At 46.0% G+C, this 1,094,668-nt stretch overlaps 324 protein-coding genes and 8 non-coding genes across 332 annotated transcripts, besides 1 other annotated feature; 169 read left to right on the top strand and 163 right to left on the bottom strand.

Moving 5' to 3' along the window:
• Positions 1-4,852: 4,852 nt before the first annotated feature.
• CLUP02_12128 (uncharacterized protein) lies at positions 4,853-5,211 on the bottom strand (the record flags this gene model as incomplete). The annotated part of the gene is made up of 2 exons (XM_049291092.1): positions 4,853-4,935; positions 4,989-5,211. The coding sequence occupies 2 exons, from the start codon at positions 5,209-5,211 to the stop codon at positions 4,853-4,855; spliced, it is 306 nt and encodes a 101-aa protein (XP_049148237.1).
• A 1,462-nt stretch (positions 5,212-6,673) lies between these two features.
• On the bottom strand, positions 6,674-7,111 carry CLUP02_12127 (uncharacterized protein; the record flags this gene model as incomplete). Its single annotated transcript, XM_049291091.1, has 3 exons — positions 6,674-6,712; positions 6,769-6,857; positions 6,931-7,111. The coding sequence occupies 3 exons, from the start codon at positions 7,109-7,111 to the stop codon at positions 6,674-6,676; spliced, it is 309 nt and encodes a 102-aa protein (XP_049148236.1).
• A 1,561-nt stretch (positions 7,112-8,672) lies between these two features.
• Positions 8,673-10,192, top strand: CLUP02_12126 (uncharacterized protein; the record flags this gene model as incomplete). Its single annotated transcript, XM_049291090.1, has 6 exons — positions 8,673-8,758; positions 8,820-9,141; positions 9,202-9,269; positions 9,336-9,512; positions 9,570-10,076; positions 10,147-10,192. The coding sequence occupies 6 exons, from the start codon at positions 8,673-8,675 to the stop codon at positions 10,190-10,192; spliced, it is 1,206 nt and encodes a 401-aa protein (XP_049148235.1).
• Positions 10,193-10,566: 374 nt separating this feature from the next.
• CLUP02_12125 (uncharacterized protein) lies at positions 10,567-11,442 on the bottom strand (the record flags this gene model as incomplete). The annotated part of the gene is made up of 1 exon (XM_049291089.1): positions 10,567-11,442. The coding sequence occupies one exon, from the start codon at positions 11,440-11,442 to the stop codon at positions 10,567-10,569; it is 876 nt and encodes a 291-aa protein (XP_049148234.1).
• A 3,544-nt stretch (positions 11,443-14,986) lies between these two features.
• On the top strand, positions 14,987-16,123 carry CLUP02_12124 (uncharacterized protein; the record flags this gene model as incomplete). The annotated part of the gene is made up of 2 exons (XM_049291088.1): positions 14,987-15,007; positions 15,068-16,123. The coding sequence occupies 2 exons, from the start codon at positions 14,987-14,989 to the stop codon at positions 16,121-16,123; spliced, it is 1,077 nt and encodes a 358-aa protein (XP_049148233.1).
• A 32-nt stretch (positions 16,124-16,155) lies between these two features.
• CLUP02_12123 (uncharacterized protein) lies at positions 16,156-17,541 on the bottom strand (the record flags this gene model as incomplete). The annotated part of the gene is made up of 1 exon (XM_049291087.1): positions 16,156-17,541. The coding sequence occupies one exon, from the start codon at positions 17,539-17,541 to the stop codon at positions 16,156-16,158; it is 1,386 nt and encodes a 461-aa protein (XP_049148232.1).
• A 1,340-nt stretch (positions 17,542-18,881) lies between these two features.
• CLUP02_12122 (PdmS protein) lies at positions 18,882-20,198 on the top strand (the record flags this gene model as incomplete). The annotated part of the gene is made up of 1 exon (XM_049291086.1): positions 18,882-20,198. One exon carries the CDS (start codon positions 18,882-18,884, stop codon positions 20,196-20,198), a length of 1,317 nt encoding a protein of 438 aa, XP_049148231.1.
• A 432-nt stretch (positions 20,199-20,630) lies between these two features.
• Positions 20,631-22,283, bottom strand: CLUP02_12121 (acetyl-CoA hydrolase; the record flags this gene model as incomplete). Its single annotated transcript, XM_049291085.1, has 2 exons — positions 20,631-22,020; positions 22,090-22,283. The coding sequence occupies 2 exons, from the start codon at positions 22,281-22,283 to the stop codon at positions 20,631-20,633; spliced, it is 1,584 nt and encodes a 527-aa protein (XP_049148230.1).
• Positions 22,284-22,329: 46 nt separating this feature from the next.
• On the bottom strand, positions 22,330-23,315 carry CLUP02_12120 (uncharacterized protein; the record flags this gene model as incomplete). The annotated part of the gene is made up of 5 exons (XM_049291084.1): positions 22,330-22,528; positions 22,586-22,624; positions 22,771-22,854; positions 22,906-22,987; positions 23,114-23,315. 5 exons carry the CDS (start codon positions 23,313-23,315, stop codon positions 22,330-22,332), a joined length of 606 nt encoding a protein of 201 aa, XP_049148229.1.
• Positions 23,316-23,540: 225 nt separating this feature from the next.
• Positions 23,541-25,824, bottom strand: CLUP02_12119 (dibenzothiophene desulfurization enzyme A; the record flags this gene model as incomplete). The annotated part of the gene is made up of 8 exons (XM_049291083.1): positions 23,541-23,765; positions 23,823-24,557; positions 24,609-24,668; positions 24,719-24,731; positions 24,783-24,987; positions 25,046-25,186; positions 25,245-25,405; positions 25,583-25,824. The coding sequence occupies 8 exons, from the start codon at positions 25,822-25,824 to the stop codon at positions 23,541-23,543; spliced, it is 1,782 nt and encodes a 593-aa protein (XP_049148228.1).
• A 603-nt stretch (positions 25,825-26,427) lies between these two features.
• Positions 26,428-28,168, bottom strand: CLUP02_12118 (major facilitator superfamily transporter; the record flags this gene model as incomplete). The annotated part of the gene is made up of 6 exons (XM_049291082.1): positions 26,428-26,722; positions 26,797-27,017; positions 27,079-27,158; positions 27,215-27,726; positions 27,811-28,039; positions 28,105-28,168. The coding sequence occupies 6 exons, from the start codon at positions 28,166-28,168 to the stop codon at positions 26,428-26,430; spliced, it is 1,401 nt and encodes a 466-aa protein (XP_049148227.1).
• Positions 28,169-29,208: 1,040 nt separating this feature from the next.
• Positions 29,209-31,111, bottom strand: CLUP02_12117 (4-hydroxyacetophenone monooxygenase; the record flags this gene model as incomplete). The annotated part of the gene is made up of 2 exons (XM_049291081.1): positions 29,209-30,738; positions 30,803-31,111. 2 exons carry the CDS (start codon positions 31,109-31,111, stop codon positions 29,209-29,211), a joined length of 1,839 nt encoding a protein of 612 aa, XP_049148226.1.
• A 360-nt stretch (positions 31,112-31,471) lies between these two features.
• CLUP02_12116 (major facilitator superfamily transporter) lies at positions 31,472-34,464 on the top strand (the record flags this gene model as incomplete). The annotated part of the gene is made up of 5 exons (XM_049291080.1): positions 31,472-31,516; positions 32,240-32,732; positions 32,786-33,692; positions 33,755-33,842; positions 34,288-34,464. The coding sequence occupies 5 exons, from the start codon at positions 31,472-31,474 to the stop codon at positions 34,462-34,464; spliced, it is 1,710 nt and encodes a 569-aa protein (XP_049148225.1).
• Positions 34,465-34,884: 420 nt separating this feature from the next.
• CLUP02_12115 (HK97 family phage prohead protease) lies at positions 34,885-36,560 on the top strand (the record flags this gene model as incomplete). The annotated part of the gene is made up of 4 exons (XM_049291079.1): positions 34,885-35,010; positions 35,070-35,258; positions 35,314-35,561; positions 35,642-36,560. The coding sequence occupies 4 exons, from the start codon at positions 34,885-34,887 to the stop codon at positions 36,558-36,560; spliced, it is 1,482 nt and encodes a 493-aa protein (XP_049148224.1).
• A 1,459-nt stretch (positions 36,561-38,019) lies between these two features.
• CLUP02_tRNA210 lies at positions 38,020-38,108 on the bottom strand. Its single transcript has one exon. It is a non-coding gene; the product is annotated as a tRNA-Val (tRNA).
• A 2,127-nt stretch (positions 38,109-40,235) lies between these two features.
• CLUP02_12114 (xyloglucan-specific endo-beta-1,4-glucanase A) lies at positions 40,236-41,095 on the top strand (the record flags this gene model as incomplete). The annotated part of the gene is made up of 3 exons (XM_049291078.1): positions 40,236-40,582; positions 40,641-40,828; positions 40,884-41,095. 3 exons carry the CDS (start codon positions 40,236-40,238, stop codon positions 41,093-41,095), a joined length of 747 nt encoding a protein of 248 aa, XP_049148223.1.
• Positions 41,096-41,491: 396 nt separating this feature from the next.
• CLUP02_12113 (uncharacterized protein) lies at positions 41,492-46,081 on the bottom strand (the record flags this gene model as incomplete). Its single annotated transcript, XM_049291077.1, has 11 exons — positions 41,492-42,703; positions 42,774-43,232; positions 43,286-43,313; positions 43,419-43,874; positions 43,971-44,102; positions 44,274-44,305; positions 44,402-45,016; positions 45,072-45,736; positions 45,803-45,947; positions 45,978-45,993; positions 46,056-46,081. The coding sequence occupies 11 exons, from the start codon at positions 46,079-46,081 to the stop codon at positions 41,492-41,494; spliced, it is 3,786 nt and encodes a 1,261-aa protein (XP_049148222.1).
• A 5,986-nt stretch (positions 46,082-52,067) lies between these two features.
• Positions 52,068-53,443, top strand: CLUP02_12112 (uncharacterized protein; the record flags this gene model as incomplete). Its single annotated transcript, XM_049291076.1, has 3 exons — positions 52,068-52,075; positions 52,442-52,451; positions 52,784-53,443. 3 exons carry the CDS (start codon positions 52,068-52,070, stop codon positions 53,441-53,443), a joined length of 678 nt encoding a protein of 225 aa, XP_049148221.1.
• A 4,526-nt stretch (positions 53,444-57,969) lies between these two features.
• Positions 57,970-59,200, top strand: CLUP02_12111 (uncharacterized protein; the record flags this gene model as incomplete). Its single annotated transcript, XM_049291075.1, has 2 exons — positions 57,970-59,097; positions 59,156-59,200. 2 exons carry the CDS (start codon positions 57,970-57,972, stop codon positions 59,198-59,200), a joined length of 1,173 nt encoding a protein of 390 aa, XP_049148220.1.
• An 8,757-nt stretch (positions 59,201-67,957) lies between these two features.
• CLUP02_12110 (uncharacterized protein) lies at positions 67,958-68,875 on the bottom strand (the record flags this gene model as incomplete). The annotated part of the gene is made up of 4 exons (XM_049291074.1): positions 67,958-67,961; positions 68,036-68,160; positions 68,229-68,611; positions 68,674-68,875. The coding sequence occupies 4 exons, from the start codon at positions 68,873-68,875 to the stop codon at positions 67,958-67,960; spliced, it is 714 nt and encodes a 237-aa protein (XP_049148219.1).
• Positions 68,876-68,928: 53 nt separating this feature from the next.
• On the bottom strand, positions 68,929-69,526 carry CLUP02_12109 (uncharacterized protein; the record flags this gene model as incomplete). The annotated part of the gene is made up of 3 exons (XM_049291073.1): positions 68,929-68,977; positions 69,052-69,151; positions 69,436-69,526. 3 exons carry the CDS (start codon positions 69,524-69,526, stop codon positions 68,929-68,931), a joined length of 240 nt encoding a protein of 79 aa, XP_049148218.1.
• Positions 69,527-70,645: 1,119 nt separating this feature from the next.
• Positions 70,646-72,037, bottom strand: CLUP02_12108 (endoglucanase; the record flags this gene model as incomplete). Its single annotated transcript, XM_049291072.1, has 1 exon — positions 70,646-72,037. The coding sequence occupies one exon, from the start codon at positions 72,035-72,037 to the stop codon at positions 70,646-70,648; it is 1,392 nt and encodes a 463-aa protein (XP_049148217.1).
• A 1,396-nt stretch (positions 72,038-73,433) lies between these two features.
• On the top strand, positions 73,434-75,446 carry CLUP02_12107 (uncharacterized protein; the record flags this gene model as incomplete). The annotated part of the gene is made up of 1 exon (XM_049291071.1): positions 73,434-75,446. One exon carries the CDS (start codon positions 73,434-73,436, stop codon positions 75,444-75,446), a length of 2,013 nt encoding a protein of 670 aa, XP_049148216.1.
• A 2,587-nt stretch (positions 75,447-78,033) lies between these two features.
• CLUP02_12106 (allergen) lies at positions 78,034-79,664 on the top strand (the record flags this gene model as incomplete). Its single annotated transcript, XM_049291070.1, has 3 exons — positions 78,034-78,239; positions 78,297-79,440; positions 79,497-79,664. The coding sequence occupies 3 exons, from the start codon at positions 78,034-78,036 to the stop codon at positions 79,662-79,664; spliced, it is 1,518 nt and encodes a 505-aa protein (XP_049148215.1).
• A 113-nt stretch (positions 79,665-79,777) lies between these two features.
• CLUP02_12105 (uncharacterized protein) lies at positions 79,778-81,042 on the bottom strand (the record flags this gene model as incomplete). Its single annotated transcript, XM_049291069.1, has 4 exons — positions 79,778-80,079; positions 80,116-80,229; positions 80,302-80,945; positions 81,029-81,042. The coding sequence occupies 4 exons, from the start codon at positions 81,040-81,042 to the stop codon at positions 79,778-79,780; spliced, it is 1,074 nt and encodes a 357-aa protein (XP_049148214.1).
• Positions 81,043-81,359: 317 nt separating this feature from the next.
• Positions 81,360-81,991, top strand: CLUP02_12104 (uncharacterized protein; the record flags this gene model as incomplete). Its single annotated transcript, XM_049291068.1, has 4 exons — positions 81,360-81,439; positions 81,559-81,584; positions 81,676-81,794; positions 81,860-81,991. 4 exons carry the CDS (start codon positions 81,360-81,362, stop codon positions 81,989-81,991), a joined length of 357 nt encoding a protein of 118 aa, XP_049148213.1.
• A 92-nt stretch (positions 81,992-82,083) lies between these two features.
• Positions 82,084-82,615, bottom strand: CLUP02_12103 (uncharacterized protein; the record flags this gene model as incomplete). The annotated part of the gene is made up of 4 exons (XM_049291067.1): positions 82,084-82,095; positions 82,152-82,356; positions 82,422-82,450; positions 82,520-82,615. 4 exons carry the CDS (start codon positions 82,613-82,615, stop codon positions 82,084-82,086), a joined length of 342 nt encoding a protein of 113 aa, XP_049148212.1.
• Positions 82,616-83,107: 492 nt separating this feature from the next.
• Positions 83,108-86,268, top strand: CLUP02_12102 (alcohol dehydrogenase GroES-like domain-containing protein; the record flags this gene model as incomplete). The annotated part of the gene is made up of 4 exons (XM_049291066.1): positions 83,108-83,268; positions 83,378-84,768; positions 84,984-85,084; positions 85,282-86,268. The coding sequence occupies 4 exons, from the start codon at positions 83,108-83,110 to the stop codon at positions 86,266-86,268; spliced, it is 2,640 nt and encodes an 879-aa protein (XP_049148211.1).
• A 3,255-nt stretch (positions 86,269-89,523) lies between these two features.
• On the top strand, positions 89,524-91,422 carry CLUP02_12101 (ubiquitin carboxyl-terminal hydrolase; the record flags this gene model as incomplete). The annotated part of the gene is made up of 1 exon (XM_049291065.1): positions 89,524-91,422. The coding sequence occupies one exon, from the start codon at positions 89,524-89,526 to the stop codon at positions 91,420-91,422; it is 1,899 nt and encodes a 632-aa protein (XP_049148210.1).
• Positions 91,423-92,397: 975 nt separating this feature from the next.
• CLUP02_12100 (oxysterol-binding protein) lies at positions 92,398-93,997 on the bottom strand (the record flags this gene model as incomplete). The annotated part of the gene is made up of 3 exons (XM_049291064.1): positions 92,398-93,274; positions 93,370-93,689; positions 93,800-93,997. Coding segments are annotated over 3 exons (1,395 nt in total), but the record flags the coding sequence as incomplete, so codon positions are not given.
• A 1,440-nt stretch (positions 93,998-95,437) lies between these two features.
• On the bottom strand, positions 95,438-96,858 carry CLUP02_12099 (glycosyltransferase family 31; the record flags this gene model as incomplete). Its single annotated transcript, XM_049291063.1, has 2 exons — positions 95,438-96,241; positions 96,316-96,858. 2 exons carry the CDS (start codon positions 96,856-96,858, stop codon positions 95,438-95,440), a joined length of 1,347 nt encoding a protein of 448 aa, XP_049148208.1.
• Positions 96,859-98,897: 2,039 nt separating this feature from the next.
• On the bottom strand, positions 98,898-99,582 carry CLUP02_12098 (major facilitator superfamily transporter; the record flags this gene model as incomplete). The annotated part of the gene is made up of 5 exons (XM_049291062.1): positions 98,898-99,069; positions 99,192-99,316; positions 99,370-99,382; positions 99,432-99,498; positions 99,549-99,582. The coding sequence occupies 5 exons, from the start codon at positions 99,580-99,582 to the stop codon at positions 98,898-98,900; spliced, it is 411 nt and encodes a 136-aa protein (XP_049148207.1).
• Positions 99,583-99,670: 88 nt separating this feature from the next.
• Positions 99,671-101,449, top strand: CLUP02_12097 (uncharacterized protein; the record flags this gene model as incomplete). The annotated part of the gene is made up of 2 exons (XM_049291061.1): positions 99,671-99,720; positions 99,823-101,449. The coding sequence occupies 2 exons, from the start codon at positions 99,671-99,673 to the stop codon at positions 101,447-101,449; spliced, it is 1,677 nt and encodes a 558-aa protein (XP_049148206.1).
• A 246-nt stretch (positions 101,450-101,695) lies between these two features.
• CLUP02_12096 (uncharacterized protein) lies at positions 101,696-102,101 on the top strand (the record flags this gene model as incomplete). The annotated part of the gene is made up of 3 exons (XM_049291060.1): positions 101,696-101,767; positions 101,810-101,878; positions 101,928-102,101. The coding sequence occupies 3 exons, from the start codon at positions 101,696-101,698 to the stop codon at positions 102,099-102,101; spliced, it is 315 nt and encodes a 104-aa protein (XP_049148205.1).
• Positions 102,102-102,152: 51 nt separating this feature from the next.
• On the top strand, positions 102,153-103,154 carry CLUP02_12095 (uncharacterized protein; the record flags this gene model as incomplete). The annotated part of the gene is made up of 1 exon (XM_049291059.1): positions 102,153-103,154. One exon carries the CDS (start codon positions 102,153-102,155, stop codon positions 103,152-103,154), a length of 1,002 nt encoding a protein of 333 aa, XP_049148204.1.
• Positions 103,155-103,389: 235 nt separating this feature from the next.
• Positions 103,390-104,446, bottom strand: CLUP02_12094 (uncharacterized protein; the record flags this gene model as incomplete). Its single annotated transcript, XM_049291058.1, has 6 exons — positions 103,390-103,569; positions 103,688-103,854; positions 103,946-104,083; positions 104,175-104,203; positions 104,262-104,366; positions 104,418-104,446. The coding sequence occupies 6 exons, from the start codon at positions 104,444-104,446 to the stop codon at positions 103,390-103,392; spliced, it is 648 nt and encodes a 215-aa protein (XP_049148203.1).
• A 677-nt stretch (positions 104,447-105,123) lies between these two features.
• CLUP02_12093 (uncharacterized protein) lies at positions 105,124-106,746 on the bottom strand (the record flags this gene model as incomplete). Its single annotated transcript, XM_049291057.1, has 1 exon — positions 105,124-106,746. One exon carries the CDS (start codon positions 106,744-106,746, stop codon positions 105,124-105,126), a length of 1,623 nt encoding a protein of 540 aa, XP_049148202.1.
• A 355-nt stretch (positions 106,747-107,101) lies between these two features.
• Positions 107,102-108,775, bottom strand: CLUP02_12092 (uncharacterized protein; the record flags this gene model as incomplete). Its single annotated transcript, XM_049291056.1, has 2 exons — positions 107,102-107,721; positions 107,779-108,775. The coding sequence occupies 2 exons, from the start codon at positions 108,773-108,775 to the stop codon at positions 107,102-107,104; spliced, it is 1,617 nt and encodes a 538-aa protein (XP_049148201.1).
• Positions 108,776-108,924: 149 nt separating this feature from the next.
• Positions 108,925-110,805, top strand: CLUP02_12091 (uncharacterized protein; the record flags this gene model as incomplete). The annotated part of the gene is made up of 12 exons (XM_049291055.1): positions 108,925-108,971; positions 109,030-109,186; positions 109,242-109,368; positions 109,406-109,419; positions 109,449-109,539; positions 109,626-109,694; positions 109,781-109,833; positions 109,895-109,960; positions 110,015-110,097; positions 110,203-110,448; positions 110,504-110,530; positions 110,649-110,805. 12 exons carry the CDS (start codon positions 108,925-108,927, stop codon positions 110,803-110,805), a joined length of 1,137 nt encoding a protein of 378 aa, XP_049148200.1.
• Positions 110,806-111,006: 201 nt separating this feature from the next.
• On the top strand, positions 111,007-112,743 carry CLUP02_12090 (uncharacterized protein; the record flags this gene model as incomplete). The annotated part of the gene is made up of 1 exon (XM_049291054.1): positions 111,007-112,743. The coding sequence occupies one exon, from the start codon at positions 111,007-111,009 to the stop codon at positions 112,741-112,743; it is 1,737 nt and encodes a 578-aa protein (XP_049148199.1).
• A 216-nt stretch (positions 112,744-112,959) lies between these two features.
• CLUP02_12089 (uncharacterized protein) lies at positions 112,960-113,748 on the bottom strand (the record flags this gene model as incomplete). The annotated part of the gene is made up of 2 exons (XM_049291053.1): positions 112,960-113,238; positions 113,302-113,748. The coding sequence occupies 2 exons, from the start codon at positions 113,746-113,748 to the stop codon at positions 112,960-112,962; spliced, it is 726 nt and encodes a 241-aa protein (XP_049148198.1).
• A 12,593-nt stretch (positions 113,749-126,341) lies between these two features.
• On the bottom strand, positions 126,342-126,632 carry CLUP02_12088 (uncharacterized protein; the record flags this gene model as incomplete). The annotated part of the gene is made up of 1 exon (XM_049291052.1): positions 126,342-126,632. The coding sequence occupies one exon, from the start codon at positions 126,630-126,632 to the stop codon at positions 126,342-126,344; it is 291 nt and encodes a 96-aa protein (XP_049148197.1).
• A 2,701-nt stretch (positions 126,633-129,333) lies between these two features.
• CLUP02_12087 (uncharacterized protein) lies at positions 129,334-130,251 on the bottom strand (the record flags this gene model as incomplete). The annotated part of the gene is made up of 4 exons (XM_049291051.1): positions 129,334-129,409; positions 129,472-129,934; positions 130,001-130,063; positions 130,122-130,251. 4 exons carry the CDS (start codon positions 130,249-130,251, stop codon positions 129,334-129,336), a joined length of 732 nt encoding a protein of 243 aa, XP_049148196.1.
• A 2,152-nt stretch (positions 130,252-132,403) lies between these two features.
• Positions 132,404-134,609, top strand: CLUP02_12086 (uncharacterized protein; the record flags this gene model as incomplete). The annotated part of the gene is made up of 4 exons (XM_049291050.1): positions 132,404-132,497; positions 132,599-132,989; positions 133,042-133,453; positions 133,509-134,609. The coding sequence occupies 4 exons, from the start codon at positions 132,404-132,406 to the stop codon at positions 134,607-134,609; spliced, it is 1,998 nt and encodes a 665-aa protein (XP_049148195.1).
• A 303-nt stretch (positions 134,610-134,912) lies between these two features.
• CLUP02_12085 (major facilitator superfamily transporter) lies at positions 134,913-136,966 on the bottom strand (the record flags this gene model as incomplete). Its single annotated transcript, XM_049291049.1, has 4 exons — positions 134,913-135,483; positions 135,535-135,622; positions 136,037-136,650; positions 136,743-136,966. 4 exons carry the CDS (start codon positions 136,964-136,966, stop codon positions 134,913-134,915), a joined length of 1,497 nt encoding a protein of 498 aa, XP_049148194.1.
• A 1,936-nt stretch (positions 136,967-138,902) lies between these two features.
• Positions 138,903-139,892, bottom strand: CLUP02_12084 (fungal specific transcription factor domain-containing protein; the record flags this gene model as incomplete). Its single annotated transcript, XM_049291048.1, has 3 exons — positions 138,903-139,595; positions 139,659-139,715; positions 139,800-139,892. The coding sequence occupies 3 exons, from the start codon at positions 139,890-139,892 to the stop codon at positions 138,903-138,905; spliced, it is 843 nt and encodes a 280-aa protein (XP_049148193.1).
• Positions 139,893-141,017: 1,125 nt separating this feature from the next.
• Positions 141,018-142,324, top strand: CLUP02_12083 (uncharacterized protein; the record flags this gene model as incomplete). Its single annotated transcript, XM_049291047.1, has 5 exons — positions 141,018-141,036; positions 141,098-141,214; positions 141,285-141,577; positions 141,649-141,984; positions 142,055-142,324. 5 exons carry the CDS (start codon positions 141,018-141,020, stop codon positions 142,322-142,324), a joined length of 1,035 nt encoding a protein of 344 aa, XP_049148192.1.
• Positions 142,325-154,612: 12,288 nt separating this feature from the next.
• Positions 154,613-155,830, top strand: CLUP02_12082 (uncharacterized protein; the record flags this gene model as incomplete). The annotated part of the gene is made up of 2 exons (XM_049291046.1): positions 154,613-155,459; positions 155,730-155,830. The coding sequence occupies 2 exons, from the start codon at positions 154,613-154,615 to the stop codon at positions 155,828-155,830; spliced, it is 948 nt and encodes a 315-aa protein (XP_049148191.1).
• A 29,620-nt stretch (positions 155,831-185,450) lies between these two features.
• On the top strand, positions 185,451-185,624 carry CLUP02_12081 (uncharacterized protein; the record flags this gene model as incomplete). The annotated part of the gene is made up of 1 exon (XM_049291045.1): positions 185,451-185,624. A coding segment is annotated over one exon (174 nt), but the record flags the coding sequence as incomplete, so codon positions are not given.
• Positions 185,625-185,689: 65 nt separating this feature from the next.
• On the top strand, positions 185,690-186,617 carry CLUP02_12080 (uncharacterized protein; the record flags this gene model as incomplete). Its single annotated transcript, XM_049291044.1, has 3 exons — positions 185,690-185,693; positions 185,800-186,162; positions 186,367-186,617. 3 exons carry the CDS (start codon positions 185,690-185,692, stop codon positions 186,615-186,617), a joined length of 618 nt encoding a protein of 205 aa, XP_049148189.1.
• A 329-nt stretch (positions 186,618-186,946) lies between these two features.
• CLUP02_12079 (uncharacterized protein) lies at positions 186,947-187,585 on the bottom strand (the record flags this gene model as incomplete). The annotated part of the gene is made up of 3 exons (XM_049291043.1): positions 186,947-187,013; positions 187,082-187,233; positions 187,304-187,585. The coding sequence occupies 3 exons, from the start codon at positions 187,583-187,585 to the stop codon at positions 186,947-186,949; spliced, it is 501 nt and encodes a 166-aa protein (XP_049148188.1).
• A 970-nt stretch (positions 187,586-188,555) lies between these two features.
• Positions 188,556-192,367, bottom strand: CLUP02_12078 (complex I intermediate-associated protein 30; the record flags this gene model as incomplete). Its single annotated transcript, XM_049291042.1, has 7 exons — positions 188,556-188,713; positions 188,998-189,065; positions 189,120-189,782; positions 190,398-190,451; positions 190,563-190,654; positions 191,132-192,215; positions 192,267-192,367. The coding sequence occupies 7 exons, from the start codon at positions 192,365-192,367 to the stop codon at positions 188,556-188,558; spliced, it is 2,220 nt and encodes a 739-aa protein (XP_049148187.1).
• Positions 192,368-194,016: 1,649 nt separating this feature from the next.
• Positions 194,017-195,477, top strand: CLUP02_12077 (uncharacterized protein; the record flags this gene model as incomplete). Its single annotated transcript, XM_049291041.1, has 1 exon — positions 194,017-195,477. One exon carries the CDS (start codon positions 194,017-194,019, stop codon positions 195,475-195,477), a length of 1,461 nt encoding a protein of 486 aa, XP_049148186.1.
• Positions 195,478-196,065: 588 nt separating this feature from the next.
• On the top strand, positions 196,066-196,705 carry CLUP02_12076 (uncharacterized protein; the record flags this gene model as incomplete). The annotated part of the gene is made up of 3 exons (XM_049291040.1): positions 196,066-196,231; positions 196,292-196,365; positions 196,436-196,705. 3 exons carry the CDS (start codon positions 196,066-196,068, stop codon positions 196,703-196,705), a joined length of 510 nt encoding a protein of 169 aa, XP_049148185.1.
• Positions 196,706-196,978: 273 nt separating this feature from the next.
• CLUP02_12075 (uncharacterized protein) lies at positions 196,979-197,359 on the top strand (the record flags this gene model as incomplete). The annotated part of the gene is made up of 1 exon (XM_049291039.1): positions 196,979-197,359. The coding sequence occupies one exon, from the start codon at positions 196,979-196,981 to the stop codon at positions 197,357-197,359; it is 381 nt and encodes a 126-aa protein (XP_049148184.1).
• Positions 197,360-198,540: 1,181 nt separating this feature from the next.
• On the top strand, positions 198,541-198,610 carry CLUP02_tRNA234. The gene has a single exon. It is a non-coding gene; the product is annotated as a tRNA-OTHER (tRNA).
• Positions 198,611-199,095: 485 nt separating this feature from the next.
• CLUP02_12074 (uncharacterized protein) lies at positions 199,096-199,499 on the top strand (the record flags this gene model as incomplete). Its single annotated transcript, XM_049291038.1, has 2 exons — positions 199,096-199,118; positions 199,205-199,499. The coding sequence occupies 2 exons, from the start codon at positions 199,096-199,098 to the stop codon at positions 199,497-199,499; spliced, it is 318 nt and encodes a 105-aa protein (XP_049148183.1).
• Positions 199,500-200,479: 980 nt separating this feature from the next.
• On the top strand, positions 200,480-201,172 carry CLUP02_12073 (uncharacterized protein; the record flags this gene model as incomplete). The annotated part of the gene is made up of 1 exon (XM_049291037.1): positions 200,480-201,172. The coding sequence occupies one exon, from the start codon at positions 200,480-200,482 to the stop codon at positions 201,170-201,172; it is 693 nt and encodes a 230-aa protein (XP_049148182.1).
• Positions 201,173-203,640: 2,468 nt separating this feature from the next.
• CLUP02_12072 (ABC transporter) lies at positions 203,641-207,516 on the top strand (the record flags this gene model as incomplete). The annotated part of the gene is made up of 4 exons (XM_049291036.1): positions 203,641-204,396; positions 204,466-205,877; positions 205,927-206,506; positions 206,560-207,516. The coding sequence occupies 4 exons, from the start codon at positions 203,641-203,643 to the stop codon at positions 207,514-207,516; spliced, it is 3,705 nt and encodes a 1,234-aa protein (XP_049148181.1).
• A 584-nt stretch (positions 207,517-208,100) lies between these two features.
• CLUP02_12071 (tetratricopeptide) lies at positions 208,101-209,370 on the bottom strand (the record flags this gene model as incomplete). The annotated part of the gene is made up of 3 exons (XM_049291035.1): positions 208,101-208,191; positions 208,245-209,278; positions 209,368-209,370. 3 exons carry the CDS (start codon positions 209,368-209,370, stop codon positions 208,101-208,103), a joined length of 1,128 nt encoding a protein of 375 aa, XP_049148180.1.
• A 683-nt stretch (positions 209,371-210,053) lies between these two features.
• Positions 210,054-211,891, bottom strand: CLUP02_12070 (uncharacterized protein; the record flags this gene model as incomplete). Its single annotated transcript, XM_049291034.1, has 4 exons — positions 210,054-210,944; positions 211,000-211,568; positions 211,662-211,804; positions 211,848-211,891. The coding sequence occupies 4 exons, from the start codon at positions 211,889-211,891 to the stop codon at positions 210,054-210,056; spliced, it is 1,647 nt and encodes a 548-aa protein (XP_049148179.1).
• Positions 211,892-215,807: 3,916 nt separating this feature from the next.
• CLUP02_12069 (glycosyl hydrolase family 16) lies at positions 215,808-217,050 on the top strand (the record flags this gene model as incomplete). The annotated part of the gene is made up of 2 exons (XM_049291033.1): positions 215,808-215,901; positions 216,014-217,050. The coding sequence occupies 2 exons, from the start codon at positions 215,808-215,810 to the stop codon at positions 217,048-217,050; spliced, it is 1,131 nt and encodes a 376-aa protein (XP_049148178.1).
• Positions 217,051-219,268: 2,218 nt separating this feature from the next.
• Positions 219,269-219,686, top strand: CLUP02_12068 (uncharacterized protein; the record flags this gene model as incomplete). The annotated part of the gene is made up of 3 exons (XM_049291032.1): positions 219,269-219,349; positions 219,437-219,577; positions 219,651-219,686. The coding sequence occupies 3 exons, from the start codon at positions 219,269-219,271 to the stop codon at positions 219,684-219,686; spliced, it is 258 nt and encodes an 85-aa protein (XP_049148177.1).
• Positions 219,687-220,653: 967 nt separating this feature from the next.
• On the top strand, positions 220,654-221,710 carry CLUP02_12067 (uncharacterized protein; the record flags this gene model as incomplete). The annotated part of the gene is made up of 2 exons (XM_049291031.1): positions 220,654-220,689; positions 220,739-221,710. The coding sequence occupies 2 exons, from the start codon at positions 220,654-220,656 to the stop codon at positions 221,708-221,710; spliced, it is 1,008 nt and encodes a 335-aa protein (XP_049148176.1).
• A 186-nt stretch (positions 221,711-221,896) lies between these two features.
• Positions 221,897-223,450, bottom strand: CLUP02_12066 (uncharacterized protein; the record flags this gene model as incomplete). The annotated part of the gene is made up of 4 exons (XM_049291030.1): positions 221,897-222,713; positions 222,769-223,079; positions 223,132-223,141; positions 223,185-223,450. 4 exons carry the CDS (start codon positions 223,448-223,450, stop codon positions 221,897-221,899), a joined length of 1,404 nt encoding a protein of 467 aa, XP_049148175.1.
• A 1,453-nt stretch (positions 223,451-224,903) lies between these two features.
• On the bottom strand, positions 224,904-226,432 carry CLUP02_12065 (FAD dependent oxidoreductase; the record flags this gene model as incomplete). Its single annotated transcript, XM_049291029.1, has 2 exons — positions 224,904-226,142; positions 226,232-226,432. 2 exons carry the CDS (start codon positions 226,430-226,432, stop codon positions 224,904-224,906), a joined length of 1,440 nt encoding a protein of 479 aa, XP_049148174.1.
• A 6,645-nt stretch (positions 226,433-233,077) lies between these two features.
• On the top strand, positions 233,078-234,695 carry CLUP02_12064 (uncharacterized protein; the record flags this gene model as incomplete). Its single annotated transcript, XM_049291028.1, has 5 exons — positions 233,078-233,248; positions 233,324-233,771; positions 233,826-233,943; positions 234,011-234,106; positions 234,200-234,695. 5 exons carry the CDS (start codon positions 233,078-233,080, stop codon positions 234,693-234,695), a joined length of 1,329 nt encoding a protein of 442 aa, XP_049148173.1.
• Positions 234,696-236,696: 2,001 nt separating this feature from the next.
• On the top strand, positions 236,697-236,834 carry CLUP02_12063 (uncharacterized protein; the record flags this gene model as incomplete). The annotated part of the gene is made up of 1 exon (XM_049291027.1): positions 236,697-236,834. The coding sequence occupies one exon, from the start codon at positions 236,697-236,699 to the stop codon at positions 236,832-236,834; it is 138 nt and encodes a 45-aa protein (XP_049148172.1).
• Positions 236,835-237,147: 313 nt separating this feature from the next.
• CLUP02_12062 (uncharacterized protein) lies at positions 237,148-238,249 on the bottom strand (the record flags this gene model as incomplete). Its single annotated transcript, XM_049291026.1, has 3 exons — positions 237,148-237,601; positions 237,666-237,958; positions 238,214-238,249. 3 exons carry the CDS (start codon positions 238,247-238,249, stop codon positions 237,148-237,150), a joined length of 783 nt encoding a protein of 260 aa, XP_049148171.1.
• Positions 238,250-239,182: 933 nt separating this feature from the next.
• Positions 239,183-239,902, bottom strand: CLUP02_12061 (uncharacterized protein; the record flags this gene model as incomplete). Its single annotated transcript, XM_049291025.1, has 1 exon — positions 239,183-239,902. One exon carries the CDS (start codon positions 239,900-239,902, stop codon positions 239,183-239,185), a length of 720 nt encoding a protein of 239 aa, XP_049148170.1.
• Positions 239,903-240,375: 473 nt separating this feature from the next.
• CLUP02_12060 (uncharacterized protein) lies at positions 240,376-242,343 on the bottom strand (the record flags this gene model as incomplete). The annotated part of the gene is made up of 1 exon (XM_049291024.1): positions 240,376-242,343. One exon carries the CDS (start codon positions 242,341-242,343, stop codon positions 240,376-240,378), a length of 1,968 nt encoding a protein of 655 aa, XP_049148169.1.
• Positions 242,344-243,649: 1,306 nt separating this feature from the next.
• CLUP02_12059 (uncharacterized protein) lies at positions 243,650-244,082 on the top strand (the record flags this gene model as incomplete). The annotated part of the gene is made up of 3 exons (XM_049291023.1): positions 243,650-243,681; positions 243,755-243,920; positions 243,981-244,082. The coding sequence occupies 3 exons, from the start codon at positions 243,650-243,652 to the stop codon at positions 244,080-244,082; spliced, it is 300 nt and encodes a 99-aa protein (XP_049148168.1).
• A 9,997-nt stretch (positions 244,083-254,079) lies between these two features.
• On the bottom strand, positions 254,080-254,244 carry CLUP02_12058 (uncharacterized protein; the record flags this gene model as incomplete). The annotated part of the gene is made up of 1 exon (XM_049291022.1): positions 254,080-254,244. A coding segment is annotated over one exon (165 nt), but the record flags the coding sequence as incomplete, so codon positions are not given.
• Positions 254,245-257,758: 3,514 nt separating this feature from the next.
• CLUP02_12057 (uncharacterized protein) lies at positions 257,759-258,071 on the top strand (the record flags this gene model as incomplete). Its single annotated transcript, XM_049291021.1, has 2 exons — positions 257,759-257,932; positions 258,006-258,071. The coding sequence occupies 2 exons, from the start codon at positions 257,759-257,761 to the stop codon at positions 258,069-258,071; spliced, it is 240 nt and encodes a 79-aa protein (XP_049148166.1).
• Positions 258,072-258,587: 516 nt separating this feature from the next.
• Positions 258,588-260,215, bottom strand: CLUP02_12056 (eukaryotic aspartyl protease; the record flags this gene model as incomplete). Its single annotated transcript, XM_049291020.1, has 4 exons — positions 258,588-258,901; positions 258,974-259,196; positions 259,271-259,708; positions 259,799-260,215. The coding sequence occupies 4 exons, from the start codon at positions 260,213-260,215 to the stop codon at positions 258,588-258,590; spliced, it is 1,392 nt and encodes a 463-aa protein (XP_049148165.1).
• Positions 260,216-262,481: 2,266 nt separating this feature from the next.
• Positions 262,482-262,640, top strand: CLUP02_12055 (uncharacterized protein; the record flags this gene model as incomplete). Its single annotated transcript, XM_049291019.1, has 1 exon — positions 262,482-262,640. The coding sequence occupies one exon, from the start codon at positions 262,482-262,484 to the stop codon at positions 262,638-262,640; it is 159 nt and encodes a 52-aa protein (XP_049148164.1).
• Positions 262,641-262,895: 255 nt separating this feature from the next.
• On the bottom strand, positions 262,896-264,774 carry CLUP02_12054 (galactokinase; the record flags this gene model as incomplete). Its single annotated transcript, XM_049291018.1, has 3 exons — positions 262,896-262,925; positions 263,189-264,077; positions 264,140-264,774. The coding sequence occupies 3 exons, from the start codon at positions 264,772-264,774 to the stop codon at positions 262,896-262,898; spliced, it is 1,554 nt and encodes a 517-aa protein (XP_049148163.1).
• A 1,498-nt stretch (positions 264,775-266,272) lies between these two features.
• CLUP02_tRNA235 lies at positions 266,273-266,346 on the top strand. The gene has a single exon. It is a non-coding gene; the product is annotated as a tRNA-Val (tRNA).
• Positions 266,347-267,027: 681 nt separating this feature from the next.
• Positions 267,028-268,117, bottom strand: CLUP02_12053 (uncharacterized protein; the record flags this gene model as incomplete). The annotated part of the gene is made up of 2 exons (XM_049291017.1): positions 267,028-267,522; positions 267,578-268,117. The coding sequence occupies 2 exons, from the start codon at positions 268,115-268,117 to the stop codon at positions 267,028-267,030; spliced, it is 1,035 nt and encodes a 344-aa protein (XP_049148162.1).
• Positions 268,118-268,764: 647 nt separating this feature from the next.
• Positions 268,765-271,080, bottom strand: CLUP02_12052 (uncharacterized protein; the record flags this gene model as incomplete). Its single annotated transcript, XM_049291016.1, has 4 exons — positions 268,765-269,719; positions 269,919-270,713; positions 270,780-270,831; positions 271,074-271,080. 4 exons carry the CDS (start codon positions 271,078-271,080, stop codon positions 268,765-268,767), a joined length of 1,809 nt encoding a protein of 602 aa, XP_049148161.1.
• Positions 271,081-271,647: 567 nt separating this feature from the next.
• Positions 271,648-273,453, top strand: CLUP02_12051 (uncharacterized protein; the record flags this gene model as incomplete). Its single annotated transcript, XM_049291015.1, has 1 exon — positions 271,648-273,453. The coding sequence occupies one exon, from the start codon at positions 271,648-271,650 to the stop codon at positions 273,451-273,453; it is 1,806 nt and encodes a 601-aa protein (XP_049148160.1).
• Positions 273,454-273,686: 233 nt separating this feature from the next.
• On the bottom strand, positions 273,687-274,772 carry CLUP02_12050 (metallo-beta-lactamase superfamily protein; the record flags this gene model as incomplete). Its single annotated transcript, XM_049291014.1, has 1 exon — positions 273,687-274,772. The coding sequence occupies one exon, from the start codon at positions 274,770-274,772 to the stop codon at positions 273,687-273,689; it is 1,086 nt and encodes a 361-aa protein (XP_049148159.1).
• Positions 274,773-275,084: 312 nt separating this feature from the next.
• CLUP02_12049 (benzoate 4-monooxygenase cytochrome P450) lies at positions 275,085-277,799 on the top strand (the record flags this gene model as incomplete). Its single annotated transcript, XM_049291013.1, has 8 exons — positions 275,085-275,241; positions 275,328-275,395; positions 275,454-275,534; positions 275,832-275,984; positions 276,042-276,065; positions 276,901-276,970; positions 277,040-277,613; positions 277,685-277,799. 8 exons carry the CDS (start codon positions 275,085-275,087, stop codon positions 277,797-277,799), a joined length of 1,242 nt encoding a protein of 413 aa, XP_049148158.1.
• Positions 277,800-282,093: 4,294 nt separating this feature from the next.
• Positions 282,094-282,873, top strand: CLUP02_12048 (benzoate 4-monooxygenase cytochrome P450; the record flags this gene model as incomplete). The annotated part of the gene is made up of 4 exons (XM_049291012.1): positions 282,094-282,099; positions 282,223-282,432; positions 282,491-282,651; positions 282,711-282,873. 4 exons carry the CDS (start codon positions 282,094-282,096, stop codon positions 282,871-282,873), a joined length of 540 nt encoding a protein of 179 aa, XP_049148157.1.
• A 312-nt stretch (positions 282,874-283,185) lies between these two features.
• CLUP02_12047 (BCL4p) lies at positions 283,186-285,001 on the bottom strand (the record flags this gene model as incomplete). Its single annotated transcript, XM_049291011.1, has 8 exons — positions 283,186-283,345; positions 283,422-283,582; positions 283,638-283,902; positions 283,967-284,077; positions 284,148-284,316; positions 284,410-284,776; positions 284,864-284,933; positions 284,988-285,001. 8 exons carry the CDS (start codon positions 284,999-285,001, stop codon positions 283,186-283,188), a joined length of 1,317 nt encoding a protein of 438 aa, XP_049148156.1.
• A 1,552-nt stretch (positions 285,002-286,553) lies between these two features.
• CLUP02_12046 (uncharacterized protein) lies at positions 286,554-287,408 on the top strand (the record flags this gene model as incomplete). Its single annotated transcript, XM_049291010.1, has 1 exon — positions 286,554-287,408. One exon carries the CDS (start codon positions 286,554-286,556, stop codon positions 287,406-287,408), a length of 855 nt encoding a protein of 284 aa, XP_049148155.1.
• A 48-nt stretch (positions 287,409-287,456) lies between these two features.
• On the top strand, positions 287,457-287,834 carry CLUP02_12045 (uncharacterized protein; the record flags this gene model as incomplete). Its single annotated transcript, XM_049291009.1, has 1 exon — positions 287,457-287,834. The coding sequence occupies one exon, from the start codon at positions 287,457-287,459 to the stop codon at positions 287,832-287,834; it is 378 nt and encodes a 125-aa protein (XP_049148154.1).
• Positions 287,835-288,129: 295 nt separating this feature from the next.
• CLUP02_tRNA209 lies at positions 288,130-288,194 on the bottom strand. Its single transcript has one exon. It is a non-coding gene; the product is annotated as a tRNA-Lys (tRNA).
• Positions 288,195-288,994: 800 nt separating this feature from the next.
• On the bottom strand, positions 288,995-292,600 carry CLUP02_12044 (stress response protein NST1; the record flags this gene model as incomplete). The annotated part of the gene is made up of 1 exon (XM_049291008.1): positions 288,995-292,600. One exon carries the CDS (start codon positions 292,598-292,600, stop codon positions 288,995-288,997), a length of 3,606 nt encoding a protein of 1,201 aa, XP_049148153.1.
• A 24,893-nt stretch (positions 292,601-317,493) lies between these two features.
• On the bottom strand, positions 317,494-317,660 carry CLUP02_12043 (uncharacterized protein; the record flags this gene model as incomplete). The annotated part of the gene is made up of 2 exons (XM_049291007.1): positions 317,494-317,545; positions 317,602-317,660. The coding sequence occupies 2 exons, from the start codon at positions 317,658-317,660 to the stop codon at positions 317,494-317,496; spliced, it is 111 nt and encodes a 36-aa protein (XP_049148152.1).
• A 2,348-nt stretch (positions 317,661-320,008) lies between these two features.
• CLUP02_12042 (GTP-binding protein rho2) lies at positions 320,009-321,020 on the top strand (the record flags this gene model as incomplete). The annotated part of the gene is made up of 5 exons (XM_049291006.1): positions 320,009-320,043; positions 320,241-320,319; positions 320,398-320,403; positions 320,473-320,664; positions 320,730-321,020. The coding sequence occupies 5 exons, from the start codon at positions 320,009-320,011 to the stop codon at positions 321,018-321,020; spliced, it is 603 nt and encodes a 200-aa protein (XP_049148151.1).
• Positions 321,021-321,898: 878 nt separating this feature from the next.
• CLUP02_12041 (uncharacterized protein) lies at positions 321,899-322,417 on the bottom strand (the record flags this gene model as incomplete). The annotated part of the gene is made up of 1 exon (XM_049291005.1): positions 321,899-322,417. The coding sequence occupies one exon, from the start codon at positions 322,415-322,417 to the stop codon at positions 321,899-321,901; it is 519 nt and encodes a 172-aa protein (XP_049148150.1).
• Positions 322,418-322,474: 57 nt separating this feature from the next.
• CLUP02_12040 (uncharacterized protein) lies at positions 322,475-324,562 on the bottom strand (the record flags this gene model as incomplete). The annotated part of the gene is made up of 2 exons (XM_049291004.1): positions 322,475-322,897; positions 323,228-324,562. The coding sequence occupies 2 exons, from the start codon at positions 324,560-324,562 to the stop codon at positions 322,475-322,477; spliced, it is 1,758 nt and encodes a 585-aa protein (XP_049148149.1).
• Positions 324,563-325,576: 1,014 nt separating this feature from the next.
• Positions 325,577-326,924, top strand: CLUP02_12039 (uncharacterized protein; the record flags this gene model as incomplete). The annotated part of the gene is made up of 4 exons (XM_049291003.1): positions 325,577-325,696; positions 325,790-326,182; positions 326,236-326,299; positions 326,377-326,924. The coding sequence occupies 4 exons, from the start codon at positions 325,577-325,579 to the stop codon at positions 326,922-326,924; spliced, it is 1,125 nt and encodes a 374-aa protein (XP_049148148.1).
• A 1,116-nt stretch (positions 326,925-328,040) lies between these two features.
• Positions 328,041-328,979, top strand: CLUP02_12038 (uncharacterized protein; the record flags this gene model as incomplete). Its single annotated transcript, XM_049291002.1, has 1 exon — positions 328,041-328,979. One exon carries the CDS (start codon positions 328,041-328,043, stop codon positions 328,977-328,979), a length of 939 nt encoding a protein of 312 aa, XP_049148147.1.
• An 882-nt stretch (positions 328,980-329,861) lies between these two features.
• On the top strand, positions 329,862-331,475 carry CLUP02_12037 (uncharacterized protein; the record flags this gene model as incomplete). The annotated part of the gene is made up of 6 exons (XM_049291001.1): positions 329,862-330,034; positions 330,119-330,144; positions 330,200-330,779; positions 330,862-331,096; positions 331,157-331,249; positions 331,353-331,475. The coding sequence occupies 6 exons, from the start codon at positions 329,862-329,864 to the stop codon at positions 331,473-331,475; spliced, it is 1,230 nt and encodes a 409-aa protein (XP_049148146.1).
• A 1,967-nt stretch (positions 331,476-333,442) lies between these two features.
• Positions 333,443-335,023, top strand: CLUP02_12036 (uncharacterized protein; the record flags this gene model as incomplete). Its single annotated transcript, XM_049291000.1, has 6 exons — positions 333,443-333,947; positions 334,025-334,321; positions 334,388-334,422; positions 334,495-334,574; positions 334,636-334,831; positions 334,892-335,023. The coding sequence occupies 6 exons, from the start codon at positions 333,443-333,445 to the stop codon at positions 335,021-335,023; spliced, it is 1,245 nt and encodes a 414-aa protein (XP_049148145.1).
• Positions 335,024-335,763: 740 nt separating this feature from the next.
• Positions 335,764-336,066, bottom strand: CLUP02_12035 (uncharacterized protein; the record flags this gene model as incomplete). The annotated part of the gene is made up of 1 exon (XM_049290999.1): positions 335,764-336,066. One exon carries the CDS (start codon positions 336,064-336,066, stop codon positions 335,764-335,766), a length of 303 nt encoding a protein of 100 aa, XP_049148144.1.
• Positions 336,067-336,760: 694 nt separating this feature from the next.
• On the top strand, positions 336,761-339,037 carry CLUP02_12034 (uncharacterized protein; the record flags this gene model as incomplete). Its single annotated transcript, XM_049290998.1, has 5 exons — positions 336,761-336,920; positions 336,977-338,147; positions 338,211-338,464; positions 338,520-338,625; positions 338,890-339,037. 5 exons carry the CDS (start codon positions 336,761-336,763, stop codon positions 339,035-339,037), a joined length of 1,839 nt encoding a protein of 612 aa, XP_049148143.1.
• A 15,570-nt stretch (positions 339,038-354,607) lies between these two features.
• Positions 354,608-356,498, top strand: CLUP02_12033 (uncharacterized protein; the record flags this gene model as incomplete). Its single annotated transcript, XM_049290997.1, has 2 exons — positions 354,608-355,255; positions 355,302-356,498. The coding sequence occupies 2 exons, from the start codon at positions 354,608-354,610 to the stop codon at positions 356,496-356,498; spliced, it is 1,845 nt and encodes a 614-aa protein (XP_049148142.1).
• A 100-nt stretch (positions 356,499-356,598) lies between these two features.
• CLUP02_12032 (uncharacterized protein) lies at positions 356,599-356,823 on the top strand (the record flags this gene model as incomplete). Its single annotated transcript, XM_049290996.1, has 1 exon — positions 356,599-356,823. The coding sequence occupies one exon, from the start codon at positions 356,599-356,601 to the stop codon at positions 356,821-356,823; it is 225 nt and encodes a 74-aa protein (XP_049148141.1).
• A 379-nt stretch (positions 356,824-357,202) lies between these two features.
• On the top strand, positions 357,203-357,633 carry CLUP02_12031 (uncharacterized protein; the record flags this gene model as incomplete). The annotated part of the gene is made up of 4 exons (XM_049290995.1): positions 357,203-357,233; positions 357,281-357,409; positions 357,467-357,520; positions 357,581-357,633. The coding sequence occupies 4 exons, from the start codon at positions 357,203-357,205 to the stop codon at positions 357,631-357,633; spliced, it is 267 nt and encodes an 88-aa protein (XP_049148140.1).
• A 210-nt stretch (positions 357,634-357,843) lies between these two features.
• On the top strand, positions 357,844-359,784 carry CLUP02_12030 (uncharacterized protein; the record flags this gene model as incomplete). The annotated part of the gene is made up of 4 exons (XM_049290994.1): positions 357,844-357,906; positions 357,961-358,438; positions 358,499-359,026; positions 359,195-359,784. The coding sequence occupies 4 exons, from the start codon at positions 357,844-357,846 to the stop codon at positions 359,782-359,784; spliced, it is 1,659 nt and encodes a 552-aa protein (XP_049148139.1).
• A 7,134-nt stretch (positions 359,785-366,918) lies between these two features.
• On the bottom strand, positions 366,919-375,506 carry CLUP02_12029 (uncharacterized protein; the record flags this gene model as incomplete). The annotated part of the gene is made up of 3 exons (XM_049290993.1): positions 366,919-366,936; positions 375,293-375,415; positions 375,474-375,506. The coding sequence occupies 3 exons, from the start codon at positions 375,504-375,506 to the stop codon at positions 366,919-366,921; spliced, it is 174 nt and encodes a 57-aa protein (XP_049148138.1).
• Positions 375,507-375,988: 482 nt separating this feature from the next.
• On the bottom strand, positions 375,989-378,380 carry CLUP02_12028 (acetolactate synthase; the record flags this gene model as incomplete). The annotated part of the gene is made up of 5 exons (XM_049290992.1): positions 375,989-376,047; positions 376,102-377,793; positions 377,860-377,927; positions 378,012-378,104; positions 378,217-378,380. 5 exons carry the CDS (start codon positions 378,378-378,380, stop codon positions 375,989-375,991), a joined length of 2,076 nt encoding a protein of 691 aa, XP_049148137.1.
• Positions 378,381-380,351: 1,971 nt separating this feature from the next.
• CLUP02_12027 (uncharacterized protein) lies at positions 380,352-381,215 on the bottom strand (the record flags this gene model as incomplete). The annotated part of the gene is made up of 1 exon (XM_049290991.1): positions 380,352-381,215. The coding sequence occupies one exon, from the start codon at positions 381,213-381,215 to the stop codon at positions 380,352-380,354; it is 864 nt and encodes a 287-aa protein (XP_049148136.1).
• A 2,055-nt stretch (positions 381,216-383,270) lies between these two features.
• CLUP02_12026 (aspartyl-tRNA synthetase) lies at positions 383,271-388,946 on the top strand (the record flags this gene model as incomplete). The annotated part of the gene is made up of 16 exons (XM_049290990.1): positions 383,271-383,362; positions 383,452-383,625; positions 383,671-383,769; positions 383,829-384,117; positions 384,336-384,422; positions 384,605-384,739; positions 384,802-384,934; positions 385,189-385,390; positions 385,476-386,020; positions 386,200-386,364; positions 386,431-386,514; positions 386,560-386,721; positions 386,759-386,831; positions 386,900-387,845; positions 387,902-388,268; positions 388,351-388,946. The coding sequence occupies 16 exons, from the start codon at positions 383,271-383,273 to the stop codon at positions 388,944-388,946; spliced, it is 4,149 nt and encodes a 1,382-aa protein (XP_049148135.1).
• Positions 388,947-389,241: 295 nt separating this feature from the next.
• On the bottom strand, positions 389,242-389,520 carry CLUP02_12025 (uncharacterized protein; the record flags this gene model as incomplete). The annotated part of the gene is made up of 2 exons (XM_049290989.1): positions 389,242-389,262; positions 389,323-389,520. 2 exons carry the CDS (start codon positions 389,518-389,520, stop codon positions 389,242-389,244), a joined length of 219 nt encoding a protein of 72 aa, XP_049148134.1.
• Positions 389,521-391,049: 1,529 nt separating this feature from the next.
• On the top strand, positions 391,050-392,258 carry CLUP02_12023 (uncharacterized protein; the record flags this gene model as incomplete). Its single annotated transcript, XM_049290988.1, has 1 exon — positions 391,050-392,258. One exon carries the CDS (start codon positions 391,050-391,052, stop codon positions 392,256-392,258), a length of 1,209 nt encoding a protein of 402 aa, XP_049148133.1.
• A 7,393-nt stretch (positions 392,259-399,651) lies between these two features.
• Positions 399,652-399,999, top strand: CLUP02_12022 (uncharacterized protein; the record flags this gene model as incomplete). Its single annotated transcript, XM_049290987.1, has 1 exon — positions 399,652-399,999. The coding sequence occupies one exon, from the start codon at positions 399,652-399,654 to the stop codon at positions 399,997-399,999; it is 348 nt and encodes a 115-aa protein (XP_049148132.1).
• A 1,990-nt stretch (positions 400,000-401,989) lies between these two features.
• Positions 401,990-403,288, top strand: CLUP02_12021 (uncharacterized protein; the record flags this gene model as incomplete). The annotated part of the gene is made up of 1 exon (XM_049290986.1): positions 401,990-403,288. One exon carries the CDS (start codon positions 401,990-401,992, stop codon positions 403,286-403,288), a length of 1,299 nt encoding a protein of 432 aa, XP_049148131.1.
• Positions 403,289-404,062: 774 nt separating this feature from the next.
• CLUP02_12020 (class II aldolase/adducin domain-containing protein) lies at positions 404,063-405,030 on the top strand (the record flags this gene model as incomplete). Its single annotated transcript, XM_049290985.1, has 3 exons — positions 404,063-404,289; positions 404,351-404,882; positions 404,941-405,030. The coding sequence occupies 3 exons, from the start codon at positions 404,063-404,065 to the stop codon at positions 405,028-405,030; spliced, it is 849 nt and encodes a 282-aa protein (XP_049148130.1).
• A 57-nt stretch (positions 405,031-405,087) lies between these two features.
• CLUP02_12019 (uncharacterized protein) lies at positions 405,088-407,489 on the bottom strand (the record flags this gene model as incomplete). Its single annotated transcript, XM_049290984.1, has 6 exons — positions 405,088-405,156; positions 405,198-406,103; positions 406,154-406,779; positions 406,871-407,058; positions 407,128-407,188; positions 407,465-407,489. The coding sequence occupies 6 exons, from the start codon at positions 407,487-407,489 to the stop codon at positions 405,088-405,090; spliced, it is 1,875 nt and encodes a 624-aa protein (XP_049148129.1).
• A 13,946-nt stretch (positions 407,490-421,435) lies between these two features.
• Positions 421,436-421,669, top strand: CLUP02_12018 (uncharacterized protein; the record flags this gene model as incomplete). Its single annotated transcript, XM_049290983.1, has 1 exon — positions 421,436-421,669. A coding segment is annotated over one exon (234 nt), but the record flags the coding sequence as incomplete, so codon positions are not given.
• Positions 421,670-425,890: 4,221 nt separating this feature from the next.
• On the top strand, positions 425,891-427,089 carry CLUP02_12017 (uncharacterized protein; the record flags this gene model as incomplete). Its single annotated transcript, XM_049290982.1, has 3 exons — positions 425,891-425,957; positions 426,013-426,285; positions 426,584-427,089. The coding sequence occupies 3 exons, from the start codon at positions 425,891-425,893 to the stop codon at positions 427,087-427,089; spliced, it is 846 nt and encodes a 281-aa protein (XP_049148127.1).
• Positions 427,090-429,306: 2,217 nt separating this feature from the next.
• Positions 429,307-430,624, top strand: CLUP02_12016 (pectate lyase; the record flags this gene model as incomplete). Its single annotated transcript, XM_049290981.1, has 6 exons — positions 429,307-429,712; positions 429,771-429,900; positions 430,012-430,050; positions 430,107-430,229; positions 430,284-430,461; positions 430,529-430,624. 6 exons carry the CDS (start codon positions 429,307-429,309, stop codon positions 430,622-430,624), a joined length of 972 nt encoding a protein of 323 aa, XP_049148126.1.
• An 892-nt stretch (positions 430,625-431,516) lies between these two features.
• Positions 431,517-431,768, top strand: CLUP02_12015 (uncharacterized protein; the record flags this gene model as incomplete). Its single annotated transcript, XM_049290980.1, has 1 exon — positions 431,517-431,768. The coding sequence occupies one exon, from the start codon at positions 431,517-431,519 to the stop codon at positions 431,766-431,768; it is 252 nt and encodes an 83-aa protein (XP_049148125.1).
• A 573-nt stretch (positions 431,769-432,341) lies between these two features.
• CLUP02_12014 (fungal specific transcription factor domain-containing protein) lies at positions 432,342-434,603 on the top strand (the record flags this gene model as incomplete). Its single annotated transcript, XM_049290979.1, has 5 exons — positions 432,342-432,373; positions 432,463-433,097; positions 433,192-433,707; positions 433,880-434,175; positions 434,250-434,603. The coding sequence occupies 5 exons, from the start codon at positions 432,342-432,344 to the stop codon at positions 434,601-434,603; spliced, it is 1,833 nt and encodes a 610-aa protein (XP_049148124.1).
• Positions 434,604-434,746: 143 nt separating this feature from the next.
• CLUP02_12013 (aminotransferase class-III) lies at positions 434,747-436,165 on the bottom strand (the record flags this gene model as incomplete). The annotated part of the gene is made up of 1 exon (XM_049290978.1): positions 434,747-436,165. One exon carries the CDS (start codon positions 436,163-436,165, stop codon positions 434,747-434,749), a length of 1,419 nt encoding a protein of 472 aa, XP_049148123.1.
• A 506-nt stretch (positions 436,166-436,671) lies between these two features.
• CLUP02_12012 (major facilitator superfamily transporter) lies at positions 436,672-438,613 on the top strand (the record flags this gene model as incomplete). Its single annotated transcript, XM_049290977.1, has 6 exons — positions 436,672-437,145; positions 437,226-437,473; positions 437,523-437,964; positions 438,015-438,109; positions 438,186-438,235; positions 438,309-438,613. The coding sequence occupies 6 exons, from the start codon at positions 436,672-436,674 to the stop codon at positions 438,611-438,613; spliced, it is 1,614 nt and encodes a 537-aa protein (XP_049148122.1).
• Positions 438,614-439,208: 595 nt separating this feature from the next.
• On the top strand, positions 439,209-440,226 carry CLUP02_12011 (pectate lyase Pel-34K; the record flags this gene model as incomplete). Its single annotated transcript, XM_049290976.1, has 2 exons — positions 439,209-439,524; positions 439,583-440,226. The coding sequence occupies 2 exons, from the start codon at positions 439,209-439,211 to the stop codon at positions 440,224-440,226; spliced, it is 960 nt and encodes a 319-aa protein (XP_049148121.1).
• A 289-nt stretch (positions 440,227-440,515) lies between these two features.
• CLUP02_12010 (acetyltransferase) lies at positions 440,516-441,166 on the bottom strand (the record flags this gene model as incomplete). The annotated part of the gene is made up of 1 exon (XM_049290975.1): positions 440,516-441,166. The coding sequence occupies one exon, from the start codon at positions 441,164-441,166 to the stop codon at positions 440,516-440,518; it is 651 nt and encodes a 216-aa protein (XP_049148120.1).
• A 125-nt stretch (positions 441,167-441,291) lies between these two features.
• On the top strand, positions 441,292-441,513 carry CLUP02_12009 (uncharacterized protein; the record flags this gene model as incomplete). The annotated part of the gene is made up of 2 exons (XM_049290974.1): positions 441,292-441,335; positions 441,426-441,513. 2 exons carry the CDS (start codon positions 441,292-441,294, stop codon positions 441,511-441,513), a joined length of 132 nt encoding a protein of 43 aa, XP_049148119.1.
• A 33-nt stretch (positions 441,514-441,546) lies between these two features.
• CLUP02_12008 (uncharacterized protein) lies at positions 441,547-442,867 on the top strand (the record flags this gene model as incomplete). Its single annotated transcript, XM_049290973.1, has 6 exons — positions 441,547-441,663; positions 441,721-441,766; positions 441,862-442,053; positions 442,111-442,232; positions 442,290-442,656; positions 442,782-442,867. 6 exons carry the CDS (start codon positions 441,547-441,549, stop codon positions 442,865-442,867), a joined length of 930 nt encoding a protein of 309 aa, XP_049148118.1.
• A 1,298-nt stretch (positions 442,868-444,165) lies between these two features.
• CLUP02_12007 (pectinesterase) lies at positions 444,166-445,227 on the top strand (the record flags this gene model as incomplete). Its single annotated transcript, XM_049290972.1, has 2 exons — positions 444,166-444,288; positions 444,382-445,227. The coding sequence occupies 2 exons, from the start codon at positions 444,166-444,168 to the stop codon at positions 445,225-445,227; spliced, it is 969 nt and encodes a 322-aa protein (XP_049148117.1).
• A 2,003-nt stretch (positions 445,228-447,230) lies between these two features.
• CLUP02_12006 (uncharacterized protein) lies at positions 447,231-448,801 on the bottom strand (the record flags this gene model as incomplete). The annotated part of the gene is made up of 7 exons (XM_049290971.1): positions 447,231-447,286; positions 447,345-447,632; positions 447,718-447,885; positions 447,955-448,062; positions 448,125-448,378; positions 448,495-448,649; positions 448,727-448,801. 7 exons carry the CDS (start codon positions 448,799-448,801, stop codon positions 447,231-447,233), a joined length of 1,104 nt encoding a protein of 367 aa, XP_049148116.1.
• A 2,981-nt stretch (positions 448,802-451,782) lies between these two features.
• CLUP02_12005 (ATP synthase F1) lies at positions 451,783-454,363 on the top strand (the record flags this gene model as incomplete). The annotated part of the gene is made up of 3 exons (XM_049290970.1): positions 451,783-451,993; positions 452,071-452,509; positions 452,812-454,363. 3 exons carry the CDS (start codon positions 451,783-451,785, stop codon positions 454,361-454,363), a joined length of 2,202 nt encoding a protein of 733 aa, XP_049148115.1.
• Positions 454,364-454,818: 455 nt separating this feature from the next.
• CLUP02_12004 (phosphatase DCR2) lies at positions 454,819-456,465 on the bottom strand (the record flags this gene model as incomplete). Its single annotated transcript, XM_049290969.1, has 2 exons — positions 454,819-455,546; positions 455,649-456,465. 2 exons carry the CDS (start codon positions 456,463-456,465, stop codon positions 454,819-454,821), a joined length of 1,545 nt encoding a protein of 514 aa, XP_049148114.1.
• A 1,239-nt stretch (positions 456,466-457,704) lies between these two features.
• On the top strand, positions 457,705-460,496 carry CLUP02_12003 (B-cell lymphoma 3-encoded protein; the record flags this gene model as incomplete). The annotated part of the gene is made up of 6 exons (XM_049290968.1): positions 457,705-457,852; positions 457,915-458,047; positions 458,114-458,278; positions 458,345-459,044; positions 459,129-459,893; positions 460,017-460,496. 6 exons carry the CDS (start codon positions 457,705-457,707, stop codon positions 460,494-460,496), a joined length of 2,391 nt encoding a protein of 796 aa, XP_049148113.1.
• A 418-nt stretch (positions 460,497-460,914) lies between these two features.
• On the bottom strand, positions 460,915-462,542 carry CLUP02_12002 (CFEM domain-containing protein; the record flags this gene model as incomplete). The annotated part of the gene is made up of 4 exons (XM_049290967.1): positions 460,915-461,350; positions 461,451-462,126; positions 462,194-462,329; positions 462,432-462,542. The coding sequence occupies 4 exons, from the start codon at positions 462,540-462,542 to the stop codon at positions 460,915-460,917; spliced, it is 1,359 nt and encodes a 452-aa protein (XP_049148112.1).
• A 7,578-nt stretch (positions 462,543-470,120) lies between these two features.
• CLUP02_12001 (FAD binding domain-containing protein) lies at positions 470,121-474,367 on the top strand (the record flags this gene model as incomplete). The annotated part of the gene is made up of 8 exons (XM_049290966.1): positions 470,121-470,182; positions 470,227-470,432; positions 470,509-470,770; positions 470,851-471,051; positions 471,115-472,350; positions 472,589-472,721; positions 472,772-472,812; positions 472,891-474,367. The coding sequence occupies 8 exons, from the start codon at positions 470,121-470,123 to the stop codon at positions 474,365-474,367; spliced, it is 3,618 nt and encodes a 1,205-aa protein (XP_049148111.1).
• A 50-nt stretch (positions 474,368-474,417) lies between these two features.
• CLUP02_12000 (uncharacterized protein) lies at positions 474,418-475,255 on the bottom strand (the record flags this gene model as incomplete). The annotated part of the gene is made up of 3 exons (XM_049290965.1): positions 474,418-474,562; positions 474,675-474,745; positions 474,857-475,255. The coding sequence occupies 3 exons, from the start codon at positions 475,253-475,255 to the stop codon at positions 474,418-474,420; spliced, it is 615 nt and encodes a 204-aa protein (XP_049148110.1).
• Positions 475,256-477,551: 2,296 nt separating this feature from the next.
• Positions 477,552-479,591, bottom strand: CLUP02_11999 (uncharacterized protein; the record flags this gene model as incomplete). Its single annotated transcript, XM_049290964.1, has 7 exons — positions 477,552-477,721; positions 477,819-477,842; positions 477,929-477,979; positions 478,097-478,180; positions 478,282-478,577; positions 478,615-478,834; positions 478,904-479,591. 7 exons carry the CDS (start codon positions 479,589-479,591, stop codon positions 477,552-477,554), a joined length of 1,533 nt encoding a protein of 510 aa, XP_049148109.1.
• A 9,411-nt stretch (positions 479,592-489,002) lies between these two features.
• Positions 489,003-492,384, bottom strand: CLUP02_11998 (amino acid permease; the record flags this gene model as incomplete). The annotated part of the gene is made up of 5 exons (XM_049290963.1): positions 489,003-490,013; positions 490,068-490,569; positions 491,018-491,078; positions 491,473-491,786; positions 491,870-492,384. The coding sequence occupies 5 exons, from the start codon at positions 492,382-492,384 to the stop codon at positions 489,003-489,005; spliced, it is 2,403 nt and encodes an 800-aa protein (XP_049148108.1).
• A 1,136-nt stretch (positions 492,385-493,520) lies between these two features.
• Positions 493,521-494,986, bottom strand: CLUP02_11997 (uncharacterized protein; the record flags this gene model as incomplete). Its single annotated transcript, XM_049290962.1, has 4 exons — positions 493,521-493,877; positions 493,935-494,025; positions 494,085-494,893; positions 494,951-494,986. 4 exons carry the CDS (start codon positions 494,984-494,986, stop codon positions 493,521-493,523), a joined length of 1,293 nt encoding a protein of 430 aa, XP_049148107.1.
• A 2,410-nt stretch (positions 494,987-497,396) lies between these two features.
• Positions 497,397-499,468, bottom strand: CLUP02_11996 (aldehyde dehydrogenase; the record flags this gene model as incomplete). The annotated part of the gene is made up of 9 exons (XM_049290961.1): positions 497,397-497,683; positions 497,836-498,145; positions 498,225-498,257; positions 498,310-498,370; positions 498,459-498,674; positions 498,745-498,802; positions 498,862-498,876; positions 498,935-499,094; positions 499,163-499,468. 9 exons carry the CDS (start codon positions 499,466-499,468, stop codon positions 497,397-497,399), a joined length of 1,446 nt encoding a protein of 481 aa, XP_049148106.1.
• Positions 499,469-499,502: 34 nt separating this feature from the next.
• On the bottom strand, positions 499,503-499,945 carry CLUP02_11995 (uncharacterized protein; the record flags this gene model as incomplete). The annotated part of the gene is made up of 2 exons (XM_049290960.1): positions 499,503-499,608; positions 499,677-499,945. The coding sequence occupies 2 exons, from the start codon at positions 499,943-499,945 to the stop codon at positions 499,503-499,505; spliced, it is 375 nt and encodes a 124-aa protein (XP_049148105.1).
• A 504-nt stretch (positions 499,946-500,449) lies between these two features.
• CLUP02_11994 (uncharacterized protein) lies at positions 500,450-500,710 on the top strand (the record flags this gene model as incomplete). The annotated part of the gene is made up of 1 exon (XM_049290959.1): positions 500,450-500,710. One exon carries the CDS (start codon positions 500,450-500,452, stop codon positions 500,708-500,710), a length of 261 nt encoding a protein of 86 aa, XP_049148104.1.
• A 583-nt stretch (positions 500,711-501,293) lies between these two features.
• Positions 501,294-502,780, top strand: CLUP02_11993 (alcohol dehydrogenase; the record flags this gene model as incomplete). The annotated part of the gene is made up of 6 exons (XM_049290958.1): positions 501,294-501,424; positions 501,490-501,569; positions 501,634-501,834; positions 501,887-502,468; positions 502,551-502,657; positions 502,721-502,780. The coding sequence occupies 6 exons, from the start codon at positions 501,294-501,296 to the stop codon at positions 502,778-502,780; spliced, it is 1,161 nt and encodes a 386-aa protein (XP_049148103.1).
• Positions 502,781-504,089: 1,309 nt separating this feature from the next.
• Positions 504,090-509,285, top strand: CLUP02_11992 (cytochrome P450; the record flags this gene model as incomplete). Its single annotated transcript, XM_049290957.1, has 11 exons — positions 504,090-504,510; positions 504,571-504,753; positions 504,812-505,146; positions 505,207-505,331; positions 505,413-505,915; positions 506,002-506,177; positions 506,633-507,084; positions 507,164-507,229; positions 507,307-508,512; positions 508,571-508,660; positions 508,685-509,285. 11 exons carry the CDS (start codon positions 504,090-504,092, stop codon positions 509,283-509,285), a joined length of 4,158 nt encoding a protein of 1,385 aa, XP_049148102.1.
• Positions 509,286-510,069: 784 nt separating this feature from the next.
• On the bottom strand, positions 510,070-511,137 carry CLUP02_11991 (uncharacterized protein; the record flags this gene model as incomplete). The annotated part of the gene is made up of 3 exons (XM_049290956.1): positions 510,070-510,494; positions 510,583-510,956; positions 511,109-511,137. 3 exons carry the CDS (start codon positions 511,135-511,137, stop codon positions 510,070-510,072), a joined length of 828 nt encoding a protein of 275 aa, XP_049148101.1.
• A 1,342-nt stretch (positions 511,138-512,479) lies between these two features.
• Positions 512,480-514,536, bottom strand: CLUP02_11990 (FAD binding domain-containing protein; the record flags this gene model as incomplete). Its single annotated transcript, XM_049290955.1, has 5 exons — positions 512,480-512,650; positions 512,719-512,846; positions 512,926-513,562; positions 513,619-514,043; positions 514,131-514,536. 5 exons carry the CDS (start codon positions 514,534-514,536, stop codon positions 512,480-512,482), a joined length of 1,767 nt encoding a protein of 588 aa, XP_049148100.1.
• An 852-nt stretch (positions 514,537-515,388) lies between these two features.
• CLUP02_11989 (major facilitator superfamily transporter) lies at positions 515,389-517,380 on the top strand (the record flags this gene model as incomplete). Its single annotated transcript, XM_049290954.1, has 5 exons — positions 515,389-515,566; positions 515,626-515,787; positions 515,858-516,025; positions 516,164-516,494; positions 516,570-517,380. 5 exons carry the CDS (start codon positions 515,389-515,391, stop codon positions 517,378-517,380), a joined length of 1,650 nt encoding a protein of 549 aa, XP_049148099.1.
• Positions 517,381-517,904: 524 nt separating this feature from the next.
• On the bottom strand, positions 517,905-527,686 carry CLUP02_11988 (beta-ketoacyl synthase domain-containing protein; the record flags this gene model as incomplete). The annotated part of the gene is made up of 10 exons (XM_049290953.1): positions 517,905-518,007; positions 518,072-518,787; positions 518,853-519,083; positions 519,158-520,768; positions 520,827-525,965; positions 526,049-526,180; positions 526,234-526,463; positions 526,565-526,860; positions 526,926-527,192; positions 527,289-527,686. The coding sequence occupies 10 exons, from the start codon at positions 527,684-527,686 to the stop codon at positions 517,905-517,907; spliced, it is 9,123 nt and encodes a 3,040-aa protein (XP_049148098.1).
• Positions 527,687-529,466: 1,780 nt separating this feature from the next.
• CLUP02_11987 (RTA1 like protein) lies at positions 529,467-530,090 on the top strand (the record flags this gene model as incomplete). The annotated part of the gene is made up of 3 exons (XM_049290952.1): positions 529,467-529,469; positions 529,558-529,732; positions 529,810-530,090. 3 exons carry the CDS (start codon positions 529,467-529,469, stop codon positions 530,088-530,090), a joined length of 459 nt encoding a protein of 152 aa, XP_049148097.1.
• Positions 530,091-537,251: 7,161 nt separating this feature from the next.
• Positions 537,252-538,373, bottom strand: CLUP02_11986 (oxidoreductase family protein; the record flags this gene model as incomplete). Its single annotated transcript, XM_049290951.1, has 1 exon — positions 537,252-538,373. One exon carries the CDS (start codon positions 538,371-538,373, stop codon positions 537,252-537,254), a length of 1,122 nt encoding a protein of 373 aa, XP_049148096.1.
• A 612-nt stretch (positions 538,374-538,985) lies between these two features.
• CLUP02_11985 (oxidoreductase family protein) lies at positions 538,986-540,545 on the top strand (the record flags this gene model as incomplete). Its single annotated transcript, XM_049290950.1, has 5 exons — positions 538,986-539,068; positions 539,170-539,305; positions 539,362-539,776; positions 539,835-540,024; positions 540,101-540,545. 5 exons carry the CDS (start codon positions 538,986-538,988, stop codon positions 540,543-540,545), a joined length of 1,269 nt encoding a protein of 422 aa, XP_049148095.1.
• An 8,576-nt stretch (positions 540,546-549,121) lies between these two features.
• On the top strand, positions 549,122-552,308 carry CLUP02_11984 (fungal specific transcription factor domain-containing protein; the record flags this gene model as incomplete). Its single annotated transcript, XM_049290949.1, has 5 exons — positions 549,122-549,241; positions 549,310-549,423; positions 549,741-549,921; positions 550,161-551,594; positions 551,647-552,308. 5 exons carry the CDS (start codon positions 549,122-549,124, stop codon positions 552,306-552,308), a joined length of 2,511 nt encoding a protein of 836 aa, XP_049148094.1.
• A 634-nt stretch (positions 552,309-552,942) lies between these two features.
• On the top strand, positions 552,943-553,835 carry CLUP02_11983 (uncharacterized protein; the record flags this gene model as incomplete). The annotated part of the gene is made up of 3 exons (XM_049290948.1): positions 552,943-553,125; positions 553,212-553,251; positions 553,312-553,835. The coding sequence occupies 3 exons, from the start codon at positions 552,943-552,945 to the stop codon at positions 553,833-553,835; spliced, it is 747 nt and encodes a 248-aa protein (XP_049148093.1).
• A 2,123-nt stretch (positions 553,836-555,958) lies between these two features.
• CLUP02_11982 (uncharacterized protein) lies at positions 555,959-556,961 on the top strand (the record flags this gene model as incomplete). Its single annotated transcript, XM_049290947.1, has 6 exons — positions 555,959-556,110; positions 556,169-556,224; positions 556,279-556,400; positions 556,460-556,607; positions 556,667-556,853; positions 556,931-556,961. 6 exons carry the CDS (start codon positions 555,959-555,961, stop codon positions 556,959-556,961), a joined length of 696 nt encoding a protein of 231 aa, XP_049148092.1.
• A 69-nt stretch (positions 556,962-557,030) lies between these two features.
• Positions 557,031-559,058, bottom strand: CLUP02_11981 (uncharacterized protein; the record flags this gene model as incomplete). The annotated part of the gene is made up of 11 exons (XM_049290946.1): positions 557,031-557,306; positions 557,341-557,446; positions 557,498-557,513; positions 557,613-557,685; positions 557,750-557,860; positions 557,909-557,974; positions 558,036-558,363; positions 558,393-558,468; positions 558,506-558,559; positions 558,635-558,808; positions 558,833-559,058. 11 exons carry the CDS (start codon positions 559,056-559,058, stop codon positions 557,031-557,033), a joined length of 1,506 nt encoding a protein of 501 aa, XP_049148091.1.
• A 140-nt stretch (positions 559,059-559,198) lies between these two features.
• On the top strand, positions 559,199-561,563 carry CLUP02_11980 (uncharacterized protein; the record flags this gene model as incomplete). Its single annotated transcript, XM_049290945.1, has 12 exons — positions 559,199-559,231; positions 559,304-559,458; positions 559,606-559,657; positions 559,718-559,826; positions 559,942-559,977; positions 560,055-560,132; positions 560,197-560,319; positions 560,398-560,486; positions 560,579-560,671; positions 560,730-560,881; positions 560,958-561,280; positions 561,355-561,563. 12 exons carry the CDS (start codon positions 559,199-559,201, stop codon positions 561,561-561,563), a joined length of 1,452 nt encoding a protein of 483 aa, XP_049148090.1.
• A 1,826-nt stretch (positions 561,564-563,389) lies between these two features.
• On the top strand, positions 563,390-564,481 carry CLUP02_11979 (uncharacterized protein; the record flags this gene model as incomplete). The annotated part of the gene is made up of 4 exons (XM_049290944.1): positions 563,390-563,530; positions 563,583-563,746; positions 563,814-563,907; positions 564,227-564,481. 4 exons carry the CDS (start codon positions 563,390-563,392, stop codon positions 564,479-564,481), a joined length of 654 nt encoding a protein of 217 aa, XP_049148089.1.
• Positions 564,482-566,255: 1,774 nt separating this feature from the next.
• On the bottom strand, positions 566,256-567,872 carry CLUP02_11978 (uncharacterized protein; the record flags this gene model as incomplete). The annotated part of the gene is made up of 2 exons (XM_049290943.1): positions 566,256-567,103; positions 567,188-567,872. The coding sequence occupies 2 exons, from the start codon at positions 567,870-567,872 to the stop codon at positions 566,256-566,258; spliced, it is 1,533 nt and encodes a 510-aa protein (XP_049148088.1).
• A 163-nt stretch (positions 567,873-568,035) lies between these two features.
• Positions 568,036-568,533, bottom strand: CLUP02_11977 (uncharacterized protein; the record flags this gene model as incomplete). Its single annotated transcript, XM_049290942.1, has 1 exon — positions 568,036-568,533. The coding sequence occupies one exon, from the start codon at positions 568,531-568,533 to the stop codon at positions 568,036-568,038; it is 498 nt and encodes a 165-aa protein (XP_049148087.1).
• Positions 568,534-569,017: 484 nt separating this feature from the next.
• CLUP02_11976 (uncharacterized protein) lies at positions 569,018-569,866 on the bottom strand (the record flags this gene model as incomplete). Its single annotated transcript, XM_049290941.1, has 2 exons — positions 569,018-569,455; positions 569,654-569,866. 2 exons carry the CDS (start codon positions 569,864-569,866, stop codon positions 569,018-569,020), a joined length of 651 nt encoding a protein of 216 aa, XP_049148086.1.
• Positions 569,867-570,635: 769 nt separating this feature from the next.
• CLUP02_11975 (uncharacterized protein) lies at positions 570,636-571,133 on the bottom strand (the record flags this gene model as incomplete). The annotated part of the gene is made up of 1 exon (XM_049290940.1): positions 570,636-571,133. One exon carries the CDS (start codon positions 571,131-571,133, stop codon positions 570,636-570,638), a length of 498 nt encoding a protein of 165 aa, XP_049148085.1.
• Positions 571,134-571,625: 492 nt separating this feature from the next.
• Positions 571,626-571,763, bottom strand: CLUP02_11974 (uncharacterized protein; the record flags this gene model as incomplete). The annotated part of the gene is made up of 1 exon (XM_049290939.1): positions 571,626-571,763. One exon carries the CDS (start codon positions 571,761-571,763, stop codon positions 571,626-571,628), a length of 138 nt encoding a protein of 45 aa, XP_049148084.1.
• Positions 571,764-577,059: 5,296 nt separating this feature from the next.
• On the top strand, positions 577,060-580,888 carry CLUP02_11973 (uncharacterized protein; the record flags this gene model as incomplete). Its single annotated transcript, XM_049290938.1, has 18 exons — positions 577,060-577,282; positions 577,356-577,400; positions 577,463-577,627; positions 577,719-577,961; positions 578,074-578,185; positions 578,276-578,305; positions 578,369-578,431; positions 578,510-578,647; positions 578,706-578,762; positions 578,837-578,983; positions 579,069-579,153; positions 579,238-579,348; positions 579,420-579,513; positions 579,567-579,730; positions 579,829-579,943; positions 580,048-580,456; positions 580,496-580,558; positions 580,627-580,888. The coding sequence occupies 18 exons, from the start codon at positions 577,060-577,062 to the stop codon at positions 580,886-580,888; spliced, it is 2,526 nt and encodes an 841-aa protein (XP_049148083.1).
• A 2,920-nt stretch (positions 580,889-583,808) lies between these two features.
• CLUP02_11972 (uncharacterized protein) lies at positions 583,809-587,219 on the bottom strand (the record flags this gene model as incomplete). Its single annotated transcript, XM_049290937.1, has 5 exons — positions 583,809-584,033; positions 584,218-584,576; positions 584,631-584,688; positions 584,823-585,191; positions 585,246-587,219. The coding sequence occupies 5 exons, from the start codon at positions 587,217-587,219 to the stop codon at positions 583,809-583,811; spliced, it is 2,985 nt and encodes a 994-aa protein (XP_049148082.1).
• A 320-nt stretch (positions 587,220-587,539) lies between these two features.
• CLUP02_11971 (uncharacterized protein) lies at positions 587,540-588,403 on the top strand (the record flags this gene model as incomplete). Its single annotated transcript, XM_049290936.1, has 4 exons — positions 587,540-587,735; positions 587,832-588,035; positions 588,127-588,216; positions 588,309-588,403. 4 exons carry the CDS (start codon positions 587,540-587,542, stop codon positions 588,401-588,403), a joined length of 585 nt encoding a protein of 194 aa, XP_049148081.1.
• A 184-nt stretch (positions 588,404-588,587) lies between these two features.
• On the top strand, positions 588,588-588,923 carry CLUP02_11970 (uncharacterized protein; the record flags this gene model as incomplete). The annotated part of the gene is made up of 1 exon (XM_049290935.1): positions 588,588-588,923. The coding sequence occupies one exon, from the start codon at positions 588,588-588,590 to the stop codon at positions 588,921-588,923; it is 336 nt and encodes a 111-aa protein (XP_049148080.1).
• A 564-nt stretch (positions 588,924-589,487) lies between these two features.
• Positions 589,488-590,564, top strand: CLUP02_11969 (hemolysin III family channel protein; the record flags this gene model as incomplete). The annotated part of the gene is made up of 2 exons (XM_049290934.1): positions 589,488-590,075; positions 590,172-590,564. The coding sequence occupies 2 exons, from the start codon at positions 589,488-589,490 to the stop codon at positions 590,562-590,564; spliced, it is 981 nt and encodes a 326-aa protein (XP_049148079.1).
• Positions 590,565-590,723: 159 nt separating this feature from the next.
• Positions 590,724-593,028, bottom strand: CLUP02_11968 (uncharacterized protein; the record flags this gene model as incomplete). Its single annotated transcript, XM_049290933.1, has 2 exons — positions 590,724-591,787; positions 591,843-593,028. 2 exons carry the CDS (start codon positions 593,026-593,028, stop codon positions 590,724-590,726), a joined length of 2,250 nt encoding a protein of 749 aa, XP_049148078.1.
• A 391-nt stretch (positions 593,029-593,419) lies between these two features.
• CLUP02_11967 (uncharacterized protein) lies at positions 593,420-595,209 on the top strand (the record flags this gene model as incomplete). The annotated part of the gene is made up of 7 exons (XM_049290932.1): positions 593,420-593,494; positions 593,795-594,045; positions 594,079-594,325; positions 594,448-594,461; positions 594,538-594,823; positions 594,887-594,945; positions 595,005-595,209. The coding sequence occupies 7 exons, from the start codon at positions 593,420-593,422 to the stop codon at positions 595,207-595,209; spliced, it is 1,137 nt and encodes a 378-aa protein (XP_049148077.1).
• Positions 595,210-595,714: 505 nt separating this feature from the next.
• On the top strand, positions 595,715-599,801 carry CLUP02_11966 (uncharacterized protein; the record flags this gene model as incomplete). Its single annotated transcript, XM_049290931.1, has 7 exons — positions 595,715-597,419; positions 597,489-598,040; positions 598,199-598,488; positions 598,552-598,888; positions 598,953-599,254; positions 599,314-599,655; positions 599,772-599,801. The coding sequence occupies 7 exons, from the start codon at positions 595,715-595,717 to the stop codon at positions 599,799-599,801; spliced, it is 3,558 nt and encodes a 1,185-aa protein (XP_049148076.1).
• Positions 599,802-601,445: 1,644 nt separating this feature from the next.
• CLUP02_11965 (serine endopeptidase) lies at positions 601,446-604,393 on the top strand (the record flags this gene model as incomplete). Its single annotated transcript, XM_049290930.1, has 3 exons — positions 601,446-601,580; positions 601,627-602,392; positions 602,484-604,393. 3 exons carry the CDS (start codon positions 601,446-601,448, stop codon positions 604,391-604,393), a joined length of 2,811 nt encoding a protein of 936 aa, XP_049148075.1.
• Positions 604,394-604,544: 151 nt separating this feature from the next.
• Positions 604,545-609,909, bottom strand: CLUP02_11964 (uncharacterized protein; the record flags this gene model as incomplete). The annotated part of the gene is made up of 13 exons (XM_049290929.1): positions 604,545-604,608; positions 604,661-605,776; positions 605,822-605,950; positions 606,062-606,268; positions 606,379-606,566; positions 606,694-607,717; positions 607,770-607,853; positions 607,994-608,069; positions 608,098-608,189; positions 608,318-608,327; positions 608,438-608,984; positions 609,191-609,748; positions 609,835-609,909. 13 exons carry the CDS (start codon positions 609,907-609,909, stop codon positions 604,545-604,547), a joined length of 4,170 nt encoding a protein of 1,389 aa, XP_049148074.1.
• Positions 609,910-611,094: 1,185 nt separating this feature from the next.
• On the top strand, positions 611,095-611,929 carry CLUP02_11963 (uncharacterized protein; the record flags this gene model as incomplete). The annotated part of the gene is made up of 2 exons (XM_049290928.1): positions 611,095-611,199; positions 611,273-611,929. The coding sequence occupies 2 exons, from the start codon at positions 611,095-611,097 to the stop codon at positions 611,927-611,929; spliced, it is 762 nt and encodes a 253-aa protein (XP_049148073.1).
• A 244-nt stretch (positions 611,930-612,173) lies between these two features.
• On the bottom strand, positions 612,174-612,893 carry CLUP02_11962 (uncharacterized protein; the record flags this gene model as incomplete). The annotated part of the gene is made up of 1 exon (XM_049290927.1): positions 612,174-612,893. The coding sequence occupies one exon, from the start codon at positions 612,891-612,893 to the stop codon at positions 612,174-612,176; it is 720 nt and encodes a 239-aa protein (XP_049148072.1).
• A 440-nt stretch (positions 612,894-613,333) lies between these two features.
• CLUP02_11961 (Tim44-like domain-containing protein) lies at positions 613,334-615,035 on the top strand (the record flags this gene model as incomplete). The annotated part of the gene is made up of 2 exons (XM_049290926.1): positions 613,334-614,298; positions 614,360-615,035. The coding sequence occupies 2 exons, from the start codon at positions 613,334-613,336 to the stop codon at positions 615,033-615,035; spliced, it is 1,641 nt and encodes a 546-aa protein (XP_049148071.1).
• A 406-nt stretch (positions 615,036-615,441) lies between these two features.
• CLUP02_11960 (oxidoreductase family protein) lies at positions 615,442-618,860 on the bottom strand (the record flags this gene model as incomplete). Its single annotated transcript, XM_049290925.1, has 4 exons — positions 615,442-616,204; positions 616,550-617,090; positions 617,152-617,979; positions 618,494-618,860. The coding sequence occupies 4 exons, from the start codon at positions 618,858-618,860 to the stop codon at positions 615,442-615,444; spliced, it is 2,499 nt and encodes an 832-aa protein (XP_049148070.1).
• Positions 618,861-619,797: 937 nt separating this feature from the next.
• CLUP02_11959 (uncharacterized protein) lies at positions 619,798-620,547 on the bottom strand (the record flags this gene model as incomplete). The annotated part of the gene is made up of 1 exon (XM_049290924.1): positions 619,798-620,547. The coding sequence occupies one exon, from the start codon at positions 620,545-620,547 to the stop codon at positions 619,798-619,800; it is 750 nt and encodes a 249-aa protein (XP_049148069.1).
• A 362-nt stretch (positions 620,548-620,909) lies between these two features.
• CLUP02_11958 (uncharacterized protein) lies at positions 620,910-625,046 on the bottom strand (the record flags this gene model as incomplete). The annotated part of the gene is made up of 1 exon (XM_049290923.1): positions 620,910-625,046. The coding sequence occupies one exon, from the start codon at positions 625,044-625,046 to the stop codon at positions 620,910-620,912; it is 4,137 nt and encodes a 1,378-aa protein (XP_049148068.1).
• A 747-nt stretch (positions 625,047-625,793) lies between these two features.
• On the top strand, positions 625,794-627,685 carry CLUP02_11957 (uncharacterized protein; the record flags this gene model as incomplete). Its single annotated transcript, XM_049290922.1, has 3 exons — positions 625,794-625,971; positions 626,064-626,124; positions 626,191-627,685. The coding sequence occupies 3 exons, from the start codon at positions 625,794-625,796 to the stop codon at positions 627,683-627,685; spliced, it is 1,734 nt and encodes a 577-aa protein (XP_049148067.1).
• Positions 627,686-627,966: 281 nt separating this feature from the next.
• On the bottom strand, positions 627,967-632,295 carry CLUP02_11956 (uncharacterized protein; the record flags this gene model as incomplete). Its single annotated transcript, XM_049290921.1, has 10 exons — positions 627,967-628,129; positions 628,223-628,261; positions 628,357-630,686; positions 630,742-631,290; positions 631,356-631,460; positions 631,523-631,564; positions 631,603-631,699; positions 631,740-631,789; positions 631,848-631,994; positions 632,086-632,295. The coding sequence occupies 10 exons, from the start codon at positions 632,293-632,295 to the stop codon at positions 627,967-627,969; spliced, it is 3,732 nt and encodes a 1,243-aa protein (XP_049148066.1).
• A 421-nt stretch (positions 632,296-632,716) lies between these two features.
• On the top strand, positions 632,717-633,598 carry CLUP02_11955 (uncharacterized protein; the record flags this gene model as incomplete). Its single annotated transcript, XM_049290920.1, has 2 exons — positions 632,717-632,785; positions 632,837-633,598. The coding sequence occupies 2 exons, from the start codon at positions 632,717-632,719 to the stop codon at positions 633,596-633,598; spliced, it is 831 nt and encodes a 276-aa protein (XP_049148065.1).
• Positions 633,599-636,751: 3,153 nt separating this feature from the next.
• Positions 636,752-637,849, bottom strand: CLUP02_11954 (uncharacterized protein; the record flags this gene model as incomplete). Its single annotated transcript, XM_049290919.1, has 2 exons — positions 636,752-637,614; positions 637,795-637,849. The coding sequence occupies 2 exons, from the start codon at positions 637,847-637,849 to the stop codon at positions 636,752-636,754; spliced, it is 918 nt and encodes a 305-aa protein (XP_049148064.1).
• Positions 637,850-640,161: 2,312 nt separating this feature from the next.
• Positions 640,162-640,973, top strand: CLUP02_11953 (dolichol-phosphate mannosyltransferase; the record flags this gene model as incomplete). The annotated part of the gene is made up of 2 exons (XM_049290918.1): positions 640,162-640,259; positions 640,355-640,973. 2 exons carry the CDS (start codon positions 640,162-640,164, stop codon positions 640,971-640,973), a joined length of 717 nt encoding a protein of 238 aa, XP_049148063.1.
• Positions 640,974-641,234: 261 nt separating this feature from the next.
• Positions 641,235-642,589, bottom strand: CLUP02_11952 (short-chain dehydrogenase; the record flags this gene model as incomplete). The annotated part of the gene is made up of 4 exons (XM_049290917.1): positions 641,235-641,941; positions 641,997-642,193; positions 642,306-642,446; positions 642,516-642,589. The coding sequence occupies 4 exons, from the start codon at positions 642,587-642,589 to the stop codon at positions 641,235-641,237; spliced, it is 1,119 nt and encodes a 372-aa protein (XP_049148062.1).
• A 198-nt stretch (positions 642,590-642,787) lies between these two features.
• On the top strand, positions 642,788-643,891 carry CLUP02_11951 (uncharacterized protein; the record flags this gene model as incomplete). The annotated part of the gene is made up of 2 exons (XM_049290916.1): positions 642,788-643,056; positions 643,120-643,891. 2 exons carry the CDS (start codon positions 642,788-642,790, stop codon positions 643,889-643,891), a joined length of 1,041 nt encoding a protein of 346 aa, XP_049148061.1.
• Positions 643,892-644,437: 546 nt separating this feature from the next.
• CLUP02_11950 (uncharacterized protein) lies at positions 644,438-645,139 on the bottom strand (the record flags this gene model as incomplete). The annotated part of the gene is made up of 4 exons (XM_049290915.1): positions 644,438-644,525; positions 644,585-644,732; positions 644,894-644,948; positions 644,999-645,139. The coding sequence occupies 4 exons, from the start codon at positions 645,137-645,139 to the stop codon at positions 644,438-644,440; spliced, it is 432 nt and encodes a 143-aa protein (XP_049148060.1).
• Positions 645,140-645,281: 142 nt separating this feature from the next.
• CLUP02_11949 (uncharacterized protein) lies at positions 645,282-646,110 on the top strand (the record flags this gene model as incomplete). Its single annotated transcript, XM_049290914.1, has 2 exons — positions 645,282-645,316; positions 645,372-646,110. 2 exons carry the CDS (start codon positions 645,282-645,284, stop codon positions 646,108-646,110), a joined length of 774 nt encoding a protein of 257 aa, XP_049148059.1.
• Positions 646,111-648,083: 1,973 nt separating this feature from the next.
• CLUP02_11948 (uncharacterized protein) lies at positions 648,084-648,416 on the top strand (the record flags this gene model as incomplete). Its single annotated transcript, XM_049290913.1, has 2 exons — positions 648,084-648,200; positions 648,261-648,416. The coding sequence occupies 2 exons, from the start codon at positions 648,084-648,086 to the stop codon at positions 648,414-648,416; spliced, it is 273 nt and encodes a 90-aa protein (XP_049148058.1).
• Positions 648,417-651,117: 2,701 nt separating this feature from the next.
• Positions 651,118-651,508, top strand: CLUP02_11947 (uncharacterized protein; the record flags this gene model as incomplete). Its single annotated transcript, XM_049290912.1, has 2 exons — positions 651,118-651,246; positions 651,326-651,508. The coding sequence occupies 2 exons, from the start codon at positions 651,118-651,120 to the stop codon at positions 651,506-651,508; spliced, it is 312 nt and encodes a 103-aa protein (XP_049148057.1).
• A 166-nt stretch (positions 651,509-651,674) lies between these two features.
• Positions 651,675-652,870, bottom strand: CLUP02_11946 (cytochrome P450; the record flags this gene model as incomplete). Its single annotated transcript, XM_049290911.1, has 2 exons — positions 651,675-652,536; positions 652,626-652,870. The coding sequence occupies 2 exons, from the start codon at positions 652,868-652,870 to the stop codon at positions 651,675-651,677; spliced, it is 1,107 nt and encodes a 368-aa protein (XP_049148056.1).
• Positions 652,871-655,863: 2,993 nt separating this feature from the next.
• Positions 655,864-656,715, bottom strand: CLUP02_11945 (cytochrome P450; the record flags this gene model as incomplete). Its single annotated transcript, XM_049290910.1, has 4 exons — positions 655,864-655,873; positions 656,114-656,229; positions 656,295-656,454; positions 656,531-656,715. 4 exons carry the CDS (start codon positions 656,713-656,715, stop codon positions 655,864-655,866), a joined length of 471 nt encoding a protein of 156 aa, XP_049148055.1.
• Positions 656,716-660,604: 3,889 nt separating this feature from the next.
• On the bottom strand, positions 660,605-660,832 carry CLUP02_11944 (uncharacterized protein; the record flags this gene model as incomplete). The annotated part of the gene is made up of 1 exon (XM_049290909.1): positions 660,605-660,832. A coding segment is annotated over one exon (228 nt), but the record flags the coding sequence as incomplete, so codon positions are not given.
• Positions 660,833-664,359: 3,527 nt separating this feature from the next.
• On the bottom strand, positions 664,360-668,256 carry CLUP02_11943 (fungal specific transcription factor; the record flags this gene model as incomplete). Its single annotated transcript, XM_049290908.1, has 8 exons — positions 664,360-664,415; positions 664,959-665,557; positions 665,636-665,693; positions 665,756-665,784; positions 666,255-666,587; positions 666,644-667,939; positions 668,004-668,134; positions 668,218-668,256. The coding sequence occupies 8 exons, from the start codon at positions 668,254-668,256 to the stop codon at positions 664,360-664,362; spliced, it is 2,541 nt and encodes an 846-aa protein (XP_049148053.1).
• A 422-nt stretch (positions 668,257-668,678) lies between these two features.
• Positions 668,679-668,760, bottom strand: CLUP02_tRNA208. Its single transcript has one exon. It is a non-coding gene; the product is annotated as a tRNA-Ser (tRNA).
• Positions 668,761-669,248: 488 nt separating this feature from the next.
• On the bottom strand, positions 669,249-670,477 carry CLUP02_11942 (uncharacterized protein; the record flags this gene model as incomplete). The annotated part of the gene is made up of 4 exons (XM_049290907.1): positions 669,249-669,782; positions 669,815-670,014; positions 670,163-670,271; positions 670,316-670,477. The coding sequence occupies 4 exons, from the start codon at positions 670,475-670,477 to the stop codon at positions 669,249-669,251; spliced, it is 1,005 nt and encodes a 334-aa protein (XP_049148052.1).
• Positions 670,478-670,838: 361 nt separating this feature from the next.
• CLUP02_tRNA207 lies at positions 670,839-670,910 on the bottom strand. Its single transcript has one exon. It is a non-coding gene; the product is annotated as a tRNA-Met (tRNA).
• Positions 670,911-671,709: 799 nt separating this feature from the next.
• On the top strand, positions 671,710-672,788 carry CLUP02_11941 (fumarylacetoacetate hydrolase; the record flags this gene model as incomplete). The annotated part of the gene is made up of 3 exons (XM_049290906.1): positions 671,710-671,721; positions 671,780-671,861; positions 671,917-672,788. The coding sequence occupies 3 exons, from the start codon at positions 671,710-671,712 to the stop codon at positions 672,786-672,788; spliced, it is 966 nt and encodes a 321-aa protein (XP_049148051.1).
• A 17,707-nt stretch (positions 672,789-690,495) lies between these two features.
• On the top strand, positions 690,496-690,927 carry CLUP02_11940 (uncharacterized protein; the record flags this gene model as incomplete). Its single annotated transcript, XM_049290905.1, has 3 exons — positions 690,496-690,660; positions 690,782-690,841; positions 690,901-690,927. 3 exons carry the CDS (start codon positions 690,496-690,498, stop codon positions 690,925-690,927), a joined length of 252 nt encoding a protein of 83 aa, XP_049148050.1.
• Positions 690,928-691,358: 431 nt separating this feature from the next.
• CLUP02_11939 (fungal specific transcription factor domain-containing protein) lies at positions 691,359-693,893 on the bottom strand (the record flags this gene model as incomplete). Its single annotated transcript, XM_049290904.1, has 3 exons — positions 691,359-693,346; positions 693,413-693,534; positions 693,655-693,893. Coding segments are annotated over 3 exons (2,349 nt in total), but the record flags the coding sequence as incomplete, so codon positions are not given.
• A 373-nt stretch (positions 693,894-694,266) lies between these two features.
• Positions 694,267-695,861, top strand: CLUP02_11938 (major facilitator superfamily transporter; the record flags this gene model as incomplete). The annotated part of the gene is made up of 3 exons (XM_049290903.1): positions 694,267-694,453; positions 694,523-694,603; positions 694,660-695,861. The coding sequence occupies 3 exons, from the start codon at positions 694,267-694,269 to the stop codon at positions 695,859-695,861; spliced, it is 1,470 nt and encodes a 489-aa protein (XP_049148048.1).
• Positions 695,862-696,089: 228 nt separating this feature from the next.
• Positions 696,090-698,044, bottom strand: CLUP02_11937 (uncharacterized protein; the record flags this gene model as incomplete). The annotated part of the gene is made up of 6 exons (XM_049290902.1): positions 696,090-696,267; positions 696,329-697,193; positions 697,268-697,331; positions 697,400-697,544; positions 697,626-697,714; positions 697,769-698,044. 6 exons carry the CDS (start codon positions 698,042-698,044, stop codon positions 696,090-696,092), a joined length of 1,617 nt encoding a protein of 538 aa, XP_049148047.1.
• Positions 698,045-698,500: 456 nt separating this feature from the next.
• CLUP02_11936 (uncharacterized protein) lies at positions 698,501-699,621 on the bottom strand (the record flags this gene model as incomplete). Its single annotated transcript, XM_049290901.1, has 2 exons — positions 698,501-698,940; positions 698,994-699,621. Coding segments are annotated over 2 exons (1,068 nt in total), but the record flags the coding sequence as incomplete, so codon positions are not given.
• A 3,568-nt stretch (positions 699,622-703,189) lies between these two features.
• Positions 703,190-703,429, top strand: CLUP02_11935 (uncharacterized protein; the record flags this gene model as incomplete). The annotated part of the gene is made up of 1 exon (XM_049290900.1): positions 703,190-703,429. A coding segment is annotated over one exon (240 nt), but the record flags the coding sequence as incomplete, so codon positions are not given.
• Positions 703,430-706,822: 3,393 nt separating this feature from the next.
• Positions 706,823-709,729, top strand: CLUP02_11934 (uncharacterized protein; the record flags this gene model as incomplete). The annotated part of the gene is made up of 8 exons (XM_049290899.1): positions 706,823-706,899; positions 706,973-707,023; positions 707,090-707,122; positions 707,153-707,189; positions 707,252-707,793; positions 707,856-707,974; positions 708,075-708,465; positions 708,532-709,729. 8 exons carry the CDS (start codon positions 706,823-706,825, stop codon positions 709,727-709,729), a joined length of 2,448 nt encoding a protein of 815 aa, XP_049148044.1.
• A 547-nt stretch (positions 709,730-710,276) lies between these two features.
• CLUP02_11933 (uncharacterized protein) lies at positions 710,277-711,534 on the bottom strand (the record flags this gene model as incomplete). Its single annotated transcript, XM_049290898.1, has 2 exons — positions 710,277-710,381; positions 710,470-711,534. 2 exons carry the CDS (start codon positions 711,532-711,534, stop codon positions 710,277-710,279), a joined length of 1,170 nt encoding a protein of 389 aa, XP_049148043.1.
• A 286-nt stretch (positions 711,535-711,820) lies between these two features.
• CLUP02_11932 (uncharacterized protein) lies at positions 711,821-713,514 on the top strand (the record flags this gene model as incomplete). Its single annotated transcript, XM_049290897.1, has 11 exons — positions 711,821-711,907; positions 711,996-712,068; positions 712,157-712,248; positions 712,281-712,335; positions 712,414-712,459; positions 712,542-712,725; positions 712,765-712,850; positions 712,927-713,058; positions 713,165-713,207; positions 713,272-713,373; positions 713,437-713,514. 11 exons carry the CDS (start codon positions 711,821-711,823, stop codon positions 713,512-713,514), a joined length of 978 nt encoding a protein of 325 aa, XP_049148042.1.
• A 156-nt stretch (positions 713,515-713,670) lies between these two features.
• Positions 713,671-715,835, top strand: CLUP02_11931 (uncharacterized protein; the record flags this gene model as incomplete). Its single annotated transcript, XM_049290896.1, has 2 exons — positions 713,671-715,619; positions 715,706-715,835. The coding sequence occupies 2 exons, from the start codon at positions 713,671-713,673 to the stop codon at positions 715,833-715,835; spliced, it is 2,079 nt and encodes a 692-aa protein (XP_049148041.1).
• A 1,949-nt stretch (positions 715,836-717,784) lies between these two features.
• Positions 717,785-719,281, top strand: CLUP02_11930 (uncharacterized protein; the record flags this gene model as incomplete). Its single annotated transcript, XM_049290895.1, has 1 exon — positions 717,785-719,281. One exon carries the CDS (start codon positions 717,785-717,787, stop codon positions 719,279-719,281), a length of 1,497 nt encoding a protein of 498 aa, XP_049148040.1.
• A 1,671-nt stretch (positions 719,282-720,952) lies between these two features.
• On the top strand, positions 720,953-721,996 carry CLUP02_11929 (zinc-binding dehydrogenase; the record flags this gene model as incomplete). The annotated part of the gene is made up of 1 exon (XM_049290894.1): positions 720,953-721,996. The coding sequence occupies one exon, from the start codon at positions 720,953-720,955 to the stop codon at positions 721,994-721,996; it is 1,044 nt and encodes a 347-aa protein (XP_049148039.1).
• A 692-nt stretch (positions 721,997-722,688) lies between these two features.
• Positions 722,689-724,075, bottom strand: CLUP02_11928 (uncharacterized protein; the record flags this gene model as incomplete). The annotated part of the gene is made up of 3 exons (XM_049290893.1): positions 722,689-722,769; positions 722,829-722,862; positions 722,916-724,075. 3 exons carry the CDS (start codon positions 724,073-724,075, stop codon positions 722,689-722,691), a joined length of 1,275 nt encoding a protein of 424 aa, XP_049148038.1.
• A 665-nt stretch (positions 724,076-724,740) lies between these two features.
• On the bottom strand, positions 724,741-725,151 carry CLUP02_11927 (uncharacterized protein; the record flags this gene model as incomplete). The annotated part of the gene is made up of 1 exon (XM_049290892.1): positions 724,741-725,151. The coding sequence occupies one exon, from the start codon at positions 725,149-725,151 to the stop codon at positions 724,741-724,743; it is 411 nt and encodes a 136-aa protein (XP_049148037.1).
• Positions 725,152-726,593: 1,442 nt separating this feature from the next.
• Positions 726,594-729,734, top strand: CLUP02_11926 (rnapii degradation factor def1; the record flags this gene model as incomplete). Its single annotated transcript, XM_049290891.1, has 3 exons — positions 726,594-726,898; positions 727,154-728,382; positions 728,449-729,734. 3 exons carry the CDS (start codon positions 726,594-726,596, stop codon positions 729,732-729,734), a joined length of 2,820 nt encoding a protein of 939 aa, XP_049148036.1.
• Positions 729,735-730,992: 1,258 nt separating this feature from the next.
• On the top strand, positions 730,993-733,667 carry CLUP02_11925 (low-affinity potassium transport protein; the record flags this gene model as incomplete). Its single annotated transcript, XM_049290890.1, has 8 exons — positions 730,993-731,029; positions 731,166-731,286; positions 731,357-731,493; positions 731,548-731,841; positions 731,893-731,937; positions 732,004-732,333; positions 732,393-733,222; positions 733,335-733,667. 8 exons carry the CDS (start codon positions 730,993-730,995, stop codon positions 733,665-733,667), a joined length of 2,127 nt encoding a protein of 708 aa, XP_049148035.1.
• Positions 733,668-737,337: 3,670 nt separating this feature from the next.
• CLUP02_11924 (uncharacterized protein) lies at positions 737,338-737,568 on the top strand (the record flags this gene model as incomplete). Its single annotated transcript, XM_049290889.1, has 1 exon — positions 737,338-737,568. One exon carries the CDS (start codon positions 737,338-737,340, stop codon positions 737,566-737,568), a length of 231 nt encoding a protein of 76 aa, XP_049148034.1.
• Positions 737,569-741,883: 4,315 nt separating this feature from the next.
• On the top strand, positions 741,884-742,117 carry CLUP02_11923 (uncharacterized protein; the record flags this gene model as incomplete). The annotated part of the gene is made up of 1 exon (XM_049290888.1): positions 741,884-742,117. A coding segment is annotated over one exon (234 nt), but the record flags the coding sequence as incomplete, so codon positions are not given.
• Positions 742,118-747,742: 5,625 nt separating this feature from the next.
• CLUP02_11922 (high-affinity nicotinic acid transporter) lies at positions 747,743-749,832 on the bottom strand (the record flags this gene model as incomplete). The annotated part of the gene is made up of 11 exons (XM_049290887.1): positions 747,743-747,961; positions 748,025-748,051; positions 748,117-748,175; positions 748,217-748,308; positions 748,361-748,512; positions 748,579-748,853; positions 748,925-748,991; positions 749,048-749,100; positions 749,160-749,211; positions 749,325-749,423; positions 749,491-749,832. The coding sequence occupies 11 exons, from the start codon at positions 749,830-749,832 to the stop codon at positions 747,743-747,745; spliced, it is 1,437 nt and encodes a 478-aa protein (XP_049148032.1).
• A 1,066-nt stretch (positions 749,833-750,898) lies between these two features.
• On the top strand, positions 750,899-752,190 carry CLUP02_11921 (2OG-Fe(II)oxygenase superfamily protein; the record flags this gene model as incomplete). Its single annotated transcript, XM_049290886.1, has 4 exons — positions 750,899-750,950; positions 751,108-751,238; positions 751,299-751,442; positions 751,534-752,190. The coding sequence occupies 4 exons, from the start codon at positions 750,899-750,901 to the stop codon at positions 752,188-752,190; spliced, it is 984 nt and encodes a 327-aa protein (XP_049148031.1).
• Positions 752,191-752,315: 125 nt separating this feature from the next.
• CLUP02_11920 (uncharacterized protein) lies at positions 752,316-753,971 on the bottom strand (the record flags this gene model as incomplete). The annotated part of the gene is made up of 4 exons (XM_049290885.1): positions 752,316-753,029; positions 753,096-753,346; positions 753,408-753,642; positions 753,966-753,971. 4 exons carry the CDS (start codon positions 753,969-753,971, stop codon positions 752,316-752,318), a joined length of 1,206 nt encoding a protein of 401 aa, XP_049148030.1.
• A 1,724-nt stretch (positions 753,972-755,695) lies between these two features.
• CLUP02_11919 (kelch domain-containing protein) lies at positions 755,696-758,535 on the bottom strand (the record flags this gene model as incomplete). The annotated part of the gene is made up of 4 exons (XM_049290884.1): positions 755,696-756,775; positions 756,831-757,654; positions 757,713-757,790; positions 757,839-758,535. 4 exons carry the CDS (start codon positions 758,533-758,535, stop codon positions 755,696-755,698), a joined length of 2,679 nt encoding a protein of 892 aa, XP_049148029.1.
• Positions 758,536-760,779: 2,244 nt separating this feature from the next.
• Positions 760,780-762,208, bottom strand: CLUP02_11918 (transmembrane amino acid transporter; the record flags this gene model as incomplete). Its single annotated transcript, XM_049290883.1, has 2 exons — positions 760,780-762,018; positions 762,089-762,208. 2 exons carry the CDS (start codon positions 762,206-762,208, stop codon positions 760,780-760,782), a joined length of 1,359 nt encoding a protein of 452 aa, XP_049148028.1.
• A 3,818-nt stretch (positions 762,209-766,026) lies between these two features.
• On the top strand, positions 766,027-768,190 carry CLUP02_11917 (glycosyl hydrolase family 2; the record flags this gene model as incomplete). Its single annotated transcript, XM_049290882.1, has 5 exons — positions 766,027-766,598; positions 766,660-766,844; positions 766,904-767,310; positions 767,371-767,831; positions 767,890-768,190. 5 exons carry the CDS (start codon positions 766,027-766,029, stop codon positions 768,188-768,190), a joined length of 1,926 nt encoding a protein of 641 aa, XP_049148027.1.
• A 1,318-nt stretch (positions 768,191-769,508) lies between these two features.
• Positions 769,509-770,459, top strand: CLUP02_11916 (crisp-1; the record flags this gene model as incomplete). The annotated part of the gene is made up of 1 exon (XM_049290881.1): positions 769,509-770,459. The coding sequence occupies one exon, from the start codon at positions 769,509-769,511 to the stop codon at positions 770,457-770,459; it is 951 nt and encodes a 316-aa protein (XP_049148026.1).
• A 1,381-nt stretch (positions 770,460-771,840) lies between these two features.
• On the top strand, positions 771,841-774,673 carry CLUP02_11915 (CocE/NonD family Hydrolase; the record flags this gene model as incomplete). The annotated part of the gene is made up of 6 exons (XM_049290880.1): positions 771,841-771,907; positions 771,991-772,380; positions 772,456-772,580; positions 772,641-772,726; positions 772,803-773,042; positions 773,107-774,673. The coding sequence occupies 6 exons, from the start codon at positions 771,841-771,843 to the stop codon at positions 774,671-774,673; spliced, it is 2,475 nt and encodes an 824-aa protein (XP_049148025.1).
• Positions 774,674-774,881: 208 nt separating this feature from the next.
• CLUP02_11914 (uncharacterized protein) lies at positions 774,882-778,027 on the bottom strand (the record flags this gene model as incomplete). Its single annotated transcript, XM_049290879.1, has 9 exons — positions 774,882-775,536; positions 775,566-775,618; positions 775,678-775,815; positions 775,889-776,155; positions 776,217-777,182; positions 777,308-777,565; positions 777,625-777,672; positions 777,759-777,811; positions 777,898-778,027. 9 exons carry the CDS (start codon positions 778,025-778,027, stop codon positions 774,882-774,884), a joined length of 2,568 nt encoding a protein of 855 aa, XP_049148024.1.
• A 672-nt stretch (positions 778,028-778,699) lies between these two features.
• On the top strand, positions 778,700-780,328 carry CLUP02_11913 (uncharacterized protein; the record flags this gene model as incomplete). Its single annotated transcript, XM_049290878.1, has 1 exon — positions 778,700-780,328. The coding sequence occupies one exon, from the start codon at positions 778,700-778,702 to the stop codon at positions 780,326-780,328; it is 1,629 nt and encodes a 542-aa protein (XP_049148023.1).
• Positions 780,329-780,613: 285 nt separating this feature from the next.
• CLUP02_11912 (short-chain dehydrogenase) lies at positions 780,614-781,688 on the bottom strand (the record flags this gene model as incomplete). The annotated part of the gene is made up of 5 exons (XM_049290877.1): positions 780,614-781,014; positions 781,071-781,139; positions 781,203-781,286; positions 781,345-781,421; positions 781,489-781,688. 5 exons carry the CDS (start codon positions 781,686-781,688, stop codon positions 780,614-780,616), a joined length of 831 nt encoding a protein of 276 aa, XP_049148022.1.
• A 95-nt stretch (positions 781,689-781,783) lies between these two features.
• CLUP02_11911 (uncharacterized protein) lies at positions 781,784-782,190 on the bottom strand (the record flags this gene model as incomplete). The annotated part of the gene is made up of 2 exons (XM_049290876.1): positions 781,784-781,981; positions 782,062-782,190. 2 exons carry the CDS (start codon positions 782,188-782,190, stop codon positions 781,784-781,786), a joined length of 327 nt encoding a protein of 108 aa, XP_049148021.1.
• A 524-nt stretch (positions 782,191-782,714) lies between these two features.
• CLUP02_11910 (uncharacterized protein) lies at positions 782,715-783,412 on the top strand (the record flags this gene model as incomplete). The annotated part of the gene is made up of 2 exons (XM_049290875.1): positions 782,715-782,899; positions 782,968-783,412. The coding sequence occupies 2 exons, from the start codon at positions 782,715-782,717 to the stop codon at positions 783,410-783,412; spliced, it is 630 nt and encodes a 209-aa protein (XP_049148020.1).
• Positions 783,413-790,768: 7,356 nt separating this feature from the next.
• On the top strand, positions 790,769-791,143 carry CLUP02_11909 (uncharacterized protein; the record flags this gene model as incomplete). Its single annotated transcript, XM_049290874.1, has 1 exon — positions 790,769-791,143. One exon carries the CDS (start codon positions 790,769-790,771, stop codon positions 791,141-791,143), a length of 375 nt encoding a protein of 124 aa, XP_049148019.1.
• Positions 791,144-791,193: 50 nt separating this feature from the next.
• On the bottom strand, positions 791,194-794,046 carry CLUP02_11908 (heterokaryon incompatibility protein; the record flags this gene model as incomplete). The annotated part of the gene is made up of 3 exons (XM_049290873.1): positions 791,194-791,215; positions 791,273-791,377; positions 791,441-794,046. The coding sequence occupies 3 exons, from the start codon at positions 794,044-794,046 to the stop codon at positions 791,194-791,196; spliced, it is 2,733 nt and encodes a 910-aa protein (XP_049148018.1).
• An 896-nt stretch (positions 794,047-794,942) lies between these two features.
• Positions 794,943-797,115, bottom strand: CLUP02_11907 (alpha-L-arabinofuranosidase; the record flags this gene model as incomplete). The annotated part of the gene is made up of 4 exons (XM_049290872.1): positions 794,943-796,229; positions 796,292-796,408; positions 796,467-796,928; positions 796,990-797,115. 4 exons carry the CDS (start codon positions 797,113-797,115, stop codon positions 794,943-794,945), a joined length of 1,992 nt encoding a protein of 663 aa, XP_049148017.1.
• Positions 797,116-798,882: 1,767 nt separating this feature from the next.
• Positions 798,883-799,818, bottom strand: CLUP02_11906 (SnoaL-like polyketide cyclase; the record flags this gene model as incomplete). The annotated part of the gene is made up of 1 exon (XM_049290871.1): positions 798,883-799,818. One exon carries the CDS (start codon positions 799,816-799,818, stop codon positions 798,883-798,885), a length of 936 nt encoding a protein of 311 aa, XP_049148016.1.
• Positions 799,819-800,307: 489 nt separating this feature from the next.
• On the bottom strand, positions 800,308-801,201 carry CLUP02_11905 (uncharacterized protein; the record flags this gene model as incomplete). Its single annotated transcript, XM_049290870.1, has 1 exon — positions 800,308-801,201. One exon carries the CDS (start codon positions 801,199-801,201, stop codon positions 800,308-800,310), a length of 894 nt encoding a protein of 297 aa, XP_049148015.1.
• A 51-nt stretch (positions 801,202-801,252) lies between these two features.
• Positions 801,253-802,910, bottom strand: CLUP02_11904 (uncharacterized protein; the record flags this gene model as incomplete). Its single annotated transcript, XM_049290869.1, has 8 exons — positions 801,253-801,356; positions 801,489-801,881; positions 801,951-802,233; positions 802,271-802,319; positions 802,392-802,463; positions 802,536-802,692; positions 802,760-802,791; positions 802,852-802,910. The coding sequence occupies 8 exons, from the start codon at positions 802,908-802,910 to the stop codon at positions 801,253-801,255; spliced, it is 1,149 nt and encodes a 382-aa protein (XP_049148014.1).
• Positions 802,911-803,042: 132 nt separating this feature from the next.
• CLUP02_11903 (fasciclin domain-containing protein) lies at positions 803,043-804,676 on the top strand (the record flags this gene model as incomplete). Its single annotated transcript, XM_049290868.1, has 3 exons — positions 803,043-803,177; positions 803,397-803,441; positions 803,618-804,676. The coding sequence occupies 3 exons, from the start codon at positions 803,043-803,045 to the stop codon at positions 804,674-804,676; spliced, it is 1,239 nt and encodes a 412-aa protein (XP_049148013.1).
• Positions 804,677-806,961: 2,285 nt separating this feature from the next.
• Positions 806,962-809,574, top strand: CLUP02_11902 (peptidase S41 family protein; the record flags this gene model as incomplete). The annotated part of the gene is made up of 4 exons (XM_049290867.1): positions 806,962-807,169; positions 807,342-807,737; positions 807,800-808,506; positions 808,558-809,574. The coding sequence occupies 4 exons, from the start codon at positions 806,962-806,964 to the stop codon at positions 809,572-809,574; spliced, it is 2,328 nt and encodes a 775-aa protein (XP_049148012.1).
• A 730-nt stretch (positions 809,575-810,304) lies between these two features.
• On the bottom strand, positions 810,305-810,807 carry CLUP02_11901 (uncharacterized protein; the record flags this gene model as incomplete). The annotated part of the gene is made up of 3 exons (XM_049290866.1): positions 810,305-810,506; positions 810,655-810,734; positions 810,793-810,807. The coding sequence occupies 3 exons, from the start codon at positions 810,805-810,807 to the stop codon at positions 810,305-810,307; spliced, it is 297 nt and encodes a 98-aa protein (XP_049148011.1).
• Positions 810,808-810,895: 88 nt separating this feature from the next.
• On the bottom strand, positions 810,896-811,533 carry CLUP02_11900 (uncharacterized protein; the record flags this gene model as incomplete). The annotated part of the gene is made up of 2 exons (XM_049290865.1): positions 810,896-811,234; positions 811,318-811,533. The coding sequence occupies 2 exons, from the start codon at positions 811,531-811,533 to the stop codon at positions 810,896-810,898; spliced, it is 555 nt and encodes a 184-aa protein (XP_049148010.1).
• Positions 811,534-811,983: 450 nt separating this feature from the next.
• Positions 811,984-817,927, bottom strand: CLUP02_11899 (uncharacterized protein; the record flags this gene model as incomplete). Its single annotated transcript, XM_049290864.1, has 27 exons — positions 811,984-812,096; positions 812,161-812,200; positions 812,309-812,329; positions 812,770-813,196; positions 813,257-813,306; positions 813,365-813,482; positions 813,544-813,970; positions 814,074-814,244; positions 814,301-814,436; positions 814,504-814,597; positions 814,649-814,775; positions 814,862-815,078; positions 815,166-815,229; positions 815,306-815,449; positions 815,487-815,582; positions 815,633-816,104; positions 816,145-816,331; positions 816,418-816,440; positions 816,497-816,609; positions 816,666-816,816; positions 816,904-816,999; positions 817,054-817,085; positions 817,150-817,189; positions 817,265-817,345; positions 817,405-817,674; positions 817,771-817,795; positions 817,883-817,927. 27 exons carry the CDS (start codon positions 817,925-817,927, stop codon positions 811,984-811,986), a joined length of 3,780 nt encoding a protein of 1,259 aa, XP_049148009.1.
• A 98-nt stretch (positions 817,928-818,025) lies between these two features.
• On the top strand, positions 818,026-819,045 carry CLUP02_11898 (uncharacterized protein; the record flags this gene model as incomplete). Its single annotated transcript, XM_049290863.1, has 1 exon — positions 818,026-819,045. The coding sequence occupies one exon, from the start codon at positions 818,026-818,028 to the stop codon at positions 819,043-819,045; it is 1,020 nt and encodes a 339-aa protein (XP_049148008.1).
• A 63-nt stretch (positions 819,046-819,108) lies between these two features.
• On the bottom strand, positions 819,109-821,958 carry CLUP02_11897 (uncharacterized protein; the record flags this gene model as incomplete). The annotated part of the gene is made up of 3 exons (XM_049290862.1): positions 819,109-819,168; positions 819,274-820,893; positions 820,960-821,958. The coding sequence occupies 3 exons, from the start codon at positions 821,956-821,958 to the stop codon at positions 819,109-819,111; spliced, it is 2,679 nt and encodes an 892-aa protein (XP_049148007.1).
• Positions 821,959-822,479: 521 nt separating this feature from the next.
• Positions 822,480-824,015, top strand: CLUP02_11896 (uncharacterized protein; the record flags this gene model as incomplete). The annotated part of the gene is made up of 1 exon (XM_049290861.1): positions 822,480-824,015. One exon carries the CDS (start codon positions 822,480-822,482, stop codon positions 824,013-824,015), a length of 1,536 nt encoding a protein of 511 aa, XP_049148006.1.
• Positions 824,016-824,305: 290 nt separating this feature from the next.
• CLUP02_tRNA206 lies at positions 824,306-824,406 on the bottom strand. The gene has a single exon. It is a non-coding gene; the product is annotated as a tRNA-Ser (tRNA).
• Positions 824,407-824,771: 365 nt separating this feature from the next.
• On the bottom strand, positions 824,772-825,796 carry CLUP02_11895 (DnaJ domain-containing protein; the record flags this gene model as incomplete). Its single annotated transcript, XM_049290860.1, has 4 exons — positions 824,772-824,938; positions 825,029-825,588; positions 825,644-825,704; positions 825,766-825,796. The coding sequence occupies 4 exons, from the start codon at positions 825,794-825,796 to the stop codon at positions 824,772-824,774; spliced, it is 819 nt and encodes a 272-aa protein (XP_049148005.1).
• A 2,300-nt stretch (positions 825,797-828,096) lies between these two features.
• CLUP02_11894 (peptidase family M13) lies at positions 828,097-833,479 on the top strand (the record flags this gene model as incomplete). Its single annotated transcript, XM_049290859.1, has 8 exons — positions 828,097-828,232; positions 828,414-828,859; positions 828,919-829,152; positions 829,197-830,562; positions 830,801-830,847; positions 830,965-831,178; positions 831,300-831,363; positions 831,694-833,479. The coding sequence occupies 8 exons, from the start codon at positions 828,097-828,099 to the stop codon at positions 833,477-833,479; spliced, it is 4,293 nt and encodes a 1,430-aa protein (XP_049148004.1).
• A 52-nt stretch (positions 833,480-833,531) lies between these two features.
• Positions 833,532-833,887, top strand: CLUP02_11893 (uncharacterized protein; the record flags this gene model as incomplete). The annotated part of the gene is made up of 3 exons (XM_049290858.1): positions 833,532-833,613; positions 833,725-833,796; positions 833,856-833,887. The coding sequence occupies 3 exons, from the start codon at positions 833,532-833,534 to the stop codon at positions 833,885-833,887; spliced, it is 186 nt and encodes a 61-aa protein (XP_049148003.1).
• A 343-nt stretch (positions 833,888-834,230) lies between these two features.
• On the bottom strand, positions 834,231-834,974 carry CLUP02_11892 (uncharacterized protein; the record flags this gene model as incomplete). The annotated part of the gene is made up of 1 exon (XM_049290857.1): positions 834,231-834,974. The coding sequence occupies one exon, from the start codon at positions 834,972-834,974 to the stop codon at positions 834,231-834,233; it is 744 nt and encodes a 247-aa protein (XP_049148002.1).
• A 651-nt stretch (positions 834,975-835,625) lies between these two features.
• On the top strand, positions 835,626-836,777 carry CLUP02_11891 (uncharacterized protein; the record flags this gene model as incomplete). The annotated part of the gene is made up of 6 exons (XM_049290856.1): positions 835,626-835,729; positions 835,825-835,921; positions 835,993-836,118; positions 836,175-836,377; positions 836,467-836,533; positions 836,589-836,777. The coding sequence occupies 6 exons, from the start codon at positions 835,626-835,628 to the stop codon at positions 836,775-836,777; spliced, it is 786 nt and encodes a 261-aa protein (XP_049148001.1).
• Positions 836,778-837,033: 256 nt separating this feature from the next.
• On the top strand, positions 837,034-839,046 carry CLUP02_11890 (uncharacterized protein; the record flags this gene model as incomplete). Its single annotated transcript, XM_049290855.1, has 1 exon — positions 837,034-839,046. The coding sequence occupies one exon, from the start codon at positions 837,034-837,036 to the stop codon at positions 839,044-839,046; it is 2,013 nt and encodes a 670-aa protein (XP_049148000.1).
• Positions 839,047-839,104: 58 nt separating this feature from the next.
• On the top strand, positions 839,105-842,450 carry CLUP02_11889 (uncharacterized protein; the record flags this gene model as incomplete). The annotated part of the gene is made up of 19 exons (XM_049290854.1): positions 839,105-839,135; positions 839,193-839,292; positions 839,435-839,514; positions 839,576-839,647; positions 839,704-839,803; positions 839,839-840,130; positions 840,205-840,524; positions 840,581-840,641; positions 840,721-840,898; positions 841,031-841,170; positions 841,233-841,255; positions 841,319-841,344; positions 841,374-841,417; positions 841,475-841,608; positions 841,666-841,839; positions 841,915-841,949; positions 842,041-842,092; positions 842,205-842,306; positions 842,414-842,450. The coding sequence occupies 19 exons, from the start codon at positions 839,105-839,107 to the stop codon at positions 842,448-842,450; spliced, it is 2,001 nt and encodes a 666-aa protein (XP_049147999.1).
• Positions 842,451-842,705: 255 nt separating this feature from the next.
• Positions 842,706-844,331, bottom strand: CLUP02_11888 (uncharacterized protein; the record flags this gene model as incomplete). Its single annotated transcript, XM_049290853.1, has 1 exon — positions 842,706-844,331. The coding sequence occupies one exon, from the start codon at positions 844,329-844,331 to the stop codon at positions 842,706-842,708; it is 1,626 nt and encodes a 541-aa protein (XP_049147998.1).
• Positions 844,332-846,954: 2,623 nt separating this feature from the next.
• Positions 846,955-847,265, top strand: CLUP02_11887 (uncharacterized protein; the record flags this gene model as incomplete). Its single annotated transcript, XM_049290852.1, has 2 exons — positions 846,955-847,052; positions 847,118-847,265. 2 exons carry the CDS (start codon positions 846,955-846,957, stop codon positions 847,263-847,265), a joined length of 246 nt encoding a protein of 81 aa, XP_049147997.1.
• A 43-nt stretch (positions 847,266-847,308) lies between these two features.
• Positions 847,309-849,799, top strand: CLUP02_11886 (uncharacterized protein; the record flags this gene model as incomplete). Its single annotated transcript, XM_049290851.1, has 16 exons — positions 847,309-847,368; positions 847,426-847,550; positions 847,576-847,710; positions 847,751-847,831; positions 847,890-847,927; positions 847,995-848,004; positions 848,066-848,161; positions 848,201-848,321; positions 848,400-848,469; positions 848,529-848,743; positions 848,819-848,912; positions 848,978-849,047; positions 849,119-849,244; positions 849,364-849,466; positions 849,531-849,578; positions 849,623-849,799. The coding sequence occupies 16 exons, from the start codon at positions 847,309-847,311 to the stop codon at positions 849,797-849,799; spliced, it is 1,569 nt and encodes a 522-aa protein (XP_049147996.1).
• Positions 849,800-851,563: 1,764 nt separating this feature from the next.
• Positions 851,564-851,887, top strand: CLUP02_11885 (uncharacterized protein; the record flags this gene model as incomplete). The annotated part of the gene is made up of 1 exon (XM_049290850.1): positions 851,564-851,887. One exon carries the CDS (start codon positions 851,564-851,566, stop codon positions 851,885-851,887), a length of 324 nt encoding a protein of 107 aa, XP_049147995.1.
• Positions 851,888-853,374: 1,487 nt separating this feature from the next.
• CLUP02_11883 (uncharacterized protein) lies at positions 853,375-854,290 on the top strand (the record flags this gene model as incomplete). Its single annotated transcript, XM_049290849.1, has 4 exons — positions 853,375-853,509; positions 853,638-853,798; positions 853,885-854,071; positions 854,165-854,290. The coding sequence occupies 4 exons, from the start codon at positions 853,375-853,377 to the stop codon at positions 854,288-854,290; spliced, it is 609 nt and encodes a 202-aa protein (XP_049147994.1).
• Positions 854,291-854,334: 44 nt separating this feature from the next.
• Positions 854,335-855,006, bottom strand: CLUP02_11882 (uncharacterized protein; the record flags this gene model as incomplete). Its single annotated transcript, XM_049290848.1, has 3 exons — positions 854,335-854,412; positions 854,468-854,555; positions 854,609-855,006. 3 exons carry the CDS (start codon positions 855,004-855,006, stop codon positions 854,335-854,337), a joined length of 564 nt encoding a protein of 187 aa, XP_049147993.1.
• Positions 855,007-856,694: 1,688 nt separating this feature from the next.
• Positions 856,695-857,643, bottom strand: CLUP02_11881 (LSM domain-containing protein; the record flags this gene model as incomplete). Its single annotated transcript, XM_049290847.1, has 6 exons — positions 856,695-856,825; positions 856,877-856,958; positions 857,014-857,325; positions 857,386-857,457; positions 857,536-857,544; positions 857,620-857,643. The coding sequence occupies 6 exons, from the start codon at positions 857,641-857,643 to the stop codon at positions 856,695-856,697; spliced, it is 630 nt and encodes a 209-aa protein (XP_049147992.1).
• Positions 857,644-858,110: 467 nt separating this feature from the next.
• Positions 858,111-858,756, top strand: CLUP02_11880 (ribosomal L5P family protein; the record flags this gene model as incomplete). Its single annotated transcript, XM_049290846.1, has 3 exons — positions 858,111-858,255; positions 858,314-858,396; positions 858,463-858,756. 3 exons carry the CDS (start codon positions 858,111-858,113, stop codon positions 858,754-858,756), a joined length of 522 nt encoding a protein of 173 aa, XP_049147991.1.
• A 183-nt stretch (positions 858,757-858,939) lies between these two features.
• CLUP02_11879 (uncharacterized protein) lies at positions 858,940-859,501 on the bottom strand (the record flags this gene model as incomplete). The annotated part of the gene is made up of 4 exons (XM_049290845.1): positions 858,940-859,017; positions 859,065-859,151; positions 859,242-859,398; positions 859,464-859,501. The coding sequence occupies 4 exons, from the start codon at positions 859,499-859,501 to the stop codon at positions 858,940-858,942; spliced, it is 360 nt and encodes a 119-aa protein (XP_049147990.1).
• Positions 859,502-860,095: 594 nt separating this feature from the next.
• CLUP02_11878 (ATP synthase subunit alpha) lies at positions 860,096-862,374 on the top strand (the record flags this gene model as incomplete). The annotated part of the gene is made up of 7 exons (XM_049290844.1): positions 860,096-860,167; positions 860,413-860,570; positions 860,709-860,765; positions 860,827-860,947; positions 861,002-861,470; positions 861,536-862,053; positions 862,111-862,374. The coding sequence occupies 7 exons, from the start codon at positions 860,096-860,098 to the stop codon at positions 862,372-862,374; spliced, it is 1,659 nt and encodes a 552-aa protein (XP_049147989.1).
• Positions 862,375-863,034: 660 nt separating this feature from the next.
• CLUP02_11877 (carbohydrate kinase) lies at positions 863,035-864,291 on the top strand (the record flags this gene model as incomplete). Its single annotated transcript, XM_049290843.1, has 4 exons — positions 863,035-863,110; positions 863,181-863,278; positions 863,379-864,098; positions 864,160-864,291. The coding sequence occupies 4 exons, from the start codon at positions 863,035-863,037 to the stop codon at positions 864,289-864,291; spliced, it is 1,026 nt and encodes a 341-aa protein (XP_049147988.1).
• A 1,528-nt stretch (positions 864,292-865,819) lies between these two features.
• Positions 865,820-867,244, top strand: CLUP02_11876 (uncharacterized protein; the record flags this gene model as incomplete). The annotated part of the gene is made up of 6 exons (XM_049290842.1): positions 865,820-865,831; positions 865,901-866,006; positions 866,219-866,281; positions 866,591-867,000; positions 867,063-867,152; positions 867,224-867,244. 6 exons carry the CDS (start codon positions 865,820-865,822, stop codon positions 867,242-867,244), a joined length of 702 nt encoding a protein of 233 aa, XP_049147987.1.
• A 49-nt stretch (positions 867,245-867,293) lies between these two features.
• CLUP02_11875 (uncharacterized protein) lies at positions 867,294-868,403 on the top strand (the record flags this gene model as incomplete). Its single annotated transcript, XM_049290841.1, has 4 exons — positions 867,294-867,351; positions 867,768-867,943; positions 867,993-868,145; positions 868,203-868,403. 4 exons carry the CDS (start codon positions 867,294-867,296, stop codon positions 868,401-868,403), a joined length of 588 nt encoding a protein of 195 aa, XP_049147986.1.
• A 32-nt stretch (positions 868,404-868,435) lies between these two features.
• CLUP02_11874 (uncharacterized protein) lies at positions 868,436-869,249 on the top strand (the record flags this gene model as incomplete). The annotated part of the gene is made up of 3 exons (XM_049290840.1): positions 868,436-868,508; positions 868,821-868,893; positions 868,976-869,249. The coding sequence occupies 3 exons, from the start codon at positions 868,436-868,438 to the stop codon at positions 869,247-869,249; spliced, it is 420 nt and encodes a 139-aa protein (XP_049147985.1).
• A 3,904-nt stretch (positions 869,250-873,153) lies between these two features.
• On the bottom strand, positions 873,154-873,342 carry CLUP02_11873 (uncharacterized protein; the record flags this gene model as incomplete). Its single annotated transcript, XM_049290839.1, has 1 exon — positions 873,154-873,342. The coding sequence occupies one exon, from the start codon at positions 873,340-873,342 to the stop codon at positions 873,154-873,156; it is 189 nt and encodes a 62-aa protein (XP_049147984.1).
• Positions 873,343-874,093: 751 nt separating this feature from the next.
• CLUP02_11872 (uncharacterized protein) lies at positions 874,094-874,708 on the top strand (the record flags this gene model as incomplete). The annotated part of the gene is made up of 2 exons (XM_049290838.1): positions 874,094-874,149; positions 874,264-874,708. The coding sequence occupies 2 exons, from the start codon at positions 874,094-874,096 to the stop codon at positions 874,706-874,708; spliced, it is 501 nt and encodes a 166-aa protein (XP_049147983.1).
• Positions 874,709-875,269: 561 nt separating this feature from the next.
• CLUP02_11871 (pyruvate carboxylase) lies at positions 875,270-879,522 on the top strand (the record flags this gene model as incomplete). The annotated part of the gene is made up of 10 exons (XM_049290837.1): positions 875,270-875,399; positions 875,511-875,531; positions 875,593-875,600; positions 875,755-875,792; positions 875,847-875,878; positions 875,940-876,059; positions 876,118-876,179; positions 876,247-877,996; positions 878,055-879,355; positions 879,415-879,522. The coding sequence occupies 10 exons, from the start codon at positions 875,270-875,272 to the stop codon at positions 879,520-879,522; spliced, it is 3,570 nt and encodes a 1,189-aa protein (XP_049147982.1).
• Positions 879,523-880,056: 534 nt separating this feature from the next.
• On the bottom strand, positions 880,057-881,624 carry CLUP02_11870 (uncharacterized protein; the record flags this gene model as incomplete). The annotated part of the gene is made up of 7 exons (XM_049290836.1): positions 880,057-880,097; positions 880,157-880,361; positions 880,404-880,492; positions 880,608-880,765; positions 880,880-881,036; positions 881,212-881,405; positions 881,500-881,624. 7 exons carry the CDS (start codon positions 881,622-881,624, stop codon positions 880,057-880,059), a joined length of 969 nt encoding a protein of 322 aa, XP_049147981.1.
• Positions 881,625-881,658: 34 nt separating this feature from the next.
• CLUP02_11869 (proteasome A-type and B-type) lies at positions 881,659-884,141 on the bottom strand (the record flags this gene model as incomplete). The annotated part of the gene is made up of 9 exons (XM_049290835.1): positions 881,659-882,312; positions 882,465-882,679; positions 882,731-882,971; positions 883,052-883,193; positions 883,282-883,297; positions 883,360-883,499; positions 883,559-883,784; positions 883,906-884,028; positions 884,120-884,141. 9 exons carry the CDS (start codon positions 884,139-884,141, stop codon positions 881,659-881,661), a joined length of 1,779 nt encoding a protein of 592 aa, XP_049147980.1.
• Positions 884,142-885,482: 1,341 nt separating this feature from the next.
• Positions 885,483-886,364, top strand: CLUP02_11868 (uncharacterized protein; the record flags this gene model as incomplete). The annotated part of the gene is made up of 1 exon (XM_049290834.1): positions 885,483-886,364. One exon carries the CDS (start codon positions 885,483-885,485, stop codon positions 886,362-886,364), a length of 882 nt encoding a protein of 293 aa, XP_049147979.1.
• A 280-nt stretch (positions 886,365-886,644) lies between these two features.
• Positions 886,645-889,636, bottom strand: CLUP02_11867 (uncharacterized protein; the record flags this gene model as incomplete). Its single annotated transcript, XM_049290833.1, has 7 exons — positions 886,645-886,953; positions 887,089-887,266; positions 887,393-887,976; positions 888,044-888,964; positions 889,038-889,142; positions 889,206-889,335; positions 889,413-889,636. The coding sequence occupies 7 exons, from the start codon at positions 889,634-889,636 to the stop codon at positions 886,645-886,647; spliced, it is 2,451 nt and encodes an 816-aa protein (XP_049147978.1).
• A 1,544-nt stretch (positions 889,637-891,180) lies between these two features.
• Positions 891,181-892,710, bottom strand: CLUP02_11866 (DnaJ domain-containing protein; the record flags this gene model as incomplete). The annotated part of the gene is made up of 3 exons (XM_049290832.1): positions 891,181-891,471; positions 891,550-892,472; positions 892,539-892,710. Coding segments are annotated over 3 exons (1,386 nt in total), but the record flags the coding sequence as incomplete, so codon positions are not given.
• A 1,235-nt stretch (positions 892,711-893,945) lies between these two features.
• Positions 893,946-895,435, top strand: CLUP02_11865 (uncharacterized protein; the record flags this gene model as incomplete). The annotated part of the gene is made up of 3 exons (XM_049290831.1): positions 893,946-894,145; positions 894,343-894,508; positions 895,007-895,435. 3 exons carry the CDS (start codon positions 893,946-893,948, stop codon positions 895,433-895,435), a joined length of 795 nt encoding a protein of 264 aa, XP_049147976.1.
• A 780-nt stretch (positions 895,436-896,215) lies between these two features.
• CLUP02_11864 (uncharacterized protein) lies at positions 896,216-897,742 on the top strand (the record flags this gene model as incomplete). Its single annotated transcript, XM_049290830.1, has 1 exon — positions 896,216-897,742. The coding sequence occupies one exon, from the start codon at positions 896,216-896,218 to the stop codon at positions 897,740-897,742; it is 1,527 nt and encodes a 508-aa protein (XP_049147975.1).
• A 994-nt stretch (positions 897,743-898,736) lies between these two features.
• Positions 898,737-899,169, bottom strand: CLUP02_11863 (uncharacterized protein; the record flags this gene model as incomplete). The annotated part of the gene is made up of 3 exons (XM_049290829.1): positions 898,737-898,837; positions 898,930-898,954; positions 899,032-899,169. The coding sequence occupies 3 exons, from the start codon at positions 899,167-899,169 to the stop codon at positions 898,737-898,739; spliced, it is 264 nt and encodes an 87-aa protein (XP_049147974.1).
• A 134-nt stretch (positions 899,170-899,303) lies between these two features.
• CLUP02_11862 (uncharacterized protein) lies at positions 899,304-901,155 on the top strand (the record flags this gene model as incomplete). The annotated part of the gene is made up of 5 exons (XM_049290828.1): positions 899,304-899,336; positions 899,439-899,582; positions 899,647-899,686; positions 900,161-900,287; positions 900,324-901,155. 5 exons carry the CDS (start codon positions 899,304-899,306, stop codon positions 901,153-901,155), a joined length of 1,176 nt encoding a protein of 391 aa, XP_049147973.1.
• Positions 901,156-901,597: 442 nt separating this feature from the next.
• On the bottom strand, positions 901,598-904,858 carry CLUP02_11861 (DNA polymerase phi; the record flags this gene model as incomplete). The annotated part of the gene is made up of 3 exons (XM_049290827.1): positions 901,598-903,194; positions 903,253-903,652; positions 903,709-904,858. The coding sequence occupies 3 exons, from the start codon at positions 904,856-904,858 to the stop codon at positions 901,598-901,600; spliced, it is 3,147 nt and encodes a 1,048-aa protein (XP_049147972.1).
• Positions 904,859-908,840: 3,982 nt separating this feature from the next.
• CLUP02_11860 (uncharacterized protein) lies at positions 908,841-909,898 on the bottom strand (the record flags this gene model as incomplete). Its single annotated transcript, XM_049290826.1, has 3 exons — positions 908,841-908,846; positions 909,219-909,650; positions 909,749-909,898. 3 exons carry the CDS (start codon positions 909,896-909,898, stop codon positions 908,841-908,843), a joined length of 588 nt encoding a protein of 195 aa, XP_049147971.1.
• Positions 909,897-909,977: a sequence feature (Short protein (CLUP02_11859, UQC86359.1) was converted to a misc_feature.).
• An 815-nt stretch (positions 909,978-910,792) lies between these two features.
• Positions 910,793-911,461, bottom strand: CLUP02_11858 (uncharacterized protein; the record flags this gene model as incomplete). The annotated part of the gene is made up of 1 exon (XM_049290825.1): positions 910,793-911,461. One exon carries the CDS (start codon positions 911,459-911,461, stop codon positions 910,793-910,795), a length of 669 nt encoding a protein of 222 aa, XP_049147970.1.
• A 4,518-nt stretch (positions 911,462-915,979) lies between these two features.
• On the bottom strand, positions 915,980-917,595 carry CLUP02_11857 (uncharacterized protein; the record flags this gene model as incomplete). The annotated part of the gene is made up of 4 exons (XM_049290824.1): positions 915,980-916,102; positions 916,531-916,868; positions 917,001-917,162; positions 917,469-917,595. The coding sequence occupies 4 exons, from the start codon at positions 917,593-917,595 to the stop codon at positions 915,980-915,982; spliced, it is 750 nt and encodes a 249-aa protein (XP_049147969.1).
• A 6,689-nt stretch (positions 917,596-924,284) lies between these two features.
• On the top strand, positions 924,285-926,956 carry CLUP02_11856 (rhodanese-like domain-containing protein; the record flags this gene model as incomplete). Its single annotated transcript, XM_049290823.1, has 8 exons — positions 924,285-924,523; positions 924,588-924,655; positions 924,724-924,943; positions 925,003-926,151; positions 926,212-926,218; positions 926,318-926,473; positions 926,536-926,660; positions 926,713-926,956. The coding sequence occupies 8 exons, from the start codon at positions 924,285-924,287 to the stop codon at positions 926,954-926,956; spliced, it is 2,208 nt and encodes a 735-aa protein (XP_049147968.1).
• Positions 926,957-927,043: 87 nt separating this feature from the next.
• Positions 927,044-927,370, bottom strand: CLUP02_11855 (uncharacterized protein; the record flags this gene model as incomplete). Its single annotated transcript, XM_049290822.1, has 1 exon — positions 927,044-927,370. The coding sequence occupies one exon, from the start codon at positions 927,368-927,370 to the stop codon at positions 927,044-927,046; it is 327 nt and encodes a 108-aa protein (XP_049147967.1).
• A 133-nt stretch (positions 927,371-927,503) lies between these two features.
• On the bottom strand, positions 927,504-930,130 carry CLUP02_11854 (uncharacterized protein; the record flags this gene model as incomplete). The annotated part of the gene is made up of 12 exons (XM_049290821.1): positions 927,504-927,646; positions 927,746-927,784; positions 927,901-928,077; positions 928,232-928,367; positions 928,823-928,942; positions 929,011-929,196; positions 929,255-929,301; positions 929,367-929,437; positions 929,499-929,636; positions 929,691-929,739; positions 929,809-929,898; positions 929,989-930,130. 12 exons carry the CDS (start codon positions 930,128-930,130, stop codon positions 927,504-927,506), a joined length of 1,338 nt encoding a protein of 445 aa, XP_049147966.1.
• An 855-nt stretch (positions 930,131-930,985) lies between these two features.
• Positions 930,986-932,691, bottom strand: CLUP02_11853 (uncharacterized protein; the record flags this gene model as incomplete). Its single annotated transcript, XM_049290820.1, has 2 exons — positions 930,986-932,612; positions 932,675-932,691. The coding sequence occupies 2 exons, from the start codon at positions 932,689-932,691 to the stop codon at positions 930,986-930,988; spliced, it is 1,644 nt and encodes a 547-aa protein (XP_049147965.1).
• A 341-nt stretch (positions 932,692-933,032) lies between these two features.
• CLUP02_11852 (down-regulated in metastasis) lies at positions 933,033-940,986 on the top strand (the record flags this gene model as incomplete). Its single annotated transcript, XM_049290819.1, has 2 exons — positions 933,033-934,411; positions 934,464-940,986. 2 exons carry the CDS (start codon positions 933,033-933,035, stop codon positions 940,984-940,986), a joined length of 7,902 nt encoding a protein of 2,633 aa, XP_049147964.1.
• Positions 940,987-941,290: 304 nt separating this feature from the next.
• CLUP02_11851 (DNL zinc finger) lies at positions 941,291-941,851 on the bottom strand (the record flags this gene model as incomplete). The annotated part of the gene is made up of 1 exon (XM_049290818.1): positions 941,291-941,851. The coding sequence occupies one exon, from the start codon at positions 941,849-941,851 to the stop codon at positions 941,291-941,293; it is 561 nt and encodes a 186-aa protein (XP_049147963.1).
• A 788-nt stretch (positions 941,852-942,639) lies between these two features.
• On the top strand, positions 942,640-945,477 carry CLUP02_11850 (Cullin family protein; the record flags this gene model as incomplete). Its single annotated transcript, XM_049290817.1, has 3 exons — positions 942,640-942,714; positions 942,978-945,247; positions 945,303-945,477. The coding sequence occupies 3 exons, from the start codon at positions 942,640-942,642 to the stop codon at positions 945,475-945,477; spliced, it is 2,520 nt and encodes an 839-aa protein (XP_049147962.1).
• A 1,520-nt stretch (positions 945,478-946,997) lies between these two features.
• CLUP02_11849 (uncharacterized protein) lies at positions 946,998-947,292 on the top strand (the record flags this gene model as incomplete). Its single annotated transcript, XM_049290816.1, has 2 exons — positions 946,998-947,058; positions 947,126-947,292. 2 exons carry the CDS (start codon positions 946,998-947,000, stop codon positions 947,290-947,292), a joined length of 228 nt encoding a protein of 75 aa, XP_049147961.1.
• A 632-nt stretch (positions 947,293-947,924) lies between these two features.
• Positions 947,925-949,411, bottom strand: CLUP02_11848 (uncharacterized protein; the record flags this gene model as incomplete). The annotated part of the gene is made up of 4 exons (XM_049290815.1): positions 947,925-948,026; positions 948,224-948,331; positions 948,383-949,142; positions 949,332-949,411. 4 exons carry the CDS (start codon positions 949,409-949,411, stop codon positions 947,925-947,927), a joined length of 1,050 nt encoding a protein of 349 aa, XP_049147960.1.
• Positions 949,412-950,482: 1,071 nt separating this feature from the next.
• Positions 950,483-954,688, bottom strand: CLUP02_11847 (uncharacterized protein; the record flags this gene model as incomplete). The annotated part of the gene is made up of 16 exons (XM_049290814.1): positions 950,483-950,676; positions 950,738-950,877; positions 950,949-951,097; positions 951,366-951,707; positions 951,766-951,853; positions 951,940-952,136; positions 952,222-952,412; positions 952,521-952,704; positions 952,958-953,078; positions 953,145-953,318; positions 953,447-953,549; positions 953,626-953,713; positions 953,778-953,966; positions 954,028-954,339; positions 954,388-954,615; positions 954,677-954,688. 16 exons carry the CDS (start codon positions 954,686-954,688, stop codon positions 950,483-950,485), a joined length of 2,712 nt encoding a protein of 903 aa, XP_049147959.1.
• Positions 954,689-954,808: 120 nt separating this feature from the next.
• Positions 954,809-955,637, top strand: CLUP02_11846 (uncharacterized protein; the record flags this gene model as incomplete). Its single annotated transcript, XM_049290813.1, has 4 exons — positions 954,809-954,850; positions 954,919-955,061; positions 955,235-955,466; positions 955,530-955,637. 4 exons carry the CDS (start codon positions 954,809-954,811, stop codon positions 955,635-955,637), a joined length of 525 nt encoding a protein of 174 aa, XP_049147958.1.
• A 145-nt stretch (positions 955,638-955,782) lies between these two features.
• CLUP02_11845 (prenylated Rab acceptor 1) lies at positions 955,783-957,629 on the top strand (the record flags this gene model as incomplete). Its single annotated transcript, XM_049290812.1, has 2 exons — positions 955,783-956,244; positions 956,349-957,629. 2 exons carry the CDS (start codon positions 955,783-955,785, stop codon positions 957,627-957,629), a joined length of 1,743 nt encoding a protein of 580 aa, XP_049147957.1.
• Positions 957,630-958,055: 426 nt separating this feature from the next.
• CLUP02_11844 (uncharacterized protein) lies at positions 958,056-958,902 on the bottom strand (the record flags this gene model as incomplete). The annotated part of the gene is made up of 2 exons (XM_049290811.1): positions 958,056-958,510; positions 958,632-958,902. The coding sequence occupies 2 exons, from the start codon at positions 958,900-958,902 to the stop codon at positions 958,056-958,058; spliced, it is 726 nt and encodes a 241-aa protein (XP_049147956.1).
• A 1,955-nt stretch (positions 958,903-960,857) lies between these two features.
• Positions 960,858-961,905, top strand: CLUP02_11843 (uncharacterized protein; the record flags this gene model as incomplete). The annotated part of the gene is made up of 7 exons (XM_049290810.1): positions 960,858-960,949; positions 961,001-961,033; positions 961,093-961,161; positions 961,223-961,389; positions 961,492-961,600; positions 961,644-961,659; positions 961,723-961,905. 7 exons carry the CDS (start codon positions 960,858-960,860, stop codon positions 961,903-961,905), a joined length of 669 nt encoding a protein of 222 aa, XP_049147955.1.
• Positions 961,906-961,996: 91 nt separating this feature from the next.
• Positions 961,997-964,852, bottom strand: CLUP02_11842 (uncharacterized protein; the record flags this gene model as incomplete). The annotated part of the gene is made up of 4 exons (XM_049290809.1): positions 961,997-962,961; positions 963,018-963,153; positions 963,208-964,597; positions 964,665-964,852. The coding sequence occupies 4 exons, from the start codon at positions 964,850-964,852 to the stop codon at positions 961,997-961,999; spliced, it is 2,679 nt and encodes an 892-aa protein (XP_049147954.1).
• A 1,852-nt stretch (positions 964,853-966,704) lies between these two features.
• On the top strand, positions 966,705-967,688 carry CLUP02_11841 (TTL domain-containing protein; the record flags this gene model as incomplete). The annotated part of the gene is made up of 2 exons (XM_049290808.1): positions 966,705-966,740; positions 966,801-967,688. The coding sequence occupies 2 exons, from the start codon at positions 966,705-966,707 to the stop codon at positions 967,686-967,688; spliced, it is 924 nt and encodes a 307-aa protein (XP_049147953.1).
• Positions 967,689-967,912: 224 nt separating this feature from the next.
• CLUP02_11840 (uncharacterized protein) lies at positions 967,913-969,036 on the bottom strand (the record flags this gene model as incomplete). Its single annotated transcript, XM_049290807.1, has 3 exons — positions 967,913-968,141; positions 968,255-968,448; positions 968,554-969,036. The coding sequence occupies 3 exons, from the start codon at positions 969,034-969,036 to the stop codon at positions 967,913-967,915; spliced, it is 906 nt and encodes a 301-aa protein (XP_049147952.1).
• Positions 969,037-970,202: 1,166 nt separating this feature from the next.
• Positions 970,203-970,757, top strand: CLUP02_11839 (YjfJ protein; the record flags this gene model as incomplete). Its single annotated transcript, XM_049290806.1, has 2 exons — positions 970,203-970,314; positions 970,408-970,757. The coding sequence occupies 2 exons, from the start codon at positions 970,203-970,205 to the stop codon at positions 970,755-970,757; spliced, it is 462 nt and encodes a 153-aa protein (XP_049147951.1).
• CLUP02_11838 (uncharacterized protein) lies at positions 970,463-970,873 on the bottom strand (the record flags this gene model as incomplete). Its single annotated transcript, XM_049290805.1, has 1 exon — positions 970,463-970,873. A coding segment is annotated over one exon (411 nt), but the record flags the coding sequence as incomplete, so codon positions are not given.
• A 386-nt stretch (positions 970,874-971,259) lies between these two features.
• Positions 971,260-971,923, top strand: CLUP02_11837 (uncharacterized protein; the record flags this gene model as incomplete). Its single annotated transcript, XM_049290804.1, has 2 exons — positions 971,260-971,329; positions 971,445-971,923. 2 exons carry the CDS (start codon positions 971,260-971,262, stop codon positions 971,921-971,923), a joined length of 549 nt encoding a protein of 182 aa, XP_049147949.1.
• Positions 971,924-972,089: 166 nt separating this feature from the next.
• CLUP02_11836 (uncharacterized protein) lies at positions 972,090-974,981 on the top strand (the record flags this gene model as incomplete). Its single annotated transcript, XM_049290803.1, has 2 exons — positions 972,090-974,760; positions 974,848-974,981. The coding sequence occupies 2 exons, from the start codon at positions 972,090-972,092 to the stop codon at positions 974,979-974,981; spliced, it is 2,805 nt and encodes a 934-aa protein (XP_049147948.1).
• An 88-nt stretch (positions 974,982-975,069) lies between these two features.
• On the bottom strand, positions 975,070-975,576 carry CLUP02_11835 (uncharacterized protein; the record flags this gene model as incomplete). The annotated part of the gene is made up of 3 exons (XM_049290802.1): positions 975,070-975,204; positions 975,351-975,411; positions 975,479-975,576. 3 exons carry the CDS (start codon positions 975,574-975,576, stop codon positions 975,070-975,072), a joined length of 294 nt encoding a protein of 97 aa, XP_049147947.1.
• A 148-nt stretch (positions 975,577-975,724) lies between these two features.
• CLUP02_11834 (uncharacterized protein) lies at positions 975,725-980,955 on the bottom strand (the record flags this gene model as incomplete). The annotated part of the gene is made up of 4 exons (XM_049290801.1): positions 975,725-976,078; positions 976,131-980,363; positions 980,429-980,800; positions 980,869-980,955. 4 exons carry the CDS (start codon positions 980,953-980,955, stop codon positions 975,725-975,727), a joined length of 5,046 nt encoding a protein of 1,681 aa, XP_049147946.1.
• An 8-nt stretch (positions 980,956-980,963) lies between these two features.
• Positions 980,964-981,329, bottom strand: CLUP02_11833 (uncharacterized protein; the record flags this gene model as incomplete). Its single annotated transcript, XM_049290800.1, has 2 exons — positions 980,964-981,144; positions 981,208-981,329. Coding segments are annotated over 2 exons (303 nt in total), but the record flags the coding sequence as incomplete, so codon positions are not given.
• A 1,453-nt stretch (positions 981,330-982,782) lies between these two features.
• Positions 982,783-984,816, bottom strand: CLUP02_11832 (uncharacterized protein; the record flags this gene model as incomplete). The annotated part of the gene is made up of 4 exons (XM_049290799.1): positions 982,783-982,961; positions 983,250-983,422; positions 983,961-984,382; positions 984,445-984,816. 4 exons carry the CDS (start codon positions 984,814-984,816, stop codon positions 982,783-982,785), a joined length of 1,146 nt encoding a protein of 381 aa, XP_049147944.1.
• Positions 984,817-985,878: 1,062 nt separating this feature from the next.
• On the top strand, positions 985,879-986,142 carry CLUP02_11831 (uncharacterized protein; the record flags this gene model as incomplete). The annotated part of the gene is made up of 1 exon (XM_049290798.1): positions 985,879-986,142. The coding sequence occupies one exon, from the start codon at positions 985,879-985,881 to the stop codon at positions 986,140-986,142; it is 264 nt and encodes an 87-aa protein (XP_049147943.1).
• Positions 986,143-986,238: 96 nt separating this feature from the next.
• CLUP02_11830 (uncharacterized protein) lies at positions 986,239-986,655 on the bottom strand (the record flags this gene model as incomplete). The annotated part of the gene is made up of 1 exon (XM_049290797.1): positions 986,239-986,655. The coding sequence occupies one exon, from the start codon at positions 986,653-986,655 to the stop codon at positions 986,239-986,241; it is 417 nt and encodes a 138-aa protein (XP_049147942.1).
• A 3,411-nt stretch (positions 986,656-990,066) lies between these two features.
• On the top strand, positions 990,067-993,243 carry CLUP02_11829 (major facilitator superfamily transporter; the record flags this gene model as incomplete). Its single annotated transcript, XM_049290796.1, has 10 exons — positions 990,067-990,121; positions 990,183-990,220; positions 990,274-990,365; positions 990,432-990,480; positions 990,553-990,759; positions 990,842-990,951; positions 991,064-991,307; positions 991,359-991,698; positions 991,804-993,007; positions 993,069-993,243. The coding sequence occupies 10 exons, from the start codon at positions 990,067-990,069 to the stop codon at positions 993,241-993,243; spliced, it is 2,514 nt and encodes an 837-aa protein (XP_049147941.1).
• A 1,746-nt stretch (positions 993,244-994,989) lies between these two features.
• CLUP02_11828 (uncharacterized protein) lies at positions 994,990-995,556 on the bottom strand (the record flags this gene model as incomplete). Its single annotated transcript, XM_049290795.1, has 1 exon — positions 994,990-995,556. One exon carries the CDS (start codon positions 995,554-995,556, stop codon positions 994,990-994,992), a length of 567 nt encoding a protein of 188 aa, XP_049147940.1.
• Positions 995,557-999,197: 3,641 nt separating this feature from the next.
• Positions 999,198-999,431, top strand: CLUP02_11827 (uncharacterized protein; the record flags this gene model as incomplete). The annotated part of the gene is made up of 1 exon (XM_049290794.1): positions 999,198-999,431. The coding sequence occupies one exon, from the start codon at positions 999,198-999,200 to the stop codon at positions 999,429-999,431; it is 234 nt and encodes a 77-aa protein (XP_049147939.1).
• A 5,202-nt stretch (positions 999,432-1,004,633) lies between these two features.
• Positions 1,004,634-1,006,566, top strand: CLUP02_11826 (FAD binding domain-containing protein; the record flags this gene model as incomplete). The annotated part of the gene is made up of 2 exons (XM_049290793.1): positions 1,004,634-1,004,926; positions 1,005,117-1,006,566. 2 exons carry the CDS (start codon positions 1,004,634-1,004,636, stop codon positions 1,006,564-1,006,566), a joined length of 1,743 nt encoding a protein of 580 aa, XP_049147938.1.
• A 995-nt stretch (positions 1,006,567-1,007,561) lies between these two features.
• On the bottom strand, positions 1,007,562-1,008,473 carry CLUP02_11825 (uncharacterized protein; the record flags this gene model as incomplete). The annotated part of the gene is made up of 1 exon (XM_049290792.1): positions 1,007,562-1,008,473. The coding sequence occupies one exon, from the start codon at positions 1,008,471-1,008,473 to the stop codon at positions 1,007,562-1,007,564; it is 912 nt and encodes a 303-aa protein (XP_049147937.1).
• An 800-nt stretch (positions 1,008,474-1,009,273) lies between these two features.
• CLUP02_11824 (uncharacterized protein) lies at positions 1,009,274-1,011,720 on the bottom strand (the record flags this gene model as incomplete). The annotated part of the gene is made up of 2 exons (XM_049290791.1): positions 1,009,274-1,010,017; positions 1,010,071-1,011,720. 2 exons carry the CDS (start codon positions 1,011,718-1,011,720, stop codon positions 1,009,274-1,009,276), a joined length of 2,394 nt encoding a protein of 797 aa, XP_049147936.1.
• A 5,020-nt stretch (positions 1,011,721-1,016,740) lies between these two features.
• Positions 1,016,741-1,022,267, top strand: CLUP02_11823 (WSC domain-containing protein; the record flags this gene model as incomplete). Its single annotated transcript, XM_049290790.1, has 3 exons — positions 1,016,741-1,016,825; positions 1,017,137-1,017,258; positions 1,017,387-1,022,267. The coding sequence occupies 3 exons, from the start codon at positions 1,016,741-1,016,743 to the stop codon at positions 1,022,265-1,022,267; spliced, it is 5,088 nt and encodes a 1,695-aa protein (XP_049147935.1).
• A 301-nt stretch (positions 1,022,268-1,022,568) lies between these two features.
• On the bottom strand, positions 1,022,569-1,024,545 carry CLUP02_11822 (peptidase family M20/M25/M40; the record flags this gene model as incomplete). Its single annotated transcript, XM_049290789.1, has 3 exons — positions 1,022,569-1,022,723; positions 1,022,777-1,024,065; positions 1,024,166-1,024,545. 3 exons carry the CDS (start codon positions 1,024,543-1,024,545, stop codon positions 1,022,569-1,022,571), a joined length of 1,824 nt encoding a protein of 607 aa, XP_049147934.1.
• Positions 1,024,546-1,024,763: 218 nt separating this feature from the next.
• Positions 1,024,764-1,026,477, bottom strand: CLUP02_11821 (uncharacterized protein; the record flags this gene model as incomplete). Its single annotated transcript, XM_049290788.1, has 10 exons — positions 1,024,764-1,024,806; positions 1,024,878-1,025,122; positions 1,025,182-1,025,274; positions 1,025,467-1,025,525; positions 1,025,550-1,025,613; positions 1,025,672-1,025,758; positions 1,025,833-1,025,967; positions 1,026,032-1,026,091; positions 1,026,136-1,026,228; positions 1,026,316-1,026,477. 10 exons carry the CDS (start codon positions 1,026,475-1,026,477, stop codon positions 1,024,764-1,024,766), a joined length of 1,041 nt encoding a protein of 346 aa, XP_049147933.1.
• A 1,512-nt stretch (positions 1,026,478-1,027,989) lies between these two features.
• CLUP02_11820 (uncharacterized protein) lies at positions 1,027,990-1,028,911 on the bottom strand (the record flags this gene model as incomplete). The annotated part of the gene is made up of 2 exons (XM_049290787.1): positions 1,027,990-1,028,037; positions 1,028,153-1,028,911. The coding sequence occupies 2 exons, from the start codon at positions 1,028,909-1,028,911 to the stop codon at positions 1,027,990-1,027,992; spliced, it is 807 nt and encodes a 268-aa protein (XP_049147932.1).
• A 151-nt stretch (positions 1,028,912-1,029,062) lies between these two features.
• CLUP02_11819 (uncharacterized protein) lies at positions 1,029,063-1,032,301 on the top strand (the record flags this gene model as incomplete). Its single annotated transcript, XM_049290786.1, has 16 exons — positions 1,029,063-1,029,205; positions 1,029,231-1,029,399; positions 1,029,452-1,029,612; positions 1,029,669-1,029,722; positions 1,029,869-1,029,927; positions 1,029,984-1,030,081; positions 1,030,154-1,030,319; positions 1,030,466-1,030,687; positions 1,030,743-1,031,005; positions 1,031,038-1,031,130; positions 1,031,193-1,031,409; positions 1,031,491-1,031,634; positions 1,031,715-1,031,723; positions 1,031,784-1,031,820; positions 1,031,902-1,031,988; positions 1,032,070-1,032,301. 16 exons carry the CDS (start codon positions 1,029,063-1,029,065, stop codon positions 1,032,299-1,032,301), a joined length of 2,154 nt encoding a protein of 717 aa, XP_049147931.1.
• Positions 1,032,302-1,032,454: 153 nt separating this feature from the next.
• On the bottom strand, positions 1,032,455-1,033,372 carry CLUP02_11818 (dihydrodipicolinate synthase; the record flags this gene model as incomplete). The annotated part of the gene is made up of 1 exon (XM_049290785.1): positions 1,032,455-1,033,372. One exon carries the CDS (start codon positions 1,033,370-1,033,372, stop codon positions 1,032,455-1,032,457), a length of 918 nt encoding a protein of 305 aa, XP_049147930.1.
• A 1,076-nt stretch (positions 1,033,373-1,034,448) lies between these two features.
• On the top strand, positions 1,034,449-1,034,530 carry CLUP02_tRNA236. The gene has a single exon. It is a non-coding gene; the product is annotated as a tRNA-Ser (tRNA).
• Positions 1,034,531-1,038,761: 4,231 nt separating this feature from the next.
• On the bottom strand, positions 1,038,762-1,038,992 carry CLUP02_11817 (uncharacterized protein; the record flags this gene model as incomplete). Its single annotated transcript, XM_049290784.1, has 1 exon — positions 1,038,762-1,038,992. One exon carries the CDS (start codon positions 1,038,990-1,038,992, stop codon positions 1,038,762-1,038,764), a length of 231 nt encoding a protein of 76 aa, XP_049147929.1.
• Positions 1,038,993-1,042,544: 3,552 nt separating this feature from the next.
• Positions 1,042,545-1,042,897, bottom strand: CLUP02_11816 (uncharacterized protein; the record flags this gene model as incomplete). The annotated part of the gene is made up of 2 exons (XM_049290783.1): positions 1,042,545-1,042,684; positions 1,042,795-1,042,897. The coding sequence occupies 2 exons, from the start codon at positions 1,042,895-1,042,897 to the stop codon at positions 1,042,545-1,042,547; spliced, it is 243 nt and encodes an 80-aa protein (XP_049147928.1).
• Positions 1,042,898-1,044,962: 2,065 nt separating this feature from the next.
• On the top strand, positions 1,044,963-1,046,343 carry CLUP02_11815 (uncharacterized protein; the record flags this gene model as incomplete). Its single annotated transcript, XM_049290782.1, has 2 exons — positions 1,044,963-1,045,187; positions 1,045,252-1,046,343. 2 exons carry the CDS (start codon positions 1,044,963-1,044,965, stop codon positions 1,046,341-1,046,343), a joined length of 1,317 nt encoding a protein of 438 aa, XP_049147927.1.
• Positions 1,046,344-1,047,549: 1,206 nt separating this feature from the next.
• Positions 1,047,550-1,048,122, top strand: CLUP02_11814 (uncharacterized protein; the record flags this gene model as incomplete). Its single annotated transcript, XM_049290781.1, has 1 exon — positions 1,047,550-1,048,122. One exon carries the CDS (start codon positions 1,047,550-1,047,552, stop codon positions 1,048,120-1,048,122), a length of 573 nt encoding a protein of 190 aa, XP_049147926.1.
• Positions 1,048,123-1,048,468: 346 nt separating this feature from the next.
• CLUP02_11813 (uncharacterized protein) lies at positions 1,048,469-1,049,498 on the bottom strand (the record flags this gene model as incomplete). Its single annotated transcript, XM_049290780.1, has 2 exons — positions 1,048,469-1,048,752; positions 1,048,820-1,049,498. The coding sequence occupies 2 exons, from the start codon at positions 1,049,496-1,049,498 to the stop codon at positions 1,048,469-1,048,471; spliced, it is 963 nt and encodes a 320-aa protein (XP_049147925.1).
• Positions 1,049,499-1,050,950: 1,452 nt separating this feature from the next.
• Positions 1,050,951-1,051,301, bottom strand: CLUP02_11812 (uncharacterized protein; the record flags this gene model as incomplete). The annotated part of the gene is made up of 1 exon (XM_049290779.1): positions 1,050,951-1,051,301. The coding sequence occupies one exon, from the start codon at positions 1,051,299-1,051,301 to the stop codon at positions 1,050,951-1,050,953; it is 351 nt and encodes a 116-aa protein (XP_049147924.1).
• Positions 1,051,302-1,052,341: 1,040 nt separating this feature from the next.
• CLUP02_11811 (uncharacterized protein) lies at positions 1,052,342-1,054,951 on the top strand (the record flags this gene model as incomplete). Its single annotated transcript, XM_049290778.1, has 1 exon — positions 1,052,342-1,054,951. The coding sequence occupies one exon, from the start codon at positions 1,052,342-1,052,344 to the stop codon at positions 1,054,949-1,054,951; it is 2,610 nt and encodes an 869-aa protein (XP_049147923.1).
• Positions 1,054,952-1,055,106: 155 nt separating this feature from the next.
• Positions 1,055,107-1,056,212, bottom strand: CLUP02_11810 (1-aminocyclopropane-1-carboxylate deaminase; the record flags this gene model as incomplete). The annotated part of the gene is made up of 2 exons (XM_049290777.1): positions 1,055,107-1,055,832; positions 1,055,910-1,056,212. The coding sequence occupies 2 exons, from the start codon at positions 1,056,210-1,056,212 to the stop codon at positions 1,055,107-1,055,109; spliced, it is 1,029 nt and encodes a 342-aa protein (XP_049147922.1).
• Positions 1,056,213-1,056,990: 778 nt separating this feature from the next.
• Positions 1,056,991-1,057,618, top strand: CLUP02_11809 (uncharacterized protein; the record flags this gene model as incomplete). Its single annotated transcript, XM_049290776.1, has 2 exons — positions 1,056,991-1,057,542; positions 1,057,598-1,057,618. 2 exons carry the CDS (start codon positions 1,056,991-1,056,993, stop codon positions 1,057,616-1,057,618), a joined length of 573 nt encoding a protein of 190 aa, XP_049147921.1.
• A 525-nt stretch (positions 1,057,619-1,058,143) lies between these two features.
• Positions 1,058,144-1,059,022, bottom strand: CLUP02_11808 (uncharacterized protein; the record flags this gene model as incomplete). Its single annotated transcript, XM_049290775.1, has 3 exons — positions 1,058,144-1,058,275; positions 1,058,358-1,058,668; positions 1,058,734-1,059,022. 3 exons carry the CDS (start codon positions 1,059,020-1,059,022, stop codon positions 1,058,144-1,058,146), a joined length of 732 nt encoding a protein of 243 aa, XP_049147920.1.
• A 19,921-nt stretch (positions 1,059,023-1,078,943) lies between these two features.
• Positions 1,078,944-1,079,939, bottom strand: CLUP02_11807 (alcohol dehydrogenase; the record flags this gene model as incomplete). The annotated part of the gene is made up of 4 exons (XM_049290774.1): positions 1,078,944-1,078,984; positions 1,079,036-1,079,439; positions 1,079,501-1,079,826; positions 1,079,880-1,079,939. 4 exons carry the CDS (start codon positions 1,079,937-1,079,939, stop codon positions 1,078,944-1,078,946), a joined length of 831 nt encoding a protein of 276 aa, XP_049147919.1.
• Positions 1,079,940-1,080,349: 410 nt separating this feature from the next.
• Positions 1,080,350-1,082,580, top strand: CLUP02_11806 (uncharacterized protein; the record flags this gene model as incomplete). Its single annotated transcript, XM_049290773.1, has 8 exons — positions 1,080,350-1,080,378; positions 1,080,447-1,080,488; positions 1,080,559-1,080,597; positions 1,080,642-1,081,348; positions 1,081,411-1,081,627; positions 1,081,687-1,081,989; positions 1,082,076-1,082,396; positions 1,082,544-1,082,580. 8 exons carry the CDS (start codon positions 1,080,350-1,080,352, stop codon positions 1,082,578-1,082,580), a joined length of 1,695 nt encoding a protein of 564 aa, XP_049147918.1.
• An 80-nt stretch (positions 1,082,581-1,082,660) lies between these two features.
• CLUP02_11805 (cysteine desulfurase) lies at positions 1,082,661-1,083,929 on the bottom strand (the record flags this gene model as incomplete). The annotated part of the gene is made up of 1 exon (XM_049290772.1): positions 1,082,661-1,083,929. One exon carries the CDS (start codon positions 1,083,927-1,083,929, stop codon positions 1,082,661-1,082,663), a length of 1,269 nt encoding a protein of 422 aa, XP_049147917.1.
• Positions 1,083,930-1,084,849: 920 nt separating this feature from the next.
• On the top strand, positions 1,084,850-1,086,707 carry CLUP02_11804 (dicarboxylic amino acid permease; the record flags this gene model as incomplete). The annotated part of the gene is made up of 4 exons (XM_049290771.1): positions 1,084,850-1,085,238; positions 1,085,307-1,085,457; positions 1,085,512-1,086,409; positions 1,086,478-1,086,707. 4 exons carry the CDS (start codon positions 1,084,850-1,084,852, stop codon positions 1,086,705-1,086,707), a joined length of 1,668 nt encoding a protein of 555 aa, XP_049147916.1.
• Positions 1,086,708-1,086,913: 206 nt separating this feature from the next.
• CLUP02_11803 (major facilitator superfamily transporter) lies at positions 1,086,914-1,088,894 on the bottom strand (the record flags this gene model as incomplete). The annotated part of the gene is made up of 7 exons (XM_049290770.1): positions 1,086,914-1,087,212; positions 1,087,278-1,087,698; positions 1,087,793-1,088,034; positions 1,088,090-1,088,105; positions 1,088,164-1,088,289; positions 1,088,409-1,088,678; positions 1,088,739-1,088,894. The coding sequence occupies 7 exons, from the start codon at positions 1,088,892-1,088,894 to the stop codon at positions 1,086,914-1,086,916; spliced, it is 1,530 nt and encodes a 509-aa protein (XP_049147915.1).
• Positions 1,088,895-1,091,479: 2,585 nt separating this feature from the next.
• On the top strand, positions 1,091,480-1,092,218 carry CLUP02_11802 (uncharacterized protein; the record flags this gene model as incomplete). The annotated part of the gene is made up of 3 exons (XM_049290769.1): positions 1,091,480-1,091,590; positions 1,091,743-1,091,788; positions 1,091,857-1,092,218. 3 exons carry the CDS (start codon positions 1,091,480-1,091,482, stop codon positions 1,092,216-1,092,218), a joined length of 519 nt encoding a protein of 172 aa, XP_049147914.1.
• Positions 1,092,219-1,094,668: the final 2,450 nt, after the last annotated feature.

Here is a 1,094,668-nt window from a genome sequence, read left to right as displayed (position 1 = left end):
TAATAAATACGAGGCAATTTATAGACCTTAAAAAGATCTTCCCAAAAGAGAAATTATACTCTAAGGGGAAGTATAAGGTCTTATAAAAAACCCTAACGATGTTTTACGATTATTATAAAAAAGTCGGAATTAGGGAACACTAGTACTATTTAGTAATTAATATCGTACTTATAAGCAAAGCCTCTAATTACTATTACGAAGCGGTACGTAATCTCGATCGAAACGACTTTTTTAGTATAATTAATATAATCTAAAGCCGCTTCGAGACCTATAATAAGAACCTAGAGCTCCTATTTAAGCTATAAGCGATTTCTTTTATATCTATAGCTAGGATAATAGAGGGCAAATCGTAAATAAAGATCCTTAAAAAGCTTATTAATTAAATCGATAAGCTAGCGAAAACCTAGCTAAATAAGGGGATAAACGAGCAAAAAGTCGGATATTTTTATACCGTAGTTTAGTATATACTAGAGGTAAAAATCACCTTATACTAGGTACCCGAAAACTACGAGACGCTCTATTCGAGGCTAAGATCTAGCTTTAATATTAAAATAAGAATACTATACTAAACCTATTTCTAAGCATACGACGGCCCTTATTAATAATATTAAATCGATTAAACGTATAATAAAAAAGGAAAAGAGGCTAAATACGGTAATCGCTAGTAAAGAGGCCTAGATTCGTTAAATAAGTAGAGATTTAACTTACGGGCAGGGTAATAGAAGAGGTAATATTATATTTATAAAAAGGATAGATATTAGTTAAGTAACTACTCTAAAGAAGAGCGTGCTAAATCGTACGAATAATATAAAAAGTCGAGGGTAATAAACGGTAAAACTAGCCCTCGTTAGTTTAACTAATTCCTCGTTATATATAAGAGTAAATCCGGGGGTATAGAACTTAATAATAGTAGCTAAAGTAGCGGCCTAAAGTATATACCCCCTATAGGAGATTTAGAAAATAAGGAAGATCTTACCCCCTATACTAACGAATTAAATTATAACGAAATTAATAATATTAACTACTCTTTTTTTACCCCGTTAGCCTCCGGAGGCTATACGAGGCTAAACGAATAGAGGGTAGCAAAAGCTCTTAATAAGTAAGCTTTTATTTATAAATAGTAAGGGAAGGTCCCTTAGATAACGAATATAGAGGCGGCTAAAAGGGCGAATTTAATAAGGCCAAAGCCTATTTTTTTAATAATTAAAGAGAAGACGCTATCTCTCTCGATATTTAAAAAAAAGGAATATAGTACTAAGTAAATTTAGGGATAGCTAGAGGGGTCCTTTTTATATTACTTAGATCCCTCGAATACTAAGCTCGTATAAGTATTCTACGCGAGTAAAAAGTATAGCCTAGACGATTTCTATAAGATTATCCTAGATACTAGGGCATTATAATAGTTAACTAAAGGAAAAGAGCAATTCTAAGCGCTATAGAAAATCGTACTAATAATGCTTAATACGTTAATAGCGGGTATTATAAGGATTAGTTTCGGCCTAAGTAAGGAAATCGTCGCCCTAAGTATAATAAAAATAAAGACATACTTCGGAACAATAACTTTCTATATTTTACTTATTAATACCCTATTTCTCTTATATTTAAAAGATATAGATTAACTAAGTATTATATTCGATAATACGAGGAATAGAATCTCTAGTAGTAAGTACTTCGAAATAGTTAAACGACGATAGGGGCATACGTTTATAAAGCTTACTAATAATACAAAATCGATTAATTACTTAATAAAAAGTGAGCTCAGAAGACTATACTAGAGATTCGGGTACCTATTGGTTACGAGGCTATATAACCTCTTAAAGTAATTAAGTAATAATAATATTAAAATAGGGGCGCTAGAGTAGTTAACGAAAGTATATTATTAATACTAAATAAATACGTAGAGCCCACGCAGATTTAAGTTTAAATTACGTAATAAGCTTAACTTTAACTAAGAAATAGTCGTCGATATCTTCTATTTAAATAGTCGGCTAGTACTATATATAATCGACGTAGCTATATCTTTCTAAGCAGGGCAATTCCTTTAGGATCTATAAATAAAAATAGTATAAGCAGCCCTACGAAAAAGCTAGATCGATATATACTAGGGACCGCTAGATAGCATTAGAACTAATGCTAATACTAGCTTTAAGTCGGTAGAATTTAGGGATAATGCGACGGCCTATAATATATAGCTAAAAGTCGTACCCGTTAAAGCGTACTATAGTATTAAAAAGGTAAAAAGGGCATATTAATAATTAAAAAGGGCGTTTAGAATTATTAAAGAGGAAAATCCGGATTCTACCGACGACGAATGCCTCTAGATAGCACTTAAATACTATAATAATACTATAGGGCCTAACGGACTTATACTAACGCTATTAATATTTAGAGCATATTTAAGAACGACCTTAGCCTCGCTACCGTCGCTAAGTATAAGCTAACGAGCCCGAGTAATTAAAAAAGTAATACGGGTACTACGCAAAGTAAGCGTAAAAAAGTAAGTTAACGAGGTAATTATTGCGCATAATAAGCCCAATATAGGGGATAATCTAAATATACCGCTAAATTCGGATATACGAGTATAGCGCAAAATCACTTAATAATAAGCTAGGCTATATAAGTTAATTTCCGTTAACGAGCGCTCTTATATAGTCGTAAGAGATCGTAACTAGCTACTCGAAGTATTAATTACGGTAGTTAAACTATACTATATAGATCTTAACGAGGTAATTTCCAACTTATAAAAAAAAGAAGAGCTAGGGGAAACTATATAACCCGCAATAAAAATATAGGAAATTATTTTTAATAAAATCGTCGTAGTAGTACTAATAGACGACGAAGAAGAGGATATTACCGAAAGGGTACTAATACTACTAGCGAGACGTCGCAGAAGACTATAATAGCAAGCCCTAACGCGGCAATTTATTACTAGCGACGAGGTAATTAATACTTTTTATATAATAAAAAAGAAAGCCGATTTTAAGCTAGCGGTTAAACTACGTAAAAAAGGCGTAATTATAATTACTAAAAAGCTATATAAGGGATTAGATCTTATCGAAATAGACACTCTTTATAATTAAGGGGTCTATTGATTTATCTTATATAACTTAGAAAAATATATAAACCTCCGTATATTTAAATTACGAATAGTTCGTAAGATTAAAGGGAAAAGAACACCCTAGCCGTACGAGAAGTCTAGATACGTAATTTAGAGGTACGGCGACGTTAAAAAAGCGACGCTACTTATATAATCGCCCACTATATAGTACTATAGCTAACGATTAATAATAGTATTAATAATATCGCTACGGAAGAAGGGATACGAGATTTAGAGCCGTAATATTACCTAGGCCTATACTTAATCGGCTATAGGGCTTATAAGGAAAATCCTAGCCTATTTACCGAAGGAAATAGCTAGTAAGTACTTAGAAGGTACGATTATTAAAGTACTTAAGCTACTATATAAGCTCGTAGAATCGGGTACCTATTAGTAAGCTACTTATTACGATTTTTATATTAATTAACTATTAATAGTTATTTCTACGTACGACCCGTACTTACTAGTCGCGGAGTATGAAGGCGACTAATTTAGGATCGTTAGAATATAAACTAATAATATATTAGGCCTATTTAATATTAACTTTATAAAAAAAGAGGATAAGGAGCTTTAGAAAGCGGGCTTCGTAGTAAAGCTAAAAGAGGTCCTTATAATAAACACCCCCTTAGTATTTAACGGCGGGATTTTTATAATTAAAAAGGAAACTATCGTTTTTTAATAAAAGGAGTAGGGTAAGAAGATTAACCTCGTCGATCTAAATATAACTAACGTTAAAAAGCGGTATAAAGCTAAGCTCGTACGAGGGGTATATATTACGAATATTTATTAGCCCGAGGTAACTTTTAACTACGCTAAGGTAGCATAAACTATAGATCTAACTAAACGAGACGTCGAAGTACTTAATAAGCGGCTTAAATAGTAATAAATAAATCTCGATCGAGGTCTTATTTATTACCTAATCGACCTTATAATTAGTAAGCTCTACGTCTTTATTAATAGGTTATTTATAAATAATAACGACCTTACTTCGTAATTAGGATATATTATTATCCTAGCTAACGAGAGTATAAGCGAGAGCGAATTTATTATATATAGTAATATAATTTACTACTTATTAACTAAAAATAAGTAGGTAACGAGAAGTATATTAGTATTAGAGGTTTATAGTATAGTTAACGGCGTTAACCTCTCCCACGCGATTTTAATAACGCTAAGGAAGATTATTAATCGAATTAGCCTTCTACCTATTCTAACGGTTATTTATATAGATTCCTACTTACTATATAAATACCTCGTTAAATTAAGAACGACGAAGGAAAAGAGGCTTATAATCGATATTATAGCCCTTAGGTAATTATATAAAAGGCGCGAGATACTTAAGATCTATTAAATTAATAATAAAAATAACCTCGCAGACGTTTTTACGAAAGTAGTACTAAATAAGGGATTAGAGTAATTCGTAAATAATAGAAAAGTTATTATATAAATAGAGGGATAGGTTATATAAAAAGAGTAGAGAAAAAGGGGAAAAAGAGACGACTTAGTAAACGGGCCTAAGGTCGAATTATACTTCTAACCGTAGCGGTTAAATTGATAAAAGAAAGAGAAAGTTAGTATCGGATTAGAAGTCTAATTTAACTACGGTATATAGCTAACTACGTAGGGGCTAATTAGGGGCCCTATTTACGATTATCGTAGCTAGCCTAACCTACGGTTAGAACCTCCTTTTTATACCTACTACGCAGATATTTATATAGTTTAATTAATCTCTTCGTCAACTACGGTTCGAACTAACTACCCTGTAATAGGGATACCAACAGTGAGTGAGTTGGAGCCATTGACGAGATAAGGCTCTTGCTGGCCACCAGCGCCGGTACCTTGAGGTTTTGATTAGTCTGTGATTTCTCTCAGGTCTAGGGATATCGCATACTGTTGAGGGCATTCCAAATACCAGGTTGAGTGAAGGAGATCAGGCCTACAAGGATGACGTTGAACAAAGGCGAGCGGTACCAGCGAGTAAATCGCGACACGGGCTTCGTAGGTTGAACATCCTGGACCTCCTCATCGACCTCATGTGGTTGCTTTGCTTGATCGATTGACGACATTGCAGCTGATGTTGCTTTTCCGATCCCGACGCAATGGATATAGGTCATGCAAGTGCGGGAGGAAATGGGGTCCGTTCGATGTCGAGCTTTTAAGAAATTGCCGATTTCTTCGGTCTCTGCATCGCTCTACCCTTGTTGTCCTGAGGGATATTCATTCCTCCCTCTACATAGAGAACTCCCCAAGCGGGCAACCTCCGTGATGTAGCACCAGTCTGATTTTTTTCTTGAAATCTGCTTCTTCGAACCTCCCACCCCGGTTTCTGGGCTCTGCAGCCCGTCAGATACCGAGTCCAATCCAGATTGGTTGGGGCCGGCTGCCAATGGGCTGGAATAAGCTTGGTTCGCGTGGCGTTATTGTAAATCGTAATGAGGCAATCCTGGGCAGCGCTCATCGTCGGACGACCTATCCCTGATGCAGGCCGCCGGCGCGGGCGCGGTTCGTCGGCGCACATGCGAAGAAAAAACGTGGATTGGATGGAGCCTTTGACCATGGATGGGGTCGGTATTGTGTCCGACATCGCGTCGTGCTTACATGGGTGCGATGGCGACATCTCAAGCGGGTTCCGGAACCCCACAGCTCGCCATCCGCCGGGATAAGAGCGGACGACGACTCGGCAGCGATGAACTAGACGTTGAGATTGAGAAACAAAGAAACCCTTTCAGATCGGCATTATATGAGAAAACAGTCTATTCCAACGTCCAGCTTTGGGCTGCATCTCTTCGGCGAGTAGTAAATTGACCAGAATGGCATTAAACACCGGGACGTCCGACTATAACTGCCCGGCCCCGCTCTGGATCTTCCGGCTCCGTGTCCGGGTATCACCGAGTCTCCCTCTAGATCGGCGCCTCGCTCATTTGGGTCAAACATCTCGTGGTCAGGAGTGAAGAGCAACCCAGTAAATACAGGTCCCATTTCTGATCATTAGTCGAGCTAGCATGAGGCGGTGAGCCTCCAGGAACTTTTAACCCAGCCCGAGCATTCTAGATGAATTATGTGTACCTCTGAGAATTTGGCTGTAACCTGCTCTCGTCTCGGCAAAGATGATGTTACATGTGCAATCGAAAAAAAAAAAAAAAAAAAAAAAAACTGTACTGAACAAGCACCGATAGAAACCAGTACACGGTGAATTCTATTCGCCAACCAAAGGTCGATATATGTACTAACTGGTCATGGTCCATCCATAGAATGATACTGGAAAGTATTTACACTGGAGACACTTCTGGATACGGTATCTCCAGCGTCACAGAGCCCCGAATTCCAATGCAAACCAATATTCAAGGACTTAATTAGGACTGGATCTCTTAACATCGCAGACAGCCAATAATTGTGAAGCATCATGATACCACATATGATGTTGCGCGCATGGGATACGATGCAACAAGGCTCGGAAACCCTGGATGGAAATGACAAGTATTAATTATTAAAGATTCTAAGTAATAATGGAATCATTTGTCGGAGCACGATGTTCTCGGAAATGTCAAAGACGTGGCAAGATAATCAGAGAGCTCCTTAGGTGCCAGGCGCCTTGCAGAGGACTGCCAAACCGATCTAGTGTTTGGAGGTTAGCCACAGCACAGAGTCAGGGCCACTATTAGGACACTTACAACGCTGAGAGAGCAGCATCGGGCAATGCGATTCCCATCGAGCAGGCAGGCAGCTTGAAATCCGAGTGTGGTGATTGGAGGCGTGACAGCTGTGCTCATTGGTCAGCTTGAAAAGACTCACGCTGGGCTCCTGTAAACCAAGGATCGATTTGGATATCTTACGTGCTACGCAGTTTGAAGACACCACGCCGCTGATGACATCAGCCGAGCAGCATACTGGAGTTCCTTGACAGACCGGGGCAAGAATGGAGAGTCTTTCAACAAGATTGGAGTCCGCGGGTGTAGTTGGAGCGGCAATGACGAGGGAGGAGAAGAACCCGAGGATAACAGTTGATGCCTTCATATTGGGGGAAAAGGATGTTTCTTCCCGTCGAAGGATTAAAGGCACTGAGGAATGGAAATGGAGCTGCTAAGTCGGCTGAGCTTACTGTGATGATTTTAGGAGTTGGTCAGTCAACTTAGGAGAAGAGAAAAGGGTTCTTATAGATTTACAAGATGCCAAGTATCTTCCCAATGACTGTTATGGAGTATTCTGAAGTGTTGAGTGCAGAAGCAGGAGGTCCGAATTCACGTCACCTCGGACAATGGAGAGGTACGCTTTCGTCTCCGCCAAGGGGTCTTCAGTATCCAGAGAGCCAAATACACGGGCGCCTCATACCGCATATTGTGATAGTGGACCAGCTGATCACTGCGGGGAGTCGCCGGTTGGGGAATCTTTTGCCTTTGAGCCCCGTTGGCGGGCCGCATCCGGGAGGCTGAACGATGTCTTGGCTCCACCACCGTCATCCCAACGGCTCTAGACTCGCAGCCAGCTCCCTGGACACGGGTTTGGATCCTATGTCATCCCACTAAGGTTGTATCTGAGGATCCAACTTGCCGAACATTTTTCGAAATCAAACAAGATATTTATTCAATGAATTATTATACGAAATGGCTAGAGATGTAGGACTCGATGGAATGTGATAGGGGGCTTCGTGTCGGGCCAGATATTGGTACGAGATCAAGTGCGGGTCATTTCCGTGATGTGTATACAGGCAACTCTCAACCTTAAAGCATCATTCTCGGGTTGCGGACGGTCCCAGTTTCTTTCAAGGTCCTTCCGATAGTCGTAGTGGCTTCCTCTCGGTCTTTTCATCCGGAGCTCGACTATTCGGGAGGTGGCTTTTGACTTAGATCGGATACCCCACCCAGTTGTCTCGGCGTTCTGACCCATAGCAGTAATCCAGTCTCCAGCCAAAGTAACGGCCGCAATTGTCTACTTATTTCTACCAACCATAGCGGAGTATTAGATGCGTCGCGGAAATTCATATCAATAACCTAGAGAACTTCATGCTGTTGCCGGAGTTGGGGCGACCTTGATAAAGCAAGGCTTCTATTGGCCGAACTCTTAGGATAAGTGGGCTACTTACTGGATAGGAAAAGTCTATTTCATCTCTCCTGTGCAGTGGGCCCCTTTCCTCAGCCTCCTTTTATCGGCATTCCACTTCTGGTGATAGTCAGAGAAAGAGCATGACGCAGTATTCGTTCAAGGTTTCCATCTCGACGCTTGCAACTTCACCCCCCAAGTCTCAGAAACCCACTCGAATCAGGTGTTCGATATCTTTTCGACACTAGCTACGCCGTCACGTGCTTTGAGTGTGTGTCAGCTGACCATGGAGAGTGAAAAACGACCTCGTCTGAGTAATTCTTGTCTTCGGCCCCCTTCGTGTGTCGATCCCCTCGCAATCATGAATCCATCCTAATGTCCGATTTCCTCTATATAGACATGTGTTCTAAGTGCAGTGTACTGATAGTTACAAGCCTCAATTGTAATTATGTGCCGTGGAGCTCTCAAAACCATGAATTTGACGTCTACGGTTGTTGTTTGGTATTCTGACATCGCACTCAAAGTTAGCCTTGCTTAGATGTGCTTCCATCCCATAAGACATGAATCAGTCAAACATGATGAGGCAGAAGACCTCCGGCATGAGTCCAGAGGCACGAGTCTTTCGTCCGTCATTTTTGCCTTAAACTTCGGAGGTGATCCCCTCCGAGAAGCATCATTCTCCCAGAATTTCCACCAAAGCAATCAAGAACGATGCGAGACAAGACATCCACAGAAATTTCGCTGCAGAGGCACCTTTCAAGAGGGAAACGCAGAGACCCAAGAATCCGTTCTGGGAGACAGATGTCGACGGCATTGCGAAACGCGTCGAGAGCAGCTCGAAGAAAAAGGCTGAATGGCTGTATGTTGCAGCTTTAAGCATTTTGGCGCTGTTTCCAATCAACTCATTGAGTCTATTGAAGGGCCAATGGCCTCAGCTGTCAGTGACTTCTCTGTGGTGTGCTCATAAAATTGGTCAAACGCCTTTGACCCGACGATCTTTGTACCTGGTAAGCAACTCTCTTGTTGAGTCTGACCAGACTTCTAAACTAATCATGCAAACAAATTAGGCGCAGCTGCCTAATACAAGAAAGAAGCCTTTGCTTCCTATCAGACTGGAGCACGACCACGAAATCCAGTAGAACGACCACAACGTATACAGGAACCTTGTGGTGCCATTCGAGCCAATGATGAGAGCTGCCAGCATCATGAATCCGTCAGCCAACTTTGGTGATGCGGACATCGTCATCAGCCGGGGTGGGTTGCAAGACCTTTTTGATTTTGCCAGAGGCAAAAGCCAAAAGTCCTTTAGGGTCGAGTTTGACTTGGTCAACACCACGCTCTTCATCGCTTGGCGCAAGGAGAACAATTCCTTCAGAATGTCTCCAAAACCTGGAGAATAGAGTTGGGGACATGCATTTGAAGAAGCATTCACCAGGTACGACGCGGGTCTGGAGAGTTCCGTCTCACATCAGAGAGTTATCCAGTACAATATCGGCGAGATGAAGTGCCTAGTGCGTCATGAGGTCGATGGTGCTCACTATGGGCCGGAGGAGAATGCAACAGAAAATGATGCCGACGTTGAAGCACCACCCAGCGTCATACAAAGTACCCCCCAGAAGAACACTCTTAACGGGAAAGCCGGGATCAGCAGCGAAAGACGAGCTACTCACAGGGGCCAAGAAACTTCCCCCTCCGTGATAATGGAGCTCAAGGCCCGGCCAAGAATGGAAGCATGGGACACAATGAACCAGATGTACTTTGGAAGAACGCCCCACCTCGTCATAGGCCAACACGAAAAGGGGGAGTTTACCGGCGTTCGGATGGAAGACTGCGAGCCGCTGATGGAGAAATGGGAATGGGAGAACCACGTAGCCCTGACAAAGCTGGCTTCCCTCCTCGGGCTGTTGCGTGAGAACACAAAGAGGTCCAGAGCACAAGGCAGGTGAGCGCGTGCGATCTATAACTCCAAGTGGGAAAACGCGGTGTTGGAGATTTGGACCACATTTTCTAAGCAACCGCCTATCCTCCGGAGTTCGAGAAGATATTTTGGACCCCTGAGTCGGAGTCATCCGCTATCAGGCAATCTCGCTCGATCCACGGCCAGACGCGTCAACATTCCTCTCAAAAAAATAAGCCATGGAAGTAACGAAAAGTCGTTTAGCAGGGGTGTCATCCGGTGTAATTATCAGCGATACGAAGGATCCTTGGGCGGCGTGATGTGTTTGCTATTTTCTTCTTGTTGCTATACTCAAGTGCTCTATACTTCAGTGGAAAGTCTTGGCCAAGGTCATATCAGCGAGCTTTGGTGGCTGCATGTACTCTCGGTCTTCTCTTCAATGAACAGATACGCTTAGACAACTAGATACGGTCAAGGAGTTTCACAGATGCTTCCGTGCAGGCCTTATAGTAGGCATGACCAGCCTCCACATGATCTAGTACCAGCCCTGCAACCCGATCGTAAACCGACTCTGATCCTTCTCAAGATTCTCCTTCAGCGCCACCAGCTCCTCGACATCCCAGTTCGCGTGAACAAATCGCCCATTCAAGAACTTGGCTTCCTCGCTGAGAGCCCACACGACAAAATCCCCGGGCAGCGCAATATCGTCGTACGTGAGCCCAAACTCCTCCACGGTCGGCGCAAACTTCTCCGACATGGCCGTGCCGCCAATGAGGCCTGGGTGCACCTGAAGCACGAAGAAACCCGGGTTTTCATCGCGGAAGTACTCGAACAATTTCGTCGCACCGCTCTTGGAGGCGCGGTAGGAGGAGAAGCCAAACATGTAGGGGAGATGGATGGCGGCCGTGGAGATGTGGATCACCGCGGCATCGGTTTTCGCGACGGGCTGAAATGCGCGGAGGAGGTTGAAGTTGCCGCGGACAGAGATTTCGAAAGCACGCCACCAGTCGTCGGGTTCGGAGTCGGCGATGGTCTTGAGGTCGGACATGTAAGCTGCGTTGGCAACGAGGATGTCAATCTTGCCTCCATTGACAGAGCTGGCAAAGGAGGCGACTGCGTTGGTGGTTGCCTCGGCGTCTGTGACGTCGACAGTGTAGAGAAACACCTTTGCTTCTGGGTTCAGGGTTTCGACGGCCGTCTTTGTCTCCTCGAGGGACTTGACTGTGCGTCCTAGTAGGCCGAGGCTTGCGATGCCCGACTTTGCGAGAGATTTGGCGATGGAGGCGCCGATACCTGCGCCACCGCCCGAGATAAAGGCGCTTTTCCCTTTGGTTGAGAGTTCTGGGCGAGACGGGGAGATTGCGGCATATGGCTGCGTACGGTAAATTTTGGTGGGAGCAGGGAAAGACATTGTGGTGACTTTTTCGGGTCTTGGAATGGTCTCTTGAGTTTCTGATTCCTGAAGTCTTGAAATGAGAGTGTAGCCTAGAGGTGGGGGAAAAACCCAATATCTAGCCGGTCCTTCGGTTCCTTCATTTATGTATTCAGATATCAAAGAGCGGTGATGTTGATGTCGATATTCAACACATCATGTCTCCTGCTTGGGAGTAAGCATATTGCTTGGCTAAGCTCTTCTTAGCGCCGCCTAGATTGGCTGATACTACGGGCAGCGAGGCTAAGGCATCATCGCCTTGCCATGTCAGCCAGTATTTGAAATCTCTGCTATTGAGCTCAGGAAAGAAGGATTGTTACTTCTAGACGATACTTAGAACCGTCAACGTTGGAGGTTCGGACTCGGACCAAAGTTGCCAAAGATTCACATCATTGGAGCTGGGCCGGGCGCTGGGCCGAGTCGGATAGATAACGTTATGGACCGGCGGCGGCCGGAGTGGGCCCCACGCCATACGCTGACACGATGCGCCCTGTCCCAGTTCTCGCTGATTAAGGGCGAGGATATTCTGCCACCAAGTGTGGCTGCGGCAGGCCCTACCTCCGACCACGGAGCCCAGCTGCCTATACCTACCCACTTACCTACTTACCTACTTACCTACCTACCTATAACCACTACTTTGTTAACCTCGCTACCGCTACCGCTACTACTAATTAAAACTATTCCTAATATTAATATACTATAAAAAGAGAATAATTACGAAGTTAACGATCCTTTTATTTATTAATATACCGTTAATTATAATAATTACGGTTACGTAGAGTATAACTACTTATTTTATAATTAGCACTTTTTTAGCCTATTTAAAACAAAAATAATACTTAATAAGGCTATTTATAAAGCTAGCTTCGTAGTCCGAATTATTTAATATAAGCCCTTTATTAAAGTATTAATTACTATTACTTATTATTATACTTATAGCCCGTGTTATAATTAAAAATAATAATATTTTATAAAATTAACTTACCTAAATAAGTATTATAAATCCTTAACTTTATTTATAAACTATTATTAATAAATTATTACTAGCTTTTTAAATAGTAATTAGCTTTTTCATCCCGTTATTAATAATTTCCGTAATTATTATAACTACTTATTTAGTAATATTAACGTTTTTATATATTATTATTACGTACTATTACGTAATAAAAAGGACTAAATCGTTAATTAATAAAATAAGGGTATTTGACTTATTTAAATCCTTTTGAGCTTATAATTAAAAAGTAGTAATTATAGTAATATCGTCGTCCGTAATATATTTAATATATTAATTACTTATTATTATGACGAATTAAATAGTAGGACCCTTATTAAGTAATTATTTAACTAATTACGTAATTTAATAAAGTACTAATACTACTTTTAACGTAACGACGTAAGCTATATTACGAGCTTATTTATCGTACTTATTATTATAATTTCCCTATTTTAATAATATCCGGATGTTCTATTAATAGATTCTATATATAAAACTAACTAATTTAATATACTATTATTTAATATTTATAAAGTAATTAATAATAATTATACTTTCTAAGTCGCGAGCTACTTTTTATTTAGTAAAAGAAAAGCTAACTATAATTAAGTTATTAACTGGTTATTAGTATTACTCCGGGCCTACGAAATTCCCTTTTTATAAGTTACGTATACGGATCGTAAGATTACTCTACTTAATACCCTTAATAATAATACTTAATTTAAAATAGTACTATACGTACTTTATTATTAATATATTAATTTTAATATACTAACCCGGACCTAGTATTACTTTAGCCCGGCTACGAGGGACGAGATTAATATAATTATATATAACCCTTATTTTTAATAATTCCTTATAAATTAGGGTAATCTCCTCTATAGCTAATTAATAGTTATATACTATAACTAATTATTCGAATTTTAAATTACTAAGTACCTTATAATAATAGTCGATTATATTATTAATACTTAGCTTAAGCCGTAATATAAAAAACTCGTACTTATTTAAGTTAACTAAATTAAGTACTTCGGTTACTTAATTATATTAATTATTAAATCCTTATATACGAGTATTAAAGTACGAGTTTACTATTATATAAGCAACTTTAAAACCGTATTTAATAAATTAGTTATTTTTTAAATAAGTTAAGCGGCTATAATTAGCGTTTATTAAACCCGTTACTAAGCTAAGGTATTAAGTACTATTACGGGATTATTTTAAAAAAAAGTACGTTTATATATATATTATAATACTTTTAAATAACTTTTATAAAAACTTAGTACGCTAAGTAAATAGCTAAATTTAGGTTTATGAAAAAGGCCTTAAAAAAGTACGTATATTACTTAATTCGAACTATTTATAAACTACCTTATTATTACGTCCTTTAGTAATATATTAAGGACGGTACTTTAATATTACTAAAAGAGATCTACTTATATTAGTTTTAATAACGCTTAGAGCTTATTATTAATAATAATACTTTTATTCCCCTACTTAATCCCTTATAAATCTAAAATAAGGGTTACTTATAGGGCTCTATAGCGGGTATTATAGTAATTATAGTAAGTAAGTTAAAAAAGCTAATTATTAATTAAAATACCTTTTTTAAATAAGAGCTCTTTATATTTAAATATAAAAAAGTTACTAAATACGCAAAAATAATACCTATATTAGCACTACTATTATTAATAATACTTTCAACGCTAAGTAGGGCTACTTCTACTTAATAAAGCCTTAAGATTATATACGATTTTAATACGTACGAGCTTAATATAAAAATTTAATAGAAGTACTAGCGGGTTATTATTAACAAAGTAATTAATATAATTAATAATAATATAATTAATTTTATAGGGGCTCCTTAGTTACTAACGCTTATAAAGTTACGATTTTAATTAATTAGTAATTTTACGTAATTAAATATATTATAAAATTTAGCTAATAAGGATTATACTTATAATATTAATTTTATAATAAAAAATAAAATAAATAGACTTATTAATAAGTACGAGGCTAAAATAGAATACGAGGCTAAAGTAAAAGAAGTTACTAAATTACGGGCTATAAGCTATATAAAGTAATCAATAATTAATTAAGTAATTAATTAAGTAGTTAATTAAGTAGTTAATTAAGCTACTTCGTTAATTATATTAAATTAGGCTAATTCGTTAATTATCGTATTTTTTACTAAAATAATTTAATTAACTATAAGTTAATTAACGGCCTCTAATTAGTCTAATTTATTTAAATACTAACTGTACAGAGCCTAGCTTACGTATATACCTAAGACCGGCGGTCGTGTAGCGGCCGTAGCTATACTTAGTGGTAGAATAGCGGGAGCTGCTGGCAGAATATCCTCGCCCCTGATTAATCCTTCCTCGACGCCAACAAAGACAAAACCACCTACGACATTTCTCATCCGAGATAACGTTGACTCGGCCCATGGTTGAGCCCGGTCACTTGCTTTAACGACTGACACCCATAACGAGACCGTACCAAAAAAGAAAAAAAGAAGAAAAAAAAGGAATGAGTCCAGCCGACGCCGAGGTAATGTAACCCATAAGCTATCCGCCCAGGCTATGGACATGATTCGCTAACTCGACCCAGGTCCGGCGTCGTGAGCGCGGTGTCATTGCTCAGCGCGAGTACCGCAAGCGACATGCTTCCAAGGTTCAGAAGCTCGAAGAGGAGAATAGAAATCTCAAGGATGTCATAGCCGAGATCAGTAGTGCTCTCAAGGGACAGCCCACATCAAATGATCTGAGAGCCGCACTCCGTCGCGCACGAGAACTCGCCAATGTCACTGAAGATGATGCCATGAATGACGTCGACGATCACGATGTTGAAGAATTAGGACCATCACAATCACCACCCGATAATCTGTCCCGGACAACACCACCGCCGCCACCAGCAACAGCCCAGTCCTCAATAGTGCCGAAAGACCCATCATCGACATCAGAACGGCGCCTCCGTGCCAGCGGCAGATCGAGCCCCCGTCTAGACTACGGCCTCTGGGTAGACACAGACCGCCTCATCCGCATCCTCGAACCACCGCTCGACATCGTCCCCTACCTCGGCCCGGGCATGCACACCCTCGCCGGCTGCATCTTCTGGTCCGCCATGAACTACACCGTCGACCTCTGGGACGCCCGCCCCTCGCCTCCCGCAATCAAAGCCCTGGACCGCGTGTTCAGCCACTCCAAGCATCTCACCGACCGCAAGTATCTCCTATCGCTCGCCCAGGCGAGGATGGACTACAAGAACAAGGGGTACATGTTCCGCAAGCTCTCGGACCAGTTCGCCGAGCGTACCTGCACGCAGGTCTACCAGCTCGCAGGCGATGAGTGCGAGAAGAAGGGGAGGCCGAGCAGGTACTGGAAGACGCCGCAGGAGGTTGCGGGGAACATTCTCAGCCAGATTACGACTGATCAGGCTGTGAGGATGCAGGATGTTGCGGAGGGAAAGGGGACGTCCTCTGATGGGGAGATGATGCAGGGGCTTGTGGGCTGGCTGTCTCAGAACTTTGTGTGCTTCGGTGACGGGCCTAGATGGAGTACCGTCTGCGTCTCCGTCGGCATCGGAAGTTGGGTCAGAGAGCTCATGGACAGGGACGCTCGCGCGGAGGGAGAGGCAACATCTGGATCACACGAAACACCGTCTTGATTATTCCGCTTTATCTCCAAGAGTCCTCCACTTCAAAGCTCCATCCGCATGGCTCGCCGAGCCAAATCGCTTTGCCAACCCGGAGCATCCCATCCGTCTTCATCATACCCAGAGGAACTACGCCTCGTAGGAACATCCGCTATCATCCCCACACACCCTCCATTATATCTTTTCGGCGGGTTGTCCGAAGCCTCACACCAGAAGAACGATCTCCTACCCTCGAGCCATTCGTTCTCAGCCATCGGCCCATCCCACGGCCTCTCCCAGTCACCCGCATAGAAAACGACCTTCTTCAGCAAATCCCCAACCTTCTTCTCCCGCAACTGTCCCCACAGCTGCTTGGCCTGTTCAATCTCCAGCGGCGGCTGGGCCATGGACTCTATCCCGCTACCGCAATCCGACGCCTCACCCATCTTCCATTGCTCGTAGCCATAGATCCCCTCCGTGGAGGCACCAAGCTGTCGCCGGCACTCGCTCGCAAACTCCAAGAAGATTGTAATGTTGGTCAGTTTTGGGAAGTTGGTCACCAGCGCGTCAAAGTGCTCCATCGGCCATGTCCCATTGCGGTTGATGTCGAGGGTAATGCTCTCCAAGTTCGGCGCCATGCGGCCGAGTTCTACGATTTCTTCCGCCGTCATCACCCGCCGCTGCCGAGTCCCGCTTTCCGCCTCGCGCCATTCGAGGCTTGTTAGAGACTGCGCATGGTGTCGTATGATGGGCAACGCGGAAGCGCCGGTCTCGTGGCTGAATATCCACGACAGATGTGTCAACGAGTTCTCAGGTACCCCCAAGATGAGGTCTTTTGCCCAGGCGCCATAAACCTTCAACGACTGAAGTGATTTCAAGTGTGGGACCAGCTTCGCAACGTAGGGATACTCGTCGATCCTGGGCCTCAGGGTAAGATTCTTGATGCTCCCGAAATCCATGGCATCCAGCCACAAGTCCAGATTCGTCTTGATCTTTTGCTCCGCGGATAACGGGAGATACCTCAACCACTTCCAGACTCTACCGGAGCCAATCCACTCCATCCTATCCCAAAACTTGGAACCTGTTCGAAACGGCGGCTCCTGGATCTCGTCCCATATCCGATCGCCAAAATGATAGCCCTCTAGGTCTAGTGACTCCAGCTCTGAGGGGTATGTGGACCCAGACGCTAGGTCGAGTGGGAAGTTCCAGCGGTCAGGATGTTCAGAGCACCCTAGGCTGGTGACGCGGAGTTTGAGACTTTTGATGGAGTCGCAGTCTGAGAGGGTTTTGTGGACGTCGTGCATGGTTGCCAGGATGGGGTCGCCGGGCTCGCGATTGCCATAGCGACGGGTTTGCCCTGACGGAACTACGGTGTCGATGTATGTTGGGCATTTGGCAGCAGCGAGTACGAGGAGGGAGAAGAAGAGTAAACCGCGGGAAAATGGTTGCATTGTTTCAAGGCGGGCTGATAAAGTTGATTAATCATTGGCTTTGCATCCAGTCTGCAAACATGGCTCGGACAAGATTCGAGAATTGTGAGATTATGGCACGAGAAAGTGCCGCGTTATATACCGTTCCAGTCCACGAAAGGCCACGATTCTGTAGTGCTCGGACTGGCGATGTTGTCGACAGATAGAAAGATCTGTCCTGGAATGTCGAATCCTTCCCGGTTTCTGTGACCACGTCAATCTAGGCAGCTAACGCCGATCGGTCATAGCGGACTCTTTGCCCTGTAAGCAGCTAACTGCACGATTCTACAAGCTTGATCCGATTTTGGGGAAACAGAAGGTACATTTGATAATGGCCATGGTGCCTAGGAACTGGGGCACGGCTTTTTGGCAAGAATGCATATGCCAGCGGTTGATTAACGCTTGGAGAAGATGCAAGACCATTTTGGTATGAGGACTGGTGACATTCTCGATCTACACAATTGGTTGAAACTGGAGTGGGTCCATATTCTGCAGTGATCATGACGGCTGTACAGATATGTTTCTGAGTTCCTTTGACATGAACTGTATAGCGAAAAAGATTTGTTGAATACCTAGGGCAGTAACATTACTCACGACGTGGAATATGGGCGCCGATCGTCCTTCGCGCCCGCGAACTTAAGAACAATGAGAAGGCTTGTATAGCCTTTGGAGAAAATTTGGAACAGAGGTACAGCTGCTGATGAAGCCTATTGGCAGATCAGGACTCTGTAAATGTTGAACTTATCACTTTCTCCCAGCCTCGAATATTCGATGTCTTACTGGCTTTGACAGGGTATTCAAGCAGCGGGAGTCAACGCGGTGTTTCTCCACGTCAAGATCTGAGGGAAGTCTCGCCCAAAGCCCCGCATAACTTCGGTCGGAGCAGTGAACTTTGGTCACTTCGGTGACAGAGTCATGGATATCAGGATTTTTTGAACTTCCAAGACTACGAGACTCAACCACAGCTAGACAGATATTTTATCTCAATCGAACTCTTTGGGAGAAGATGTTTCGTTTGAATCGCTATACTGAGAGGGTAAGAGACGTCCATCACAACGTCTCATTTAACCTTAATTGACATGCGACCCTACACTAACCGACCGGGGCATCCGCGCCCAGGTGAGATTACATAGTGCGGCAAGGGAGGGGCATCACGCTCACATCATCGCATCTCACTTCAGAGCACCCAGTGGATAGCGATACAAGATATGCCCATCGGTTACAAAATCATCACTCTTTCCATCTAGGACGCCTTCAACCAACGATCCTACCCGCACCGAGCACAAACTCTCTCCGAATAACCTCCGGCAACTCAAACTAAGATGAAGGTCCTCATCGCAACGATGCCCTTCGCAGGCCACATCCACCCAATGCAACCCATCGCCCTCGCCCTCGCCCGCAGAGGCCACACCGTAGCCTGGCTCACATCCGCCTCCCACGCCCACATGATCCCACAAACCGGCGCACTCTTCATCCCCTCCCCGCCCCCGCTCGCCGCGCACGACGAGACCGCCCTCGCACCGGACCCGGAGACCTCTGACCTTGCCGCCGTAGCCTCCACCCTCCGGAAGCTGTTTCTCGACAGGGTACCAGACCAAGTCGCAGCCTACCGCGCCGTCCTCGACGGCTCCGACGGAACGTCGGCGTTCAAGGCGGATATCCTACTTGTAGACCTCTGCGCCTACGGCGCACACTGCCTCCGTGACCTCACGGGCTTGCCGTACGCGACGCTGGGTATCAACCCGCTTGTCACTCTCGACCCGGAGGTCCCGCCGTGGGGTACCGGCTGGGCGCCCCCGGCGACCCTCTTCGGCCGGTGGCTCAACGCCCTCGCGCACGCGGCCGCGAGCTGGCTTCTCTACCCGAAACTCACGGCCGCGCTCAACGCCCACCGGGAAGAGCTCGGCCTTCCGCCCTTGCCGGCGTCGGGGTTCTACGATTCCACGAGGTCGGATGTTCTACACATCATGCCCACGACGCCAACCTTCGAATTCCCGCGCAAGAACCTCCACCCAGCCGTCAAATTCGTCGGACCGCTCCTCCCGCTCTTCAACGAAGACGAGCTCGAGCCTCCGCCTAAATGGTGGGATGAGATGCTCGCTCACCCGCGGGAAAAGGTAATCCACGTAACACAAGGCACCTACGCAACAAACGCCGCAAACCTCATCACACCAACCCTCGCCGCCCTCGCCCACCGTCCAGACCTCCTCGTCATCGCCACAACCCCAAACGCAGAGACTCACCTCCCAGCGTCCTCCCCCTCCCTCCCGTCAAACGCCCGCGTAGCCACCTTCATCCCCCACGCCCGCCTCCTCCCGCACGTGGGCGTAATGGTCACCAACGCAGGCTACAACGGCGTTCTCGCGGCGCTGCGCTTCGGCGTACCGTTAGTCTGCGCGGGTCGGAGCGAGGATAAGGCCGACGTGAGCTCGCGGGTGGCGTGGAGCGGCGCCGGGATCGATCTCGCGACCGACGCGCCAAGTGAAAATGTGTTGAGGCGCGCGGTGGAGCGGGTCATCGACGATGAAAAGTTCCGGAGTGCGGCCGAGAGGGTGAGCGTGGATTTTGGCGGGCATGGGGATGGGCCTGGGGAGGCGGTTGATGCGTTGGAGGAGGTTGTTGAGCGTAGTCGGAGATGAAGGGGCCGGGGGTTGAAGATTTCAGCTTCGAGTTGGAAGTTTGTACGGGCCGAGACTATCGGGGTTCCGGGTCGGCGGTCGGGCGGCCGAGGTTTGTTCCCGCCGAGTGATATCTCCGGCGCGCCGGCGCTGTGTGGTATCTTATGTAGGTCGAGATTGATCTTCACCTTTGACAGCATGCGGTATCCACTGCCAATGCTTGGCAAATAATGTAAATGCTCCATTATCCAGCGAGGTATCATTTCTCTATCAACAAAAAAGAAGAAGGGACTAAGTATTCTATCAATGCTCCGAAATCGCAGGCCTGCCCTGCGAATGCACTAATACACCAATGCAAGCAAATCCAACAATGCCTTCTCAGGTGGCTTTAAACGCTTTTACCTTGTTTGAAGCTCTCATCCTTGACTGTGGCGTCGGCGGATGCTGGCCTGTTCATTTGAAGCTCTTGACCTTCTGCATACTACCCTCCTCAACCAGTGCCTTGTGGAGATCAAAGGAGTTGAAGAGCAGATGAGGCTCGTGGCCCATGCCCTTGCGCAAGCACTCAAACTCGGCCTTCTCGAAGTAGTCGAGGAGGATGGGCTGGTAGACCGGGTGGGCGCACTTCTTAATGATGACGCGCGCACGCTCGCGGGGACTCAGCCCACGAACGTCAGCGAGGCCTTGCTCAGTGACAATGACGTCAATGTCCGCCTCGGTCTGGTCAATGTGCGTGCACATTGGGACGATACAGCTGACTCCGTGGGGGTCTGTTTTGGAAGGGCGCGTCGAGGGAGTGTGCATGATGCTGTACTTTGCGTTGCGGAGGAAATCGCCGCTACCGCCCATACCGTTGAGCATGCGGGAGCCCATGACACACGTGCTGTTGGCGTGGGCGTAAATGTCAACCTCGACAGGGGTGTTCATGCCAATGACGCCGAGGCGGCGAATGATCTCGGGGGAGTTGGAGACCTGCTGGTTGCGGAGGAGGAGCTTGTTGTGGTAGCTCTCCCAGTTGTCGTAGAAGCGCTTGAAGCCGTCGGGGGAAAAGCGCACCGAGGTGGCTGTCGCAAATTCGAGCTTGCCCGAGTCAAAGAGGTCGAGGAAGGTATCCTGGATGACCTCGGTCCACACCTTGAGGTTTTCAAAGTTGCTGTCCTTGAGGCCTCCAACGACGGCGTTGGCAATGTTGCCGATACCGGACTGCAGCGGGAGCAGGCTCTTGGGAAGACGGTCGTGCTTAACCTCGTGCTCGAAGTATTCGATCAGATGTCTGGCGATGGCTCTGGAGCCGTCGTCTTCGGGGGCGTTGGGGCCGGTCTGATCCATGTAGTCGGACTCGATGATGCCAACGACCTTCTCGGGGTCAATGGGGATAGAGTTCGTTCCGATGCGATCCTCGACGCTGGTGATGAGGTAGGGCTTGCGGCGCGGGGGCACGTCGGTCATGGTGATGTCGTGGAGACCGTCAAAGTTGGGCAGCGCGGTGTTGACCTCGATGATGATCTTGTCGGCCATCTGCACGAGCTCAGGGGTCGCTCCGACAGACGCACCAGGAACGATGCTGCCATCCTCCTTGATCTCTGTGGCCTCGACTACGACAACGTCAAGGTTCTTGTTTGGGCGGTCCTTGGTATAGAAGCCGTATACGAGGTCGACGGGGAACTGCGACAGGTGCTTGTCGAAGAAGTGAATCCTGCCCTCGTTGATGCCCTTGGAGATGGCTTTGCCGACCTGATGGGGGGCTCGGCGATTGATCATATCCAAGCTGGCCCAGCGGTTCTCGGTCTCGGCGCCGGAGGAGGCACCGACAAACAGGCTGTACTTGAGCTGGCCCTGAAGACTATTCGACGGGAACGATACATATTAGCTTATTGGAACCAGATCTAGTAGCACCTCTAGAGGTCCTTACGAGTTCTGCTCGACGTGGTCCGCCAAGTAGGTGGGCATCTTCTTGGGGTACCCGACGCCAGTGAAGCCGGACCAGCCGATGTAGGCGCCATTGGGAAAGTGCTGCAGGAGATCTTGGGGCTTGGTGAGCTTCTTGAGCATCGAGGGACGCTTGACGCGAGCCCGCAGAGCGGCGGAAGCAATAGGAGACGCCATGATCGCGAGAGGTGATCACGCAAATGAAAGTGAGGAGTGGAGAGGTTCACAGAGGGTCAATGCCCGTGGAAAGGAGGGGAGAGAGGAGAGGACGGAGATTCGAAGCCTGGCCTACGACGACAACAAGGAGAGGAAGGTACGGAGAACGGGGTGGCTCTGGGGCAGAAAGTGGGCGCCGGCGAGACTTTATACTGTCAGTTTTGTTTGGTTCCGATGGAAAGAGCGCGTCTCCATTCAGTTCTGGACTCAGGAGAGAAGACCAAGAGTCAAGAGTCAAGGTATGGGAAAAAAGATCAGGTCACTCCTTGAGCCCCTCGGTGGGGAATGACGCAGCACCAACCCTTGGAGACCAGGGAGCTCCAAGATAGCTCCAAGCTTTCTTAGAGGTAGAGAGTGCCCCTTGGAGTATTATGTCATCAAGTTGGAGAGTATGATTGGTTCATTAAGGGTTTGCGGCTCGGTAACAGTCGGTAACATCCTTAAGGACGCAGCCGCATGCCCGCCGCTAGAGCGAGAAACCTTCTTGTCTCTTTCGCCTGTCGCCAGGTACTTTGTAAGGCTCGCAATGTGCCTGAGTAGTCTGCTGTTGGCAGCCTGTAGGGCTTAATTTCAGGTACCTCACCGCGTATCCTTTCGGTTTGAGCCGAGAGTCAACAGCCATTGACCAATCAAGTCTCGTGGATTCCGCTGTTTTCCAAGCAAATCTGGGCTGAGGTTCAGTCAGGAGATTTTCCACTATTTTTGTATTGTCTGTTGATGCGCGCAATGTTTGCATTGTCTAGTGGTCTTTCATAGATGTTTTGAACTTCATGTCCCTAAGCTTCGAGTACCTAGATGGACCAAAGCCCCCACCGTCAAGGCGGTTCCCGAGATGCCAGCGACAAAAATAAACTGGAGTATTTTCTTAAACTTCCGTAGATGCGAGCTCAACCTTCGGCACAGCTCGGCCGGACGAATCTCGGCCTTAAGACTGCGCTGCGTCGTCTCATTCGTTGAGGCAGATCCACGTCTTCCCGGTCGATCTGGCTCCATTTCGTGCTACGTACCTACCTTACGTAAGGTGTGTCTGGCTCCAGGAATTGCCCTTCCCACGCTCTCGCATCTTCAAGACTCAAAGAGGAAGGAGACCCGTCATTTGCAAGGTCTCGAAAGTTGGGAATAGCTTCGTTTCGTCTCTTTTTACTTTTCTTGCCCATCCTTGACGAGTTTCGGCAAAGCCTAGGTACATGCATCCACATCACGACGTATCCTGTCCATTTATTCCGGAATCTTGGCCTCTTCAGCCGAAACTCCCGCCTTCCACCTGTATGACGCCGCGACGTGCTCGTCCAGCGGTCCCGACTGGCCCTGCTTGCGGTAAAAGTTCTCTCTGTACGTTCCCCCGGGAACCGCGTAGTCGTCCCAGAAGAGACCGCGACGACGCAGCTCCGGCAGCAGAAGATCGATAATGTCCTTGAAGGACTGTGGGAAGAGGGCGTACGCCTAGCATCAATAGTCAGCATCATCATCTCCCACCAACAAAACGGCATGGGCACTTACAAAGTTGAATCCATCAACATCCGCCTCCTCAATCCACGTCTCAAGCCCATCAGCAACCTGCGAAGCCGTACCGACAAAAATGGGCCCGTTGCCACCAATGCTGACGTGCTCGGCAATAGTATGCTTCGTCCACTTTGACGTACCCGGCGAGAACCGCGCGTACCCCTCAACAGTCGACTTGACAGCGTTGCTCTCCACCTGCCGCAGCTCCTCCTCGTCACCATACTTGCTCAAATCGATGCCCGTCCAGCCACCGAACAGCGCCAGCGCGCCCTCGTGCGAGGCGTACTTGCGGTAATCCGCCAGCTTCGCCTGCGCCTCCTCCTCCGTAGCGCCCAGGATAGGCGTCACGAGCGCGAGCACCTTGATATCCTTACCGTCGCGGCCGTACTGCGTCCGCGCGAGCTCCCGGATCTCGGCAATGTTCTTTGCGCACACGGCGGGCGCGTGCGCCGAAACGAAGATGGCTTCGGCGTGCTGCGCCGCGAATTGTTTGCCGGCCTTGGAGGTTCCCGCTTGCAGGAGGAGAGGGGTGCGTTGCGGACTGGGTTGGACGATGTGCGGGCCGGGGACGGTGAAGAAGCGCCCGTTGTGATCGATCTTGCGGACGAGGTCAGGCTGGGTGTAGATGCCTGACTTGCGGTCGAGCTTGACGGCGTCGTCTCTCCATGAGGACTCGAAGAGCTTGTACATGACCTTGATGTACTCCTCGGCTTGCGCGTATCGGTCGTCGTGCTGCCCCTGTCAGCAGTGCCCGGATCGTGGGATGGCTTCGCGTTATCTTACCTGGGGCTGCTGGGTGAGACCCATGTTCTTTGCTGCGGAATCTAGGTAGCTCGTCACGATCTGTGCTGGTCAGTCTGCGCTTCCTCAAAAGATTCTGCCTGGAGACTGACATTCCAACCAAGACTATGATACTATTAGCAAGGGACCTTCGTGACCGGTCCTAGGGCTACTTACCGACCGCCCGTGAGATGATCAAGAGTCGACAAACGCCTTGCGAGGTGGTACGGCTGCTCATATGTCGTCGATACCGTCACGCCGAAGCCAATGTTCTTCGTTACCGCAGCCATGGCAGCCACAGGGGCCAATGGCTCGTTGACGGGCCATTGGGCACCGGAAACCTTTGCGGGGTCGAGGGACTGCGAGTAGACATCGTAGCCGCCTGCTTCGTGTTAGCTGATCTTCCGATTTCGATATCCTGAACGACAAGTCAAACTCACCAAGAACATCGGCGATGAAAATGCCGTGGAACTTGGCCTCCTCGAGCAGCTTAGCCAACTCAACCCAATGGCTGATTTCGTTGAAGCGCCACGACTCGTCTTCGGGATGCCTCCAGAGTCCGGGGGACTGGTGTCCACTGCCTACATGGGAACTGTCAGCTTCAATGTGAGAGTCTGCGGCGAAACCTGGATGCCATACACATCTCAACGAAGGCATTGAGCACGAGGCTCTTCTTCGGCTTTGCGCTTCCCGTCGTGTCGGCCATGTTTTCTTCGTCTTTCTTACTTCTGGAGTACGAGTCTCTAAGTTCGCGAGAATCGATCGTGCTTATGAGAAAGGTTCCAAAAGGGAAGAAGTTTCTGGCTTTTTGCGACAACGAAATACAACGAAACTTTTTCCAGACTATTACTACAATCATTTAGCGAAACCTCGGCCACCGCGGGGTAACATGGAGGGGTTCGCGTCGAACGACGTGACGTCCCCTTTGGAGACACACCCCCCGGCGATGGTCTTACACAGAACATGTCGAAGTTTACCCCAAATTGCCCCTCCCGATACTCGGCGTGGGTCCGGCACCGTGGAGCCGGGGCGATGATGCCACCGGACGGCTCGGTGGCGCAAGACGCACGACGACGCACAAACGGGCCATGGGCGGACCCCACGCCAATGCCGACGACCCCTGCACTCCGCCTTCCTGATTGTTTCCAGGGAAGCTCCTGTTCGATAGCTCGCCTGGGCCTCCGAATGATGGCTCCTGAAAAGCTCCGTGTAAAGGCATTTAGCTGTTTAGGCTGCAAAAGGCGGGTAAGCTGTAATTCGCGGGGCCAAGATGCCCTTGGCTGAAGAGGAGATACAGCGGCTCCCGCCGGCAACCGCAGGTCGTGGGGTTCAAGGTTTCCAACATGAGGTTATCACGTCATGTTAGCTCCGATGACATGGCCCAACCAGAGAGTTGCAGATTACCGCGCGACAGATTGGCGGATGGTTAATATCCGCAAATTTTGGCAGCAGTGATACAGTACTGCAGACCACTCTATGAGGGGCAGTTCGAAGCGCGGGATTGATTGTCTCTGTAGAGCTTTCATTCGCCAATTGACCTGAGTATCGGTCTCACGATGATTTCGGCTTCGTGATCACCTCATTGGCAGTACATCAACACATTACACAGATGTTCGGAAAGATCATTTAATTAAGGTTCATACAGAGATTATGTGGCGCGGAGAAACAGGTAATCAATAATCTCTATAGCAATATCGCAACCCCAGTCTCGACGATCGGCATCAAGCTGAGAGGAGTTATCCACCCCAGCTGGCAACGCGTCCCAGCAATTCGGGTATCACCAACGCAGACTCGCACTCTATCCCACCGTTTAAGGTACTGTCTAGTGCTTCACGTCCGATTCGCCATCCTCGCTAGACACCACGCCGCTCACCTCGCGCACCTCCTCCACGTGCGCCGACAGCCCGGAGCCAAAGTGTCTCAGGACCAGCCACGCGGGCCCGATGGCCACGGCCCACAGCGCAAAGTTGAGGTAGATTGCGCCGACCTCGCCAAAGAGGGTGATTGATGTGAGGCCGTAGCTGACGGCCTGCCACGCCGACTCGACTCCGCGGAGCAGGGCGGCGTAGCGGATGACTTCCTCTTCGCCTTCGGCCAGGTTTGTGACGATGAAGTACCTGTTTGTCTATGTCAAATCCAAAAGTCTCGGCAAGCACGACGCGAGATTGTCTCCACGAAGGATTTGACGTACAAGAAGAGATAGTTGATCTGGAATCCGATCGTGAGGAAGATGTAGACCGCAAAGGCGGCTCCGAAGCCAGGGCTGGCCCAGTCGTGGACAGGGCGGGTCTGGCGGAACCGCGTCGCGAGGACGGTCGCCCAGAGCCACCACGCGCCCTGAGTGACGACGAGAGTCCAGAAGGTCGACCTCGTGCGGAGCTTGAGTGACACCTTTGCGCGATCAAGCCAGTGCTGCCAGCATCGTCAGTGACCGTCTCTTATTTCTAGCTACGAGCTTGCGAGAGCTACTTACTCCGAGAAGATTACCGGAAATCACGGCCACGATGCCGGAAAGGAAGGATCCGAGAGCTCGAGATCGAACAGAGAACCATGCTGCGGTACAACGTTAGCTTCAAGTCTCCCAGAGGAGAGCTTTTGGAAAGACTTACAGGCAAGATACGTGAAGAACACAGCCTCCGCAAACACAGCCTGGCCAATCCAAAGAACAATCAAAAGGAACTTCGGCTTCAACAAGTTCCTCGTCGTAGCCTTGATCTCATACCACGAATTCTCCAAAATCGCCAAGCTAACCTTTTTGCCATCCTGCCTCTCCACCTGCTCCGGCTTATTCAAGAAGAAGCCGACAAACGGGCCCGCAGCCTGGATGGCAATAAAGATAATGAAGACGGTGTACGAGACCTTGCCGGCCTGGTCGTTGTCCGCGTTGAGGCCGAGGTTGATGGCGCCGCCGAGGATCTGGCCGCAGAGGCGGTAGGTGAGCCAGTAGCCCAGCGCCTTGCCGCGGTTCCATGGCTCCGGGTAGGCGATGGCGATGGCGGCCTCGGCCATCCAGAAGACGCCGGCGGAGATGCCGCAGAGGGCGGCGCCGAGGAGCATGAGCCATTCGACGCCGTAGCGGTTGTTTGTGTAGAGGCCTGCTGCGAAGGGGGCGTAGCCGATGCTGTTGGATTTGGCTATGTCAGCTTGTGCTTTTCCCGACACGTTCTTCCACATTCGTGGCGTTGGGAAGGTAGGCTGAACCTACGTTCCAAAGATGAGGGCGCCCTTGATGCCTATGTAGTGGACGATGACGGAGGAGAAGTAGCAGGACACCACCATGAGGCAGAATGTGAGGGCGTTGGCGGCGTTGACGACCTTTGGCGAGGCGGCGCCGCCTGCGCCGAGGGAGTTCATGGCGCCCCAGATACCTGGGGCCGCGAGGTTGCAGAGGCCGAGGATGGTCATGTTGTAGAACGTCGAGCGGTACCATTTCACTGTTGAATTTTGATGTCAGTCTTCTAGTGGTACTGCAAGCATTATCTTGGCACCGTTGACGAACCTGGATGACGCTCCGACTTGGGAGGGATGACATCGCCCTTTGCTGGGTCGGCGATTTCTGCCATTGTGAAGGTCTTCCGATTAAGATCGAAGGAAACACAAGGCTGGACTGATGAATGAAAGAAGAGAAAGACTATGTCTGGATATCTTCGAAAGCCAAGACCTGAAATGCCGAGTCCTCTATCGCAGGTGGAATCGCAACAGAAACGGGAATCCTTCGTCTTATGGACCAGATCAGAAGAGACAAGAACATGCAGGGATTGTCCAGCTGGATGTCATAGTCAGGCCAACTTCACTGCTCGCCTCTGCTGTCAGAGCCCAATTCCTCAATTCTCCCAAAGTAACATGGTTGCCATTGACACATGCCGGGCCCAGACTGCAGGGTCCAGACAAACTTTTTTTTCCTTTCCTCCCATCCTTTGCCTAATACCAAGAGACCCCCGGCAGCATCTGCCAGGCTTACTCCAATTCTCCAATAGCTTAGCGTTTGAAGTGAGTACTCGCTAAGACGACTTTGTGGAAATCTCCGGCGAATTTGGGTTGCGAAATCAACCGGGTACAGCACGCCATTCCGCTGCCGGCGCACGGGTTCCGGAGTACCACCCTCGACGCTCTTGTCAATCAACGCAATAGAGTCGATAGTCAATACCACCACCACGGTACTGTGTCGAATTTCCCACGCTAGGAGTAAAAGCACGACATTTTGATTCCGAGTCTTTGGGAACGTTTGGCATGTCAAATCGCGCATCCACGTGGGTTGAAGACCTGGTGGCTTCAGATGGGCCGTTTGGCTTATCCTGTTTCTCGGGTTCGTAGTTCGGCATGGCGCCATTGACATTGATGGCTTGGCATTTGATTTCAATCGAATGGTTCGAGACCTTTTCGGTGGTTTGGGACAAAGCACTGTACGATGTCCAAGTAACACAGATTCTTCTGCCAGAGACTACCTAAGCTCTATTATCAAGCAAGCAAGCAGCGACGAGTCTACCCAGGACATCCCCATGGCGCAGACCATGCACTCGAGATATCTCTTTCAAGTGATCATGATGGTATTGATTTTGTTGCATTCATCGTAGCGCATGTATCTATGAGCTCCTGCGCAAATCTAAGGAACACTATGCCAACTCTCATGGACATCTTTGACATCCACACCTCCAGCCTTAAGGTAAGGAGTCACGTCGGATTCCGGGTCCAGCTCCCTCTTCGTGCATCCAAGTCCAAAATACCATAAGAACGGATTCTCCGAGTCGCCAACATATTCATACTCAAAGTCCTCCCACCGCGGCTCCCGCTGCACGATCGTCGCCAGCGTAGCAGACCCAGGCCACAACCCGTGTATCCTAGAACCGGCTTTGCCGCTGTTATACCAAGAGCTGCAGTTCTCCGACAACACTGTCGTCGCGAAGAAGGCATCAGAGTACTGTGTAAAATTATCCGCCGCCCTCTTGGTGGGCTGAATCGTCTTGATGCCCTCGCGGCTCGCCTTACGGAGGATGCGTGCGAAATACGTAATCTGATTCTCGACGTTGTGCGGGACCGTGCCGGAGCGTCCCGACCCGTTGGGGCCGTGGATGAAGAGCAGGTTCGGGAACCCGGGCGTTGCGGAGCCGAAGTATGTATACGGTCCATCGGGGCGCCAGACCTCGCGGAGGTCCTGGCCCTTGGCCGTGATGGGGAATGGAGGCGCCATATCGACATTCGCGCCTGTAGCGCAAAAGATTGCGTCGACTTCGCGGTACTTGCCGTCTTCCGTCTCGATGCCCGTCTCCGTGATCCGCTTGATACGCGTCTGGATGTACTCCGTCTTGTCGGAAGAAATGGCCTCGAAGTAGCCCGGCCCGGGTGTTAGACGCCGGCAGTGTGGCGAGAAGTCTGGGATGAGTGCGTCGATGAGCTCGGGTTTCTTGGTGAGCCTGTCGTTCATGAACTTGCGGAACTTTTCTCGCGCCTCGTCGTTCTCGCTCGAGCCCTTCAGCCAGCCGGTGAAGTGACGGAAGTATTTGCTCTCCAGCTCCTTGCGGTACAGGAGGTACGCCTCTGGATCCTTGCGGAAGGTCTCTCTGAGGTTCTCGGGGATGACGATGGGCTCGATGGAGGTCTCGTCGCCCGCAAACGAAGCTGTGACCCACGTCTTATTCCGCGCGTAGTGATCCAGCCGCGAGACAACCTTGTGCAGATTTGATGTGAGCTGAATACCGCTGGCGCCGTTGCCAATCACCGCGACCTTCTTTTCTCTCGGGTCGAAGCTGGGGTCCCAGTTCGAGGCGTGTCTGAGGACTCCCTTGAAGTCCTTGATACCAGGGTAGTCTGGTAGCTTCCAGGCGTTGAAGCGGCCTATGGCTGTGAGGACGAACTCGGCCTCCTCTGTGCGAATTGCGTCTGTCGCGAGGTCGCGAATGGTGATTTGCCAGATTGAGCGTGATTCTACCCAGTTCAGGCCTTCAACTCGTTGTGCGAGATGGAGGTGCTTGTAAACGTCGTATTTCCGCGCCAGGCCCTGCCAGTAGTCGCGGATCTCGGCGCCTTGGGCAAATTCCTCCGTCCATTGTGTGTTGGGGTCAAATGTTGACTGATATACGTGGGCTGGTACGTCGCAACGAACGCCTGGATAGATGTTCTCGAACCATGTGCCGCCCTAGAAATATCGGTATTGGTCGGGGGTTCCTCTATAACTTTCTCAAGATTGATTGGAAACGTACCACGTCGGCGTTCTTCTCGTAAATCGAGAGCTTGATGCCGGGCACCTTTGCTGGTAAGAGGATGCCAGCAAGGACACCCGATAGACCTGCTCCGATCACAGCAACCCTCAGCTCCCGCGGCTCGTCTATGTATCTTTCGATGAGTTTGATCGGGTAATCATCATAAATGGACTTTGGTGGCGTGAGGAGTGAGTCGACGGTGCGGTCAATGAGAGTCTGTTTGTCGGACCCGTTCTTCAAAGGTGTCTCAATCGGAGCCTCCTTCTGTTCCACGACTTGTGAGGGCGTTGTGTCAATGTGGTCACCCATGATTACAGCTGTGAATACTCTGGTGATAATTCAAGTTGAAGATGTGAGTTACAGTACTCTATGATAGACTCCGCTCACATCTCACAGCAGATAAGATGGGAAAGCCACATTTTGTTAGCCGGCGACTCTGCCCCTCGTCGATCCGGACATCGGAATCACGTCAGACTCGTGCTCGAACGCGTTACACGCACTTGGAGGGAAGACGCTCCGTGGTCTTGAGTATGGTCCAACTCAGGGACCACCTCGCCGTCCTATCAGAGAAGAGCCATTGTTATCTCGCAGCATCAAAGCGAAAGCTTCACAAAAGAAACAGATCTCCACCCCACCATAGATGCTGGAGCTTCATAACCCCGCTATCCAATGTTGCGGGCGAGTATCCGCACGGCGGATGTTGCTGGAGATGAGGTGCGCGGAGTATGGGGAGCACGCCATCTCCCCACTTTCTTGGGGAATCACAACGAGCACGCCCCCCCCCCTTCTCATTCCCTCCTCAGATCGGAGCCTCCAACGAAATGCCCTTCATAGGTCCCTTTATCCCGCGATGGAGTCCAACTTGTCGGATCCGCCCTTGGCTCCAGTCTTGAAGGTTGCGAAGACTCGTCTCCAATTCTGCAAGTTGATGGGGTGGAGCATGGTTGATGCCGGCCGGTGATGGGGGCATAGTCGACAGGGGTTCGAGTGGTCTATCGAAATCAGGGAGGACGCCTCGCCTTTCCTCTTCGTCTCTTTCACATCTGTCTCACTGTCACATCAATAAGCCCTGAGATGGTGCAATGTTTATCCTAAGCATTTCTGCAACCCGCCAACCTCTTGTCGCATTCTTTCCGCTCTCTGGTCGGGTGGTATGCGGTGCTATTACGCAGTAGTCTCCGAATTCTCGCGTTGGTAAAACGCCATCGCCAAGTTTCGCTTCTTTGGTTTGTGCTTGCGCAAGAGACATGACTGGCCCCTTGTTTTACGGCTGGAAGAGACGGCGCGGTGCGTGGGTGGTTAGACATGGGATTGGAAAAATTGTGATGGCAGTAGATAGCTGGGATAATGATATGATAGGTACTAAAAGCAAGAGAAATCCTTGAAGTCCACTTCCTGCAGCTGTCATATGGGATTACTGCGTCTCGATATATCCAGATCTTTGTTCTCCCAGCATTCGCACAACAAGGCGACGACGAGATTATCACCATGGTCGTCCAAGCTCGTCGCAAGTGGTGGCACATCCAATGGTACTCCGACACCGATACACCGGAGGAACGCAGATTGATCAACAGACTTGACCTTCTCATTGTTCCGTACGCGGTTCTGAGCTACTGGGTCAAGTACATTGATCAATCGAACCTGAACAATGCCTACGTTGCCGGCCTGAAGGAAGACCTCGGATTCAAGGGCAATGAACTCGTCCAACTGCAGACGTTTTACATCATCGGAGCTGTCACTGGGCAGCTGCCGATGATGTTTGTCCTGACATACATCCCGATCCATTGGCTCATTCCCTTTTTGGACATTGCCTGGGGCGTCTTTACACTCCTCCAGTTCCGCGTTACTGGATTTGCTGAGTTGGCTGCATACCGCTTCCTAGTCGGCTGGTTTGAGGCTGCCTTCTTCCCGGTTATGCACTATCTCTTTGGTGAGTCTCTTCGTTTTCTTCCATTTGAAAGCTTACTAATGAAACTCTTGAAGGCTCCTGGTATCGTGGAGATGAGATCGCGAGACGTGGCGGCATCTTCTATGTCGGTCTTTCACTTGGCACACTCACTGCGGGTCTGATCCAAGCTGGCGCCTCTGCACGACTCGACGGAGTGCATGGACTCGCTGGCTGGAGATGGATGTACATCATCTGCTCTCTCATCACCATTCCCATCGGCATCTTGGGCTACTTCGTCATCCCGGGCACCCCTGAACAGCCCAACCGACTCGTTCTCAAGAGAGAAAACATCGAATTGAGCGTGGAGAGACTGAAGCGCGCAGGTCACTCATCTCACGGGAAATTCAAGTTCAGCAACTTGAAGAAAGTCTTTTTCTCGTGGCAATTCTGGGGAATCATTGTTGTGGACGTTCTCTTCTGGAATGCAGGTATTCACACCTCGTCGGGTAGCTTCTTGCTCTGGATCAAGAGTCTCGGTCGTTATTCGGCAGCCAAGGTGAACGAACTCGGCACGATTGCGCCTGCTCTCGGCATCTTCTACACTTTGTTCGTCTGTTTCGCATCGGATCTCGTCATGGGACCGGCCTGGGCAATCACGATGTCAAGTGCTTGGAACGCCCTGGGGCTTCTCATCTTGACCATTTGGAACGTCCCGGAGCCTGCCAAATGGTTCGCATTCTCCACCATCTACTCCTCAGTTGCACTGTCGAGTGTGTTTCATGGGTGGGTGAATACACAATTGCGGTCTTCACCAGCAGAAAGATCCTTCACACTCGTCCTCATCAACGCTATCTCTCAGTCGTCTACGGCATGGACCCCGCTCTTGGTCTTTCCCACAGTCGAGGCACCTCGGTACCCCAAGGGCTTTGCGTTTACCCTGGCCTGTGCCATTCTTCTCATCGTCGCAACTCACATCTTGCGTATGTACGTCAAACGCAGAGAGTAAGTAAATCCAATCCTTCACAAGCAGTCAGGATCATTCGCGCTGACTCCCTACCTAATAGTCCTCAACTCGAGAATTCTAGCGGGTTTCCTGAAAGTGATCATGAAGACATCCCAACCATTGAAAACGGCAAGCAACCACCAGTTGCAGTGAGTGGAAGAGATGACAGAAGCGACTGAAGGGAGATTTTGGAATTTGGCCGGATGATCATAGGTGCCCACACAAAGTCGATCGTTCCGCTGAAAAAACTAGACACATCGTTAGTGTAGTAGTGATTTATTGAGACTCTTCAAACTTCAAGCTCATGAGGTACATAGTAATAATCAAAGACTCCCTCATATCCATTAGATTATCATCTAAGTTAGTATCGTGAATCATGGTCTTCTTAGAAAAGCCCCGCCTCGCACATTGCTCCATTGAAGCAATGCAATATGACCCAAGTAGATAATGACTTTCCACGATTGAGATGAGCGATTGAGATATCGAGGACAGACTGTATACCATCCTCAACTTTCACCTTAAGATCGAGACATGTTGAATCTGACATGCTTAGCATATTTCCTCAAACACCCATGTGGTCCTAGTCGTGTATAGCGGAGCCCGACCGTGAAAGCCCCTAGTAGAACACTTTCTGGCGTTCAAGAACGGAAATCTGAAATTTTCATTAGCAAGTATGGCGTGGTTATCACGGCCTTGTTCAACATCGTAGCATCGGGATTAGTTGCGACCCGCTGCGGAGATGCGCCTCCTGAACTACCGGCAATACCATGAGTGAGGCAATCGTCGGCTCAACAACCAGTTATCATAAGTCGTTTTTTGCCGACCCGACGCCACCTGAGTCCAAAGGGTCCAGACGGCCGGCGTTGGTCTCCGAAACGTAATCAAGTCTTCGGACTCAAGAGACGGGTGATGGCACCATCCGCACCCGCGATCACGCCAGCGTTTCTGCCCTGCACCGGCGGCGTTGAATTGGGGTCAACGTGCAGATAACATCCCGCGCCAGTCCCACGCGACGGGCGACAACGGCGATGACGACATGGGGAATGGACAACTTCCTTGCATCACGATACTGCGCCAAGTTGAAGAGATTCGTGATGAATATGGGTTGATAAACAGAGGCAAGCCCGCGGGCTGTTTTGGAGCTGCAAGTGAAAGCCCGAGCTTGAGCATACTCTTCACCAAAAATTCGAAATGACTTCGGTACCGATCCACACAACCAATGGCGAAAATGGCGTCAGACCAGAGGGGAAGAAGCAGATTTTGCTCAATGCATTTGACATGTCTACTGTCGGGCACTTGTCTCCTGGACAATGGAAGGTCAGTATCCTCTATAAGATCTTATCGTGTGGACGATTTGCTGAGTCTCGCTGTTTCAGAACCCCGCCGACAAGTCAGCAACTAAACGCGACCTTAACTACTGGATCGACCTCGCGAAGCTCTTAGAACGAGGCGGCATCAACGCCCTCTTCCTTGCCGACACCTATGGAGGTTACGATACCTACGAAGGAAGCCTTGACAACTGCATTCGCCGAGCGGCTCAATGGCCAATGACAGATCCTACTATTGTAAGAGCACGCTCTAAGCACAAGAGTTAAACGGCCGCTTACAACGGGAACATAGCCGATCAGTGCCATGGCCGCTGTCACGAAGAACCTCACATTCGCCATCACCGCATCCACATCATTTGAGCCGCCCTTCCTTCTCGCCAAGCGGTTTTCCACACTCGACCATTTTACAAGGGGCCGCATTGGATGGAACATTGTCACTTCTTGGAAGAAAGCAGCATTCAAGGCGATTGGCTTAGACAGCCCAATTCCCCATGACGAGCGGTATGCTCAGGCAGACGAGTATCTGCGGGTTCTTTACAAGTAAGCCTTTGTCGAAGAATACTTCGAAACACCGTTCTCAAACAGCATGCATATACATGTAGATACTAATGATTCAAAAGGCTTTGGGAAGGCTCATGGGCAGATGACGCGATTACCCCTGATCCCGAGAACGACAGCTATGCCGACCCCGATAAGATCCGGACGATTCACCACCACGGAAAGTTCTTCGACCTCGATACACGCCACATCGTCGATCCTTCACCCCAAAGAACCCCCTTCCTTTTCCAAGCAGGCACATCAGCGGCTGGATCAGAATTCGCGGCAACACATGCCGAGGGTATCTTCGTCTCCTCGCATTCCCCAAAGCTTCTACGCCCAAAGGTCAAAGAGATCAGAGAAAAGGCTGCAGCCCTAGGTAGAGACCCTCAGTCTGTCAAGTTCTTTGCAACTTTCACTCCGATTGTGGGACGGACCGACGAAGAGGCCCAGGCTAAGCACGAGGAGCTGAAGAAGTATGCTTCCGTCATTGGAGGATTGGTCCTCGTCAGCGGCTGGACGGGCATCGATCTGTCCAAAATCCCTGTCGACCAGGAGGTTACTGCCGCGGACTCTCTAGAGGCGCACAAGGTGCGCAGTATTCTCGATGCTTTCACGACGACCAGTGAGCATGTCCCCAAGTGGACACCTCGTGTCATTGCCGAACGAGCGGCGATTGGCGGGCTCGGACCGGTGTCTGTTGGAAGCCCTCAAAAGGTAGCGGATGACTTGGAGTACTGGATTCGTGAAGGTGACTTGGATGGTTTCAACTTGGGATATGTCACGACGCCAGGCACGTTCGAGGATGTCGTCGATCTTCTTATCCCAGAGCTTCGAAGGCGTGGAATCTATCCAGAGGCACCTGCCGACGACGTTGCTTTTACGGCCAGAGAGAAGGTCTACGGGCAGGGGCAGAAGGGATTGAGGGCTGATCACCCTGGCTCGTCTTACAAGTATGATGTATACAAGGAGGAAGGCGCAAGTTCGAAGCTTGCAGACTAAGATACACGTATAATTGAGAACCGATTCCATTCATTACCTCAATCAGATGTGGAATCTCTCTTAAGGACCATCGTACGGCGAGATGAGCTGTCAGAGTATGTTGTTCCTCGAGACAAAGGCGGCTTTTCTCGAAAACCAGTTGTTCACCATATACCTAAAGTCCGATCTCAATCAAGCCACTGCTTTCCCAAACATCGCAATTTGCGATATATGTGACGACTGGCATGCATCGTGAACATGTTATCGAGATACAGAGCCGGCACGAAGAGCTGCTCCTGCACCTAATCACCACTCCGTCTTGATCATTAGACACGTATCATCGAGCTACATCCCTTCGCCGATGCCTATTTACCTCTTCATCGTGATAGTCACTACGTCGGCATCAATGGTTTAGGCTCGAACTAAGCTGTTTTCTACAATTAGTTTCAATACCCGCGTAAACTGTACTTCCAGGTTGTGAACCAACCCATGGGGTGTGCCAGCAGCTGCCGCGCCGAAGCAGTTGTAATCATCCGCACCATACGGAATGGGGCACGACGGTTATTAGTATAGCGTAAGGATGTCCCGCAATGCTGCGTGATCTATCAGAAATACTGAAGGCTTAAGGTGGGTAATTAGAAGGCTGGGCCGCAGTAAGTCCTGAACACACTCTTTAGAGTGCGCCGGCTGGTCAAAGCTAGCGTCTTTTTAACACGATTTCCACGCACGGGCCGATTCATTCGGCACTTTGCGATGATTTTGATCCGACAATGGGGCCCTCAGTTTAGCTGCCAGAGAGTTGGTTGAAACCAATATTGATCATCAAACATCACGTCTACACACCTCAATTGTTCGCAAGTTAAACGAGGGCTGCATGATGGTCTCGAAATGCCGGTCTCATGATTGACTCGAAGAAGGCTTTCAGAAACTGTGATCTACATTGTGTTTGTTTCAGCACAGGTTGATGTCAATGATCTGTTGGGTCGGCCTCCAAGAGAACGTGCTAGGATCCTGTTGGCCCCTCGAGATAAACGTTTGAACTCAAGTGCGATGCAAGACAATCAGACTACAAAACCTGTCTAGCCGGCGGAACAAATCTTTCGACGTGACTGATCAGGCATTGCTCAAGAGAGTCTTTGGCGATAGAAGGAAGGACGTGGTGTCATTGCCTGAACCCTGCGTCTTGTTGTTCCAAAAGCTTCAAGATGGAGTAGTGTAATTCCTTCTTAGTGGACAATTCAATAGTTCTATGAGTGTCAACAGCGGACAAGTCAAATATTTACTGGACTTCAATTACTTTAGTCCATTCGTAGCCAGACAGACTGCTTCGATCTTTTATGTGGGGACTGAGGTTTTTCAAGAACGAATCACGCCCTAAAGTCAAAAGATGTAAATCCCTCTTTCCAAGTGCATCTCAAGGAGATATTTTCTCCGCCTCTCTACCGAGAGGGGAGTGCTGGACACTCAAAAAGACTTGCTATGACCGCGGCAGGGTTCGAACCTGCGACCTTCTCGGATCAGGCTCACTTTGTTGTGAACGAGAAATCATGACCACTAGAACACACAGCCGGTGTTGTTGAGCTCCGGAGCGTTTGCGCTTGGCCAAGTTGACTGCATCGTGGTGCTGCCAGTGCGGAGGAGTTTAAGCGAAATGAGTATGGGGTTGTCGGCACTTTGATGTGACATGCTAGTCCCAATGGCTAGAACAGCAACGAAGTCTTCAATTGTCCGAAATTCGTGTTCCTGTCCGCGGCCACCGCGTCATTCCTCACACACATGATCGATCTGAGAGATATGCAAAGATGCTAGTGCGTTGTATGCCGAGAGGGGAGTTGACATTGAGTTGAACCGCTTAATACTTGCCGTTTCTATTATTCGCATCTCAGGGGAACATTGACAAGAATCTCGGCGCAGCGGACGGGACGGCACTTTAGCGCCACCCACCCGCCAGCCCTTCGCTAAACCCCTTTATTTCTCCAGTTAAAGACTCTAGTTCTTTTGGTGCCGAGGCGGCTCACGGAATTCCCACCAGTTAACTCTGCCTTGCTACGAGCCGGGAGCTTCTGCGGATTTGGTGTGTCACATCGACAAGCGGCATTCTCGGATACGAAAACACGAATGCCCAGCATGGCCCGATAGTGGTGATGGGTATCTCGAAGGTGGCCAGTGTTGCCCTTGTCTTGTTCTGTGGATGCGCTCATGTCGGCAGCTGGGCCCCTTTGCCGTTTATGGCTGCCCTGAACCGGGAGGTTGCTGCCCGCTGCGTGCCACCCTTGGCGAGCGATCTGAATCCTGGGAATCTGGGGAGAGCACCGTTGAGTCGGGCTCGGCCTGATCTTGGGTCGAATGCCTCTTGGCGCTGCGCTTTTTGGAGCATTCGGGTGTTCATGACACATGACCGTGCATGTTCATTTGCATATGAAAAGTTTACCTGTGATTGATAGCGATTTGCGAGAGAGCCATTGTGGTACGAGACTCCTCTACTGAGCTGGACTTTTTCGAGTCCGCAGGGAGAGTACGGGAACAAGCCTTTCGAGGCGTTTGTGCGCCCCATCAGAAACAATCTGTCAAATGTGTCACTCTGACGCAACCTTTCTTGTCAATCATCAAAATAGGGCCTCGAATACCGCGAGACAAAAGCAATGCATGCGCCGCATTTTACATAAAGTGATACTGCAGGTGGCAATGTCTATCCAGCACACGGGGGCGGCTTCACATATATACTATGGTGGAGTTGTTGGTCATGGAAGACGGCTATAACGGCTGTATTTTATGCTTAGGAAGCACGGATACGATTGAGGAACAGCGCCCATGTGGTGAAAAGAACCGTAAATGACGGCAGCAATCAACTATTGACGAGGCCGAGCCTCGGAATGGCCCGAGGGAGCCACGGAGGCCACTGCGTTGTCAATATTTCCAAATGCCCCTGGGAGTGGGAATCAATGGATTTCGGCTTTCCAATATGCTCATTGGGGCCATGATCAATGGTGAACCTAAACCGGCGAACACGAGTCAAAACTTCATTTCCAACGCTTGCTGGCCTTCTGCTTTGGGGATACGGATAGTGAGCCAGGGATAAGGGGGCTTTCACAAGTTCTCCTTTTAGCCTCTCCAGGCCACACCTCCCTGAACCATACAATCTATTTACCTGAAGGCAAAAGGTGACGAGCAGATTAAACCTGCCCACATGGCCCATTGGTGGAGTCACTTTTTGGAGCACCTCGTGGCCACAGCGTTTACGCGCTTGGTTGCTTCGGTAGACAAAGTGATCAAGTTGAAACCGCCCCTGATTGTCCACCGTAACCATCCCCCTCCGGTGGACACCCACTTGGCCGCAACAAGCTTTCCGTCCGATGCTTAGCTCCGGCATCCCGGTCGTGTAGCCACGGCCGCGGGCGAAGAACCTCACCCGATGTGCTGTGTTCTGGGCCGCACACTAATGTTCCATTCGGCATTCTACGCCGTAATTGGAGGGACTTGTTTGTTTTCTGGAAAAGAAAAAAGTCTCTCCAGCGGTTGACGTAGTATCATGTAGTAGGTATATCAAAGGGCAACCCGCCCGCCTGGGAACCTATTCTTGGCAGCCCTACTGTTCATCCCAACAACTTACATTCTCTTCTTGTCCATTACCTTTGCAGTAACCATTCGTTCATTCCAGTCATTCTTTCAAAGCTGAAGCTAGTCCAAATTCCCACCATGCAGTTCACCTCCTACCTCGTCTCGGCCATGCTGGCCGTCACGGCCGTGGCCTCCCCCACGCCCGTCAGCATCGACAAGCGTGCCACCAAGATGTGCGACGCCTTCGGCTCCGTCGCCACCGGCGGCTTCACCATCTACCACAACAACTGGGGTGCGGCCCAGGCTACCTCCGGCAGCCAGTGCACCACCTTCGAGTCCCTCAAGTCCGGCTCCGTCGCTTGGTCGACCTCCTGGACCTGGGCTGGTGGTCAGGGACAGGTTAAGTCCTACTCCAACGTTGCCCTTGAGAAGGTCAACAAGCAGCTCTCTGCTGTCAAGTCCATCCCCTCCAAGTGGACCTGGAGGTTAGTCAATACCGGTTGAAAGACGAGTCAGTCTGGCATTTGCTAACTCTACCAATAGCTACACCGGCTCCAACATCGTTGCCGATGTCGCCTACGACCTCTGGCTCGCCCCCTCCGTTGGTGCCAACAACAAGTACGAAATTATGATCTGGCTTGGCGCCCTCGGCGGTGCTGGCCCCATCTCAAGCACTGGCAAGACCATCGACACTCCCACCATTGCCGGCACCAAGTGGTCCCTCTACTCTGGTGAGTAATTAAAGCATTACACCACAAATGACAACCCTCTAACGTGACTTCTCAGGCCCCAACGGTGACACCACTGTCTACTCTTTCGTCGCCCCCAGCCAGATCAAGAGCTTCAACGGCGACTTGAACCTCTTCTTCACCTACCTCACCTCCAAGCAGGGCGTTGCCAAGACCAACGTCATCACCAGCCTCCAGGCCGGCACCGAGCCCTTCTCCGGCACCAACGCCGTCTTCAAGACCTCCGCCTACACCCTCACCGTCCAGTAAATGCTTGTTACAGCCATGCTGAACAACGCTGTGCGGACCCAATACCCAATCTGAACTGTGTTCAGGTTCACATTTCGACACGTATATATTGTCGCACTTTGTACATACACGTAATTACGTTCAAGAATACCAAAGATGGGTTCATGACGGAGCTATTGTTATCGCCTTCATCGCCTATGAACAAGTGACACGCCGTATCCTGGTGCATACTCGCAATGAGTGTTTTAAGTTGAGTTGAATTATTTATGCACGCTTGCTTGCGCATTCATCTATGGGAAATTGAGCGGTGAAGCCATCTGTAAACGCTGTCAACCATGGTGGTACAGTAACCGTGCTCTTCGTCGAACCCAACGTCCACGGCTTTGTCTTGGTACATGTAGATTCAATCCCTCATCGTCATGTCGCTTGCCCATTTTGCCCCAAGTCCAATGAGTCCCAGTTGAACTGATCGATGTTGATACTTCGCATGTCCGGCACGATAATATTTGTGTATAGACCATTGTCTGTTGGCGAATAGGTACCCTGATCGTAAGTGAGACTCTGGCTAACGATATCCATCGGAAAAGGTGCACTAAAGTCATAGGGGTTCATATTCATCGCTTCAGCCTTGGGCCCGGTATCGGAAGACTGTGGACTCAGAGCCGGTGTCACTTCCGACAGCTTTTCCTGTACTTTGGCCACAATTCTCGGCGGGACCACCGGCTGCCCTGAGTTCCTGAGTGCCGCTGCGACCACTTCCCAGGTGCGTACAATGACCTCAGTGAAAGGGACAAAGACAGGATTATACCCCGGCTCAAGTTGTTCGAACCGAGCCTCAAAGTGATCACTCATGGCGTTCCAGATATACTCGCCTTTCGGATCCAGAGGGTTCAGTTTGAGAAACTGTGTGATGCGGATGTAGGCAGGGAAAGGGTAGTAGATCTGGAGAAACCACCTGAATCTCTGGATCAGCGGCGAGGCCGCCAGCTTCGCATCGCACTGAAGCCACCTTAAGGCACTTGATAACGTGATTCTGTGCTTCTCCTCAACCGGACCCTCGTAGAAGCTGTGAGATGTCTCCATGAGGCGAAATTTCGAGAGGGATGCGCGTGACATCCACAAGGCCATGAAATGAGTCGGGTTCTCGAGATCACAGTACCGGAAGTACTTGTCTTCTACCGACTTCTCCAACCAATCCACCTTGCCGCCACCTGGAAGTTCCTTGGCGATGGGCTTGAGAATCGGATTCGTCATGTCGAGGTAGAACGCAGTGTGCCGGGTGAAATCGGCGAGCTCAGCCGTCACCACCGAGAAAAGTGCCTCGCTGACTTTCATCTCCGCCCTCGGTGGTTCTTTCATTTCTGCTCGTAGGTCAGAGTCACTAACGTTCAGCGGCACGGCGCAGTCCCATGTCGGGGTCAAGTTGGTCGCCTTGTGCTCGGTCAGACCGCTCATGCGGGCGTCGAACAGCACCAAGGACCACCAGAGCCTCCGACGCATCTCGGCTTCTAGGACGGTGCACCTGGTGTTGGCGGATTCGTGCTGGAGACCGATACGCTGGCCGATGCGGATCGCAACGCCGAGGAGAGATGATATTGATCGGATGTGAGCACTAGGGCGGCTCGCATGCTATCAAAAGTTAGGCAATGTGATCCTCTTGATCTCATACTGTAGGCCCTTAGCCAGTTAGGGTACGTACTAGATAAAGAAATAACGCAGTCAGGCAGTCAATGTCATTTGTTCTCAAGAACTGACTGTTTGAGAGAGCTTGCTGGCAACCAAATTGGTATTTGGTCAAGAGCAGGGCTCTCGGCTGCTTGAAAGTTTCGTAACATGCATCCTCGGAAAGACTCAAGATGGCCATAGAGTATATGCTGAACATGAGAGCCTCCAATGCGGGACTCATGTTTTCGACGCTGCTCACGGCTTCAATGATGCGCGCTTGAAAACTGGGGGCGTGAGTCACTCGAAGCAGCGCATTCACATTGTCGAGGTAAATCTGCCATAATCGAAAGATGTGGACGGGCTCAGGATGGAGCGTTGAAAGGTCGACGGATGATCGGTCTGGGGATCCGAAGAGAATATGGTCATCGCTATCGCAGGCTTGATCCCACGTTTGCCTGATAGTCTCTCGCAAGCCAGCATGCGAGTCGTCGAGCTATGCGATGTCAGTCACGGAGATTGAGGGTGAGTTGAGTACAGAAACTGTACCTCTGGGCTCACCAAATGCCAAAAGTTCCTGCACAAAGTTAGCGACACTGGTATCTTACGTCCGACTACGCCAAATAGACAGTAAAAGCGCGTGCGGGAAACCCTCGATCGGTTTCGCAGAGTGGTGACTCACTTAGGCTCATATGATGTTTCAGATTTCACAGTGACTGATGGTGAAGGCATTCCCACACCTTCGGATCGGTGCTCATCGTCCGACCCGCCACTGTCATCGACAGACTTCCCATACCTGGCCCCTAGGTCACCGTGGAGTGGCTCAAAATCAACCTTATTCTGTCGTAGTAGGCCCTCATACTTTCTCAAGCGATCGAGAAGCTCCCTCTCCGGGAATCGCCGTCTCCGTGGCCGGTTCTGTGTCGCAGGCACGCACTGCAGCTGATGTTTTGTGCAATGCGAACAGGGGAACTTGCGGTCGCACTTGATCTTGCGCTGCTGGCAGAGGACACAGGCGAGGACGCGCTGGGGTTTTGCTCGAGGAGCGGTGTCCGATTTGCTGCTTGCTATCCCGGGAGCCGACATGGTTGCAATGTCGGACGGTGTCGTGCCAAGGCCGATGCCGTGAAGAGGGGAGCTGAGTAGGTTTCGGACAGTTGTGACGACCGGGGACCGATGATGTCGGGCGGAGGTGGGCAAGGTGGGCTCTGCCCCAGGCACGGGTCAAGCTGACGACGGGATCTCAAGCGTGGCTTTTTGGTGCTCCGCACCACGGCGTAATCCGGACTTTAGAATGGGCCGACTAACAATTTCGGGGAGAGTAAGCCCAGGCAGAATCAATGGCGTAGTCAAGCGTGAGACACTGCTGGAAGAGAGAGGCCAGGCAACAGGCGCCTTATTTTCATGGATACAAGTAAGATTTTTATTATTGACGTTTCTATGTCCTCAAGGCAACTCCAAGTCTATTGTTGGAAGGTCACGGACAGTAAACGTTGGCATCTAATATTATCGCCAGAACAAAACAAAAAGGGTCTACATAATAGGCGAATGAGACATCGGGAAGTCGGACTTGATGTGTTCGTGCAAATCTGTGCCTCACAACTCACTTCTTTCCCTGGTATCCCGCTGTGCGATTTAGAAGTCGTTCTCTTGGAAAGCCTTCACTAAAGCGGCCGGTCCAGTCTCATGCGACATCAGATTCCCAAGCTGTATGCCGTCTTCGATGTGAGCTTTGCCCCGCACCAAGAGGTCCTTCTCATATTCGCGAACCGCATCATCCAGCTTGTCGAGGCCATAGGCCTCAATGCTTTTAGCCAGTTCCATCGCATCCCACATAGCACAGTTGACACCTTCACCGTTGGGGAGTGCCAAGTGAGCTGCATCCCCAGCCAGGGCCAGACCTGGCACCGTCGCCCATTTCTGACTTTCAACAGGGAGGTGATACAACGGCCAACTGCGAAAGTGGTCGGCTCGTCGGATGTAGTCTTTCGGTTCCTCCGCCCAGTCGCTGTAGAAGTCGGATAGCAGTGAGTTTCGCAAGGCATCAACGCTTGCTGAGTCGAGCTCTCTGCCAACGTAGTGCTCGGGAGCTTGTATCCCGAAGTACACCCTGTACCATCCGTTTCCCTGCCGCTGTACGATCATTTGGCTTGCTCCCGCCAGTAAAGATGCAGTTCCATGCCCAAACTTGTCCAAGACTGACTTGAACAGCGGGTTTTCTTCCGTGATTTGGGCTTCCACGTATGTTCTGCCGGAGTACTCAGGCTTCGCTTGTGTAATCTAGATCATCGTCAGTTACCGAGCATCAATTGAGAGTGAGATCATTGTGCCATACCATCGAGCGAACCTTGCTCCAAGCACCGTCAGTGCCAACCACAAGCTTGAACCCTTCCGCAGTGGCACCGGAGGTGAACTCGAGGGCCGGCGAGCCAGCCTTATGCATTTTAACAGCTTTTAAGGTGCTTCCCCATCGGATCTTCTCTTGCGGTACGGAGTCCAGAAGGATTTGTCGCAACGCTTTGCGATCTATCTCTGGCCGTCCCGCTTCATCAACTCCGCCATTGCTTTTGATGTCGAGATGTTGCTTTCCAAATTTGTCGTATACCGTGAATCTGTCGTCTTCCCATCTGGCTTCTTTGCGAAACGCATCCCACAGACCCGCCTTCCGAAGCGCCGCTTGACCAGTCGCCTCGTGGATATCCAACGAGCCACCGGCGTTGGCTGATGCAGCGCTCTTATCTCGTTCGTAGATTACGTAGTCGACCTTTTGACGCTCGAGTAGTCGGGCTAGTGTGAGGCCGCATGGTCCAGCACCAATGATGGCGATTGGGGCTGTCTTGGTTGACATTGAAGCTTTGAAAACTTTGCTTGCCATATTGCTCGATTGGAGCGTTGTGTGATTGGAGTGCAGTTCTTGGGCATTGAAGGCTGCTACACTCAATGATGTTGATTTCGTCTCTTGGTCCTTTTGTACTTGATTGTGCGATGGGAATGGCGAGTCTTTCACCACAAGGTACGGAAGCGGTACGCCAGCGGCACGGGTTTTAGCAGCTTATGTAGATGTACTAGGCTGGTTCCGGGGACACCCAACCCCCGAATCGTGGTTTTCGCGGAGAGTACTAGACACCGTCCTTTTAGTCCGTGACGATTGTAGCGGCATATGGAAATAACCACAATTGAAGTGACCGTTGATGCCGGCGCGGTCAGGCCGCTGTCATGAATCAATAAAATATCGACTCACTCTCGAATGACCTCCACTAGTTGTCATGCACAGGCGCACGTATGGTCTGGAAGCTGCAGACTAGTTAATAAGTGTCACGAGTTATGGCACGCAACAATGGGCATACGGAGTATAATAAAAGTAGCTTAACTATTAAAGTAGAAATAGACAAAAGGAAAAGGTCTATATATACGATATTTAAAATAGATACGTAATTTAATATATAATAAGTACTTTATAAAATATAATTACTATCCTTATTATATAATATACCCCCTAATTACTATTATTAAAGAGCTATTATATTTAAAATAAAATCTTTAAATACCCTTATAAAGGCCTAATTTAGTTAAATATAAATAAATAAAAATAAGTATAAGGGATATACGTTTTTTAAACTACGTTTATTATAAATATATCCTTTTATTTAAAATAAATAGAATCTTAACTTAAAATAGTACGTATTTTACTATTTTTAATATATAAATTACTAAGGGCGAGGCTACTTAACTACTTTATATATATTTAAATTCTTATAGCGTCGCTTAGCTATTATTTTTCTTTTTCTTTTTAACTTTTTATAATTATTATAAGTTGTTACGAAGGTAACTTTGTTTACCTTATTATTCGCCTTATTATCAATATGACGTAAGCAAACTATATACCATATTAATCTACGATTTCTGTAGATTATTATAGGTATTGATTATGTAAGCAATACTGCTTATATAAGCTTACGTGAGCAGTGGAAAGTACTGGAAGGTAACTGAATAATCTGGAATTTACTCGAGGCGGAATTACGTACTACGATTACGCATTCACTTACGTATACGCTTATTAATTATATCATAATTAATAAGCAATGGAATATTCTAGTAAGAGGTTTTTATGCCTATATGTAGGCGTGTATTTGCCTACCTAGACCTTTCGTTAAGCAAGCAACTTCTCATATAGTAATTCAACTATATTACTCTCTTTACTACAAAAACCTCTTTTATATACGCTTATATCCCCTATATTCATATATTCCTGCTTCTATATGAATATTTACTTTTTATATTCTTTATAAGAATATCCCGCATTACCTCGTTAAAGCTATACGTGCTAGATAAGTACCCCCGTCTATTGCGCGCGCGCGCCTATACTATCGAATCGTTTACTAATTTTATTTTAAATATAAATATTTAATATATTTAAAAATAATAGTAAGTTTTACGTAATTTTTATAATACCCTTTATATATAGAAATATTCGAACTTAGCTTATAAAAGGTTTTTAGTAAGTTTATTTATTAATATATTTTTTATTAATATATAAGTAACCTCTAAGCTACTTTTAATATACTCTTATCTTAGCTATATATTTTATATATTAATATAATAAAGTTAAGTAGCTATTCTTTTTCTTTTCCTTACCACGAGTCGTATTATTTATTAATTATCGTAATTAATTAATTATACTTTTCTTAAGTTAAGGGTAATATTCTTAAAAAGGTACTTTATAGTTATAGTTTTTTTTATAGTTTTTTTAAAATAAAAAAGCTTAATTTTAATAATTAACGTCGTAACTATTACTTAGTATACTAATTTCTATTAAATTAGGCTATTAAAAAAGAATATTATATATCCCTAAGATAATTATCGTATTATTTTATTATTTATAAAGCTAGTATTCGTAATTAAAAATAATAATTATATACTTATTATATTATTATAATAGAGCATAAAATATTTTATTATATAAAGATATTAAATATAATAATTAATTACTTTAATATAGGTTATACTTAGGTTAGTTAAGAACTATAATAATTATAAATAAATAAAAATAATATTTAATCTAATTATAATAGCTATATAAAGTATATTCCTAACCTTTTTTTAATAGCTTTTTATTTCCTTTTTTATTACCTACCCCTCGTTTAGTTTAAACTTTTTTTAAGAAAGAGGAGTAGCTAAATATAATAAATTTATAAAATCGAAGCGCTTAGTAACTTACTTAATATATACGTTATAAATAAAATAAACTTTATAAATAGTACGGTTTTATAAAATCCGTACTCTAAAGAAGTAATTAATTAGTCTATTCTTTTTAAAATTAATATAATTTTTTATATTATTAACGATCCCCTAAGCCGCTTTTTAATTATTTTAATAATATAAAATAATAAAATTATTAATATTAAATATTAGTATTATTTTTTTATTTATAGTTTAGTAAATATAAATTTCCTCGTAGTTATATATTATATTTATATTATAAAGTATAGAAATAAAGGTTTAGAACTAGAAAATTAATAAGTTTCGGAGGCTATATAGAGCGTATTAAAGCTTACTTACTTTATTAATAACCTTATATCTTTTTAAGAGTTTAATAATTACTAGCTTTTTATTTTTAAAAAGCGCGTTAAAGAATATATTAATAATATTATATTAGTTTATTTTAAAGTTAAATTAGGTAGTTATTATTATTATAAGCCTAAAGGCTTTTATAATAAGTATTAAAATGTACGTATTTTATAAAAAGTTAAGTAGTTATATATCCCCCTTTATATATATACGTACTTTTACTTTATTAACCTCGTTACTAACATTATACTTATAAATATATACTTATTTTAATAAAAATAAAATCCCTTATTTAGAATTATAATTAACCTCTTTTTATATACTGATATCTTTTAGCTTTTTTATTTTTTTATTTATAATATTCCTAAGTAGTTTTTATAATTATAATAAGAGATATTTAATATTATTAAACTTTTCTAATAAGCTCTAAAAGTTAACTTTAGTAAGTCGTAGTTTTTAAACTCCTCTAGAGCGCTTTAAATAAGTCTTATAAACTACTCTTTTTACTACTTAATAAAGTATTATATATCCTATACTACTTTTTTTTATAACTTTTTATTAATTAAGTATAAAAATGATAAAAAAAGTAGTTTTAAAAACAGTTAAAATAATTACTATTTTCTATATTTAAATATAAAAACGTTATAAAAATACTATTATTAAAGTATTATAAAAATTTATAGGCCCGGTTTAAACGTCTAAAACCTAATAAAGCTTTATTTAGTATTTAATAAAGTAGTTTTTATAAACTCTATTCTTATATAATAATAAAAATTTATTATAAAGATTCTTTATTAATATCGACTTTAGTATTAAGAATTACTTCCTTATAATTAATACTTCGTTTACTATATATTTTAATATTTTATTAAGAACTATTAAGAATTAAAAACTTAAAAACTTTTATAATATATATAAGCGCTTATAAAAAAAACTATAAACTACGTAAAGCTATTTATAACTTAATTATTATATCCCCTTTTTTACTCTTACCCCTAAGCTTATATAAAGGGGTTATTTTAAAAATTAATAATAATAATAAAACTATATTAACCTTTTTAGCCTTATTTATTATATCCTAAAATACGTTTATTAATTACTTAGCGTCTTAAATAATTAAAAATTTAATAATAATACTATTTTTAATTATAGAGTTATTTTAAATATTGGTATTTTTAAAATCTAAATCTACTTCCCTAAATACTTAAACTAACTTATTATTAATATTAAAAAGTTCTTATATTTCTTAAATTATTAAATTTACTTACTTACTTATAATAGCTTACTCCTTATATACGGGATTATAAAAAACTTCTTTATTAAACTTAATATTTTTTATAATAAATACCTACTTAAGCGCGAGTACTTAGACTTTATATAAATTATATATTTTTAATATATATCTAACTAAGTATCCTATATACTTATAAAAAAGCACTTTAAACTCTTTTTAATATATACCCCTCTTATAATCCCTAAAAAAAGGGTATATTTAGTAACTATATATATAAAAACTATTAAGATATAAAATAATTAATTTAAAATCCTATACTTAATAACCTATTTATTACTAATATTAATACTACTTTTATTAATTAATTTTTATTATAATAAGTAAATCCCCTTTATTAGCCTCCCGTAAAGTCATATTATAAATAAAAATTACTACTAGCACTATTTCGTCCTATAAATTTATAAAAAAGTTTATAAAAAGGTATATCTTATAAGCTTTAGTAATTATAAATTAACTTACTCTTTTAGTATTACCTATAAGTTCCTTTATATATAAAAATAAAAGTTCTATTCTAATTCCTAGCTCGCTATATTATATTTTATATATATATTTAATATTTATAATTAAAAGAGCGGTCTTATTATTATTTTTAAAAAAATAAATTAAAATCCCTTTTTAATAACGAATTACTATTTCGAGGCTCTATAATCTAAAAAGCACTTCTTTTTCTATTTTAATCCTTAAAAAGAACCTCTTAAACTACTTACTATATTCGTTAAAAACTATAAGTATATATTATTATTTACTAAAAAATAGTTTAAAATAAAAAAGATCTTAGTATATATAGTACTAAAGCTATAAAGCTCTTCTTAGGAGTAGTCCTCTTAAGACTATTATCTTAGCTTTAGATAATATATATATTTTATATTTAATTTATAATAAAGGTTTAATATATATACCTCGAGTCTTATATAGTAATTAATAAAAAGTATTAAATCCGAGATAACCTATTTTAAAATACTAAAAGAGCACGCTATTAAACCTCTTATAAATATATTAATATAAATAACGGAATTTTTTATAACTAACTAATAATATAATACTAACTAAGCTCTATAAGATATACTTAAAGTTTATAAAAAAAGGATAGGATTAAAGGAGCTTATATTTAAAAAAAACTAAATTATTTTTTTAAATAAGCTACTTTTTAATAATATTCTTATAAAACGTTCCCTATTATAAAATATAATCTAAGCCGCAATATTAAAATACGTTTTTATTTAATAAAGTTTTTAGAATTATATTAATATAAAATCCCTTAATATAAGTAACGTTTTAAAACTTTAAATTATAAGTTCCCTTTTTTTTAAGTCTATTTAAAACGCCCTTTATAATATAAGTACTACGTATAGTAATAAGTAATATCATAATTCCTAATTTAATATAATCTTTATTACTTAATAGTATATAACTCTTAGGTTTAAATAAGCTCTTATTATTTACTAAATATATTATTTTATAACTATTTATTATTATATTTTAAAAAAAGGGGTAAGTACTACCTATAAAAGTATTAAAGATTACGTTTAGTTTTAAATTTTAACCTTTTATAAATATAATAACTACATAGCCCTCGTCTTAATTTATTAATAAGCTCGTTATAAATTAATTAAAGGATCTTTTTAAAAGCTTAGGTTTCTTAAGGGTTCTATTATTCCTTAGCTAACTAGCTTTCCTAAGCCTATTATAAAATAATTTCTACTTACTTAATTTAATAATAATAAAAACTTTCTTTATATAGCTCCTTAGTACTCGTATTAATAGCTTACTAGCGTTTTAGCTTATAAATACTTATTTTAATTTTTAATACGCTATAAAATACTATAAATATACGTAATTATAAGGGTATATAACGTTACCCTTATTATTTACGTTATTAACTAAATTAGAGTATTTAGTAAAAATGAAATAAGCCCCTCTTTAACTTAAAAGTCGTTTAGTATATATATCCTAAATTACTAAACTAAATATATACGTAATTTCCTTAAAGGTCCTCATATACGTTCTAAAAACTATTAATTTACTAAAAATCTTATATATACGTTAGCCTTATATAAAATTAAATCTAAACTTAATTATAACTAAAAAATCGAGTATAGCGATCTCTTTACTAATTTCTAAAATATTATACGTTTTAGTTTAGAAATAAATAAACTACTACTCCTTATATTAATATTAAGGGTTAATTTTAGTCCTCGGTTTGTTAAAAACTTATTAATATTCTTTTTAAACCGCATTCCTTATTATTAGTTTAGGGGGCATAAATTCCTATTTTAAATATCTTATAATTCGCTATATATTAAACTTAGTACCGTTCTTAATAATTTTTTAAAATACGTATTTATATAATATAATATTAATTAATTTTATTAATTACTAAACGAGGATTTTAATATATATATTAATAATATTACGTTTATAAGCTATAAGTTATTTATATTTAGTATTAAGCTCTTATTATTTTTAAATATGTTTAAGTATATAAATCCTTTTTATAAATATAATATAGGAATAGATTTATCTATATAAAATAAGTAATATAACTAGCTTTATAAAAAAAAACCTAGCTTAATTTTATAAATTACTTATACTTAAAGAAGTTAAAAAGTTCGTACTAAGAGTTATATTTAAAAACTATTAATAAAAGATTTCTTAGTTTTTTTAGTTATTTTTAAATACTTTATAATAAGCTTAATAAGCTTATAGTTCTTTTTTATTACGGGTTATAACTAATTATCTAAATTTTAAAAATAAAATAAGTACTATAGAGGGGTTAAAAAATACGTTAAAATCTAAAATATCTAAGTGAATATACTTCTAAACCCCGACGCCCTTATTTATAGTATAAAATACGTTAAACTATTTAATTTAACTATTATAATTAGTTAATTTAACTTAAGCTAAAATAAGTATAAATAAGTTAATTATTTTAAAAAAAATTATAAAAATCGTATTAATAAGTACGTTATTGTAATATAAGGTCTTAATTAAAAGCTAAGTTTATAATTATTACGAGTTATAATACGTAGTAATAAGTATACAGAGTATAATAAAAATAGCTTAATTATTAAAATAGAAAAGAAAAAAAAAGGGTCTATATATATAATATTTAAAATAGATACGTAATTCAGTACGTGACGGGTACTTCGTGAGATGTGATTACTATCCCTGTTACGTGACACAAGCAAGCTACTGGTGCCCTTGAGAATACCCTCCGCATCGCCACCGGCGGCGGCACCAGCCAGGCGGAGTACGACTCGCTCCCGGCCCCCAAGTGGGATACCTACCAGAGCAAGATCACAAAGTTCTATAATGGCGGCTGGTTCCTCGTCGACGACGACGAGCAGGCCGTCACTGTCGCCCTCCAGTCCATCAGTAACAACATCAAGCCCAAGGTCGCTAACGACGTCATGAGCGCCGCCAAGCTCTACCTCGTCGCTGACAAGCGCGATGACGTCAAGTCTCGCGAGACCTGCGGATATGCCACAGGTCGGCAGTGGATGGCGCTGCGGGATGGCGAGGAGTACTGCTTCTACATCATGCGCAACAACCCCAACCCGGGCCCTGACAACGACTGGGCCGAGGTTGAGTCCGATATCTACGACAAGATGGCCTCGTACGGACTCGGCAACCGTGAACCGTACTACCGCGCCATCATTGACTGCGCGCTCAACGGTGGAGATGACAAGGATAAGGTTGACTTGAGCAACTTGGCTTGGGGCAAGGTCCCTACGTGCTACTTCAACCTGCCAGCGATGTTCATCGACAAGGATACCAAGACTGGCTGCGGTAGCCCGTTTGATAACGCGGATTGCAACTACATCGCTGCCACCCCGATCTCTTAAATGGTCGTGGCAATAGGTCTTGTCAGTCTCCTTCCCAGGTACCAGGTTTTCTCTTATCGTGTACTAGCCTTCAAACTCTGTATATACCTGTAATTTATTAGCTTAGTTCAGAATTGCCTAATAACAAAGTTCAAGCCTCGAGTGGACCCTCTTAACATCCTGAAGTCCCCCTCATCTTCCTCATTCTTTCGATATCTCCACATCGGACTCTTGATATCAATTCGACTTATCTATAGAATTCACATCATTGCTTCACTTCATAAAGGAGAGCCTGACTACTTCAGCACCTCTTGAGATTTATGATAGTAGCAGTCTACGCCGAGGAACCTATAGTTGACCATGTAGACGAGGTTAAAGCTTTTGTACAATACACACTAGAAGAAAAAGAAGTCACTGGTCAACATACCTGTTAGGGTCCAAGTCGAGTGAATTTGCCTTTAGCACAAATATTAGCTCTCCCAGAAGGAAGTTAAAATATACTCATGCTCATTTTATAGTAACTCTAAGTCTTTATTTCTTTAAGCAGCGCTTATACCCATATAAATAAATTAAATATAAGGTTCGTATTTAATTATTTAGCTCATTTCTCGCGCCATATTTAATTATTTAACAATTAATTAATAAATTTAACTAATTTCCTAATCGGGAATTAAATAAAGCTATTACGAAAGTCCTTATAGTACTAACTTATAGACTTTATTTTAATTAGCTTTTCTAATTAAAAAATTAACTTCTTACTTCTATAGTACTACTATAAAGCTAGTTTTTAAAATATTAAACCTCTTTTAGTATAGAAAATCTTATTAATAATCGCTATAAAATTAAAATTAACTTCGCAAAGCTAAATATCCTCTTATAATTTATTACTATCGTAAGGATCGTAAAAATATTAAATATAAGCTTATTTAATATTAAATAGGTTAGCTAATAGTTAATTTACTATTAAATTAAGTTAAGGACCGGCTAAGGGATAATCTATAAGTAATATTAATTAAGCTTAAGTACGTAGTTAATTATTATATTTATTATTTAAAATATTAACTATTATTAATATTATAAGTCTTTTATAATACTTTCTAAAATCATAAGAGTATTAAAAATAACTTATAACTATCGTAATAAAAAAAGAGGACTTAAATAATAAAAAAGAAGAGGACTTACTATTTCGTTTATATACTATTTTTATTAATAATCGTAAAGTCCTTTTTTTATATTAAATAGTTAGTAGCTTTATTTAAGTATATCCTACCTCTTCTCTAACTATTTTAATCCTTACTTAAAATAAAAAATAATTACTATAGTATAGAGTAGAGAGTTACCTAACTTAGTATAATACTTATTAAGGACTTACTAAGTATTAATAATTAATAATTAGAAGTATCCTCGCGAGTTAAAATCACTATTCAAAAGTAGCTCTACCCGCTCCTTAAGTATATATTTAAACTAAATATAATAAGGGATATTATTTAAAATTAGAGGTTAAAAAAGAAGTTAGGATATAAATTAATAACGAGCTAATTACTAACGAAGTAGTATTATTTACGTTAATTACGATTATAATACTACGATTTAAAAAGCTATAAAATCTATCTCTTCTTTAAAAAGTTTATTATATAACTTCTTTTACTCTTGAAAATAGTTAATAAAGTACTCGAGACTTATTATTATTTTTTATAAATAGCTATAACCGTCTCCTTTACCCCAGCCCTAATATCTTATTATTTAAAAATAAAATAGCTTAAGTACTACCTTTAGCTTAGTTAGTAACTACTAATTATTATTATTAAAAACGTCCTTGATAGGGATCTATTACTTTAGATCTTTATAAGCTCGACTAGTTATTAAGAAAGTATAGATCTACTTTCTTTTTTATAAAAAGCGCTATATTATAAAATATATCGAATTCTATTTTATATTATTATTAAGCATTAGTATAAGCTCTTATAATAACTCTTTAAAAAAAGTAAATATATCGTTCTCGTCGGTCTTATTACTAACCTCGAAAAAGGCTTTATATCGTTAAGGTAATAAGTAAATAAATTTAATAACGTTCTAAAGCTTACTAATAGGGCCCCTTATATACTAGAAGTTAAGATCTTTTTAAAATTACTTAGTATTAATTAATATATTTAATTCTTATTTAAATACCTCTTTATTATTACCAAATAAAAAGGCCCTATTAACGAGGTTAAGAATATAACTATAATACCTTATCTTTTAGTTAAGAATATCTTTTTAAATATAGGTATAAAATAATATAAAATATAAATAACTTAAATAAGTATTATTATTTAAAGTATTATTATAAATAACTACTCCGACTTAGTTACCTAATTCCTAGTCGTTTATTATTAATTTTATAATCTAAGTAATGTTAGCCCTATTATAGGTACTATACTATCGCCGTAAAGTCATAAGGTATTATATTTATTACTTAATATAGTTTAGAAAATAAGTAAAAATAATAATAATAATATTTTACGTTAATAAGGTTTATAAATTAAATAATAAGTAGACTTTTATTATTAACCTCTAGATCTCTACTTTAATTATATCTTTTTTCTTAGTAAAGATCCTACTTAGCTCCTTTTTTATATTTCTATATAATAATAAGAGTTCGTTAGTAATATTATAATCTAACTAATAAAGGAGGGCCCGGAGGTAAGGATTATAAAAGGTTATAAATAGGCTATTATTATTAATAATATACCTAATTACTAATTCCTTAATTCTCGTTACTTAGCCCTTTATAATAGTATTAAAAATAAGTTTCTATTTTTTTAATATAAAGTCGTACTTAGAGGATTTTAATAAATATAATAACTTACTAAAGCTTAGATCTATTACTTAGTATTTTAATTTTAAATAAGCCGTTACTAAGCTCGTAGCTACTATTTTAAAATAAATAATAATCCCTATTTTATCGTAGCGATAATAAAATTAAAAAACTTTATTTCGAATATTTTTATTATAAATCTCTTAAGTAAAGACCCCCTCTAAGCGGATCTACGACTTCTTTAGCTTTATACCTTTTTATAATATTAAATTATTATTAATAAAAGTCCTCCCTTTTTAAATTACTTTTAAAAGGGCGAGGAGGCTATTATAATTATTAAGATCGGTTAATAATATAAGGCTAGCGTTAGTTAAGGTTTATAACTATAAAGTAATCCGAAATAATAACTACGTACTAAAAATCGTATAACTTATTACTAATTAATTAATTATAATATAGTAAATCGATTAATATATAATTTAATGAATATTAACGATAATTATAATAATTATAAAGGATTAGAAATAGTAATACGTAACTTCGTTAGTTTTATTAATATTAAAAAAAGGGGGTATTAAAGGTTTTTTAGATTTTTAAATATAATAAGATACTAAATTCAGGGCTTTATAATACTTAGGCCCTTTTTTTTTTATAGTAATTACTAATAATCTATTTAGTTAAGTAGTATAATACCGAACTTATAATCGTAAGTAAAGAGTCGCAGGTTCGAATCCCGCTCTAAGTATTTATATTCTTAATTATAAACTTCTATAGGGTATAGTTAGGAATATCGATTTTTAATTAGCCCGGCCCCGGATTTTCTTTTTTCTAAGCGACCTTATATTTAATTAAATATATTAAATATAGGGCCTTATAATATTTAATTATTTAACTTGCTAAAATTCTTAAATTTAACTGTTTATTTGACTTATTTGTTTAATTAATTTGAATGGGTATAAGCGCTGTCTTTAAGGACCAGATCGCCTTTCAGGAAATATATCTAGTAGCTCAGAAGGTCAAAAGCCAACAGGTAATTCATATTCATAGATGTGCAACCCCAATTACAAATCCCGCAAATCATATGAGCTGTGACCAAAGCCTAGTTCTCAATTCTTTTCGAGGATATTTCCTCCTCAGTCGAATTCTTGGCTGAAAGTTCCCTGAATCAGTAGAGCTTAGTCATATGCCCAGACTTCGTCATTCTCCGCACGATGAGTCTCAACATGAAGTGCGGAAGAAGCTCTGGCCTCAATCCAGAACAAGGCCAAGCCCAGACGGACCATCCCGCCTGACCTCCGGAGCCCGGGTCCTTCCCCGCGAAACAGCTCTGATCAACGTGGAGGAGAGACCAAATTGACTCTGTCAACCTTGCTTTTGGTTGCTTTTGGTTGTTTCCATGTACGAGATGCCAAGCATCGCTAACCTATCAGCTCAGTCTGTTCGTTGCTGAGCGTGTATCATTACGTAAAACTGGCACTTCCGTGCGTTTCCCTTCCCCTCAGCTGCCTCTCCATTGTCTGCGCTTCAACAGAGTTTAACGGAACCACAAAACTCTACCATGTAACGCGACATGACATCCCAAGATGCCCCGTGACCTCCGTGCTGAGGTTGGCCCGGTGGGCGGTGCTGCACTGGGCTTGGACGACATCACCGCGCGTCTCGCCTAGGTACTAATATTGTTCACTAACATTCTCTACTCTTCTCAACGGGATTCATCTCTCTTCCTCACAATCGAACAAAACTGTGAAGCATGGAGTTCAAGAACTTGGCTCTTCGATCAGCTACTGCGGTAGACGCATATGACAGTGATATGGACAGCGAATGGGTTCAAACACCGCCAGAAGACGCATTCACAGACGAAGACGAGATTCAAATAGACTCGACGGGAGATCTACTGCTGCACGTCGGCTCCGATTCTTCTACCGGCACCACCAAATCATTTCGCGTATGTTCAAACACATTACGACGAGCCTCACCATTCTGGAGGCGCACACTCATTGAGACAACGTCAAAAGCTCAGCCGGGCGACGAGGAGTGGTGCGGATGGACTCCATCGTTGTACGCTTGCCAGCACGACAAGTCGGACGGATTGATGATCCTGCTCAACATCATCCATGCAAAATTCTCACTCGTACCGAAGGATCCTAGTCTCACGGAAATTTACCACACTCTTTGTCTGGCAAGCTTGTATGAGATGGAACATGTCTTTCAACCGTGGATTGCGCAGTGGTACGGTATGATGAAGACCTCTGAGAGCACCAGAGACGGCCGGGATCTGGCGATGCTGTCTTGCATTGCTTGGGCATTGGGCGATGAGAGACTGTTTGCAAGGACCATCATCAAGATCAGCCTTACCTGCATCATAGATGATCAAGGTCACATGGCCACTCCGGACGGGATACGCCTAGAAGAATATTTCTATGACTCTCTGGGCTCGCCGACCATACCTGGTAAACGCCCTCACGTTCCGCGTTCGCTCAAGCCCCATGCTAAGAATATCTCAGAAACCATCCGTACCTTACGCAGTCAACTCGCCGCAGAGCTACCTTCACACCTCAATGGGGTTATCGGTAGATTGGTAGATGGGAAATGGCTCTGCGCTGGCATTTCCGGAATTCCCGTAACTCGGAATAAAAAATGCGACTATGTCGTGCTCGGAAGTGTATTGGCTGGCCTCATCTATGTTCGAGGATCGAGAGCGACGGAAGTAACAATCAGAGCCGACGAGAGCATCATGGACTTACTCAAGTCTCTTAAGAGGGTGTTGTCATACGCTACTTGCTATGAGAAGCACCCGGAATGCAACCCAGCAGAGCGAATTTCGGAAGCCATGAAGAAAACAATCAACGAAATGGAAATACCTTTGAGTTCAGATTGCGTCCAACGGATGAAAGAACAACGTCAAAAGACTGGGTGGCAAAATTGAACGCTCATAGTTGACAGCAGCATTGGAAAGTCGCATGGAGATCTGGCGTTTGTAGAAGCTGCGGTTTTGATATACTCGCGAGGATGGGAGCATATGCAAGCGGAGAGCACACACTCTCCAATGGCATCAAAAGTTTAGTATCTATTGTAAGATGAATATTTCAGGGGAAGGACCTTACCAAGTATCTCAAAGGAGCTATTCAAAATTCACTCTATCTTATTATTACGTAATAGGGATAGTAATCGCATCTCACGAAGTGCCCGTTACGTATTAAATTACGTATTTATTTTAAATATTATATATATAGACCTTTTCTTTTTATCTATTTCTATTTTAATAATTAAGCTACTTTTATTATACTTTATATACTTATTATTACATACTATAACTTATAATAATTATAAACCTAGTTATTAATTAAAACCTTATATTATAATAACGTATTTATTAATACGATTCTTATAGTTTTTTTTAAAATAATTAACTTATTTATACTTATTTTAGCCAAAGCTAAAGTAATTAGTTATAATTATTAAATTAAATAGTTTAGCGTACTTTATATTATAAATAAGGGCGTTAGGGTTTAGAAATATATTAACTTAAACGCTTTAGATTTTAGCATATTCCTTAACCCCTTTATAATACTTATTTTACTTTTTAAATTTAAATAATTAGTTATAACTTACAATAAAAAAGAATTATAAGTTTATTAAGCCCGTTATAAAGCGTTTAAAAACGATTAAAAAAATTAAAAAATCCTCTATTAATAGCTTTTAAATATAACTCTTAATACGAACTTTTTAACTTTTTTAAGTATAAGTAATTTATAGGACTAAGCTAGGGTTTTTTTTATAAAACTAGCTATATTACTTACTTTATATAAATAAATCTATTTTTATACTATACTTATAAAAAAAATATATATACTTAAGAATATTTAAAAATAATAAGAGCTCGATATTAAATACGAGTAATTTATAGCTTATAAACGTAATATTATTAATATATATATTAAAGTCCTTACTTAGTAATTAATAAAATTAATTAATATTATATTATATAAATACGTATTTTAAAAAGTTACTAAGAACGGCGCTAAGTTTAGTATATAGCAAATTATTAAATATTTAAAATAAGAATTTGCGCCCTTTAAATTAATAATAAGGAACACGGTTCGAGAAGAATATTAATAAGCCCTTAATAAAATAAGAACTAAAATTAACCCTTAATATTAATATAAAAAGTAATAGTTTACTTATTTCTAAACTAAAATATATAATATTTTAAAAATTAATAAAGAGATTATTATACTTAACTTTTTAGTTATAATTAAGTCCAAACTTAACTTTATATAAAACTAATATATATATAAAACTTTTAGTAAATTAATAGTTTTTAAAACGTATACGAGGACCCTCGAGGAGATTATGTATATATATAGCTTAGTAACCTAGGATATATATACTAAATAATTTTTAAATTAAAGAGGGGCTTGTTTTATTTCTATTAAACGCTCTAACTTAGTTAATAATATAAATAATAAACGTAACGTTATATATAATAGTTTTTTTCCGGCTGTATAAGTATAAAAAATCGACCTTAACGGGATTACGCTTTTAAAGGAAATTATACGATACGATATACTTTTTAACTATATAATACGCATAATATGCCCTAAGTACGTACTTAACGTAATATAATAATTTCGATACGAAAACCGTTATATAATTCGGGATAAATAAGCTACCCTCTTCGTTACATAGCGGTACTAATTAAAAAGGTTAATAGTAGAAGTTGGCTATAATAATTAGTTATAATAATTAGTTATAATAGTTAAAAGTAGCCCTTAACTATAGAGGTTCTAAACTTTAATAGTAATGTAAAAGTTTCTAAAAAAAGGGCTAAATAAGCTAATATTTATTACTTAGAGCTCGTAAAGACTTTTTTATCCTTATCGCTTCTAATATTACCTAAAACTACTTTCTATTTAAACTAAACAAATTTATTAAATAGATTTATTAAATAAACTTATTAATGTATAAACTACTACTCTCTTAGTATATAGTTAGTAATTAGTAGGCTAAAAATACTTATTAATAAGTCTACCCCTCTCGGGCTAAGCACCCTTAGCTAGCTCGATATTATAACTATTATAACTAATATAAGTACGCTTAAGGATTAGTAAAATACCTTTTAATAATATAAAATTCGGCTAAGTAATAGTACGAACGCCGTAAATAGCCGGGTTAGTATAGACGTTAAGATTTAATATATTAATATTAATTTAAAAATTATATTTTATAAAATTAAAAATCCTTTTAATACGGGCTATATTATACATATAAGGGAATATATAAGGGGCTCCTTAACCCTTAATAAAAAGGAGTATATAATATAAAATCTAATTATTTATATAAGCTAGTACTAAGAGGTCTTATATATATTAAAATAAGTATAGCTTACCCTCTAAATAACTAGAAGCGGGGGAAGGTCGGGAGCTATTTTAATTAGTAGTTAGGTATAGAGCATAATATACCTAGTTTTTTTTAAATACGTAATATATAGTACGGCCCCGGCAAATTATTCTATCGGGGGGAAAAGTAACGTTATATATTTTTATAATTATATATATTTATAGCGCCCTATAGCGTATTAAAAATTAAAATAAGTACTTATAAATTAAAACGTTGATAAGTTATTAATATAAATACTAAGGAGCTATATAAAAAAAGTCCTTATTATTATTAAATTAAGTAAGTAGAAATTATTTTATAATAAGCTTAAAAAAGCTAGTTAATTAAAAAATAATAAAACTTTTAAAAAACCTAGGTTTTAAAAAAATCCTTTAACTAATTTATAGCGAGCTTATTAATAAACTAAAACGAGGGCTACGTAGTTATTATATTTATAAAAAGTTAAAATTTAGAAATAAATATAATTTTTAATACTCCTATAAATAGTACTTACCCCCTTTTTTAAAATATAGTAATAAATAGCTATAGAGTAATATATTTAATTAATAATAAGAGCCTATTTAAACCCGAGAGTTACGTATTATTAAATAATAGAAACTATATTAAATTAGGAACTATTATATTACTTATTACTATATATAGTACTTATATTATAAAAAGTATTTTAAATAAACTTAAAAAAAAAGAGAACTTACGATTTAAAGCTTTAAAACGTCGCTTATATTAAGGGATTTTATATTAATATAGTTTTAAAAACTTTACTAAATAGAAACGCACTCTAATACTATAGTCTAGATTATACTTTATAATAAGGAACGCTTTATAAAAATACTATAAAAAAGTAGCTTATTTAAAAAAATAATTTAATTTTTTTTAAATATAAGCTTTTTTAATTCTATTCTTTTTTCGTAAACCTTAAGTATATTTTATAAAGCTTAGTTAATATTATATTATTAATTAGTTATAGGAAGTTCTATTACTTATATTAATATACTTATAAAAGGTTTAATAGCGCGCTTTTTTAATACTTTAAAATAAGTTATTTCGGACTTAATACTCTTTATTAATTACTATATAAAACATAAAGTATACGTATTAAACCTTTATTATAAATTAAATATAAAGTGTATATATTATTTAAAATTAAGATAGTAATTTCAAAAAGACTACCCTTAAAAAGAGCTTTATAACTATAGTACTATATATATTAAAATCTTTTTTATTTCGGACTACTTTTTAATAAATAATAATATATATTTATAGCTTTTAATAAATATAATAAGTAGCTTAGGGGGTTCTTTTTAAAAACTAAAATAGAAAAGAAAGTGCTTTTTATACTATAAAGCCTCGAAGTAGCGATTTATTATTAAAAAAGGACTCTAATTTACTTTTTTAAAAATAATAATAAGACTACTTTTCTAATTATAAATGTTAAATACGTATATAAAACGTAATATAAAGAGCTAAGAATTAGAATAGAATTTCTATTTTTATATATAAATAACCCCGTAAATAACGCTAAAAAAGTAAGTTAACTCGTAATTACTAAAGCTTATAAAATATACTTTTTTATAAACCTCTTTACGAATTTATAAAATAAAATAGTACTAGCGGTAGTTTTTATTTATAATATTACCTTATAAGAAGCTAATAAAAAAGATTCGCTTATTATAATAAAAATTAATTAATAAAAGCGGTATTAATATTAGTAATAAATAGGTTATTAAGTATAGGATTTTAAATTAATTATTTTATATCTTAATAGTTTTTATATATATAGTTACTAAATATACCCTTTTTTTAGGGATTATAAGAGGGGTATATATTAAAAAGAGTTTAAAGTGCTTTTTTATAAGTATATAGGATACTTAGTTAGATATATATTAAAAATATATAATTTATATAAAGTCTAAGTACTCGCGCTTAAGTAGGTATTTATTATAAAAAATATTAAGTTTAATAAAGAAGTTTTTTATAATCCCGTATATAAGGAGTAAGCTATTATAAGTAAGTAAGTAAATTTAATAATTTAAGAAATATAAGAACTTTTTAATATTAATAATAAGTTAGTTTAAGTATTTAGGGAAGTAGATTTAGATTTTAAAAATACCAATATTTAAAATAACTCTATAATTAAAAATAGTATTATTATTAAATTTTTAATTATTTAAGACGCTAAGTAATTAATAAACGTATTTTAGGATATAATAAATAAGGCTAAAAAGGTTAATATAGTTTTATTATTATTATTAATTTTTAAAATAACCCCTTTATATAAGCTTAGGGGTAAGAGTAAAAAAGGGGATATAATAATTAAGTTATAAATAGCTTTACGTAGTTTATAGTTTTTTTTATAAGCGCTTATATATATTATAAAAGTTTTTAAGTTTTTAATTCTTAATAGTTCTTAATAAAATATTAAAATATATAGTAAACGAAGTATTAATTATAAGGAAGTAATTCTTAATACTAAAGTCGATATTAATAAAGAATCTTTATAATAAATTTTTATTATTATATAAGAATAGAGTTTATAAAAACTACTTTATTAAATACTAAATAAAGCTTTATTAGGTTTTAGACGTTTAAACCGGGCCTATAAATTTTTATAATACTTTAATAATAGTATTTTTATAACGTTTTTATATTTAAATATAGAAAATAGTAATTATTTTAACTGTTTTTAAAACTACTTTTTTTATCATTTTTATACTTAATTAATAAAAAGTTATAAAAGAAAGTAGTATAGGATATATAATACTTTATTAAGTAGTAAAAAGAGTAGTTTATAAGACCTATTTAGAGCGCTTTAAAGGAGTTTAAAAACTACGACTTATTAAAATTAATTTCTAGAGCTTATTAAAAAAGTTTAGTAATATTAAATATTTCTTATTATAATTATAAAAGTTACTTAGGGATATTATGAATATAAAAATAAAAAAGCTAAGGGATATTAATATATAAGAAGAGGTTAATTATAATCTTAAATAAGGGATTTTATTTTTATTAAAATAGGTATATATTTATAAGTATAACGTTAATAATAAGGTTAATAAGGTAAAAGTACGTATATATATAAGGGGGGATATATAACTACTTAACCCTTTATAAAATACGTATATTTTAACGCTCGTTATAAAGGCTTTTAGGTTTATAATAGTAATAGCTACTTAACTCGACCATAAGGTAAACTAATATAATATTATTAATATATTTTTTAACGCGCTTTTTAAGAGCGAAAAACTAGTAATTATTAAACTTTTAGAAAAATATAAAGTTATTAGTAAAGTAAATAAACTCTAACGCGCTCTATATAACTTTTAAGATTTATTAATTTTTTAGTTCTAAACTTTTATTTTTATACTCCGTAATATAAATATAATATATAATTATAAAGAGATTTATATTTACTAAATTATAAATAAAAAAGTAATATTAGTATTTTATATTAATAATTTTATTATTTTATATTATTAAGACGACTAAAAGGTAGCTTAGGGGATTATTAATAATGTAAAAGAATATATTAATTTTAAAAAGAATAGACTAATTAATTACTTTTTTAAAGTACGGATTTTATAAAACCGTATTATTTATAAGGTTTATTTTATTTATAATATATATATTAAGTAAGTTACTAAGTGTTTTAATTTTATAGATTTATTATATTTAATTACCCCTTTTTTTAAAAAAGAGTTTAAACTAAACGAGGGGTAAGTAATAAAAAAGGAAATAAAGAGTTATTAAGAAAAGGTTAGGAGTATGCTTTATATAGCTATTATAATTAAATTAGATATTACTTTTACTTATTTATAATTACTATAGTTCTTAACTAACTTAAGCGTAATTTATATTAAAATAATTAACTACTATATCCGATATTTCTATATAACGAGATATTTTATATTTTATTATAATAGTATACTAAGTACGTAATTATTATTTTTAGCTAGAGATATTAGTTTTATAAATAATAAAGTATTATAACGATTATTTTAAGGATATATAATATTCTTTTTCAATAGCTTAATTAAATAAGAATTAACATACTAAATAATAATTATAATATCAATTACTAAAGCTAAGCTTTTTTATTTTAAAAAAACTATAAAAGAGATTATAGTTTTAAAGTACTTTTTTAAAAATATTATTTTTAACTTAAGAAAAGTATAGTTAATTAATTACAATAATTAGTAAATAATTTAACTTATTATAAGGGAAGGAAAGAAAATAGTTATTTAACTTTATTATATCGATATATAAAATATATAGCTAAGATAAGAGTATATTAGAAGTAGTTTTAAGGTTATTTATATATTAATAAAAAATATATTAATAAATAAACTTATTAAAAACTTTTTATAAGCTAAGTTTAAATATTTTTATATACTTCTTAACTTTTACAATATATAAAAAGCTATTATAAATAGCTAAAATAGTTAAAAATAATTAATTTAGGCTATATTTAAAAAAGCTTAATACTTAAAAATAAATAATAAACGGAACTTAGAGTACGGCTTAGAGGTTTAAAATAAATAAAATAAAAACCTCTCTTAGCCCGAAAGCCTAAACTCTTAAAATAACTTTATTTTATAGGGTATATATATATAAAAATAAAACCTAGGTTTATATTTATTATTTAAACTCTTAATTTATAAAGTACGTAATTACTAAGAATATAGCGTTATTAAAAAAGAGGGTTAGTATATATATTAAAAAACGCGTTTTATATATTTTAAAGTTTATAAAACTAAGAATAGCGGGGGTAATAGGGGGTATAAGAGTTACAACGACTATTAAGTTAATAACTTAAAATATAAAAATAAGTAATATAATAAAAAGTTAATTATAAACGATTATAATAAGTATAAAAAAGAACTAAGGGTATATATTAAAGAAGTCCTTTATATAAAAGCTAATATAGTTCTTATATATTTTTTAATTATTATATATTTAGTAAATAATATTATAGAGCTTAGTAATATTTTATTAAAATTATAATTAGAAGTGCGCTTTTTAATAATAAAAAAGGATAATATATTTATAAAAAAAAGAGCGTTATTTATAATAACCTCGGTAAAGGCCTAGGTTATTAATTATAAAATAATTAATATATTAATATACTTTTTAATCAAACGGCTATTAAAATAGCGCGTATATTAGTTATTATTTTTTATAAAATAATAACTACTATCCTTAAGATTAGTATATTAAAAGGCTATTTTAAAATAAAGTAAGTATTAAATCTCCTATTCCTTAAGAGCCTCTTTTTTAAGCTTTTTAAGGATTAAGTATATATTAAATAAGCTTAGAATAGCGAAGAGAATTATATTTATTATAGGGGGTACTTTAGCTTCTTAACGTTCTTTTTTACTTTTTATTACTTTTTTAAAAAGAGCTAGCCTTATGTTTTTTAAATTTTAAAATAATATTAAATATAAATTCTTAAGATAATAAGTATATAATATACTTTTTTTAGAGGGCTTATTATTTAAATTAGTTTTATTTTTATTTTTAAACTCTAAGGGGGGGATAAGTAAAAGCTTATTAAAGCTTTTATTATTACTATTTATTTTATTATTACTTTTATTATAGTTATTAAAAAGAGCTTTAAATTTAATAAAGTCCTTAGTATTTTAATTAATAATTTTAATATTCTCTTAGTTAGGGAGAGAGAGCTTAGTAACTAGGTTTTAATAAATAAATAAGAAATTATAAGGGGGGGTAATAACTTAGAGGGGCTCGTTAGTATTATTACTTATTTAAACTCTTAGTAAACTATATAATACGTATATAAGAAGTATTATAAAAAATATATAAAACTTATTATTATTTTTAAATATATTAGATATTTATATTTAAAATAAAATTAGTAAATAATTTAATAATATAAACGCGCGCGCGTAATAAATAAAAGTATTTATAATAATTATAAAAGGTTAAAAAGAAAAAAAAATTTAATTAAGTAATACTATAAGAATTTAGATATATATAAAGTAGCTAAGTAGCCTCGCTCTTAGTAATTTATATATTAGAAATAATAAAATACGCACTATTTTAAGTTAGGATTTTATTTATTTTAAATAAATAAAAATATTTATAATAAACGCGGTTTAAAAAATATATATCCCTTATACTTATTTTTTATTTATTTATATTTAACTAAATTAGGCTTTTACAAAAGTATTTAAAGATTTTATTTTAAGTATAATAGCTCTTTAATAGTAGTAATTAGGGGGTATATTACGTAATAGGGATAGTAATCGTGTTTTCTAAAGTACCCGTTACGTACTAAATTACGTATCTATTTTAGATATTATATATATAGACCTTTTTTTTTATCTATTTTTATTTTAATAGTTAAGCCACTTTTATTATACTCCGTATGCTTATTGCTGCGTGCTATAACTCGTGACAGCTTGAAAGCGTCAGCTAGGGCGGCTGAAATTGAGCCTTGATCGATATCATCGGCGCTGTTAGAGGCAGCCAGTCCAGAGAAGATGCCGCTGAGCATGCCGAAGCCACCAGCGATGGCAGTTCCCTGTCGCAGCAATGCGTTAGCAAGAGTCCTGAAAACGTCACAGACTCCTCAGAGATTGGCAAACTTACAGCTCCAGGAACCAGACCACCGCTAGCACCACCCATGGAAGCGGCGGCGGAAAGCCAGCCAAGGACGTCGCCAGGGTCGTCCTGGTTTCCTTGGAAGTCGGTCACCATCTGACCAATCTGCAGTCCGCTGATGAGAGTCTCCTTGGTGAGCTGACGATTCAGCTCGTTGAACTTGGCATGCATGCCCTTGACTGCTTGGAAGATCCAGTAGGAGTTCTTGCCGATAGGGGTCTTGCCGTATGCGTCGTATTGGGCATCGCAGGTCATGTCGTTCAACGGCTTGCACTCGTTTCCAAGAGCCGAGCAGCCGGCAGCACCGGACTTGCCAGATGTGCCACCTGAGACTAAGTCTTCGAGGTTCTTCACCCAAGAGTTCTCGTGTTCTGTCCGTAAGACTTTCATTAGAATTGAAGTTCATGGCAAGAAAGACCGTTGAACACTTTACCCCACTGAGACTTGATGAAGAGGTCAAGAGATGCTCCGGCGTAGGTATCTTCCCAGAGCTTGTCCGCGCCCTCGGGAGTTGTGAGATCCCATCCTTTGCACATGGCATCCTTGCTATCAAAGGCATCCCGCTTGACAGAGACACCAAGAGGCGAGGCATTGGAAGCGGCCACAAAGGCCAAAAGAGTGGCAGAAGTCTTCATGATTGGTGTTTAAACCGTGGCGTATCAGGATGATGAAAGAGAGAAAGCAAGGACTATCGTCCTGAGAAAGAGTGTGATGATTTGCTAGAAGCTTGAGGCTGTCTTGGTTTGTGGCAGTTGAGGATGAGGAGTAGCAACATCTTAATATAATTGAAGATCGTTGACGTGAAAGGGACTTTGGTGGTGAGGTCGCGATGGCTGCCGGAGTCTCGAACCAGGTAAGGCTGTTAGCCATAATCGCGATGCCTAGCAAATGGATTTCCGTCGAGATGAATTCTGGGGGCCGGTGTCGATCGCACGTTGAAGGATCGAGCTTCTTTGGCAAAGAATAGGATCTTTGGTAGGATCTTTGGTTCTGTGCCTAGCGAAGGATCCCCAACTTAGATTTTAACCGCCTAGGAAACCCATGTCAAAGTCTAAAATCAAGCCACGGCTACTTTATTGAGGCCGTTGGTAAGGGAGGGCACTGCCTTTGAGAGAGGCCATCAATGCAACCCGTAAGCACCAAGAGGCCCCATAAGCTAATTTCAAAGACGTGAAACATGTCAGCTTTGCTCCACCATCGTGGGGGCTATTCAAGGAACCCTTTAGCTGTGTTCTCAAGGCAGTCAAAACAAGGAACTTTGGGATGTTTGTATTGGGGTTCCTCATTGTTGCCTGCCACTGCCGAGATTTACTCGCAGGGCACAATAGGGTCTGATCGACAGGAACGCTCTCTTGGCGACGGGAGGCGGCAACTGGACAGGCGAGCTTTTATTCCCCGAGCTCCTTGCGGACCTCAGCACGGCCTTTTTTAGTGCTGTTGTCTCCTGACGTCGTGCATGAGGAAGGCTCCGCATTATTAGGCAGCTCAGAAGAGAGTACCCAACAATGATTACCGAGCCAGCCGTGTGAGCGAAATTGATAGGCTCGATATCAAGGACAGTTTGATTCACTTGTACGACGTCTAGCCCCTACTAGCTCTGCGAAGGTGCGGCAGCATGGTAGCCGAAGTCAGTGCGACTTAGACGCGGGCGTCAGATGAGCTAGGGCCAAAATGTTGGCTAGAAGGATCAAAGACGCGCGCCTAACCCTGTCACCACGAATCAAGGAATCGAGTAAGCATAAGGAACTGGGTTGCATGCGAGTTGTCCGCATCAAATCTTTGGGTCGACACTAAAGACGCGAAAGACTGAACCACAAAGATCTATTCCAGTGAGCATCTCTTCACCCTCCCCCAGCCGACTCCTTTCGGGACTGGCCTACCCGGTTGAGGACTGTGATCCAGACGCCAGACAGACGCCCCTCAGATGACTGATAAAGTAAACGACACGCGCTTTTAGACATAAATGCCGCGCTTAGAGCACCTCTTTTGCGCTTTCAAATGGGACTTCAGTTGACAGTCGAATTGCCATCGACCAAGCCTCGTTTCCGGACCAGAACATCGGACTGGCCCCCCTTGCCCGAGCGGCCGCCGGGTCTGTGGAAAGTGGGGCCGATCACAAGTATCGGCGACAGTCTGGCCTGTAATGACAAGAAGGCATCCACATTGACCTGAGTAGAGGGCAACACACCTTAATTATTGATGATCTCATTCCAGCAGTCAAGTATGACCTACATGAAGACGGATTGTATGCACCTTATGTTCCACAGCTGGTCAACACGTTAGGAGAGGGAAGTTCACAAGTGCTAGCAGAGCACACGTGAAATCAACTTCGCTTGCGATAAAATGAGCTAAAAATATGGCACTTGACACCACGATCCATTCTATGCACTATTTAAGACAACCTTCTAATACTCTCCACCAATAGGCGAGATGTCTAGACCTTCACCCTCTCCAGCGGCACACTTGAAGCCAGGGGCAATCGGCTGCGGCGCAGTCAACTCGCCGCCAGTGCAAGTAGCGAAGTGTGTTTCATCCTCCAAGCAGGTTAAGTAGCCTTCAGTGCAAGATTCGGGGTCAGAATCAGAGTCGTCGTCGGAGTCGGGATCAGGTGTGGGTGAATCAGGCGAGGATGTAGGGACGGCGGTGGGCTCAATTACGGGCGCACCGGGAGTGGCCAACGCTCCACAGTCGGTGGCGGTAATTGTGACCGTGATGAAAGAGATAAACGGAGTTGGAACGATGTCGGTAGGGACTGGGGTCTCGATGGGAGAAATCATAGAAGCCGTCGGAGCTGGTTGGATAGAAGATTCGGCCGCAGAAGTTGGTGTAATAGGGGCAGTAGGCTCGACGAGAGCGGTAGTTTCGGCAGGTGTAGGAGCCGGCTCCTGTGTCGAAATGACGGAAGAGGCAATGGCGGAGGAGCCAGTTGCGACCGATGGTGAAAGAGATGAGCCGTCGACAATGCTGGAGGTCGGAACAGACGTAGCAATGCTACCGGCAGGCACATCGCCGCCAGCCGGAGCCTCAACAGGGGCTCCGGCATTAGGGTTACCGTCACAGGGCTGCTTGTAGAGATTGTCGCCCTCGGGTCGATCGAAGTAGAGGCCGCGGTTGGGAAAAGCGATGGGAACCTGGGCGTTGAGAGCCTCTCCGGTGGTGCAGCCGCCAGCGACTTCTCCGATGTTAGCCATGAAGAGCTCCGGAAACTCTTCACGCTTCGCCAGGGACATGCGACGATCAGCAATGGGTCCACGCTTCTTCTTCGTAGCACCACCAGCGCCACCAGTGACGGTGATGGGGGCACAATTCATGTAGTACTCCGGCTGGCCGCCAACTCTGGCGAGCCAGATCCAGGCAAAGACGTAGTCGCCGGGTGCGATGCTGGAGGGGATCTTGAAGGGGTACTTATCTTCGTTGGGACCTTCGAGGTTACCCTTTTGGTTGCGGGCCGGGCAGCCGCCCTCGATAGAGTGGATGACCATCCACTTGGAATTCTTTGTCGGGTTGGCGTCGGCACTGAGGGCGAACTGGCAGCTGCCGCCTCCGTGGACAGCCTGGCCCTTGAAGGTGGCCTCGAAGGTCTCGCCAATGGCAATGACTGTAGGTGCTCCGTCGATGATGTAACTGGCACCAGAGGGGATCTTGCATGGGAAGTCATCACCTGTGCTAGAAATCGGGTTAGTAGGACCGTCAGCAACAAACTTGAAGGGCTTGGGATTCTCGAGGACAACGTGTCCAAACGTCGTCGATGCCAGCATCGAAGCGAGAAGAAAAAATTGGTTCATGTTGGAAAGCATCGTGGGCTTTCTTGTTCGAGGAAAAGGATTGTGAGAGAAAAGATAATGTGCCGAGAAAAGAATGCCTAGGAAGTTGGCTGAAGTCGTAGAAAGAAAAGAAAATCTCGAGGTGTCGAGGGAAACGTTTCGAGCTAGGGTGAATTGGCGAGTTGTGATTCAGGGAAGAATACCCTGGATATATGTATTCGCTGCAATTAGTCCAGTGGCCCTCTGTCAAGTAACAATGTACTAGTAATCAAAGAATTCTAGACGTTGAACAGGCTCCGCCGTTTGTTGCACAACTGCTCAGATCCTTTTTTCTTCAGCTTTGTCCATTCCCGTTTGGAACTTCGGACTTGTGTGCACAGAACATCAGATCTGCCGTAAACGTCGCTATTCTGTAGGGAACAAAGGATGTGGCTTCGTCTAAGAGAAGTTGCTACGTTAACAGCTCTTTAGTCTCAGTTTCAGTCAGGTCAAGTGCATCGATCATGTGACAAAGGTCTGCAGAGTGGTAATCGAATTGCCTTCCAGTTCGGAAGCTCCCTTTTTCGAAGCAACAATAACCACTTAGATAAAGTTGGCAAAAAGCCAAGTGCTTCCTGAAAATCGCTGAAGCTATTCGCACGTTCTTAGAAGTCCGGTGCGACATGAGTTGACTTGGAGGATGAGCCAACTCAGAGGGTTGATTTTCGACGTAGAAGAGCCCCGCGCCGTCGAGATATTCCAAGACGGGTACAGGTAATTGCCGAATCAACATCAGCGGAAACTTCATTGCGTCGTTCACTTTATACGAAGCAAGCCAATACGAACAGTCGTACACACTACTTGCTCTAACTTTTGCACCTGGGGGGTAAGCTCGTCCCTCAGTATCGAAAAGGGACGGGTGACTCGTAGAGACTATCTCACATGATGCCCGAGTATGACCACAACTATCAGATAGAAAACGCAAATTCACAAATTTGACGCGATACTCAAGATGCAAATATTTGATCAGATGCACCCATACTCCTACAGAGTATCCTAACGAACATGTCAGCAGCAAGATAACATATAACACGTTGATCTTGTCTGTCATGTTCGCCAACGACCATTCTCAGCTGCCAAGACTGTGAGACCAACATACGCGATAAGGCAGCCATGTAGCCTTTCCTCATGGGCATGCAGGCAGCCGGGGTGCGTTACAGCCTGTCTTAGATTGCGGACCAGCGATGCTTCCAACATTGCGGCACAGCGTCGCGTCGAACAGCTGAGGAATGATCCGCCCACCAAACAGTTGCTTCTTCCCAAGTCAGCTCTTGCCCAACGTTGTTCCCCCTTTCAACGAGTTTTATTCGAAAGGCTTCTCCTCCGTCAAGTTGGGGCGAACTAAACTTGGAACGCGAATAGGTGTACCATCCGAACAAAGCCGCGCATCATGCCTGATATCTTACACGACTCCAACTTCACCGAAGGAGCCAACTTCGACAGTGACGCCGCGAATGCCGCATCTCCCGCATCGGATGACCCGAATAACGACCCGGCCGAGAGCCTTATTAGCGAAGGCAGCCGCGACAAGAAGGCCGCATCCGCTCCCACAGAGACACATAGCATTAGGAAGAGAGACTCCGCTGGCGCAATCCAGCAGTTTCTTCTCGATGTTCTTCTCATAATCCCGTCCCTATGCTTCATCATTTACGGCATGATGGCTCTCAAACACAACAACTGGCCGATCGACGCGGGAATGGTTCCAACCTTACGTATGGCCGCGACGTACAGCCCGACTGTCTTCCCCATCGTTTTTGCCGCTGTTGCCGCCAATCTGCTCAAGGCTGCGGCCGGTTGGAAGATGGAACGTGGCGTCTCGATTCTCAGTCTCGAGTACCTCCTCAGCTGCCGCACAGTCTCCAGTGCGGTTACAACGCCGCTTTCTCTACGACGTGTGAACATCCTGTCACCACTCCTCATAGCACTCTGGGCTATGTCTCCTCTCGGAGGACAAGCAGCTCTACGTATCATCGATGTGGTACCGTCTCAAGCATCAGAACCGTATGCGTTTGAGAACCTTGAGTTCATGTCCGTGTTTCCACACTCAGGAGCCCAGAGTTCGGCTGGTTTCAGCACAATGCCCTCCATTCAAGGAGCCTTTATCTCGGCCTTGTCTTTCCCCGAGGACATCAAAACAAGACCTCGAGATGCCTTCGGCAACGTCAAAATCCCCATGCTCGAATATTATCCGCCAACAGCGGCAGCCGATGCCTACGGCTGGTACGATGTCAGCCTCGACGGTGCCGATACGACTTGGTCAGCGATTATGGGAATTCCCATTGCGACTCAAGGTGGCTTCTCCCAGGGGCATAACTACTCTTTCACCTTTGAGACGGCCTATATGAATGCAGGCTGTTCAGTTCAGCGTGGAGCATCAATGTCCCTTGTAGGCTGGTTCGCATACAAGAACAAAACACTTGGGCGAGAAGCAGCCTACACTACCGGCAGGACTTTACTCATTAAATCCGACGGATTCCACGGCCTCTTTAGCAAGGAACCTAGAAAGTTGATATTCACTTCCTACTATCCCCAAGACAGCATAACGACTAATGCTACATGTACACTTACAACGACGCATGCCAAAGTCGACGTGGCTTGTACTGGAGATCTCTGTGGCGCCCGTCGTGTTAGACGGATTGAGAAGCCAGACAATATGACAGTTACGACAGTATTGGATGGTGCCATTGCGGAAGGATCCCAGAAAATGGCACCGGCAGGAGTTTTTGACTTATTCATGACAACGTTCATGCGAGTCACCTTGACAACATGGGAGGCGGAGAATGGCGCATGGTACAAACCATACCCTTCACCTTTGGAAACCTACTTCACCCACCCGGCCGCCCCTTTTTCCGCACCGGGCATCGGCTCTTACAATGGAACTGATATTTACGAGGTAGGAGATGCAGTATTTTCACAGCGATTCTCCCAGCTGCTCAACACCTTCTGGCTTGCCTCCGTGGCGTCACGCAACATCACCGGCGACTTCAACTTCCAGGTACATTCCCTCAACCGGGAAATCGAAAACACGATTGTTCAAAATACCACGGGTATGAGAACACCGGATGAGTTAGTAGTGCGTGTCAGCGGACTCTGGATTTCAATTCTATTCATCGCATCGACAGTTATGCTGGCTTCGGGTGTTGCAGCTAGCATCTTCAGTTGTCTCAGACGAGGACCTGACGTACTGGATCGAGCCACGTACTTCTTGAGAGATAGCCCGCACGTGAACATAGCCCAACAGAGCTCACTGGAGGATGGTACCAGTCAGGTCAAAAGGATCAAAGGAGTGCGAGTTTGCATCGGCGATGTCAGACCTTCGGAGGAAACTGGGTATGTCGCATTTGGCACGGTTGGAGAAGCTATGCCCTTGAGGTGGCAGGAAAAGGAAAGGCGTTACGCTTGAGCTTTAGGCGGGGGCTTGAGCTGTTTTGGAATGCTGTGGGATATCAGATGTCTTTCAAATCCAAGGACAACGAACACAGTCACACTGTGTGATTGATCTGTTCCGTTCGTGGTCGTTTGTCTTAATCTGTCGACCGTTTCTGTTCCTAATTCTGGTCCCAGTAAAGCGTCACCCTTAAAACACTCCCCAAGCTCATACACCTTGGGGGCCTTGACGTCTATTCCCTAGTTCAGTAGTCCCGTCTTGTCATCAAGGGAAACTTTTCGAGGATCACGATGGACATCTTTAGGATGGTCGTAAACGGACATGGTATAGGTATTCATTACGAGCACAGCGCTCAAACAATGGACGACCTATGACAAAGGGGCAATTTACTGTCCGGTGTCCCCCGATTGATATGGCCAGAATCTAGTCCTTGACAGCTTCAGTCGGCAGTTTTGAGCAGAGGGTTTACGAGAGAGTACTCGACTAGCTAGTCTAGCCATCGAATAAGATCCCACGAGCCCGATGGAATAATTGAATCTCGCCATGCTAGGGCCACGTGCAATCCAGCCACCACTAGGCCGCTCGGATGCTCCGTGTTAGCTGCATCCCATAAGTTGACATCAAAACGGCTTAACGCATGTAGGTGCTTGCGCGTGATGCACATCGTGCCCTCTCATCCTTGGTGCCCAAAGACGATTACACTTGTTAGAACCTCGTTTCTAGATCTCCAATTTGCTCTGCACTAGCCTCGAGTTTGGCGTTCCTCCCTGTCGTAGACCAACTCAGAACCCCCACCCACCCCCTCGTCGGAGAGATGGGCCCGTCGTCGTTACACCAAGCCTTATTCGGACTTCCGGGCTAAATTGTGATCGAGATCTCGTACGTTTGAATAATGAAGGCTGCTTCCAGGTAAAAGCGTGTGAATAAGAGTAGTTGCGGCCTTCTTGCAGCATACAAGGTATCGAGATCTTCTAGATATTGGCGTCACCTCGGAACTGTGAGCACAAGCTATCAAGAACAGGTCAACGCAGCATGACAATGAACACACAAATACACACATCCTCCTGAGAATTTTCAATGAACGTGAATGTTACTTCAGCCGCCTCGGAAACAAAAATGAAGCCTTTCTTTCGACTAAATAAGCACTGTAACTGCTTAACCTGGAGTGGGTATTAACTCAGAGCGGCCGTCGATCCAACCTCACCTTCAGCCACCGGACCAGCCACAGTTGCAGCACGAGTTTGTGCGCTACATATACGTAGACACCGGCTAGCAACTCTCGAACTTGCCGGCTCAAAAGTAAGGAGATGCAATGATTTCGTCATTTGGGGATTCAATTTCAGAGCCTCCCAGAATGGACTCGTTCTAAGACACTGAGGCTTTCATTCACATGGGTGGAGACTGTTGCGGTCACTGAGACGCAACATAGGTACTTCTCACAACAGCTTCTACAGCAATGTAGCTATTCATTCTTGGGAGACATGATTGGTACGGATCATAGTTTCCAGAGCTTGTGTAGACTATTCAACCCAATGCGTTGTAGTAGTAGACGCCAGTGGTCTGCAAAGAGACACGAGAGGCAAACGCATCGCTGATCTACCCCCGATGCTGCCGAGGGAAATGCTGATGACCAAAGTTTGCTTGCCTTCAACTTGACTTCTAACGGATCCTGCTCCGCTTCTCACTCCTTGCCTAATAGGTATGCAATGCGAATGCTCATCATTGTTCTCGGAGAATTCCCTTACCGCAAAAGCCAATTTGGGAACCTTGACACGCGCAAATGGCCAAAATATTGACAGGTCAACTGCTCTAAGCTTTGCTGACTCTCGATTATTCGCTGTACCCCGCGATCGTTGTGAGGAATTCCCACAGTACTATCCATTTCCGACGACGCGGGCCATAGCCGCATCCATAATGACGCCGTACATCTGGAGCTACCCAAGCCTAGCGCAAGACTAGTCAAGACACACCTGTCTGCGCCACCACGCCGGGATTCCTGAGAACTGAGATCAAGCCTTCTTCCGTCGAACGGGGCCCAACGTATCGCACTAATGAGGCTTAACTCACAGGACTCATTCCTCCGATAACATTGGATGTTATCCACCGCTAGGCGCCATGCCAAGATTGTCCAGCTCAGTCGTTCCTCACCCTCGTCAGTGGCAGAATAGTAGCTCCGAATTCCAGCTTCCCCAGATGGTCCGTTTCAACGTTTAGCTCTTCGGCACAAACCTTGAGGCGTTTGGTTTCGATGAGTCCAGGCTCATCATGATCTCTGAATGACGTGTTGCATCGGATTCCCTAGCTTTGGCCGCTTTGGACGGGAATTCCAGTCGCCGATGGGGAATGAATTCGAGATTCAGCGAATCTCTACGCGGCGTTAGTACTAGGACAGCTGAAGTTCAATGTCTTATGACGTTTTTGTTCCTTTGGTGAGGGACTGTGCAATTTTCAGATGCTTCTTCGATGCCTGAAGGTTAGTGAATATTGGTCAACTTGATGCCTATATATACTGCAACTTCATCATCCCTAAAACCCTCTTGCGATACAATTCAATCACAACAACTCAACCAATAATCACCTAACATAAATAACAACCGCAATCATGGATAGAGCTAAGCAAGCCGTTTCTTCCTTCATCTCCAAGGACGGTCACCACAAGACCAGTGTCGATGAAGATGTCAACAGAGCTGTGACCGAGGAGCAGATCCGTCCCCATCGCCACGAGGAAGTTACCACAGCTGTCGACAAGGAGGTTCACCAAGATCACCACCATACTACCATTCAGCCTGTTAAGCACCAGGAGACTCTGTAAGCAATGCTATCTACATTGTGTAAAGCCTTCCAACTGATTGTCTCAATTCCCAGCCCCGAGAAGCACCACCACAACATCGTTCCGGTTGCACACAAGACTTTCGACCACGGAAACGAGAGAGAAACCAAGGACACTCTCGACCGGGAACACGCAAAGTTCAAGGACACTTCTACTACACACGAGACCACTCACACTTCGACCACTGCCCCCGCGGTCACTGGTGAGAGAGTGCACCACCATATCCATGAGCACATCCAGCCTGTTATTCAGAAGGATACTATCCAGCCTCATATTGTCCACACCACTATTCCCATTCACGAGACACACCACGCCAAGCCTATTCACCACGAGGCTACCACTCTCCCTGTAAAGACTCTCGAAGAGTTCACCAGGGAGAAGGGAAGTCTCACGGACGGCCCTCGTCACCACCGCTACGACGAGTTTGAGGGTTGCCCTGACAAGTACCACAAGGATCTCGGTAACGCTCACCAGTCAGGAATTGGTCATAGCCATGACCACAGCCACGGGGCCGGCAAGGCAGCCGTCGGCACTGCCGCCGCTGGCGGTGCTGCAGTTGCCGCTCACAAGCACCACGAGGACAAGAACGAGCACGAGCGCGGCCTTGACAGCCATCACCACTCTGGCCCCGGCAAGGGCACCACTGCTGCTGGCACCGCTGCCGCAGGAGGAGCTGCATTGGCTGCCCACAAGCACCACAACAATGAGACTGCCACCCACGGCGTGAACGACCGCGGTCTCGGCCACACCGGTCTCGAGAGCCAACGTGTCAACCAGCACAACACTCACTCCGGATCCGGGGCTGCTACCGCTGCTGCCGGCGCTGCCGCCGCTGGTGCTGCCACCCATCACGGCCACAACAACACCACCGGCACTCACAACCCCCTCGGCTCCCACAACACCACTGGTACGCACGGCACCGAAAGCCTTGCTGCAGCTCAGGCTGCTAACACTCGTGCCAACAACACAACCGGAACTGGCAACCTGTCCCATAACCAGACTACTGGCCGCGATAACATCGCCCACAACCAAACTGTAGGTGACAAGTCAATCACCACCGCCCAAGGTATTATGCACGGAACTCACCCTACCGGCACCCAGACTTCTGGTAGCAACTACACCACTTCTGGCAGCCCTACCACTGCAACTCACGGCAGCTCAGGCCTGAATAAATCTGAGGTGAGTCTAGCGTCAAATCATATTATCTACTCACAGTATTCTGACCATATTCTTAGCCCCGCTTCGGCTCAACTGGCACTAGCACCAGCCACAGCGGTGCCGGCAAATCCTCAACCACTGACCATGCCACGCATGACGCGACTGGAAAGAAGATCTCGCTTGTTGACAAGCTGAACCCCTTCAAGGATGCTGATGGTGACGGCCACAAGGGCATTATGAGCTAAATGCATAATAATATCCTGAGCGTTTCTTTAGTTAGTCATATGCATTAATAGGATTGATCATAATATTACAATGAATGTTTGCATCTTATATATGGGCCCAGTGCATTCAAAAATTATGAAATTTCTTCTGGCGTTCTTGCCCTTTCTGGCCCCAATCCGAATTCTTCACGCCTCTGTTCCATCTTTTGAATACTGCTCTTCGTTAGCCTAACAATACGCCCCTTGGTAATCTTCTTCAACATGAATTGAATCTTCGGGCCTGGGTTGCATCGGGTAGTATGCCCATCATGGAAGCATATCTCGTTAGCAATGCTCCGAATGCGATCCATAAAGCTCGCCACAGCTTCCATCCGATCACACTTCACTTCAAACCCAACACCACCACTTGCGTCGCCCATGCCTCTCATCAAGCTGCCTAGGATAATGAAGTTTCAATGCTTCCTGTCCTCACAGGTGGCCCTCTTATCAACACAGCACCCGTCGTTGAACATGAGTTCTCTGATGACGGAGTTAATTTGGAGTGGTAGGGTGTTGATGATGTCTTCTCGCTGTCTGTGAAGAATCTCTACAGACTCCTGTCAGCAATCCCCTCAAGCACGGCAGCAGATCCAAGGGGTAAAGCAGGCATAGATGTTACCAAGTAGACCGGGTGGGCCGATAGGACCAACGTCATCCAACAACACCTTCTGGCTGACCATGCGTTCGTCTTCGCTGAGCGAGGAATACATGATCAATTCCTTGACCATCTGCCTATGCAGCTCAGCCTGCCCCAACTCCCACGCCACATAGGACAATGCTGCCCTCTCTCGGCCTTCAAAGCGATTCGTGCCCTTTTGGCAATTCTCCGCCACATGCAACCAAGAAACAGCCCAAGGTTTCAGAGCCGGAATCATGTCGTATTTGTTCGCCATCTGAAAAATCTCATAAAGCTCAAACAGGTCAGGTGTATTCGGGACCAAGGGGAAGTTCGCGTGGATGATATTGAGGATTATTTCTAAAGCCTCGGGGTCGTCTTCAGGGAGATTCACCACCCATGGCCCAAACGCCGGTTTAGATTCTTTGAATGGACCAAAGAGCATCTTCTTCCAGACCTGCGATGAACGTCGCAAGGCGCTGGCGCAGACGTGGAATAGCCTTTCGGGCTTGTCTGTCTGCTGCCCCGCGCGCAAGGTGAGGTCTCCATCGGGGTCGATTTGGACTTCTATGACACTAGAGAGTCCGCCATTGGTGTCATCCGCAGCCTGTAAGTCGTCCATGGAGGTTTGGAGAATGTGATGCGATCTCAAATGTCATGAGGCTGAAAGTTGCCCGTACATCGATTTTTACGTCATACTTGAAAGGTGGAAGTTGTGACAAGTTCTCACTGAGCCTTAGGCATTATGTCAGGAAAGTTGGCAAAGTTGGAAACTTAAGAAACAAAATATCTTCAAGGGTCCAGGGACCATCCGTGCTTTCAGGGTCGCATCAAGTGGTTACGTAAGCGAGGATTTTCCTGGAATAGCTTCATTTGGCAACCACGAAACTCTCGCAGGGTGTCTGAAGTAATTGATTGAATGTCTCCCTTAATCGGAAGGCTTTTTAAAAGTAGAAAAAGTCATAATCTTAGCGCTTGATATCTTCCTCGCCAGTTGTGTTTTGAATAGTCCGAAGTATCTTGGCGGAATTGGTGGAACACAGCGATTTCTTATCATCACCATGATTTTGCCGCGAAAACTTCATCAAATTCAAAAACTGAGAAACGAAATGGGATATTTGAGTTTTCGGGGCCGAAAATCGTGAAGTCAACATCGATCGGCCTTTTTCAACTTGCCTACCTGGAATTCTCAAATCATCTATACTTTATTTGGGATAAACACAGGTTACTAAATCTGAGGAACTTGGTCACACAACATAGAACAAGTACTTCTATTGTCTTTTCAGGTAGAACAAGTAGTCGATCTAAGCTTATCCCTAATCTGCGTTCCACCAATTACTATGGTAATTAAATATTGCATGATCCATTTCAAAACAGTTCAATTGATAAAAACCCAAGACGCCTCAGAAACAGCACTTTGCAACTTCGAGATAGCCATGCAAGAATTACCCGGATATTACAGCATGGATCTCTTACAATTTCGGTTTGCTCTGCCGGTGAAATTGGCACGTAATCGTACTCTACTGAATGTCCCAAGTCAACTCTAAGACTCATAGACTAGAGAGAAGGAAGCAGGAGTGAAGCTTGCACGACATCAAGTAACAAGCACCCCTTAACAAGATCCATTGGAAACTTGATCAACCACGATACAGCAAACTTGGCTTCAGTAGAGGGCTCTTGCACTCTCAAATAACCATTCAACTCCCAGTCACGTCAACGCAGCATTTCTGCTCCAGCACGCAATCTCACCAAACCCGCAGTATCCCCAAGTCACGAGCATTCGCATTACTCAGCAGCCTATATCGGACAGCCGTGCTCAAAGGCACTATCTATCAATACGTCGGATTGCCAACAATCCTGCGACATGTCGTGACCGGGGGCGGGGCAGTAGTGGAGAGCGCGTGTAGGAGGGGCCGGTCTGTCGTTGGTCCAGCTTCGGCTTCATCGCCATATCGGACCGGGCGGTACCCGCAACTGCGCTTCGACGTATGGACGGATGTAGACGACTCGGTAGTGTCATCGGTACTAACCTCAAGCATGATGCAAGTGTGGAAGGTCCTGCCGCCAGGTGGAATGTCTTCCGCACGCAGGAAGTTTTGAGAAATCGTTGCCAATACTCTGACAACCCAACAAGAAATATCCACGCCTGCTGCTAAAAACGATGTTAATTAACCGTCCATCAATGAGAGTTTGAGCGCCGTAGCCCCGAGTAAACCCATACCACTATCGGGAAACCTTGGTCCTTGTCGGGTTGCTCTTTGATTTGGAGGGGGTTTCGCGGGGGTGTTGATTGAATGGTCAATGGCGATGTAGCCATCTTGGGGAAGAATCACGCAATGCGGGACTACGAGAGCACGTAATACCCCCCCAGCGCACCCAAGGAACGACAATTCCGATCGACAACAAGAAGCGACTCCGAACACCGGGAGGGGTGTAAAATCAAAATGGCTCTTATCTTTTGCTAGAGAAAATGACGAGAGAGGAAATGCAAAGAAAAAAAAGTTTAACAATTCTATTGTGAGATTTGGAGTATCCCTCTCCAAGTCCCTTCTTCCCCCTTTTCTCTCTACCCAAGGGTCTTGCATTCCGAGTTTCTGACTTTTACGACTTTCCTATTCTGCGTCATCTTTTGAGATAGGAACTGTTGCCCAAGACGAGACAGTGTGCAGCAAAACTACGAGACACACACGACGCCCGCAGACAGCCACTTTCCCATCCCATACCTATCAGAAGGGAACAACTCACCCTGAACGATCGTTAGACTTTGGCCAATGATAACGGCGAGACCCTGAAAGAACATCAGATCACCATGGCAGAAATCCCAGCGATGCAGACCGTGCTCATCCTCCACGCGGCGAAGCAGCCGTACGAGACGGCGGAAGGCTACCAGGTTCCCGAGATCCAAAATGAGCAGGAGGTGCTGGTGAAGACGGAGCACATCGGTCTCAACCCAATCGACTGGAAAGCACCGTATGTCTTAACCCCCTCTCCAATACTCTTCTCATCCAGCGTCTCAAGCAGGCCTTTCCGCAAAGAAAGAGAGGAGTAGCCAAAACTGACAAACTGCTCCAAACACTAGCGACTTCAACTTCGCAATCCCAACCCTCCCCTACATCTCAGGCCGCGAACTCGTAGGCCGCGTCGTCCGCCGCCCGCAACCATCATCGACAACAGCAGCAACAACCTCCCAAAAGCAAAGTCAAAGCCGCCTCCGTGAAGGCGACCAGGTCCTCGTCATCTCCACAGACTACCGCGACCTTCGCAAGGCAGCCTACCAGGAATACGTCGTCACCTCAGACTTCAACGCCGCCCGCATCCCGCCCAACGTCTCCCCGCGCGCCGGCGCGACCCTCGGCGTCGCCTTCGTCGCTGCCGCGCTCTCCCTGGCCGTCTGCATGGGCGTAGACTTTTCCCACGTCCTCGACGGGCCGGATCTGTTGACGATCCTGCGCTCCGTTCCGCCGGAAAGTCTGCCGCAGGATATCAGGGCAGAGTGTCTTTCAGGCATCGGCAACCATGAAAGGGCCACGGCGGGCGACTGGGTCGTCATCTGGGGCGGGTCGTCGACCTCTGCGAACTTGGCTGTGCAGCTTGCGCGGCTTGCGGGGTTGAAGGTCGTTACTGTGGTAGATAAGCTGCGTCACGGCCTCCGACTGTCGAACCATACTGTCCTCCGCCCCGATTTACTCGTCGACAGCCACGACCCTGCGCGCGCCATCGACATCATCCGCGCCAACGTCGGAAAAGACCTGCGCTTCGCGCTGGATACTAGCGGTCGGGAGTCCGCCGGCTGGTTGCTCCGCGCGTTGACACCGTCGCAGGACGCCAACGCGCCGCCTAGCCCGCCGGATACGCCTCGCAACTCGGCGCCGACTGTCAAGCACCTCATCGGTCTGACTGGTCTACCCAAGGAGCAGGCACCAGAGGCAGTCGCATACCACACCGTCCCCATCAAGGTCTTCCACGAGGTCCCTGCTGTGGGAGAAGCCCTCGTGACGTGGCTGGAGCGCTTGCTCGAGAGCGGCCTCGTCAGCCCGCCCGAGGTCCTCGGTGTAGAAGAAGGATTCGAGGGCATCAACCGTGGCCTCGACAGAATGAGAAAGGGCGAGATCCGCGGCGGGAGAATGGTCGTCAGTCTCGCGCCAGAGGGGGCCGCGGCCGCACAGGAAGACGTCACGAGAGAGGCGAGCGTGCCGCCCGCGCTGGTTGATTCGCCCATGGCGGACGGCGTCGCGGAAGAAGAGCCTCAGCCCTCGGAAACGTCGCAGGCGTCGAGCCCTGAGTTCACCGCCCAGAAGCTTGCCGACACTGGCCTGCGGAGGGGAAGCGCGACATTATGGCAGGCTGGGCCAGCGGGCGATGCGGTTCCTAGAAGCTTTCCTGACGAGCAGACTGATGACAGGTCGAATGCGGCGCCGAGAAGAAACTCTCTGTGGCAGCCCAAGTCAGCGGAAATTGCGGTCGAAAATGGTTCGTCATGACGAGCGTTGATGGAATAGCATCCGAGTTGATTTAATGATGATACAAACGATGGGGTTTACATAGTGGGAATCTGATCAAGCCAAAATGCTGGATAATTCACCTATCGAGGCAGTCAACAGGCGAAGTAGAATCGGTTAAAAATAGAGATTGCACATGATCATTGCTAATTGGAAGATTCTAAGAGAATAATGTGAATTTCGAAGCCCGACCTTCGGTGAAGCAGACTGATGTGACCCCGGATTGGGCGCTACGGGGAAAAGCGGGGGCTACCCGGGGTCAGCCACTCCTCACCGAGCTTGACCTGGTGCCTGGACCCCGTGCGTGTCTGCTTGCGTCTCCCCTCATTCCTCTCAACATCCGTCTTTGTCGCCAGTGTGTTTCCGTCAATTAAGCTCATCAGATAAGAGTCTCCCGGCCGCTTGTTGCGTTACCGGACCTCAGCCAGATCTGCAAAACCTACGTGCCTTTTTCCCTTGCTTTACGCAAATGTCTTCTTCTCAGGTTCAGCGCCAGCGGTTGCCGCTGGAACTCATCTTGAACATCATCGAGAGTCTTCTCCCACCGAATGAATCGTCAATCTTGCCTGCGTCCCATAGTGCAACGAAAGCCCTGATATCATTCAGTCGCGTCTCCCGCTCAACATATGACTTCAGTACCCGGCTGCTCCGCAAGCGATGCATGCACATCGACTCGACAAGCCGCCTGAGCTTGCTTCTGCTGAGTCTCTTCTCACCGTCGCCTAGAGGTCTCCCGCCGACCCTATCACTTAAATGCATCACTTCCCTCTACCTCAGTCCCTTTGGAAAGTCGCTAGATGATAAACCGACGGCCATGTGGGTGCGCGAGCTCTTTTGCGAGGTTTGCGACACCCTCAAGCGCCTTATCGTTGACATGCCGTTCGGGACCTTGTCTGGATACGATGACCACCTCGATGTCAGGCCGACTCTGACGGACGGGTTCCAGCGGCTATCCAAGCTCGAGGAGCTCATCTGTTTACGAGACTATCCGGCCCTGACTTTCATGCAACAGACCTTCACCGTCAACTGCTGGAGCTTGTGGCCCAACCTGAGGCGCGTCGTGTTATTCAATGCACCCATGTCGAGCCACTGGCTCTGGTATGACATAGCAAACACAGCCCAGCTCGAACAAGTCGTTCTCGCACGACCACTAGTTCCGCCACGGATCAATGTCAAAGACGACTACTACCATATGCTGAACAGCTATGACCACTTGACGCCCCGGAAGATCAAGATTGTGCTTGCCGATGTGGAAAGCGACCTGCCGGAAATAGAGACGACAAGATGGGACGAGTACGACCCCGAGGGAATGCTAGCCATCGAGAAATACGACATCCCAACGTCTTTCTATGGGGATGAGAATGCGACTGACTTGTGCTGCGACTGGGTCAAGATGGCAGCCCTGAACGGGTCAATTTGGGACTGGAAGAGTCACCCAGTGGACAGTCCGCCAGTAAATGCGGTGCAGTAGCAGCTCGATGCGGTGATCGCGAGTGCGAAATGTTCATGATTATCTTTTCGCTTTTCCCCGATTATAGGACGAGTATCTCGGCGATACCCTGAGTAGCCACCACTTCTGATCTCAATGCCATTTTGCCTTGAGATGCGGCCCGACAGCTTGCTGCAAGCTAGATCCAAGCTGCACTGTCCCGCATGTATTGGGAGGGCAGAGCCTGGGGAACCGGGGTCGGAATCTGGGGTTAGCAACATCAATTTCCCTAGAAATTAGGTCATTGGTCTAGGCGGATTGTCTTGGAGTGTACGATAAGGTTGTCTTTTTTTCAACATGGCGTTGCTCTTCTGTAGCTGTGATAGATAGATACCGCGTTAGATAACCTGAAGAATAGTATATGCTCGCTTTCGGGCGGCACATTGGAGACTTGCTGCGCCGCGGGATTACGCAAAGCGAACATGTTGGATGCCACCGACGAATAGGCGTGCGTTCGATGTCCATGGGTGCGTTCGGCTCTTCGCGTCAGCTCTTGTACGTGTTGGTGCTCAACGGCTGGTGGCTGATGATCCTTCGCCTTCGCCTTCGATTCTTGCGGAGTAGACGAGCCGTTGGATGCTGTCTCCCGCTTTTGCTTGTAGCGCTTTAGCAATACCTACCGTCGAATGCCCCCAATTCCCGAGGAAAGGAGTCGGCGGTGTAAGCTGTCCACGAGGGCATTTGATGCGGGGTCCCAAGACAGGTGCTGCCGGTAATCTCAGACATTGGAGAGGACTGAGGGGTAGCGGCAGGTCTCTGACTAGAGTCGGGTTTCTGTCCGCAGCTTCTGACAAGCGATGTCGGGTGCTGGGATCGAGTGCTGCCACTGCTGTATGAATACCTCTGCGTCATAGTGTCAGGATGCTGGGGAACCGTCTGATGGTTCGGACAGATCGGGGATTTCTTCTCTCGATGTGCAGTATGGTTGGTGTCCGGAGTACAGACGGCGGACGAATAAGAGAAGGATCGGAGCGATGGTGGTCAGCGGGCGCGGAAGAGCGGTCCTTTTGGTGAGGAAACTGGAAAGTCGAGTGACGTTGCATTGGAGAGTTTTGCTTCTCCAACCCCCCACGTCGCAGCGACTAAGCTACTGGGAAAGATGGTGGCCTCGGTCTCCAATCAAGTGGCTTTGAGGAGTGCTGATCACATCTTGAATGTGGTTGCCTTGCAGGAACGTATACGATAGAGACGCGAGTCTCTCAGTCTGCGGTTGGGCCAGCGGAACAAGGTAAGGTGCGGCGAGATCAGGGCGGGCAGGGCTTGATGACTAGAGCCATGGCGGCGGGCTTCCAGAAGATGTTGTGGAACATGCAGGTCGGCGTACTGGAGGCGGCAAGACGCGGGGCACACCGATAACGTACCAACGCTGCTGTACCCATCTGTTGGTTGGGAAAGTTGAGTACCAATATTCAACATTGACGGACTAAGTAAGGTAATCGAAGAACAGGCGTTATGACTGCTGACTATGCGGCGGGCCAGTCACATCGGCCGATGACTGACAGGAGGAATGGGAGAGGATCCTACATAGGTCAGACCTGTCCCCATGCCTCAAGGCAATGCATCACTCGAAATGGAAGCTCGGGGTTGACTTGCGTACCGGGCCTGGAAGACAGGGGAGTGATGGAAGTGACATGGCGGGGCCCTGAATCCTCACCACAGTCCGTGTCGGAACAACGGCGGCCGAGCGAGCCGAGCGGGTGGTGCCGGGGCTAAGAAAAAAAAAAAAAAAAAGGCAGTCAGTGGCACTTGCCAATTAAAAAATAAGTTCCCAGGCCGAAAGATGTCATTGGAGGCAGGTTCGCTCTAGAGGAGTTCTTTCCGAGATCATGGCGCGCTTTCTTCAGCAACTGTCCAATCAAAGAAAAAGTTGCAGGAAAGAAAGCGCGGCCCGTCTTTGGGAAGACCCGAAAGGGAAGGCTGGGTTTGCAAAGAAGGAAGCAATATGGGGAACGTACCTTAGGAAAAGGAAAGCGTCGGGGCAACGCGCGGTAACGGTGAGTGCCCTCTTACTGTGTAGATGGGGAGAGTACAGGTACCTAAGGTACTGCCTACCTCGCTGGAATCAATTGACGGGATGCAATGACGGCCGCAGCGGCGCGCATAATGAGGCGGCGGCAGGCGCAGCCAAACACCTTCCATTCTTTCCGTTCCCTTGCCAGATGGGATTTTGCCGAGAGCCATTGGATTCCTGCATTTTACCTCCTTCGTCCCCTTTGCTGTGTGTACCTAGCAGTCGGGCAAGTTGTGTATGCATACTTAGGTATCCTGCACTTTAACTTCTTCCGTTTTCCCGTCTTCTCCATCCCGCCTACTTTGTCTTACCTTGGTACCTTAGCCGCCCCCGCCGACTGCACACCGACTCTCAAACCGCTGCTGGAGGGGCCCTCCTTTGACTGACAGAGCAAACAACAGGAGTAATGCCTGCTCTTCGGCTCTCTTGAACCAACAGCGCACACACGCAGACCAACAAAGCAGACAGACGTTCTGCAGCCCATCTGCTACCATCCTCGTCGCATTCTCATGCTGCTGGCAATACTGGCTGCTGTCGCCGCCGCTCTCGCTTCGCTCCTGGAAACCGACATGCGCCACTGACCGTACTGCGTCCTTTGCCTACGTCCCCCGACCCCCGATCCCCTCGGTCGCTGGTGAACCCCCGTCCACCTACTTGATTTCTCCATTTTACCCCGTTTTTTCACTCTGCCACCCCCCGTCCATCCATTCCAGCAACCTGGTGTGTTCCATCGCAGACCCTCTTTCCCAGTCCACGTCTCCAGTTTCTAGCCTCCTTCTCCAGTTCTCGCCTCATCTCTCTCCTCGTCACTTCTCCTCCTCTTCCCCTTCGCCTTACGCCGAGCTTCTCCCACAGCCTTGCCCTCTGCGGCTCGACATCGTCAACCAAACTCTTTACAAGCCGTCTCCAGCGTTTTGGAGAGACAATGTTGGATCCCTGTATCCCTACTGGCCCGGTCTTCACAGCATTATGAACTTGCGATTCCTCTACCTACAGAAAGCATAGGTAAATTTGGCTTCCGTCCTGCGCCCTCGGGAAGACGGGTGTAACGCACCACGACCACTACCATGGGACTTTTTCGCAATTCTTCGGAGACACCTGTGCTGACTATTATTCTTCCTTCAGGAGCCGCACATCCCCGAGAATCGCGCTCGTCCGCGCATAAATCCGATCTCCTCCACGTTACCTCGACTATCCCGAGCCTCCCGATTTTTCCATTTTCCAATATGCCAGACAAAAACGTGACCACGATTTCCTACGCCGCCGGCGCATCTTTGGCTGCCATTGCCCTTGTCTACGTCTTTGCGCCTACATTTACAATCGACGAGTCCAGTACCTCATCGTCACGTAGGAAAGGCGTCGTCGGCTTGCGCAATGCTGCAAATGATTGCTTCATTAACTCGACCCTGCAGGCCCTCGCGGGTCTCGGCGAGCTGCGCATGTACCTAATTCGCGAGACTCACCGCCGAAATATTGACGATGAAGGCGTATACTCCCAATTGGTTCAGCCGCCCGGCAAGAGCTACCCGGAATGGAAGATTGAGGGCATGCAACGCGGTCTGGTAACACAAGGACTGAAGGATATGCTTGATTCACTCAACGAAAGGCCCATCTACAAGAAATCAATCTCTGCGATTGAATTCGTGAGAGTACTTGAGACGGCATTTAGGCAGCGCATTAGTCGCCAGCAGCAAGATGCCCAGGAATTTCTCCAAATAGTGGCCGAGAGACTTAAGGAAGAGTACCACGCCGGCGAGAGAGCACGTACCCACGCAAGATTGGAAGCCTCACGAGCTACCTCGGTAGGTGCTTCTGTCAATGGCGACGCAGTGCAGGAAAAGCTGGAAAGGCTCAACCTGGCCAACGGCAATGGCGATGAGTCCTCCTCAGCATTGCCTACACCAACAGTACCCAAGATACAGACCAATGGCATACATGCGCCTCTGGACGAAGACGAAGGCTTTCCCATGGAAGGGAAATACGAATCCCAATCCGAATGTCAGACCTGCGGCCACAAGACGAAGCCAAGAGAGGAGTCCTTCTACATGCTGACGTTGAATGTGCCCCAAGTCAGCTCCACCACTCTCAGCTTATGCTTTGACGAAATCTTCAAGACGGAAATGATTGAAGACTTCAAGTGCGAGAGATGCCGACTGATTCATGCCGAAGAATCCCTCAAGAGCGATCTAGCAAACGCACAGAACGAGACTGAGAGGACCGCACTCGAGGAGGCAGTGCGCAAGTTGCGCCATGCAATTGACTTTGATCCGGAACATGTCCCTGAGGATGTGCTCCTCCCGAACATTGCCAATGCGCCCAAGCGTAAAATCGCACGGTCGACGCGCCTCACGTCCTTCCCCCGCATCCTTGCCGTCCATCTTTCGCGGTCCATCTATGACCAAACGTCGACCAAGAACTCGGCCAAAGTTGCCTTTCCAAAGCGATTGCCTCTTGGTGGCTTGCGCGATCGTCGCAACTACAAATTGTTGGGTCTCGTTACCCACAAGGGAAGCCATCATAGTGGACACTACGAATCGTTCAGACGACAGAATACGTATGCTCCGTATTCTAATCAGAATACCTTCCAGCCATCAGGCATCTACAGCAAAACGGCGAGTCCCGCCGCCACCCCACAGCCATCGACACCGCAACTCGATGCCATTGCTCGGGGAGTCAGTCCCGCCGTATCGACACCCGACCTTCTGACGCCGAGCTCCGAGACGGCTTCCTCTACCCGATCACTATCATCATCCGACGCTTCGCCGAAGGACCGAGTAAGGAAGAGAATTAGTCCGACATCTGCTCCACGCGACAGGCAGAGAGAGCCCGATTCGGCTAGCATCCGATCTGTACGGTCACTTACTGCCTCGGCGAAGAGCACCGTTTCAAAGATTTCACAAAAGGTCAATGGAAACAGCACACTGGGAAGCAGTCCGCCTCACTCCACACCAATGGCCGTAGTGCCTCGGCCTCCTGTCCACAAGTCCCGCAAGAAGCAGCCCGCTGATCGCTGGTGGCGCATCAGCGACGAGAAGGTCCGCGAAGCCAAGACGGCCGAGGTCCTCGATCTTCGACGTGAGGTCTACTTGCTATTCTACGAGCTCGAGAGGGATGACAGCCCGTAGAGCGAGGCTGGCAACGTTCCCTCGCAGCTTAGAACGTTGCCTCCCGAGTTCGAGCCGTTCCGGGCCTACACGGCCACCGCCTCGATGAAACTTACAATGCTGCGGTGACCTTGGCCTGCATACATTCTTGAGATTCCAATGTTTTGAACATATCACGCACATGCTCTTATGCGCGCACAAACTCACACAACGATTGCTTGGGGAAGAAAGAAGAAAAATGCATCGGCTGGCGTAATAGTCTTATTGTTTATGCATCTACATGGTGGGCAAAGCCGCGAGGAACCCCGATCAGCATTTGAGGTGGTTGTTAGAAGCATTTTTTTTGCAGAATTGACTTTTTTTTTTTTTGTGTTCTTATCAGAGGGGGAGGTAGAAGAAACCTGGTTGTAAAGAGACGAAGTACATAAATAGTACGAGGGACAAAGACAATCGACTTTGCCAGAGACAAGGTTGGATAAAGCCCAATACAGCGTCGCAAATCATGACCAGAATTCTCCGTCTACCATGCAGAATGCTCTCTCGACGATACCATGCACGCATACCGATTATTCTGGGGACCTTGACATCGATCATCGCATTGCTGGAGGTAACCACCAGGGTACACAGGATAGTGTGGAATCGACGTCGGTCCGAAAGTCCAATGTAGCCTATGAGGAAAGGAAACATAATACGGACTACCACGCGAATGGTACTGAATCAGCATGTTGCGTGCGCAGCAAGGTTAATCTGACTTTATACGATTACTTGTACTCTACTCGGTGCTCATATATGCCGCGAAGTCGGGCTCACGGCCACATGAAGAACATTCCCATGCGCCAGTTCGCCAACTCTAGCAAACGTTTCCATCGAGACTGTCTTCCCATCCCCTCACTGGAGGCGAAGCTCCTCACGCTAGAGACTCCATGCCGGTAAACACTCATTTCTCAAGCCCTTCCTCATTATCAAATTCCTCTCTCTCTCGTCGTACGTCGTAACTCATGATGACTTTTGCTGTCCCAAAATCTCCCCCGCAATCTTGGCCTGGTCCGCCTCGCTCAGCACCGCCTGGCTGCGCACCTTATCCGCCTTCTCGGCATCGTACCGCCACAGACCACCAGTCTTGTCCGCGTCGCCCGTAGCAGGAAGACCAACGGCGCCACCGAGGGATTCGAGCACGGCATCGCCAGCGCCCTGGCGATCAGTAAAGTATCTGCGGTCCCAGGAGCGTCCCTCCGTCTTCTCCTTTGCGCGGAGGTCGCGCTGCGCCTTCTCAATAGCAGACTTTTCGCGGCTGACGAGGTCCATGTCGCCCTTTGCGATGCCGTCGGCGACGCCCTTCCAGGCGCGGCGGGACTCGAGCGGGTGCTGCTTCTCGAGGGGGGCGACGATGAGCTTGGAGGTTGGGTGCTGCGATGCGTCGTAGGTGTCGATCAGGGTCTTGGAGGAGTTGTGCTTTGCGGCGCCCTCGTGGATTTCAAAAGATTTGGTCCAGACGCCCGTGATGTTGTAGGCCACATCCTTTTCCTTGCCTGTCGGGTAGACGGAGGCAATGACGCTGTTCTTTTTGCCCGAGAGCCAGCCCTTGCCTGAGTAGTCGATCTTGGAGGTGTATCCCGTGGAGGAGGTGATGAAGGAGGTGCCCTCGAGCTCGATGAAGGGAGCGCCGAAGATGAGGCCTTCGATGTGGAGGGCGGGGAGGGTGATGAGGTAGGTCTCCTTTTTGCCATCTGGGGTCGGGATGGTCAGGACGGCGTGGCCGATTTGCTTGATGTTGATTGTGCGGCTGAAGGTAGCTTTTTGTGCGTTGTAGCCCTCGAGGTGGACGCCTGTTGGGAGGTTGGTGATGGAGTAGGCTGTCGCGGGCGGGTGGTGGCTGGTTGCGAACGAAGGTCAGTGTCTTGTGCCCAACTTGGGGATTTGGAGCTCTAGAGTCTGTAGTATTTCTTGAGGGAAGAAGGGCTCTCTTACCTAACCTGCTCACTGATGAGCTCCGTCGTTCCAGCATCATCCTCCCACTTTCCGAGGAAGAGTTCGCCGAGGAAGGGGTTGAGGGGCTTCTTCTCGTTGCCGTACTGCTCGCTGCGGGAGGCGTACTGCTGCTTGAGGGTGCTGATGAACCACTTTGTAACGAGCAGGGCGCGCTTGGCCGGGTCTGCCTCCTTTGCGGGGGCGGCGAAGATGGAGGGGTGCTCGCACCAGTAGGAGGAGAATTCGGTCAGGGAGGTGCTGGAGAGGATGAAGGGCGGCGCCGTCAGGGAGGAGAGGTCACCGTTGAAGGAGGCGATGGACTGTGAGAGGGCGGCGAAATGCCATTGTCAGCTGCTACGTTTTTCGTGTCAGGGGTGGGAGGGAAGGTTGGAAGACTTAGTAGCGAAGAGGAAGCAGAGGAAGGGCATACCTTGAGGAAAGCTCCCCAGCTGCCCTGGTTGGCCTGGGCTTGAGCTGATGTTGGGGTCTGGGCCGCCATTGTGGATTCGAGGGGTCGCGGTTGTTGGGTGTGAGATGTTGTGGCAGACTTGAGGCAGCTGTCGTCAGAGTTGCGAATGGCTTCGAGAATATAGGAGAAGAAAGAATAGGGAGTTGGAGGGTGCGTGTGTCTGCGTGTGGATGTATGTTATGTCTAAGTTTCTCCCAAAAGTTACGGCCTGCAGGCGGGGTCTCTTGAAAAAGGACCCGCGTGTGGTGAGCTGTCCTGGACCTGTCTTTATGGGAAAGTGGGATGTCGTAGTGCCGCAGGGGTTAGGCGCCGCTTAGTGACCGCACTCGCAGTGCTGGTTACGGGACCTGCTGCTCAGAACAGCTTTTGGCGGGGCTCCCCAACAGCTGAACAGGGATTTGGGAGCTGCGATTTGCAGTTCTGGTGTCTGGGTTGGTCCACGGTAGGGCCAAACGGGAGGAATGTTTCCACTACCGATGAACGACAGGGAACCTCGAGAAAAGAGTTGGGAAATGAAGTCGATCCGCTCGGTTGGTTGACTAGGCGATGGAGACACAGCTATGAGAGCCGAGAGTGGTCCGTTTCGTGAGGTGCTTCTTGTTCGATTTCTTTATTTCGCTTTGAACAGTGAGGGTGTTTGCCAAGAGGATTGGAAGGAGTCGTGGAAATTAAATCTTAACCGTTAGAAACCAACGGACAGACCCAAAGGAGCTTTGCTGCTGTTTAATTCCATGTCCGAGGGGCAATGCGATGCGATGACGGGCTGGTGGGTGGTGTGGGAAGCTGGTTGATAGAGTTGACGTCAACTGTCTTGTCGACCACCACTACCAAACCAGTTGGCATCCGTGGCTTCTAGACCAACTTGCAGCAATGCGCCGTACCAGGTAATTGCAAGAGGCGAAAATGATGGGATGGAGCGTGGCTTAGCTCGCGTCAGTGACTGTGTGTCCAGTGTCGTGTGCGCGCACATAATGAGACGGAGACGTCATCGTCATTGACGCCTCTCGCACTAAACCTCAAGGGACCTGGGACCCTCCACACCCGACTGGCACACAGTGACTTTCCCCGTCGGAAAGGCCGCTGCTGCAGCAGCACACCATAGGTTCCTAAGGTACTGTCCCTGCACGATGACAGCCAGCCCGATTCGTTTCGTGGGGCCCCGGTGGTCAAGCCACACACGTGCTCATCTGAATCTCATGGCTAAGCCACATGTTAGATGGGGCTGGTCCGGACCTGCCCTATGGAGCTCGGTCCTCGATCGGGCCCGAGTTGCACCCCGCCCGAAACCGAGCTGCCGGTGAAGTTGCTTCCCCCACGGGGGATACGGATGTGCCGTAGCATCAGATATATTCATGTGGAGATTGCTGCCGGAGTCGTCAGTCTCTCAAAATACTTCTGCAATAAGCAAATAGGAACGTCTCGTGGAGAAAGAAACGGATTGATTCTTATTTTCGAAGAAAAATCCTTAGTTACCTGCGCCGTCCCCCAAATACCAACGAAATGTAATCCAATCCTAACCGCCGCTACGCCTATGTGTTCCCTGGGTATCATCACGCTCTCATGTCTACCGTTGCCGTCTATCGCCACCCTTTCACCTTCTTAACAACTTACCTGTAGCTTCTCAACTTCGTCCGTGTTGATCCCCGAATAGTGCCCCTCTATTTCCTCCCCAAGAATCATCCACGGGCTGAGCTTGCACTCCGAAGTGTGCTCGACCCAAGCCCACGCCAAACACTTGCTCCCCATACCCTCACACTCCTTCAAACACGCGTCTGCGCTGGTAACCGCGTGCACCATCTTCGCTCGCTCATCAATCCTCCCAACATAATCACGCCCAGGCCGCACCGGCACCCTCCTAAACTCCTCCACTGACGGCGCGCCATAAATCTCCCATAGCTGTCCCCAGAATACCGGACTCCTCTCGTCCGCAAACGCCCGTCCAACTTTCTTCATCTCGGCTGGGTCCGCCACGCCGTGAAACGACACGAGCGGCGAGCAGAATCGGTCCGCCATCATCTTGCTGATATTCGGCCTTTCGCCATTGAAGAAGTGGCTGTACCGCTCATCGAGGTACACCCCGATCTTCTGGAACGCCGTTGCGACAAGCTTATCACCCCACGTCTCCTCGAGCGAGTGCTCCTGCGCCGCGGCGACAACGTCCCGCCGAGAGAGGAGCTGTTTCGCCGCCTCGTGCGATATCACGACGGCTGATCCGCCGTGCGCAAAGCGGCCCTTGAAGTCGCCGACTGCGTTGCCAATGTACTGCGCCTCGTCCGAGTCCCAATGCGCGAGAAGGAGGCGGAGGGAGGATTTAACGAGGTAGGTGTCGTCGTCGACGATGACGTACCATTTCTTTGGCGGGAGGTTGTCGTAGATGTATTCGAGGCCCCAGATGAACTTGTGCTGCTGTCAGTACGACGCTCTCGTTGCATTGCGTGCGCGAACACGCGGGGAAAAGAAGGAGGGAGAGTATTTACCTTGAGCGCATCCAGATCCCACCCGAAACTCTGGCCAATCTCAGTAGCTTTAGCATCATCCCCTTCTTGCACGGCATCCGTGAGGGCCAGATACTCCTTAAACTTGGGCGCATCATGATGGGCCCTCATCTCCGGCATCGCCATGACGCCGCCAATGGCATCGTGCACCTTCACCCCGGCAATCGTCCCATTCTCCCGCGGCGTCCAGTCGCCCACTACCACAAACGCATCCTTATCCCGCGCCGTGAGGTCAAATGCCTCTAGCTGCGCCGCGAGCCGGTGACGAGTTCCGTAGCCCGTCTTGATGAGCAGGCCGACGTCGGTGCGGTACTCGATGGGGAATTTGGCGGGCTCGTACAGCCAGGCGTCCTTTTCGGTTCCCGGGCCGCGCCACCAGTTTTTGAGGCTGGCGGTGTTGAAGCGGAAGGCGAGGACGAGGGGATTGTCGTAGGGGAGGACGAGGAATAAGAGGGCGTTGCCGACGAGGAAGGCGAGGAAGAGGAGGATGAAGAGGCGTCTTATGCGTGGTGAGGGGAGGAACATGGTTGTTCTTGTTTGGCGACGGATGTGATTGGGCGGTTTTGGGTGTGGTTCGTGGTGAGGGGGTGGTGGTGTGGTGAGGTTGTCATGAGGTGGTGGCCGTCACGCACCGGCGATTGGGTGGCGGTTGTTGGTGATGCAGGTCAGAGTCACATATGCAGAGCCGCGGGAAGGAAGCAGAGCGCAAGAGAGTTGAAGATCCGGCGATGGGAGCCAGGCGTGATGTCGCAGGACACACGGGGTCTTGATCGAGAGGGAGGAATGGCTGCCAAGGGAGCGTTCGAGTGACGTAAGCTATACCTTTGCGTTGTGGTTAAGTGAGAAGCAACCGTCGTCAGCAGAATGAGGCTGATGTGGTGATGAGGTGGGTCGTCGTCGTGATCATTGAAGAAGGTGGAAGATGTCGCTTGAGCTCGTCGAGGCGGATAGAATGAAGCTATCGCGATGGGTGTAGATGCGGCATTGTAAAGTTGAGATGCGACAAAGACTCTAGAGATGTCGTTGAAGGAGTGAGAAACAAGGTCGCCACGCCAGAAACATCATTGGGCTTGGTGGCTGCAGGACAAGGCCGGTTAAAGAATGAGACCAGACGACTGAGACGGCTAAGAAAAAAAAAAGACAACACTCGAAAAGCAAAAAGGCCAAGCGCAAAGCAAACTCATGCGCGCCAAGGTGTTGCACCCCATCCAGTCCCCCTCATCTGGCCTGAATAAGCCGCGCCACCGGCAGACAGCGTTGCGTAATGGTCTATTGGCTGGCAATGGCTGGGTGCCTGGCTGAGCCAAGAAGATACCAAGAGCGCACCGCGATGGATTCACTAGCAAAATAAAATGAGTGCCGTTTTGCCGTGCTGCGCGGTTCTGTCTTGGGATTTCTTGGTGCTCTTGGAGACTGGAGTTGCCGTGGGTGGCCCTGGACGCCCAGCAAACCAAATTCGGCACAGCCCCAGCCGAAGGGATAACACCAAAATGGCAAAGGGTCACACCATGAAGCGGATATCTCTTGAAGGACTTGCGCGTCTCATCTCCATGTCTGGTCGAAACGCGCGAGACCCCTTCCCAGACTATCCTCAGAATTGGAAGAAAAAAATTGATCTGATAGATACAGGCGACGTACGTACTTCGTCTGCGTTCCCCTCCCCCTCATCCCGATGTCGACCAACAGAGATAACCCCTCCACAAATGCCCCTGTTTTTGTTTTACGCCGTCGCGCTTGGTTCGTCATATTGAGCCCTGCTCGATTCATCCTGGTACCTTACGAAATGATGCTCTCAACGGGCTAACACCCAAAAAGTCACAAGTTTGGGTTCGTGGGGGTTCCACATCCAGCCCCCCAAACTCCCGTTTTCAGGTGTACCCAGTTACATCGGCACGATCGGACATTTCCCCGGCTGGAAGACTGCTCCACGCCGCCGATCACCATCTTCGGGCCAGCCCGAGCTGTCACTTTTTCCTCTGCAACGTCAGCAAGTGCTCAGATATGAATATCTGAACCATCAAGTTATGCTTCTTTACATTGACAGCCATATCTCGGTATTTTCTTGACTGTGTCGGAACTGCTCTCGTCCCGAATAACCTTGCCCAATCAAAAGCCCCAGTGAGAACCTGATATACCCGAACATGGCCAGAAATCTGTACTCTGGCGGTGTTCCAACGGGCATGGGATTCTATAAAATACAACGGTCAAGGCTCCTAGGACGCATCTCACTGCTATCGAGACAAATACTATGCCATGCTGCTCAATTCCGGAGCCGTACGCAGTGCTAAATGCGGGTTGCAGCACCAGCTCTTCCGCCTCACGACGGCAGCTCCTATCACTGGGATATTGTTTGTTCGCGGTTGTGGCTGCGTGAGAGAGCGATGCAGACGTCCACCAGCCCTGGACCAGGAAACGGCATTATGATGTACGTGGTCGAAGACAGAGCACTGAGATAGTCAAGCTGCAAGAGATTCAGAGCCCTACGAGAAACCGGGGGGCGCATATTCTAGCGAAGCTGGGGCAGAACCTCACGCCGAGAGTTAAGGGCCCATCCAGACAGAGACTCATGAGATGCGGTGCCGGCCAACGTCCTCCAATGATGGACCGCCAACGACAGGACTCAAGCCGAGGGTGAAGACGCACATTGGTAAAGGCACGATTGCCTGCATCAGGGTCAAGCCAAACTCCTCGAAGAACTGGACACGAGCGGGAATGGAGATAGAGATTTCCAAGCTTCTGTTGGGGTTTCAGTCAATTGGCCTCCCCCTTCTACAATTCGAAAGGGCTGGATGACGTACGCAGTGAAAACAACCAGGGACAACATGATGACTTTTCAGATCTTGAACTTAGGCGCCGACCCCATGTAGTTATGCGTGATCTTGCCACGATCCCATTCTGAGTTATCTTTCTCTTGGGCTTCTATCCAGCTTCTAGTAGCCTCATCGACACTACCTGATGGTGGCCCTTGTTTCTCGGGGTTCTGCTAGGGGTGATTTTGGTCGGATTCTGGCGAAAGTAGTCTGTTTCGTCTCACACTAAGATGCGGCAGCTAGATTCCCGTAGATGCAGCAGCCGCGAAATAATCAGGGCTAACTAACCGAATACCAGATTGGAGTCCGTCTAAGATACCGGCATCATCGAAGAACAATTGGCCGTTGATGGTCCCTATACTGGTTATTTAATGTTCTTTTCCGGTGTCCTGAAAAGAGCTGCACTGCCGGAGGTTGAAGGGATGCAGCTTTTAGGCATCGTGCATCAAAAAGCTTCTGAGAACATCTCTGATTCGAATACAGTGCTTCTAGAGGGGACAGGAAGGTGCAGATCCATAGAGACGTTAATGTCAAAGAACATTGGTGAGAATGTCACCGAGCAGTTGTGGAAAGAGCTGTCCAGTACTTACACAGTACGGAGTACCGGGGCCGCAAGGGTTCTAAGGGCACGTAGCGACAGGGGTAGGCCCCTGAACGCTTGACCGGGGATTTTGCTCAGAGCCTTCCGTGACTTGAGGCAAGCTCCATCATCCCTGCTCAAGCTTCCGGTCCGTCTCAAAAAATCGTCGAACATTTCCACATTCCCAAAGCCCGCACCAACATCGCGCGATGCGAGCCTGGAGCCATCACAACCGTCGTTGATCATGTCCCCGACCGAAATCACAGCTTCGACAGCACCGATTGCATCGCCGGCGGCTGCTATACCGGTGGCAGCTCCGATCGCGGCACCGACAGCAGCGTCGTCCGGCCCAGCCTCGATCTTCAACCTCGATGCCCTCTTCAACAACCCCCTCTTCGCCGGCGGCATCGGCCTCGCGAGCTTAGGCGCAGTCGCAGCCTTCGGTCGCAAAGGCGTTGTCGTCGCAGCCGGAGCTGCTCGCCGCCGCCTCCTCGTCAATGTCGAAATCAGCAAGCAGGATCCAGCGTACCCTTGGATTCTCGCGTGGCTGTCGCAGCCGCGCGAGCAAGCCGGTTTCATTGCCTCGCGCATCACCCGCATCCACAACCTCTCCGTCTCGACGACCACTACCACCCAGCGAGGTGCAAATAGCCCGACAAATGCGCACTTTTTCCTGCAGCCTGGGTACGGGCGACATATCGTCAAGCACAAGAATGCGTTCATCGCAATCAACCGCGAGAAGCACAACACGGCCAACATGAACACGGGCGAGCCGCACGAGATTGTGCAATTGACGACGCTGTGGGCGCACCGTCACGTCTTCGAGGACATATTCGGTGAGGCGCACGCGCTGGCGGCGAAAGCGAACGAGGGCAAGACGGTCGTATACTCTGCAAGAGGCATGGAATGGGCGCCGCTCGGTGATCCTCGGAAGAAGCGACCTCTCGCCTCGGTTATACTGGATGAGGGCGTGAAGGAAGGCATCGTGGACGACGTCAAGGATTTCCTGGGACGACAGCAGTGGTATGTTGACCGCGGTATCCCCTACCGCCGTGGATACCTGCTGTTCGGACCTCCTGGCAGCGGCAAGAGTTCCTTTATTCAGTCTCTTGCTGGTGAGCTGGACTTTAGCGTGGCCATGGTCAACCTCAGCGAGATGGGTATGACGGACGACAAGCTGGCATATCTCTTGACGAAATTGCCCCGCAGGAGTATTCTCTTGCTAGAGGACGCGGATTCAGCGTTCGTCAATCGCCGGCAGCGCGATGCCGATGGCTACAGCGGCGCTAGTGTCACCTTCTCTGGCCTGCTCAATGCTCTTGACGGCTTGGCTGCCGGCGAGGAGCGCATCGCGTTCTTGACCACGAACCATATTGAGCGTCTTGATCCGGCGCTGATTCGACCGGGTCGAGTAGACATGATGATGCGTATCGGCGAGGCGACTAAGTACCAGGCAGGTCTGATGTGGGACCGCTTCTACGGCGACGTGGACACAGACGGTGCTGGTCGGGAACGATTCTTGCAGAGACTGAAAGATCTGGGTCTCTTTGGTAACGGCACCGGGGGGACAGCGAACCGGTTCACGAGTACAGCTGCGATCCAGGGCTTGTTCTTGTTCAACAAGAATGACATGCAGAGCGCGATTGATATGGCTGAAGGTCTTATCCCGCGCAAATTTGAGGCTGAGGAGGCGATTCCTGAGGGAGCCATAAAGACAAAAGCCTAAAGATGCCTATTAAAGATATGAGAGGCACATTGAAGGATGTAAAGTTTTGTAACACCATGTATAAATCATCTAGACAAAATCTGAAATGATACCCATGCCCAACACTCAGCCTCGATACACATAGGAACATAGAAACCACGGAGTGTCCGCGTGAAGAGCCACAAGCGCAATTACACCAATCACCTGTCGCCAGCTCCTTCTCTGTTGCTCTTACCGCTTGTGTCTTGCCTTATCTATTCGCTCTCAATGCGCCTTCCGTTGCAACAGCTTTTGACCAACACGTGCGTCCGAACGGTTGGAGAGAAATTGGCACCACTAGTGAGTCAGCCCGGTCAGCCGGTTCACTTCTAATATCGACAGCAGCTACTGAACATCGACAACCTTATTTCTTTCCAATCCAACATCTCGGATTCTTCTCCACCATTTAACGTCAGCGATTCCCTGAATACATTGCCTCTCTTGGCGATTCATCAATCAGAACGCGCATCCTTGCAAGAATTTCGGCGGCGCAAGAGATCTCCAGGCACTCACAGCACCAAACGTCCGAACCATTAACCCCGCAGCAAGGATCTCGCTTCTAGGCGCATTCCGTCTCGTTCAGGCGCTAGGCATCCATCCCAAGACACCATATCAATCCTTCATCTCAACCTAAAGCTTTTGTCAACTTCAACCGTCAAGCAGCGTCTCAACATCAAACATCACGATGCCGCAGAGAAACCTCTTCGACTTCGCTTTTTCTAGGAACGGCGGCGGAGTACAGAAGAAACCTCGCTCGCCAAATCGACAGTCCCCCACGCAGTCATCATCAGCACCAGGCCCCTCATCCTCGTCAAAACCCGCCCAAAAGCCATCAGACCGCTCAAGTCCATCACTCGCCGCCGTCGCAGCAGAAACCCGCTCCGCGCTTCCCCAGATCCTTCCCCACCTCCCCAACATCAACGCCTCAAAATCAGAAGATCTGCACCTGGACTACCTCCCGCCTCTCAAAACCTCAGCCTGCCCGGGACACACCCCGCGCGCAAAGATCAAGATCGTCAACGAGGACTCTCTGAATGCGGCGATCGAACTCGCTGCGCGCCGACCTGATGGCGGCCGTGTGGCCGTGCTGAATATGGCTTCAGATATCCACGCCGGCGGCGGGTGGTTGAAAGGTGCGATTGCGCAGGAGGAGGCCATGTGTTATCGTTCGTCGCTTTATCTCAGCTTGCATAAGCGGTATTATCCCTTCAAGCGCCGCGGAGGGCTTTACACGCCTGATGTGGTTGTAATTCGGGGCGACATGGCGAGTGGCCACAAGCTTCTTGTTCCGCGAGTCGCGTATGGCGATTTACCCGTTGTTAGTGTGCTCAGCATCGCGGCGATTCGGAGACCGGAAGTGGTGAACCGGAAAATCTCTACGCCTGCGGGAGACGAAGAAGTGTATGAGTTTGCTAAGGAGACAGATCGCACGCTCACGATGAGTAAGATGAGGCTTTGTTTGAGGATGGCGGCGAGCCGGGGTCACAGCTTGCTTGTGCTGGGCGCGTTGGGTTGCGGTGCATTCAGGAACCCTCCTGAGGAGATTGTGAAGTGTTGGCTCGAGGTGCTGGGTGAGGCAGAGTTTGGGGGTGGGTGGTGGAGGGAGGTTTGGTTTGCGGTTTACGATCGGAAGAATGAGGGAAATTTTGAGGTATTTGAAGAAGCATTGGGCGGTCTTCGGGTTTAATGGATTTGGATAGCGCAAGATATCTGAAGTATCGCGATGCTTCCACCAGAGACAAAATAGCGTTCAAGTTTCACTGTGGGTGGGTGACGCCAGTGGTCTACAGGGCATGTTGGCCCAATCAAACATCTCATAGAATGCAGGGTGAATGCGATTAGATTTAAATGCATGTTGCGCCGTTTGATGGGAAGATAGCGACGTGAAGACTGAAAAGTGTTTCTACACTCAAAGATCTTGTCTAACAATATCCAAACGCCTGAAATGCTGTGTTTCTGTGGTCGTAGCGTGCGATGCTAGTTTTGGCTTTTGTCCGAATATTCCGGCCGACCGTCCCGTCCAAGTGGGGTGCGGCGCCGAAGGGCTGTTTCCACTTCCCCAAGGTTGGTATCCGAAGGTACCGCGCCGAGGGCGACCGAGCCTAAATCTAGCGGTGGCATGCAGCTCCTCCTCTCGCATTGTTGGTGATGTACAGGTCAATCTACAAAGGAGACCCTGTAGATTGCCAATGTGCGGGCTTATAGGCCTCGACGGTTCACCGTGACCCTCGTGTACTCCATCATCACGCGCGTTCGTGAGAAAGATTCTGATGCGTTCGTGGTGCTCCGGTCAAATTCGAGGGGTGTAAGTGCGAAAAGCTCGTGGGAGGCATCGGAGTCAGGTATCCATGGTGTTTGGTATTGCGCGAGGGCGGAGACCACTGGTGCTGTTATACGACGAGTCAAAGGTTAACGTCAATTCCTTCGTGTGGAAATAAGTAGTTGATGGAGCTGAAAAGGGGCCCAGGGAGGTTGTACCTGGGAGCTCAGAACGCCGCTGTTCTCGATGCATCCATTGCAAGACTTTGAATATGATAGGGGGAAGAGCGATGAATAGAGCGACAATGGCGATGACGGCCTCTGTGGAAATGCCCATGACTAGGACAGTGATTTTTGCTAGGAATCCTGATTGTTGAGCTTAGACCGTGCCTATACGCTGCAACGCGCGGTCAATATTATAGATACAAGAGCAGGAAAGGGAACGCACATGGAACTTGAGCAAGTTCGTCCGTCTTCCTATCGAAATCCAGATCCAAATTTCAACACCCTCTTAAAGATCTCGCGCGTTGATCACCACTGCGCAACGCGGGGTGTGTGTACAAACTGGAGACATTCCTTTAGTGTTCTTCCAAGTTGGCAGATGGTGTGCGCCCATGCAACAAACGTGTGGGTACATATCCTAGGTACGCATCAGTCTTCCGTGCCCAACATCTATCCGTAGGCAAGGTACTGCATAATTGGTCGGTCATCGCTTGCCATCTTCCCCCACCTACTTTCATGCCGGGTTGCTAGGCATTCGCCTAGGCGTATACCTACATTAGGAAACATGTGTATTGACATGGCACGTGATGGGCATTGAGACACTCATTCAGCGCCTGAGGTGAGTTGGTCAGCATTTCAGCCTCCGTCTTCTAGATTTTTGGTCCTACGAGGGCTACGTCACTCTCATCCATCTAACCACACCTTATAATCTTATGAGTGATCTAGGCTATTCTGCTCTTGGAGAATCCCTGCAAATGTGAGAATAAATCATGTCGATGCGTGACAGGATGCCTAGTAGCGAAGTCACGATTACGCGCCACATAACCCGGAAGCGAGAGGATCAGACTCTACCAGCAGACGTCCTGTTTGAACATAAGAAGTGTTTCATGGTCACAGTATGGGCATCGAAATAGATTGTAGACAACGATTCGCTATTAGAAGGAGGGAATAGGTAAGAGGCTTGCTCCGGAAGTAGGGGGTACAAGCAAGGATCTTGAGGATTTAATAATCGGGATTACGCAACATGCGGTGAGGCCACGGTAGGTTGAAGCCATCACAACAAGAAGTCATGGTCAAACTACCCGATTATGTACCTCTACCATTAGCAGGCTCTGAAACAGGCTTGCTTGAGAATCGGATTGAGATATTGACTGGAATCGCGATTATCGCGTGGTCTATTCAAGAACTTCCTCAATATCAGTAGCCTCCAGATTTACTTCGCCTCGAGTTATCATCCTGTCAACATTCATAAAAAGGCAATCATTTGCCTTGCTATACAATATATCCAAATGCTTATAACTTCCGCCAAGAGTTGTCCCAACTATTCTCACAATCTCCATCAAGATGTCAATCGGGCCGACATGCATAGCAGACCACTGATCCGTGGCTGGACCGAGCGATATCAGATCTGCTAGTGAGCATCCTACATCGAAAACCTTCTCTAGTATGCCGACACCGTTGGCTTCAAATGCCTTAGTAGGCAGCAGCCGCGAAATCAGTACGACGTCGCGGGCCACGGCGGTAGGATAGCTCAGCGACATGCTATCCTCACTATCCGTGATAGATAACAGCGTCTTGGACACGCATAGCTTCCACACAATGACCTTGAGCCATTGCCGTGAGATCAAGAGGTCGGCTTGCTGCATCTCGGAATAGTTTGAGACACTTGGGATCGCGTACTTTAGGACGGTTTGTAGTTTCGAGAGATGTTCTGGGTCTGTTGCTTCCGAAGATGATGTTGTGGATGGCGTAGACGAATTCCAGGTTGCTATGAAGTCGGTATCGAAGTGCCGGAAAAGGGAGATGAGATCAAGGAACCCGGGTAAGATTGCGGCATCTGCGCTCAGAGGGTCAACAATGGGTAGGCCCAAGGTGCTCTGCAGTGTCAGCGGCCTGTGCCTCTGCAGCGCATATGCTCTTTCCGTGATGAACAGAACCCAAAACATGTGTCGAGCATACGTCGCCAGGACCGGATCGTTAATGTCGCTGTACGTGGCTTCTTCATGTAGGCGTAGCGTCTGTAAAATGGTGATTGACTCTCGGAGATAGTACCATGCAGCATTATCGTTGTCCATGCAGAAGAAGGCCGAGAATAGGAAGAAGGAGGTTTGCGCATGAAGTAAGGACTGATGCTCGGCGAGATCGCATTGACGTCTAGCTCGAAGAGTCTCTGAGATGAGAAACTCGGTTGTTGGAAGAATAGGTGCAGGCACTTCGGTCGACGTATTAGAGGGCGGGTCTGGTGGCTGTAGGATCTCGGGCGAGAGGGATATGACGGCTGAGCAAGCTGTCATAAGCCCGTATTTCTCGGGCGAGATTGAGAGATCGCGGATGCATTCTTCGACTTGTTGTCGATGTAAGATGGGTGTAAGTGGGTATTTGTGTCTGAAGAAGGCATCGAGACACCACTGTATGATATCAGTCGATACTAGGGGCGAGGCTTGAAAGCCGGGGTCCCTCGGAGTCGCATTCTGAGTCGGTGATGGTGGCGTGACTACATGTGGTGATCTGCTCGTCTGGGACTCGTATCCGGTTTCTCTTGCATCTGGGTTCACGGCAAAGGATGTAGACTGTTGTGGATTGATCTGTTGCCGTTGGATAAATTTCCGTGCATGACGGGGACCTTTCGGCCCTGTCTTCTTCGGAACCGCCACATAGGTGCACTCCAATATTGTCTCCTGGCAGTTTGCGCAGGGCCAGCGCCCATCGCAGCGGATTTTGCGCGAGTGACATGGATCACAAGCCTGTCGAACCTTGGGTAGCCTCTTAGAGTACCGAGTGTTGGTTTCTTGGGACATGATATGTATTAATAGGAGATAGATCGTGAAGAGGCAAAGATATGAAAAGCGTCATGCAGGATGGATGAAGGTTGTGGTAGGGGGTTACTTCGCGTTGCGGGCAGAAGTTCTCCAGGTTTATGGTAAGACTCCGCACTCTCCGCAACGTCGTTCTGGGGGCAATTTCTGAACTAACCCAAGTAAGGAACTTGCATTACTAGCGTGGTATCTCTTCCCCATCCTTTGTCAAAATTTAGGCTGAATTTTCAAAACTTGAAAACGGATCGCTTTATATGAAGATATGGTTTGGAAACCTAGATAAACAACAGACTCTAGAACCTTCCTGTGCCTATGACAAAGTGTACTCTGCACTGTCTCAAGAGGTGGCCTTCTTGACGGCCACTCCGTCCACCACAACGTATTCGCTGAACTTCCTTGCCGGAATCCCCTGGGAATACATGTGATCGATATCCTGGTAGGTTCTGTTCTTCGTCTCGGGCTGGAAGAAGAAGAGAAGCCCAAGGACGAACACCTCGGCGCCGACAAACAGAAACATGATCTTTCCACCCCAGTTCAGCTGGTCAGGGTTGATGAAGAATGGGAACACTGAGGACAAGAGAAGGGCTGTAAGCTGCTGACACACCAAGCTGAAGGCGATGGTCTTGGGCCTTGTGGCTTGGGAGGCAGTCTCTTGAGCGACGGCCCAGCCGAAGCAGCCCACTGTAGCGGTGTACAACATCGACCATGTGATCATGAATGCGAGAAGAGCCATGTTTGCCGAATAGTTTGCAGTTCCAGCGAGAGATGTGCCACCGATGATGATAGACCAGCAGCACAGCAACGCGCCACCGCCGACCAAAGACTTTCTGCGCGGGAGTACGTCGGAGACTGTGACTGCTACGCAATTCGAGAGGAATTGGAGGGTGGAGGAGATCGCAGTGAGTCCGAAGGGATCAGCCTGGCCGATAAGCTCGAAGTAGTATGTCTGGTAGGTGTCTAGAACCGTTAAGTTAGCAGTCTGTTCGTCGATTTGGATGCGTGACAATTACTCACTTGCAAAGTATCCACCAGAGAAGTTCTGCGACTGTAATCCGAGAACCGCAACAAGCGTACGGAAACGGTGCTCCTTGGAAAAGATGGCTCTCCAGCTGGTCTGCTTAGCCATGTTGGCTTCTCCAGCAGCAAGCTCGAGCTCGGACTTGATGAAGTTGAGTCTCTCCTCAACATCGACATTCTTTCCGTAGAGCTTGAAGATGGCCTTTCGTGCATCTTCGTCTCTGCCCTTCTTGACGTACCACACGGGAGACTCGGGGAGCCACGGCAGGACAATCATGAAGAGGGTCGGGACAAGGAAAGTCATGGCGAACGCCAGGCGGTAGCTCCATTGGCCCTCAATCTTGGAGGATCCCCATGCTGTGATGGAAGACAGGAAGAAACCGAGAACAATGATGACGTTGGTCAGCGAGCTGAGGGAGCTTCGAAGTGCAGGAGGAGCATTTTCGGTAACGTAGAGCGGAGGCGTGACGGTTGACAAGCCGACTGAGAAACCGAGCAGCAGCTTGGAGACGAAGAGTACGGGCAGGCTTGGAGCGAAGACCAGGGCAAATGAGGAAGAAAGGGAGAGAATGACGGCTGTCCAGAGAACGGCTCTGCGGCCAACGGTATCGGCGAATTGACCGGTGAGGAAGGCACCGAAGACCTGACCGATGGTGCTGGCGGCGTTCCAAAGAGATTGCCAGAGGGCGGGGATGACATATTGGTCTCCCACTTGGTAGTAGTCTCCGTAAGCCTTGCGAAACTCGGGAAAGGCAATGGCAGCTCCTGAAAGTCCAGAGTCGTAACCCCATCCGAAGACGAGGGACATGATGTAGAGTGCCCAGAAGACATAACGCTTGTCTTGCTTGAGGTTTGCCCAAAGACGCTGGTACTGCTGCTTGGGAGTCAGGTCTTGGTTCTCAGTTGCCTTTGTAACGGCTTCGTCCGCAATGGCGAGCTTTTCGATATGGTCGTGGTCGACGACGGTAGTCGCCTCTGCTGTTTTGGCGTCCATTGTGGAAGGAAACAAGATGAGAGAATCGAGCCGGGAGAATTATATTAAACCAAATGATTTCAGATGAGCTGGAGGGAAATGTTATTCGGAACCAGGTAGGTGGGCTCTGAAGACTTTATACAAATTGGAATAGGAGGTTTCAGCGAGCCATGTGCTCGGTTCCGAATACTCTATACATCTGCATCGGACGACACCTGTGGGCCGTGGCAGCAGTCCCCACGGGGAACTCGCCATGGGGGACTTTGACGCGCTAGCAAGGAAAACAAGTCCTTGGGTTCGCCATCTGACTGGACCGGTCTGTGTGTCTGCTCATATTCGCATGTCTCGCTCGAAATACTGATTTGGTGGATCATTGATCTTTGTTGGCACCGGTTCGAATGGTTGAATTTCAATTGGTTGTTCAACTTCCTGGTGGAGAACTGGCAACTCACTAACACAACACTCCAGCCACGATCCACGGCAATAGGTCGTGAAGGGTGCTTGCACCCACCGTCTGGTGATGAACATTTTCACGCAAGAAACTGCGATGATCCCATCTTCACGCCACTCATGGTCTATGGAATGGAATATCGAGATCCTGAACTACCAGATTTGTAAGTCAGGGCAAACTCGCTGGAATTGTGACTATAGCTTCACTTACGGAAGTTTGGATACCGATGACTGATGAGCCTAGGGACCAAATTTGTCTCATAATCTATATGTCAAGAGCAAGGACCAGAATCACAGGCCAGAAATGGCTTTGAGACCCTTGGACAAAAAGATTGGTTGAACACCTATTCCCGTAAACGGGAACCTCAGCAAAGCACGATCAACTCGATAACGAGCTAACATGGCCCCTGTCAATCTGTAGGGAAGCACGGCTCTATTTTACGAATTGCAGCATATGCGTATCACGAGACTGCTCAATCTACCCTCCAGTGTCTGTGTAGCTACATGTTAGAGGACTTCTGACTAGTATTATTTCCGAAGTTAATGCAACAAAACTGATTTCGGACCTCGGCCGAGGCATCTTTTGCTCGCCGAAACTTGGGCCAGGCATGGCGGGGCCTACCCACCTGGTCATAAGACTTGATGAAATCAGTCGACAATACCATTCACTCTGAATCCAGTTTCAACTAGCAGCTCCACGTTGGTGTCTTGAGTTATTCGCACCGCAGCTCTGGCGCGGAGTCTACAGCATCGGATGTTGGTTTTGGTTTCTTACTCAAGTACTTAGTATGTGCACCTTAAAAATCACAGAAATGCGACTTTGAAATACGGATCCTCTTAGAAACTGCGCGAAAACCTTCGCCTGGTGGTTGTGTGAATAGATGGATAACAAAGTCAGACAATGTTGACAAGATATGTGATGGACAAAGTTGAATGAATAAGGTAGGCCAATGTGAAGAATTGTACTCAAGGAAAGCAACCTGAGAAATAACATGAAGTGTTCTTGCTGTCAAAGTGCGGCGTGAGGCTTGTTTTCGGCACTGTGACCCAGCGGAGCGCTTTAGCCACCCGCCACTCGTCCGTTTTCGATATCCCGAGAATTTGAGCGTCGTTCAGCCCCATAGTCCCACGTGCAGACTACGGTTTTCTCAGAGCCCGGCAAAATTTGCCTTCCCCGTATTTGTCTTTTTCTCCGCGTCTCTCCGTGGTATCCACAAAGAGGCAGGCAGTTCGGTCAACTCTGTGTCTTGAATTCGAGACCGAAAGAACTCCTCCAACAACGCGCTCACATCTCACCAGTGATATAACCTGGTCCACCGCAGAAATGTGGCAACTTGGACCGATCTGTGTTAGTGTCTAAAGCTTGCAGCCCCACGGAACGATCTTGGGCTGACTCCAGCATCTATCTACACTGCTGTAAGGAATGACTGCTGCCAAGCACTAGCAGCTTCCCCACGCCGGTGCGGACGAATCATAATTCAACCATGGAAATTCAGCCGTCTTCACCACGCCACGCAAGTTATATGGATGAGGCTGCCATTAGTGCGAAGGTTTCTAGCACCAACCCCCAATCATCACTGAGCCTCGATGATCTGGGGTAGGTAGCTGCGGGGGTTAAGTTTCCATGAGCCAACTTCAAAAGCTGGGAGTCTGGAAACTGAACATAAGAAGTGAACAGGCTTGACCTTTGAAAACGCCCATTTGTTGCAAACCTACGACTGTCCTTACTCTTTAATCTACCCACCCCTTATCGTCAAAACACAAGCTCTTCCGACGGTCTTTTCTTTTTCACCATAGCCACTATGGCGACTTCAGGCCCCCCAGACAGACAATGGTGGAAAGAAGCTGTCGTCTACCAGATTTACCCGGCCAGTTTTCTCGATTCCAACAATGACGGACTTGGTGATCTTTCCGGAATTATCTCGAAGCTGGACTATATCAAGTCCGTTGGAGCCACCGCTATTTGGCTGTCTCCCATCTTCAAGAGCCCTCAACATGACATGGGTTACGACATATCCGATTACCGCGACATTCACAAGCCGTATGGTACTGTTGCAGATGCAGAGAGCTTGATCAAAGGGTGCCATGAAAGGGGCATCAAGGTCCTCCTAGATCTCGTCGTCAACCACACCAGCGATGAACACGAGTGGTTTAGAGAGTCTCGCTCGTCAAAGTCATCTTCCAAGAGGGACTGGTATTTCTGGCGAGACCCCAAGATCGACTCGAGTGGCAACCGCCACCCACCCAATAATTGGGCTTCCATATTTGGTGGCAGTGCCTGGACATGGGATGAGCAAACGGGGCAGTACTACCTTTCGCTCTTCCTACCTTCACAACCAGACCTCAACTGGACCAACGAGGACATGCGTCGCGCGACGTATTCTGATATGGAGTTCTGGCTGGATCGCGGTGCCGATGGCTTCAGAATCGACTCGATGAATCTCATGTCAAAACACCCCGACCTGCCTGACGCACCTGTAACGAGGCCCGAATCGGAGTTCCAGCCCGGTGATCTGTACTACGCCAGTGGTCCTCGGATGCACGAGTACATCCGGGAGATGCGCGAGAAGGTCTTCGACAAGTACAGCTGCATGACGGTTGGTGAATTAGGCTTCACCAAGGATGAAAACAGCGTCGCCGAGTATGTTGCCAAGGATAGACACGAACTCAACATGGTCTTCACTGGAGACATTGTGGACATGGATTTTGGCAAGAACCACAAGTATGAGCACGGTGACTACCGCCTCTCGAAACTCAAGACCATTACCAACCTCTGGCAGAAGGCAATGTTGAAGTGTGACGGCTGGAACGCGATCTACTTTGACAACCACGACTCTGGCCGCTCGCTCTCACGATACGCGTCGGACTTGCCGCAGTACAGGAAAGAGGCCGCCAAGATGTTGGCCATCTATCTTGGCACTCTGAGCGGCACATTATTTCTGCTTCAGGGGCAAGAAATCGGAATGGCAAACCTCCCAGAGTCTTGGACGATTGACGACTATGCCGATGTCGAGGGCAAGAACTACTACAATAGCGTGCTTCAGAAGAGGGGCAAAGACGCGGATATGTCGGATGTTTTGGCGGAGATGAGAATCAAGGCGAGAGACAATGGGCGACTGCCCATGCAGTGGAGTGCCGAAGCACACGGAGGCTTCACCAAGGGCTCAAAGCCGTGGATGCGCGTCAACGATGACTATGGCGAGTGGAATGTTGAGCGACAAGAGAAGGATAAGGACAGCGTGCTAGCGTTTTGGAGGCGAGTCTTGAGCCTTCGACAGCAAGAGAAGGACATTTTTGTATACGGCACGTTCTCCGAAGTGAAGGACTATGAGGAAAGCGAGGAACTATTTGCTTTCACCATGGAAAGCTATGAAGGCAGGAAGGCACTGGTTCTCTTGAACTTTTCAGACAAGGAGCAAAACTTACGACTAAAGGATTTTGATGGCTGGAACCAGCTACTTGGCAACAACGCCAAGAGGATTGAAGATGGGAGCCTTGAACTCAAAGCCTATGAAGGTGCTATTTACTCTAGTTGGTAGCTTCCCTCTCAAAACTGAGTTAGTTTGGATTGAGTTTGCCAATCTTTTGGCGAAGAATGCATTGAGTATGTGACGTTTTCATATGAACAGAGGATGCATCGTTAGATGTAGCCGACATTTCTTATTTACACGAAGGTGGCTGCGCGATTAACAGAACAGACCTTGCATCTGCTGTCTCTCTTAACGCCGTGCTGAGCTCTCTGTATGCACGAGACTCTAAACCCACAAGGCAGAAATATTCGCAGCAATGAGTCTGTTCATGGTGGAGTTGATGTTGTTGACAGGTGGTTGCCAACCCAGTCTCAGTGGAAGCCTCTCATGCTCGACCCAATACCGAACCAAAGTCATGTTGGCATTTCCGTAATCCCCAAATGCCGACAGAAGCAAGGCATACTGAAGAAGTGAGCCTGTTCTCGCAAAGGTGGCGTTGAACTCTGGGTTGTTTGCTTCGCCCCATTCGAAGCGGGCTTTGATTTCTCTGGCAGCAGCAGCGAACTACAAGTGGGTTTTCTTAGCTGTGCGAAAGATAGCAACTACAACAAGGGCTGGGAAACGTACGTCGATTATCTCAATATCACCCCAAGAAGCCAATGCGCGGCCCCATGCGGCATGGCTAAAGCTGTTGCTGTCGCCAAAGTACTTGTCGTCACGGGTTATGCTTCCATCGTGCTCAATGACTTGCGGTATGTGCTGATCAACATCGCTGAGGTGAAAACTCGAGTTATTTCCCGTTGTCGATGTCGTCAATGCGGGGATGCCGACTGCCAGCATGGTGTTGTGCTCCATGTTGTAGCCCAGTGCCGTGGCTTCCCCAAGAACCTCCAGGTCAATGTTGCGACCGTCGCGCGGCAGCAATCCGTGATTAGCGAGAGTGTTGATACCGGGACATGGTGAGCGCAAGTCTCCTGGTCCGGGAGGTTGCCAGGGAAATTCTTCCTCCGTCAGAAAGGCTGAGACGCTGGCGGCGACTATGAGCCCAAAGAACGAGACACGATGTCTGGCCATTGTAGTTAACGAATGTGTTTTGGGACGACGGAGTCACTCAGGAAATCTTCAAAGAGAATCAGGAGCCTTCAACGAGAATATTTATCTGAACCAGTAGCTGCCGACGGGATAGCCTTTGCCCGCTGATTAAAGAGGAAAAGGCCCCTTCTGATTGGGCATTAGCGCGAGGCCAGCTTACACCCCCTACAGAACAAATTACAACGTCGTGATTTAATGGTTCCTGTATCCAGCCGTCAGAGTTTATTTACTAATTGGGTTGTAAGAGCCGGGGAAAATGGGGCCGCCACACGGCATTTCATCTCCTGCCTAAGGGGGTAAACCAGGCGGGGTCTTAACACCATTGCTAAGAATGAGGCGATTCAGTCGGCAATCCCGTGCCGCGCGCATTGCATGTAAGATGCAAGGGCCTGGCCGCGATGGAAGGCAGGAATTTTTCCTCTTTGACCATGTCCCCGTGCAAATACCAAGAGCCTGGGATAGCCTGGGGGATAGCATATGGGCGTATCGTACCGTGTCACGGTCATGTGATACAAGCGCGCCTAGATCTCGATCGGAGGATCCCCACATCGTCCCGGTGTGGCGGACGGGACGGGACGGTAACTTGAGCCAAATTGGCACACAAATTCGAAATAGAATATAGTCAGTGAAGTTATTTGACTGCACACATTTGACTACGCGGACAACTCCAAGCCGTTGAATTACTTGACACACGTTCTGACGACGCCATCAAACAGAGTTTCTGGATTACGTCCAACTTACTTGGGATGAACCCAGGATAATTTCCGGATATAATCCCTGCTACGGCAGACTACAAGAGGCACTCCGCTAAAACCGTTCTTTTTAATAGACCTACGGCTACCGTAAATTTAAGGTATTAATAGCGCGACTTTCTTATATATATAAATAAATATTATAATAAATCCTATATATTATTATAAGGAATTATTTAAAACTATAGGTAATAGTAATTATATAAGGGCGGTTATACTACTTAGTAAAAGTAAGGTAGCTAGGGGGTATATCTTCCTTACTAATTTCTATTACTAATTAATTTCCCTTTCCTCTTAACTAACCTAATATTTTTTAAATAAGGTAAGTAATTTACTTATGCTCCTATAGTTACTTATTAGCGACTATATTTTGCCTTATTATACTTTATACCCTTTTTTACTTTATTTTTATTACTATTACCTAATTATATACGTAATTATAAGTATAATATTTACGATTTGCTAATTAGAAATATTAATTAAGTATAATTAGGCAATTTTATACGCAATTATTAATATAATTTTTATTAATTAGTAATTATACTTTTTCTTAGGCTAATATATACGCAATTATAAGTATAATTACGTATATATACTTATTTATAATTTAATTCTTTTTTTTTACTTTTTTTTTTAGTATTAACTATTTACGTATATATATTAATAATTTTATATAGGATACTCCCTTTTTTAATAATCGTATACGCCGTATAATACTTATAATAAATACTTAATATAGCGTTCTAGCCTATATTAAGGGTATATAGTTCTTAACGGTCCCTATATACTAACTTATATAGTACCCTAACGACCTTATGTCTTATAAAATAACCTCTTACCTCTTTATTAATACGTATACTTTTATATAATAGCTTTTTATTATACGGATTCTTATATTATTTATAAGCTCTTTATTTTCTTTTTTAAAAACTTTTTATTAGATCTATAACCTTAGTATTATATAAGTTAGTATATATTACCCTATACTATTTAATATTATTATATTAACCTATATAATCTAGCCCTAGCGTTAAATTAAGCTTAACCTTAAGATTACTAAGAATAGCCGTTATATATTTTTAAATATTATTATAACTCGTACTTAAGCTACCGATATTATTTAAATAATTATATTTAATAACGCTAAGACTAGTACTAAGTTATACGCTCGTTATAAGGCTAGTAAAGGCATTTTTATTAATTACGTTACTTTTATAAATAAGAGCTACTTTAATTATAATTATATATTTATTATATACGAGTATATACTCGTTATACCTCCCGTTATTACTTATATATTACTCTATACTACTTTATATTTATTTATAGTTTATTAATAATTCGTATTAGTTCGTAATATACTTATTAAAGTCGTTAAGCGTAGTTATAATTATAAAAGTTATAATAAAGTCTATATCGGCGCTCTACTTAAGTTTCTAAGTACTATCCCTACTATATACTTTTATATAATAATAAAAGCCCTTAAATAGGTAGCTAAGTAGGCTAAAAATAACGAAGAGGGTATATATAATAGTATATAGGATTATAAGGAGTATTATTAACTTATATAAACTCTAAGTAGAAAGTAATTAATTTAATATTTTTATATAGTATAGTATAGGAGTTTATATAAGTATATATTAAAATATAATACGGTTAGGCTTAATACTTAGGTAATAAGGCCCTTACGGAGTCGTAAAGTACTTATTAATTATAAACTAAAGTATATGCGCTTAGTTTAGCCTATAAAAGGCCGTAACTAACTATATAAAGGCTCCCCCTAAAGTTTAACGTTTTTAATAAAATTATAAAACTTTTATTTATTATATATTATCGTTATATACTTTTCTATTCTTTTTAATATTATAAATCCCTATACGCGTCTATATTTTTATATATATATTTATAAAACTTTATAAGTAAAAAGATACCCTTATATATTATTATAATTATATATAAATATTTACTTCTTATCTAAAATTTCTTTTTTAGTTTCTTATTTTATATATTATTACTTTCTTAAAATAGTACGACTATATATTAATTTTTTATTATATTAAATAGTAATTATTATAAAGTTAGAGAGTAATTAGACTTATAATATAATTATTATATATATCTTTATAGTTTCTAATACTAGAATTATAAAGCGAACTTTTAAACGTTAACTTACGAAATAAGACTTATAACGAGAAGAGCGTACGGTCTTTTTTAAAAATTTATTAATTCGTATTTAAGAATTATTCTTTTAATAATACTTAAATAATAAAGATATCCTTTTTTAATTTTAATTTAAAAGATTTATAATTATAGCTATAGAATGATTAATACTTCGTTAATAAAATTAGTTTTAATAATAATAAATACTAAAATAGCTCGTAATTATATAATAATAATTAAAAAAGTTCTTTTTTAATATACTAGAGGTTATTCGCTATATTAAAGGGTATAATAAAGAGTATTTTTATATATAAGTTCGCTAATAAGCTTATATTATTAACTAAGATAAACTTTACTTTATATATTATAAAACCTTTTTATAATAAGTTTAAGATTAGTTAAGTAAAATAAGGTACTATTATAAAGGGTTTATAACTCCTAAACTAAATTATATTTAGTTTTTAAATACGTATAATAAGCTTTTACTATTTAGATTTAAGATCTATACTAGTATTAATACTTATTTATAGTTTATTATATAGTTTTATATAGGGGTTTTTATTTATATATCTTAGAATATACTTATATAATATTTTACTGTTATTTAATAACGGGGATTTATATTATTACGAGTTCGTTTAAACCGAGAGAAAAAACCCGTTCTTATATTTAGTATTTATTACTACTTTTTATAATACTATTTAATAATAAAAAGTCTAATTATATTCCGTAATTATTAGATCTTTAGTAAAAGTATTTATAACGTTAAGATTAAGAGTTAATAAAATCGTTTTTATTAAAATAAATTAGTATATTAATAAATAAGTAATATATATCTTAATATATATAAATATACTTACGTTTATAAAAATACTTCTAACTACTTAAGTTCTAAGGGCTATTTTATATAAATATACTCTTTAATTAGATTATACTTCTATTTATATATATATTACTAATTCGTTTTAATTTTATTAACTTTATATAAATTTAGAACTCTTATTAAATTCGTTATTAAAAAGGTCGCCCTTATATTATTTCTAATTAGTTATAATAACTATATTATTAACTTACGTTACGAACTATATAAGACTTTATATAGCCGATTAACTAAAACTAAGTTTAATAACTATTAAATACTATTTAAAATAGTAATAATTTAGATATATATCTTCTTTAAGCTAATTTATAAATTTATACCTTAATTATTAAGGGCTCCCTAATTATATTAGCTAAAAGTACGAAGTTTAGCGAGGCTAATTATCTTTATTTTAAAACGTATTAATGTTTTCGTATTTATTTAAAATAGTATATACGTAATAAGCTCTAATTAGAAGTTACTTTATTTAATAAACTATAGGGTAGTATTATATAAGTTTTTTAAACAAAGATTAGAAGACTTTAGAATTAATCTTAGAATATTAAATAGCTTTGTAATTACGAGCGATACTAAGGACGAAGAGGAATTATAAATATAATTATAGTTTATTTTAAACTATTTATTAATAAAAATGCTCGTTTTTATCCTTATAATATACTAAGTTGTTTATTATTATAAACTTTATTTTCTTATCGAATTATTATAATCTCGTCTTTTTTATCGTTTTTATTTTTTTAACCTTTTTCTTAACCTTTACTTCCTTTTTAATAATCTCTTTTTTTTACTTAACTAATAATTCCTTTTTAATTTTTATCGTTAGTTTAATATTAATACTTATTAAAAGCCGTATTTTTAAAATATTTCTCTACGTCGTTTTGCTTAAAGTTTTAGTTATAATTAGCTTTATACGACCTTTTCCCTTTTTTACTAACTAAGGTTTAATAATTAATAACTTAATTCTAGTTTAAGAAATAATAAAAAGTTAGTAATTTTTTTTTTATATAAGATCGTAGCTTTAAAAAGGAATCTTTTTAAACTTATAACTTTATATACTACTTTATAATACTCTAAAATATCGTAAGGATTCTTTATATTAATTAGAAATATTATTTATTTTATTAAAAGAATTTACTAATTTATTATAAAATATAAAATAATAGATCGTATTATATCTTAATATAAAATAAACGTTAAGAAGTAATTAAACTATTACGGCGCTAGGCACTAGGCCCCTTAGCGCCTAGGCCTTAGGTACCTAACGGACCTCCTATAGGTTACGTAACTACTAGACCGCTGGGCCCAAAAGCCTAGCGCCTTAGATTCCGCCTACTAGTCTACTTTTTCCCTCTTTACGTTAAGTTACGTTTATTAAGTTAATATAGTAGCGTTCCGACTTGCCTCGAGTTCCCTTTCGTAATACTACTTAACGTCTATTATAATTCCTTTTCTAAAAATAGAACGATAATATCTTAACCTATTTAATCCGCTATAGTAAATAGCTACCCTTATTAAGAAGAAGTATAACGCCGAGTAATAGCTAACTAATTAACCGCGTAAAGTAATTAATACTCCTTAAATATATACCCCCTTTACTAAATACTATAGTCTAAGATAAGAGCTAAGGAGGGTAAATATCTCTTCGTATTAATAATTTTTAATAAGGTCGCCGCTTATACGAGTAATACTAAAGCGTTATAGGTACTAATAAGAATACTAAACTCCGTATATTTAACCCCGAGGTCGACCTTTTTAATTAGCCCGTAGAGTAACTCCTACCCTCTATTACGTAAGCTAATCGACTTAAGTACCTCTATTACGTTAATAATAAGCTCGCGTCCCCTATTTAGATTCGTAACGAGGGTCTCTTTAGTAATACTAAGTAGCACGACGCTAACCTTAAGTTTATTTAGGACCTATACGATTAGGATAAGGGCGTTACCCTCTAGGCCTAGGTCGAGAGCTAGCTAAAGATACGCACTACCTAGTACTACTTTAAATAGGTACTTATCTCTATAGTTAGCTAGCTAAGTAATAGCACCGAGCGGCTCTATGAAATAACTAAGGAAAATATTAAGGTTATATATACTATTATTATAAAGCTTTAGAATACTAAGAAGTAGTTAGACCGCGCCCTTTGTACTAATACCGCGCTTAGTGAGCGCGTTAAGTAATTAAAAAACAGCTCTATAGCTAGTATTAGTAATAATAAGCATAAAAATAATACCTACCGTATACTAAAGTAGCGCCTTACTAGACTTGAGGTATAGGGTAGCCGCGAGAATATACTAGCCTCGGTATACTAGCCCTCTTATAAATTTAAAATACCTAACGTTCTTATTTTTATAAGTAACGTCGACGATAAGGGGCTAAAGTTCCCTTACTAGCTCTAGTATATTACGAAGCGCCTTAAGAACGCGAACTTTAGTACCGATAGATACTACTTAAAGTACGTTATTAGTAAGGTTAGTAGTACCGCGGCAAAGTTTATTTACCCTATACTAGCCTTTAATAAGATTATTATAATAAACTAGTTACTATATAAGCTTAAATCGGCCTATACTAGCCCTACCGTAATAAACGACGCTAGTTAGAAGCTAGACGCCCTCTCTATTACCCTTAAGGACGTCTATTAGAAGCGCTCTATTTTCGTAAAGCTCGCCCGCGTTAATAAGCTCCCTAAGTCCTAGTAAAAGCGCCGCTTTTATAATAAGCTCCCGATCTACTTCTAAAACTAGGCTATCTCGAAGTACCTAGATAAGGACGTAACCTTCTAAAAGTATACTAAGTACGTTACTTAGCTTACTAATATAATATAGCCCCCGTTAACTAATAATAGGGCCCCTAAGAGCACTATACCTACTTATACCGCCCCTACTAAAAGAGGAGGTAGAGGTAGTAATATTATTAAATAGAATACCCACGGCTAAACTATAGGCTACAAGACTATCCCTAAGGCTCTATATTAAAAGCTTAAAGATAGCGGTACTTATTTTATTTATAGCGAGCCTAGCTACGTCTCCCGGGACTATTTTAAGAAGCTAGATATTATTATAATAGCTATAGATACTACTAATAAATAGTACGTCTCGGACTTAGAAAACTAAGCCCCCTAGTATAAGTAACTTCCTAGTTAGAGGATAAGTATAAAGACGGAAAATTAGTAATTTATTTAGTAAACCTATAGGATCTTATAAGGGGGTAACCTCTCGAGATCGAGCTTATAATAGTATTTAATAAATATAGAATTTACTTAAAAGCCTTATTTAATACGGGAGTTAATAAGTACGGATTTATAAATAACTACGTAACCCTATTACTATAAGAATTCTGCGCAGCCCTATTTAATAAATTACTACGCCCTATCCCTATTACTAAATTTAATAACAAGCGATTAGAAGACGTTAGTATAATATAAATTACTAACTTATATATTAACCGCTAGGTCCTCTTAAAAATACCCCTACTCTAACTTAATATAGGGCGCTACGACCTAATTTTAGGGCGGAAGTGGTTTAAGTACTATAGAGTTAACCTAAATATATACTATAAGCGCCTAGTATAGCCCGAGGATCTACTACTATAAGACACCCCCTCTACTATTATTAAGGATATAGAGGACCTATATACCCCTAAGGTTATCGACGTATAATACTAAATCGATACCGAGCGACGGTAAGAGATATTTAAAATAGACATAGCACGGTACGACAAATAATTATAAAAAAAGCGGGCACTACCTAAACTTACTAAAATACTTTATTAACTATAGGGCTCGCGAGACCGATATATATAGCGGTTTAACGATATTAAAAATACTTAGGAAATAAATTGCGCGCTTACTAATACGCTATTGACCCCTCTAAAAAAAACTAAACCCGCGTAGACCTCTACTTAGTATAAAGGAGCTAATACTACCCTTAATATCGCTTTTATTAGCGCCCTAGCGTTTAAAATTAACTTAAAGCGCGAGGACGTTAAGCTAAGCTTTATATTACTATACGAGCTAAATTATATAATCGAGGATAAGTAGGCAGGACAGGAGGACCCCCTAAAAGGCAATAATTAAGAGACCCGAGACCTCATTATTATAAAGCTTTTAAAGGTACTAAAGCCTTAGACCGACGTTTTTAGTAAAGTAGTAAGTAATACGCTAGCGCTATACTATAGCTATAACTATAAAATAGAGCTCGTAAAGGGAGGCTAAGAAAAGCTTACCTACTACCCCCTTTATAAATAATCGGTACCTAAGCTAAAGGTAACTAGAGCCTACTTTCTAAAGTACTTTTATAAAGGATTTATTAAGCCTAGTAACGCGCCCTTTATATCGCCTATACTATTCGTTAAGAAACACGACGGTAGCCTATAATTCTATATCGACTTTAAGAAGCTAAACGAGATTATAAAAAAGGATCGGTACCCTCTACCTCTAATTAATAAGACGCTAACGCAGCTAAGCCGAGCTAAAGTATTTACTAAACTCAATATTAAATAAGCCTTCTACCGCATCCGCCTCGACCCTACTTTAAAAAACCTTACAACCTTCCGTACTTACTACGGGGTATATAAATATAAAGTACTACCCTTTAGCCTCTATAATAGGCTAGCTACGTACTAGCAATATATAAACGACGTACTAATAAAGTACCTAGACGATTTCTATACTACGTACATAAACGACATCCTAATCTTCTTAGACAACCCCCTATAGCACTACGAGCACGTTACGAGGGTACTAAATTGCCTACGAAAAGCTAAATTATAGGCCGATATTAAAAAGTGCGAATTTAGCATTACTATTACGAAGTACTTAGGTTTCGTTATTAGCACTAATAGTATATAACTTAATAAAAACAAGGTCTCTATTATAAAGAACTAAAAGCCGCTTATATTACTTAAGGGTATCTAATCGTTCCTTAGCTTCTATAATTTCTATAAGAGGTTTATAAAGGACTACGGGCGCCTAGCTAGATTACTAACGAAGCTAATTAGTAAAGGCGTACCCTTTTAATTTAATATTAATTACGATACCGCGTTTAAAGCGCTAAAACTAGCCCTTATAACGGCGCCTATACTCCGTTACTTTAGGCCCGAGCTACTTATATATTTAGAGACTAACGCGTTAGACTCGGTATATACTAGAGCCCTAGTCTAACGGTAAATAAACAATAGCCTATAGTACCCCATAGCGTTCTACTTAAAGACTATAAACGGCGCGGAGCTTAACTACGCTATATATAATAAAAAAATACTAATAATAATAGTTTATTTAGAAGAGTAGCGCGCAAAACTAGTTAGCTATTACTAAAAGTTCGATATTATTATAAACTATTAGCCGCTCCTATTCTTTATAACAAAGCGTCTCCTTAACCTATAACAGGCCCGCTAGGCTAGCGCCCTAGCCGACTTTAACTTTTAAATTTAGTATCGCCTAGGGTAGGAAAATATACTCGCTGACGCTCTATTAAAAAAGAACGAGGATATTAGGACTTAATAGGTACTAAAAGAGGCTAACTAAACCTAGGTCCTACTACCGCTAGAGCTACTATCGCTAAATATTACTACCGAGCTACGAGCGCTATTAGAGAACGTAGTATAGTAGCCCGAGCTCGTAGTTAGGGCCCTTACGCTAGAGGACGAGCTTTAGGGATACCTATTAGTTAAAAAAGTATTAAAGCTTAACCGCGACCTAATAATAATATCGCTTACCCTAATACGAGCACTAGTAGCCAAGGGCCGCGAGCGCTAAAAAATTTAAGATAATAGATTACTTATAATAAATAGTAAGCTCGTTATACCCGAAGAGGATAATTTACGTACTATAGTCATCCGAGAGGTATATAAACAGAGGCTCCTAGCGCACCCGGGGCGTAATAAAGTAGTTAAAATAATTAAGTAACGGTACTACTAACCTAGCCTTATAGTAAATATTTATTTATACGTTAGAAACTACTATATATACCGTCGCTCTTAGAAGCCCCGCGATAGGCCCCCGGGGGAGCTAAGGCCTCTACTTATACTTAACTACCCGTAATAGCACATTTTAATAGACTTTATAACGGTGCCCCCCGACTAGAAGGGCTACGATACGATATATATTATAGTCAATAGATTAGGCAAAAGAGCTATATTAATACCCTATTATAAAACTACTACCGCGCGGGATATAAGTAAGATGTTCTACGAACGAGTATTACTAATCTTCGGGCTACTTAAGACTATTATTTCTAACCACGGTCCTTAGTTTATATTAGACTTCTAGGGGGAGCTATATAGGCTTTATAATATTAAATTATAGTTATTAATAATAAACTACCCGTAGATAGACGGTTAAATAGAGATCTTAAACTAATATATCCTCTAGTAGCTACGACCCTTAGTTAACTACTACTAAAATAACTAAAGCGATATATTACTTATAATAAACTTTGCCTACGCAGCCTAATTTAGTAAAACTACGGGACTATTACCCTACGAGGTCGAATTCGGCCGCTAGCCTCGACTATTTTTTAACTAGGCCGCTAGAACCTAACGCTTTAACTTAACTAAGAAGAAGCTTAATCGCACTAAGGCTTAGAAAATAGCCTAAGGTATCTACGAGGCCTAGGAGATCGCTAGAGGTAATATAGGGGTTACCTAAACGAGATACCAAAAGTACGCTAACTATTACTAACGGCCTAACGACTTAAAAATTAATAATAAGGTATTTATAAACGTATCTTACTAAAAGACCTAAGACGCTAATAAACTACGATAGCCCTAGGCTAGCCCCTAGCTTATTACTAGCGCTAGCCTAGGTAGTATATAGATTATAAAACTACTTATAAAGAGTAAAGCTTACCTAGTCTTTTACTTAAATAAGCTAAGAAAGGCTATAGAGGACCCCCTACTTAGATAATACTAAGACCCCCCGCCGCCGATCCTCTATAGCTCTAACGAGCCCGAGTATAAGGTCTCGTAAGTAATTAAATCGTAAGTATAGTATAATAAGCTATAATACTAAGCCGATTAAAAAGGGTATAATAAGGACCCTACGTAGTACGACGTAAAGAGCTTTTACTATACGCCGGCAGCCCTATAAGCGTTCTATAAGTAATACCTAACGGCTACGGGACTATTAAAGAACCTCGTATTATAAATAGAGGTAGCGGCTAGTAATAGCCTAGCCTTACTACGGGCCGATAATAACGTAGTAGCCGCCCTTATTATGGGCTTACGGGAGGTAATTACGGAGGGTTAGAATAGGGAATTAAGCGCTACGGATAGTACCTTTTGTGCCGGAGGGGGGGGTAATATTACGGCGCTAGGCACTAGGCCCCTTGGCGCCTAGGCCTTAGGTACTTAACGGACCCCCTATAGGTTACGTAACTACTAGACCGCTAGGCCTAAAAGCCTAGCGCCCTAGATTCTACCCACTAGTCTACTTTTTCCCTCTTTACGTTAAGTTACGTCTATTAGGTTAATATAGTAGCGTTCCGACCTGCCTCGAGTTCCCTTTCGTAACAAAACTAAATCTTTTTAATAAACTTCTTAATAACCAAGACGTTAGTATAAGTCGTTATTTAGAAATTATTAAGTTCGTTTTTAAAAAAGGATACGTTATATAATATAATAGAGATATTAATTATTAATAATTACTTTAGCTCCTTTTTTATTTATTAAATACTTCGTTCTTACTTTTTTAAGCTTATAAAAAAAGATTTTATTAATATCGAGGCTTAAACGTTTATACGTTCTTATTATATAAAAAAGGCAGAGCCTATATAAGTATTATTATTAATTAGTCGTTTTAAAATAGTTTTATAAAAAGTATCGTAAGGTTAATTAGTTTAGTAACGTTTTATATAAAGATTAGAAATTATTATAAATTTATATTATAATATTTATAAGCGAGCTATTAGTTTAATAACTTAAATAAAGAGTGATTTTTATTTATAAGAGGGTAAAAAGTAGTAGTTATTTTTATAATAAAATTATAAAAAAAAAAAATTTTTATATTGGGGTACGATATTATATAATTTTATATATTATTATATAGTTTAATATATTACGAAATTAAAATATTTCTTAAGCTATAAATCTTTATAACCCCTATTTATAAGTTATTATATTAGTTTAGACCCTATCTTAGGTAGTGGGGTAACTATAAAATACGATTTCTGCTTTGACATATGAAAAAAGTGTTTTGGCAGAGTGCCTCTTGCAGTCTGCCGTACCTGCTACCATTTGCTCCACTTGGCCCACGCGATCGGGGATGGAAATTCTTACTTGAGGTAAGGCACGTTGAGACTCTCTGGAGCCGCTTAAGTAAGGGGAACTTCAAGGATAGCAAAAACCCCCGAACAGGATTATCATGAGGCCTCGCTCGATACTTGACTTCAGAACAGGTGTGAGGAAGCATTGTATCAGTAACCGTTTTCTGTTTATACATGGAGCCTCAGAGTTCATTACTATGGGTCCGGTCAGCCTCTAGTGATGCCCTTATAGAATGAACCGCATGATGACTAGTCAGGTACACAACAGGTAGCTGGATTTATAGAAACACACTACTTTTGGAAAAATTTTGCATCGAAAATCCACCTTCTTTCCTAACAAGGAATTGTTTCAGTTTGGGTCACGACAAGTAAATGATAAAAAATTGAACATGTAGGAAACCATACATCAAGACACTAAGAGTCGTCATAAAAATAAACCATGAGACCCCTACCTCCCTACAACCCATCAATTTCCTCATGAATGAGTTTCTGCATCTCGCGAGATGCGAATAGAATGATACATTCCAGTGGTTATTGTGCCACACTCCGTGGGTCATCGTCATCGTGTGTGACCTTGAAGTTGGTTGTTCGCATGATACCAGTACCTCTCATCAACTCCTCGTCCGAGTCTCGAGCAAAAGAGCCGCTGAAATGGGCTTCAGTCTTGGTGTACCTGATGTTGATCCCTCTCAGACCGATGTCCCCGTTGGCATTTGAAGACGCGCCTTCGCGGCCATCACCTGTCCTAATCCATCCTTGTTGACCAGTGTGATACTGGTGCTCATAATAACCTTGGTCCTTAGAAGACTTCAGCTGAGGCATCCATCGTCGAATCAGAGGCCAAAGAGCTGGTGCAGATGCTGTAAGGATGGCCAAGTTACACTCAATGGAGGAAACACAGAAACCAAGGGAAAAGTTCGCATCGAGACTCTTGTCGGTGAAGTTTTTGGCAAGGAAGTAGAGACGAATGACGCTCACGGCTTTGTTTGTTTGTTTGTTTATTTGTTTGTTTGTACTATTTTACGCCGTGATGTCCTTAAGTAAGGCAAAAGGCGACTACATCGCGTTAAAATTATAAGACCGTATGCCGTGCCCCGTAGAGCCTATATAATACCCTCTTATAAGATAATATAATATATACTCTAAAATTAACCCTTCTACCTAAGCATGGCCCCCTATAATATCTTATAACCTAGGGTAGATATACCCGGCGAGGTTTAAGTATTACGCTAGTAATATAATAAACTAACTAAGTAGTGTTCTATATATTTATAAGAAAACCGTTATTATACTATAATAAGCATTAATACCCGAGGTAGAGAGTCTAGCTCCTTTAGTAAGTAAAGGGAGAGTAGTATAGTATAAAGTAATAAAGTAAAGGGAGGAAGTAAATAATATATATTATATTATAAGGTAATATAATATGTTATGTAGTGAGGTAAAGTGTTAGTATAATATAGATAAAGAGTAATACTATTATTAGTACTACTATATATAAATATAAGCTTCGCAGGGCCGACGGGGTATATAACCTATTACGTATCCCGGTTAAACGAGCCGTATCGACGTGCTCGCCCTATAAGATTAATGTCCGCTAGGGGAGCTAACGGCCGTATTAGCAAACCTACTACGGCAGGGGGGTTTGGCCTAAAAGGGTCTGCTCTAAATAGTTAGTTAGGATACGAACTATATAGCACGTCCTATCGCGTCGGTCTATTAGTATAAGGGCTAAGGGGGGCACCCCGAGACTTTTATTATAGCCGTACTATTTAGTAATAGATACGGGTCTAGTATTACCGTAGCCACTTCCGCGCGCGCTAACCTAATTCTAATAAATATCGGTTTATTTCGGGTAGATATTAATAAAGAACCGGGAGCTCTGTAGTAGTATAATATAAGTAGACTAGTCTTTATTAAGTTAATACTAAACGAAGTTAGTTTAGGTAAACTATAGCGTGCCCCTATGCGAGACTAGATAGTAGTAATAAATATAGTTAGGTACCTTCTCTTTTTTATATAAGTAGTAGAGGTTAGTATCGTCGTAGTCGTATAAGTAATAATATATAGCGTAGTCCCTATAGCCGGACCTAGCTAAAAGGAGCTAGTAGAGCTAGTGTTACGTAAGCGACTTTAGCTCGGGGCTCGCTATGTTATTAATAAGTAAAGCGAGGGCCCTATAAGAGTCCAGTTAGTAATCCTCTTACTAGCCCCGAAGTATAGTTAGCTATTTCTCCCGGGTACGATACTTAATATAAGTAGTAGTTAAGGGGCGTATAAGTAGGTTAGGGGGACTTATAGTAGTGCCCTTTTTAGCTAACTAGTCCGCTATCTCGTTCCCTATAATGCCCTTATAGCTAGGCGTCTAGTAGGAGGTAACGGGGACCCTAGCGTTCTTAGTAAGCTCCTTAAACTCGAGAATAGTATATTAAGAGGATAAGGGGGGGGTACTATTTAAGTACTTAATAGCGGCCTAGTTATTTAAGTAGACCGTAATAGCTATAGTAGACTTATTCCTAAGCCCTAGCGCCGCGCAAAGACTTATAATAGCCCCTTTTATTTTAGCGTTAAAAACCTCGGCCCGGGGGAGGTAGTAGTACTTAAAATAAATTAGTTACGGTCCTCGGTAAATAATATACCCGAAGCTTATAACCTCTAGAGTTATTTATAACCTATTTATATAGGCTATAATATACGTAGTAAGGAGAGATTTATACTATTTATAATAGCTTTATATCTCCTCTATTTTAGTTACTTCTTAAGTACTATTAGAGTTACTTATAATCGAGAAGTCGCGGGGTAATAAGGCTAGTTATAAGGGACGTTCGACTTAACTAGTTACTTAGGTAAGCGTAGTTAAGTAAGAGGGGTTCTTATGGTTACGTAGTAGCTTATAATTATAAATCCTCTAGGCTAGGGGATAAGAGTAGTTTAATATAAAAAGCCTAACGGCGTAGCGGTCTCTAAGGGAGTCTAAGAGAAGCTTTATTAATAAAGTGCTCGCCTCGCGCAGTAGTACCGTAATTAGTATAGTCTGCTATACTAAGAGAGAGCCCCTTAAGGCGATGTTAATAGGGGTCTAGAGGGTCTTAATAACCGACTTTAGCCCGTATTAGACTTCTAGTTAGGTACGTATCTCGGAGTTAACCCTAACTTTAAAAATAAGTCGGGTCGGGCCGGGGTACTATAGCTTAGTACTATATAAGGCCTTAGGGATAACGATAGTATAGATCGCCTTGCGCATAATAACGGGGGGCGTATTATTAAAAACTTTATTAAGACCTTTAATATAGCTAGCTATAGACCTAGCCTTACTTCGGTAGTTAGTAATATAGCTATAAAAAAGCAGCTTCTTATCAAAGGTAATGCCCAGCTACTTTGTAATACCCTTCTCGTGTAGTCTAATCTCCTTATTACCGTAGTAGATAGGGGGGGGGGCGATATCTCCGGCCCTCGGCGAGGTCCGCCTCGTGAGATAAAGGACTTCGGTCTTCTCGGGATCAAACCGAACAGCATTATCCCTGCCCTAGGTGATAGTGTCGTCCAGAATCTGCTGTGCCCGGGAGGTGGCCTCAGTGAGGTCCCTCCCAAGACGCTCACGGCTGTAACACTGCCAGTAATACACAGTTAGCAAAACGTAATGTACGAGAATGTGGAATGGTACAAGGTTGCAGACATGATTCCGAGCATGAAAACAATCATCAGCCCAATCTTCCTTTTCTTCTGCATCTTCAAGCCCAGGAACATGTAAAATGGGAGACCAACAGAGACAAGATCTGTCAGAATAGTCAAGCATGCAGTAGATATTCCGAACGAGAATTGCTCAATGCAACTCCCTGCCAAGGTTGGTTTCCAGTTCTTCTCAATGGGCGTGCATTGAAAAATGACAGCAACAAAGGTGGCGATCATGAGCGCGAGATTAAATGTAGCTGTTGCCCAGACAACGTATCTCACTACGTCTTTGACACCGGAGAAACGGATCAGGAAGATGAGGACAGACTGTTTAACCAGTGCGAGAATCGGATTGTAGACAGCGCCGACAATGTAGATCCAGATCATTCCTGTCGTCGGGTTCATGAGCAAGGGAACGTCCCAATAGTGACTGCCTATGTAGAGCTCTTTCATACCTGGATAGATGAGCGGATATTAGCTTGTATTTCGGTAACTCTGATTCTTGATGAGTCTAGACTTACATATAATAGATCCGATAGCTAGGGCAATTGAGAGAGCCATCGCGACACATATGCAGGCGTCATCTTAGGGCGTGACGATCAGTTTCATGGGAAAGATAAAGTGTTTACGAGCAGAACATACCCCAGCCGAGGGTCTTCGTATCAATTCTGATGTAGAGTCGCAAACTTATCGCAATGAGTGCCAGAGTTGGGCAAGCGATCTCAATGGCAATGCCAAGGTTCTGTAGCCAACTAGTGGGAGCTTCCGTCATCTTGGGTTTGGAACTACTCCAACTGAGATAAAGAAGCCGTAGAATAAGAAGGTGATGATTCTCCGAACCATGTGGTTGAATATCAGCTGGGGTAGATGAGGTTCATGGTATTCAACGAAGCAAGGTGCACAGTCAATGATTTATGGAATTGCCGGACAGGAAAACATGCCAAAAACTTCATCCAACCAACATTCCATCTTGCAAAAGGTCTTTGGCTCCTCCTTTATCAGTACGATTGCGGCACATGCTATCCCTGTGGCTACAATGCCCTGCTTCAGTATCCTTGGTCCATTCCACTTGCACGACTGAAGAAGAGAGATGAAGAAAGGGCGTTCGAGACTTTGGAGACCGGGATGTTAAGCAGAATATCTCCGGGGCACTTGCGAAGACTGCATCTAGGCGGGCCGGTGACCTGATCCTCTCGTCTGCGCCAGTTGCGAGCTGTTCGGCATCTGGCAAAAGACGAAAGCCATATTTCCGAGGTCCGCATCGACGCAAGCGCACCCGATCTGCTGGGTTCATGACTGTGCCCCGATGATGAGGAACATCCACGGCCACACCTACCCTTCCTGCACTCTTCTTGCAGGACGAGAGTGAGTTCTCCAGGGCATAACAATTTGATGCTGGCCCCTTCAAAATGAACGTCTTAGAGTCCCATCTCCTGAGAAGGACTCAAAATAAAGCATGGGTCAACGGATGGCAATCTCTCAAGACGTCTAGACAGTAGACATCAAGTTGGCAGGATTCGCCGACAATATTCCTAAGACTCGGGAAACCCCTGGTTTATCATTAACGGTATCTCATGATGGAGCAACGCAGAAAACTTCATTACCATGTATTTCAATGATGAATTCCCCGCCAACAACTTCGAATTTGGCTCTGCATTGGTATAGTATACAATTGGTCAGCTTTAAGAGTTGATGAGTGAGTAGTCATCCCTGTAGTCGATGGATATCTTCGTTTTGCAGATAACTTAATGTCGTCTGGGCAGCCTCCCTTGCCTCGTTCCTTCTTGCAACTTCATTTTGTGAGAAACTGCAGGGGTTTCTTCCATCCATCAGACCCCTTCCTTGTTGGTTGTTGAACATCTACTACTGCCCCGGTGCCCCTTGCAATTGTATGGAGAACACCACGCCTTAGCGCCAACAACCGAAGAAAGTGGTGCGCGTCCCCGCCTACTTCAATGTTGCCGCCCGTCGCCGTTGGATGTCCAACATGTGTTAGCCACTGAACCTAGTTAAAAAGCCGGGATAGAAAGCCGTTGGCTCGGACTCCTTGCTGCCGGTGTTGTTTGTACAAAAGTTCTTGTTGGAAAACAGGCCAATATGCAGCCCGGAGGCGTAGTCTAGATAACAATTTCGGTGGTTGCTTCCTTCAGCGGCATTTTTCAGCCCGTGGTACACGTATGATGGTCCGATGTATTGATGGCACATCTCAACAAAGTTTGCGTGGTCGCATAATTGGTATTTTGACAATGGAGCTTTCGAAATTCGCAGTTGCTCAAATTCTAGATGTCAAGGACACAATGGTTCGGAAACAAGAGCCACACGGAAAGCCGTGTCGATTGGGCATGTCATAATCGAGAAGCACAAGCCGGTGATCAGAACATGTGTATTATTTCTTGCATCAGCCATGGCATCCATGATCCCCTTGCCTGAGTTGAGTGATGCGCTGCTTGTGGATACATTCGTGCTCCACCGTCAGCCAGGACCCTGGGTCACTTATGGAGCTGTCTAAAGTTCTAGACGGTGGAACGATTGTGCTTATGGGCTCTCGGGTGGTATCTCACATCCGAGCAGCCCTCTTCTGGACACTTTCCCGACGAGAAGCTAACTTGATCAGATAGTTCATGACCGGCCGTCCAAACAATGCTAGTGGCGGATTCCGATCGAACTCCAAGGCGCACATGACATTGCCATACATGTCTCGAAGACCCCATCCAAATATTGGGTTTGGTGGATTATGCGCCCATAACCCAGTCGATAGCAAAGATTACCGACTCGGGTCAAGCCCGGCGAGTTGAATCCCACCAGGAGGTCGCACGTATAAAAGGGAGTCCGTAGAATGCGCTCAATAGGATTGATCCCTGGTAGCTGTGCTTGTTGGTATCTCTTCGCTCCTTTTGGGTTCTGTCAACCTTCAACTGGGCATTATGTTGCGCCCGTCGGCCTTGGTCATAGCAATATCGTTTGCTGACTTGGCTTTGAGCCAAACAGCCCAAGAAGGTGACGCCAGCGATAACTCCGGTATGCAAACAATTCGTGTCTTTCATCTAGCCTTTTTACACTCATACACATAAATCTGCCAGCACACTACAATCTGGGATTCAGCTGACCATGTTCTCAAGTAGCTATCACAGCCGAGACCATTGCTCCCGCAGTTCAGGCTGTGGCATCTGATGCGGCCCCATCAGGGATCGAGTATTTCGACTTTGAATCTTCTCAACTTACGGCAGACGTAATCGCAAACTTAACAACGTACAATCTTACTGGCACTGCTGCGTTTGACTTTGGCGATGGCAAAGCTGCCGTTAAGAAGCGAACTGCGCGTTCATGCAAGGTATTCCCCGGTGATCGCGCGTGGCCGTCTGACTTAACTTGGTTCTTACTTGACCTTCTCATGGGAGGTGCGCTGCTTGACGGGGTTCCTGCTGCTGCGCCATGCTACACGGACTGGCCTCAATACGATGCGGCCAAGTGCAATGAGATTACGGCAGCGTGGACAACCCCTCAATATCAGTAAGCTAAGTCTATGCAGGGAATTATGGGCGGCTCGCTAACAACATCGAAGAATGTCTGAGCCAACTGGCTTAGACTACCCCATCTTTGAGGGAGTCAGCTGTGTCCCTCCGAGCATCGCTCGAACCGGCGCCAACTGTACTCAGGGGGGGAACCCTTCGTATGTTGTCAAGGTCACGAACGTAGCCCAGATCCAGCTTGCGGTCAACTTCGCTCGCAATCTCAACGTCCGTTTGATCGTTAAGAACAAGGGACATGACTTCAATGCGAAGTCCTCTGGTGGCGGCGCGCTTTCGATATGGACTCATGCTTTGCAAAGTATCCAGTACCTTGGAACTGAATACCATCACCGAATATCTGGATACATTGGTCCAGCATTCAAGATTGGGTCTGGTATCCAGGCCCTGAAGCTCTACGAGGCAGCCGATGAGCTTGATCTCCATATTGTTGGTGGTATTGCCCGCGTAGGTTTCCCGCTGTCATTTCGGTTTCGTTTAACTCTTCTGATGCTTCAGATAGACTGTCGGTATCGGTGGCGGATATACCGCCGGGGGTGGGCATTCCCCATTGATGTCCAAGTATGGTGTCGCTGCCGATCAAGTTCTCTCAATGGAGGTTGTCCTACCGAATGGACGATTTGTTTCTGTAGACGAAAAGAATTATCCGGATCTGTTCTTTGCCCTCCGTGGAGGAGGTGGGAGCACATGGGGCATCGTTACGTCGCTCGTCATCCGAGCCTACCCTAAGACTTCCGTAACTACGCTTACTTACAGCTTCGCAACTAGCAACAACGTCTCCACGGAGACCTTCTGGTCTGGCGTCGACGCTGTGTTTGCCCAATTCCCTGTCTATGCCGATGCTGGCATGTACAGCTACTGGTCCATTATGTGCGCTCCAACAACAACTTGCAGCTTCTCCATGGCGCCTCAATGGGGAAATGGTATGGATACAGCCAAATTGACCGCCGTCTCTGCACCGTTATTCTCCAGTCTCTCTGCTCTGCATATTCCCGTCGCCGATCCCAAGTACACCGAATTCGACGGCGTTCTCAACACTGTCATAAACACTTGGCCTGCAGAATCCGAAGTCGTTGGTGCGTGGAACTTCCACACTGCTTCCCGCCTCTTCCCGCGTTCCAACTGGGAGAATGAAAGCAAGCTAGCTGCGCAGACGAAGGCTTTGCGTCAAAGTGTTGAGGCTGCTGGCATGATGCTTGGATACAACTTCAAGACTGCAGTCAATCCTTCCGTCAACCAAACTAATGCCGTGAACCCGGCCTTCCGCGAGACTTTGATGCACGCGATGCTGGGAACCATATGGAGTCAGGAGGCCACTCCTGCAGAGATCGCTGCTGCGAACAAGAATTTGGTGGAGATGCTGCAGCCATGGCGTGAAGCCAGTCCCGGCGCCGGAGCGTATCTCAACGAGGCAGACATCAACGAGCCGAACTGGCAACAGGCATTCTACGGCAGCAACTACGACTACTTGTATCAGCTGAAGCAGAAGTACGACCCTTGGGGATTACTTTATGCGACAACGGCTGTAGGTTCTGAGGATTGGTACATTACGGATCAGCTTGAGTATTACCCAACTCAGAACGGGCGACTTTGTCCGAAGTAAGGAAGTGTTCTTAGTCTATAATGCCTAATCAAACTTCATTACGGGAAACCCCCTTGTCTAAACATAGGCAAAATCTGGAGTGTATCTGAGAAATGTGATCATTTCATGAAAATTATATGATTTAGATAAGGCGAGAAGGTCAATAATGTGAACATTTGTCAAGAAGATTTTGAAATAACATATTACAGTCTAAGCAGTAATAGGGAAGTCCTACCCTCTCCAAAATTTCCGTTTCAATGGGTTATCTTGGAACATATACAGCGAAACGCAGGCGTTTAGGTATATGAAGAGTGCTAGTACAGATTAGAAAACAGTTCCCTTCGTCTGTTTTCCCTTCTCCTCCTCCACAGTCTTAACGTTGATGTTACGCCAGATAAGCAAGGACAAAAGCACTAGGGGAATGAAGGCGCAACCAGCAATGACCATCTTCCGCTGAACGTCTGCATATGCCGCAATAATCGCCGTGCGAATAGGGCTGCCCATGGGGTACGAGAGCTGCGTTTCGATACTGGCGTAAATGCTTGCAGTAAGGTCCTTGCTGCCTTCGGGGAGCTGGGCATAGATGTTCTTCTTAAGAACATTGTTCCAGATACCACCAGCGATAGCTAAGCCGATGGCAGCACCGATGGAACCGAAGAGCCCGTGCAACGCGAGAGCAATGGCGATCTGCTGGTGAGTGACAGACGACATAATGGCGATTTGGGAGCAGATGCTGAAGATGCCGCTGGCAACGCCATTGAAGATCTGGCACATGACAAGGTAACCAACGGTGGTTGACGGGGTACGGAAGTGAATGAGTAGCGCAGTGCCGAGGACGCATATAGGTACTCCGGAAAGGGCGATGTACTTGAAGCGGCCGGTGTATCGAATCGCACTTGGATTAGGGTTAGTAAAAGGTCTTTGACTAATGTAAAAGTGGACTCACACTCCGATGAAGGGAGAAATGATTGCAGAGGTCAAGCTGAAGGCATTGAGGATGTAGCCAGAGCTCGTAATATCTTGATTGTGCGCGACTTGCAAATAAGATTGGTAATATGAATCCCAGCAGCTAAAGATGGCTGTTAATACAGGATTGGCATGGAGACGCCGTTATATCAGTGTCAACTTACTAGATGGAGGCGAACATGATACCGTATACCAAGCAGGCGCCCAGAATGGTTCTATCCTTCAAGAAGTGGTACGGGAACAGGGAGACTTTGGCGAAGTTTCTCTCCCATAGAGCGAAAAGAGCCAATCCAATGACGCCAAAAACAATCAAGCAGATGATCGTAGGGCTCTTCCACTGATGGGTGGCATTGGAGACAAGAGAAAATGGTAACAGAAGCATGGACCATCCGGCCATCACCAAGATCAAGCCAACAACTAGAATCATTAGCAATTCAAGCTCCGAGGGGTGATTTGTATCTTTGGAAGTAGTTGCTACGTACCGTCAAATTCGATGAAGTAATGCTTGGTAGATTCCCAGGTAGACCGGGTCTTCTGCTTAAGGGGGATCAAACCAGTCTTCTTGGCCTTGATCTCGCTCAAGAAGAAGATAACAGCGACAGGAACACTGAAACCGATCAAGATGATGGCAAAGGCGCCGAATGCCCAGCGGAAGTTGACCTCATCATAAAACAGCTGCGCAATCTCAGGACCGGCAAAAGTCGTGGCTATCGTCGGCGTGCCGTTCAGAGCGATGATAGTCATACGATTTCTCAGGGAAGTCATATCGGAGAGAACGATAGTGATGATGTAGATGAGCCCAAGATGACCAACCCAGAAAATCGTCTGCGCGGCAGCGTACGTCTCAACGTTCTGGCACGTAGCCTTCATGATCATGCCGATGGTGACGAGGAAGACCATGCCGGCGAAGCCTTCCGCACGGCCGCGAATATCGATAATCTTGGCGATCGTGAGCTTGGAGACACCGCCGAGAATCGTGGAGACAATGCTGGTAGTCGCAAGCAATCCATGCTGACCGAATGAGGAGGTCACGTAAGGCGTCAGGTTGCTCTGGACAGATTGTAAGAGGCCGTCGGTGAAGGAAACGAGGTACAAGCTGTGTAAAAACAATTAGGCGTCGATCGAAAGAATTCCATGGCGGTGGTGGAGAGCCTTCGCAGGGGGAATGATAATAACGCAAAGACTTACAGGGCAAAGACAACCCAGAGCATCTTCCAAGACCACACTGAGGTGATGGCCTCCACCTTCTTGACACCATCTTGCTTGTGCTCGGGATCCTCCTCATAGTCGAGCTTCATAGGCTCGGCATGGATATCAACCGAGTTCTGGGCAGTGCTTTTTTCGATGTCGTTTTCGCCGGCAACATGGTTCTCCTCAGACACATGAGGCGTTGTCGAAGCGTTGGCGGCCATATTGGTTTCTACGAGATCAGCGACAGGCGGGTGCTGTAAAGAAGGGAACGCACTTTGGATGCGCAATGGACGTCTGAGCCAACACAATAACGATTGAAAAGAACGGCGCGAAGAACAAGAACTTGACAGATATGCACGGCGAGCAGATGGATTTGAAAAGATTTATATTATCGCGTACCTGCAATGTCTGACCCATCGCTGATCCCATATGCGGACCCACGCTGTTAAGAGATCATCACCAATACACATGCATGCGGATCCAGAGCAACCTCTCATCAACAAGATATGATTCGTCCAAAGGATCTATTGTCCGTGATGGAGTGAAGGACTAGACGAAATACTTGCCCCTAGCGTCGATGTCCGGCGAAGCGGGAATCGCTCCTTAAGCCGGCGAGCCGGCACCGCCACTGCTGACCGACCGCAAAGTGACGTCTGTCGTATCCGGTTCTCAGGTTGCCGCGGAAGTCGAGTCCGCTCACTGGCTCGGCGTCATCGGGGCCCCCATTATTCCTCGGGCGGGCTCTCAATGTCGTTGCGGTTGCTGGACAGTTATCAGATGATCTGACAAGGTATGTGGTGGAGAGTGCGTCCACTAGGGTTCCTCTTTTAGTTGCTGTCGAGTCAGGGGCATCCCAGTTTACGAGGGAAAATTCTCATCGATTCCCTCGCATGCCGAGCTTGCTGTGCCTCGCTGTACGAGAAGAGCGACTGAGTAAGGAATCGGATCTCCATAGTAGAATCCGTCATTCTCAACCGCATGGAATCTTGGTCGGAATCTGGAACATTGTCAGTCACAATTTGGAGCCTGAACTTTGATCAACGCGGGTCCCTAGAAGCCTGCCTGGCCATCATCACCTTTGCCATGTACCCGAGATCGCAAGACTGATGCGCAGGCACCAAAAAGGTCTTGTTACTGCTTAATTGAGCCTCCAGCCCCTGCATCGGGATTGCTGGCAAATGCTTCGCTCCCGCCGCTAAGCCACTCGCTTCAGCCAACTTAATTACCGACTGCAAGTAATCCATTGTCGGTTCCGGATTCCGACGCTAACAATAGCCTCTTCTTGCCTTTTCAGAAAACTGCCATCTCCCCATTCCAGAGGCCGCCATTGGATGACAGACATTGGATCATCGATCAAGGATACTCTTGGAAACTAGCATCGTATCAACGTCTCCGCCACGCTTGAGGTATCCAGAACTATTGTGACATAGTACTGCCATGTTTGGTTCTGCAGATGATTTATCAATGGTGAGTTGTCCATGTCACCATGTGTAGAGGGTGCAAAGCCGAGAAGCCAACACTGTAGCCGAAGTTGGATACGATTTGATCGGAATATCGGGGCAGCAGCCATTTCCTGATAAATTCCCTCACGAAGTTTGTGCTCCACTGAAGGTTGGGTTCTTACTTCCGAGTTCCATTGTGGACTACGCTCAGCTTGCCGCCACATTAGGCTGACAATACATCTGCAAGATGTCTCCAGCAAAGAATGGGGCATTTGACTCGTGGCAACTATTCCCGATCACCCGCGACGACACAGTCCGGTGATTCTTCCAACAAGTGGTCAATGACATGAATAATGGGAATCGTGATTTGTGGCTTTCCAGCCTTTTGTGCCTTATTGTCTTGAATTAGCCCGCATCATCATTCGTTTTGCCTTTCCTCATTCGACATTTGCTATGTACTTGCTCGTGAAGCTACGTCGCATAGAAGCTTGGTTGTGACATAACCCTTGTGGTGGCGGTATCCTGGAAAGCTTCCCTCAAATGAGTTCATCACAGCCCTGATTGACTGACTGTCATGTTGAGCTGCTGATGTATGCCTGTTGTAAGCGACATGGAGAAACAGAGAATCTAGGTTCCATGCGACCAAAGGTAGCAAGTGCCTGAGCAGACAGTCAAAATACCATTTACCGGCGTCAGAACATTGATCAATGGTCACTTACGATCTCTGTAGATCACTCCTGTCAAGAGCATTCAAGACTGCTACCAACTTTCTAGTCGCGGAAGCGCAACTTGAGACAACGAGCGGTGTCTGATTACGGGAGGCTACGTTGTCAAAGAACGAAACATGTGAGAAGATTGATGAGCGAATGCAATTTTCAACCTGGTGAAAAGTGCAGAAGATGGTAGACAGCCATGGCACATGCTTCTTGTCGAGGTCTTTCGGTATCAAAAGTGGCCTGGTGAGTGCCGGCAGATTATGTCTCCACAAATTCAACTCATTTAGAAGCTGATGGCTGATTTCAGCGTGCAATTCTTGTGACATTGACGAGGAGGCAGGTGAGCGCAACTTCTCGTATGCTTTACTTTGAATCTTAGCCAAAAGAAGCTGTTCTTTGAGGCAATTAAACGATGTGCCGTCTTGGAGATAAATACTTCCATAGCCATCATATTGTTCTTGCTTTGGAACATCTCGCACGATGTCTGAAGATAACAGCGGTGGCTTCCCGAGCCATAAGGAGAGGTTCTGGTCAAGTATATAAGCATGCGAGAGCAGTCGATGATTGTGGATTGCTCTTTCGGCCAAGGTGGTGGATATTTTGTGGAACCCGGCGAGAAACATCATTTGAGAGGCAACGCCTAGTACCATGGCTGATGTTGACAACCTTGACGTAGACGAAAGAAATAAGGCCTTTGATTGTTAGTAGTCAGCTAGGAGATGAACAAGAATCTGGATCTGTGATGGCATAGGTACCATAAGAAGTAAGGCGCCAATTGTAACCGAATCTGGCGGCTCTAACATAAGTGATGGCAACATATTCAGCGCCGTGTGTAGACAGCGTTCTGAAGAGTCAACCTCTTCTATGCTATTAGATTGAATAGCGTAAGCGCACACAATGTTGACAGCGGCACAAACCTTTGGCGAAGATGAGGTTCGTCTGTGATCATATTCGCGAAAGATTGCAATAATTTCGCTTGACTGGAACATGCCACATGCGTTAGTTGACTCTGAAACGAAACCTGCGATCTCTTATATTAGCTTCATGTAAATCCGAAAGAGAGACTTCGGGCGAGGCTCTGATAGACACTTGCTTTCAAGGCAAGCCTGTCTTAGATTACGCGGAACAGCTGTCTGTGACAGCGAGATCGTGAAGCGCGGCTCGCCAACTTGCTTCAATGACTCTATGGATGCAGTGCTGAGGCTGTGGTCACCCAACATAAGATCGACGCATTTCGTGTTCAGCAATGAGAAGATCTGACAAGAACCTTCGCTTATTGTGAGCTTGCTGACGAAAGAGCCATGAAATACACAGTTGAGAAATTACCTTGATACGTAAAGTCAATGATCGACTGCGATTGATCGAGCATCGCGCCCGTGCCTCGTCGGACGAGTTGATAAAGAACATCTGGACAAGAAGCTTCAAGGCCAAAAGTTGTACAAGGCCACAGAAACCTTGAAGGACTATTTATATGACGGTATGACGGTGTCGTAGCCAAGGGAGCGACCGAGAGAAAGGTTTCCAATTTGTTCTCGACTCGCTCTAATGACCGTATGAGATCATGGCGAGATCTACGTGGGGGCAAATGTCAGCGTCTATAGTTGATTCTCCATCAGTCTCGCCCTAGCATACTTCCGGCTTGTGGGTGCTCGTTGTCTTGTGTATGCATAATCGCATTCAAAAGTCTTAGACAAGCATTGTGAACATCGTGGCACAGCTGCATCGCACTTGATCTAACAGATGAGGTTGGATTAGCTATCAAGAAGAAGTTCCCTTGCTAAGGGATTACTCTCCTACCTTCCGCTTTCGGCACGGCGTGCAAGCCCATCTAGACCTCTGAGTCATGATGGGGTAGGGTCGTCTTGCTTGTTCCGACGGATATGATTGACCAGAATGTGCCGACGCAGTGCTAAGGAATAGGAAGTTGTCTTTTTGTTCCGTAGTTCAACTCGTAAACACATCATGAGTGATTTCTGGCGATGACGGAGTTCAAGCGGATATTGGAGTCAAACTCCGCAACCAGAGAGTTGTTCCGGTACCCGGGGGCCCGCGCCATGGGAGTGGGGCCGTTGTTCCGATCCCCTAATACCCGACACCACAACTAAAGACGTACAATGCTGAAGGAGAGCCAGAGTACTTAAGGAAAAGCCCTAGCCTGAGATCGACTTCTATGATATCTTGACATTGTTCTCAGACGTTCACCAACGCTCCGATGTATTCCAAGACTCACAAAGTAGCAGTGTTCGGAGCTGTTGGGGAGTCTGGGGGTATTATTGTCAATGGCTTGCTCAAGTCAACATCTCCGTCTTTTGTGAGTTCACAAGTCTCGGTTTCCATTGTTTTCTCAAGCGCATATTCCCATAGAACTTGTGACTGATAAGTCTGTAAGGAAGTCACCGCCATGGCCCGGCCCTCGTCAATCTCAAAGCCAGCGTACGAGGAGCTGAGAAAAAGAGGAGTCAACGCCATTGTCGTCGACCTTGACAAGCCAGAGATCGAGATCGCCAACACCTTGAGAGGATTCGAAATTGTAGTAGCCTCGGTCCATCCTGCCGGCATAGCGTCTCAAATAACACTGGCTAGAGCAGCCAAACTAGCGGGCGTCCAACGCTTTATTCCCAGCGCATTCGCGATGGCTGTCTCGCCAACCGCCAAGTCTTCCGTCCAGAAGACGGTATGTCAGAATCTCACGGATTGGTGGGCTTTACGATATTTATTATGCCGGTTTCTGACGTCCATTTGCAGAAGGAGTTGGTTTACGCTGAACTGAGAGCCATCGACCTACCGTTCACAATCATCGACGTCGGCTGGTGGTACCACGGGTTTATCCCTCAATTGGCTTCTTGGCGAACTGACTATACCGTTGTGTTGCCTGAGTTTCTACGAAATCTAGTTCCCGGCGACGGAAACATGCCGACACACGTTGTGGATTGTGCGGATATTGGAAAACTCATTCCTCGCATCATTGTGGACCCAAGAACCATCAACCAAAAGGTCATGGCCTCCTCAGCAACGATGTCTTTCAACGAGATGTTCGCCATAGCCGAAGAGCTTTCCAAGGAGAAAGTCATGAAGAAAGATGTAAGGCGGCTCCACGAGGCAATCTCTTGCGCTTTGATAAACTCTCACTAACTACCTCATTCTCGCCAAGATTTCCGCGCAGGAATTGCAGTCGATGATCGCAGATTTTGATGCACAGCTACAAGGGAGCCCTCAAAATGCCCTTGCGGCAATTGGAAAGTTCTGTTTGGAGTACTATTATTCATCATTTATAGATGGAGACAACAGTCCAGACGGAGTCAGTCGCCTAGGCTATCTTCTAGCCGCTGATCTCTACCCCGACTTCCAGCCAGCATCTTTCCAAGATTTCTTATTGGAAGTGTTCAAGGGCGACATTTGGATTCCTTATTCAGGAAGATAGGTGTAGAGATCTCAAGTGGCGGCACGTCAACTGAACTGTCCAAGTGCTTTTCACACAATCTAGGACCAAGCCAAAAAAAGCCACTTTTGGAGTTGCTGAGTGATGCCTTAGTTGAGTAAGATGAGTGAGACAGACTTTTGTTATTTCTTGAAGAGCTTTCAGGCACCCGGCAACTCAAAGCCAAATCCTCAAGCCCACTAAGAGTACGAGATTGTGAGAGATATTACATCTTTGCATCAACAGGTTTCGCAGAAGTTGATTTAACTCAAATTATTGTCATTCTTCTTATCAAAGTCTACGTGAAGCAAAGACCGTATATTCAAGGTCCGATGAATTTATCGTGCGACATCTCCATCTAACGCTACGTGTAGTATTGATAATGTCTCCCTCGCCAGAATGCATCATCACTTTAAAAGAGGCTGAAAGATCTAAAGAGACGCTCTTAAAGATCAAGAAAGGGAGACAAGCTTCGAAAGACACCGACTGAAGATAGCTGCAATAGTGTGGATGCACTGGTGAATAGCAAAAGGTATGCCTGAGCAGCAGACTCAGTGCTAATTCCAGTTGACACCGCTGCAGCGTCGCTCCAAGAATGAATGCGCTGGTGGAATTAATATGTTGGGGATCATGACGACAACGAAAAGGCAAACGAAGTATGGAATCCGGAAACGATAATGTATGGGAGCGAACGGCTACTATAGTAAAGCATGGATTATGTAAGAAGGAATGGAAGGAATGGAGGAGGCACAATGTTCTACATAATGATTTTGGACTTCTTAGCATAGCATTTAGAGATAGCTTGTATTCCATCAGGTTTATGCGTTGTTGTTATTGTTGTTGTCGTTGTTACTATTGACGTAGGCTACTACAAGAGTTTATAGGCATAGCTGAATTTCGTGAATTTGCCATCTGTCGTAATAGCTTTAACTATCTATAGCCTTACTGCACGTTACGTAACCTCGGTTATATAATCACTAAGGCCTACTTTACTCATACCCTTTATATTAAAATAAGCTTTATACTTATTTCCTATTTTTAATAAATAACCGTTCTCTTTATATACGTTAATACCCTTATAATAACTTTATAATAATTATAAACTTAGCTTTAATTTAAACTTTTATATTTTTATTAAAAAATTATTTTTTAAGGATTACGGTTTATTATATCTTTTTTTCTAATATTATTTAACCCCTATTATATTTATTAATCTTATTTTTAAACGAACTAATATTTTTTAAAAAGATTATTAATATTCTTAAATAAAAGCTTAATTATTAATAAAACTAGCTTAAGTAGTACTTTATTTTATAAATTAAGGCCTAGTTAAAAAACGTTTAGGACTTACTAAACCTAAATAACCTTATTTCCTTATTAAATCTATTACTCTTTACTAAGTCTATTTTTTTAATTAAAAAGTACGTTAAAATACGAAATACTACTTAAAATTAAGTATATAAGACGGCCTCGATTAAATATTAATAAAAACTCGAGGAGTTTACTTAATAATAAACTAAATAGTTAAAAAGCGAGACTATAATCGAACCCTTTATTAAAAACGCTCGAATTAAATAATTAATTATTTAAATTAAATAACTAATTATTTTAATAAAACTAAAACCCGTAATAGCGAATTGGGTACGTTTTATTAAGGAATATACCTCCTTTATTTAGTAAACCGTATTTAAAACGATCTCTTATTTATAAAAAAAAGGATTATATAAATTAATAAATTACTAAATCTTTTTTATAAGGAATTAATAGGGACGCATAACGAATTAATACGGACGTATAGCTCTTAGGGATATATAACATTCTCTACCTCTAATTAATTTAAAACTTTATTATTAATATACTTAGATTCTATTACTTTTTCTTAAAATACTTATCCCTTTTTATAATCTCTTTTATATAATTATACTTTGAGGGAGCTTTATTATAAAGCTATTATTAACTTAATACGTTTTATATCCTTTTTTTTTTAAAACTATACTAGTTTATATATTATAAAATAGCTTTTTTAATAGCTTACGTATTAAGCTTACGTTACTAAGCTTAATTTAATAGCCTAAATAATTAAAACTATTTTATAAAACGCTAATGCTCTAATAATAATAATATATTATTATTTTTTATTTTAAATAGAAACTATACTAACGTTAGTTAGTTTTATAAAGTTAGCGATTTTTATATATATAATAACTTAATAAATAATATTTTACCTAAGTTATTACGAAAAACGTAAATATTATTTTACTATCCGTACCGATATATTAAAATAGAACTAACCCTCTATTTTAATTAGAAATTCCTTAATAAAACTAATACTCTTTAGCTTTTTATTATTTTTTAATTTTTATTAATACGCAATCCTCCTCTTTTTAATAAAGAGTTTAAATAGCTTATACTCTACTTTATATACTATTTTTTAAAGGGGATATAGACTACTTAGTATATTACCCTCCCCTAAATATTATTAGAGCTTAGTCCTTCTTTCTTTTTAATAAATTTTAATAACCTACTTAGCTTATTATAAAATAGTTTAATAATATTCTTTAGCTTATTATATAAGTTATTAGGACTAATAAAAAGTTAATAACTAGCCTTATTTAATAATGTAAATAAAGCTATTTATAATTAAAAACGTAGGGTTCTTAAATAAACTTATTACCCTATTTACCTCTATAATAAAACCCTTTTTTAAGTCTATTATGTTTTTAAACTATAGCTTTTTATTATACTTAAAGTAATAAATCCTCCTCCCCTCTTTTAAATAAAACCCTAAACTTACTAATTCTTAGCGGCCTAGAGCTAATAACAAATACTCTTTTTAATTAAGTTAATACTTTTATTAAAGCTAATAGCTTTAGTATTATAAAATATTACGGGTATAAGTAAAATAAAAAGAATATTTAGTATATATTTTAATACGACTAATATAAATATCCTAAGCTTAGTTATAATATAAGTCTAAAATAATAAAGATCCCGAAAATATAATTATAAATAAAAGTTAATTACTAAAGCTAAGGTCGAGGGATAGTAATTATTATAATAATATAAAGATCCCTAATATAGCTAATATAACTATAAGCCTAGCTTTAAAGCATTTATATACCCTTTTTATTATAAACTTACTTAGCTAGTTAAAAATATTATTAAGATTATAAACTAACGAGTTAAAATTCGGGTATATAATATACGTATTATCGTTTAAAAGTAGTTCTTAAAGTCCTTATTTTTTTAATAAGATATTTATAACGCTAGGGCTCGTATAAACTAAAAGAAACTAACTAAATACTCGCTAATTATAATATTAATTAAACTATTTAACGAGCGAGATATCCTATATATAATAAAATAGGTAAATAACGAGCCAAACCGCCTTATTAGCCTTATTTAGACCTTTTTTTTATTATTTTTAAATATAAAAGCGATTCCCTAAAGTAATTAGCTTTAATAATACTTATAATATTAATTACTTTAAGCTCCCTCTTTTGTAAGCTACCAAGTAAACCTACTTTAGATATATTTATAATACTACGTTCGGCCTTATTAATAATAAGAAACTAAAGAGTTTCCGGTTTTTTTTAATAAGTATTTACTAACTTATAGACTAATACTTAGTCCATTACCCTATTATTATTATTATAAACTATAATAAATAAATAAAGGCTATATTAAACGAGCAGTTCCTAGATATTTAGTAATAACTTTATATTTATTATATTAACTCTAATATTATACTTAGGGCTAAGTAAAAATAGGTTAAGGATTATGATTATAATAATAATAGTAATAGGTCTAATAATAAGGGATATAGTTACTAATATAAGTAATAGCTACGCTAAGTAATAAGGATAAGGCCTATATTAATACGCTTATTAATAAGCCCCCCCTTTATATATATCGTAAGGTCTTTATAATATAAAAGCTTATTATTTTTATTAAAACTAAGTATACTTTTAAAAAAGCCTAGACTAAGCTTTATAAAATATTTAATAACTAATACCTAATTTTTTAATACCTCTACGTAATATACTTATTTTTAAAAATATAATAAGCCTATTGCTTTATTTAAAAATACTAAAACTTTAGTACTCGTATTACCTTTAGTACTAAGTTAAGTAATAATAATATTAAGGGTTATTTCTTAAATAGTCTTAGTTACTTATATGAGCTTATTAACGTTATATAGGATATAATTAGTAATTAAAAACTATGCTTTTACTAAGCTTATATAAAAACCAAGGTACTTATAAACTAAAAATATATAAATACTCGCTTTAAGTACCTAAATAAACTTTAAATAATACTTTTTTTAAAATATTCTACCTTAATTAGGATATAAGGCCGGCTTATAAAAGAAATAATACTATTTAATAAGAGGCTATTCCTAGACCCCCTTAGATCTTATAATCTAAACTATACTATTTTAATTAAACTAGGTATTTTATATTACTATAAAATCTATTTTAAAATATTAAATTTAGCTACTTTTAGTAAGTAAAAAATATACTTTTAATAATATTTTTAAAAGACGTTTTCCTTAGATCTATATTACTAGATCCTTAACCTTAAGATTATTATATCCCTTTACGAAAAGCTAAAAAATATAATATAGCCTATTTTATTATAACTAACTTTATTTAAAAAAAGCTAGTTAGTTAGTTAAACCCGTACTACTTATAATAACTAAGGCGCTAGTAATAAAAAGCAAAGCTACTTATTTAAAAATAAAAATAAGTTAATATTAGTTAGGTTTATAAAAAAAAAAAATTAGCTAAGTTAAAGCTAAATATTAAGCTTATCTTAATAATAAATAAAGAACTAGTTTAGCGTTCTTAATAAAAAGAGGATAATAGGGAATTATATAAATAAACGGCTAATATAACCTAATATTTAAAAAGAATAAAGCTAATAAAAAATAGTTTATAATAATAATAAATTATTATAACTACGTTAAAAAAGGTAGTTAAGCGGACGTTATTATAATTTACTTTTTATATATTTTAAGTATATAGTATAAAAAAGCCTTACTTATTTAAGATTTATAAAAGCTTAGATTACTAACTTATTTAAAATTTATAAATTTTAAATAGGTAATATAGTAGTTCTAAACGAGTACGGGGGTTATGATAGTATTCTTATTTTTAAAAATCTTAAACTAAAGCTTAAGTTAAAGAGGATAATAAAAATAGCTATATTAATATAGTTACCCTTATTACTTTTATGAAAAGGTACTATTTTTTTAAACCAATTAGAGGTAGAGAATGTTATATATCCCTAAGAGCTATGCGTCCGTATTAATTTGTTATACGTCCTTATTAATTCTTAATAATAAATCGGATATAGCCTAGTTTTAATACTTTAAATCTAAATATTTTACTTTAATAATATTTAAAAAACTCGTTTTAGCTACTCGGGGGGTAAGGATTAAAGGACTAAGCTATTTAGAATATTAATATTATATAACTGCTTATATAAAATAAGTTATTTTACGACGTACTTTAGAATAAAAAGTAATTTAATTTTATTATGAAATCTTATAAGACCTCTTTAACTACTTACTAATTTATAAATAAAATAAGTAACTAATACTAATTAAAAACGAGTATTTAAATAAGATCTTTATTTTTTTATAAGTTACGAAGACTTATAATATAGTATTTAGGGTTTTATACTTTTTTAAATAATAAGTACGTATATAAAAAGGCATAGCTATTTATAAAATTTAATAAGACGTAAAACGTATAATAATCGTAATTAATAATAAAACTCGTTTTTAAATATAAGTATAAGAGCTAAGAATAGACTTAAAAACTATTCTTTTATATATAAAAAGACTAAATAAAAGAAGGGAACGAGTAAGCTAAGAAATTATTAATAAAACGATTAATATAATATTAGTAATTAGTTTATTAAATAAACTCTAAGTAAAAGCTATATTAGCTATAGCTTATTTATATAATATTGACCCTAAGTAACGTACTAACTAGCTATTATTAATTTAAACTAAAGAAGTTTAGTTTACTTATTATTTTAAATAGTAATAACTAATAAATATACCGAAGCTCGCCCGCAATTTACGTCCCTATTAAGAATAAATATACGTATATAATTATAAAGCGTACTTTTTTAGAAAGAACTATAAGAAAGGAATTAATAAAAAACGTTTTAAAATAAAATAGAGGGGATATATTAAGTATTTTATAAGTTATATACTAAATATGTATAACTTATATAAGATCTTAATCCCCTCGTTTTTAAAAGTTATTATTACTTAAAATATAACGTTTAATAAAATAGCTTTTTATTTAAAAGATAATATTAAAACTATAATTCGTTTATTTAAATTAAGGGCCGTAGTAAATAAGATTTAATAGCTATTTATAATAATTAAACCTAAGCTTTAATTATTTAAAATTATAAACGAAGAGGAGGCTATATTAATTAATAACGAAGAATAGTTATTATTATTTATACTCGTTTTATAAAAAGTAAATAAGGTTATAAAAAAGCTTAGTTTATTTTTAAATAAACGAAGTAAGTAATTACTTATTTCTAAACTAACTTTAAACTTTAAAAATCCGGAGTTAAATACGAACTTTATTTAGCTAACTAAAGTTATAAACGAGGTTATAAAAGAAGTCGATCCTCTTATTAAGAGGATTGAAAACGTAATATATATATAAATAAAAATAAAAACTTTTTAGAGCTCTTATAAAAAAGATCTTTTTATTTAACTAAATCCTAATAAACCCCTTTAATAAATAAGCTTATATTAAAAAATAAAAATAATAAATAACTTAGTTAGTAACTCCGATATAACTAATATATATAGTTAAAAAGAGGACGGGTATATTAAATAAAACTAGAGGTTAAAAAACTAACTACTAAAAGTATTTATTTAAAACCCGAATTAACGAGAGTAATTCGGGTAGTATTCTTTTTATATTTAAGTAAAAAGAGATTAAGACTCTTTTTTTAATATATATATACCTAATTAATAAAAAATAATTAACAAGGTAACTTAGGAATATTAGACGCTATATTATTACGTTTATATTATAATTAATAAAATAAAGTACGTTTTACTAACCGTAGTTTAATCCGACCGAATTTATATAAATTAATTAATTACCTCTCTAAGGAAGTAAAAAGATATTTTTAAAATACTAGAACTTTTAAAAAGTTAATTTATAGAGGTAATATAATTAAAAATCTCAAAACTAAAAGAAATAAATACTTAAAAAGTAGTTAATAAAGCGTTAGTTATTTTTAAGCCGATACCCTTTAAATAGGTATTTAATTATAAACTCAATAATAATAATTACTTTAATTATTATAAAATAAGAATTTATATTAAAGAGGACTTTTAAAAACGATACCCCTTAAAAAAGACCTACGTAGCGACGCTAGTTACTAAGACGTTTAAAGTAGTTATAGCTATTACTACTTAATTTAATTTAGAAATTTATTAATATAATATTATAAACGCTTTTTTAAATATAATTAAAAAGCTAAGTAACCCCCCTATTATTTATAAGCTTTTAAACGGCTTTTATAAGCTAAGAATATATATTAAACTCGAGCGGGCCCTATATAGTACTTATAATACTTTATTATTATAATATAAAAAGCTAGCGTTAACTTTTAAAAATCTAGGTCTCTTATTTATAAATAAGGACCCGTATTTTTTTTAAAATTCTATTAAAAAGGTCCTAGTCCTTTTTTATATAAATAATATCCTCGTTTTTTATTATAAAAACTACGTTTACGAGGCCGGTTAGGTAACTAAGGGATTTAAAAAAAAGTATAAAATAAAAAACTAAGGGCTAGTCTCGTAGTATTTTAAAATAAGGGTCGTTTATAATTAATTAAATAAGAAGATTTATTTAATTTATAATTAATATTTTAAAAAAGTAGCTAAAAAGTTCGATTTTATTAACTTTATTACTTTTTTAACCCTTTTACTAACGGTCCTAATTAAAAAGAACTTAAGGATTATATCCCTAAGTAAAATTAAGTCTTCTTAAAAAAAAAGTCGGATCGATATTATATATAATAATTATAATTCGGCCCGACGTCGCTTTTATATATACTTTACTTTTTTAGTTCTTAATAAACCCGTCCTATTAGTATTATTCTATTATAAATCAAATTATATAATACTTTTTTTATATATAATACTTAATAATATACTTTAAAATCTCGGGGAGTAGCTAAGTATTACTAATTATAAGTAACGCTTTATTTATAAATAATAAAAAGACTTAAAGATTTTTATAAGGTTTTATAATCTCCCTTTTTAATAGCCTTATTTAATAAAAAATAGCTTATTAAAATATAATAACTATATTAATTATAAAAGCCGAACTACTAAGCTTAGAATATATAGCTAAAGAAATACTTATTTTTAAATACTTTTTTTAAAAATATCTTATTTAAGCTCGGTAATATATAAAAAGTATACTATAATAATGGTTAAATAATTAAACTTATAATAAAAAAAGGGGAACGTATTTTAACTAACTTATATTATATTAATATTTAAAATATATAACTATAATAAAAGTACTTAAGAGGCTTATTCTAAATAATTTATATATTAATAAATAAAATACCAACTAACGGTTTTATAAAAAACCTTTTTAAAACGAAGTTCAAGTATTTTATATTACTTTTAAATATAAAAAATATATAAGATATAATTATACTAAATAAGGGGACGTTTAAAAGGTAATAAAACGGCCTAAGGGGCCCGGTTTTTAATTAAAAAACGTAGCTTATAACTAAAGAATATAAAGTCGCTTTAATAACCTTACTAAGTTACTTAGAAAGAGGCTATTTATTTAAAAAAGTAAGTATATACTTATTTAAAAAAGACTTTAATACGGGCTATATACTTAGAGAGATATATAAATTAATAAGAATATTAATTCCGATTTAAATACTATTTATTTTCGTAAGTAAAGTAGCTAATATTAATATGTTTTTAATAAGTTTTTTTAATAATACTTTTAGTATAAAAAGAGTATTTATAAACGCTTTTTTTATTAAGGCCTCGTTTATATAAACCCCCTTATTTTTATTTTTATTTGAGAAATTATTATACTTAAGGGCCTTATATAATACTATTATTATATAAGTTAAGGTTTATATATTAAATTATAAATAATAAATAAAACGAGGATATTTTAGAATTTATTTTATAAAATATAAGTAGTTTTATATTAATAGCTATAGCTATTATTAACTTTTTCTTTACTTCTTATTTAAAATATAAGAACTTTATACTTAAGAACCGTATATACCCCTTAGGAATAAGAATATAATCCGACTTTTTATAAGTTTAATAACGTTAGTATTTATTATTAATACGTAAACTTAAAAAATACGTGCTATTTAAATAGTTACTAAGGGCGTTCTTAATATATTTTAAGTATTTATAACTAAATAGGGGAAGTAAAAATACTAACTTATATTAAACTTTAATACTAAAAATAGTACTAAGAGGGTCTATTATTAAGAATTAGTTTTATAAATAATAATAATTAAAAAAGTATTATATATATAGTTAATTACTTTACGCTTTTTAAAAAAAAATAAGAAAGGGGGTTATAAACTTATTTTACTTTTTTAATTTTTTTAAAAAAAGTCTTTTTTTTTTTTTTTTAAAGAAGTAAGAGAAGGGGTTATAAACCCTTTTTATTTATACCGTTTTTTAAAAAAATAAGGACTTTTTTTTAATTTTCAAAAGGGAGTAAGAAAGGGGATTATAAACCCTCCTCGTTTTTATTACTTTTTTAAATAATTTATTTAATTATAAAGCCGCTGTTTATTAAATAAAATAGTTAGATTAATATTAAATAAACGAGGCTATATTATAATTAAAGTATAAAATAAGGGAATATTATTTACTTATTTTAAGCTCGTAAAGGGGGCTAGGGGAGTTATTATTTTTTTTAAAGTTATAACTTTATACTTATATTTCTTAGCCTTTTATATTATAATAATATAAGTACGGTTTCTAATTAATTATTTTAGTAATATTTCAATAAAAATAATATTATTAATAAAAATCCTTTTTTAATAATACGTATATATAAGAACGCGGGTATAAAAATAAAAAATAAGGGTATATACGTATAATAATAATATAAATATAGGTTAAAAAAGGAAGGAAAGTTAGTATTATAAGTAGTAATAAGAAATTTATATATTTACTACCCTTAACCCGTAAATCGATTATTTAGTTAATAAAAAGCCGTTCCTCGGTCGTACTTTTTATTAATAATATACCTTTAAAATTACTTATAATAATAAATATAAAAGTTAATTTATAACTAATTTACCTCTTATTTATAACTCTATATATAGACCGATTTACTTTATAATTCCTTTTATAAATAGATTTTTATATAATCATATTTAGTTTTTTATTTTTAATAAACTTTTTTATAATAATACGGGTAGTTAAGTACGCTTTTTTTAAATATATATTTATTTAGGGGGGTATATTGTAATAGTTTTAACTATTTATAACTTTATTATACGTTACGTAACCTTAGTTATATAATTACTAAGGCCTACTTTATTTATACCCTTTATATTAAAATAAGCTTTATACTTATTTCTTATTTTTAATAAATAACCGTTCTTTTTATATACGTCGATACCCCTATAATAACTCTACGATACTATTATATTAATTACGTAAATAAGTTAAGTTATCGCGAGGTATGGAATCGAAGGCATTTGCTAAAAGATATCCTAACTATAAATATAATTAACTTTAAGCAACGAGTGTGGTGGCTTATCTCAACAATTTTCATGAAATCTATGCCTTACTTTCTTAATGTCGTCTCTTGAATTAAGAAAACGTATGATCGGGGTTTCCTCGTCATAGCTTTGCAAAATGTGGATGATTTCTTAATTTGTCTGAATTAGAAAAACTCATAGGCCTTTTCTAAACGAATCATTGTCGACTAGCTCCCCACCGCTACGTACCTGCACATCGACCTGGGTAATAACTTTGAACGTCTGACGGGACAGTACAACGCCAGTAATCTCTCCATTGCTTCTTAAGATGAGGCGGTCTTGAACATTATTCCTGTCGTTGAGATGCCTTGCCACAAGGTGACTGTGTGTCTTACTAGGGGTTTTACTGTAAATCTCAGATTAGTCGGAAGAATCATAGAACAAAATCATTCACACAACGGGGCGCAAACATACTGGCTCTCGTAGACTGAAGAGCAAGGCATGATTGTAGCTGTTGAAGCAAGTCGCAATACCCCCTCTGGTCGTAACTTGAGGATCTGTGGTCGGTGATTGAGTAGCTCCCGATAACTATGGGGAAACTCAAATTGCATCCGGAGAGAAATAGCCATGACTTTAGACGCAATATAAATACTTGGAAACATCGCAACAAGCTTTTCCTGATCAGCAGCATGGTTTTCAGAATCAAACGCCTGAGATGTTATCTCTCAATTTAATGAATTTCAACTGACAGTCAATTGAAAAAGTTCATACATAGTCTTCGACTGGATTTCGATTTCGTGAGATTCAAACTGACTGAACACAACTGACCAACCAATCGGGCTCTCATGCGTCCTTGCAGCAAATCTACAGGCACCCCCGTGATAACAGTGTAACTGAGTACGTATCAGCCTCATCAGCGAGCAAACTCCATGCGGCTCCAAGTACTCCAGGGTGGTGACCCAAGAAGCATTCCTGTGGATTGAACGAATATTGAGATTCGTCTGAATTTTCAGCCGGGTTTCTCACAAGTACCTTGCAGGCAACCACCGTGCCCAGCTATTCACCGAAAACGCCTTGCCAGGCTGGGAGATTCAGGCAACCGGGTTCATTGGTTGACTCCAACCCAATCAGATGTGTTCATACCAAGTCGACTGTACTGAGATTATGCTAGCCAATAAGACCATCGGCGCTACCGCTGTGCTACGCCCTGTCTCACATTTGGCTGCAAGTCCTGGTTTCCCCGTTGGGTTGCAGCAAATTGTAACTGAATTTCAATCTTTTGAAAATGAAAAATGGCCCAATCTCAGCCCTTGCTACCTCACCCTTGTCATAGCCATTATCTTGATGGCACGTGTCGTCGCGGTAGCTGATCTTTCGATCGGTTCGGGCTCCCCATTTCTTTCCCCCATCTGATTTCCTTGACAACTTGATACGGGTACGGCAGCTTCCTTCCTTCCCTCACTGAAGAGTGAATCCACGGCCCTGCTCACTGTTCTACCTTCTGTTTGCATATTGGTTCGCAATAATGAACGACGAAAACGAGGCAGCAATTGAGGGTGTCACCTCAACCAAGAGCCCACAAGAACATACTATATATCGCGGTAAATCAGTCGAAGTTCCTTCAAAGCTAGCACTTCGCCGACAAAAGACTCACGCCGACGACAACCATTCAGTTGGGACTATTTCGACTTCATATTCCAAGGCCCATTCTGCTACCTTTTCGGCTCCTCACTTCGACTTCCACATGCATTCTCCATCGGCGACGACTCCAACCACATCTCAACCTCAAAGCCCAACAAGGCTGACCTCTGCGCCGGGCCAAGCCATGGAGCTTGGTCTTGTTGGTATCGGGGAGCATGTGAACGCGTTGCCCTCAGGCAAGTTCGCAGATTTGCCGATTCTTTCTCGAGATTCCCGCCTACCAGATTCCCAGCTCCCCTCTGGCGGAGCTAGTACTCCGACTGGTATCTACAGCGCGGCTGAGTCACCGATTAGTGCTCGAGAGTCCGACTCTGGTTCTGATATCTGTCGCTCTGATTTTGATTTAGAGAGTGCTGCCAACATTGCTTTATCCCGTTCTCTTGGGGTGTGTCTTAACCGACTCAGTCACCCTCTTCGTGTCATCGAGGCGTTCTCCAAGTTTAAAGATCAGTGCGTCGAAATTCTGCAGCAAGAGGAAACGTTCTCGACAATTGACTGGGATGATGACGGCTTTTCCTGCTATGACGTCGAAGAGGGAGATGCTAGCGACGGCAACTCGGCATTTGATGAGACATCAAATCGAGCTCAACAATCAGAGTCAGGAACAAAGAAGCGACCGGCTGAAGAGCGAGGCGGAGACGATGAGCACGACGAGATGGACGAGAATGCTGGTCAAGACCAGGGCCCAACAAGAAGAGGACGCAGCAAGAGACGGAAGATCGGGCGTCCAGGGGGTTTCAGCAGTCCCTTTAGAAAACGCAACCCCTGGAGATTCAACGCCCGGGATTTCGATGCTTGTGCCAATAAGCCCTACAAGCAAATGGCAGAATTAAAGTAAGTTCCAATGTTCTTGCAATACTCCCACAGCTGATTCCGAACATTGGATGTTTCCTTCCACGTTGCTATCTTTGGACAAGGCCTGACTCGGCACAATCACATAGGAGACATATTAGCGCTGAGCACGGGGGGTGTACTTACTGTGGGCAACCGCGAACGGCTGGAGGCCACCCGCCTGAAGTTTGTCTTCGCAACCGACGGTTAAATCCTAATTCCGAACCAAGAGATCCCGAAGATGGCGTGGACAGTCTCAAAGACGAGTCTCTCAAAAGTCGTGCTGCCGGCTACAAAATTCAAACTTGGGGGCAATTATAGAATCTGCCAGCGCTTATACCCATACAAACAAATCAAATATAAGGTTCGTATTTAATTGTTTGGCTCATTTCTCGCGCTATATTTAATTATTTAACATATTTAACAAATATTTAATTAATTTAACTAATTACTCATTATACCTTACCGGGGGCGTATAAGGGAATATATTAATTAAGGATATTAATATAGTCGCGCGACTCTATACTACTACTATTAAATAAAATACTATAACTTAATTTATAATAATAGTAATATATATAATAGTTATATTTTTAATAATAATCGCCTAAGAGTAGCTAAGAGTTTTAAAAGTTATAAGTAGGGCATCGGGGACCGTACTAAGGGGTACTCCCGGGGCCCGGGGTATACGGATACTAATATATTTAAATAAATATATTAATATACTACTATTTATATATATTATAATATTGCTATAGATGTGCGGATGTCGCGGCTACTTATACCTCTAAGTAAAATCCCTAAAATTAAACCTCTAAGTCTAATAAACGCTACTACTACTATAAAGTTAGACCCCTAACTCTAATACTACTATCCCTATTAAATTTAGAGAAATAGTCTAGCGGGTAAGATAATATAAATATATAGCCTATATACGGATTTATTAATACGAAAAAAAGAATAAAGCCGCTCGTAATAATTAACTTACCTTATTACTTAGAAATCGTAGTATTAAGGCGCCGCTATTATTATTACTACTATTACTACTACTACCCGTAAAGTTCTTTAATATTAAGTAGGTAAGCTATTTAGCCTCTCGCAATTATAAATAAGTATTAAAAATAAATAGTTTTACCTACCTAATACTCGGATATATAAAGTAGCTTACGATATAAATATATTAGTATATACCCGTCAGAGTAATAGTAATAGGGATATACTTATATAGTATTAAGCATATTATAGCTACTTAACCTATTACTTAACTTAAATACTATAGTTACGGATCTTAACGAAGTATAGCTTCTTAGGCTAGATAATATTAATATTAATAATAGTAAGTTAATCCTTAAGGTAGCGCACCTTATATAAGTCGAGTATATAGTCCTTATTATCTAAAATCTCTATTAGTATAATAATAATAAAGATGCGGCGTAAGTTATATATTTTATAAACAAAATTATAATTAATACGGCCTATTATAAACTACTTATTACTATCTATATACTTAACGTAGTTACTACGAGTAAAGATATTAAAATGGGGTAGGGTAATTAGTCCTAGCGGTCCTTTTTAAAGCTAATTAAGTCTAGGGATTTATAAAAGAGCTAATTAAAAAAAGATATAAAACAAAGGGCCCTAATTAGAAATAGGGGCTTAGTAATACGGATTTTTATTTTAATTATATATATACTTTTTAAGATCGAACTAGAGCCTTTTTAATGATTTATTTTTATATATAATAATATAAAATAATTAAAAAGTTTACTTTGTTAATCTAGTTAATATTATCCTCTTTTTCTTAGTTATAGCTTTGTTAATTAAGACCGTATTAACCCGATCGAAAGAGGTATTTTATATTATTTTTATAAATATTTGTAGTTTTTTTAAAGTACTATACTATAAGAGTCCCTTATACTTTATACATTTTTAATAATCTCCTTTTTTAAAAATCCTTTTCTTATTAAATAAGAAAATAAACAAGAGAAAGCCTAACTTAATTAAAAATATTTTAAATAATTAATTAGGGAAAACGGCATAATAATTGAAACGAATATAAGTAGTAGGATTTTAATTTAAAAAAAGGTAATTAAATAATTAAAACGTAAAAACGAAGACGTATAAAAAAGGGCTTTTTATTTAATAAAACGGGGGATATAATAAACCTTAAGAAGTAAATAAGATAAATAAGTAAAAAAAAACGCGGATATTTAGAACCGGATTAAGCCTAAGTATAAAACGCTATAATAATATAATAAAATAAATAATAAGTTAAGATTAGAACTAATAAAATACTTTAATGGGTATAATTAGTTATTTAACTAGACTTTTCTTTATTAATTAATATAGTCCGGAGACTTAATAATAGACCTATTTAAAAATATAAATACGTCGGGCTAAGGGCGCTTATAAAACTAGTTTTTAACTAGACTTATTAATAATTTTCATTAGTATTACTATAGGCCTAATATAATATCTAATTAAAACTTTAGTTATATATATAATAGGGATTAAAAAGAACGGCCTAAATTACGTTAATTAAGATAACGGCTACGTTTTAATTATTAAAACGGCTCTTTTCTTCTTTTTTTAAACTTTATTTAAAATAAATAAACTAATATAAGATTATTAAAATTATAAATAGAATTAATAAACTATACTTTTAATAACCTCGGACCGTAAATATAAATAATTAATACGTTATTTTTATTATTATTAGCGCCCCTTAGGACGTTTAATTATACGAAGCTAACCCTTTTATTTTAAATAAACTATTTACTAAACTAGCTTTTATAGTTTATTAAGACTTATAAGCTACGGAGTTATTTAATAATAAAAAGGCTACCCTTTTTAATAAATTTACTTATTAATCTAATTAAAAAAAACTAATCGTAACTTGGGTTAGAATAGATCCTTTAATTAATACCTTTTTAAGTACTATTATTACTTAGATCTAAATTACTATACTTTAAACTAAGGTTTTTATAATTCTTTAGCTTAATTTAATAAAAAATATAAGTTTTTATAAAATACTATTCTTTAGTTAAGAAGAGACTATAGTTTTTAAAAACAATAATATTATAGACTTTTTAAAAAAGTTCGAGGATTAGTACGAGATTAATAAAGTCCCGGACCGATTTAAAAATAAGTTTATTATATATATTATAAAAAGAAATTATTAAACTCTAGTTAAAAACGTAATTAAAGAACTACCCTAGGCCTAAGCTAAGGATTTCTTTTTATAAAAGTATAGAAAATAAGATATTAACTACTTTTTAAATAAAAAAGAGTAAATTAAAAAAGTTATTAAGGGGCTACCTATTTCGTTTTCTAACTTAAACTCTACTTAAATACTATTTATTAAGATTAATAATATAATTACCCTTATTAAGTAATAAGACCTCTATATTATAATTAATAAGAGCCTAATTAAGGCCGTATATAAGTAATTTTATATTAATATTATAAAAGAAGTAATAAAAAAAGTTAGGGTTATTTTAAATAGCTTCGTTAGATTAATAAAGTATATAAGGTTTAAAATAAGACTTCTTAACGCGATCGTATATAAAAAGGAATATAGCCTACTTTTTATAAATAATTAAAATTAACCCGAACTCTTATTACGACCCCCTACTCCTTAAATACGTAATAATACTTAATATTAATATTTAAATTATTAATAATATTACTAACTAATAATAGAGGTCTAGGTTACCTAAGTAGCTATTAATAATATTACTAATTCTAACCTAGCTAATAAGATAAATAAGCTAAAGATTTATTAAAATAGTATTTATTTTTAAAGCTTTATTTATATATTTAATATAAGTATTATATATCCTAATTAGCCCCCGATTATAAAACTTAGGGATTACTATTAGTATTACTAAAGTTAATACTACTAAATTATTAAGGATTACGATTAATATACTCTTAATAAAGATACTTATTTTATTATTTTAGCTTAAGGAGCTTAGTACTACGGAAAACGTAACGGGCATAAGCTTATAAATAATATCCCCTTTATTATAATTAAAAACAAAAAAGAATACGTAATTACTAATCGCGTTATTCTTTTTTTTTACGTAGCGAATATATTAACTAAAGAAAATACTAAGCTTTGAGTTAAATAGATTCTAAATTACTAAATTAGACTACTTTAATAAACTATACTTATACTCCCTTTTATTAATCCTATGAGTATAGTTAAATATATTTACGTAATACGACCTAATTTAGGTTATTATAACTAAGTAGATATTTATACTATTTATAAAAAAAGACCCCCTAAGAATCGTATCTTAATAACTAAACTATATTTTAAAAAAATATATAGTATTAATAGCCTAAGTTAGTATTTATAATTTAAAGAAAAAACGGGTGTTTTCTTTAATTAAAAAAAGAAATTATAGAGATTAAAAATAATAACGAGGTTTTCGAAATAATAAAAAACGTAACTCCTAGATCTACCTCTGAGCCCTAGCCTATTAAAGTCCCGATTAGTACTTATAATATTAATATTTAAAGAACCTAAGAGCCTCTTTTTTATAAAATTTAAAAAATAATAACTATAAATTAGCCCCGTAATTTTAATTTTAAAGTTAAGGTTAGAAAGTTAATAAAAAAGAGGCTCGAGGCCCCGATCTCGCTTTTTATAAACTTCTTATAAAAGATTATATTAAAATATATTATAATAATAATAATTTTAATACGTAATTAAAAGTATTTTAATACTAATAGAATTTTATTAAAAGCTCCGAGATCCTTAGCTAACTTAATAAAAAATAAATAATAATAAAAAAATATTAAAGATTTTTTTAAAAAATATAATAAGAACCTCTTCTTAAGGTCGAGCTATATAGCTAAGATTAGTAAAGTTAAAAGTACTAATCCGATTTCTAAGTTTCTAATTTTCATAATTTTAAACGCCTATATACAGTTAGAAATCTAAATATTTAATATAAATTAGAATAATAAGGGTTTAATAATCGTTACGATTTTAAATACTAGGGTATAAGTTAATATCTTTTTAAAATAATACGTTAAAAAAGCTAGTATTTCTTATATAATAATAATACTTTAAATATAAACGTTTAAATATAATCCGGCTAGCTAAATAACTTTTCATAGCTTCTATTTTATAAATAAATAAATTAATAAGTTTAAAATAATTACTTATTTTTTTATTAAAAACGAATAAGAGACCTCCGATTTATTATTATTAGGTCTTCTGTTTATATAAAATACTAAGCTATTTTTTAAATATAATAAGTTAATAGTTACTGCTCTAATTTATATTAAAATACGAGGCTAAGGATCCTTATAAAGATAATTAAAACGAACGATTTTTAAGACGTAAAAGATATCTTACTTTATTTTAAATAGTATATAAAAAAAGTCTTTAAATCGGAAAACTAAATATTAATAATATAACTAAGAATATTACTAATTCCGATAACCCTTATTTATAATCCGAACTAAAAAAAAACGAGCGTATTATAATAATTTTCAACTAAAACTAAGCTAACTAAATTATAATTATAATTACGCTCTATATAATGTAGCCTTAGATTATATAAATTAAAAAAGTAATAATAACCGCTTATACTAAAGCTAAAAATAGGTTAAACGGATTAGCTAATTAAAATAACTTATATTTCTTAATAAAAATACTTATTTTTTAATAAAAAGAATTATATATTAAATAATAGATTAAAAGGCTAGGATAAGAGGTATTAAAGTTATATAAAGTAGCTAAAAAAGCTTTTTATAAGATTCCCTATGCTATTAAAATTAATATAATATATAAAAGAAAAAATTAAAAAGTCTAGTTAGTTAACGACGCGCCCTTTCATAAATCGATACTTAATAATAATTCTTATTAAAAACTCAAAAAGCTTAAAGAGGTTAAGAATAAGCTATAAAACCGATCGGGCCCTTATAAAAATATTATCATACCTAAGTTTTTAAATATAAAACTAAGTTTTAAATTAATAAATAATTAACTCTAAGCTATTTTTAAAAATTACGATTATTTTTTATTTTATAAATAAGAATCTTTTAAATAAATACTCCTTAATTAAAAAAAAGCGTTAGTATAAGACTTTTTTAAATATAGCCGTTTCGACTTTATAATTACGCTATTATAATTAATTAAGATTATATTTTATGGAACTTAGTAAGTAAGAAATATCCTTATTTTAAAAGTTCTATTATTAAAAGCTTTTAAAATAATTTAAAAACGTATTATCCGAGGTATTATTAAAAACAACTATACTACGTATTAAAACCCCTAGTTCTTAATAATAATAAAAGATAGTAATCTTTAATTAATTAACTTAGTAACTAAAGTTAATACCGTTACTTTTCGAAATACTTAATAACTACTTAATACTAATAAGTTCTTAAAAAGGTTTATTATAAATTAGCTTATCTCTTTTTTAAAATTCTTTTTTAGTTACGATTAGATCTCTTTAAATAAAAAGAGCTACGATTTAATAACTTTTTTAATTCTACTTAGGCTATATAGATATTATACCCTCCCATAAGGGGTAACGAATTCGGTAGCTTAGTTTTATTAAATTATAACTTATATTTTTTATAACCTAATTCCGAAATACTATAGCGCTTTTATTAATAATATTATGATTAAAGGCCCGCGATCCCGTAGTAATTCGTTTATAAATACTTCTAAAATATCGATTAGGTCTTAGTTAATATCGAGCTAACTAGCTATATTATTTCCGGAGCGAAGTTATAATAGTACTAGCTATCTATAGTTATTATAAGCTACTTTTATAATATAGAAGGGAGACGGCCTAATTAAACTAAAGTCCTTAAGATCCTTAAATAAATAAAATACTTAAACATTTTAAAAATTAAATCGTTTCTTAGTATTATTACTTTTTATTACTATTAAATTAAGTATTTTTTTTATAACAGCCCCGTTATACTCCCTACTTAATAAGAACTAATGTTTTAAATAGGGAGCGTTATAAATTAAAGTTATAAAAATACTTAAAAAAGTAATTATTATAACCCCTATTTTAATTTTATTAAATTATAATACCGAGGCTAGGTAAATTATTTTTATAACGGACGCTAATATTAAAAAATAAAGTAATATACTTAGTTAAATTATTAATAATAAGCGTATTATTATTTAATATAAGAATAAGATATAGCGCGAGTTAGAACTTAATTATAACTTTAATAAGCTTAAAATACGAGGCGTTTTAATAAGCCTAAAGCGTCTTTATAATTATTTATTTAAAATTAACTTTTTATTAAAAACCAATACCTAGGTCCTAATTATTTAAATTAATAATATAGTAAATAACTTATTATTAATAATAATAACGCACTAGCTCTTTTAGATTAAACTTTTTAACTTTAAAATTAAATATATTAATAAAAAAATACTATAATAAATAGCCTTTTTAAGAAAAACCCTAGCTAATCTAACCTAGTTAAAATAAAGCTTAATAAAGATATTAAGGACTTTATTAATATACGAGTTTTATAAATACGCGTTATAAAAAACTTTTCTTTCGTAGCGCATAGCTATAATAACGCTACTATTAATTAAATATAAGAAATAAATATTCTAGCTAATATATTAGTACTAGACGAATAATAGTTAGATCTTTTAAAATAAATTACTTATTTTCTTTTTATTTTAAAAAAGCTAGCGGGTATACCCTTTAATTAGTTTAGATATTTTAAATAAATAGTAATATAATTTATTATATAAAATAAACTTTTATTTTAATAAGGGACGAAGACTCGTCCCTAACCTATTTAAATAATTAATAATAAGCGCTATTAAGTAGACCTAATTAACGAAATATATAATAAATCCGGGTACCGAGGACGAGAGGCTACTTATTTCCGCCTTATAAAACGATATTATTAACTAGAAATATATATTTAAACCCGGGAGCTAATTACGACTTATAAAGCTTATTAAAAAGCTAAATTATAACGTTTTAATAACTCCTATATATTTATAATTCTAATTTATAAACCCTTTTTTAAGGTTTATTTAAACGTTTAGTATATAAGTAAATAAAAAGTTATTAAAGCGCGTTATAAGTTTATAAAGTATTTAAAAATATAAATTATGGGCGAGGATATTCTATTAGTAGCTCCCGCTATTCTATTACTAAGTATAGCTACGGCAGGCCCTACCTCTAACTACGGAGCCTAGCTGCTTATACCTACCTACTTACCTACTTACCTACCTACTTACCTACCTACCTACCTACCTACTTATAACTACTACTTCGTTAACCTTACTATTACTACCGCCGTTAATTAAAGCTATTCTTAACGTGAATATACTATAAGAAGAGAATAATTACGAAATTAACGATCTTTCTATTTATTAATATACTATCGATTATAATAATTACGGTTACGTAGAGTATAACTACTTATTTTATAATTAATATTTTTTTAGCTTACTTAAGGCTAGAATAGTACTTAACGAGGCTACTTATGAAGTTAGTTTTACGGTCCGAATTATTTAATATAAACCCTTTACTAAAGTACTAATTATTATTACTTATTATTATACTTATAGCCCGCGTTATAATTAAAAACGGTAATACTTTATAAAGTTAACTTATTTAAATAAGTATTATAAATCCTTAACTTTATTTATAAACTATTATTAATAAATCGCTATTAGCTTTTTAAATAGTAATTAGCTCTTTTATCCCGTTATTAATAACTTCCATAACTATTATAACTACTTATTTAATAATATTACCGTTTTTGTATATTACTACCGCGCGCTACTACGTAATAAAAAGAACTAAATTATTAACTAATAAAATAAGGGTATTTAACCTATTTAAATCCTTTTGAGCTTATGGTTAAAAAGTAATAATTATAGCGGCATTATTACCCGTAATATACTTAATATATTAGCTACCTATTACCGTAACGAATTAGGTAGTAAGACCCTTATTAAGTAGTTATTTAATTAATTACGTAATTCGATAAAGTACTAGTACTATTTCTAACGTAATAACGCGGGCTATATTACGAGCTTATTTATTATACTTATTACCGTAATTTCCCTACTTTAAGAATATCCGGATATTTTATTAATAAATTCTATATATAAAACTAACTAATTTAATATACTATTATTTAATATTTACAAAATAACTAATAATAGTTATACTTTTTAAGTCGTGAGCTACTTTTTATTTAATAAGAAAGAAGCTAATTATAATTAGGCTATTAACTAGCTATTAATATTACTCCGGGCCTACGAAATTCCTTTTTTATAAGTTACGTATACGGATTACGAGATTATTCTATTTAATACCCTTAATAATAATACTTAATTTAAAGTAGTACTATACGTACTTTATTATTAATATGTTAACCTTAATATACTAGCCCGGACCCGGTATTACTTTAGCCTAGTTACGAGGGACGAGACTAGTATAGTTATATATAACCCTTATTTCTAATAATTCCTTACGAATTAGAATAATCTCCTCTGTAGCTAATTAATAACTATATACTACGACTAATTATTTAAATTTTAAATTACTAAGTACTTTATAATAATAGTTAATTATATTATTATACTTAGCTTAAGCCGTAATATAAAAAACTTATACTTACTTAGGTTAACTAAATTAAGTACTTTAGTTATTTAACTATATTAATTATTAAATCCTTATATACGAGTATTAAAATACGAGTCTATTATTATATAAGTAACTTTAAAGCTATATTTAATAAATTAGTTATTTTTTAAGTAGGTTAAACGGTTATAATTAGTACTTATTAAACCTGTTATTAAGCTAAAGTATTAAGTATTATTATAGGATTATTTTAAAACAAAGTACGTCTGTATATATATTACGATACTCTTAAACGACTTTTATAAGAACTTAGTATGCTAAGTAGATAGTTAAATATAGGTTTATTAAAGAAGTTATTAAAAGAGTACGTATATTACTTAATTCGAACTACCTATAAGCTACTTTATTATTATATCTTTTAATAATATATTAAGGACGGTATTTTAATATTATTAAAAAGATCTACTTATATTAGTTTTAGTAACGCTTAGAGCCTATTATTAGTAATAATACTTCTATCCCCCTACTTAATCCCCTATAAATCCGAGATAAGGGTCGCTTATAGGGCTCTATAGTAGGTATTATAATAATTATAATAGGTAAATTAAAAAAGCTAGTTATTAATCGAAGTACCTCTTCTAAACGAGAGCCCTTTATATTTAAATATAAAAAAGCTATTAAACGTATAGAAATAATACTTATACTAGCACCGCTATTATTAACGATACTTTTAATACTAAGTAGGGCTACTTTTACTTAACGAGGCCTCAAGGTTATATATAATTCTAATATATACGAGCCTAATATAGAGATATAGCGGAGGTATTAATAAGCTACTATTAATAAAGTAATTAATATAATTAATAATAATATAATTAATTTTATAAGGGCTCCTCGGCCGCTAATACTTATAAAGTCGTAATCTTAATTAATTAATAATCTTATATAATTAGATATATTATAAGATCTAGTTAACGAAGATTACGCTTATAATATGAATTTTATAATAAAAAGCGAGATAAATAGACTTATTAGTAAGTACGAAGCTAAAGTAGAGTACGAGGCTAAAGTAAAAGAAGTTACTAAATTACGGGCTATAGGCTATATAGAGTAATTAATAATTAATTAAGTAGTTAATTAAGTAGTTAATTAAGTAGTTAATTAAGTAGTTAATTAAGTAGTTGATTAAGTAGTTAATTAAGTAGTTAATTAAGTAGTTAATTAGGCTCCTTTATTAATTACGTTAAATTAAGCTAATTTATTAATTACCGTACTTTTTATTAAAATAACTTATTTAACTATAAGTTAATTAATAGCCTCTGATTAGTCTAATCTATTCGAATACAAATTATATAGAGCCTAGTTTATATATATGCCCGAGACCGGCGGTCGTGTAGCGGCCGTAGCTATACTTAGTAATAGAATAGCAGGAGCTACTAATAAAATATCCTCGCCCTAAATTATAACGAACGCTATATAGTAGTTTTTTCCGGCTTTATAAGTATAAAAAATCGACCTTAACGGGATTACGCTTTTAAAAGAAATTATATAATATAGTATACTTTTTAACTATATAATATACGTAATATACCCTAAGTACGCGCTTAATATAATATAATAATTTTAACACGAAAACCGCTATATAATTTAGGATAAGTAAGCTGCCCTACGGCGGCGCTAGTTAAAAAGGTTAATAATAGAGGTCGGCTATAATAATTAGCTATAATAATTAGCTATAATAATTAAAGGCGGCCCTTAACTATAGAGGTTCTAAACTTTAATAACGACGTAGAGGTTTTTAGAAAAAGGGCTAAATAAGCTAATATTTACTATTTTTTAAAGCTTATAAAGATTCTTTTTATCCTTATCGCTTTTAATATCGCCCAAAGCTCTATTTAAACTAAATAAATTTACTAAATAAACTTATTAATATATAAACTACTACTTAGATAGTTAGTTAAATGATTAGTTAAGAGGTTAGCTAGTTAAAATACTACCTCGACGAGAACCTAAAGATATTTATTAATAAGTCTACCCCTCTCGGGCTAAGCGCCCTCGGCTAGCTCGACGCTATAGCTATTATAACTAATATAAATATACTTAAAAATTAGTAAAATACCTTTTAATAATACGGAATTTAGCTAAGTAATAATATAAACGCTATAAATAGCCGGGCTAATATAAACGTTAAGATTTGGTATATTAATATTAGCTTAGAAATTATACTTTACGGAGCTAGAAATCCCTTTAATACGGGCTATATTATAAACGTAAAGGAATATATAAGGGGCCCCTTAACCCTTAATAAGAAGGAATATATAATATAAAATCTAGCTACTTATGCGGGTTAGTATTAGGAGGTTTTATATATATTAGAATAAGTATAGCTTACCCTCTAAATATTTACGCAAGGGAAGGTCGGGAGTTTCAATTAGTAGTTAGGTATAGAGCGTAATATACTTAGTTTTCCCTAATACGTAATATACGGTACGGCCCCGGCAGATTGCTCTATCGGGGGAATAACGAACGCTATATTAAAAAATATTATAAAGTTTATTTAAAAGAATATTATTTATTATTATAAGATTTATAATATTCTAATTATTAATAAGGGACGAGAGAATATAGGCGCTATTACTTAATTTAATTAATAATATAGTACTTAGTAAAAAGTTATATTAGCTTATAACCCTCGTACTAACGGGCTCTTTAAAAAGGGTTACTAACTTATTATATATATACTTCGTATTTAATTAAATTAAGAAAAAGAAAAATTAAACCTATACTCATTATATAAATAAAATAATTATTAAAATATTATTAAGTTATATATTATTCTATTTTATTTATAGTCGTTATATAATAACCTTAATTAAAAAGAGAATAGCGACTTAAAGAGTACTTAATTAAAAGAATATATATATAACGGATTAAGAAGTTTAGGCCCGGTTACGAGCTTTTACTTTTTTAATAAATAATTAAGAAATTATAGTTAATAAAGTTACTTAATATCGAGCCTAAACTTATAATTAATTTAATTCTTTATATTCTTCTTAATTAATAAAGTTATAGCTTAGTAATCTAGTTCTCGTTTTTAATGTTTAATAAAAAATCAATATATTAACTTTTAAAAAGCTTAATTATTATTAATAAGGACCTTTTTATATTTACTTACCTACTCCGAATGGATTATTATATTAATTAAAAACGCTCGTTAATAACTTAATTATAAGGGCTATTTATATTAATAATTAACGTAAAAAGTTCTTAAAGTCTTTAGAAGGCCTTTACTTATTACTCAACGAGTTTAATTTTTATAATAACTTTATTTCTAACTTAACTAACTTTTTATTTTTATAAAATAAAATACTTAAAACCGTAACCCTACTTCTTAATTATAACGATAATATAATAAACTTTAGGGATAAAAGTACTTAACTATTTATTAAATAAACCCGATTATAAATAAAAGCCTTTTAAGAAAGGTAGATTACCCCTTATTACTACCGATCCTTAGTATAAACTACGAGTTTTATTTATTAAATATTTATTTTATAGGGATATTATTAAATCTTATTAATTCTTTAGTTATCTCTTTACTTAAATCCGGAATAAAGATATAAGGGGACGATAAAAGGAAAAGAATTATTTTTTAGTTATTATAATTAAAAACTTAACGACCTTATTTATTAACTATATTATTATATTAAAGAACCTTATCCCTCCTCTTAAGTAGTAAAACCTAGTTCTTTATTTAATCAAGCCCGTTTAGTATTTAGCTTAGCTTATATAACCTCTTACTTTATTTGTTTTATTTTAATACGTTAATAACCTTTATAAATTATAAATATATAGTTTTTAATAAGGTATATTAAAGGGGTATTTTTAAAAACGGAATTATACTTATTCTCTTTAGCTTTAGTATTATTAATATAATTAAAAACTATATAGACCGAAGTCTTAACTCTTTTAATACTAATTAGGATTAGAGACGCTACCTTATTATTACTTATTATATAACGATAATAATAGCTTTATATAAAGTCGGCCCCGGACTATTTAATATCCTACTAATCTTAGCTCTTTTTAAAATAGTATTTTTTACCCTTAGAATATATAGAATTACTATATTAATTATTGAAATAATTTAATAAAGAAACGTATTTAAAATAGGGGACTATCTTTTTAACTAACTTATTAATATTAAAACTAATATATTTTTAAAAAGACCGCGTATAATAGTTATAAAATATAGTATTCCGAACGTAATAAGCCTAGATAAGTAAAGAATTAATAATAGGGGTTCGTTTACTTAATTATTAAAATAGAGGGCTAAAGGGATTAACGTAATTATAATTAATAAAAACTTAACGGCTCTATAAAAATAATCTATTTATAATACCCCGTTTATAAACGTACTTCTTTATAACGTTCTAATTCGTAATTGATTAGTAAAATATTTAAGCTATTTATTTTTTAATATACTTATTAACCTAAGGATTTACGATATAGAATTTAATATAAAGCTCTCTAACTAATTTAAAAAAAAAGTTAATTAATTAGTAATTTTAAAGATTTAAAAAAGAGGAACGTTAAATTAGGACGGGAATTAAAAAAATCTAAATAGAATAGTACTTATTATAATCTACTTTTTACTAACCTTTTAAAACTTATAACCCTAAGTTTTTAAGGAATTAACCTTCTTAAGAATAAAAGAGGAATATTACTAAGGCTAAACGTCGTAATAAGTAGTTTTAGTAATTTAATATACGTTATTAATAACTAAAATATTAAATATAATAAGTAAATAGATTATATTATTAAAAAAAAAGAGAAACTAAGTAAAAAAGAATAATTATAATTAAGAAGCTATTATTAAAAAAAAGAAAAAAAAGGATTAAAGGGATCGGGGGAAGGCTTTTATATACCCCCCCCCCCTTAAATTTAAAATATTAAAAAAAAAGTACTATAAGCCTCTTAGCTAATTAATACTAAATTATAGCTACTATATAAAAAAAGAAGGAGTAAATTATAGGATTAGGGCCTTTTTATTATTTATAATTTAGTACTTTTTTTTTAATTAATAGAGGCTACCTCGTAATTAGTATAAAAAGGTAGCTTTTTACTTAGTTACTTAACTTTCTTTTTTTTCCTTTTTAATTATTATTATTACTATCGAGTAGCTATTTTTAATTTAAATATTTTTTAGCTTTCTCTTATATTTTTAAACCTAAGTTACTACTTTCTTATAACTATTATTAATTAAACCTTTTTTAATTTTTATTTCCTAATTTACTATATAAATATTAACTTAGCTATTTATAATAGCCTCCTTTCTCTCTTTCTCTCTTTTTAAACTAAATAATAAAAAGGATATAATACGAATTTGGGGCCTAATTACGATAAAAAACTTTAAAAATAATACTAAATACTAATTAAAAAAGCAAAATCTAAATAGATATATTACTTTTAATAAGATTAACCCTAGGATTATAACGAATATTAAAAACTCTTAGTTCGTTAATTTTAATACGAATTACTAACATAAAACGTATATTAATTATTATTTAAGCTTAGTACTTAAACGAACTAGTTTCCCCTAAGTAATCCTAACCCCTTATAAATTTAACCTTTTTAATTAGCTTAGTATAAGGGACGTACTTCCTTTTTTTAATTAGTACCCCGAGGCTTTTAAAAATTAAAAAAACGAGAAGATTTAAATAAAATAGAGCTATTATAAAGTAATAAAAATCCTAACTAATTATTATAATTTTTAAAAATACTTATTATATAAAAACTAGATTCGAAAATATAAGATCGGATCTATAATAAAGGTTATAATACGAGACCTCGCTTTAGTACGTAATATAGTTATAATTAAAAAGGGATAAGAAAGTATTTTTAAACTAAATAAAACCCTTACCCTAATCCCTTAAACCTAAAGAATTATATAAAATATTAAGACTTTAGTATACTTTATAATTTTCTTTTTTATATTAATAATCTAGGCTATTTTATAAAAATAATTATTAACTAGCGGGATAATATAGTTTATTAATACGATTTAAAATAAGATTTTAAGTATTTAAAAAAGATATTTATTAATGATATCTAAGCGTTAAAGGCCTTTTATAGTTAGATTAATACGCCTTTTTATATTTAATAACTAATTAATATAAGTACTTATATAGTCCTTATAATATAATAACTAAATAAATAAAAATATAGTTTATACGTATTTAAATAGTTTTATAATATAGTCCGATATAACTAGCTTAACTTAATTTATAATACGTACTAAATAACTTATAAATACTTTAAATTGTTTAATAATAAGCTCCGCATAGCCTAAATTTAATAAATTAGTTACGAGTTTTAATATAACGGTTATTACTTTTTTAATATAATAAGACTTCTCTTGAAAAGGTCTTTTAAAAATATAATATATAATTAAGACTTTAAAAATAGGCCCTATATTAACTTAAATAATTCTAATTACGTTATAACCGATACTTATAAAGTACTAACTCTTTAAAAATCCGGTTCTCGTTTACTTAGCTTTAAATTTACTAAATAGGATCTAAGAATTTATAACTTCCGTAATTACGGCTATTATATTTTTATAAACCTTATATATTTTAAAAGAACTAAGGATATAGCTAAGAGCTTTAATTAAAAGCTTATTACTTTTAAAAAGTTAACCCTACCGTTTTAATCCTTAAAAATACTTAAAAATACTTAAAAATCTATAATAAATAATAACTTTAATTAAACTCTATAAGTAATTAAATTTATAAAGGTTATTAACTAGCGTTTAGATATTATTATTAATAATTAATTTATATACCTAATTAATATCCCTAAGGCTTATTAAGTTACGTAGTCTTTATTAAATATATTATTATTTAAATTATTATTACGCCTTAGCCCGGCTCTTAATAAAGCTAGTCTAAGTAACTAAGGAAATAGTTTTTTAAATACTCTAATTAGGGGTAAGGATAGCCCCGCTATAAAGACTCTAATTAAAATACTAAGGGTTTAGTTAAAATAAAAAGTTATTAAATATACCCTTTTTAACTACGATCGGATTATATAAAAAAATAGTAAACGCTAGTATTAAGGGCTAGTTAAATTTATTAAGACCTTTTATAGTATTATAATATATATATAAATAAAACCGATATTAATAAGAATATAAAAGACTAATAAGTTAATTAATATAATAACTTAATTATAAAAACTATATATATAACTTTAGTTTATACTTTTTAAATACTATTATTAATAAAGAGAACTAAAAAGAATTAGGGTGATAAAAGTTAGGATTAAGAAATTATTAAAAAAGAATAAGATAAGAACTAAATAAAAAAGGTAAAGTAAGTAAAAAAGGCGGAGGAAGTAAAAAAAGCGATTATAAAAAAAAGGGTAAATAAAGGGCTTAATATAATTAATTATATATAATAAATAGGACTAATTTAAAATAATTTCTTTTTATAAAAAATTGAAAGAAATAAAAATTAGGGGATAATTAAAATAGGGTAGGGTAATTAGTCCTAATAATCCTTTTTAAAACTAATTAAGTCTAGGGATTTATAAAAGAGCTAATTAAAAAATAAAATAAAAAGAAAGGCCCCGATTAAAAATAGGGGCTCGGTAGTGCGGATTTTTATTTTAATTATATATATACTTCTTAAAATAAACTAGAGCCTTTTTAATAATTTACTTTCGTACGTAATAATATAAAATAATTAAAAAGTTTACTTTTTTAATCTGGTTAATATTATCCTTTTTCCCTTAGTTATAGCTCCGTTAATTAAAACCGTATTAACTTAATTAAAAGAGGTATTTTATATTATTTTTATAAGTATTAGTAGTTCTTTTAAAGTACTATACTACGAGAGTCCCTTATACCCTATACGTTTTTAATATACTAATAAAAGTTACTAAAATAAAAGAATATTAGTAATTCTTTTTATTATATAGGTAATATAAAACTATTACGAATACTACTTATATAGTTAACGAGGGATAGGGCGGCAATACTATAATAATAGCGGATATCCCGCGAATTTATAAAAAACCCGGGGATATATCGAGAGTACTTTAAAAACTTTAATACTATAACAAAAGTAACCTAAAATCAGGGCCTATATTATAGTAGTGATTTTCCTAGATTTTATACTTCGTATATTTCAATAGCGTATAAATACGTAGTACTTGAAGCTTGTTTTTTTAATTAAGGGCAATACTACGAAATAATATCTAATATTTAATTAATAGAATTACTTAAGTTTATTAACTAAGAAATAAAAAAGTAATTTCGGACCCCTTAGTAAATATTAGTAACCCCTTTTTAGGCCCTAAATATTATTAGCCTTATCTCGCGGGCGTCGCCGGGCCGTTTAAAATACCTCGAATTACTAAGTATAAGACTTAACTAAGTAAATATAGTAAATAAGTAAATATAATAAACAAGTAAATATAGTAAATAAGTAAATATAGTACTTACCTATTTATAAAACTAAAACGGTTCGACTACTAAATAGCCTTATATCCGAAGTTCTAAATCTTATTATAAGCATAGTACTATATATATACTAAGCGCAGGGCTCGCTTAAAAATCTATAATATATTCGTATTTTTAATAAGTAAAAGCTTGCTTTTATTAATTAAGTACTATGCTCTATCGACTTAACTAATAATAATAAAATTATAGTACTCTCCGTCTTCTCTAATAATACTCGCTAGCTCTTTTTCCTTAGTATCCTCTTATTATATATCCTTTTTATTAATACGAGGTAATACCTTATTAAATAATATGAAAGCCTTATTATAAAGCTAGTATATTTAGTAAGTAAGCTTATTATTATTATAATAAAGAATACTTTAAAAGAGGAAGCGCTACGTTATTTATATATTAACTTTTAATAATAAGATCTTTTTAATATTAGTATAGTTCGTTTAGGTTATTATTATTTTAAACTACTTATACGGCTATTAATAATAAATATATTATATAATAATAAATATTAAAATAATAGGATATTACTATACCCCTTATTTAGTTATACTCATTCTTACTTAATAATATATTTATATTTATAAGTATTCTAAACTCCTTAGTAATAGCCTTATAATAAATACTTATATAAATATTTAGCTATACTATATTTAATATATACCCTTTAGCTCTCTTATTAAGTAATATAGGTCCTCGCTTAGCCTTAGGCTTATTTTTTATTATAAGAATAGGTAGTAATTAGGTTAACTATCTTCTTATATACTAAGAAATATTATATAAAACGGGCTTAGTAAATAACTATATATATTCTGATCTTAACCTAACTTATAGTTAATAAAAGGGCTATTATAGTAATATTATCGAGCCCTAGCGACTATTACTAATAATACTCTACGCTTAGGGGTTATTAATAATAGCTTAGCTAGTAATTTAATATAATTATTAATATATTTTACGAGCCTTAACGATAATACTTATTATATTCTTACGATTAGCTTTATTAATATTAGTACTAACTAGAATACTATTCGACTTAACTAACCTCGTATAAGTTTTTATTATAAAATCGACGATATCGTTATTAATAATATTACTAAACTAGTTTTATATAGTATTTATAAATTTAGGGTAAATATAATAAGGAATTAAGAAGCTTCGAAGTAAACCTGAGGTAATAACTAACTAACGAGTATCTATTATTAAGGAGTAACTATAAAAATAATAAAGCGGTAATTATAGGCGCTCCTAACTTAGTAAAAAGGGCTAAATACGTAGTATATAAGTATACTCCTTATACCCTTACGTAGTAAGGATACTATTAAGTAGTATACTATATATTAACTTAGTAAGGCCCTAATATTTAAAATAGGCGGGATCTAGAGGGTATAAAGAAATTAAGTCTAGTATAGGGGTAATAAACGCTAATATAGGCATTTTCTTTATAATACCCTATACTTTCCTATACTACTCATAAAAAGCTACTATTATGAAATTATTTATATCTTTATATATAATTATATATTAATAATAATAGCGCCTATAAGTAATTATATCGAAATTTAGTACTAACTCCGGGTTATTACTATTTTTTTATAAATCGCTAACGAAATAGAAACGATAAAACTTATTCGCTCGAGTACTTTAGAATTTATTATTTTTATTTTACTATAGTATATCCCTAATATAATAAAGAATTAGTACGATTATAATATAGTACTTATTATTAATATATAACTTAATATTACGGTTAAGCTTAGCTAGGGACTAGAATACTTTAATAATATTATTAAAATTCGAACTATATAAACTAAGTATAAAAAGGAAGATATTAGCCTATCGGAGTCGATCTTTTACTTAGAGCTTAGTAATTATTATATATATACTTATAAGAGTATAATAAGAATTGCGGTATATACCGAACTTATTAATAAAGTATATAATAAGATAACTATAGATCTTTATATTAAACTTATCCTAATCTTTAAGTATTTCTTAATTATACGTCTTAAGCTCTAACTTTATATAAATAAAGTACGTATATACTAAGGGAATTAGATTTTTAAATATATAGCGCTATACTCGCTAAACAATAAGTTTATAATTATTTAGTACTAGGCGCTTAATAAACTTCTTAAACTTCTACTTCTATTTAATATCGAAGCTTAAATCGGCTATAGTCTTATTAAAAAAGTAGTTATATACTATATTATTATTAATTATATTAACTATACTCTCCTCGGGGATAAAAGTAACCTCGTTTATAATAATTATTTTATCGTTATTTTAAATATAACCTTTATTATTATAAAAAGGATACTTCGGGATTATCTCCGGGTGTTAATTATTAATATAAAAAAAGATCTTTTAGATTTAAATTATAATATTACCCTTTTTAATAATATAAAAGTCGTCTTGATAATTATAGCTAACGGTATAAACGTAACCGTAATATAGTTTTTTTTTATCTATTTAGTTAACTTTTTAATAAATATAAAAGGGGTTAAGGTACTAGTATATAACGAAGTCTAATAATAAGACTATATTAGTCTCCTTATTCTCGTTATTAATAATATATATAAACTCGTTAAATATAATACACACTAATAATACCTAGCTATATAACTTAAAAAGCTTAATAAGTATATTAATAAAATATACTAATCCTCGATATATATTATTAACTACGTTAAATAATAAGAAGTTAGTAAATATTACTTAAGGATTAATAATAAATAAGTTTAATATAATACCCCTTTTTATAATTTCCTATTTATTTAACTTACGGAATACTCGCGCTATAAAAAGCTTTTTAAATATTAATAATACTTCTACTTTCTATATAAGAATTAAGGGGAATTTTTAAAAAATACGGTTTTTTAAAAATACTAGCTATATAAGGAGCTTTTTAATAGCTTACTTAGTAGCTTTCTTAATATTAAAAAAAAATAGAGAGAAGTTAGTAAAGAGCGGTATATTCTATATAATTATTACTAAAAGTATAAAAAAAAAAGCTAAGCTTAAGCTCGAAGTCTAATAGCTAAATAAACTTATTTTAATAATAAGGGATTAATTTTAAAATATCGTTGTTAGGCTCTTAATACCCTCTTACTATAATACGCTCCCTTAGAAGAGGGTTAGTACGGATAGTAATATAGTCCTTTATAAAAGGGAAGGTATTATCCTCATTATTAGTTTTATTAAAGGGCTAAGTATCTAAGCTATCGATATTATCTTTTTTAAAAATATAATTATTATATACCTTAGTAGTATTAGCTTTTTCTTTATTAAATCTAGCTAGTAAATTACCGTTAGCCCTAGCTTTATTAACTTTATTAAGGTTAATATTATTAAGATTAATCGCGCTACTTAAATAAGTATAATATAATTAGTTATATCCTAATTATCTTTATTAAGGCTCGTAGTTTACTTATAGTATATATAAAATTTATATTAAATACGTTACCCTTATCCTCTATATTATCCTCTATATTATTATTTATCTTAGCGTCTACCTAGTAACTAATATTAGCTTCTATTTCTATATTAATATTACTATCGTTAATTTATAATTAAGAAACCGATTAATTAATATTTAATTAAGATACTTCGCTAGTGCTAAACTAAGGGGCCCTTTAATAATAACCTAGGGCAATATCGTCCGCAAGCGCATCGGTAAGAAGCCTCTTATGTTTACTTATTATCGTAGTAAGTAGAGGCATCTTATACATTATTATTTTTTAATAATAGACTTAACGTAGTTAGATTTATAAGATATTTATAGTAAGTATTAGAAAGGTAGAGGTTAAGAGGTTAGGTAGTTAATTAGTAAAAAGAGGTCGTAAAAGTGGGGTTACGTAACTCCTACCGAGCTAACCGGGCCCTTACTAAGCCGGCATACCTTTATTACTACTACTTATAAGCGTATATTTACATCTCTATTATTAATTTACTTATTTACTACTACCTAGGCCCTTTATTAATTTTTTTTAACTACCTATCTCGCGTATATACGTACTCGCTAAATAAGAATAAAAAATTAACTTATTTAGCCCTCTACCCGCGCTTCTAAACCTTCCCTTTTTTCTTTTTTCTATACTTACTATAAACTAGTTTATTAAATCGATATAAATAGCCTACTTTTTTATTACCTAACCTACTTTACTTATTATGCATTTTTATTTTACTTACTTATAATATACTACTTATTATATTTTTATAATCGATTACTATACCTCCCTATAATTAAGCTAAAAGAGGTAATAAAAATAATAAGCGTAAGAAGAATGCGTATTACTTTACTAGAGCTTAGTCTTAGGCTAAGTATAACGAGTCCCTTTTTATTAAATAGTAGTAGTAGTAGCTATATAATAAAGAGCTTAAGTATAAAGAGCCTAAGTATAAGGAGCTAGAGCCTAAGCCTAAGCCCGAGGTTATATAAATTAACCCTACTCTATTACCTCCTCTAGAGACCCCTTTTATTTGTTAAGTAAATATTATAATTACTCTTTTTATTTATCTTAATATTATCTAACTAATATATTTTATTAAAATACCTTAATTATTAAGGTTATTCATTATAATTAGTATATTATTACCTTAGTTATTAATAACCCCGGCTTCTTCCTCGAGGCCTATTATATTAATAATATTACTCTTAAGAATGCTCTAGACTAGCGCCTTATTATTAATAATAATAATACCCTTACCCTTTCTAATAATAATACCCCCCTTAAAAAAACTAAGAAAAGTAATAAAAAGGCTATTATTAAAAAGGTTAATAACCCTATAGTTATTATTAATATAGTATACGCTCTTATTAATATCCCCGAGGAGACTCGTATTATATTATATAATAAATTAAATTTAGACTATTATTAAAACTAGCTCCTTTTTTATAATAATAAGTTTATTATAAATACTATTTATAAAGTATTTAAGGATTATATTTTATTATTTAAAGAGGTTATCGAGCTTTATAAGCTATATACTACCTAGTACCGGGACTTTTAATATAAGTTCCTTTTTATTTATTTTCTTAATTAGTATAATTACTTTTTTAGTAATTATACTAAGGTCTTTAAGTTATACCCTAAGCTCGATAATCTAAATAATAATACTAACGCTCGCTAAACTATATATAACTTATTACTTAGCTAGCTAAATAAGACTACTTTTATTACTATTTAGCGCTTTATTAAGTCCTTTATTAACTACGAGGTTACTTTCCCTAATTAGTAATCCTTATTTTACTACTTTATTTATATCGTTTTTATTACCTTAGCTCTTATAATATTTAAGTATATTAACTATAAAAAAGAGCTTAATAAAGATCTTTCTAAGGGTAAGAAACGTATTATAAATAAGAACTTCTATACTAAGATTTATAATATTTATAAGGGCTTTATTATTATAAATTACTTTATAAATATTAATAAGGAGCTCTTTATTTAAAAAGAAAAGGACCTTATTACTAACGGTCGTACTTTTAGTATTAAGTATTATACTTATTACTATATATAGGATAATAAGGCTCCCCTACTACCCTTTATCAATTATATTACTTAGGCCCCTATTACTAACTTCTATTTATTTAAACCTACCCCTAGTTCTTTTATTTTAAATATAGCTATTAAAAGTAGCCGTCTCTTTATATCTAACTTTATTAATAATATTACGCAAATTAAGCTATATAATCCTTTTACTAATATTACTAATACTAGTAGTTCCCGTTATAACTTTAAAATAAATAGCGCTTATAATATTTATAATAAGACCCCTTATAAGTCGGTTAATAAGTCTAATATTATTATTATAACTAGTACTTTACTTAGCTCCCTTTTTATATAGCGTAGCGCTTATTACGGTTAATCTGCTTATATATACCTATTTAAGTACTTAGCTATTTCTATCTTTTTTAATATTGTTACGAAGGTAACTTTGTTTACCTTATTATTCGCCTTATTATCAATATCACGTAAGCAAACTATATACCATATTAATCTACGATTTCTGTAGATTATTATAGGTATTGATTATGTAAGCAATACTGCTTATATAAGCTTACGTGAGCAATGGAAAGTACTGGAAGGTAACTGAATAATCTGGAATTTACTCGAGGCGGAATTACGTACTACGATTACGCATTCACTTACGTATACGCTTATTAATTATATCATAATTAATAAGCAATGGAATATTCTAGTAAGAGGTTTTTATGCCTATATGTAGGCGTGTATTTGCCTACCTAGACCTTTCGTTAAGCAAGCAACTTCTCATATAGTAATTCAACTATATTACTCTCTTTACTACAAAAACCTCTTTTATATACGCTTATATCCCCTATATTCATATATTCTTGCTTCTATATGAATATTCACTTTTTATAACCTTTATAAGAATATCCCGCATTACCTCGTTAAAGCTATACGTGCTAGAAATATTAATACGATATTAATAATATTATTCGAGTTTAACCCTCTCGCTTTAGTATAAATTAGTATAGCTTATTATTAGTATAATAGATATATAATAAAAAGATATAGAGGTTATAGGGAGGGAGGGAGAGATAATATATTAAAATATAAACTTAGGCTTAGGCTTAAGGGTTATAAAGTAGACTATTATAAAAGAGGATAAGTAGTATACTATTTAATATATAGTCCCTTACTTAGAGGCGGGTCGGCACTACTTATAGCCCGTTTCTTAGAAACGTATTAAGTATAGGTAACCAATTTAACCTTAATTATATATACACACATATTAATTATAAAAACTAACTATATAATATTTACTTTAGTAATATATAAATTTACTAATATACTAATTATATAATAGCTCTTTTTATCTAGCCGCTTAGTAATCCTCGCTATTTATTTTCTTTTTATAGCTTATACGGCCGTAAATAAGCTTTATATAATACTTTATATAATATTTAATATAGCCCTTTTACCTAGAGCGGTTTTTTAACTTTGGTACCTTAAACGGGTAGGTAAGTACTAAGTTCTATAATAAGTCTCTCTACTATATCTATCTTACTAATTTTATAATATTTATAAGTATATATATATTATATATTATATTAAGAATTAATAGGGACGCATAATAAATTAATACGGACGCATAGCTCTTAGGGACGCATAATATTCTCTATTTCTAATTAGTTTAAAAAAATAGTACTTCTTTATAAAAGTAGTAAAAGTAACTATATTAATATAACTATTTTTATTATCCTCTCTAACTTAAGCTCTAGTTTAAGATTTTTAAAAATAAGAATATTATTATAACCCCTATACTTATTTAGAACCGCTATATTACCTATTTAAGATTTATAAATTTTAAATAAGCTAGTAATCTAAGCTTTTATAAATTTTAAATAAGTAAAGCTTTTTCGTACTATATACTTAAAATATATAAAAAGTCAATTATAATAACGTCTATTTAACTACCTTTTTTAACGTAGTTATAATAATTTATTATTATTATAAACTACTTTTTATTAGCTCCGTTTTTTCTAAATACTAAGCTATATTAGCCGTTTATTTATATAATTCCTTATTATTCTCCCCTTATTGAAAACGCTAAACTAGCTCCTTATTTATTATTAAAATAAGCTTAATATTTAGCTTTAATTTAGCTAATTTATCTTTTTTATAAGCCTAGCTAGTATTAACTTATTTTTATTCTTAAATAAGCGGCCTCGCTTTTTATTATTAGCGCTTTAGTTATTATAAATAGTACGGGCTTAATTAGCTAACCGGCCTTTTTTAAATAAGGCTAGTTATAATAAAATAAGCTATACTATATTTTTTAGCTTATTATAAAAGGATATAATAATCTTAAAATTAAAAATCCGGTAATATAAATTTAAAAAAAACGTCTCTTAAAAACGCTATTAAGGATATACTTCTTACTTATTAAAAATAGCTAAATTTAATATTTTAAAATAGATTTTATAATAATATAAAATACTTAGTTTAATTAAAATAATATAATTTAGATTATAAGATCTGAGGGGGTCTAAGAATAGCCTCTTATTAAATAGTATTACTTTTTTTATAAACCGGCCTTACGTCCTAATTAAAGTAAGATATTTTAAAAAAAGTATTATTTAAAGTTTGCTTAAGTATTTAAAGCGAGTACTTATATACTCCTAGTTTATAAATACTTCGTTTTTTATATAAACTTAATAAAAATATAGCTCCTAATTACTAATTATATTTTATATAATATTAATAAGTTAATATAAGTAACTAAAACTATTTAAAAAAATAACCTTTAATATTATTATTACTTAACTTAGTACTAAAAATAATACGAGTACTAAAGTTCTAGTATTTTTAAATAAAATAACGGGCTTATTATATTCTTGAAAATAGGTATATTATATAGAGATATTAGAAAATTAAGTATTAATTATTAAACTCTTTATAAAGCTTAGTCTAGGCTTTTTTAAAAATATACTTAGTTTTAATAAAAATAATAAACTTCTATATTATAAAAACCCTATAATATATATAAGGGGGGGGCTTATTAATAAGTATATTAATATAAGCCTTATCCTTATTACTTAGCGTAGCTATTACTTATATTAATAACTAATATCCCTCGTTATTAAACCTATTATTATTATTATTATAGCTACGGTCCTTAACTTATTTTTATTTAGCCCTAAGTATAATATTAAAGTTAATATAATAGAATATAAAGTTATTACTAAACGTCCGAGAATTACTCGTTTAGTATAGCCTTTATTTATTTATTATAATTTATAATAATAATAATAAAGTAACGGACTAAGTATTAGTTTATAAGTTAATAAATACTTATTAAAAAAAACTAAAAACCCTCTAATTTCTTGTTATTAATAAGGCTAAACGCGGTATTATAAATAAATCTAAAGTAGGTCTATTTAATAGTTTAAAAAAGAGGAAGCTTAAAGCGATTAGTATTATAAATATTATTAAAACTAATTACCTTAGGGAATCGCTTCTATATTTAAAAATAATAAAAAAAGGTCTAAATAAGGCTAATAAAGTAGTTTAGCTCGTTATTTACCTATTTTACTATATATAGGATATTTCGCTTATTAAATAGCTTAATTAATGCTATAATTAGTAAGTATTTAACTAGTTTTTCTTAGTTTATATAAGCCCTAGCGTTATAAATATTTCGCTAAGTAAATAAAAACTCTAAGAACTATTCTTAAATAATAGTGCGTACGTTATATACCTAAATCCTAACTTATTAGCTTATAATTTTAATAATATCCTTAACTAACTAAGTAAGTTTATAATTAAAAAGGTATATAAATATTTTAAAACTAAGCTTATAGTTATATTAATTATATTAAGGATCTTTATATTATTATAATAACTACTATCCCTTAACCTTAGCTTTAGTAATTAATTTCTATTTATAGCTATATTTTTAAAATCTCCGTTACCTTAGACTTATACTATAGCTAGGCTTAGGATATTTATATTAATTATATTAAAATATATACTAAGTATTCTTCTTATTTTACTTATACTTATAATATTTTATAATACTAAAGCTATTAACCTTAGTAAAAGTATTAACTTAATTAAAAAAAGTATTTATTATTAGCTTTAGGCCGCTAAGAATTAGTAAGTTTAAGGTTTTATTTAAGAGAGGGGAGGAGGATTTATTATTTTAAGTATAATAAAAAGCTATAGTTTAAAAAAATAATAAACTTAAAAAAGGGTTTTATTATAAAAATAAATAAAATAATAAGTTCGTTTAAAACCCCCACGTTTCTTATTATAAATAGCTTTACTTATATTATTAAATAAGGCTAGTTATTAACTTTTTATTAGTCTTAATAACTCGTATAATAAGCTAAAGAATATTATTAAACTATTTTATAATAAGCTAAGTAGGTTATTAAGATTTATTAAAAAAAGGAGAGGGACTAAGCTTTAGTAATATTTAGGGGAGGGTAATATATTAAGTAGTTTATATTCTTTTTAAAAAATAATATATAAAATAAAATATAAGCTATTTAAACTCTTTATTAAAAGGGGGAGGACTGCGCGCTAATAAAAATTAAAAAATAATAAAAAGCTAAAGAGTATTAGTTTTATTAAAGAATTTTTAATTAAAATAAAAAGTTAGTTTTATTTTAATATATCGGTACGGATAGTAAAATAATAATCGCGTTTTTTATAATAACTCGGGTAAGATATTATTTATTAAATTACTATATATATAAGGATCGTTAACTTTATAAAACTAACTAATACTAATATAACTTTTATTTAAAATAAGAAATAATAATATATTATTATTATTAAAGCGTTAGCGTTTTATAAAATAGTTTTAATCATTTAAGTTATTAAACTAAGCTTAGCAACGTAAGCTTAGTACGTAAGTTATTAAAAGAGCTATTTTATAATATATAAACTAATATAGTTTTAAAGAAAAGAGGACGTAAAATATATTAAATTAATAATAGCTTCGTAATAAAGCTCCCTTAAAATATAATCGTATGAAAGAGATTATAAAAAAGGATAAGTATTTTAAAAAAAAGTAATAGAATTTAAGTATATTAATAATAAATTTTTAAACTAATTAAAAATAAAGAAAAATATGCGTCCCTAAGAGCTATGCGTCCGTATTAATTCGTTATATATCCCTATTAATTCCCTATATATTATATATTATATATTATATTAAAAATATATATTATATTAAATATTATATTATTTTCTTTCCTCGCTAAGTATAATACCCTTTTATTAAACTAAATTATAATATATTAATTATACTAATTTCTTCCTATCTAAACTACTTACTTATTTATAATAGCTTTTAATAATAATAATAGCCCAAGCCCCCTATTTGTTATTATTACTAATATTATAATCGAGCGCTACGCCCTTTAAAGTATTAAAGTTAAAAGATCTAGCCCGCGGGCTAATAAGGCTTAAATAATTATTATATAATAATTAGAGGCTAAGGAAGCTAGCCGAGGCCCTACGCTAGAGTTTAGTCCGAGCCCGAGCCTAGAGCTATAGCCCGCTAGTTAAGTAAAGTCTAAAAAAGATAATACTATTATTATAATAATAATAAATATACGTCTTCCTCTAGTTCTTTCTTACTAATAGTAAATAACTAACTAATAATCTCTCTTTTTTTTAGCCCGAGCCCGGTAACGAGGAGTATATTAACTTAATAAGCGCGTAGCTAGAGTAATAGTAGTAGTAATAATAGTAATAATAATAATAATAATAATAGCACTAATAGTACTAATAATACTAATAGCGCGAAGAGACTACCGAAGGCCCTAAAGGGTAATAGTAATATTATAATAGCTACTTACTAATAATACTAATACTATAATAATTCTAAAGAAAATAATATAGGTTATAATAATATAGGGAAGGCGTTTATACTATTCGAATTAATATAATACTTATTATTAATTATATATTTTCGTTTAATATTACCGTTACTTAGATTTATATAAAAAGAATATAACTTATTTATAACTCCTAAAACTCTTAATAACTATCTTATAACGATTATTTAAGTAGTAACTATTGTATATATAGCTACTACCGTCGATAGTACTTCGAGTATTATAGGGGAAGCGACCTGCCCCCTCCTCCCGGTAAGGTAGAATAGAGCCGAAATAAAGGAATATTAGACGTATAAATGGTCTAGTGGATACGGCGCCGTAGGCGCCGGATTTTTTGGGGCGGATCTACTTTAATTCCGGAGGTCCGGTGTTCGAATCCGGGTCCGGGCGGCCCCTTTTTTTCCGTATTTTCTTAGTATATTATTGGTATATTCGGGCCCACCCTTGGATTCTAGATTTGATCAAATATATTAAATATACGGGCTGGAATATTTGATTGTTTGACTTGCTGAAGTTCCTATATTTGACTGTTTGTTTGACTTATTTGTTTGATTGATTTGAATGGGTATGTGCGCTGGAATCTGCTTTTTCCCGATGATGAAGAGATACCTTCGCAAAGTGTGTGGCACTAGCATTATTATGTAGACAGCTGCTGACGACGGTTATTATAGCTTTTGATCCTGTGATAGAACACCACGACATAGCCGCTGAGGGATGTGAGACTTTCGTCCTGAAGACTGCCGAAGACATCTTCGCTTTTATACCACAAGGTTCTGGTCTGTCATTACAGACCATTCAGGAGATCCTACATAGAGGGACGAAAGTTCTTCTCCAAGGCTCCAAGTATGCTGACTATGAGCGTTACAAGATGGCGAGAAACAACAATATGATGCAGATGTCAACACCCATGAAGGGCAAGGCTGCTGTTTCGGTGATTCACAGTCAAGTCGACGACGTTTTCGATGATGGCGAGTCGCCGGGTGTAATTGTCACACTACAATCTTCACCCCAGGGCGCACCTGTGATATACAATAGTACACCAACTGGTTTGAAGTCCTCTTCAGTAGGTTCTTGCACCGGGTTCAGGCTGTGATCCTCATACTTACACAACAATGAAGATTAGCCGCGAACGACTGATTGCACCTAAAGTTGAGCGAGCCCCCACGCCAAATGTTACTCAGATGGTGAGTTTTGCCAAAGGTTATTCTGTAAGTACTAACATGTCCAGACTTGTCCAGCACCTGGCGTGTTGATGCAGAATGGGCCTCCCATCTCCACTGGAGGTCATCAACCCCCCATCGTCTCGGATCTACCAGCTGGGGACGCTTTCGATTGGCCAGGCGTGGACTTTCAGAACTGGGATGGGGGTTACGGGGACGAGTTTGTGTGTATGGAAGGTGCGACCACCGAAGATTTCTGGCCGTCATACATGGTCTCAAAGCCTGGATCAACCTCCCAGACATTCACTAGTTCGGGGAGTCACAGCTAGGCCTAATTATCGTTTCATTTGATCTTTCCCTGGTTGTGTAGGTAGTTATTCATAGTGATTTTATCTAGATGCTTTTTTATTTCAAGCACCTTCATTACGGGCCGTCCATCGAATCTCACACTGTAGACGGACGTGCGACTTAGACTATTATGTGTATACCATTGAACTGGAGGCGGATAGACACTGCTCTCGCAGAACCCTCCACGGTTCCATAACTCTCTCGCGTGATCTTCTCTCTCTATCTCGAGAGCGCATGCCAAAGCCATCTACAAACCGGGCCTTCGGATGTGCACCAGCAGATTGCCGTTGCCCCACGCATACTCTTGGCCCTAGACAGTGTTGTCCGCACGAGTGCAGCTGTCCATAATAAGACCGCCGGCACGGGCAACGTCGTTACTGGGGCAGAGGTATCAGCATTATGTATCTGATGTCACACAATTAAGAGATCAGGGGCCAGTTCTCACCAAGCTGAAGTAGTAGAGGCCGCGTTAGTGCCTCCCTTGACACCGGTGATTTGAGCATTGCCAAGGAGACAGAAGACAGAGACAGACGAAACAACGCATGCCTGGCTGCCCTTACGGGCAAGGTCGTTGATGCAAGATACCGCGTCAGGGACCTGGTTCGGATCTATGTCAGCGGTCTCGATCCTATCAAGCCAGGGTGCTACAAGAGAGAAAGGGACATACGGAGGCTTCAGTGCCGGCAACAGTGTTGCAAGTGACGCGCTTCTGGAGAAGGCTGTTGGTCGAAGTGGTGCCGTCAGACTCGGTGGCGTTGACAGATTCTCTCCAGGCCTCGACAGCTTGGCTGGGAGTCAAGTTGTCTCCTTCGGGGTTGGCAATAATGCCATCGACCCACTTGGCGAAGGAGAAGACTTCCGCGGCATCAGACTGGGTCGCGGTGGGGACGGCTCCAATGAAGGGAGCCGCGGCCAAGACAGCCAGGGTAGAGAGGGCAACGTTGACCATCTTGAAGACTTGAGCGGGCTCTGAGCTTGAGTCTTGATGAGATGAATGCCGGTGCTGAGAGTAGAAATCTAGACATTGGGAATGGCTTTGCTCTTTTATAGCTAATTGTGAGAGCAGACGAATAACTCTTCGGTGAAGCCTTTCTTTTGGGACAAGTCTCGAGACGGGTCTGGGCGGAGCTGCATGCTTGACCAAAGTCCTTTTCAAAAGCCTCAACCGAGATGTATTCTCCACAGAGCTTGAAGTAAGGTTACATGTAAGCTCACTAAAAACAGGGGTCTCGGCCATGTCGGCTCAGCCTTGTAGGTAAACTGCACGACTATTCTTCGCGATGGCCTATCGCAACAGTTCTCGACCATTCGTTCGAGGATAACCAGGCCTTCCAGACAACAACGGCGTTATGTGAGCCTCGCCATCAGCGGACAGGTATGCACAGGCTTAAGTGCACATTTTGCCTCTTCAAATGCATGGAAGACCCGAGATCACGTCGTCACAAGTTCTCCCAGACAATGATGGAGTTGTTACCCTGCGAGGATGTCGAGGCAGCAATCCACTTCAGGATGTATCTTCAGTATAGCCTTCTATCCCCATGAATGTCTGAATGGCAGTGGCTACTCTGTTCCTTCAAAGCTTAGTCTGAGTGAAGAATGCTACATGTCAAGTGCCGTAGAGAGGAATAGGAAGGTCGCGGAACGAAACCTAGCAGGGCAGAAGCTTGAGTCCACTTAGCTTTCGGGAGCACTAACCGAGAAAGATCAGCATGCGGTCGGCGAACTGTCACATGCAGGGAAAGCGGGCCTGGATATATGGAACTTGGAGGAACGACCCATGAAGGATACTAATTATCATGAACCAAAGTCCCTATCTAAAAGCGAGACGATGTGACCTCCAACAATTGGATTTTAAGCGTGTTATTTGGCGGATTCATGAGAGACTTGGTCGGTGCTCTCCTGCGGGCCGTAAGACTGGGTCACATTGTGGAAAATGGAGCATCGGGCGGTCGGGCGGCCGCCTCCAATGCCTCAATTTTTAGTCCAGTTTGGAAAGTGATGCTGACGCTTTTCAAGGTCGCGATACTAAGCAGAATGGGGCTGTTGCGAAGAATGTGAGAGAAGAGGCTGCCTAATTCTTCGCGTATCGGAAAGCCACGAGTTGTGGAGTGCGACTCCGTTCGCTCACAGGGTGCTTGACGCAGCTTATAACGAGATATCAGACGACGAGAGAGCGGGGCCAAAGATTTTGTGAGAGTTATCAGGCGGTGTAACCGATCAAATGGACCTTTCGAGAACCGGTGGCCGGGCCTTTGAGTCTAGACTCTAAGACTCATCACTTCTCAGAGGAGCCTTAAGAATGTTTGCAAAGTTTCGCTTGTGATGGTATTAATCGCTGGTGATGAATTACGATCTACTTACTTCCCTCCTTGGAAGCAATCGCAGACTTGATGTGCAGCTCAAAATCCCCATCCTGTTCAGCAAAGAAGCTATGACAACGTTAGCCCCAACCCACACGTTCTCAATAAACAGACCTCACTAACCTTCGAATCATGAAGTTGACCCTCTTAATGCTCGTCAAATTCAGCGGCGCAGCATCATTCTGAACCCGTCCGCGGAAAGTAGGCACAAACGCGCTAAACGGCATCACCACCTTCTCGACCGCGCCGTCCGTGTGATTCACCGCCGGGATCTGGAAGTCAAACTCCCAGCTGACGCCAGACTGCTCCACGCCATTCACGGGCGGCGGCACCGTATCCTTCAGATTGAACGTGTACTTCTTGCCGTCCGTGAACGGGATCTCGAGGGTGATGGTGTCGTACGCCGAGATGTCGAGGCTCGGCCAGTCGTCGACGGTGCGCTGGGACGCGAAGCCCGCGCCGCCGAGCGTCGCGTAGTCGAGTTTGCCGTGGAAGTTTGCAATTGACTGCGCGAACGGGTTGCCGGCCGCGCCGGCTTCGATGATGTCGAGGGTGGAATGACTCGCGCCGTTGCGGACCGTGTCGTCAGAAGCGATCCATTGGCTCTTATCCCAGGGCGTGAAGAGGGCGGCGGAGGCCAGGGCGCGGAAAGCGACGGGGATGTGCATGGCTGCTGGCGGGTGAACGGGTGAGATGGATGGCTGGTGTGAGGAAACGAGTGACGAAGGTTGGATCAGCAGCGGGATCGCGGGATGGTGTATGAATCCCAAATGGCTGGGCACGTCGCTTATTTAACGCTGGATTGTCGTCATTGTCCGTGTCCACTTGTCATGTTTATTAAACTTTGATTGCCAAGATTCACGCTCCTTTCTTGCGTGCCCGTCGAAGCAATTAAGGGTTCCGGAGCAGTCCATCGTGGGTTCATTTACGTAGTAAACTCTATTCTCGTTGTCAAATCCCAGGCTGGCGGTTCACCCGAATTGTGGAGAGTGTGCAGCAACGAAATGCCATGGATCTGGGATCTTCGCTTTCGTTACTTTTGTCAATAAGATAAACACAGCCGCCAAGCGCGCGCCGGTAGTGCCGAGGAAGTCTGGGCATGTCGATTGAGCCCCCTTTAAAACCCCTATTGATGGGGCGTTCAAGACATCCGCCTGCCATTTGATCCAGCCCTAACCGGTGATATCAGAGGCATTCTTCGGAAGATGAGACGATATTGGCGGGCGGGGAATTAATGTGCAGAAGCCAGAGCAAGTTTCTTGTCAGTGAATGCCTAAAAGCCCGTTCCTCGATGTCTTGGCCCATGACAAGTCATGCCACCGTCATCAGTCACATATTGCGAATGGACATCAATGGTTATAACATGATGTTATGCTATTTGCTGTTCTTTTCCTATCGTACAATACCCAGGCCATGACCTCGAACCGTTCAACCCCCGGATCCTCCTGGATCAGCCTGAATGAATGAAAGTCAGAGCCTCTAGCTCATTCCAAAGAAAACACAAAACTTTTGATTGTCCCGAACCTGGTGAACAAAACCCTGAAACCACAAAACTGCTCATCACACCTCATGTTAGTACTCATGTTTGGAGCTTCTAGCATGAAATGGCTGGGATGAGAACCGAAGATGCCGAGATCTTCGCCCACGACGTACTTAGACTAGATCACCCTTCAAGAGTTATCCTGAGTCTTGTGGGCGCGACGTTCTTTACGGCCATGAGTCTTGGTACGCCCGCCGCCACGACCTTGAGCGTGACGCTGAGCAGGGTCCTGAGCAGTATCTTGAGCATGATCATGAGCATGAACATGACCGCGGTTCTTGCCACGACCACCGCCACGGCCCTGGGCCTGACCTTCAAGGTGAACCTGATCACGGTCCTGAATGTGGTTCTGAGCGTGACCCTGAGCACCGCCGTTGTCTCGACCGCTACCACGACCGCCACCACGACCGCCACCACGACCGCCACCACGACCGCGGCCATTAGTCTGACCACGTCCGCCGCCCTGAGCTCGACCAACACCACCGGCATGGCTGTGAGTATTCTCGCGGGTAGCATCAGCGACATCGTCACCGCGCTGGGCCTGGACACGCTTCGGCTGACGGTTGCCAGCCTTATGATTGCGTTGAATCTTAACCATGTTATCGCGATCACGGCCTCCTCCGCCCAAGCCACTTCCAGCATGATTGGCCTTGTTCTTGCCCTGCTTCTTAGAAGTAGCACGCTGTCCGAGGTCGTTCTGACCAGTGACCGGGTGAATCTTGGCGCCTGGGATGAAGGTGCGGTACTGAGTGGTGTTCTTGTGCTGAACCTGCTCGACGATAGCGCGGAGACGGGCGAGGCGGGTGCGGTTGTCTTCATGCTCCTCAACGAAAGGGAACAGCTTGATGCGGTCAGCAATCGAGCACATGTTGTCGACGCGGCCGTTTCTGATGTCCTTCTGTTGCTTGGTTGAGTTCTCGAAGACGAGCTGATCGGTGATGAAAAGCTTCTTGGCGTGGTCAAATCTGACCCACTCGCGACCGATGATGATCTCCGACTCCGGATCCCAGACAATGTGGCGAGAGACATTCCACTCTGCAATGAACTTGGGGCTCATTATGTTCCAGAAATGCTGGACGAGGGATGGGGTGTGTCTGGTGAACCAGTAGAAGCTCTCCGAGATAGCATCTCTGATGAGGTGCTCATCATCGTGACCGGTAGAGAAGAGGTCGAAGGCAGCCATGTAGTCGAGCATGAAGTCGACGTGGTACTTCATGTTCCAGTCGGAATCCTCGTACTTGAGGGTGTTCCAGTTCTGCTTGGTACGGGCCAGCAAGGTCATAAACATGTGTCTGACAATGCAGAGAAGCGAGCGGTGAAGGAAACGATCGCAGAGAATGCAGACCTGAGCCATGGTATTGAGCTTGATTTTGGGGATCTCCAGGTGAGCTCGCTTGAAGGCCTCAGGGTCATTGGCGTTGACGAGATCATCGAATAGAGAGAAGGGAACGACCTTGCTACCGAAAGACTTTATCTCAAAGTACCAGCCGTGAGTGAGTTGAAGGTAGAGTTTGAGAGCCTCGGAATCAATGTCATCGAAGAAGATCTCCTGGTTGTAGGACTCCTTGAAGAAGCCGAGGAGACAAGCATCGAAGTACAAGGATCCAGCGGTGATGACCTCGCGGAAGACAACGAAGATGATGTCTCCACAGTAGATGTGGACGAACTCATCTTCGGAGCTATCACAGGTATGTCAGAAAGCGCGCAGGCATAGGATTGGGTCAACTTACATGTCAAGGATCTTTTTGCTGTCGCCAGCCGCAACAGCTTTCTTGTTGTGATCCTCGACCATCGCGCGCGAGGTAATGCGGTAGTCGATGACCTTCTCCATTGCGAGCGATAGTTCGAGCGTCTGAACTGTAGTTTGGTGTGAACTAGCTAATTCGGGTATGTAGAGAGATGGCAACCACGGCGCGGATCGGCAGTAGAGATCCGACTCCACAGTAGATGATGCTGAGAAGAGGAAGCAGAGGGAATATTGTGTTGAAACGGATTGTTTCGTGGGATTTCCCTCTACCCTAGGGTGTTGTTTGTGGGAGATGAAAAGAGAAGAAGGTGGATGTTGACGAAACAAGAGTGAGTACCTGCCTTACAATGCCATGTTGAAAGACTACAAGCGACGTAGGCAAGGTCAGAAGCCCTACAAAGGGAAAGAGGTCCAAAAAGAGCGTTGAGGGCGTGGATATGTGAATTGTTTTGATCTTTTCCCTATCTAAGGCACAAGGCGTGAGAGGTGCGAAGTCATAATTAGCCATGGAAAGTGGTTGGACACCATGCCGTAGCCTTCCGGGTTGGCCCCACTTGTCGCCGAAGTGATCTCCGGTAGGCTCCGGACACTCTTAGGAACCGCCTTTGTGTAGTCCTGGGTGAAAAGAAGAATGCGACGGACTGGTCACTATTGAATCACTGGCGATCCTTGAGACAAAAGAAAACACTGCAACACTTCTGAGAGAAGGAGCATAGCTTCAATAAGCCGCTTGCTGCCTGCTGCCTGGGTTGCTGCTTCTCGTAAAACACTCAGGGTCTTACGAGCTGGAGATGTAGAAAATCGCCCAATATTCAACTTAGCAGACGTAACATGGCAGACTGCATCGGGATTCTTCCAGGAATCAAATGGCCCAATATGTGTAGCTCTGCCAATTCATTAGGTCAGATCATTGTCTGTTGAGTAGACTAAAAGACGACTGCTTTGCTTGTTGAGGGTCCGAAAGTGCACTGTCCGCCCGCCAGAATTTTGAATGAGATACAAGGAACCACCCTCCGAAGCAGTTATGGAACTCGGCAGACAGCGCTAGTTCTTCATTGCGCTCCTAAGGGTCTTTCCCTATGCTTCTTTCTTTTCTTTGACTTGTTCTACGAGAGCAGGCAGGAATCACAACGTTGCTCGGGGTACGTACCCGAAGGGATCCGATTTCACAGTGTGTACATCTCGACCATCGCCACTTCACACAGTGAGGGGAGCACGACCCCTCCACATCCTTCCCAGTGCTTGCCTCGATGAAATGGAAGAACAATCACGAAGCGGGGCTATCTCTGCATGTCACTCAACTTATGAAGCCGCGACCGCCCAGTAGCAGACTACCTCTCCTTCTTGGGACTACTTCCGCGTTGACCCTTTGGAAGCCAGGTAGCTCTGTGGACTAGCTGTTGAGTCAGCCGCCTCCGATTGAGTCATCCAAGTCCAAGCACCGTCATTTCCAGTCGCCCGAGTTGCTCGCTGTCTAAAGCATTGGCATCCCCAAGTTATATCAACGCAACTCTGTTCGAGCTTCTTATGGAGTATCGTTCAAGGATTCCAACACCTTAGCCATCCTGTTGTGGTTGTTTTCTGATACTACTTCTCGCGCTCATTGCCCAAAGTTCACCTACAAACAGCGACGCTAGCCAAGGTGTGAGTATCGCGCCTTTCGCCATGAATGGAGGCTAAGTAGTGCAGACTAGATCAAACTTTCTCTGGCCATCTGGCCCGCCATTATCGCAATGGGAGGCTCTGCCTTCGCATCTGGGGATGATCCTCTAGACACCCCACGAATGCCCGCCACAGTGTACAAACGAGCCAAGACCGGATGTTTCGATGCATTGCGGGAGCTGTACCTCTGTGTGGCTAGCCCTATCGAAGGACCCGAGAAGCAAGACTATGGAGACATCGACATCCTAGTCGCCTGGGAGAGAGCACCTTTCGTTGGGAATTGCGGTGAGAAGGGAGCACCAAAGCCAACTCCTAGACGACAAGAAGAACGGGAAGATGACGAAGCGTGGTTCGAGATGGCCAACGACTGTGGCGAGGGACAGGAAAGAACACCGGGCCATTCAATCATGTCTAAAGACGAGGCACGCAAGGCCATCTTTGCCGCCCTCGGTGCCAAGCGCTCCATCTACAATTCCGGGGGCGACAACTATGCCATCCCATGGCCGGTGACAGATAAGGAGATGGATGCAGATGAACCGAAGCGGTTTATCCAAGTCGACATAACCATCTGCAGTTCACTTCAGCAACTACAATGGATTCTATTCAAGCACGCCCACGGCGATCTTTGGAGCATCATGCAGACGATTCTTCAACCACGCGGGTTGACTGTGGACGACTACTCCATGTCACTACGAAACAACGATATTGAAAGATATGAGAGATACAGCAAGAAGTGGCCCAAGGTGCATGTCTCGAGGGACCCTGCCGAGGTACTCGTATTTTTGGGCCTCAATGTGGAAAGGTTCTCGGAGCCCTTCGCGACTCGAGACGAGATGTACGAGTACATTGCATCCTGTCGGTTCTTTTGCATCGAGACCAATTACGGCCGGCACAACAACCCCGACCCAACGAACCCGGAAATGATCATGGAGGCCAAGGAGTCAGACGGCAAGGATAACAACAAGACAGACACTGGCACCGCGGGAGAGCCCGCGACGAAGAAGCTCAAGAGTAAGAACAAACAGCGCTTGATAAAACGGCCCGCCTTCCGCCAGTATTTTGAGGAGTTCCTCCCACGCTGCCGAGCAGAGGGACGGTACGCGGGACGACCCGATCTATACTATTGGGACGTTCACCAACAAGCTTTTGCGATTTGGGGCAACTTTCAGCCCATGATGTCGCGTCAATCCATGCGGCTCATCATAAGCCTCGGGGAGGACAGGGTTCGGGCAAAGATCAAGGAAGTCTGCCAAAGATTGGTCCCCGGGACTGATGCTAAGGACGGCCAGTATCGCGGCTTGCTGAACAAGGCGTTTAAGAAGGTCATCGTTGACGGTGACATGTCATATGGCGTCAAGCCAGAGGAGAACGAGGAATTCAGGGACGGCATGGGTCAGATGATTAAGGACCAGCCCGAGAACTTCATCCTCAAGCATCACGAGGAGGTCGGGAAGGCTGCTGTGGCTGAGCATGAGCGGAAGTTTCAGGAGCACAAGCGCTTGAAGGTGGAGGAGACCAAGAACATTCTCTGAAGTCTGGTATCGATATGACTCTGTATTATGAAGATACCACTAGCATTATTAGGGCCAGAGGCAGAAACTCTGCAATTGAAGCTATTCCCAACACCACCTCTCTCACCTTTCCAAAGTCGTCTTTTCCCGTCTTGTCTTTCAACACAGTTCAAAGCTCTTCTACTGTTCGTTAGCCCGAGTGCCTTGCTCCCGCCTCTGACAGCACAACAGTCTTCACATCGCTGTGGCGATGTGATGCCAACCAAGACCACACACCCGCCTCAGCCGCATCTTCACTCTGCCCTATGTCAAGCCGCAGTAGGGCAAAGGCGATCTGCTCTTGTTCAAGGCCCTAATGAGGCTATCGCAAGGGCCCCACGTCTGGAATATCCTTTCTACCTCCCTTGGTGAGATCCTTCATTTCTCTTTCTCTCCTTCTTCTTTTTCTCTCTCTTTTCTTTCCTTCTCCACCTCCACCATCACTTCTTCTACTACCAGTAAGTTCTTCACACTTATATCACATTCGTCCACGAATACGAGCGAACGAACCGAAGAAGGGAAATACTGACCACTTATTTTACTCTACTCTAGACAACTATAACTATAAAGATGGCCTCCTCCTCCAAGAATCCCACCACCACCACCACCACCAAGACGGCCCCCATCGATATACCTGGGGCCGCGACGGACCGCAGCGCGGCTTTCAAGCGCGCAGAAGCGGCCCGTCGCGCCTCAGGTGGGAGCCAGGGCTCTGACGACGAGCCTTGGGGAGACAGTCTGGCTGGCCGAGAGCCCTAGGAAGGCCCTCGCCGCTGGACTGTCTCCCACCCCGGAGGATTCTCCGCGGCAGAGATGAGCGCCCAGGCGACTCGGTCGCGCCGAGGAATCGGCACCGATCCCTCTTGGATCGTGAGTATTTGTACCCCCCTTCTCGCCAGCCTCTCCTTGGCAAAGGGTATACTAACACATATATGTCCAGGACCCCGCCGGCCGCCTCCGCCAGCTGCCCTACGGCACCCGTCTGCCCTCCCCTGTCCCCCTCACCGAAGAGGAGATCGACCGCGCCCGCAACTCCGGAGCAGGACCCCTCATCCCATACCCGCGCCGCTCGCCCTCACCCGGTTCTCGTCCCGTTTTCGGACCGATTACCTACCAAGAGCATCTTCGGATCGCCTTGGCTCATCACAACACGTACAGCGTGTTCACAGGCTTCCCTGCCGACATTGGCGTCTATGAGCCACCCCGGTAGATCCAGTCACGAGTCGCGAACCATAGCTTTCTTTCACAGAGGGGGGATTGCTGGTTTCTCGGTGGTTTGGTACATACCTTATCTGACTGATACCGCGACGCGAAGCCATTGATGATTCTGACTGTGGTCTGCTTTCGAGGACAAGGTTTTGCCAATTTCGGTCTTCCTGTGGTCTGCGATGGGACTCTTCGCATGGTTACGACAGTGGTTTTCCGGAGGCTGGTTGATTTATTGGGATTGATCGCACCACAACGGACGGGACTATGACGACTGATGGAGAGAGACCATGCTCCGTTACCTACGGCAGCACGTATCCGGTTTCCCTACACCCGTCAACCTTTCACGTTCATCTTCTCTTCGTTTGCATTCAGGACTTTTCGGCTTTTTCTTTTGATTCATGGGATACTCGGTTCGGGAAGGCTTAACTGGAACTTTGGAGTTCGGGAACTGGTCATATCACAACAGACGTCTGGCAAACGACTGACGGGAAAGATCACACCATCGCCATACCTCTACATACGGCACCGCTATCAGGACGTCACTCACCATTCGACCTTTCACGTCCGTCTTCTTTTCGTTTGCATTTTGGACTTTCTCCACGTACTCAGCTTTTTCAGATGGTTCATGGGATTTCGTTACAGGAAGGAGGCTTGAGTGGAACTTTGGGAATGGGAATCGGTCACATCATAACGGACGTCTGGCAAACGACTGATAAGAACGATCATACCCTCATTATACCCCTAAACACGGCACCGCTAGTACGACTTCACATACACTCGTCGACATCTCGTGTCTGGTTTCCCCACTCTTTCGACTTCATCACTTCGACACGGAAAGCCCGAGGAGGAAAAGTTATGCTATGGGCTCTCGGTTTCACATGACCCTCGACAATTCACGTCTCTTACGACTCGGACAGCATATCGCGTTTGGGCAGGAAGGACAAAGGAAATGGTACCAGGACCCAACATACCCCACGTTTGTTTTCGTTTTCATTTTCAAGGGAAGAAAAACCAGGACTCTTCACAATAGATAGATGGCTTTAAAGGCTTTCATCAAGAAGACGTTACCTGGGCACACTTACTTCTCCGCAGCGCGTGGTGCCATGTTGTTCTGCCTAGTCGTGTTTCTGTGCTCTTCGTCCTTTCTTGCAATCAGCGGAGTAAGATCCGGAGAAAGGTGATGCCACTAGACGCCCCTATCTCTAAGGGACTGTAGTCCTTATATCTCGGCGAGCCTCGCTTTGCGGTACCGCCCAGATGGTGATGCTTTTGAATCGGTCTGCAGTCCCACCTGGCACAGCCCAGCCCAGCCTCGGCCTTCCGCTTGGCTTCTCTTGCCGTGCCATCAAGAACACCAAGACACAATTCTTCCAACCCCCTTGGAAAACGGCTTGCGAAAGCAAAACGCTGCAAAGCTAGACCAAGCAAAGGGCAGCCCCTGATGCCACGTTCCCGCAGCGACCACAAGATCCCCAAGGAGCTATCGGGTTTCTAAACTCAAATCACACGATCCTCGTAGAATTTCTCCCACGCCAGTCATCAAACATCCAGCCACACATCACTCTGTGCGACGCTGGCATGTGGTGTCTCAAACATCTGGCTTACCTAGCTCACCTAGCCCACACCCTCAGCCCTAGGAAAAGGAAGTGAGTTAACTGCGGATGGATCCTGCGCACAGGTTCCCGCACATCGTTTCCGACGGAAGGACGCCATCACTGATCAGTGGTCCCCCATCGATCATCGCTGTCGCGAAGATGGGTCGGGGACGACAAATCCACCACGTCGCAACAAGACGAGTCCCGGTCTTCGCCTCGTCCATCAACCATGAAGCCGTTCGCCCGGCTAGCTCAATCGGTAGAGCGTGAGACTCTTAATCTCAAGGTTGTGGGTTCGACCCGTAAGTGCTTGCAAGCTCTCATCGAGGCATGAGCTTCGCAGCTAACACATTCCAGCCACGTCGGGCTCAATTCCCGTCAGCGATTGACATCAAATTCTTTTTTGCCCATCGGCTCTCGGCCTGCTTTTTCGTCAATGTTTGTGTGCCCCACTGGGGACCAGCATTGTCGGCCAGGAGTTGAATAACGGAGCCTAGGATAGGCTTCTAGGAAGCTGTGGCAGTCGCTGAACGTTCGACGGTCGGTACTCATTAGGATTGATGAGTAGGAAGGAAGTTTGCGATTGTCGGCGAAATGAACTTAAGAGAGCAATATCCATCTTCCGGTCAAGTATGGGTTGCGAATGTGTCTATCTGGAAATGTGGTGTTGGCCTGCAAATGTCAAACAACGTTGAATTTCTGCCTCGGCAACTAGGTCTCGGTGGCTAGCTACATTGACGCAGAAAATTGAATGCCCAGTTTAGGAGAATCCAGATTGGGCTCATCAAACCCCAACATGGCGCTGGAGATGGGGCGCTAGTAAGCAAAGGTGCAGCAGGATGCCCATGCAATCCTGCCAGGGGTAATGCGAGATATTGCTGTTCATACCACCAAGAGATCACAAGCGGTGAGACAGCTCAGATCCAATACCCGGGATGGACGGTCGAGAGATGGGTGGCCAGGCCAGGTCTACCGTCCAACGACTGCAAAAAGCATGGCGTCGAGAAACCGCCCGACAAGTTGGTTGCCAGTGCCAGCCACAACGTTTTTGCAACGCGGACGGTTGTTCTGGCGAAGGTTGATATTTGGGGGCCGGGACGTGCTGTCAGCGGGATGGCGGAAGCTATCCGGACGCCAGGCTCAAGCTCCGAAGCACTACGGAATGGTGAGCTCCAACAGCGCGGTACGTACCGTGTGTAAGCATCATGGAGACGATTGGCTGATGGTGGGAAGTGCGCAGTAATTTACCATTCATAGACTCATTTTACATAGTTCACCTTAGCCTGACAAGCGGTGCTAGCGGTCTGGAACCAGTCAAACAAAGTTGCCAACGGTAACACTGGCTGGTTGGCGATCTGAGGTGCATTCCTGATCAGTTGAGGACCTTGAGGCTTGAGGTAGGTATTCCGTCGATGGGGAGTGACAGGCAGTGCCTTGCATATCAACAGGGGGCAGTGGGTCGTGCGCTCAGCGAGCACCGGGGATCCGAGCCGCTCTGCCCCCTGTGCTGTGGCTTTCGATATTGATTACCGACTAGAATCGTGATAGGTTGTTGTCAACACCGAGCTGAGGCGCTACGGCTCTTTCAGGCCTCCGGATAGCCTCTGCATCAGAGGTGGGTAAATGTTTGGCTTGCATTGCCTGGATAGAAATCAGCGGATGACTTGGTGATGGTGCCACCTGCAGGAAAGCATCCGTAGGCAGGCAGAAATGAGGCACCTGCGAGACGTGACCAAATTTGCTGATGCATCTGGATAATGTGCCCCTGGGGAGTGCTGCCATGTCACCGAGACAGGATTCCTAATAGCCGGAGATGCTCACGAGAGCAAGGCTTTGTGCTCGGGACTTAACTATCTGTACAGAGTACCTTGGCCGTGTGCATGCTGCATATGCAGGCTGCACGTCTGGGAGAACCTGGGGATCTTGGTAATCCAGGATTCGGGATTCCCACACCAATCGTCGTTTGGGGTCCTCCGGTGTGATGGTGCACAAGAACATGCAAGGTCTCTATTACGGTTTGCTGAACGCAGAACGACGCATCCATCTCGTCACCAAGTTCGGAACAACCACCCTCACTCAAGCAGCGTCGGCCGAGCCGTAGCCTTGTGAGTCAAAACGAGATACCGCGTTGCATGGAAGAAGAAGCAACTTGTATTCTCGTGACTCTCGTGTGAAAGCCAATGGGCATGGTGACGGATGCCACATCCATCCGTTTGACTGGGAATGCCGTCGGCCAGAGCGAAGTCCGTTGCGTAGTCGGTGGAAAAGCAGACACAACTGGATGGCGACTTTGCCGGAGTTCCTTGCGCCTCATGGCTGTGAATACGATGGCCAGTGATTCGGCGAGCGCCATTGACTGTCAGATACGAAGCGCTCTTGTCAGTACTGGAGCCTTCAGGGCTCGCCGTCGCCTCTTGCTTATGAATCCAGGCACCCGTCCGGTGAGTGAAGATGATGAATTAGGAATGCGGCTTGTGCAACAAATGTGCATGATGTTGGTGGGAGCCTCTCCAGGCATCATGGGCCGAGGCAGGCGGAGCAGTCGACATGGTTTAAAGATCCGCAACTCCCGTCCGCAAGAAATCCCATTTCCTTCGAAATCCCCACGGATCCGCGAATACGCTCGCGCCATCATTCGACGCTGGCTTGCACGAGTGAAGCCGTTTCCAGCGCACTACACCGGTCTCGTTGTTGCTTGGGGCATCACCTGGCCGGCGTTGAGAAACAGACAGACAGGTCGTGACAGGGTGCGTAGGTTGGACAAGCAAACCAGCCGGTTCGTTGGCCTGGGCATCTGGAGCTTGGTGTATCCACCCCTTTCTTGCGTCTCATTCCAGGTGTTTGCAACATCTGGAACCTTGATGGGCATCTGAGTCAAGACAGAGACCTCAACAGTTGATCTAAATATCTACTATCGAGCTGGTCGTACGCAAGGCAAAGCGTCTATGTTCATTCGTTACCTGTTCTCTTTCATTCATTAGACATTGGACAGCATCAAGCCAAACGACATCAGCGACAAACCCATCATCAGCCAGTGAAACAGACATCAACCGGGAGGCTACAGCGATATCGACAGCGTGTAATTGATTGCCGGGTATCTCGCCTGCCACGGACACACGGTGACCGGGGTCTGAGAAGCGTAGCACCGCGCTTGGGTAACACGAACTTCTGCCCTCGAGACCTTCGTTCTCTTATTGTTTCCGTCACTTCTGTGCTTCGTCTTCAGCCAGCGAAAGCTCTACCACCTTCGGCATTCGACTGAATACAGAAGGGTCACAATCCTATATCGCAGCGTACTCGAGCTCGATTGCATAGTTGCCCAAGGTCGTTCTTCGTTGTTCTTGGGGGCGGCTTGTCAAACGGCACAGAGTGAGACGACCAGAGAAGCCTGTGGACAAGACCGTCCGGAGTTCCAGCATAAACTGCCTTAAGTTTGAGGCAACGCAAAATAGACGACAAGAAAGAGGCGAATTGAGACGAGGGAGCGAGACTCAAGGAGAAGTTCCTGCAGAATTGGAGACGCGTCGTCCCTGTCCCTGTCATCCCGGGTTTGGGAGTGTCGTGTCCAGTTTGGTGTTACACGAAAGACTCTGCTCGATTTTCGGCTCCGGCCGCCACACAAGCATCTTGCAAGCTCTCAGCAAGCAACAGCGGCACTGGCAGTGTCAGCAACAGGAACAGCACCTCAGCACCCAGCGCCAACTGTTACCTTAGCTTACTGAGCACCAACGCACGGCGAGCAGCAAACAAACTACGGGAGAGACCTGAGTGTGTTGCTTGGAGATTTGCATCACGCATTTGCCCATTTCCCCCGCCAATTCCCCCCACGCCTGCGCGACTTGGCTGGGCCATTACATCTCGGGAGAGAATTTTCGAGGTACCTACCTGCCTTGCCTGTACAGGTTTCAGGGAGAGGAAGGAGCCGACTGGCTGACGTACAACGACTCTGTGCCTGCCCCTTCAAGTTTCCACAGATACGCTTCCCAGTTCCTGCCCTTTCTGCAAGGTACCTTGACTACACGTTACCTTCCTTTTACCAACAGACCGAAGGTGTAGAGGAAGGTGTGCACCAGACTGCAGAGCCCAAGGCTGTTTCCCTCTTCTGCGAAAGTACCTACCTTGCCTTCTTACCTTCAAACTTCCCGGAGCCCTTCCTCACCAAAACGGTGAACCGGAAAAGGGAAAGAGACGATCTGGTACCTGAACCCTGCAGTTACCAGCCAGTCCCTCCCTCTTTCTGAGACGTTCTCGCCCCAGCTGGAGCAGTTGATTCACGTTCCCTCCGCTTAGACGACAGTGCTCAGCTGCCTTGCATCAACTCGACGCACCCGGCACGCATCTACATTCTCTCACACCAACAGAAGGAACCTGGCACACCTGCACGCCTGGAACTGCAAAGAACAAGAAGAAGGCTCAATCATAGGTATTGCACTTGCACTTTCTTGATCCTAGGTTCCCATAAGGCAAGGGACCTTACCTTACCTTGGTCCACCCCCTTTCTCTTTATCCTGCCGTCCTGTACTTTACGGATAGTCCTACGGTCTTTCCCCTTTCCCACCGAACCTGGCTGGGATCGGGTACCTGCTCCTTCCCAAGCACCTGCAGCAAACACGTCCCCGGAACGCGGTGGTGGCTCTTTAATATCGACATTCGGCACCTACCTCACTTCTTCAAGCTTTCTCTTTTCCACCGTTACCTTTTGAACTGTCTTTCTAGAGACGAAAAAAAGGCAATCTAGATCTTGCTTCGACTTGCATCATTCGGTCTCCTGCCGGCTTGCATCATCCATCCTACCTCTCCATCGCCAACTTAACTTTAGACTTCACCTGGAAGCAACCATCGAAACGCACTTCTGCCCGCACAGGTCCACCCTACGCACGACGACGCACTCCTCTTCCATCGTCACCCCTGTTTCCTGAGCTCACTTCCTCCCGCAAGCAGCAGCCTCTTCGCTGGATAGAAAACTAAAACTTTGGGAAGGAAACGAAACAGAACTCCGTCTGGCAGGCAGCCCTTTCCGTCTTCCCCGTCTTGCACCATCCCTATTGAGGCACGCTCCCCAGAGGTCTGGACATCAGATCACCCACAGCTCCATCCATCCATCCCTGGCCAAAGCTCCCCTGGTATCCCTCTCATCATACACCCGTCACTTGTCTCTCCCCCCAGCATCTCGCAATCTCTTCAACTTTCATTTGTCGGGAACACCAGCTAGCCGCCTCTCGATTTTTGGTGAATCCATCAACTACCTAATCCGTCCACCCCCTCAAGCTCTCTCTAGTCAGTATTCGGTCGTCCTGCGGATCTACGGCTGCTCCACACGTCCTCAACACCATCTGCCGCAATGGCGTCCCTCGAAGAGCTTCTCGATAGCCTCCACTACCTCTATCCGGCATTGGCCTTCACCTATTTTGCAATTGCTTCTGCTGTTGCTGTGTGCACTCTTCAGACTTTGCGGGCAGCCAATAACCCAGGCAAAGAGTTCATCCCTCGGTCATGGATCCTCAACCTTATCGTTGCCTTTGTCCTTACCTACGTCGCCCAGATTGCCGTCATTGCCATTCAGTCCATCATCCTTCAAGAATGGATTGGTCAGGAGCATGAGGTTATTGGCTTGCTGTCCTGCATTCTTGTCTTTGGTACTCAATTGGCCTTCCTTTCCGACACAGAACACCCTGTGTGGACACCGTACTGGGGCTCGTGGCTCATTTCCTTGGTTTTTGAGCCCATGATTGGAGTGCCAGATCTCATTATCAGACGCTCCAGCACTTTCGAGCACTGCCGCATTGCTCACCTTGTCTTTGCTGGTCTTCGCTACTATCTACTTCTTACCATTGTCTCCATCTACGTTGTTCAGCGTATCCGAGCTAGCCAGGAAGAATCGACAGACGAAGAACGGCAGTCTCTTCTCGGCCAAGATGACCCAAAGTCGCGATTGAGCAGCTCAGGAAACGGGAGCCAGAGCTCTACTTCTACGTACGGAACGACAAGTGATCCACCAGAGTCGTACTGGGCAGAACGCCAGCGAAAGGCACAGGAGGAGATGGAGAAGCGCCTTCAGGAAGAGGGTAACTGGCTAACGTACATTAAGGGTTTCGGCGTAAGTTTTGGATTCTTCTCGTCCCTTCAACCACCCCTGATATACGGAACTTGCCTGACACCAGTCTAGATTTTGTTCCCCTATATCTGGCCTGTCGGACAGAAATCCCTGCAATTACGCCTTGTCCTTGTTGGACTCTGTCTGCTCGCCGGCAACGCTCTCAACCTCTTGATCCCGCGTCAATTCGGTATCATCGTCGATGAGCTCAAGGACAAGAACTTCAGCAGCGCTTGGTACGGAGTTGCGATCTACGGTCTGCTCAGAATCGCTGCTTCTGACGCTGGTATTGAGTTTCTGCGAGAATGGCTCTACCTGCCTCTTGAGGTATACGCCGATGGGGCTCTGAGCACAGCAGCTTACCGACATATTTTGAACCTCTCAGCCGACTTCCACGATTCGAAGAGCACATCTGACATCAGCCTGGCCATGTATGGCGGGTCAAGTGTTTCCGATCTCCTGGAGTCTATCTGTTTTCAAGCTCTTCCCATGCTGATCGACCTGGTTGTTGCCATTGTTTACCTCTCGGTTATCTTGGGGCCTTATGAAGGTCTCATCACCCTGGCGACCAGCACACTTTTCTTGTTCATCGCTACGAAGATGATTGCTGTGATGAAGGAACGCAGACGGGCCCACGTGAACGCCCAGTACGCCGAGCACTACGTACGCCAGACTGGAATCACGGGTTGGCATACGGTCGCATCCTTCAATCAGACGACATATGAAGATGTGCGCTACTCTAACGCAATTCACACCCGCATCAACTGGACTAAGCGTGTACGTCTCGGGTGGTTTACTGCGCAAGCATTCCAGTCTTTGGTTCTTCTCTGTGGTCTGTTGGCCGGCGCGATTCTGGCTGTGTACAGGATCAAAAATAGCAAGGCCACCCCTGGTGACTTGACAATGCTCCTGATGTACTGGGCTCAACTCACGTCTCCACTGCGGTTCATGGCCAGCCTCGGGAAGAAGATTGGAAGCGATTTGATTGATGCCGAGCGACTATTGGACATCATGAAGAAGGAGCCAACAATCGTAAACAAGAAGGGGGCCCGTCCCCTGAAGCTTATTGGTGGCAACGTCGATTTCAATGACGTGAGCTTCACCTATGATTCCAAGAAGAAGATCATCAACAACATCTCTCTTTCTGTTCCCGGCGGCCAGACGGTGGCCTTTGTTGGTGCTACTGGTGCCGGCAAGTCCACCATGTTGAAGCTACTCAACCGTTTCTACGACGCCAGCGAGGGATCCATCTTGATTGATGGGCAGGATGTGCGTGACGTTGATTTGCACAGCCTCCGTGACCGCATTGGCTTGGTGCCCCAGAATCCTGTGCTCTTCGACGACACGATCATTAGCAACATTCGGTATGCGAGAATCACCGCTTCTGACGATGAGGTCTTTGAAGCTTGCAAGGCTGCTTGCATTCATGATAAGATCATGACTTTCACCGATGCATACAACACGCGAGTTGGTGAGAGGGGAATGTGAGTAATCCCAGTGTCTGCGAACAGACTAGTAGCTGACCAAAACCAGCAAACTTTCCGGCGGCGAGCTGCAGCGTGTTGCTATTGCCCGGGCAATTCTCAAGCAGCCCGAGATTGTGCTTCTGGACGAAGCGACAAGTTCAGTGGACACCGACACAGAGCAGAAGATCCAGCAATCATTCATGCAGCTCTGCAAGGGACGAACCACATTCATTGTCGCGTATGTATTCCGTTTTCTTCATGCCTCTATTGTTCACATCCTTGCCACGGTGCCACTGAGCTACCGGGTTCATGTGCTAACCAGACACAGTCATCGACTTTCAACCATTATGAACGCCGATCGCATTGTTGTCATCGAGGATGGTGAGGTTGTCGAGCAGGGCAATCATGCCGACCTCGTTACCGCTCAGGGAAGGTACGCAGACTTGTGGTCTAAGCAAACCTTCCTGAAGCCCAAGGATGACGATTCCGCCATCAACAAGAAGTCGTCTGCAAGTGACACCGACGAGTCCACGCTCGATGGCACATCGGAGATAGATGCTTCTGCGTCTGAGGACACCCACACGACACCGACTCAGGCGAGCAAGGGAAACGAGGCTGTTCAGACTCCCGGTAATCACAAGAAAGAGGTAGAGTCAGCTGAAGATTCGTCTTTGGCAGATTCTAACCACTAATTGTGTAGGGATCTCGATTGAACCCCGTTGCACCCGAATTCACGCCCAAGTCGACCCCCATCACCAAAATTTCTTTTCCATCCCCCACTCGCCAGCCCATCACAAATTCCGCGAAGCCACATGTCTCGCCCATTCGACAGACTCCCAAGCGGGTTTTGAATTGGGCGAGCGCGACTTCTTCGGATGACGATTCCTCCCCACGATCCACCGTTGACACCACGACCATTTCTGCCGGCAGCCGCGCTCAAGTAAGCTTTCTTTCTGGTAAGCTTCCCTTCATGGTGTATGATAGCTCCGAGGAAAAGATTCCTGACCGCGATATGGCGTTAGATGCTCGACACGACAGTAGAGTACAAGACTCTGACAACGACTCGGTGGACACTGTCATCAAGCTTGAGCCTCCCCTATTCAGAACCCCTCACCCTACTGCCCGTCGCTACAACGCCATGAGCGATTCCAATGGACAAGCTTGTGGCGATACTGATGCGATGGACCAAAGTGGCGATGATGCTGATGGAGTCATTGCTGTAAGATCCTCACAGCCATCCATAGCCGAGCCAGAAACTAATCGGCTGCAGGAGGTACGCCATGTATCTGCACCGGTCTTGAAGTTGAAGACCGTCACACCGGGCCAGGAGACTCGTGCTTCCCCAATGACCATCATCGTATCCAAAGACTTGATCAACGACAAGCTGCCGACACCCGGCTTGACTAGCACTCCTGTCTGTCGCCACAAGGAGAATGTGCCTGAGGGATCTCACGGTCCGGTTACAACCAAATCAACGACGTCATCATCTCCTCTCAAGGAGGTCACGCAGTCTAACTCAGCTGCATCCTCGCTCGCTCGAGATTCTCAGCAGCCCAACAACAATCGTGGTCAGAGAAAGCGATACAACCGAGGCGGAGGCCGTGGGCGTGGTCGCCATGGCCATGCGAAACCCCCCGATCTGGGCGCTCATCATTAGCTTTCAACAGCTTCTCAATGAGTGATGCGCCGCACATTATCAGATTTCTTTTGTTCGAGTTGGCACTGGTCCAATATACTATTCTTGGCCCAACAAACAGCTTGTTAGGTGCCGCTTTCTACGGTATTGTTTAGAGAATGGCGTCAGCGCAAGCTGGCTTGTCTAAAAAGACACAGAGGGGGCTACATTTTATATCATGAGAGTATTGTGTTTCGCATCAAAAGCAACTCAAAATTGGCGAAGGACCAGCTTCATTAGAATTGGTGGGCAAAAGCTTTAGAACAGACTGGGGGATACTTGAGCTTAGATTAGACTGGATGTATGGATAAGAAGGGTCAATAGCTCGGCCAACATGCTCAGTTACCTAAACAGTACTTTGCCGCCGATCGTTAAAAACGTCCTTCAACCTTGGTCAAGGAGACTCGTCTCATGGGTCCGTTAAATGGTGTTCTATTCATGCACAGGAGTTTTGTGCACGTTATTGTGAGGGTAATTCTAGTAGTAAGTCGGAGTGGTTATCGACTGTGTTTCCTGGTTTCTCCAACGGCAACGTTCTTTCAAGTATGAGTTCTTGAAACGACGCTTTAGGCCGAGCCTCCACGGCCAGCACCAGCACCAGCGCCTCCTCCGGGAGCACCGCCCGGTGCACCTCCACCACCCATCATGTTGCGTGCCCTAGAAAGAGTTAGGACTGACTTCTATGCTATTGTCACAGGTAGACCACTTACATGTCGGCAATGTTGGGATCGGACATGAGAGAGTTCAGGTCAGGCATACCGCCACCGCCACCGAAGCGGTCGGCCATCTCGCGCAGGCGAGGGTTGCTCATGAGGTTGTTCATCATGTCGGGGTTGCTCATCAGGTTCTGGGCCATGCTCGCGAACATGGGGTTGTTCATGATCTGGCTGAAATCGGGCATGCCTCCGGCACCGCCGCCAGCTCCTCCGCCTCCGCCGAGCATGCTCGCCAGACTGCTCAGGTCGGGCATACCGCCCGCGCCACCGCCCATGCCGCCACCGACACCGGGTGACTGGCGGGGCAGGTCGCGCTCCTCGACCGACATCTCCTCGACACGGCGCTTGGCCGTCTCGAAGCCCTTCTTCATGGCCTCGCTGCCGCCGGAACCCTCGAACTCGATGCCCTTTCCGTAGGCTTCCATCGCGCCCTTTGCGTCGCCGAGGGCGAAGCGGGCGAGACCGAGGCGGGACCAGGCTTTCGTGTAGGCCGGGTCGACGGCGACGGCGGCCTCGGCGTCTGCCTTGGCGGATTCGTGGTCCTTTGCGGCGGAGTGGGCGGCCGCGCGGTTAGAGAGGAAGACGGCGTTGCCGGGGTTCAGGGCCAGGGCCTGGGTGTAGAGGGCGATGGCGGAGGGGTAGTCCTTTGAGGCCATTGCGGCGTTGCCCTTTGACTTGAGGGCGTCGGCCTCCTTCTTATCTTCTTCGGTCACCGTCTTGGAGGCCGAGGCGGCGGCGTCGGCCGCGCCTGCTGCTGCTGCGCCGGCGGAGGCGCCCGCTGCCGCGGCGGGGGTGGAGGCGTTCTTGAGCTTCTCGTAGACGGAGTAGACTTGGTAGAGGTTCTGGGCGCCGACGGCCTCTGCGAGGATTTTCTTGTCGGTGGGGTCGACCTTGAAGGAGTCTGCGATGCACTGGATTGCGACGTCGATGGAGTCCTTGTCGTCGGCGGGGAGGGTGCCGTCATTGACCGAGGTGGAGAGGAATTCGCAAATTGCGACGGCGAGGCGCTGTTTGGAGGTTACTGTCGCCTGGAGGAGGGGTAAAATGTTAGCTCATGATCGTAATCTTCTCTTGGCTGTCTGTCCCTGGGCAAGGGGGATCGGGACGGGTTGCTAACCATTTTGACGATGTGTGAACTTGTGGATGTGTATATAATCGAATAGAGGGAGGCCGACACGAGGATGGGGGTATCAAGAGGTGTTGTAAGATGGTGGGGAGCTTGGATGTTGTGTTGTTGGTTTTTTTGGGGGATCGTCCTCCTTTGTTACGATGGCTGGCGGGTTGGGCTTTGCGGCTGCTTGGCTTGCCCGCGTCACTCCCCACGTTCTCTTTTCGCCCGGTCGGTACAGCTGTTTGGCTGGAAGGTTCCAGCGCAGCCGCGGTGAAGGTGGGGGAGGAGGGGGACTGGGCGGGTGGGCGTCAAGCGGCGGCGGCGTTGGAGCCTTGGAGGGGAAGAGCCTGAAGGAACGTACCGGTTACCCCGCTGAATGGGACACACGCATTTCCTCTTGGCTTCAATTTCATGCAATCATGCAGATATACAGTTAAATGCAAATAGTATCTTTGTTCATCACTGTTGACCGCACGATAACAGATCAATACCTTAATCAGATGATTCATTACTGTCAAACAGAGGCCGTAGAGATGAGAAACGTCTCGCCATGCTGAACGACATCTAATCATACAGGAAAGTACTAAAGCAAAAGAGACATGCAATCATCCTATCCTATCCGCCAACGCCGTTTGATATGCAGGTGTGTACTGTCGCTGTTAAACATGTTTGATTTCTCATCTCAACATTCCCTAAGCGGCGGGAGAAATGGAAGAGGTCTGGTTCCTCCGCCTATCCACGTTGCGAATCTTGCGGAGGGGCTTGTTCTTCGCGAGGCGGTACTTGGTGTAGAGCCGAAACACGTCGCGGATTACCACGTACATGCAGCCTCCGACAAGGTTCCGGCCCCATTGCTCCTGGAGAAGACCTGTTCGGATCTTGAACCGACCAAAGGTACCCGCAGGAGATGTCCAGTGCTTTGGTAGCGCCAAACGGATGGCCTCGCCCATGGCGGCGGAGAAGACTGGTAGCAGGAGTGTGCTCACGATTGCGTTTGTGACGTCCTTGAGGCTGGCCTGAATGCCACGCTGGCGTGGAGCTGCAGGCGCCGGCTGGGCTGCTGGTTGCTGCGGTGCCACGATCGGTGCTTGCTGTGGTTCGTTACCTGGCTGAGGCAACTGGGCAGGGAGGGCGGCAGCGATATCCCCGGCGCCGTTATCTTGCTCCGCTGCATGTGCCTCCTCGATCTCCTCGACGAGAATCTCGAGGTTGACCATATCATGGTCCTGTCCCATCTCCACTTCTTCCAGCTCAACCTCCATCTCCACGTCGGGGATGTCCAGCATATCGATAGCCGCATCGATCAACCCCCCCACCAATCCGACGTTTCTAGCAGCTTCGTTGCCGCCCTCGTTGTTCCTACCGCGGCGGCGGCGGTTGCCGTTCTGTATGTTGTTCGCCTGAGGTGCGGGCTCGGGCAGTCCGGCAATTATGCGCTCCCACCTCTTCTCGTACGGGCAGACGAACTCGTGCCATAGGTTATTGTATACAGCTCTAATGTACGGGAAGCACGCTGCCGCGAGTTGAGGGGACGGGGGCCAGGAGAAGAAGTGATCGTCCTTGGCCATGTGAAATACGCCGTACTAGATCATGTCAGTCAGGCCCGCGAGGAATGAGTATAAAGAAAGATATGCTTACCAGCGCGGCGACGGGCATGAAGAAGACATTGCCCAGAATAGGGACCGATGAGCCCAGAACCAGGGCGGGCGCGATAGTCGGCAGGATCGCGACGTGGATCCAGTTGACCATGGGCACGCCTCTGGGGTTCCTGTCATTGAAGAAGAAGCGATACGTCGCCTCGGGGCCCGCAAACACCCGCACCGCAATGTTGCCGTACATGGCCAAGCTGACCCATGTGCCCGCGCCGATCCCGCCGAGGATCAGGCCCGGCGACACCCTGCTGAAGGACTTGTAGATCTGGTTGCTGAGCGCGAGCGCCGGGTCGTAGGGCTCGTCAATGTTTATCTTGGCCTTGCACACCGGGCAGAGGATCTCCTTGCCCTCGCGCTCCAGCTCCGTGACCCACTGGATCATGCAGTCTTGGTGGCCTTCGAGGGTGCAGGGGCACGGGTCGACCCAGGCGGACTCGGAGGCGCCGGACTCGTTCTCGTCCATGAGGCAGATGAAGCAGCGGCGCTCGCCATCTTGAAGCCCGGTCTGAAGCGAAGGTATCGTGTCGGTCATGCTGGGTAACTGGCGCGAAGGTGCTCAAGGTAGAGGTGGTCGGTTTGTTGAGGTTCGGGGGTGGGAGGTGCGGAGGAGAGTGAGGGTATATCGTGTGCGGGAGCTCTTAAGCCCACGGCGCAACAAGGTTTGCAGAAGTGGGAAGGTGTGTGCTTCTATCGCATGGTAAGGATTGCAATGAAAATCTATGGTTTGGTATCGCGAAGGTATAGGGAAGCGATGCTGAAATGTGAAATATCGTGAGGTGGTTGTGAACAGCCTAATTGTCCGTCAGTAACTGGTCAAGCTTAAACGGGTGTGACATCAACCGCCCCAGACGTCCGATTAACCGCCAGTGGAAATCCATGGTGAGCTGAGGCGCAGGGTGGAGCCCTCGGGAGTTAAGGTGCTCGAGGTCATGTGGCTTGACAAGCTATGTCCCTCTAGCTTATGTGCCGGTTCTGTGGCTGTGCAGCTGAGTCAGCATCTCTGTGACGGCACAACTGGGCGGAAGGTATCAGTTATGCGATCTACAACTCGTTGAAGGCGAAACCAAACCTTCCCACCATGAATCTCTTTTATAGGCAGTCACAAGCAGGCCGTCATTGTTTCGCATTCATGCTAACAAAATCGAGCGTCTAAGAGATTTCGTAGTTGCTTGGGTAGGTGTATCGCCGTGACTAACACTTGGGGAAATAATATTTTCTCCTCATACGGACTCAATCAAAATCCGGCCAATAGCACAAAACTGTGATCATTGACGCGCAATACCAACTCCTACGTTTCCTTCCAGACAATTTCATCAAACCTTTTCTCATCCACGTGCTCTTATGATCCTGAAATACATAGTCATCGGTCTACGTCTTTCCCCGCGCCTCTTACCCAAGCTCAGACTTGTCAAGCGAATGTTCGCATCCGGTTCAATGGTGCGTACAACGGTTGTGTTGACTATCTAAGCCATAATACCCAGGGGATCTACGCAGAGTACCATATAAAGCTCCTGTTGAATGCTCCTGGACTCGCGGAAACCACTAGATCATTGGGCTTTTTATGGCCATCGGTAAAGGAAGAGAGGCTTGCCGAATGGCGCTTTCCGTATTTGATCATGATCTTCGGACTGGAGTATCGGTAATGTCTTCCCATAATTCCCCGAGGCGTTCTTGAGTAACTGCCATAAAGTCAGTTGGAATATGAAATCCATAACTAGTCCAGCCTTGGTTTCATCTAGTACATTTGCCTGTAACGTTCCGTATATCTCAGTCAATAGGTATACAGGATGTTATCAGTGTATAGTGAGCCTATGGTCAAAGAAACGTCCACGAAACTCAGAGCTGTTCCCATCTGTGCTCGGTTATAAATTGCTCCTATTTGTCCGTGTTCACTTCGAGTCGAAGATCTTTGTGTCGTATAAGAAAGACAACATGGAGGGGCTGTCCCCCTTCAACTCCGATGATCATTGTGTAGACCTCATCAGCCCATGCCATTGACTCGATCCCAAAATTCAGGCATATGTTTAACATTTGGTATATTTCGTGGCTTCCCTCTTCCTCTCATCTCTCCACACTCCTTGCTCTAGTTTCTTCATCCCACATAGTATTCGAACGCAATCAGTCTCCTTACCTCCTTTCTTCGGCGACGGGCATATCATCAGGAGCGTTTTAAATAGCAGTATTATATACTGCCAATTGCCTGCTCCCCCCCCCCCCACCCCCACCCCCCCCCCCCTCACCCCCCCCCCCTCCCCCCCCCCCCCCCTCCCCCCCTCCTCCCCCCCCCCCCCCCACCCCCCCCCCCCCCCCCCCCCCCCTTCCTCCCTTTCTTGTCCCACGCCTTGCACGAGATCAAGCAGCGGCTGCCCAATTCACGCCTTACTTGGGCTTGATCAGGCTCAATTGATGGTCGAGGCGTACAGGAACAATGCAAAATATAGAGACTAATTGCGCTCTTGCATAAACTAGTCCAGACTCGAGATCATCGAACTGGCACGGGTATTCAAGCAAATCCCCAAACTCGAGGTCGAACAGGAACTGGTACAGGCATTGTACGGTAACCCTGATTCCAGATGCTTTGAGGAGAATGGCGGCGTCGAGCTCCACTCTTGGAAAGAAAAAGAGCGTTGACGATGTCTCCGAAGTAAAAGATGGGTTAGCAGTCATACATGGTGACTTCCGATTTATCGACGAGTTCCTACCGAGATCATGTTCCCATGCCAGACTAAATCTTTCAGACAGGGTGTGCTTGACATCATCGACGCTAATAGGCTGTTCAAATCCATTGCTCGCCTTGCCGAGCCTGCAGTAAGGCCGTATCAACTCCAGAAGTCTGCATGCGCGGCGGGTGAAAGGGAACAAATCTTGTGAGCTTGAATTGGCCTTGGAAAACCATACCTGAGGAAGGATCAGGGTTGGGAAACCACTTCGTGACCAGAAGCTCGCCGAATGCTTTGGGATTCTGTGCGAAGATTTCCCTGACCTCGAGTAAGCTGTGTCGCATACCTTAGTTTTGCCATTCCTTGCGAGTTGTATCGCTTCTAATTGGCGATAGATTCTATCACAATCTTATCAGTGTTATCAACTCATTCAATCGTCCTTGCGCGGCCCTGATTGTCGCAGGAGAATTGGACCGTCGCGACCGCACGGCTGATATGTCGTATTTGCTCTAGTGCCTCGAGCATCGCACACACGCTCACTCTTACATGTAGTTTGCCTGTGGATGCGGGTTATGTCGATGATGACGAATCCAAGACCTGTTCAGATCTGCATGGCGTAATTAATCCCCGGAGATCCAGCTCGCAATGCCAAAACAGTGACTGCATCAGTGGCAGTATCTCGCAGCAGCGTTTGAAGGCCCGATGTTGTTCAGATGGCCATCCCGTCGGCCACCGCAGGTTCGCCGTGCCTTCGGCGAAGGCAGGAGAATATCAAAAAGCCATCCGCGCGCACCGAATGCGATCATGATATATGCTGCGCCAACCCCTTGATTTTCAACGTCATCCAGGGCAGTGCTTCTGCCTCCCCCGAACGTAGATCTGCCGAGCTCACAAAATCCCCGGCGGCTTCCCGGCGGGATACGACGCTCACCGTTCACGGACTGTGGGCGATCGGGCTCCGAAATGACCATGCAGATGTCATTTGCTTGGCCGACTTAGCGCCGCGATAGTGCCAAGGGCCGCATACTCCCCTGTCCGTCCGCAGCCCTGCCTCGAGGGAACGCGGCAACGCGACTTCGCAGGCGACGGCGGACTTGGTTGCACTACTGGCGTGCGGATCCGGATGCAGGTACGCAAAGACTTGGTCTCTGGCCTGTGACTGCGATGAAAATGGGATCCAGTGAGCTTAAAGCATGTTTCGTCTGAAGAGCACAGCCTGAGAAGGCCGCAGCAATCACAGTTCTGGGTTTGAATGTTTAGGTTGGCACGGGTTGCCACCGTGGCTGTTATTCTCCGCGGGACATCAAGGATTCTGTTTGGATCGAGGGGCCTCCCGTGGTGTTGTCGCCAACAAGATGATCGGGAAAAGTGCCAAAGTGTATGGGTTATTCAGCGAAACACCCTCCTCTCCAGTCTCAGCCCCCTTAAAACGCACAGATGGGAAAGATACTGTGTGGGAAAGTTTCGACATGAGCCACTTAGGTTTGAGACTCTACCGTTGGTCATCCCGTCTCACCATTTTAGCCCACATCGAACAGAGAAGAGAAACCCTGGCCGGGACGTCCCATTGGTGCTTCAGCCCAACTTGACAAGCCGCACGGCTTTTAATAGCATGAACGGCCTCCCGGCACGGCACATCGGATGGTGGGCGCTGCCCCGAGCGACCAGCTGCAGGTGTCAGGGAAGAAGAAATGGTACAGCCACCCATGCACACGCGTCCCCCTCAATAGATTTCACCCACTAATGAACCCCACCATGGCAACTCCACTGCCGGGAGGCCGAGTGGCAGGTGTTTGCCGTTGCCAAATGCTCAAACGTACGTCAGCCTCCTTGAGATGGGGTGGAAGTGAGGTGGTTGGCTCCAGCTTGTCCAGCTGGAACTCGCGTGATGGGTTCTCCTAGTAAAGCTCAAACACCAGGTATCCATGTATCCTGTCGATTCTGCCCTTCTTTAATGGAGACGATGACCCGCCATCGAAATAAGGGGGCGGGTTTGGTTTCCATGGTTCTTCACTGAAAGCCTCAGCCATTTCTCTCGTTCTATCTCTTCTCTTTTAAAACTTCTTTCCCTTCCAATATACTATCGTTGAATTGAATTTTAGAGGGTTCTTCCTTCGCCGTAAAATTACTCACAATGGCATTGTCTTTCGTTCGTCAAGCGTCGCTCGTTGCGCTTCTCGCTTCTACAACTTTCGCTCAAACTTTTACCGATTGCGACCCTACTAAGAGTAAGTTAAACTTTGGATCCGCGTTCATTTGAGGATATTTCGACATGTCCTCCACCTCACGGTACTCTATGCTTTGGTGGATGAGTTGTTTTGCTAACACGAGATGACTTAGAAACTTGCCCCGCCAACAAAGGTCTGACAAAGAGCACCTATGAGGTTGACTTCACCAAGGGCGCCGACAACGATGCCTGGACCGTCACCGCCGGCAACATCACCTACGGCACTGATGGCGCCGAGTTCACCCTGAACAAGAAGGGTGATGCCCCCACTATCGAGACATCGTGGTACTTTTTCTTCGGCCGCGCCGAGGTCCTCATGAAGGCTGTCCCCGGAACCGGTATCGTCAGCAGTGTAGTTATCGAGTCCGATGACTTGGACGAGGTCGACTGGGAGTGGCTCGGCGGCAAGGATGCCGAGGTTCAGACCAACTACTTCGGCAAGGGCAACACCACTAGCTACGACCGTGGCGCGTTCCACACCATCGCCGCGACTCAGACCGAGTACCACAACTACACCATCGACTGGACCAAGGAGGCCGTCACCTGGTACATCAACAGCAACCTCGTCCGCACCCTCAACTACGCCGATGCCCTTGGCGGCAAGAATTTCCCCCAGACCCCGGCCCGCCTGAGACTCGGCATCTGGGCCGGCGGCGACCCGGACAACAACGCCGGCACCATCACCTGGGCCGGTGGTGAGACCGACTACACCAAGGCGCCTTTCACCATGACCGTCCAAAAGGTCTCCATCACCAATGCCAACCCCGGTGGCTCTTACACCTACAGCGACATGACTGGTGACTACTCGAGCATCAAGATCGGCGCCGCCACCGACGACAGCACCAACGCCGGTCAGAACGACACCACTTCAGGTAATACAACCTCCGAATCCGCCTCCGGGAGCTCCGACGCGACAGCGACGCCTTCCTCTGGTTTCCCCGTGTCCTCGGGCGCCCCGCTGAGAAACTCCACCACGACAGGAACCACGATCCGTCCGACGGTTGCTCCCTCGGCCACCCAGTCTGGCTCGTCCGCCAGCGCTACTGCCTCCACCGGCGCCAGCGCTGCCGCTGGAAAGCTGTTGACCGGCGCAACTGTTGGCACTGGTCTGTTTGGATTTGCTCTCGTCGCGATGGCTGGCCTGTTTTAGAAGAGATATCCCCCCATTTGTTACAGTAGTGTGTATGTAGTTCTTCCCACAACAGTTAGATAATACAGGACCAGAAGAGTCCTACTTTACAAAGTTAACCCTATATCTGGCCCGCGGGATGCGATGAATTCATGTGATTTTAACCCTTACTTCGATGCAGGAGCATGGGGGGGGGGGGGGAGGGGGTGTGTTTTGGGATGCTTCCAGCACATACGTCGGTGGTAAGTAAATACGACGGTTCAACCCGCCCGCGAGGATGAACCCCGTGTGATATGCAGTCGATTCATGTATGGTTTGCGCCTGAACGCTCAAACATACGCTGAATTTTCGAGGAGGGATTATTGCGTTAAGTCACAAGGAATAAAATTACGAAGCCATAACATTTTCTTATTCCCTTACTTTCCCTTTTTGCTCTCTTCACGATGTCATTTCTTGTGATGATGAGAAGGACGTTGAGAAAAAGTTTTACATGGCACCGCAGCCCTGGAACCACCTTTGCACTCGGGTACCTGCATTTAGTCTTAAGCTGCATCGAGTACACTGTATCCATTGGCTCGTTTGTATACCCGAAGGCCTTCTTGAATTTTTGATACTCACCGCTGCTACCTTTAGAGTCCGATAAGGGGCCCAAACATGAGGGGGCCGTGTCAGGTCCTCGCATTGCACCCTTGCTGTCCCAAACTTCAAGTTCGTCTGATCGAATTCCATGACTCAATGACCTCCTGACTGCTACGTCATTATGCAAAGAAGCGAGCGCAACAGGACGGCTCTTCTACCATTCATCAAACTGGAAAGACCTAAGGAGTTCAGACATTGCAGAGAAGATTATCAGCTACTTAGAGCAGATTGTAGCGAGTTTCTAGTAAGAGAGATTCGCTCTCTGGAGCGAGCCTTTGATAGTTCAGTAATACCCACTTAAGGCTTCGTCTACCCTGATTCTGAGTCGGGGATCCCCGAGACTTCAAGGGCATTCCTCGTAGAGTGCTGCTAATTGATTCATAGGGTCACAATGACACTGGATCACAGGCTCAGAGGCTCTGCAAGATATCTTTCCAGTGATCCCGGGAGTCTCATCATTATGCTTATTAGTGTGCTCTAGATCTGGAGACATGTGGCAAGCCATGATGCCGATTCAGTTCAGCTATTAGACATGGATATTGCAAGACATGCACTGAGTTACTCCTTAAATACTTTCGGTATCGCGTAAACATGATTATTCATTCACAGAAAATGGACTCAGGTTTCGGTATCGGGATAGCTACCTACTTCAAACCTCTGTTACGCATTGCTCCAAATGCTTATGTTCCGTCCGAATTGTATCATCAATCTCTACACTTTATGGTCCTTGGCCTAAGACTGCTCATATTGGCTTCACTCGACACCTGTCGCTGCTTTAACCTAACAGCACGGGATTGATGGTCGCCGTTATCCTCGTCGAATTCAGTTCAGCGCCAGGGCAATATCTTCCATTGATGGTAAATCCTAGGCCGCTGTACCTTCTTATTCACCTGAGCGAGGATGATCCACCGACGGTCCTTGATAACTCACATTTCTGTAAGGACTGGCTGAGGTATTTCCGCAACTCGTTGCCCGCAGAATGCGCGTGGGGAAGTATGGACGATCTCGAAGAATCTAACCTGGTAGCTAGGATGCCCAGGAGCAACTTCATTCTGACTAGCACTTCGTATCTATGTAGTTTTGATGCTCGACAGAAATGAGATCTGCGGGGCAGCGAATGGGTTGGGGGCCACTGCCTGTGTCGCTGTGAACAGCACGACTCGTTCTTCCCCCACTACTCTTTCAGGATCGCAGAACTTAAACATGGTAACCTAAACAATGGAAGCCGAAGTATGTACGAGTCAACTAACCCATGACGATCTACAACTCCAGATCTTCATTCAGCAGTAGAACAATTCTAGCTGTTCGTAACCAATGCTGAATATGGACTCTAGTTTATTAGAGTTCAGAGCTCAACTCATTTATGCCGACAGCCGAATCATGAAGGACACTTTACCTGTCATCTGTGGATAGGTTCCGACGATATACTACTGTGATCACCAGACAATAGGCGTCTCATGATGTTATAAACTCTTTGTTGTTTCCGCGTACTTCAACTGTGCTCTCATTATCAAAAGCCCATCCACACCAAGTCTCTCGTTCAGCAACCTCCGCTCTCCTCTTCAAACATTCATTTGCCGTCGCACCCACAACATTCAAAATGCGTGCTACTACTTTCACCGCTGTTTTCGCTTCCCTTCTCACGGCTGTTGCTGCTGTTCCCCAGGGCTTCAGCTGCAAGGTAAGCACCGAACACTAGCTTCCAAGCCACGCAACACTGGCTACGAGGCCTGACCCGCTGGATCGGCTTGCTAATAAGTCATCAAAGTCCGAGGGCTTCTGCACCTACAGCGACCCCAACTGCAACTTCTGCCTCAACATTGATGCTGCCGCCAAGATCAAAGTCTGCCAGGCCATTGACCCCACCTACAAGAGCGCCCCCGGCGACATCACCCGTGGACCTTCAGGAGTAAGCAAACCCCATCACGAACAGAGTCCTAATTGGCATAGCAACTCAAGCTAACTCACTCTTCACCTTGTAGGCCGACTTCCAGTGCGTGGTTACTTGCTGCCACTAAATGGGGGATGCCATTTAGAGTCCACGATGCATGGCCTAGCTTATCTAGAGCGCATCTAGCTTAAAGCCATAGATAGAGCATACGGATCCAAAGACGAACATGTCTTAAACTCTCCAGGCCCTTAGTTGCCTTCTTCTCCTTGGAAATTGATATCCATTACCAAGCGAGATCTTTCTTTGTCAGGTTTTCCAATAACATTTCGCTGTGCTAAGAATCAAGCTCCAGCAACGAAGATCGCGGCGGGGTTTGTGGTGGCTGTCCGAGAAAGACGGCGTCTACACTCCCCGAAGTAAGCAAGTGGCTGGGGTGTGTGACAGCACCCAAGAGTCTGGTGGCTGTGATGAACGTATGGAAAGGGCTTTTAGCTGTCAAATGTTGATGGCCTGGACAAGTCGGAGACCGATTGTCTAGCTGTAATTGGTCTTAGACCCTTGACGTCCAGAGATAGTATGGAATGTATATGCACATGACATCGGACAACGGATGGCAACGAGGCCCGGGCTGAACAGACATGGCGCTTATTTAGTAGTAAAATCCACATTTTCCCCAAGGATTGTATGGACTGAGCGGCGCTACGGAGGCACAGATGCCGACAAGCTCATTAGGCGCATGCCAGCAACCACGTCAATGTCGGCACGGCCCTTCTACCAACCTCCGATGGCCGGTTGCAGGACGGTGGGAGATATCAAAGCAGTCGGTTCATATAGAAGCTGGGAGAGCAGATATCAAGATGATGGGGGTGCAATTCTTACGACTGTGTCTTCACTCCTGGGCCTGAAATCATATACGTCAAGTTGAAAGCATTCAACCCATTGAAGCTCTGGCTTGACTGGAGGTCTTATCACTTACAACCCCCAACATTCGAAATCTTTTCGCGCATTCGCAACATCGAACGAACTCTAATTCAACTTTACGACCCCTGCCAAGAACCAAACTCAATTCCTTTGCCATCCAATTCTGCCAAGCCATGTCAACTTCAACACCGGCCACGAGTGGCCAGCAGGTAAGTTACCCTGTATTACCGTCATGTTGTCACCGCTGACACCGCATAGACGCCGAAAGGACCTCCTTATGCACCAGTTACAGCTCTTCTGGGCTTGACGCCGACCGTGAATGTCGACGTGCCAATCTGCGCCGTCTTGATCGTTTTCTTCCTCAGCGGATTCGTCCTTAATATCACCATCTTTCGGCGGAATAAAGCTCGCGGGCACAAGTTCCTGCCTTCGGTACTTCTCGCCGGTTTCTGCATGGCCCGCAATATGGCGCTGGTCCTACGCATTGTCTGGTCTACCCGCCACGACAATGCTAGTTTGACAATCGCCGCCAATATCTTCGCGGCCGCGGGTGTCATCATCCTCTTCATTGTCAACCTCATTTTCGCCCAGCGTTTGGTCAGGTCGATACATCCCACCTGCGGATGGGGTCGCATCCCTTCGATCGCCTTCAAGGCTCTTTATGCCTACGTCATCATTTGTCTTATCATGACCATTACGATCACCATCATTTCTTTTTACACCCGCAACCCATCGACCTTGAACACTGCGCGCATCATCCAGTTGTTTTCCGGAACATCTCTTGCTACATTGGCCTTCTTGCCGATTCCGATTGTCATCGCGACCGTACTCATCCCCAGCAAATCCGTCCCAGAGCCCTTTGGCAAGGGTTCGCTCAGGACAAAGATCATCCTGGTTCTCTTCACCTCCACCCTGCTAGCAATGGGTGCCGGCTTCCGCATCGGCGTGAGCTACACTACGCCCCGGCTCGCGTCGAACCCAGCATGGTACCACCACAAGGCGTGCTATTACGTCTTCAACTATATTATCGAGTTGATCGTTGTCTTTACCTACGCACTCAGCCGTTTCGATAGGAGGTTCCACATTCCCAACGGATCCAGTGCACCGGGTCACTACTCTGCAGGTGTTGAAGACGAGAAGCGCTCGAGCAGCACTAGCAACATCAACGACATGGATGCCGAGCGGTCACCAAGTTACAAGGAAAGCTTTCGAATGGAGAACAGCCCATAGAAATAAGATATGACTTATGACAGGGAGAAAGGAGTTTGATAGATTATGATTTAGAAAGTAGAGAGCTATAGCTCTTCCTACAGCAGGAAAACAAGTGAACCTGCAGAGAATGTAAAATATGTTACATGTTAAGTATCTTGAACCATCATGAACGGTTGTGTTGTGCCTTTCCATGCCATAGGGACCTCAGTACGAGAACTCGAAAGCAAAGCCGACGTCTGGGTCATTCTGATAGACGGCAACGGTAACGATGCCATCTCCATAGTTGTAGTTGGTGTAGCCGAGATCGTCAGGTTCGGCGACACGATCAAACCGACCCGGGGCTGTGTTGAACCGGATCGCTTTGATAGGAAGTGATCCGGACTCAGGAAGACCAAGGGCGCTCAGTCCGCCAATCTTGACAAACCAGACGCCAGTGTTCGGACGACATCCAGCCAAGATACGCACGACTCGCTGGTTGGGATCGACGGTAGCGTACGTATCCACAAGCGTGTCCTCGGACATCTCGGTGCGTACACGATACCCCGTCATGCTCTGGGCATAGTAGACGTACACCGGATACTCCCGAGCAGGCCGATAACTAGTGTCATATATGTCATAATTGGCACCGGTCTTGTCCTTCCCGAGAAGATATGCCAGATAGTCGTTGAGTTCCTGACCGCCTAGCCAATTGGCCCGAAGACCTGGCACGTTGTGTCGCTCCAGCTGGCCAATGTTCCATATGAGACCGGACGGAACTTGCTGATCCGGGTGGCCGTACTCCTGGACGTTCCAGATACCCTGGAAGTCGACGCCAGCAGCATTCAGATACTGACGGTAACTATTGAGCGAGGTAGTTAAGTCCCCGTTCCCGTAAAGGAAATGAAGACTGATCTGGTCGGGGATGGAGTTGTTGGACTTAATGAACTCAGCCCAGCGTGAGAAATAGTGTTCGACGCCTTGCGAAAAGTTGGGCAGATGACCGTAGGACGGCCCAATGACCTTGGCATTGGGGAAATCCCTCCTGTAGAATGGTGAGCTGGAAGAGCTCTCGGCCCGGGGTTGGGTGATCAACTTACATGATCTTGTGGTATGCATGACCCCAGTACTCCAGCCATCTGTCTATTCCTCGGTCGAGGAAGTCAACATTGTCAATTTCGTTCCAAAGGTCCCACCAAATGTTGTCGACCATGCCATCTTGTTTCAGCAGCGCAAAAAACGTATCAAGGAAGCTGTCAAAGTCTGCGTAGCTTCCTCCGTCACCCGGCATCGGCGTCTCGGCGAAGTTCGGATACGAATCGGTCCCCCACATATCATGGATCATGATTTGGAAATTTCCCCCGTGGCGGCGTGTGACCTGGTATGCAGACTTGAGGTACTCGTAGCGACCCTTGGGTCATTGTCAGCACAGGTAAGGGGGGTTTCATAGGTTAATTTGGTACTTGCCATGAACTCGTTTAGTCCTCGAGTCCATCCACGGCGGGGCTCAGCCAACTGCGAACCACCAGATCTCATGTTCCAGAACTTGATGTCAGATAGCCAATGGTCAGGGATCTGGTCGGGGTTGCTTGGAATTCCGAGTAAGACACCAGAAGCCATATGTTGCGGAGTACCGGTGTTGTCGTTGAGCCAGACATAGGATGACCCAGAGAGATCACGCTTCTGGATGACAGAATGGGATACCGGTTCTGGAGCGCTCAGGACTGCGCCCAGGGCTGGCAGTGTCAGGCCCAATAGGACGATCAAAGCATTTCGAGCCATGGTTTCTGTAACTTCGGCGCGATGAATGTACTTGAAAGATGGCCTTCGAAAATCCTTTGATGAAGAACGAGTGAAAGAAGGAATGTTCGAGCGGTCAAAGGGAGGTTTATATGGCAGACCTCTTTCTATAACGCACTGGCTTCGCGGGTATCACCATAGTATCTCAGACTACTAGCCAAACAGCATCTCAACTACATTCACGGAAAGAATCTTGCACATAGAAAACTAGGAGGCAGCTCAATAGGCGCCCATCGACGTTTATTTTCCCGGACGCCATCATCGCTTGTCGCATCCGGATAAAGAATGCCAAGTCCGGTGGGGGTATGCCCGGTGGGCGTCCGGTGCACAATGCCGATTGCGCCGTGCCGGTATATGTAATTCAAAAGTGAGAGGAATCGCTATTGGTGTAATTTCTTCGCCGAGCACACTTGATACTACCCAAAAGAGCCGGTGTGATGCCCGGCAGAAACACAAACGGCGGGGGCGGGAGACCAAAGCCTCAAACGAGGGGTGAAGCTGGAAATCAAATAATCGAGACTACCTCTTAGTCACGATAGCTTCTCGTCTCCTCAAAACTATGGATGGAACGAGATAATTACCCCTGAAGCCCCTGCTCTGAGGAGCATGGTCATGACTATGCTGACCCACGTGCATACTTACTTCCATCCTGGCTGTTAGATGTAGCATCTAATCAATCAAACTGATGGATTAGATTACGTCAAAGTCTAAATTTACGGCTTATCAGATGGGGCGATCGTCGCTCTTTGAACCCGACTGGACGCCGATTCAAACAGAATGAAGTTTTTGAGCGAACCAGATATTTCCTTTCTCTAGAGCGGGGCTTATCCAGGTACAGCGCCGAAAGATGCATCCGCGCGGGAACATCGTAGAGCACAGAGTTGAGGGAAAAGGAGTTGAAAGACAACGAGAACTGTTCTCAAGGTGTATATAAAGATGGCGGCCGACTCTTGCCTGCTAACTTGATCCTTCTCATCATCACTCGGAAACACAAAAGAACCCCAGACCAACAAAGGGCCAATCACGGTATCATCTCAACTATGAAGTTCATCCAAGTCTTTGCGATTTTCGGTAAGTTAGTTGACGATTTCAACCGCGGAAGTTCGCTGCAAACTAACGTTTTGGTGCGCAATAGCGTCGATGGCCATCGCGGCCCCCCTCGCTCAAGAAGCACGCACCGAAGCAGCAGCTGGTCTGGAAGCGCGCCAGGGCTGCCAGTGGGACCACACCAAGCCTCTGGGCGGGTACCCATAAGTGCATGATGGTCTCAGCAGCACACACGACAACTCGTTGAGTTTCCTGTATGAGCCAAGTCAGGCGGAGTCAAGTCCTGGTGCTTCTATAGTCTAGACTTTATGCATTCTATCATGGCCATCTTCCTCTGAAGACCGTTATTGAATATCAAATATACACATTAAATCCTCAAACGAGTCATTCACAGCCCCTCAATCAACTTGGGCAAGATGACATTGTTGTACTCCCACACCACAGTCGAGAAGCCTGCAGAGAAGGCTGCTCCCGTGTACCAGGTGGAGCGGCGGCCTTGAAGAGCTGTCTGCTTCTGAATGAATCCTGTACGAAGCTCCCCGCCGGTAACGCGAGGATGCATCTTCCCATGGTTCGCAAAGGCAACAAAGCTGACTGTGCCGTTTGAAGCAGGGACTGTTCCGGCCTCAATTAAGTTGCCAATGGACTCAGCAATGACGGCCTTCATGCTCTCTGAGGTATCCTTATCCGTGCCGACAGCCGTGAACTGGAACAAGTCTTTGGTACCGCCAATGTAGTCGATGCGACCCACCTGAGAGGGGGTAGGGAAGACGGTGTAGTTGGTCGAACCGGGAGCGGGCGACCTGTTGGAGTAGGCGGTGCTGATTTGCAACGACGGGTGACGTAGAATGCCAGCGTAGACGGTGGTGAACTCGATCTTGTCAAACACTTCTGTCTCGGTCTCGTCTGGACGGAAAGGGGCGAGACTTTCGGGGGTCGGCTCGAAAGCGATGAGCAGGCGCTTTGCGTCGATGCAAGTCAAGGTGCCATCAGCGCCGGCAACCTTCACGGAGACACCCTCGTCAGTGCGTTGAGCCGTAGAGACAACAGTGCTGGAGTAGATAACATCATCGCCGAGGAACTTGGCCACGCTCTCGTACAATTCGTAGAGGCGTCCCGAGGCAGGGACCGCGGCAGCGGCGGTTCCCAGTAAAGCTCGCACCATGGGGACGCCGGAAGCCTGCATCACAAACAAGGTCGGCACGTCCATGGTATCGCCAAGGCCCTGTGCCGTGGAGTCCCAGATCTGGGGTACGGCGGCGGCGATGTCGTACTTTTCGACGAACTGGCGGAAGGGCATGACCAGGTCCTCCGGAATGGCGTCCGCATCAGGGAAGTTCTCGAAGCCTGGGAGGATGATGTCCTCGTATTTCTCAAGAACGTCGAGGTACCTCTGAAGCGCGGGATACATGGCGTCTGAAGAAGGCGCATTCCAGCCTGTCACCGGCGAGCCCGTCTTGAAGTCGACGTACTTGTAATCAAGTGTGGTAAACTGCATCGACCCACTGGTTGAGACATTCATGCGCTTCGGGAAGTCAAAGGTGTCTTTGTACTCCATCCATGCCTGGACACCGACGTTGATGGACTTATTCGAAGCCGAGTCATAGTAGAATGCCGTATGGCCACCCTTGAAGATAATGTTAGTTACGACACGTAGTTGCTTCAAGGAGAGGCATCTAAAGAAGGGAGGGTGACGGAAGAGAGGGCGTAACTTACAAGTTGACTAGCTTTTTCTACAACGACGACACTCTGTCCATGGTCTCTCAACCAAACAGCAGCGTGAGAGCCAGCAGCACCACCACCAACGACGATAACATCCCGAGAGATGGTATGGTTGCAACAGCTCAACCCAGCCACGCCCTGCGCCACAAACGTAGCAACGAGACTTGCACCTGCACGCATCGTGCTAGAACGCATGTCGACTTAGAAAGCGTGGATAGTTCAGAGAGTTCTCACCAACACGTGATCTTTTGGAATGCGGCAGTGCTTCTGGTGTGGTAAAGCGATTGATAACGAGACGCACGTCTACGGCGAGTCTGCAGAATCACGGGAGATTTTAAATCGAGTTGTCGAATGCCCGCAAAGTAGCACAACATCAATTCCCGAAGGTTGAAGACTACGTCTGCATAGCCTACGTACTTGACTTTCCCAAATAAGTATGCATATCTCGGTTGGTGGAATCGATCGTCTTGGCCGCCAGCCGTTCTCGCCGACATGGAGTCTTCACCCCGCATTGGACCAACGGCCGCTGCATGCCGGAAATTGCATTGTGACTGATGGATCCTAGACGGGTGAGCTAAATCGTGAAACTTTGTTGGATGTCACGTCGATTTCGTCGAACCAACAAGTTCAACAGCGAGAGAATACAGGCATCTTTCGAAGATGGTGTGATAATACTACACCTTGAGGGACTTTCGAACCAGGATTTTAGGGCACAATGTACGGCAGACTGCAAGAGGCACTCCGCCAAAACACTTTTTTCATATGTCAAAGCAGAAATCGTATTTTACGGTCACCCCACTACCCAGGATAGGGTCTAGACTAGTGTAGTAACCTATAAATAGGGGTTATAGAGATTTATAGCTTAAGAGATACTTTAATTTCGTAATATATTAAACCGTACGGCGGTATATAAAATTGCGCAATATTGTACCCCGACGTAAAAGTTTTTCTTTTCCTTATAACTTTATTATCAAAGTAACTACTACTTTTTACCCTCTTATAAATAAAAATCACTCTTTATTTAAGTTATTAAACTAATAGCTCGCTTATAAATATTATAATATAGATCTATAATAACTTCTAGTCTCTATATAAGACGTTACCGAACTAATCGACTTTATAATACCTCCTCGTAAAGCTATTCCGAAACGACTAATCGATAATAATACTCGTATAGGCTCTGCCCTTTTCGTATAATAAGAACGTATAAACGTATAAGCCTCGATATTAATAAAATCTCTTTTTATAGGCTTAAAGGAGCGGGAACGAAGTATTTAGTAAATAAAAAAGGAGCTAAAGTAATTACTAATAATTAATATCTTTATTATATTATATAACGCATTCTTTTTTAAGAACGAACTTAACGGTTTCTAAGTAACGACTTATACTAACGTCTAAGTTATTAAGAAGTTTATTAGGAAAGTTTAGTTTAATCGCTTCTCGACGTTTATTTTATATTAAGATATAATGCGATCTATTATTTTATATTTTATAATAAACTAGTAAATTCTTTTAATAAAGTAGATAGCATTTCTAATTAATATAAAGAATCCTTGCGATATCTTAGAGTATTATAAAGTAGCGTACGAAGCTATAAGTTTAGAGAGATTCCTCTTTAAAGCTGCGATCTTATACGAAAAAGATAATTATTAACTTTCTATTGTTTTTTAAATTAGAATTAAGTCGCTAGTTATTAAACCTTAGTTAGTAAAGAAGGGAAAAGGTCGTATAAAGCTAATTATAACTAAAACTTTAGGTAAAATAACGTATAAAAATGTTCCGAAAACACGGCTTTTAATAGGTATTAGTATTAAACTAACGATAAAGATTAAGGAAGAATTGTTAGTTAAGTAAGAAAAGAAGATCGTTAAGAAGGAGGTAAAGGCTAAGAAAAAGGTTAAAAAGGATAAAAACGATAGGAAAGACGAGATTATAGTAGTTCGATAAGAAGATAAAGTTTACGATAATAAATAACCTAGTATACTATAAGGATAGAAACGAGCATTCTCGTTAGTAAATAGTTTAAAGTAAACTATAATTATATTTATAATTCCTCTTCGTCCTTAGTATCGCTCGTAATTACAAAGCTATTTAATACTCTAAGATTAATTCTAAAGTCTTCTAATTTCTACTTAACTTATATAATACCGCCCTATGGTTTACTAAGTAAAGTAACTTCTAGTTAGAGCTTATTACGTATATACTACTTTAGACAAATACGAAGATATTAATACGCTTTAAAATAAGGATAATTAGCCTCGCTAAACTTCGTACTTTTAGCTAATATAGTTAGGGAGCCCTTAATAATTAAAGTACAAATCTATAAGGTAGCTTAAGGAAGATATGCGTCTAGATTATTACTATTTTAAATAGCGTTTAATAGTTATTAAACTTAGTCTTAGTTAATTAGCCATATAAAGTCTTATACGGTTCGTAACGTAGGTTAATAGTATAGTTACTATAGCTAACTAGAAATAACGTGAGGGCGACCTTTTTAACGACGAATTCGATAAGAGTTCTAAATTTATACAAAGTTAATAAAATTAGAACGAATTAGTAGTATATACGTAAATAGAAGTGCAATCTGGTTAGAGAGTATATCTATATAGAATAGCCCTTAGAACTCAAGTAGTTAGAAGTATTCTTATGAACGTAAGTATACTTATATATACTAAGATATATATTACTTACCCGCTAATATGCTAATCTACTTTAATAAAGACGATTCTACTAACTCTTAATCTTAACGTTATGGATACTTTTGCTAAAGATCTAGTAATTATGGAATATAATTAGACTTTTTACTATTAAACGGTGTTATAAAAGGTAGTAATAAATACTAAACGTAAGAACGGTTTCTTTCCCTCGGTTTAAACGAATTTGTAATAGCATAAATCCCCGTTATTAAATAATAGTAAGATATTATATAAGTACATTCCGGGACGTATAGGCAGAAACCCCTATATAGAACTATATAATAAACTACGAATAAGTATTAATACTAGTATAGATCTTAAATCTAAATAGTAGAAGCTTATCGTACGTATCTAAAGACTGAATATAATTTAGTCTAGGAGTCGTAAACCCTTTATAACGGTACCTTATCTTACTTAACCGATCTTAAACTTATTATAAAAAGGTTTTGCAATATATAAGGTATAGTTTATCTCGGCTAATAATATGAGCTTATTAGCGAACCTATATATAAAAATACTCTCTACCGTACCCTTTAGTATAGCGAGTAACCTCTAGTATACTAAAAAAGAACTTTTCTAATCGTTATTATATAATTACGAGCTGTTTTAGTATTTATCGTTACTAAAGCTAATTCTGTTAACGAAGTATTAATAATCCTATAGCCGTAATTATAAATCCTTTAGACTAGAGTTAAAAAAGGATATCTTTATTGTTTAAGCATTGTTAGAAGAATAATTCTTAAATACGAATTAATAGATCCTTAGAAAAGACCGTACGCTCTTCTTATCGTAAGTCCTATTTCGCAAGTTAACGTTCGAAAGTTCGCTTTATAATTCTAGTATTAGAAACTATAAAGATATATATAATAATTATATTATAAGTCCAATTACTCTCTAACTTTATAATAATTATCGTTCGATATAATAAAAGATTAATACGCGGTCGTACTATTCTAAGAAAATAGTAATATGTAAAGTAAAAAACTAAGAAAGAAATTTCAAATAAGGGGTAAATATTTATATATAATTATAGCGATATATAGGGGTATCCTTTTGCTTATAAAGTCTTATAAGTATATATATAGAAATATAGACGCTTACGGGGATCTATAACGCTAAAAAGGATAGAAAAGTATATAATAATAATATATAATAAATAAAAGTTCTTATAATTTTATTAGAAACGTTAAACTTTAGGGGGAGCCTTTGTACGGTTAGTTACGGCCTCTTACGGGCTAAACTAAGCGCGTATACTCTAGCTTATAGCTAGTAAGTGCCCTATGACTCTATAGGGGCCTTACTGCCCGGGTATTAAGCCTAACCGTACTATATCCTAATATATACTTATATAAACTCCTATGCTATACCGTATAAAAATATCGAATTAATTACTCCTTACTCGGAGTTTATATAAGTTAATAACGCTCCTTATAATCCTATATACTATTATATATACCCTCTTCGTTATCTTTAGCCTACTTAGCTACTTATTTAAGGGCTTTTGCTATTATATAGAGGTATATAGTAAGGATAGTACTTAAAGACTTAAATAGAGCGCCGATACGGACTTTATTACGGCCCTTATAGTTACGACCGCGCTTAACGACTTTAGTAAGCGTATTACGAGTTAGTACGAACTATTAGTAAACTATAAATAGATATAAGGTAGTATAGGGTAACGTACGAGTAATAACGGGAGGCGTAACGAGCGTATACTTATATATAGTAAATATATAGTTATAACTAGAGCAGCCCTTGCTTATAAAGGTAACGTAATTAGCAAAAATGCCTTTACCGGCCTTATAATAGGCGTACGACTCGGCACTAATCTTAGCGTCGCTATATATAGTTATCTAGATAGTATCAGTAGCCTAAGTACGAGTTACGGCGATATCTAGGGGTACATAACGGCTATTCTTAGTAATCTTAGGGTTAAGCTTAATCTAACGCTAGGGCTAGATTATACGGGTTAGTATAGTAATATTAGATAGTATAAGGTAGTATATACTAACCTATATAATACTAAGGTTACAGATCTAGTAGAAAGTCTTTAAAAGGGAAGATAAAGAGCTTATAAATAACGTAAGAATCTGTATAATAAGGAAGCTATTATATAGAGGTATACGTATTAATAAGGAGGTAAGAGGTTATTTTATAGGACGTAAGGTCGTTAGGGTACTACGTAAGTTAGTATATAGGGACCGTCGGGAGCTATATACCCTCGATACGGGCTAGAACGCTATATTAAGCGCTTATTATAAGTATTATACGGCGTACGCGATTATTAAGAAAAGGAGTGTCCTATACGAAATTATTAGTATATATACGTAAATAGTTAATACTAAAGAAAAAAGTAAATGAAAAGAATTAAATTATAAATAGGTATATACGCGTAATTATACTTACAATTGCGCGTACATTAGCCTAAGAAGAAGTATAATTACTAATTAATAAAAATTACACTAGCAATTGCGCATAAAATTACCTAATTATACCTAATTAATATTTCTAATTAGCAAATCGCGAATATTATACTTATAGTTACGTATATAATTAGGTAATAGTAATAAAAGTAAAGTAGAAAAGGGCATAAAGTGTAATAAGGCGAAATATAATCGCTGATAAGTAACTATAGGGGCGTAGGCAGATTACTTACCTTACTTAAGGAATATTAGGTTAGTTAAGAGGAAAGGGAAATTGATTAGTAATAGAAATTAGTAAGGAGGATATGCTCCCCAGCTGCCCCACTTTCGCTAGGCAGCACAACCGCCCTCACGTGACCACTGCTGCCTACGGTCGCAAGCAATTCCTTACAATAATATATGGGATTTATCATAATATTCATTTATACGTACGAGAAAGTCGCGCTATTGATGCCTAAAATTTACGGTGGCCGTAGGTCTATTGGAAAGAACGGTTTTGGCGGAGTGCCTCTTGCAGTCTGCCGTACAATGCTCCGCTTTAGAGACCGGGGCTCCGAGCCCGGCCGTCCAAATAAGTTGGACCATCAACCAACAGGCTGGGTGGATAGTGGCCGGGGTTGAAATGCAGGGGCGCGGCGCCAGCAGTATCCATAAGTCCCACCCGGGCTGATGGCCTCGATCATCCGAGCAAGCCCATGCATTCGAATTCTGCGCGGTTTTGCGAAATTCCTTGTCAATGTTGACAGACGAAGAACGAAGGCCGGTTGTGGCGTTGCCGGCACGCTTCCGAATCACCACGACTTTGTCTGGAAATAGTAACGGGGAGATTGGCTTGAATGCTGGATATTGAATTGTGGTTCGTTCATTGCTGCTGCGGGAAGCGTGATTCACGTTGAGAAACGACCTGATATCCCACATCTTCCTGTCATATGGGTCTGTTTAGGCCGTGCGTACGGTCCGTGGTAAGATCGGGCTGGGCCGGATCGTCTGTTCCACTTGAAGAACTAAACAGCTGTGCTGTGCTACAAGAGTTCTCGTGTTACGACTCTTGTGTTCGAGGAGTTGACAGTCTGAAATGTCACTCGATGCCCTATACTCTCACCGTTTTATGCTTGTTCTTGGCATATGTAGCCCATGTGGCAACGCGCTGCCCGGAATTCCCGGCATGTTCAACCCCTCTTCTCCCCTGTGCCACACCAATGCAGATTCTTCAAGATTGCACGTTGAGAAGGAGTCACCAACAGGGTAGTGGATCCCTCGGAGGAAGGCATCTACGCATCGAGCAATAGTCTCGCAAGAAATACGACGTCTGTCATTTTGGGCTACTGTGGCATGTGCGGTACGTCTTCAATGTTACCACAAGCTGAGAAATTATCAAATAACGGCTAACTCCTAGTGAGGTTCGAGTTGTGACAAGTTGTGACACGCTGCAAGGTGCAAATTTCTTCTTGCCCCCTTGAGCCTAAAACCAGAAGCGTCGAAGAAGTATGCATGAAGCCAGGACCGGAAAGTCGTGGGGCCAAGCCGAGGCCAAGAGTGCGTGGGTTCCCTAACACTTGTAGCCGTAAGAATAAGCATCAAAGTGTTGATACTCTCCGTAGGATTCTCAGTGATCATGAACCGCGAGAAAAGAGGGTGGCCTTATCCATAAGTCTACGTTGCCCTCATCGTCGCTACTGCTCTCTTTCTACCCTCTCCATATTCACAATCATGAAGTAACGATGGATGGCCTTCCTCCAGAATACGTCAATGCTAACAATGCAGGGCGGATCGTCGGCGTCGTTGGCGCTTTCCACTTCATTGCTCTGGCATTCGTCTCGCTGCGTGTTTATGCTCGCGTGGTAATCCTCAGGGCCTTTGGAGCCGAAGATGCCCTCATAGTGGCTGCCGCCGTAAGTCCGTACTCTTATATCAGTTTGTCCGTTGTTGAAGGTCAAAAAGAGGTTATTGACTTCAGCACGATTTAGATACTCGCCCTTGCCTCTTGGGTCTGCCTAGTCCTTCAAATACCTTATGGTCTCGGTCGTCATGGTTCGACAATCCCGACAAACGACAGAATCGAATTCGAGCAGATATCTTTCTGGAAGACGGTTCTATCAGATGGCGTCGCGATGGGACTGTTGAGGATATCGATGGCAATAAGTCTACTTCGACTAAAGAGGGACCTTCAATGGTACCGATGGTCGCTTTACGCCGTAATTGGTATGTATGAATACGAAGTTGTCGCCTCAGATCCAAGAATTCGATGGCTAAAGTCTGTAGGTTTTGTCATTGCTTACTCGATTCAAGCAATTGCTTGGTTGTTCGTTTACTGCACGCCATATTCGGGCTGGTGGGAGTTTCAGTGGATGAACCCCTTCGATCCAAGGTGTCACGACTTCAATCTGTTTATTAAACTGACGTACTGGAATATCTGTAAGTCAGCCTGCGTGCCGGGCCGTCACGATTTCTGACAAACCTTTTGGTCAGCCTGTAACATATTTACCGACATTTGCTTGGGAGCGCTACCGATTCCCATCATCTGGCATTTGAAGATGAGATTCCGCGTCAGACTTTATGTGATAGGCATCCTTAATCTTGGTTATTTGTAAGTCTTAATCATGTCCTGATATCCTTCTCGATTCGCGAATGCGCTGACATGATTCTCAATCCAGTGCAGTCATCATGGGCATCCTCAAGGCTGTATTCATGTTGACCACAGGTGGCAGTCCAGATGCCATATTCGACTATTGGGTTCATTTCTGGCAAAAGTGAGTCTACTTTCATGCAGTAAACTACTTTCACAATGAAACGTGTAGGCGTTAGTGAAAGTGCACATCCTAATTAGTCTTAATGCGAGCTAGTCTTCAACTCAACATCGGTATCATCGCAGCTTGCGCCTCTTACCTCAAACCTCTATTCGGTCGCCTCTTGAAGATCAACAGCTCAGTCGACTACTATCCTAGCAACGAACGCTACGGCCGAAGTGGTCAGACGCCCCTTGGCGGCGGTGCCTCTCGCAACACCCCCTACGCGAGCGGTAACAGGAGGACCAGCAGGATCCCGCTGGATCGCAGTTTACATGACGAGTTCGAGATGCATACCAAGGACGAGTTCAGTGTAACTGAAAGGTATGTTTCTGGCACAGGTGCCAGAGCTGACGTGGTGCGCTCGCCGATCGCTATGGAAGGCCGATGTTCCGCTGAAGCTATGTATGCTGGTGCTTTGCCTTCCGATACGAACAGCGAGGAGATTATACTACAGAAAGAGCATGGAAGAGGGATTGTCTGCACGAGGGACTTTAGTGTCAAGTACAGCGAGAATGATAGGTTTGGGCCAGTGGGTTCATCGAAGTCATAACAAACATGGCAGGGCACTTCTTCTTTGAGGAATTGGCGTAGGAATCATATATAGTGTTTAACAACATTGAAAAATGTTATGCACAGGAGAGATATTTCCCGATGTCTCCAGTTGATGATTTCTCATTGAGGCCTAGGGACGCATACTTCTTCAATAGCTCCTCTTCATTCCGTTTGGTCGTCATCATAGTCAAGAGAGTTGCATTTTCTCTAGCAAGACTCATCCGCCCGGGAACCACTTTATCCATAAGGTAAATTTTCATCTCCCAACTGCCTGATTGTGTGTAAGATTCCTACCGGGAGCAACTGAGGCCCAGGGAATTCAACGGCACGCAAGCTGCAAACTCTCATTTTGCATGCCATTGTCGTGTGCCTCAGATAGACTAGCGGAGGCGGCACAGGGATGTTCACGATGCGGATGTATACCGATTCCGAGGCCTGGTCATGGATCCTCGTAACAATGGGCATGCCAGACCTGAAAGCCGGCGGAAAACCTCGGCACATGCCAGCCATCTCCTGGATTGGGTACAGGAAATGAAACGCCCAGTTGGGGTACGACGATCTCGGACCCGGCACCGAACCAGCACCAAGACGTCGGGTTCTGATGAGCTGAGATCTGCTAGTCCCGGATGTATGCCCACCGGGATGCGTTATCGAGTCATACGTGGAACCAGTGGAAGAAGTGTCAAAGCGGATTCCGTCGGCGACGAGCCAGCGGTAACGTTGCTGCATTTCAGCGGTTGGAGAAGTTGAGAGAAAGGCACGCGCCGGACTCGTGCGCCAACACGTCTGATGACGCACATGCATGATGCACGGCGCCGTGAACGGTCCCTTGCGATGCCCACTCTCCCGACTCGCTACACATCGGTCCAAGTAGAACAGCTAGAACACATGAGCGGCTATAGATAGCTTGCCAACATGCAACGGCTAGTAGCTAGCCAATGTTCAGAAGTGTGGCTGCGGCGACATCATCTTCCCGATGGACCAGGTCTTTTTCTCGCAGATTCTGCATTCTGATGTCTTCAGTTAGACATTTCTCGCCCACTGGTGAAACGCAAAATTGAATGAGCAAGGTGATCTTGCCAATCAGCGGTTAATTCGTAAATCATAAGGTTATCGATTCCAAGGGAAGACCCTGGTCTTCGGCCCGCGATCGAGGAGAATCATAGTCTCAAAGATGGCCGTCAAGCCATTGTTCCCCTCCCCCGCAGAATGTACTCCGGTATCTTCGTGAACTAAGCCAGCATAAAAGCCGTATGATTGGCCATATGGCGGGTTTGTCCCCAAACTGGCAGCCAGCAGACGGGCCCACGCCGGTCTGAGGGCCCGGGCCCGTTCGTCACTTGTCTCGGTGGGAAAGTGGGGTTTCTTTGCGTAGTCTCGATCCGGGAAGGAGGCACTGAGAACTGCCATTGATTGAGTGGCAGGTTGGGTCTTGCCTTGTGACAAGACCGATCTTAGCTCCTGCTTCAGTACCTTTACCAGCTGCACGTCATTCGCCACTTTCCTCCGAACCACTCAGCCGACGGGTTCTTCGTTCTTTCCCAATCGTTGTTGGGCAGGCACCAGGTAAGAGATACAGAAAGGCAGGAGGCGGGGTGACGGAGGAGCTTCCCTCTACCGCCGGCGTCAAAGCTAGCATTGCTGGCTGGAACTTGCTGCTGACTAGCGACTTCTATGCTCGGGGGAAGAACATGTGGTCTGTTTGACTGGCCCCAGCCGTGAGGAAGGAGCCAGACGGGAGGTGCTCTCGCTCTTGCTTCCCATCTCGCCCGGTTGTTTCCTTTCCATCAATGATGCTCCAGGTCGCCATTAGATAATCATCGCCATTACTTAAACCACCAAATCACTTGCCACCCACAGCCCTTGACTTCTTCCACCTCCATCACCACTTCACTGCACACTCAAACACTCAACGACTTCGGTCCACAATCAAGGCAAACAGAACCACCTTCAAGTCACTTCAAACGACTCCACCAACTATCAACATGTCTGGCTGCGGATGCGCTTCCACCGGCTCCTGCCACTGCGGCAAGGACTGCACCTGTGCCGGTTGCCCCGTAAGTTCCCCTCCTGGACACTGATCGCACCATCAGCCACCAAGATGATGTTACTGACACTCTTGCCACAGAACAAATAAGCATGTTCGAAGCTTTGACTGATCGCCATGCTTCACGGGTGGATCTACGGGTTGTTTGGACGGATTGACCACATGGTCTTCGAATGGTTGCATGCAAACAGATGCAATGGAACTTTCTCCCTCACCCCCTCACTTCAGCCCTATTGTCGATAGTCGTTAGGCAGAGATTCGCAATGCAAAGTTGATATCGATAGTCCTTGCCTTCCTCGTGCGGTGCAATCCCTTGTCGTATAGTTGTGTCACTCGATCCCGTCTGTGCTGACCTGTCGTTAATATGTACGACGCCAGATCCATATCACACCCAGTCATACTGCTACGCATCATCCATGTACAACGCGATCTCGCACTCCTCAGTCCACGGATCGCACTCTGATAGGGATAGCGCCTTGCACCCAGTGCTAAATCCATCTCTTCTTCCTTTCTCGTATAACGACCAGCTCAACGTTCCAACGACCCTCGCGACGTAAAAGAACGCAGCAAAAATAGACCAGGCATATTCCCACTTCGCAATCATACACCAGCCCCGATTCTCTGGCCACGCTTCGTCACAGCTTCGGGTGAGATACCACGGCCTCTCGCTGAAGTGATGAGGATCGCTTAGATCGGGTTCGTTCTGCGCGGCGGCACTGCAGGCCCATAGGACGCCGAGGAAGGCGTCGTACGCGAGGTTCGTCCATCGGGCTTCGTATTGCAGGACCGCCATCGTTAGGCGGGCGAAGAATATCGTCGCTCCGAGGACCGCAGTGGCCATGTCGGAAGTCGTCAACCTGGATGAAGCGATGGATTAGCGTTGAAGCTTCAGCAGAGTGATGGAAGCATGCGGAACCTCACCTTTGGCTCCATATCAAGGGTATCTCGGGTGGCTCTTCATGGTTGGCATAGAAGTATATCCGCATTCTGGGATTCGAACACCATCCTTGCTCACCGCCGTTCCTCCAGAGTCGCGAGCGGAAGCGATCTGGGTACGCCACGCCGAATAGCACGAGAGCGGCGAAGACGACGACAGCTTCGATACACAACAAGACCACACTCAGGTCTGGACGATGGATCGATCCTCTCAGTCTCTGGCTCATGATTAACAAATTCTTAATGACCAAGGTATTGTGAATAAGAAGGTATCGGCTCTTCGGAGAGCAGAACCGAATACGCAGACGCAGATACGAACGCCATGATTTCTAGAAGCGGCATCGTAGCGACGGCCCAGGCTCTCTTATTCGATAAAGGAAGCTCGTTTCGCTGGTGACGACGACAATGACAAGGGAACTGAATGCCTCAAACTTGCTCGATATTGGGGGCGGGGAGGTGGTTCGTCTTTTACATCCCGAGGACGGCGACTTCGGTGCTGGGGCGACTTGACTTTTAGGCGTGGGGAGACTGACTGGTGAGGTGGTGAGGGGTTCGGGAAACTTGCTCATTCTTGCGCAGTTAGGCGGCTTCCACATGCCGCATGACAGACCACCGATCTCTTATTGTCTGCCAAGAGGCTCTGTATATGGAGTATTAAGTAGACTTGCTTTTTCTCCTGCTTCTGCAAGTCATTTTTGGCAAGGTTCACGTACGGGTGAATGCATGCCCACAGTCGTACGGTCCGGCCCGCATCACCTCATTTCGGGCACCTGAGGAGCCGCCGATTCCGCAACGGGCCCGAGAACTCTGCACTCCAGACGTCGAGCCTTCTGGGTACCGATAGAGCTTGTCTTTGCGACTTTCAGATAATTGATGGATTTTTCTCCAGCGTCAAACGACGAGGAGCCGTTCGGCCTTGCTCGACTCCAAGCTTGGCTATTGATTACTTGAAACTGGACCTGGGTCGGAGGAGGGGACTATACGCTGTCTTGTACTTCATCTCATTGGTAGCTTTACTTCTTGAGAAGTGTCAAGAGCTATGTACAAGTAGAATCTCAATGCCATCGAAGACTCGTTGTAAGAAGATGGCAGCTGCCAGTCGCTATCTCCTAACGTAGAGTCTAGTCTCCAGCTGGGCCCTTAATCAAAGATGACCGTATCTTCTTCGGCGTGCTTGCAGCTGCTGGCCGCCATAATAAGGCTTCATCTCCTTCTTTCATTTGGTGTTTTCTCTGAGTCTGAAGCAAGGGTTCGACGTTAGCTACCCGTAGCTCCAAAAATATGATCTATTGAGGAGAGGAGGACACACCAGATCGTGCTTTGCACCACACCGAAGTGAGCAAGCACCCTAGGCAATCGTCCGTGCTTTCACAATCAACTCACTGGTACCAGCAAGAAGTGACAACCCCAAACTCCTCCCTCTGCCTCCTCAACAGCTCATCCCTTGCGTGCCTGATAGCAACAGCATCTTCCTCCTCAAGGAACCCCATTGCTACGCCCAACTAAGACGCAACAATCGGTCTCGGCATCCCCATGCCACCAAACAACAACGCGCCAGGAACCTCGGCGTAGGCGAACGAGAGCAGCTCCGCCGTAAAGCGCGAGATGTCGAATTGGTTGAAGGTATGATCTCGCACGCCTTTAATCTTGAGGAGGTGGCGGCGGGTGCGGTAGTACGCCATCGTAGCCCAGACGTAGCTTCGCTCGGCGACGCGAGCCGACTCGGCGGTCATCCAGTCGAGGTAGCGCGTTAGATGTGGGATGAGTGCAGGCGGCACCGTCAGGACGCGGATGAGGCCTACGAGCTGGGCGTGGGAGCGAACGCGGGTGATCGTGAGCCGGTCGCGGGAGTAGGCTGTCGGGCAGGTTGTGAGGGGGCGAAGGCGATAGAGAATACCGCTTTCATTGTCGATATCAGCGCTTCTGCTGGCGTATTGATTGCCATTTGTGAGAATGAGCTCATCGATGGTTGAGTCGGAGGTGTGCCAGTAGAGGTCCCAGTGAAATTCTTCAGTGGAGAGGCCCTGGGAGACCATGAGCTCGTAAGTGCAGAAGGGGAAGTTCGGGTCGTCCGGAAGACTGGTCGCGTAGATGTGTTTCTTCTTGCCAAAGTAGATGGAGAATGGGATCGAGATCATGATGTAGAGGGATCCGACTTCGAGTCTGTCCATGATGATCGGCGGGTGGGTTGAGGGCGAGTAGGGCGCTGCTGGAGACTCCATTTCGATGACGCTGAAATTTCTCAAGGAAGAGGAACGGTGTTGGAGTGAGGTTGATATGAGAGTCAAAGAGGTGAAAACGAAGTGAGAATGAGGATGAAGGTGGAGGATGGGTTGAGATGAGGTGGGTGGAGTAAACAAGAAAGACATGCCCATATTCAACATGATGATATCGAGGTTAGTAAGAAAAAACGAAAGAAGAAACCTGTTTCAAATTCAGAGATTCATTACCCGAACGATATTCATGTAACATGCAGCTATCAGTACTTCTAGACCAGGCCCCGGCAAAAAACATGAATTTTTCAGCTATCACATCTGAGCCTCTGAGGTACCTGCCTCCTTGGTCGCGCTTCACAAGAACAGCCGATGAACAAAAAGAACACTTATCTTTCCCCTCCTTCCCGTCTTAAAAAAGAGAAAAAAAGAGAAAAGAGAGAAATATATATATATATAAAGGCTTGCAAAGCCCCTAAGTTTCAACTCAAGAGTACCTTGCTAGTTTCTCGGAATTCAACACTATAATAGATATTTTGCCATTGCTCCCAGTCTTTCAGCTCGATGTACCCGCAGCCTACTCTATGAAATATGGATCGGCCATCCAGTAAATGACCTGTCTTCTCAACAAATATACCCAAAACAAAGTCGCAAGACTTAAGGGTGGTCGGATCTCTCCCACTATCAGCCATCAAGGGGCAAAAGGTCACGTGAGCACCCTCAGTGGGATTTTGATAGTCATCCAGGAAAGCCGTGAATTTTCTGGCGCAGTCAATGATTCTGGAATATGCTGTTGGGACGAAGGTATAGACCGTACCGCCGCTCTCATCATGATGCAGCTGCAACTGTCCTTTCATTTCATAGACCTGAAGTTGGAGCAGGGTGGTGGAAATTTGCTGATGACCTTTGCCTGGGCTTTGTATCACGTACCTTTCGAATGAAGCGAGGGGCGAGGTAACCATTGTCCCAAAGACTTCATGCTCAAAAGATATCGGTCCGTCCATAGAGGTCCAACTCCAGGAAGGAAACTTGACCCCGTTGGTCCATCTCCCATCAGAGGCTACTTGAGATCTTCTGGTTGCCCTGACCCTTTTGAGGTTTACGTGTATTCTGCCACTACTCCAATACAAGCTTCTAATCAAGCTCTTGTTGAAGTGGCCCCAGATGCATATATCGTCCATTGCCTGGCCCAAACGTAAGGCCACTGCAGACAACGCCACAAGCTTGTCTGATTCTGGGAACGTGAGGTCACGGTTGGTATATTCCTCCACAACTCGGAACCAGACAGTGGTGAGGGTCCAATTGTCTTTTGCCTCTATCGTTGACGGGACCGACGTCAGTTTCAGACCTTGAAAGAAGTTATCTTCGAGACTCAAACCATCCGGGAACGACTCGCATGCGTGTTTGCATTCGGCACAGCTCCAAAACAACTCTCCGCAACCGAACCCGAGAACACGCGGCGACAGCAATCTTTCTTGCAACGCCCACCCTCGGGAACCCAGTGGTTGGCGATAGAGCGCGTCTTCATAATAGCTGGAAGAGAAGACGACACATGAATGATGAATAGACTCATCTCCATCGAAAATACATCTTGTATCAACTTCAGTGGGTGGCATAAAAGGTGGCACACCCCCTCGGAATGTACTCTCATGCGGATTTGCAGCTCGGTACAGCGCAAGGCAAAGTATGCTGTTTGAGTATACGTCCGCCATTCGTGAGGACTCATGGGCCCAGTCTTCAGTACTTCCGGGCCCACTCTGAATAATACACAGCGAATCGATCCAGATGTACAAGATATCGAGGCATCGTACGGCTTTGAGAGCTTCACAGAAAGCTATCGGAAGCTCATCGTCGGCGATCCCTGCCCGCAGCCTATTTTGGTTCCAAGCGGTGAGACGGAGGAATGAAGGATTCGAGCCCCAACAATAGCTGAGTGCAGCATACGGCCCAGAAATCGGTGTCGTCTCGGGATCGATGAGCCGCAAACCTGATTTGTCTATCTCCAGCAAACGGGTGGGATACGACTTTGGTTGGCCTTTGACGCGACATTCTGCATGTCCTGTCAAGCACGTACTCATCCAATACCGCACCGCCTTCAAGGCTTCCGGTTCAGGTATGATGCCGTTCCTAACAGCGACGCTGGAATTGACGTTTACGGTCGATTTTGGATAAACACGGAAGTGGCGCGAGAATATACCGCCTGTCTGATATAAAATAGTGAAAGTGAGCCGAGCAAAGGACTCGGAGCCTGCTCGATTGAAGGCAGTCCGATACATCCATGGGCCCGTGAAGATATCGAGTGAGTCATGCATGTCCAGTGTTCGAAGAAGCAATTCGCCGCAAATTCGACACCCGCTCGCGGCTGACCTGGAGAGCGAGATGCTATCTTGATGATGAATCTTGTATCCCAAGTCGAACGCGATTCCGTTGAATGTGATACCACGGAACATCGGCATGCATACATTGCAAAGCATACTTCTCCCAGTAAGATACCAATCTAAAAAGTTCGATGTAGTTGGCGCTGGAGTTGAAATTGTCTCCTGATCTGGTACTTAGGTGAAGTTGGGAAGACTTAAGAAGACCACGTCGTGGAGTAGCGAACAAGACTCGTAGTTGAAGACATTGTTGTATCAGAAATGTGATGTTCCTTTTCTATGAAACCGACGAATCACTTCGAATAAGAAGATGATTTCTCACCGAAAATTACCACGTTCTTTCTGCTGATTCGTACATGTGCCATGAGATCTTAACGGACTACTATTGGCTGCCTTAGTCTTGTCGTCACTCCCGACTCTGCGGAACGCCACAAAATTTAACTTCATGTACGCTGGAGGTGACTAGACTCCCTCTTGTTTGAAATATCCTCTAGTCTTACTCTAATAGTGCTGATCAAAGACGATACTCGCAGAGACGGCCATACTGCAGCCTGCAGGCGCCGATAATGATCGGGTTTGAAACCACTTTAGAAGTAGCTGCCCGACCACGGAAGTTGAATGGTTCCTAGATGATAAAACGATAATTTTGATCAGTACAAGGGCTTAGAAGAAACATGATAATAGCAGCATGGCAGAAGGCATGCCAGCCTCTCGTGAGAGTTGAGAATTGTGCATCAACGCTAAAAGGCAAAGACCCATTCTAGCTTTTCTTCAAGGTCCCACTAACCTCTTAATCTATGGCCTCGAAACACTTTTCTGCAATTTCAATCAGCACAATTGCTCGGATTTCGAGATCCAGGGATCATGAAGTGGCATCGACCCGATGTCTCCGACCTACTCGGGTCTCGTGGAGGCGGTGAATGTTGGATGCTGTAATCTCTTTAAGCTTTCTATTTTCTCAACCCGGTGGGATGTAGATTGCATATTGGGCCACAATCTCGTTCTCCTCGAATTATCTCTGAGGTAAGAGAGGCGAAGCTAGAGTATATATGTTGGTATCCCTGTTACAGGGTGGTTGGTTCGAACCGTAGTTGACGAAGAGATCAATTGAACTATATGAATATCTGCGTAGGTGTAAGAAGGAGGTTCCAACCGTAGGTTGGGCTGGCTACGATAATCGTAAATAGGGCCCCCAATTGGCCCCTGCGCAGTCGGCCGTACGCCGCGGTCGAATTGGACTTCCAATCCGACAATATAAGAGCCGCAAGGTTGCAGCTCCGACTGATGTAGTATTTAATACTCATGCGAAAGTACACTCCGTCCATTAAACAATTCGCCAAGCGCTCATCCGATTGACCGTTGCCATCGACTCATCTTCAAAATGCTCTCACAATACATCTTCGTCATCATCGCGTAAGTAACTTAGCTAAGCCTCTATTAATTAACCCCTGCCAATATGAATACACGCTTACCTTGTCACCCACAGCGCATGCGCTGCCGGCTCGTTCGCATCTATCGCGACCTGTAAAGGAAGCTTCTACGCCGGCGCCTGCCAGGACATCTTCGCACCTGGAGCTCGTCACGACGCACTCACACAGAGCTGCTGCCAACCTCCCCATGGCACAACATATCATGATGGCCCCGGAACATTTGTTCGTCCTTCGCTACTTAGTTTGGTTTAACAGAACAATGATAGCTGACATCTAATCTAGTGCTGCACCAATGCTGACTCCTCCGCCATTGCTTACTTGTCTTCATGCTGTTCCAACGGCGGGAAGAGACAGATCAACTTCAACCCCGTGCGGGGCGACTGAGTTCTTGATGTCGCAGGTTCTCTCTAGTGTATCTGAGCGAGGCTATTGGCAATAGAGCTGAACATGAGGAGACAAGAGGCCCTGCGAACAGGATATCTGGGCAAATGTGTCCCGCTATCTTTCTTTTCTTTTCTGGATTACTTGTGTTAATTGTGTTGTAAGTCCGCACTACGGAGTATATTAGTATCGAGGGGCGCGGAGCAAGCTTAACAATGCATTGGCGCGCAGAAGACTGAATATTCCTGCTGACCAGACCTTCCTTTCTGCTCGAAAAGGGGCCGAGAACCCTCAAAAGCCAGTGCAAAGCTTATTTTATACCTAATAGCAAAGCTCGATTGCGCGCACATGTAGTTGTATCTACAAAATTGATGGATCTCAAGTCATCCTTGTTTATCGGTGATGGCTCGTTTCACATTCCACCCAAATCGGGGTGAAATACCCGCCCAGGGCCCCATCGCTTGTCATTCTCGGTCCTTGGCTCCCCACGAATTCTATCACATGGCGCTGAGGGACGTTCCGCCTTCCAAATCAAGCACTCGAGGTGTTCTACTCCGCCCAGATGCTAACACGGGCGAATTATTGCTCCGACTATCATGTTCGCGGACGTTGACTTGAAATATTCAAGACCACTGCGTGTGAAGTTGCAAGCATTTTCATGAATGATGCAATCACACTGGACTGAGTGTCTCATAAAGCTGGCCCTCACTGATGCGACTTCCAGCACGTAGTAGTGGCAGGGCTACATCTTTCCGCCGCATGATTATAAATCTCGAACCAGAGGCTCTGTAATCTACTACAACCTTCAATCAGATGAAGAGATCCAGACTAAGTAGGAGTCATAAGTTTTCGACCTCACGTTGCTCTACGCGCGGGTGGGATGGCCGAGGCCAAGAGTGTCACCTAGACGCTGATCGTTTGTCATTCGTGACCTGTCAGGCTGTGCAAGGATCAACACTTCGCTTAGCCACATCGATACTATCTTGGCTTCTGACAAAGCAATTAAAGTGAGAAGCAACCAGAAAGTTATGTGGGATTTCCTCCTTTGATAGACAACAATAGGAGAGTTGGCAAACTTAAAAAGAACAACTGAATCGAACCGATGTGACCGCGTGAAATGATTCGAGGGGTGTGCGGGCAAGTGGACTACCGCCCACCTTCTCACCTTTACAGTGTTCATCCGGAGTGATCCAACCCCTGGGCCAAGACAACTCGGGCTATGTACCGATTCTCTCATAAGACGAACATATTCCCAGTTTTCTAAATAGCCTTTCTATTAGTATCCCTATTACAGGGTGGTTAGTTCGAACCGTAGTTAACAAAGAGATTAATTAAACTATATAAATATCTGCATAGTAGGTATAAAAAGGAGGTTCTAACCGTAAGTTAGGCTAGCTATAATAATTATAAATAGGGCCCCTAATTAGCCCTTGCGTAGTTAGCTATATACCGCGGTCGAATTAGACTTCTAATCCGATACTAACTTTCTCTTTTTTTTATTAATTTAACTACTATAGTTAGAAGTATAATTCGACCTCGGGCCCGTTTACTAAGTCATCTCTTTTTCCCCCTTTTCTCTACTCTTTTTATATAACCTATCCCTCTATTTATATAGTAACTTTTCCGCTACCTACGAATTACTCTAATTCCTTATTTAGTACTACTTTTATAAAAGCGTTTACGAGGTTATTTTTATTATTAATTTAATAGATCTTAAGTATCTCGCGCCTTTCGTACGATTACTTAAGGGCTATAATATCGATTATAAGCCTCTTTTCCTTCGTCGTTCCTAATTTAACGAGGCATTTATATAGTAAATAGGAATCTATATAAATAACCGTTAGAATAGGTAAAAGGCTAATTCGATTAGTAATTTTCCTTAGTATTATTAAAATTACGTAAGAGAGGTTAACGCCGTTAACTATACTATATATACTAGTAGAGATAGCTTAATATTAAATAATCGCATTAGTACTATGTAGAGCCTAGATTAGAAAAGAAATAAATATCCGATTTTACTTTATATAGATGATAAGCTAGGTATTTCTACGTACTTATAAAGTAATTTTGTCTGTTTCGATCCGAAATTTTCTTTTATAGCGAGCTTATGTTCTAAAGTAAGATATTACTTCTTATACTGGGCTAATTAGGTTCTAGCTAAGTTAGTATCTTTTTAGAGATTACCCTTTAGTATATTAATCCTAGATAAGTATACGCTAAGTAAGTAAGAAGACCTACGTTATAGCGTACCTTTTTTTTTTAATATATTAAGCATTTTATTATTACGTTATAGTAACTAAATAGAATTAGGTCCTAAAATAATATAATATTATCGAATGTTCTAAAGATAATAAAAAGACTTTTTACTTATTACTAGCTTAAACTAATATAGTTTAGCGGGAGATTATAAGTAATTTATACGGAAATGACTTATTAAATACTAAATCCGAAATTAGTTATTAAAAGAATAAGGTACTTTTATTTAATTTATTTAAATAAACTAATTTAAGGGACTAATAATTTATGAATATAGGATAAGAGGATTAGTCTTAGGGTAGTTATTTTTGAATAGTAACCCGGACTTCTTTAGTAATTAGCTAATTAGTAAGTACGTAACGAAAGCTCTAGGTATTTTTAAGTTCTTTAAGCTACTACTAGCCGTTTAATATTTTAGATTTAAAACTATTTTTATTAAGATAGAGTTAAGATTTTAAGGCTAACGAAAGCTAAGGAGTATAAGCCTCTTTTACTAAGGCGGTTCCTTTAGCCGGGGCTGCTTATTATATAAAAAGTATATTTAGGTAATTTAGAAGTATACTATATAGCAAAATATTCTATTAAGTACTAAAGGGCGTTAATACTTATATAAGTACTTTTAGAAAGGGTAAAAATAAATCGCGTAATAATCTAAATCTTTTCCCTTTTAATCGTCTAGATAGCTTTATAATAAAAATAACTAAAAAAAGACTAGAGACGGTTATATTACTAATAATTAGCTCGTAATATAATAATAAGTTTATAACCCTATTTGGGGAAGCTAATTTATAAGTATATAATTATACGAAGGGTCTTAGACGCTTTTATAGCCCTATAATTATATTATAGATATTTATAAATTATCGCTCGCTAGCTATAAGTCTTTACTTAACTAAGGTTTTATAAGTACTTATAGAGCTATTTTATATTACCTCTACCTAGCCTTATAAAAATTATCGCCCTATAAAACTGCCCTGCCGAGGGCTGGGCTCTGCTTATTAAGCTTGGGAAAACCTTATTATAAGTCATTCGTATTATGTTTAAAAGTAACTAGGTAGAAGCTACCGCAGATTAGAAGTTACTTACTATTTAAAGTTTAATTAAAGCTCTTTAAATACCTTATTTTCTACTCGAGTAGCTATGTATATAATAATCCGTACTTAGAATAAGCTTAATAATTATATAGACCTTAGCGGTTAGTAATATTATAAATTATTAAACTAAGCGCTCGTTAATTTAGGGTAATCTACTATTGCGTATATAAATTAGCTAATTCTAATATATAAGAGTCGTAGTAATAGAGATAATAATTAATTCCTCTCGGAAGTAGTTATAAACGGAGAAAATAATATGCCGCTAGTCTAAGTACGAAGAAAATAAAAAATAGTCGTAAGATAGGGTTTCGGGGATAGAGGTATATAAATATATGCTCCCGAGACTTGCGAATAATGGGGGCCCTATTGCTAGTTCGTTTTATTTTTTATAGATTAGTAAAAACTATTAGTTATTAGGAAACTCTCTCCGGAGCTAGTTTGCGGAGGGTCCTAAGGCGTTAATGCTAACGTTAAATAGAGGTACGATTACTATTAAAAGAGAGTAAGTATACTATATAATAGCTTAGAGATTTTGTTTTTAACGGGCAGAAACCTTAGCGTTACTGTTATAATAAGGGTCCACGTTTAATATTTTAAGTACTTATCTATACTAGATAATACTTATAAAAATAATTTAGTCTTAGTATTAGACTTAATGCGGGTCTATGGGGCTATGATAAGTGTCGTTTATAACTCGCGTTTACGATCGTTTTAATTTTTTTTACGGGTATAGTATAGAAGGGGCCGCTAAGGATAGTTAGTAAAGCTTTATTATGCTATGCTATTTATAATAGAGTCCTAAGTAGTAAACCTAGTTAGATTATTATCTTTCTTTTTTATAATATTAAAACTCTAGCTATAAGGAAAAAAGCGCTTTTAAGTAACTGGACGTTATGCTAGTAGAGCTGGGTCGTATAAGAAAAAGTAGCTAGCTAATAGCCTATTATAACTAGCTAATGCAAAGGTTACTAATCGTATTAATTATTATTAACGCCCTATGCCTAGTTAGGGTCTAAGCTATTAACGTTCTAAGAACCTAGTTATAGCGAGTTTAGTAATAAAGAGGATCGTAAGCCGGGTAGGTTTTTTATTGCGCTTAGAGCACTAAGTAATAATAATAATTTAGGCTCGTAAGTAGTTAAAGTTAAATATTAAAAAGTACGGGTAGAGGGAGAATTTCTATTAAAAACTAAGGGAGTCGAAGACTTATATAAATTATATAATTTCTTAGGGATCGCTAGCCCGCTATATACTATTTATCTCGTAATATAGACCTAATTATTAATAGGAACTTAGAAGCGATATAAAGCAAGGCCTATAGATAGCCTAGGAAATTAGATAGCCGAGGTATTTCTACGTTTCTTAGAACGTCTTTTTATATATATTTTCGTAGGTTTTTCGTACGCTACTATGTTTTTAATTAAACGGACGAAGGCTCGTATAATATAATACTACTATATTATTAGTATACTCCGTATTATCGCTTTTAATATAAAACACTTTAGCCTCTTAAAAAAAAGCTTTAAAGATTAGGGGCCTATTACGCGTAGAATTATAAAAAGAGCTTTAAAAAGAGGGGCTAAGTAAAGAGCGCCTATCCTTACTCAATATAGAACTAAAATCGGTTACTCTTTAATACCTTAGCTAACTTACTATAAACGTCTTAAATACTATTTAGCCTAATTTCTCGACCTTTTTTTTTTTTATTTTTATTTTTTATTAGTGGCGTAACCGCTTATTAACTAGTACTATTTTTTACCGTTTATATTAATAAGCGATATAAAAGGACTTATCTAGTCCGTAGTAATATACTACCTTAGTTACCTATATCGATTCGCATTCGGGGTTCGTTCTTCTATAAGATTAAAATATCTATTCGTATTAGTTTAGAATAAAATCCGTTTCTTTTTATATATTATAACGGTAGATATCCTAAGTAACGTTACGATCGTTTGCTTATTAGTTACGAACGAGACCGAGTATCTCTTATTATAGCTAGGGGAAACCTAAGTTAATAGGTACTAGGAACTAGGAACCCGAAGTAACCGAAATACCTATCCTTAGAAACCCCTAATACTGCTAAACCCTAAGACGTAATATATTAAATTACTTAAAGCTAAGTACCTAGTCTAAGCTAAAGTACCCTTCGCTCTAGCTATAATAAAAAATATTTATAGATTTAGATAGCTATAAGGGTAGTATTTAAAAATATAAGTTAGAGTAATAGTAACTTAAATATATAATTTACCGTTCTTTTACTTAATATCTAAAACCGCCCCGATTCTCTCGAGCCTATCTCCTCTAAGTATTATTAGGCCGTTAAAAAAGTTAGTTTATTATTAATGGGGTTTAGTTTTATAGTTTACTAAAGCCGAGAAAGTTCGATTACCGGCTATTATATCTATCGGATTAGAAGTCTAATTTAATTATAATATATAGCCGACTACGCAGGGGCTAATTAGGGGCCCTATTTACGATTATTGTAGCTAGCCCAACCTACGGTTAGAACCTCCTTTTTATACCTACTACGTAGATATTTATATAGTTTAATTAATCTTTTTATTAACTATAGTTCGAACTAATTACCCTATAATAGGGATACTAATATTAATTAGTAATTAAATTCTACTATCGTAAATCGGTAAGGTATTTTACTACGCAAAAGAGACGACCTCTTAATACTATATAAAATAGGAGATTCGTACTAATTAACTTTATAAAAATAAATAAAAAAGGGGGCGATTCTTAAATACTATACGGAATTAAGTAATCGTAGCCCTTTACTACCTACGAGAGGTCGATATTTACTATATTAAACTACGTTAATTAACGGAACTACTTAAGTAATTAGCCTTTTACTATCGCCCTAAGTAGCTTTTTTACTAAACGATTTTTTTGCGGCCGGCCTACGATTAAAAATTAACTAGTTAAATTAGTAAAAGTATAATATAAAAGAGCACCGCGCGATTAAAAAAGGGGATTTCTAAACGTAAATATTTTTACTTAGTAATAAAGGTAACCCTATAAGAGTTATTAAGCTAAGAGATCTATAGTATATAAAAAAGTCTATTATTACGAAGATTTTATAAATACGACCTTAAGCCCGCGATCTAGACGACCTTTTTATAGCTCCCTTAACTACCCCCCGGGTATTACTTAGGAATATAATATAGGGGACGGTTTAATAAGAGAAGAGGGGATTTAGAGGTCCTAATAGTATCGAGCTAAGAGTATTACAAATCTCGGAGATTAATTTAAAAAGAAAGCGGCTATTCTAAAGTAGTCCTACGACCTCTTACTAAAGTTATTATTAGCTTAAGAAAAGGTTAAAAAAACGAGGATCTAAGGGGAAAAGAAAAGAATCCTCTAGAGGGCTACTAAAGGGCTTCTTTTTTATTATTAGTATCCCTATTATAGGGTAGTTAGTTCGAACCGTAGTTAACGAAGAGATTAATTAAACTATATAAATATCTACGTAAGTATAAAAAAGAGGTTCTAATTATAAGTTAGGCTAGCTACGATAATCGTAAATAGGGCCCCTAATTAGCCCTTACGTAGTCAGCTATATGCCGCAGTCGAATTAGACTTCTAATCCGATATTAACTTTCTCTTTTTTTTATCGATTTAACCACTACGGTTAGAGGTATAATTTAACCTTAGGCCCGTTTACTAAGTCGTCTCTTTTTCCCCCTTCTTTTTACTCTTTTTATATAACCTATTTTTCTATTTATATAATAACTTTTTTATTACTTATAAATTACTCTAATCCTTTATTTAGTACTACTTTTATAAAAGCGTTTACGAGGTTATCTTTACTATTAATCTAACGGATCTCGAGTATCTCGCACTTTTCGTACGATTACCTAAGGGCTATAATATTAATTATAAGCCTCTTTTCCTTTATCGTTCCTAATTTAACGAGGTATTTATATAGCGAGTAAGAATCGGTATAAATAACCGTTAAAATAGGTAAAAAGCTAATTCGATCGGTAATTTTCCTTAGCGTTATTAAAAATATATAAAAGAGGTTAACGCCGTTAACTATATTATAGACCTCTAACGCTAGTATATTTCTCGTTACTTGCTTATTTTTAGTTAACGAGTAGTAGATTATATTATTATATATAATAAATTCGCTCTTACTTATACTCTTATTAGCTAAGATAATAATATACCCTAATTACGAAATAAGGTCGTTATTATTCGTAAATAACTTATTAATAAAGACATAGAGCTTACTAGTCGCAAGGTTAATCGGGTAGTAAACGAGACCTCGATCGAGATTTATCTATTACTACTTAAGCTACTTATTAAGTACCTCGACGTCTCGTTTAGTTAGATCTATAGCTTGCGCTACTTTAATATAATTAAAAGTTACCTTAAGCTAATAAATACTTATAATATATACCCCTCGCGCGAGCTTAGCCTTATACTACTTCTTAACGTTAGTTACGTTTAGATTAACGAGGTTAATCTTCTTACCCTACCCTTTTTACTAAAAAACGACGTTTTTTTTTTAATTATAAGAATCCTACTATTAAATACTAGGGGGGTGTTTATTATAAGGACCTCTTTTAGCTTTATTACGAAGCCCGCTTTTTAGAGCTCCTTATCCTCTTTCTTTATAAAATTAATATTAGATAGGCTTAATATATCGTCGGTCTATATTCTAACGATCCTAAATTAGTTACTTTTATACTCTACGATTAGTAAGCATAGGTCGTACGTAAAAGTAATTATTTATAGTTAATTAATATAAAAATTATAGTAGGTAGCCTATTAATAGGTACCCGATTCTACGAGCCTATATAGTAGCTTAAGTACTTTAATAATCGTACCTTCTGGGTATTTATTAACTATTTCCTTCGGTAAATAGGCTAGGATTTTCTTTATAAGCTCTATAGCCGATTAGGTATAGGCCTAGGTAATATTACGGCTTTAAATCTCGTATCCCTTTTTCCGTAGCGATACTATTAGTACTATCATTAATTATTAGCTATAGCGCTATATAATAGGCGATTATATAAGTAGTATCGCTTTTTTAACGTCGCCGTACCCCTAAATTACGTATTTAGACTTCTTATACGGCTAGGGTATTCTTTTCCTTTTAATCTTACGAACTATTCGTAATTTAAATATGTAGAGGTTTATATATTTTTCTAGGTCGTATAAGATAAATCCATAGACCCCTCGATTATGAAAAGTATTTATTTTAATAAGATCTAATCCCTTATACGGCTTTTTAGTAGTTATAATTATGCCTTTTCTATATAGTTTAACTACTAGCTCGAAATCGGCTTTCTTTTTTACTATATAAAAAGTATTAATTACCTCGTCGTTAGTAATAAATTACCGCGTTAGGGCTTGCTATCGTAGTCTTTTACGACGTCTTACCGGTAGTATTAGTACCCTTTTAGTAATTTCCTTTTCCTCGTCATTTATTAATATTATTACGACGATTTTATTAAGGATATTTTTTATGCCTCTATTACGGGTTATATAGTTTCCCCTAGCTCTTTTTCTTTTTATAAATTAGAAATTACCTCGTTAGGATCTATATAGTACGGTCTAACTACTATAATTAATATTTCGAGTGGCTAGTTGCGATCTCTTACGATTATATAAGAGCGCTCGTTAACGGAAATTAACTTATATAGCCTAGCCTATTATTAGGTAATTTTGTACTATACTCGTATATTTAAATTTCGTAATATATTTAGATTATCCCCTATATCGGGCCTATTACGTATAATAATTGCCTCGTTAACTTACCTTTTTACGCTTACTTTGCACAGTACCCGTATTACTTTTTTAATTACTTAGGCTCGTTAGCTTATACTTAGTAACGGTAGCGAGGCTAAGGTCGTTCTTAAATATACTTTAAATACTAATAGCGTTAATATAAGTTTATTAGGCCCCATAGTATCGTTATAATATTTAAGTACTATTTAGAGGCATTCGTCGTTAGTAGAATCCGGATTTTCCTTTTTAATAATTCTAAACGCCCTTTTTAATTACTAATATACCCTTTCTACTTTTCTAATATTATAGTACGCTTTAACGGGTACGACTTTTAGCTATATACCGTAAGCCGTCGTATTATCCTTAAATTTTATTAACTTAAAGCTAGTACTAGCGTCGGTTCTAATACTATCTAGCGGTCCTTAGTATATATTAATCTAGCTTTTTCGTAGGGCTACCTATACTATCTTTATTTATAAATCCCGGAGGAATTGCCCTATTTAAAAAGATATAACTACGTCGATTATATATAGTACTAGCTAACTATTCAAATAGAAAATATCGACGACTATTTCCTAGTTAAAATTAAGCTTATTACGTAATTTAAACTTAAATCTACGTAGGCTCTGCGTATTTATTTAGTATTAATAATATACTTTCGTTAACTACTCTAGCGCCCCTATTTTAATATTATTATTACCTAATTACTTTAAGAGGTTATATAGCCTTATAACTAACGGGTACCTAAATCTCCGGTATAGTCTTCTAAGCTTACTTTTCGTTAGGTAATTAATTAACTTCGTATTATTAGTAAGCTTTATAAACGCATGCCCCTATTATCGTTCGACTATCTCGAAGTGCTTACTGCTAGAGATTCTATTCCTCGTATTATCGAATATAATACCTAGTTAATCTATATTTTTTAGATATAAGAGAAATGGGGTATTAATAAGTAAAATATAGAAAGTTATCGTTCCGAAGTACGTCTCTACTTTTATTATACCTAGGGCGACAATTTCTTTACCTAGGCCAAAATTAATTTTTATAATACCCGCTATCGACGTATTAAGCGTTATTAATACGATCTTTTATAGCGCTTAGAATTGCCCTTTTTCTCTAATTAACTATTATAATGCCCTAGTATCTAGGATAATCCTATAGAAATTATCTAGGCCGTACCTTTTGCTCGTATAGAATACTTATACGAGCTTAGTATTTAAGGGATCTAAGTAATATAAAAAGGACCCCTCTAGCTACCCCTAGATTTGCTTAGTACTATGTTCTTTTTCTTTAGATATCGAGAGAGATAGCGTCTTCTCCTTAATCGTTAAGAAAATAGGCTTTAGCTTTATTAGATTTACCCTTTTAGCTACCTCTATATCCGTTATCTAAAGGACCTTCCCTTACTATCTATAAATAAAAGCCTACTTATTAAGAGCTTTTACTACTTTTTATTCATTTAGCCTCGTATATCCTCTAGAGGCTAAAGGGGTAAAAAAAGAGTAATTAATATTATCGATTTTATTATAATCTAATTCGTTAGTATAAGAAGCCAGATTTTCTTTATTTTCCGAATTTCTTATAGGGGGTATATATTTTAAGCCGCTATTTTAGCTATTATTACTAAGTTTTATACCCCCAGATCTGCCCTTATATATAATAAGGAATTAGTTAAACTAACGAGGGCTAGTTTTACTATTTACTACCCTCAACTTTTTATACTATTTATATAATTTAATACGCTCTTCTTCGGAGTAGTTACTTAACTAATATCTATCCTTCTTATAAATATAGTATTACTTTTTCTATTACCCTACCTATAAGTTAAATCTCTACCTATTTAACGAATCTAGGCCTCCTTACTAGCGATTACTATATCTAGCCTCTTTTCTTTTTTTATTATACGTTCGATCGACCTAATATTATTAATAAGGGCCGTTATATACCTAGAGGTAGGTTTAGCATAGTATTTTTATTTTAATATTAAAGCTAGATCTTAGCCTCGAGTAGAGCGTCTCGTAGTCTTTAAGTACTTAGTATAAAGTAATTTTTACTTTTAGTATACGCTAAATTACGGTATAAAAATATCCGACTTTCCGCTCGTTTATCCCCTTATTTAGCTAGGTTTTTATTAACTTATTAATTCGATTAATAAGCTCTTTAAGGATCTTTACTTGCAATTTACCCTCTATTATCCTAGCTATAGATATAAAAGAAATCGCTCGTAGCTTAAATAGGAGCTCTAGGTTCTTATTATAAGTCTCGAAGCGGCTTTAAATTACGTTAATTATACTAAAAAAGTCGTTTTAATCGAGATTACGTACCGCTTCGTAGTAATAATCGGAGGCTTTACTTACGAGTACGATATTAATTACTAAATAGTACTAATATTCCCTAATTCTAACTTTTTTATAGTAATTATAAAATATCGTTAGGGTTTTTTATAAAACCTTATACTTCCCCCCAGAGTATAATTTCTCTTTTAGGAAGATCTTTTTAAGGTTTATAAATTACTTCGTATTCGCCGCTAGATTTTTAGTATTTATATACGAACCCTGCGTCGCTACGTATTATTAATAACTTTAAGTCGTCTATTTCCTTTCTTATTAACTAATTAGCGCCGAATTTTGCATTAGTAGCGGTAACGAGTTATAAATCGAAATAGGCAGAATTATTAATTATCGTACTTCTAGTACTATATTTTGCCCTGGTATATCCTTTTATGACGATAGATTTCCGTTAGTAATTATAAAAAGGAAATCTAGGTCGTTTACCCTTTTTCTAAATTCGTTAAAATAATTATACGCTCTATCGACCTATATTTAGTTCTATAGTACGAATTCCTTTTCTATAATTATCGCTACTAATATTTCGTATAGCTCTTATAATTATAATTACGCTAGTAATACCCCTCGCCCATAAAGGAATTTATTAACTACTTTTATAATTCCTAAGCTTACGCTCGCGAACTATTTATCTAGCTAGTAGCTAAGGTCGTTTACGATCTTATAAAATAAGGGTTACCCCTATAGCCCCTTTTTCTTATAGACCTTAATTAAATAGATTAATACCGCGTTAATTTACTTATTATTAGGCTAATTTACGATTCTATATATTTACGTCCCCTAATAATCTAGGTTAATATTTACCTACTTATAAGGGATTAGGATTCTATTTAGGATCGGGTTTCGTCCTCTTTTTCTTTACCCTAATTTACTAAGGGTCGTGCTCTAGCTTATACCCGTATTAATAGTTATTAGTATATTTAATCTTAACGGGGATATATTTAATCCGCGCGTAGGTCGTAGTAAATCCGTGCTTTTGCTACTTAACGAATTTATTAGGGTTTAAGAGATTCCCGCTTCCTCTCGCCGTCTCGCTACTACTCTCGATTTTATTATTTTTAATAATTACTACTACCCTTCTAAATCGCTAACTATCGTACTTACTAAGATCCTCCTTTTTATTTAATAAAAAAGGGTAGGTTTTAGTAGTTCTTTTTAATAATAGTAGCGATAGACGTTTATATTACCGTAGGAAGATATAGTAATTAGTCTCGGGATCTTTATTAGTTACTAATTTCTACTATTTTATATACTTCTAGCCTCCTAAGCCTCGTGCTCTTTATAATTTCTAAATAGCTTCTTTCTTTAACCTACCTCTTCTAGGGCAGTATTCCGTAAGAACTATCGAAAGTAGACGCCGGGCGGCTCGTAAAGGAGCTATATAGGCTATTAAGAACTATATAGGCCGTTAAGTATAGTTAATAAAGTTAAGCCCTCTTTCTCGTAAGATCGTATATTTTAAAGAAATTACCGAAAATGCCTACTTATCGCTCGTACGTAGTAGGGTTAGATACTTTAGAAATCTTATTTTTTATAGCCTCTCGGTACCCTATTTTATATCTTTTAAGCAGTCTTTTTCGTAGCTTAATTATAGTTAGGTAATTATTACTTACTAACGATCCCTTCTATTACTTAGTTAATTTCTAATCGTAGGCCGGCCGTAGAAAAGTCGTTTAGTAAAAAAGCTACTCGGGGCGACGGTAAAAGGCTAGTTGCTTAAGTAGTTCCGTTAATTAACGTAGTTTAATATAATAAATATCGACCTCTCGTAAGTAGTAAAGGGCTACGATTACTTAATTCCGTGCGGTATTCGAGAATCGCCTCCTTTTTTATTTACTTTTATAAGGTTAATTAGTACGAATCTCCTATCCTATATAATATTAAGAAGTCGTCTCTTTTACGTAGCGAGATACCTTACCGATCTATAATAATAAAATTTAATTACTAATTAATATTAGTATCCCTATTATAGGGTAGTTAGTTTGAACCGTAGTTAACGAAGAGATTAATTAAATTATATAAATATTTGCGTAGTAGGTATAAAAAGGAGGTTCTAACCGTAGGTTGGGCTGGCTACGATAATCGTAAATAGGGCCCCTAATTGGCCCCTGCGCAGTCGGCTGTATGCCGCGGTCGAATTGGACTTCCAATCCGACACTTTCTCATCATCAACCATTCTATCAACTCACTCAACCCAACCTCAATCACTCTTCAAAGTCCTCTTAAGTTCCAAATCTCAAACATGAAGTTCTCAATCGTCGCCGTTGTGCTTCCCCTCATCGCGGGCACGAGCGCTGCCCCGTCAGTTGTTGAGCGCCAATCCCCTGCATGCGTGGCCTACAGCGGCAAATTCCCCCACGAGCTTGTCTGGGGACAGTGGTTCCTTTGCTGCAACTACAATGGTCCTGATACCACAGTACGTCAATTTTCAGTCTTCAACAACAATGGCTTTCCCAAGTGGCGTTACGTCTTTACTAACGAGGCCATAGACCTACCAGAACTGCTGCGACAGACAGGGTGCGGGAACTGGAAGCGGTTTCCCTGGGTGTGCTTAGACTTAGAGCTTATGCATTCGGTTCTTGTAAATAAAACTCTCGCAATGTTTGCGGGCTTTCACAACAATCAACTCTAATTGCCGCCATAATTTTTTATACTAAATCCTAGCCTTCTTAACGAGAAAGCTAAAATATCATTCGCCATGGAATGGAAGACTCCGCTGAATATTGCAAGTTACTTCACCATATGCTAGTACATTTCTGTAGCGGCAAAATGTTGAACTTGCTTTCGTCAACAATCAGTATCGAGGTGCCATGCTTCCACAAGTATAATGACCACGGAAATAAGGACCATAACAACTACTAGTACATACAAGTCAACACGCACTGCATAGCGCTCTCCGCAGAGCTAAAGTGGCGTACATTGTCGCGCTTATACGCGCGTTCACGGCAGTATTTGCTCACTACAACTATTATACTACACACATTTGCTACATGAAAGCTACAATGAATTTACTCGCGAATCGTAATGGTCGCGGCTCGTCAGGTCATATAACTCGACCTGCTTAAGCCAGCTCATTTACGGCTAGCAAACCGCATCATACCTGCGCCAACGTCGAACACAGTCACGAGGCTGTTCATCATGGTGTCACCCAAGATGTAAGGGCCCTCGCCGCCATCGGTGACACCAAGCAGACAGACAAAGGTGCCGTCACCATTGTCAAGCGGGTCGGTACTCTGGATCAAATCGGCTTTGTCGGCGTAGAAAGTGTGCCCGTTGATCACGATACCAAAGTCTGGTACTGTAGCGTCACAGGGAGCATAATATGCGCCAGAAAAGATGTCGTAGAAGGAGTTGGGAATTCCAGCTGCGAATGCATCGGAGATATCTGGGCAAATACGTAAGCTTGGCGATTCATGCTACTGGCTGAGCATTGTTGAAGGGTTTCAATTCTACTTACCAGAAGGCACATACATCAAAGTCGTGCCACTGTCGACAATCGTCGGAGTTGTACTGTTGTAAAACCCGGCAGGCTTAGAGACCGCGGTATTCCACTTGCTTGCAGCCAGGGTCTGGTTAGTAGTAGGGGCCATGGTCACGTTCTTGATGACATATCCGTCAGGAAGGATGGTGTAGAAAGAGTACTCGGTTTTCGCCTCGGGCCTGTGAGATAAGAGGGCGACCTGACTTCATTTTAGCTTCCCATCATGAAGCGTACGTTTCCGCACTGGCACTTTCCCAGCTTCGAATCACTCACCATTCGGATAGGCGTGCTGATAAGCTTGCCCTTAGTCTCGACAGGAGGCAATCCGCCGAAAGCCAATTGACCGACCTGAGACTTGCTGTCCATGGCCATGCTAAAGAGATCGGGCTTGACGATGCCCTTCTTGGACATGGTGGTAAAGATAGAGTCGTAGTAGATGGACTTGCCGGTCGCATCATTGTACTCGCTGGTGAGCAAGTCATAGGCGAGGCCGAGCAAGCCGCTAGCGACGTTGTCGCCGTTCCAGTACGTTTTGTTAACCAAGGCCACTTCTTGATGCGGCACCTCGAGACCGGCAAGAGTGATGTCCTGGTAACCCATGAGGCCTGTGGCAAATTCCCCGTCACCGTAGGTAATGTTGAAGTGCACGCCAGGAATGGAGCCATGCTGGAACGTACCGTTGTACGTGGGCCCGAAGTTGCACAATGAGGTCTGCTCGCGACGTTTGCAGGTCAGCTCCGCCTAAAGCAAACTCCTCCCCTGTTTAGGGTTCATGTTTAGGGTCCATGTTTCGTTACTCACGTCGTTCAACCTGTTGCCGTCAGAGTCTTGGCAGGTGAAGTCCTTCTGAACAGCCCATGTGTCACTTGATCCGGAGTCAACAATCACTTGGAGAGTCTCATCGCCGAAGAGAATGCTGGCTATGTACTCGTAGCCGTTCAAGTCGGTCAAGTTTGTAACGTGACCTGTCTTGTACATGCCATTCGAGCCAGGCCCGTTCCGAATGGACTGAATCCATGTCTGAGCCGGGGAGGTACCAACGACTCTGTTTAGTTCGAGAACATGAGGGGAAACTTCCAAGGGTTCGCTGTCGACGTTGCGTTTCTGCAGAGACGATAGGTCGACTTCGGTGATGTCGAACTGAAGGGGTGAACGGGATGCGGCCGCAGCAGAGCTAATCAGGCTCGCCGCCGATGCGATAGCGACAATGGACTTCATAATGAGCGTAGGGGGTCAGTGATGATGCAGTGAAGTCGATTGTGTCTATAGTCCCTGCAAAAGTTGCCACAGGCCAGTTCTGGTCGACAACTTGCCGGCTAGACGCCATCCTTTTATGTTCTTCTGCAACGCGCATTCGGTTGCAAAGATTCGTGATCACGGTTCCACCAGATGGATTATTGATTGTTTCACCATATGGACCCCTCATTTGTTGGCCGAACATCCGAAATATCAATCTTTCATCATTCGTGGTATTGATAAGACTTGGGAGTGAAGGGGAGTCTCCTGCCCGAAAAGGAAGGAGGGGGTCCTGGAACATGGGTAGTGTCTGGGGTACGATTCAAGCTTTGGCTAAGCTTCGTTGCCGATCTACCGAGCCATAGAGCTAGTCTAGACGGCTCTTAAAGACGACGACAGGCGCATACGGCAGTTCAATATCGCCGAGTAGATATGATAGATCTTTGTGAACTGAAAATACAGTTGGGCCGACGGTCTTTCATCATCGGATGACAAGTCCAGCTGAAATTGTCTGCTCTTCTGGCGATGAGAAACAGACCGGCAATCCGTTTCAACACTTACAGGCTAGCTTAGACCGAGGGTGTATCGATTCAGTGATCCGCTTTGTCTCCGATGTTACCTTCAGATAGGCGAAAGTCCCCTTGTCGATAGTCTTTGGGTGCCCATAGCCTTGACGGTTCATTTCGATGAGATTGTCAACATTCTTGCAGAGGCATGCTTGAAAAGTCAGAAGTGAAGGACGACCTGGAAGCTTAATCAATGATCGTCAGCGACCATCCTGGATTGAGAGATGTCTGAAATGAGTGTCTTATATTATGTCCTGATTCATTATCTTGGCACACACAGAGATGTCAGAGTTGTTGAGGCCCAGCTGGCAGACGGTGCATCCTCAAAGGCGAGTAATGTGTCATGACTGGATGCAAACGTAGCGGCTGATAAGATAGAGAAGCTGCGGCCCTTTCTTTTTATAGTCGCAGAGGGACTTCTCATAGCTAATACAGCTTCATACCTATGACCCCACTTTCAAACTGACTTGAACGCATACTCCCCGGGAGTCTATGTCTCAAAAGGATGTTCTCAATGCTCCTCCGATACTTTGGTAGATTCCTTGCTTCATGCGCTTCAATGACCCGTCGCAACATGCAAGGGACCCAATCATTGACTTCGCCATGCACACAATGACCTCTGCACTCGATCAACATCCACTGAGGGGTTTAGAGACATAGCCATCGTGTGCGGCTATCTTGACAATTTCGGCGTAAGCACCGACGATCGTGTTCCGTCCCGCCAAGACGAGTGATATGATTCTGTTTCGACCTGTCCTTGATTTCGGCGATATCTCTCAGTGTGAACCTTCTCAGAAGCAAGACAACGATGCGAACCATATCTGTGAGCCCGGGTCAGCATAACCCATGCAAGAAGTAGGATGGATGGATACAGGGCCCACGGTTGAAGCCGAACAAACATATTTCGTCATTGTTGAACATGATATTTTTGCAACAGTATTATCTCTATCAAGTGCCCTTACTGATTATCAAGCTTACTAATGTGCAACGATACGTGGTGAATACCTCTTCAGCCTGCTTTTTGTACCCTTCCTCTATGACGCCGTAATGCTAACTGTTAAAGGTTCCTCTATAGGCGCCGATACTTTGGAATCGTAATGATGATGAGCGTCCTCTATAAGCCAAGCAAACATGTCAGCGGCCACCGTGCCTGTGCAGTTCTATTCCCGCACTCATCCGCGACTATCTCCCTCCTGATCAAGGCGAAGATGCGGAAGACGTCCCTATGATCCCCACTGCCATGGCCTCATGGATATTGCGCAGTGAGTAATTAATTGCTAAGCATAGTATTGGGCCAAACTAGGGAGCACTTATCTTCCCTTCCGTCTTCACCGTACCAAGTCTCATCGACACATCCCATAATCTTCTTTAAATTGGTTGGTTTGGCCATGGCTCTGCTTGTCTCTGGCAAAGCCTTGCACCCTCACAGCACAAGCCCGGCTTTGACAGACGGGAAATTGGCTCGGTCGACCTCTCATCTGTACGCGGAGTAGCTATGCGACTTTATCGACAGAAGACGAACCGTCAGCTTGACCAGCGCTTATACCCATACAAACAAATCAAATATGAACCTCATATTTGATTGTTTGGCTGATTTCTCGCGCTATATTTGATTGTTTGACTTATTTGATGAATATTTGTTTAATTTGCTAGAATTTTCTATAGCCCGTTTAGAGGTGTAAATGGTGCAGTGGATTCTGCGCCGGAGCCGCCGAATTTTTTTCGGCGGGCCCACCTTAATACCGGAGGTCCGGTGTTCGAATCCGGGTCCGGGCGGCCCCTTTTTTACCGTATTTTCTCGGTATATTATTGGTATATTCGGGCCCACCCTTAGATTCTAGATTTGATCAAATATACTAAATATATGGGCTAGAATATTTGATTGTTTGACTTACTGAAATTCCTATATTTGACTGTTTGTTTGACTTATTTGTTTGATTGATTTGAATGGGTATAAGCGCTGAGCTTGACAGGAGGCGCATATGCATGTAAGTCTCGCTGGTAAGTTCCTTCTTTCAGCATTCTTCTGCCTGTCGACGAAATATGGTGTATACTTTACAGGCCGTACGCTGCAAACTCAGAATACCTTGATAAGACTAAAGGTAGGTTGTAAAGTTGGAGAGCGCCTGAGATTTGAAGTATTTGAGGAGATAACACAAAGGCCCATAACCTGCCGCGCTTCTAGGCCCATGTGAAATCCAAGAGGAAGCATATTATAAGTTGGTTTTCATTCAAAATGTTTAGAATTGCTTGAAGTCCATAAAAATATGTACTGCTAAATAGCCTACGGGGTCCTCCTCTTTATTTGTCCTGTACCTGGTGTGGTTACATTTACAACGCCCCCTCCTTGAAGGGGATATGCCGCACTTCCACTTCCCGGCCGACTCACAACAACAGCACCCTCCTTCTGCTCTTCAGTAAGCTCGCGCTTGGAGTAGTATTCCCTCTCCCACGCCTCCTTGACGGCAGCAGCCTTGTCAGCAGGCACCATGTGGACTGTGCAGCCACCCCAGCCAGCACCGGTAAGTCTGCTGCCATAGGATCCGTTTTCGCGCGCAATGCGGCAAAGCTCGTCAATCTCAGGGGCACTGCACTCGTACAAGTCGCGGCACGAGTCTTGTGTGGCGTTAAGCAGGTCGCCGAGGCGCTTGTTGTAGGCCGTGGTGTCAGAGGTATCCTTCGGCGCCTCCTGCTCCAGAACCTTCATGAACTGGAGTACGCGGAGAGCCTCCTCAAAGACGTGCAGGGCGCGCTGGCGGAGCTTGAAGCGGTCGGCGCGGACGGAGAGCTTGGACATGAAGATCTGCTCAAGCTCCGGGACGGAGACGCCCAGAACCTTGGCGATCTCTTCGCGGGTGTAGCCCTCGGTGCTGTCGAGAGCCTTCTTGGTGACATCGATGAGCACGCGGAGCTGTGCCTCTGCGGCCTCCTCTGCTGATGCGCCCTCGCCGTGCGGGAGCTTGTTGTTGGCGAAGTAGGCCTCGTGGAAGCCATGGAGAGAGATGCCGAGAGGAGAGGCGTCGGTGGGGAGCTTTGTGCCGGCCGGGTTAAGGGCTGCGTTGAGGAAAGCGCCTGCCATGCTGCACTCGACGACGCGGAGGTTGTAGTGAATGGGGCCGGTGACCTGCTTGTTGGAGGTGACGAAGGACTGGGCGATGAGGAAGGAGAGTTCCGGGTTGGTTGTCGGGAAGAAGACGGGGCGAGCGGTCAGAGAGGGGCTGAAGGACACGAAGAGAGCAGAACCGCGCTGGGAGAAGACGGAGGCGGACTGGTCCATGCTGGATGGGTTGGTTGTTAGATCGAAGACGGGTTAATGAAGGGGTTAAAAGGGACGACTCACCCGCCAGAGTTGACACCAACGGCACGCTCACTGACGATGGCAAGCTTAGTGAGCTCGGTCTTGTCAACAGTCTTCTCGCCGTTGGCAAGCATGACAGCCAATGCCGAGGCACTAACGAAAGCAGCACTAGAGCTGAGACCACCGCCAACGGGGACGTTGCCGTCCATGAGGATCTTCATACCCTTGGGTCTGAAGTCCTTGCCATGCTTCCGACGCAGCAGCTCCAGGGCGCCACTCAAGCCGCTCTTGAAGTAGTTGGACCACTCGTGGACCTTGGAGTCGATAGGAACATCGGCGCCGATGGGGACTTCAAAGGTGCGGGAGGGGTACTTGTCGGACTGGGCGTTTGCGACGCGGAGGGTGAAGGTGTCGGAGTCAGCGGGAGTGTCGGTGACGGAGAAGGCGAGGATGGCATCGGCGGTGATTGCCATAGGGAGGACGGAGTAGAGGGAGTAGTCGATGTGCTCGCCGATAATGTTCACGCGGCCGGGGGAGCGGGCAACGACAGAGGCCGGGTGGCCGTACTCGGACTCGAACTGTGAGAGCAGAGACGACCAGCGCTTGGTCTGAATGGGGAGGGCATCGTCTGTGTAGATGTCGGCGAGGGCGCTCGCGGTGGGAACGGGACCGGCCATAGCGGGCGAACGTGTGTTTCGCTCGAGATCGAATGCGGATTGGGTATCTTTGCTGCCGAAGAGACGATGTTGAACAAGACGATCCAAACTGGCGAAAGGGTAGAAGAAAAGAAGAGAAGAAAGAAGAGTGTGATGGTGATGGCTTGTGACGTTTTGGGGGCGGATTTCTATTTGGATGGGGAGGTTGGGTGGGACGAGGCCGGTGGTTTGACGATGCGCCGTAATATCCCCGCGATGGAGCTTTGGTGTTTTTGCGGGTGCTCTCTCAACTTTGCTGCGCTGGAAGTGGTGCGCGTGTGCTGCCTCAAGCTGTTACCCCGCAATTGCCCCTCGTTTGGCGATCCCTGACTGAAGAATACTGGAAGAGCTGTGCCTCGAATGTCTTACCAATAATAAAATCAAAAGAGCCCAGCTTGGAGTTTGGCAATCTTGAATTGAGTTCGATCTTCGGTCAGCACTGGACAAGGCGCAAATACAACGATAGTCCCTCGAGTATACATGGCCTTGAAGACTCATGCAATGCAGCAGCTTCATACAGCTTCAGACGCAGTGTCACTCTTCGGGACATTGACACCCCACCTCGGTCGATAATTCCACCGTTATGTAAAATGTCCAACAATTTTTTGCCTCCTTTTCTCGTTGACAAGCCCGACAAGCGCCAGTGTAGCGTAACCCTCTAGGCTGCATAAAGCAGCTCACCTTTCCGAACCATACCAGACCAAGCTGGCTCAGAAAGGTTGCCCGGCCCAGCAACCGAGAAGGACAAGGTGCGCTGATTTCGGCCTCCTGGGTTGTCCGGGGTCTCCAGCTTGAACTGGACAACGGCCCCGTTCCATTGCGGGCCGACAATCGGAAAACCGGCGGAGAACTCGAAAGCTGCCTCGGTTGCGATACAAAGCTAGCGCTAGCATGCGCATCAAGCTTTTTGGACATGCTCTTTAGTTAAGATCAGGTGTAAAGGTGGGATTGATGGAAAACGGTATGAGATAACCCTTCTTCTGAAGCATCATAGCACGAGATACAATTTGACGCCACGAAATCTAGAATGCATGATTTCTCAACCAGCGAACGACAGCCAAGCCGTACCAGTAGAGTGACTGCACGCCATCACTGGCCTGGCGAATCGCCTGACTGGGTTCCAGGATCTTGCGCCATGCGGTGCGCGGGGATGTCGGGGGCGAGAGACTTTTGTTTTTTCTCCCTCTAGCGGGGATCTCGCCTTGTTGATAACCTGAATAGTATTAACGTCTTCTTACATTGCGCAAAATGTGACGCAAGTTCAAATCGCAAAGCAATCTCGAATTGAATCTTTAGACATCATGTTACCTTGGACTGAGGCAAAGAACCGACGCCGACAAGTCAGAAAAGAAAACAAGAGAGAAAAAGGGATGACCTGAAGAAAGAGGGAGACGCGAAAGACAAAGGAGGAGAGCCCCAGCCAGAAAGAACTTAGAGCCCCTCAGGCTCTCTCGTCACTACAGGCGCTTCTGGCCTCCAAGGTTTCGTGGTGTAGTTGGTTATCACGTCAGTCTAACACACTGAAGGTCTCCGGTTCATGTCCGGGCGAAATCATTTTTGCAATTTGATGCAGTCTCTGAGTTGCAAGACCATATTTATACCTCCTATCATTGACCTATATACTAGATGATGGTCCTGGAACAAAATTTGACTTTGCCGCGACCTCTCTGCTGAGGTGGACTTGTGTTTGTTACATATAGACCAGTTGATAATAGCTCCAAAAATGACAGCAAGTTTGACCAGCAAGTGTTTCAAAGACTCTCAGGCCGATGGCAACAGTTATGGTACCCTGATAAATTTATGCCTCAGACTATGGGGCTTGCAATCTTTTCAAGTACTCAAAGGCACCGACTCGTTCCCCTAGATGATCTGCACCACCAATATCACTATGCAGTTTCCGAAGCTCTTTTCGTCCCACTCTTGCGAGCAGAGTCACGACTGAGAAACAAACAAACGAGGCACTGGCAGATATCTGCCGGGTGAAGGTCTGCATGACGCTGAGCGCACCAAGTGTCTGCACATGGACCTTAATGTCCACACTTCCGGTGGCCCATGCCAGTTTAGGTGTTGCATAACATATTGTGAGCCTATAGTTGCTTTACAAAACAATGTCCCATTTGCGCTACAGACAAATGCGCTTGAGACATTATTCAGATAAGAGCTAGCCACGGCTTCATGGTACTGAATAAGGCAAATCAATTTCCTGGATCTTGCGGGAACCCTACCCTGACTTCCTCAAGTCGAGAACCGGCCGGTGACAGCCTTGGCCGTCGGCTTCTTCTCAAACGCACTCCAGTCGTACCGCTTCAGAGACTCCTCAACGCTAAGAAGTTCCTTCTTGTCCTCCTCAGTCAATAGATCCATCCCCTCCACGATGGTGACTCCTTCCCACGTCGGGGGATAGTGATCCTGAATCCATTGAAAGAATTGCCATTGCGAAAGCTGCTCTTGAGCCATGGCGCCCCACAGTTCAACATAGCTTTGGGGAGAAACCTGCACGGCGGCGGTTGAGCCCTCCTCAGGCGCGAGCCCAGTGGCCCGTCCCCAGGCGGCGAGATAAGACTCCATAGTCAAGGTTTCAACGTTGCATCGGACAAAGGATCCTGGAGGAGGAGGGCTCTTCACCAGTCTTCGAACAAAAATGCCTCCATTGGCGACGGGATCTCCAACACATGGGTACGGCGTGTGGGGTGGCACTGGGTACAAGGTGACATACTTTTTGGCGCTCGGCTTCAACCTGGTCAGTATGTCTCTGATTATTGGGGCACTCAAATACTTTACTTACCACGTAAATCGGCTTGAAGATATCATAGAGCAGTGCGTTGTTCGCAAAGACAGTGAACACGGCGAAGGTGGTCTTGGCGGAAAGATCCGGCATCTCTTGTGTAACATACGAGACGATGCGCCCCTTGCCTTCGAGGTGGGGGCAGACAGCTTCCCCGTTGGTGATCTTGCTCGTGTGAGGCCCGGCGCTGAACACAAGTCGTTGAAAGGACTCCGTATTCGCCGCCGCACGGGCAATTCTTTTTCCCTGTTCAAACTCCAACTCCACGGACTTCTCATCGCCGAGTTCGAAGAACGTGTCGTAGTAGTCAGTGAATGCGAAGATCGCCGTGGCCCCGTGGAAGGCTCTCTCGAGGCTCTCTTCATCGTTGAGATTCGCAGAGACAACTTCGACGCCCTTTGCAGTGAGAGCCTTTGCTTTCTCACTCGAGGTGTTTCGAGTGGTGCCTCTGACTTTCCAGTCTGGTTCTTTGAGGAAGGCGTCAACGACGCCTCCGCCCTGACCACCGGCTGCGCCAATGACTACGATCAGGTTCGACATGATTGAAAGTTGCGGTAGGAGTAGGAGCGAAGATAAGATCTTTCGTTTAGAAGTTTATAGAGATACTGGTGTTTGAATTCAAACTATAATTCCATCGTATTCTGTTGTGGAACGATGTTCTCTTTTATAAACAACGGACGTTGTAGTCAAATCGACTGTATCAAGAGAAGAATCTACACTTGCTTGATTAAGTCTAGCAGAATAGCCACCCGCTGCATACCTACCTACGCCAACATACTGCAACGGCTGCATATCATTCCGACGGAGTCTTGTCGATTTGTCATATGGTTCTGTTAATCTAGGGCGGCGTTTGTGCCTGTCTGCAGATGATTAGATTACAGCGTCAATGGCCTCCCACTACAGTCGGCAATCATGTACTTCGGTAGAGGCACATTTAAGCTTCGGCACTCGGCGCTATCCTTACAACCGAGACGGGACATCAGAAATCCCTCTTGTTGGCACAAGAATGAGCATCTTCAAAGCTTTTGGGGTCATTGTCGACAATTCACAACTGAACCCAAGTCGGAGGCATTCTTTACAAAGTTCCTTCACGGGAGTGGCAAAGACCTTCTGCTCATGCTTAGAGCCTATTTCGGAGTACCCCCGATATTTCAAGTGAGTGATCAATGGAAAAAGATGTGATCATATCACACGAAGCTAGTAGTGTTATCGAATGGATCGAAATCCATCTCTAGAATATCCATGAACGAAAACATAGCATTCGACACATCCTCAATAGGTGTGGTAGTTGCAGTGACCACTCGATCATCCGGCAAGCGATCTGTGACAGCTTCTGCTGGGCCCAAGATATTCACGTTTTCATCAAGACTGAGCGGAAATGGGAGTAACTCATGGATGTGCGCGTTAACGCTCATTGCCACCCATGTCGCAGATGACGATGAAGTATCGTTCTGGAGATTATGGAGAGATGTGTCTCTCCGCTCAGCTTGGATTTGCAGTCCCTGAATTCTCTGGAGCACTGATTGTGCGCCGCCATACTTCTTGCTCATAACGCGCAGCACTGAACAGATGCTTTCAATGCCATTCTTGCGAATCGTTTCCTTCTCTAACGTGTTTGGCCGGTGGAATACCAACACAATTGCGGCCACTAGAGCCATGAACCCATTGATGCTCAGCAAGTGAGAAGCATCCTCTCTGTAGTGGATCTCCTCGTACAACTCGGCAACATAGGTCGCCGCTAGAACTGAGGCGTGGGACGTCCGCCACGGAGCATGACGGCTCTTGCTAAGCATCTGCACCATTATGACTGCCGTCGAATAATGGATATGCAACTCTGAAGTATAACGGTGATAAGTCCTCCGAGTACCGTCTGTATAGTAGAGACGTAACACGTCCGGCAGGCTGCTCTTCCATTCGCAAAGCGAGGCAATGACAGTTTCGACCTCGGATTCAACTGGTACGCCTTTTCTGGTGTTCAACTCCGACAACTTACCAATCACGTTCATGAGTCCGGTGAATTGTAAAGAGACCTTTGTGAATACCCCTTGTGTTATGAAGTCCGAAGCTGCAAGTGGCTGAACATCGCAGTCTGCAAGCTTCAGCGAACGAGGCCGGCCCCAGCAGGCGACCATAAGTGTCTCACTATTCTTTGACATGTCAGTGCATGGAACGAGAACACCTAGAGCTAAGTGCAGGGTGGGAACCGAGAAGTGCAGGCGCGTGATGCTTAGACGAAGGCAGCAAAAACGTACTATCAGATGCCAAAATATACGCCGTAAAGACCCGGAGTTATCTTTCTCTCTGTAAGATGATTGCGTGTGGAACCATTTGCACTGCTAACCGCACAGCCATACCAGTCCAATGCCACGGCTCATGAAGCGTGACAATATATGATGAGGCTGGGGCCCAACATGACAAGAGACATAGTGTCTTGAGGAGGAACACGTTGTCTTTTTCGAACTCGACATGTATCAAAGTTTCAATCTTCTCGTAGAGTGAGTAACTCAAAGTCATGCTGCTGGGGTCATGGCGCATAAGACTGCCGACGAGGCACACAGCTTGCTGTAGGAGGATCGACGACTCTCCCCTCGAGAGGTCATCCGCATCAACGACGGGAAAGTAAGGAAAGGCGAATTCAAAGAAGGCGTCCGTCAAAGCCTTGCGCAATGATGGCGCCGGCAAGGTGTCCGCTTGAGTGGCCTTGACCAAGACATCTCGGGCTTGCATAATTCGTGGCGGAAGGCCATCGTAAACTGCCATCGGCTCTATGGCGGAGTCGTACGACAAGACGGAGGCGTGGGAGATGAATCCCTCCGGCTGGTAGTTCCGCGTGTTCAACTCTGAAGACCGAGCTGGAGTCAACATCCGCGGCTCAACTCTCGTTCTATCAGTGCCAAGGTTGGGGGGCGATGGCATGGCCGGCACAGTCGGCGATCTCGGCAGCATGAGCTGTCTTTGCCGAGACGTCATCTTGCGGCTCTTTCGAACGCCATCTCGACGACTGAAGCGGAGATTTATGTCAGAAACTTCGCGGAAAGAGTCATGACGGAACAACAGTGGCTCACATGCACTGAACACCGGCACGGCGACAGTTTGAGCATCCGTGAAGAGGGCTTTCTTGCAGGTCGCACCTAACCTTTTTGTTCGGTAGTCAGATAATGCTTGTATTACAGGCTGGTAGCGTGTCTGTGAATCGACTTACCTTCCTAGAGTGGCACTCAACGCATACGACGTTGGCACGGTCTCGCACTGTCCTAGTATTCATATTCAATGAGGCTCGAGCCGAAGTTTGTGAGACTCAGGCGTCTCCCAGCGTCGGTAGAACTGAAGCTTTCCAGACCAGATTGCCATTTGACTAATCTCTGCCGAACGACACAGCGTGCGGTGTGAGAACCGATGTGGGAGCCGAAATTACGTCAGACCCGGCGCCTGTATCCAGTCAATATGCCCGACGGATCGACCCAAGTCCGATTCCGTTTCCGTTTACATTACAGACCAGGCATGCTTTGTTGAGTTTTGTGACCTCTACGAAATGCTGTCTCTATCTATGAGATCCGTCGCCAACTACAAAGCCTTACGTCTAGTCGGTGGCAAGCAACACGACAGAGTCAGCACCGTTCCAAGATGTTCAACCCCATGTAGAGGGATGTTTCAAGCGACGAATGATTCGAACAAGTTTAAAGTTGTACTTGGTTATTATCGATCTCTGTGCTGTAGCCATGCATCGTACGTGTGCTTTACTGGAAGTGTCGGAATGGTATGGACCCCTCACTCACTACCGTCCATGTAGCAAGTACCTGACTTACGGATGCATAGGACCGAACCTCTTAAAGCTAGCAGGTGAATCCGATTGGCCATTGAGCCGAGACTATCAACTCTTCTTCATCGTTGTCCGAGGACGGGGGAGCAAGCATTTACCTTGGGGCACCTTAAACTTCTTTATTCATGTTTGTCCGGATGTTCATAATATGCGAGGTAACAGCATTGGTTTCTTGGATTAAGTTAATTATCCTATCTTGTGGCCTCTACTTCATCATTGATCGTTCAAGTCTGTTGACCAATTACCGATTATGGCGTCACTTCCTGCCTCAGGAGTACTGGTGGAAGCGGAAGAGTTCCGTGACTTTGGTGGCTGGATCTTGGACTCGCAGTTCGACTCGGAGATGGGATCGCCATATCTCCTCGCTCACGGTAACGGCAAGCCAGTCTCGGATGCAACAACTACCATATCAGCGGAAAAGGGCCGTTACAATGTTTGGGTTCGAGCCAAGGACTGGGTTCCAGCTCATCATCCTGGTCAATTTACCCTGACTATCAACGGAAACACGCTTGACACAGTATTCGGCGTCAATGGCAAAGATTGGCACTGGCAGTATGCTGGCACAGTAGATCTCCTAGGGGATGACGTGCGACTGGTGCTGCACGATCTGACGGGATTTTGCGGCCGTTGCGATGCAATTTTTCTCAGCATGGAGGACACATCGCCGCCCAATGGAATAGACGAAGCATCGCGTGCCTGGCGGAGACGACTACGTGGTATACCTGATCAGCCTCACAATGCAGGGTCATTCGATGTTGTTGTCGTCGGAGGAGGCATACCTGGCTGTACAGCCGCATTAGCAGCTGCACGAATGGGGGATCGTGTTGCCCTTATTCAAGACCGTCCTTACCTCGGCGGCAATGCCAGCGTAGAGATCGGGCTCACTCCACGCGGTATGACCAACTCCATCATCCAAGACCTCTCTCATCGCGACCTCGACGGCGACCTAGTCGCGAAGCAGCTGCTTGATGCAGAACCAAACGCCACAGCGTTCATGGAATACACTGTTTACGATGCAGCCCTCACCGGTTCGCAGATAACATCGGTGAAGGCCCGACATGCCCGCACTGGAAAGGAGATTTGCCTTTCAGCTCCAGTCTTCATTGACTGCTCTGGCAAAGCCATCCTTGGTATCTGCACTGGCGCAGAGACCCTTTTTGGTCAGGAGTCCAAGGCGATGTATGGCGAAAGCCTTGCGCCTGCAGTAGCTGATGAGATGCATCACGGACACACAGTCTTTTTTCGAACTCGGATGAGCGACAAACTTGCCCCCTTTCAGTCTGTTCCATGGGCCACTGAGGTCGCCAAAGACTACTCTGATCTTCGGGGTCAGCTCAGTAAGCCTGGTCTTGAGAATGGCCCGGGACCTCTTGTTGTGCCCCCGAATTTTGTACTCGATCCTACCATGGATATGAAGATGAAGGGACCTCTTACCCACTTCTGGGAGTACGGCCAATGGCTCGATCCATATACTAATGGTGAACATATTCGGGACCATCTCTTGCGCGCCATCTACGGGACTTTCCACAACGTGAAAGAGATGGAGCCCGAGACTTACGCGAATCTGGAATTCGATTGGGTAGCATTTGTTGCTGCTCAGGGAGAGTTCAAGAAGTATAAGGGAGACTACATCCTTACAGAGACCGATATCCGCGATCACAAAGTCTTCCCCGACGCTGTGGTTCAGAATGCAGGCGCCTTTTGTCTACATTACCCAGGCGACAAAAAGTACGACTTCCGTCTGCAGGCCTGGGAATGGGATGAGCGGGATAAAAAGCCTTATGACATCCCTTTCCGGTGTCTCTATTCGTCTAATATCTCGAATTTGATGATGGCGGGGAAACATATCAGCACTACCCACATTGGGGGATCCAACGCCAAGTTCATGGCCAATGGAGGATGCCACGCTCTGGCAACAGCCGCCGCGGCGCACTTGTGCATTAAGCACCAAACCAATCCTCGTGGTATCTATGAGGATCACCTTCAAGAGTTGAAGGCAACTGTCATCCGCCAGGGTCAGGGTATCTGGGACAGTAAATCGGACAACAGACTGTAATTTTCGGGTGGCTATGTGAAGCCCATAGACGTTTTTCATGAGAATCTGTAAACTTCAATCAGGCATCATTCGGGAGGAGCATACTAAACATAGGAGTATAGCTTTCCCGCAGGTATTTCACGCTTCCGAATTGTCCGTCTTTATAGAATGTTGAGGAGCCAATTGAGTTTTGATTTCAAAAATGTTGCTTTTTATCGTAACTGCAGAGCCAGAGATGGTTCTTTGCGACAATGCTACAGCTTCTCGTTATGAACTCCATCAACTGCCTCCTTGAAATCCTCCAAGAACAACCACCTGCCCTGTTCGATCCAACCTCGGGTCAAGAAGTCATTTGCATATTCCGGGAATCCCCGGACGATGTCCTTCAGATGGGTATCGTGAGCAATTACAACAAGGGTATTTCCGCTTCCATCAGCCTCGATAATCCGTTCTACGGTCTCCTCGGCAGCATCCGGGTTGCCAAATAGCATACCAGGACGATGAACGCCATAGAACGGTTTCGTCGTGTCTTCGTCTCGGAGGATGGGTTTGAACAGCGCGCCGGGGCAGGGAGTCACATTGCCCGAATGAAACGGATGTGGCGATATCGAGTCGGGCAGCGGATTGTATGCGGATGGCCTCATCTCGGCGCTATGGTGACAGGTGTCACCGCCCATGAGGATGAAGCTATCCGGGCCGGTCGTCACCCGCGCAATAGCATTAACATGACCAACGGTATGACCTGGCGCGTCCAGAATGTAGAAGCTTCCGTCACCGAAGTAGTCGATGGCAGGAAACGATCCGACTTTAATAGTTGACTTGGCGAAGCTCAATTCACGGAGTTCGCGGCCGGCGAAATCGGAATCAAGGACTGGGGACCCTGGGTTCGTAGGGTAGCCCGGCATGATAATGTCCTTGAAACCCGGGCCGACTATCAGCGAGGTGCTTGTGGGAAATCTGCTCGGATCGCCGATATGATCCCAATGCCAATGGCTCCAGATGATGCTCTCGATTTCACCTGCTTTAACCCCGCCTTCTTCGAGGATCTCTCTCACATCCTTCTCCACGCTGCACGTCGTACCACTCTCTTTCATCCAGTTCTGAATAGGAGGTGAAAGATTTTCGAAGTCTTTGCGCACCCCGAGATCGAAGAGGACTTTGCGGCCAGTGGGTGGGTGCTCGACGAGGAAGACGTATGAAGGACACGAAAGCCACGAATGACCTTTGATGACATGTGAAACCATGCTCTCCATGCTCACCCTAATCTTCGATGTCGAGTCGATGACCCTAACATTGACGGTCGAAGCAGATGGCGGTACGCGAAGTTTTGATAAAGGCATGGTGGCGTATTTCCGGTCCAATGGACAATTTTGGATATACTACGGTCAAGGAAGCCATAAAGTTTTCGTGGTTGTTTATTGATCTTTTTCCTCAGTGATCATGTCGTTCAGGAGCACCTAATACAAGAGTGAGAGAAATCTGGCACTCGGTACTCGGCACACTGTGGTCTTGTGGGCATTAAAGAGCCTGCATTTTCAAACTCCTCAAAGTAGTATCACTTCGTTAGCATAACTGTGGGGATATAAACGGCATGTGGAACATCGAATCTAATCTCAAAGGAGTTACAGTTGGAAATGTTGCTCCATAACACAATGTCTATTCGTACAGCTTTAGTTACGGGATCCGCTAATGGCATCGGCCGAGCTATAGCACTGCGCCTGGCGCAAGATGGTTTCCAAATAGCCATTAACGATCTTGCTAGCCAAGAAGTCAAGTTGAGAGAGCTACAATATCAGCTCGAACTGAAAGGTCAGCTCATGGATATGAGCTTCTCACATATTCCACCCACGTTAGCTGACAATGTGGAGGTGCGCGGGCTGCTGTTCTTACTGCAGACATCAGCAACGAAGACGATGTCGCGAATTTGATTCGAAACACATCAGAGATGCTTGGAGGAATTGATGTAAGTATGAATCAATACGCCGATGTCAAAGTCGGAGCTAAACAGGGTGGGTCCACAGGTGATGGTCGCAAACGCTGGTGTGATTCTCGTCAAACCGATCCCCGAAATCAGTGCCAGTGAATGGGATAAAGTGCAGGCTGTAAGTTTCTAGCCCAAGACTTCTGTATTTCACGTGTTGATATGACATAGATCAATGTTCGGGGAGTCTTTTTGTGCTATAAATATGCAGCTCAGGAGATGATCAAGCAGGGTCGAGGCGGTAAGTTGATCGGAGCTTGTTCTATCTCAGGATACCGACCAGTATGCCACATCAGAACTCTAGTAACGTTCAGAAAGGAAGTTGACGAATCTGCAGTCTCAATTCGCGCCAGCATACTCCGTCAGTAAATGGGCTGTTCGGGGGCTCACCCAAGCTGTTGCTATGGACATGGCACAGCACGGCATTACGGTCAACGCATACTGTCCGGGCATGGTCCGTACTGATATGTGGGAGACCATTGACACTAGCCTTACAACTAGAATGGGACTTCCCAAAGGTGCTGCGTTTGAGAACGGTGTTGCGACCCGCATTGCGTCTAAGAAACCTCAGGTATGTCTTGGCCGGTGACGATTAAGCCTTATGACAGCTGATCAAGGCGAAATGCAGACTCCTGAAGACGTCGCTGGTTTGGTAAGTTTTCTGGCAGGAAAAGACTCGGATCAGATCACTGGGCAGAGTTTGATCGTAGACGGCGGTGTAGTATTCTCTTAGGGAACGTTTCCTTCAGTGGGGTACAATTGGTACGCTTCGAAAGCGGACAGTTGGGCAAAGCAGACACAGGGTTTCATGGAAGTAGCAGGCGCTAGTATGACAACGTTTGACGTGATTCACGGTTACTTGGACTTATCGCCACTCTCACCTTTTGTCCTGTCTTATTGAGAGTTGATCAACAATGTGCTATTGTATTCAGTATGCAGGTTAATGCCTATTGGTTCAAGGTAGATGACTACTTATGCAACAAAAGTTGGTTCTAGTATAGCCACCCTAGTCCTTACCTCCGTGCGCTGACCGGATGAGCACAGTATCTCGCCGTCGCTGAAAGTAGTAAAAGTCCGAGGTGGGGATCCCGGCCGGAGTGAGCCTTCGGGATCTGCCTCAACCAGAAATGCCCGGACTACAAATAGAAAGTTGAGCGTAGCAGTCGATATGTGGGAGGACGGGTAGTTGACTTTTGCGAGCTTAGAGATCATTTCACCACGAGGTTCAAGGGAATTTTAACATGAAGTCTCAGATAGCTGGCCTGGTAAGCTGATTGTGTAGCTCCCATGTCAGTAAACCTTTTCCCTAATCAAAGTGCTCTCACGTAGGCGTTGGTCGCCGTGGTTCTGTACAAAGTTGCAACATGGTGGTTCCATCCTTTACGAAAGTTTCCAGGCCCTAAATCGGCGTCACTTAGCAATGCAAGTTCTAGCACTCCCTCTTATTGTGCTGTGCCGCGTGCAAGTACTCACACATTCTTATGTAGGCTTTATATTCGTGGAACTTCATGAGTGGTCGTCAGCCGTATCGTCAACTTGAGCTACACGAAAAGTACGGTGAGTTGCATGACCCATGTGCAGACACCTACTCCGGGAGTGCTCGCTCTGACTCTTTTATCGTACCAGGTCCCGTCGTTCGCGTAGCACCAAACGAATTAAGCTTCAGTTCGGCATCGTCATGGCAGGATATCTATGGTGTACGCAAGGGTGTTGAGCCTTTCATCAAGAGCGAATTCTATGATGGGGGCAACTTCGCCGTGGAGGCCTTGTCTATCGTTAGCGAGCGTGATCCCAAGAAGCACGCAGAGATGCGTAGATATCTTGGTACCGCATTTTCCGACAGGTCTCTCAAGTCACAAGAACCGATGGTCGCTGAATGTGTCGACCGCCTTATTGAGAAGATTGGAATGGTAGACGTGGGGACTCAAGGAACCGACATGGTCATGTGGTTCAACCTCGCCACCTTCGATATAATTGGAAGCCTGGCTTTTGGCAAGGACTTTGGCGGTGTCGACTCGGGCAAGGAGCACTTCTGGATTTCGATCGTCACCAAAAGCTTGCGTATGGGGGCTCTCGCCGATTGCTTTCGCAGATTTCCAGCCCTCGCCGGCATTGCCCAGACAGTGTTTTCTGGCCTTATTGACAAGCTTCTCAAAGAAAGTCGCACGCATCAAAAGTATACCATGGATTTGGTTCAAAGGTTTGACTGCAAACATCCCATGGGCAAACGCCGTCTTTTTGGGTTGCAATGCTAAGGCCCTTTTCTGGTAGTCGCCTGGCCTCACAGTCGGATCGAGAAGATTTCCTCACGAAAATGATCGAAGCCCGTAATGAGGCGGCAATATCGGACGCCCAGATTGCAGCACATTCTTCTGACTTTGTGTAAGTCGCCCAAGTTATCCCTCCATGAAACGTACTCATAGTCCTTTTCCAGCATTGCCGGCAGCGAGACGACAGCCACTACTCTTTCTTGCATGACGTAAGTCAAAGCACCCACTTTTGGGCACCCCCCCCCTTTTGGGCACCCCCAAAAATCCCTCCCAGCCACCACATTAAAACCCTACCTATTATTTCAATTCAACACAACAATTGCAAAAATCGTCCAAATGCATTCCTTTTTAGCATACTTACTGATTAATAAGTAATAGTATCGTATACCGAAAATGAGCTCTAATAGGTACTTAATACTATTAGAAACGGTCTCTCTATTAAAAGGGCCTCGATTAAGTTCGGGGTTCCTAGGATAACACTTTAGGGTCGAAGGAGAGGCCACTAGACGAGGGCGAGGGCATTCGCAGAGCTTTAGAGGCTTCTTCTATAGCAGGAAGACTAGCTAGCCTAGTGGATTCGTATATAGCATTACCTAGGTATTATACTAACTTATAAACAGGTTAGGGAATTCGCTAAGCGAGTTCTGAGGTCCTAGGGGGATAATAAACTACTTAATAAGAGATAGATTAACGCTTTTATTAAAAGGAATTTATTAATAAGGGTCTAGAGAAGTCGTTTAATCGATTCGCGCCGTGTTAATAGAGCTATTACTAATATAATTAAATAATAGTTTAGATTACTTAATATACTAGAGATTAGCGGTATTAAATAGGCTAATAGGTATAATATAAATAAGACTAATATAATAGAGGGTAAGGGAGCTAATGGGCTAGTTTTAGGCATAGCAGAGGCTATAGTAGTACGAAAAAAAGAGCTTAGTTCGCGTACCTAGGTGACGATTATTAAGTATATCTCTGCTAATAGTAAAGCTATTAAACTACTAGTTATTTATAAGGGAAAGTCGGGTTAATAGTAGTAGTTCCCTCTTTAACTTACTGCTTATAATAGTTAGAAGTTTATAGTAATAAATAATAGCTAGACGACCGACGAGACTGCCCTTTACTAGCTAAAAGAAGTGTTCTTACTATAAACTAAGACCCCCCCTATTAGGGGGCTTAGTAAGCTAAACTAGCCTCGACTATTAGTACTAAATAGGTATAGGAGTTATATAACAATAGAATTTATATAAGAGTGCTATAAAAATAACGTCTATTTATTATTCTTATTACTATACGCTTCCTATATCCTCTAGTTATTAAATATAGCTATCTTTAGGCTTATTAAGTTTATATATAGAAAGGAGCTTAGTAAGGAGGATATAGTAGATAATTCTACTATTATTAAAAAGCGGTACTTCTTAAGCTACTACTAGCTTGCTTATTTAGCTAGTTTAACGTCGTTAAATATACGAAGTAGGTAGAAAGTAACTGGACTATAACTACCTAATATAACTAAGCCACTTCTTAACTTAATAGTCCTACCTATATAAGTTATACTATTTAAAAGGGGTATAGAAGCTGGGCAGACGACTAGTAATACTAGTAAACTACTTAACTAAGTATTAGCGACCTCTATTATTAACTAGTTAACTCCTAGGAAGGCTAGCGAGCTCTGCGATTACTTAAAACTATTTATAGAGCTTAGTCTAGACAATAGTACTTAACGACTACTATTTTAAAAAATAAAAAAAGCTTTTGGGGAGTAGGCTTACTAATTAGCTATATCTCGGTACTAAGTTCGAGTTCTTAAGGCTAGGATTGAGCGCATGAGGCCTAGGAAAAAGAAGACTATATATTTAGACCTAAATACTAAGTTCGTAGATATTTAGAACGTATAGAAAGCTTAGGAGGACTCTAGCGACCGTCTAGTTAGTCCTAATCGACTCGCAGGGGTCGAATTACCTAGGGAGAATTTTGATTATATTGTTATAGTAGTAGAAGGTAGTTAATTAATTAATTGTAGTTGGTGTTGATGTTTAGATGCTATATTTTGTTAGGGTGCCCAAAAGGGGGGGGTGCCCAAAAGTGGGTGCTTTGACTTACTAAGTCGACCCACCCCCTTTTGGCCACCCCCCCCTTTTGGCCACCCTATTAAAACATAGTATCAAAACATCGCCACTAACTATACTTAATTAATTAACTATCTTCTACTCTTATAATAATATAGTTATTATTCTCCCTAGGTAATTCGACCCCTGCGAGTCGACTAGGACTAACTAAATAGTCACTAGAGTCCTCCTAAGCTCTCTATATATCCTAGATATTCGCGAACCTAGTGTTTAGGTCTATTAGTATACTCTTCTTTTTCCGCGGCCTTAATTAGTTAACTTTAGCTTCTAGAACTCGAATATAGTACTAAGATGCTACTAAATAGTAGGCCTGCTTACTAAATACCTTTTTTACCTTTTTAAATAATAGTTATTAAGTATTATAGTCTAGACTAAGCTCTATAAATAACTTTAACTAATCGCAGAGCTCGCTAGCCTTCTTAGGTGTTAACTAGTTAATAATAAACGCTGCTAATATCTAGTTAATAGCTTTTTTAGTATTACTAGTTACTTACTTAGTATCTATGGTCTTTTTAGTTAGTATAACTGGGTTAGGTAGGACTATTAGATTAGTAAGTAGTCTGGCTATATTAGGGGGATATAGTCTAGTTACTTTCTACCTACTTCGTATATTTAACGACGTTAAACTAGCTAAACGAGCTTTTTAATAGTAGCTTAAGAAGTACCGCTTTTTAACGATAATAGAATTATCTACTATATCCTCCTTACTAAGCTCCTTTTTATACTTAGACTTAATAGGTCTAAAGATAGTTATATCTAACGGCTAGAAGATATAAGAAGTATATAGTAATAAGAATAGTAAGTAGACGTTATTTCTATAGCATTCCTATATAAATTCTATTATCGTATAACTCCCATAGCTATTTAGAACTAATAGTCGAGGCTTATTAAGTATACTAAGCCCCCTAAGGGGGGGGGTCTTAGTCTATAGTAAGAATACTGTTTTTAACTACTTAAGGGCAGTCTTATCGGTCGTTTAGCTATTATCTATTACTATAAACTCCTAACTAGTATAAGGGTTAAGTTTAAGTAGAAACTACTGCTACTATACCGACTTTCCCTTATATATAACTCTAGTACGTATAGCTTTAACGAGGTAATGCGGGATATTCTTATAAAGAATATAAAAAGTGAATATTCATATAGAAGCAAGAATATATGAATATAGGGGATATAAGCGTATATAAAAGAGGTTTTTGTAGTAAAGAGAGTAATATAGTTGAATTACTATATGAGAAGTTGCTTGCTTAACGAAAGGTCTAGGTAGGCAAATACACGCCTATATATAGGCATAAAAACCTCCTACTAGAATATTCCATTGCTTATTAATTATGATATAATTAATAAGCGTATACGTAAGTGAATGCGTAATCGTAGTACGTAATTCCGCCTCGAGTAAATTTCAGATTATTCAGTTACCTTCCAGTACTTTCCATTGCTCACGTAAGCTTATATAAGCAGTATTGCTTACATAATCAATACCTATAATAATCTACAGAAGTCGTAGATTAATATGGTATATAGTTTGCTTACGTAATATTGATAATAAGGCGAATAATAAGGTAAACAAAGTTACCTTCGTAATAATAACTAGTAGTTTAATAGCTCGACTATTAGTAGAGATATACTTAATAATCGTTACCTAAGCACGCGAACTAGGCTCTTTTTTTCGTACTACTATAGTCTTTACTTTGCCCAAAACTAAGCTATTAAATCCCTTGCCCTCTAGGATACTAGTCTTATTTATATTATACTTATTAGCTTATTTAATATTACTAATCTCTAGTATATTAAGTAATCTAAACTATAACTTAATTATATTAGTAGTAGCCCTATTTAGATACCTCGAATCGATAGTACGACTTCTTTAAACCTTAATTAATAAGTTCCTCCTTAAAAAAGCGTCTATCTATCTCTTTTTAAGAGGATTTATATCCCCTTAGAATCTTAGAACTCGCTTAGCGAATTTTATAAGCTATTCGTAGGTTAGTATAACGCCTAGATTATACTAAATACGAACCTATTAAGCTAGTTAGTCTTTTTATTATAGAAGAAGCCTCTAGAGGTCTACGAATACTATTACCCTTATTTAGTAGCCTCTCTTATAGTTACGAAGAGTTAACCTTAGAACTCCGAACTTAATCGAGGCCCGATTAACTAAGAGACCTCTTCTAATAGCCTCAAGAGCCCGAATAACTTTATTTTCGGTATATAAGACTATTATATATCGATAAATAAGTATATAAAAAAGAATTGCATTTGGACGATTTTTGTAATTGTTATGGTGGTTTGAAAATCGTGGGTAGGGTTTTAATGCGGTGGCTGGGATGGAGAAATGGGGTGGCCAAAAGGGGGGGGTGGCCAAAAGGGGGGGTGGCCAAAAGGGGGTGGGTCGACTTACCTGCTCAAGAACCCTGCGATTCTGGCGCGCTTACAGGATGAGGTGCGGTCAGCTTTTGTTAGCTACGAGGATATTACTGCGGCGACGGCGACTCCATTGAAGTATCTCAGAGCCGTGGCGCAGGAGGCTATGCGCGTCTATCCTCCGCTTCCTTTTGCCCTTCCCCGTGTAGTACCCAATGGTGGCTGCACGGTTGATGGTCATTTCTTGCCAGGCGGGGTGCGTACTTACATTTCCTTGCCTTGGGAACTCTTAGCTTACATAAGTTCATCTCAAGACCACAGTTTCGACGAGTACCTTTGCGGCAAGTATGTCATCTTCGAACTTTGACGAGCCGTGGGAATTCAGACCTGAGCGGTGGCTCGTGGACAACCCAACGGATGACCTCGATGCAAGTCAGCCGTTTTCATATGGAACGCGATCATGCATGGGACGAAGGTGAGTTCCAAATAATGATATGGTGGTTTGAGGCACGTTCTAATCATCAAACGTCGCAGCCTTGGCTGGATGGAAATTCACACAACTATGGCGAAGCTGGTCTATAGGTACGACTTGGAGCTCGCTGACGAGAGTCTCGACTGGCACCGGGATTCAAGGATGCATACGTTGTGGGAGAAGCCTCGTCTGATGGTGAAACTCAAGCCCCGTGTGTTTCATTAACAAAATGGCAGCTATAAATCAGGCTTCGCAGAGAAGCTTTCGAGTTTTCACACTGTTCAGTGATGCTTAAAGGTCTTCAAGAATTACTAGCCCAAGACCAAAGTCTTGGGCGCCGACCACGCTTTGCTAGGCTAACACTATATTCCTGCAAAGATGGTTGGTCGGTCGTGATGCGAAGCAAATTTGAAACTTAAATGTGCATGAAGATGAAATATTGATCGTGACTTTTCCTCACTCTCGCACCTCTTATAGCCTTTCACAGCCCTGGCGCGGCTGATTCCTACCGGCTGTGAAGGCGCTCGTTGGCTTCTATCAAGATGTTCTATGCGTGAAACGGACCATGAGTGCGGGTTTCCACCACATCACATGTAGTTGGCTTTCCTGTTCCCAGTCTAAATCTTTGTCAACCAGCTCTAGGTCGTACTGCCACAGCATCTTGGCCAAGATGAGATTGATTTCCATGTATGCGAAGCTTAATAGTCGTATTAGCATGGGATCGCTTGTAAAGTAGGGTGCGTTCACAAAGCGTTAAGGGCTGTAAAACTCACTTTTGTCCCAAGCATCCCCGAGGGCCCATGGAGAATGGCTGGCTAGCCTCGCGGACATCTGTGGATCCCGCGTCTAGCCAGCGTTCAGGCTTGAAGCTTTTCGGCTCAGAGAAATACCCTTCGCTATGCGTCAGAGTCCACGCGTGCGTGAAGACCTCAGCCTATAGGCACTCTCATCAGACTCCATTCTTTTGATTGTGCTTCAAGTTTACTTACACCCGCTGGGACGTAGATATCGCCGACATTCATGCCTGGCGATAATCGCGGAAACCCCTGAGAGCCCGGTGCATACAACCTAAGGCCCTCGCTGATGACGGCTTGCAAGTATGGGAGCTGGCGAGCTACAGTGGCATTTATCTCTTCGAATGAAGAGAATTTTGCCGTTATCTCTGTTTGAAGCTTTAGTAGACACACTGGATTTCGGAGCAGATAGTATGTCGCCGCGGCAAGGAATGTCGCAGTCGTCTCGCCACCCGCGATTCTATGAGTACATCGTTAGCAAAACCTCGAGCATTCCCAAATGACCTTGAACTGAGGGGACGCACGTCAAAGTTGACACATGGGCCGTCATCTCTTCCTTGCTGATAGCGCCCACTTCGTAACTCTTGACAACGGTAGACAGAAAGTCATTGCGGTTTGACTTTTTGGATAGACGTCTGCAGTTCCAGGGTTAACAATCAACCATGAGCTACATGCACCCAAGCGTGAGGTTAGTATTTTACGTACTCTTCGACCTTTTTCCGGCTATACTGGGAGTTCTGATTTTGGACAGCAAGAGTTGACGGGAGTAGCACGCGGGCTACTGTAGCCACAAAAGGGAGACGACGAAGGTTGTCAACCAGTGTGATGAAGTATAGATGGCTGACTATGATCTCCGACCAGCTGTGTGGCTTTCCTATAATGCGAAGTGATTAATATTACGATGTTCTGCTTGGCCATCTCCGAGCTAAAGCTTTAGGCTTGAAACTCTCAACTTCTATTTACTTACCAGCTTTGACACTATGAAAGGATTCGCCAAACGCCATTTCGCCCAAGGAGTCAAAGGCTATCATCTCATACCACTTGGTCATGTTGAGACCCTCAGTTCGGAAACGATCTTCCCCAAGCCGATGTACGAAAGCGTCGACTGTCTTGGTAATAATATCTTCCTGGTCCAGCAACATCTTTGTGGAAAAGGCAGCAGAGAGCATTTTGCGCATTTGGCCGTGCTTATGAGGATCACGCTCACTACCGATGCATAATGATTTGAAGCCTGCGCCATAGATATCGTAAAACTCGCTTTTGATCACTGGTGCTGCGCCTGCAGCGCGGTGGCCGTAGATTGCCTTCCACGACTCCACTGAAGCAAAGGAGAGCTCATTGGGAGAAATTCGGACAACGGGTCCTACCGACGTTCAATTGACTAAGTATTTGTCATGGATTGGGGGAGAGAAAAGCCCTACCATGTTTGCGATGCTGCTCTTGGATGGCGTAGTGAAGGCGGCCAGTTTGAGAGTGAAAGATTCGCCAGATCTATGGCGAGAAACTTGAGCATTGCAAGTCCAACGAGATACAGCTAAGGCGTACTCACCAGACTGCATCTTCCTAATAGAGGTCCTGGGAACGCGGCAAGTTTATGGAAATACGCATTATAAGTGCTGGCTGTCAAGAGGTACAAGACGACCTAGGTACGTTAGTCTTGAGTTCCAGTGAAGCTTTGTGTCATTCAGAGTATTTCTTACAAGACACAATGATAGAGCCGCAACGTATGAGACGGTTAGCTGTGCAACTCTTGCTTGCAGAAGGTGCAAGCACTCTTTGTGTGAAATGGCTCGATCAAGCATCGCGTCCCTTGGAACATCAACTGATGCTCTTCAGCATTTACCACTATGCTCGATGTGTTTGCTAGCAATCTAGCCTGTGAAATGTCGCTCTGAATATCACAAGCTTTGTTATTCCTTTTTCTGGTGATCTAGCAAAGGTCTGCGTTGTATCCCTGACGAATCCGTAAGACATATTGGGTGCGCAGCGTAGGTCTTCGTCTCATCGGCCAGTTTCCGTTTTCGGAAGTGAGGTTTCCAATCATCACCGCGCTAAACCTTTCTCAGTAAATCCCGAAAAATGCACCGAACAGCAACACTCCTTGCACCAGTTACAAATAAAGCACCGAGAATGGCCATTAATATACAAGAGTTCAACATCCAACAATTCTTGATAGCGGCAAAAGTCAGCCAGTTTCGACTGAGTGCGGCTGACTTTGAGTCTCATCAGCGCGACAGTTATGCCGTCAGGTGCTATCGAGAGGGAAATTGTCATGATGTGGCATAGTCAACAGGACCAGTTTTCACTCTTCGAGACAGAATTGTCAGTTCTCAAAATCTGTCTGATCAAATCAAACTTTGTAACAATGCGAGGTATGCCTGGATTAATGGTCATCAGTATGGCGTCGGCAGAATGGCTCCAGGGCTGGACCACAAGTGTGCCCTTTCAAAATCCAACGATGCCGCCAACTCTTCGCATTTCGAGGCATTCTTTCACAAAAATAGGTTTATTTTCATCCTTAGATTATGGAGAGACCGGACAAACTTACCTCGTAGGCAAAAAATACACAGCAGTGGCGGAAACCTGTACGAATGAACCGCGCCTCAACACGAGCCTCGTACGCCTCAACACCTCAGCCATGTGGGCGGCCCGTAAACCATTCTATGTTTGGCAGTAAGCTCGTGGTTCACGTCAAGGAGGGCAAAATCCCATCTTTTCCATCTCAACAGTGTCCCTCGGCTATGTCATATGGATGCGGCAATGCACCCGGGGGGGGGGGGGGGGGGGGGTCACTTGATTGGGGGAGCTGTGCATGAACCCGACTTGACGACTTCAGATAAGTTCTCCGAGGGAAGACCATCACGAACGCCACGTCTGTCGCAAGACATCCGCATTGTGGGTAGCTTACCATCTGGCGGGTTCACTGCTACGGACCGTTGTTGAGATGGATTGGCATTCTACCGATCGGCTTCTAGCGAAACCAAAGGTTATATAGACCCCCCTTGAAGTCTGGTTGAAGGTTGGCGTGTTGCCACTTTCTACCAGCAACTCTTTGATTCCAGTTACATCCACCAGAAAACAGTCTGACATATAGCAAGTCGATCACTCATCATGTCACTCAGCGTAATAACCGTACCCGACGAAGTCACCAGCATCTCTCCCATCTCTCACCTCGACAGCAAAGCCCCAGGTATTACCCAGAAAGCCATCCAAAAAATATCTACCTCCAACGATGGGTACTTCCGCTTCAACCCAGTCATCGTCATGCTCATCGGCTACCTCGAACAAGTCAGCCCAGGAGGGCTAGACTCCGCAGTCCGCTCCGCCCGCGACAAGAACCCAGACTTCATGCCCAAACTGGCCATCAAAGACGCACACTCGTTCCTGACCTTCGCAAACGACCTCCTGAAATGGGTGCCCCGCGAGAGCTTCGAAGGCAAAGACATCTACGACATCCTCTGCACATTCTACTTCGTCCTAGACCAACCCCCTCTCCGCAAACTCCAAACTCCAATCCGCCCAGACTCGCAAGGCCTTACCTGGCTATCCTCCTGGATCGTAGTCTACGCGCGACTCGTCGGCCAATTCCTCGACACACCCGCCTCCATCACCCCTTCTTCCCTCCAATCCTTCGCAACCTCACCCCCCTACCGCTTCCATGAAGCAGAAATCCCAAAAGGCGGTTTTCGGACCTTCAACTCCTCCTTCACCCGCCGCCTCAAACCGGGCCTTCGACCAATCGCCTCCCCCGACGACGACAGCGTGATAGTCTACCCAGCAGACTGCACCTATGACAACGCCCTCGCCAACCAAAGCGTCGCCAAAATCACCCCGTACGGCTCCGTCGAGATCAAAAGCGTCCGCTGGCCGATCAGCATGCTGCTCCAGGGCAGCGCTCACGCCGCAGACTTTGACGGCGGGATCTGGATGCACGCGTTCCTGAATACCACAAACTACCACCGCTAACACGCGCCCGTGTCGGGCACGGTGTTGGAAGCCAAGAACATCCAGGGCATGGCGCATCTCGAGGCCGATACCGTCGGCGACGGACAGGTGCGTATGATGGGCGGGGCGGACGCTTCCGAGAACCCGGGATATCAGTTCCTTCAGACAAGGGGGTTGGTGGTGATTGAGAACCCGGTGCTCGGCAAGGTTGCGTTCTTGCCCATCGGGATGGCCATGGTATCGTCTGTGGACTTGTTTGTCGCAGAGGGGGATGTGCTGAGGAAGGGGGACGAGGTTTCGTGTTTCCGGTTTGGAGGGTCGGATGTCATTTGCATCTTCCAGGAAAAGGCCGGGGTGAGGGTTGAAGATTTCATTCCAACGGCTGGTGGGTTTTCAAAGTATGGGAGCATCTTGGCTAGAGCGCCGATGGGAGGTTCTCGCATGTAAGTCAGGCTTTCAGAGAAGTCGTCCAACGTCTAGACATGTTCTTGGATCGTTTCCTTTGAGATCTTGCTCTAGGCTGGCACCTACCTTAAAGAAGATGAATCAAAGCTGCTGAACTTCGCGATATTTGGGACCAGGAGTTTTTCTTTCGAACAAATTACAGCCATGGAATTGAAGACAAAACAAAGACAACATGATCAAAAAGGGAAATTGCGTCAATCGCTGACGGGAATTGAGCCCGACGTGGCTAGTGCTTGTTAGTGACATGTTCTAGAGAACATGAGAGAAATAGGGAAAGTAGCTTACGGGTCGAACCCACAACCTTGAGATTAAGAGTCTCACGCTCTACCGATTGAGCTAGCCGGGCAACCGGCGTATATACTAGGGTTGGATGGGTTCCTCAGGCCCAGGATGGCTTCATGTTCTGGATTTATTTGCTAATTTGTGGTTCTGTGTCCAAGTGGGGAGAAGAGAAAAGATTTTGGGAAATCCCCATTGTGGGTGTAGGGTGGGACACAATAACAAAGCGCGCATCGTGATGTATGTGGGGAGTGGATGTCTTGAAGGTTGGGTTGTGTTCAACATTAGCTTAGATTTGGCGTACTTTGTGTAAGTGAGTGGCTCACTCGCAAGTTGCATGGATCACAGAGCCATTTCTAGTAGTCGAGGCTCATCTCTCCCTTTTTCATCAGTCGGCAATGTTGTCATGGCGTTCACAAACGGCACAGTCATGTTAATCAACAACCACAAGACCACGAACGAGGGCATACTGAAAGAACGCAGATAGTCTCTATTAGCCGCTACGCAGGCACACAAAGCCATGCGGAGGATGCTCGCTTGGAAGGGAATCGCCCTCCATGCGCTAGCTATCCGGGCAACCCCAAAGAAGGGGTTCGATTACTGAGTTTTGAGAAAAAAGAAGAGTCCCATCCTTCACCGACTTAATTGTCCTCCTCAAACAACCATGATCAAGGCCAACTCAAGGCTCGGGTTGGCTTACTAGCCTTCCTATCCTAATCCTAGCGAGAAGTGCCTTTGGTGGCCCTGTTGATGCATCCATTCTGCATGGCGCGGAACATGACACGACGGTGAAGTGCATCGGTCGAGGATGTAGAGCCCTCAGATGAGGCAACGGGCCTGGAACTCTCGCTAAACGGACCACTCTAGTGTCCTCTAGCCAAGAAAGCAGGTGCGCCGCTGCCGATGATGGGGCTCCCGATCTCACCTGGTGCACCTACGGGCCTGTGGGCAGGATACGCCATGTCGTTGAACTCGGGCACCCATCGCATCAAGTGCTGCCCTGGGCCGTTTGCATCCAGCTGGACCTCAAAGGTGCCGCCACCATTCTGCAGGTTACCTTCTGTTTCGGCGAGAGCCAACAGGTCAACTTCAGGAACAGACTCAGTCCTATTGAGCTGGTCAACCTCTGCCTTGACCGCTGCTAGATCAACAAAAGACTCTGAGCTCTCCGGGTTGCGGGCTTGCAGCTCCTTGCAGGCGCGACACATCATGAGCCGAATCGTCACCGAACGAGGGTTTCCCGCCGTACGGATCGGAGGCATAGGCTGCATCATAGTAGGGCTTCCCCAGGTCGAGTTTCCCGCTCCGGGGGCCACGGTGTATGACATTGGTGAGGGTCCCCACAAGCTATTGTTGATGCTAGAAAACCCATTGTCGAATGGCAGTGGAAACGCTGACCGTTGCAACTGGCTACGGTGCCTTGCCGCATTGATTGCTGCGTTCATCGGGTCCGATGCATCATCTACCAGGACGCTGCTGCCAAGATGCTGTTGGTTTGTGAAGTCGTCTGATGCGTCATTTCGGTGTCCCTGAACCACACTACCTGGTCGTCCAATGGGCGCTGGCCTGCCGATAGGCTGTGTTGGAATTGGCGATGAAGCTGGGTCGAAGCTGCCGGAATGTTGTCTCGAATGTGATCCGGGTCCTGGCGCCATGTTTTGCATATGGTCGCCCATGGGCTGTGGGAAGCCAGGAGGTGGGCCGGGCATGAAGCCACGTCCAGCTGGCCCGTTAAGACCTGGCGGAACGGCCATCATGCCTAGAGGGGGAGGAGGTCTGCCAAACCCGGTAATACCAGGCGGACCAAAGATGTTTGGGTCTGGCAGACGATTTCCAAGACCTGGCGGCGGGTTGAAGCCGGGCGGAGGCATGCTCATAGGCATGCCAAAGGGGCCAGGCTGCATCGGGCCTTTCATACTCGAAGGTGATATGGAATTGGGATGGGGTAGCGAGTTTGTGGTCGCCACGCTAGTCTTCCATGAACCAATCGGCCCAGGACTCATGCGGCCGGGTGTCGCAGGGTGTGGCGATGGGTTTTGGCTGGCAGTAGAGCCTGATCGCGAAGCTTGGGATTCAGGCAAGCTGGTGTCCAGTGGCTGAGAGGCATGCTTAGGACGGATTGGTGTCGGAGCTTTGGGAAGAGCCGGTGTTGCAACGGGTATCTTGGGGGACGCATAGGATGCTGGGTTGGATGGATGTGTCGGAATCGGTACTGGGTGTTGCGATAGTCGCCGGCCTGAGGTGGGGATGGGAATAGGAGCAGCAGCAACCGTGGCAGCCTTTTGGGCAGCCTTTTCCTCCTGCTTGATGCGATCCTTGCTTTCCTTCTCAGCCTTGGCCTTGGCCTCCTTGTCGCGTTTGGCCTGTTCCTGCTTCTCTTTGCGCTCACGGAGCTCCTTGTCCTTCTGGTCTCGGATTTCCTGTTCGCGTAATCGTGCTTCTTCCTTGAGCTTCTGAGTCTTCTCGCGGGATTCGCGCGCTTTGCGTTCTTGCTCCGCGCGCTTCTCTTGCTGTTCCTGGAGTCGGCGTTGTCGATCGGTCTCTTTGCGAAGGCGTTCTTCTTCTTCCAGTCGCTTCTGCTCTTCCTTCTTTCGACGTTTCTCCTCCGCTCTCATTCTCTGCTCTTCCACCTTTCGCCGCTGCTCCTCGAGTCGAGCGGCCTCCTCTGCAGCCTTCTCGGCCTCCTTCCGCGCCTTCTCCTCGGCCTGTTGCTGTTTCTTCAGCGCGGCCTTGTCCTTGCGCTTCTGGTTCTCTTTGGCCTTCTTGGCTTTCTTCTGAGCGGTTTGCCTATTTTCCTCCTCGAGTTCCTCGATGAGCTGTTGCTGGCGTTGCTTGGCGACCATGTCTCGATAGGCTGTCAGGACCCGTTGCTCAAACATTCGAGCGGCGAATATTTGGAACATGCGACGACCCTCTTCCATGCGCTGTTCCTCGGTCATCGTGTCCTGATGATGACAACAGTAATGCTCAGTACTCGAGTGTTTATGGTCATATGCGTATTGAGAGGAGCTCACTTCTTCATCCTCGTATTCCTCTTCTTGACTGTCATCATAGTCCTCATCCTCCTCCTCATCTTCGTCGTCATAGTCGTCTTCGGGAGGAGGATGGTCATGATTCGAGTAAGAGCCGTTGGCGGGATGAGTGTAGCCGCGAGAGAAGTGCTCCTTGGCGTCCTCTTCTCGGGCCATGCGGCGTTCGGCGAGCTGCTCCATCATTTCGATGAAACGCTTGCCGTCGTTTTTGAGGAGGTCATCCGCAACGGTGAGTATGCCGCCTAAGTCCATGTTACCATATCTGCAGAGTAGGGAGTCCAGAAGCTGCATACCCTTGACTTGCAGGCTGTTCCCAAACGTCAAGAAGTCGGCAACGTCTCGATCGTGAGGGTGAGTATCTTCGGGGGGTTCATCTTCGTCGCTGTACTCGTCGTCTTCTTCGTCTTCCTCTTCTTCCTCCTCCTCCTCGAGATCCTCATCCTCGTCGCTGTACTCCTCCTCTGGCTCCTCCTCGTCGTCATCGTCGCCTACATGTTCCACTATACGGCCGCGTGACGGTGGTTGGCCTGTGTAGGATGACGGAATGCGTGAAGGTCGCAAGGGAAATTCGCGGTGAGGGGGCAGAATATGCGGTCCTTCTCCGTTGTTCGCAAAGGTCTCGAGCTCCTCATAGTAAGCGTCGTACAGGCCTTCGAGTTCCTCCTCAATGGCGGTGCGCTTCCTGCCACAAACAGTACAGCTGCATGTATGCTTTTGCTGCTCCTTCATCTTTTTCAGGACGGCGTCCTTTTCGACCTTGACTAGCGACTTGCGCTCGTCTTCGCCGAGACCCAACCAGAACTCCTTGATGCGCTCCCGCTCCTCCTGCGAGCTGGTGTTCCAGATCTTATCCTTGGAGATACCAGGGCCACGGGGCGTCAATGGCGAGTGGGAGTGAGAATGAGGAAACGGAACACTGTCGTACTGGCTGTTGGCCAACTGCGGGTTCTTTCCGTTCTTCTTCTTCTTCTTTTTGGACTTTTTGGATTTGGTCGCGGAGAAGCCGTTGGCATGGGGCCGGTCGTCGGTAGAGTGATGGTCTTCGGGCTCGTCGTCGCTGGACTCCTGATCCTCGTCATCTTGGGCAACCTGGGGTTTGGGCGCGGGCGCACCAGGAGCAGGACTCGGGCGACGTCCGTTTGGTGGTTGGACAGCGGCTTGCTCGGCAGCAGCTTTGGCGGCAGCCTTTGCCCGACGCTTCTGCTTCTTTCGATTCACAGTAGGCGCTGAGGGGTCAGCACCGTTGGTATCGAGGGTCTGGACGCTGGGCGCCTTTGCCGACGAGGTCGGAGTAGAGGGTTGCGAGGGTTCGGCGGAGGGAGGGCCTTTCGGGACGGTGATGATCTTGGAGCCATCCTTGTTTGTGTATCTCGCGGTGGACTTTGTATTCGGTGACGCTGGCGTCTGAGCTGCCGGCTGGCGATGGTTGGCCGGCATTTCTAGTCTCTGCTACGAAGCGAGCGACGTCGATGTCATAGAGAGGGATAGATGAAGGGTAGTTTGCGGTTGTGGGTGCGGTGGGGGAGTAAGCGCTGGATTCGGGTTCGGCGAGAGGGATAGAGAGAGAGGTGAAGTCGAGCTCGAATTCGGCGGTCGGTCGGGTTCGAGAATGAGGCGATACTGGGTGAGGTAAAGCTATGTGGAAAGATGCGTAAGCAGAAATAAAACCACCCCTGCCCCTCTTCGCAATGACGCTCGAGGTGTTCGGAGAGATTGTGTGTGATTGAAGTTGGGTGGGCGTTTGTGGGTAGCGGCTCGCGAAAGTGGCAGGCGGGATGTAGCGCGCTGGGCGGGCTTTGGGCGGGCTGAGGGTGGTGGTGATAAGGCAGGACTCACAGGTGGAGGCGAATATTATTCGAGATGGGGCGCCGGGGCAGCCACACTTGTGTCTTGCCAAGGGAACAAACAGTCCGCCGTGAAGGTGCAGCACGAAAGGCCGAAACGGTAAAGGGTATGATTTTTGTTGGGGTTTTCGGCCTTGTTTCCTCTATCGATATTGTTCCTCTTTTTTTTGCCCCTGAAACCACCACCTTGCAGGTTGATAATAGTTCAACTTGAAAGGCACACGAATCGAATCGCAGTGCAGTCGCAAGGCTGGTGGTGGTGTTGGTGGTGGTGGTGGGCTTGATTGGGGCTGATGAGTGTGTGACAAGCAGAGCGCGGGCCGATGATGAGTGCCTCTGTGTGGTTCGTTGGTCGCTAAATTCCAAGGTTGGGTACCTTGGATTGGATCTTTAGGTAAGGCAAGGTGAGGTACCTTGGGAAAGAGCAGTTCGAAATGAGTTAGGTTGGGCAAAAACGACCTCAATATTTCAGCGAAAGGAAAGATGAAGAGCTGAATGGATTGAATTATCCGCTGTTCGAATTCCTTTCCTTTCCATCAATGGGAAACAGAGAATGACACCCATATGGTAGGCGACGATACCAATGTCATGAAAGTAAAAGGATGGAAGTGAGGTACCTCTGGATCTCTGATCCAACGGATGCGTGTCGTTGTTCGTTCCGCTATGGGCGGAGGGAGGGATTGAAGGGAGAGTGGGATTGCATGTCATGCCCAAGTCACTCGTCAGCAGGTTTGCGTAGGAGAAGTACATCACAGGGAGGGGGAAGTGACAGGTGGTGAGGGACCTGAGGCAGGGGCCCTACCCAATTGCCTATCACTCGGGGTGTGCACTTTACCAGGCTCACATCAGGAACTTGGAAACCTGGGTCAGTAAGGTAAGGTACCTAAGGAAGGTACATTTGACTGGTCCCATCAATCAGATTTCAAGGCCAAAAGAGGTAAGAGGTTTGTGCCGTCGTCCACGTGACTGCTTGCCCAGCGGGTCCAATTGCTTTTGCGTTTTGTGGGGACCCAACAGAGCTGGCTGCGCTGAGTGGCTGACAAAGCTGCAACCTCTATGGCCTTTGCCCGTGATTGAGCTTCTTGCCTGAGGCTCTCTCTAGCTGAGTAACCACTGAACCAGGCATCAGGCTTTAGTGGATTAAGTCTACACATAAACTAATAATAACCCCCCCTAGTTAAGGTAAGAGTCCCGTATATAATAATAAATACTTAAATATTAGTAAATCCCGGCTAAATTTAACTAATCGGACTTTGTTTTTTTTTTTTAAAAGTACTCGGGCTAGAAATATTTTAAAAATAAATTATAACTAATTAGGGTATTATTACCTAATTAAGGTCCGCTTTATAAAAAGTAATTCTAACTTATACTTTTCTTTTACCCTAGCTAAGTTATATCCTTTTTTTTAAACTTTTATATCTTTTTTTCTAAACTTCTACCCTTTATTACGACTTTTATTAAAAAGATTTATTACGAAACTTACTATCGTACTTAAAATTTATTAATAATTAATTAGAAATATTTCCGAATTAATTTTATAATGCTTTCTCGCTAGTATAATAGTAATAGCTTTAAATCCTATATTAATAATAAAAAGGGCCGGCCTAAGAATTTCTTTATATTTAAGACTAATAGTATAAGTTTTATCCTTATTATTATAATTAAATACGCGATTTATTTACTTATTTTTATAATCATAAAGTTAAGTAATCTTATTACTAAGAGAACTCTATTATTATTATTTAAAAGCTAATAGCCTTTACTTTAATAACTATTACTAATTATCTCTTAATATATTTAAAAAGTACTTTAAAAAAGGTTATTATATTAACTTTGTAATTTTTTATAAGAAATCCCTCTTTATTACTATTAATCTTAAAATTATTTATAAATTATTTCCTATTTTATATTAATATTTTTAGCCTTATTAATAATTTTTTATAAGATATTATGTTAAAATAATATTATTCATAAAAGGCTAGGATATGCCCCTAAATACCCCCTAAAAGCTTAAGGCTATTATAAATAATAAAGTATTATTTACTATCCCTCTTAAAAAAGATAGTACTATAAATAGAAATATTTCTAAAATATTTCTAATTTATAAAACTAACTATTTTTAATAAGATATTACTTAGATAAAAATAAACGTTAAGCTCGGCCCTAAGGAGAATTATAAAGTTTATAAATTATAAAATATTATTAGTTATAATAAGTATAACTTATTCCTTAATTAACGCTCTTCTTAACTAGATTTTATAACTTACCCTCTCCTTAATATATATAAGCTAACTTACTTAGTATTTTATAAATACTATTACCCTAAACTCGCGCTAAACGAGGATATTTTTAATATATTATTTTATTAATACTTATATATTATTATACTTAATATTAATTATTTTTAAAAAAATTTAAAACCCCTAAGTAAATAGGCTAGAATAGTAAAGTAGTTAAAAATAAGCTAGTTTAGCCTACCCTCGCTAATAATTTGAATAATAATAAAACGGATTCCTAAATAAACCCCGCTACTTTTATTTAGATTTTTATTAAGGATATAGATAGGTAAAAAATATAATTAAAAGTTAAGGGATAATAGGGAATAATTAGTTTAGGAAAGTCTATAAATAAAGAGTTTATTAAAATAGAAGTGTTTTATTTACTTTTTTAAAATAATACTATATAAATTAAAAATACTATAATATTATAAATAAATATTCGTAATAAATATATAAATAGAGGTTAAGGCTATAAATACTAAGTAAATAATATATTACTCGTAAATATTTCCTAAAAATTTCCTAAAAACTTCCTAAAGGTTTCTTAAAAATTTCTTGAAAGTTTCTAAAAAGTTTCTAAAAGATTTCCTAAATATTTCCTTGATATATTTTAAATATTTCCTTAATATATCTTAAATACTTTTGAAATATTTTTATCTTTTTAATTTTTATAATATTGATAAATATAAATTAATTAATAAATAATAAAATAATAAATTATTAACTTATTTTAATAAATTATAAGCTTATTATATAATTATATATTTAATATAACTTACTAGTTATTTAGAATTAAAATATTAATATTATATAATAATATATATATTTATTATTATAATAAATAATATATATATATATATATATATATATAGTCTTATTATATTATTATTATTAATAGTTAATTAATATTATAATTAATAACTATTTAGCTAGTTTCTCTTAATTTATATAAGCCTTAGCGTTATAAATATTTTACTAAGTAAATAAAGGTTTGAAAACTATTTTTAAATAATAATACGTATATTACGAGCTTAAATCCTAACTTATTAACTTATAATTTTAATAATATCCTTAACTACTTTAATAAGTTTATAATATAAAAAGTATATAAAGTTTACTAAGATAGTATAAATATTTACTAATATTATATATTAATATTATATAGTTAATATTAAGAACTACCTAAGTAGTTAATAAAAATAGAATATAAAAATAAATAAAAAGTATATAAAAGCTTTAAAACTAGGGCTATAATTATATTAATTATACTTAAGGTTTAAATAATAACATAATAGCTACTTATTCTCTTTTTAAATTTTAATAATAATTATTATAACTTAATATATATAACTAAAACTAAGACCCGCCTTATAAACTTATAATAGTTATAGTATATTATATATATAAAAATATAAGAATATAAAATAACTCTTTTAAATAAAAGAATTATAAATAAGTTATATATAAATAAAAAGTAGTAATTACGTAATAAAGTAATCATTATAATTACTTTAAGTAATCGCTTATTAGTATTTATTAAGTAATTACTTAATAAATAAAAGTAATTATTAATAAAAAATATATTTATAAGCGGACTTATATATAATATAAACTTAAGCTAGGCTTAAGAATAGACTTTTTATAGCTTTTTTAATAATTAACTTAGTATTAAATCTTATAATTACTTTTAGTTATTCTTATTAAAAACCCCTCTTAATAAGGTTATAATTAATTACTAAAGCTTTATTTATTTTATAATTTATAAATATAATTTTAGAAAAGCTATTTATAATTATAATACTATTTACTTAGTACTCGTAGCCTTAGTTTTTATTAATATACTTATTATAATTAGCTAGTTATAATATTTTAATTACTCTTATTTAATAAGTTAACTTTATAAAACTTACTAAATAATAATAAAAAACGACGATATTTTTTAAAACCTTAAGTACTTTTTTATTTAACTCTAAAAAACTTATTAACTTAATTAATAAACTAGCTAAGGCCGAGGATAATAAAATACTTAACGTTATTTATAACTCTAATAATAATATAGTTTTTAAAAAAGTAAATTATAAAGAAATACGACGTATTATTAAATAAAATAATAAGTAAAATAAAAGACTTGTAAAGCTTTTTAATAATAACTCTACTTAGATAGTTATAATTTTAATTAAAAATAATAAATATATTATTACTTTTTAAAATATAGTTAACAAAGCTATAATTAACTTAAGAATTAAAAAAAGAGAAGTAAACGATTCAAAATAAAAAATTAGAACTTTCTAAGCTATTATTAATATTATTAAAACCTTTATAAATAAATAAAAGAAACTTAAGTTTAATATACTTATTATTTTTAATAAAACTACTAAACATCTTAAAGGATTTTTAATTTAGATTAAAACTTATTAAACGTTTTATATTACTAATTTTTATAATAATATTAAACGAATTATTTACGTAATAACTTTTTTTAAAAAATAAGCCCTAGAGTAGTTCGAACTTTTTTAAAGAAAATTCCTTAATAATAATAGTTATTTATTATATTATAAAAGAAAAACCGTAAATATTTTTATTAATATAATAAGATTTTAAAATACTTTTAAATCTTTATTTTAAAACCTTAATAAAAAACGATAAACTAAAAAAGACCTAGCTAATTTTTAATAAACTAAGTTTATTTTATACTATATTACTAAGTTTAAAAAACTTATGATATAATTCGATTTTATTAAAAGAACCTATATTTTCTCGTTTTATTAAGGATTAAAAAATAAAGTTGAGGACGAACTTAGTAAAGTAAAAATATTAATAGATTTTTTATATTATATTAAGCTTATTATTAAAATTAATATTTAATTATATAAATGACGTAAAAAAGGGGAGAAATACGGCGCTTTTAAATTAATTTTAATAAAAAATACTAAAGTTATAGTAAATTACTAAGTATTTATTAAAATAACCTAAAAGATTAATAATAATAAAATACGTCCTATAAATAATATAGAGGACCTAAAGACCTTAGTATTACTAAATATAAAAAACCTCGTTAAAAAAAGGATTTTAAATACTATAATTATAATAAAATAAGATATATAATTAGAAATTATTAATAACTTAAACGTATTTAATACTAACTTATTTTAAAAAAACGAGCTAATATTATAAATAAAAAAGTCCCTTATAAATAACTTTTATAAATAGTTTATTATAATAATAACTATTTTATTTATTAAAATAATAAAGAATAAATAAGATAGTACTTAAAATAACTTAAAAATAGTAAGTAATCTAAGTATAATATTACTTTATTTCTTATTAAAACCCTAGTAAAAAAAAAAAAGGAAATACTTACTTATTAACTTTGTATTTTTAAAGAGAATAATATTGAATACTTTACTATACTTTCTTAAATTTATAAAAATATAATGAAAAACGGTAAAACGGACCCTATTATAAAAAATATACTTAACTTTTTTAAAAGACGTATTAAATAAAAACTCTTAGTTAATATAATGAAATAGCTCTTTAAGTTTAAAAAAAAAGGATTTAATATAAAAAGAGTTATAAATAATCCCGTTTATATAATAAGAATTAATATATAGGCGTTATAAATTAATATACGGGCGTCGCTCTTATATAAGCGTTATTATTTTATTTTTTAATTAGTTTAAAAAATAGTACTTCCTTATAAAAGTAATAAAAATAATTATATTAATATAATTATCTTTATTATTCTCTCTAACCTAAGCTCTAGTTTAGAATTTTTAAAAATAAGAATACTATTATAACTTACGTACTTATTTAGAACTATTATATTACTTATTTAAAATTTATAAATTTTAAATAAGTTGATAATCTAAGCTTTTATAAGTTTTAAATAAATAAGGCTTCTTTTTATTATATATTTAAAATATATAAAAAGTAAATTATAATAACGTTTATTTAACTACCTCTTTTAACGTAATTATAATAATTTATTATTATTATAAACTATTTTTTATTAGTTTTATTTTTCTAAATACTAGGCTATATTAATTATTTATCTATATAATTTTCATTATCCTCTTTTTATTAAAAACGCTAAATTAGCTTTTTATTTATTATTAAAATAAGCTTAATATTTAGGTTTAATTTAGCTAACTTATTTTTTTTATAAGCTTAGTTAGTATTAACTTATTTTTATTTTTAAATAAACGGCCTCGCTTTTTATTATTAATACCTTAGTTATTATAAATAATATAGGTTTAATTAACTAACTAGCTTTTTTTTAAATAAAACTAGTTATAATAAAATAAGCTATACTATATTCTTTAGCTTATTATAAAGGGATATAATAATTTTAAAGTTAAGGATTTAATAATATAAATTTAAAAAAGACGTTTTTTAAAAACGCTACTAAGGGTATACTTTTTATTTATTAAAAATAGCTAAATTTAATATTTTAAAATAGATTTTATAATAATATAAAATACTTAGCTTAATTAAAATAGTATAATTTAAATTATAAAATCCGAGGGGTTTTAAAAATAGCCTCTTATTAAATAGTATTACTTTTTTTATAAGCCGGCTTTACGTCCTAATTAAAATAAAATATTTTAAAAAAAGTATTATTTAAAGTTTATTTAAGTACTTAAAACGAGTACTTATATACTCCTAGTTTATAAATACCTCGTCCTTTATATAAGCTTAATAAAAGCGTAGTTCTTAATTATTAATTATACTTTATATAACGTTAATAAGCTAATATAAGTAACTAAAACTATTTAAAAAATAACTTTTAATATTATTATTACTTAACTTAGTATTAGAAGTAATATAAGTATTAAAGTTTTAGTATTTTTAAATAAAATAATAGGCCTATTATATTCTTAAAAATAAGTATATTACGTAAAAGTATTAGAAGATTAGGCGTTAATTATTAAACTTTTTATAAAACTTAGTCTAGGCTTTTTTAAAAATATACTTAGTTTTAATAAAAATAATAAGCTTTTATATTATAAAAACCTTATAATATATATAAAGGGGGCTTATTAATAAGTATATTAATAAACCTTATCTTATTACTTAATATAACTATTACTTATATTAATAACTAATATTTTATTATTAAACTTATTACTATTATTACTATAACTACGGTCCTTAACCTACTTCTATTTAGCCCTAAGTATAAATTAAAGTTAATATAATAAATATAAAGTTATTACTAAACGTTTAAAAACTACTTATTTAGTATAGCCTTTATTTTTTATTTAGTTTATAATAATAATAATAAGGTAACGGACTAAGTATTAGTTTATAAATTAGCAATATTTACTAAAAAAACCGGAAACCCTTTAGTTTTTATTATTAATAAAGCTAAACGTAGCGTTATAAATAGATTTAAAGTAGGTCTACTTAGTAACTTAGAAAAAAGGGAGCTTAAAACGATTAGTATTATAAATATTATTGAAACTAATTATTTTAGGGAATCGTTTTTATATTTAGAGATAATAAAAAAAGGTTTAAATAAGGTTAATAAGGCGGTTTAGCTCGTCGTTTACCTATTTTACTATATATAAAATATCTCGCTTATTAAATAGTTTAATTAATATTATAATTAGTAAGTATTTAGCTAGTTTTTTTTAGTTTATACGAGCCCTAGTATTATAAATATTTCGCTAGGTAAATAAGGACTTTAAGAACTATCTTTAAATAATGATACGTATATTACGAGCCTAAATCCTAACTCGTTAGCTTAAAGTTTTAATAATATTTTTAATTACTTTAGTAAATTTATAATATAAAGGGTATATAGAGGCTTTAAAGCTAGGGCTATAATTATATTAATTATACTAAGGGTTTAAATAATAATATAATAACTACTTATTCTTTTCTTAAGCCTTAGTAATAATTTATCATTTATAACCGTATTTACGAAACTTATATTATTAAATACTAGCGCTTTATATAGGCCTAGGCTTATTAAACTAATTGTATTAAAAAGTATATTAAATAATTTAGCCTTAAACTTTATATTTATTTTAGTTTATAATATTAAATTTATTAACTCTTATATAGTAGTTTTTTTCTAACTTTATAAGTATAAAAGATTAATTTTAATAGGATTATGCTTTAAAAAAATTATATAATACGGTATATTTTTAACTATATAATATACGTAATATACCCTAAGTACGCGCTTAACGTAATATAATAATTTTAATACGAAAACTACTATATAATTTAGGATAAGTAAGCTACCCTTTTTAACTACTTATTAATAATAAGCTAAGTAATATATTTATATAATAATACTAATTAAAAAGGTTAATAATAGAAATTAGTTATAATAGTTAATTATAATAATTAGCTATAATAGTTAAAAGCAGCCTTTTTTAATTATAAAAGTTCTAAACTTTAATAATAACGTAGAGGTTTTTAAAAAAAGGGCTAAATAGGCTAATATTTATTATTTTTTAAAGTTTATAAAGATTTTTTTTATCCTTATTATTTTTAATATTACCTAAAGCTACTTTTTATTTAAACTAAATAGATTTACTAAATAATTTTATTAAATAAACTTATTAATATATAAATTATTATTTAAATAGCTAGTTAGATAACTAATTAAGAAGTTAGCTAGTTAAAATATTATTTTAATAAGAATTTCTTAGTATATAGTTAGTAATTAGTAAGTTAAAAATACTTATTAATAAGTCTACTTTTCTTAAACTAGGTACCCTTAGTTAGCTTAATACTATAACTATTATAATTAACATAAGTATATTTAAGAATTAATAAGTACTTTTTAATAATATAAAATTTAGCTAGGTAATAATATAAATACTATAAATAGCTAGGTTAATACGGATATTAAGATTTAGTATATTAATATTAACTTAAAAATTATACTTTATAGAGCTAAAAATCCCTTTAATATAAGCTATATTATAAACATAAGGGAATATATAAAGGGCCCCTTAACCCTTAATAAAAAGGAATATATAATATAGGATTTAATTATTTATATAAGCTAATACTAAGAGGTTTTATATATATTTAAATAAGTATAGCTCGCTTTTTAAATAAATAAAAAAAGGTTAAAAGTTATTAATAAAAAGAAAATAACGGTTAAATTAGTTAATTTTAATTAGTAATTAAGTATAGAGCGTAATATATTTAGTTTTTTTTAATACGTAATATATAGTACGGCCCTAGTAAATTACTTTATTAAAAAAATAATTTCTCTTATTATTAATACTTAAAAAAACCTATAAAACATTCTTATTTATAATTCAATGAAATATTATAAATATTAATTTATATTTTATATTAATATTATAAAAGAAATATTTTAAATTATTTAAATAAAAGTAAAGTTAAAAAAGAAATAAATATAAAAATATTTTAAGAGCTTTTATTTTACTAGCTTATTTCTTACTCTTATTTTCGTTAATTAAGTACTATTTTTGTTTTTATTACCCTATTTAAGCGATCTTATTTTATAATAAACTTATGCTCTTTATAAGCTTAGTTTATTAAAAACTCGTATTCTTTACGTTCTTATTTAAGCTTAAACTCCTATTCTTTTCGTTCTTTATCCTCTTAGATCTTATTAACCCTTATTTATTATTTATTAAATATAAAATAATTTATGCTTATTTACGTTTATAATTAAGTAGCTTATTTTTATAAACTATTATAAAGTACTAAGGAACTCGGGGGGTTTCGATTTCTATTTAATAAAAAAAGTATTTTAGAAAATAAAATACTTATTCCGCGTTAAGACTAAGTATTATTAAAATTATTATAATTATTAAAACTAAAGCTACTAAAGTTCTTACTTTAAGAACTACTTTATTAATTAATAACTAAATCCTTACGAGTTCTTTATTAAATATAAAATAGTTCTTTAGTATTAATTTATAAACTCTTAGCCCGATCTCTTACTTTTCTTTTTAATTTAATAATTAATAAGTATTTATTAAAGTATATTTTAAATATATTTTAATGTTATATTAGATACTAAAGACGGCTTATAATATTAATATTTTAATATAAAGTTATAATATACTTATAATACGTTACGAAATCCCGTAATATTAAATTCTAATCTTAGTTATAAGTACTATTAAAGTTAGTTAATACTTATAATAGCTAATTATTAATACTTACTTATTAATTATAATAAGTAAAGGGAGATACCGGCTAGTTTAAATATATAAAACTAAATAAAGGATCTTAACTATATTTATATTATTAAGTATTAAAAGCTAGTTTTTTAGAAAAACCTTAGTTATTTTATTATAGAACCCGGTTATAATATATAGTTCTCGTTTATACTTTACTTAGTTAGTATACTGCGGAAAGTTTTCTATAAAGTAATAAGTTATTATTAATTAAGCAAAGCATTAATAAGAAATATTTTAGAAATATTTTAGAAACGTTTTCCCCTTTCGAAATATTTCTAAAATATTTTTATTATAAGCTATATATAGTAAGATATAATACTTATAATAAGTTATATTATATAGCTCGTTATAATTAAGTACTATTCAATATTTTAAAAGAGATATTAATATATTATAAATAGAGTTTATATTATAAGAACAATTTTCGCCCAGGAGTTCTTTAATACCTCTTTTAAAATATATATAATATAAGTATATATAGTTTTAGACTTATATAAGCTATATTTATTAAAGGTTAAACCTTTTAATAAGGTATTTACCTAAGCCGTTAATTACTATATCTACTTAATTTAAAATAATTCTAAAAAAGCTAGTTCTATAAACGTATTTCTATTAAACCTAAACTTAATACTTTTATTCTAAAATATTAAACATAGCTCGAAATATATAATAATATATATTTATAGTTTTAGTATTTATATAGACCTATATAAGAGGTAGAGCTTTATAAGTAATATATTAATAATTTTAAAATAAAAGTTAAGAAATATTTCGAAAACATTTCTAATATTATAATATACCTTTTTTACTATTTTAGCTATACTAGCCCTAGATAATTTCTCGCTAATTTATACTTTTTATATATTTATAATTTATATTAACTATAAACGACTTTATATTATCGAACTTCTATTATTTTACTTATTCTTAAAAAAAGTAAATAACTATATAGTTAGTATTAAATTAGTACGTATACTAAATATATTATATACTTATTATAATATTAAAATAACTATTTTCTTATATTTATAAAGAAACTTATATATATTCGCTTATTTATTTCTCTTTGCTACTATAATATAAGAGCTAAGGTCTAACTTCTTTTAAAAAACAAAAGAATATATTATTTATAAATAATATATTATAAAAAGTCTATTTTTATAAAGCTTTAATAAATATTTATAATTATTCGCCCCTTATTCTTAGCTAGGAATTCTTAGAATGAAGGAGATTAAAAAAAGGCGTTTAGACTCGTACTTAGTTTATTAATCCTTTAAAAAACTTAAAAAATACTTTAAATAATAATTTTTAAAGTTTTATTTAGTAATAATAGAGGATAGTTATATTTATTATAAAACGTTAAAATAATAAATAGTATTATCTTAATATCTTTTAAAATAAAGTATTGATATTTAATAAAATACTTTACTATTTTAAGTTTAGGTAATAATTTAAAATAAGTTTTATTTAGTTAGTAATAACTTAGCCTTATCCCTTAATGAAATATTTAATAAGCTTATTATAAATAGGACGTTTTTAATAATTCGATATAAATATATAGCATTTTTAACCCCTTTCCTCTGTAAATTACGTATCCGTTTTATTTATAACTATTTTAATATATTATATATAATATTTCTAATTTAATAAAATTAAATAAAAGTAGTAATTTATAAGTTTTTACGAAGGATACGAATTTTAATATACTAAAATTTATTACTAAAGACTAATAAGCTCTTATTAAGTCTTTTATAAATTATTTATATTATCTTATTAAGTAATCTTATATATATACTATATTATATCTTCTTTAGTTTAAAGAAGTATATCGCTTTCTATTCTTAATATATAACGCCTTTTTTAAATCTAGTATATATAATATAAATAATACTTTATTTAAAAAGAAAACGATTAGAAATATTCTTAAAACGTTTTTAAAACGTTTCTAAAATATTTTTTTAAATAACCGGACTTACTTAATAATCTTTTTTATAATATTAAATATTTTAACTCTATTTCGTAGTATATTATACTTTTTAACGAGGTCTTTTAAAATAATTATATAATAAAAGTCGTTATAAGGTATATATAAATAAGCTTTATTACTTTAATAAGTATAATAATATCGCGTTATAAGTATATTTCTTAGAATAATACTAGTTATTAAAAAACTAATAATACCTCCTTAGGTATTATATTAAATCTACTATTCTTTAATAATTCTTAATATTAAGAAATCAAAAGTTAAATATACTATGTCTTATAGCCGCTCGATTTCTTTTATAAATAAGGCTTTAGTTGAAATAATAAGCGCAACTTTATTATTAATAATTAAAAAAGACTTAAGTATACCGGCTATATATTAAAGCTATTATACTATAATAATACCTCGGTTATTTTAAGTTTTAATACGGATATTTAAGCTATTAAAAATTATAATATAATTATTGGAATTATTATTTATAACCTAAGTATTATATTAATATTTAATATAAAAGTTTAATTTATATAATACTTATTCGTTTAATCGACTTTTTATAAATAGGAGCTCGATATTTATAATATAAGAGATTAGGCTATAAGTACTTAACTAGCGAGGCTATAATATAAGTATAGGTATATTATAAAACTAAAGCTTATAGAGTCTTTTATAAGGGCTCTACTTCTTAAAAAGTTCTTTTATAATAAGATCCGTATACCGGTTACTAAGTTATTAGCGTCCTATTACTAGCTATATCCTAAATCTATTATAATTACTCCCCCTTTATATAACTTTAGTCCCTAAAGTTATTATATAATATATTTTTTTAATATTAATAATAAAGCTATTAACGTCGTTATTCGTAATAGATTCTATAAGGCGTTAATAATATCCTTTTTTACCTAAGAATAAGGCATTACTCTTATCTCCTTATTTAATAAATACCTTATTATTATTATTTAGTAATAGCGCGCTAACTAGTTACTAAGTTAGTAATATATATTCGTAGTAAAGTATTTTAACCGTCGTAATATATAAGAGCCCGCTTAACCTCGTAGTTATTATTATTACTAAGTTATTAAGTATAATAAAAGATTTTTCCCCCGTTATTAGTCGCGTATTTACTTTTTCTTCTTTCTTTCTATTTAATAACCGTTCTACGAATTCTTTTTTATATAATTATACTTTTTTTTTTATAATATTCTAATTCCGTATCGTTTCTTAATTACGACTCTCTCGCTATACTATTACTAAATATTTACCGAAATATTTACTATTTCGCATATCTAGGATATATTTAATATAGAGTATAATTTTAAAAAGGGCTTTCGTAGTCTCCGCAGCGGTGCTCCCTATATATGCTACTTAGCTAGCCTATATCGTAATATTAACGAGCTCGTTTATATTACTAGCGCTTACGTCGCTAAGTATATTATTTATTAAATTAATAAGAAGAAGTGTTCTATTATAAGTTATCGAGTCCTTACTAATTTATTACCGAAATATTAGCTAACGATATTTTTTAGGTTTTTAAGGAGCTATATAGCGCCGCCTAGTTTATTTAAAATACCCTTATAGAGTTCTATAATATTAAGGAATAAGGTAGCTTTAACTTTTATAAGCGCAGCCGCGTTCTTTATATTTTTAATTATATTACTAATATATAAAAGAAAGTCGCTACTTATATTACTAACTTATTAATAAGTAATAAAATAAAAAAGGTTTATTTTAAATAGGCTACTCTTTAAGAGCTCGTTACTAACCGTGAGTATTTAAACTTATTAATCTTAATTATAATAAGTTATTAGTAATTATTTAGCGAATTTTCTTTTTACTAACTTAGATTTCTTTTCTTAAGTTAGTATCTTTAATATTAATAATAAAACTAAGATTGTTTTCTACCTTAGTTACCTCTAGCCGGCTTACTTTTATAATAATAGCTATATAACCGCTTTATAAAATAACTTCGACGCTCTAGTTTAGTACTATAAGGAGACTCCTAAGGGTATTATTATTATATATATTTAGGAGTTTTTTACTTTCCCTACTTTTTATAAATACGTTACTAAGTTCTTAGTAAATAAAGTACCTATTTATATTATTATTATATATAGTACTACCCCTATTTCTTATAGTCCCGAGACTTAGACTCTTATTAAAAAGCGTACTCTTATTATTAACTATATTCCTAATAATAATAACGAGCGGGACGACTTTAAGTTTAAATTTAATAAGTCCTAGTACGAGGATACTAAATCTAAGGAGCTCGGTAATAACTTAAAGAATTCTCTTTTTTAGTATTATAATAAGCGCCGCCGCTTTAATATTAATAACTTACCGACCCCTATTTATAACGCTCTTTTTAATATAAATAAGGGTCCCCTAGCCCTTAGTTATATTATTCTAAATCTTAATAAGGCTAATATTACGCTCCTCCCGCTCTAAGTAAAGGCTTTATAACGGCTTAATAAGGTTATTACTTATACTAAAGTTAAAACTATAGGTTATAATAAGCAATTCGACGTTAATAAGTTCTTTATAAATATTAATATTACTAAGGTCCCTTAGCTTAACTAGGACTACGAGAGTATTGCTTTAAATAACGTCCCCCGTCCCTAACTTATTACTAACGATAATAGCGTTACGGCCCTTACTTTACCTCTTACTCTACCTCCTATTATAGCTCCTATTATACCTCCTATTATAGCTCCTATTATACTTCTTATTATAGCCTCTAATAATAACTAAGTAGCGGACGCTTTATAAACCGCTATTATTAATATATATAATACTCTATATAACTTCGACCGCCTCTCTCTTACTTATTATAATATTAATAAAGTTAACGGCCTTATTCTAAGTAATTAACTAAGTATATATATAAAGCCTCCCTATTTCTTACTTACCGAGCGGATTATTATTACTAACTATTAAGCTTTAAAAATATACGCTAGAGCCGCTATTATTATTACTAATATTACGTAAGTTACTCCCCTTATATAGCTAGATCTTAGTAATCTCTTAGTAACGTATTACTAAGGGTTATAATATTATATTTTTTTCTTAAAGATTGCGCTAGGCTAAATAAAAGGGGTTTTAAAATATATTATTAATTAACTTATCTTCGGTAACCTTTTATTATAAACTTAACGTTTATTATCTTATTTTATATATACCCTTTTTTTATAGCGTTCGAATTTATTAACTACTTCCGCTACCCCTTTAAAATACTTAATAAGCTTTTATATATTATACTTAATAAGTTACTTAGCTTATTTAATAAGATATTATAAGTTTCCTCCCTCGCTTTATATTATAACGATTTTTTTAACTTTTTAAACGTCTTACTCGTCCTCTAACTCTAGGAGATTTATTATTTAGTTAACGACCGTTTAGTAATTTCCCTATAGCTTAAGCTAAGAAACTAAGAAAATATTATATATTCTCTAATATTATTTTAATAAATATACTTAGTAAGCCTATTTCCTTACCCTTTTAACTATTGCTATTTTAATATATCTTAGTATTAGTTTATTATTTTTAAATCGTATATTCTTTATTAATAAGCTAACGACCTCTCCGTAATTAAACTTTTTTAGGGTATATTTTTTATTATAATAAGCTACTTAGCTCTTAGAGGCTTATATTTACGCTTACGTAGCCTAGGCCCTAATCTCCCTAATTTTCTAAACCCTTTCCTAAACCCCCTAGACTATAGCTTTATAATTAAGTATATATTTAATATACCTAGGGTAGTAGCCGTATAGTACTATATACGGGGATATTTTTATAATAGAGTATTAGCTATTATTATATATAAACTTAGCCTCCTCTAGCTACGCTACTTACTTATTTAGCGAGCCCTTAGTATAAATCCTTAGATACTTTTTTAATATTTAATAAGTTCGCTCCGTTTAGCCATCCGTTTATAAATAATATATAGTAAATAATTAGTAACGCATTGCCCGTTCCTTAGTAAACTCTTTTTAAAATGCGCTTATAAAGAGCTTATTTCTATTTATAATAATGCTTTTAAGCGTACTAAACTTATATTCGACCTCTTAATATAGGATATTTACTATTTATACTACGTTAAGTATTTTAATAATAAGTAAAAACTTCGCGAACTTTATTATATAATAAATAATAACTAAGATATTATCGTACTTTATATTATTATTACGAGCGCTTAGTAATAGCCCTATAATAAAATCTATAAATATTTCTTAGAATAAGTATAAGGGTAGTAGTAGTAACTATAGCTACTTATACGGCTTATATCTTAGGGTTATAACTCCTAAATAATACTTATAGTTCTTAACGTATTTTTAGATATTTCGTTAGATATTTTCCTAATAAAACTTTTTCTAGATTAGCTCGAGAGTTTTCGTAGCTCTTATATAACTTACCCTATAGTTATCGTAATATTAATAAAGGATCTCTATCCGAAAAGATTTTATTTAAAAAATAATAAGTCTTTTTTTAAAAAATAGTATACTTTATTCGTTAAGTAAATATACTCTTAGCTCGCTAGCCGTAGTACGAACTCTCGTTAATTATAATATATAAAACTCGTCTTTAGCTTATAGTCTTTTAACGAGCTTTTTAATTTTTAATAAGAAACGGAAAATAAATACCGTTTTGCTCTTTATAAGCTCCTTTATAACGGGGTATAGGATATACTATTTTAATATAATAACCCTAGTTCTATCTAACTCTTTTTTATCCTTACTAAACCGTTAACGAGCGTTTGCTAATAACTCTCTTATTTTCTTATTTTAAGTCGTTATAATAATAACTATTACTATTTTATTAATACGCCCTATAATATATTATTAATATAGGGGAGAGGATTCCCCGTTCCTAAAGCTAGTTAATATTTAGCTAGGATCGTAAAAAGAGGCCTTAACTACTTAAACGTATACTTTAGTAATATTATTTTATCCTTTTAAGCTAATTATCCTTTATTAAACGTCGGGTAGTAGTTCGCTAATAAAACGTAGCTTTTAAGCTAGCGTAAGGAGGTCGTTTTTATAAAGCACTTCTCCCTCTATATAATCTAGCTTTTTAAATAGACCGTCTACTAGGTTCGTTTTTCTTAGCTAGTATTCTAAGTTAAAGTTAAATATTAATAGTTTATATACTTACTTCGCGAGCTTTCCTTAAAGGTCCCGCGCTAGTACGCCGATTATTCCTTTAAGTACTTAGTAGTCTATTAAGACCGTAAACTTTTATAAAAGGCCCTAGAAGTAGTAAGCCTAGTGCTCTAACCCTTTTATTATAGCGAGTAGTTTTTATTAGCCTATAGCTTATTACTACTCCGTATCTATAAGCTTTTATAACTAATAAGTAACGGGTTACTATTTTTTATTAACTTACTACGATAAGATTACTATAATAGCTTTAACTAAAGCGTTAGTTTCTATTTATATAATACGTTATAAGTTCTAGTACGTAAGTACGGTTACCGAGGTAAAAGAGACTTTTAGCTAATTAAACGCTTCGTTTACTTCCTTAGTTTACTAAAAGTCCCTTATTTACCCCTTTTTTATTTTTAATAATACTATTATCGGTATAATAATACCCGAGTATTTAGTAATAAACTTCTAATAAAAGTTATAGAACCCTAGGAACACTTAAATATCCCTAATAAACTCTAGCGCCTTCTAGTTAGCAATCGTTCGCACTTATAACGAGTTAATCTTAATTCCTTTTAATATAATAACATAACTTAAGAACTCGACTCTTTTTTAATAAAACGAGCACTTCGATAGTTTAGTAAAAAGCCTATATAAACGTAAACGTTAAAGGACCTTTTTAATATCCTCTATATACTACTCTTTTATTATTAAGTAGATTATTAAATCGTTTATATATATTATATAATAAGTATTTAGTAAGTTAGCGAGCGCTTAGTAAATATACGCTTAGAACGTCGCGGGTGCGTTCGTTAGCTTAAAAAGTATAATAATATACTCGAAGTAACTATATTAGCTCCGGAACGCTATTTTCTATTAGTCTTCCTTTTTAATTTAGATATAGTAGTAGGTATCCTTAATATCTATTTTTAAAATTTATTTTACTCTGCGAAGCCTATTTAAGAGCTCGCTAATAAGCGGTAGTAAGTATTAATTTTTTATAATTACTTTATTTAGCTTATAGTAGTTTATATAAAGGTATAGCGTACTATCCTTTTTTAATATAAAAAAGATCGGTACCCTAGCCTTATTAACTAAAAGTATAATACGACCGTTCGCTAAGTTCTTAGTAATATACGTATAAAGCTTATCGAGTTATTTCTCGCTTAACAGATAAATAGGACTATATAGTAATTTAGTACCCGGAACTAGGTCGATAGAGTATTTTACCCCGCTATATAACTACGGTCTCTTCGCTAACTACTCGTTAAACGTCTCTATTTCTAATTAAAGTTTTAGTAATAGACCCCTTCGTAATTTAGTCTCCGTTACCTCCGCAATATTTCTTATAATAGTAATATATAATATATATACCCTCTCGCGATTTTTAATAATATTACGAGCTATCGTTTTTAGTTTAGTAACTAAAATAGGCTTATATAACTATATATTCGTCGCTATATTAATACGAATGCCCTCCTAGCTTATTAATAATTACGATAATAAGAGGTTTACTATTCTTTTATTTTTATTAACTATAGTAAATAGTTACTAAATCTTCCTTAGCTACTTATAGTAGTCGATAAAGAAGAGCGTTAATTAATAAGCTTTCCCCTAGCCTACGGCTTTACCCTAGAAGTCCCTTGATAAAAGAGCTATAATAATAGCCGGGGTTAACCCTAAGTAGGTTACGAGCCTAGTATTAATAATATCTATCTCGGAGTATATATCTATATTAACTTTTATTAGCCTTTTAATAATACCTCGTAGAACTATTACCCCACCCTTCGTAATTATTTTTATTAATACCCTCTTAATACTTAGCGTAAATATATTAAGTATATTACCTATATTTACTTATTTTTTAACGAGTCGACTTTTATAACTCTTAGCTTAGTAATAACTCGTTAGATAGTTATTAACGTTAGCTTTAATTAGGGGTACGTTAGCTTATCGTCGCCCCTACTTCTTAACTTATTTTTTTAGTACTTATTAAATATATAGCTTATCTTATTATATATAAAGTACTTAATATCGCTATTATAACGCTTTTATAATAGCTCGGTACGAGTACTTTTATTATATAGCTTCTATAATATTACTCTTAGTAAGTCCCTAGAGCCTAGCCCCTTAGAGCTCTCTTTACTCTTTTTTTTATAAAAGGGGAACATTTAACGCGGTTATTTTAATAATAAATATAGCCTCTTCTTACCGTCTTTTTATAACTAGTCGCCGCCCTTTTACTAATTTAATAACTATAATTTATTAACTTTATAAGCTATATCGTATACTCTCTTAATTAAAACTCTATAACGAATTAAATCGTCTTATAGCTAAGATAGTAGTTTAAAAAAGAACTAATATACTTTTACTTTTAAATTCTTTATATTTTCTATACCTAGGTTATAATAGATCGCTAACTACTTAGTAAGGAACTAAATAGGGGTCTAGCCCTTTTTTAACCTTTTTATCCTTAGCTTTTTATAGTATTCCCGTTCTTAAGTCTCGGGGTCTACGTACTATTAGTAAATAAATACTAAGAAGTTGCCCTAAGAGAGGGGATCCTAGAGACTCTTTTTATAATTATATTATTACGTTTATAGTAATAGGGATATTTTAAATAGGGCCTATTTAATATACTATTTTATAGTACTTTTTATGCGAAGCTTATTACCTATTTTTATAATAATAATTTAGTTTATTACTTAGGTACTCGTAGACTTTTTTCCGATCGGTTTATAATTATAAAAAGGAGGCTTTTCGTATTCTTATCGACTTAAATACGTTACCGGCCGCTTAGTAAGCTATTAAACGAGCTCCTTATATCGACGCTGTTCTTAATTTCGATCTTCGATTATTATTTTTATTATTTTATAAAAATAGGTTATTATTAGGCCTATAGGGTCTACTAAACTAGCTATTTTAATACTACCCGCGCCTTTATATACGCTTTAACCTCGTACGTCTAATAATTAGTTATTAATAAACGCCCCGTTTATAACGAATAGGGTCTTTAGGGTATTAATAAGGTAACTAGCCCGTAAAAGTAATTTACCCCGATTATTTTTTTTATTTAGCTTTTTTATAGACGTTAGTATTTAAGTAGGACTCGCCCTATAATAAGCTCGTTCTCCCGAACGGAATAGGGTCGAGTAGTTAACTCTAAATAGCTATAACTCGTTAATACTAACGGCTTTTTACTAACGGCTAAGTATCGTTTTATTAACGTTCTGTTCGTTTCTATAATCTATTATTACTTATACTAATTACTCTATAAAAATAAAAGCTTTAAAATTATAAGAGATTAGGCTATAAGTACTTAACTAGCGAGGCTATAATATAAGTATAAGTATATTATAAAACTAAAGCTTATAAAATCCTTTATAAAGGCTCTGTTTTTTAAAAAGTTCTTTTATAATAAGATCCGTATATTAGTTACTAAGTTATCGGCGTCCTATTGCCGGCCGCATCCCGAATTTATTATATATAAAAATTAAAATATAAAATAAATATATTATTATAATCTAAATTTTCTTAGATATTTTATAATAAATTAAATTCGCTTTACTAAGGTAAAGGTATTAAAATAATATTATTATTATATATAATAAATAAGTCTTATAAGAATAATTTTATAAAGTTAGTTATAATAAGCGAATTTTAATATAATTAAGAAGAGATATAATTAAAAAATATTTTTAAAATAATTTAGTAAAGCGTAAAGTAATATATTCCCTTATTATATAAAACTTATAATATTTAAATTAGTAATAAAGCGATTATATAATAAAATATTTCTAGCCCTTAATTAGCTAGAAATTTTCTTAAGGATCTATTAATAACTAAGTACTTATTATTATGCACGGGACTCTTACCTTAACTAGGGGGGGTTATTATTAGTTTATCGAATTACTCGGTGGATTCCCATCTTGAGATCTAAAACCCAGCTGACATGACCAGATCCCGATATTCACCCTGGGCCTGGAGCTTACCTAAGGCCCTGTGTCTGTGCCTACCGGAATGAGAACCCGGAAAGTTATTCGATTTCGAGGCCCCTAGCCAGGCACCCAGGTCCGTCCCACGATTCAAGGTCCAAACACCAAACACCAAACACCGCGATGCCTGTCACCTGCGAATCGGTTCAGGATCTGATGTCATCTCAAGACCTACAGCCTCCACATAGCAAGCTGTATGAGTAGCTTTCTCAATTAGCTCTTGTCCCACGCATCCAGAGCACCCGAGAAGCTTGGCCACCGCCATTGACCGCCGAGTGAAGCAGCTCGCCAAAGCGCGGGTCGTGCCATCAACAACATACATCATCTTAGAAGACGATCGTCCTTCTTTCAAGTCTGCCAAAAGCGAATCGTCCAAGTGTTTTCCAGCTGGGTCTTATATACAAGCAAGCACTAGCCAGCTGTCTCGCCCTCAGCAAACTTTGGCAGCTCCCTGCGGTTCCCAAACTTCCCCGCTGTCAAATAAGTTAGTCATCTGTTTGGCAATATTCGTTGTCACAGGCTCCGTGGCAACAAGCTGCTGGCAGCGCAGCTGTTCCACCTATGCTCTCACAAACTCCCTCGTACAACATCTCATACCCCCCAATTCGTCGACGCGATTGGCCTGCTTTCCCATGGACTGTTCAACTCCAGGCACGCCAAGAAGGGAGGACACGCAAACCAATTCAACTTTGGCGGATCAAGAATCAACACTGCCACTAAGAAAAGGGCGGTAGTTGGGCTCTATGACTGTCAAGTGTCAACAGACTCTCGCCCTGCCCATATAACTATTGGATATGCTTAGTTGTGCCCGGGACAGCCGGCGGTTGTTGAGGTCAGGTGCCTCGAGCGATAGCGGCGCTCGGAGGTTGAGGAAGAGAACATCCCACCCGTTCCGAACCATCCCGCATTTTCAGCCTCTAAACCCCGGAACCGCGCGGCCACCGACAGTTGCGGAGACGGCCTATGGAGATCTCAGTCCCGGCGGCTATGCCATACTTTGAGGCTACGGTTATCGGAGAGTCCTATGCTTCCTGGCCGACTCGCTCTGACTCTCTCTCTCAGCATTGGCCTCGATCATGATATCATCAAGATATATCGGGGACGATGAACGCCGGCCAAAGTGTACAGTCATGGGGCAAATGCTGGACGTTGTGGATTCCCGCTCGCCGATCAGGTTCGGCAACGTGCACGCATCAGACAGGTGTGACCGGCAGATCCTGGACGGGAGCGCATCCTAATTTTGCGGGCAGCGATGCCATGGAACACCATACTCCTGGACCTCACGCGAACAGTTAGCCAGGAACGTTCTGCCTCACAGGGAGACCCGTATAATGTATCCCGTCGCCGTGCGACTAGCAGCCTCGGAGGTCGACCAGAGTTCCTCGCAAACGTCCAGTTGTGTAGTATCATTGGCTGCAGGTGACGACTCTGAACGAGAGAGCACCAGGAACGCTCGAATGCCAACACAGCCTCAATCAGCCATGCCATGGTATCCATAAGGCGGGCCAGGCGGGGCACCCACCGCGGAAGTTGGGTCCACAATGCTGTTTGTATGAGTGTTTACGGAATACATGTTGGCTGAGAAGCGACGAAACGAGAGCGAGATGATGGGAAGGAGCATCTCTCCGCCCATTCTGTCAACAGTCTCCCGGACTCCGATGACGAAACGAGCCTGTTGACCCCGAGGTGGACACAAGCTCACCGGTACTTTGGTGTATTCTAAGAATTCTCGCCAAGCAGTGACTGCGCAGCAGCTGTGTCGGACCAGGCCATGAAGAAAGAACCCAGCTCGTTGGCGAAGCTACGTCAAATTTCAAAGATGCCAAAGTGCATACCAAGTCTTTTGCTTGGTTGAGCTTGACACCAATAACCTCGCGCCAGCAACTCTCAATACCGACGCCATTCGGATGGGCTTGCCAAGCGAGTAAGCAAAGTTCCCTGTCCTTTTACGACGCCCTCGATGTGGCGTGCCGGGCACTTGCAGATTGGCCGCGAGTTGTCTAGAAAGTCGGGTGCTATAAGACGGCACGGCTTGGCAACACAGCCTATGGCGATGAGTTGCACAGAGGTACACACGTAGCACAGCGGGACGGTTGGGATGTGTGGGATGGCCGCCGCACAGCAAAGCAAGAAGCAGAAACATGGCACGCGTGTCTTTTGCTACTGGCCAAGAAGGTTCTTGTGGCTTATCTCCCTCAAGCGTTTTCTTCCCAACCGGCACTCCAGGGACTACCTACCCAAGCAAATGGGCTGCAGGCTGGTAGGTGCCTTAATAAGTTCAGGGCTGGCGGATGACGGATTGGGAGCGCGGGATGGGATGGGATGGGACGGGGAATTATGATTCGGAAAACAAGTGCCCGGTGGCGGTTCAATACTAATGACTTGGGAATGAAAGATGATGAGACATACGGCTTGCCGGCGGAATCGGTGCCGTTACGGCCATCCGATGTTTGAATGCTTGATGCTTTAACGTCCTCTTCCCTTCTCCGTCTCTTCTTGACTTCTCAAACGTGGAGGTACGTACGACATGATGTAAGTAGCTGACGATGACTTTGATGACAGATTCTCAACTCAATTCCTAGCCAGGAGGAGTCTCGTGCCGCGTAAATGGGCAACATCAATCTACAATAGGAAATCTAGAACGCTACAAGTCAAGAACCATTCAAAGTCAGCGATCGACGTCTGAAGAAACCTTGGCAACGATTTGTGCTGTATCCCATTGTCTTTCAAGCTACAGTCTTTGCGTCCAGGAACTTGGGATGTCCAGGACAAGGGGCGGACGATTGGGGGGGAAAGCAGATCGGGAGTACCTTATTTTAGAAAACTGGGCGCACGGCGGCGCAAGAAAAAAATGGAGGGGCGCCCGGAGGTCGGGTAGGTTAGCTCAGCCGTCAGCGGTAAAACGTCCGTTCAAAGGGTGTCTTTGGGGACGGAGCCCGTATCTTGGATCGTCATTGCCAAACTGATTTAGCATTTCTCTGAAAGGTAGATACATCATACGTCAAGCGGAATACTGACCATCTCTCTGACAAAATGCGAGTATTCGTGGTCTCGGTCTCGCCTTGCTGGTCTATCATAAGCAGATTAGGAACCTAGAGCAAGTCGCATGACGATCTTGGAATACGTGTACCGTAGTTACGACATGGCCCTTCCATGGCCGAGGCCAATCGAGGCCAATTCAGTGTTGATGGAGAGCTCAGGGTAAGGTAGTATCCGTAGTACCTCACGACCTTGGACTAGACAGAGTTCCGCCTGTCTGCCATCGCTCCGCATAATGGCGTGGGATCACAGACTGGTTCGTGCGAGAGAGCAAGAAAGAGAGAGAGAGAGAGAGAGTTGACAATGACGGTTGAACCAGCACCCAGAGGTTTGGACCTGTTGCCTTCTTCCCCCTCCCCAGCCGCGTCAACAGCAAAGCGTTCTGCATCCAGCAATCTAGGACTATCCTGGACGGGGAGGGCGCCGGCAAGCACAAAAGACGACACTGGGGTGCTAGGACCGGACATTGATGGGCCTGCCGTGGTTTGGGGGCTGGGTAAGGACTCTGAGTGAGGGTCTGGGCCGGACGGGCCTCAACTCCAGAAACGGTACCATCCGTGTGTCATCGTCCCTTTTTTTTTTCCTTTCCTTGATGCTATTGTTCAATGTTCCCTGTGGACAGAAAAGTGCTAAGGTAAGGTATTTGCTGTGCCACAACACGCGCCGCTTGGCGCACCCGCACTTTTGTTAGGTCAACCGCCATGGTCCTGGACACTGGGCAGATAGAGACCAGAACTCAGGTCCAGAGTGACAGAGTCCAAAAAGAATTGAGTTGAGGGAACCCGCACTGCCCTGGTAGAGAGCATCGTCCATTCTCAGGGTAGCTTCCGTGGTGGACTTCCATGTCCCGGTTTTGTGTTTCTTTCTGACTGCAAGGTACGCGATGCGTAGCTACGCAAGCAAACATTTCAGAAGATGAAAAAAAGTACAGACGATTCTTGTTGCTGTACGGATACCTGGCCAAGGTACTTTAGTAGACCTGTTGCTCCTCTGGTTTACAAAAGTCCCTGAGCTGGTGTTTTATTTTCTTCTATTTTCTTACTCGCTCTACTCAAAGCATCTATCTGTCCATTATTACGCCCTCTCTCGGACTAGTTATCAGCATTCTCGAATTGACACTCGAATTGATTGATCAACTCGCCAAGATCCAGAAAGCAGCAAGAAACAAAACAAGCTTGGCAACGAACTGCGAGTAACGGTGGGATACCGCCCGTCACTTTCGCGCTCGCCCGTCTGTGTGCTCCGTCCTCCGTACCCCGGGCCACATTGTCCTTCTCAAGTTCCCCCCTTTGGCCCGTCTGTCTGCCTGTCTGTCTAGTAGTTAGCTCCGGCTCTAGCAGTTAGTTCTTCGGTTTTCCTACACAGGTATTCCTATTTGTAGCTGTACGGAGTACCCGTACGGAGTACGACGGGCAGCATACATACTTGGGTCCTTTCCCTTGCCATTTCTTCAACGCGCGATTACCCCCCGTGGAATTTCTTCAGCTCGTATTCCCAGCCCAGCTGCAACGCCCGGCCTCACCAGTTCCTGTTTACCCCCGAATCAGCCGTTCAGTCACGTCGTCGTTCCAGTTGGCTGCTCCCCGGGAACGAAGGAAAAGAAAGGGAAGAGACGAGAAGTGAGAGAGAAAAAAAAGATACAAGGAACACCACCCCCCCCCCCCCCTTTCGCCGCACCAAAGGTATCTAAGAAGGTATTCGCCCATCGGCCTTTCGTTCCTTCCCATCGGCCTGCACTGACCCTCGGGCCCGTTTCTTTCCAGCTGCATCTTTCTCCTCCACTACGGAGTACCTTACCGTTGTACATTTGCAATCCAATTGCCAACAGCTTTAAGCTCACTGTCGTCGTCCACCACACATCCCACGACCACCACAACTTTCTTCCTTCTCTCCTCTTCCTCATCACCTTTCCATTCTTTCCACTTCCTCCCGACATATCCGCCATTACTCACTCACTCCGCATTCCCTTTTTGAGATCATATCTCCGCTCGGCGCAGAAAAGGAGACGAACGGATTGATCCCGCGGCACCCACCTCCTCAAACACCCAAACATTGTTTACTGGCACAATCCCATTTGTCGCCTTCTCCGCCCCCCGACGCTTGCTACCTGCTCCCACCCCGATACGACCCTGCGACGTACGGATCCCAAAAAGACGAACCCACCGATCGCCACTATCGACGACTTCGTTTAACACCCTCGACTCGCAGCGCCCACGATATTTTCTTGGGCCTCGTCTCGATCTTTTCGACGCCGCAGTGCTCGACGTCGAAAATCGGCTCGGACGAACCGAACCTCGATCCGCCCGTCAATTGACTTCGGGTCGCCTATCCTCTTCCCCCCGACGACCCTCTCGCCCGATTCTCAACCACAACCACAACCGCAGCCATGGCAGCAGCAAATCCCACCAACGTTATTCGGAGGTACGTCGCCTGTTCGATTCCCATCGATCTAGATATTCGTCGGTCTCCGCCGCTGGCCACGCCCTCTTGCTGGCCACGCCCTCTTGCTGGCCACGCGCAAAGCTCTCAACATCTCTGCCTGGTTCTACCGAGCAGGGGCAGCCTGACTTCTGTAACCCATCTTATCTGCTCTTTGCTTGCTGACATGCTGCCTCCAGGAAACTCGTCATTGTAGGGGACGGTGCTTGCGGAAAGACTAGTTTGCTTAGCGTCTTCACACTTGGATATTTCCCTACCGTATGTTCAATTTAATAATCCTCCCCAATGATCTGATCTCGAGTCTCAGCATCTTTGCTAACAATTGGTGTTTTGCAGCACTACGTGAGTACCACTGGCGACTCCTCTCCTCGCCCCAACGACCGATTTCCTAACGAGATTTTGACCCTTTAGATTCCTACCGTCTTCGAGAACTACGTCACAGATTGCAGAGTAGATGGAAAGTCGGTGCAGCTTGCGCTATGGGATACCGCCGGACAGGAGGACTACGAGCGGCTACGTCCCCTCGCCTACTCCAAGGCGCACGTCATCCTGGTCGGCTTCTCCATCGACACGCCCGATTCACTCGACAACGTCAAGCACAAGGTGGGTTTGAAAATGATTGAGGTACTTCAAGATATTAGGGCTGGACAGCTGACAGTAGGCTACAGTGGGTGGAAGAGGTTACTCGACTCTGCGAAGGCGTCCCCATCATCCTCGTCGGACTGAAGAAGGATCTCCGCGAAGACCCCGTAGCGATTGAGGAAATGCGAAAGAAGTCGATGCGCTTTGTCACACACCAAGAGGGCGACGCTGCCGCCAAGGAGATTGGAGCCCGGAAATACCTTGAATGCTCCAGTTTGAGCGGCGAGGGCGTCGACGATGTCTTTGAGGCCGCCACTCGCGCCGCCTTGTTGACCTTTGAGAAGGGCGAGGGAGGCGGCTGCTGCGTCATTCTGTGAAGGAAGCAAAGCCCCATCCATCATTCACTATTCTGCCCTTTCGACCGACAATGAGTGCAGGCACGACGCAAGCGAACTGAGGTAATCCTGAGCGAATTTTTGCTGGAGAAATCAGGCTGGATCACAGAACCATGAGAATGCGGGCTACTTACCGTATGTGAACATCACGCCGGGTCCGACCCAAGAAGCACAGAATCACCTCAGCCAGCTCCCACAAACATTGTTGGGCAGCTGGCTTACCCAAAAAGGGCCCCAAACAGGCCTGGGTGAATGTCACTTGGTCGGTACCGCAAACTCTCAACAAGCTCGCCTGGTTCACACACCTTTTACAGCTATCGCGAAAAAGCATGCGAGTTCAACTTTAATCCTCTCTCTCTCTTTTCTTCCCCTCAAGCGGCGTTACAAACAGCAGGAACAGCGCAAAACACTCAGCGGAAACGTTATTTATGGAAGAATCCAAGGGACTAGCCCTTTTTTTTCTTTCCATTGTCTGTATTAATAGGACAGCAACCCACATAGAACGATTGCACCCAAAAGTTCAAGACTAGGAAGCTGGTTATTTGGGAGCTTTGGAGTATCCACGTTCTGCTCTCTGTCAATGAGAGATGGCAGTCACTTAACGCAATAAAACCGATCAAAAGTTTCAAACCCCCTGATCCAGAGCCTTTCCAAAAACGTTGATTAGTGACATGTGCTTTTTTTCTTCCATTTTGTACACTAGTTCATACAACAGACAGTATGCTACAGCGGAATTGACACTTGGCGTGTCTAGATTTTTGGTACACGGCTGATGAGCAAACCCCTTAAGACCTTGTCCACCCCCCTTTTTTCATTCTTTTATTTTCCCATTCCTGCTCGTCTTCTTGCAACGGCATCATCTACCGCTTCCACTCGTGGTTCCACGCCTGTCGGGCAGGCGTCTCGCTCTGGTAGCGCGCGTACTCAATCGGCACGGCATTAGGTCCGTAGACGCCCTTCTTCTCCTGGGCGACACGGTACAGCCACCCTTCCTCCCTGGTTCCGGGGCCAGCCGTGGTGCGGAGCTGCTCGTTGGCGGTGTACATGCTCTGCTGGATGCGGAGGAGCTCCCTCTCGCGGGCTTCGCGCTGCTGGCGCTGGAGGAGGAGCCAGGCGCGGTGGATGGTCCAGTGGCGGAGATGACGGTTGCGAGCCATGCGCAGCGCCGGGGGCGCCTCAGCGAAGAGCTGCTGACGAATGTTTGCTATACGGGCGACGTATTCTGGGTTGATGACGTTGTCCGACTTGGATTTGCGGGCGGCAAGGGGGGTTGTGGTTGAGAGGGAGCGGGTTGTCGTGGTGGTCATTGTGACGGCGGCGGGTGTGGAGGTGGTGAGGGTTTGGCGGAGGCCGCTGCGGAGAGGTGCGAAGGAGGCCATTGTTGTGATTTTGGGGGAATTGAGTCTTAAGTGACGGCTTGTGACGAGGCTGGGATATCAATCGTTGACGGGATCGGAAGTGGGAGGTGTCGGGCGGTATTTTGGAGGGCGGCCTCGTCGTTTCTTGAGCGGAGGTTCCGGATTTGCGACGCGAGGAGTCTCGTTCTTCTCTATGCGCTGCTGTTGATGACGCTTCTTGCGCTTGGATCCTGCAACGACTATCTCGGCTTGGGTGTGGTCTTCAATCACGACCGGGTGGTCAACTGCAGGAGCGTGTTGGGCTTCGGGCTCTGGATCGTCGAGATACCGTAGTTTGATTCGGTGGTGCGCGGCTACGACCTCGTCGGGGATCGGAACGTTGGCGAACACGTCGTGGTAGTCGTTTTCGAGGGAGAGATGTCGCGGTGCTGTTCGAAGGAAGAGAGCGCCAGCGTCGGGGTGGTGTCTTCCCACGTATTTTGCGTAAAGGGAGTGGATTGACTATCGAGGGGATCGTCGTTAGTAAGGTGAAGGTCTGGCGATGAAGCTCGGTGGGAAATTTTGGAATGGGGAATGGAAGATGGAGCATGATTTATCCGGGCTCTGCAAGCTGGCTTGTGCCTGCAGGCGGGAGTGGATGGGATGGGGGAGTTGAGACCCCTGCAGGGCGTAACATTTCAGCGGACCCTGCTTAGACAACTTGCAGCTGTGCAAGTCATCCGCCATCCACCATCATCTACACTATTTCCATTTGCCATGTAAACCATCCTCGACGACAGGGAAAGAGGAAGAAGCAGGGGCCTGGGGATTAGAAAACCCTTCGCGACTTACCTTGCAGATTGATGCATCATACACCAAAGCAACACTGTACTCCTTCTGCTCAAAAACGAGTTCTCTAGCCTCCATCTCGTCCTCCACTTGGTGTGATCTCGCAAGATTATTCAGCACTGCACCTGGCGACACTGGGACTAGACTTCGATTGAATGACAAGACCATGAAGAGGGGCTTCAAGGTCTTGATCAAACTCTCGATGTTCCGGGTTGTATCTCTGGACCAGAGCCCGTCAGCGTCGTTGTACATGTTCCAGACGAGCCAGGCAAACTCCCGCACGACTGGACTGGAGTCGAGGAAGCGCGCGTATGTCGCCGGGAAGCCTCCACCAAATCTCAACATCCACAAGGTGCAGATTCTCAAGAGGAGCTCATCGGATGGATCGTCGACGCTTTTCAACAGTTCCATGCACTCTGCTGGGAAGTCCAGAGTCAAAGAGGAGGAGGCGGCGGAGAATGCCATGAGGGTCACGAGCTGTGCGAGAACCTTTGGAAGGAGTATCTGCAAGCGCATGACATCCTCCCTGGGATCGCGGGGGACGCGACCACGATAGGCGAAGTTCCGTCCATCGTAGGAGAAGATTGGGTCTCCCGCTGTGTGGCCGATGAAGTACCTCGTGTGTGCCAGCGACCGGGCGACCCTGAGTACCTTACTCTCTTCCACGTCCCCCTCCTCCTCCTCCTCCTCCTGCTTATTCAGACTCGTATCCTCTTCCGAGACGGCGGCGGTCAGAGAGGAGGGTCTCTCGCTAGACAATACAGTCGGTGGATTGGTGCTCATGTCTAGCTCGAGCCACACAGGGTCCCAGTGGGCCTCGTTCTGGCACATATCCATCTGTACCTGGAGGTGTTGTCGCTGCTCCTGAAGCCGCAGCGCCGTGGGTTTGACGAGCTGTTCATCGGCTCTCCACAATAAGTTCGCGTCTGGGTTGAGACAGTCCACCGTGAGGCCCATATGATCCCAGAGATCGAGGATGGAGTCCTCGAGAGCAATCTGCTGGCTCCGTGAGACTTGCAGAGCCAAGAGCGCGGTCTTGCAGAGGTCGTTAATATCGGCACGGGTTGTCTGCCAGATGCTTCGGAGGCCGTGCTTGTCGAGAAAAGCGTTCCAGCTCCGATGGAGGCCAGCGTCTCCTGGGGGCCTATCAAAGGGACCAGGAAGACCTAGGGAGGACATGCTGAGGTATATTAGTTGGTGGTTAGTAGCTTTCCGCGTAGTCACCAATGTAAGTGATGGCGAATACGATGCTGCTGATTGGCGAGGATGACGACGAAGAAGTTGACGATCGAGCTGATCAATGGTCGGCTCTTTCTCTATTGAGTCTACATACTTCATGGGTTAGAGCAGGAACTATCCAGGAGATCATTCCTGGGCGTGTTGTTTCGGAGAAAAGTTATGCTTCGGAGAAAGACCATACTTCCTCTTCTTGCCTTGCTGTGGATGGCCATCAGGGACTTGATGAATATTCAGTGTAGCTGGCATCGGGCACCGAAATGCCTCCGCCCTTTCTATCAGCTCAGAATTCTCATTCATTCGGTATCTTCAAATTGATTGCTACGTAAGGTTATTCTATGGTTTGACTGGTCGATGATGAAGGCTGGATGCTAGTCTCAGCTAGATCAGATCGCTTACGACCACCACGCGAAAGGTCATATTCACCTTCGTCAACAGCAAAACCTTTGACATTCGGCGACCACGTTAGCATTGATATCTAACTATTGTTTACCGGCGTGTTCTCCTGTCTGTGGCTAGATTTTGTATCAATGAAACCCTCAAGGTACGTAGCATATTGCAACAGGACAGAGTAAAAGTCGACCTTTTGAACCTCTTTGACCATCATTTGAGGTTCGTATGAGCAAAAAATTAAGTTTGTGGTTCTTCAGAAAGGCATCCCGTTGTCATAACTAGGACGCATCTCATAGGACTTTCATGTCTACCCTTATCCTTGATCTACACCGTGAAAGCCTTTTGCCAGATCCATGTCTCGAGGTCACTCTGAAAAGACCCGGCACCCGGCTTGACCAGCCTTTGCTTCTCCGATGTATGCAATGCCAACAATGGGGGCTTCATGCTGATGATAGTAACCCTAGTTGAGTTAGTGTCTGATAAAAGCTGCCATCTCATCTACCTAGCGGCTTTCTGATGCCGACAAACGGACGTTCTTCTTTGGTATGTGCGGGCCTCCACAAAGCCGGTTTGCCGGTGCCAGCTGCGTGCCTCCCCGCATAACCCACCGGCGCACCTATTAGTGGGTGCAGCTTCATGGTGATGACCGAGGATGTAGCTCATCAACAACACTCTTCCATGTCGCCATCCATGCAAACATAGAGCTAGGCGTCTTAAAAGTCAATGCTTCCTCTTCCCCAATTTCCATCCGCGGAATTCGAGACCTCATCATTTTCTCCAGAAAAGCTTGGGGCATACATCCCTGACTGGGAGCAGCACATGTCACAGAACCTGCAAGAAGACGTCTAATTGAACTATTGTTTCCCGGAATTCTTCCCGAAGACCCCCACGATCGTGATTCCGCGTCTCCCCGAGCCGGAACCTGAACCATCACAGTTACTTATCAAGTGTTTTCGCTTCGAACCAACCATGGAGCGTGCTCCCAACGATGAAGAATTCCTGGCCGATTTGACGGGAGGAAACATGGCAGTCGTACGTTGGAAGCACACACCAGACGCCTCAGACTTTGACGATGCTGCGGCGTTTGAGGTTATTCGCAGGGCCATCATTTCAGAGATGAACGACCCGCAGAGGCTCCGCAAGGTCGCGGTCGAGATTGCGGTTCTGATACCAGCACATCGGCCCTCTGATGATGTTTTACAGTCTGTGTGGAAGTTATTCGTGGGGTTGGCGCAACAGACACCCTCTGGGAATATTGCAATGCTTGATCTAGTGGTGATTCTCGACCATTTAGCTCTGTCGCCTAGGACGACGGCTACGGTGACGGTAGTGAGTTCCAGCTTGAATTCGGCTGTACATCGCTGGTGCTAATGGCTTTGTAGGATGGCTTCGAGCAATTAAGTCGTCTTCACCATCTTAACCAAGTCATCAGAGACTGCATGACCTGTAAGCCTACTTACACTACCAAGCCTGAAGGCACCTCTCAACAATATCTTTACTAACATGAAGCAAACGCCTAAAAGCACCATACCAGTCCTCCAACAGAACGGAAACCCTCACCCGCTGGATCAATCTCAACGCCTTCGCCTCCCTCCTCTGGTCCTACAACCTCATCGACGGCCGCGACTACGCCATCCAGCAACTTCGCACCGCCTTCGAAGACCGCCGCTCGTCAGATGCCAGTGACCGTGACGGTGCCGACGCACGGCTCATGGCTGCTGCGCAGTGGGCTATTCACTCGTGCCAGCGTCTGTATCATCTCTCCGTGACGTCTGAGGCGACGTCGCCGGCGAAGGATCCGCAGCAGACGACGATGAGTGAGGGGACGGGAGAATCCAACGGGAAGAAGGCGAGAAAGAGCAGCAGCAGCAGCAGCAGCAGTGCTGAGAGATGGAGGTGCGGGTCGCGGTTCAAGGGCCGCGCGGGGTTCTCGTTCAGGAGATGGGAGTTTTGGCAGCAGGCGTTTGAGGAGGCCAAGGAGTTTGGGGATTGTGGGAGCGAGACCAAGGTCGAGGCTGGGGCGGCGGCCGGGATGATGGAGAAGGTTCTGTATGCTGGATTTGAGGTTTAGAAACGCGGCGACCTCTCTGGGCGAGCTTCCTGGTGGTGAATTTTGCCACAGCTGGATGGAATTAGAGATTGGATTTGCGCAGGAGGCTAGACTGTTTCCGCATACATCGTTCTTGGGACTGGGGATTGGGGACTGCAAAGCTCCGGAGAGGGCTCTTCCAAGTAGTCAGAGTTGGGATCGAAAAGTCCCGTTGATATTAGCATCGTCTTGTACTTGAGGAGCTAAGTTCAAGATAGCGAAGAAGAAAAGGGGTGTATGATGATTGTAGTCTTCGCCCAGAGTTAATTACCTTCCAAGCCTGTGACCAGCTCGGCCATATGCATTACTCGTTCGCTTTCTTCGTCATTGAATCATTGAATACAAGCATTTTATGCAGATACGAGGAAAAGTCTTAGGAAGCCATGTAGGATGCGCTTCTTTGCCATTATTCTGTCCCCTTTTGTCTCTACAACCGACTTGTCAAGACGATCCCATCGACAGCTTTGTTTGGTGTCAGTCTACTTACTTCATGTCTTGAAATCTCCCCCCACAGAACGAATACAATTCACAAAGAGCTTCAGTATTTAATCTCTGATGTCTATGTCCGCTGTGCCTGATCAACGTTTCCATCTGCTGACAGAGGTCACGGCCGAGCTGTGGAGATGCAAACGCAGAAACGATATGCTACAACTTGACCAAAGACTCACATCAACTACCGGCGTTTGAAATTTCTACCGTGATCCATTCAGCCTGCAGCAAGCCGCTATTCTTACTTTTTGTCTGAGAGCTCTTCTTTCGCCGCGCACGGCACTTGTCAGACTGGAGCAGGTTCCTTCCTCTTCTCCTTCCTCTTCTCCTTCCTTCTCTTCTGGGCTTCCAGAAAGACACCTTCCTTCTCTTCTTCCTACCTACCTTCAACAACAATTTTCCTGCCGCACTTGCTTCCCAAGTCGGGAACGACTTCTAACATCGTAAGGACGACGTCTTTCTCTGCTGCCAGACTCATCACACATCTCTCGATCTACAATCTCACAGCTGACTTTCCCTACTGATTAGACCAACCTCAGTACATATTCCTGACTGGAATTCCCAAACAACGCCGAGAAAGACTACTGCATCTACATCCATCACGCCGCCATGACGCTCTCCAAAATTGACAAGCAGGCCTACGTCGCCAGCGCCATGTTAGCAGCTGCCAAAGCTCAGCGTCAGGCCCGCGCCAACAGAACCCCAGCCATGGCCCTCCGCGCCCACGTCGCAAGCAACACCATCCCCACCGACATGGACGTCATCGAAGCCTTTCGATTCAAGTGCGTCTTCACAATGGCCGACAGACGCAACCTCCTCATCCTCTACCGCCACCTCGTCCTCGACCACGGCGTCTCCACCGCCGCCATCCAGAGCTGGATCGCTGAGGGCAAGGAGACCATCACCGCCCGCATCGAGGAGCTCTTCCGACCGCATCGCGACAAGGTACCCCCCGTCCGCTCAATCATGGCGGAGAAGTGGTACCGCAAGAATCCCCACGTCTTTGACCATATCGGCGGCAGCCGCACCGCGGAGGAGAGAGAAAAAGACACGGTTCTCCAGGCGATCCTCTGCGGTGCCACGCCCGCGGAGAGAATGGCTGGCGGCTTCGGTGCTACTCGTGAGGTTGAGACGCAGATGCGCCTTGTGGAAGCAGATATCATGGCGCGCGCGGATAAGGGGGAGCATATTGCCTACCTCATCAGCAGGCCACAGATGGTCGACGAGGCGGTTGTCTTCGCCCCTTGCAACAGTACCCACGAGGACAAGCTGCCGGCGGAGATTAAAATTGTTGAGATGACTCCTGATGGCATGTGTACCGGCGTGCTCCACGTGGCCGCGTCTCTTGACGAGGCCAAGGAGTATGCTACGGATGCGTACTACGAGGCGGAAAGAATGAAGCGGGAGGGAAAGCAAGCTGCCGACGGCAAGTGCAAGGGCAAGGCGGGTGAAGAGAAGGCTAACCCTAAGATCGAGGCCAAGGCCAAGCATGAGCTTGATTGTATCGAGGGCATGGTCTCCTCACTCAAGATTGATGATGTTGATTGAATTCTCATCTGGTGAGTAGCTCGTTCGCTCCTAGGCATCCCATGGCACGAATGCTAATGTGTGTTGCAGAGAGAGCACACTGCGAGACATTGCTCAGGTGCAATAGTCGTCACCCATCGTACATGTGTGGAATGGGACATAACGTGGTCGATTTGAGGGATGTTCGGGAGACAGGTGTTAGCTTCTGCGGAGATATTGTTCCGCCTGGATGGATGGTTGATGTGAGGACGTGAAGGAAATGTATCTGAGGATCTTCAACTCCTCTTCAGAAATCATTGGCACATTTCGTCAAGCTATCCAGATAGAATAGCCTGGGGGAGGGGATTCAGTCAGTTGAGCCTAGCTGTCTCTTCCCGCAAGTGTAGTAAATCCCTACACTCGCACGAACCCATTCACTCGAACATGTGCGCTTGTTATGGTTTGTAGCATTGAACTTGAGAGAAAACGCTGGGATTACGAGATCCCAAAGTAGGAGCAAATCCACGACGATGAATGGTGATGATTGTACGTGCGAGGGAGAAGTAGAATGCCTTGGCAACCCTGCCCGAATGTTCCTCGAGTAAAGCAACCCGACGAGATGGATACGAGTGCTCCCTTCAGGAGCGTTGCCCGGGACGGAGCAACGGAGAGCACTTTTTGATATAAGAGCAGCTTTCCCTATCGGGCTGATGTCGCATTGCTTCGCGGGAGGCACTGGTCGGCAATGGCATTGAGTCTCTGTTCATCACTCGAGCAAAACAGCACAATATCAAGGAAAACATCACCCATCATGTAGGCATTTATGCCCTGACGCGTCCTGTATCCATCGTATCATCACGGGACGCTCTACTGCGCTTATGCTAGCAATATTCTACACTTGAGCTTCGAGAGCCACGAAGGACAATGGTCACAAGTACGGAACAATGGTTCTGGCAAAATGGACAAGTTGTCTGTTTGAAGATCGCAGGGCCTCGCAAGAGGCGGTGGCAACGGGTTGTATTCTCAATCACACTGGAGGCGAGTTTACCCGCCGTGTTTCGCCGACTGACCGGCAGCAAAGATGATACGGTAGAGCTGTAGCAAGGGTGAAGCATCAAAGTATGCCGCATAGATGAGGGCCAGGAATATACTTTGTCGTAATCAGATTCGAAAGAGAGAAGCGGGATCAAGTCCGACGGCCGTCAGTGTAAGTGAGTGATGACACGTTCTGTTTTTTTGGTCCCACTGTGAATCAGTTCAAGACCGTCAAAGTGTCGGGCAGTTGTCGAGCGTAGATGAGAAATGCGCCGAATTGAAGAAGCGATTCGAAGAAGGTCCCTTGGCAGAGTCATGCGGCGGGCGATCCCGAGATCTCGACATCAACGGGCTGGGGATCGAATTGTATCACCTCCCAGCTAGTGCAGCCGGCCCTCTGCCGACGCAAACACCAAAGTTGATGACACCAGCAGGCTTGATGGGCATTGCACATTGCCAAGAAGTCTGGCCCAGTAGCCGACAAAAGTATGTGCTAGAAATTGGCAAGTACGGATGCACCGTCAAAAGGATGCCCCAAGCGCGTCTCCAACTTGCAAGCCGGCGCCGAACGCAACGCGACTCGGAGCTGCCGCCGGAGTTTGGCCGAAAGACGGTTATCCGGGGGAAAAGAGGACGAGTAAGATGGTGTTTGGTTCGTGAGCGTTTCATTGTCGCATTGCGTTGGGGGCTGTGCAAGATGAAATTCGACCTCGAAGGGTGGATTCGATGCTCGAAACAAGTCGGAAGTTGGGAAAAGACCGCAATCTGCATATACCGAGTGGCAACAATGAAGGTGCCAGAGACTACGTGAATGGTTCTCAGGTTTGTGCTACTCGTTATTACATAGCCAAGAGCTTCAACCAAAGGAGCATGGCACACATTTGGGGAGTGAGCTGAAAGTTATCGTTGAGAGAAAGCCAACGCTTTACCCAATAATCGAGGTTCATGAGATGACACCGACAGGTCGCTATATCAAGATGCTGACGGCCCCGGGTGAGACCAATGCGGCTGAAGAACAAGCGCATTCAGCCGCTCTCGAGTCGGTGACACGAAATGCGATGCAACTGGGCGAGGTGCGCCTTGGGGGCTGCTCTCTTGCACACTGGGGGCGGAAAGACGACGAGGTGGACCTGATTTCGACTCATAATTTTACTTTGCCGTGTTGATTCAGGACAACTCATGAGTCGGGATCCTTTTTCTTCGTCTGGCATATACGTAGTACAGCGTTAGCCATCGCCGTTGTCAATGAGGTCGTCGTCGTCGTCGTCGTCTCCATGGTCTAAACTCCCCGCGCATGAGTCCTCACGCAGCATGTGCGCAGTAAGCGTGTCGCGGGATGGAGCCCGAGCTTTTTGTCATTCACATGTGTCGTGGGCTGAGAGACGTGGACGATGGCTATCGGGAAGGCCCCACCCTGCCGTCCAATGGTGGAGTCCGCCTGAGAACCCTAGGCCTGAATGGGTTGAACTGCCGTGGGAAGAGAAGGCGGAAAAGAATGTGTAATTGTTCACTGTAAGACCACGACCATGGCCCAGATTGTACGAAGTACTTGGGGGAGAAAAGACGATGGCGACGCCGACACCAAATTAACGCGGGCAGAAAAGGAACTCTGTGTGAGGTTGCGTCATTTGTCTGCCGGATCGAACATTGGTTTTTGTTTCTTCCCGCTTGTTCGAGAACGAAAGCCTAGGGCTGCTGGCTGGCCTGGTCCTGTTCGAAAGCGGATGTGATGTACTGTTCGCCTACCAGGCTTGCTGACCGCGGAAAAGCAAGCCTGCCACGCATCCGCATGGGTTGCAAGCCTCGTGGGATGTAGGAGATGATGGAAGCTGTGCTAGTGTCATTCTCGAAGGATCGAAAGATGAACACTGGTTGAACAAATTGGGTTGATTGGCTTGCGGAATTTGGAAGCCAGACGACGCTGCTCACGGCCAGTCCGCCGAGATGAAGAACACCCTGCAGCCAAGTACGACTTGCGGTACGGATAGTCCTCGAGTGTTTGCTTGCCCATGCACGACAGACGGTGATTTGCTCGAAGTCGTTATCAAAATGAGCCAGAAATGGACGAGGGCTGCAGGGTGTTGCGGCACCACCTAAGCCCCTGCAGCAGGCCGATGTTTCCCACGGGTGTGGTCACTGGTCAGCGGTCACTGTGGGTGGTGCTGTGATGAGGGTTTCGAAGTTGAGTTGGCCGATGAAGGATGAGGGGTGATTTGTCTGCAGCAGGCGTGAAACGAAGTGCTGATCTGACTGTTTGTCTGATGGACGTCTGGATTCCCAACCTTGTAGGAAAGCGGCATAGATCCGAACCTAAAGAGCGAAAGAGAGAGTGATTGACAGGGTCAAGGAGGGATGAGCAGGGGTCTCTGCACCGTTGCAGTGTTGCAGTCTTGGACCTTGGAGACGGAAAGGTGTCGAAGTGTTCGTGGGTGAGCACTGTGGGTGAGAGAAAGTTTCTAGGCGGTAATTTTTGTGTTTCTTGATGGAAATCGGTAACCGGGAGGGACGTCTGATAGCACCCAAGGCTGCATTCGTTTCGCAAGTGCATGTTGTCCGGGGGGCATCGTTGGAGCAGAGATGAAAAAAGGCGCGAAATTTGAGTTTGGGGACGCGCAGAGGCGGTGCTGGATCGCTTGTCGCTAATGTGCTTTTGGGAGGTGAGGCAGCGGGGATCCGAGAGGACGCTCTTCGGATTGAGACGACAGAGGGTGGACGACGTAGAGACGTACATACCAGCGCAGGCTTATCTAAGCGGACCTGGAGACATGAACGTGATGTACACTGTACACCCGCATATCACGTGGAGACACTCATGGGGGCCGCCCACCTCTCATCAAATGTTTGACAGAAAGCAATGTGGGAGCACCGAATGACTTCTCGGTGCATCCCAGTAAATTGTAAGTTGCTGTCGACCATGGTACACGAAATACATAGTAGTGTGAAGTTATTGCCATGGAACCCAGAAGTGGAGGAGAACTGAAATATCTTTGACCGCGGGGTCTGCAGCCCGGGGTTAAGACAGAAATCACGTCATCGCTGTTCAAGTAAAGTGTCGAGTGCGCGGCATGCTGTACCTGGCGCATGTTTCTGGCAGTGTCGAAGTACCTCAAGTGCTACCTACCTACCTTGAGTGAGGGCTCCTGAAAGTTGAAGGTGCTTTCATCCTGTCAGATACACAAATACTTTGTACCGGGCAGGAGTGAGAGCTGAGAAGGAGCGCAGAGGTCAAGAGTACTCCGTACCTACCGACAATGCTCTTAGTGGGTTGGTAGCTGCTGCAGGTTGACGGTTGGCATTGGGGAAAATGTACCCACGTGCTGTACCAAGTTCCTTCCCTCGAATATCGCTGGATATCTGCGCCTGCAAACCAGCAGAGGTACTCGGACCACAGAGGAGGGACATGGAAAGTACGGATGCAAGGGGTCCTTCCTTGCTTTGCAACTGCCAGGCTCCCCCCACGCTCTTCCCCGATGATCAATTCCCTCCACTCATCAAGCTTCGCTCCTACCGTCACTACTCCGTCCAGTGCGTCCACTACGGATACTCTCACTCATTTCCATGACACCGTCGCACAACACGACACGAACTGGAAAAGGAAGCCAACCTTCATCAATCACTACAGTTTACGGATACACGGTGGACGACTGCTACAGCACCGCGAATCGGCAGCAAAGAGCAAATGCCGTGAACCACCATGCGATACCTTACTCCGTAAAGAACAGCAGAAACAAGCAAACACGTACGCAAACACGCAAACATCCCACACCATCTGCCGTCGAACAGCCTCGCACTCTCTGGTCGCACTTTGGCTTCGGAAACTCGAGGCTGGCGCTGATCTTGCACACAAATCATTGACCGCCCTACTCCGTACTCTGCAACGCGCAGCACTCACTCTCTCTCGCGCTCGCCTTCACGTGCCTGTCCTCGTTCCTCCAGCCAGACAGACAGCCACCCACAACCCACTATCCGTATTCCGTACCAATGCGCAGATGGGCTTTGCTTGCTCATTGCTGGGCCGGCTGTTCGGGCTATCCATGCTCCATCCCACTCAGACCAGCCCTGCCAAACTGCTACCCTCAGGGGTCTTCAATCTTGCGCCGATGAACCCTGGCCCCTCAACACGTCCTTGACCCGCACGTCCCGGCCTTCAATTGACTCTGGGTCCTTGGCTGGCACTGGCAAGCTTGGCAAGCTAGGAGCGAATACCACTCGTCTGATTGGCACTCGTTCAGGTACGCGGAGCCTGCTCCTCTTTGCGGCTTGCGATTTGCGGCGTCAGCGTGCTCTTCCTTTTTCTCAATCCCAGTTCGATGCTCGATGCTCGATACTCGATGAAGCGGCCATATCTGGTTCGTCGATCCCGGCTTCAAGGCCCCAAGACAACCCTATCTCGTCTCTGTCTCTCTCTCAGACAGCCAGCAAGGAAGCAACACGCAGCTGTAACTTTCAAGTACCTTGAGCACATCAAATGCCTCTGTCGACCTAGGAACTTTCAACTTGCCCATAATGATTGATCTGGGAGTCTCTGGAGGGCAGCGGACTGGATGCCGACATACGTACCGGCAACCGGCCCTTGAACCGGCGCAACATGATGACAATCAAGTAGTCTATCCGATTTTTGGGCGGATGGAACGAACCGACCAAGAGGGGTGGCCACTTCCAGGGGACCCTCGCATTGCTCCTGCATCGAGTGCCTATCCTCCCCCATCACGGATGCTGGACCGGACGGCGGATACTCACACAACCACCTCTTCCCATGTTCGATGTTCAGGCTCTCACATCTCAAGTCACTCAGTAATCTGGCTTTGGCCAAGCCATCAATGACTATGAACACGCGTCTACCTATGGCTCTGGATCTGGTACACATGCGCAAATTCATACATGTACTGCCCGCAACCACAGACAGACACACTTGCGAGACTGGCCCATTGGCGGCACTGGCCAGCCTGCAGGACTGGCCCTGCAACACCAACTGCCTTAGCCCAAAAGGGGAACCATCCTATTCCTGTTTCCTTTTTGCCTTTATCTCTGGCCCATCCTCGGACGGCTAGAGGTGGCGTCGCCCACTAAACTCGTCTCGTTATCGCACGCCAATGCTACCAAGACGTCGAAACTCGCCGGGCTGCCCGTCTGGGATCCCCTCAGATTGGCCATTTTCCCTCTGGCTGCCCTCTGACTGGATGCGACCTCTGTTGACCCCGGCTCCCAAACCACTTTGTCCACTGCAAAGATGACGGGGATCAGCACCTGAGAGATACAGCGGGCTTTTCCACTTTTCTCCAGCCCAAAAAAGTGAAGGGTACGGGGTCTTCGGGCAGCTCTACGGATACTGCGTAGTATGTGTGGGCGAGGCAGAAAGAACAGAGAGCAGGGAACCAACTGCGGATGCTCTGTAAAGAGCGAGAGGCACACAGGCACACAGGCACACAGGCAAGCCGCAAAAGCGAGCTCGCTGCCCACCTCCGGGATGAGCATGAGCACTGATTCTTTCAAGTTGGCGCAGCCCGTTGCCCATCCCAATCCAAGACCGTCTGAACCCAGGCAAGCCAGGCTGTCAGGGGAGGACAGGCTAACCAGACCGGCCGAGACAGTCAGATTGAGCAGAGAGTGAGAGCCCCTCAGTCAACGGCACACCACACACACCACACACCACACTTTACCTGGCTCTCCTCTCCTTCTGCGGTCTCTTTCTTTTCACTTGCTTCACACTCCTTACTCACTCTCCATTATTCTCTTTCTCTCATCAGCCCTCTCGTCTCGAAACGACAGGGCGATGCCAGCGAGGAGACAATCATAAATCTGAATCGTCAGGGAAACTGGAACACCGAGATCCCGACATCCTGCACTTTAGCAGCCAAATAAACGCGGCCCCGACATAGATCCAACGGCCGACTGCCTTGCACGTTGGCCCTGTCCCTTCTTCATCCCATCCGATTTCTCGGGTCCAACAGACTAGAGAAAGACACACACACACAGAGAGAAAGAGAGAGCCACGAGCTGCTCGTCCTACCGCCATCCAAGAGACCAGCCTCTTGGTACGGACCCGTTGGAGGACACGGACAAATACTCCCGTCCTCGCTCTACGCACAAACATCAGGATACGCCCAACATCAAATTACCCTTTACTCTTGGCTCCTGGCAAGGCTCGATACCAACAGTTCCTGACTTCACGCCCGCACTAGCGAAGATCCCGTGTCGGATCACGTCAACTTGGATGCAGGTCCAGAGAGACAAGCACCGAAGCCACTCTCCCACCGTTGTTGATAGAACCAACCCTGTTCTCACTCACTCACTCTACCATCTACGTTGCCGGATACTCTCTCTACTCTGATCTTTATCCCTACTCGGTCGCCCCCAAGCCCAAGCCAGCCTGGCCTTGTCACTCGGAGGCATTCCATCGCTGCCCCCGATACATAGAAGCGCCAATTCCCTCCCCTCCCACCCTTCCCAGGCTTTGATCATCCTTTCATAACCACCTTACTTTTCTTCGTCGTTCCCGCGTTGTGCCCAGCGCTACATCCTTGGCCACCCGGCCTTTTGGAAGTCTCGCACTCTCCACCCTTCCGCCCTCTTCTACAGTTCTGACTGCGATACACTCCTTTTCCATCTTATTTCTTTCTACTGTTCATTCCATCAAAGGACGAACGACGAGTCGATCCGTTTCGTTCCGTTCCATACCGACAATCGCGCAATACAGCCATCTCTGGTTTGCCGACACTCTTTTTCACACCATATCGACGACCCTTTCAGCGCCTTACGCACGACCGACCGACCGATCGATCGGGGCCATGTCCGCAAATGCCTGGCCCGGGGCCGACAGCTCCTCCCAGCACTCTGGGCAGCTGTCGCAGAAAGATCTCGTCCTCGACCAGCAAATGATTAAGCACCTTCTCAACAGATATGGCCAAGACAAACTGAATCTTCTTATCCAGGAAACCACCGGCCCTCGTGAGTGACATTCGATGCTGACCGCTCCTTCGTTGCCGTGAACTAATTGGATGCAGAGTCGGATGGTGCATCAATTGTGTCGTCGGCGCAGTCATCTATCCTGTCAGATGACCAGTCGAGCATGTGGGATACCCAGAGCATCAGAACATTCTCCGACACCTCGTCAATCACTGGCAGCATCATCTCCAATGTGTCTCGCGGCACATCGAAAATCCTGGGTAGACGGAGTGGAAGCAGTAGCGCCGCGGCTGCGGCCCAAGCCCAAGCGGCGCAACAGGCGGCTCAGACACAGCAGGACTCAGAATCATGGAATGGTATCGACGTGCCCAACTCGTCCAACACAGCATCCGACGCTGCATCAATCTCCACCAGTGCCTCAAAACAAAAGGGGGCTTTCATGTGCGGATTCTGCAAGGAGGAAGATATCACCAAAACGTGCACCCGCAAAAACGATCTCAAGCGCCATATTGAAGACTTCCATAACGTCAATGCGCAATGGTTCTGCCGTCATCGTGGTTGCCAAATGGTATTTGATTGGCAAGGCGCCTACAAGACACATTTGAAGCAGGCGCATGGCGGGTCGAGAATGTCCCTGGACGAGGCCAAGGTCAACCTTTGCCCACAAGTCGTCTTTGCATGCGGCTTCGACAACTGCCTGCAAGTGTTCGAAGCGCAAGGCGACTCGGACGCAAGTGCGACCTTCAAGGAGTACGTGAGCCACGTCGTGAAGCACTTTGACGAAGGATCCAACAGTGGCGATTGGTCATACTCAGCAAGGATACGGAACCTGCTCAGACAAGGCCAGGTACAATCAGCTTGGAACGAATCGATGTGGAACGAGGCGTCACGGACATCTCTGCAATGGAACCCCCAGACGTCTGGCATTTTGAGGAAACGACTCGAGTGTCGCCATGTCGGAGATGTCAAGCTGCTTGTGCAGTACGCCATGATGCTCGGCTCTGATCCTAGCAGCATTGGAAAGTTCCGCGAAGACTTCGTCACCCCTGTTGCCGATACGTGCACCTTGCACATGCCTGGGCACAAATCACGACAACCGACCATTGCCGCTCCTCCTGAGCAACCGGCCGACCCTTTCTCCTTCAAGATATCACGCGGCGCAAACCCTGCCCTCGCCGCTTATATGGCGTCTCAACGTAGAGTCTACGTTCCCAGACAGCAGCGGGTCGTAAGGCCACCGCAATTACATCACCCTCACCAGCAGGTACCGTCATCGAACCCGATGGCCAGTCACTCCCGGTTATCGCAATCATCACATTCATCACACACAAGTAGCCATCACGGCCACCCACAGGTTCATCACGGCCACCCACAGGTTCACCATAACAACCAGAGTCACAGCACTTTGGGACATTTCTTCCAGGCGATGCCCGAATCACAGATGTACGACCCGAACAGCAACGCCCAAGGCTTCGGACCCAGCAGCGGCGCAATGCACCACAATGGAATCATAGCAGACGATATGCAGAGCCTAAGAAGTATGGGCGGAGGCGCACCCGACTCGACAGACGTGGAAATGCAGGACGGTTTGATGCCGGATTTCTCTTCGCCCTACGGACAACATTCAGCAAATCTGACAAGTCCATCCATTAACGGTCATCCAGACGGATTCTTCCCTCCCGGACAAGCTTATTAAGAAGCTATGCCCGAGGCTATTTGCGACGACCCGACAGTACCGACGACACGAGTGAGCGGCTAGCGACCAGTTGCAGGCCTATGTATCAACAACATTAGAAGCACATTATAACTCCAGCCCCATCTCGCACAAGAGATATTTTTCCTAGACTCTTATTTCAATCCAATTTCTTTTGTCGGCGTTTTCTATCAAGATCATATACCCAACATCGGTTGAACGCCATACTGGGTATATTCGCAGTAACTACAGCCTTGGATGACATACGACTGGACGGACGACGGAAGAGCAGGATTGTACATGACAGCTGGTTGCTAGACCGGAGTCGTCCGAAAGTGTCTCGGTACGAACGAGTAGGGCTATCGTGAAGGCGGTTATATTCTTTCAGAGAGATGGGATCAGGAAAGCAAGGACAGACTCGGGAACATGGGACGCGGCCAAGGTGGAACGGCCTGGATTTCCGTAAAGCACTCTCAGGTGAAAGCAACAAGGCTTAGTACCGGGTGCGTTATACCCACCGGCGAAACGGCTGGAATCGACTTCTTAATTTCTACCATTATCATCACTTCTACTTCCTCCTGCTTCCCTTCTGTGCCTCATTGCTCCATGCCCGTTGATGGGATGAAAAACCAGTTGGGACGGCTTGCGAAGCAATTTCTGCCCCGGCAGCCAAAGCCAACCCGCGCTCGTACATTGTCGTGCTCCCTGCGCTTCCTGTGCCGCGCGTCCAGAGCCCTCTGAAGAGACGGATTGACTCGGTCGTGACGTTAGGAATTGACGAGGGGCAGACATTGTTCGAGTAAGGCGCCGAGTCATGTGCGTTGACGTGACGAACAGGCCCTCCCTGACAGCTGCGCATACAACTCTGCGACGGCAAGATCACTGATTAACTACACGTGGCACCCATTGGCCCCCATCTTGAGGATCTACAAGGGCATGAGAGGACGATGTACGATTTGCGAGGGGGGTTTGCTGCCGCTTTTCCGTCGGACTTTTAGATAGAGATGGAGCCATTTTTGTTGCAACTGTCAGCACGCTCTCCCGGCGGATCCCCGTGCTTTCCTTCGGATGTTGGAGGAAAGACTGCACGGGGACGGACGGGTTTGGAACCGGATGATTTGCGGCTTTGCGGTTTTGCCCGCGATTGATGAGGTTTTACGAGGCTTTGCTTGTTCCCCTTTCATATCTTGAGCTTGTTTCACCAGGCTGACGGTCCAGCGACACCGTTGATCTTTCTGGGGTCAGCTGGGGTGTGTTTGCCACAGCTTGGCTTGGGGTTTAGGCCTCTTGAGTTTATCTAGGTTTCTCGAGTCTGGCTGTCTAGGTCCCTTGAGTTTAGGGCCTAGTCTAAGATCGCCAATGGCTGAACGAACGACGAAAGGATATCACGGATGAGGCATAGATAGACAGACAGACTAGGTAGACACATGGCATTTGCCATTGGGATTCTGCATGAATTTGGGGGCGAAAAGGGTGTGGGGTGGTTCTTGTGATGCACCGCATAGCTCCGGTCGGCTACACCCGTTTTCCTTGGGCTGAAAGGAAGGAAAGGCATGTTGATCATGAGACGGGATAGGAAGGGATTGGGGGTCTTGGGACTGGGACTGGGACTGGGACGGCTTATGGGAAAGCTGGCGCTTGTCTCTTCTCCTCCCTTTGTCCCGGCTTTCCGCTGGGTAGATTTAAGCTTTCTCTTTGGTTTTTATCCTTTGTGGGAAGGGCAGGGGGATCCTAAACGGGTCCCTGCCTTGATTGAGCGTCGTGAGGCAGACTGGGTATGCGATGAGAAAGGGTAAGTGAGAAAGGGAAAGTGTCAAGCTATGTAGATCTGGGATATGGGTTGTTTTATCTGATGGTCTTGTTGTTGAGTTGGTGGTGGAGCTACGATTTCGGGTTGACGGCCGGACGGGAGATTGACCGTGGGCTCCTGGGGACCGGGTACGGGGTTAGCGGAACTACGATCGGGGCTTGGTAACTTGGAGACAGATGTCGAGATGTCAGTGCGGTTTGGTGGGGACTCGGTGGTTAAGCGGAGTCTCCGTATCCCCCTTTTGCGGTCATTCCTACGGAGGGAAATGCTTCTTTGGTGGAGATGGGGAGAAGCGGGAGAATGGGTTTTCTTGGCGGTTCCTTGCTGCTGGGATTTCGCTGGGTTGAGGAGGAACAGAGTTAAGGCAATACATAGTTACGGCAGCGGAACCCTTGAGAGATGTAGAGAAACACGGTTCAGTTGGGGGTCTTTGGGGATAGATGATGGACAGAAGGGGGGGGGGGGAAGGGACACGCGGCGTTGTGTTGGACTTGATGTGAAGAAGTTTGGCTGAGTTCGTCTCCGTGTCGGACCGTATGTGATGGTGAGGCGACGGCGAAGGGTTAGAGTTCAGCAAGGTAGTGAGCATTACTTTTGCAAGTACAGTGGGGTGTCAAAAGTTCGTATACACCCCACTATTATCCCCAATTACCTAACCTCTTACATTTTCACCACCATACTTCGACTAGCCGCAGAACTATTAATTTTTTAATTTATATAGCAAAAATATATATAAAAAAAAGCCCTAAGTTCGTTATTTAGTATTATATATACTAACTACGTATATAAATTATTATTATAAGTTAGCGTAATAGGGAGTTAATTAGATTCTAAATCTTTTTTAATAATATAGCTTTTTACGTTATCCTTAATTACTACTTAAACTCTTTTATATTTAACTTATTCTTTTTTAAAATAAATACTTCTAAGTATAATCTACGTAAGTTAGACTTTATTATATACTAATAATACTTAATTAAGTTAAGGTTTAGCGAATATAGGGGCTATTTAAGGTAGGAAATCCTATAGGCTATAAGCTACTCTATTATCCGCTTTATAATATAAATAGGGGCATTATCCTATATAAAATAACGTATATTATTTATATATAATAAATACCCTTTTTTTAGGTAATTTATATAGCTATTTATACTATACTTTTATTATCAAGAGCGGTCGTTATAAATAAAAAAGACTAATTTAGAGCGACTATCCTTTTATATTATTACTTATATTATAATAAATATATTTATTTTAATATAACTAACGAGGTTAATAAATCTCTTTTTTTAGTAGTTTTTTAGTAACCTAAATACTTATTTAGTTAAAATAAAAGTATTATTTTAATAGGACTATAAGAGATTAGGCTATAAATACTTAACTAGCGAGGCTATAATATAAGTATAAGTATATTATGTGGTGGTTTTTTTTTCCGGCTTTATAGGCACAAAAGATCGACCTTAACGGGATCACGCTTTTAAGGGAAATCACACGATATAGTACACTTTTTAACTATATAATACGCGCAATGTATCCTAAGCACGCGCTCAACGCAATATAGTGATTTCAATACGAAAACCGCCATTCAATTCGGGATGGGCAAGCTGCCGGAGCGCAATATACCCAGTTTTCCCCAATACGTAATACACGGTACGGCCCCGGCGGATTGCTCCGTCGGGGGGGTATAAGTATATTATAAAACTAAAGCTTATAAAGTCCTTTATAAGGGCTCTATTTCTTAAAAAGTTCTTTTATAATAAGATCCGTATACCGGTTACTAAGTTATTAGTATCTTATTACCGGCCGTATCCTAAATCTATTATAATTACTCCCCCCTTATATAACTTTAGTTCCTAAAGTTATTATATAATATCTTCTTTTAATACTAATAATAAAGCTATTAACGTCGTTATTTATAATAAATTCCGTAAAGCGTTAATAATATCCTTTTTTATTTAAGAATAAGGTGTTACTCCTATTTCCTTATTTAACGGATACTTTATTATTATTATTTAGTAATAGCGCGCTAATTAGTTACTAAGTTAGTAATATATATTCGTAGTAAAGTATTCCGACTGTTATAATATATAAAAGCCCGCTTTACCTCGTGGTTATTATTATTACTAAGCTATTAAGTATAATAAAAGATTTTTCCCCTATTACTAGTCGCGTGTTTATTTTTTCTTCTCTCTTTTTATTTAGTAACCGTTCTGCGAATTCTTTCTTATATAACTATACTCTCTTTTTTATAATATTCTAATTCCGTATCGTTTTTTAATTATAACTCTTTTATCATACTATTACTAAGTATTTATTAAAATATTTACTATTTTACGTATTTAGGATATACTTAATATAGGGTATAATTTTAAAAAGGGCTTCCGCGGTCTCTATAATAATACTCCCTATATACGCTACTTAGCTAGCCTATATTATAATATCGACGAGCTCGTCTATATCGCTAGCGCTCACGTTACTAAGTATATTATTTATTAAATTAATAAAAAAAAGTATTTTACTATAAGTAGTTAAGTCCTCGCTAATCTATTATTAAAATATTAGCTAATAATATCTTTTAAGTTCTTAAGGAGTTATATAGCGCTATTTAGTTTACTTAAAATACCCTTATAAAGTTCCGTAATACTAAGGAGTAGAGTAGTTTTAATTTTTATAAGCGCGGCCGCGTTCTTTATACTTTTAGCTATATTACTAATATATAAAAAAAAGTTATTACTTATATCGCTAACCCGTTAGTAAATAATAAAATAAAAAAGGTCTACTTTAAATAGGCTACTCTCTAAAAGCTCGCTACTAACCGCGAGTATCTAAACTTATTAATCTTAATTACGGTAAGTCGTTAGCAATCGTTTAGCAAATTTTTTTTTTACTAACTTAGATTTCTCTTTTTAAACTAATATCCTTAATATTAATAATAAGGCTAAGATTATCTCCTACCTTAGTTACCTCTAGCTAGCTTATTTTTATAATAATAGCTATATAACCGCTCTATAAAATAACTTTAACGCTCTAGCTTAATATTATAAAAAAACTCCTAAAGGCGTTATTATTATATATATTTAGGAGTTTCTTACTTTCCCTATTGTTTATAAACGCGTCGCTAAGTTCTTAGTAAATAAAGTACTTACTTATATTATTATTATATATAGCGCTACCCCTATTTCTCGTAGTCCTAAGACTCGGACTTTTATTAAAAAGCGTATTCTTATTACTTATTATATTCTTAATAATAATAACGAGCGGGACGATTTTAAATTTTCTAGCACGTATAGCTTTAACGAGGTAATGTGGGATATTCTTATAAAGAATATAAAAAGTGAATATTCATATAGAAGCAAGAATATATGAATATAGGGGATATAAGCGTATATAAAAGAGGTTTTTATAGTAAAGAGAGTAATATAGTTGAATTACTATATGAGAGGTTGCTTGCTTAACGAAAGGTCTAGGTAGGCAAATACACGCCTACATATAGGCATAAAAACCTCTTACTAGAATATTCTATTGCTTATTAATTATGATATAATTAATAAGCGTATACGTAAGTGAATGCGTAATCGTAGTACGTAATTCCGCCTCGAGTAAATTCCAGATTATTCAGTTACCTTCCAGTACTTTCCATTGCTCACGTAAGCTTATATAAGCAGTATTGCTTACATAATCAATACCTATAATAATCTACAGAAATCGTAGATTAATATGGTATATAGTTTGCTTACGTAATATTGATAATAAGGCGAATAATAAGGTAAACAAAGTTACCTTCGTAACAGTAAGTAATAAGCTTCGTATAAAAAGTACTATAAAATAGTATATTAAATAGGCCCTATTTAAGATATTTTTATTATTATAAACGTAATAGCGTAATTATAAAAAGAGCCTCTAGGATCCCCTCTCCTAGGGCGACTTCTTAGCGTTTATTTATTAATAATATATAAACCCCGAGACTTAGGAACGGGAATATTATAAAGAACTAAGGACGAAGAGGCTAAAAGAGGGCTAGACCCCTATTTAGTTCCTCGCTAAGTAATTAGCGATTTATTATAACTTAAGTATAGAAAATATAGAGAATTCGAAAGTAGAGGTATATTAGTTCTTTTTTAGATTACTATTTTAGCTATAGGACGATCTAATTCGTTATAGGGTCTTAATTAAGAGAGTACGCGATATAGCTTACGAAGTTAATAAACTATAATTATTAAATTAGTAAAAGGGCGGTGATTAGTTATAAAAGGACGGTAAGAAGAGGCTATATTTGTTATTAAAATAACCGTATTAAATATCCCCTTTTTATAAAAAAAAGAGTAGAGAGAGCTCTAAGGGGCTAGGCTTTAGGGACTTACTAAGAATAATATTATAAAAGCTATATAATAAAAATACTCGCGCCGAGCTATTATAAAAGCGTTATAATAGCGATATTAAGTACTTTACGTATAATAAAATAGGCTATATAATTAGTAAGTACTAAAAGAATAAGTCGAGAGGTAGGGGTAATAATAAGCCGACGTACCCCCAATCGAAGCTAACGTTAGTAACTATTTAACGAGTTATTACCGAGCTAAGAGTTATAGAGGTCGACTTATTAAAAAACGAGTAAGTATAGGTAATATATTTAATATACTTATACTAAATATTAAGAGGGTACCGATAGGAAAAACTATAAAGGGTAGGGTAATAGTTCTATAAAGTATTACTAAAAGGCTAGTAAAAGTTAATATAAATACATACTCCGAGATAAATATTATTAATACTAGGCTCGTAACCTACTTAGGGTTAACCCTAGCTACTATTATAGCTCCCTTATTAAAGGACTTTTAAAATAAAGCCGTAAGCTAAGAGAAAGCTTATTAATTAACGCTCTTCCTTATTAATTACTATAAGTAGCTAAAGAAGATTTAGTAACTATTCGCCGTAATTAATAAAGATAAAAAAATAATAGACCTCTTATTATCGTAACTATTAATAAGCTAAGAGGGTATTTATATTAATATAGTAACGAATATATAGTTATACGAGCCTATTTCGGTTACTAAACTAGAGGTAATAGCTCGCGATATTATTAAAAATTGCGAGAGGGCGTATATATTATATATTATTATTATAAGAAGTATTGCGGGGGTAACGGAGACTAAACTACGAGGGGGTCTATTATTAGAACTTTAATTAAAAATAGAGACGTTTAATAAGTAGTTAGCGAAGAGACCGTAGTTATATAGCGGGGTAGAATACTTTATTAACCTAGTTCCGAGTACTAAACTACTATATAGTCCTATTTATTTATGAAGTAAGAAATAACTTAATAAGTTTTATACGTATATTACTAAGAACCTAGCGAACGGTCGTATTATACTTTTAGTTAATAAAGCTAGGGTACCGATCCTTTTTATATTAAAAAAAAATAATACGCTATACCTCTATATAAACTACCGCGGGCTAAATAAAGTAATTATAAAAAATCGATACCTATTACTACTTATTAGCGAGCTCCTAAATAGGCTTCGTAAAGCAAAATAAATCTTAAAAATAGATATTAAGGATACTTATTAACGTATTTAAATTAAAAAAGAAGACCGATAGAAAATAGTATTCCGGAGCTAATATAGTTACTTCGAATATATTATTATACTTTTCGGGCTAACGAACACACCCGCGACGTTCTAAGTATATATTTACCGAGCGCTCGCTAACTTACTAAATACTTACTATATAGTATATATAGATAATCTAATAATTTACTTAATAATAAAAGAGTAGTATATAAAGGATATTAAAAAGGTCCTCCGATATTTATATTTATATAGGCTTTTTATTAAACTATTAAAGTACTCGTTTTATTAAAAGAGGGTTAAGTTCTTAGGTTATATTATTATATTAAAAAGAATCGAAATAGACTCGTTATAAATACGAACGATCGCTAACTAAAAGGCGCTAGAGTTTATTAAGGATATCTAAGTGTTCTTAGGGTTCTATAACTTCTATTAGAAGTTTATTATTAAATACTCGGGTATTATTATATTAATAATAGTATTACTAAAAATAGAAAAGGGGTAAATAAGGGACTTTTAATAAACTAAGGAAATAAACGAGGCGTTTAATTAGCTAAAGGTCGCTTTTACCTCGGCGACCGTACTTACATACTAAAACTTATAATGTATTATATAAGTAAAAACCGACGCTTTAGTTAAAGCTATTATAGTAATCTTATTATAATAAGCTAATAAAGAATAGCGACCCGTTACTTATTAATTATAAAAGTTTATAAATATAGAGTAGTAATAAGCTATAAATTAATAAGAACTACTTATTATAATAAAAGGGCTAGAGCACTAGGCTTATTATTTCTAAGGCCTTTTATAAAAGTTTATAATCTTAACGGATTATTAAGTATTTAAAAAAGTAATCGGCGCACTAGCGCAGGACTTTTAAAAAAGGCTCGCGAAGTAGGTATATAAACTATTAATATTTAACTTTAATTTAAAATACTAGCTAGGGAAAACGAACCCGGCGGACGGTTTATTTAAAAAACTAGATTATATAAAAAGGGAAGTACTTTATAAAGACGTCCTCTTTATACTAGCTTAGAAACTACGTTTTATTAACGAACTACTACCCGATATTTAATAAAGGATAATTAGCTTAAAAGGATAAAATAATATTACTAAGGTATATATTTAAGTAATTAAGGCCTTCCTTTATCATCCTAGTTAGATATTAGCTAGCTCTAGGGACGGGGAATCCTTTTTTTTATATTAATAGCGTATTATAAGGCGTATTAATAAAATAGTAATAGTTATTACTATAACGACTCGAGGTAAGAAAGTAAAAGAGTTATTAATAAACGCTCGTTAACGGTCCGATAAGAATAAAAAGAAGTTAGATAGAGCTAGGGTTATTATATTGAAATAGTATATTTTATGCCCTATTATAATAGAGCTTATAAGGGGCGAAACAGTATTCGCTTCTCGTTTCTTATTAGAAATTAAAGAGCTCGTTAAAGGATTATAAACTAAAAACGAGTTTTATATATTATAATTAATAAAAGTTCGTACTATAGCTAGCGAGCTAAAAGTATATTTACTTAACGAATAGGGTATACTATTTTTTAAAAAAAGAATTATTATTCCTTAAGTAAAGTCTCTTTAGATAGAGATCTTTTATTAATACTACGACGACTATAGGGTAGGTTATATAAGAGCTACGAAAACTCTCGAGCTAATTTAAAAAAAGTTTTATTAAAAAGATATTTAACGAAATATCTAGGAATACGTTAAGAACTATAAGTATTATTTAGGAGTTATAACCCTAAAATATAAGCCGTACGGGTAGCTATAGTTATTATTACTACCTTTATATTTAGTTTAAAAAATATTTATAAACTTTATTATAAAGTTATTACTAAGCGCTCGTAGTAACGGCGTAAAGTATAATAATATCTTAGTTATTATTTATTATATAATAAAGTTCGCAAAGTTCTTACTTATTATTAAGATATTTAACGTAATATAAATAGTAAGTATCTTATATTAAGAGGTTAAATATAAGTTCGGTATGCTTAAAAGTATTATTATAAATAGAAATAAGCTCTTTATAAGCGCATTTTAAGAAGAGTTTACTAAAAAACGGGTAATACGTCGTTAACTATTTACTACGTATTATTTATAAATAAACGGCTAAACGGAGCGAACTTATTAAATATTAAAAAAGTATTTAAAAATCTACGCCGAGGGCTTACTAAATAAGTAGGTAGCGTAGCTAGAGGAAGCCGAGTTTATATATAATAATAGCTAATACTTTATTATAAAAGTATCCCCGTATATAGTACTATATAACTACTACCCTAAGTACGTTAAATATATATTTAATTATAAAGCTATAGTCTAGGGGGTTTAGAAAAAGGTTTAAAAAATTAAGGAGATTAGGGCCTAGGCTACGTAAGTATAGGTATAAGCTTTTAAGAGCTAAGTAGCTTATTATAATAGAAAATATACCCTAAAAGAGTTTAATCATAAAGAGGTCGTCGGCCTATTAATAAAGAATATACGATTTAAAAATAATAAACTAGTCCTAAGATATATTAAAATAGTAATAGTTAAAAGGGTAAGGAAATAGGCTTACTAAGTATATTTATTAGAATAATATTAGATAATATATAATATTTTCTTAGTTTTTTAGCTTAAGCTATAGGGAAATTACTAAATAGTTAGTAACTAAATAGTAAATCTCTTAGAGTTAGAGGATAAGTAAGACGTTTAGGAAGTTAAAGAAATCGTTATAATATAAGGCGAGGGAGGAAACTTATAATATTTTATTAAATAGGCTAAGTAGCTTATTAAGTATAATACGTAAGAGCTTATTAAGTATTTTAAAGGGGTAGTAGAAATAGTTAATAAATTCGAATATTATAAAAAAAGGGTATATATAAAATAGGATAATAAACGTTAAGTTTATAATAAAAGATTACTAAAGATAAGTTAATTAATAATATATTATAGAACCCTTTTTATTTAGCTTAGCGTAATTTTTAAAAAAAAGATATAGTATTATAACCCTTAGTAATACGTTACTAAGAGATTATTAAGATTTAGTTACGTAGGGGGAGTAACTTATATAATATTAGTAATAATAGTAATAGCTCTAGTATATATTTTTAAAACTTAATAATTAGTAATAGTAGTTTACTTAATAAGTAAGAAGCGGAGAGGCTTTGTGCGCGTACTTAGCTAATTACTTAAAATAAGGCCGTTAACCTTATTAATATTATAACGGGTAAGAGGGAGGTAGTTAAAGTTGCGCAGAGTATTATATATATTAATAATAGCGGTTTATAAAACGTTCGCTATTTAGTTATTATTAGAGGCTATAATAAGAGGTATAATAAGAGTTATAATAAGAGGTATAATAAGAGCTATAATAAGAGGTAGAGTAGGAGGCGAAGTAGGGGCCGTAATACTATTATTATTAGTAATAAGTTAGGGACGGGAGGCGTTATCCGAGGTAATACTCTTATAGTCTTAGTTAAGCTAAGGGACCTTAGTAATATTAATATTTATAAAGAACTTATTAATATCGAACTAATTATTATAACCCGTAGTTTTAATTTTAATATAAGTAATAGCCTCGTTAAGCCGTTATAGAGCCTTTGCTTAGAGCGGGAAGAGCGTAATATTAGCCTTATTAAGATCTAAAGTAATATAACTAAGGGTTAGGGTACTTTTATTTATATTAAAAAGAGCGTTATAAGTAGGGGTTAGCGAGTTATTAATATTAAAATAGTAGCGCTTATTATAACGCTAAAAAAAAGAATTCTCTAAGTTATTACTAAGCTCTTTAGATTTAGTATCCTCGCGCTAGGACTTATTAAATTTAAATTTGTTACGAAGGTAACTTTGTTTACCTTATTACTCGCCTTATTATCAATATTACGTAAGCAAACTATATACCATATTAATCTACGATTTCTGTAGATTATTATAGGTATTGATTATGTAAGCAATACTGCTTATATAAGCTTACGTGAGCAATGGAAAGTACTGGAAGGTAACTGAATAATCTGGAATTTACTCGAGGCGGAATTACGTACTACGATTACGCATTCACTTACGTATACGCTTATTAATTATATCATAATTAATAAGCAATAGAATATTCTAGTAAGAGGTTTTTATGCCTATATGTAGGCGTGTATTTGCCTACCTAGACCTTTCGTTAAGCAAGCAACCTCTCATATAGTAATTTAACTATATTACTCTCTCTACTACAAAAACCTCTTTTATATACGCTTATATCCCCTATATTCATATATTCTTGCTTCTATATGAATATTCACTTTTTATATTCTTTATAAGAATATCCCGCATTACCTCGTTAAAGCTATACGTGCTAGACTTACCTCTATAATAATCTAGTTTACTACCTAAGTACTTATAGACTCTTTTTTAATCGGTTTATAGTTATAAAAAAAAAGGCTTTTTATATTTTTATTAACTTAAACGCGTCGCTAGCCGCTTAGTAAGCTATTAAACGAGCTCCTTATATTAACGCCGTTTTTAATTTCGATTTTTAACTATTATTTCTATTATTTTATAAAAATAGGTTATTATTAGGCTTATAAAGTTTACTAAACTAGCTATCTTAGTACTACTTGCGCCTTTATATACGCTTTAACTTCGTACGTCCGGTAATTAATTATTAATAAACGCCCCGTTTATAATAAATAAAGTCTTTAGGGTATTAATAAAGTAATTAGCTCGTAAAGGTAATCTACCCCGATTATCTTCTTTATCTAGCTTTTTTATAAACGCTAATATTTAAATAAGACTCGCCTTATAATAAGCTCGTTCTCCTAGATAGAATAGGGTTAAGTAGTTAATTTTAAATAGTTATAGCTCGTCGGCGCTAACGGCTCTTTATTAATAACTAGGCATCGTTTCGTTAACGTTCCGTTCGTTTTTATAATTTATTATTACCTATACTAATTACTCTATAAAAGTAAAAGTTTTAAAATTATAAAAAATTAGGCTATAAGTACTTAACTAGCGAAGTTATAATATAAGTATAAGTATATTATAAAACTAAAACTTATAAAGTCTTTTATAAGGGCTTTGCTTCTTAAAAAGTTCTTTTATAATAAGATCCGTATATTAGTTACTAAGTTATCGGCATCCTATCGCCGGCCGCATCCCGAATCTATTATAAGGACGACTTATTAAAGAATTAGTACTAAAACTATTAAGAATTAGTAAATAAATCTCTATATAAGGTCTTTATACTAAACTATATATTATTATTAATTTTTTTAAGTTTTAGACCTAGTTTTTCATAAATTCGAGCCTTTTAATTACTACTTTTAGTATTATAAAAGGTCTTTTTATAGTTTTCTATTTATAGCAGCTTATTTTCTTAAGAATATACTTAATAATACTAAAACTAGCCTAGCCCTATTACTTAGTAACTAGCTTAAAGTACGGCTATTAGTAATTAATTTAAGTAGATCTAATTATAAAACGTTTCTTTTTATTAAAAAGATTTTTTAATTTTCTTTCTTAGGGTAGGGACTTAAAGTTATTACTTAAATTAAAACGATAGACTATTTTTTATATAGTTAAATATAATAAGCTAAAGAGTATTATAACTTCGCAGTAGCTCTTTTTAGTTATAATAAGTATAGTAATCGTTACTTATTAAACTTCTATAAGTTTATAATTAGCCCTATAGCTTCTTATTATTCGAGAGTAAAAAGCTTATAAATTAACCTTTATTTACTAAAGATATAGGATATAGAAAGAAAAGTGATATTGAGGAGAAAACGCGTCGGTATGCGTTTTGGTAGGGTGTATACGAACTTTTAACACCCCACTGTAGGTGGAGGCACTCTGCTCTGGTTTCACTTTTCGGAATGTGTCTTGCTAGAAAGGCAACTTTTGACAACTGCTTTTGGTGATCTGCTTTTCGTTAGTGTTGTGCTGGGAGGCAGGGCAATGGGTATGAGCGCAGCGAATGGAATGGGCAAGCTTAGATGGTGATCTGCTCTTCGTTAATGTTTTTGTTGAGAGGGAAGCACGAAAGGTAACGTGAGAGTAGCGGAGGGAGGGCATGGACAAGTTCAGATCGGTGATCTGTTCTGACTGTTCGTGGTAATGCTGCGTAACATTCAATGAGACCCTGCAATCCTACCCTCGAGGACGAGTTGCGTTTGGCCGTCTTGGTTTTTTTTTTTCTTTTCCACTTCCTTCACCTCATCTCAGCGCACCGTGGACGTCGATGTGGGATTGGACGGGGTTCGCCGACGGTGAGGAAGATCACTCCCCTAACCACTTGTCTTGGGTGAACCAATTGTGACTTTAGGGGCAAGCCCATCCCATGTTGTGTCAGGCAACCCAGCGAGCGGGCAGCCTTCTCCTCCTCTCCCTCTTCCACACGCTCTCCATCCGTTGGAATCCCATGGCAGCTCACCAGTCGAATGGGCGAATGACGGCTGAAGCACCGACGGCAGTCGGGCTCTCCGCTGACGCAGGTGGCATCGTCAGTTTTGAACGCCCGCGAAACGGACGGAGGGGAAACTCCTCCTTCAACGGCCGTATGCGGTAGAGCATGTGGCATGTACGATGTGGCTGACTGGATGGCACGGCTGGTTTAAACCATCGTCTTCGAGACGAGTGCCTCACCAAGGTTGCCACATGCCTGACATCTGGAGGGGAATGCAAGCAATCGTTGGCAGTTTCAGCCTCGAAGAAAGTTGAGGCAAGAACGCGATAACAACCATCCAAACCAGTCCATCAAGTTTTGGGATAGCAGATCGTCCCCTCTCTTGATCTCTTGATCCCCCGACTCGAGTCACTTAGGGCTCAGATTCACCACGCGGACTCAACAAAGAAATCTTTCTGGCGGGGAAGTCTTTGGCGTCGTCGGAAGGAGGACAAAGACTCGGATAGATGACCAGTCGAGAGACACCCTTTGAATCGTCCCGGGGCTTCGGTTCCGGAAGACGCGAGACGGTGATGTCGACCACGGACCAGAAGCTGGCCCCATGGCAATGACAACGACGCGACACACCGACACGACGTTCCGGCGACAACGGTTAGGTCCTTCGTTGATGGAATTCAAACCCCATCCAGTCCAAGATATGTCTGTTCATGCTCTCGACTAGGGGGAAACGTCACCCTTGCCGGCCGAATCACCAACCATCTCAGCCCACACCCAGTCTCACCACCACCATCACAGACCAAAAACACAGTCATGCGGATCCTTTGTTCTAGCGCCATTCTAGAAGGCCGCTAACGGTCTTGGCTTTCTACTTTCCTTCGCCCAGCTGGGCGCTACACAGCCCCGCCAGGACTCGAGTGCGTCCTATCAGGCTGTCAGTGGTCAGCGTAACACAGGTTCTTGGTCTCTCTTGACTCTCTCCCTCTTCGCCCCCTGCCTCTGCCTCTAGGTGTCTTTTCTTTATTGCTCCACCTGCACCTGTCATCCGGACATAACGAACAAGGGCGTGGGTTCTTGCTCGAGGCAGGCGGCTCCGTTGTGATTTGGTTCGTCGAGAGAGGTCGTCCCTGGTGGTTGACTGGTTCAAGAGGTACGAAATACTGTGTAGATGACGGTTCGCCGCAAAAGAAAAATGAGGGGGAAGGCGGCATCGAAATGGGTTGAGATCAGCGTCTCTTGTCTCATTCTCTGCGCTGCCACTTACCCCGGTTGGTCCTTGGATCAAGACGCTTGAAGTCGAGCCGTCGTGCATCTCCCTCAATGGGAATCAGGCTCCCGAGGACCCGATTTGTTCTAGAAGGCTTGGTGAAGTTTGACAAGGTTGTGGACCATAGTGACGAGTGTTATTGTAAACAACCAGCTTCCTCTCAAGTACCTACCTGTTCGAGAGCAACTTCTTCGCAGCTAGTGCAGCGAGCGATGGAAACTCAGACATCCTTCCCCCAATTCCAGGCTAGCTTCCTAGAGTCAGGCTGAGGCTGATTGGATTCTCATCCAGGAATGTAACCCGCCATCACCATTACCATTACCATTACCATGATCAAATGGCCCCTCAAGACCCCATGCAGGAGTTACTTCACCGTTGCTCCAAAAACGGCCTCAGTCCTGAGCCCTGCGCCCGCGCTAATGCGAAAGAAGGCGCAAGAGAACAACCACTTACACACACGCACTCCCACATATCCCTACACATACGCACTCGTAGAATTCCACTAGAACGTTCAGCGAACGAACTAGTCGCCACTCGTCAGACAGGGCCATTCCCCTCCTCTATTAGTCTCGTGTTGGCGCTCTCTCAGAGGCTCGCAACCTGACCTAGCCATGCTTGACTTGGCCTCCTCCTCGTGGCCTTCTTTGATGGGGTAACGGGTTGTCTTGACTTGGCAAGACAGAGGGCTGGTATAGAAATGTCGAGTCGCTGCTCTTCCGTGCCTAGCCTTGGCGCATTTCTTTTTTCCCTTTGCCATTCGGATCCTGTCATACATTCCCGCCCGCTAATACGTACTTCACATCGCGATTGAGTCGGCATTAACTACATAACGACCACCCCCCATCTCGCACTTCGCCCACCCTTCTATCAAATTAACGTCGTTCCGTCTACCCATTCCTTCTTAAATTGAGGACGAATACACCAACTACGCCTTTAACAATCTTGGACACGCCGTCAAACGCTTCATGCAAGGATAGATTCCATTATCAGTCTCACAGCGACTGAACCGTGAGCACAACATGTATCCCACCAAGAGCCCGTCAAACATGTCACCAGAAGACGTTCGAACTCTATGCGACCTCGCCGGCCGGTACGGGTCCGGAAGCTTAGAAACAACCCTCCGGAACATTAGCGGCAGCAACTACACATCCCTCCGCCCTCCGCCCCAGCACCACCACCGAAACCCTCACCACATGGACGCCCCGGCGAGGAACTCAGCCCTCTTCACCTCAACCTTTGGCAGCAACAACAGCGCGCCATCCCTCACAAACAGCGCCAGCCCCTGGAGCAGCTCCGACGCGTCCTTGTGCGGCTCAGAGGCTGCCTCCCTATCGGGGAGCTATTTCAGCCAGCAGCCCGGCGGCACTGCGGCAGCCGCCTCCTGGGCCGACGCCGTGGACGCTCCGTTCCTGATGTCGCCCTCCGTGACACCATCCCTCTCCGGCTCCGAGTGGCAGGATCACCACATCAGCGAGCACCTCTCCTCAACTCCATCACGCGAGAAAAAGGCCGCTGCCAGCATGAGGTCCCCGTCCTCGGGTACCGTCGGCGGCCGCAAGCCCATCGAGTGTCCCATGTGCGCCGTCCACGACGTCTACGTCGGCTTCGGCAGGAAAAGCGACTTCAAGAAGCACCTCCAAAACTTCCACAACACCGACTGCATCTGGGTCTGCCCGCAAGACAACTGCCGCATGAGCCTTTGACTTTGAAAAGGCCTACATCGCCCACGTCAAGCTCGACCACCACCAGGGCGAGGCGGCGTACCCTCCCGCCGCGGCCGTGGCGGCAGCAGAACAGGTCAAGGTCGGCCTCTGCACGCAGGTCGTCTTCGCCTGCGGCTTCATCGGCTGCAAAGAGGTCTACGAGGCCGCCGATGACAGCGAGGCGCCCAAGACGGCCGACGCCTACTTTGACCACCTCGCCAGTCACTTCGACAAGCGCAGCAGCACCATCAATAACACCAGTGGTTGCAATAACAACAATCTCGGCGTCTCGTCAGAGTGGACATACTATCATCAGATGCAAAACCTCCTCCGTCAGCGCTCCCTCAAAGACGAGTGGAAGCACACCCTCTGGGACAAGGCCGCACGCAACCAGCTCCGCTGGCAGCCCCGCTCCTCAGGCGACCTCAAGAAGCTCCTCGAATGCCGCCATCTCGCCGACGTGCCGCGCATCCTCCACGCGGCATGGACGCTCGGCCAGACGTGCTTCTCCTCCCCCGAGCACCCGGCCCCCGAGTTCCCAGGCGAAGCAACGCGGCCCGTCCGGTCCCGCTGCCCGCTCGCGGGCGAAGGCAGGAACCACGGCGAGCTCCGCGATGTTGTCTGCGGAGGTCAGCAGCAGCATGAAGAGCAACCGCCGTCGGCGATGACTATGTTTGCCCTCCGCCGCAGCCTCTTCCCCGTCAAGCTCGCCACCGTCTCGCACCCGCCGCCGCGCTCGATTCCCGAGGAGCCGGATTCCCTGGCCTACCCGCACCCGGGCACCCCTCTCGTCATCCCCGAGCGTGACGCCTGGTCTACGGACGTTGTGCTTGGCCCGCCCGAGGACGAGCAGATCTTCGACCCCATGTTCATGCCGGGTAACAGGGCGACGACGAATATGCTGCAGCAGAGCCCCATCTACCCTTGGACCGATACTACTACGTCTCAACAGCAGCAGCAAAGGCGGTCTTTCGGCGACTTTGCGCGCCATCTCACACCCTCGCCGCAACCTACCGAAGACCAAGACAGCAGCCTGGGTCCGTTGCTCCAGGTCCCTCAATCCGTATCTGCCACCACCACCGCCGCGAAACGTCCCCGCTCGTGGGGCATGAGAAGCCTGGAGAACTTGCGCCTCAAGCGTCGTGGCCGTTCGTCGCCTGTCACGTCACCCGTTGAGGAGAAGGCGGCTTTAGCTGGGTGGATCTGAGACAGCCAAACTCCCTTGCCTCTGCCCCATTTCCCCCTCTTCTATCTTCTTTGTTCATACAAACCATTTTAGACCTGTATTACATAACGCTCTACGTGACATGAATGCATGGGTGGTGGCGCAGCTTCATAGACATGTTTCCTTTGCATTTTCTTTGTTGGTTTTGGGGTCGGGGTCGAAAACTATAGACTACAAGATACCCCCAATGAGCCTTCTTCGCTATAGGTACTGGGTTGGATATGTCGGGGTCGCCGAAGACGCTAGGGGGGCGAGGGAAGTGGCTACCCACTGGCATTGCTTTGTTGATATCCGAAGGCGGCTCTGACTGGATGATGATTATGATGACGTCTGGGCGTTCCCTGATGGAAATACCATTTAGACAATTCAAACTGGAGTTATATTTCTTCCTCCTATTTTCCCCTGCTCATATCTTATTTATTGATGTTCCGAGGTGGGTAGCAGCTAGATGCACTTCCTGTTCCCTTCAATGCCCAATCATGGTTGCGTCGCACTTCACATTGTATATGTCAACAAGAGGATAGAAGACATAAGGAGCGCGAAATAATCCCTATTCTCCTATTATCAACGAGTGGCCGCCTTCAACTTCGTTGGATCCACAGGTGCAGATTCCTGAGGAGTTGAGCTAGGTAGACCGTACTTCGAGGTGGCTACTTGCGCCGATAGAGACACCCTTGAAAGGGACTATGGTTCTTGGCAAGCTGTCTCAGGCCGAAGGTAAGGTACGTCGGGTAAGGTCTCGTGACAATAGAATTAACATGCAGGCATATCATATTCACCCTTGCCCATATTTACTTCCGTCAGTTCAAAGCTTGATTCGCTTGAAGATCGGAAAGGAGGAGAGAAAAGAATAGGGAGTGAAACAAACTTGAATGTCATCAATGAAATCACAGGTACGCAACGTAGTCTGGCTCTTCTGTGCAGGTAGTTTCCAACAAGACGAACAACAGACTACCACACGATTAAAGAATCTTTGCCTCGAAACTGTCTTATGCGGACACCATGTCAGTCAGACACACTATTTTGCCAGATGAATAGTGTTCGTTAATTGGTGGCTGGCAAAGGCCACACCATCAGAGCCTACCTAAGCGCCCAAGTGAAGAAGTTCCTACCATAAGGCACTGAGGAGCTTCGGGAGTAATTACTTTGCCCGATTGGTTGGGCGTGAGACGGGCAAGATGTCGGTCGGCTAGGATACGTGACTGCCTCATGGTATAGAATACTGCCGTATGACAGGGCTTTCGCGAACAGACGTACCATTCCCCCCTCTTTCTCAACTTTTGCCAATCTGCGCCTTCAAAATCTCCATATTCTTCATTAATCGATCATGGCCATAGTCAAATTGATCAAAGATTTGGCGTCCGTGATTGCATTCGCATTGGGCTTTCTAGTAAGCCTCTTACGACCACAATCATTTTTAAACCGAATAACTAGGGCTGCAAAGACAGCGGAATCCTACTATACCGATCTCTGGATTCGCTTATACGAGCCTGGCCGGTTTATTGGAATATGGGACGATGTTGGCGCGTCATTCAGCCAGACCGATGCCTGGGAGCCATTCTCCCTCCGGAACACTGTCAAGGCCAACGATGACAACAATGCCCGATTAGAGTCATTAATGAGTGCACTTCCACCCCAGGCGGATGGAGTGGCTCGAGTATTTCTCCAGGAGCTTTTTGACGATGACGTTCGCGACAATGACTCCACATCCGGAACGGACTTCCCGTACAAGTTCCCTCCTCTTAGGGTCGCTACTGTGGGCTTCTTGTCGTTGATTAGCAACCAATATTGGGCCTCACCACTTCGATGGTATAGGATAGAGTCTTGCAATTTCATCGAAAGTAAGCGAGGCAGTCCTCAAGTTCGCTGGGTCAATGTCGTGCGGTATCTACGCTTTCAGGTCATTGACAATCGACTACAAGGTAAGCCTGCTGCAATACGCGAAGCTGGACTGGCTAGATGTGTAACTGACTTTTGATCAGAGTTTATCACGTGCAGAACACTTGTCCGTACAGACTGGACGGGAAACAACCGTCGTTTCCCAGAAGAACAGTTCGGTCTCTACCAAGCAACAGCTACCTTTGCTACACAGCTATGCGAACTCGACGCTATGTATCGCCCTTTCAAAAACACGTCGGACTGGATGAAGGCTTTCAGCCTACAGTTCTGCCATGCCAATCTGCTGTTGTATGCTCGATTTCTATTGGTATATGAAACCGCCTTCGGGAGGCAGCAGGGGTTGTTGGACCCCACCCGTGCAGAGCTCCAAGAGGGCAACGTTGGAAAAGTCACTGCAGACCATCAATTGATTCAGAAATTTTCAGAAATTGGAGATCGAATGCTAGTGGCCATTGAATCACTAGTTGAAATCCTCCAGAGCGCCACAAGAAGTCAAGTTGGATCGTCCACGCCAATATCGAGAACGTCCAATATCCCGATAGCAATGTCAGAGACTCCCCAACTAGCGGCCATAGAACTCGAGATCCGCTTGTATTGCAAACAGTTAAGAGGTAGCCTAACGAGACTCTCTACCGCAATGGAGCATGACCTCAGGTTACTAGAAGTAAGGAGAGAGGTAAAGCAAACCGATAGTGTCCAGCAGCTAAGTATACTTGCCACAATTTTTCTACCTCTTTCTATATCTTCAGGGGTTCTAAGTATGCAGACACGATTCAAAGACCTAGGTGCGCTTCTATATGATTTTTTTGGTGTTGTGACTCTTCTTGGAGCCCTTGCGCTTTGCTTCATCTTGCTCTTAGACTTTGTAAATTTTGTGACCGGGCCTTATCTGGTCCAGTTCGATATGGAGATGAACAGGAATGCGATGTATAGGGAGGAAGTAGCCAAGCGAAAGCAGCAGCTCTCCACATACGTACACTTTCGGATACTTGCGTCTATTCTTTGGTGGCTGGGTCTGGGTCTATTCTGCATTATTCTTGTCGTTTCCTTTCTCATTGGCATGTTTAGAGATATTAGCCTCGGTGCTAAGGTGCTTGGATACGGGCTAGCTGTCGTCTCCTTCCCTGCTGTAATTGCCTTGAGCCTTACTTTTCTTCTATCCTTGATGGGCGAATTGGTACGACGACGGCGAAAGGCAAGGAAAGCGGCACAAGAATCACCTCGAGTCGAAAGGCGTCGGCAAGGTATGGGAGCAGACGAGGAAAATGCCTCCCCAGTCAACCCGCCTGAACCTACGACTAGGATGGCGGAGCTAGCAAGCGCTGCCGCCAACCACGCAGAATCAGAGGACGAGGTGGCCAACGAGTAGAAAGATGTAAAGTATGCGATAGGATACAGGGCTTATACTGAATTGTTATCCCCCCGACGGAGCACTCCGCCGGGGCCGTACTGTGTATTACGTATTGGGGAAAACTAGGTATATTGCGGTCTATACCTAATTACTAACTAAGCTTCCCGACTTTTTACTACGTAAAGTCCTCCTAAGTTCTGGCTATTTATAGGGCGAGCTTTACTTATTCTAATATATATAAGACTTCTTAATACTAGCTTATATAAGTAACTAAGTTTAATATAATCTGTTCTTTTTTATAAGAATTATTATTACTTAGGGGGGCTTATAAGAGCTATTTAAAACGCTAATTTATTATTTTAACTTTATATATTTTTAATTTACTTATTATAATTATTATAATTTAGCTAATATTAATATATTAAATCTTAAAATTTATATTAGCCCGGGTATTTATAATATTTATAATATTACTTAGCTAAATTTTATATTATTAAAAATCACTTTATTATCTTTTAAATATATTTATATTAATTATAATAGTAATAATATTAAGCTAATTAAAAAGGGCGCTTAGCCCGAGAGGGGTAAATTTATTAATAGTTATTTTTAAATTCTTATTAAAGTAATAGTTTATATATTAATAAATTTATTTAACAAATTTATTTAATTTAATTAGAAAGTTATTTTAAATAATAATAAAAATAATAAAAATAAAAAAAGTCTTTACGAGCTATAATATAAATAATAATAAATATTAACTATTATAAAAAGAAACTCGAGGTAGGTTAGAACGTTACTATATTAACCTAATTAACTAAAAACTTAATATAAAAAAAGAAAAAATAGAATAGTAAATAGAAGCTAGCGAGCTAGCTCTTTAGGCCCAGCGGTCTAGCTTATTACGTAACTATTAAAAACTTGGCTTCGTAGTTTAAAGCTAAGCTACGGGGCTTATAAGGGCCCTAATACTTACTCCTATAATATTACCCCCCCCTCTATATTAAAGGGCGCTATTCGTAGTATTAAAAAATAAACCTCCTAATTACCCCTTATTCTAGCGAATTTATAGCCGTAATTATTACTATTATATTATTATCGTCCCTTAGTAATAGCGAATTACTAACTATAGCGGCTTTTATTTATATATTTAAGTTTTATAATAAACCCTTAGTAATTAAGTATTAATAATAAAACGCTTATAATATTACTAATATATACCTAAAGCTCTTTACGTCGTATTATATTAGATCTGTATTATATCTTTTTTAATTTACTTAGTACTATAGCTTTCCTCTATATAAGCATAATTTAATTACTTTAAAAACCTCGTACTTTAGCTCGCTATTATTATTAATAATTAGTAACAGTAGCTCTTAGTTCTACCTAAGTAGTAAGTTATTAGTAGCCTTTTTTAGCTTATTTAAATAGAAAACTAAGTATACCTAGCTACTTATTAGTAATTTTACGACTTATATACCCCCCTATTTAGCGCTAATAATAGGCTATAAGCCGGCCTATAGCTATTATAGTTTATTTATATTAGTAAACTTTTAATACGAGGTATTAATAAAGACTTAGTTTCTTATTTTTAGGTTATTTAGGTGCCGATAGTAATTAGTATATTTTTTATATTATACCTAAGCGACCTTTATATTACTCTTAATAATTTCCTAGGCCTCGTATATCCCCTAAGCTATATACTACGTATTAGTATAATTTAGTTTCTTTTTTATAAAGCTAAATTAATAAGTTTACTTAGATTAATTAAAAAAAAGCCGTAGCTAATAACCGAATTCTATTTCGTATAATAATAGCCTTATAGTCTCGCTAAGCTAATTAATATAAGTAAAGTCGACTATAGGTAGTATATCGCTCTAGTTATCTTAATATCGGTTAATTAGTAATTTTAATTATTATAAAATATATTAGTTTAGTACTTTTATTTAGCCGTTTGTTTATAAATAATTTATTATTAATAATTATAACCTAACTTTATAGATCTTATAGAGCTCCCCTTAGAAGTCGGAGATAAATTAGGGGCCTTAGTTTAACATAATAGTTTTTAATAAGCTAAAGATAGGTAGTACCTACTTATATAATATTTAGCTTATACTTTTTATGATAATAGTTTTATAATAAAGAATAGATATTGCCCTTTTATTTAAGTAGTTTATTATTACTTATATATTATTAAATCCTTTTTAATTAATAAGGATAGTTATAAAGTTAATAAAAATATATTACTACGGGTAGTTAGGTATTAGTAGTAGTCTTAGCTCCCTCGGGGGTTTATTACGTAGCTTTTATAACTAGTAATAAGTATAATAATTCCGTACGTATTAATAAGTATTTATTATTAAGCCCGGTTAATAATATTACTATTTAATTATTTTTATAACCTTATTACGCCCTAAGTAAGTAAGGAGTTTTTACTTATAGACCTTATAAATAATTATAATACGGAGGTTCTCTTTTTTTGGGTATTATGAGCTTCTTATTTATTATTAATAATCCGTTATTTTAAATAAATTAGCGCTCGCGTCCTTTAGCTATTAGCGCTTATATTAGTATAAAAGATATTATAATAAGGTCCTTATTAAGCTTTAGAATCTTCTTTATTAATAAGTACCCTTAGAGCTCGTTTTTAATAAAAATAAGCTAATTATAAACTATAGTTAGCTAATAGTAGTACTTAATAGCGCCTATAGCTCCGCTATAATATTAAGAAATAGTAATCCTAATAATAAGAGGACTTATATCTTATTAACCTCTTTCAATACTTATTAAGTACGGATATTTTTTATTTTTTACGAAAGGGTATTAATTAATACGTTCTTTTTCCTTAAATAGTAATAAATTTAAAAATTAAAATCCGCTAGTATACCGGCTTAGTAAGCTTATTATAAGTTAAGTAAGTACTTAGTTATAAAAAATAGTAATAGCTAATAATTTATAATAATATCGAACTTATATTTATAGTTTACGAGCTCTGCGCGCTATTTTTTTTAAATATAATACTATTTTTAATATCTTTTTATTATAAATAGCGTAATTAAGTTTTATACTACTTATTATTTTTAAGTAGAAGGCTACTAAGTATTATAACCCGTTATTTCTTTATTATTATAATAGTACCCCGGTATATACTAAGTTAGAAGCGTCTATTTCTAGCCGCGTTAATAACTCTAGCTCAAAATAATAAAGGATAGGTATTAATATTAGTATTAATTTTATAATTTTAAAAGCCGTTTTATAATTAGTATTAAAATTAAAAAAAACTCCCTTATTTATTAGCCTTATAAAGAGCCTAGTTAAGCGGCTATAATTCTTTATAAACTTTTTATAACAGTTATAAAACCTAAGGAAAGACTAGATACCCTTAAGTAATATAAGTAGTTTCTAATCTCTAATTATAAAGATTTCTTTTTATTTAGCTATATACTTTTTATTAAAACTATGAAGCCTAGGTACTTTATAAAAATAATACTAAATTCGTACTTCTTAATATCCGCTTATAAGCCTATTTTTTATAAATAGTTTAGTATTTTAATAACGTACTCTTAGTACTAAAAGGGGTTATCAAAAAAGATTAGGATATTATTATATATATTATATAGAAGTCGTCTAAGTACTCTATTAGTATTTTATTTATATATTATTAATACGTAATAGGCCCGTTATAAAGCTTAAAAAGTACTATTTTATATTTATACGCCCCGTAGTAAGTTCTAAACGTTATTAAGTCCTTAGAGGCTAGGTTAAGTTAGATATAATAAAAAGTTTATTTAATATTTAGCTTAGTAAATACTTTTATTTTACTTAGCTATGTAAGGGTCTTATTAATAAATAATAATAAATAGCGGTCTTTTTTTATAACCTTATTAAGCTTATAAAAATTAATATAAAAGCGTAAGTTACTATCGTACTTCTTTATAAATAGTGTTAGTAATATAAAAGGAGTATTACTTAGCTCGATAAATCCTTTTTATAAGTATTTTAATAAATAGGCCCTTATAGCCTCTAGCTCGGGTATTAATTATTCATATAAAGAGTAGTAAGTTAGCTTCTCCTTATTATTATTTAAGAGCTCGATTTTATAGTTATATAGCTTATAAAGTACTAATATATTACTAGCCGCTTTATTAAAAACGTCGGTCTAGGGTTATAAATACTTTAATAAGTTCGTTAGTATAAGGTTATAAGTAACCTAGTCGTCGTTATATAAGGGGTCTACTTCTTTTTTTTTATTTTTTATAATATAATTAAGCTTATAGAGTAATATAGAGCCTATTTTAATATCGTTCTATTTTAAGTTCTTTTTAAAAGCGAGAGCGCTAATAAAAGTAATATTTATTTATATTATTACTAAGTATAATTTCTATTACCTAGCCCTCTCTATAAAAGTAATACTAATATTATTAAGGGTGCGTTCTATTTTCTTTATATTTTTAACCTTATCTAACTACTATATTTAATAAACTATCGTTTTTAGTAAGTATAATAATATCTTAATTAATATACCCTTTACTTATTATTACTAAAGCTTTTAGTTATAATAAGTTATATTTATTTTAAATAGGTCTTATTAATAATTAGTATCGATTTAGTATTATATATTAATAACTTCTAGGGTATATAAGTTCTTAATATCCTTAATAATAATAGAGGGCGTCTTTTATAATAATAAGTCCTTAGGCTACATTAAACGTTAATAATAAATATTAGGGTTTATCTCGTAATATTCGAACTATTTCCGCCCTAAGATTAAGTCGTAGCGGCCTATATTAAGCTAAAAAAAGAGTATTTTTAAAAAGACCCGTTAATTAATATATAAGTTAGCGGTTTATATTACGTTAGTATTATTTAATTACTCTTTATTAAATCCGGTAATAAGGATTAGGTATTATAATTTATAAAATAGGGCCGCGCAAAACTATTATAATAAAAGGGTTATATAATTATTTATAAATCTATATTTATTAGCTGTTATATTAAATAAGGCTCTTAAATAAATTCTATATTTATTAAATACTAATATAAGCTCTATTTTAAAGGGCTAGCCCCTTACGAAATCCTATAAGTTTATTAAATTAATTACTAATTTTCTATCCTTTTTATATATATCCCCTAGCTAGGAGTTTATTTTTACTAGGGGTTTTAGTTTTCTAAACCTAACTCTATTTTAATAGGGCCCTTAGTAATATTAATAGCGGCTATAGTAGTCTTCGGCTTCTTAAGGTAGTTTTGAAAAATATATTTAGTATTATTATAAACGAAATAAGTACTACTATTTTTAAGCTTTTAATATAGGGCTTTAGGGATCGTTTTATAAGTAGAAATATAACCTTAGTTTTATTTAATATTTCTAATACTTCTATTATTTTTACTACTTTTATTATTTCTACTTAAGGTCTAGCGAGTTTAGTTAGAAGCTTTAACTAGGTAGTCCTTTATAAAAGGGGGCTATATTACGTTAACTAACTAAGCGACGTACTTAGTATATTTTTAAAAAATAGCCGTATTATCTAAGTACTTTAATATAGCCTAATTACGAAGATATATAAATAACTTATTATAAAAACGGCGCTTTTATTAAAACTTTAAAAGCTTATTAATATACGCAAGCTTAGTAAATATAGAGCGCTTTTAATAAACGTTTTAAATATAATTATAAGTATATTTAGCTTATAACTAGCGTTATTTATAGTAATCGGGTTAGTATAAGCCGACTTAAGTTCGTAAAGTAGCTACTTAGCTATAATAATCTCGTTAAAAATTAGTATTAAATATATAAACTCCGTAATACTTCTTCTAATCTTATTAATAATATATTTTAAATAGTACTTATTTATATTATAATTAGTATTTTCTAAGCGCTTCGTAATATATTAGAGCTAGTAATTAAACTTAAGGCTAGTATTATTACTTATAAAAATAAGTACCCCCCCGATAGAGCAATCCGCCGGGGCCGTACCGTATATTACGTATTAAAAAAAACTAAATATAATGCGCTCTATACCTAACTACTAACTAAAATAGTAGTTAACTAACTCGACTATTATCTCCTTTTTATTAATAGCTCCTAACTTTCTACTACCCGCTTATAGGGCGAGCTTTATTTATTTTAATACGTATAGGACCTCTTAGTACTAGCCCGTATAAGTAGCTAGGTCTAATATAATTTATTTTTTTATATAAATATTATTATTACCCGGGGGGTCTTATAAAAGCTATTTAAAGCGCCGGCTTATTACCCTAACCCTATATACTTCTAGCCCGTTTATTATAATTATTATAACTAAATTAGCGTTAATATATTAAATCTTAATATCCGTACCGGCCCGGTTATTTACGACGTTTATATTATTATTTAGCTAAATTCCGTATTATTAAAAAGTACTTTACTAATCCTTAGGTATATTTATATTAGTTATAATAATTATAGCGTTAAGCTAGCTAAAGAGGGCGCCTAGCTCGAGAGGGGTAGACTTATTAATAAGTATTTTTAAAGTAAGTTCTCGTTAAAGTAGTATTTTAACTAGCTAACCTCTTAACTAGTTATCTAACTAACTATCTAAGTAGTAGTTTATATATTAATAAGTTTATTTAATAAATTTATTTAGTAAATGTATTTAGTTTAAATAAAGAGCAGCTTTAGGTAATATTAGAAATAATAGGGATAAAAAGAATCTTTATAAGCTTTAAATAGTAAATATTAGCCTATTTAGCCCTTTTTCTAAAAACCTTTACGTCGCTATTAAAGTTTAGAACTTTTATAGTTAAAAAAGGCCGCCTCTAACTATTGCGGCCGACTATTATAGCTAACTATTATAACTAACCTCTATTATTAACCTTTTTAACTAGCGCCGCTGCGTAATAAAAAAGGTAACTTACTTATCCCGAATTAAATAGTAGTTTTTATATCGAAATTACTATATTATATTAAGCGCGTATTTAGGATATATTGCGTATATTATATAGTTAAAAAGTATACTATATCGTATAATTTCCTTTAAAAGCGTAATCCCGTTAAGGTCGATCTTTTATATTTATAAAGCCGGAAAAAAACTACTATATAAAAATAGGTACGTTAAGTATTTTCTAAGAGCCGTAAGTATTACGGTAGTAGGCACTAGGGCCCTGTGGGCCCTATGGCTCAGCCTTAAGCTACGAGGCTAAGCTCTTAGTAGTCACATAACGAGCTAGACCGCTGGGCCCAAAGGGCTAGCCTACTAGCTTCTGCCCACTGTTCTGTTTTTTCTTTCTTTACGTTAAGTCTTTAGTTAATTAGGTTAATATAGTAGCGTTCTAACCTACCTCGAGTTCCCTTTCGTAACACTACTTAACGTTACTTAATTAACTATTCTCTAGAGATAGAACGATAATATCTTAATTAATTAACTACTAGCTACCCCTACTAAGAAAGCGTATAAAAGAGCTAAGCAATAGCTAGTTAAATTAATTACGCATAAGTAGCGTAATTAATACCCCCTAAATATATACCCCTTTTACTAAACGTAATAGTTAGAGGATATAGCTAGGGAGGCTAGGTCTCCTTTTATACTAATAGTTTTTAATAAAGCCGCCGCTTCTACGAGTCTTAATAAAGCGTCGTAGGCCCTAATAAAAGTACTAAGCTCCCGGTTATTAACTTAAAAGTCGCGCTATTTAACTAGCTAGTAGAGCGCTTCTTACCCTTTATTACCTAGGCCGATTGCCTAGCGTACTTTAGTAACGTAGCTAACTAGCTTACTTTACCTATTTATATCCGTAATAATATCCTCTTTAAAAAGAATACTAAGTAGTATATTAACCTCGACTTTATCTAAGAGCTATACTTTAAAGATAATAAAAAGACCTTACTTAAGTAGATCGAATAGTAGCTAAAGATACGTATCGCTTAGTACTAATTAGAGCAGGTCTTAGCGTCTACTATTAACTAGCTAAGTAATAGTACTAAGCGCTTATACGCAATAACCTATAAAAACCTCGACCTTATACGTATTACTATTATAGAGCTTTATATTATAAAAGAAGCCCTTACCTAAGCCTATACTAATAATATAGCTATAGCTAAAAGGCTAGAGTAATTAAAAAACGGCTCTTAGGCTAGCTCTATTTAGAATATTACTACCCTTAGCGCACTAAAGTAGCGGCTAGTATACTTAGAGACGTAGGGTAGCCGTAAGACTACTTTAGCCTCGTCCTATCCCGTTACCTACGGCTCTTAGAAAATACCTAACGTACTTACTTTTATAAGTAATAATACTAGCCTTAAGTTCGACTACTAGCTCTAGCGTATTACAAAGCGCTTAGAGAACGCTAATTATAATATAAATAGGTACTACTTAGAGTATATTATTAGTAAAATTAGAAGTAGCGCTACGGAGTTTATATACTTATTATTAACCTCTAACGAGATTATTACGGCCGAGTAGTTACTCTACGAGCTTAAGTTAGCTTATACTAGCCCGACTACTATAAACAACGCTAGTTATAAGCTAGATATACTTATAATTATACTTAAAGACGTCTATTAAAAGCGCTCTATATTCGCTAAGCTCGCGCGTATTAATAAGCTTCTAAAGTCTTAGTAAAAGCGCCGTTTTTATAATAAGCTACTTATATATCTTCGTAACTAGGCTATATTAAAGTACTTAAATAATACGGCTACTTTTTAAAAGTATACTAAGTACGTCGCCTAGCTAGCTAATATAATATAGCCCCTTTTTATAAAGGACCGCGCGGTTAAGGCTTCTAGCTAAACTCGCTAAACCTTAGGTAGAAGTAATAAAAGTAATAAAAGTAGTAAAAACAATAGAAGTACTAGAGGTACTAAATAGGACTAAGGTCGTACCTCTACCCATAAGACGATCCCTAAAGCCCTATATTAAAAGCTTAAGGATAGTAGTACTTACTTCGTTTATAATAATACTAAATATATTTCTAAGGACTACCTTAAAAAGCTAAAGACTACTATAGCCGCTATTAACGCTACTATAGGCCCTATTAAGACAGAGTCGGGTTTAAAAAACTAGACCCCCTAGTAAAAGTAAACTCCTAGCTAGGGAATACGTATAAAAAGGATAGAAAATTAATAATCAATTTAGTAAACTTATAAGATCTCGTAAGGGGTTAGTCCCTTAAAATAGAGCTTATATTAATATTTAATAAATATAGAATTTACTTAAGAGCCTTATTTAATACGGGAGCTAATAAGTACGGATTTATAAATAACTACGTAACCCCTTTATTATAGCAGTTCTATACGGCCCTATCCCGCAAATTACTACGCCCAATCCCTATTACTAGGTTTAATAGAGAGCGATTAGATAATATTAACGTAATATAAACCGCTAACTTATATATTAATTAATAAGTCCTTTTAAAGGTACCCCTCTTTTAGTTTAATACGGGCCGCTACGACCTAATCCTAGGGTAGAAGTAGTTCGAATATTACGGAGTAAACCCTAATATTCGCCGCTAACGGCTAATATAGCCTAAGGACCTACTACTATAAGAAACGCCCTCTATTATTATTAGGGATATCGACGACCTATATACCCCGGAAGTTATTAATATATAATACTAAATCGACGCTAACTGCTAGTAGGACTTATTTAAAATAGATATAACCTACTATAACTAAAAGCTCTAATAATAGCGGGCAAAGGGCACGCCGATTAGGATATTACTACGCTTATTAAAAACGATAGCCCGTTAAATATAGTAGTTAGATAAGGCTAAGGATATAAGGAAAATAGAACGCGCCCTTAATAGCACTACTATTGCCCCTATAAAGAGGGTTAGATAGTAAAAACTATACTTAGTAGCGTTATAAATAGATATTACTTTTATTAGCGCTCCCGTATTCGAAAAGAACTTAAGGCGGAACGACGTTAAGATAGGCTCTATATTACTTTATAAGCTAGACCGTATTATAGAAAATAAGAAGGAGGAGGCGGACCCCTTATATAATAACGACTAGGTTACTCGTAACCTTATAGTAACTAACTTACTAGAGTACCTACGGCCCTAAACTAACGTTTTTAGTAAAGCGGCTAGTAATATACTTATACCTTATAAGCCGTATAACTATAAAATTAAGCTCCTAAATAGTAGTAGAGAGAAGCTAACCTACTACCCTTTATATAAGTAGTCGGTACTAGAGCTAGAGGCTATAAGAGCCTATTTACTAAAGCACTTATAAAAGGGATTTATCGAGCTAAGTAATACTCCTTTTATAGCGCCGACGCTATTTATAAAAAAGTATAATAATAGTCTACGCTTTTATATTAACTTTTATAAGCTAAATAAAGTTATAAAAAAAGACCGCTACTTATTACCGCTTATTAATAAGACCCTCGCGCGGCTAAGTAGGGTAAAGGTATTTACTAAACTAGATATTAAGCAGGCTTTTTACCGTATTCGCCTCGACCTAGCTTCCGAGGACTTAACGACGTTTAGAACTTATTACGGGGTATATAAGTATAAGGTAGTACCCTTTAGGCTTTATAACGGGCTTACTACGTACTAACGATATATAAACGAGATACTAATAGAGTACTTAGATAACTTCTATATAGCGTATATAAATAATATCCTAATCTTCTTAAATAACCCCCTCTAGTATTAGGAGCACGTTATTAAAGTACTAGACTACTTATAAAAAGTAAGCTTATAAGCGGATATTAAGAAGTATAAATTTAGCGTTACCTCTATAAAGTACCTAAGCTTCGTGGTTTTTATAAAAAGTATATAGCTTAATAAAGAGAAAGTCTTTATAATTAGAGACTAGAAACTACTTATATTACTTAAGGGTATCTAGTCTTTTTTTAGGTTTTATAACTTTTATAGGAGATTTATAAGGGATTACGGCCGCTTAGCTAGGCCCCTTATAAGACTAATGGGTAAGGGAGTTCTTTTTAACTTTAGCGTTAATTACGAAACGGCCTTTAAAGTTATAAAACTAGCGCTAATATCGGCACTAATCCTCTACTATTTTAAGCTAGAGCTATTAACGCGGTTAAAAACTAACGTTTCTAACTTAGTATGCGCTAAAGCGCTATTATAATAATAAGAGAATAACGGGTTATAGTACTTAGTAACCTTCTGCTTAAAAATAATAAATAGCGCAAAGCTTAACTATACTATTTATAATAAAGAAATACTAATAATAGTACTATGCCTAGAGGAATAGCGCGCAGAGCTTATAAGCTATAAGCATAAGTTCGACGTTATTATAGACTATTAGCTACTACTATTTTTTATAACTAAGCGCCTACTTAACTTATAACAAGCCCGCTAGGCCGGTACGCTAATAAACTTTAATTTTTAGATCTATTACTACTTAGGGAAAGAGAACGTACTAGCTAACGCCCTATTAAAAAAAATAAAGGATATCCGCACTTAGTAAGTACTAAAAGAAGCTAATAAGACCTAAGTCCTCTTATTACTAAGACTACTATCCTCTAATATTATAGCGGAGCTATAGGCGCTATTAAGCGCCGTAATTAGTTAATTATAGTTTATAATTAGCTCGCTCTTATTAAAAAACGAGCTCTAGGGGTATTTATTAATAAAAAAGATTTTAAAGTTTAATAAAAACCTTATTACGGCGTCCCTCGTATTAATATAAGCGCTAGTGGCTAAAGGGCGCGAGCGCTAGTTTATTTAAAACAATAGATTATTAATAATAGACGAGAAGCTCGTGGTACCTAAGGAAGAGAACCTTCGTATTATAATTATCTACGAGGTCTACGAGCAGAAGCTCCTCGCCTACTTAGGGCGTAATAAGGTTATAAAGATAATTAAGTAGCGATACTACTAGCCGGGCTTAATAGCGGATACTTATTAGTACGTACGGAACTACTATACTTATTACTAATTATAGAAGCTACGTAATAAGCCCCCGGGGGAGCTAAGGCTACTCCTAGTACCTAACTACCCGTAGTAATACATTTTTACTAACTTTATAACTATCCTTACTAATTAAAAAGGATTCGATAATATTTAAGTAGTAATAGACTACCTAAGTAAGAGGGCGATATCTATTCCTTATTATAAAACTATTATAGTAAAAGATATAAGCTAAATATTTTACGAACGGGTACTACCTATCTTTAGCCTACTAAAAACTATTATATTAAACCGAGGCCCCTAATTTATCTCCAATTTCTAAAAGGAACTCTATAAGATCTGCGGGGTTAAGCTATAGCTATTAATAGCTAACTACCCCTAAATAAACGGCTAAATAGAAGTACTAAACTAGTATATCTTATAGCGGTTAAAACTATTAATTAACTAATACTAAAATAACTAGAGCGATATGCTACCCGCGGTCGACTTTACTTATACTACCTAGCCTAGCGAGACTATAGGGCTATCGCTATATAAAATAGAATTCGGTCGTTAGCTACGGCTCTTTTTTAACTAGTCTAAATAAACTTACTAATTCGGCTCTATAAAGGAAAAGCTAAACCGTACCGACGCGTAGTATATAGCCTAGGGGATATATAAGGCCTAAGAGACCGCTAGGGGTAATATAAAAGTTATTTAAGTACGATATAAGAGGTATACTAACTACCGCCGGCGCCCGGACGACCTAAAGCTAAGAGACTAGGTCTTTATTAATACTTCGTATTAGAAGTCTACTAATATAAATAAACTATAATAGCCGTAGGCCGGGCTATAGCCTATTATTAATACCGGATAGGGGGGTATATAGATTATAAAACTACTAACGAGTAGCTAGGTATACCCGGTTTTCTACTTAAATAAGCTAAGAAAGGTTACTAACGACCTATTACTTAGGCAGAACTAAGACCTACTATTACTAATTACTAACGACGACGGCGAACTAGAGTACGAGGTTTTAGAAATTATTAAATTACGCTTATATAGGGGAAAACTATAGTACTAGGAGGACTAAAAGGGGTACGATACGGATCTAACTTAGTACGACGTAAAGAGCTTTAAATATGCGCCGGTAGCGCTCTAGGCGTTTTATTATTAATACCTAATTACTAAGGGCCCGTTATAAAACCTAAACGTATAAATAAAAGCCGCTACGGCTAGCGATTTACTACTACTAAGGGAGGATAATAATATAATAGTAGTAATTACGGCTATAGATTTATTAAAATAAGGGGTAATTTAGAGGTTTATTTTTTTAGCGCTGCGGATAGTGCCCTCTAGTATAGAGGGGGGGGTAATATTATAGTAATAGGTACTAGGGCCCTGTGGGCCCTGTGGCTTAGCCTTAGGCTGCGAGGCTGAGCTCCTAGTGGTTACGTAACGAGCTAGACCGCTAGGCCCAAAGGGCCAGCCTACTAGCTTCTGCCTACTATTCTATTTTTTCTTTCTTTACGTTAAGTCTTTAGTTAATTAGGTTAATATAGCAGCGTTCTGACCTACCTCGAGTTCCCTTTCGTAACATAAGTAACGGGATAGGACGAGGCTAAAGTAGTTTTATAATTACTTTACGTTTTTAAGTATATTAGCTATTACTTTAGTACGCTAAAGGTAGTAGTATCTTAAATAGAGCTAGCTTAGGAGCTATTCTTTAATTATTTTAATTTTTTAATTATAGCCGTATTATTAATATAAGCTTAGGTAAGGGCTTTTTTTATAATATAAAGCTCTATAATAATAATATATATAAAGTCGAAGTTCTTACGGGTTATTATATATAAATACTTAGTACTATTACTTAGCTAGCTAATAATAAAAGCTAGGACTTATTCTAATTAGTATTAAGTAATACGTATTTTTAGCTATTATTCGATCTATTTAAGTAGGGTCTTTTTATCGTTTTTAAAGTATAGTTTTTAAATAAAGTCGAGGTTAATATACTACTTAGTATTTTTTTTAAAAAGGATATTATTATAAATATAAATAAGTAAAGTAAACTAATTAGCTATATTATTAAAGTATACTAAGTAATTGGCCTAGGTAGTAAAGAGTAAAAAGCGCTTTATTAACTAATTAAATAATACGACCTTAGGGTTAATAACTAAGAGCTTAGCGCTTTTATTAGGGCTTATAACGCTTTATTAAGACTTATAAAAGCAGCGACTTTATTAAAAGCTATTAGTATAAAGGAAGACTTAGCCTCTCTAGCTATATTTTCTAATTATTACGTTTAGTAAAGGGGGTATATATTTAGGGGGTATTAATTATACTACTTATATATAATTAATTCGGTTAGCTATTATTTAGCTCTTTTATACGCTTTTTTAGTAGGGGTAGTTAGTTAGGATAGTAAGTAGTTAATTAATTAAAATATTATCGTTCCGTTTTTAGAAAATAGTTAATTAAGTAACGTTAAGTAATATTACGAAAGGGAACTCGAGGTAAGTGAGAATATTACTATATTAACTTAATTAATTAAAGACTTAATATAAAAAGGGAAAAAATAAAATAGTAAATAGAAGCTAGCGAGCTAGCCCTTTAGGCCTAGCGGTCTAGCTCGTTACGTAATTATTAAGAGCTTAGCCTCGTAGCCTAAGGCTAAGCCACGGGGCCTATAGGGGCCCTAATACCCACTACTATAACATTAGCCTATTTAGCTCTTTTTTAAAAACGCTCTATATTATTATTAAAGTTTAGAATTTTATAACTAAAAAAGGCCGCTTTTAACTATTATGGCTAACTATTATAGCTAATTATTACGACCGACTTTTATTATTAAAATTTTTCTAGTACGTATAGCTTTAATAAGGTAATACGGGATATTCTTATAAAGAATATAGAAAGTGAACATTTATATAGAAATAAAAATATATAAATATAGGGGAAATAAGCGTATATAAAAGAGGTTTTTATAATAAAGAGAGTAATATAGTTAAATTACTATATAAGAAGTTACTTACTTAACAAAAGGTCTAAGTAGGTAAATATACGCCTATATATAGGCATAAAAACCTCCTACTAAAATATTCTATTATTTATTAATTATAATATAATTAATAAGTATATACGTAAGTGAATGCGTAATCGTAGTACGTAATTCTACCTCGAGAGAATTCTAGCTTATTTAGTTACTTTCTAGTACTTTCCATTACTTACGTAAGCTTATGTAAGTAGTATTGCTTATATAATCAATACCTATAATAATCTACAGAAATCGTAGATTAATATAGTATATAGTTTGCTTACGTAATATTAATAATAAGGCGAATAATAAGGTAAACAAAGTTACTTTTATAATAATTTTTAATTAATACTATTATATAAGTATATTACTTAGCTTATTATTTATAAGTAGCCTTACTTATCCCGAATTAAATAGTAGTTTTCGTATTAAAATTATTATATTACGTTAAGCACGTACTTAGGATATATTACGTATATTATATAGTTAAAAAGTATACCGTATTATGTGATTTTTTTTTAAAAAGCGTGATCCCGTTAAGGTCGATCTTTTATGCCTATAAAGCTGGAAAAAAACCACTACATACTAAATTGTCTTTTATGTTCATAGGTAATGATGATTCTTGTGGTATTATGAGTGCTAGATAACGATCGGCCCGAAGGTGATGGCGACATCCGCACCATGGACTCGGTCTGCTGCCCCGGTATGTGCATATATGCTGCCTAGGGGAAGGTCGTTGTCCATCGAATCTGATGGTGACTTGTAGCTATCCTGGTCACCATTCAATACAGTCTACGATCTAGCGCTAGTGTAAAGCAAAAGGATACACGTTTCGTCCGCTCGTTTGGACCTGCAACCCCATATGATCGTGGACTTATAATCTAGCCAACACAGTTTACACATCACGTTATAAGATAGAGGCGATGCAAGGTTGAGATGAGGTGCAAAAAAAAACTTTTCAACATTCAACTCGTGGAGTTTGATATATGTACATTCTCTTGACAAGGTCGAGGTAAACTAACCCAACTCCGTGACGGTCGATTTTTGGTGTGAATGCCCGAAATGAAGCCCCCAGACTACGGAAAATGCTGCGATAAAGCACTTTTTAGATTTTGTTTGATTTTTTGAACTTGTTTTGTTCCGGACGAAACCTGCGATACAGTCGCCCGTAGTAGGAAAAATCCCTGATCCCAATGGAAGGACTTTTCTGCTCAAGATGGAGATCTCGTTATGGCCAAAGAGAACCCAACAAAGCCTAGTGGTATAAGATGAGAGAGCAATATGCATGGACGCCTCCAATGTGGACAGATTAGATAACAAGAAAGAGCTGCGAGTGCTGGCTGTTCAGCCGTGGAGACCACGCGTTCTCTCGCGCATCAGCTCGCGGCGCTTCTTATCCTTTTCTGTCAAGGGGTTAGCATTGAGCTTACAGAAGTCAATAGATGGGGAATACTAACCTCCGTCCCATGTCAGGAACTCGTGGAGAGCTGATCCAGAGGGCACCATCGGCAGGACAGGCACCTTCTTGTCGGTGACGACCTCAAGGAAGGCGGGGCCGTCGGAGTTGATGAGCCACTTGAGAGCGTCGACAACCTCATCAGGCTTGCTCACTCTGCGGTGCTGGACACCCATGGCATCAGCCAGCTTCATGAAGTCGGGGTTCTGCTGGTGGGTGTGGGCGTAACGGTCCTCGTAGAAGAGGTTCTGCCATTGCGTAACCATACCCTGCTCCTCGTTGTTCAGGACAATGACCTTGACGCCAATGTTGAACTGCGCAGCGGTGGAAAGCTCGGTGAGGGTCATGTTGAAGGAGGCGTCGCCGTCAATGTCGATAACGAGAGCGTCGGGCTTGGCGACCTTGGCACCAATGGCGGCGGGGAGACCGTATCCCATGGTACCCAGGCCACCAGAGGTAACCATGGTTCTGGGGTGTCTCCAGCGGAAGTGCTGAGCGGTCCACATCTGGTGCTGACCGACACCGGTAGCGATGATGGTCGTCTCCTTGCGGTCGGCGGTCAGGTTGCTGAGCTCCTCAATGAGAGTCTGGGGCTTGATGAGGCCGGAGCGCTCGGCCTTCTCGTAGTCGGACATGGGCCACTTTGCCTTCCACTCCCTGATCTTGTCGAACCATTCCTTGCGGTCCTCCATGGTCTTGGGCTTCAAGTGGGGGATCAAAGTGCGAAGGTTAGTGGCGACGTCACCCTCGACAGCCTCGGTGGCCTGGACAACCTTGTTGATGTTCTTGGGCATGATCTCGAAGTGGACGATACCACCGCGGCCCTCGGCAGCGGCAGCCTTGGCACCAGGCGCAAACTTGGCGACGTTGAGGGTGACACGGTCGTCGAAACGGGCACCGAGGGCGATGATAAGATCGGCCTGCTGAATAGCCATGTTGGCGTAGGCGGAACCGTGCATACCGAGCATGTGGAGGGACTTCTCGTCAAGCTCGTCGAAGGAGCCGAGGCCGTGAAGGGTGGTGGTGACGGGAATAGAGAACTTGTCGGCAAGCTCCTTGAGGATCTCGGGGCCACCCTCAGACTGGGCAATACCCTGACCGGCGTAGATGATGGGCTTCTTGGCGATGTTGACGAGGTCGGCAACGCGCTTGATGGACTGCTCAAGCTGCTTCTGGAGCAGGGCCATGGCGGCTCTTGAGGCGGCGCTCGGGAGGGAAGGCAGGGAGGTTTCGGTGGGGATAGCTCTCCTCAGGACACCGGCAGTGACGTCCTTGGGAAGGTCGACCAAGACGGGACCGGGGCGACCGCTGGTGGCGATCTCGAAAGCTTCGTTGATACGGCGGGGGAGCTCGGCAATGTTCTTGACCATGACGTTCCACTTTGTGCAGGCACGGGAGATACCAGTGACATCGGCCTCCTGGAAAGCATCACTGCCAATGGCGGAGGTGACGACCTGACCGCAGAAGACAACCATGGGGGTGCCATCGGAAAGGGCATCCTGCATGGGGGTAATGACGTTCGTCGCACCGGGGCCGGAGGTGACGAGGACGACACCGCACTTGCCCGAGGCGCGGGCGTAGCCCTCAGCCATGTGGCCGGCGCCCTGTTCGTGCTTGGGGAGAATGAAGTCGAAGTGTTTTGAGTTGTAGATAGCGTCGAAAACGGGGAGAATGGCACCTCCGGGGTATCCAACTGTGAGTCACGGTCAGCCATATGTCTCTATGATGCCATCCTGATATACGCAGTTGAGTCACGTACAGATGTGCTTCACGCCCTGTCTCAACATCATCTCGTGGAAGATTTCTCCTCCAGTCTTGCCAATGAACCTGTGTCACAACGTAAGCTTTCCCGCGCGCTTCCAACAAGCCGACAGCGGCGGTAGATATAATTGGCCACGAGGGGCTACGTACGACTCGTCCATCTCCGGGCCGGTAGAGCGCTGAAGAGGTTGAACATGGCTCTTGTCGGCGTTGAAGGCGGGTGCGGGCGTGTCTCGAACCTCACTACAATTGGTAAAACAGGGTCGTTAGTCAAATGTTTCGTGAGTCACCAGCTTCGTCTTGTCGACCGGCTGTGCAGTTTCCCCAGTTAATGGAAGCATGGGAAGAAGCTTACGGAGCGGGCGAGGTAGCAGAGGTAGCCTGCGTCCTCACGCCGGAAGGGATCTTCTTGGTGGCCTGAATGGCGGCGACGGCAGAGGAGGTGGTGAGGTTACGGGGAGCGCTCGCTCTTGAGACGGCCTTAAGGGCGCGAGCGGCGTGGCGGGTTCGGAGCATCATGATGAGCGGTGGAGTGGAGATGAACCGGGGAGAAACAAAGTAGAAGGAAGAGGAAGAAGAGGTGTCCTTCGGTGTGATGCTTCGTCAATGTCTCTAAGGAGAGAGCAAAGAGTAACAGACAGCGAGAGGGGAGCGGCTCGTCGAACTGGACGATCGCAGGGGGGATGGAGGTTGCAGAGATCGCGGAGTCAATTGGAGGAGGGAAGGAGGAGAGAAGGAGGAGGGAAGGGAAAGAAAGCCCAGTCACAAGGTTTTGGCAAATTAGAGCAGCAGATGTCAAATTCGAGATTGGGAATTGGGGGCCGGGCACAGACACAACTAGTAGTGTAAGGATAATAGACAGGTAGAAGAGAGGCACGGCGCACACCGGGGTTTAACTTTGCGTAGAGTCACCGCTGTCTCTGTCTCTTTCTCTTTACTTTCGGGTACCTAGTCTCTCTTTCTGTCCCTCTCACACACAGTTTGGCAGCACCAAGAACGCAGAGAAGCAGTGGTGGAGAGGCGCGGCTGCTGTTTCGGAGCCAGGGAAAAAACCAAAAAAAAATTATCGGCCGTCGAGGTGTGGGGTAGCCGGCCGATGACTGGCTGGAAGGGCGCAGGACGGGCCACGACGGGGGCGAGAACGAACAAGCGTTGCCCATCGGGGGAGGGGCACGGGCCTCAGGTCCAATCTGGGGTGGCGATATCGGCCTGACCTTCCCTCCCATTGACTGCTCCTTCCCGCGCTGCTGCAGTTGCTGCATCTTTACCGCCTTCCTCCCATGTTTGCTTCCTTCCTCCGTGCCTTACTGGCAGCTTCCTACCGACAGCTATAAAGATCGGAAAGAACGATAGCAACAACGGAACCGCAGTCGACTGAACGGCCAGCCACCTCTGCTGACTCAACCGCTTTATGACTCATTCTTGATTGGCCACTTACCTCATTCCCCACACTATCCCTCTGTTCCATTCCGGTCTCCCTCGTGCCTCTCCGAATGCCAGACCGAGGAAAGTGGGCGGAGCAAACACCCGACGTCTGCGACCGTTTCCACGCTTTCCCTGCCCCAGAAATGGTTCACCAGTCACCACCCACGCAGTTGCAGTCGTGAACCGTAAAGAGTCACACATGCACACTCTCCCACAATATCCTCCACAAATCTTGAGAAGCCACTCCCGAGGTCCCCTATCTTTTCCTATCGATCCGAGCCAACACCAAGCTAAAGTCGCTACCTTCGGTATTCACCACCGTATGTCTTCTCTTTTACCCAGATACCCAGGGTAAGTAGATTATCATATCATCATCCTGGCATTCAATCCTTAGTGTCGCACTATGCTGCCACGCTGCATTTCATCTCATGTTTGGTCAACACATCCGCAACCCTAACACGCCAAGGTCTACTGCACGTCGCATGCGGTCCAGTCACGGATCCGGGGTTTTGCAGCTGTCAGACAACGGCTCCAACCCCATAGAATCGCGAGACATGGGAGCTGCCGCCACTTAAAACTGCATCACGCGATGCCCGTTTGGCCGAATCCGTCCAGCACGAACTTCCTCCCAAGTCAGCAATTCGTAAAAACGTGGCCGTCAACCGCCGTAGGCTTGACAGTAGTTTGCTGTACGGATATTGAATAGCGGCTGGCCGATTGAGTTCGGATCCCGGTCCCCCCTCATCCGGTCTGTCCCGGTCACATACTAGAGAGCAACTAATTAATCCCCTTTTTATGCAGGGTCAGCTTGACAGCACAGTCAGCCTTTGACGAGGCATCTTAAATGAATTGATAGTGACTTGAATTTTTGTTTACTCGTTGGCGCATGCCTCATCCCATGGACCTCGATGCGCCCTTTAAACACCGAAACCAGAATCGAATACAATAGGTATCTTGAACCATGACTGCTCTTCACGCCTCCGTCCCTGATCACCGCACGCCTATCGGTCGAGGCTTGATCATTCATCCCCCCCTCGAAACCCACAACCCATCCGCATCTCCGCCTTACATCCGGTTTTGGTCACCGAATGGACCGTGCGCTTCATACGCAGCAGCCGGTTGCCCATACGACATGAGAGGCTGGTTGTCCGAATCGTGAACTGGCACAGCTGGCTGTCGCTTGGCCGCCATCTTCGCATCCATAGCCGCCTGCGCCCTTGCCGCGTTGCGCTTCTTCTGCTTCCTCTCTTTGCAGCAAAGGAACGTGATCCACGCAATGGAACCCGTGATGGCCACGGCGAAGAAGAGCGCTACAGCGATGCCGCCAGGGTAGACGGTGTTGTCCAGCACCTTGCACGAAGGGTTGCCCGAGTTATCGTTCTTGCAGAGCAGGCCCGCAGCGCATGTTCCGTACACCACCTGTGTCGGGAAGCAACCTTCCTTGAGAGTTTTGCCTTTCTGCACGCCAGTCGAGACAACGGGGCATTGCGTGGTCGACTTGGTCGTCGACGTAGAGCATGTGAGCTTGGAATAGGTTGCCGTGCCCGAGGTTGTGCTCGTGGCTGTCTCAGCGGTTGCCGCAGTTGCCTCTGTAGTCTGACGCGCGAAGACAGTGACATGACGTTTGCGCAGTTCCGCAGGGGCGCTGCCGCTGTTATCACACCTGTCCAGAGTCCACTGCGACTCAATGACGGCTTCGGCAAAGTCGCAACCAGCATTGATGTAGCATCTCTCCAGATCAGTCTGTGTAAAGTCGTCGGTGAGCATCTCTATGCAGTGAGCCACGGATCCAGGTTCGCCACAGGCTGCCAATCTGGCCAGCTCGAGGTTTCGTGACCGAAGGCAATGCAGTCTCGCCGGCGACAGGGCCGAGGCCGTGGCCACAGAGAGGAGCGCAACGAGCGCCGAGGCGGACTGGGATGAACGCATATTGCCCGGGGTTTTGTGGGGTGTTGCAAATGACTGCCGGGACGGGGGTCCGTGGAAGGTGGGATTGACAGGTTCGGAGTGGGTGCTCAATTGCCGGCCTCAGAGTATCGGGAGACGAAGTGGTGCTGTGTGACGAACTGCTGTTGGGGTTTGGCAGCTTCCTGATTGGGAAGATTGGTTCGGTAACCGGCAGACTCGGTTCCCAGTGCCGTGAACAAGCTACCAAGTATTGAAGGCAACTTCTGATGTGGTAGTGAAGATGGAAGTCGGATAGTCGGGAAGAGACGATCGGTGTCTACCTGGGATGTCACTGCGATGGTGAGGAGCGAATATGTAAGAGCATAGGAGGTAAGAAGCAGGAAGAGGGAGGAAAGCAGGATGACCTACGCCGGACAAGCTGGGAATGAGCTTCAATAAAAAGAAGTGAGGGAGCTGAACGCCTCTCGGCGCCTCGGAGTTGGGTCGAGCCTGGTGGTATCCATTTGGGCTTGTTGCTGTTGTCACCTCACCGTCCTTGTCTAGCTGATTGTCTCTGGCTGTGAGCTGAGGGACGCCAACCACGCCAACGCCAATGCCACGAGAGCAAAATGCACCTCAGCACGGGTAGTCCAGTGCCCGTTGGGATCGGGATTGGTCATGTCTTGGGTCTCCGCTTAGGCTCACTCTTTTCGTTGCTTACCTGCAGCTTAGCAGAACCAGGCTTGGGGGGCTTGTAAGGCTGGGGCCTTCATTCCGCAGCAGCTCAGCTCTTCACGGAAGAGACGGTACTGTGTGCTCTCCTTTGGACTCTGTAGGCTTGAGTTTGTCGGTGGTGCGACCTCATGCTCCCGCAGCATAGCCCTTGTGTTAGCTCGCCCTTTGCTAGCCCACCCAGCGAATGGGATTCGGAGTCGTGGTGGCTGATGGCGCTGACCTCCATAATTAGCTCTGTTGGTCGCATCTGCGTTTGTACGGGCGGTTCACGATGCCTTCACGTAGATTCGCCGTCTGATCTCTTCTCGGTTCTTGCACAGCATATCTCTTTGTTCTCTCGAGAAAATCTCAACTTCGCATCGTTCGAAGCCAAGTACCCAGAGGTCTGAATTTGGTCGCAAGGTCGTTCTGTCGGTACAGCCGAGCCTCCCCACGAGGCTCTCGATTCTCGAGAACCGCAATGGGCCCAGAATCCACATCCTCAAGCTTAAATAGCATATGCTGTTCCCGGCACGCGGCTTGGCCCAAATCGTCTAAGAGGAAGGGCACAGAGCAAACTCTAAGACTTGGAACCCCACGAGGCAAGGGGGAACTTGCACTGGATTTCGGAAGATGGGGCCAATAGCAAGCCGCCGCACTGGGTTCGCATCTGCCTTGTCGTGGTCCAATTCCGCCATGTAGCATGTAGCAGGCTGCAGTGTTTTTCATCCGGCGGGGGTTAGGGAATAGCTTCCCTGATGGCTGAAGGACAGGAAGAAGAGAAGAAATCGCTCGCTTGGTGTTAGTGCTGAGGGCTGTGATGATTGATCCCTGCTGCGGCTCCAACTGGCCGCTGGTTGTTTAGTTTAATTTGCCCGTGGCTGAGACCTGCCACCCTGTAAGCTGAGCCAACCCCTCGTCTCCGTTCCTATTCGGACCACACCATGCACCAGCTGAGATCCAACTGATCACTAGACGTTGGATGCTCCTCGTGGCTGGATGATTGGATTGAGCTTTGCGACGGTTCAGTATGTCGTTTAGTCTGCAGATAGGCAGAAAGAGGCAAGCAAGATGATTTTCCTGGCCTCGTTCCTGCAGGCTTGTATTTGCCCTGTTGGTGCCAGTGCCATTCCTGCGAGAGCGTGGTTAGGAAACGGCGCGGCGATGCGGTCAGACGTTGGGAATAACTCCAGACGGGCATCCACCTGAGACAAGGTCGCCATTCTATTAGCAATCAGAAAAAAGACGAACACGGTCAGCAAGGCCTAAATCTATGACCGTAATCATGGCCTCGTTGAAGACCGTGGAGAATTGGAGCCGTGAGATCGGGGCGGGGCGCTATTTCTATCCTGCTGACAGAGAAACTCGTCTAGAGGTGAAGTCATGGCTAAGAAGCGAAGGTCGAGGGAATCGGCAATATCAGGAGCCACAACACCCGACATTCCAAAGGCGCGGATGGAATGTTTCTTGTCCCCGTGACGTCCATTGTAGCTTTCCTCGGACCGAGTTTTGCCAGGCACAAAAAAAATTGAGCTGACCAGACAACGGCATCTGAATGGGTCAGTGTCTTATTCTTGGTAGAGCAGGAAGCATCAAGATGGCTAGTTCATTCTTTCCGCCCATGCAACAAAGGAACGGAAAGGACCATCTCGAACGATTCTGCCTGGGAGGAAGGAAAGCGCCTAACATCCTCACTACCTAGAAGTGCACAGACCCAGTTGAGGCCCAGTCCAGCCCTGTCCGTGCTTACCTTAATTCTGTGCTTACATTATTGCAGTCCCAGTCAGCTCCACGATAGGCAAGTGGGCTCCGCTCCGTCAGACTCCCAATCTTTTGGACTTGGATTGCTTCAAACGGTGTATTCGTACTTGATTCCCAAGGAGTAACAATTGAAGAGCTATCGACTATGACTGAGGCGACGCAGTCATGTTCTGTGCGCAGTGCAATCTTCGCAGCAAAAGTGGTCAGCTTACCTAATTACTCTCTAGGTAGAGAACTCAGCGTTGGTGGAGACATGGACTCGCCAACTCTCTTCAACCTCCCTAACACGGCACACTGGCTGCTACCTTCCTTATTTGACCTCTCTGAATGGTTTCTTCTTATTCGCGCATTGAATATTCCCAGCACATATTACTTCTGCTCTGAATCGATGGATAGACGTGCCAAGGTATCAATGATGTGTTCAGAACGTCACCCAGCCAGGCCGGCTCTCGCAATATGCATCGCTGCTGTGCAGTAATTTTAGGATGGAGTGTGGTCGTTCGTGAATCACATGCACACATCTGGCTTGGATTTGGACGAGAATTTGTTCTTGAATACCTAAGCCCATCTGACCTAAACGTTATCTGCCAAGTGCTCTAATATCCGAGCAAGATAAGAAACAGGGATCAGCGAGGGCCTACGTACATACTGCCGGGAATTTAGAGGTTGACGTGCTTCGGTTCCAAGATCGTCCCGGCGGCGCTTTGCGTCGGACGAGCAGCAGTCCCTGAGTTCTGCGAGAAACAAAACCCCCGCCCCCACACGATTACCGACGTCATCGGCCGATGCAGCTTCTAGACCTCCAACCTTCCTGTTTTGGACGTCCACGACGCTTCTTTGCTATTAAACCATCACTTACTCCAGTCTTCATCTCCTCACTCAACCTTATCATACACTAGCTTCACGTACCAAAACACATACGCTTTTAAGCATTCAGACATCAACCAACACACCAGAATCTCGGAACCATAACCGCCATCATGCCTCTCGTCGTACCTGGTATCAACAACAACGACTCCGATGACAAGACTCAGCTCTGGACCAACAAGCTGGTCGGAAAGAAGCTCCACGAGGAGGAGTCTAACGAGACGGTAAATTCACCTTCCTCTCTGTGACAGAAGATTTGGTTGTACTAACGGCGATGCTTTCCTAGACCTTCTGCAAGAGGGATCTTCCCGAAGAGTCCCGTGTTATCGAGCCTGGCATGATGGTCACCAAGGACTTCAGACCCAACAGACTCAACGTTCACGTCAAGGAGGACGGAACCGTTTCTCACGTCAACCACGGTTGAGCTTTCGCAACGATGGATTCCCTGCGCCTGTGCTCAGAAGGACTCTGGGCATCGGCAAAACCCCACGCGCGATCATGGGTTACGATAGAGCTTTTTGCATGACAGTATAGTTACGACATTTTGAAGAATTATGATTTTTAATCCCCTAAACTACGAGCTATCGGGATTTTTCGCTTTTCTCTCATCGATAAAAGTGACGTGATGGGATCACGAAGCCCCTCGCGCGTGAAGCGTCTGCCCCTCCATTAGTGCATGATTGGTCCGCCCCGCCCGCCCGACTGCGGGGCAATTTTCGTCGGCGATGCTCGCTCTTGACAACCCCACCATCAACTACCACCACAGACTGCCACAGACGCGATAGGTCTCGACAACGTCCCAAATACACCAGTGATACCCCCTCCTTTTCTATAGCAGACTTCGATTTCAATACCGCCACAATGTTCAAAAAAGAGTACGTCGCCATATGCTCATACACCCAATGACCAAACCACAGAAAAGTCGCAGGGAAAGCTAACAAAATTACCCCGCCCTCACAGCATCACCTCCAAGCCGAAGCAGAAGCTCAAGTCTTCCGTCCAGCGCTCCCTCCGCGACTCGCTGCTCTCGAGCTACCCCCTCCTGAACCCCTATATCGAAGAAGTGATGCCCAAAAAGGCCTCTCTCGAGCAGATGAAGCTGCCCGACCGCTGCTCGCTCTTCTTTTGCGAGCAGCAGCCCCTCTTCTACCAGCAGGACAACGCCACCCTCGTCCCGCACCTCAAGCTCGTCCACCGCTTCCCGCAAGCTTTTCCGACAATCCGCATCGACCGCGGCGCCATCCGCTTCGTGCTCTCGGGCGCCACGCTCATGGCTCCCGGGCTGACGAGCGCCGGTGGGCGGTTGCCTGAGCCTCGGGAGGGCGCCGAGGGCGTCGACGAGGAAGGGAGGTGGAGCCGAGAGCTGGAGAAGGGTGAGCCGGTTGTTATTATGGCGGAGGGCAAGACGGAGGCGTGTGCTGTTGGGTTCTTGGTTGCTGGTACCAAGGAAGTTAAGGATAAGGGCAAGGGGCCTGTGGTGGAGGAGGCGCATTTCCTCGGCGATGGTCTGTGGAGGCTCGGAACGGACTAAATATGGTTTGGGGTGGGGATTGGCGTATGGATGAAGAAACGGTTTTGCACATATGATATGAGGGAGAGAGATCCAGTGACAATGCAATATGGGCATAAGCATGAACAGAACCCAACAAAAGTTTGCCTTTTGATTGCACCATATCTTGCTGAGATGACACATTCGCTTTTGCTTTTGCTTTGGGATTGGTCGAAGGTGTGATTTCCCTGGCCATCGCTGATATGCTGCCAATATTTACCTTTAGTCTATCCGGGGGTAGGAATGATGGCCCAAAATTCACCGACAGCAAGGCTCGCGAGTGGAAAGTCGCCTACCTAGGTACGTCCAGCATCTCTCACCATTGACAGAAAGAGTTATCACGTTTCAGACTCGCTCTTCAGACAGCACATCTAATTAGATACCCCGGAAGCTACACTGAGGGCCTGAACGAAAATAACAGAAGGGAGCATGCCAATGTATTCTCTCCAGGTATGTAGCATTTGACTGGTAATAGCAAACGATGACGACGATGAGGAAAACATGGATTAATTGAGCCTAGTGTCAATTTATCTTGGGCCAGCTTTAAGGTCCTCATTCCGATGCATGAGAGCTTCATGATAACTAGGGAAGAAACCTGGCTATCTTCAACATCAATTTTCACTGTCACACTTGAGAACTTGCTGAGACTCCCAGAATGTTGAGGATCATCGCCAGTATTGATGAGCTCATCTAGTCCCGATCCATTGCTATTGCAGGCTCGACTTCCTTGGACTGGTACCAGCTTCATGCTTAGATGCGGCTGAATAGTGAGTCACCTGCATCTTTGAAGCTCAATGAGCCGTATTTACAATCCAAAATGACTCCGGCAGTCTAGTGCATGGGCAGTCTCTGACCGAAGAAGCTCTCAGAATCCATCTCACCACGTCACGCCGAGCCGTAGTGGTCTGTGCATTACTGGTATAAGAGTCACGTGGTGGTATGACATCCAAATTTTTCCCACGTTGCCCCTCATTGCCCCTCCATTACTCTGTACCTTACCTTACCCCTCAATTTCACGCCTGATCGTGTGTCTAGCTCAACCACCAATAACGACAAATCTCAGCATCATGGCCGACGAAGCAGCACCGACGTCCAAGAAGGGCGCGAAGAAGGCCGAGGCCAAGGCCAAGAAGGAGGCCATGAAGGCTGCGCGTGCGGCAGAGCTCGCCCAGCAAGCCGCCGCAGTCACTCTCGAGGACGACCCCGCCCAGGACAACTACGGCACCAAGCCTGTCTTCAGCAAGGATGCCGAAGAAGTCGAAATCCGCGAGCTGAACGATTCCCATAATGGCAAGACCGTCATCGTCCGTGCATGGCTTCAGAACTCTCGTGTTCAGAGTGCCAAGATGGGCTTCGTCGAGCTTCGCAAGGGAGGCAACTGGAACATCCAGGGTGTTGTCATGGCCTCTGACGAGGAGCCCATTGTCAGTCGCCGCATGGTCAAGTGGATCACCAGCATCAACCCCGAGAGTTATGTGGTTGTTGAGGCCAAGGTGAAGCAGCCTCTTGAGCCCGTCAAGAGTTGCCGGGTTTCTGGTCTGGAGCTCCACATCACCAAGTGCTTCGTCCTCGCACCGGCCCCCGCCATGCTTGGCATGACCATGGGAGCTGCCAGCCAGCCCATCGTCAACTTCAGCGACGAGAAGGCCCCCGTCGCCGACGCTGAAGCCGAGAAGGAGAAAGCTGCCGAGAACACAAGCACGGTGCCCTCCGCGACAATGCTTACCCATCTCGACAACATTGCCATGCACAAGCGCGCTCCCGTCCAGCAGGCCATTGCCGTACGTTTATACTCAAGACCAAGCTTCAAATGTTTTTACTGACGATACCGGCACAGGATATCCGTATCGAAGTGAAGAAGATCTTCCGGTCATACCTCGAGAACCAGAAGTTCAAGGAATTCGAGCCTCCCTGCCTCATCGGCGCTGCCTCCGAAGGTGGCGGTAACGTTTTCCGATTCGCATACTTCGGCGAGGAGGCTTTCCTCGCCCAATCACCCCAGTTCTACAAGCAATTTGAAATTGCAGGTGGCAGAGAGCGTGTGTTCAGCATTGGCCCCGTTTTCAGAGCCGAGAACTCCAACACCCCGAGACATATGACCGAGTTCACCGGTCTTGATGTGGAGATGGAGATCAAGCAGTCTTACACCGAGGTCCTTACCGTCCTGGAGGGCGTCCTGCTGTCCATCTTCCGTGGCATTCAGGGTGAGTTGACAACCATTCCGAACTCCTCAACGTCAAAGATTCGTTCATTTGCAAATGCTAACCATGGTTCTTGTTGCTACAGAGCGCTGCGCCGACGAGATTGAGACCGTCCGATCTGTTTACCACTCCGAGCCCCTCCTCCTTCCCGAGCCCGGCAAGGAGGTCCGCTTGACCTTTGCCGAGGCCCAGAAGCTTCTTCGCGAAGAGGGCCCCGCCGAGTTCGCCAACGTTCGTGACGATGAGGACATGAGCACCCCTCAAGAAAAGGCCCTCGGAGAGGTCGTGCGCAAGAAGTACAACACCGACTTCTACGTCATCGACAAATTCCCCGAGACGGCACGCCCGTTCTATGCCAAGCTTGACGATGCCGGCACCACGACTGGTGAGGGCACTCGCGTAACGAACGCTTTCGATTTCTTCATCCGTGGCCAGGAGGTTCTCTCCGGAGGTCAGCGTATCAACGACCCGGCTGAGCTCGAGGAGCGCATCCGCGCCAAGGGCATCGACCCTGAGAGCGCCGGAATCAAGGAGTACCTCACGGTGTTCCGTCAGGTTGGTGTGCCACCCCACGGTGGTGGTGGCATCGGTCTCGACCGTGTGGTTGCTTGGTTCCTGGCTCTACCCAGTGTCCACCTGGCGGCGTACTACCCTCGTACGCCCAAGAGACTTTTGCCGTAAGGCGTTCCATAAGGGCTTTGAGTCTCTATGGATCAAAAGGAGTGGCGTTCTTCGATATGGATAATGAAATGTGTCACGTTCGGCCATGTTGCGGACGCTGAAGGCGAAAAAGTCAAGATGACTCAAATTCTAGCGCTTATGTCTTATGTAGAAGAATCAACAATTCTGAAGATGCACTCCGAGGCTTCCTACACCCGATGTGAAGCAATTGACAAAATGGTTTGTTCCCGTCGATGCTGACGTCCGAAAGGAGTCTGCCTTCTTCTCGCCTCGACATGCAATCCTCCTGACGCTTTTACCGAGTACAGCAGGTGAACTAATTAAGTGTCAGCAATTCAGATATGACCTAATTTCCCGTGTTAATTTCGTGTCTTACGTCAACAGAACACGGCTTGCCATCATCGCCAAAGTTGTACCCCTTGATCTCCCCGAATCTCTGTCCCCAGGGGCATGATTCTCTAGCGGTGCAGGAGTTGCCTTCCATCATGCCCGGGTTGTTGTATGGTCTGCACGAGGCCGCGATCGCGGGCGAGGCCAGCGCGGCTACGAATGCGAGAAGAGTTGCGAATTGCATGATGATCGAATTAAAGCGAGTGAGTTGGCGATCAGAGCTAAAAACTTTCTTTGGGTCTTTACTGGTTGATCCGGAGAGCTAGTAGGAGGGAACGGATATAGCTGAGAGGTCCCTCCCAACCATTTATACAAACAGGAACGCTCTCCTTACTCGGTATCGTATTTGGTTTTTTTTTCCCCGTATTCTACGCATTGAGGTTTGGACTAGGGCCGCAAATCCGCATCGTCAAATGTCACGTAACAGGGATAGTAATCGCACCTCACAAAGTGCCCGTCACGTGCTGAATCACGTGTCTATCTTAGATATCGTGTATATAGACCTTTTCCTTTTGTCTATTTCCACTTTGATAGTTAAGCCACTTTTACTACACTCCGTATGCCCATTGCTGCGTGCCATAACTCGTGACATCAAACCCCCTGGTGGTTTCGGGGAGAGAAGCTCGGTGATTTTTCATGAGAAGTGGTATTCGAGTCATGTACGGGCCTCCCTTTTGAACTTAATTATATTGATCATAGCCTCACAAGCTGTGGTAGACCACTAGCCAGCGCATATCTTTTCTACATGGTTAAGGCGAATGCGCTGGTCAGCTGGGAGCAACCTGCGCTCTTGCGTTATCGGGAAATAGCCTGGTCATATAAAGTATGGAGAGCTCCGTCCTAATCACAACCACATTGGTGGAACTGGGTTTACATTGAAGCTAGTCAGCGACTCTGCTTATTTCCCTGGATTATTCGGGGCTAGAATTATCTTGTCTACTGGGGGGTCATATGGAATTATTTCCCAGATGACTCTAGATTAATCATGGCCTGATAACCCGCGGGAAATATCGCTGCAGAGCTGCATGCATCGGTAACCAGTCTCCGAGGTCTTCAACCTTGTGAATAGTGTTATCGCTACTACTTTGGAAGTACAAGTATCATTTTCGTAGGATATTCTGAGTGACTGTTGTCGTGATTTGAACTCACAGTTGCATTATGTACACAATTGACCGCCTGGTTCTCTGCCTTATAGCACTTGCTTAGAACCAAGGACTTGGTCGACTAGAAAGTCATGAGTGGCCATGACCACCCGCAGTTAGAAGTGTTCCACCGGACGCACTTTGAACGTCAAAATAGAGCCACTTACACAGGAAACAATCTTGGCATCGAAAGCTTCCACTTGCTCTTATATTGATGACCTCCCCCGATTGATGCATAGATTCTCGTCAATCAGGATAGCATATGGCATTTGGTGAATTCGGAGCCGGGACTTCTGCAGATATGCTGTTTTTGAGTAAAAGTCCATGGTCGAGAAAGTGGAGTCCAGAGTAAATGCCAGCCCACCTATGTTACTGAGAATAACGTGCAGCTTTACTTACCTAAGACAAGCTGCTATTCATCCCTGTAACTTCTGGAGTGCTGCCTAGAATGGCTTACTCCCGCTCTATGCGGAGTACGTTGGCAAGCCTACGCTATTTGTGCCTGTTTCACGGCTTGTTCTGGGTTCACGTTCTATAACGTGTTATCTTTCGCGCTACGCCTTAGGAAATCATGGCTTTAAGAAAATTTCACCGTTTCTTGTCTCTGCCCTTTGAGATTCGGCGAGAAATCTACTGGCTCGCCACCCTGCCACGCATCGTGAACGTTGAGGAAAAGACGATGGTCGACTTTGACGAGTTCAAGGAGATTCTCCGCACAGATCCGGTCCAGCTTCGGATCCACCCTGATATCAAGTTCTTCAGCATCAACTGGGCTGCTGAGATTCAACAGCGTATAAGAGATGGACGTAGCCTCCGCCAAACGACCCTAGAGGAGCACGGCTTCACCGGCAGCAAACCGATCCCACAACCTTGGGCTCCGTCCGCTCGGTGTCCAGAAATACCCCTCGCATGGCTAGCCAACGATGCAAAGGTCGCATGGGAGATCATGAGAGAGGGCTACTTATACAGCAAGGCCCCGATACCACCTCTACTGCACACCTGCGCCGAGTCTCGCGGCGTGCTCATACGGGGCGGCTACCGCTTGGCCCTTGCGACGCGGACAGCCGGACCACGAACGTGGTTCCACTTTGATAGGGATACTCTCTTCCTCTCACAGGCCGCCTACGAGGAAGAGGACCGTCCCGAGTTGTTGAGCGGGGGCCCGTGGGACGTGGGCCAGTTCCCAGCGGCGGACCTGCGACAAGTGCGCAGGCTCGCGCTGGAGGGCTCAGCGCTTGTGCTGAACGGCGCGGATAGGGCGGCGCCATGGCAGAGCGTGCCGGCGACCGCGTCGGTGGCCGACTCTGTTTTGCTGAGGCTGTTGGGGTCTGTAGAAGAGCTTTGGTTTGTGGAGTGGACGCGGCGTGATGTGGAGCGTTGGAGCGTGTTTCACCCCTGTTCCCCGTCGCCGCGGTGGCATTGGGAGGTTCCGCCGGTGGTGGACGGCAGTGCTGTTGATGTGGCGAGAAGAAGTGGTGATTTTGTGGCGGTGGATGTTGAGCTTGTTGATATGACTGGGCCGGGTTGCCTGTGCGACGCAGCGCTTGGGGCCGAGTTTCTTCAGTCCGGGTTCGGGGAGTTGCATTTTGTGAGATTTATGGAGGACCGCCGAGAATCCGGGGCCGGAGCTGGGGCCGAGTCGGACGCGGCATCTTATAGTGGGTATCTGCGACGGCTTCGACAGGTGTTTCTCGAGCATCAGATGGCTGGGATTCTTGCCAAGGAACAGCACCGCGAAGAGGTGCAGAGGACGGACGATGGCATTGACCCGGGGTGTTAGAAGATACCAGTGTTAGTATCCCTATTCCAGGGTAGTTAGTTCGAACCGTAGTTAACGAAGAGATTAATTAAACTATATAAATATTTGCGTAGGTATAAAAAGGAGGTTCTAACCGTAGGTTAGGCTAGTTATAATAATCGTAAATAGGGCCCCTAATTAGCCCCTACGTAGTTAGCTAAATACCGTAGTTAAATTAAACTTCTAATCCGATACTAACTTTCTCTTTTTTTTATCGATTTAACTACTACGGTTAGAGGTATAATTCGACCTCGGGCCCGTTTACTAAGTCGTCTCCTTTTTCTCCTTTTCTTTACTTTTTTTATATAACCTATCCCTCTATTCGTATAATAACTTTTCTATTACTTACGAATTACTTTAATCCCTTATTTAGTACTACTTTTATAAAAGTATTTACGAGGTTATTTTTATTATTAATTTAACGGATTTTGAGTATCTTGCGCTTTTTATATAATTACTTAAGGGCTATAATATTAATTATAAGCCTCTTTTCCTTTGTCATTCCTAATTTAGTAAGGTATTCGTATAGTAAATAAAAATCGGTATAAATAACTATTAGAATAGGTAAAAAGCTAATTCGATTAGTAATCTTCCTTAGCGTTATTAAAATTATATAAGAGAGGTTAACGCTATTAATTATATTATAGACCTCTAATATTAGTATACTTCTTATTACTTACTTACTTTTAATTAACGAGTAATAGATTATATTACCGTATATAATAAATTCGCTCTCGCCTATACTCTTATTAACTAGGATAATAATATACCCTAATTACGAAATAAGGTCGTTATTATTCATAAATAACTTATTAACGAAGACGTAAAGCTTATTAGTTATAAAGTCGATTAAGTAGTAAACGAGACCTCGATCGAGATTCGTTTATTACTACTTAAGCCGCTTATTAAGTACCTCGACGTCTCGTTTAGTTAGATCTATAGCCTATACTACTTTAATATAATTAAAAATCGCCTCGGGCTAATAAATACTTATAATATATACCCCTCGCGCGAGCTTAGCTTTATATTACTTCTTAATATTAGTTATATTTAGATTAATAAGGTTAATCTTCTCGCCCTACCCTTTTTACTAAAAAACGACGGTTTTCTTTTTAATTATAAAAATCCCGTTATTAAATACTAAGGGGGTATTTATTATAAGGACCTCTTTTAGCTTCGCTATAAAGCCCGCTTTTTAGAGCTCCTTATCCTCTTTTTTTATAAAGTTAATATTGGATAGGCCTAATATATCGTCGGTTTATATTCTAACGATCCTAAATTAGTCGCTTTTATACTCCGTAACTAATAAGTACGGGTCGTACGTAGAGGTAACTATTAATAGTTAATTAATATAAAAATCGTAATAAGTAGCTTACTAATAAGTGCCCGATTCTACGAGCCTATATAATAGTTTAAGCACTTTAATAATCGTACTTTCTAAGTACTTACTAGCTATTTCTTTCGGTAAATAGGCTAGGATTTTCCTTATAAGCCCTATGGCCGATTAAATATAGGCCTAAGTAATATTATAGCTCTAAATCCCGTATCCCCTTTTCCGTAGTAATACTATTAGTACTATTATTAATTATTAGCTATAGCGCTATATAGTAAGTAATTATATAAGTAGCGTTGCCTTTTTAACGTCGCCGTACCCCTAAATTACGTATTTAGACTTCTCGTATAGCTAGGGTATTCCTTTCTTTTTAATCTTATAAACTATTCGTAATTTAAATATATAGAGGTTTATATATTTTTTTAGGTCGTATAAAATAAATTAATAAACCCCTCGATCGTAAAGAGTGTTTATTTTAATAAGATCTAATCCCTTATACAGCTTTTTAATAATTATAATTACGCCTTCCTTGCGTAGTTTAACCGCTAGCTTAAAATCGGCTTTTTTTTTTATTATATAAAAAGTATTAATTACCTCGTCGCTAGTAATAAATTACCGCGTTAGGGCTTGCCGTCGTAGTCTTTTATAACGTCTCGCTAGTAGTATTAGTGCCCTTTTAGCAATTTCCTTTTCCTCGTCGTCTATTAGTACTATTACGACGATTTTATTAAGGATAATTTCCTATACCTCTACTGCGGGTTATATAGTTTCCCCTAGCTCTTCTTCTTTTTATAAGTTAGAAATTACCTCGTTAAGATCTATATAGTACGGTCTAACTACCGTAATTAATACTTCGAGTAGCTAGTTACGATCTCTCGTAACTATATAAGAGCGCTCGTTAACGGAAATTAACTTATATAGCTTAGCCTATTATTAGGTAATTTCGCGCTATACTCGTATATTTAAATTTAGCGGTATATTTAGATTATTCCTTATATCGGGCCTATTGCGCGTAGTAATTACTTTATTAACTTACTTTTTTATACTTACCTCGCGTAATACCCGTATTATTTTTTTAACTACTTAGGCTCGTTAGCTTATACTTAGTAACGGTAACAAGGCTAAGGTCGTTTTTAAATATACTCTAAATACTAATAGCGTTAGTATAAGTCCGTTAGGCCCTATAGTGTCGTTATAGTATTTAAGTACTATTTAGAGGCATTCGTCGTTAAGAAAATCCGGATTTTCTTTTTTAATAATTCTAAACGCCCTTTTTAACTATTAGTATGCCCTTTCTATCTTTTTAATATTATAGTACGCTTTAACGGGTACGACTTTTAGCTATATACCGTAAGCCGTCGTATTATCCCTAAATTCTATTAACTTAAAGCTAGTACTAGCGTCGGTTCTAATACTATCTAGCGGTCCCTAGTATATATCGATTTAGCTTTTTCGTAGGGCTATTTATACTATTTTTATTTATAGATCCCAGAGGAATTGCCCTACTTAGAAGGATATAGCTACGTCGATTATATATAGTACTAGCTAACTATTTAAGTAGAAGATATTAACGACGATTTCCTAGTTAAAATTAAGCTTATTACGCAATTTAAACTTAAATATGCGTGGGCTCTGCGTATTTATTTAGTATTAGTAATATACTTTTATTAACTACTCTAACGCCCCTATTTTAATATTATTATTACTTAATTACTTTAAGAGGTTATATAGCCTCGTAACTAACGGGTACCCGAATCTTTAATATAGTTTTCTAAGCTTACTTTCCGTTAGGTAATTAATCGACTTCGTATTATTAATAAGCTTTATAAACGCATACTCCTATTATCGTTCGACTATTTTAAAGTACTTACTACTAGAGATTCTATTCCTCGTATTATTAAATATAATACTTAGTCGATCTATATTTTTTAGATATAAGAGAAATGGGGTATTAACGGGTAAAATATAAAAAGTTATCGTTCCGAAGTGCGTCTCTACTTTTACTATACCTAGGGCGACGATTTCCTTACCTAGGCCGAAACTAATTTTTATAATACCGATTATTAACGTATTAAGTATTATTAGCGCGATCTTCTATAGCGCCTAGAATTACCCTTTTCTTCTAGTTAACTATTATAATACCCTAATATCTAAGATAATCCTATAAAAATCGTCTAGGCCGTATTTTTCGCTCGTATAAAATACTTATACGAGCTTAGTATTCGAGGGATCTAAGTAATATAAAAAGGACCCCTCTAGCTACCCTTAGATTTACTTAGTACTATATTCCTTTTTTTTAAATATTAAGAGAGATAGCGTCTTCTCCTTAATTATTAAGAAAATAGGCTTTAGCCCTATTAGATTTACCCTTTTAGCCGCCTCTATATCCGTCGTTTAAGGGACCTTTTTTTACTATTTATAAATAAAAGCCTACTTATTAAGAGCTTTTACTACCCTCTATTTATTTAGCTTCGTATATCCTCTAGAGGCTAACGGGGTAAAAAAAGAGTAGTTAATATTATTAATTTTATTATAATTTAATTCGTTAGTATAGGGGGTAAGATCTTCCTTATTTTCTAAATCTCTTATAGGGGGTATATACTTTAGGCTGCTACTTTAGCTACCGTCGCTAAGTTCCGTGCCCCCGGATCTGCCCTTATATATAATAAAGAATTAGTTAAACTAACGAGGGCTAGTTTTACTATTTACTACCCTCGACTTTTTATACTATTCGTACGATTTAGTACGCTCTTTTTTAGAGTAGTTACTTAACTAATATTTATCCTTTTTATAAATATAGTATTACCTCTTTTATTACCCTACCCATAAGTTAAATCTCTACCTATTTAACGAATCTGGGCCTCCTTATTAGCGATTACTATATCTAGCCTTTTTTTATTTTTATTATACGTTCGATCGACCTAATATTATTAATAAGGGCTATTATATATTTAAAAATAGGTTTAGCGCGGCATTCTTATCTTAATATTAAAACTAAATCTTAGCCTCGAGTAGAGCGTCTCGTAGTCTTCGGGTACTTAGTATAAGGTTATTTTTATTTTTAATATACGCTAAACTATAGTATAGAGATATCCGACTTTCTGCTTATTTATCCCCTTATTTAGCTAGGTTTTCGCTAGCTTATTAATTCGATTAATAAGCTCTTCGAGGATCTCTACTCGCAATTTACCCTCTATTATCCTAGCTATAAATATAAAAGAAATTGCTTATAGCTTAGATAGGAGCTCTAGGTTCTTATCGTAAGTCTCGAAGCGGCTTCGGATTACGTTAATTATACTAAAAAAGTCGTTTTAATCGAGATTACGCACTGCTTTATAATAATAATTAGAGGCTTTATTTATAAGTATAACATTAATTACTAAATAATACTAGTATTCCCTAATTCTAACTTTTTCGTAATAATTATAAAATATCGTTAGGGTTTTTTATAAGACCTTATACTTCCCCCTAGAGTATAATTTCTCTTTTAGGAAGATCTTTTTAAGGTTTATAAATTACCTCGTATTTATTATTAGATTTTCGGTATCTATATGCGATCCCTATATCGCTACGTACTATTAGTAACTTTAGGTCGTCTACTTCCTTTCTTATTAGCCGATCGGTATTAAATTTCGTATTAGTAGCGGTAACGAGTTATAGATCGAAATAGGTAGAATTATTAATTATCGTACTTCTAGTACTATATTTTGCCCCGGTATATCCTTTTATAATAATAGATTTCCGTTAGTAATTATAGGGAGGAAATCTAGGTCGTTTACCCTTTTTTTAAATTCGTTAAAGCGATTATACGCTCTATCGACCTATACTTAGTTCTATAATACGAATTCCTCTTTTATAATTATTGCTATTAATATTTTATATAGCTCTCGTAATTATAATTACGTTAGTAATACCCCTCGCCTATAAAAGAATTTATTAACTAATTTTATAATTCCTAAGCTTACGCTCGCGAACTATTCGTTTAGCTAGTAACTAAGGTCGTCTATAATCTTATAGAATAGGGGTTACCCCTATAGCCCCTTTTTCTTATAGACCTTAGTTAAATAGATTAATACTACATTAATTTACTTACTATTAGGCTGATCTGCGATTTTATATATCTACGTCCCCTAATAATCCGGGTTAATATTTACCTATTTATAAGGGATTAGGATTCTATTTAAGATCGGGTTTCGTCCTCTTTTTCCTTACCCTAACTTACTAAGGGGCGTGCTCTAGCTTATACCTATATTAGCGGTTATTAACGTATTTAATCTTAATAAGGATATATCTAATCCGCGCGCTAATTATAATAAATCCGTGCTTTTACTACCTAACGAATTTATCGGGGTCTAAGAAATTCCCGCTTCCTCTTACCGTCTTACTATTACTCTCGTTTTTATTATTTTTAGTAATTACTACTACCTTTTTAAATCGCTAGCTATCGTACTTATTAAGATCCTCTTTTTCGTTTAGTATAAAAGGGTAGGTTTTAGTAATTCTTTTTTATAATAGTAGTGGTAGACGTTTATATTATTATAAGAAGATATAGTAATTAGTCTCGGGATCTTTACTAGTTACCGATTTCTACTATCCCGTATATTTCTAGCTTCTTAAGCCTCGTACTCTTTATAATCTCTAAATAGCTTCTTTCCTTAACCTACCTCTTTTAGAGTAGTATTCCGTAAGAATAGTTAAAAATAGACGCCGGGCGGCTCGTAAAAGAGCTATATAAGCTATTAAGAACTATATAGGCCGTTAAGTACGGTTAACGAAGTTAAGCCCTCCTTCTCGTAAAATCGTAGATTCTAAGGACTTACTAAAAATGCTTACTTATTACTCGTACGTAGTGGGGTTAAATACTTTAGAGATCTTATTTTTTATAGCCTCTCGGTACCTTATTTTATATCTTTTAAGTAGTCTTTTTCGTAGCTTAATTATAGTTAGGTAATTATTACTTACTAGCGATCCCTTTTATTACTTAGTTAATTTCTCGAAATTAGTAATCTTGTGCTAAGAGCTAGTATAAAAAAAAGCCCTTAAGCGGCCCTTTAAAAAATTCTTTTCTTTTCCCCTTAGATCCTCGTCTTTTTAGCCTTTTCTTAGGCTAATAGTAACTTTGATAAGAGGTCGCAGGACTACTTTAGAATAGCCGCCTTTTTCTTAAGTTAATTTTTAAAATCCGTAATACTCTTAACTCGATATTATTAAGACCTCTAAATCCCCTCCTCCCTCGTTAAACCGTCCCCTATATTTTATTCCTAAATAATACCTAGGGGGTAGTTAAGGGAACTATGAGGAGGTTATTTAGATCGCGGGCTTAAAGTCGTATTTATAAAATCCTCGTAATAATAGACTTTTCTATATACTATAAATCTCTTAACTTAATAACTCCTATAGGGTTACCTTCGTTACTAAGTAAAAATGTCTATATTTAGAGATCCCCTTTTTTAATCTCGCGGTACTCTTTTATACCGTATTATTAAGCTCGTTCGTTATGCTAATTAATTAAGTAAGTAGTTATTACGTAGGTATTTCTTTTTACTAATTTAACTAGTTAATTTCTAATCGTAGGCCGGCTATAAAAAAGTCGTTTAGTAAAAAAGCTACTTAGGGCGATAATAAAAGGCTAGTCGCTTAAGCAGTTCTATTAATTAACGTATTTTAACGTAGTAAACGTCGACCTCTCGTAAGTAGTAAAGGGCTATAATTACTTAATTCTATACGGTATTTAAGAATCGCCTCCTTTTTCGTTTACTTTTATAAGGTTAATTAGTACGAATCTCCTATCCCGTATAGTATTAAGAGGTTATCCTTTTTATATAATAAGATACCTTACTAATTTATAATAATAAAATTTAATTATTAATTAGTATTAGTATCCCTATTCTAGGGTAGTTAGTTCGAACCGTAGTTAACGAAGAGATTAATTAAACTATATAAATATCTACGTAGGTATAAAAAGGAGGTTCTAACTATAGGTTAGGCTAGCTACGATAATTGTAAATAGGGCCCCTAATTAGCCCCTGCGCAGTCGGCTGGATGCCGCGGTCGAATTGGACTTCTAATCCGATACCAGAGACAAAACTTGTTCACGTCCTGCCGCAAAATTTGGTCCAGTATCTCTACGAGGAGCGCCAAAAGGTCGTGGTGGGGTTGGAAGCATTGCAGACGGAATGGGCTTACTTGACGAAGCAGGAGATTTGCTCGGTGGGCATGGGCGGTGAAGCTCTGCGCGTAAATCCTGCCGTTTCCGAAAGGCAAGCATTCGAGGACAAGCATTGGCCTCTGGATGACTGTCCGCACGAGGAATGTCAAGGAACTTGTTATCTCAGCAGCGTGGCGGATAGAATCAAGAAGTGGTGGGTGCAGCATGGGCCAAGTCTGTGACGCTCCTGGCCAGTTCACTTACGTGAATTCCGTAGTACGTCTAAAAGAAGGCACAAAGAAGGGAAAGTACCTGGAGTGCAACTCTAGAATTGGTGCGTCCAACGGAACTTCCTGAGCTCTTGTCACTCTGACGAAGTCTGCGAGATGCGAAGCGCGTATGTGAAAAAAACTTCTCAGCACAAAATTTAGGTATTGACCAAATCCACCTTCTACAATCAACAACACAGTCAGGGCACGAGTTTGTTAACTCTCAACCCTTCTTGGAGAGGAAAGGTTAGCTTGATACTAGACTCTATGTGGCTCCATGTCCCCGCGTCTAGGTGGTTCGTGACCCAACTGTCGAGCTCGGGACGCTTTGCATATAAGAGTTCAAACAGTCTGGTAATTCTGTTCTGCTGCAGAGCCCCCATTGAGTTTCTTGGCATGCGCTGTGCGGCAGTCTGTGGATTAGAACGGGCGAGGCGGATTTTGCCTTTCTAGCTCTAAGACCCCAACCTTTCGGATCGCGGTGTTGTCCGCCATTGGGGAGAAGTCTGTTACATGACTCAGATCTGCCTTCTATTGGACCAGTAGAGAAGCTGACCAGACCGGAGTTGCGTGCACAGTGAGATGGGTAAATTGGTTGCAGAAGCCGCGCCGAATCATAAGTGTCAAAGCGGCACTCCCAGCTGAAAGTTGGACGGCAAGGCAGTCCATCGATTCAACCGCTCATCAGATGACGGCATTGTTCAACAGCTCCTGCGATCCATTATTTTGGGGAGTCCGGTACGTACTCAATAGCTGCAATTCTTGTTCCTTCTTTTTTTCCTTTTTTCTTTTCTCAAAAACAAGAAGCGTTTTCGAAAGCAAAGAAGGGGACGAAGCCAAGTTGATAATCATTCCAACAAATAGCCAAGGAATATGAGAAAAAACCTAAGGCTGATAAGCAAACCAAGCAACAGGACCCATTTAGAAATTGGCAGACACTCGGCAGAGGCCGTTGTCGTGGAAATAACGGCGTGGCATTCGGGGGGATAGTCTGCACATGGTACGCAAGATGGCATATCCATAATTTATCTGGTGGGTTGAGAGATGGGCAGGGAATCCATGACATCAGCCCTCGCAGGAAGGTTGACTTCGTTGGGGTATGAGGGAGATTCCCCTCTGTCTCGCACCTCAGATCGACCTTGATCTGGCTTCGCCTTCTCACCTGTGCCACCGCACCCAAGGAGCCCTCCGGCTTCGACTAAAGGAGGAAAGACTGAGGTCATCCCGAGGTCTACCGTGCTTCATGTTCCCAGCTAGGACCAGGTTCCGAAAACTTGTGTTCCCACGTGCCGTGTTCGCTTGCGAAATATCAACCCCAAATGCAGCACCTGGGCAGGTTTCTGGAACCGCTATTGGGGATTTGATTGGCTTCCAAGGTATACTTGGCCGACACCCTAGATCGACAGCGCATGGACTCAGGAGACGGCACTCATTTCGGAGGTCCAACTCCTCGACGCAAGTACGCGACAATTTACCGTCGGCAAGGAGACAAAATAGCCATCGCCAAGCTTGGGGCGCATGTTTGTCATGACTTGAGCTGGCCCGGGTTCCGCCTTGTTTATGGGGCTCACCAGAGCAGAGAAAGGTTGTGGGTGCAACCACCTCTGAAAGCTCACCTGTTTCAGCGGCCCAGACGAGCAAGATCTGGGCTGTCATAAACTTGGCTTTGAGGTTGTTTGCTTCCCGAGACGGGGATGGCTAGACGACGTGGCAACCCCTTGGCGGTATGACGGCGGGGAACAGTCGTAGTCGCGTAGCTTATTCGCTTCCTTATCCCTCCCTGGTATTATTGTAAGTCGGCTCACGCAAATGGCATGGATGAGCTACTGGCTTCTGACGGCACTTGGCCGCTTGGCGGCCGTCTTTATTAGGTGGACGGAAGGGGCTGCCGCTAATTTTCCATTCACGAATCTCCCTACAAAGATTCTCACACTCAATCATCACAGCGTATCGACGTTTGTCGATGACAGGTCGCAGTTGGAGCCCCGTTGGGGCTCGTCGGAGGGGACTGAAGTCGTTCACCGCGCGGATGACACTTCGGTTCCTGGTAATTGCTTCCATCGTCGCCATGTATCATTTGTTGGACCTTAATTTCCGCTATCGAGAGGACATGAAAGTCAAGTATCTCCCGACAAAGTTCGCACCCCTTGCGGATCACGACGAGGCAATACTTTCAAGCACCGGATGGGAAGCCAATCCCGATACCACAAGTGCTGCACGTGGCATCTTACTGGACAACCGGCGCCATTGGAAGAAGCTTGGAAAAGGCAGAGAGGGTGAAACATTCACGTTTAACGATACTGTCATCAAAGTCTACAATGAGGAAACCAGTCCTTTTCGAAATTGCATTCAAGGAAAAGACGCGTCTGCGAGAAGATGGCCCACAGAGATCCCTGCGAGTCTGATCATGGGCGGACACGATGACGGCTCGACATTGATGGACGATGAGCGATACAGAGAACACTTCGTCCCTGTCCAAGACTACTTCTTAGCTGCCACGGAACCGTCAGGGGCTCCAAAGTGGCACCTCGTCTCGCCGTTTCTCAAGTCAGGCACCCTTAAAAACCTGGCAAAGAAGTTGCGTAGGTCTGGCGACCGACACTCGTATCGTGAGCTTGATCAAATGTTTAGACCATCTTTCGAGTCTCTTCTCTCAGCACTCGATAGCTTACACATGACGCACGACCTGTGTCACGACGACGTCAAGCTAGACAACATCTTCGTAACATCCGAGCACGATCCTAGAAAGTGGAAATTCGGCGACCTCGGCAACGCCCGCGAGCCCGATCACCCATATCACTACACGCCGCTGTGGACTGCGGACACGCCTCAGCTTCGCGACTGTCGCGCCAACGATGCGCTGCGCCTGACGAAGGTGTACTTCCAATTCCTTCGCGCCTCGAGCGGGAACCCCGACGCGTTTGATGAAGCTTTGATCGGCGGCGTTGATACACTGAGCAGATTCTACTGGGTGGTTGCCCGCTCCCCGATGCCAGTCTCGGCGGCGCAAGTTTGGCAGCTCTCGGCTGTTTACCCACCCCAAATGGTTGGTGAGAAGACGCCGTGGATGACGATGCAGCCTGCGCAAGTTGACTTTTCCCGCGGCTGGGCGCCAACGACCGAGGCCTTCCTTGGTTGGAAGGGGTCCTTGAGAAGTGCCGTGAAAAAGGAGCTGAGGGTTGGAGCCAAGGAGAGCATGGGTAGACTTTTCGGGTTGACCAGATTGTTGGGAATCCCAGTCAAAGCTTGTCAGGCTGCCTAAGACCTCGAAATTGAATCTCATTAACCGTCTAAAGAGTTGAAGTAGGCTTTGCGTCAAAATGGACGCCGGAGTCTAGAGTAGATACCCGTTATCGAAGAGAACAAAGATCGACTGAATGCACAATTCCTTTCCTCCATTGAACCTGAAGCAGCAGAATGCTGTCTACATTCAAGGCTGCCGTGATAGAGTAACACTGTCTCAATTCAGTGCTAGCAAGACACTTGTCAATTTCCGACCAAATGTTGAGGGCCGTCCTCTCAGGCATGCTGATTGGTATACCTCGTTCTAGAAGTGAATGGCCCACCTTTCTTTGTAAAGCTTTGGAAAAAGCTTTGGAAAGGTCGGCCGAAATGACTGAAAACAGTACCATGTTGAACCTGGGCGAATCATCAGTAAACGTAACCTCTCAATCTAATCTACATGCACTCCTAGTGCTTAGTCCCATCAATAGATGTTGGACCCGGGGCCTGGGCCCGTGAAACCTTTCAGTGTAAGTAGACGGATGGATGGGCTCCCTTTCCCCACCTTGCTTTCTGGTTTGGGCGAGCTCGGCCGACGACGACTGAAGTATTCGACGACCCATTTGGTCTCTCTCACGAAGCCGAGTTTCGCAATACTATAAAATGAGCCTCTAATCTTCCAGGAGGACTGAAACTTGCTACTGGAAGCCACGACTTCATGGCTCTCTCAATTTAGATGAGCCACGGTGATCTCGCATAACTTTCGGATACCGTACCAAGCACAGACACGAAGGCACAGCTTGACGACATCACAATGTCTTCCTTAGGCGACCAAAAGAAAACACCGCTCGATGCTATCGTCCAGGGCAGCACCATGCAAGCAATGCCTACGTTCTCCGACGTTTCCGACAAGCGCGCCTTCATGCTGGATCACATGGCACATGCCTTCCACGTATTTGCGCGCAGAGGCTACAGCGAGGGAATGGCCGGGCATATTTCCGTTCGGGATCCAGAGTTCCCCGACAGATTTTGGCTCAATCCGTAAGAAGACTCTTCCACTGGATTATCAAGATATGATTGCAAGGCTGATCTATCTTCATAGCCTCGGCGTTCACTTTGCGTTGCTAACCCCTGGCGACATGGCGTTGGTGAACGAACAGGGAGAAGTCATTGGAGGAAACAAATCGCGTCCAGTGAACGCGGCAGGGTTCCTCATTCACTCTGCGATCCACAGAGCCCGTCCTGATGTTGTTGCCGCGTGCCACTGTCACACTAGGTTCGGAAAAGCTTGGTCGGCATTTGGACGCCCCTTTGAGATGTTAAATGGAGACGCCGCTATGTTTTATGGAGATGCTCAAGCTGTGCTAACCAGCTATGGTGGCCTGGTCTTTGAAGAAAGCTTGAGTGATCCTGTGGCATCGGCATTGGGTCTAAATGGGAGAGGGTTGATCATGCAGAACCACGGCTTGCTCACCGTCGGCCAGAGTGTTGACGAGGCCGCTTATCTCTTCACACTGATGGAACGTTGTTGTGAGATACAGCTACTAGTCGAAGCGGCTGCAAAGGACGGCCTCGAGAAGAAATGCATCGATGATGCAACAGCCAAGCACACTTTCGAGACAAGTAGCGATTCGGTAAGTGATAGTACTCTCCTAGAAAGCCAAATGATTATTTAATGACTCTTTGCACTAGGATTCGCTGTACTGCGAGTTTCAGCCGGAGATCCAGAACGAGACATTATTGCGAAGCCTCAAATCTGGATCAGAGAGTCACGGAAAGTAAATGAATAGATCGAATACTGAGAAGGAAGTATGACATAAGCGCATGGAAACGAAGAGCCTAGGTCTTGAGAATATGTATTACGACAAAATGAGACACGTATTTGATGATCTCATCACTTCTCTCCAGCTTTGATCGAACGTGTCCAACCCCATCCTTGATTTCCACACGCAAGGAAGAAACTCCGATGCAGCTCTAAAGTTACCAGTGCCGCTCTTTCGGGCAATTCGTGAGAGAAATTGAGCTATCTTTTGTCTCGAAGAGGCTCCTTCAGCTTCACATCCAGCGATAAAGGCAGCCCAGCACACCCCCGCTACAGCCAAGTTGCCGCGCTCTTCAGCATCTCTCTCGTAATCGAGAAGATGCCTCAACGCTTTCTCGACAAGATGCTGAACTGAAGTTGGGTTGACATGACGAACTTCTCGATAGAAGTATATCTCCACTGCTGCATAAATTGCTTCTCTCGCATTATCGAAGGCAGCTTCTTGCTGATCTTCGACATCTTGCCTCTGATGTGGGGCATTTGTGGCGTGCCCTTCGAAAGTCCATGCGCAAAGGTCATGCTCTAGTGTTCGAATGGTGTCAACGATTCCAGGAGTCTCAAGTCCGGTCGAAGCATCGCTAAGAACGCGTATCAGATGGGTTGTACGTGATATGAGACTGACAAGAGACTCGGGTAGTCCGAAAATACCCTCAAAGGTTGTGGTCGTACACAGATTTTGTTGAGCCTCCTGAGTGTTTGGAACATTCGTGGTGTACGAATTCAAATGTCTGGGATCGTGGTTCTTCACGAAAACTCTACTTCTTAAAGATGGAAACTTGGCGTCGAAATGTGCATTTGGGGGTTCATCGATATATGAATCTGGTAGCCGTAAACTAGCACTGGTGCAGTGGGCGGGTGTCTTCATCTCTGGGTAAATATGTGTTGTCTCCTCAAAGACTCGGGTATATTGAAGCATGTTGCGGAGAACTTTTGCCTCTCGGCTTTGAAGGGGTTCGACCGCACATGGCTCTTCCATAAGGCGCTCGGCTGCGAGGAGGAATGCCCTGGCTTCGTTGAACTTGCCGCTCATGACCTTGATTACGTTAGTCTCAGCACAAAGGGTAGTGGAAGTTCAAAACACACTGATATTGTGTTCATACTCATCGTCGCCATCACAAACTCGTTCAATTGGCTCGGCCACAAGTCTTCTGCACAAGGCAATCTACCGAGCGATAATTGTGCCCTAGCAGTTTGAGAAAACCCGGCGGCTGCAAGACCCCAGAAACCGGCGACCTCCTCGTTGGTATTAGAGGAGGCCTCTAGGTTGTATGCACAGACCGATAAGATTCCATACAGCAAAGATGTTTTTACGGGATCTGTACTGCCCCAGATGCTTATCTCTGATACAGCCTGCAAGGCGCTGGGCAGGTGCAGAAATTTCCAGGGTGGACAGCGGTTGCGCTTTGGAGTAAAAGAATCCAGCATGTTTGATTTGTAGTGGTCAAGTAAGAAGAACGTCGTTTCCGGTAGGGAGCTGGTAAAAGTCTTTGGACCTGTCAGAATCAAGTCGAAATCATGTACCAAAGGGAAGGCTCCGGCGTTGACTATTGCAGCGACTCCAGGTGAAGGTACGACCGAGCCGGGAAGCAACTCTTGGAGAGAATCATTGGTTTCGGAGTCCAAGACAAGTAACTCGCTCAACTTCTCGGTTGTATCTGACTGTAGCGTAGTGTGGCCAATGTCCTGGCCAGTGACTATAGCTTCTTCCACTGTGACTCTGTAAGCCGGTGATAATCAAGGAAGCCACTAGCGAGGAATAATTCGTGGCTCTTAATGACTACCCCTTATAGGAAGACGCACCATGATCGAGGAGTCTGGCGTCTGAACTCATATTGAAGTCGAAGTCCTTGGGCGTCTGAAACCCATTATTTAACTGAGTATCCTTAGGAACAATAACAGAGAAGGCTCCAATAGAGGACGTCATGGGATTTTCTTCATTGGATATCACTTCGAGTTGATGGCAAATCATATCGACTTCGATCCGATTTCTTGTTTTTTGAATGAGCTCGGATGTGGCAATTAGTTCCTCAACTAATTAATATTAGCTCATTTCTCACGTGGTGACAATAATGACATATGCTGGTAGAGATGGCTTGATATTGAATAATCGCATTGGTACTATGTAGAGCCTGGATTAGAGAAGAAACAAACATCCGATTTTACCTTATATAGATGATGAGCCAGGCATTTCTACGCACCTGTAAAGTAATTTTGTCTGTTTCGATCCGAAATTTTCTCCTATAGCGAGCTTATGTTCTAAGGTGAGATATTACTTCCTACACTGGGCTAATTAGGTTCTAGCTAAGTCAGCATCCTTTTAGAGATCACCCTTTGGTATATTAATCCTAGACGAGTGCACGCTAAGTAAGTAGGAAGACCTGCGTCATAGCGCACCTTTCTTCTCCAATATGTTAAGCATTTTGCTATTACGTTATAATAACCGAACAAAATTAGGTCCTAAAATAACATAACATTATCGAATGTTCCGAAGATAATAGGAAGACTTTCTACCTATTACTAGCTTAAACTAATATAGTTTAGCGGGAGATTGTGGGTAACTCATACGGAAATAACTTATCGGATACTAAATCCGAAATTAGTTATTAAAAGAATAAGGTACCTTTATTCAATTTATTTAAACAAACTAATTCAAGGGACTAATAATTCATAAATATAGGATAAGAGGATTAGTCTTAGGGTAGTTACTTTCGAATAGCAACCCGGACTTCTTTAGTAATTAGCTAATTAGTAAGTACGTAACGAAAGCTCTGGGTATCTTTAAGTTCTTCAAGCTGCCACTAGCCGTTTAATATTTTAGATCTAAAACTACTTTTACTAAGACAGAGTTAAGATTTTAAGGCTAACGAAAGCTAAGGAGCACAAGCCTCCTCTACTAAGGCGGTTCCTTTAGCCAGGGCTGCTTATCGTATAAAAAGTACATTTAGGTAATTTAGAAGTATGCCACATAGTAAAATATTCCATTAAGTACTAGAGGGCGTTAATACTTACATAAGTACTTTTAAAAAGGGTAAAAACAAATCGCGTAATAATCTAAATCTTTTCCCTCCTAATCGTTTAAATAGCTTTATAATAAAAATAACTAGAGAAAGACTAGAGACGGTTATATTACTAGCAATTAGCTCGTGATATAGTAATAAGTTCACAACCCTATCCGGAGAAGCTAACTTATAAGTATATAATCGTACGAAGGGTCTTAGACGCTTTTATAGCCCTATAATTATACTATAGATATCTATAAATTATCGCTCGCTAGCTACAAGTCTTTACTTAACTAAGGTTTTATAAGTACCTATAGAGCTACTTTATATTACCTCTACCTAGCCTTATAAAAATTATCGCCCTATGAAACTACCCTACCGAAGGCTAGGCTCTACTTATTAAGCTCGGGAAAACCTTATCATAAGTCATTCGTATCACGTTTAAAAGCGGCTAGGTAGAAGCTACTACAAATTAGAGGTCACTTACTATTTAAGGTTTAATTAAAGCTCTTTAAATACCTTATTTTCTACTCGAGTAGCTATATATACGATAATCCGTACTTAGAATGGGCTTAATAATCACATAGACCTTAGTAGTTAGTAACATTATAAATCATTAAACTAAGCGCTCGTTAATTTAGGGTAATCTACTATTGCGCATGCAAATTAGCTAATTCTAATACGTAAAAGTCGTGGTAATAAAAATAACAATTAATTCCTCTCAGAAATAGCTATAAACAGAGAAGATAATATACCGCTAGTCTAAGTACAAGGAAGATAAAAAATAGTCGTAAGATAGGGTTTCGGAGATAGAGGTATATAAATATATACTCCCGAGACTTACGAACAATAGGGGCCCTATCGCTAGTTCGTTCTATTCTTTATAAATTAATAAAAACTATTAGTTATTAAAAAACTCTCTCCAGAGCTAGTCTACGGAGGGTCCTAAGGCATTAACGCTAACGTCAAATAGAAGTACGATTACTATTATAAAAAAGTAAGTACACTATATAATAACTTAGAGATTTTACCTCTAACAGGTAAAAACCTTAGCGTTACCGTCATAATAAGGGTCTACGTTTAATATTTTAAGTACTTATTTATACTAAATAATACCTACAGAAATAATTTAGTCTTAGTATTAGACTTAATGCGGGTCTATAGGGCTATAATAAGTATCGTTTATAACTCGCGTTTATAATCGTTTTAATCTTCTTTGCGGGTATAGTATAAAAGGGGCTACTAAGGATAGCTAGTAAAGCTTTACTACGCTACGCTACTTATAATAGAGTCCTAGGTAATAAACCTAGCTAGATTATTATCTTTCTTCCTTATAATATTAAAACTCTAGCTACGAGGAAAGAAGGGCTTTTAAATAACTAGACATTATATTAATAGAGCTAGGTCGTACGAGAAAAAGTAGCTAGCTAATGGCCTATTATAACTAGCTAACGCAAAGGTTACTAATCGTATCGATTACTACTAACGCCCTACGCCTAGTTAGGGTCTAAGCTATTAACGTTCCGGGAACCTAGCTATAGCGAGTCTAATAATAAGGAGGATCGTAAGCTAGGTAGGTTTTTTACTACGCTTAGAGCACTAAGTAATAATAACAATCTAGGCTCGTAAGTAGTTAAGGTTAAATATTAAGAAGCACGGGTAAAGGGAGAATATTTACTAAAAACTAGGGGAGTCGAAGACTTACGCAGATTATATAATTTCTTAGGGATCGCTGGCCCGCTATATACTATCTATCCTATAACACGGACCTAATTATCAATAAGAACTTAGAAGCGATATAAAGCAAGGCCTATAAATAGCCTAGGAAATTAAATAGCCGAGGCATTTCTACGTCTTTTAAAACGTCTCTTCGTATATATTTTTATAAGTTTTTTATATACCGCTATGTTTTCGATTAAACGGACGAAGGCTCGTATAATATAATACCGCCGCATTACTAGCATACTCCGTATTATCGCCTTTAATATAAAACGCTTTAGCTTCCTAAGAAGAAGCTTTAAGGATTAGGGGCCTACTATGCATAGAATTATAAAGAGAGCTTTAGAAAGAGGGGCTAGGCAAAGAGCGCCTATCCTTACTCAATATAGAACTAAAATCGGTTACTCTCTAATACCTTAGCCGACTTACTATAGACGTCTTAAATACTATTTAGCCTAATTTCTCGACCTTTTTTTTTTTGTTTTTTTTTTTTTATTAGCGGCGCAACTACTTATTAACTAGTACTATTTCTTACTGTTTATATTAATAAGCGATATAAAAGGACTTATCTAGTCCGTAATAACATACTACCCTAGCTACCTATATTAATTCGCGTTCGGGGTTCGTTCTCTTATAAGATTAAGGTATCTATTCGTACTAATTTAGAGCAAAATCCGCTTCTTCTTATACACTATAATAGTAGATATCCTAAGTAACGTTATAATCGTCTACTTATTAGCTACGAACGAGACTAAGTATCTCTTATTATAGCTAGGGGAAACCTAAGTTAATAGGCACTAGGAACTAGGAACCCGAAGTAACCGAAATGCCTATCCTTAAAAACCCCTAATGCCGCTAAACCCTAAGACGTAATATATTAGATTACTTAAAACTAAGTACCTAGTCTAAGCTAAGGCACCCTTCGCTCTAGCCGTAGCAGAAGATATCTATAAATTTAGATAGCCACAAGGGTAGTATTTAAAAATACAAGTTAGAGTAATAATAGTTTAAATATATAATTTACCGTTCTTTTACTTAATATCCAAAACCGCCCCGATTCTCTCGAGCCTATCTCCTCTAGGTATTATCAGGCCGTTAAAAAAGTTAGTCTACTATTAATAGGGTCTAGTTTTATAGTTTACTAAAGCCGAGAAAGTTCGACTACCGGCTACTATATCTATCGGATTAGAAGTCTAATTCGACCGCGGTATATAGCCGACTGCGCAGGGGCTAATTAGGGGCCCTATTTACGATTATCGTAGCTAGCCCAACCTACGGTTAGAACCTCCTTTTTATACCTACTACGCAAATATTTATATAGTTTAATTAATCTCTTTATTAACTACGGTTCGAACTAACTACCCTATAATAGGGATACTAATACTAATTAGTAGTTAAATTTTACTATCGTAGATCGGTAAGGTATTTTACTACGCAAAAGAGATAACCTCTTAATACTATATAAAATAGGAGATTCGTACTAATTAACCTTATAAAAATAAATAAAAAAGGGGGCGATTCTTAAATACCGCACGGAATTAAGTAATCGTAGCCCTTTACTACCTACGAGAGGTCGATATTTACTATATTAAACTACGTTAATTAACGGAACCGCTTAAGTAATTAGCCTTTTACTATCGCCCCGAGTAGCTTTTTTACTAAACGATTTTTCCGCGGCCGGCCTACGATTAAAAATTAACTAGTTAAATTAATAAAAATATAGTATAAAAGAGTACCGCGCGATTAAAAAAGGGGATTTCTAAACGTAAATATTCTTACTTAGCGGCGAAGGTAACCCTATAGGAGTTATTAAGCTAAGAGATCTATAGTATATAAGAAAGTCTATTACTACGAGGATCTTATAAGTACGACCTTAAGCCCGCGATCTAAATAACCTCCTTATAGCTCCCTTAACTACCCCCCGGGTATTACTTAGGAATATAATATAGGGGACGGTTTAACGAGAGAAGAGGGGATTTAGAGGTCTTAATAATATTAAGCTAAGAGTATTATAGATCTCGGAGATTAATTTAAAAAGAAAGCGGCTACTCTAAAGTAGTCCTACGACCTCTTACTAAAGTTATTATTAGCCTAAAAAAAGGCTAAAAAGACGAGGATCTAAGGAGAAAAGAAAAGAATCCTCTAGAGGGCCGCTAAAGGGCTTCTTTTTTATTATTAGTATCCTTATTATAGGGTAGTTAGTTCGAACCGTAGTTAACGAAGAGATTAATTAAACTATATAAATATCTGCGTAGGTATAAAAAAGAAGTTCTAACCGTAAGTTAGGCTAGCTACGATAATCGTAAATAGGGCCCCTAATTAGCCCCTGCGTAGTCGGCTATATACCGCGATCGAATTAGACTTCTAATCCGATACTAACTTTCTTTTATTTTTATTAATTTAACCGCTACGGTTAGAAGTATAATTTAACCTCGGGCCCGTTTACTAAGTCGTCTCTTTTTCCCCCTTTTTTTTACTCTTTTTATATAACCTATCCCTCTATTTGTACGGTAACTTTTTTATTACTTATAAATTACTCTAATCCTTTATTTAGTACTGCTTTTATAAAAGCGTTTACGAGGTTATTTTTATTATTAATCTAACGGATCTCGAGTATCTCGCGCTTTTCGTACGATTACCTAAGGGCTATAATATCGATTATAAGCCTCTTTTCCTTCGTCGTTCTTAATTTAACGAGGTATTTATATAGCGAGTAAGAATTAGTATAGATAACTATTAGAATAGGTAAAAGGCTAATTCGATTAGTAATTTTCCTTAGTGTTATTAAAATTATATAAGAGAGGTTAACGCCGTTAACTATATTATAGACCTCTAATACTAATATATTTCTCGTTACTCGCTTATTTTTAAATAACAAGTAGTAGATTATATTACCGTATATAGTAAACTCGCTCTTACTTATACTCTCGTTAGCTAAGATAATAATATACCCTAATTACGAAGTGAGGTCGTTATTATTTATAAATAACTTATTAACGAAGACGTAGAGCTTACTAATTATAAGGTTAATTAGGTAGTAAACGAGACCTCGATCGAGATTTATCTATTACTACTTAAGCTACTTATTAAGTACCTCGACGTCTCGTTTAGTTAGATCTATAGCCTACGCTACCCTAGCGTAGTTAAAAGTTACTTTAGGCTAATAAATACTTATAATATATACCCCTCGCGCGAGCTTAGCCTTATACTATTTCTTAACGTCGGTTACGTTTAGATCGACGAGGTTAATTTTCTTACCCTACCCCTTTTATTAAAAAACGACGTTTTTTTTTTTAATTATAAGAATCCCGCTATTAAATACTAGGGGGGTATTTATTATAAGGACCTCTTTTAGCTTTATTATAAAGCCCGCTTTTTAGAGCTCCTTATCCTTTTTTTTTATAAAGTTAATATCGGATAGGCTTAATATATCGTCGGTCTATATTCTAACGATCCTAAATTAGTTACTTTTATACTTTACGATTAGTAAGCACGGGTCGTACGTAGAAGTAATTATTAATAGTTAATTAATATAAAAATCGTAGTAAGTAGCCTACTAATAGGTACCCGATTCTACGAGCCTATATAGTAGCTTAAGTACTTTAATAATCGTGCCTTTTGGGTATTTACTAGCTATTTCCTTCGGTAGATAGGCTAGGATTTTCTTTATAAGCTCTATGGCCGATTAGGTATAGGCCTAGGTAATATTACGGCTTTAAATCTCGTATCCCTTTTTCCGTAGCGATACTATTAGTACTATTATTAATTATTAGCTATAGCGCTATATAGTAGGCGATTATATAAGTAGTATCGCTTTTTTAACGTCGCCGTACCCCTAAATTACGTATTTAGACTTCTCGTACGGCTAGGGTGTTCTTTTCCCTTTAATCTTACGAACTATTCGTAATTTAAATATGCGGAGGTTTATATATTTTTCTAGGTCGTATAAGATAAATCGATAGACCCCTCGATTACAAAAAGTATTTGTTTTAATAAGATCTAATCCCTTATACGGCTTTTTAGTAATTATAATTATGCCTTTTTTACGTAGTTTAATTACTAGCTCGAAATCGGCTTTCTCTTTTACTATATAAAAAGTCTTAATTACTTCGTTATTAGTAATAAATTGCCGCGTTAGGGCTTGCTATCGTAGTCTTTTACGACGTCTCGCTAGTAGTATTAGTGCCCTTTTAATAATTTCCTTTTCCTCGTCGTTTATTAATATTATTACGACGATTTTGTTAAGGATGATCTTTTATACCTCTACTACGGGTTATATAGTTTCCCCTAGCTCTTTTTCTTTTTATAAGTTAGAAATTACCTCGTTAGGATCTATATAGTACGGTCTAACTACTATAATTAATATTTCGAGTAGCTAGTCGCGATCTCTTACGATTATATAAGAGCGCTCGTTAATAAAAATTAACTTATATAGCCTAGCCTATTATTAAGTAATTTTGTGCTATACTCGTATATCTAAATTTAGTAATATATTTAGATTATCCCCTATATCGGGCCTATTACGTATAGTAATTACCTCGTTAACTTACCTTTTTATACTTATTTTGCGCAGTGCCCGTATTACTTTTTTAATTACTTAGGCTCGTTAGCTTATGCCTAGCGACGGTAACGAGGCTAAGGTCGTTCTTAAATATACTCTAAATATTAATAGCGTTAATATAAGTCCGTTAGGCCCTATAGTATCGTTATAATATTTAAGTACTATCTAGAGGCATTCGTTATCAGTAAAATCCGGATTTTCCTTTTTAATAATTCTAAACGCCCTTTTTAATTACTAATATGCCCTTTTTACTTTTTTAATACTATAGTACGCTTTAACGGGTACGACTTTTAGCTATATACTATAGGCCGTCGTATTATCCCTAAATTTTACTAACTTAAAGCTAGTACTAGCATCGGTTCTAATACCGTCTAGCGGTCCCTAGTATATATTAATCTAGCTTTTTCGTAGGGCTACTTATACTATCTTTACTTATAGATCCCGGAGGAATTGCCCTATTTAAAAAGATATAGCTACGTTAATTATATATAGTACTAGCCGACTATTTAAATAGAAAATATTAACGACTATTTCTTAGTTAAAGTTAAGCTTATTACGCAATTTAAACTTAAATCTGCGTAGGCTCTGCGTATTTATTTAGTATTAATAATATACTTTCGTTAACTACTTTAGCGCCCCTATTTCGATATTATTATTACTTAATTACTTTAAGAGGTTACATAGCCTCGTAACCGACGGGTACCTAAATCTCTAATATAGTTTTCTAAGCTCACTTTCCGTTAAATAATTAATCAACTTCGTATTATTAATAAGCTTTATAAACGCATACCCCCATCGTCGTTTAACTATTTCGAAATGCTTATTACTAGAGATTCTATTCTTTGTATTATCGAATATAATACCTAGTCGATCTATATCTTTTAGATATAGGAGAAATAGGGTATTAACGAGTAAAATATAGAAAGTTATCGTTCCGAAGTATGTCTCTATTTTTATTATACTTAGGGCGACGACTTCCTTACTTAGGCCGAAACTAATCTTCGTAATACCCGCTGTCGACGTATTAAGTATTACTAGCGCGATCTTTTATAGTACTTAGAATTGCCCTTTTTTTCTAGTTAACTATTACGATGCCCTAGTATTTAGGATAATTTTATAAAAATCGTCTGGGCCGTACCCTTCGCTCGTATAAAATACTTATATAAGCTTAGTATTCGAGGGATCTAAGTAATATAAAAAGGACCCCTCTAGCTACCCCTAGATTTGCTTAGTACTATATTCTTTTTCTTTAAATATCGAGAGAGATAGCGTTTTTTCCTTAATTATTAAGAGAATAGGCTTCGGCCCTATTAAATTCGCCCTTTTAGCTACCTCTATATCCGTTATCTAAGGGACCTTCCCTTACTATTTATAGATAAAAGCCTACTTATTAAAAGCTTTTACTACTTTCTATTTATTTAGCTTCGTATATCTTCCGGAGGCTAACGGGGCAAAAAAAGAGTAGTTAATATCGTCAATTTCGTTATAATCTAATTCGTTAGTATAGGGGGTAAGATCTTTTTTATTTTCCGAATCTCTTATAGGGGGTATATGCTTTAGGCCGTTACTTTAACTACTATTACTAAGTCCCGTACCCCCGGATTTACCCTTATATATAACGAGGAATTAGTTAAACCGACGAGGGCTAGTTTTACTATTTATTACCCTCGACTTTTTATACTATTCGTATAATTTAATACGCTCTTCTTTAGAGTAGTTACTTAACTAATATCTATCTTTTTTATAAATATAATATTACTTTTTCTATTACCCTACCCGTAAGTTAAATCTCTACTTATTTAACGAATCTGGGCCTCTTTATTAATAATTACCGTATTTAGCCTCTTTTCCCTTTTTATTATACGTTTAATTAACTTAGTATTATTAATAAGGGCCGTTATATACTTAGAAATAGGTTTAGCGCGGCATTCTCGCTTTAATATTAAAGCTAGATCTTAGCCTCGAGTAAAGCGTCTCGTAGTCTTTAGGTACTTAGTATAAGGTAATTTTTACTTTTAATATACGCTAAACTACGGTATAAAAATATCTAACTTTCCGCTCGTTTATCCTCTTATTTAGCTAGGTTTTCGCTAGCTTATTAATTCGATTAATAAGCTCTTTAAGGATCTCTATTTACGATTTACCTTCTATTATCCTAGTTATAAATATATAAAAAATCGCTCGTAGCTTAGATAGGAGCTCTAAGTTCTTATCGTAAGTCTCGAAGCGGCTTCGGATTGCGTTAATTATACTAAAAAAGTCGTTTTAATTAAAATTATATACCGCTTCGTAGTAGTAATCAGAGGCTTTGCCTATGAGTACGATATTAATTACTAAATAGTATTAATATTCCCTAATTCCGACTTTTTTATAATAATCGTAAAATATCGTTAGGGTTTTTTATAAGACCTTATACTTCCCCCTAGAGTATAATTTCTCTTTTAAAAAGATCTTTTTAAAGTTTATAAATTACTTCGTATTTATTATTAGATTTTCGGTATTTATATACGATCCCTATGTCGCTACGTACTATTAGTAACTTCGGGTCGTTTACCTCCTTTCTTATTAACCGATCGGCGCCGAATTTTATATTAGTAGCGGTAACGAGTTATAGATCGAAATAGGCAGAATTATTAATTATTATATTTTTAGTACTATATTTTGCCCCAGTATATCCTTTTATAACGACAGATTTCCGTTAGTAATTATAGGGAGGAAATCTAGGTCGTTTACCCTTTTTTTAAATTCGTTAAAATAATTATACGCTCTATTAACCTATACTTAGTTCTATAGTACGAATTCCTCCTCTATAATTATCGCTACTAATATTTCGTATAGTTCTTACGATTATAATTGCGCTAGTAATACCCCTCGCCCGTAGAGGAATTTATTAACTACTTTCGTAATTCCTAAGCTTGCGCTTGCGAACTATTTGTCTAGCTAATAGCTAAGGTCGTTTACGATCTTATAAAATAGGGGTTATCCCTATAGCCCCTTTTTTTTTATAAACCTTAGTTAAATAGATTAATACCGCGTCTATTTATTCGCCGTTAAGCTAATCCGCGATTTTATATATTTACGTCCCTTAATAATCCGGGTTAATATTTACTTATTTATAAGGGATTAGGATTCTATTTAGGATCGGGTTTCGTTCTCTTCTTTTTTACCCTAACTCGCTAAGGGTTATACTCTAGCTTATACTCGTATTAGTAATCGCTAGCGTATTTAATCTTAACGGGGATATATCTAATCTGCGCGCTAGTTATAATAAATCCGTGCTTTTACTACTTAACGAATTTATTAAAGTCTAAGAGATTCCTATTTCTTCTCGCCGTTTTACTATTACTCTTATTTTTATTATTTCTAACGATTACTACTACCTTTCTAAGTCGCTAGCTATCGTACTTACTAAGATCCTCTTTTTTATTTAGTATAAAAAAGTAGGTTTTAGTAGTTCCTTTTTATAATAGTAGCGGTAGACGTTTATATTACTATAAGAAAATATAGTAATTAGTCTCGGGATCTTTACTAGTTACTAATTTCCGCTATCCCGTATACTTCTAGCCTCCTAAGCCTCGTGCTCTTTATAATCTCTAAATAGCTTCCTTCCTCGACCTACCTCTTTTAAAGCGGTATTTTATAAGAATAGTTAAAAGTAGACGCTAGGTAGCTCGTAGAGGAGCTATATAGGCTATTAAGAACCGTATAGGCCGTTAAGTACGGTTAACGAAGTTAAGCCCTCTTTTTCGTAAGATCGTATATTTTAAAAACTTACTAAAAATGCCTACTTATTACTCGTACGCAATAGGGTTAGATACCTTAGAGATCTTGTTTTTTATAGCCTCTCGGTACCCTATTTTATATCTTTTAGGTAGTCTTTTTTATAGTTTAATTATAGTTAGGTAATTATTGCTTACTAGCGATCCCTTTTATTACTTAGTTAATTTTTAATTACGGGCCGGCTATAGAAAAGTCGTTTAGTAAAAAAGCTACTCGGGGCAATAGTAAAAGGCTAATTACTTAAGCGGTTTTATTAATTAATATAGTTTAACGTAGTAAACGTCGACCTCTTATAAGTAGTAAAGGGCTACGATTACTCAATTCCGTACAGTATTTGAAAATCGCCTCCTTTTTTATCTACTTCCGTAAGGTTAATTAATACGAATCTCTTATCCCGTGCGGTATTAAGAGGTCGTCTTTTCTACGTAGTAAAATACCTTACCGATCTATAATAATAGAATTTAACTACTAATTAATATTAATATCCCTATTATAAAGTAGTTAGTTCGAACCGTAGTTAACGAAAAGATTAATTAAACTATATAAATATTTACGTAGGTATAAAAAGGAAGTTCTAACCGTAAGTTAGGCTAGCTACGATAATCGTAAATAGGGCCCCTAATTAGCCCCTGCGCAGTCGGCTATATACCGCGGTCGAATTAGACTTCTAATCCGATATTTATTTTAGCTCCCGGCACGAGATTACTAATTTTAAGAAATTAACTAAGGAAGCTATTTAGAGATTATAAAGAGTACGAGGCTTAGGAGGCTAGAAGTATACGGGATAGTAGAAATTAGTAATTAATAAAGATCCCGAGACTAATTATTATATTTTTTTATAGTAATATAAACGTCTACTGCTACTATTATTAAAAAGAACTACTAAAACCTACCCTTTTTTACTAAACGAAAAGGAAGATCTTAATAAGTACAATAGTTAGCGATCTAAAAAGGTAATAGTAATTACTAAAAATAGTAAAAACGAGAGTAGTAATAAAATAGCGAGAGAAAGTGGGAATCTCTTAAACCCCGATAAATTCGTTAAGTAGCGAAAGTACGGATTTATTACGATTAGTACGTAAATTAGATATATCCTCGTTAAGATTAAATATATTAATAATTACTAATATAAGTATAAGCTAAAGCACGACCCTTAGCGAGTTAGGGTAAGGAAAGAGAGGACGAAACCCGATCCTAAATAGAATCCTAATCCCTTATAAATAGGTAAATATTAACCCGGACTATTAGGGGACGTAGATATATAGAATCGTAGATTAGCTTAACGGTAAGTAAATTAATATAGTATTAATTTATTTAACTAAGGTCTATAAGAAAAAGGGGCTATAGGGGTAACCCCTATTTTATAAGATTATAAACGACCTTAGTTACTAGCTAAACGAATAGTTCGCGAGCGCAAGCCTAGGAATTATAAAAATAGTTAATAAATTCTTTTACGGGCGAGGGGTATTACTAGCGTAATTATAATCGTAAGAGCTATATAAAATACTAATAGCGATAATTATAAAAGAGGAATTCGTACTATAGAACTAAGTATAGGTCGATAGAGCGTATAATCGCTTTAACGAATTTAGAAAAAGGGTAAACGACTTAAATTTCCTCCCTATAATTACTAACGGAAATCTATCGTTATAAAAGGATATACTAGGGCAAAATATAGTACTAGAAGTACGATAATCGATAATTCTATTTATTTCGATCTATAACTTATTACCGTTACTAATACGAAATTCGGCGCTAATTAGCTAATAAAAAAGGAAGTAGACGACCCGAAGTTATTAATAATACGTAGCGACGTAGGGATCGTATATAAATACCGAAAATCTAGTAGCGAATACGAGGTAATTTATAGGCCTTAAAAAGATCTTCCTAAAAGAGAAATTATACTCTAAGGGGAAGTATAAGGTCTTATAAAAAACCCTAACGATGTTTTATAATTATTACGAAAAAGTCGGAATTAGGGAATATTAGTACTATTTAGTAATTAATATCGTACTCGTAGGTAAAGCCTCTAATTATTATTATAAAGCGGTACGTAATTTTAATTAAAACGACTTTCTTAGTATAATTAACGTAATCCGAAGCCGCTTCGAGACTTATAATAAGAACCTAGAGCTCCTATTTAAGCTACGAGCGATTTCTTTTATATTTATAGCTAGGATAATAGAGGGTAAATTGCGAGTAAAGATCCTTAAAGAGCTTATCGATCGAATTAATAAGCTAGCGAAAACCTAACTAAATAAGGGGATAAACGAGCGGAAAGTTAGATATTTTTATACTATAGTTTAGCGTATACTAGAGGTAAAAATAACCCTATACTAGGTACTTAAAGACTACGAGACGCTCTATTTAAGGCTAAGATCTAGTTTTAATATTAAAATAAGAATACCGTACTAAACCTATTTCTAAGTATACGACGGCCCTTATTAATAATATTAGGTCGATCGAACGTATAATAAAAAGGAAAAAGAGGCTAAATATAGTAATCGCTAGTAAAGAGGCCTAGATTTATTAAATAGGTAGAGATTTAACTTATGGGTAGGGTAATAGAAGAAGTAATATTATATTCATAAAAAGGATAGATATTAGTTAAGTAACTACTCTAAGGAAGAGCGTATTAAATCGTATAAATAGTATAAAAAGTCGAGGGTAGTAAACGGCAAAACTAGCCCTCGTCGGTTTAACTAATTCTTTATTATATATAAGGGTAGATCCGGGGGTACGGAACCTAGCGACGGTAGCTAAAGTAGTAGCCTAAAGTATATACCCCCTATAGGAGATTCGGAAGATAAGGAAGATCTTACCCCCTATATTAACGAATTAGATTATAATAAAATTAACGATATTAACTACTCTTTTTTCGCCCCGTTAGCTTTTAGAGGATATACGAGGCTAAACGAATAGAGGGTAGTAAAAGCTCTTAATAAGTAGGCTTTTATTTATAAATAGTAAGAAAAGGTCCCTTAGATAATAAATACGGAGGCGGCTAAAAGGGCGAATCTAATAGGGCCAAAGCCTATTTTTTTAATAATTAAAGAGAAGACGCTATTTCTCTTAATATCTAAAGAAAAGGAATATAATACTAAGTAAATCTAGGGGTAGTTAAAGGGGTCCTTTTTATATTACCTAGATCCTTTAAATACTAAGCTCGTATAGGTATTCTATGCGAGCAAAAGGTACGGCCTAAAGGATTTCTATAGGATTATCCTAGATACTAGGGTATTATAATAATTAACTAGAGGAAAAGGGTAATTCTAAGTACTATAAAAGATCGTACTAATAACGCTTAATACGTTAACGGCGGGTATTATAAGGATTAGTTTTAGCCTAAGTAAGGAAATCGTTACCCTAGGTATAGTAAAAATAGAGATATATTTCAGAACAATAACTTTTTATATTTTGCTCGTTAATACCCTATTTCTCTTATATTTAAAAAATATAGATCGACTAAGTATTATATTTAATAATACGAGGAACAGAATCTCTAGCGGTAAGTACTTCGAGATAGTTAAACGACGATAGGGGCATGCGTTTATAAAGCTTATTAATAATACGAAGTTAATTAATTACTTAACGGAAAGTGAGCTTAGAAGACTATACTAGAGATTTAGGTACCCGTCGGTTACGAGGCTATATAACCTCTTAAAGTAATTAAATAATAATAATATTAAAATAGGGGCGTTAAAGTAGTTAACGAAAGTATGTTATTAATACTAAATAAATGCGCAGAGCCCACGTAGATTTAAGTTTAAATTACGTAATAAGCTTAATTTTAACTAGGAAATAGTCGTCGATATTTTCTATTTAAATAGTCAGCTAGTACTATATATAATCGACGTAGTTATATCTCTCTAAGTAAGGCAATTCCTCTAGGATCTATAAGTAAAAATAGTATAAGTAGCCCTATAAAAAAGCTAGATCGATATATACTAAGGACCGCTAGATAGTATTACAACCGACGCTAGTACTAGCTTTAAGTTAATAGAATTTAGGGATAATACGACGGCTTACGGTATATAGCTAAAAGTCGTACCCGTTAAAGCGTACTATAATATTAAAAAAGTAAAAAGGGTATATTAGTAATTAAAAAGGGCGTTTAGAATTATTAAAGAGGAAAATCCGGATTCTACTAACGACGAATGCTTCTAAATAGTACTTAAATATTATAACGATACTATAGGGCCTAACGGACTTATATTAACGCTATTAGTATTTAGAGTATATTTAAGAACGACCTTAGCCTTACTACCGTCGCTAGGTATAAGCTAACGAGCCCGAGTAATTAAAAAAGTAATATAAGTACTATGCGAAGTGAGTATAAGAAGGTAAGTTAATAAGGTAATTATTATATATAATAGGCCCGATATAGGGGATAATCTAAATATACTACTAAATTCGGATATACGAGTATAGCGCGAAATTACTTAATAATAGACTAGGCTATATAAGTTAATTTCCGTCGACGAGCGCTCTTATATAGTTATAAGAGATCGTAACTAGCTACTCGAAGTATTAATTATAGTAGTTAGACCGTACTATATAGATCCTAATAAGGTGACTTTTAACCTATAAGAAGAAGAAGAGCTAGGGGAAACTATATAACCCGCGGTAGAGGCATAGGAAATTATCCTTAACGAAATCGTTATAGTAGTACTAATAGATAACGAGGAAGAGGAAATTGCTAAAAGGGCACTAATACTACCGGCGAGACGTTATAAAAAACTACGACGGCAAGCCCTAACGCGGCAATTTATTACTAGCGACGAGGTAATTAATACCTTTTATATAATAATAAAAAAAGCCAATTTCGAGCTAGCGGTTAAACTACGTAAAGAAGGCATAATTATAACTACTAAAAAGCCGTATAAAGGATTAGATCTTATCGAAGTAAATACTCTTCGCGATCGAGGGGTCTATCGATTTATTTTATATAACTTAGAAAAATATATAAACCTCTATATATTTAAATTACGAATAGTTCGTGAGATTAAAAAGAAAGGAATACCTTAGCCGTACGAGAAGTCTAGATACGTAATTTAGAAATATAGCGACGTTAAAAAGGTAACGCTACTTATATAATCGCCTACTATATAGCGCTATAGCTAACGATTAATAATAGTACTAATAGTATTATTATAGAAGAAGGGATACGAGATTTAGAGCCGTAATATTACCTAGGCCTATACCTAATTAGCTATAGGGCTCATAAGGAAAGTCCTAGCCTATTTACCGAAGGAAATAGCTAATAAGTACTTAGAAGGCACGATTATTAAAGTGCTTAAGCTACTATATAGGCTCGTAGAATCGGGTACTTATTAGTAGGCTACCTACTATAATTTTTATATTAATTAACTATTAATAGGTACCTCTACGTACGACCCGTACTTATTAGTCGCAGAGTACGAAAGTAACTAATTTAGGATCGTCGGAATATAGACTAATAATATATTAAGCCTATTTAATATTAACTTTATAAAAAAGGAGGATAAGGAGCTTTAGAAAGCGGGCTTCGTAGCGAAGCTAAAAGAGGTCCTTATAATAAATACCCCCCTAGTATTTAATAATAGGATTTTTATAATTAAAAGGGAAACCGTCGTTTTTTAATAAAAGGGGTAGGGCGAGAAGATTAACTTTATCGATCTAAATATAATTAATATTAAGAAGTAGTATAAGGCTAAGCTTGCGTAAGGGGTATATATTACGAGTATTTATTAGCTTAAGGCGACTTTTAATTACGCTAAGGTAGCGTAGGCTATAGATCTAACTAAATAAGACGTCGAGGTACTTAATAAGCGGCTTAAGTAGTAATAGACAAATCTCGATTAAGGTTTCGTTTATTACCCGATCGACTTTACGATTAGTAAGCTCTATGTCTTTATTAATAGGTTATTTACGAATAATAACGACCTTATTTCGTAATTAGGGTATATTATTATCCTAACTAATAAGAGTATAAGCGAGAGCGAATTTACTATATATAGTAATATAATCTATTACTCATTAACTAAAAATAAGTAAGTAATAAGAAGTATATTAGTATCGGAGGTCTATAGTATAGTTAACGGCGTTAACCTTTTTTATACGATTTTAATAACGCTAAAGAAGATTACTAATCGAATTAGCTTTCTATTTATTCTAACGGTTATCTATATAGATTCTTACTTGCTATACGAATGCTTTATTAAATTAGGAACGACGAAAGAAAAGAGGCTTATAATTAATATTATAGCCCTTAGGTAATCGTACGAAAGGCGCGAAATACTTAAGATTTATTAAATTAATAATAAAAATAACCTCGCAAACGCTTTTACGAAAGTAGTACTAAATAAGGGATTAAAGTAATTCGTAAGTAGTAAAAAAGTCACTATACGAATAGAGGGATAGGTTATATAAAAAAAGTAGAGAAAAGGGGGAAAAAGAGACGACTTAGTAAACGGGCCCGAGGTCGAATTATACCTCTAACTATAGTAGTTAAATCGATAAAAAAAAGAGAAAGTTAGTATTAGATTAGAAGTCTAATTCGACCGCGGTATATAGCCGACTGCGTAGGGGCTAATTAGGGGCCCTATTTACGATTATTATAGCTAGCCTAACCTACGGTTAGAACCTCCTTTTTATACCTACTACGTAGATATTCATATAGTTCAATTGATCTCTTCGTCAACTACGGTTCGAACCAACTACCCTGTAATAGGGATACCAACAATATCAAACAACTTGTGCCTCGGGTCGCAGCCAAAGGCGAGATGAACGCTCTCAGCACACCACTTTCACCCGCTCTGCCGTCTGGTGCCGCAGCGAAGATTGCCGTTGCCCGGTCCCCTCCTTTGTCCCGCTCCAGCAAGCCGCACTGCCTCGGCGTCCGTCTGGAACACGAAATGGAACAAGCGAAGAAGGGGGTCAGAAATCAGCCACCACCTGTGTAGAGCTGCGAACCAACCGTGTTACCGTGTAGACTAGCTCGATCCCCCAGCGCCATTGGGCCGTTTCCTGTCAGACCATGCCCGGCCTTAGTTAAACCTCCGTGAATTGCTGCAGGTCCCCCGGACGCTAGTCTCGGTGCAGAACCCCCCATTCCGGAAAGGCTTCAGCAACGGCCCTCTTCCTTCTCTTCCGAAAGCTCGCAAAAGCTCTGCCTGCACGCTAGACCTGCAGCCTCTCGCAGCCCGTTCATTACGGCTGGAGCGTGCAGCATCAAGGCGGGATCGAATCGCACGCACCCTGACAAGCCTGACAAGCCTGGCATAGACATTAGTCTCCACGCAATACGCACGCGAGGGAGACCAGTCGAAGCTCGCGTAAATTGTGAGGAGATTGAGATGCCGTCATTTATCCAGCGATCCGTCACGTTTCCCACCCTGGATGCGGCAGCGCGGCTTGTTGTCTGTGCTTGTGCATCATGGCCCCGTCCATCCCTCCAGCGTTGCATGCCGCCTGGGGCCCCTTCAAAAGTCCCACTTCTCATCTCATCTGGTCTTCATGCCTCTCGATGGGGTTTGAAAAGAGAGTTCGCCCTCCTCCTTCCAATCTATCCCACTCGGCTTCGCTCTTAATTCTTAGCCCTATTGTACATGTATGAAGGAAATACTGCCCCCATCCCCTAGTTTGTGCCGCTGCCAGCCCACCATCGAGGATCCACATATAACGAAGGAAGACAAGATTTTATATATCAGCCAAGACAGACAACGCTCTTCGATGAGAACAAGGATCTTGTAGGGGCATGTCCCACTTGAGCATAGCAGTATGGCCTCCGACCAAGTGAGGCAGAATAGCCTCATCATAACAGCATGTTTTTTCACAGCAATTTCAAGTAAGTCGATTGGTTAGCGACTCGGACAACGTGAGAACTGACATAAACGGTGTAGCCATGGTTGTCATTGCCCGGACATTTGTTCGAGCAGTTCTTATCCGAAAGCCTGGCCTCGATGATTATTCAATGATCATTGGAATGGTATTCACTCTCGCCTACCTCGCAGAGATCTTTGTCGGAAAGGCCAATCATATCGGCTTCCCCTCCAAGGATTTGAGCCTCGACAACATGACAAATCTCCTGAAGAATACACTGGCAATTCAAGTTACGTATTATGTTTGCATATCAGCAATCAAGATATCTATCTTGTGCATGTATCTCAGGTTTGGTAGGTCTTTCTATAACATGATGGTGAACGTGTCATATGCTGACTCTACTGGTAGCTGGCACCAGGTCGCTCAACATTCTGTGCATATGCACCATTGTATTCCATCTTTTATTCTTCGTCATCTGTATTGGAGTCACCCTATCTCAGTGTCAACCACTCTACGAAATGTGGGACTTGACCGGGACTGTGAATGGAGTGTGTATCAACACTACCGCTTTTTTCTATTGTGAGTTATCAGCCATCGACAATGATCCACAGATCATCTATGCCTGTCAGACTAGTTTCTAACGGTGGCCAGTTACATCCGGTTTTAACATCGTAACCGACATTTGGATCCTCGTCCTCCCCATCAAAACACTTATGGGCATTCTTCGGCCGCGGCGAGAAAAGATCGCGCTGGGCATCATTTTCGGCGTTGGCGTGTTTGCAACAATAACATCCATCGTCCGGTTACACACGATTTACACATATACCCTCGCCAAGGATCTGTTCCAGGAGAGCATCCTCATCAACATCTGGTCCATGTTGGAGATCAACATCGGAATAATATGCGCCAGTGTTCCTGCACTGAAACCCCTGTTTACTCCTCGTGCTCTACGGGAAGCCGCAAATCGGAACAAGCCAGGCGGTTATCAGTATCATAGTCATGAGAGATCAGGGTCTCATTCGAACAATTCAAAATCGAGAGACAGGACAGAAAACCCCTACAACTTGGATCGAGTGGGTGGGCAGGTAAACTCAAAGACGGTACTACAAAGCACATCACGTATGTCAGGCAGTGAGGATAGTATCCTTGGGGTATGAGTCACGACTATCAAAACGACTGGGATCAAGGCGTTTAAGCGATATGTACTTCAAAGAAGCAATGCTTCCGTCACGTTGGGGGCGTTGGAGCGAAGATATTATGAGAATATGCAATCAGCGTTCAATCACTGTCAGAGTAGATTGCTACGTGCTATTGACGTATTTGTATAGCAATGAATGTTGAATAGGTAAAAAGGTTTTGAACACTTAGCAATTAATCATTGATCTTTTGATGCACAAAGAAATGAGGGTAGGCATGTCACCCCATTGAAACGCCAGCCAGTGCACAATCGGTATGGCGAAACACTTAGTTCAACCGACTGTATCGAAAGGTAGGCTCAATGCCGCCTCAATTCCTGCCTTGTGAGAATATATGTACGTGAACTTCGACTTCAAATGAAACTAACAGCAGAACCTCTAATTAGAGAAATGACGATGGATTACACCCAGTTCCTTCGACCTTTTGGGACAAGTACCTTATCCAGGGTAAGGTACCTCGGATATGGACATGGAAGCAGGTGCGTAAGTGTGCATAAAGCAGGACTGCCTCGCAAGCTCATCGACCTTTATCGTTCATCGACGAGCATCAAGCAATTAAGACGTAGTAACAGGCCGTCACTCATCACAATATAGGGTCCTGGGTAGGATAATGGAGCGACTTGGACATGCAAAGAGCTGAGTTGAACGCGAGTCGCATGATATCGATCAAACAGGAACGTGAGATGATGAAAACTACCCTGCGGCAAGAATCTTTCCAGCTACGGAATTGATAATTCCGAAATACAACAAGAACCGATAAGTTATACGTCTTGCATTTATAAAACGAACAAAGGGACGGGATGGAAGGATATCAACCAACAATTGGAAAACACACACAACCCGTGATTGATCAATATGATGACGAGCCAAGAGCGATAAAACATTTTCGATAATATCTGCATGATACTAAGAAGTGTATATCACGGGTTTTCAAAGCAATTACTTGAGCTGTTGGGAATTCTCAGTATTGCAGAAAGATCGGGTTCAAGACGGCAAGTTAAAATAGCAATGGGTCTTATTACAACATGACCCAACACCCATTCACTACTTACTTACGCCTACCTCGACAGGCCGCAGATCAAGACCACGCGGACAGATCAGACCGCGCAATTAGAACAAGCCCACCGTTACATGTAACCCTACAATCAGTCTTACCTGCTTCGGAAGGCTGGACCCCGCGTCTGTGGTGCTTTGTGATGACTGTGGCTTGGACCCTGGTTGAGTCTGGCGTCATCATTGGTGGCTTTTGTTATGCTTATGTGCCATCGACAAACAAATTCCATCCACAGACTGATCAACCCTTCTAACATCCCACAGCCCGAAACTGACCATGAGGAAGCTGCGGAATGGAAATACGCAGCAAAATCACAACTTTGGTTGCGAATGGGCAAGAATTATGGATTGCCCATCGCGACCTCTAGTGCCTATTTTCCATGTGAAATACGGATTTTGGTGAGCGTCGGACGCGGTCAGTTGAGATACCTCAAGCGACCTTGATTATTATCCCTGGAAGGGCAAACTTATGCCAGACGGTATGCTATGTGTAGGTATGCTGTGTCTACTACATATGTATGCGGAAGGCGAACCTACTTTCAGGGTTGCCTTCGATCATTGTGCCTTTTTCCACAAATGGGCAACTGTTCTTTAATGATGTACACGTGGAAACCGCACACACACACAGATCGAAAAGTACAAGCGATAGCCTGCGTAGGATCTCGACTTAGCGCAGTATCTCCGGGTTTGTGGGGTAGACTCGGATGCGTCCCGGTGATAACCCCCTGCGTCGAGCTAAGCTTACCTTATGCCATATAAGGGTGTTCGGAAAAGGGAAGGCAAGTTATTTGCAGGTAGACCAAGTCCAGAATACTTACTGATTCATCTGAAAACACGTTTATGGTCCGTTACTGGTGGAATCCTGTGCGGGAAAACATTTTCCTTCATACATCAGATATGAGGCTGAAGATAGCGAATGGGCTAGGATATGCTTAGTTGGGTGGTATGTTCGATACTTGGGAGCAACAAGAGAAATTTTGACTATCGAATCATTGCTTTATCAAGACTTTGATAGCTATAAGTACAGCGTTATATCCCTAAGTGAACCAAGATCACATCATCAAGCTTCACCCCTGATCTCCAGAGCCAAGACTTCCTAACGCCCTGCTCCCGGACAACGCCAAGATGCACCAATACTACCTTCTTGCTCTCCTTCCTGCGGCCTTGGGCTGCCTAAACACCGACACAAACGCCTGTGCCAGCTACATCAAGTCCAACGCCGCCGCGTCGACCTTCTGCGCCACCTTCACCAAGAGCACCGTAACTGCCACCACCGCTCTACCCGCCTGGGCTACCAACTGCTCGCAGAAGCCGAGTCTAATCTCCGCTGAGTGTACTTGCGCCTACAGTGGTGCTGGTGGTAGCTCGCCGACTACAACGTTGAAGACTACTACTACCGCAGGAGGCTCTACGCCCACTGGAGTTACTACCACTCTACCCAAGTCCACTGGAGCTACTTCTACGAGCAAGGCCATCACCGTCTCTGCTGGACAGACTTATAATGGCGGCATGAAGAAGTTTGACCGCAGCCGTACGTTGTCAAGACGAGTAAAAGAATGATGGATGATCGAATACTGATTCCAGAGCAGCTAGGGTTTGCGCTGAGCAAGATGAGACAGGTGAAGCTGATGCCATGTTCGTGCTTGAGGCCGGTGCCACCCTCTCGAACGTCATCATTGGGCCCGATCAGGCAGAGGGTGTTCACTGCAAGGGAACTTGGTTTGTCGTTCCTCAATTCTGAAGGGGGTTTCGATGCTGATTGATTATAGCACACTGTATGGAAACCACCAGAAGAGAAGACATGGAGAACAGCAGACTGACAGTATATAGTAACAACGTTTGGTGGGAAGACGTTTGCGAGGATGCTCTGTGAGTCTTGCTATATCAGTTGTGCATTCATTTCTTGTTGATAGCTTTCACTCCAGGACCTTGAAGCAGACCAGCGGAACCTCTTACGTCAACGGCGGTGGTGCCTTCAAGGCCGCGGACAAGATCGTCCAATTCAACGGCTTTGGAACTGTCTCGATTAAGAACTTCTACGCTAATGAGTGAGTCGAACTCATCGTCTTTTGCCGTGATGCAACCTGCTAAAACGTCAACAGCTACGGAAAGGTCGTCCGAAGCTGTGGCAACTGCAGCGGTAATGGAGGTGCACGCAACATTGTCATGAACAACGTGATTGCAAAGGACGGTGGAGTCCTCTGCGGCATCAACACCAACTACGGCGATACCTGCAAGGTCACTAGCTGTTGCCAAGATGACAACAAGATTTGTGATAGGGTATGATGACTCTAAGCCTGACATCTCTTTGCATGTACAAGGAAGATTTACTTACTTTGGACTGTAGTACACCGGAAATAACAGCGGTGCCGAGCCTACGAAGATTGGCAGTGGCCCTGACGGCACTTACTGCGTCGCCACAAGCTTCACCACGGCCTGTTGATCGTCTATAATGATGACGACCAAACGATCTGTATAAGTTGGCTTGGTTCAACCTGTATATTGCTGGTTCGAAGCTGCAGGCTCGTAAGCAAGGGGTGGGAGGTTTGGAAGCTTCTGGCTCGTGGAATGTAGTAGCTTGCACTGTACATAGCTGAATTGTACACTCAAATCCATTTATCTGTATCTTACTTGTCGCTAAAGAAAACAATCAAACGACTGGCGATGCGGCGAACATCTCGTTCGCCCTGGTGCACTTCAATGACTCATTCCATCGCATGCCAACGATAAGTTATTCGGCGATTCGATTCAGGCCGAACACAAAGTTTTCAAGATCTTCCTACGCATCAGTACTCAGATTTGCGCCAGCCGGCAGATCCAAATTGTGTTTCTCGAGGTTTGATCGAGTCGAACAGAATCTCAATACACCTGACATGCTTACTTAGTACTTTGTTAACGTTGGGTGACATGTTTCCCAGAAACATCTATGGTACCTGTGCTCTAGGTGGCAGACATCACTCCTGTCGAAAGCTAGTAAACGGTAGAGTAATATGCACTCAATGTTGAGGTTACATGGCGTATATCCCATCGACTGCTGCAAGGCGACAGTACAATGGTCTCCAGCTTTTTTCCAAATTCTCTGAGATATGAATTTTTTGATTTACGGATATAGTAGAAATAAATCGGAATAACGCCTAATTAGTTCTTCCCCTGCACTCGGATGTACTGTCGCCTTGCAGTAGTCGATGGGATAGCCTCTTGCCAAAACCACCTTGCGACTCTGCTCCATCCCAATCTGCCCCAGTCACCTCGGCCAACTTCTGCGTCTGGGCTTCTTATTTCAAGTCTGGGTTCATCTCTTTGAATCCAGTCCAAATCGATGGCTTCTTATCAAAATGACGAAATGCGGAGCCTGCAAACCAAAGACCTGTGTTCCCGATCATCGCCTACGGGCTCTGCGGGCTACGAGCACTCCCGGGCGTTTAGGAAAAGGTAAGAAGTTCTGCGGCAACTTTACCAAGATGGTCATCGCGACCGTGTCTGCGGTTCCGAGCTATGCTAGGGGGACTTGTGCAACAAAAATCATTTCAAGAGTTGGCTCAGCTTATCCTTGCTTGCCCACGACGACGGAAACCGAGTTTAGATAGCGTAGCTCAAAGTCCTCGTCCTATATTACAGGCAAAAGAACTCGGATGATCCAGTTGAATTGAGGAGAACTGAGTGCGGTGTCCCCAGAGCTGGCGATATCTCATTCTTGTTCCGCAGACTCCATATAGAGTTCAAGATACCTAGGACATCGCGTCCAATCTAAATATCGCCTCACCGAGATAAGTAGGCCTTGAGCAAGGGTCATCCATGCTCAACTCGACGGCTCTCAGTGAGAATCAAGATACAAACAAGCTGATCTAGGGAGCTTTGTCCTGCTTTTGTTCTACTCAAACACTAAACGATGGCGAGAAGTATTACTCATCTCGACAGCAGGTCATTTTTGTCGACTGTTATCGGGGTCTTCGAATTGTTGTAGCGCAAAGTTATCATCTCTTCGGAGAGGACCGGACACTAGAAGCAAGCTTTCAGTCAGGATCCACCGGTTGCAGATCCACAATGACAAAGCCGGTCCCGGCGCCCGTCCAAAAAATTGTACCCGTAATCCGAATCTTTCATTCCCGTTTCTTTCGGTTTTCGAACCAAAACCGACTGAGCAAATAACATCGGAAAACATGCGCTCCAGTCTCTCCTGCGAATTCTGCCGGTATGTCCCCCATTGGTCTCCGGCCTCGCTTCCGGCGATCGATCGGATCCGATGTAACGGCCGCTGACCCAGTTTTTATGACCCCGCAGACGGTCCAAGATCAAGTGCGTCAACAGCGGAAGTCCGCCGTGTACCAAATGCGAGAAGTCGGGAAGATCGGACTGTGTACTGACCAGACCCCACGTCGCGCCGAATGGACGGGCGGCGAAGCGGGCGCGGCGAGCAACGGAAGAGGCTTCATCTGTATCCCATGGTCAGGACATTGAGTCTCAGCGACAACTTCTCTCTGCGCCCCATTCACGGGGCCCGGCGACGCCGTCGTCGGGATTGGAGTATCGAGATGGCAGGCAGGAAATGGACCACCATCTCGAGCAAATCCCCAAAGATGTTGTCTACATCGCTCTCGAGGCCTTCTGGCGCAAGTTCCCTGAGCTTCGCGTTATTCACCCCTCATCTTTCATGAAATCGTTTGGGTCCAATTGCCCTAGAGAAAGTAAGGCGTTGTTGGCCACAGTTCTTGCAATGACCAAGACCCAGAAGCCGGATTCGGATCGTCTGCGATCGCAGATCCTCTTTCCGAGCGAAAGATATGCATCATATGCATGTGATGTCCTAGCAGCATGCATACTCCAGCCACCAGATGTCAAAGTCATCCAGGCCCTCCTTATTCTTACGTTGTATGAATGGGGCACGCGAGATTTTCACAAGGCCTGGATGCATTGTGGTAGGCCAACTTCCAAAGTCTTGCGTCGAATGTGTCTGATATCAAACAGGAATTGCAATTCGGATGATGCAATTACTTCATAGTTCGCGAGTAGCGCCCTTTCCACTTGAGATTCCACAACGCAGCGAGCAAAACAGCCTCACTCCCGCAATCGAGACAAGGACATTCTGGGCATGTTTCATTATGGACTGCATGGTGAGCTCGGGAACATACAACCCACGCGTGCTTCCCAAACAGGAGATGGCAAAGCTGAATGTGCCGCGGCCGCCTACTTCTACCGAGTTTGCTTTAGGACCAGGATCGTCAGCGCAAGCTGAAGGTGCGGGGGAAAATTTCACATCGAGTGGAACCGCAACTTCGGTGTATCTTGATTTGGACCAGAGTTTTGGGGTCATGGCTGATGGGTTCGACATCTACTCTGATGTCATGGCTTTTGTGTTCAACGACGGGCGTAAAGCGCCAGGCATGTGCTTACCCGAGAACTGCCCCTGGGTTCCTACATCACCCGTGGCATGTTGGCGTCGGAGACTTGAGGAATGGAGAACGAAGCAGCACCATCGATTACACTATCCGGCCAACAGTGTTGCTGCATACGCTACACTAGGCTATGGTGAATCCTTCGTCTATCTAAATCTACTTTATTACCAAAGGTTTGCCGAAGCTTCCCCCCATGTGCAGGGAATTCCCTGGGCTAACACGAAATTTCCGTAGTGTTGTCATGCTTCAACGAGAATACTTTCCGTTCCTACCGACTATTGACATGACTCCTCGTGGACCCATAGATCCCCCTACTCTTGAAGCTGAGGCTCCCCCGGGCTGGTGGGAACAAAGTGCAAAAGAGCTATTCGAAGCAGCAGGCCACCTGTCCAGCGTTCTTCGAGAAGCTTCAGAATGTGGCGTTGCAGTCATGACGCCCTTCGCTGGGTTCTGTGCGTTCTCATCTTGCTACATCAATCTATATGGATTCATGTTCCCAAGAATTGGCGTTGGCTATGCTACCAGGGCGGAAGAGTACATGAATTGGAGTATAGAGTATCTCAACAAGTTTCGCGAAGTCTGGGACCTCGGGGACGGATGGGTGAGTCATTGATGCCATTGGAGACGTCGTCCCGGTGGAACACCGCTATTTTACTTATGACTGACGCGTAACAGCTCAAGACCATCCAGAACGGGTCGTTGATGTACCAACGAGCCACGTCTGACGCCCAGAAATATCGTGGACGATCTCGCTTTGACTTCAGTGTCTTACATCAGTCTGTTCATGAATTTCGGGTAGTCGATAGATCTGCTCAACATTTAGAGGAAATCAATAACGCTGAGCGGGGCGCCGTCAGCACCGGCGAGGGCAGCAATGTCTCAGGCGACAAGGCGAATCAGAATATCGGCGGGTTAAACCCACAAGCGTTGATAGACGCTGTTGGCAGTATGGATGATCAAGGGCTTTGGCCGAATTGGTGGTCAATGCTGGAAGATGTCGATGCTTCAGAGATGTTCACGATGGGCTAGCCGCATTGGACAAAGGCTTTGAGTGGTGGGTACTTTTCAAGAATGGGTATTATTGAACTAACTATGTACAAAAGTCCGAAGTCGAACTGCCCTGGCAAATGCGTCATGCTCAGCATCAGCATGTCCCTGGTCATGGCCGCTTTTCAAAGAATTTCCGCTTCAATCTCCTCCAGTGCTTCCCTGAAAACACTGCAAATCTTACGTAGCTCCTCCTCTGTTGTCGTGAACGGGGGAGCAAGTAGGACGTGATCTCCTCTCGAGCCATCCACCGTGCCAGCGCCGGGGTAGAGAGCGACGCCCTTCTCAAAGGCCCGCTCTTGAACTCGTGATCCGAATCGCAGCTTGGGATCGAAGGTATCCTTTGTCTCCCTGTCCTTGACAAATTCGACAGCCCAGAACAAACCTCTTCCCCTGATGTCACCGACTGATTTGCAGTTGATGAGCTCAATGCGCAGTAGCACTTCAAGCTGCTTCCCTAACTGAGCGCAGCGAGCGACGAGGTCGTCCCGCTTCACGATCCTTTGAACAGCCAACGCAGCTGCGCAGGCAATGGGATGGGCTTGGTAAGTGTGTCCGTGGTTGAAGGCGTTGGATCCCTGTCTCAGCATGGACACGACCTTCTCGTGCATCAGAACGCCGGCAATGGGGCCGTAACCTCCGCCAAGACCCTTGGCGACTGTGACGATATCGGGAACAATGCCCTCTTGCTCAAAAGCGAAGTAAGTTCCAGTGCGTCCGGTGCCGCACATGACTTCGTCGAGAATGAGAAGAGCGCCATGCTTGTCGCAAATTCGACGAGCACCAGCGATGTAGCCGACAGGGGGTGCCACGCAGCCTGCGGTAGCGCCCACCATAGTCTCGGCAACAAAGGCAATGACATTGTCTGGGCCAATCCTTTGGAACTCGTCCTCGATCTCGGCAAGTAGCCTAGCCGTTAATTCATCCTCGGTCTCATCTGCTCTCTGGTATTGGTACGGATATGCTGGTGAAACATATGAGACGTGGGGGTAGGAGAAGCCCTCGTATGGGACCTTTCTCGATGCGACTGTCGAAATCGACATAGTCGCCATGGTGTTGCCGTGGTACGCTTGTTTTCTGCCAATAAAGTGCTTCCTCTGCGGCTGACCACTTTCGAAATGGTACTGACGGGCCAATTTCAGCGCCGATTCGACGGCTTCACTTCCGCTGCAGACGAAGAAGGCCTTCTCGAGACCATGCGGGTTGCCATCGAGGATAATATCGGCAAGTTCCTCAGCCGGCTGTGTCGTATAGGCTTGCGTGTGGACGTAGCTCACTTTTCGGGCTTGGTCCGAGATAGCTTGAATGACTTCCTCGTTGGCATGGCCTATCAGGGCTACAGCAGCACCACCGCATGCATCGATGACTCTCTTGCCGTTGGCGAGATTTAGGTAGATACCGCTTGCTGATTCGACCATGGAGGGGTGTTGGATTAAAGAGCGGTGCATGAGACGACCTTCTCCACCCTTGGTTTTGGTATTCTTGACTGTGGGGAGTTCGGCGTTAGCTGTTGTGAACAGCTCGTCGTCTCTTGCGGGAGCCATGGCGAGGGATGTAGACTGTAGACCAACAACTTGAGGTGAGATGAATGTGTAAGTTCTCTGTTCGGTTTTATTCTCTGAAACAAAGTGGGAGAAAAGAGACAACCGGCACTTTAACTCTCCTAAATAGACCTTCGTTCTTCGGCGCTAGTGCTGAAATCCGAGAATTATCGGGATCGACAAGCCAGCGGCTCCGTATTCACGGAGCACAACCGGCCCTTCCAGCGGTGGGCCCGCGTCAAAATCATCGGAGGAATTACAATAGAGAATCCACTTTGGACATCTCATAAAATCTGCAGACTACGATAATCGCATTATCGCGTGAAAAGTTCTGATATCGGTTCTGACGCAAACCCGATAGCCGAAAGCCGACTTACAACATTCGATTTTCTCACTCAGACTCGAGAATATGATAAGCTCGAAACTGCTCAGGGAGGAGGCTGAAACTTTCAGTTCGAAAAGAGTATGCTTCTGACAGCTTCTGACGAATCCATTTGAGTTTTGCTAAGATGGACACCGAAAAAGGCACCTACCCCGAGCGACAAGTCGTTCAAAGTCAAGATGGGCACGATACCGACCACTCAAGCGACGACCAAGCCGCAAGTTCAACTCCCAAAGTGGAGGAGCAGACTTACGATGACCAGAAAGCTTGGGTCACGGTTGCTGCGTCGTCACTTACCATGTTTGTCTACCTCGGAGTGATCTACTCTTGGGGCATCATGCAAGTCAAGCTCGTCGAGACGACGGGTTCTAGTCTAACAACATTGACATTTGTCGGATCAATGGCGACATCTTTCATGATTTGTTTCAGTATTGTTTCCGACAAGATCATCAGCAGGATAGGATATCGGCTGGCTGCGTTGATTGGTGGTTTCTTCATGGGTCTGGGTGAAGTTCTCGCAAGCTTTACTACATACCATGTTGTGGCTTTGTTCTTTCTACATGGTCTCGTCTTCGGCCTTGGTGGTGGCCTTTGTGTCTTTGTGAGTGCAACAAGACTCCTGCTGGGTCTGCAAATGTCCTACTGGCGCCAACCATAACAGCTAATATCATTCCTTACCAGTCTGTCTCGACTGCCCCGATGGGTCTCTTCAAGAAGCATAAAGCATTGGCCATGGGGTTTGTCTTCGGTGGGGGCAGCTTGGGCTCTGCCATCATGAGTGTTGTAGCCAACTACCTTGTCAAAGACCTGGGCGTCTCTTGGACGTTCCGCATTCTGGGTTTCATTCTTTGGGGTGTTTCTATCCCTGCATCCTACTTCTTACCAAGGAGGATGGCTTCGGGAAAGAAAGCCTCCCGTCAGCTACAGTGGTAAGTAGATGAAAATAGTGACAACTTGAACATGACTGACATGTGTAAGGTATCGCTTTAAGGAACCTCGCTTCCTCCTGCTCGTCGGCGGCACTGTACTTTCCTGCTTCCCGCTCTTCATCCCGCCCTACTTCATTCCGATTTTCTCGAGATCAATGGGCTACACCAAGGAAATCGGTATCATTATTCTTGCCTGCTGGAACTTAGCTTCTACCTTGGGCCGTGTTGTCGCTGGATGGGTTGCCGATACTCTTTTGGGACCAGTCGAAAGTCTGGCAATCTGCATGCTTTTCATGGCTCTGAGCTCTCTCATCGTCTGGCCTCTTTCATCATCAATCGGCATTTTTTCCGTCTACATCATATTCAACGGTATCGGATGTGGTGCGTTCTTCAGTCTCACGCCTATCGCAATTAGCGCCACATTTGGAGGAGATAACACCCTCAGCATCATCCCCGTCGTCTGGACGACTTGGTTCTGCGGTTTCTTTTTTGTAAGTCATAATATGCCGTGCACTACTTAAGCGTTTGCTAATCAAGTTAGGGTACTCCCATTGCTTCAGGACTTTACTCCATCTCTGGTGATGTTGATGGTCTTGAGAAGTTTCGCCCTGCCGCATATTATGCCGGAGCAATGGCGTTAGCGGGATTTGCATGTGTTTCGGGGATCAGATTTGCGCGGAGGACGGAGAAAACCGAGAGGTCTTGATGACAGGATTCATCAGATGACCTGGTGGGTAAATGAACAGCACATTTCTGTCGAAAGTGCACCGAATAACGGCCGATTACTAAGTTAGAAGTTGACACTAGCACGTATGATACCACAGATAGATCATAGAGAGTAAACAGGGCATAGAGACTGCTCAGATGGAGGGCTACGAGCACTCAGCATCAGCATTAACATGGATAATGATATCCACTGATACCTCCAGCCTGGATCATCGTCACTTCCCAAAAGTCGCACGCGAAGCACAATGCGAGTCTTTGGTGACCAGACCGGCATGCCTGATCAAACCAACCAAGAGACTGGATCCACGAATGCTCACGATAACTTCGTTGAGAGCCATGCAATGGGCGCCAAAATTAATCGTTCAAATCAGGCACGACGATGGCCATTCAAAAGCGCACCAGAGTCTTTGGTAATTGGGGGAGCATTTATTGGCGGGACTTCGCATATGCGATGATACTACTTAGCGATGCGGGGAAGTAGCTTCGTGTCACTGGTGGGTTTAATCACTGATATTGGATTACTTGGCACAATGTGACACTAAACACCCCTCAAATTCATAATTAAACGACCATCCATGGATTGGGATGATCACCATATGGCATTATCGATGAAGGTTATTTCCATGAACCACGACGTCGCATTTCCTCGTACCCCGCTATGTCTGTGACTTGTGCCTCTAATGTGGAAATGTTCTTACGTCCAAGACCGAGTTTCGGGCTAAAGTAAGAGACTCCGTAGATTCTGATCTGATATGTTGTAGGCGTTTTTAACGTCAGATGAGCTGAATAATCTTCCGGAAGATACCTGGAGTTGATGCTCACGTGTTCAACAAACCGCTTTTCGTGCCTTGGAACGGTAGACATCTAGCTTGTCAATATAAGCTGGATACATGTATCGATTTGAATCTAAATTCAGACCAGTGCATGTCTCAATCGATTCCTGGCACATCAAAGCTACTTCTTTACACAGCAGTATTTCTTCTTCTTTTCGTGGAGCTGAAACAAAATCATGAAACTCTCATCCATAGTGGTGCTTATCCAATGCTTTGTCGCTGCCAGGGGTGCTGTCACTGAGAGACAATCCAGTGGCTGTCTCGCTTCTGCTACTGGATTTGCTTCTCTGAACGGGGGCACAACTGGCGGCGCAGGCGGAACGGAGGTGACAGTAACTACTCAAGCTGATCTCGAGAAGTATGCCAGCGCATCAGGCAAATACGTGATTAAGATCAGCGGTCGTATCACCATCAGCCCTCTCGGCAAGGAAATCAAGATTGCCAGTGATAAGACCGTCATCGGATTGGGCACCACTGGCGAGCTTTATCAAGGTAAACCCTCAACATGTCCTTCCATTTAACACGTTATATACTAAGGCGGCTTCAAAAGGTGGTTTGGGCTTGAACGGGGTCAGGAACATCATCATTCGCAACCTCAAGATAGGTCACACCAACCTTAACGATGGCGTGGAAAACGACCGTGACGGTGTTCAAGCCGACACCGTGAGCAATATCTGGATCGACCACTGCCTTTTCGAAGATGGCGGTGACGGCTTAGTTGATCTTCGGAAGGACACCACCTACTTCACCGTCTCCAACAACATCTTCCGTAACCACGACAAGACTTTCGGTATTGGCTGGACCGAGAATGTCACAGCTCGTGGAACCATCAACCACAACTGGTTTGACAACACGAATCAGAGAAACCCGAGCGCCGACAACTTGGCACAAGCGCATCTCTACAACAACTATCTCTACGGCGTCACTTCATACGGGCACTACGCTCGCGGCAGCACCAACGCACGTGTTGAGAATGTCTTCTTTGAGAATACCAAGAACCCCTTGACCAAGGACTCGGGCGCCGTACTCAATGCCTCTGGTAACACCTACAAGAGCTGCACTGGCACTACGGCTGCAAACTCGGGAACCTCCTTTGACCCCAAGAGTCTCTATTCTTACACATTGACTGCTACAGCGGATGTTCCTGCCTATGTCAAGGCCAATGCTGGTCCGAGAGCTTCTGTCTGCTCCTGAGTTGAGAGGATTACAGTCATAGTAATATATCAAGAATCCTAAGAACATGCCCAGTGTGCTATAAGTTGCAGTCTTATCATCTGAGTTCTCGAGATTAATCTCGTTGTCGTATCACACATACATCCCCATGAACGGCCCAATGTCTCATTTCTCTCAGTCATCGAAGCAGATCAAGTGATCTAGTACCAGGATAAAAATGGTTTAAAAGCGTTCGTGAGCCAAAAGCCTGCTTCCCTTAGCCTTTGAGACTGATGCTCGCCTACGTCTATACCCTCCCCAATCTCTGCGCTCAAACCAGCCACTTTCCATCTCCCTTGAGCTTCATCTTCGACTTTTCCCAGTGACCTGCGTCAAACTTCCACGCCCAAACCTCCTGATTGGCATCGTAGCTAGCTTTGTGGCGTGACTGGAACTGACCGAGGCCGGCAGCACGCATAAGTGATCTCCATGGCTGGTTGTCATCACCCGTTTCAATCCTGAACACCTCACAGCCCAGTTCGGTTCGAGCATGTTCAATCAACGCCTCGAGGATCTCGAGACCATAGCCTTTACGCCAATATCGGTGATCGATGTTGATGCCGAGGTCCGTCATGCGCCTATCTCCCGACGAAAGTGTGGTCTCGCCGGCGAGAAATCTAGTGGGGTCCACGGTCTCGAAGGTGTTGTAACCACCATTGCCGATCAACTCGTTGGTCTCACGGAGGATGATGACAACCCAGCCGTTCTTTCCATCTTTCGTAAAATCGACAAACTTGTCGATGCGGGTGCGAATTCTCTCTATAGTCAGGTTCTGTTCCGACTCTTGGAAAGGAAAGTTGTCGGGCGTCTGGAGAAAATTGAGTAAATTTTCCGCATCTGACTGAACAGCTGTGCGGATGACCATCCGCGGAGTTCCGATCTCGAGGACGGAACCATGTCGTGATGAGTCCTGTAGCGCCATGCTGGAATCGAACTCGTAGATTTCGATGCGACAGCTAGGAATGCAATTCGGTGCTGTGCTGAGATAATCGATCAGACTTAAACAGCCTACAGTATTGATTTTAGTTGGTCACCAATACAGCGACGATGGACCAGCGGCCGGTTGGGAGACTCAGCGCTGCTTTATATCTGTAAGATGGGGTCCAACCGAGGGTCCAACAGATTCAGAACCTAGGAAAAGGACTTGAATCCCTGTGACATTGTTGGCTGACAAAACACAGTGGAATCCCTGCGCTCGACAGCCCAAAAGACCTCGAGGACCTTCCTTTTGAGGAAATCGCAACTCCTGGCTTTCCGCGACAGCCTTAGACTACATCCAGAAAGCGTTCAGGCCCCACAAGCATGATCGCCTCACACGGAGCGCGACTTGCGGCACAGCAAATGAGTTCGAAGTATGCAATTCAGACCATGACGCTATTCACACCTGCCTTACCACTAATGGCAATGCATCACTGCCTGGTCGCATATGACGCGCGCTGAGACGGTCAATCTGTCAAGGTGAGGCTGAAAACATAGCTGGGATGCACGTATAATGCGCGGATCATATCATTCCTACCAGAAAGTGCTTGCTTCGGCCGCCGCCAAATCATGTTGTCGAAATAGCTAGAATGGGGACGCGGCATCGTCTAAAAGGGCGACATGTATCTTGGACACTAGTCGGCCACTCTACCCCTCAAATTTTGATCAAATTCTTCACAAGACACAATACGTGCGGAGGCCACTCCTCTCAGAGTCAAGCACTGCAGTCTTCTGCTGCTGATACTCGGCGTCTTGGGTGCTTGTGTTGCAAGATGACAACGTTGGTCCAGATGGTGAAAAGCGGCATAACTCGTTTCCAGATCCCATTTCGTCAGTAAGTACATGAGCATTGGGCAAAGAGTCGACCGAAGACACTATCGAGACCAGAGAGGATTTGGAAGCATGGGAAAGTCCGTTTTCTCTATAACATCTTCATAATTGCCTTAGCCATCCTTACCAGATATGCTTCTCTACCTTTGCATCAACAAACACTCTACTGGGAAGAACCCGTGAGATCGGAGCTTCACTGTGGGTATATGATTAATATGTCCTTTCCACACATTGAGAGCAACGAGCCCCTGCAAGATCACATCACTGAGGTAAAAGCAGTGAAGAACGAGCCGAGAATATCCGACTTAGACAAAGACTACGCCATGCCGCCTTCTGCTAGTGTCAATAATGCGTGGTCTTCTCTGCTTCCGAAAGAAGGCGGCTTCTTCGAACACCCTGCTATCACATCTAGTGCTAGTTGGTTTTGCTGTGTTCCATCATCTCCACTGCCTCGATGTGTTGCGCCTAGCACTGTACGAGCTTTACCCAGACACCAAAGGCTATCAGCTAATACTTCTCATTTCACGTCCCATCTGAATCACGATGGCGCACATTCCACCATGGATGCCGACTCATCCTATGACATATTCCATGTTGGCCACTGTTCTGACCTATTACGTCAAGCTATCTTGTGCCGCCCCGTGAGTATACCCTAAACCCTTTATTATGTACTTTTAAACCCTTTGAATATTATAGGAGTCCAGGACTGACCCTTCTCCACGTACAAGATTTGATGACCGAAAATTTAGAGCCCAATTCTGGCGGAGGTACCGGCTTGGGACTGAGCACCGATGTGTTAAGTGGCAAGAACTGATGGATGGTGATGAACGAATTACACTGAGATTTTGAACTCAAACAATTGAACGATGGTTCTGGGAAATATCCAGTGTTATACAATTCATATGGCAAGCTTCCTGGAGGACAAGATACGCACCCAGGCATTGAGAGAAAAGTCTGTTTGATGCTGCTTTCTTCCATTCTTGAGGTTAGCTGAAAAAAACGTCCTGATATGGGCAAGACCGGAGTGCTGCGAGTTTAGCTCATTCTAAGCACAAGCTTTGCTTTTCCCGAGCCTGCCTTACAGGTCGATTTTGCTTCCATCCTGGTTGTTGACTTGGAATACTTGACCTCTGTCTCAAAAACAACGGTTAGTAAATGTTTGGAATCAAGGAAGTGTTGTTTGTACTCAGTGACACGTGTATGCATGGTGGTAAATCTAGCGCGCCTGAAACAAATTTTCCTTGATCTTAGGCTAGTGCATCTTCCTGATTGTTAAAACGGCAATTTCTAATGTTCGAGTGACATCACAGAAAACCAGGCAAGTAGTAGAGTGATTTGCACTGCACTGACTGATTTATCTGAAAACACAAGATGAAATTGATGAGGCTTTCCTTTGCGTGTGCTACTGAATCTTTCCAATGAGTTGTACATATTGACAAGGGCCACTATGCTGAATGTGCCAATCGTGAGTTATGTATGCTCCCCTTGCTCATTCACACCGTCACAAGCATCGAGAGGAGAGCATAATGACTCGAGGTAGGGAGCCTGAGAAGGCTCAAAGTGGAACGCAAGATGTAGCACATTACCATCGGCTTAGTTCAGTTTGTCGTCCAGGGTCATTCCCACATAAAGGTTTCCAGTTGACTCTACACCACAGAGACCTTTCTGAGAAACGTTCAATTTAGGTTTAATGAGCCCAGAGCGTACATTGTGGGCGGGAATACTACAGCGCGGCCGGGACTAGCTTCGGAGAAATTGCATGCGGCGGGGAAAGACGAGAGGGATGGTTGCATGCCGGCGGAGAATTTTAGTCCACCTATTTCCGTGTCCCCGAGCCCCGCGAAAGATAGTATGAGACCATTAGTTTAAAGGAGCTTCGACCGCGTGGTCAGTTTGGGAACGATTGGTGGCTATGAGTGACTGGCTTTCATGCAGCCAAGGATTTCATCTTGAGAACTTGTTTAATGATCACGCGCAGTGACGATACTTCCAGCTAGGTTAATAGTAAGGTTTATAAAACATGGAAGCTCCAAAACCTTTGCCACATCTATATGTTCCTGAACGTGAAAACCGCAGAGAATCATAGATTATCGCTGACAGGCTCGCGTCAACATGAAGATTTTGAACGTCCTCTCCACCTTGGCTGTTATAGTAGGCAATGCCTTTGCGGCTTCGCGAACATCGCCGCCATCCGGCGCAATCGTTGTTGCGAAATCGGGTGGCCAATACACCACAGTGAGTAAATTTTGTGCAAAACCACGGCGCTACGGTTCCTAGGGTCTTACATGGGGATCTGATGTGATGTCACTTCGCTAATGTATACCAAAGCTTCAAGCAGCTATCAACTCCATTCCAGCCAGCTCCACCGCAACTACCACAATCTTCATCCAGCCGGGCACTTACTCTGGACAAGTTTCCATTCCCAGCCTGAGTGGAAAGCTCGTCATCTACGCATACACTACCAACGACCAAGACTATACCAAGAACCAAGTCATCTTGACCAATACTCTATCAGCTGCGGATGCTGGAAGTAACGACTTATCCGCAACATTGAGAGTTGCGACTAGCTACTTTAGTCTGTACAACGTCAACCTGATCAATGGCTATGGAAAGGGCTCTCAAGCTCTAGCCATCTCTGCAAATGGACAGTACCAAGCGTACTACGGCTGCAGCTTCGTCGGCTATCAGGACACGATCTATACCAACAAGCCACACCAAGTCTACAAGAACAGCTACATTGAGGGTGCGACCGACTTCATCTTCGGCAACGATGGCAACGCTTGGTTCGAGAAGTGCACGATCGCTATCAACGGTGCCGGATACATCACTGCGAGTGGTCGCGACAGCGCCGATGGCTACTGGTACGTGATCAACAAGGCCACAATCGCAGCAAAGTCAGGTGCTGGTGTGGCCAAGGAGTCTACGGTGCTGGGCAGGCCGTGGAGGGAATACGCGCGCGTTGTCGTCCAAAACTCACAACTCAGCGATGTCGTCAAGCCTGTTGGATGGTCTGCTTGGGGCACTAACCCCACTGCCAACGTTTACTATGCGGAATATGGCAACACTGGAACTGGTGCCAGCGGCACGCGGGTGAGCTGGGCCAAGAAGCTGTCAAGCGCGGTTTCCATTGACACGATTCTTCCGGGCTGGGCTTCTTGGGTTGACACAACTTAAGTCAAAGCACCCACTTTTGGGCACCCCCCCCTTTTGGGCACCCCCAAAAATCCCTCCCAGCCACCACATTAAAACCCTACCTATTATTTCAATTCAACATAACAATTACAAAAATCGTCCAAATGCATTCCTTTTTGGCATACTTACTGATCAATAGGTAATAGTATCGTATACTAAAAATGAGCTCTAATAGGTACTTAATGCTATTAAAAACGGTCTCTCTATTAAAAGGGCCTCGATTAAGTTCGGGGTTCCTAGGACAACACTTTAGGGTCGAAGGAGAGGCCACTAGACGAGGGCGAGGGCATTCGCAGAGCTTTAGAGGCTTCTTCTATAGCAGGAAGACTAGCTAGCCTAGTAGATTTGTATATAGCATTACCTAGGTATTACACTAACTTATAAATAAGTTAGGGAATTCGCTAAGCGAGTTCTAAGGTCCTAGGGGGATAATAAACTACTTAGTAAGAGATAGATTAACGCTTTTATTAAAAGGAATCTATTAGTAAGGGTCTAAAAAAGTCGTCTAATTAATTCGCGCCGTATTAATAAAGCTATTACTAATATAATTAAATAATAGTTTAGATTACTTAACATACTAGAGATTAGCGGTATTAAACAGGCTAATAAGTATAATATAGATAAAACTAGTATAATAGAGAGTAAGGGAGCTAATAGGCTAGTCTTAGGTATAGTAGAGGCTATAATAGTACGAAAAAAAGAGCCTAGTTCGCGTACTTAGGTAACGATTATCGAGTGTATTTCTACTAATAGTAGAGCTATTAAACCACTAGTTATTTATAAAGGAAAGTCGGTTTAATAGTAGTGGTTCCCTCTTTAACTTACCGCTTATAATAGTTAGAAGTTTATAATAATAGATAATAGCTAGACGACCGACGAGACTGCCCTTTACTAGCTAAAAGAAGTGTTCTTACTATAGACTAAGACCCCCCCTATTAGGGGGCTTAGTAAGCTAAACTAGCCTCGACTATTAGTACTAAATAGGCATAGGAGTTATATAATAATAGAATTTATATAGGAGTGCTATAGAAATAACGTCTACTTATTATTCTTATTACTATACGCTTCCCATATCCTCTAGCTATTAGATATAGCTATTTTTAGGCCTATTAAGTCTATATATAAAAAGGAGCTTAGTAAGGAGGATATAGTAAATAATTTTATTATCGTTAGAAAGCGGTACTTCTTAAGCTACTACTAGCTTGCTCGTTTAGCTAGTCTAACGTCGTTAAATATATAAAGTAGGTAGAAAGTAACTAGACTATAGCTACTTAACATAGCTAAGCCACTTCTTAACCCAATAGTCCTATTTACATAAGTTATACTATCTAAAAGGGGCATAGAAGCTAGGTAAACGACTAGCAATACTAATAGACTACTTAACTAAGTATTAGCAACCTCTATTATTAACTGGTTAACTCCTAAGAAGGCTAGCGAGCTCTGCGATTACTTAAAGCTATTTACAGAGCTTAGTCTAGACGATAGTACTCGATAATTACTATTCTAAAAGGTAAAAAAAGCTTTTAGGGAGCAGGCCTACTAATTAGCCATATCTCGGTACTAAGTTCGAGTTCTTAAGGCTAGGATTAAGCGCATAAGGCCTAGGAAAAAAAAGACTATATATCTAGACCTAAATACTAGGTTCGCGGATATTTAGAACGTATAAAAAGCTTAGGAGGACTCTAGCGACCGTTTAGTTAGTCCTAATCGACTCGTAGGGGTCGAATTACCCAGGGAGAATTTTGATTATATTATTATGGCAGTAGAAGGTAGTTAATTAATTAATTATGGTTGGTGTTGATGTTTGGATGCTATGTTTTGTTGGGGTGCCCAAAAGGGGGGGGTGCCCAAAAGTGGGTGCTTTGACTTATTGGAACTCGTCTTGAAATTTGCTTCTTATAGCAGACGTAGCTCGTCAGGGGAAGATCTTCTTCGAGAAATAACCCAGAAAATCGAGACTTCTCCAATAATCCATTTCTTCATTCCTAATGAAACCTTTCGTTTCTGTCTGGTATATCATCATCCTTGGTCCCTTCATTGACTTATGTTTTGTATTAGTCGATGGTTGCTCCGGAGCATTGACGCTGGCGATTTTGGACTTCCTAAAGCTGGCGACTCGACATCGTGATCCGGTCTGGTACCGATTTGTCCTAAATTGTCGTTGATATCATTTATCAAGCCTGCATCGTCGATATCTCGCATTTGTGATGTTAGCTGATCGTTCTGTCGAGAAAGCTCGGAAAGATCAGTGCGATTGCAAGAACTTTTAGGGATTTGAGTTGCTGATCGGAAAGGCCAAATTTTCCAATCATAAGACAAGTACGGCCGCAGAGGCGGTAAACAAGCAATGATCAAACCGACTTGCAAGTCAATAGCACTCCATAACTCTGTCAGGTCAGTGTTAGCAACATGGTCCGTGCAAAGAGGTAAGATGCTGTACTGGACATCAGATTAGAACGAGTTTCGACTCACCAATGAGTGTGAAGGAGCGAAAAGATGTTACAGACACTTGAATGCCTAGAAACCGTGCCAGGCTGACTGCTAAGTTGATGGCTCCCAGAAAGAATGTGCAGTAAACACTGATCTTGACACTTTTCTGAAGTTGCAGTCGGTACAATACTAAAAATGGCAGACAGAAAACTTTGAGATGTGTGAGAAGTCCGGATGCTCTTTTACCTTATGTCATAGACACAGTGATGGGAAACTTACTCATCAGATCTGCGGCAAAGTTCAATGCCCAAGCGATTTGGAATACTTGAGCGAACACTATTGGGGAACATGCGACTGCCGGATCTTGGGACCTTGAAGAGAATTTAGCTGGAGGCAAGGTTTCCATGATCAAACGGATTAGCCTTACCAATTTCCTCGCAGAGGCCTACAAATGAGAAGTAGGATGAGCATGTTGGTACCATACGCACAGCCGCAATACACCATGGTTCCCCAGAGAATCTTGCGCCTAGTTTCCATGAAGATCGGGAAAAATCGAGCATATAGACTCAGGAGTGTTGCCTTGCAGAGATAGAAGGCTGTGAAGAATGGAAACTGGCCACTCCATTGCAACTGCATAGAGTGGTTATTGAACTGACTTGCAATAACAAGACGCCCTTGCATCTCTCCAGAACCGAGAATCTTACTTCTCGGAAGTCAAGGATGCTTACCTTCCACACAAGTTCTAGGTCCTCGGGTGTCCCATCATACCCCTCTAGGGTATAGGCAACGTGGGAACGTAATACCCCCAACTTATGGAACACAACATCGTATGAAGCGGATGCTACAGTAAAGAGCCAGGCGACACAAACAAGAATGTCGCTCGTGATAAGGGGAAGGTTCTGAATGACTAATCGCAGGTATATTCGGGCGCCGATCAGAATAGCTGCGATTCCTATCAATGTGAATTCGGTTCCCTAACTATGTTAGCCTGACTAAGAGTTTGATCTGAAAGACTGCGTAGAAGCTAGTATTCTGCGGGGAAAGATAACACCAAATGAGTTGTGAAGTTTCTGGGGGCATCGTGACGTACAATAACCGCACCTGCGGATGGCCCATTCACGTCCATGATGAAGGAATTCGCGATACTTCCAATTCGAAAAACCAGACGTATCAAGGCCGATCATAGGAGAAGAATTTAGGCCAAATCCCCCGAAATTCCCCACTGACGGAATCTGCGCTTTATTATGTTTAGATGGAAATTGTACTTCAGCTCTCCAGATGGCTTTTGCCTAGCTAAACGCCTGCAAACAGTTAGAGCACCGCCACAAGGGGTCGGGGCACGTCCACATCGACAGCCACATCTAAGCGCGATCGAGCAGTGACCTACCAACAATCTGAAAACGGAAAACTTGGTTCCTTTGTCCGCTTCGGTTTCGCTTCTTAACGTGATTATCTGTCCAACTTTTCGATGAAGCGCCGGGCTCGGCAAGACTACTTGACAGCCAACGATGTCTAGCGGACCCGAGTATTTGGACTTCATCGAGGTTATGACCACCGTTTGAACTCTCATCGTGATCTTGTAGGCCAGTGGTAATACTTTGAATCGCACTTCGGGTGCTTCCGCAGCACTAGGTATCACTCGACCCAACGACCCTCTGAAACTTCAGAAGAGCCTCTTGACTCTTCGTTGGAAGGTATAATCACTGCAGATTCCCATCTCCCAATAGGTAGTGAACTCGTGAGTGGTCTTGGTCAAATCAATACTCATTATACGCAAACAATAGCCTGACAAGTGACGATTGATCTGATATAAGTAAACCTTCCGGCATATTCGATCTCGAAATTCTATGTGATGAAGCTTCTTAGGTGTGGATGAACTGAGATCGATCCTAATGATATACACAGGCCCCATATGAATCCTATGTGTGTAATTGATTAACTTATTTTTAGGATACTCGTCGTGAATTCAATATTGCCACGTGGATGTATCTACAGTGGCCCTTATTTCTTTGAGTCCGATACCATAGTGCAATAGGCCAGATTATACTCAAAGTCAGGACTATCGCCATTCTATAATGAGTGCTACTGCAATACAGGATACTTGAACGCACTACTGTAACCTCACCACACATCGTCTTGCCTTATCCGCGGCGGCGACATAACGCGACAGTTGACCAGACCCGGTCTTTCTCCCTCAGTCTTCGCGTCTCCTCGTCTGTTGACATACTTTCCACATCAGTGCCTGGTACGGTTGCCGCCGAGCTTTGATAATCCTCTTCCTCCACACTTTATTCCACTTGTCAATATTTCTCACTACGTCTGCCACCCTCTTCGCACTGAAGATCGACAATCAAGTCGCCAAATGTCATCTCAACTATTGTGATTCATGTCACGCAAGGCAATTCACATACTTGCGTTTATGAGTGCAACTCATTGAGATATGAGCCTGGCTGAGCTGTATGCTTGACCCATGGATAATGAACCAGACCATGTATGCATCGTCTCTGAATTGCTCTCAACACTTTTTCTCCTAGTTTCTCACTTGAATACCTCTTTCTGCAGTGACCCAGGCCCACAGTCTTCGATCTTCACCACGCGACGATATAATCGTCATCGTGTCTTTCAGTGTTGTGGTTTAGCTGTGCCTTGCCCCTTCATACCAGCGCTTCTCGAATCACACGCCGCGCGGCATCACACTTATTGACTGATTGGTCCCCGCAAATCAGGGTTCTATTGTGCTCTTAGAAAGTGCAGTCGGCTACTGCGAAAGGGTTTAGCAAGTTCCATTTGGTTCAGCTCAGTCGTCGGCGGCTGGCTGAATTCAGCTGAGCTGCAAGGTATGTGAGTGGGGACGGGAAGGGCCAGAACCGCGGGGCCGTGAGCGGGCCGAGAAGCTACCTATTTGAGCTACGCCTCATCCACATATGGTCGTGACCGCAGCTCTACCCCTGCAATGTTAGTGAAATGCCGTCAAATGATGGGCACGAAACCCTCTCTATCACGTTGGTCACTATTTCACTACAGGCAGCCACACGGGTTCCCTCAAGAACGCTTTTCAGACCCTTGACGAATGAGAGTTGGCTGTGGCAGCGGAAAAGCAATGTGGAAGAATTCGGAGCTACGTCTGAGTGTGATCTATGGACTCAGTTTGGGGAAAAGCCGTGATATGCAACCGCCTCAAAAGTTCTGGACTTGCCTGTTCCAGCGAAGATATCCCAAATAAGGCGACGAGCAATGTGCCTTGCATACCCGCTTCTAACCAGCGCTTGGGATGACGCCTCGGATCACATATTCCGAACTGACATTGAGGTCAGCCAGCCTCTTGGGCTTTCCTGGCAGAGGGGGAAATTTTCAGCGCGGATGCCGATGGTATGGCATATGCGTACATGATGATTATACGTTGTATACATGTATCGTGCTGAGGTATTCAGGCAGCAGTAAGTCAGGTCGTTCCTTCAAATTCCAAGTTTGTGTTCACAAGGTGCGCGAGATAGCGCCAAAATGATTGTCGTGGGTTCTAAGTGGCGAAGGTCGCGACAGCTTCCTAAACAATTCGAGGATTCTACACCCGAGGAGGAGTACGAACCACTCAAGCCATTGGATGTCTTTTGAATATCGCCTCAACTGAAGCTGGTATGGATGCCAGTGAGGCGAGGCAAGGGAGGAAAAGCTCATGTGTGCCTCGACTTTACCCCTGGAGAAGTGGAAGTTGTGATTTGTATCGCGAAGAGGCTGGCTGAAACTTCCACCACCATTTATGATCACACAGCTACTCTAGTCACGACACGGGTGCTAAGCTGCGGCTGATAGCTGAGTGGCAAGATGATCAACCGAGTCGTGCGAAATCCAAACTGCTGGCTTCCTCTCAAACTATAAAAGCCTCCATCGAAACCACCCCATCCTGACAACTCTTTCCCGTTATCACCAGCTTCCAATCACTATCAGTTCGCCAAGATTCTCGCAAACAAGCATACTTTCCAACTTTTGTTCTCATATTCACTCTCATTGGTCAATCGACTTTTTGCTCTTCTTTTCGCTCTCAGTAACATCTGCCCAGCAAAACCCAGGAGAAAAGTCATTCACTACGAAGCCATTCCCTACCAAGCAATGTCTTACAACGCCCCTTCCAACACTTCCATCGCCACCAGCGGCGCTCCTCGCGCTGCGGTCTGGAGCTTGAAGTCCTCCAACCCTGATCTCCCTGCCGAGTCTGCCATCTTGCCCGATGATGGCAGCAACGGCACTGAGTCCGTCTTCGACGATGACAAGCGTCGTCGCGTCGAGCCTCAGAGCTTTGCTGATGGTGGCAAGTTCCGATGTAAGCCCTTCAATATCCTACAAAACCCCCATCTGTAATCCCCTGGAATCAGGCAAAGCTGACACAAGGAACTCCAGCTGTCGTTAAGATCCAGGCTTGCTTCAACAAGGGCAACGGCAGCGTCTGGATGATGGGCTCCGGCTGGCTCATCAGCCCGGACACCGTCGTCACCGCCGGTCATGTCGTCTACGACTGGGGTCACCGCCTCCAGAGCGCTACGGAAATCAAGTGCTACATTGGATACTCTGGCCGCGCGTCCATTGGCACCCCCAATGTCCAAGCCCGTTTTGGCGAGCGTATCATCACCACCGCTGAGTGGATCGAGGCTGCCGGCAACCGCAGACACGATGTTGCCTTCATCAAGGTCAACCGTCCCTTCACCGGAAACCTCCGAAACATCCCGTTCAAGGAGACTCCTTTGTTCGCCAAGAACGCCAACATTGGTGTTGTTGGATACCCTGGTGACAAATACCTCGAGGGCCAGAACGGACAGAGCGGAGAGAAGGGTGCCCAGATGTACGAGGAGTTCGCGCCTACCGAGTATGACCTCAAGAAGAGCGAGCGCCACATGATTGAGTACCAGGTCTCGACTTTCGCCGGTAAGTTGACAAAGTGTCTCTTCTGCTCCTATGGTAACATGCTGACAGATACATTGGAACAGGCCAGTCTGGTGCCCCAATCTTCCAGGTTGAGAACAACGCGCTGGTGTCCATTGGCACTCACTGCTACGGTGGTGGTGGCGACGAGAGCAACTCTGGCAACTCCATCGGCGGCCTCTATGGTAACAACTACCATGCTTTCCTCGATCTCTTCAACAGCCCCCAGTTCCCACAAGCACAGCGCCAGGGTATCAAGGTTCTCACTGCCAACGGCAATGCTCGTCCCAGCAGCAACATCAGCGCCTCCAACGGCGCGCCCAGCAACGGGCAGGTCAAGAACGGCAGCGCCCCCTATTCCAACGGTTACGGCAACGGCAACACGTACAACGGTAACGGCAACGGATATTCCAATGGTGCCTCCAACGGACACAGCAACGGCTACAACGGCTTTCGCCAGGAGAACGTGTCTTCTCCCCCGCAGCCGACCCACTACAACTCGGGCACGGGTCTTCAGGAGAGCTCGGATGAGGAGGGCTTTCTCGATATCATCAGGTCGATCGCCAAGGTCGCCGGACCTGTCGTCTCGACTGTCACTCCTTTCCTTGGCCCCATTGGTGGGCCCATCGGTGCCATCGCTGGCGGCATCCTTTCGACTGTCGGAGGTGCCGAAAGCGCTCTCGAGGACGGCAACGCGACTGCCGCGGTCGAGACCGCGATCAACTCGGGCGCCACTGAGCGCGCGGTGCTCGCCGAGGCGTCGCTTCAGGCCCTACTGAAGCTCGAGGATACCCCCGAGACCGCTGAGATTCTCCACACCATCAACTCGAAGTACAACGCCTTCAGACCCAAGTTGGATGCCATCGCCAAGGTTGCTCAGCCCCAGCTCACTGAGGCCGGGCTTCACCTGGCTCATCGCCAGATGGCCAAGATCCAGGAACGAGGAGCCTCTGGATTCCAGGAATCTGATATCGAGCTTCCTCGCGAGCAGCTCAGGGGGCTCCAGTACAACCAGCAGGGTTCGCAAGGAGCCTTTGTTCAGGGCCTTCTGGCACCCACTCGTCCGGTCTCGGGCGAAGAGGGTTTCTTTGACTCCCTCGGCTCCGTCTTGAGCAAGGGCATCAGCTTCGCCAAGCCCTTCATTGCGAGTGCCGCGCAGGGAGCACTCTCCGGCGTCATCGGCCGTCTCGGTGGTGGCGCAGAGTCCTCCTTCGACACCCCCGCCGTCGGCTCTCACGAGTATGCCACACTCCTCGCGTTCAAGCGTGCTGCTGCGGCAGAAGCCGCTCTGCAGACCCTCATGGCTCTGCCCAAGGAGAAGCTCGACCGCCTTCGCGTCAGCGAGCCCCAGAACGGCGAGGAGGGCTTCTTCGACGTTATCAAGGCCGGCGTCCAGAAGATAGCCCCCTCCGTGTTGGACATCGCCAAGACTGCCATGCGCAAGGTCGTCCCCGTCATCGTCGACGCTGCCTCCCAGAAGATCAAGAGCGCCGTCGGACAGGAGAGCGCCAACTCGGCTCCCCGTAACAATGTCACCAGCACTACCAGTGTCATTCGGACCAAGAGGTCCGTCCTAGACTTGCTTACCGCGTCGGATCAGTCCTACAAGGGAGCGAAGGTGAGCAACAGCCCCGATGATTCCGACCATATGAACGCCACCCTCGAGGAGCTCCTCAAGTCCCGTGAGAGTACATGGGTGCCTTCGCTCCACAAGCGCAAGTCCTGGGACTCGAACGACGACGGCCTCTGCATGATGGACGACGAGGATCTTTGATTTGATGCGTGGATAACAATGTGCTAATTCGCTACGACTAACGACAGGTCATTCCCACGTACTGATGATGGATGAGTTGGTCACCCTTCACCGACTGTGGCAGAGGTTCCGGTTGATGATGCCAATGGCGGAGGAGCGTGGGATTCTTGCCATCGATGGCTTTTCGATTCGACTTCGCGAGTTTGGAACATCCACAGTCACACGAGGCTGTATTGTTCCACTAAGCTTGATTGGCTTGGACAATTTTGTGCTTGTACTTGTATCTGGTCTACTATCGTTTGCAGGATTGTGTGGTGTTTGGCCTCGGACTTTGGCTACGCATATCGTACTCAGAGCCTGTGGTTTTTCCATCTCTCAATCCAATAAAATCACTGCCCTTCTAAAATCACATGACCAACACCGTATTGTGTATTATTTCTCCTAAGACGTTTCTGCGGAGCATGGGATCTCGTTCTCTACAGGATTCTGCATGTCTTCTCGGTTTCTAACATTTTTGAGGGAGCTGTGATTCGGCCACCTTCTACAAGTATTACTTCCTCGAATCGGTTACCGGAGTACTCGATGCGCTTCCATGTCTTCAAATCGCCCTTGTTCGCGTCGATCTCCCAGACTCGTGTCCTTCTGTAGTAACGATTTTCATCATAGGAACAGTAACCCCCGAACCCGCTACCTCCATTGTAACAGAGCCACGGGCCATGCTTGACCGATTGATCGTCACGTTCTACCAAATGACCTCGCTGCAACTTCGGCAATAAAGCGCAGAAGTCGTTGACATGATCGTGCCCACAGCCCACCGCAGACACCTCTTCTTGCACTAGAGCATCGTAAAGATGCGTGTTGATGCTGGGGCCTTCGGTTGGTTCTCTCCGCCTGCCACCGCTTATCGACAAATCGTCTCCTGCGTATTCGGGGAAGGGTATGTGCATGAAAGCCAAAGAAAGAAAGGGAGAGCTAGCGTCTCTCTTTGCAATGCGGGTCTTTCTTAGATGCCGTGAAGTGGAGGTGAACCAGTCGATTTGACTCTGCTGGATTGGTTCGTAGTCGGGATTCTTGTCATCACTCGTGATTTGCCCATGAGAGTCGAAAAAGAAGATTGTTGCTAATGGGGCCTGCTTTTCGTCGCTGGAAAAGAGTTGGAGATAGTAGTTGCCCACACCATCTACTGACTCGGGCCCAGCCTGTGCTAGACAAAATGGGAGATCTTGCAGTATTGCCATTTGCTTTCCGCCTACGTCAACAAGTGTCAGCACAGAACATTGAACAGAAAAAGTGCTTCGAGACATACGCGACAGCGCGTAGGTGCCCTCATCGTCATGATTTCCAAAAACCACCGCGAAAGGAATCGATCGACTGATCAAAGGTGACACAACCTTGAACAAAGGGGATTGTGTGTCTGGTATATCATGATGTACTTGGTCCCCGCTGAGAATCACCAAGTCGGGTTTCTCGACGTCCAAAATTTCCCCAATGAACTTAATCGTGTTCGGATCAGCTTCAATACTAGGTAAAGGTTGACCATTTGCGTCGATGGCATCGTTGCAAACTCCAGCACCCGTGACCATGTGCGTGTCGGAAATCTGGACGATCTTGAATTTTCCGTCTTTGTTGACACGTAAAGGGGCATTCGGGTCGTCTGGTCTGGGTATTGGTGGACCAAATCGCGCTGAAAGCCTCGGTGCGGGCACGTCCGGTTGATCCTCAAGTTGGAGGGGTGCGGGTAATAGTGTCCAGCCTGGTCGTGGGTCGACAGCATCCGTTCCGAAGAGAACGTCAATACCTGTCAATAATCTCAAATAGTGGTCAGTGTAGTGACTTCTCAGGATCCAAATGCCGCAGGATCGTTGCTCCCAGCCGTCCTCGCTATCACCGGGGGGCTTCGTGGCGCCAACCCAGATATCCGTGATGACGCGATTGCCATTGGCAACATCGGCCTTATCCCTTTCTTCAAGGTATATCCATGCTGTCTGCTCGCCTGCGTGAAGGTAGAGATCTTTCTCGAGTCGATTCCATGTCCTCTTTTCCAGAGGGCAGGCGACTGGGACGCCAGGTGAGGCACAGGATGTGACGGTTAAATCTGTTATCACGGTGTTAAATTGCTTCATTTCTGAATTGGTTGGATGACGTCAAGCTTCGACCGAACGCCTCGCCGTTGAGCTCAGGATAAACGTGCAAAAGGAACAAAAAGAATGCGGGGCAAGCGAGTGTCATCATAGTGAGGTGGTTGCCTGATTCTAGTATCATGTGACCCAACATGCGCAACTTCCCGCCCTCGAATTGGTGAATTTCTGGAGGCTGGCGGCTACCGGTATCCCATCTCTCACGGAACACCAACCAATGAGACCTAGACGACCATTGTGTAACTACAACCAATCTGACCAAAAGCTCCGGGCGATGTGTTAGGACTCCACCAGCTCGCTCAGTCTGGTTTCGACCGGAGGCGGATCAAAATCTGATGGGCGGCGCCAGGGGGACGTATTGCCAAGCAACATCTTCAGAGGCTGGAAGTGGAAATATTCATATGCTCCAATGATCAATCGTGAGTGACAATACACCTCTCGTGGTGCTGTCCATAGTCGCAAGAGTCGCGAAGCAAGGCGATCATGCTAGGGCTCTTTGTTCTTTTGTTAAATCCGCTTCTAAGAACTTGAAATGTTCGCAGTGAACATGGCATTGAGAAAACGGCCTCATGAGCCAGTCACCAGTCCACAATGTATCCTTTTTCGTAACATCAAGTCCTGAGGCGTGATGCCAACCATATTCGCAAATCCGACACCCTGAAGGTCGACGGATGATCACTTGGAGCGGGTCATAGTGCGAAGAAATTGTCGCCAACGACTTTCCGCCCTGACTTGAACCAGCCACTCCGAGGGTCTTCTGGCATATCACTCGCGCAGGATAACACGTCTTGATCACACTGTTCTTGGTAGGGACCTTGCTCAACTACCAACCACACTGGAGAGGTCAAGTCGAAGGATCCCACTCCCGGTCGCTCTGTTGGTAATTACTCTGTGTAGCTGAACAGCACGGAACGACCTGTACCACGTTCTGTAACGGCCATTGTGTTTGGCCCGCTGCTCCGGCTCCAGCGTTGATAACGACTGCCGACGCTGCCACATGAAATGGGCTGACCACCCTCCACACCATAGCCTGCCTCTGGTGTAATACAAGTAAAGAGGGCTGTAAATTTTCGATCTCTTAGAGAAGCCTGAAGTGGTTCCAAGGCCCGATTGTTGTCCTGGCGGTATGTTTTTCATAGAAGTGCAGAACTTTTCCACTTCAGGTGTGTAAAAGGATTCTCCTCGTAATCTTCAACAGAACGATGCGGACAACATCGCGCCAAAATGGATCCCTTGTCGATCACAACCAGCATTCTCACGATACTTCAACTGACTGGCAAAGGCTCAGGGCTAGCTTTAGGCGCGCTCAAGTCATTATGGGAAGCACCAGAAATATTCAAGCAGCTCATTACCGATGCCGAGATATTACGAGGTGAGTTGAGCTTACCCTGCAGCTTGGTACGTAACAGTTCAGAGGCGCTGATCTAGCCATAGGTTTACTTCTGGATACAGAGGCCTGTCTCCGTAGCCGGCACAGAGATAGTCATGAAGATCCAATACCACCATCCATTGTTCATGTCCTCAAAGCCATCAAAGAGCGCGTGACAGAGTTTGAATTGCTAGTTCAGTGGGTGGTCACAAGTAATCGCGTCGCTATCTCAGCCAGAACTAATGGTCTTTTTGAATGCATCAGCACCCGACTTTCGTGTCGGCAAACCAAGGATGGAAATGTTGTTACCAAAGTCAAGCGAGCAAGGATGCTGCAATTGGAAGCCGATATCCAACGCATCAAGATGAACATTCGAGATTCATGCGATATTTTACGGACTCAACTCGATTTACTTCAACTAGACGACAAGTAAGTGAGCCATTGATCCAACGATTTTCGAAAGCCAAGCTGGCATGCTTACCTACCCCGCAACAGAGAGCTCCTCACAACAACAGTCCTTCAAGTCCAGAGTGTAACAGTCGCAAGCCATAATGCCATTTGTGCCCTACAAGAGCAACATCATAAAACCCAAAAAGACATGCAGATCGGCTTTCAGAGTTTGAACGCTATGCAACATAACCTTCTTCGTTCCATGCAGCCCCTGATTGAGCAGGCCCAGAGCCTGAGTCCAGGACAAATATCGACGAGCGAGCCCGATTTACAAGTGGCCAACAGCGGGGTATCAGCCAACAGTCCAGCTGTTCTCATCTCTGCGAGTGTAAACTCGCATCGATGTCCGCGAGGGTGCCGATGCCGATGTCACACCCGGGCAGCGGTCCGTACACCCCCGTGGCTGAGAAACGTCGTCGGCCAGCTCCACTGGAGTTTCGACTCGTCAATATCAATGCGACCTTGCAACTATGCACCATGTAGGAAGAGCCTGAGTAAACACAACATCACCTGCTACTTCCCACCCTGGCTGGTTTCGAGAGCGATAATGGCTTCCGTTAACCTGGAGAACGTCTTCGATGCTGGGGCGAAGGTTTCAGTCAACGTGCCGCTGATCGTCCCGGAAAAGGACCATATTGTCTGGCCGCTCGTGATGGCCGGAAATCTCGGGCAGTTGCGGGAGTTACTATCGAAAGACCGGAATCTGATGTATGTCAGGAATCAATGGGGCCAATCCATTATGCACGTAAGACTACTCAAACTGCATTCCGACGTACCTTGTGGAATACCTTAGTGCGGAATCGTGCTGATTTACTATCTCGAATGCCAGGTCGCTGCTAAGATTCATCAGCCAGCCGTCTTCAACTTCCTCAAGAATGAAGGCATGGATGAGAATCTCGCAGATGAAAACCAAAAGTCCGCAGCCATCACTGTCCTTACTCGCAGAGGAAGCCAAGAATACAACCTCCCAGTTGATACAGAGGATCTTGCCGATAGGCTAGGCTGGACCAATCTTCACAAAGTCGCCGCTTTGGGAGCGCGACATGGTCAAGAAATAACGGAAGCCCTTCTACGAGAATCCGAGTACTCAGATATCAACACGAAGGACATCCTCGGCCGGACTCCGCTCCACTGGCTAGCTGAGAACGGCAAATCGGACGCTATCCGGCTCATTACTCAGGACCCATGGAGCGCCGCTGTCCAAGCCAGAGACCTTTGTGGGTTCACGGCGCTGCACTGTGCATGCTGGGCGGACGATTTTGATAGCATCGTTGCACTGCTCGACGTAGGGATAGACGTCAACGCCCTTGATAAGCACATGCGAACACCCATGATGCACATGAGTAGTCCGGAGATACTGAAGTACTTGTTGCGCAAGGGGGCTGATGTGCACATCAGCGATGATGAAGCGGCGAATATCATGCATCATGCTTGTGTGTCCGATCAGGAAGACCTCGTCGAGATTCTACTGAGAGAATACAGCCACTTCTTACTTACCAGGAATCATACAGGCGACACGCCGCTCGGGCAAGCCATCGCAAACAACAGCCTTGCAGTATTGAAGGTGATGGCTCCTTACCTTCAGGGCTTCCCGGTGAGTCTTCCGCTTTACTATTTGAGATAAGGTAGTCCGTATGCGGTTCTATCAGGGGTAACTCGAGTCATTTCGTGGGAACCCGGTGATAACCGCGATTCTATCAAATTATCTCTTTGTCAGGAATTGCAGTCTCCGGTGCCTAATGAAAGTTTGATGCAGCCCGAAAGACTGAGCCTCTTGAACAACAATAAGAGGAGCTTGCTCCACCTGACAGCTTTACATGGGAGCACGGAGGCGATGGACATCCTAGCATCCGCCAATCTCTGTGGCGTGGATACGACGATCAGAGACAAAGATGGGCACACTCCCAACGAGTGTTTCGTCAGATGCCGCGACAACCACTGCGCCGTTACCCGTAAGCCATTCGAATCAGAGAAGCTTGCATGGGTCTCATTGATGAACTCTGCACGAGGGCAGGAGTTGCCGTTTCAGGGTCTGACGGGACAAGACGCCGACGATGAATCGACGATAGTTGCATCTGAAGATGAGTGGGGCCATAGGAAAATATCTACGGCCAGCTATGTGTTTATTGATCCGAGTGGCGGTGAGGTATCATCTGACGATGAGTTCGTAGATGCGGAGGACGAGGTCCGGGAGTAAGCAGAAGGCTAAGATGAGACTTGTCACTCGGAGCCGAGGAGTTGCGTTTAGAATGTCGATCTTCGGGACGATACCTAGGCTCGGATAACAACTGGAAACCAGATTACCAGGAAATCGGAGATGTGGAATCAAGGGAAATGCTCTATCAATTCGATAGAGGTCTCTTTCGGTCATCTCGGCAGTGAGTAGCTGGGATCAGCAATACCCACCAGTACGCTCGGAGTCTCATGAGTCCCTTGCAGCCCTGCCAGTGACCCTGGCCTCGTTCATTGTCGAGTCATTAGCACTCTCCAAAATCGCGATCGGCACTGCAGCTCGATCGCATTGATCGTAGTATGATTTTTAGAACACGGATTTTCAAAGTTTCTATAGATTCTCTCTCGCGAACACCCGCTCAAATAGCAGATTCTGGAATCCACTAGCGATGAACTCTTCCCGGCTTCTGGAGATTATTCATCGGCACAAGATCCGCCTCGTCGCTATCACTATAGGATACCGTAAACGTCTTCTGGAACTTGATCTGCCGATCATGCGCATCGTGAACGGAGTTGGACCGGTCAACGGTGACTACACCAACAGTCCGAGCCTGGCTGCGCTGAGCGGCATTCTTGGACCTGACGTCGCTCCCGTACTGCTGATAATATTGACGTCCCTTGCTACGAAGTGTCGAGCCGGACATGGCCGGGAAGATCTTGACCAAGATCATGCGGATGGACGGCAAGCACGCACACATGATGCCTACGCAGATCTCAATCGTGCTCCACACGCTAACGTCGATAAAGTCCATGGTAGCGTTGGATCCCTTTGCAAAGTCGACCAGGGACTGCAATCGGATGATGCTCACGACGGTGACACTGATGCGACGTTAGTTTTTGTTTTTTTCCCGCACGGAAGAAACAGTTCAAGACTCAGTAACCCCAGGTCTTGGTAGTGTGCGCGAGTCAAGAAACTTACAATGTGCCCACGATGAACATTAACGCGACTCCGACCTTCTTCTTCCAGTGCAGTCGCAAAGCTCGCAACTGCCAGAGGGGGATTGCGAGCATCCATAGATCCAGCGCGATGCTGATGGCGGCGTTGGACCAACTGATGGCGTTTGCGTTTGCGCAACTGCCCTCGTGCATGCGATCCCACTTGACCCAGAAATAGTGAATCGGCTTGCACTGAAAAACTGCAGTGATGACGAACGCGAACCCCCAGACAATGATGAAGATTGTCGTCGCCCAGAGAACGCGCTGGACCTCTCGCGCGGGGAAGATGCGCATGTAGAAGAAGATAATGGCGAGCTTGACCAGCGTCACCTGCAAGAAGTACAGCCAGGCCATGATATAGAAGTAAAAGAGGACGTTGGTGATTTGCTCAGGCGTCAGCGTCCAAATGTCTCTTCCCAGACCGTTCGCAGTGGTTCCATGAACAGTGATGACGGCGCTCGGCATGGCTGCGATCAACGTCGCCATGACGAACCAATCATCCCAGCCGACGTCGAGTCCCGCGAGAAAGATCTTGTATCCGAACCGGCTAAGAACGCAGACCGCTGCCAGGATGGCCATGACGTTGGAGAGTACGACATATTCGCCGGATCGATTGCGCACGGGAGCGCCGCAGTTTGTCAAGCTCGCATTCTTCGTGGCTGTAGTGAATTCGAGTAAGTCTTCATGACATTCATCAACGGAAGAAAGGGACAATCAGGGACTTACCGAGTGCTTCTGGTATCGTGCAACTTGCCGAGACACACAGCGTGACGTTTAGTTGGAATTGCTGGTTCGTGCAAATACAAGTCTGGTTTGTGGGAGCACAGTAGCCGCCACCAAAAGCGCTAGCTATGCATTTTGTCTGTGGGAAAATGCCCAGCCGGTTAGCCACTTTTCTCCAACGGTTTTCCCAACGGCGCCCCGAAATGTCAAAATGTTCCAAGGGAGAGAGGAATAAACTCACAGCGCATGCCGGATAAGTGAGTTTGGTGGCAGAAATCGTCGTTTCCTGCGCCCGTACGGCGACGAGGATGCCAAGGAGCAACGCCAACACGAGGCGGAAGAAGGATGCCATTGTTGTTCACGGGCGGGCAAGGGCAGCAGCGGTTCCGTCTTGGAGGATTCCCAGAGATCCGGAAGATCTTCTCTTCATAAATGAAATCGGACGGGCTTCTTGCATAGATTACATTCCTGGTCCTCCATGTGGCAGACCGGCCACCTCCCAGGTTTGGTTCATCGCCAAGTCGCCAACTCTTGTCGAGGAATTCCCAAGGGCGCGCCATAACTGACCACTAGTCCCTTAGTCTACCACTTTACCCGACTCTCCCTTCGCTTCGAGGGGACGATGATACGCTGTTCCTTTGGTCCAACACTTTCTGCGACACGAACCGATGCAGCTACTTCGGAGCTCTTGTCTACGAAGTCCTCCTTCGAGACTAGGGTACGTTAGGGAAAGCTGATACTGCCCCCCTCTTTAGCTGGAACTTTTCCGAACTAGCCGTCCGGTTTTCTGGTTGGTAGGTTCTTGGCTTCCCCCAAACGGGAACCAACCCCGTCGTTCGCGCCCCCGGCCAAGCAGCCCCTGCAGGAAAAAAAGGTGCAGCAATGCATCGAAATCACCGGCGGCACAGCAGCGGCTGACGTCTGGGTCTCGGAAATTAGTCCCGTTACTAGATCGCGGGTGAAGGAATCGTTGGAGAATATTCCTTCAGTGGCGCATTTTTTGACTCAGTATTAGATCTGGTAGCGGTGGCTTTTTCTTCCACACCTCTTGCGGTGGCTTCTATGGTAATTGTGATAAGAAGCGCTTGAAGCCGCCGTCTTGGAGCTAGAATGCAGGAGAAGCTCGTGTTGTCGTTTTAGTCTCTGTTTAATTCAACCTTAATCATTGGGACTTCATTTAGATCTGTGGGCTCCAAGCTGGGGGAGATCAAAAACTAGTCGGCCCCCACGAACAGATTGACACTGGGCTTGTCATTGTCGGGGCCGCTTGGTGTCTCATCCGTTCTCTGTCCCTCACCCCGGTCGACTCACCTTCCTCCTATATACCTTTTCTTGGCACGCACTGTTAGTGCGGGCCACTCTACTATACTAACCTCCTTAATAAGGCCTATTTTACCCCCCCTTTTTCTCTTATACTAACTATAACTAGCTTAGGTAACGGCTACTATACGCCGCTACGGTTACTACCCTTTTTAAATACTTTTAGTACCCTCTCGGGTTTTATTACGATCGTTTAGTCTACGCTACTACGGTCCCCGACTAAAAAACGCCGCATTCTAGATTTTATTAAAGTAATACTTATAACCCCTAAGATTATAAAAGTTCTAACTACGAGACCTAAGCTAGACGCGTCTACTATTACGACTTAGCTTAGATTAATAATAATAACTTAACCCCCCCCTAACTACGGAGTGCGTTCTAATAGGACTATAACTATTAGCGAGATTAGGACCCGTCTATTTAGCCTCTACTTTATAGGGGATATTACCCTCGTAGCTATTTAAGAGTCCTTTTAGTTATTAAAAAACTTTAAATACGCTATTATTATAAGTTATTATATTACTAAGCTCGAGGCTCTTTTTAAAAAACCTTAGCTACTACCCGCTAAAACTTCTTAATATAAGCTAGACTATAGAATTACGATAGGCCTCTCTTTTATTAGAGCACTCTCTTAGAGCTTTAGTTATTATACTTAGCGTCTTATTAATTACTAGCCCTAGGGGCTTATAGCTCAAGCTTTAAGTATAACGAGCGACTTATAAAAGGGAGCTAGAAACGCACTTCTCTCCCCTAATACCCGTATTTTTATTTACCTCGACCCTAAGAATCCCTATTACTAGGTAGAAGCACGGTTTATTTATAAAGAAGTTATTAAAAACTACTCGTTTAAAAGCGAAGATATTAGCCTAGTAACTAAGGTTCTAACTAGTTATATACTTACCCTAAAGACCTTAGGAGTATAATAGGCTATACTTAGTTACTATACTTAGCTACTTAAACTTTTTAATATAACTATTATTAAGGGATCTAAGATTTAGTTTATTTATATTATTAAAGGCATTAAGACTCGGATCCCCGGCCTTAATAAATAACCCCTCGACTCTAATACGTACGTCCGGGACGAGGTTAGAGTAGTAATAAGGATAACCCCCCTCTACTACCGGACCTCTAGCCCGACGAACGGCCCCTATATAACTTATATTATATCTTTCTTAAGACTAGCAAAAAGGCCCTTTAGTATCTTTAGATTAGTAATAGCCTAGCTACTTACTTACTAACCCCTTCTTAAGTAGTACTAAGTTTACTTAGATTAGTATAGCTCTAAGGACTATATTAGAACTTAACGCTACTATTACTATAAAAAGCTAAGATATAACGGTAATTATACTACGATCGTCCCTTAGTACGCAAACTACTAGGGGCTATATATAAGTAATTATATAAGCTACCCTATACGCCCCTAAAAGAAAGATAGTACTATTATTTACTAGACTTTTTAATAAAAGAAACTCCTATATAAGGTAGGTAGAAAACTCTATACGTAGGTTACGAAGCTCGACCTCCCCCTAAGCCCTGCCCTTAGGTTAGACCCTATAGAGTCCCTAGGTACCTAGCTCTGGGATAAGATTATAAGTATCGAGGTAGAGAGACTTATTAAAGATATTATTTAGGGGTTTATAATTATTAATATAGCTACGTATAATACTAAAGACTACTTGAGCGGATGAGAACAAACCTACTTAATTACTATAGAGTTAGATAGTACTATAGATTCTATTTTAAAAGGTAGTAACTACCCCCCCTCTAAGAAATAGGGCTCTAAACTCCCCCCCGAAAATAGCTTAGAATACGAGGAGCCTGCTCTGAAGAGGAAGAGTAAGAGTAAATATAAGAGCGCTTTGCGTAGGCGCTCTATAACTACCTATAGTTAGCGTATTTAATACGTACTAAAATTAAAATACTATAAGCTAACGTATAAAAGAACGGCTATAAGTACGACTACGCCCTTATTACTACCGAATTTAAATAAGCGGACATCTTATTATTATAAGAGCTATAGTATAATATAAATAAACCGTAAAATATTACTAAATCTTACCTTAGCTTCGCCCTATACTCGCTAGTTTAGAGCTAGGCTACGATTATTAATAGACCTTAGGTCTTTATATACGTCTACTAAACCCTCCCGTGCTTAGCGGCGTTTAATATTATAAAGCTCCCTTATTAAGACCTACTTAGAGTACGTATCCTAGGGTATTATATCCTTAACGTTTACCGCGCCCCTAATAAGAAATATATATTAATAATACTTAACTATTAGACCCCCCTATAAAAGCTACTTATTATAGGGGATTTAAACTCCCGTTATACTAACTAATAACCGGGGACCCCCTTATATACCCTTAAGAACTACCTTACTAATTAGATAGATAGCTACTACTTTATTATACTAAACCCTATAGGGGTCCTTACTTATAAAGCGGGTAATATACTTAACTTAGCTATTTCTAACGTCCCCCTAGCCTAGACTTAGATTACTAGCTATGTATATACTAAATCGGATTATAATACCCTTATTATAACTATCCCCTTTCTTACTAGCTTAGGTAATACGTATTAGCTAGGAAAGAAGAAGCGGAGGATTAAACTAAAAAATATACTATAGTTCGCAGAGAGGGTTAGAGAGCTAACCTAGGTAATATATACTATATATAATACTATATAAGACCTCGATCTAGTTATAGAGAGCCTTAACGACGTACTTTAGTATACCTATACTTCCTCTTTTACCCCGTACTATATAAAGAGTAGGGGGACGAAATAATAGGACGAATCGTATACTAAGGCTAATAGACGTTTTAAAGTAGTATACGTAGCTAACCCCTAATCTCTTACTATAGCTATAGCTAATTAGTAACGTAATAGTACTATATAAAGGGCTAAAGCCGCTATATAGGCTAGAATAGTCTCCTCTATTAAAAAGGATTTAGATATATACCGAATTATAAGTTAGAACCGGCCTAGGCCTTAGGTCTAATCCCCTCCTCTATAGGACGATAAGAATATAGTTACTAAACTTACTAAAAAGGCAATGCTCCTTTAGAAAAAGCTCTTAGAGCGTACGACCGTAAAGGATAACGTATATTTCGACCTTATAATACGCCCTCGTTAGCTATTATTTTAAGATCTTACTATTTATTAACGCGAAGTAAATAATATAGTACTTAGCGCGGGAAATATTACCCCTAGCGCGGATAATATTATAGTTTTAATATTATAAGCTTACTAACTATATATTAGTAACTACGTCCGTTACCTCTATTAAGCCTATTTCGTACTTAGGTACTACTCTAAGGCCTAGCGAGATACTAAAATAGTAATAATACCGAAGCCTAACTAGGATATGCGCACTTATAAAAGCTAGTGCCCGATCTTACTCCTAGCGACCTTAGGAAAGGGGCTAGAGCGCCTTATAACTAGGAGGATATTTTATATTACTATTACTTAAGGCGTACTTAACTTATAAGTAGCCGGGGCACTGCTTAAGTAATTAGCTACGGATATAGCTAGGGTAATAGCTTACGATATATAGGCTACTTTTAATAAGAAACTAGTTACTATTATTATTATAATAAATATCAAAAGAGCCTTCGACTTAGTACTATATAACCGGCTATATAATCGGCTCTGGGTATAGGGTTAGCTTAAGAATATTATTACCTAAGTATAGTACTTTAACTAATTACGCCGAGCCTCGGTCCGCTATAAAAAATATTAAACTCTTATATCCCCCCTCTTTTACGGTCTACTATAGGGGTTACCGATTTTACCTATCCTCTTTTTATTATATATTAAGTAGATCTATTAAATTAGCCCAGAGTCCTCTAGATTCGGCTATATTAATAATTATATAATACTAAGCATTAGGAGGGACCTTACTAAGGCTACCTCCCGGGTATAATAGATTTTAAACGATATTATTACCTAGGGTAGGGATAATATTATTTAGTTTAATCTTAAAAAGACCAAAGCCCTTTATTTTACGAGGCAGACCTTACTAAGGGCCGGAGATATCGCCCCCCCCCCCCTATCCGTTACGGTAATAAGGAGATTAGACCTTACGAGAAGGGTATTATAAAGTAGCTAGGTATTACTTTTAATAAGAAGCTACTTTTTTATAGCTATATTACTAACTACTAAAGTAAGGCTAGGTCTATAGCTAGCTATATTAAAGGTCTTAATAAAGTCTTTAATAGTTCGCCCCCCGCTATTATATATAAAGCGATCTATACTATTATTATCCCTAAGGCCCTATACGGCGCTAAGCTATAGTACCCCGGCCCGACCTAACTTATTTTTAAAGTTAGAGTTAACTCTAAGATACGCGCCTAATTAGAAGTTTAATACGGGCTAAAGTCGGTTATTAAGACCCTCTAAACCCTTATTAATATCGCCCTAAAGGGCTCCTTCTTAATATAGCGGACTATATTAGTTACGGCGCTATTACGCGAGGTAAGTACTTTATTAATAGAGCTTTTCTTAAACTCCTTTAGAAACCGCTACGCTATTAGGCTTTTTATATTAAACTACTCTTATTCCTTAGTCTAAAGGATTTATAATTATAAGCTATTACGTAACTACGGGAACCCTTTTTATTTAATTACGCTTATTTAAATAGCTAGTTAAGTCGAACGTCCCCCGCGACTAGCTTTATTACCCCGCAACTTCTCGATTATAAGTAACTTTAGTAGTACTTAAGAAGTAACTAAGATAGAAGAGATATAAAGCTATTACGAATAGTACGAATCTCTCTTTATTACGTATATTATAGCTTATATAAATAGGTTATAAATAACTCTAGAGGCTATAAGCTTTAGGTATACTATTTACTAAGGACCGTAACTAATTTATTTTAAGTACCGCCGCCTCCCCCGGGCCGAGGTCTTTAATATTAAAATAAAAAGGGCTATTGCGGGTCTCCGCGTAGCGCTAAGGCTTAAGAATAAGTCTATTATAGCTATTACGGTCTATTTAAATAACTAGGCCGCTATTAAGTACTTAAATAGTACCCCCCCCTTATCTTCTTAATATACTATTTTTAAGTTTAAAGAGCTTATTAAGAACGCTAAGGTCCCCGTTACCTCCCGCTAAACGCCTAGTTATAAAGGTATTATAAAAAACGAGATAGCGGACCGGTTAGCTAAAAAAGGTACTATTATAAGTCCCCCTAACTTACTTATACGCCCCCTAACTACTATATATATTAAGTATTATACCTAGGAGAGATAGCTAACTATACTTTAGGGCTAGTAAGAGGATTACTAACTAGACTCCTATAGGGCCCTCGTTTTACTTATTAATAGCGCGGCGAGCCCCGAGCTAAAGTTGCTTATATAATACTAGCTTTATTAGCTCTTTTTAATTAGGTTTAGCTATAGGGACTACGCTATATACTACTACTTATATAACTACGACGATACTAACCTCTACTATTTATATAAAAAGGAGAAGGTACCTAACTATATTTATTATTACTATCTAGTCTCGCGTAGGGGTACGCTATAGTTCGCCCGAGCTAACTTCGTCCGGCGTTAACTTAATAAAGACTAGTCTACTTATATTATACTATTATAGAGCTCCCGGTTCTTTATTAATATCTACCTAAAATAAACCGATATTTATTAGAATCGGGTTAGCGCGTACGGAAGTAGTTATAGTAATACTAGACCCGTATTTATTATTAAATAGTACGGCTATAGTAGAGGTCTCGGGGTAGCCCCCTTGGCCCTTATATTAATAAACCGACGTAATAAGACGTATTATATAGTTCGTATTTTAACTAACTATTTAGAATAGACCCTTTTAAGCTAAACCCCCTTACTATAATAAGTTTACTAATACGGCCGTTAGCTCCCTTAGCGGATATTAATCTTATAGAGCGAGTATATTAATACGGCTCGTTCGACTAGGATACGTAATAAGTTATATACCTCGTCGGCCCTGCGAAGCTTACGTTTATATATAGTAGTACTAATAGTAGTATTACTCTTTATTTACGTTATACTAATACTTTACTTTATTATATAATATATTATATTACCTTATAATACGATATATATTATATACCTCCTCCCCTTACCTTACTACTTTATATTATACTACTCTCCCTCTATTTACTAAAGGAGCTAGACTCTTTACCTCGGGCAGTAATACCTACTATAGTACGACGACGGTCTTTTTATAGATATATAAAATACTACTTAGTTAGTCTATTATATTATTAGCGCAATACTTAAACCTCGCTAGGTATATTTACCCTAGGTTATAAGATATTATAGGGGGCCATGCTTAAGTAAAAGGGTTAATCTTAGAGTATATATTATATTATCTTATAAGAGGGTATTATATAGGCTCTATGGGGCACGGCATACGGTCTTATAATTTTAACGTAATATAGTCGCCTTTCGCCTTACTTAAGGACATCACGGCGTAAAATAGTACAAACAAACAAACAAACAATCACCCCGGTCGACTCCGGCCCCACGGTTCCGCAGAAAGAATGCGGGTGCTCGTCGGGTGTCACACGCCTTAATAGGAAGTTCCATTATTCTTATGAAGGGGACCCCGAAAAAGCCCTGTCTCGGCCGACATGGTTTCTTCCCGTCCGCGTACTCCAGACTGTCAGTCGGACCGGTTTGGGGCATTGCAGCCGTGAGTCTATCGATCTGGAGATTACCAACACAGTTCCAACGCAGTTGCCACATACGACTCTGGATAACGCAGTTGCAATGCTGCCATTACAATCCGTATCGAGTTCGAAAGGAGGCGGAGTTTACATCCATCTCGAAAAGCCGAGGCCCTCGTGCTTCCAGGGGTAGAGATGTTGGCATCCCGCATGATGGATGCGAGGGATATATGAGTTCCAGAACCAGTCACACTTTTCGTGGCTTGCACCTAATCTGTCACCCACCCTTCACTCTCTCTCCCTCCACCTCCTCTCCCATCTCTAGGCCTTTTGACTGCTTGCCCAACTCAAGTCATCAACATGAGGCTCTCTTATCTGGCCGTAGCCACCGCCTTGGCTACCATCACAACAGCTGCAGCAACCCCCAAGCAGCAATGTCACTGCCTGCCCGGTGACTCTTGTTGGCCCTCAGTCTCCGCCTGGAACCTGCTCAACGCAACCGTTGGTGGGCGTCTGGTCGCCACCAAGCCCATTGGATCGCCCTGCCATGATCCTACATACGATGCCGCGGCTTGTGCTGCTCTGCAGTCATCCTGGACCAACCCCTTGACACAGTAAGTCCCGTCTATTCCTCGGTTTACCCCCTCAACCAACCTGTTCCAGACGGAGTGTGTTGCTGACACGATTGTTTTAGCATTCCCTCCTCGTCTTCTGTTATGCAATCTTACTTTGCCAACCAGTCCTGCGACCCTTTTACTGACAGAGCTGTCCCCTGCACCCTCGGCAACTATGTTAGCTACGCTGTCGATGTCCGCTGCACCGCAGACGTCAGCCTTGCTCTCACGTTTGCCAAACTCAACAACCTCCGAGTCGTCGTCCGCAACACCGGTCATGAGTGAGTAGCCTGATCTCGACTACAAGCCCCGCTCCACAGTAGCTGACAGCTTCCTCTCTTTAGCTTCCTTGGACGTTCTACCGGTGCCGGGGCCCTTGCGATCTGGACCAACCACTTGAAGACTATTGACTTCTCAACATGGTCTGACAAGTACTACACCGGCCCGGCCGTGAATGTCGGTGCCGGTGTCCTCGGTTACGAGATCCTTGAGGCTGCCCATGCAAAGGGTCTTGCTGTCGTCTCTGGTGAATGCGCCACAGTTGGCCTTGCTGGCGGTTTCACTCAGGGAGGTGGCCACTCTGCCTTGTCAACTCAGTTCGGTCTCGGAGCCGATCAGACCCTCGCCTTCCAAGTAGTCACCGCCGACGGTAAGACTGTCGTCGCCTCTGCGACACAGAACACCGACTTGTACTGGGCCCTCAGCGGTGGCGGCGGCGGCACGTTCGGCGTCGTCACTGGCCTGACCGTCCGTGCCTACCCGGCCCAAACCGTCGGCGGTGCTGCCTTCCAGCTTCTCGCCGCGACGACCACGCCCGAGAAGTTCAACGCCGCTGTCTCCAAGTTCCACGAGCTGCTGCCCGCCATGACAGACCAGGGCGCTTTTGCTGTCTTCCTCCACAACGCCCAGTTCCTCGTCCTTCGTCCCTTGACTGTCTGGAACTCGACTGCTGCCTACGTTCGCGACGTCGTCCTTGCGCCCTTCACCAAGGCCCTCCAGGAGGAACTTGGTATCACTCTGGCCGTTGCTTACAGCGAGCTGTCTTACCGCGACCACTACGACCGCTACATGGGTCCTCTTCCCCAAGGCAACCTTGAGGTGACGCGCTACCAGTTCGGTGGTCGTCTTATCCCCCGCGAAGCGATCGAGAACAACAACGCAGAATACCAAAAGGTCGTCCAGAACCTGACCGCCAACGGCGTCCTCCTCGCCGGTAGCGTCGGACACTACAACAAGCCCGCCGGTGCGCCCGAGAACTCGGTTCACCCGGCGTGGCGCAAGGCCGTCATGCAGCTCCAGCTCATTACTAACTGGGACAATGCTGCGCCGTGGGCCGATATGGAGGCTTCGCAGAAACGCATGACGGAGGAGTTCGTGCCTTGGATTACGGCTGTTACTCCGGGTAGCGCTTCGTACATGAACGAGGCTGACTTCAGGCAGCCGGATTGGCAGAATGCCTTCTTTGGTACCAACTACGCCAAGTTGCTCACGATTAAGAAGAAGTATGATCCTGAATCGCTCTTCTACGTCCTTAAGGGCGTCGGTAGCGAGGCGTGGACTGTTGCAGCCAACGGACAGATGTGCCGGGCTTGAGTAGTATCGCTATAGTTGACATGATCATATTAATACCTACCTGCTACATGGAACTTTTCAATGTGAGGTATCTTGCAATGCGAGCCACGTTAAGTTATGGAAGAGTTCCAGGTGGTTTCGCGTCCGGTGACTCTGAACTAGATCCACGCACTGATGTTGGTATTTATGTAATACCTCCAGGCTATGACAACAATGTGTCTAGCGAATCGACGGACATGGACGTAGGCTATCTCTAGGGTTGAGGATGTTCTCTCCAGTCATTGTACAAATTGCGGTAGCGAGTCTGACCGAATGCCCCCTCCTTTGCGTCACAAAGAAGATCCAATCAGTGCTAGTCTGTGGCAGGATACCCGCTCACGTGCATCACCCTACAGAGCCAGTTTCTGCACCCTTACTAATGTTGTCTAGTTTGCTGAGGTTTCTCACATGATTGCATCAACAAGAACCGCGTTCGCTAGTTCGAGGGCGAGATTCGCAATATCATAGCTGATCTGGGCCGCGTTTATTCAACGGTCCAGTCACACAAGCACTCTGTTACTCTCAGATCACCACGGGGTCCACCGAAATCACAGAACCATGTCTTTGACGGATGAAATCTACCCTACGCTGAGTCGCGAAACAAAATCAACCAGGCTCCTGCAATTTCAGCCCCAGCAGGAAGACGAACCCTTGCAATGCACGCTGACAACACACTCGCTTAACGACGCTCCCCCGTTTATCGCTCTCTCATACGTTTGGGGAGCGCCTGAACCAACCCACGACATAACCATCAACGAAGTTACATTCCGGGTGCGAGAGAATCTATGGCACGCCCTCCAACAACTGGAAAATATCGCCAACAACGACGGAAACTGCATCTCACAGCAGAAGAAGTCCGGCACGATATTACCAAAATACTTCTGGGTTGACGCGATTTGCATCAACCAACATGACAACTCGGAGCGCGGTCATCAAGTCGGCTTGATGAAGGACATTTTTTCCATGGCACACTTTGTGATTTCGTGGATAGGACAGGAAGAAGGCGAAATCGCCGCCATGCTTGAATATCTCAAGGGCCTCAAGCACACTGCCCGAAGGGAGAGGAACCACTACCTTCGCTCACAGAAGCGGAAGTTCTCTTTTAAAGACGTAAAGTGGTTTGTGTCACGACCGTATTGGTCCCGGATATGGATTGTGCAAGAGTTTACTTTGGCTAGAGAGTTATGGGTATTATGCGGATCTGTCGCCATATCATGGACTTCCCTGCAACAGTTTCGACCATTTGGCATATCTGACCAGACAAATCTTGGGTTCAAGCATCTCTCAAAGTCGGAAAGTCATTACAGCATCGAGCCCCGTGTCAACAGCTGTAGAGAGTTATCAAAACTCCGACGGTCGTGGCAAACAGATCCGAAACGCCCTTCCTTCACAGACAAAGACCCCGGCTTTGGAGCGAGACCCAAATTGACCCGCCTTCTCGCCTTTTCGAAAGACTATCATTGTACGGATCCTCGGGACCGGGTGTATGGTCTACTGGGGCTGACAGAGGAGGACGGCATCCAAGACCGATTGCCAGCTGACTACAACATTACGCCGTTCCAACTCTATCACCGAGTGATCAACCATTTGAAGAGTCAAGGGCAGTCTTTTCTCCCTCACCTGTTTCGTGACAGGCTTGCTCAGGGACTCCAAATATGCGATCACGACAGTCTCCCAACGTCTACGTTTCTCTACGAAATAGTGGCGAGCCGATGTGTGAAAAGACTCCTACACACTGGTGCAAATATGTGGAGAGAGCAATTTCTAAAGGAAGTCACGGGGTTTCTAGAGATTGCGGATGGAGATGGTGATGCTCATGCAATGTTCTCCAGGATCATCTGCGGAATGAGCTCCTTTCCTTCCAACGAAGACCCAACCACTTGGGCAGAGTTTGTTGCAGCCCTAAAGAATGCTTTGAGAGTTAATGACAAAGACTTATTGAAGTTCCCGACAATTGAAGTTGATAGTTTTAATGAGAGGTCATGAGCAAAACCGCGTGAGGCCTCAGTCTAGATTTTGAAGCGTGTGTTGATATTTCAGTAAGCCCGTCGAGACATCATGAGATGTTCCAGGGTGAGATTCAAAACAAGTCGAAGAAAGCACTGCGAAAGGGCTTGTGATTGATATGATTCAGAGTTGCTACCATAGTTGAAATGATGTGTTCCATCGCTCGAGAAGCATCTGGGCATCGCGTTTCAGCCATCAACCGGGCTAGTTCTTCGAGGCTGTCATCTCTCTAACATCTTACCTGATCAACGATTCTCATTCAATATGCTTGACAACGACGCGTTACCCAGTCTTCGCAGTGCTCTCCTTCATATGCTCGCTCGTGTTCCTCGACACAGTTTTAGTCAGGTAACGTGGCTTTCATCTCTGTGGATGCAAAATACCATAGTCAACAGCTGCCTCAAACATAGAATTAACATGTGTAACATGGCTTGCAGAAGTAATCCCCAGCCCACCATACAGCCCAACCGCCCATGAGCTCAATATTCGGAGCAGCGCCTTTCCCGGTTCACCTTCCTTATAGCAAACATATCCATCGACAATACCACAGTAAAGACCTGAAGTCAAAAGAACGGTGTCGATAGCCCCGAAGTCGCCTCTGGCATAAAATGTGTAAATCAGCAGCCCAATGACTGATGTGCGTGCCGAAGAAAGGCTGAAGGTAGCATGAGCGGTCGGGGACGAGGCGATTTTATCCGGAAGGCCGAAAGCTCTAATTGAACCAGCGGGGTTGAAGAGCGCGAGTAGTCCGCCAAAAGTGGTGGTCGTTGCGACAAATAGGGGGAAGATGTGGCGGGGACTTATAGAACCCATTGCTAAAAATTGGATAATGAGTCTGAAAGCGGAGTCGGGAAGCCTTGCAGTCATAAGGCAACCCCAGAGAATGAGATGAATAAGTAAGGATGACAAGTCTATTCTCATCTAGAAGGTTGGAGAGGTGATCAAGTCTACCTTAGGCAGCAGCGTAAGCTAACAAGTAAGCTGCTTACATATAAGTCGACCCACCCCCTTTTGGCCACCCCCCCCTTTTGGCCACCCCATTTCTCTATCCCAGCTACCGCATTAAAACCCTACCCACGATTTTCAAACTACTATAATAATTACAAAAATCGTCTAAATATAATTCTTTTTTATATACTTATTTATTAATATATAATAGTCTCGTATACTAAAAATAAAGTTATTCGGGCTCTTAAAACTATTAAAAAAGGTCTCTTAGTTAATCGGGCCTCGATTAAGTTCGGAGTTTTAAAGTTAACTCTTTATAATTATAAAAGAGGCTACTAAACGAGGGTAATAGTATTCGTAAACCTCTAGAGGCTTCTTTTATAATAAAAAGATTAGCTAGCTTAATAGGTTCGTATTTAATATAATTTAAGTATTATACTAACTTATAAATAGCTTATGAAATTCGCTAAGTAAGTTCTAAAATCCTAAGGGGATATAAATCCTCTTAAAAAGAGATAAATAGACGCTTTTTTAAAAAAAAACCTATTAATTAAGGTCTAGAGAAGTTATATTATTAATTCGAGGCGTCTAAATAGGGCTATTATTAATATAATTAAGTTATAGTTTAGATTACCTAATATACTGAAGATTAGTAATATTAAATAGGCTAATAAGTATAATATAAATAAGACTAGTATCTTAGAGGGTAAGGGATTTAATAGCCTAGTTTTAAGTAAAATAAAGATTATAATAATATAAAAAAAAGAGCTTAGTTCGTATACTTAAGTATTTATAATCGAGTATATCTTTACTAAAAGTCGAGCTATTAAACTACTAATTATATATAAAGGAAAGTCGGTATAATAATAGTAGTTTCTATTTAAACTTAACCCTTATACTAGTTAGGAGTTTATAATAATAAATAATAACTAAATAACCGATAAGACTACCCTTAAGTAGTTAAAAATAGTATTCTTATTATAAACTAAGACCCTCCCCCTTAGGGGGCTCAGTATACTTAATAAGCCTCGATTATTAGTTTTAAATAGCTATAGGAGTTATATAATAATAGAATTTATATAGGAATACTATAAAAATAACGTCTACTTACTATTCTTATTACTATATATTTCCTATATCCTCTAGTTATTAAATATAACTATCTTTAGACTTATTAAGTCTAAGTATAAGAAGGAGCTTAGTAAAGAGGACATAATAAACAATTTTACTATTATTAAAAAGCGGTACTTCTTAAGCTATTATTAAAAAGCTCGTTTAACTAGTTTAACGTTATTAAATATACAAAGTAAATAGAAAGTAACTAAACTATATCCCCCTAATATAGCTAGACTACTTACTAATTTAATAATCCTACTTAACTTAGTTATACTAATTAAAAAGACCGTAAATACTAAGTAAGTAATTAGTAATACTAAAAAAGCTATTAACTAAGTATTAGCGGCGTCTATTATTAACTAGTTAATACTTAAGAAGGCTAGCGAGCTCTATAATTAGTTAAAGTTATTTATAGAGCTTAGTCTAGACTATAATACTTAACGACTACTATTTAGAAAAGTAAAAAAGGTATTTAGTAAGTAGGCTTATTATTTAGTAATATCTTAGCACTATATTCGAGTTTTAGAAACTAAAATTAACTAATTAAGGTTATAAAAAAAAAAAGAGTATATTAATAGACCTAAATACTAAGTTTATAAATATTTAAGATATATAAAGAGCTTAGGAGGACTTTAATAACCGTTTAGTTAATCCTAGTCGACTCGTAGGGGTCGAATTACCTAGGGAGAATAATAACTATATTATTATAGTAGTAGAAGATAGTTAATTAATTAAGTGTAGTTAGTGGCGATGTTTTGATACTATGTTTTGATAGGGTAGCCAAAAGGGGGGGGTGGCCAAAAGGGGGTGGGTCGACTTACACTTTGCGCCACAATGTTATTAGTGCACACGTCGATTTTCAGGATGGATTCAAAACAAGTAGACAGATACCTACAATCGCTTTTTCTAATCGTTTTGACTCGTTCTGTCTTGAAAGATGGGTTTGTCGAAAGCCTTGCCTCTTTATCTATATAGACTTCTCGTGAGCAGTAGGACCAAAAACATGCCACTCCCAACTCTCCTCAGATACCCACCTCTGTCACGTTTTCTGGGCATTGATTATTCTCGTAAATTTTATCTCGAGGCTTCAGAAATTTGATTAATTGCTTTCTACTTCGGGCTTTTGAGGTCCACGGAGCTTCGGTCCTGACTCTTGAAGCCCTGGTTCCTCTCTCAATGAACGCAGAGAGCCGAGAGACAGCATCTCAGCCTCGGATCTTGTAGGAGAACCTCTTTCGATCTGCGTTAGCTGTAGTGACAGAAAATGCCCTGGAAAACAACAGGACGAGAGTTAGACTACCCACTGTGTACGGCTGCGACATCCCATAATATCTTCCAAAACTTCGTTTCGCTAGACGAGTGGAACATGCAGGCATACGCTTGAAACTTCCTGGTGTGAAGGTCATTTCAAATCTGTGGTATCGCTCGAAAAGTCGTGGCAATATTGGTAGCACCAGAGGTCATAGAATTAAAGACGGTCGGTGCATATTGAAGATTTCTGCGGGAACTGAAAGGTGACCGGGTGCACTTGAGTGACACAGAGTCACATGGCTAACTTGATGGATTATAGCTAGGCTAAGTACGATGAACCAGCCTTTGACCTGCAGTCACATAGAATACCTCAGGGTTATCCTAGTAGTTGACCGTTAAATGAAGTGATTTTTTGATGTCCTAATTCGCATCTTGGGCGTCCTCGGGGGAATTGAGTATCATAAGACAAAGTGCGTCCTGCAAGGAGAAGTCAGACAAAATCACGGTGCATTGAAAAGGGGTTCTTACTGAACTCAAAGTCTTTTCCTGACTATAAATTCGATGCTTCAAGACAGTACTGGTGTGCTCTGGCTTCATATCCGTTTGCTGTGCCTCCTCGCGAGTTGTATCCTCATCTGTTCCGGCGGTAAAGAAATCGGCAGTAAGGCTTTCGACTTCAACCTTTCCTGGTGCAAATCCAAGGCTTGAAGATTGGTTCGAAACAAAATCCCAATCGGTAGCTTTATTGCCACTCAAAGGGAATAATTCATAACTCGTCCTTCCTGGATGCTTCGATACTCCGCATTTTAATGTGGACTGTCCCTGTCGGCCCTCCCCGCTGTTTCCGTTTTCGCAGTTCTCTTGTATCACTTGCCTAAGTCCTGTTTTGTTCTCGCGTTCGATGCTCGGACTTCTTCTCCGTCTTGATCGATATGAGTGTCTCGCAGGCAGCCGATGGCTGTCTAGATCCGGATGAGAGTTGTGCTCGTCGTAGAATTCGAATTGCGGAAGTTCGGTCCATCTGAAATCCCTCAATCTCCCCACTACCCTTTGCCTCAATTTCAAACTTTTCTCCCGGGTTCGATCCAGGATGTCTGTTTATGCTGCTGTACCTCCTGTCTCCGGTGTCTTCTCAGGCTCCTTTGGCTCTGTCCGTCTGCACGTGACCACTGACAAGAACGCAAACTAGGCCTCTTGGACGGAACAGCTCTTTGTTCGCCTTTTGCAGAATTTCAGTCATTGCGCTGCGTTTTGTTGTATGCTTTCTATAGCTTGACGCCACGCCTATCGCCATTGAAAGCAGCGTGGGACGCGCTATGGTGAAAGCCGTCATGTTAGCGAAGCCGTTGATATCCATGGCATGGTCTGCTGGTGATCCTAATTGCTCGTCTACTCGGTTCAGGTCATCTATACATCTCAAGAACTCCCTCTTCTCGATGCCGCAATTTTGCAAGCCCGGGGGGTAAGTTGGTGTAAATTTTGGCGACAATGTTCTGGATAATCGCTGTTTGATGATGATCGGATACGCTAGTCGGGGCCGACTGAAGGTAATCGTCGGCAGTTCAAGACCGGGGGTTAGATTGTTGTCAGGCAGTCTTGGGATGGCATCTTTTAGGACATCGAGATATTGCTGCAACTCTCTGGATCGGGGTTGATTTCGCGATTCTTGCTGGTTAATGAGGTGCCTTTCGGAGATTCTTTGAATAAGAGCAAGACTTTGATTCCGATCTCCTTCATCTGTGTTCTGTCTTTTTTCGTATTTGCAAAGCCCGAGTGATGTAGAGCCAGTCTCTTGAGTTGACTGTGATTCGCAGCCGTCCAAGAAGCCTATGGGCTGGCCGGGAACCGGTCCAGGTAACGACTCGGTACCGTGTGCATATGTCGCCATCTTCTGAATGACTTCACTACGTCCGAATCCAGCTCAACACCACTGATCTATGAGGCATTCGGATCGATTTCGGCTTTGCATTGCGAGTGTAAAATCGAAAAGAAACCCGGAGATTTTCAATGTCGAATGATGTCTGGGATCCTCCGGACAGGCCGGTGGACATACCTATGTCTACAACACATCCCGACCCTAGATATGCGCGCGGCACGTTGTGGGATGACAAGTGAGACACGCTACTAGTTTAAACTTTCCAGCGGTGTTCTCCGAAAGAGAAGATTACGTGCATAACCGAGTCCGGAGGTCAAGCGCGGCGAGTGCGCAGGCGGGTGCGAATGCGACGAAGAAAAAAGGGGCCCGGGTGCACTCCCAACTCGGACTTCGGCCCTCATCAAAGGTGAAAACCGACTCCGCCTCCAACGGCTCACATAAGTTCGACCAACCCGTCCGCAAATCTAAAACAAGATTACTATACGATAGGGTATTATTATTATCGTAATAGCTTTAACTACCTATAGCCTTACTACACGTTACATAACCTCGGTTATATAATTACTAAGGCCTACTTCGCTTATACCCTTTATATTAAAGCGAGCTTTATACTTATTTCTTATTTTTAATAAATAACCGTTCTCTTTATATATATTAATACTCCTATAATAACTTTATAATAATTATAAACTTAATTCTAATTTAAACCCCTATATTTTTATTAAAAGGTTACTTCTTAAGGATTATAATTTATTATATCCTTTTTTATAATATTATTTAACCCCTATTATATTTATTAATTTTATTCTTAAATAAATTAATATTTTTTAAAAAAACTACTAATATTCCTAAATAAAAGCTTAATTATTAATAAGACTAGCTTAAGTAGTACCTCGCTTTATAAATTAAGGCCTAGTTAAAAAACGTTTAGGACTTATTAAACTTAAATAACTTTATTTCCTTATTAAATCCGTTACTCTTTACTAAGTTTATTTTTTTAATTAAGGAGTATATTAAAATACGAAATACTAGTTAAAATTAAGTATATAAATTAGCCTTAATTAAATATTAATAAAAACTCGAGGAGTTTACTTAATAATAAATTAAATAGTTAAGAAGCGAGGTTATAGTTAAACCTTTTATTATAATTAAACCCTTAAATAAAAACGATCGAATTAAGTAATTAGTTATTTTAACAAAATTAAAGGCCGTAATAGCGAATTAAGTACGTTTTATTAAAAAATACGCCTCTTTTATTCAATAAACCGTATTTAAAACGATTTTTTATTTATAAAAAAAGAAATTATATAAATTAATAAATTACTAAATCTCTTTTATAATTACTTAAGAAATTTTAAAAAATATAAAAGAGGAGCTTATTAATTTTTTAAACTACTCTTTTTATACCGTAATTAAGGTTCTTAAATAAAAGTATATACTAAGTAACTTTAATTTATTTATAATTATAAAAAAAGAATTTAACGTAGTTATAAATAAAGTAAACTCTAGTATTAGCCTATTAACCTAAATTAAAAACTTTTTTTTAGCTTATTATTAAATAACATAATTTAAGCTATTTAAAGTCTAAAGGACCCTCGTTTTAAAAACCTTTTTCTATATAACTATACGTCGTTTTACCCTAAACTAGTTTAACTAAAAGCTTATTAAGATTATTAAACTAAAATAAAAAAGGGAAGCGATCTTTAATATAAAGTATTATATTAAGATTTTTAATAACTTTTTATATAAAGAAGTAGTATATAATAAAAGTTATGAACGAACTTTTATAATATTCGTAATATTAATAAGTTATTTAAATTCCCCTAAATAAAACGAAATAACTCTTAACTCGTTTATTAACTATTTTTATAAGGGGACCTATTATTAAAAACTAATAAATTATATAAAAATAGAGCTTATTTTAATAAGTAAAATAAAATTAAAATATATTTAACTAAGTATTAATAATATTTAAAAAATAATTTTCTATTTAAATTAAAAAAAGTATACTAACTTTTATACTAACCTTATTTAAAAAAGCTAGATTTATATAAAACCCCTTTTTAAATAGAGTAATAATAACCGAGGTCGTTTTAAAAAGACGATTAAAATTAGTAAGTTAAGTAATAAAAAGAACTTTAAAAAAACTTACTCCTTAAATATTATAACTATAATTATTAATATCGGTTTATTTTTTAAGTTAAATACGGAGGGGAATAGGAATAGTAATCCTATTATTTTTTTATCCTTTTTACTAACCTATACCTCTTTTTTAAAAATATAGTTATAAATAACTATAATACCGTTTACCTCGTTAATAACTAATTATTTCTAAAAGCGGATTTTATTTAATATAGCGATAGCTTAGAGAATATAAATTTTAAAACGGCTTTTTATTTTATTATTACTTAAGGAACGAGGATTATATATAATATTTTTATAAAATTAAAGGGGCCTAAGATAAAGTACTTTATTCTTTATAATATTAGTTTTATTAAGAACTTTTATATAAACGTTATATTAAAAACTCTTTTTTAAAAAATTAGTATTTAGTATTCGGGTTTTAATTATACTCTTTAGTTTAGTAATAAATTTAAAAACGTTATTATTAAGTAGTTTAAAAAGAAGGTTAATCTAGTTTTTTTAAAATATAAGCCCTATTTATCCTATTTTTTACTTAGAAGTTAGTTTTTATTTATTAATATAATTCTAATACGTAGTACTTAGTGCCTACGTTCTTTATACTAATTAAAGAATAACTAATTAAATACGGCCTAGCTTTAGTATTTTCAATCTAAATATTTCGTATTAATAATATTTAAAAAGCTCGTTCTAGCTACTCGGGGGGTAAGGATTAAAAGACTAAGCCGTTTAGAATATTAATATTATATAACTATTTATCCCCCCGACGGAGTAATCCGCCGGGGCCGTACTATATATTACGTATTAGGGAAAACCAAGTATAATACGCTCTATACCTAATTACTAACTAAAACTCCTAACTTTTTGCCGCCCGCTTATAAAACGAGCTTTATTTATTTTAACATATATAGGACCTCTTAATACTAGCCTACGTAAGTAACTAGGTTTAGTATAATCTATTTTTTTATATAAGTATTATTATTATCTAGGGGGTCTTATAAGAGCTATTTAAAGTACTAGCTTATTACCCTAACCCTATATACTTCTAGCCCGTTTATTATAATTATTATAACTAAGCTAGCGTTAATATACTAAATTTTAACATCCGTATTAGCCTAGCTATTTACGGTATTCGTATTATTACCTAGCTAAATTCTATACTATTAAAAAGTACTTTATTAATCCTCGGGCGTATTTATATTAATTATAATAGTTATAGCGTCGAGCTAGCTAAAGAGGGCGCCCAGCCCGAGAGGGGTAGACCTATCGACGGGCATTTTTAGAGAGTTCTAGCTTACTAATTATTAATTATATATTAAGAATAGAGTAAGTTCTCGTTAAGGTAGTATTTTAACTAGCTAACCTCTTAACTAGTTATTTAACTAGCTATTTAAATAGTAGTTTATATATTAATAAGTTTATTTAGTAAATTTATTTAGTAGATTTATTTAGTAGATTTATTTAGTAGATTTATTTAGTAAATTTACTTAGTAAATTTATTTAATAGATTTATTTAGTTTAAATAGAGAGTAGCTTTGGGTAATATTAAAAGCAATAAGGATAAAAAAAATCTTTACGAGCTTTAAAAAGTAATAAATATTAGCCTATTTAGCCCTTTTTTTAAAAACCTCTACGTCGCTATTAAAGTTTAGAACTTCTATAGTTAAGGGCCGCCTTTAACTATTACGGCCGACTATTATAACTAACTATTATAGCTAACCTCTATTATTAATCTTTTTAACTAGCGCCGTTATTAAAAAGGGTAGCTTACTTATCCTGAATTAAATAGTAGTTTTCGTATTAAAATTACTATATTACGTTAAGCGCGTACTTAGGATATATTACGCATATTATATAATTAAAAAGTATACTATATTATATAATTTCCTTTAAAAGCGTAATCCCGTTAAGGTTAATCTTTTATACCTATAAAGCCGGAAAAAAACTACTATATATAACTATTTATATAAAATAAGTTATTTTATAACGTACTTTAAAATAAAAAATAACCCGACCCTATTATGGGATTTTATAAGACCTTTTTAACTACTTATTAACTTATAAATAAAATAAGTAGTTAATACTAATTAAAAACGAGTATTTAAATAAGATCTTCGTTTTTTTATAAGTTATAAAGACTTATAATATAGTATTTAGGGTTTTATATTTTTTTAAATAATAAGTACGTATATAAAAGGGTATAACTATTTATAAAATCTAATAAAACGTAAAACGTATAATAATCGTAATTAATAGCAAAACTCGTTTTTAAATATAAGTACGGGAACTAAAAATAGACCTAGAGACTACTTTTTTATATATAAAAAAACCGAACGGAGGAGGGAAACGAGCTAGTTAAGAAATTATTAATAAAGTAATTAATATAATATTAATAACTAGCTTACTAAACGAACTTTATATAAAAACTATATTAGCTATAGCTTATTTATATAATATTAGCCCTAAGTAACATACTAACTAACTATTATTAATTTAAACTAAAAAGGTCTAGTTCGCTTATTATTTTAAATAATAATAATTAATAAATATACTAAAGCTCGCTTATAATTTACGTCCTTATTAAGAATAGAGATATATATATAGCTATAAAGCGTACTTTTTTAAAAGGAATTAATAAGAGACGCTTTAAAATAAAAAAGAAAAGATATATTAAGTACTTCGTAAGTTACGTACCGAATACTTATAATTTATATAAAATCTAAATCCCCTCGCTTTTAAAAGTTATTATTACTTAAAATATAACGTTTAATAAAATAGCTTTTTATTTAAAAAATAATACTAAAACCGTAACTCGTTTACTCGAGTTAAGGGCTATAATAAATAAGATTTAATAACTATTTATAATAATTAAACCTAAGCTCTAATTACTTAGAATTATAAATAAAAAAGAGGCTATATTAATTAATAACGAAAAGTAACTATTACTACTTATATTCGTTTTATAAAAAGTAAATAAAGCTATAAAAAAGCTTAGTTTATTTTTAAATAAACGAAGTAAGTAGTTATTTATTTTTAAACTAACTTTAAATTTTAAAAATCCGGAGTTAAATACGAACCTCGCTTAGCTAATTAAAATTATAAATAAGGTTATAAAAGAAGTTAATCTTTTTATTAAGAGGATCGAAAACGTAATATATATGTAAATAAAAATAAAGATTTCTTAGAGCTTTTATAAAGAGGATCCTTTTATTTAACTAGACTTTAATAAACCCTTTTAATAAATAAGCTTATATTAAGAAATAAAAATAATTAATAACTTAGTTAGTAACTTTAATATAATTAATATATATAATTAAAAAAAGGATAGGTATACTAAATAAAACTAAAAATTAAAAAACTAATTACTAAAGGTATTTATTGAAGACCTAAGTTAACGAGAGAAACTTAGGTAATATTCTTTTTATATTTAAGTAAAAAGAGACTAAGACTCCTTTTTTAATACGTATATACTTAATTAATAAAAAGTAATTAATAAGGTAACCTAGGGGTATTAAACGTTATATTACTACGTTTATATCATAATTAATAAAACGAAGTACGCTTTACTAACTATAGTTTAATTTAACTAAATTTATATAAAAAAGTACTAGAACCTTTAAAAGGTTAATTTATAAAAATAATATAGTTAGAAATTTAAAAACTAAAAGAAATAAATACTTAAAAAGTAGTTAGTAAGGCGTCGGTTATTTCTAAACTAATACTTTTTAAATAAGTATTTAATTATAAACTTAATAATAATAATTATTTTAATCGTTATAAAATAAGAATTTATATTAGGGGGGACTTTTAAAAACGATACTTTTCAAAAAAGACTTACGTAATAACGCTAGTTATTAAAACGTTTAGGGTAGCTATAACTATCGCTACTTAATTTAATTTAAAAGTTTATTAATATAATATTATAAACGCTTTTTTAAATATAATTAAAAAGCTAAGTAACCCCCCTATTATTTATAAACTTTTAAACGGCTTTTATAAACTAAGAATATATATTAAACTTAAGTAAGCCTTATATAACGCTTATAACGCTTTATTATTATAATATAAAAAGTTAGCGTTAATTTTTAAAAGTCTAGGTCTTTTATTTATAAATAAGGACCCGTACTTATTTTAAAATCTTATTAAAAAGGTCCTAGTCCTTTTTTATATAAATAATATTCTCGTTTTTTATTATAAAAACTATATTTACGAAGCTAGTTAAGTAACTAAGGGATTTAAAAAAAAGTATAAAATAAAAAACTAGGGGCTAATTTCGTAATATTTTAAAATAAGGGTCGTTCGTAATTAACTAAATCAAAAAATTTACTTAGTTTATAATTAGTATTTTAAAAAAGTAATTAAGAAGTTCGATCTTATTAACTTTATTACTCTTACGACCCCGTTATTAATAGTCTTAATTAAAAAGAACTTAGGGATTATATCCTTAAATAAGACTAAGTTTTTTTAAAAAAAGGTTGGATTAATATTATATATAGCGATTATAATTCGGCCTAACGTTATTTTTATATATATTTTACTTTTTTAGTTCTTAATAAACCCGTTTTATTAATATTACTTTATTATAAATTAAGTTATATAATACTTTTTTTATATATAATACTTAGTAATATATTTCGGGATTTTAGGGGGTAGCTAAGTATTATTAATCGTAAATAATACTTTATTTATAAATAATAAAAAGACCTAAAGATTTTTATAAGATTTTATAATCTCCTTTTTTAATAACCTCGCTTAATAAAAAGTAGTTTATTAAAATATAATAATTATATTAATTATAGAGGCCAAATTACTAAGCTTAGAATATATAATTAAAAGAATACTTATTTTTAAACGCTTTTTTAAAAATATTTTATTTAAGCTTAGTAATATATAAAAAGTATATTACGATAATTATTAAATAATTAGATTTATAATAGAAGAAGAGGAACGTATTTTAACTTACTTATACTACGTTAATATTTAAAATATATAGCTATAATAAGAGTATTCGAGAGGCTTATTTTAAGTAGTTTATATATTAATAAATAAAATACTAGTTAATAGTCTTATAAAGAACCTTTTTAAAGCGAAGTTTGAGTATTTTATATTATTTTTAAATATAAAAAATATACGAGAGATAATTATATTAAATAAAAGGACGTTTAAAAAATAATAAAACGGCCCAGAGGGCCCGGTTTTTAATCAAAAAACGTAACTTATAACTAAGGAGTATAAAATTACTTTAGTAACCCCGTTAAATTACTTAAAAAGAGGCTATTTATTTAAAAAAGTAAGTACGTATTTATTTAAAAAAAACTTAAATGCGGGCTATATACTTAGAGGGATATATAAACTAATAAGAGTATTAATTCTAATTCGAATACTATTTATTTTTATAAATAAAATAATTAATACTATTACGTCTTTAATAAGTTTTTTTAATAATACTTTTAATATAAAAAGAGCGTTTATAAATACTTCTCTTATTAGGGCCTCGTTTATATAAACCCCCTTATTTTTATTTTTATTTTAAAAACCGTTATACTTAAGGGCCTTATATAACGCTATTACTATATAAGTTAGGGTTTATATATTAAGTTATAAATAATAAATAAAATAAGGATAATTTAGAATATATTTTATAAAGTATAAGTAGTTTTATATTAATAATTATAGCTATTACTAACTTTCTTATTATTTCTTATTTAAAATATAAGAACTTTATATTTAAGAACCGTATATATTCTTTAAAAATAGGGGTATAACCTAACTTTTTATAGGTTTAATAGCGTTAGTATTTATTATTAATATACGAACTTAGGAAGTACGTACTATCTAAACGGCTACTAAGGGCGCTCTTAATATACTTAAAATATTCGTAACTAAATAAAGAAAATAAAAATATTAGCTCGTATTAAACTTTAATACTAAGGATAATATTAAGAGGGTCCGTTATTAAGAATTAATTTTATAAATAATAATAATTAAAAAAGTATTATATATATAATTAACTACTTTATATCTTTTAAAAAAAAGTAAAAAAGGGGGTTATAAACTTATTTTATTTTTTTAATCTTCTTAAAAAAAGTTTTTTTTTTTTTTTAAATAAAAAAGGGGGCTATAAACCCTCCTTATTTATATTATTTTTTTAAAAAACGAAGATATTTTCTTAATTTTTAAAAAGGAGCGAAAAAAGGGGCTTTAAACTTTTTTTATTTTTATTATTTTTTTAAATAACTCGTTTAGTTATAAAGCTATTACTTATTAAATAAAATAATTAAATTAATATTAAATAAATAAAAGCTATATTATAATTAAAATATAAAACGAGGGAATATTATTTATTTATTTTAAGCTTATAAAGGGGGCTAAGGGAGCTATTATTCTTTTTTAAAACTATAGTTTTAAGCTTATACTTCTTAACTTCTTATATTATAATAATATAAGTATAGTTTTTAATTAATAACTTTAGTAATATTTAAAAAAAAAAAATTTATTAATAAAAATCCTTTTTTAATAATACGTATATATAAAGACGTAAATATAAAAGCGAAAAATAAAAGTATATACGTATAATAATAATATATATATAAGTTAAAAAGGGAAAAAAAGTTAATATTATAAGTAGTAATAAGAAGTTTATATATTTACTACCCTTAACCTATAAGTTAATTATTTAATTAATAAAAAACCGTTTTTTAGTTATACTTTTTATTAATAGTATAGCTTTAAGATTATTTATAATAATAAATATAAAAGTTAATTTATAACTAATTTACCCCTCGCCCATAGCTCTATATATAAACTAATTTATTTTTTAATTCTTTTTATAAATAGATTTTTATATAATAATATTTAGTTTTTCGTTTTTAATAAACCTTTTTATAATAATATAAGTAATTAAATACGCTTTTTCTAAACGTATATTTATTTAAGGGGGTATATTATAATAGTTTTAACTATTTATAGCCTTATTATACGTTACGTAACCTTAGTTATATAATTACTAAGGCCTACTTCGCTCGTACCCTCTATATTAGAGCGAGCTTTGTACCTATTTCTTATTTTTAATAAATAACCGGTTTTTTTATATACGTCGATGCCCTTATAATGACTCTACGATAGTTGTCCTTACTGCATCCCTTATCCTACCGGAATTTTAAAATTATTAAAAAGGGCACAGCATTCCTTTTAACGGACAGTGTCTAACTAAATACAGCCATCTTTCCGAAACGCCCATTCTTCGAGTTGATACCGAAGTCCATGATCCATCTGATGGCTTCAAAAGCTCTTGAGCAACTGCCTCCACCAAGGTAGCCTGTCCAAGTCACGTTCTCCAGTCTCAATTTCTCGCGACTCATCCAGATCGCGTCGGCGACCGGACATCAGATCAATCTCGCCCACCCTCCAGAAATGCGTCTTATACCAGAACTTGTATCCAAACCAAATTATGGGAAACAAGGGTAACAAGATGTAAGCATCGACAAATGATCCAGCATCGAATGGTGCAAGGGTGGTCCAACCTTGTACAATAGCCAGAAAAATGTTTGCCGCCAAACCGAAGTAGGCGTTCCACGGATACCATAACGAAACGAATGGCAGTGAACTCTCCGCATGGCCCTGAGCCTTCCACGCTTGTCTGAATCGGATGTGGATGAAAGAGATGGAACCCCAGACGAGGAAAGTCGAGACACCGCTGAGATTAACGATGTACGAGTACGCCTTGCTAGCGCCTGTGCTAATGTTCATCATGGACAGCGCGCCACACAGGTTGGTGAACACGATAGCCGGGATGGGGACACCCCGGCTATCAGTCCTACCTAAGATCTTGGGCGCCTTCTTATCCTGTCCCATGTACAGAAGGGTGCGAGATCCGATGTAGATGGACGAGTTGCACGCTGATAAGCATGTAACAAAGATGAAGGCGTTAATCAAGTGCACGCCCCCTTCCCAGCCGGCGTTCTGGATAGCCACCGTCATGGGACTCTTCACGGCTCGGGAGCCCCCGTTCACGAGCTCGTCGGCATTAGCCGGGCATGTAAGGCCGAAGAAGAAGGCAGAGCCCATGTAGATGAAGATAATGCGCCAGAACACCTGGCGAATCGCGAGTGGCACGGCGACCCGAGGATTCTTGGTCTCGGTGGCGGCGACGGCGACAGACTCAACACCGGCGTAGAATGTGGAGCAGAAGAGAAAGTATGCAACCAAGCCAATTAACTTCAGCAAAGCCAACCAGAACTCAGCCTCTCCGAACGCCTCGACTCCGAGCAGTTGGAAGCCAAGGAAGAGTGTCTGAGTGCATATTAGCGGCGTTGTTCTCCAAGATGTTCATAGAAAAATGCATACCCAGAAGATCAGGAAGTAACCCCACAGCGGCACTTTGTCACTCCAGAAGACGAAAATGCTCGACAGCACGTTGTACTCATTGGCCAAGACACACATCCAGATGATGTAGTAATTCCAACCCAGCGCAACACCGAAAGCCTTGTCGACAAACCGATCAGCCAGCCCAGTGAAAGCACCACCGCTAGGATACAACGTCGTCAACTCGCCCAAGCTCTGCATAATGCTAAACGCAATGACACCAATGACGCCAAATCCGATGAGCAGGGCGGCGGGCCCGCCGTTGGAGAGCGCGCCGCCCGCACCGATCAGGAGACCCGGCCCGATGATGCCCGCCAGAGCCATCATGCTGAGGTGCCGCGTCTTGAGGCCTCGCTTAACGCCGCTGTGCGGGTCAATGGCCGCGAAGTCAGCGTCCGCTGAAGTAGAGTCATCGGTATAGCCTGCGCGGCCGACGCGTGCGTCCTCGATGACAGGAACGTCATCGCTGTCCTTGTCGTAAGCTCTATATCGTGACATTGTGGCGACGGGCTTTGTAGAATGGTGCAATGTGAACGCGAGGGGGCGGAGGATTTGATAAGTCAATGATCCTGCCAAGATCAGACGGTATCAGTGGTCCAGTACGGTCTCAGTCGCTTATCAGTCACCCCTCTCCCGTCTAGAAAGTTGGAGATTCGCAAGTTGAGTGTCCAATGTTGTTTGAGGTTGGGAGAGATATTTCAAACTCATGAAGGATTTCGACCCGGCCCTTTGGATCGGGATTTCGAATGCATTACCGCGAAGTAATGGCCGGGCCACTGCAGTCGAGAAAATCTCGTCATATCAAAACGTGTGCAGAGTGACACCGTGGTGATGGCGGATTTGCGCCGCGGGATCGCGTCATCGCCTGTCCTTGTCTCAAAGTCTCTCCAATTGGGCCATCGAGGGGCTTCAATGGTTCGGGACCCGCTTACATGCCGTTTAGTGCGGGGGGCATCCCGACCTCTTTCACGATCTCTTCCCGTTTAGGAGATTCTATTAGACGTTGGTATTCAGTCACCATGATGGCTGGTTGACTCGTGCAAAAAGGCTAATAGATGTTGACACAGACTTTAGATTGGTGTCTATTGAGGCATGGTCTGTGAGGGCTATTATAGTAATGTCGCAACGGTTTTCGTCCTCGAGACGATAGTCTCAGCTCGAGCGGGTTGACAAAAATAATACAGCCTTCTTCGACACCATGCAAAAATAAAATGAGACGTGGTGAAACGGCACAAGTAAGGTAGTAGAGCGCGAGCTGGTCCATCATCCGAGCATGCCTTGTCGTCCTTCACACAGCCATGTCGAAATACAACTCAGCTCACGCTAGAAGAAGTCAGCCTCATTAGCATTCATAAACTATTCTTTCTAAGATAGGTCTTCTACTTACCACTTGCCATCTGCAAGACAAATTGAGCAGCAGCGTCCGCATCTTCAGCATACGTCAAATGGTCGACAGTGATAAAGCCTCCACTGCAAACAGCATCATTTTCATGGCAGATGATCTTAGTTTTGCCCTCAGCGCCCGTAACGGCGTTCGGGTTGCCAGGATCCCCAAATGTCAAAACAGAGTTGATCTTGGCCATGGTAGCCGCCGGAAGAGTGTTTGCAGTGCTCCGAACAACCAGAGCACCCTGAGAGTAGCCTGACATTACAATTTTGGTATTCGGGCACTTTGTGGCAGCTTCATTGATGAAGTTCGCCCTAAGCAGCCTAGAGTAAGCTTTCGCCTCTTGCGATGCTTGGTCCATCTTCGACCCAAGAAAGATATCTTTTGGAAAACTTACATGCTTGGGACACCCTCGGTGCCATTTTTGTTGAACCCAGCAAAGGTCGCGGGGTACTCGACACCCTGGATCGAAACGGTTTTGGTCCCACGCTGCTGATTGAGAGCATCGAAAAATGGCGGCCCTGTAACGAGTCCGACGTTTCCGGGCTCAGTGGTGCCCCGAGCAAATATGACGGTGATATCGGCGCACGCTGTATTCTCCTCCAAGTCATCCTCCGTTGTGTCGATGCCGACAGAATCCGCGAGGCCCTGTTGGAGAGGGGTTAAGACCAGTCCGACTGCGTCGAGAGCTGCCGCGCCTGCTGGCAGAGTGCTGATTATTCTGAGAAATTGGTTCAGTGGACCAGAAGGAAACTTCGCCAGAACGTCGGGAATATCTTGTCTTTCCTCAAGATCTGGAAAGCCTAGCGTCATTCGTTTCAAGTCGGTCGTGAGCACGTCGGTCTCCGATGCAGGAAGGCCATGAACTAAGGACGCAGTCTGCATGCCAAGGAAGGCGAGGACCAATGCCATTCGGCAGGCTGGAAGTGAGAGCAACATGTCAGATGATTTCTCTTGGTGAAATGTTCGGTTGAACGAATGACTTGAATATAAAAAGCAGATGCGATGCAGACACTCATCTCAAAAAGAGACAGGCCAAAGGTCTAGAATATATGTTCACGGAGATTTTGCAGGTTTCTCAGGGCTCCAAGGTATGGGTCGAGTTGACAGTCCAGGGCAACGCATGCGATTGGCTCACCGAGAGCTGAAGTTGTCATCTGCCATCAACAGGCACGTCTGTTTGCACGCTTCAGGACGGCTTTACACCTTAAACTAGGGCATATACCTGATAATTGAGTCTATAGGGCCTTGAAGTAGGATCACCCCGCATCGATTCCCGAATGAGTTCAGGGGCAACGTTCAATCCAAGGCGCAATGTACAGCCGTTACTAGTTTTGAGAGCTTGCTATGTCGTATTTCAGTATTTACTCTAGAGTTAATGCCAGAGACTAGATGAACCATTGGCGGGTTCTGACGTATGCAGTCGGATGATGCATGTCAAAAAGCTGGAGAAGAACACCGACATCGGTCTTTGAAACACATGGGACGACATCAAAGAGCGTCTCAAGCCGAGGCTTGCAAAGCTCCAGCCTCGAGCACAGGCGCAATAGGTAACTGCCGAAGAAATGCAAGGCCACCAACTTCAGCAGTTGGAGGGTGAGGTAGCATCGAGGCCTGCGCTAGTCGGGCTAGCCATGATTTTGCAGGTGCCTCATTGCAACCATCTGAAGTACTCCACTTTGGCAGCTGTCTGTGCCTCGTGACATATGACGAGAGGGCCTACATCTACTTTGTATCCGAGAATGAAGGAGAGTAGAAAAGATCTAGCGCTTCTCAACGATGGTCAATTGGTGCTCTGAGAAAGATAAACTAACTCCCAATGCCTCGCAGAAAGGGATGTGCCCAAGGTCTTGTCTCGTAGCTTGCAACCTGTCGGTAGCATTGAAACAGATAGAAGCCGACTGTTCAGTGAAGATGTTGATACTAAGATTCTACAGTCTATGGAATGACAAACGCCAAGAGATCAAAGGAAAGGGTAGTTGTGAACATCCAACAGGTGGAAACTCTTCCATCTCTTCGCCTCGTCCGCTTCATGCCTTCAGTCCCCCTCACTGTGCTTTCGCTTTTGACTCGTCGATTCCCAGACGGCCGAGAACAGCGCGAACGCTTTCCCCGTGGTACGAGTACATCCACTTGCAGCCCATGTGAGGACCGACCATCTTGATGTAAGCCCAGATGGTCATCTCCTTGATCCACTGGTGAATGAAAGAGGTGGACGTCTTGCGCAGGTCGCCGTTCTGGGTGGTAAAGTTCACAATCTTGGACACGCGGTCCTTTCGGTGGTCTTCCCACGCTTGGATGACCTGCGGGCGGGCGCTGTCGTTGAAGAGCGGCGCCTTGATGTGAGCGAGGGTGTATGCGAGGGTTTCCGCGTCCTCAAAGGAAGTCGCGCCACCTTGACCGCCCTGTAGGAAAGCTGTCAGCATATTTTCATCCTCTACTGGTGGTGGTGGTTCACTTACAGTTGGGGGCATGCCGTGAGTTGCGTCTCCGATGAGGAGGACTCGGCGGCTCGGGGAGGACCAAGATTCCTTGGCAGAGAGCAAGTAGAAGCTACATATCTTCTCGTTAGTATACTCATAATCATAGCGTTTGACAATCATGTTACTCACGGCCAGAGAGTCAACGACTCAGTCGGGGTCCGGTGGCACAGCGCGCGAACCACCTCCGGCCAGCTCGAATCGATGGGGAACCTCTCCTTAATCATTTTCGCCAGTGTCTCCTTGTCGGCGTCCAGCGCCGCCCAGTCCTCACGCGGCCGCTCCTCAACCTCAAAGGTCGCAAAGAAGCTAACCTCATCGCCGTCCGCCGACGCCGGCATGACGGCGAAGGAGCCGTTGCCGCCGAAAAGCATACAGGGGTAGTGCATATCCGTGTCAACGTCGGGCAAGTCGCTGAGCTTGAAGGTGCCAGAGATACCAGCAAGGCCCTGGAATACGGGCTTGCTGCCGTTAGGGCGCACAAACGACCGCACGCGCGAGTGAATTCCATCAGCGCCGATGACGAACTCGGCCGTCACGGTCTCGCCGTCCTCGAACTCCACGGTCGCCGAGGTATCTGTCTCCTCGCGAACGCCGGCGCACTTCTTCTCGTAGTGGATCGGCACCCCGAGGAGCTCGAGCTGGCGGATCAGCTCGCCGCGGAGGACGGTGCGGCGGATGCGCAGGGCCGGATAGTTGTACTCTTCATAGCTGCCGTTAAGGACCTTGGCCAAGAGGCCGCCACGGCCGTTGAGGAAGGCGACGGACTCAAAGGCGAAACCTTGGGGGCGGAGGGTGTCGTAAACGCCAATGTGGTCGAGGACGCGGAGGGCGTTGGGTGACAGGGCGATGTTGCCGCCTGAGACGAAGTCTTTGGGCCTGGCTTCGTAGACTGCGGAGGAGATGCCACTCTTGTGAAGGTAAAGGGCCAGGGTGAGTCCCTAGGAGAATGGTAAGTCAAGACATGAATAGGTATCAGAGATTAAGATCGTTCATACGGACAGACCGCCTCCAATGATAGCGACTTGAGTCATTGTGAAAGTTGAGGCTAAAGTGTTTGATTAAGTAAGGAAATGGGTATCGTATATGGCGGTCCTGGTGAAAAGTCGGTCTCAAATGCCGATCGCTGCGTATTCTGTATGTATCAAGAGATGTCTGGTGCTGTCAATGTGTTCTGTGATGGACCTGAGCTCTAACTAAACTCGTCTATCTCACCATTCAAGTCGCTTAATCTTATACAAGATTTGCGTGTTCCGTGAATTTGCACCTATCCGCTGCGATGCGGGATCGAGCCAAGCAACGTACGATCGCTTGTCCGATACGGCTGCAGCCATCTCCGTCGTCCGTGGCGATTCTCTGTAGCTGGGGGCTAGCGGAGCCGTCAGCCGGATCGGTCTCCGGTGAAAACGGAGGATGATGGACGGACTTGGTGTGGCGCCGCAGTGATAGGATGCTTCTTACAACTGCTGCTACTGCTGCCTGTCGTAAGCACAATTCCTGCATGTCTTTTGGCGTGAAGATTGGCCGTCAACTTCAGTGTGTATTCTCCGCTGCCAGCTATGTTCCGGGAATAACCCTTATGATGGCAAATGGAGCAAGAAAGAAACGTCAGTCGAGGGGTGTGGCTGAGCACCGCGTTCATCGCCCGCCCGAGCAGACTCCAGTCCCTCTACCGGCTGAATAGATCCCAGCGCACCCAGGCTTATCCCATTCCACTAGCATATTCAGGATAACGAACAAACAGCAATCTCATTGTTTTTTGAAAGTAGAGTCGCGCGTTTCTGGCGCCATCCCTGCATCCTTCGCCAGAGTTGTGCTCCGTATCCGCGCGCGTTGATGTAAGCGCCGTCCCGTCAAGAAGCGGACGCTACACTGCACAGCCACACCCCACACACCAAGATGATTTGGTCTTGGATAGAGTGCCAGTTACATATCGCACTTGAATAAGACCAAGGGCATCTCAGACAACATGAGAATTTGGAGATGCTTATTTCGGCTGTTTCTTTGTTGATTGATCATTATTGTTGCCACGGCTCACTCTTGTAGCCATCTCAAACCTAGTAACCTACCCGTACCTGCGTAAGGGATTGTGGACAATGATCTCATAGCAAATTTTATCTTCGCGTAAATACCTACAATAATTTTGCTATTTGTTCGTTCTTCCGTTGAAACTCGTTTAGTCCCTCTAGTCCGTTAAACAACGAAAGAATGCATGATCGTATGCGCCGAGATCGATGGTGTCAATCTGGAGACCGCAAAGAGAAATCGGCTGGACTTAGAGCTTTATGGTGCAAGTTCTTTTGGTAAACTTACAGATATATAGTTTGACTTGCGATGTCCCAAATGCGGTAACAATAGTATTAATTCCCTTAATTGATATGCTTCATGCCCATGTTTCTGAACAATAGTTCATGAGTGTCATAAATAAGCACAACTACAGGATCATCGAAAAAAAAATATCTCATAACCAAAGACTTCGACCTCATTGAACACGATCTGAGCATCCAACCAGCAGTTGAGACAACCGTCCTTGGTGAGGGTGTCTTTTGCGGAGTAGCTGCTAGAATTATCATCGTAGTGTGGCCCACTCGTGCCTCAGTTGGCAAACTCAGCATGGCTTCGCAACGGTCGAAACTTGGGGAATCATGGGTGGATTGTCTGGAGATATATGTCATGAAGTATATGCGAGAAAACGAGCTGCTTGGCTTTCGTGGCCTCTAGTGTTTCGGAAAGCCCTCCGCTAACGCAACATGTCTTCATGGTTTCAAGGTCGGTGTGGATTGATTCACAAAACTTGGCGAAGGATGCAATTGCCGATTGCCCAGCCTTTCCTGGACCTTTGGTCTTTGCAACTTGTTGAACATTGAGTAATCTGCACTTCGCTGTAGCGTAGACCTGACAGACCCCACTTTGCCAATTGCGGAACTATCGCCGCACTTAGATGGCGAACTTGCGAATATCACAGCGGAGAATCTCCGTCCTTGCGCGTTAGCTTACGTGCATTGCATCAAATATCTTCAAGGGTCCTTGGAGAAATGAGCCCACCCGCAAGGCAGCAGTTATAACTCGCCGGCTCCCGCAACCAACGAACTAAGAGCTCCATAAGAGCTCCATTAAATGTCCGATAATGATTTGCCTACGAAAGATATGCGATTCTGGTCTGGACCGAAGGATTCGCACTCCACGAGGCGCTGCTCATCGGGCGTAAAGAGATGCTTCGAGACAATAACGCCGATCTTCTTCGCAAGTTGCAACAGTAAGCGCGGCGATGAAACCCAAAGATGGTAACAGTGACAGTCGACACATAACTAGCTTACTTAAGAGGCAACTGATAACGTACAAGTTCCACAAAAAGGAGCACCTTAGAGTTTAGACATCTTTATTTCTTGTTACATCGTTTGAACGCATATGCAGGGGGGGTTATCATAAGTTTAAAAAAAGAGATCATGCCTTTGTGATGAACATGGACTGCACGTTGCAGTACGCCTTCAGACCGCCAGCGCCGTACTCGTATCCGATACCGCTCTGCTTATGACCGCCAAATGGCGCATCGTACTGCAGCTCCAAGTGGGTGTTGATCCAGACGTTGCCGGCCTTAAGCTTCTTGGCGACGCTCTGTGCCTTCTCAATGTCCTTCGACCAGACCGAAGCGCCGAGACCCATGAGGGTGTCATTGGCGCGGTGAATAACCTCCTTCTCGTCGCTCCACTTGAGGACGGGGAAGACGGGACCTGGGATACCCCCATGTTAGCCTCGGTGGAGAACAATGTTCTTTCATTTGCAAAAAGGAGGGGCGGCACGATTGAGGGGCAATGACGGGTTGAGCGATTGAGTTCGCCCATGCATTAATTTCACTTTGGGTGGCGGGAGAACATGAACTCACCGAAAGGTTCCTCGACGACAATCCTCGAGTTATCGGGCGGGTTATCAACCATTGTGGGCGTGATGAAGTAGCCCTTGCCGTTGGAAGCGGGCGCGGTGGATCCCGCGGCCACCTTAAGCTTCGTCTCCTCAATGTCTTTGAGAAGCTCCTTGACGCGCTCAAACTGCATCTGGTTTTGAACGGGGCCGAGCATTGTGCCCTCCAGCTGTCCATCACCAACGGGTAGGTTCTTGATAGCGGTGGCAATCTCGGCGACAAGCTCGTCGTAGATGGCCTCGTGGATGTAGATGCGCTTGATGGCGATGCAGACCTATAGTAATTGTGTCATGTCAGCGGCTGTACGACTTTGGCTCTTTTGATGGGACTTTTGTCAATCAACTCCTACGTACCTGGCCAGAGTTGTACAGAGCCAGCATGGCAATCTGTGATACGTCAGCTTGAATTTCCTAAATCTCGTCGCATACATTGACGTACCTTGGGCGCGACAGCCTTGACATCGACATCAGGAAGGACGATAGCAGCATCGTTTCCACCACTGCGATTTCACGAGTCAGCGACTAACTCCACACTGCCATCCGGGGAGAGGCGGGACGCAAAAGATTCATCCCAAATCGTCCACTTACAGCTCCAGAGTGACGCGCTTCAGGGTCTTGCTGCAGCTCTCCATCACACGCTTGCCGGTTGCCGTCGAACCAGTAAAGCTGACCTTGTCCACGCCAGGGTGGGAGGTCAACCAGGGCCCGAGGTTGTCATCACCACTGAGGGCCTGGAAGATGCCGGGCGGGAAGAACTGCTGCGCCAGCTCGACAAGCTTTAGGTCACAGTAGGGTGTGAAAGGACTATTGTGACTCGGTGTCAGTGCCTGGCATTTGTGTATGAGATGACAACAGAAACGGATCTGGAGATTACGAAGGCTTCAGAATAAAGGCATTGCCGGTGACGAGGGCAGGGGCAATCTTGCCGCAAGCTATTGAGTCGTGTTAGTTGGAAACTTGCGCAGGGCGCTTCAGATTGGAGGAGGCATACCGAGGAGGATGGGGACTGGGCGTAATAAATTAGCGGGTTGATCGACTAAGACTACGGGAGTGGTACGACTTACAGTTCCAGGGAACGATGCCGACGGCGACGCCCAAGGGGACGTATCTCGTGAGAACGCGGCGATCGGGGTTGTTGTCGACAACCTCTTCGGGGAAAGGAAGGTTGGTCATTCCCTTGAAGTGCTTGACGGCCTCGCCGATCTCGAACTGTGCGAAAGGAAGCTGTGCGACGCGTGAGATGTCAACACGACTCGTTCCAAGATCATCACGGTCCCACGCCAATGACTTACAGGCTTGCCTTGCTCCTTGGTGAGCATCAGCGCAAACTCATCAGCGTGCGCCTCGAGAGCTTCACCGAGCTTGAGGAGGGCCTGTTGGCGCTCCTCGTACGGTGTCTCGGACCAGGCATCTTGAGCCCTCTTGGCGGCCTGCACGGCTCTATCGACGTCTTCGGGTGTTGAGAGAGGAACCTCGGGGTTGGCCTCGAGGGTAGATGGGTTCGGGCTGTTCCTCGTCTTGCTTGTCGACTCGAGCTTACCGTCGATGATGTTGTAGAACTTGGTCCAGTCCAGCTTGGACGTGCCGTTCGTGGCCATGATGGGCGACAGTGTGGAATGAGATTGTAGAAGACTAGATGAGATTTGGGGCCCTGGTCTGGGTGCGGGAAGTTACGCGGCGGTCTGGTCCGTGGAATGTGATGGGAAGAGAAAAAAGTATCAGGGTCTGATTTTGGAAACTTGACTGGCACAGATGATCGGGTGAAAAGGAAACGCAGGGCGAGAAGAAGTAGAGGGAGGGGGCCACTGGATATGGAACATGCGAAAGCGACTACTTTTTGCCTTCTCGACCTTTCTCTTCCTCCCCCTTCTCCTGATTCTCTCTTCTGGGGGCAAGGAGGGGTCGGTTGGGTTGCTCACAATCGCATTATGAGGAACAACGAACCAGTGGAGGGGCACGAGGAGGGGGACGTGGAGAGACAACCGGGGCACGTTACCGGGATGCCATGTCCTAGACCGAGGGTCGTCGTCTAGAACTCCGTTTTCGATGTCACGATGGCCGTTGTTGATTGACATGGACTACTCGCAGAATTGGAGCGTAGTAAGCGTGGCCCCGCGGGCAAGCCGGGGTTGTATGGGGATAGTCCAGAGCTATTTCAAATTTGGGGTAGCTCACCCGGCCAAGGCTCCCACTATGGGTAGCTTTGCCTCGCTCTGCGTGGCTCTTACAGTATTACTCCTCAGTTCTCCCTGTCGCTGTATCCGTTTTGGAGTCAGAGTAGGATGTTGAAGTGGCGGGAACTGGTTCTGTTCCATTGTGTGTCTCGGTCAGGTTCTCAACTGCCACCCAAACCCGCAACCTGCCGCCCCGCGCCGCACCATTACAATCGACAACTCAGCCAAGCCAAGCCGCGACGGGGCAAGTGTTGAAACGCGGATGAGTTGATCGGCTTAATGGGCACTGGTGCGTACCGTTATGTAGCGTTATGTAAGCCATTTTAGTGTACATATGAAGAGCATTAAGGTATGCGTAGTGTTGACGCATTGCCGTCTTCCGCAGTATGTTTACCGTAGCTGTCAATGCTGACACAGACTCTCTTGCTTCTCGTGCTGCGGGTTGCCCGCAGTAGTCTCTCTAAAGTGACGAAAGGGGGGAAGAAAGTTGGAGACGCAAGACAACAGACGACTTTGGTCGGCAACGTGCCGCTTTCAACCCCTCCTTTTGCGTTTGGCAGCTGGATCCCAAACCGCACCTATTTCCCCGTAGGTAGGCAGAAGTTTGACCTGTGCTTGAACCGATCGTGTTGCTTAGCCGGGTGCATTTGGAGAAAGAGGGTCTGACTCGACCACTATCTGCGCCGTGCTACCGCCGTTTGTCCACCTTAGCTCGCCTCGCGCTGCGTTTGAGGATTCGCCCTCCCTCCTGCAAGGTTGGTCATGCAGACAGACTCAAGGTCGAGTCAAGCTTCCCACAGCTAATGGTTGGCTGGAAATGCTCCCCCCAGGTCTTGGGTCTTCCCTCACAATCGATACATTGACCCGCCGGCTCGGCGCCGGCATGAGATGCATGTGGGGGTATTTCCGCCAGAGTCTGTTACCTCGTGCCACGGCTTCGGCAATTGTTGCAGGCTGTAGCAGGCGAAAAAAGAGCAAACAGAGCTTGTTCCCGATGGTCTGGCTCGCTTTTACGAAGCTAAGGCAAGCCGGCCGGCCAGCGTTCTAGTGTACAAAGTGTGTGAGGGAGGGAGGGGGGAATGGTTCGGTCCAATTGACCCAGAAGGCTCGGGTTCGTTTCTGGTCGCCGGGTGGCCGCGTGCGCGCGCCCGCCCGGCCTCCTTGAAGAATATAACGACATGCATTCCCTCGCAAATCCCATCTGAATTTTAAAGAGTCCAAAGGCACATTGAGATTGTAGAGCAATTTTATGGCGACTATCATGGGCGGCGAAAGCAACCACAACCGCGCGGTTGTATACACGGAGCCCGGCACCACCCAAACGGAGGTCGTAGAACTACCGATCCCGGAGCCTGGCCCCGGGGAGGTTTTGGTTCGGCTGTGAGTTGACGCCTTTATTCAATATCACAAAGTTCAATTACTGATCACGCTATTTACTACTGCAGACAATACTCTGGTGTCTGTCATACCGATTACGGCTTTTGCATGAATGCATTCTCATCGGTCCCATTTCCTACACCAAAAGGTACGTCTCGTCTGATTCGCCTTGTCGACTCATTAAGCAAGGATCTAATCATGAAGTATCATAGGTCAAGTTGGTGGCCATGAGGGTACGTCAAAAACTCCACGTCGACTTTCGAGTCTTCCATCACACCCCCGATTGAGTTCAATTGTCACTAATGTTCTCCCAGGAGTCGGCGAGGTTGTCGCCGTAGGCACAGGCGTCACATCACCTGCAATCGGTGATAGGGTGGGAATCAAATACGCGGCAGATGCATGTCTCAACTGCGGTATGGTCACGATCATCTAACACAACCTACCTCCACTAACACGGCATCTTAGATCGATGTCTTCAAGGCGGCGAATCATCATGCGCACAGGTTAAACTCTCTGGCTACTTCACCCCCGGCACATTCCAACAGTACTGCATATCGACGGCACGATACGTCACTCCCATCCCCGCAGGCCTCGACTCAGCAGAGGCCGCCCCTCTCATGTGCGGCGGCATCAGCGTCTACACAGCCCTCAAGCGCGCAGACGCCCGTCATGGCGACTGGGTTGTCATCGTGGGAGCCGGCGGGGGCCTCGGTCATCTCGCTATCCAGTACGCCCACGTGATTGGGTGCCGCGTCTTGGCCATGGATATCGGCAGCAAGGAGAACTTCTGCCGCGACCTTGGGGCGACGGAATTCGTTGACTTCACGGCCTACCCCAGCGACGAGGACCTCACGGCAGCGATTAAGAAAATTACGGGCGGAGGGGCGAGAATCGTGCTCATGTGCTCGTCTAACAAGAAGGCCTACGTGCAGTCTCCAAAGTGGCTCGGGTTCAGGGGCAAGCTTGTGTGCTTGGGTGTTCCCGAGAACAGCAGCCCGGCGATCGCGGACGTCGAACCCATGCTTGTGGACGAGTTGACTATTTTTGGTATGTTTGACTTCGTTATGACGTCCTTTCGACATGTCATTCGTGTATTGTGGACACGAATGCTTACTTGGATGCTCCGCAGGTGTCAAGACTGGTAACAGACTGGAAGCCAAGGAATGTCTGGAGATCGCAGCACAAGGCAACATCAAAACTCACTTCCAACTGCGACGAATGAGAAGCTTGACGAAGGTAACTTAATCTCTTTCTACACTTCTCAGTTGATGATGTCCATACTGACACAGCAATTCACAGATTTTCAATGAGATGGAATCTGGGGGTATCCAAGGACGTGTCGTGATTGACTTGAAGTAGACGCATACACATTATCATAATTCCTGTACATACTCTCAATTTATGATGACCATGAGACATTGACTGTGCACTTCTCATGTCACTTAGCCTCTCGCTTGAATCTCAGTAGAGACCGAGAATAAAATGCGCGCGGTGTATTGGGAAGATCGATCCGTATAGTGTTGCAAATTAGTACCAAATATTGGGAAGCTCGAAAAATCCCACCCAAGCGCTAGGGATGTGGTCAATAGCTACAGGCTGCCAAAGACTGACAAACCACTCAAGACAAGCCCGATAAGTGCCACGAGAGTGCCACGAGAGAGAGTGCTACAAGTGCCGACTCGGCTCGCGAACAACCGGGGTAAACTCCTGTTAACCACAGTATATGCCGAGATTGCGGGACAGCTTAGACGAGCTAGACGATAGAGTTCAATTAAGCTGTTGGGCTGTGCTGGCAAGCTCGGCTCATGGCGTCGGCAACCCGCGTCGAGGGTCACGCGGCCCCGGACCATCTTTCGCGCCACCCCGTTTTGGTCCCGTCGGGCTAATTAACCCCATTGCGGGGAAACAGCGGGGGGAAACAAGAGGCCCATCGAGATCTTTCCCCAGACTTCCAGCCTCAGAAGCCCGAGATCCATGATGGTGTCGCGGGGAAACGGGGAGACTTCTTTTTCTGACAGCTCTTCCCCAGACTCCACCGACACGCGGACGCGGCCCCGCGCTGGGGAAGATCAGAACCCCGTGGGCACAAGATTCTACCCCGGACTTGTCGAGTCAGAAACCGTTGAAGATGCTGAGTCGACTTCTCGCATGATGGCTGGCGGATAGGCACATTCTGCAACGGGCCACTGAGACCACAAAGGGCCTCTACATGGTGCTTCGGGTTCTGAGGCGTGGGTTAGGGGTAATCAGGCCAGATGAGTTATCAGGCACATGTGAATGGTCAAGTGCTGATCGTGATCCTGCAGCGACCATCCCGAAATGGGGTGGCAGTTTTTCTGACTCGAAGTTTCGTTGAGCTATTGGGTTCCTAATTGGGTTGTTGGTAATTGGTCTTTTCTGACACGTCTTGTTTGCTTCCTGACGCCAAGTCGGGATGTCTTGTTAGATAGCTGCTGTTGCGTTCTGACGCAGTGATTGCCTCATGCGCCTCGCTCGATTTGTCGAAGAGCTGCATTTGAATACATCCAGATAGTATTTACCAAGCCTTTGAGAGCGGCCCCATCCTTATCTGCTTTCTCAAAAGAGAAACTCTCCTCCTCTCTTTCAATTCTTGTGTGGTGAACAACACAGAAGCGGAGCCAGAAATTGGCATGACAGACACAAAAAAATGGCAATTACCAACCTCCAGATCCTTCAGGCCCATGGGCTGTTTTTCATTTTAGGCACTCAGCTCCATGTCTTCGTTTTCCGCAAAGGGGAATGGGATACAGCTACTACCAGACTCTTCAGGAACTTCACACTGGGTATTGGGTTGCTGACGGCGGCCCTTTCCCGGGGAGCTCCTGAGACCTTCCGGACAAATGCGGCTGCGCTCAAGACAGCTGGTTCTCTCACGGCCGCGCTCATTGCTGGAATCTACACAAGTTTACTCGTGTACCGTGCGGCATTCCACCGGCTCAACGGCTTCAAGGGACCGTTCCTAGCGAGGCTCTCGAATCTGTGGATCACCTCACGAGCAGTCAAGGAATTGCACATGTACACCGAGGTTCAACAACTCCATGAACAGTATGGCGACATTGTGAGAATTGGTAAGGAACTCTTACCAATTTTACTATACCGATGAAGAATGCTGATCTCAATGCCTCAAGGCCCGACCGAGTTGTCTATCAACAATCCAAAGGCCGTTCTTCCAATCCACTCGAATCGCTCACCGTGCACCAAAGGCCCATGGTATGGAGTCTTGCATCCCATGTACTCATTGCAGCTCGTCCGAGACAAGCAAGAGCATGCACAAAGGCGCAAGAGTTGGGATCGAGGGTTCAGCTCGAAAGGTAATACAATATTTCTCCCAGAGACGTTTTGGGGCTTCACAACTAACAAGAGGTCTAGCGCTTAGAGACTATGAGTTCCGGGTTGCCGACTACACCAATCAGCTTCTTGCAAGTATTGACAAGAATAAGGGAAAGCCATTCAATATCTCAGATTGGTTCAACTTTTACAGCTTCGATGTCATGGGAGACTTGGCTTTCGGCAAGTCCTTTGGCATGCTCAAGGAAGGCATTAAGCACTACTTTATGACTTCCTTGCATCAAGATATGCAGGCTATTGGCATGTTCAGTCATATGTTATGGCTCTTCCCCATCTTCAAAAATACGCCAATCTTGAACGAAAATAACAAGCGATTCTGGAAATTTGTCACATCTCAGGTGGACGAGAGAATCGCGGTATGACCTGCCGCTGACCCGGGTCGAGGGATCTGCATGCTAATTGTCATCAATTTCAAGAACCCCCCTGACCGCCCAGATGTCTTCTCATGGATCTTGGAGGAATATCAATCCCTCAAGAACCCGACTTGGCAGGACACCCTCAACCTATATGGCGACGCGTATCTTATCATCGTTGCAGGGAGGTAAGTAATGTCTCGCATCCCACCTTGATATCCATGGTGCTGGGTCAATTCAGCTGACGTTGTATTAACGAATTCGTAAAGTGATACGACAGCTGCATCCCTTACTTGTCTCTTCTTCGAGCTAGCCCAAAAGCCGGATGTCTACCAACGCCTAAGGGAGGAGATCGACGACTACTTTGCGCAGAATGCGGAGCCTGAACACTCCGCACTGTCAAAGCTTCCGTATCTGCAGGCTTGCATCGACGAGACGTTGAGGCTTCATCCTCCTGTCCCGTCGGGTGTGCAGCGCATGACCCCGCCCGAGGGCATAGATATTGACGGGACATTTATTCCGGGTGATACAATCATCCAGGTGCCTACGCACACCATGTTCAGAGGCAAGTCTCAAAAAGAAACTGTTTCATCCTCCACCGTTGTCTCGGCTGATGAACTGCGTCTGTCATACAAGACTTTGCTTGCTGACTGTGGCGAAAAACAAATAGACGAGCGCCTGTTCCCGCAGGCGAACGACTTCATTCCCGAGCGGTGGACCTCCCGGCCCGATCTGGCCAAAGACCCTGCCGCATTTGTTCCCTTTGGTACCGGTAAGCACTTAAAATCATTACGTCCTCCACCTTTTTGGGCCGATCGGTGCGACGTGAGAGCTGACGACAAGGATCAATCATGGCAGGCAAGTACTCTTGCGTCGGAAAGCAGCTGGGCTTGATGGAGATCCGTTACTGCGCCAGCCAAATCATCAACCGATATGATGTTGCATTCGCCCCGGGGCAGAAGGCGGAAGCGTTTATTGATGGCAAAAAGGATGGTTTTACATTGTCGCTGCCGCAGTTGGAAGTGATTTTCAAAGTGAGGGAGGCGGGAAAAGTGACAGCTTAGCAAATGAGTGAGAGAGATGTGACGATTGGAGGTAACACAAGACTGCTAAGGCTGGAATGTCTTATAAGCCATGTTTAATATGTGGGCAAGGTATCCGAGGTATCCAGTGACATATCGCAATTCGATAATCGACGTTGCAAAGCCAACAAAAACCCACTTTACGCATTGATAAATCTGGCAGCTCGGAATCGAGTTTCGATAGGGCGCAAGGCGTGGTGTGGCTAAACGAGCTGAAGGGCCTGCAGGGGATGGTAAGGCTTTAGTAGGTTTCTTAGAGAAAAGTAGACTAGAAGTTCCGTCCGGACACGGCATCCGCGGAATGTCAAAGTAGTGCTAATTAGCCCCCGTTGGAGCTTGGCTTGCTTAGGAAATCCATCTCTGAGTGCTAGCACAGTTGTCGACTCTTGCGACTGAGACACTCTAAGACCAATGCGATGAAGTGGAGGGTGCGGGCTAGCATTTCCCACCGTTTCCCAACTGCTGATTTGTCGCTCTGCTGGGCTAAATTGCGTGCGGAGCTATGGAGTCCGAACTCTATCAGAGCCACGCAAAGCCACCGATGGCAGAGTTTAAGCCCAATGTCACATAGGATTCCCAGCTCAGCTAGACCAGGGCAGGCGAGACAAGGCAAGGAGAGAGAGAGAGAGCGAGAGAGAGAGCTGCAGGACAAGCAAGTGTCACTGTACAGCACAGCAAGGGTGGCCGCATTTTACCCCACATTCTTTGGTCTTTCTTCTCAACTTCTCGTCCACCCCTCTTCCCTCCTTGCTACACTACCATATTCTCAGACTGTTGTATCTGTATTCGAATGCCTGTCTAGAGGTGTGGCCGGGATGCCCGTCCAAGCCCTGTCTCTGCTGCCTCTGACTATCTGTCTGTCTCGATACACGATTGGTTAATTAAACCTCAAGGAGTAGGCTTCCTTTTGTCTTTCGGTCCCCTTTTCTCCCCATTAGTATTGATGCCCGCCCGATCCACTTCTGCACATCTACCGTCAACTTTCTTCGACACTATCCGGACCCGTGCCCGGGCTAATAATCGATATTTATCTTCCCGCTGACAAAACCAAGCTTTCCCATCATCCGCTTGGGAAAGATAGGGCCCAAACCAGCGGACCACGCGAGGAGAAAGCACAAACACTTGGACCCTCAAGCGCGGACGCGCTTTTATTCTCGTTGACTCTTTTCTCTCTTTTCTGCCCACAGTCTTCTTTCATAAAGGAAGAAGGGAAAAGAGCTATGGCGTCCAATGGACCAGACGATGATGCCCCCACACCGTCAGCAGCAACAGGAGGAGCAGCTCCGCCAGCCAAGGTCCCCTCCGAAAAGGAGCTCGCCCGCAAAATCCGGAAGCGCGAGCTCGACCGCCGGGCCCAGAGGCAGGCTCGCGAGCGCACCCGTAACCGCATCGCCGAGCTCGAGGCCCAGGTCAAGGAGCTCCGAAAGGATGACTCGACGAGGCTGTCGGCCGCCATGGAGCAGCTGGCCGCCGTCACGCGCGAGCGGGACGGCCTGTTCGACACCTTCAAGTCCATCGAGCAGACGATCCGCGACCATGTGCTGCCGAGCCGCCCAACCCCAGCGACACAGCAACGCTCGCCGCCTCCCACCGTGACAGCGTCAACATCCCTGCCGCGAGCAGGCTCAGCAGCCTCTCGGGATGCGACTATGCTTACGGAGCTCTCGGCGCCAACCTACACCGCACCCATGGGCCTACTGCCCGAAACCCCCGCCGCCCTCGACGTCCACGGTTTCCACGGTAGTGTCAATGGCGCCGTCGTCGGCAGGGTGCCGAACGGGTTCCCGGCATCCAGCGTACACGCGCCCAGCGTCCACGCACCTAGCTCCACGTCGGACAGCCAGGACTTTGTCGACGACGAGGACGACAACGGGGACGATGCCCCAGACGATCCCAATCTCATAGTGCCACCACCCGAGGCGCACTGCGACTGCGTCACTGTCCGGACCCCAGCAGGCCCAGCGTCCCCGAAAGTGAATGTGTGGCGGGCTGTTAACCAGGTCTTGGCGAAGCGGTGTCGCATATCGAAGGAAGCTCACGCGATCGAGGACTCCAACGACGAGGACATTCCCGTGCGGGTACTACTCGAAGGCTGGGATGCCGTCGCGAAGACCCGGCCATTGTCTAAGTTGTGGAGAAAGCTCCGCAGGGTCGACGAGTTGTGCTTCATGACTTGCCCACCGACAGAACGGCTGGCGATCCTTCGAACCATGCACTTGCTGCTGCAGTATCACTCCGATCCCACCCCGGAACGCTATGCCAAGCTGCCCACCTGGTACCTGAAGAGGTTTGTCAAACAACAGTCTGATTGTGCTAATCCTTAGACGTATGCTGATCTATTGCAGACCATCACAGGCGATGCCACATTCTTATGCCATCGACTTCTTTGTCTGGTACGTCAATACACCCCTCTGGTTATCACCATTCATGCTCGAGTGCAGTCTCTAATAACCTCTTAGGCCAGGTGTTCGGGAACGGTTCGTTTTCGGACAACACCACTACTGCAACAACCAGTTCTGGGAGCTCTTCGGCCCCAACTTCCACCTCCTCTGGCCCTTTGAGTTCCGCGACGCGTACAAAAAGAGCGTCGTCACAGGCCAGTACCAAATTTCGCCCATGTTCGAGCAGAGAATATCGGACATCAACGCCTGGACAATGGGTATGGACTTCTTCACCCGCTTCCCCGAGCTCATTGCCGATATTCCGGCATTTCACTCCGTCGCCCAGGCCCTGACGCCCGCCGTCATGTCACCTCCCCCGCTTCACCACCAAGCCCTGCCTCAACAGGCATCTCTTTCGCAGCTAAAGGAGCGTGACGAACGTCTTCTTCTCGAGCAGCAGGCCTCAGCCGCGGCAGAAGAGCAGCAACACCAGCAACACCAGCAGCAGCAGCAACAGCAGGCCAACCAGGACGCCATGGACTGCTCTCAGGCCATGCAGGTGTACCCGGGGAGCCTTTACAGCATGGCACCTCCCGGCTTCATGGACGAATTCATCCCGCAGGGCTATGATGCGCACGGCCCGGCTGGGACGTATGGCTCGATGCCTGGGTACTTTTGAATTGGTGATGAGCAGCAGAAGGATTACCAAACGATCTCATCCGTCGACAAACTGCTCACAACTTCACGCGTGAACGGTCTGGGGCGACGATGAAGCGTTTACCCAATGCGGAAAGGCATGCGGCTGAAGGATGCACAGCATCGAGTGCGCTAGCTGCACGTCATGGTCGCGCTGCGTAGCTGTCAATGTGCCATGACAGGCGTTTCAGGAACGCGACCCGCCGACTTGTCACCCACGATGTCGGCGGCGATCCTGACCTGTCGGCAAGCAGAGTTTCTGGCTGCAGTCAGGGTCCAAGACCACGACTAATCAGCGCCTAAGATCGATCCGAGACCGATGCCCTGCGCCACGATCTCCAAGAGACGCGCCGAGCCGGCTGTTCGCAGGGAATGGCTTGAAATAGCGGCAATTAGACGCGAGGGACGAGAATGCGGGTACTGTGCGACGCAGCCTATCGATGAATTGATCGATGTATATCACGCCCAGCTCGGATCACAGATTGCGTGCGCTTCTAGGACTGTGGCTGCTAAGGCCACGTCTGCGTACCACTGTTGAAGCAAAATTTACGATTTATGACTGAAATATTGGGTGCTGGTAGGCACCCATTGGGAACAGAATGGCAGCCATTTTGACGTTTACAATACGTTCGTCAGGGCAACATGCCGCGTGTATCAAGATGTACCATATCAAAATCTGAAGCGTATGCAATATCTTCATTAGTTCACATGCCGTGACTACTTGCAATGCAATACAATTTGCTCGTATATAGCTAAAACTACCTGACTTAGGAAAAGTATGTCTTTGGCCGCTCTAGAAGTTCACCATCCAGAATAATGTCGACTTTCTCATTGTAAAAGCACAGTAGACCAGCGATCCCCGCGCTTTCCTGCGTGGGAAGCCTGTAATACCAGATCAAGTCGCTATACTCTTTACCGTCCACCACAATACTGTAGTACTCAGCATCGCCCTTGTATGGGCACTTGGTGATGAGCTTGCTTTTTCGCAAAGCTGACTGATCAACTGACGCTAAGGGCAGGTAGTATCGCGTAGGCAGCCCAGTTTCCAACAAATGAACGGCAAAGCTGGTCTTGGCGACGGTCTTTCCGGCGACCTTGACCTCTACAGGCCGCGACGAAGGGAGAATATCGATGCGCTTGTAAGGATCTTTGGGATGGACGTAGATGGGCGTCTCCTCCTCGAGCCACTGGTCTGTGTGTGTTGAAAGGTGGTTTTTTGTCAGTTCCGAAGGTACATGACGGAAATTGCGGAACTTCCGATGGTGGCTGAGACAACATACCCATACTGCCGAACTCGAGCCTTATCAGACCCTTTAGGGCACCGCTGATCTCTCCATTGTCGGAAAATCTCAACGCCCGGTCGGTGGTAAAGTCGTTTTCACCGTCCCGCCCAGGAACGGTCACTTCAACGACTGCCGCCGCGGCTTGGGATGCATCGGCCGTGGACTGGATGTCTTGCTTGTCTTTCCAACGGCAGTTCCGTAGTTCTGCTACGGGTACATAGTACTGCGGATATGCAACGTGTTCCCAAACATGGACTGCTTTGGTGGTATCGACGACGCATGTATTGTTTAAGATGACTCGGACTCTGCGGGCGGTAGGTTGTGTCTTGTGAGGGCCATTCGTGAGAAGATGTCTCGCGAGCTCAGGGAGACTAAGGCGGTTTGGCATTATTTTAGCTTGTAAGAATTATACACATGATTCGTCTGCACTTGGCATATGGTTTCAAGACCTTGGTATGGTGGTTGACGGGAAAACAACGCGATGGAATGAGATGCATCACCGCCGACATGAAGAGTGACTTACTCGGCTCGGAACTGTCCAGGCTTAGACATTTTGCCCACTTATCGGTTGGCTTTTCCGGCACACTAGTTGAATTGAGCTGAGCTACGAAAAAGCAACTGCACATGAATGTTTGCTTTTGAAAGAATGAACTAGATATGAGAATGCCATCTCGTCTTCTTTAGTATACATCAACCCCGCGCTTCTCCCCATTGTGACGTCTGCCACTTTACGTCAGCATTCACGGGCCCGCGTGGTCCGGCCACAGGCCGGCTCGCTCCGTTACTCAAGGCCCCAAATTTCCGGTAATTCGTCTTTTGCTACCAGCAGTCCCGGGGAACTTGATTTAAGTCACTTGATGTTTCTCAATGCGCGTAAGTTGCTCATTCTTCTAATTTGAGATGTCTAGGAGTTCAATCCGTGAATAATGCATATATCTCGGTAGGCCCGACTGCTACAGGTTGAGGTCTCGGCCGTTTGAATTATCGCTGAATACTATTCTCTCAGCAAATTGACGCTGCATGTGACGAGTCGGTAATATGTGCGATCCCATCAATTATGTGAACCCCAACAAGCGGCTCGTTAATCTGGTGAAATCAACAGCCTACTCTAGCCGGGCATTACCGACTTTTCCAAAAGTCTAGAACTTTCTCTGAGACTTGGTGGCTGAGACATACAGCAGATGTGGTTGCAACGGTTGAGATGGCCAGCCTCCAGACAAGTGTGTTTCCGGGCTGACCGCTCCGAGAAGTGGGGGACTGCAGACCAGGGCCATCCGAGACCACCTCGAAGCCACCAATTTGTGTCAAAAGGAAGGTGTTTACCACTGAGCTGGCGCCACAAGCCATTTTCAGCCTTGTTTTTGTGGTTTCATGCATCAATGTCCCCTTTGGCCCCTTTTCACTAAGTCTTTGGCAAATATGACGGAGCTTAACGCAACGTCGCGACTTTGCTGGCTTAGTAACAGTCTCACCGGCTGGCCGGCCTAGTGGGCCTCCGGTATCCGGGGGAAACAGTGGGTCTATGACCGGTCCCTCAACACAAGATCTTGGCCTTTGGTCGACCAAGAGATGTAGCCACATCAGTGGTGAACTCTTCTTTCGACATCCTCACAAGTTATTAATGTAGAACAAAATGATCCCGAAGAGTACTGGATAAAAGTAGTCCAGCCTCAATGGGTTCCTGATGGTTACCAAAGGAGTTCGCGTTCACTCAGGACTGTACATAAAGGCTCTCAAATTTCACAAGACTGAAACTACTGCGATTCAAACCGCGTCAAGCGACCTTGAGATTGACAAATTGTTCTTTTTCTCTAGGGCACACATGCATGGACTCATAGAGCGCCCAAGTTTATAGTAACATAAACAGTCCACAACGGTGTACAATATTGTTGATTTACTGAACCCTGCAGAGGCGGCCGTCGCTTTTTTCCGACCAGCCTTCATTTCCCACACAAGTTTTGCACCACAATACGTCCTTCGGATCAACACTGCGCTTGATCTTGGACAATCTCGGGTAGTTCGAGCCCCAAAATGCCTGCTGCCAGTTCTTCTCGAATGGGAATCCCTGATCAAATCGTTAGCAAAACCCCTGATCTAGCTGGTTTCTCTCCTCGTCAGTTTTGGGAAACTTACTTCATTCATGTACGATCCTCCATCGGGCGTCAGTTGGCGAAGAGGCTCGAACCTAGCGTCCAGAATCTCCCTAGCTTTCTCTCCTGCTGCTGGATCCCATGGTTCGTATCCCCAGCCCTGCCAGGTGACTGCGAATAGTCAGTGACTTCTCCTACATGAATATATGGCCTTCACCTGGCCTTGAGACTGTTCTAGATGGCTACTCACGTGCATGAACATATGCCTTCCGCCAGGCCGGATGGACGGAATTTTCGCCGCCGCGGGGCTTCGCTTCATTCACACCCTTTCCTGCGACCAGATATGTTCCCAGCCAACCATCGTTGAGAAGAATAGGCTCCAGTGCACTCTTCAGTGCGTCCAGGTCAGTGGTCAGGGTCTTCTTGTCTAGGAATCGTGAGATGAGATAGACAGAGCCCCCAGCTTGGCCGTCGTCAAAGTTCTCGGCATACCAGGCCGCGAATGAGTCGTACGGTTGAGTAATGGTCAGCAAGTTGACCTGTCCAGGCCACCGTTCCTGGATGGTTTTGTTGAGTGGTTGAAAGATCTCGTTAATCCTGGCCGTATCTTGGGTATCCAGAATGATTGTCTTGCCCATCAGACCGGCAACTCGCTCTGGGAGACCCGGCAGTGGAATCGGCGGCGTCGAGTTCACGGTAGCCATGAGATAACCTGACAATCCAGAGTCCGAGAGGTAAGGAAGCTGAGAAGCGGCCCAAGTAGCAAGGTCTAGAGTGAAGGGAGCCTCAGGAACAGTAAAGGCCATAAATAAAACCATAGTGAGCTTCTTTTCAGGATGCGTCTTGACTGTGACAGAGGTGAGAACCCCAAATGTTGAACCTCCTCCCTAGCATTACCAAGTTAGTAGATGAACAGCAAAAGCTCCCGCAATCCAAGACTTACACCTCGCATGGCCCAGAACAAGTCGGCGTTTTGATCTTCGTTGACCGTGATAAGATCGCCACCAGGGGTAACGACCTCCATCTGCAGCACATTATCTGCCGCAAGACCGTAATGGGGTGCTAAGATGGAATGGCCACCGCCCGTCACAAAGCCACCCTGCGAAACAGTCTTACCTCCACCGCCTACGACAGCGCGGTTGTGCTGGCTCGCTACAGCGTACACATCAACCATCTTCGCTCCGGATGCGGCGGTGATGGCATCGCCGGGTATAATCTTTCCCGACCCAGCGAGTTTGAATTGCCCCTCGTGATACTGGATCTCATTGAGATGGTGCGTCCAGATGGAAAGGGAGCCTGGCGCGATGGAGCGCCCAAGGTAGTCATGTCCACTGCTCTTGACAACAAGACGGACTTGATTCTTTCGCGCTGTGCATAGAATGTTGTCAGCTGAACTTGGGGTTTTTCTTTTTATTTTTCATTTTTCCTTTGGGCTTGGAAAACGTATATACTCACCAAAGTCGACGGCGGCCTTGACATGCTTCGCCGTGGTCGCGTTGACCACATATGACGGATAGCCTGCTCCGCTGCAAGGGAAGCCATCGAGGGGGACACAGGTGTAGTTGGTCCAATTGTCCCACATCACCGAGACAGGGTCCTCAGCATGGAACTCAAAAGTTCTCCAAGCCGTGAAGAGGTTGGAGCACCGTTCTGCACTGTAGTTCGGCTGCTCCGGGTGACAAATGCCGCCTGGAAGAAGGGGTCTGAAGAGCCGCCCATCGACTGCCTTGTTCAGGCGATACCAATCGTTGCTCGAGGGCCATGATGTGGTGCCTGGAAAGGCCTTGCACTCAGACGATGCAGGAGTTGCCTGCGCCAATGTAATCGCGCAAAGCGCGAGGAGGAACTTTGAGAAAATCATGCTGCGTGTTGAAGAGCCCGCCAACCACCGGTCTTTGGAGGCATAGGTAATCAAATTCGAAAAGCTCTCTATGCATACTTTATCTATCTCTGACGCGGCTATGGGAACTGGTCTGATGTCAATAATGACAAAAACGCCAAGGCATAGTCATTGTATATTCGTGCCCGATCCTTCGGTGTGCAGGGGCGCAGCAAGGCGGCAAACTGCACAGCATCAAATTGCTTTCTGGCTGGCCAGCAAATCACCGCATCCCGTATTATTCTTGTCAAATCAACTAGTAAGCAACAGTTATTGTTCAGCACGAGTGTTGTGCATGGCACGGAACATCGAACCGACGGGCTGATTTCAGGCTATACGCTGTTAGGCAGTCAGCGTGCCCTTCTGGACCGACGGTACCGTTCCCGTTGTTTCCGCAGGATTACTCCTGAAGGATTCTCAAAGTAGCCTTACGCGGGGTGCCCAGGATTTCACGCGCTAGTTCAGGTGTGTATCTTATTACTGAATGCAGTTATCCGCGGAAGAGCTGTAGGAACCAAAGACCCTTTCGGCAAGACGAGGCTCATCAATGTCCCAAATTGGACATCAATTATGTTCATGGGAACTTCGCGTTATGACTGACAACCAGATGGGCCCCGGATAATCTTGCCATGGGATTGCTTATTTCCCTCTGTCTTCGGAATAAGTGAAATTTCCCAAGTCTCGTAACACTTGAGCCGCTGCTGAGTGAGTCCTAGGAGTATGGAGGCTGATACAAAACATACCATGGAGATTTCCATGCCGTCTCAATTGGATAGCGACGGAAAAAAGAGCAATACCCATGAAGCTGTTGTCAACAATGATTTCAAACATAAGATGGAAAATTCTCAGAAGGGATCAGGAAGTCAAGAAAATGATGCAAATGAGATAACGACTGGCGAGGACTCTGACGAGTCGCAGACTCATCAATATGCGACACCGCGAGAGCTGGCTCTTCTATCAACAGTATTCACCATTGCAACCTTCATGATAGCCATAGATGGCAGTATACTTGGTAAGCTTTTGCAACTCCTCGGATTTTTGAGATCTTTAGACTTACGATGTCCTGGCCAGCAACGGCAATCCCCAAGATAACCAGCGATTTCCATCGACTCAACGACGTGCCGTGGTACGGAAGTGCGTACCTCTTCACAGAAATGGCATTCCAGCCTACCTTTGGTCGCTTGTACACCTTATTCAACGCCAGAGTTCTTTATCTGACCTCCGTCATCATTTGTGAGTCAAATTCGTAGCTGCACAATGTACCTCTAATCAAGTTACTGAAGCCATCTGTGGTTTTCTCAAGTCGAGGCAGGCTCGATTCTCTGCGCTGCCTCGCCAAATTCTGCAGCATTGATCACAGGGAGAGTGATATCTGGTATCGGAGCCGCTGGCCTGCTCTGCGGTAGTCTGTCAGTCTACGGAAGGTCAGTTCCTCTGCGAGCTAGACCGTTCGGAATGGCCCTGGTCACGAGTATGTACGGCGTCGCAGGAGTTCTGGGACCAACTCTCGGAGGACTCATTACCGATACGCCTCGTCTCACCTGGAGATTTTGTTTTTGGTACGTTTTACACCGATGATTTGCTCTGACATTATTCTAAGTTTGAACAGGATCAATCTACGTGAGTAATGAGAGACTAGCGACCGACGCGGATCCCCTAACAGTCTGTCTAGCATTTGGTGCCGTGACATTTGGAATCGCGTACAAGATATTGAGAGCGAGGACACCGATACACGGTCGACTCTCGTTGCGTCAAAAGCTGAAGAAACTCGATCTACTTGGCGGGTTTCTTCTCATCGTCGGCTTGATCAGTCTGTTTTTTGCTCTTCAATGGGGCGGGACCAAGTACCCTTGGTCGGACCCTAGGGTTTACGCCTGCCTTGTGGTGTTTGGGATTTTCATCACAGCCTTCATGGTGTTGCAGGCGAGAAAGAAAGAAGAGTAAGTGAAAAACAACAGATAATATCCACACATCTGTCTTCAATATCAGCTGACAGGGTAACTCCGGAAATCAAGGGCTACTATCCCCATGCGGATCCTCTTACAGCGAACCGTGGCCATCAGCTGCGCCTTCAACATGCTGATGTCCATGGCGCACAACACGCACATGTATTACCTCGCTTTCTACTTCCAAGCAGTTCTAGGCACGAATGCAGTGACTTCGGGCGTTCGCTGCCTCGCATACGGAATACCATGCAGCATCGCTATCATCGTCACAGGAGCGTGTGTCAGCTCAAAAGGCTACTACGTCCCCTTCATGTGGTTTGGATCCAGTGTCTTCATCGCCGGATGCGTGCTCCTTCAGAAGCTGGATAGGGAGTCGTCGATGGGGCAGTGGATCGGCTTCCAGATCCTCAGCGGGGCGGGCATTGGGCTCGCGGAACAAGTCCCCTTCATTGCGGTACAGGTTGTCCTTCCCGACAGCGACATGCCGACAGCGTGTGCCATGGTCGTGTTCCACCGCTTGTTAGGTGGTGCGGTGGGACTCAGCATCGCTTCTAACCTCTTCTCCCAGGAGCTCTACCGTCGGCTTGCGGGAGTGCCAGGAGGTGTCAACATCAAAGCGATACAAGATGCTGGTGCATCTGACCTAGCGAAGGCGGTTCCCGCGGCTATTTTGCCGTTTGTGCAAAAGGCGTTCGGCTATGCCATCTCCAGGGCCTTCATATTACCCATTGTTGTGGCGGGTACCTCATTACTACTCAGCTTCGGCATGCAGAGACGATGGATTCCAGACGATCGGGTGCAACCAGGCCAGGAGGCCAACACTGGTGACGAAGTTGCAAGTGCGCCGTTAGATCAGAGAAGGGATGAGAAGACAGTGTAGATATGCGTCTACATCTCAGAGTACGCAGAATTTAGCGCCAGCTTGGATTTGAGGTATCTGAGGGCTGAACTTGCAAATATCGTTGGTAATTTGAAATTGTTCTGCTGGAATCAATGACCGGTTCTCAAGATATCTTGTCAAAGTTGAAATCGTTCTGGGCCAACAATCGTAATGCAAGAGGTCTTCAGTAAGGTAGGCTTCAGCAGGTACAGGGGCTACACTGCACTGAACTCTAGGGCCCTTAGCTAGCTCCAGCATGCTCTCCTCTCAATGTTGTTGCCCACCCTTCACTTTAGACATTCTCATCATGTTCTTGGTACCTGATGTATTTACCTCAAGAAAACCAATATACTATAGATTTGGATTGTGACTCAGAAGCGTACCCGAAAACTGATCACATGGAGTAAGTACATAGTTGTTAAGGAGGATAATTCAATCATAATAACGTGCATCAATCAAGCGGAAATACAACTAATTTGAGTTAAATGAACAAACGAACCGCCAAAATCAGTGCGAAATCCACCTCATGCCGCATCTATCAGCGTCTTCAACACCGAAGAGGCACGTTGTAAACAGTCTGCCCACGCAATCACTTCGTCTTTCCCAGTGACCACAGAGAAATGAGCTCTAAAGACCAAATTGTTAGCTTCATTTGCAAAGCAGAGATTATCTCAGTAAAAATGTCACTTACCCTCCATCAGTAACATAGTACGTCATCCAGAACCTCTTTGGGTTCTGCATGATGAAGCAAGACTCGGGAGACAGCCCATCGGTATTCGAGAACATCTGGTTGGGCTCCACAGTTTGTTCATAGAGCGGATTCTTGAAGAGAGCAGGCAGATCCTCGCCCTCCTCTGCGCAGAGCTCGAGGGCCCTGAGCGTCCGCTGGTAGCATCGACCCATGAACGCGTCCTTGATGATCTGATTACGAGCGTTGGCAGCCGCGACCATCATATCGAAGCGTTTGCGTGCCGGCACGCTTTCGTCGTCTGCAATGGTACAAAAGTCCGCGGTGATCAACGTGTTGACTTGCACAATGTCAGGTCGTCCCTTGTGGTAGTGTGACATGGAGATGGCTTCCCAGGATTGGGCATTGTAGCCATAGTAGTAGTAGTTGGCGAGAAGACCCATAAGGTCGTAGACGCCTTTGATAGGGAGGTGACGGTCAAGGAGAATGTCTTTCCCAAAGTCGGAGAGTACAATGTCTCTGTATCCGAACTTTGAGATGTCGTTTTCGAAACGCTGTCGAACGTGTTGAATACGCGCGTCCAACGCCGCTGTTGTCTTCAAAGTGAACTCTCTGGGCGAGAAAACAACGCCATTGGTATGGCCGTTGAGCTCTCGGGGTGGCTTATAGGTCATGATGCCTTCGACAATGGCCGTTTGCATCGCGAAGAGGGTCATTGCCTAAGTGCAAGTGGTCAGAAAGCCTTACTTCGAAATGGGTCAGGCATCAACGCGATCAAACTTACATCAATCATCGTGTGCTCGACGTATGTGCCAGAAGTTGCGTTCTTGCACACTGTGAATGCGATGGACTTGTCGACCCATCGGTTGAAACCGTTGAGCATCATCATATGGTTGATTCTCTCCTCTGCATGCGCAGGCTCTGTGTCGTCGAGACAAATGAGAAAAGCTGCAGCCTCTACCATGTCTATGGTCTCTTTGTTGGCATCGTCAAGGTCAATTAGGGCTTGTCGGCTCTGTTATTGATGAATCAGTCTCATCATCACTCATAATCTATTATCTGTGGGTAAATAGACTGCAGTGAACTTACCTCCGCCCATGAAGTGCGGTCGTCGGTGCCAAGGATACTCGTCCAGTTGTCATCAAGGTCTTGCTGGGCCAAGAGAGCATTGAAAGTCTTGGTCAATGTTTCGATGGAGACATTATGATCTCCATCTATGAGCTCAACCTTGTAGATATGTCCGCGATGGAGTACCGCCATGTAGTCGTTCCCAGGGAATTTAGCCATCCGATCTAGCGGAACGCCAGGCAGGCGAGCCGTGTTGAAGATGTACTGCCAAAGATCGGTACAGTTTGCCGTGAACATGTATGCCATGGGCTCCCATCGATCGGATTCAAGATTCTGCTTGGCTTGGAAGGCAATACTTGCAATCATGGCTGCTCGCTCGGCTTGAGTATGGCCCATGTTCCCGAGAGGGTGGAATGCCATAAAGTTATTGAATGGCGCGAGCGGCATGCGCCTCTGCAGATACATGCTTTGAAGGAAGTACTTCTCTTGCCAGTTTTCGATCGCGGGATCGTGCGCCTGCTCATGCAGACGGCCATAGAACTTCCGACCAATGCTGTCCGGCTTTCTGAATTCGGCTACATCGTCTTCGATAGTCTTGAAGTCTTCGGCGGAAAAGAACATTCTTGACTTCTCCAGGTAATCGTCAAACATCACGTCAAAGTCAACAAGAGGCATCTTCTGAAGCGTCTTGATTGCTCGGCAACAATGGAAGTTATGGTTGGTATCTGGTGCTGCACTTTCGACGGCCAAGTCGGCGACCTTCACGGCTGCAGGTGTTGCGGTCTCTTCCTTCTCCGCGACAGCCGTCTCAGTGTCTTTGGAGACGAGTTTGGATCTGAGGATGATGACCTTGGCCAAACTCAGGATGTTGACAGCATCGAGAACCTCAGATGTCTGGAGCGTCGCCTGGAAAGTGCGAGAGAGGAAGTTCTTCAATTCGATGGCAACAAGTGAGTCGAGACCAAAACTCTCCATCGAAACGTCGGGACTAATTTCTTCAACGGGCACAGCAGTGAACATGGCAAACCGCTGGCAAATTCCGTTAACCACAATGCTCTTGACTTCCTCGGGCGAGGAGGCTTGTTGAAGCAACTTTCCAACGTCAGTGGCAGCTTCCTTGGTCGGCTCTCCCTCCTTCTCCAGGTACGGAATCTGGCTGAACATGGGATTCGCAAGAGCCATCTCATCGTGAACCGCCTCTATCGATTTTCGATCAAAGCCAAGTATCAGCTGGTGGAGATCATCCTCGTTTGCCTGTGCGCTCATAGCGTAGGTCAAAACGGCGAAGACTTCGTCAAACGACATGAGAACGGAGCCACGTCTCATAGCGTCTTGTTGCGCAGGAGGCAGTGAGGTGATGGCTAAGGATCCGTCGACCGCACCGAGGTTCAACGTGATGTATCTGCAGCTCGATCCCTTTTTGCTTTGAGCAAATGCATCCTGGTAGGCGTTACCGACAGCGTAGTTCGACTGTCCAGATTTTCCGAGGATCGCGGTGATGGATGACAGCATAATGAAGAAGTCGAGGGAGTCGGAAGCGCCAAAGGCGTTGTCGAGATTCTGAGTTCCCTGAACCTTGGGCTTGATTGAAGTCATGTAATCATTGTGAGACATGATCTCAAAAGGATGATCCTAGAAATGACGTGAGCTGCGTTGTGCGAGAAAAATGGGATGCATTACAAAGACTTACCCTCAAGACCATTCCTGCATGGACGACACCTCTCACCGGAGGAAGTTTCTCTGAACATTCGGCAGCGGCTGATTGCACTGACTCTTGATCTGTCACGTCACAGCGAATGATGTGAAGCTCTGCTCCCATGGCGCGCACCTCTTCCTCGAACGCAAGCTGGTCCTCTTCTTCCAGGTTACGACGAGACAATGTTACCACATGTCCCGCACCATGAGCGGCGAGGAACTTGGCGAATCTTCGCCCAAGGTCTCCGAGACCTCCAGAGATGACATATGTGCCATTCCCATCTAACCGGAGAGGTTGTGGACGTGCCAGCGTCAACTTGACTTGCGTCTGGTCGTCACAAACGAGAACAACCTTGCCGGTGTGCTTCCTCGACTGGATCAAACGGAAAGCGTCCTCGATATCGGTCATGGGCATAGCCGTAATGGGAGCCACAGGCTTCAGAGTACCCTCCGCGAACAATGAGAGTACTTTATCGAGAGTTTCTCGCATCTTGGTCGGCTTGAGTCGGGCCAAGACGGTCAAGTCGACAGCAGCAAACGTGACACTGTTGTCGAAAGGAACCATGCTGATTTCGTTCTTCCGATAGATATCAGACTTGCCGATTTCGACAAAGGTTCCTAGTGGTGCAAGAACAGCAAAGGAGTCATGGAGTGATTCGCCTGACAATGAGTTCAAGACGCAGTTGACACCCTTGCCCTGGGTGAGTCGCAGTATCCCCTGCTTGAATGTCCGAAGTCTTGACGAAAAGATATGGTCTGGTGGGATGTTGAACGTGTCAATGAGCAGTTGACGCTTCGCGCTGCTGCCCACAGTGCAGAAGATCTCGGCTCCAATGTTCTGGGCAAGTTGAATAGCTGCTTGACCGACACCGCCAGAAGCGGCGTGGATCAGAATGGTGTCTCCACGCTCGAGACGAGCGACCTCGATCATGCAGTGGTAGGCGGTGCAGAAGATGACAGGGATTGACGCGCCCACAGAGTAGGGCATACTATCCGGAAGATGGCAACTGAAGTTCCCATCGATCCGTGGGTGACTAGAGAAGGGCTCCGCAAAGATTCCGCAGACGCGATCGCCGACGCGGAACTTGTTCTCAATGGCAGAGCCCACCTTGCGAACAATACCGGCACATTCACCGGCCATTGTTACACCAGGTATCATCTGCCCCATCGCGATGAATACATCCTTGAAGTTGACGCCGTACGCCCTAGCCTCAAGCTCTACTTCGAACGGGTTAAGGGGCCTCGACGGCGTCTCGTCGTCGGCGAAACGGAGACTACTGAGGAGCCCCGGCGTCTCAACCTCGAGCTTGAGGGGCCTATCCACCTGTTGGAAAGGTCCGGTCTCCATTCCTTGAGCGTATATTGCCCTCTTGACCCAGTCGTCGAACTTGGCATCCGCATGAACTCGAGGAATGAGGAGTTGGTCGTTACTGAAGGTGTACTCATCCTCATCGGATCGTGAGATGCTGACGGGGGTGGCAAAGGAACTTTTAATAACTTCTGAGACCTTGGATACCAGAACTTCCATTTTCGACAGCACATCGTCTTGTACATCGACAGTGACAAAACGCATAGCCGAGTTCTCTCGTCGCACGACTCTTGCGAGGCCGCTGATCATCCCCTTCGCCGGATCATGGGTTTCGACACCGCTTTCTTGGCAGCTTAGCCACAGCACGCTCTTCGTCTTGGTTACGAGAGCGACAATTTGGGCGAACTTTTCGGCACTTGGTGCAGCAAGGATGGGATCCATCGCATCATCGAGGACAATGTGGATAGTATCAGCATTGACTGGCTCAAATGCCCAACCATCCACAAAACAAGCAAACCCTAGTGCGGTCATGTGTGCCACAAATGCATCTGCAAGAGACGCAACCTGGCCTGACTGCGACTGAGAGATGATGCGAATTGAGGGGAAGTCTTCCTTCGTTGGAGACTGCTCCTCGACGGCTGAGGCAATGATCATGCTTGGTCCTGTAGCAGGGTCTTGTTGGATAGGAGTCACCTCCTGGAAGCTATGATGCTCCAATCTAGTATGCCAATCGGACTCTGACAGGACAGTAGAGTCATCATGTTCACCTTTGACCGGCGATGCGTGAAGGACCAGTCTGCCGCGAGGCTTCAGAAGCTTTCGCCAGTTGCTCAGAGACTCATCAGCAGAGCCGTGCTCCGCCTTGGAAGCAAGAATGAGGTCGTAAGACCCCTCTTGGAAGCCTTGCTGAGTAAAATCCTTTGAACTGTCCAACGTCTTGAATTCGACTTGATCATTCCATCGGCGAAGAGACGCCTTGGCTTGATCCAAGGACTCGACGTGGGGTTCAGCGCTGCAATATGTATATCGGCCAAAAAGCAATCCTTCTGGACGATCAATCGCTTCGAGGAATGGCAGCGCTATGTCTGCTTCAGATCCTGCGCTCAAATCCAGGATCTTCATGCGTGGCTGCTTGAAGGCCAGAAGCTGAAGATACGAGACTAGCTGGTTTGACTTGTCTCCTTGCTGTAGTGGAGCCAGGAGGTCGACGTCAGGTTGCCATTCGAGAGCATAGCTCATCTTGCGGGAGAACGGCAGAGCATTCTCGTCAACTGGAGCTTCGCCGATGCCTCGAAGCGCGCCACCGCGAATGTCCAATACGGGCACCAGTGGTGCACCCTCTGTGACTTCTTCGAAGACCATGATGTCGATGCTAGCAAACCGGAAGCCTTTCTGGCCCATGGTGGAGCACACGGTCCATTTGGTGCCGGGTGTACTGCTGAGTTTGCAGTTGATGATCAGATCATCGATGCTTGTAGGCATCACGGGCCCATTACCAACATCCCTCCGGTACAGTGGAAGTCCCAATTGGAAGACTGTATCGAGCGAGGCTGGGTGGATAACATGCTCCTGCTGATGCTTGCGAGGCATCATGCTCTTCACATCGGGGATCTTGATCTCTGCGATGCCTCCGCGGGAGCCAATCTGCGCCGACTCTATGCCGGCAAAAGCAGGGCCATAGACGTTGCCGTTCTCGGTGAAGTTTTTGTAAAGCTCCTCGCCACTGATCGTGGTGTTGCAAGCATTGATGATTTCCTGAAGATGTTCGAGGCCGCTAGAATTTGCCATCTTCTCTTCGCGGAATCCCTCGACTTCATCTTCCTTAGTCGACCACTCAACCATGATGTGTCCCGCACAGTGCTCATGCCACACATCCTCCGGCGATAGAGCCATAATGCGGAATGTCTCCCATGTACGGTCGGTCAGACTTTTGGCGGGTCGCAACGTCAGGAGAACTTCGACATCAGATGTCAGTCCGTCAGTGCGTCGTTCAGGGATCATGATTGACTTGGTAAACGAGACATATTTCAGGTGAATTTGAGAAATGACACCCTGAATCTTTCTGTCGACGCTGATCTGGCGCACTGCCTCTACAGCCATAGAGAGATATCCAGAAGCAGGGAAAATGGCGAAGCCATCGACAATGTGATCGCTAAGCCACGGAAGGCTTCCCACTCCGAGAAGGTTGCGCCAAGTGGGTTCATGATTGGTGGTGCCCGGGACACGAAGGCCGAGAAGGTCATGTGGCGGGTGCGCGCGGAAGCGATGCTCCTTGCTGAGCTTCGATTCGTAGAGGAAGCTCGTGGAGTGATCCCAAGGATACGGATCAAGATCATCAACCAACATAGCAGATTGATTTTCTCCCAGGGTCGCTTGTAGCGAGACCGGGTACCCGAACTCGAACAGCTTGCCAGCTGTCTCAAGAAGGGTGATCGCAGCATCACGGCCTCGAGACAGGGTGGATAGGTAACTTGACTTGAAGCTAGTCAAATTGAGCCCCTGAATAGTCTGCCGGACTGGACCTGCCAGGGCACCGTGAGGGCCCACCTCGGTGAATAGAGTGAGGGGCGCTGGCTCGAGGTCCGCGAGTTCTGTGCGACAGAGGAGCTCCAAGGCATTTCCAAAGCGGACTGGAGACACCAGGTTGTCAACCCAGTACTGAGCATCGAAACCAGATGTCTTGTGTGCAACGGCAACAGAAGAGTAGAACTTGATGGCAGGGTTCGGAGTGCGCGCTTCGATGTGCGCGATGGACTCGAGATATTCGGCTGCAACCTTCTTCATGTGATGAGAGTGGTAGGCCGTGTCCACCTTCAACTTTCGGTTGAATATGGACTCCTCGTCAAGGATTTGTTTGAGCTCGTCGATGGCAGTCTCGTCTCCAGAAATGGTTGTGCTGACAGGGGAGTTGACACATGCGACGCAGATGAGCCCTGTCTTGGTCTGCTCAATGTATTTCTTGACATCGTCTTCGCCCAAGCCGACAGCCATCATCGCGCCTCTGCTCGAGATGACACGCGCGCATGCCTGCGACATGAATCCGCGCCTGTACGATATCTCGAGCGCAGTTGCGTGGTCTAAGGCCTCGGCAGCATAACCAGCAGCTATTTCACCACTACTATGTCCGAGGACAAGATTGGGGAAGACTTGGTAGCTCTTGAGGAGATCTACCAATGCAATTTGAACCGCTGTGGTAGAGGGCTGGGAGATCTCAGCCTGCCCAGCTCGCGAGTTGTCCTCGTCTTTGGAGAGCTCTTCGATTAGACTCCAGTCAGCCCCAAGATCCGTCAGGATCTTCTCCGAATGGAGCATTGACTTTCTAAAGACCGGATTCTCCCTGGTTAGCTCACGGCCCATGGCATGCCACTGGGCTCCCTGCCCCGTGAAGAGGAACACGGAGCGGAAGTTTGACGCTGCCTTGGTGATGCGAGGCTTCTGTTCGAGAAGGCTGATGAGCTCATCATGGCTGGCCGCTGCGACACTTGATCGAAATTGCAGCTCTGATCTGCGAGTCGACAGAGTATAAGCAAGGTTAGAAAGTGAAGAGGCGTCGTGATGGGAAGAAACCCATCCTCGCAGATTGGCCACCATGGCCTGCAAAGATGTCTCCGATCGAGCTGACAAGACGAAAAGCTTGGGATTGGACAAGGTCCTCCCGTTGGCAGTATCCGAGTCGACCTTCTCGACATGGTCTTTGGTCTTGCCGTTGAGGCCGTTGTGTCCATTAGTCCCTTGGGTTCCGTTGATCCCGTTTGATCCGTTTATGCCATGATCCGGAGACGTGATTTCCTGCACCTCTGTATGTCCGTTTGTGCCGTTTTCTTTCTCGTGGTATGCCCATTAGTGTGCCCATTTGCATGTCCGTTGGTATGCCCATTGGTGCCATTTGACTTCTCTGGAGCCAGTACGCTGTCCGCTTTCTCGTAGCTAGCTGGAGCTTCCAGGATGACGGGGGCATTTGTTCCGCCGTAGCCAAAGGAGTTGACAGACACACGGCGGGGACCAGTTGACTCAGGGAGTGGAACCATTTCAGTAGCAATCTTCGGGTCATGGTCAGCAGCAGTCTAAATGGTCAGGTAGAAGCTTCTTGTACCTTTATCTTGCGCTCTTCTAGATGTAGCGTAGGCTTCGGCTTTATGAAATCAATGTTGGGCGGGATTGCGCCATGCTTCAAGATTAGAATGGCCTTCAGCAATCCGGCGATACCACTTGAAGCTTCAAGATGGCCAATGTTTGACTTGATAGAGCCAACATATAGACCGTTCTCGCGTTGGCCTTCGGGACAGAAGACTTCCGCAATGGACGATATCTCTGCGCTATCACCTACTCCATTGTTAGGGTCCGCCTATGGTAGATACACGTGATGAAAAGCAGAGGGAAGTGGAAGTAGACTGGAGCTAGGACATAGAGTGAGAATCACATACCAGCTTGAGTTCCCGTGCCGTGAGCCTCGACGTATACAGTATCTTCTGGGTTCAGCCCGGCGTTCTTGTACACGAGGCGCATAAGATTCGCCTGGGCAATGGGATTGGGTAGCGTAAGGCCGACTGTCTTGCCGTCCTGGTTTAGCCCAGAGTTCCGGACGAGGGCATGAACCCGATCACCGTCTCTAATAGCATCATCGAGACGCTTGAGAATCAAAGTGACAACACCTTCGCCTCTTGCGTAGCCAGCGCCGCGGCTATCAAAGACGTAGCATTTACCATCTGGATTGGTCATGCTGCGTCCACCTCGTCAGCTCTTGTTCAAATTACAAATCACACATACAAAAGGGATGAGACATACCCGACACTGCTCATGGGGATAATCTGATCAGGGTTAAGAACAAGTTGGGTACCGGCGACGATAGCCATCTTTGATTCCCTTGCTCGGAGCCCATGACATGCCTGATGCAAGGCTACCATACTTCCTGAGCACCCAGTGTCAACTGTGCTTGATGGGCCATTGAGATCAAAGACATAGGATATTCTATTAGAGAGAATTGCGATTCCTGTGCCGATCATATGGGCCTTGGGCGTTCTTGCTGTATCCTTGTAGCCCATGCGTTCAAAGCTATATGAGTGCACACGTTAGACCGAATGTGCTTCCAGCCTGGGCGCATATGTTCCCTGAGAGGCACTCTCGCTCCATCAAGTATAAAGGACTCACTCAGTAGCATAAGCTCCAACGTGTACAGAAGTATCGGATCCCTTGATGCCGGCAATGGTTTGCCCAGCATTTTCGAGAGCCTCATACGTCGTCTCCAATAAGATGCGCTGCTGTGGGTCGAGGCAGTGGGCTTCATGAGGGTGTACGTTGAAGAAACGCGCGTCAAAAGCAGTAATGTCTTGGTCCAAGAAGTAAAGGCCCTTGAAGTTGACAGCTTCTTTTGCTTCGGGGTCAGGGTGATAGAACGCATCTTTGTTCCATCTATCTTCGGGTATCTCACGCCAGCCACTCCGGCCTTCTGAAAGCATATTCCAGAGTTTGGAAGGGTTATCCGAGCCACCAGGCAGACGGCATGCCATGCCAATGATGGCAATTGGACTAGGTGATGACTCCGTCATGTTGTTAAACGAAATAAGAACAGCCTCAAGAGGTATGCTTCAACAAGAATTTCGACGAAGAGATGGCGACAAGCGAGAGTTCGAATGATTCCTCGAGGTATTCGAGCTTCAAAATCTCTTATAATCCAATTATTTGTGCTTGGGGAAACTGGCATTTAATGCGAAATCAATATGTGCCCATCATTTGATCCTACATGGAGGTATCCTCAGTGACACGGAGCACTTGGCATCTCACTTTTCAGGGTGGAATATCAGGAGGCAGTAGGACCATGAGCGCTAATCGGAACAAGGTTTGACAGCCCCTCTACGATGACGAATCCTACAGCCCTGAAGATAAGGCTCGTGTATCACAGAAATCGATGTTCAGGAGTTGAGGATTGTAGCTGACAGCCTACTGTCGAATCGGCAACGCGGCTTTGGACGGCTCGCTGTGCCTCGCATGGCAAGTTCTGAACCAAAGTGCAAATCCGCTTTTGGAAGACTTGCGATCCTTCGCGGCCCAGGCCGTATGATAAGTCCAAGATAGGAATGCCGAACTGTTGCCTAGTGGGGGATGCATGTTTTGAAGGATTCAGGGGATCCTTCGATGTGATAGCAAGTCTTGCCGCCGTGATTTGGTCCCGAAAATTCCGGCATCTGTCATCTCGCGCCTTTTCTGTGCTATTGTGCCAAAGATGGCAGGATGTATGGTCTCAATAAGGTGACGGATGTATGACTTGCGTCTACACAATCTCGATATGGCGTTTACGAAGCCTTCGCCAAGTTGTGTGCGGCTCGGCTAGCTAGACGCCGCAGCCACGCGGCACAGCACAGCTTACTTATATAAAGGTGGTAAGCTTCTCGGCACGAAGATCCGTGGGCTTCTTGGCTGGCCCCCATGGGGATGATTCGATTTAGCCAGAATACCCCGCGCCACCAATCTTACATCCCAATTATCCACAAGGCGTCTCGGGCCGACTTGCATACACCTACTACAGTCTTGGGCTAGAGGTCGGAACCAAGGGAATCTCAGCCGTCATTATTTGTCCCGCATGTCATCCAATCGTTTACCAAAAAAAGTGAAGGGTTGGCCAACAATGGGGTTGAGCCAAGAGACGTGTTGGGCCAATTTACCAATCCGCCGGTATCGCCAGTCCCCTTTCACGGGCCTTTGAACCTTCAACCTTCAACCTGTCGTTAGCTTTAAATACGCCCAGTCGAGGGTTCCTCCACTTTCTCTGCAGGTTGAGATACCCTATCCTCAACAAGGTTTCCAAAGATCCAACATTTCCACAAAGCTCGGTTCACAATGTCGGCCCCCGAAGGCTACATTCCAGGATTCGTCTGCACTCTAGACACATGCTCCGTTGAACAATGGGGCTTCGTCCGCTATCGACCAAGTGTCGCCGGAAATGTTCTCTTTCTGGTGATTATGGCCCTGCTCGCATGCGGTCAGATCTTTCTCGGCATAAAGCACAAAACAAGGGGTTTCATGATAGCTATCTGCCTCGGCTTATTGACGGAGACCGTTGGATACATTGCTAGGGTCCTCTTGAATGGAAACCCTTTCAGCAGAGACTACTTCTTGTGGTATCTCATTACTCTAACAATCGGTCCTGTATTCATCGCGGCAGCCATCTACCTAACTCTCGGGCGCATCGTCGTGATCAATGGGGAAGCGATTAGCCGGATCAAGCCTCGCTCGTACACGACATTTTTCTTGGGATGCGACATTGTCAGTCTTGTTGTTCAGGCAGTTGGGGGAGGAATTGCGGCGTCTACGCCTTTAGACAACCCGCACATGGTACGCATTCAATCTTCACCCGCCTTTGTCATGGCAATATGCCTTCGACTGCTTCTGAACTTTGTTACTGATACTTTGGTACTTCAAGATCGATGTGGGAACAAACATTCTTGTGGCCGGCCTGTCGATACAGGTTGCTTGTCTGTTTGCATTCACTGCCTGCAGCCTCGAATTCCTCTGGCGCGTGAAGAAGAACCCAGAGATGCGGAATCCCGAGTTTACCGATTTGGTCAACAGCAAAAGATACAAACTGTTCCTGTTTGGTATGTTCCCTGGTCGATGTCAACATGAACCAGATCTATGAAGCTAACGATGTTTGAAGCACTGTTTGGTGCAACAGCATTCTTGTTTATACGAACTGTTTTCCGTTCCGTTGAGCTCAGCGAGGGTTTCGGTGGGAAGCTTGCCAACCAAGAGGTTGAGTTCATGATCCTCGACGGAACCATGATTATACTAGCATGCTCGTGCTTGACTATCTTCCACCCAGGTTATGGCTTCGGGAAAAGGTGGAACGAGGCTAAATTCCGATTCCGTGCCTCCAAGGCAAAGGGAAGTCCACAAACCATCACCCCTGGTAGCAGCGAAAAGGCTGCGCCGGAGACATTCGCAGAGAGGTTGTAAGCATGTGGCTCGTTTAACATTTGCAGGAAGACAACAAAGGAGATCCCCATTGAGGTTCAAACATTCCATGCGGAAGATATGGATACTTTTGGGAACACACTGCTGAAGGACTAGTCACATCTCGCTGCTTGTGCATTTTTTTTATCTAACAATACATAAAGCCTCCATGTCAAAACCTCCCTAAGTCATGACGGTGTTTTGCTGTTGGTGCAGGATATTCAATTATGGTCTTGCTGTTTAATCCAGTGATATAAAGTAATTTGCCGCCCGCTGTGTAAGTTAAAGTCCCATGTTCAAAGTCAGATGGTGTCTTTTATTCTTTCCAATGTTGCGCATTTGGGCAAGACGTAATCCAACCATAGATCTCTCAAGTGAGTACTCGCGGTTGTTCGATGTTGCATCAATGGTGTCTCAATCAAATATCTGGCCCCCTGATCTACTTCAATTGGAACCTTCCTCCTACATACTTTTTCTTGGCACGCACTGTTAGTGCGGGCCACTCTACTACACTAACCTCCTTAACAAGGCCTATTCTACCCCCCCCCCCCCCCCCTTTTTTCTCCTATGCTAACTATAACTAGCTTGGGCGACGGCCGCTATACGCTGCTACGGTTACCGCCCTCTTTAGATACTTTTAGTACCCTCTCGGGCTTTATTACGATCGTCTAGTCTATACTATTACGGTCCCTAATTAAAAAACGCCGCATTCCGGACTTTATTAAAATAACGCCTATAACCCCTAAGATTATAAAAGTTCTAACTACGAGACCTAAGCTAAATACGTCTACTACTACGACTTAGCTTAAACTAATAATAATAACTTAACCCCCCCCTAACTACGGAGCGCGTTTTAATAAGACTACGACTATTAATAAGATTAGGACCCGTCTATTTAGCCTTTATTTTATAAAGGATATTACCTTTATAGCTATTTAAGAGTCTTTTTAGTTACTAAAAAACTCTAAATACGCTATTACTATAAGCTACTATACTACCGAGCTCGAGGCTCTTTTTAAAAGACCTTAGCTACTACCTACCGGAACCTCTTAATATAAGCTAAATTATAGAATTACGACGGGCCTCTCTTTTACTAAAGTACTCTTTTAGAGCTCTAGCTACTATACTTAGCGTCTTATTAGTTACTAGCCTAAGGGGCTTATAACTTAAGCTTTAAGTATAATAAATAACTTATAAAAGGGAGCTAGAAACGCACTTCTCTCCCCTAATACCTATATTTTTATTTACTTCGACCCTAAGAATCCCCGCCGCTAGGTAAAGGTATAGTTTATTTATAAAGAAGTTATTAAAAACTGCTCGCTTAAGGGCAAAAATATTAGCTTAGTAACTAGGGTTTTAACCGGTTACGCACTTATCCTAAAAACCCTAAAAGTACGACAGGCTATACTTAGTCGCTATACTTAGCTACTTAAACTCTTTAATATAACTATTATTAAGGGATCCGAGATTTAGTTTACTTATATTATTAGAGGCGTTAAGACTCGGATCCCCGGCCTTAATAAGCAACCCCTCGACTTTAATACGTACGTCTGGGACGAGGTTAGAATAGTAGCGGGGGTAACCCCCCTTTACTACTAGACCTCTAGCCCGACGAATAGCCACCGTATAACTTATATTATATCCTTCCCGAAACTAGCAAAAAGGCCCTTTAGTATTTTTAGATCGGTAGTAGCCTAGCTACTTACTTACTATTAGTATCCCTATTATAGGGTAGTTGGTTCGAACCGTAATTAACGAAGAGATTAATTAAACTATATAAATATCTACGTAGTAAGTATAAAAAGGAGGTTCTAACCGTAAGTTAGGCTAGCTACGATAATCGTAAATAGGGCCCCTAATTAGCCCCTGCGCAGTCGGCTATATACCGCAGTCGAATTAGACTTCTAATCCGACACTTACCGACCCCTTCCTAAGTAGTACTAAGTCTACTTAGATTAGCATAGCTCTAAGGACTATACTAGAACTTAACGCTACTACTACTATAAAAAGCTAAAATATAATAGCGACTATACTACGATCGTCCCTTAGTACGTAAACTACTAAGGGCTATATACGAGCGACTATACGAGCTACCCTATACGCCCCTAAAAAAAAACAGTACTATTATTTACTAAACCTCTTAATAAAAAAAACTCTTACGTAAAGTAAATAGAAAACTCTATACGTAAGCTACGAAGCTCGACCTCTCTCTAAGCCCTGCCCCTAGGTTAGACCCTATAAAGTCCCTAAGTACCTAGCTCTAGGATAAGATTATAAATATTAAAGCGGAGAGACTTACTAAGGATATTATTTAGGGGTCTATAGTTATTAATATAGCTACGTATAATACTAAAAACTACCTAAGCGGACGAGAATAAACTTACTTATTTACTATAAAGTTAAATAGTATTATAAATTCTATTTTAAAAAGCGGCAACTACCCCCCCTCTAAAAAATAGGGCTCTAAACTCCCCCCTAAAAATAGCTTAAAATACGAGGAGCCTGCCCTAAAAAGGAAGAGTAAAGGTAAATATAAAAGCGCCTCGCGTAGGCGCTCTATAACTATTTATAACTAGCGTATTTAATACGTACTAAAATTAAAGTACTATAAGCTAACGTATAAAAAAACGGCCGTAAGTATAACTACGCCCTTATTATTACTAAATTCGAATAGGTAAATATCTTATTATTATAAAAGCTATAATATAGTATAGGTAAACCGTAAAATATTACTAAATCTTACCCTAGCTTCGCCCTATACTCGCTAGTTTAGAGCTAGGCTACGACTATTAATAGACCCCGGGTCTTTATATACGTCCGCTAGACCCTCCCGTACCTAGCGGCGTTCGATATTATAAAGCTCCCTTATTAAGACTTACTTAGAATACGTATCTTAAGGTATTATATCCTTAATATCTACTGCGCCCTTAATAAAAAGTATATATTAATAATACTTAATTACTAAACCCCCCCGCAAAAGCTATTTATTATAGGGGATCTAAACTCTTATTATACTAATTAGTAACTAGGGACCCCCTTATATACCCCTAAGAACTACTTTACTAACTAGATAGACGGCTACTACCTTATTATACTAAACCCCGTAGGGGTCCCTACTTATAAAGCGGGTAACGCACTCGACTTAGCTATCTCTAACGTCCCCCTAGCCCGGACCTAGATTACTAGCTATATATATACTAAATCGGACTATAATACCCTTATTATAACTATCCCCCTTCTTATTAATTTAAGTAATACGTATTAGCTAGAAAAGAAGAAGCGGAGGATTAAACTAAAAAATATACTATAGTTTATAAAGAGAGTTAGAGAGCTAACCTAAGTAATATATACTATATACGATACTATATAAGACCTCGATCTAGTTACGGAGAGCCTTAATAACGTACTTTAGTATACTTATACTTCCTTTTTTACCCTATGTTATATAAAGAGTAGGGGGACGAAGTAATAAGACGAATCGTATATTAAGGCTAATAGACGTTTTAAAGCGGCATACGTAGCCGACCCCTAATCTCTTATTATAGCTATAGCTAATTAGTAATATAATAATACTATATAAAGGGCCAAGGCTATTATATAGGCTAGAATAGTCTCTTTTATTAAGAAGGATTCGGATATATACCGAATTATAAATTAGAACCGGCCTAGGCCTTAGGTCTAATCCCCCCCTCTATAAGACGGTAAGAATATAGTTACCGAACTTACTAAGAAAGCGATGCTCCTTTAAAAAAAGCTCTTAGAGCGTATAACTATAAAGGACGACGTATATCTTAACCTTACGATATACCCTCGTTAGCTATTACCTTAAGATCTTACTATTTATTAGTACGAAGTAGACGATATAGTACTTAGCGTAGGGAATATTACCCTTAGTACGGATAATATTATAGTCTTAATATTACGGGCTTACTAACTATATATTAATAACTACGTCCGTTACTTTTACTAAGCCTATCTCGTACTTAGGTACTACCCTAAGGCCTAGTAAGACGCTAAGGTAGTAATAATACTAAAGCCTAACTAGAATATGCGTACTTATAAGGGCTAGCGCCCGATCTTACTCCTAGCGACCCTAGGAAAGGGGCTAGAGCGCCTTATAGCTAAGAGGATGTTTTATATTATTATTACCTAAGGCGTACTTAACTTATAAATAGCCGGGGTACTACTTAAGCGATCGGCTACGGATATAGCTAAGGTAATAGCCTACGATATATAAGCTATTTTTAATAAGAAGCTAGTTACTATTATTATTACGATAGATATTAAAAAAGCCTTTAACTTAGTACTATATAACTAGCTATATAATCGGCTCTAGGTATAGGGATAGCCTAAGAATATTATTACTTAGGTATAGTACCTTAATTAGTTACGCTAAGCCTCGGTTTATTATAAAGGATATTAAACTCTTATATCCCCCCTTTTTTATAGTCTATTATAGGGGTTACCGATCTTACTTATCCTCTTTTTATTATATACTAAGTAGATCTATTAAATTAGCCCAAAGTCCTTTAGATTCGGCTATACTAATAATTATATAATACTAAGCGTTAAGAGGGACCTTACTAAGGCTACCTCCCGGGTATAGTAGATTCTAGACGATACTATTACCTAGGGTAGGGATAATACTATTCGGTTTAATCTTAAGAAGACTAAAGTCCTTTATCTTACGAAGTAGACCTTACCGAGGGCCGGAGATATCGCCCCCCCCCCCTATTTATTATAGTAATAAAGAGATTAAACTATACGAGAAGGGTATTATAAAGTAGCTAGGTATTACTTTTAATAAAAAGCTGCTTTTTTATAGCTATATTGCTAACTACTAAAGTAAGGCTAGGTCTATAGCTAGCTATATTAAAAGTCTTAATAAAGTTTTTAATAGTACGCCCCCCGCTACTATATATAAAGCGATTTATATTATTATTATCCCTAAGGCCCTATACGGCGCTAAGCTATAGTACCCCGGCCCGACTTAACCTATTTTTAAAGTTAGGGTTAACTCCGAGATACGCGCTTAACTAGAAGTCTAATACGGGCTAAAGTCGGTTATTAAGACCCTTTAGACCCCTATTAATATCGCCTTAAGGGGCTCCTTTTTAATATAGCGGACTATATTAGTTATAACGCTACTACGCGAAGTAAGTACTTTATTAATAAAGCTTTTCTTAAACTCCCTTAGAGACCGCTATGCCGTTAGGCTTTTTATATTAAACTACTCTTATCCCCTAGCCTAAAGGATCTGCAATTATAAGCTACTATATAACCGCGGGAACCCCTCTTACTTAACTACGCTTATCTAAATAGCTAGTTAAGTTAAACGTCCCCTATAACTAGCCTTACTACCCCGTAACTTCTCGATTATAAATAACTTTAATAATACTTAAGAGGTAACTAAAATAGAGGAGATATAAAGCTATTATGAATAGTATAAATCTCTCCTTACTATATATATTATAGCCTATATAAATAGGTTATAGATAACTTTAGAGGCTACGGGCTTTAAGTATATTATTTACTAAGGACCGTAACTAATTTATCTCGGGTACTACTACCTCCTCCGGGCCGAGGTTTTTAATACTAAAATAAAAGGGGCTACTATAGGTCTCCGCGCGGCGCTAGGGCTTAAAAATAAGTCTATTATAGCTATTACGGTCTGCTTAAATAACTAGGCCGCTATTAAGTACTTAAATAGTACCCCCCCCTTATCCTCTTAATATACTATTCTTAAGTTTAAGGAGCTTATTAAAAACGCTAGGGTCCCCGTTACCTCCCGCTAAACGCCTAGTTATAAAGGTATTATAAAGAACGAGATAGCGGACTAATTAGTTAAAAAGGGTACTACTATAAGTCCCCCTAACCTATTTATACGCCCCCTAACTATTATTTATATTAAGCGTCGTACTTAAGAAAAATAGTTAATTATACTTCGGGGCTAGTAAGAGGATTACTAACTAAACTCCTATAGGGCCCTTACCTTACTTATTAATAGCGCGGCGAGCCCCGAGCTAAAGTCGCTTACGTAACGCTAGCTTTATTAGCTCCTCTTAGCTAAGTCCGGCTATAGGGACTATATTATATACTACTACTTATACGACTATAACGATACTAACCTCCGCTACTTATATAAAAAGGAGAAGGTACTTAATTATATTTATTATTACTATTTAGTCTTGCGTAAGGGTACGCTATAGTTCGCCCGAGCTAACTTCGTCCGGTATTAACTTAGTAAAAACTAGTCTACTTATATTATACTATTATAGAGCTCCCGGTTCTTTATTAATATCTACTTAAAATAAACCGATATTTATTAGAATTAGGTTAGTGCGCGCAGAAGTAGCTACGGCAATACTAGACCCGTATTTATTACTAAATAGTATGGCTATAATAGAGGTCTCGGGGTGCCCCTCTTAGCCCTTATATTAATAGACCGACGCAATAGGACGTACTATATAGTTCGTATCCTAACTAACTATTTAAAATAGACCTTTTTAAGCTAAACCCCCCTACTATAATAGGTTTATTAGTACGGCCGTTAGCTCCCCTAGCGGATATTAATCTTATAGGGCGAGTACGTCGATACGGCTCGTTTAACTAGGATACGTAATAAGCTATATACCCCGTCGGCCCTACGAAGCTTACGTTTACGTATAGCGGTACTAATAGTAGTATTACTCTTTATCTACGTTATACTAATACTTTACTTTACTATATAATATATTATATTACTTTATAATACGATATATATTATATACTTCCTCCCCTTACTTTATTATTTTATACTATACTACTCTCCCTCTACTTATTAAAAGAGCTAGACTCTCTACCTCGGGTAGTAATACTTACTATAGCACGACGACGGTCTTTTTATAGATATATAGAACACTACTTAGTTAGTCTATTATATTACTAACGTAATGCTCGAACCTCGCTAAGTATGTTTATCCTAGGTTATAAGATATTATAGGGGGCTATGCTTAGGTAAAAGGGCTAATCTTAGAGTATATATTATATTATTTTATAGGAGGGTATTATATAGGCCCTACGGGGCACGGTATACGGTCTTATAATTTTAACGTAATATAGTCGCCTTTTGCCTTACTTAAGGATATCACGGCGTAAAATGGTATAAACAAACAAACAAACAATCTACTTCAATTGAACATGAACGGGTTTGCCATCGGAGGCACACTGGTAAATAGCTGATACGACACCAAAATTGAACTCGAGCCTGCTCCTGGATAGAGCAACGCTGTCGCGTCCCTCGATTAAATCGACAAAGGACAGTAAGGGGCGTTGATTTGCGTCCTCCCACCCGAAAGCAGGAAACTTCTCTTCCTTAGCCTCGACTTTGCCGTTGTTGTCGATATAGTGCACCAGCTTGAAGCCTTGCTCGAGCTCATCGACTTCGTCCTTGTAGTCAAAAGTCGGGACCCATTCCCATGTCAGACCGCCAGCCGTGCCGTCGATACTCAGAGCGACCTGGGCGTCTCCATGGAAACCGCTTGCTCGCTCCCAGTAGAATGGGATCACAGTGCCGTCCTGAAGCTTCAAAGTCAGAGACGCGCCAGCATGTGTCTCGACAGAAATCACTGTCCCAGACGGGTCAGCACCGGTAGTTGGCGTGGCCAGCCAGGCATGGTTGACCGTGGCAGCAACTGGGCGGAGGACGTCGAAGAACATGGTGACATCGTAGACGCCCCAGTCGAATACGATGCCGCCGCCAGACTTCTCCTTCTCCAAAAACCATCTGCTCGACGGTTGATACTCGATTCCCGCGCGAGCTCTTGGCTGGCGGTTGATAAAGCGGGCATGATAGATAGACCCTATTCCACCCGTCTCGATCAAATGGCGGGCGCGATCCAAAGCTTTATTTCCGAGATATCGAAAGCTGCACTCTCCAAAGACTCTATTGGCTTCAGCACTAGCGGCTAACATCTCATTCATCTCCTTCTCGGATGTTGCCAGCGGCTTTTCGCAGAGAACATGGCGGTTGGATCGGAACGCGCGTAGTGTTGCTGCGTGGTGCAGGAATGGAGGCACGGCTACCACGACTATGTCGCGCTCTTGCCCTGGGGAACTGGCGAGCATTGTCTCTACATCTTCATAGACAGTAACTTTGGGTAATTTGGCGAGCAATGCTTCCCGAGCATCCTTCGAGGGGTCTGCAGCAAAAAGCTGAACATCGTCGCCCAGGCTTTCCGCCGCAACGCCATGTCGCCATGCAATTGAGCCAGCGCCGTACAGGTAAACTCGCCAGGCTTGAGGCATTTCGTTGAATTCAGATATATCGAGAACGTGTATGTTTGGCAAAGAAGAGGTTGTTCGTTGACACTATCGTGAGGTGCTTGGAGAAGGGACATTCTTCGCCAGGCCGTCTGGCCTAATGACCGCGGTCGGTAGCGGAAGAGGAAAGTCGAAGTATCATGCAAACCCCGCCAATCCTTCCGGCTGTATCTTCAGGGTTCATGTAGGCTGATGATTTCGACTTTACCCTTCGCGATCCTTCGCGATCCTTCCCGTTTTCCGGACGGGACGCCTCAGGCTCAGGGGCCGGAGGCGACGGGCCGCCTGCTTCAAGACGGTGGCGCGCCCCTCAGTTGTAGGATTTGACCGGATATGGAAAATTTGCATATTTGAAGGTGCTTAGCTGATGTAAGATGCAACACCTGCCGTTCCAGTAGAAATGCAAAGGGCTCCATGTAAGGTACCACAAAGCTGTATGCGCCGTCACAATGCAGCTTCCAGCGCGCATAAGATGAAAAGATCTTTCGTCCATTACGCCGCTTTGGTCTCATTCGGGACATCTTTGTGATTTCATCAGACGGTCCGCTTGTCCGGAGCCTAAAGTAGGTCTATCTTTCTCAGGTAATCCATCGGATAATGGCGGCCGCGACGCGTAATCCTTTGGAAACTTGGAGCCAGGCTCCAGGTCCTCGAAAGCCTCCAGGAGAGCTGAGCCTTGCGTCTTCAACATCGAGGAAGCACATTTGATTGATTGTGTTGCTTATATGTTGTCGAATGTTGTATGACTTGTCCTTTTGTAGAGGAGACCAAAACAAACCAGCTTCAATCTGGCCGCCTGCAGTAAACCTTTCAGCCTAGCTCTTTCGCCGCCTCTCAAGATGGTCGGAGTAACAAACGGGACCAAGCTCAGCCAGGTTCTCAAAGTCGGAATCATTGGTTTGGGAGAGCTCGCGCAGGTTTGTCTTACATTTGAATCCATTTTTCCGCAGACACTAAAGCTTCACCAATGCAGGTGTCCCATATTCTTGTGCTAAACAGTTTGTCCACTCATTTTGAGATCACTTACATCTCCGATATCTCCCAGCAAGCCCTTGACCTCTGCACGAAAAAGGTCGCTGGCGGGTCACCCAAGACGACATTGAATGCTGAAGAGCTGATTACCTCTCCCGATACGGACGTTGTGGTCATCTGCAACGTCAACGCATTCCATCCTTCACAAGCGATCCTAGCTCTTCAGCACAACAAGTATGTATTCGTAGAGAAGCCTCTCGCATTGAACTATCGCGACCTTGATGCCATCATCGCGGCGGAGCAGACCTCTGAGGCGAAGGTCTTTGTCGGATACCAGAGGCGATATGCCGAATCTTTCCTCGATGCTGTGAAGGAAGTGGGAGGGATGGAAAAGATTGATTACATTCGCGTCAGGGGTATGTTACTGTTCGACATGTTGAAGATTAGAGACCAAGCTGACAATAGATACTGTAGATATCATTGGGCAAAATAGCTCTTTCGTAGACCAATCTGGCACATTTCCCAAGAAATACACCGACTACCCGAAGCAAGATACGGCAGAGATGAAGTCTACCGAAGAAGAGATGGTCAAAACAGCGCTCATCAAAGAAATTGGGGTTGACGCAACGCCAGGGTCAATGACAATGTTCAGGTTGTTCACAGGGTAGGTCACATCTCTCGGCAGAGCCGACCCGAAAGAAGAGTTTCCTTCTCGCTGACCCATCACGTCTATCTGATAGACTTGGAGTACATGACTTCTCTGCGCTGCGCGAGATGGTCGGCATGCCCTCACGAGTTGTGGGTGCCTCTCTTGGGTTGCCAATCTGGAGCGTGTTGTTCCAATACGAAGGCTTCCCCGTCATGTACGAGTCAGGTATCATCGACGTACCCAGATTTGACGCTCACATCGAGATCTACTCGCGAGAAAAGATTGTGCGCGTTGACTACGATACTCCGTACGTTAAGGGGCTTCCTATTACCATGACCATCAGGGAGAAAATCGAGACCGCCAAAGGTGACGGTTACCAAGAGAAAATTGTCAGGAAAACGTATGAGGATCCCTTCACGCTTGAGTTCCTGGATTTTCACTCTTGTGTAACGAAGAAGACTATCCCGAAGACCTCGGCCGTGGATGCTCGGGAAGACCTGGACTTGATAAAGATGATCATGCAGAATGCCTACTAGTGTATCTCACTTTGAAGATTGAGTCCGACCTATCCAAGATTAAGCTTTGCAAAATAACGAATAATTTCGCGACTTGAGTCTTGCTGAAGCTACCTTAGGTACCTATGTGATCGGGTGTTTGATTGACCGGCTTCCTCTTTCCAGCAAAGCAAAAGACCCGAAGAATAACTTCATTGGAGATCGTGTGATTAAAATACTTGAACTCCATAAAGTCGTATCCTTAGTAGTCACAGACGCAAATTTATAAGAGATTATCATTCGGGCCGCACGTTCCGAATTACTTATGCAACGCTACTATTCTTGATATTTGCAGGCAGAGGTCGTGATCATACAGAATGTTGCAGCGCCATTTACGACTCATTCAGTTGATGCCGGTTACCCGGCCACCTCGCCAGGCCAATATGTCGGTCTAGTCTTAATATTCCTCAAATTACTCATCTACATACTACAAGACCTCAAAGTTCTGCCTCCTTTTACCATCTCTTCCGTATATCTATCTATCGGATTAGAAGTCTAATTCGACCGCGGTATATAGCCGACTGCGCAGGGGCTAATTAGGGGCCCTATTTACGATTATTATAGCTAGCCTAACCTACGGTTAGAACCTCCTTTTTATACCTACTACGTAGATATTTATATAGTTTAATTAATCTCTTTATTAACTACGGTTCGAACTAACTACCCTATAATAAGAATACTAATACTAATTAGTAATTAAATTCTATTATTATAGATTAGTAAAATATCTCGCTACGTAAAAGAGACGACTTCTTAATACTATATAGGATAGGAGATTCGTATTAATTAACCTTACGGAAGTAAACGAAAAAGGGGGCGATTTTCGAATGCTATACGGAATTAAGTAATTATAGCCCTTTATTACTTACGAGAGGTCAACGTCTACTACGTTAAACTACGTTAATTAATAGAACTACTTAAGTAACTAGCCTTTTACTATCGCCCCGAGTAGCTTTTTTACTAAACGATTTTTTTATAACCGGCCCGTAATTAGAAATTAACTAGTTAAATTAGTAAAAGTACGGTATAAAAAAGCACCGCGCAATTAAAAAAGGGGATTTCTTAATATAAATATTCTTATTTAGTAATAAAAGTAACCTTATAAGAGTTATTAAGCTAAAAGATCTATAGTATATAGGAAAGTCTATTATTACGAGGACTTTACGAGTACGACTTTAAGCCCGCAATTTAAATAACCTCTTCGTAGCTCCCTTAACTACCCCCCGGGTATTATTTAGGAATATAATATAAGGGACGGTTTAATAAAGGAGGAGGGGATTTAGAGGTCCTAATAGTATCGAGCTAAGAGTATTACGGATCTCGGAGATTAACTTAAAAAGAAGGCGGCTACCCTAAAGTAGTCCTACGACCTCCCGCTAGAGTTATTATTAGCCTAAAAAAAGGCTAAAAAGATAAGGATCTAAGGAGAAAAAAAAAAATCCTCTAGAGGGCTGCTAAAGGGCTTCTTTTTTATATTAGCTCCCGGTACGAGATTACTAATTTCAAAAAATTAACTAAGGAAGCTATTTAGAGATTATAGAGAGCACGAGGCTTAGGAGACTAGAAATATATAAAATAGCGGAAATTAGTAACTAATAAAGATCCCGAGACTAATTACTATATCTTCTTATAGTAATATAAACGTTTACCGCTACTATTATTAAAAAGAACTACTAAAACCTACCCTTTTTTATTAAATAAAAAAGAGGATCTTAGTAAGTATAATAGTTAGCGATTTAGAAGGGTAGTAGTAATTACTAAAAATAATAAAAACGAAAGTAGTAATAAGATAGTAAGAAAAAGCGGGAATCTCTTAGACCTTAATAAATTCGTTAGGTAGCGAAAGTACGGATTTATTATAACTAGCGCGCGGATTAAATATATCCCTATTAAAATTAAATACGCTAGTAACTACTAATATAAGTATAAGCTAGAGCACGACCCTTAGTAAGTTAAGGTAAAAAAAAAGAGAACGAAACCCGATCTTAGATAGAATCCTAATCCCTTATAAATAAGTAAATATTAACCCGGATTATTAAGGGACGTAAATATATAGAATTACGAATTAGCCTAATAGTAAGTAAATAAATATGGTATTAATTTATTTAACTAAGGTCTATAAAAAAAAGGGGCTATAGGGGTAACCCCTATTTTACGAAATCGTAAACGACCTTAGTTACTAACTAGATAAATAGTTCGCGAGCGTAAGCTTAGGAATTGTAAAAGTAGTTAATAAATTCCTTTACGGGCAAGGGGTATTACTAGCGTAATTATAATTATAAGAGCTATATAAAATACTAATAGCGATAATTATAAAAAAGGAATTCGTATTATAAAACTAAGCATAGGTTAATAAAGCGTATAATCGCTTTAATAAATTTAAAAAAAGGGTAAATAACCTAGATTTCCTCCCTATAATTACTAATAAAAATCTATCGTTATAAAAGGATATACCGGGGCAAAATATAGTACTAAAAGTACGATAATTAACAATTCTGCCTATTTCGATCTATAACTCGTTACTATTACTAATACGAAATTCGGCGCCGATTAGCTAATAAAAAAAGAGGTAAACGACCCGAAGTTACTAATAATATACAGCGACGCAGGGTTCGTATATAAATACTAAAAATCTAGTAACAAATACGAGGCAATTTATAAACCTTAAAAAGATCTTCCTAAAAGAGAAATTATACTCTAGAGGGAAGTATAAGGTCTTATAAAAAACCCTAACGATATTTTACGATTATTACGAAAAAGTCGGAATTAGGGAATACTAGTACTATTTAGTAATTAATATTATACTCATAAACAAAGCCTCTAATTATTACTACAAAGCGGTACGTAATCTTAATTAAAACGACTTTCTTAGCATAATTAACATAATCCAAAGCCGCTTCGAGACTTATAATAAGAACCTAGAGCTCCTATCTAAGCTACGAGCGATTTTTTTTATATTTATAGCTAGGATAATAAAAGGTAAATCGTAAATAGAGATCCTTAAAGAGCTTATTAATCGAATCGATAAGCTAGCGAAAACCTAGCTAAATAAAAGGATAAACGAGCGGAAAGTTAGATATTTTTATACTATAGTCTAGCGTATACTAGAGGCAAAAATCACCCTATACTAGGCACTTAAAAACTACGAAACGCTCTACTTAAAGCTAAGATCTAGCTTTAATATTAAAATAAGAATACCGCGCTAAACCTACTTCTAAGCGTATAATAGCCCTTATTAGTAATATTAAGTTAATCGAACGTATAATAAGAAAAGAAAAGAGGCTAAATACGGTAATCGCTAATAAAAAAGCCTAGATTCGTTAAATAAGCAGAGATTTAACTTACGGGCAGGGTAATAAAAAAAGTAATATTATATTTATAAAAAGGATAGATATTAATTAAGTAACTACTCTAAGAAAGAGCGTACTAAATCGTACGAATAGTATAAAAAGTCGAGGGTAGTAGACGGCAAAACTAGCCCTCGTTAATTTAACTAATTCCTCGTTATATATAAGGGCAGATCCGGGGGTACGGAACCTAGTAACGATAGCTAAAGTAGCGGCCTAAAGCATATACCCCCCATAAGAAATTCGGAAAATAAAGAAGATCTTACCCCCTATACTAACGAATTAGATTATAATAAAATCGATAATATTAACTACTCTTTTTTCGCCCCGTTAGCCTTTAGAGGATATACGAGGCTAAACGAATAGAGAGTAGTAAAAGCTCTTAATAAGTAGGCTTTTATTTACGAATAATAAAAGAAAGTCCTTTAAATAATAAATACGGAGGTAGTTAAAAGGGCAAATCTAATAGGGCCGAAGCCTATTCTCTTAACGATTAAGGAAAAGACGCTATCTCTATTAATATTTAAAAAAAAAGGAATATAGTACTAAGTAAATCTAGGGGTAGTTAGAGGGGTCCTTTTTATACTACTTAGATCCCTCGAATACTAAGCTCGTATAAGTATTCTATACGAGCGAAAAGTACGGCCTAGACGATTTCTATAGGATTATCCTAAATACTAAGGTATTATAATAGTTAATTAAAAAAAAAGGGTAATTCTAAGCGCTATAAAAGATCGCGCTAATAATACTTAATACGTTAATAATAGGTATTATAAGGATTAGTTTCGGCCTAGGTAAAGAAATCGTCGCCCTAAGTATAATAAAAATAGAAATATACTTCGGAACGATAACTTTTTATATTTTACTTATTAATACCCCATTTCTCTTATATTTAAAAGACATAGATTAACTAGGTATTATATTCGATAATACGAGGAATAGAATCTCTAGTAATAAGCACTTCGAGATAGTCGAACGACGATAGGGGCATGTATTTATAAAGCTCACTAATAATATAAAGTTAATTAATTACCTAACGGAAAGTGAGCTTAGAAGACTATATTAGAAATTTGGGTACCCGTTAGTTACGAGGCTATATAACTTCCTAAAGTAATTAGGTAATAATAATATTAAAATAGGGGCGCTAGAGTAGTTAATAAAAGTATACTATTAATACTAGATAAATACGCAGAGCCTACGCAAATTTAAGTTTAAATTGTATAATAAGCTTAACTTTAACTAAAAAATAGTCGTCGATATTTTCTATTTAAATAGTCGGCTAGTATTATATATAATTAACGTAGCTATATCTTTCTAAGTAGGGTAATTCCTCCGGGATCTATAAGTAAAGACAGTATGGGCAGCCCTATAAAAAAGCTAAATCGATATATACTAGGGACCGCTAAACGGTATTAGAACCGACGCTAGTACTAGCTTTAAGTTAGTAAAATTTAAAAATAATACGACGGCCTACGGTATATAGCTAAAAGTCGTACCCGTTAAAGCGCACTATAGTATTAAAAAAATAAAAAGGGCACACTAATAGTTAAAAAGGGCGTTTAAAATTATTAAAAAAGAAAATCTGGATTTTACTAACGACAAATACCTCTAAATAGTACTTAAATACTATAACGATACTATAGGGCCTAACGGACTTATATTAACGCTATTAGTATTTAGAGCATATTTAAGAACGACCTTAGCCTTATTACTATCGCTAAGTATAAGCTAACGAGCCCGAGTAGTTAAAAAAGTAATACGGGTACTGCGCGAAGTAAGTATAAAAAAGTAAGTTAATAAAGTAATTACTACGCGCAATAGGCCTAATATAAGGGATAATCTAAATATATTATTAAATTCGGATATACGAGTATAGCGCGAAATTACCTAATAATAAACTAGGCTATATAAGTTAATTTCCGTTAATAAGCGCTCTTATATAGTCATAAGAGATCGCAACTAGCTACTTAAAGTATTAATTATAATAGTTAGACCGTACTATATAGATCCTAACGAAGTAATTTCTAACCTATAAGAAAAAAAAGAGCTAAGGGAAACTATATAACCCGTAGTAAAGACATAGGAAATTATCTTTAATAAAATTGTCGTAGTAGTACTAACAAACGACGAGGAAAAGGAAATTACTAAAAAGGTACTAATACTACCGGCGAGACGTTATAAAAAACCACGATAATAAGCCCCAACGTAGCAATTTATCACTAGTAACGAAGTAATTAATACCTTTTATATAGTAAAAGAAAAAGCTAATTTCGAGCTAGCGGTTAAACTACGTAAAAAAGGCATAATCATAACTATTAAAAAGCCGTATAAGGGATTAGATCTTATCGAAGTAGATACTTTTCGTAATCGAGGGGTCTATTAATTTATCCTATACGACCTAAAAAAATATATAAACCTCCGTATATTTAAATTATAAATAGTTTATAAGATTAAAAAAAAAAGAACACCCTAGCCGTATAAGAAGTCTAGATACGTAATTTAGGGGTACGGTAACGTTAAAAAAGCGACGCTACTTATATAATCGCCTACTATATAGCGCTATAGCTAACGATTAATAATAGTAATAATAATATCGCTATAAAAAAAAGGATACGAGATTTAGAGCCGTAATATTACCTAGGCCTATACCTAATCGGCCATAGGGCTCATAAGGAAAATCCTAGCCTATTTACTAAAAGAAATAGCTAGTAAGTACCTAAAAAGCACGATTATTAAAGTGCTTAAGCTACTATATAGGCTCGTAGAATCGGGCACCTATTAGTAGGCTACTTACTACGATTTTTATATTAATTAATTATTAATAGTTACCTCTACGTACGACCCGTACTTACTAGTCGTAGAGTATAAAAGCGACTAATTTAAGATCATTAGAATATAAACCGACGATATATTAGGCCTATTTAATATTAACTTTATAAAAAAAGAGGATAAGGAGCTCTAAAAAGCGGGCTTCGTAGTAAAGCTAAAAGAGGTCCTTATAATAAATACCCCCCTAGTATTTAACGGCGGGATTCTTATAATTAAAAGGGAAAACGTCGTTTTTTAATAAAAAGGGTAGGGTAAGAAGATTAACCTCGTTAATTTAAATATAACTAATATTAAGAAGCGGTATAAAACTAAGCTCGCGCGAGGGGTATATATTATAAATATTTATTAACTTAAGGTAATTTTTAATTACGCTAGGGTAGCGTAGGCTATAAATCTAACTAAATAAGACGTCGAGGTACTTAATAAGCGGCTTAAGTAATAGTAAATAAATCTTAATCGAGGTCTCGTTTACTACTTAATCGACCTTACGACTAGTAAGCTCTACGTCTTTATTAATAGGTTATTTATAAATAATAACGACCTTATTTCGTAATTAGGGTATATATTATCCTAGCTAACGAGAGTATAAGTAAGAGCGAATTTACTATATATAGTAATATAATCTACTACTTATTAACTAAAAGTAAATAAGTAATAAGAAGTATATTAGCGTCGGAGGTTTATAGTATAGTTAACGGCGTTAACCTCTCTTACGCGATTTTAATAATACTAAAAAAGATTATTAATCGAATTAGCCTTCTACCTATTCTAACGGTTATTTATACCGATTCCTACTCGCTATACGAATACCTTATTAAATTAAGAACGATAAAAGAAAAGAGGTTTATAATCGATATTATAGCCCTTAGGTAATTATATAAAAGGCGCGAGATACTTAAGATCCGTTAGATTAATAATAAAAATAACCTCGTAAACGCTTTTATAAAAGTAGTATTAAATAAAGGATTAGAGCAATTCGTAAGTAGTAAAAAAGTTACTATACGAATAAAGGGATAGGTTATATAAAAAGAATAAAGAAAAGGGAAAAAAGGAGACGACTTAGTAAACGGGCCCGAGGTCGAATTATACCTCTAACCGTAGTAGTTAAATTGATAAAAAAAAGAGAAAGTTAGTATTAAATTAGAAGTCTAATTCGACTGCGGCATATAGCTAACTATATAGGGGCTAATTAGGGGCCCTATTTACGATTATCATAGCTAGCCTAACCTACGGTTAGAACCTCCTTTTTATACTTATTACGCAGATATTCATATAGTTTAATTAATCTCTTCGTCAACTACGGTTCGAACCAACTACCCTGTAATAGGGATACTAATACTATCAATCTCATCAAAGGACATGCCCTTTGTAACGAATCCGGTCAAGTCTGCCCAGCCCCGACAAGAGACAATCAAAGATCAACAAGGCAGCCGTAGCCTATAGGTGAAGGGGAAAGTAAAATAGAGTGTTCTCGGTCATTATGTGGGACCTTTACGGACTCGCCGCTTGCGAAGACCTCATTTCCGCTGGCTTGTGACTTTCACGACAGATCTTTACCGGAAACGAGGGACCAATCACTCACAACCACAGTTTTCAAGTCCTCATAGACGCAGATGATTTCTCCTTATTTGATCGCGAACATAGTACTTGGAATTCCGAGCATGTGATGACGTGGGTTTGGTCAATGGCCTTCTTCCAGATATCGCTCGGTACAGGCTTGATTTCTATACCTAAGACCTCAGGACATTTCTGGTCAGAGTAAGTTAGTATTCACTTCGACTTGGGATGACTGTCAATATGCGTGTGGCGTAGAGTGGACGCCCCCAGAGGCTACCTGACAGGCTGTTGGGGTCAAATTACTGAAATCTCTCCCATGAATAGACGTGTGCTCCTTACGTGATTATATATATCCGACCTGCTCCTTTGTTGCTTGTGTCCCCCTAATTTGCCCTTACGAACCTCCTTCCGGAAGGGCACTGACAACAACAATTTATTTACGTTTGTCAAATCCATCTTGTTTGATCCTTCTCGATCGAGATATGACTCGGTGCAATCCTAGTAAGAGGATACACATAAATTGGGCACGGACAGAGGCGGGACGCTTGTCAGACGCCATGAGTAATGCAGTATACCCCCTCGCGTAGACGAAGAGTAGATCGACAGATGCCTCCCTATCTTACCTGCGCAGCACGAGTAATACTGTAATCATGGCCTGGAAAGTCCATGCGACACACGAAGTCATTACATACGAACTAGTCAACAGCGGGGCGTCTGCAATTCTACCTTATCCTGTGATAAAGTAAAAAGTAAAGTATTTAATTGAAACCAGAAATCTCTGGCCAGCCTCTTCATACCTATTTCCATCATCATCAGTAGCACATCATGAAGTTCACCGCCGTTCTCCTTTCCGCCAGTGCCCTGTTCTTGGGCTCGGCTAATGCCTGGTGGTGTACCGACTATGGAAAACAGGCTAATCATCTGAGCTGCAAAGCGCTTTACCCGGTATGATGGCACCACTGCACATTGTGTGACTGCAAGAGCCCTTACTCATTTTTATCATTATTACTTAGGAGCGAAATACCTTTTGCTGCAGTGCAGCAGAAGGAGGAGACCGACACACTTGGAGAGGAGACTGCATGTTAGCGGAGGATACCCCTTGTGGCGAAGGTGGTTTCGAGGGCTGCGTAAGTACCTTTCAAATTTTCGGGGATGATATAAGATGAGTACTGACATTCCGGTTCAGTGTTTGTAGAGAATCAGCGTTGATAAACTTTTGGGAAATATTTGGCCCATGTTTGCGTGATTCTGGATAGCTTTAGGGGCCTTGAGTAAAATCCGACACATACTCAGCAAACACTTAGCAATATGCTTGCACCATCACAATTCTTTAATTAAGATAAGCTTACCACGATCGGAACATACCAAACATTGCCTAGGAGAGATCTAGACGTAGACGCAATAATTCATGTGTGTGTGATCTTGGAGACGAACTGGTCTTCAGCGGTACGTCATCGGCCTTTCCGTTTTGGGCTGGTCCGATCGCCGTAATGCCGGCAGCCCCGCCAGTCGATGTGTTGTGAACCGCCGCCACACAAACCCAAGCCCGCGAGGTCTTCATCTTCACGCCAACAGAATGCTCAAGCTTAAGTTTGTCAACACCACGAACATTCCCGTTCAAAAGCGTAAAATTGCGTTACATGCGTGATACTTGTCGTAGACGAAAAGTGAGTCAATCATCTTCCCCGTTCCCCTGCAGTTGAAGTCGTAAGAGAGACAGACTTGGACCTTGGTCCTTGCTGGGTGCCATTCGGGATGCCTGATTGGTGACCAATCGGAGTGCGGTCTCGCCGCGATACCTTCCCTTTCTGGTTGAAGAACAGATTATTGACGGATGTATAGAAACGATGTGTTCATCCACTAGGCGAAGGGGAGTCTCCGCCTCCGCACGGCGTTCACTGGAGGAAACGGGGCCATCCATCAGGACCGGCCACTTCCGCCGAGGATGGTTCGCCGGATGATGTGGCCGTAACGCCAATAGATCCGTCTCTTCATCATAGGCCAACTATAGAGACGGACAGTGGTTCGGGTGGAGAGATCGTTGGCGGCGATGATGGCGATGATGGCGATGCCGGCGATGATGATCAGACAGCCGACTCGAATCATGTTGCATACTCGGAGCCTCCTGCCCAGAACTCGACGTTTCCAGTTGAGCAGCCTCGGAGTCGTTCCAGTCACGCACATCCTCGGAGAGGACTCATACGACTCAACAATAACAACGCGGGAACTCCTGCTCATGGCCGAGTACCTTCGGTCGGGACAGCAGTGGTTCCCATTGAGAGCCCAGCAGTTCAAGCGACAGACTCAACGACTCATATCTCAACTCCTGAAGACAAGGCCCAACCAACAGATCCCAACTCGAACCACAATGACGACAGGTTTGTAGGTGACTTGAATCCAGAGGGTGCATTCCTAGCCGATAGTCCAGCAACCAGTCGTGGTCATGCCGAATCCAACGCCGTCGGCGTGTGGTATTCTCGTAGAAACAACGGTGATAGCCTCACACCAGAACTTGCATCGGCAGTCTCGATAGACTATGAAGCACACCAATTTCTCGCTGTGTTGCCGGAAAAGGAGTATTATGAACACCTCGAAAAGATCTACATTCGAGATGTTCACCGGATTCTACCCGTCATGAACCTCGACATACTCCGGGCGCCAACATCAACAATATCCCAGGTTCTCTGCAGACAAGCCATATGCCTAGCTGCCGGCTCAAATCCGAGCGCCAGACCCTACTTGACACTCGGGCAAGGCTCGTCGGCCGTCTTGAGCTACTCAGAATTCGCCCTCCGCCTTTCCTCTGCCATCCGGAAAGCACTCACCCTCGGCCTTATCAAGGACCGAGTCCAAGCCGTCGCCATAATGGTGATTCTCTCCCTGTACACTCACTTCTCGTCAGACCGCCATCTGTCTGCCGAGCTAGCGGCACAGGCCGTAAGTAATGCCCCAACTGTGGGACTTCACCTCCAGAATCCGCCGGCCAGGTCGGAGGATCCGGCCTATTTGACCCGGCTTTTCTGTTGTGTTTGGGCCATGGACCAGCTCAACGCCGCTTTCCATGGGCGGCCGGTGATGATACACGAAAGAGATCTGGGGCGCGACATGGTGGAGTGTATTCGAGAGCAAGATCACTGCTTCCGGCTGTTTCTCGAGATTGTGGTCTTGCTCGGGTGCATCATCGACCTGTATCGCCCGGCAGCAAAGAACACAGGCTGCGTTGTCATGGAGGATTTCCCAAGCTTTGATAGCCTCGTCGAAAAGTCAAAGGCTCTCGGTGTTGAATCTCGTTTGTTGGGTAAGTCTAGTCCAACTTCAAGGTGTCTTGGATGAAGCTGATTGTGTCACAGCTTCCATGGAACTTCTTTATCATGGCATTGGCATACTATCATGCCGGATTCCCGTTGGTTCAACAAGATCTGAGCACCTTTCGCTGGCACTCAACCGACAAGCTCTCTCCGCTATGAAGATCACAACCATCATTGAGGACTTCGGCAACACGGTATCGCACATGACTTTCGTACCATACGCCGTATCTCTATCCCTGCGGGTCGCATATCGAGAAATACGATCATCCAAAGTGCCAATGTTGACAGCGAGATCGCGACGACAGCTCCAGTCAACCTGCAAGACACTACGTGGAATGAGCAGCATGTTCAGGTGTGCCCAGGTCATGGTCGATTTAGCGGAACAAGTGATCCAAGAGATAGACCAAGTCTGCACCAACGCCATGAATGAGCAAAACGGGTCCGGCTCAACAAATGCGCCAAATACTCCTCGGCAGGACCAAACAGTATCACATGACGCGCCTGCTGTAGGCATCAGCAATGTTGATGACGGAAACTGCCCGCCAAATAGTGATACTATGCCCGTCTTTGACCCTTCCCTCTTCGAGGGGCCCGCAGGTTTTGATGTTTTTGAATTCTTTGACCCCGGCGATCTCAACGCCATCGATGCGATCTTGGGAGGCGATGCTCCGCCAGGCATTGGGCCAATGGGCTCCTTTATTTAAGTTGTTCTTACTTTGAATCAGAATGGAGGTTTCTACCAGGCCTCGTGTTTGCCACACATGGCCTCGATGTGTGATGGGAAGCGACTGGTCTTTTCTAATCCTTCTTGATCAAGGAGCTTCACGTCCCTGGCGCATCAAGGATTATTTGAACGTGTATACGAGTCACTGGTGCTGCCAACCTTTGAGGCTTCATCACCCAAATATCCATTATTCAATTGCTCGCGGACATGCGATTCCGTAATCCCAAAGTAATGTCTCTTGATAGCTGATAGCTCAGCCACAATTCAGATATTCAACTTATCCGTGTGATCTGGCAGCAGTTTATAAATTCGGCTAAAATGGCTCAATAGCGTGTATCAGATTCTAAGTGTTTGGATAAATGGCACTTGCAGCTTCACTTTTCCCGCTATGCTCTCTTATTAACTGCCCAATAACATGCATATATTTAGCACATGGGCTAACTTCTTTGACTCCGTTGTGAATCGCAAGGAGACGTTTCTACATTCCTTTTGATGGGGTTTTTTGCCTATAAAACCCCACTATCGCCTGTTTGCTGCTCCTAGCAGAGTACTAAGTAGGTACTTATTGCAATGATATGATAGAACCCATCTGAAAATCCTTATTAGTGCTTATCATGGCGTCTTACGCCATAGTTTTGCTTAGCCTCTTGGCCATGAGCAACGCCGCGCCTCAATTCGCAATAGGAGGTGGCTCTACAATTCTCGTCCCTGGTGGAGGAGCTACCTCACCTAACCCAGTTGGCCCCATCCTGCTTCCTCCTACTGACAGCCCGGAAGTCAAGCCTGGTAAGCGTGATGTAAGAAAAGTCCCTCTCTATGCTTGATCATGCCCACTTTGAGGTGCCCCTGATGTCAGTCTGAATCTTCCTAACTTCCTACACAGCTTGACGGGCCTTTTCTCGAGCGCGAACTGTCTTCGTCAGGTACGTACTACGACCACGGCCGTTTTCGGTGCCTAAGTTGATAACATGAGAATGACCTAGACACTCCTATGAGACTATCGCAAGCTTTGGCTGAGCGCGCGGAAGATCTCAATACCCTCAAAGAAACATACTTCACTCTCTTGAAGCCCATTGTTCATGGGACCAAACCCTCTTTCGGAACTTATATGGTCCTCCTACACATGGCCGACATCCTCGCGAGCAAGGGAGTGGAAGTAGACACCATCACCCTGGGCGAAGCAACGACCATATTCAGCCCAACCACGAATACGAAGCGTCAAATTTTCGAGATTGGCTCTTGCAAGCCATCTGATCTAATTAGTCTCCGCGCAACTCTCACGAGTCTCCTTCTCATCTACAGCAACACCCCGCCCTTTGAGATTTGGAACCTGGACCAAGCAATCATCGCGGCGCTCAAAGGCTGCAACGAGGATGTCATTGTCGGTCCCATCATCCCAGACAAACCCACCCCCGGTGGACCCCTCGTTCCGGACAAGCCGGCCCCAGGCAGGCCCGTGGTGACCCAGTCCCCGGTGCCTGGGGGTCCGATCAAGCCAAGTGATTAGGCGACCGCCTCGTCAAGGGCATGATGCCAAAGTTTTGAACAGACGAGATGGAAGAAGATAAGGTTGTATGGCCGCGCACGGTGGACGTCAAGAACCTGTGCCTGACAATCCGGATCCGAGAAAAGAGGATGTCCGTAGGGAATCAAGGAAACAATTCGAAGGTTTGATGAGGAGGCTTATTCGCAGATGTTACTGCGTGCTTATTCATGGTGCAAGTAATCAGGTTTACCGTGTTATTTCTTTCATGAACACCTCTTCGTCGCTTTTTCCAAGAAATGCTTGATTGACTTAAGCTCATGGTTCTGAAATCGTAATAATAATGGTTTCATGTTTGCTGAAAGATGGTATCAATGCGGCCAGCCCTACGTAAATCGAGCATCCGACATCGCAACTCCCTTTTTGGTCTCTTCTGACACTTCCGACGTCCGCGACGATAGATCGAAAGATGGAATGGTATGTAAATAACGATAACACAAACCCTTTTGGTCCATCTGGTCTGCTTCGTCCAGACCTTGAGTTCATCCTCATCTCAAAACAAATAAGAAATCAATGAGACGGGTAAGAGATTCATCCCATGGCCGCCGGAAGGAGTCGCAAACGAGTATCAGCTATGGCTCCCGTACGTCGCAGAAACACCGAAGCTCCCGACAAACCTCACGAACAAGCCCTGCCTACCTCGAAGACAAATATGTCATTGTAAGAGACAGACCACGACGGGATGTTTCGAACCAGCCTGACCTCCCAGAACCCATTCTCGCAACTCAAAGGCATCTATCCTTGACCTCGCCGGGTCCTGCTACCGGACCCTGTTCTAGAAGAAGTGCATGATAACTCAAAAAGGACCCCCAGCAACCTGTCAATGTCTCAACACTGCGGAAGCTATCTCAAGTGTGGGAAGAGAAAACTCAACCTTATTCCGCGGAGTCCCCATCTTCTGTCTTTCTCTCTCCCGAGATTCTCCTATTTCGGCCTTGTGGGCCGAAGTCTCCCAAAAGCTCATCACGAGGACAGCCAGCCCTGTCTATTGTCCGAGGTCGCTCCTGGACGATGACCTCAAAGTCAAAAGAAGATTCAACAGAGAACGGGAGTCCCTATCCTCGACGGTCACGTTTCACACGAAACTTCCAACCGAACGCCGGCCATCGTGCCGAACGAGCACGGAGCAAGGCCGTAGACCGCGAGCCTTTTGACGTCGGTATGGAGAGCCCCAGTTCCCACTAAAAAGCTTACCCGACTCCGACCGGCCGTAAAAACCTGGATGGCGGTGGAGTTGACGGACGCGGGAGGAGGTTAAGGTCAGCCACCACCACCGCCATAGCAATTTTTCCTTCTCGGATTTCCGAAAACGATGTTTCTCATCTGCCATCTTCCCTACCTACACCCAAACCAGAAAGCCAAACTTTCAGAGTGCGCTTGCTACCACGCTGACAAAGACGCCCGCAGGCTGAGGTTCCATCGTCCATGGTGTAACCTTTTTTCCGACCGCTGCAAACGGATGAAGCGGGTGAAGCGGAAAACTATGCCACGAGGTCTGTTGCGACGCTTCGCAACGCCGTCTCTGGCTGCGCCGCGATCAGGAACCTAGATAGATCTCACGAACCGGCGCCGGGCGAACGAGTCAGTTTCTCACCAAACGAAACGATACCATCGCCGAACCATCGCGGCTCCATCGCGATCGTTTCCTCTCCCTGCAGAATCTCGGGGCCCATAACATGTTCTCAACTTCTCTCACCTTACCTAGACGCCGCTAGTGTTAACATCACGCGTTTATCACGCCGCGAGAAAGCCAGGACGTAACGGATGCGACCGCTCATCAAGGGATCGTGGCCAAAGGGGCAACAGCAACATTAACATACGACCAACATGTCTTTCATAACAAAGTGTAAACTTTCCCGTTGCTTGCGCTCAAGACCATGCCAAGCCAAACACCATCACCCTCCTAAATCTACAAACACGCGACTTCGGCGCCTTCCGCGACGAACGCGTGCTTGCAAGAAAGCAAAAGCATCTGCCACCATCTACAACTCAATCCATCTCATAATTCCATCTCACCATCATTAACTTCGAGCAATGAGAGAACAGAGTTTGGATACCCTCACTCCGTGACACACTAACCGTCGGATATGACCACGCCGTGGCGGCGTGGTCCTAGCGAAGCGCAAGAAGCGCACCATGACGAGACGAGTCATGGTGGCCCAAACTCTTCTCCTCGACGCGTGCACGGGGAAAAGGACCCTGCCATTCAATACATTTTGTGCCAGAGTTCACGTCGAACGTGATGGTTCCTGAAAGTCAATCACGGCCCTTGATGGCAGATGACGACCTGCCGTGAGCACGATTGACCACAATAGGTCGCCGTGCGCTTGCAGGATCCCGCGGTTCACCAACGGTATGGTTCTCGGCCATAATAGTGGAAATACTGCTGCTTGATGACTCAAATGAGGCTCTCAGACTCGTGGCCTCTGCGTCTGGCGTCATGGTATGGGGATTTGTGTGAATATCTGCGGTCCGTGCCAACGCCGCCTCTCCTTAACAGCCCTTACGACATATTGGCAGGGCATAGGGGTCCTCTTCTCAAGCCACATCCAAGCGGATGGGAACGAACGTCGTCATCCTCTCCATAGTTCATGAGACCGGCCACGTACATCAAGGTCTATCCAAGTCCATCCCAAGCTTTGCCCTTCCTCTTGCGTAAAGAGGGGAGGAAAGTCTCCCAGAAGTGTGAAAGTGCACTGCTCACCTCGCGGCTCCAGACACTTACTCCAGCCAACTGTCGCATCATTTTAAGATGGTGTGCCAGAAACGATTTGTCCGCCTCACAGAAACACCAGACGGCACTTACAAAGCAAACTCGGGGTCGATCTTAAGCAACCACGCTGCCTACTATAGTCCCACAGTGGCCTTCTCTAACAGCTTCAACGGCTCATACGAGAGCCAATATGCTATCACCCATCGTGCTATACCACCTTTCGCAGGCATCGAGATACCTTCCAGGCTCCTGCAGATGTTGTTTTCTCCGTGCATCGCTCCGTCCTCCCTCCCATGATGATGGCTCCCCGTCCCCGAACCCATCTTGATGACGCCCGATGCCAAAGCACCTTCATTTCTTGGCGCCGCAGCCAGTGACACACACACGGAACCAAAGCTAGCGTCCCATCCCCCCGCCCATAGCAAGTGATTCTCTGTCTCGTGTGTCTATGAAGGCAGGCCTAGACCTCTGTGGCCTTCACACCTTTTGGCGACTGGTGTGTAGAACAGTACGGTAAGTTCCCGTGTGACCGCAAACGGCTTTGCCTGAGCCACATCATCAACACCATCCCTCATCTCTTCCCAGCCATTTGGGTGTGGCTCCGCCCTCTCCGGCCGCACGGAGTGGGTACCGCGGAGTGGGGAAGAAGCTCCTTCAACGCCGTCTCTCGACGCGGGGGGGCCGCTCGCAACAAAAGCCGCCCGCCAGCCGGCGCGGAAGCGCTTAGATCATTCGACGCCCGCTAGAGAAACCGACTGCTCCCGGTCCCTTTTCCCAAGACGCCCAAGGTGCCAGAGAGGGCGTCCAGTCGTCGTGCCCCCACCCCAAGAAGCCAACAGACAACCGTGCCAACCAGCCTAGTCTAGTGCGATGAGCAAGGCTTGGTACAGACTAAGAGAGGAAGAGGCGGCACCGTGCGCCGTCCTTCGCTTAGTTGGTGTCGAGCCACTTGGACTTGGAAACACAGAGAAAGAGGGGACCCTGTCGGGTTATTTCTTTCGGTGATGGGGCCCTTTCCCGTGATCCACGAATCGTCTTAGCTCGGGGCACGGATACGAGACTATTGACAATGGCAAGCGACGTGGACAGCGGGCGGGCCGGCTTGGGGTGTGTGGCCCTTTCATCATGAGGCTATGCTTGGAAGAGGTTAGATACTCGCCAACACGGGCCTTCTTTTCCAATATGCCGTCTTCAGCGAAATATCGGTAAGGTGGCACTGCTGGGAGGGGCGTTTTGTGGCAGATGATGAACTGCCGTGCTCCCCAATATCAAAAAACTATCAAAACGTGTGTAGCTCTGTGGTTCAAGCCACCGCCCCGTCCACATCCATTGCCTTGAAGCTTTCTGCCCCCAGCCACGCAAGCCACCGCAGTATGATCGTCAAGGCGGCCTTTTCAGCTTCTCATTCCCGGCCGGCTTCAACTTATGGTCAATGCCATACGATACCTTACCCTCGGGATGCCTATCTCTGTGGCTTTCCATTGGTCAGCCCTGGAGGGGTCGCTGCGGGAATGGCTGACACGGGGCTCGGAAGCGGCTCGGGTTCTTGACCTCATGGCGCTGTTGGAAAACATCAGACGGCGGCTGTCAGAGGGGGCTGTGCATAGGCGAGTAGGGTTCAGAAACGCTCGAGGGTTTAGGTAGACGCAGAGAAGGTCTTCAGGTACGGGTATGGTGAGGCTGTCATCGTTCGAACGCTGGAGCTGGTGCTGGATATCCCTTATCGTGTGACGGCAGACGTACGTGTAAGCGTGGGTTGACCCACATGTCTTGGAGCGTCTAGGGAATGAGGCTGGCAGACAGATCACAATATTTTGAGATAACACTCTTCGCTATACGCTCCCAGAGTGAAGCCATCATAGCCCCGTCGGTTCGTTTGCATCTCTGTGGTGCACGTTAATCACTCGGCAATCTTGTGCACCGTTCTGACCTCGCGTGTTCAAGGATCGTAGATCTCGAACCTTGCGGCTAGTGACTGAGACATGGCAGAGACAATGGCACGATATGGCACGATAGGAAGCGCTACTGACGAACGATGGAGCCTATCCACTGATGATTTTCTCGTACCGTAGTTGAGTTTGGCCGACGCCTCCAATAGCTTGCGGTGAGTGTGGCACCTTGAACGTCGCGGGCCCCATTTTCTCCCATCCATCGTCCATAACCTGAACTCTCAAGATCTCGACGTAAGACGGAACGGGCAAAGTGTCTCTCGTTCGCAGACATACTGCTAGTCTCACTTGGAGTCAACCGCGTGCTGATGTCTTTCCGTGGGCCCCTTCTAGTCTCTTTGTGTCTTTCTCTGCCACGCCGAAGATCTTTCCCCGAAACAAGGCCTGTCGTCCAGTTCCTTGGAAAGGCAAAAAGCTAATAAGCTCGCAACACCGGATGCAGAAGCCGGAAGGGATGGGCGGGACTAGGTAAACGTCGTTGCCCTCTTGAGCGCCGGTGATGTCTTTGGAGATCGGGGCGGCCATGTGCAATCGGGACTTTCTGTCATCGAAGAGTCCCCCCTCTCCGAGCTAAGACGGCAGAGTCGCTGGTTGGGTGAGCGATCTGAGGCCTTGATTGGACGGCGAGTCAGCGAACTATAGAATCGCGGAACGAAAACGATGCAATGGGCAATGTGGTCAGTGTCGAGATGGGAAAAGTGAGTGAGAGTTGGAAGTCGAGGGGGGCATTGTTCTTCTAGGGCCCTAGAGTGACAATTGATGCACCAAAGATAGTAGCATCCAGACTTGATGCGGTCCACCACACCTTGAGATCTTATCAAGCGTCTTCCATGTTCAGTACTCGCCACTTGGAGACTTGGAGACAGAGACTCTGTGCCAAGCTGATCGTTTTGTTCGGTAGCGACGGCATAACTCCAAGTTTCTGGTAATTGCTGTGTTCAACCCCTCTCGCTCCCACCCTCTGCCCCTCTATTCCGTCAATAAAGTCCCCGGCCGTGAATCGCCGGCCCCGTCCGTGCGAAGCGACTCTCTACGGCGGGACCCCGGGGCCGTGACGATGGGAACCATCCAGGCATGAGTATTTGCCACCGGCTCTGGCAAGGGCGGCCTTAGCTGTGTCCAATGTGTTTTGAAGATCTCTCGGCGGTAAGGGATGAATAACAACCACGCGGCGATCTACATAGAATCGCGATCGTGACGTTGATGGTGCTGCTTTCTACACCCTAGAGACTAAAGTGTTCCAGTTGAACACGGACTGTTTGGAAGCGCAGCATGTTCAGCCGGACTCAGCAGGTTGCCAATCATAGTTTGAAAAGATGGATTCACTGTTAATATCGCACCATGAGTGTCTCCCGAGACCACATTCTTCGAAATCCTCTAAGTTAGTAGACTTGCGATGTCTCTCTAGCCATCTATCGAACGGTGGGCGTTGCGACAAGGGAACGTGCGCAAACGTGCGAGCTTGGCCCTCCCATGCGGGTCTTCGAGATATCGAGACGGTTGACGTAGTTGATGACTGAGAGTTGCTCAACCACGCTTCCACACTTCGTAACCTCGCGCGTCCACCTCAACGCGGGCTTCAAGACATGATGATTCAAAGTACCTACCTCCTCACCAGCCAAGCTCGTTCTCGCCTAGCCACTCACGAGCTCTCTGATTATAGGCACACTGACACAACAACCCTACCAACCCCTCACCGAGAGACAAGACGACGCCGAGAAGCAACAATTGCCGTGCGCCCTTACTTCCACCATGTCTCTCAGTCTGTCTCCAAAGATTACGCCTAGTATCACGCATTGAGCATCGTACCAACGGCGCGCGGCCTTGGCAAACCAGTCCTGCGACTCTTCAGTGTGCCCACCAGTTCGGTTTCTGCGGCCGCAAAAGGGCACTCGCTCAGTCACTGCCCGCTGCCTCGCCGCCGTGCCGTTCTCCGCATCTCGATCTGCAGTTGTCCATCCCATCCCTTGATCATCTACGGCCCCTAGTGGTCACCTTCCAGGCTTTCTAGAGGAACAAGAATATTGAACGCCCCCACCCGTTAGACGCGCCCTTCTTCATACTTCATCCTGTCCATACTGGGGCAGAAATCCGTCAATATCAAACCCATCATGCGCCATGCGCAGAAGCGGTCTAAGGTACTAGGTGTCATCCTAAGACTATGTGCCAAAGTGGAATAGGGCCCTTCAACTCTAGCCCCCCGGCCACGCCGCGGGAACGTTTCCGAACCACTTCAACAACTACCGGCGCAAGCTGGCGGGGGGCTGGAAAAGCGCAGTTCGCCAGCCCAGTGAGCCCACTAGATGCAAGTGCAAGGGGGAGAGGAACAAAAAAGACCGCAAAGACCAGTGAAGACTTGCCCATGATCCATCATGTTAGTGGCTCCGGCTGTTCGTTGTTCGTTTTGTCTCCATCACAACGAAGAGCTCTGGCTTATCGCCACCATGAATTGCGGGGAGGAGGAGGTGACAACGCTCAGCTCAATGCAGGCAAATGTCGAGAACAGATTCCATCCCACCCAATCACGTTTGGGAAATACACCTTTTCTCTGGCATCTATCAAGCCACGCTGTATCCCGATAGATCTGTCGTTTCCCACCTTGTCCAACTCGAGCTGGGGCCTAGACCTTTTTCCCTCACCGCCCCCTTCGTGCCTCCGTCCGCTTGCGGCCTGCGGCTTGCAGCGAAAACCCGGCATATCGGGTTCCGCATTAACTGACTTGTCACTGCTGCAAGAAACGAAAAATAGTTGCAGGGGTTGTTCGCGAGGGCCTCAAAGCAGAGGACGGTATGGCCAACCCGCTCTTGTCAACCAAATGTAGAAGTCTTCAACCAGTTTTTGATTATGCCAAATCCGACAGTATGCATCCATTGCATTGAGACCGCCCGCGAATTGATTCCTCGATATCCAGAGAAAGACAGAATAACCCTCGTCGGTGCCCACAACGACCGCTACGAGGAACCCAAACCAGCAAACAGGAGCAGGGGCCGGATGAGAAAGCGACTCGCCAACCTATGCCCTTTCCAATGATCGACACCGCAGCAGAGCAGAATTATTGCCTTCTCCCAAACGCCCAAACCCTGTCTCCGTTGCTTTTTTATCCCACCCCATTTTCAAAACGCGGCCAAACTCTATCACAAGTCAAACGCAAAGCTTGGCCGGAGCTGTCAAAAAGATAGATTAAGAAAAGGACGATAAGTTGATAACCCACAGTTTCCGCAGTCCAAAAGGCACGAATAGACGGCCAAGACAATGATAGAGTTCTCGATCGTCTACCGGGGAAGAGCCCGTAGAGATAGCGACCAACCCAACCTATGAAAAAGTGTGGATGGGTGGGAACCATAGACACAGCAAGAGAGACTTCGGACTCTTGAGATTGGCTGACAACAAGTCCAGTAAAGTGCCAACTGATGAATGCGAGCTTCTCGCTTGTCAGGTCTAGAGCGTCGCCAACTGCAGTATCAGCAGATCTTTCAGCCAGGAATGCTATCGTTCTCCATCAAAGACCGAATATGACAGTGCCACACCGCATCAAGCTCCACATCCATCCAACACCATCAACCCCCCCGGCCGGGTGTTCCATTGTCGCCGTGCGCCGCGGCCGCCGTCTTCGTCTCCGTCATTCCAATAACTCCGGTGGATGGCACCACAAACAGGCTGCGATCATGGGACGGTGGGGTCAGCATCCGCTCACTACAGTAATTGCCCCTTCAAGACTTGTCAGTCGGCATCCAATGTCCATACCGCTCATCACCTCATCATGCGAAAAGGTTTGAGAAATCACCCGCAGAGTTGAGAGCCGCCAGCATCTACCTAATCAGTCAGAACTAACCCGTGTCCACGGCATACTTGAGATCCAGTAAGCTAGTCTATAGAACATGCATCTGCTTGCTGTCAAGGCCTAGCGCAAGCGGGAAGTCAAGTGATTCAAGCCACTCACGGCTCAGCGATCGTGGGTAAGGACTCTCGGGCGAAACTGGCAACTAACCCAACCACACCAAATATGTGCTAAACCAAGCCCACCGCCACCGCCCACCAGAGAGTTTTCTGCCAGCTATACTCTTGGCCAACTGATCTACCCCTCTGTCTTTCTCTGTCTGGCTTGTTCAATAAGTGAACTTGGCCCTACCTAGTCTTCCATCGTCATAACCCATAACATTTGGCACATGGCACGCTAACTAATTCCAGTCCTTTCTTTCAAACATCCCTTTTTCATCTATCCCATGATACCGCTTGGCTATCCCTCTCGCGTGGTTTGATGCGTCTTTTGCCTATACCTATTCAAGCCCTTTTTCCTCTTGAGAGCCCCCCACGTCGTCTCGTCCATCCGGTAAGACGCCTCCTTGTGCTCAATGGCGCGGCGGGAAGCACGGAAGTGTAAGCCAGACGACATGTCATCCCAAGACCCCATACACTTCCAACTGTAAGAGGGAAGCACTTTGGCCCCATCCACCCATCAGGCCACACCGAGACATGCTATATACTCAGTTATAACAGCACATTCGCCTCACAAAGTGTCCGTGTAAAGTGCTAAACCTCGCAACCCAATAACGACCAAAGGTGAAGGAATAAAACAGAAACAAAAAGGCTGCCGGCTCCCACCGAAAAAGCACACTTGCATGTTTAGCAATGAAGCTAGCCACCTATACACACACTTACGGAGTACCTAGGTACTCACACATATCTCTCCATATCTGCAAACTCTCACACGCTCCTCCAGACGTCTTCTAGTTGGCTCACACTTCAGTGCCTCGGCCACCCTCATCGCAAACAGGGTTGCCTACATGCATGCCCACCACGATGGGATTCGCTATCGCGTCTTGCCATGCCATGCTGTGCTGTGCCATGCCGTGCCCATGGCCTCCCATCCATCATTCCATAAATGCAAGCCCGGTGCTTTCTTTGCTCCACCCACACGCTTCCATGCCCAAACCACACAACGCCCGAGGCGTCCCTACCTTACAACCCATCCTCCGCCGTGCCGCATGCGTAATAAGGTGACAACGGCGCAAACACGCCCCATGCAAGTCCACCTCACTGTCTCCCAAGTCTCTCTCCCAGTGTGCCAATCTTCGGGGATTCCCTAACGTTGGGAAAGTTGAACAACACGACCCGGTTGGATGCACTAATGAAAGGCTCCGCAACCTTTCTTCCTGGTGCTACTACCTCTGCATACATTGCGATCCTCCCCCTTTCAAGGCTTCCAACCAACCGTATCCGTACAACTAATGTCACTACATGACATCGCGCGCGTCCCATCCCGAACCCTCCTACCCCCAGTCACCGAGGCACGAGCCCGAATCCGACCAAGGCTCAACCTTCTTCTCAGGGGACTCTCTGCTCTGCTCAGACATCTCACTCCCAGCAAAAGCTGGTGACAATCCATGACCCATGCACCAAAGAAAAATGCCCAGGTTGGCACTGGGCAGTGGGAACCGTCACACTTTCGCTCCAAGGAAGGAAACAATACAATCAAAATATCGGCAGGGCCACCAGGGCTATAATCGGTCTCAACCCAAACCCTCTTCGTACACTCTAAACCCAAAGAGGGCATCAACCTCCGCCCTCAAGGCTCACGGTAGGGCCGACCTGCGGTCCTAAGAACAATCAAGAAAAGAAAAGAAAATAACACTACCCATACTACACTACGGCAGTGACTTATAGGGACAGGGGTCATGATTGGAGAGAACTAGGGATACGACAAGACTTGGAAGGGGAGGATGGAACGGACCACCTCGACGCAACTCACCCATACCACCCGCACCACCGAAAACAGGGCGAACGACGACCGTTTCCCACATCTTTCCAGAGTGCTCACCGTCCAATCATGTCTGCAGCACCATCGCGGAAACCAGTACAGCGAAGCGTGCGAGGCCAGCCAGCCCCCCCTTTCGAGAATGGGCACCAGCGCCAGTAGTGACCACCACCAGAAACCACCGATCCATTGAATGCATCCCCCTTCGACAGCCCTGCCTTTCTTAGAACGTGCTTACTACTGCGGGCACAGCCAGAAAGAAGAAAAGCTGGAGTGTGTGTGATCTTCATCCCCCCCCCTCTAGTGTTGGTCTGTTGGAACGTGCTCTTTCTATGGAGCGACGCAGTTGCCGTGCAGTAAGTCGGTTTGCATAGTTGCACAATCCATTCGAAAGCTGCACTTTCTCATGACTACTTTTTTTTTTTTTTTTTTTTTTGGCGAGAGAGCAGCAGCACCCTTCTCCATATTCCGCCTAGCACGCTTACAGAAGTGCGCGCATTGTCTTTCTGCAGAGTAGATAGGCCCATCCCCTAAGGCAACAGGCGTGCAAAAGGCGTGCAAAAAAAAAAAAAATAGGAAAAAAGAGGCTTGTCGAAGAAGGACGTCAGTCCTAGAAAAGTGAACATTTCATCAGGGATACCGCCCGCCTGACACAAACCCGCCTTTTACACAGTAAAGCCGAACAAGACCATGGCTCTCCCCTGCCTGTGAGGAATAGGCTTGGGGGGACACATCCTCAGAAGGGGAGGGGGTTCGCATTCCCTCTCCTCCACCTCACTGCCTCGCGCGTTTGGGCGGTTTTAAACAACAGAATACAAGGTAGACCGTAGATTACTCAAGTAGGGAATAACCATCTCTCAGAGTTGTCAGAGACTCGGAGAATGGGAGGGTTTCCCCTAACCTTTTCTCCCCTCGTAAAACCTGAATGGAATTATTCGAGACGTTCTGGAAGAACCGTAACCGAAGGTGGGAAAAAAAAAAAGAATGTCACCCTTTTTAGGCCATTACGTAGAAGGTTAGAGAACCACAGACTGCCTCATCCCCCCGCTTCCGACCAACACCACCACCTTCGCCTTAGCTAAGCGACATTTTGGCAAGGTCGGTAGTTGGGCTCTTTTCGGATAGAGTAAATCGCTCTCAATAGTGGTAGATATTCACAGGTACACGTGGAAAGGCTTTGTTTTGGGGCGTTTGAATGTTTGTATTCATTGATAGGCGCCAGTTGTTTTCTGGTCGTTATCCCTAGCCTGTACTCGTTTCGAGGGCTTTGGTCCCAATTCGAGTCTCCGTTCAGCGAACATATCCGCTGACGGTTGGGTTCTTGGCCCAGGTATTGTCTAAACCGTCTTTTCCTCAGCTTTGAGGGAACAGAATCCCTCTCTCCCGTAGTGGCCCAAACACATCCCAAAAAAAGAAAAAAAGAAAAGAAAAAAAGGAAGAATCTGGTATCATCCAAACGGTTGCCAGGAAAGTAACCTTGTGAAAGCTCATTTCCCCAAGCCGCTTGCGCATCAATGCGTCAGAATAGAATATTCCGCCCCCAGAAAAATCATGAGAAGAATTCCTGCCTCTTTGTCTTTGTCCCCGTCTGCGCCTCATATGCTTTCCATAGTTTTCGACATCGACACACCATCACTCTTTGCTTTCCAGTTCCCAACTCCGCGCTGAAGACAGAAAGAATAAACAATGAAAGGAAAACCCGCTCCGACAAGTTTACAAGCGCCGTTGCGTAATAGAGAAATTCCGGTCCTTTTTTGCACGACTTTTGGAGATTCCATTCCGGGAAGATAAATCCAAAAGGTAATATGGTCCACGTGTCTCGTAACGAATTAAGTATCCTCGTGGATGGCCCACGAGGATGAACGTTGATTAGTTGTTGTTTTTTTGAGTTGATGTCGCCATGTCCTCCAGGATACGTAGGATTGGGGATGGTCCTGGACATGAATTGGCGTAACAGATAATTGTTCCTAGTAGCAGCCTTGAGGGTGCGACAAGATGGGAACCTGGTGGTGGAAGGGGACGTGAGGATGGATAGCAGGGGCCTGCTGAGCATACTTCAACACATCTCCCCACCAGAACTGGACGAAAGACTTGGATGGACAGCTGGGTGCTTGCAGTTGAGCCTGAAGAGGAGCCGATGTTGGTACAGGCATCTGGACACGGAATGACTCAGGTCCAGCAAGCTGGGATGGTACGGGGCCAGTGTAATGTTGAGGGATGTAGTCCTGTGTGGAGAAGTATGTTGCTCCGGTATCCTCTGGTTCGTATGTTTGGGTATGGCATGCCATAGTCTCCTGCTGTTCCTGAAGGAAGTCCTCATCAAGGTCATCGATGGTCGAGCCACTTGAGGTGAGCGAGCCCTCGTCAGAAGAGCAGGTAGATCCTTCGTCCGAGGATGAGGAAGCAGGCGAGAGGGCATTATCGTAGTCGTCGACAATCGTGTCCTCGCTAGTAACGTATTCGGTAGTATGCTCATGCGGAACCTGGGTAGTCGAAAGCACAGCTGTCGGCGTCGCCGGGATGGTAAACATGGAGCAAGCCTGGATTCTTGCCTTCAACTCGGCAAGAGTAATCCTCTGATCCGGGTTACGGGTGAAGATCCTCCCCAAGATGTCGTTCAGTTCATCCGACACGGGGAGAATGCTCTTCAGAGTTTCCGGGCATCGGGTGTAAGCCCTGTAAGTAGAATCCTCAAAGGATGCTTGCTTCCATGGGTTGCGTCCGCAGGTCAGGTTGACCAAGATGACTCCGAGGCTCCAGACATCATTTGGTGCGCAGAAGTAGAAAGGTCTCCGGGCGGAGTGATCCAGGCATTCTAAGAAAAGGAAAGAAGCGACATGTTAGTGGTGTTCAGGGGGCTTGATAGAAGTAGGAAAATTCCTGGGAGTGGATGGCCTACCTGGACTCATGTAGAATGTTGAGCCGCATCCGTAGTCCTCTGACCGGTCGGATGAGGTTGCGAGGCCAAAATCGGCAAGCTTGACTGTTGATCCTTGGTCCGAAACGAGAATGTTCTCCGGCTTCAAGTCTCTGTGGTAGATTCCGAGGGAATGGCAGTGCTCCACGGCATCCAATACTTGCAGGAAGACTCTCTTGGCGAGGTCATCGTTCCCGACATACTGACCGCACTCGGTGATGTTGAAGAACAAGTCACCTTCCGGGCAATATTCCAAGATAACATAGATGCAGTCCGGGTCATCAACAATCTTGAGCATCGAGACCACGTTAGGGTGGGCCGACGCCAGGTAGTGCAGACGAATCTCTCGGTTCTGGAAGGCAACCTGTCGACGATCCAATGGGGTTCCATCTGGGTTGAATTTGCTGAGGCACTTGACGGCGTAACGGACTCCGGTCTTGACATCCACTGCGGAATACACGACGCCATATGCGCCAGTACCAAGAATGGTTTGCAACTGCAACTTGCCCTCAAGAAACCTTCCGAGTCTCGCCTCTGGTGTTAGCGGGACATATCGTGCCTGGCAGTGAGGTGCTGTCGTGATGGGTTGTTGGATCGAACACTTTGTGTTGTCGTACACCGGCGACGCGGGAGGGGTGGGATAGCCAAATCCTGATACATGCTGCATGTTATGTGATTTTTGCGGGTCCAAATGGGAATCCTTTCTCTGGCGGTTTGTAATGGGTCTCGAGGGCGAGATCCAAAGTGGAAGAGAAGAAGAAAAAAGTAGAAACGGCCTTTGTCCTTTGGGTTGGTATGTCCTGGGCGTCCAAAGTAATAGTCCTGGGTTATTATCCTATGGCCTGAGATGGGTTGGTAGTCCTATGAATGGATCGGTCTGAGGAAGTAGAAAAGGTCGAAGGTGCAAGACGTCGAGTCAACGAGTCAAACACGGTAATTGTCGCCTGGTGCGGGATGGGTAGCGAGCTGAGGTCGGTGAAGGTCGGTGTCTGTTGTGAGGTGGAGGTGGGAGGGCGACTGAGATTCCAGTTTCCCGAAGATCGTGAAGAGATGTGAAGAGGTCGACCGGAAGGAGCGTGGTGGAAAAGTTGATGATTGAAGTCTCGAGACAAGTCGAGCCAGTGGTACGGTGGTGGGATATGGGTGGTTGATAATGACTGCCACCACCCCGATGAGGAACGAGGCGAAATGATGTTAGCGCTACGGCTACGTACCCATGTCAAAGTGCGTTGCGTGGAGCATCCACCATGGCCGGTGGCTCCAAGGACACCCCAGTCGTCTTCGATATTAGCAGAGCAGGGATGAGCGGCTTGCCATGTCTTAGCCATGGATCCACCAATGCACCGTCTATTCTTGAGTTCGACATGAGCAGCGGGCCAGTGGGTTAGAGTTGATAGAAGAGCCTGAGGCCTGAGAGCCTGGCTTGGAGCTACGCAGTACGTAGAGGGCCGAGGGGGCGTGGAGTCAAAGGGGGCGTGGTCGTGCCCAGGCGTGGACAAGTGACCGGCAGAGTTTCTCTACTGGAGCAGCCACCAGGATGCCACTAGCAGTCGTGATTGGCGTCTCTGCGCAATTTACGAGCAGGTATTGTCTGACGCACCAGGTAAAGTGGCCCCGTCCCAAGGGGGTGTGAGGTGTGAGTGGGTGTGAGCTGTGTCACCCCTCACTTCTCGTGTGTTGATTCTTATCCACCACCCCCAGCCGTGCTCCATATACCCCTGCCACCGCTACTGGCTGAGTGTGTCAGACGAAACGGATGGTCGATGGGTGTCGAAGAAACGGGGCGTGCGTGAGTCGTCGCCTCCTAAGCACTCATGGGACGACCCTGGCGGAGGGAACACAGACTGTCCGTTGCTCTACCCTTCCCTTCCCTTCACTTCCCTTCTCAGCTTTCTCGCTGTCAATCAGAGGCCCGGTGCCTTGTTGGTGACTGACTGCTCCGTGCTCTTGCTGCCACCGCTCGCCCTCCCTAAGCGATACTGAGTGAGCCATCGTCATAGGCCTCCTGTGACCTGTGATGTGCAGCTTCTTCCATTCTTCTCTCTCTCCAGCCTGCCCTTGTCTCGCCTGCCGCAGGGCGAACGTCCCCGTTTTCGTAGGATAATGGAGGAAAGCCTCACGCTTGAACAAAACCCCCTTGGGGGAACGTCGGAACCGGGCATGGAATCTCAGTCGAACGATGATCGAATGAGACACGTCTTCCTTCACCGCGACTTGGGAGCATTCGGCCTGGTCTAGCGACGTGGTATGCTATGGCTTGTTGCAGAGCCCCGTACTTTGAGCCACAGCTATCATCAATGCCGCGTGGTTCGAGGTCGAAAAAGACGCTGTTGACACCGGGTAGAGCTGGTAACAGGGTAATCTGTGACTACCGCCAAACACCGACTGAGAGCGGGCGACTTGGGATGCCCAGTCACAATAGTGCCACCCGCGACCTAATTGGCTCACTGTCATGATCTCGTAGCTGACGTCGGAGCCTTTGTGGCGCTTGGCAAGCTGTTTGCATAAAGTCCGGGAGTTGATGAGTGTGGGCTTCGGTGGCCGGTCAGCCTTTCTGTTGCAGATGCTGCCTCGCAGGCTGGTGACTGGATCAATGCTAAGCAGATCTGGCTCTGGCTCACAGGATGCCCGTCGCTTCCCATCCATCCTTCGCGGGAGCATTGATTGGCTTCCGGATTTTTCGCAAGCGGTCATCTTCCACCTGGTGGCCACCTTGTGGCTGCACCAACCACGGAGTACGTACACCACACACATTCTCTCTTAGCAACAGTTGTGAAGTGTAGATCACCTGTAGCGCCATGATTGGTCGACAAGGATAGATACGGCCAATCATCTATTGAGAAGCACTTTAGGATGCTTGCGTCAATACCATGACTGCTAGTAAGGCGAGCCAATGAGTAATGTTCTGCACAAGCGACTATCGAAGTAGTTGGTGCCGAGCTAAGTGCTCTATAGCTACTGTGTATGGTCGAGTCGATACGAATGGCCGGGTAGACTGCATATTTTGCCAAACAGTACGGAGTAACGACGGGGTTTTCACATTTGCGGGTGCACAGTTATGTGCTGGCTGGCTATGTCTGCTGGTCTGGTTGCTGGCAGTCCGCGGCCGACTCGATTAGGAGACCAAGTTCGCTCGACGACGGACGGATCATTGCCATGATATTTTTCTTTTCGAACTGGTTGTGGGCCGTTCTGGCCGGTCAATCCGAGCCCGTCTGAGCCTCTGAGGTCTCATCAGAGCATGACAGTAGACTCGAGACTGAGAGCATGATTAGACGTGTAAGGGCGGGTTCAGGACCGTGGGGTCGGATTTAGCGCCATAGGCATCACTCAGACTCGGTACGAATACGCAGTAGGTAAAGGCTGGCGGAGTCGAGGACACGGTAGCCTCTCTGCAAATGATGAGCTGCGGAGTGTGGTGCCTCGAAATTTACGGCCAAATCTTTCCATGTCGGCCTTGGGTTCGCGTGCCCGTGGCCAGCTTGGCCGGAGACGAAGCAGCGGCAACTCCAGCATCTACGGAGCAGCAAGCGGAACAGCAGGCCTGGACTCGGTGCGTGTGGAGACTCAGGGCGGGCGAAGGAGGATTCGGTTTGCCTCTGGAATGGGCTTTTGATCCCGGCCAGTGACGGCGGCCAACATGGTCATGGGTCGCACATGGGCCTGAGATTGCGAACGACCGTTTGAATGGGCGGGCCAGGATTGAGTTCCATGAAAAGAAAGTGGATAAGCAACCTGAGCGTGCCGGGCGCTGAATGGACAAGCAGATTGATGCTGTGAGGTCTCTCTCTTTTTTTTTCTCTCTCTTTTTTTTCGTTTCTCTGGAATCTGCCGTACACTTGACCCTAGGCACGCCGTGACGCTGCACGCCGCAATCCAGGCTTGATGAACGCCGCAATGCCGCATTGCTTGGATGCGTATGGTGCATAGGTCTTTGCAGTCTGCAGCAATATGCTGCACGTCTGTGTGGCTCGGAGCGGTAAACGGGCAGAACGGGGAGGGACTGGCTGGGGTTGATTCGCTGTCAGGGTTGCTTGAGGTTGAAGCAGTCATGCCTGAGGCCAGGATCGTGTGTCATTCTGGCACAGAGATGCAGGCGAGCCGTGAAAGAGAGAGCTGGTTGTTGAGAGTGAGGGTGAGACTTGAGAGAGAGTCGAACGTCGACAAGACATGGGTGGTATGGTCGTGATGGTGTGGTGTCAAAAAGTATGTGGTCTGTGTGGTGCGCAGTGGCAGCGTCTCTGGAGTCTTGTCACCTTGTGCCGTTCTAGCGTAGTCCATGGGCCATGTGTGCGTGCCACTGGCCAGTCCGGGCGATTCGGGAATGGAAGAAATGCAGAGGCTGCAGGCGAGCGAGAGCAGCCTCGTAACGACTTGATGGGGTCGCTGTACAGGGGTCCCTGGGCGGAGCTATGATGGATCATGATGGATCATGATGGTGAAGGGGCCACGGGGGGCCCATATAATGGTCTGCAGAGGCTGATCTCGCCAGCCCAATAGGCAATTTCGGGCGTCCAGTTGTAGCATAGCGCCCGTGGTTCACGATGCAGTGTAGCATCGTCTGTGTGTGTGTGTGAACTTGTGAAGTCCCAACTCCCCCGCCAGTGTGGCCATCGGCAAGTTTGCAAGCACAGCTGAGCAGAGCAACCAGCGCGCGCCTCCCGGGCTCTGGGTTTTGCTCCAGGCAGAATCTAAGTCTTGATTCCACGGGCGTCTGTCTCTTCGGTCGAACTACTCGTGCCGCCTAGCGGTAGATGGACGGTGAGACGGGATTCCGCTCAGGAAGTTGGTAAAGCAGAGACTCATCATTCATGATGCGCTCCTTCATAGTGGTGTGGCAGGCTATGATGCCACTGCTAAGATAAAGGCCGGTCGATTGGTAGCGAGCTTGATGTGATAATGTCAGACTGGGATTCGATGGAGCCTGCGATGACAGTCCAGGAGGAACATAGTGTATCCGTAGGCCAGTCCCTAGTATCGTGAAAGTGGTTCTCTCGTCGATCACGATGGTTTGCTTGTCTATGCGACACTGTAACCGTAAGCAGACCGAAATATCCGAAGACAGCGGAGTGTAAGAGTAACAGAAACTCTCCGAGCACGGCTACGACGTCCGACCGCAAGCCACTAATTGTGATGGAGAGAATTGCAGCATACCGTACTACCGAGAAGCAAGACGATGTGCAGTCCTGCAAGGGGTGAGGTTGAGGAAGATGACAATGGAGACAGGTAGCTAAGGTAGGTAGTTAGGTCCTTCCTCTGGGTACTCTTCTTGGTGTTCGTTGGAGTTTCTTCCTTCCTTCCTTCCTTACCACCCCGCCCCATCGATTCTCTAACCAATCATGTGCTACTATAGACTATTCCAATAGCCTTCTTGACCAATCAGAAAACAAGGCGCCCTCTCCGGTCTGAAGTCACACTTGCTTGGATTCAAGGAACGGGAAGGGGCAGAGAAACATGGTAACGACCGGTGGCTATCTGGTGGCTGGTGCTGGTGGCTGGTTGCCGCCCTCCCAGCTTCTCGCTGGGTCTTGGATAGAGTACGTATAGATCACGTGATAGATCCACCTCAGCCAGCCCGTGACTGCCTCACTTTCCTGTTCCCTGCCACTCCTGCCGCAGTCCCACCGGATGCTTCCTTCCCCCTTCCCATGCATAGTAGTAGTGTACCAATGACCAGTAGCTGCCTGAATATCGCTCATGCTGCCTCAGGCCATCAATCTGAGAAAAGAAACAAGCGGTCTGCAGGAACTGCATCGATCACGGAAAACGCTTACCGCAGCCGGGCTAGCGCATCTGTCAGATCTCATCGTCCAACTCGTTCCCTCTCTCCATAACTCTTGGTCCGCCCGTCCAACTTCAAGGCTTGCAGCTCGGTCCTTGGCCCTTGTCCGTCGTCGGTCCCTGCCTGGGAATATCATCCCGACTATTCGAATCTCTGCGACGCTATCCTTCGGATACCCCACGCTCTTTCGCTCTCTGCATTACACGTATTACCGACATGGCGACGGCCCCGGTATAACACCACGTTAATAATACGCCGTGCTAAGAGCAGCGGTTCGCTTCTGCGACATTCCCAAACCTTGTTTGTCTCTCGCCCTTCTCATTCCCAGTCAGGGCCAACTTGGCCAACCCGGTTCCAGGCGCCAAGTGTGTCCGCTACTGCAAACGAGAAACAGCCGGGCCAAGCATCGTGGTCAGCATCGCCATCATCAGATGGGCAAGAGACCAGGAGCCAGTAACAGCAACCGTGCCTAAGGAGCAATAGACAACAGCTAGCAGGCCGAGATGGTGGCGGAGGGAGAGACAAATACCTATAAGTGTTCAAACACTGTGACTACCTATCGCCTATAGCGGGAAGCGGACCACACGCATACACTTATCAAAGACGAAGATATACCGATGCGTTATAAACAAACACGAATAGAAGAATGTATCCCAGCAGCCGCCTTCTGCTACCAGACACTGCAAGACAAAAATCGGCTGCGTTTCCTCCGCCGGCAACTCTTGGGAGCAATAACATCTCGGGTTATTTTCCAACCATCCGAATTCCGTCCAACAAGTCACAATGCGAATGGCTTGAGCACGCACGCACGTCCTGCCGCTCGAGACAAGCTCGCAGGCGCTCCAGCCACGGAGTCTAGGGAGGAGTCATCGTGGAACCCACTTGATTGGCGACACAAGCCTCAGCTCCGTCTGTTTGTGTTCCGGTGCAGGGCAAAGGACCGTCAAATGCTCCGTACACAGGGAGCTCTCAAGCGAGACTCGATTGTGAAACGGCAGTCAGCACGCAGGGCCGCACTCCCTCGTCCGCTGCTGATCCTTCAATCTAGATGAGGCAAGATGCCGCTCCGTGTTCAAGAACAAGGCTGCACCGGGCATCCGTATCCGACCTCCGCAATATTGAAGACCTAGATGCTGGTGCGCATACCCAATCTCGGCTTTTCTGGGGGTGCCCTTCCATCTCACTCAAACAAACGTGGAGCTGGGGGTCTTCACCAGGTCAAGGAACGGAAATGATTTCATTGACAGCGATCCCCGAAACCACCAACAATTCTTTTACCTTACCACCGACACCATAATTGCTTTTTCTCGGCATCGTTGGTGTCTAGCACATTCACACTGCAGACGCCCGTCAAGCACTTCTTCTCCCTGCGTCCCGTCCCCCGCAGACCAAGAGCGATCCGTACCAGAACTAATACCGGTATGGCCTCATATCGCGCCATCACTACATCGTCCTGAGCTGACTTACTTGAGTCAGCCAGGCTGTCACAGTGCAGATGGTTTGTGGCGGTCGAAATCCACATGCCCCTGTTGCATGGGCTTGGTGCAAGCCAACCAATCCGACGTGGCTAGGTCGTCAATCTAGGTATGCGCTCGATTTCACGCAGATTAGCGCTCATATTGTCTTGGCCTTTCGGGATTAAGCTCGCTGCCGGAGCCACGCCGTCGTCTGTGCTTTGAGACATAACAGCTTGGGGTCTACTTCTTCGTCTCTGATTCGCTCGACACTATAGATGTGGTTGCTCTCTGAGGGTTTGCATGCCGGCTTCTATCGAGTTCTCGATACTAGCTGACTTGGACCGGCTGTTTACGTCTCCGCTGGACAACGGAGACTTCAGCATCCCCGCGGCTGGACTCTACCAATGGGACTTTTCGCAGGATCGTCTACTGATCTTACTCCTGGCGATACCGCATTATCATAGTCGAGCTCGAGAAGAGACGCCATGCCCATGTTGGAAGGCATCGTGGTTTCCCTCCTAGGAACACCGGCAGTGATCGATACTCACTCACAGCCAGACAATGCGATAGCATCCAACGTCAGACCTTTAGGCGACCGCCGTTGGCGATCCATTCGGGGAATGCGAGCGTTTGACTTGCAATATCGATTTGAGGCATTTAGTCAGAAATGTCCTGTTGTCGAGGGAATTGCATCAAGAAGCCAGCTAACCTACTGGTCTGAACTCACCCAACACGTGAGTCGGCGTGGCAAGCTCTGGCATGCGTTTGGTGATCCTCGGAACACCTAATTACTGTCCCGATGCAGGCATCCTGGAGCAGCTAGACATTTCCCATTGCGGACTGAGGGGATATTCGGAGCGTGTGACTCGGCTCTCCAGCCAACCCCGAAATCAACAGCGGACGCAACCGAGCCAGCATTCCTCGGCAACGTTGTTCGAATGTTCAAGCGTCGAAGGCATTCCTTGCTTGAGCAAACCCACATTCTGCCCCAAAAGACGATAGCTAGTATGGAGACGTGGCTCACGTCGTTCTCCGCTACATGCTTAACCTCCGCGGCTGAGAGATCACGAGAAACACAAGCATGGCTCACGGACCTGAGACTTAGTCTACCACAGACTTGCTGCACCATCAGGTGTCACTGTCTCTGCTGGACCAGGGCGGAGGAGATCCCCCACGTTCTTGCCGTGCAGCGAACTGGGTACCACGCTCCCGTACAAACTCAAACTTTTGCATGAGGCAACTCAACCACATATTCAGCTGCACAGGCGTGGCTTGCTTTGTTAATAAGACAGGGTTTGTGGTGACCACCAAAGCCACCTCAGCAATCCGATCAGGATCCAGCCTTGTCTCTCTTTTTTTTCTCTCCCGGCTTGAGCTTGGACTTTTCCAGTAGTCCGATGTTGTTCGCAACACACCTCAAACATGCAAGACCAGGCCAACCTGTCACTCACGGGGCCAATCTATTCATGCGATGCCCGGCATCCCGGGGCTGCTTTGAAAACGTAAGCAAATCCGCTGGTGTGGTTTCCAATCAGCGCGCTCGCCTGGTTATTCTCTTGTTTGACGATGCCCTTGTCGCTACCCATCCTCGCTACCTTAGGATGGATGGCACCCTGGACTTGTGTATGGTGAACTCTGGAGTCTGAACGAGACCATCACTAAGCCTTGGATACAGTATTACTCCGTACACACTACGCGCAGACGAATATTCTCTGCCAATAAATGACCCGCAGCGCAACCTTGCGAAATAAGCCGATCATATACACTCCATCGGCTACGGAACTTGAACCACGGTCAGGGCCTAGCGCTCATCAAATCATTCTGCGACTTAACTCAATAAGGATAAAACGCTGCGGGACGTTTACCACAGCTTGCAACGTATTGCCTCGTGTTAATGAGGCTCTCCTGAAGTGGTGGGCAAGGGGAGACAAACGCGGCGCTAACGGCCGCCATGAGGCGATAGACTTGAATCGCTTGACAAGGGTTGACCGAAATTCGACGGTCCGCCGGTGAGATGGAACTTTCTTGGAAGCATGTTGCAACCTTTCGCATAACACCCGCCCCCGTCCTGAACTACATAGCAATCTTGTTCTCCAAAAAGCCAAGCATGGCCAGCGAACGCAAGGGAAGAAGAGAACGTTTTTTGTGTTTTTTTTGCTGTGCGACAGAGCAGCCTGCGTTTGCATTTCTCTCAGTGCTCGTCAGATTTCGGCTAGCCAAAGTTCGCAGCGGCAGTCAGTTGTTGCGGTGAAATCGACATCTGCCTCTGATCATTTGGCAACCACGCAAGTCTGCCTGCTTGCTTTTGATTTCCCGAGCAGATCGCAATTTTGCGTTCAGCCGAGCACTCGTAGGCGGACCGAAGAAGCAAAAAGTGCGGATAGTATCCACGACTGTTGAACCGTTGATGGCCGGATTGGCGCTGCAGCCAGGGGCTCCATAGTCACACCGAGGGATCCCGGCAGCTTAGTCTCGGTCGGCCGTTCCTTTTCGTATCGTCTCGGAATCGTTCATGACAGAAACGCCGGAAGTCAAAATCTACCAGGTCAGGTGAACGCGGCTGGTTCTTCCAATAGTGTTCCATTCCATCCCCTGCGCTAGCGAATGCGTCGGGCATGTTACTCAGCACACACGCTGTAGCTAAACTCACGGACCAGACGACACTTGGACTGGATGATTCTCGCGAGAGCAATGTCTCTCTATCCCTGCGGGATTGTGTCATGGTCGATCCGTGCTCGTGGAAGCCCGGTGCGGCGCCAAAGACGTGGAGACACGGCCTTTTCGCTCCCAAAAACCGCAACTTTGAAGGCACATCTGATTTAGGGGTCTTGGGACAAGGTGAGACTCTGACGACGAGGCGCTGCCAAACAAACAAACTAAGGTCAAGGGACTGCGCGCCATGGCGGCCTAGAACTATGCAAATTGAGGCTGTCGAGGCTGACAAATGGCGCTACCCGTAAGGTACGCGTGCTTTCGATCTTTTTGGCCAACTCAACGGGCACGATTGTGACTTTTGAGCCCTTAACGCCTTGGACTCGGGCAAACAGACAAGCGCGGCGTGTCGCGATGTTATCATCACAACTCGACGCACAGAGGAGCTAGCTGCAAAAGTGACTCAACCTCTAACACGGGCATTTGGCTATCTGTGCTACATTGGCACGGCCTGTCTCCGCACCACGGCACGTCAGTGATCACGATCAGGTCGAAGTCCTTCGCCCTCACATCCTACTTTGTCAATGGATGCTGCAAGTCGAGGGCAGTGTGACTGTGTGAGTGGGCTTCACGGAGGCTGCACTCTATCAGGGACAACATCCAACCAACCCTTACGAGCCCACATTCACAGCTACGCACCGGCTAGCCCGGGCGCCTCTGGTCTGGATCATGGATGGATGCAGTCGAATCGACTCGGATTTCAAGAGTCAATCCATGCTTAATACCTCTCTGACTGGTTGTACGGAGTACGGAGTATGCTGTGCATGGAAGCCCAGTCTATTCTGCAGCCTGAGCGGTTTGCAGAGTTGATGGCAAGCCGCGGAGGCTGCAAGGAAACCCTATCTCGATAATAAAGATTCCCTCGAATCATGAATGAACCGCCAGCCAGTAAAACGAAGTGTTCCAAACGAAACAAGTTGTTAATGGCAAACCCAAATCAAAATCCGGCAGCTCTCAAAGTCTTGCAGACGCGCCCCACACAGCATCCAACCTATCCACTGCAATGGGAACTTTGATACAGACCACATAGTGATAATTCAGTGGGGAGTACTCCGTATTCTGGAAGGTAACCCGCACTTTCTCCGGTTCACGATCCACGATTCAAACACACGGGCACAGCCTCGTCAGCTCCATACCGCCCTCGTATAGGTGAAGCACTGCCGCACGAGAGCCAAGATGAAATGCTCCCCAGGACTGTTTGGGATGCACCAGCATTGGATATGGAATGGGAAGAGGATTCTCAATGACCGATGTTAGCGGTGTGGGCAGCCACAGGTCAGTGATCGATCATCAACATGTCATTGACACGGAGTAAATGTCGCATGGCCTGGTAGTTCGCATATCGATTTGCAGATCTCAAAGCCCCCTAGGGTTCGACTTTCGCATTGCTAAACGATCCCCTGATTATGAGGACACCTCCATCGAGATTCTCATTCTCCAACAGCGATTCCGAGCCAACCGTCGCAAAGGACTGAAGAAGGAAGGAGGATTGTGGAGAGGACGTCTTTCTCATTCGCCATACGGTAGAGATCTTCACTGTGTTGTGCAGCTGTGATCTCATGGTCCGCATCACAGGCCCGCGAGAGGGGTCGTCGAATGCCAACCAGTACTGGGGCTTTCTTGGTACCTAGAAGATCGATGGCATAAGCGATCTGCAGCGGTCCTGGGACGGACGACCAGGCGTGCCAGTGTCTCGTCACGGCGCCTTCGGATGGCCGTCAGTACGTTATTGGATCCCGTACTGCAGATCACCAAATCCCACACCGCACCGCCCGTCCATCTCAGCGCGGGTGGTGGTCTCGAGCATCGAGCTAGGTACCACAAGGAGTAAACGAACGCTCAAACCACCGCCATTCACGAGAATAGTCCCAGCTCGATATTCTCAGAGAGCATGAGGTCTGTTGAGCAATAGAAAGCCAGGGAGGGATTGGACCCCTAAAAAGGGCGGCGGCGTGCGCCAGGACCGTTCAATGACCTCACCCCTTGCGTCAAGCGTGGTTCCATGGCGCGTGTATTCTGTCATATCTCCTCTCGTCTCCCGAGGCGAGACAAGCCAAACGACGTGACGGCCATTCCACTAGAAGGGCTCGATGCTTCAGGGTCCAACAACCAATCTAGACGACCGTCCCAACGGTGCGCCGCGGCTCAATAAGCCAAACGGCCGGCGGGCGTCAACCCCTCAGCCCTCTGCCGTCAGCTTTCAGGAGAATGCCGCCCCCCCCCCCTTTGGTGATCGACTCGATCTGCTCAATGCGCGCGAAAGAATGCAGCACCAGCAAGCCTCGGATGGCCGATCTGCGGTACGCACATTCTTTTCTTGGATAACCAGGAGATTTTGACCAACCGTGCCAACGAAGGTATGCCACTAAACAGGTTGGTCCTACACTCCTACTACTGTGGAGGATTTCAGGGTCCATCTCGGAGGGGTCGATCAATCATGCAACGTCCGGGGTGGCATTGAATGTTGTTCTTGTTCTTTCTCTCCGCCGGGCGTCGAACCTAATTCCACCTCGACCAGTTACGTGCCGACACGGCGAGTCGAACGACGACGATGATGAGAGCATGGCCCAGGGGGTAAGCCTGTGAGGCATTCAGGGAATGGAGCAGCAAAGATGGGTGCCCGACACATGTCCAACCAACCAACCAACGCCTGACGACGATCACTGGAAAAGTTATCGAGAGAGTTTTCTTGGCTGGTTGGTCCCAACGGTCCTTGGTTCATGGTTAATCAGCGGGCGATGACAGCCCTAGCGAAGCGGACGTCTTTCGAACGGGAGACCCTGCGACGTCGACGCCGTTGATCAGTGCCTTACGGATATACTCCGTACTCACAGCAGGGTAGGCATACGGATGCACCACTCTGCCACTCACATTATCCCTCACGGATACAGGGCGGCAGGTCACAGCAGGGCTGTCAGTCCCCAAGGAAGGGCCCCCGTCCCCGGCTCTCCCTTTGCTCTACCCCGCCTCGTTGATTGAGGCCCCCGCCATCTCCGTTCGGCACTACCGGGGGGCACCACGGGGGGGGACACGGCCGACGCCGTTACGCACCATCCAGCGTCCACGACTCCACACTACCTACCACCGTCACTGGCAATGCCGCCATCACAACCTCCCGTCCTCTGGTAGGCAGTGCGAGTACCCGCCGGTTGGCCGCATCAAAGCAACAACGTACATCCATGACTTGCCGCTTCCCGGCGCCGTGCAACGACGGCATCGTGATAATCTCTCACTTCTCTCCCCTTCTTCCTCACTCGCCTCACACACCTGCGCCTTTTGGTCCAACCTCTTCGGTACTTGGTAAGGCAGGTCAATCCTGCTGGTGCATGGGGATACCAGCCACCGGGATCCCGCATTCTGCCTCCAGACTACGGGCTTTCCGTCGAACGGGATATGCCCTACGTGACTTTGTTCAGCAACCAAACTCAGCCAAGGCCTCTCGTCTCTCTCCGCACATGAGGAACTTGGAGGGGATCCCGTGTTGCCGTCTCGTGCTATATTCCACTGATGCCCGCTGCGGTCGGCCATCAGCACGCAGCCGCGGTCGCCGCAACATCTGTTGGAAGGTGCCACGCCTCGTCTTCCAAGAAAGTGTATGAATTTTTCTTTCCCAGGCTCCAGCAGCCGTCATTGATGCTGTGCAACCTCGAGACGGCGCTGTGCCAGAAGGATCCCCAACGCCCGTTGTCGCCCGCCCCCGCTGCTGCTGCTGCTCACCTGAGATTCACCTGAAAGGTCAATTTCGAGGGTGCCCGTCAGCTGCTTGCACGACAGGCGAGGGCCGCGAGGTCTAGTGGTTCGGGAGCGATGCGTATGAGACTGTGCCTCCATCCTTTTCTTTGGGCGGCAAACATGCACGTAGCTTAAGATGTAGAGTTATTGCCTCAATGTTATTCTGCTGCCACCAGCAGCGGAAGGATCAATTCGGACGCGTTCAACGAGTGAATGGGTACAAGCCAACGCCAGTAGACGGGTGTCCTACCAGCCTGGCTAGCAAGGCAGCCGCTCGTGACATTTCTGCCGGCGTCTCTTTCGCGCGCGCGTGTGGATTTTGCTTTGCCTTCCGCGTTTCCCACGTTGGCTACTCTGCTTGGATCCATGCCGTGCTGCACATGGTGGCTGGGCGTAGCCTTGCGTTTTGAGGTATGTGGCCTCCAGGCACGGGCGGTTCCCGTACTAAGGCTGCGGGTTGGGGTTAGGTAGCGACGACTTTGTTGGCTCTTTCCTCGCAACGAGCGCTGGATGAGTCAGACTGGATTTAGACGTCTTTCTTACGGTTCGATTTATTAAATCTCATGCAGTCGAGGTTTTTATAGCGTGTGAATTGATGTGAGGGTGCCGATTGTGGTTTACATGGGGCCGCAAGCCTGGATGTTGAGATATCGCGATTGGCAGAGAGCGCGTTACCCGTTCGGTGTGCAGCTGTGTATTCACATAGGGTCCGGCCCGGCCCTGATAAAGTCTGTTCATGTCGTAGAAGACGAGTGATTTTGTTCTCGGGGTGGTTGGTTTGGTGTGTGATGCCGCGCGAGTTGCTGGCTACCGATTTTCTGCCTCGCGACACTTTCCTCATTTCGTCTCTGGAGGAGACTTGGTTACTTGCCCAGTGAGACTGACTACGAATGAGCTGGCTTTCCGTGTTACGAGAGAAACCAAGATTGCTCATTTTTCTAGCGTTTAAAGGTTTTCTCTAGCAGGGTTGAAGGCCAATGAATTATTTTGTGAACTTGGTTATAATGGTCTTTTTCCATATGTTTACTATGGTTGGGTTCATAGCGAATATAGCCTTGTGATGTTTCAGTGTGAAGCGTCATATCACCAACGGTATTTTCTCACTTCATCACGTGGACTTACCCTCGTTGGAACGTTTTCAACGTTTTTCAACGTCGTCGATGTAATTATCATTCCCGCAACTCTCCACAAGCGGTACGAGGCATTTCAGCCTCGCGTCGCGTGTGTGGGCTAGGCCAGTCGCCAGTCACGAAGATGTGATACACCCAAAGAAACAAACCACTTCATTGCCCTGTAGAAGGTAGTAAGAGAAGGCATCTTTGTACACTTATGGTTCTTGACCCCAGGCCATCTAGATATCTATTCCTTAGAAAGTCATCTCATGCGGTCATCATACATGTGGTGACACCTACTGAGATATTGGAAATGCTTCCCGGAGAAATTGAAGTCTGTGTATGACACATCTAGGCTCTGGAATCAAGAACAAGTAGCTACACCATATCTCAAGTTATCGATGGCGAGAGAGAGAGAGGCGCATCGACCTCCGTTAAGCTGGACACTAGACCCTCCAAGGTGTTACTCCTTTTACCCCCTCTGCCTAACTTCCTCACTTGGCCTCGAAAGGAGATCCCATCCAACTCGTTCATCGAAACCCACACGCCATGCTCCTGCTCACACTCGCTCCTACCCACCCGGACTCAAGCTCATATCTCAGTCTCTCAAAGGAATCCCAATCCTCCCTTGTCCTCCCAAGATGTACAGCTCAAGACAATGCGCTATAGCCCAAAACAAAACACAAGGGGAGAACAGCATCACGGGCTCGGAGCTCTCGAACCCCGCCGCGTGATAAACAATCCTTCTGCACGGGGGGAAAAAAGTCCCCATCAAAGATTTGACATGACATGACGTGGCATCTCCATTCCGCACCTCGGGTGGGACACTGACGGCGTATGCCCCGGATACTCGAACCTCACGGACGGAGAGAGTGGTTTACCCAAACGCTGGAGATTAGATGAGAGCCTCTGTGCTATTCATGTCTTTGACATACTTCCTCTAGATACTCGAACCCTTGACCTCCTGAGCCCCTAACCCCTTTTTCCCTTGGAGCCTCTCGACTCCATATCTCGATCCCCGCGAGCCCTTGGATCCTCGCTCCACTATGACAGATCTGCCAACTGGCTCGCATCTTCGACCCTTTTCATCCATTCTCAACAAAGGTTTACCATAGTAAACGGGTCTATTAGGGTCCAGTCTCTTTAGATACCTCAAGCCTTGTTACGAGCACGGATAGACACGGGAACCGAAACATAAAAATCAGGAAAGAATCAGGAATTCAAGCATTCACCCATGAATGCGCTGGTTCTCCCGCTCCATACCTCGCAAGGTCGGTGAGAGAGAGGCATAGGCTAGAGGTACGTGGACATGATGCTCGAATAGGAAGCGGAAGAGCACCAGGCCTCTTGAGCTAGTACTACAGCAACTTCTGTTCTGTCCCGCCACGTTTCCTCGCGATGAGAATGAAGGATGCGCTGTGTGGATATTCAACCGACTCCATGGTGAATATCACCCAAGGTTAGGCACATTGTTGCTAAAGGTACCTGAAGCCGATACCGAGGCTTTTCTGCAAAATGGCACTCTGCGGATCTGATGTGATCATATCATGTCATAACGCAATGTAGTCTCCATTTCATCTAATGCTTTTGTTTGTGTCTAAAGAGGCGCTTCACAGTAAAAGTTGTGCCTCCCTTATCCCCATACAAACATCTACACGCCACACTGCCTAGCTATGGTTGTCGACCAAGGTTGATCAGGGTGCCCCTGGAATCAGAGCAGTGACCTCAAGGGACCACAACACCCCTGTCATCATCCTACAAACACACCCGACGGCGTCTTCCCAACAAGGGACTACTCGCCACGCCCCTCATCTCTTCACAGGCGCCGCGGCCTTCGCAGTAAAGAAGGGATGCTTCAGCGCGTCGGCGGGCTTGATCCTCTTCTCCGGGTTAAGCGTCAAGCAGTGCTCGAGCAGGTCGACAAAATGGTTCAGGTCCCTCGTCTCGGCGTCGTTCATACCCGCTGACGCGGCAAAGAGGCGGGTGCGCAGATCACGCGTTGGTTTGACGACGGGCAGGACCCTGGCGGTTGTCTGTGTGAGGATGTTCGTTAGCGACCAGCTGAACTTTTCTACTACTATTTTCAAACAAAAGGGCCCATCATCGGCCCATCGACAAAACAAGGTAGTGATGCAATGGCGTAGCAGGAGCCTACCGGGATAGGCTTGCTGCGGAGGGACCCTCCGGTCGGGGGAAACATTTCCTATCAACTTTGACAAATCGACCCGACACGTTGGACCCTTTGTGCAGGACACAAGGGGTGGCGGAGAGGCAAAAAAACAGGGGTATGTAGGGGAAACTAGATATGGAGCGAAGTTGAGATGATGCGGCCGTGACAAACAGTCCCTGAGACAGCTCATCCTCCGAAGATGGGAGGATTCGTTCGCGGGCCTTCCATACTGGGATACCATTCCACCCCAGCAAGTCATGCGAGTCCGAACAGTCCGGAGTGTTTGCTTCCAACAGTATCGTGACTGGTCCAATGTCGACGACGACCAGCCCGTCAGCTGGGCGGCATCGCGACGCGAGCGTTCCGGGGCACGCGCTCGGCCTTGACTGACGGACGGCCCGCATAGCTGTGGGAGGGTGGATACGTGCGTACGCATGTGCAGCCGCGCCTCAGCGCTTACAGCCGCACTCCGCCTCCACTAGACCCATCTCGGGACCCCGTCGGCCAAAATAGCAACTCTGAGGGATGATTGGGTCATGGGTTCAAGATTTGAAACGAGGCAGAATGCAGAGGCGTTGAGATATGGGGAAGAGGTGTGAAAGACAGATGCAAGCAAAACAACAAACACCGAGACCACGAACCAATAACGTACCTTTCCAAGCGCCTTGTCCCGCTCCATGCTGACAAAGTTGCCCATTTCATCAAAGTGCATCGCCGAGAGTTGACCCCGTTTGTAGAGCTTTGGCGTGATCTTGCCACGGATCTCCATGATGGCCTTGAGCATCTGATTGTTGCTGTCGCCCGCGAAGAGGATTTTGCCCGTGTACAGCTCGTACAAGGTGGCACCGATGGACCACATGTCGATGGAGTAATCGTAGGGCATACCGAGAATGATCTCTGGTGCTCTGTAGAAGCGACTGACTAGGTACGGGGTGATCTCGTTGTGCGCTGTGGCTGCATCAGACTTGTCGATGCCGGTTCCCAAGTCACAGATTTTGAGCACATTTCGGCTCTCGTTGACCTACGGACGGTTAGTCGAGTTCTTTGTTCAACAGCCAACATTGGCAATACTTACTAAGATATTGTCAGGCTTCAAATCTGCATGGATGACACTGCATTTGCGCATGTGAGCAAGGCCAATGAAGATTTGATGGGCGTATGCTCGCGTAGCACTCAAGTTGATACCGACATTGTTGCCGAATTTCTTGAGCACTTCGCGCAGGTTAAGACTCAGGTTCTCAAACGCCATGCACAGGTGGCCCTTGTGGTCGAAATGCCGTTCAAACTTGACAATGTGCTTGCGATTTTCTGGATCGGCGTCGTTGAGCTTTTGCAGAATGGCAATCTCGGTGAAACCTCCCTTCCTCAGCGCATCGTTGTTTCTCATAATCTTGACAGCGACCAGTTTCTTGTTCGTAATGTCGACGGCCCGCGCAACGCCGGAAAACATACCCTTGCCCAAAGCCGACTGGACCTGATAACGGCCGTTGAGGATCTCGCCAATGCGAAGCTTGTAATAACCGTCCTTGTCGTCGCCCTCGAGAATGGCTCCGTTTGTCGGCGCAAGAGCGGGTGAGGCCTTGGACTCGTCCACCACAGCTACCTTGACAGGGTTAGGTGCGGCGTACTTTTCATCATCGAAGTCTTCAGCAAACATGTCGAAATCGTCATCGTCGTCGTCGTCTTCTGATGACTTCTTCGCGGGGGCTTCCTGAGGTTGATCCTGTGGCTGCGTCTCGTGCTTTGTGTCAGGAGCTTCGCCATGAACGCCCACGTTGCCGTGTCGCAGTTCATCGCGCCTCTCGTCCTCCTTCATGTCGGCCGTGGGATCGTAATCTGCAGCTGAGGGGCCGTCCTCTTCCATTGCGTCGCCACCGCCATGAGTGTTCATGAGGTCACTCTCATTCACAATGTCAATAGCGCCAGGCGAACTCCCGTCTCGGGCTGGTGAGGCAATGTCTGCAAACTTAGCCTCTGTCAAACTCTGGAGGACAAGATTCTTACCTGTGCCTGGGGTACCAATATCCGCTGTTGGAGTGCTTTCCCGGGCTGGTGATGGAATCGCCGACTTGTCAGTCGCATGCAATGCGTGAATAAGCAGTGGAGTAGCTGAACTAGACTTTGCGAGTAGCTCATCACGGCGTCGTCGCCTGCGTTCGATCTCAGCTTCCTCGTCAATGACCATCGGCTCCTCGGGCTCATCGTAGCTATGATCAGGTTCCACCACCTGCGGAGCGCTATCGTCGGGCGTTAGCAGGAACCGAGTCCTCTTGGAGGGAGGAGGGGAGACGGACGCCTGGCCCCGAGAGCGAGAAGCCGCAGAATTTTCACGGTCTGCAGAGTCTTTCACAGGTTTAGCATCTTGTCTGGAAGCGCGCGAATCCATTCCTACAGCGACCCCGTTCGGCGCCGCGCCTCCGTTTCGGGCGTTTCGGTCCCTGTTGTCATCGTACTTTAAGCCGCGGAACGAATCGGTGAGACGATCGCGCCCGCCGTCTCTGGCGTAGTGATCATCGCGACCTCCTCGCTCACCGCGCGGGGGCCGGTAGGGCGACCTGGTACGGTTACGCTGTCTCTTATCCGGGTATCGGTCCCTCTCGCGATCGCGCTCCCTGTCCCTGTCTCTGTATGCGTCTCTCTCGCGGCTGCGGTTCCTGTCGCGACCGTCGTAGCTGGTGTTCGAGCCGCGGGACGGCGGGCGGTCTAGGTCTTCGTACGATACGCGTGAGCGGCGGTAGTCATCCCTTGCGCCGTCTTCGTAATGCACGCGGAAGCGGCGGGTTTCCTGTCGTCCTCCACCAGCGTAGTCACGCTCGTCACGGGCGCGCTTAAAGCCGCGGGGCGGCGGGGGGGAACGGCTGCGTCTCGAAAAGTGGTAGTTGTTTCTGGCGGAACTGTCGTACTCGGGGGAGTTGGAGGCCGAGCGTCTATCTCGAGTTCTGTCTTGACGGTCAACACCGTTTCCTTCAAACTTCTTCGGCAGTGAAGTTGCCTTCAAATCCACGGCGTCATTCTCCATGATCTCGCCCTCGTCGGAACTCGACGCCATGTTTGCAATGCGATAGCAAGTGCGGTGCTCTTGAGCTCTAGTCTCGACCGTGTGCAGACAAGCACGTTCCTTGCGTAAGGTAAGTTTTGCAGCAGTGATCCGCCAGAGGAAGGAATCCCCTAGGTCTTTTTGCGCGCAAAAAGCAGCAGCGACGTGTCAGCAGAGATCACCAGAAGATTGATGTGCGGCAGGAATTGTTTGCGAACCGGATGACTGTGTCGACTCAGCTCATGGGGAGAAAGAAGGAAGCAAAGGCGACACTAGAAAACCAGAGGGCAATTAAAAGAGGAGGGAGAAGGAGGATCAAGTGTCGTAATGCAATGCCAAGGAAGAGCAGTGTTGTTTGTGTCGAGACGACTCGGTGCCTTCCAGCGATCAAGGGTCGACAGGTTGTGGTTTTGGTGGTGACGAGACACTGGCGCCGCGCCGGAGAAATCAAGGTGGCACGGACCACAGCCGACCACACCGACGTCGAGCTTGGAATGTTCCGTGGATGTCCCGGCTCCACCACACTGGGTCACCTGCATATGGTATATAGCTGCATATTACTCTCGGAAAGGAATAAACCATAAGAAATCTTTATAAACGGGGACCCTTGACCGATTCGTCGAGGAGGGGCAATTTTCACCCCACGTCCGCCCGTCTCGCTGCGCCGCGCTTCCTCTTCTCCTTTTGACTTTACGACTGTGCAATATTTGCGACTCCAGATTCTGCCTCTTCGCCTGACTGTCCACCGCTCTTCCTCGCCCAAAGCCGATCTTCAACCCAGTTTCTTCCTCGACAACCTCGCAAAAATGGGTGGTGCAAGCCGTGAAGGTAAGCAATCTGCCGTCGCATAAGATGGGACAACCCAACCTTTTCCGACTCAGTCCTTGCGTTGCTGACAATGATTTTCTCACAACAACAGGTGGCAAGGCCAAGCCTCTTAAGGCCGCGAAGAAGGCCCAGAAGGACATGGACGAGGACGACCTCGCTTTCCTCGAGAAGAAGCGCGCCGGTAGGTCCCGCACATATACTGACGGGACGGATACTACATTCCCTCTCCCGTCTCAAATTTCTTTGCAGATGGAGACTAATGTACGATAACAGAGGAGAAGGCTCGCAAGGAGATGGCCGCCAAGGCCGGCGGAAAGGGACCTCTCAACACCGGTACCCAGGGCATCAAGAAGAGCGGCAAGAAATAAACCGGCTGCTGGATGGGCGGGATTGCGAAATAACCAGAAGTCGACGACCGCGCGCACACCACAAGAACGGTGCCCGACTTACCAAAGGCCGGGACCACGGAGGAGCGCTTTTCCTTTTACATACCTACAACAAGCATGCAATGAAATGATATCAAAAGAGTTCTCGATCTTTGACAAAATCGACATGGATGATGCCGGCTACCTTCACTGTTATTTTCATGCTCTGAGGTCTTTGGAAGTGTCAGACTGCAATTGTGTTGACTCGAGACTCGAAAATCGGACTCACGGTCTTCGTTCTTGCAATTGCAGTGCAACGTCCAAAAACTGGAACAGGCGGGGGGCTTTAAACAGTGGAAATGCGCCCGCGGGTATTCGTCGTCTTTTGCTACTCGTAGCAAAGATTTGCGCTCGAGAGTCACCTCCCACAGAACCCACCGGCCCTCTCTTCCCCATCCAGTGCCCGTTTCACAGTCGATGCTCACGTCTGACTGTCCTGCACATGCTGACCTTGAACTTTTGAGGCACATTTACCTTATGTAAGGCAAATGTTCAAATGTCTCACCTGACGCCCGCTCTCTTCCCGGCGGATGGTCCAGTCTGACCGACGGGCCGACCGTTCAGCGCATTCTTTGCCCGGCTCCAGCTGGCGGCACTTGTGATGACAACGGCCTCGGATCCGTTCGGTGCGGACCGAGAGAAAAACACATGATTTGGTGCCGTCTGCTGTTGCTGCTAAGGAAAATCTTCAAGCATGTGGAAATGCAGATGCCAGCAGAAAAAAAGAGGAAATCCCAACAATTCCCATCCCAATAAATCAGGGCCCTCCCTTTTACGTAGCTACCCCTGGCCTGACCCGCCGCCGCACACCCGGCGCTAGGCGTCAATCCATCATCGCAGTTGCAGCACCTTACCTCATATGCCTTTGTTGAACGTGCGCGCCCGTGATATCTCAACGGCCTTGAAATGCTTAAGAAGGACCACACCACATGCTACTATAGACATCTTTTCTCTCTCTTGATTTCCGACGCATATAGACAAGAACAACACCAGAAGATACCATCAACCTAAACAATAAACCACCAAGATGACAGCTCCAGAAACAGCCGACGGCACAGCCGGCCTCAGAAACCGCCGGCGCTCCTCGTCCTCCCACGACGCCACAACCCTCCTTTCAGCGGTAGAATCCTCCGCCGCCGCCCTCGAACGCAAAGTCGAAAAGGCCCTCCTCGTCCTCTGGGACGACCTGCCCGCCTGGCGCCGCGACAACCAATTCATCATCACCGGCTATCGCCCAGACTCCAACTCGTACCGCGCCTCCTTCCGCTCTTTGGGGTACCTGCACAACGAGTCCGTCAACATCTGGTCCCACCTCCTCGGCGCCGTCGCCTTCGTGATTACCGGCGCGGTCCTGTATGCCGTTATCGCGCCGCGCTACGAGTCGGCGAGCGATGCCGACATGATCGTCTTTGGGTGCTTTTTCGCCGGCGCGGTTGCGTGTTTGGGCATGAGTGCCACGTACCACGCCATGAGCAACCATTCGCCCGAGGTCGCAAAGTGGGGGAATAAGCTGGATTATTCGGGGATTGTGTTTCTTATTGTGGGCAGTTATGTGCCGGCCATGTATTACGGCTTTTATTGCCATCCTGCGTTGCTCAAGTTTTACCTCACAACGGTATGTCTCACTCACTCACTCATCCCTCATCTCTCACTCATCCCTCATGATATAAACCAACCCAGACACCAAATCTCACTAACACGACCTCTTAAGATCTGCCTCCTAGGCCTAGGCTGCGGCGCAGTCTCCTGGATCGAATTCTTCCGCGCCCCGGAATGGCGCACCTTCCGCGCCTGCATGTTCACCGCCCTCGGCACCTCGGGCGTCGTCCCCGTCCTCCACGGCCTGACAATCTACGGCCGCCAGGAGATGGAGGACCGCATGAGCCTCAGCTGGGTCGTCCTGCACGGCCTCATGTACATCTTTGGCGCTTTTCTATATGCGTTCCGCTGGCCGGAGCGCTCGTTCCCGCGCACGTTTGATATTTGGGGCAGCTCGCACCAGATTTTTCACTTTTTCGTGGTGATGGCCGCCGTGACGCATTTATATGGCATGGCTAAGGCTTTTGATTATCATCATACTGTTACAGGGGGCAAGTGTTTCTGATCAGAGGGGTTTGTAGATGGTGGTAGATGGTGTAATGAGGTTCATGAGTCTCGGATACATGATGTTTTTTACTGTATAGAAGGTTGATAATAGAGGGTATCATTCACACTTTTGCCTATTTCGCCTTTGTTGCTCTATGTTTGGGAGGTGTCTCTCTCTCTAGCATTCCAATCCCAAATCAATGACCCTCACCAGGCCAGATGCCATCGCAACAGCCGCCCAGCACGAGTACTCCATGTTCGGATTCCACGCCATCGTCGTGATCCGCGTCAACGGCTCCGAAATCACAGCGCGCTCAGGATCAGCAAAGTGCCCATCAACCTCCTCCTGACCGCCTTGTACATCAGCGTCCTCCTCCTCTCCAGCCTCCGCCGCCGCCGCTGCAGCGCCCTTCTTCCCCTTTGCCTTACCCTTACCCTTAGCCTTGGCTTTACCCTTCTTATCCTTTTGCTTGTTGATCGCAACCTTGGTCTTCCACGTGTCCACCTTAGGATTCACATTCGGCACCGGCCGGAACCCCTGCAATATCCTCGACGCGCCACGACACCGGTCCGTTGTGCTCCCGCCCTCGTGCCCGTTCACCACCTCCGCGTCAAGCCTCTCGCGCGGTATGTGCTGGTGGTCGAGAACCTTCATCTTGTGCCCGAAATGATGCTTCGAAGCAAAGATACGATTCGACGGGTTCGCAGCCCACACCGTTCCGTCGGTATACCCCACCAGCACAAACGGATGCTGCGCGCCGACAGCGAGACACGTCGGCAGCCGGTCCCCGTCCATAACTTTCCGCACCTGCGCGGCGTACCACCGCGCGTGGACGAACCCGACAGAGGCGTTGAGCGGGTTCGCGGACGGCACGGCGGTGAAGAAGCCGCGTAGGTGGTCACTCCATTGCATAAGGTTCGGCTGCGGCGTGATGGCGAAGCAGGGGAAGCTTGTCCGCTCGCACGAGGGGTCGGAGAGGTCTACGAGGGTGGTGTAGCCTGCGATCGGGGTCGAGGCGACGAGGTACGGGTCCGAGGGGTACGCCGTATCGAGGTGCATCACGTAGGTTGAGTGGACGTCGTGGCGGGCGAGGCAGATGCGCGGGGAGATGGACCAGAGGGTCAGGGAGCCGTCTGAGTGGCCTAGAACGATGCGGTTTGTGTTGACCCAGGCGAAGCAACTTGCTGTCACGTTGGTTTCTGAGGAGACGCCGAGGGATACGACAGAGTTTTCGAGTTTAGCTGTGGAATTAGTCAGTGTAAAGAACACAAGAGGCAGGGGAGTACATGGTCTTACCGAATGCGTCCTCTTCTCGGTCGCCGATTTCCTTGACCGAGACGACGTGAACCTGCCCGTCGCCGCAAAGCAGTGCAAGTAAGCCTAAAGAGCCGTCCTCCCTGAAGGGTACAGGGCACCACTTGAGCCGCTTCACCCTACCCCAGTCGACGCACAGCGTCCTGGCAAGTCGCGCAGGGCGTGCGGCAGGTCTTGAGACGCCGTCGCCGTCCTTCTGCCCGCGAAGCTCCCACAGCTGCACGATACCCTTTTTCTCATTGTAAGCGTCCTCGAGGCCCATTTGGTGGTCCGTCGGCGGGACCACGGCGAGGGAGAGAATCTGCGATTCCCCCTCTGCTCTTGGGGCCCATTCCATTCCGATAACCATGCCACCCGCATCGAACATCCATCCAGAAGACTTCTGCTCGTCGCCGGCGTCATTCGTCAGGACTTGCCCCATCTCGCCAAGCACTACGCTATCGTACGGCGGAATCTCGACTTCTTGCTGGTTCTGATAAGGCCCGATCACAGTGACCAAGTGACCGCCCGGGTTCAACCGGTACCCCTCCGCTTCTATCGCCCCCATCTCCCTCTCGGCCTCGACAATCCCCTTGGTGCCTTTTAGCCTCTCGAACCAGCCCTTCGCAGCGCGTTGCTGGTCTTCATTGAACCCTTCCCCGAGCCACGGACTCGGCACCGGGTGAGCAGGCCCATCGGGCAACTTACTCGGCAGCACCGCATACCCAGCCCACCGATTCAGCAACCAACTCGCGACGCCAACAGCCTCCGCCTCGGGCCCGTAAAAGAAGTCCAGCACTTGAATCCGCTGACCACGCTTGAGTTCGCCGGTGTAATAGCGCGTAGGCCGGCCGTCGGCGTGGTAGGTGTCGAGGGCGGTCATATCCGTCGGGCGTTTCTTGATCCCGGCGGAGCTGGTGTAGGCGGGCCGCTCCTCGTCACTGTCATTGCCTCTTCTGCGTGACCCGTCATCAATGGCTAGGTTGGATGGATCTTCTGCCTCGAAATCATCGTCGCCCCCGTCGACGTCCATTCGGTCGTCCTCATCATCGTCTTCCGGGTCCGGCGGCGGCGCCTCGAAATTTTCGTCTTCTGGGTCATCGTGGGCTTCTTCTGGCGGCTCGCCGTCTGAGCCGTAGTCTATGATGGCGACGCGTTTGGTCTTGTTGCGGGGCCTTGTGCGCACCATGACGACGAAACGAGTGTGGTGTTTCCTTTCGTAAGTGAAGTGGTTCAAGTTGAGGCGGAATGAGACGTGAAGTGAAAAAAGAAAGTGAACCAAAGAAAGGTACGAGTCTCGGAAGCCGGCGCACTGTGCCTCATGCGGGGCCGATTTCTGCAGCGGGACTTGCGGCAGGGACGGGGCGGAGAGATCCGCCCAAAACCCTGGGTCTTAGCGTCTCCGGCATGGAAAACACAGTGCCAACTGCCATCTGCTCACCTCACCACTCAACTCATCATCACATCTGGTGATGTGCCCAATCTTTTTCATTTATCAAGTTATCGTCAAGCTATACAAACTGTTCATGAGGCGTATTGAATGACAGCAATCAAGGCGATTATCGAAACTCTGACCCTCAATGAGTATCGGTGTCATCTTTCTAGCCAATAGTTGTCCGAACTCGATGGCAACATGGATGCAGTTCTTGACAGCAGTAAGTCCTCCTACAGGGTGAATTCATCTATGGAGTCGTGATAACGTTTGGTATTGCCAAACCGCCCTAGCACTGTTCCTTAGAACGCTAAAATGTAGTGTGAAGGATAATAGAAACAGCAAAGATGGTACAAACTTGGAGAATATCAAAAGAATCAGAAAGTTAGGGATAGTAAATAGGCAAGTAGGCATCATAGTGTAATGTTGACCAGCATCTTACTTCGTCACCCACTTGGCAACCTCGCTCAAGCCAAAAGTCTCAAACTCGTGATATACCCTTACTGGAAAGTCCTCTGACCAGTACATCGTCTTTCACCGCAGTGTTGAAGGCAAAAGTGGGACCTTCGCACCGACGAGTACAACACCGGCACCAACAGGCGATCTCATTCTCGTCGCCGGCCTATCTAGATATGATAGATGCGTCTATTTCCTCATCCTAATCAATGCCTCTTCCATCTTTGCCTCCAACATACCGATAGCAAAATACAGCCACGATGCTGTGGTGTCAGATCCCCCACGCCTCCCCTTTCCGGACAACGATCCCAAGGCCACGTAAATCATGTGCCGTATACTCCATGGCAATAGTCTGAACGTGGAGATGAGAGAAGCCCCGCCGAAGTTGATCCCGACTATGGCCATTCCAGCCGCAAAACGACTGTACACTCGTCCTTACGGTGGCAGCCGAGTACTGGCTCTCGCCGGAGATCATAGACACCATCGCGCAGTCCGGAGTTGCATACCCAAAGAAGAAGGACCTCCACCTGGCGGCGTACTGATGCAAGCACGAGAGGGCATACGAGGCGGCGTCACTGCGATTGATCGCCGAGATATCGTGGAATTTCGGCTTTCTGGCAGATGAAAAATCGGGGGAGGATGAAGTTGTCGCACTGAGAAGTACTAGTGAGCTTTTCTATACCCCTATTTTCATTCCACATCTCATGCATGGCATTCAAGAGAAATCAGCTATCGTGGAGAGCAAATAGCCGCACTGGAGGTGAACGTAACGAAATCCATCTATCCCTCTACACGTGAATGATGAAGCAGATTCACGCAATGCCCTACTGCCAATGCAACATCCGCAAGCCAGCGGTGGAGGCGGTTCCTCCGCCGTCACGAAAACACAAACCGGGTCACAACTGCCGCAGCATCTTCAGTCCTCCGCAACGTCGACATAGATATCTTACCGAGGGGCACGCCGTACATATCGATCAGCTCCATGATGAGACCAGCTGATGTGAAGATGTCAAAGGCGTTGGAATTCAACCGCGTTGGACAATGTCACGTGCCGGGCCCGCCTCTGGGGCACCACAAGACGTTGATGAAGTGCTCCGTGAGTCAATTTAAGAGGGGCGGGATGCTGAGGGGTCTTTGCTTGGGTTTTCTGCATCCGCAGATGGTGTGCGAGGATTCCGTGCCGCATGGAGAGAACGACAGGGAAAGAGAGTCCGAGGGGTGGGTTCCATGAGGTTCGTGAACAAACAGCTAACGAACCAACGGTTGACGGTAGACAGTATGCACACGTTTCCGAAAACGGGAAGTGCTAAGCAGATTTGCGTCGGAGCTGAAAGCTCCATGCATTCGGACAGGTCATATCTCAAGTTGACCAAGATTGGAACCAGACAAAAAAGTGAAGTGAGGCTAGCAGGTATGTCATGGCTGGCTTTCTCAAACGCCTACAAGAATTTCGACCTTGACCACCGCGTCCACCTGGAGTAGAACCAAGGCATCACAAACATGCAATTGAGCTTGTCTTGTGTCGACGTCTTACCTAGTAAATTTTGCTCGTTCCTTAGAATCACTTACTTTAGGGGGGACGAATAGACATACTCCAGTAGCTGACAAAACTTTGGAGAGTGTAATGAACTACCCATGCGAGGCCCGCATGAATGCTGCAGCAATAATTCAATATCACCTGCTGCGTAACGTCAATCTCAAGTCGAAGTCACGCTGTAGAATAAATAGCTCTTGCATGAAGGCGGCGACTTGATTCGCGCATTATTCTTGAAAGAGTAACGAAAGCGAAAATAGAGAAGCGCACGCCGTAGAAATATGAGAACTCCTTGGTCTCTGGCATTTCAGAGCCTCAACATCTTTTCCTTTGGATACCCCAATTCCAATCTCAGTCTGAGCTTATATGGGAAATCAATTCTCACGAATTCAGTTCTTTATCGATCATTTACCGATAGTCTGCTTCCACCCATCTCGACCATCCCCAACCGCTATGATGTCTGAACTAGACTCTGCTGTCGCCGCTTTGGGTTCAGAGCCTCACGAGATAGCTCATCCGACCGTCGATGAGACTGACAGCATATCACATTCCAGCGACTCAAGTGGTGACCAACCCTCCGACTCCAACAGCAACCCACAGCATGCGAATGATCAACTGCAGTCTCACTTGATGCAACAACTTTTGACAATGGCGAATCATCCGCACCCCGAAGCCGTGGGCGACCCTAAAGCACTCCGCGAATTGATTAAAGAGTACGAATCGGAAGTCAACGTCAAAGATGACATGGGCATGACTCCTCTTCACGTTGCGGCTGAGAAGGGCCTCGTCGGTGCCGTTGAAGAGCTTATCAGGGCTGGCGCCGACCTTGAAACTCAAGATCACAAAGGCTTCACACCTTTGATGACGGCCACTCGGGAGCAGCAGGTGGAAGTCATGAGAAAGCTTCTCAAGCCTCCATCAGAGTACAGCGGCGATGTGATGGTTCAACTAGAGAAACGTAGCCTAACGGGACGGACTCCTATCCTATGGGCAAGCATATACGGATTCTTAGATGGCGTGGTCCTTTTGATCGATGCCGGAGCAGACTGCGATGCTCAGACTGTGCAGTCATTGGCAACACCTCTAATAGCAGCTAGCTTCTGGGGTTCTGAAGATATAGTCAAGGCTCTTCTCAACACGGATAACCCCAGAGGCCGTGCAGACCTCAACTTGTCGGATGTGGACCGGCGTACTGCTTTACATGCAGCGGTGACTGGAGAGCATCTTGAAATTGCCAAATTGCTGCTCGATGTGGAGGCTACATTGACTACCCTGCAGGACGCGTACGATCAGACACCTTTGCACCTGGCAGTCGATCAAGGCAGCGAGAGCTTAGTTAAGTTACTGGCAAGCGCAGATGTCAATGTCTTTGGTGCATCTAGACAGACGGCATTGCATCTAGCAAGTAAAAAAGGCGACAAAAAGGTCGCTTCATGGCTTCTGGAAGCAAAGGCAGACATAAACGCAAAAGACGCGGATGACAATACACCGCTACATGTTGCCTTTCTTACACTCCTCGAAGTTCAGGAAAAGCTGGCCTTGAATTCTTCATCGGCATTTCTTGATCTCTCAATGGGAGATGGGCCGAATACAGAGCTTCGGCTACAACCTGATCGGCTCATAGCCACGATACAGCTTCTGCTCGAAAATGATGCTCAAATCGCAGTCTCCAACTGTAGGGAGGAAACGCCCTTGCGTCTTGCTGCAGCATGTGGTCAGCACTCTATTTTTGAAATCATTTTGAAAAGGATGGAGCAGAGAGACAAGTCCATCAGCAACAACGATATCCAGGCAGTACTCTCTTCCGCTCTTCGTCTTGGAGTACAAAGGCGGGCTGCTGTGATGGCAACCTTGCTTGAATCGGACTTGGTGGAAGTTGCCGACTTCGACCAAGAAGACGCTTGGAAAGATACCCTCAAGTGGGCTGCTAGTGACCCCGAGCTACACCACATTGCGCAACTGCTCATGCGCAAAATGCCGAGAAAGCAAGGAGTTCTACCGCCATGTTCAAAGGCTTGGAGCGCAATCGGATGGGCAGCCCACGAGCAGCTTCCCGAGGTTCTGTTCGCGCTCATTTCCACATGTCCTGAAACTCCTGACACTGAGACGGCACTCAGTTCAACCCTAGAGTCAACCCTGGAGCTGGTCAAGAGAGCAGGTAGCAGAGAAGCAAGTGATCGGCTTCCACTCATATTGTGGCTCCTTATCACTGCTTCCAAACAAACAGACGGGCTCCAGAAGAATTTGGATAAAGCCTTGGGCGAAGTGAGGAAATTGCAAGAGGAGCCGCAAAGCGTAACACCTACAAGTGCCCAGAAGTCACGAGGGGAGGACTACGAGGATATCTCCAGAGCCAAGACAGGTGGTCTTCGGGTCCAAGAACGCGACGGTGGTCAGGGGAGGGGCAACAACGAGGAAGTGGCGGACACCAAGAAGCTGGTGCCGGGATCACATCAGATACCCTTCGAGTCAAAGAACTTGAAGACGCTCAAAGACATACTCCGCGATCCCCCCTTTGCACGAGTCCATAGAGAGCCCATGGCATACGACATACCACGATCCAGGATCGAAAAGTCCCGCGACGACGTCTTGGAAAAGTTCAAGGCTACCATCGTACAATTTTATGGAGCCAAGGGCGTATCTGGGACAATTCAAGCCAAGAGACCCATTCGCGAGGTTATTTACGATGTCGGCCCTAAAGAGATGATGCAAACCTGGACAGCCATGCAAACAGCCGTCGCCAAACTAAGTGAAGAGGTTGATGAGGTTGACCCTGTATGTGACTTTACATGGGTACATTTGCCGGCTACAAACGTGAGTTTGCCTCTACGTAGACTCAATCGATCATCTCTAATGGAAAACAGATGGATTGGATGAATGTAGGTGTCGCTCCCGGCCAAGTCCTCTCATGTTCTCTAGAGGGTTGTCCAACTTGAGATCGTCCAAGCTCACTCACATATCAGGATCTTTTTACCCGAATCATGAAGGACGAGAAATGTGGTCCTCGTCAGTATTACGAGGCCAAGTCTTTTTTTCAGGACAGCTGGCTTGAGGTCCCAGATGAAAAGTCTGACTCGAGAATCGTGAGACCGAAAGCCGTATTAAGACAATCTGACAAGGCGGAAGACCGTAATCAAGAACAATACGGAGAGAAAAACAATCAAGTTACCAAGAAGGGCCGCTCTAGAAAGAGTAGTCCTGATTTGGTGGCTACGTCAGCGATCTACGTAAGCATTTAACTCAGGCATCACATGCTACCACGACACTACCTCTCTGACAAAAGGTTGTAGATGCCCTACTTCTGCTTCTCTGTCAATCTAGGTAATAACCGAGAAGCCGAGAAAGACTATAAGAGCTTGTTAGAAGCCTACGAGGCCCACTCGCCGCAGTCGGTCATCCACAAGTCGCCGACTCTCGACGAGTGGTACTACCACTTCGCAAAGAATCAGAAGTCGGCCGATGATAGAGATCATCGTAATCGGAATCAGGTTGTCACCAAGTATTGGAGAAGGGAAGAAACTAGAGAACAGACTGGGCAGAGCGAGGTGTCTTCCATGGCTTCTGGCTTCACGGGTGAGTTGACGCTACTTCGTGTCAACCAGGTGTGGATTTGGACCATCGGCAACAGTAAGTGAATCTATTTCTGTATTCAAGAAGAGATTTGCTGTTAGCTAATGAATTTGACGGTCAGAATGGCTCCTGACAGCAACTTCTTGCTTGTTCAGTAAATGCCACGGTACACTGGTGGAGGGAATCCTTGACCAGCTCAGCAAGCAAGCAAAATACGGAGGCCGCAAATCCCAGCCAAGTTCAGCAGTGGAGATGGCAAAACTGATAGCCGATTACTGCATTGGTTCATACGAGAGACGCCCCAACAGTGAAATACAACCGCACAAACCTCCTATCGATACTGTTCCTTCTGGGAGTTCAAAGCCTGTGATTGGACAACAACTGTCAATCAGTCAAATTTACTCAAATCACATGAACCAAATTGTAATCTCATTCCCTTCATTAGCAACACACTAGCATGAAACAGCTGACAACATAGTTAGGGGAGGGCTGAAACAGCACTTTACAACTCATTCAAATACCGGGAACGGCTGCAGAACGAGCAGGACGGGCTCGATTCAAGAGTTTCAAAACTGCTTCGAGAATGGGAAGCCGCACGGATCAGTAGCAATATGGAGGTTGCGATCAACAAGGCGGAGAAACTATACAGTGACATCAAAGATGTCCGCGACGAGTTGAACATTCTCAAATCAGTCGCGCAATACCAGCAAAGTGTACAAAGGAAATTGACCCCCAGCCAGGTAAAGAATGCAGATCTCACCGCGGCACAGGTGGTGAGCAATATAATAGAGTTGGACGTTGTTGCGGACAGAATACAGTTGGCGGTAAGTCTGGTGCCAATGTGTCAGTGGTCACGTACCAGTATATTCACTGACCCGGAATGGGCAAAAGGTAAACGCAACGATTTCTCTACAACAGAACGAAATTGCAAACAACCAAGCAAAACTGGCTTGGGACCAAGCAAGGCTAGCTGTCAGACAAGGAGAACTAGCAGGAAAACAATCTAAGGTCCTTGTGGTCTTCACCTTTGCAACTTTGCTCTTCGTAAGTTGTTTATGTCGAGAAGGATTGTTTGCCTGCACACTGACTAGCTCTCCAAGCTTCCTTTATCTTTCCTCTCATCCCTCTTCGCTCTAGACGTTTCTTCCTTTCTCCAGACGCCTACCTGGGCGTATCTTGTGATATGTAAGTCTTATTCGTTTAGCGTAGCTTCCTACATGTGTACTTGATAAGAATTGACATTTGCTACTACAGTCTTAGTATCAAGCGTAGTTTCTCTCATTATAGGGCTAGTCGCATTTTTCTCGGAGACTATTAAGAAATACGGAAAAAAGACATGGAAACATGTGAGGAGACCGAAGACTTATGGTCCCATATGTTAGCGAGCTGAAGTTCCGTCGGGTGTGTCGCAATGGACTATTGTACTCTTGCCGTTTTTTCATGATCGCCTTCCTCATACTTAGAGTTCATGATGTTTCCTAGTTGAGAAGACATACGATACATCAATTCGCCTCAGGGTCTGCCTTGCACTAGGAATTCAAAGCTGCTCAGCCGTACCGTCTATGTTGTCGAGGCAGATCCCTTTCCTGTAGCAGGTCTGTATGGTTTACAGCCTGAGCAGCCCTCTGTAGGCTGCAGCGGCTAGACTACGGCCTGAGCAAGCCGGAGGTACTGCAGGCGACTTTGAAGTTGGTGAGCTAATAGAAGCGATATCTCCGTAGGTATGCAAATCCAAATATAAGAAGGCTTCAGCCGCTTTACTATAGATAGGCGGCATTAAGCTCTTTACTAAGACTAAAGCATTGACAAACCTGACATCTGGCATACTTACAGCGCCCCTTTGACACATTCAATGCTAGTGCTGAATCAATTATTTTGTCCAAACGTAGTCCTGTACGATTTCCCTTCTACGCCAAATTCTATCGAGTTTGGTCCCAAAGTCTAGTCGAGCCAGAGAATGCGCAGTCGATTCATTCTGACAACGATTCCCTCGCTCTCGGAAACAACTTGCACCTACGAAATGCGGTTCGAGGATTGCTATGGCTCGGTCTTTTTCTGATCATTCATCACGCTCTATATGATGCCATTTCCATCGGCCGTGCAACCCCTAGATGCTCTGAAGAATGCTTACACTGGCACAGCCATCTTGACGAGGCAGCAAGCTTTGCCCTGTGGAAGGCGCACGGTACCAAAGCTGAGGTCATGACCTAGTCGCAAAGCTATCGTAAGAATTGTTGAATGGTCTCATGGCGTACCTTTCAACACCCATCGGAAGCGCGGCACGCGTGGCATGCGCGGGTGTAGAGGTCAGCCGGGAAGACCGGCCCACGAAGCTCGGTATCGGATCAAATCCTTACTTACTTTAAAAACATCGCGAGGTGCCAGGCTGTTTTGAGAAGGAGAGCAAGAATCCTGATTATTGTAATCTATCTAGAGTTCGACCTAGCGGTCTGATGTCGGCCGGTTCGGATGGATATGCTACCTTTGCGAAGCCTAAACCCACCTATAAGATCCTTAGTACATAAAACCTCACTAAGCATCTTTATCAGATATGTGTATGGTAGACTGTCGTCAATGTCGAAGTCCTTAATTCTCATACATTCGCTTGCGCATCATGCGCTGCATTCGACATCTCGGACTCATCTTTGCAGGCTTCACCGCTGCACTTGTCCCATTACCTATAGGTGGAAAACCTCGTAGTAGCTATGTCATTGAATATGGCTTTACGACGGAGAGCGTGCGGTACCTTGTCTGTGGGACATTCCATGACTGAAGGCGCTAACATATGGCGATAGTCTGAAGGTATGCCATTGACCATCGAGGATGGACTTGTAGAATATGGATTCTACTGCTCCGTCACTAAGTTTCGCGAGTACAACTCAAACATTCTTCACGGAGCCTCTTTCTCGCTGAAATGCGGCGAAGGAGCGATTCAACTCCACCAACCATCGTTGGATACAATCGCTATCATCACTAATGCCCAAAATGTATGGCGTCTTCCCTCCGAAGGGGGCTTGTTCGAATACCAGAGAACGTCAAAGCAACAGCAACTCCCACCCGGAGAGCCAAAGCATCCAGAAATCAACGAACCTGGCCGCAGAGGCGCTGTGCAAGCCAATGTCGACAGCACCAGGATCGCCTCCAAGGCCGCGCTTCTCCGGGCTTCGCATGAGGACACTGGTGTCTTGCGCTTACACGAGGAGAATGTAACTGGCGCAAACGTCCGCGTTGCCATCATGGATGCCGCGATTGATGTGACCGCACCTGGCCTGGTAGCAACGAACATCGCATATACCACCAACTTGCGGACCGGCGCCAACGACTCTGCCGGGAGCTGTGACCCGCACGGCACCGGGAATCTCGGCATCGCCGGCGGAAAGGGCGATCCGCAATGGGGCTATACCGGTGTCGCACCGGATGCCACCTTTGAAGCGATCGCCAACTCTGACTGCGTCAACCCCATTAACGGAGACGACCAGGTGAATGACTTCCTTCACATGTACGAGCGGCATCTGGACATCATTTCCATTCCTTACAGCTACGAGTTGGAATATCCTGAAGGTAAGTGGTGCTTGTCCTGTATAGACGGGCAACTGATGCGCCTCCATCTGCCTACTGATTGACCGCGTTCACTTGCTGACTATCAGGCTAGCCCCTTGGCCCGCGTTAATAGAGCGTATGTTCGACAACGGCACTCTTGTAACCACTGTTGCCGGTAACACCGGTCCGGGGTTGTATTCGATCAGAGCCCCCACGGCCAGTCGCGGCGGCATGGCTATCGGTACCTACGATACTTCCCTCGTCCCTGTGTATACATGGCAAGGGAACTGGACAGCAGGCGGTGAGACTGGTCCAGTATACTATCACCCGAGTGATCCCACCGATACGCAAATATTCGACATGCCCGCCCAGATCAACCTGACGTTGTGGTGGCCTGGCGCTTTCGATCCTGCGGCTCTGGAGGGACCCCAAGATGTTGTGTCTCCTTGCCGACCTCTTCCAACCGGCGCAAAACCGCCCTCAAATCCGGCAACTACGATTCTTCTCCAGTCTAGATACGAATGTTGGAGTGACCCCGATGACGCGTCTTTGGATATCACCACCAAGTACGGAATACCATATGTCATGGGTTACGCTCCCAATTATACCGTTCACGCACTCAGCATCCCCCGCATGGGTAGTACGAATCTAAACCCTTCTGTACGTGCGGCAGTCAACATCGGTTTCGACGAAGCCTCAAGACTCGTATCGCTGCTCGCGAAACACGGCCGCGTCGATCTCTCCCTGACAGGCGATCCATCGTCAGCCGACATGAACCTCAGCTTCATACCCAACAACCAGACAGGCCTCACGCCATCATCCTGGACAACTTGGGGTCCGGCTTTGGATACACATATGGGCGTTGCCGTTCTCGGACCGTCGCAGTACGTCGCCATGCCGTTCCCTGCACGTCTCGGCGGCCTCGGCGTATGGGCCGGAACTAGCTTCTCAACCCCGTACCTGGGCGGCGTCGCGGCCCTCGTGAAGTCTGCTCATCCCGAGTGGTCGCCGCGCCAGATCCGCAATGCTATCGTGGCCACGGCACGTCCTGTAGACTACAACGATGGTATTCCAAACTTCATGGTTCATGCTATCAAGGCCCCGGTTCAGCAGCAAGGAGGTGGGAGGGTCGATGCCTGGAGTGCTGTGCGGAGCGTCACGACGGTCAGCGTGACGGATCTTGCTTTCAATGACACCGATCACAGACCACCGTTCCTAAGTTTCACCCTCGCCAACACGGGTGTTGAGGAGCTCACTTACCAGCTGGATCATCTACCAGCGGGGTCAGGTTACGTGATCGATCCTGCAGCCCCTTACACCTTCTCTTTGCCCAACATCAGCGATGCCTACACCAACCTATCGATTACTCCCACGACTCTAACGTTGAAGGGCGGTGAATCTGCATCCGTAGCAGTATCGATCCTCTCCGAACCCGACTTGGCTGATGCCGCAGCTCGGCTGTCGTTTTTCGGCGGTTACATATCAGTCCAATCATCAGCTTCTGAGGCTAATCTTCTGACAGTGCCCTATACTGGCTATGGAGGATCTCTGCTCAACTTACCCATCATTGATCGGACTCAGACCAAATTGATTGGAGTCAAGCTGCCGAATGTCGCATTCAATGATGTTGAGCCCGGAAGGATATTCAATGCCACGTATAACGCCAGCGTCGGCATAGATGAGAACCCCATCACCTATCTGGATAGCGTATGTCCAGGATTTGCCTTCCAGCAAGTCGTGAGGAGCAGGCTAGTGAAGTATTCCATGGTGAATACCAAGACTGGCGAAGCACCATTCCACAACGACACCGTCGGAACAGACGCGGAGCCAATGACTGCGGCTTGGTTCTGGGGCGGCTCCGAGAACAACAGGACATTTGTGCCGGCTGGAACCTATGTCTGGGAGGTACTTGCGCTGAGGATGAATGGTGACCGTGAAAACCCAACACATTTCGAATTCTGGAGGTCAGACGAATGGAGTTTGGCTTACAGTCTGAACAGTACCGGCTTGCCTACGGTGTAATGCCTCTGTGGAGCAACGGTTAGACGAGCAGAGCCTTGTGCACATGCTTCTTCTCTCGATAGAAGCCTTAACTTGGAGCCGTCTGAAGCGGGAAGACTGACGGCCAAGTGAGCTTGACGGGACGGAGACGAGACTGAAGTCGGCGTGAAGCTCATAGCCGCAAGGTCTCGCTGAAGGGCGGTAGTTGAAAGCCAAAGATGACAAAGGCCGCTTTGCTATGAACAACAGGCATTGTAGTCTTCATCAAGACAATATGCTCTCACAAACCTGACCTCGGGCATACCCAAAAGCGCCTGCCTTACATACTCATCCTCGACATCTAACGCCGTCGCCTTCGCAATCCGTAACTTCATCTCTGAGGCTCCCTTGTCACTCGTAACTCTCACTCCATCTTCCTCTTGATCACCCCCATCCCCTCTACCGCCGTCATTGGCTAGTATAGACGCCCCAGCCCGAGCCATAACCCACCCCCTCGCAACCTCGCTCGCCCACGTCCCATTCAACCTCCTCATCCACTTCTCATCCCTCACAGCCCGTCCAACCCTCTCCGTCCCGCTCCTCGCCCAAAGCTCCAGATCAAACTCCAAAAACACCGGGTTCCGCCATCCAGAGCCCAGCACGCTCTTCACTCGCGCAATCTCATCCGCGTCCTCCAAGTCCGTAACAACGATCGTAGTCTCAGCCCCGCCTCCGCCAAACATACGTCTCACGGCATCACGACCATGCGTGCTACACCGCACACCCAACACATCAAACTTCAAACTCACGCGCTTCACCAGCGCCGCGCGCTCGAACAGGCGGGCATACCACTCCGCCTCAGCACGACCCACGAGAACATGCCTCGCCCTCTGTACAAGTCCTCTAATGCCCCGCGGCTGGTCCCCCTCGACGTCAACCCAGCTATCCAACTCCAGCACATCGCGATCCCCATCAAACCAGTAACACCGCGTCCTCCCCCCTTTGCCCACCTCGCCCCCCTCGTACGTGAGCCTCGCCAGCGCGCCATGTTTCGTCGCCACGGCCCGCGACTCACGACACGCTCCGGCGATGGCGGGCGGTCGTAACAGCGGCGGCGGAGATCCTGACTTGTGTGACTTCGTCTTCTTCCCATCCCGTGCGTCTAGACGCAGAACCCGTGAGGGAATGGCGACGAGGGACCAGACTCGGAGTCGTAGTTCGGGGGGCAGCTGGCGGAATTGTGGAAAAGATAGGTGTTGCGGCGGCTGCGTGTTGTGGTGGGAGAGCATCGTCTCCATTGTGACTAGGCGCGCTTCTAATGCCGTCTGAGATTCTGCGATTCTCTCTAGCAGGTGAAGAGTTCGCTCCTGAAAGGTTCTGGATTCCATGTTGTTTGAAATGAACTGTGAAATTGAAAACGGGTCTCTTGTTGTGTGAGTCGAACTCTACCTGTTCAGCTGTCGACTTCACAGTTGATTAACAAAGTAGGATATGCGTGGCTCGTGAGAACTTCCACCGGCGACGTCTCTAATAAGAACATTACAAGTCCCAACATCAAAAACGTCACCGCCAGGCGCCGGAAACCGCGGGAAGTCCATCCTTTTTACATCACCTCACCATCTGAACATCTGAACACAAATCAGAACCGTATTCGCATCACTGCCCCCCGCCGCAAAAAGACTTGGCTTCCCTCCAGCGGCCGACCTGCACTTCGTCTGGTGTTGACTGTACGGTTTGTCAGTCTGCAAAAGCATGCAAGTCTCGTAGGTAAGCATCTTGGTAAGCGTTGTAAGCAAGTCCGGTCCCCGACTGTGCATGCCAGTGCGGAGACTTGGTTCATTGAACCGACAGGGGTGTAATCTGCTAGGATGGCTCCAATTGGGCAAGTCCGTTTTCGGGGACCACACGGACATGAGGCTTGCACAGTAATACATGACAATCCTATCCTACCTTCAGGTATGCTCCATAGGCTCATCGGCTCGAAGGATCATCACGAAGCCATACTTTTATTTCCTTTGCGATTTTACAACTTAAAGTCGGCATTGTTCTTCTCCCAACCTCTTGGGGTCTCCTCCAGATCGGCCACCTTATCAACGAGCCTCACCTTCAGGTTCCGATTCCGCTCCGTGCAGAGTTCGTAGGTTGTGCTGAGGTTAAACAAGAGAGTGTGCGATGAGTAGCCGGATCCGACCATGTCCTCAAAAATGGCTCGTGCCTGATGTATGGCTGGTTGTTAGCCGTCTTTGTCATGCTTGAGTTTCCACGAAATGTGTGTCATGAAATGAGACCACAAGTAACAACACGAGAACGAGGGAAAAGGCCCGAGAAGGAAAAGCACTCACCTCTGTCAACTTGCCAGTGTAAAGAAGACACACCGCCATGTTGACACCAATCATCTCATCCGCAACTTCCTCCCTCAGCCCTCTCCAGGTCGCAAGCGCCGCCTCATACTCCCCATCAGCCATCTGACAAAGCGCGCCCACAACCGTCTCAGCATGCTTCCCGTCCTCCCCAGAGCCCTCCCCTGGCACAACGCAGCGCCTCGCCGCGTCCGCATCCCCCAAGTGAAGCCACAACAGGGCCCTCGATAGCGCCATCTTTCCGTTCCCGCGGTCCTTGAGCGTAGCCAAGTGATGCGCCGCGCCGGCGGGGTCATCCATCTCCACCAGCGCGCCCGCGACAGCAACGCCCAGATCCTGCAGCCGCGCCTTCCAGAGCTCCCTCGCTGAGTTATCGTGCCGTGCCGTCGCCTTGCTGATCTGCTCGCGCGCCTCCCGCGCCAGGTCGTGGTAGCTCATGACGGACCTGCGCGGGTCGCTGAACCCGAGAGCCTGTAGCCGTACGTTAAGCACGCGCAGCTCCCAGGGCACCAAGTGCTCGCCCGTGGTCTCGTCAATGTAGACGCCTGCATTCAAATCTTCCAGCGCCCTCACCTCCTGCGCCGCCACCGCCGTCGCGTCGATGAGCGTCAGGCACGCCAGCCGCGTGTACAGCAGGCTAAAGATCCTCTGGTGGTCCGACGGTGCGACCCGCGGCCGGCCTGGGCTGCCCGTGGCCGTCAGCTCCTGGACCGCGGCAATGGCGGCGGCGCGGAAGTGGCCCTTTGCCAGCAGGTCTTCGAGCGGAGCATCGGCCGGCGGCTGCTTGGACGAGTTCCTGAATGCGACCGGGACGTTGACGGGTTGGATGGTGTGGTAGATCTCGGGCCGCAGGAGGAAGCCAAAGTCCTTGGTGACGGTTGTCTTCACGGGCGGAGCGGCGGGAGAGTGAGGCAGCGCTGGAGAGCGTTGTCCTGATATTGGGCGTTGCTGCGTCGTGTCTTCTGTGGCGGCGGCTTTTGGTGACAACGGGTCATTCAGAGGAGTGCTTGAAGCCTGTCAGAGAAGGCCAACATGGCAATATGAGAAGTAAAACTCACTCGTCCAGGTCGAGCGGACCCTTAGTCGAGGACCGTGGACGAACCGCTGTACGAAACGTATTAGTGAAGATTCGGTGACACTCCCTCCCTCATTCTTAGTCTCATTCATGAGCTATAGGCCATAGCTTCTGCCAGGGCCAGGGTGATGAGATGCACCTAGAATGAGAAGAAAGCGGGCTCTAAAGTTGGAGGAGGTTTTAACATGGTGGATGATAAGCACTCACGCCTCGTCACTGATATGTTTCGTCCATGCCCACGATTTATTGGAGGTTGAGACATCGTATTGAAGGTTGAAGGGATCTCAAAGGTGTTGTTGGAGAGAACATACAGCAGCACTTTGAACTTGAATGAAGCTCAGCAGGTATCGAAGCCAACTGGTCTGTGCTGCGGTCGCTCAGAAGCTGGGTCGGGGGAACCCCCCTTTATGCGATTAAGGGACACAGGCAGCCAGGAAACAAGCACATGGCTCTTTTTTCAAGTACTTCATATGTACAACATTTTTCATTGCAGTATTTCACCCTTGATCTCACAAATTTCACACATCTCACATCTGGCAGCCTATGGTGGCAAAGGACCTCTATTAACCGGCAGTGATATCTAAACCGAAAAGGCAGAGCTTTTAACCATTCCCAATATCTCAAGTTTCCATCAGATATTCGTTCTCTAACCCTTGGCAGCACCGGCCTTGATGAGCAAGATGTCTCCATCTTCCACAACGTAGTCCTTGCCCTTCGTCATCACCTTGCCCTTAGCCTTGACCTCGGCTTCAGTGCCGAGCTCCTTCAGCGTGGTGAAGTTGTAGACGAGGACTTGAATAAAGGTCTTTTCAAAGTCGGTATGAATGACACCAGCAGCCTGGGGCGCCTTGGTGCCGTTGCGGAGAGTCCACTGGCGGACTTCGTCCGTGCCGGTGGTGAAGAAGCTGCCAAGGTTGAGGACCTTGCGCATCTGAAGAACGATCTTGGGCAGAGCGGACTCGGCGCCAACGTTCTTCTGCTCCTCCTTGGACTCGGCCTCAGTCTCGTAGCGGGTCAGACGCTCCTCGAAAGAGACGGAGATGGGGATGATGGGGTCGCCTTGGGCGTGCTCCTTAACCCACTCGGCAACCTTGGGAAGGTACTTGTTCTTCTTGCGAATGAAGTCCTTCTCTGAGAGGTTGACCAAGTAGACGACGGGCTTGGCGGTAAGGAGGAACAAGGGGTTGATGACCTCGATCTGTCGTTTTTGTCAGAAATGGTTTTCTCTCACAAGTGTTTTGCAACAAGATTGTATGAGGGAGTTGTGTCAAATCAGAATGGGTTTTTTGTCTCAATATGCCGTAGCATTCGAAGAGCTGGGTTTATAATTCGGATCTTAGATCCTTTGTCATCATGTGACGAGAGGCGTGGGATGAGGAAAAGAAATGTAGTTGTCAGTCTTACCTCCTTGGGGCCCCAGGTACCCTTGCGGACTTCATTGCCGTCCTTCAAGTGCTGAAGGATCTTCTCAATGGTAGCCTGCTCCTCTATAGCCTTCTTGTGCTCGAGGCCCTTGCCACCAGAGCGAGTCTTCTTCTTCTGGTTCTCGAGGGCCTTTTCGGTGAACTCGATATCCTTCAACCGCAGCTCGTCGCTGATGATGTCGAGATCACGGGTAGGGTTGACGTCACCCTCGACGTGGATAATCTCGGCATCGTCGAAGCAACGAACGACCTGGAAGATGGCATCGACGGCGCGAATGTGCGACAAGAAGGCGTTACCAAGACCAGCGCCAGTGGAGGCACCTCTCGTCAGACCAGCGATATCGTACACCGTAAGGTTGGCAGGCACGCGCGACTTGGGATTGTACTTTTCGCAAAGCCAATCATAGCGCTCATCGGGGACGATGACACGTGCCTCCTCAGGGTCGATGGTGGCGTAGGGGAAGTTGGCCGGGTTTCCCAGGTTGCACTTGGTAATGGCCTGGAAGAGGGTGGACTTTCCAACGTTTGCAAGGCCAACCTGAAGAGAAGAGAAGGGGGGTCAGCCTGATCCCGGACAGGTTCTAAGGCCAAGGCGAAAGCGAAGGCTCAAGGCGCAGCACCCACAATTCCACTCTTCAGGTTGTTACCGGGCCTGCCCAGGAGGATCTTCTCCTCGACGACTTGCTTCTTGGGAGGCATTGTGCGTCTTGATTTTGCGTAGTGACGTTTGGTGGTGTAGAGTAAAGTGCAGTGAAGCACTTGAGCTTGGCGAAAGGCAGAGCTAGCTGCGCGGGGTAGCAAAGAGGGAGATTTAGAAGTGAAGGAAGAAGGGAGGAGGATGAAGGACGTCGTTTTGGCGACTCTTGGCTGTGTGACCAGCCCTCAATCACGCGGATTTGCCCGACGACTCAGAGAGCAGAGCGGTAGAGAGAGAAGAGAGTAGAAAGAGGAAGAGAAACCTCGCAGATTGTTTGATCGAGAAGAAAAAGCTTTCGCGACGGAGGTGTTGTGGCCGGCCTTGTTAGATGAATTTTAATGTGCCCCACCAAAAACGGGGCCCAGGTACCTGAAGGGGGCCAACTTCCATCCCGGCGTTTCTATTCCGCCGTCGCGCCGCCACCACCTAAACCTGGAAGGCGCTGACAGCACCACTGAACAGTGGAAGCAAGGCAGGAACGATCCCAGCAACCACGCAACCAAGCTGGGAAGCTCGAAGCCCGAAAGAAGCTGGAGGAAAGCGCGGGGCTGGGAGCCACCTCTGACCTCATTCCTTGCATCCTATTGGATCGCAATTGGCTCAACCCGCTTGCAGTGAAGAGTACTTGTGCATCCCGCATACCACCACCCGATTTCTATGGCCCACGTCTGGCTACCCAAGTACCTGACCTAACCTTCAAGCTCCCATCAACCAGCAACCTCCAGGCTCCTTGAGGTTGTTCAATGCAGTACTTTGCCTTTCTGCTGACGCCCGCTTTCTCAGCGCCGAGCACCGCCCGAGCCAAGCCCAAGGAACCTAAGCTACGAGACCTGCCTTGAGGTTCTTTGCCGGGTGCATTGCGTTTGCTTCCGTCTCCTTCTCGTCGCGAGTTCCGTCAAACGTTTCTGTTCATTCTGCAGCCAGCCTATTTCGTTGTATTTGCGTCCTTCATTCACTGAAACATCCCCCATATCTCGTGTCCTCGAAAGTATTCCCTAAGCGCATTTATTCCCCAGACTGGCCCTCTTCCCCGTTTCGTGCCTCGTCTCATCTTCTCCAACAACGCCGCGCCCCTCCCACCCGACTCGCAGCTGCCCAGGCTCTCACGACGTAACCTGGAATACGTCAAAAAGGCAGCAGCACCCGCAACCTACAAAAACACCTCACCCGACAAATTGCAGAAAAACATGCCTCCACGATCGAGCAATCCCAGGCAGTCTACCGCGTCGCATAGGTCGACATTGTCATTATCCAAAACCGAAGTCACAATCCATGTCTATGATCTGCTACCTGTAAGTTGCTCGGACCCACCGAACCGACAGCTTGGTTCCGTCACCGCCAGCCCAGCTAACAAAGTGACTACAGCCAGGACGCCTATCCTCTGTTCTTTGGACATTTGGCGCTTCACTACTGCACTCGGGTGTTGTGATCAATGGCAGAGAGTACGCCTACGGCGGGCACGAGCGACGAGGTGTGACGGGAGTATACTGGACAAAGCCCAAGACGGAGCCCCCCGGCGGCACTTTCAAGTCCGAGATCCTCCACGGCTTTACCTTTGCAACCCAGGCCGAGATCGACGCGATTCTGGAAGAAGCCTCGAGAGACTTCCTCGGAACCTCCTATAACCTCTTGACGAAAAATTGCAACCACTTCACTTCCTATCTCTGCAGAAAGCTTACCGGCCGTCCCGGTCCCGGCTGGCTGAACCGTGCGGCAAGCATCGGCGTCGCATTACCCTGCGTTGTCCCTAGGGACTGGATCGACCCACCCGAGTACGATACCGCCGACGGCGCACTCCTGGAAGAGGAGGAGGAGGATGATCGTGCTCACGAAGGCTCTAGGATGCTGAAGCAATCGCCGCCGAGGTTCCTCACCGAGAACTCCAAGGGTCAAGCGGAGGACGCCGATTGGGATAGCGAGGAGGAACGACGCCGTGGCGGCAACGGCAAGGGCAAGAAGGCCGTACGGGATACTGCGGGTCGCGACCTACCTGCTGCCGAAAGGGCTCCGGTTCGAAAGTAGAGGTTGTCGTCGTCGATTCTCTACAACAGGGTATGCGGTATATTTGGCGTTACAAAGGTCTGGCGTTTGGGTTTAATGGGCGTACAGCACTTGATACCAGTGGGGTTGGACATCTGCATTTTTGATATAAAACCATGAGAATGCAAGGAAATTTGCTCTTGTGATATGATACAGTTGTACATGTATTGTACAGGCGTTGTTGCGTTGTTCTTCCCCCGCGAACTCCAGACAGCGTACCCCCTTTCTAGACACGTCTTGGGTTCTTGCTCCTTGTTCCACCAAATTTCAATCTCGTTGAGTCCGCCACCCGAATGACCTTGCTTCTCCAGAGCTTACCTTCGGGGGCCATGAGAACCTTAACTGCCGCGTCACGTCCAACGCCGAATCCTCTGAGCACGATCTCGAGCTTGTTGATCTTCTTGTGCCATCCAGCGTAGTTCAACCTCTCGAGGACGTATGCCGTCAATTGGTAGGCGGCGTCGTATCCTTTCCTCTTGGACTTCTTGAAGCCGATGTTGCCGGTCGACAGGGAGATGATGGCGCCACGGTCGGGCTTCGTGACCGTCACGTGCGTGTTGTGCTTGTGGGAGTAGATGTGCATGTGGTACGGCTCCAAGAGGTCCTCCTGTTCGGGGACAAGGTCGTCGAGGCCTGAGCCGCTTGAGGCGAGACCGCCATCTAGCGACTTGCCGGCGGCCTTGTTCAGGGTTTGGAGAAGCATTGTCTGGTTGTGGCTGGGCGAGCTAGTTCCCTGTGTCGGTGCCGGTGTTGAGGCTGTGGAGCGGGAGCCGTACATGGCAGCGAGAAGCTCCTGGCCTCCTTTCTTCGCATCGTCGGCGCGCTGAATCGGGGTCTGAGAGAAGGGTCGGAGGAATGCCGGGGAGCATCGTGCTATCGGGGATGGACGGGCGGCAGTCTGGAAGATGGATCTCGCCAAGAGGCGAGTCGTCGGTGCGGAGCTCATCGCAGGAGTTGTATCAGGCTTCCTGTCGCAATAGGGGGAGAGAGGGCGACCTGTCCGTGACGATGATGGCCCAGCTGCAATGAAGATTTCAGAAATTTGGTAAAGCTCCCGTTAGAACGTCTGGAGACATTGCCGCTATCTGATTGGCTCCCGAGTGGCGCGCCGGGTCGTCTTCGGTTGAACAGGGGCCCAGATTTTTTCCGCGCTCCGCTGTCAACCGAGATCGCTCGCCCAGCACTGCAGCGCCAGAGCTTCTGGAACCCCCGTCGGAACCTGTCGCGAGCCAAAATTTCTTTGCAACTTTACTCGCCCCCAATCGTCATCTGCATCCCCTTTCCGCCCCTCTCCTCCCTCTCTTTTTCCTAAGATCCTCTTTTGCGTTTATCGTCGAGAGGCGGTTGGCTTGGGTTATACTACACACACACACACACACACACAGTATGAACTCTCTCGTGCAATCGGCGAGGAGAAATCCTCAGAATGCGCTCGTAAGAGCTTCCGCGCGGGCGGCGGTCCAAAACCACAGCAGGACACCCGCCTTCAGCCGGCTACTTTCCACAGACATCAGTGGTAACGCTGTGCTGGTCTCATCACGACACACCTTTGCACGACCCACCTCATTGCGATCACAGTTTCTCCCTGAAGATGTCCGCAGCATCTCGAGCTCGATGCAATCCAGGTCTTTCCACCTGACGGCCAGACAGCCCCAGCAGCAGCAGACCGAGAAGCCCAAGGCAACCGAAGACGGTGCAAAGCCTGCCGAGGATACCGCGAAGCCCACCGAGGAAGCCAAGGCCAAGGACGCCGAGTCTGAGGGCAAGGAGGAGTCATCCGAGAAGAAGGAGGGCGAGAAGGCCGAGGGAGAGGAGGGTAAGGAAGGCGAAGAGAAGCAAAAGGAGAAGAAGGAGGACATGCCGCCTCCTCCGCCCCACGGGGACAAGACGCCGTGGGAGGTCTTCAGAGAGACTCTGACGGCCGAGTTTGGCAAGTCCAAGGAGTGGAACGAGTCGACAAAGGCATTGTCTGGCGAGATCCAGGACTTTGCCGAGAGCGAGAGAGTCCGCAAAGCCCGCGAGGCCTATGAGAAGTCTTCTGGCGCCATCTCTTCTGCTGCGACGAGCGCTGTCAAGACCACCGCTGGCGCCATCGGAAAGGGTGCCGCCTGGACCTGGGATACCACCGCCATGAAGGGCGTCCGCAAGGTCGCTAACGTGACGGGAGACGCGCTCGACAAGGCGACCAAGCCCATCCGCGAAACCGAGGCCTACAAGAACGTCAAGGACGTTATCGACGACGGCAGCAGCTCGCGCTACGGTGGCTGGGTTGAGAAGGAGGAGCGTAGGAAGAAGCGCGAGGCTGAGGCCCTTAAGCACGGCAAGCCAGAGATCTTTGAGGAAGACCCCAAGTAAGTTTTCGAAAAAGCGGATTACCTGCAGGTCCGGAACTCCCAACTGACTATGATGAAGCGCCGGCACAAACGTCACGATTCACAAGGACGCCGCCTGGAAGGAAGCGTGGAACGAGTTCAAGGACTCGAATAAATTCGCCCAGGGCTTCTTCAGCGCCGGCAAGGTCTACCGCGAATCCGAAAACCCCCTCATCGAGACCGCGCGACTCGTCACGGACAAGATTGGAGGATGGTTCGCCGAGAACGAGACGGCCCAGGTCATCAAGAAGTTCCGCACAATGGACCCCAGCTTCCGAACGGAGCCCTTCTTGAAGGAGCTCCGCGAATACATCTTGCCCGAGGTTCTCGACGCCTACGTCAAGGGCGACATCGAGACCCTCAAGCTCTGGCTCTCCGAGGCCCAGTACTCCGTGTACGAGGCCCTGACGAAGCAGTACCTTACCGCCGGCCTCAAGTCGGACGGCAAGATCCTCGATATCCGCCACGTCGACATTGTCCGCGCCCGCATGCTGGACCCCGGTGAAATCCCCGTCTTCGTCATCACCTGCAGGACACAAGAGGTGCACGTCTACCGCAACGCAAAGTCTGGCGAGCTCGCGGCCGGCATGGAGGATAAGGTGCAGCTGGTGACGTACGCCATCGGTATCACCCGCGTACCAGAGGATGTCAGCAACCCTGAGACGAGAGGATGGCGTCTCATTGAGATGCAGAAGAGCGGAAAGGACTACTACTAAACCAAAACTACCACCAACAACAACACTACTACTATCGTAACCCACCACTCCCAACTTTTCAAGGGGGCGGTACTTCTCATAAGCGAGGAAGATGTTTGGATGATGAATTAACAACCTACAAAGAAGCCCCCTTCTCGCAAAAAATCTTCAGCCGACAAAAAAGTGTTTTATTACTTGTACAAAATAGATACTCGGGGGCATATGGGACTGGCGAACACTGGACGCGACGTTGCCACAATGTGAAGTGTGGCCAAAGGGGGAGGAAAGACAAAAACCAACACCGCTCTTGAAGGCTATATGTGTACGTGTAGAAGGAAAAATGTGTCTTTCATGTAGACGAGGCGATTACCCATACTTCGCGATGTAATACCAAACGAGAACTGAGAATGTCCTCACCCCATCATTACTATCCCCCTTTAGCCGTGTCATTTGCCGTCTTGACGGATCCTGCATCTTTCTCTCCTCGTCTCGACTTCTTAACAGCCCCTTCGTCTACAACTTGACTCCCTTCCCTTTCTTCAGCGCTCCGCCTCCTCTTCGCTTCAGCCTCGACAACTTCCCTCTTCCTCCCCTTCCTCTCCTCCTCCACCTCTGCCTCCTCTCTCAACACCGTCCGAACCTCCATCAAAATCTTACCCAGCAAATTCAACCCCCACCGTCCCCGATCCGAACCCGGTGCCTTATCCGGCGAGAACCCGATCCCCCAGATCCGATCCATCGGACTCGCCTCCACCAGCTCTCTATCCCCCGTCGCCAGCAACTTCTTCCGCAACGCTGGCGCGGACCGGAACTTCAGGAGATTGCCCTCGCGGACGATGCGCTCTCTGTTGTCGTTCCACAGCGCTTCGTTGAAGTTGCGCACTTTGCGGCCGAGGGCTTTGACTTTGCGCGGGTGGTCTGCTTTGAGGATGGATTGGGCGACGGTGGGGTCGGTGAAGAGGAGGGCTTTGGCGTGCATCATGTAGTGTTCTGCTGTTTTGAATGTTATGGGTGTGGAGGAGGTTGAAGATGAGGATGGGGACGAGGATGAGGATGAAGAGGGAGAGGGAGATTGGGTGAAGGGGTTGGAGGTCCACCATTGGGAGAGGTACCCTTCATGCCCTGTTTCCCGCCAAAAGTAGATTGGCGATGTGTTCATGGTGATTAAGGATGTAAGGTTCGAACCGATTCTTTGAATTTGAAGCTTGTATGCTGTTCGTAAGGGGTGGTAGGTTTGCATAGCTTATATGTGTTGGGTGATGTAGAAGTGAGGCTGACTTTGAAGGCAACTGTCTGCCTAACTGCGTGTTAGTGCCGCCGCCGGATGACTCAACCGAGAGTGAGCGTGAACGCCAAAACATGAAGTGAGTTTAAAAACACAAGACATCTCAAACAGCACAATACTAAACGTTGAATAGTGACTTGAGTGATGAAGAAGCAGATCAGATTTCTCATAATACTTAGATAAACACCTCAGTCGGGTCCCTGCCCTCAAGACCATGAGCCTACACATTAATATGAGCCATCTCACTCACCCAGACTTGTAGAGAATCCCATCAACCTGCTCATGCCGCCTCACAGCATCCTCAAAACTAGGCAAACTCTCACCCTCCGCAAAAGCCTCATAAACCGCCCCGACACATCTCGCCGGCACAGGCAACTCCGCCTGCCACCCCTCCTCCCACGCCCACGGCACACTCTCCACCTCGCCGCTCTCAAAGTCTTGAACCTCAATCTTGACGCCGTCCACGTCCGCAAAGGCCTGCAGCGCGACGCTGTTCTGCGATGTCAGCCGGATCTCGCCCTTTTCGCCGTTGACGGTCCACGAGAGCTGCGGCTCGCCGGCGAAGGGCTGACCCCGTCGGAACCGCGCGAGGAGCGTGGCGCCTTGGGCGGAGACGAGGTTTGAGGGAGGGAGGGTCGCTGTTGCGACGAGGAGGTCGGGCACGTTGCTTGGGACTGTCTCGACGATTTGCTTCGTTGACGGGTCGCGGATCTTGACGTCGGGGCGTTGGATTTGGGTGTGCGAGTGTTGGATGGTCGCCTCGCCTAGGACGTGCTGGATCTGGTCAAACACTGAACGCTCATGTTAGCAATGGGTGAGATTCCCATGTCAAGGGCAAAGAAATGAACTCACAGTGACCAAAACCGATGGTGATCACATTCCCTCCAACCTCACGCTGAGTGAAGTACTTCAACCCAGCCGGCAAAACATTCCGATCCAACGAACCACCCGCCGCCCTCACCTCACTACTCAACACCTTTCCAATCCTCCCCTCCTCCAAGATCTCCTTTACCTTCAACAGCGACGGCGCAAATCTTCCCTGGACACCCACCACCGTCCTTGCCCCGCGCCTCCTCGCCGCATCCGCCAGCTCACCCGCGCGCTTCGCGTCCTGCGCGAGAGGCCACTCGACGTACACACTCTTACCCGCCTCGACGCTGGAAAGAGCCGTGTCGTAGTGCTGATCGACGCGCGTCGAGACGACGACGAGGTCCACGTCCGGGTCCGCGGCCAGGTCGGCGGGGCTGCCGTAGGCTTTTGTGGAGGAGGGGAGGTTATAGGCTTTCACTGCGCGCTGGGCGGCTTCGACGCTCGAGTTGCAGAGGGCTGTGATTGTGTATTTGGAGCGGCCGCGCGGAGAAAGGAGGTAGGGGAGGTGGGCGCTTGAGGCCCAGGCTGTTGTTGCGGTTGAGGAGAGGCCGATGATGCCGATTCTGATGGGTGCCATTATGAGGGTTTGTTTGATGTTGGTGGTGGTTACGGTTGGATGAAAACTTGTCGATTGAGGTCTTGTAGCGAGATGAGAAGGTTCGGGCTGTGAGTTTATAGCGAAGTAACGGTATGGAGGTGAGGTGTGTAAGACTGAAGATGATGTGATGGCCGATTTGTAAGCTGGCGCGTCGCGGTGTAAGTCGATTGGAAGAGGGGTTGCGGCCACCTTGGTAATCAACCGCTCCCTCGCTTTGATACCGAAATCTCAATGAAACTAACGGTGATCTACACCACAGGAACTTTTGGTCTCCGTGGAGAGAAATTCATTGCTCATGATTTGTCACACTTTGAGGGACCCGAGCGGATTCGAATCTCAATCAACAGATACGCAATCCGTATCTGCGAGTCTCTTGAAGTATGTTCCTCTTGATTGGATGATGCGTAAAGTTTCGCGTTTGAAGATCTTTACAATGAGTAGAGACACATGGCACCAAATAAGAATGTGTTCGTCAATTACGATTCCCTCGTTACTGTCATCAATCATCCAAGCTCATATTTCCATAGAGTTGACTGCGGTGGGCCAGCAATGCCATGTTTACACTCAAGAACACCAGGAATCCCTTCACCCTACAACTTTCGGACCCAGCTTCGAACACCATACTGATACAGTCCGGATGACATCTTGATTGTATCAAGAAACCCATATACCAAAAACACAATCAAACCAAACCCATAAACAATGAAGCCACCAAAACAAACATACCAACTCTCACAGTCGTAACACCCGACCCCGCGGGTCCGCTTTCCGCAACGTGCAAGTAGAAAGGATATCCAGACGTCTCATTGTTTTCCGATGGTTCGTTGCTACTCATCTTCTCCTTGTTGGCCAAGCGACGATGACAGGCCATAAACCTAGACAGCGCCGTGTCCTCGTCGGCGTAGGTCGCGGGAAGCTCGCACCACTTGTAGCAGCCCTCGGCGAGCTGGAGTGAATTTGGGTCGCAGCAGGCCGCCATGGGCGTGTCATACGTGTTGTAGCCTGGCGTAACGACATATGTGAGGTTTTCTGGGATAGGAAAGTGGGTGGGTTGTGTTATGAGGTGGGGGTCTGGACATGTTGCGGTAGCCATTGCGGCAGGTGGTTGTTTTGGTTTTCAGAGCCGGGGAGTTGTAGTTGACGATGACGAGAAACACCGGGGCTTGGAGTTCGGGTTGATGGTAATGCTCGTTGTTATCTATGTTAGTCGGATCCGTTCGTGGGAAAGACGAAGTCTCGCTAAGATATCGTGGTACAGCTGTTGTATGTAATCGTATAAATTTGATACATAGAACATCATTCACCCAAGAGATTTCATGATCAATCTAGATTGAAATGCTTGTACAATCCGATATTAGTTCATCAGTGGTTCTCTACCCAGTTGCTCAATGTCAGCTTGGCAGCCGCCCGACTGCAGTCTTGCCAAGCCCTACGGCGCAGCACAGCTGATTCTATACCTATGTACGGACGTCATCCAGCATTTGACGGGTATTTTAACCGGTTCAAAACGAGCCATCGTGGTCAGGGGTAACTGCAAAAATCTGGGGTAGGTTCCTGGTTTGAAAGCACAGAGGCGCAGACGTTGCTGGTTTGTTGGCGATCTTTGGTGTTGGCAATGGCAGCGCTTACCAGTGACGTCGATGGCCGAGCATGGATCATGATGCTTGTTTCAACCGCCATCTCATACAGGCACTTCTACGCCGTTGAACTAAACAATCCAATACTACCTTGATCAGCTTGACAGTACCTTTGAGTGCAAAGTGTTGGTGCTCAAAACAAGTCCCGCCGTGAATTTGGTAAGATACCGCTACTACCACAGCCGTCTACCATGTTTTTGACAGCCGTGCAAAGCTTCGTAATGACTTCAATCTAAGTGATCACTTCCCCCAAGGCATGACTTGATCAGATTCTCCGCGTCGCCGTAATTGAAAATGGAGCCGGCTCAAGACCGCCCTATATCCGAAGGAGAATGCCAATACATCTTCATTCGCCTCGGCGCTGCAATCGTGAATGACTGGCTATCTACCATCTCACGCATCCCCATCCCCAAATAAGCCCTCAAGATCCCTCAAACTCTTCACCTTCATCATCCTCCCCTCCCAAGAAGTCTCCCCCCTCTCATCAAAAAGCACACTCAAAATCCCCTCCCTCATAGCAGGCTCGACATCCCTCACCACACTATCCCCAACAAACACAATCTCCCCCGCCCCGATCCCAAGATGCCGCAGCACCTCCCCAAACAGTCCCTCCGTCTTAGCCACCCCAAAGAAATTCGTCGTCGCCAGAAAATCAATATACCCATCAATTCCAAGCTCCCTCACAGTCCTCTCCTGCGCATCCTGCGGACCCTCCGTAATAACAACAACCTTCTTCCCCATAGTCTTCAACTTCTCAAGTAACGCCTCCGCACCGTCCTTCAGCTGGAGCGATGCGTTCAAAGTCCGCTCATAGATATTCAATAACGAATCCAAAAACGCCGCATCGGCGCTGGGTGACCCGAACCGGTCCAGCACCGAAGAGAAGCGTTCCCGTCGATACTCAAACGACGTCTTACCGTCTGAAAATGCGGCTGCCGTCTTGACGCGGAGGACGTGGCCGTACGTCTCCTTCAACTCGTCAACGGGAGTCCCGTGTTTCCGAGAGATGGCTTCCAGCGTCTTCGTCGTGGCGGCCGAAGAGGCGCGGCGGAATTCGTGGAGTGTGTCGTCGAGGTCGAAGCCGAACCAGGGTTTCTCTACCAAGCTGGCTTTGACTTGTGAGCTAATGTCGGATCCGTCCATTTTGAAATTTGTTAGACGACATTGAAGGCAAGTAAGTGCGTGTAGTTGGTTGTGGGTTAGTAGTACGCAAGTTAGAAGAAGCCATATTTTCACCGGAGCCATGACGGCTGACCCCCCGGAAACCGGCGGAGCCCGCGATCGGCCCGGAATGTCGTGATTTAACTCAGCCAATCCGTCCCCCACGCATGGCTAAATCACGTATAGAGTCCACGGGGCGGACCATGTTGATTTGCAAATATCTTTAATTACCAAAGGAGTTCTGTGCCCCAAAGCGTCTTATCCAGCGTGCTGTCATCCGGCAGCAAGCGCGGCATGTAAAAGACTAGTAGTAATGTACAGCAACCGGGAATAATTACCTCCTCTCACAATATCTCATCGTCTCCAAGGCTCTCATCCGCGTCGCCGATATCATACCCCATTTCTCTCGCGTCTTGCGCCCTCTCGCTGGCCACGCGCGTGGCGTGCCAAGCGTCCCACTTGGCCTTGTCGTTGGCTGACTCGACGGCTGTCCGCTTCGCAAGTCCCTTCTTGCGAAGACGACGACGGAGTTGTCGCTTGTCGTAAAAGTCAAGTGTGTTGATATCAATAGTCGTAATATCGGTCCCTGTCACAAAATCCAACGCATCCGCCCAAAGATCTGATGCCTCCTCGGAGTATTGGTTTGCGAGTTGCCGGCCCAAGCCACCTGTGGCCCACTCATCGAGCTTCACAGGAATAGCAACACCCCAAGTGGGATCCGTCGGTGACCAGACGCAAGGTGTCGATGAACATGAAGTTGGTCGGCAGTAAGCCTCGCACATGGCAGACTCAGCGGCATACCAAAGCGACACAAGGAGGACCATCAGCCCAAGGAATGTAAGGCGGAAGGGGTTGCGACGGTAAAGGCTAGGCACAGGAAGGTGAAGGTACGACACCTCCTTGATGGGAGTCTGGCTCTTGCAGTCTGGGCAATCGCGAGCGTGATCCAGGTTGTGACGGTGATGTGCCCCCTTAGCTTGCGGCTGCTTCTCCGACACTTTCCCAAGTGTAGCAGCATCATCATGTTTGCCGCCCTCGGCGTGAGACACCTGCCCCTCCAAGCGCTCGATGCCCTGCTTGGCACTACGGATGTTGAATAGCCCGTCCTTCAATGTCTTGCTCATCCTGTCGTACTGCTCCAGCTCGTGGTTTCGCTGACTCGTTGGAATGTTCGGCTTGGCTGCGACTTCCTCTTTCTTGACCGCAATGTCATCGAGCATCGACTCAATATCCAGGTCGGGGTCGTTTTGGAGCTTCTGCATGTTAAACAGCTCCTCAAAATCGTCCAAGGTAGAGTCTTCAATCTGATGGATGCGTTGCAGTTCCTTTATATCGTCCTTGACTGTCGGCGGCTTGACTGAGTTGGTCAGAGGTTTGCGCGGCCGAGAGGTCGATCTATTCCGGCGTCGCAGGCTGGTAGTTGTACTCGTTCCGGTCGTCTCCTTCTGATCACTCGTTTCGGAGCCAGACTCGGAGGCCTTGAAGAATGTGCCTGCTCTTGAGGTTGGCCGTGATCCTCTTCTGCTCTGCGGTCTATCGAAAGTCGCATTCGACGAAGGGTCAGGCCTCTTCAATGGGGGTAGGGTACTCTCCTCGATACGCTCAACCTTTAGCGTCGCAGGCGTCTCGACGTAAGCCCCAGTCACTTTAGGTGTAGGGAGAGATAGCGGGTCGACTTTCTTCGGCCGGGGAGTCTCGCCGGCGAGGTCCTTATCCTCATCCTCGGTAGTAGGCTCTGCAGAAGGTGCTCTCGATCCACGCTCAGACTGGTTGTCCGCAGGCGCGAAAAGGTTCCTCTCTTGTTCGATGCGGTCGGTAGGATCACCATCCGACAAGGCCACGCTCTTACGGTTGTCCTTGGCTGAGTCGGTTGACCTCTGACGACGTTCTCGGCGCCTTGCAGCGAAGTCCACACGAGATTGGGGCCTCCCTACCTCCGGCGCTTTCAGCTCGTCCGTGGAACTGGACTTGGAGTCATCTGTTCCGTTCGTCTCAGTAGAAGCTGGCTCGGATACTTTGATAGTTTCTCTGCGGTTTCGTCGTGGTGGACTGGCCTTAGGTTCGGGTTCGGGGGCAGACCGTCTGGGCTCGCTTCTGCGCCGCTGTGTCTCGGCTCTCTGCGAAGTCTCTTTGGATGTTTCTTTCTCGAGCCTTTCCATCTCAAGCTTCAACTTTTCACGCTTCTCCTCCTCAAGCTTCTCTTTCTCAAGTCTTTCCTTTTCGAGCTTCTCCTTTTCGAGCTTCTCCTTTTCGAGTCTCTCTTTCTCGAGTTTCTCCTTAGCGAGCATGTCCATCTCGATCTTCTCTCTCTCCAACCTCTCCTTCTCCAGCTTCTCCCTATCGAGTCTCTCCCTCTCGAGCCTGTCTCTCGTTCGTCTCTCCTTCTCCAATCTCTCTACCTCCTGATTCGCCTTTTCCAGCCTTTCCTTCTCGAGGTCTTCAATGCTTGGCCACTTTTTCTCATCTGTAGCTGCGGGCTGGTTATTGGATTCAGGAGCAGGGCTGCTACTTGCAGCTCTGGCGAGCCTCTGCAACAAGTCTCTCGAGTCCGTTCGCGCATGCGCACCTAGTGGCCTCGCAGACTTGGGACTCGCCCGCTCGTTTCGGTTCGCCGGCGACTCAGACAGCGATTTGTTTCGCTCCCGTACAGGTGAGTTGCGATAGATTGTGACAGGCGTGTTGGCGACATGCTCGCCGTCCTCTGTGGGCCACACTAACTCCCCAGCCGCTTCTCGGACAGGCGTCGACTCTCTCGCAAAGTCCTCGCTTCGCCGAGCTTCCGGCGATATGGATCTCGACATCATTGAGTTTTGTTCCCTAATCTCCTCTAATCGACTAGTGGCGACGGCCTTCTTAGACAACGACTCGGCTTCTCGGGCTCGTATCTCGTCGAGTTTCGTGTTTTTTGGCGGGGCTTGTGTATCGACTTCTTCACGGTCTGGTAAATCATCAGGTGTCGGGTAGTAGGAGCGTCGGGGTAGCTTCGCGAAATGCTCCTCTGCCTCTGCTTCTCTTTCGCGAATCTCCTCCAGCCTTGTATTGTTTCTAGCTCTTGGCAGCGCCTTTCGTGACTCGGCAAGCTCTTCCTTAGCTTTCTCTTCCCGCTGACGAATCTCGTCGATCCGAGTATTAGAGCGCCCAGCACGAGGGGAAGGCCCTAGCGACGACTCCCGCCTGAGATTTCCGTTCAGCCCCAAGAGTTGCTCTTCAGCATAAGCGCTGCCGTATGAGGATCGTCGATCGGAGGCTTCGCTGAAGCCAGCGCCATCGGTTCTTATTCGTGGACTGTCTGAAATCTGCAAGTCTCCCGCCGTGAAATCCGCGTCGAGCTGCCACGCGTAACTCTTGTCCGGGGATCGGTAATCCGGGTTCGTAGAAGCCGGGCGAGAGGTTGGTGGAGTGGGCTCCTGAGGCAGACGGGAGGTCTCTACAGAGGGCAACGGTGTATCGGCTGCATTGTCATCGTCTGGTTTCGGCCTGGCGGATCGCTTAATACCCTTCTCATCCTTCTCCAGGAGCTCCTTGATGTGTCCTTCAGGAACATGACTCTTTGCGAATGCTCCGGGACGCGGACTGGCGCTCAGACTGCCGTAGCTTGTCCTCCTACCCAAGCCCGGGCCTCCATTCAAGCTGCTGTTACTTACCCGCCGGTTCGCACTCTGAGACCCGTTAAGGCTGCTGTTGCTTGTCCTCCTCGCCAGGGTGTGTCCTGTCTCGGCAATCTTTGGTCCCACTCTGGTCTTACCAAAGAATTGTTCCTGATCCCGAGACGCGCTCGGCGACTCTGCCATCTCCCGTTCGTACTGACTCAGTCGACGATCGAAGCTTCCAGAGCTAGAGAGACTGTTCGAGCCTGGACTACCGCCGTACCGTCCCACGTAGCTGTCTCGCAACGAGTCGCTCGACATCCTCGAAAGGGGTCTAGGACGGCTGTAGTCGACCGCATCTTTGCCAAGAGATCGCCGCGATTTTGACTCGTCCGAGACCTGTCGATTGGTATAGGGGCGTGGGGCAGGGCTTGGTGATGCGTCGATGGCTGCGGGGGTAGCTCGCCGCGCCTTCTCGAGGGTTTGGACACGGTTCTCATCCGCCAGCTTCCAGGCCTCGGCGACGGAGACTCCGGAGCCTTTGGCGAAAATGCCAATTGTGGATTTGGGTCTGGGGATGCGAGAGCCGGGAGACACGATCTCGATGGAGTGGTTCGAATTGAGGGAGGGCGTCTGCGAAAGGGAGCTCGAAGGTCGGGGGATCGCGGCGCGAGAGGGGGGTCGGCCGGTCGCACTGGTTTGAGCGTTTGTTGGCGAGTATACGAATCTGTTACTTCCTGCCGCAGCTGGTGAAGGATTCTGAGGCTCGAGGCTCTCTCGGGAGGGTTTGGAGAATAGTGGTTTACGGCCTTCCTCGTCGATAGTCAATTGAGTAGAAGCGCGACGATTCGCTCGAGCGCCGAGGCCGAAGGACGGCGATCGATTGTATTCCATGGCGTTTTGGGGTTGTGGCCACGTTCGTAGGTAGTGGTGGCGACAGTGTAGTGGTGATGGTATGTTGTCAAGCTGCGCGCAGCTGCATTTTCTTGCGATGCGATTTGGCGACTGGTCGCGTCATAACAGTACGAGAACGCAGTAGAAACAGCGACACGAGCTTTTCAGAGCTATGAGGCCGAGATGGTCAACCTAGCCGCGTTTATTCGCATTGTCATCAGGGGAAAGGTGGTCGCGCAATGGGGAAAGACAATATTTTGGGTCGGCGAGCGAGCAAGTGGTGAACCGCGTCTTCCTAGGGAAATTGACCGGGGGCCACCCCTGGTGCTTCTTTCCCATTTGGATCAACCCCCACACTGCCCCTCCTAATCTCGGGGCGGAAAAACAGATAGGAAATGACTAATCGGGACCATCCGGTCCAAAATGGTCCAAGCTCCAAAATTGCGCCGGTCTGGACCCTGAATGGCCGATCCCCGTTCTGGAAACGGCGCGCCGTCACGCGGCTCTCAAAGACGTGTAACGGTATCCCGTAACCACGTTTCTGGGTCTTGTTTCCCAGAATAACAAACGACCTTTGTTCACATGTCTGGCGTGCCTGGCTAATCTTCTTTGATGTCGTGTTCACTATCCGAAGGCCCCCACAGCTCATTCAACTTTCATATCCTAAGCGAACATTATACCGGTACGACTCGTCCTGCCCACCCCCTGTCCAATGGCCCATTCAATGAATGGGCAACTCGGGGAGCTATGCCCCTTCAGGATGAGAACCCCTGGGTGCTCAGGAACGCCTGCAGGGACCAGGTACTCGACGCAACAAAGCGGAGGAATCCAGTATACCCCGTCATCTCCAGGCTCCAGCTCATCCGAGCAGTCATTACGGAGTACATCACGAATGAACGGCATAAGCATACCTCACAAAGTATTGGTTCATCATTAGCAGTCACGACTCACGACTAATCTGCTTAGAAACTTCTTAGTCCCATTGACGAGAATCATCGTCTGCCATCCATACACCAGCTCCAACTAAGGAGCAAGTCATGACCCCACAAACAGAAGTAATCCGGCCATGCGGCAACATGTATGATACATTCAAACTCACTTTCCTGATACCACCCTCGCACGAACCAAACTGACATGAACACAGGGAAACGTACTCAACAGCCCGCCACTCCCTTGGCCTCTACCGCTGCGTCGCCGACACCGGCCGCTACGCGCTCCCACAGGGCATCTCAACCCTCTCCCAAGCCAAGCAACTTCTCCAAGACGCCGTCGCACAGGTCATCGCAGAGCAACCCTTCATGCAGGTCGGCATCGCCGACGAAGACAGACAGACGTCCTCGTTCGTGCGCGTGCCACAAATCAACTTGTCAAACCATATTCAGTGGTTCCCTCCGTCCCACCCCGGCTCCGGCTCCGGCCCCGATTTCAACACCGGTGCCAGCGGCCCGGACGCGACCCTCTGCAAACACCTCTCCCACCAACACGACCAGCTCTGGCCCGAGCTAACCCAACGTCCACCATGGAAGATCTCCATCATCCCAACCCAGCCCTCACAAGGCTGTGAACCACCACCAGAGATCGAAGTACTCTACTTCTTCCACCACGCAATAAGCGACGGCACAAGCGGCTCAATCTTCCACAGACGCCTCCTCAACGCCCTAAACAACCCCTCCCCCTCCACCACCCACCACCTCCAGCCCAACAACATCCTCACCCTCCCAACCCCTCCGACGCTCCCCCTCCCCCAAGAAAACCTCGTCAACGGCCGCATCTCCTGGCCCTACTTCCTCCGCGAACTATGGTCCGCCTTCGGCCCCGCCTGGCTCAAACCGAAGCCGGCCGCGACGCCCTGGACGGGCGAAGCCATACGCCTCGACACGCCCTTCCACACAAACGTCCGCATCGTCGCCGTCCCCGCCCCCGCAGTCTCCAACCTCCTCGCAGCATGCCGCGCGCAAGGCCTGACTCTGACGCCCCTCATCCACGCCCTCGTCGCAGCCTCCCTCGCGCGACATCTCCCCTCAGAGACAGCACCGTCCTTTGAACCGTCGTCCGCCATCAGCATGCGCCGCTTCGCGCAAGACCCAACTCTCGACACCGATAACAAAATGTGCGTCCTGGTAACCTCGACGAGCCATCCCATCTCAGAGTCTCTCACCGCCGCCCTCCGCGACTCTTCCTCCTCCTCGGATCCAACCCTCGAAACCGCAATCTGGACCGTCGCATCCTCCATCAAAACCGACCTCCAAACGCGCCTAACGAGCCTGCCCAACGACGACATCACAGCAATGCTCCGCTACGTAAGCGACTTCCACGACTTCTTCCGAAAAAAAGACGGCAAGCCGAGGGGGAACAGTTGGGAGGTGAGTAACCTGGGCGCCATCGAGGGCAGCAGAAGCAGCGACGGTCAGGCCGAGGCTGAGGGCGAAGACGGGTGGAAATTAACCCGCGCCGTCTTCTCCCAATCGGCCGGCACCGTCGCCCAAGCCTTCTGCGTCAACGTAGCCGGCATCGCCGGCGGCGAGACGACCATCACGGTGACGTGGAACGAGGCCGTTACCAGCCCGGAGGTCGTTGAGGGGTTAGCTGGTGATTTGGAGGTGTGGACGAGAAAGCTCGCCGAGGGCGAGCGCTTGTGAGAAATTGGTAATTGGGGTAACGTTGATGAGATTACGAGAGAAGCTAGTTTCTCCTAGACGATTATACCGTCGAGATGAAGTATCCTCGGACAGAAAACCAAAGTAATGATAATAGAAATGAAAGGTGTTAGGATCAATATGTGGTACGGCTACACTGCCCGGCGACATATGAAAGGATCAACAAGTATCTAACTAGGGAGTCACATCTAAATCAATGGGAACCAAACAAGTCATGAACAAGAAATGCGGAAGGGTTACTCATTAAATCTATAATCTGTTTCCTACCAGCTTCGCGCCAGGGGAAACAATTGCTCGAGGGAGAGCACCGTTATGTACCATCGTCCCACGCAAATCTTCAGTCTATGTCTCGTCTCTTTGATCATTACCATTTTGATGAATGAGGAAAAAAGTACAAACAGGGCCCGGTCGAGATGATGGGGGATCCTGTTGCTCACAGCCCGCAGTCCACCCATGGAAGAACCTCTCTTCGGGCTCCCCCCCTCTCTCAAATCAACGCCGAGAATGCAATGCCATCACATGGAGACCAGATCCCGGACCGCGAGGCAACCCTTCGCTCTACCATTGCTCACAACACAAAAAAAAAGTTGAAAACCAATCATGACACCTTCTCAATCAACTACCATTGGTCGTTTTGGCGCCGCCTTGCTGACCCACGGAAGTAGTCGTATTGGGTCGGGTCCGGGTCGGGCGTCTCGGCGTCAGCCTGAGGAAGTCCACTATATCCCCTCGGTCCGCCGCCCAGGGCGCCGACACTCGGTCCACCCGTGGGTGCGCTCATTGGCATGCCCGCGGCATTTCTCACGAGCGCCGTGTCACTGCCGTTGCTGTTGATGGTGTACAGGGGGCTACGGGACCGCTCGCCCATGGTCGCTTGCTGAGCGAAGCCAGCTTGGGGCGGTCCCATGGTAGGGGACTGACGGCCGCTTCCAGTTGGCGACATGTACCCGGCAGGCGGAGTAGGCCTAGAACCGGACATGTCGCGGCGCTGACCTGTCATGCCGCCCTGCAAAGCAGCATTCGTGGGCGTTCCGGGGCGAGAGCCGAAATCGGACATTGATCCAGGGGTGCCGGGGCGCATGATGTCAGGATCCCTTCCAAAGATGTCGCCTTGGCCATGCTCCTCTGCGAATTCCGCTCTGTTCTTGTAGAATTCGAAATCCAGGTTGGACTCGGAAACGAACTCGAAACCGGGAATACCGGCTGACTTGCCAGGCTTGCCAGACTTCATGGGATCCAACGCATACACATCCGAGTATCCAGAAACACTCATCATGTCAACAGTGTTGACATCTCTTCCGTCCGAAAGGCGACCCTTGTACACGACATGCAAGTAAGGTTGGGCCTTTTGATGCACCATCGGAGTGATGAGAGGCTTGTACAAGGCCGGGTGGCCGAAACGCGAAGCCAAGCGCTCACTGCGAAGGCGAGTTTCCTTCATCACGCCAGCCTCGGGGTGCTTGGCAACGTTGGTGGTCGAGAGGTAATGGATCTTGTCGTCGTACAATCGGGAGCAGACGACCTTAAAGATGATCAAGCAAATGGGCAGAGGGATAATGGCGAAGGCCTGGCTATGGTAGGCCCAGTCGGCTCGCGCCCATGAGCTGAGGAAGAAGACGCAGTTGGATAGGAAGACGGCAAAGAGCATGCGATTGAAGAGCACGCGCCAGAACATGCCTCCGGACTCAGTCTTGGTGACGAAGATGTAGAGCAAGAGGTACTTCTTGAGCCAGTAGTCGATTCCGTAGTACAACGCGGCGGCAGGAAGAACCAAGGGCTGGATGCCAGAGAAACCCAGTGCAACTGTCGCGTAGTAGAGGAAGTAGTTGTAGTAAGAGGCGTACTCAAAGGTGGGAGGTGCCGTAAGCTCAATGAGCTCTCTGGGCGTCGGGCTCGAGAATTTGCGCACGAAGAAGCTGTAGATGAGTTTCCAAAGCTGGGCGAGATCGATGGCAGCACCAAGGTTGCGCTGGAGGAGCCAAGTGACCCAGAAGGGACTGACTGAGCAAAGCGCCGTGAAGATGGTGGTTGCCAAGTTTTGATCGATAATGGCCTGCCAGGCATCGACGCTCTTTTCGCTAGTCTCGCTCACAATAGCCGACACAAGCGACCAAACGGTGCTGAAGAGCGAGAACACGATCAAGTTGTTGAACACGAAGAAAGCGTACAACTTGGCCAAAACGTGCCTCTCACGACCCGTCTTGGTCTGATCTCCAGCTTTCATCGAGAGTCGACGGAAGATCATGGGCAGGACGAGGTAGACCAGCGACATCAAACCAGGAGATGCGATACCTTGGACAATGGACCACCATTCGGGATTGGTTTGAAGTTCCGTCTGGAAGGCGGGCCAGACCTTGCCGAGGTTGTTGAGGTCGATGAGGAAGATGGCGATCATGGCGTTGGGAGCGATCCAGACAATGGTAAGCAACGCGATCCAGAGGTTGTTCACAATACGCTTTGTGCGACGAATCGAGGGCGTCAGGACCAGGTTATCCCACAGAATATCGTTCGGGCGCGGGGCCATGGTGATTGTTGCGCCGTGCGGGTGCTTCTTGCGGCTGGCGTAGGCAATGTTGTGCGCCTCTGCAATATCTGCGTAACTGGCAAAGCCATAGGGCATGGTGCTTCGCTTGTCGACACTCTGTCGAACCTCCTTGATCAACAGTTCGAGCTCCTTGATGCGCTGTGTCAGGTATTCGATAGCGTCGACCTTCTGTCCCTTGGGATACGTCGCGAAAGACGGGTCCTTCTTGGAGGGCTTGCACATCGGTCTGGCAGCCGGGAGTTGGTCGGGTTTCTTCATATACTTTGCCAGTACCACCTCCAACTTGCGAACGGTATGGTCATGTTGCTCAATCAGCTTGGGGAGTTCCCTGACGTTACGGGCGATGGCGGTGCGAGAGAAGGATGAGGCCGGCACAACTTCGTCGATGATGGTCGCGATGCCTTCGTCGGAGCATTTGGCTTTGGGAATATCGTACATCTGCTGGGGTCAGTTTGAAGCTCCCAGTGGTACGTCATCCGAAAATCAATCTTACCATGAGGGTCCGGGCGTGCAAACTGTTTTGGTACTCCTCGCTCTCGAAATACTTGCGTCGGAGGCGCAAGACCTTGCGGTAGTTCCACCACAAGAAGCCCATAACAACAAAGGTGATGATATACGCAACTGCGACTTGTGCCCAGTACGCATTGCCCCATACTGCAATGGGAGTAATCAAGTCGATCCAGGATCTATCCTTGGTCGAACTGCTCTCTGCAGTGCTGAGGTAGGTGGGAATGAGGATTCCAAGGCCAAACACAGAGATGGTCGCGAAGATGTATAAGCACATGCGAACGAAGCGGAGGAATACGGTTGCGTCCATGCCGACGTGGTGCACCAGCTCATCCTCGGTCGTATTCCATAGCGGCGGGATCCAGGACCAGATCTTCTTGCCGATGGGCGGCGGAGCATGTTTCTCGTCGGCATGCTTCAACTTGGGCGCATAAACGGACTGATTGTACGGTCGAAGAAAGGAGAAGGTGACGGCGATACCGACAGTGACACCGAGTGAGGTGCCCAGAGCAGCCCAGACTGAGTTCTTGGCGAGCTATATGGCAGTCAGCATCCAGCACGAATTGTCAAAAGCTCAGTAGTGATGGAGGGTTTACAGACCTGAGAACTGAAGGGGTTCTTCAGCAAGTCCAACAGCTCTTTTCCGGCGTCGGTGCTCATCTTGAAGGTTGAGGCCCCTTGGGGCGAGGGGGGCGAGTCGCGTCTCTAGTTGGCCTCGGCGAGGAAGAGGGCAGCGAGAGATCTGGTTGTTGATGTTATCTTTGCACCAAATCTTCGAAAAATGGTGGTCGAGGGAGAAACTCGGTCGGCTAGTCGGGTGGGTGATTGGGATTCAGGACGATGGCACAGGAGCTTGTTCAACGGGGGCTTCTACTGGTTGTTCGTCGCAAAGAATTGTTTTCGGGTTGGGTCGCCGTGTAATGTTACCGGGCGCACAAAGACCGCTGGGAAGTGAGCAAAGAGGCCTGAAATCAGATGGATGACGTGGTTTGCTGCAGCGAGAGTCGGGGAGAGAAGAGATCGTCAAAAGGGCCCTTGGAAAGGAGCAGCTGGTTCCCAGGCACGCGAGCAACGGGAGGGTTCGATTGGGACAATTAGTGGAGCCACAGATGTCGTCGAAGCGGCGCGAAGAGAGGGAGACGATGGGGAGAATGGAACGACTGGCGGAGGGTCGGCGGGATCGCGGGATTGGGGGGAGGAGGAGGAGGGAAGAGTTGGGAAAAGCGAGGGGAAGTCGGCCTTGAAGCGAGCGTATGTAGGACGAAGTTTAGGTTACGGCACGACACGGAGGGATGGTGAAGAGACAGTGAAGGACTGCTATGTACCTTACGGTAGGAGTAGGGGACGGATGGGATGAAGGAGGGATGGGAAAGGTGGAGAGGCGTGGAGGAGAACAGTGAGAAGGAAAGACCACTGGAGAGGAAGCTTGTTGAGCCTGGAGGATTGCGTATGTCACTCCTGGAACATCCCAGTCGGTGGGTGCGCCGATATCCGGGTCCATCGCTGGAGGAGTGCGGTTGGCAGCCCAGGAAAAACTCATTCACATACATACATACTGCGCAGGGTTACTAGGTACGGATAGGTAGCTGCGGCACCTTACTCCGTACCTTGGAAAGAAAGAAGAAAAAAACAGCATTAAAAAAACATCATAAAAAATGCATACGTAAAAAAACACGGCCAAGGGGATTGGTTCGCCTCAGGTCCTTGCAATTCTTGCGCTAATAGGGTCTCGAGGCTTGGGATCCACTTGACCCGACCCACCACTACCAGGTTGAGGGATGCGGTACGTATCCTTTTGTGTACCTGCTGCTCAAGTCATTCACTCTTCCACTTGACATCGTGGCTATTTGCTTCCTATCTACTCACCTCACGTTGGATGGGATTCTGGGGTTGTTAAGTAAGTCTACTATTGAATGTTGGATTTTCGTATTCTAGAATACATCTCACGATGGCAGTTTTCCATGTACAATGCATGTCTTTACATGTCAGCATCTGCAGGAACATGCAACGCCCAGTTGGAAGAACATGAGGTACGTAGTAGGGTATCCAGCCTCGGTACGTACACAAACCAGCACCTCCAGCCAGGTGTTGTTCCTCAGTCTCGTGGACGGAATCGCATAGAAGACGGAGCATCGGACGACCTCATTGGGCAGAATACCCTAAAAACTGCCATCCAAAATTCTCTCCCTCTGTCAGAGCTCGGGACACCCACCACTACTGTACAAAGTACTCCGTCCACAGCACCAGCGAGATGCCGTGCCGCCGCTTGGCTTCAATGGAAGAGCCCAGAGCAGCATGGACCCCCCCCCCCCCCAGCCAGAAGCACGGGAACGCTTTGCATACCGCGTAGTAGCGCTGTAGCGCATCGGCAGGGCCGCCGCTCGCTGTGGCTGTGGCTATTTTTGACACCTCGAATGTGTGTCCCACTCACCCACATCACACGCCCTGTGGCCCTGCACCCTTTCTGTGTAGTGGCAGACGATCCCCAAGGAATGCTAGGCTCTTCGCGGCAAGAAGGGGATGGGTTGGTGGTCGATGAATACGAGGCCCATTCAACAAAGTCCTTTCATACCTTTCATACGGATACCATTCTTCATCTTATGCAGGTCGGGATATCACGTATCCGGCCGATTGAGGGCTCCTGTTCCCATCGGCGTCCTGTACACGGCCGAAATGCTCAAGCAGTACGGAGGACCGGAAGATCTGTACCTGGAAGAATGCAAATACATATCGAGGAAAAAGGGTCTTTGCTCGCGTGTGGCATCCGAGATGTGCAGCAAGCCTCCTCTGGTCCCGCGCTAGAGGCGAGAAATGCCATCATTCCACATGGGAGAAAAGTTTGATGCCGCAGTTTATCCCGAAAGAGTTCTAGACGTTTACTGCACTGTGCCAAATTCGTTCCGTTTCTTCCTCCGTTTCCAGCATCATGATTCCTCTTGATGAATTTTTTTTTTCTTCTTCTCACAATAACCCTCATCTTTACAGACAACGGCACGGATTACTATCCCGTGCTCGAGCGTACGGATACACCTTGCGCCCCCCGTGTCAGGTTAAGTGAAAAAGGGGGAACAAAGTGTCCCCGCAGGACCCAATGCCGAAAGGGAAGTCGTTTCCAACCTCTTGCTGCGTACAAGTTTATAGTGGTCCTTACGGAGTAGACTACGCAGTAAAGAGGGTTCACATGACAGGCAAGACCCCGGCAGCGACTCGCCGACAGGGCTGTGCATTGAGGGGAGGTCCTTTTGGGGGGCTCTGGGAAGTTGGGGAGGTTTGGTCATTTGTGGAGAGACGGGACAGAAGATGGGGGTTCTGAACATCTGATGAAGAAGATTGAATTCGCTGTCATATTACTACTTCAATAGGCGCGGTGATTAAGCGTCAAGGAATCGACCGGTGAGCAAGGTAAGCGAGGAGCATACACCATGCACCACCACGGAGGGATTGCTATCATAGATGGATAGACTCTAGAATAGCGAGAGGAACTCCCTCAATCGGAGCATTTCTTTACATGCTGCTCAGCCACCCTGCTCCTCGGGGGATGATGCATGACATGAGAAATAAGCATTCCTTATTCTTTCTGCTTCAACCCTTTCACCCTATCAGTCTAATCCACACACACCTTTCACAACATCTGGGTCTTCTGTTCCTGAACAGGATGACACCTTATCTCGTACCATCGCGAGTCTCTAACTGAAGACTCTCAACCTCACAGACGAACCAAACTCCGTCGAGGCTTGACAGTCAAGCTGAAATGAGGTAAGCCGTCCACCCCAATCCCCCTCCATCGCCAAGACCACCGATGTTCCCCTCCCGCGACTCCCGCCGCCTTTTCCAGAACAAATGCAAAAGGAAGCTAAGCTACCTTAAGCCACCGTCCCTCTGCCCGCTCACGAAAACGGAAGAAGCCCAGATCCCATCTACGTCGTTCCCAACCGGCCCGTTTTTTTTTTTTGTTGTTGCACAAGACCCTACCTACCTACGCAGTACTCCGTAAGACCCAGATCGATCCCCTACGTCACAGAGCTTCATCGCCCCCCCAAAGCGACGGCGGCCTCTACCTATCCCATTTGCAACCTTTTCCGTGCGCTTTCCCACCGCCGCCACGACGCCGTACCGTTTGAATTGTAAAACATGTTGAGAGACCTCACCGTCCGCCTCACACTTTCCATACCCAAGGTACGCACGACAAAGGCGCAGAGTCAGGTACCAAAACACAGCACAACGCCACCGCCATCTCTGGCGTTTTCCTCGAAACCGCTTAGCGTCCGTGTCCATGCTCCCTCATTGTTTACTCGTTTCCCCAAATTCGGACTACCGCAAGTAAACATACGCACACACGCACTCGCACGCACGCCTGGGTCTGAGGCTGAAGGCGCACATTCCTCACGGTGTTGGTCCCCTGTCTTGTTGTACCCAGATGGACGTGATGTTTCTCCCAATTCATCTCTTTTCTTCTGACTGCGTAAGAAAGACGTTTGTCGTCACTCATAACCAGACACTCGCGTCCCTCCATCCTCGGCTTGTAAGAGAGACACGCCAAGTACGCCCAGTCCCCATTCCCCATCTCCCGAAGATTCTTAAACATCCTTCATTCCGGCACAGCCTGTTCCTGAGTGATGTGAACCCTCGAAAGGGCTGAAAGTACGCGGACAGAAGGTGATCCAAGCCAGACGGCAACAGACCAAAAAAAAAAAAAAAAAAAAAAAAAAAGAGAAAAGACACATCGCATGTGCTTGCAGCCCCCCCCTAAACCCGCACCCACGTAAGTCGACAACGAATCGATCGACAAACCCTTGACTTTCGGGGTGACGCGGTGGGTGGAGAAACCCACTGCTCCCGTCACGGTCTGGACCGCTTCGAAAGGAGCCTTTTCTCGCCCCGAGTCGAACCCCCGCGTATCCTGTAGACGTCATCCCACCTCATTGCTCCATTGATTCAGTCAAACAGATGATCAGAAGCTATTCCGTATCTGTGACTCGGACAGCGTTTGAGTATCCAAAGACGTTGGCGCAAGTTCCACGAGTTGCTTCCGACTCGGAGCACCGCTGCTAGCAGTCCGATATGTAGGCGATCGAGATGTACAATACCTAACCCTAGGGTGCCTATGCGTGGGTGCGTGAGGTATTTTTTGTAGATATCACGGCTTCCCCCTAAGCTAGAGATACGCGTTGAGAACGCAGCGACCATCATATCAGCTTATCCATGAAACTCACAAGGGCGTTTAGAAAGGGTTGATACATCATTCGAGGCCCCGTCACCTTGCACCATCGACGTTCAAGTGTCAAGTCAAACCATCGAGTTATCAGAATCCATGATATCTTGATTCAAGGCTCCTACCCAGCCATCGGGTAAATTCTTGCCTTCGCCTCTGAGCCTCAAGGCATGGTCTAATCGACAAGTGGGGGTTCAATGGGCTCGCTCACTATTGAAATAGTCAGACTTCCGACTCGGCATTGCACCCTCGTCACTTGGTCTCACATGTCTGCTGTTGACCTGTTGATTGTCACTTGTTGTTCTTGACGACCATCAGAGCGAGGACACGGAAGCAAGTAAACAAAAGTTCTCGGCAAATGCCATGATTGCCTCACAATTCTCGACTGCCCGTGTTTCTGAGTCAAATCGTCCATCGACCTTGCTCTGCCATCACCCGTTGCATAAGAAAGACCACGACGAGACTGGTAGACTGAATGTGCAAGCGTCCTAGTATATACAGTATCCTAGTTTCCTACTACTCAGTCTCGATACGACGACGACCTGAGCTACAATGACAACAAGGTAAAAAAGCAGAAACAAAAACCCGCGCCTCCTTTTTGCCTACCCATCATAAATCCGCGGGGTGAAAAGAGAGACGCCCGCCCGGCTGGTCCAAACCCAAGCCTCGACCATCATGGTCTCGTTGTTGCTAGAGTAGTCTGTGGGACTCTTTGACATCCAAGGAAATCCGAGGCGATACGGATACGTGCCTCAGAAGCATCCGGCTCACTGCGTGGCCTGGTTTAGACGGGTCCTTGAGAGCGAGTCTTGCGCTCAGTTCGACCGGGGGAGTGCAGAACCTTTTTGACCTTGCTGGCGACCTTGTGGCCAAAAGATTCCTTCTCCTTCTTGGGACTCTCCTTGACTGGCTTTGCAGCGCCATTTGAAGGGGGTCGTCCAGGGCCTCTCTTGGCCTTCTTCTCTGCGGGCTTTTCCTCCGGAGCAGCCTCGACAGATTCGACACCGTTAGTACCGTTGGTGCCGTTGGTACCATTGGTCTCGGTTAGCTCGTCCGCCTTGCGCTTGTTGCTCGTCTTGGCCTGCGGCGCGGCCTCGCGCTCTCCAGCACCGGTGGGCTCGGCGTCGTTAAGGGCACCGGTCATCTCGACATCCTTGGTGGCAGCACCATTGGCGGCTTCGGGCTTCTCAATGATTGGTTCCTTGACTGCCTCTTCCTCAACCGCGGGTGCCTTGAGTATCTGTTGCGGGATAGGCTCTTCGACGGATTCCTTGACGGGCTCGGCGACGGGTGCAGAGGTTGCAGTCGTCTTCTCCGCAGGCTGTTCAGCGGGGATGACCTTGGCCTCCTCGGTTCCAGTCGTCGCAACGGGGCCGTCTTTGTCGGGATTCTCCTCGACGGCAGCCGGCTTGGGCGCATCGGCGGTAGCTTCAGCCGCAGCTGGTGCAGCTGGCGCATCGGCTGGTGGGGCCAGTGCAGGAGGGTCCGCAAGTTTGGCGGGCTCGGTAGGCTCACTAGCTACTATCTCTGCGACTGGTGCGACCTCGGCCTTCTTCTCTTCGACTGGCTTCGTCTCCGAAGCTACAGTCTCTGTGGGTTTCTCATCTGCGGCGGTGATGGCGGTGGTGGTTGCAACAGTCTCGGGAGCTGTACAAGGGGAAGAATGTCAGCGCAAGAAGGTCCGAGCGTGAGTATAGGCGCGGCGAGGGGGAAGATGCGATGCGCCGGTACACCGAGAGATGATGAGCCGACACAGGGCGCATACATCAGCACCGCTGTACAGAGGCAACGCGACACCGCTGGAACTTCACGACATCTCTTGCTCACCTTTGTCGATGCCAGCTACGGCTGGGACAGCTCCAGGAACGGGATTGGGGTCCATTGCGATGACGTAACGGGTATCCGGTGGGCGCACAGTGCGCAATCAGAGATGTGGCAGTCGGTGGTGGGAAAGGGCTCAATGGCCGATTTCGAGAATTTATGAGAGTAGTAGATGATGGAAATGGCTGTGGTGATGCCGATTGGAGATGAGAAAGCTGAAGAATAGAGGGTGAAGTTTGTGGCAGGAGGAAAGACGAAAGGAAGAGAGGGAAGAAGAGAAGAGGTGAGGTTGGCGTCGGAGCATGGGACTCGGCAGAGCTCCTGCTCCTCACCGGCTGGGCCTTGCTGCAACCACACAGCAAGTCATCGCACAGAAGAAACATGGGGTTGGGAGGCAGGAGACACTGGGGGGGGGAGGGAACGCTTCTGGTTCCACGGGGGACGGGACGAATCAGCAACGGAAAGGGCGGGCTCGGAACACGCCATTGCTATTGCCTCAGCCATTGCGCTCACAGCTTCCGTGCTGCGAGAGGGAAAGTGTGTGAGTGTGAGAGTGTGCGTGCGCTGTGCTGACCCTTAGCTCTACCTCTACCTCTACCTATTGAACAACAGGGAGCGGACCTCGAGCGACGAGAGTGAAGCTGTGAGCTTGCAAGGAGAAGGCCGGGAGAAGCAAGGTTCCCCTCGCGGCACATTGGGTGGAGAGGAACCTTGGACCGTCATGTCAATCTGACATGACTGCGAGCTCCACGGACGCCGATGGCCAAAACTGGCGATCTTGGGATGTTACAGGGCTGGCGAAGGGGAGCTAAGGCCCGGTTAATCCAAAAGAGGCTTAGTCAATGGGTAGAGCTGGCAAGCTGAGTGTTTTGGGTCGAGTCTGCTGAGGCGAGCAGACGCCGATGAGAGCAGCTGGAGTTTAACGGTCTTCCATGTGTGCTGCCATTGCTACCGTTCAACGGCATCTCATAAGTGGTTTCTCGGATGCTTTGAATGCCATCTTCAAGCACGAAAGAGGCACAGAGCGCTTCGGCGTTGAGAAGACGGTATTGCAGGTCCGTCTCAACGTCTTGTAACGGGAAGAATGGGAGGATGGTCAGTCAAACCAGCCAGACCGTGTACTTCCTCCAGAGACACACTGTAAAGAGGAAGCGCAAGCTCACCTCACTCTACAATTCCCGATGGGATGCGATCGATTCCTGGCTGGCGGGCGACGCTTGCCAGGGCAGAACTGCAGCGTCGCGGTGGTGCAGCAAGGCGGATGCGGGGAAGGACCAATGGCTGGCCGTGAGAGCAGAGCATCATCTCCACCTTTAGCCAACCGATATTATGTCAGCCAATCAGCACCTCGCAAGGAAAGAACCACGTCTGAGCTTTCTGGACATGCTGCACGCCATCTCTGATCGATGATTTTACCCCGGAAACTCATTTGAGGCAGATGTACGGATATGTATAAGTGTAGACGGAAGTCTTGCAGACATTTTCCATTGCATTATCAAGAAAATTTTCGTGCCTGTAGATGTTTGTGATTCCTGCTTTTGATTAATTCAACAAATCGGCACAACTTGTCTCTTCCATCCTCTATAACAGCCTCCACTCCTAACCGCCATGCAATACCGACTTGCGAAGAAGGTATTCACTCATCAGCAAATCCAGGCAGCTTTCACCTTGGCTGATGGAAGAAGTTCAGAGGCTCTTCCAAGTAGCAGCATAAACCAATAGTTCCCTCGGAGCTGCAACAGACACTTTTCAAAGTGGATAGGAAACAGTCAAATTCAAATGTCATCTTCTCCATCATGGACGGCTTTCATATCGATGGCCGCCTCATAGGTACCTTGGTAGGGAAGGTATGTATGTATGCCATGGTTGGTTCCTTCTATGCAAAGGTAGTCAAGATTTGAAGCTTTAGTCCAATTCGGGTAAGAAGCTTGGGCGACAAGCTGTCGAGATATAACGCGAAAGAGAAACGCCCAGATTTTAATCAATCTTTGTGGTTTATTTTTATTTTAATTACTGAGAGTGCTTCGTTTGGTAGGTCCAACAATTGACAGTTTTGTTGGCAATGAAGAAGTGTAAAGGCAACCCGAAGCTGATGTGCAGTGGTGCCAGGTGGTGATGTCTGGTGCTCCAGTGTCCCGCCCTGTGGTCCCCCCTAGATTTCAGGGGCTAAATAGAGCTTAGTCATCAGCCACTCAAGGTGCCAAATGGCATTCCACCGCCAAAGGACAGACAGCATCCATCGCCGTGAAGCTTCAAACGCGCAGCCAACTTCACCACGCTCCTTTCCGCCAAGCCAAGCTCGACTTATTGTGTCTCTATTCTCTTCGATATCCACCCTTTCTTCAATACCGAAACCTTTCTCCGACCGCAACAATGGCAACTAACAAGTACTCGGTCATCCTGCCTACCTACAATGAGCGTCGCAACCTGCCCATCGTCGCCTGGTTGCTGAACCGCACCTTCACCCAGCAGTAAGTGCGATCCCTCCCTTCAACCCAGATTTATATCGTCTCTATAGAAAACCTTGCCTGGAAATAAGTCTACTAACGAACATGCCTCACAACAGCAAGCTCGAATGGGAACTCATCATCGTAGACGACGGCTCTCCCGACGGCACCCAAGAAGTCGCCAACCAGCTCGTCAAAGCCTACGCCCCGCACGTCATCCTCAAAACCCGCACCGGCAAGCTGGGCCTGGGAACCGCCTACGTCCACGGCCTGCAGTTCGTCACCGGCAACTTTGTCATCATCATGGACGCCGACTTCTCACACCACCCCAAGTTCATCCCCCAGATGGTCGCCCGCCAAAAGGAGGGCAACTACGACATCGTTACCGGCACTCGCTACGCCGGCAACGGCGGCGTCTACGGCTGGGACCTCAAGCGCAAGTTCGTCTCCCGCGGCGCCAACCTCTTCGCCGACACCGTTCTGCGCCCCGGCGTCAGCGATCTGACGGGCAGCTTCCGCCTCTACAAGAAGAGCGTGCTCGATAAGGTCATCTCGAGCACCGAGAGCAAGGGATACACGTTCCAGATGGAGATGATGGTGCGCGCCAAGGCTATGGGGTGCTCTGTCGCCGAGGTGCCCATTACCTTTGTCGACCGCGTCTACGGCGACAGCAAGCTTGGTGGTGACGAGATTGTCGAGTACGCCAAGGGTGTGCTTTCGCTGTGGGCCAAGGTCTAAGGGAGGAGTCTTCTGTGGAAGTGGAAGAATGAACATGGAAAAGGGAAGGAAGAGAAAATTAGAAGTGATACGATACCGAGAGTTTTTGTTTGCTGCTGGACACATTTGGCATGAATTGGGCGTTGGGGGACGACGGGAATCCAAAGTACCGATACCTAATTATGAACAAGTCGCATGAAATCTACAATTTTGTTCAGTCATGTGAAGGGGGCCGCCATATGCCCAACAATCGCTAACTACATCCACTCCGAACACAGCTTGTTACATGTTCCGGCCACCAGTCACCATGATCGTCTGGCCGCTCACATAGCTAAACAGCGGACTAACCACAGCAAGCACCGCAGAAGCAGCCTCGGTAGGCGAGCCAGGCCTCCGCAGCGGAATATCAGCATGCGCATCCTGCTCAGCCGCCCCAGCCGCTTTCTGCGCCTGCGGGATTCCCAGCGCAATCTTCTCACCATCCGGCCCGGTGATAAACGCACCCTTCTCCTTGGCATCCGTCAACCGCGTCTTGATGAACCCAAACGCAACAGTATTCGCCCTCACACCAAACGCAGGGCCCCACTCCTTGGCAATCGTCTTGGTCAAGCCCGTAACACCGGCTTTCGCCATGGCGTAGTTTGCCTGGCCCGCGTTGCCGTGGACGCCCGAGGTAGAGCTGATATTGACGACGCAGCGGTTCTCGCCGTCCTTTACGCGGAAATAGGGCGCCGCGGCGCGGACGAGGCGGAACGGGGCCGTGGAGTGCAGCGCGATGATGGTGTCCCACTGCTTGTCCGTCATCTTGTGGATGACGCCGTCCCAGGTGTAGCCGGCGTTGTTGACAATGTGGTGGATCTTGCCGCCGCCGAACTCTGCTGCTTTGGCGACGAGGGTGGTGATGTAGTCTGCCGAGAGCATGTCGCCGGGCACGCTGATGGCTTGGCCGCCTGCGACGGTGATGCTGTCTGCGACTTGCTGTGCCTTTTCTGTTTGAGATTGTCAGTTATGAGGAATTGCTCAGCGAGATTGTGGAAGTCATACTGCCGTCAATGTCAGAAACGACAACCTTTGCGCCCTCGTTGGCAAACAGCCGCGCTGCTTCGGCGCCGATTCCCTGTCCGCTGCCGGTGATGATGGCGACTTGGCCGGCGAGCATACCCTTGGGGTAGTTCAGGTGAGATGCGATTTGCGCTACGCGGTCCGACATGTTGGCGATGGCCTCAAAGTAGTTGACTTGTCTTCAATTGATTGATGTGGTGATTTAGAAGCTTGTCAAGCTCAAGTGACGATATGGTGCTACGCAGTATATTAATTCAAAAGGCAAGAGTGAGATTCGAGAAACAGCTCTACAAGGATTGAAGTGTCATTGGAGCTCCAAGGTGAAGACCCCTGGGCTGCCGAGGTTCCCCGCGGTTCTCATTCCCGGCCCTAGACGAGGTGACGAGGTACCGGTAGTGGGGTAAGAGCCATCGGGTCCGGGTGATGGACTCGCTGGAAGCGTTGGATGACATAGCTCCAACGAGTCAAACTTCAAGGCCATTGGGCTGCAATGAAGTCGACTTCTCGCGGGCTGAATGTTTGAGTAAGTCATTGGAGTAGCAGAACAGGTACAATATGCACATTAGAAAGAGCATTCTGAGTCCTCATATCAATTCGTGGAAGTGACGTTCTAGTGGCACCCCAAGCTCGAGCCTTGGCGCCCCGGTTTGGGGATTAGATAAGATAAGGGGGAAGGTGGGATGTCTCCGTCTCTGTTTTGACGACATGCCTCCTGCGCCAGGCCGTCCCTACATCCCGCCGTGCCAAGCTTCAAAGCCCACCAGTCTACAGCCATGTCAACAAGCGGAGGTCGAGGAGGTCGAGGAGGAGGGGGAGGTTATGCAGGAGGAGGAGGAGATTGGAGAGGAGGTGGTAACAGAGGGTTTCGCGGCGGAAGAGGTGGAGGGAGAGGAGGAGGTATAGTAAGAGGGGCCGGCGGCGGTGGTGCTGCTGCTGGTCCCGGCAGAGGAGGCCGTTCACATTCAGGGCCGTGGGGAAGACTCAAGCCCGTCGACATGGATCCTCTCGACAGTTACGGCCTTCCTTCAAAGGGTGACACAAGGTATGGCCTGCAACTCTCGGCCCCGTTCTCCACGAACCTATGCTAACTTATGCGCCCACCCAGACTCCTAACCTTCAAGACGCAAGAACAATACTACACAAAAATCGTCGAACGTTACATGACATTCTGCTCCGACGCCGGCGAGCGCGACGAACTCCTCCGCCGCTTCGCCTCCCTCGACATCGCAGACTACCCCTCCGTCTCCCCCGCCGCCTCCCCGAGGCTCCTCGACGACCCCTCCAGCACGAAGGCTCTATCGGACGTGATGATGGCCCTCCGCAAGCTCCGCGAGGGCATCGTGGCCTCGAAACGCGTAGACGACTTCGCGATCCAGGCATACCTCTTCAACATCCGCCTCTCGGTCCTCGTCAAGCACCCAGAATCATACCACCCGGCCATCCTCCACGTCCTACGCACGATCCACCCGGCGCGCAACCTCACCAGTGTAGAGCTGCAGGAGGTGCTGTCGTACCTCGTCCTCGACGCGGCGTGTCGGAGGGCAGATTTGGCTGAGGCGTATGCGATTCGGCATAGGTATAAGCTGCGCGATGCAAAGGTGGATGCGGTGCTGGCGGCGCTGGCGCACGATAATTATGTTGCGTTTCGGAGGGTGCAGGGGAGCGTGGACGGGCACCGGGCCAAGTTGCTCGAGTTTGCTGAGGCGGATGTGCGGACACATGTGTTGAAGTGCTTTGGGAGGACGTATTTGGGCGTTGATCGGGAGTGGTTGGAGAAGTGTTCGGGCCAGGGATGGGAGTCGTTGACGAGGGATCACGGTGTTGGGTGGGAGCTTGACGGGGCGAAGGTTGTCATTAGAAAGGTTAGAGCGAAGTGAGGGGGGAGTATTGTTGGGATGGTAGATATGGTGCATTTGATACCCCTGAATACAACAAAAGCGTTTTGAAACTCGGTATGCCTTATGGCCTCCAGCTGCTTGGTAAGACGGTTCGGTCTTCAATCGAGACTACACCGATAACCTCGAGTCCTTGTTCGTTTCCGTACGATTATCGACAGAGTCTCTGCTGTCAGGTAGCAAATCTATGCGAATATGCGGACAAAGATGGGCAAGATGATGGTATTAATCACCAATGGAATTCGTTGGAATGATACTGGTTACTCGGAGATTGAGACTCGTGATCACTTTGATTACACTTAGTCAAACCATGCCTAGACGACGAAATCACTTCTGTATTTCCTCGAATCCCCACTCATGAAGTTTGAACCCTCCGAAAACGGCGTTGCGTTCCATTCCTTCCGACTGGACGACATCTTACAGTCCATCAACCTAACTAGTGTTCACCGTTGCCTTCAAACTCGAGATGCGGCGATCAAAGAGCTATACAGTGGCTCAAAGCCAACTCACAAACATGATTCCACCAGCCTACAATGATATCGAAAACGCATGCTTATTTTCGGGTGATTTCAGAACTTCGTTCAGTGTAAAGGTGTATCCTGGGATAGCGAATGGACTAAATGAGAGGATTAGCAGTATACTAAGGTATGCCATCTTCAACAGGAAATAACTGACACAAGAATTCGGAAAATGGCATTAAGGATATGGTCAATGCAAGTGTAGAATGAATGTGTTTTTTTCAATATCGTTTGGTGGTCCTTTTTCGATATCGGGATCTGTGGATATTTCCATGATGCTGAGGGGGCATGATAGAAGGCTTGATCTGTAAGGAAGAGTATTGCCGAGTAAATACTCTTCTAGTTCGGGAGTACATGTAGTTCAGGTTTAACAAAAGTTGCCAACGAATGAATCCTAGGGAGACTACACACTTAATAGAAACGACACCTGATGTAACCCGTTGAGCTCAAGGAGAAGTCTGCCGACCCATCAAGGGGTATACTGCCTCGTGCGTCAGCGTGACTGCCGCCGCCAGGCTGTACTTCCACCGACGTTAGACCTAGAAGTTGACATCAGGGTGCCCAGCCCCACTTGAGCACGACTATGGTGTCTCGATATCGAGGTCCAGTAGCAGAGGCAGTTATTGGAAATACCCAAGGTAGCTTTCTTTTTTGGAACGCTCCAGCTTCTTTGATCGGAGATGGCAGAAATACACTGGATATGCGCGGCCATCCTCCATCAACTCATTTCTCTCTTATAGATTCTTCCTACTTTCCGCCGCTCTGAGGGATATTAAATGTATTGTTACTCAATCGGGCCGTTCTCAACTTTGAAAACAAAACAATACAGAATACACGATACACGGAAAGCCACAATGGATCAAGACAGAGAGGTTCTTTTCCCCATTAGGTATTGCGCCCTGATCGATCTTTCTGACAAAAGTATCCCTAACAACTGGCAGTAGCGGGGATGACGGCGACCAAGTTCGCATTGTCCTCGAGTGTGCCAACGACAAGTCCTTTGTTGTCCAGAAATCCCTCCTCACTAGGCATTCCGACTTCTTCAGGGCCTGCCTGAGCCACGATTTCCAAGAATCGAAGAGGTCCACCATCCGCATGCTTGATGTTGACGCTGATCTAATGTTCCTGTACCTGGGCTTTGCACGTCGACAATTCAACGAGACACCCGAGCACGGGGGTACGTTTGGCATCATATCGGTTGCCCATTTCCTGCACGTCGCCGACTGGACGCGCCTCGTCAAGCTTTATCAGCTCCTCGACTTTCTCCAAAATAAGGAGCTACTGAGCAGTGCAAGGTCCGTTCTCAGCTTCAATATATTGACTGCACACATCTACCTCCTGGCCCCAGAGGCGGACGGCGCAGAAGTCGAACGCTGCTTCGATGCCTTTGCGAGGGCCTTTGACACGCTCGACGTCGATCATCCAGTCCAGGCCAAATTCCGAGATGAAATGGTCGCACGATTCTGCGAACACTGCCATTGGGATCTCCTTGTCCGTCATCATCACGCTTTGGAGCCCCATCCGGAATTCGTGGCCAAGATGAGCTTGAAGCAGGCTGAGTATGCCGCGTCTATGATGCAGTACCTTTCTGAGAGCCCTCGGGCTCGCGGAAAGATTTCTGGGCTGTGGAGGATTAAGGCTCGCAACTGGGACCATCTCATGCGCCAACGCAAGTCAAAGTAGAGGGTGATTCTTTTCAACTCAAGTGCCGCTCTCATAACGCAAAACAAACTACAGTTTACACATCTTCGCTCTGCTAGAGAAAGACAGTTGCTCGACGATACGCGCTGGTGGTTGCCATCACTATGCCCGCTCTTACCAGTATCCAGTAACATAGACAGATATCCTGTGTGTCTTTCAACTAGCGTTCACCTTACATAGAGACACGGAAAGTTCTGGTGCATGCACGGGCATCACCGCCAGACGTGGTGAGGGCGTCTGCACATGACATCTCGAAAGTTGGCGATTATAAGAGCATTATGGATCAGTTGGAGTATCTCCCAGGGCAGATGCCCGGGGAGATTTACGACTACCATCCGGGGTATACTTAAAAGATAGAATGTATGTACCTTAGCCGAGCTACAGCGACCAAACCCGAGCCCTGAGTATCCTCTTCTCTTCCCTTACAGGAATGTCGCCTTGAGATAAGTTTGCAGGAAGGTCATCAGGCGTCCAAGGAACCTACCTTAGCCAATAAAAGTAGCAATCAAGTCCATTTACGGAGCTCTATCAGTTAAATACCTATTCCCGTGCTTTTCACATCTCCTTGGGTTAGTTTCTCGTGCCGGGTCGCCTGAGAAACCTACAACGACACATTTGTGAGATGCGTTAGAAAGGGAGTAAGTAACACATGTGAGCTCTACAAGGTATACTACTTTGGGAAGTTTAGTCCATCCAACATATCATTCCTGTTGCGCTTTAACGTCATCAGTCATTGGCAACTCGATTGGCAATAGCAGTGCAGTCAACTATCGAAATCGGGAGCCGAAAACTGCCTCTCCGATGAGAACTTTGCAAATACACTTGATAGCTAAGTGCACAATCTGTTGATGGTAAGGAAGATTAGCCATCATTGCGTGTAGCGCTGTTAGATGTAGCGGGTTTGTGGAGAGGGGGGTTGAAGGGTAGAGGTGATTGGTCTAACTTAATAAGTACGTAAAATATGTTATATTGGTAATATGGTTAACTAGATGTAGCAGGTGTTATATAATAACAGAAGAGGGAAGACGTAAGGCCTGCTTTGGTATTCTACCTCATGAGAAAGAGGTCATATAGTTGCTAAAAAGGCGTCTTTAGTCAGGAATGCGTCGGGGTCAGTACTAAAGTAGGGTAGGTAGGTGGCTTGATGAAGAACGAGTAGGTCTATGTAAGGTCATATCCAATCAAAGCCGCCACGCAACCTTGTTGAACTTGGCTAGTTGGGCAAACAGGCATAGAGCGGGGCGGTGGATGTCTTTGGCCTATAGTTGTATACGGTTGCACGTGTCCCGGCGCAGCTTAGCCTAAAACAGACCTCCTCCGCGGTCTTATTTTTACGGAACCTAGTTTTCTAAAAGCACCGCAACTAGCCAACGATCTTGACGCCAGGGTCTGGCCTATACGCTACCGCCTATTTCGTCTAGATAGCCGCTCAAGACGTGCGTCTTTCTACTCATAGCCCTCGTGTTACTGACCGCTACGACTAGGGGCCTATTGGTTTTCTATGAACCGGTCCGCGGTTTCCCCTAGGCTTCTATGCAGGCTAAGTCGCCGGTTAGACTTCTTGGACTATACCCTCCGCTTCCATAATCTACTTCGTTTACGCCCAATAGCCGGTGGCTATGTCCAGCCTCGCCGCGGAAGGCTTCTCGCTGCTCGTCCGATTGCCCTTGTATACTCCCTACTCTGCGCGTGGACGACTTCGCTTGTAACGCTCAATGTGCAGCCCTCGTGGGCCGTGGCGTCCGCATCTTGGGACGACGAAATACTGTAACTGTGTCGTCGGGGAGAAGAAGAGATATAAAGGGGGGCTTCGACGCTCCTAAAGTGCTCTCTGATTCCCTTATCGCTTAGGCCTCGTCTACTCTACTTTATTCCTCCTACCTTTACTCTCCTACCGGTGTTTGCTTCGTACGCCTTGCTTTTGAACTACTCCTCTGATCTCTTACTACGCTACTATGCTGCCCGCTATATTTATTGCCCTCGCCGCTGCTCTCGCCCCGGTGCTCGCTGGGCCCGTCGCGGGGCCCGTTGCCGAGCCCGAAGGCGCCTTACAGCAGCTCGAGGCCCGCAAGGTCTGCGGCGCGGGTTACCTCGCCTGCTACTATAGATTCGGTAACGATGATCCGGATTAGGCGGAGTACACCTGCATGTCGCCGTGGTGTAATATCCTGAAGGACTGTAGCTGCCCGGGAACTGCCTCCTTCAACCAGAAGCCCGCCTTCCTCTCCAATAGCGGCTGCCGTTCGAAGGCTGGCGCCGACAACCACCCCGCCTGTAAGGTTGTCTGATAGAGCGTGGCGAGATGAGGGCTCGCCCGTTCCGCTCGGCCGTTGGGAGGCGTGTTGTAGCTTGCGGTCGTCCTACACCGCAATGGCGAGGCCGGCAGGCTTACCTCCTCTCCCCGGCACCGGACGGCAAGACGATCACGCGTGGGGTCTATGGAAGGGTTGGATCCATGATAGTGCGTGGGTCCTTGGTAGAGACGACACTGGTTCCACTCCCGGCTACCAGGGGCGGGCCGCGACCGGTCGTTTCCGTTGCCCCTCGGCCGGCCTATGATCTACCGAGACAAAAGCGTCTATCTACTATGTGCCCTTTCCCCTGTTCTTCGCTCTTGTTCGGCACATAGACGTGGAATCTCCCAGCTTGTACTCTAGCTTGACTATCAATAACTTTCCACTCTCGTTGCAGAATCGTGGCTGCGCGCTCTGACTCGTGACATTGTTACTGTTGTGTTGGGTTAGCCGTGGAGACTCCACCTCCGGCCGCTGATTCTCGGCCCTTGTCCGTATACCCATGCGATCTACCCCCCGATGCTGCGTGATGAGCACGGCGGCGTCTTCTCCGGGGCAATATGTACCTGGCCTTGACCATAAGAAGATCACGTCGACATCGCAATCATAGCCCAGTACTGACATTCTCGTCGTGGCCGATACTACGACTATTAGCAATACGCTTGTAATGGATACTAATTTACTCTACACACTAGGCCTCGGACCTGGACATATCACATTATTATAACAAGTTTTTTCTAAACTTAACGCTGTCGTCCTTATTGTCAATGTAACTATCACGGTCTCACTGGTTATGATGTTCTGACTAGGATGATCATATAGTATAGGCGGCTAATTTGTATATGTAAAATTGATATCAAGACTCTAAAGTTTGCTTTGGTAGTCGAGTTTGATGGATATTGCATGCCTTGGTCATGTAAGTCTTGTTTGTATTCAAGTTGAGAAGGTTTGTTGGAGTTAGGCCACAAAGGGTGGCAATACAAGTGAGCCTTGCTTTCAAAGTAAGGTAATAAGTAGTCTATCCAGCGTATTATTCTAACCTTGGCAGTAAAAGTGTTGCGCTTAGACATCAGCAGTCATTGGTAACTCGATTGACAGCAGTTGTGCAATTAACTATCCCAATGAACAACCGCAAATTGTCTCTCAGATGGAAACTTCGTAAACGCACAGAAAAGCTGAGTGAACAATCTGCTAATCGCAATTCGGGCAATCCGAAAGCGAGCATTGTGTACTGTAAGTCAAAGCACCTAGTTATGGGCCCCCCCCCTTTTGGGCCCCCTGGTTTCGGTAGGGCTACACCAAAACCTACTACTTTATACTATATATATAACTAGCTGGACTTAGTATATAAAAATATAAATAAAGTTAATTTATATAAATATTTAACTATATTTTTATATTATTATACTTTTAGTAATATATACTAGCTGAGTATTACGTAATTATATTAAGTATATAAATTTTAAAAAACACATAGTTGAGAGGTAATAATTCGAATATAAATTACTTAAGAATGATCTATTTTTAGAAGCTAAGATTATAATATAGTAAAACTATATATAAAAACTATATATAAATAGCTTTTCTATATTTCTATGATTTTTTTTAGCTTAGTAATACTAATTTAAAAGTTTCTCATAGTAAATTTTATATAAGGGAATTGAAAACTAAGTGTATTACGTAATGATATGATAAAAATAGAATATAAAGTATGTATCAAATTAGAAATGAGTATAAATAATATAAATATAGTTCTATTTTTATTTTTAAACTTTAATTATAAAAGTTATTTTAGTTTTTAAATTGTTAGTGTTACTTAGTAATTTATATATAAACACTAACATTGGTAAAACTTTAACTTCAACTTAAGAAAACTACTTATTTAAACAATATTACGTAATATAGTATTTTTTTAATCCAAATATAAGTAAATTTCTATTTGAATATAAAATATTGAAATTTATTATTGAGTAGCCGATTTATTAGATGTATAGTGAAAAGTAGTACTATTGGTGTAAATGGGGGGCCCATAACTGGGTGCTTTGACTTACCTACCTAGAACAAGACGTCTTGTCCCAGTTTATTCTTAGCAGGTAAAAAGTGGGACCGTTTTCTGACTCTGCAGCCACAGCTTCCGGTGATGCACGGAGTCACAACACAAGCCGAGCCAATCAGCAGTCCAGCTTACTAACCGGGCATTTCTCGAACATTCCCCTCCGACCTCACCGAATACCTAGCAGAAGCCGGCGACAACCTCGCCTATCCTATTCACTCTAGTATTGCGCTCCGCCGTGAGGAACCACTATCACTATCAGCATTACTAAGTGCTAGATTCATTCGGAGACTATTGCGCAATTCGTCGTTCTCAAAACATCCATCAGAAGAAAACATGAGCGCGTTGACATCCGCTACGGCGTTCTCGCCATCACTGGAGGCCGTCAGGTTGGCTGCCAGCATGTACAATGCGGCCCGCGAAGGCAACAAGGCTGTCATTGAGGAAGGTATCCTCGATGGGCTGCCGCCGAACCTGACGAATGAGAAGGGAGATACATTGGTGCGTAGCGATGCTCACCTTAGCGGCTGTTTCTCAGCGGGAGGAGGAGGGGGGGGGGGGGGGATGCCGTCTTCAGCGTCTAAACCAGAGACCTTGACGATAGGTGTTGAGTAAGCTTACGGCTAACATCTTATTCAGCTGATGTTGGCTGCGTACTACGGTCATGCGGACGTGGTCAAGCTCCTGATCCAGCATGGAGCTGACCCCAACAGACTGAATGACAAGCGTCAAAGTCCCATCGCGGGCGCTGTCTTCAAGGGCCTGGATGCAGTAATCGAGGCAAGTTTGCACAAGAAATCATGGGGAGGAAGGACTTCTCATGTCACAGTGCTGACGCTGACTCTGGCAGGTCCTCCTGGAGGGTGGTGCTGACCCAGAATATGGCAAGCCATCAGCGATCCAGTGCCTCACAATGTTCAACCAAGAGGGTAAGTGGAAGGACAAGTTCGAGAACGCACCAGGAAGAGGAAAGGCAAAGGCAGTGCCTCAGGATCAGGCGGAGGAGAGGGCCCCCGAGAAGTTCAAAGCATGAGCGAAACTACGAGACTTCGGTGCCTACAAGCAAGGGCGCGGCGATGTTTCCAACTTTAACGAAGACCACAAATTATGAGAGACCATTTTACAGTTCATTCGTTTATCTGAGCTGCCGTAATATTCTTGAACAGATCGTTTGTTCAACCCCAACGTCCACGATAAGGTCATTCCTTGAGATCCAACGAAACCAATGACTCAAAAACCATTCCGCTCGGGATCTCCTTCCACTGCTTACTCTCGTCCAGAAGCGCCTGACTCGCCTCCCACTCCCTTCGGATGACCTGGGCATGAGCATCACTCCTCGGCGTAATCTTCGCAGGGAACGGCTTCGGCTGGACCAGAAACCCGTCAGTAAGGTCATCCGCGTTTGGTGTAATCTCATTTCCCTCAGTATCAATCGCTTTCTCAAGGCTGAAAGCCCACAACAGCCTCGAAATACTCAGGAACAGCGATCGATCAGCGATATGCGTTCCCTGGCAGAGCCGTCGACCAGCACCAAAGACGTAGTGATCGCGCTTCGACGCGTCGCCATTCATCGCTGACTCAAACGAGTTCTGTTCGTCGCCTTCGTAACGAGAAGGGTCAAAAGCGCGGGGATTCTCGAACCGGTTCTCGTCCATGTTGATGGCCCATACATTCAGCATGACGCCTGCGCCCTTGGGAATTTTGTGGCCCATGTACTCGTCGTCCTGTATGACGGCGTGCGGCAGGCCGAGGATCGCAGTCGGCATCCAACGCAGGGACTCCTTAACGCATGCCCGTATGTAGGGCATCGAGTCCCAGTCATCCATGTTCGGGAGTCTCTTGGTACCGCAAATTCGGTCCAGCTCGTCCTGGGCTTGCCTCTGTACCGATGGATGTAGAACCATGGCTTGGACGAAGCCAGTCAGCGTGGATGCGGTGGTGTCCGAACCAGCCTCAAGCGCGGATCCAGAGATGTAGCCGGCCAGGGCGTCGGAGAAACCGAGAGTCTTTTGGCTTTCGACAATGCCTACGCAGAAACAAGGCTGAGCATCGGTAAGTATCCTATACGCGATCTCGAATATGGGGCAATGCTAACTTTCGCTGTGCCCTTAAGAACACGCTCTTTGGCATCCATCCAGTGACCAACGTACAGAGCCCTCTCTTCCTTATGCAGCGCCTCAGCATATCTTTTCCCGGGCGACATGAACCCGAGGTTCCTCAGGGGTGGGTACACATCCAGCATAGCAGCCGCAGAGGAACCCACGACCTCGCTCCATTTCTCAACGCAGTGATAAAGCCTCTTTAGCTTCTCGTTATGTATGCTCGTTGTGCGAAAACTAAATACCATCTGCGTCGTTAGCGAGGTCGTGAAGCGACGGACAGCGCTTATACCCATATAAACAAATCAAATATAAGGTTCGTATTTGATTATTTAGCTCATTTCTCGCGCCATATTTAATTATTTAATAATTAATTAATAGATTTAACTAATTTCTTAATCGGGAATTAAATAAAGTTATTACGAAAGTCCTTATAATACTAACTTATAAACTTTACCTTAATTAGCTCTTTTAATTAAAAAATTAACCTCCTATTTTTATAGTACTATTATAAAGCTAGTTCTTAAGATATTAAACCTCCTTTAGTATAAAAAATCCTATTAATAATTATTATAAGGTTAAAATTAACTTTACGAAGCTAAATATCCTCTTATAATTTATTACTATTATAGGGATTATAAAAATATTAAGTATAAGCTTATTTAATATTAAATAAGTTAATTAATAATTAATTTATTATTAGATTAGGTTAAGGACTAGCTAAGGGATAATCTATAAGTAATATTAATTAAGCTTAGGTATATAGTTAATTATTACGTTTATTATTTAAGATATTAATTATTATTAATATTATAAGTCTTTTATAATACTTTTTAAAATTATAAGGGTAATAAAAATAGCTTATAATTATTATAATAAAAGAGGAGGACTTAAATAACGAGGAAGAGGAGGACTTACTATCTCGTTTATGTACTATTTTTATTAATAATTATAAAGTCCCTTTTTTATGTTAAATAACTAATAGCTTTACTTAGGTATATCCTACCTCTTTTTTAATTATTTTAATCCTTACTTAGGGTAAAAAATAATTATTATAATATAGAATAAAGAGTTACTTAACTTAGTATAATACTTATTAAGGACTTACTAAGTATTAATAATTAATAATTAAAAGTATTCTCGTAAGTTAAAATTATTATTAAAAAGTAGCTCTACTCACTCTTTAAGTATATACTTAAATTAAATATAATAAAGGATACTATTTAAAATTAAAAATTAAAAAAGAGGTTAGGATATAAATTAATAACGAGCTAGTTACTAACGAGGTAATATTATTTATATTAATTATAATTACGATATTATAATTTAAGAAACCGTAAGATTTATTTCTTTTTTAAAAAGTTTATTATATAACTTTTTTTATTCCTTAAGATAGTTAATAAAGTACTCGAGACTTATTATTACTTTTTATAAATAAATATAACTATCTCTTTTACCCTAGCCCTAGTATTTTATTATTTAGAAATAAAGTAGCTTAAGTACTACTTTTAGCTCGGCTAGTAATTACTAATTATTATTATTAAAAACGTCCTTAATAAGGATCCGTTATTTTAGATCTTTATAAGCTCGATTAGTTATTAAAAAAATATAAATCTACTTTTTTTTTTATAAAGAGCGCTATATTATAAAGTATATTAAATTCTATTTTATATTATTATTAAGTATTAATATAAGCTCTTATAACGACTCTTCGAAGAGAGTAAATATATTATTCTTATTAGTCTTATTATTAACCTCGAGGAAGGCCTTATATTATTAAAGCGATAAATAAATAAATTTAATAACGTTCCGAAGCTTATTAATAAGGCCCTTTATATACTAAAAATTAAGATCTTTTTAAAATTACTTAGTATTAATTAATATATTTAATTTTTATTTAAATACCTCTTTATTATTATTAAATAAAAAAGCCCTATTAATAAAGTTAAGAACATAATTATAATACTTTATCCTCTAGTTAAAAATATTTTTTTAAATATAAATATAAAATAATATAAGATATAAGTAACCTAAGTAAGTATCGTTATTTAAAATATTATGATAAATAACTATTCCGACTTAGTTACCTAATTCCTAGTTATTTATTACTAACTTTATAATCTAAGTAATATTGGCCTTATTATAAGTATTATATTATTATCATAAAATAATAAAATATTATATTTATTACTTAGTATAGTTTAAAAAGTAAATAAAGATAATAATAATAATGTTTTATATTAATAAGGTTTATAAATTAAATAATAAGTAAACTTTTATTATTAACCTCCGGATCTCTACTTTAATTATATCTTTTTTTTAATAAAAATCTTACTTAGCTCTTTTTTTATATTTTTATATAATAATAAGAGTTCGTTAGTAATATTATAATTTAATTAGTAAAAGAGGGCCTAGAAGTAAGGATCTTAAAAAGTTATAAATAAGCTATTATTATTAATAATATACTTAATTACTAATCTTTTAATTCTTATTACTTTACTCTTCGTAATAATATTAAAAATAAGTTTTTATTTTTTTTAATATAAAGTCGTACTTAGAGGATTTTAATAAATATAACGACTCGCTAGAGCTTAGATTTATTACTTAGTATTTTAACTTTAAATAAGCCGTTACTAAGCTCGTAATTATTATTTTAAAATAAGTAATAATACTTATTTTATTATAACGATAATAAAACTAAAAGACTTTATTTTAATTATTTTTATTATAAATCTCTTAAATAAAGACCCCCTCTAAGCGGATCTATAACTTCCTTAGCCTTACGTCCTTTTATAATATTAAATTGTTATTAATAAAAATTCTTTTTTTTTAAAATTATTTTTAGAAGGGTATAAAGGTTATTACGATTTTTAAAATTAGTTAATAATATAAAGCTAGCGTTAGTTAGGGTCTATAGTTATAAAGTAATTTAAAATAGTAACTACGTATTAAAAATTATACGACTTATTACTAATTAATTAATTACGATATAATAAATCGATTAATATATAATTTAATTAATTTTAATAATAATTATAATAGTTATAAAGGGTTAAAAATAGTAATACGTAACTTCGTTAGTTTTATTAATATTAAAAAAAGGGGGTATTAAAGGTTTTTTAAATTCTTAGATATAATAAGATACTAAATTTAGGGCTTTATAATACTTAGGCTTTTTTTTTATAATAATTATTAATAATCTATTTAGTTAAGTAATATAATACCGAACTTATAATTATAAATAAAGAGTTATAGGTTCGAATCCCGTTTTAAGTATTTATATTCTTAATTACGAACTTCTATAGGGTATAGTTAGGAATATTAATTTTTAATTAGCCCAGCCCCGGATTTTCTTTTTTCTAAGCGACTTTATATTTAATTAAATATATTAAATATAAGGCCTTATAATATTTAATTATTTAACTTACTAAAATTCCTATATTTGACTGTTTGTTTGACTTATTTGTTTGATTGATTTGAATGGGTATAAGCGCTGGCGACGGATGTGAGCGACAAAGGAGTCGGGCTCTTCCAGGAACCCGGATAGCATCTGCTTGCTTTCGAGGTCTTGGTATGGTACGTAGCCCTTGGCGGCATTGATGTGTAGGACTTGGTGGAATATCTTCCGGATCATGCGCCAGGTTTCGCCGTATTGCTTGTGTTCGTCAGTCCTAAATTCAGAAATTTGTTGATATCCTGGAAATGCGTCGAATAACTGACCATCATGACGACGCGGAGATTGCCGCTGACTACATTTCCGAGGTAGAGATCGGTGCGAGAGGAGTAGATGTTGCTGCGTTTGTCCAAGAGATCCTTGACTGCTCGGTCGGACGAGAGCACAATCATGACCTTGGTGCCGAGAATGAGCGAGTAAACTGGGCTACCCAAGACCCAAAAGTTAGTATATGGTTACCCGTACTTCCCAGCCATGTAGGCGAGCGCTCCGTTGAACATACCCATACTCTTTGGCCCATTTCTTGAACTGGTGATGCGATTGCGTCGGTGGAATCTGGTGCAAATTTCCGATCAGTGGTAACGTGGGAGGTCCCGGAGGATAGTTCTTGGGCCGTCGGCCGACATTCCGCAGCTTGAAGATGGCAATACCTAGAATCGCCAGCGGGATCAGAAAGAGGAAAGCCATGATTCGAATTCGGGCGTGGAAGATTCCCGTGAACGGTCAGCGGTGCAAAGTGGAAAGAGCGATAGGGAAGGATTGAAGTAGAGAAAGACCGAGAGCGCGACAGCGAGTTCCAATTTCAATTGCCAGCCATCATCTGCTCTGCTGACTTCTATGCGGGGAGTCGACGGTAGCTCACATATCATCACCTGGGCTTAGTCGTGCCAAGTGTGCACCCCTCATCGCAACTTCATCCACGTATGCCGAACGGACCACCCAAGCAGCCAATGCTGCGTTCTACGTAAGTCAGCGGGCCCAGAAACATGAGAAAGTTCCACCTTCTTTTGTTGGTACCGTGTTGTATCAGACTGCAACCTGGCTCTCCACAGAGAACACAAAAGAGTAAGCTGCAGGACAGCTTGTTGGCTTCACATGCAAGCAGCCAATGATTTACGTGTGATATTCCAGCTACGGAAATGCAATGTGACGGTCCGACGCATCACTGTCAAGGCTCTTTCAAGCGCCTGCTCCAACGCCAATCGTTAGCGAGAAGAGTAATTGACGGCAAGTACGCAGAACAAAAGCTGATACTCTCGGCACTGAGTGACTTAATAAGTGGAACATTGCAAGAGCTGCAAATTCGTCAAATGCTGCAAGTTCTGTCGGCATTCTTGGAGTAACATATGACGATTGATTATTCTTACTGCTGGGCAGAGAGCGTTAGTGTTAGTATCCCTATTACAGGGTAGTTAGTTCGAACCGTAGTTAACGAAGAGATTAATTAAACTATATAAATATCTGCGTAGTAAGTATAAAAAGGAGGTTCTAACTATAGGTTAGGCTGGCTACGATAATTATAAATAGGGCCCCTAATTAGCCCCTGCGTAGTCGGCTATATACTACGGTCGAATTAGATTTCTAATTTAATACTAACTTTCTCTTTTTTTTATCGATTTAACTGCTATAGTTAGAGGTATAATTCGACCTCAGGCCCGTTTACTAAGTCGTCTCTTTTTCCCCCTTTTCTCTACTCTTTTTATATAACTTATCCCTCTATTTATATAATAACTTTTCCGCTACTTACGAATTACTCTAATCTCTTATTTAATACTATTTTTATAAAAGCGTTTACGAGGTTATCTTTATTATTAATCTAACGGATCTCGAGTATCTCGCGCCTTTTATATAATTACCTAAGGGCTATAATATCGATTTTAAGCCTCTTTTCTTTCGTTATTCTTAATTTAACGAGGTATTCGTATAGTAAGTAAGAATCTATATAAATAACTGTTAGAATAGGTAAAAGGCTAATTCGATTAGTAATCTTTTTTAGCGTTATTAAAATCGTATAAGAGAGGTTAACGTCGTTAACTATACTATAGACCTCTAATATTAGTACACTTCTTATTACCTACTTACTTTTAGTTAACGAGTAGTAAATTATATTATTATATATAGTAAATTCGCTCTTACTTATACTCTCGTTAGCTAGGATAATAATATACCCTAATTATAAAATAAGGTCGTTATTATTTATAAATAACTTATTAATAAAGACGTAAAGCTTACTAGTCGCAAGGTCGATTAGGTAGTAAACGAGACCTCGATCGAGATTCGTTTATTATTACTTAAGCCGCTTATTAAGTACTTTGACGTCTCGTTTAGTTAGATTTATAGCCTGCGCTACCTTAGCGTAGTTAAAAGTCGCCTCGGGCTAATAAATACTTATAATATATACCCCTTATATAAGCTTAGCCTTATACTACTTTTTAACGTTAGTTACGTTTAGATTAACGAGGTTAATCTTCTTACCCTACCCCTTTTATTAAAAAACGACGGTTTCCCCTTCGATTATAAAAATCCCGCTATTAAATACTAAGGGGGTATTTATTATAAGGACCTTTTTTAGTTTCGCTACGAAGCCCGCTTTTTAGAGCTCCTTATCCTCCTTTTTTATAAAGTTAATATTCAATAGGCCTAATATATCGTTAGTTTATATTCTAACGATCCTAAATTAATTACTTTTATGCTCCGCGACTAATAAGTACGGGTCGTACGTAGAGGTAACTATTAATAATTAATTAATATAAAGATCGTAATAAGTAGCCTACTAATAAGTGCCCGATTCTGCGAGCCTATATAGTAGCTTAAGTACTTTAATAATCGTACTTTCTAAGTACTTACTAATTATTTCCTTCGGTAGATAGGCTAGGATTTTCTTTATGAGCCCTATAGCCGATTAAATATAGGCCTAGGTAATATTACGGCTCTAAATCTCGTATCCCTTTTTCCGTAGCGATATTATTAGTACTATTATTAATCGTTAGCTATAGTACTATATAATAAGTAATTATATAAGTAGCGTCGCTTTTTTAACGTTACCGTACCCCTAGATTACGTATTTAGACTTCTTATACGGCTAGGGTATTCCTTTTCCTTTAATCTTACGAACTATTCGTAATTTAAATATATAGAGGTTTATATATTTTTCTAAGTCGTATAGGATAAATTAATAAACCCCTCGATCGTAAAGAGTATTTACTTCGATAAGATCTAATCCCTTATATAGCTTTTTAGTAATTATAATTACGCCTTCCTTACGTAATTTAACTACTAGCTCGAAATCGGCTTTCTTTTTTACTATATAAAAGGTATTAATTACCTCGTTACTAGTAATAAATTGCCGCGTTAGGGCTTGCCGTTATAGTCTTTTATAACGTCTCGCTAGTAGTATTAGTGCCCTTTTAGTAATATCCTCTTCCTCGTCGTTTATTAGTACTACTATAACGATTTTATTAAGGATAATTTCTTATACCTCTACCGCGGGTTATATAGTTTCCCCTAGCTCTTCTTTTTCTTATAGGTTAGAAATTACCTCGTTAGGATCTATATAGTACGGTCTAACTACCGTAATTAATACTTTAAATAGTTAGTCGCAATCTCTCGTAACTATATAAGAGCGCTTATTAATAGAAATTAACTTATATAGCCTAGCCTATTATTAAGTAATTTTATACTATACTTATATATTTAAATTTAGTAATATATCTAGATTATCTCCTATATTAGGCCTATTGCGCGTAGTAATTACCTTATTAACTTACTTTTTTATACTTACTTCGCGCAGTGCTTATATTACTTTTTTAACTACTCGGGCTCGTTAGCTTATGCCTAGCGACAGTAGCGAGGCTAAGGTCGTTCTTAAATATATTCTAAATACTAATAGCGTTAGTATAAGTCTATTAGGCCCCATAGTATCGTTATAGTATTTAAGTACTATTTAGAAGCATTTGTCGTTAGTAAAATCCGGATTTTCCTCTTTAATAATTCTAAACGCCCTTTTTAACTACTAGTGTGCCCTTTTTACTTTTCTAATACTATAGTACGCTTTAACGAGTACGACTTTTAGTTATATACCGTAGGCCGTCGCATTATCCCTAAATTCTACTAATTTAAAGCTAATACTAGCGTCGGTTCTAATACCGTTTAGCGGTCCCTAGTATATATCGATCTAGCTTTTTCATAGGGCTACCTATACTATTTTTACTTATAGATCCCGGAGGAATTACCCTACTTAAAAAGATATAGCTACGTTAATTATATATAGTACTAACCGACTATTTAAGTAGAAAATATCGACGACTATTTCTTAATTAAAGTTAAGCTTATTACGCAATTTAAACTTAAATCTACGTAGGCTCTGCGCATTTATCTAGTATTAGTAATATACTTTCGTTAACTACTCTAGCGCCCTTATCTCGATATTATTATTACTTAATTACTTTAGGAGGTTATATAGCCTCGTAACTAACGGGTACTCAAATCTTTAGTATAGTCTTCTAAGCTTACTTTCCGTTAAGTAATTAATTAACTTCGTATCGTTAGTAAGCTTTATAAACGCATGCCCCTATCGTTATTTAACTATCTCGAAGTACTTACTACTAGAGATTTTGTTCCTCGTATTATCGAATATAATACCTAGTCGATCTATATTTTTTAAATATAGGAAAAATAGGGTATTAACGGGTAAAATATAGAAAGTTATTGTTCTAAAGTATATTTCTATTTCTATTATACTTAGGGCGACGATTTCCTTGCCTAGACCGAAACTAATTTTTATAATACCCGCCGTTAATATATTAAGCGTTATTAGCGCGATTTTTTATAGCGCTTAGAATTACCCTTTTCCTCTAGTTAATTATTACGATACCCTAGTATTTAGGATAACTTTATAAAAATTATTTAGGCCGTACCTTTTGCTCGTATAAAATACCTATACGAGCTTAGTATTTGAGGGATCTAAGTAGTATAAAAAGGACCCCTCTAGCTACCCCTAGATTTGCTTAGTACTATATTCTTTTTTTTTAGATATTAAGAGAGATAGCGTCTTCTCTTTAATCGTTAAGAAAATAAGCTTTAGCCCTATTAGATTCGCCTTTTTAACTACCTCCGTATCCGTTATTTAAGGGACCTTTCCTTACTATTTATAAATAAAAGCTTACTTATTAAGAGCTTTTGCTACTTTCTATTTATTTAGCCTCGTATATCCTCTAGAGGCTAACGGGGCGAAAAAAGAGTAGTTAATATCGTCGATTTCGTTATAATCTAATTCGTTAATATAGGGGGTAAGATCTTCCTTATCTTCCGAATCTTTTATAGGGGGTATATACTTTAAGCCGCTACTTTAACTACCGTCGCTAGGTTCTGTACCCCCGGATCTACTCTTATATATAACGAGGAATTAGTTAAACTAACGAGGGCTAGTTTTGCTATTTATTACCCTCGACTTTTTATATTATTCGTATAATTTAGTACGCTCTTTTTTAGAGTAATTACTTAACTAATATCTATCCTTTTTATAAATATAATATTACTTCTTCTATTACCTTACTTACGAGTTAAATCTCTACTTATTTAACGAATCTAGGCCTCTTTACTAGCGATTACTATATCTAGCCTCTTTTCTTTTTTTATTATACGTTCGATCGACCTAATATTATTAATAAGGGCCGTCGTATACTTAGAAATAGGTTTAGCGCAGTATTTTTATTTTAATATTAAAGCTAGATCTTAGCCTCGAGTAAAGCGTCTCGTAGTTTTTAAGTACTTAGTATAAGGTAATTTTTGTTTTTAATATATACTAGACTATAGTATTAAAATATCCGACTTTCCGCTCGTTTATCCCCTTATTTAGCTAGGTTTTTACTAGCTTATCGATTTAATTAATAAGCTCTTCGAGGATCTTTACTCGCAATTTACCCTTTATTATCCTAGCTATAGATACGAAAGAAATTGCTCGTAGCTTAGATAGGAGCTCTAAGTTCTTATCGTAGGTCTCGAAGCGGCTTTAGATTATATTAATTATACTAAAAAAGTCGTTTTAATTAAAATTACGTACCGCTTCGTAGTAATAATTAGAGGCTTTACTTACGAGTACGATATTAATTACTAAATAGTACTAGTGTTCCCTAATTCCGACTTTTTCGTAGTAATTATAAAACATTGTTAAGGTTTCTTATAAGACCTTATACTTCCCCCTAGAGTATAATTTCTCTTTTGGGAAGATCTTTTTGAGGTTTATAAATTACTTTATATTTACCGCTAGATTTTTAATATTTATATACGATCCCTACGTCGCTACGTACTATTAGTAACTTCGGGTCGTTTACCTCTTTTTTTATTAGCCGATCGGCGCCGAATTTCGTATTAGTAATAATAATAAGTTATAGATCGAAATAGATAGAATTATTAATTATCGTACTTCTAGTACTATATTTTACTCCGGTATATCTTTTTATAACGATAGATTTTTATTAGTAATTATAAGAAAAAAATCTAGGTCGTTTACCCTTTTTCTAAATTCGTTAAAGTAATTATATGCTCTATTAACCTATGCTTAGTTCTATAGTATGAATTCCTTTTTTATAATTATCGTTACTAGTATTTCGTATAGCTCTTATAATTATAATTACGCTAGTAATACCCCTCGCTTATAGAGGAATCTATTAATTACTTTTATAATTCTTAAGCTTATGCTCGCGAACTATTTATCTAGTTAATAACTAAGGTCGTTTATAATTTTATAAAATAGGGGTTGCCCCTATAGCCCCTTTTTTCTTATAGACCTTAGTTAAATAGATTAATATTATATTAATTTACTTATTATTAAGCTAATCTACGATTCTATATATCTACGTCCCCTAATAATCCGGGTTAATATTTACTTATTTATAAGGGATTAGGATTCTATTTAGGATCGGGTTTCGTCCTCTTCTTCTTTACCTTAACTTACTAAGGGGCGTGCTCTAGCTTATGCCCGTATTAGTAGTCGCTAGTATGTTTAATTTTAATAGGGATATATCTAATCCGCGCGCGGGTCGTAGTAAATCCGTGCTTTTGCTACTTAATAAATTTATTAAGGTTTAGGAGATTCCCGCTTCCTCTCGCCGTCTCGCTACTATTCTCGTTTTTATTATTTTTAACGATTATTACTACCTTTCTAAATTACTAGCTATCGTACTTACTAAGATCCTCCTTTTTATTTAATAAAAAAGGGTAGGTTTTAGTAGTTCTTTTTAATAATAATAGCGGTAAACGTTTATATTACTATAAGAAAATATAGTAATTAGTCTTAGGATCTATATTAGTTACCGATTTCTATTATCCTATATACTTCTAGCTTCTTAAGCCTCGTGCTCTTTATAATTTCTAAATAGCTTTTTTAGTTAATTTTTAATCGCAGGCCGGCTACGGAAAAGTCGTTTAGTAAAAAAGCTACTCGGGGTAATAATAAAAGGCTAGTTACTTAAGTAGTTCCGTTAATTAACGTAGTTTAACGTAATAAACGTCGACCTCTCGTAAGTAATAAAGGGCTATAATTACTTAATTCCGTGCGGTATTTAAGAATTACTTCTTTTTTTATTTATTTCTATAAGGTTAATTAATACGAATTTCCTATCCTATGCGGTATTAAGAGGTCGTCTCTTTTACGTAGCGAGATACCTTACTAATTTATAATAATAGAGTTTAATTATTAATTAGTATTAGTATCCTTATTATAGGGTAGTTAGTTTAAACCGTAGTTAACGAAGAGATTAATTAAACTATATGAATATCTGCGTAGTAGGTATAAAAAGGAGGTTCTAACTATAGGTTGGGCTGGCTACGATAATCGTAAATAGGGCCCCCAATTGGCCCCTGCGCAGTCGGCTGTATGCCGCGGTCGAATTGGACTTCCAATCCGACAGTTAGAAAGACATCATGCCACTGCAGAAGAACAAGGATATTCAATGAGTACCCCGGGTACTCAGCATGGCCCAAAACCATCCGAATTATTCTCACCGCCAGTAAATATCGCTTGCAAAAGAACCAAGCGCTCGTGTTTACTTTCAAATGTGACCCAAAACAGTGAGGTTCATCATTTCCAAAGCCCTTTGCTCGTATTGCAAGATCACCGCCGTAGCGACCTGACATGTATCTAGGCCGAGTTTCATCTTCGACGAGAAGCCGAAGTAGTCTGTGTGCGCGAAATGACTGCGCCACAGAGGGAGGAAAGTTAGGCAGAGAGCGGTCGCTGGAAGTCCTCTCTGCTGCTTTTCCAAGACGCATATTTATGCATTAGATACTCACACGAGGCTGTTGGTTTACTTGAACACGTTCCTCAAGTGGCTACCCGGCTCGATTGTTGATGGGCATGGCGACAAAGGCGATGAAGCTCTCAAAAGCTCAGTGAGTGCGTACGTCGAAGCTGTGGACACCAAAGAAGAGGCTGGAGAATAACCCTTGTGTAAGTACCCAGTCGCCTCCATAGTTCCTCACAGTCTTGGCAGTGTTTCACGAGGGGTATGAGAGGAATGTATTTTAAATTCTTGTCCTATTGTGCTGAGTTCAAAAAACGAGTTGATGGCCCAATCATAGAGAACCTGGATCTTTTCCTGCTTCCAACTATTCACTTCCATTCAATGCTCAAGTGATGAGCTGTAGTCCCTGTCCTCAATGATCTCGGCGCACGCCGTCTTCGCCATAATCTCTGTCCTCGTCATCTTCGTTGTCCTCGTCGTCTTCATCGCTCTCGTCATCATCGCCGTCATCATCTATTGAAATAAAATCGCCGTCGTGCATGCGATCATGGTAGTCATAAGAGAAGTATTCCATGAGATCGTTATAATCTCCCATGTATCCATTCTCGATAATCATCTGGTTCTCCGCTTCAAGGCGCTCTATCTTGATGCCGAGAGATCTGGTCTGCTGCAGGAGAGTGGCCATACGTTGAGTCGTGGCCATCAGCACGGCCTCCAGAAAAGCCTCTCCCTCGGTAGTTGTGCGGGCTAAAGCGTAGGTTTTGTCAATGTCGATTTGTTGACAGCAAACCTCCGCAATCTGAGACTGGAGATTGGCCTCATCGGGAATGTTGGGATCCAAGTTGTCATATGCGTTCTTGTATGTGTTGAATAGCCATTTGATACCCTCTGGCGATGATTTGTTTACCGTCGTCACTGCTTCATGCTGCATGTAAGTCAGGATAGACTCGGCCAGTTCAACACGCACAGGCTCGTTCAGCAACCGGTCGGCAAGTCGGTAAACTTCAATCACGGTAACGAAGTCCTGCGCATGTTCCCTACACCACTTGGTCATAGCTATGAACTCATCGAATGGGTTGCCGGTAGTCGTCATATCGACGATGCGTAGGTAAGCCTTGAGAACCTTTGGCTCGATATCGTCGAACTCTATGACGGAAGTCCTGCCCTCGACGAAATTGGAGCTGTTGAGGCATGATCTGAAGTAGTCAGAGTCCTTGACCAGCTTTGACTTGCTGAACGTGAAGACTTTTTCGCCGCATTTGAGGGTGACGCGCTCACCAGAATCACTAGGAGAACAACGGGTCAATGAACAACAACATATAATTTCCACATCAAAGTGCCGTAATATTGAAGATTGAACTTACGGAGTCGATGGTCGTGAGAAGAAGTCCTCATCACCGACATCTGTGGGCAGCGGGATGCCTACAGCGATGTGAAAAGTATCGGAGTCGGCCATCTTCCTCGAGAGCTTGGGGGAAACTAACTGTGGTCGGTAGGAAATGAGAAGAGAGACCTGTTAGTGAGAGGAAAAGGTTTTCAATTTATGAAAACCCAAGAGAACAGAAAATAAGGAAATCTACAGAAAACCACCTGAATTTGGAAGGAGGGAGCGTCAGGTTTTTTGAGAAGGAAGGTACGGAAAAAAAGGCAGGCAGGTACCGGGAGTGCAGGCACCAGAAGGCACCTTCAGTCGGGTGAAAATCGGACAATGAATCACTTAGATGTATGTATCACATTATTCGTTTGGGAGCTTTCATTGTCACACAACACAGCAGGTATTCTTGTATGTAATGCGGACAAACAGATTGTAGGATACACTTTGTTCTGGAGCAACTGCATTTTGGACAATAATACAAGGCTGCTCCCGTTACTGTTCTTCTGCGCCATTCCCAGCCGTAGCCTGCCTTATTTTCTGTTTCTTATGACCCGTACTGACGCCTGTGCCCCCATTCTCTCGAGTGGTCAAATCAACTCGAGGCATACTCGTTCATCGTCCAAAAGTTGTTGTCGACTAGTCCCCACCTTCCGTCATCAAGAGGGTCTTCATCTCCGAATTCAAGCCCGGGAGGATTGAAGTGTGAGAATTCGTCTGATGAACTTGACAACACGGTAATTCGCGCCCTCTCGTTGATGTCTTTGCAAGCACTGTGGATCCTCTTGAGTCTTCCGTCGTCTGTAGCCTTTATGAGACGCTCGAGTAGGAGTAATGCCGATTCGACATTGCTTTGATCCGTCAGTCGACACGGGCTATCTGGACAGGCCAGGTTGTTTACGGTGATGAACATGATACTTGTCAAGTAGCCGCACGACACTAGCCTGCAACGAAACTATTAGCAAGAGCTGCGAGGAGTGAAGGAGGAAACCACAAATACCAAGTGAGAGCAGAGTCATTCTCGGGTGTTGCAGCATAGAGATGCATGCAAGTCCGTGCCTCCGTTACCAGCTTGTCCCAGCAGTTCGGAAGCCGTGCTGCCAGGTCGGACCGCGCTGCCGGAGTGCTCCCCTTGTTACAGCTGAGCAGCCCTTGAAGCCACTCGAGATGGTGCGAGTCGGCGTAGTGCGTTGTCGCGATGAGCTGCAGGTGGGTGTAGTGAAGTAGGCAAATGTACCGAAGGTACTCAGCGGCCACGGTTGCTGCTGCCAGCTCTGGCTGGAACTCGATAGGTATTGAATTTTGCCAATTTTCCAGCATCTCGCGGATGCGAAGCATGTTCTGACTCTTTTGTTGGTCTGGAAGCTTGAGAGCCCGAACGGAGAAACACATGTGATACAGCTTTCCCTGGATGTAGGCGAGCTGAACAGTACTGCGGAAGTAATTGAACTTTTGGCCAGAGAACCCCATGATTATACCTACATCATCCGGAGGATGTAGAGATGGAATCTCTATGTCGATCTCTGACTCCTGATGCATAGGCGGCTGCGTCAATCTCATTGCTAGGTCGCGGTCGAGTATGAAGGCGATCCAAAAGACTCGACTCCTCTGGAGAGCCTCAGCCGGCTCGAATTCCTGCGCCGTAGACTTTGTATGGAGTCTAAGGCTATGGCAAAGCCTAATTGCAGATGCAATCAGTATGGACGCCGGGCCCTGGTCCGCTGAGCCGTGGAATACGAGTACCAGTCCAAGTAAAGTCTGCAAGACCAGCATACTTGGTTCATTGATGACCAATTTGTTCAAGACGGATTGAACATTGTCGATATATCGCTGCATATTCTGCGTCTCTTCGTAACTGGAAGCGTAGGAGTGCCGGTGTGCCAGGGCCAAGACAACGTTGATGGCGGCCCAGACGTCTGATTTACGGTGCGCCGGATACGCGTACCAACTTCGCAGCATCTTAACGAAGCTTTCTCGCTCAAATAGAGGGAGCACCTGATTCGAGGTCTGAAAGTAGTCTTCTATTGAAGGCAGGATCTGACGCAAGGGCGGGAGTGTTTTGCTGGATTCGCGACCCGAGATGCTTGAGCCTGGGTTAGTAGAGGAGCCGGGTGATTCGTTGAGTGTTGAATCAGTATTTGTCGCCCAGAGATGCTGCTCCTCTTCAGAGATACTTGCAGCCGAATCGGGCACCGAAGATGTCAGCAAGAATTCTGGGTTGGGTGCCTTGGGCGAAGGTTGTTTTTGGGCCTCCAGTTGCGCTAGTCTTGCTTCCAGCATCTCGATCTTCTTGGATCTATTTTGAATACTCCGTCAGTTGACCAAAATTCTCTGCAGAGAGTTTAGAAGTGAAGACATACTGATTCGACTTCGCGGCAGTCGCCCTCGTCGGGCCAGTGTAAGTGCACTCTGAGTTGTATAACTTGCAACCGGAACATCGTGGCTCTTTTGCATCACATTTGATCTTCTTATGATAGCACAGATCGCAGGCCTGTACGGTTCAAGTCAATTGTCAGTTTCTTTGAAGGTTGCATTCACCCGGCTAGGTAGGTTTTAGGAGTTGGAGCCACTCACCTTTCTCCTCCTGACTCTTTTGGGCTTGGATGTCTCCATCGTCTCTGTTAGTTGCTAGAACGCGTATCTATGTCCTCGTCCAGGCTCTGTCATTCGACCCGGTATGAGATGGAGTACTCTGATGTTTCAGTAACGACAGTCACGCTGTGATGAGCTCTTCATGACTTCTTAGATGGGGCCAAGTAGTCAAGTAGATTATGGCCGTGGCTTGAAGGCGGGACTGGGGAAGTTGTCTGATGAGACCCTGCTTACAAATGGATAGGCTAATCCCAATAGGGTTAAAGGTCAAAGAACAGGATCCTCTGCACGAAATACTCCAGGCACCTGAATAACAATCACATAAGTTCTTCCTTAAAGCTGCCTGCTGCAATGCCAAAACGCTCTAAACCTTGCAGATTGATGATATAGGCATCTAAAATTAGGACCAAAATCGACGAGCCAGAGGAGACAAAAGCAAAAGACGACGTTGGCCTGATTCGAGCAGACGCTCCCGAAGGAACAAGATTTCTAGTCTTGCGCATTAGACCACTCTGCCACAACGCCGATTGGCTGATCTCTGAAAGGTGGAGATGTATACAATTGCTTGGGCTGTGATTTATATTGAGACTAGTAGTCAAGGACGAACGCGATGTCGTTTGCGCGGCTCCGAATATCGTCTGCTTGGAGTTCGGATGACATCTCTGAAATGTAACTCAAACCTTTACACTTTACCGTTCCTCGGAAACTCTATTTAGGGCATGCACGCACACCCCCCTTCGCCTTGTCTTCAATGACTGTTTAGAGGGAGATGCGGGGCACAGGTTTTTTTACTCATCCATCTTCATACAATGAAACTCGTATCAAATCAGTCACGTTAAGGACGTGACTTCTATATGGAGAAGGTAGTGGCTTCCCGGATCCTACTTACTTAGTATGCTCATGATGTAAATTGCCAAAGGTTTAAACATCTGTGCATTTGGCAAATCTAAGTACGGCTACGGGGCACATCCACAGTTTTTGGAAGTACTATATTGCAGCGCAAGTCTCGCTGTTTAAACGAGCCTGTACATCATGCAAGTCGTGGCGTTGCACTTCGTACAAAAAAAATTCGAATCAAATTCCTCGCAAATGGGACAGTCGGGTGCTGAAAGGCCCTTGTTCGTTGGATACCATCCTTTCCACCCATGAGGCCCTTTGTCTATGCATCCCGACTGTCGCCCAGGAGGGACAAGTCGCGCCTTATTGGGCAGATTGCGCGTTTTCAACTCTCTTGGCTCCACGGCCTCGTCAAAGCTATGCGGGTCCCCATTGTAAAAATCAGTAGTAGCATCCCGATCTCGAACTTGATAGCCCTTCGAAGTTTTGCAACCGTCTTCATAAATCGTCGGGGTCTCCGAACGTTCTTCTGCATGGAATTTGTTCTGAAGCTGGTGAGGTTGAGGCTGTGACATTGCCGGCTGCTTGTAGAAGCTCTTTTCCTGGGGAGTTGCAAGCATTTCAGGCCACCGAGATTTCTGCCGCACTTCTGCCTCTTTCGCCTTGTGCGCCGCTGTCTCCAAAGCAGCTTCAAGTTTCTTCTTGCCTTTCTTTAGCTTTTCTTTCAGCTTTTGTTTGATACTTGCGATCTCCGGAACTCATCGTCGGACGTGCGTCTTTTCCACACTGAAAACTTGCGGAGACGCAAGCTCTTGGCCCTGACTACGGGTTGTCTTGACTTGTCGTATTGCGCGCGCAGAAAAGGGTCACTGAGAACTTTGTAAGCCGTTGTGATTGTCAATAGGTGTGTGACACAGGGAAGAAGCTCATAGAGGCCAACTGCTGTTAGGGTCTAGAAGATGAATTACTGAAATCTGCCCTTCCCTCGAGGTGTACTACCAACGCTCTATATATGCCTGAGCTGCTCCTTTGTTGCTTGGTCCTCCTCCTCATGCCCCCTTAAGCTATCCCTTAACCGGCGAGGCCTGACAGTGATGTGCGTTTGATAGACTGAAAAGTGTCCATGTCGGGTTAACATTCTGTTGGAATCTTGGTTTCTGGACGAACTGGCCAGGTTTGCACTCCGAGGTCTTCCCGCTCTGTCATATGCTTCATGCTGACTATACTGACGAGCTCTTTCCACCAGGCCATGAAACGCGTATTCATCGTGTTCTTGTGTCGCGTCATTCCCGACGCCGAGAATAACACAATGGTCGGTGGGCGTTGGTGAACCCATCTTTTTGATACAAGCAATCAGTGGGAATGTCCATGATACACTGCTACCACCAACGACCACGGAAATCATTGGGAGAGTCCTGACAGAAGGTTATAAGGTGAACAGAATCGAGTTAGGCTCGGCATAAAATGAAAGTTGACCAGAATGTCGTCCTATATCATAAGTACAATGAAGATGATGGAGACGTCCATCAATAACATTTTGGCGTTGAACTCTGGTGAAAGAGAGTGTGCCCACCTCATAACGAACACTTCGCCGAACAATGGAGGCTCGAAGGAGTAGCCAACTGAAGTTCGGCAAAAGTTTCATTGTCCTTTGTGCCCCTTGTAGACGTTCAAGTCCTTGTCACCCTACAAAAGAACAAAAGAAAACACTGCATAGATCAGGACAGGAGCCGCAAAAGGTAACACTCTCAAAAGCAAGGTTTTCGTAGCACAACCTGGTTTCGATCCAGGGACCTCTGGGTTATGAGCCCAGCGCTCTACCCCTGAGCTATTGTGCTTGTTCTGATTGTTGAGGGACGAGGCTCAATTTGAATTTAACAATGCTGTGGGAACGTGGATGAAAGTGTGACCCACTCAAGGGCCGCAAATTTTGCTGGCCCATCAGCTAGTGTGGCAGACAACTTTGGCCTCAGCGGCCTCAGAGGAATAGTCATGCCACAACTTCAACTACCTTAATCAGGCAAAGCTTTCTGACTCTTGTGGTGGACCTGTATGGATAGACGGATCTCTCGAAAGCCAAAAGCTACCAGTCGTGAAAATGGAGATAGGAAGACCAACCCAAGCGTTCGGGCCTCCGAGAAGTCTGACCCACTGGAGATGGGTCCGGCAAAGTGGCCGAATCGGCATCGCGTGGGCGCGTGTCTGGAGAATAGGGACAGAACCACGTTTCTCCCTACGTTGTTCATAGAATTTTACATAATTATCGACCAGTCTTTATCTATCTACCGGAACATCTCTTGTCGACTTAAGGTGGGCTTTGCGGGGTGAGGATCCCGACGTTATCTCGGTGCGGATACTGGCTTTGGTTTTGGAGAAAAGGCCGATCACATTTCCCGAAGCCATCGGGAAAACGCCACGACTACGGAGGATGACCGACGTCACTCGATGCAGTCAGCATCCGGTCAATGGTCGGAGGACTGTCTTCTGGATGCGGGTGTTTATATCCGCCTCATAGGCAATGCCATACCGACTCTTTATCGCAAACAAGCTCATTCGAATTCACCTGAGGCTGTAATCCAACACGATCAACTAATTCAAATCTCTTCGTAAACTGAGCCTCAGAATTAGTCAGTCAAGATGATAACTCCTGTAAGTGGGCTTCAAAGCACCATTATCATCGTAGGTATTTGTAACTGACAATCTTCAGAGATGGAAACGGCTTGTGCGATTCATCGCGGAAGATGATTGGAGGGAATACATCGGCGAACCAGTCGACGAGACTGTCGACGGTATGACCTCTTCTTCCTGGTCAAGTCAAATCATATTCTCTGACACTCTCAAAAGTTGGAGCTGCGCTGGCCGCATCCCTCCCTGTACCGGTGCGGGTTTTCACTGGAATCTCAGCCCTGGACGCCTCAGCAGAGCCAACATCAAGGATCCTCAACGTCCAGAAGCTTCTTCCGCCCCTGACACGCAAAGAAATCGGCATGATCCGCTGCATTGGTCTCAACTACCGCAAGCACGCCAAAGAGATGGACCTCGAACTTCCAGAACATCCAACTCTCTTCTTCAAACCCGCAAGCTGCCTCAACGCGTCAAACGCGCCACTCCTCATCCCTCATCAAGCAACAGACCTTCAAGCGGACTACGAAGCTGAGCTAGCTGTCATCATCGGCCGTGACGCGAGGAATGTCAGCGTGGAGGATGCCATGGACTACGTGCTCGGTTACACGTGCTCCAACGACGTCACGGCGCGAAAGCACCAATTCGCCGGCGCTCAATGGGGTTTCGGAAAGGGATTCGACGGCTTTGCTCCGATGGGTCCGTGTATCGTCAGCGCGAGCGGCCTCCCAGACCCTTCAGTCATTGAGCTGAAGACGGTCCTCAACGGCGAGGTGATGCAAGAGGGTAGAGGGGACGACATGATCTTTCCCATTGCCGAGATCGTGGCGTATTTGTCTCAAGGCACGACACTGGAGGCCGGGACTGTGATCATGACGGGGACTCCTCACGGGATCGGTGTGAGTAGAACTCCGCCTGTTTTCTTGGCTCCTGGGGATGACCTTCGCATCGTGATGAGCCACGGCCTAGGCAGTTTGGTTAATAAGGTGGAATACGAGGAGAAACCCCCGAAGGAAATGAATGGGTCAAATGGAATTAAAGTGGTGAACGGTGTGAATGGAGTGAAAGAAGTCAAGGTCAATGGACTCCATTAAGCTGAGGAAGCACTCATAGACCACTGCAGAATGGACATCACATATTTATCCGTTAGACCTGCCAACTTGGGATCTTTGTTACATCGACATTTCCATCTTTCTGGGATCGCTAGTCAACTTGAGGGGCATTGTGACGTACCTTGCTCAGTCCCGAACTCCGAGAGCCATGCCGCTTAGGTAAGTATACAGAGACCGTTGTATGTCACGAGTTATGGCACGCAGCAATGGGCATACGGAGTGTGGTAAAAGTGGCTTAACTATTAAAGTGGAAATAGATAAAAGGAAAAGGTCTATATATATAATATCTAAGATAGATACGTGATTTAGCACGTAACGGGCACTTTATAAGGTGCGATTACTATCCCTATTACGTAATATACCCCCTAATTATTATTGCTAGGGAGCTATTATACCTAAAATAGAATCTTTAAATACCCTTATAAAGGCCTAATTTAGTTAAATATAAATAAAAGAAAATTAAGCGCAAAGGATACGCGTCTTTTAAACCGCGTTTATTATAAATATATCTTTTTATTTAAAATAAATAGAATCCTAACCCGGAATAGCGCGTATTTTATTATTTTTAGTATATAAATTACTAAAGGCGAGGCTACTTAGCCGCTTTATATATATTTAAATTCTCGCGGCGTTACTTAGCTATTATTTTTTTTCCTCTTTTTAACTTCTTATAGTTACTATAAGTACCCCCGTTTATTACGTGCGCGTACTTACGCTATCGAATCGTTTACTAATTTTATTTTAAATATAAATATTTAATATATTTAAAAATAATAATAAGTTTTACGTAATTTTTATAATACTTTTTATATATATATTATGCGGTTTATTAAAAGTTTAAATAAGTAATAATACTAACGAGCCCCTTTAGGTCGTTACCCCCCCCTATAACCTCTTACTTATTTACTAAGGCCCAGCTACCGAGCTCTCTCTCTCTAACTAAGAGGATATCGAGGCTACTAATTAAAATACCGAGGACTTTATTAAGTTCGAGGCTCTCTTTAGCGGCCGTAATAAAGGTAATAATAAAGTAAATAGTAGTAATAAGAGCTCTAATAGGCTTTTACTTATCCCCCCCTCGGAGTTTAAAAATAAGAATAAGATTAGTTTAGATAATAAGCCTTCTAAAAAGGGTATATTATATACTTATTATTTTAAAAGTTTATATTTAATATTATTCTAAGGTTTAAAAAACGTAAGGCTAGCTCTTTTTAAAAGGGTAGTAAAAAATAAAAAAGAACGCTAAGAGGCTAAGGTACCCCCTATAATAAGTATAGTTCTCTTTACTATTTTAGGCCTATTTAACGTATACTTAGTCCTTAAAAAGCTTAAGGGAGAGGCTCCCGAGGAACGGGAGATTTAGTATTTACCCTATTTTAAAGTAGCCCTCTAGTATACCGATACTAAGGATAGTAGTTATTATTTTATAAAAAGTAATAGCTAATATGCGCGCTATTTTAATAGCCGTTTAGCTAAAGGGTATATTAATATACTAGTCGTTTTATAGCTAATAGCCTAGGCCCTTACCGAGGCTATTATAAGTAGTACTCCCTTTTTTACAAATATATTATCCTTTTTTATTATTAAGAAGCGCACTTCTAACTATAGTTTTAGTAAGATATTACTAAGCTTTATAATATCGTTCGCTAGATATATAATAACTAGAGGATATATAAGAACTATATTAGTTTTTATATAGAGGACTTCTTTAACGCGCGCCCCTAGTTCTTTTTTATACTTATTATAGTTATTTATAACTAACCTTTTATTATACTACCCGCTTCTATACCCTAGGTCGTTAACTTAATAATCGTTCTAGCTCTCGCGCCCCCCGCTACCCTTATTATTCCTAACTTTATAAACTTCGAGGTACGTAAGATATATTTCTTAGCGCGCGTACTAATCCTCTTCTTTAATAACGCTATACTCTTAGTAATTACGTATTTTATAAATTAGGAGTTTAAATAGTAAGCATAAGCCTAGGTCTTATTTTTATATACGTATACCTTACGGGGTAAGGTTATTTTAGGAGTTTAGGCCTTCGGGCTATAAGAGGTTTTTATTTTATTTATTTTAAGCCTCCGGGCCGCACTCTAAGTTCTGTCTATCGTTTGCCTTTAGGTATTAAGTTTTTCTAAGCGTAGCCTAAATTAATTATTTTTGACTATTTTGGCTATTTATAATAGCTTTTTACGTATCGTAAAGGTTAAAAAGTGTATAGAAATATTTAAACTTAGTTCGTAAAAGGTTTTTAATAAGTCTATTTACTAATATATTTTTTATTAATACATAAGCAACCTTAAAGCTACCTCTAGCGTGCTCTTATCTTAGCTATATATTTTATATATTAATATAGTAAAGTTAAGTAGCTATTTTTTCTCCTTCCCTTACGACGAGTCGAATCGTTTATTAATTATCGTAGTTAACTAACTATACTTCTCCTAGGTTAAGGGTAATATCCTTAAAAAGGCGCTTTAGAACTATAGTCTTTTTTATAGTTTCTTTAAAATAAAGAAGCTTAGCTTTAGTAGTTAACGTCGTAATTATTACTTAGCGTGCTAATTTTTATTAAATTGGGCTGCTAAAAAGGAATATTATATATCCCTAAGATAATCGTCGTGTTACCTCGTTATTTACGAAGTTAGTATCTCTAGTTAAAAATAATAATTATATACTCGGTATACTACTATAGTAGAGCGTAAGATATTTCGTTATATAGAGATATTAAATATAGTAATTAATTACTTTAATATAGGTTACGCTTAGGTTAGTTAGGAACCGTAATAATTATAAGTAAGTAAAAGCGACGTCTAGTCTAATTATAATAGCTATATAAAGTATACTCCCGACCTTCTTTTAATAGCTCTTTATTTCCTCTTTTATTACTTACTTCTTATTTAGTTTAAACTCTTTTTAAGGAAGAGGGGTAGCTAGATATAGTAAATTTATAAAGTTAAAGCGCTTAGTAACTCGCTCGATATATACGTTATAAATAAAGTAAACTTTGCGAGTAGTACGGTTTTATAAAATCCGTACTCTAAGGAAGTAATTAATCGGTCTATTCTCTTTAAGGTTAATATATTTTTTTATACCGTCGACGATCCCCTAAGCTGCCTTTTAGTCGTTTTAATAGTATAGAATAATAAAGTTATTGATATAGAATATTAGTATTACCTTCCTATTTACGGTTTAGTAAATATAGATCTCTTTATAACTATATATTATATTTATATTACGGAGTATAGAAGTAAAAGTTTAGAACTAGAGAATTAGCAAGTCTCGGAGGCTATATAGAGCGCGTTAGAGTTTACTTACTTTACTAATAACCTTATATCCCTCTAAGAGTTTAATAATTATTAACTTCTCGCTCTTAAGAGGCGCGTTAAGGAATGCGTTAATAGTATTATACTAGTCTATTTTAAGGTTAAATTAGGTAGTTATTATTATTATAAGCCTAAAGGCTTTTATAGCGAGCGTCGAAGCGTACGTATTTTATAAGGGGTTAAGTAGTTATATATCCCCCTTTATATATATACGTACTTTTACCTCGCTAACCTCGTTATCGACGTCGTATTTATAAGTATATACTTATTTTAATAAAAGTAGGATCCCTTATTTAAGATTACGGTCGACCTCTTCTTATATATTAATATCCCTTAGCTTTTTTATTTTTACGTCTATAGTATCCCTAAGTAACTTCTATAGTTACGGTAGGAGATATTTAATATTATTAAACTTCTTTAGTAAGCTCTAGAAGTTAACTTTAGTAAGTCGTAGTTTTTAAACTCCTCCGGAGCGCTCTAAGTAGGTCCTATGAACTGCTCTTTTTATTAAGTCGACCCACCCCCTTTTAGCCACCCCCCCCTTTTAGCTACCCCATTTCTCTATCCTAGCTACCGCATTAAAACCCTACTTACGATTTTTAAACCACTATAATAATTACAAAAATCGTCTAAATATAATTCTTTTTTATATACTTATTTATTAATATATAATAGTCTCGTATACTAAAAATAAAGTTATTCGGGCTCTTAAGGCTATTAAAAGAGGTCTCTTAGTTAATCGGGCCTCGATTAAGTTCGGAGTTCTAAGGTTAACTCTTCGTAACTGTAAGAGAGGCTACTAAACGAGGGTAATAATATTCGTAGACCTCTAGAGGCTTCCTCTATAATAAGAAGACTAGCTAGCTTAGTAGGTTCGTATTTAGTATAATCTAGGCGTTATACTAACCTATAAATAGCTTATAGAATTCGCTAAGCGAGTTCTAAAATCCTAGGGGGATATAAATCCTCTTAAAAAGAGATAGATAGACGCTTTTTTAAGGAGGAACTTATTAATTAAGGTCTAGAGAAGTTATACTATCGATTCGAGGTATCTAAATAGGGCTATTACTAATATAATTAAGTTATAGTTTAGATTACTTAATATACTAGAAATTAATAATATTAAATAGGCTAATAGGTATAATATAAATAAGACTAGTATCCTAGAGGGTAAGGGATTTAATAGCCTAGTTTTGGGTAAGGTAAAGACTATAGTAGTACGAAAAAAAGAGCTTAGTTCGCGTGCTTAGGTATTTATAATCGAGTATATCTCTACTAATAGTCGAGCTATTAAACTACTAGTTATATATAAGGGAAAGTCGGTATAATAGTAGTAGTTTCCACTTAAACTTAACCCTTATACTAGTTAGGAGTTCATAGTAATAGATAATAGCTAGACGACCGACAAGACTACCTTTAAATAGTTAAAAATAGTATTCTTATTATAGACTAAGACCCCCCCCCTTAGGGGGCTTAGTATACTTAATAAGCCTCGACTATTAGTTCTAAATAGCTATAGGAGTTATATAACGATAGAATTTATATAGGAATACTATAGAAATAACGTCTACTTACTATTCTTACTACTATATACTTCCTATATCCTCTAGCCGTTAGATATAGCTATCTTTAGACCTATTAAGTTTAAGTATAAGAAGGAGCTTAGCAAAGAGGATATAGTAAATAATTTTATTATCGTTAGAAAGCGGTACTTCTTACGCTACTATTAGAAAGCTCGTTTAGTTAGTTTAACGTCGTTAAATATACGAAGTAGGTAGAAAGTAACTAGACTATATCCCCCTAATATAGCTAGACTACTTACTAATTTAATAGTCCTACCTAACCTAGTTATACTAACTAAAAAGACCGTAGATACTAGGTAAGTAACTAGTAATACTAAAAAAGCTATTAACTAGGTATTAGTAGCGTCTATTATTAACTAGTTAATACCTAAAAAGGCTAGCGAGCTCTGCGATTAGTTAAAGTTATTTATAGAGCTTAGTCCAGATTATAACACTTAACGACTACTATTTAAAAAAGTAAAAAAGGTATTTAGCGAGCAGGCCTATTATCTAGTAGCATCTTAGCACTATATTCGAGTTCTAAAAGCTAAAGTTAACTAATTAAAGCCGCGGAAAAAGAAGAGTATACTAATAGACTTAAATACTAGGTTCGCGAATATCTAAGATATATAGAGAGCTTAAGAGGACTTTAGTAACCGTCTAGTTAGTCCTAGTTAACTCGTAGGGGTCGAATTACCTAAGGAGAATAATAACTATATTATTATAGTAATAGAAAATAGTTAATTAATTAAGTATAGTTAGTAGCGATATTTTAATACTATGTTTTAATAGGGTAGCTAAAAGGGGGGGGTGGCTAAAAGGGGGTAAGTCGACTTACTTAATAAAGTATTATATATCCTATACTACTTTCCTTTATAGCTTTTTACTAATTAGGTATAAAGGTAAAGAAAAAGTAGTCCTAGAGACGGTTATAATAATTACTGTTTCCTATATTCGAATATAAGAGCGTTACGAAGATACTACTATTAAAGCGTTATAAAGGTCTATAGGCCCGGTTTAAACGTCTAGGACCTAACAAAGCTTTACTTAGTACTTAATAAGGCGGTTCTTATAAGCTCTATTTTTATATAATAATAGAGGTTTATTATAAGGGTTCCTTATTAATATCGACTTTAGTATTAGAAATTACTTCCTCGTAATTAGTACCTCGTTTACCACGTACTCTAGCGTTTTACTAAGAGCCGTTAAGAATTAAAAACTTAAGAACTTTTATAATATATATAAGCGCTCGTAAAGAGGACTATAAACTGCGCAGAGCCGTTTATAACTTAGTTATTATATCCCCTTCTTTACCCCTACCCCTAAGCTCGTATAAAGGGGTTATCTTAGGGGTTAATAATAATAATAAGACTATATTAGCCTCTTTAGCCTTATTTACTATACCCTAGAGTACGTCTATCGGTTACTTAGCGTCTTAAATAGTTAAAAATTTAATAATAATACTATCCTTAATTATAGAGTTATCTTAAGTACTAGTATTTCCGAAGTCTAGATCTACTTCCCTAAGTACTCGAACTAACTTATCGTTAGTATTAAAGAGTTCTTATATCTCTTAGATTATTAAATTTGCTTACTCGCTTACGATAGTTTATTCTTCGTATACGGGATTATAAAAGACTTTTTTATTAAACCTAATATTCTTTATAATAAATACTTACTCGAGCGCGGGTACTTAGACCCTATATAAGTTATACGTTTTTAGTATATATCTAACTAAGTATTTTATATACCCGCGGGAAAGTATTTTAAACTCTTTTTAACATATACCCCTCTTACGATCCTTATAAAGAGGGTATGCTTAGTAGTTATATACGTAAAGGCTACTAAGATACGGGGTAACCGGTTTAGAATCCTATACTTAGTAACCCGTTTATTATTAACGTTAATACCGCTTTTACTAATTAATTTTTATTATAATAAGTAAATCTCTTTTATTAGCCTCCCGTGGGGTAATATTATAGATAAAGATTACCGCTAGCACTGTTTTATTTTATAAATTCGTAGGGAGGTTCGTAAAAAGGCATATTTTACGAGCTTTAGTAATTACGAGTTAACCTGCTCTTTTAGCGTTACTTATAGGTTTTTTTATATATAGAGGTAGAAGTTCTATTCCGATTCTTAGCTTATTATACTACGTCTTATATACGTATCTAACGTTTATAGTTAAGAGAGCGGTCTTATTATTACTTTTAAAAAAGTAGATTAGAATCCTTTTTTAATAACGAATCGCTACCTAGAGGCTCTATAGTACGAAAAGCACTTCCTCCTCTATTTTTATTTTTAAAGGGAACCCCCTAAGCTGCTTATTATATTCGTTAGAAACTATAAGTGTTAGTATCCCTATTATAGAGTAGTTAGTTCGAACCGTAGTTAACGAAGAGATTAATTAAACTATATGAATATCTGCGTAATAAGTATAAAAAAGAGGTTCTAACCATAAGTTAGGCTAGCTACGATAATCGTAAATAGGGCCTCTAATTAGCCCCTACGTAGTCGGCTATATACCGCGGTCGAATTAGACTTCTAATTTAATACTAACTTTCTCTTTTTTTTATCGATTTAACCGCTATAATTAGAAATATAATTCGACCTCGGGCCCGTTTACTAAGTCGTCTCTTTTTCCCCCTTTTCTCTACTCTTTTTATATAACCCATCCCTCTATTCGTATAATAACTTTTCTATTACTTACGAATTACTCTAATCCCTTATTTAGTACTACTTTTATAAAAGCGTCTACGAGGTTATTTTTATTATTAATCTAACGGATCTCGAGTATTTTGCGCCTTTTATATAATTACCTAAGGGCTATAATATCGATTATAAGCCTCTTTTCTTTCGTCGTTCCTAATTTAACGAGGTATTCGTATAGCGAATAAGAATCTATATAAATAACCGTTAGAATAAGTAGAAGGCTAATTCGATTAGTAATCTTCCTTAGCGTTATTAAAATTATATAAGAGAAGTTAACGCCGTTAACTATACTATAAACCTCCGACGCTGAGATACTTCTTATTACCCGCTTATTTTTAGTTAATAAGTAGTAGATTATATTACTATATATAGTAAATTCGCTCTCGCTTATACTCTCGTTAGCTAGGATAATAATATACTTTAATTACGAAATAAGGTCGTTATTATTTATAAATAACTTATTAACGAAGACGTAGAGCTTGCTAGTTATAAAGCCGATCGGGTAGTAGACGAGACCTTAATTAAGATTCGTCTATTACTACTTAAGCCGCTTATTAAGTACCTCGACGTCTTATTTAGTTAGATCTATAGCCCACGCTACTTTAGTATAGTTAAAAGTTACCTCGGGCTAATAAATACTTATAATATATACCCCTCGCGCGAGCTTAGCTTTATACTACTTTTTAACATTAGTTACGTTCGGATTAATAAGGTTAATCTTCTTACCCTACCCCTTTTATTAGAAAACGACGGTTTCCCCTTCGATTTTAAAAATCCCGCTATTAAATACTAAGGGGGTATTTATTATAAGGACCTCTTTTAGCTTTATTACGAAGCCCGCTTTTTAAAGCTCCTTATTCTCCTTTTTTATAAAGTTAATATTAAATAGGCCTAATATATCGTCGGTCTACATTCTAACGATCCTAAATTAGTTACTTTCGTACTCCGTAATTAGTAAGTACGGGTCGTATATAGAGGTAATTATTAATAGTTAATTAATATAAAAATCGTAGTAAGTGGCCTACTAATAGGTGCCCGATTCTACGAGCCTATATAGTAGCTTAAGTACTTTAATAATCGTACTTTTTAAGTACTTACTAACTATTTCCTTCGGTAGATAGGCTAGGATTTTCCTTATGAGCCCTGTAGCTAATTAGGTATAGGCCTAGGTAATATTATAGCTCTAAATCTTATATCCCTTTTTCCGTAGCGATGCTATTAGTACTATTATTAATCGTTAGCTATAGCGCTATATAGTAAGCGATTATATAAGCAGCGTCGCCTTTTTAACGTTACTATACCCCTAAATTACGTATCTAGACTTTTCGTACGGCTAGGGTGTTCCTTTCCCTTTAATCTTACGAACTATTTATAATTTAAATATACGGAGGTTTATATATTTTTCTAGGTTATATAGGATAAGTCGATAGACCCCTCGATTATAAAGAGTGTTTACTTCGATAAGATCTAATCCCTTATACGGCTTTTTAATAATTATAATTATACCTTCTTTACGTAGTTTAACTACTAGCTCAAAATCGGCTTTCTCTTTACTATATAAAAGGTATTAATTACCTCGTTACTAGTAATAAATTGCCGCGTTAGGGCTTGCCGTTATAGTCTTTTATAACGTCTCGCCGGTAGTATTAGTGCCCTTTTAGTAATTTCCTTTTCTTTATTATCTATTAGTACTGCTATAACGATTTTATTAAGGATAATTTCTTATGCCTCTACTACGGGTTATATAGTTTCCCTTGGCTCTTCTTCTTCTTATAGGTTAGAAATTACCTCGTTAGGATCTATATAGTACGGTTTAACTACTATAATTAATACTTCGAGTAGCTAGTTACGATCTTTTATAACTATATAAGAGCGCTCGTTAACGGAAATTAACTTATATAGCCTAGTCTATCATTAGGTAACTTCGCGCTATACTCGTATATCCGAATTTAGTAATATATTTAGATTATCCTTTATATCGGGCCTATTACGTATAGTAATTACCTCGTTAACTTACTTTTTTATACTTACCTTGCGCAGTGCTTATATTACTTTTTTAACTACTTAGGCTCGTTAGCTTATGCTTAGTAATAATAGCAAGGCTAAGGTCGTTCTTAGATATACTCTAAATACTAATAGCGTTAGTATAAGTCCGTTAGGACCTATAGTATCGTTATAGTATTTAAGTACTATTTAGAAGTATTCGTTATCGGTAGAATCCGGATTTTCCTTTTTAATAATTCTAAACGCCCTTTTTAACTACTAGTGTGCCCTTTTTACCTTTTTAATATTATAGTGCGCTTTAACGGATACGATTTTTAGCTATATACCGTAAGCCGTCGTATTATCCCTAAATTCTACTAATTTAAAGCTAGTATTAGCGTTAGTTTTAATACCGTCTAGAGGTCCTTAGTATATATTAATCTAGCTTTTTTATAGGGCTACCTATACTATCTTTACTTATAAATCCTAGAGGAATTACCCTACTTAGAAAGATATAGTTACGTTAATTATATATAGTACTAGCCGACTATTTAAGTAGAAAATATCGACGACTATTTCCTAGTTAAAATTAAGCTTATTACGCAATTTAAACTTAAATCTGCGTAAGCTCTGCGTATTTATTTAGTATTAGTAATATACTTTCGTTAACTACTCTAGCGCCCCTATTTCGATATTATTATTATCTAATTACTTTAAGAGGTTATATAGCCTCGTAACTAACGGGTACCCAAATCTCTAATATAATCTTCTGAGCTTACTTTTTATTAAGTAATTAATCGACTTCGTATTATTAGTAAGCTTTATAAACGCATACCCCTATTATCGTTCGACTATCTCAAAATACTTACCGCTAAAGATTCTATTCCTCGTATTATCGAATATAATACCTAGTCGATCTATATCTTTTAAATATAAAAGAAATAGGGTATTAACGGGTAAAATATAAAAAGTCATCGTTCCGAAGTATATCTCTATTTTTATTATACCTAGGGCGACGATTTCTTTACCTAGGCCGAAACTAATCTTTATAATACTTACCGTCGACGTATTAAGCGTTATTAGCGCGATTTTCTATAGCGCTTAGAATTACCCTTTTCCTTTAGTTAATTATTATAATACCTTAGTATCTAGGATAATCCTATAAAAATCGTTTAGGCCGTACTTTTTATTTACGTAGAATACCTATACGAGCTTAGTATTTAAAAGATCTAAGTAGTATAAAAAGGACCCCTCTAGCTACCCCTAGATTTACTTAGTACTATATTCCTTTTTTTTAGATATTAAAAGAAATAACGTCTTTTTTTTAATTATTAAGAGAATAGGCTTTGGCCCTATTAGATTTGCCTTTTTAGCCGCCTCTATATCCGTTATCTAAGGGACTTTCCTTTACTATTTATAAATAAAAGCCTACTTATTAAGAACTTCTACTACCCTCTATTCGTTTAGCCTCGTATATCTTCTAGAGGCTAACGGGGCAAAAAAAGAGTAATTAATATTATTAATTTTATTATAATCTAATTCGTTAGTATAGGGGGTAAGATCTTCTTTATTTTCTAAATCTCTTATAGGGGGTATATACTTTAGGCCGCTACTTTAGCTACCGTCGCTAAGTTCCGTACCCCTAAATCTACCCTTATATATAATAAGGAATTAATTAAACTAACGAGGGCTAGTTTTACTATCTATTACCCTCGACGTTTTATACTATTCGTATAATTTAGCACGCTCTTCCTCAGAGTAGTTACTTAACTAATATTTATCCTTTTTATAAATATAATATTATTTCTTTTATTACCCTACCCGTGAGTTAAATCTTTACTTATTTAACGAATCTAGGCCTCTTTATTAGCGATTACCGTATTTAGCCTCTTTTCCCTTCTTATTATACGTTTAATCGACCTAATATTATTAATAAGGGCCGTCGTATACTTAGAAATAGGTTTAGTGCGGTATTCTTATTTTAATATTTAAGCTAGATCTTAGCCTCGAATAGAGTATCTCGTAGTCTTTAGGTGCTTAGTATAGGGTTATTTTTACCTCTAGTATACGCTAGACTACGATATAAAAATATCCGACTTTTTGCTCGTTTATCCCCTTATTTAGCTAGGTTTTTACTGACTTATCGATTCGATCGATAAGCTCTTCGAAGATCTTTATTTATAATTTACCCTCTATTATCCTAGCTATAAATATAAAAAAAATCGCTCATAGCTTAAATAAGAGCTCTAGGTTCTTATTATAGGTCTCGAAGCGGCTTCGGATTACGTTCATTATATTAAAAAAGTCGTTTCGATCGAGATTACGTACCGCTTCGTAATAATAATTAGAGGCTTTACTTACGAGTACGATATTAATTACTAAATAGTACTAATATTCCCTAATTCCGACTTTTTCATAGTAATTATAAAATATCGTTAGGGTTTCTTATAAGACCTTATACTTCCCCCCAGAGTATAATTTCTCTTTTAAAAAGATCTTTTTAAGGTCTATAAATTACCTCGTATTTATTACTAGATTTTTAGTATCTATATATAATCCCTACGTTACTACGTACTATTAATAACTTCGGGTCGTCTACCTCCTTTCTTATTAACCGATCGGCGCCGAATTTCGTATTAATAATAATAACGAGTTATAGATCGAAATAGGTAGAATTATTAATTATCGTACTTCTAGTACTATATTTTACCCCGGTATATCCTTTTATAATAATAGATTTCCGTTAGTAATTATAGGGAGGAAATCTAGGTCGTTTACCCTTTTTTTAAATTCGTTAAAGCGATTATACGCTCTATCGACTTATACTTAGTTCTATAGTACGAATTCCTCTTCTATAATTATTACTATTAGTATTTCGTATAGCTCTTGCGATTATAATTACGTTAGTAATACCCCTTGCCTATAGAGGAATTTATTAACTACTTTTACGATTCCTAAGCTTACGCTCGCGAACTATTTATCTAGCTAATAGCTAAGGTCGTTTGCGATCTCGTAAAATAGGGGTTGCCCCTATAGCCCCTTTTTCTCATAGACCTTAGTTAAATAGATTAATACTACGTTAATTTACTTACTATTAGGCTAATCCGCAATTCTATATATCTACGTCCCTTAATAATCCGGGTTAATATTTACTTACTTATAAGGGATTAGGATTCTATTTAAGATCGGGTTTCGTCCTCTCTTTTCTTACCCTAACTTGCTAAGGGTCGTGCTCTAGCTTATGCTTATATTAGTAGTTACTAGCGTATTTAATTTTAATAAGGATATATCTAATCTGCGCACTAGTTATAATAAATCCGTACTTTTACTACTTAACGAATTTATTAGGGTTTAGGAGATTCCCGCTTCTTCTTACTATCTTATTACTACTCTCGTTTTTACTATTTTTAGCAATTATTACTACTCTTTTAGATCGCTAGCTATTATACTTACTAAGATCCTCCTTTTTATTTAGTAAAAAAGGGTAGGTTTTAGTAGTTCTTTTTAATAATAGTAGCGGTAGACGTTTATATTACTATAAGAAGATATAATAATTAGTCTCGGGATCTTTATTAATTACTAATTTCCGCTATCCCGTATACTTCTAGCCTCCTAAGCCTCGTACTCTTTATAATCTCTAAATAGCTTCTTTAGTTAATTTCTTAAAATTAGTAATCTCGCGCCGGGAGCTAATATAAAAAAAGCCCTTTAGCGGCCCTCTAGAGGATTCTTTTTTCTCCCCTTAGATCCTCGTCTTTTTAGCCTTTTTTTAAACTAATAGTAACTCTAGCGGGAGGTCGTAAGATTACTTTAAAATAGCTTCTTTTTTCCTAAGTTAATCTCTAAGATTTATAATACTCTTAGCTCGATACTATTAAGACCTTTAAATCCCCTCCTCTCTTATTAAACCGTTCCTTATACTATATTCTTAAGTAATACCTAGGGGGTAGTTAAGGGAGCTATAAAGAGGTCGTTTAGATCGCGGGCTTAAGGTCGTACTTATAAAATCCTCGTAATAATAGACTTTCTTATATACTATAAATCTCTTAGCTTAATAACTCCTATAGGGTTACCTTCGCTACTAAGTAAAAATATTTACGTTTAGAGATCCCCTTTTTTAATTACGCAGTGCTCTTTTATATTATACTTTTATTAATTTAACTAGTTAATTTCTAATCGCGGGCCGGCTATAGAAAAGTCGTTTAGTAAAAAAGCTACTCGGGGCGATAATAAAAGGCTAGTTACTTAAGTAGTTCCGTTAATTAACGTAGTTTAATATAATAAACGTTAACCTCTTATAAGTAGTAAAGGGCTACGATTGCTCGATTCTATATAGTATTTAAGAATTGCTCCCTTTTTTATCTACTTCTATAAGGTTAATTAGTACAAATCTCTTATTTTATATAGTATTAAGAGGTCGTCTTTTTTACGTAACGAGATACCTTACTAATTTATAATAATAGAATTTAATTACTAATTAGTATTAGTATCCCTATTATAGGGTAGTTAGTTCGAACCGTAGTTAATAAAGAGATTAATTAAACTATATAAATATTTACGTAGTAAGTATAAAAAAGAGGTTCTAACTATAGGTTAGGCTAGCTACGATAATCGTAAATAGGGCCTCTAATTGGCCCTTGCGCAGTCGGCTATATACTGCGGTCGAATTAGACTTCCAATCCGACAATAAGTATATATTATTATTTATTAAGAGATAGTTCGAAATAGAAGAGATCTTAGTATATATAGTACTATGGCCGTAAGGCTCTTTTTAAGGGTAGTCCTCTTAAGACTATTATCTTAGCTTCGGATAATATATATACTTTATACTTAACTTATAATAGAGGTTTAATATATATACCTCGAGTCTTATATAGTAATTAATAAAGAGTATTAGGTCTAAGATAACTTGTTTTAAGGTACTAGAGGAGCGCGCTATTAAACTTTTTATAAATACGTTAATATAAGCGACGGAATTTTCTATAGCTAATTAGTAGTATAATATTAGCTAGGCTCTATAGGATATGCTTAAGGTTTGCGGAAGAAGGATAGGATTAGAGGAGCTTATATTTAAAGAAAATTAGATTGTTTTTTTAAATAAGCTACTTTTTAATAGTGCTTTTATAAAGCGTTCTTTGTTATAAAGTATAATTTAGACCGTAGTATTAGAGTGCGCTTTTGTTTAGTAAAGTTTTTAAAACTATATTAATATAAAATCCCTTAACGTAAGCGACGTTCTAAAGCTTTAGATCGTAAGTTCCCTTTTCCTTAAGTCCGTTTAGAATGCCCTTTATAATACGAGTACTATATATAGTAATAAGTAGTATAGTAGTTCCTAATTTAACGTAGTTTTTATTACTTAATAATACATAACTCTCGGGTTTAAGTAGGCTCTTATTGTTAATTAAATATATTACTTTATAGCTATCTATTACTATGCTCTAAAAAAGGGGGTAAGCGCTACTTATAGGGGTACTAAAGATTGCGTTTATCTCTAAGTCCTAACTCTTTATAAGTATAGCGACTACGTAGCCCTCGTTCTAATTTATTAATAAGCTCGCTATAAGTTAGTTAGAGGATCCTTTTAAAAACCTAGGTTTTTTAGGGGTTCTATCGTTCCTTAGCTAACTAGCTTTCTTAAGCTTATTATAAAGTAATTTCTACTTACTTAATTTAATAGCGGCGAGGACTTCTTTTATATAGCTCCTTAGTATTCGTATTAGTAACTTACTAGCGTTTCGGCTTATAAGTACCTATTTTAATTTTTAGCACGCCGTAGGGCGCTATAAGTATACGCAATTATAAAAGTATATAACGTTACCCTTATTATTTGCGTTGTTAACTAAGTTAGAGCGTTTAGTAAAAGTAGAGTAAGCCCCTTTTTAACCTAAAGGTCGTTTAGTATATGCGTCCTAGGTTACTAAGCTAAATATATACGTAATCTCCTCGAGGGTCCTCGTATACGTTCCGAAGGCTATTAATTTACTAAAGGTTTTATATATACGTTAGCTTTATATAGGGTTAAGTTTAGACTTAATTATAATTAAGAAGTTAAGTATAGCGATCTCTCTATTAATTTTTAGAATATTATATATTTTAGCTCGGAAGTAAGCGGACTACTACTTTTTATATTAGTATTAGGGGTTAATTCTAGTCCTCGCTTTATTAAGGGCTTATTAGTATTCCTCTCGAACTATATTCCTTATTATTAGTTCGGGGGGCGTAAATTCTTACTTTAGATATCTAATAATTCGCTATATACTAAACTTAGTACCGTTCTTAGTAGCTTTTTAGAATACGTATTCGTATAGTATAACGTTAATTAATTTTACTAATTACTAAATAAGGACTTTAATATATATATTAATAATATTACGTTCGTAAGCTATAAGTTACTTATATTTAGTATCGAGCTCCTATTATTTTTAAATACTCTCGAGTATATAGATCCTTTTTACGGGTATAATATAAGGATAGATTTATTTACGTAAAGTAGGTAGCATAGCTAGCTTCGTAAAAAGAAACCCGGCTTAGTTCTATAAGTTACTTATGCTTAAAGAAGTTAAAAGGTTCGTATTAAGAGTTATGTTTAGAAGCTACGAATAGAGGATTTCTTAGTTTTTTTAGTCGTTCTCGAACGCCTTATAACGGGCTTAGTAAGCTCGTAGTTCTTTTTTATTACGGGTCGTAACTAATTATCTAAATTCTAAGGGCGAAGTAAGCGCTATAGAGGGGTTAAGGAATGCGTTAAAATTTAGAGCGTCTAGGTCGACGTACTTCTAGACCCCGACGCCCTTATTTATAGCACGAAGTATATTAAACTATTTAATTTAACTATTATAACTAGTTAGTTTAGCTTAGGCTAAAGTAGGTATAAATAAGTCGGTTATTTTAAAGAGATCGTAGGAATCGTATTAATAAGTATATTATTATAATATAGGGTCTTAACTAAGAGCTAGGCTTATAACTATTACGAGTTATAGTACGTAGTAATAGGTATATAGAGTATAGTAAAAGTAGCTTAACTATTAAAGTAGAAATAGACAAAAGGAAAAGGTCTATATATATAATATCTAAGATAGACACGTGATTCAGCACGTGACGGGCACTTTGTGAGGTGCGATTACTATCCCTGTTACGTAACATTATAAAACCCTCCGTCCTGCACGACTTAGAGTTTCCAAGTCCCCGGAATTACCACTTAGTTCTCCGCTAATAATGCGAATATGCATAGCCGTAATGCACATGCCTTGCGGGGCGACTCCGACATCCGGGGCTCCTAAGCCTTACAAGGCCAAGAGTCGTCTCGGACGGGCTTCTATGCTGTCCGATGAGATAAGGTTCACTACAGATACCGTCAATGGGTCTCTACGGAAATTGAAGTTCCGTACGCTTAAAGGCGATGAATTGTGCAACGAGTTGTGATGATGTTGCCATCTCCATCTGACTGCATTGGATGCTCAACAAATAGGAAATAGTTGTGTGTCGATCATTTCTCTGATAGAGAAGCTTTCAGCTCGTTAGCTTCAACTTTGGCAGAAATGGAATACGAGTATCTTAGGTTGGCGGGTCGCGCCCTTGGAAAGTGGCCCAAGACTCAATTTGATTATGCTACGTAACCGCGAAATCTTGCCCTGGCTATCCTGGTAGGAAATTGTATCCGTATGGAAAGCTTAAAGGAGCTTTGCTAGCTACGAGTAAGGTACGGACAAAGACAGGTCGGTTTATTGTGCAAGTAATACTTACTGCGCTGACTCGTAACTAACCGAAACCGACACCGATACTTGGACAGAGCGCGTTGTGGACTGCAAAACAAAGTCAAAGTAATTAAACACAGCATCAGTTTTTGAATGAGATTAATTGTCGTTAGCCCCCGGGGTAAGAAGAATTATGCCCACCGCAACGACCGGAGAAGGCAGTGCCGGACGCCGGATGGCAATAATGCCGTATTTTCCCATATCAGAAGTACAAATACCGAGCTAGAATCAGTAATCATGGCAGGTGAAATTCCTCGTCAACAGTCAATCAACCAGTCAAATACTCAATCTTTGCCCAACAAGTCAATCAACCATCCAGTTCTCTCAGCAACTAAACAGCCTAGTCGCCATCATGCAGTTCTCTACCATCACCCAGCTGATCCTCCTCGCCACCGCTCCCCTGGCTATGGCCAGCGTTGCCGCTGAGCGCACTAGCAGCAACAGCGTATTTGACGTCCGTATGGAGTGCATTAAGAGCAACTGCGGTGGTGTTGGAGCCGCTTGCGCCGGTGCCTGGGTAAGTCACACTGCTAATCGCCAACCGAAATGTTCACTGTTCACGAAAGCCACTTCGAGGCCAGGAGTGGTCTTGTAGATGAATTGGTCCGTTTGAGACAAGTTACTAACTGTATCGACAGTGCTGCGTCCGCTACAACAAGGATGGCTGCAAGTGCATTGCGCCGGGTGACATTTCCGAGGTAAGTCTACATGAAGCTTTTTCCAATGAAAACCTTCATATACTAATTGACTACCCCAGAACGGAGACAAGTGCCCCGCTGCGTAAGGAAATTGGGAAAAGTTACTGTACTTATGACAGCGGCAAAAGCGAGTGTAGATACCGAAGTATTTAGAAAGCAAAACCAATTATACTTATGAAACTTCAATATTCTCTTTCTATTGTTCATATTTCGGGCGAACGTTCTAGCAGCCCGACTTGAGCGGTCGTAGAAGATTAGGTGTCTCAACTAGATTTCGTAAAAGTCTGCTCACGACCTTCCGAATTAAGACCGGAAAGCTAGGCTTCATCTGTTATTTCATTTTACTTAGTCTCAACAGCGGATACTTTATACTTAATGGTAAAACATTTGAGATGATGCTATGTTATATCTAGTAATGGAAATGCCTGTCTATAAGTTTTGCACTGGCTTAAATGTAGACCTAAATTCGCGACTTCCTCATAATTTCCAAATTGCCACTCTATAACTCATGCTGAGATCACATGCTTGCATGATCATGCATAAGAGTGTTGATAACATGCTCCCATTGCGATAGGTCTCCGCTCTCGGGAAGAAAGAATCCAGGATCATCCCACGTCATCTGCGCGCTTGTCGTGCTGTAAGGAAGTCCCAGACCAGCCATCAGAGGATCAAAGTCGGGACTTTCAACTGGCAACTGAGGTTGTGTCTCCATTACTGGCGGTTGGCCAACGGGCTGAGAGAAGCGCCTGCTAGGTGAAGCTGAAGCCAGAGCTAGCGGTACTAGGGTGTTGGCTGGTGGCGGGTGAGATTGCCTTGCCTTTTTGACACAGAGCTCAACTATTTTGACTTCAGCGAGGGCAAACTCATTGAGCCAGACGTCATTTCTCTGCATCTCGCAGTATGCAGATAAGTCCTCGAGGATGGCCTGAGAACGTCGAGAGTGAGGGTCGCGGACAGCTATGATGCCCAGGACAAGAGCACTATTGAAGAGGTTATGTGGTCCCAGACTCCACTTCAAGCGGTCGTTCAGAGGTTGATTGAACATTCTGAGACCCATGTCAAGGTCTGCGCAGGCGGAAGCTATACATACGTCGTGACTGTGTCTGTACCGATTTGTGATGGATTGGCGGAGAAGGAACGGTCGATGTAGTGTGACTCTTGTGAAATGGTACATGCTGTGCAGATGTAATCTCTGCCAGGGGAGGAAAGGGAGACGGTCGTCTTTGGAGATGTCCGGGTCCTCCAACTCGAAATATGGTGGTAGCCTGCCTCTCCAGGTATCGATCTCTTTGTCAAGCGTGAGAACAGTCTCATATGAAACTGTGAACAGACCGAAACATCGCTCTTGAATCTTGCCTACGACCACGGCGAGTTCGTGAGCGAGCCGGCTGAAGACGCTCGCGGTTGGCTCAGAAAGGGGTGCTTCTGGGACTGAGGCAGCCTCCTCGTCATCTAGGTCGTCTAGCCAGACATTGGAAGCCTGTTTAACAAGACACTGTTGATCAACAATAGCAAACGGCCGGCCGAGAGCTAGTGCTATGGTTTTATCGAGCATGTAGAGATTACTCCATAGTCGTCGCCTGGTCTCTGTTTCTTTCTTGGGAAGTCTCCACCGTTCACCATCGATATGCATGCCCTGCGCTTGAGCCATCCGCATAGCGAAACTCGTTGTGAGCCACGACTCCGGTACACGACGGGTGTAAATGAGATACCGAGTGACCAGAACACCAGCTCGCACGAGATCCGTTGACTCGCCATAGAAAGTCGGGGCAATCACAATGGCTCTCCGAGCAGCCCAGTAGAACCGCTGTGATGTGTCATAGACCTCACGCTGAACCTCCCTGTTCCGCGGCCTTGGGCAATCCAACAACACCCCATAGGCTAAGACAATAAACAGCAAGGCCAGCCAGCGAAGATCGATCGTGGCAAAGTCATCAAAGCCGAACTTGCGAGACCAAAAGTTTTCGTACTTGGCTTTGAAGGAGGTTGGCTGAACGGCGTCAATCGCCCAGTTGAGCTCGTTAAGAAAGCATTCCGTCAGCCTATCGACTGTGGACTTCTTGCGCGGTAGCAGTCCGAGGAGATCCCAAATCTGAGAGAAGGGGCCATTCTCTTCTCTGAATGAATGAGTTGATCCCGCCTGGGGTTTTGAGCTGAGACCACTTGATAGCTCTGGAGCCGGCGCTTGAATGATTTTTGCGGCGGCTTGAGGGCCGAAATATGAAGAGCCGAAGAAGGATGGCGCATCGCGGCTTTTGAAGAGATTGCCGACGAGGTTTTCTGAGGACTGATCTTGGCTGCCACTCTCGCCTTGCCGCCCTCCGCCGCGACTCGAAGATCTTGATGGGAAGGTCCTGGAATTCGAGGAGCTATCAGGTTGCTCAGCATCTCGTGCAGGGATTGCGTTCGTGGAAGGAGGTGAGACTGGGGTCGCCAAGTTGGCGTTCGGCGAAGTCATGAGAGGATCGCGGTGGCCTTGAGACACTCTCGGGCCATCGTCTTCGACTAAGTGACTATAGGAGCACGACGAACCGACTCCTCGCCTTTCACAATTGAAACATGGTCGCGAACCATTGCACTGATGAGGTGAAGTTAGTGAGATGATAGAATTTGGTTTAGAGTCTGAGGAAGCCCTGCAAGCCGTCGTCAAACTGAGTTCAGCATTGGCGCCGTCAATTATGTTTGCAGCAAGACTACTCAAAATGGAATCTCAGCGTAATGGTGCTTCATGTAGGCTGTCAGGAAATGAAGAGATGGCTTCGATGAGACCATCGTATCGTGCCAAGATGAATTGAGACTGCAAGCTCACTCACTCTCTGCTTGCGCCGATGACACGACTCGCACGCAACCGCATGCCTACCTCTCTTCCTCTTGCGAATAATCGGACTTTTCGGATTAGTCGTCCTGGGCGTTGGGGTATCCATTGAGAAGATGCTCGGACTGTCTGCCGAAGTATTGTCGCGTGCTTGCAAGATCGGTAAATGGGTTTCTTTTGTACGGACCAGAGGGCGATGTCGGGGTATTCGAGTCGCCAAAGAGACTTGGCTATCAGTCTCTCCACATTTTGCCGAAAGGAAAAGCTCGGCGCTTCTAGGCTATTCGCGGACTAAGAGATAAGAATCCTACGTTCCCCGGCTTTGCCCCCGCTAGACCACAAGGATGGTCTTTCGATGCGACGATAAGCTTGCCAATTTCCCGATGGCTAGCCATGTGCGTCGGTCAAAAGCCGACTTTGCTTGATAGGCGAATGCAGTGACCTCACCGTGCCTTTGTGATGCATCTTTCGCATAAGGTAGATATATGCCCTTTGAGGGATACCATGTCTAGTCATATGGACATGTCGTCAGCTCTATACAGAGTCGCAACATAATTGCTTCAATTCGCTTGATCAACTTAGACGTTCAAAAACCGCCGGACATAGAACAATGTCTTCGGAAAAGATGCCAATGGACGCCAAAGATGGTGATATCGAGCCCCATTCGGCAGCCGCGAGCTCCGACCTCACGATCGACCCGGCTGCGGAAAAGCGTCTTCTAAGGAAATTGGACGCATGGCTCTCACCAATGATGATCATTGCTTTCTTAGTCGCTTACCTCGATCGCAGCAATATCGGTACGCAAGTCTCAACTCAAAGGTTTACTCTAATCAACCAAATCTAATTGGGTCCGGATCTACATATAGGCAACGCCGCAATTGCAGGCATGACAGAGGACTTAAGCCTCACGGGCAACAAGCTGAATGTCGCTGTCACCGTGTTCTATGGTAGGATGACACACCCTGTTCTACAAACGAATAACACTAGCTCACACGGACTTCAGTAACTTACATCACCTTCGAAATCCCGGCATCCCTAATTCTCAAGAGAGCACGGCCGAGTCGACTTATCCCATTCTTCATCCTGTCCTGGAGCGCAACAGTTATCGGTTCGGCCTTTGTCACCAACTATGCCGGTCTTCTCGCAACTCGTCTCCTCATTGGTGTCTTTGAGAGTGGTCTTTTCCCGTGCCTGACGCTCTACCTTAGCACATACTACAAGCGCGAGGAGCAAGCTCGAAGAATTTCATACCTTTTCGTTGCGTCTGCGTTGTCTGGTGCCTTTGGCGGTCTTTTGGCCTACGGGCTGACAAGCTTGCACGGTGCGAGCGGCTTGGCTGGATGGAGATGGCTTTTTCTTATTGAAGGTGTCATCTCCGTGGCGGTTGGCTTGGCCTTCATTCTTCTCCTTCCTGACAGCTTCGAGTCGGCCAGATGGCTTACCGAAGATGACAAGGCGCTGATGCGCATCCGTGCTGAGCAGTCCAGGGTCTACCAGGGTGAGTCGGAATCGTTCGACAAACAAGAAGTCAAACTCGCATTCAAAGATCCCAAGGTTTGGCTGTCAGCTGGCTGCCAATTCTGCGCGAACACCTGCTCTTTCGGCTTCGGAACTTTCTTGCCAGTCATCATCCGCGGGTTTGGATACAGCAGCATCAAGACCCAGCTCCTGACTGTGCCGGTCTACATCTGGGCATCGGCAGTCTACCTCACTATTGCTTACATCTCGGACAAGATCAACAAGCGTGCTCTTTTCATGGTTCCTATGGCTTTGATCACCGCCACAGGCTACGCTCTGATGCTTGGTGTAAACATGAAGTCAACTTCGGTCCTCTACTTTGCGACTTTCGTCACGGCAACGGGTATCTACTGTGTTGTCGGCCTCAACGTCACGTGGATTTCGAACAGCAACGCTGGGTACTTCAAGCGTGCCACAGCGATTGGCCTACAACAAACCATCGGAAACAGCGCTGGTATCATGGCTGGACAGATCTACCGCATCACTACTTCGGACGGAAGATACACGATTGGTCATGCGGTCTCTATCTGCACCATTACGATTGCGTCGGTTGGCTACTTTACCATGTGGAATCTGCTGAACAGAATCAACAAGAAGAGGGAGAACATGAGTATCGATGAGAGGTCACGAGAGATTGACCAAGGAAAGAAGGGTGATAGGCATCCCGACTTCCGATACACGCTTTGAGGCATTGGGAATTTTCTCCAGCGGCCAAAAGTCTCATCATGATACTTCCTTATCCCCTTACATAGCTAAATACATGTCTGCATATTTGTAAGCACCTTAGAGTACGTCCTCTGTTGCGGAAAAAGAGCTTGTGTCTCATTCTGCTGCCCTAAATGTGATGCAGTAGCTTGTCCAGCAATATGTAAAGCTAAATGCTGTCAATTTTGACATTATCTCAATGCAAAAACATCAAATGGAATATTTAATGAACAGCACCCAGGCGATGATAATCAGCGAGCAGACCAGACTAATGCCTACTGCCGTGTATACCTTAGATGGCTTACGTCCAACGCAGTCCTCAAGCTTGCCCTCTTTCTCAAGTCCCATCCGCTTCTTGTTATTGATGCTAAGAATTCCCGAAAGATACCTAGGCATGGATATTAGTAAACCAAACGAGTGCATATCATGTTTCAGCAACCTCAACTTACTTTCGGTCCAAGATCCCGTAGAACAGGCCGAGACAAAACTCCAGACCCTTGACAGCCACAAAGAAGGCGATGACACGCTCATATGTGCCTCCAGGGGTTATGTCTTGCAGTCTTCCGGCAATCATGTCCACGATGACGCTTCCAGCATTATTGAAAACCTTCCAGATTCCGAATACGAGTCCAAGTTCGAGCTGGTCAGGGACGATGAGGGGAATCGATGCCAAGAAGGGAAGTGCATTCATTGTCGAAGCCACAGATGCGATGACCATGGAGCCAAGAGCATTCGTCTGGGTGTATCCAATGAGGCAATAAACCAGAATCCAAATGGCAGATGTGACACTGACAAACACCATTCGGTGACCGAAGAAGTCAAAGTAAGAGCCGATCAATGGTGCGCAGATGACAGGGATGACCTGTTGCACTGCGGATGTGTATCCAGCAAGCTGAGCGGTGGAACCTCGAGTCTCAGTAATGATGTCGGCATTGAGACCGTTAAACCCCCCTACCACACCAGCTTGGAGAATTTGTGTGCAGGCAACGAGCCAGAAGAAGCGAGGGACGCGGAGGAGGGAGCTCCAGTCAGGAAGAGCTCGCAATGTGCGGGTACTCTTGCTGGTGTTGGTAGTCGCAACTTCGGTGTTACCAGCCTGCAGACGTTCACGGCGAGTGATCTCCATGGCTCGTTCCTGGCCTGTGGGCATACGAGTCCAGGCTGGACGTGTCCAGACCCACCAGACGTAGAAGATGTTTTGCAAAAGGTTGGCGAAACAAACGATGGCGGGGATCCAGAGCGCCCAGCCCCAGAATGAAGTAGCATCTCGCATAGGGACCGCGGTGGCTTTCGCAATGAGGACGATGAGTTTTCCTAAATCCAGACCAAACATCAGTATCTGTATCTCTGAAGCATCTTGTCGTGTACATGTAATAGCAGAAACGTACCGATCGACAGATCTAAGCCGTACACCAAACCGAGTCCCTTATGCTGGAACCAATGGGCCGAGATCTTCAACCATCGTTAGCCAGGTTGTTGATTGAAGTTTGACAACGTCATAGCGCTCAAGAAAAACCGACCTTAGATGTGCATGTCTCGATAACAGTGCTGCCAAAACCCATGATTACTCGGCCAGCGACTACTAGAGCAAATGAATCCTGATTGGAGCCAGCCGCTGATATCACCGCGCCGATGAAAATTGCTACTGAGCACGCCAAAGAACCCCTATTGATATCATGTTAGCAAATAAAGGCCTTATGCTGTTTGTTTTCCTCTAATAGAATGAAAACTTTGACAAGAGCTTACCATTCGACACCATAGTGGTCGAGCCCGTAACCCCCAAGAATCGGAAGAACGGTGTTCACGAGCGATGTGGCCGAGGAAATAGCTCCGTACTAGAAATAGTCAGTAAAGGTCTTTCTCTGTAAGACCTCACTTCCAAACCTTACCTGAGAGTTGTTGATATTCAGATTCTTGATCAAAGTGCTCTTGAGAGGGCCAAGGGTGTTCTCGGAGAAAGACGAGCCCCAGGAGAGGGCAACACCACAGATGAGAGCGGTAGCCTTCCACGTCCATGGGAAGTCTCTGATTGATTCAGCATCATCAGAAGGATAAGTCGTAGCGTCTGCGATGCCCTTCTCGTCGGTCTCGGATCGTGTTGGGGAGGCGTTGTCATCGCCATTCGCAACGGGCAGAGACCGCTCGATTGGATCCTTAGAGACCATTGCGGAGCGCAGCTACAAGTGGCTTAGGAGATAATAGGGAAAAGACGAGATTTTTGAGCATGAAAAGGGCCAAAGTTTACCGCCGAGGAGGCGCAGGAGGATCAAGTTTTATCAATCTTTGTTCGTACATCAGATAAACCGCCCAGACCGTGGCTCGGCGTCGGTTTGGCTCCACACACCTTGAAATCCTAGCGAAGTGCACTAATGCAAGCGCCCCAACGCGACCCATTTATGATGGGCATGGGCGGCTTTTAGACAAGTGGGCGCATCTTGGGTGGCATCGTGCCGGCTGACAGCAGGGGCTTTGGGTTCCCTGGGACGGATGCCTCATTTACCCCTCGTGAGATTTGCCATGTCACTTTTTTGGCAAGTAATAGCGTCTTGTATGGAAGTAAAAGAAACTTGTAATTTATCGCTCGTGATTTGAGCTCTAGCTTGATATCTCTAGTTCCCCGTCTAAAAGTCTTCAGAGTGTACGTCTATTCGAAGGTCTCGCCTCTTCCGCCAACTTTCCGCCGAATCCCTTACAGCTTCCATCAGCGATTCTGGGCCGCAAGTGGCCATCAAAACTCTTTGGCGACTCTCAACAAACTGCATGGCATCACTGATAACCGACTCTATATCCATCCTTCTAAAATGGAGGTTATAAGCCTGCTCGACTTCATGGCCGTTTGTTCGGGCAAGCAGACTACTTGTATCGTCGGAGCTCGATACGGCTCCATAACCCAGGGTTCTGTTTCCAGAAAGTAGCTGACTTTCGACATCGTGAGCGATATCGTATGGCGGGGCTATTGAGCTTGATGTTGCCTCTTCGTTTGTGACAAAGAGTGATACTCTGACAGCCGGTCCCATCTTCATGAGGTTACTGAGATGCTCGGAGAACCACTTCAGATGATCTATCGCCGCGTTAGGGAAACGCACCGAAAGAAGAGTATGCAATACAACTCACCTGTACGTCTGACAGTCCACACAAACTCGACGGACTGAAGCTTAGGTCTTTCAGACTGTCCAAGGATCCGATTCATGAGGCCAAACGTGAAAGCCGCTCCACTCCCACCAGCGATAAAGATCAATTTGTCGTAGTTGTCCATGTTGGGACATACACCGTAGGGCCCATCGACCGATGCCCACGCCGTAGAACGAGGATGGCATGTAGCAAATTTGCTGACAGCTTTGGTAAAACCCTGGTGAGATTTCATCACAATCTCCAAGCCAGAGGGTCCATTGTTCACGATTGTGAAGGGATGATTCTCATAGATATGGACCCGCGGGATCCACAGGAAGATATGAGTCCCGGGTGAGGCAGCTTGGAGGCCTGGCCTTTTGAGAAGCAGGCGCGTGCCTCCATCCGGGAGCGGATAGAAGGCGACAGAGTTGTTGACGAGATTGTAAAGCATCCTGGAGGCTCTGATTGTACGATCTAGTAGCCAAAGTCCGAACGCAAAGCTCATCAAAGCTGGTATTCTTTTTGCCCAGTTTGGTCGATGCAGCCCCGTTAAGATGACGGCGGCCGCGAAGCCAGCAATGTGACTAATGTTATCGGATTGGAAGTCCAATTCGACCGCGGCATATAGCCGACTGCGCAGGGGCCAATTAGGGGCCCTATTTATAATTATCGTAGCTAGCCTAACCTACGGTTAGAACCTCCTTTTTATACCTACGTAGATATTTATATAGTTTAATTAATCTCTTTATTAACTACGGTTCGAACTAACTACTTTATAATAGGGATACTAATACTAATTAGTAATTAAACTCTATTATTATAGATTAGTAAGGTATCTTGTTACGTAAAAAAGACGACCTCTTAATACTATATAAAATAAGAGATTCGTACTAATTAACCTTATAGAAGTAGACGAAAAAGGAGGTAATTCTCGAATACCGTACAGAATTAAGTAATCGTAGCCCTTTATTACTTATAAAAGGTCGATATTTATTATATTAAACTATGTTAATTAACGGAACCGCTTAAGTAACTAGCCTTTTGCTATCGCCCCGAGTAGCTTTTTTACTAAACGATTTTTCCGTAGCCGGCCTATAATTAGAAATTAACTAGTTAAATTAGTAAAAATACGGTATAAAAAAGCACCGCGCGATTAAAAAAGGGGATTTTTAAATATAAATATTCTTATTTAGCGGTAAAAGTAACCCTATAAGAGTTATTAAGCTAAGAGATCTATAGTATATAGGAAAGTCTATTATTATAAGGACCTTATAGGTACGACCTTAAGCCCGTAATCTAAATAACCTCCTTATAGCTCCCTTAATTACCCCCCGGGTATTACTTAAGAATATAATATAGGGGACGGTTTAACGAAGGAGGAGGGGATTTAAAGGTCCTAATAGTATTAAGCTAAGAGTATTACGGATCTTAAAGATTAATTTAAGAAGAAGGCGGCTACTCTAAAGTAGTCTTACGACCTCTTATTAAAGTTATTATTAGTTTAAAAAAAGGCTAAAAAGATAAGGATTTAAAAAAAAAAAAAAGAATCTTCTAGAGGGCCGCTAAAGGGCTTCTTTTTTATACTAGCTCCCGGTACGAGATTATTAATTTTAAAAGATTAACTAAAAAAGCTATTTAGAGATTATAAAAAGTACGAGGCTTAGGAAGCTAAAAGTATACGGGATAATGAAAATCGGTAACTAGTAAAGATCCCGAGACTAATTACTATATCTTCTTATAATAATATAAACGTCTACCGCTATTATTATTAAAAAGAACTACTAAAACCTACCCTTTTTTACTAAACAAAAAGGAGGATCTTAATAAGTACGATAGCTAGTAATTTAGAAGGGTAGTAGTAATTATTAAAAATAGTAAAAACGAGAGTAGTAGCGAGACGGCGAGAGGAAGTAGGAATCTCCTAGACCCCGATAAATTTATTAAGTAGCGAAAGTACGGATTTATTATAATTAGTACGTAGATTAGATATATCCTTATTAAGATTAAATACGCTAGCGACTATTAATATAAGTATAAGCTAGAGTACGACCCTTAGCGAGTTAGGGTAAGGAAGAAGAGGACGAAACCCGATCCTAAATAGAATCCTAATCCCTTATAAATAAGTAAATATTAACCCGGACTATTAGGGGACGTGGATATATAGAATTTTAGCTTAGCCTAATAGTAAGTAAATTAACGCGGTATTAATCTATTTAACTAAGGTTTATAAGAAAAAGGGGCTATAGGGGTAACCCCTATTTTACGAGATTATAAACGACCTTAGTTACTAACTAAACGAATAGTTCGTAAGCGTAAGCCTAGGAATTACGAAAGTAATTAATAAATTCCTTTACGGGCGAGGGGTATTACTAGCGCAATTATAATCGCAAGAGCTATACGAAATACTAATAATAATAATTATAGAAAAGGAATTCGTATTATAGAACTAAGTATAAGTTATTAAAGCGTATAATCGTTTTAACGAATTTAGAAAAAGGGTAAACGACCTAGATTTCCTCCTTATAATTACTAACGAAAATTTATTATTATAAAAGGATATACTGGGGTAAAATATAGTGCTAGAAGTATAATAATTAATAATTCTACTTATTTCGATCTATAACTCGTTACTATTACTAATACGAAATTCGGCGCCGATTAGTTAATAGGAAAGGAGGTAGACGACCCGAAGTTATTAATAGTACGTAGCGACGCAAGGATCGCATATAAATACCAAAAATCTAGCGATAAATACGAGGTAATTTATAAACTTTAAAAAGATCTTCTTAAAAAAGAAATTATACTCTAAAGAGAAGTATAAGGTCTTATAAGAAACCCTAACGATATTTTACGATTATTACGAAAAAGTCGGAATTAGGGAACACTAGTACTATTCGGTAATTAATATCGTACTTATAAATAAAGCCTCTAATTACTATTATAAAGCGGTACGTAATCTCGATCGAAACGACTTTTTTAGTATAATTAACGTAATCCGAAGCCGCTTTAAGACCTACGATAAGAACCTAGAGCTCTTATTTAAGTTATAAGCGATTTTTTTTATATTTATAACTAGGATAATAAAGGGTAAATTACGAGTAGAGATCCTTAAAGAGCTTATTAATTAAATCGATAAGCTAGCGAAAACCTAGCTAAATAAGGGGATAAACGAGCGGAAAGTCGGATATTTTTATACCGTAATTTAGCGTATATTAAAAGTAAAAATAACCCTATACTAAGTACTTAAAGACTACGAGACGCTCTGCTCGAGGCTAAGATCTAGCTTTAATATTAAAATAAGAATGCCGTACTAAACCTACTTCTAGGCGTACGACGGCCCTTATTAATAATATTAAGTTAATCGAACGTATAATAAAAAGGAAAAAGAGGCTAAATATAGTAATTACTAGTAAAGAGGCCTAGATTTATTAAATAGATAGAGATTTAACTTATAAGTAGGGTAATAAAAAAAGTAATATTATATTTATAAAAAAGATAGATATTAGTTAAGTAACTACTCCGAGGAAGAGCGTACTAAATTATATAAATAGTATAGAAAGTCGAGGGTAATAAATAGTAAAACTAGCCCTCGTCGGTTTAACTAATTCTTTATTATATATAAGGGCAGATCCGGGGGCACAGAACCTATTAACGGTAGCTAAAGTAGCGGCCTAAAGTATATACCCCTTATAAGAGATTCGGAAGATAAGGAAGATCTTACCCCTTATACTAACGAATTAGATTATAACGAAATCGACGATATTAACTACTCTTTTTTTGCCCCGTTAGCTTTTAAAAAATATACGAGGCTAAACGAATAGAGGGTAGTAAAAGCTCTTAATAAGTAGGCTTTTATTTATAAATAGTAAGGGAAGGTCCCTTAGATAACGGATATAGCGGTAGTTAAAAGGGCGAATCTAATAGGGCCGAAGCCTATTCTCTTAACGATTAAAGAGAAGACGCTATCTCTTTTAATATTTAAAAATAAGGAATATAATACTAAGCAAATCTAGGGGTAGTTAGAGGGGTCCTTTTTATACTACTCAGATCTCTCGAATACTAAGCTCGTATAAGTATTCTATACGAGCAAAAGGTATAGCCTAAATAATTTCTATAGGATTATCCTAAATACTAGGGTATTATAATAGTTAACTAGAGGAAAAGGGTAATTCTAAGCGCTATAAAAGATCGCGCTAGTAACGCTTAATATATTAATAGCGGGTATTACGAGGATTAGTTTTAGCCTAGGTAAGGAAATCGTTACCCTAAGTATAATAGAAATAGAAATATACTTCGGAACAATAACTTTCTATATTTTGCCCATTAATACCCCATTTCTCTTATATCTAAAAAACATAGATCGACTAGGTATTATATTTAATAATACGAAGAACAAAATCTTTAGTAATAAGTATTTTAAAATAGTCGAACGACGATAGGGGTATACGTTTATAAAGCTTACTAACGATACGAAGTTAATTAATTACCTAACGAAAAGTGAGCTTAAAAAACTATACTAGAGATTCGGGTACCCGTCGGTTACGAGGCTATATAACCTCCTAAAGTAATTAAGTAATAATAATATCGAGATAAGGGCGCTAGAGTAGTTAATAAAAGTATATTACTAATACTAAATAAATACGTAGAGCCCACGCAAATTTAAGTTTAAATTACGTAATAAGCTTAACTTTAACTAGGAAATAGTCGTCGATATTTTCTATTTAAATAGTTAGCTAGTATTATATATAATCGACGTAGCTATATCTTTCTAAGTAGGGCAATTCCTCTAGGATTTATAAGTAAAGATAGTATAAGTAGCCTTATAGAAAAGCTAGATTAATATATACTAAGGACCGCTAGATAGTATTAGAACTAACGCTAGTACTAGCTTTAAGTTAGTAGAATTTAGGGATAATACGACGGCTTACGGTATATAATTAAAAGTCGTACCCGTTAAAGCGTACTATAATATTAAAAAGGTAAAAAGGGTATACTAGTAGTTAAAAAGGGCGTTTAGAATTATTAAAGAGGAAAATCCGGATTTTACTAACGACGAATGCCTCTAGATAGTACTCAAATGCTATAACGACGCTATGGGGCCTAACGGACTTATACTAATACTATTAGTATTTAGAGCATATTTAAGAACGACCTTAGCCTCGCTACTATTACTAAGCATAAGCTAATGAGCCCGAGTAGTTAAAAAAGTAATACGGGTACTGCGCAAGGTAAGCGTAAAAAAGTAAGTTAACGAGGTAATTACTACGCGTAATAGGCCTAATATAAGGGATAATCTAGATATATTACTAAATTCGGATATACGAGTATAGCGCGAAATTACTTAATAATAAACTAGGCTATATAAGTTAATTTTTATTAACGAGTGCTCTTATATAGTTACGAGAGATCGCGACTAGCTACTCGAAATATTAATTATAGTAGTTAGACCGTACTATATAAATCTTAACGAGGTAATTTCTAACTTATAAAAAGAAAAAGAGCTAGGGGAAACTATATAACCCGTAGTAGAGGTATAAGAAATTATCCTTAACGAAATCGTCGTAGTAGTACTAATAAATAACGAGGAAGAGGAAATTACTAAAAAAGTACTAATACTACTAGTAAGACGTCGTAAAAGACTATAACGGTAAGCCCTAATACGGCAATTTATTACTAGCGACGAGGTAATTAATACTTTTTATATAGTAAAAGAGAAAGCCGATTTCGAGCTAGCGGTTAAACTACGTAAGGAAGGCGTAATTATAATTATTAAAAAGCCGTATAAGGGATTAGATCTTATTAAAATAGATACTCTTCGTAATCGAGGGGTTTATTAATTTATCTTATACGACTTAAAAAAATATATAAACCTCTATATATTTAAATTACAAATAGTTTATAAGATTAAAGGGAAAGGAATACCTTAGCCGTACGAGAAGTCTAGATACGTAATTTAGGGGTACGGTAATATTAAAAAGGCGACGCTACTTATATAATCGCCCACTATATAGCGCTATAGCTAACGATTAATAATAGTACTAATAGCATCGCTATGGAAAAAGGGATACGAGATTTAGAGCCGTGATATTACCTAGGCCTATACCTAATTAGCCATAGGGCTTATAAAGAGAATCCTAGCCTATTTACTAAAGGAAATAATTAATAAGTACCTAAAAGGCACGATTATTAAAGTACTTAAGCTACTATATAGGCTCGTAAAATCGGGCACTTATTAATAGGCTACTTATTACGATTTTTATATAAATTAATTATTAATAATTACTTCTACGTACGACCCGTACTTACTAATCGCGGAGTACGAAAGTAACTAATTTAGGATTATTAAAATATAGACCGACGATATATTAAGCCTATTTAATATTAATTTTATAAAAAAAGAGGATAAAGAGCTTTAAAAAGCGGGCTTCGTAGCGAAGCTAAAAGAGGTCTTTATAATAAATACCCCCCTAGTATTTAATAGCGGGATTCTTATAATTAAAAAGGAAACCGTCGTTTTTTAATAAAAGGGGTAGGGCGAGAAAATTAACCTCGTTAATCTAAACGTAATTAACGTTAAGAAGTAGTATAAGGCTAAGCTCGCGCAAGGGGTATATATTATAAGTATTTATTAGCCCGAGGCGACTTTTAATTATATTAAAGTAGTATAAGCTATAGATCTAACTAAATAAAACGTCGAGGTACTTAATAAGCGGCTTAAGTAGTAATAAACGAATCTTAACCGAGGTCTTATTTATTACCTAATTAACCTTATAATTAGTAAGCTCTACGTCTTTATTAATAGGTTATTTACGAATAATAATAACCTTATTTCGTAATTAGGGTATATTATTATCCTAGCTAACGAGAGTATGGGCGAGAGCGAATTTATTATATACGGTAATATAATTTATTACTCGTTAACTAAAAATAAGCGGGTAACGAGAAGTATATTAGTATTAGAGGTCTATAGTATAGTTAACGGCGTTAACTTCTCCTATGCGATTTTAACGATATTAAAAAAAATTACTAATCGAATTAGCCTTTTACTTATTCTAACGGTTATTTATATAGATTCTTACTCGCTATATAAATGCCTCGTTAAATTAAGAACGACAAAAGAAAAGAGGCTTATAATTAATATTATAACCCTTAGGTAATCGTATAAAAGGCGCGAGATACTTAAGATCTATTAGATTAATAATAAAAATAACCTCGTAAACGCTTTTATAAAAGTAGTACTAAATAAGGGATTAGAGTAATTCATAAGTAGTAAAAAAGTTATTATATAAATAAAAAGATAGGTTATATAAAAAGAGTAGAGAAAAAGGGGAAAAGGAGACGACTTAGTAAACGGGCCCGAGGTCGAATTATACTTCTAACCGTAGTAGTTAAATTAATAAAAAAAAGAGAAAGTTAGTATCGGATTAGAAGTCTAATTCGACCGCGGTATATAATTAACTATATAGGGGCTAATTAAGGGCCCTATTTACGATTATTATAGCTAGCTTAACTTATAATTAGAACCTCCTTTTTATACCTACGTAGATATTTATATAGTTTAATTAATCTCTTTGTTAATTACGGTTCGAACTAACTACCCTGTAATAGGGATACTAATACTAAGCAACCTTAGCGAGACGATCTTAGTCACGATGCTATCTAGCGAAACTGCGAAACCTTTTCCTCGTGTCTCGAACGAGAAATCTGAGCAAGACACTCTAAGTTCTTATTGTATGATTATTCGCAACAGGAACTCGTTGACTCTTGGAACGAGGCAAAGATCATGGTTAAGGCCCTGCTAGTTTCACAGATGTTGAACAATCACGGACAAAATGGTGGGAAGATTCTGCAACGGGGAACAAGTTGGGGAGCGTGCGACCATTACATCGTTGATCATTCAAAAAATTCAGTAGATGATTAGGAAGTTCTAATAGTGAGTATTAGAAAGTCTTGAAGCGGGTTTCCTCCTCACTCGTCCATAGTATTCTCAGCATTCAAGTGCTCCGAAGCAGCATCTCCGAGCCATGCTCCCGGTGCTCGGCGGACTCACGGGATCCGCCATGATCTGATAAGCTGATAAAGAACTAAATGAATCGCAGTCTAACTGTCTCTGTCAGTAAATGTGGACAGAGGTCAAGGGTTAGTTGATTGATAACTCCTAGTGCGGGTCGGTTCTCCGCAAATCCGACCAAAGCCGAGGTGCACGGGTGGAGCTCAAATTCTGCATGAAAGGGGGGGTGCCATTGCCTCTCTCGCACAAGTCGCCATCAAATGCTCCGAGTCGCCGCGCGATGGATAACTCTATATGTCTCTGTAGCTCGATTCGGCTTCTATCCAAGCAATATGACGAAGAACGAGCTAGAGAGTTGATCCCTGCCCTCAACAGCCACCTTGAAGACGTCCGCCGACTCCTGGCAAAGTCAAAGGCACTGTCCCGGGACGTGCAGTATCAAATCACGCCACGCAACCAGCGGACGAACAAGGCCCTGTCCGTGGATTCCATTGACCTCGCGCCCGTCAAGCAGATTTATGAGGTCTTCAGCGAGAACGTCGATGGCTTCTGGGTAGCCTCTGACGATCGTGTCAATGCCGACTTGCGTCGCCGGTTGGCTTGCATAGTAATATTCCTGAGATCCAAGTTGGATCCTGAAGCCTCAGTTCCACCACATATCGCCAAGCCATTTCACGGACAGACAAACTATGCGGATATTCGTAATTCTGGAAGAAAGTATATTCAAATCGCCCGAAAATTGGGTGGTCTGGGATCGATTCTCTGGCTCCCTTTAGACATTCCGCCCTCCACGTAAGACTCAAGAGTGTGCACTACCCATGTAGTTACCTGCAAAACTGACTTATGCCGGGAAGTTATGAGCGATACCTGAACATAGATGATGAGGAAGTCTTCAATCATTTACTATCTCTTGCTCCGCAAGTCACGGATCACGCGGACGTAGTACAACGTCTCATTCTAAGTCAGCTACGTGGTGAGCTGCCTCAGTCTTCCCTCCCTGGGCTTATACTTATCCACGGCCGTAGATCCATCTTTGAAATCATCTTATTATAATCTCTTTGTCGACTATTCAGAGCTTATACCGGCAGCGGATCAGCTGTTGCTCTTACTTCAAGCATTCGGCGCGGTCGAAATCCCTGAGGTCCTTCTTAAAGGTGTGCGAAGACCGCAGCGTCGATGGAATGCCGACGGAGAAATAGACGCTGTCGATGCCCACAAGTTTGGGCTTTCGAACGAGCTTGTCAGACTCATTTCCGACGATGTTGAGTATTCATGTGCCATAGAGAGCCCTAATATCATCAAACGCAGGTTGGATAACGACACCCTGGCTTTGTCACTATGCCCCGAATTTTCTGTTTTCCTGTCCCGCGTCTTACGACCGAGGACTGTAGAAGAGCTAGGGGCAGTCGCTCTGAAGGTGCTTTGCTTTGTTTGTCCACCATGTTATGAGGGCAATACGGACTGGTATGGCCTAATTCTGGACGATGATACCTGACATGGGGACTTCCCTACTAACATTTGATCGTCCAGGTCTGAACCACTCAAATTGGCCGCCTGGCCTATCGTTGAGAAGACGACTAGAGCGTACAAAGTCCCAACACCACTTAGAACACAAGTCCTTGAGGCTATTCTTTTCTTCTGCGAAAGGGATTCAGTTGCCATGCGCCATGTTGCTGTGGACAGGGCTAGATCATTGTTGCGAAAGTCTATGCCTTATTATCTCCACGCTACAGTTGTGCTCTTTCGCAGCGTTCTTTACCGCAATGATGGAGAATTCACAAAGTCAGAGGCCCACATACGCGACTTTGTATGGCGTGGCCCACGACCTGTTACTCGGCGGGACCACTCACTCCATGGACGGCTTCACATATCTCAGATGGAGAACAAGATCAAGTGCACTGACGATGACGTCTCCCTGCTCATCTACGAATGGAAGGCGGAATTACCGCTCTCAACTCTGGATACCGAAGTGACATTCCGACTCCAGAGCACAGCAGCGCGTTTCTTCCAATCCATCGGGAATTTCGCCGCCGCCAGGGCTTCCCTCGAACAGACTCTCTCCCTTGACATGACCAAACCGCTGCGGGGAAACACACGCCGACTATTGGTGAGCAGACTTGCAGACATGTATTGCGAGATGGAAGAATACTCCAAAGCGGCTGAGATTCTCCGGCCAGAGCTGAGTAGCTCGAACAAGCCCGAACTTTCACGTAGGGCCTATCCGCGTCTATTACTTTCATCGGCAGAGTTCAATATCGGACTCGGAAACTTCGACGCAGCGGAACTACTACTCAGAGAGCTCGAGACACAACATGCCACTCCGATTGGTATAGACACGCTCTTTGATCAGCAGCTACACATGCGTGCTGTCCTCGCTGTAGCTCGGATAGCCCACTTCAGGTCGGATAAGAACGTCGCCGTAGCACGATGGAGACACGCCCTGCAAGAGATTCAGCGTATGCACGCTCTCAAAGCAGAAGCCGGCTTCACGGCGGCGACGATACATTTGTCCTTAGCTCACGCGCAGCTTGCCGCCGGCGATGCAGTTGGCGCCTCAGCATCTTGGGCTGCTGGATCGGAGATACTCAAGACTGAGACGTGCGAGTTTTGGCTTCCTATTGTGCCGACCGTTTGGCTTAAGAAGGTCACGCGCGAGGTCTATGAAGTTCAGGGCTGGACGTTTCGCATGATGCTACCAGGTGCCAAACCTGATGCTACAACACCGTGATTTTTTAACATGATGTCGGAAACTCGATTTCAAGCGTTTGGAATGGCTAAATTGGATTTGAAGATTCCTTTTTGCGCGGCGTTATGGTAGACAACTTCTAGAAACTTGCTTCCGACTCGGTACTGCCGTGCTTAGTTATGTACTCGAGAGGGAAGAATGAATAGCCTTCACGAACAGAATGAGATCAATGTAATGACAGCCCTTTCCTCTAGCAATCGTTGTTCAGTCTTTGTTGTCAGTTATTTAAGCTTACGTGGCCTACCTTACCTCATCAATGAAGCAGCTTTGATATGTTGACGGTAACCAGATACATCAATAAGATGAGAGGCGTGATCGGCCATATTCAGCATATAACATACCCAGACTCAGACAATTGATTAATCAAACTGGAAGGAATAATCATGTTGATGGAAAGAAACCTTTGCTCACTGTCTTCAACAGTCTGCATGGCCTTGGAAATTCTTGCTACTCTAGCTGGATGCTGCCATCACCTATTGCCCACAGGGGATGACCTCCTCCACAATTTCCTCGAATTATTAACCTATTCTTAGAATGGCTGTTTCCAGTCCACCTTGAATAGAGCATGGTGTGAACCAACAGGCTTGAGGACCTTTCCTACAGTGTTCGCATGCAGGTGGACGTGGCACAGATTCTATTTCACGTCCAAAACCGTTAGCAAACGTGTACTTCCAAGTTGAACTCTGGCAAGGGTGGGTCTGAAGCCAGAACGGGAGACTTACGAACGCATTAGTCCAACCAATACCCATGCAGTTCGAGACTCCGTTGCACTCAGACTTCAAACAGTCCCACGGTGTACGGTAGACAGCGGTCGAGATTACCTTCTGCCTCGTGTTCGTTGTGGCCACGCCGCACCTTCGCTCATACTCGACGCCTTCGATGGAGAATCTATCCGCGCATTGCCTACTGCCACACATGGCTTGCCACGACGTGGTCTTGCACTCAGCTTCCTGAGGAGACCCTTGCTGGTTGCTCTGACCCTGGCCCTGTTGATTTCGACATTGTTGTAGTTGCTTTTCGATGGCAGACTTCGAGGCATCACACTGCGTTCTAGCGTCGGTGAGCTCTCGAGACTTTTCTGCATCGCATTGCGTTCTAGCATCAGTAAGCTCCCGAGACTTGTCGGCATCACATTGCGCCTTGGCATTGGTAAGCTCTCGCGCCTTATCGGCCTCGCACTGCGTTTTCTCCCGTGCAAGCGTGGCCGCCTTCGTCTCAAGTGCTGTCCTTTCCTGATTGCAACTCTCCTCCGCCTTCCGGACATCATCTTTGCAGCCAGTCTGAAGCTTTTGCTTCTCGCTTTCGCACTGAGATGCCATCTGGCTCCGGATCACGTCTTTTTCGTTCTCGCACTCGGCTGCTTTATCGTGGCCAGTACCGCCTGATGTGGAACCATCGAAAGCCGCGTCTGTCTTAACGAGGAGTATGGAGTCGGTCTTATCGTTAGTGACGGGCTTGAAGGCAGCGTTCGTGCTTATATAACATTTTCCTTTAATCCAGGCTGCTGCAACACACTGAGGATCCTGGGCGCATGCCTGGGCGCAATGAGCAGGCGTACGAGATATGATCGTAGTCTTGTAAGAGTTTGATGGCCAGGATGCACAGGTATATTCGAAGGTGCTACCACCGATAACATCTTTCCCAGAAGATGTTTGTGTGGGGCAACATGACTTGTAGCTTGGGGATGAAAGACAGCTGCCGTTGTCGCCGGTGAGGGGCGCCTGCTCAGCTGCCAAGACCCCGATTATGCTTGGAGCAAGAATAAGTGTGACCAAAGATAGGTGCATAGTGGTGGAACATATAACAGAAGTAGTCGAGAATGAGTAGAGTCGAGTCGGCGACCTAAGGAAGTTCAACCAAAGCAAATAAGACGGATTCTCAGTGCGTGTGAGCAGGTCTCCGATGAGGTTGTACAAGTGGTCGAATTTATTCTTTTGAGGACAATTTCAGAAGTATTCACAGCGACACTCGTGATTCACCTGATAAACACAAAGTCCTCTCCAATCTACAGACACAGTAATACTATTTCGAAGAGATAGATCGGCTTCTCACGTGCCGTGTTCTTGTCCAAAGATGCCGACAAAATGCACGCATCACCTTGTATTACACTACATTGAGTATGGCTTCTTGTCTTACCAATTTCTTAGACCAACGTCGGTGGTAATTGAGGCATCAAACCTCTGATTGGTTATACTGAGATTAGTAGACTGATCTTTTAGTAGGCCGCCACATCAATGGAACAATGAAGGCAGCCAATACGATTAGTCTCACTGGATTCATGACTGTCTCTTCATCGAGGCGGATTCGCAAACGCCACGATAGTTTGCGTTGCGTTACGATCACCATCATAGCATAACTCAAACTCTGAAATGTCCGACTATCCGACCAGCCGGCACACCTGAAGCCTAGTTGTAAGACGTAAGCTTTTAGCTTCACGCGTGAGAGAACCATTATTCGAGAAACTTGAATCCACATCCGGAAGTTCCCAGAGCATCGACATTGTTCAACGCACTCACCATGATGTCACTGGAAGACTGAGATTCTTGATACTGTTGTTTCCGGAATTCCACTAAGAGCTCCTACAAACTGTAGCTCTTGAGCAGGTACGGCTCTCCCCGCCGACCGTACACGCTAATTCGCTGAAAGACAGCCTCACTGTCTCACAGATGGCTTGTCAGGGACCTTAGAGCTGTCCGAGGCGGGCAGTGATTCGTGAGGCATGCGGTTAGTTCAAGTCGATAGCCGGGCAACTGGATCGTCCCGTTCCTTAACATTGTCTCAAAGTACCCCGCAGCTTCATTCCAAACCGGCGATATCATACGCTCTCAGAAACGATCTACTATCTACGCGGCCGTTTGAAAGACATTCTATCAGCTCATCTCCCGAGATCTGTGAACCAAATCCATGGTTTGGAACAACGTACAACAGAAGCAACTGCCAATGAGAATGCTGGATGTCTGCCACGCTCTGCGAACATCGTCAGAGCTCAGACGTTGCGAAATGGTAAACCAAACTAGACCAAGTTCATCATTAATTGTTTGGTCCCAAGAGCTTCAGATACGGCCGTAGGCACAGTTGGACCTCCTCGAAGAACCATGTCTCGGTAGATCCCTTATCGAGATAGATGATCTACCCGATAAAAGTGTCTTGCCCGCACGACCACTGCCACAGTGGAGAAGTCAGTACGCCCATAGCAATTCTTACCATTATCTCAACGAATCGTATTCGACGGAAGGAACTCCGACTTGTATCGGCTTCTCGGAAGCGACGCTGAAGATCGACATGACTATTGAACCAGCCAGGCCTAATCAGTAAGTTATCCCATTGGATTAACGATGTTGAAGCCCAGTCGTGTTTGGTACCGAATGCATTTGTTAATGTTCCACAAAAGCAAATTCTTCCACAACCTCCATGCAGTAAGACTGTGGCTTATTGGTCTCAAACTCTAAGGGCCTTCAATGTTCAGTTCAGCATAGAGGAGACTTAGAAGAGTTGCTTCTTGCCTTTGCACTATGTCTCTCTAGCTCCAAAAACGAAATCTTGACTGGGCGTTGATCTCGATAAGGGTTCAACTCTTGAATATCACTTCCAAGAGAGCCCTTCTGAGTGATAGAAAACCACACAACGTTTGCGGACAATAGGCAAGCCCGGATGAGAAAGATTGCGGATCATGACGTGTACTTTGCAAGAAAAATGCGCCGGTCTACTCCTCCGCTGTTGTAAATGGAATTGAGAACATTGCTATGTCGGCGGCTCGCCGGTCTTAACGGATTCAATCTCCCGTCTTGTCTAAGGCTCTCCACATCATCTCATCCCGCGATATGTAATACAAGAAGAGTATCAGGCAATCAACATCACTCTTTTTGTGTTCTCCAAAAGCATCTATCAAGCTCCAGTTTTGAAATTTTTCAAAATCTATTACAATGGTGGCCTTTCAAGCGGGCCTCGTTTCTTTTCTCTTTGCCCTCCAGGCAGTAGCTGACCAAATACCACTTGGGTCGGCAGTACGCAACAAATGGACTCTGGACGCAATCAAACCTCACACCGATCCAGAGTCCGGCCGCGTCAAGTGTTGCCCGGAAGGAACCTTATTCGATGGCAACTCTTGCGTCCTTGGCGTTCCAAGGTGCCCAGACGGCACTAAGCTGAGAGGTAGTCACTGCATCTCTATCACTGGCCCCATCTGCCGGGATGATGAGACCTTTAATGGGCTTGTCTGCATCACGAGCACCCCACCATCTTGCCCTTCCCCGTCGACCCTGAAAGACAAGGCTTGTATTTTGGAAATTCCACCGAAGTGTCCTTCTGGCACAGAGTTGGCCGATAAAATCTGTATCTCGACCAAGTTGCCCATCTGCGGCAATGGGGATCGGTTTAACGGCAAAGGTTGTGTCAGTTCCACCCCACCAGTGTGCCCTGACGGCACGAATCTTTCCGATGGAGTATGCATCAGTATCGTACCACCCAGTTGTCCCGCCGGCAGCGAATACGACGAAATCAACAATGTTTGTAGCCATCGTCAAACTCCTCAATGTCCAGTAGGGACCTTCCCCAAAGGAGGCAACTGCGTTACCGATGGTGGCCCCGAATGCCCGACCGGAACAAGGTTCAGCGTCAAGAGAAACACCTGCATCATGAAGACACCGCCGTCGTGCCCCCCTGGCGATACCCTAGAAGACACGAAATGTGTCTCCCAAGACAAACCTGTCTGCTCACCTGGGACGGAGTTGTCTACCGACCAGGCTTCAAGCACTTCACGGTGTTGCCCACCTCCCCTAAGGTGGAACGGAGACATGTGTTCATACAAAGTCCCTCCTGAAGGATGTCCGCCAGGAACGAAACAGGTCGGCAACAGATGCACGGCTATCACGGTCTTTCCCCCATCATGCCCCCCCGGATTCAAGCTGGACTGCGCCCGATGCATCTCTATAACACCACCGGGGTGTCCTCCTGGCTCGGCTCGCGATGGGACCACTTGTATCTCCGTAGAGCCACCCATCTGCCCTGATGGCACGACACTATCCAACGGGAACTGCGTCCACAAGGGCGAAGCTGTCTGCCCCGAGGAAACTCACGTCCAGGGTGACGAGTGTATCAGCATTCAGCCACCCTCTTGCCCTTCTGGAACCACCTTTAATGGACGAGACTGCGCTATCAGTGGCCGACCAGAATGTGAGGACGGCAGCCACTTCGACGGTGCTGACTGCACCCGAGTAGGGGGTCCCCCTCCAAGCTGCCCTGAGAACACCATCTACGACGGTTCACGCTGCGTATCAATCACTCCGCCTACATGTCCCAAGGGATCGTCTCTGAGCGACGGAGCATGTGTCACCGGGCAAAGCCCGGTTTGCCCCGAGGATACGACGCTCGTCGGCGGCGAGTGCATCAGAGGCCCGCCTGCCTGTCCAAAAGGCCTCGTCCTGAAAGGTACAACCTGCATCAGCATCGACCCGCCGGACTGCCCACCCGGTCACCAGTGGCGTGGCGGCCGGTGCCAGGATACTGAAGAGAAGACCTGTCCTCCTGGATACATCCTCAGCGGGGAGGAGTGTATTTCCGATGAGACACCAGAATGTGACTTGGGCACTCATTTCAACGGAACTGTCTGTGTCGGTGACACTCCGAGTTGTGAGCCTGGAACAGAGTTTGACGGAGAGCGGTGTGCGGCCACCGTGGAACCTAGTTGCCCTCCGGGTACTCACTTCAATGGCAAGATCTGCGAATCTGAGCAGGAACCCGTCTGTCCCACCAACACTACATGGGATGCTGATTCCAAAGAATGTGTGGGCCAGACCTTGCCGCAATGTCCCGAAGGCCAGAGATTCAACGGGGAGCATTGCACTTTGTCATCGGGAGACTGCATGGAGTTTGAGTACTGCCCTCCGGGAATCAATCGTGGTTTTCTCACGCCTGATTGTGGGAGCTCTTATCCCAGATGCCAGTAGTTTGGCAATGCAGGACTGGGAATGATGGGCTGGTGTACCTCAATAACTTGAAGGCCTTCCTATGGGGAGAAAGCCAAATTATTGCTCCGCCGAAGTCTCGACTGAAGAAAAACTACAGTTCAATGCAAACGCCGGTTTTCTGATAGACTTCCATAAGAAATGCAACATTCATATTACTCTATGTGTCATATCTCAAAATCATTACTCGTTGAATGCACACACTGAGGCAATCGTAACTTTTCATGGTCGTGGTTCTCTTATTTTAGATGATTTAAATAAAAGCTCCAGCAAAGCTAGTTACACGATGGTGGTGCAAAGATCGTAGAACTTCACTTGCTGTAACCTACTAGTACAGGGAGGCCGTTTGTTGAGCTTGGCCGAACTCCATCTTTACGGCAGACAAGTTTCTACCAGCTTACTAAGTCCGTTTCTATTGAGAAAACTAGGGCGAGAAAAAAAGAAAACGATGGCCTTAACAATATGAGGCTACAAGTAATAAGAGTAAGCAGATACCAAGTATGAAGCTACGGGAGAGTTCAAGACACCAGGGAATGAATGCAAGTACACCTCGAATTATAACGAAAACTTTTCTTACGTTAATATCAGCAACTAGACTCATCTAACTGAATTGCTGAGGGAGGATTCACCGCAAAACTGTAGACCTTTCTCAAGGTGGACCGATCAAAGGCTTCGGTGATTTCATCCTGTCATCCTTCCTCTCCTAAGCCTTTTCCCAATTCCACTTTTCAGGCCAGAGAGTAATACGTCTCTCAAAGATATTTCCATCCCGACAACAATAGGGTGTTTGTATCTGGACTCGAGGCTACTTTCTCCAGAGACTACTCAATATCCCGTAAGCTGAGGCCAGTTCATGAACCGTCAACTGCGATCAATTCAGTTGACCTCCACGGTCTTCCCGCAACAAGACTTCAGAGTACGGCATCCATGGGGTCATTCGTCGGTAATTAACTACGAAGGATGGAGCACCCCCTGTCACTGGGATGAAAAGTCATATTGCAAATTGACTCTGATCGAGGTGACTCACACTGCCAAAGCATTCTCTCGCAAATGCCTCAAGATACCTCTCGAGACCGGCATAGTCTTGATCAAACGACCAGTACTTCGCCAGATGATAGTGAAGGTCGAATCAAACGGCCCTGCGGACTAGACTCGTCTTTGTGTTACGGACGCTGCGTCCTGATCAGCGTTCAATTTTCTTCTTTCATTTCTCTCTTTCAGAACAAATGTCGCAACTGCCGCCGGAACTGTTAGGACTCATCATCTGCATTCAGAGCTCTTTCAGTCAAACGATTCACAAGGGGCTGGTATTGCTCCTCTTTGAGTAGCAAGGCCTAAACCCACAATGACATTGAAGCTTTCATTGTCCAATACAACACAGTGCTTTCATGTTGATCTTGGCTCTAGTTCAAGCTGAATCTTCCCTACTATGCTTTTTATCGTGTTTACGGCTCTCGAAATGAGACAATCCAAGTTGATTTTCCAACGAAATGAACAACAGAATACAAAAAATGTTACAGCTGTGTTCAAACATCTACAGGCCTTAGCAGGACTGATTTTGAGGATATGTCCCCTTAAACTTCCTGAAACTCATGCTCCGACTTCATATTTCTCTCGTCAAATTATTTCCTCAACCACGGGCCCCAAGAAGTCAAACTCACCTATGTAGATCAGTGGCTAGGCAGGTTACCTCGCCACAGTGATAGCTTTCTGGTTTTGAAGAACGGCGCCAAAGCATCTGTTAGGAAAGCTGCGAGCACTGTGGGAGCAACCTATCTCCGAGAAAGGGCAGGACTTGTATATCCGCTATTTTACACTTCAAGTTTACCCGGCTTCGCATAACGCGAGAGGTATCTCCATTCCCAGTCGCACAATAGGCGGAGACACCTTCTTCAGATTATAGTTAAAGGCGACCATATCTTAAGGGCAACAACTCGTCTTTTCCTCTCAATAGGCACCTTTACTCGCGTCCACGTTGGTTTCACTCAATTCTCTGCGACGTTCAAAATTTCTCTCACGAGCCTCGTGAGCTTTGGTCTACACCTGCTCCTTGTGTCTCAAACAGCTCACTTACATGTATACCAACAACCCTGCTCAATACTCGTCACCGATATTCACAATGGGTAGCACCACCGTCCTGGATACCATTGAACTCGGTCCCTTGGACCAAATCGCCCCGCGAATCTACGTGCGATCGATCTTCGTCTTCGACCAGGATGAGAAGTACACCGAGGAGACAATTACCCATCTCAAGCTTCGCTTCGAGACTGCTCTTGCCCGCTGGCCCTTCTTGTCAGGCCAAATTGGCCCAGCCAGCAACAGTCGTCGACCAAACGAACTGGAGCTCACCTACGATCTGCTTTATCCCCAGATCAACATGGATCAGCGGCCAGACATCTTTGCATATAGCTCAGTTGAGCACCTTGGAGGTCTCGATTACCAATGTCTCAAGAAGCGTGGCATGCCTCCTTCATTCATGGACAAGGACATCCTGTCCCTCTCTCCTAATCACCCAAAGCCGGGTAAATCCTGCCCTCCTGTTACATTGAAGATTACAGAGGTTTCTGGAGGAGGTCTCTTTGTCTGCGTTTCTACTCATCACGCAATCTTTGACGGCGGTTTCATCAAGGCGTTTCTTGAGTATTTTGGCCAGGGCCATGATGAATACCCTGAGCTTGCCTTTCTTGACGAGGCGATTGAACGTCCGCTCATGTCCCCTTATATCTCCACCAACATCTCAAAGGCCATGTTCCCAGAGTACGACTTCAGCCCCAGCAACACCGTCACCAGCACCCACAGCATTTCAGAGAAGGCCCCCAAAGCAGTCTGTGTACTCTTCAGCATCCCGAATGAGATACTCTCCGAAATCCACAGCGAAGCCCTCGCTCATGTACGTGGGAAGCACGGTGAGAAAGCCTTTGTCTCAAAGGCAGACACCCTCTCCGCCATGATCTGGGTCCACGTCACCAGATCCCGCTTCGCCCACCTCTCGGAGCAGGACCACACCTCCTTCACCACCGCCGCAGATGCTCGCCCCCGTCTATCTCCTCCTTTCTCCCCTGGGGCATGGGGCAACGTATACACACAGACCACCACTGGCCAGATACCAGTAGGGGACTTAATTCGAACCTCTAGCTCCGGCATCCTCTCCTGCGACGCCGTGCCCGCTATCCTCGACGCCTCCTGGCGCGTTCGCCAGGCTGTCAGCAAGGCGAGCACGCCGGGCTACATCCCCGCCAGGATCGCCCTCGCCGCTTCCCATCCTGACCCCACGATGGAAGGCAAGGCCTTCATGAAAGCGCTCCAGCCTGGCCACGCTGGGCTTGGCTGCAGCGTCTGGACGCACATGGGCGCGGATGTGGACTTTGGGATCCCGGGCACGGGGGGTAGGGCTGACTACGTGCGCAAGACGTGGTCTGCCAACGACGGCAGCATGAATATCATGCAGCGTCGTGGTGTTACCAAGGGCGATGCTCCTTGGGAGGTCCTTCTTGCTCTGAGGGAGGATGATATGGAGAGGATCTGTGGGCCCAATGAGCTTGGTCGCTGGGCGTCTACGTGGTGCGCCTAAGTATAAGAGATGTGGAGGCTTCCATTTCAGGGAAGGACAAGGGGGGAAACGAACAATAATGAAGACAAGTGTTTTTCTTGTTGTTTCGGGCGAGGATGCTTTCAACGATAAGTCGAATCGCGGTGTTGATAATCGCGGCAAGTATGAAGTTAATGTGTTACTTTGGCGGAAGCATCGCCTGGGCTTACGATATCGATGAAAGAAGAGTGTTCAAGGCACCCCGGGACATACTGCATGGCTTGCGCCGCGCACTGGATTCCCGTTTGGCGTATTTGGGTTGCTTGACGAGGAAGAATAAGATACCAAGAATTTCATGGCATCGAGATTTAAAGAGGAAAGAATCAGGCGTTATGTCTTTCTATACGAAATGGGAAGCTTGTCTTGTGCTTCTACTTACCTAGGCAAGAGAGCTCGGCTCTAAACTAAACAATGCAAGAAACTGTTGACAGAATGATGTTCTATCTTACCTCAATACAAATGCCATGGCTTAGACTTTCAACCGGCCCGAATAGCCTAGGTATTCATCCTAAACAAGGTCGATTAGGAAGGTGAAGAATTACCCACAATGATCGTGAACACCCATTGACTCTACCCTTTAAGTATTATCAGGAAAGTTTTGGCAGAAAGGTCTAATGAGCTCGCTTCAGTCCTAAGTATCAATCGGAAATAGCTAGCCACTAAATGATGTTCCTGGAACTCATCAAGACTCTTGTCGTTGATAGTGGGGTGACCCGCCACATTTACGCAACCACTCAATGCAGCGTTGCATCCTCGATACTCTGATAGGTCGGAATGGTGGAGTGACTATCTTCATTGACCCTTCAGCTGCAGCCCTTCCTACGTGGACTTTTACCTCAGAATGCTCGATATTCACAAGTCAATAGAGCCTCGGCTGATGTTATTCCCGTATTTTTGAATATCGGAGTCGTTTGCTACAGTAACTGCTCTGCATAAGATAGTAAAGTATGTCGCATCCTTGAGAAATTCCAGGACTGATACTTCATGCCATGCACTGGTTGCCGTAGCTGCCAAAGAAATAACCCACTTTCTTCTAGAAAAATTCGACCGCAGGAATTTTTTTCTGTCGCCCGCTTCTTCCAATCGGCAGCCCCAACGAGGTGGAGCACCTGTTCATATCAACCTTGAAGATTCATGCGGATTGGACTTGACGTCTGAACCAGTCTCCGAGTTCCCGTGGTCTGATCGGGGTCTCCGGGAGAATGATCGGAGCGAACAAGCCGGATCGGGGCAAGCCGAGTCGTGACGCCATTTGACTTATCGGGTGCGGTGTGGCCGTGCTTGTGCTAGGTTGCCATTCCCCCCCGGTGAGAGGGAGGGAAGAGAGTTATGAACGGACTGATGGTTGGCGAGGGGGGACGGTTCCCGCATTCCCCGGCTTGCGCTGCCCGGTTGACTTTTGATTTCGTCAGTGGCCGTCACCCCACCTTGGGAAGCAATGACCGTCTGTGAAAGTTAATATCATGACCGGGGCGCTCCCGCGGGGAGGGAGCTTGAGCTGCCTTATCTAGACCTCCTCTCTCCCACACTCAACCTCGTACTCATACTCACAACTCCACAACCTCATACTTCACCTCACTCCACCCATCTCCATCTCATCAACAGACACCATAAACCTTGATAGTGCATCACAAACCACATAGACCATCCAAAATGACCCAACAACCGCCCACCGAAATGCGCCGCTGGCAAATCCCCGCCCCAGGCGCCTTCATCAAAGATCTCGCCCTAACCACCGTCCCAACCCCGTCCGCCACCACCCTCAAACCAACCCAAGTCCTCGTCCAGGTCGTCGCCGCGGGCATCAACCCAGCAGACTACAAGCTCCCGGACCTAGGCCTCGTCGCAAAAGCAATGGTCTCCTTCCCCCGCTGCCCAGGCATGGACTTCTCCGGCCGCGCCGTCGCCGTCGGCTCCGAAATCACCGACATCGCCCCGGGCGACCTCGTCGTCGGCCGCGTCGATCCCCTGGGAAGCCACGGCTCCCTGAGCGAGTACCTCGTCGCCGAGCGCGACGGGGTAGCCGCCTTCCCCCACGGATCCGGGGCCGCGGAGAGCCTGGAGCAGGCCGGCGCGGTGGGCACGGCGGGCCTGACGGCGTACCAGACCATCGCGCCGTACGTCAAGGCGGGCGACCACGTCTTCATCAACGGCGGCTCGGGCGGCACGGGGACGTTTGGTATCCAGATCGCAAAGGCGCTCGGCTGCACCGTCACAGTCTCGTGCTCCACCGGCAAAGCATCCCTCTGCAAATCCCTCGGCGCCGACGAGATCATCGACTACAAGACCGCCGACGTCGTCTCGACCCTCCGCGCCAAGGGCAAGGTCTTCGCCGTCGTCGTTGACAATGTCGGAAACTCGCCGCCGAACCTGTACAAGGCGTCTGACGATTTCTTGCTCGAGGGCGGCCACTTCAAGTTCGTGGGTGGGGCGGTGTCGTTTGCGCAGGTGAGCAGTCTCGTGCCGAGCATGTTCCTGCCGGGGTTCCTCGGCGGCGCGAAGCACAAGTTTGAGGCGTTCATGACGAAGAATGTGCACGCGGATCTGGCGCAGATTGCGGCGTGGATGGCGGAGGGTAAGGTCAAGACTGTGGTTGATTCAACGTACGAGTTTGAGGATGCTGTCAAGGCGTATGAGAAGCTCAAGGAGGGGTCGGCTGCTGGTAAGATTGTGGTGAAGGTCGCGAAGAAGGCTTGAGGGGCTCTGGATTGAGGAAGGGGAATTCATATCTCTGGAATGAGGTAGGTGAAGAGGGGAACGGAAGGGTAAACAGGAAAATTGTGCAATTCTTCCATACGGCTGATATGGAAAAGGCGGCCGGGTGGGTTGCTTCTCTTCTATGGCGTTCTCGTGGAGTTTCTGTGCAGTCACGCAAAGCAAGGTCTAATTCAGTCATTGAGTTATGGTAAAGATTCGATGTTATTCAATAAGATAGTGAATCGATTGAGTTTCTCGACCAGTAAGCACTAATGTATGCAACCCATCTTAACTTCCATCGGTCTATTGCACGGTGATTGGGCACGAGCCAACAAGCCAGCCTGTTGGTTCATCTCATCCCTCATGTAAGACTCGGCGTGAGGGACCTCCCGTGTCGAAACAGCGCATTCGTGGTTTGCGCATAGACAGGCGGCCGAGTGACGAAGTCATGAGAACTTCATCATCACTAAAGCTACAACTTGAAGAGATTGAAACATGTAATGGGTTGAAATGATTGTTCATTTGCGGGTATCTCATGAGCTATGTTCAAAAAAAGAGGCTGTCGCCAGCAGCCATCAGCCTTCCTATATCCAGTCGTAGGTTGATTACGACACATCTCAGGGACATTTGGTTCGCAATTGCAGGAAATGATGTAGTCTCAAATCCGGACTTAATTTGTCCACCTGATTGTTTCAAGCCATCTGAATAGAGCCAGCAGCGTCGATTCTTTGGTGACCGACGATGGCGCGGCTCTGGATCTTCTCAGGCAGGCCCTGTGTGAGAAGGAAGTGTCAGATCAACGACACCTTGGCGTGTCGCGTGATCCACCTACCAAGGCGACGACGGCAGGCGTGATGCCGAGTGTGCTGGCAGATGTGTTGGTGTGAGCTTGAAAGAAAATGCCTCTCACATGGCTCACACGTTCAGTGGCCCGGGCTGCTGCCACGGGTTGGTCGAAGAGTTATCGTGCAACAGGCGCAAAACCGTATCGGCACTTTCAGCCCGGCCGATCTTTGTGAGATGGGTGACAATATCCATGGCCATTGTCCTCAGTCTTCTAGGTAGACGGCCGTCGCCTTCCAAGGTGCCTCGATCCTCCAGGAACCAACGGAGCACAGCCAAGGCCCCCGTATGATCTGGGTTAGTGGGATGGTGGAGGTCCAAATGTGCGCGGTCGAGTCTGATAGTTTTGATCAGGGGTCGTTGGTAGGTAGCGGTTCTGGCGAAGGATTCGTATAGCGGCGCGGAGGGTAGTGGTCGCTTCCACGCATCGACTGTGGCTTCCCAGGAAAGATGGCGGAAAGGTTGCCAGAGAATCTGAGGAAGTTGGGAATTCGTCTTCCAAGTGGTTTCCGCTCTTAGCATTGTTGAAAATGCCGTATCTAGGCTGCGGTCCTCCAATCTAGACTTCGCCCGCACCAAGTTGGCGACCAAGAATCCCACAATCTGGCTGGAGCCATCTGCAGGTCCTTCGCCGCGAACTAGTCGGTCCGCCCACGTCCACGCAACCTCCTCCAGCCCCTCTGCAACCATGAACGTGAGGAGCTCACGGCTCAAGCCGACATCGGCGAGAAATTCCAGGTTCCGTTCCTGGCCAGAGGACCTCAACCACTGAACTACCCGCAATCCAGCTGCAGATGCCGCCATTGAGTCCTCCACTGACAGGGTACTGGATTGAAGAATCTGCAGTCGTTTCGCTTTCAGGCAGCCTTGTGCCGCACGGTTTGTCATCATGCCTCGCGATACTGCCTCATCGAAGACGTCCATCGGATCTCTAGGACTGGAACTTGCGGAAGGGACGCTGCCGAGTTGAGCGCCAATCTTGAATAGCGGGTTGGATAGAATGGAGCGAAGATGTTGGTCGGTCGGGCGAGACGGAGAGTGTGTTGAAGAAGTAGCCTTGGCCGCGGACAAGTCGGTAGTCTCGGGGGCGAAGCCATGCTCTTTGTCGAGATTTTTGCGGAAGGAAGTCTTCAAGACATTGAGAAGCTTCTTGGACTGCTTCGACGAGAGGGGTAGCGGCTGGTGAATCGAGGGAATGGCATTCTTGATAGAGCTCAGGGGCTTCGTGGCGAACATTGTGAAAGTCGTAGGATTCGAGGTATCGAAATAGCAGGGTCGGCGCAGACGGCCTTTCGTGAAGTTGTTGCAAGATTATGCAGTGGTCGATGGTGTTCGCCGAAAGTGCGGAAGTACGGAGTGGATGTCTCTCCGCTCGGAGTTGGCGGTCCCAGAGAAAGACGATGTGCTAGGGGTGCTTGGAATATCTGGTGGAAGTATAAAGTGGTAAGGCAGGTCAGAACCATCAGACACGCATCATCGTGGTGCCATGGAGTCAGGTTGCCCGCCGAGCCGGGCCTCCGTCATGCCACTGACGGGTCATGTGATATGGATAATGCGGAGATGGTTCCCTTGACACCTCAGGCAGGATGATCAGAGGCCCTCGACATCCACCCCACATCAAAGCTCAGGGCAGAAATGCGGTACGTATCGAAAGCGTGGGCAAAATGCGGGCTCTCGGCTGGCTGTCTGAGTGGCCTGGAGACGTGATGGAGATGCTACCTATTTCCTCTCTGACGAGGATAAGTTCTGTGTAGTTTGTACGCTTGAAAAGATCTAGAGTCTGTGATCCAGGCGCTGGCAGCGAATAGCTTGCTTGGCCGCCCACGGTCAGCCACTGTCGCTCGAGATCTCGCTTGTAGCGGCTACTTGACTGGTTATCCATACATCGAAAGTCACACCAATCACCTCCATTCAAGCTTCAGCTCGCCATTGCACATGGGTGGTTCTGAGTGACGGATACAGCCTCGTGACCGAGAACATATGACACAAGTCGACCAGGGTGCCTTTCTCCTCAACATATGGGCAAAAGCTTGACGGAACCCATTGCGAGAGGCGATACGTAACAACAACAACAACAACGTGACAATGCCATCGTGTTTCGGCAGGTATCTATGTAAACACCACGCCGTGATGTGAAGCTGAAGGATATAACAGTAGAATCCGAAGAATGCACCGACGCACAGAGGATCTCGACCTCGCGATGGGCAGAGCAAACAACTAGGATTGCTGTTTCGTGCGGCGAATTGAGTTGGACGGAATTGACGATGCTTTTTTCTAGAAACAGCTACTTGGAACTTCCCGACTTGCAACATTCCTGGCCTCGGCTGTGGCACTGCCAGGTTTTGCTTTGTTACCTGGTTGTCACTGAACAGCGCTCCTTGAATAAATTAGCAACCTGGGCAGGCGCCTCCGTTGATTGCTTTCATTGTTTACTATACAAATTGCTGCGTTTGTTCAACGTTCAGTTACCGGAAACTCTTGGGATCTGGTGGCCATTCCAAGTGAGCTGAGCTGGAGGAACTATCCCTTCAATCCAAGGTCCAAGACTCGACGTGACTGCTTTACTTTCTTACCTCATCTTCTCCCTCCACGAATGGGAAAAGATACATGAAGACTTGAGCAGGTAAGGCAGCAGCAGCCAAGGGGAAGGTCCCCAAGTCAGGTACCTATACTACCGACAGGAGCATAGAGATACTTAGCTTGGGTACTTTCCTCCAAGATGGCGAAGCTGCTGCAACCGTGTCCATATACTCGAAGGCTCACGTAGTTTCTGCGTCCTGGTAGGTATCGGTACGCAGCCTCAGCTCGACAATTGAGGCAGTGGATCTGCAATGCCCCGCTACAATCACGACGCACTAACCATTTGCGGACGGAAGGGGGCGTCATTCGCTGCAGCCGGTTGCTCAGGCCAAAAACCTTAGCCTGACTGGATCAGAAATGGGGGCAACGCAACGCAGCAAGCAACACCAGCAAGAAGGAAGCAACGCAAGAAAAAAAAGAGTAGAAGCACCAAAATTCGTGGAGGTATTGTCGATACGTACTCCCAGATCTCACCTACCTCCCACCTCTCCTCTCCTCCCCCAACTCTCCCCCTGGCCCAGCCCAGACAGGGCAGCTTGAAAGCTGACGGGGAACCTTGGTACTTAAGGTACCTTACTTCACCTTGGGGTTACCTAAGCTAGTAAGGTATCTTACCCTACCGCGACCGTGCTCCAACTGGGCTTTGCTGCTGCTGCTGCCAACTGTGACTGGACCAGCTGCCACAGCGAATCTGACGGGACCCCAGCTGCCACACACTCGCTACCTACGTACCTCAGGTACCTGAGCAGGTACCTTGCCTAAAGGTCGGCTGCTCCTGCGCTCCCAGGTTGTGTGCTGCTCTGCTGGGCGCCTGGGCAAAAAACCTCCCTTTGAACTTTTCCCCCAGTGCCCCAGTGCAATTGCGTCTGCCTCTGCACAAACATTCCACATCCATCCACCATCCACACCTCGTCTTTCTCCCACCAACATCCACCACCACCCAAACCTCACTTGTCTCGTCTCGTCAGCCACGATCACGACGACGTCGTCTCTCCCACCTTGCGGCACCCTTTTCTTTTCCTACCTCTTTTTTTCTTCCTCTTCACCGGCAAGAGTTACGCAACTGAAGAAACCCCCACCAAAGCTGTCGTGTCGATACGGGACAGTGAATAATTGATTCCCTCCAATTTTCCCATCGTGGAAAACCCCTCCCCTCATACAAACAAACCCAGCAATGTCTGAGGTACAGACTCGGCCTGCCGCCTCGCGCGGCAGAGGCTCTGCACGCGGTGGAAGAGGTGGTTTCGCCAGCCGGGGTGGTCGCACCTCAGGCAGACCCAATGGCGACAAGTTTGACTCCAACGCCGATGATGCGTTTGAGGACCAAGGCGAGCTCGGCGAGCTGAAGAAACAGTACGGATCCAAGGCGCCCCTCATCAAGGAGCTCTTCCCCGATTGGTCTGAGCAGGATATTCTCTATGCTCTTCAAGAGACGGATGGTGATGAGAACCTCACCGTCACCCGCATTGCTGAAGGTATGTGAGCGCACGGCTCCTGCCTCGTCAGGCTGCCAGCCAAACTCTCTCCCGCGCGACGAATCAACAATCCATCAATTTCCCTCCCTCTCTCCCCTCAACCGCTGCTTAACTACATCGCTTGCGTGCTCTCAGCTAACCAAAGATTCTTGCTTCTAGGCACCATCTCCCAATGGGGTGAAGTCACGAAGAAGGCTCCCCGCTCCAAGGCCAAGGACTCCACGACCGCAGCCTCGAACATCGACTCATCCAACGCTAGACCCACTCGTGGCGGACGCAACGTCTCTGAGGCTGGTCGCGGTCGCGGAAGAACTGCTGAGAGAGGAGGTCGCGGTGGCCGGGGCAGGGCCTCAAACACAGTAGCTACTAATGGCTCTCGCCATAACAAGGAGAATGCTCAGCCGCTTTCTGTTCCTACCGAGGAGTCGAACGCATGGGATACACCGAAGCTGGACGTTAAGGACGCACCCGCCGAAGACCCCTGGGCCCCCAAGGAGACGACCGAGAAGCCTGCAGCTCCCGCTCCTACTCCTGCGGCCGCCGCCGGTTCCACCGACGCACCCAAGCCTGCCGCTGCCGCTCCCAAGACGTGGGCTAGCATGCTCCGTCAATCCACCGTGCCCAAGGTTGCCCCGAAGCCGCCCAAGGAGGAGCCCGCGCCCAAGCCCGCCGAACCCATCGAACCTCTCCCTCCTGCCGCCCCTGCCGTCGAACCTACGCCCGAACCTGAGCCCGAACCCGAGGCACAGCCTGAGCCTGCTGCCCCCGTCGAACTCCCTGTGGAACCCGCCCATGAAGAATCAGCTCCTGCAGAAGTACCAACCGTCATCGAACCTGAAGTGGTTTTGCCGCCTTCCAAGGACCAACTTACTGAGACGAATCTTGAACAGGTAGTCGACGAATCGCATCCTCCCGCGACTGCTACCGTCGCAAGCACCGCCGCCGATTCCTGGGATCCTCGCCACAACGCCGCCAGCGCCACCGCGACACCTCTGTCTGCCTCCCAGCAGCAGCACCAGCCCATCCGCCCTGCTGTTCCCACTACTAACAGCGGCTTTGCCGCCTCCGCCATCAAGGCCACCACCGAGAGAGGATCCCGCACCCCGAGCTACCAGCGTCGCGTTCTTGATCAGGAGGAGGCCGTCCGCATGCCTGGCAATCGTGAGGTTGACCGCGCTGCTGTCCAGTTCGGTGCTTTCAGCTTGAACGAGGATGATGACATTGACGGTGATCGCGAAGAGCCCGAGACCCGGACTCAGCCTCCCGCTGATTCTCCAGTCGCTCACCCCCGAACCTCTCTTCCTCCCGCTCCTCAGCAGGCTCCTGTTCCTGAAGCCATCGGTACTCAGAAGCCTGCTCCTGGCCTGCCTCCTCCTGCTGCTGCCACTCCTACCGGTACACTTGCTTCAACTAGCAATGTCACCGACTTTGCTAATGCACCCTTCTCAGGACCCGCAAGCGCTGCTCCCCAGGCTCCCGCCGCTCAGGGTATGTCCCCCTCCATGCCAGAGTCACATATTCATACCTGTTCACAAATACTGACAACCGTTCTAGTCCCTCAACCTGCCGCTGCTGCCGCCCAGCCTTACTCCCGCTTCGGCCAGGCTGGCCCCCAGGAGCCCTCGTCCTTCCCCCAAAAGTCGATCGATCCTTTCACTCAGTCCAATAACCCCGCTGCCTCGCAGACCCAGTTCGACAGCTTCTCCAACCAGCAATCGCAACAGAGCCAGCAACCCGGCGGAGCCTTTAGCTCTGCTCCCAGCGACTACTCCTCCTACTACACGGCGGACCAACAAAACCGTCCCCCTTACAACTACTACAGCCAGCCCTATGGCCAGCAGGGAGCTCAGGGTCACCAGGACAACCTGTCTTCCCAGCAGAGATCTTTCGGTGGTTACAATGCTTCGCAGGCTGATAACTTGAGCCAGTACCCCCAGAGCGGCGGTCTGCAAAACCAGTCTCGTTACGGAGGTGTCACGAACGACGCCCAGAACAGCGGACACAGTACTCCGAACCCCACCGCCCAGAGCCAGCAGGCCGCCAGCCAGGCCTCGCAGCCTCAGTCTCACGGCCAACAAAGCTACCCCTACAACAACCACCCCTACTACAATAACGCTTACTACTCGAGCTACATGGGCTACGGAAACCACTACGGTCAGCAGGGAGGATATGGCGGTGCTCCGTACGGCGGCAACAAGGGATATGGCGGCCACCCCGGATACGGCATGTCGCCTCAGGGCCCCTACGACCACGCGTCTTCCCCTGCTGCTGGCTTCGGCCAGTCATCTCTGCACCGTGCCGATAGCGGTCTGAGCTCAGGACTTGGAGGTGACTTTGGAGGCCGTGCTGGTTCCGCCCAGTCTGGCAACCAGCCCGGCCTGGCCAGCAGCGGCTTCGGCGGTGTTCAGGACACCTTTGGCCGTGGCTCCTCTTCGTTCCAGAGCCCTGCTGGACAAGGATTTAACAGCACCGCCCAGTCGAACGCTGCTTCTGCCAACGATGATTTGAAGCCTTTTGGTGAGAGCAAGCCCGGTGCCGGTCCCTCGCCTTCTCTCGGCGGCGCTCGCCCCGGCTCGGCCACGAACACTCCTTCGGGCCAGACTGGTCTCCCCCCGCCCCAGTCCACCTCTCAGATGGGTGGCTACGGCGGTTACCCCAGCCATCTCCAGGGCCACAACCTGCACGGAAACAGTGCCTACGGCATGGGAGGCGCTTCCGGCGGTCAGCACGGCAGCGCTCCGTTCGGATCCTACGGCCAGCAGGGCGCTTACGGCAGTGGATACTACGGTAGCGGCGGCCAGCAACAGCAGCGCGGCGGTTGGGGCGGAAACTACCACTAGGAAGGTAGTGGTCGTCGGCCATCTCACCCACGCCATTATGGTGGAATGAGAGGTGGCTAAGGCCTCGGTGCCTCCGAACACGTCCTTAACTGTTTACAAGACTCTCTCTCTCTCTCTCTTTGGGCCTGCAGATGGTTATAAGCTGCAGGTGGCAAGGATAATTCATGCGGTCTCTTTCTACGGGAAAACTTTCTTCTCTCTACTCATTACCCAAGTGTATGGTCTTCGAGCGTGTACGATCTATCAACAAAAAAAGAATCAGGGAGGGGAAACACTTTCGGATGGTCACCGGCCGCAACGGAACTGTGTTTTTTGTTTTCTTTTTCGCGATGGGAAGGTCTCATCAGGCTTTTCTAAGAATGATAGCCGGTGGCGTGGTGGTATGCGGCCTTGAAAATTCGATTGAAATGACAGATGGAACGGATCCGGTGGGAGGGTTGGTCGTTGGTCGTTGCCCGATGGAGGGCCAAATACTGAGATTGAACTCCTTGGAAAGGGAGCACGATAGCCAATGAAGACACATGGCATATGACATTTCTGTCTTGCAAGATACTACTTCCAACTGATTGCGTGATGTGTAAGATGCTCTTCCTTTCAGCCACATTCGGCTAGCCTCTTAGATACAGTCTGGAGATGTCCCTTGTGCCTCGGCCGGTATTTGCACCATGGCCTTGCTACGAGTCCTCCAGGCCTTGAAATCTCTGCCAATTGGGGTGTTGTTTAATATCGGATACCTCACGCATGTGGATGTGGATGTAGATGCAATAGTCATCCTATTGAAATGCATAGATGTCGCTTCACACCGGTTATGAAGAGTATGCGCTGCGCCGTCCGTTCCAGCCTCTAAGGTTAGGTGAGATCCGTCTTGCGTGGACTTGTGTAAGTTTATCTCTTGTAGGAAATAGATACAGAGACAACTGAGATATTAAGTATGTAATAACATAACTTAGGAGAAACCTTTCAAGAACTTCTCTACGCAACTCTCCCGGTGTACGCATCCATACCTACGGCGCGGGGTGCTCTTGGCGTAGCTGGCGGCCTCTGGTCTTGGCGAAATTGAGATTACGTCTGTCGGTTGGGGTCATGCGCTATTTACAACGACACTGGCCTCCACCGTGTCTCAACTTGCCTGTTTCCTCCCTCAACTCGGTTTCTACCATATGTTTTGTCGTTGCTACCTTCTTTACTGCATCGATTGGCGTATCCTGCGTCCGAATATACATTCCCCGCCCTCTGAAAGCCCTCCATAGCCGCTGCCATGTGGAAGCCAAAGCTTAATTTCATCTCCCTTCACTGTATGTCGCGCCCTTGCCCTCGGCGAATGCGAGCGAGCTCTTCTCGTGGCTTGCGATTTGTTTTGCCGCATCAGAAGTCGACGTTGTCGGCGTCAATAGGTGAATTAGACTGACTGGATCTTGTTTAAATGTTTAGACATGTGGATTTTGTTCTGTAGCCTACTGTCATGGGTGTTACTATATCCGTACGGCAACTTGGCCGCCGTGGATGCCTTCTTCTTCGGCTGCAGTTCGTCGACAGAGTCTGGATTGAACACGTACGTGGGAGCATGGCCTTCTTCTTATTCCAAGTCGCAGTGGGAAGCTAATAATTTGATGATGTTGCAGCATTGATGTGAAGGACTTGAAGACTTACCAGCAGGTGTACATCTACGTGATTCCTATGATCACCAACTTGATGTTTGTCAACATTGTCGTGGCCGTAGCGCGTCTGTATTGGTTCCGGCAGCGTCTTCGAAGTATTGGTAAAGTTGCAAAGCGTATTACTCATGCTTGTCCGAGCTAACAGGGCCCTGAAGCTCCTAGTTCACTCAGAAGATATGGCGGCGAAGACGTAGAGGCCAACACAGAGTCTGAACGCAAGCTTGGTGAAGAGAGTGAGAAGCCATTGCAGCACGAAGCAGCTCCATTACCAGACCATTCCTTCCAGGCATCGGGAAACGAGGACGCATCCCATGAGATGGACGAACAGCCCAAAACTACATCTAGGCCGACTAACGTCACTTTCGACGACCGCATGCCAGTACCTAGGCCTTTTGGTCGTGCGGATACCACTGTGCTTCACGTACCTGGGCCTATAGATCGCATCAATGGTGTGTGCCGTTCTTTCTTCAGCCTTCGCTAGCTAAATCCCCCTTTTCTAGGCCAGCCGATCACTGAGATATCGGTTGGACGCAGTGAGACTGATGGTAGGCACTTGTGACTCACTTTCCAGCAGACGAGGGTGTGTGTAGTTGAGCTGACATGGCGAAAAGACACTGACGCCATCCGACCTGTTCGAAGGGCATCGACTGGCCTGTCGAGACGGAGACCGCACCACGCTAATGGTCCTGCAATGCGTGCGGCCCTCTCCATCGAGAAGGTTGCTTCTTCGATGCTGGTCTTGGGACAGACAAGACACACCGATACCGAATCACGTCGCTCTGGCACGTTCAGCCGCTCCCGCACCATAGACCTTCCCAGACTATCTCAACAGGTTACCGTCGGTCGCAACTCCCAATTCTTCAACCTCACCGAACAAGACCGCGAGACCCTCGGCGGCATCGAGTACCGGAGCCTGAAGCTCCTGCTCAAGGTCATATATAGTACACGCCTGAATTACCCCCCTTGTCCTCGGAAACAGATTTGGCTGATCCAGCGGTAGTCTACTTCGTCGGGCTCCATCTCTTTGGAGTCGTCTGCCTCGTGCCGTGGATCCACAACGCACCGTCAAAGTACAAGGACGTCCTGGCTCAGAGCGCGCAGGACCGGACCTGGTGGGCCATCTACTCGGCCCAGACCATGGTCGACAACCTAGGCTTCACGCTCACGCCGGACTCGATGGCGAGCTTCAGAGACGCGACCTGGCCTATGCTCGTCATGACGTTCCTCGCTTTTGCGGGAAACACCTGTTACCCCGTCTTCCTCCGCCTCGCCATCTGGGTCATGTCAAAAGTCGTCCCCCGGAATTCGGCCATCAGGGAACAGCTCCAGTTTCTGCTTGACCACCCGAGACGGTGTTACACGCTCTTGTTCCCCAGTAAGCCCACCTGGATTCTTTTCGGGATAGTCTTCGCCCTCAACTTCATCGACGTCCTGCTCATCATCGTCCTGGACCTCGACAACGCGGCCGTCAACGACCTACCCATGGGCCCGCGCATCTTATCCGCGCTCTTCCAGGCTGCTTCGGCGCGTCACACTGGTACCGCCACGCTGAACCTCTCCCTCGTCAACCCGGCTGTGCAATTCAGTCTCTTGTCCATGATGTACATTGCCATCTACCCGATTGCCATCAGCATCCGTGCTTCCAACACATACGAGGAGAAGGCGCTGGGCATCTACAGCGACGACAGCCAGCTCGACGAGAGTAACAGCGCATCATACATCATGTCCCACGTCCGCAACCAACTCAGCTTTGACCTGTGGTACATCTTCCTGGGAACCTTTTGCATCTGCATCGCAGAGTCAGAACGGATCATGGACCTTAACGAGCCGGTTCGTTCTTCCCACTCCCTGTGCTGATCAATCTTACCTCAATCACTGACATGCATTCTTAACTTAGGCCTTCTCCGTGTTCCCAGTCTTCTTTGAAGTCGTCAGCGCATAGCAAGTACCCCGACCCCGCTTACCATCCCACGTCTTTTATCGCTCACTAAACTACAGCGGCAACGTCGGGCTGTCCTTGGGACACCCGTCGGTCATGACCTCCCTCAGCGGCGAGTTCACGACGTTCAGCAAGCTCGTCATCTGCGCCATGATGATCCGCGGCCGCCACCGCGGGCTGCCATACTCGCTCGACCGTGCCATCATGCTTCCCAGCGAAGAGAGCTCCTCGCAGTCCGAGATGGCTAAACGCGCGGCGGCGGAGCGGGAAGAGAGATATTTCATGAACGACAGGCGCCAGAAGTTGCTTTACACCAAGACTAACTATACCCTGTGAAACTAGCTCAAGTGATCAGCCGTCCACTGGCAATGGACTTTTTTTTTATCCTGTGAGGAAGATGAAGTATCAGGTTTGATTCCTTCTCGTTTCTAGAAGAGATGCGACTGGGAACTACATTGGTAACGAGGTAGACTTCCCTCACCTTTATTGCGCCCCTTTATTAGACTAGATTGCGATACCTAGGTACTCGTCCAATATGCTACGAATTCCTCCTAACTTTGCGTTCCTATATGTGTCGGATTGGAAGTCTAATTCGACCGCGGCATACAGCCGACTGCGCAGGGGCCAATTAGGGGCCTTATTTATAATTATCGTAACTAGCCTAACTTACGGTTAGAACCTCCTTTTTATACCTACGTAGATATTTATATAGTTTAATTAATCTCTTTGTTAACTACGGTTCGAACTAACTACCTTATAATAGGGATACTAATATTAATTAGTAGTTAAATTCTACTATTATAGATTAGTAAGGTATCTCGCTACGTAAAAGAGACGACTTTTTAATACCGCACGGGATAAGAGATTCGTACTAATTAACCTTATAAAAGTAAATAAAAAAGGAGGTAATTCTTAAATACCGTACGGAATTAAGTAATTATAGCCCTTTATTACTTACGAGAGGTCGACGTTTACTATATTTAACTACGTTAATTAACAGAACCGCTTAAGTAACTAGCCTTTTACTATCGCCCCGAGTAGCTTTTTTACTAAACGACTTTTCTATAGCCGGCCCGCAATTAGAAATTAATTAAATAATAAAAGGGATCGCTAGTAAGCGATAATTACTTAACTATAATTAAGTTACGAAAAAGACTATTTAAAAGATATAAAATAGGGTACCGAGAGGCCATAAAAGATAAGATTTCTAAGGTATTTAACCTTATTACGTACGAGTAATAAGTAAGCATTTTTAGTAAGTTTTTAAAATATACGACTTTATAAGAAAGAGGGCTTAACTTTATTAACTATACTTAACGGCTTATACGGTTCCTAATAGCCTATATAACTCCTCTACGAGCCGCTTAGTATTTACTTTTAATTATTTTTATAAAATACCGCCTTAAAAGAGGTAGGTTAAAGAAGGAAGCTATTTAGAGATTATAAAGAGCACGAGGCTTAAGAGGCTAGAAGTATACGGGATAGCGGAAATTAGTAACTAGTAAAAATCCTAAGACTAATTACTATATTTTTTTATAGTAATATAAACGTTTACTACTATTATTATTAAAAGGAACTATTAAAACCTACCCTTTTTTATTAAATAAAAAGGAGGATCTTAGTAAGTACGATAGTTAACGATTTAGAAAGGTAATAATAATTATTAAAAATAGTAAAAACGAGAGTAGTAGCGAGATAGTAAGAGAAAGCGGGAATCTCTTAGACTTTAATAAATTCGTTAGGTAGTAAAAGTACGGATTTATTATAACCTACGCGCGGATTAGATATATCCTTATTAAAATTAAATACGCTAATAATTATTAATATAAGCATAAGCTAGAGTACGACCCTTAGTAAGTTAAGGTAAAAAAGGAAAGGACGAAACCCGATCCTAAATAAAATCCTAATCCCTTATAAGTAAGTAAATATTAACCCGGACTATTAGGGGACGTAGATATATAGAATCGTAGATTAGCTTAATAGTAAGTAAATTAACGTAATATTAATCTATTTAACTAAGGTCTATAAGAAAAAGGGGCTATAGGGGTAACCCCTATTTTATAAGATCGTAAACGACCTTAGTTATTAGCTAAACGAATAGTTTATAAGCATAAGCTTAAGAATTATAAAAGTAATTAATAAATTCCTTTATAGGCGAGGGGTATTACTAACGTAATTATAATTATAAGAGCTATATAAAATACTAATAGCGATAATTATAAAAGAGGAATTCGTACTATAGAACTAGGTATAGGTCGATAGAGTATATAATCGCTTTAACGAATTTAAAAAAAAGGTAAACGACCTAGATTTCCTCCCTATAATTACTAACGGAAATCTATCGTCGTAAAAGGATATACCGGGGCAAAATATAGTACTAAAAGTACGATAATCGATAATTCTACCTATTTTAATTTATAACTCGTTACTATTATTAATACGAAATTCGGCGCCGATTAGCTAATAAAAAAAGAAGTAGACGACCCGAAGTTATTAATAATACGTAGTAACGTAGGGATCGTATATAAATACCGAAAATTTAGTAGCGAATACGAGGTAATTTATAGACCTTAAAAAGATCTTCTTAAAAGAGAAATTATATTCTAGAGGGAAGTATAAGGTTTTATAAAAAACCCTAACGATATTTTATAATTATTATAAAAAAGTCGGAATTAGGGAATATTAGTACTATTCGGTAATTAATATCGTACTTATAAGTAAAGCCTCTAATTACTATTACGAAGTAGTACGTAATCTCGATTAAAACGACTTTTTTAGTATAATTAACGTAATCCGAAGCTACTTCGAGACTTATAATAAGAACCTAGAGCTCTTATTTAAGCTACGAGCGATTTCTTTTATATCTATAGCTAGGATAATAGAGGGTAAATTGCGAGTAAAGATCCTTAAAGAGCTTATTAATCGAATTAATAACTTAGTAAAAACCTAGCTAAATAAGGGGATAAACGAATAGAAAGTTAGATATCTTTATACCGTAGTTTAGCGTATACTAGAGGTAAAAATAACCCTATATTAAGTACCCGAAGACTACGAGACGCTCTACTCGAGGCTAAGATCTAGCTTTAATATTAAAGTAAAAATACTATACTAAACTTACCTCTAAGCGTATAACGGCCCTTATTAATAATATTAAGTCGATTAAATATATAATAAGAAGGGAAAAGAGGCTAGATACGGTAATCGTTAGTAAGGAGGCCCAGATTCGTTAAATAGGTAGAGATTTAACTTATAAGTAGGGTAATAGAAAAAGTAATATTATATTTATAAAAAGGATAGATATTAGTTAAGTAACTACTCTAAAGAAGAGCGTATTAAATCGTACGAATAGTATAAAAAGTCGAGAGTAGTAAACGGTAAAACTAGCCCTCGTCGGTTTAACTAATTCCTTATTATATATAAAAGTAGATCCGGGGGTACGGAACCTAGTAATAGTAGTTAAAGTAGTAGCCTAAAGTATATACCCCCTATAGGAGATTTAGAAAATAAGGAAGATCTTACCCCCTATACTAACGAATTAAATTATAATAAAATCGATAATATTAATTACTTTTTTTTTACCCCGTTAGCCTCCAGAGGATATACGAGGCTAAATAAATAGAAAGTAATAAAAGCTCTTAATAAGTAGGCTTTTATTTATAAATAGTAAGGGAAGGTCCCTTAGATAACGGATATAGAGGTAGCCGAAAGGGTAAATTTAATAGGGCCGAAGCCTATTCTCTTAACGATTAAAGAGAAGACGCTATCTCTCTTAATATTTAAAGAAAAGGAATATAGTACTAAGTAAATCTAGGGGTAATTAGAAAGGTCCTTTTTATATTACTTAGATCCCTTAAATACTAAGCTCGTATAAGTATTTTATATAAGTAAAAGGTACGGCTTAGACGATTTCTATAGGATTATCCTAAATACTAAGGTATTATAATAATTAACTAGAGGAAAAGGGTAATTCTAGGCGCTATAAAAGATCGCGCTAGTAACGCTTAATATGTTAATAGTAGGTATTACGAAGATTAGTTTCGGCCTAGGTAAGGAAATCGTCGCCCTAGGTATAATAAAAGTAGAGATATACTTTAAAACGATAACTTTTTATATTTTACTTATCAATACCCCATTTCTCCTATATCTAAAAGATATAGATCGACTAGGTATTATATTCGATAATATAAGGAATAGAATCTCTAGTAGTAAGTACTTTAAAGTAGTTAAACGACGATAGGGGTATGCGTTTATAAAGCTTACTAACGATACGAAGTTAATTAATTACCTAACGGAAAGTAAGCTTAGAAAACTATATTAGAGATTCGGGTACCCGTCGGTTACGAGGCTATATAACCTCTTAAAGTAATTAAGTAATAATAATATTAAAATAGGGGCGCTAGAGTAGTTAATAAAAGTATACTACTAATACTAAATAAATGCGCAGAGCCTACGCAGATTTAAGTTTAAATTACGTAATAAGCTCAACTTTAACTAGGAAATTGTTATTAATATTTTCTATTTAAATAGTTAGCTAGTACTATATATAATCGACGTAGCTATATCCTTCTAAATAGGGTAATTCCTCCGGGATTTATAAGTAAAAATAGTATAAGTAGCTTTACGAAAAAGCTAGATCGATATATACTAAGGACCGCTAGATAGTATTAGAACCGACGCTAGTACTAGCTTTAAGTCGGTAGAATTTAGGGATAATACGACGGCCTATAGTATATAGCTAAAAGTCGTACCCGTTAAAGCGTATTATAATATTAAAAAGGTAGAAAGGGTATATTAGTAGTTAAAAAGGGCGTTTAGAATTATTAAAAAGGAAAATCCGGATTTTATTAATAACGAATACCTTTAGATAGTACTTAAATACTATAACGATACTATAGGGCCTAACGGACTTATATTAACGTTATTAGTATTTAGAGCATATTTAAAAACGACCTTAGCCTCGCTACCGTCGCTAAGTACAAGCTAACGAGCCCGAGTAATTAAAAAAGTAATATAAGTACTGCGCGAGATAAGTATAAGAAGGTAAGTTAACGAGGTAATTACTACGCGCAATAGGCTTAATATAGGGGATAATCTAAATATACTATTAAATTCGGATATATATATCGGATTAGAAATCTAATTCGACCGCGGTATATAGCCGACTGCGCAGGGGCTAATTAGGGGCCTTATTTATAATTATCGTAACTAGCCTAACTTACGGTTAGAACCTCCTTTTTATACCTACGTAAATATTTATATAGTTTAATTAATCTCTTTATTAACTACGGTTCGAACTAACTACTTTATAATAGGGATACTAATACTAATTAGTAGTTAAATTCTACTATTATAAATTAGTAAGGTATCTCGCTACGTAGAAGAGACGACTTTTTAATACTATATGGGATAGGAGATTCGTACTAATTAACTTTATAGAAGTAGATAAAAAAGGAGGCGATTCTTAAATACCGCACGGAATTAAGTAATTATAGCCTTTTATTACTTATGAGAGGTCGACGTTTACTACGTTAAACTACGTTAATTAACGGAACTGCTTAAGTAATTAGCCTTTTACTATTACCCCGAGTAGCTTTTTTACTAAACGACTTTTCTATAGCCGGCCCGTAATTAGAAATTAACTAAGTAATAGAAGGGATCGCTAGTAAGCGATAATTACCTAACCGTAATTAAGCTACGAAAAAGACTACTTAAAAAATATAAAATAGGGTACCGAGAGGCCGTAAAAGATAAGATCTCTAAGGTATTTAACCCTATTACGTATAAGTAATAAGTGGGCATTTTTAATAATTTCTTTAAAATATACGATCTTATAAAAAGGAGGGCTTAACTTCGTTAACTATACTTAACGGCTTATACGGTTCTTAATAGCCTATATAGCTCCTCTACGAGCCGCCCGGCGTCTATTTTTAACTATTTTTATAGAATACCGCCCTAGAGGAGATAGGTTAAAGAAAGAAGCTATTTAGAGATTATAAAGAGCACGAGGCTTAGGAGGCTAGAAATATATAGGATAATAGAAATTAGTAACTAATAAAGATCCTAAGACTAATTATTATATCTTTTTATAATAATATAAACGTCTATCGCTATTATTATAAAAAAGAACTACTAAAACCTACCTTTTTATATTAGATAAAAAGGAGGATCTTAGTAAGTACGATAGCTAGCGATTTAAAAGGGTAGTAGTAATCGCTAAAAATAATAAAAACGAGAGTAATAATAAGATAGCAAGAGGAAGCGGGAATCTTTTAGACCTTAATAAATTCGTTAAGTAGCGAAAGTATAGATTTATTACGACCTGCGCGCGGATTAAATATATCCCTATTAAGATTAAATATATTAATAATTACTAATACGAGTATAAGCTAGAGCACGACCCTTAGTAAGTTAGGGTAAAAAAGGAGAGGACAAAACCCGATCCTAGATAGAATCCTAATCCCTTATAAATAAATAAATATTAACCTAGACTATTAGGGAACGTAAATATATAGAATTATAGATTAGCCTAACGGTAAGTAAATTAACGTAATATTAATCTATTTAACTAAGGTTTATAAAAAAAAGGGGCTATAGGGGTAACCCCTATTCTACGAGATTATAAACGACCTTAGCTACTAACTAAATAAATAATTCGCGAGCGCAAACTTAAGAATTATAAAAGTAGTTAATAGATTCTTTTATAAGCGAGGGGTATTACTAGCGTAATTATAATCATAAGAGCTATACGAAATACTAATAATAATAATTATAAAAGAGGAATTCGTACTATAGAACTAAGTATAGGTCGATAGAGCGTATAATCGCTTTAACGAATTTAAAAAAAAAGTAAACGACCTAGATTTCCTCCCTATAATTACTAACGAAAATCTATTATTATAAAAGGATATACCGGGGTAAAATATAGTACTAGAAGTACGATAATTAATAATTCTACTTATTTCGATTTATAACTCGTTACTATTATTAATACGAAATTCGGTACCGATCGGCTAATAAGAAAGGAGGTAAACGACCTAAAGTTATTAATAATACGTAGCGACGTAGGGATCGTATATAAATACCGAAAATCTAGTAGCGAATACGAAGTAATTTATAAACCTTAAAAAGATCTTTTTAAAAAAGAAATTATACTCTAGGGGGAAGTATAAGGTTTTATAAGAAACCTTAATAATATTTTACGATTATTATAAAAAAGTCGGAATTAGGGAACACTAGTACTATTCGGTAATTAATATCGTACTTATAAGCAAAGCCTCTAATTACTATTACGAAGCGGTACGTAATCTTAATCGAAACGACTTTCTTAGTATAATTAACGTAATCCAAAGCCGCTTTAAGACTTATAATAAGAACCTAGAGCTCTTATTTAAGCTACGAGCGATTTTTTTATATCTATAGCTAGGATAATAGAGAGTAAATTATAAGTAGAAATCTTTAAAAAGCTTATCGATCGAATCGATAAGCTAGCGAAAACCTAGCTAAATAAGGGGATAAATAAGCGGAAAGTCGGATATTTCTATACCGTAATCTAGTATATACTAAAAGTAAAAATTACTTTATACTAAGTACCTAAAAACTACGAGACGCTCTGCTCGAGGCTAAGATCTAGCTTTAATATTAAAATAAGAATGCTATACTAAACCTACCTCTAAGTATACGACGGCCCTTATTAGTAATATTAGGTCGATCGAACGTATAATAAAAAAGGAAAAGAGGCTAGATACGGTAATCGTTAGTAAGGAGGCCTAGATTCGTTAAATAAGTAGAGATTTAACTTATAGGCAGGGTAATAAAAAAAGTAATACTATATTTATAAAAAGGATAGATATTAGTTAAGTAACTATTTTAAAAAAGAGCGTACTAAATCGTACGAATAGTATAAAAAGTCGAGGGTAGTAGACAGTAAAACTAGCCCTCGTTAGTTTAACTAATTCCTCGTTATATATAAGGGTAGATCCGGGGGTATAGAACTTAGTAATAGTAGCTAAAGTAGCGGCTTAAAACATATACTTCCTATAGGAAATTCGGAAAATAAAAAAGATCTTACTCCCTATACTAACGAATTAGATTATAATAAAATTAAAAATATTAACTACTCTTTTTTCGCCCTGTTAGCCTCTAGAGGATATACGAGGCTAAACGAATAGAGGGTAGTAAAAGCTTTTAATAAGTAGGCTTTTATTTATAAATAGTAAGGGAAGGTCCCTTAGATAACGAATATAAAAGTAGCTAAAAGGGCAAATTTAATAGGGCCGAAGTTTATTATCTTAATAATTAAGGAGAAAACGCTATCTCTTTTAATATTTAAAAAAAAGGAACATAGTACTAAGCATATCTAGAGGTAACTAGAGGGGTCCTTTTTATACTACTTAGATCCCTCGAATACTAAGCTCGTATAGGCATTCTATGCGAGCAAAAAGTACGGCCTAGACGATTTCTATAGGATTATCTTAGATACTAAGGTATTATAATAATTAATTAGAGGAAAAGGGCAATTCTAAGTACTATAAAAGATCGCGCTAGTAATACTTAATACGTTAATAGTAGGTATTACGAGGATTAGTTTCGGCCTAGGTAAGGAAATCGTCGCCCTAGGTATAATAAAAATAGAGATATATTTCGGAACGATAACTTTTTATATTTTACCCGTTAATACCCCATTTCTCCTATGTCTAAAAGATATAAATCGACTAAGTATTATATTTAATAATATAAGGAATAAGATCTTTAGTAATAAGCACTTTGAGGTAGTCGAACGACGATAGGGGTATATATTTATAAAGCTTATTAATAATACGAAGTCGATTAATTACTTAACGGAAAGTGAGCTTAGAAGACTATACTAGAGATTCGGGCACCTATTAGTTATAAGGCTATATAACCTCCTAAAGTAATTAGGTAATAATAATATCGAAATAGGGGCGCTAAAGTAGTTAACGAAAGTATATTACTAATACTAAATAAATGCGCAGAGCCTACGTAAATTTAAGTTTAAATTGCGTAATAAGCTCAATTTTAACTAAGAAATCGTCGTCGATATCTTCTATTTAAATAGTCGGCTAGTATTATATATAATCGACGTAGCTATATCTTTTTAAGTAGGGCAATTCCTTTAGGATCTATAAATAAAAATAGTATAGGTAGCCCTGCGAAAAAGCTAGATCGATATATATTAAGGACTACTAAACGGTATTAGAACCGACGCTAGTACTAGCTTTAAGTCGGTAGAATTTAGGGATAATACGACGGCCTATAGTATATAGCTAAAAGTCGTACCTATTAAAGCGTACTATAGTATTAAAAAAATAGAGAGGGTATATTAATAGTTAAAAAGGGCGTTTAGAATTATTAAAGAGGAAAATCTAGATTCTATTAACGACGAATGCCTCTAGATAGTACTTAAATACTATAACGATACTATAGGGCCTAACGGACTTATACTAACGCTATTAGTATTTAGAGTATATTTAAGAACGACCTTAGCCTTGCTACCGTTACTAAGTATAAGCTAACGAGCCCGAGTAATTAAAAAAGTAATACGAGTACTACGCGAGGTAAGTATAAAAAAGTAAGTTAATAAAGTAATTACTATGCGCAATAGGCCTAATATAAGAGATAATCTAAATATATTACTAAATTCGGATATACGAGTATAGCGCGAAATTACTTAATAGTAGGCTAAGCTATATAAGTTAATTTCTATTAACGAGCGCTCTTATATAGTTATAAAAGATCGTAACTAGCTACTCGAAGTATTAATTATAATAGTTAGACCGTATTATATAGATCCTAACGAGGTGATTTTTAACTTATAAAAAGAAGAAGAGCTAGGGGAAACTATATAACTTATAATAGAAGTATAAGAAATTATCCTTAACGAAATCGTCGTAGTAGTACTAATAGATAATAAGGAAGAGGATATTACTAAAAGGGTATTAATACTACTAGCGAGACGTTATAAAAGACTACGATAGTAAGCCCTAACGCGGTAATTTATTATTAGCGACGAGGTAATTAATACTTTTTATATAGTAAAAGAGAAAGCCGATTTCGAGCTAGTAGTTAAACTACGTAAAGAAGGCGTAATTATAACTACTAAAAAGCCGTATAAAAGATTAGATCTTATCGAAGTAGATACTCTTCGTAATCGAGGGGTCTATCGATTTATCCTATACGACCTAGAAAAATATATAAACTTCTATATATTTAAATTACGAATAGTTCGTAAGATTAAAAGGAAAAGAACACCCTAGCCGTACGAGAAGTCTAAATACGTAATTTAGGGGTACGGTAACGTCAAAAAGGCGACGCTACTTATATAATTACTTATTATATAGCGCTATAGCTAACGATTAATAATAGTACTAATAGTATTGCTACGGAAGAAGGGATATAAGATTTAGAGCCGTAATATTACCTAGGCCTATACCTAATCGGCCACAGGGCTTATAAAGAGAATCCTAGCCTATTTACTAAAGGAAATAGCTAGTAAATACTTAGAAAGTACGATTATTAAAGTGCTTAAGCCACTATATAGGCTCGTAGAATCGGGTACTTATTAATAGGCTATTTATTACGATTTTTATATTAATTAACTATTAATAGTTACCTTTACATACGACCCGTGCTTACTAATCGCGGAGTATAAAAGTAACTAATTTAGGATCGTCGGAATATAAACTAACGATATATTAGGCCTATTTAATATTAACTTTATAAAAAAAGAGGATAAGGAGCTTTAGAAAGCGGGCTTTATAATAAAGCTAAAAGAGGTCCTTATAATAAATACCCCCCTAATATTTAACGGCGGGATTCTTATAATTAAAAAAGAAACTATCGTTTTTTAATAAAAGGGGTAGGGCGAGAAGATTAACCTTATTAATCTAAACGTAACTAACGTTAAAAAGTAGTATAAGGCTAAGCTCGCGCGAGGGGTATATATTATAAGTATTTATTAACTTAAGGCGACTTTTAATTATATTAGGGTAGCATAAGCTATAGATCTAACCGAACGAAACGTCGAGGTACTTAATAAGCGGCTTAAGTAATAATAAACGAATCTCGATCGAGGTCTCGTTTACTACTTAATCGACCTTACGACTAATAAGCTCTACGTCTTTATTAATAGGTTATTTACGAATAATAACGACCTTACTTCGTAATTAGGGTATATTATTATCTTAGCTAACAAGAGTATAAGCGAGAGCGAATTTACTATATATAGTAATATAATTTACTATTCGTTAATTAAAAATAAGTAGGTAACGAGAAGTATACTAGCGTTAGAGGTTTACGGTATAATTAACGGCATTAACCTCTCTTACGCAATTTTAATAATACTAAGGAAGATTACCGATCGAATTAGCCTTCTACCTATTCTAATAATTATCTATATAGATTCCTATTTACTATACGAATGCCTCGTTAAATTAGGAATAACGAAAGAAAAGAGGCTTATAATTAATATTATAGCCCTTAAGTAATTATATAAAAGGCGCGAGATACTTAAGATCCGTTAGATTAATAATAAAAATAACCTCGTAAACGCTTTTATAAAAGCAGTACTAAATAAGGGATTAGAGTAATTCATAAGTAGTAAAAAAGTTACCGTACGAATAAAAAGATAGGTTATACGAAAAGAGTAAAGAAAAGGGGGAAAAGGAGACGACTTAGTAAACGGGCCCGAGGTCGAATTATACCTCTAACTATAGTAGTTAAATCGATAAAAGAAAGAGAAAGTTAGTATCGGATTAGAAGTCTAATTTAACCGCGGTATATAGCTAACTATGTAGGGGCTAATTAGGGGCCCTATTTACGATTATCGTAGCTAGCCTAATTTATAATTAGAACCTCCTTTTTATACCTACGTAGATATTTATATAGTTTAATTAATCTCTTCGTTAACTACGGTTCGAACTAACTACCCTGTAATAGGGATACTAATAATATAAGTATAGTGCGAAATTACTTAATAATAGACTAGGCTATATAAGTTAATTTCTATTAACGAGCGCTCTTATATAGTCGCGAGAGATCGCGATTAGCTACTTAAAATATTAATTATAGTAGTTAGACCGTACTATATAGATCCTAACGAAGTAATTTCTAACCTATAAGAAAAAAAAGAGCTAGGGGAAACTATATAACCCGCGGCAGAGGTATAAGAAATTATCTTTAATAAAATCGTCGTAGTAGTATTAATAGACGACGAGGAAGAGGAAATTACTAAAAGGGTACTAATATTACTAATAAGACGTTATAAAAGACTATAACGGTAAGCCCTAACGCGGTAATTTATTACTAATAACGAGGTAATTAATACTTTTTATATAATAAAAAAGAAAGCCGATTTCGAGCTAGCGGTTAAACTACGTAAAGAAGGTATAATTATAATTATTAAAAAGCCGTATAAGGGATTAGATCTTATTAAAGTAAATACTCTTTGCGATCGAGGGGTCTATCGATTTATCTTATACGACTTAGAAAAATATATAAACCTCCGCATATTTAAATTATAAATAGTTCGTAAGATTAAAGGGAAAGGAATACCCTAGCCGTATAAGAAGTCTAGATACGTAATTTAGGGGTACGGCGACGTTAAAAAGGCGACGTTACTTATATAATTACTTATTATATAGCGCTATAGCTAACGATTAATAATAGTACTAATAATATCGCTACGGAAGAAGGGATATGAGATTTAGAGCTATAATATTACCTAGGCCTATACTTAATCGGCTATAAGGCTTATAAAGAAAATCCTAGCCTATTTACTAAAGGAAATAGCTAGTAAGTACTTAGAAAGCACGATTATTAAAGTGCTTAAGCTACTATATAGGCTCGCAAAATCGGGTACTTATTAGTAAGCTACTTACTACGATTTTTATATTAATTAATTATTAATAGTTACTTTTATATACGACCCGTGCTTATTAATCGCAGAGTACGAAGGTAATTAATTTAGGATCGTTAGAATATAAACCGACGATATATTAGGCCTATTTAATATTAACTTTATAAAAAAAGAGGATAAGGAGCTTTAGAAAGCGGGCTTCGTAGCGAAGCTAAAAAAGGTCCTTATAATAAATACCCCCCTAGTATTTAATAATAGGATTCTTATAATCAAAAGGGAAACCGTCGTTTTTTAGTAAAAGGGGTAGGGCGAGAAAATTAATTTTATTAATCTAAACGTAACTAACGTTAAAAAGTAGTATAAGGCTAAGCTCGCGCGAGGGGTATATATTATAAATATTTATTAACCTAAAATAACGTTTAATTATACTAAGGTAGCGCAAGCTATAAATTTAACTAAACGGGACGTTAAGGTACTTAATAAGCGGCTTAAGTAATAATAGACGAATCTCGATCGAGGTCTCGTTTACTACTTAATTAACTTTATAACTAGTAAGCTCTACGTTTTCGTTAATAAGTTATTTATAAATAATAACGACCTTACTTCGTAATTAAGGTATATTATTATCCTAGCTAACGAGAGTATGGGTAAGAGCGAATTTACTATATATAGTAATATAATCTACTACTTATTAATTAAAAATAAGCGGGTAATAAGAGGTATATTAATATTAGAGGTTTATAATATAGTTAACAGTATTAACCTCTCCTATGCGATTTTAACGACGCTAAGGAAGATTACCGATCGAATTAACTTTTTATTTATTTTAATAGTTATCTATACTAATTCTTACTCGCTATATAAATACCTTATTAAATTAGGAACGACGAAGGAAAAGAGGCTTATAATTAATATTATAGCCCTTAAGTAATTATACGAAAGGCGCGAGATACTCGAGATCCGTTAGATTAATAATAAAAATAACCCGTAAACTCTTTTATAAAAGTAGTACTAAATAAAGGATTAGAGCAATTCGTAAGTAGTAAAAAAGTTATTATATAAATAGAGGGATAGGTTATATAAAAAGAGTAAAGAAAAGGGGGAAAAAGAGATAACTTAATAAACGGGCCCGAGGTCGAATTATACCTCTAACCGTAGTAGTTAAATTAATAAAAAAAAGAGAAAGTTAGTATTAGATTAGAAGTCTAATTCGACCGCGGCATATAGCCGACTACGTAGGGGCTAATTAGGGGCCCTATTTACGATTATTATAGCCAGCCTAACCTACGGTTAGAACCTCCTTTTTATACCTACTACGTAGATATTTATATAGTTCAATTAATCTCTTCGTTAACTACGGTTCAAACTAACTACCCTGTCATAGGGATACTAATAGTATGTCAATTCTACCTGGCTTAGAAAGCCTGCAACATCTCAAGGCAAAGGAAACTACCAATCTCGATCCCACATATACTGAAGCTATGGACAGGGAGCTACATATCTTCTCTGGGGTTTCTTAAGATGTAACTGCCAGTAGTTAGGCCTTGCCTTCAACACTGGTTCCTCTCATATGGCCACTATCTTCCGAGTCTTCTTCTGCTTCCACGCGTCCATTGCTTCTTTCCTTCCGATCTTGCCTAGAAACGAAGAACCAGGCCGCGGAAACAGCCAACAGCGTTCCGCAGAGCAGGCCGATGGAGCAGGAGTAGCTGACCCTGTATGTGGGCCCGAATCTCGACTGGTATATCTGGGGACCCTAGTCAAAGTTCGTCAGTTAGCACGCGCAACGAGCGAGATATTGACATGGGATTGCACTTACTACAATGCCCATGAGCTGACATGATGCCTGAAGGTTGATTTTGGATTAGCATCGCTTTGGATTCTGGTAGGTGGGAGCTTTGGCTTTCTCACGTTGGTCACACCGATGGCGAGGCCTGCGCTCGTGGTTCCTTTCGCCGCTCTGATACGCTCTACAGTAGGGTTTTTGTCAGCTGTTTTAGGCCCAAGGCACCTTCGGTAGTGTTTGGTTTGCACCACGTACCCGGCCATATTATAGCAAAGAAACTTTGAGACGCGGCGGTCGCAATCATGACGAAAATGTATCTGGCACAGAGTCAGCCCTGAAATCATTGGGCAGGGGGGTTAAGGTCTCTACTTGGCAATGGGATGCTTGACCGTGATGAGAAGCACGTAGCAAACGATCTGAGCAGCTTCTAGGCCCAGGCCAGCGATCCAGGGACTAAGTCGCTTCGTGTGTACAAAGAAGGCGAGCGTCAACAGTATCACGAAGACCAAGGTAAAGGGGGGCTATTTGAAGATTAGTGTTTCTTTCACACGCTCCACGAGCACAACATGAAAGACCTTGAAACTTACCATGGTCATCACTTGTGAAATAGCAGTGTTCGAAATGCCGAGTTCGTAAATGCCGAGTTCGTAAATGACAGTCGGCAGAACAAAGGATATTCCCCATCCGCCGATGCCGTGGGTAATCCAAATCATCAAGAATGGCATAAAAGTCGGATCGCGGAAAAGATCTTTGACCTGTTGAAGGTTAATGGTTTTGGACTTCATGGTCGGTGCTTGCTCTGGAAGATCGGATAGGATCGCTTCTCTTTCGTAGTCCGTGAGGAAGGTGACTGTCTCGGGGTCTAGAAATGGTTTCATGTGAGTATACCTTGATAACAAGCCGAGACGTAGCTAGGAATGATGTAATACTCACAGTTTGGCAGAAAGAAGAACGTGTAGATGCCGCAAAATATGGCGGGAATTCCTTCCAGAATGAAGAGCTTCGTTGAGTTAGCCAACGTTACTTGCGGTGACTTTTTGAGAAAAGGTGACTTACCCATCTCCAACCAGATAGACCCCCGACGCCATTCATAAACGAAATTGCGTATGCTATCAATCAGTCTCAGTAATTTGTAGCAGTTGAGTACATCCAGTTCTCCACTACTCACCTAGAAGACCGCTGATAGTCCCAGAAAACATCCCGCAGGCGTAAAAGAAGCCCTAGAAAATCATGAGTTGCTGCGTCTTTTCATTCACCCAGCTAGAGCTTCTGAACTTACAATTCATAGCGGAAGTCTATGAGTCGGATACCAGAAGCTGAGATGGTACAAAACACCAGGGTAAAACCCCGCCTCAGCAAGCCCCAAGAAGAACCGACAGGCCAGAATACCAGCATAATTCTGAGTTGCGCCCTGGCACATTGATATGATACCCTTTCATCACAGTTAGCAAACCAAACAGCCACTGCACAGAGCTCAACTGGCATCCCAACATACTTACCCAAGTAATCATAATCCGGCTCATCCACACCGAAGGTGAAAACCTCTTCAAGGCGAGCGTGGCCAGAGGCTCGAAGAACATGTACGGATAATAAAAGACGCTCAGCGCCCACGCCCACTCTGAACTGGAGAGATTGCCGAGCTGCTTCTTGATACCGGTGCCTTGTTCTAGGTTGATGATGGCTGCGTTGCTGATGTTGCTGACGTGGATTCGCATGATGAGGTAGACGAAGGAGTACCATAGCAGGAGCCTCTTATCGACTTTGCGATGAGCTGTTTTGAGAAGATGCTTTTCTTCAGAGGGAGAGAGGGTCCTGCTCTCGGGGCTCTGCTGGGTTCCCATGCTCGATTTGAGGTTCACCGCGGGGGCTCGCGTCTACGAAGGTGATCGAGAACAGCTTGTAGAGAGGAGATATGGCTTCAGATGCGACATCAAGGTACTAACTAGGTGAAGTCCTTAATTCTAGTATCTAAGATGGTTGGTCTTTCACATCTCGCAATCTTTCATTCAAATTGATGCCGATTACGGCAGATACAGAGCCCAAGATATGTCTGCGCGAAGCACGCCCTACTGCGGGGCCATGTGCACAGCAAGTTTGCCCATGTAACGTCCTGAAATTGACGACTGAGGGCATTCTCATTGGCCATAGTCTTGTTCTGCTCGAATCCTTCAGCATCTGGCGGGACGAGGTGCCTGGATTTGTCTTTACAACGTCACATTTCACACGTTCAGGTGGACTTAAGTTACGGAGATTGTCGTTGCAGTGACCTGGCTAACACCCCGAAGAGAACAACAATATTGCTTGCATTCCCTCCCAACATCGAGCAACATTTGACTCCCCGAAGATAACTTTATTGGAATTGACAGGCATATAAGAGGGAGACGAAATTTCGAGACCTTGGCTCGAGACAATCGCGATTATACGCACGCTACATGATCATCGGGACCTGACGTCCCCCAGGTAAACCGAAACATGTTTCGATGTTTATCTGTCAATCATACAAGACGATGGGAAAAAAGAAACATACCGAAGATAAGCCTCGGAAACATACCGAAGATAACGACACACTACAGCGGCAGTTACGCTTAGAGAAGAACAGCTTATACGGTGATTGGACACATGCTGTCAGTACCAACATCAGGATGCGGCTCGTCATCTCGGTCGAGATGGCGTGCTCGAATTCCGGCGATCTCACTCCGACACGGCACAACGGGAGTGGCGCGGGGCGCGCGGGGGGCAAGACATAAACGGCTCGACATCGGATGGAGGGGTATTTATGGAAAGACAATTATGACCTCACACGAATTGACTTCCAGCCTGCGTACTGGAACCAGAAGCCGCCTCAATTCGATATTCATCAATCAAGATGCCTTCAGCCATATTTTCGGGGCCAGTCTCCCTGCCAAAATGGCAGCGGCCGGCAAAGACAAAACACGAATTGCCCTGGGCAGATATCGCTGTGATTGACATTAGCAAGTTTGACCAGCCAGGCGGGAAGAAGCAGCTAGCTGAAGAACTTCGACAAGCTGTAAGGACATTCGAGTCTTGCAATCTCTCAGAGATCTGACAAGTCTATTAGGTACACGAAACTGGCTTCTTTAGTCTCATCAACACAGGCTTCACACCCGAGGAAGTGCAGCGCCAGTATGACATTGGCCAAGGTTTCTTCAACCTCGATGCCGAAGATAAGGCCAGACCGGGTAACACGTGCGACTTCTCCAAGGGGAACTACTTTGGATATAGATCGGTAAGTCTAGCAGTGTCTGAGGATGTGATTATTTAAGAAGAGTGGCTCATATTGCATCAGGCGCATGATAAGAAGATGCAAGGAACGGATGTGCTCAACAATGTCGAGTCGGTTAACATCGCCAAATTCATCCCGAAGTACAAAGATGAGCCATTCCATCCGTTCTTCGAGCCGTTCAGACAAGAAATTGAAGACTTTTCAAGAGTGCGTATACATCTACACAGGCTTCTGTTTGACGACCAAACTGGCTTCTCATTCTCCGAGTCTCACTCACGCAAGTCTGACACACCAATAGCGCTCTCTCGACCTAGCAAGCAAAGTCTTCACTCTCTTCTCCATCATCCTCGAACTCCCAGAAGACTACTTCTCCTCCCGCCACGCTTACGCCTCCCCGAGCGAAGACCACCTCCGCTACATGGGCTACCACCCCCGCCCTCTCGCCGACGACCTCAAAGTCGGCAACACCTGGTCGCGCGCTCACACCGACTTTGGCTCCTTGACCCTCCTCTGGAGCCAGGACGTCGCGGGCCTCCAGATTAAGACCTCTTCTTCGTCAAATCCCAATGGCGCGGGCGAGTGGCGCTATGTCCCACCTGTGGACGGTGGCATTGTCTGCAACGTCGGCGACACGCTTGATTTCTGGTCCGCGGGGTACTTGAAGTCGACGACGCATCGCGTTGTGAGGCCGCCTGAGGACCAGGCTCATTTGTTTCGGCAGGGTCTGTTTTACTTTGTGAGGCCTGGTGACGATGTTGATATTAAGCCTGCGCCGTCGCCGCTGTTGAAGAGGCTTGGGCTGATTGGGGAGAATGCGGAGGAGGCGGCGCCGGTGAGAGGGCTGCAATATGTCAGGGAACGGGTAAAGGATTATCACGATCACAATGATTATGCGGACATGAAGGGCAAGAAGTTTCGGGTCGGCAATCTTGAGATTGAAGGTGAGGCGGAGTGAACACATGAGACAGAATATGTGAATGAAGTCGAAAAATTGTACAATGTCTATTCAGGTATCTTTGGCATCGCTATCGCGAAAAAATCAAAATGCTTTTGGGGAGATGTATGTTCCACATCAATTATCTACTGGTCGTACTCGCCGGCATACAGGATGTCGGTAGGCTGACCGTTCGCAACGTCCCAGATGGAACGCTCCTCGAGGTCCAACTCTCTCCTCAGAGCAGTGACATTGACACCAGTCTCCTTGGCCTGGTCCTCCTTTGCGAGCTTGACGTGCAGGAAGACGGCAGTCCTCTTGCCCGTGTACAGAGCATGGGGGACGTTGGTGCTGTTATCCGAGTTGGCATCGCCAATGGCGTAGATGCCGGCCACGTTGGTCGCGTACCCCTTGCTCACATCAGCAGCCAGACGTCCACCCCAGAGCTGCACGCCGGCCTCGGCGCCGATGGTGCTGCGCTGCTCGTCGGGGTAGCTCAGGAAGAATGCAGCGCGCTCGACGGGCTCGCCCTCGCTGAAGCTGACGGAGAAGAGATCCTCCTCGGGAGCGGTGGGGAGGGAGGGGTCGTGGGGCGGGTTGCCGCCGTCCTTGAGGCGGGTGATGGCCGTGATGGTGCGGTTGTCGATGGTGACGTTGTGGAGGTCGAGGTACTCTTGGAACTTGGGGTTCTTGGCCTCCGTCTCGGCGCGGGCGGCGGGGGTGTCGGTGCCGTTTGCGAAGGCGATGATGTCCGTGTTGAGAGTGAGGATCTCGCGGACGAGCGAGGGGAGGTCGTCAAAGGTTGAGGCGAGGAGGCCGAGGGCTTGGTCTGCGTGCTCGTGGCCGTCGCACCAGGGGCACTAGAATGGGCATGTTAGAATCGAAGTTTGGTGTGAGATGATGGATGGATATTTGTGGTGACGTACCCAGTAGATGCCCTTGCCCCAGTTCTCCCACAGACCCGGGGTCTCGGGGAGGTCGTCTTGCAGACCGGTGGCCAAGATGATCTTGCGCGCGCGGACCGACTTGGTGGAGTTGTCGGCGTAGGTGGCGGAGACGACGAAGCCGGTGGCATCGCTGCCTCCGATCTTGGTGACGGTGCCGTTGGTCAAGGTGACAGTGTCATAGTGGGAGATTTGCTGGCGAGCGGCGTAGCGGTACCATGCGGGAGTGACGCCTGTTTTGTATTAGAAACCATCCACAAGAACATGAAAGCTATCTGAACGAGAATCACTCACCATCGAAGCCGAGAACATCGTGCATGTGTCTGGTAGGTGCGTTGCGGTACTCGCCAGAGTCGATGAGGAGAGTGTTACGACGCACACGGCCGAGGGCACTCGCGGCACTGAGACCAGACGGGCCACCGCCGACGATGATGGCATCGTAGACCTGGGTGTCGTTGATGGGCAGGGCCGCAACGAGGCTCGATGCTGCTGAGAGCACGAGGGAGCTGAGAGTGAACTTCATGGCGGGCTAGACAGAACGAAAGTGGAGGGAGAGAAAGCCTATGAACGAGAGCTAGGCTTTTTGGTATTATCGGCGGGTTCGAGCGAAAACTGTAGTGACGAGACTATCGGGAAAGCCTTGACGAAGGAAGAGGGTTCCCCGCCGCTCATTATAAACAAACATGAACCCCATCCACCCTCCGCTTCTTCGCGGGGTGGGAATGATTGTGAATTCCGTGCCACAGCAGCTGAATGATGCGATGTTCGCGAGACAGCTGGAATGAGGCCTAGCGGCTGTCGATCCTCGTCGAAAACCAAGAGACAGAGAGAGACAGACGCCTTACACCGCACCGGCATGCCCGTCTGGTGTGGGGGAGATGCCCGGCCCGCGACATTAGCGTCAAGTAGAGTGAGTGGTGTGTGTGGGCACTGCGCGGTAGAGAAGTCGTGACGATGTTGCCCAATCAAGCATCGTCGACTTTGACGAATGTGGTAGTTCGTGCAGGAGAACCCGAATGCCCGCGTCGAGGCTCGAGGTACAGAGTCGTATCGATCTCGGTCGGCCGAGAGTGGGACTTTCTCTCTCGCCGTGGACCGTGGACGGGTGGGAATAATGGGGACTGGGCAGTCTGGGCTACGCTTTAGAGTTCATCCCTATGGCACATCGGTATTACCGGGGGTTGCTTTGTTTAGGGTTATCTGGGCTTATTTGGCTGTAATAGGGAACAGGGTCGAGTCAAGACCCTGGGGATACGCGATGACGTGACGGACGTCGTTGTAACCTTTTAAAGGGGAACGGCCATGCCCTTCGATGTCGCGATAAGGACCTTGTCGGATGTTCAGGTGGCTGCGAGTCAAGAGATTGAAAATATGACAGGTCTGTTGAGAGCAGCTTGACCTGAAGAGTCGTCGCCGGTGAAGAAAAGTCCAGACTGGCCGTGGATTCAACCAAAGACAATCAAGAAAAAAAATATCTGTTGATCACGCAAACCAGTGGGCAGAAATAGCATCAAAGATCAAGGTTTGATAGGGAAATGAGCCCACTGAGAAATTGAGAAATCGACGAGTCAATGGACTGCCCATCCCTCTCCACAGGCTTTCTCCATTGTCAAAGATGCTTTGGGGTCTAGCGCGGGCTCCATCGCAAACTTTGAATTCAACATCTCGACCGTGTACTTTATTGTACGGTGTTTTCTCCAGTATCTCGAAGTCACAAGCTCTTAGCTAATTCCCTCACCTGTAGGGCCCCGAATGGACGAGTAAACAAGCGTCAAAGGACCGAATGCCGCTATACCGTGAGCTAGAAGACATCCGGAATGCATCCTCATTTGCTCCGTACCGTGGTTCAATCTGTGGAGAGACACGACTCAAGGCCCGTGGACGAGAGTGATACTTTTACAAAGTCGATCAGCTGGCTCCCGATCCTGCTGTGTTTGGTACGAGTTACGACATGAAGCTCAACCAAGCCGGCCCGTCCCTCTCTGTACTACCTAAGCTACTGTGTGTTTCTGCGATACTATTGAGAAATCTTGTTCGACAGCTCACTATGTCTCGGTCGATCGCAATCATCTCCGCCAATGGTCGTTGTTTTTGTCTCAAATTGGGCCATGCGTTCACTGGCATTCTGTAGTCTGCATCCGTTTTAGCTCTGAACCCCCCATCAACTCAATTCAAAAAGTGGCGGAGAAGCACGTTCCACAGACCCAAGACATACGACGCGGAAAAAGTCAATTGAGAAACATGGGATGACGATCGTTGCGTTTTGTTTCTGGGGAGAGGCGGTCAAGAAGACGACGCTGCCTGCCGACGGCCGACGGCCGAGGGACATACCTTGCTACCTTGATGGAGACGAGTTATGTCAAAGTTTTCCAAGTCTTTGAATGTAAGAGGTTTAGCATGAAAGAAGCGTGTACATAGTAAGAAGGGTATCTAGCTTGAGCGATTGAGGGTTCGATCCTCTCCCCTTGATCGTGTGTGTATATACAGAAAAGGTCGTGTATCCTCGTGTATCTCGTGTTTTACCTATCCTAGCCCCCCGCTCCAGAGTCTGGTCGTAAATTGTTCGTGTATTATTCATTACCTTACTCGGTACTGTTGACAACCCGCAAAGCACGCCTAGGCCCCATGACAACCGAGAAGAAACTCGGCTCCTGCCCATCAAGCAACTGCTCCGTGCTGGAAACACTCTCATTGTCCGTATTGTCGCGTCGACTGGAGCTCGTGCGCGGATCGTTCCCACTCGGCCCGCTCTTAAACGTCCTCGCGTCCTCACTTTTCCTCTTGAACCCGCTGCCAGCGCCGCTCCCACTCGCCGTGCCACCAGATCCAGAGCCCGGTGTAGGATCATCCGTCATCCACTTCGGCTCAACGCCGGTGCCAACCCATGAGAAGGACTCGTCGCTGACGGTGCTCGCGTCTCGGCGGTGTCCGCGCTCTCTCCTCTCCTCGTCACGATTTCCAGCACCAAAGAAGCCCGCCGCACCAAAGTGCATGGAGCTTGCGCCGGAGTACCGGTTCACCTGAGATAGATGCTGCTTGTACGCCGCGACCTGGCGTCGGTAGAGCCACGCGCAGAAACCAAGATACAAGGCCAACGCGCCTAGGACACCGGCGATAACGCCTGCAGCGATGAGGCCGGGGCTCGTCCCGCCTCCGTTATCCTTGGTTGTCGGCGCCTGTCCCGCGGATGTGCTCGTGGGTCCTGCGCCCGTGACTGTAGCTGTCGCGCCACCCTGCGTCACAGTGAACACGGGCGGCGTACCCGTCTTGAACGGACCGCCCGTAGCTGGGCCGGCAGCAGGTGTGGTAGCGATAGCCCCGCCTTCGGAGCTGCCACCGATGACGCTCTGGACTTTGTCGGGGACCTTGTAGCCGTAGGACCCAGCCAGGACGGAGTTCTCGGAGCTGAAGTCTGCTGCGTGGGCTCCGGCTTTGAAGCCCGTGTTCCATTTGAGGTTGCTCGCGTCGAAGACAAAGACACCGGGAGATTCACACCCGGCGTCGGGGCCGAGGTAACCGCCGGCGACGATGATTTGGCCGTCGCGCATGGTGCAGGTGTGGCCGGCGCGAGGGGCGGGTACACCGTCGGTTGCGTCGACTTTGATCCAGGCGAAGGCGGGGATGGAGAGGATGTACATGTCGTTGTACTGTGTCTGGTTGCCCTGCATAAATGTGTCAGTCTATTTCCAGTTTTCCAGAAAACGAGTGTTGGCCTACAAAAGGCTGCAGATTTTGTCCGCCGAAAAAGTAGATCTGGAGGCTCGAGGCATCTGGCGCGCTCGCAATGGCGGCACATGGGTTGACGCGGACGGAGGGCCGGTCACCTGTCGTCCTCTGATGATACCACTCAGACGTAGCGATATCGTAGACATCGAGGGTGCCGAGGTCGTCGACAAATGTCTTGTCGGATCCTCCCGCCATGCCGATCAAGACTCCCCTCGCACCCCACCCGGGCACAAAAACCAAGACACCGTCAGCTCGTTCCGGGAACGCATCCGTTTCCTGCAGCCCGCCCTCAGTCACGTTGCGAAACACTCCGCCATCGGCAGCACCAGCAGCGCGAAGCGCGTCAACACCAGTGTTCAGGTATCCGGGGTGTGTAAACTCTAGCAGGCTCTTGAGATACACCCTCGGAGTCTGGGTCGACCAACCCTCGGTGGTCAGCCAGTCGAGGTGTCCGCCAAAGTACCAACTCAAACCGAGCTCAGGTACCGACAAGCCCGCGCCTTCGGCGGAACGTTGGACAGGGGTATTGGCGGCAGTCGAATAGTTGCCAGCTGACGTGCGCGGGTCTTTGAACTCGAGCCAGGAGTTGTCCTTGACAGAGTATTGCCAGATCGACATGGGAGCAACGGTGGCGTACGTGCCTTCAGCGCCGTCGTTATCAGCAAATTGGCCGCCGTAGAGGTAGAGATAGTCGTAGTCGTGCCACAAGTAGCCGTTGGCGACTGCTGGAGGCCCACTAGGTATCGTCATGCCCTTGAGAGAGGGCGATTTCGTGTCCCATGATTTTGTTAGGTCGAGAGTGAGAAAGTCGTTGTCTGTAAGTAATTGTCAGATTCATTTCCAAGTCTCAGCTACGGGGTTCGCAAGTCATACTCCAGGTGTTGACGGTTTGCGAAGACTCCGTCTTGGATTGACCTCCATACATGTAAAGAGTGCCGTTGAGTAAAGCCGCTGACCACTGTTAGCAGAGTTACCCATGCTACGTTTTCCGAAACTCACCCTGCTGTGCCCATCTTAGACAGACATCCGTTGATGTCGTTGCTCGTGGACGTACGACACCCGCGATTGCACCACTTTCAATCTTCTGGCGGCCATTATTATAGCTGAATGCCGGGATGATGACCGCGATGAGTAGCGCAATCATGCCAATGCGCTGCAGACTTGAGATCGTAGGTGGTGGTGCGCTAGAGACCGTCTTGATCCTCGGTCGTCGATAACCCTGAGAAAGCTTGTTGTACCAAGACACCTTCACAGCCTGACTTGAGCTCTGTTGTCTCGAGTCGTTCGCTGCTTCGCGCTGTTCCGTCGCAGAACGCCTGCTGTCCCCATCTCCGTCGTCCTCTGCGTCGTCTTCCTCATCATTTGATGTGCCGTCCCGTTTCGCTTCCTCCAGCCCAGGTACATCTCCGAATACCTTCTCGCTAGACATCGATTCCTGTCGGCCACAAGACTGTTGGAAAGTCTCCACAACGGGCGAGCCGCAGTCGTCGCTAAAGTCGTCGTCCAGTCCCACCTCCTTGAATACCGATTTCCTGCCCTTTTTGATGTTGCTGACCATTGGATACGCCTTGGGTCGGAGCCCTGAACCTTCTCTTAGACGGTCGGAAGTGTTGTGTGAATTGAATCTAGGCCGGACGTTGGTATCGCTATGGGCCCGATGGTCCAGAGGGGGACGTGAGAGATTGACGAAAGACATCGTGGGAGAAAAGAGGCGTGGCAACTGGCAAAGGCCGTTCCGTCAGGGATGCCAGATAGTGACGGGGAGGCTCTGATGTGCGGACGACGGTTGGATGGTTCGAGGCACACTATGATGTCGCCACCTGCAGTTGGGTGGTAGGGGTTGTCACATCGCCCGCAAGCACAGGAGCGGGATGGCAGGGCTTGTGAAGTCAGTCCTTGCGCAGGCAGAGTGATGGAGGTATTGGAGAGATAGAGGATTATTATTATTATTGGGGCAATGGATGATGACTGAAACGACAGCTTTGGGAGGGTGAAGGCTACGATTTGAGGTTGAGAATATGGAGCTCTTGGCTCTTGACGTGACGTGACAACGAGCCCGTGAGAGGATTGATAGGAGAATTGAGGAATAAGTTTAGACAAGAACAAGAACAAGAACAAGAATAAGAATTAGCATCAGAATCAAAATCCAGGGGAAAAAACTAGACTTAGTGGCACCTCATCTCGGTCTAGAAGTTGGATCCCTGGCTGAGGCGACTTTTGGCCTGGCCCTGAATCCAAGAAATCGAAAACGCGGGGGGGAGCCTTCATCCTCTGACATTCAACCGGTCGATGGAACATTGCAAACGATGGCAGCGGTGCTAATTAGCAGACAGCTGCCGGGCCTAAAGGAGGGAGACAAGAGAGAGGGTGGAGGGTTGTGTGTGGCCGTGATGAGGCGTGGAGCTACCCAGTAGCTCCAGTCTGTGTGCTGATGGTCGTGGACCAACAGGAAGCCATCAACGAAAACGCCACACTATCATACTGTTTCCATCAAATGCCCCTCGCCTCCCGGTGGTGGTAAGAGCCGTCTTGACAAGCGAAGAGGGGGGCGGATCATGGCTAGCACCGGCGCAAGTTCAACGGGGAGAAGAGCGTGAGAAAGCAGGCGAGCCAAAACTTGGAAGGGCTTGGCACGCCAGTCGGTGCTGGATCCAATCCAGGAACCAACCGCGTTGGCGCGCTGGCGGCGATTGGGTGCCCACTTGGGTGCGGTTGGCGGCGATGACTTCACCAGTCATCATCGGCAGGCCATGTTTGCGACCTAGACGCTGTATGAATGCGACGCTGGGCGCCCTCTTCTAGCATCCAGAAAGGGGACTGAGAGTCGGTTCCATCGAGATTCCAAGACAGGAACCAGTGAAACGCCAGGGGATTGAAGCCCTGCACGCCGGCTTCCGGCCTGGATTGAAGCATAATTTGCTGGTTGGCGAGTGTCGCGTGTCTTGTCTGATTCGATGGAAGTTCATGAGAATCAATCAGCGGATGGCACACCGCACACCGACACACCTTTGAAAGCAGCCATGCCTCAGAGAGGATTTCATAGACATTTGAGCTTAGCGATCTCAAGGTAAAGTTTGGTGAGGTAGAAGTCCGGGAGGCCCACATGTAGAGGAGCAGCGGGAGGGAGCGGAGACCGGAACAAATGCGGTCCCCAGCGCCGAGCTTGACGTCATTCAGGAAGATCCTTGTCCCTTTTCTCCGTCCCGGGCTCAAGTACGTACTTCCATCATCAGCTCATATTCTCATTCTATCCGTACTCTATTGGCTTATCCATCTCTCACTAGGTATTATTGTGCTTCACATGCCGCCAGAGACTCCAGTTCAAGTAACGTATCAACGGGCCAACTTTGCCGTTCAGTGGCTGAGCAGGACGTGTCGGATTGGAAGTCCAATTCGACCGCGGCATACAGCCGACTGCGCAGGGGCCAATTGGGGGGCCCTATTTACGATTATCGTAGCCAGCCCAACCTGCGGTTGGAACCTCCTTTTTACACCTACGCAGATATTCATATAGTTCAATTGATCTCTTCATCAACCCACGGTTCGAACCAACTACCCTGTAATAGGGATACCAACAGGACGGGTATGGAGACAAGTCATTACAAGAGATGCTGGTTGCAGCTGTGGCAAGCGCAGCATACTAATCACCTAACGGTTCCCGCCAAATCACAAGATGTATGGCTGTTTTCATTCAATAATTAATTCTATTTTTGTCACTCCTAGACATGTAACATTTTTTGTGTCCTCAATATGTTGCTGATCTACGGTATCAGCCTCACAGTTGGAGACAGAAGGATAACAGGGGTCGAGATATCCAAGACACCGACTGGGGGATACGGAAATGTTGAGCAGACTTAGGAATTCCCCATTAAATTCACTTTCCCATCCTACCGATACCTTGATACCGCAGCTCCTCACCAGGGCGTTACTAACTCCAAGTCTAACAACTGAAAGGCTCCCCAACCGCACCAGACTCATATGCCTCCACGATGCCCTTCACAGTGACATACGTCCCGGCAACACAGATGAAGCCACCAGCAGCAAACGTCAGGACCGCCAGCATGGCTTGGAACCACTTGCGCGCCCACTGCCTCCATCCATCATAATCGTGATAATTATCATGCAGCCAAAATGCACCCGCGATACCATACGTATACCATGCCGCAAACAAGCTCGCCGCTATGCCAATAAGATAATTGAAAATCGGAACGCCCACCGCAAGCACAAACGCCGCGCCGTTCATGAGCACAACCAAAACCGCCCACGTACCCCACCCGACAGCCGTATGACTATGCAAGTGATGGCTCTTTCTGAAAATCCGCACAAAAATCAACTTCGCCGCCGTGTGCGCGTACAGCGAGCCCGCAAGCAAGAAGTTGGGTATCGCGATCCCGTACGCCGCCTTGGCCCACTTTGGCTCCAGGCTGCTGAACGCCGGCGAAGCGACCTCGCTGCCGAGGTAGACGTAGCACACCACCGCGAAGACGGCGTAAAACGTCGTCGCGAAGCCCTGGAGGGTGTACGCCGCCTTCATCGCCTCCTGCGGCCGCCGCATTTCCGACATGAGGATGAAGAACATGAAGTGGCCAGCATACGCGAAGACGGGATTGGTGATGGCGATGAAGGCCGTATAAAAGTCGGAGGGTACGGCCACGTCTACTTGTCGGCCCGGGGCCGGGTGCATGCCCGCCCCGATCATGCCCACGATGCCGGCTACGAGGATCGAGATTACTGAAGGGATGCAGAGCCAGGAGAGCTGGTCCATTGTCCGCGGGAAGCTGAAGAGCAGAGTCGGAACGGCAAAGATACCGGTGTAGAGCATCAGGCACAGCTTGTTGTCGCTCAGTGTTGCAAGCGCGATTTGGCCCGCCAGGAGCTGTCCGCCTGTCGCGAAGACGGCGAAGACGACGGTTCCGAAGGCGAGCAGTTCTCGGCCGGGCCGCCCGAAGAGGATCTGGCCTGCGTCGCCCATGGAGTGGACTTCTGGATGCCGAAGCTTGAACTGGACTAGCAACCAGGACGTGTATGTTGCAAAGATGCCGAGAAAGACGATGAGAATCACTCCAGGGACTATGCCGACGACCGCCAAGGATGATGGCAGAGATAGCATGCCGTTGCTCACGATTTCGGCTATCATGAGCACCGCGACAAGCTTCCATGACATTGTTTTATACTTGATCTGCAGTTTGCGGTCAATCTGATATGATCTCATGATGAACACGAAGAGCTGATCTTATCCCTTCACGAACCTGATGATTTTCTTCATGGCCAAAAGGGTCGAGGTCGTCGTATACCACTGGTCGGCTGGTGTCATTGTAATGTCCAATATCTCCTTCGCGCCTGTCGTATGTGTCCCGATACTGTTTCATTTTGACACGATATACAATTCAAATCTGTCTACGATGAAAATAAAGCGGCTAGCTGTGTTCGTAAGAATCACAGTATCGGTACTTCAACGATGGCTTGTTGATCTCCGTTGCGCTTCAATGACACCGCGGGGTAATACGAGGTGTCGCTTGTGCAGATAAGCCGCATAGAGTGAGCTCTTATCAAAATTGTTGCTTCTATGCACATTGCTTATCTTACGATGTCACTCCGTTTTCTGGCCGCGAAGATCGGCCTAGTTCCATAACAGAAGGTCGCGTGTCTTGGAACCATGTCCCACGCGTCATGGACTTTCTTCACCAATAGTGATTGGCACAGAAAGCAGCATTTTTTGTCAATACCAAAGGACTTGATGTCAATCGAATCATCTTGATCGTCGAGTTTTGGGCAGTTACTTCCTAAATCTCATCGATGATCGATAAAAGGAATTGACGTTGTGTTTTCAGCTGAGAAAACAGTACATGAGTGTTGAAAGGTTGTAACTGTAGGTACATAACCAGTCGCAAGCTATGGTGATTCCGTCTTCGAAATAGTGCTGAAATTTGGCCTCGCCCTTTACATTCTGAAGAGTTGATTGAATTTGGTGAATCCTGCCCACCTTCATCAAGCTGTTAGTAGATAAGATGGGTCGCGATATCATGCCGAGCGCTGAAGAAGACAACGAGAGCCTTTTACAATCAAGTGAACTAAATCTTGAGTGCCTGACCCCAAGTCAAAGGGATTCTAAATCTGGAATGAAGAATTGTGCTGGTTCCCACGTGGCAATTGGCGTAGCCGAATGTTCTTCGAAGCCAGATACGATGCAGATCTGAAAGCATCAACTCTTACTGGCCAGTGTTTCGTTCCTGCATAGGTTAAGAACCCTTAGTATGAGACTAACTCTAGGCTAGGTCCCTTGTTGAGTCCAAGTAATGCTGCAATGCTTTGTGAACATTTCTAGAAGACCAGGCAGCAAATTCCAAGGTAGCAACCACATCGTTCATCCGTCTGCTAACCCCCCCTGAGGACCAATGCCGGTCGATAGACTTGGATGTAGACCCGTGAGACCCTACCTCATGTGATGGTATCTCTCGTAGTAGAGGGTCGACGTGATGCTGTTGCGGATCACGAATACTTTTAGATTCCCGGATAGCTGTCAAGCCATCTCATTATATGCATTCTTTCAAAGTCACGACTCTGGTAGAAGGGAGTATTCATGGCGATGATTTCCTTAGTTTAGACTACCAAAATCGTTCAAGTGTAAGAGACTTTAGAGTTGGTGACAGTTTCATTATGAGACAAGTTGGTCCCCCTCGAGGCCACAAAGTGGCTCATGGGCTCGAATCGTGTTTGATGTTTCGTGAAGTCCTCATCCTAGTTATCCGAAACTTTCAGATCGCGGATTGACTTATGCATCTTGCATCCACGTTTCGGGTAGCTACACGTGTTCAGACGAAGCACACTGATCAGACGGACCAGTCGAGATTGAGAAATTGAGGCGCGCTGCATCTATTCGCAGAACTTGCTGCAGGTTTCCTTCACCTCTCGCACGAGTCAGACTGTACATGGAGTTTTAGGTCATCGCCAAGAGGTTGTGTGTAGAACTTTTTGTTGGTATTTTACATCCCTCTGCTCTATGTGACGTGAGATGTAGGCTCGACTGAAGCCGCAGGCAAGAGATGTATCGCCCACGATTGAGTCCGATACGGCAATCACACCGACATAAATGTCTCGAGCTCAAAAACAATGGGAGCTTGCGCGAACACAACAAGGAAGTCACTGCTAGCTGTAGAAAATCGCGATTGCTCTCAAGGTTGAATTTGTACCAGTGGAGCTTTGGGATCAAAATTGTTTGCGTGATCACTGCAATTTGGTGTTCAATAATCTTCTCAACGTGACCACACATGTTCATCCGTACTGCATCTCCATCGACGGTCAAAAATGACATGAATTCCTGGTTGAGTAACGGCTGAGAAACGTGCGGGGATGTGAGGTTGCAGCGGTGTATGGAGTGAAGATGCATCGCGCAAGGGCATGGTTCCATCACTTCATTTGCGAGAGTTTGCGAGTATCATGCATCTCGGTCGATTTTTCACTGAAGCTCACCATAGGGGCAGAACGGTCATGCCGGGTATTCCACCGGCACCCGAGACACACCACAAGACATGCATCTCACGTGTAGACCACAAGTACGCCGCCGATGGCGATGATCAGTTCCAGTTTCCATGAGACCATTGGATCGCTTGAAGCAAAGAAAGAGGTCACCTGGATGGTTTCTCCTGTCGAGGTAGGTCCCAAGCCATCTGGGCCCAGACCGATAGAGGGAAACTTGAAAACAAGACATTTGCCGTCGATCTCGAGCAGCCATCCCCGCATGCACGGTCCGGGGATTAAACAAGGTTCAGCCCCTCCCGCGACGAGGAGAGAAAGGAGAGCCAGTCGGATATGCCCTGAATCTACCGCTCCCCGCATCAGCGAGAAAGTGGAGGAAAGACAAGAATCTTGGCTGGTGTCGTGCCTGTTGAGGTGCAGATGTCCGATGACTTAGGGTAGCAGTTCGAGATGGATAGATGAGGAGAAGGGAGACAAGGTCTTTTGACCGCCTGTGATCTGGCAAGCGGTGACAGTTCGCCATGACAAAAACCGGACGACTTTTGGCGTTTCTTCTAGTCGAAAGGACCTGTCGATCACTCCTTCGTCCCAAGAACTAAGCTAGCATGATGCTCCAGATTTCTTCTCATCTAGCAGCTGCGCCTCATCAGGATGGGATCTTCTGGGTTAAGGTGGGAGAAGCGCAATGCCCGGTCAGGGTTTACAAACTTTCCATGGTCACACAATATCCGCACCGCTTCTCCTTTTCCGCATCCTCTTTTTTTTCAACGTCGTCGGCCACAGATGCCAGCCTAAAACTAGGGGAAGCTTACGGCCCCTTCTGCTGGACATTCGAGAACAGACAAGATCGACCGTTGAGAGGTCTTGTGGCCAGCCATTTCCCCCTCTCCAGATGACCGCATCATGCAGCTATTTTGTGCCACCCATCGAACGACTCCACGTGCTGCCCAATGGACACAACCACACAGCTCACATCGTGCAAAGACTAGAAGACTTTTGGGGCTTATTTTCGAACAGCTCCTGTTACTCTTACTCACATGCCATCGGACGATCCAACCAACCAACGCGACGTAGTAGCACTAGGGCGAATCCCGCATGTTCTTCCCCTCATGGCCAAGCAGGCCAAGACATGGGAAACTAAACATTCTGTCGCGAACGCCGATTTCTCCAGTGCGGGGGAGCTAGGTCGTCTAGCTCATCGGCGCGCAACATTGCATTGTCTCCTTTTCGAATGGCACGTCACCGCGAAGTGCCCAACCCCGAAGCGCACGCTGCAAGGAACTTTCGAAAAGCTTGCGGTAGTTCCTCCTTCCCGCCGCCAAGTCAGGTCCAAAACCAGACCACTTGACTCAATGCCGAGATGTCCGGGAGTGGTGGAGAATCTGATGTGCGTGCTTTGCCTTGCTTGACAAGCTGTGCGCCGCCGCAGGTCTTAATACGAAGCTTATAAGTCAGTTGAATGTCAACGCTCGTCCCAAGAGCGAAGAAAGTTTAAATCTTACTTTCCCAGGCAGGATAGAAGTATAACAGGAGTAGTCAGTCCCCCCTGAATGCTTTGACCCCTCTTGTTCACGTCTTATCCTTCGTTCTTTGCACCTTCTTCGAAGCTTCGTCGATAGCTTCCAGTCAACTAGCCCTTTCCCCCCTTCAAGGTAGGACTAGGCAGTTTTCTCACTCCTCCTCGGCGCGCGACTCCAGTATTTCTTCCACGATGCGTTTCACGCGCTCATTTCTTTCATCCGCAGCGGCGGTGCTGTCATTCGCCGTCGCCGCCAACGCGCAAAACGCGACGACGACGGCCGGAGGCTCAGCGCCAACGGCCGGGACCGCGGAACCATACCAGCTACAGACCCCGCCTCTCGACACAGACTGGACAGCCAAGGTCGGAACGAAGCCATGGCCGGAACACCCGCGCCCGCAGCTTCGCAGAGAGAATTGGCTCAATCTGAACGGCCTATGGACCTACAGGGCCGCCAGCAGTGACGACGACGTCAACCACCCGCCCACCAGCGCCGTGCTTGATCGCGAGATCCTCATTCCCTCATGCATTGAGAGCGGACTGTCCGGGATTCAGGAGCTCGGCGTCACTCACTTCTGGCTGGCGACAACGTTCCAGGTGCCCAGCGGCTGGGGAAACCAATCGGTGATCCTCAACTTTGAAGCTGTCGACTACGAGGCGACCGTGTTCATCAATGGACAAAAGGTTGGTTTCCACCGTGGAGGATACTTCCGCTACACGGTTGATGCGACACCTCACCTCAATGCTGGAGGAGACAACACTTTGTGAGTGCTTCATTTCATCTTTTGATTCAGTCCCTTTCCAAACTAACTCTGGGGCTTCTAGGCTGGTGTTTGTCTTTGATCCCACCGACGCGGATGGGTACGTCATCCCAATTGGCAAGCAGACGAGGACTCCTTCGCACATCTTCTACCGGTCATGCTCTGGTATCTGGCAGACGGTTTGGCTGGAAAGCACGCCGTCGACCTACATCACCAAGCTAGATCTCTCGGCTGACCACAACGGAAATGGTAAGAGGCAGAGAGCTTCATGGTATGAATGAGTGGATGTCATTGCTAACCTCCCACAGTGAATGCGCTTGTTCACAGCTCCTCCAACACCTCATCGGAGGTTTCCATTGCGATTCTCGACACAGACGGTAACACGGTAGGAACAGGCACCGGCAACTCTGGAACAGCATTCAACTTCACCGTGCCATCCCCGAATGCTTGGTCTCCGACAAACCCCAATCTGTACAACATCACCTTGAAGATGGGTAGCGATGAGGTCTTCAGCTACACTGGCTTCCGCACCATCTCACATGGTATCGTGGACGGCATCAACCGCCCACTGCTGAACGGAGAGTTCATCTTCATGTTTGGAACCCTCGACCAGGGCTACTGGCCTGATGGACTTCACACTCCACCAAGTGTAGAGGCAATGACGTATGACCTGAAGGTTCTCAAGAACATTGGAATGAACATGGTTCGCAAGCACGTACGTCTAAAATTTGTCCTATGCAGCTTCTCTTGACGGTCAGAGACTAACAATCCGTAGATCAAGGTGGAGCCGGATCTGTTCTACCACGCCTGTGACACCCTCGGTCTGCTTGTCATCCAGGATATGCCAAGTCTGACAGCCAACTCGGCTCGTCTCCCCAACGCCGACCAACAAGCCGAGTTTGAGCGTCAGCTTCAGCTCATGATCGAAGAGCACAAGAGCTACACAAGCATTGTCACTTGGACCATCTACAATGAAGGTTGGGGTCAACTTAGAACACCACCCTACCCGGAAGCCAAACTGGTTGACGTCGTTCGCGGGATTGACCCCACGAGGCTCATCAACGCAAACAGCGGCTGGTTTGACCATGGATCTGGTGACTACGCTGATAACCACCACTACGCTAACCCTCAATGTGGTACACCGTTCTACTCTCTCGCGTCGCCTCCCTACGATAACAGGCGCATCGGATTCCAGGGCGAGTTTGGTGGCATCGGACATAACGTCTCGATTGAGCAGTAAGTCTGATATGAAGCTCGATTTCGATCAGGATCAGGCGAAACTAACACGACATAGTCTCTGGAACGTTCAGCAGGCAATCGACTCGATCAATGCCACTTACGAAATCAACGAAAACCTTGAAGCGTACAACTACCGCGGGCGCGTCCTGCTGAGAGAGTTCCGCGAGCAGGTCGAGATGTACGCCTGCAGCGGCGGTGTCTGGACACAGACGACCGATGTGGAGGGCGAAGTCAACGGTCTCGTCACCTACGATCGCCGCGTTCTCCGACCCGATCTCGCGCAATGGCAGGTCGACATCAAGGCTCTCTTTGACGCTGCGAAGGCCCGAAGCGGTCCCGTCAATGGTACAATGTAAGCAGTGACGGCTACACATCGGTTTTTTCTTTCACTTCTCTTCTTCACACACAACTTATTTGCAACAAAGTTTTTGGGAGATCTAGTAATGCTAAGCGTGGGATACCATAATAAATAGTCCGATCAGGGACGAGGGTCAAATAAGATTCGTTCAATCTGATTCCTGAACCGTATAATGGCCGACGATACCACCATTCCATTTTGAGTTCGATTGTACAACAGTGAAGCGCCGTGTCACAATGTTTCGGACGCTAAGCGCGATCTCGACGATCATAAGCAGGAACTTGTGCCGGTAAGCTGTCCATCGGGACAAAGACGCTGGCGTCATATACGGGCGGGAACAGGATACGCCCAGTGCTATCGCCGTGAGCAGTTGCCGTCACGTTGACATGTAAAAGCCGGAAGACGAAGTAGATTCTGCTGGGCGGAATTCATGGTTCGTAGTACTATGGCACATTGCATTTAAGGCCGGTGTTGTAGACTGCATATAGAATAGGCCGGTCTGGCATCGGCGAAGTTGAATGATCATGATGTTAATGTCAGTTGACCTGTCATATTGACGCGGATTTTGTTCTTCTTAACCTTTCGGGCCTTGAAGACTTACCTACCAAATCCTGGGTTGACGCACACTTCTAGCTTTAAATCGCTGGCCGTATGGACACAGTCTTGTAGTCCCCGCACAAACGCCTTAGTGCTGCTGGCTGCGATTGAAAGCCATCGCAGTGGATTCAGTGCATATAAAGTAACTGTAGCCTTCGAATGTGGCCTGTAATACGCTATAGTCTTTGTGCTACTGGGTGATAGATCCGTTGTGGAGGCTGCAATACCGCCTAGAACTTTGTCAATGAACACCGATCTGTCGTCGTCTGACTTAGTGCACAGTCCTCGAAGAGGTGCTTGAAGGTGGATCGGTGAAGCTAATTGAGAAGAAAGCAATTCCCGCTTCGCCGAGACAATTTGCAGAAGAAGAGAGCTTTGCTTTTAGAGAGTTCCAAGCGGAATTATCAATTTGATTGTGTGTTCATCTTGTTCGCCCCACGGGCGCCCTAGTACGAAGGTTAATAAACAACTGCAGCTCAGTTCATCAGCACATTTGTGGGGGCGAAATCAAACCGAGTCGTGATACACTTAAATACGAAAACTTGAAGGCGCCGTAGGCCGGTGACTTGTCGAAACTCAGCAGAAATTAGGTAGGCGAACTGAATGCAGACTGGCCGGTTGGCAAACACATAAATCCTTAGGCGCTCCCATGTTACCCACGGCGGGAAATGTCGTGACTTCACTTGCTTGATCGTCTCGACATACACTCTTTTTCCACAATGGCTCCTCTTTCGCTCTTTTTCTCGTCGCTCCTTTTCTCCGTTGCGCTCGGTGCGCCCGCCGCCTCCAGTAGCTCAAACCTGGGGAGAGATCTTTCTCTCGTTCAATCTTTCAAGCACAAGATAACCGTCGACCCGTCAGGAGTCACCAAGAACTGGACCGGAAACAATGTCTGCAACTTCGACGGCTTCAGCTGTGCCAAGAACCCCAACACCGGAAACAACGCCCTGTCAGGGATCGATCTCAATGGATTCGGACTTGAGGGCAAGGGCCTGGTCCTCGATGGCTTCCTCGACAAGCTGACCGACCTCACCTTCTTCCACGCCAACAGCAACGGCTTCACGGGATCGCTTCCCAAGGACCTTTCGGCTCTCAAGTGGCTGTGGGAAATTGACGTCAGCAACAACAAGCTTTCCGGACCTTTCCCAACTGGTGTCTTCGACCTCAACTTGACTTTCCTCGATCTGCGTTTCAACGAGTTCTCCGGTCCCATCCCGAAGGAGGCTTTCAACCTCGACCTCGATGTCCTTTTCTTGAACGACAACAAGTTCTCGGGCAGCATTCCTAGCAACGTTGGCTCTTCCCCTGTCATCTACTTGACGTTGGCCAACAACAAGCTCAACGGATCCATTCCTAAGAGCATTGGAAACATGAAGAACGTTCAGGAGATTCTTCTGCTGGGCAACGATTTGTCCGGATCGCTTCCTAAAGACTACAACATCAAGAACCTTACCGTCTTTGACGCTAGCGATAACAAGTTGTCCGGATCGGTTCCCGAGGGACTGTGCAAGCTCGACACTCTGGGAGTCTTGAACCTCACCAGCAACAACTTCAGCGGAACTCTGGGACCGGCCTGCACTGCTCTGCTGAAGAACCACGTTCTTGATGTCACCAACAACTGCATTCAGGGTGTTAAGGGCCAGAAGCCCGCCAGCCAGTGCAACCACTAAGGAAATCCGGGAGAGGGATCTGTGGTCTACGGCATGAACGCACGTTACGAGCTCATAGGGGGTTCTACTCTATCATTAGCCACAGATAATATTATTAGGGCGAGGATATCCTGCCAGCAGCTCCCGCTATTCTGCCCCCAAGTGTGGCTGCGGCCGCCACACGACCGCCGGTCTCGGGCACATACGTAAGCTGGGCTCTGCGTAGTCAGCATTCGAATGGTTTAGGCTAATCAGAGGCCGTCAATTGTTTTAGCAAAAAGTACGGCAATCGACGAATTAGCCTAAGTTAACGAGTTGGCCTAAATCGACGATTCCGTCGAATTGGGCTAATTGCCTAGCTACCTAATTAACCAACTGCCTAACTACCTAATTAACTCGCTCGAAAGGCTAGTAGCGATCTACTAGCGGCAATCTATAAACGAGGTCGAGGATTTGCGACGCTTATTCGGGTAAGTTAACTCTGCGAGGCGTTACTATTTTTAATCGTAACTGCCGTCTCGTAAGTAGCCTCGTTAAGTACTACTCTAGCCTCGGGTAGGGTAGCGCTAGCCGTAAAGTAGGTAGCCGTACTCTACGTAGTCGTATTAATAGATAAAAGGATCGTTAACTTCGTAATTATTCTCTTCTTGCGGTATATTTACGTTAGGAATAGCTTTAATTAGCGGTAGCGGTAGCGGTAGCGATAGCGGTAGCGACGGCGAGGTTGACGAAGTAGTAGTTATAGGTAGGTGGGTAGGTAGGTAGGTAAGTGGGTAGGTATGGGTAGCTGGCCTCCGGGCTCGGAGGCAGGGGCTGCCGCAGCCACACTTGGGGGCAGGATATCGGCAGCTGCTGGCAGGATATCCTCGCCCTATTATTACATAATGCCCCTACAAAGTCTCAGCTCCCAACGACAGGAGTATAACAATGAAAGATGACAGACGACCCTACGAGTTCAGGAACCTGTCTCCGTATGATTATCTGAAAATTGAGTAAACTGCCCCCAAACCTGATATGTACTACCGCAAGTTAAGGATCACGATGGCCCATATTCCCCGCGCATCACCGCCCGGAGCCGAGCGCTGCTGCCGAGATGCAAAATATCATCGGCCCCACCAATCGGCGTCGGCCCCGCTACCCCACGATTTCCGATCCCCGCAAATGTTCACTTTGTTCTGGGGTTGTCTAAGATCACATTTGTCATTGGAGTCGGAAACTTCGGTGAAGTCAGAGGGCAAGAGCGAGACCATATGAGCTACAATTGAGGTGTATTAGGTACTTACTGAATACAAGTTGTCATTGATCCTACGGATATTCATCCCACAATTTCATGGACTCTTCCCACTCTTGAACAACTACAATTTTCTATCACTGATCGATAACTAATCAAGACCTCAAAGACATGGCTGATGTTGAACTTCTCAAGGCCGAACTAGCAAAGACCCATAGACTGGGAAAGTTCATCAAAGGTAGGATTTTAGTTACTGTGCCAGAATTTCGCGGAACGATACAAAACGAGGTTTTTTGAAGTACTTGCTGATATCGTCTACAGCCTGGGACCCGCAGGTAATGGGCGTCAAGGATGCCAAACCTCGTACCGTCACAGATGGTCACATCGTCTCCGATATGGATGTTGCCATCCCAGTTAGAGACGGCACAATCCTGCGAGGCAACATTTACCGGTCTCGTCACCTGGAGGGCACGAAACTGCCCGCGATCTTCAACTACAGCGTCTACAGCAAAGACGGCGCCACCGACATTGCAGTTTTCCCACCAAGTGCAGGCCTCGACAAAGCTCGCATCACCAAAGACTACGAGTTCGAAGCGGCGGATCCGGGATGGTGGTGTTCTCGCGGGTACATTGTTGCCAGCATAGATGCCAGGGGTTGTTTTCAGTCGGATGGCGACAAGAGTTACTACTCTCGAGATGTCGGAATCGATGGTAAGTGCCTGTCTTGATATTCTCTAACATTATCATTGGAGGAAGAGCCATTTTTAAGCTGAAATATCCCCGCAGGATACGATCTTGTCGAATGGCTTGCAAAGCAGAGTTGGTCAAATGGCAAGGTTGCCTTGTATGGAGCCAGTGGCTATGCAATGGTGCTTTGGCTCGTAGCAGCTGAACAACCTCCATCCCTTGCGGTATGTGTTCCTATCCCTGCTTCGGATCAATCTGAATTGCTAACCACCAAATGATGAAAGGCAATCATTCCAATTGACGGCATGACTGACATGTATCGCGAAATGGCTTTGAAAGGCGGAATTCCCGAAACCCAGTTCAGTGCCGTGTGAGTCTTCTCCCTCTTTTAGAACATTCTTGAACTGGATCCTTCATGAAGTGGAGCTGACTAGAAATGGTTGAAGCTATCCGTACTTCTTCAACTGGGGAAAGAATTACGTCGAGGATACGACGGATGGGGCCAAGACGCACCCATTCTTCGATGAGTACTGGCAAAGCAAGATCCCAGCTCTCTCTCAAATCACAGCCCCGGCATACATCATTTGCGGGTGGGGAGATCATGCTATACACACACGTGGGACACTCAACGCTTGGGAGAAAATTGCTTCTCAGGCCAAGTATCTTGAGATCCATCAATATCAAAAGTCAGTCTTTCTCCACTATCGCCGCCAAAAGTAGCGTCTCTAACCTTTGTGTGATGAATGATAGATGGGAGTGGTCGGTTACTGAAGAGTCGCTGGCCCGCCAGAAGGCTTTCCTCGATCATTATCTGCTCGGGCTATCGACAGAGATTCAGTACTGGCCCAAAGTTCGTTACACCATGAGGGAGCGCTACTACACTGGGGAGTGGCGATACAGTGACGCATTCCCAATTCCAGAAACCCAGTATACGCAGTACTTCCTGACCCCAAGCTTTGGCTTGAGCAAGGTTTCTCAGCGCGCGGAGAGCCAAACATCACACGATGCGAGAGAGGGTGAAGTTGCCTTCGAGCTTCCTCTTCGAAACTCCCTTGAGTTTGCAGGCCATTCCAAGCTCAAACTCTGGGTCGAAGTGACTGATGGTGGCGACAACCTGGATCTTTTCATAACTTTGCGAAAGAAGGATAAAGATGGAAATGATGTGTACTTCCCATGGATCACAGTTGTCGATACCGGCCCCATTGGTTTCGGTTGGCTTCGAGCCTCTCGACGCGAGTTGGATGAGACAGCCTCGACCCCGTGGAAACCAGTTCATCTCCATCGAAGAGATCTGGAGCCTCTCAAAGCCGGAGATGTGGTGCCTGTGGAGATTGAGATACAGCCCACGAGCTGTCGATTCCGGGCGGGAGAGCGACTTAGCCTCGTAGTCTCTGGACACGACTACGGCAAGTACCCGCCAGGTGCTCCTATCCCCAGGCATAATTCCACAATCAACAAAGGACGCCATGTCATCCATTTTGGCGGGAAATACGACTCGCATCTGTTGTTGCCCATTATACCACCGGTCAAGGAAGCGTATAGCCAAAAGAGGCCCCTCGTCAAGATGACCATTGCATGTAGACGGATCCCCGGTTGGGCGGAAGATAAGTTTCTTGAGGAATACACAAGTGTCCATGCTGCAATGACGAAGCATATCTCTGACGTGGTTCCCATCCTCCGGAACTACACTCAGGCCGTTGCACTCCCTCACTGCAGTATTCCAGGCGTTCCGAACGGGGGTCTAGAACCTTGGGATGCGGTGACGACGCTAGGGTGGACATCATTGAAAGGTCTATGGGGCTCATTCCAAGCTCCCGAGTACAAAGCTTCTGCTGGTAAACACGAATTCGCAGACACTTCAGCACAGACAGGCATCCTCAGTCAAAGTTTTGCGGAGAGTCTGTTTGACCCTATCCTCTTTGAGCAGCGTGGAACCAAAGCAGCATTGCTGCTGGTCTTCCTAGCGAAGTCTCAAGACGCAACCTACATCGAAAACGACCTTACTAGTCGAGCAGCGTCCATCACAGAACTCGGAGCCGGTACATCTTTGATGAGATATGTCCTCAACCGGGAAGTCACCCCCGAGGATACTACCAGTTTTTTCGCCGGAACGCCTTTTGCCACTTCCGACTGGCACACGATGGCTGCCTTCGAGCAGTACTGGTTCCCAGACCGAGCCTCCGCGGCAAAATTCCTAAGCGAGAAGAACAAGCTAGAAACTCTTTTCAAGAAGTTGCCAAATTCTTTTGACGCAGAGAAGTCTTTTGCGGTGATCGGAGATGAGAATATCGTGGTGAAGAAGGATTTGGAGTTCTAGCTTTACTGTAAATACCTCAAGGCACCGCGGGAACTGTAACATGAGTGATCTACGAATTGACTTCAGAATTTGAATTGGTGATATTTGATTGTCTTGGAATAGTATTACACCTTCAATCCAATTGCCTGGTAATACGGGATGTCCCTGATAGCGACAAAGATTCTTCGACAATAGGGTAGCAAATGGAGACCCCAAACAAGAGAGGCTATCATCGTATTCCACGATTCGACCTCCATTGCGCCCTCATGACCATGCTTACAGCCAGACCCAGAGACCAGCCCGACTTCCGAGTCAAAATCCGCACACTCTCTTGGACCAAACGATCGGATGCTCGTTCATCATTTAAATCTCCAATGCCCGCCACGTACAGTCGGAAGTCAGAGTCCCCTGATAGCCATTGAACCAAGGCCTCTTGATGATTTGGTTTATCAAGACGATGAGTTCTGAGAGAGCTCGTCTGATGCCTGTTGAAAAGAGTGTGAATCCACATGGAGAGTGTGGCGTACAGCAAGGCATTATTCTCATGATGTCCACAAGTGGGATGATTCCGAATATACGAGAACAATTTGGCGGCATGATAGATAATCATACGCGCCTTTCCCTTATTCTGGCGGAGCCATAGAGAAAGTCTCCCGTCTGCAGCTTCTCTAACTTGAGGGCTAACGCCCCAGCCAGAGAATGCAGTGAGTACCCGTAAAGGCATATGGAGAAGGAGGCTGAAAGCATGGTTGTGCTGAAGTGTGATCCTCTGAATTTTGCCGGTCGGCGGCTTTATGTCTTCGTCGCCACGCAAAATTTCAAGGTAGTGAATTGCGTCTTGATTGTTCGCGGAGTCTCGATACACGGCAAAAGTAAGGAAGAGCCTATTCAAGCTACTCAAGCCTTCCTTTACCTTCTCGTCACGCCAAAATTGTACAAGTTGTTCTCGAAGAAGGCTGTCATTGGCTAAGTCTTACCGGTTAGTGGTCTTGTTCAATATCTGCGGCGTACAGGGCATTGCTCACTTGGTGATCTGGAGGCTTGATCTGCCCATATTTCTGCAGAATCCGATGCCCAAAGTCCTTCGTCAGACGGCAGCGGGAGTAGTAGGAGATCTGTGGGTATAGTCGGAGGCAAATCAAAGAACAAGCCCAGTTGACCGTCTAATAGCTTGAGATCAATTGCAGTGTCAGCTTTTACGCGCTTACAGACTGGAAAAGGGATTTGGTGAATTACCCATGAGAGATGCACAAGTCTTCTTTTGCTTTCCGCAAAAATCCATCTTTTCCAACTGGCTGGCAGGGGTGCAATATCCTCAGAGAGTGACTGAGATTCGCTGAAGTAGCCTGCTCGTCGGCAAAGTGTCGCGAGTAAAGACATGTTTCTTTGGGCGTGCTCGGCGAAAGACATGCTTCCAGAAAACATCAACCCTATCTGACCCAGTAATACAGCTTGTGTCAAGCACAATTCTGAAGCCGCATCCGGCACAGGGTCAAGATCCAACTTTACAGGTTGTTAGTATAGACTGCCTTCTGTGCACCGGTAGGCTTCGACTTGAACTTACACAAAGGTTGATCGAGCGCCGCAGAAGCTCTTGCAAGAGGAAGACATCACTTAGTGTGCCAAACTTCGAAAACCCGCACCCTGTCGCCGCAACGGCGAGAAGGAGTATCCAATGAACACGGTCTGGGTCGAAAGTTTTTTGATGGAGCAAAGGCCAGATAGGGTGGTAGTGCTCAAAATGAGATTGGATGTATACGTCAACGGCCTCTCGAGATGGAAATGACTTATCTGTGAATGCTTTGCAGTAGTCTGTGTCCGCATTCAGCTTTTCAAACTGTGCTTGGAGAATCGAGTAAGCTTGCGAGCTTAAGCTCGGAACATGGTCGTAGGCTTCGAGATCCCAGTCCTCCTCATTTCCATCGACACCTTCGGGATGGAAGGAAGAACCTGCAATTCGACTGAGGTCTTCGAGGCCATGGGTAACGAAGTGCTTTTTTCGACGGGCCTGGTTCTGTTCAATTTCCGTGGAGTCGTCGTAACATCGACTGAAAGCCGATGAACGCAGAAAAGCATTCGCGAAAGTAGAAGAAAGTTGAGAGTGATTAGTAAAAATTGCCCTTGGGGTATCTTCTGATAAGAGAGAAGTTGGCGTAGGTTCTTGAATAGCTGTTTCTGAGACTGCGCCATCTACTTCTGCACGAACAGAACAATCCTGGGCTTCTTCGCGTCTTTCATTAGATGCATATTCCGAGATAAGCTGAGGCCGCAGGCCATCTTCATCAGCCATAGGAGCAGCCGTGGTATTTTCTTGTGTCGCCAACTCATTGTTCAGGAAATCATCCCAGCTCAGCCATGCATTAGCTGTCGAAAATGGAAAGCACCACTGGCTTGGTGTGCGAAATAGCGGATCCAGCTCCAACTGGAGCCCATCTTGGTTCCAGAGAGCAGCTTGGAAATTGTCTCTGGCATCGGGGCCTGGTTCCTGAGGTGGCTCTTCTTGCGAATTTTCCACCTGAGTCTCTGGCAACTACAAGCTTGCGTAAGTTCAGCCGCAGATTACCGTTCTCCTTATCCATAAAGGGGGTTTCATAAGGGAAGCTACAAGATGGTAGTCACTTACAACTTCGTTACTAATGGTTGTTGCAATCTGACCAGGAAAACCCGATGAACTGAGCCCATCAAAAATTCCCCCGGTCTCAGATACTGGTGCCCGAAAATCCTGGGAAGAATCAGGGTTACGGCGGTCGTCATTTGCATAAAGGCAAGAACGATTCCTGGATTCACATCTGGCGCAAGGATTGGCACCATCACAACGCTGTTTCGAGCGCGCACAATGCTGGCAAGCTTTAGGAACGCAATGCCGGCGGGTTTTCCTCGGAGTATCGGAGCCTGTGGGTGGAGAGTCAACGTCTACATGACTCTGCATGTGACGCTGAAGAGAGTCTCTGCCGGGGTTGAAGATCAGCCACTTGATTCGGGTAGGGCCTCCTCAATGGGGCGATTGTACACCTATCAACCTATGACATGCGAGACTCGTGTTGCTCAGAACATCTTACCTTCGGGCAAAGCTAGCGGTGCACGTCGGGCACGCAAAAGGGCGCACGCCGAGATGACGAAGAAAGTGGCGGTTGAGATGCTCCGTACGGCGGAACTCGGCTTGACAGATGTCACATTTCAGAGCCATGGTCTCGCTTCGACCCCATCGGAAGTAGGAAAAGTAGAACGTAGACGTATTCTGTTACCACTCTGAGTCTCCGACTTGTTATGGAGTTGCCACGGGTGGTTGCTGAGGTAGGCTGGTGTCGTCGGAGGTTGTGGGGTAGTTGCCACAAAGACCTCGAGTGTTTTTCGGAGGCTGCGGGGGACTTTCATAGCTCTATATACCCCTCTCGGAATAGAGAACCGCGGGGACAGAGTTTGTGGGGGCGGCATCTAACGCGGATGCACGAGACGGCCCGGGTCAACTACCGGCGTGTCAGATCACGATTTGGCCGAATTAAAAGATCGGCTTCTATGAACTGTCCGTCGCCGATTTGCGGTGTAGCAACAGAGGCTCATACCAGCGATTCGTGTTGCAGTCGCCCATCCGTAGAGGATGCACCCTGGTCACACCTGTCGAAGCGTCGACCCTCATGTCACTAGTAAGGAAAAGGTCGTCCATTGGTTCTACGCGACCTGTACTGAAAGACAACTCAGGTACAGATTGACCAAGCGCTCCTTAGTCCTATACGAGGTATTCGTATGTCAAAATTGGTGGAGAAATGTGTAAAGCACCATAAGATTGCAACAACTAGGGTGTCAACGTAAAGCATTGGCCCCGGCCCTCCAGGGTGCTGGGACTAATCTGGTGTAAATGTACTGACTATAAAGGCGACTCATGATGCCATACGCTCTCTAAATACTTCATGCTATAACTCCTCTATCTTCACTTTCTTCCTCTGTCACCTTACTTCAACACAAGTCGAATATCAGGATACTTTTAGTGCCATTAGCCGATAGCTCCCCCTCACTTGGAAGACTTACCTACCGCGCTCCTTTTTCACCATGGCCACCGATTTCTCCAAAGTGGGAAGGTTCACCTCTTCGCCAGCCATGACTGAATGGGATATCATTGTCGTGGGATCCGGCCATAATGGCTTGACCGCAGCCGCGTATCTGGCGGTAGCTGGAAAGAAGGTCCTTGTCCTCGAAAAGGCTTCTTACCCCGGAGGTGGGGTGGCCAGCCTGCAGATGGCCGAGCCAGGATTTATCAGCGAACGTCACAGCGCCATTCATCAAATGATTCTCGCAAACCCCATGATCACTCATGATGAACTTGGTCTGCAGTCTCGGTACGGCCTCATTTACAAGCAGCTAGACCCATGCTATGCCATCGTCATGGAAGACAAGGTCCTACCCATCTACAGAGAGCGTCACAGGACCGTCGATGCCATTCGACAGTTCTCGTCGGAAGATGCCGATGCCTACAATGTATTTGTGGACAAATGTCGACAAATCACCGAGCTTTTGATACCCTCTATGTTCGAACCTCCCCGCGACATGTCGGCGGATATTGCCAGCAGTCCATCAGCCGAGGAAATTGTCATGGCATCGACCAGCTCCTCCTTGGAGATCATTGAGAGATACTTCAAAAGCGAGGTTCTACAAGTTGCGTTGCTGCGATTTGTAACTGAGATTCAACTTGCTCATCCAAAATCGACCGGCACGGGCTTAATGGCCTACTTGGCATTTGGACTTCTCGACATATATGGCCTTTGCGTCCCCGAAGGCTCTGGATCTGTATGGACAGAGTCCGTCATTCGTTGTCTCAAAGACCACGGCGGCGACGTCAAGTTGGACACAGAAGTCATCAAAGTCATCACCGAAGGCGGGCGTGCGGTCGGGGTCAGAACTCGTTTTGGAGAACTCAGGGCAAAAGACGCCGTCATCGGGCAAATTCATCCCCACAATCTCGGTCACCTCGTCGACGGAATCGACCCGTCAATCATATCGGCCGCCTCGAACACCCGCACCTCTGATTTCAGTCTTCTCGTCGTTCACGCCGCTCTCGAACGCCCGCTCAAGTTTAAAGCAGGGCCAATCGCCGACAAGGCTGTCATGAACACTTGCTGCCCAGGGAACCTCAAAGACCTTATCCAGAGCTACGACGAAATGAATCAAGGAATCCTCCCAGAAAACATCATGATCGGAGCCTCTTGTATCAGCTCAGGTGACGAGACTCGCTGCCCGCCAGGCAAGTCGCTGCTGCACTGTGTTGTCATGTGCAAGTCACAGCCTGCTGACGGTGGCTGGGCTGCGTGGGATCGCATCAAGGATGACTGGGTGCAGAGAGTCTTCTCGTACTTCTCCAAGTACCTAGAAAACTTTACTCCCGACATAGTTCGCTCCTATCATGTTGTTTCTCCTCCGGACCATCAGTCCGACAGCGCAAGTTTCCAACGGGGCGACATTGCCGGTCTTTCTATGGCGGCAGACCAGATGGGAATCAACCGACCCACACCTGCCCTCGCTCAGTACCGCGTGCCTGGAATCAAGGGTCTGTACCTTGCCGGGCCTTTCATGCACCCAGGCGGAGGTGTCTGGGGAGGTGGTCGTCCGGTAGCTAAGAGAGTGCTCGAGGATCTTGGAATCGACTTCGATAAGAAATTTGTGCACGGCAGCTCGCGTCTGTGAAGGTGTTCAGGTCAAGTATAATAAGATAAAAGCGCTCTGAGGAGGATCTGCGGGCACTTGCACAATGAGAAGGGTGTGAGGGGTGTCTGCGCGTCGAAATAACTAAGTCGATAGCCTGTAGTTCACGGTCAATTATCCATACAATTCTCAATAAGAGCCCACCCATGAACTCATCAATATCATTTCTGTGGTATGAGAAGAGTCATGGATATCGAGCGCATTCTATTATCTCTACCGCTTTTAATCGTAGCCCCTGGACTCCGCGTCTTCTTGACGTATGGCCGCTCAAGGCAAGACATAGCCGCCGTCAATGAGGACATCGCTACCAGTCATGTAAGTAGAAGCATCGCTCGCCAGATACAGGTATAGGCCCTTGATCTCCTTAGTATGGCCTTGTCTGCCCAGAGCTGCCATGCGGTATGCTTCTTGCAGAGCATCTGGACCAGCACCCATCTTGGTGTCGAAAAATCCTGGAGATACAATGTTGACACGGGCAAACTCTCTCCACTCGCGGGCTAGGGACTTTCCAAAGTGCGTGACGTAAGCCTTGGTGGCGTTGTAGACGGGTTGATCAACAGGGACGTTGACGATGTGACCGCTCATGCTCGAAGTGATGATGAGATTGCCGAAGCCTTGGCTCTTGAATACTTCACCAGCATACTTGGAGCAGTACACGATTCCGTCCACTGATAATTGTGTTAGCTTGGAAATTCTCTAAGGCAGCGTGTCTTGGCCGACTTACCGTTTACCGACATCTGTTTCCTGTATTCATCTAGGGTTTGCTCCAGAATGGGCTTTGAAATGGCCATTCCTGCATGAAGTTAGTCACAACTAGGTCAGAACCAAAGCGTGTGGCCAGCACTGCATCACTCACCAGCATTTGCAACGAACACATCAATCTTGCCAAAGTCTTTCAATACCTTGGCAATAGTCTCTTGAACCTGGTTGGAATCGGACACTGAATGGATGTTAGCATTCGTATTCCTACTACTAATTCAACCATCCGGTAAACTAACCATCCACTTTGTAAGCCGAAGTCTTGACGCTGTGTGTGCTTGCTAGATCTTGTGCCTTTTGAATTGCAGCATCATTTCTGTGACGTCATTAGCCATCGAATAGCTCCAAAGACAAGGCGGTATGCCAGAGAGGCCTTTTCTTACGAATTGTACCACAAGGCAACATTGCCGCCGGCCTCTGCCATGGCCTCGGAAACAGCATAGCCAATACCATCAGCAGCACCAGTGACCACGATGACTTTACCCGTCACTTTCAATTGGTCTAGGACGTTGGATGGTGTGTTGGGGAACGGGCGGGGGAAGCCCTCCCGGGACTTTGCGCAATCTTCAGTAGACATCGACATCTTGGAGGTATTGTTTGCTGGTTTGAAGGACTTGGAAATAACAATAACGCCGGATTGAAAACCAGCAATACGTATGAGTTGTCAAGCTGCGATCTTTATTCGAAAGGACCAACACCACAGATCTCCGCATCGGTGCGCTGTCGTCCGAAGGAGGGGACATTTGGTGGGGTCTCTTCGGTCCACTGGCACTGGATCATTGGGGCGGATGTGAGCCGTCGGCCGGTCGAATCCCGGCCAGAGTCTTTATCGCAGCATTTTAACTCTTCTGAAGAGGCGCCAGAAACAGCAATAGACTACTCTGAGATCTAGCAAATGGCTCAAGCCTACAGGAAATTGGCTCTGTGATATGTCGACCATGTTCAATTTTCGACACTAACTTCCATTTATTGACAGCACCGCCGGTGCTCTGCCTGGAATATCGAACCGCTGCCCCCCAATTGGCTCTACTCCTTGCGAAGATCTGAGCAGGATCCATCACACATTCCGCTATCAAGATTGCCATGACTGACGGTTGAGATTCAACGTAATTCCTCCATGAGAAAAACAACTTCACAACTTGGGGCTGTCAATGCAGTAAAGGCATCTACCGCCTGTTGAGCTGTGTTTGCAACAGTTTCATGGCAACCTCGCAGTATCAAGGATGTTACTTGTTAACATAACTGGCTTCCCATGGCTCAATGCAGCATGCCTAACTTCAGGGTAGAGCACAAATCACGAACGAACCTATGCGAGTCGAAACCTTGTTCATCTGTTTGCTGGCTCTCCACCTTACTCGTCCCCATCCCCGGGAGCCACGAATCCGACCTAAAACATCCGTCGATAGTTCAGATGAAACTCTTTGCGAGGAAACCTTCGTGGTAACACTGCCATCACCACTGTTCGTGAGAGAGGAAAAGGTGTTTTGTAGAGCAACTGAATGAATGGATATATGATCTTGGGTCTCCCGTTCTCAATTTCAGGAACCAGGTCCTATCGTTTTATCTAGCCTGCCTCCTAGAGTGACTCGAATTATCAACAGCAGTTACGATGGAGTTGATCTTCCACTTTCAGCGCGCACTGACGCTAGCGCTTGTCCTTCTCCTCAGTGGGGTTCAGTGTCTACCACAACAGACAGGTGGAGAGTCTCCAGCCGACAGAGCGAACAAGATACCTCAAGGTATTATGCCCGCAAAAGATGGTTCGATTATTCTTGATACCACAGAAACAATCAAGTAAGTGAAGCTTGGAAAGAACACCCCCGCTATGCACTCAGCGGAGCAAGCGCTAATTTTTGAGCTAGCAACTTGAAAATTCGCTTCCGCATCAGTGGTCCAGCAGGTGAATTTACAACAGCAAGCAAGGTACCCGGGGGCGGCAAGACAACAGGCGCGAAGGGCAACCTCGGGCTTCACGTCCTGCTACACGGTGACAGCGGCTCATCTTTCTTCGAAATGCCAAATCAAGGCGTCAAAAACAATTTGGCAGGTGTCACAGTACTTTCTCCGGACAGAAACCTCCACTGGGGAGGGGGTTCTGGGTTCAATCGCACAGACGGCGTGGCGCACGCTCAAGCAATCAACGATCTCGTCTTCCAGACCCTGCCAAAGTACATGGCCTTCAATTCCTCTAATGTCTTCTTCTCTGGGATTTCAGGCGGATCCCTTCTGCTTTCTGGATACTTCATGCCGGCGCATATGGGTAACTTCGCCGGGAAAAGGGTGATGCTTATGTTAATAGGTGTGTGACACAGGGAAGAAGCTCACAGAGGCCAACTGCTATTAGGGTCTAAAAAAGGAATTACTAAAATCTACCCTTCCCTCGAGGTATACTACTAGCGCTTTATATATACTTAAGCTACTCCTTTATTACTTAGTCCCCCTCTTTATACCCCCTAAGCTATTTTTTAATTAACGAGGCTTAATTAGTAAAGTTTAATAAAGTACTCCCTCCCCTAGGCTTCGTTTTAAAGCTTATTTATAATTTATATACGTTATATTAATCCTTTATTTAAGAGGTCCTTAGATATATAGTACGAGGGTAAGTATAAGTAGTGCTTATTAGCCTAAGTATAAACCTCTTATTTTAAATAATAGCCCTATAATTCTATACCTAAGTCGCTCTTATTTATAAACCGTCTTTATAATTACTAATACTTAAATAGTCGTCGCCCTACTTTTATTTACTAATATTAACCCCCTTCTAAGCTATTATAATTCCGAATTCCTTTTTTCCTTTTTATTTATAATTATCCTTTTTATATATAGTTTCTTATTTTTATTAACGTTTATATTACTCCCTCGTTACGTAAATATTACGGCTAATAAATATTTTTTAAATCCCTATTCTCGTATACTTCCTATACCTAAGTAAGTTTTTTATAAAGTCGTTCTATATTTATTACTAACTCGTTTTAATATAAACATAGCTCCTAATTATAAAATCGCTATTATTAATAATAAAACGGTCGTTAGTACTATGGGTATACTTAGTAATAATAATAGTAATAGTCCGCTTAAAAAGTCTAATATCCCCTTTACTCGCTCTAGCCTCGTATATATATTATTACTTATATACTACTTATACTAACTATTATAAACTCTTATTAAAAAGAAAAAAAAGGCGAATATTAAAAAGATTAGGGTTAGCTAGGTACGCCCGCTCCCCTACCCTATTTACGTTATATATAAAGCGCTCAATTTAAAAACTAAGTACTATAATTAGCTAAGTTAGTAATTTATAGCCCCTAGTTCGCTCTTTTATTTAATATTTTTTTTAAATTTAGTATACGTTATATTAAATATATTATATAGAACTATTTTTATAAAAATACGGTAAGTGCTTAGCGCGGTTACTACTCCGTTACTTCTCTTACGTATTATATTAATAATATTTTAAATCCCTAAGTTTATAAAATCTATAGTCCGAACCCTATAGAGTACCGCTCTTATTTTGAATAATAACGTCTACGATTTAAAGGTTTATTACTTTATTATCGCTCTATTATCGTTACTACTTAGGTCGCTAATATTACTTTATAGCTCTAATAAACTTATTAAATTACTATTAATAATACGTAAAGGGCGCTTAAGCGCGCTAATAAAAAGGCCCGCTCGACCCCCGTTATTAATAATAATAATAATAATAAGGTAGTTATAAGCTCTTCCTACGCTACGTCTTCGTCCTATAATAATACTATAATCGTACTACTTTATACTATTTATAATAAAATACGCTACTTAAATAATATTTTAGTTAGTATATAGTTACCTCGCCTATGCTCTATATTCGTAGCTAATTATTTATAAATTCGTTAATAATAGGGGGATTATCTTTTTTATAACGACCCCTAGGATAATAACTAGGGTAGCCTTTTTACGTATAAAGGTAGTTTTTTTATAAATAAAAGTAGTTCTCCCGCGCGTTATAAGGATTAAAAAAACGGTTTATAATTAGCGCGTTTATACTACTTAGTTATAACTATATAGCCCCCTTTTTTTTTTATTAATAGCTAGTTCGCTACGTTATTAAGCTTATTAAGAGCTAGGGCGCGCTACTTAATTAAAACTTATATTTTATATATATTAATTATCGCTACGTTTTCGATATACTTAGCTAGTTCTTACGTATCTTCGTTATTACTATATCCCTTCTACTAGATTAAGTATTATCGCCTCTTTTTCGGCCCTCTATATTATATAATATCTTCTATTTTATAAAGTAACTCCTTATTTATATCCTTAATAAATAAGGGCTTCTAAGGGGCTTTTTTATAGTATTAATACGGCTTAAGTAAGGATATATAAAATATATTATATATTTTATATTACGTTAATATATTTAGTTAATAAGTAACCCCTACCGTTCCGACTATTAATTTAACTTTAAATAGGCCTAAATACTTATTAACTAACTTCTAGCTAGGACGCTACTTACTAATATTCTTCTTTAATAATAATACTTAGTTACCTACTTTATATAATATATCTATCCTAGCTTTATTAGCTTATTATTTATATATCTTACGTACTTTTTATATAAAGGGTCGTAAAGCTTTTTAGTTAGCTTATAATCGGGCCGTACGCTCTTTAGCTAAGATATTCTATATACCGTCTCGAGCCCCTATTAAAATCGATATAGAGTACGTAAATAAGAACCCGAGTAGGGCTTTAATAAGCGCTTTATAAATTACTAAATACTAGGCGTTATTATATATAAACTCGGCTAGGTAAAGACGCTATGCCTAATTTAATTAGTCCTAAGTATAAAAATAATAAAAGTACTACTTTAAGTATTAGTTCTATTATTCTATCTAACTATCCGTTTATAAATAAAATATAATATTAAAATACTTCTTTATTACTAAGAAATAGTAAAAATAAGTCTAAAACTTACTTATAAATAACGACCCCCTATTAAAAACGATCCCTCTAGGTATTCTAAACTTAATAAAAATCTTTATAAATAAGAGGTTTACGAATCCTTAGGCTATAAGGGTTATCTTTATAGTAATATAGACGCTATACTTCGTAAATCGGTTTATTATAATAAGTATTACGTCGCAGGGGCGCCTCCCGATTAGCGTAGTTAATATAAATAAGCCCGTAATAAAGTCTAGTAATATCTCTTATTATAGCCTAACTAGGGTAAGTAGGGAGTATAATAAACTATATAACTTATAATAATAAAGCTTTGTTTATTAGTATACTATATAAGTATTAATATAACTTTTTATATCCTTATTTACTCTATTTTAATAATAATAGTGTTTTAGTAGTATTATTATCCGCTTTATGCTATAATATCCTACTATAAATATATCGTAATATACTTTAATAACCTCCCTCCTTAGCCCCTTATATAGTAATATATAAGCATAGTTACTATAATATAATAGCCTTCTTAAGTCGTATACTTAGCTCTATTATTACTTTTTCTTAGCTAAGCGAGGCCGTTAGTTCCTCTTAATTTACTACCTATCCCTTATAAAAGCGTCCTCTTATTAAGTAGCTTATAATTAACTTATTATTAATAACCCCTCCTTACTAATTACTATTTTAAGTACTCTTATTATATTAGAGTTTTATAAAACGAGTAGTTCGTAATTTATAGTTCTAATAATAAACTTAAGTAGCTCTCTAAGTATTATATTATAACTTTAATACCCTAGGCTCGTAGCCCTATTATACCTCTCAAAATACTCCTTAAAGTTCCCTTAAGCCGGAGCTCTTAACCTCTTTTATTTACTTTTTTATATTATTATTAGTTCTATTTTTAAAATACTTATTATCCTTTTTATTTAAAAGCTATTTTTATAGCTCGTTTTTATATACTTAATTATTATAACTTTAAGGGGCTCTTATATATTTTTAGTATTATAAAAGTCTTTTTTTATTTTTAATAATAACTCCTCTACTCCGCTATTATTATTATTTTTTATTATAAGTAAGTTTTTATAATAATCTATTTACTAAGTTTTTTATACCTAGCTTAAACTTAATTTTAATATTAAATATTACGAGTTTATTTAATTAGCGTAGCTATTTTTTATTTAATGTCTTTTTTATATTTAAGAACTATAAGTTAAAATAATTTATAAATATTATGACTTAATCTTAGCTATAAACAAAATAGTATTACTAGTTCCTTAGTACGTCTATAATAACTAATAGCTCCGCATCTCTTATACTATAATAGCTCTTTATATTTATTAATTTCCTTAACTTATAAATAATTAAGTACTAATTACCCTTAAATAATTACGTAATTACTAAGCTAATAGCTCGAGCTAAAGCGTTTATTTATAACCGTATAAATAAGGTAAGGTTAAAATATCGTAGTATTAGCGCGTTAATAAATACTACTAATAGCTTTTTAAATAACTCTACGGTAGGTATTAGTAGCTCTAACTATCTTAGTTTTACTTTCCTTAGTAAGTTTATTAAAAGTATTATTATCTTAGTATAGTTATTAATAAATTTATAATAGAACCTTATAAATCTAAAGAACGTCTATATATTTTTAACGCTCTTTAGAAATAGCTAATTTACTATAGCTTCGGTACGCGCAGGTTCTATCTTTACGCTTTTATTAAATACGATATACCCTAAGAATCCTATATACGATATATAAAACTTATATTTATTACTATTTAAATATAGGTTTTATTACTATAATCTCTATAATATACTACGTATATACTCTTTATATACTACGTAATTATTACTATATATTAAAATATTATCTAAATATATAATATAAACGGTATTAACTAAGCCGTTTAGAATGTTATTAATATATACTTAAAAAGTCGCGGGCGCGTTAGTTAGCTTAAAAAGTATAACTAAGTACTTGAACTACCCGTATTTAATATAAAAAACCATTTTCTACTTATCGCCCTCAGCTATATATATATAATAATACGCGTTCTTAAGGTCTAGCTTTATAAAAACAAAAGTATTAAATAGTCTATTTAATATCTCTCTAATTAATAGTAATAGCGTTCTATTTTTTTATATAATCTTATTAATCGCTCTATAATTAACGTAAAGTCGTAGTTCTCCTCTTTTTTTAAGTATAAAAAAGATAGGTACTCTTACTAGGCTTATAAAGGGGTATATCTAGCCCCTAGCCTTTATTTTTATTAAATAGTCGCATAAGATCTTAAGCTTATAGTTCGATAATAAGTAAATAAATCCCTGGGGGATAAGCGCCGCGTTATTTAGCTTAATATAATAATCGTATAGTACTCTATTTAGTAATAAAATAGCCTTCTTTTTTAAAAATAAGTTATTAAAGTCCTAATAACGTAGCTTCTAGTCCTCGGCTATGCTCGCTAGTACTACGTCGCTATTTATAGCTAAGTTAATTATAATATACGTAAATATTATTAAAACTAAGTCGTTTAATAGCCCCTTCTTTAGGGCGTCTAAGTAGATATATCGTTCGTAAATTAAATACTACTACTTTTTTTATTTCTAACTAATTAATAAGTTAATATCCTCTAGCTAAGGGAAACCGAGGATAAGTATAAGTACTATAATATTAGCTATTATAAAGTAATATAGCTATATTTTTATTACGTAGTCGCTATTAATAATTTAAAGCTATAAATAGTAGCTTCTTAGCGTCTCTATCTATTTACTTTCTATATTTATTAATTATAGTAATAAGTAAATTTATAAATTAGTATTAAAGTTATTAAGTAAACTAATACTAACTACGTTCCCTTTTATTCTTAAATTAATAAGGGCGCTTAGCTTTTCCTATACGTAGTTTAAATATATATAAATTAAGATATTTAAGCGCCGCCCTTATTAATCGCTAGCTATTCTCCTTACTAAGATAGTATTCGAGCTCGTTATTAGTCCGCGCTACTTAACTAAGGTAAGGTCTAATTAATAACTAGTAGCCTTATACCCCTTTTAATTATATTTACGGTATATAACGCTCGGGTAGTTATTAATAAAATACTTAGTTTTATTATAATTATAGTATTATTAATACTACTCTTATAGTTATAAGTAATCCCTTATAATATAACTAATCTTTTTATAATTATAATATATAATATCCTTACTAAGTAAGTTATAGCATATTCTTTACGTATTTAACTTATTAGTACCCCGGTATCTTCTTATTAGCTCGTTCGAATTTAAATTAAAATATTACCTAGGGGACGTTCGTAAGCTCTTTATTAATAACGAGGATTATTTAATACGTCTTATTAATAATATTAGTTATAAATAAGTCCGCAAAAGTTCTATTTATAATACTATTATAAAGCATAGTTCGGGCCGTAACTTACTTATTAATATAAAAATCCTCTATTTTTTTATTAAAATATATTCTAATTCTATCTCAAGCTTATTAATACGGCTAACGAACTTATTAACTTTCTCTTTTTAGCTTTACGAAGTACTATTTAATTATATACTCGCTACTATTTTTTAACTAGCGGGATTAAATAGGTTAATTTATAAAAAGGTCTTTAGTTCTTCTTATATAACCTAATTTATTATAAGCCTAGGGGTCTTTTAGTAATTAAAAATATAGTATATCTAAGAGGTCTTTATGCTATTACTTAGGTAGCTAACTATATATACTACTTTATTACGGTCTATTCTTATTTATTAAGCCTATAAGTTAAAATAATAATAATAATTAAAAAAGAAGCTCTATAAGTCCTATACTGATTTATTAATATATAATAAGTTAAGAAGAGATAGTAATTTAAACGTAAACGTTCTGTTTATAACGCTTACTTAAGTTAAGAAAGAGCTAATAAATAGGGGCTTAAGTAGTACGAACTCGTTACTTTATTATTACTTAAGTAGCGCTTTAAGTATAGCTTTATTTATCGAACTATCCTTAGTCCGGGGGTTTATATTCTTATTTATATTAAAACTAATATCCGAGGCCGCTATAATTAAAACCGTAGTTTTTAGTATAGGGGCCGGGCTATTTAAAGAGCTCTATAGGCGTTCTAAATCTACTTATTTTTTATATAAGCGCTCTTTATATATTATAATAAAGATTTCTTCCTCTAATTATCGTTCTTATTCTTATAATTTTACTAACCTATTACTTACTATTTAGTTTAAGTATTAGTAAATAAGAGTAAGAGGTTTACTATTTTATTTAAAATTCGTTAATACTCTTAATAATACGGTCTTTTTACGTCGCTATTACGTTATTTATCTTATTATGCTTCGTTCTTATATTGTTTATTAAAGAAGAAGTAACTCTAGGGGGTTTAATAAAAAAGAGTCGTCTTTTTATTATTATTATAGTATTAACTATGCTCTCTTATTACGTCTCGTTCTTATTAATATTTTAAGCTTCCGGCCTAATCCCCTTTATAAATAAAGATTTTAAATTATTAATAAGTATATAATATAAAAAAGAAGCTTATAGAGGCTAATTATTATTAGGGTTTAAAAGAGGAATTATTAAAATCTACCCTTCCCTCGAGGTATACTACTAGCACTCTATATATACTTAAGCTGCTCCTTTATTACTTAGTCCCCCTCTTTATACCCCCTGAGCTATCCCTTAACTAACGAGGCCTAACCGGCGAGGCCTGACAGCTTGGCTGCGGTGCCATGGAACCCCGCGTCGAAGTATCGCAGTCCTCTCGCGACGCTCTGATGAGAACTCGGCTTCACTATCAAAGCACCCAGAAGGAGCTTCAGCACTTGCAAGTATCAATCTCCGATACCATGAAGGCGTACGAAAAGGTTGTCAAGGACAAGGGAATGAAGACCGAAGCAATCAACAAGCTTCAGACAGCCAACAACAAGCCAGTGGGAGGCCATTGTCAATTTAATAAGAAGGGATTCGATTCCGGAATCCAGCTCATTGCTGATAACTATGCTGCGATTATGCAAGGAGGAAACGGCGAAGTGCCTGGCATTGGGAATGTACTGAAGGGTGTATCCGGCCAGGAACTGAAGTTTTCGGATGGTGGTGCCCCTTGAGCAAGTTGAGCCAACGTGAATTAGTACTCAAGAAATGAAAAGAGAACGTTTTAGTCTGGCGAACGCCTACGTCTTTGACCAATGTACTCATGTTCACTATCAACCCAATTCATAATAATATGATCTCACGGTTCTTGAAGGACTGCCATCTGTGAGTTCTGAGGGGCAAGATGCATTGTGACGTGGCTGCAAAGCTCTATTTGAATATGACCAAGAAAAGAAAAGTAGCAAACACTGGAGTTCCTCTGATGCTCAAGTATCGATGAATGATCATGATACTATTTTAGCGTAACTTACTGGATCGTAACATTGGTAGGTAGAGTCAAGTTGAACCCGAAAGAGTTCATTTGATAGCGAATCGACATTTGTTGCTCCAGTCCCACAAGCATATCGATTGGTCCATCTCGCCATGATGCTAACCACCGGTCCTGGCCCAAGCGTTCCAGAATTTTCCATCTTTTCTCAAAATTGCTTCCTACCGCTTCCCAGTTCCACAGACAGTTTCTCGTAGAGTATGACCGCACAATTTCGTTTGTTTCAGAATGCAGCCTTTGTTGTACGTGTGTAGAAGAGCAAAGTTGTTCATGTTCTTCCTCCGTGTGAGGGAACAACTTCAAGACATAGACAATAGCCTCCATGGCTCCCATAATACTACTCGGCTGAGGCATCATCCTGTTCTCGAACCTCTTGAAAGCTCTCAGCCAGGCTTTTTGTACTGACACAGATGAACGAATTCCAAAAACGAACTCATATTTGTGTTCAACCGAATGGGCCATAGCAAACAACAGGTCGTTCGTTGTATCGGCCCAATCTTGAAACCCCTTTAGTACCTCTTCGTACGGAAGCGACATCTTTTCCACACCGAATGCTTTATTCATGTGGTGCCTTCTCTTGGGTAACAACGACCAAAGAAGAGTTAATAGAGACTCTGAGGACCTCAGCATAAACCTCTTGGATACAGAGGCATGTGACGACGTACCATCTTGCCAAGTTGCCATTGTGATATGATCCGCCTCAGTTATGCCACGTAATAGTAACTGAATCCCCCGTTCGTCCTCGAGGTAAGGCTTCAACTTGGCTTCGAATTGCTTCCATGTCTTCCAAAGACTGTTTTTTGAATCGCTCTGATGACGGCAGATATATGTTGCAAGTTTCATCAAGAAAGGCTCTGCTTGCGCCCGCAACATTGGTTTCGCATTCTCTCTTCCAATAGTCAAACGCAAATCTTCTATGAGACGTCTCTTTCGTTCATCCAGTTGTGTGTGATCATTGGTACTAAAAGGTCTGAATCTCATGTTTTTTGAGATTTCGCCGGTGTCGAGATTCATGATTGATAGATCACAGGCACACAAAAGACGGTAAGTTGAAGAGATACGGGTTGGTCTTAATACTGCGTATCCATCGATGCCATGAAGCCAGAAAAGAACGTCATCTTGTCGTATGTGGTGGGAGATGTTGATTTGAGTGGCATCTCGATACACACTTCTTCTGGTAATAGGAGATGGCGAATCGGGGATGATCAGCGTAGCCTTCATTTCTGGGCCGTCCTCGCATTCAGGTCGAACGAATGACTTCGCAAATTTGCCGTCCTCAGTAAAGAATCCGCGAAGATCGCAAACCCTGATTGCTGTGACCTCTAGAAATCCGCTTCGAGAATTGATGCGGATATCACAGGGAGAGGACAGTTGTAACGAGAGGGATCCCGTGTCCAACACGACGTTATCGAATATTGACTTCTCATTTTCCTTGATTTTTCCAGATTTGACGAACCTTTCGTAAAGGTTGTTTTCGATTTTCGATGGGCGAAACGGCATTCGTATGTCTGGAATCCAAGATGGTAGAGTGCTCTGTCGAGGTCGGTTCTCACCTGCGAAAAGAAGGACAGCCATCCCAAGGCCACATTTCTGCGTCAAATATGCCGCAACACCAATGCTGACTTCCTCCACTGTAAGCCTGTAGTCTGGAAAGATTGGAAACGTATTCCACCGCGAGACTAAGCCCAGCAGAGCAAATACATTGTCTCGTGGATCCTTGCATAAACAATTGCTGGTGGCGACCATAAGACCGAAAAGATTTTGTAGAGGGCAGATTGTAGCTTTGTCCCGAGTGATAATCCAGGAACAACGGACAAAAGGGGTTAACATTCCCGAGAAAGGCCAAAGAGTTGACTTTGAACCACAGTAAAGCGTTAGGGCTCTGCTAAGCACAACTTCCTGGACCACCCACAACCTCCGAAAGTACGGTCGGCTGAAAAGCTTTATAATAGGCATCCGGCAATCTGCGCAGACTTCACTTTCCTCTCCACTATGACCACAGTTGCGATGAGATATTGAGTGGAATATAGCGTTGAGTGCTCTGTCGCTGTCATCAGCTGCTGGGCCAAGGTATGCCAAAACTCCGATGGCGGCAGCGTATATCTGTGGCATCAGAGCCACTTGTGCGTTCCGCTCCTCTTCGTCGTCCTGGTTGATGCAAAGAGAGTCGACCCAGATAGACCGAGAGCCTCCGCCAACCAATTGAACGCTACGAAGAGCGTCTTCGCAGTTCCGAGTAATAGGGATGATATCCCAGTAGGGTCCAATGAACATTGGCCTACGCCTGATAGAGTCTCCGGAAAGGTCGGCCCAAGTGTATGACAGGGCCTCGTATCTTGCCTTGTTGGAATTCAACTGCACACTTTGAAAGCTTCCGTGGAGAGGGTTATCATTGTCCCCTGCATCCAGTTTCAATATTCGTATCTCTTGGCTGCCCCACAGGATTGGGTAGCATCTTAAAGGGCGATACGAATCTTCGGCGACCGAGGTTTTTCTTCGCTTCGTCTGTGGCTCTTCTGTCGTCGCGAACTCTTTCAAAGGTGCGCCTGGTCCCTTCAAGAGAGATTGTATTCGCTCGGAGCCTGACATTCTTCCAAATGAAAAGTTAGAGCCAAGACTTGAGCTAGTAGACGCACTGGGTGGGATTTCTGGTCGAGAGTCGACGTAATCGACGCATGCAGGCCATTGGAGATTGTATGTAGAGCTGTTCCCAAGGACAGGAGCTTTTCTAATTCTGAGAGAAGTATCGAATTGGAGGTCCTCAATTGATGCTACTCCGTAGCAAAATCGACAACATGGAAGGCCATCGCAGACCACGACATCAGGCCGAGCGCACCCACGTTCATGCCATCGAGACATGGTGAGCTGCAATGAAGTGGAGTTGAAAGTCCAAATCGGTAGCTGTGATGTTTGTCAGAGAGAGAAGAAATACATCTTCGCGTTGCCTCAATTCCATGGGAGAAAGCCACACTTAACATGCAATCAGCCTTGAAGCCTGATTGTCCAACTGATAAGAAGGGGGTGGGCTGAGGATGCATATGTATGCACTCGATTGTGGCTGCGCAACGGCTTAGCCGCGACCGAAATATCTTGCTATTCGTCGCGGTGGTCCTTCAGCTGCATCGTTCTGGCAGTGGCTGACTGGTAAGCCCGCATGAGGTGATACATAGAGCCGCAAGCCCAGTCGCACTGCCTCCTTGAACAGATACACAATCGCTCGCAAATCTACAACTTTATCCACATGAAAGGTAGTTGTAGAAGGCTACTTTGAAGTATCTCCTTTCGGGATGTTTTGCTTACACATAACTTCAGCGTTGAGCACATCAAGGATTGGATCCCTGTCTCTCACTGGCTCATTTATGGCCTTGACCCGCGTGGACTGGAGGTACACTCAAGCACAGCAATGCAAATGTGGATGATCGAAATTCACTAATCTGACAGAGAGGATTACAGAGAAGGTTCCGTTATTCTTTCTGCCCCATCATCTACGCGTTGAAGCGTCTGATAGCACGGGCAGTCTGATTACCCTTGGAACCCTCAGTATCAAGAACAGCAACGCTAAGCTCAGGGAGGCTGAAAGTGAAAACACCATCGGCGTTGGCTACAACAGTAGTAGTGTTGCTAGCGACAGTAGTCTCGCCACCGTTGAGGGGATCGTTGTGCGCAAACGGATCGCCGCTGGGGTTGGTCAGAACAGTCAGGGAGGCAGTAGTGCCAGCAGTGACGCCCTCAAACGCGAGGTTGATGTCAACGTCCGCGCTGTCGGTGGTGTTATACACGGCACCCTTCCAGATCAAGCTGCCCTTGGCCTCGTTCTTGCCAGCAACCCAGTATGCAGGGCCGAACTCGCCGACGGTGGGCAGAGTGTGCGACAGCGGGTGCGCGGCGAAGAGTTCCCAGACGAACCAGCTGGTGGAGCGGGTCGTCAGCGCCGAGTCTGCGGCGAACTGGACAATGGTCACGGCCCATTGCCAGCGGTTCATGTTGCGGAGGACGGGGGCGTAGAAAGTTCCCGGGATGCGGTCGGCGTTGCGCTCGTAGCCGATGAGGGAGACGGCCTCGCCGACGGTGCCGATCCACCAGGGGAAGGGCATCAGGTCGCCGTCCCAGCCGGTGCCGCCGTTGGGGTGCGTGGCAGCGACCTCGCCGACAATGTGGCCAATGTCGTTATCGAAACGGTCAAATTCGTCGACGAGAGCGTCGGGGGTGCGGTAAGGGTGGTAATCACCAATGCCAGGGGCAGGAATCTCGAAACCATCACCGTCGGTGGTGGCGCCGGAGGAGATGACGGTGATGTCGGGGTACTTGGCCTTGATAGCCTCCATGAACATGGGGAAGCGGTACTCCTTGTACGAGGTCCAGCCGCCGGGGTACCCGGCGAGCCAGTCCTCATTGCCAATCTCGACGTACTCGAGCGTGAAAGGCTCCGGGTGGCCGAGCTCAGCACGGCGGGCACCCCACTTGGAGTCGACGGGTCCGCGGATGAACTCGATCTGGTCGAGGGCGTCGTCAATGAAGGGCTGGAGGTCTTCCTTTGCGGTCACATCGCCGTTGAGGGCGAGGCCGGCCCAAACGCCGATGACAACGTCCAGACCCATGTCCAATGCCCACTCGAGGTACTCGACGAGACCGAGGCCGTGGGTTTGCTGGTAGCCCCAGACGCCCTGGAAACCGGGGCGGTTCTTAAGGGGGCCGAGAGTGTCCTTCCAGTCCCAGTAGGTGCCGTTGTTCAAGCCCTCCAGCATGTTGCCACCGGGGAAGCGGAGCAAGCTCTGTCTACCAGTTAGACGCGTGTTCTTGTTGTAAATTTGATAGGATTGGGCAAGATTCTTACGGGGTGTAGTCCGGCCAGAGCCTCGGCGATATCAACACGAAGACCGTTCTTACGGCCCTTGTAGGTGGGAGGGAAGAGGCTGATCAAGTTGAAGTCCAGCGAGCCGTCGGCAGCGCCCTAAAAGCGAGTCGTCAGTATATGTGGCTCAGCTTGGAGATATGTAAGAGGTTCATACCGCAGGATCAAAGGTAATGGCAAACGTGTTGTTGCTGTTGGGAGCGTCCTTCTCAGGAGTGAGCTCAACCTCGTGCTCAACCCACTCGTCGGCCGATGCCTTGGACTCAATCTCAACAGAGCCAAACACGTCCTCGTTGAGAGCGGATTTGAGGCTAGCAGTAAAGACACCGTCATACGAGCCCTTGACCCAAAAAGAGCCAGTGTACTTCTGCACCTTGACGTCCATGCCCCAGTAGCCATCGTTCTCGAGGCCGATAGCGCCGGAGCCATTGCCCCCAGCGACGTTGACGGAGACGGGGAGGGCGGCAGAGAGGGGCTCGGTGAGGTTCTTGAGGGTGAGCTTGGCGCCGTTGATGGCGTGCCAGGCGTCGAGGGAGACGGGGAATCTGGGGCTGAATTGGAAGGCTCGGTTGCGGATCAGCTCGGCATAGATGCCACCATCACCAGAGTTGTTGATGTCCTTGAGATTGCAGATGTTAGTTGGAAGACCTCCGGGCAAGAGACGGCATTGATTCACAAACCTCATGGAGGAATCCGTACTGGTGGCCACTGGTGGCATTGCCACCGGATGCCTTGATGGAGACATCGACAGCAGCAGCCGAAACGGCGTAAGTAGCGGCCAGAATGGCCGACTTGAGCGACACCATGTTTGCTTCCCTATTGCTTGAGATTGAGGTTGCAATGACGCGAGGGTGTCAAACAGAAGGAACCATCAAGTCGGCTACGAAGGGGCATCCTCTTTATAAGGAACCCCAAGCTCCACGGGTACACGATGAGCTGATCCCCAAGGGACTCAATGGACCGGGGAGAATGTTGCCATACTTGCGTAGCATCGCATGCGAACCGGGTGGAGGAAGAACATGTGCTCATTTCGCCCGGATGGACAGGGCCTTTGGAAAAGATCGCCTCGCAATGAACCGGTGTTCCTGATGTGCCTGATCACCCCGCATCCTGCTCAGATAAGGTGGTACCCGGCGTGAACGTCTCTTCGCCCAGACGGCAGAACCCACATCGTGAGCGTCGCTTGTCGGTGGCTTCAGGACCGAGGACGAGCAGTCTTGGCAAGATTTCGCCCCGCGGACTCTACGGATACCAGGGGGGGCTTCTTTGCTTCAGCTCGGTTGATATTTCGCGTCTTCATCTGCGAGCACTGAAAGAGCAAGGATCTATGGTCCGGAGCAGAAGTACGGAGTAACAGCAGCTTGGATTGGGTGTTTGCGCGCAAGTTGTGAAGAGTACCGTTACATCGGCCGCGCACCGGTTGATGTCTGAAGCTTCGCGCGCGAACGCGAAAGTAGGACAACGTTATTTAACCCCCCTTGCAAGCTTCCCCTCCTCCGCTCCTGTGGGGAAATACCTGGAGGACAAGGAGGAGGACATGGTGACAAGGGCAGAACTTTTGACTTCTTGAGATGAAAAGAATGAGGGGAAGTTGGAGAAAGAGGGAGCGGTCCGCGGCCTGGTCTGGGATATCCCCCGGATCCACCCTCGTCATCTACCGGTTTCCGAGCGTGGCGATGGCGTCCTCTCATTCGAGCGCATCAACAACAATATCGGGGCTCTCTTTTTTACCGCCAAAGAGAGTGTGTCTGCCCCATGTGCGCGAGCACATTGTGCCTGGCGCTAGATGAGAGCATGGCACGCATCATGACTTGATCATAGTGTATTCGGGTTTTGTGAATTCCTGAGGCCGGCGGGGCAGCAAGTCATCAACAGTTCAACAGTCATCAAGTCCTTCCCATTACCTTAGCCTTACATACCGTATGCCAACACCCCGCAGTAAAGCCTGGGCTCTTGAGATTGGGTTGGACCGCTTCGATGCAAGATGTAGCATCATCTCTGGGCATTCGCCTGGTAGCTCATCCGCCATTTCTTTTCACTTGCCACGAGCCTCCGCGTGTGTGAAAGGGCAGGTAAGGGTTTCACTCTTTCGATCTCATTGCGCGACCATTCGCTTGTCTGGCATCTTTGGTCAACTCTGCTTCCTTCTCCATTTTCAACTCGGCCTTAAACTCTCTTTCGTATATGATAAGACCGGGTGTTAGCTAATAGCAAAGTGCCTTACCTTAATTAGCATCCTTGGGCGAAGCCAGAGACACGGCTTTGCTAGCATCACCCGCTTGCGCAGGAACATGGAGAACTGTAGTAGGTCAGCTAACAGGATACGTCCAAGCTCAGTCCCAGTGGACATTGATTCAAGCCCCTCATCAAGCACAGCCGACATTGGGTATCATCATGTAAACTAAGGGAAGCCGGTTGCGGAAAGCTTATCCATGAAGTACCATAGCGAAGTGAAGCCAATCGTTATCAAAACGCGACTTTGTGTTCAATGGCTAGTACAATAAGAAGCTGTTTTCTCCGGCACCAATGCGTCGTAAACGATATGTTATGCTCAGATTCGGCAAGAATAGGTGTTATGTACCCCACACTTTGTCTATGTCCACTTCAGAGATCCTCTCACGAGGTTCGCGCAAGTGCTCATCGTACGGGAGTACAGGACCCATGCATTTTCGATAAGCTTCCAAGTCCACGACCGACCATACACTCGAAATCTTCCCATCCTCGAGCTGATAAATGACAAACTCCTCGAAGAAGACGCCTTCGCCATTAGGCTTCGCGCCTCCCCATTCCTTGACGGGGGTCCCCGTGAACTCGATTCTCGCCGCGATCTGCTGCGTCTCTTCAACCGCGATGATGGGGTAGGCACAGAATTCGAGGCCCTCAATCGCATCTTGGCTCTCGCTGATCAGAGGTATGTACTCGGAGATCGAGAGCTTGCGACCATTGTGGAGAAGCTCCGGCTGGCAAAATTGGTCAAAGTCCCGTTCCATTGTCTTTTCATTGATACAGTCAATGTATCTTTTATAGAAGTCCTTCAGCTTCCCCGCCGTCATAGGGGCCACTACCGAGGCTTTTGGTGGAGGTAGCGAAGCAGGGACTGTTGAATTATGGCGATTGGACATTGCGTCCACGTCCCGTAACGACCGCCAACCTTTAACACCGTCATCCCGTATGAAACTAGCAAGGACGAGTTCCTGGAACTCAAAGACCTCGTTGGAGTCCTTGAGCGTCGTTCTGTTGATGAGACGGGCGAAGAAGTCGTTATCGTTACTGAGCAGAAGCATATCGATCTTCACCACATTGGTGCTATTTGGTCCCAAGGGTTCATTCAGGCGCCTTACGAAATTTGCTTTCCAGTCACCACCTCGTGAGCCAGAAGGCATACCTGTCGTGTCGATGAGCCACCCCAAACCGGTCAAGTCTTTGCCGTCATTGCATATTGCGATGACATCACGGAAAGTCTTCTCGCGCGTTTGCTTTTCCGTCAGCCATGGCTCGTGATACTCCATTTCTGAGCAAAGACCTGGGAAGCTGAAGGTTGTGTTTTGGTATCGTGTTGAGGAGAAGTTGCTTCTTATTTCATAAGATCGACAACGCGCCCTTTGACAAACATGGTGATTACCTAAGGAGCGGCTTTCTTACTTGACTGCGGGGTTGATGCCGAAAATGACGGAAAGGACTTCCGTCGGCGGCGCTCGGATGAGCGTCGCCATCAACCCGGGGAAAGCTCTTGATTGCCCCTTCACCTATCCCTTGACAGCCGGTTCTTGTCTTACAACTTCAGATTCTTGTCACTGCTTCGCGGCGGAAGAGTCATATGGCCCATTTCACGGATTCTCAGATTTGAGATGGTTTGCTACAGGCGGTTAATAACTGGATGAACATACGTCATAGATTGAAAACGAAATCCTGGTATTCTAGTAGATAGGGCATGCAATGACGAAGGGTATATGTTGAATGCAAAAGCAGTTCTCTCCCAGCCTCATCCGTCATCAAGATTAAGAACCTTCAGTGCCCTCGATGTGAGTATACCAAGTCCACAACGCAGTCGCGACCGTAACAATCTCCCACCTCTCCCCCAACATCCCCGTCAATCCCGGGCCAGCAAATGAGAACTTTAGCCCCTTTGTCAAACTCTTGTAATTCGTCGCCAGAATAGCAACAATCTCATGCCCATCGCTCGTGTATCCAGCTTCCCTCTCCCGCCTACTCCCTCCGGCGTCCTCGGCGACTTCATTCAACCTAACCAACTTCCACCCATACGTGCCCCCGTGAGCAAGCTCAGAGACCTCCCCGCCACGACTGCCCCTCCACTGAAACCTCTCAGTCCTAGCCTCCGTCCCGGTATCTTTCCCCCCGACGGTCATCGAAAACACGCGGGCGGAACTCTGATCCAAGCCCCACGGCACCCCGGTAATCTCCGTCTCAAACCCGCTCGTCTCGCCGCGTTCTTCCTGGGGCGGGATTACGATGGTCGCAGGCGTCTGAGCCTTTGCGGCCCACCACTTGCCGATCGTCGCGAGGACGGGGTGCTTGTCCGTAGGCCCATCATGGAGGATGATTTCTCGTCTCTTGGTGCGCCAGCCCGCGTGCGGCGAGGCGGCGAAGAGCCTCTCCTCGTTGGAGGGACCGAGGATAAAGGTTCTTGTGAAGGCCCATTGGAAGTAGCAGTTTATCGTGGGCGGGAATTTGTGTGTCGCGGCTGTGAGAGTTGTGGAGGACGAGGGCCCGGCTTCGGCGTGAAGGTTGTCTGATAGGTTGCCATATTCTGGTAGGTCATCTTGGGCGGCGCTCGGCACGGCTTCTTCGTAGGATGGAGGAGGTGCTCCTAGGCTAGTATCTTCGGCGGAAGAGCTCACCGGTTCCTTTTGCTTTTCCGAAGGGTAAGACATTGTTTGATCTGGAACATTGAAATGAGTTCTAGAGAGAGTAACTCGACATGATCATCGATGTGCAGACCAGGATGTCTTTGTAGCCCCATTCTCGTCGTAGGCAGCGAGCACAGCGTGCAGAAACTCTGATACCAAAGTCCCAAATAGCGGATCCTCTGCTCGATTGCATCACCAACCGTGGCTGTGGACATGAGAAGCCTATCATGATCATCACCGACAGCTCCGTAAGCGGCGCATGTCACTACTAAGCCACAAATATACTGTCTCTTTACGGCAAGGGAGCCCACCGAAGCTGACAGCCGGAATCCACACGGCATGGGCAGCGCCGAAGAACCGGGTCGGGTCTGCCGATAATAAAGCGGGGCCGATGATTGTAGAAATCCGAGAGCGTAATAAACTGCCTAGAACTATCGCAAAGGATGGTTGATATCCATAAAACCGGCCACTTTTCGTCGTGAACCCGGTCGTGGCCGATTTCAGTCTCATTTTGTTGCAGCCTGACATACGATCATCAATTAGATGCAGGGTATTGGCTTGGCAGCTGAGCCGTGCCGCCGATTTACGCCCCCTGGTCTTTGAACAGTTTCGAGGCCCCGAAAATACCTCGAACACCATCCAGGGCCTGACGGATAGCCTGGTGATCTGGTTGTGGTTCTTACTCAGAACATCCCGGTTGACAGCTCAAACATCCAGGACATGGCGTCGGGAGTTGACTACTCCTTCACGGTAGTGTCCATCAACCATCCTACTTGAAGGAGACTGAGTAATTGGACTGACGGAGTTCCCTCGTCCATAATCTTCTTTGAACATGAGCTGCCCACATTCCGCCCACATAATGAAGATCTCCCGCGCTGCTCCGAGCCCATCATCCAGGCACAGACTCATAGTCACATCCAACTCGGCTGAATCTTGTCCTGGTTGTGTGCCATTTAACTGGTTCTCATTGGAGTTTTCCAGCGAATGGCCTTTCCTCAGAGAGGCCCTGGGCACCCCAGTTCGTCTACAACACACGCGCGATGCACCCTCTTGGCTCTAGTCCAGGCACAAGAACATGACGCTAAAAGCTGACCAGCGTGGCAGCGCAGCCAAACACCCCAACGAACGCGCCGCCTTTCCCTCTTTGACCATCTCTCAGCCCTTCCAGTTTAATTGCACCTGGCCACGCCGCGTCCTAAGCTTCCTTTCATCACCCTTTCACCACGTTTTCGCACGATCCTGCAAAGTCGCAAAGAGTCGAACGCCACCCCCGGATTGGTTGCTTTCTGATATCTCAGCTCCTTCAAGCCTAATTTCAACCGGGGAAAGAGCTGGGAAGCTTAGAGAGTTGTCAAGACTCAAACGGCGTGTTTGATTGTTCGAAAAATGGTGCCAGGGTCGCGTTGAACGACGCCACGAAATGGTCCGCCAGGAAAGGACCCGCGATCCTATTGCCATGCTGCATTGCGACCCTGTCCCGTTGCTTCAACCCAGGGGTCCAGGCCCGCGTCGCCGCTTCGATGCGGGATGCGGGATTGCGAATTGGGAAGGTCGAAAGGAGGAAGAAGATTTAGCTAGTTACCCTTCAAAATGTCATCTGCATCCTGTCCCACGCTCGGGAGTTTCTGTCAGACCTTCTTTTGATTCTTTCATCTATTGATCCCTTGATTTCACAAACATTCTCGTCCTGGCAACGACGATTGTGTGTGTCGTTTGCCAGTTGTGCCGGGCATGCAGCAGATGATTATAATTGCGCCGCCATCGCCTCTTTGAGAAATACCATTCAGATTCTTAGTCTCTAATCTTGTTCTTGAAGACTCCGGATTTTAATTCCTCTCAAGCAAATACGCGAGCCGTTCCCGACGATGAAGCCATCTACAAACGCCCTGTGGGCTACCGTCGCATTGGTGGTATCAGGCATATCCATAGTCGCAGCCCAGACTTTAGAAGAAGCACTCAGCAAGCAAGCGAATCTGACAACGTTCCGCGAACTGGTCAAGGTAAGAGAAGAGAATAGCGACTCTTGACTACACGCTCAGATCTCCAACGCACCTTCATCCGCGGGCCCGGTCCGAGACATGTGTCTCTTGTGCATTGCATGCACCACAAGCAACTAATGATCGGACCTCGGTGCCTTGGCGAGCTTGCGATGTGGACTCAATACTTGGTTGAACCTCCTCTATATCCAGTGTGATTGTAGCTAACAACTTCCGCTGCAGGATAACGCAGACGTCTTCTCAAATTTGCCCAAATCCGGCGTCACGGTAAGGCTCACCCTATTTTTGCTCCCGTGCCCCATTTTCAGACCAGTCGAGGAAAAGACATTTGATGCATACCATCCGTCTGGATCATAACCCTTCAGCAACAGCCCAGCGCATAGACGTCAAAAAGCCCTGACTATAATGCGTAACGTAGTTACTGACCACGTTACCAACGCTAGATCCTCGCTCCCAGCGACGCAGCATACCTCAAAGGCCAAGGCTGGGACTCAAACAAGGACGCCATCGCCATCGCCCTCCAATACGGCATCCTCGATTCCAAAGTCGCCTTCAACGCCTTCTCACCAGGCGACTCAAGCATCATCTCCACCCTGCTCACCGACGCGCGCTACTCCAACGTGACGGGCGGCCAAACCGTCCTCGTCACAAAACAGCCTAACAACGATGTAGTCATCACATCGGGCGTCGCATCCCGCACCACGGTCCTCGAGACGGACGTCCCCTTTGACGGCGGGCTGATCCAGATCATCGACAGCCTCATGGTCACGCCTGCACGCCTCGAGACCACCGCCCGCGACGCCTACCAGGATCTGACGGCGTTTCTCGGCGCGCTGTACACGGCCGACCTTGTCGCTGAATTCGCTGAGACGCCTAATGTCACCATCTTCGCGCCGAGGAACGCTGCCTTCCAGCAGGTTGCGGGAACGCTCTCCGGTATGAGCAAAGATGCGCTGCGCCGCGTGTTGCAGTACCACTTGGTACCCTCACGGGTAGTGCAGGCGTCTTCCCTAAAGAACGGGACCGAGTTCGCGACCGCCGCTACTGGGAACAAGAGTTTGGACATTACCTTGTTCAACAACGACATCTTTGTCAACTCGGCACGGCTTATTCAGACGAATATCCTGATTGCCAACGGCGTAGTGCAGATGATCGACGCAGTTCTCAACGTCGACGCACCCAACGCCGCCCCGAACGTGACGGCCGTTTCGCAGTCGCCGGTCTTCACGGTCACAGGAACGGTAGAGACGGGCACCGCGGCGCCTACGCCGTTCGTTTCTGCGTTGCCTTGTACGGCGAGCTGTCGCGTCACCGGCGGCGGAGGCGGCAGCGGGGCCGGAGGGACGGCCACGGGAGGGGTAGCGTTACCCAGCTCAAGCACCGGAGGCGTCGCCGCGGCGCGGTGCACTGGTCCAGGACTAGTGGGCGTTGCCGCTGCGGGGGCTGGATTGAGTTTGGCCATGGGGGTATTGGGAATGGAGGCCTTGGGTGTCATCGTCTGAGGCGGATTGGCTATGGAAGAAGAGTGAGGCATGATGGACGCATTGCATGGATGGACAGGGAAGGGATAAGGTACGGCCGACGTCAAAACGGACGGTAAGATAGTTCGGGCGAGGGGGAGTCGGCAGGAGGAGGAGCAGAGAGGAGGAGGGAGTTTACTCGCGTGTTTTACCGTCCGTGGAAGAGACGGCTGGGGCGGTGTTTGGACTTTGGGACTCTGGACAGAGTAGCGGATGCTGAGATACCCGTGCTTGATTTGAGTGAGGGAGCGAGCGGTCGGGCGACTTGCCCAGCTCGTTTGCTTATTATTTGGCTGTTTACCTTTCTCACTAACGAGTTGTTTATCGTTTTCGTACCTAGACATGAGGTGTCGAATTGGCTTTTGATTATCCGCCTTACACGGTTTCCGTACCATCGCGGGGTCATAGGATTTGCGTGAAAACAGTGAAGCTTCGATCGACAAACATCCCGCTTGGCATAGTTGATCGGTTCCCCGGTCGCTAGCTTATCATACGATGCACCTAGAGTTTCGCCAGTTTACCCTTTTTCAATGAAGCTTCGGTCGGGGTGGGAGGGGGCTTGTTGATCAACAAAAAGGAGTCAAGTGAATAAGGCTTTTTCCGCTGTGGCGGGGTAGAAGCGTTCCAAACGAAGCGGAAAATCGTAAAACCATCGTGACCAGATTCGGACTCAAGGGGCATGGCCTTTCGACGAGTGTCTTGTGTAAGAACTGCCCGCTTCAGCTTGACTTGGAGCTCTTATCCGTGCGCGCTGCTACGGCTTCTTCACAGGCTTCTGCGCAGAAGAAGAGAGCCCACGGCGTAAGCGGGTGCACAATGGACCGGACGGGCCATTTCAAATGAGGTCTGGCCGTGGGGGATGATCCCCTGACTCTGTTTTGATCCACGGAGCAAAGGTGAGTTTAAAGGTGTTTAGTTAGGGCTGTTTACTGGCTTGGAGGACCCGTGGGGTTTGACCCGAGCTAGTGCCGGGCGTCACCGAGACAGATGGGTCATGGTCCATGGTTCAGGAGAAGCACGCGAGTCGGGTTCCTTGCCTGTATGCAACACAAGATCTGGCTCTGCCCAGAGTCAGTGGTTTTGTGGGTGGTGTAGTGGTGGGGGTTGAGCGTTACTGGTGCGGAATGCGTTTCCTCCGGCGGGATCTGCTACAGCAGGGTAGGGGCTGCCAAGAATATCGCCAAGGGTGAGGCGACGAGAAGCTTCACGGATGGCGGGGGATGTAAGCGGCTGGATTGGTACGGATGTGATGTGAGTATCTCAGGGCAGTGACAATGAGGCTCTGGCGAGATGAAGGAGGGTGGGATGAGGGGGGGAAACACGGGAAGAATGGAAGAGACGGAGGAAAAGCACGGAAAAGAGGCCACAGCACAAAACACAGTTGATCTACTTAGTCTTTAAGCCTCATACGCCCAGCCCGGTAGATAGCCGGCACAAGTATCACTCATCGATATCTTGTATCGTGTGTGTTGTCGAGGATGGCCTGTCTTCAAACTTCAGACAGAGACTGAATTCTCCCGATTTGCACCGAAACAATAACCCAATCAACCGCCAAGCAACAGAATGAGGCCCTTTCCTTACCCTCTGAAATGTCGCCGCACTCTGCCTGTCTAGCCTCGGGAGGGGGCTGCCCTAAGCCTCTTCTGTGCTTACCTTGGTGCACAGATCTGGCCTATTCCCAAGTAGTAAGAGGGTCGTAGAGGGGGGTGCCCTTGCATGATGTCCGAGTTTAAATCTTGCAGCGTCCGGCACCCAGGATGCGCGGATGCTTATCTGAAGATGTGAGGGTTGTCGTGTTTCATGATGGCTTCATGATTTGGGAGCACAAACTTGGGACGTGTGTGGGCATGGGGGTAACAGCGCGCCGCAAGAGACACAGAACGCCCGCCGCCAAGGGAATAACGAGAGCGAATGAGCGGGACCCGGCCTATTTCGTGAGTTGCCTTTCGACCACAGAAACTGGCCCCAGAGGGCAAAGGAGGGAAGAGGACAATGCAACTCTTAAAACCCCATATGCTCGTCGATCCCGCCGGTCGTGGACGTTCTTGAGTCTCTTTTCTCAGGCTTCGGCGAATTGCTTCCAGCCCCATTATTTCCCTTCCTTTCAGTGCCCGTCTCGGTCTCGAGACTTTGAGCTGGCCTCGCCGATAGCTGTGCTATCTGTTTCTTTTCTATTCTTTGAGGAGGTGTGATAGTTCGAAGGAGACGCGGAAGTTTGCGCAGAGAAGAAAACGGGAAACAAAAGACCTCGCGAGCAGACGATCAAGATGAGATTCACTTGGTGGACATTGGCCTCGGCCGCCGTTGTGTTGGCGGCGCCGGCTCCCCAGGCTCCGGGACAAACGCCAACTCCCACAAGCAGCGGAACGCCGACAACGCCCAGCGCTCCCAACGGAACGGTTCCTGGCGGCAATGCTGAGGCATGTGCTCAGATTCAGCCCAAGGTCCAACAATTTCTCATGGCGAGCCCGAAAGGTACGTTGTTGCAAGAGCATGCCAGCTACCTATGTTGGGGGAGGAAGATTGCAACTATTACGGCGGGGAACGCTAGAGATTCCCCAAGATCCTCTACAAAAGTGTTGGACGTCATGGTGTAAAGCAAACACAAAAAAGCATATCCGCTAACAAAGTTTGCCCCATTCAATAGCAACACCCCAAGTGCCAGCTCAGTTGGCCTTTGACTGCCTCCAGACGGTGCCGAATAAGAAGGGCCCGGCCAAGGACCTGGTCAAGAGTTTGAAAGCCTACGTGCAATGGCAATCCACGCTGTCATGGCTCAAGAACCCGCCGGCGTCGTATATGTTACCGCCTACCGATATCGAGGGCGGCCTGGATGAGATTGAGAAGAAGGCAGAGGCCGGCTCGTACAAGAGCGAATACGAGTTCCAGCTTGCCATTTTCCAGCTGATTGCTTCGGCTCACGACGGTCACTTTGCCTTCCGTGGTGATGTGTTCAAGGGCTTCAGCTTCCGCAACAACCTCGCTGCCGATATTGTGTCGGTCTCGCGCGATGGTGTTGAAGTGCCTAAGCTGTACCATCTTGGTAAGTCCCAACGCTAGCCCTTCGATCAATATGATTGATCAAGCACTGATTTTCCACAATAGCCCAGCTTGATGGCAACTCCACCGCCCCCGCCATCGTCAGGATCAACGGCAGAGATGCTGCCACCATGATCGCAGACCTGAACCTGAAGTTCAGCGGTTACCAGGACCCCGACTCTCAATGGAACGCCAACTTCAAGTCGTACGCGTCGAAGGAAAGCTTCATCGTCGTCGCCGCCTCCCTCGCTTTCCAGGGCCCCAAGGTGACAATCACCTACGACAACGGCGAGGAGCGCTCCGAGGACAGCTTCGCTCTCATCCGCACCGGCGCAAACTTCACTGGCGTCAACAGCGGCGAGGACTACTACAACAAGTTCTGCAACCCCGACTCGCCCGCCAAGCCCCAGCCGTCGCAGCCTGGCATGAAGCCTAACCAGACGACGCCGACCCCGCCAAAGACTTCAGGCCCGCCGCCCCCTCCTAAGCCGACAATTGAGGGATACCCCTTCCCAATTGTCCGTGATAGTGGTGCCAACACCACGTCCGGATACTTCCTCAATGGAACGGGATACGATGACGTTGCCGTACTCGCTGTTTCGTCTTTCGCTCCTCCCGACTCCATTGACGCTACTGAGTACTTGACCAACTTCCAAAGCACCGTCGCCACGTTCTTGAAGAAGAGCAAGGACGCCGGGAAGAAGCGTCTCGTTATTGATGTCGCTGCCAACGGTGGTGGTTTCGTCGTTGCTGGTTACGAGCTCTTCGCTCAGGTAGGTCACACTGTCCCCCTGCCACTTTTCCCACGCTAACCTTTATGATAGCTGTTCCCTGAGGTCAACCGCTTCCAGGCCAACAACTTGCGTCTGTCCGAAGGTCTCACTACTCTTGCTCGTCTTTCCGCCGCCATCCCTGCCAACTTCACGCCTACCACGCCCGAGGAGAAGGATGCCCTTGAAGCTCTAGGCGGCAGCTCCATCGTCAGCAACCTGCTTCCTGGAGGCGTCTACACACCGGATGAAGCCGCCTTCACGACTGTTGACCAGATCTTGGCACCGGTCTCGCTGAACGGTGACACCTTCACTGCGTACCAGCAGGCACCACTCAACCAGACCGACCCCACCTTCAACCTCACCGGCGTCGGCAGCAAAGCCAACCCGCCCCCTCGCGTCTTCGACCCTGAGAATGTGGTCCTCTTCACTGATGGTACCTGCGGCTCAACCTGCACGATCTTCTCCTACCTCATGATCCTTCAAATGGGCATCAAGACCACCGTCATCGGCGGCCGCCCCCAATCTGGTATCATGCAGTCCATCGCTGGTGTCGAAGGCGCCCAGGTCTTCGCCTTCAACGACATGACCACCGACGCCAAGGCCATCATCGCCCTCACCCCCAAGGACAAGAAGGAAGAAATCATGAACGGCGAGCTCGGCGAGCTGGCGAAGGGCTACGCCATCAAGCGCGCGACCACGCCCAAGAGCGCCGGTGCCATCAACGCAAAGAACGCCTACAGTATGTCCGACGCCAGGACGCCGCTGCAATTCCTCTGGGAGCCGGCCAACTGCCGCATCTTCTACAGCCGCGAGATGCTCTTCAAGCCCGATAACGCGTGGAAGCGCGTCGTCGACGCCACATGGAGCAACCCCACGCAATTCTGCGTTGCGGGCTCTCAGGTGCCTGTCACGAAGAATGCTACGATGGATCCCCTGTTCAGACAGAGCCAGAACAACACCGGCTTGCCTGGTGCTGGCAAGAGTGCCGCAGCTGAGAGTATCTCCGGTGCTGGACTCAGACTCGCGGTTCTCATCGCGACGTTCACGGTGGCGGTTTTGGCCATGTAGAATTCTTGACGTTTTCTTTCATATTTCAATCATCGACTGCGATGGCACTCGGATGGCTTAGAGACCTGATAACAGGACCGTTTCAACGGCTGAACTCTCCCCCTTCGGTTCTACGACACTTCCATGACAGAGTTTGGGGGGCCATTATTTGGGACCACAGCAACGGGATTATCCGACATGATGTCGGGTAACCGCATGTTCGGCACCAGGATCCCTGAATTGTCGTAGAGTTGAGACGAGAGGGGGGAAGGTAGAGCCTGCTTCAATAAGCGCTGGGCCTATCTGCTTCTGGAAATGATTCAGTAAAGTCTATTTGGAGTTTGGTTGGGCAGCGGCGCATGGATTGGCCACATAGACTCACATCTTCCGGGATTGGAGGGGGATGATGGCATCGGGGTCGTCAAACAGAAGAAAAATATTCTTTTCAGTCAACAGCTATCTCATCCCGTCTCTGTACGTGAATAACTCATGCAGTCCAACGTTGAATACTTAGTCTTAGTCTCGAATAATAGCCATCAATTGTACACACTCCCAATTATTGCCAAAAGCCTGCTGGCCGGCGAGTCCTAAGTCCCAACAGCTACCAAGACACGAATACATGATACTAGGATAACGATGCTAATGATTGGTGCATACTTCTAATCAAGAACTTCTTCAAATCTAATTGGCAAATAGCAGATTACTGGGATAAAAATCACGGCACAACATGCCGGGGAAACAATTGTCGGATCTACATGGTATCTTCGACCAGCAGTGATCGGCTCATAAAGTGGTCATGTGGAGTTGCCGCCAAACTTTCTACGGAGTCCGGGACTCGGGTTCTCTCCAGAAGCTGGAGCAAAGTTTCTTTCCCCAAAACTTCGTGAGAGACGAAGCACGTGTTCCAGGTCGTATCGGGTCTATAATCCGTGGAAGCTTTCTTGCCATGAGACCTTGAGGTTTCATCACATGCACCTCGTACTTGATAGGCTACGGATTCTTGCTTATTATCAAGCTTAAGTAACCACGATTGGACTACGAATTTGTCATGAACTCATATATTTGACCATGTCAACAGCAGTCGTCAGGGTTCCTTGTCACACTTTTCCGTCTTTGCAAGTCATAGCCGATACTTTAGCCTCATTCTGGTCTTGCGGGCGATATGGCGCGCCCTGGTCAGTCTGTAATTACCAGGTTCATTGTGTTTACTCATATCCAATTTAACATTATATCTGGAACATTAGGCTGAGCCATCGCCAATTATCAACCCTATGACCCATCCGGAAACAACGAAGACAAAAGAAACGCAACGATCAACTAGGTAATTATCCTTAGCATCTCGTCACTCCTCCAAAAGTCCAGCTAACAAAGAAGACGTAAACGCGGCAAGACTCAAAGCCCACGCACATCCGTACATCAAGAAGCGGATCTTGTGCAGCCGATCCCACTTCTCAATCAGCCACCCGACCTTTTTCCTATCCAGCTCCGATAGAGCCACCTTGTCATCCAGGGCGATGAGGCTGTTGTTGGTGGGCATGATGACGACGAGCGTGTACGGCAGGATGCAGATGCTGCAGAGCGCCGACATGACGGCGAGCCTGCGGGATACAGGCGATTCGCTCAGCGCGAAGGCGGCCAGGTGAAGCGTCGCTGTCACGCCGGTGCCGCCGATGATGTATCTCTGGTGCACGGCGTCAGTACTCATCACTCCTCTTTTGACGACGAATATTCATCTCGCCGATGATGAGGAAGGGTCTCACTCACAGAGGCTTCGTCAAAGAAGAGTCTCCATACTTTGATCTTCTGCTTTGAACTCAGAGTGCACGCGCCAAGTTGATCTCTGATGATAGGAAGAGGTCCAGTGAGAGACAGCCCGATGTTTCCAAAGAAGAGTGATGATGTGACGAGGAGTCCGCTGCCGAGGGCGTACGTCGCTGGCGACGCCTTGCCGAAGGCTGCGAGATAAGCTGATACGGACATCTTGCCTCCGTACTGGACTGTAGACTAGTATACAATAGGGTCGACTCTTCGAGTTTGATATTCCGGGGAAGCTCTGCTCGAGTCGTGTTCGCTCGCCGATGGGATGTTGTTTGTTGTTTGAGTGCACAGACTATGAGACCATTACGAGTTGAAGTGAAAGGGAGGCTCTGTGATTGTATTCATTCTTCTCCTCTCCTTCCTCGGATTCCCCCCCTTGGGAGCCGGTAGCTCAATCGCTTGGGGCGGGATTGGCGCTTATCCCGACGTGGGCTAGACGCTGACAGTGTCTTGCAGCCTCAACACAAGTTTAGGCGCACCGCCTAGACGGGCTGGACCTTCTCACTAACTGCGTACGGTCTTAGTCGAGCGCCACAGTGCCTTAGTATGCCAGCTTGGACCATGAGCGTTGGGGAGAAGATTGTCCAAGATGTCCGGAGTGAACGTTTCAGATCAAATGAAATGGTCTTCAAAGACGTGAGCCTTGACTGTGGTGATGAGTCCCGGGCTGTTAAGCTTCAACACCGCATGCTTGGCATCGTGGCTCGTCGACGAGGCGACGTTGCCTACAGGCTCATGAACTTCTGCGCGAATTCAATGGAGCTTGCAGTATGTATCTACTTAACTCACCTACGGACTCGTCCCGTATGCTTAGGCGGCTGTGGACGATCTTGCACGGTTCCAAGGCCCAAAAAACCGAACAATGTCTTAATCCTCAAACCGAGACCCGAATTCGAAGATATAAGCTTCCCAAACTTCATGTTGCAATACTTCTCACCTTCAAATCCAGGATTTCTTTCTCGGCATTTCCCGATGTACATCAGCAGGCGACATCAGCATAATTCGCTGGGTCGCAAGAGAATGCCGAAGCCAGCATGAGAAAGCCTAGGGGCGCAAGAGGGTATCAGAACTCGAGAAACCCAAGATCTAATGATAGAGAAAAAAAGGCGCAGCTCTACTTTATGCCCACATGTACTACAGACTCGATCTAATAATATTACAATATACTAAGGCTATACAACCTCGGAGCTGAGTACTACTTTCGCCTGATTTCGTCACCATGTCCTCAGAGATTTGACGCTCAAACCCTTTCCCTCAATCCCGGTGATTCGAAATTCTGTCATCTAAATAGTCCAGTTCCCGTAACGGAATGCTTTCCTCGTTGCCGATCTTCTTATATCCCTCTTTCCGCGCCCTAGCCCACTTCAAAGAGCGTTTGATCCCAAGGACAATGCACACCAACAACCCAATGAAGGCGATGCCAGAAACCCAGGCTCTCCATCCCCTAAAACAGCATGGATACAGCGACATGTATATGCCAACTCCCCACTGCAAAAGATTCTTTCTTTCAGGATGGTCTGGAAAGAGTCCCTTCCTTACAAGCTGCTTCGTAGTCGGACCCGTCGGGCCGGAGACGTAACGCTTCAGACCAAAGTAGGGTACGATCTTCTGACGTGGATGGTCGTCGGGGTATTGGAAGTCTCCCCATATGCCGGAATAGTACAAGAAGGATGTAAGATTGATAGAGGCTTCCGCCCCGGGTGGAAATATGCTCGTTAAGAGTGACGTTTCGGGATCGAATTTATAGTAATATGCCGAAGATACAGGATCCCAGATTTTACCTGCGTCACAGTAGTCTAGTAAGACCGAGTCGTGAACGTGATCGCTGATCGAATGCTGTCATTACACAATATCGATAGATGGGATAGTATGGCGTATTACTCACCCAGGAGATGCCCAGTTCGCGTGAGAACCCCATGCGCTGTAAACTATAGGCTAAGACAACATTAGCTGCGTGGTTGAGTTTGACCAAAAGATCGGAGGAAGTTCGTACCCGACCATCTTCCACTGATAGGTCATTATCATCCCACTTGTAGGCAGAGCCCGAAGAGTGTTGACTGTAATAGATACCGGTAGGTTTCCCGTCGTGGAACCGAATCATATTGTGCTCCCTGTCCAAACAAAGGTCAGTGAATACAATCTCGTGGGTACGGATCTGAACATGGAGCTGACCAATCACCAACATGATCGCCAAAGTGCATGCCATGCTCAGTGTCTTCTATCAACCCATTCATAGGTGGTAGAACCTGAGTGATGTTTGCCCCTTGATCGTACGAGTAGAAGTAGAAGTAAAAGGCATCTAGATCTCCTGAGCCCTTATCGACGGTGATCACAACGCAAGAGGTGGCATTGTGGAGCTTGCCCGTCTCATCTGGCGTCTCTCCAAAGAGCCAGGTAGGAAGACTGGTGATGTCGCCGTTTGCAGTTAGCGAAACTGGGCCGTTGTTCCAGTAGTCGTTTAGCATAGCCAAATTATCGAGATCGAGTTGTGGCAGTCCTCTGATGGGCTCCATGTGCACCATCGGCGTGGTATGGCGGACATGTTCGAGTATATCTGCCGGGCGGAATGGGTCGTCTGAGTGTAGCCATATCAGTGGCGCTAGTATGATAGTAGGTCAGTATCGGCATGATACCTTAATTTGCCAGGTGCAATCTCTGGGAATCTTTCGAGACAAGTGAGGGTAGTGGAGATGTTCTCTTACCGTGATTAATCACGAAGTCTGGTACTACTCTTCCGACATCGCGATATGTGAATGAGGAGCCGTACTCATTGGCATCTTCTGGGATGGATAATGCAATGGAAAGAGAAACGTTTGATAGTAAAGCCAAGATACTTCGCCAGGGACATGTAAAAGGCCATGGGCGTGCCATGCCTACGGCAGATCTTATGCGCCTTGGAGCGCTGGCCGCACAGAACTTCCAAGTCGACCTTGGATGTGGAAAGAATTTTCGGGTGTGTACTGACGGCGTGAAACACTCGGTCGTCGCTCAACAGTTACCGTTGCAGAGAATGAGAGACTGCAGAGGAAACTTTTCAAATCCAGGAACGAGGCACTCCTTTCCGTCTGAGAGAAAACAAAGACCAGATGGTCGAGTTTCCCTAAGATTCTTCGGCCCGTAGAGGCAGCTCACTGATTTGACAGCCTGATGCTGTGTAACCGCACGCGTAAAGATATTGATTAGGATTCCCTGAAAAGCGAAAGGGTCAATACCGCCCTCCCTCCGTCTTTAGAAGCGCATATTGAAGCACTGTGAACAATGCTCAGCTGCATTCTACCGGAAGGTAACTGATTGGTTCAAGGAGTCAAGCGCAGGGGTGTTGGACAGTTGGTTCGAGTCTGTACAACACTTGGCAGACCTGATGCGCGGGTCGGCGCCGCAGCTTATTGGTAAGGATTGCTCATCTCAGTGACAGACATGTATTCAAGCTCTGTTCATTTCTGGCCTTTGTTGAAGTAAAGCGCGGATATCTGTTAGGGTAAATACGTACTTTTGAAAGAAAAGAAGAGAAGGGGGGTCAAGTCAATGGTCAAATGTGTAGTTGCGTGAGACGAGACCAATGCGTCGCGACGAGAAACGAAGTGTATTCCTTTGTTGGAATTGTCTACTAGATGCAGTCGCATCCACCTCACACCGGTTTCCCAGTACAGAACATGATTGGTAGCCTGCTTCTCACACCCACCTAAACATTCATGTAGCGACCAAGCCTTGGTGTGTTTTGAGTGGCTTCCTCTTCTCGTCCTTCGCCCCCTATTGACTTGGCAGGAAAATGTCATCGCACAGTCCTATCTTACATGTCTGCTATTTGACAGCCAAGCGGTGTCACAGCAGACAATATTCCTCAGCCGCTTCGCTGTCCTACACATCCTCACTGGCACTTATCGGCCCCCCTTTCTCTAGAGCCAGACCGTGGGCAGAATTCACACTGTGACACACAATCAAAGCCATCGCCGCCATCTCGGTTCCGCTTATCCGGCACAGTTCTTGGTATTGGATAGCCTCGTCCCAAAGGTTGTTGCACTGAAGGTCACTCCGTTTTAGATCCGGGCTTCGCCGGATGTCCTCCATGTTGCGCTCGCTCAACAGTGGGAATGGAACCGAACATCGAAGGCCACGCCAAGACGACTTCTTCCTTCTTGCCGTCTCTGCAATAGCGTAGCCAGACGCCGTAAGTCACGTTTATATAGCATGCAATACCGGTGAATAGGTGCCTAAGCCGGCTGTTAGCTTCTTCCTGGCACCGATGTTAGTTAACACTCACCACCATCCATGGCCCTCGAGGAGAACGCCCCAGGGGAGTCCGAGTTCTCGTCTCCAATGTCGAAGATGCGAACAGAAAATGTTGTCAAGGTTCCAAGCCAGAAATCCAATGGCTATGGAAACAAGACCGCAAGTGATCAATGTCCACATTTTCTTGAGGAGTTGCGTGTCGAGAAGCGCAGCCTTGCTCTGAGGTGTAGACTTGGGCCGGAGTATCTTCTCCATGATGTACATGCTTCGAAACACAACAGTGGCTGTGAGTATTCCGAACATGACTTGGTGGAAGACGGGATCTCCGAGGTAGTGGTAGTACACTGTGATGAAAATGGCCAAGCCAGTGATGAAGGTGCCCAGAAGAGCCTGGCCAAACAAGGATTTTCCGTGAGAAAATACCGCATAGAAGAGGATGCATGTGGTGTATATCATTGACAGCTCATCAAATAGCTGCATCCAGTCTTGCTCGAGGGTCAGTACTGTAGCACAGCATGGTCAAGGATTTCAGAGGCAACGAACACTTCAATGAGGTATGGTAGACCACGCTTGCGATACCGATGGTCATGTACCCGACATATGCCACCAGAAATACTCGAGGATGGTTATTTCTAATGCAGCTGGAAATTCCAACTAACGCCAGATAGACGAATATCGCATTTGTGAAAGTGTTGACAAACTCGGCCACGTACGGTGTGACATAGTAGTCCTATCAATAAAGGTCAGAATCAGTGAAGTTCGAGCAGATGGTAGAAGTTTGATAGGTCTTGTTGGTATATTGCGCAATAAGCCTACCTCTTCGCACCAGTTGATGGTTGCTGTGACAGGATTCCAAAACCCGTCCCTAGAGGGTGGGTAGGATATGGATGGCAACGGAAAAGGCATTCCGGCTTGGTATGATCTTGTAGGAACGAAGAGAAGACGGTGAGAAAAGTAAGCTGGACACCGTAGATGTTGGCGTGAGACTTAGATCGTCTTCTCCGAGGCCTACGTGTGAGCACGGCTGTGGCTCAAAGCTGCCCTTTAACCACGCTGTTTCTCACAAATTGTCTGTGTCAAATCGTCTCTGTTGAAAGATTGCACGCCTTGAATATGGAAAATTCATGAACATCCCGGTGGCTTGTATCGAAGCGTGCGAAAGGCGAAGTGAAGGTTGCGGAGGGATTATTGGAAAGTCGCGAATGAGTGAAAAGTCTAAGTGTGTCTGGCTGGTTCCTTAAAAAGCGCGAGCCTGAAGCCACAGTATGGATATCCGGCAAGTTGCAGGGTAGCCGTTCGTACCGAGACCGAGCTGAGTAATCCATTGGATGTTAATCCGTAAAGGTCTCTCGGCAAGTGGAGTGGATGCTTGCCCCAGCTGGATCAAGACAGATTTATCTGCCCAAATGGTCCCGAAAACCCTCCCTTCGGAATGCACAACTTAATCCCAACGGAAGCTAGACAACAGGGCCTCCGTCATAATTCTATGCAGAAATGCACTTGCGATACCAATTGACATGCATATGTTCAATCAAGATGAGCTCTTACGATTTTACTCCACCGAATACAGGACGAGTCAGTTTCGACTCTGCGTTTACATGATTACTTGGTCAACATATCTAACGACCCAGCCTTTGAGCTTGGGACTTTTTGCTATAAATACCTGCAGAGTCCTGATCCCAGTCTCGCTCTCTCGCACACCCTTCCAGCGGCTTACTACCGCCCTCGATGAGTTTTATCGGTTCTAATCACTCCAGTAATTAGTCGGGCTGGATGAGGCTTCAGTTGTGTAGCCTTCGCAACTCAGAGTACATGTCTTGGTACCACTGGATGATGGTAAAATGAGCATGCCCACTGGGAGGAATAGATACGAGAACACCACTTGACTCTCGAGTGTGAGGGTTCTTGCCTCCCGTGGCTGCTTACTTGTCGGAAGAATACCGCTTTCTAACCCGCCTCCTGGGTGCTTCCTAGAAAAGAAGGTGGCTCGAAGGATGTCATTCTCGTTCAGCTCTGTGGCCTCCGTTCTTTGTATGATCCATCCAGAGGCTCTTGCAAACAGAATTTTTCCGCCTGTCCAACATTGGTATTGTTAGGTTTCTCTTCGGAGGCCCAAGGCTGCAATATCTTATGTGATAAGTAAAAGTCCCGGTATGTCCTAGCTTTCACCAGTTTCGAAGCATTTCTTCTGTTGCTATCAGCTTCATGCCATATTTGTACAAGTTCTAGTCAGATATTCCACAATTCCTAATACCTGGCTCCATCGTAATTGCTGCATCACTTCTCTCGATATTGAAGATGCCTCGATTCTTTCTTTCCTTCGCATTTATTACCCTTCTCAACTGGCCATGCCTCGCAGTGTATGTTGCCAAAGACCAATTCAAAAGCTGGTACCCTGAGTTCGGGCCTACCTTCGAAGCTATCATGGAGGGCAACTGCTCCGCCGAGTATGAGAGATATTTGACGATTCCGAGGGAAAATGCCACCATCGACTGGTTTACGGGAGGCGGCAACACGAACAGGCTCGCTCAGCCCGTAGCAAACTGCATTCTGGGCAACACGTCTGAGTATATCATGAGCAACATGGCGGCTGCCGCAGTCGTCCTTGGTCTCATGCCAACAATCCTCGCTACAGTTGGAAACAGCGTAGAAGAGACTTCGACGCTCTGCGTCATCGGACAGAGACCACTCATCGCCCTACTTGTGGCTGCTGGATCACCTGCTATCCATCCCATTCGATCGTTCGAGTACATGAACCCGATGAAGTTGGTCAAGCCCCGGCACTACCGTTTACGCACCGAAAGATCATCCGTACCGCTTAGGACGGTTACTCTCGCTATCGAATTCCTTGCTGCGATTGCGGCCATCATCAACACGTATACACTGTGCAATCAGCTGGGCGTGATGGTTGTCAGTATGCTCGCCCCCCAGCTGACTTATTTGGAGTTCCTTTGGAGTATCATCGGTATCAGTTCTCACGTCTCCGCAGCTGCTAGCTTGTGGGCTCGAACACGGATCACCGAGGGTACTCGACGTGGGTACATCGGGGAAGTACTTTCGCGACAATTCAAACCTCTAGATGAGAAGGATTGGACTAAAGCATTCATTGATGAGGATGAAACATATTGTTCAATGGCCTTGTCGTATTTCACGTCTCTGCTAGGTACATGTCATCTGATTTACGGAAGTATGCTGTTCTCCAGTCTTGTTTTCATCTCCGCAACGGATAGCCTGAAGATCATGGCTCGCTACATGGCATCGGCGATGGTCAGCAGGTTCATCCTCATGTACGAGCTCTTCTGGCTGCGAGATATTCTTGGTCAAAGGAAGGAATTGTTTTCAAGGAATGATGCCATCGAGCTGACGCAGCCAAATGAGATATTGGAACACAGGGGTAAGATTTATCACAGAAGCACAGCTGATTCGGGGATTTTTGAGACTTGACATGATTAAGGTAGTTACTTGATATGATTGGCAGAAAGTTGGTACCTTCTTGCTTTCAAGCAACTAGTCTAGGTCGATCTTGTCATGGTTCACAAATTGTCGTATGATCTCACGCTTCTGATCCTGCCTGAAATGCTCGACCATTTCACTGCTTAGGAGCGGATTTCGTACCAAGTAGCCGTCCATTAATTATCATTATCGCGGTTCCCGTCAATCTCCGATTCTTACGGAACTGAGCCGATCACTCAGTTTTTGTCGCTCGCGATCTCTCTCCTTGTCGGCGTCCGACCTTTCTGGCGCTTCATTTCGAGGTTTCGCTTGTTTGCTCTCTTCATCGCTTTCTGCCTTTCCGCGTCCAGGCTGAGATTCATCACCACCCACATTTCTCGCGATCCCCTTGCCCTTGTGAGAATGAGCAGGAAAGTTAGTTGCCGGAACAAGAGGCGGTATGGATCTTGCGGGGAAGTTCGATCTTCCTTCACTGGCATGCATCTTCTGCAACCTAGGCCGTGGAAACTTGACTGGTTGGGGGCTTGAGATGCCATACAGCGTTTCACTGCTGCCTCTGATTGTTGTATGCTCTGCTTTAGCGCGGTTTTGGTCTTGTCTGGACAGTGGAACACTGCTCCCTAATCTTTCGTGATTGTGTTCGCTTTTCTGATTCCCCTGAGCCTTTCCAGTTGGGCTTTGGTTCTGTATTGGATGAGCGACATCTGACGGCTCTGCCCAGGGATGTGAGAGTGTGGGTGGACCAGCGAGCACGTTTCTTGTAACATCACCTTCGTTGGGTCTTCCATTATTTTCCTGTGTCCCTGTATCCGGATAGCCGGGGATACTTATGGCTTCCCACGCTCTTCCCAGATACAAGTTCTTTTCTAGGTGGCTCGGGTCGCCTGGAGAGAGGGCTCTCAGAATCATGGATCGCGCGTGTGACACTGGCCCTCCCGAAGATACCTCACCAGCAAGGAGGATGTCCCGGCGAATGCTCTCTCTAGTCTCAGGTGTTGAGAGACTTTCCGGGATAAAACAGTACATCCGAGTTTGAATGTAGCCCAGATATGCTCCCTTCGAGCGCCATAAGTCACCTAACTTGTCTAATAGTAGCCGTGGCTGAGGACATTGGTAGATCAAGAGCTGAAGACAAGTTGCCTGCAGAGGTGTATCTCCTAGCTGTTCCGCAACTCCAAGGACCGTTCGTAGAGCATTGTCGTGCCCAGCGGTGGTAGATGGATCGGGGTGCCATTTCGGGTCTTCGTCCCCATATGGCGCGTACAGCACCATCCAGCTCAATGGCAGAGCCACTTCAGGTTGCCAGCTCTTCCCTGGCAGTCGTTTGAGATGGGATGCCAAAGCGAATATTCCAGTTATTTTCGGATCGGTGTATTGCTCTACCAAAACCTTAGCCACGATCCAACGGAGATACGGTCGAGTTTTTGAGTTGATCGGGTTCTCTCGAAGGATGTCTCGGGCGTGACCTTGGGCAATTCGAAAGATTATTTTGACCACGGGGATGCTCGTCTGCCGGCTCATAGAGGCCAGAGTAAGTGTCGTGAAAATTTCCAGCAGAGCAAACGACGAGACCTCGTCTGCCGCACTACCCCAGTCCTCTTCGATCCTTTCGAGCAATTTCGGCAAATGATTTTCGCTGTCGTCCCCGTACTCCTGGAGTAAGGATTGCAGTGTTGTGCAAATAGAAGTTGACTCCATCTGCGAGAGTCTGTCGAGCAGATCTTTGAAATCCCAAATCCTTCCTTCAGCCCTTAGATGTCGATAGACCAGGGCACACGTGCGAGGCCGGAAGTGATTGATACCGCCTTCGATGGAGAAGCTGTCCACCATCACTTGGAGCTGATCCGAGTCAGTCTGAGTTCTGATTTCATGTCTGAATGGACAGATGATTCGGGATATACTTACTTCTGTGGAGTCTAGCTCCGGCCAGTGATTCCGTATTTCAGCAAGAGTTTCCAAGTATTCGGCTATATATGACGAATATTTGTTTTTCGCTTCCTTGGAGAGAATCTCGAGCCCACTGAGGACTTCAGCTTGATTAAACCGCGTCAGGGTATTTGTGCGGTAAATTCCCGGACGAAGTTCCATTGCAAATTCTTTCGCAATTCGAGACAATGCTTGAAAGTCCGACATCGCCAATAGAGCCGAGCAGTAATGATCTACAACGTAGAGGTTATCGATGAAATGCACCAATCGATTGTCGAAATGTCTTCCAGCAGCTCGAAAACGCCCCATTCTCACAAGCCTTGAGTATTCTTCTAGATCTTCCTCCAAATCATCAGTCACATCAAACTCTGTGAGAATTGTGACATCCTGAGGATTTTGGGGGTTGATCTGAAGACAGACACTGTTGTCAGGCATGGCCTCCTTGGTCTGTCTGGTGGCTTGGAGAGAGCCGCTGACTTGCGGTTGAGGCTGCGGCGTCATCGTGGGTAGGATTGGGCCGGAAGCTGAATCACTCGGATGAATACTATCGGATGAGTACAAGGATTCTATCGATGGCGAGCTGGACTCGCCTTCGTATTCAACGTCTTCGACGAAAGCAACGTTACCCTTCGGCCCTTGGGTAATGCGTTTCCCACTTTTCTTTTGGTTCAGCGGCGCTTGCTGGCCAGCATCATCCCGTCTCGCCAGGCTGTCGATATATGAGATCTCGGCGGTGTTAAGTGATGGCTTGGAATGAGAAAGTTGCTTCCAGGAGTCGTGGATATCGTGGGCCGCGGGGTATAGCGGTGGAGGCGATTTGGGATCTTGTCGAGGGCTTTCCTTCACTTGCGGTTGCTTTCGAAGCAATGACGGCTCTCCGGATAGCTGATACAGCTTCTCTTGCTCGAGGTCGTAAAGTGTAGCTCCGCTTAGGAATGTCTGCGAGTTCCTGCCAGACCGAGACTTGGAAGAAGCCATTATTTGGGTAGATTCGGGTCCTGCTACTTATGAACATGGCGGAACACTCGTCTTTCAGAGACAACGTACTTGCCACGAAACAAGAGTCGTGGGTAATTGGATTTCGATGAGTGCAGTCGAGTCGAACAATGTTCTTTCATAAGAACAACTCAATGGCAAGAAAAAGAATGTCAGCTTGTGTGTCAACCCACGCCGTAAACTTGCATGACCTAGCCTGCAGCCCATGACCCAGCCCCCTTGAAAAACCAATGAAAGCTCGTTGACGTGCCGGAACCCACTACCCCTCGATTAATCACTGGACAAGAAGACTATCTCCAACCGATGGTAGGCGCCAACAGCACGGGTATATGCGTCAATTGCAGCCTTTGCGTTGCCACAATACTGAAGGCCTCCTGAAAGTGGGGGGTTCTATTCCTCGGCCAGTCCCATTCACGCCGCCAGAGCCTTACCTGACTTCCCAGAAACATCAACGTTTTGCGTCAGGTGCCTGGTGATGAAAAAGCTTCAGGGACACTCTCAACATGGCTGGTGCGACAATTGAACATCACGCAACCAGGACGCGTCAATCATATCGCCCCGGGCTTCGAGTCCGTCGCTGCGGCCGACAAGATTTCGAACGCTTCAACCAGGAGCTGGCCCGCGGATCACATCTCTGCGTGGGATCAGGAGCAGTCGGCAAGGTCGAAATCGAGTGCAAATACCACTGGAGAAAGGCTCAATGGGGTGTGCTTGGTCCCAACAGGCACCCTGCCGGTATTGTCTATATTGACATGACGATTAACCATGCCCCGGGCCACATTCTCAGCAATGCCAGTGTCCTCATCACTCTAAGCGAGCAAGATGCTTCCGTACTCGAAGCCGGAAGGAGAAGAACACCAAGACACGTGCGAACGTCGCTAGAATCCGATTATGCGGTTCAATTGACGGAGTTCTTTGGACCTCAATCTCTTACAGGGCCAAAAATTGTGACTTCCGAGGTCAAGGAGAAGGCTTTCGAGCCCACGCTTGGGGCTGGAGGCTTCTTCGAGATAGGGGGGATGGGAACTCGTCACAGCGTGACGAGAGAGCTTGTCGACAGCTGGACCTTCAAGGGAACGGTAAAGCGGGCAAAGAACGGAGAAGGGTTCCGGTCTCTCGAATGGGAGCTCAACGAGAGCGAAATAGACAACAATACGTTCCGCAAGCACATCTTTCATACCGGCTTCGCGTTTGAGCACAGCGGTCGGCCAATCACCATGTGCGTTGAAGTCGAGGGACGACTTAAGAGCAAGATGCGACAAAGCAAACACAAGCTTCTGCGCTTCTGTTCAAGATCTGGCGATACGGATAAGTCGACGACAACTGAGATCGACCTATCTTCTGCCATATCTGTATGCAGGAAACAACTAGACAGAATCGCACACGGGCTGAACATGGCGATGCAAAAAGAGAACCACGATACTACCCCGGTAGAGATGCCACCGCCTATGCCAGCGACGTTCGAAGAGGTGACCTCTTCGACAGAGATACTTTCCGACAAATCTGATGAGGTGGATGACTCTGGTGTTGATGTTTTGACGCAGTATCTCCATCAACCTGCCACGGTAGAGATTGAACATGAAGTGTCGCCGGTAGAGAACGAAAGCGAATTCTCCACGGGGGACGAAACGCTAGTCAATGAGGGCGACAATCACAGCGTCTTGGACAAGTCTATCCGGTCACTTGGCATAGTCACTGCTCAGCACGTGTTCAAGGTGTCTGAAGTTGTAGCACTTGCCCTCCTCAATTGGGTCTTGATGATGGCCAAGCTCGTTGGCTCGGGTCAGCAATTACAGCCAAGTACTAAACCAATTTTCACCCAGAAGGTAGGGGTACCGCCGGAGTATCGCCACAAAGCGCCGAGTCAGGAAACTTGGGACGTTGAAATTGATGCGCAGTACACAAAGCCCTCTCAGCATCTCTTGAGTGCAAAACCCGTGGCGTCTATCAGCGATGGGCTCCCGCAGATGATGGTTTCTCTTCTGAATGAGAAGAAGATCCCGGAGCGCATCCAGATGCAGCGAAGGGGAAGTATTTAGGACTTCAACTAGCAACCGAAGATAAGTAACAAAGACATTTCATCATACCATCGAAACCTGACTTGAGGTGATCTTCGGACCGTAACACGTTGGTCTTTCAGAGTGTGCGGGGTAGGGGACGGGCCGGCCCCGGGACACTGCCGCTCAGACATTAGGGGGACAGTGCAGTAGGTATCGAAGGTTATTTGCCTGGTGTTCGCTGTTTCTCTAAACATCCTCAAAAGCAATCAAAAAACACAACATAAACTCTAGCGACGCAAAGACAAATACAAACAGCAAAAGTTTGGGTGCGTCAAGGACAGGATTCGAACCTGCGCGACCGAAGCCACTGCCTAATCTGGAATCAAGGTATGATAGCAGGGCAGCCCATTAACCACTCTGGCACCTTGACTAGTGACTGATTGTTGAGATTTGGGAGCGGGGATCTGCTTATAATGCATCATCACCCCGCTTCACCCCGCTACGCACATCCACAGCTGCGGAGCCGCGGACACCATCTACTGCGTAGGCAATGGCTCGTGTAGACCGGTGGAGTTGTGACTGACGGTGGAATTAGTGAGATGCTAATCAATAATTGCCAAAGTGTCTATTACAGTAGTGTCCCTCCGATCGTAGATCATGTTGATTCAAATGGAGGAAAGGTTCGTCGAGCTATGTTATACAAACGCGTCACACTTATAACGACAGGCAACACTTTTGAAGGGATAAAAGCTATCTAGTGTATTGATGCCAAAGTGCCAAGTTGGCTTGGTGAAGCTACCTATTCATACCGATCTTGACCGAACCCAAAACTCCGAGCTGCCCATGTGATATCATCCTGAACCTATCTGAAATCCCAAAATCCCCTAAGCTCCTACAGTATGGCTGAACACCTTGGCAGCCAACTGGGTAAGCAGCCTCGCGCGATCTGCCTGAGGGAGGTCCTGCATCATGTTAGTACAAATCCCCCTTGCAAGACAATCTGGATAGAGAGGCTGACGGGATCTACCCGGTAGATATCTCCAGATTCGCACTGACCTGGAAAACGGCATAGACACTCTTGCCCTTCGCATCTCGAACAGAGCCAAGCCTGTTTCCAGCGACAGCACCCGCCAGCGCGCCAGGCATGTTTCCGACGATGAAGCCCAGCGCGCCACCACTAAGACCGCCTACCATGCTCCAGAACGAGCTCGTCGGGCGGTTGGTACCCTCCTCGGCCATGCCCTCCTCGCGCAACATCTCCTCGAATACATCGCCGAACTGTGCGTTGTCGGCCTGCGCGCGCTGGCCCTCGTTCTGTTGACCCTGCTTCCCGCCTGTGAAGAAGTTCCATGCCCACGAGTAGGCATTTTGCGGGTTGGGGCCGGCCTGCGGGGGTACTTCCTCTGGGTCGGAGTCGTCGTCGTCGGAAAAGTCGCCGTATGTTGTACCGGCGGATGCGCCAAAGATCTTTCGCTGGGCGTCGTATTCTCGGCGTCTTTGCGTGTCGGACAAGGTGTAGTATGCGTCGTTGACGAGCTGGAACTTGCGGGTGCGCGTTGCTCGCTCGGGTGAGTCGGCGGGGACCCTGTCTGGGTGTGTCTTCAAGGCGGCTCTGGAAAGTAAAGATCAGTTTGAGGAAACTTGGACTCAGTATCTTGATCACTAACTTCTTGTATGCATCGCGAACTTGCTGGGTCGTAGCCGCCTCCGAGATCTCAAGGATCTTGTCTTTAGGCGCAATGTTAGTCGCAGCTTGGTAGCTATAGTGGGGTATTGGAGGGAAGCTTACAGTAGTTTGGAGGGGCACCAGTGTTCGCCATCTTGGTGATCGGTAGGACTAGAGGTACAAGAGGCTGGTTCTAGATGGTATAGTAGCGATAAAAAACCTCACAGTAACGGAGAAGGAGAGGGCTGCAGGCTTGAGGTGATCGAGAGAAAGATTGCGCTTGAGATATCGCCTCCCTGAGGAACCAGGCCCGACTGACATCAACGTCATTGTGGCGCATGAAACCAAAGGGTGAACGTGGCTTGATCAGCTTGCGGGGCATTGCCTCCGGGGGTCTCCCCACTTGTCTTTTTGGATGTGGTCTGTGCTGTTTTGCTGAGGTAAGGTGCGCATAGGCCACCCTAAGGTAGCAAGCACGTGCCCAGCTGCCCCTCCTTCGACATCTTCCACTGCGTCTTCTCAGATTTCACCTACTTTGCCTTACCTCCAAGAGTTTTGTGATACCTATGGCTTGTCAGATTCCATCCAACCGCGTCTGTCCCACGATCTACAGAACTATAGATCGTGGGATATGACAAGTGCCAATATCGTATGAGCAGCAGCGCCAAAATCTTGGACTGGCAGCAGTGGCTGAATGCCTCCAGCCGCATTTAGTGCAGAGCTTCTCATACCAAGTATCGACCCATCTGCCCGGATGAAGGATCTAGGTATCATTGTGCTTCCACGCCAGGAACGGTAATACTAGGTTACTTTGAGGCTCTGCCACCAAGGAACGCCATCGTCTGGCCTTGTGTGCTCTTGACGGCGTGGCAAGCTGCAAATATTCATGCCGCATTCGTTTTCGAAAACGGTCTTCGTCGAAGGTTTTCGTTCGTCCCACTGGATCCTGGAAGAGAATACCTAGCGACCCAACGAATCGCTGCACATTCCAGAGCCCCTGTGAAGCACCCTTCGCGCAAGTTCTAGCCTTCGACGCTAGGTTCATGCTAAAAGGCTATTCTGAGGAAGTCAAAATGCAGGCTTGCCGAGAGTTGGCCGTTGCTTAACAGTCATGCGAAGGCTCTTGGCGCTGCCAACATGATTGCCAAGTGGTATTCTTCCTGCGATTCGCGGTATGAGATCCTGGCGTGGCCTGCTCGCCGACTTTCATCTTTTGAACTCCGTGATTGGGGGTGAACAGCGGTTATGCTAGCCTTCACTGCAGTTGATAGAGTACCAGCTGGCTTCAGAAATAGATCGCGTCGTTCTTTTGACCACCGCGCTAACCAACTTGTCGGCTTTTGGGACACACGTGCGTTCGCATGGCATTACGAAAACAGCTTGGGGTAGTCAGGACGGAAGCTCACTCGCAGCCACATATCAGCCCAATATTCCAGCTGTCCGTTCTAGGCAGGCCAAGCTACCAGTCGAGCCAGTCCATTTGGCAGCCTCAAACCGCGAGCGATACTTGTGCAAAAACGCTCATAGATGATCGACGTCGTGCCACTCAACTTGAGAGAGCAAGCTAAGCTAAGATACGCGGGGGATACGGGACAGGGAGTCAGGATTGGCATCCCGCGGCTGAAATGTCACCTCGGAGGTTACTCTGCGAAAGTCCCCGATCCTTGGCGAGCGGCACTTTTGTGCTGCCTTTCTCCGCAATGCTTGCCTTCGCCGCATGCACATCTGAACATCCGCCGAGTCGACTTCGTCACCACATAGAGTTCCGATGTGTCAACGAACTGGGGTTGGCTTGACTTTGGCAAATGGCAGTCTTGGCAGGAAACAAGGCAGCCTCGCCTGCAGGCTGCGATGTTCCGGCACGTCTAAGGATGGGTTAGGAAGGTCCAAGTAGCTGGACTCTGCCTTGACCAGAGGCAGTGAAGATCGTGAGACAGGTGAAAAGGGCAGGTACTTGGTCTATTGGGGTTACCCTCGGGCTGCGTGAAGAAAACTGGATCAACGCCTCGCTGCCTTTCTTCTTCTGCGACATCGACGACACCACACCACCGCCGCCCTCTAGTCACCGCTTTTGGCATCTTTATACTGTATTCTATGGTTCTCGATGCCCGACATCGTCTAGACCAAAAAGGGTTTGCAGGAAAAGTATATTCTTCTCTCCTTGCAAGCCATTATATATAGGGATCAGTCCATCCCCAAACCCACACTGGATGAACCGGCTCCAACCGATCCTCGCTAGCTTTCTCCTCTCTCTTTAATTTGGGTGTCAGCTTGTCGGTGAAAGGCGCTTCTGGTTCCAGTATCGAGCGTCTCAGCTTCTCTGTCCGGCTAGTCAGGTCGCTTCTTCATCCCAAGGTCTGTCTATCAAGTACTTCAACTGCCCAAGAGTCTTGTCGCTGACTTGTGATGCTAGCTCTGTGAGGACGTTCGAAATACTGCTCGACAGTCGATAGAATGGCCCCCTTCACTGCGGCCGCGGATGGCAGCAGCCTTTGCACCACACCGATCTGTCTCGAGATCGCCTCAAACATTCTCATGAGTCTCGCGCCGAACCATACTGACATCGATCCGTGCACAGACTTTGACAAATGTGCGTCGCAGGACTCCAATTGCCTTTTGTTTCCCCCACTCGCATTGCCTCCAGCTCTAGTTTCCCCGCGCCCAAGCTTCGGATCCTTGTCTCACATCTTTTTCCGTTGTTTTCCTACTCGACACTGCTGCGGATTCTGCACGTTGCATGACTCTGGTTGGCTAATACACTTTCTTGGCAGATGCGTGCTCTGGATGGAAAGCAACCCATGCGCCTGGGGCTGGCCAAGGAAAGGCCTCATCGCTGGGTATTGTCGGGAGTGATGTCTCGATAGTGCTGAAGAACATCGTGGAAGGCACCTACCCCAGTGGACCAGACGCTGGATTTATCACGGCATCACTGTCTCAAGAGCAAATAGGCGTGGATCGGGACAACTTTCAGCTGATCGTGGAGACATACAATGCTTGCCTCAATGACACCGCCGTCAAGGCTGCAGGCTTGGGTCCTCTCATCAATCTCGTCAACCGTGTCGCGGAGGCTTTTCCTGTGGCCAATACTACAGAGGACAAGGAACGCAAGACCTCGAAGAATGATGCCAAAAATATGGGCAAGACACTACTGTTCTTTGGTCAACTCGGCATCTCTACTTTCGAGTCCGTCACTGTTGACTTTGATGACCAGAATACGGTATGTTGATCTGGGACCTGGGAGCCCGCCACTATGGATACATACTGATTTTTAAGCAGAACAAGACACTCATATCCGTCGTCCCCGGAGGCACGCCGTTGCTCACAGGTTCTGTAGCCAGAAATAATGATACCGTTGCGGAGTATGAGCGCATTATGGCAGCACTTCTTCAGGCAGTACACCCGGCGAAACTCGATGTTATGAATGCTCAGAGACTCGCTCTAGCCGTCACTAAGTTTGAGAAAGACGCGGTCGCTTTGCAGGCCACTGATGACAGCAAAGCAAGCCCAACTGTGAGTGATACCCTGACCTTTAAGTCTGACCGATGAACTGATAGCCACCAAAGTCACCAGCAAGGAAGTTCAAGTTGGAAGAGGTCACAAGCGTGGCCCCAGAACTTGGTCATGATTTTGTCATCAACAACTTGATTCCCGCGGACTATACGCCGGATCAACTTGTGTTTTCCCCAGCCTACTTTGGCAACCTATCTCAGCTTCTCGCCAACACCTCTGTCGAAACGGTCCAAGGATTTTTCATCTGGAAAACAGTATCCACCTTCTCCAACTTCGTTGAGACAGATGTCACGGAAAGATTGAACGACTTGAAATCAAAGCTTCGCGCTACAGATCCGGAGTTAGTTGGCAAGCCACCGAGATGGCAGCAATGCGTCGGTCATGTGGATGAGGGTGTCCCATGGAGTGGCTTACCTGCCGGGCTCGGCTGGATTCTGAGCCGATTCTACCTCGATAAGGCATACTCGAACGAAGCTCGTGATCTGGCTATCAACATGATGGGCACGATCCAGCAGGCCTTTATCTCGCGCCTCGGCGAAAAGGACTGGTTAACATCCGAAGTCAAGAAAGAGGCCGAAGTGAAGGTCAATGCCATTTCGAAAAAGATTGGTTATCCAGACGTGTCTCCGGACACCACAAACCCACGCAAGCTTGCAGATTATTACAATGGGCTCAAGGTTACCGACTCCTACTTCGACAATGCCCTTGCGTTTGCCACTTTCTCTAGCAAGTCGCTGTGGGCTCTGCTTGGCAAGCCTGCTGATAAGAACATTTGGCTGCAAACCCCATCAACAACAAATGCTTACTACTCTACAACCTTCAACGATATTGTCATCAATGCTGGTATCCAGCAAAAACCCCTCTATAATGTTGCTTATCCCTCATATGTTAACTATGGCGCACTTGGCACCGTTCTTGGTCATGAGCTCACCCATGGCTTCGACAACAGCGGGCACAATTACGCTGCCAACGGGTCTCTCACAAACTGGTGGGATGAGCAGAGCCTCAAGGCGTTCAGTAATCGTACCAAATGCTTCGCCAACCAGTATCAGCAATTCACGGTCATTGCGCCTAATGGTACGAATGTTCCCGTTCGAGGTAACTTCACGCTCGGTGAAAACATAGCAGATGCCGGAGGTGTGGCGACAAGCTATGCGGCGTGGAAGAAACTACAGTCAGACAAGAAGTCTCAAGATTTCGACTTGCCTGGCCTGCAGAGTTTCTCGCATGACCAGATTTTCTTCTTGAAATGGGCACAAAACTGGTGCGACGTGTCGTCTTCGAAGGTGTACGATGTCTACCTGCTTGGGGCCGACGTGCACTCTCCAGGATTCGCTCGTATCAAAGGGCCCTTGGACAACTCGAAGGACTTCCGCAGCGTTTTCAACTGCCCCCAAAGACAGCCTACATGTGAGCTTTGGTAGACGTCCCGCGGGGCCTTGAGACGCCGATAGCCTCGGTTTCCTGTGAGAGAGGAGTATCGCCGGCGATTGATGCTGCCAGGCTGTATTGCTGGGGACTTGGCCCTCCACTCGCTATCCAAGCCTTTATGCATCATAGATTAAATCAAGAATCATTAACCTCTCACAACCCATATGTCAACGATCTCTCATGATGCAATTCCCGCCCATCTCACATTTCTTCTTAGGTGCCAAATACGGACATCCGTCACCGAAAGGAATCGTGCCACCGAGAGTGAGACTCCACCTCAATTCATACGGGGCACTTGGCATGTGCAGGAAAGGAGACTTGGATCGGTGAGCTTGATCGTTTTAGCAAGTCTCATGCTGCGATGCATTTCCAATATGACAGACGAAGGCTTCGGCGCCTCAACGTGGGCTAAATTTGTTGGATATCATCACCGAACCGGATACCAGGCACAAGATAGAGCTCGTCCCGGAACACGCCTCCGATCTCGTCCGGATCGGCACCGGCTGTGACGGAGGGAAGCCCTTCTTACCCCAGTTCTTGGGGCATATCCGAACAGATGCTACTCTATCATTGCCCGTGGATCACCCTGTCGATCGTCGAGCTCCAACGCGGTCACCAATACACACCAGAAACGTACATTCGCCAAGATGAGAAAGAAATGTCGATAAGTACCTGATTTGCCCCTCCAACTGACAATCAATCTCTAATTATTACAGAATGCCTGCATTGTGACTATACGAGTGGAAAGCGGTTCTCGCGGTCCATGACCGCACTGTGGCGGTGTGTGGCTTTGCCCACACCCCACTTGCAATTTCGTGCAGGAGAAGGGTCCCAGAACATGGGTAAAAATAGGGTACTCATCGGTCTCATCGCAGCTCTCCCCATCGACTTTGACGCTAGATCCATATTCGCATCGCGTTGAGAGGATTTATGATGTCGACTGACGAGCTACCAGCGGAGCTATGGCTGCTTGTCAGCAGCTACGTCTCTCAGTCCGATAGGGCACGCCTGGTACGGGTCAACCACAGATTCCACGACATACTCAATCGCAAACTGTATCTCCAGAGTATACGGGACGACGCGTCGGATTGCGTCACTTACGCCTTGAAGACTGGAAATCTCGATACTCTCAAACGCGCTCATCTCTTCGGCGCGGATATTGCCAAGGCGTATCCCGTGGCACCACTACCATGGGGGGGGTCCCAGGGGCGACGGAAATCTGGACAGGATGACGACCTGGGGCACCCCGCTGTACCAGGCTGCCGCAGGAGGCCGCTATGAGATGGTCAAGTGGCTTCTAGATCAGAATGTCGATGTCGATGGCCCCGGGAGAAGCCTATGCAGTTGTATGCCAATCGGGAAGAGGGCAAGGGGCCGTTCCTTCCACCCCATCTGTCGCCCTGCCCGCACATCCTTACATGTGGCCCTGTGCCAGCGACACAGCTCCGTCGCTCGCCTCCTGCTTTCCGCCGGAGCATCTCTGACAACTCAGTTGCAGGGTAGGTACGCCATGAGAAAGTCCCCTTTCTGGGATTCGGAAGCGGGCGCGGAAACATGCCCATCCCTTCCACCCGCCAGAAAGGCGAAGTTCTGGTTAGCAGATGCCATGCAAAGTTCGAGGCCACATAACGCCCTGCACGATGCGGCTCGTGCTGGGAACTTGGAGGTGATGACCGATCTCGTCAAGAACCGGGGCCTCTCGGTAGACAGTCCTGACAACAGAGACGCCACGCCGATTCAATACGCCTGCGAGTATCGTCCCTCAGAGCGCAATGTACACACGGAGAGAGACGTTGTGTCACATTTGCTCAGCCTCGGGGCCGATGTGGAGATATTTTTCCAACATGGAAACTCATTCATGACGCGGGCACTCGAATTTGCCATCGCTCAGGGTCATATCGAGGCCGCCAAGCAGCTTATGACGGTGGGAGACAGCCTTTGGACCGCTTCTGCAGACAACGGCCCCAAAGAATCACGGCTAAAGCTGTTGTTGCCAGCGATAATTGATACAACCGGGCCCGAATGTAATTCGGTTCTCGACTCGTTCGCTCAAGTCGTCGCGGACTTCATCCGGGAGACCCAACGGACGCATCGGCCGGAATATGCCCCGCTTGTAGGAGAACTTCAGTCGACCTTTCTCTTCGTCTGCGAGGTCTCTTGTGGCGTCGATCGCGACTGTATGGATATCCTTCGCCCTTTCATGGACGTATTGGATTTCGGAGACAAAGTGACTTTGGAGCAGGATTGCCCCTTCTTGAAGTTCATCAGATGGAGCTTTGCGGAGCGGAACGGCTTATGGCGCGCAACTTTTCCCTTGACTATGCCTCCCGACAAAGAGCAGGACCGTTTATCGGGCTCTTCTCTCGGCATGCTCGCTCTCTGTGTTACGATTGGTGTGATGGACTGGGACTATCAGGGGCGGGCCCTGACGACCTTAAACTGGCTGATGACCCAGGGCGCGAACCCGATCGGCATGCGAGACACCGATCCGGACCCGTCTCTCACCCCCTTTGTCTACCTGATGAAGAAGATCACGGTGGGCCATCCGCGAGAATCGGAGCCGCTGACCTTTGTGTTGGGCTCAATCGGCCCTTTTGTCCGTCTTCTGGTGCAAAAGGGAGCGTGGATCCCGTGCGGAGAGGATGATATCGGAGGAGTTGTTCGAGTATACAAGGCGTGGGAGATGTGTGTCCGCGACTTACATGAGAGGCCGGAAACCGCGCCAGAGTGGGCTTTCGCGATTCGCGATGCGTTTGATGACTGGTCTGACAGGCCCAAGGTTGAGGAGGTGCTGAGGCAGCACGGTCTTATTGACGAAGATACTTGTGTCGATTATGAGCAGAGTGAAGTGTGGGATGAAGAAACCGAAGAGGAGACCGAAGAGGAGGCCCTTTAAGGTGGCATGGAGGAGATTGAAGTGGAGGATACAGAGGAGCACAATAACAAGCATGGATTTGAGTCTACGCTCGAGCTTGACACCAGAGTCGAGGGACTGGAGAATGGCGAGCTTGACGCATTGTCGGATTCGGGGTGAGAAAATGGAGACTATTACTAGGATGAGTGAGAGGTTGAAGGAAGGGTGTGGGGGGTGTTGGAGAAGAGGTTATTTAGATTAAGGTGATCATGAATACGGGCCTCGAGGCTCTCAGAGCTCTACGGGCGTGGATCTGAGCTTGAAGGAGGTTGCGGCCACGAGCACCCTATTTCAACGGCGTGAGCCGAGGCAGAGGTGAGATGTACGAATAAGTTGTAGACGATACCCAGGTATACAGGGCTCTGGAAGTTGAATTCCTCGAAAATGTAATGAGATGTAATTTATAGCGAAAGAGAGCAACATGATCCTTATCTTCTACTTTTCACAAAATTGCACACACGGGCAAGTCTCCAAATACGCTCAAAATGACTCAAAATCGCATTCAATAATAGCTAGCAGGTTCATATCAGACTTGTCATGAAATACTCCAAACCCGCTGAAATGCTGTGAATCCCTCGCTCGATCATGACGCCGTATGCTGAACTTGAACCCTGATAAATGCTCAAAATATTACATTCTCTGTCAGGGCATGCCTCGCATCAGCCCGACATCCTTATCGAAATGACCAGCTCAGATGAGACAAAAGTCATCAAAATACCAACCCCATCCCATCTCAAAAAGCAGACGCCTCCTCCATCTCCCTGGTGTACAACACCCCCTCAATCTCAGGCGTCCACTTCATCGCCCTCCTAACCTTTCCAAGCGCCGTCCTCAACTCCCCCCACGTCCAAAACTCATCCATCAACCCATGCGCCTCGGCATATAAACTCGGCAAGCGGTACTCATCCTCCGCAGGACCCAATAACCTCACAATCCCGCCGTTCCCAACCTCCTCCTCCGGCTGCGGAAGCGGCTTGAACTCGATAAAGACGGACAGCCTCCTCATATCGGTGAAACACCGCGAACAAGCCCGCAGAGCCTCCGCGATACGCCGCTCGTCGAGGAGAACGGACCAGTGAATCCCTACATTCTCGATCCCCGGTTTCGTGGTCCAGAGTGAGTCCCACGCGCCGAGCCGCGTGCGGTAGACGAGCGGTGGGAGGTAGATGATATCCGATGAGGGCACGAACTCCAGGGCAGGCGGCGGCGACGGGCGGGAATCCTTTTGGACGTCGTACGGGTGCGGGAAGGGCCGGAGAAGGGCGCGGGTTGCTTTTCGCGATTCGGCGTTTGTGATGAGGGCGGCGGCACGGGGGTGGCGGTACTCGCGGGGCGGCTTGATGAGGTGGGTGTCTTCTCTGTACTCGAAGACGCGGGGTTGCGAGCTGAAGGTTTCCCAGATGAGGAGGCGGAGCTCGAGGGGGAGTGTCATGAAGGGATGACAGCTTTGCGGGGGTGGGAGATGTGGCGGTGTCATTGTTGGTTGTGAAGACGTGAGGATGGCGTTTGTGGTTGACATTATGAGGTTGCTTTCACAGTAGACGTGTATGTAGCTCAAACTATCCGGCCACTGCACCCGTATCAATTTGCGCTTTCTTAATTGCTGGCCTCGTTCAATCGCGTGAGATGGTAGTCTACGATTTGAAAGATGAATGGTGACTTTATAACAGGGTGTTATTTGACGTATGTAACCGCAAAGCGAGATAACATGAGATGAGATGAGATGGGACGGAAGGAAGGTGACAGAACGTCAGCCTTTTCAGCTCTCCGGGCATCGGGCGGCTGAAGTATGTTGGCCGCCCCGTCAACCGATGAACGCGGAATGCCTGCGTCGGCGGCCCTAGCGGCGGGAACGTGGTCTCACTTTGGCAGCCATTAGCCATTTGTTCCTCGGCTTGTGTGAAGAAAAAAGTCTCTCGTGGTAAAATAGATTACTTGTAACCTGGGATGGAGGGATCGCCTGTCATGACGTCGGATGGTGTTTTTTTTTTTTTGGACCAACACTAATGAACCGGCGTGGAACTACTCCGTAGGTTGTGAAAACCTCTCTTACCGCCAGGTGCCATGCACATCCGGGAAAAACGGGTTGAACCCTGTGAGTTTATCCTGCATCATGAAACTTTGAGCGATGGGCATGGTTTCTTATCCGCATGTTATTCCCAGGGTTTTCCAGAGGCTAACATGCGAATGTAGCGTTGCGACTAGAGAATATGTCGTAGTCAAAGGACAAGAGTGACTAAGTGAGCTGCTGGGCTCATCCGGAAGATCCGGTATGCAAGGCGGCACTTGACTCCGACGCCGGGAAAGCTTGAATAGACGAAAAAAAGACCCCTTCGTCAACGTTGCGTGATCGGGCCTGGATTCTCTCGCGACAATCAAGGCGTGTTCTCCACCGGTGCCCGCTCATCCCTTGAGTCGGTCGCAGTCCGTGACTAGTGTCCGGCGGCGTGACCGAAGGGATGCCCCATGTAGCATTGTGCCGTCACTCACCGAAGGTACCTAAGGTACCTCCAAAGTTCCAATATGGCTATCTGACGAGGAATTATCTTGTTGATTGCAGCAATCAAACTTACCCAGTAGCTCATAGCATATTTGATCCTTCGCGTTTACTCATCTCATCGGTGAGGGAAATTTGGGGGCGTTTTTCTTATCTCTTTCGAGCCAGGGTTCAATTGAGTTCACTGGCGCGAAAAATTTCGGGAATAAAACACGAAAGCTTGGGCGGATGGGAGGCATTGGCCGCCGCGGCGGTGCGGCGCCGGTCATCGGCGATGTGGGTATGTTTTCGCCGGGTGGATCACGAACGGCGTACAAGACCGGCATGGTCGGCGTACGAAAGCTTGGAAGGCATCGCCGCCTCCTTCTCTCCCTACAGCGACTGTAAGATCGTCAATTCAAACAGTGAGTCGCTCAGCAGTAGCTCAGAGTTTGGGATAGGTCGAAAGAACGTGCTGTCTCTCACGCACCAGAAAGGTTGCTAGTCTTCATTCTCACGCGAAGAACCTGCAACGATACGCCTATAGCTTCATTCCAGTTGTACGCAATACTTTCAAGCGCAATTTATGAGTCGCCAGTCTGATGAGACACGGAGAATGTACTTTCAGTGGAAGATTTGGCGGCCCGTAGGAGTGGAGTCCGGAAGACGAGAACGGTTCGGTGGGGCCAGTCTTCCGGAAGGAGGCCGGGGCCGAACTTCAACGACGACCCGGAGAGTCCCTTGGGAAACCACTTTCAGAGGTCTTTTCCGGCTGCGCAATATTCTTTGCATCAGAATCCTTGAGATTGTCTGTAAGGAGAGTCAATGGAGAAGGAGAAAGGTTGAGCTATCTCCTCGTTCCTTCCAGGTTCTCCTTGGTGGTTACCCTGATGATTTGCACGGAAGTAAATAATTACCTTGATTTCGCCTCATCTTCGTGTCTTTGAGCTTTTTGAAAGACCTCTTATCATCCTCAGAAATTCAGCTTACGAAAAGCCCTCGAATTGATCGTCTTCCCATACCACCAAACACAGCTCATATCCCTTACTAACGGACCACCATGTCGTCAACTACACCGCGCGCGGAATTTCCTGCCGAAATCTGGATAAAAATCTGCAGCTACCTAGACAGCTGCACCGTCGCCGCGCTCGCCCAAGTCAGCATCAAGCTCAACGTGAATCTTCAGGAAGAAGTATACCTCGCAGCGATACGCGACGGCAATACCGACATCATCACCAGGTGCGCCGCGACAGGGAACCTGGCCACTCTCCAGCGCATAGCGTCCCACGGCGCCGACATGAATAAAGCCTATTCATTCGAAGCTCCTCAGTGCCTCGAAGACTGGGTAAAACTAGAATATCGGAAGGAGTGGGAACGCCGAGAGGTTCTAAGCGATGACGGTATCAAGGTCGCGCTGTCGAAAGCATGCTTCGCGACGCCCTTACACCTCGCCGCAAAGGGTGGGCACTACGATACCGTCCGGTGGCTTCTGGATCAACACTCTGTCGATATGGAAATGCCGGCGAGGTTTCTGTGCCAGTGTATTCCCCCCGGCACCTTTCGGATTCCCGGTCGTGTGATGGGGCAAGCCGTACCGGCCTGGACGCCCCTACACATTGCTATTTGCAACCAAAAAGTCTCCGTCGCCCGCCTACTGCTCTCCCGCGGCGCTTCGTCTCGAATCGTAAGCGTGGGCCATACTTCGCCAAAGTATCCCCTCTTCAACCAGGTCTTCGCCAGTGCCTTTGAGGGGTTGGATCCGACAAAGTCATGGGTTCCAGCGGTGGTGGTTTCCGCACTTCAATCCGCCGCCTTTTCCGGCAATGGGCCCATCATCAAAGAGCTCGTGCAGTGCATGGGCGTGGATGTTGATGAAGTCGTGGTGGAAAGTGGTGCGACGCCGTTGTATTACGCAATAACGGCACATAACGAGCTCTCGGTGGCCCTCCTGCGACGTCTCGGGGCGAACCCGGAGCGGCCCTTCACGCTGGACAGGCTTGATGTTCACTACGATAACGCCTTCGAATATGCTCTGGCCATGGAAAAGACCGATCCGACACTGAGCGTTTTTGAATTATTCTCATATAAAGTGGCACCTGACATCTTCACATTCTCATCAAACCTGGCAAAATCAAACGCGGCACTTCATCTCTTTTCAGAACCGGGAGGCGCCTGGTACTGTCCTTCAGAAACCAAAGGGAAGATCGTCTCCAGGCTGAGACAATCACTCTCAGCGGCGAGGCCCGAATATTGGGGCCAGGTGAATGGCACCCCTCTGGCACAGGGCCTGAACAAGATGATGCCGGATATCTTGTGGCGCACCATTGCGCAACACGAACCACACTTTGCGCCTCTTGATCAAGAGATCCTCGACTGTTTCTTGATTGCATGCCAATGCAATTTTCCAGCACTACAGCCCTCCACCCTTGAAGGGTTCTTACACGCGTCAAAAATCCATCTTCAAAAGGTTGTCGATCTTCATGCTGGATCTAAAGTAATAGAATACGCCGCCGACGCTAACCTCCCCGACACTCGATCCTCGGCTTTTTCAGACATGGACGTAAAAGATGATCGTTCCGAGGCCACGACTTGCACTGTTGGAATGCTTGCGCTGCATGCGACGGTCGCCGCCTTCGATCCTGGGGTCTTTCTAAATGAAGACAGTAATGAAGCCCTAGTTCGTAACGCCAAATGGCTAATCACAAAAGGAGCTTCTCCAACTATAACACCTGGAGTAGATCTGAAATGGAGCCCGCTTCCTCACTTCTTCGACACTATCACGCAGACTTGGGATAGGTATTGTGTGACCGATGCTTTTCAGGGTGGAAGTTTGGCTGAGGTATTAGCCAACATGATCAAAGTCCTTGGGGAGGGTGGTGGATGGTTTCCCTTGGGGGAGGATAATGACGAGGCCATGTTCAGCACTGTACGAGCCTGCCATGCTGCCCTTGGCGCTGTGTTGCCAACGTCGTCAAGTGAACACAGGAGAGAATTTATTGCAGAGGCTCGCAATAAGATTGAGAGTTGTATGCCGCCCAAAGTGTTCAAGGCTTGGAAGAGCTTGGATCAATGACGGACGGGACTCCTTGCAGCACTGGGTAGAGGCGTCGTGATAGTTGATTTCTACGTATATGCCCGATAACACCGAAAAGGTGGTGTATAGTTGATTCTCACCTCCCTTTTCTTTCCTCCATGACATCCTAGCCCGTTGAATTCTAGTATCCATTGAAGACTGTCCCAATATTCAACTGCATCAGACGTACCCTGCTCATCAAGGTCTCTTCCCCTTCCCCTCCATCAGAATTCGATCATCGCCTTAGTTGCGTTTCGCAGTTGAAACCCGGACGTTGATATTCAAACCATCTAAAGTCTAGCGTCGGCCCCGGAAGCTCTAGCCACGCTTCCCCTAGTCCACCAAAGCCTACTAACTTAGCTTCAACTCATTCGAGACGGCCTGCCAGCGCCCGGACGTTGAACGGGCAAAACGCCTCTCCCATACGCCTCGTGGCCTCCTCTTCGTTCCACGCCGGCGCCGGATGTAGTGTCATAAACGTACTTTCGGAGCCGGCTGGGTGTTTCTGACACTTCAGATCATCGTCCAGTTCGTCCAATGGCATCATTACGTCTCAACCTGACGTTGGCCGCCACCGGAGCTGTTCATCGCACCGTCGCCAGTGCTCTTACCCACATCATTCAGATAGAGGGTGCCCCTGAGACTAATGTAGAATAGCTGGTCAAATCAGATCTTCAAATGAACCCCCATTCACTCTGATATTGAATCATCCGCCTCTGACAGACATCATGGCAACCACGCCATCCATCGACGATCAGTCAGAACGCTATCTCGTAGCAATCTCGCGAATAGTCCCCGCAAGACCAATGATGGACTGCAACCCGCGCCATCCTACCTCACCTCGAGAGAGCCGGAAAATCGGTTCCGATCTTGTCAACGTCTGAGCGCCGACTTGGGAGGGCAACACTGCAGCCGTGGCAGTGTCAGGAGCATGTCAAGAAAGCACGCCAGCCACCTTCTCGGACGCCTGAACGCCAACTTGCATCTCGGATTCGGGTTTTTTGATGGGCGATTTGACGAGACTCTGCCGAGACAACGAGAAAAAAGAAACGTCAGCAACGAGAGAAACCCGAACAGATACGTGGTTTGAACCAAACAAGTTCAAAATCAGGTCCAATACCACCGTCCATCACTGTTCAAACGGTCAAACCACATCAGAATTTCGATCTACATCAAGCATCACAAACATTCACTTCCGCCATTGATGATCCAGAACCTGCATTAGCCCTCCCACCCACGATTCACTGCCGGTACCAACACAGCTCACCAGAGAACCACCACTGCAACCCATCTTTCGGCTTCCACCCGCTATCAAAACACCGAGAAACAAAGACTGAATCCTACCTTACGCACTTAATGCAAGGCACGCCGCGGGAAAAAAAAACCATCGAAATACACCGCAGACCGCAGGCGTTCATTTCTTTCCCTTGTGCCCTCCCCCTCCTGCTGCATATCGGTGCCCGCGCCGCAGCCAAGAAGTGGTCGTACCCTCAGATTAGCCCTGCAAAGATGCACCCCAGGCCTGCATGCCCAGCCCTCATCTACTCCTAACCCCCAACGTACGCATGCGCGCCCGCGCCCGCGAGCCGCGAGCCGTAAGCCGCGGAAAAGGGTAGCACTCCTACTCCGTAGTTCCGTACCAAACGCCGTTCATCACTGGTTGACCACCAAAAGCCATCCGCACGGGCGTGGTGGCGGGGGAAACCAGAAGAAAAAATGAAAGCCACAATCGCAAAAGGTAAGCCCAGGGCATCAAGACATGGCACCGGCACACGTCCACCACGTCAACTCGTGCCGTCCTGCCGCCGTCGCATCCACCCAAAAGACGCAAGAACTCTTTTTGCCCTTCTCCGTTGCGCGGGGGGGGGGGAGTCAAAGGTTACAAGTTCGCCCCTCTCATGTCTCTTCTCCCCCGCTGAAGTCGGGTAAAGGCCTGGTAGGAAGTCAATTACTAAACCCGAGAAAACCTGCCGTTTCCTGGTAGTTGCCAAGGATGTAAAAAAGAATGAGGGTAGCCGGCCAAACGTTCGCAATCGCCCTCCCACCACCCGGAAAGCTCGAAAGCTCTCCCCCCCAATCCACTGCAACCCTATCAAAACGGGGTTCGGCGGGTGGGCAGGGGAGGTATGTAGGCAATATGGGTGGTGGGCAAAGTTCACAAGACCCAGGGATGCCATGCCGTGCAGTATCCCGTGCAGTACGTCCGCACGTAGCCGCGTCCCCCCCCCCCCAGAAAAGCCGCATAGAATCATGAACTGTCCCTCCCGGCCAGAGTTTGCGGCTCTCTGTCAGACTGTCGTCAGAACTACAGCTGACATCATGTCAAGCCCCTTCAGACTTTCAGAGTTGGCCCATTGATCCCTCCAACTGGGTGTCCTCATTTTCCTCCATCAGAAACTGTGAATAGTACTGTACCCAGACAGTCAAGGGCGGAGGGTCACACAGAAATGAAAGGATTGAGAAGGAAGATAATACCCTGACGCAACGACAATCAAATCCCATCGGCGCCAAGTTTACCAACGCTCTCAACGGCCACGACTCCATCCCCGAACACACGCCAGCGTACCATCGTCACAACTGAATAAGCCACCTCCCCCTCTAACCACATGGCGAACGGAGACCTCCTCAATGCCTGACCATGCTTTGCCGTCGCGGCGTTGCGTTTTTTGCCTCCCTCCTCCCCATCGCCATTGGAGTATCCATACTGGCCAAAAAAGCCTGGGCCAGACAAGATCCAAAAATGACCCGGATCCTCTATCCCCTCCTCTCTCTCTCCACCCCCACCCAACCAGCGTCGCGGGAAGTTTTGAAACCAGGGGTTCCCCGGCCTCCCAAGCAGTGAATGTACTGCAAATCGCCCGCTGCCAGATGGTGGAATGATGATGCCGGGAATGATGGGACCTGTCAGTGGCCCTACCAGAACCAAAAGAATGGGCGAATTGGCCAGGCCTCCCATGAGCAATTACTATATGCGCCACTGCTGATGGGACTCAGCTCAGCCCCCAAAAATCAAGACCCGACTCATGAGCTTTGCTGATCCGTCCATGTCAGCCAAAGGGGAGAAAATAGCTTTGAGGCATGAGGAAAAAGAGTTCATCAAGACAAAAGATCGGATTGTTGTCGAAAAAAGAAAAAAAAGACGACTCGCGCCGGTAAAGCCGAAGACTGCGTACGCTCGGATTCGTCATGCGGTCATGGGAATATGGCCTCGGCCCAAAGCAGGGACCCGCGAGTGTGGCTGGGGAGAAAACCGGATTGAGGTATCATGAGTTTTTATTTTTCATTATGGATCGAGTCCACTTGCTACGTAAGAGTCCAGGATGGACTAGTTCAGAACCCATCCTCTCCATGCCATGCCTCTGTGAAGTCGCTTCCAACGCTCGATGCTTATGCCTAGCACCTGAACTATCTGGATGTGACTGAAAATGTCCTTTTTTCGAGCTAAATGACGAAGTCCATGTTACGAATAAAGGACGACGCTCTCCATGTGGTATCATATCAAAGACGAATCGCAAAAACGTGTAAATCCAGCCAAAGAAGAATGTGTCAAGGAATGACGGGTCGTAATCATTTAATATCCGTTGCACTGATCGCGTTGGTATAAATCAGAAAACGGTCGTGTCGGCGTGTTTAAAGTGTGGCGCTGGCGTTGGCGTTAATTAAGGCGTGGCGTCCTCATCGACCAAGGTTTGTAGGGTCATGGGATCTCGGAGGCGTCGAGCCTTGTGAATGGCGACGAGGTAATCGACGAGGCCTTCGGCATCTGCGCGCAATGCGTCCAGCTCCTCCTTGGTACATCCGGTTGTTTGTGAGTCCTTGCTTGGATAGCGGTAGGCGGCAAAGACAATGCCGCGATCGTTCTGGGCCACGTCTTGCGGACCCGGACTCCGGGGGCTCGAGTTTGCGGAGCCCCTTCGACCTGTGGCCGTGTGGAAGGCGTGGCCGTAACCCCGTGCAATCTCGCCCGCCTGCGCGTCGTCGCTGCGGTATTCCATCCAGCCCTCCTGCTTCAAGATTCTGGACTGAACTGTGGCCGAAATGCGGAAAGGGCTAGTCAGGTTCGACAAACCGTAGGCGGCGAGCAGACGCCCAGTCATACCAGGAGTTGTGTCCACCGTTGGTCCATCCATGGGCCCAAGAAGAGAGTTTCTCATGCTTGAGGGCCTTGATGAGAAATCCAGAGAAGAGCGGAACGTGGGCGACGACGACTCTGACGCTCCTTCGGGCCACAAGTTGACGATATATACAAGGTCGAACTTGTGTTTGGCCGCGATCTGGGCAACCTGCAGCGCTCCTTCTTTGGCGACGTCTTCAGCATGAATAGAAGATGTCCGTCGCTTGGAACCGACCGATGACACCGTATAGGCAGGGGTCGGCGGTGAGGGTGGTAGCCGCAAAGGTGCCGGCATAAACGGGGTTTCCGGGGTATCCTCCAACTCTGGCTCTTCCAAGATGTCTTCGTCGGAGAGGTTGAAGAAATCCATGACATCTCCACCTTTGAGGATCTGGCTTGATGAAGTGATGGATCTGTGAGGTCTGGACTGGCCCTGGGGCCGACGCAAGGCAGCTGCCTTTTCCTCTCTTCGACGTCTTGTCGCTGCAGCAGCCGCCTTCCTCTTGGCCAAGCTTAACTCTGCAGAATCCCGGGATCTCATGTCGTTGATGGGCCTCATTTCTGGAGATGCGGCAGGTGTTGGCAGGTCTCTGCTGAGTGAAGAAGAAGGCCGGCCCTGGGATCCCTTTATGCTTGAGTCGTCCTCGTGGTCCGAGGTAGGTGGGGTGTCGGCTCTGGGAGGGATGATGACAGAGCTGTGGCGGTGCTCGAGGGAAACTTTATGCGTTGTGGGTAGGGTTCTCGGAGAGAAAGTGGCACTAAAAGGCGAAGCCGGGGATGGGGATGTGGGAGGAAAAGGAAAATCGAATCCACGCAGACTTGCCACCGGCTTACTTTCCCTGCGGTGATTGAGCGACATGGAGCGGGCTGGAAGAGTAAGAGTTGTCGTGCTTGCACTGCTGAGGTGAGAAATGTGTATTGAGATACGCTCGGACTGGTTTTCCGGGAGGCTCTGGGCACGTCTCTCATTTTGTGATGCTACAATGCGCTCCTCTCTAGCCTTCATGCGGGAGACTCGTGGACGGATGAAGGAAGGCTGAGGGAAACTGTGGTCTAAACTTGCAGTCCTGGGACCCGATGACTCCATGGTTGGCGTTGATGGGCTTGTTTGGACGGAGAAGTCTTTTTTCCGGGAGAAGAGCTTCTCCAAGCGGTCGAAGCTGGTAGGCATGGTGAAAGAGGTCGAGTGAAGGCTACTTGTGCGTGTTTGTCTGATCTCCAGAGAGTTTTGTAAGTTCTTTGCGCTCGGATGTGAGATTGGCAGGAGGGCCACTTGGGCAGACAAGAATAAAACATACCAGATATGAGACGTGGTTATAAGTATTATGAGTTAAGTCAACCGCGAGAGGCGGGTGGTTGGTATGACGAGGGGAAGAAATTTTTAGAAATCAATCCTGTGAGAGGGACGTGTGTGGTCGTCGAGACACTGAGGTGTGAGGGAAGGAGCGAGGTAGAGAGTAAAAATGGGAAGAAGAGGCCTCGGCCACAATGTTGAGAGCTGACCAAAGTGAGGTCACAGTGAGACAGAAAGTTCGGGGGCCACGAAAGTAGGCAGGAACACCCGGGCAGAAGTAATGGTAGACCAGGAGAGGCCAACAATTGGAGTGAATCGAGTCTCACTGGATCAGCTAAGTGAATCCAGAACACCCCAAGGTGACGCGAGAGTTGAACCGGTAATCAGGCGAAGGGTCAGACACAGGAATGAAGTGGTCCCTCGTCTGCGCGACGTCGGCTGAACGAACTCGAGAGCAATGAGCCGAAGAATGGGCCACACAGAAACCCTGACTGAGAATGTCGTGGAGAGATTGGCTGGAGGCGGTACTTGTACGATCAAGATTGTACGACTCTTCGGTGAGACAGGTCGTCAAGGTGAGATGGGTCGTGATATATAAATGGCGGGCATCTGGTTTTTTTTTTCCCCTGAGCTTCTAGGTCGTCGTCGACCGAACGAAATGGTTGGGTGGGAATGGGGGGCGTTTTGTAGAATTGTGCTGCCAGAAGGAAAAGGCGAGACACGAAATGGGAATAAGAAAGGTGGAAAAGTGGAAAGAAGTAGTAGGTACCGCAGCCTTCGGTATCAGTCGGATGAAGCTGTAGGCAAGGGGTAAAGGCAAGGAAGGTAGCTCAACCTGGAGGTTGAAGCTGGAGCTAATGGCAAATGTGACTGTGAGGTGAGGGTGAATGCGATAGGACCGAGCAGGGAATTAAGTTATAAGGATGCTTATGATGGAAAATGAAAAGTCGACCGAAGATCAGCACAAGACCGAGGGTGAAGTACGGTACTGAAGGCTAAGTAGGGACACGGGCATGAAGAGAGGGACCGGAGAAGTGAAGGCTTTAAGATATGACAGTCGAGGCTGGTTGAAACGCGGCGACGGGACGGGCCAAAAGACTGAGGTACTTTTTGAGGGTCGAATACTCCTCAAGGCGAGTGTGAGAGGGTGAAGGTGACGGGACTCGGGAGGGTGAGGGTGCGCTCAGATGTAGAGGTAGCGTCGGGGTCAGAGATTCGGGTCGAGGGCCAGATCCAGGTCCATGTCCATGTCGAGCTGCAGCAACGCCGGGGAAGGTAAGTGTGGCTGCTGTCTAAGGTCCTGTGTGGTCTCTGACACTGTCGAGAACCAGTGTCTCTGACGTGAAGTATCCGTATGGAGGAGAGAGAGGTTCTAGCGGGCGTGGGAGCAGGAGTGGACGTGGTGGCCAGTAGGAGTGGGTGAAGGCGAGGGAACGAGAGGACGAGGGCGTATTGTCCCGCTGTATTAGTGCGAAGAAAGGCGAGGACTGTGAGCGAAGTTCGAGATGGATGTCTTAGATTTTGTGGACGAGACATGAAAAGTGCAAAGAGTGAGGGTGAGAGTGAGACGAGAGACGAGAGACTGAGAGTCTGAGAGGCGGCGAGAGACGGGTAGGGAAGAAGCTAGACGGCTGGATGAAGCTAAGAAGATACGTACCGAGGAGTTCACCACAAGCCGGTGCCACATGCGTAGCCATCCCTGGAAAGGCGCAGACCGGGGGTGAGTCCGCGGGCGGGAGAGGCAATTGGAAAGTGGGATGGTGGGGTGGGGCGCACCTTCTGGCTTCGCGCTTTCTGGAGCAAGGGCAGGAGCTCTCTCAGTCGCAATTGCTCAGTCAAAATTTCTTCCTTCTTTCCCTCCCGACCAGTATGGATGTGGGTGGACACGGCAAGAAAGAAACAGGGGTGGTTTCTCATGGCTCAGCAGGGATTGTGCAGGGTTCTCAGACGTTGTGACTGGATATGTTTCTTGAGGGGGTTCATTTGGGGCCTAGCTACGGCTCTGACACAATTCGAGGGAAAGAACAGCCCGAGGTCGACCTCAAGCTACGGATTCTCAGAGGGCAAGAGCAAGCAAGCTGCAACACTAAGGTAATAACTACGGTAGCAAACCCGGAGGCAGGACCGATCGTGAGAGGCAGCGCAAAGCAGAGCACCTGAAATAAGGTGCATATCTTGACTGCCCTACCTTACCTTAATTCTTACTTTACCCCATGCTCAGGACCGAAGAGCCAATTGACGCCCAAAGGGCATTGTCAAAAGGGAAGAGAAGCGCATGAGCCGATGCAAGGGCAGAAGCACCCAGCTCTGCATGGCCCTCTTTTTGCTGGTTTTTTTTTTCCTTGCTGTGCTTGTGTTCGTCAAATGCTCAAGGTATCTTTCCCGGCGGATCCTCCTGCCACTGCACCTACCTGCACCTGCACATTGAAGGTAAACATCGTATGTACTTTCTCACTCGGTTCCTACCTTGCCTGAGGTGGGTGCCTACCTGGTATGAGAAATGAGAGAGACGGCAAGGACGATGGAGGAGGACCAAGAGGGAAAGAGCACCAGTGCACGGAACAAGGGTCCTTCGTTCCTTCCCTGCTGCATCTGCAGGTGACGAACCTTTTTCCTTCGAGGTTCAGTGCCCGAGTGCTGAGGTAATTAACACTGGAAGTAAGGCATCTTTCAGTGCTTTCCTATCACCATCTCGAGTCCTTGACAGTCATCTTCTGTTCCCGTCATTTTCTCGACATTTTTATCATATTCGCCCAGACCTACTGGCTTCTTGCCGCTGCACGCTCTATGCCCTTTTCGCTGCCTCTTTGATCATTTTGTTTCGTTTCGTTTCTTATTTCACTACCGGGCCAATATGATCGATCCCCTCCCAACGACCCTCCGATCCTTCATCGCGCATCGTCGCCCTATCTTCGTCACCTAAACACGAAAACAGGATATACCAACCGTCTTGACAATGCCAGCTCCTCAGTGGTCCCCCAGTCTCTCTCTGGCTCTCGAGCCGTCGTCCATGCTAGACCTTCCGAGGGCCAATCACTCCCGCAGCTTCGAGGCTGAATTCGGACCCTCTTCCGTCAGTCACCAGAGTCTTTTTGTGTAACACAGTGACCTCCCTTGTCAGTATCGAGCAGGTTTGCTTGTCATCTGTCGGCGGGGGAGAGCGACATCCACCAGCCACTCCTGCCATCTATCAAACCCATCACGGCCGTTACGTCTTGTCTCTCGTCGCAAACAGCCTCGACGCCACCCACCAGAGGTCGATCCTGACAAGATGCGAGACGCATGACATGAGATAGCCTCAACTCAAAGAAAGACCTCAGGAGTCTTTGGTACCGATACCTACGTCGCATCATAGCTCTTTTCTACCATGTCGCCAGGTATTGGGCACCGAATAAGCCTTTTCTTAAACGATTACGCACTCTATTCGCCGTGAAGCAACGCCATGCACGACATCTGGCGAGCCTTTCAGAGACGTTGAGAGTTGCACCCCCGGATTCAGGCACACTTCGGGCAGCTTGACCCAGGCATGAATTGTGCCAGTCCGCACCTAGTTTGATATGATGCCGCTGTGATCGGCCTCTTCACCCCGGCTCTCTCCACCATCACGGAAGCTTGGACTTAACGCCGTCAAATATTGACAGCAGCACCCTGTGCAACCTTTCTCGCTTGCATGCAACCGGGCTCGAGCGTCGTCTTCAACACTGGCTGTCACCTTTTCCACTGCCTCGTGCCTGTTGATCCCGCAGACACGACTCGCTTTGTCGTCAGAGCGCAAATTCCTGGCAGATAATTGGCGCATTGCATAGCCAGGGCAACACGACGAACGATTTCGAGGCCGACCTGGCAGCCGCGCTACTTCTGTTACCTGTAAGTTGTAACCCTCTGAGGGCATCACCGAAAAGATCGCCGCCGCTAATGCGAACACGCAAAACTTGTCAACATCAGATGAGTGTCCTCATTGCAGCCACAATGACCCCAGGGTGCTGCATCGAGCCAATAAACCAGCACTATGAGGGTGCAAGCAGGCCAGTTGAAGGAAGCTTTGCATCTTCTTACACAATGCCCTACTTCCAGGCTTTCCTGTATCATTACAAAGTACGGATGTCAAGGCCGAGTGGACGATTCTTTGTTGTCTCCAACATGGCAACCCCAAGTTGACCCAGAGAAAATCCACCGGGATGCCACCCTGGCATCGGAAGCGTCCCATTTCTATCAACGTCCCAACACGCAATTTACCCTCCGGCGCTGCTTTTCCCCGACTGGATTTTAAGAATTGGGCCCTCGGCAGCGTCTCCATATCAAATCTTCCCTTAGCTCCGCTTCCTAGCTGGGACGTTGTCATAAACCTTCATTGCTGAATGCAGTCACGAACTTTCCTCCTAGTTGACAGCCCAGCCACCAATGGCTTGAATTTCTTGACGAGACGAGACTACGGCCGCGAAACGTCCCGGCCCCAGGGTCCAAACTTCAGATCCAAGAGCTTGATCGGCTCGAATGAAAAAAAAAAACGCCCCTTTCTCTAGTCAGAGATCCTTGCTCAGAGGAGTCCCTGGATTTAGTCCTATGTCGGAACGGGCACAGCCAACCGCTCTTGTCACAGAAATCTCTCAGTTTTTTGCTTTTAAACGTCTGTTCGACTAGGCTGGAAGACACCCCACTCGTAGATCGGCCCGTGACACCAGCGACCTTGAGCCACGAAGCCATATTCATGTTGTGAGTGCGGGTCTAGGGAGGACTTCCAAACGCAAGGGGCAGGCCAGCTTGACCAGCGTCTTGCGCAAGGGGGATTCGTCAACAGCAATGGGAAGAAACGCCTAGAATAGGTGTCGCTAAGCAACTTCTGCTCGCAAAGCCCGATTGGAAGACTCTTCAAGAACTCGCAACTCTTTGGCTGACCGGGATTCCGCAGCTTGATGCCAATGCCCGAGCTCGTCTTCAACAGGGACCTGCCTACCTTTGTCGGAGCCGCTCTTCGGTCGCGACTCGACAGCCCGTGCCTACCGCAACCTCATGTGACACAAACAACGTCGTGTCCTTCCTCTACGATACGATCCAGAGCTGACAGATGCTGGCAAGTTGGGTCGTCGCCTCACTCCTACCGTCAAGCCCGCTTTCGAGACTCAAGTCAGTTTACAATGGAAGCGGTCTAGTCACTTTGGTGGTCTCAGGTCATCGTCGACCACACAATGGGCAGTTCTTTTGGCATACCTTCACCCAATCCCGACTCTGACCTCTCATCAATGGACGATTTTCCGATGGATATTCATCAGCAGCTTTACCGTTTCCGGGATTTTCATTCGATCACAGGGCAGACCCGCTCCAGTACGGAAACATCGCACTGGTGACTGAGACAATACCTCCGGACGCCGTACTCACGCTTCCGGATGCAAGTCGACGGTCGCCAAAGTATCTGGGTAGCTCGACCTGAGAGGGGCAAGCTCATCCAATTGACCGTCGTCAGTGAGAAGATACCAGAAATCATGAGGGCTGGTGATTGGCCATGGCGGCGTCAGCCAATACACAAGCACTAGTTATGGCAGTGCCGTCAAGCGAAGGTACGCCACAGTCTCGACTGATTGCTTTTCCGACTTCGGTGTGGACACCGCCTCTGCCACCTCCCTCACAGGTCAAATGATTTAGCCAGTTTGTGAGCCACCCAATGGCGCCGATTTTGGGTGAGCCCTTCGTAAGCTGTCGACAAGAGGCCAAGCAGGTGTAAAAGTGCTGCAAATTACTTCAGGAAAGAGACCCATGGCACACTTTACACAGCGGCTAACAACATGGTGTCCTCTGAGGTATCTCGTGGCGAAAGTCACCGCGGCTGTACTATTGTGCATCCGATAAAGATGGGGTTTCCAATACCTACTGCTAGACTTGAGACCTGCATAGTAGGTGTTGCGCGAGGCAACCAGCATCTAGAGGAAAAAGCAATGACTACGAGGCATGATAACTTGGCCATCGTGTCATGCAACTTTTCGAGCGTGGGCATTACTTACTTCTGTCCGCGACTCGCGAGTTCGAGTTGATATTTCCTGTCCACTGTATCCGCAATGTCAACTGCCAATCACTTGAAACGCGTACTGGCCCTGTCAATATTCTTCCCCATGACAGAAAAGGGAAAAATGACTTCGTAGTAGTCAACGACAGCAAACCAGCTTGGCGGAGGTCGCTAGCCGAGTCTTGCAGCTGTTCATCGCCTTTCTTCCCGCCCAAGGTACTCAAAGAGTGCTTGCTCCTAGACTTGATGCGACGTTGGTCCCGAAGCAGTTGGCATTGCGCTCTACATAACCAGATCATCTGCCGTCAGTCATTGCATATGGTCCACGGATGGATCGACAAGTTTACAAGACTGCGATGCGACTAAGCATCAATGCCATATCACCAAATACGACTGTCTATCCAGGCAAGCCAGGCTCCATAAGCTTCTATCCCGCGTGACAGGCATTACAAATTCTTCAGCTCATCTCCTCTTCAGCTTACACAAATACTACCACGGTTTCGGTCGTCCAAGGTTTTTCGCGTCCTTGCGGGCGGCCGTAACATATAGTAGTCGTACTGTGTGTCCAGAGCACATTGGCTGTTCTCGTATCACGGAGGATGAGCCTAGCAAGTTCTTCCCACACTTTCGTTAATTCGATCTCTTGTCATATCTTGTCGAGTTAACCATGAACGGCTAGATTTCCCCATTCAATCACAGATGTCGCCAGCCGTAATAAGTACATAATCGGGCCATCAGACAGCCACACCCTCCCGAGCAAGCCACACGATCTCATCGCCAATCACTACCGAAGGCACATCACCGTTCTCGGCACCTTTCGACACTCTGTGACGCACGGGTAGCAGCGATCTCGGGCCATCACTTTTGATTTGGATTGGCAATATCGGAAGCAAACCACCTCCAACCTTGAAAGCCACGAGCTCTGCTGTAGCTACCCGCTCTCGTCGATTATCTATCGGCCAAGCCCCCAGAAGAGAGACATCAAACGTGTTTCTTCTAAGCTTATTAGCAGGAAAACGATTCCTCGCAAAAGCAAAAGCCATAGCAGGATGTGTGTGTACCTACCAGCCTTCGAGTCAGAAAGTCGCCTCTCCGTGCCGGATGACGACGAATGCCTATGTCGGTGGCGGCAGGCCTCCATCACCGCGCAGAGCTGGTGATGCAAGGGGTGCAGCAAGCTCTCGCCCACATCGTGCTCACAACGTGGAATCACGACCGGGGTCCGGGAACGTTCCGGTCCAGATACCCTAATGCTCGAGATGTAGCTCCAGCATTGAACACCGGCGAGACCGGCTTCCCCGTCGTGCAGCTTCCGGGAATGCATGACGGCGCGGCCCCTCCCAATGGTGTCCATCTGCTTGCAGACATTTGCAGCAGCAAGACCTTCACACTGTCGGTGCAGGTACGCTGCGGCCGATGTGGCCGGGGATACTGAGCGTCTGCTTCCGACTGCGGTGGGTAGTCGGTCCTGAGGTCTGGGCCCTTTCGCTGTCGACTTAGTGCTCTTCCCGTCGAAGCCTTTCCGGAATCTTTCATCACCTAGCGGAGGTTCACGGACGTACGGCTCTTGGCCACGACGGCCTTACTAACAAGCCACAGGCTATTTCCGTCGCCTAGTCGGAAAGCAACCTGACTAATATCTCTATTCTGGACGGGAGTCTCTATCCGGCATATAAACGGTTGAAGGTAGCCAAGATCTCGAGATCTAGGACGTCGAGTCGAGCCTACGAGGTTGCTGCCGGGGAAAAAGCGATTTCCATTCTTGGTATCACAGAGGTAGACGTGCTCCAAGCGGATCTCGTATCCATGTTCTCTCACTCGTGGAACCGACAAGCTGGGACGGCTAGTAAGCAACGACCTCGAGAAGCTACGACACGCGAACACGCGACATGCGACACCAACTGAACAGAAAAATGTCTTCATCTCCACGCGGGTCCCAGCCCCAGACATACGCAAAACCATTGACCCATCGCTCCCCTCCTACACATGGAGGGAGTGCGTAGTCGACGACCGAAGCGACCCAAGCTGAGACAAAAATGGAAAAGTTTGTGCAGTGGTAACCGTTCCAACGGGCGCGTGCTCTGGGATGGAGTAAGTAAGTCAGTAAGAGAGACAATGTAATCTTGCGCGGATGCTGTGACAGGGAGGCGGGTGAGAGAAAGTTGTGGAAATGAAAGTGACAACGTTTTAATATACCCCCGGTGCCCCGGCGCCGCGGCCGTTGATGGCGAGTTACGCAGGGAGAGAAAGCTTTAGATGACGGGATAGATGCAAAGGGATGATCTATCCGATTTAAATCCTGGAAACCACGTTTGAACGTTTGGGCCTCCTTGTCTTGCCATACAGAAGAAAATCGGTTTGTTTTCCTTTCCCTCTCCCACGTTTTATTGTTGAACTTACAGGAACTATCGAGCGTTGTGCTGTGCTCGGCAGGGACTCGGGAAAGGGAGTGGGAGGGATGGGGAAGAGGGAGTCACCTGTCTCTCATATCTTTAAGCGATACCGACCATGGATTTCACCATTTGCTAGTCTGGTCTTGTTCGATAACCGACGTTTCGTTTCATCCTGGAAGCTATTAGTTTAGGCGTGCCAGGTAAAGCATTCTGGTGTCTGACTGACGCCCGAGGCGAGCGGACTTTGCATCACTAAGATTACAAGTTGACCTACGCAGCTTTGACGGCATGTTTCGATCTTGGGCTTACCAGACCTTTGAGAATGTGACGAACGTTAAACTACGTACGTCGACTGCTGACTTAACGAGCGAGATGTAAAGTCGTGTTGAGTACTCCATATTGGAGTGGTGTATGAGCATCGTGTCATTTGTGCTCGGGGTACTTGCTCGATTATAGAGCTTCCGTCATCCATGTGAATCGATGATACGTGTGTGATTGGTAGTAACCTTGCCGATGCCGGGATGAGTATATGCGTCTAAGGCCGGTTCTCCAGGTGGGCGTACTCTACCTCGTTGCTGTTCCCTTCGTCCTCACATTGTACTTTGGGGTTGGGTGCGATGGAGAAGTGACTCGAGTTGCTTTCCTGAAGATTTTCTACCTGATGGTAGAGGGATTGAATCAAAGAGGTGCTATGATTTCTTTGCCCTTTTCCGTGTGAAGCCTCTTCTTTGACCAATTGGCCGTTTATCAACCTGTGTAAATCAACAACCATCTTCAACCTTGGCAATATAGTCCTCAACGCAAGATGTTATACGTGTAGACTCTTCGAGACAGCAATGTGGTAATTCACTCACAGATCTCGGCGTAGACATCAAGCTGCTGTTGCTGGGCATTCTGTTCTATTGCATCCGCGTTCCACGAGCCGCAGGCCTAGAGCAAGGAAAATCGCCAATGTCTTTGGGGCGATGAACCGAGGTCATTAGTTCGTTGGGTGTTCCACGTGGAACTCGAGCATTTGAGCTTAGTGACCGGTTCTTAGTGGCATAAGGGATGATCTAGAGCAACTATGGGATATTTCTCCTGTCATTAGAGTCTCGGGAATCATCATTGAAGACTTTCCATTGCTATCTGACTATCTTTCCGTACCCCCACTCCGAAGAACTACACAGAAGCCCTCGGCCACTTCGGAACAAAAGCTTGAGCAAACAACTACGAGACGGGTCAATGTACGTTGGTTTGGTTGTGTTTGGTTGTAACCGTATCATTTGGATCTTCTCCTGTCTGCCTAACACATCTGACGATTGCAGTCCAGCACCTAGACCAAAGTTGTCCGAGAAAGATGCGTTTACTTCCATATCTTCTTTCGCGTCTCACACCAACCCAATGCCGGCGACTCATGCTACCCACCCGAATGGCTAACCGCGAGGAAAGATCAAGCTGTATGATATTGCCAAAGTGGTGGAGGCTGGTGTCTTTTCATCACCAGGTCCTAGACGTTGGCAAGAACCTTCTCCCAAATTGCCTTGCACGAAGTCTTGTGGATCTTGCGATGGGTCCTTCGACAGTCCTTTGGAAATTTCAGCTTCACTTTTCCAAGAACCCCATCGAGCTTGAGTACTTACGATGCCGCAGTACCAGGCAGCCTGGCAGTGACCGCACTCCTTCAGGTTCATACCGTGGTCTGCGTGAATCTTGCCGCAATGGAAGCAGCTAAGCCCAAGCCGTTAGTCGATGCCTCGTATGGACAATCCGGCTAGACTTACCTTGGCTCGTCAAAGTCTCGAGGCGTTCCCGGCTGATAGTTGTCGAGTGCAGCAAGGAATTGCGCTTTTCCGGGGTCACGGAAACCAAAGTCCATCATCGGCAAGGCAAAGCGATATTGGCAAGGCATCTTGGGAACGAGGTCGCGTAGACGCTGCATGTCGTCTGCCTTGATCTTGGCTCCACCACGCATCATCAAGGCGCCGACCACAATGGTTCGGTACTGGCCTTGATGCTCGTGTTCGAGGGCTCGATACTTCTTGAAGAGTTCGTCGCCGACTCCGGAGTCAAGCCGTCCTCGGATTTCTGTGACGAAACCGCGGAGGAATTGTGCATGTTCCTCAGCTTTGTAGAACTCTCTCGTCTGCACAGGAGCAACCATGTCGGTCTTATTGATCATGAGAGATCAAGCTTTTCAGGACCATCGCCGAAAGCTTTTCTGATGGCGGCGACGATGTCAAGATCCTTGTCGCCCTCGAAAAGCCCTGATGTATCATTGTTCAGCAGAGAATAAGAGAGGGGAGGGCAGGACAGTATACGAAATCCCCAACGACCCATGTCTAGGTTAGAAGGTCTTTCTGGAAGGACGAATAGACCAACGATTTGAGATCCTGAGGGTGACCAGACCGTAGGATGTGATGATTCAGGTGCGAGAAGGTCCCCGCAAACAAGGAATCACATGGTAGGAGCGAAAGGAAATGGAGTGAAGTCGGCAAAGTCTGAGACGACGTGGAAGAGTTGAAGTAGGCAGGTAGAGATGTACCTCATGTAGACGACGGGATCACGCACCTGCCGTTTGCAAGACAGGCAAGGGCAACGACCGCTCCTTCACCAAACATCTAGCTAGGAAGGGGCAAACGTTACTCTGAGGCAGTCGCATGAGGTAAGCGTCAACACGTAGAGAAGACCAAAAAAGAGTTCACCCCCCCGGTGCTGGACTGGGGGCTACATCTCTTGGTGCTCATGCTGGGATTCGAACTCGGGTACTCTCGTATGCGCTGAGCCTGTCGTCGAGTAGGCTGGTTGGTGTAGAATTCAATTGTTGACCATTAACCACTCCACCACCCAGCCAGTTTGACCTGACACGTCGACCTAGACGGGCGCCTCCTGGCTGGTGACAGGAATGGACTTGGAGGGGTATATATGGGCTTCCTGGGTATTCAGGTGGAAGGCACAGTCAACACTCACCCGCTCCTTCCAACCCGGACTACCTACTTTGCCTACCTTACCCGAACTAAGGTAGATAGACGCCATGGTCCTCTCGCAAAGGTTGCGTCACGGGGAATATCTCGCAGCATGTGTAGGAATGAGAATGCAAATCATTGACTTTCAAGGCTTGCCGAGAGCAAACGTAGTCTCATTCATGTGTAAGTTTCCAATTGGTGATGGGCGGTATTTGATCTCTGCACACGGATCTGCATGAGTTTGAGGAGCCATCAAACAAACTGATGCTTCGGGAAGGGAAGCCCATCTACAGTGTGCCGATGAACATGCCGTGCCCGTAAGGTAGATTCCGATCCTGCTTTCAAGTGCCCCCAGGTTTCCATCTATTTTCTTTCAAGTCTGTTCAAATATGCTCAACGCCATCCCCGACAGTTGTGCCAGATGGGAGCTGTTGATAGGCTGTTTATGTTCAGCCAGCAATTGACTAAGTATCTGACCGTCTAAGAAGCTCAGCAATCACCAAGACACCATTCTGCAGTCAGGAATCACATCAAAATCAACATGAAGAACCGAATTAGTGGTTGGGGGGATGGCAGTGAGGTGGTACGTTGTGGTGAATATTGTGCTGCCTAGGTATTGATATAACAGCAATCGCCGGTTACCTATGCTCCTCCTCGAGGTGACTTGGAGAACTGTCGAATGAATCCATGCTGCCCATTTCTTTCCGCAAATCCAACGAGTATAGGTTGGCAAGTTGACCTATGACTTGTTCAGGGGTAGAGAGGAGGCCGATTAACAACGTGCCTGTTCTGCCCGATTTCTTTTTTGTTCGTAATCTTGACATTCATCCCCAAACGCCAATGGTATCCGTGAACCATCCTCCAACTACAAAGCATGCGAGGTATCGATATCTTTATCCGTAGCCTATCTTCGCGGGGGAGGGTTGAAGCCCGGGGCTCCGCCAGGAGGGCCAGGGTTGAAACCAGGAGGAGGGAAGGGGGCGTTTTGAGGGAAGCCCGGGGGCGGGAACGCACCGGGGAAGCCCGGAGGAGGAGCTGTAAAGTGTGAGAAGCGCATTCGCGGGTCAGAGGTGTATGTGTACTCACCACCACGTCCACCAAAGGGCGGGGCACCAGGGAAACCAGGGAATCCGGGAGGAGCACCACCCCCAACGCCAGCAGCAGGGCCCTACGTCAAAAGTCAGCGTCCGAAGCTCATGAACAGAGAATAGTGGGGTACTAACGGCCAGTGATGGGGGAGCCGGGGCGGCGCCGCGGCCGGCGGGTCGCGCAACACCAGGACCAGCGGTGAGACCGGCCGAAATTCCGCCAGGCGCGCTCTTTCCAAGCCGTGCACTGGGGTCCGCGGGCGGCTCTGATTCCACTGACAGGGAGACAATGTGTGCGCCGCGGACAATCGTCAGGCCGAGGGTTCGCTTCTCCTCCTTCTCGATCGTTTGGCCGGAGCTGGAGCTAGCGCCAGGGGCGGCAGGCTTGTTCTGTCTGATCTTGACGCGTCTGAACTCTTCGGTATCGGCGAGGACGAGGTTCATGTGCTGTACAGATTGTCAGCATGATTGTAGAGACGCGATTGAGGGTGAAATTGGGTTGCGCACCTTGTCGAATGCAAGCATCTGTCCGGTCATCTGGCGGCCATCGTTCAAGGTAACCCTCATGCGGTAGTTGATCTATTAAGTCGCGTCAGTCTGTACCCTGCGCAGGAGCCTGAATCGATCGTCGGGTAGTTCTCGAGGAAAATTACGTACGTAACCAGCCTAGAAATGAAGAACTTCGTGTCAGCCTGTATTGTCAACCTTGAAACTTTGAGAGAAAGGTCAGGAGTTGCTCACCATCTTGCCCTGTTTGTTCGACATCTTGGGTGATGTTTGTATGAGGAGCTACTTTCGTAGCTGCTCTAAGTCTTCAAAAAATTGATGTTATGCTTGTTGCGAAGCCTGAGAGACTTCAGCGCGACTGTTGATGCTTGCGATAGGCAGAGCTTCAGCAGTCAGAGGATATGGAGACAAATTTCGGGAGGCTGAGGGAACCTTGGAAGGCTGAGGCCAAACGACGGGTCCCTCCATGCTTGCAATCGGTACGTAGCTTGATGTGGCTGATGGAAGCATCTGCTTGGGCTTCTGTGGCTCGTGGTTGTGGCTAAGAACACGGGTGAGTGCACCACTTCCAAGTGGGTCGTCACCCACCTTCCTTGCAAGGGCTCGCAAACCCCCCAAAACACAAAGTCTTTTTTTGCCAATTGGCGCCGAACTTTTTCCCACTCTGACAATCGACAATCGACACCAAACGCCCAGCCAGCCGTACCGCAGTACTAACCGCCAAAATGTCGTCCGAGAAGACCCAGAACCCCATGCGCGAGCTTCACATTCAGAAGCTCGTTCTCAACATCTCCGTCGGCGAGTCTGGTGACAGACTGACCCGTGCCGCCAAGGTGTTGGAGCAGCTGTCCGGTCAAACCCCCGTCTACAGTACGGCATCACCAAAAATTCCCACGACAAGAAACGATGAACTAACAGTACCCGACAGGCAAGGCCCGCTACACCGTCCGTACCTTCGGTATCCGCCGTAACGAAAAGATTGCTGTCCACGTCACCGTCCGTGGCCCCAAGGTACGACAATTTTGGCGAAATTCGAAACTGCGCAGGAAGGATGGTGGGCTGACTTGATGATTACAGGCTGAGGAGATTCTCGAGCGTGGCCTCAAGGTCAAGGAGTACGAGCTCCGCAAGCGCAACTTCTCCGAGACCGGCAACTTCGGATTCGGTATCTCTGAGCACATTGATCTCGGCATCAAGTACGACCCCTCCATCGGTATCTACGGCATGGACTTCTACGTCTGCATGACCCGCAAGGGCGAGCGCGTCGGCACCCGCCGCCGCTGCAAGGGCCGCATCGGCTCTGGCCACCGCATCAAGCGTGACGAGACCGTCAAGTGGTTCAAGTCTCGCTTCGATGGCATTGTCCGATAAATGCTTTCATTTCCTGCGACGAACGAAAAAAGACACTGGGACGGCTTGGGTTAACGGTTGGCGAAAAATGGGAAACTGGCTTATAAGGCATGTACTTTCCAGCAGTTGTTCATACAACACGCTTGACTTGAGCAAAAATTCAGTCAAGCCGCGGCCTCAGAGACCGACCGGCGTCATGCCGGCTTACAACACAAGTTCCTTCTTACCGTGATGCTGCTCATGATTCTGTTTGGTGACGATGGCCCGCGATATGGAAGCGGCCTAGGCGTTGGTGGTTTAGCTAGTCTATTTTAGTCCAAATAAGCTACAATACTGTACTCACGGCCTAAGTCTCCCATCTCGCGTGAAGTGGTAAGCCAATTTTCCTTGCCAAGATTTGACCTCACCTCTTGAGGCTGCACGTGACCAATGTTGCATTGAGATTCGATTTTGGCCCCAAGGCTCAACGGCGGGTAAGACTACGAGGCTGACGGCAGAAATGCGACTCGGATTTCACATTGCTCCGAGGCGGTCAGGCTCGGTGTTCCCGGCCGGATGGAGGCACCAAAGTCCCACAGCTTCAGTACGCCTTCCGTATACGTGCACTGTGTCCTGTGCCTCTGGGCTCTCAATGAGTGCTTGAAGTCGGAGAGGTTAGCATTCCTCAAGAGAGTGGAATTGCACAGTGGAGAGCTTTGCACCAAAAATGCCGGGGAAGGGGGGGGGACAACACTGGGAAGCTACCTGGACTAAGAGAACAGCGCATGCATGCAGATATGAGAATAGGTAAGGTCAAGGGATAATTGAAGCTATCATAATACCTAGACAATTACCGGGGCGATGGCTGAAAAGTCCCGGTATCGCAATGGATGGCGACAGCTATTTTATCGCAAACTCAATGGGTGCGGCGGAAAGCCAGACTGGCACCAATTTTTATGTTTTTTTTTGTTTTTTTCACTCGGGCCCAGTTCCCCTTCCTTTCGGTTGAGATTAGATCGTCCTTCCCAGCGCGTTAAAGACCTGTCAATGCCAGAGCGTCTTTTCCCCCTGTCTTATGTAAGTCAGGCATTTCACGGGGTTACGGGGCCACGACGGGCACGTATGCGGTGGTCGGAAATTGTTAGGGAGATCTCGGGTTGGACTGAGGCAAAACTCGACGGCCCACCGTGATTGGCCGGCCAGCACAGCTTCGGCTCCACTGCTTCCTCACTCTCTTTTCCCTCCACTGGGCTTCTTCCAAAAAAGACTCGATTTGCACTCCTTCAAAGGCACCTTCATCAACCCCAATCTCCCCTCCACTCAATTGCATCTATTGCAATTGATTCTCCTTCGATCTAGACAGTGTCCAAGATCTTCTAATATGTTCCGCAACGCCCTCCGCCAGTCGACGCGCGCCGTCGGCGCCGTCTCTGCTGCCGGCAGAGTCGCCGCCGTAAGTCCACACCTTCCGTCAACCTCCCCATCCCCGAACCGACGTCAATTCCATCCAAAAACATCAGCAATCGATTCCGCGATATCCAATTAGGTCCCTCCGAGCTTTTTTGACCTCGCGGGAGTCGCGTTGCTGGCGTGGAAGAGCTTTTCATCGAGCTCCCTTGGGGGATGCGTTGCTGTTTTGGGGCGGGAGCCGCCCATAACATTTTCGGCCGTTCGGCTAACCTGTTTTTTCACCCTCAGGCCCGAAATGCCGCACCCGCCGTCTTCAACATGCAGACTCGCACATACGCCGAGGCCAAGGCTTCCCCGACCGAGGTTTCTTCCATCCTCGAGCAGAGAATTCGTGGTGTCCAGGAGGAGGCTGGTCTCGCCGAGACCGGCCGCGTCCTGTCCGTCGGGTACGTTTAAGCGGCATCTCTCGGCATCGCGAGCCACCATCGGAAAAGCTTCAATGCATCATCGGACTGCACGAGGAGCTCGCATGTCAACTCATCGGCACCAAGAAAAAGTTTTTGCTAACGGCGAGGGAACAACAGTGATGGTATCGCCCGTGTTCACGGCATGGCCAACGTCCAGGCTGAGGAGCTTGTCGAGTACGTTAAGCGCCCTTTACTTACTTCGGAGATGCATCGCGTCTAACTCTTTCACCTATAGGTTCGCCTCCGGCGTCAAGGGCATGTGCATGAACCTCGAGGCCGGCCAGGTCGGTGTTGTGCTTTTCGGTTCTGACCGTTTGGTCAAGGAGGGCGAGACTGTCAAGCGTACCGGAGAGATTGTAGGTTCAACATGCTTACTCGACTACGGCCAATGTTTATTAACAACACTATAGGTCGATGTTCCCGTCGGTCCCGAGCTTCTCGGCCGTGTCATCGACGCTCTCGGTAACCCCATTGACGGCAAGGGTCCCCTTAACGCCAAGGAGAAGCGCCGTGCTCAGCTCAAGGCTCCCGGCATTCTGCCTCGCAAGTCCGTCAACCAGCCGGTCCAGACTGGTCTTAAGTCCATCGACGCCATGGTTCCCATTGGCCGTGGTCAGCGTGAGTTGATCATTGGTGACCGTCAGACCGGAAAGACTGCCGTCGCCCTCGACGCCATCCTTAACCAGAAGCGTTGGAACAACTCCAACGACGAGACCAAGAAGCTTTACTGCGTCTACGTCGCCGTCGGTCAGAAGCGTTCCACCGTCGCCCAGCTCGTCAAGACCCTTGAGGAGAACGATGCCATGAAGTACTCCATCGTCGTCGCTGCCACCGCCTCCGAGGCCGCTCCCCTTCAGTACATCGCTCCCTTCACCGGTGGTAAGTAAACACTCGTGCAGTTTAGTCAAACTTTCAGAAGACAGGAAACTAACATATCTCTCCAGCCTCCGTCGCTGAGTGGTTCCGTGACAACGGCAAGCACTCCCTCATCATCTACGACGATCTGTCTAAGCAGGCCGTTGCCTACCGTCAGATGTCCCTGCTGCTTCGTCGTCCCCCCGGACGTGAGGCCTACCCCGGTGACGTTTTCTACCTCCACTCTCGTCTTCTCGAGCGTGCCGCCAAGATGAACGACAAGCTTGGTGGTGGTTCCATGACTGCCCTTCCCGTCATTGAGACCCAGGGTGGTGATGTGTCTGCCTACATTCCCACCAACGTCATTTCCATTACCGACGGCCAGATCTTCTTGGAGTCCGAGCTCTTCTACAAGGGTATCCGTCCCGCCATTAACGTCGGTCTTTCCGTCTCTCGTGTCGGTTCCGCCGCCCAGCTTAAGGCCATGAAGCAAGTCGCTGGTTCCCTGAAGCTTTTCTTGGCTCAGTACCGTGAGGTCGCTGCCTTCGCCCAGTTCGGTTCCGATTTGGATGCCTCCACCAAGCAGACCCTCAGCAGAGGTGAACGCGTAAGTTGACAATACATCGGTACCCCCTTTCGTGACAAGTACTGACCAATTCTATAGTTGACCGAGCTTCTCAAGCAGAAGCAGTACTCCCCCATGGCCGTCAACGAGATGGTTCCCCTCATCTTCGCTGGTGTCAACGGTCACCTTGACGCGGTCCCCGTCGCCAAGATCCTCCAGTGGGAGGCTGACTTCCTGTCCCACCTCCGCACCAACGAGTCCGACCTGATTGCCACCATCGACAAGGAGGGTGCCCTCAGCAAGGACCTTGAGGCCCGCCTCAAGGACGTCATCACCACCTTCACCAAGAGCTTCCTGGGCTAAATTTTTAAGTCTCACCTGACATAATAAATGGTCCGACTGGGAGCGCTCGGGGTTGATGTAGCTGTCTATACCGAAGTTTTTGTTTGCCTAGAGGCGTGAGGAAATCTCGAGGGTTTTGCGCCGGTCCGAGGGAAGCACCAGGGGACGCGATATTTGGGGAAGGATCTCCAGTCGAACCACTTGTAAAATAGAGCTCAAGACTCAATTAACGCCCTCGATTCCTTTTGTCCTTTCATCAACTTGTTCCTAGTAATTTGTTTCGCCGTGATATGTTGTAGTCTGGAAATTCGTACAGCAAAGCAGACGAGGCTCGGCTGCGAATTGTGAAATTTCAGTCGCTGTACTGTACTAACGGCAAGCTACCGCGTCGTTGAAGTAGTCAGCTGCCGCTCACAAATCATCTTGCCGGACTCCCAATAGCATCCCGGAACGCGCGAGGAGGACGGCGGGCCCTTAAGAGCGCGCCGGATTCTGAGGACGGCCTCGGCCGCCTAGCGGGTCAACTCACAAATAGTACGGGATGTCGGCAGGTGACATCATCTGGCTGTCAGAGCTCCCAACGTCAACTTAACTTATTGCCCCTCGCGCAACTACCCAAGTTCAACCGTACTCTGTGAATAATACAACCTCATAATGTCATCTGACTCTAGTACTCCGGAAATGTCTGCGGCAACGAAAGATGTTCTCAGCCGGGTGCAGCGGATGATTCCGCCCATGTTGGAGAAGTTCCATAAAGGTGATTGCATGGTTCAAAGTCCCGATGTGATGGTTGAAGCTCTTCTCTCTTACTTACTCTTTACGACCAGGACAATTGGGCCGCGTCGCTGTTCTCGGTGGCAGTGTCGATTACACGGGCGCGCCGTACTTTTCAGCCATGGCGAGTGCCAGGCTAGGATGCGATATGGTGAGTCCAGTCTTGTCCGGCCCCGGTCTCTCACGTCCCGGCTTCATCAGGGCAACGCGGGATGCCTCATGATGTGCTGAGCTGAGAACTGGAACCACAGTCCCACGTAATCTGCACCCCCGGCGCGGCTTCAGTGATCAAAACATACTCGCCAAACCTGATGGTCCACCCCCTCATGCGCCAAACCCCATCAGACGCGGCGGAAGCCGCAGCAACGGACTCGGAGAAGATATCGGGTCCCATCATCGACATGCTCGCCCGCCTACACGTTCTCGTCATCGGGCCCGGACTCGGCCGCGACCCGCTGATGCAGGAGACCGTCGCGCGCGTCATCCGCGCCGCCCGCGAGCGCTCGATCCCGCTGGTCCTCGACGCCGACGCGCTGCTCGTCGTGCAGAAGGATCCCGGGCTGGTAAAGGGCTACGAGCTGGCCGTGTTGACGCCCAACGTTGTCGAGTTCTCGCGGCTTTGTAAGGCGCTCGAGGTCGATGAGGGGAAGGTGAAAGAGCAGGCGGGTGGTGGTGGGGAGGAGAAGGAGACGGCCAAGGTCGAGGCGCTGGCGAGGGCGTTGGAGGGGGTGACTATTGTGCAGAAGGGGGCCAAGGACTTTATTTCGAATGGGAGGGATACGTTGGTTGTTGATCTGCAGGGCGGGTTGAAGAGGAGTGGCGGGCAGGGAGATACGCTTACGGGGTCGATAGCGACGTTTTTGGGGTGGAGGCATGCGTATCTTGAGGGGTTGTGGGATAGGGGCGGCGAAACGATCAAGCAGGATGAGTTGGTTAGGCTTGCTGCTTTTGGAGGAAGCGCTATCACGAGGGTAAGTTGGGTGTTCGTTGCTGAGATGATGGATGAATTAGTGGCTGACTGATTGCTTATAGGAATGCTCCAGGCGTGCTTTCCTGAAGAAGGGCCGCAGCTTGCAGGCGAGCGACTTGACTGACGAGGTCCACGGTGCCTTCATGACGCTGTTTGGTGAGGTGGATGGCAATGCTGGCGCTACCAAGCTGTGATGGAAGAGGATGCCTACGGAATCGTGTAGTCGTAGTACAGTAGACGAAGATAATGCCATGCGGTGAACAACATTGATCGTCAGCTTCTTTCCTTGAACAGCTGCTCCCAATATCGTCAAAAGGATGCTCGACCCCGGTCAGGTAATTTCCGGGTCAATTAGAAGCTGCCTAGTCAGTTGCATTCGCGGAATGGGAGACATCAAAATGGGCAAGAGGGTAGAAAAAGCAAAAGCTCGGGTGCGCAGTTCGTAAATCGAACTGCGCCCCTACGAAATCCTCCATCCGTTGACTTCTCGAGATTTCATACCAAGTTCTTTACTAACGGACCAGGGCGTTATACCGCTCGACCATGGGGATCGATTGGGCTTGGTTGATGATTGACGACCTGGACCTGAATATAAGCCAACTTCCTGCCTGGGTTTGACGCGAGGGGTGCTGGGGAGGGAAGGAGCGAAGGGGGGATGAGGCTGTCGACGTGTGTGGGCCTTCTCGAAATCTGGCAGCCACTGCCGATGGCGGGCCTAGGCTGCGAGAACGCTGCGAGAACGATTTCCTTAGTGTATGAGGTATCCTTAGAACACTAGAGATAAGATGAATGCTCTTCTGCTAACAATAGAAACAAAGGTCTACATAGCTTCTGAGCTATAACTTCAGACAAAGTCACTAAGTTCTTTCTACATATCTTTCCTCCTTATTCTACTCATCTTTCCCCTAGATATTCTTCGGTATTAATACTTTAAATAACAAAAGCAATAACATATAATAAACCTCATAGTCGTTAGTCTCGAAGTCTTATCAAGGCAAGATAGCATAAACCCAAGACCCCTATCCCAAGGACCTACTCAAGAAAGACTATCACGCTCACAGGCTAACGTTCGGCCTCTCCTCTCAATTATCGAGTATTACCACGTGATGCCGCGAACAGCGCTCAAAGGCATGGTTCACTGCCGGATTCATTCACGGCATACTAGACCTATGTATGAATGAAACCCTTTCCTACTAGCCATATTTAAGGAATCTAACAGAATGGTCAGTCTTGATCGCATTCCTGCGACCGTCATGGCAAGAGCATGATGCTTCGACAGCATCCTCTTAGGAAGAAGAATTCTAGCACTACTCCTTAACCAGGTTTGCTTTATATTCGTAGAACAGATAAGTGCGGACGCAAACGGAACAATTTTAAGTGTTGACATGGTGGTTCCATTCTGCCAAAGAGAAAGTGACACATTGACGGAAAGTCATAGAAAACATTTTTTCCCAACGCCTTCCCTAGTATAACCATGTGCTGACAACTTCGACTTCACACGGGGCTGGCGTACATTTGTGAAGGCGTATTTATTGGCAACGACCTTTATACTAAGTACCTCAAGGTCTGAAATCGTTGAGCGAATGTTCAGACTCTACTTACCAATCATTCGCGTCATACAAAAAGGCTTGCCACGGTCCCCAAGGCTGGGGTTGACATGCACTCACTTCCTGGGGATTGGTAGGATGGCCTGGCCAAAGCCATAGCTTGTTGGCAGAGTGAATGTTCGCCCAGGTGACCTTATTTTCCACCTTATTCAAGACAGCTTCACCTCCTTTTTAATCCTTCATTCTTAACTGCAAGTCATTCTTATCGACGTATTCGCCTGATGATGAGACGAAGCAGATGGAACCTAGAGTCTCTCGATCTTTGACTTCCAGCTTCCAACCTCAACTTCAAGCACACATCTGTGAGAGAGATTGCGCATGATGCCTTGCTATAAGACATTAAACACCAATTCATCATGCCCCATAAGCTTGATTCCGCCACAGGTTAACGCTAAAGAGGCCCTTGAGATTATAGTGTTCTGGAAAACAACCGCTGAAGTACAGAGATTCTCTTTATAGACCTGACGTGGAAGATTACAAGTAAAGTGAGGTTTCTCTGCTTTTTTTTCCCAAGTTGATAAAGGAAAGGAGAAGGTTCAGGTTGATTTTACAATCTTTGATAAACCGGGTCTTGAAAGTGACAGGCCAACAGATAACGGTCCATTGATCATGCTCTGTGATATATAAGATATAAGAGAGCAGTTTGAATGTCCCATCCCGAAATCACCATCTGAACGTTTGGCCCCCCATGGAGAATTATCTTTAGGTCTATGGAGATCATAAAGCGCAGGCAGATGAATCCTCGTGGGGAAACCTAGTTAAATACTTTACAATATGCCTGATACCTTGATAACACAAGCAAGCTAGCCCTGGTCAACGAGCATTTACTACCATGTGCTCAACCCAGCTGGACCTCACAAACCCGGCAGAGAAACACATCACTTAGAAACTCACCTTTACTCTCAATTTGAATGGTCTATCAAGATGGACACCTTTCCATCACCCAACCTTACTCGGAACAAAATCCGGGAACCCGCCGGTACACTCCCGAGCTACATCTACCAAACTTACACCTCCCCGGCTGCGAACCCGATGATGTCCCGTCCCCTAACAACGGCAGCAGATACAAAGAAACAAAGAGCGACCAAAGCAAAAACAGAAAAGCAGCCAACCCCGAAACCCCAGATCTACCCCGAGCCATCTCATCCGAAGCCCCCTTCTTCACCATGCGTCAGCCCGCAAACGAACAATCCCGGACTCCACACGAAGTATCGCCGAGAAACACCATCCCGCTTCTTCCCCGCGTTTTCCTCTACCCCGGCACGCCCCGGGTTCCTCCACCTCATCCGCGGTTTTGTGAGCCCAGACTGAATGTAAGCTATTCTGTAAAATAACGTGCACACGTGCATCCCGTAAAGGAGCTACAGCCTGAAACCGAAGCGGTGCAGAACCGATACATGTTGGCAGAGAGGAGGACGGGGGTTCGCATGCGGCATCCGCACCAATCCGTCAGCCTTACCCGCTCCCCTCAATCTACAATACAAACATGGGGAAGACTCCCATACAACTGATCCCATAGGCGCCAGGCTCCAGTAACTAGACGAGAGACGGATATCGCGTCAAATTGGGGGGCTCTGATTTCATGATCCATGGCCTACATACACTTCACGCTCACGAACGACAGATCTACCATTTCCTTCAGCATAGGTAGGTACCTTATCCAAATCTTTAACATTACTGGATCGTATCAGGCAAACACTTCCCTGTGATCTGTTAGGTATGCGGTGTAGTTAAAAGGATTACACAAATTAGGCTGATAATGGCATCCCCCCCCCCAATCCGCGGCTCCATCCGCTCCAATGCGAGATGTTCGGTTCAATCCGCAGAGATCCGTCCAAACATCGATCCACCACTCCGGCAGTCCTGGTCTAGATTCCTTGGCTGTCTTTGAGCTACCTATCTCTTCCGGATAAGATTGTTCGAGCTACTCTGATAGCAGGAGCAAGAAAAAACAACAACAGAGAGAGTGGATGGGGGGGGGGGTGGACGAGTTGTATTCTCTTTCTTGTTTTCAAATCAATTTGATGAATCACTTAATTCTTCTTCACGTCAACCACCCAAAGGTCAAAAATCGGCATTGGAAACAGCACCCCTTGAGGCTCTATCATCTCTCGTATACGCAAGACGGACACCTCGAGAAATACGCAGCAGTGTTGTACCCCAGAATCATCAGGGTATTTCTGTCCGCAAGTTGACCATGCACAATGGCTTTCACCAACCTCATCCCCATCCTTCCGAGGTTCGCACTTCACCTTCAAATATGAGGTAAGCAACCTTAGTCATCACAGCTCATCTCCCTCCTCCAAACGGACCTGGAAAATTCTATCCAATCACGACCCTTTCTTTTCTACCATTTCCGTTTGATGCCCACCTTTTATTCCCGGGAGCAAGGAAGCCACAGCACCTCCAGCACTGTAATAGCCAGTAAAGAGGCGCCCGTTGTGAGTCCCCGTCCCGTCCGATTAAGGTGCGCGGGAGTGTGCCAGACAGTGTGCCAGCGTAGAGTGCACGTCCAGTCCGCGCCCGCGAAATTTCGGAGCGCCGCAGCAGCAGCAGCAGTGTCTGTCTGCAGAGGGAGGAATGAGCTTTGGTCATCGCCTCTGCCTCTCAACAATTTCGCGATCCAAACCTGGAAAACTGTCCGCCGCCGCCTCTTCCACTCTCCGACCAACCTCTTGCCAATTGCCCCTTCACGATAATCCCTTTTCAAACCACAAACACCAAATGCAAAATGGCTGCTATTGTCAAGGCGATCAACGCGAAGATCAGGTCCAACCCTGTGTCGGACTATGTCTGCTCTACCCGTACGTTTTTGCCCGCGCTCGAATTTTTTTTCATTCTCTCGCGGCTCCGTTGTCCGGAGTTAGCGGGGATTATCCCACACAGCAAATGGGAAAAGGGAGCTTGCTTGAAGCTATCACCAGCTATCGCATGGCATCCTCGAGTCCCGGACAATCATTGATGCAGCTCGTTTGATCGAATCCGTCGCGATTGGCGTGCCGGACCGCCCCCCTCCAGACCCCCGGCGCTTACGGACCACGATACTCCGGTGCCGGCTGCTCGCGATAGCTTCAAGATGGACTCTGGACGGCAAGCTAACCCGTTATGCACCACAGACTTCTGGGGCCCCGTCTCTAACTTTGGTATCCCTCTGGCCGCTGTCATGGACACCCAAAAGTCACCCGACCTGTACGTCGAATCCTTCCTCGTCTCCCCGCTATCCGCTTCCTCGGACAAGATAAGATGCTGATACACCATCTCCTTTTTGTAGGATTTCCGGCCAGATGACGGGTGCTCTCTGCATCTACTCTGCCACCTTCATGCGCTACTCCCTCGCCGTCTCGCCCAAGAACTACCTCCTCTTCATGTGCCACTTCATCAACGAGGGCGCTCAGCTTACCCAGGGATACCGTTACATGCAGTACAACTACTGGGGAGGAAAGGAGGCTTCCGCAACCAAGGACGCGTTCGAGACTGTTCAGAAGAAGGCTGATGCCATCGAGGCCAAGGTCGAGACCAAGGTCAAGGAGGCTGTCGGCAAATAAGTGTGAACCCTCACTCGAGGGAGAGGGAGAAGCTTGGAAAGGGGGCGGTACGAGGCGGAAGACACTTGCTGGCTGGGTGTGGAAAGGCCCTCGCCAACATAATAACGACGCAGAGGGGGATGTTCGAGTTTGATGTGAAAAGAGCGCCGAGGGCTTGTCATGAGCCCACGGCTGTGGTAAGGTCTTGACGGGAAGGAATCCCCGTCGACAGCACGGCACAGCATAGCGTGGCATAACGTGGCATTGCCCAGCCGCGGCGGACGGTAGCTGGCGGTTCTGTACCATCACCTTGCATTGTTGTTTTGCTTTTCGGAAACGGACCCTGATTCCCCGGGGAAACACTCGGGGACGAGCCTCTTCATTGCGGCCCGCAAAGTCGTAGAATAGAACAGCGAACTGTTTCTGGAACCCGGCAAGTGTGGCAGCTCTGAATCGTGAAAAGTCAAAGTGATGTGCTTGGCAGCAAAGGGTTAAGGACCGCAAGCCAAGCAACCAGCATGGACTAAGGTACTACCACATGGACCTGAATAAGGTGGGTAGCAGTAATGGCGAGCCGCAGGCGAATGAAAATGGGCACGGAGGCTGTCGTCGTCTTGACGGTGCTTTGACTGTGGGCCAGCGGTTCTCGGGGCTCTGACCCGAACTCTCAAAGTCCTTACAACCAAAGAAAAAAAAAATGGTCCTGTCGTCTTCTTCTTCCGCGCATCAAGGATCCAAATCAACCGCTCTTCTGGGCCTCAGTTGACGGCCCTGACGGACGGAGCGGAGCGGAGCCCTCCTATTTCGGGCGAATCGCGCATAGTTTCAAGGGCCAGGGCCGGGGCCGGAGACAGTACAGGGTGAGCTAAATTCGATGAGTCAAAAAATAGGGTGTCGTCTCATCTCCTCTGGACCAAAAAGCCGCGAGAGTCGAGGATACTGTATACGGCACCACCATGGCATGGTGGCATGGTGACATGGTGGCCCTCTCCGAAACTGCGAGAGCACCGACATGATGACCCCCACTCCCCTCCCTCGCTGCTGGCACTTGGAGTCTTGGACAGGCCGCAGATCTCGCCGGACGGCCGGCCGAGTGCAGATCCATCTTCGCTTTTGGGACCGCGCATGTGCTGGAGTCCGGCGTGATTAATCGTGGGGTGCAGGGCGGGTACGCAGACGGCGTATGCCTCAAATAACCTGTGATATCCGGACGTGGAAGAGTCACACAGAGGCCGATCACGCAAGCTGGCTGACCCTTTCCTCCTAAAGAAGGAAAGGGGGGGCCAGCCAGGTGAAATAAATGTCGCAGCATGTCATGAAGCCATCGCTAATTGCTATTACCATCGACATCCACGCGCTGATTTGGTGGCGGACTGAAGATACGCCGTGAGTAGACGTGCGCAGTTTCTTTGACCAAGAAGCTCGAATGCCCAAATGCCGGACCAGCCGAGGTCGGAGTATCCAGATCTGGGTTGAATGTCATCCTCATCTCATGGTGGGCTTATTTCCAAAATTTCATGTCAAATTTTCTCGCTCCTTCGCGCTTTGCGGCCTTGCCAACGCCGCTTTGGTGCTTGCGCGATCTGGGGGGGCAGAAAGAGGAAACGGAAAGAAAAAAATAGCCTTGTTGCAGATGGGGGGCCAAGAGTCTTGGATCGTAGGTTACCCAGTAGTCCGGGCTTAGCTGCGTAGGATAATCTGGCCGAGTCGCCCTTGAACTTGCAGCGCAAGTGAGATCCAGCATGGCACCTTGGCGGTGTGATGAGTCGAGAATCAGATGGCTGATGCGAAGACTTGCATCTATACTGATTTGACGTTTCCAACCCTCCGTCGTCGTTGTCGTTTTCAAAGACGTTGTAAAGTCGATCCGAAGGTGGTCTAGGAATCCAGGACAGCCCAGATAACTCATGTAACCAATGATGCGAGATTGGAGTTGGTAGTGGGAGAGATCTGACTAGTGGACCGGGAATAACGCTCAAGTAATTTATGGAGATGCGTGGTTTTGTCAAGATTGAGAAGAACCTGGACGGTCTGGGGGGTGGTGCGCTTCCATACCCCCCGTGTGGCCTCGTACGTATTGCTGGCCTGTTGCACATGTGGTGATGTCCATCCCCCTAATTGAAGAACAGAAAGTGTGGGCGGAGGTTGGTTGGCGGCTGGGTGGGATAGCCAGGCCGGGCCAAGGTCGGCGTGGCCTGCCTTGTCGTCGTTCCTGGGCACGCAGCCGTGACCCGTCAAGCCGCCGCCATGTCCCTCGGGGCAAGAAACCGAGGTCGACGATATCTTCGGTCTCCTTTGCTCTCTCGTTGCCGTAGGCTGTAAGCGGTACCTAGCACACACCTCGGGAACAATGATAAAGGGGCACGAGTACAGCATGACGCGCCGAACGGATGAACCCTGTGAAAGTCACCCCGCATTGTGCAATGGATTGGACCGCGGGGCAGAAAGGGCGAAAAAGGTCAGGGACGAGTTGACGAGCAGGTGAAAGATTATCCATCAAAGGCTGATATCGCGTCGAGTTGTCCCGAAGCAAAAAGGGAGTAGCCGGTAGTTGTGGTGATTTGGTGGCAGTGGTGCTGGTTTCAAGACGCGGACGCCCGAAGGACACGGCGCAAAGCCGTGTTATCCTCGGCTTCGGCAGTCAAGAGGCCCTGAAGACCCATGAGGTTATTCTCGTGAAGCCGTGAAGTGCTCGTGGCATCGCGAAGTTTGCCGAATGTTTTGCTTTTCTTTCGGGAGTTGACGAGTTGATGTGACATGGTAGACGGCAACTTGGGGTAAGGTAACTTACAAGGTACCTGAGGGTGGAAGGGAAGCCGAGAGCACTGAGGAAGGAAAGAGTGAGGTGCAGTGCTGTCGGTCTGCCTGCCGCTAGTTGCTCATGGTAATTGCGGTATTGCCTTGTGACAGGCGCCACCACCCGTACCTACCTTCAAAAAAGATGAAAAAGACAGGCGCGAAGTACAAGGTACATTTTACCCCCTGGGTTGCTTTCCATACTGATGTTCATTGAATTGGCAAGTCCAGTTGTTAACTTGCATTTGTTTGCACAGGATGCTGTCGGTGCCAATCTGTCTTGCTTCCTGAGAACTCGTAACGAGCATAGGCACTTATTGCTTGTATCGGTTGACAGTGCTTGTCTGCTGTTTCCCATGTTGCCCATAGACAGACAGCAGGCACTTGTCATGCTGGCAATGTCACTAACCCCATCCTGGAGTTGTCGCCTCGAGAAACCGTTAGTCAACCGGAGTAGAGCTGTTTGTATCGGCAGGCTCTGGTTGGTCAATTCCTTCTGGTCTAGCGGTGTTTTGCGACCCCGCCAATCTTTCTTTACTTTTAGAATATTTATTTATTTTCTGTTACTGCTGGCTGCATTCTTCAGATCTAGGCCTTGTGTTTGAGGGTCCTGGTAGACGCCTCTCGTGAGGTTCTTCTGGTTTGCCATGTTCACTATGAGGCTGTTCCATATTCTAAAGATAACAGTGTTTCTTTGGGGGTCGTTTCTGTTGAAGGTAGATCTCTTGGCTATCCTCACCAATCGTCTCAGGAGCTGCGGTCAAGGCGCCGGCGGGCTGGAGACGACCTAATAAACGGAGACGGAGGCTGGAGCCGGTGGAAACAGATCTCGGTCAGGGATGGGCGGGGATTGGGGGTCTTGCTGCTATTCTCAGGGCAGGCGTCCTTCTTCTCAGACTCTCACGGCGTTTCTCTCGCGGGGGCATTGCAGAGCCAAGAGGTATCAGCATCTCAGGTTGGTCTCCCATGGACGTTTCCTACGCGGTATGGATACTGGATACGGGTACCTGTCGCACCTTGATCCTTGGCAGGTTGTCGGGCCTTTCCATCAACTTTCCTCTTCAAGATGGAGTCATCAAGTTGAAGGCATTTGGAAATGGAACTTGAGTGACACTGCTCTGCATCCGTCTCAACCTAATGCCAAGGACGGCAGCAAGGCGAGGCGGTGGACTGCAGACATCCCAAGTGCGAGGATCAGCCATGCCATGCCGCCGTTGTCGTCAGTCAGGTGGGGGACATGGGAGATGAACATCGAGAAGCCGAATGCCGGGGAGACATTCCATTGCATGTTATGGCATGTCATTTTCGGTCCAGTCATCGTCTTGGTGGTTGATGGGCATATCGTGTACCTAATAGCGTTCGGGGGTGACTTTCTTGGGTCTCTTCTTTCCCCCTCTGGACTCTCTGGAGGCTCCTTCTTTTTTTTTCTCTTGTCCTTCTTGCCGCGACAAAGCGGCTGTTTGAGTAGTGCAGCTTACATCGCAGAGTGGCCTAAGCTCCTGTCCTAGACAGGGCAGCTACCACAATCAAGGAGTGTCAGTGGACGAGGGGGGCAGGAAGGGAAGGGGGGAAAACTACCTGCCTAGGGATCTAGGTATGGATGTACCTTGTACCTCGGTACCTTGGTACATGTTCCGCGGTCTCACCCCTCCCCCTCTTCTTCCCCTCCATCCATCCATCCATCCCACCACCATCCTATGCTCCGTCTGAGCCAAATCTTCACCGTCCCAGCGGCGTCTGCAACGCGTCCCTCTTGCATCTCTGGCTGTGAATTGCAGCCATGGAAGTACACCGGTACAGACGACCCTCAAGAAATACTTTACTTTGGCGCTAGCAGCTGAAGACAAGGTTCCCTCCTTCATGACACCGAGGGGTGGACAAGTCCCTCGCTCTCCGTCTCTTTTCTTGTCATGTCACTCAATCCCAGCTCCAGCCGCCAGCCTCCAGTCTCCAGTCACAGCATCGTCGTCGCGGGTTCCCTGCCGTTGAGCAAGTCACTCCGGCCATCTGCAACACCAAGATTGGCTTGGTCTGAACTGTGACTGAGGGTGGACGGTGGACATGGGCGGATGGATCTGGCCTGGCCTGGTCTGGTCTATCTCTGTCTGCCATTATTCGGTCTAAGCTGGGGTGTACCTACTCATCACAGATCATGGCCCGTTACGCACTCTGGACGAAAGAATGTTTGCCAGGGGCTGTCTACCATGAGATTGTGACTACTGCTACACCTCAGTCTTACACGAAGTATCTACTTACAGCCGAAGCACAACAGAGTTGTGAAGACGGGGGGAACCAGCCCATCCATTGATACATGTATCGAGCGAGCCCTGACACAGCTACTTACAAGCTCCCAGCTTTCAAATTACAATAAATCCCCTCGTCCCTCAAGCTTCCAGTTCATCCCGTCCTTTCTCACTTCCTCTTCTCGTCCTCCGTGCTTCCACCTCTTTTGCTGGCTCTCTACCATACTTGCTGTAGTTGCTGTCAGCTGCTTTGCTTCGTTGTTTGTGCTCCTCCATAAGATACCACTCAACAACCATCCGTACCTACTCGCATCCACCACCGTCATACCCCCCCACCACCGACACCCACTTTCTGTCCCTCTCGGTCGGACGGGTGTTAATAGAGTAGAGCTGTGCTCGCCTGTCATCGAAGCTCCTCCCTACTCTCTCTCTCCCCGGTAGAGAAGACAAGCAGCAGCTCCCCTCCCAGAGCTACCCCTCGGCTCTTAATCTTCACCTCTCGTGTCGAATCGATACCCCCTCGGCTCAACTTCCGCAGCCCACACACCACCGCAAACCACAAACCAGCAGTCACAGCAGCACAAGCAACAACAACAGTTGCGCGCTTCAAACTTCGGTCTTCGGCTCATCAGTCACCCCTGGCCTTGTACCCGCGCCGCCGCATCCTGCTGCGCCTGATCTGCACCTGAGGAGAGCAAAAAAAAAGCCAGGCGGCAGAAGTCCAAACCCAGCGGCACGTCCGAACCGGCCCTGGACCCAGACCTAGACCGGCTTAAAGCTTGGGAGACCTGGGAGATAACCCCACCAACCCAAACCAAAGTTACCCAGACCAAACCACCCCGCCAACCGACACCCCGACGCAATTGTCTCGCAACTGAGACCTCAACAGCTTCCCCTGCTCCTTGGTCCATTCAAATACGGGCCGTCGTAGCTTCTGAATCCGTTCGGTCTTCCTCTTCTTCCTTCCTGTCCTCTCTTCACACACACACACAACCGCCCAATATGGCTCAAACACAGGTCACCTTCAACGATGTCTTCGAGGACGGCGACGTTGAGGAGGTCCAGAAGGACCCCCAGACCATCCACCACATCCGCGCCAACTCGAGCATCATGCACCTGAAGAAGATCTTGGGTGAGTCGCAGCTTTCTCGAGAGGCCATTGGATTCTCTCCCCCTGGCTTCTCGCGCTATTGGATCTGGATCCAAGAACTATGCTGACCCTTTGTCTTTTACCCCTCTACAGTGGCCAACCGTGGTGAAATTCGTAAGTGCTTCCATCCAGCCGAGTTCCTGACTCACGCAAGCTAACCACCACCACCTTCTAGCCATTCGTGTATGTTGATTCTTGTTCCAGCTCAGGTAATGCTTCAGAAACAGTGATGCTTACGTTGGAATGTGTCTAGATCTTCAGAACAGTATGTTACCCAACTTCTTCCAACTAACACGGCCGTCCTGGCGCTAGAAGACCCAGCGCTGACTCTCTACAGGCCCACGAGCTTTCGCTGCACACCATCGCAGTCTTCAGGTACAGCGCACCACCTGGGCAACCACCAAGCTCTACATACTAACTCCCTGACAGTTATGAGGACCGTCTCTCCATGCACAGACAGAGTAAGCCCCCATCTAGCCTTTGAACATTCCCCAAAGCACCCTTCTAACCCGCGTTCCACAGAGGCCGATGAGGCATACGTCATTGGCAAGCGCGGCCAGTACACCCCGGTCGGTGCCTATCTCGCTGGAGACGAGATTATCAAGATTGCCGTCGAGCACGGCGCGCAAATGATCCATCCTGGTAAGAAAACGCATCTTGTCCAGATGCTGTGGTCAAGACACTAACACACCGCCAAAAGGTTATGGTTTCCTCTCAGAAAACGCCGAGTTCGCTCGCAACGTTGAGAAGGCCGGTCTGATCGTGAGACATCCCGCTAAAATCTCCCCCTAAAATCTGATAACACTACTGACTCGATGTGCCTTCTTAGTTCGTTGGTCCCTCCGCCGATGTCATTGACTCGCTCGGTGACAAGGTCTCAGCCCGAACCCTCGCTATCGCTGCCGGTGTCCCCGTCGTTCCCGGTACCGAAGGCGCCGTCGCCACCTTTGAGGAGGTCAAGAGCTTCACCGATCAATATGGTTTCCCCATCATCATCAAGGCTGCCTACGGTGGTGGTGGTCGTGGTATGCGTGTCGTCCGCGACCAGGAGACCCTGAAGGAGAACTTTGAGAGAGCCACCTCCGAGGCCAAGTCCGCCTTCGGCAACGGCACAGTCTTCGTCGAGCGATTTTTGGACAAGCCCAAGCACATTGAGGTCCAGCTTCTCGGTGACAACCACGGCAACATTGTCCACCTGTACGAGCGTGACTGCTCCGTCCAGCGTCGTCACCAGAAGGTCGTTGAGATCGCCCCCGCCAAGGACCTTCCCTCCGACGTCCGCGATGCCATTCTCAACGACGCCGTCAAGCTGGCCAAGTCGGTCAACTACCGCAACGCCGGTACCGCCGAGTTCTTGGTCGACCAGCAGAACAGATACTACTTTATCGAGATCAACCCCCGTATCCAGGTCGAGCACACCATCACGGAAGAGATCACGGGTATCGATATCGTGGCCGCTCAGATCCAGATCGCTGCCGGTGCCACCCTGCAGCAGCTTGGTCTGACCCAGGACCGCATCTCCACCAGAGGTTTCGCCATTCAGTGCAGAATCACTACTGAAGACCCCGCCAAGGGCTTCCAGCCTGACACCGGAAAGATTGAGGTCTACCGCTCCGCTGGTGGCAACGGTGTCCGTCTCGACGGCGGTAACGGTTTCGCCGGTGCTGTCATTACCCCTTACTACGATTCCATGTTGGTCAAGTGCACCTGCCACGGTTCCACCTACGAGATTGCTAGGAGAAAGGTCCTCCGTGCCCTTGTCGAATTCCGTATTCGCGGCGTCAAGACCAACATTCCTTTCCTCGCTTCCCTCCTTACTCACCCCACCTTCATTGACGGCAACTGCTGGACCACCTTCATCGACGACACTCCTCAGTTGTTCGACCTCATTGGCAGCCAGAACCGTGCTCAGAAGCTTCTCGCCTACCTCGGTGACGTCGCCGTCAACGGTAGCAGCATCAAGGGCCAGATTGGCGAGCCCAAGTTCAAGGGCGACATCATCCTTCCCGAGCTCCTCAATGAGGATGGCTCCAAGGTCGACGTCTCCGCGACCTGCACGAAGGGCTGGAGACAGATCATCACTGAGCAGGGTCCCAAGGCCTTCGCCAAGGCTGTCCGCGAGTACAAGGGAACGCTGCTCATGGACACCACATGGCGTGATGCCCATCAGTCTCTGCTGGCCACCCGTGTCCGTACCGTTGATTTGCTCAACATTGCTAAGGAGACTAGCCACGGCCTGAGCAACCTGTACTCTCTGGAGTGCTGGGGAGGTGCCACCTTCGACGTTGCCTACCGCTTCCTCTACGAAGACCCCTGGGACCGTCTTCGCCGCATGCGAAAGGCAGTTCCCAACATTCCCTTCCAGATGCTTCTCCGTGGAGCCAACGGTGTTGCGTACTCATCGCTCCCTGATAACGCCATCGACCACTTTGTCGAGCATGCTAAGAAGAACGGTGTCGATATCTTCCGTGTCTTTGATGCTTTGAACGACATCGACCAGCTCGAGGTCGGTATCAAGGCCGTCCACAAGGCCGGTGGTGTCGTTGAAGGAACAGTTTGCATTTCCGGCGACTGCAAGTGTTCCCTTTCTTTAACTGTCATCATGAGTTATGTTTCTTTTGCTAATAAACGTTACAGTGTTGAACCCCAAGAAGAAGTACAACCTGGAGTACTACCTCGACCTCGTCGACAAGCTCGTCGCTCTCGACATCCACGTTCTTGGTCTCAAGGATATGGCTGGTGTCTTGAAGCCGTACGCTGCCACCAAGCTGGTCGGTGCCATCCGTGCCAAGTACCCCGATCTCCCCATTCACGTCCACACCCACGACTCCGCCGGTACTGGTGTTGCGTCCATGGTCGCCTGCGCCAAGGCTGGTGCTGACGCTGTCGACGCTGCCACTGACAGCTTGTCCGGCATGACCTCTCAGCCGAGTATCAACGCCATCATTGCCTCTCTCGAGGGCAGTGAGCACGACACCGGCTTGAACCCTGCCCACGTTCGTGCTTTGGACTTCTACTGGTCCCAGCTGCGTCTCCTCTACTCTCCTTTCGAGGCCCACCTCAGCGGTCCCGATCCCGAGGTGTACGAGCACGAGATTCCCGGTGGCCAGCTCACCAACATGATGTTCCAGGCTTCCCAGCTTGGTCTTGGTACCCAGTGGGCCGAGACCAAGAAGGCCTACGAGCATGCCAACGACCTTCTTGGCGACATCGTCAAGGTCACTCCTACCTCCAAGGTTGTCGGTGACCTTGCCCAATTCATGGTCTCCAACAAGCTGTCCGCTGAGGACGTCAAGGCTCGCGCCAGTGAGCTCGACTTCCCCGGCTCTGTCCTCGAATTCCTCGAGGGTCTTATGGGTCAGCCGTACGGCGGATTTCCCGAGCCTCTGCGTTCCGACGCCCTCCGCGGCCGCAGAAAGCTGGACAAGCGCCCCGGTCTGTTCCTCGAGCCTGTCGACTTCGCTAAGATCAAGCGCGATCTGCACAAGAAGTTCGGCGGTCCCGTCACGGAGTGCGACATCGCCGCGTACGTCATGTACCCCAAGGTCTTTGAGGACTACAAGAAGTTCATCCAGAAGTACGGCGATCTCTCCGTCCTGCCGACAAAGTACTTCCTGTCTCGTCCCGAGATTGGCGAGGAGTTCCACGTCGAGCTCGAGAAGGGCAAGGTTCTTATCCTCAAGCTCTTGGCCATTGGTCCTCTCAGCGAGAACACTGGCCAGCGCGAGGTGTTCTACGAGATGAACGGTGAGGTCAGACAGGTTACTGTCGACGACAACAAGGCTTCCGTCGAGAACGTCAGCCGTCCCAAGGCCGATGCCTCCGACTCTAGCCAAGTCGGCGCTCCCATGGCCGGTGTGCTCGTTGAGCTCCGTATCAAGGAGGGCTCTGATGTCAAGAAGGGCGACCCCATTGCTGTTCTTAGCGCCATGAAGATGGTAAGTTTTGCTTCGTATTTAGCTACCATCTTAATTTGTTTACTAACATTCAATCCTAGGAAATGGTTATCTCCGCCCCGCACAACGGCAAGGTGTCGACCCTCCAGGTCAAGGAGGGCGACTCAGTCGACGGCTCCGACTTGGTGTGCAGAATTGTCAAGGCTTAAATGGGATAAGGGGACCCTGGCTGGGTTACGGCAGAGCGGCAACTTTCCTTTGAATTCTTTATTTATGATTCCAAATATTTAGCGAGAAAACCAAAGAGGCATGGAATTCGACATGAGAAAAATCTCTGGGGCGTGATGAACGGTTTATATTGGTAGTTTGAATTGAAGTACATTTTAGAACCAGTGTTTTCTCTGTGCTCAGTGTCATCTCTGTGCCTGGTGCTTTCGTCGTCTGTGGCAGCATCGCGGCCCCTCGTCTCCCTGACACTATCCCAAACGGAATACCACATGGATGCGTACCCTTCTTCTTGTTGACGAGCGTCCTAGCTAGCACCGTACTATCAAAGACTCTTCAATAGATTATTTGGCATCCAGCTCATGGTGGAAGTCATTGCCTGAAGTCTCCTATCTTGGGGGTTATTAGTTATAAGGACGACCGAACGAAAGACACGGCCCCCTTCCTCTATAGCATAGATACAAATAGCAAAGTCCGGTGACTTTGAGAGTTCGACGAGAGTAAGCCAACAATCTCAATCACCATCCATTCGTCAATTCTTCATACTCAGCAAGGTTGTCTAAAGCAAGCGGGAGCCGCGTCGTAAGTTATTCTAGTAGTTATAAACGTTTGCTCGACGTAGTTCCTTCTGTTCCTCGGTTTCCTCGCATTGCTCGTCGTCCAAATTGTTCTCCGAGTCGGCAAGAGCCAGACCATTGAGATCTACACGAGGAGTAGACCGAGAGTGTCGTCTAGTGTCGATGATGAGTGCAATTTTAGTAGTGGAAACAAGGTCGATCGGATAGACAGTCTTCTCATAGTGTTTCAAGTCCTTGTCTCGTTTCTGTTACTGTCATCGTCTATGAGTGAGCCGGATAGTGGCCACCTCTCTCGTCGACGATGGAAGTCCTTGGTGAGCCATCTTACCAACGTATCTTCTTGTTTCTTCACAGGAGGGGGGCACCTGGGTTATCTCTTGAAATCAACTCAAGCAGATAAAAAGGTATAATATGCCTTCCTCCCTGCCTCCTTCATCCTAGTCAATTCCTAGCATCGTCATGATAGGGGCGGAATGAAGCCGGCTTGAGACCATTTTTCGAGTCAGGCAACTTCATGTCTTTTCTCGTCGACTTTTTCCTAGCATTAGAGATAAACACAAAGCGTCGTCTGTATCTTATAATCAGGGCAGCGAATCTCATCGCCCCAAGATCAGGCGTGTACGGGTTCTCCCATCCCAGCCCACCGCGTCTGCGTGTGCCCACCAGAATACAACGCAGACAATAATAAGGATCTAAGACTGGGAGCAAGGGTGAATAACTTATCTCAAGCTGGCTAGACACATGAACCACTCACAACATTCACCGATCCACATCAACCGACGCCACATTCTCGCCGTGAGGGCAGTCACTCTCCTCCGCCAAGTCCTCCGCCAGAGACGGCACCCGCAACAGAAGTGCGAGCCACACTTCCGAGGGCAAAGGAAAGGCAAGCGAAAACTGCCCGGGATGGGAAAATCTCTCTCAGCTGCTTCGCATTGATTCGGGATCTTTACATTGCATGCCCCCCCCCCCCTCTCCGCAGAGCGACTTCCTCCTCTTATCCTGTAGACTTTAGACGCCTCGAACTGAAGAGAAAAGGAAAAAGACGCCCAGACCGCCTATACTCCTCTTGCAGCCAGTATAGAGATAAAGCACGTTTCTGTGCCTCTGCCCGTGGCTTGATATGGGTGAGACGGCCGTGTCCGGAATTGCTCATCTCTTTGATCGTAAAGCACCAGAAACCTATGACGTGGGACAGAGGTACTGGAAATTGCTGGTGCAGGTAGCTGAAAGAAACGGCCATCGCTTGACCCAGCACCTCGTCTTGGACCTCGCCAGCAACAATCACGCTTCACACAAGTCCTTGCAATCCTAAGTCTTGCCCAAACCAGGTCTCATTAGTCTATGATCCAGCCGCCATAGCCCTCATCATGGTGTTTTTACAAGTACACAAAGGTCATCTGGAACGCCATTCCCCCAACGGCGGCAGCTTCCCCTGTGTTGTGTTTGACAGATTTCTTTTTTTTTGATTTCGTCTCATTCTGTCGTAATGCCACCGCTCTACTCATCGCCAGGACCCAATCACGCCTCGCTGTCGATGCCCTACTCCTCCTTCTTGTCGTCCTCCTTCTTGTCCTCGTCATCGTCGTCATCGCCCTCGAGTGACTTCTTGGCAAACCGCTCCGCCTCCTCGCGCAGCTCCTTGGGCACCTCTTCGTGGCGGCCCTTGGTGGGGCCGTCAATATCACTGATCCAGCTCATCTCGAGCTCAAACTCCTTGTCCTTGTTGTCGTCGTGGGCGACGTAGATGATGCGGGCAGCCTCCTTAACGGCGTCCTCCAACGTCAGTCCGCCATCAGCGAGGTCGAGCTTCTCGAGCTCTGCCTTGGCGGCTTGACGGCCCTTGCCAGTAGCAGCACCGTAGTAGCCCCAGTAGAGACCGGAAGGCTCGATCATGTAGAGGAAGGGACCACCGTGCTTCTTGGTGGTGTCCTTGCCGCCAGCACCGACCTTGGGGCCAGAACCAACTTCGCCGTCAACGGGGGTCTCGGTAGAGGGGTCGAAACCACCGACAATGGCGGTAATGCCGAATGGACGGACTGAGGAGTAGAGGGTGTAGGCTTGGAGGTAGCCGCCCATGCGGGCTGCGAGGTCGGCGGTGGAGATGGGAGTCTTGAAGGTGTCGCGCCAGCCGCGGGCTTCTTCACGGGCGCGGTCGACGAAGTGGCGGCCATCGGGGATCATGCCTGAGTAGACCTTTTGATTTGTTAGTCTGGCCAATAGAGCAGAGAGATATGCAGATAGGCAGGTCGTGAGGGTTTGGTAAAGCTACTCTCGGAAGCTACAATGCATATCGAGGCAGGGGAGGGAGGGGTAAATTGACTGCGGGAGGGGAACGGATGACTTACAACACCGAGATGTCTGTCAATGGTAGCAATACGCTTGTTGGCATTGGGCTTCCATAACTTGGAGGCAATGATCTTTTCGACGGCGAGGACGACACCACCCTTGCACCGGATACCGATGGATGTGCCACCGTTCTCGACGGCCTTGACGGCATACTCGACTTGGAAGTTGCGACCGTCGGGGGAGAAGATGGAGTTGCTCAGGTCATAACCTGTGCCTATCGACGTCTGAATAAGGCGGGAGAGGCATCATATTAGTTGTGTGCTACAGATATAGAGCCAAGGTTGGGTTGGTCGGTTCTGGTAGCTCGTACCAACCCCCGGTCGCTGGAGGTGGTGATTCCCCGGGAACCTAGCAAGGGAAAGCTTACCATTGTGAATTAGAAGAGCTTGGGGTATTCGGGGAAAGCTTCGGATGTGTAGTTTTGAGGACTTGAGGGTTCGTTGGGCGTCGAAAGGAGTCGTGATGGAGTGGGTGTCGTAGGCACGTTGTCTAGTCGTGGGAGAGAGCTCGTGGTGGTGGATGACGATGGCGGGACGTGGTTTGGAATTGGGGAATCTGGAGCCTTGAGATCAGAGCTTCAGGCAACCTGAGCTGCGTGTTGCTGCGCGAGGTTGACGGGCGAGGCTAGACGCAAGGGTGCCTCAGGTTGGGAAGGGAAGCTGGGGGAAGGTGGATCCACCCAGGCCGGGAAGGAAGGAAGGAAGGCACCAGCCACTTGAAAGATGTGGCTGGAGACGAAGTGGTGTGGCTAGTGGAATGACCGGTTTCCCGTCATCGTGAACACCAACGCTGACAGGGGAATTAAAATAACCCCACCATCCCGCACTTGACCCTGCAGTGGTGTGCAGCTGCCAGGTGCTGTACGGATAGAGGGGTTATCGGGATGAGAGAGACATTGCAAAATCACATGGAGGAACGACAACTTGTTGCACCAGCTGGGCATATGTGCCTTGAGATTAAATGGCCTTTGAAGAGCTGCTTGACTTTCACGTTTTCTCTGTGTACAGGATCTGTATCGGGTCGTCTTCGTCTTGCTTGAGGGATCTGTCAGAGACGATGAAAATCGTGGAAACGTTTGGCATGACTCCCATACTGTCTTGGACCGATAGTACGGTGACTTAGGGGAGTCCAGGCCCGGATGGATCCGGCGAAACGAGTGTTGGGACGGGGTTTCGGGGAGGAGCGGTGAAGACTGGACTGGGATCCCGAGACTTTGTTAGAGAAACTCGAGTATAGACGGGAAAGTGTTGAGGATTTTCTGGCATGCAACAAACGCGCCAGCCAGTGTAGGAAAATAGCAAGGGCATTGGGTATTTGCACTGAGTTTAAGGATCATCGTCACCACATCCTGCCGAAGACTGGAAGTAATACCAAGTGGTGGGAAAGGTATTACAGAGTGCGCATATGATGGCGGGTGGGCTCGAGTGTGTCACGGGAGACTGATTTGATACCTCCGTAGTCTTCCAGAAGCTGTGTGGACTGATCGTGTCACGGAACCATTGGGTGAGGAGTGCGGATCTTGGAGAGAATATGTTTCAAATTGGACGCTTGCTGCCGGACTCTCTGCCAGGGCATGTGTGCATGGCCATTACCTTACACCAAGGATCAAATGTCACTGGAGGTGTACCCGTACCTAGGTATCGAAATCACGTACGATTTGACTGATCATCGGCCATTCTCACAATATTGAACATGAATCACAAACGAACCATGCTCTTGAGAAGCACGGATAGTTCAGGTAGCCATTCATTCCTGCCTGACCGAGGGAGTATTTGGGCCGGGTCGGCTAGCGTTGGTTGGTGCGAATGTTGGTTGGTGATGAAAGTGGTGATGTGTGGATGCAGACGCTGCACCGGAGACGGGATCCCATGGGATGGGACGAAAAAAAAAAAGAGACAAGAGACGGGCCCGGCTTCAGTGAGAAAGTGCGCTGAGAGACTGAAGCGTCAGGTCACATTACCCTTCCCATCAACGCATCGTTGGGCTCGCTGCGTCATGACCCTGCCCGCTACTGCCAAAATTGACCCCTCCTTCCTAGCTAAGGCAATTTCCCCCTGCCAGGCTTCCCCCTCCCCCCTCGTGCGTCGTGCCTGCCGCCCTCCACTTCTATCCCCCTCCTTCCAGGTTCCCTCTACCCGCCCAGAAAACGGCCGTGGCTCCTTCTGCCATATAAAATTCCAATCTTCACTTTTCACCCTCGACTTTCTCAACTCTTTTCTCTTTGAACAATATCATCACGCCTGGCTGTTCGCATTACCTGGCACGAACTTCATTGACTATCGATTTGCTACACCCAACCGAGTGTCACCGCCGTCGCCCCTGCGAGATTCGACAACAGCGACAACGAAGAACCCTCACCCCACCACTAACCCGCTCCCACTGCATCCGCTGACCTTGCTGCACCACTTCACATCCACCCAGTCTCCAACCCCGGCACCACTACTGCTGTCTTCCTGCCCAAGGAATCACCGTACCGAACCCGATTCACGAAACAACTCGACCGCTGTCTTCCTGTGACTCTTCGTTGTCGCTTTTCCTCTTTTCTCGAGTTTCTTTTGCTCTTATTTCTGCTTTCAACAACAATCCCAAGAAGAAGAAGAAACACTCGAGAGTACCTACATAGAGTAGCCAATATAAAGAAACACTTCTCTTCTGCTACCACTCACTGTCCGAACCCCCGAAACCGATTACCAAGCCAAGAAAGAAACTAAGCATCAAGAAGACAGCACATTTCTGTCTTCTTTGCTCCCACCCCCGACAAGATTTACTTCCACAGCAAGCAGCTTTACGACGAAGGGCCTTTTCGGGCTTTTCAATCACCAGATTCCCGTCAATCAAAAAGGTAGGTTTTTCCCCCTCCTCTCACAAACTCCCATCGCCATCGGGCCCTTCATCATCATCCACGCCCGGAGCCCCGCCGGGCTTTGTTCGGAGATGGCCCCTCCACGGCGGCGCCGGAAGTAACACGGAACATGAACCGATAACAGTGAACCACTACTAACATTCTATGCAGCACGATGGTTTCCTTCACCCCCACCATGCAGGTCCAAGATGACCTCGCAACTCTCTTCTCCCGCAACTTAACTTTCAACCCTGAAGTTCAGCCCAAGGTAGAGGAGGAAGTCAAGCAGTCCCCGGAACCCACCCTCACCAGTCCCGCCCCAACGCCGGCGCCCATCATCTACTCCATCACTCAGCACTACACCCACTCCGCCCATGTTGTCCGTCAGCAAGCTCAAGAAGCCCCCATTCAGCGCCCCTCCTCCGAGCCTCCCCAGACCGAGCAGTTGACTCCCGAGGCCGTCCTCAGCCAGCACGGCGTCGACCCTTCAGTCCTCTCTCCTTCTCAGATTCAACTTTTCCGCTGTTCCGAAGAACCCCACCAGCTGCGACTTCTTGAGATTTGGCGCGCCGCACCCCCTACCTCGAGCACAGAGAACCCGTCGCTGGCATGGACAAGCACAACACTTGAGCAAGAGGAGCAGCTGGCGAGACTCCGATATGAGCGCATGGAAGCAGAGAAGCAGCAACAGGAGCAGCAGCAGAACGCCGTCATGAGCCTCGACGGTACCCAAGTCCAGTCAGATGACAGCCGCTGGCTGGCAAGCTCCATCACCTCGCAAGTCGAGCCGTATATGATGTCTGGCTACGAGGAGCTTATGCGTCGTGAGTACGAGCGCGAGCAGGAGCTGGCACAGGCCTCTCCCCCTAGCAACTATTCCCACTACGGCTCTGCAGTCGGCACCAGCGGCTATAAGCCCGCCACCGACCCCGTCTACAAGGGCTTCGGCGATGACTGGGCTCGGGAGCAGAGCCTCCAGATGCAGATGCAGATGGAGAACCAATATGGTGCGTTCCAGCACTACGGAAGCGGTAACATCGAGGCCATGGACATGTAATGCGGCGAGGAAAGAGAGCCATGGCACATCACCACTTTTTCAGCATAGCAGCAGACACTTGCCTTGATACCTACACTGCATGGGAAGACAACGTCGGATAATCAGGAGGGCAATCATTGGATTGCCTCTCGTCGGCAGACGTGTTTCCTCCATAGTTTTCTTTTGTCTTTTGATTTTCTTTTTTGTCAAGAACGTTATGAATAAGCAATTGGGCGTATACCAATAGGCAGGCATGAGGAACGAACAGGACTACCAAAACAATAAAACATTCTATTCAAATTCAAGCTGAGCTGACGATGGTGATTTGGTGAAAGGAGCTCGTTTGCTTCCATTCCGATGACGATACACCGCGGTTTCTCGGTATGTGTATGGGGTTGCGACAGTCGGAGGAAGTGTAGAAAGGGGACTTGTTCATTAGGCCAGGCAATAGAGAAGGGACGTTGAGGTAAGATGTAGAACGTATGATTGGGTCTCTTGCCAAGGCCTCAAGCTGGTGTGTTCGATCACGCATCATCTTGCTCGTCGAGTCTAAACTCTCGCCATACAACATACAGCCCGGCCAAGCATTTAATTTCACTTTGGATTCCCGCTGAGAACCTGTCGTTCAATTAGGTGTAAGTACCCAGGTACAATAGTGGTAACGTACGTATTCCAAATTCTTTGAAGTAATTTAAATCAAATTATTGAGATACCTTGGCAGGTAAGTCAGTTCTATATATCATACATCATGTGCCGTACTATTCTCTGGCCTTTTGCATATTGCCGTCTTTTGCTCCTTCCTCGAGGTAGTTTGCCTCTCATGAACAAGACTCCTAGCTTGGTGTTTCCCCCCGTCTACACGAGTCAATATGCTCTCGTCCATTCCCCCCTGTTTCCGAAATTTCAACGGTGGTGGTGGTATCCTGTACGCCGGGTATATGTAGTTGTTCGTCGTCGTCGATAATTAGGTAATGTTAAGTTTTTTTGTCTAGTGGTGATGAGAATGTGGTAAAGTAGGCAGGTAACCCCTTCAGGTAGGTCTGGTCTACCGCTTCTTGCTAGGATGGCCCGGATGTTCCGCCATCCTAGACGAAAGCCACTGCGCCGAGTCCATGCCCCCGGGGACGTTGACCTGCCATGTACTTGGAGGCGGGCTAGGCATGGGGAAGTCGCCAGGCGAGGGCGGCGCTAGGAACTGCGAGCCGCGCGTGTAGTGGCTGCTGGCTCGCGTCGTCCGGCTGTAGCGGTTGTCGAACCTGCTGCTGTGGCGCGGGTTCGTCGTGTTCGTGTATGTTTCCACGGTCATCCTGCTGTCTCGGTAGTGGTGGCCTGGACTATTGAGGGTGTTTAGTCTGCTCGCCCGGTTGCTGTTGTTGTGGTTATCGTGAACGTTGCTGACGCTGCTCAGCCTGCTTAGTCTGCTCGCTCGGTTGCTCGTGGGGTTTGCGCCGCCGTAGTTGTTGACGCCGAGTGTGAGGGCTGAGTGAGTCGAGTCGCGGTTCTCTCGGTTGAAGGAGCCGAAGCCCATCGATATGGCGGACATGCGTGGTGAACACCAATTCACGGTCGGCGCGGGTGATCTCACTTTCGGTGTCAGGTGAAGGCCGTCTTCGAGCTCAAACGAATTATCATCCTGTTGCGCAATTATTAGTCTGGGTTTGGTTTGATGAAGGGGTAGTGGCAGGAGAAAAGTGTCTTACTTCGCGGGGTGACGGACAGAGCCATTGCCCACCATCGCCGTCGTCGCGGGGGACCACCAGGGACTCCACATCTTCGTCTCGCCTCTCTCTCTCATATGCGAGATTGAAGTCCTTACTCAAGCCGCTCCATCTCGTCGGTGCCGATGAGCTGTAGCCATCTTGGGATCGAGCGATGCGGGGCACTTCCGCCTCAAACTCGGCCCGGATATCAGCCTCGATCTCTTCCAGGGGTGCGTCGTCTGGCACGGGGTGTCGTGGGTGACGAGGGTCTGAGCCGTCGCTGCGGACATAACTCGGCTGCCCCTTGAACCGTTCTCGCCATGCTATTGCGCGAGGCGCCTGAGACCGCATGCCCGCGCGGTACCATACGAGTTGCCACAGAGGGCGAAGGGTGGCGAGCGACGCGGCAGTGATGCCGATGCCGGGCTCGACGGTGCTCCACAAAGCTACATCGGTAGTCGCCCATAGGAAGTCGTCGCCGTCGAGGAGGGTTGGTATGTACACGGATCTTGCCACGGTTGCGGTAGACCCGATGGCAGCAAATGAGAGGATGCCAAACGCAAGGAGTCGGGTGCGCTTGGGGAGGGAAAGCGACCAGACGATGAACAAGGGGAGAATACCAAAGGCCCAGTCGGCAAGGCAATTGATAATCGAGGCCGTGAAGGTCATGATGACAACCACACGATTGCTGAAGCACTTTCCTTCTGTGCGTGGCGATTCCTCCCAAAATGTCTGGATTGGCCGACATTGGAACATGACCATGAAGAAGTATGTCGAGCCGAAAAGCACCGTGCCGATCATGAGAATGCGAAGGATCCAGATGTGGCTTCGGCGGATGGACACGCGGATGAGAAAGTAGCCGACAGATATCTTGAGAAGGCAGGTTGATATAATGTAAAGCAGTTCGCAGATGTACCAGTACTAGAGAGGGTGTTAGTCGCGGTTCTACTGGTAGGACTCATTTGCACTCAAAGGGCCTCCGAGAAGAGCATACCATGAGAGCGTCCCGATTATGTTCCCGGGTGAGATCGGTTCTATGTCGGCCTGTTCCATATCGAACTCCTTGAATCTGAGTGATGAGGTAGATGGTGAAGATGAGCTGCCAAGAGAGTCAGCGAGTGTGTACTTCTTACTTGTTGTGTGATGTCTCGTAGGGAAGTACCATGAGGGCGATCATCATCTTGTCATCGGTGCCGAGCGATCGTGTAATCCATCCACGGCAGTATATGCGCAGGCCGACGGCGATCCAACATAATATGAAGAAGAGGACCGCCACGGCCAGCACTTGCCCGCTGCGATCCTCCATGATGGGATCGAAGCATCCACGGGTATTCCCTTGGTAGGCAGTATTCTTTCTTTTCTCCTTCACGTGAGCGTCATGACGAGGGTGACATTCGACCGTCGGTTTACAGCTTGGTAGAATGGGATGTGCAGAGTGTGATCCGAGTCGACGGGACAAGACCGGGCAAGACGATATAGAGAGCGGACGACGGGAAGAGAGATGGACCCGTCAGGGTCAAGGGAGGGGCTACCCGATATACATATCAGGAACGTCTCAACCGAAGTGGCAGATAGGTTTAGGGGTAGCTTCATATCTCGATGTACGAGCCAGTCTTAAGAATAGCTTAGTGTCCCGGGTGTGGAGAGCCGGGCGACCTGAACACACGAGTCTAGACGAAGGTAGCGGGCGGGACCATCGTCACTAAACGCTCGTCCAAAGAGGTCCGAATACAATCTCCGACGCCCTCGAGGATCTTGGGAACGCGGCTCATGTGTTGGGGAGTGATCCATGTGTGTGTATGTGTAATTGAGGAGACGAGATCAATGGTGGGACGAAGCTGGCGAAGGTTCCTGGACTGCTCCGTTAGCTATGAGCCTCTGAGGGGTGGGAGGCAACCTTGGGTTCTATCTAAGAGGTCGACAGGGAACGGCCTTGAAGCCAACTTGAAGCCAGCGACATATTCGCCAGTCAGAAGCGTAGGAAAAACGCACGTAGCGTCTTGATTGAGATAGGGTTTCCATCTAGCGGTTCAATTGGCGTCTCTGGCGAACAGACGCTAAAGCGTGGTAAGAAGAGGTGAGGGCAAGGAATCATCAGGTCAATGGGGCTGCGAAGCTGGAACCGGCTCGGAAACGGGCGACCATGCGGCTCGAGCGTTGGGTTGCGTGGTTGCTGTGCGGCGCGCTCGAGCCCTGGTCGTCGCCGTAGATCATAGAAGAGCGGGGTGGGCGCTTGGCTTGCGGGTTTAGTTTCTTTTGGGTATAAGCTAGGTACAAGTGGTCTGTTTTTGGCATAGGATCTCCTATGTTTCAGGCCGACAGTTGAGAGGCTGGATGGTGGTGGTTGTGGTGGATGGAAACATTCGGTTGTGAGGTACGGATATAGACGCAAAAGATAGGAGAGGTGGACTGATGATTTTGGATCTTGAACAAGGTCGAGTCAAGACTCCGCTGTGCTTTTTACTGACTGGCTGACTGGCTGTGATGGATGCCAAAGAAACATCATCGAGGGTTGTTGTTGGTGTTGGTGTAAGTCGAGTGCTGCAAAAGCCTATCGCCGCTACGTGAAGCGGACGAACCACCGAGCGACACTTGATCTTCTGTGCCAACAAATCATCATGCAGCCATGATGCCATAGGAAGGGACGAAACAGAGTTATGAGGTGCAGAGGGGCAGGTAACGGCCTCACGCACTTGCGCAGGGTCGCAACATGTTTGACGGGAAACATTAACCGCATTGGGCCTTTCCTCCGGTGCTCGAGGACAATGGTGTGAAGAAATGGAATGGAAACAAGTGTGCCCGTATGATGTATCTGTCACGGCCTGTTGTGAAGCACACACACACACACATACTCAACAAACCTCATCCCCCAATGCACAATGCACTAGACACGATGCAGCACACTGACACCTTCAACAGATTGTGGCCTTCCTATTGTACTTTACAATTCGTACGAGAATTTGCATTGATGAATAATCTACGTTAACGACGAGACTGGCTGCAGCTTCATGACGCATCATGCACCTCTGGGTCGCTTGTCTGATCCTCAAGACCAATCAAGGTCGCACAACCCGTCAGAGGGTTCGAAGAGGCCCGCCGTGAAGCTCTATACATCAACCAGATCTTGAACCAATGCCTCAACGCTTCTTGTTCTTGCGCTTGTTGGTCTTGCCTCCAGTCTGCGCACCGGAAGCCTTGGCCTTGCCCAAAGAATCGGTCGATTTCTCCAAGAGCTCAAAGTCATCAGCGGCAGAGTCAGAGCTGGGGGTGTGTTGAATCTCGCCGTCATCAGAGTCCAGGTCCTCGGTGTCGATCTCCAGCTCAGTAGTGTTCTTGCCGAGGGCGCGGCCGACAGTGCGGTTGTAGGCCCAGATGGGGAGGCGGACGAGCGCGGTGTCACGGATGGTGGGTTGAGGCAGTTCGTTGGGCTGCTTTGAGTTAGCATCGTTCGCAGACCTCGTGTCGCGGTAGGTTGACAAGCTTTAGCTTGCATTTTGGGCACTTACGTCAAGGAGGTACTGCTCGGTGTTGCCATCCTCATCCTGCTCCTCGAGGTAGACGTCTCCGAGGGAATCAACCACAAGAATCTTGCCATTCTCGGCGACAACGCGCTTCTTGGAGCCGGTGGGGCCGGTCTGACCGGTCTGCGCAACCGTCTCGCGGGGGGTGGCGGTACCGCTGCCGCTGGTGCTGCGAGCGGCGGGAGCGGGCTTGCGGGATCGGCCTCCACGCTCCTTGGCGGCCTCTCTGCGAGCCATTTGTTCCTGCATACGTCTTTCCTTGCGGTTTCTGGGCAGCTGGGGGCCCTCCTCATCGTCGGCGGCGGGGGCAGCAGGAGCAGGGGCGGGGGTGTCGTCGATGCCAGGAATACTCAGGTTGTCTCCCCAAGCAGCATTGCGTGCGAACTTGATGTAGCGCTCAACAAAGTCCTTCTGGCGCTTCCAGGACATGTACAGAGCGATGTAGTGGAAGGCACCTCCAGCCACAAGGAAGACACCGAAGAGCACAGTGCCCAGACCAGGGCGGTACCGATTGTAATAGTAATTGGTGCCCTTCCAGGCCGGGAAGCCATTCTTCAGGAAATGGTCGTAGCGGTCGCGATCGGGACCACTGATGATGTTGCGCACGAGACCGAGGCGGGCCTGGCGCTCAGAGGCAATCTTGACAGCGGCCTTGATCTCCTTCTGAGTAGGAGCCTTGGAGACATTGACGCCGGGGGTCTTCTTCTCCTTCTTCTTAGCCTTGGTGCGCTCGGCGATGAGCTGCTGGCGAACTTTATCAGGGTGGAGAGTGCGGGAGATCTTGCGGTAGGCCTTGGTGATCTCGTCGATGGAAGCGCTGTTCTTGACGCCGAGGAGGTCGTAGAAGGTCTGTTCGGGGTTGGCCTCGTGGGCCTTGATCTCATCGCGGATACGGAAAATCTCACGATCTATTTTTTTTCACACGTTAGCCAACGGTGCGCAACGGAGACAAGACAGGATGGCGATGCTCGTACCCTCCTTGCTCCAGGCCGCAGCCAGGGGCGAGACGACCAAAAGGCCAACGGACAGGATGCTGCTGAACTTCATCTTGTCGTTGCCGAGTCCAGTCGAGTTATGATGGAATGGGAAGGCGGCGCGCAATGGCCGAAAGGTAAAGGAGTATCGGGATCGAGAAAGCGCAGCTGTGGCTAGATGCCAGGTGTTGTTAGCTTCGTCTCAACGTGGGGAACAACTGATGGCATGGAGCGAGCTGCCAAATAAGCAACAACAACCACGTACCTCGTTTTTTTTTCCTTCCCTAGTATCCTCCTGACTCGTCGTCTCGAATTGACAGTATCCCGTCCGGTAGGAATCTGTCGAGTCTCTGCAGAAGAGAAGAGGAATTTTTTCTCCCACAAGATTGCGAATGGGAAATGTGGTCTCTCTGGGGGAGATTCTGGATGAGGTGGAATTTCCCGTGGACAAGGTATCTTTTTTTTTTCTGGCCTCTGCTTCGGCCGGGGGTGGGAAGTAGCAGCAAAGCAAAGGCAAAAGGGTCGCAGGCGTCAGGGGATCCCGCCCTCCTGGTGCATCTGCAAAGAGGGCCCCGACTGAAAGGAGAAGGTTCCGACCTCTGCGGGCAGGGATTCTGTCGCCTTCACGAATCGCACCAATCCTCGTTAGGCCTAGACTGATCCAGATCTCGCTCCCTTAATTGTGTGGGTTTGATGTCTTATGTAAGGCGAGTGCTGAGTGCCTCAGCTGAGGTAAGCTTTCCACATCGTCGAGGTCTGTCGTTTGACGGCTTCTGTCCATCTCCAGCGCATCTTCACAATGGTTGGCCAGTCGATCAGACACTGCTCGCGGATTATTGTTAACTTTCTTGGTGGCACTGATGGATATTTTGCACGACTGCTTGACATGCGAGCTGTGGTACAAAGTCAGCAAATGTACGATGAGGTCAAGGGAGCACAGAAAGCCTTGGACTGTATTTCCTCCCCAGAATGGGGCAAGGTACAGTCCTCAAAGGAGGTGTTGATAAGAAAGTGCACTTTCCCTTATAATCATTCGACCCGCGGTGTGTTGAGGAGTACCCAGTAGCTGGCTAAGGTAGGTAGCAACGGGATTGAAAGGCAGGAAAAGATAGAGGCCGGGTGAGGTGAAGGTGAAGGTGAAGGTGAAGGACGGGAGGAAGGAGTCGAGATTCCAAGTGGATACCTTACCTTCCTCTCCTTTTCTCTCTGCTTCTTTCTCTCCCTTTCCTCTTTATTTACTGGTCCCTTTTGAGCCGAGGTATCGCCCTTCCTCAGGTTCCTTGAGCATTCGGCGGTAACTTGCCCAGAAAATTTGACTTGGAGCCAAACATACTCGATTTTCCCCATTGTGCCTGTCTGACAACAAGTGCGCCCAAATATCCTATCAAAAGTATCCTACCAAACGACATGAATACATTGAAAAGCGAGGCCCAATGGAGCGACCTACCACAGGAGATCAGAGGCAAGATTCTCGAATACGTCCCTGGAAGGTTTGCAGGCATTTGCAGGGACTGGCAAAACGCCATCGAGCCAAGAAACTTTCGGGTCCTCCAAGTCGGTTCGGATGATCAGTCGCTGGGAAACCTGGCCAAGACATTACACAATAAGTACTGGCGACAAAGCTACGTTAAACACATCTAGTTCAAAATCGAGTTGATCATTGCATCAAGAATCGTTCGAGACGTCAGACTCATGAAGAGATCGCAGCGGACCGCGGATGCTTCGCCATCAACATCTTGATCCTTTTCTGTATTCTCGAAGCCTAGAAGGATGTCGATTCAGTTAGCGAACCAACATACCCAAGTATCAACTTGGAGATCAGTGCCTCTTCGCCAAACGATGTCGGCAATTCGTGCGGAATAGAAGGGCTCTTGGACTACTGGCAGCAACAGCAGCGATACGTGTTTGCCCCTATTAGCCTTGGAGATTTCAGTCTTCCCTACGTCAACTGCGTCACCGGGTTGAGCATTGTGCGTAGAAACATGCGCAGAATACAATTAACCCCCTTTGCAGCAACTCTGTCAAGGTATCTACCGAGATTGCGCACAATTCACTTCGAACCATGGAGGCATCTCAATACACGGGAACAGAACTCTTCAGACAATGGTATAGTAGTGAAAGCCAGCCCGTCTTCTACCCCACCTCTTCGCATTCTATGGAAGATTCTCTGATTTCTGATATAGACTTGACGACGATGCTGACAACCTGGTCATATCGAGAGAAACCACTGTTATCAAAAATCCACATCTTCGAGCACGGCGATCTACAAATGCTTTACAATTGGCGCCTATCAGTCCGGCTCGGCTTGGTCGGAAATCTGTTCATTCGCAGTCTCGATCTAGAAAAAGCTTGTCATCCGCAATATCGTTGATGCCATATACTTCTTTGCCGCCTGCACGAGCAGAGTATGCGTACCTATATCGCCTCTGCCATGGCAGCGTCTGCGTGTTCTGACGATGATATGCCAGGATGCTTGCTCCCGCAAGAAGCCCGAGCTCATCAACACTCTTCTTTCCCAAGATGGCAGGGTCGCGAAGAAGATGCCGGCACTCCGTGTAATGGAACTATACGGTGCATGGCGAGAATCAGCTGGGGTTTTCCGATACCTTGTCACTGGAAATTCTGCAGACATTACTTGGGTCAGCACGTTGGAGTTCAAGCTAGGAGACGAACCCAAGTATATTTGGTGGGACGTCGCGCAGCTCAGAGAGGACCGGCTGGTGCTCCAGTTCGCACCCGAAAGGCACCTGCGTATTTATGACGGCCCATCTCACTTTGTACACCGGTGGTTGGTGACTCGGGGCCTGGCTCTTCATTCCTCTTCATCCGCAGCACTTGGACACCATGACCTCCCGGATCCTCTTCGTCGTATTTCGGGATTTCGAGACGTTTCCTGAAATTCTAAATAAAGTAAAGAGCGAACGACATGAAGTCGCCAGAGGGGTGGTTTTCAATACTCTGTCGGAGCAATTGAGGACAATGGGCTCAAGGAGTACAATGGAAAAATGCAAGGGCTTCATCCAGTGGCGTCTTTCCTGCGAATCCATGTGACAAGGGAAAATGGTCTTTGACGAACTCTGACAATTGATATACATTCGAGGCTTTGTTTGCCTTCGTCGTCAACAAGCGGCCCTTGTCCCATTCGGCCGGGGGCACAGCGAGAGCAGCTGCTTCGAGCAGAAGCGTTTCTTTCAACCCTCGTTTAGTTTCCAACTTTAGTTGAGTATTGGAAGAGTGTTGAGCGGATGAATAACAATAAATGAAACCTTCCCTGCTAGCTTTGCGACGGGTCAAATAGACACTATCAACCCCAGCGCATAGAAAATTCATCGATTCGACAACAACGTCACCTGCCTCTGAGCAGGTTTGAATAGCATCGAAGAGACACCGTATCCAATATGTGTATCATCTTATGGCGCAGGTATTATTGCACGAAACCACCTGGATATACGCTGCATGATGGCGAAAAACAAACACACCCTTTGCCGGATAGAAGAATCGATGGCCATCATCTGGTGAAAGAAGAAGATAATGTCTTCAGAGAAAACACTCAACATGATTTTCAAGAAGTACCGCACAGAAAGCATATCCATTGGGTCTACAACTTGATCCGATGCGCTCATCTGCACGCAACGGATTGCATAAACGGGCTCTGTCGAGGAGTCTTGGTTCAGATAATGGACGGAGAATGCTACTTCTGTACCGGCGACGTCGATGCGTACTATGACAGCCCCGACGAAGTAATGCAATCAATCCCCAGAACCATTAGGCTCCCGGGCCCAGGGGTCTATTTGGAGGCCATCCCGACTCACAAATTCATAATCTACCGCGAGAATTACCTCCGCCAGCTACTCAGACTGTCCTTGACGATGCTATCGAAACCTTTCCCCGTGGAAGCCGAGAGCCGCGAGTGGGAAATGGAGATCTCGTCCGCTTGGCCAGAGATCTGGTGCAAGCTGTTGCGGACACACATTGGGCATAACGTATTCCACTGCGACTGCAAGCCCATGGACGAGGTGTGGCGCGTAAACCCTGCGTTTGCCATGAGGAAGAACGAAGCAGCTCATATCCTCGAGGATATGGCGTACAGGACCGATGAAGCTGGAACTCTCGAGGTCTTTGCCGAGGAGATTCGGGGACAAGCTTTCGATGAGGATGAGGAAGTGTGGGAACTTACCACCGGGCCGAGCGAGAGAGCGATCAACCTGGAGAATTTGCACAACGATAAGCGCGACTTTCCCGGTCACCAGATGGCGTTCGTGGCGTTGAGCAGAGACACCTACGAACGCCGCCTACACAAGCTCCTGGAGAGAGCGAAGCGAGCCCGCAACACCATCTCAGAGAGGGGCTCGGACGAGTCCCAGAAACACCCATCGAGCGCGTACTGGCACTCCCACAGGATGCCCTGGCTGGGCAAGGAAGACTGGAGCCGCGCCGTGTGGCGGCGCTACCACTTCCTCGCCTGGCTGTACAACTTCCTTGCCCTAGACGCCGGCCTAGACGAGCAGATCATGATGTATATTGGCGGCGCCCTGCTCGCCGTGCTCAACCCGTGGCCGAATCCGCACTACGAGGACCACGCCTCGCACCCGGCGTACCTGACCCTTGACCCCGATCTCCCCGGCGCCGACCTCATCCAGGAGTGCGTCTACTGGGTCGAGCACCACTGGCCCATCCTTCCGTCCAGCACCCGACCGACCGACAGGCTCGGCATGATGCTTGACACGGGCCTCCATCACTTTGAGACAATCAACCGCAACACGGCAATTGCGCTCGCGGACATGAGGTCGCGGAACCGTTCGGCGGACGCCAGGACGATGATGTACGCCGTGCTGCCCGCGGCGGCCGTCGCCGACGGCTCGCCAAACTGCAATATCTGCATGTCCGAGTGGGACGAGTACCCGAATCACGAGCCCGTGATGCTGCCCTGCTGCTCGCAGTACGTGGGGCGCAAGTGCCTCAAAAGCTGGCTGGCGCTGCGGGACCTCCGCGGGGCACGCGACGGGCGTGACGAGACGGAGGAGACGTGGGCGGCGGAGTTTCGCTGTCCCTTGTGTAGATCGAAGATTGGGGCGCATTTCTCGCCGAATATCAGACAGGGCGGGCCGGCGGATACGACAGATTTTAGTTTCTATGCCTGTTTGCGGGCGTATCCGAATGCTGATGGGTACTGGGATAATCGACCGGCCCAGTGGGGTGCTTGATCAGAACGGCGGCTTGGGTACTTGGTTTGGAATCGTGGAAATCGCTGAGGCTTGTGAATGTTGTTGGACAGTTGGACGGGTATGCGAGGAGATCAAAGTGAAGAGAGAGAGTTGCCTTGGGACTTGAGGTGAGTTAGTGCTGAGGGCGGGTGTAGATGTATAGGACGAGACTGTGATCTACTTTGGTAAGCGAATTCATGTTGATTGACCATGGAGGCATGGCTTTCCTAAGTGTTTCACGTTAAGTTGCAAGATGTGTGACAAACTCAAGTGTTAGTGGATGGAGATGTGTTCGTGTTTCTTCCAAGAAGAACGGTCTAGCCACACCGCGGGATGGTGAACCCGAGATCGACCTGGAAGCACCACGTGGGAGCAGGACAAATTTTGGCGAGATTCTCAGCCTTATGTTCACTCAGTATGGGTAGATAGCATTCTTTTCTTTTCCTCTGGGTGTACTGTGCTGCCAAAGATCTTGGCATCGAGCAGTTGACCGTGTTAGTCATCGTGAATTATTACCCCTGACATGGACAAATCGGCCCAAGGCTGCACCTGCAACGCCAACGGAACGGCATCGTAACAGTGCCTAAAGTGTGATTTTATGTCCAAAATCCCTTGTAGTCTAGTTGAGGAAAAATATGTTGCCTGCCTAGGGCGCTGGCATACCATCTTCTCCGAGGCAATCAAAGGTAAGAGAGAATGAAACTTTCCTAAACAGACACCACGTCTTTCTCCCGGAACAGATATGGGGAGACACATCATGGTTCACTTTTTTCACTGACTATGTGAAGCTTCATGTACTTTACAACTGTTATGCCATTGATGGTCTCGCTCTAACCGGAGACTCGGCGTGTTGGGAGATTGATTCGACAAAGTTGGCGTCTACAGGTAATTGATATGTTCATCCAGTAGTAAGTAAGTCGTGATAATAGTTCACCAGCCTAGCGTTACACCGCAGTCCATCCGTACAAAATCTCAAAATTCTTCCATAATCAGTTCACTGCCACTCGCGATCTTCGACTCTGCCTTGGTATTTTGACAATTTCGGCGCCATGCAGTCCTTGATGCATGAGTTCCACGTGACAGCGATAATCAGCGCTGGGGTGCAGCGGAAGAAGCATTGTCCCTGTGGTTTTTATTAGCTAAACAGATCCTCGGAGGAAACATGGAATTAGAGCAGCTTTTCGTACGTCCTGTGGTGGAGTTTGTTAGCTTCTGTGTTCATGCGCAAAACGTGTCTTGTCGAAGTACTTATGTCGGTACCGGCAAGAGGCTGCAGGTTTTCGACTTACGATTGGAACGGTCATCGCCGAAGAATGGTCATCGGATACGTCCGCCGGGATGGAGACTTTGTCTTTTTGGATGGGGGAAGCTGCGCCGGCTGCGATGAGGAGGCCGAGTACGGCCGTGAAGGGTGTTGTTAGATGCATTTTGGTGACTTTGTATAGGTGGTGGTGACTTGAGAAACCTTGGCTTTTGGATGGAACGTGGAGATATAAAGGAGAAAGCCTATAATTTCTACGGGTGAAGGAGACTGCTGACTTTATACTCCCACGGTTCCATCATGGTTGCCAGGACTCGCGGTAACAATGGGCAAGTAAGCAAGGTCGATTTACGTCGAAAACTGTATTATTGTACTCGTGGCTCTTAACCGATACATTGGATGGCAACATGATTGGCTTCTCTAAGATGATCTGAGGATATCTGCGGCATGACAGTCACGCCTTCGCGGACGAGAAGTTATAGCGGCTCCGACCTTGACGGCATCACCGGCCGTCTGCCCGCCCGGGTGTTGGACCACAAAACTGATGTTGCTGGTGGTGCGGCTGAACGGTCTAAAGGGGTGTCATTCCGGGAAAAAGCTCAATCAAAGGGTTCTGATCCAAGATCAAGCTAATGATATCTAGCATTCAAAACTAAAGGATAATACAGAGATCTTCGCAAAAGGTGAGCTTTTCTGAATATTTTTTCCAGTCTACATTGTAAGCCGGTGGACCTTTTCTTCTGTTGTTATTCAGCTTGGATCCAAGTAGACCCTCCTGACATCAAGTTACGCTCTTGTTGAAGTTGTGTATCATTCACGTAGGGCTAAAGTCATGGTAGTTCTATAGTGACCAGAACCAGTCTTGAGAAAGAACAGAGACATGACGACCAACATGTGCTGTAGAAAGGGAACTTAGTATGACTCGGCACAGTCATCTATTTCCTAAACTAACAAGGTTGAATAATATCACTAGTAAACGTATAGAGTGGTTGTTAGTTGGCTGTGAAGTATATACTTCCTTCAACTAGACAGAGAACAATGTCCTTGTTCCCTCCTATACATTGTTCGAGCAGAACGACCCAAGGTGGTTGCCAACTACCCAAGGCGGTTTCTTGCCTGAAAGGATGAGCTTAAAAAGAGATGACCCATTGTCCAAGTCTCTGAACCCATTATACTCACACCCAACTTCATCGCACACCTCCAAACTACCTTGCCGCAAATCCAAATACGTATCCAAATACGCGCTCAGGAGCATACTAGCACAACCCACACTACTTCCAAAATGTATACTTTTAGCTGCTTCGCCTCTCTGCTGTGAAGGGCTCAGCAACGGTTAGTGGTTGACCAAGCTCCGGACTATGTATCCCCCTTGCCTCTATCCAGAGAAGGCTCTCTGGCATCATCTTCCACCTCCTTGCTGAGCTATCGCCAGCTTACAGGGGACGCCACGGTAGGTCTCGGCGAGAACTCAGAGCTGGACGGCTCAGGCTCCACTTCGTCTCCGTCTGAAGACTCGCTCGCATTTGACCAAACCCAGATCGGCGTCTCTCAATGGCTTAGAGAGGTCGAGGCTGCAACAGGTGCTCTTAGAACCTGCAACCCGGATCCAGCCTCGGCCTCACCCAGTCAGGGCTTGCCTTCTAGTAGTCATGATGGGAACCAGTCTAGATGGTCTCATTCTACAGACTCCCTTGCCCATGAGGGCCCGCCCAATGACCTTTCTTTCTGGGACCGAGAGACCGAATCCGAAGCAGGCAGCCCGCCACCCGAGCCAACCAGCCAGAGCATCTATTCTAGTGGTGAGTCGACGCATGGAGAAGCTTCCGGGAATCTGGGTGGTGATGATACAAGGGAGCCTCCCCAGGTTGACTGGGTCACTTTCGGCTTATTGGTGAGCAGGGACGATGGTACTCTTGCCAGGCTGCGCAGAGATGAGAACCCCGACTTCCACCTGCCTACCCCTGCTACGTTGTCGAGCCGTAGAGCTACCTGGCATGGGGATGAGATTGGAACGGCTCGAGCTGTTGAAGTGTATGAATTTGGCCCAGGTGATGCCACGATTGTCCAAGTTGGTGCAAGCTCAGGGGCTGGTGAAATTCCTGTTAGGAACGACCCCAAGCGCCAGGGTGGAGTTTGGGATGTCAAGTTTTGAAGAGTTTCCTTTTGGTATATGGCATGATATTGTCTGCTGGGCTTACTCTGGGTCGAGTTTGTAAGATCAAAAAACAAAAAAATCATTGGTTGGTGTTCTCCTATTTAAAGGAGCTGGGTGAGTAGGGATCAAATTGACATATGTCGTAGAAGATAAGTTGAAAAGGCAAGCCAATTCAAGGTGAGTAGAAAGTATCAAGAAGCGAGAAAAGAGAGTATAATGCTCTGTGAAATCTGTGTGAATTGTGGAAGTCGGGCTCTATGTATTAAATATACTCAAGACCGTGAGCCCAGAATCTTCCCTGTGCCTCGTGAGGCCAATGCTTTTTTCGACATGACACAAATCCAGATCTTTGTTCCCATCCCATACCCATGCGCCAGAAACAAAAGCTTTTGTATCAGATAAAAATCTACCAGACCCCATCTGAGTCTTTCCCCCTCATCTATGTACTCTTTCCAGCACCGCCGGCCGCCTTCTTCTTCAGAGCCTCCTGGTTCCTGCACCACTCGTCCCAGGCCTTCTTCATTTCCAGCTGCGTCGCCGTTGCCTCCTCCACATCCCCAACAATGGCATCAACGGCAGCCCGGTCTCCCTTGCCAGCGTGGAACACGCTAGAAGCAGCGATCAGGCAGGCAGGCACAGCGGCCTTTGCGTGAGACTTTGTCTCGCCGGCCTTGAGCTCAGCATAGACGCCCTTCAGGACCTCGACCGCCTCCTCAAGGTCCAACTTGCTGTCCTCCGTCGACTTGCCGCCACCACCGGACCTCGCCTTGCGCGCGCGCTTCTGGTAGTCCTTGACCAGCTCAAAAGCCCGGTCAGAGAGTGTCTTAATGGTCGACGTGCGGACGAGCTGCAGCAGCGGCTGCAAGATCGCCAGCGTCGTCGGGCTACCCGCCTCGTTGCGCACAAAGATCTCGAGCAGGTCCAGCACACGCCTCTTAAAGTTGACGACGGACTCCTTGGCGGCCTTGCGCTCCTTCTTCTTGCTCGGCGCCGCCTTTTGACGCTGCTTGAAGACCTCGGCCAGCTTTCCGTCCAGCTCCAGCATGTCGTCGTCGCCCATGTCCGAGTCGTTGTCCGATGACTCTGCGTCTTCGTCCTTGTCGAGGCGGTGGCTGTTGAGAATTTGGCCGAGAGCGTCGTCGAGGTCTGCGAGGTTCTGTGCTTCCTCGTCGTCTGCCTCTTCATCCGATCCAGATTCTCCTTCGTCATCGTCGTTCTCCTCATCATCGCCGGCGTCAAGAGCATCGAATTCGACGTTGGAGTCCACCTCAGCGTCAGAACCGGCCTCATCGTCGGACTCGTCTTCCTCGTCCTCTTCCATGTCTTCAAGATCCATATCATCGGCGTCGACGTCAAAGAGCGACTGCTGCCCCTTGGCGCTCTCGTCGGCGGAAAGGACGTCCAGCAATAGCTCCAGCGCCTTGGGAGAAACTCTGCTAGTAAAGTAGCCAAACACCCGCTGCGAAATTTCGCGTAGAAGCGACGACTGCTGAGAGACGAGTGAAAGTAAGATCTCGACCAAGAACTCAGCAGCACCCTCCTCGTCCGTCTGCAGGCGAGTCTGGTACTCCTTGAGATCGCTCAAAAGCTGAAACGCATCCGGCTCCTCGTTGTAGAGCTGGAAGATGGCAATGGCGTGAAGCAGCGCCAAGCCCTGTGAAATCTTGACCTCGTCCGTCGAGCTCTCGCTAGCGGAGGCACTCTTTTTCATGAGTTTCTCCAACCGCTTCCGTGCTGCGTGAACCTCCTTCTTCATCTCTCCCTCCATACGAATGTAGTCTGGGTTGATCGACTGCACTGCCGTGCACAGGTAGTTGGCGTCCTCAGCTTTGCGAGAGAGCTTTGCAAAGGCTGACTGAAGTCGGCTTCTGCTCAGTTCCGTAACTAGCGAGTTTGCGTTCTCCGGGATCCATATGGGCTTGGCATAGGCGAGAGATGTCAGCTCCTGAAGCGCAGGTTCCGGTGCCGAGGTAGTCAGGCGGAAGATGTATTCGATGTAAACGCGGAGGTCGAGCTTAACCGAGTTAATATCCTTTCTGTGTGAAAGTCAGCATCAAGCACAAGTCAATCTGCAAGGAAGGGGATTCGACGCACGATGTCGTAGAAGTCTTCATGACAGGTCCGCTAAGAACCTGGATGACATCCTCGCCAGTATCGGCTTTCACATGCTGAAGAATCTTGTCTACCGTCTTGCTCTTGGTCATGACATCGAATCGATACAGTCCGTTGTTGTTAATCAGGTTGTCGAGAATGATGCCGGTGGCCTCAGGATGCGCCGCAGAAGTCTCCTCAACGACCTTCAAAGTCTTCAAAGCTGCCCGGTGAAGGAAGCGATCCTCCTGGGATGCCTGGTTGATGAGGCATGTCATCAGGTTCCTGCTGAAGAGCACGTCGAGGAGGTCGTCGATATCGGCGTAGCTCTGGAGCATCTTCTGGAAAACCAGGAAGCCCCTGAACTTTTGTCCCTCAGTGGCGGTCTTGGCGAAGAAGTTGTCTGCAATGCCTTGATTAGCTCGGCGCGTGGAAAAGCTGCCACCTTTCGATACTCACCATCAACAACTCGCTTCCAGAAAGATCTGAACTCATCGACACCTGCAGGACCCTTGCGCAGGAAGTGCCGCACAATCAGGTCCCATACGAAGTGCAGTTGCGGCGTCCAGTTGGCCTGCTTGTTCTTGACATAGTTGCCCCTCCTCGATTGCTGTTGTTGTTGTTGCTGCTGCTGCTTCTGCTGCTTCTCCACGTCATCCTGCCCGCTCTCCTTCAGGATACCCGCCAGCTCGCCCAGGTTTCTCGAAGAAAGGGGGTGGTGGTGCTTCGCCTTGTCGCCGGTAGTCAACTCAGGGCACTGTTCAAATGCGACAAGCCAGATGCCGACACCCTCGGGGGTCTTGGCCCAGCCGAGCTCGACCAGCTGCTGCAGCACCATCTCGACGCGGGGACGGTCCAGCTGCGCCAAGGCCTGCGCAACGACCCATCCGCACTGCGGCCGCAGCCAAATCTTCTTGCCGCCCAGCTTGACGAGCAGTCTGAGAATTTCGTTCCACCTGTCGGGACCCTCCTCTTCGAGAAACAGGATCCTCGCGCGCACGAAGCACTCGAGCCCGAACAGCTGTCCAAAGTACAGGTCTCGCTCCTCCTGTCCTGAGATGTTTCCTCCGAAACGCGTCCTCTCCATCAACATCTCGAGCACTTTATCAAACGTCAGACCAGGGTACTTGTCGCGGCACAAGTTCCTGGGCGGGCCGAGGAGCTGGCTGAGGATCTCGGTCAAGACGACGCTGTAGCCCAACCTCGACGCCGCTCTGCCGCTGGCAAGACCACGGAACAGTCGCCAATCGAGATGTCTGGTGAGACACGCCTCCGTTACGCCCTCGTCGTCGAGAAGGCTAGAAATGATGGCGCCAGCGGCCTCGAGGCGGTCCGTCTCGTTCTCGCTGCTGAGGAGGTCGTACAGCTTCGCTTCGCGAACACGGTCCTTGCCGGTCGAGTTCTCGACAAAGAGCTTCTTCTCCAGCAGGATCTTGGGCAGTCTAGTGCCATTGGAGCCTGTGGCGGCGTCGGCGACATCGTTCGAGTCCGGGGAGTTGCTACCGTCGGCCGAGGCGTCGTGGGAGGATTTTGCGCGCTTGTTGGACTCGGCGGCCTTGAGGGCCTCTCTCTCGGCGCGCTTGCGCTTTGCGCTCGCCGTCTTGGTCATTGTGTAGGATATTTCCGTTCAATCGCAGACCAGTTCGTTGAGAAAGTGGAATATTAAATTATCATGGAAGTTGGCGATACTTTCTTTTTTCTAAGGGCGTTCTCATGTCGCAGAGCGCATACTCTGCGATCGCTGCCAGGATCTCATCCAAAAAGTTTGGAGCGCAAAAAGTTCTGCCAGACGTTACCGCCCGGCAAAAAAAAACGGCTTTGACTTCACCTCACCCACGCCCCGCCGATGGTGGGGGTCCCTGCAGGTTTCCACTGTTACCCGCGAGGGGTCCACAACTCAATCCTGTGCCAGAAATTGGATGTCACAGTGAGGCGGTGACATTACCTTGATGTTGAGGTAGCTTTGAGGGAGAATTTCTCTATTCTCATAATCCACGCTCCTTCTGCTACTCTGTTAGTTTCCATCACTTTATCTGGCATCATGTTAAACAGTAGTGAGCACATCTTGTACTTCGCGGTTTCGGACGTGAAGCTCGCTCATCGACAAATTCATCAACCGCTCCAGAGTGTTTGTTTGGCTGGCTATTCATTCACAAACATCTGAAACTCGACTTAACACTACACTTCTAATGGGAATTTCAAGTTGTTTCACGGTCTGTTCGTGTGTGTTGTTCAGTTTCTGTTCCAAGATTGGATGTGTCATACAATGGTCGTCACCAGGTCTCAGGCTGAACCTGGTCCTGAAGGAGGACAGAGGAGTGAAGTGACTTTCAGATGATTGAAAGAGAAATATTATATATCAACTGATATATCATCCATACCTTTGTATCCCGCTAGTGCAACCTGACCGAGTCATCGACGTCGCATCTAGAATCATGGCAGAGGTAATAAACGGAGAGCACGTCCAGAAGGCATATTTATCCATCGATCGAGACATCGAATAAGTATATGCGCCATATTCTTGGAAGAAAGAATCAATGATGAAAACAAGAGCACTGAAACGACAATTCTCTATAGGAATTCTGGGCTTAGAATGGCTCACAATCACTGTAGGTGGGCGGTTGTTAGGTGAGCGTATATTCCATTCAAGTATTATAGGTTGGGACCTGAATCACCGAAGAGAATTGCTCGAAGCCTTCATAGACAATCGAACTGCAAAACACGTCATGAGCAGCGCCTGAAGTGTCTATGGCCTAGTGGAGTAAGGTAGTGCCTGGTTTTGGCAAACAACGCAAGTTCGAAGTTGGTGGCCTTACATAATGCCACAGGCAGCTCACATTTCATGATTTGCTTCCTTTTCATATCGGCATTCCAATGAAACACCAATTTGACGACTTGAGAAAGATGCCCGGTAACCAGGCCAGGGGCTCCGGGTTTCCCGTAGTAGAGGCTATCTTCGCGAGGGTGACTGCATTGAGGCCGGCGGGACCATCCCGAGAAGACGGAACATGAGACATCCACACATCATCGCAAGTGAAAACTAGAGTTTTGTTCCCAATTGAAACTGTCTCACATTCAAGGCACTTCAAAGAGGGCCCGAGGCTTGATGACTGATTACGTCAAGGGAGAATAAAAGGTGGCCGTGATGCTCCCGGACATCAACGATACACATGTTAGCAGCATTTCAAAGGCCAGACTCGCGATTGAGGAGTCATCCTCAGAAATCCCTCGTATTTTTTCAAGAACATCGTAAATATATATCTATAAAGCCTGGCAGACTTGTACTTCTCATACCGTCGTGTGACGAAGTCAGAAGAAGCATGTTACAGCTCAACTATCCTGAGGTCTGACTGGACAGCGGGTCGCGCATAAAACACCTTCCTGGATGTTTGAACAGCGTGATTCGTCTGTTTGACCCCGGTCTCTTCTACTATCGGCATACTGTCGAATAGACCCAGAAGTTCGTCGTCGGCTACGCCTTTCTCCTCTTCTTCGTCCTCAACTTCCATGCTCATTGAAAAGGGACTCTGGGTTTGCTTTCTCATGTCCTGTGTAATTAGCAAATTACAGTCAAACACTACTTAGTATGGTCTATCACGACACATTCACGGCATGTTCCCTCAATTCGCCGTCTCCAGAATAGGTTTCATGCTGATGCTCCTGGGGACAAGAATCTTTCGCAGCCATGTTGCCGGCTTCTACAGCGGTCTGAGATGTTCATGCGCCTCGACTACATCATTCCAAGTCTACATGAATTTCCTAACTCTCCAAACACCCTCCTCGGACCAATGTATGCCTTATCTAGCCTCGGTCTCTCCAAACTACATCCCGATTCTTCCATACATGCTTTGGGTAAGATACTTGATGTACAATGGAGAGCTTTCCCTCCGTATGACTCAGCACAAGCGCACCTGCGATCAGAGGGACACTGAACGCGAAGTCACGAAAAGGAGTAGGCAAAGAAACTCGTCCCTGTAGTACACCAGCCGAAAGGTCACGCGATACCCATAACGTCTCCCAAGGAACACCGGATCTCCTCTTGACGGACTTCTCCTGTACCCCTCAACCGCGTTTCCCGCAACTCACCAGGTGACAGGATCGGAAGGAGTAGAGACCCAGACACACCTTTCACTTCTCCTTGCCGGGGACAGGCACCGAGAACTTGCCACACTCACGGCCATTCTGCTCCTGGGGATGAGCGCCAATGGTAACCGGAGTGCCAGCGATGATGCTTGTATTCTACAGTATTTAACAACAGGCTGATGAGCTAGAGGGCCTGTCGCCAAATCGCCATTTCCTCTAACCTCTCGTGCCGTCGGCCGGTGACCGGAGTCCGGGAGTATTGTTAAATCTTTTTCAAGATTCTTGTGGTCTTTCGGTTTTCATGAGAACTTGAAAGATATTTCAACCGACCATTTCTAGCTCTCTTTTAACAGCATTCATCAGCTCTTGTGATATATTCCACACGGAATAAACAACACTTGCAGGCAGTACTCTCTTACAATCCACTCTCTATATATTATACAGGTCTTGGATACCACATAGAGCAAACACTGGCTACACTTCCACACGTGAGACAGATCTGACATTTTATAGAGGGAACTTAGGCCCAATCGTAACCCAGAGCCTCACGGGACGCCGATGATGTTACAGGCATTCACAATACCGGAGTTGTCTCGCTCCTCCTCCAAAACCAGTCCGGACAGATACCGTAAACCCGCCCAGTCCACGACAGCTGGATTCAACGGCAGCAGATAGCAATATAGCTATCGACACCGGTACCAAGGCTGTAGAGGTTCAGTCAGGCCCATGTTTGCTACAAGATCTAACCGCAGTTGAAGTAATTCAGATCTCCCACCAACCAACCGCGATCCCAAATCATGCAAGCCAGGCAAAGAACCCCCAACGCTGATCCAAAGTCACCTTCCCTACCTGAGCACTACCGTTTCCCCTAAACCTCTGACCTGTAGTCTCACGATATAGCACCGCACTTGACCACACGAATTCAGGGGCCGGGATGGCAACAGAATCAACGGCTTCAGGGGCAAAGGGCAACGGGAACAATACTGAGAAACAACAACCACCCAATCGTAGTCTAGTTTGAAACTGCTGATCAGCCTCCAGTAACGGGAACTAGGCACGATCTTCTAGAACAATCGATCCCCTATCCAGGACAAGTATACAGACATCACGGCGCCAAAACCAAAGCTTCACCCCTCTACGAACACACCTCACCAACATAGTCTACGAACACCAGGCTGGAGTCGGCCGCCGGGCTCTCTCTCCGTCTTCTCAGACCCTCCTCAGAGTGCGCCAGCCGTCCACGCTGAAGATGCTATTCCTTAGATCGCTTGCTAGATACTTACTGATGCTGATCCAAAATGGTGCTACCAACAAGCCGCCTCAAAACCACGCCGAAAGAGACTCTCGCCCTCCCGTTGCCATCGTGCCATCTTCCACTCGCTCCCGCTTAGTTCAGGGGGGGAAGCAACGTTTGGCTAAACCCATCAGGTCGTCGTCCATCCATCGTCCAGCCTGCCGCCATTCCAAAGAGCCGCCCCGTCACGCCGCCACCTTTTTTGTTCTTTGTCTCAACCCTCGTGGGGGGGAATGTTAGGATGTTTTAGCTCAGAGGGCGCCATGCCCGTTTTATATCGACTACCCTTCCCGTCCACAACAGCATTACCTACTTACCTACTCATATGCCTTACCAAGGGGACTAGTCGGGGGAAAAAAAAGGCCTCCCGACTTGAAGCCAAACGAACACGCCACAAACGCATGTTAGTCGAGCGGCGCCGTCACCGAAGAAAAAGAGTCCGTCCCTGCGGGACCGCAAGCCACCCCAGATCCGACTGTCAGACGTTCGACGGAACTACTCAACAAGTCGAGACAAACAAAGAAAATATGAAAAAAGGGTCTTGTACCACGCTCGGCGTCCCTGAGAAGTAGGGGTCTGCCCACCTACATACCGCATCAACCGCAATGGCAAAACGGCCACCGGGGAGGAATGTTGCGGACATTAGGTCGCCGCCGCCATCAGAAACAACTTTGCACCAACGCGGACTCTGAACGGCGGCTCGGCCGGCCGGTCGGTTCATATCGGCGCAGGCGTGGCGGTCTCGCCCGACCTGTTTCGCTGCTTCTGTAGCCTGACAAACCTGGGCAGTGGGAGGCTGGGAGGGGGAAGAAGAGGATGTTTGAGGTCTCGGGGATGTGGGGGAGGGGAAGAAGAAGACAGCCAAGGGCCCAAAGGCTCCAGAGGCGGCGAGAGAGACAAGCGAGCACGCAAAAAAGACCCTGATGTTCCTGTAGCCGTCGCGGGAACCGTGTACAAGCCCATCGGACAATTGTTCGCCTCTGAAGGCGCGACGTGGGTGGCTCGAGGCTAGGGTAGCATTCGCCTAGCAATGCGCGCGGAATCACTGTGACTGGCGAGTTTCGGATGCCTTGTTGGTTTGGGACGTGTGAACATCGTTCAAGGCATTGCGTTGGCTCATACTCTCAGACGCAAGAACGGCGGTGGAGAGCCTATTCCGGAAGCTCGTTCATCCCGACTTGATTCTGTGGTGTTGGCCCAGCTGTTGCCGTTGCTAGCAGGCTGCTGCTGCTGCTGCTGCTGCTGCTGCTGCTCCTCCTCCTGCTGCGACATGGACCGGGGAATGGAAGAGTCAGGTCAGACCCGTCGGTCAGACGGGCAACAGAGCATACGGGCCCGGCTCACCGGGTGATATCGTTCGTTTCAGACATCGGTGCGGGTTGCCCTGCTTCTCCAAGGCATAGGTCGGTTGTGTCGGTAGCTGCTATGGCCGGACAATTAATGAGAAACTATCAGTCCCCGGTCCGCATGCATGGCGACATGTTTCGACCCAACTTTGGATCTTCGTATCGCATTAGCCGAGAGCTGAGGAATCGTTCATCAACCAAGTGGGTGAGGTCTTGGGAGCTTGGGTGCTTGGGAGCTGTTTGCCCGTGGTTGCTGCGCCCCGAAATAGAGCTCCCCTTGATAGCGAAAGCGGGGAACCCAGTCCCAGAATCCCATGCTCTCCAAGCAAGTCCAAAGTCAGTCTCAGCCCAGCAACATCCAGTGGTTCCGGGGTCGACGATTGAGACTGTAAGATAGAGAGGTTCGAAAGAGGGGTGAAGGAAGCATGAAAGAGGAGCTCTATCCATAGAGTAAACACCCCCTGCGCTGACACCAAGATCCTTCGCCAGCCTTGTCATCATCATGGTATCGTCAGCAGTTGCGAAGCGGCGCCTCTCTTGTATTGACCCTCACAACCCGGGGGTCATCTTGATGGATTCCCGGCTTCAATGATGTGATGTTATCCGCAATTCGTAGCCGCAGAAAGAATGAACGAAAATCGGAGTTCGTCCGTACACAACGAGCCATGCCGAGGGATGCCGACTCCACTGAGCCCCCAAACCTGAGCTGAAGCTCCGCTCGGACGTTTCTGGTTCCTGTCCCATCAGCACGTCCCATTCGAGAACCTCTCCCCCCTCGTCGGTTTCCTCCCTCCCTCCCCCACTACCACACCACCAAACGTCAACCTTGAACCAGGTTCGCCCAACCGGACCGTCCAACCAGCTGCCAAACCGGGATGACGGCGGCTAGAGACGTCACTGCTGGAGACACCATCCTTGTCGACATCACGTGAACCAACACATGACTTCGCGTTGAAGCTAGGATCCAGAAACAGGGTCTGCAGGGGCCCATTGTTGACATGAATCGCGAAACCGCAGTTTGTAAACAAAGTACCCGCCAACGAGAAGAGAGAGCGAGGAAAACTCCCCTCACTTGAGTATGGAGAGTGGCCTGCTTCCCACCCGCGGTGCAACGCGCCCGCGCCGTCTGCACCCGCTTTCGTGCTTCACCATAGCCGTACCAACGATGACGAGACAAAGAAAGAGCTCCATAACGGCCTAAACGGCACCGTTTGTCCATTGGACTGGGTCCAAGGCTAGAGACGATCCTCAAGCGTTCAGCCAGAGACCAAAAACGATGTGAGCAGGATTTGAGCGACGACTCTCTGCTTCTCCACGTTATCCATGGTGGGCCGCGTAAAAGGTGTTTGATCGTGGTCTTGGAGGGGTCAAGGAGCAAAAGAGGGGAAGCAGTGATGGCTCTCTCTGTGTGCGCAAGTAAAGCTGAGGAACGGGAGAGGGGAAGAGGAGGGGCACGGAGACCCGAGGGAGAGGGAGGGGACAACGCCATCGCGGATTCTGTCACGCGGCACTGACTGATGTGTCTATACCGGGCGTACGACAAGGCTTGCAAACCTTCTATCAATGTCAAATTCAAGCTGAAAGTTTGGCTCTGACAGCTCCCGAGTGCATTGGGACGCCTCATTGGATTGTTTCCGATGCCTGTCTTCCCTATCATGCAGGTAATCTTCAATAGCGCGAGATGGCCTCATCAATCCAAGGCATCACGACCTGGTAGCGCCGAAGGCCAAGTCTTGTGCGCGCGAATAAACAAACAAGGCGAGCCATCCAATCCTGTTTCTCGGTGGCATCTGTCGCTCTCTCTCGCCTCCGAGTCGAGTCCCCTCTCGTTTCGGTCAAGCTTGACCGACATGTTGTCGTACGTGTGAGCCATCTCTCTAGTGATTGGCACTGTTTTCGGTTGTTGATGGGTACGGGGTCGCTGTCGATGCGGCCCTGGCACTGGATCCAGTATACCCATGGTCGTGATGCTTCGACTTGTGCAAATGCTCCAGAAAAGAACGATGTGACCGCATGAGAATGACGGCCCGGCTAAGCAGGATCTCGATACACGACGGCGAGACGAGCGCTCTGCCTTGGGGGAGGGGCCGCAGGCCGGGGGGTGTTCTTGAATCTTGACGATCACTGCCAGGCTTGACCCCGAGAGGATGACGTCTGTTTTAGAGCCGGACTAGACCGGCCGCAGGTGATCGGGACGGGAGGTGCGTGATCGATGCTTTTTTACATCGAGATGGCCAACCGGGGGGTTCTCACATCGCCCTCTACGTCGCCGCCCATATTTGTACGAAGTTCGGATACGCAAGCTTGACTTGTTAGCCTCAAAGTCATGGATGATGGCCAGACCTTGTTTTTCTCGATGTGTAAATGCCGGGTGAGACCATGTCTTGAGGCATGGGAAGATGCCTGAAGACCATGTTTTTGTTGTGCCCATTTCTTCTCGAATTTCCTTCTCGCGTCTGATGAGTCAAATCGCGATCGGGCTATATGCGTATGTATTATCGCAACCCAATCAGTAGTTGTGCGGCGTGCCTCCAACCAGCTTATGTCAGTAATTCTCCGACCGCATTGATGGAGGAGTGGCGTGGTGGTGTTGGGGTTTCGGTCGCTTCTTGGTCCTGGCCCGGGATCGGGCGATGCTGGATACCGAGTATTCGGATGATTCATCCGCATTTTGCTGTTTGAGCATCCTCATCTTACACTCTCAAGGCTTTCAGGAGTTGGTCCCGCTGACCTGTTCGTGTTGAACCCTTGTTGGCGTGAAGCTCGTGCGATTGATAGAGCAACGCGAAAGGAGACTCATCTTGTAGCACCGAGGATGTTCTCCATGGCGCCAGGCATAACGCCGTAGCTCCGACTTTCGTCACAAGGTTTGAGGCGCCCTTCTGAATAGTTCCAAGGCGGCGGCCCGTCATCAGATCAGACAAGCTCGACATGGCAATTTGCGTCAGCCACACTCACTGTCAGTGATCATTCACATTCCTCCACCCGCCTTCACCGACGGCCAAGTGCACTTGCCTGTGCACCCGCTTGGACTTGAAGCTGTCGACTCGCAATCACGATCCCAACGCCAGTCGCTAGTGCGCCAATGGCAGCCGGTGGCTTGGAATCGGGAGGATGAGTGGGCTGTGCGTAGCCTCTCGCTCGTAGTGTACCCGTCCGGTAAAGTGTCGCGGGGTTCCAGGGCTCGGTGAATAGGGACGCGACCCATAGACGATTTTTTTCTTCTCTAACCAAGCAACCGTAGATTAGGAGCGGAACAAGACAGGGTAGGCCGGTCAATATCAACAGGGTTGACGATGGCATCGGCCCTTTAAGCGAAGTCAAGAGCTTTATGAACGTTTCGTCCATTCTTGAAATCGTGAGCCTCATCCATTGTTGCGCAACCCCTGGCGGGATGGAATTCTTCAATCCTATTTCGAGACGCCCAGGTGATCAACATGGTCATGCTCACGGTCAAGGTTGGCCCAAGGCCGAAAGCCGGCTTGTCGATCGAGCTGATTTTTTGAAGACGAGCTTTCCAAGAACAGTCCAAAGTAAACAAAAGGTCCCCTACAGAGTAAGACGGCGGGCGTCTCGAGGGAGCCGGGGATGCTGCATGGTGGTCACCAACGAGAGGGGTTCTTCTTTGGCCCAAACCTCTGTGCACACGGAAATATGACAAACATGCCTTTGGCCGGGCCTTGTAAGTGGAGCTCTGGAGCTTCAAACCAGGATCCTGCCGTTGCTGATGTTGTCATGTCGTCCCAGAGGAAAACGAGAGGCACGAGAGCCTGTCTCGCCTGTATCGAGAGCTTCTTCAACCCCACTTCGTGAGTCGTGAGTGCGTAACTCGTCCTGCAAGAAGCTGGAGCATCTCACCGTCGACAGCCGCGGTCGCCGGGGGAGCTTCGACCCTGTGGAAGCTAGGGCGGGCCGGCCAACACGGCGGAGCATCAGAAACATGGCTGTAATACTCTGGAAACCTGGACTGCATGCAGTAGCTGCAGCAGCTTGATGCAGCCCGGCCATCTGTCCGCAATGCAAAGTGCAGCTCTGCATCCGAGGTATCCATCTCCATCGACTATCCATCCAAACGTATCCGTGGGTACTGCACAGTTTCTGCATCGAGCTCGCATACGCGCATCAGCTATGCAGCACATCTGCAGCCCGCCGCGCGGTAGTGTGCTCTGTAGGCGGGGGAGCATATGGGACTGGCGCCCGAATCTTTGCTCGTCCCGATTCCCTGTTGCTTCTGTTGCCCCGTCGAACAAGTCTACGAGACGCAGAAGGATCCAAACTGACTGTGTCCTTGGAGACAAACACCGGCCGCTTCTGCGGCCGTGTCGCAACTCGGATAACCACCATTCGACCTTCATCTCCCCAGCCGCCGGCTTCGGATCGGCCTGACCACTGAGCGAGATACACGTACCGACGTGCGATAAAACCAATGTCTCTATCGCTGTTCCTCGATGCACGGTGCTCATTGTGGAGATGAAAGACTGAGCGTGCCGCTTCACCGCCAGCCGGTCTTAGACAGACTTTGACTGGCATCTGGCATCTGGCAGCCTTCAACACCCGTGCCCTGAACTCAAGTGTCGCGCCGTCAAATCCGCATCATTCAAATGCTTGACCAGCGCCGCTGATGTTGGCGTCGCCATTGATCGCAGGGCAAGCTGCCATTCGCCCGTCTGTTCGCCAGCCAGTCAAGCCAGGTAAGCCAAGACCCAGGCCTAGACCAGCTGGATGGATCACTATCAGGGAGTCGACATGGACAACCGGGGCAAGACTCGAACTCTGTTGCTCTGTCAGAACGGTCGTTGTCAGTCGTCATCTCGGTGCATCGCCTGGTCCGGGTTTGGTGTCTGCTAATATTCCGAGCTTCAGCCCCAGCCCCAGCCCCAGACCCAGCTCCAGGCCGAGCTTGAAGCTTCAGCAGAGCTCTAACGAAGCTCTCTTTCTGTGTGTCTCTTTTCTTCCCAAGCTCCCGAGCTATTACCACGCACCAAGCTCCATCTGTGCTTACAGTGTATCCACTTGCCTTCCGAAACAGGATGCTCTGTAAGCCAGCTGTGCCAGCGCCGCAAGAACAGTGTCTCAGCGCCCGCTAGACCCTGTGTTTCTCTTAGTGACCGATAGCGAGCCAATTGCAACGCCAAATCGGTGTGAACAAGAGGCTCTGGCAGGTCCAAACTGTTTATTCGAGGACCGCGGTCGGTTTGAAGTTTGGGTTGCACGGGACGATGTGGCAGTGATAAGCAATCCTGAGGTTCCCAGGTAGGTAACGAGAGCGGAGTCTAGCCCAGCACGCATATATACTACGTACAAATCGCACGAGACAGAAGCCGGGGCCAGGACCGGGGTCACGTACTGGGCCGATGGGCGGGGGAAAGCGAGGGACTGCCCTAGGCTTGGCTGAGAGAGTTGAGAACTTGAGGCAGAGCGGCCGAGAGCTCTGGCCAGTCGCGATGGCGGAGATGGAGGTGAAGCCCTGCGAGCTGCCGATGCCCCCTTGTCGGACCCTAGTCAAAGCCCAGCTGATCCCAGCCGATCCCACGTCTTCAGCCCAGGGCCGGCCCCGTTGGTTGCTGTGGGGAGAAGATGACGATGGGGGTTTTACCGGGTCATTAATGTACGGAGCACTTCTTTTTTTTCCTTCGAATTTTCTTCCTGTCTTCGGAACCTCCTTTTGGTCGTTGCCGGATCATTGCTGAGATCCGCTTTGTGGAGGCAGGGTCTTTGGAGCAAGTGCTGAAAAAAATCTTTGCAGACATGCTCAGCTATGTTGATGGGTTTAGTGTAAAGTCTCACGACGCGACTCCGTACACTAGCCTATGTGCCAGATCTGCCATTTCTCGGCTCTTGTCGTACGGTGCGGTAGAGGCCGAATAACTCGGCAGGGCCGGTTTTCCTCAGGCTCGGGCCCCGTTCGCTGGCCGGACAGCTGGGCCGTCTAGATTCGCTTGAGGTGCATCAGGATTTCGAGATGGAGGATACGAGCAAGGTCACCGCAGATGCTCGACACCCAAGTCTACGTCATTGCTGGGCTTGTGATTCCTGCAGCCCTGACGTTTTGACCTTCTGTGCATGTCACTGATGCGGGCCATTGGGAGGCCATCTCGAGGTCACCAAGGAATGCTGTTGTCTTGTGTATCTGTAGGAAGAGGAATGTAGACTGGGTCCGAAAAGGGTATCACAGCCAAGGATCTACGTCCCGAATTAGCGAACAATTGTACAGTATCATCCCCATTGATGGCTTGTTTGTCGACGGGATAAGCCTGTGAATAATTAGCGGCCAACAAGCCACTCACGAGTTTTTTCGTACTCCGTACCAGAGAAAGGGGGAAAAAGTCTGACATGGCCCATAGTCACCACGCCATTTTATTCCAACCTTGTCTCAAGCAAGACCCTTCTCGCAGGCTACGACCCGGCAACCGAAGAATGCAGCAAGGAGTCATTTAGGGCCCTGAAGTCTCACTTCAGATGTTTGCTGACGCCCCGGAAATGTCATCGCCTGTGTCGGCCGCAGCGGATGTGCCCTGCCTGCAGCGGCAACATCAATAGGTCTGGATTCGGGCATACTGTGTATGCCTCCGGGGGCGTGGTTGCTTGGGAGCACCAGGTCCGAGTAGCAAGCTTGGTGTGCCGTGTGGCCTGAACGGTGAACCCAAGCTGGAGGGATGACGAGACGGGCAAGATTCGGGAGATCATGGGCGTGGGAGCCCTGTCCAAAGCCGCCAGGCGTTTCCGTTTCTGCCGCTGCTGTGAGGTAGCCTTGCCAACCCTGTGTCCAACATGAGGATGGAGGTCGTGGTCCGGGGTCTTCTGGCGAATGAGGATGGAAGCATCACGATTAAGGTGCAGGAAGCGGATGACACAATAGGCAAGGCGGCGCCTGATGTAATTGCTGGCTCCAGACCCTGAATGCTGGTAGGCTCAGCAGCCGGTTGCTCAGAGCAGGGGATAAAAGTCAGTGAGTTGGCAGACAGGCGACAGACGGGAGAGACAAGCCGCTACTGTCTTGTCTCTGAATGCTGTGTTTGTAGCCGTACCTATGTGAAAGAGTACATGCTCGCACGTCCAGTGCACTGCCGAAGTATTAGGAGGTGCTCTGTAGTAAGACACACCCTGAACAGGGGACAGCTGAGTAGGGCGATACGCCAACTCACCGCTCATTTCCAGGCTCGCGATGGTCACTGGCGGTGGTGTTGGTGCTGAAGTGCGGCGTTGTCAGCGGTGCTGAACTTGATCTGATGGTTTCCCGCGCCGGGCGATGATGTAAGTCGACGGCCTAGGCCCACTTCTGCCAAGTGAGGTTTGCTAGTGCTAGGCAGAGAGGCATTTTGGAGGTGACAGTGTCCAGCTGGCAGGTCGGCTGGCACCTCAAGCAACCTCGTGGACAGTAGAAGCTGACTCTGTCGATTCGGTTCGAGGTTCGTGTGAAGGGCGCTTAGAAGTTGGCTTCTCGGATAGCCTAGCGCCAGCCTTCAGCCACACGGGGGCCATCGTCAACTAGATACCGTAGTTCACAGCCGGGGCGACGGTGAAATCAGTCTTTAGTTGATGGAAGGGGGGAGGGGTAAAAGGATGACTGCGGCCGTTGGGGGCAAAAAGGGACGAGCGGACGATGGCTTGCAATGGACGCATGTCGTTGCCATATGGATGGATCACGGGAGGCGCGTGTAGGTGGTCCTCTGCACGTAGTGTTTCCCTGTGCGCGTCGTTTGGATCTCGGATTACAGTTCAATGGACCGGTGGTTGACTCGTATCTAGAGAACCCTCAGTGATTTCCGTTGGAGCTGTGCCATATTCGATGTGCTGTTGTCGTCAGGGTACTCGAGTCGGACTGGCATTGGGATTGCGTCTGGCTTGTTGCACTAAGCCAAGAAGATAGTCGAAAGTTGATACCGCTTTTCGCTGGGCCCGGCGCTTCTTCGCAAATGGTGCTTTCTGCCCGAAGGAAGGGAGAGCCAAATTAATCGCAATTGTCCAACAAGTGAACCAAGTAGTAGACGGAACGCTTGCGGGCAATAAGTCGAAGCAGAGGTGCGGCATAGAGATGCTTTGTTGGAAAGCTGGGCTGGATTGTATGAATGTTTGAGCTTGCACAGCACTAAGAGGAACAGCACAAAGCACAAAGAGCACAAAGGAACAAAAACGTTTAATCCATTCAACGGGGTCGAAACCGCCCTTGCCTTAGGTTGGTTGTTCCTGGCTAATAATTGAATGGAAGTGGAAGGAAAAGACTTCCTTCCATTGGACACTTGGTGCCTTCTAAATTAGAGTCGAGCCTTACACCTCAGGTTTGACCATTGTGAGGCAGGAAGGACTCAAGGAATACCTTAGGTAGATACTGTGTAGAGTACCTTAGGTAAGTACACTAGGCAAGGTACTCAGTGCCTGCCAATATCACTTACAGAAGGTGGAGAGGTCTGGAGACTTCCTTCCATGGCTGAGGCGTGGGAGAAGGAAGGGACCTACCGTACGGATACGCATGGAAGGTACCTCACCTCCCGTCACTCCGCACTTTCCTCACAGGCCCCGCAGGCTGTAGCATCTGGGTCGGCGCCGGGTCCGCTGCACGGTTTTTTCTTCTCTTCAATTTTCTCTCTCCCTGCAGACGGATCACCGGGCTACGAGACCCTTCCACTGGGCAACCCGTTCTTTTCCTTCTCTTCCGCCTCACTACCATGGGAAACAGCGGGGATCAGAAAGGGTTTTCTCGACGCTTGGTATCCGTATCATGTAAGACCATCACTACGGTCCGGGTTACGGATACCTTTAGCCTCAAGATGCTGCAGCAACCGCAAGTCCGCAACGGGTCGACGGGTCCAACATCCAACGTGATACTGGTTTGATGGCGAGTTTACTGGATCCCGTTCCGAAAGCTGCCCAGCGACCAGCTCCGGGTGCTCCAGTCCACGGCTGCACCGCACACCACAGACCACCCCGCGGGCCTCTGTTGAGGGACTCGGGGACTCAGGGACGGTATGCTATGTTGCCCACAGACCAAGTTGCGGACAGAACATCAAAATCTCTTCTCGGGGAGTTTCCAATCTAACGCCAGACAGAAACATGGCCGGTCAGGTGGGTGACGACTGAGCACGAGAACCACTTCCAGACTCGAGCTTTCTGGAGACCGCCTCCGATCACTGGAGAACAAGACCAAGACCAGACCACGAAAGGCCTCGCGCTTCTCCGTATCAAACATGTTAACCCTTTTGGCGCTACCGATACTACCGAGTCAACGGGCTACGGCGTACCGAGTAGAGTACGTGCACACTGCGTCGGGCCCTAAAACTTCCTAGCGACCAGACGGGAAGCCCAGCACGCCAGCAAGCACGCCAGTCCCCAGTGAAGGGTTGCTCACGTTTAGGGCGGATGGGAAGATGGAGAGAGCCCCTCATGCCCCTGACGCCTCAACCGATAGAGCATGAACTCGACGCTCCAGGGCAAGCCGCCAGCGGCCATCAGTGGGGTGATGGAACATTCAGGCGAAGCCGCTGTAAATCCGTCAATTGTTGCGGCAACCGCCTGTAAGGGGGGAAAGTTCCCCAGGGGATTGGTGCCAAAGTAGGGGCCCCCTGTACGCCGCAACGGCGTTGTTGGGCGCCTGAGTCGTCGGAGGATGTTCGTGGAGTCGAATTCAGTTCTTCCGCCCCTGAAGGGTCCCTAGCTGGGAGGGTGCGAGACCCAATTACAGCGTTGGTATTCATACGGCGTCACGTACGGCGTCAAGTACCTCGCGGGAAGACAGGGCGAATGTGGGCGCGGGCGTGGTTCATGTCGGTAATGCTGGGTGGATTTGGGGGTGTGTGACTGCAAGAGACATGTGGACGGGACGGATACCTGTGTGTATTCTTCGCAGATGTGGTAAGGTACGGAGCATCGGTGACCAGTCTTCTCCAATCTCAGCATGGCGGCGAGATGAGGAATTACTCGTACCTGCTTTTGGGGGGCCATGACTTGCTGCTGGATGAAAATGCTTGTGCTGGCTCCAGCTGCTTGTGCTGTGCATCGGATCCAAGGGCACCACACGGGCAAAGCTCGAAGCGCATTGGCTAAGACAAGACGGAATTTGGTGCGATTGGCACGATTCTGCTCGATTTCCTTGGTTTGCTGCACAGCACAGATAACCTTTTTGCTGTTGCGCATTACCTTAGTTATGCCCGCTCGCGGCTTTTCTACCTTGACGCAAGGTAAGGCACCGACGAGCTGGAAGGAATCTTAGGTGAGAAAGTCTTCCTTTTCCCTGCCCTGCCCTGCTTCCCAGGTACGTACCTCGAGCCACGTGCTCTTTGGCTCGGGTCGTTCTCTTGCCTCTGCATCTGCCTCTGCCTTGGAAGCTTCTGCCGTCCGACCATTTGTTTTTATTCTGGAAGACTGACAATCGATTGATGCTTCAGCCGAAGAAGAGAACCAGGGAACGCAGGGCAACGGGAGAGAAAGCAAGATATTCTCAGCTCAATGACCACACACACACACACACACACACATACATTGTGCCTTGGCAACGTGTAAAGTGGGGGGGAAAGGGTACGAGGAAAAGACTGGGAAAAAAGGCACGCTAGAATAAGGTGCGGATGTATTACCAGGAATGGCCCTGTGTAAATGGCCAGCAAAGTCCCAGAGAAGGACCGCAGACGAGAGACCTACAGGGTCATGCCATGTTGCTTACGTCCAATGGCAGTGAGTGAAGGCGAGTTAGTGTACGTTGTGCAGCAGCATCGATGCAAGTTGGCTGCAGTATCATTTACTCAGTGACAGTTCAGAGACAAGTCGAGATAGAGCGAGAGACATACACCACACAGACACCAGACACCACCTCGGAGACTGAGAGGGAAAAGGTTCAAGCCCAGATTGCTGCAACTGGTAAACGGTGGGAAGCAAGCAAGAGAGCCACAGAGCCTGGAGACAAGGCAGAGAGAGACACCCGGGCCCCATCCATCTGCATCTTTTGTCTGCATCTGCATCTCCATCTCCATCTGGTGCATACACACTCCCTGTCGTCGCCGTCCACCCAGAAGCTCTGATGCAGCTGCAAGTCCTGCAGTAGCTGCAGCAGCGACCAAATCTCCCCTGACAACCAAGTTCAAAGTTGACTTTCAAGTCGCGGTTGGGTGGGCATCGCACCAGAAGTTACGCGCAGTGAGAGAGAGAGGAAGATCACCAAGGAGGCTCCACGACGAAGGGGGGAACGTCCCATCGCGAAGAAGGGTACCTACGTACTGGCTGTCAGATACGTACTCGTTGCAGCACACCTCACAGCCAGGTACGTACAGACAGCCATGTACCGCCCCCTTGGTCGTTTCTCTCTACCTTATCCGCACCTTGGCTTCACTACGCCGTACTACGTAAGGTATCCGTAGTCTGGGCTGGTCCCCCCCGTTTGGCGCTTCCCTGTTCGAGTGTCTGGTTCTGGAGCTGATGGCCCTTGGCTGGGGGTTTGTACCTGGTTCTGGCGCTGGTTGCTCAGAGAGAAAGTCCAGCATCAGACATGGCATCCAATGTCGTAAGGCCAGATGCTCCGTACCTAGAGCAGGGAAAGGAAGGCAAGGCAAGAAGCGAGACGAGGCGAGCCATGGAGACAATTCATAGTATAGAATTGTTGTCTGTATAAAAGTAGATTGTACTGAGATTGAGGTTGCGTAGGAGGAGCAGAAAGAGTGGAGGGATATCGTCGGCGGCTGCAGTGTGCTGTGCGTGACTGCTATGCTGTGCGTATGTAAGATGTCTCGCCCTCTCTCTGTGTCTCTCTCTCTTGGTGTACCTACACAGTAAGTTGATATTGTACATTGTCGTTGCTGGTCTGAATGCTTAGTCCCGGCATGTCATCTTGTACCCGTTCCTGTCTCGTTGCTGGTGGTTCCTGTTCCAGCTCGTCCAGCTCCAGTCTTCCCAAGTTCCCATCCATCTTGACCATCCTGGGCTAGCAACAACTGACAGTGACATCCCCCATCCCGGTCAAGTCTCAATCCACCCCGTCGAGTTGCCTTCCTGGACCTGGTTCAGGTTTCCATCCACACACCCTCTCTCTTCGCTCGCTCCCGTTGTCGTCGTCGTCGTCGTCGTCTGGCGGCTGTCTGTCTGGTCGCTGATACTCCGTACACTCTTCCTACCTAGTCGGCTACGCAAAGTAGCAGTGGTAGACTGGTGGTAGTGGTGGTACATAGCACCGTTGCTGTGTGCGGCGTATGCCTTGGTTCCATCCCATCCCATCCCATCCCATCCTGACTCCCAGAGAGGCCTGGTTCCTGCTTCTGGTCGCTTGGTTGCTGCTTCTTGTCCCATCCTGTCCTTGTCCCATCCCCCATCCCCATCCCCATCCCAGGTATCCCATCCCATCCTGTCCCAATCCCGTCACACACACCTCATGGTTGCTGCACACCACACCTCTCACGCACACCACACACACCACACACCATCCATACACTACACACCTTGATCCATGGTCCATGGTTCCAGAGAGTGACAGAGAGAGAGACAAGACACACACCCAGTTCCCATCCCATCCCAAATCCATATCCATATCCATATCCATACTTTGCTCACCACGACCAGTCAACCACACACACACACCACACCTTCATTCAAAAACCTCTAGTCTCCTCTTTCTTCCGACCTCTTCCCTCCCTCTCTCTCTTCTTTCCCCCTTCATCCCCGACCATAACCACCAACGGTCCGACGGTACGGTAGGTTTAGAGAGTTACGGATACCTTTATTCTTAGGTCCATCAGAGAGGTTCAGTTCAGGAATCATCCCTTGGTGTCCAGGTCTCCAGGTCCAGCCATTCTCTATAACTTATCGTACTCAACGTGCACCCAAAATCCTACTACACACCACCAACATCTCACGCCCACGGACTACCACACTATAATCGTCCTCCCATCGTATCGCATAACTGTCGTCGACGACCAACATCGTAACTCGACGCCGCCCTTTCTGTTGGCCAGTCCACACACTCAACCAGCAAAAAACTCAACTCACGACTCTTATTTCTAATTTTCCGTCTTTCTCGTTTGATTGCTCTTTTCTGCGTCTGTTACTGCTTTTCCCCCGTTGGGCATTGTGGGTAATCAGGAAGAACAACAAGAAGAAGAAGAAGCAGACGGACGAGAACGAAGCCGAAAGAGGAAACAAGAGAAGCACAAGCAAAAGAGGAATCCAAGAAAAAGAAGGCTAGACGCTTGGAAGAAACTACTTGACGTTTTTTCTTCCCCGTCCCTGCGCCAGCACTAGATAACCCAAAGGCATTGCACTCGTTTCTCTTGTCATTGCTTGTCCGGTGCTACTGCTGTACACTCGGATCTTTTTCTCTCTCTCTGTGTCGCTACTCAGTACCAACCAGCAAAGCCAGTCTCTCTCTCTCTCTCTCTCTCTCTCACTCACTCACTGCAATCTGCGTCCTTGCATCACTGCAGCATCCCTTCCTGCTCGGCCACCGAAAAAGCGTAGCTCGAGCAAAGCACTAAAAAAGGGTCGTAGCCTCCGAAACGCACCTTCAACACCGACGCCGCACTGCAGCTCCCGCACCGCATCCGCATTTGCCTTTGCTCCTGCTCCGGCACTAAGGATTCGGTCAGTCTCTTCGGTGCGCTCTTTCTCTGCTCTTTTGTTCGAGAAAGAAGTTGCATGCAAAAGGCGCCTCCCTCCCACCTACGATTATCCGCCCACCTTTGTTCCCCTTGCAACCACCCAAGGCCCCCATCGTGGACCGCCGGCCTCTCTCGCCTCTCTCTCCCCCCCAGTTAGAGACGCCGCCAACGACCTCGATCTCGACTTCGATATCGACTTCGACCTCGACCGATATTCTCTGGGAGGAAGAAAAATACGTTTCATGAATCAAGGAGAAATAGGACGCATTTTATTTCATTCCTCGGGTATTCAAATGTTGCTTGCACCGACGCAATAACGAACGGCCAGTCTTTTTTCTCCATCTCAGCTGCATTGCTGCACGCGCCCTCTCGAAAAACACCCGCCGCCACGAAATCCCATCAAGCCAACATCGACGCTCGATTCGAGATCGAAGAAGCCTCTCTCTACAGCTTGCATCACCACCGCCCTCCGATTCATACTCGTCGCGACGTCTTGTTCCCTCTCCATTGAGTGGAAACGGCTAAAACAGATATTCATCTTGGGATTTGCTGCAACATTCGCTTATTGCGGCCTCTTCTTAACGATCGTCCCTCTTTTTTTCGTCACGACATATCGAGTATCGTCTTGGACGCAGCACTCACACCAAAGAAACAAAAAGAGACACCACTAACACCCATCACCACCCGCAATAAATACTTTCGCTTCCCACGATCGGGTCCCGACAACCACACACCACAATCATGGAGGCTTCATCACCATTGGCGGCTATGCACCGTCCCATGGCAGTTCCTTCTTGGGGAAATAAGGATCTTTTCCGCCCTCGCCCCAACACCTTCGCTGGTGCCGTACCCATCAGTCTGCGCGAACACCTTCACAGGCCCGACAACTACTTCAATGTCAAGGACATTCACGGTTCCTCGCCCGCTGCTAGTTTGGCCGCCGACCTCTCACAAAACTTCCGTCTGGATACCGAGGCGAGGTACGATGACGTGCATCCAATATATTCAGTCTGGAAAACCGTCAACTAACAACGTTCTGTCTAGTCCCAAGTTCCCCACACCTCGTCGTGCCTTGTTCACGTCAAACATGATGGGTGACGCGGATTCCTACGGTACGTTCTCCTATGGGTTGCAAGCACAAAAGAGAGGAAATGGGACTAGGAAGCTGATGTGAGACCAGAATACGTGACTACGCCTCCTCTGCCCGAATCGTCACCTGCCCACGATTTGATGGATGTCTCGCCGTTGCCGCACAAGCTCCCGTTCATGACCCAGATCGCGATAACGTCACCGACCCCGGGATCAACCCCAACCGGCGAGGACGACGAGATGATGTTGGATTCGCCAGCCCCCATTCCTCGGCAGGCGTCGTTGGAGCCACCCAAGCCACTGGTAGCCGAGTAAGTTTGATTGCCACATTCCTCCTAGCTCAAGGGGTCGCGTCTAACTCAGGGGGCAGACGGAGAAAGCCAGCTTTGCGCCGGCCCTCCTTGACTCGGATGAAAGGCTACTCGACTAGTGGCGTTCCCGGCCGTTCCAACACAGACACCCAACTCCCCACTTTCCGATTTGGTGAGAATCGCTTGACGCATATGAACAGCGCAATGTCCCTGGGAGAATGCTTCGATGCTACATCACCTCCTCAAGAACGACGACCTCAGACTGCGAATAGCCCTACTCCTGCCGTGCCTGGTGCCGTTCGTCCTCGTCCTCAATTCTCCAGCCTCTCCGGTAACCGCAACAGCCCTTTTGGCAACGGTCACAGCCGTCGCCCTTCAAATCCCTTTATGCGTCCCCGCAAGCAGTTCCGTCGCTCTTTGAGCATGTTTGAGCACCCTGGCGATGTTGCCAAGGCAAAGTCAGAAGGCGGCGACTCCTCGCCCACCACCCCAGAGTCTGTTACCAGCATGGATGCCGATGATGTCCAGGAGCCCATCTTGCCTCACTTCCTCGCCGATGACCCCACGGACACCATTCCCCGGATAACAAAGGCCACCATGATTGATCTCTTGGACGGAAAGTACAGTGACAAGTTCGACCAGAAGATGATCATTGACTGCCGCTTCGAGTACGAGTACGACGGAGGACACATTGACGGAGCTGTCAACTACAACAGCAAGGACCTCCTCGCCTCCCAGCTGATCCAACACCCCATGCAAGGAAGAACAATCCTCATCTTCCACTGCGAATACTCGGCGCACCGCGCCCCCATGATGGCTCGCCATATCCGCTCCGAGGACAGGACTGTCAACGCCGAGCACTACCCGCGACTCACATACCCTGACGTGTATATTCTTGAAGGAGGATACAGCGGCTTCTACGCCGAGCACCCTTGCCGTTGCTATCCCCAAAACTACGTGGAAATGTCGGATGAGGCTCACCAGCGCACCTGCGAACGCGAACTTGGCCGCCTCAAGAACCCTCGCAAGGGCTTCGGCAGAGCGCAAACGTTCGCCTTTGGCTCGCGCGACTCTTGCGTCGACCAATCACCCACAGCTCCAGCGCGCCCCAGTGGCCTCAGACCCAGCATCAGCTTCCGCCAAGATCCCATCGCCATGATTGGCAACTCTCCAATCCTCGGCGAGCGATGCCATGCACGACGCATGGCGTCTTACTAGCACATACATCTTTTTGCGCCCCTCTCATACCCACTGTCTGCTGCACATAGTGGAGGGGTGAGATCTCCTTGCTTGGCAAGGGGGGGAATTCGAGGTCTCCGCAGACTTCGAAGCTGTCCATTGTTTTGTCGGCTGTTTGCTCGACATCCCTAATAGGGCGAACCACAGCAGCCTGATTGTCGATGTTTTTCGCGTCTCTTCCTGCACATGTTCAACGAACCCCTATTCGATTCGACTGCCTATATTTCCACCCTTACCAATCCGGACTACACAGCAGCTAACGCAACGCTCACGGCCGCGATGACCTCAATTGTTACGCTAATAGAACTTCGTTATGAGCCTCGTTCTGCAACTTGAACATACAACAAAACCAGCAACCCGGCATTAGACGCATTTGGCATATTTGTCCCCGCATCGCCTTGATATGGTTGTACGGAGTCCACTTTGGATCTGGCATCTTGGGGTGGCTCCCTGTCGGCATTTTACAGCATTGTCCTTGGTTTTTTTTTTGTTTCTTTTTCCTTTGTCAAAGACTTCTGCATCCCGCCGAGGAGGATGGTCCTCAACCAAACACACATATATCAACAAACAAACGACAACAACAACAACACCACCACCGCTTGTCTGTCTCCACAGATTTCAGACGCGGGAGCATTTCAGTATGACGTCTCGGTCTGTCTGCTCTTCTGTCGGAATCTCCACATATTTTCGGAGTATTATTTCTCGGACCATCCCTCCATCGGCGGACCCTTTTTCCTTTGTGCTCAACTCGGTCCATTGACCATCTTCACCTGATCCCACACACCTTTCTATCCAAACGCCGGATACCCGACATCCTTGTCATCGGATGGCACTCACAGACCTCTCGACACCCCATTCCCTTTACATTTTTTCAAAACAGAAGCCCCACGGACCTCTTTTTTCTTCCGATGGTTGAGCTTTAGGGAGGACTCCACCTCCTTGTGTATATTGTAGGAGTAGCTGCGAAAGAACGCATGCAAAGAGCGGAGAAGCTAGTACAGTGGATGAAAAGCAGTTGCTTGGGAATGCCTTGTAACATTGGCCAATGGGGGAGATAGCACTGCAAGCTTGGAAGCTGGATTGGTGCAATACCGGCATGGGTGAATCCATTGCCTCTTTCTGTACAGTACTGGCGATGCAAAGACCAAAAATTGCCAACCAAACACCAATGGTCCATGGTCGGATCATTGTGGGCTAGCTCATAACAATTGAATAAAAATACACACAAACAAAAAAAACACGCTCATCATTGCTTGGACTCGTGAGACACGTGCTCAAGGCGCGGCTGTGACGGTATGCGCGCGCGCGAGCGCGTGCTTGTCTACATGTTGTGCGCGAGCGCGTTTGTCTGAGCCATTCCCGATGAACACCTCAAGCCGTTGAGATCGCACCGGCTGATGGCTGGATCGTCTGTGCGAAACTTTTGAGGTCCGAGGTTTCGTGGTTGTTCTGGTTCGTCCCGAACTGTGGATTATGGGGTGTTTCGAAACTCGGGGGCCCGTCCCCCACGAATGTGTCTTTTTAGACTTCGTATTGAGGCTCTATCCGTTCCCTGTAGTCTACTGTGCAGGGAAGCTCCCGCGACCGCGAGACCCGTATGGACTACTTGAGTTTCACGATTCAACGTCAGCTTTGACTGGTGTTCTTTTTCTTCGAACCGAAGCGAGGTCTTTTGTGACATTGTGTTTTTTTTTTTTTTTCTCCCTTTAGGCTTCAACCCTTGTCTAGACTGTAGATGGACGGTGAGATTTGGCAGGTGGCAGATGACGGTGGTATCGAACTCGGTCCTATCGCCCCCCTTCCATTCTTCCCTGAGCAAGGCCCGATGGAATGATGAGTTGTGAGTGATTGGGGTTTGTGGGTTGGGTTATGATGCAAGTGAGAGCCTCGCACGCCTGGATCTGTTTGTCGCTCGGTCCCCCCTCTTCATCTCCCGAAGCTAGGGTCGGAGTTTACTCCTTAGTTCGTACGTAGCCTCCGCGCTAGGATCTCTCTCTCTCTCTTTCTTCCGTGTGTATATGTTATTCTCCCCGTTTTGGCGTTTGGGACCTGAGGGTCTATTGTTAGAGTCTTTGGGCTTTGGGGTTGTTTCGGGCTTTGCCTTTCTTTGCGTGTCGTGAGGTTTAGATGGGATAGGTAAGGGGGGGCTGAAGGTCAAGATGTTTGGGTTGTTCTGCCGAATGTTCTAGCGTGGAAGGGTGGGAGGGGTGGCTTTGTTCTCTCCCCCCTCCCCCTTTACTTCGTACTCTCCCGCCAGCCTCAATGTCCCATCAACCTAACGTCTGTTGCTTATTTTGGATGAGAATGTCAAGATGTGGCTTTTCTTTGGGGGTAGTAGGGAAGGGTGGGCGTAAGCACGCGAGCACGCGAGCGAGCGGTGATACAGGCCTAACGGTCCTTTCTTTGACTGCTGAGGAGGTATGCTAAATCCATTCATTGGTACTTTTTTTCCCCCCCTCAGTGAGGAATGGAGAGGACGGGTCTCGTAGAGAATTCTTGGGCAGATTTCAATTACAGGAGAGGAGAGGGACTAGTCACTTGACCGAGTCCGGAGCTCAAGGTAGGACCTTTTGTTTTCCTTCTCTATTGTGATGTTCGCTACATGGGAATTCAAAGAGATGAATAGACTCCATACAAAACAATGAGTATGGTGCGTGCGAAGGCGTCCTTGCCAGGTGAAGTATCCAACTCAAACAACCACGCGGCGTGTTGCCGTTTCCGGCCCAGGTTTTTGCGAACGTGTCGTGTCATGGTCGAGAGCTGGCGCGCACGACTCGGAGTTTGCAGAGGGATAAGTTCTTCCCCCTTGTTCATCACAAATCCCTCACCGGCTTCTTCGTTCTCGATAGACAAAGAGGAGAATAGATGGTGACAGACCATCTTTCAAAGAAGAGTAGCGTCCCGTCCAACGATGGGCGACGGCAACAGTAGAGTAGCCTAGAGTTAGAGGCGGGCAGACACGTTTCTGGCGCCAGGGTAGATGAGCGCATGTATTGTGCGTTTGTGTGCGGGTACTATTGTTTGAAGCCATATGGGGCAAAGGTAACTAGGTAGGCTCTAGAGAATCTTTACAAGCCAGCCGCTCAACAGCTTTTTTGGTGTGGTTTCAGCGCCATTCTCTTTGTCCCTTTTCGTTTGTTCTACGGACTCGGCGTCGGGGGAGAGAACATCTACTTTACCTTACCAAAGACACGTGCTAGGTGAGAAGTAGCCCCGAAAAGACAAGGCCAGATCATCTCACACCACCGACTGAACCTGAGAAGCCGCCAGAGCACCAAAGGTTTTTGACTTGTGCTTCCCGAATAGGAAAGCTCACCGAAGGGGCTCAAGAAGGACGGAAAGAAGAAAGACGTTTCGGTCCGGACACGCTGGGGCTGTTTGTTTTTGGTTGTTGGGCTCGGGTTCGGGGCTCTTTTGTGGCTTGTTTTTTGAGCCGCGCTCTCTCTCTCTCTCCCTTGCGTGGTGGTTCGTCAGTGGCTTTTTTTTTTCTCTCTCTTTTAGGATGAACGATGCAAGCGAGTCAAGCGAGCCAGATTTCGTCAGAGAGAGTTCAGCCACTTCCGTTGGGGTCTACATTCTTCCCCTGGGCGAGACTTTGTCTCAGAGGTGGGAGATGCCGTAATCACCAATCTTGAGGTGGGCAGTTGAAGTAGGTGGGTAGGTGAGCGTCGTTGGGGGATACGGCGAGAGAATGTCAATAGTTGTGATTCGGCTTTCTGTTGTCATCTCTTAAATTATGGGTAGTCACATCTCAGCTGAGTCCTTTTTTCTTTGTGTGAATCTCTTGAGCCGTATAGCTTGGAGACTAGGTGCTGTTTCCACTACTTTTGCTATGGATTCTGGAAAGTCTAGTGTGTGAACTTCGTGATGTAGTTCCGCGTATAAAGGTGATTTGCCGCTGAGAAGGCCATTCTTTGCGTTTCGGGAAAGCAAAATGGCCTTGGCCATCTCAGTGGCATGTCACTATTGTCTTGAATCTTTTCCCGTCCGGGGTTAGAATCTCGAGAATGGGGAAAAGTGGCAAACGGTGAGAGGAAATGGGCCCAAGTCAAAAGGTCTTGGTCTCAGTCTCCCTTGCGGGTATGTCCCGAAGAGGCCCTGACACCTGCACGTGTGGATAGTTTTGCCCAAGATGGATAGTATGTAGACAAATCAGGGGTCCATTTGTGGCGGCAAGCAAGGGAGAAGCTTATTCGGGCGTCGAGAGCGCCTTTGCCGTGCTTGCGCATGTTTTGTTCTTTTTCATGATGGGAAAAGCTGTTTTTGTGGGGGTTTCTGACGAGGCATTACGGTTGCTATGTTGCTAGGTTGCATCGTTGGCTTCATCTCAGATTCGAAAGATGATTTGATAGGAATTGGGATCCGTGATGGGACCCGTGATGGGATCCACGACTCGGACCACATGCCTCGGCGAAATGAGCAGAGATGAAATTTGACCAGAGATCAAGAATGATGAAAACGATTCAGAAAAACTTTTTGAGGCCTAACTCGCCTGTCTATGAAGGTCCAACGTAGCCCCTAAGCGATGAAGCAACGTAGCTTTCCCCAGTATCCCCGGTTCGAAAGAAGCCATGGATAGATCTGCTCCTTGTGATATGCCTCCGCTCGTAAAAAAAAAAGTAACCTTCAAAAGCCAAATGATAATCTCTTCCCACTGCTGGCCTGCTTATATAGCAAAGATATGCAGGTTACCTGGGTATCCCCCAAACGCCACCCATGCCAAATGCCATGCCAGGAAAATGATGTAATCATGCTCAAACTTGTCAAACGCCCTCGGTATCGTCGCTAGATGTGCCGCGCGCCTCACTGAAGCGCAAAATCCCACTCCTTGAAAGCCTCGCGGAGAGCTGCCACGTCCTTCTCCTCTTCCTCCTTAGTCTGCGTGCAGTCCTGCCAGACAAAACGCTTCTCGAGACCGAGGAGCTTCGCGACAACCTTACGCGGATACTGCAGATCGAAGCGCATGTTGGGATCGAGCTTCATCACGAGACTAGAACCCTTAATTCTGTCTTCGCCGTCGTCTGCCCAGATCCAGATGCGGAAGTAGTCGCCAAAGTCGGCCTGGTCCTCGTACGAGATCTCGCGGCTCTCAAACTCGGGGTACTTGAGGTTCTCGGCCTCAACCCGGAAGCCGGCCTCGGCGAGACCCTTGTAGACAAAGTCCGCGGGAATAGGGTGGAACTGCCAGTGAGCGTGAATGTTGCGACTGCGGCTGATTTCCCAGGTGATGGCACCCAGCTTGCGGTTCGACTTGGCCGATACCATGGCCTGGAGGGCCTCGCGGAAACGGGTCATCTCCTTGTGGGTCTTCTCCGCCTCCTCAGGGGTATAGCTCTCGACGCCAGAGGAGTGAACGGTTGGTGTATGCGCGAGAGGCGTGATGATGACGTGGCCAGGGAAGTTGATACCGTGCTCCTCAAAGGTCTGGGATGTGGCTAGAGGGCCCTTGGCAGTAGCAAGATAGCTGTCTTCGCCAATGGTGCAGACCATGTGGGTATCGAGGTTGGGGTTGCTCAAGCAGAAGAAGCACCGGTCCGGCCCGGGAGGAGGCGACTGACGTCGGCGCTTATTTCCGCGGCGGTGATGGCGGCCATCGTCGTCACCGTTGGCGAAGCGGCTGTAGGAGCCCTCATCCTGCGCCCGCCTCTTTGGCTTTCTCTGGCTGAAGGGCGTGAAAGTAGAGTTGGCGGGTTTCTCGACGTTGGTCTCGTTGAGGCTGATTGTGAATGCATATAGCGCCTTCGCCTTGGCTGCGTTTCCATAGGGGGCCATCGATATGAAGCGAGTGACAGCCGCATCCTCTGCGCCTTCCTCGAGAGGGTGCACGAAAGGCTCTCGCTCGTAGAAGAACTCGGTGGGTGAAGACGAGAAGTGGTATCGCGGCTTCAGGGTCGCACACAGCTCAGCAACCTCAGCCGTGCTTTCAATCGCTGCCTGGTTCTCTGGGGTAAGAGCGACCTTGGATCCTGTCCAGACACTAGATGGCCAGATGGTCGTAAGTAGGATGTCGGCCTTGTTTGCACCCTTCAGCGACTTCGCATCGTCCGCTGTGTGGAACGGGAGGTGCTGCTCCTTGGATTGCCCTCCGACCACATCTTTGTCGAGCCTTCCACCGAGTGCGACAATTCTGACCCCCTCTGACGTCTTCGTGATACTTCGTTTTCCGAGGAAGTGGAGGTTCTCGCAGATTTCCTCGTCGGCTTCGATTTTAGCAACGATCTTTGGGGGAAGGGGCGCTGTGCCGACAGTGAAGTAGACAGGAAGGGGGACCTTCAGTTCACCGTTGAGAAGTGAATCGACAGTGGTATCGTCTTCGCTGCTGAACAGATTGCCTGTGACAATGGCAAAGTTGAAGCTGTTCTTGGCGTGGAGGGTCGCGAGCTTCGTGAAGGCAGGTGTCAGCGAGCCATTGAGGCTTCCCAAAACGATCCTGAAAGCTTTGATTAGTCTCAAACGTTGCGCATCTACACTTGCAACTCGTGTGATACGTACACCTTGGGTGCAGCCATTGCGCCTCTAGACTTTGGGTGCAGAGGTTGAAGCTGTGTGGCTGGAGGTCAGGTTGTTGGTGGAGGAAGCTTGGAGTTGAAGATGCGACCGAAAGATGCGCGCGACGAAAGTACCTAATGTGGGCCCCTTTATATCCAAGCTCAACCATTGGACGAGACCCATTAAAGATACGTCTTATCAGTTATCGTAATCGGCCGACCTTCTGCCGACAGAAAAAAAGTTCAATTTTCTGGCTGAGCTCTGAAGAGTTGGCGGGGAACTTTTTTTTCGCGATCAAGCAGTGAAGCTGGGAGGCGATCACGACGGGTTTTTGCACACCACACCTGTCAAACCGCCCAACATGCCTTCCACTTCATCAGGGCGGATCACAAAGTCCCGAAAGGGCAAGAACTTGACTCCCCATTCAAAGAACCACCGGTGGGAGTCATTCGCAGCCAAAATCGCGAAACTCAACGCACTCGATCCTCTGCGAAAAGTCCGCCGACACGACCTCGAAGCCGAAGACCTCGAATCCACAACCTCCTACTTCCGAACTGGCCTGCAAAAATGGTCAGAACTTAATATCTATAAGGGATTCTACGACGTCAAGACGAAAGCATGGTACATGAGCGAGACGCTGGCCCAGATTCTGCACCATGAAGAGAAGATCTTCAACTTGTTAGCCGAGGCGCTGGCGAAGCAGGATAAGGAGATGTTAGAGCCGCTCCTGGAACTGCTCACAGCATTTGCGCATGATATTGGAACGAGGTTCGAAAAGTACTACGCAAAGTCTCTCGATCTTATTGTTGCCATTGCCGCCAAGCCGCAAGACGCCGACGTTATCGAATGGACCTTCGCAGCGCTGGCTTTCCTGTTCAAATACCTGTCTAGGCTAATTGTGCCTAATCTGCGACCAACATATGATGTTGTAGCACCTCTCTTGGGAAGGGCTCGTCATCCTCCTCACATTGCCCGTTTCTCCGCCGAAGCTTTGAGTTTCTTGATCAAGAAGGCTGCAGCGCCCGGTCACCGAGAGACCGCCCTCACCGCGATTGTCAGCCACGCAAGAGACGATCTCCGGAGCAGTGTCGGCGAACGCTCATTCCAGCTGTACCAGGATGGCCTCATGACCATGTTTGCAGAGTCCATGAAGGGTCCCGGCCAGACCATTCACTCGACCGGACCGGCCCTATTTGTGTCTCTCCTCAAGGCGATACCCGAGACGGAAGCGGATCTCACTCAGACTACGACGTGGACCGACTTGGTATGCGGTGTTTTGACCAGCATTATTCACCACTCGAACGATAAGGATCTCGCCGACGTTCTCGAGGCGATTCAGGAGCAAGTTAAGGCGGCGTTGAACGAACTCAAGCCAGGCAAGACTTGGAAGTTTGTCCCACTGATCAGGGTTCTTGGCACAGCAGCGGGTGTTCGTCACGGAAACCGCATCAGCAACTGGCCCGTTCTCGTTGAAAACTTGACTGCCATGTTGGTCTCTACGACACAACATGCCCCTGAGGTGACAGAAGATAAGCTGGATCTTGTATGGAAACATGTCATCGTCAATGCTGCGATTGTCTGGCATCAAGCGCCAGTTGAAGCACTTATTCCCTGCATGAAGGATTTTATGAATGCACTCCAGAGGGAGAGGCTCATGAGGTGGTACATTCCCTTCTGTGCCTACTTCTCCCAGCTAGACTCGACACGATTCCGAAGTCTATTCCAGACATATTTCCAACGGTATATATGCCTTCACTCTGCCGTTGGGCTCCTTGAAGCTAACCAGACATAGATTCATCGTCAGTCACTGGTCCGATGGTCAAAACGAAGATATGCTGTGTGTTTTCCTTCCTCGCATGGTGCAAAACGGAAGTCTACCTTCGCCGGGAGCAAAGGAGACGTGCAACCTCCCGCGCAGCTGGCAGGACCAGATCGTGTCGAAGTTTGAGCGACTCGAAAGCACGCCCTTCCCCGAGCGCGGCGCGTATGATAAGGACCCTCAAACATGGAGAGACAGGTGCTTGCCAAAGTACTCTGCCTTGTTGGATCTCCTGTTCTCGACGACTGTTCACCCCTCAGCCAATGCGAAGATTGCGGAACTTTTACTTCGAAAACTGAGGCTGGCGCTCAAGCCTTCAACTACATTGGCGTCAGACGAGGTTCACTTCAGCATCAGCCAGGGTTTCCACGCGTACCTGCGAATGAGCAAAGCGGCAGGGCCAGTCGATCCAGCCTTGGACCCGCTCCTTCGTGCTGCTCTTCCCAGGTTCAGCCGTTCGGTGGGCTTCTTGGAGGCTTATCTCACCTACACCGAGCTCACACGAAACCAACCGCCTCCCGTGGACCGTCAGAGCAGTGATAGCAGTGAGGGCTCAGAAGAGGATCCGGTTGTTGAGGCCCTTATCGAAAACCTCTCGGCACCTTCGCATGAACTCCGTCTTGCGTCTCTCAAGATCCTCCAGCAATTCGAGTCACTTCCCGATGAACACCATTGTCTCACTCTTATGCTGGACATCGGAAACACCCCTCTGGAGCCCTCCAGCTTGAGGAATATTGCGATGCATCTTCGCAAACTTGGACAAAATTACTCACAATTGAGCGAGAACTCGTGGCTCTTGAAGGCAATTCCCTCCTTCATGTTCGGCATGCTGACGGTCAAGCTCTCCCCATTATGGGACGATACCATCACAGCTTTGAAGTTGGTTGGCGCTACCAAGACTGGCGAAGAGGCTATTGCGACGACCGCGTTCAGTTGGTTAGAGACACCTTCTCCAAGATGGTCTGGACCACTCAGTCAGCCCACACTACAGGGTCGCCAAGCCATCACCGATTTTGACTGCCAGCACATGCAAGAGCTCTGGAGCACGGCGGAGGAGGTGGAGCAGGTTGTCAACAACGCCATCGATCTCATGCTGCAGTCATTTGACAAGCAGCAGGAGACTGTCGAAGCTCACGCTGGCAATGCTCGAGCACAGGCATTGAAGGTGCTTACTGCCATGCCTCACTTTGCCGAGAAGCGCTCTCGCAAACTCGTACCCTTTTTCCTGTCTTGGGCTGCTGTTGATGAAGACAACTCGTCAGAAAGCCAGGATGATGAGGATGCTGAAGTCAAGAGTGAAGACTGGTCTCTTTACGATCGCAAGGCGTTGGTTGGTGTTTTCGCTCTCTTCATCAACCCGAAAGCGCTCTACCAGCACGAAAGGGTCTACACTGCACTGCTTCACCTCATGGAAAATGGTGATGTAGAGGTGCAAAAGCTGGCGCTGAAAGCTATCCTCTCCTGGAAGCAAGCGGGCGTTCGGCCTTACCAGGAGAACCTGGAGTACCTACTCGATGAAGCCAGATTCAAGAACGAACTCACAGTCTTCCTCCAAGGTGAATCAACGATCCAACCTGAACATCGCGGAGAGCTTATGCCCGTTCTTCTGCGGCTGTTGTACGGACGGACCATTTCCAAAAAGGGTGTTTCCAGTGGTCGACATGGTCTGCAGGCCACTCGTTTGGCCGTCTTGAGAACCCTCAGCGTTGAAGATACAGGCAGCTTCTTGGACATCGCTATTGGGTGTCTGAAAGGAGCTCGTGTCGTTGATGACTCCGGCTTCCGCACCAATTTGTTTGACCGAGAAATTCTTCCCGTTCGCAAGCAGACTGGTTTCATGAACATGATGCTGCCCCTTATCAATGAGCTTGGGCAGCACGTGGGTCCGTACGTTGAAAAACTGCTCAATCCTGTTCTGTACTGTCTCATTTTTGCATGCCGACGGCTCAAGGAGTCAACTACCGTCGAGTCAGATGAAGAGGTGGAGGAAACGAACGAGGAATCTCAGGAGTCGCTGCTCAAGACCATTCGGACTGTCGGTGTCAAGTGTCTCATTGCACTGTTCCGCAATGCCCAAGACTTCAACTGGACACCATATTCTGAACCCATTGTCAACGAGGTCGTTGCTCCCAGGATCGAGAAGCTCCCCGTTGAGACGGCCCAGTCAATTTCTAGCATCATGCAGCTTGTCTCGACTTGGTCTCAGCTGCCAAAGGCAGCACTCTTCATCTCGATCAACGACCAGATCCTGCCCAAGGTTGTCGAGTGCGTGTCGATGCCCAAGGCGAAGGAAAACGTCAAGATTTTCGCCCTCAGCATCATCCGCAACCTCATCAAGCTAGCAGCGGCACCAGCTGTGGAATCCGAGTTCAATGAGCTCATTCGTACTGAGCTTCTGGATGCAAACATGGAGCTGATGTTGAAGACCGTCACTACCACGCTGGAGACGCAAACCATGAGCAATGAACTGCTCGAGTCTTGTATTGAGACCATTGTCGAGCTTTCTCCGCTTGTTGAGACCTCGGCGAACGTGCGCGAGACACTCAAGATCGCAACTTTCCTCCTCAATCAGCCTCCGAGAAGAGTCAACCCCAGAGCCAAGGGCAAGATTCTCCTCATTCTGGAGCGATTCATCACCATCCTTAGCTCCGAGGAAGCGGAAGAGAAGACTGCTGATATTGCCATCTTTGAGACCCTGTCTTCGCTCTTCAGTTACTTCAAAGACAGGGACAACAGGCAGTCTTTGGCCCGCGTCCTTACAGTGTTGGCCGAGAAGGACACGACCCTTCAGGAGATTGCCGAAATCTGCCGTGACCTCAATGCCTTCGCACCGAACCGCATCGACGAGCCAGATTACGACAAGCGGCTCGCCGCCTTCAACCGAATCACCAACACGGAAACACCTTTTAATGTCAAGCAGTGGCTTCCTCTATTGCACAACTTGATTTACTATATCCGCTCCGACGAGGAATATGGTATCCTGGCATCGAACTCTGCAGACTCCCTGCGCAAGTTTATCAGAGAGGTGGCGGCCTGCTCAGACGAGACATCCAAGAGCGGCTTCGAAGCTCATCTGAAGACTATTCTGTTGCCTTCTATCTACACTGGAGCTCGTGAGGAGTCTGCCATCGTCAGGAGAGAGTACTTGAGAGTCTTTGGCTACATTCTTTCGCAGATGCCAACCTGGGAGCCTGTTGCGGATATGAAGGGGCTCTTGGTCAGTGATATGGAAGAGGAGACGTCTGAGTTGCCCTTCTTTTTCAACATTCTCAGTCCTGCGACGGCGCGCCAGCTGGAAGCCATCAAGATGCTGAACTCTGTCAACGACACCTCGGAGTTTGGCAGCCAGAATCTGAGCCAGTTCTTCATCCCTCTTCTCGAGCACTTCATCTTTGGCCGTGCTGAAGGTAGCGACGACCAGGGCTTAGGTGCTGAGGCGACCAACACGATCGGCAACTTAGCTCAGTCTTTGGACTGGAAGCATTACCGTGTTATTCTGCAGAGGTACATCAGCTACGTCGAGTCCAAGCCCAACAACCAGAAGCAGGTGATTCGACTGCTTGCCAAGTTCTGCGATGCTCTCGTTCTCGCAGTCGAAGAGAAGGGCGTCGAGGCGATGCAGATTGATGATTCAGAAACCTCCACGCCTACCAGCAAGAGACTTGTACTCACGACTCCCACACAAGAAAAGCTCAGCAAGGACGTCAATAACCTCTTCCTCCCTCCGCTGGTCAAGCATATCCACGAGAAGGATGAGTCCGAGGTCAGTTACCGTGTACCCGTCGGTGTCATCATCGTCAAGCTCCTCAAGCTGTTGCCGTCCGAAGAAATGGGCCAGAAGCTTGCTGGTGTTCTGACCGATATCTGTCACATCCTGCGCAGTAAATCCTGGGATGCTCGTGAGATGGCCAGAGACACTCTTGTGCAAATCGCATCGGTCCTCGGCCCGACCTACTTTGGCTTCATCCTGAAGGAATTGCGCGGCGCTCTCAAGCGAGGTTACCAACTTCACGTCATGTCTTATACCCTACACTCGATGCTCCTCAAGGTTATTCCTCAGTTCCAGCAGGGTGATCTCGACTATACTCTCCGGGCCATTGTTGCGATCATCATTGATGACATCTTTGGCGCTACCGGTCAAGAAAAGGATGCCGAAGGTTACATCAGTGAGATGAAGGAAGTCAAGGCAAGCAAGAGTCAGGATTCCATGGAGTTGATTGCCAAGTCGGCCTCCATCAGCCAGCTTGTCGTGCTCGTCCACCCTCTGCAATCTCTCCTCATGGAGAAGGTGGATCTCAAGTTGGTCCGCAAGATTGACACTCTGCTGGCAAGAATTACCGCCGGTCTCATGCAGAACCCGGCCGCAGAGAGCCGTGACACTCTCGTCTTCTGCTACGAGGTTATTCAAGAAGTTTACAAGAGCAAGAAGCCAGAGGTGCAGCCCAAGATCGACTTCCGCCTGAAGAAGTACCTCTACCAGAAGGGCGTGAAGAAGGACAACTCTGGCACCGCTGGGAAATACACCTTCAAGCTTGTCAAGTTCACCTTTGACATCCTCCGGTCGGTATGGAAGAAGTACGAAAGCCTGCGTGCTGGCGCGAACATTGGTGGCTTTGTGCCCATCCTCGGAGACGCCATCATCGGCGAGGAGGATGACGTCAAGGTCGCGGCCTTCAAGCTTCTCACTGTGCTTGTCAAGGTACCTTTCAACAACAACGAGGACATCCAACTCTTCAAAGTCGCAGTCAAGGAGGCGACGAAGAGCATTTCCATGTCAACCTCAACTACAACCGACCTGTCGCAGGCGGCTCTGAAGCTGCTCTCGGTTGTCCTCCGCGAGCGTAAGGACATCCCCGTCAAGGACGCAGCCATCGACATGCTCCTCGGCAAGCTCAAGGACGACCTCACAGAGACTCTCTACCGTCACGTCACCTTCAACTTTGTGCGCTCTGTTCTCGAGCGCAAGATCGAGACGGCAGTCGTCTACGATACCCTCGACTACGTCGGCACCGTCATGATCACGAATGATGACAAGGATACGCGTGATCTGGCGAGAGGTGCTTTCTTCCAGTTCCTCAAGGACTACCCGCAGAGAAAGGCCCGATGGATGAAGCAGCTCAACTTCGTTGTCGCCAACCTGACGTACGACCGCGAAGGCGGCCGCTTGTCCGTCATGGAGGTGGTTCACCTGCTTCTCATGAAGTCTGCGGACGACTTCGTGCAGGAGGTCATTTCCACTTGCTTCTTGCCCCTCGTCATGGTGCTTGCCAACGACGACAGCGAGAAGTGCTGTCTGGCTGCCGGGGAACTGGTGAAGGAGATGTTCCGCAAGGCTGATAAGGAGAGAACACAAAATTTCATGACGCTGCTCCGATCGTGGGTTGAGCAGGAGGATAACCAAGCGGTGACAAAGCTTTCGCTGCAAGCTTTCGGGTTCTTCTTCGAAGCCAAGGAGCCCTCGACTAAGCACAAGAAGGAGCTGGAGTTGGTTCTCGCCAAAATTGGAGAGATTGTTGGTACAGGCGATATCCGCGTTGCCGATGAAGACCTTCTCAACACGGTTCTTCGCGACCTTCAGGTGCTGACGGAGAAGTACCCAGCAAGACTTCTGTCTACCGAGTCCAAGGAACTCTGGAGCGATGTCCGCGGCTGCCTCGTACACCCCGAGAACTCAGTCAAGCTTAGCGCCACCAAGGTACTGAGCACGTTCCTGGCGGACTATGCTGGCAAGCCAAGCAAAGCAGGCGAAGTACTCCAAGGATCTCATGGTCTGAACCTCGAGCTCGAGGACTTGGAGGAGCTCGTGAGGGTGACGCTGTACGCCCTGAGAACACCAGAGATCGACGACGCGCTTGCCGAGGAGATCAAGCAGATCTTGATCTTCCTCGGCCCCCGTCTGCCCGTCAAGGTGCAAACCGTGCCCGAAGCAGATACTCTCGGCGACCGCGACGAAGCCGAGGCGGAAGAGGATAGAATTGAGGAGCACCGCAAGGATCTGCAGTACTTGTTCTGGAAGCTCTCGTCCATCCTGCGTAAGGACGTCCGGCCCAAGTCGACCGCCATCACGCCCAAGACGGTCGCCATGGAGGTGTTGGAGACCATCTGCCGCCGCGTTCCCCAGGACCACCTCGAGCCCTCATTCAAGACGATTCTCTACCCTCTGCAGAACCTCACGGACCCCAACATCCCTGTGCCCTACTCGACGGACGAGCTTTTCAAGACTAGGCTCGAGGCGCTCAAGACGAGGGCGCAGATCCTCATGGACTCGCTCCAGAAGAAGTTTGGCACGGCCGAGTACACCAAACAGCTGTTGTCCATCAGGGAGGAGGTGCGGAACAGGAGACAGCAGAGGTCGAGCAAGCGCAAGATTGAGGCGATTGCGCAGCCGGAGAAGTACGGCCGGGACAAGAGGAAGAAGACGGAGAAGAAGAAGGAGAGAAAGAAGGTCAGGGGCCAGGAGCACAAGCAGCAGAGGCAGGCGTACAAGGGGTGGTAATCATCGTCAAAAAAGTTTGCATGGGCTGGCGTTTCTGGAAGGGTGTTAAAAAGAAAGGGTGCTCAAGAGGGTTTAAAAGGGTTGTATTTATATAGTACAGGGGCTGACCATTGCCCGTTCATATGTGAGATCTATTCTGTTGTTACATTGTGTCCCGCCATTTTAGTGTTCCCATGAGTGTCGATGGGTATCCGAAACGCCTTTATATGCAATCATCCAATCCATTGGCAGAACGAGGCCTCGACCGCCCTCATCGAGTCTGCCATACATATTGTACAGATTTTACAGTCGTTTTCCAAAGCCTTCAAGCAGACCCATCCTTCTTCGACTCCGCAGCTTGAGCATCAGCATCGGCACCATCAGCAGCAGCAGCGCTCTCGTCGGGGTAAAACTCGATATCGCCATCCTCGCCCAGTGTGCCCCTCTTGACGAGCCTGCCCTTCTCGCGCATCAGGTCCTCGACGGTGACCTTGCGATCGCCAAAGATGCCCAGGTGGTCGCTGATGATGTGGCGGTTGCGGCATGAGGGGCAGGTGATGAGGACGGAGCCGTGATGGTATCCCTGCTTGGAGACCTTGTGCCGGGAGCGAGTGTCGCACGGCACGCAGGTGAAGTCGAGCTGGTAGTGCGGCGAGGTCTCCATGCGCATCTGTGCGGGCGTCTTTGCCTCGGCTTCGCGCGCTGCTCTGGGCTTCGGGACTGTGTGGGCGAAGCGCGCGGCGATTGTGGGTTGCAGGGGAGTTGGTGGTCTTTGTTGTTTTTGGAGGGCTGAGAGGATTGGGCTGTTGCGTTTGAAGGGCGAGGCGCCTGGGCGAGCTTGTCGCAGCGCAGGCGCGAATTTCGTGAATGCTGAGCGCGAGGCCATGGTGATGTGTCGTCTGCGTTTTCGAAGGGAAGGGTAGTGGTGGTGGTGGTGGTGATGGCTTTGCGCTGGTGTGTGGTGGAAGCCTTTGATGTAGAAGTTCGTGGGAGAAGAGCTAGAGCTTGACTGAGTTGTTCTCGAAGTGGACTGGGAATGCCGTCATTTTTTTCTGGAGTGTCACTGCTGCTCTATAATTTTTTTCCCCTGTAAAGAAAACGATGGAAACGACCGCCACTTGTGGCGCAAACGCGCTGCCCAGAACGTCAATCCAAATGAACCAATTAGAGCGCTGTGAGGCGCAAGGATAGAGGACTTAATTGATTGGATCCAACTGCCCGGTCGCTCCTTCCGCCTTGCGTGTGGGAAGCGCGGACCATTCCGGCCTCGGGGCTCCGCAGCCTTGCCCTGCTGTGGCTTTCGGTGAACTTGCGACTTACATCCCGAGATTGTTTCCTTCCTCGAGATGCTTTGTATTAAATACCCCGACTCCTGCCGCAGAAACCGCAGTTCTTGACGCGATCAGCTTCTTCTGCAATAGCCAGGCTGTCTTCTTCTTTTTCTGGCTTTCACGGCTTTTCACTTCTACTTCTTACGAAGCGTTGCAGCCTGGCTCCTCTTTTTATTCAGCATCCCTCAGTTGCCCGCCACACTTTCTGACGAGAGCTACCCCGCCGCCACCGACTCAGGTTTCCCACGATAGCTTTCTCGACTTGTAACGATCAGCCAACCACGACCGAATTCCGCAGCGATAGTACGGATACGACTCGAGGACATACACAGATACATACACGATGATTTCTGGTAGAGGTGGAGGGGGCACGGCCATGCGGGCCGGTCGCATTCGGCCCCCGCGCCGCCCCGGACGAGTAAGTCTTCCCAACTCCAGCAGTCAACCCCTGTTGTAGCTGCAATGTGTGTCTTTTGCCTCTTGTGCCTTTTGTGGTGATGGCTTCAGCGCCGACCAGAGTGTTGTGTCTATTATAACTGTGATCCTTGCATGCTTGTCTCCGTTCATCACGCACACGTCATGTGTATACTGTTCAGGAACCGTCGAGTTGCAAGGCGGCCGCTGAGATGCTTTGGATGACCACTAGCAAGACTTTCAGAACATAAACTAACCCGTGAAAAGTTGACATCCGGCATCGACACGAGCGATTTCGAGCAGTGCTGGGATACACTGAAGCAAGCCCTGACCGACATTCACAACCAAAACTGCAGCACACTCTCATTCGAGCAGCTCTACCGAGCATCTTACAAGATAGTCCTGAAGAAAAAGGGTGAGATGCTCTACGATCGCGTCAAGCAATTCGAAGAGCAGTACTTTTCCGAACACGTCATTCCCGATATCGAAAAGCTGGTCACGGCCAACCTCGTTAGCGCTGCAATGGGTGGTGCGGCTACTTCGGTCAACGAACGACGCAAGATGGGCGAGCACTTTCTGAGCGGCGTCAGAAAATCATGGGAGCATCACAACACGTCAATGAACATGACGGCTGATATATTGATGTACCTCGACCGCGGCTACACACAGGATGCTCGTCGGCCGTCCATCTACACCGCCACGATTGGCCTGTTCCGCGACCATATCCTGCGAGCGTCACTGAACTCAGGAGGTCAATATACTGTATTCGATATCCTCAACTCGGTCATCCTCGATCACGTCAACATGGAGCGCGATGGTGACACCATCGATCGGCATTTGTTGCGCAACATCATAAGGATGCTGGATTCTCTCTACGAGTCGGACGAGGAGCAAGAGGCAGAGAAGCTGTACTTGACGGTATTCGAGCCCGCTTACCTTGACTCCGAGCGAACGTACTACAAGCGTGAGTGTGAACGCTTGCTCCGGGAGGCTGACGCCGGCGCCTGGCTGCGGCACACTCAGCGCCGACTACAAGAAGAAAACGACCGATGCGACACTACTATCCATTATGAGACGAGAGAGAGATCCATCAAGGTCGTTGAGGAAGAATTGATTTCGGCGCATCTGGACGATTTTCTGAACCTTGAAGGAAGTGGGCTCAAGTCCATGGTCAATTATGATCGTGAGGAAGAGCTCACAATTCTTTACCAACTGGTATCAAGGGTTGATGCCAAAAAGGCATCTCTCAAAAAGATTTTGTCCACACGGGTGGTCGAACTGGGACTCGAGATTGAGCAGATGCTCAAGGAGACGAATTTCTCTGCAGCGTCTGCGCCGGCCGACGGAGAAGATAATGAGGGCGGGGAGAAGGCCAAGGCGCTGAGCTCATCGGCTCAGCAGACGGCCGCGGCGATCAAGTGGGTTGACGACGTGCTCAAGCTCAAGGATAAGTTCGATAATCTGTGGAAAAAGTGCTTCCAAGAGGATTTGATTATCCAAACCTCGCTCACAAAGAGCTTTTCCGATTTCATCAACATGTTTACCAAGAGCTCTGAATACGTATCGCTCTTCATTGACGATAATCTTCGACGCGGCATTCGCGGCAAGACTGAGACCGAAACCGAGGCGGTGTTGGAGAAGGCCATTACTGTGATCCGGTATCTCTCAGATAAGGATCTGTTTGAGCGTTACTACCAGAAGCACCTGGCCAAGCGTCTTCTCAACAACAAGTCGGAGAGTCATGATGTTGAAAAGTCAATGATCTCTCGAATGAAGCAGGAGTTGGGCAACCAGTTCACGGCCAAGTTCGAGGGCATGTTCAGAGACATGGAGTCATCTGCCGAGCTGACTTCAGGCTATCGCGACCATATTAGGGGACTGGGCGACGTGTCTCGGAAGCAGATCGAGCTGGCTGTCAACATTTTGACTACCAACTCATGGCCTCCCGAGATCATGGGTCGCACCTCACAGTTTTCTGAAAGTGGTGGCTGCATCTTCCCCGACGATATCAAGCGTCTCCAGGAAAGCTTACTCAAGTACTACCTCACCAACCGCAGCGGCCGCAAGCTCACTTGGCTCGGGTCCACCGGCAGCGCGGACGTTCGGTGTACCTTCCCCGCGATTCCAGGAGGCAAGGGACCCCTGGCGCGAGAGCGAAAGTACGAGATCAACGTGCCGACCTATGGCATGGTGGTGCTGTTGCTATTCAACGAACTCGAGGAGGGCGAAGAGCTTTCTCTTGAGGAAATTCAAGCCAAGACCAACATCCCGATGTCAGATCTTGCGAGAACTCTGACTTCTTTGTCCATCGTTCCCAAGGCCAGAGTGCTCGCCAAGGAACCCGCGACCAAGGGCATGAAGGCCGGCGACAAGTTCAAGTTCAACGCCTCTTTCGTCAGCAAGACTGTCCGTATCAAGGCACCCATCATCAATGCTACCAGCAAGGTCGAGGGCGACGACGAACGGAAGGCAACCGAAGAGAAGAACAATCAGACTCGAGCCCACGTTATCGATGCCGCTCTCGTCCGCATCATGAAGTACGTTACCCACCACTTGATGTTCGGTCTCTTGGCTAAACTAACCCCATCATAGGCAACGCAAGGAACTTGGTCATTCGCAGCTCATTACAGAGGTCATTGATCAACTCAGCGGTCGCTTCAAACCCGAGATTAGTCTCATCAAAAAGCGAATCGAGGATTTGATTGTGCGAGAGTATCTCGAGCGCGTAGAGGATGCCTCGACGCCGACGTATCGCTACCTCGCTTAAGAAGAAGAAAGCCCTCCGCCGGCCGCCTTTGGTGCGGGACAAAACGATGGACACGATTCTCATGATACAAGGATGTTAGAAGGGCATTTATGGCTGCATAGGGAGGGTTCAAGGGATTTCTTAAATATCAGGCATGGCGTTTTTCAGGAGGGTTGCTTGAGAAAAATGCACATTTTTCGTCTGGAACACGGACACAGGGACGGGAGAGAGGTATCCCCTACGTGGTGGTTCTGGGATACCGAGGATTTCGGCCTTTTGGTTGTCAGACGAACTCGGTTTCGTTGACGCCGCTCTTCATTGAAGGCAATTGAGTTTTCAGGTCGCTTGACTCCCCGACGTCTACTCCAAGGGACTTTGATCTGGAATCGAATGTACATACTTTGCTTCTTTTGCATGTATAGAATCCTAGGCCTACTTAACATGAATGGTCACAAAGTGTATTCCTCGCCAGACGTATGCCAATGGACTCTACACACCTGATAATTCTATGGGCTCTGCAAGGAATCACTATATGAGCAGCTCACAACTAACCGTCCTTCTCTAAGCTGACTGCGTCTCAGTTCCATAGTTGTACACTTTGCCGAACGCCATGTTTTATTTCCTTTCCTGCGTCCGTCTTCCGTGTTCAAAGACGGATGAGATCAACAGGATCGTCCCCGGGTTGTATGTTATACAGCCTTTCTGAACACGAACACCCGTATCTGGCTCCCCCACAAACCTGTCGATCCTGCAGAGCAGATCTCACTGTCTCAATTGCCTACGTGTACACGGAATTATCCCCAAGTTTTTCCTCCCCTTCTGCATGTCCAATCCCAAAACTTTCAAGTCCTGTTATTTCTTCTACTCCGTAGTGTAAGTCGCGCTACGGGATCGTCACACACGAATGACTTGAAAGGGGGCCCTTTCGATTAGTAAGAGGGGGGATCCGACTCGATCGGCGTCCCGGGGAAGGGTTCGAGTCCACTCAACCCGGGGCGGACACCTCGAAATGCGCGGTGTACGGAGCACGGAGTAAAGTTGAATCTCGCGGACGACCAACAATGAGATTTTCGTGCCAGCAGCACCAGCACCGGGGGGACCAAACCACCGAACAGCAGAGAAGCAGGAACACACGGAAAAAAGAGGAGGAAGTCCACAAAGGCAACCCCCCCCCCCCCCCTCCCTTCTTGCACTCACATAATCGAGTTCCAAACGCTTTCCAAGTTGAAACCAACTGGGAAAGTTGAAAGGAAAGCAAAACCGCAGGACGATGGGGAAAATTCGGAATCCTGATCACGGGTGGGAAAATAGGCGCATTGGGGAAAAAAACCTCACATATCCGTAGTAGGGTGATAGGATACAATGTAAAGGGACGCACTTCAAAAGGCCTCAGAAGCAGGGCGCACCCCCCCCCCCATCTTTCTCTTTTTCCAAACTTATTAAAAAAAAAAAAAAAAAAAAAAAAAAAGCTGCATCATATCTCACTCTCTCCTGTATTTCCTCTCCAATCATGGAGAAGCCAAGCAAGCATACGCATCAAGATGGGGACCAAAAAAAACCCCCGAGAGACGCAGCTTGGATTCAACCCAGATTTCGGAGGCTGTATGTAGCTGCAGCACCACTCACACGCTCACACATAACCGGGGCGCCCCTACTTCATACACACAAGTAAGGTACCTTTCAAACATCAGGCCACCACACACCCCTCGGCCCCCAATCCTGCAGGCCGTTTTCATGCCCTCCCTCCCTTCCTTCCGGTCGGCTTCATCGTTCTACTGCAATCTATTCGGCAATGACAGCTCGCTCGAGAGAGAGAGAGAGAGAGAGAACAAGTAGAGTTTTCGTCACACGTGTGGGATTAAGACGAGCGGTCTTCTCCGGGAAACTTTCAGCGCGCATATATCTCTTGACAAAAAAAGCTTTCTACTCCGTAGGTTCAAGGGTGGAGTTTCCTACGGATACGATGCACGGGATCCCGGGGGGGTTTGATCGGGAGCGTTGACCAGCTTGCGATCGGCGCCGAACGGGGGGTGTTCAAGAACTTAAGTGCAGCTAGGTGGGCTCCCGCTGGATATTCCGTAGAGGTGAACGAGTAACTCTGCGAAAACGAGGCGATGCCGAAGGGATGGATGGAATGATGAGACGAGACGAGATGAACAGCGGGGTCCCGTCTCGTCGGAAACTTTTTTCGAAAGAGGGAAAGAAAGAAAAGAAATGTTGGAAAAATCATCCGGTGTACTGCCTTTCGCCTACCCTACGAACAAAGTGGAATTCTGCCCGGGTCAATGATCGACAATGGTGGTCCCTTCCCATCTGACAACATCTAGGTTTTCTCATCATTGGGTTCAGTACCTATCCCAGGAAGAAGGCGGGCAGAAAGAAAAAAAAACCCCCAATCGTGTCATCATTCCTAATAGAGTGCCAGCATGGATGGCATGAAGAAAAGGGAGAAAGGCCACCAGAGTTATCTACCCAGACGGAGCAAAATCTGTCCTAGAAGATGGATGGGGAATCAAGTTACTGACAACAAGCCCAGTAGAGGCAATAATGCCAGGAGGGCTGAAAATGAACTCGAAGAAATGAAGAGACTCCCGCGATTCCCAGAATACCGTAACCCAATCTTAGTACTTCCCGTCCACTCTTAATCGAATAGAATAGGACCAGGCCCAAACCGGGCCTTGGAACATGTAAAAAGAAACGCCAGTTCCTCCATCCCCGGAAGATAACTTTTTAATGCGATGAAAAAAAGAACTCCGATTTTAATAACCTGTGATCCCCCTTGGTGTGGCGACGCGATGCAAATGGCGATGATGGGGGTGGGATGCGATGAACGATCCGGTGAGACACAAAGGACGATGCTGACGCCGCGATGCGTCTTTCACATGTTATGCTGCTTCTCACGAAATTCGCGCCGTATGTCTTCCACCTTGGACCCGTCCCGCGGACATGACCACCCGCTCTCCTCGATCTTGACCCTGTCGAGGCATTTGGAACACCGCCACCACTTGGGATAGATCTTGCGCTCCTGCAGCCACGCGACCGTCATCTCAAACGTCTTTGCGCTCACGTCCTCCTTGTGGACGTCGGTAAGGTGGATGCGCAACCGGTCCTTGCGGTTGAACGGTTCGTTCTTGCGGTTGCATGCCGGATAGTCGCAGAGGAAGACCCCGGCGGTGCCGTCCTTGTTGCTGATGCTGTTGTTGCCCGCGCCGTTTATGCTGTTATTCCTGTTCCCTTGCGCCGCTGTCGCCGTCGCCGTCGCCGTCCCTGTCGCCCCCGCCGCTCCTGCGCCCGCAGCTTTGCCCTTAGCCTTGCTGGTGCCAGCTGGCGGTTTCTTGGTTGTGATTTTGGGACTTGGATTACTGGTGCTTGTCGCGGGCGTGATATCTTTTAGGGAGAGCGCGGGCGAAGGCGCCGTGGTTTGGCTATCGACATGAGCCTGTTTGTAATGCTTGTCGAGGTCGACTTTCCGTTTGAATGGCTTCGAAGGACATGCTGCCGATAGACAGGTCCATTCGATATCTTGGACTTTTTGTATGGGCGATTTGCTCGTCGCGATGCGCGGTACAACGTTGGGGAGCTCTTCTGAGGGCGAATGCTGTTGTTGCAATTGCCAGAACCCGCCGTCGTCGGTCAATATGTAATTGTACTTTGAGCAGTCAAAGTTGGGATACGGTAGCTCGGCCCTTTATGGTTGAGTCGCGAGAAAGGGTCAGCATTGAGAAAAGAGCTGTAAAAGAAAACTCGCGGCATGTCTTCAATTGTCGGGTGAGAAGATGGAGGGAGCTCTCTTGGATGCTCTCTCAATGGATGTAAACGGGGAGAAAAAAAGAGCGGCAGAGGTGCTGTGCTGTTGTCATCAAATTGAGACTTACCATGGTTCGATGGTAGACATGTTTGCGCTACCTTTGCTCACGGCGGCGTGCGGTCTTTTTGCGGCTGTTGGAGGGGCCATCATGAACGTGGTTTCTTTGCCCGGGGATATAAATCAGCGTTGTGTCTCTTGCTCTCTCCGTAATCCTGGCATGGCGAATCTGTCCTCTCCTCTCTCATCCTGCCGCGCCTCGTATGGCCAATTTCCCGTGTTTCGTAGCAGGCCTACAGTCGATCCAGACGTCGGCAATCGAGATAATGCAAACAAAAAGAAGGAAAAATCAAGAGCAATCAATTGAACCCAGGGAACGCAGAAATAGGGAGTGAGAACAAACCTTCGGGCTTGGCTAGAGACATAACAGGCCGCGGGTGCGCGGCGAAAGAAAGATGAGATACGGGCAATTTGGTACGGCGATAGAGAGAAAGAGCAATCGTCGTCCGTGTCAGGTGAGACTCAGACGGATCACGGAGCCGTCATGGGAAAGGCAGACAGACGAACGGACGGGAAGGCTGGGATGGGTTGGATTTGGTTTTGGCGTGCCGTTGTAGTTGGTGATGATGGTGAAGGAGGGAAGAAGTTGGACGTAGGGATCATTTCATACTGGGCCTCCAAACCCCCGACGGGAAAGGATGAAAATAGTGAGTTTGCGAACAGGACGGAAGGTCTTTAATGCTCGGTTGTTTGTTCGTTCCTTCCTTTGGGGACCAGGAGATGAATATTGCTTTTCTCCTCTCCTCTCCTCTCCTCCCCTCCCCTCCTACCTCCCTCCCAGGGCAAGCCGCAACACAACACACCACAGCAAACCAACCAGCTCGAAACCCGGGCGAACCAACCAACCCAAGGGGAAGAACGAACCAACTTAGTACCTACCTACAATGGTCAAAAGGAAAATGAGAGAAAAAAATGAGCAAGAGAGGCAAAGCAAAGCAGGAGTGGCAGCAGCAACAGCAACAGCAACAACAGCTGTAGCAGCAGGAGCATGAGGATCAATCGGGCCAATTCCAAGGGACCAAAGAGACTAGGTAGGTTGAGCAAGGTCCCAGGTTGGTTCAGGTACGGCGGCCGTTCGTACGGCACAGCTAAAAGTACTTTCGCTTATTGGGGGGTGACTGTGACTGCAAATGCTACTGCGACTGCTACTGCAAGATTGCTTTAAAGGTGCGTTGAGAAAAGGTACCATATCTGCTCTGGGTGATCCGTAAGAGCAGGGTAATACGGGTAGTCAAGCCAAGGTATCCGTAAGGTAAGGTAGGGGGCATCATGTAGCAGCAACATCAACAGCAGTACCCGTAGGAACAACTTGAACAAGTTACAACGGCCAACAGCAACCAGGACAGCAACAGCAGCTCATGCGACAGCGACACAACTGCTACAAAAGGTCACGGTACGTATCCTGTTCGTAGCAACGCATCTGGTGAGAGTGGCGGGGTTTAAAACGCTGTTTGCCCAATCCCCGGGAAGAACGGTTCGCCCATTTCGTTCTCGAGCAGGAGGGGGGGAGTGTCTCTTGAGACTTGTCCTTGAATTCTTGGATTCCTTCGGGGCGCCTTGGGGGAGAGGGAGGGGGTGGTAAAGGGGGGTGTCAGGATGTCTGGGTGTGGCTCCTAGCCTCCCACACCAAGTGACTTGGCGGGAGTGAGGGATGAGATGTGATGGAACTGCGGCGGCGGCTGCAGCAGCAGCAGCAGCAGTAGCAAGAGCAATCACGGCATGTAGCGTGCGTTGGATGAGCGGGCGAGCCTGCATCTGTCTCGTCTCGCTGCTGGACTATAGCCGTAAAGGTGAGGTATGCGTCCCTATGCTAAGGCAGGGTAAGGAGTATGATAGAGGCGCTAGGAGTGTGTGTACATGTGAGTATGAGAGAGTGTGAGTGTGTGCGTGTGTGTGTGTGTGTGTGCTGCCCCGGGATGAGAATAGATTTGATAAATGGTAATAAATAATAGTTGCCCCGTCACTTATTATCCGAATTCAAAAAAAGGATTGGGATCGGAGGGGCAGAGCCTAGAGGGTGTAAGAGGCGACCAGGATCAAGGACGTGCGTGTCCATCATTCCGATAGACGACATGAACAACGACGACAGACGGGTCTGTTTGAAGCATATGAGACGAGGCGAGATTGACGAGTGCTTGAGCCTTCCATTGAGCCTCGAGCATTCATTCACTGTCCGCGGATAGGAGGAGTCTGGGAATCTGAGTTCGAGAGGGCTGCATTGGTGCAACGACTTGATGAGCGGCAGCGGGAGATGACGTTGGTAGCGCTCTGGTTCGGATGCTGGAAAGGAACTTTCATGAAAAGGATCGTTGGTGCGAACAAAGTGCAAGGTCAGGGGAAGGTGAAGAAGGTAAGGTATTGTCAGCAGTACACGCTTTACGCAGTACTGTGTAGGTGGCAGCAGCAACCACCTCCACCTCAGAGGTCCACGTATATTTTCGTACGAAGGAAGAGGTGAGGTAGGCGTCTGCAGGGGAGAAGTGTATCCGTCCGAATGGGATGGGCCCCGATGCTGCGAGTGATTGACGGATCCTGCGGACGATACGATGAGCTCAAGCCGAATAAATATCTCAACGGGGTTTCCTGCTGACAGCTATCATCAGCTCTTAACCTGCCACAATTTGCTTACATTTCTGAGCTTCTTCACCTTGCGCCGCGTTGAAGTTGAATCATGGATGGTAGATGATGCGAGACCCTGAGTCAAGGACCTGGCCTCAGGCCCGAGTGGGCTCGACGAGATTTCGTGATGATCACCGAGCATGGGAGCCTGGGAGGTGCGGGCTCCAACAGTTTGTGGGGATGGGGTGGAGACCGCCTCACGGTTCGACGGTCCAGTTGCATCTCGGGATTAATTATATACCCCCCAGCTCATGTTGTTGGTGACGAGCGAATGTGATGACGGTTGAGCGAGCGGGCGAGCGAGGAACCTGACCCTTCGAAGCAAACGATTTGTTCATGTTTTGATCATCATGTGGACGCCGAAAGAGTTGGGGTTCCAAGTTTGTAACTGTCATTGAGACTCCGGCGGCGGCACGGCGAGACAAGACAGTCTGACGGCGGGCGGGAGAGACGGTAAGGGAAGAAGCAAGTACTGTCTGACTGTGTACCTACTACCTAGTGGGTAAGGTAGTGTACTCTGTACGGATACCTCAGCTAGAGATGGGAATATTGGATGCTTTGCCGCGGGATTTTTTGTGACGAAGAGATGTTGCGATTGGACTCTTTTGCATTCTAAGAAGGAAAGATTGAGGTGCTGTTAGATGATACGTATTGTCTCGGGCTCCAGATTCTTCCAGAGGTGTCTCATTCCCTTCCATTCCAGGATTACCTAAGGCGAGGTAGCTCGCAGCTTCCAAGTTGGTGAAGCGCTTGTGGTGATTACCCTAGCAAGCTGCTCAGAGTACGTACCCAAAATAATATCGGAGGAAATGACGGGACCTTAGGCAGAACAAGATGAAGCAAGCAGTTGAGCATAAGGTAGGTAAGGAAGGTAGCTAACAGGCGAACACAGATACCGCGGCAGCGTACGGATACACGATGCCACAAAGCGTTTGAGCATTGCGACTACTTGGATTCCATCCCGAGGCTCTCAATCCAGAGGCCCCAAGCTCATTAAGCGAGCATGAGGTTACCCACACAAGCTGTGCCGTTTGGGTAGGTAACTGTGACTCTACCTTGGACTCCCAGAATCAGCGCCACGGAATACAACCTGAGGGCTGCAAGGCTTGAAGCTCCGACCCGGATCTTCTTCCTCGAGCTGCCGCATGAATGCATTACTGCGTTGGCGCACGCCATTTGCCTATCTATCGGCTTCCCACGCTACCCTACGCAGGAATATGTTCCTAACTGCCTCGGGAGGTTGATCGTCGCAAGGTAGGTATGGATGGACGTGAGGGTGATGGCGCATTGGCGAGCGAACCGTGGGCCTGGCAATATCTGAGCTTGCCTTGAGACACCAACAAAAGCCGCAGGCATCGAAGGGCGTGGCGCGGTTGGGCTGGAATTGATGGAAGGTAAGGAAAGGTGAAGAGAGAGAGCCACGAGCAAGAAAGAGAGAGAAAAAAAGGTCTGCTTTGGCTCGGCCGTCATCCCTTCTTTCATTCCAGCCCATTGGCCTCACGTCACGATTTAGCGGGCGATGGCTGCTTCTTCTTCACATTAGTGTCATTCTTGCCATCTGGGGGTTTCCTTGGGGGTCTGCCGCTTGGGTCGCCATCGTTAGGTACCGCTAGTCCGTCATTGGTCCTTGGGGCGATCGTCGACCGAGTGGTGGTTGTCTTTTAGTTTTGGAGGGGGAGTCTAACAGAGCTTCCAGCCTTTGCTTTCTCCCACCGCCTCCAGATTCTTTTCAGTAGAAACTCCCGTCTCGCTCGCGGGGAGACGGGTCCATACCTAGATGCGTGGGTGCTCGGGAGAGAGACAAGATGCTGCTAGAAACCGGAGTCTGGAGACAGACGACCATGCGGTGTGGAAACACGCTCCGGCTTGACAGCCTTGAATGCGACTTGGCCGGCTCTGACTTGCCAGAGGCATGCAAGAGGGGTCCCCATCCATGATCCAGCTGCCGCGCTGTCCTATCCCATGGAGCCCAATTGAGGATTGTGTGTCGCCCCAGCTTGAAGCTACCTATGGGCTCTGAGCTATCCTCGGATGTGGTTCTCAAGCTTTCTCGCCTGTCTTGCTCCCCCGTCCGGATGCGTCCGTACTCGCGGGGGGGTCAACGACGGGAAATAGAAACCAGGGAAGTAATGGGTAGTAGTAGCGGGCGGTTGTGTCATAAAGCAAGGCGGTGGTTTGGGTACGGAGTGCGGTGTACGGAGTGGTGTTAGTTGCAGCCCAAAAGTCAGATACACCATGACGAGAAAGAAAAGTCTTCCTTGGTTAATGGAGGGGCGGTCAGAGCTCTTTGGTAGCTGAGTTGGCTGTCTCTCTCTCTCTCTCTCTCCGCTTCCTTCATTAAGCTTGCCCATATCCCCTTCGGTGGTCGGATCTTTGTCGGATTCTTCCCTTTCTCTTCCCTATCGTCTTGTCATTTACCTGTTGTGTTTCCTCTTCTTCTGACTGACAAAGTCGGATGGAGGACCAGCGGGAGATGCATCACTACAGCCTTTGAGTGTTTTTGTTTCTTTCCGAGCGTGGAAGGAATACAAAGGTCGACCAACGACCAACGAGAGGGCGAGCCCCGCAGCTCGCCCCCTGCGCGACCGAACGACGGGAATTGTCACGATAGGAAAGAAAGACAAACAGGAAGAAAGAGAAAGAAGCAGAGGAAGGGTTGTTTCCTTGTGAAAACACTGGGAGTTTCGAGGGAAGGAATTGGTCAATTCACAACAAAGTTGGCAAGAGGTAAGCGACGTTCTTTCTCATTTTCATCCCATGTTTCCCTCGTCGCCTTCCTCTTCCAGCTCTTGGGGAGTTAGGCCTCCTTCCATCTCTTACAGCTGCCCTTTGGCCTTTCCTTCCCTTTCGTTCCCCTGCCTTGATCACATGATTCACATACCTACCGGTACCTTCCCTTCCCGCATCATGGTTCGTCTGGCATTCGGCCCAAGGTAGCGAATTCCTCAAGCGTTTGCTCGAGCATGCATCTCCCTCAGCCTCAGCCTCTACAACAATATATCCATTCATCCCTTCTCATTACCCAACTCCCACGAGACGAACCCGAAAATTCAAGATCCAAGACGGGGAACACGGACGACCGGGCAGGGGCCCCCTTTCTCCTCTCCCACGCCAACCAAACGTGTGGGAAATCGTGCCGTTTTACGGTTTCTAGTGCCAATCACCAATCCCCACCCCTGAACTGAATTGACGAGATTACGGATCCAGCCCACACTGCCTTGCTCAGCACCTACCGAGATTTTCCCTGCCTGGGTACCGAGTACGGAAAAAGAAAAGCTGACGGGAGAAAAAAAGATCGCCTTCGGTTCCTCAATACCGAGCCACCGCGACCACGACGAGACAAACGTCAACAATACCATCATCACCAAACGCCTTCATCGACTTTGCTCAGCCTCTGCCTAGTCAGCACCAACTTTCTACCGCATTGGGTACCCAAATTCTGCCTGCAGCATCACGCTTGCCAACATCCCCCAAGGCAGCTTTCTTTAGCCTTTACCGCCCCTTAGGTACCTCTCATCGCCCCAAGGTGCGTACGTGTTCCGTTCCGCGCGTCAGGAAAGCTAATTCCACGAGGAATGGAGCTGAAAAGACACATGGCCTGAACCTCCCAAAATGTTTCAAATCCACCATTCTTCCTACAATACCAATACCATCCACCCTGTGCATGCATCCCGCTAACCTGCACCCGCTCATATAGAACACGGTCTTTTCCTGTGTGACGATCAACAAACCGTACAAAAGTCTCCCCCTGACATTCTGCATCTTCATCTACCCTCCTCTACCGACGCCTTCGACCTTACCGACGCGCATCAATCGCATTTTCCACATCCAACACCGACACCATGGCTCGCATCCAGATCCCCATCGACGCCCTGACGAACCGTCTCGGCCTGCAGGAGCGCTTCAACAGCATGCGTTCCGGCGGTTTGAGCGGCCGCTTCGCCAACCTGCGTCCTGTCGGCGAGTTCTTCGACATGAAGCGCCTCTCCAAGCCCGCCAACTTTGGCGAGGTCCAGTCGCGATGGAACTACAACCTCTCCTACTTCTCCAGCAACTACAGCGTCGTCTTCTTGATGCTCAGCATCTACGCTCTGCTAACCAACTGGCTGTTGCTTTTCGACATCATCTTTGTCATTGCGGGCATGTTCCTCATTGGCAAGCTCGACGGTCGTGATCTCGAGATCGGCTCTTTTAAGGCCACCACATCCCAACTGTGGACCGGTCTTCTCGTCATCTCTGTGCCCTTGGGCCTGTACGCCTCGCCTTTCGCGACGCTGCTCTGGCTCGTTGGTGCTTCTGGCGTGGTCATCCTCGGCCACGCTGCTTTTATGGACAAGCCTATCGATGAGGCTTTTTCCGGGGAGGCGGTCTAGATGGTCGGCCGCGAGCTCCCAAATTTGCGCCCCAGTGGGGAAGACCATCAAGGCGCGGGCGGAGGAAACAGGGAGCTGCGCAACAGGGGTCCTGGGAGGACGGGACGAGAGTTGTCGAGGAGCTAGAGGAGACGGAATTGGACAATTCAGATACACAAGGCGTTGGTTTGGTTTCGCGAGGAAAGCGGTTCGCAAGCGACCCGCTCCGCTTTACGGGTACAGACGTGGGTGACCGGACGACGGCATTGCGTAGAGGATACGATTACCAGCATTCGGACGATGACGAGGACGACAGCGAAGACGACAGCGAGGACTCGGAAGAGTCCTCTTCGGAAGACGACGAAGAAGAGGAAGAAGAGATTGATTGGGATCAGCTTTCTCCGAGAGAGCGGGATGAGGCGCTCGCGCACAGAGCTCTGGCCCGTATCCGACGTGCACAAGAACGGGGCAAGCTCGAGGTCAACCTTAGCAAAGAAGAGATGGCCGCCCTAGAACGACGGAGGAAGCGCATTGAAAAGGAAGCACGCAAGCAGGAGCGTAAGCAGCGGCGCGAAAAGGAGCAGCGGTTCGCCATTCCGCTGTCGCAATTCCAGCCAACCTCCTCTCGCAGAAGGTCGCCTACGTTGGCTCTGGAGGACGATCTGCCCCGCCATCCGTCGCCTGGAACATTCGCCAATGTCCAAGACGGTGGTGCGATGCCGCCCATGGGATACTTTCCGCCGCCCAACGCTTCGCGCACCCGCCCTAGATCGGCAACTTCCGCTTCGCAGAGACCGACGTCTCGAATCATGGGCGAGAGGGGCTCGTCGCCCTTCAACTATGCCTACGTCCAGGGGCCTCCAGGCCAGCGTTTGCCATCGGATAACATGTCGCCTGCTTCTTCGACCTCGTCTCTGCCAAAATCTCGAAACGGCGTTGACCCATTCCAGTTCCAGACTGAAGGTCCCGCCAGTGCCGCTCGACGCAACGTATCGGGCTCCACCGACGGGCGCCGAACATCCGTTGCGCCTCCGACGGGTCGAGGCGGCCGGGCTCCGCGCGGGCCGCCACCCGAGGAGAGTAGCAGCGAAGAAAGCAGTGAGGCGAGCAGCGAGGAAAGCACCAGCGACGGCATCGGAAACGGTGCTCAGATCGTCGAGCCGCCGCAGCGTCCGCCGTCATCCGGTCCGACTACGCGGAGAGGTCGCAAGGAAGCCGTTGTCGTGGAGGAGGCTGCCGCCCGTGAACCGGCACGTGAGGTTTCGCGGGGTAAGAAGTCTGCCAACCCGTCGCCGTCCAAGAGGAAGCCTACCGGTGGTCGGCGCAAGAAGAAGTAGTCTTTTCGCTGTCAAGGGCTGGGTCAAAAGTTGTCTGCCGTGTCTAGTACCGATAATAGAAACGATACTCCGTGTTTCTTAATGAATTCCTTGCTCTCCCATTGCCTGCATCTCTGTGCTTCTAGTCTCCATGCGTACTCCCCTTGACAAGTTTGTTTAAAGGTCATAAATCGTATCTTGATATATCTAGAGGTATATATGTAAATGCGCCATGCACGGTCGTAACGTGACATGCAATTTTTCCAAAGGCCGGTTCCCAGGAAAATGCATGGGACGAACCAGAATAAATAGTCAAAAAAAAAGCCCGTAAACCAGGAAAGAAAACGCTCTTCAGTCATAAGAATGCTGAACAAAAATGTCCACCCATGCCAATCATAATTCTTGCCCGTTTGTTCTTTTTGCTCCCGGTGCCTTGCGAGTCGGGGTTTAGACAAACATCTTGGCAACACCATTCATAAGCCCATCAGCCCAACCACCGCCACCACCACCACCACCACCACCATCCCGCTCAACACTCCTCCTCTCCCACGAATAATCCCCATCGTACCCTCTCTCGACATGCGCGCGGGTGGCAGCACCACCGCCGAACCCGCCGCTCGCCATGCGGACCGCCTCGCCGACGAGGCCCATGGAGTCGCCCGAGGCGGCCTTGGCGCCGATGCCAATCATGCGCTCGATGCCTGGCGGGAGGCGGAGGCCGAAGCGGGCGAGGAGGGCGGTGAGGAAGCCGCCCGTGATGAGGGGCATGATGACGAGGGCGACGACCTTGTAGGGGTGCTTTTTGGCGTAGTAGACTAGGTCGCGCCAGAGGCGTTTTACCTGCTTGAGGGTCTTTTGGACGAAGCCGTTTCGCGGGGAGCGTTTGTAGTACGAGGGGCGGCCTTGATACATCGTGTTAGTTCTGAGGTATTGGGCCTTGGGGAAAGCCAATTGAGTTTCCCGGATTGTAGAATAGCTGGATGAGGGGGGAGGCTGGGTCGAGGATTCAATGGACAGACGTACCACCGCCGAAGCCGAAGAATGACGAGCGCGAGGCATTGGGAATACCGAAAAAGGAGCCGCGCGACGCATTGTTCTTCTTGTAGTCGTCGCCGCCAAAGATGGAGGCGGCGATGCTGGGCGCGCTGTGTCGCTTGCTGCGGGAGCGAGAGGAGGAGCGGGAGCGGGAGCGGTGCTTGGTGCTGTGCTTTTTGGAGTGGTGGGAGGAGTGCCGGCGGGAGTGGGAGGAGCGGCCGGAGATGACGCTGCCCGTGGACAAGTCGAAGAAGCCCATTGTGATGTTGCGTGTGATGTTGCGTGTCTCGCGATTGTCTTGCGGTGTAGGTGTTGTAGGTGGTGTGGGAGAGCTCTCTGGAGTGGGAGAGCTTCTTGCTGGGTGGGTGTGGGTGGCTGAGACTATCCGTACGGAGACCAGGTCCGGGATGTGAGGTCGTGGTGGTGGGTGGATGAGGGAGGAGGGACACAGCTGGGATCAAGCTGTGATTGTCGTGGTGAGAGAGGCGAGCTCTTGTGGATGCTCAGGTTGAGAGGTGGAGGAGGGGAGAGGTTTGTGTAAGGAGTGAGAGAGTGGGAGTGAAGAGTGAGAGTGAGAATGAGAGACGGAGAGCTATCGAGACGTGGAGGTGGTGAGACGGTGCGGTGGAAACCCACAGACGCCAAACCAGTCCGGGGAGGGAATTAAAAAACCCTTGTGCGAGGCTGGAGAATGCGACACTGTCTGGTTCGGGGAGTACGGTTTGCGGGATGGGATGTGGCGCGTTACACACGGAGACGAGTTTTACTATGCCTGGGGGGTTGTCTTGTCTTGTTTCGTCTTGAGCCTTGATGAGGCGTTCGTACGGATAGAGCTGGCTATGCTGTATTCGTAGCCTTATGACATGGGGTCTAATTGAATTGGATGGACTCGCCAGGGGAGCGATGTTGAAGCTCGCGAACTGGTGGGAAGGTCGGAGGGGGAGGGGGGGAGGGGACACTGGTTCGTGTTTTTGGTAGACGAGAGTCTAGAGAGACCAGGAGGCGAAGAATGGGGATAGATAGACGAGAACGACGAGGGTACACCCTAGGTTTTGAACTATGGATGGAGCTCGTTTTGCTGGACAACTTCAGCCCAAACGTGGATATCTCCTCGACACCTTGAACCTGATCGCGGATCTTTCAAGTGTTGTTGCCAGCTTGTCAACAGTCAGAAGTCTTTCAAGGGCCCAGGCCAGGTGAATTCGTAGGCTCTCGCAACTCTCTCGCGTGCGCAAGAACCAGGGTTCGTTTTGTTTTTCTTCACTGGATATGCAAGCGATTTCCGACGCAAGCAATTCGTTCGGCAAATGGCAAGATTTAGTGTGCGGACTGGGGGCTGAAAAGTTGTGAGTGGACGGGGAGCGGCGGAATGTGGGAATTCGCAACCAAATTTTTGGACTCTTCTGCGACTCAATGCGTGGCCCTGCGTGCGAGTGTCCGCTTCCGATGGATATACGTAGTAGAGGACAGGTCTGGCCAGGAGGGGAGCACAGGAAGCAAGTGTTGGACCTGTTGGTTTCTTTGGTTCGGCGAATGAGGGTGACTCTAGTTGTCTGGATGCTGAAGAGAAGTGGACGGTCTCCAGTTGTATGAGTCTTTCAGAGCCTGACGGTGCAAAGTCCCAACGTCTCGATTGCAACGTATCAATTGTCTGTTGTTTTGATTTTTGATTTTGTTCATTCACCGCTGGTTTGTCGTCCTGTGTGTCGCCTTTTTTTGAGATGTATGTGACTCCTTTCGTATTTCCAACATGATCCCAATTGATTGCTTTTGGTCTCACATGTTGTTGGTACGTATCCCATGTGAAAGCATGTAAAAGACCAAAAAATGGATGGCTGGGAATCGAGAAAACCGTCTGGACAGGGTTTCGCAGGGTCCCCATCCTGTCTCTCCCAAGGCCGAAGCTAAAGGAGCTTTGGTGCTCGATTGTGACCGGGGTAGTCCAAACGCTAAACGACTTTGGGGATGGCATCTGTGGATGATCAGTTGCGGTCTGGTGGGGAGCATTGCGGATGGGATGGGACGGGATTCTCAACTTTCTCTCTCCTCTAGGAACGAATTTCGAGAAGGGTTGACTTCCTTAGAGACAGAGGCTTCGAGTTTGGACACCGCGTCGTACATTTCGTGTATTTGGGCCGAAGTAGTTTCATTTCTTGATGTTGGACATTGACAAGATGAAGCTCCCGGGTATGTTGCCTCAGAGGTCCCGACGAAATGTCAGAGACGTGGAAGTGGTACTTGCTTAGCCTTCCAACGGGTCGTGCCTATCTTGGGTATAAACCTACATCTCAACCGCAGGCAGTGCCGTGTGAGTTGAGGTAGGTCCGGAAAAAACATGACACTCTAACAGAAGGAAGGATTGGTCTCTCCTCTCAACTGCGTTGGATGAGGTGATTTCCCTTGGCCCTTCCCTGATATTTATGCGAGTTCGGCTGGACATTTCCCAAAGTACCTACCTCAAAATGCTCAGTTATTTGACTGAGAAGGGGTGCTCTAGGCAGCCCAGATCACGCAGAAGGTCCCATCAACGACCACCTTACCAGGAGCTCCCATCTGTTTTCCTAACGTACGCATGGTAGGGGCGAGAGAAAGTCTGCGTATGACCAGCAGTCCTCTACCTTTTTGAATGTCAAGGGTAGTGTGGTGGTGAATGGCAAGTACGAATGTGATCAGTGCATCCTCTATGAAGACGGAAACCCGGACAGTCTGGGTTCCTTTGCTCTCGGGGAGCCCTTTTGTCCATCCTGTATCAGCAGTAATAGTAGCGTCATTGAATTAGAGCATCATACGCGGGAAGAGCTGTGAAACTGAAAGATATGTAGTAAATCACACTCAAGGAGATTGAAAGCCAAGGTAGGCAGTTCAAATGTCCAGATCTGGAAGGCGAAATACGATTACACCACTATTATCGAGACATTTCGCAGAATTGAGCAGGCCAGCAGCAGCACCTTGAATGAGTGGTGCTTCGCTCGGTCCGGTTCTGCATCATGTCACAATCAGGGTGGCATACTGCTCTGTTCACAAGAACATTTCCAAGACATGGCATCGGAAAAAAAAGGCGATCGTTTGATTTGTCTAGAAAAGACAGACGCTTGCTATACCTCCCACTTACGCCCGTTTCCTCTATGGTGTCTCATATAGTCATAAAACAGAGCGCCAAACTGGATTTCAAGTAACATCTTCCAACGAGTGTGCTGTTTCCCCATTTCCCGAATTTGTAGCAGATAACCTCCAAACGCCTACATCGCTGAAAAGATCGTAATCAAGACAACGTAGAACAGAGAACGAACACTGGTCTCAAAAGAACAAGGAAGAAATGCATACCGCACACACGCTCTCTCTCCCTCTCTCTCTCACGCAATCAACCCCATGGCGCGCAATCGACTCAACACCCCAGCGTCGCGAATAAGCCCCGTGCCTCGCTCCATCCACGCATCAAACCCTTCCAGGCTCTCGTTCCCCGGAAAATCATCCCAAATCTCGGCCTCGGTGTCCGGGTACCGTGAGTGAATGCCCCTCAGCGCATCGACGTTTGTCCACACCGGCAACCTCCTGCGTACGCAGCAGTAGTAAAAGTAGAGAATCCGGCACAGAGACTGTACTCTTGTGTGAACAGCCTGCTTCCTCGCATCATCGTCCGCCTGGTCGTACACGGCGGCGGCGTCACCTGGTACCACAGCCCACCACGACAACCGCCAGCGCAGCGTCAGGAGAATCCGGCCGAGCCTCTGTAAGAACGGGAGAACCTTATCGTCGTCCATGTTCCCCGACTCGTGCAGGAGGCGCTGAAGGTTCCCGTAGGCCTTGACCTCGAGCTTGCGACACATGAGCTTCGAAAGCTGCGCGGCGAGGACGAGGTTCTCGGCCTCGAGCGGATTCTCAGGGTTCAGGGCTTGCTCCACGGGTGTGCCCATAGGCGTGAACTGCCTTTTGGAGACGTAGGAGAAGCCCGCGCGGCTGGGCATATTGTTGACGAGGCAGAGTAAGGCGAGTGGATCGTCTCGCGACGTCGTCAGCTGAGTCATGCAGCGCTCCCAGTCGTCTGTCTTGGGATCGACGCGCAGGATTTCTCGGTCGATGAAGGCCTGGAAGCTGCACTCGCTGCCGTCCATCTGCTGTCGGAGACCGTGGAGGTACTCGTGGCACGCGTCGAGGTCTAGGACATAGATGGGGCGGCCGTCTTGGTGGACGCGGATATCGAAATGGCTTCGCGCGCGGTTTACCCTGTGGATGAGATTGTCGATTTGAATTTGCCTGGGGAGCTCTCTGCGGATGCGGGTCTTGTTGTCACGGGTCGGATGATAGATGGCGTGTTGGGCTGCATGGTAGTTAGTCTCCATGTGGAAGATATCGGTGCTCCAAGGATTGACTTACAGATGTAATTACACGTTCCCGCTTGAATGAGGTCCTCAAAATGGGCTCTGACGCAGGGCCCGGGCCACCTTTGAGAGCCGCCGTGTTTGTCACATCCGGTACAAGAGCCCTGAGAGGAATCATCACTTCGATTGCACTGGGTACAGGTTAGTGAAAAGTACCACGGACTGCCTTGGTTACAAGTGCTTACCTTTTGCTTGGAGTGCTTGCAGCGAATGCACACCATCTTCTTGTTCCGCGTCTCCTTGGCCTGTCCACGAGAGACGGGGTCCATCGGGCCGTGGCGGCGCCCGCGAGCCGGGCCTGACCGACCGGGCCGGCCCACGAGGCTTTGTGTATCAGAGGATCTGCTACTGCTGCTGTTGCTCAACCTTCTTGGGCGGGCCACGATGGGCATGGGCTCCGTCACTCCTGACCTCCTCGGTGGCTCGGATGGGCGCAATCTCTGGAAGTGAGAAGCGCCAGATACAGACAGGAACTGAGCCGTGGTACGCTGAACGGGGCTTCTGCGTTGCGATGCAGGAGTGGTGCTGCTCATTGCCGATTGAAGTCTGGGGACCTGTCCTCTGACGACTGCATCCATACGGACCGGGTCTGATCGTCTCCTAAGTCTCCTACCCGGGACCAGAAGGCCACTCGCCGCGGTTACGGCAGGGTTCTGTGCTGCCGATGTATTTGGGACGCTCCGAGGTTGTGTTAGTCTAGGAGGTGCATACATCTCATTAAGGTAGTAGTCGATGGGATGCGTCTGCGAGGGTGAAGGCGCGTCGGGAGTCGCACTATCGCCATAGTCGCCCATGTGAATGTCGGGCATATCGGGTGGAACAATAACCAACGACGGGCCCAACTGGTTCGCGTTATACGGGATGAAGCCTTCGGAAAGCGACGGAGTGTCCCACATCAGACGATCAAAGTCGTCAACCCTCCCCTCCCCGACATCAGAATCCCAACGATCATAGAAGGGCGAAGTAGGACTCAGACTCAAGCTGGCTGAGAACGAAGTCTGATTCGCCAAGCCCGTCGACAGGGCGCTGACATGCGGGCCCGGGACGCTTCTTGGCGTATCTGCGGGAGCAAAGCCAATGTCGGAAAAGGCATCATCGACGCCGAGTACTGATGATTGCGGGGTGTTGGCCGCCGTCGCCGACGAAGCGCCAGAAACGGGACTCTCTGCCTGCATGCTGAGATACGGGCATCTAGTATTCACGATGGGACTACTCTCAAGGGAGTGGTTCGCAGACAGGATGGCGTCGGAGAAGGTGGTGCTCGGGCTGTTGATGCTGCCAAACAAGCCTTGTCCAAAGCTGTCATCGAAGCCTACACCGTGACTAAAGTCGCCAGCATGGCTGAAGACGACGGATTCCTCCTCATCGACGCCAGACGAGCTCGCCTGGCTGCTTGTTCGGGCCAGCTCCGACGACACAGGTTTAGCGGCGTCGAGCTCGATGCCATTGTCAATGGCGAGGTCGAAAGGGAGATCGTTCTGGTCTGCCACTGCCGCGTGGGTAGGCGGCCAAGTGGACGATAGAGCGGCGACGCCGGCTTGATGAAGATAATCTGGAAGCTCGTCGTAAAAGTCCCTGAGCTATGTTAGACGACGACTATGACGGTGTCTCGGGCAAAGGAGACAACAAGGCTTCAACTCACTTGATCAAGGACTCATCGTTTCTAGGAGCGTCGGTGCTGAGGAGGCCGGCGGGACCGATGGGCTGAGCAGAAGAGCCATCATGGCCTGCTGCTGCTGCTGGCCATTGTTGTTGGCTGAAGGGGTCGTCGGCCGATTGCCCGGCCCATGTGAATGGGGTATTGTTCCTGATGTTATCCCAGTGTGCCATACCAGTGTGAAATGTCAAGATGACTTTGATGATGAATGCCTACTTTATCCCAAGAAGGCTGTGTTGGAGTGAGTTTGCCCAGAAGTGTGGCAAGAAGAGGAAGTGAGTGCCCCAAACAGGCTGGGGAGGGGATGGGAGGCCCTTCATAAGGTATTGTTTGCCTGGGTTGGCAAGACGAGGCTCTGCTGTTGCTTGGCTGGACCTTGATCAGATTGATTGGAGGCGTCTGTCTGTCCGTCTGTCTGTCTTGTTGGCATGTGGTTGACGAAGGGTGTGTGTGTGTGTAAGTGTGTGTGTGCGCGTGTGGGAACAAGCGGACGAGAGGAAAGCTTCCGTCACTGTGTGTCTCTGCTGTGGCATCTGCGCGGTGCTTTCCTTAGTGTAGCCCAGGGGACTAAATGGGCCAACCAGACCCCTAGGCAAGGGGAAACGTGCACGCCTTTCGGTGTGTTACAGCAGAAGTTGGCGCCGGGGAAGGGAGTCCCAGGGCTCCGATATAGGGCGGCAGATGGCGGCTTACACCGGTTCTTGGTTCTCTCGCACGCCTTTCGTCCAATGATTTAGACACTTTCTTTCCTCGTCCCAATGTTTGGTTTCCCTCCATACATGGCAAGGTTGTGATGTCCATGAGGAGGGTACATGAGGAGGGTACATGAGCAGGGTGCAAGCTAAGTACTTCCTCTCCACTACACCATCTCGTAGTCCATACTCCATAGAGACAGGGCGAGTGTGTGGTGGACCAAGAGAAGAGAGAGAGAGCCTGCAGAAGCTCACGTTGGGCAAACCGCAAGGCGCACCACCGACTCGGGACGCCTCGTCCCAAAGTTCAAGTATTTCCCACAAGCCCACAAGCGTGCCAAATTCTTTGGCTGCTTCTGAGTCGCATTTATGGCATTCATGGCGTGTGTGTATGTGTGTGTGTGTGTGTGTGTGGACTGTGGCCTTGATCCGAACATTGGAGGCATTATCCCACCCTCATCTACCTCGACTTTCCCTTCTCGTGCACTCGACCTTGGTCCCCTTCGTAGATCCATCCGATGCGGCGTTGCCGTACTCCGTGGTCGGCGGGGTCAACCGAAAGACAAGAACTGGGCCGGGATGGATGAGGAGGGGAACATCAATTTTCAGTTCTTCTCAGAATCATCGGACAAAGTCAATACCGTGCCACATGACAGGACACGACACAAAACAGACCCTTCTTTACTCCGACTAGAGGGTCAAGGTCAACACAGAATATCAGCCCTGTGGGTTCTCCCATGGACCACGGTAAGAGTCATACCTCACATCGGAGCTTTTCTTGTACCCCCCGGTTTTGGTGTTGTCTCTTATAGTCCAGCCAAACCAGCCAGCCCTTTTCTCATGTTTCCCTCTTTTGAGTGACCGAAGCGCGCGCGTCATACTTCGCCCAGCTACAGTCTGTCCCGGAAACTCTCCTTTACACCATCTTTTCCTTCCGTCTGCCTCATCCGCGGAACCACAGCCGGGCAGCCTGATCTTGGCCCTCGGTTGCCTTCTTTTCTCCTGATCCCTGTTTCTGCATTCTTCTGTCCGTCACTGCTGCGGCTCGGCGGCAGCCTGCTTTGGATCTACGGCGTACTACCACTACGACTACGGCACTACCCCATCAAAACCCACCAGAGAAGAGAGGCATCAGAAAGACCGAACGCGTCGGCGCCAGATTTGCCAATATATTGCTGCCCGACCTCGGCATATCTCTTCCTATCTCTTTGTTTTCTTTGGACCTCACTGTCCTTAGGACATCGCCGACGTGCGACAATGCGGCTCTTGGTAAATAAAATGGCCTACTATCTCTCCCCCTCCCCCCCCTGGCTGGGTTACTCACACACGCACAATGCGTGGGTTATACCCGGCTGACATGGTTACAAACGTACGGGGTGGAACATCGAATAAGCTGATGAGTACGCCTCTCCCTCTTCCGTGTCCGTAGGTAGTCAACGACGACGGTCCCCCGTCCCCCGTCTCGCCCTACCTGGCACCCCTCATCACCGCCCTGAACGAGGCGGGCCACACAACCGTCGTGGTCATACCCGACAAGCCGCTCTCCTGGATCGGAAAAGCCCACGCCGTCGGCAAGACCCTGACCGCAGAGAGCAGATGTCCAGCGTCGTTCCGTTCAGATGACGCCAACAAAACTTGCAGCGTCCCCGGCTGCGGCGAGACTGAAGACCGCACCCACCGCTGGCTCATCGTAAACGGGCCCCCGGCAAGCTGCACCCAACTAGGCCTCTTCCACACGCCCGACCTATCGCCGCAAGACTTTGACCTCGTCGTATCGGGCCCCAACCACGGCCGCAACGCGAGCACCGTCTACGCGCTCGGCAGCGGCACCGTCGGCGGCGCCCTGGAAGCCGCGCAGTGCGGGCGCCGCGCCGTGGCCCTCAGCTTCGGGAGTAAAGACCCGCAACCGCCGACGACCGTCCGCGCGGCGTGCGTGCGGGCCGTGAAGCTCGTGGAGGAGCTCGCGAGCGAGTGGCACCCGCACGTGGAGGTGTATAGCGTCAATGTGCCCATGGTCGCCGACGTCGGTGAGGCGCCGGCGAGGTTGACCAAGATCGCGGAGGGGAGATGGGTCACGGGGGGCTTGTTCGTTCCCGTGCTCGAGGACTCTGCCGCCGACCCTGAGAAGAAGTTGGCGATGTCGGCGCCGGCGTCGTCGTCGCGTACGTATCGGTTTCGGTGGGCGCCGCAGCTTGGTGATATCAAACGACAAGCTGAGGAGAGTTCCGAGGGTGAGGACCTGTGGGCTTCGCTTAATGGCGTCATTAGCATCGCTCCGTTGAAGGCGAGCTTTACTGCCGTGAATGTGCAAGAATAAGCCTCTCTGGGCGAGGGGGGGGGTCACCCACCCCCTCCCCAATTGCTCGGTGAGAAAGGATAGAATTAGAGTTCTGGCATCCTTAGAGGTCCGTTTACGAACATGCGACATACAGATGGCGGTTCTAGATTCGGACAAACAGACTTGGAGAAACAGATTTGAACTTGGAGGTATAGAGACGGGCTCACAATAACCCAAGTGACGAAGTAAAGACGAGCAGACTCTTAGATGGACACACAACCATTGGCGCTATCTTCAATAAAGATCCCACCGTAAATCAGACCCTCGTCCAGGTTACTGGATTGATACCCCGAGTTCACCACGTCATCGGTACCCGTGGGCTTCTTCAAGATGCCAATCTGGTACTGCCCGTCGCCGGCGAGATCAACCGGGACGACACCGCCCTGCCTCGCGAGCGGGTTGTTGCCCGCAGAGTACCATATCTGGATTGTACTTAGAGGCAGACCGTCAGCCAGAGGTTCTTTTTCGCAAAGCACCAAACGTGGTTTGATCAGTCATTCGAGGATGAACAGAGGGCCAGGAGGAGTAAGAATGGCTTAGCTCACTTGTCCAAAAAGTCCAACGTGAGCGCAAAGTTCTGCCACGACCCGTCCATCGCCATCGGCGTCGACCAGAGCAGCTCATTATCCCGATCCAACAGCTTGTACGTGTCTTTTGGTACCTCCGGCTGGCCGATGATGGTGCCGGTCTGGAAATTGAACTGATTCGCATCGTACGCCGCCGTCTCGTGCCAGACATTCTGCATTTACCAAAAGATTATCAGATCGAATGCCACCAAAGTATGCATTCGCGACTTGGCCTTGACATCCTCCGTCAATGGAGGCACCGAAAGAAGAAGACTCACAAGATACTCGTGCGTCAGATTCAACGGCCTCTCCAAATCCGACCTCGCACTGAAATGCAACGTCTTCACCCCCTCCCCCGCAGGACTCCCCTCATTCGTATCCTCCGCAAACAACAACCCCGCGCGCCGGAAGCCTCGCTGGTTCATGGAGACACTCGCATCGGAGATCGTGACCTCGAGAGGACGCTTCCTCTCCGCGACATCGAAGCGGGAGGACCGTGACCCGGGCCGAGTGGAGGCCGGAGCCGGGCCCGGCAGGAGGATGATATCCGACCAGGACAAGTTCGCGCCCTTCACGTAGTCTGGATTATACGGATTCCACCCACCGCCGAGGGCCGTGTCAAAGTCTTGAGGTGTCGCTTTGGCGGGGACGCGGCCGTCGAAGATGAGTGGACATTGGATCGTTGCGGCGGTACAGGGTGAAGGTGATGCCAGAGCGGAAGGGATAGCGAGGAGGATAGGGATGAGGAAAGGCGAGCGCATCGTATGTTTGGACTTGTGCGAAGTGAAAGGGCCGGCTTAATAGGAGGAAAACCTCTGGAGCAAGGTAGCGTTGGACATGTTAGGGTAAGTAAGTAAAGTGATATAGCTTAGTCAAAGGAGGAGGAAGCAACTCAGTTTGTCTGCTTTCCATGTGTTCTTCGAGAAGCTCGGTCGAATTCTCAAGTTGATGGTGTTCTTGATATGTCGACGGCGGCTACGTTCCGAGACGTTTGAGGCCAAGGGAGAAGTTGTTCCAGATTCCTAGAGAGGCTACAGCCTCGCAGGTGCCGCTTGCTCCTATGGTCCCATATAGCCAATGCTAAAAGTCCTTTGCCCACAGCTGGTACTTCAGTTGCAATTGATGATTGCATGAGATATCAAACCGAAAGCCAAACGCTGATGGCGTTTGTGAGATGGCTGGCCCAAAACTAGGACTGGCCAGTCTTGTGTTACCATGCAGTCAACGCGCTATCAAGCTGCAAGGCATTCATAACTTCCGGAAAGAAAGCAACAGTTGAAAGTCCAGAGATCAACCCGTCGCTGAGCTCATCGTCAACCTCAAGTCGATTACACAACACAGCCCCCGTGTAGAGAACATCGTTTGGGCAAACAGGGCTGAGTAGACCTTCATGAAAGATATCGATCAATGTCTCAAATCGCATCAGCTACTTAACCGTAGTTCGTCCGAGTGCAAAGTGGAAGAGACATTGCCAATTCCCGTCACGTGTGTCTCTGCCTAATGTCATCGGTGCAGATACGAAATACGATCCGGGGGACTCAGCCCCGGCTGCGTCCAATGGTGAGCTTCGGTGGGGTGCGCCGGATGGGGCCGTGAATGGCCGCTTGGTCGCTTGGCTGCTTGGATCCATTGCCCGGCGGTGATCGGCCTTGCACGGGATTGGAGCTGCTGGCCTCATAGTTGCTAGTCTTGGGAAAGAAGACATAAAGTTTGGGAAGTAAGGGAGCATGGCAACTGGATGCTTTTGATTTTTGTATAAAGTATGGGCTTACTGTCTTCATTCTCGGCGACCACCCTACTAGATTGCAGAGACGAACGGCCCTTTTCTCATACTCTCAAGGTATTGCAGCAGTGGGAAGAGAACATTTGAAATCCCAAGATTTTCGTCACCACAATTGACTTGAAGCCAAAATCACGAACAGTCATAATGAACTTCATGGGCAGAAAAAGCGACGTCAAGCAAGAAGACGTGGCCAACGTCCCGCCGGAGCTATCAGACCTGCACTGCTTCACAGAAACGGGCGGCGTCATCACAACCAGTACGTCCGCATCTTTACCCCATCACTTACCTTACCTTACCTTACCTTGTACACTCCACATACATACCTTACACAGCAGCGATACTTACACAGGGGCAGCAATGTTCGACATCCCCGGCTACCGCGTTACCCGCACCCTAGGCGCAGTCTACGGCCTCTCGGTGCGCTCGCGCAACATCGCCGCGAGCCTGGGCATGGTGATCAAGTCGCTTGCGGGCGGGGAGCTGCGGTGGTTCACGACGATGCTGTATAACTGTCGGAACGATGCGCTGGGGAGAGTGGTGAGCGAGTGTAAGCAGAGGGGGGGCAACGCGATTATTTGTTTAAGGTTCGATGCGTCGGATTTAGGCGGGTTCGCGCAGACGTGTGCGTATGGGACTGCGTGTGTCGTTGAGAAGGTTGAGGGAGGAGAAGGGGTTGCGCCGCAGCTTGCGGGGAGCTGAGAGAGTTTGTAGCACTGTAGAATGAGATGGGGTGGGAAGTGAAAGGAAAGGGGGAGAGGAAGGATGAGGTGAGGTTGTCGTGGGGGTTGAGCTTGGCAGGGTGAGATTTTTGTTTCACGGAGGATTGCGGTTGTGTGAGGTATTCTGAAATGGAGGCCTGAGGTAGCTGGGCAGAGGAGTTTTGATACCACTGCGTTGTAGTTGATGTTATTTTGAGAGGCAGCTGAATCGAAGACTTTGGCAAGTCAAACATGTTTGGATAGTCAAGTATAGACTGCTCTTATACGGAGATCATTGAAACAGTGATGGTCTGTTGTCGATGATCTGCAGTTGATGTCGTGATGTTCGTGCATTGACGAGGACCGGATGGATCGCAGATGAAGTTGAGATGAGAAACAATGGTTAGCCAATGTCTGAGTGAAGAATATGCCTCTCTCTTACTCAATTGAGATGAGAACATGGACCTGATAGACCTGCCTCATATGGAATATTTGGCTTGCAGATGGAAGGAACGAAGGTGCAGATGCAGCTGGTCTTGAGGTACAGTCAGGTACCTACCTTGAAATGGCAGGGTCCGAATCCCGCGATAAGGCAAGATAAGGACCGCTTAGCTAAGACCTGCTGCATTCGAGCAAGTAAACGAGACACCCGTAGCACCCTGCTAACTCCCCCCGGCTGGCTCCGAAGAACCATTGAAACGGGCCAAGCCCACTTGCTACCGCGCTCCGCATCCGTCTCCCACAGCAGTGGTACTCGACATCCAGGCCACCTCCGCCAGGGGACCCGCCACTAAACCCAAGCCAATGGATGCACCTGTGGACCACCCGCAAAGCTCCCCAGCCCAGCACCCCGATAGGTGTAATACCACCCAAGTGCTCTTTGTTCGTTCATTGACTCGCCTCCACGGCCTCGGCCTCGTCCACGTCCACTTCACGATCCTTCGCACCTACACAACTCTCCGACATTCCCCCTTCTCCTCCTTCACCCACGGGTCCTTCTCGTATCTTCTTGCGTGCTCGTCCTACCCTTCCGACGGCCCTCCTGCGATACCACCAGATACGAACCCTCCGGTCCATGGGGTGTCGTTGCGTCCTTTGATTTCCAAAAGAGGGCTGAAGCTGCCTCGAGACAGCATGCCGTTTCAAGTCACCGCGCAATCCACCTAGTTTCGATCCCATCTTTCTTTAGCTTTGCCATCTGCTGCCCTGCTGCCCTCTCGCCTTGGCGAAGCTTACCCCCCCGGACGGAAGAACCGAACCTACCGTCAAACCCTCCAGACCGACGAACTAATAACCACCCGACGAGACCTCTCCGTCTCCGTTCTCCGACACCATGGACCCAGCACCAAGCGCTTCCGCTGCACCCACCGCCGAGGACCCCAGGATGTCCCACGAATCATCCCTCTCGAGCGTTTCCACCACCAGCCTCGTCTTCGACCGACTGCACGAGCAAAATGAAAAGTCATACTCGTCTTCATCTTCCCAGAGACGGCGCGCCCCGTCCGCCTCGCGCCCCGCTTACGCCGACCACCCGGACGACGACGATGACAACGATTACAAAGAGTCCGACGCCAATGACCTCGAGACGGGGCCCTTTCTGGCGCCTACGACGGGCATGATGCGCCGTGTAGGCATGGACCGCGGGCTGAAGAAGGGGATATGCATACTCGCCGCCGCATTTCTCCTCGCATGGGGAGGTGCTCTGTTCGTCTTCTTGTCTCGCAAGTCATACCAGCACGGCAGTCAGGTCGACCACGACCCCTCTGCGACATCGCGCGGATCCGGCAAGCCGGTGACCTTGGACCAGATCATGACCGGCTTCTGGTCGCCCTACTCTCACTCAATAAGCTGGATCGAGGGGCCTAATGGAGAGGATGGCCTGCTGCTCGAGCAGGGTGCGCGAGGCAAGGATTATCTCGTGGTCGAGGACGTCAGGGCGGGCAAGCTGGACCGCCAGGTCTCCGCCGAGGTCGTCCAGAGTCGCACGCTCATGAAGAATCCTTGGATCAACGTTGGTGGTCGCCAAATGACGCCGTATGACGGCCGTCCGAGCAAGGACATGAAGAAGGTGCTCGTTTCGACCGATCGCAAGCACAATTGGCGCCACTCTTTTACCGCGCTGTACTGGATCTTCGACGTCGAGACCCAGACTGCTGAGCCTCTTGACCCCGAGCATTCTGACGCGCGTGTACAGCTTGCGACGTGGAGCCCCCAGAGCAATGCTATCGTTTTCACTCGGGACAACAACTTGTTCTTGAGAAAGCTTGACGGTGACAAGAAGGTTACGCAAATCACAAAGGATGGTGGCCCCGAGTACTTTTACGGTATTCCCGACTGGGTGTACGAGGAGGAGGTCTTTGCCAGTAACAGCGCTACATGGTACTCTCAGGATGGCAAGTATGTCGCCTTCTTACGCACCAACGAAACGGGTGTGCCCGAGTACCCACTGCAGTACTTCATGTCTAGACCCTCGGGCAAGGAAAAGCCCGCCGGCGAAGAGACATATCCGGACGAGAAGCGCATCAAGTACCCTCGTGCCGGTAGCCACAACCCCGTCGTAGACCTGCTCTTTTACGATGTCGAGCGTGGCGACGTTTTCGCCGTGGACATTGAGGGTGGTTTTGCCGATGACGACAGACTCATCAACATGGTCCTCTGGGCTAACAACAAGGTCCTCATCAAGGAGACCAACCGCGTCAGCGATATTATGCGCGTGGTGCTCGTCGACGTCGTGGCCCGGACAGGCAAGACTGTGAACACCATTGACGTTGGCAAAATCGACGGCGGCTGGTTTGAGATTTCTCACGAAACCCAGTTCATCCCTGCGGACCCTGCTAATGGAAGACCGGACGATGGATACGTCGACACTGTGATCCACGATGATGGCGACCACATTGCCTACTTCTCGCCCATGGACAACCCCGAGCCTGTCTACCTCACGGGTGGCAACTGGGAAGTCGTGAACGGCCCCTCCGCCGTCGACCTGGCCAACAACTTGGTCTACTTCGTGTCAACTAAAGAGTCCTCTATCCAGCGTCACGTTTACAGCGTCCACCTCAACGGCTCCGACTTGAAGCCGTTCACGGACACCAACTTTGAGAGCTACTACGACATTTCCTTCTCCAGTGGCGCAGGCTTCGGCCTTCTCTCGTACCTGGGCCCTAAGATCCCTTGGCAGAAGGTCATCAGCACTCCCAGCAACCCCACCAGTTACGAGCATGTCGTCGAACAGAATACACAGCTCGCCGAAAATGCAAAAAAGTACGAGCTTCCCATCCTCAAATACGGAACCATCAAAGTCGACAATGTCGAGCTCAACTATGTCGAGCGCCGCCCTCCCCACTTCAGCGAGAAGAAGAAGTACCCGGTCCTCTTCCAGCAGTACTCCGGCCCGGGATCCCAGTCCGTGAGCAAGAGGTTCTCCGTCGACTTCCAGTCCTACATCGCCTCGTCCCTCGGCTACGTCGTCGTCACGGTAGACGGCCGCGGCACCGGCTACATCGGCCGCAAGAACCGCGTCCTCATCCGCGAGAAGCTGGGCCACTGGGAGGCCATTGACCAGATCGCCGCCGCCAAGCACTGGTCCGCCCTCAAGTACGTCGACTCGGCCCGCATCGCCATCTGGGGCTGGAGCTACGGCGGCTTCCAGACCCTCAAGACGCTCGAGATGGACGCCGGCCAGACCTTCAGCTACGGCATGGCCGTCGCGCCCGTCACGGACTGGCGCTTCTACGACTCCATTTACACGGAGCGCTACATGCGCACTCCCCAGCTCAACCCGGACGGCTACGACCAGACGGCCATCTCCAACGTCTCCGCCCTCGCCGGCAACGTGCGCTGGCTGATGATGCACGGCGTCTCGGACGATAACGTGCACTACCAAAGCACCCTCACCCTCCTCGACAAGCTCAACCTCGAAGGCGTCGAGAATTACGACGTCCATGTTTTCCCTGATAGCGACCACGGTATTTACTTTCACAATGCGAACAAGATTGTCTACGATAGTGAGTCCAACCCCCCCCCCCCCCCCGTCACCCCAGAGGCCCCAACAGGACACTCGGAGAACCCATGCTAACCGCACCGCCTCCTAGAACTAAACAACTGGCTCATCAACGCCTTCAACGGGGAGTGGCTCAAGGTCGCCGATGCCAAACCAATGATTGAGCCCAAGGTGAAGGAGAAGAGGTCGAGCGTAGCCAAGCTTGACGGTGTACCAAAGTCCTAATTTTATCATCTGGTTTATTTAAAGATGGAGTTTTTGGAGCGATATCAAATTTTGTCAGTTTTTTTTGAAGCTATTGCGTTGATAGAATCTACTCGGGCGCATGCTCAACCGCAATCTCAAACCCGACAGACACATTGTATTGAATATGATGCTGAAGCAGGTTAATACCTCCTTGATGTGATGCCATTCTTGGGCTGTGGACTACCTGTTGCCCGTTCAGGGACTAGGGTTGGTAAAATGGGTTGGGACCGTGAGTCTTTGGTCCACGAGATACTTATATCAGGAGAAGCGCAGACGAGGCGATTCACATGAAAGCTTTGGCACACCATTCGTCATCAGAAAGAATCAACGTTAAAAGAACTATCATACAGTTTTGGGCTCGGGCGACAGGCTCGCGATATCCCTGAATCGGTCCAGCAATGGCAAGAGTCTAGCGTAGTGTGTGCACATAGGAAAAATAAGGCACCACCCCCATAGTTTCCCTTCGCGTAACACACTCCATCCGCCTGCCTAACATGCTCATCCATCCAGAGAGCAAAGAAGATACGATTACAGGAAGCCCTTTGGTTATCTCAACGCCATCGTCCGCGTTCATTGAATTTTGAAGGCGCAGGTGAGTAGACCCCACCAGCCGCCAGATACCTCATGCCGCCGAAAATAATAGACCGGGGATAAAACTGTGCGGCCCTATCATGTAGCCTCGCTAGAGGCACAAAAATCCAACCACGTTCTGGTGTCCTCATCTAGAATCCAAAGCCAGTAGGCTGGGGAGCGAAGCCGTTTGTCTGACCGTAGGGCGCGGGAGGAGCGCCCATACCGCCGGGACCGGCAGTGATCATGAGGCGGTTGCCGCCAAGGATAGGAGTGTTGGTCTCGTCCTTCTCTTGCTCCTTCTCCTTGCTCTTGCGAGCCTCGTTGTCGGCCTTGAGAGCGGCCAAGTCCTTGGTCTGCTGGCACAACATGTTGATCATGTAAGGCATGGCGAAGTCGGTAAGGCCGCTGCGCCAAGAAATCTCCAGGACCAAGTCGGGGCGGATGAGCTCGTAGCAAGCGTAGAGCATGCCGACGTAGCACTCACGGCTACCAATGTCGACGAACTGTGACGTGTTAGTATTCAATGCGTAGTCAAGTAGGATGAAAACAACTTACGTAGCGGAGCAAGTCCTCCACAACATCAGTCTTGCCTGAGATGGCAGCCGTCTCGATGGCATCCTTGAAGAGCTTGTCCTGCTTGGAGAGAGCAATGGACTTCTCCCAGCGCTTGTTCTTGCGGTAGATGCTGGCAGCGATCTGGCGGAAGAAGATCAAGTCGTGCTTCTCCAGACGAGAGGCAAGGTCGACGGGGTCGTAGTTGTCGTAGTTCTCCACAGAGTCGCGGAGGGTCTTGTAGTCCTCCTCCTCGATCAACAAGTCGTTGATGGCGTTGTTGACGGTGCGCTTGTTCTGAGTTTGGACGTTGACGAGGAAAGGCTTAATGAGCGGCAGGTTATCGCTCTTCTCGAACATCTTGACAACACGGTTGACGTCAATGCGGGCAGTAAGAGACTGGAGGAGGTCGGTGAGCAGGGATGGGTGCTGCTCGAGGTAGAAGTTGATGGCGCGGTAGTAAATCTCCAAGTTGGCCACCTTGACGACGATCTCCTTGAACTGCTGGTGCTCCCATGAGTTCTCAGGGCGCTCAATGACCGCCATAGCAGCGTTGTCGAATTCATCGTAGTGGTAGTAGCAGAAGACCAGCTCGGGCCAGAGGGCCGCCTCTTCGCAAGCACGGATGATCTTGGGCAGATTCATTCTGCTCCAGAAGAGCTTGAGATGCTCCATCAAGCGCTCAGGGTGGTACTTGGACAAGGCAATGCCAAGCTCGGTGAACATACCCATGTGGGCACGCTCAAGGCCAAGACCCTGCTCCAAGACTCCAATGAGCTCATCGAAGTAGCCGTTGCGCTCGTACTGCTTGACAAGGGTCTGCAATTGCTCGGCGTCAACAATGAGGTTGAGACCGCAGATCTGGGCAAGACGGAACTCCTTCTTCTCAACGCAGGCCTCGTGAACCTGCTTCCAGACCTTGATGTTGTTGGCCTTGCGAGCGCACTCAACTGCAGCCTGGTACTCCTCAAGGTGGACGAGGGTGGTTGCCAGCTTGGCCCAGTTGGAGATGCTGGTGAAGAAGATCTTAGAGGCCTGGTACAGACCTTGCTCATACGCCTTGTCACCAGACTCCTCGATGTTGGCAACGTTGGTACCGCGAAGGAAGTCCTCGAGCTCGCCGAGCTCATCCAGACGAGCGTAGCAGAAGGCGAGGGCAGTGTCGATGGCAGGCTCGCGCAGCGTCTTTCTGGCCATGCGGAGGTACTTGATAAGATCCTGGTCCTTGCCGGCGCGGGCAGCGGTCTCGATAACCTCCTCGTAGTTCTTGGGGTCATCGGCCTTGATGTAGGACTCGATAGAGTCAGTGACGCGCAGGCCATCAAGCTGAGCCTTGGCGACCTTGCTCCAAACCTCGGGCAAATCGACCTCCTCGGCGTAGGCTTGGGCACGGTCGATGCTAACGACGTTCTCTACCAAGACATCAACAGCGGAAGTCTTGTCACCAGTCTTCTTAAAGATCTCGAAGGCCTCCTCGTGGAGACCAACGTCGATACAGGCTGATGCAATGTCCGGCGCGCTGAAGTTGTCCATACGGTGGATGTAGTCCATAACTTTACCCTTGTCGGCCTTGGCAGCGGTGAACAGAAGCAAGTTCTGAAGGTTGGTGTTGTCACTGAAAGGTGACGGCTCGAGAACAATCTTCTCAAGCAGCTCAATGAGCTCAAGAGGAAGATCGCAGGCAAGGAAGGCGGCAACAGCCTCGGAGACCTTGGAGGGGTCGGTGGACTCGGGAACCGCGGTGGCGGTCACTTGGTCAATCACGGAACGGCGATGAATGTTGTTCTCACTGAGGACGAAGGTCCACAGCTCGCGGTCAGCCCGCTCGAGCAGGTATCGAGCTTGGTTGCGGTACATGCCGTTCTCGTTGGTAATGTTGACGAGCTCAAGGTCGTTCTGACCCTTGGAGTAGGCGATGAAGGCAAGGTTGGGGTCACGCTTCTCACAGTATTTACCGACGCTGAGGGTGTCATACTGGTCGTTCTCCTTGAGGAACTTCTCGGGGTTGTTGTTCGAGTCAATGTAGATCTTGGCAAGAGCATTGAACACGGCCTGCTGCTGGTTGCCGGCAGCAAGAGTAGCCTCGAGGAAGGGGAGAAGAAGCTTGAGACGGTTGCGAGACTCAACCTCGGACACGAGCTCATCGATGGGAATAGAGGCGGGGTTGACGGTCGACAGCAAGTTCTTGATGATGCTCTCATCGCAGTCAACATCCAACAGACCACCGATGACGGCGGGAGTCCGACTGGGGTTGACACGCTGGACGTAAGTCTCGATGGACTGGAACTGCTGCTGCTGGTACAGGTAGAGAACCAAGTCGTGGACGAAGTTGAATCTGTCGCAGACGATGATAAGAGGCAGCTGCTCCTGAAGTCTGGCTTCCTTGAGGAAGTTCTTGACCTTCTCGGCGTTGTAGTAGTTGCTGTCTCTGCAGATACGCTCAACCTCGTTGAACTGGCCCATCTTGGTAGCAGACTCAATGTACTTGAAGTGAACATCGGGGTCCTCTGAAAGGTTGACAATGCTGCCAAGGTAGTAGAAGAGACCCTCAGCAGTCTTGTACTTCTCGAAGAGATCAATCAGGCGCACGGGACCCAGCAAGTCGGAGTACTTAGTGGCGATCTGGACCACCGCTTGCAGGTTCTGGCGGATGTTGTGCTTGATCATGGCATCCAAGCAGTCCAGAGATTGCTCAACGGACAGCTTGCCAAAGAAGCCGGTCAACCAGTCGATGTTGAAGTTGGGGGTGGCGGCAATGTTGATAACGACACGCTTGACGGCAGCGGGGTCCTCGTAGAGCTCCAATGCCTTTTGGGCCAAACCGACCTGTTCACAAAGTGTCGCGATGCGAGTCTTATCAAAGTGAGAGAACATGTCATTTCCAAGGATAGCATCGGCAACCTGGGGAGCATTCATCAAGTTCATCTCCAAGAGACGAGTCTGAAGGTGACCCTGGTCAGGTCTGTTATCCTTGAGCGCATCCAGCAAGAAAGCCGTAGCTTGCTGGATCATGCCCTGAGACTGGAAGATGTCGACCACTCTCTCGATATCGACTAGGGAACCGCCCTCGTTGTTAGCCAAGGCTGTGGCGAACTCTGCACCCTTCTCCGGGTTGACACGAACGATGTGCTGGAGGAGTTGGACGTAGTCGGGCTGGTAGTTGGCCTGGGTGGCATAGGGCAGGATCTTCTCGAATTGACCCGTCTCGGCAAAGCCAGCAACAACCTTGTGAGGGATGTTGGCCTTGAGATAAAGAGTGAGAGCCATGTTCAGGTCGTGAGGGCGGACAAGGTCACCGAGTCTCTCGGACGCAGTCAACTTGCCCTCCTTTTGCCATTTCTCCAACAGGTTGAGACGGTTTTGAGCGAGAACGGGCTGTGCAAGCTCAATAGACTCGTGCTCGTTCAGGGCTCCCTTGTCGAGCAAGAGGCCAAAGTATTGCAGGACAAAGGACATTTGACCAGGTTGCTGGGGGAGCGACTTGAATCTCTCGATCGTCTCGGCGGTTCGAAGGAATTGTCGGGGAGAGTTGGCCGCGATCTTGGCAGCATCCATGAACTGACCGCTGTTGAAGAGCTGCTCGAATTGACGAGCATACAGATTATCAGCACCGGGGAGGCCAGCTCGTGATGCCATCTTGATAGCCATATCGGTGTTGGCCGGGTTCTGAAGGAGGTAGGGGATAACGTTGGCGTCGTCGATCGAAACGAAGAGCACTTGACCCTTGCGGTTGATGCCCACAATACCGCGAGACTCGTTGTCGGGGCAGGTGGTGAAAATGGTATCGCTGGAAATTCGGTTCATGAAGATGCAGGCGGCGGTCTCGAGGTCGTAGACGTGGATGAATCCGTACTTGGTGACCATGAAAATGACACCGTACTTCTGCGACACCTGCATAGCCACGGGGAAATCGCTGACGGCTTCGGGAGGGAAGAAGATGTCGACGGCCTTCTTCTGGAATACGGGGTTTGACTCGGCGTGGTCGACCTCGACGATGTGAAGCTTCGCGCCAGTAGCGGTTCTCACAGCAAAGGTGAAGAGCTTGGTGTCAGCAGGAGCACCCTCCAGGCGCAGCGAGCCGAAGGCCGCAGCGTGACCCTCAATGGCCTGGCTAATGCCACGGTCCTTGGAGTACAGCTGCATAGCGCCAACGACGCGGCCCTGCTGTTGCGAGATACCAACAACCACCATCCACTTGCCCTCGGCGTTGGTTCGGTAGTTGATGATTTGGCAACCCTGGTTAATAGTATTTAGTAGACAGTTCGGTGACATGCGGAGGATAGAGGAAGCATTGCACTCACGTTGAGGTTAGCATTGCGCTTGAAGACCTCGACAGGCTGGGCCTGACTGGGGTCGTAGACGTCCCAATGGTAGACTGCTGAATCTGTAACCAGGCCCAAAGTGGTCTCGCTGATCCACTTCCAGTACTGGACGTCCTCGTTCATTGTGGTAGACTTGAGTTTCGCCTTCTTCTCAAGATCGAAGATCTGCAGTGTTCTCGATTGCGCCTTGAGGGCGATGACTTGACGAGTCCAGTGCATGATGGCACTGTCGGCCTTGATGGGGCGCCGTGTGACATTGTTGCCGTTCTTGAGATCGACGATGACAACTTCGGGTTGGGCAGCTTCGTTCTTCTTTTCCCGAATACAGACATAAGAGTCTGACTCGAGTGTCTGGAAGAGAACAAGTCAGTCATGATGATGCCATTGAGCAGGGAGATGGTCGGGCGGTGATGGCTCACGCAGGAGTTGAAGCCGATGGAAGCGTCCTCGACACCGGCAGTCTGAAGCTGGATCAGCTCCTGGAACTTGATCGGTAGTGGCGCCATGACTGGCGTTATGTGTGACAAGAAGCTTCCAGAGACCAAGTTGCGCTCCTTAGCTGGGTTGTGTCAGTTCGCGGATTCGAATCGCGCAGCTGATCGGGTGTCGCGGGATTTCGTGGATACGGCGGCGTGGATGTCGTGTATTTGGGAGAGAAAGGAGTAGGAGCTGGGGATAGCTTCCTTGCGACCCGACTGAATGCGCACAAGGCAATTAATACAGGGAAACAAAGAGCGGTAAAGAGGAGACGTAAAGACGGGGTAACGATGCACCTCGCAGTGATGACAATCTGCTGGGCAAACGGTGATGGTGGTGTTTTGTTTGGGGCGGCGGTGGTGGTGGTGGTGGTGGGAGGAATGGGAATGGGAAAGATGGGTACGGGATACGTAGTTCGCTTGTGGTGAGGTGGAAGGTTGGAGATTATTTTAGGTGCAGTACCTTACGTTGCCTGTTCGGTTCGTTCCTGCCAGTCCAGTGCCAGGTTGTTGCGCACTGAGCCAGGTGCGCGACGCCTAAAGTCTGTGGTTTGCTGCCAGCTTTCCACCCTCACTGCTTGCCTTGCTGGCCAGGCGTGCCAGGCTTGCTTGCTCCTGCCGGTCTTTGCTGTCTTCAGCCAAGTATCCACCCATCTGGACCGTGCACTTGTCTCTTCAACCTTCACTGGCTGGATGGCCATGGGCCTGTCACGTGGCTATCTTGCTATGGTGTCCGTTTCCAGGTTCCTGACCGGAGGCATGTTTGACCGGATGCGGGATGACATAAGCGACTAATCACCTCCCGTGTCCGGCGACCCGACCAGCCTACCTTAGCCCGGGAGCCTATTTTGGGTCCCGGGTCATGAACACATACGCAGTATGGCAAGGTAATGAGTACTGATGTACTAGGCACACAAGGCAAGGGAGTGTGAGAAGTCTGTAGATGTGGTGTTCAGAGTCATGTCACCTACTTCACTGAAAATCACTTGCCCAGATTTTAATCATCTTGCAAGAATTCTGTCACATTCGCAAACTCAACGCAATTCACCATCCGCCCTTTCTTTGCGGAACATCTCGACTCCAAGCTCAATTGATGACTCGTATCTCAAATTGCCATGCCGACTACAATTTTGTCGGCATCTTTATGAATGAACGGTACTTCACAGCAAAATCATGTGCCCGAACCATAGAGCAAACCGAGGTTGGTCAGGACCGTCACTAGACCGGGGTCAGCCACTTCGCGAAAGTTCCGTCGTAGTTAAGCGTTGAGCCTTCACTTTGCCTCCAGCAGGTACGAGGGGATCACTGTAGCGGTAGGTGACAAAGCTCCAAGTGACAGGTGGGAGTGGGCTGCCCGGGATTAGTAGAGTAACAGGGTGGCGGGATGCCTCTAGTCGATGGTGCTATTAGTGCCTGGTAGATTTTTGAGGATAACGAACTCAACTCACCTGCGATAACCGAGCTGAACTTCGTTCTATTTTCAAGTGTCTGGATCATGTACCACCCAACATCTGCTTTGAAACGTTCGCTCTGGCCTATAGCGCCAAGGCAATGTTTGACGATAATCGACCACTCCTCCGGGTCATCACCATCCCATATGGTGTCAAATTTGGCGGAGCCTGGGCAAAGGTCCACGGGCTCGGCTGGGCTGATGTCCGAGTGACGCAACCAAGCTTGACCATTGCCTGCGCAAACATCTGTCTGAACCCCCAAAGGGCGCAAAGTTTACGCCGGGCAAGGAGTTTGTACAGGCTAGTAATGTGCCTTTCGAGCAGTGCTGTTCGGTCCTCTAGCAGCAACTGTCGCAAGTGAAGAGATACTGCGCAGCGAAAACGCTTGATACAGCGAAGACCGAGCTTAAATGACGTAGATGAGTTCGGTAGTCATGTCGGACGCCGATCGAACACTGGCATGCGGATGTTTAGGGAAGGTTCCCGTCACGAGTAAGCTCATGATGAGGCCAGAGGCATCAGCATCTTCACTTAGAAAATCGTACTCGCGAGGCAGCGGCTGTTCCTTCTTCCAAGGGTCTCGTCCTAGGCTAAAAATGGGAAAGTTACGAAAATTCTGTGCAACGATGGGTTCCGGAATAGAAAAGCGAATCCTCTCCGTAGCTGACGTGAAGTAGATTGTGAGGTGCTCGGCATTATGCGGAAACCAATACCTTGAGAAACATCAGTTGACACGCGACTAAGGTATTCCGTAGATATGATCGACTTGCAGTAGCCATGAGAGGTGATCAACGTATGTGTTCTCCATATGACTGGGAGACGTCTACGAAGCGAGCCAGACGCGATTTCGATATGGAAACTAGCGGGAGAGACTTACCTTGACGTCAAAAGAAGCTCCGCTGAGCTTCAAAGCCCCTGTATCCGGGCCAACTCTCTCGTACGCGCCGAAGGCCCAGCTGTAGGTCGTCGGGTCTTCAGGTTCTATATCCATATCGTTGATGGTGTTGCTCGATTCACAGGATTGGGAGGCATGACTGATGTGATCTCTACAGAATCATCGAAAGGCACGAGGGAAAGATGGAAAAACCATAGTGGGATTCATCTTGGGATCTTGGTGATGCTGACATATTCAATGCTCGGGAGATGTGCATGGGTAAACGGGGTAGAGAAAACGGGGGTTTGGAAGAAGCTAGAAGAGAGGTTTCGGCGGAAGCAAAGTGTGATTCGGGAGAAATGTCTTATATGATGGTGAACTCATTTTACTGGAGGGTTTCGTACCCAATCCTCTATCTGGCAAGTGCATATAAGGACTTTCTTACAATATTCGAGACAAGCTGCCTGGTCATGAGACCTGGGATCTGCGTACCACAAGGCAGCGGCCCGTTTGGATAAATGTCGCGCGTATTCAACGCAGGGCAGCTGCGAACAAAGGTAAGATAGGATGAACGTTCTCTTACGTGGATGCTGCATGTTGCATTCTCAAAGTGCATTGGCATATTCCACTTGACTCTGGGAACGCCGCCAGCGATATGCGACAATGCGCCAACGCCGAGCCCAGGGGTCGGGTCCGTTTACATGAGCAACCTCCAGGCACCAAGAAGCAGAGCGGCGAAACCGGTACACACTCCCATCAGCCACTGCAGCGTCTGGAACTTGACCTGCTCAAGCTTCTCGCGCAGCGCCGCCACCTCCTGCTCAATCTTTGTTTCCGTCTCCTTGATCTTGAGCTCCTGGCCGACAGCCTCCTCGCGGATGCGACCCTTCTCCAGGTTCAGGTCCAGGCGGACACTGGCCTGCGTCCTGCCGATCTCGTCGCGCAGCCGGGAGCTCAGCTTCGCAATGTCGTTGCCGAGCTTCTCGTGGGACGCGCGCGTCGTGCTCGACTCGGTGCTATCGGCGGACAGGAGTTCGGAGCGCAGCTTGGCAAAGTCGACCTTTTGGGTGTAGGTCGCCTTGGCGGCGTCTTCGCGGAGGACCATGGTTCGGGTGAGGTTCTGTATGCTGCCCTGCTGTTAGAAGGGATAAATATGCTAACTAAGGGCGCTGTCGCATGCCTTTCTTGTATTACATCGTTCAGGACCTTCATCGTGGCCTCGGCCTGCACTTCCGTGAAGCCCTCGCTCTTCATCCGCTGGACGAACTTCAAGGTATCAAAGTGGTGGTCTCTTTGCCTTGAAGGAGTCGCATGGAAGGACCTCGTGAGGCCCGGGCTCGCCAGTATAGAGGCGCGCTCGGTCTTGAAGCCATTGCTGCGGCATCTGGATGGTAAATTCGAATCGTGGAAAGCACTGGTTCGGGTGTGCATCCGACGGCGCGAGCTCGGAGGGAGTGCCGAAACAGGCCGTAGGGCTTGGGATGCTGTCGCAGGACCAGTCCAGCTGAGTCTAGGAAGCAGGAACCTCGGAAGGGCGTCTACGGCCATTGCTGTCGGTTTGGCCATCTTGTGTGTATGTGTGGTTTTGTTGTGTTGGTGTTTGGAGAAGCAATCTCCAATCCCCAATCCCAGGGGAGATTATCTTGGTGCTAGCAGCACGGGCGGGAGATTGGGAATGACTAGCACCCAGTGACGGCATGTCGTTGCAGCCGACCCACTGGGGAGCGCAGCTTGCCGAAGACCGGCCGCGGGTGTCAAACACTTGGAAGGCAGGGGGGCACCGTAAAGGAAGGACCCTTCTTTCCTTTCATTCCCAGTCTTCCTCGTGCCCGCCCATTTGGGTCGTCCAGTCGGGTTGTGTTGATTGGCTGCCTGAGGCACGGACCCTGCCAAAAATTTCGGCGCACTACAAAACGCGGCCTACGCAGCGCATCTTTACTCTGTTTTCCTCCTTTCTTCTTCATTATTGAACAACGCAAAATAAAACATTCATGTTCTCGTGAAAACAAATGTCTGTTGAGAGGTTCGCTCTTCTGCTGGACCCAGGACCATCGGACACGGAGATCGAAATGGAGAAGGAAGCGAACAATCTTGGGTGCGGTGCCCCTCGGCCTACGGGCACGTGAGGGGGACCGCAATGATTGAGCGTACATGCATTCGCCCATCGTAAATACTCGATGGTCACTCTTGATGAGTAGAATTGCCTGCCTTGTAGCATGGCCCATGTGAAATGCACCGGCTTATCAGGTTTTCCCAGATCCTGGAATCTTGTCACATTAAGTGCCGTGACAGCTCAAGCTTGGGCTCTGCTGTCGCCCGTGTGCTCAACGCAAGATATAGCATCCGCTCTTTCCTGACTCGAGTGTTGATATTGTCGTAGAGGTTGCTCGAACCCATCTCTGTGAAACTCGGTATGGGCTCGCAAAACATCATGGAGATGCTGGACAATCCGCACTAGCCCGCAGGCACTTTACGTTGCTAGCAGACAAGATATAATGCCCATTCTCGGGAAGCCATTGCTCCTTCACCGAGACGACCGTCTCAATCATATAGGTACCGACTGTCTACCCCTTGTCATCTCGCGGAGACGGGGAGCATACAACTTGAGGCCCGACCACTATTAAACATATGCAAAAGGCGTCGAGAGGTCCTTTCCTCCATCGCCTATACCATTTTGAAACAAAAGACGATATCCTGAGTCTCATCGGCGGCAAGTCGCCTGTTACGAGAAGAGGAAACAATGGGAGTCTATATTTGTTTTCGTGTTCAGGTTATTGCCGTTTTTGTCCACCTCTTGCTTTGTTGACATCGCCTTGGATGCCGGCTCGATGGCAAAGATTTGAAAAACTTGTATGCGAGGGAAGAAAATTGGCTTCATCAAAGTTGATGTGAAGATTCGGCAGTAGTTGCTGTGGAAATATGGTCGGTCAGACGTCTCGTATCAACGAGATGGCGAATCTCAAGCATACATACCTCTCGGCAACGGCCTCAACATCGCCCTCCCAGCACGGCTGCCGATGATCTTCCTATCGCGCCAAACCCCCTCAGCCTCCGTGGCACGGCGCGAAACGGTCTCGGCCGCGACGTGGCCGAGCTCGTTGAGCGCGCGCTCGGCCCGGAACGCGGAGCCGCCCCAGGGCGTGGTGGGCGTGGGAGGCGAGGGCCTATGGCGAGGTTGATAGTGAGGTTGATAGCGAGGTCGTCCTTTGCGAGAGCGAGGTCGTCCTTTGCGAGGGCGAGGGCGTTGGCGGTGATGGTCAGTATGGCGAAGAGTGAGAGGTCCTCCGTGAAGGACAGCACGAGGACCTTGTGGGGAGCGCGTCGGCAGATGTTTGAGAGAGGTGGTTCGATGGAGAGGTCATCGGGCTCTAATCGGTTGAGTTTCAGACTCGTTGCGATTCTCATGTCTGTTGATTGTGTGCTCGCTTGGATGTGAAGTGCAATGAATGGGAGGAAAGCAAGAGAGCTAGGTCTAATTATTGTACTTTTAGATAAGCATTCACAACTTGGCTTCATAGTCAGAGTCTTCGGATCCTGGTGTCTTCGCCATAATGAAAGGTCTTCATCGAGAGATACTTTCGTGGGTTCACAATCTTTGGTGTTGATGAGTTCTGTTCTGGACTTTGGCAGCAAGCTAAACTCGGCAGACGCCCTTACAAATACCAGTGAGGTTTCTTGGTCCTCTCGAACAGAACACAAGAGACTTGCTAATCTTTTTCTCCCTTTTCCATGGGGATACAGACGGTAGTGAAAAGTAGTTCGAGGACACAAACATTGGGAAATCCAGCACAACATTGGACTGAGGACGATAGAGTTCGGAATCCGAGGTGACAGAGAGTCGAGTGACTCAAATCCCAACCATGCAGCGAAGCCTCAAGTCTTTCTTTGGCGACAGTAGAAGGCTCTGGTCACAGTTAATAGACAATGGCGGATATTAGGTCGTGGTTTGGAAGCGGCAAGGTTTGTGCTAGGTCGGCCATTGTTATACCAGCTGTTGTGCTCATGAACTTCCTCAACAAGGGCACAGCGGGGAGCAAGGTTTGGGTTAGACGTGTGCATCTAGGCATTACTTCAAGAGAATGGTTGCGTCTTATTGCATCGGCAGGTAAACGCTTTCCAAAGACAGTGTAACGACGCAGTCGATGTAGGGATTGGGCGTTGGTAAGGTCAAACGTACCAAAGGAGTAAGGGGACCCATCACTTGGTGACGAGGGATAGAGACAGGTAATAAAGCAGGGGCCGTAAAGTAGGCGATGGGACTCTCATGTTACACATCTACGTTCGACGAAGAGCCAAGCTGATCATCAAGACGAGTCCATGAAAATGCGACTCTTCATTGCTTGGAACTGAAGGGATTCGAGAATCACTTCAACATCTGTTCCACTAAAACTAGATCCTCTTTATCTTCTCAAGCTTCAAGGTGAAGTCTAGGAATAGCACACTCCAATATAGACGAGAACTCTTCCAAGCTCTCGAGAAGATTTGCCTGGGGTTTTGGAGAGTCACCGTCAACGTCCCAAACCCTTGCTTCCCCGCGTTATCCATCTGTCCCACCAACACCCTGGGCTGGGCCCCTGCCTAGCGGCGCGCGTCCGCCGTCAAGGGGTTCACTGGGGACGAATTATGCTAGGTCCAGATAACGGCTCAGAATATCCATCCATCGACGCAAACCTTGAAACTGTTCAAGATCGAGGCAGCACCCTTGTCCAGTCTTTGGCAAAAACCGCAGAAGATATGTAGGAATCAGTGCTTGAACAATAGTTACCAAATACTCGTTGTGTTGACTCAAGGGAATCATGCCTGGAACGATCCGGGCTCCATTCGTATCTTTTGGTACATACCCTTCTTAACGCGATGCGAGGCTATGTTCTTCTTGAGGCTCAAGAAGGGGGCTCTAGGGTCTGTTTCCTGATGTCGCCCCAAGTATGTATGGCCTTTGGGCGGGAGCACGCGGGAGGTTGCTTACCGGCTTACCTGCTTCGGTGCTTCGATGTGTTCATCTAATGTCAGGTAATGGGAAAACAGCCACGACGATAAAGGCAGACTTGGGAGGGTAATGAGACCTTCACACATATCTTGATCGCTTGCTCATTGAATTCCACACTCCTTGTCCTCGGGTCCGCGTCCAGCCCAGAGTCGTGTCCCAGTCTACGAGTTCAAAGAACACAGACGATGGAACTTGAAAGCCACTCAAGTCGCGGACATATGAATGAGCCTGAAGGCCCATTCACAGCTAGCAATGACGCTGGCCTCCTCATTGAGGTCGCTTGGAAGGACAGAATGTTGTATACTATGCTGCAACGTGATGAGCGGTGAAACACTGGGCTGGGAAACGAATTCATGTGTGATGAACACAGATACTAATGAGGTGACTCTTGCGTCTCTCAAGAGCGCGCGCATAAATCCACTGGTTTTGCTTGTTGATGGGGAATCTGAATCGCTATGGAAGGCGAAGCATGAGCTTCCCAGGCCCTGAAAGCCTGTGTGGCTTTCACATCGTCGGCGGCGAGTATGAAGCATTGTCATTTGGGAAACCGCGTCAACTCGTGAAGGCTGCGCCGTGATGAGCTCAAAAGAACTTGTGGCAGTTTGGCAGTGAACAGGGAAAACGACCCGGTGGTGTCTCAGTCTTAAATCGGCTTCGGGGGTGTAAGCACTTTTGATATGGGAAATATTTGGCTGGAGGGGAGAAAAGGCGCGTCGCGCTTGGCTGAATGAATTCTGAGCACTACTACGACGTAAGTACTGGGTAGATGATGGCGTTGATTTCAGGGGAGGGTGTCCAAGAACATGACGATGTCAGACCTAAGCTGTCTAAGGTAAGTTGGATTGAGATTTAGCGCGGTCAATTGCTCGGAAGCTAAATTTGGAGTCAAGGTAGATTTAGATTGAGATTGCCTGTGGGATGGGGAGTTGGTGAGATTGTGAGCACACCGCCAGTTCTGAGATCTCCAACTCCTCCAAATTGGCAGGTCCAAGAAGGAGGCTCCAAGGTGCGGGCAGTCGACCTAAGCATGTTGGAAGGTAAGACCCCACCCCACACGACGGATCACCCCCTACGACAGATCACCCAATTCGGCCACATTCAGCCAAAACCGCTATTTTATATATACATAACTAATTATAAAATAAATATTTTAAAAAATACATAAGCTATAGAAAAATATAAATAATATGAAAAAAATTCAAATTTTTTTATATATCATATTATATAGTAATATTAGATTTAAAAAGTATTCTTAAATGTTAGTATTTACTAGCAGTTTTTATACAAATACTAACATTATATTATGCTCTATAACTCTTTTATTTATTAGAAAAAATAAATTTTTAGAATTGATTATTTTTAAAAGATTTAAAATAAACTTATATAAATAGGTTTTCATTAGTAATATAAGTATTATTATTTATAAATATTGAGTTATATTATAATAAGTGGTATTTATAAAAACCTAAATTCCCTTAGGTTCTATAATTAGTATAACGCTAAAAATTGCATTTTTAAGCTTAGAAAAATAAGATTTACACAAAAGAAAAGTGGCACAATTGCAGACTCGAATTTGAGGCTTGTTTGCTTTACTACCTACCGTGGGTGACCGGCCTGTCGTTGTCCAAGGTAGGCCGGACTCGAGCAGGACAAAAAAAAAGGACAGTCCCGAGCGTCGCACTACTTTTGTCGTGAGACGAGCCTCATTGCTAGTCCATGTCAACTAAGGGACAAGGAGCTTGCGCTAACATCAAGTCGGTCAATTGGTTTTGCTACCTATTGGGGGGGAGGGGGGTTGGAGGCGACTGAGGCGAGCTGTGTTATGATGTATGGGTGCTCGAAATGGGGGCGAATTCGAATTGCAGGATGAGATCATCAACTGTGGTGTCGCTACGTACAGGAGCAAAGTAGGTGTAGGTATCACGGTGCATGACCTCACCTCAAGCGGGCGGCGGCAGCGGCAGGTATTTCAATAACCGCCAAGTGCGACGGTTACACTACGGATAAGACTACGGGGTGCACTGACCTGAGTCAAGTTCCCCAGATTAAGTTCCGAATCCGCCATGTCTTGCTCTCTGGTTCGGGGGTCTCAAAGGAAACTCAATGTTTACTTACCCCAAGTTCTGAGGTTTGGACAATAGATACCTATCCAGTGAGGACAACTGTATGTGGCCGTGCCGGATGGATCTCCAAGGCTTCACCAACATGACGACACCTCATGCATGGATATCGGAATGATGAACGTGGGGAGGCAAAGAAGGGGATAAGTATTCGGTCTGCGTGTGTTAGGATCTTGTTACTGTAAGGATGATGAGATGCTTCTTGCTGCTTGCACGTGTGTGGCCAACGGTCAAGCGCCGATCATGAACCGGTCAGGCGGTGAGGTGCATGCGTTTTGGTGGGGCGGTGTCGCGGGCCGCCAATGCCGTTATTTCTTGCCCGCTGTGCTTGCTGCAATTGTTGCTGCTGCTGCTAAGGCAAGTCACTACTGTCATCCACCTGCCTGCGTTACTGCGTATCATGTACGGAGTAGCGGACGGGAATTACTTGCCTTTCCCAAGCCTCCCCCATTGCCTCCATTGCCCCCCATTTATCACTCCCCAGGCCATTACTTCCCCATTGCCCTGCGATTTGCGGCTTGAGCTGCCCCCCAAGCTTGTAAAGGCCAAGAGCCCACCCCAAGGAAGGCCCCAACCTCTCTCCACGACCCCGCAGTAATTTACATGGTGCCAAAATCGTCATCCCGATCCTCTTTCTTCTTTTCCTCCCATAACCTTACTCTGCGTACCTTACTCTCTCCAACATTCCAACCTCTGAGAAGTGTAGGAGAAACACCAAGACATCCAGACAAAGGAGACTCTCACGATACCTACGATACCACACCATGGCTCCATCAAAACGAAAAGACCCCAAAGCATTTCCTACGCGCCAACTGGCCGTTCTCGGTACGCCCATCCCCATCCTCTCTCTTCCAACTTTCCCCTCCGTCTCATTCTCGACAAACTCAGATAAGGAATCTCCTCTTCTTATCAGCGCTGTCCAGTGCCATTCAATGGAACACACTGCGACTGTGGGCTAACCCGCGCGTCACAAACATATAGCGATATGTCGATTCTCCGAGCCCATCGCCTTCAATTCTATCTTGGCCTACACCTATAAGATGGTCAAGGATCTCGGCATGGAGGAAGACGCCGGTTTCTACGCAGGTCTTTTGATCTCCGCCTACGCCGTCGCCGAGGCCATCACCTCAATGGGATGGGGAACCCTGTCCGATCGCATTGGTCGCAAACCAGTCGTGCTATTTGGTCTCGTCGGTGTCGCCATCTCCAGTCTGATTTTTGGTTTCGCAAAGACGTATTGGGTTGCCCTACTCGCCCGTTTTGTTGGTGGCGCTCTCAACGGCAACGTTTCCGTCATGCAGACCATGGTGGCAGAAATGGTCAAAAATCCCGACCATGAGCGTGAGTCTCTCTCTTTCTCTCTCTCTCTCTCTCTATGCCGGTGTAATTATCGGCGCAAATTGCGGCGAACGACAGCGTACTGATTTTTTTTTGTTGGGGAAACAGCCAAGGCCTACGCCGTCCAACCCTTCGTATGGACACTGGGCGGCATTATTGGCTCTGCCATGGGCGGTTTCCTCGCCCAACCCGCCGTCTACTACCCTTCGGTCTTCTCTGAGGATGGCATTTTCGGCCGGAATCCCTACTTGCTTCCGAATCTCGTGTCCATGGCAGCAATCTCCCTGGCCGTCTTGCAGGGTGCTTTCTTCTTGGAGGAGACTCTCGAATTCGAGGAGGACGATGACCTCCACAACGGTCGCAATAGCGTCGCCGTGGACGATGATGACGCCGTCGATGAGACCACGCCCCTGCGCCGCGCACCCATCCGGACCTTCAACCCGCGACGTTCCATTTCCACTAGCCATTCGCGACCGCGCTTCGCCGAATCGAGCTTGCCTTTGCCATTCGAGCACGACTTTGACCTCAGGAGATCGTCCTTTGGAACGGTACACTCAATCAAGGTCATCCCCGAAGACCTGCGCCAACACCTCCTGAACTCGCGTGCCCAGGCGACGGGGCAGAAGAAGGTCAAGACGTTCAACAAGACCGTCGTCATGCTTATCATTGCCTTCATCATCTTCTCGTACCACCAGATGGCCGCCGGTACTCTATTGCCCACGTATCTGCTCGACGATCCTTCCGACCTGAAGCACCCGCGCGGACAACTCGATTTCCGGGGCGGTCTGGGATACTCCCTCCACGATGTCGGTGTGTATCTGGCCATCAACGGTATCCTTGGACTGCTCATCCAGGGTCTTATTTTCCCCATCTTTGTAGAACGCGTCGGTGTTTGGGGCTCCTTCATTTCCATGATTATCGTATACCCAACTGCGTACTTGCTGCTGCCCTTCTTGTCCGCCCTACCTGAAAGCCTCACCGAGGCTGGTATCTGGTTCTCCCTCATCATGCAGAGTTTCTACGGCATCATCATTGGCCCCGTTACCCTGATCCTGATCAAGAACGCGACGCCCACTTCGCAAGCCCTCGGAAAGGTCAATGGCGTAGCCATGTCCGGTGCCTGTCTGGCGAGAACCGTCTCCCCGCCTCTCGTGGGAATCATTTACAGTTTCGCTGGTTCTGCTGCCGCCTGGTTTAGCTGTGCCCTCTTCGCCGTCATCGGACTGATCCAGGTCATCTGGGTGCCCAAGAAGCACATCGACGTGGACCACGTGGAGATTGACAATGCCATTTCGAGACGTTTCTCGGTTACGTCCATGAGGAGAGACAGCATCGAATCAACCCGTGGCCGCCGCCCGAATGGTATTGTTTAGGTGGATTATGACGAAGCTTCGAAATGTCTGCATCTACCGGGGCGAGGGGGAGTTTCCCAACGACCATCCTGATTATTTTGGCTTCTTTGACCCTTCCATCTTCCTCACCATACCTTTGTTGCGTTCAATGGCATTGGCATATGTGCGAAGCTGTGCGACAACATTCCTCATTTAATGAGCCTTTTGGTAACGGTCTATCATGGGGTGTTTTGATATTCATTTGATCTTTGTTGTTTTTGGTGTTGATATACGCGCTCATGGTCTTATGAAACTATTTTCCAGAATGGAATGCAGGCGTTCTATATATACACGACTCTGCTTATTTTGTTGGACAACATTTACGAATGATTGTTTACTTTGCGGGAGTCAGCCACGCATACGAATTGACTTTATTCCATCTCTCCCGATCCTTCATCCTCTCGAACGTGTGTTTACGGCCTGTGGAGAACAGACGACGGAACGAACCCTGGCAGCCGTGGAAATCAGATGGTCATCTGGACAAACGACGTTGGCAGAATTTCTGACGTACACGGTTGCATTATCCGCGCTAAAGTAAACTCTAAGTAATAACCGCGCAGGTCATAGCTTTGCGATAAGTGTAGCAGCTAGCTAGACTCAGCTCGTGTTAGTGGATTCGGTGTTTGTCCTGCTCGGCTGCAGAAGACATGTGAGAGACTAAGGTAAGATGGTATAAGCTGCGACCTGTCTACCTTACTAAGAGAGACTCTACATCATGACATGTAATCAAGCACTAGGCTTTCAAGAATAGTACCGCATAGGCCCTCATACTTGATGTCGAGATGTTTATCAGTAGGATATTGACAATTGTGTACCGGAAGACTTCACCCGTATTATCTTCTATGCCTCATTCAGATAAAAATGACTTACCAAAGCATCACTTTGAAAAGTTCACTATAGTATCGAATAGTCGGTTTTCCACCTACTCCATGATGGTCTGTCACCACAAGCCTACTCGGTGCTCTTGCAAAACCTGCAATCCGTTGTGTCCCGTCACTGCCATCAATCACATCATCAGAGCTGCAAAACTTCTACCATGGACGGCTCTGTGACATGAGCAATGTATGAGTTAAGACTTATATCCATATGTCCGCATTACTGCACCAACTTTGGCTGATGAAGAAGGAGAGAAGACTCTTGATGAATCAACTTTCTGAGTTTCTGCGAATCTTTACCGTGTTACCTAGTTTGAGTCTATCTTAGTAAGCTTTGAAGAAGAAAATGTTTCAAGATTTGGTACTCTATGGTCGCTCTTGAGGAGTTGTTAAGCATGTCGGGTAATCCCAACTGCATTCTTTCTGCGATAGTACCTGTCTATCATCAGCCTCTACGGGCTTTAATCTACCTAAATGATGGAAAGTTGAAGACTCCCCAACTTATAGGTGTATCAGATTGACTTCCTTTTCTCGGTACAATATTTCACAAAGCAAGGACTTGAATTTTTGGGTGTACCAAGGTACGGGTGGTCAATGGCATATGCCACCTGCGATACGTGTCTCCGCCTGCGATCGTGGAGGATCGCGATATGGTTGCAACGGAACAGATCAGGGCCTGTTCCCCGTATGCGGATCAAGGGGTCGCCTGTGACCGGGGCATAAGTGGAACTGGCATGCTTTATTCCTTTCTGATGGTATGGTTTGATAGCGTTGCCTGCCATGCCCAAATCATGAGGAATGAGGCAAACGAAACGCGTCGAAACCTGAGAGCTTGCAAAGGACGTCTGGGTCACTGAGAACCATTTTTTGCAAAAAGTTTTATGTTACCTTTGATTTCTTTATGGTACTTAAATAATGCGAGAAAACACGCTTGCTAGTTCGCTCTGAACACCTTGAAATTCAAAATGGTATCATGTGAAAAAATGCCCTGTGATCTCCCTCCAGTCCTCCTCCTTCACATATTCTCCTCAAACATCCTGCTTCCTCTCCTTATCCGTCGGATCTGTCCACGACTCGGGCTCACTCGGCGTCGCGGCATGCAGCATCCTCCCCTTGGACACAACGCCGCCCGGATCGAGTATATTCTCCGTACTATCCTCCGGCTTCGTCGTCAAACTCCCGCCACTCACAGACGTCCCGTCCGCGTCCCGGTTATCGATCCCCGTGCCCAGCGGCTGCATCCCGCTCCTCCTCGTCCCCCACGTCTGCAGCGCATACTTTGAACTCTTTGGTCTCGAGGCGCCGCCGCCGCCGCCGCCGGTGGTGCTGCCCGCGTTGCGGCTCCGCTCGGCAAAGTACTTCACCATGGGCGCCAGCGTCGGGACGCAGGCGATGATGATGCCGATGCAGGTCTCGACGACGGACCACTGGATCGATTTTGCCGAGTCGAGGTAGTTTACGAGGTTTTTTATGGTTTGGATCCGGATGGCTTGGATTATTGTGACGAAGATGCCGAGGATGAAGAGTGCGAGGAGGACGATCTTTTTGCGTTTTTGGATTTGGGATTTGAGGATTACGGGGAAGGGGAGGAACATTCTGTGTTTTCGCAGTCTGTCATCAGCGACTGTCGGATTAGAAGTCCAATTCGACCGCGGCATATAGCCGACTGCGCAGGGGCCAATTAGGGGCCCTATTTACGATTATCGTAGCCAGCCTAACCTACGGTTAGAACCTCCCTTTTATACTTACTACGTAGATATTTATATAGTTTAATTAATCTCTTCGTTAACTACGGTTCGAACTAACTACTTTATAATAGGGATACTAATATTAATTAGTAGTTAAATTCTACTATTATAAATTAGTAAGGTATCTTATTATATAAAAAAAACGATCTCTTAATACCGCACGGGATAGGAGATTTATACTAATTAACCTTATAGAAGTAGACGAAAAAGGAGGTAATTCTTAAATACTATACGGAATTGAGTAATCGTAGCCCTTTACTACTTACGAGAGGTCGACGTCTATTATATTAAACTACGTTAATTAATAAAACCGCTTAAATAACTAGCCTTTTACTATCGCCCTAAGCAGCTTTTTTACTAAATAACTTTTCTATAGCCGGCCTATAATTAGAAATTAACTAGTTAAATTAATAAAAATATAATATAAAAGAGTACTGCGCGATTAAAAAAGGGGATTTTTAAATATAAATATTCTTATTTAGTAGCGAAAATAACCCTATAAGAGTTATTAAACTAAGAGATTTATAATATATAAAAAAGTTTATTATTATAAGGATTTTATAAGTATAACCTTAAATCCGTAATCTAAACGACCTTTTTATAACTCCCTTAACTACCCCCCGGGTATTACTTAAGAATATAATATAGGGGACGGTTTAATAAAAGAGGAGGGAATTTAGAGGTCCTAATAGTATCGAGCTAAGAGTATTACGGATCTCGGAAATTAACTTAAAAAGAAAGTAGCTACCCTAAAGTAGTCTTACGACCTCTTACTAAAGTTATTATTAGCTTAAAAAAAGGCTAAAAAAACGAGGATTTAAAAAAAAAAAAAAGAATCCTCTAGAGGGCCGCTAAAAAGCTTCTTTTTTATACTAGCTCCCGGTACGAGATTACTAATTTTAAAAAATTAATAAAAAAAGCTATTTAGAGATTATAAAGAGCACGAGGCTTAAGAAGTTAGAAATATACGGGATAGCGGAAATTAGTAATTAATAAAGATTTTAAGACTAATTACTATATCTTCTTATAGTAATATAACTATTTACTACTACTATTATTAAAAAGAATTACTAAAACCTACCCTTTTATATTAAACTAAAAAAAGGATTTTAAAAAGTATAATAGCTAGCGATTTAAAAGGGTAGTAATAATTACTAAAAATAATAAAAACGAGAGTAATAGCGAAACGGTAAGAAAAAATAAAAATCTCCTAAACCTTAATAAATTCGTTAAGTAGTAAAAGTACGGATTTACTACGACTAGTGCGCGGATTAGATATATCCCCGTTAAAATTAAATATATTAGTAATTACTAAAACGGGCATAAGCTAGAGCACGACCCTTAGCAAGTTAGGGTAAAAAAAAAGAAAATAAAACCCGATCCTAAATAGAATCCTAATCCCTTATAAGTAGGTAAATATTAACCCGGACTATTAAGGGACGTAGATATATAAAATCGCGGATTAGCCTAATAATAAGTAAATTAATATAGTATTAATCTATTTAACTAAGGTCTATAAAAAAAAGGGGTTATAGGGGTAACCCCTATTCTATAAAATCGTAGACAACCTTAGTTACTAACTAAATAAATAGTTCGCGAGCGCAAGCCTAAAAATCGCAAAAGTAGTTAATAAATTCCTTTACGGGCGAGGGGTATTACTAGCGTAATTATAATTATAAGAGCTATACGAAATATTAATAACAATAATTATAAAAGAGGAATTCGTACTATAGAACTAAGTATAGGTCGATAGAGCGTATAATCGCTTTAACGAATTTAAAAAAAGGGTAAACGACCTAAATTTCCTTCCTATAATTACTAATAAAAATCTATCGTTATAAAAGGATATACCGGGGCAAAATATAGTACTAAAAGTACGATAATTAATAATTCTATTTATTTCGATTTATAACTCGTTACCACTATTAATACGAAATTCGGCGCTAATCGGTTAATAAAAAAAGAAGTAAACGACCCGAAGTCATTAATAATACGCAGCGACGTAGGGATCGTATATAAATATTAAAAATCTAGCGGTAAATACAAGGTAATTTATAAACTTTAAAAAGATCTTTTTAAAAGAGAAATTATATTCTAGGGGGAAATATAAGGTCTTATAAGAAACCCTAACGATATTTTATAATTATTATAAAAAAGTTAGAATTAGGGAATATTAGTACTATTTAGTAATTAATATCGTACTCGTAAGTAAAGCCTCTAATTATTATTACGAAGCGGTACGTAATCTCGATTAAAACGACTTTCTTAGTATAGTTAACGTAATCTAAAGCCGCTTCGAGACCTACGATAGGAACCTAGAGCTCCTATTTAAACTATAAGCGATTTCTTTCGTATTTATAATTAGGATAATAGAGGGTAAATCGCGAGTAGAGATCTTTAAAAAGCTTATTAATTAAATTAATAAGCTAGTAAAAACCTAGCTAAATAAGGGGATAAACGAGCGAAAAGTCGGATATCTCTATACCGTAGTTTAGTATATACTAAAGGCAAAAATAACCCTATACTAGGCACCCGAAAACTACGAGACGCTCTACTCGAGGCTAAGATTTAGCTTTAATATTAAGGTAAGAATACCGTACTAAACCTACCTCTAAGTATATAACGGCCCTTATTAATAATATTAAGTTAATCGAACGTATAATAAGAAAAGAAAAGAGGCTAAATATAGTAATTACTAATAAGGAGGCCCAGATTTGTTAAATAGGTAGAGATTTAACTTACGGGCAGGGTAATAGAAAAAGCAATACTATATTTATAAAAAGGATAGATATTAGTTAAGTAACTACTCTAAAGAAGAGCGTACTAAATTATATAAATAATATAAAAAGTTAAGGGTAGTAAATAGCAAAACTAGCCCTTATTAGTTTAACTAATTCCTCGTTATATATAAAAGTAGATCCGGGGGCATAGAACTTAGTAATAGTAGCTAAAATAGCGGCCTAAAGTATATACCCCCTATAAGAGATTTAGAAAATAAGGAAGATCTTACCCCCTATACTAACGAATTAGATTATAACGAAATTAATAATATTAACTACTCTTTTTTTACCCTATTAGCCTCTAGAGGATATATAAAGCTAAACGAATAGAGGGTAATAAAAGCTCTTAATAAGTAGGCTTTTATTTATAAATAGTAAGGAAAGGTCCCTTAGATAACGAATATAGAGGTAGCTAAAAGGGCGAATTTAATAAGGCCGAAGCCTATTCTCTTAACAATTAAAAAGAAGACGCTATTTCTTTTAATATTTAAAAAAAAAGAATATAGTACTAAGTAAATCTAAGGGCAGCTAGAGGGGTCCTTTTTATACTACCTAGATCCCTTAAATACTAAGCTTATATAAGTATTCTATATAAGCGAAAAGTACGGCCTAAACGATTTTTATAAGATTATCCTAAATACTAAGGTATTATAATAGTTAACTAGAGGAAAAGGGTAATTCTAAGCGCTATAAAAAATTGCGCTAATAATGCTTAATACGTTAACGGTAGGTATTACGAGGATTAGTTTCGGCCTAAGTAAGGAAATCGTCGCCCTAAGTATAATAAAAATAGAGACATACTTCGGAACGATAACTTTTTATATTTTACCTATTAATACCCCATTTCTCTTATATCTAAAAAATATAAATCGATTAAGTATTATATTTAATAATACGAGGAATAGAATCTCTAGCGGTAAGTACTTTAAAATAGTTAAATGACGATAGGGGTATACGTTTATAAAGCTTATTAACGATACAAAGTTGATTAATTACCTAACGGAAAGTAAGCTCAAAAAACTATACTAAAAATTCGGGTACCCGTCGGTTACGAGGCTATATAACTTCTTAAAATAATTAAATAATAATAATATCGAAATAGGGGCGCTAGAGTAGTTAATAAAAGTATATTACTAATACTAAATAAATACCTAAAGCCTACGCAAATTTAAGTTTAAATTACGTAATAAGCTTAACTTTAACTAAGAAATCGTTATTAATATCTTCTACTTAAATAGTCGGCTAGTACTATATATAATCGACGTAGCTATATCTTTTTAAGTAGGGCAATTCCTCTAGGATTTATAAGTAAAAATAGTATAGGTAGCCCTACGAAAAAGCTAAATCGATATATACTAGGGACCGCTAGATAGTATTAGAACCGACGTTAGTACTAGCTTTAAATCGGTAGAATTTAGGGACAATGCGATAGCTTACGGTATATAACTAAAAGTCGTACCCGTTAAAGCATACTATAGTATTAAAAAAGTAAAAAGGGCATACTAGTAGTTAAAAAGGGCGTTTAAAATTATTAGAAAGGAAAATCCGGATTCTATTAATAACGAATACTTCTAAATAGTACTTAAATACTATAACGATACTATAGGGCCTAACGGACTTATATTAATATTATTAGTATTTAGAGCATATTTAAGAACGACCTTAGCCTTGTTACTATTACTAGGTATAAGCTAACAAGCCCGAGTAGTTAAAAAAGTAATATAAGTACTACGCGAGGTAAGCATAAAAAGGTAAGTTAACGAGGTAATTACTACGCGCAATAGGCCCGATATAGGGGATAATCTAAATATACCGCTAAATTCGGATATATAAATATAGCGCAAAATTACTTAATAATAAACTAGGCTATATAAGTTAATTTTTATTAACGAGCGCTCTTATATAGTCGCAAGAGATCGTAACTAGCTACTTAAAGTATTAATTATAATAATTAAACCGTATTATATAAATCCTAATAAGGTAATTTCTAATTTATAAAAAGAAAAAGAGCTAGGGGAAACTATATAACCCGCGGTAGAGGTATAGGAAATTATCCTTAATAAAATCGTCGTAGTAGTACTAATAAATAACGAAGAAGAGGAAATTACTAAAAGGGTATTAATACTACCGGCGAGACGTTATAAAAAACTATAACGGCAAGCCCTAACGTAGCAATTTATTACTAGCGACGAGGTAATTAATACTTTTTATATAATAAAAAAGAAAGCCGATTTCGAGCTAGTAGTTAAACTACGTAAAGAAGGCATAATTATAACTACTAAAAAGCCGTATAAAAGATTAGACCTTATTAAAGTAGACACTTTTCGTAATCGAGGGGTCTATCGATTTATTTTATATAACCTAGAAAAATATATAAACCTCTACATATTTAAATCACGAATAGTTCGTAAAATTAAAGGGAAAAGAATACCCTAGTTATACGAAAAGTCTAGATACGTAATTTAGGAGTACGGTAACGTTAAAAAAGCGACGCTATTTATATAATTACCTACTATATAGCGCTATAGCTAACGATTAATAATAATACTAATAGTATCGCTATAGAAAAAAGGATATAAGATTTAGAGCCGTAATATTACCTAGGCCTATACCTAATCGGCTATAGGGCTTATAAAAAAAATCCTAGCCTATTTACTAAAAGAAATAGCTAGTAAGTACTTAAAAAGTACGATTATTAAAATACTTAAGCTACTATATAGGCTCGCAAAATCGGGCACTTATTAATAAGCTACTTACTACGATTTTTATATTAATTAACTATTAATAATTACCTCTACGTACGACCCGTACTTACTAGTCGCAGAGTACGAAAGCGACTAATTTAGGATTATTAAAATATAGACTGACGATATATTAAGCCTATTTGATATTAACTTTATAAAAAAGGAGAATAAAGAGCTTTAAAAAGCGAGCTTCGTAATAAAACTAAAAGAGGTTTTTATAATAAATACCCCCCTAGTATTTAATAGTGGGATTTTTATAATCGAAGGGGAAACCGTTGTTTTTTAATAAAAAGGGTAGGGTAAGAAGATTAACCTCGTTAATCCGAACGTAATTAATATTAAAAAGTAGTATAAGGCTAAGCTTATATAAGGGGTATATATTATAAGTATTTATTAGCCCGAGGCGACTTTTAATTATACTAAAGTAGCGTAAGCTATAGATCTAACTAAATAAGACGTTAAGGTATTTAATAAGTAGCTTAAGTAGTAATAAACGAATTTCGATTAAGGTCTCGTTTATTACTTAATCGACCTTATAATTAGTAAGCTCTACGTCTTTATTAATAGGTTATTTACGAATAATAACGACCTTACTTCGTAATTAGGGTATATTATTATCCTAGCTAACGAAAGTATAAGTAAAAGCGAATTTACTATATATAGTAATATAATCTATTACTTATTAATTAAAAGTAAGTAGGTAATAAGAAGTATATTAGCGTTAGAGGTCTATAGTATAGTTAATAGTATTAACCTCTCTTATGCAATTTTAATAATACTAAAGAAGATTACTAATCGAATTAGCCTTTTACCTATTCTAACGGTTATTTATATAGATTCTTACTCGCTATACGAATATTTCGTTAAATTAGGAATAATAAAAGAAAAGAGGCTTATAATTAATATTATAGCCCTTAAGTAATCGTATAAAAGGCATAAAATACTTAAAATCCGTTAGATTAATAATAAAAATAACCTCGTAAACGCTTTTATAAAAGTAATACTAAATAAAGGATTAGAGTAATTCGTAGGTAGTAGAAAAGTTATTATATAAATAGAGGAATAGGTTATACAAAAAGAGTAAAGAAAAGGGAGAAAAAGAGATAACTTAGTAAACGGGCCCGAGGTTAAATTATACCTCTAACCGTAGCGGTTAAATTAATAAAAAAAAGAGAAAGTTAGTATTAGATTAGAAATCTAATTCGACCGCGGTATATAACTAATTACGTAGGGGCTAATTAGGGGCCCTATTTACGATTATTATAGCTAGCCTAACCTATAGTTAGAACCTCCCTTTTATACTTACTACGCAGATATTTATATAGTTTAATTAATCTCTTTATTAACTACGGTTCGAACTAACTACCCTATAATAGGGATACTAACAAGAAGGTAAAGTCCATTTTTTGCTGCTTGCCCTTCTTCTTTCTCCACGTACTTATAAAAGCCCGTCTCCGAACCCAGTGGTGTGGCAGACCCTTGCTGTATCACATTTCGTTGCGGCTGCGGCACTGCATGTGTGAGGCGTCGAAATTGCGCGAGTGGCTTGCTGAAGAGATTCGGGCTTTCCCAATTCTCCACATGTGCCGGGGCGGTAATTGACGAATACCCAGTTTCCCCCCAGCTCCCCTTCTCTTGTCTCTATCTCGTACCTTACTTTGTAAGGATACGCTAGGCTCACCGGCGCGGCGCCTGCGAAGATCAAAGGGAACACCCAGCCGGGCGGGAAGGATGCAGCAGCGTCGTTTCGACGGTGGAATCTGTGTGCGCATTTGCCGCATGCGTAGTCACTAGTCGGCGAAGGCAGGAGCTTAAGCTCGTGGCCACCATGCGGGGACGACAAGTCCTGAGTACTGACGTTATGGCAGGGTGTGACATAGTTTAGCGTCGGCGATGGCTTGTTGGACTATGGCTTTGTTCCTGGAGATCAGGCTTCGAATTCCAAAGAGCTCGCCGAACGGCGCGCGTTATGTCTCACTCATAGAGCCAGACAGCACAAATCACACCTTGCCTGGATCTGTGTCTCGACTCTCGAGGGGGCCTGGGGGTGGCCATCTCTCCTCCCTGTTTGTCATCCGCCACCAGGAGTTCAGGCTCCCCCAAGATCTTGTGTCTGTGAGACCCTCGCAATGATGCGAGACTATGCAAAACACATCATCCAAGACGCTGCTCGTATCCCTCACGCTCATCTATTTTCAAACTTTCGCCTCGCTTTTCCTGGCCCGCTCAAGGCCTGGGCAAGTGGACGGAACATCTGATCGATGATCGATCAAATCGGTTCCCCAAGAAAGCCCGTGTTCCCGCCCTACTATCCATTGCACGTACGACGATACGACCAGAGAGGGAGGGAAGGAAAAAATAATCACCCTAGGAAGCTGGGGTTCACAAGCACCGGCAGGGCATAAAAAATGAAATGAACGACAGGGCCGCCTTTTGTGATATCTGATCTTTACAGAGGGCTTTCAACCTGTAGAAACCCCAGTCCTTCGAGATTAAGGTTTCGCGGATGACCCAGGTCCGTCCCGCCCAGGCGTTCACGAGTCAAGCGCGGGCAGGGGTGCCGAGATGCGGCGAGCCCGGCGAGGCAAATCGGGAGGCCGGACCACCCCCGGATGTGGGTCCCCCGCGCCGCGACCCTTGCCCGTTCACTTCAATACCATAAACCACCCCCCGCGCGCGGTTCCCACCGCCAAGATGAAGAAGTGCGGTTTTACTCCGTTGGTTCAAGGGTTCGCAGCGGAAACACGGCTTTTGGATTTCTCCATTTGACTGGTTTACCGAGGATTAGGCGGACCGAGGGACAGAGATTTCCCACGTCTTACGGAGTACTATATGGTATCCGTGGTGCCCGGCTTTACTGCGTATGCCCGCAATTTGTTGTTGGTTCCAACGACTGGCCCGCCTGCATATTGAGTATGCAAGGTACGAATCGTCAGCAAAAATGAGCCGACCAACGGCAGACGGCACCGGCTTGCGGGGGGGCGCAGCGGTTTACCCCGACGAACCCCCGGAGATCATGTCCAGAATTGTGCAAAACCGCGCAGAAAGTGCTGGTCATTGAGTGGGAATATTGCGCCCTCTTGTATCTTTGCCCGGTGGACAAGACGGCAATACAGATTGAGGCAATTTAGTAAAGGGAAGAAAGAGTCCACTTTGGGCAGCGTCGCATATACAATATCAGAGCATCTGCCTCGTGTGAGACTTTTCCAAAGTGGTTTGTGTCTCTTTTGGCCCCCTCTCACCCCCTCTCCGCCTTTTCGCTCTCGCGACATCCTCCTTCCTCCGCCTCCTTTTCTGAGTTTTTACTGCTCGGACTGTGCAGCGATCTGCGAGGAAGCTAAGAGCCTAGCCTAGAGAAAGCACGTTCCTCTCTCGAAATAACCTTACCCCCATTGCCAAGATGCGCGTCTCGATCCTCGCTTCCTTGGTCCTGGCCGGCGGAAGCGCTTCCGTCGCCGCCAGGTGCTCGGGCCTGGGCAGCTCCTCGACAAACTCGACGACGACGGCGCCTTCGTGCAAGTATCTGCCCGGAGACGCGGGATGGCCCTCTGCGAACACCTGGGCGCAGCTCAACGAGACCGTTGGGGGACGTCTGGTCGCTACCGTCCCGCTGGGAAGCGCATGTCACGGCGATGCCTACAACGCGACTGAGTGCGCTCGTCTTCAGGAGGCGTGGCTCTATTCGGAAGTCCAGTGAGTTTGCTATTCTCGCTCTGTCTCTTTTACCTCGTAGTCTTTCTCGCTTGCTTTCTTCCTCCCTCCGGCTCAAATTCAGCTTGCAGTCACACCTCCCTCTTTGAGGAGTTGCGTGACCCAAACCCGCGTCCTGCGCGTGTGAGAGATATCATGGACAAGGACTAATGACTCGCGTCCAACTTCGCAGCATGGAGTCCTCCTCCTCGGTTATGGCCCCCCTGTTCGCCAACGCCAGCTGCGACCCTTTCACGGCGCAAGACGTCCCTTGCACCTTGGGTAACTATGTCAGCTACGCAGTGAACGCCTCTGGGCCCGCGGACGTCCAGGCCGCGCTCAAGTTCGCGGATGAAAAGAATGTGCGTTTCATCATCCGCAACACGGGTCACGACTACAACGGCCGGTCGACCGGTGCCGGTGCCCTGGCCATCTGGACCCACTACCTGAAGGGAACCGAGATCGTGGACTGGGATGATGAGCATTACGCCGGCAAGGCCCTCAAGGCTGGCGCGGGCGTGCAAGGCTTCGAGGCCATCGCCGCCGCCAACGAAGCTGGGCTTGCCGTCGTTACGGGAGAGTGTCCTACCGTTGGCATTGCTGGAGGCTATGTTCAAGCCGGCGGCCACTCTGCTCTTAGCACCATCTACGGCCTGGCCGCCGACAACACCCTCTCCTTTGAGGTCGTTACCCCGACGGGAGAGCTCCTCACGGCCTCGAGAGCAGAGAATGAAGACCTGTACTGGGCCCTGAGCGGAGGCGGCGGCGGCAACTACGGCGTCGTCACCTCCATCACCACCCGCGCCCACCCCGACGCCCCCGTCAGCGGTGCCAAGTTCGCCGTCACCGTCGCCGACAACGAGACGCTGTACCAAGTCATTGACGCCTTCCACGCCGCTCTCCCGGCCATCGTCGACTCGGGCGTCATGATCATCTACTTCTTCGGCCCGGGCTTCCTCCAGTCCCCGGCCATGACGGCCTACAACAAGACCCAGGCCGAGGTCGAACAGATCCTCCAGCCCTTCACCGACTCTCTCGCCCAGCTCAACATCACCCTCCAGCCGAACCTCACCTCCTTCGACGGCTACCGCGACCACTACAATAACTACTGGGGCCCCCTTCCCTCCGGCAACATCCAAGTCGGCACCCAGCTCTTCGGCGGCCGTCTCCTGCCCCGCGCCGTCCTCCCCGACTTCGGCCCCACCGCGCGGCAGCTGGTCGAGCTGGGCGTCACCTACATCGGCGTCGGCCTCAACGTCTCGCACTTTGGCCACGACGGCGCCGACGAGAGCGCCAAGTTCAACGCCGTCCTGCCCCAGTGGCGCGACTCCATCGTCCAGGTCTCCCTGACCCTCCCCTGGAGCTTCGAGGTGCCCTTCGAGGACATGGTGGCCGAGCAGACGCGCATGACCGAGGTCGTGCAGCCCGTCATCGAGGCGGCTACCCCGGGCGCGGGCGCGTACATTAACGAGGCCGATTTCCAGCAGAAGGATTGGCAGGAGACGTTTTACGGCGTAAACTACGAGGCTCTGCTGGGCATCAAGAACAAGTACGACCCCAAGGGTCTGCTGTATAACGTGGCCGCTGTCGGTAGCGAGGCTTGGACTGTGGATAACAATGGACGCATGTGCAAGAGCAGCTAACTTGCTGAGAATAATGCCTCGCGCAAGGTCAAGGTCGCTCAAGCGCCACTAAAACTCTAAATGTATAATGTGTACCTACTTATAGTAATGTGCTATGAACATGACCTTTTTCTACGCGTCGATGATTTCTCATTTTTTTGTTGGATATCAAACATAGCTAATTTCATCGACAACACCTGGTGAGTTTAACAGTGACCTCTTATAGACGGGCGCGATGGAGTATTATGCTAACCAGCGGCCTTGAGTAAAGCATCGGACAATTGCTGTTTCACACACCTTGATAAACCATTTGCTTCCCTAGAATGCTGGAAGAGCTTTGTTGCTCGAAATGTTTATTCGACCAAACTACAAAAGTTTCTAAATACCGATTTTTAGAGTTGTACCTGTCTATCGGTGGCCTTGATTTTGTCAACGCAATATCATCTTCCAAAACTATGATCACAGGGATATCTGGACAAGAAAACATCTTATTTTTGCAGCAAACTCAATGGACCGTCAGCATCTATCAAGCTTGTTGTATTGGCATACCATCTACAACCGGAAATTTGATAACTACTGTAAGTAACTGTTTGGATTGGTTCCCAATATGATCATTGTGAATTTTAATGATCAAGTAACAAGATTTATCCCCCAAACGGGACATTTGTCATGATCAGGCCAAGGTACCAGGGCACATACAATAAGTCAACATTCACACAAGAGCACCAAAGTACACTCGTTCAACAACCGACCACCATCACAATTCGCTCTCTTACATCCCTCCTCAAACCCAAAAACCCAGAGACCTCAGTCAACCCAATCCACCTCAATCTCAACTTCCTCCCCCTCCATGACCCCCTTCCCACTTCTCACAAGCTCCCGATACATAACGCCCTGCAACCTCTCCGCAAACCTCGCCTCCCCATCCACCTCAACCCCCAAATCCCTCCCACAGAAAATCATACTCATGAACCCTTTCTTCGCCAACCTCGCCACATCGGCATCGGTATCGTGACTCAGCTCCTGGAGACGGCGTCGCCAGCGCAGCCAGTGGGACATGCTGAACTCGTCGCGGTGATTCGGTCCGTTGAAGGACCGTCGGCCCGCGAGATCGGATCCATTGCCGCGGTGGTAGTATGATCAAGCCCAGCTGCCGCGGGAGAAGGACAGCAACGCGCGAGGAGGGCATGTGATGCGTGCTCCAACCATACTCCAACTGCAGGTATCAACTCCCTCGACACAACATCATCTCTATCCCCGTTTCCCCCCAAAGCCCTCTCAAAAACCCAAAACGCAGTCCCAGCAACAGACTCTCCACACAACCCCCTCGCCAACACCCTCGCAGAAAACGCCGCAAGATCCCGACTTTTCCGCGTCGCCGCCGCGCTCGGCAAGTCTGCCGTGACGAGCTGCTCCCACGCGAGCTGTAGACTCTGCCCGAATCCATACGACCCCCAACCACCACCACCGGCAATACCCCCGACGATACCATGAAGCCGTCTATAAGCCCCGTCAAACTCCCTCGTCCACGCCAGCAAACCTACGAGACGATCGTGAAACGCGTCGGCTGCGTCGATTACCTGCGCCGTGGACGTGAACATTCCCCAGAGGACATTGAGACCTTGCCGGGCGAGATCGTCTGTCTCTGCTTCTGGATCTATGTTTGCTTCTACCGCATGACCATCTCTCTCCTCTCGCTCCCCTCTTGGACTGTCGTCCGTCTGAGCGACTTCGAGATGGGAGTGGGAGGTGTGAGCGGCGGCTTTGAGAAATTGAAACGCGAAACTCTGGATCGAGGTCAAGAGTTCCTGTCGTTCTCTGGCGGTGGACGGTGGAGAGGCCAAGTCTGCGGTGAAGCCTGCGCGCGCCTCGGCTAGGAAGGATGCTGTATTTGGGGTGGCGGAGATGAGGCGCGTGGAGGACGACATTTCTGTTTGCCGTTGTATGTTCTTGAAGTGTTGGTGACGGCGACTAAAGTTGGTGACGCGAAGAGGGGGGCAAAGGATATTGGGGATGCGTACACAGGGAAGCAAATGTGCAAAGCTTTTCTTGTATTTGGCGCTCCTTCGGTCAAGGAAAGTAGAGAATAAGTGTTATCAAGTTTCCGTCTTCTTAGTAGTACGGACGCAGGAGAGCTTTAATATAGAAAAGTCGGGATCCCATTCCTGTGGTCTTCAGGCAGCCGTTGTAGTCAGCTCACGTGCAATCATAGGCACCAGGCCTCCTTGAATTTTCTCATAATGATGTATTTGACGTGATAATTCTGATGTTAGGAATCTGACCAAAGGTAGCTCCCGAAATGTTGTTGATATGTAGCTCAATATCGACTCGATATAGGGCATGTTGTCGTCGTTTTGGATGAGTTAGTCCTGACCAATCACATGACGCCCCACAGGACCCACTGGATCGGATTAGGCAGGCAATTGCCTATCGGTGGGAAATAAAGGGAAGTAAAGATGGGATGAATGCCATGGTCAAGCTTGTGTAAGGGGGTTTAGACTTTCTTCGTACTTTCGATCCCGCGGAAAAGTGTGTCAAAATTTTGAAAAGGTTTGAACAGTTTGATTCAGCCAAGTAGTCGATTAAATTGCCAGACAGCCCGAAAACCAATGCACCCCAACGCCGCATTATGCTGTTAACTTTTATATTTACAATGATACGAAACAGGTCGCAATATTTAACCGTTGACATTGACGGGAAAATCTTCGTGATCGAGTTGATAATCAAGTCACTGCAACGCACTGGGCGCAGCTCCTGGAGCACCGTTGCCGAGATTACTTGGTCTGTTGGGTCGAACAACTACGAAGCCCTGTTCCGAGGCCGGTCGAGGTCGGACAACCTGAAACCCCTGCTCCCCCGTGCCAGATTGGCCAGTTACCCTTGCCCATAGCCCGGACGAAGACCGGAAGGAGGGTCGCGGAGCCGGTGGCCTGGGCAACTCCTCCGACGCCCGCTCTACTGGTGGCGGGCGAGGTACGTTGTAGTAGAGATCTGCTTCACGGAAGGAATAGTCATTCCAACGTGGCCCGAGAGGCCCATCGCTGGGCCTTGTGGGTGATCTCTGGGATGTCGAACTGGAATCCTCCTCGGTTGACTCTGATAGCCGGCTGGGGGACATGATTGACTCGGATCGCTGAACAGAGTGCTTGTCTATAAATGTGGTAGAAGTCGATGTCGTTCTTGAAGGCGTAGAGGTAGTGTACAAGGAGGAGCCGAGACTGCGTGGGTTCTCGACTGACGAGATAGACGCACTGGACCGCGGTGGCCGGAAGTATCGACTAGAGGTAGTCGAAGAGGCTAGGTGCATAGTGCTGGGACTATCCGACCGATATGTCGGCCGGAGATAGCCCGCGTTGGGTGATTCAACAGCGTTCGGCTCAGGATACGATGTGTCTGGCATGCTGGACGTATACATGGAAGCGAGATTGGTTCTTGACACCTCGCGTCGACGGAGCTGGCGGAGGCCATAAATCTATAGAACATGTGTTAGAAAAGTTATTAAAGACATGGAATTCTAAGTTTTACCTCTGGTCGCGGTGCTGTCCACCAGCCCTTGACAAGTTTCGATAGCTCACAGAGAGTAGGAACGAAGAAGCCAAGTAGTAGCATGCCGCCATGAACAGCTAGAAGTAGATATCCGATAGCACTCTTGACGCTGATCGGTGTCGCAAGTCCGGGTAGGAATGCAACCAGGAAAATCAGGCTGCAAAGCCGAATGGTCGCCGCAATGCTGCCAATGGAGAAAGTCGAGTATGCTTGAAACCCGGCGATGCTAGCCAAGAGCACGAGCTCGCAGGCACCGAGGACGGCCAACTGAGCCGGCCCGGAAATCTGCAGGCCACCAACGGCGGCGCCGCGGACAAACGTGAGGGCGAACAAGACAAAAATGAAAGTTCCATCCCGGCGGCGGGCGTCGTCCACGGCACGGAGTTGTCGATAACGCTTAGTGCTGTCGAAAACTAGGACGCCTAGGCTGCGCGTAGGAATTTTGCGGATAAGCCAAATAAAAGCGGCCATCATGGCAAGAATTAGTGCGACAGCCATTGATGTATGGTATGCGGGAAGGATCGAGGCGTTATCGAGCTGATAGAAAGACAAAGCTGCAAGTGGAAACATGAAATACGACAAGATACCACGCAAGACACGACTAGTCGTGTATCTCATGCCGCCGGCCGACCGTGAAAACTCGCTGTCAGAGTCATGACTTCGCTTCATAAACCAGACGACCTCAAGGACCAAAGCGACACCAAAGGCGATGATGAACATGAGAACGACCATGTTCAACCAAGTGTCCATGGTCATTGGTGCACCTGCGATCTGGGTCATGAGTTCCAGGCCATACGTGCCGCCGTATGTGCCATTCAATACGTAGATGCCGTCTTCGACCCTGTCATACACCACGCCGTGGGTGACTGGGCCGTTGACAAAGAGGGAAAACAAGTTGAGGTGACTGACTACCGGCTGGTAGAATCCAGGATACCGCAAACTGAGCCCGCCGGTCAAGAAGATGAACTGAAGGTACTGGAGACAATCCCCTACGTTCGGCAGGACAGTCTGTATCGAGCGTTGCTCTTCGCCATCCTCATCGTCTAGCGCAATCGGTGTGCTGTAGGTAGAGCGTAAAATACCGACAAGGAGCACAAAGAGAAAGATGGCCCATGTCGAGTAAGTGACGATTGCGGTGACGGTTGAACTTAGTGCTGGAGTGATATTTGCTTGACGACAGCTGATCTCCTCTGAGTCATTTCCCTCGAGGTGCAAAGTCGTATGGAATGTTGACAATGGTGGCAGACGGCCGATATCTTCCGAAATAGACAAATGAAGGCTGAAGGGGTTGACCAGTGACGAGCGCCAATTCTTTGAAAAGTTGAGCTTTTCACATGTTGTCTGGGTTGTGGTTTGATACGCAGCAGAACGGCCTAGCATTTCGAATTCCAGTGTTGCATAGGGCATCCTTCGAGCCAGATCCTGGCATTCCGCTTCTTCCATCCATCTCCCGACCTGGAGTGTCAGCTGGTTCTGGCGCCCATCGTCTGACGGCTCCAAAGTGGCTCGCAGACTCTGGGGAACGAAGACATCTGTCTTGCTTGAATGACCACCACAGCCCTGCCATTGCACATAGGCCCCTGAGGCACAGGTGGCCACAAGCCCTACCAGACCAAGGCGTGCGAGCATTCCCGGCCTCAGTCGCGATGAGTGGTCTCAATACACACAGATCGTACGCAGTCCACCAATATCACGACCTAAAGTTGAGGTGGCGGATGTTGATTGGTCGTCTGATTACAGCGATGTCGAAGATGCGGGAGAGGAAATTGAGCGTGGTGAATACCAACCGGCAAACTTCAGACGCCTCAATCTTTTTTCATCTTCATGGTGGAGACTGGTCACGGCGTCGCATTGCCGAGGCCGCTGACGTTCAGCTACTCGTATTCTTAGGTGTTGTCTGCAAGAAGGGTTCGCCCCCGTCGCAGACCATCCCTGACTCGTGAATCCACTGCGGCACTTTCTGCGGGGGCAACAGAATGTAATTCATGCTTAAGTGGTTTGGCACCACCTGAGAACCGTGCTTGACTGGTTGATCGCAGGATTAATAAGAACAAAGTAATGGAGCTGATCGAATAGCGTATCTAGTACTCCGTACTCCGTAATAACCCTTTCAAGTAAGGGTCTCCGTAGCGGTTCAGAGTTGAGTCGTAGAGCCGTTGCTATGACGGGCTGAGAAGTCAGGGGCGTTGAGTGGAGCAACAACGTGGTACAGGAAAATCAAGATGAACTAGCATCAAATTCTCGTCCCAACTTGAGATGAAGGAGTGAGGCGTTAAGAGCCGCACGGGAGAGACGGTCGACCCTGAACGATTGGTTCGAGGCTTCTGAGATCCGAGATAGAAGAGAGCTACGACGCCACCGAGTGTGGCGTTATGATCGACGTGGTAAACAATAGGTGCTCGGGGACCGGCTCGCAGAAGATAAAAAAAGACAACAAGAGAAAACACACGGATGTGGTGGCGGCGACGGCATCCTCCTTGGCCACGATTTTTGGCACCTGCAAAGCGTGGCTATGACCAGGAGATGGCTTGGCAGACCGCTCTGTAGATCTGAAACACATCCAGCTGGAATGGCTTTTGAGATGGCTCGAGTAGAAGAACGCCTCACCGCCGGTGTCGTTCCGTACACATTTTGTAAAGGTTTGAAGCCTCGTGAGCCGCAACTTGCCATGTGGGATGCGACGTGCGGCAGTTCTGGACGTGGCCCCATGAGATCAAAGCCAATCCCGAGAATTCGGGACCAGGGTAAATGATCCATCTTGTCACTTGAGGGATGGTCGACAATGTCAAGCGAACTGAAACGCTCGAGGCACTGCCAGGTTACGCGCCGTCATGTTCGCGAATGAAGTCGGAACACCTTGCGACATCTTGGCCTTCTGAAGGTCCTTGGGATAAAGCTGATGAGATTGAGTGCCTCCAAACTGACGGCGACTTACCGATCTACGAAGCCTCAAGAAGGGACCCTCGAAATGAACGGAGACCAGGGTGAGAAGAAAAGGGGCGGACAAAATGTTGATCGGAGTTGCAACATGGCCGTTGCCATGAATTTGCTGGACCTGCGTGAAGTCGCGAAAAGAGTCCTTCATTGATTATGGAAGACACGACAGTGGTCGCAGTGGTCGCAGTGGTCGCTGTATCAGCCTCTCCGCCAGGGTGGTAAAGACGGCGGAAAAGGCGCGACTGCCGGCACTTTGGAAGCTTCACCGGACGCTGAATCGGCGTGGCTTCGGAATATTGGCCGAAAAGAGGCAGGCCTCATTCGTAGTCTGCCCAAGCTGGGTAGCCGCATCTTCAATCTGTCAGTGTACCCGAGCGAACTGCCTAAACAGGGCCACTCGATCATGTTCCGACTAAGATAGCCTCTCAGTTCTTCTCCGAGTCTGAGGGAAACGGCTGATGGTGAGAATAAAGACAAAGATAAATGGTTGATGGGAAGTTTGTTTGTGTCAAGGGGGGATGAGTGCCGTTGGTACCTTACATTGGCGTCACGCTTGCGCGAATTAGTAAGTACAAACACACATGGTGGAAAAAAGAAACCAAACCTGAGGGCACGTAGAGAAAGTGTGTGATCAATGTGATGGGCCGTGGTTCCCGACATGAGACTACGGGAGACTACTGAAGTGACTGCAGCCAAGCAAAGGGATGGCCATGTGAGATGGGACGACGCAGAAGGGAGTATCCGTACTGTGACGAACAGACCTTGGGATGAAGAAAACATCCGACGAATGATGACTGACTAGTTTGTGTGCAAAATTGCTCTTTATGCGCCCTAGGTTGGGTTGCAGAGTTGCATCCGGGACGCGACGGCTGCAGCCTGCAAGGAAAGCGATGACTCGGAAGTTGAAGTGCCGTGGGATGAAGACAAGAACGACCAAGTGCAGAAATGCAATGAGGGTGTCGGCGTGCGGTAGGCAGCGCGTCGTACGAGATGGGAGCCTTTGGGGGCGTCTGTCACGATGCAGCCGAGTGCCAATGTGAAGCCAATGTTTGAGATCTATCAATGCTCCATTTGTATTTTCGTGGTTTGGTGGAACAAGCTGTGTGAAAAAAGAAAGAAAGGGTTATTTCAGCTGGGCCTGACGTGGTGTGGCTGTTGTTGCTTGCTCATGGTATTTATGAGAGACGCATCCGTAATGAGACGGCACCTCACATGGCGACAAACTCGAGGCAAACAGGCGGTGATGATGATTATGGAAAAAAGAAGAGGCACGGGGACACAAGTCGGTGAGAAGCTGAAAACCTAAGGCTGCTTATCCGCCACGAAGACCGGAGCGAAGCCTCGTGGTGATGTTCAATGACGGGGTAAGTGCACTGGAGGCAAGAAGTTGGAAGGTAGGACCGGCAGTACAGGTGGAAGGCGCGAACAAACAACCGCATCTGCCCCCAAAACGTGTTGGAACCGATGATTTGGGCCGCCTCCCTGCCACCCCCACTCATGGAAGGGCAGCGGAAGGTGCGCACCGCCGTCCGGCCGGCAAGCACGTGTATTCGTAGCAGTGGAGGGTACGGACTGTCGTTCTTTCCTCTTCCTCCGCCTTTGTCAGTGGTCTCCCGCCCAAGGTTGAAAACCCAGGAAAGAGGGACGAGGAGGATGGCAGGACGTCACTGGCATTGGAAGGTGTACTATGAGGTGGCTTGCCTCAGGCGTGCCTGCCTCATCGTTCATCATTCTTCCCCTCCCGAATTGTACGATAAGTTCGAGGATTAAGATTCAATAGTCGCGGCTTCGTGTCCAAGTGAGTTTGGCGAGGAAGCCAGCGAGGGGCCACCCTGCCTCCCTCCAACTTCCCGAATGGACGTCATCACCTCTTGCCCTCATGATGGTGTACTTCGTACGAAGTACCTCAGAAGAAAACGTGCATTTCCATGGGCAAGGGAGAAAGCGTGGACGCTATTTCTCAGGTGTTCCGCGGTAGCTTCTCTCCGGCTGAACCCCAACCGCGTGCTGTCGCCCTTGCAGAGTGCAGCGTGCAGCAGCGTGCATGGCTAGCGCCAGTAACCTTATGCACAATAAGATGATGGAGCCAAGCAGCCAATGCACATTTCTCCGAGCACATCACTCCGTACCTTAGGTAGTATGCCAGAGAAAAACCATCGTGGTGTTTTCCTGAAAAGTGCGACGTGGCTAGGTGCAGCCGCGCCGGTCACTTAGGTTTGGTGTAAGTGCAGGTGAAGTGCAAGTGCAAGTGCAAGTGCAAGTGCAAGTGCAGGTGCAGGTGCAGGTGCGCGACTTGGCAACCCCTGTGCCTTCCAGACTCTTGCCTTACCAAAGGTACGTCCACTCCGTACACCGTACCTAAGGTACACTGCTTGAGGCAAGTGCCCTTTCCTCATCCATTGTGTCCAGTGTCGCAGGAGGCAGGTGCGTGATTCGAGGGTTGTCCCCGCCTACGCCGCCCTTCGCTTCAAGACCCCATAACTCCATATCGGGCTTAGACAGAAAAGCCACTTAATCTTCCCCAGGCCACATTCCCTGCTCTCCTCCGTTTGATTCTTTTTTTGGGCTCTTTGGCTGCTTCTCTCACGCCTCATCCGACTAGAATCTTGGCTCTCCCATGCACCAGATGCACCAAGCAAAGCCAGCGTTCATGGTCACTGATCTGTTGCTTGCTTCTTCATGTCTTCAACTTTTGGATGCGCCTGCGAAGATCTCATTCTGCCGATATGCAAAAAAAGGAAACGCAAACCAACACCAAGCCAATCTACTCGTGGCAAGTAATTAGCTGCCGCCCCGCGCCGGTCGTTTTCTTCCTCTTCGAGGTCTAGACACAAATTGAACCACGCCGATTGTTTCCCTTAGGCCTCTCGGCCGCTTCAGCTCCAACCCGATGACAATGCAAGAATTTATGGTGCAGTTACCCAGGCAAACGCCAACCCCGAGACCTAAAGCCACAAAGCTTCGTCCGACCAGCTGGGTGTAAGAGTGAAGAGGCGCCCATACCTACCATTAGGTTGCGGCTGCGGCTGCGGCTGCTGACGTGCTGAACTGATCCCAACCTCACGAGTCACCAGCTTCAGCCTTCAAACCCATAACAGCTCCAGACCAAGTGGATTTCAACCTAGGAAACGGAGAGAGAGAGAGAGAGAGAGAGAGAGCGCGAAAGATGGAGAGAATCAATGGCCTTGCCTCGCTCCTGGACGAGAGGCCTGCCATCCGAATAATCCTGGACCGTCACATGGCCTTCTCCACGGATCCATCCGACAGTCTGGACACATGGGGGCCCTTCTCCGGGTCCCCATGGGCGGCGCATGGCTTCGACCAACTTGTGCTTGATGCCTTCACAGCCAGTCGAGGACAGTCATCCGTCGCCTTCGCCGTCGCGCCCGGTCCCGTTCCGCTCCCTTGGTTCCCAAGCTCTCTGGCCATGCATCTGTCTTGGCCTTTTCGAGTCCAGTCTTGTCTACGCGTCTTTACGCTCAGAACATGAGCGTGCGTTCGCTTGGTGGTGTTTTAGACGGTCCTTGCCGGATCGACCCCCTCCCAAGACAAGACTTCCCTGCTCACCCAGCTATGCTTTTTCCGCTTGTCCTGAAATGTCTCTGGCGCCTTCAATATCTCGCCCTAATCAAACTAGGCTTGGCTATCCGCACCATCCCTACGGAACCCAACATCGCCAGTCGAAACAACCCAAACCCAGCCCATCCCAAGCATGGGTGCGCCGATTTACCTCACTCATACGGTTATCGTCCAAGTACTCCGTACACCCTACACTAAGGTAGACTCTCGCGCTTGCAGTCACCCTGGGAGGGGGCTTCTGCATCGCCGGCTAACTGCCTTCGACCGGCCCTAGCTCGCGCCATGTGTTCGACTAACAACGGTCTCGAAGCAGACGACAGCTGCCCTGCTCGTCCTGTGTTGTGTCGCCCTCCGACCATCAGACAGTTCAGACCTTGAGACCTTGAGCTTGGCCTGCAGACTTGGCAGGCACATACTTTTGTTTATTATCCGCCCTGTGCCCCGGACAAATCCAAGCATGCCATCATCACCAAGTGCTCATCTCCATTCACTTTTCGCGGCACTTCTGGGACTGTTATACTCGAAGCAGGCATTCGATTGTTAACTGCTTTCATTCTTCAACAGCCCAGCATGAGACTCTCATTAGGATTGCTGGCTTCGTTGCCGGCGCTTGTTGCTTCACTTGCCTCTACCGATTCGTACCGCGATGCTGTAAGTTCCGTTCCTCTGTTCCCGCTTACACTGGCTTGCGGCTCGGCAGCCGGCGAGACCTCCGCATGCCAGCTCCATGTGGGTGTAATTCAACGAGTATCCAATACTGACTTCTTCCCTCCCGAAAGGATGCACCGCAATCCGGATACCTTCCCAATCACAACTTGAACCCGAATATCGCAGGCTCTTCAGGGTTCAAGAGTTTATGGACGTTCCAATCTCCCAATGCCAAGGAGAACTGGCTCGCCAAGCCCTTGGTCTACACGCCCAATGGCGGATCCGAGCTTGTCATCACCGCCTCCGAGATGAACATCATCCGTGTCTTTGACGGAAAGACTGGTAAGAGCTTGATGGAGAGAACACTGCAAGCACCCTTCCTCGCCGCCGACAGCAACTGCGGCGATATCCCCGACTTCATTGGCGTTACGGGAACCCCCATCATCGACCCCAACACCGATATCATGTACCTCTTCTCAAAAGGCTACCGGGACGGAACTACCTCCGGTACCGCCAACGGAGTCTACAAGATGTACGCCCTTCGGATTCCTAGCCTCGAAGACGTCTCTGGCTTCCCGACTCTCATTGACGGTATCAATGCCGACAACGACCGTGGCCGGTATCTTGTTGGTGGTGTGGCCCTGCAGCGCCCAGCCCTGACGGAGCTGAACGGCCACATTGTTGCTGCATTTGGATCACACTGTGGTCGCTGGAACTACACCGGCTACATCGTCTCGGTCAGCAAGACTCCAGGCGTCGGTCCCGTGAGCATGTGGGCGACGGAAGCAGCTCCCGGTGCACCTAGCCCCCAGGCTCTGGACCTTGCCAACGAAAGAAGCGGCAAGGCAGGCATCTGGCAGAGTGGTATGGGTCTGCCCACCATCGGCAACAACGTCTACTTCGTGGCTGGTAACGGCCAGGGACACGCTAACGGCAATGTTCCGGCGAGCGGCAGAATTTCCATGTCAACCCTCGATGAGTGTATCGTCAAGATGGAGCTGTCGGCTACTGGTAAATGGTCTCTCATCGACTACTTCCAACCCTACGACTATGTCGCGCTTGATGCCGGTGACCGCGACGTTGGCTCTTCTGGTCTTGCCGTTTTGGACGGTTCTGTCTTCAAGGGCGCTGGTGTTAACCGCATCGGCGTGACTGCGGGTAAGAAGGGCAGAACATACGTTGTCAACGCTGACAACCTTGGTGGATTCCGTCAGGCCGCAGACGGTGGTGATGGTGTCTTGCAAACTATCGAGCTTGGTGGCTCTCTGTATGGCGGTTTTGGCAGTTACCCTGCTGAGGGTGGCTACATCTACGCAACCACTGTCGGCGGTGCCCTTGTTGCTTACAAGCTCGGCTTCGACTCCAAGGGCGTGCCGCAGTTCAGTCTTGCTGGCCAGTCTTCCTGGATCTCGGCCGGCCGTGTTGGTGTTGGCCAAATGACAGTTACCTCCGACAATGGCAAGGCTGGTTCCGGAATCGTTTGGATTACTGATGTCAACACTGGTCTCATGGCTTTCAAGGCTATTCCTCAGGACGGTGTCATGGTTCCCATCACCCTTCCTTCGTCTCAAGGCACAAACAAGTACCAGCGTCCCGTTTTCGGCGACGGCCGAGTCTTCTTCCACGTCAACGCCAACAAGCTCGTCTGTTTTGGTGCGCCGGTCAACTCTGCCGTCAACTGCACCTCTCCTCTTGACTTTGGCTCCTTGGAACTTGGATCTACCGCGAGCGCCACTGTCAGCTGCAAGGCCAATGTCGCCTTGGCTGGTGTTGTTGGATGTTCCGTCGCCGACGCGTCCTGGTCGTGCTCCAACTCGACTCTCCCCCAAGGCGCCGTAGCTGCGGGCACATCCTTCAGCCTGAATGTGACGTGGGATCTCTCAAACACTGCTGCAAAGGTCGTACCCGGCTTCCTTACCAGTGCTATCACACTCGCTGTCAACGCCTCGGCAGACTACGCCGCGAGCACTTTTGTGACAGTCCAGGGCACCGTCGTCAAGCAAGGAGCTTTCCTCAAGGCGACTCCATCAGATATCACATTCGGAAGACTCGTACTGCGCGATTCACCCGATGGTCTCACCGCCACTGCTCTCCTCCAGAACATCGGCAATGGCACCCTCACCTTTACTGGATTTGCTTGGCAGGACACTGCTGGCACTTACACCAACTTCACCAACGACGGCACTCTGGGTGCTGGATTCACTTCTTCCGGCTTTCCTGCTGTTGGTTCCACTTTGGACTCTGGAAAGAGTCTTTCGGTCCCTCTCCGTTTCTTCCAATCCACTGCGGGCTCCTACTCCTCAAAGGTCGTCATCTGGTCTAACGGTGGTTCCTCTGTCCTCACGTTGAGCGCCTCCGTCAACGATGCTCCCGCTGTAACATTCGAACTCTCCGACGGCGCAGGTAACTGGAACGCACTCACAGACTACAGCGTCGCCTTTGGCAATGTTCTTGCTGGCACTTCGGTCGATAAGCAAATCCGAGTCTGCAACAAGGGTGGCGCGCCCTTGACAATTACCATCTCCAAGCCCCCTGCGACGCCTCAGTTGTTTGCTTTGAATCCTACTGCCGAGCTTACCGAGGGAACACAGGTTGCTGCTGGTACATGTGCCATTGGCAGTGTCGGCATTCACGCTGCGCCAGTCCAGCCCAACCATCCGTCTCAAGCGCTCAAGGCTCTGTGGACCATCAGCTCCGATGGTAACGATCCCATCACTGGCCAAGCGTCTGGACTGTACAACATCGCCTTCTCCGGCACCGTTGTCTCGAAGCAGGTCGGACCCCTCCTCACGAATGGCACCGCGCGTTATCAATGGGTTGGATGCTTCCAAGACACAAGCAGTGCCGGCCGTAACTTGCAGACTTCTGTCAACACGGCTGATCAGCAAAAAACCAACACTCTCCAGCAATGTCAAACTCTTTGCCTTGCCAAGGGTTACATCCTCTCCGGAGTTCAATACCATCAAGAATGCTGGTGTGGTGGAAGTATCAAGACCCCTTCGACGTACCGATCTGAGTCTCTCAACCTTTGCACCTTTGACTGCACAGGTGATGATACCCAGGCATGCGGAGGTGATGGCGGCCACATGAGCTTATACGCCGACATTACTTCGTTCGACATTGCCGGTTTCTACGCTTCTCTCAACGCTCCAAGCTCCAGCTCCAGCTCATCGGTACCAGCTGCTACGAGCTCCAGCTCAAGCATTGTGTCCTCTAGCAGTGCCGTCACTGTTTCGACTAGCTCTGCAAGCGGGTCTTCATCCAGCAGCGCGATCTCGAGCAGTTCCTCCGCGACAGGACTTTCTAGCAGCACGCCAGCCACAAGCACGGTGGCCTCATCCACACTGACCTCTTCATCGAGCACCTCATCTTCCAGCCCTTCGTCTACAATGGTCATGTCGCCCATCAACTCCGCCATGCCAGCTGTCATCAGTGGCCAGTGGCAGTACTCTGGCTGTTATAAGGATCTCATCAACGGCACTCGCCTGCTGGCTGAATCCTTCCTGGCTGCGGATGACATGACCTTGGATAAGTGCGCCGCATTCTGCAGCGCCGGCGCTTACAACGGAGGAGCCTTCAACTACTTTGGTGTCGAATACAGCCGCGAGTGCTTCTGCGGCTGGGATGTGAAGGCGTCGCAAACTTCTGCCTCGGAGTCGGACTGTTCTATGCCATGCGCTGGCTCAAAGACCGGTTTGTGTGGAGGAGGAGCTAGGCTGTCAGTCTACAGTAACACCATCCCCAACAAGGCTCCCTCGGCTCCTCAGCACGCCCCTCAAGCCGGCAACTACAAGTTCTTGGGTTGCCAGACCGAAGGTAGCAACACTCGTGCCTTGACTGGCGCCTTCACTGCTGCGGATACCATGACTGTCGAGGCTTGCGCCACCTTCTGCTCTGCCGGCAACTGGCAGTATATGGGTGTCGAGTACGCCCGGGAATGCTTCTGCGGCAATACCACCAACGCTGGATCCTTGCCGGCTGCCCTGACAGACTGCAACATGGTCTGCAAGGGCAATGCGCTTCAATACTGTGGTTCTGGTGGGTGTCTTGACCTGTACACGTTCTCCCCAGCCAGCTCCAGCTCGTCTTCAAGCACTGTAGTATCGACTTCCTCGACAATCGTTAGCTCATCATCTGGTGTGGTGTCAACGTCGTCTATTCAGACAACCTCCTCGATCTTGAGCTCGAGCTCGAGCTCTTCTGCCTCACCGGTGTCATCTTCATCAACCAATATTCCGTCGAGCTCTTCCTCCGTTCTTCAACCGAGCAGCTCGGCATCTTCTTCGTCATCGGCTGCATTCACGGGCCAGACTGCCAGCGATACTTCCAGCTCGAGTGCATTCACTTCATCCTCTTCGTCGCCTATTGTTACCAGCTCTTCGCAGGTTCCCAGCTCGTCCGTTCTCTCGTCAAGCTCTTCGTCTAGCTCTGTCGTGGCGTTCACAACCACATCCATCAGTAGCAGCTCATCTGCAGCGCCGCCGACATCCTCTTCCTCAACCATTCCCGTACCCACCGTTCCCGCATCAACCACGGCAAGCAGCTCTTCTCTCGCAAGCACTACTGCCGGTCCGACTGCCACCCCCACAAACGGCTACTACTACATTGGCTGTTTCCAGGACACCGGTAATGGGCACGCACTGCCCGGACTGTTTGCCAACAACAGCGGTACACCCGAACTTTGCATTGGCTACGCCAATTCACTCTTCAGCAACTCGCCGACCTCGACGACCAAGTTGCCGTACGTCTTCATGGAATACCACCACGAGTGCTACGGCGGTAGCAACTTCGAATTCAACGGTGCTGCCGTTACGTCACTGGTCGGACGCGGTGCCTGCAAGGATTACTGCTACGGCAGCGTTAGCACATTCTCGACGAACGGTGTGCTTACGACTACCACTGCCACGAACAACTACTGCGGCGGACCGCGCATGTTTGACTTGTACGCCCTGTCGACTGCAGTAGCCTGGCCTACAACTGGCGGGCCTCTAGTCACACAGACAGTAAACTGATGGATGGATACCATCTAATCTTTTTAAATTTTATTGCATAATAGTGGTCTATCTTAGAAGACCTCGGACTTTTTCAGCATGTTATTTCTTACATACCCAGGCATACCCTCAGACTGGATGCCGTACAATCACTTGCATATCTAGACTTCGCTTCAAATTCATACTATCTTGTTCATATCATATCATCGATTCATTGACATTTGCCTCTGAGCTCTACAGTCGTGCTTTCATCGAATTGATCATGGTCAAGCCCTGCTCATCAAACATCTCTGAACAGATCTCACTCATGATCATGATTTGCCTAGGCGTCTGAGGCATCGAAGTTGCGAATGAGGTCGTAGTAGAATCTAAGGATCTCCATGTGTGCGTCAAACCTAATCCTCTCATCGATGGTGTGGGCATTGATGGTGTACCCGTTGCGAATAGGTACAAAACGATAGACGTTGCGAGTAAGGCCTGTCATTTTTTTTTAGCTCATCGTTCATTTTTCTGGGATTTGTGCCAGTCACTGATGATAAACATACCCAGGTAGTGCCTCGTGTCAGTGTTTCCGGTCATCAGCTCGCCCACGGGCACAACTTTTCCACCGTCGAACTGGAAGCTGGACTGCAGCGTGCCCGAGAAGAGATCCCAGATAGGCCCTGTGGTAGGCGAGATGGGCGCGGGCAATGTCGCCTGCGTCCGGCTGAGAAAGAGCGTGCCGTTATAATCGACGTCGTACAGGGGCTTCACGCCATCCTCAAGCTTCTTCATCAACCCGATATCGTGTGACTTGTGCAGCGCAGCGTACTTCTCGTATTCTTCGTCGCCCTCGAACGCCTTGATCTTGATGCCGTACTTTTCAGCGATGCCGCTAATATACTTTACGACATTGTGCTGGATTTCGGGGATGCTGTTCTGCGGCGCAACGCGGTAGTTCACGCCGACCTTGATCTTCTCGGGCATGGCGTTGATCTTTTGGCCGGCCTGGAAGTAGTCTACGCTCTGCGAGGTCTGGAGGCGGTAGTGCGTCGGTCGATCGATGGAAATGAGCTCCGCCGCGAGGGCGTCGAGGTCACCTTCCTCCAAGAGCTGGGTGATTTTGGGCTGGGCGTCGGGCGAGTAGCGCGCCTGGCAGACCATGTGTTCGTACAGGGGGCTCGAGGTTGTGAGCTGAGGGGAGTAGGGGTTCGATTCGAGGGCGACGACCATTTCGGAGACGATGCCGATGCCCGTGTGCGGGAAGGGGACGGAGGAGTGGCCGCCTGTTACGTGGAGGTTGATCCAAATGTCGACGTGGCCCTTTTCCATGACGGCGGGGAGGGCGTAGAGCGTGCCGTCGTCGAGCTGTTGCAAGCCCATGCCGCCTTCGTCTAGGACGAGGGCCATGCTGTCGTTGCCCCATGTCTGTTGGAGGTGCGTGGCGATGTGGCCCGCCCCGCGGGCGCCGGAGCACTCTTCGTCGAAGCCGGAGGCGAGGATGATTGTGCGGGTCGGAGTCCAGGCGTAGCTGCCGGCACCATCGTCACCGGGAAGGGATAGGAGCGTCTCGAGAGCGGAGAGGAGGGCTGTGAAGGAGTTCTTGTCGTCCGAGACGCCGCGGCCCCACATCCATTCGCCGTCGTAGTGGGCGGAGAAGGGCGGGTAGGTCCAGGTCGCGGCGTCGGCTACAGGGACGACGTCTTGGTGGGCTGCAAGGAGGAGGGGTTTGAGGGATGGGTTTGTTCCCTTGAGGGTGTAGACTAGGCCGAAGGTGTTTACTTTTTCGAGGGTTGAGCGGGCGTGGCTTTGGTTGTGTAAGTTTATGTGTGCTTCATTTCTGATATCTGAAGAGCGTCCCAAGCAGAGGTTGAAGGAGCAGGGTGAGGAGGGAGTGGAGGATGAGGAATTGGTGGGAGGGCGGGGGGGCAGAGTCTTACAAGACGGGATACGTCTTCTTCAACACATCGTGAAGCTCGTAAAACACGTTCCAGCGTTCGTCTTTATCGAAATCGCCGAGGTCGTCGTAACAGATTGAGGGGACGCGGACGAGGGCCGCGTGCCGCTCGACTTGTTTCTGGACGGCGGCTTTGGAGGTGAAGAGGTCGCGGGCGGAGGGGAGGCCGTCGGTGGGGGTTATGGGGGGCGGGAGGTCGCATTTGAAGGAGGAGGCCGCATGGTTGGCGCCGGAGCCGGAGCCGGTAGAGGGGTTGGGGATGTCCTCAGTTTCGATGAATGGGTATTGAGGTTCGGTGTAGAAGGGGGAGGAGGATGTTGCGAGGTTTGCGGAGAGGAGGGTTAGGAGGAAGTGGGAGCGCATTTTGGGCCGTTAGTCCTGTCCCGAGGGCAAGCGATGGGAGAGATGTGTGTTGGGAATTGGCGATATGAAGGACCAAGACAACCGTCAACTTTGGTTGCGGGTTGAGCAACCGAGCTCTGGACTAGCAACACCGCCACACTTGACTTCTCAAATCGTCGAGAATTGAGAGAAGGGAAGGAAAACACAGCAAAGGGTTGGCTAGAGACGGGTGTACACCATTATGTATGCAATCCCACCGAATCCATGTTTGCCGTGTCGGGGCTCATTGCGTGATAGGCATAACTAAGCTCCTGCTCGAGGGCTCTCCATCCTCCTCAGCCGATCCTGCATACTGAGGTAGAGCTTTCCCCCGCCGAGATAGGAGTTTGGTGGGGTTTGTTGATAACGGCACTGGACCCCAGCCTTTACCGAAGCCGGGTTTGGGAGGCCCGGGGATGGGGTTGGTCGGTTGGATGTGAACCGTTTGGCTGAGCGGGTGGATGGAGGGTTGCAGCCGGTGCCGATATGGAGATGTCGGAGGGAGCTCCAATAGGACGGAGAGGTTGTAGAGAGAAGGGGAGCATTGGGCGATGATGTGCTATCGTGCAATCGTCTCGTCGGAGAGATGCCGCGGGCAACTTTGTGGGATTGTGGGACCTTCCTAATCGGAGCGTGGAGGGTTAAGAGGGTGGAGCGATTGGTCGGTTGATGGATGGTGCAAGTCAGTTGCGTCGGGTATCGTCCGGTCGGCTATTTTGAAGAGTTAGGAGTTGTGTTTGGGGGATTGATGATGCTCGATTTGTTGGTGAGTGACACAAGGATGATAGGTATTAGGCTCGATAGATGTGATCTAACACTTTTTTTTTTCTTTTTTCAGGTATAATGTCTAACCGCAAGCTACAGAGGCTCTATGTTTGATTTCATGTTGGTTCGACAAGTTACAACGGCGCCGGCGCCCGGACGGCCGGTTTCGGCGCGGGGTTCCCGGCCGATGTGCGGGGCTCATCGGGATTCATGCCAAGCACCGTTGCGGCTGCCACCGTTGCCCGTGGCTTGGTTCCGCCACTTGCCAATGAGCGGCAGAGAAGTCTACGTTTTTGACATCATTTCGCGACTGGGTTCAATCTCAGAGGCAAGTACATCGCACGAGTTGCCAACCGCAGCCCTTCCTATAAATACCATCGTGTGATTGAGGGATTGTGCTCTTCTCGATATCCTGGACGCCTTTTCCAAGCTAATAGGTGACATATGAGTGAGGCAGTCAATTACGAAGCAAAGAACATAAGGATTCGGGTCCTTTAGAGAAACCACCAGAAAAGCATTGAAGCAGTCGAGTGGGTGATGAGTTACTGCAGTGATGTACGGCTCATCTGCCGTATCGGGAGGCGTTGGAAGCGTATCCAGCAAGGTATGATTCACAGAGGCGACTTCTGTAATTTGGGACTGTGACCATTCCACTAGACTTTTCATCGATGACATATGACAACGGCGTGGCCCAGGAACTGACACTGGCTTCGGACCGCCAACTCTCCAACTGACGACCAGATGTCGGGCCTAATGGCTCGCTCTTCGCCCTGTTAGTGTCGGAAAGAGCAGTCTCCCGTTAGGTACAGCGAGGATATCTTGTGAAAGTTGACGCCGTGGTTCAATAAACACGGCGCTGTAAGTCAGCGGCGTAGTACGTCCCCCCGGGTTTTGAAATTCCTATTCTAGCATCCCAGCTGCCGTCGTTGGAGGTCAGAGAAGCTGGAGTCCTCCGCCTAGTGGTTGGAGCTGGTTATTCCCCTGGACAACTCTGTCGCCGGATGCTAAGTCGGAGTCCAAGACCTCATTTGCCGAGCTCATCGCTTCAACATTTCCAAAGGGATCGACACCAGGAGGCGTGTTAAAGTTTCCTTTATTTTGTAGGTCCATTGAGACAGAGTCCCAGGCTGGAGTGCCATCGCTAGGCATTGGAAGTTTCTTTCAAGAACCCGAACTACTCACCCCGGTGGGTATGGCTGATGGCCGTCGTCTACGCTCTGTAAGATCTTCGAACCGGTCGTTTGGTTAGGTCCCGCCACCGTCACGGCCTTTGCAGGATGCCGGTTCCTTGTCGTTGCCCAGGCGGGTTCTGGCTGGTCCGGGTTGCCAAGACTCCCCAGCCAGTCCGAAGTTCCAGGCCGGTAGGGCTGCGACAGCTGATGACTCGACGGTTGCGGGCGGGCAGAAAGAAGAGATGGGAATCGACGTCAATCGCCGATGGTGGAGGTGCAGGCTATGTGATGGACGGGATCTGCGGAACAGAGTGACTGCAATTTCGAATTCGTTCCGCCCTCGTCCCGCCCTCGTCTGAGTAACTTCCTAGCGTGGGCCTGCCTGTTGCCCGACTTCGACGCGGCTACGTCGGCCGTTCATGGTGTCCGATATACCGGAGAGTCATGGGATGGCTACCCGTCCCGTCTTGATCAAAGTTTCAACGGCCGCCCCTCTCCGATAGTTTATGTTTCGTTTCGGACGGATGCCGCAGAGAAGGGGTGTATGGATAAGTTGGGGGCTTACCAAATTTCTCTCGAGCTTGGCACTAGAGTTTTTAAACTTCTCCCACCGGGCTTTGCCCACGCGGACTGCCCCGTACATACTATCCGCAGCAGAGTGCCCAGCCGGCCGGATGCAACAAAGCTCTCTCTGGGCGTTTACTAGCAGCGATCAGCAATGCGGGAACTTGTTTTTTTTTTTTTTTGCCAAGGGCGAGCTCTTTCTATCAGTTTTGATTGTTCTCTTTTTAAAGTTTCAACTCCCCCGCGAAATGACTTGTGGATTCCCGCCATGTTTACTTGCCTTACACACCCCTGGCTCTTGGCCGATCGTCGTAAGCGGTGATCTTTTTGGTGGGGTTTTTTGAACGACTTGTGATGACTTCACATCAGACCACACTAAACCATTTCGAAAATGTCGCCAGTTCGGACGTTGATTGTGTTGTGCATCCGGTCTGAAAGAGGAAAGTTACACGTGGTGGTTTAGTAGATGGTGGGGTGGAAGTTGAGACGTTGGAAAAGCCGACTCGGTAAACCTACGACAAAATTTAGCTGACAAATTACGCAAGAAGGATAGTATCAGACGAGGGGGGACGCAACAGAATTAGAAAACGAGTTACCTTCGCATTCCCCGGATTCGGACATTGTCGCCAGGAACCGACATAGACATAACGTTTCATGTCACGACGGAGACTGTCACGATTACGTCGCTGCGAGAGGGAGGGTATAATGGGTGAAGAATAAGTATTGAACATTGAAGTGTGTGAAACTTTGTACAAGAACATGCAAATCCCAGGATTTTGTTGGGGTCAAGCGCCTGGTGTGAAACTTTGGGAGATCCGTTTCCGAGTCATCTCGTCTTTCTCTCGTCCCTTCCGTCTCGTCTCAAAAGGCTGACCGGGTATCAGATGCGAGTCCGACTGTCTACTCTAAAACTCTAAATTCCACTTTAGAAGCGCTTGCGAAGAGCCCGCTTGGCGTTGCGCTTGCAAGGGGCCTGAAGAATGGTAAGGTTAGCTGAATATGAACCACTTGCAACTGTTTCAGTCCGAACTCTACTCTGATGACAAAAGAGCCTCAAGAGATGGGACGTTGGTGTAGGTAAGACTTACGGAAGAAGAGGGGGTAGCGGAGGGAGTGGCGGAGACGGGGTCGGCGGCCTGGTCGGAGCTGCCAGAGGCAGGGGTGGAGGGAGTAGCGGAGGCAGGGGTGGAGGGAGTAGCGGAGGCAACGGCCGAGGTCACGAGGGTGGTGGGAGCGGCAGAGGGGGTAGCAGAGCCAGAGCCAGAGCCAGTGCCAGAGCCGGAACCGGAGGTGAAGTCGACACAGGACATGTAAGTCTGGCCGGCCTCAGCAGAGTCCCACCACCACTGGAGAACGCAGTTGCCGGCGGTGCCGCAGTTGGAGGGGAGGGAGTCGGGGAGGGTGACGCTGAAGGCGGTGTTGTTGGCAGCGACACCGGTCTTGGTGGAGGCGTAGTTGGTGAAGGAGATCAGGGGAGATCCGATGATGGAGTTGCTGGTGGTGTCGACGACGGAGACGTTGGCGACACCGGTGTGGGGAGCGCGGATCTCGACCTTGAAGTCGACGGTCTGGCCGGGGGTGTAGCTCTGGATGTTGGCAGAGTTGTCGGCGAACTTGTAGCCCTTGCAGAGAGCGAGCTCGCACTTGGAGGAGTCGAGGCTGTTGCCGGCCTGCTGGGCGAGGCCCTGGATGTTGCCGTACGGGTCGGACTGCTCGGTGTTCCACATGGTGGTGCCGCAGGCCTCCTTGAAGGCATCACCGGCGGGGCGGGGAGTGGGCGAGGTGACCTTGCCGTGGGCCGAGACGGCGGCGACGAAAGAGAGGACGGTGAGGATGTTGGACTGCATTTTGACTGATTTCTACACGGTAGAGTTTGGGTCGGTTTTTGTTGGTATAAAAAGAGGGTTTTGACGGTTGGGATTTGTCTTGCAATGTTCTGAAAAAAGCTTCAAAAGAATGGCTTGTGTCTAGCACAGCTGTAAAGAGAGTGTTGAAAGAATGAACGTGAATGAAAATTCGGACAAGTTTGGAATGGGACGAGGAGATCAGATCAGAAGAACGAGCAAGAAGAGTTTGAAGGCCATGGAGGATGGTCTTATACAGTTCGACTGGCAAACCCGTCTCTACGACTTGCCGTCAAAGTGGTGGGTGTCATGGGCGACCCAGTCCGGACCCAGCCACGGACCCGGAGCAATCTATGCAAGACGGCTTGTTGCGATCGAAGCTTTCAGGGGAACTGATAGTACCTTGCATGGTCATGGACTCATACGCAAAAGACGAGAAAAAGCTCAGGCCAGCCGTGGGCAGTCAGCCTGCCATGGACAAGACGAGACGTGTTGCGTATACTCTAGAGTACGGATAGACATCAGCGAGCAACCCTCCAACAGCCTTCCAAGACTGTATACGGCCACCAAGACGGCCACCAAGAGCCTAGAGATGTGATCCATCCGTGGTCCTGGAACATGCCAGCCAACGACCCCCGGTCAGCTCCATGTGGAGGGAATGGCAGCGATTGGGCGGATGACGGGCAGGGCTCCCACAACGGGCAGTAGTCGCCCAGTTGTTTAATTTGAGTGAGGCTAGGTGGACACTCTTTCGACCGAGTCTTGCCCGTCTTTGGCTGACGTTCCAGCGGAGACGCCGTGACGGCCACGACAAGTGACGAGGGTTCGACTTGGACGACTCGACCGCGAGATGGGGAGGGGGAAGCGCACGCCGCACGAAGCCGTCTGACATGATCCTTGCCTGACCCTTCTCGCTCCTGAACCGGGATGGCTGAAACGGCGCCATCACGCATCTTTCAGGCGGCTCCGCCATATGACCCCCACCACTTTGCTTTACTCGATTCGATGGGATCTGGACGGTTGACCTCGTTCACGTTGTCGTAGACAGGCAAAAGCTATGTGATTGAGGGAGGAGTCACGGTCCCTCTCCTCGTCCCATCTTCGGTTCCTCGGCCTCTCGCATCTTCGATGGCCTCAACGGGAGATCATATGAGGATCATTACGACCTGGAACGTCCCTGCAAGCGAGAAATAAAAGGTCGATGCGCTTGTCTGGAAGCTGCCTGTCTTTAAAGGGGCATGACAGATCGTGTTTGTCGCTCTCCACGTTTTCTTCGTCTCCTTCTTGGGAAAATTTTTGAGTTGCGGTGCGGGTAGCTGGCCTGTTTCGAGAGGCTCCCTCCGTGAAGACAATCTCGACTGTTGCCAATCTATTGATGTGAACTGGAGCTGGTCGAGCCTGACCCTTTCAAGTTCACATGCAAGCAAGGGCGAGTAGTCGAAACTTGACCGTATCAGTAATCGTCGCCCGGAATTAGCTACCGACTGGTGAACGGTGACAGCAATGCACTGCCGTTCAATCTGGATGCATCTCACATAGAATGAGATCCTTCTCTAGTGCAACTTCAGCTGTCCAGCCCGATCGCGCTGATGGCATCACTCGGTGTGCAGCCGTGTCTCATAGCCTCAACGCTCAGCGCATCTTTTCATCAACTTCAGACCATGAACTTTTGCCCATGTGGACTCCGTCGCACCCGACTTGGCTCCCAGGTCGTGGGCCATTCAATGGCACGCGTCATTCGAAAACGCCAACGCATTCCCAATCCTCCAAAGTGGTTCTGTTCACTCTTCTGGTTCGCTATTCGTACCCGGCTTGGCTGATTGTCGGTGTGCAGACCGGCTGCCCGCGGCCAGGCCAGGCCAGGTATTGCCAGGCAGGGCGCTCATCGGTCCTGGTTTCTTCTTCTCGCCTTCTTCGTCCGATCATCAACTGAACACATTGAAACTCACCCCCGTGCCCACATCGTGGATCCGAAGCAGGGTCAAGGGCGCTAAACCCTGTCCCATCAGCGGGTACCTGGGCCAGACCAGGCACAGGCTCCAGGGCCCCCCTCGGCCCCTCCTCCTAGCCAGACTCCTCCTGAACAGAACTGAGCCCGTTGGATTGGGCCGTTTGAATTTTACCTACAGGTGAGGAGGAGAGGAAGCAAGGAAGGGGAAAAGGGGACGGGCGCGGATATACAAGCGAAGAACATGGCTGCAGCTGTTTATGCGACGGAGAATGTGGGAGATGAAATGCACTTTTTAAATTTATGGGATCATTGGGATGAAAGATGGAGAAACAGGAGCTGAGGCCCCTCCACATTCCCGCTGTGCCTCTCGAGATGGGCCAAGACCTCCATCTGCTTGATTCGGTTACTGGCCGATTCTATCGGCCGAGAGGTGATGACATAATCATACTCCGTACACACAGAAGCTCTCCTGAGTTCGATTCTCTCTTCATTTTTGGTGTCCGGCGGTCGGACGGTGGATCTTTTGGCTTTTGGGATGCAGCAGGATGTCGTCAGTAGCCGCCGTTCGGCATCAGGCCGGGCGGTTGGCCAGATGACGGCCTCTAGATTGACTGGAGCTATCCATTTGTAGTCCCAAATGAGATGCGTGGAAGGGCCGATGAGACTCATGCGAGAAGCCGCCTTCATCACTTTCATAAGTTCTACGAGATAGGCCACCTACCTAACACGATCCACAGAGTACTCAAGAGGTTTTCTTCTAATATCAAAGAGAATGGTGCTCAATACTATATCAGATTGACGAGTCTTTCTTATTTCTGTATGAAATCAAAGGAAGAGACTCGGACATGCACACAGTGGAAGTCTGTGACTCAAACGCCAGCCGTCAAGATAGAGACCTCCTGAGTGGCGTGAGATGAGACGTAGACAATCCGAAGGAGAAGTCGTCCTTCATAATCGGCAAGTCAACTCCTGACGCTTATCCACAACTTACAACACTACATGGTATATCTGTGTTATGAGTGTTTCGCTGGTCGCACTCCAGCACTCAACTCGGTGATGACTCGCACCGTCATGAATTAGATGGATGTTCTTTGACTGCCGCTGTTCTGCGCAGAGCATCCAAAGAACTGTCTTCATGAATCTTGATTGCCATACTCACCATCCCTGCAAATTTTAGGCCGTCTTAAGTTGAGTATGCTTGAATCGGTAGTGGACTTCTTTCCCGGCCGCAATCCGCAGCTATGGAGTTCCACTTCCAGATGCCGCGTCATCCGTCTTTCGCGCCCGGCGCTCAATCTGACACGGCCCTTGCAGCTGCGACGCCGCCACTGGACAAGTCTCGCTGTTCCGGCCGGAAGCCCATTTTCCTCGCCGTCACTGCGGCCTCCCTCATCGGCTCGATTGTCGGTGCCTCGTCTTGGTCTCGGACGCGTCTGTTGTGATGACCGGGCGGGGACCGGCTGTGTAAACGTTTTTGACTCGACGCGGCGGTCAATGAGTGATTCTCATATATGAAGCGATGTTGAACCTTAGGTGACGAACAACGTATCCAACATCATGCACTTAACAAGAGCAGTCTGGAGCCACATCAATTATCAACATCTCGTAGCCGGCGCTTTCGCTTCGTACTCTGCTCGGAACAGCTCACTCAGCTCCTCTGAAACTTTGATGACCTCAACAAGCGGCGGCAGGTAGCAGGGCTTCCGCGGCGCGCCTCCGTAGTCATTCCAAAAAGTGACCACCGCCTTAATACCCACGAGCCCTAGGCCAGTGACGACTGAGTTCCCTCTCGCATTGACAGACTGTAGATGCTGCGCCTCAAGGAACTCACCTCGATCAGAGAGCCCCCTGACACGCACGCACGCATATGTTGCGAAGTTGGCGAGGCCCGCGATCGTTCCGTTCGCCCCGAGTACATGACACTGGCGGATGGAGTTGGGGTGCTTCGCGATACGGAGAATGTCGTCCAAGGCGAGTTCTAGTCCCGAGGCTGCCGCCGGGAAGTTGTCGATGATTAATGGGATGAAGGATTTGTCCGCGACTTCGTAGAAGTGCTGTATGATCATTTCATTGTTGACGACAGATGCGTAGTAGCTTGAAACTGTGATTAATGCTTGAGACGCGCCGCTCTGGGCTGCGTCTCGATAGAGTTGAAGTGTTCTACGCGTCGACTGAGCACCGCACGCGGCGATCAATGGAGCGCGAGTATTCTTGAGTCTGTCGCAATACTCTCTGTAGATAGTATCGGCTGCGCACCTGATCATGGTGCTGCGTTCCTCCCTCGTCAGGTGCACTGCTTCGCCGATAGAACCGTGAATAACGATGCCTGCTACCCCTGCTTTGATCAGTCTGGTGACATGATGCTCGAGAGTTACTGTGTCGATGTCCTCGGAATGACTAAAGAAGGCGAGAGTGGGAGCGTACACTCCATTGGGGAGACGAAGATGCTTTGCCTTGGGTGCCCCTTGCGAGGCTTCCGCCTGCGAACTATAAGCCACGCTGTCATCCGACATCGTCCTTGATAACTCACAAAAGTCGTTCTTGTACATAACAGCAAGTCAAGCGCAAAATCTCGAGCCACATCAAATCATACAGGGCAGCTTAAACTTTATACTCTCGTTGAAAACCCCGGCTCAAATATCTCGGAGCGACCTTCGCCATGTTAAGGACCAGGAGATAAGTCAACAGGATTCACATCAAACAAAGTTCAATATGCCTTCTTTTAAGGCAAAAGCCATTTCAGTGAACATGTGGCTTTGCGAGAGGGTGGAGATCAATTTCAAGGTTTGAGAGGACAGGAGTTTACGTTGGAGTGTCTGCTTTGCTAACGACATATCCTACCTTTTTCGAATACGCCACTGGACAGTTGAGAGTTTGAAGTTGAGAGTTCATTCAATAAGATAGGCAAGGTAGGTTTTTGGTATTGGCATATCACAAGGTGCGCCACCGCGACATTTTCCGAAGAACGCATTTGACCACTGCGTTCCTTCAGGTAAGCCTTGAGGAAAGTTACTACTTGACACTTGAAGACAGAAGAGATCAGGTTGCATTTGATACGGCTGTCATGCGCAGATCTTGCGTTGCAGTGTAGTCAGTACATCATGCTGCTTTATGTTCCTGGTGAACGCACACCACCCTGGGTCCATGTAGTGAAATCACTTCATCACCTAGGTTCCAGAATACTTCAACCCATCGCTCTAAGAAAGTTTTATTTATATATGATATGGACCTAATTAATCAGTCTCGAGATATTAATTGACTGAATACAGCGGCCTGAAGAGCTCACGTAAGGATATTGCCTACCACCTCGTCGATATCCCCGTAGCCTTTGATATAACCCTGTGATATCAGAGGCATGGCCAAGTATAAAGCAGTCAATCAAAATATACAACCAAAAATGTCCGTGTACAGGTCCCAAATTATATGGCTCCAGTGCCTAAGCTTCGTTCCTGGCAGCACAAAGCATACCTGAGCTACACTGTCGTCACCCACCTCACTTCACTTGGGTCTGCTATGCGTGGGGTCTTCTTCTCACGATTGGCCTCCCTGAACATCTCCACACCACATCGCATCCGCAATATGTATCACCGGCGTTGTGGCAGAGTGGTCTAATGCGCAAGACTAGAAATCTTGTTCCTTCGGGAGCGTCTGTTCGAATCAGGCCAACGTCGATTACCTTTTGTTTTCCTGCGCAGTTGCATTTTGAATACCATAAGTTTGATACAGTTGAACTTCTGTGGCTGCCAAACGGCAATCGAAGGACTAGATTGTTATGTTAGTTAAATGAAATCAAGTTCGTGCTGGCTTTTGACTTGCAAATCACTTGCCAAATTGTTGAATGCGAGCTCCAATTGTCTCTCCAGCAAGTATATGTACGTAACCCCAGTCCTTTTTGGGATCTATCATACTTCTCATTCTGCTACCTCTGAGTAGTGGCTGGCTCCCGCCCATGCTCTTAATATGATACATTGCCGCCTAAATCATCGTTGTTTTCCAATGGGATAAAGAGTCTTCATTTCTCTGGCCTTTAGCTACTCGTGCATCAGCTCATGTGCAACCTCACGGGCGCCTACCCCAGAACCAGGTCAGAGAAATTCAGATCAACGCCCCGTTCTGTATGTCTCTCTTCAACTATGACTCAAGCCTGTCCATGTCTTTAGTAGTTTGGAGAGTGTCGACGCCTCCAGATTCAAGTATAGATAGCATTACTGGCTGAGCAACCTCGGTGGCTATCTTTCTCATCGACTCTCGTATCATGCCCTCCATACTGAAAGTGTTTCAAACTTTATCGTCGACATCCGCGAATCCAGCGTCTCTGAGAACGAGTGGAAGTTAGGCGGGCATGCTGTATTGGATGACTAGGATGAGTAAGATGAAAACGCTATAACTGTAGTGAGAGGAACTTTTCCAAAAGAACTGTAGACAGCACTGACAAATTTGAGAAACTTACAATGGATTGCGGCCAACTTTTATGGACCACGACATTCTGATTCGATACCACTCGTCGAAAGCGTGGCTAGGCGGGACACACTTCCAGGACGTATCGCCGGCTTCTTCCCAGTGGATGTACCCCCCGGAGCGCAAGAGCGTGAACGCATTCGCCGCCACAGTTCTCCAATCCTCCTTTCGCATTCCAGATCCAATCAAGCGTATGTGTATCATGTCGAATGATCCATGCATCTCCTCTGGAAACGGCTTCAACGCATTATGCTGCAGAAGAAAAATGTTTGGAGGTGTTGGTATCCCTATTACAGGGTAGTTGGTTCGAACCGTAGTTAACGAAGAGATTAATTGAACTATCTAGATATCTGCGTAAGTGTAAAAAGGAGGTTCTAACCGTAGGTTGGGCTAGCTATAATAATCGTAAATAGGGCCCCTAATTAGCCCCTGCGCAGTTAGCTATATGCCGCGGTCGAATTAGACTTCTAATCCGATACTAACTTTCTCTTTTTTTTATCGATTTAACTACTACGGTTAGAGGTATAATTCGACCTCGGGCCCGTCTACTAGGTCGTCTCCTTTTCCCCCTTTTCTTTATTTTTTTTATATAACCTATCCCTCTATTCGTACGGTAACTTTTTTACTACTTACGAATTACTCTAATCCTTTATTTAGTACTACTTTTATAAAAGCGTTTACGAGGTTATCTTTACTATTAATCTAACGGATTTTAAGTATCTCGCGCCTTTTGTACGATTACTTAAGGGCTATAATATCGATTATAAGCCTCTTTTCCTTCGTCGTTCCTAATTTAACGAGGTATTCGTATAGCGAGTAGGAATCGGTATAAATAACTGTTAGAATAGGTAGAAGGCTAATTCGATTAGTAATCTTTTTTAGCGTTATTAAAATCGCGTAGGAGAGGTTAATACTATTAATTATACTATAAACCTCCGACGCTAATATACTTCTCGTTACCCGCTTACTTTTAGTTAACGAGTAGTAGATTATATTACTATATATAGTAAATTTACTCTTGCCTATACTCTCGTTAGCTAGGATAATAATATACCCCAATTACAAAGTAAGGTCGTTATTATTCGTAAATAACCTATTAATAAAGACGTAAAGCTTACTAGTTATAAGGTCGATTAGGTAGTAAACGAGACCTCGATCGAGATTCGTTTACTACTACTTAAGCCGCTTATTAAGTACCTCGACGTCTCGTTTAGTTAGATCTATAGCCTACGCTACCCTAGCGTAGTTAAAAGTTACCTTAGGCTAATAAATACTCATAATATATACCCCTCGCGCAAGCTTAGCCTTATATTACTTTTTAATATCGGTTACGTTCGGGTCGACGAGGTTAATCTTCTCGCCCTGCCCTTTTTACTAAAAAACGACGGTTTCCCCTTCGATTATAAGAATCCCGCTATTAAATACTAGGGGGGTATTTATTATAAGGACCTCTTTTAGCTTCGTTACGAAGCCCGCTTTTTAGAGCTCCTTATTCTCCTTTTTTATAAAGTTAATATCGGATAGGCCTAATATATCGTCGGTTTATATTCCGACGATCCTAAATTAGTCGCTTTTGTGCTCCGCGACTAGTAAGCACGGGTCGTACGTAGAGGTAACTATTAATAATTAATTAATATAAAAATCGTAGTAAGTAGCTTACTAATAGGTGCCCAATTCTACGAGCCTATATAGTAGCTTAAGTACTTTAATAATCGTGCTTTTTAGGTACTTACTAGCTATTTCTTTTAGTAAATAGGCTAGGATTTTCCTTATGAGCCCTGTGGCCGATTAGGTATATACCTAAGTAATATTACGGCTCTAAATCTCATATCCCTTCTTCTATAGCGATATTATTAGTACTATTATTAATCGTTAGTTATAGCGCTATATAGTGGGCAATTATATAAGTAGCGTTACCTTTTTAACGTCGCCGTACCCCTAAATTATATATCTAGACTTCTCGTACGGTTAGGGTATTCCTTTTTTTTTAATTTTACGAACTATTTACAATTTAAATATACAGAGGTTTATATACTTTTTTAGATCGTAGAGGATAAATCAATAGACCCCTCAATTGCGCAAAGTATTTATTTTAATAAGATCTAATCCCTTATACGGCTTTTTAATAATTATAATTACGCCTTCTTTACGTAGTTTAACTACTAGCTCGAAATTAGCTTTCTTTTTTATTATATAAAAAGTATTAATTACCTTATTATTAGTAATAAATTGCCGCGTTAGTACTTGCCATCGTAGTCTCCCGCGACGTATTAGTACCCTTTTAGCAATTTCCTTTTCTTCATTATCTATTAATACTACTACGACGATTTTATTAAGGATAATTTCCTATACCTCTACTACGGGTTATATAGCTTCCCTTAGCTCTTCTTCTTCTTATAGGCTAGAAATTACCTTAATAAGATCTATATAATATAATCTAATTACTATAATTAATACCTCGAGTAGCTAGTTACGATCTCTCGCGACTACGTAAGAACGCTCGTTAACGGAAATTAATTTATATAGCCTAGCCTATTATTAAATAATTTCGCACTATACTCGTATATCCGAATTTAGGGATATATCTAAATTAACCCCTATATCGGGCCTATTGCGCGTAGTAATTACTTTATTAACTTATTTTTTTATACTTACCTCGCGTAGTGCCCGTATTACTTTTTTAACTACTTAAGCTCGCTAGCTTATATCTAGCGACGGTAGCAAGGCTAAGGTCGTTCTTAAATATACTCTAAATACTAAAAGCATTAGTATAAGCCCGTTAGGCCCTATAGTATCATTATAGTATTTAAGTACCGTCTAGAAGTATTCGTCGTCGTCAGAATCGGGATTTTCCTCTTTAATAATTTTAAACGCTCTTTTTAATTACTAGTACGCCCTTTTTACTTTTCTAATACTATAGTGCGCTTCGATAGGCACGACTTTTAACTATATACCGTAAGCCGTTATATTTTTTTTAAATTCTACTAACTTAAAACTAATACTAGCGTTAGTTCTAATACCGTCTAGCGGTCCCTAGTATATATCAATCTAGCTTTTTCGTAGAGCTACCTATACTATTTTTGCTTATAAATCCCATAAGAATTGCCCTACTTAGAATAATATAGCCTCGTCGATTATATATAAGACCGGTTAACTATTTAAATAAAAAATATCGACAACGATCTCCTAATTAAAGTTAAGCTCATTACGCAATTTAAATTTAAATTTGCGTAAGCTCTACGTATTTATTTAGTATTAGTAATATACTTTCGTTAACTACTCTAGCGCCCCTATTTTAATATTATTATTACTTAAATACTTTAGGAGGTTATATAGCCTCGCGACCGACGGGTAGCTAAATCTCTAATATAGTTGTCTAAGCTCACTTTCCGTTAGGTAATTAATTAACTTCGTATCGTTAATAAGCCTTATAAACGCGTACCCCTATCGTCGTTCGATTATTTCGAAGTACTTATAGCTAGAGATTTTATTCCTCGTATTATTAAATATAATACCTAGTCGATCTATGTCTTTTAGATATAAGAGAAATGGGGTATTAACGGGTAGGATATAAAAAGTTATCGTTCCGAAGTACGTCTCTATTTCTACCGTACCTAGGGCAACGATTTCCTTACCTAGGCCGAAGCTAATCCTCGTAATACCCGCTATTAACATATTAAGCGTTACTAATACGATTTTCTATAGCGCTTAGAATTACCCTTTTCCTCTTATTAACTATTACGATACCCCAGTATTTAAGATAATCCTATAGAAATTATTTAGGCCGTACCTTTCGTTCGTATAAAATGCCTATACGAGCTTAGTATTTAAATAATCTAAGTAGTATAAAAAGGACCCCTCTAGCTACCCCTAGAATTACTTAGTACCCTATCTCTTTTCTTTAAATATTAAGAAAGTAGAATTCTGCACTATTAGATTCGTCCTTTTACCCACCTCTATATCCGTTATCTAAGGGACCTTCCTTTACTATCTGTAAATAAAAGCCTACTTATTAAAGGCTTTTACTACTTTTTATTCGTTTAGCCTCGTATATCCTCCCGAGGCTAACGGGGCGAAGAAAGAGTAGTTAATATCGTCAACTTTATTATAATCTAATTCGTCAGTATAGGGGGTAAGATCTTCCTTATTTTCCGAATCTCTTATAGGGTACGGGTACTTTAGGCTACTAAATTAGCTACTTTCGCTAGGTTCCGTACCCCCAGATCTGCCCTTATATATAACAAGGAATTAGTTAAATCGATAAGGGCTAGTTTTGCTATTTACTACCCTCAATTTTCTATATTATTCGTACGATTTAGTACGCTCTTCCTCGGAGTAGTTACTTAACTAATATCTATCCTTTTTATAAATAAAATACTACTTTTTCCGTTACCCTGCTCGCGAGTTAAATCTTTACCTATTTAACGAATCTAAGATTCCCTACTAGCAATTGCCGTACCTAGCTTCCTTTCTTTTCTTATTATACGTTCGGTCGACCTAATATTACTAATAAGGGCCGTCGTATGCCTAGAAGTAGGTTTAGCGCAGTATTCTCGCTTTAATATTAAAACTAGATCTTAGCCTCGAGCAGAGCGTCTTATAGTCTTTAGGTACTTAGTATAGAGTTATTTTTATTTTTAGAACGCGCTAGACTACGGTATAAAAATATCCGACTTTCCGCTCGTTAATCCCCTTATTTAGCTAGGTTTTTACTAGTTTATTAATTCGATCGATAAGCTCTTTAAGGATTTCTACTCGTAATTTACCCTCTATTATCCTAGTTATAGATACGAAAGAAATTACTCGTAGCTTAGATAGGAGCTCTAGGTTCTTATTATAGGTCTCGAAGCGGCTTCGGATTGCGTTAATTATACTAAGAAAGTCGTTTCGATCGAGATTATATACCGCTTCGTAGTAGTAATTAGAGGCTTTGCTTATGAGTATAATATTAACTACCGAATAGTACTAGTATTCCCTAATTCCGACTTTTTCGTAATAATTGTAAAACATTGTTAGGGTTTTTTATAAGACCTCATACTTCCCCCCAGAATATAATTTCTCTTTCGGGAAGATCTTTTTGAGGTCTATGAACTGCCTCGTATTTACTATTAGATTTTCGGTATTTATATACGATCCCTACGTCGCTGCGTACTATTAGTAACTTCGGGTAGTCTACTTCTTTTCTTACTAACCGATTAGTACCGAATTTCGTATTAGTAGCGGCGACGAGCTATAGATCGAAATAGGCAGAATTATCGATTATCGTACTTCTAGTATTATATTTTACCTCTATATATCCTTCTATAATAATAGATTGCCGTTAGTAATTATAAGAAGGAAATCTAGGTCGTTCACCCTTTTTCTAAATTTATTAAAGCGATTGTACGCCCTATTAACTTGTGCCTAGGTCTATGTTACGAATTCCTCCTCCGTAATCGTTACTATTAGGATTTTATAAGGTTCTCGCGATTATAATTGCGCTAATAGTACCCCTCGCTTATAGAGGAATTTATTAACCGCTTTTGCGATTCCTAGGCTTGCGCTTACGAACTATTTATTTAGTTAATAGCTAAGGTCGTCTGCGATCTCGTAAAATAGGGGTTACCCCTATAGCCCCTTTTTTTTATAAACCTTAGTTAAATAGATTAATACCGCGTTAATTTACTCGCCGTTAAGCTAATCCGCGATTCTATATATCCACGTCCCCTAATAGTCCGGGTTAATATTTACTTACTTATAAGGGATTAGGATTCTATTTAGGATTGGGTTTCGTCCTCTTTTTCTTTACCCTAACTCGCTAAGGCTCGTGCTCTAGCTTATACCCGTATTAGTAATCGCTAGCGTATTTAATCTTAACGAGGATATATTTAATCCGCGCACTAGTCATAGTAAATCCGTACTTTTACTACTTAACGAATTTATTAAGGTCTAAGAGATTCCTACTTCCTCTCGCTGTCTCGCTATTACTCTCGTTTTTATTATTTTTAGCGATTACTACTACCCTTTTAGATCGCTAGCTATCGTACTTATTAAGATCCTCTTTTTTATTTAGTATAAAAGGGTAGGTTCTAGTAGTTCTTTTTAATAATAATAGCGGCAGACGTTTATATTACCGTAATAAGATATAATAATTAGTCTTAAGATTTTTACTAGTTATTAATTTTTTAAAATTAGTAATCTTGCGCTATAAGCTAATATAAAAAAAAGCCCTTTAGCGGCCCTCTAGAGGATTCTTTTTTTTTCCCTTAGATCCTTATCTTTTTAGCCTTTTCTTAGGCTAATAATAACTCTAGTAAGAGGTCGTAGGACTACTTTAAGGTAGCTACTTTTTTCTTAAGTTAATCTCTAAGATCCGTGATATTCTTAACTCGATATTATTAGGACCTCTAAATCCCCTCCTCCCTCGTTAAACCGTCCCTTATACTATATTCTTAAGTAATACCCGGGGGGTAGTTAAGGGAGCTACGAGGAGGTCGTTTAGATCGCGGGCTTAAGGGCGTACTTGTAAGATCCCCGTAGTAATAGACTTTTCTATATACTATAGATCTCTTAGCTTAATAACTCCTATAGGGTTACCTTCGTCGCTAAGTAAAAATATTTACGTTTAGAGATCCCCTTCTTTGATCGTATAGTGCTCTTTTATACCGTATTATTAAGCCCGTTCGTCGCGCTAGTTAATTAGGTAGGTAGTTATTATATAGAGAATTCTTTTTACCGATTTAGCTAGTTAATTTCTAATCGCGGGCCGGCCGCGGGGAAGTTATTTAGTAAAAAAGGCTACTTAAAATAATAGTAAAATACTAGTTACCTAAGCGGTTCCGTTAACTAGTATAGTTTAATATAGTAAACGTCGACCTCTCGTAAGTAGTAAAGGGCTACGATTACTTAATTCCGTATAATATTTAAGAATCGCCTCCTTTTTTATTTACTTCCGTAAGGTTAATTAGTACGAATCTCTTATCCCGTGCGGTATTAAGAAGTCGTCTCTTTTATATAGCGAGATACCTTACCGATCTACGATAGTAGAATTTAACTACTAATTAGTATTAATATCCCTATTATAGGGTAGTTAGTTCGAACCGTAGTTAACGAAGAGATTAATTAAACTATCTAGATATTTGCGTAGGTATAAAAAGGAGGTTCTAACCGTAGGTTAGGCTAGCTACGATAATCGTAAATAGGGCCCCTAATTAGCCCCTGCGCAGTCGGCTGTATGCCGCGGTCAAATTAGACTTCTAATCCGACAGGAGGCAAGTCAGATAGTGGCGGAAACTTGGTGGTGTCCATATCAATGCCTCGCAGCTCGGGGCTGGAGGGGAGCAACTTTGCCATGTCTCTCAGCCAGATGCCGGTGCCGGTGGCAATTTCTGCAACGCGAGGGTGTTGCTGATCCTCAAGATGTGTCGAGATTTGCTGGAGACAGAGTTCACCGCAAAGAGGAGGAAGATGCTCCTGTGATTGTACTCGAGTCGCTCACGTTCTTTGGTGAGGTCGCCGCGGTTGAGGGCGTAGACGGTATCCTGGTCTTTGTTCCATGGTCCCAAGCCAGCGTGAGACTGCGGATGGGATACGGCTGCCATCCTATAAGAGTCCAGTGATAAGGTTACAAGTGCTGTTGAGAGTTCTTCTGAAAGTGCGGAGCTAGCTGTGTGGTATATAGGGCAACTCGACGGCTTTTTATACCCAAGGTCACACGGAAGTTCGGGACTCGTGCAGCTTTCGACTGAGGCAGCACAGTAATTGAGTTGAAGGCATGAGAAGCTTTGACCAATCGCTTGAGGATTTGCTATCAACGTTGGTCTACATCTCCATGATAGGCTTTCGGCACTTGGCTGTCAGATGCGCGATTGGCAAATGGTGGGTCATTTCTGCGTGGATGGTTCCAAGATGCGGCTCAACATTTCGTTTTGAACCTAACGCCCTTGACATCGCCGACTTCGATTCCGGTGCATAGTCTCGGGCTTAGTAACTGCAGGGCCTGGGTACATGTAGAAAAGTCTTGAAAAAGCCTGACGGCGACGATGTGCTGATGAAGGGAAACAACTTATTACCAGCGCCAGGACCATTGCCAATTTGTGATGAGAGCACACTCTTCATTCTCTAGATCTCATATTGAGACAAAAAAAGTACTGCCCTGTTGGAGAACGCATCTCCAACGTCATGTTTTCTAGTGGGCCGTAATTGTCACCCAGCATGGAAGGACCACTCCATGACATGATTATTGGGTCACTGATGTCTGGAGGAAACCTCGCAGGCAGAGGCGGATTCCAAGAAGGAGTGGTGGACAGGAGAACTCAGGATACGATCTTGCGAGTCTGCTGCATATCTCGATAAAGAGACAAGCTGCTCTATGATTGATATTTTCATCATCGTTCCTACCCTTCACGAGAGAACCGAGCCTTCTTGATAGCGACCCGCCAAGCCATCAGAAGCAGATGAGGATCTCGGTCACTTCTCACTTCGCATCATCTAGCTCGCAACTAAGTTGCAACATCTAACAGCATCATAATTCTGAGGAAAAAAACCCCTCAGAGCAAGGAAGACATTTTCGAGACCTCTCTATTTATAGACTCGATTGTTCGGGCTACCAAGGTACAGCTGGTACCAATATGTCCGCTGAACATACTTTTATGGTCCTGTACTTTTGCGGGTATCAACCTTCATCAAGGCTGGGGGCAAAATGTACACATCACCCGAACCCAAGCTACCTTAGAATCGGACCAAATCCATGCAGCATCGACACAAGTTCAAGGATAACTACTTACTACTGATTCAGCCCGGAACGCTGCAGAGTGATGAGTAGAGCAGCAAGACGTCTCAGGAGAAAGGTTTGCTGAATGAAATACGTGTGTTTGAGTCGTGCTTTTTCTGTAATTTGAGGATATGCTTGGGTGCGGAGTGAAAGTCCAGACTGAGAGGTAGGAGTCAAGGGAAATGCAACCAGGAGAGAGGTTTTCATAGTTGGCCACTTAAGTACTCAAGCTACTCATGGTACATGCACCATCAATCTCGGGGCTAACCCGAGCTTGAAAAGAGGAGAACACAGCTTCAAACGACTAGCCTCGACAAGTAGAGATTTGCCGGGCGATGTGTAGATACTGGCGCCGTAGCCTCCGTCTCGGGACGTGCCTCACATCATCGGGATCATGCTTCCGGGCTATCATCACAACAGTCGTACGACGCTCACGTCGAGTGACTCTTGGCAAAAAACAAATATACAAAAGACATGGCAGCCTCTCATTTTCAGCTTGAAAAGCCAGGCATGTTATCTGAGTTGCAAGCAGTGCAACTTTCTTGAGCCTCCAATTTAGATGGGGGCCTTTGTGGTCGAGAGCTGAGGTGTAGGTTCTCCTAGTAGAGCCATGGCGTTGAAACATTCCGGAGCCGGCGTTGGGGCGCGGCTCTTTACCGGCACTTCACCGCTGCCACGTTGTGTAACTGCTAGATCCTTTGAGTTAATTTTTCAAGGCATGATTTGGTTGTAAGTCCCTGGGAGTGGCTAATATGTTGGTGCTATGATATAAAATTGCCTGTCCCCGTCCCCGTTCCCCTTGGTTGGCTTTCCCATACCATCCACCAAGCTTCACGACAGGAGACGGCAACTATTGATCGAAAGTTAAATAGAACACTCGAAAATCACACAGAATGACGCCTGATACCGATGTGACGCCTGCTTACATTACGGAGTTCATGGAGTCCAACGCCAGATACTTCCCAGACTCTTATGTCATCTGTCACGACTATACCGACGTAAATAACATCTCGTCATTCCCGCTGGAAGTCAAGGACTTCAACCATAACCCATGCTACTATTATGACTTCTGCAGTTGCCCCGAAATGAGGTCACAACCAGATATTGCGGGAATCGGCGTAAGTTGTGGCTGGCGGATGACGTCCGGATTGCATAAACATATTTGCTAATTTTGCTGTTCAGGTGTTGTTTGCATTCTCAACTGCTGCTTTCCTCACTCTCTGTTTATCAATATTTTGCCTCATCGTAGGCCGTACAAACGAAGAAAGACAGACTTTCAATCCGGTCGACAGATTTGTTCGCAAATATATGTCAGAGCCTCTTCGCCATTTCATGCGTCGGATGGGCTCTAGTCCTGACTTGCAATCTCTCATTGCCCACGACCTCGTCAACACTTTCAGCGACCTTCAGCTTGTGACAGGCCTAGCAATCTTAGTTGCTGGTGTCAAAGAGCTAGCCGACGGTACGATTTCGGTTTACCATTTTTTTATCATCACTGATCTCGCATGGTTCTGCACCAACTCCCACTGGCTATCGCTAGCAGTCACTCGGAGTATGAGAGATAGCGTGAAGAGGACGCACCCACATCGCCACAATCGCGAGCAAACCGAACTCGCCGCTCGTTTAGCCCGCGCCTTACGCATTCTGTTCATGGCCTCCACATTTGCGCTCCTTATGTTCGCATTCTGGGCTACTGGATTTGGAAAAGCCTTTGCCTACTTCATTTTGAATTGCCCGATAAAGTGTACCACGGACGAGCCAAGAGAGGGAAAACCTTACTTATTGGTGGTAATCAATATGGTATTGATGACGTACTTTTACACAGCACAGACATTCCTCACTTGGCGGACTGGTCGTATCTTCTGGATGGACCGCGTTAGAGCGTCCGTTGTCGACACGCAAGGCCAATCGGTCAACGTCCTGAATCCAGAGATAGTCTTCAAGCGATGGACGGAAAGCAAAGTTTTGAAAGTACTGAAAAAGTTGCTTCTGGCTATGTGGTACTTTGTTGCGTCAGAAACTGGAAACTTGCTTGGACTGACCGTCTATTTCGGATTCGGGGTGTGGTCCCTTATCGACGATCGAAACATGGCACATGCAACGCTGGGAAAGGCGACCGAAGCAGAAGATGAGATCGTGTTTAGTCAGCTCGTACCGATCTTCTTAATCATCATCCCGTTCATGGGGCTCTTTGAGTCTTATGCTAGGCATTCGAAGGCAATCAAGGAGGCTGAAGCCAAGGAGGTGGGAAGCTGTACATCGGAGGGATCTTGAGGACAAATTCGTTTCATGCGAGTGGTGAACCTTGAGGGAGAACTGGACGAAAAAGAGAGAACCAAGAAAACAGAATGACGAACATGATGAGTCTGATGACTCTGGTTGAGGGAGAGTAGGAGAACACCAAGCTATGCGGAGTGCCATAATACGCCGAAGATCGGATTACTTTCGAGTTAGAGAAAATGTCAGCATTTCTTCCAAGGTCAAAGCAAACGTGGCGGTGTTCATCGTGAGTTCGCTCTCAGGGTTGGTCAGCACGTTCCCATCGTTTCCCCTTCCGGCGATGTCACTGATCGTCGAAGCGTTTGACACTTTCAGCCAACAAGAGGCGCAAAAGGAGAAACCGTCAGCCGGCAAGGCTGATGTCCCTTGAGACAAAAGAAGCCACAACAGGCCGCCGGTGGATATGAAAGCGTCGAGAAATCACCAAACTATGGTATCAGGGCTGAACGGGAGGAAGATATGGGTGCAGGCACCGACATTTGCTCAGCGCCACCGCAACGCTAGAGCGCGACATGTCTCATTCCCCGGCCTTCACACGCATGCCAATGAGAGCGCCACCCATTCCTGACACTTTGGCTTTGACGCTGATGTCCCGCCTCCGTCAAGCTCTTCTCAACGCGTTCGGCGTAGCGGTGGCTGAGCGTAGGGTCGCGTTTTACAGGTTCTTCCGACACGAGACGATGAGAAGGCGGGCCGAGGATGTCATGCCAGGCAGAGGTGCGACTGAGTCTTCCGTCATACCAAAGTACACGAGAGCAAGGGTTTCTTGCTGCGGCTTGTCCTGAGTTCTGACGAGCATGCATCATTCCCTGTAACTCATGCAGCAGAGATCACGACGATCAGTTGGCCCCCTCAAGGTGTATTGAACCTCATACCTCACTTCGTGAAGCAAAGGGTGGGACCGTCAGCCTCCCGCCAAGCTCGCATACACCATTCGAGGCATAAGTGTATCGGCGAATTTGATATAAGACGACCGTCACTCCTTTCCCAAGCAGGAGGTTAAGGACCGGACGACATCAGAACGTGCATTCACCTTATAGATCACCGTCATCACTCCAGTCACCATTGCCTCCCTCGACCGTGCTCACAGCCCAGAGACCTTGCCCGCAGCCATATCAACCCATCCATCACCCAGTACTTGCAAGACGGGGCTTCATTCGCACTCACACACACTCATATACACCCATACAAACACTCACAATGCGTCCCTCAACCTACCTCGTCGCAGCCCTCTGCGCGACAGCAAACGCCTTGCAAGCCATAGAAGTACCAAACCGCGCCAGCGAAGCCATAGCAGCCGCCAACGCAGCCATCAAGGAACGCCGCGACCTCAACGCCTGCACATCCGTCGCAACCTCCCTCCTCCCAAAAATCACCGACAACGTACCCACTCCGCCCGCCGACGTGGCCGCCTACCTTGCGCTCTCAGTGACCATCACGGACGCCTGCTCCGACCCGACTATCACGGGATCCATCGGCTCCGCGTACTCGACCTATGCATCGTCGTACACCTCGTGGAGAGATAAGCACATCACCGAGTTCCGTGCGCTGTGGCAGGCCTGCAGCGACGTTCCTGGCATCGTGGACGTTTTGCCTACGGGTACGAATCAGTGTAGCTCCGTCGTGGCGCAGATTACGAGCGCGGGGCCGGTCAACGGCGGCGGATCGGGGGGTATCGGGGGGTCGCATAACGCTGCTGCCAAGCCTAGGGAGACCGGGGCTGTTGTTGCGGCGGCGGCCATGGCTGGATTCGTTGTTGCTGCTATTCAGTGAGAGTTGACTTGATGCGTGTGCCTTTACCTGAAGAAGAATGGAACGTGGGGAATGGCCATGAAGACGAGGAACGGAAGCTTTTACTGGCACTAGTTGATACCTTGATTGAGGAGGATGTAATGAGATTTTATGGCATTGCTGGGTATTTCACATCCTTTTCAGATGGCATCAAACATTAAGGAGAAACATACTCGATACTTTAATTCCCCTCGTTGAAGCTGTCCATAAAGACTCCGTATACGCCCGCTTCCATCTGGTATCTTAGTGTTTCCTCCCATATGTCTTTTCGCATACTTGACATTATCATTAGCTTTGTTTCCAAAATATCTACAAGAATTCTCCCTCATCATAACAGGACGGCAAAATTCCAATTCTCTACCGCTGCATGCGACTTTTTCAAGTCCCGCTTCAGCCAGCACCGCAGCTCTGCGGCGCCGTTGATCATCACGTTGCCCCACGATACGCCGGTACACTGGGCCGACTTTGCGCAGATCTCCATGCAGTCGCCCATGGTGCTCGCCTGCGTGTTGGACATGTCGATGGCGCCGTCGTCGCCGCTGTAGTCGACCCCGCAGACCCGGAGGAAGCGCTTGTCGGAGCCGATGACGTTGTAGACCGTGTTGTCCGCGTCTGGGCAGATTGCATTGCCGCTCGAAGTTGCTGTTGGGGATGGCGTTGATGTGGAGGTGCTGGTCACCGAGGTTGGAATCGATGTTGATGCTGTCTCGGTCGCAGTTGCGTCGCTGCCGCTCCGTGGCATGGAGGAGCTGGACATTGTGGGCACGATCATTGTTGTTGATGCCGAGCTTGCACCAGTAGTTGGCGTGGGCGTTGAAGTTGAGCTTGAGGAGAGCTTTGTCAATCGACAGGTCCACGCGCATGTCAAAGTTCAAGAGAAGATGAAGCACATACCTCGTCGTCGCGGCGTTCTGGTCCGACTTTTGATTCGCGCCAATGCCGACACCAACACCAATACCAACTCCGAGAACAACCGCAACAATCAGAGCAACGAGCAACCAAAACACCCACATCGTCATACCGCAGCACTTGCGCTTCCTCTTGCGATCGCTATCCTCCTCGTCGTGATCGAACACGCTCTGCCGATACCCCCGCGTCCGAGCAGCCTTGTCACCGCCGGTGCCATCAGGTAGCGGCGGCGTGTCCTCGCGGTAGAACGTGAATTCTTCATTGTTCATGGGCGTCGGATCGTCGCCGGCCCAGTAGACGCTGGGTATCGATGCTTTGCCAAAGATGGATCCCTTTGCGCTCCGGATGGTGGCCGCTTTGCGGGGTGACGGCACGGTGCGTTTTGCTTTGAGGTCGCGGGGGACGATCGGGTCCGGTTCGTCCGGCGGGGGAGGGCGGTCGTTCATCATCTTGTTACCGATGATTCCTGTCCTCTTGCCACCTTACGTTGATCTGGTCGTTTCCGATTCCTCTAGTTGGATTCCTCCAATTGAATTTCCCTCTAGTATTGCCCAATCCCTATTCGATCCCGAAGCAAGAAGTTGACAATTGCAATTGCCGATGCCAGGCTTTGCAGACAATAATTGCCAGAGTTGCTTTCTTTCGGCGACAAGGCTGTTGGCGTTGCGTGTAGGTTGGGTTATACGGCGAGATCCCGCACCATTATCTCGGCCTTCCCGGGACGAGGACAGAGTTTCGTAGCCTTGCCGTGGCTAGACCCTTGATATAAAAGAAACGAATGTATCTCGAACAAATGCGACCTTGTTTCAAACGAGGGAAAGTGGGCGCGCCCTGGGAAGCGCAATGCGCCGCGCTGCCGTGAATTTGAATTTGGGGGTCCGGTTTTCTCTCTCTGCCCGTATTCCTAAACCCCAGCCCCGTCACAATGTCGAGCGGGAAAAGAGTGAACCGCTTTGTGGGATCGTTTCGCCTTCAATTGAATGAATGAAATTGAAGCGAAACGTAATGAACGAGAATAAGTGAAGGAAGGGGAAACAGGAAGAATGAAAGGTAAGACAGAAACGAAAAGTGGGCAAACAGAGTCAACCGTTACCCGCGAATCCATGATCCGTTCAGGAAACTCTCCTCCTGGCCCCCTGTTGCTGGGCTTTCTCCATCAATAAAAGGACCTATATAACAGAGTCCAGAAGTGGTGGTGCCCCTGTTGTGATAATTTCCCGGGCCTGGGGCATGATGTGACGGACTAGGCCGCTTTGGCACGTCCAAGCAATCTACACCATGGAACCGTGGTTTTAGGGGCAAGGATCATGCAGGTGTTGGTTCGTGGTTCTTGACCAGTATGAGAAATAAGTTGCGTTGGACAAGTTGAAGCACCGAAGTGAAAGAAGTAAAAGACCAAGTGAGAGATGATATCCAGAGATCGACCTGTCCGACTGCAATGCGAGCAAACGGCGCGCTGCCCATACTTTCGGGATGTTCGCCTGCCTCACCCGAGGAATGCAATGCAACTGTGACGGTCGACCCGACTCACCATTCCCAAAACCACCGATTAAGACAACGCTCGGCGGGCTGTTTTCCTCGACAAGTTAGCTCCCCCAAGCAATTGGCTTACCCCCTACCCTCATCGAAAAGAAACGGTCCTAGCGCATCCAGACCAGACAGGCACACAGATAACAAGACGAAAATATGTGCGAACTCCAAAGTGCGAGCCAGCCGTGCCAGCCACCGGGTGCTAAAGAAAGCACCTTGTGGTGGACGCGAAGGAAGTGTGGGAGTCTGACTTTGTCGCGCTGGCGCCGCGAGTTTTGTACCTTTGCGCCCGAGTCAACCCCTCATCCCTCCCATAGTGATTTAAAATGATCCTTTGGCCCCCCTCCACTCTTCTAACAGACGGTACGGATTCATGTGAGTTCTAGCCCTGCTTCCCAAGATGACGGTCCGCCGTGCATGAGCCCGCGCCGGACATCTGTTCGCTTTGGCGTGCTCTTCGTTGCGCTTTGCCTGGCCTCGATCGCTTCCGCTTTCCCGCGACGGCAACGGACTGTGCTACAGTTGAAGTGTTGAGTGGCGCAAAATCTCGAACCCCTCATTTTGGAAAGAGCAAAGAGCCTCAGTGCTTCACTCATATTCGTTGCCGTGGTCACTTGATCCAAGCTGCGGCAGGGTAAGGTGAGCAAGGAGCAGAGGTAAAGGGCAGAGAGGAAAGGGAACCGTTGGAAGCATTTGGAAGAAGGGAACTTGAACAGAGTCATGGCAGTGGTATGTGCGGAGGAAGTGTTCAAACTAGCAGAGTTTGCGATTCATGAAGGGACCGTTCATCTCAAGTTTTTCATCCCAACGGTGTCCCTGCGAGGAGCCCAACCTCAAAAATATTCCATGGGAATACTGAAAGGGCAAGGGAAACGAACGAGCTGGGGGAAACGAGCGACAAAAGCCTGCTTTCCAGCCTTGCTAACTTTGAGAATAACAATAACACTCAACTCTTGACGCCCGATAATCAAACTCCCACGGCCCAAAGCAACCTGCTTTCACAGCATTCCATGGCCCAAGCCCCTGTCCAAGCCCTTGTCGTCTTTTTCCCTTGCGAAAGAAGGCCATTGCCAGAAGAAAAAAATCTCCGAGCTTTGGAAGCCCTGGAATGCAGCCTAGAATTCTTCTTCCTCTAATTATGGCTGAACCGCTCTGCCACTGACGCCTGAGAGCTGAAAGCCTTGTGTTTGTCCTCGGCTGTTCGAGTCTCCGTAACACTAACAGTAAACAGGTTCCCGTTGCCATTGGGAAATGAAGACGAGGTCGGAACGGGTCTACTAGTGAACATGACGAGAAACTGTCAAGGAAGCCCTCTGCTCTCTTGGTGTCCTCTCGGAGGTCTCCAGCCCCCAGTCCCAGGGCGATCGCTGCAAGTCGGGCATGAGGTGGTGTGGATCATCTCCACGAACATCCCGGCATTCCGTTCATCGGGCACCAACTCGACGCCGCTCTCTTGAGATGAAGTGTTGATGCCAATCAAGTCTTCCTCCCTTTGGAAGCTTCCTTTAAACATGCACGTCGTCCCAGAGCGAGTGGCCACTGTTGCATGACTCCCGCAAGACCTTTCCTTGTCTGCTCTTATATTCGCTGCGTTCTTGCTGTTTTCATTGGGAAATTTTCTCAAAAGGCCTGTCCTTACCGTCCCATCCCGCTCCCGAACCAGACCAAAAGAAGCGTGAAGCCATCGTCAAGTTTTTTTTCTGTTCTTTCAGCTGCAGTGGGGATTTCATTTTGATTATCATTTCGGCCCGTGGACTACAGTATGACCCATCGACAGGCCCCGCCGCAGCCGGCCCGGGGCTCGCGGCCCCAGACCGAGAAGGTATCCAGCTCGGCCTCCAAGAGCAAGGGAACTAAAGCGCCGGCTCCGGCTCCGGCGCCAGCTCCGGCTTCCAAGTCCGCGAGGCAGACAACTCCTATCGCTGCACCGAAGCCCGTTCGCCCTGTTTCTTCTCACAAGCTTCAGCCACCGGTGCAGCAGTGGACGGGAAACCCAAGTCCTCCCTCTTACACCAGCTTCAACGTTCCGCCACCCGCAAGTCCAGTACCAAAAGCCGGCGCCAACGGCCCTTCGGCTCCCCCGAAAGCTCCCTTATCCGGCCTCGGCCGTGTCGCCGACCTCCGCAGCCCGGGATCCGGCGCCCTCACCAGCTTTCCTCCGCCTCCGCCGACACCGCCACAGAGGGAGCCCACCGGTTACTTCCCAGCGGGCGCAGGGCAGCAACAACAGCAACAACTATCATCAGCACAAATCAAGGCGGCCGCAGCTCGTATCCCGGCTAGTGCGGCCAATGGAGTCCTGACACCACCCGAAAATGCGAAGAGGACTGGGGCACCTGAACCGCGGCCTGGTGTGATCGACTTTGACAACCTCGAAGAGACGCTCCAGAACCTGCGCTTCGCGCCCTCGCCAATGCTGTCTACTATCTACTCCGCCCCGTCGACCCCCCGCGACGAGCTCGCCACGCCAGACTTCACCGCCAGCACCACCACATCATGCTTCACGCCTCCCTCCACGAACCCGACCCCTGAGCCCGTGACGCCGTTGGATCTCACCCCTCGAGGACCGCCTCCAGCACAAAAGCAGCAGCCAAAGAAGGAACTCACAATGTCGCCCACGAGACCGCGCGCCAACTCTCGAAGAGCCAGCCCGCCCAGCAGAAAGCGAGGACGCGGCGTCGTCGCCTGCATCGACAGCCCCGTCACCTTTTGCACGACGTGGTACACGCACCCTACCGCGTCCGACTTCTCCATCTGCTCAAAGTGCTACGAGGACCACCTCGTTGGCACCCGGTTCGAGCACGACTTCCGTGGCAAGATCTGCGATGATAACAAGCCGCGGGTCTGCCGCTTCAGCAAGCCCCGCGTCAGGGACCATCTTCTCCGCAACACCCTCGCCACGGGACGCATCGAGGACCTCGTCACCTTCCTCCTCCACAGGAGCGCTGTTCCGGATTGTAGGGGCGCCGATGGAGCCAAGGGAAGCGAAGGCGCCAAATGGTATCGTCCGAAGAACAATGCCGTACCAAACATGGTTGTCTGCCAGGCCTGCTTCGAGGACCATATCCAGCCGTACCGCTTCGCGGCCAATTTTGAGCAGGCCACGGGACAAGCCACCAACGATGTCTGGTCCTGCGACCTCTCCACCCGTTACATCCAGAACATTTACAAAGAGGCGGCCGTCAAGGACGACTGGCTCGGCTTCACCAAGGAAGCCCTCGCTAGGATGAATCTCCCCCCTTGTGCCAAACGCCAAAAGGTTACCGTCACCTCCCGCAAGTGGTTCACGCCCACGGCCGCGGGCCACGACGGCGTCCTCGTCTGCGCCGCTTGCTACTGCGACTTCGTAGCCGGCACCGGCGAGGAAGGAAAATGGTGCGACGCCGGCACGAACCTCGCCTCACGATACGGCAGTCTCGTCTACTGCGCGCTGGGCCACTTCAACATTGGCATCGCAATGTCCTGCGCCACCGAGGCCAAGCAGTACTCCATCTTCTGGAAAGCCCTCGACGCCGCCTGCAATGAAGAGTTTTGCAGCCCGCAGGGCATCACAGACGGGACGTGGTACACGTTCCCCTCCCACCCAGCCGAGTTCGGCATCTGCGCCGCCTGCGTGGCCAACGTCGCCGAACCCCTCGGCCTAAGCTCTTCTCTCGTGCCAAAGTGCGGCGTGTCATCCGGCACAACGCTTCTATGCTGCTTCAACCCCGCGAACCCGCGCTTCGCGCCTTACATGACGAAGCTTCTAGAGTGCCACTTCACGGCCGACACCCAACCGCTCGAGTCGTACGCACTCGAGTTTGCCAGCCTGCCTCTCTGCCCGCGCGACGAGGACTTCCGCGACAGGCGGTGGTACGGTTGGCAGGACTGCACGATTTGCCCGTCGTGCTACCACGAGTCCATCCGCGGCACCACACTGGCGGCCGCCATGCCGCTCAAGGGCGTCACCGTGGCCGCGAGCCTCATGTGCGAGATGTACAGCCCGCGCATGCGCAACCTCTACGCCCAGGCTTGTGCCCGTAACGACCCATCGGAACTGCTCCGGGTGTCTAAGGCCCGTCGGGCCGTCTATGTCGAGACGGTACCTACGATCCGGCAGATGATTATGGAGGCGCAGATGGCGTTGGGGCAGCAGCGCGTGTTGAATGTTGCAAGCTCGACGAGCCGGGCTATGGGACAGGCGAAGGAGGTTGTGATGCCGAGTCAGGGGGTGTATAGTGTGCCCGGCGTTGGATTCGGTTTCTCGAACCACTTTGAGGCTCAGGGGGCCTCGTACAGCAAGCAGGCCAACTTGATCATGGCGGAGTATGGGTCGGGATCGCGGACGCATGTTATTGGGACGTTGGAGAAGAGATGGAGAGAGGTTGAGTGAGTTGGATGCCTTGAATGAGCGAGGATGTACATGCATGTTCTTTCCTTTGTCTAAAGATACCACTTAGAATATTGAAAAGTCTTTCCAAAAGATCCATCAACTCTAGCCTCACTTGCACTCTAGATGTTCTAACACCAGCATTAGAGCACGGGATATTACTGCGTCAGCTTCGGGTACGCACTCAGAGCTGCCTGCCCGCCAGTATGCAGAAACAGTGTCGCCTTTCCATTAAACCCTCCCGCCTTGGCAGTATGCAGCAGACCAGTAAATGCCTTGCCAGTATAAACCGGATCCGTCAGGATCCCCTCCGTCCGAGCCAATGTCTTGATGCCCTCCGCCGTTCGCTCATCAAGGTGGCCGTACGAGCCTCCAAGGTACTCATAATCGATCTCAAAGTCGTTTCTCGTGATCAACTTGGGATCCAGCCCAACCTTCTCCGCTGTGGTCCTCGCAATATCCAGCACCATCTGTGCGACGTCGTCCTCGGCCTTCCTCAGGATCGAGTATCCGACTAGTCGCTTCCGCGCACCGTCACGGCCGACCTGCTGCGCGAGCTTGAAGCCGGCGACAAGGCCGCCCAGGGTCGATCCGGAGCCGACCGCGACTACTATGTTCCTGATATTTGTGCTATGTTTGTCTTCCCACTCGAGAAGCTCAAAGGCCCATCTTGCGTAGCCCAGGCCGCCGAGGGGGTGTGTGCTTGCGCCCGCTGGGATCACGTATGGCTTCTGCCCGCGGCTCTCAAGGGCGGTGACGGCGTCTTCTTTGCTCGTGTTTGGCGGGAAGGTCTCGGCACCGAGAATGGAGTTGAGTTGGATGTTTCCTGCGTACTTGTACTCCGGGTCCTCTGATGAAACGGCAGTGACGGGGAAGAGGGCGACCTATCTATCTGTCAGAGGAGACCTGCGCCATCTGAAGACGGGTAATTACGACCTCTATGCGAGAGGCATAGACTCACTTTCAAACCTAGCTTTGCCGCAGCCGCAGCGGTCTGGCGCATGTGGTTCGACTGGGTTCCGCCAGTCGTGACTATTGTATCCGCACCTTGATCGATAGCGTCCGCCAAGACGTATTCTAACTTTCGCACCTTGTTGCCTCCGAACGCCAGACCAGAGTTACAGTCATCACGGGCGATATAGATGGCCCCGTCCTTGGTCTCCTCCTGCTCAGGTAGTCGGTGCAGCTGTTCAATGTCTACCGGCCGGTCATAAGTCAACTGGAGACGAGGGATCTCGCTGAATGGATGTGGAAGATTGACCATGTTTACTTGATCTCTAGCTTCATTCAAAGGATATGGTTCGGAAATATTCTGAAAGATCTTGGTCTCTTGGTTTGAGGCGCGAGAGTTGTGGCCTCAACTTGAGACTTTGGAAGAGGGGCCATCTAAGGTGAGATGAGTGACCCCGCTCCAGCTAATTCGATGTGAGCCTATGATGTGCGATTTGGGATAAACGTCGTGTAATTTGTCAGCGCTGGTGGTTTTGAACTTGGCTGTTCACGATTAGATACTCTGGTACGTCGATGTATTCAATCCACGTTCATATGATGTCAAGTAGATACCGACGCACCTGACCAAGTAGCGCTCGAAACGTCAAATCTCCTCGAATACTGTCTTGTGAGAGCACACACTTGTTATCTAATTGTTATCCAAGCAGAAGGATACAAATCCACCTATGGTCTATCACTATGGCTGGAAGTTACGACACCATCGTCTTCCCTAGAGACTCGGGATTTAGACAAAGTGCAGGCCATTCAGCGACCGTTCTTAGTTCGGCGCGCTCAATATCGATAAACTGCTCGTCTCCCGCAATCTTGCCCAGCCTTACTGGCCGCAGTACGTCAAGTTAGACTTTATTTCGGCCATCGAGGTATTGCACAGGTAAGTTGAGAAGCAGCCCACTCTACTGCTTGATGCCAGGCACCCTTCCCATCTTACCTTCGACATCTTCGTTCCCCTATGCACGCGTGATACCTCCTCCGCAAAAGCACAACCCCGACAAAGAGCCCAGTTACAAATTACCGGATACACAACAGCAACAATGAAGTGGGCAATTATCTACTGGCTCCTGCCTCTCGCCTGCGTGGCCCAAATTCCCGTTGACCCGCTCCCTTACACACCCCTCGGGCCCAATCCCACCCAGAAGGTGTTTCCCACCACGACCTGGTGCGCAACAGTAACGCCCACCGAGATTCCTGGTGTAAAGCCCAACGTAACCCTCTCATGTACAACATACGCCCCGGAACCGACAGTATTTGCTCGATTCAACCGCATCCCGAGGGCCCGAGGCCAGGCACGATGCTGGTACGATAGCTACGTCGACAGGATCGAGATCGAAAAGCGCACGCTGAACAATCAGGCCGAAATTCTCAAGGGTGTCTACGAGTGCCAGGATAGGTGCCAGCAGCCTCTCTCGAACGGCAAAGAGTGCAAGTATGCCGTCTACGTCAAAGCAGGCCCTAGATCGAAAGACCTTTGCTTGTTGGACAATCTGGTTTACGAACCGTTAGCTGTTAATTACCGTGGCCCGTTTGATTCTTGGCTCTGCATTGGCAGCGAGAAGATGCTGCCCGAAATTGAGGATGCTCCAGATGTAAGTTCAGATAGTCGGTAGACGAGCAGAAAAAACCCGTAACTGATAATTTCAGACGAATGAGGGGGAAATATAAGCTCTTTGGGCGTAGGATTATCGATCAGTTCTGCACTGGGATTCGACGCTTGGCAATATCAGCACCATCAAGGCGAAATTCGAGGTACCGTATTCAAATGGAAAATGCACGATAGGGGCAAATGCAGACGGATCTTACCAACATCAAATCTTTCCGACATGGCAGCTCAATTCAACCCGTAATCTGATCGACATACACCGCATCATGCTACGGGGATTGCAGGTAATAGCTGATAAGAATATCAATTCACCGGGAATGTCCCAATCTGTTCGAAGTATCATATTCTTAGATGTAAGAATGAGGGAATCAGGAATGATTACTGCGTCCACTTCGCTAGCATTCAGCCCTTTTGTGAATCGATCTCTACACCATGCCGAGTCAAAGCGGGTCTCAAGTCGAGCAAAAACCGACGAACATCACGGCAGCGGGCCTGAGAGTGTTCACACATGCGATCCGAAACAAAGTTAATTATGCAGCTGGCGTGCTCAAAAGATTGTAGGGATCGATAATGTTATCTGATAAGCCTTAGAGATTATGTCCCTTGAGAGGAACCAGACTCCTCGAAAGGAGATAATTGAAACGACAGTAAATGCTAAGGTATATGTTCCATAGCGCCTTAAATATGCAATCCAAATCCATAAACACAGATTTCATACCCTGTTGGATGTTATGTTCGTAAAAAGCCAGATTATTCGTCAAGAACCCCCCATCCCCAAATTTACAAGAAGAGAGCGCCAACGGCAACGGCACCAATCAGGCCGAGACCTTGAGGCGACACAACACCCGCAGCATTGGGGGTCTGGGATGTCTGACCGCCCGCCGTGGTCGGGGTGGTAGTGCTGCCGCCGCTGTTGCTGCCGGACCCGGATGCGGAGGTCTGAGTCGGGGAAGAGGATCCGCCGCCGACAGCGCCGGGGGTGATGGTTGTGGTGAGTTGGGCCGAGGCAGTGGGTCGGGCCGCTGAGACGGACGGGGTTGTAGACGCGTAGGATGCGGTGGAGGCGTAGGAGGTGCTGGCGAAGCCGCAGGTTCTCAGGATGTCGTTGATGTCTAGGTCGATGTGTGTCAGTATAAAACGAGATTGAATGATGATGTGTTGTGGTTCATCTGCTTACCATCTAGGTCATCTCGGTCACGGACGTTCTGGTCCATGCAGCTTGCGCAGAGTGCGGCATACTGGGAGACGTTGATGCTGTTGTTTGTGCAGACGCACTGGGCCTCAAGACGGTCCTCGGTCAGGTCATCTCTGACCAGGTCGTCATTCACCTCGCAGGCTTGGCCGAGGTCGTAGATGGGACGGCAGACGGCCTGGCACTGGGTGGGAATGTCATCGTTGTCGAGCTGGAGGTCGGCCTGGACGAAGGCGACGGCAGCAAGGGACAAGGCGACGCGGTTGAAGTGCATTATGGCTATTGTAATTGTTTTCTGGGTGACTAAAGTCGATTTCAGGTTGAAACTGGTTGAAATATGTCACAAAGAGTTGATGTTGTGATTGTTGATGGTGTCGGAATGCTGATGTGAATCCAGGATGTAGAGCGGGATGATGCCGGATATATACTCATGTTTCGGCGAACGACTCTCCTCCCAGGGGCGAGGATCCATGGATCAACAACTCAGAGTCGATCAACGGCGAAATAGACATACAGACCACGTACGAAAAGCATGACCGTGTCTCGGGCAGCGACCGCGCATCGTCACTCAGAGGCTTGGGTCTTGGTTGGTCCCTTGGCGCTGGCAGTTCTCCATCTCCGCAGCTTCCACTCAGTTTGCCGCTATTCGAAAGTGGGTTTCGATGAGGGAAGCCAAGAAGCCCCCTAGCTGCCCCAGCCTCAATTGACGACTCAACATCCCGGGCATTATTCGACGGTAGTTTCTCGTTGTGTGACCGATTTGCTAAAGCCCACTGAACAAGTCTAAATTGAACACGCGCTAATTACCTAAAGTCGAGCTCTCGGCAAGTGTTGCTTGGGGGCCTTTCGGTGCTTGTTGGTTGTCAGATTGCTCCATTAGAGCCCTATATCATGTTTGTTCTACCTCCGCCGTCCCCGAATCCCCAGGAAAGCTTAATATGATACGACTAGGGCCCCTTGTGAGCAGGTGAACAGTCACAATTTGCCGACTCTAAGACGGATAAGTGTCGCGTGCTACAACTGACAGCATAACAATTACGGACATGACCGCTTAGGCAAGGTCAATGCCGGCCGACAGCCGGGCGAGCAGCCAAGCACCCCCAAACACCTGAAGTGGCGCTATAATAACCAACCAACAAAATGCCAGAGGTAAATGCGTATCACGGGTGCAAGACAGTTGCGTTACTTTTGTGCCTCTCGTTAGCACATAGAGTACCATTTGCTAAGGTGAAGAACATGGCTCTACGCGTATGCTTAGCCTTCTCGATATGAGGCATGCGAAGCAAGGTCCATTACCAAACTTGGACATCTCGCCTCTTGCAGAAGCTGGCAGCCGTGGATCTTGCCAAGACCCATTGCCCCGTCGACTAAATCTTCGTTATTTTGATTATCTGCCAATTTAATGTACTTTGGTTACTTGCAGAGAGGTAAAGTAATCGCTACAAACCGTACGTAAAAATTTAAGATCAGAAAACTCGCCGGCGGCACATCCCCGCCAAGCACAGCAGAGCCACGGCGACACGCACCAGCCCGCCTCCCAGGCTCGTGCAACCATAGAAAACACGCATTCCGACAGGCGTTCCGTAAGGGTTTCTTTCCGACTGGATCACCGACCTAACGCTACCCAAGGATCCCAAGAAAAAGATCCGAAGATGAGCTGTCCTGTTTCACATCTCTACTTGGCGCATAGTGCCGGAGAGGGAGAGCCTTGTACATAGTCAGTCCAGTACTTTGTTGTTTACGGTTCGTCCAGTCATGTTCTCAGAGCTTGAAGGGGGTGTTCCCTGCCAGATACATCAGCTTACCACTCAGTGCCCCAAAATGACGCTGGGCTGCGGATGATCGACACCGCGTCCTGCCACTGGGATCAGCATCGGCGCAGAAATTTGACCACTAACAGAGGCTTTTATCTTGGGATGGTGATTGTTCACTGGATGTTAGTCTCCGCCAGCCTTCGTCAAATCCACGCAACTCTTGACGCTATCCCCAGCTTTTCTTGCAGCTTCATGGGTAATTCTATTCGCAGAGAGACAGTCGAAGCAGCTCCGAAGCGGGGTAGCTCTACGTTTTCCCAAAAAGGCTCCAAAGCTTCGCGGTGTCTCCATGCCTAGGCTAGCTGAGAGGAGGTGCGGGTACTGTGATGCTAAATTTAGGGCCTCACGATGCGCTTGCATCTTGGCACTCTGTCAAAAGAAATTTCAACCGACAAACAAAATTCGACACAAGGTCCAATGGAAATTTGAGGTCAAAAAAGCTTCAAACTCTGATTATGATCGAACGAACTTTTGGGCTTCTAGAAGTTTAATCGCAGCGAAAGAAACTACCATGAGCTACTTTGTCCGAACAATTGTCGTCTATTTGCTGATCTCTCCATGGGGTCCACGCAATATGCCAAGACATCACTGAAGCTTCGCCTCGCTGGAAAAGACGGGCGAAGGAGAAGAAAGCGAATCAAGTTGGATACAACAATCAGAATTGCGTAAAAGCCTCAATTTGGTATGACAGGAATAGACTCAGAGTGGGGACATCCGACTTGTACCTGTCCGGAAGCCAGACCGCAACTTCACGATCTATATTCGTCTGGTTGGGCTAGTCATGGAGTTGTTCTCTTGACCATTTAGGCGGCTTGATTGAGCCCGATTGCTTGAAAGGTCTGCATGGAGATCTGCGCATCGTCTACCAATACAGGGAAGTCCCAGCTCATCAAGGTTAAGAAGATTGGTCGTCATCTCGTGATCATCATACGCGTACGAGGTAGAGGCTTAGTACAGTTTGCAAGACATAAGTTTAAGTAGTGAGAAAATTGGAAGCTACGTCTAGCAGTGTCCGCTTCCTCATGATGTCCCGGATACTGTGTTCATCGAGTAGGTAACCTGGGAAAACCGGATAGAGCAGAAACAGCAACATCGCCTGACTCAATGCGGGCTGGATAGGATACATTGAAGTTGCCTGTTGTCGCTCCAGTCAAGCATGCCACCACAAAAGCCGAGTTACGATGTCACGAGATTTCTCGGTACGACCTGGATCATTTGAGTTTCTGAGATAAAAAAAAGTCTGTTTCATCAATGTCGAATGGATACATCTCACTTGAAGGAAGTATCAAGTTTAACCATCGAAGACAAGCGAATTGGAAGTTTAATAGACTGGAAGTTGCGGAATCGTGTACGCGCTGCTTTTCATCAATGCTAGAACACGATTCCATTCCTAGAGAAGACGGTGTGCAGTGATTGCTGACGTTTGCCCATCGTAATCCTATAAGTAGGATGCCGTCTGGAAGGAGATCTTTCTTGATGTCTACGAGCTTCACCGAGGAAATGACTACAGGTGCTTCTCAGGAAACCTTGACACCCGCGCTTCTTCATGGTGATCTTATAACCCATGGCATAAGTCGACCCACCCCCTTTTGGCCACCCCCCCCTTTTGGCCACCCCATTTCTCCATCCTAGCTACCGTATTAAAACCCTACCTACGATTTTTAAACTACCACAACAATTATAAAAATCGTCTAAATATAATTCTTTTTTATATACTTATTTATTGATATATAATAATCTTATATATTAAAAATAAAGTTATTTAGGCTCTTAAGGCTATTAAAAGAGGTCTCTTAGTTAATCGGGCCTCGATTAAGTTCGGAGTTTTAAAGTTAACTCTTCGTAATTATAAAAGAGGCTACTAGACGAGGTTAATAATATTTATAAACCTCTAAAAGCTTCTTCTATAATAAAAAGACTAGCTAGCTTAATAAGTTTATATTTAGTATAATCTAAACGTTATATTAACTTACGAATAGTTTATAAAATTTACTAAATAAGTTCTAAGATCTTAAAGTCTAGCACGTATAGCTTTAACGAGGTAATGCGGGATATTCTTATATAGAATATGAAAAGTGAATATTCATATAGAAGCAAGAATATATGAATATAGGGGAAATAAGCGTATATAAAAGAGGTTTTTGTAATAAAGAGAGTAATATAGTTGAATTACTATATGAGAAGTTGCTTGCTTAACGAAAGGTCTAGGTAGGCAAATACACGCCTACATATAGGCATAAAAACCTCCTACTAGAATATTCCATTGCTTATTAATTATGATATAATTAATAAGCATATACGTAAGTGAATGCGTAATCGTAGTACGTAATTCCGCCTCGAGTAAATTCCAGATTATTCAGTTATCTTCCAGTACTTTCCACTGCTCACGTAAGCTTATATAAGCAGTATTGCTTACATAATCAATACCTATAATAATCTACAGAAATCGTAGATTAATATGGTATATAGTTTGCTTACGTAATATTGATAATAAGGCGAATAATAAGGTAAACAAAGTTACCTTCGTAACACTCCCTCTTTTGCCTTATTAGCTATGTTGAAATAGCTAACCAAGTACCCTAGAGTAGATTTCTAGTACCCTAGAATAGTTTTTTGGTACCCTAGAACAATCTTTTGGTACCCTAGAGTATTTTCCTTAAAGTATTCATAAAAATATAAGGAAAATAAATACCTATATTAGGGGTATAATATAGGTTAAATAGGGTTATTAGGATTGTTTAAGCCTATTAGCTTAACGAATTCCTTATGTTTAACCCGAGGTAAGGGTTTTGTTAACCCATCGGCAGGCATTATAGTAGAAGGGAGATATTCTACTTTAATATTCCCTTTTTCTACTTCCTGTCGAGTATAATAATAATATAGGGCAGTATGCTTAGTCCTTTGGTGATATTCAGGATTATAAGCAAGAGATAATGCCCCATTATTATCGGTTTTAATAGTAATAGGTTTAACTTGATAACCTATTTCCGATAATAAATTCTGAAGCCAAATAGCTTCCCGAATAGCTTCCTGAAGTCCATTAAATTCAGCCTCTGTAGTAGAAAGTGCTATAGTAGACTGTTTTTTAGACTTCCAGCTAATCGGACCTCCATTTAGTGTAAATAAGTACCCAGAAGTTGATTTTCTAGTACTTTTACACCCGGCCCAGTTAGAATCAGTATAGCCTACTAATTCTACAGGCCCAATATTACCATTATAGGTAATATTATAGTGAATAGTGCCACTAAGGTATCTATAAATACCTTTTACTACCTTAAGTAGGTAAATAGTGGGCTTATGGAGGTATTGGGAGACGAAAGAGACTGAAAAAGCTAAATCAGCCCTAGTCACAACCATAGCGTACATTAAAGATCCTACTAGGTGCTGGTAGGTCTTTAATAGCTCTTTTGAAGGTAAATAGTCATCTTTTTCGTTCCCTAAATCACTATTTAATATACCCGGATTTATAGGTATATTAGTGATTTTAGCTTTGGAAAAATCATTATTATTAAGAATTTCCTTAATATAATGACTTTGAGAGAGAGAAATAGTCTTATTAGACCGATTTCTAGTAATTTTGACGCCTAGGAAATTCGAGGCTTCGCCTAGGTCTTTAATATCGATATATTTCGATATTTTACCCTTAATTTCCTCTATATATTTAATATTTTTATTAAATATAAGGAAATCATCGACGTGGGTAACAATAAAAGCAGGATTTTTGAAATCCTGGTTGAAATAGGTAGCCTCATCGGATTTTAGAGGTAAAAAGCCTATTTTATTAAAAATAGACTTCAGCTTTAGTTGCCATTGTCTAGGGCTTTGTTTGAGCCCATATAAGGCTTTTAAAAGCTGTAATAACTGATTTTTTGATTTATCCCAATTTATAGTATTTAAATTAGGGTATTTTTCAAAAAATTCAGTTAAAGGTATATTAGAAGGGTCTATATATACCTCTTCTAATAAATCCCCATTTAAAAAGGCACCAATAACGTCAATTTGGTGTATATGCCAGTTTAAAGGGGCAGATAGGGCTATAAGTACCCTATAGGTAGTAGGATTACTTCCAGAAGCAAAAGTTTGGAAATAATCGACTCCATACTGTTGTTCGAAGCCTCTAACTACTAATCGGGCCTTATATTTATCAATATTACCAGTATTAATATTGATTTTTCGTTTAAAGACCCATCTAGTAGATAGTGGATTTTTATTAGCTTTATAGACCTTATTTGGGTCTATAGCTAATAAAGTACCCTTTTTAATAATAACCTCTAGCTCAGAATATATAGCTTTTAACCATTCTGATTTTTCTGAGCTATTTAGAGCCTGTTTTAGTGTATTAGGCTCTGGAGGTAGGGTAATACTCTGAGTAAAATCTTTATATTTAGATTTTTCTTCCTCAGATAATTTGGGAATTAATACCTCTATTTTAGAAGGTATTTCCTGAATATCTTCGATTTTATCAAAAATTTTAGAATATAAAGGAGGATTTACGCTTTCTACCCCCTCTATTCTATTATTTTGAATAAATCGAATATGCGAAGTCCGTAATAATCGAGATCGAAAAGGATTAGAAGGGCAATATATAACATATATATTATTACCTTCTTTTCCTAAATATATACCATTTTGAGTATAGGTATACATTTTATTCGAAGTGACTCGCTTTTGAGTAGGGTAATAAATAAGTACCCTAGAGCCGATTTTTCTTAGATTAGATAAATCCGGCTTATTATTTCTTTTTGGGAAGAAATAATCGAGAAAAGCCTCGATAGGGGTCTTTTCAAGGCGTATATTAGCGGTAAAATTAACTAATTTAGTTAATTCTTTCAAAATTACGTCCCATAAATATAGGGGTAATTTCTCTGCTAATAAAATAGTTCTAGCCTTTTCGATAAGGGCCCTATTAGTCCTTTCGGCTATACCATTTTGCTCGGGCGTATAGGGCGTGGAAGGCTCTAAAATAATGCCTTTTTCGTTAATATAGGGTAATAATTCCCCTATATTGAATTCCGTACCATTATCTAAGCGTATATACTTAGGGTAGGAATTAAACTGGTTAAAATAAAATTCCAGTTTGTTTTTGAGAATATTAATTATATTCTCTTTGGTTTTTGAGAATTCAACATCTCGAAAACCAGTAAAATCATCCGTAAACGGAATAGCGTAATTATTTCCACTAATAGTAGTAGGGGTAATTTTAACTGTATCAATACAGACCCTTTCTAGTGGAAATAATGCCCGATTATAGTTAATTTTAGGCTGTTGCCTAGTTAACTTAGCTGTAGTACAGCTCGGGCAATTTAGGTCTTTTTCCTTTAATTTGTCTAAAGGAATTCCCTTAGTTATTTTCGCAGTTTTTAATAAATAAGGGTAAGAAGGATGACCTAATTTTTCGTGCCATTCCTGGGTGATTGAATAGGCCTGATTATCTGAATTTTCAGATAAATAATCAGTATTTTTCTCTATATTACTATTATTAATAGTAATATTATGAAGAGAATTTTGAATGGATTCTAAAATATTTTTTAGATCCAAATACTGATTTTTAGGGTCCAAATCGTTTTGTTGGTACCCTGTAGTAGGCCTTCGATTTTTCCAAGCAATATTAAGGAAAAATCCATGCCTTTTGAAATCCAAATAAGCAAATACATTGCCCTCAGAATCCACTAAATAATTCTTTTCAATATATCCACCATTTTTGTAGTGTAATATACCTGAAAAGATATTAAGTGGGAATTCTGGAATATATAAGGTATTTTTTAACCTTATAGGTATAATTTTACCCCGTAAATAGATAGGTAAAATTAAGTCCCCAATACCCTGTGGGTAAACTGGGCCAGCTCCGGTTCGAATAGGGGGTAAATTGTCCCTATTATCGAAATTTTCGAATAAATCCATACTATTAGTAATATGGACTGTTGAACCCGTATCATACAACCACCTTTCAGTTGTATTTGTGCCCATATTAGCCGAATTATTGGTATTTTCTCCCGAAAGGCCCAAATTATCATTTGGAGTCGAGTTGGGTAATATATGAGGGAGAAAAGGTTGATAATTTTCATCAAGTGGGTCTATGGTATAGTGGTCGGAACCACTAACCATATAATTCCTTGATTGTAAGGGCTGAGGGTTCAAATCTCCATGTGGGCGTTGGTTTTTCGTAAAAAGATTGGGCTGGTTTGGTTGGTTTCGGGGCTGGTTTCGGGGTTGGTTTGGTTTGGGTTGATATGAGGGCTTATTTGAGGGCTTATTTGGGTAATTTGAGGGCTTATTTGGGTTGGTATTTGGGTTGGTATTTTGCTTATAATAAGTCTTAGACTTATTATACTTATTTCGAGAGTATTTATTACTCTTAATAGTATTACTAGACATAGGAGTATCGATTTCTCTCCTATTTTCGTCTAATATATCCGTAATAAGAGCCTCTAAAGTAGGGGGCTCTTTAAGTCTTAAATTAGACCTTTGACGATCAGCCCAAATCGGAAAGATATTAGTTAGGGCTGATATAAAGACCGTTTTTTGGTCTATATCCTCAATAATAGCTCCTACGCTTTTTAATTTGGAAATATAGCTTTTAAATGAGCTAATAAACTCATTTAAGCTATTAAAATGCTCCAATCTAATAGCGTGGAATTCGAGGTATAATTGTTGACGTAGAACTGGTCCTGTACCCTCATAGGATGCTTTAAGGGTATTAAGAGCCTCTTTTGGATCAATTTGATCAAAAATAAGTGAAAGAGGCTCAGGTTGAATATTTTGCCTTATTAATAATAAGGATTGGGTTTTTTGCTCTTCAGTAATATTTTCATATTCGTTTTCAACTTCGAAATAGGTATTTAATTTCAAAAGTCGAAGATAAATATGAAGAGTAGAAAGCCAAGTAGTCCAATTTTGACTACCTTTTAGGCGTTGATTTTCAGGCATAAGGCAGCCTGTAATTGCCTTGATAATATCCGCCATTATATATATTTTAGAATATATATAATATAAATATATACTAGTATTGTTCCTAGTATAAATAAGCTTACTTTAAGCTTAGAATTCAAGCTTGTTTTTAAGCTTGAAAATAGACTTATTTTAAGTCTAAAAATATATATAAGAAAAAGTCTATTTTGACTTCTTTTTCTTATAAATAGATATTTAATAAAAGTAAGTATATAGTATAAAAAGGACTTACACTTCGTCTGCCTTTTTATATATATAAATCCTTTATTAAATATAAAGGTCGATTTCGAATTTTCGAATTCGAAAAAGTGATTTTGGGCGGAGTAAGATATCTCAATATATGAATATGCATATACCGGATAAAGGCATATACCTAAATGATAATAGGTATGATATAGGTAAATAAAAATAGAAGAGCTCGGATAAGTGAATAATATTCACTTAAGTAAATAAAACCTCAGTTATATAATAACTGGGCTCATAACCTCTAGCACGTATAGCTTTAACGAGGTAATGCGGGATATTCTTATATAGAATATGAAAAGTGAATATTCATATAGAAGCAAGAATATATGAATATAGGGGAAATAAGCGTATATAAAAGAGGTTTTTGTAATAAAGAGAGTAATATAGTTGAATTACTATATGAGAAGTTGCTTGCTTAACGAAAGGTCTAGGTAGGCAAATACACGCCTACATATAGGCATAAAAACCTCCTACTAGAATATTCCATTGCTTATTAATTATGATATAATTAATAAGCATATACGTAAGTGAATGCGTAATCGTAGTACGTAATTCCGCCTCGAGTAAATTCCAGATTATTCAGTTATCTTCCAGTACTTTCCACTGCTCACGTAAGCTTATATAAGCAGTATTGCTTACATAATCAATACCTATAATAATCTACAGAAATCGTAGATTAATATGGTATATAGTTTGCTTACGTAATATTGATAATAAGGCGAATAATAAGGTAAACAAAGTTACCTTCGTAACATAAAGGGATATAAATCCTCTTAAGAAGAGATAAATAGACGCTTTTTTAAAGAGGAACTTATTAATTAAGGTCTAGAGAAGTCGTATTATTAATTCGAAGTACTTAAATAGGGCTACTACTAATATAATTAAGTTATAATTTAGATTACTTAATATACTAAAAATTAGCGATATTAAATAGGCTAATAAGTATAATATAAATAAGACTAGTATTTTAAAGGGTAAGGGATTTAATAGCCTAGTTTTAGGTAAAGTATAAACTATAGTAATATAAAAAAAAGAGCCTAGTTCGTATACTTAAGTATTTATAATTAAGTATATTTTTATTAATAATCGAGCTATTAAACTACTAGTTATATATAAAAAAAAGTCGGTATAATAATAATAGTTTTTACTTAAACTTAACCCTTGTACTAATTAGGAGTTTATAATAATAGATAATAGCTAGATAACTAATAAGATTACTCTTAAATAATTAAAAATAATATTCTTACTATAAACTAAGACCCCCCCCCCTTAAGAGGCTTAGTATACTTAATAAGCCTTGACTATTAGTTCTAAATAGCTATAGGAGTTATATAATAATAGAATTTATATAAGAATACTATAAAAATAACGTTTACTTATTATTCTTATTATTATATACTTCCTATATCCTCTAGCCGTTAGATATAGCTATTTTTAAACTTATTAAGTTTAAATATAAGAAAAAGCTTAGTAAAGAGGATATAGTAAATAATTCTATTATTATTAAAAAGCGGTACTTTTTAAGCTATTATTAAAAAGCTCGTTTAGTTAGTTTAACGTTGTTAAATATACGAAGTAAATAAAAAATAATTAGATTATATCCCCCTAATATAGCTAGACTACTTATTAATTTAATAGTCCTACCTAACCTAGTTATACTAACTAAAAAGACTATAAATACTAAGTAAGTAATTAGTAATATTAAAAAAGCTATTAACTAAGTATTAGTAGCGTTTATTATTAACTAGTTAATACTTAAAAAGGCTAGCGAGCTCTGCGATTAATTAAAGTTATTTATAGAGCTTAGTCTAGACTATAATACTTAATAACTACTATTTAGAAAAGTAAAAAAGGTATTTAGTAAATAGGCTTATTATTTAGTAATATTTTAGTATTATATTCGAGTTCTAAAAGCTAAAGTTAACTAATTAAGGCCGTAAAAAAAAAAAAGTATATTAATAGATTTAAATACTAAGTTCGCGAATATTTAAGATATATAAAGAGCTTAAGAAGACTTTAGCGACTATTTAGTTAGTCCTAGTCGACTCGTAGGGGTTAAATTACTTAGGGAGAATAATAATTATATTATTATAATAGTAGAAGATAGTTAATTAATTAAGTATAGTTAGTAGCGATGTTTTAATACTATGTTTTGATGGGGTGGCCAAAAGGGGGGGGTGGCTAAAAGGGGGTAGGTCGACTTATTAGTCAAAGTGACTCTTGAGAGATTTCTCTCTTTCGCCGCTTGGAAGTGGTAAAACTTTTGCCTTAGTAGGATGTTTGCTCAGACGGGAGTTGAGAGATATGCGTCACGCAAGTAGTTTTACTGCTTTAGCTACTATCAACACTCGGTCAACAACGATGAGATGATGGTTGTCTGATAGGATTAAGTTTACAGTTCGCTCAAAACGAATCACTATCACTGCAAAAAGCTAAGCTGTCATTGTCGTAGTCTGTAGATGAGCCCCCGTATGCAGGCCACAGGAACTTCCGCCATAATTACTAGAAGTTAGTAATTGGGCCAAGAACTGAACCTGATGAACTGTCATATCGAGTGCTAGATAAAGTCAAGATTTACCTCTTCAGTTTTCTCCAGTGCTGATCCATTTAGCACCTTTAATTAGGTACAGCACTTAGAAATACCACGGCTTTGATACATGATAACTTAGATTAATACGCGAGTTATACTACCCCTTATGACTAAAACGTATTTGCAAACCAGTCTGACATTATCCAGCACTCGATGGGATAGTACCCAGAGGATATACACGCACTTTAAGGCTCCTACTCGTAGCTCATTCATGGTCAACTTATTCAAGCTGCGCCTCATCACCATGGATGCCTTTGCCTTTGAATTGTCAAGCTCAACAGAATTTGAGTCGCAAAGATCGGTGGCAGATCATGGGGGTAGCAACTTGTTAGTTAAGTGTCATTTGTATAAATTCACTCAATATCATCAACCAACTGAGTTTTGTGTGAATATCTCTGGGCCTGTATTCTGATTCAAATCTATAAGATGATGATATCAGTGATAGATTGATTTTATATGTCATTTGACGGAACGCTAAATACTCTCTCAAATCGCAACTATGAACAAATATGTCGCTTCTCGTTTGTAGAAAATTGAAGTCGTAAAATGTACTTTACAGTACTGTCGAGATCCCACCTATCTCAACTGCTTGGCTCAGAAATTTCAACCCGACCATGAAGCTTGCGGGCTGCTCGACTGTCTGGGGTTGGTGGAGGTTGGCGACATGGGCTCTTCAGGTTGACCGGATTGTAGACGAGCTACCAGAGAACCCATCCGAGCACCTGTGTTGACTGTTCAGATTCAAAAACTGAATGGCTGTTTCTCATGAATCTCTCTCTGAAATCAGTCAAAAACCACGACAACTTTGTTCGCTTTGCCTGATTTGGCCAACTCCAACGCATCTATCGCCTGGTCAAACGGGATTTGATCACTAACGATCTCCGCGTACTTGTCCCAGTTGTCGACGATATCATCTGTGACCTCGAAAATCTCTATCGGATATCCCACGCTGAAAACAATCGTCAATTCCGTCGAAATCAACTGTGCAAAGTTTATGTCACGAGTTATGGCACGTAGCAATGGGCATACGGAGTATAGTAAAAGTGGCTTAACTATTAAAATAGAAATAGATAAAAGGAGAAGGTCTATATATACGATATCTAAGATAGATACGTAATTTAGCACGTAACGGGCACTTTATAAAGTGCGATTACTATCCCTATTACGTAACACACCCCCTAATTACTACCGCTAGGGAGCTATTATACTTAAAATAAAATCTCTAAATACCCTTATAAAGGCCTAATTTAGTCGAATATAAATAAAAGAAAATTAAGCGTAAGGGATACGCGTCTTTTAAGCTACGTTTATTATAAATATATCTTTTTATTTAAAATAAATAAAATCCTAACCTAGAATAGCGCGTATTTTATTACTTCTAGTATATAAATTACTAAGGGCGAGGCTACCTAGCCGCCTTGCGTATATTTAAATTCTTATAGCGTCGCTTAGCTATTATTTTTCTTTCTCTTTTTAACCTCTCGTAATTACTATAAATACCCCTATTTACTACGCGCGCGCGCCTATGCTATTAAATCGTTTACTAATTTTATTTTAAATATAAATATCTAATATATCCGGAAGTAATAATAAGTTTTATATAATTTTTATAATACCTCTTATATACGTATTATATAATTTATTAAGAGTTTAGATAGGTAATAATACTAACGAGCCCCTCTAGGTTATTACTTCCCCCTACGACCTCTTATTTACTTACTAAGGCCCGGTTACTAAGCTCTCCCTCCCTAGCTAAGAGGATATTAAAGTTATTAATTAAGACGCTAAGGACTTTATTAAGTTCGAGGCTCTCCTTAGCAGCCGTAATAAGGGTAATAATAAAGTAAATAATAGTAATAAGAGCTCTAACGGGCTTTTACCTATCCCCCCCTCGGAGTTTAAGAATAAGGATAAGATTAGTTTAGATAATAAGCCCTCTAAAAAAAGTATATTATATACTTATTATTTTAAAAGTTTATATTTAATATTATTTTAGGGTCTAAAAAACGTAAGGCTAGCTCTTTTTAAAAAAGTAATAAAAAGTAAAAAAGAACGCCGAGAAGCTAAGGTACCCCCCGTAATAAGTATAGTTCTCTTTACTATTCTAAGCCTATTTAACGTATACTTAGTCCTTAAAAAGCTTAAAAAAGAGGATCCTAAAGAACGGGAGATCTAATACTTACCCTATTTTAAAATAGCCCTCCGGTATACTAATACTAAGGATAGTAGTTATTATTTTATAAGAAGTAATAGCTAATATACGTACTATTTTAATAACTATTTAGCTAAAGGGTATATTAATATACTAGTCGTTTTATAACTAATAGCCTAGGCCCTTACCGAGGCTATTATAAGTAGCGCTCCCTTTTTTATAAATATATTATCCTTTTTTATTATTAAAAAGCGCACTTCTAACTATAGTTTTAGTAAGATATTACTAAGCTCCGTAGTATCGTCCGCTAGATATATAATAACTAGAGGATATATAAGAACTATATCGGTTTTTATATAAAGGACTTTTTTAATACGCGCCCCCGGTCCTCTCTCGCGCCTATTATAATTATTTATAACTAACTTCTTATTATACCGCCCGCTTCTATACCCTAAGTTATTAACCTAACGGTCGTTCTAGCTCTTGCGCCCCTTATTACCCCCGCTACTTTTAGTTTTATAAACTTTAAGGTACGTAAGACGTATTTCTTAGCGCGCGTACTAACCCTCCTCTTTAATAATACTATACTCTTAGTAATCGCATACTTCGTAAACTAAGAGTTTAAATAATAAGTATAAGCCTAGGTCTTATTTCTATATATATATACTCTATAAAGTAAGGTTATTTTATTTATTTTAGGCCTCTAGGCCGCACTCTAAGTTCCGTTTATTATTTACTTTTAGGTATTAAGTTTTTTTAAGCGTAGCCTAAATTAATTATTTTTAACTATTTTAGCTATTTATAATAACTTCTCGCGTATCGTAGAGGTTAAGAAATATATAGAAATGTTCGAACTTAGCTTATAAAAGGTTTTTAGTAAGTCTATTTATTAGTATATCTTTTATTAATATATAAGTAACCTCGAAGCTATTTCTAGCGTGCTCTTATTTTAGCTATATATTTTATATATCGATATAGTAAAGTCGAGTAGCTATTCTTTCTCCTTCCCCTATGACGAGTCGAATCGTTTACTAATTATCGTAGTTAACTAACTATACTTCTCTTAGGTTAAGGGCAATATCCTTAAAAAGGCGCTTTAGAGCTATAGTCTCTTTTATAGTTTCCTTAAAATAAAAAAACTTAGTTTCGGTAGTTAACGTCGTAACCGTTACCTAGCGTACTAATTTCTATTAAATTAGGCTACTAAAAAGGAATATTATATATCCCTAAGATAATCGTTATATTACTTCGTTATTTACGAAGCTAGTATCTCTAGCTAAAAATAATAATTGCGCACTTAGTATACTACTATAATAGAGCGCAAGATATCTCGTTATATAGAGATATCGAATATAATAGTTAATTACTTTAATATAAGTTGCGCTTAGGTTAGTTAGGAACTATAATAATTACGAGTAAGTAAAGGCAACGTCTAGTTTAATTATAATAGCTATATAAAGCACACTCCCGACCTTCTCTTAGTAGCTCTTTATTTCCTCCTTTATTACTTACCCCTCGTTTAGTTTAAACTCTTCCTAAGGAAGAGGGGTAGCTAGATATAGTAAATCTATAAGGTCGAAGCGCTTAGTAACTCGCTTAATATATACGTCGTAAATAAAGTAAACCTTACGAGTAGTACGGTTTCGTAAAATCCGCACTCTAAGGAAGTAATTAATCGGTCCATTCTCCTTAAGGTTAATATATTCTTTTATATTATTAACGATCCCCTAAGCCGCCTTTCGGTCGTTTTAATAATATAAAATAATAAAGTCATCGATATAAAATATTAATATTACCTTCCTATTTACGGTTTAGTAAATATAGATCTCCTCGTAGCTATATATTATATTTATACTACGGAGTATAGAAGTAAAAGTTTAGAACTAGAGAATTAGTAAGTCTTAGAGGCTATATAGAGCGCGTTAGAGTTTATTTACTTTATTAATAACCTTATATCCCTCTAGGAGTTTAATAATTACTAGCTTTTCGCTCTTAAGAGGCGCGTTAAGGAATGCGTTAATAATATTATACTAATCTATTTTAAGGTCGAATTAGGTAGTTATTACTATTATAAGCCTAAAGGCCTTTATAGTAAGCGTCGAAGCGTACGTATTTTATAAGGGGTTAAGTAGTTATATATCTACCCTTATATATATACGTACTTTTACTTCGCTAACCTCGTTATTAACGTCGTATTTATAAGTATATACCTACTTTAATAAAAGTAGGATCCTTTGTTTAGGATCATAGTCGACCTCTTCTTATATACTAATATCCCTTAGCTTTTTTATTTCTACGTCTATAGTATCCCTAAGTAACTTTTATAGTTACGGTAGGAGATATTTAATATTACTAAACTTCTTTAGTAGGCTTTAGAAATTAACTTTAATAAGTCGTAGTTTTTAAACTCCTCCGGAGCGCTCTAAGTAGGTCCTATAAACTACTCCTTTTACTACTTAATAGAGTATTATATATCCTATATTACTTTCCTCTATAGCTTTCTGCTAATTAGGTATAAAAGTAAAGAAAAAGTAGTCCTAGAGACGGTTATAGTAATCGCCGTCTCTTATATTTAAATATAAAAGCGTCGTAAAGATACTACTATCGAAGTATTATAAAGGTCTACGGGCCCGGTTTAAACGTTTAGGACCTAACGGAGCTTTACTTAGTACTTAATAAGGTAGTTCTTATAAGCTCTATTTTTATATAATAATAAAGGTTTATTATAAGGGTTCTTTACTAACGTCGACTTTAGTATTAGGAATTATTTCTTTGCGATCGGTACTTCGTTTACTACGTACTCTAGCGTTTTATTAAGAGCCGTTAAGAATTAAAAGCTTAAGAACCTTTATAGTATATATAAGCGCTCATAAAGAGGATTATAGATTATATAAAGCCGTTTATAACCCGGTTACTATATCCCCTTCCTTACCCCTACCCCCGAGCTCGCGCAAAGGGGTTATTTTAGGGGTTAATAATAATAATAAGACTATATTAGCCTCTTTAGCCTTATTTACCGTACCCTAGAGTACGTTTATCAGTTACTTAGCGTCCTAAATAATTAAAAATCTAATAATAATACTATCCTCGACTATAAAGTTATTTTAAGTATTAGCATTTCCGAAATCTAGATCTACTTCTCTAAGTACTCGAATTAACTTATTATTAGTATTAAAGAGTTCTTATATTTCTTAGATTACTAGATTTACTTACTTACTTACGATAGCTTATTCCTTATGTGCGGGATTATAAAAGACTTCTTTGTTAAACTTAATATTCCTCGTAATAAATACCTACTCGAGTACGGGTACCTAGACCCTATATAAGTTATACGTTTTTAGTATATATCTAACTAAGTATCTTATATACCTACTCGAGTACGGGTACCTAGACCCTATATAAGTTATACGTTTTTAGTATATATCTAACTAAGTATCTTATATACCCGCGGGGAAGTACTTTAAACTCCTTCCGACGTATACCCCTCTTACGATCTTTATAAAAAAGGTATACTTAGTAACTATATATATAGAGGCTACCGAGATACGGGATAACTAGTTTAGAATCCCGTACTTAGTAACCTATTTACTACTAGCGTTAATACTACTTTTACTAATTAATTTCTATTATAATAAGCAAATCTCTTTTATTAGCCTCTTATAAGGTAATATTATAAATAAAGATTGCCGCTAGTACTATTTCGTTTTATAGATTCGTAGGGAGGTTTATAAAAAGGCGTATTTTACGAGCTTTAGTAATTACGAGTTAACTTACTCTTTTAGCGTTACTTACGGGTTCTTTTATATATAAAAATAGAAGTTCTATTCTAATTCTTAGCTCGCTATACTATGTCTTATATACGCGTCTAACGTTTATAGTTAGGAGAGCAGTCTTATTATTATTTTTAAAAAAGTAGATTAGAGTCCCTTTTTAATAACGAATCGCTACTTCGAGGCTCTATAGTACGAAAAGCACTTCCTCTTCTATTTTTATTTTTAAAAAGAACCCCCTAAGCTACTTATTATATTCGTTAAAAGCTATAAGTATATATTATCGTTTATTAAGAGATAGTTCGAAGTAAAAGAGATCTTAGTATATACGGTACTATAGCCGTAAGGCTCTTTTCGAGGGTAGTCTTTTTAAGACTACTATTTTAGCTTTAGATAATATATATACTTTATACTTAACTTATAATAGAGGTTTAATACGCATACCTCGAGTCTTATATAATAATCGACGAAGAGTATTAAGTTTAAAATAACTTATTTTAAAGTACTAAAAGAGCGCGCTATTAGACCTCTTATAGGTGCGTTAATATAAGTAACGGAATTTTTTATAGCTAATTAGTAATATAATACTAGCTAGGCTCTATAGGATACGCTTAAGGTTTATAAAAAAAGGATAGGATTAGAGGAGCTTATATTCGAAAAAGACTAGATTATTCTTTTAAATAAGCTACTTTTTAATAATGCTCTTATAAAGCGTTCCTTATTATAAAGTATAATCTAAACCGTAGTACTAGAGTGCGCTTCTATTTAGTAAAGTTTTTAAGACTATGTTAATATAGAATCCCTCGATATAAGTAACGTTCTAGAGCTTTAGATCGCAGGTTCCTTTTCCTTTAGGTCTATCTAGGACGCCCTTTATAATACGAGTACTACGTATAGTAATAAGTAGTATAGTAGTTCCTAATTTAACGTAGTTTTTATTACTTAATAATACGTAACTCTCGGGTTTAAGTAGGCTCTTATTATTAACTAAATATATTACTTTATAGCTATTTATTACCGTGCTCTAAGAAAGGGGGTAAGCGCTACTTATAGGAGTACTAAAGATTGCGTTTATTTCTAAGTCTTAACTTTTTATAAGTATAGCGACTATATAGCCCTCGTCCTAGTTTATTAATAAGCTCGCTATAAGTTAGTTAGAGGATCTTTTTAGAAACCTAGGTTTCTTAGGGGTTCTATCGTTCCTTAGCTAACTAGCTTTTTTAAGCTTACCGTAGAGTGATTTTTATTTATTTAATTTAATAACGGCGAGGACTTCTTTTATATAGCTCCTTAGTATTCGTATTAATAACTTACTAGCGTTTCGGCCTATAAGTACCTATTTTAATTTTTAGTACGCCGTAGGGCGCTATAAGTATACGTAATTATAAAAGTATATAACGTTACCCTTATTATTTGCGTCGTTAACTAAGTTAGAGCGTTTAGTAAAAGTAGAGTAAGCCCCTCCTTAACCTAAAAGTCGTTTAGTATATACGTCCTAGGTTACTAAGCTAAATATATATATAATCTCCTCGAGGGTCCTCGTATACGTTCTAAAGGCTATTAATTCGCTAAAGGTCTTATATATACGTTAGCCCTATATAGGGTTAAGTCTAGACTTAACCATAACTAAGAAGTCGAGTATAGTAATTTCTTTACTAATTTCTAGAATATTATACGTTTTAGCTCGGAAATAAGTAGACTACTACTCTTTATATTAGCGTTAGGGGTTAATTCTAATCCTCGCTTTATTAAGGGCTTGTTAGTATTCCTCTCGAACTATATTCTTTATTACTAGTTCGGGGGGCGCAAATTCCTATTTTAAATATCTAACGATTCGCTATATACTAAACTTAGTACCGTTCTTAATAGCTTTTTAGAATACGTATTCGTATAATATAGCGTTAACTAATTTTACTAACTACTAAGCAAGGACTTTAATATACGTATTAATAATATTACGTTCGTAAGCTATAAGTTACTCGTATTTAGCGTCGAGCTCCTATTATTTTTAAATACTCTCGAGCGTATAAATCCTTTTTATAAATACGGTATAGGGATAGATTTATCTACGTAAAGTAAGTAGTATAGCTAGCTTTATAAAAAAAAACCCCGGCTTAGTTTTATAGGTTACTCGTATTTAAAGAAGTCGAAAGGTTTATACTAAGAGTTATATTTAGAAGCTATTAGCGGAGGATTTCTTAGTTTTTTTAGTCGTTTTTAAACGCTTTATAATAGGCCTAGTAGGCTCGTAGTTCTTTTTTATTACGGGTTATAACTAATTATCCGAATTTTGAGGGCGAAGTGAGTGCTATAGAGGGGTCGAGGAATGCGTCGGAATCTAGAGCGTCTAGGTCGACGTACTTTTAAACCCCAACGCCCTTATTTATAATACGAAGTATATTAAACTATTTAATTTAATTATTACGGCTAGTTAGTTTAGCTTAAGCTAAAGTAGGTATAAGTAAGTCGGTTATTTTAAAAAGATCGTAAGAATCGTATTAATAAGTACGTTATTATAATATAAGGTCTTAACTAAGAGCTAAGCTTATAACTATTACGAGTTATAGTACGTAGTAATAGGTATACGGAGTATAATAAAAATAGCTTAACTATTAAAATAGAAATAGATAAAAGGAGAAGGTCTATATACATAATATCTAAGATAGACACGTGATTTAGCACGTGACGGGCACTTTGTGAGGTGCGATTACTATCCCTGTTACGTGACAGTTTAACTCCGTTGGCTTTCTGTGGACTCCTACCACACCAAATGTGGCGCCTCGCTTCGCCATCTTGCACACCTGCGCAGGGACCGGCGGTGCGCCCGCCGCGTCCAGAAAGATATCGGTACCAGGACGAGTGCCTCGGTTCTGTGCCGTCGCTCCGTCTCCTTGCAACTCGACCAACTTTGCCGCCAGATCTTCAGCTTCAGCTGAGTTGACGACAGCATCGGCGCCGACTTTGAGAGCCTTTTCGAGCCTCGCGTTGACCACGTCCACGACTACAATGTGGCTCGCCCCCTTTCTGCGATACCCCAAGACCGCGCCCAGACCGATGGGCCCCGCGCCAAAAACCACAACCTTGCAGCCCGGTTTCGGGCTCGTCCTGTTTACCGCGTGCAGGGCGACCGCCATGGGCTCGTTTAGTGCCGCAATGTGCCAGGGTATGCTCCTCGGAATCTTCTTCAGGTGCTTCCCTTGGCTCGTAGTTGTAGATGACGACGTATTCGCACAGCGCACCCTGCGCACCGCCCGAGCCCAAGAGGCCGTCTTGAAAAACCATTGTGTCTACCACGACATGGTCGCCGACTTCGACGTCTGGTGACTCAATGCCCGCTCCGATTTCTGCAACTTCTCCTGCTGGTTCGTGGCCGAGGGGCGTACAGCCCTGGTAGGGCGGGATGCCGCCGTGGTCGGTGTACAGGCTGTCTGAGCCGCAGATACCGCAGGCTTTGATTTTGAGGAGAACGTCCTTAGGGCCAGCTTCGGGCTTCGGGTGGTCGACCCACGACACAACACCGGGCGCCGTGATTTCAACACGCTTCATGACGGGCTCAGGCTGGGTCTGAACAAAGAGAATGTAAAAAGATGGTCGCTAGAAAACAGAATTACTTTTAGAGGAGAGTTGGAGCAGAAGGCCATCCTCTTGTGAGGAACATGTGTCCCGCCCATGGTCTCTTATATTCTATTTCCTCTTCGGTTTCAATTGACTTCATCGTATGGAAAGCGAGACCGATACCGAGACATCGTGAAGACGCAAATGAGAGGTAGCTGAGTGCGAAAGGGGGGGTATTGCGACGAAGGTTGACAACTGCTCCCCGAAACTAGCCCCCCTTACCATTTTGCTGGGGCCCCCTAGTTTAGTTCTGGATGCCACGAACCTTACTTTGGAGTTCGGGAAGTGGTTCAGTGCAACACATGCTCCCATTGGCGACCCAAGGTAGTGACTAAGCGCTATCAAGAGCACTACTCCCGCCGTTAGCCTTCGGGTTTAGGTTATGCTGCGGAGTACTCCGCCCGTGCCTTACTTCCAAGTTCCAGGACTCATTGTCGGAAGAAGAAATGACCGTGATAAGGGCATCATGCCAACAGAGCCCGCCAAGAAGATCTCGTGAGTTTCTGAGCCTCTATATGAGAGACAATGTGAAGATGACTGCTGACACTAGCTGTAGATGCAAGAGATGCCAATACCGAAAGGCATCTTGAACCCTCGCAACCTGAGTAGTCGTTACTTCACTGACTCGGCCTTCTGCGCTCATAGCTAAAATGCTCACGCACGGAGCCCTGCCAGAATTGCGCAACTGCTCAACAGACTTGCGAGTATCGAGAGGTCGACCGTAAACGACGGCCAGCGACACACGAATATGTCGTCAGCTTAGAGAACAGAGTCGCATGGCTGGAGTCGTTCATCGGCAAACTTCAAGCCGCGCCAAGCCCGGAGCGGGACAGCCTGCTAAAGACCGTCTCCTTCGGGGATCACCTCTCGGCCCCGGGACCAGCTTCAGTAGTGAACGTGAGCGAAGAGAGAAATCCTGAGCCATCTCGAGGCAGCAGCGAGAACCTTCAGGTCGACCTTGAAGGTTCGCTCATCTACCATGGTGCGACGAGTATCTATCGCGCCCATCTCGGGGTGCCAGCACGGGGCAACGCCTCACCCTCACGCGAGCTTTCTGAGAACTATGTTGTTGGTCCCGACTCAAATTTTGAGCATGTGGCGGAGCATTTCGGAATCAGCTTATACGACGAACTGGTAGATGACGCATTGATGCAGTTCTTCAAATGGCAGTACCCGCACTTCATGTTTATTTACCGAGAAGCCTTCTTAAGGGACCACTTTGGTGACCGGGTTCACGGCAAGTATTGGTCATCGGCTTTACTCCTGTCTATCTGTGCCCTGGGTACACTCATGTCACCAGACAAGCGCCACAGAGATGCGAGCGAGCAGTTCTTCTCCGCTGCCGAGAGCATACTCATCGTCTCCGGCTTCACGAAACCTTCAATCGTTACTGTACAGGGCTTCCTCTGCCTGGCATTCTACGAGATTGGAAGAGGAAATCTCTCAAAAGGATGGGGCTTTTCGGGTAAGTCCTTGCTTATGATGCCCAGTTCGTTGATACGTGATGTTGAATATGGGCGGGTCTAGGAATCGCGTTCCGCATGGCACAAGACATGGGGTTTCAGAGGGACCCGAAACATTGGGTATCCCACGATGCATCGCTAGCTACCGAGGAAGATTTGGAGATTCGCAGACGCATCTTTTGGGGATGCTACACTTCTGATAAGTTGATTAGCCTGATCCTTGGACGATCAGTCTATCTTTTCTACGATGACGCAGAAGTCGAAACCACCAACAGGCTCCCGTAGGTCCAAGATGTATATCTACGAGTTTCCACCTTACCATGTATTGACTGCCGATCAGAGACTTTCCAGAGATGAAGCCCTGGCTCTCTGCTGGGTTCTCGGATTATGACGGGGAGTTCGATGTCGTAAATCCCCTCATCCCGTGTTTCAAGGAGCAGATCCGGCTTTCCAAGATCATCGAGAAGATGCTTTCAAAGTTGTTCTCCACCAAGAGCAGCCTGGAGGGCATCGGTCGCCAGTCGTGTCTCGACAGCCTCAACTTTGAGCTGTGTAGCTGGTATGAAGCATTGCCGGACTGTGCGAAATGGAACAGATGGGAACCATCAAGCACCCTGCTCATCCCAAGCGTGGCAGCACTTCAGTTAGTTCAACTCCCTTGACCACCCCCCTCCCTCTTCTGTCGCTTTGATCGTGCAAGATGGGGCTGAAAACTAATTCCACCATCAGTTTGCTCTTTCACAGCGTCCGCATTGCGCTAAACTTCGAGCAAGCGGTGTCTCATGACATTGCAGCTCTGAAGGACAACGCCCGCAAAGACTCCTTATCATCTGCGGAAGACATCGCACACATTGTACGGAAATACCGCAGCCAGTATGGTCTTGGACACAGCCCTCTTATGATGATCTACGGAGTCATGCAAGCGGTGAGAACGCTGTCGTTATTCGGCACGCCGGAAGAAGCTCAGTACTTGTTGCATGTTTTGGACGAATGTTCATCTGCCTGGACATTGGCCCACCAGGCGAAAGATAGATTGGCACGAATCGAGGTGTGAGATGCTGTTGCAACTTTCCACCATCCATTTAACTTGCGTAGAGAGTAAAGCAGTCCAGCACCATGCCATACTTTAAGAGATAGCCCTCCCCAATTTGAGCATTTCAATAGAGGGGCAAGATACTGCACTAATTATATGTCAAGCTCCAAGACTGTTAGCAAGGGGGGTTGGCGCTTCTAGACACAATGGATATTTCAACGGTATGTAGTGTCGTCATTCTAGTGCAAGTCATGAACTACATCCTCTATCTCTGAGAGCCCTCAGGGCAAGGGAAGGCCCGCCTCTAATCCTGCCTTTAGGACACCAGCAAGCTTCTTCACATCTGAGGTGTTGTTGTAGAAACCAAAAGAAACTCTGATGCCCAGACGATAGGGCGTAACAAGCACACCACTCTCCTTCAAGAGATCCATCCACCTCGCGTCATGCAAATCCAGAATGTACAAATGAGGCGCATGATCCTTGCGGGCCGAGGGCCCGACTATCTTCACCCCGAGACTTCGGCACTCCTCTCTCAACACATCACCCAGGCGGTAAAGGTGCTCCTGCACACGCCCGGGACCCATGGAATCCAAATAAAACGTCAAAAACGCCTTTGCAGTCGCGGCACTGATCAAGCTCAAATTCAGATGCTCGTATCGGCGAGTGGAAGTATGATATATCACCTCCTCGGAAGGGACCAACAGGTCAGCGCGCACGTTGCTGACGGCCCCATAACCGACGATAGGCGGAGTGGGGTTGGTGTCGGCGATGAACTCCGGGTTGACGTAGAGAACCGCGAAGCCCGTCGGGCAGTTCAACCCTTTGTGCAGACTGAAGGCCGCCGCAGAAACCCCCAGAGCTCGTACATCCACTTCTGCGAAGCCGACCTGCTGCGTGAGGTCTGCGAGAACGTGAATGCCGCGTGGTCTGTATGTTGCGCAGATGTTGGCCACGTCGTTCCACTGGCCGCTGTGGAACATGATGGAGCTGAGACCGATGGCCCTGGTACGCTCGTCGACATACGGCGCAAATGTTGCGGCGTTGGCGGCCGTGACGTGCCCGGTTTCTTCCGCTGTCGAGATGGTGGGCACCTGTCGAACCTCGAGGCCGGCTCTGCGGAGAGCCATCCACCCGTAGACGTGGTTCGGGTGCTCTGTGTCCAGGACGACGACGTTGTCACCAGGCTCGAATTTGAGGCTCCGAATGAAGCATCCCAGTGCCTCTGTTGTGTCACGGGTGAAGGCTAGGGAACTTGGGTCGGCGTTGATGTACCGGCCGACTAAAGCACGAGTCTCTTCGACGGCGTTCTGCCATTGAGGCTTTGGATGAGGGTTGTAGAGGGCATCGGAAGTGAATTTGGCGATGGCGCCGTGGATTATCAGATTTGAGGGGGGTTGGTAGGAGGCATTGAGGTAGGTAAGGCTCTTTTCTGCCAGAAGAGGGACTAGAGACCGGAAGGTGGAGAAGTCGGCTCCCGGAGGAGGTTGAGGGGATGATTTGATCGAGGTTGGGGCATCATCCACATGTTCTTGAACAGCACTAGGCGACATGATGAGTCTGAATGGGTTGTATAGGAGAAGAGATAAGTATGATGAGATTGAGGTACAGCAATAGACTCGACTTTCTGTCTTGACCCTGCCAGCTTTTATCGTCTCTTCATGTTCCTATATCGGCGCCAAGATCGAGAGTGATTTCTCGGCATTCCGTCGATGGCCCGATATGACCCCATAGAACTTGACGCGTATGAGTTTATGGACGTATCAGTGGCGATACTAGCTTATGGAGGTTGAAGTCCGTCTTTAGTACCTGGCGGATGATTAGGATCTCGGAGCGCCAAGTGTGCGGGGCAATCCTGATAGTATCACCCGCCGAGCCGTACGTTCAGCCTCCAAAACTTGTCTTTCATGGAGTGATAGACTATGGCCAGTGCTGAGTATGTCATCTGTGTGAGCTATGCGTTGGGTCAATATCGAATCATCTGATGTCGTTGCAGGGTCACCCCAAGGATCCACGATCGTCAATCCGGCAGCGCGGACTTCGACCTCCATTTGCGGGTCGCACGTTGATAAGAGGCCCCTTTCCCCGCATGTTGGTGCAATTTCGCTCCACGCCAACGTCCTTAGTCTGTGGATTATCTGGACAATGTATTAGTCCTTATCGGTTCCCCAGGTTCCAAGATAACTCTGGATCACGGAGAATGACTTCCAAAAACTTCATGACTTTAACGATCGCTAAGCCGAGAAGATGTTTTGCGAGATAAGTCCGGAAGGGAATTACGCCTAGTTTCTTTGACCCTTATCTTGCTGGTACGCAGGCTATAAGAAGCTGGTGCCCGGCGTCGAGAGCCGACTGTTGGGTATCATAATCACTCACGGGGTTCTTATCATTTGTCTCAATTGCTTCCAGTGCTTATGACTGAGAATTCACACCGCGCCATACTCTGAATCATTTTGGCAAAACTGCCTTCACAATGAGCAGCGATGATATCGACAGCAAGTATGGCAAAACCGCCAACGACGTCGTCGGCACAGTGGTCGAGCCCTCTGATATGGAGCCATCGACCTCCAACGTCGAAGGAACTTCCACAGAGACGACAGGCGAACAGCAACAACTCAAGCGGGAGTTCAAAGAACGTCACGTCTCTATGATCGCTGTCGCCGGCGCTATTGGGACGGGACTCATTATCGGCTCTGGTACGGGTCTCGTCAGGGGCGGTCCCGCGAGTCTGCTGATCGCGTATACCCTCATCGGAGCGGTCGTCTTCTTCATCATGACGGCCGTGGGAGAGATGGCAACAATGCTTCCTTCGGACAAGGGGTTTGCTGGATACGCTACACGTTTTGTTGATCCGGCTTTGGGGTAAGACTAGAACCACACTGTCGACACGAACTTCTGTTCGGAACAAGCTAACTTACACGTGGAAACAGTTATGCCACGGGATGGAACTATTTCTTGAAATACGCTATCGTCCTCCCCAACAACCTCACTGCAGCAGGCATCATCATACAATATTGGAGACCTGACCTCAATGTCGCCATTTTTGTGACAACCTTCACCATAGCCATTATTGCTGTCAATGTAAGTCGAGTATCCGGACAACTACTATTACTCTTTAGACTAACAAACCATCAGATCCTACACGTCTCTTTCTTCGGCGAAGCAGAATTCTGGATGTCCGCCGTAAAACTCCTCGTAATCGTAACCCTCATCCTAACCTGTTTCATAATCTCCATGGGCGGACAACCCTCTCACGAAACAATCGGCTTCAAATACTGGCACAACCCAGGCGCCTTCGGCTCCTACCTCGTCGAGGGGCCAACAGGCCGGTTCCTCGGCTTCTGGGCTGCAACAGTCCAGGCCTGCTTCGCTTACACCGGCACCGAAGTCGTCGGTGTGGCCTTTGGCGAAGCGCCCAACCCGCGCCGGACGATCCGCAAGGCCGTGCGCCAGACGTTGTGGCGCATCGTGTTCTTTTACGTCTTGGGTGCGCTGGTGCTGGGGATGTCGGTGCCGTATACCAACGACATGCTTATCGGCGGGACGAGGAAGAGTACCGGGGCCGCCGCAAGTCCGTTTGTTGTTGCGGTGCAGATTGCCAACATCCCAGTGTTTCCGCACGTCGTCAACGGGTGTCTGCTTGTCTTCGTCCTGAGCGCTGCCAACTCGGATATTTACATTGGGTCTCGTACGCTCTTTGGTCTAGCGCGGGATGGCCAGGCGCCAGGGCTATTTATGAGGACGTCTGGGAAGGGCGTTCCGCTTTACGGGGTCGCGGCTACGAGCGTCTTTGCGGCGCTGGCTTACATGAATGCCGCCAAGAGTTCGTCCCAGGTGTTCGGGTATCTGGTCAGCTTGGTCACGGTATTTGGCACCCTCAACTGGGTGAGCGTCTTGACCAGTTACATCTGCTTCACCAGAGGTATGCAAGCGCAGGGTATCCCGAGGAGTCTGATGCCGTATCGTGGGCCGTTGCAGCCGTACGGCTCATACTTTGCTCTATTTGTGACCGTACTGGTTGTCCTGTTTAATGGTAAGTCCACGCCTTCTTATTTGATTACACGAAGATTAATTGCGCGATCTTTCTGACACTAATCACAGGTTACAATGCCTTTATCCCTAAGTTCACAGTATCCACTTTCATGACCTCCTACATCGGCGTTGCCATCTATTTGGCCAACATTTTCAGCTACAAAGTCTATGCCAAGACACGGCGGGTAGAGCTTCACTCGATGGATCTCGTTACCAACAGGCTCGAGGATGACGGAAGCAAGTATCCCAGTACATTGGAGAAGGCGGTTTCATGGGCGGCAGAACGGTTCAGGCGATAGGATTGACATTATTCAATAGATATTACATATATGGACAGGTTTAATTCGCAAGTGGTATCATCGCGGCTCTTCAGGTCTTGCCCCATCGGACATATATCCACATGCACTCATCACCATGATATCTTTACTTGCCAGCTATCATACAATAGCAAAATCCATACGAACATCTCCAAGTAAACAGCATTTGAGTTCGGATTGGGGTACCTCTAAGCCGCCACCTTCTCGCCCTTGGTAGTCTCAGTCAGGCCCTCAGCGGGAATCTCAGCATCGGTGTTCTCGAAACTCCCGCCCCTCTTCATGCCGAGCTGGCGGGTGTCGTAGCCGTTTGCTTCCAAGTAAGCGCGGTAGCGCGCGTCCTCGAGTGCAATGGTGTCTTGGCCGATGTGCGGCAGGCAGAAAATCGCGAGGGCGGCGGACAAGACGCAAAGCGAGGAGGATACCCAGAAGGGATATTGGGCAGAGGCGACGGCGTTGTCACCGGCGGCTGCTTGGATGTACGGGAAAACTAGATTGACCTTGTTAGCCAAATAATCTCTATAACCTTTGTTACACCAGGCATGTGTAACTTACCCCATGTACCGACGAAAGCGCCAATCTTGCCAATGGCAGCAGCGACACCATAGTACTTGCCGCGAATGCCCGTCGCGCAAGTCTTTGCGGCAAGCAGACCGATGTTGTTACCGGGACCGAACTCGCCGAGCGCCAGAAAGATGCCGTAGACGACGACAAAGCCGCCGACCATGCCGGGCTGCGATAAGTTGAAGTAGTCGCCGGCCATGATGAAGCCGACGACGGCCTGCAGGAAGACACCGAGGGCGAGGGCGTAGCGAGGACCAAGCCAGTCCGAGGCCGGGGCGCCAAGCATGGTGCCGGGGATGTAGAACAGGTTGATGACCGTGTTCCAGCCGAAGACGGTGGTGAGCGGAGCCGTATCTCCATACAGGTTGCTCAGGATTGTTGAGGAGTAGATACCGAAGGAGTAAGCGGAGAACTGACGTCGGAAATTAGTGTGTGGTTCATCATAGGTAGTGCCCACAGCTTCAACATGACTTCATCATAGTGTCCACAGCTTCAACATAACTTACATCATAGATGAACCAGATCAAGCTGACGACGAAGAGGCGCCATCCGTAAAACTTGAGTGAGAGAAGGTAGGGCGTCTTCGCGTAGCGCATTGAGTTCTTGGTCGATGCTTCAGGCTCCTTGACGAAGAGACGGAGGGCGAAGAGGAACATGGGGAATACGACGCCGATGCCCAAGCTGGTGCGCCAGATGGTGCTGTAGTGACCATTGTGGCAAGCGGCTGCGACGACGTATGGCACGAATGCTATGCTCTAGTATCAGTGTCGCCAACATCAAGATCAAGAGTCTGAAGAACGAACCGCCAATAACGAAGCCCTAGTTCACAATGTTAGCAAACATGCAATTGACAGTAAGAAGATGGCGAGGTACAAACCCAATCAATCATGGTGTTTGTGAACATGATGAACCATAAGTTTCTCGAGCCCGACTTTAGCTCGCCGGTGGACTCTGCTGCGCCGACGCTACCCGCGGGGTACTCTCCTCCAATGCCGATACCGACCTAAATGTCATCGCGATGACGTTAACAATTGCACTGTTTCTGAGCCCATGCGCTTATCCCGAGCACTTCGAGCCAGATTTGACAACGAAGCAAGGAGGGCCAGTCTGGTTCAGACTTACAAAGAATCGCCATGCGGCCAGGATGTTGAACATGCCAATATCGTCACCCTTGTAATAGGATCCGGCGGCGAGCGCAGTGAAGACGAGCAGGATAACGGTCGACACGAGCAGCGAGTTGGTTCGCGACCAGTGGTCAGCGAGCCAGCCGAACGCGAGCTGTCCAACGACGGTGCCAGCAAATGCGATGTCGCCAACGTACTTCTTGGCGTTGGAGTTCTTATAGAGGTCGCCGTACTGCAGTGCGAGGATCGTGGTGACGGATCCGATGACCTATGCCCCACGTCAATGACAGTTCCTGAGAGATGTTGTGCCAAAAGCGGTTGCGCTCACGTTGTTGATGTAGCCGTCGGAGAAGAGACCGGCACCGCAGGCAATGACGGGCACAATGGCCTTCCGGAACGGTTGACGGGGCGCATCGTCGACGGCGACGGCCTCTTGCGCCGTTGCCTCGGACTCTGCCGACTTCTTTCTTCGGAAGTTAAGCATTGTTGCGGCTCTTTTTCTCGTGTAAGTGCTCAAAGCCGCGCTCAGTGTGTCGAAGGGAGAAAGGCCCTACGACACTGCGACAGAAGGAAGCGAACAATCGAGAAGATGACGGCACAGACAAGATTGTGCGCGTGCGCGAGGGGGGGAGAGGCGAGAGGTTGTGCGAAGCGGCGCGCAAAGGTTAAAAAGAATAGGCGCAACGAGTCAAGAAGCGCAAGGGGAAATCAACATGGTATTTATTCGGACGATCACAAGCCCGTCAGGCCAGCCACAGCACAATCTGCCAACCAGAGGGGCCTCTCTTCTCTCATGTTGCTTTGCGGTGTCTCTTCTTTCCCCCACTTACCACACGCCCTCGGAAGCAGCTCTGCTGTTGGTTGCTTTCGTTCAATGGTGAGTAAGTATTTGTGACAGACAAAAAAGAGAGAGACAAACCTTGGGAATGCCTCGGGTGTCCCGTCCCACCCTACCTTGTTCCCCGGCGGACGGGACCCGGGTTCACCCAATAATGGGCAGCCAGCCCCGATGCAACATAATCGAAAGGATTCTATGGGTCCCTCTCCCCTCTCTCACGAGTCACCCACGGCTCCCAGAACGATTCTTTAGAGACAGACGAGTGGTCTGTTGGTTTTCTTTCGAGGGAGAACGAATCCACACCAGATAACATTTGCGGGCAGATACCGGGTTGTGTGCTGATAAGGCACGGTTATGCGGCAAGAGGGGGAGGAGTTTGGCGATTTCCTACGGAGTACATACACCCATTGGGACTTTTCGGTCTGGGCGCGGGCAACACACCATACGCCGCTCACCTGGGGAACACGGGGAGGAATCCTGAAGAACCAAAGCACGGGGAGAGAGGAGTGGAGGGGGACGTGGAGGGAGTGTGGGAACCCGATGTTACCCATTCGCTAGGCGACCTGTTGGTTCGTGCAGAGCTGCAGTAGTTCATGTGTTTCTCGACTCGTCTCCCGCTTTCCACAGGTTGATGAACAGGTGGCACAGATGACGCTGCGATGAGAAGAAGCACCGTAAGCCAGAGAGAATCAGTGGTCGCGTGTCTTATTTCCTACAACAGCCAATTGTGATTCGATGAGAAAAGGATGCATCGCTAAGCTTTTTCCAAGCGGTATAGCGCTTCTCGGCAGCCCTAGGAGGCTCACTTCACTTGGCGCTCTCCCACCTGCTGCCAAGGCTTTTCCCATGCGACCTTGTTGTTGCTGAGCTAGGGTACGTTGGGGGAAATTGTTAGCGTAGTTGTGGTTTGCCTCGAGCACTGTATGCTGACCTGTGACACATGAAAACCTACGAGCGAATACGTTGACAACTTTCAACACGTGCTGCTTCTTCAAAGTATTAGCAACCGAGACTAGGCCGATTATTTCGCAAAACATGCGATATGGAATCCATAAATCGTTGAAGGATAGCCGAAGAGGTGGACAGTAAGTCCGTTATTACAAAGACTCCAGGCTAGATCTATTGAGTCTTGGACAGCAGATCGGCCGCCGAACTGCCGTCATTCGAGAAAAACTTTACCAAATTGCGCGGCTCAAGCATCTGCATCAGAGCACGTGGTCGGGTTGCTCCGTACATACAAACATCATTTCTCAATTCACAAGCACTAGGATGTATCATGGTTAAATCTCTGCGTATTGCCGTTGCGCGACCTTTTTCTCTGCGTCCAATCCAGTGCCGTGTTGCGCACCACGTGCTTGCGGCGCCGATGTGCCGCCTTTGCCGGCCCGCCCCGGCTTTCGGTCCTGTGGCGGCGCGAGGACCCTCTTCTGCCCTCCCGGGACCCGACATTGCCGGTGTGGAGGCGTCACCAAGGTCAAGATCGGTCAGTATTTAGTCTTCTAGAGCCGTAAGTTTGCAGAAGTCTCGATGTTTGCTTGATGATTCGAATGGGCTCAACATCATCATCGATGGAAAGAATTGACATCAACTGTCTGTACGATGTGTCCGGTCTCAATTTAACTCGTTCGCTGATTTCGTTTTGGTCGCTGAGAAGGTGAAGGTATTACACGTCCGGCAATTCGCCGGAAACTTACGAGCACAGCAGGAAATGACTTCCTAGAAAGTCGAAGAGCGAAGGGCAGCGAGGAAATATATATATACTCGGTGAGAGCATGTAAGAAAGCACGTAACAGAATGGCAGCTTTGTCTGTGCTGAATATGCCAGCCGTACTGCTCGCATTCGCTTCCAGACAGTAACTTTGTACGGAGTACTCCGTACATTGTAGCACTAAAAGATAATTAGATTAACAGAGTCAGTCGCCTCAAAATTTGTCGATCAGTGCCAAATACTACGTGGCCTAACGATTTGTCGTCTGAATAAGCTCCAGAAAAACCATCCGGTTCAATCTCATCATGGCAACTTTTTGGCGAGCTGAGTAGTTCCCTCCGGCGCATTCATATACGCCCGCTCTGTACGCGGATGCACACATACACCGCCAGGTCTAACTTAGTATCTATCGTCTACAAAAACTGTCGCGAGAACCACGCCCGTTAATCGAGGGCAGCATTCAACGCTCAATATACTACAAGAATAATCTGCTACGCCATTCTGGTAAAAACTTTAGTATAACATGAAGGAAAACGTGAACTTCTTGATGCAAAGACGCTTCGAGGGATCACTACTCTCTGGATTGCGAGATGATATCCACAGATGCGACTGGCCCTGGGTCCCAAAGAACGATGTTTGCATTGCGTTTATATGACCATTACTCATAACACAAATTTGCGACTATTTTGCGAACAAATGAATGACCATGGTTTCAAGTTAAGATTGAGGAAATAGAGTTATCGTCAATTGACTACCATGACTCGATTGCTTGGTCCTTGACATTAGTGTCACAAAGCTTCGACATCGAATACTCGTATTCCGCAGTGGTCCAGTTGGTCTAATCACCGCCAGTTTTCGTGTCATATAAGTAAGATCTGATGCACCAATCTCACGATTAAGACCCTGGAGAAGACATTTACATTCTGATTCTTCTTCATTGTCTTTCACTCTTTGAACGTCACTCACTTACATTACCTCAACACACATTCATCATGCATGCGTCCACTGTCCTCGCCCTCCTCACAGCCTCTGCTGTTCAACTCGTCGCCGCGGGTGGTTTCGCGTCAACATGCAGCGATATGTCCTACTCGGGCACCACATTCACCGCGAAGTGCAAGAACACCTTTGTCGATCCCTACTTCGAGGACGCCCCCATCAACTTGTCAAAGTGCCTTGCCAACGTCGGGGGCAAGGTTGTTATATGTCTATTTCTCCTTTCATGCCAGGTCATCAGAAGATTCGCAGTTCGATTAATATCGTAATAGCTTCAACTATCTATAGACTTACCGCACGTTACGTAACCTCGGTTATATAATTACTAAGGCCTACTTTGCTCGTACTCTCTATATTAAAACAAGCTTTAATACCTATTTCTTATTTTTAATAAATAAGCGTTCTCTTTATATATATTAATACTTTTATAATAATTTTATAATAATTATAAGTCTAGCTCTAATTTAGACCCCTATACTTTTATTAAAAAGTTAAGTATTACAGTTTACTATTTTTTTTTATAATATTATTAAACCCCTATTATATTTACTAACCTTATTCCTAAACAAACTAATATTTTTTAAAAAAATTACTAATATTCTTAAGTAAAAACTTAATTATTAATAAGATTAGCTTAAGTAATACCTCGCTTTATAAGTTAAGGCCCGATTAAAAAACGTTTAGGACTTATTAAACCTAAATAACTTTATTTCTTTATTAAATCCGTTACTCTTTACTAAGTTTATTTTTTTAATTAAAAAGTACGTTAAAATACGAAATACTATTTAAAATTAAATATAAAAAACGGCCTTAACTAAATACTAATAAAAACTCGAAGAGTTTATTTAATAATAAACTAAATAGTTAAAAAGTAAGACTATAATTAAATACTTTACTAAAAACGCTCGAACTAAATAACTAGTTAATTAAATTAAATAACCAGTTACTCTAATAAAACTAAAAACTATAATAATAAATTAAGTACGTTTTATTAAAAAATATACCTCTTTTATTTAATAAACCGTATTTAAAACGATCTTTTATTTATAAAAAAAGAGATTATATAAATTAATAAATCGCTAGATCTTTTTTATAATTACTTAAAAAGTCTTAGAAAATACGAAAGAGGAGCTTATAAATTCTTTAAACTACTCCTTTTATACTATAATTAAGGTTTTTAAATAAAAGTACGTACTAAGTAACTTTAATTTATTTATAATTATAAAAAAAGAATTTAACGTAGTTATAAATAGGGCGAACTTTAGTATTAGCTTATTAACTTAGATTAAAAACTTTTTCTTAGCTTATTATTAAATAATATAGCTTAAATTACTTAAAATCTAAGGGACCTTTATTTTAAAAACCTTTTTTTATATAATTATATATTATTTTATTTTAAATTAATCTAATTAAGAGCTCGCTAAGATTATTAAACTAAAAAAAAAAAAAAGCGATCCTTAATATAGGGTATTATACTAAAATCTTTAATAACTTTTTATATAAAGAGGTAGTATATAATAAGAATTATAAACGAACCTCTATAATATTTACTATATTAATAAGTTACTTAGATTCTCTTAAATAAAATAAAGCGACTCTTAACTTATTTATTAACTATTTCTATAAGGGGACCTATTATGAAAAGCTAATAAACTATATAAAAGTAGAGCTTATTTTAATAAATAAAACGAAATTAAAATATATTTAGCTAAGTACTAACGATACTTAAAAATAATTTCTTATTTAAATTAAAAAAAGTATATAGACCTCCGTACTAACCTCGCTTAAAAAAGCTAAATTTATATAAAACCCCCTTTTAAATAAAATAATAATAACTAAAGTTATTTTAAAAAAATAACTAAAATTAATAAGCTAAGTAATAAAAAGAACTTAAAAAGAACTTACCCCTTAAATATTATAACTATAATTATTAACGTTAATCTACTCCCTAAGCTAAGTACGGAAGGGAATAGAAATAGTAATCTTATTATCTTTTTTATCCCCTTTACTAGCCTATACCTCCTTTTTAAAAATATAATTATAAATAATTATAATACCGTTTATTTTATTAATAATTAATTACTTTTAGAGCTAGATTTTATTTAATAAAGTAATAGTTTAGAGAATATAGATTTTAAAACGGCCTCTTATTTTATTATTATAAGGGGAACGAGGATTATACGTAATATCCTTATAAAACTCAAAGGGCCTAGGATAGAGTATTTTACTCTTTATAATATTAATTTTATTAAAAACTTTTATATAAACGTCGTATTAAAAGCTCTTTTTTAAAAAACTAGTATTTAGTACTTAGGTTTTAATTATACCCTTCGGTTTAATAATAAATTTAAAAACGTTATTATTAAGTAGCTTAAAAAAAAGTTAATTTAGTTTTTTTAAAATATAAGCCCTATTTATCTTATTTTCTATTTAAAAATTAGTCTTTACTTATTAATATAATTTTAATACGTAGCGCTTAATACTTATATTTTTTATACTAATTAAAGAACGACTAATTAAATATAGCCTAGCTTTAATACTTTAAATTTAAATATTTTATATTAGTAGTACTTAAAAAGCTCGTCCTAGCTACTTAGGGGGTAAGGATTAAAGGACTAAGCTATTTAAAATATTAATACTATATAACCCGAGTAAATAAGAGTAACTTAAGTAGTACTCTTTTTATACTTAAGTAAAAAAAAGCTAAGACTCCTTTTTT

This window comes from Colletotrichum lupini, chromosome 6 (assembly GCF_023278565.1).
Source record: "Colletotrichum lupini chromosome 6, complete sequence".
Taxonomy (NCBI): domain Eukaryota; kingdom Fungi; phylum Ascomycota; class Sordariomycetes; order Glomerellales; family Glomerellaceae; genus Colletotrichum; species Colletotrichum lupini.
The sequence above is the reverse complement of the archived record's forward strand: the minus strand, read 5'-3'. Positions and strand labels throughout refer to the sequence as shown.